At 36.1% G+C, this 904496-nt stretch overlaps 173 protein-coding genes, 7 long non-coding RNA genes, 5 other non-coding genes and 30 pseudogenes across 367 annotated transcripts; 103 read left to right on the top strand and 112 right to left on the bottom strand.

The window, feature by feature from the left end:
- Positions 1–8168: 8168 nt before the first annotated feature.
- Positions 8169–11590, bottom strand: LOC104717189 (cadmium/zinc-transporting ATPase HMA3-like). Its single transcript, XM_087468282.1, has 9 exons — positions 11290–11590; positions 10895–11152; positions 10683–10780; positions 10301–10556; positions 10080–10217; positions 9663–9990; positions 9358–9560; positions 9037–9239; positions 8169–8954 (listed from the first exon to the last, which is right to left on the bottom strand). The coding sequence occupies exons 3-9, from the start codon at positions 10761–10763 to the stop codon at positions 8355–8357; spliced, it is 1809 nt and encodes a 602-aa protein (XP_087324408.1). The 5' UTR covers positions 10764–10780; positions 10895–11152; positions 11290–11590; the 3' UTR covers positions 8169–8354.
- LOC147935803 (putative inactive cadmium/zinc-transporting ATPase HMA3 pseudogene) lies at positions 10887–11491 on the bottom strand (annotated as a pseudogene).
- Positions 11591–14302: 2712 nt separating the features above from the next.
- LOC104720056 (uncharacterized) lies at positions 14303–16051 on the top strand. Its single transcript, XM_010438026.2, has 4 exons — positions 14303–15335; positions 15432–15636; positions 15715–15887; positions 15987–16051. Exons 1-4 carry the CDS (start codon positions 14318–14320, stop codon positions 16049–16051), a joined length of 1461 nt encoding a protein of 486 aa, XP_010436328.2. The 5' UTR covers positions 14303–14317.
- Positions 16052–16499: 448 nt separating this feature from the next.
- On the top strand, positions 16500–19816 carry LOC104717187 (protein ROLLING AND ERECT LEAF 2-like). The gene is made up of 5 exons (XM_010434724.3): positions 16500–16592; positions 17146–18238; positions 18318–18538; positions 18618–18841; positions 18924–19816. The coding sequence occupies exons 2-5, from the start codon at positions 17227–17229 to the stop codon at positions 19621–19623; spliced, it is 2157 nt and encodes a 718-aa protein (XP_010433026.2). The 5' UTR covers positions 16500–16592; positions 17146–17226; the 3' UTR covers positions 19624–19816.
- On the bottom strand, positions 16882–20222 carry LOC147935802 (uncharacterized). Its single transcript, XR_015568713.1, has 2 exons — positions 19977–20222; positions 16882–17273 (listed from the first exon to the last, which is right to left on the bottom strand). It is a non-coding gene; the product is annotated as an uncharacterized LOC147935802 (long non-coding RNA).
- Positions 20223–20551: 329 nt separating this feature from the next.
- Positions 20552–22931, bottom strand: LOC104717186 (GDSL esterase/lipase At4g30140-like). Its single transcript, XM_010434723.2, has 5 exons — positions 22452–22931; positions 21716–21840; positions 21396–21620; positions 21034–21274; positions 20552–20934 (listed from the first exon to the last, which is right to left on the bottom strand). Exons 1-5 carry the CDS (start codon positions 22699–22701, stop codon positions 20729–20731), a joined length of 1047 nt encoding a protein of 348 aa, XP_010433025.1. The 5' UTR covers positions 22702–22931; the 3' UTR covers positions 20552–20728.
- Positions 22932–24867: 1936 nt separating this feature from the next.
- Positions 24868–32268, top strand: LOC104717185 (uncharacterized). The gene is made up of 10 exons (XM_087470352.1): positions 24868–25295; positions 25446–27042; positions 27126–28484; positions 28584–28906; positions 29030–30528; positions 30723–31170; positions 31266–31419; positions 31580–31683; positions 31814–31905; positions 32021–32268. Exons 1-10 carry the CDS (start codon positions 25069–25071, stop codon positions 32095–32097), a joined length of 5880 nt encoding a protein of 1959 aa, XP_087326478.1. The 5' UTR covers positions 24868–25068; the 3' UTR covers positions 32098–32268.
- Positions 32269–34976: 2708 nt separating this feature from the next.
- Positions 34977–42973, top strand: LOC104717184 (villin-4). Of its 6 annotated transcripts, XM_087469551.1 has the most exons (24): positions 34977–35362; positions 36279–36319; positions 36949–37082; positions 37198–37297; positions 37422–37490; positions 37586–37822; positions 37912–38089; positions 38176–38308; positions 38396–38558; positions 38646–38793; positions 38891–39147; positions 39278–39346; positions 39434–39502; positions 39609–39746; positions 39882–40010; positions 40145–40292; positions 40395–40405; positions 40524–40664; positions 40783–40911; positions 41004–41069; positions 41172–41505; positions 41763–42001; positions 42096–42246; positions 42350–42973. In XM_087469551.1, exons 3-23 carry the CDS (start codon positions 37027–37029, stop codon positions 42207–42209), a joined length of 2928 nt encoding a protein of 975 aa, XP_087325677.1. In that variant the 5' UTR covers positions 34977–35362; positions 36279–36319; positions 36949–37026; the 3' UTR covers positions 42210–42246; positions 42350–42973. The 6 variants fall into 6 exon arrangements, 3 of the variants coding, with proteins under 3 accessions (XP_087325677.1, XP_087325678.1, XP_010433022.2); XR_015568711.1 differs by lacking the exon at positions 40395–40405; XR_015568712.1 differs by lacking the exon at positions 40395–40405 and having other exon boundaries at positions 35020–35390.
- A 216-nt stretch (positions 42974–43189) lies between these two features.
- LOC147935801 (protein HEAT-INDUCED TAS1 TARGET 2-like) lies at positions 43190–45043 on the top strand. Its single transcript, XM_087469553.1, has 4 exons — positions 43190–43317; positions 43772–43855; positions 44044–44441; positions 44547–45043. Exons 3-4 carry the CDS (start codon positions 44271–44273, stop codon positions 44799–44801), a joined length of 426 nt encoding a protein of 141 aa, XP_087325679.1. The 5' UTR covers positions 43190–43317; positions 43772–43855; positions 44044–44270; the 3' UTR covers positions 44802–45043.
- A 1993-nt stretch (positions 45044–47036) lies between these two features.
- Positions 47037–48898, top strand: LOC104717183 (protein HEAT-INDUCED TAS1 TARGET 4-like). Its single transcript, XM_010434719.3, has 4 exons — positions 47037–47297; positions 47708–47791; positions 47923–48314; positions 48418–48898. Exons 2-4 carry the CDS (start codon positions 47728–47730, stop codon positions 48670–48672), a joined length of 711 nt encoding a protein of 236 aa, XP_010433021.1. The 5' UTR covers positions 47037–47297; positions 47708–47727; the 3' UTR covers positions 48673–48898.
- A 3851-nt stretch (positions 48899–52749) lies between these two features.
- On the top strand, positions 52750–54647 carry LOC104717182 (peroxidase 45). Its single transcript, XM_010434718.2, has 4 exons — positions 52750–53049; positions 53284–53472; positions 53835–54000; positions 54094–54647. Exons 1-4 carry the CDS (start codon positions 52834–52836, stop codon positions 54498–54500), a joined length of 978 nt encoding a protein of 325 aa, XP_010433020.1. The 5' UTR covers positions 52750–52833; the 3' UTR covers positions 54501–54647.
- Positions 54648–59134: 4487 nt separating this feature from the next.
- Positions 59135–59823, top strand: LOC104717181 (transcription factor bHLH146). The gene has a single exon (XM_010434716.3). It carries the CDS (start codon positions 59184–59186, stop codon positions 59643–59645), a length of 462 nt encoding a protein of 153 aa, XP_010433018.1. The 5' UTR covers positions 59135–59183; the 3' UTR covers positions 59646–59823.
- Positions 59824–61454: 1631 nt separating this feature from the next.
- On the bottom strand, positions 61455–62069 carry LOC147935800 (ATPase 2, plasma membrane-type-like). The gene is made up of 2 exons (XM_087469550.1): positions 61900–62069; positions 61455–61808 (listed from the first exon to the last, which is right to left on the bottom strand). The coding sequence occupies exons 1-2, from the start codon at positions 62067–62069 to the stop codon at positions 61715–61717; spliced, it is 264 nt and encodes an 87-aa protein (XP_087325676.1). The 3' UTR covers positions 61455–61714.
- Positions 62061–67201, bottom strand: LOC104717180 (ATPase 2, plasma membrane-type). The gene is made up of 14 exons (XM_087469549.1): positions 66878–67201; positions 65646–65765; positions 65305–65541; positions 64433–65194; positions 64227–64349; positions 64043–64147; positions 63789–63933; positions 63532–63696; positions 63192–63430; positions 63054–63086; positions 62881–62962; positions 62617–62777; positions 62351–62524; positions 62061–62252 (listed from the first exon to the last, which is right to left on the bottom strand). The coding sequence occupies exons 1-14, from the start codon at positions 66917–66919 to the stop codon at positions 62082–62084; spliced, it is 2559 nt and encodes an 852-aa protein (XP_087325675.1). The 5' UTR covers positions 66920–67201; the 3' UTR covers positions 62061–62081.
- Positions 67202–79964: 12763 nt separating this feature from the next.
- Positions 79965–84243, bottom strand: LOC104717178 (VIN3-like protein 2). Of its 2 annotated transcripts, none has more exons than XM_010434713.3 (5): positions 83818–84243; positions 83542–83636; positions 82066–82467; positions 81361–81987; positions 79965–81277 (listed from the first exon to the last, which is right to left on the bottom strand). In XM_010434713.3, exons 2-5 carry the CDS (start codon positions 83558–83560, stop codon positions 80181–80183), a joined length of 2145 nt encoding a protein of 714 aa, XP_010433015.2. In that variant the 5' UTR covers positions 83561–83636; positions 83818–84243; the 3' UTR covers positions 79965–80180. The 2 variants fall into 2 exon arrangements, with proteins under 2 accessions (XP_010433015.2, XP_010433016.2); XM_010434714.3 differs by having other exon boundaries at positions 79965–81241; positions 83818–84070.
- Positions 84244–91275: 7032 nt separating this feature from the next.
- On the top strand, positions 91276–95519 carry LOC104717177 (NADPH--cytochrome P450 reductase 2). The gene is made up of 17 exons (XM_087469547.1): positions 91276–91898; positions 92011–92070; positions 92167–92243; positions 92338–92395; positions 92481–92564; positions 92667–92703; positions 92813–92882; positions 92984–93175; positions 93263–93355; positions 93446–93668; positions 93756–93839; positions 93935–94086; positions 94189–94285; positions 94430–94657; positions 94741–94863; positions 94946–95059; positions 95155–95519. Exons 1-17 carry the CDS (start codon positions 91539–91541, stop codon positions 95233–95235), a joined length of 2133 nt encoding a protein of 710 aa, XP_087325673.1. The 5' UTR covers positions 91276–91538; the 3' UTR covers positions 95236–95519.
- Positions 95520–98959: 3440 nt separating this feature from the next.
- On the bottom strand, positions 98960–100653 carry LOC104717176 (putative small nuclear ribonucleoprotein F). The gene is made up of 5 exons (XM_087469546.1): positions 100450–100653; positions 99850–99937; positions 99698–99735; positions 99387–99451; positions 98960–99182 (listed from the first exon to the last, which is right to left on the bottom strand). The coding sequence occupies exons 1-5, from the start codon at positions 100453–100455 to the stop codon at positions 99113–99115; spliced, it is 267 nt and encodes an 88-aa protein (XP_087325672.1). The 5' UTR covers positions 100456–100653; the 3' UTR covers positions 98960–99112.
- Positions 100654–105538: 4885 nt separating this feature from the next.
- Positions 105539–106564, top strand: LOC104717175 (uncharacterized). The gene has a single exon (XM_010434710.3). It carries the CDS (start codon positions 105607–105609, stop codon positions 106402–106404), a length of 798 nt encoding a protein of 265 aa, XP_010433012.1. The 5' UTR covers positions 105539–105606; the 3' UTR covers positions 106405–106564.
- Positions 106565–107355: 791 nt separating this feature from the next.
- LOC104717174 (uncharacterized) lies at positions 107356–109496 on the bottom strand. Its single transcript, XM_010434708.3, has 6 exons — positions 109149–109496; positions 108779–108899; positions 108085–108681; positions 107906–108005; positions 107736–107807; positions 107356–107642 (listed from the first exon to the last, which is right to left on the bottom strand). The coding sequence occupies exons 1-5, from the start codon at positions 109229–109231 to the stop codon at positions 107782–107784; spliced, it is 927 nt and encodes a 308-aa protein (XP_010433010.1). The 5' UTR covers positions 109232–109496; the 3' UTR covers positions 107356–107642; positions 107736–107781.
- A 1511-nt stretch (positions 109497–111007) lies between these two features.
- Positions 111008–113069, bottom strand: LOC104717173 (AAA-ATPase At4g30250 pseudogene; annotated as a pseudogene). Its single transcript, XR_015568709.1, has one exon. The product of XR_015568709.1 is annotated as an AAA-ATPase At4g30250 pseudogene (transcript).
- A 2868-nt stretch (positions 113070–115937) lies between these two features.
- On the bottom strand, positions 115938–118212 carry LOC104717172 (protein YIP4b). Its single transcript, XM_010434706.3, has 3 exons — positions 117524–118212; positions 116564–116638; positions 115938–116464 (listed from the first exon to the last, which is right to left on the bottom strand). Exons 1-3 carry the CDS (start codon positions 118031–118033, stop codon positions 116204–116206), a joined length of 846 nt encoding a protein of 281 aa, XP_010433008.1. The 5' UTR covers positions 118034–118212; the 3' UTR covers positions 115938–116203.
- A 945-nt stretch (positions 118213–119157) lies between these two features.
- Positions 119158–120777, bottom strand: LOC104717171 (xyloglucan endotransglucosylase/hydrolase protein 24). The gene is made up of 3 exons (XM_010434704.2): positions 120172–120777; positions 119877–120070; positions 119158–119766 (listed from the first exon to the last, which is right to left on the bottom strand). Exons 1-3 carry the CDS (start codon positions 120433–120435, stop codon positions 119421–119423), a joined length of 804 nt encoding a protein of 267 aa, XP_010433006.1. The 5' UTR covers positions 120436–120777; the 3' UTR covers positions 119158–119420.
- A 4972-nt stretch (positions 120778–125749) lies between these two features.
- On the bottom strand, positions 125750–127031 carry LOC104717170 (putative xyloglucan endotransglucosylase/hydrolase protein 18). Its single transcript, XM_010434703.2, has 3 exons — positions 126685–127031; positions 126403–126596; positions 125750–126302 (listed from the first exon to the last, which is right to left on the bottom strand). Exons 1-3 carry the CDS (start codon positions 126964–126966, stop codon positions 125930–125932), a joined length of 849 nt encoding a protein of 282 aa, XP_010433005.1. The 5' UTR covers positions 126967–127031; the 3' UTR covers positions 125750–125929.
- A 1094-nt stretch (positions 127032–128125) lies between these two features.
- LOC104717168 (putative xyloglucan endotransglucosylase/hydrolase protein 18) lies at positions 128126–129595 on the bottom strand. The gene is made up of 3 exons (XM_010434701.2): positions 129068–129595; positions 128780–128973; positions 128126–128680 (listed from the first exon to the last, which is right to left on the bottom strand). The coding sequence occupies exons 1-3, from the start codon at positions 129347–129349 to the stop codon at positions 128308–128310; spliced, it is 849 nt and encodes a 282-aa protein (XP_010433003.1). The 5' UTR covers positions 129350–129595; the 3' UTR covers positions 128126–128307.
- A 903-nt stretch (positions 129596–130498) lies between these two features.
- On the bottom strand, positions 130499–131758 carry LOC104717169 (xyloglucan endotransglucosylase/hydrolase protein 19-like). The gene is made up of 3 exons (XM_010434702.3): positions 131474–131758; positions 131142–131335; positions 130499–131041 (listed from the first exon to the last, which is right to left on the bottom strand). The coding sequence occupies exons 1-3, from the start codon at positions 131738–131740 to the stop codon at positions 130669–130671; spliced, it is 834 nt and encodes a 277-aa protein (XP_010433004.2). The 5' UTR covers positions 131741–131758; the 3' UTR covers positions 130499–130668.
- A 405-nt stretch (positions 131759–132163) lies between these two features.
- LOC109126961 (uncharacterized) lies at positions 132164–133196 on the top strand. Its single transcript, XR_015568132.1, has 2 exons — positions 132164–132687; positions 132777–133196. It is a non-coding gene; the product is annotated as an uncharacterized LOC109126961 (long non-coding RNA).
- Positions 133197–144577: 11381 nt separating this feature from the next.
- Positions 144578–145060, bottom strand: LOC147935799 (uncharacterized). Its single transcript, XM_087470290.1, has one exon. It carries the CDS (start codon positions 145058–145060, stop codon positions 144578–144580), a length of 483 nt encoding a protein of 160 aa, XP_087326416.1.
- A 14373-nt stretch (positions 145061–159433) lies between these two features.
- On the top strand, positions 159434–164809 carry LOC109124592 (uncharacterized). The gene is made up of 17 exons (XM_010434700.3): positions 159434–159700; positions 159872–159919; positions 161381–161501; positions 161769–161848; positions 161946–162063; positions 162162–162340; positions 162438–162520; positions 162597–162781; positions 162877–162938; positions 163068–163176; positions 163246–163365; positions 163444–163563; positions 163662–163782; positions 163859–164015; positions 164117–164189; positions 164288–164415; positions 164503–164809. The coding sequence occupies exons 3-17, from the start codon at positions 161420–161422 to the stop codon at positions 164620–164622; spliced, it is 1737 nt and encodes a 578-aa protein (XP_010433002.2). The 5' UTR covers positions 159434–159700; positions 159872–159919; positions 161381–161419; the 3' UTR covers positions 164623–164809.
- Positions 164810–165130: 321 nt separating this feature from the next.
- LOC104717166 (pathogenesis-related protein PR-1 pseudogene) lies at positions 165131–165915 on the top strand (annotated as a pseudogene). The gene has a single exon (XR_015568327.1). The product of XR_015568327.1 is annotated as a pathogenesis-related protein PR-1 pseudogene (transcript).
- Positions 165916–166066: 151 nt separating this feature from the next.
- On the bottom strand, positions 166067–167670 carry LOC104717165 (uncharacterized). Its single transcript, XM_010434698.3, has 6 exons — positions 167420–167670; positions 167296–167322; positions 167136–167198; positions 166502–166580; positions 166349–166394; positions 166067–166241 (listed from the first exon to the last, which is right to left on the bottom strand). Exons 1-6 carry the CDS (start codon positions 167459–167461, stop codon positions 166232–166234), a joined length of 267 nt encoding a protein of 88 aa, XP_010433000.1. The 5' UTR covers positions 167462–167670; the 3' UTR covers positions 166067–166231.
- A 130-nt stretch (positions 167671–167800) lies between these two features.
- Positions 167801–175816, bottom strand: LOC104717164 (diacylglycerol kinase 7-like). 3 transcript variants are annotated; one of them, XR_015568326.1, is made up of 9 exons: positions 175064–175813; positions 174516–174638; positions 174034–174424; positions 173847–173929; positions 173663–173733; positions 173475–173564; positions 168462–168549; positions 168263–168379; positions 167801–168177 (listed from the first exon to the last, which is right to left on the bottom strand). XR_015568326.1 is itself a non-coding variant. In XM_010434696.3 (9 exons), the coding sequence occupies exons 1-9, from the start codon at positions 175436–175438 to the stop codon at positions 168019–168021; spliced, it is 1485 nt and encodes a 494-aa protein (XP_010432998.2). In that variant the 5' UTR covers positions 175439–175816; the 3' UTR covers positions 167801–168018. The 3 variants fall into 3 exon arrangements, 2 of the variants coding, with proteins under 2 accessions (XP_010432998.2, XP_087325029.1); XM_010434696.3 differs by having other exon boundaries at positions 173475–173552; positions 175064–175816; XM_087468903.1 differs by lacking the exons at positions 167801–168177; positions 168263–168379; positions 168462–168549; positions 174516–174638; positions 175064–175813 and adding an exon at positions 168579–171803 and having other exon boundaries at positions 172094–173552; positions 174034–174420.
- Positions 175817–182637: 6821 nt separating this feature from the next.
- LOC104717161 (protein SMAX1-LIKE 2-like) lies at positions 182638–186219 on the top strand. The gene is made up of 3 exons (XM_010434693.3): positions 182638–184255; positions 184329–184581; positions 184709–186219. Exons 1-3 carry the CDS (start codon positions 183045–183047, stop codon positions 186050–186052), a joined length of 2808 nt encoding a protein of 935 aa, XP_010432995.2. The 5' UTR covers positions 182638–183044; the 3' UTR covers positions 186053–186219.
- A 2993-nt stretch (positions 186220–189212) lies between these two features.
- Positions 189213–192738, bottom strand: LOC104717160 (cyclic nucleotide-gated ion channel 17). The gene is made up of 7 exons (XM_019231395.2): positions 192509–192738; positions 192352–192440; positions 191307–192084; positions 190894–191195; positions 190675–190786; positions 190351–190587; positions 189213–190179 (listed from the first exon to the last, which is right to left on the bottom strand). Exons 2-7 carry the CDS (start codon positions 192378–192380, stop codon positions 189466–189468), a joined length of 2172 nt encoding a protein of 723 aa, XP_019086940.1. The 5' UTR covers positions 192381–192440; positions 192509–192738; the 3' UTR covers positions 189213–189465.
- Positions 192739–193289: 551 nt separating this feature from the next.
- On the bottom strand, positions 193290–194228 carry LOC104717159 (RING-H2 finger protein ATL14 pseudogene; annotated as a pseudogene). Its single transcript, XR_015568187.1, has one exon. The product of XR_015568187.1 is annotated as an RING-H2 finger protein ATL14 pseudogene (transcript).
- Positions 194229–195750: 1522 nt separating this feature from the next.
- LOC104717158 (putative EG45-like domain containing protein 1 pseudogene) lies at positions 195751–196296 on the top strand (annotated as a pseudogene).
- A 918-nt stretch (positions 196297–197214) lies between these two features.
- Positions 197215–198685, bottom strand: LOC109126920 (uncharacterized). Its single transcript, XM_019230862.2, has 3 exons — positions 198018–198685; positions 197591–197720; positions 197215–197497 (listed from the first exon to the last, which is right to left on the bottom strand). Exons 1-3 carry the CDS (start codon positions 198132–198134, stop codon positions 197457–197459), a joined length of 288 nt encoding a protein of 95 aa, XP_019086407.1. The 5' UTR covers positions 198135–198685; the 3' UTR covers positions 197215–197456.
- Positions 198686–205442: 6757 nt separating this feature from the next.
- Positions 205443–207321, top strand: LOC104717157 (RING-H2 finger protein ATL13 pseudogene; annotated as a pseudogene). The gene has a single exon (XR_015567770.1). The product of XR_015567770.1 is annotated as an RING-H2 finger protein ATL13 pseudogene (transcript).
- Positions 207322–209271: 1950 nt separating this feature from the next.
- On the bottom strand, positions 209272–210354 carry LOC104717156 (transcription factor IBH1-like 1 pseudogene; annotated as a pseudogene). The gene is made up of 2 exons (XR_015568325.1): positions 210201–210354; positions 209272–210032 (listed from the first exon to the last, which is right to left on the bottom strand). The product of XR_015568325.1 is annotated as a transcription factor IBH1-like 1 pseudogene (transcript).
- Positions 210355–214315: 3961 nt separating this feature from the next.
- Positions 214316–216313, top strand: LOC104720055 (WAT1-related protein At4g30420-like). Of its 2 annotated transcripts, none has more exons than XR_015569103.1 (7): positions 214316–214594; positions 214835–214909; positions 214989–215105; positions 215188–215431; positions 215555–215688; positions 215759–215910; positions 215996–216313. XR_015569103.1 is itself a non-coding variant. In XM_010438024.3 (7 exons), the coding sequence occupies exons 1-7, from the start codon at positions 214416–214418 to the stop codon at positions 216225–216227; spliced, it is 1158 nt and encodes a 385-aa protein (XP_010436326.1). In that variant the 5' UTR covers positions 214332–214415; the 3' UTR covers positions 216228–216313. The 2 variants fall into 2 exon arrangements, 1 of the variants encoding a protein (XP_010436326.1); XM_010438024.3 differs by having other exon boundaries at positions 214332–214594; positions 215530–215688.
- Positions 216314–218440: 2127 nt separating this feature from the next.
- Positions 218441–220360, top strand: LOC104717155 (WAT1-related protein At4g30420-like; annotated as a pseudogene). Its single transcript, XR_015568172.1, has 7 exons — positions 218441–218688; positions 218890–218964; positions 219056–219172; positions 219240–219483; positions 219581–219739; positions 219812–219963; positions 220044–220360. The product of XR_015568172.1 is annotated as a WAT1-related protein At4g30420-like (transcript).
- LOC104717154 (tetraspanin-9-like) lies at positions 220250–221514 on the bottom strand (annotated as a pseudogene). The gene is made up of 2 exons (XR_015568173.1): positions 220897–221514; positions 220250–220737 (listed from the first exon to the last, which is right to left on the bottom strand). The product of XR_015568173.1 is annotated as a tetraspanin-9-like (transcript).
- A 2526-nt stretch (positions 221515–224040) lies between these two features.
- Positions 224041–227565, top strand: LOC147935798 (uncharacterized). The gene is made up of 2 exons (XR_015568324.1): positions 224041–224177; positions 227091–227565. It is a non-coding gene; the product is annotated as an uncharacterized LOC147935798 (long non-coding RNA).
- LOC104717153 (UDP-glucuronate 4-epimerase 1) lies at positions 224300–226927 on the bottom strand. Its single transcript, XM_010434685.2, has one exon. The coding sequence runs from the start codon at positions 225641–225643 to the stop codon at positions 224354–224356; it is 1290 nt and encodes a 429-aa protein (XP_010432987.1). The 5' UTR covers positions 225644–226927; the 3' UTR covers positions 224300–224353.
- A 1441-nt stretch (positions 227566–229006) lies between the features above and the next one.
- Positions 229007–229548, bottom strand: LOC104717152 (uncharacterized). Its single transcript, XM_010434683.2, has one exon. The coding sequence runs from the start codon at positions 229482–229484 to the stop codon at positions 229161–229163; it is 324 nt and encodes a 107-aa protein (XP_010432985.2). The 5' UTR covers positions 229485–229548; the 3' UTR covers positions 229007–229160.
- A 1745-nt stretch (positions 229549–231293) lies between these two features.
- LOC104720054 (uncharacterized) lies at positions 231294–232123 on the bottom strand. Its single transcript, XM_010438023.2, has one exon. The coding sequence runs from the start codon at positions 232044–232046 to the stop codon at positions 231558–231560; it is 489 nt and encodes a 162-aa protein (XP_010436325.2). The 5' UTR covers positions 232047–232123; the 3' UTR covers positions 231294–231557.
- Positions 232124–245122: 12999 nt separating this feature from the next.
- LOC104717150 (ankyrin repeat-containing protein BDA1-like) lies at positions 245123–246801 on the bottom strand. Its single transcript, XM_010434681.2, has 3 exons — positions 246411–246801; positions 245976–246259; positions 245123–245815 (listed from the first exon to the last, which is right to left on the bottom strand). Exons 1-3 carry the CDS (start codon positions 246715–246717, stop codon positions 245123–245125), a joined length of 1284 nt encoding a protein of 427 aa, XP_010432983.1. The 5' UTR covers positions 246718–246801.
- A 5241-nt stretch (positions 246802–252042) lies between these two features.
- On the top strand, positions 252043–254864 carry LOC104774250 (cinnamoyl-CoA reductase-like SNL6). The gene is made up of 6 exons (XM_087468900.1): positions 252043–252592; positions 252713–252870; positions 252943–253131; positions 254049–254202; positions 254313–254505; positions 254595–254864. Exons 1-6 carry the CDS (start codon positions 252469–252471, stop codon positions 254686–254688), a joined length of 912 nt encoding a protein of 303 aa, XP_087325026.1. The 5' UTR covers positions 252043–252468; the 3' UTR covers positions 254689–254864.
- Positions 254865–255143: 279 nt separating this feature from the next.
- On the top strand, positions 255144–257103 carry LOC104717148 (uncharacterized). Its single transcript, XM_087468901.1, has 5 exons — positions 255144–255800; positions 255965–256147; positions 256260–256386; positions 256585–256698; positions 256813–257103. The coding sequence occupies exons 1-5, from the start codon at positions 255516–255518 to the stop codon at positions 256926–256928; spliced, it is 825 nt and encodes a 274-aa protein (XP_087325027.1). The 5' UTR covers positions 255144–255515; the 3' UTR covers positions 256929–257103.
- Positions 257104–257238: 135 nt separating this feature from the next.
- On the bottom strand, positions 257239–261014 carry LOC104717147 (uncharacterized). Of its 8 annotated transcripts, none has more exons than XR_015568320.1 (16): positions 260366–260818; positions 259883–260180; positions 259706–259785; positions 259490–259590; positions 259275–259397; positions 259117–259186; positions 258930–259016; positions 258764–258829; positions 258574–258666; positions 258429–258485; positions 258323–258347; positions 258216–258248; positions 258031–258121; positions 257856–257944; positions 257560–257753; positions 257239–257469 (listed from the first exon to the last, which is right to left on the bottom strand). XR_015568320.1 is itself a non-coding variant. In XM_087468897.1 (15 exons), exons 2-15 carry the CDS (start codon positions 260139–260141, stop codon positions 257409–257411), a joined length of 1503 nt encoding a protein of 500 aa, XP_087325023.1. In that variant the 5' UTR covers positions 260142–260177; positions 260366–261014; the 3' UTR covers positions 257239–257408. The 8 variants fall into 8 exon arrangements, 4 of the variants coding, with proteins under 4 accessions (XP_087325023.1, XP_087325022.1, XP_087325024.1 ...); XR_015568321.1 differs by having other exon boundaries at positions 259883–260177; positions 260366–260770; XR_015568322.1 differs by lacking the exon at positions 258429–258485.
- A 700-nt stretch (positions 261015–261714) lies between these two features.
- Positions 261715–265601, top strand: LOC147935797 (uncharacterized; annotated as a pseudogene).
- Positions 265602–265881: 280 nt separating this feature from the next.
- LOC104717146 (autophagy-related protein 18b) lies at positions 265882–268489 on the bottom strand. 7 transcript variants are annotated; one of them, XR_015568991.1, is made up of 11 exons: positions 268339–268489; positions 268144–268217; positions 267713–267786; positions 267508–267617; positions 267323–267414; positions 267120–267232; positions 266877–266996; positions 266658–266803; positions 266470–266600; positions 266312–266380; positions 265882–266201 (listed from the first exon to the last, which is right to left on the bottom strand). XR_015568991.1 is itself a non-coding variant. In XM_010434677.2 (11 exons), the coding sequence occupies exons 1-11, from the start codon at positions 268395–268397 to the stop codon at positions 266072–266074; spliced, it is 1101 nt and encodes a 366-aa protein (XP_010432979.1). In that variant the 5' UTR covers positions 268398–268489; the 3' UTR covers positions 265882–266071. The 7 variants fall into 7 exon arrangements, 4 of the variants coding, with proteins under 4 accessions (XP_010432979.1, XP_019086909.1, XP_087326280.1 ...); XR_015568992.1 differs by having other exon boundaries at positions 266470–266583; positions 267125–267232; XR_015568993.1 differs by having other exon boundaries at positions 266470–266583; positions 267125–267232; positions 267508–267581; positions 268339–268459.
- A 1433-nt stretch (positions 268490–269922) lies between these two features.
- LOC104717145 (protein CLAVATA3 INSENSITIVE RECEPTOR KINASE 3-like) lies at positions 269923–273487 on the bottom strand. Its single transcript, XM_010434676.3, has 11 exons — positions 272937–273487; positions 272702–272834; positions 272505–272576; positions 272248–272391; positions 272063–272134; positions 271905–271964; positions 271702–271802; positions 271467–271598; positions 271043–271387; positions 270580–270959; positions 269923–270484 (listed from the first exon to the last, which is right to left on the bottom strand). The coding sequence occupies exons 1-11, from the start codon at positions 273052–273054 to the stop codon at positions 270086–270088; spliced, it is 1956 nt and encodes a 651-aa protein (XP_010432978.1). The 5' UTR covers positions 273055–273487; the 3' UTR covers positions 269923–270085.
- Positions 273488–277177: 3690 nt separating this feature from the next.
- LOC104717144 (uncharacterized) lies at positions 277178–277851 on the bottom strand. The gene is made up of 2 exons (XR_756178.2): positions 277601–277851; positions 277178–277505 (listed from the first exon to the last, which is right to left on the bottom strand). It is a non-coding gene; the product is annotated as an uncharacterized LOC104717144 (long non-coding RNA).
- A 3674-nt stretch (positions 277852–281525) lies between these two features.
- LOC104717142 (gamma-glutamyl peptidase 1) lies at positions 281526–283494 on the top strand. Its single transcript, XM_010434675.2, has 3 exons — positions 281526–282021; positions 282583–282912; positions 283200–283494. The coding sequence occupies exons 1-3, from the start codon at positions 281710–281712 to the stop codon at positions 283308–283310; spliced, it is 753 nt and encodes a 250-aa protein (XP_010432977.1). The 5' UTR covers positions 281526–281709; the 3' UTR covers positions 283311–283494.
- Positions 283495–285713: 2219 nt separating this feature from the next.
- LOC104717141 (gamma-glutamyl peptidase 2) lies at positions 285714–287841 on the top strand. Its single transcript, XM_010434673.3, has 3 exons — positions 285714–286292; positions 287122–287451; positions 287540–287841. Exons 1-3 carry the CDS (start codon positions 285978–285980, stop codon positions 287648–287650), a joined length of 756 nt encoding a protein of 251 aa, XP_010432975.2. The 5' UTR covers positions 285714–285977; the 3' UTR covers positions 287651–287841.
- Positions 287842–287915: 74 nt separating this feature from the next.
- LOC104717139 (gamma-glutamyl peptidase 3) lies at positions 287916–289676 on the top strand. Its single transcript, XM_010434671.3, has 3 exons — positions 287916–288797; positions 288934–289263; positions 289393–289676. Exons 1-3 carry the CDS (start codon positions 288474–288476, stop codon positions 289501–289503), a joined length of 765 nt encoding a protein of 254 aa, XP_010432973.1. The 5' UTR covers positions 287916–288473; the 3' UTR covers positions 289504–289676.
- Positions 289570–293095, bottom strand: LOC147935796 (putative cyclic nucleotide-gated ion channel 9). Of its 2 annotated transcripts, none has more exons than XM_087468894.1 (7): positions 292839–293095; positions 292389–292493; positions 291658–292243; positions 291341–291553; positions 290933–291249; positions 290489–290837; positions 289570–290405 (listed from the first exon to the last, which is right to left on the bottom strand). In XM_087468894.1, exons 2-7 carry the CDS (start codon positions 292454–292456, stop codon positions 289728–289730), a joined length of 2211 nt encoding a protein of 736 aa, XP_087325020.1. In that variant the 5' UTR covers positions 292457–292493; positions 292839–293095; the 3' UTR covers positions 289570–289727. The 2 variants fall into 2 exon arrangements, with proteins under 2 accessions (XP_087325020.1, XP_087325021.1); XM_087468895.1 differs by having other exon boundaries at positions 291658–292262; positions 292839–293091.
- Positions 293096–294379: 1284 nt separating this feature from the next.
- LOC104717137 (putative mannose-1-phosphate guanylyltransferase 3) lies at positions 294380–296841 on the bottom strand. The gene is made up of 5 exons (XM_010434669.2): positions 296427–296841; positions 295869–295980; positions 295620–295685; positions 295280–295519; positions 294380–295191 (listed from the first exon to the last, which is right to left on the bottom strand). The coding sequence occupies exons 2-5, from the start codon at positions 295977–295979 to the stop codon at positions 294532–294534; spliced, it is 1077 nt and encodes a 358-aa protein (XP_010432971.1). The 5' UTR covers position 295980; positions 296427–296841; the 3' UTR covers positions 294380–294531.
- Positions 296842–298280: 1439 nt separating this feature from the next.
- On the bottom strand, positions 298281–300298 carry LOC104717136 (cytokinin riboside 5'-monophosphate phosphoribohydrolase LOG8-like; annotated as a pseudogene). The gene is made up of 7 exons (XR_015568319.1): positions 299990–300298; positions 299583–299680; positions 299450–299466; positions 299158–299257; positions 299000–299070; positions 298774–298916; positions 298281–298565 (listed from the first exon to the last, which is right to left on the bottom strand). The product of XR_015568319.1 is annotated as a cytokinin riboside 5'-monophosphate phosphoribohydrolase LOG8-like (transcript).
- Positions 300299–304529: 4231 nt separating this feature from the next.
- LOC104717135 (F-box protein SKIP1-like) lies at positions 304530–305875 on the top strand. The gene is made up of 2 exons (XM_010434668.3): positions 304530–304939; positions 305491–305875. Exons 1-2 carry the CDS (start codon positions 304593–304595, stop codon positions 305621–305623), a joined length of 480 nt encoding a protein of 159 aa, XP_010432970.1. The 5' UTR covers positions 304530–304592; the 3' UTR covers positions 305624–305875.
- Positions 305876–306249: 374 nt separating this feature from the next.
- LOC104717134 (1-acyl-sn-glycerol-3-phosphate acyltransferase LPAT1, chloroplastic) lies at positions 306250–308499 on the bottom strand. Of its 2 annotated transcripts, XM_010434667.3 has the most exons (7): positions 308297–308499; positions 308161–308204; positions 307861–307933; positions 307421–307612; positions 306886–307292; positions 306700–306801; positions 306250–306615 (listed from the first exon to the last, which is right to left on the bottom strand). In XM_010434667.3, exons 1-7 carry the CDS (start codon positions 308337–308339, stop codon positions 306400–306402), a joined length of 1077 nt encoding a protein of 358 aa, XP_010432969.2. In that variant the 5' UTR covers positions 308340–308499; the 3' UTR covers positions 306250–306399. The 2 variants fall into 2 exon arrangements, with proteins under 2 accessions (XP_010432969.2, XP_087325019.1); XM_087468893.1 differs by lacking the exons at positions 307861–307933; positions 308161–308204; positions 308297–308499 and having other exon boundaries at positions 306886–307297; positions 307421–307562.
- A 986-nt stretch (positions 308500–309485) lies between these two features.
- LOC104717133 (early nodulin-like protein 12) lies at positions 309486–310635 on the bottom strand. The gene is made up of 2 exons (XM_010434666.3): positions 310245–310635; positions 309486–310045 (listed from the first exon to the last, which is right to left on the bottom strand). The coding sequence occupies exons 1-2, from the start codon at positions 310429–310431 to the stop codon at positions 309690–309692; spliced, it is 543 nt and encodes a 180-aa protein (XP_010432968.1). The 5' UTR covers positions 310432–310635; the 3' UTR covers positions 309486–309689.
- A 1214-nt stretch (positions 310636–311849) lies between these two features.
- On the bottom strand, positions 311850–315251 carry LOC104717132 (uncharacterized). Its single transcript, XM_010434665.3, has 8 exons — positions 314797–315251; positions 313471–314511; positions 313294–313378; positions 313114–313209; positions 312754–313014; positions 312405–312650; positions 312239–312322; positions 311850–312149 (listed from the first exon to the last, which is right to left on the bottom strand). Exons 2-8 carry the CDS (start codon positions 314481–314483, stop codon positions 312024–312026), a joined length of 1911 nt encoding a protein of 636 aa, XP_010432967.1. The 5' UTR covers positions 314484–314511; positions 314797–315251; the 3' UTR covers positions 311850–312023.
- A 2453-nt stretch (positions 315252–317704) lies between these two features.
- Positions 317705–322085, top strand: LOC104717130 (serine carboxypeptidase 24). 3 transcript variants are annotated; one of them, XM_010434661.3, is made up of 9 exons: positions 317705–318200; positions 319987–320094; positions 320191–320286; positions 320362–320454; positions 320544–320629; positions 320715–321130; positions 321215–321310; positions 321517–321622; positions 321732–322085. In XM_010434661.3, the coding sequence occupies exons 1-9, from the start codon at positions 317939–317941 to the stop codon at positions 321876–321878; spliced, it is 1410 nt and encodes a 469-aa protein (XP_010432963.1). In that variant the 5' UTR covers positions 317705–317938; the 3' UTR covers positions 321879–322085. The 3 variants fall into 3 exon arrangements, with proteins under 3 accessions (XP_010432963.1, XP_087325017.1, XP_087325018.1); XM_087468891.1 differs by having other exon boundaries at positions 317809–318143; XM_087468892.1 differs by lacking the exon at positions 317705–318200 and adding an exon at positions 319276–319870.
- LOC104717131 (nucleoid-associated protein At4g30620, chloroplastic-like) lies at positions 322031–323706 on the bottom strand. The gene is made up of 7 exons (XM_010434663.3): positions 323524–323706; positions 323197–323333; positions 322965–323065; positions 322836–322875; positions 322547–322618; positions 322383–322439; positions 322031–322285 (listed from the first exon to the last, which is right to left on the bottom strand). The coding sequence occupies exons 1-7, from the start codon at positions 323585–323587 to the stop codon at positions 322214–322216; spliced, it is 543 nt and encodes a 180-aa protein (XP_010432965.1). The 5' UTR covers positions 323588–323706; the 3' UTR covers positions 322031–322213.
- A 113-nt stretch (positions 323707–323819) lies between these two features.
- Positions 323820–326985, bottom strand: LOC104720051 (aspartate--tRNA ligase 1, cytoplasmic-like). The gene is made up of 10 exons (XM_010438020.3): positions 326027–326985; positions 325825–325935; positions 325553–325690; positions 325124–325414; positions 324934–325044; positions 324794–324847; positions 324616–324695; positions 324373–324488; positions 324178–324292; positions 323820–324075 (listed from the first exon to the last, which is right to left on the bottom strand). Exons 1-10 carry the CDS (start codon positions 326753–326755, stop codon positions 323847–323849), a joined length of 1974 nt encoding a protein of 657 aa, XP_010436322.1. The 5' UTR covers positions 326756–326985; the 3' UTR covers positions 323820–323846.
- Positions 326986–327684: 699 nt separating this feature from the next.
- LOC104717128 (uncharacterized) lies at positions 327685–329595 on the top strand. The gene is made up of 4 exons (XM_010434660.3): positions 327685–328554; positions 328723–328793; positions 328883–329234; positions 329340–329595. Exons 1-4 carry the CDS (start codon positions 328495–328497, stop codon positions 329541–329543), a joined length of 687 nt encoding a protein of 228 aa, XP_010432962.1. The 5' UTR covers positions 327685–328494; the 3' UTR covers positions 329544–329595.
- A 293-nt stretch (positions 329596–329888) lies between these two features.
- On the top strand, positions 329889–331322 carry LOC104717127 (putative F-box/LRR-repeat protein 19). The gene is made up of 2 exons (XM_010434659.2): positions 329889–330375; positions 330489–331322. The coding sequence occupies exons 1-2, from the start codon at positions 330011–330013 to the stop codon at positions 331027–331029; spliced, it is 906 nt and encodes a 301-aa protein (XP_010432961.1). The 5' UTR covers positions 329889–330010; the 3' UTR covers positions 331030–331322.
- A 637-nt stretch (positions 331323–331959) lies between these two features.
- LOC104720049 (putative F-box/LRR-repeat protein 19) lies at positions 331960–333416 on the top strand (annotated as a pseudogene). The gene is made up of 2 exons (XR_015568318.1): positions 331960–332456; positions 332607–333416. The product of XR_015568318.1 is annotated as a putative F-box/LRR-repeat protein 19 (transcript).
- A 183-nt stretch (positions 333417–333599) lies between these two features.
- Positions 333600–334357, top strand: LOC109127028 (PMP3 family protein At4g30650). The gene is made up of 2 exons (XM_019231129.2): positions 333600–333983; positions 334094–334357. Exons 1-2 carry the CDS (start codon positions 333894–333896, stop codon positions 334223–334225), a joined length of 222 nt encoding a protein of 73 aa, XP_019086674.1. The 5' UTR covers positions 333600–333893; the 3' UTR covers positions 334226–334357.
- A 538-nt stretch (positions 334358–334895) lies between these two features.
- On the top strand, positions 334896–335604 carry LOC104717126 (PMP3 family protein At4g30660). Its single transcript, XM_010434658.3, has 2 exons — positions 334896–335101; positions 335313–335604. The coding sequence occupies exons 1-2, from the start codon at positions 335012–335014 to the stop codon at positions 335445–335447; spliced, it is 225 nt and encodes a 74-aa protein (XP_010432960.1). The 5' UTR covers positions 334896–335011; the 3' UTR covers positions 335448–335604.
- Positions 335605–336253: 649 nt separating this feature from the next.
- On the bottom strand, positions 336254–336845 carry LOC147935795 (uncharacterized). The gene is made up of 2 exons (XM_087468889.1): positions 336612–336845; positions 336254–336516 (listed from the first exon to the last, which is right to left on the bottom strand). Exons 1-2 carry the CDS (start codon positions 336724–336726, stop codon positions 336311–336313), a joined length of 321 nt encoding a protein of 106 aa, XP_087325015.1. The 5' UTR covers positions 336727–336845; the 3' UTR covers positions 336254–336310.
- Positions 336846–338017: 1172 nt separating this feature from the next.
- Positions 338018–339395, top strand: LOC104720048 (eukaryotic translation initiation factor 3 subunit G-like). The gene is made up of 2 exons (XM_087468888.1): positions 338018–338410; positions 338786–339395. The coding sequence occupies exons 1-2, from the start codon at positions 338030–338032 to the stop codon at positions 338846–338848; spliced, it is 444 nt and encodes a 147-aa protein (XP_087325014.1). The 5' UTR covers positions 338018–338029; the 3' UTR covers positions 338849–339395.
- Positions 338992–339303, top strand: LOC147935794 (uncharacterized). Its single transcript, XM_087470289.1, has one exon. The coding sequence runs from the start codon at positions 338992–338994 to the stop codon at positions 339301–339303; it is 312 nt and encodes a 103-aa protein (XP_087326415.1).
- An 887-nt stretch (positions 339396–340282) lies between the features above and the next one.
- On the bottom strand, positions 340283–340889 carry LOC104717123 (uncharacterized). Its single transcript, XM_010434654.2, has one exon. The coding sequence runs from the start codon at positions 340821–340823 to the stop codon at positions 340464–340466; it is 360 nt and encodes a 119-aa protein (XP_010432956.1). The 5' UTR covers positions 340824–340889; the 3' UTR covers positions 340283–340463.
- A 1033-nt stretch (positions 340890–341922) lies between these two features.
- Positions 341923–342462, bottom strand: LOC104717124 (uncharacterized). Its single transcript, XM_010434655.3, has one exon. It carries the CDS (start codon positions 342398–342400, stop codon positions 342083–342085), a length of 318 nt encoding a protein of 105 aa, XP_010432957.1. The 5' UTR covers positions 342401–342462; the 3' UTR covers positions 341923–342082.
- Positions 342463–342714: 252 nt separating this feature from the next.
- On the bottom strand, positions 342715–347075 carry LOC104717122 (eukaryotic translation initiation factor). Its single transcript, XM_010434651.2, has 10 exons — positions 346762–347075; positions 346334–346533; positions 345815–345886; positions 345513–345608; positions 345229–345372; positions 345034–345131; positions 344844–344931; positions 344415–344765; positions 344079–344321; positions 342715–343987 (listed from the first exon to the last, which is right to left on the bottom strand). Exons 1-10 carry the CDS (start codon positions 346868–346870, stop codon positions 342974–342976), a joined length of 2415 nt encoding a protein of 804 aa, XP_010432953.2. The 5' UTR covers positions 346871–347075; the 3' UTR covers positions 342715–342973.
- LOC147935793 (small nucleolar RNA snoR103) lies at positions 345994–346101 on the bottom strand. The gene has a single exon (XR_015569832.1). It is a non-coding gene; the product is annotated as a small nucleolar RNA snoR103 (small nucleolar RNA).
- Positions 347076–347162: 87 nt separating the features above from the next.
- Positions 347163–349332, top strand: LOC104717121 (translation initiation factor IF3-4, chloroplastic). 4 transcript variants are annotated; one of them, XR_015568316.1, is made up of 9 exons: positions 347163–347700; positions 347783–347822; positions 347912–347971; positions 348051–348103; positions 348192–348241; positions 348348–348400; positions 348507–348579; positions 348683–348775; positions 348877–349332. XR_015568316.1 is itself a non-coding variant. In XM_087468887.1 (9 exons), exons 1-9 carry the CDS (start codon positions 347604–347606, stop codon positions 349042–349044), a joined length of 663 nt encoding a protein of 220 aa, XP_087325013.1. In that variant the 5' UTR covers positions 347163–347603; the 3' UTR covers positions 349045–349332. The 4 variants fall into 4 exon arrangements, 2 of the variants coding, with proteins under 2 accessions (XP_087325013.1, XP_010432952.1); XR_015568317.1 differs by having other exon boundaries at positions 348192–348282; positions 348367–348400; XM_087468887.1 differs by having other exon boundaries at positions 347788–347822; positions 348367–348400.
- A 3305-nt stretch (positions 349333–352637) lies between these two features.
- Positions 352638–355132, bottom strand: LOC104717119 (pentatricopeptide repeat-containing protein At4g30700 pseudogene; annotated as a pseudogene).
- Positions 355133–355256: 124 nt separating this feature from the next.
- Positions 355257–359670, bottom strand: LOC104717118 (AUGMIN subunit 8-like). Of its 4 annotated transcripts, none has more exons than XR_015568314.1 (7): positions 359269–359582; positions 356531–358040; positions 356324–356455; positions 356129–356245; positions 355948–356037; positions 355741–355848; positions 355257–355656 (listed from the first exon to the last, which is right to left on the bottom strand). XR_015568314.1 is itself a non-coding variant. In XM_010434648.3 (7 exons), the coding sequence occupies exons 2-7, from the start codon at positions 357917–357919 to the stop codon at positions 355549–355551; spliced, it is 1932 nt and encodes a 643-aa protein (XP_010432950.1). In that variant the 5' UTR covers positions 357920–358040; positions 359269–359670; the 3' UTR covers positions 355257–355548. The 4 variants fall into 4 exon arrangements, 2 of the variants coding, with proteins under 2 accessions (XP_010432950.1, XP_019086644.1); XR_015568315.1 differs by lacking the exon at positions 359269–359582 and adding an exon at positions 358158–358909; XM_010434648.3 differs by having other exon boundaries at positions 356324–356443; positions 359269–359670.
- Positions 359671–361752: 2082 nt separating this feature from the next.
- On the bottom strand, positions 361753–365829 carry LOC104717117 (uncharacterized). The gene is made up of 13 exons (XM_010434647.3): positions 365023–365829; positions 364868–364930; positions 364338–364799; positions 364155–364226; positions 363937–364062; positions 363615–363827; positions 363436–363483; positions 363177–363332; positions 362931–363092; positions 362758–362851; positions 362544–362662; positions 362417–362461; positions 361753–362333 (listed from the first exon to the last, which is right to left on the bottom strand). Exons 1-13 carry the CDS (start codon positions 365356–365358, stop codon positions 362100–362102), a joined length of 2130 nt encoding a protein of 709 aa, XP_010432949.1. The 5' UTR covers positions 365359–365829; the 3' UTR covers positions 361753–362099.
- A 252-nt stretch (positions 365830–366081) lies between these two features.
- Positions 366082–366857, bottom strand: LOC104717116 (uncharacterized). Its single transcript, XM_010434646.2, has one exon. It carries the CDS (start codon positions 366721–366723, stop codon positions 366253–366255), a length of 471 nt encoding a protein of 156 aa, XP_010432948.2. The 5' UTR covers positions 366724–366857; the 3' UTR covers positions 366082–366252.
- A 1451-nt stretch (positions 366858–368308) lies between these two features.
- On the top strand, positions 368309–371318 carry LOC104717115 (uncharacterized). Its single transcript, XM_010434645.2, has 6 exons — positions 368309–368785; positions 369072–369389; positions 369490–369663; positions 369747–369853; positions 369971–370272; positions 370410–371318. The coding sequence occupies exons 1-6, from the start codon at positions 368645–368647 to the stop codon at positions 371141–371143; spliced, it is 1776 nt and encodes a 591-aa protein (XP_010432947.2). The 5' UTR covers positions 368309–368644; the 3' UTR covers positions 371144–371318.
- Positions 371319–371372: 54 nt separating this feature from the next.
- Positions 371373–376951, bottom strand: LOC104717114 (autophagy-related protein 11). The gene is made up of 5 exons (XM_010434644.3): positions 375089–376951; positions 373301–374936; positions 372580–372800; positions 372221–372434; positions 371373–372113 (listed from the first exon to the last, which is right to left on the bottom strand). The coding sequence occupies exons 1-5, from the start codon at positions 376030–376032 to the stop codon at positions 371682–371684; spliced, it is 3447 nt and encodes a 1148-aa protein (XP_010432946.2). The 5' UTR covers positions 376033–376951; the 3' UTR covers positions 371373–371681.
- A 2740-nt stretch (positions 376952–379691) lies between these two features.
- Positions 379692–381292, top strand: LOC104717113 (small ribosomal subunit protein uS17x). The gene is made up of 6 exons (XM_010434643.3): positions 379692–379818; positions 379936–379976; positions 380054–380154; positions 380404–380548; positions 380646–380735; positions 380875–381292. The coding sequence occupies exons 1-6, from the start codon at positions 379807–379809 to the stop codon at positions 380963–380965; spliced, it is 480 nt and encodes a 159-aa protein (XP_010432945.1). The 5' UTR covers positions 379692–379806; the 3' UTR covers positions 380966–381292.
- A 351-nt stretch (positions 381293–381643) lies between these two features.
- LOC104717112 (serine carboxypeptidase-like 29) lies at positions 381644–384705 on the top strand. The gene is made up of 10 exons (XM_010434642.2): positions 381644–382246; positions 382593–382700; positions 382800–382895; positions 382982–383074; positions 383162–383247; positions 383340–383603; positions 383689–383822; positions 383924–384019; positions 384110–384215; positions 384318–384705. Exons 1-10 carry the CDS (start codon positions 381976–381978, stop codon positions 384504–384506), a joined length of 1443 nt encoding a protein of 480 aa, XP_010432944.2. The 5' UTR covers positions 381644–381975; the 3' UTR covers positions 384507–384705.
- Positions 384706–384806: 101 nt separating this feature from the next.
- On the top strand, positions 384807–387233 carry LOC104717110 (uncharacterized). Of its 6 annotated transcripts, none has more exons than XM_010434640.2 (9): positions 384807–385090; positions 385179–385251; positions 385382–385572; positions 385711–385758; positions 385874–386009; positions 386152–386225; positions 386311–386414; positions 386649–386714; positions 386809–387233. In XM_010434640.2, the coding sequence occupies exons 5-9, from the start codon at positions 385954–385956 to the stop codon at positions 387037–387039; spliced, it is 531 nt and encodes a 176-aa protein (XP_010432942.1). In that variant the 5' UTR covers positions 384807–385090; positions 385179–385251; positions 385382–385572; positions 385711–385758; positions 385874–385953; the 3' UTR covers positions 387040–387233. The 6 variants fall into 6 exon arrangements, with proteins under 6 accessions (XP_010432942.1, XP_087325011.1, XP_010432941.1 ...); XM_087468885.1 differs by having other exon boundaries at positions 385874–386073; XM_010434639.2 differs by lacking the exon at positions 385382–385572.
- A 2-nt stretch (positions 387234–387235) lies between these two features.
- LOC104717109 (pentatricopeptide repeat-containing protein At4g30825, chloroplastic) lies at positions 387236–390342 on the top strand. 2 transcript variants are annotated; one of them, XM_087468882.1, is made up of 2 exons: positions 387355–388021; positions 388120–390342. In XM_087468882.1, the coding sequence occupies exons 1-2, from the start codon at positions 387974–387976 to the stop codon at positions 390217–390219; spliced, it is 2148 nt and encodes a 715-aa protein (XP_087325008.1). In that variant the 5' UTR covers positions 387355–387973; the 3' UTR covers positions 390220–390342. The 2 variants fall into 2 exon arrangements, with proteins under 2 accessions (XP_010432938.1, XP_087325008.1); XM_010434636.3 differs by having other exon boundaries at positions 387236–390342.
- Positions 390343–390604: 262 nt separating this feature from the next.
- Positions 390605–392632, bottom strand: LOC104717108 (uncharacterized). The gene is made up of 3 exons (XM_087468884.1): positions 392078–392632; positions 390873–391953; positions 390605–390778 (listed from the first exon to the last, which is right to left on the bottom strand). The coding sequence occupies exons 2-3, from the start codon at positions 391947–391949 to the stop codon at positions 390755–390757; spliced, it is 1101 nt and encodes a 366-aa protein (XP_087325010.1). The 5' UTR covers positions 391950–391953; positions 392078–392632; the 3' UTR covers positions 390605–390754.
- Positions 392633–392897: 265 nt separating this feature from the next.
- Positions 392898–395227, bottom strand: LOC104717105 (nuclear pore complex protein NUP43). Of its 2 annotated transcripts, XM_010434632.3 has the most exons (5): positions 394569–395227; positions 394225–394294; positions 393480–393705; positions 393307–393380; positions 392898–393218 (listed from the first exon to the last, which is right to left on the bottom strand). In XM_010434632.3, exons 1-5 carry the CDS (start codon positions 395225–395227, stop codon positions 393165–393167), a joined length of 1083 nt encoding a protein of 360 aa, XP_010432934.1. In that variant the 3' UTR covers positions 392898–393164. The 2 variants fall into 2 exon arrangements, with proteins under 2 accessions (XP_010432934.1, XP_087325009.1); XM_087468883.1 differs by having other exon boundaries at positions 393307–393705.
- Positions 395228–395272: 45 nt separating this feature from the next.
- Positions 395273–396804, top strand: LOC104717106 (uncharacterized). Its single transcript, XM_010434633.3, has 2 exons — positions 395273–395619; positions 395697–396804. Exons 1-2 carry the CDS (start codon positions 395273–395275, stop codon positions 395827–395829), a joined length of 480 nt encoding a protein of 159 aa, XP_010432935.2. The 3' UTR covers positions 395830–396804.
- LOC104717107 (heptahelical transmembrane protein 2) lies at positions 395957–398082 on the bottom strand. Its single transcript, XM_010434634.3, has 4 exons — positions 397611–398082; positions 397432–397530; positions 397220–397298; positions 395957–396759 (listed from the first exon to the last, which is right to left on the bottom strand). Exons 1-4 carry the CDS (start codon positions 397850–397852, stop codon positions 396088–396090), a joined length of 1092 nt encoding a protein of 363 aa, XP_010432936.1. The 5' UTR covers positions 397853–398082; the 3' UTR covers positions 395957–396087.
- Positions 398083–400591: 2509 nt separating this feature from the next.
- LOC104717104 (histone-lysine N-methyltransferase ASHR3) lies at positions 400592–403587 on the top strand. Of its 2 annotated transcripts, none has more exons than XM_010434627.3 (11): positions 400592–401010; positions 401279–401425; positions 401680–401844; positions 401956–401985; positions 402080–402191; positions 402306–402399; positions 402491–402584; positions 402670–402748; positions 402836–403007; positions 403095–403175; positions 403280–403587. In XM_010434627.3, exons 1-11 carry the CDS (start codon positions 400669–400671, stop codon positions 403428–403430), a joined length of 1467 nt encoding a protein of 488 aa, XP_010432929.1. In that variant the 5' UTR covers positions 400592–400668; the 3' UTR covers positions 403431–403587. The 2 variants fall into 2 exon arrangements, with proteins under 2 accessions (XP_010432929.1, XP_010432930.1); XM_010434628.3 differs by having other exon boundaries at positions 400599–401010; positions 401959–401985.
- A 3282-nt stretch (positions 403588–406869) lies between these two features.
- LOC104717102 (crossover junction endonuclease MUS81) lies at positions 406870–410846 on the bottom strand. 4 transcript variants are annotated; one of them, XR_015568313.1, is made up of 15 exons: positions 410442–410837; positions 409997–410091; positions 409822–409900; positions 409643–409729; positions 409437–409559; positions 409103–409331; positions 408780–408975; positions 408582–408697; positions 408334–408464; positions 408161–408218; positions 407930–408083; positions 407757–407836; positions 407419–407659; positions 407244–407342; positions 406870–407147 (listed from the first exon to the last, which is right to left on the bottom strand). XR_015568313.1 is itself a non-coding variant. In XM_010434626.3 (15 exons), exons 1-15 carry the CDS (start codon positions 410636–410638, stop codon positions 407043–407045), a joined length of 1983 nt encoding a protein of 660 aa, XP_010432928.1. In that variant the 5' UTR covers positions 410639–410846; the 3' UTR covers positions 406870–407042. The 4 variants fall into 4 exon arrangements, 2 of the variants coding, with proteins under 2 accessions (XP_010432928.1, XP_087325007.1); XR_015568312.1 differs by having other exon boundaries at positions 407244–407330; XM_010434626.3 differs by having other exon boundaries at positions 407244–407330; positions 407930–408088; positions 410442–410846.
- Positions 410847–411101: 255 nt separating this feature from the next.
- LOC104717101 (uncharacterized) lies at positions 411102–412110 on the top strand. The gene is made up of 2 exons (XM_010434625.3): positions 411102–411607; positions 411865–412110. Exons 1-2 carry the CDS (start codon positions 411295–411297, stop codon positions 411879–411881), a joined length of 330 nt encoding a protein of 109 aa, XP_010432927.1. The 5' UTR covers positions 411102–411294; the 3' UTR covers positions 411882–412110.
- Positions 412111–412343: 233 nt separating this feature from the next.
- Positions 412344–412711, bottom strand: LOC147935792 (uncharacterized; annotated as a pseudogene).
- A 2410-nt stretch (positions 412712–415121) lies between these two features.
- Positions 415122–417613, bottom strand: LOC147935791 (uncharacterized). Its single transcript, XM_087470288.1, has 3 exons — positions 417570–417613; positions 417016–417426; positions 415122–415392 (listed from the first exon to the last, which is right to left on the bottom strand). Exons 1-3 carry the CDS (start codon positions 417611–417613, stop codon positions 415122–415124), a joined length of 726 nt encoding a protein of 241 aa, XP_087326414.1.
- A 67-nt stretch (positions 417614–417680) lies between these two features.
- Positions 417681–420974, bottom strand: LOC104720047 (ubiquitin carboxyl-terminal hydrolase 24). 2 transcript variants are annotated; one of them, XM_087468878.1, is made up of 8 exons: positions 420727–420974; positions 420380–420477; positions 419361–420053; positions 419086–419270; positions 418755–419005; positions 418519–418664; positions 418222–418398; positions 417681–418129 (listed from the first exon to the last, which is right to left on the bottom strand). In XM_087468878.1, exons 2-8 carry the CDS (start codon positions 420392–420394, stop codon positions 417941–417943), a joined length of 1656 nt encoding a protein of 551 aa, XP_087325004.1. In that variant the 5' UTR covers positions 420395–420477; positions 420727–420974; the 3' UTR covers positions 417681–417940. The 2 variants fall into 2 exon arrangements, with proteins under 2 accessions (XP_087325004.1, XP_087325003.1); XM_087468877.1 differs by lacking the exon at positions 420727–420974 and having other exon boundaries at positions 420380–420701.
- A 59-nt stretch (positions 420975–421033) lies between these two features.
- Positions 421034–423987, top strand: LOC104720045 (uncharacterized). 2 transcript variants are annotated; one of them, XM_087468880.1, is made up of 9 exons: positions 421034–421180; positions 421298–421446; positions 421601–421856; positions 422077–422118; positions 422613–422695; positions 422782–422883; positions 423008–423222; positions 423410–423504; positions 423591–423987. In XM_087468880.1, the coding sequence occupies exons 3-9, from the start codon at positions 421715–421717 to the stop codon at positions 423860–423862; spliced, it is 951 nt and encodes a 316-aa protein (XP_087325006.1). In that variant the 5' UTR covers positions 421034–421180; positions 421298–421446; positions 421601–421714; the 3' UTR covers positions 423863–423987. The 2 variants fall into 2 exon arrangements, with proteins under 2 accessions (XP_087325006.1, XP_087325005.1); XM_087468879.1 differs by lacking the exon at positions 421034–421180 and having other exon boundaries at positions 421210–421446; positions 422782–422884; positions 423009–423222.
- Positions 423988–424261: 274 nt separating this feature from the next.
- Positions 424262–427431, bottom strand: LOC104717100 (leucine aminopeptidase 2, chloroplastic). The gene is made up of 10 exons (XM_087468876.1): positions 426940–427431; positions 426260–426674; positions 425956–426150; positions 425613–425838; positions 425393–425519; positions 425223–425318; positions 425046–425123; positions 424874–424934; positions 424603–424790; positions 424262–424502 (listed from the first exon to the last, which is right to left on the bottom strand). Exons 1-10 carry the CDS (start codon positions 427174–427176, stop codon positions 424371–424373), a joined length of 1755 nt encoding a protein of 584 aa, XP_087325002.1. The 5' UTR covers positions 427177–427431; the 3' UTR covers positions 424262–424370.
- A 192-nt stretch (positions 427432–427623) lies between these two features.
- Positions 427624–429438, bottom strand: LOC104717099 (large ribosomal subunit protein bL21m). Of its 2 annotated transcripts, XR_015568311.1 has the most exons (6): positions 428891–429426; positions 428723–428803; positions 428465–428566; positions 428093–428167; positions 427827–427997; positions 427624–427679 (listed from the first exon to the last, which is right to left on the bottom strand). XR_015568311.1 is itself a non-coding variant. In XM_010434623.3 (5 exons), exons 1-5 carry the CDS (start codon positions 429326–429328, stop codon positions 427878–427880), a joined length of 816 nt encoding a protein of 271 aa, XP_010432925.1. In that variant the 5' UTR covers positions 429329–429438; the 3' UTR covers positions 427624–427877. The 2 variants fall into 2 exon arrangements, 1 of the variants encoding a protein (XP_010432925.1); XM_010434623.3 differs by having other exon boundaries at positions 427624–427997; positions 428891–429438.
- Positions 429439–429539: 101 nt separating this feature from the next.
- LOC104717098 (putative WRKY transcription factor 32) lies at positions 429540–432323 on the bottom strand. The gene is made up of 5 exons (XM_010434622.3): positions 431546–432323; positions 431381–431439; positions 430363–431012; positions 430116–430274; positions 429540–430016 (listed from the first exon to the last, which is right to left on the bottom strand). Exons 1-5 carry the CDS (start codon positions 431763–431765, stop codon positions 429665–429667), a joined length of 1440 nt encoding a protein of 479 aa, XP_010432924.1. The 5' UTR covers positions 431766–432323; the 3' UTR covers positions 429540–429664.
- Positions 432324–433483: 1160 nt separating this feature from the next.
- On the top strand, positions 433484–435418 carry LOC104717097 (BTB/POZ domain-containing protein At4g30940). The gene has a single exon (XM_010434621.3). It carries the CDS (start codon positions 433791–433793, stop codon positions 435138–435140), a length of 1350 nt encoding a protein of 449 aa, XP_010432923.1. The 5' UTR covers positions 433484–433790; the 3' UTR covers positions 435141–435418.
- Positions 435419–435769: 351 nt separating this feature from the next.
- LOC104717096 (omega-6 fatty acid desaturase, chloroplastic) lies at positions 435770–440344 on the bottom strand. Its single transcript, XM_010434619.3, has 10 exons — positions 438345–440344; positions 438179–438239; positions 437586–437827; positions 437354–437497; positions 437128–437279; positions 436924–437046; positions 436645–436822; positions 436432–436550; positions 436230–436344; positions 435770–436098 (listed from the first exon to the last, which is right to left on the bottom strand). Exons 1-10 carry the CDS (start codon positions 438381–438383, stop codon positions 435934–435936), a joined length of 1338 nt encoding a protein of 445 aa, XP_010432921.1. The 5' UTR covers positions 438384–440344; the 3' UTR covers positions 435770–435933.
- Positions 440345–445784: 5440 nt separating this feature from the next.
- LOC104717095 (CBL-interacting serine/threonine-protein kinase 6) lies at positions 445785–447768 on the top strand. Its single transcript, XM_010434617.3, has one exon. It carries the CDS (start codon positions 446271–446273, stop codon positions 447612–447614), a length of 1344 nt encoding a protein of 447 aa, XP_010432919.1. The 5' UTR covers positions 445785–446270; the 3' UTR covers positions 447615–447768.
- Positions 447769–453100: 5332 nt separating this feature from the next.
- LOC147935790 (protein LIFEGUARD 3-like) lies at positions 453101–456117 on the bottom strand. 3 transcript variants are annotated; one of them, XR_015568310.1, is made up of 4 exons: positions 455549–456057; positions 455334–455418; positions 455031–455188; positions 453101–453309 (listed from the first exon to the last, which is right to left on the bottom strand). XR_015568310.1 is itself a non-coding variant. In XM_087468875.1 (3 exons), the coding sequence occupies exons 1-3, from the start codon at positions 455733–455735 to the stop codon at positions 455173–455175; spliced, it is 288 nt and encodes a 95-aa protein (XP_087325001.1). In that variant the 5' UTR covers positions 455736–456117; the 3' UTR covers positions 453101–455172. The 3 variants fall into 3 exon arrangements, 1 of the variants encoding a protein (XP_087325001.1); XR_015568309.1 differs by having other exon boundaries at positions 453101–453312; positions 455549–455975; XM_087468875.1 differs by having other exon boundaries at positions 453101–455188; positions 455549–456117.
- A 1136-nt stretch (positions 456118–457253) lies between these two features.
- On the bottom strand, positions 457254–461740 carry LOC147935789 (uncharacterized; annotated as a pseudogene).
- A 1294-nt stretch (positions 461741–463034) lies between these two features.
- On the top strand, positions 463035–463956 carry LOC104717093 (peroxidase 46-like). The gene is made up of 2 exons (XM_010434616.3): positions 463035–463280; positions 463419–463956. The coding sequence occupies exons 1-2, from the start codon at positions 463070–463072 to the stop codon at positions 463829–463831; spliced, it is 624 nt and encodes a 207-aa protein (XP_010432918.2). The 5' UTR covers positions 463035–463069; the 3' UTR covers positions 463832–463956.
- Positions 463957–467392: 3436 nt separating this feature from the next.
- On the top strand, positions 467393–470473 carry LOC147935788 (uncharacterized). Of its 2 annotated transcripts, none has more exons than XR_015568307.1 (2): positions 467393–468160; positions 470174–470473. It is a non-coding gene; the product is annotated as an uncharacterized LOC147935788 (long non-coding RNA). The 2 variants fall into 2 exon arrangements; XR_015568308.1 differs by lacking the exon at positions 467393–468160 and adding an exon at positions 468691–468825.
- Positions 470474–471881: 1408 nt separating this feature from the next.
- LOC104717092 (transcription factor LRL2-like) lies at positions 471882–474544 on the bottom strand. The gene is made up of 6 exons (XM_010434615.3): positions 474118–474544; positions 473852–473986; positions 473637–473702; positions 473201–473266; positions 472872–472928; positions 471882–472479 (listed from the first exon to the last, which is right to left on the bottom strand). The coding sequence occupies exons 1-6, from the start codon at positions 474409–474411 to the stop codon at positions 472165–472167; spliced, it is 933 nt and encodes a 310-aa protein (XP_010432917.1). The 5' UTR covers positions 474412–474544; the 3' UTR covers positions 471882–472164.
- Positions 474545–477733: 3189 nt separating this feature from the next.
- Positions 477734–491720, top strand: LOC104717090 (uncharacterized). Of its 6 annotated transcripts, XR_015568306.1 has the most exons (33): positions 477763–477942; positions 478121–478223; positions 478350–478478; positions 478877–479034; positions 479370–479414; positions 479809–479887; positions 479979–480052; positions 480267–480373; positions 480470–480643; positions 481045–481248; positions 481377–481575; positions 481713–481787; positions 481876–482201; positions 482522–482708; positions 482796–483036; positions 483206–483545; positions 483743–483923; positions 483999–484139; positions 484253–484502; positions 484590–485027; positions 485163–485623; positions 485702–485838; positions 486096–486277; positions 486377–486766; positions 487002–487127; positions 487363–487428; positions 487506–488424; positions 488507–489241; positions 489312–489603; positions 489828–490061; positions 490430–490957; positions 491046–491178; positions 491263–491720. XR_015568306.1 is itself a non-coding variant. In XM_087468872.1 (32 exons), exons 2-32 carry the CDS (start codon positions 478155–478157, stop codon positions 491523–491525), a joined length of 7965 nt encoding a protein of 2654 aa, XP_087324998.1. In that variant the 5' UTR covers positions 477734–477942; positions 478121–478154; the 3' UTR covers positions 491526–491720. The 6 variants fall into 6 exon arrangements, 5 of the variants coding, with proteins under 5 accessions (XP_087324998.1, XP_087324996.1, XP_087324999.1 ...); XM_087468872.1 differs by having other exon boundaries at positions 477734–477942; positions 487506–489241; XM_087468870.1 differs by having other exon boundaries at positions 477792–477942; positions 483200–483545; positions 487506–489241.
- On the top strand, positions 491692–493965 carry LOC104717091 (uncharacterized). Its single transcript, XM_010434614.3, has 9 exons — positions 491692–492184; positions 492402–492485; positions 492589–492623; positions 492720–492822; positions 492923–493008; positions 493168–493264; positions 493349–493464; positions 493552–493600; positions 493692–493965. Exons 1-9 carry the CDS (start codon positions 491987–491989, stop codon positions 493767–493769), a joined length of 846 nt encoding a protein of 281 aa, XP_010432916.1. The 5' UTR covers positions 491692–491986; the 3' UTR covers positions 493770–493965.
- A 1109-nt stretch (positions 493966–495074) lies between these two features.
- LOC104717089 (uncharacterized) lies at positions 495075–497981 on the top strand. The gene is made up of 10 exons (XM_010434612.3): positions 495075–495957; positions 496062–496227; positions 496317–496450; positions 496528–496640; positions 496734–496857; positions 496938–497093; positions 497214–497366; positions 497436–497515; positions 497597–497646; positions 497741–497981. Exons 1-10 carry the CDS (start codon positions 495577–495579, stop codon positions 497881–497883), a joined length of 1500 nt encoding a protein of 499 aa, XP_010432914.2. The 5' UTR covers positions 495075–495576; the 3' UTR covers positions 497884–497981.
- Positions 497982–498595: 614 nt separating this feature from the next.
- LOC104717088 (uncharacterized) lies at positions 498596–500631 on the top strand. The gene is made up of 3 exons (XM_010434611.3): positions 498596–499292; positions 499620–499643; positions 500097–500631. Exons 1-3 carry the CDS (start codon positions 499097–499099, stop codon positions 500396–500398), a joined length of 522 nt encoding a protein of 173 aa, XP_010432913.1. The 5' UTR covers positions 498596–499096; the 3' UTR covers positions 500399–500631.
- Positions 500632–500981: 350 nt separating this feature from the next.
- Positions 500982–504169, top strand: LOC104720044 (calmodulin-binding protein 60 F). The gene is made up of 8 exons (XM_087468874.1): positions 500982–501081; positions 501201–501570; positions 501799–501874; positions 501977–502035; positions 502110–502594; positions 502701–502861; positions 502951–503154; positions 503275–504169. The coding sequence occupies exons 2-8, from the start codon at positions 501473–501475 to the stop codon at positions 503872–503874; spliced, it is 1683 nt and encodes a 560-aa protein (XP_087325000.1). The 5' UTR covers positions 500982–501081; positions 501201–501472; the 3' UTR covers positions 503875–504169.
- Positions 504170–504287: 118 nt separating this feature from the next.
- On the bottom strand, positions 504288–505217 carry LOC104720043 (D-3-phosphoglycerate dehydrogenase 1, chloroplastic pseudogene; annotated as a pseudogene).
- A 31-nt stretch (positions 505218–505248) lies between these two features.
- Positions 505249–506387, bottom strand: LOC147935787 (D-3-phosphoglycerate dehydrogenase 1, chloroplastic pseudogene; annotated as a pseudogene).
- A 253-nt stretch (positions 506388–506640) lies between these two features.
- LOC104717087 (CRS2-associated factor 1, mitochondrial-like) lies at positions 506641–508823 on the top strand (annotated as a pseudogene). The gene is made up of 6 exons (XR_015569099.1): positions 506641–506772; positions 506871–507478; positions 507661–507788; positions 507912–508137; positions 508225–508349; positions 508484–508823. The product of XR_015569099.1 is annotated as a CRS2-associated factor 1, mitochondrial-like (transcript).
- On the bottom strand, positions 508734–510814 carry LOC104717086 (uncharacterized). Its single transcript, XM_010434607.3, has 5 exons — positions 510128–510814; positions 509955–509991; positions 509620–509856; positions 509481–509528; positions 508734–509396 (listed from the first exon to the last, which is right to left on the bottom strand). Exons 1-5 carry the CDS (start codon positions 510427–510429, stop codon positions 509136–509138), a joined length of 885 nt encoding a protein of 294 aa, XP_010432909.1. The 5' UTR covers positions 510430–510814; the 3' UTR covers positions 508734–509135.
- A 1429-nt stretch (positions 510815–512243) lies between these two features.
- LOC104717085 (protein DAY-LENGTH-DEPENDENT DELAYED-GREENING 1, chloroplastic) lies at positions 512244–515504 on the bottom strand. Of its 3 annotated transcripts, none has more exons than XR_015568305.1 (8): positions 514773–514910; positions 513961–514629; positions 513736–513821; positions 513473–513639; positions 513249–513363; positions 513021–513118; positions 512713–512848; positions 512244–512620 (listed from the first exon to the last, which is right to left on the bottom strand). XR_015568305.1 is itself a non-coding variant. In XM_010434606.3 (8 exons), the coding sequence occupies exons 2-8, from the start codon at positions 514603–514605 to the stop codon at positions 512552–512554; spliced, it is 1323 nt and encodes a 440-aa protein (XP_010432908.1). In that variant the 5' UTR covers positions 514606–514629; positions 514773–515504; the 3' UTR covers positions 512244–512551. The 3 variants fall into 3 exon arrangements, 2 of the variants coding, with proteins under 2 accessions (XP_010432908.1, XP_087324994.1); XM_010434606.3 differs by having other exon boundaries at positions 513466–513639; positions 514773–515504; XM_087468868.1 differs by having other exon boundaries at positions 513466–513639; positions 513961–514876.
- Positions 515505–517726: 2222 nt separating this feature from the next.
- LOC104720042 (ethylene-responsive transcription factor ERF015 pseudogene) lies at positions 517727–518664 on the top strand (annotated as a pseudogene). Its single transcript, XR_015568304.1, has one exon. The product of XR_015568304.1 is annotated as an ethylene-responsive transcription factor ERF015 pseudogene (transcript).
- A 796-nt stretch (positions 518665–519460) lies between these two features.
- Positions 519461–519533, top strand: TRNAR-UCU (transfer RNA arginine (anticodon UCU)). Its single transcript has one exon. It is a non-coding gene; the product is annotated as a tRNA-Arg (tRNA).
- A 183-nt stretch (positions 519534–519716) lies between these two features.
- LOC104717083 (uncharacterized protein At2g24330-like) lies at positions 519717–522324 on the top strand. The gene is made up of 6 exons (XM_087468865.1): positions 519717–519931; positions 520043–520371; positions 520471–520615; positions 520723–520832; positions 521181–521610; positions 521704–522324. Exons 2-6 carry the CDS (start codon positions 520087–520089, stop codon positions 521955–521957), a joined length of 1224 nt encoding a protein of 407 aa, XP_087324991.1. The 5' UTR covers positions 519717–519931; positions 520043–520086; the 3' UTR covers positions 521958–522324.
- Positions 522325–522526: 202 nt separating this feature from the next.
- LOC104717082 (wall-associated receptor kinase-like 18) lies at positions 522527–525460 on the top strand. The gene is made up of 3 exons (XM_010434605.3): positions 522527–523771; positions 523914–524024; positions 524098–525460. The coding sequence occupies exons 1-3, from the start codon at positions 522721–522723 to the stop codon at positions 525333–525335; spliced, it is 2400 nt and encodes a 799-aa protein (XP_010432907.1). The 5' UTR covers positions 522527–522720; the 3' UTR covers positions 525336–525460.
- A 2-nt stretch (positions 525461–525462) lies between these two features.
- Positions 525463–527564, top strand: LOC104717080 (uncharacterized). Of its 2 annotated transcripts, none has more exons than XM_010434602.2 (7): positions 525463–525821; positions 525911–526144; positions 526488–526596; positions 526686–526731; positions 526828–526913; positions 527061–527119; positions 527198–527564. In XM_010434602.2, the coding sequence occupies exons 1-7, from the start codon at positions 525718–525720 to the stop codon at positions 527310–527312; spliced, it is 753 nt and encodes a 250-aa protein (XP_010432904.1). In that variant the 5' UTR covers positions 525463–525717; the 3' UTR covers positions 527313–527564. The 2 variants fall into 2 exon arrangements, with proteins under 2 accessions (XP_010432904.1, XP_087324993.1); XM_087468867.1 differs by having other exon boundaries at positions 525547–525821; positions 526483–526596.
- Positions 527501–532252, bottom strand: LOC104717081 (protein arginine N-methyltransferase 1.5). Of its 2 annotated transcripts, none has more exons than XM_010434603.3 (23): positions 532001–532252; positions 531766–531883; positions 531564–531673; positions 531344–531433; positions 531143–531208; positions 530839–530918; positions 530676–530751; positions 530493–530579; positions 530324–530384; positions 530080–530171; positions 529939–529974; positions 529744–529812; positions 529464–529532; positions 529313–529366; positions 529144–529218; positions 528953–529045; positions 528766–528869; positions 528621–528669; positions 528452–528538; positions 528230–528335; positions 528035–528122; positions 527846–527939; positions 527501–527750 (listed from the first exon to the last, which is right to left on the bottom strand). In XM_010434603.3, the coding sequence occupies exons 1-23, from the start codon at positions 532139–532141 to the stop codon at positions 527667–527669; spliced, it is 1929 nt and encodes a 642-aa protein (XP_010432905.1). In that variant the 5' UTR covers positions 532142–532252; the 3' UTR covers positions 527501–527666. The 2 variants fall into 2 exon arrangements, with proteins under 2 accessions (XP_010432905.1, XP_010432906.1); XM_010434604.3 differs by having other exon boundaries at positions 530080–530165; positions 532001–532229.
- Positions 532253–532553: 301 nt separating this feature from the next.
- Positions 532554–534423, bottom strand: LOC104717079 (uncharacterized). Its single transcript, XM_010434600.2, has 4 exons — positions 534198–534423; positions 533959–534083; positions 533163–533377; positions 532554–533046 (listed from the first exon to the last, which is right to left on the bottom strand). Exons 2-4 carry the CDS (start codon positions 534046–534048, stop codon positions 532764–532766), a joined length of 588 nt encoding a protein of 195 aa, XP_010432902.1. The 5' UTR covers positions 534049–534083; positions 534198–534423; the 3' UTR covers positions 532554–532763.
- A 3855-nt stretch (positions 534424–538278) lies between these two features.
- Positions 538279–540504, top strand: LOC104717078 (glucan endo-1,3-beta-glucosidase 5). The gene is made up of 2 exons (XM_010434599.3): positions 538279–539057; positions 539254–540504. Exons 1-2 carry the CDS (start codon positions 538714–538716, stop codon positions 540362–540364), a joined length of 1455 nt encoding a protein of 484 aa, XP_010432901.1. The 5' UTR covers positions 538279–538713; the 3' UTR covers positions 540365–540504.
- A 185-nt stretch (positions 540505–540689) lies between these two features.
- Positions 540690–542795, bottom strand: LOC104717077 (uncharacterized). 3 transcript variants are annotated; one of them, XM_087468864.1, is made up of 9 exons: positions 542681–542767; positions 542346–542606; positions 542174–542236; positions 542018–542057; positions 541863–541927; positions 541621–541737; positions 541337–541465; positions 541158–541239; positions 540690–541079 (listed from the first exon to the last, which is right to left on the bottom strand). In XM_087468864.1, exons 3-9 carry the CDS (start codon positions 542204–542206, stop codon positions 541075–541077), a joined length of 471 nt encoding a protein of 156 aa, XP_087324990.1. In that variant the 5' UTR covers positions 542207–542236; positions 542346–542606; positions 542681–542767; the 3' UTR covers positions 540690–541074. The 3 variants fall into 3 exon arrangements, with proteins under 3 accessions (XP_087324990.1, XP_087324988.1, XP_087324989.1); XM_087468862.1 differs by having other exon boundaries at positions 542174–542606; positions 542681–542795; XM_087468863.1 differs by lacking the exon at positions 542681–542767 and having other exon boundaries at positions 541015–541239; positions 542346–542421.
- Positions 542796–543112: 317 nt separating this feature from the next.
- LOC104720041 (DDB1- and CUL4-associated factor homolog 1) lies at positions 543113–550389 on the top strand. Its single transcript, XM_087468853.1, has 13 exons — positions 543113–543402; positions 543490–543565; positions 543653–543769; positions 543858–544018; positions 544127–544871; positions 544976–545064; positions 545156–545558; positions 545682–546245; positions 546318–546500; positions 546601–547044; positions 547163–547273; positions 547425–549272; positions 549534–550389. The coding sequence occupies exons 1-13, from the start codon at positions 543113–543115 to the stop codon at positions 550236–550238; spliced, it is 5736 nt and encodes a 1911-aa protein (XP_087324979.1). The 3' UTR covers positions 550239–550389.
- A 237-nt stretch (positions 550390–550626) lies between these two features.
- LOC104717075 (serine/threonine-protein kinase STY13) lies at positions 550627–553209 on the bottom strand. 6 transcript variants are annotated; one of them, XM_010434596.2, is made up of 4 exons: positions 553045–553209; positions 552436–552522; positions 551251–552240; positions 550627–551143 (listed from the first exon to the last, which is right to left on the bottom strand). In XM_010434596.2, exons 3-4 carry the CDS (start codon positions 552147–552149, stop codon positions 550804–550806), a joined length of 1239 nt encoding a protein of 412 aa, XP_010432898.2. In that variant the 5' UTR covers positions 552150–552240; positions 552436–552522; positions 553045–553209; the 3' UTR covers positions 550627–550803. The 6 variants fall into 6 exon arrangements, with proteins under 6 accessions (XP_010432898.2, XP_087324986.1, XP_010432897.2 ...); XM_087468860.1 differs by having other exon boundaries at positions 551251–552196; positions 553045–553181; XM_010434595.3 differs by having other exon boundaries at positions 552822–553127.
- LOC104717074 (aspartate--tRNA ligase 2, cytoplasmic) lies at positions 553179–556392 on the top strand. The gene is made up of 10 exons (XM_010434594.3): positions 553179–554067; positions 554167–554277; positions 554420–554533; positions 554760–555050; positions 555134–555244; positions 555331–555384; positions 555457–555536; positions 555654–555769; positions 555851–555965; positions 556053–556392. Exons 1-10 carry the CDS (start codon positions 553531–553533, stop codon positions 556177–556179), a joined length of 1656 nt encoding a protein of 551 aa, XP_010432896.2. The 5' UTR covers positions 553179–553530; the 3' UTR covers positions 556180–556392.
- Positions 556393–557022: 630 nt separating this feature from the next.
- On the bottom strand, positions 557023–560206 carry LOC104717072 (SUPPRESSOR-OF-WHITE-APRICOT/SURP RNA-binding domain containing protein 1). 4 transcript variants are annotated; one of them, XM_010434591.3, is made up of 4 exons: positions 559822–560206; positions 558440–559502; positions 557996–558267; positions 557023–557882 (listed from the first exon to the last, which is right to left on the bottom strand). In XM_010434591.3, the coding sequence occupies exons 2-4, from the start codon at positions 559447–559449 to the stop codon at positions 557212–557214; spliced, it is 1953 nt and encodes a 650-aa protein (XP_010432893.2). In that variant the 5' UTR covers positions 559450–559502; positions 559822–560206; the 3' UTR covers positions 557023–557211. The 4 variants fall into 4 exon arrangements, with proteins under 4 accessions (XP_010432893.2, XP_010432894.2, XP_010432891.2 ...); XM_010434592.3 differs by having other exon boundaries at positions 559765–560011; XM_010434589.3 differs by having other exon boundaries at positions 559747–559856.
- On the top strand, positions 560003–567796 carry LOC104717073 (uncharacterized). 6 transcript variants are annotated; one of them, XM_087468854.1, is made up of 23 exons: positions 560003–560232; positions 560455–561096; positions 561172–561702; positions 561777–562183; positions 562395–563034; positions 563111–563197; positions 563358–563404; positions 563494–563603; positions 563720–563820; positions 563993–564085; positions 564371–564457; positions 564591–564674; positions 565192–565260; positions 565397–565456; positions 565547–565618; positions 565746–565853; positions 565940–566016; positions 566250–566333; positions 566495–566606; positions 566684–566773; positions 567003–567068; positions 567164–567259; positions 567451–567796. In XM_087468854.1, exons 1-23 carry the CDS (start codon positions 560149–560151, stop codon positions 567592–567594), a joined length of 3891 nt encoding a protein of 1296 aa, XP_087324980.1. In that variant the 5' UTR covers positions 560003–560148; the 3' UTR covers positions 567595–567796. The 6 variants fall into 6 exon arrangements, 4 of the variants coding, with proteins under 4 accessions (XP_087324980.1, XP_087324983.1, XP_087324981.1 ...); XM_087468857.1 differs by having other exon boundaries at positions 560092–560232; positions 561175–561702; positions 561780–562183; XM_087468855.1 differs by having other exon boundaries at positions 560092–560232; positions 561175–561702.
- Positions 567797–567852: 56 nt separating this feature from the next.
- Positions 567853–571532, bottom strand: LOC104717071 (U-box domain-containing protein 35-like). 3 transcript variants are annotated; one of them, XM_087468858.1, is made up of 10 exons: positions 571026–571532; positions 570828–570931; positions 570612–570733; positions 570320–570522; positions 570152–570212; positions 569776–570073; positions 569586–569687; positions 569073–569501; positions 568226–568986; positions 567853–568136 (listed from the first exon to the last, which is right to left on the bottom strand). In XM_087468858.1, exons 1-10 carry the CDS (start codon positions 571231–571233, stop codon positions 568127–568129), a joined length of 2298 nt encoding a protein of 765 aa, XP_087324984.1. In that variant the 5' UTR covers positions 571234–571532; the 3' UTR covers positions 567853–568126. The 3 variants fall into 3 exon arrangements, with proteins under 3 accessions (XP_087324984.1, XP_087324985.1, XP_019086641.2); XM_087468859.1 differs by having other exon boundaries at positions 568252–568986; positions 571026–571488; XM_019231096.2 differs by lacking the exon at positions 567853–568136 and having other exon boundaries at positions 568152–568986; positions 571026–571488.
- Positions 571533–571683: 151 nt separating this feature from the next.
- LOC104717069 (putative nucleoredoxin 3) lies at positions 571684–574044 on the bottom strand. The gene is made up of 4 exons (XM_010434584.2): positions 573710–574044; positions 573156–573308; positions 572584–573063; positions 571684–572496 (listed from the first exon to the last, which is right to left on the bottom strand). Exons 2-4 carry the CDS (start codon positions 573258–573260, stop codon positions 571903–571905), a joined length of 1179 nt encoding a protein of 392 aa, XP_010432886.1. The 5' UTR covers positions 573261–573308; positions 573710–574044; the 3' UTR covers positions 571684–571902.
- A 42-nt stretch (positions 574045–574086) lies between these two features.
- Positions 574087–576996, bottom strand: LOC104717070 (putative LRR receptor-like serine/threonine-protein kinase At4g31250). The gene is made up of 3 exons (XM_010434585.3): positions 576244–576996; positions 575194–575865; positions 574087–575095 (listed from the first exon to the last, which is right to left on the bottom strand). The coding sequence occupies exons 1-3, from the start codon at positions 576917–576919 to the stop codon at positions 574422–574424; spliced, it is 2022 nt and encodes a 673-aa protein (XP_010432887.1). The 5' UTR covers positions 576920–576996; the 3' UTR covers positions 574087–574421.
- Positions 576997–577642: 646 nt separating this feature from the next.
- TRNAR-ACG (transfer RNA arginine (anticodon ACG)) lies at positions 577643–577715 on the top strand. The gene has a single exon. It is a non-coding gene; the product is annotated as a tRNA-Arg (tRNA).
- Positions 577716–577733: 18 nt separating this feature from the next.
- LOC104717067 (uncharacterized) lies at positions 577734–579937 on the bottom strand. 2 transcript variants are annotated; one of them, XM_010434581.2, is made up of 3 exons: positions 579637–579937; positions 578670–579139; positions 577734–578357 (listed from the first exon to the last, which is right to left on the bottom strand). In XM_010434581.2, the coding sequence occupies exons 2-3, from the start codon at positions 579121–579123 to the stop codon at positions 577924–577926; spliced, it is 888 nt and encodes a 295-aa protein (XP_010432883.1). In that variant the 5' UTR covers positions 579124–579139; positions 579637–579937; the 3' UTR covers positions 577734–577923. The 2 variants fall into 2 exon arrangements, with proteins under 2 accessions (XP_010432883.1, XP_010432884.1); XM_010434582.3 differs by having other exon boundaries at positions 578670–579164; positions 579637–579740.
- An 847-nt stretch (positions 579938–580784) lies between these two features.
- On the top strand, positions 580785–583609 carry LOC104717066 (gamma-glutamylcyclotransferase 2-2). 2 transcript variants are annotated; one of them, XM_010434579.3, is made up of 9 exons: positions 580785–581262; positions 581864–581987; positions 582090–582166; positions 582285–582341; positions 582423–582479; positions 582570–582610; positions 582722–582793; positions 582900–582979; positions 583232–583609. In XM_010434579.3, the coding sequence occupies exons 2-9, from the start codon at positions 581879–581881 to the stop codon at positions 583426–583428; spliced, it is 690 nt and encodes a 229-aa protein (XP_010432881.1). In that variant the 5' UTR covers positions 580785–581262; positions 581864–581878; the 3' UTR covers positions 583429–583609. The 2 variants fall into 2 exon arrangements, with proteins under 2 accessions (XP_010432881.1, XP_010432882.1); XM_010434580.3 differs by having other exon boundaries at positions 580810–581262; positions 581876–581987.
- Positions 583610–583840: 231 nt separating this feature from the next.
- LOC109124520 (proteasome subunit beta type-6) lies at positions 583841–586169 on the top strand. Its single transcript, XM_010434578.3, has 8 exons — positions 583841–584100; positions 584281–584357; positions 584569–584624; positions 584730–584802; positions 585313–585424; positions 585565–585638; positions 585715–585789; positions 585886–586169. The coding sequence occupies exons 1-8, from the start codon at positions 583998–584000 to the stop codon at positions 586015–586017; spliced, it is 702 nt and encodes a 233-aa protein (XP_010432880.1). The 5' UTR covers positions 583841–583997; the 3' UTR covers positions 586018–586169.
- Positions 586170–586362: 193 nt separating this feature from the next.
- Positions 586363–587699, top strand: LOC104717064 (AIG2-like protein C). Its single transcript, XM_010434577.3, has 5 exons — positions 586363–586529; positions 586634–586706; positions 586882–586974; positions 587065–587148; positions 587237–587699. Exons 1-5 carry the CDS (start codon positions 586402–586404, stop codon positions 587381–587383), a joined length of 525 nt encoding a protein of 174 aa, XP_010432879.2. The 5' UTR covers positions 586363–586401; the 3' UTR covers positions 587384–587699.
- A 1261-nt stretch (positions 587700–588960) lies between these two features.
- LOC104717063 (uncharacterized) lies at positions 588961–589680 on the bottom strand. Its single transcript, XM_010434576.3, has one exon. It carries the CDS (start codon positions 589678–589680, stop codon positions 589105–589107), a length of 576 nt encoding a protein of 191 aa, XP_010432878.1. The 3' UTR covers positions 588961–589104.
- Positions 589681–596875: 7195 nt separating this feature from the next.
- LOC104717062 (uncharacterized) lies at positions 596876–598040 on the top strand. Its single transcript, XM_010434574.3, has 2 exons — positions 596876–597295; positions 597371–598040. The coding sequence occupies exons 1-2, from the start codon at positions 597128–597130 to the stop codon at positions 597923–597925; spliced, it is 723 nt and encodes a 240-aa protein (XP_010432876.1). The 5' UTR covers positions 596876–597127; the 3' UTR covers positions 597926–598040.
- A 1979-nt stretch (positions 598041–600019) lies between these two features.
- On the top strand, positions 600020–604161 carry LOC104717061 (uncharacterized). Of its 2 annotated transcripts, none has more exons than XM_010434573.3 (15): positions 600020–600513; positions 600831–600958; positions 601066–601137; positions 601236–601349; positions 601772–601840; positions 601926–601982; positions 602122–602175; positions 602259–602321; positions 602412–602474; positions 602578–602733; positions 602835–602990; positions 603109–603189; positions 603283–603344; positions 603427–603538; positions 603855–604161. In XM_010434573.3, the coding sequence occupies exons 1-14, from the start codon at positions 600360–600362 to the stop codon at positions 603503–603505; spliced, it is 1308 nt and encodes a 435-aa protein (XP_010432875.1). In that variant the 5' UTR covers positions 600020–600359; the 3' UTR covers positions 603506–603538; positions 603855–604161. The 2 variants fall into 2 exon arrangements, with proteins under 2 accessions (XP_010432875.1, XP_010432874.1); XM_010434572.3 differs by having other exon boundaries at positions 603424–603538.
- Positions 604162–606831: 2670 nt separating this feature from the next.
- Positions 606832–610325, top strand: LOC104717060 (glycosyltransferase BC10). 2 transcript variants are annotated; one of them, XM_010434571.3, is made up of 11 exons: positions 606832–607180; positions 607573–607986; positions 608089–608187; positions 608261–608361; positions 608451–608522; positions 608634–608724; positions 608995–609075; positions 609457–609516; positions 609611–609733; positions 609821–609859; positions 609931–610325. In XM_010434571.3, the coding sequence occupies exons 2-11, from the start codon at positions 607654–607656 to the stop codon at positions 610060–610062; spliced, it is 1131 nt and encodes a 376-aa protein (XP_010432873.1). In that variant the 5' UTR covers positions 606832–607180; positions 607573–607653; the 3' UTR covers positions 610063–610325. The 2 variants fall into 2 exon arrangements, with proteins under 2 accessions (XP_010432873.1, XP_087325489.1); XM_087469363.1 differs by having other exon boundaries at positions 606869–607180; positions 608276–608361.
- A 505-nt stretch (positions 610326–610830) lies between these two features.
- On the top strand, positions 610831–612926 carry LOC104717058 (uncharacterized). The gene is made up of 4 exons (XM_010434570.3): positions 610831–611342; positions 611842–611938; positions 612079–612138; positions 612583–612926. Exons 1-4 carry the CDS (start codon positions 611011–611013, stop codon positions 612661–612663), a joined length of 570 nt encoding a protein of 189 aa, XP_010432872.1. The 5' UTR covers positions 610831–611010; the 3' UTR covers positions 612664–612926.
- Positions 612927–613006: 80 nt separating this feature from the next.
- LOC104717057 (fasciclin-like arabinogalactan protein 5 pseudogene) lies at positions 613007–614055 on the bottom strand (annotated as a pseudogene). Its single transcript, XR_015568422.1, has one exon. The product of XR_015568422.1 is annotated as a fasciclin-like arabinogalactan protein 5 pseudogene (transcript).
- A 6343-nt stretch (positions 614056–620398) lies between these two features.
- Positions 620399–621141, top strand: LOC104717056 (flowering-promoting factor 1-like protein 1). The gene has a single exon (XM_010434568.3). It carries the CDS (start codon positions 620510–620512, stop codon positions 620882–620884), a length of 375 nt encoding a protein of 124 aa, XP_010432870.1. The 5' UTR covers positions 620399–620509; the 3' UTR covers positions 620885–621141.
- Positions 621142–624108: 2967 nt separating this feature from the next.
- Positions 624109–628165, top strand: LOC104717054 (protein ACTIVITY OF BC1 COMPLEX KINASE 1, chloroplastic). Its single transcript, XM_010434567.3, has 14 exons — positions 624109–624717; positions 624906–625112; positions 625192–625281; positions 625382–625528; positions 625662–625826; positions 625933–626073; positions 626179–626358; positions 626456–626651; positions 626745–626872; positions 627002–627073; positions 627170–627282; positions 627384–627507; positions 627602–627671; positions 627906–628165. The coding sequence occupies exons 1-14, from the start codon at positions 624364–624366 to the stop codon at positions 627968–627970; spliced, it is 2052 nt and encodes a 683-aa protein (XP_010432869.1). The 5' UTR covers positions 624109–624363; the 3' UTR covers positions 627971–628165.
- Positions 628166–628326: 161 nt separating this feature from the next.
- Positions 628327–630670, top strand: LOC104717055 (protein CHROMOSOME TRANSMISSION FIDELITY 7-like). The gene is made up of 6 exons (XM_019231119.2): positions 628327–628666; positions 628884–629103; positions 629202–629297; positions 629409–629477; positions 629867–630195; positions 630296–630670. The coding sequence occupies exons 1-5, from the start codon at positions 628500–628502 to the stop codon at positions 630158–630160; spliced, it is 846 nt and encodes a 281-aa protein (XP_019086664.2). The 5' UTR covers positions 628327–628499; the 3' UTR covers positions 630161–630195; positions 630296–630670.
- Positions 630671–638273: 7603 nt separating this feature from the next.
- Positions 638274–640539, top strand: LOC104717051 (uncharacterized). The gene is made up of 3 exons (XM_010434563.2): positions 638274–638523; positions 638874–639929; positions 640208–640539. The coding sequence occupies exons 2-3, from the start codon at positions 639037–639039 to the stop codon at positions 640242–640244; spliced, it is 930 nt and encodes a 309-aa protein (XP_010432865.1). The 5' UTR covers positions 638274–638523; positions 638874–639036; the 3' UTR covers positions 640245–640539.
- Positions 640540–640570: 31 nt separating this feature from the next.
- On the bottom strand, positions 640571–642608 carry LOC104717053 (cytoplasmic 60S subunit biogenesis factor REI1 homolog 1). Its single transcript, XM_010434566.2, has 5 exons — positions 642308–642608; positions 641508–642080; positions 641249–641418; positions 640925–641140; positions 640571–640839 (listed from the first exon to the last, which is right to left on the bottom strand). The coding sequence occupies exons 1-5, from the start codon at positions 642410–642412 to the stop codon at positions 640683–640685; spliced, it is 1221 nt and encodes a 406-aa protein (XP_010432868.1). The 5' UTR covers positions 642413–642608; the 3' UTR covers positions 640571–640682.
- A 489-nt stretch (positions 642609–643097) lies between these two features.
- Positions 643098–647888, top strand: LOC104717050 (protein KAKU4). The gene is made up of 13 exons (XM_010434562.3): positions 643098–643731; positions 644144–644196; positions 644530–644618; positions 644785–644891; positions 644967–645058; positions 645578–645745; positions 646043–646241; positions 646361–646425; positions 646519–646573; positions 646665–646743; positions 646862–646941; positions 647028–647166; positions 647247–647888. Exons 1-13 carry the CDS (start codon positions 643350–643352, stop codon positions 647575–647577), a joined length of 1839 nt encoding a protein of 612 aa, XP_010432864.2. The 5' UTR covers positions 643098–643349; the 3' UTR covers positions 647578–647888.
- Positions 647889–648135: 247 nt separating this feature from the next.
- Positions 648136–650937, top strand: LOC104717049 (uncharacterized). The gene is made up of 2 exons (XM_010434561.3): positions 648136–648415; positions 648505–650937. Exon 2 carries the CDS (start codon positions 649225–649227, stop codon positions 650434–650436), a length of 1212 nt encoding a protein of 403 aa, XP_010432863.1. The 5' UTR covers positions 648136–648415; positions 648505–649224; the 3' UTR covers positions 650437–650937.
- Positions 650938–651667: 730 nt separating this feature from the next.
- On the bottom strand, positions 651668–656746 carry LOC104717046 (uncharacterized). Of its 8 annotated transcripts, none has more exons than XM_087469046.1 (8): positions 656201–656746; positions 656024–656101; positions 655779–655939; positions 652945–653967; positions 652792–652842; positions 652612–652710; positions 652356–652526; positions 651668–652087 (listed from the first exon to the last, which is right to left on the bottom strand). In XM_087469046.1, the coding sequence occupies exons 4-8, from the start codon at positions 653935–653937 to the stop codon at positions 651950–651952; spliced, it is 1452 nt and encodes a 483-aa protein (XP_087325172.1). In that variant the 5' UTR covers positions 653938–653967; positions 655779–655939; positions 656024–656101; positions 656201–656746; the 3' UTR covers positions 651668–651949. The 8 variants fall into 8 exon arrangements, with proteins under 8 accessions (XP_087325172.1, XP_019086654.1, XP_087325171.1 ...); XM_019231109.2 differs by having other exon boundaries at positions 652612–652713; positions 656201–656640; XM_087469045.1 differs by lacking the exons at positions 655779–655939; positions 656024–656101; positions 656201–656746 and adding an exon at positions 654610–654814.
- Positions 656747–657074: 328 nt separating this feature from the next.
- Positions 657075–658781, bottom strand: LOC104717045 (uncharacterized). 2 transcript variants are annotated; one of them, XM_010434555.3, is made up of 3 exons: positions 658636–658781; positions 658183–658452; positions 657075–657730 (listed from the first exon to the last, which is right to left on the bottom strand). In XM_010434555.3, the coding sequence occupies exons 2-3, from the start codon at positions 658377–658379 to the stop codon at positions 657286–657288; spliced, it is 642 nt and encodes a 213-aa protein (XP_010432857.1). In that variant the 5' UTR covers positions 658380–658452; positions 658636–658781; the 3' UTR covers positions 657075–657285. The 2 variants fall into 2 exon arrangements, with proteins under 2 accessions (XP_010432857.1, XP_087326475.1); XM_087470349.1 differs by having other exon boundaries at positions 658543–658739.
- Positions 658782–659067: 286 nt separating this feature from the next.
- On the bottom strand, positions 659068–659801 carry LOC104717044 (pathogenesis-related protein PRB1-3-like). The gene has a single exon (XM_010434553.2). The coding sequence runs from the start codon at positions 659779–659781 to the stop codon at positions 659224–659226; it is 558 nt and encodes a 185-aa protein (XP_010432855.1). The 5' UTR covers positions 659782–659801; the 3' UTR covers positions 659068–659223.
- A 1060-nt stretch (positions 659802–660861) lies between these two features.
- Positions 660862–665609, top strand: LOC104717043 (coatomer subunit beta-1). Its single transcript, XM_010434551.2, has 6 exons — positions 660862–661117; positions 661962–664018; positions 664240–664749; positions 664840–664925; positions 665001–665206; positions 665306–665609. The coding sequence occupies exons 2-5, from the start codon at positions 661973–661975 to the stop codon at positions 665203–665205; spliced, it is 2847 nt and encodes a 948-aa protein (XP_010432853.2). The 5' UTR covers positions 660862–661117; positions 661962–661972; the 3' UTR covers position 665206; positions 665306–665609.
- Positions 665610–666031: 422 nt separating this feature from the next.
- On the bottom strand, positions 666032–667894 carry LOC104720037 (cytochrome P450 83B1-like; annotated as a pseudogene). The gene is made up of 2 exons (XR_015568421.1): positions 666982–667894; positions 666032–666885 (listed from the first exon to the last, which is right to left on the bottom strand). The product of XR_015568421.1 is annotated as a cytochrome P450 83B1-like (transcript).
- Positions 667895–669059: 1165 nt separating this feature from the next.
- LOC104720036 (protein OXIDATIVE STRESS 3 LIKE 5 pseudogene) lies at positions 669060–669905 on the bottom strand (annotated as a pseudogene). The gene is made up of 3 exons (XR_015569076.1): positions 669869–669905; positions 669712–669805; positions 669060–669530 (listed from the first exon to the last, which is right to left on the bottom strand). The product of XR_015569076.1 is annotated as a protein OXIDATIVE STRESS 3 LIKE 5 pseudogene (transcript).
- A 5886-nt stretch (positions 669906–675791) lies between these two features.
- LOC104717042 (uncharacterized protein At5g02240) lies at positions 675792–678070 on the top strand. The gene is made up of 9 exons (XM_010434550.3): positions 675792–676157; positions 676323–676435; positions 676516–676569; positions 676646–676730; positions 676904–677009; positions 677161–677247; positions 677347–677444; positions 677561–677670; positions 677843–678070. Exons 1-9 carry the CDS (start codon positions 675872–675874, stop codon positions 677906–677908), a joined length of 1005 nt encoding a protein of 334 aa, XP_010432852.1. The 5' UTR covers positions 675792–675871; the 3' UTR covers positions 677909–678070.
- A 114-nt stretch (positions 678071–678184) lies between these two features.
- On the bottom strand, positions 678185–681507 carry LOC104717041 (exocyst complex component EXO70A1-like). Its single transcript, XM_010434549.3, has one exon. It carries the CDS (start codon positions 680600–680602, stop codon positions 678542–678544), a length of 2061 nt encoding a protein of 686 aa, XP_010432851.1. The 5' UTR covers positions 680603–681507; the 3' UTR covers positions 678185–678541.
- Positions 681508–681711: 204 nt separating this feature from the next.
- Positions 681712–683677, top strand: LOC104717040 (F-box protein At1g30790). The gene has a single exon (XM_010434548.3). It carries the CDS (start codon positions 682317–682319, stop codon positions 683490–683492), a length of 1176 nt encoding a protein of 391 aa, XP_010432850.3. The 5' UTR covers positions 681712–682316; the 3' UTR covers positions 683493–683677.
- A 1184-nt stretch (positions 683678–684861) lies between these two features.
- Positions 684862–686635, bottom strand: LOC104717039 (putative WRKY transcription factor 11). 2 transcript variants are annotated; one of them, XM_010434546.3, is made up of 3 exons: positions 685663–686635; positions 685250–685378; positions 684862–685140 (listed from the first exon to the last, which is right to left on the bottom strand). In XM_010434546.3, the coding sequence occupies exons 1-3, from the start codon at positions 686346–686348 to the stop codon at positions 684957–684959; spliced, it is 999 nt and encodes a 332-aa protein (XP_010432848.1). In that variant the 5' UTR covers positions 686349–686635; the 3' UTR covers positions 684862–684956. The 2 variants fall into 2 exon arrangements, with proteins under 2 accessions (XP_010432848.1, XP_010432849.1); XM_010434547.3 differs by having other exon boundaries at positions 685250–685375.
- Positions 686636–697114: 10479 nt separating this feature from the next.
- On the top strand, positions 697115–698052 carry LOC104720035 (uncharacterized). The gene is made up of 2 exons (XM_010434545.3): positions 697115–697502; positions 697730–698052. The coding sequence occupies exons 1-2, from the start codon at positions 697212–697214 to the stop codon at positions 697856–697858; spliced, it is 420 nt and encodes a 139-aa protein (XP_010432847.1). The 5' UTR covers positions 697115–697211; the 3' UTR covers positions 697859–698052.
- A 196-nt stretch (positions 698053–698248) lies between these two features.
- LOC104720034 (uncharacterized) lies at positions 698249–708312 on the top strand. 15 transcript variants are annotated; one of them, XM_087469033.1, is made up of 10 exons: positions 698249–698502; positions 698833–698965; positions 699333–700002; positions 700140–705790; positions 705881–706664; positions 706739–707394; positions 707470–707605; positions 707706–707787; positions 707884–708002; positions 708092–708312. In XM_087469033.1, the coding sequence occupies exons 2-9, from the start codon at positions 698915–698917 to the stop codon at positions 707984–707986; spliced, it is 8133 nt and encodes a 2710-aa protein (XP_087325159.1). In that variant the 5' UTR covers positions 698249–698502; positions 698833–698914; the 3' UTR covers positions 707987–708002; positions 708092–708312. The 15 variants fall into 15 exon arrangements, with proteins under 15 accessions (XP_087325159.1, XP_087325155.1, XP_087325161.1 ...); XM_087469035.1 differs by having other exon boundaries at positions 698254–698502; positions 699333–699998; positions 700151–705790; XM_087469041.1 differs by having other exon boundaries at positions 698254–698502; positions 699333–699998.
- Positions 708313–708505: 193 nt separating this feature from the next.
- On the top strand, positions 708506–711123 carry LOC104717037 (serine/arginine-rich splicing factor RSZ22). 3 transcript variants are annotated; one of them, XR_756174.3, is made up of 7 exons: positions 708506–708702; positions 708927–709028; positions 709128–709216; positions 709336–709564; positions 709674–709808; positions 709991–710133; positions 710344–711123. XR_756174.3 is itself a non-coding variant. In XM_010434543.3 (6 exons), exons 2-6 carry the CDS (start codon positions 708940–708942, stop codon positions 710025–710027), a joined length of 579 nt encoding a protein of 192 aa, XP_010432845.2. In that variant the 5' UTR covers positions 708506–708702; positions 708927–708939; the 3' UTR covers positions 710028–710327. The 3 variants fall into 3 exon arrangements, 1 of the variants encoding a protein (XP_010432845.2); XR_756173.3 differs by having other exon boundaries at positions 709991–710237; XM_010434543.3 differs by lacking the exon at positions 710344–711123 and having other exon boundaries at positions 709991–710327.
- Positions 711124–711713: 590 nt separating this feature from the next.
- LOC104717036 (putative xyloglucan glycosyltransferase 5) lies at positions 711714–715293 on the bottom strand. Its single transcript, XM_010434542.3, has 5 exons — positions 713757–715293; positions 713325–713633; positions 712933–713223; positions 712728–712841; positions 711714–712631 (listed from the first exon to the last, which is right to left on the bottom strand). The coding sequence occupies exons 1-5, from the start codon at positions 714474–714476 to the stop codon at positions 711993–711995; spliced, it is 2073 nt and encodes a 690-aa protein (XP_010432844.1). The 5' UTR covers positions 714477–715293; the 3' UTR covers positions 711714–711992.
- Positions 715294–717168: 1875 nt separating this feature from the next.
- Positions 717169–719739, bottom strand: LOC104717035 (UDP-galactose/UDP-glucose transporter 7). The gene is made up of 7 exons (XM_010434541.3): positions 719124–719739; positions 718715–718820; positions 718354–718599; positions 718144–718254; positions 717900–718058; positions 717670–717813; positions 717169–717554 (listed from the first exon to the last, which is right to left on the bottom strand). Exons 1-7 carry the CDS (start codon positions 719162–719164, stop codon positions 717390–717392), a joined length of 972 nt encoding a protein of 323 aa, XP_010432843.1. The 5' UTR covers positions 719165–719739; the 3' UTR covers positions 717169–717389.
- Positions 719740–720149: 410 nt separating this feature from the next.
- Positions 720150–722471, top strand: LOC104720033 (B3 domain-containing protein REM1-like; the record flags this gene model as incomplete). Its single annotated transcript, XM_087470287.1, has 6 exons — positions 720150–720570; positions 720652–720734; positions 720825–721196; positions 721283–721534; positions 721607–721982; positions 722069–722471. Coding segments are annotated over 6 exons (1542 nt in total), but the record flags the coding sequence as incomplete, so codon positions are not given.
- A 1059-nt stretch (positions 722472–723530) lies between these two features.
- LOC104717033 (putative B3 domain-containing protein REM4) lies at positions 723531–725985 on the bottom strand. 2 transcript variants are annotated; one of them, XM_010434539.3, is made up of 6 exons: positions 725786–725985; positions 725200–725691; positions 724699–725112; positions 724361–724600; positions 723930–724275; positions 723531–723829 (listed from the first exon to the last, which is right to left on the bottom strand). In XM_010434539.3, the coding sequence occupies exons 1-6, from the start codon at positions 725861–725863 to the stop codon at positions 723780–723782; spliced, it is 1620 nt and encodes a 539-aa protein (XP_010432841.1). In that variant the 5' UTR covers positions 725864–725985; the 3' UTR covers positions 723531–723779. The 2 variants fall into 2 exon arrangements, with proteins under 2 accessions (XP_010432841.1, XP_010432842.1); XM_010434540.2 differs by lacking the exon at positions 723531–723829 and having other exon boundaries at positions 723919–724275.
- Positions 725986–726679: 694 nt separating this feature from the next.
- On the top strand, positions 726680–730431 carry LOC104717032 (B3 domain-containing protein REM8-like). The gene is made up of 11 exons (XM_087470286.1): positions 726680–726846; positions 726939–727215; positions 727297–727421; positions 727526–727834; positions 727913–728161; positions 728249–728575; positions 728627–728711; positions 728973–729037; positions 729124–729372; positions 729563–729847; positions 729943–730431. The coding sequence occupies exons 1-11, from the start codon at positions 726763–726765 to the stop codon at positions 730222–730224; spliced, it is 2337 nt and encodes a 778-aa protein (XP_087326412.1). The 5' UTR covers positions 726680–726762; the 3' UTR covers positions 730225–730431.
- Positions 730432–731095: 664 nt separating this feature from the next.
- On the bottom strand, positions 731096–734941 carry LOC104717030 (ubiquitin carboxyl-terminal hydrolase 18). Of its 4 annotated transcripts, none has more exons than XR_015568620.1 (12): positions 734478–734907; positions 733855–734050; positions 733667–733755; positions 733478–733563; positions 733217–733379; positions 732993–733116; positions 732789–732849; positions 732544–732701; positions 732371–732455; positions 732073–732285; positions 731913–731974; positions 731096–731726 (listed from the first exon to the last, which is right to left on the bottom strand). XR_015568620.1 is itself a non-coding variant. In XM_010434535.3 (12 exons), the coding sequence occupies exons 1-12, from the start codon at positions 734695–734697 to the stop codon at positions 731222–731224; spliced, it is 1800 nt and encodes a 599-aa protein (XP_010432837.1). In that variant the 5' UTR covers positions 734698–734913; the 3' UTR covers positions 731096–731221. The 4 variants fall into 4 exon arrangements, 3 of the variants coding, with proteins under 3 accessions (XP_010432837.1, XP_010432836.1, XP_087325524.1); XM_010434535.3 differs by lacking the exon at positions 732789–732849 and having other exon boundaries at positions 734478–734591; positions 734693–734913; XM_010434534.3 differs by lacking the exon at positions 732789–732849 and having other exon boundaries at positions 734478–734941.
- Positions 734942–735100: 159 nt separating this feature from the next.
- LOC104717029 (B3 domain-containing protein REM8-like) lies at positions 735101–736299 on the bottom strand. The gene is made up of 4 exons (XM_010434533.3): positions 736160–736299; positions 735841–736083; positions 735484–735756; positions 735101–735387 (listed from the first exon to the last, which is right to left on the bottom strand). The coding sequence occupies exons 2-4, from the start codon at positions 736051–736053 to the stop codon at positions 735325–735327; spliced, it is 549 nt and encodes a 182-aa protein (XP_010432835.2). The 5' UTR covers positions 736054–736083; positions 736160–736299; the 3' UTR covers positions 735101–735324.
- A 493-nt stretch (positions 736300–736792) lies between these two features.
- Positions 736793–739371, bottom strand: LOC104717028 (B3 domain-containing protein REM8-like; annotated as a pseudogene).
- Positions 739372–739684: 313 nt separating this feature from the next.
- On the bottom strand, positions 739685–739769 carry TRNAM-CAU (transfer RNA methionine (anticodon CAU)). Its single transcript is given in 2 exon segments — positions 739685–739720; positions 739732–739769. It is a non-coding gene; the product is annotated as a tRNA-Met (tRNA).
- Positions 739770–740154: 385 nt separating this feature from the next.
- On the bottom strand, positions 740155–743640 carry LOC104717027 (small ribosomal subunit protein eS6z). The gene is made up of 8 exons (XM_010434530.3): positions 742831–743640; positions 742578–742727; positions 741673–742479; positions 741520–741584; positions 741220–741277; positions 741014–741122; positions 740653–740925; positions 740155–740560 (listed from the first exon to the last, which is right to left on the bottom strand). The coding sequence occupies exons 3-8, from the start codon at positions 741676–741678 to the stop codon at positions 740319–740321; spliced, it is 753 nt and encodes a 250-aa protein (XP_010432832.1). The 5' UTR covers positions 741679–742479; positions 742578–742727; positions 742831–743640; the 3' UTR covers positions 740155–740318.
- A 327-nt stretch (positions 743641–743967) lies between these two features.
- Positions 743968–749836, top strand: LOC104717024 (uncharacterized). Of its 2 annotated transcripts, none has more exons than XM_010434528.3 (18): positions 743968–744381; positions 744493–744720; positions 744887–744973; positions 745076–745165; positions 745276–745402; positions 745775–745875; positions 746259–746427; positions 746545–746666; positions 746880–747008; positions 747098–747199; positions 747270–747327; positions 747420–747495; positions 747581–747710; positions 747794–747951; positions 748130–748202; positions 748286–748477; positions 748559–748652; positions 748725–749836. In XM_010434528.3, the coding sequence occupies exons 1-18, from the start codon at positions 744307–744309 to the stop codon at positions 749609–749611; spliced, it is 2898 nt and encodes a 965-aa protein (XP_010432830.1). In that variant the 5' UTR covers positions 743968–744306; the 3' UTR covers positions 749612–749836. The 2 variants fall into 2 exon arrangements, with proteins under 2 accessions (XP_010432830.1, XP_087325153.1); XM_087469027.1 differs by having other exon boundaries at positions 743998–744381; positions 747082–747199.
- A 1-nt stretch (position 749837) lies between these two features.
- LOC104717025 (basic leucine zipper 9) lies at positions 749838–751444 on the bottom strand. The gene is given in 9 exon segments (XM_087469028.1): positions 749838–750088; positions 750091–750193; positions 750267–750378; positions 750453–750533; positions 750632–750803; positions 750898–750988; positions 751075–751254; positions 751256–751279; positions 751281–751444. Coding segments are annotated over 9 exon segments (906 nt in total). The 5' UTR covers positions 751305–751444; the 3' UTR covers positions 749838–749969.
- Positions 751445–758143: 6699 nt separating this feature from the next.
- Positions 758144–760396, top strand: LOC104717023 (indole glucosinolate O-methyltransferase 4). Its single transcript, XM_010434527.3, has 4 exons — positions 758144–759153; positions 759312–759622; positions 759724–759788; positions 759878–760396. The coding sequence occupies exons 1-4, from the start codon at positions 758678–758680 to the stop codon at positions 760175–760177; spliced, it is 1152 nt and encodes a 383-aa protein (XP_010432829.1). The 5' UTR covers positions 758144–758677; the 3' UTR covers positions 760178–760396.
- Positions 760397–768551: 8155 nt separating this feature from the next.
- LOC104717021 (glutamate receptor 2.4-like) lies at positions 768552–771080 on the top strand (annotated as a pseudogene). The gene is made up of 4 exons (XR_015569075.1): positions 768552–769653; positions 769745–770060; positions 770143–770549; positions 770624–771080. The product of XR_015569075.1 is annotated as a glutamate receptor 2.4-like (transcript).
- Positions 771081–771789: 709 nt separating this feature from the next.
- On the bottom strand, positions 771790–779458 carry LOC109127029 (uncharacterized). 37 transcript variants are annotated; one of them, XR_015568406.1, is made up of 39 exons: positions 779400–779457; positions 779224–779309; positions 778997–779080; positions 778810–778889; positions 778574–778681; positions 778410–778450; positions 778274–778340; positions 778083–778176; positions 777794–777938; positions 777586–777687; positions 777252–777321; positions 777065–777138; positions 776897–776956; positions 776724–776815; positions 776544–776624; positions 776360–776436; positions 776179–776263; positions 775984–776074; positions 775792–775887; positions 775571–775715; positions 775364–775465; positions 775224–775250; positions 775034–775118; positions 774860–774936; positions 774672–774749; positions 774554–774582; positions 774356–774432; positions 774176–774262; positions 774032–774088; positions 773827–773901; positions 773654–773730; positions 773483–773568; positions 773314–773383; positions 772945–773207; positions 772717–772840; positions 772523–772618; positions 772174–772457; positions 772006–772103; positions 771790–771922 (listed from the first exon to the last, which is right to left on the bottom strand). It is a non-coding gene; the product is annotated as an uncharacterized LOC109127029 (long non-coding RNA). The 37 variants fall into 37 exon arrangements; XR_015568402.1 differs by having other exon boundaries at positions 774548–774582; positions 775049–775118; XR_015568395.1 differs by having other exon boundaries at positions 772006–772093; positions 775049–775118.
- Positions 779459–780529: 1071 nt separating this feature from the next.
- On the bottom strand, positions 780530–782746 carry LOC104717019 (B3 domain-containing protein REM14-like; annotated as a pseudogene). The gene is made up of 6 exons (XR_015568957.1): positions 782652–782746; positions 782256–782559; positions 782051–782167; positions 781616–781945; positions 780992–781537; positions 780530–780899 (listed from the first exon to the last, which is right to left on the bottom strand). The product of XR_015568957.1 is annotated as a B3 domain-containing protein REM14-like (transcript).
- Positions 782747–782874: 128 nt separating this feature from the next.
- Positions 782875–784809, bottom strand: LOC147935785 (B3 domain-containing protein REM7-like). The gene is made up of 5 exons (XM_087470097.1): positions 784600–784809; positions 784192–784513; positions 783966–784081; positions 783487–783882; positions 782875–783372 (listed from the first exon to the last, which is right to left on the bottom strand). The coding sequence occupies exons 1-5, from the start codon at positions 784675–784677 to the stop codon at positions 783103–783105; spliced, it is 1182 nt and encodes a 393-aa protein (XP_087326223.1). The 5' UTR covers positions 784678–784809; the 3' UTR covers positions 782875–783102.
- A 380-nt stretch (positions 784810–785189) lies between these two features.
- LOC104717017 (transcription initiation factor TFIID subunit 10) lies at positions 785190–787796 on the bottom strand. 2 transcript variants are annotated; one of them, XM_010434523.3, is made up of 7 exons: positions 787348–787796; positions 786808–786915; positions 786620–786684; positions 786069–786131; positions 785839–785890; positions 785687–785737; positions 785190–785459 (listed from the first exon to the last, which is right to left on the bottom strand). In XM_010434523.3, exons 2-7 carry the CDS (start codon positions 786898–786900, stop codon positions 785379–785381), a joined length of 405 nt encoding a protein of 134 aa, XP_010432825.1. In that variant the 5' UTR covers positions 786901–786915; positions 787348–787796; the 3' UTR covers positions 785190–785378. The 2 variants fall into 2 exon arrangements, with proteins under 2 accessions (XP_010432825.1, XP_019086661.1); XM_019231116.2 differs by having other exon boundaries at positions 786808–786909; positions 787348–787544.
- A 1498-nt stretch (positions 787797–789294) lies between these two features.
- Positions 789295–795405, top strand: LOC147935782 (uncharacterized). The gene has a single exon (XM_087468492.1). It carries the CDS (start codon positions 790841–790843, stop codon positions 792347–792349), a length of 1509 nt encoding a protein of 502 aa, XP_087324618.1. The 5' UTR covers positions 789295–790840; the 3' UTR covers positions 792350–795405.
- Positions 789514–789885, top strand: LOC147935784 (uncharacterized). The gene has a single exon (XM_087470285.1). It carries the CDS (start codon positions 789514–789516, stop codon positions 789883–789885), a length of 372 nt encoding a protein of 123 aa, XP_087326411.1.
- Positions 789940–790768, top strand: LOC147935783 (uncharacterized). Its single transcript, XM_087470284.1, has 3 exons — positions 789940–790025; positions 790125–790668; positions 790760–790768. Exons 1-3 carry the CDS (start codon positions 789940–789942, stop codon positions 790766–790768), a joined length of 639 nt encoding a protein of 212 aa, XP_087326410.1.
- A 3381-nt stretch (positions 795406–798786) lies between the features above and the next one.
- LOC104717016 (protein GLUTAMINE DUMPER 1) lies at positions 798787–799571 on the top strand. The gene has a single exon (XM_010434522.3). The coding sequence runs from the start codon at positions 798888–798890 to the stop codon at positions 799383–799385; it is 498 nt and encodes a 165-aa protein (XP_010432824.1). The 5' UTR covers positions 798787–798887; the 3' UTR covers positions 799386–799571.
- A 1858-nt stretch (positions 799572–801429) lies between these two features.
- On the top strand, positions 801430–803747 carry LOC104717015 (ADP-ribosylation factor 1). The gene is made up of 7 exons (XM_087470096.1): positions 801430–801731; positions 801857–801895; positions 801996–802058; positions 802560–802690; positions 803087–803134; positions 803287–803417; positions 803503–803747. The coding sequence occupies exons 1-7, from the start codon at positions 801629–801631 to the stop codon at positions 803534–803536; spliced, it is 549 nt and encodes a 182-aa protein (XP_087326222.1). The 5' UTR covers positions 801430–801628; the 3' UTR covers positions 803537–803747.
- A 367-nt stretch (positions 803748–804114) lies between these two features.
- Positions 804115–805926, top strand: LOC104717013 (SEC1 family transport protein SLY1-like; annotated as a pseudogene). Its single transcript, XR_015568956.1, has 2 exons — positions 804115–804259; positions 804354–805926. The product of XR_015568956.1 is annotated as an SEC1 family transport protein SLY1-like (transcript).
- On the bottom strand, positions 805913–809181 carry LOC104717014 (putative protein phosphatase 2C 59). Its single transcript, XM_010434519.2, has 9 exons — positions 808938–809181; positions 808524–808741; positions 807948–808075; positions 807527–807625; positions 807265–807423; positions 806921–807007; positions 806754–806845; positions 806475–806549; positions 805913–806363 (listed from the first exon to the last, which is right to left on the bottom strand). Exons 2-9 carry the CDS (start codon positions 808601–808603, stop codon positions 806163–806165), a joined length of 921 nt encoding a protein of 306 aa, XP_010432821.1. The 5' UTR covers positions 808604–808741; positions 808938–809181; the 3' UTR covers positions 805913–806162.
- A 788-nt stretch (positions 809182–809969) lies between these two features.
- On the bottom strand, positions 809970–810663 carry LOC104720028 (peroxidase 46 pseudogene; annotated as a pseudogene).
- Positions 810664–810734: 71 nt separating this feature from the next.
- Positions 810735–813021, bottom strand: LOC104720027 (lariat debranching enzyme). Of its 6 annotated transcripts, none has more exons than XM_087470091.1 (8): positions 812694–813018; positions 812481–812615; positions 812119–812312; positions 811855–812037; positions 811650–811768; positions 811426–811550; positions 811189–811308; positions 810735–811037 (listed from the first exon to the last, which is right to left on the bottom strand). In XM_087470091.1, the coding sequence occupies exons 3-8, from the start codon at positions 812230–812232 to the stop codon at positions 810949–810951; spliced, it is 750 nt and encodes a 249-aa protein (XP_087326217.1). In that variant the 5' UTR covers positions 812233–812312; positions 812481–812615; positions 812694–813018; the 3' UTR covers positions 810735–810948. The 6 variants fall into 6 exon arrangements, with proteins under 6 accessions (XP_087326217.1, XP_087326218.1, XP_087326220.1 ...); XM_087470092.1 differs by having other exon boundaries at positions 812729–813016; XM_087470094.1 differs by having other exon boundaries at positions 811650–811749; positions 812729–813011.
- Positions 813022–816859: 3838 nt separating this feature from the next.
- LOC104717012 (monogalactosyldiacylglycerol synthase 1, chloroplastic) lies at positions 816860–819960 on the top strand. Of its 2 annotated transcripts, none has more exons than XM_010434516.3 (8): positions 816860–817834; positions 818083–818255; positions 818457–818618; positions 818708–818849; positions 818935–819159; positions 819247–819309; positions 819450–819524; positions 819609–819960. In XM_010434516.3, exons 1-8 carry the CDS (start codon positions 817307–817309, stop codon positions 819843–819845), a joined length of 1605 nt encoding a protein of 534 aa, XP_010432818.1. In that variant the 5' UTR covers positions 816860–817306; the 3' UTR covers positions 819846–819960. The 2 variants fall into 2 exon arrangements, with proteins under 2 accessions (XP_010432818.1, XP_087326215.1); XM_087470089.1 differs by having other exon boundaries at positions 817155–817834; positions 818070–818255.
- A 1107-nt stretch (positions 819961–821067) lies between these two features.
- On the top strand, positions 821068–822813 carry LOC104717011 (putative diphthine methyl ester synthase). The gene is made up of 4 exons (XM_010434514.3): positions 821068–821236; positions 821441–821619; positions 821719–821843; positions 821989–822813. The coding sequence occupies exons 2-4, from the start codon at positions 821470–821472 to the stop codon at positions 822533–822535; spliced, it is 822 nt and encodes a 273-aa protein (XP_010432816.2). The 5' UTR covers positions 821068–821236; positions 821441–821469; the 3' UTR covers positions 822536–822813.
- A 2679-nt stretch (positions 822814–825492) lies between these two features.
- LOC104717010 (WRKY transcription factor 18) lies at positions 825493–828574 on the top strand. The gene is made up of 5 exons (XM_010434513.3): positions 825493–826765; positions 826907–826969; positions 827286–827675; positions 827799–827915; positions 828006–828574. The coding sequence occupies exons 1-5, from the start codon at positions 826706–826708 to the stop codon at positions 828297–828299; spliced, it is 924 nt and encodes a 307-aa protein (XP_010432815.2). The 5' UTR covers positions 825493–826705; the 3' UTR covers positions 828300–828574.
- Positions 828575–828719: 145 nt separating this feature from the next.
- On the top strand, positions 828720–830439 carry LOC104717009 (protein POLAR LOCALIZATION DURING ASYMMETRIC DIVISION AND REDISTRIBUTION-like). Its single transcript, XM_010434512.3, has 3 exons — positions 828720–829274; positions 829367–829782; positions 829878–830439. The coding sequence occupies exons 1-3, from the start codon at positions 829040–829042 to the stop codon at positions 830226–830228; spliced, it is 1002 nt and encodes a 333-aa protein (XP_010432814.1). The 5' UTR covers positions 828720–829039; the 3' UTR covers positions 830229–830439.
- Positions 830389–833984, bottom strand: LOC104717007 (small ribosomal subunit protein mS47). The gene is made up of 14 exons (XM_010434511.3): positions 833693–833984; positions 833431–833511; positions 833254–833322; positions 833038–833101; positions 832809–832888; positions 832509–832592; positions 831976–832060; positions 831740–831825; positions 831545–831666; positions 831404–831464; positions 831191–831289; positions 831001–831102; positions 830887–830928; positions 830389–830768 (listed from the first exon to the last, which is right to left on the bottom strand). The coding sequence occupies exons 1-14, from the start codon at positions 833816–833818 to the stop codon at positions 830640–830642; spliced, it is 1230 nt and encodes a 409-aa protein (XP_010432813.2). The 5' UTR covers positions 833819–833984; the 3' UTR covers positions 830389–830639.
- A 234-nt stretch (positions 833985–834218) lies between these two features.
- Positions 834219–838197, bottom strand: LOC104717006 (phototropic-responsive NPH3 family protein NPY1). The gene is made up of 4 exons (XM_010434509.3): positions 837151–838197; positions 836126–836195; positions 834917–836026; positions 834219–834838 (listed from the first exon to the last, which is right to left on the bottom strand). Exons 1-4 carry the CDS (start codon positions 837210–837212, stop codon positions 834374–834376), a joined length of 1707 nt encoding a protein of 568 aa, XP_010432811.2. The 5' UTR covers positions 837213–838197; the 3' UTR covers positions 834219–834373.
- Positions 838198–844071: 5874 nt separating this feature from the next.
- LOC104717005 (uncharacterized) lies at positions 844072–844607 on the bottom strand. Its single transcript, XM_010434508.3, has one exon. The coding sequence runs from the start codon at positions 844515–844517 to the stop codon at positions 844215–844217; it is 303 nt and encodes a 100-aa protein (XP_010432810.2). The 5' UTR covers positions 844518–844607; the 3' UTR covers positions 844072–844214.
- Positions 844608–845111: 504 nt separating this feature from the next.
- LOC104717004 (early nodulin-like protein 15) lies at positions 845112–846058 on the top strand. The gene is made up of 2 exons (XM_010434507.3): positions 845112–845486; positions 845591–846058. The coding sequence occupies exons 1-2, from the start codon at positions 845297–845299 to the stop codon at positions 845929–845931; spliced, it is 531 nt and encodes a 176-aa protein (XP_010432809.1). The 5' UTR covers positions 845112–845296; the 3' UTR covers positions 845932–846058.
- Positions 846059–856846: 10788 nt separating this feature from the next.
- LOC147935781 (protein RESTRICTED TEV MOVEMENT 3-like) lies at positions 856847–857806 on the bottom strand (annotated as a pseudogene). Its single transcript, XR_015568954.1, has 2 exons — positions 857573–857806; positions 856847–857467 (listed from the first exon to the last, which is right to left on the bottom strand). The product of XR_015568954.1 is annotated as a protein RESTRICTED TEV MOVEMENT 3-like (transcript).
- Positions 857807–858267: 461 nt separating this feature from the next.
- On the top strand, positions 858268–861758 carry LOC104717003 (pentatricopeptide repeat-containing protein At4g31850, chloroplastic pseudogene; annotated as a pseudogene). The gene has a single exon (XR_015568953.1). The product of XR_015568953.1 is annotated as a pentatricopeptide repeat-containing protein At4g31850, chloroplastic pseudogene (transcript).
- LOC104717002 (putative protein phosphatase 2C 60) lies at positions 861699–864743 on the bottom strand. Of its 10 annotated transcripts, none has more exons than XM_087470085.1 (11): positions 864428–864743; positions 863912–864060; positions 863747–863810; positions 863470–863578; positions 863185–863338; positions 862957–863082; positions 862746–862869; positions 862595–862671; positions 862436–862488; positions 862280–862334; positions 861699–862178 (listed from the first exon to the last, which is right to left on the bottom strand). In XM_087470085.1, the coding sequence occupies exons 2-11, from the start codon at positions 864014–864016 to the stop codon at positions 861966–861968; spliced, it is 1080 nt and encodes a 359-aa protein (XP_087326211.1). In that variant the 5' UTR covers positions 864017–864060; positions 864428–864743; the 3' UTR covers positions 861699–861965. The 10 variants fall into 10 exon arrangements, with proteins under 10 accessions (XP_087326211.1, XP_087326208.1, XP_087326210.1 ...); XM_087470082.1 differs by having other exon boundaries at positions 863912–864086; positions 864428–864742; XM_087470084.1 differs by having other exon boundaries at positions 863912–864086; positions 864379–864704.
- Positions 864744–865544: 801 nt separating this feature from the next.
- On the top strand, positions 865545–867562 carry LOC104717001 (putative glutathione peroxidase 7, chloroplastic). The gene is made up of 6 exons (XM_010434503.3): positions 865545–866338; positions 866526–866602; positions 866689–866750; positions 866873–866991; positions 867081–867248; positions 867356–867562. Exons 1-6 carry the CDS (start codon positions 866090–866092, stop codon positions 867383–867385), a joined length of 705 nt encoding a protein of 234 aa, XP_010432805.1. The 5' UTR covers positions 865545–866089; the 3' UTR covers positions 867386–867562.
- A 137-nt stretch (positions 867563–867699) lies between these two features.
- LOC147935780 (uncharacterized) lies at positions 867700–868128 on the bottom strand. Its single transcript, XM_087470280.1, has one exon. It carries the CDS (start codon positions 868126–868128, stop codon positions 867700–867702), a length of 429 nt encoding a protein of 142 aa, XP_087326406.1.
- Positions 868129–869762: 1634 nt separating this feature from the next.
- On the bottom strand, positions 869763–872453 carry LOC104717000 (uncharacterized). Of its 2 annotated transcripts, XR_015568955.1 has the most exons (4): positions 871867–872453; positions 870555–870648; positions 870162–870310; positions 869763–870022 (listed from the first exon to the last, which is right to left on the bottom strand). It is a non-coding gene; the product is annotated as an uncharacterized LOC104717000 (long non-coding RNA). The 2 variants fall into 2 exon arrangements; XR_756168.3 differs by lacking the exon at positions 871867–872453 and having other exon boundaries at positions 870555–870693.
- A 2897-nt stretch (positions 872454–875350) lies between these two features.
- On the bottom strand, positions 875351–881058 carry LOC104716999 (sister chromatid cohesion protein PDS5 homolog C). Its single transcript, XM_087470079.1, has 14 exons — positions 880478–881058; positions 879629–879832; positions 879360–879541; positions 878897–879023; positions 878623–878814; positions 878478–878516; positions 877514–878368; positions 877311–877424; positions 877064–877137; positions 876839–876890; positions 876598–876681; positions 876472–876521; positions 876313–876372; positions 875351–876222 (listed from the first exon to the last, which is right to left on the bottom strand). The coding sequence occupies exons 1-14, from the start codon at positions 880577–880579 to the stop codon at positions 875724–875726; spliced, it is 2634 nt and encodes an 877-aa protein (XP_087326205.1). The 5' UTR covers positions 880580–881058; the 3' UTR covers positions 875351–875723.
- A 2696-nt stretch (positions 881059–883754) lies between these two features.
- Positions 883755–887034, bottom strand: LOC104716998 (U-box domain-containing protein 45-like). The gene is made up of 3 exons (XM_010434500.3): positions 886120–887034; positions 884860–885769; positions 883755–884238 (listed from the first exon to the last, which is right to left on the bottom strand). Exons 1-2 carry the CDS (start codon positions 886785–886787, stop codon positions 884869–884871), a joined length of 1569 nt encoding a protein of 522 aa, XP_010432802.2. The 5' UTR covers positions 886788–887034; the 3' UTR covers positions 883755–884238; positions 884860–884868.
- A 1520-nt stretch (positions 887035–888554) lies between these two features.
- Positions 888555–888628, bottom strand: TRNAT-AGU (transfer RNA threonine (anticodon AGU)). Its single transcript has one exon. It is a non-coding gene; the product is annotated as a tRNA-Thr (tRNA).
- A 1741-nt stretch (positions 888629–890369) lies between these two features.
- Positions 890370–892953, top strand: LOC104720025 (uncharacterized). The gene is made up of 6 exons (XM_087470279.1): positions 890370–890380; positions 890602–890692; positions 890786–891082; positions 891225–891244; positions 891501–891555; positions 891667–892953. The coding sequence occupies exons 1-6, from the start codon at positions 890370–890372 to the stop codon at positions 892951–892953; spliced, it is 1761 nt and encodes a 586-aa protein (XP_087326405.1).
- A 2685-nt stretch (positions 892954–895638) lies between these two features.
- On the top strand, positions 895639–902663 carry LOC104720024 (CHD3-type chromatin-remodeling factor CHR7-like; annotated as a pseudogene). Its single transcript, XR_015569072.1, has 28 exons — positions 895639–895752; positions 895835–895984; positions 896147–896320; positions 896436–896650; positions 896775–896870; positions 896947–897083; positions 897187–897348; positions 897448–897555; positions 897739–897789; positions 897898–897997; positions 898112–898260; positions 898382–898479; positions 898586–898724; positions 899000–899169; positions 899431–899497; positions 899599–899721; positions 899867–899979; positions 900092–900167; positions 900296–900493; positions 900638–900770; positions 900903–901005; positions 901141–901215; positions 901339–901403; positions 901522–901598; positions 901798–901925; positions 902028–902310; positions 902415–902505; positions 902590–902663. The product of XR_015569072.1 is annotated as a CHD3-type chromatin-remodeling factor CHR7-like (transcript).
- The last annotated feature ends 1833 nt before the right edge of the window (positions 902664–904496 follow it).

The raw sequence follows: 904496 nt of genomic DNA, 5'->3' as shown, positions 1-904496 counted from the left end.
AAAGATGAAATTGCGTTAGGCAGAACACTTTATGATCACTAGCATTAAGTCTTTTTGGCATTTGGCCAAAAAAAAAAAAGAGTTTTTTTTGGCAAATTCTTGCAACACGTTTACTAGTACTTCATGTGTTAGACTACAAAATTTAAAAACCATATTGAGAATTGAGACTGTAAGCAACGTTTGAGTTGGAAAAGATAACTAGTTTGATACGTCACGAATTTAGTCATACTATTTATGATGTATCTTGAATATATATGTTTATTTGTCTAGTTATTTTAATTTTTTTTCTCATTAAGAAAAAAATATATATATAGCTAAAATAGTGTGTAAGGGAAGAGGTTTTTAATCTTGTAGGTGAAAGACACGAGAACAAAGGTGTACTACAAAACATAGTAAAGAATCCACAGTACAATGTCACCGAATGGAATCCATGTGTGATTCCTCTTGGATTAGTTTATTAGTAGTATTATTTTCTAATAATTTTCGTTTCTTAATTTTCATATGCTTCACTATTTACAATACCTTGTAATGCAAAGTCTTATTATAAGTTCATTCAAAAAAAAAAAAAAGTCTTATTATAAGACCCAAGTCCAAGTGGTTTATGATTTTATGCGTAGCAACAGCACGTACGTATCGAGTATTTTTTTTTTGGAAGAAGTGGGTAAACATATAAAATTAGGCGCATATTATATGATATATAACGGACGGAAATAGTGTGTTTGTTGAATAGTGGGTTAACAAAGAATACGTTACTGATCAAACAAAAAATTATCAAATTATTCTGTTGTCTGCTTGCGATTTAGTTATTTAGAACTTTTTTAGGGTTAAATCATGTGAAGTTTTGAATATCACTGTTTGATTAAAAAAAAATAGTAATGCTAAACATGTCATTGTTTCAAATATATATAACCACACAAATGCAACTTGCAGTTTTGTTACGGTTACAACATCACTGTTCATCGGTTCATATCATTGTTTCTTGGTCGCCAATATAATCTATACTAATAAAAAGTACAAGCTATAAGCTCTTTAACGCGTCCACCTAAGCTTTAAAACCACTAATAGTGATTAGACACCTCACTAATTAACATTTTTAAAAATTTTCAGAATTTTCTATATTAATTTTCTATATTAAGAATTGTTTTAAACAACCTATAAGGATTTGACATGTCATTTATTAACATTTTTTAAATTTCCAGATTTTTTTTTAAAAAAAGGAAAATTTTAAATTTATGGAAATAAAAGAACTATATACAATATCCCACATCGGCTAGAAATTTTTTGGACAATGATTCAGAACCAGTATAAATAAGATTAATATGCTTCCAACAACGAATGCGCAGGAAAGCTTGATTTATCAGACGTCCAAGTTTATAAGTTTTATTCGGTTTGATCCAGTTGATCAAATTAAAACTTTAAAAAGTTTCAAAAACTATAAATTTTTTTAAATATTATAAATATTGAAACTTTTTAAAGTTCTTAGCTTTTAAAAGTTTTTAAATACTATAATTTTAAAATTTTAAAATATTATAAATATTGAAACTTTTTAAAGGTTCAAATTTATCTTATTTTTTATTTTTATGAGAAAAGAAATCATTTTGTTATTGGAGTTTGATGGATTAATAAGTTGTGTGGTAGTCTAAAAAAAGTTGACGAGGAGAAGAACAAAAAGAGTATAGCGAAGAACCAGACGGTAAAAATAATGATGACTGACGATTACCACAAAATTTGACAATAGAAATGACAAGAAAGAATATTAATATTAAGAAAACATTGAATAAAAAACATGAAAACATAGGTGGTAGCAATCAATTAAATATGAAAACGAGTTAAATTCATGATGATAAAATTGTTTTGTTTTTCTGGTGGTCAAAGAAATCGTTTAGGATATGTGAGGTCATCAGTTTAATTCGCCTCGCTTGGATGTCGAGTTAAATTCATGATTTTTTTTATCAGATTTGATTTTATAACACAACTGATTTTTATATTTCAAAAAATTGTGTATCTGAAACTTTACTTTTTCATTAATATTAATTTAAATGTTTTATAAGTATTTTACTACCGTCATCAATCATATATAGTTTTCATCAAAATATATCAAATATACCCATGCATAGCGTGAGTTCAAAACCTAGTTATATATGAAGATATAGTCATGCTGATCATAATTATCACAATCTTTGATATTTGGATTGAGTTTATCAACTTTTTTTTGTGTGGGGTGTGTGTGCGCGAAGTCTTCAAAAATAATTTTTGTTAGAGGTTGAAACAAAATGAAAAAAATATTTCCAGAGAGCTAGAAATCAGAAAAACAAAAATCTTAAATCATTTCCCACCAAATCTTTCATTCCTTATTTTTATTTTTGCTATTCTGACTGGAAATATATATTGTCGTCAACTTTTTTTCTCTCACTTTTTGTTGTCTATTCTCACCAAATTTTCCCAAGTGTTACTCGCTTCGTTTAGTCTCATGAGGGGCTCTAATTATAACAAGCGTGAATAGGTGTATAACACTCAATTTGTAATTCCGCGGCAACTTCTAATTCCATTGTTACGCTCCTTTGGCCACATATATATATAGGTCTCTCTATATGTCGATTGGTTCAACAATTTTTTTGAACATCCTATATAGAGACTATAATACATTTTCTATTTTTATTATTTATCTTCAATTCTTCACTTACATAACCATAATAAAACTCTGTTAACGCATAAGTCTAGAACGTTTTCATGAAGCTTCTACAAAGTTTTAAGCACAGATGTATTTCTATCTCTACTGATAGAGAGAGGTCGACGATTCCATAGGATCACGACTTAGAACAATGGTGGAGCCAGGGATGGACTTCTCGTGGACATAACATGAGGAACAATGATAGGTCACAAATTCACAATATATCGTGGTGAAATTTTGATGAAATATCTAGGCAATTGATCTAGTATAACTGATGAGATTTTTTTTTGTTTTTATGAGATATATATTTATAATAATCATTTTGCGACAACCAATCATACAATATAACGTAAGATTGTTCTATACACAAATTATCAACGGTTGAAGAAATAAAAGATTAAAAATTCATAAGTGCTTGGATATATATATACCAAAAACCAAACATTTACAGAACCCATAATATTTGTACAACCAAAGATTGCCAAACATTTTTCCTTTACTAATGCCCACAGTCGTAGCTTTTGTTTTTGTTAAACCATGAACCTAAACTTTATTTCCTTTTACCCATATCTTTTATATATAGCTGATAATTTACATATGTCCCTTTAAGATCTTAAAGACTACACAAATAATTTGCGTAAAAAGACTAAAAGAGAGTAGAAATAATTTAAGCAGCACAACCTCCACTATCTTTTCAAAAGGTTTTCGAGTAGTGGAGGAATCTCCCAATGTCTCAAAACAAAACAAAACAACTTGCTTTCTTTTTTTTATTTAAAATATATGTCAAAGTAAAAAAGGCAACACGGAAATGAGCCAAACACTACATAGATATTATAAACAAACATATTAATTGAGATATGAATTGCAATGATAGATATCCTTCTTTTGTGTTGCGATAAGTAGTTCTGCTTATATTTGTTCTACCACCTGATACATTAAAATATTAGTTCCCGAAACTTCGGAACTTTTTCTCAGAATAGTAGTATATTCACTTTTATCCGATTTTTCAAGTTTAAAACTATATTATAGCTTTGACAATTATCAATAATTTTTTGTCTGAAATCTAAACTACGAAAGAAAAGATAAATGATACATATACCCTGGCAAAATTTTCTAATTACATCTGTGAATTTTATTTCTTGAGTAACTTCTAATCTACATCCGGAAATGTCTCTCAACAAGAACGGTACTATATATCATTTTTGTCTTCCCTTCCAAAGATGTAGAACTTGGTTTCAGATTGACGTAATACGATTCCACAAGTTACGCCTATATACGTACAAGCTTATTTAGTCTTATGAAAAGTTTAGTTGGCGAATATGAATTATATGGTGGGTATGTATTTGTGATGCACTAACATGAAGATCTGTATGGATTATAGAATGTTGATGGCTACGTATTATTGATCAATATACTCGCTTCGTTTCAAAATATAGGATGTTTTAACTAAAACACGCAGATTAAAAAGTCTTTACTTTTAACAAGTTCAACTAATCAAAAACAATACTGCATAATATAAAATAATAAATTAATCTAAAAGTTGCATAGAAACTTGAAAACATCTTATATTATGAAACAAAAAAACTTCTCTAAAACATCTTATATATATGAAAAAGTCTAAAAATTAAGATGCTCAAGCTTTTACATAAAGAGTTAAATTTTCAACATTTTCTCAAATCTTTTCGTTCTAACCAATGACCTATTTTTTCGTGTTAATAATCAGTGGCCAAGTTTATTATTTTAATAATGTTTTTTATGCCAATAATTTTAGTAGGGTTAGAAACATGCTCAAGCGTTTTGACATATGAATTGTGGAAGGTAATGGATGGTGGTTTGATATAGTATGAAATTAATTGCAAAATATAGAGTATTAAAAAGAATCCCTTAATTAAATCAGGTCTATTTCGCAATTTATCGCTTACTTAACTACTCCCTCTGTATCTCAAATATTGATGTTATATGATTTCTTTTTATCCCATAAAGATTGATGTTTTATCATTTTTAATTAATTAATATTAAATTTTTGCAAATTTCAAGAAATATTGTCAAAAAAAAAAACTTCAAGAAGTGATCATTAAGAAAATTCAATAGTCATTGGTTTATATATATATAGTACTTTTTAATAAGAAAATAATATTGTATTTAAAATTAATAATCATTATTTCTTAATTTTTGTGAAATTCCTCAAATTTGATTATGTCATCTCAACTTTTCCGATATTCTAAAAAAAGGCATATCATTTGCTTATAATTTGGTGGCAAAAATATGCAAACAGTAATTTTTGAGGAAATAATCTTGAGGAAATATCGAGGTGACCAGAAACATTTGTGGATGTTTGATAGATTCTCATGATCCATTGCTTGTTCTCGAAAAGACATTAACCATCTTCTTTTTGCGTATGATTTACCTTCTAATTAATGACCGCATAAGAATATTAATAAAATTAGAAAAAATGTAATATAACCCACGATTAAAACAAATGATAAAGCACAAGTCATAATAATGGAACACAATGAGGTTAGTGGGTATACGTCAGCACCCCGCAATAGCAAGGTTCAAACTGTAAGTAAGTTAACCAATATATACATACATAACTACATAAGTACTCTATGATCATATAGCCCTTTGTCTTCATGCAATCTTTGTTGTCTTTTTGACAAAAATAGCAACTACATTAATTATTACTTACTCCATAGTGTATTTTATAAACAAGGTAGATAATATAGAGGGTTTATTTTACTTTCTCTCTTCCCGAGCGTCATTCTCTCCCTCTCCCAAACACTAAAACCCTAATTTTTTCAGATCTGTGATTGGGAAGTCACTACGATGGTTGGCGCTTCTCGCTGACGCCGTCACTGGCTTCTCCTTTTCATTTGTGTTGTAGTTTTTTGGTTCTGCAATTCGTTTATCTCTTGTATTTCGTTGGAGAAAAGCTTATTGTGGTAGAAATGGTAGATCTTCACGGCGAGGGTGTTTGATTATGTCGGTGGTCAGCTGCTCCAGAGAGGGTTGTTGTTGGGTGTCCGAGATCTATAGATCTGGCGGGCGCTCTATTCTTGTTGGAGGATCTCGAGATTTGGTTTTCGTGAATCCATGGCCATGGTCTCGTCTGTTTCTGCTGTCCGGTAAGCCAGCCGTTTCTTCTTCGACGTTTTTGCTAGGGTTAGATAGAATCGCTTTAGTTGGTTGTTGTTAGTGGTAGATTAATGGTGGTCCTTAGTAGTATTGAGCAGTTTTAGTTGCTTTCGATTGGGATGTTTCGGCTCCTTTCTAAGCAGAGGTTTCGTTTTGTTTGAATGTGATGGTAGAACCTTAAGTTTGCCGAGTTCCTTCCTCTTCTTGTTGTTCATAGTGGGTGATAGTCTTCTCCGTTTTCGTCGATCTCGTCTATGTGATTGGTGTTCTACGAGAAGTTAGGCCTCGCTCCTCGCGTTTTGAAGACTTCTAATTTGACGTTCTTTGGCGTATCAACGTCGTCGTCGCTTCCGGAAGTGAGTGGTCTTGCTTGCCGTATTATAAAGTCCCTGGTTCTTAGTTACGAGAGATCGACTCTCATCGTGTTAGGAGGTGGTTGATGTTATTCTTGAGTTGGTCGTGGGCATCCTTGGTAAATCTCATCCGTTTGTGCGTTAGAAGAAGTTCTTTGCTCTCTTGGTTCTATTGTTTATGTTAAGGTTTTATGGCCGGTTGCTTTTTCTTAGATTAAGGTTGTTGTTTGTTATCAAATGTTCTGTTATGTATGGTTTTTTAGTGAACTTTGTTAGTTTTCGAGGAAATCTTGTTTTCCTCCGGCCTTTGACTCCGGGGACATTCTTTTAATCCGCCGGCTTAAGTCTCCTTTCTTTTGGTCATAGTATTCCATTTTGCATTCTACTTTGGTTGGAACAAAATGTTTTAATAATAATACCAGTTGACAAAAAAAAAAAAAAAAAACAAGGTAGATAATGTTTTGGTGGAATCCACATTAGTTTAACATTTTCTTAAGAATAGCAGAATTCGTATCTCGTAACTGATTAGACTAGAGCAATACCTTAATTCATATAACATCAATATTATCAAATCATATCTATCTTAAAAATCAGTGAAATGTGTAAAAGTCATTAGACCGCATTACTTACTTGTAAAGGAGTGACAAATTTTACACACGCATAGATATCAATCATCATACTCGTTAAAAGATAAATTACTTTTGTGATTTACACTTCAATCTACAGTCTCAATGAATTTATATCTTAAAGCTAAAACCTAATAGTATTAAATACTGTATATGATTCGGCCTTCGTCAGTTAAAGAAAAGTAACAAATTACAGTGGGAGTGCTAGCTGCCTAGCTGGATTATATTGCACAAATAGGGTTATAGGAGTGCTCAAGTGAAATATGTGATTCTGAATGATTAACAACTGTTTGTTTACTTGATAATATAGATAAAGAATATATGAGGAATATTCGGTTTGTGATTTCATATCAACAGGTCATAATCAGTCGAGTAAAGTTTTTTATTTCCTTCAAATTGCTAAAGTATTTTCTGGACCCCTTTTCCCAGCAAAATTACTTTGTAAACGACCCCAAAATTAGTAGTTACCAGTTATAAACTCACCAATAAGACAAATATTCATGTCGTGAGAACGAACAAACATTAAGAAAATCTATTCATGTGGAATCTATGACAATAATGGTAAGTGCATTGTGATTGTAAATGACTCAGAAGCCCACAATATCATATTCATATCTATTGATAAACAGATTGCAAACGGATTCTAAACACCATAAGAAAACGAATCCAATGTATGATATAGAAATACCACAAAATTAGTGTGTATATTTTTTGTTTTCGTTCACTTTTATCAAAAATTTAATTAGTCCACGTACATTAAGACTAGAAATATTTTACTAGTGTAATTTATTGATTTTTGAAGAGATTTTTCTAGAGCTTATTTCTACTTCGAGGCAAAAGCTATTATTGTAGGGCAAAACCCAAAACCTAATAACAGACCAATCCAGACCTACACTCAATAATAAAAGCTAAGTGACCAATGACGATCAAGATGAGCCATAAGTATATATATGTTGTAGTTTATTTTCGTTATCAATATGATGTAGTATCAACTAAATTCCCAATTTTCGCAATTATTCTTCTTATTGGTGGTGACAATTCATATTAGTCAAACGTGTAATGTGACACTCACTGTAGGAAATAAAGTAATGTGGGGTTTAGGCACTGGTCAAGGAAACAATGATTTGTGATAGGTCCCTGCTTATATATATATATATGGTCATATACACATCGCTCGTTTTCTTATATTATCATAAACCTACAAACAAAAATATTTTACCGAATGTTTTTGGACGGTATTTGAGTTATGTTAAAGACTATCATATTTAAAACTTCAACTTTTTTGGAAAATTAAGTAACATACTGGGAGTATATGGGGTTTGAATGAAAATTAAATTATCAATTCTATGTAACTGTAAATATTCGACGAAAGACATAAACGTATCCACTTTGAAAATTAAAGTATTATATTTATGACTTTAACTTTCATGTTAGATTAAACATTCTGAATGTTGGTTCAAATCAAATTTAGGTCACTAATTCTAAACCGGACATTGATTAAAGAGATAAAGAGGTCTCTGTCTGGTTTGAAAACAGGTTTACAGAACCCTCTAAATCAGAGGAAGGTGTTCACTTTTGTTGATCCTCCTTAGGGCCACTACAACAACCAGAGCAACAACTCTTTTTACTTGTCTCATCACTCTTCTGCAGCAAGCCAACTTCTAGATCCTCTGCGTCATCCTCCTCAAGCTTCACCGGTAAACGAAGAGAAGAAGGGGAAGCACGGTAACATGTAGACACCGTTTCACGCTCATCACGTAGAAGCAACATACTATTAATAATCACAAGCAAACAAGTCCCTGCATCTGCAAGAACAGCTGCCCAAACCAGAGGGTAACCTGCAAAACCAAGCACCATAATGGCTCCTTTTATACTCACAGACAAAACCACATTCTCAATCACTTTCTTGTGACTTCTCTTCGCTAGTCTCATCCCTTTGGGGATCTTCCTTATATCGTTTGACATAAGAATGATATCTCCTGTCTCTGTTGCAAGTGCTGACCCTGAGATCCCCATTGATATGCCAATGTCTGCTTTAGCTAAGGCTGGTGCATCGTTAAGCCCGTCTCCTACCATCATTGTAAGTCCTTGGCTCTTGAACTCATCGATGATGCTTGCTTTGTCTTGTGGAAGAAGTTCAGAGTGAACAATATCCAAAGCATTCCCTAACTGTCAAAATTTTAACTCGCTAATTATATGACTCACAAAAATAGAGAGACAGGGGAATGGTTAGATAATGACTCTGCTTCACCTGTTCTTGAATAGACATGGCTGCGTCTTGGTTATCTCCTGTGAGCATTGCAGTTTTGATGCCTAAGGCCTTTAGTTCCTTGAGAGCTTGAGCAACCCCATATCTACAACCGTCCAAAAGGTTGAAACTTCCAACCAGTTCTGCTCCAGTGTATATGTAACCAATGGTCTTACCCCGCTTCATACTAGCTTCAATATCCGGAACTTTATGTAACATCCCAAAGAGAATAGATCTTTCAAAGGTTAGATAGATGAAAAGCAATAACAATACTTAGAGACTTCTCAAAAAACGAATGTAACTTCAGTTGAAAAGTTCTGAGACCTGTCAAGCATCCAGCTCTCTGTGCAATTCTTTTGTTTCCAATGTAGATATCTTGACCATCTATTCTCCCATAAACTCCTTCTCCCGGAAAATTTTGAAAGTTGTCGACTACATCAGGCTTAGGCTCAACAGAAACTGATCTTGCATAGTCAATAAGTGCCGCTGCCATCGGATGACTTGACTTGCTCTCAATGCTAGAGACCCTATGAAAACATCTCAAAAGTTTCTAACCATCCATATAATCCTATACACTGCACCCTAAAATTTTTATTTTTGATGGGACAACTATGAACATACTTACTTACCAGTAAAGCAAGCTGTGAAAATTGATGTTGTGAGAAAGAGACCTAAAATCCGAAACCATGAACTCAGATTTTGTAATAGTTCCTGTTTTGTCAAAAGCAACGGTCTTGATCTTTGCCAGGGTCTCTAGATAATCACCAGTTTTGATTAGAAACCCGGATGTGGCTGCCTTAGTGAGAGCACAAAAGGTAGCAACAGGTGTGGATAAGATAAGACCACATGGACAACCGCTTACTAACACTACGAGTGCTAAGTGAAACCAATGGCTGAGGTTATGGACCTTTAACAAAGCCGGGATTACAGCAAAACATGCTGCTAATATAACAACAGCTACATAAACAACAATAACAACAAAATGGAATCAAATCATGTTTCAAATGAGAAGGAAGATTGTATATATATGATTCTTGATTTCTTACCTGGAGTGTAGTAGCGAGAACATTTGTCTATAAACCTTTGAGTTTTGGTTTGTCTTTTCTGTGCTTCTTCTACAAGCTTAGTCATTTTAGCAACTACGCAGTCTCGGGCTAAAGCTGTAGTTTTCACCTTTATATAACCTTAAGATAACACAAGTCGTGGGAATGAGCTAGCTAGGATCATATATATATATGAAGACCAAGATAAAGATTTTGTTTGGTACCATTAAGATTTATAGTTGCAGCCAAAACAGTTGACTCTCTGTGTTTGGAGACAGGAAAGGACTCTCCTGTCAATGTTTTCTCATCCACATCACAGCTTCCATCCACCACAACTCCATCGATAGGTATACTTTCTCCAGCTTTCACTGAAACAACTGTGTTGATCATAACCTCATCTACACCAACTTCTAGTCCAGTTTCTGCTATCACTGCCTTTCGCGGCGCTAAGCTCATCAGCGATGACATCACTGTGCTTGCCTGAAAACAATTGTTACTTCAGAACAATGAATCAAGTAATAAATACATAACTAATTAATGTTTTTTCATGTTGTTATTGCTATGATTTTTTCTATGAATGTGTTACAAGAGTATACAAAAGCTAACCTTTTGAGCAGCACTTGACTCAAGCCAATCTGCAACTGAGAATAGAAACACAATTGTGGCAGCTTCCGTGAAATCTTGCATACATTCTGTTGCTACCACTGTTAAACAAAATCGACCAAAATATAGATGCATTACCTCACCAATAAAACCTCTCCTTCAGATCATTCCAAGTGATGATGACTCGAGAAAGATTGATTTTTTTTTTTATATACCAGCAATTAAAGTGAGAGCATTGATGTCAAGCCTGAACCTTGTAACCGAAGCAACAGCTTTAGCAAGGATGGGGAAAACTCCGGCCACCACCGCAACAATAGCAAACCATTCAAGCGGACCATAGAAGTACTTGAAGAAGGAAAGAGCAAGCAACACACCAGAAACTATTGCAAAAGGACTTGGCCATTGACTCTTTAAGCTTGTATCTCCGTATGGTCTCACACTTGCTTCTAGTCATGCTTGATTCAATGCCTTCACTGTCAAGAAATTAGGGTTTAGTTGACTTTAAAAAAAAAACACAAAACTTTGGCTTCACCGATGGACCAATGATTTAAAACGACGAGACAAAAGTCAAAACGGCGATTGAAAGAATAATATATTTTTATTGATTTACCGATTTGAAGCTGAGAGATCAAGAAGGTGTCGTGGACAACGATGACTGTTCTCGAAGGGACGATGACGGAGAATTCTATAACGCCGTCAAATGGACGGAGAACGTCTCCAACGATAGAAACCTCCGATGAACAGCAGATTCCAACGACGTCGAAGTAGCTCGTTTGTATATTCATTTTCTTTGTCTCTTCACCTTCCACCATCGTTTTGCGTAAGGTACCGGACAGGAGATACGTTCCCAAGGAGGAAACTTACTTTTTCAGTCTCTCTAAGGAAATAAATATATCAAATTTCCGTAGAATGATATTATTTGTTGATTTTTTCTAAATATGTCAGTGTTATCAGATTGCGTAGACATAGTATTGTTTTTTTTTCCTTTGTCAACTTTTTAATATATACAAAATTTTTTTATATTTTACGCATTGTAGAACCAGCGTCACCAATAAGAAAATGAAAAAGTGGTCAACTATAGTTTGAGAAGTGATCGTCTATATATACTTCTTCCGTTTCAAAATATAGCATGTTTAAACTAAAGTATTCAGATTTAGAAGTTTTTACTTTTAACAAGTTCAACCAATAAGAAACAATATTGCATCTCCTCTGTCTCACATAGTTTGATGTTTTAGAGAATAATCTTTGTCTCTCAAAGATTGATGTTCTGAATATTTTTAATAAATTTTTGTTTTAATAATTAATAATGTTGTAGAATGTATGGAGTGGAAAAGTGGGAAAGTGAAAAAGTATCAGAAAAATAAATCATGGGAGGTCATAAATAAAATAAAAAAATCATCAGAAAACAAAATTAATCATATATTCCTTTTGTCTTAATATGTGTGTAAAATCCTAAACATCAAACTATGTGAGACAGAGGAAGTACTAAACTAATCTAAAAGTAGCATAGAAACTTGAAAACATCATATATTATGAAACAAAAAAATTCTCAAAAACATTTTATATTTTAAAACGGAGAGAGTACTATTTGAAACCGATCCAATGGGCCGTGTAAAAAGAATACATGTACATGCTCAACCAAAATAGCTGTTGGCCCTGAACGACTATGTAAATGGTAGTTGTTCGTAATTAAGTAACATATCAAAGGGTAGCTATGAGAAAAACCTTGCTACCTACCGAGGCAACCGATTTATTTATCTTTGTTGGACCCCATAGTCTGAACCGTGATGCTCTGCATTTACAAAACTACCCACGCTTGTTGTGTTACATTTTTTTTAGTATGAGACGGAATCAAAAATTAGTCCTTCTCCAATCTTTTCTTTAAGAAGAGACAAACCAAAATCCTTGTTGGTAGGTCCAATCCTTCATACTACTTCTTTGCTAAAAGATATCCTCAGAATTGAATTGAATCAATTTCTTATGCAAAGGAATACAAAAATATGGTAGCAGTTTTTGTCAGAAGAACCATTTAAAAGTAGTTTTTATTTATGATAAGTGTTTTTTTTTAATGCGTCATACTACTAATTTTTTACTTCATGAGAATTGTTTTTTTTTTTTTTTGCAATTAGACTAAAGACTTTTAACAAGGTTTATGAAATAATAAACTAAACAAAAGTTGTGCGTTAGTATGTTCAAGTCTTTCGTTAAAAAGTTTCAGATATGAATAAACAAAACAAAATTGCATGTCCTAACACCAAACTAATAAATAAAAAGTGAAACAATAAGACAAAACAAAACACCATTCATTGACTCATTGAGACTGCTGTCAACAAAATGTGAATAAACCAATCACATTGAGAGTTGAGATTTTAGCAATGTTTTCACGCCTGGCCCGGACCGGCCGGTCCGACCGGTTAACCCGCGACCCGGACACTTCACCGGTTCGGGTATAGTGCTAATAACCGGTAGTAATAAACCCGGCAAAACCCATAAAAACCCGCTATTAACCCGCGACCCGGTGAACCAATTGACCCGGCCGGTTACCGGTTAAAAAAAAAATTACTTGATTTTTGGAAAAAAGAATAGGGTTTTACAGTTTCAATCAATTATTTTTAGAACCTTTTAGCTTAGACGGCGTCACACGACTCAAACACCTCCCTCTCGTCTTCAACTTCTTTGCCATCTTTCATACTTGCGTAAGTTTAGGGTTTAGGGTTTAGGGTTTACTCTGCTTTTCTTGTGGTACTCTGCTTTAATCGTGACTACTCTGCTTTTTCACATATAATACGTTAGCCGTTAGGTGTTCCTGTGTCATAATTATTCATCCTGATGTTTGCATATATATTAGCAAACGATCATGATCCTGTCCATATGTCTCAAATCTGTATTTTTTTTTCTCTTTCTATGTTGTGAATTTAACAGGAAATGGTAACAGAGGAAGATGAAAACTATGAAGAAATAGCAGCTGCAAATCGTTTAGTCCGAGGAAAAAGTGATATTGCTTGGTCGTATGTCATTCAATCAAAAGACGTAAGAGGAAAAACGATTTTGGAATGTACCTTTTATCACAAAAAAAATTAGGAGGTGGAATTAATAGGATGAAACACCATCTTGCTGGCGTGAAAGGGGATACAGATGCATGTTCGAAGATTACTGCAGATGTGCGATTTAAGATAATGAACGCACTGAAAGAAATTGAGAGCAAGAAGAAGAAAAATATTGTTTTGGATGATACAAACTTAGACGGTCCTGAAATTCATGATGTTGATGGAGATGATATCGATGTTGGCCCAAGTCAAAAGAGGAGGAAACAAGAAATTGATCTACATGAATACTTTAAAAGAGGTGTGCGTGATCAGACTCAACCTACTATCAAAGCATGTTTGCAGAGTAAAGAGATAATACATGATGTGGATATGTCTGTTGCATTGTGGTTTTATGATGCTTGTATTCCGATGAATGCTGTGAATTCTCCACTTTTTCAGCCTATGATGAGTAAGGTAGCAAGTATGGGTCATGGATATGTAGGCCCTTCATACCATGCTCTGCGTGTTGGATTGTTGCGAGATGCTAAGGTACAAGTTTCTTTGATCATTGATAAGTTTAGAAGTACATGGAGTAGTATTGGATGTACTCTTATGGCAGATGGATGGAAGGACACAAGACAAAGGCCATTGATTAATTTCTTAGTTTATTGTCCTAAAGGAATTACATTTCTCAAGTCAGTTGATGCTTCTGATATCTATGCAAGTGCTGAGAATTTATGCAACTTGTTTGCTGAACTTGTGGGTATGATCGGTTCAGATAATGTGGTTCATTTTGTGACTGATAGTGCACCCAAATACAAAGCTGCAAGAAAGCTTCTTGTTGAAAAGTTTCCCACCATTGCTTGGTCTCCATGTGCAGCTCATTGTATCAATCTGATTCTGGAAGATGTTGTGAAACTCCCTTTTGTTCACAATTTAGTGCATCGTATGTCTAAGGTAACCATCTTTGTTTACAATCATAAGTCGACTTTGAATTGGGTCAGAAAAAGACCAGGTTGGAAAGAGATCATTCGTCCTGGAGAGACACGTTTTGCTACAAATTTCATTGCTCTACAAAGTCTCCATCAACATAAAGAAGATCTACAAGCTTTGGTTACAAGTACTGATCATGAACTTAAGCAGCTTTTCAAAACATCTAAAGCAAAGGAAGCTAAATTGATTATCTTGGATGAGCGAATGTGGAATGACTGCTTGATAATAGTCAAGATTATGACTCCTATCATCCGTTTGTTACGTATTTGTGATGCTGATGAGAAGCTTTCGTTGTCATATGTGTATGAAGGGATGTATCGAGCAAGATTAGGCATTAAACAGGTGTTCCAAGGAAAATGCCCTCTCTACAAGCCTTATACGAACATCATTGATAGGAGATGGGATCGTATGTTGCGTCATGATCTTCATGCTGCAGCATACTATTTGAACCCAACTTTCATCTATGATCCTACATTTTCTGACAAGCCTGAGGTTATGAGTGGATTGATGAATTTATTTGAGAAACAAACAGAGAATAGTAAAACAAAACTGTTTCAAGAGCTTAAGATGTATAGAGAACGTGAAGGCAGCTTTTCTCGCCCTATGGCTCTATCTTGCAGCAAAACGTCTCAGCCAGGTATCTTATACAACATTATTTTTTTTTTTGGTCCACATAAATTTGACTTGCATTTTGTGCTATATAGTAATCTGATCTAATTTTATGGATATTTAGATGAATGGTGGAGATATTTTGGTTTTGATGCTCCTAATTTGCAAAAGTTAGCAATAAGAATTCTTAGTCAAACCGCTTCTTCATCTGGATGTGAGCGCAATTGGTCTGTATTTGAGAGGATTCATACCAAGAAGAGGAATAGACTAGAGCATCAAAGACATAATGATCTTGTTTTTGTGCACTACAATCTACGTCTGCAACATAGGTGAGTGTCGCTATAATTTTTTATCTTTTATTTAGCTTATTTAGTTTGTACCATGTTACATGTTTCTTTAATGTACAGGTCAAAGAAAAAAAGATCATATGATCCTGTTGACTACGAATCTATTGATAAGACAGAGTTTTGGATTATCGAAGAAGAAGAAGCAGGTGAACTTGAACTTGATGAATTAGAAAATGCTCTTGCTGAAGAATATCCTAAAGATCATGAAGAGATGAACCCTGACAATTCTAATGGTAACTTCTAAATTGTTGATTAAATTCTTAGAATTTTATTTTAGTTGTATTACTCTATATGTTACATTGACTAAACTATGTAATTTTTTAATGTTTTAGATTTTGACGAAGACTTCACTATGCCACCTGAAGAGTATGAAGGAAATGATGGTGGAGATAACTAAAATTAGTTGTAGTGAATTTGGAGATGTTTAATTAGTGTTCTTTATTTTTCTTATTTGGATTTAAAAGTTTTAATCATTTTATTACTATTATTAAACTTCATACTTTGTTAAACATGATATTCTTTTTTTTATAATATTTTAAAAAATATTTATTTTATATAAATATATTAAATATATTTTATTCAATTGACCGTTGTCGAACCGGTTGACCCGATGACCCGGTGACCCGAGAGTTAGTCCGGTTCACGATCCGGGTCGGGTTTCAAAACATTAGATTTTATCCGATGCAAAGGACAGTGGCAAAACCGTTAATAAACGTAAAAACCGAGGTTGATAAATAACAATAAGTCAGTACTTTCATGTTCGATAAAATAATAAATAAATTTTAATTTATCTGTGGTGTCTTCTTCTTCTTCTTCACCTTCTTCACTCACTCATCATCACTCCTACTCACAAATATATTTGTGACCGTTGTTGTTTTCTCCTTCCTCCCCCTTCAACGCTCCACAGCTTCTTCTGATTGACTAATAACACCTGAAAGGTTTTGTCATCTCTCTCTCTCTCTCTCCCTCTCTCTCTCTCTCTCTCTCTCTCTCTGTCTCGTCCAAAAATTTAATCTTTTTTTCTTCCGATTTGGGTCCCTCAACTTAGTTGATTTTTTACCTTTCTTTATGAAACAAATGTCTTTAAAGGGTTTTAGATTTTTCGACTCATTTTTTTTGCTCCTTCAAAGGCTCTCTTATAACGCATAAAGTTCTTGGCTTCATCAGTTTTGCTTTCAAGATTAATTTGGCATTATATATATGTATATATATATATATTGCGTCTGATTTGTGAATAATATCCATTGAAAGACACAAAATGAGAGGAGTTTCGACTCTCAAGAACTCACAAATCATCGTTTAAGACAAAATAATAGTCTTGTTTCTAACAAATTAAGCCAATAAAAACAAACAAACAAGAATCTGAGACATAAGAGAAACGTTATGTCTCTGTCTCTCTCTATTTTTAATCAATGCTATGTTGCTTTTTTTTCCCAACTGTTTCTAGCGTTTAATTACATTACATCTGATATATTGTTCTTAGTTTTGCAGTTTCTTCTCTCAACACATTGTGTGAGTTCTTGTGCTTTGTGGAATTGAAAGCTTAACATAAAGACTTTTTAAAAGAGAGAAATGGGATGTTCTCATTCCAAGTTTGATGACGACGAAGCTGTTCAGATCTGCAAAGATAGGAAACGTTTCATCAAGCAAGCAGTTGAACATAGGACCGGGTTTGCTTCTGGCCACATTGCTTATATCCAGTCTCTAAGAAATGTTTCAGATGCTCTTCGTGAATACATCGAAGGAGACGAGCCACACGAGTTCTTGTTGGACACATTTGTCACTCCAGTAAAGAGCAGCTCAGGCGGTTTCATCGAGGTATCTCCTCCTTCAAAAATGATTGAGAACGAGGCTGAGTCGAATTTGAATGTCAATTACTTGATGGCTAGTGGAAGCAGAGCGGTTCGTGTTGAAGAAAAGCCTCTTTTGTCACCTGAGACTTTCCAGGTTGAGAGTTATGGAGCAGATAGTTTCTTTGGGATGAACTCACCTCAGCATAGTCCTGGAGTAGGTGGTAGTCACAATATACCGCCTCCTTCGCCACAGAACTCTCAGTGGGATTTCTTTTGGAATCCATTCTCTTCATTGGATCATTACGGATACAGTTGTGATAACAAAAGTGGTATGGATGATGAGATGAGACGGCTGAGGAGGGTTCGTGAGGAAGAAGGGATTCCATATCTTGAAGAAGATGAGTATGTAAAGTTTGAGCATCATCATAACATGAAAGCAACAGAAGATTGTAATGGGGATAAAATGGGTCAAGAAGATAAAGTAAAAGATGTTAATGAGGAGTGCGAGACTGAGAATGTGAGGGACAAGAACTGCATTAGAACTCAAGAAGAGGGAAGCCTTAAGGTGTCCAGAGGAGGAACTACAGGGCATGTTCTTGGAGTTACCACAGATGATGCAAAAGGAGATACACCTGGCTTCACTGTGTACATGAATCGAAGGCCAATGAGCATGGCAGAAGTTATTAAAGATCTTGAAGATCAGTTTGCGGCTATATGTACAGCTGGTAAAGAAGTCTCGGGTCTGTTGGAAGCTAGTCGAGCTCAATACACATCTTCCAATGAACTCAGCGGTAATACTATAATCTTCCTTGTCTCTGACTATATATATAATGTAATGGATGTGGTTGGTTCTGAAACTTCTTATTGCAGCCATGAAAATGCTGAATCCAGTAGCTTTGTTCCGCTCAAGCGGCTCATCAAGATCGTCTTCCTCATCAAGATTCTTGATCAGCTCTTCTGGAGGTTCCAGGGCAAGTGAATTTGAAACCAGCAGTGAGTTTTCGGAAGAATCTTGTATGCTTTCAGGTAGCCATCAATCAACATTGGACCGTCTGTACGCTTGGGAGAAGAAACTCTATGATGAAGTTAAGGTAATAACTGAGAGACCTTTAACAGTAAATTTCAGTTCACTCTCTCTGTCTATGGTTAACAGACTTGGATGTTGTGCAGTCTGGAGAACGGATACGAATTGCATATGAGAAGAAATGTTTAGTGCTGAGGAATCAGGATGTGAAAGGAGCTGACTCTTCCTCGGTTGATAAAACAAGAAATATAATCAGAGATCTACACACTCAGATCAAGGTCTCTATACACTCAATTGAGTCTATCTCTCAAAGGATTGAGACTCTTCGCGACCAAGAACTGCTTCCACAACTTCTTGAGCTTCTTCAAGGGTATGCCAAAACATATTTTCTTCTTGTTTACTAAAACACACACGTTTCAGTATAAGAATCATAGGTAATGGCGTTTTTACAGATTAGCTCAGATGTGGAAAGTGATGGCAGAGTGTCACCAGATACAGAAGCGAACATTGGACGAAGCCAAGCTATTACTTGCAACCACGCCTCCTAACCGTTACAAGAAGCAACAACAGACTTCATTACCGGAGATCAACTCTCAAAGATTAGCTCGATCTGCATTGCATCTCGTGGCTCAGCTTAGAAACTGGAGAGCCTGCTTCCAAGCATGGATCACATCCCAGAGATCCTACGTGCTTTCTTTAACCGGCTGGTTACTCAGATGTTTCAGATGTGATCCTGACCCAGACAAAGTCAGATTAGTGTCTTGTCCTCACCCAATCTATGAAGTCTGCATCCAATGGTCAAGGTTGCTCAACGGGTTAAACGAGAAGCCGGTGATAGACAAACTCGATTTCTTTGCCTCTGGGATGGGTGCAATCTATGCTAGGCAGCTTAGGGAAGACCCATCTCCTGTAACAGATGGTTCGAGGAAGCACTCAGGACAAGAGAGCATGGAGCTTGTTGAAGCTGAAAAAGTGGAAGAAGAGAAGATGATGACAGCTGAGAAACTAGCTGAGATTGCAGTTAAAGTACTCTGCCATGGAATGTCAGTTGCAGTGAGCTCACTCGCTGAGTTTTCCATTAGCTCAGCTGATGAACACTCGAAGCTCGTTAACCATCCAGAGGACACCATGCCAGAGCAAACTGAGATGTAATAAAACTTTGGTATTCTCAACTTCTCATTTTATTTATTTATTTTTTCCTTTGGGTTAAAGAAGTTTAGGAATGTTAGGTTAGTTTTTTAACCCCTGGGAGCTGCATCTTTTTAATTAGATGGATGGCAATGTGTGTATGATTAAGACACATAAGAGTTAGTTTCAGTAAGACTTCCAGTTTGTGATCTGGCAATTATAGGACTCTCTATGAACATAACATAAATTCTGATACACTAACCTCATTAGAAACCATATCACTATCTAATTTAGAATAAAAGATCAAGAACAAACACATAAAGGTGAATCTTGCGTTCTCTTCGTACAAAGAATTCATGGAAAGAGATTTACATTACCGGTCCATTCGCAAAGAGAAGTTGAGAGTCTCGCGTCATGGATAACTAAAGAACAACTGCGATAAACAGAGCAGCGGTTACTCTTATCCACGGTCTTCCATGGATGATTCATGATCGGTCACTGTAAACTCGAATTCGATGCGATCTTGATTGTGGAGAGTGGACAAAATCTTAGGAATTCAGTTTATTTGCAATCCTGGGCTCATTTTTTTTTTTTTTTTATGGTTGATCATCTTATGACTTATTAGAGTTAGGATAGTCCAAATTCTGTTATTAAACCATATAACAATAACTAGTTATGGCCCATTAAAACTGACGTCAAATTAAAATTACGGCCCATTACTTATAATTAGGCCACTAACAACAATTCACCAAAATGTAATTCTATATTCTAAAGGGACCACTCGTCATAATCTAAATCGTGAGATTTTGCAGGTTTTAACTTGCAAAACACTACTAGTTTTGTCCAAAAAAAAAAAAAAAAACTTGCAAAACACTAGTTGTGTTATTGTGTATGTCTTTAAAAACTTGCATCAAGCTTCAAAAAATTAAATTGTGAGGTATGTAACTAGTAATGTTGCAATCCTTTTTTTTTTTTTTTGCTTTTCGGGTCAACTATTACAAACCTTTTTATTCATTATTCAGTCTATATGATATTTATTGTGTTTACGATAGATTGTTTCCATCTAGACCAGGTTTACAGTAAAGGGCCTATGCCATGTTTTACAATGGATCTATAAAGCCCTAATTTTTCAATTCACAAGCTGGGATATGGTGTACGGAGTAGCTATGGTTCCGTTATACGCTGCGTTAGCCACCACTACATTAATGATTTCCGTGGTATGCACATTATCCCAGAATATGTATGTGTTTCGGTCGGGACAAACCGGTTTGTTCGCCGCACAAAGTTCTTCCCCCGGATCAACCGTACAGCAACTCCTATCGCCAACCGTAATCCCTAACAATTTTTCAAATGAATGATTACTGCTTCTTTTGATCAAATTAGTCTTAAATAAAAAAACAAACGCGTTACGTTTTCTTCTAAGTATAGAATTACCTAGAGCAGCGAAATCTTCAGCATTTCCAGAGAAGGTATCAACATAAGTGAACTTAGCTCCAGATTTGTTGTTGAATTCTGTGACTAGGGCCTTGAGGTAAGTGTTGAAGATACTTGCTGCTTGGTTCACTTCTTCTGCGCAGCCAATGCCGCCACCGAGGGTAGCAACAACCCGTGGCGTACATCCTATCTTACCGATACTGAACAAAGCTACATTCTTCGCTCCTAATGCGTACAATTGCTACACATGCATATAAACATATGCATGCCACAGTTATATATAGTGATCTAAACATTATGTAACAGATGATAATATTTAGGGTTGTTTGTTTCGTCTCGTCATACTATACACATATACTTACCAGCAAATAGATACGGTAGCGGCGTATGAGAGATCGAGCGAACTGGTCAGGATTATATAGACGACGAGCAACTGTAGGAGGCGACAAGAAGTAGTTGTTTAGGTAATCGTTGCTTCCGATGCTGATTGTGTATAGGCATTGCTCTAAACGACTCCGTCGCACCAGCGCTTTTATGATCGCCGACTGGTGGTTCTCTACTTGCTGTCTCAAACTGATTCGCTCACCCTATTAGTATTTTCAAGATTTAGTTCTATTAGATATGCATGGGACATATTAAGTAGTATATATTTATCATTTTGGGTGGGGTTGTTACTTGTTACCATATTTTCGCTGGTGTCGTCGCGGATTCCGCCGGCACCGGAAGCATAGTTGAGTCCGACGTTAGCTTGTGCCTGTGATGCTCCGGCGAACGGTGGAATGTAATCATTGAAACCCACTAGCTCAGCTAGAATAAAAATAGTCCAACTTTGTTAACACTAAAAACAGAACGCTTGTATATCAAATTATTAATCTGATAGCTTTGATTCCTTTAATCATTTTATCGTAACTTTTTTTTTAAATACTGCTGAATATTACAACAATAAATTTTTGTACCAAATATAATACTTTTTTTTTGTCTTTCTGGAAAAATTATAAAGTCTGACTGAAATTTTTGGAATCCTTCAAATTTTGTGGTATATATGTTTAAATGTTTAGGATTTTGGTGATAATTTTAGAAAATAAAACATAAAATGTTGTATTTATTTAGATTTAAGTATTTAAAGTTTAATAAAAAAATATGTTTTAACAATAAAGACTAAAAACATATCTTGAATCAGAAAAGTTTTCCATTTTGCTGGTCAAAGAATAAAATAAGTTCATGTATAAGTTCATATATACAATTTAATAATACTAACAAATATCTTTATAATTTATGGATTTTTTTCTTTTCTAAAGGAACCTTGTCATGTATGATCTGCTATATGATGACATAGTAGTTAGTTGCTAATCGAATAATGTAAGCAAAAAATGGAATTTTATCTAACTAAAATCAAGAAAGCCGGTATGAAAACTAACCGATAACGTCTGGAATATTCCGACCGTTGCTAAACCGACCGGTTGGACCTTGGGGAAAATCTATACCATAAGGTAAATAGTTGACCTTTGCCAAGGTGTTCAAGGCATTGTTGTTACCGTTGTCGAAGACAGAGTCTCCAAACACGAAGTAACACGGCGCTTGCTGTCCATGCGCCGCTGGTGTGACCACTGCGGCTGCTAACACGGTGGCCACAATAAACCATAATGCCTTGGACTCTCCCTCGACCATTTTTAGGCAAATCGGATTATACGAAAAATAAGGAGGGAGAAAGCTAGCTTGATGAGAGAGAAAGAAAAAGGTTGGCTATATATATGGACGAGATTTGCAACTCTAGATGGTTAGTTACTTACTTAAATGGATTGCTTCGATAATTAAGAAACTATGCCACTATATATAGCACGAGGCTGAGTGAATTAAGGGAGACTTGGAAATTTATATATTTTTTCTTTGCATGAATTAAGATCGCTTCCTTTTAATTATCATTATCTATATGAGGTGTGGACGTGTTGATTATTTATTTTCGTTTTCTTTGCATGAATTAAGATTGATCTAATTCTTTTAGAAATGATAATCAATCTATCTGATTTACTATACATGTAAATTTAAGCCTCCAGTCAAAATATTGATTATTATATCGAATGTATTTTTAAGAACAAATTTATACAAAGAATACGATAGTTTCAGAAAGCTTTACATAATAGTAAAGAAAAAAAGTAAATAGATTTTAAAATGTTTTTTCAATACGCAATCTCTGATCTGGAACAAACTGCATTACGACATACGTCTCAATTTGTATACGAGAGAACCTTCAAAAAGCTTACTACGTACAATAGTAGGACTATCCTAGACGGTAGATCTAAACAATTTGACCAGCCACTGAATCGAAACGTCCAATTTTTTTTAAAAAATATATATATTATCAATTGGAATTTCAACGTTTAGAAAACTAAAGTGGCCTTTGTTCAAAAAAAAAAAGGAAAACTAAAGTGGCCTTTGTTCAAAAAAAAAAAAGGAAAACTAAAGTGGCCTTTTACAAATGATTTATAATAAATACGTGCACGTAATATATGTTTCAAACATATACATCGGCAATGATTAACTTCTAAGAAATGGAGGAGAATATGTAAATTATTCTAAAATATTTAGGTTTGAATTAAATTGTTTGTAACAATAAGTAATATGTATTTTATGCCAATAAATATTAAACACAAATTCAGAAGAACAAAAAATATAAATATTTAAAATTACAAAATAAATAAGCAGTACGTTATGAAACTCAAATATGTAACTACAAATTCTTCTCTTGACTAAAAAAGTGCCAAGACAAAATCTCTCAAACTAAACAAGCCCATGCAAAAAGTTTGGTTAAGGTATGCCAGATTCCACCAAATGCAAATGAAACCTAACCATACATTCATTCATCTATATCTCTCAATATTAATTGTAGTGTAAGTGTATGTACAATGTATATAGAAGTTTATTTTGCAAAAAAGTAAGTAAGCTATATATGTATATATATATATCATAATCATTTAAGAATAGAAAAGAAAATGACATATTGAGTTAGCTAATTGGTAAATTATCATAAAGGGTTACAAAAAATGCCGTATTAAGAAGGTTATACCGTATACTCAACATACAATATGTTTATTCTACTATATGCAAATTAAATATAACATCCCCTGATTTAGGTTCGGTAAAATAATAAAAACAGTTCTGTTTTGAATGAGTTGGCCATTTGCCCCTTCTTTTTTTGTCAACTTGTTGTAACCATAAACTTTGATAGACGACTTTTCATTATCGATTTGTCTCAGTGATGATGTAACTGTAGTTCTTTATATTTAGAGATGGACCATATGATATTACAGTGATAGAAACATCAATGATAGAAAAGAGATAACATGTGAGTGGCCCTAAACGATGATATGATTAACCATTCTCCAGTTTTAACACTCAACCAATTTAATAATTTGTAGATGGATGATAACACACATTTTCCTTTTATAGAGGTTCATTGCAATAATTAAGTCTATTAAGTGTTTCTTACGAAAAGTCTCGCAATTTTAATTCTCTAAACACCCTACTAAAATTAGATTCAAGTTGATCACAATTTTATCATTGTTAAAAGTCTTTTTAGTTATGATGACTTTAGAGTTGACTATTGAAAAGACAATTTTTTAGTTTTCCTTACTTTCAAAAAGAAACCACACCCCACTTGCAATCTTTGGTTACTTTTTAAAACAGAAAATCTTTGGTTATATCAATTTAGAAATACAAAACCGAATTAACCAAAATTCACAGAACAAACCGATATTATCCAAATTTCTTAGTAATTTCGGTTTAATTTGGCCAAAAATCTAAATAACCGAACTAACCGAACCGAACGACAAATATTTTGGAAGGTAGGGCGAAAAAATAAACAATCAAAGGTTGGAACTTCCGAGGGTTTTAGTATCCGTCGCCGTCGATTTGTTTGTCGGTCACCGGTAGGGTTTAAGGTGTCTCTCATACACTCTCCTTTTAATTGCCGCCTTATATAATCAAATCACTCTTCTTCTTCTCCTCTAACCCAATTCACTAGACGGACCTTGGAAGATGAAAAGGAAAGGTACGAGTCCGAAGCAATCTAAACCCTCGAAGAAGACGAAGAAGAACCCTAAAAGTAAAACCCATCAAGTTGATGGTTCTCCGATTGAGGTAGTAGTAGAAACCAAACCGTGTGACCAAACGGAAACGGTTACGGAGGTTATTGCTGAAGAGCGTCAATGGAAGAACCTTAAGCTTATACTTTCGTTGCAGAGCAAAGAATTGAGCGAGCAAGAGTAAGTTGTATACTTTATATTTCGTTAAAGTTTGTGACTTTGGATAACATTTGCAAAAAAGTACCAATTTTTTTTAGTACTCTGCTTAACATTTGTGAAATTTTTAGCTGGATATGTTTTGTGGTTCTAAAGGAATATGATGATTTGCAGGAAGGTGGGATTGGCTTACAGTTTTGTTAAAGGTTATGGAGGAGAAGATGGGACTGACGAGGGTGAAGAGTGTCAAGCGGTTAATATATCGCGGCCGATTGTGTTTCTCATCGACTGGATCATGTCACTGTTGATTTCTAAAGAAAAGAATCATTCCCTGACGGGTGAGTTTGATTCTCAACCAGCTTTGGACTTCAGGTGTTGGGAGATCTTCAGCTTCTGCTTGAAGCAGTCATCAATCTTGGGCGTCTCTTTTAGTTTGCCAAGAAATCTTTTAAACGCTATTAGGTTTTTCACGGAAAATGTTTTAGCTGCACTGAACAGGTCTTTGTATTCGGAGGTCGGTTTCCGTAATGGTGATGGTTTTAAAGTTTACAGCTCTGTGGTTGATTGTCTAGGCTTGTTGTTTTCATCTAAAAGTAGCATGTCCAGCGACAATTTAGACTTGTGGATTCCAACTGTTGAACCAGTTCTGATGCTCACGCATAAAGTTCTTGCAGAGAATATGAAGGATAGTCTTGGTGATAGGTATATTCTTCAGTTCTCTTGCTTGGTTCTTGAGCCATTCTCTAAGTTCTTGATGACCCATCCAACTACTAAGAAGAACGGGAAGAACGGGTTTCGTGATTTTCTGGACAAGCTTTTTGAGCCATTCTTGGATGTGTTGGGTCTATTAAACCTCAGCGAGGACAAGCACGCGGATATGGAAAGAACGTTGCTGAAGTTGATTCAAGAAATATTATCTCTGGCTTTGTTCCATTCAGCTCATATTGATGGGTTCTTAGGCCTGGGCGGAGCGGAAAATATGGTGCAAAGCTATCATCGGCATTTCTTTATTAAGTACGAGAACATGTTATTTATGAAGGAGGAGTTGGAGCTGAACTGTATGGGGTCATTATTTAGGTTGTTTATTAACAGAGTGATAAAACAACAAGGAGATTCAAATCAGTTGCAGGAAGGCATGACGTCAACGGCCTCAACTTCCGGGCAAGCAGAAAGGCCATGGAAGCTGCAAGACACAGCTAGAAATGATAATGAGTCTTCTGCAAAAAGTCATTGCACAAGTGCCCTCCGCCTGGAGACACGGAAATCACTTTTTGATTTCTTCCTGCATCTTATGGGACCTATATTACTCAAGGTCGATGAATATAAACAATCTTTCTCTGAAATGGCTCCTCTGTTGGCTGATTTGTGTTGTGTTATTAAAACAGCTAATAGTTTGCTGTTCCACTTTGCTCATGAGCGAATATATGTGAAGACAGAGGATGCATCTGGAGGAGCTTGCTCTGTTTTTTTCAAGAAGATCTTCGAAACAATAGTTTCAGTTGCTTCTCAGTTAAAAATTCATTATCCATATAATGATGCGTCAGAGATGCATGTTTTGTTAGCCAAGGAGCTAGTAACTGCAATAGGCTACCTGTTACAAATTGAATACGAAGTCATTGAGAGTGATTTAGTTACTTTGTGGCTAATCATTCTCTCTTTCCTGGAGTTTAGTAGTTTGTCACCAGAGAATTCAGAAGACGACTGCCCGTTGACGTCATTGTTACTTGGTCTTGGATGTCAGCTGATAAATCTATATAGTGACCTCCGCCAGGTTTGTCAAAAATTTATTCTTTGAGTGGTTGTCATGTTGTTATTTTCCTTCTGAAGAATGCTAATTTTTCCCTGATGATGTAGGTAAGTGTTGCTGTAGTTTCCCTGTGCAAAGCTGTAAGGCTTGTGATACCTGTTGTAACACCTGCTGATGGTGATAATGATGAGATGATTGACGCTGGAGATCTTCCTCTAACAACTGTGTTCCCTTTAGAAAGAAGTGAAAAATCAGTGGAAAAGCTCTTGTCATCTCAAGATTTAAGACATGTTATACATAGAGCTATCAAAGTGATACCAGAAGGCCAAGCAAGTGGTTGTATCACGAGCTTGGCAACAGATATATCAGAAACCATGATGTGGGTAAAAAAAGTTTGTTGCTCAACAACTGCTGGAGCACAAGATGGACCAGTGGCAGCATTCTTGGCCGGATCTTTGTCTGATATATATTCACTTATTCTCGACTCACTAACTATTACAACAGGTAATAGTATCCTTGTTGGCCAGTCCATGAAAGATCTGCTGGACCTCATCAGTCCATCCTTAACTCATCTGGTTTCTTCAGACTCAGATTGCATTGAAAATTTCTTTTCTGCTGTCACGGAAATGCGTTTGGACATTATAATGGCTAAAAGGAAGAGAGCGACCTACAGAAAGTCTGTGCGCTTGTTTATTGTTTTTGTCTTGCGTATTTACATGTCTTCCAGAAGCTTATATAGGCAGGTGACTAGTCTTATGCCTCCCAAAAAACAAAAAGATATGGCTGGTATTAAGGGCGACTCTGTTGCAGCTCGTTGCGGAAGTGATTGGATAAAAGAGAAAAGCTGGAATTATGAGGGCTATTTTTCATTGATCTCTCAACCTTCAGCTTCCATTGTCGACATCATTAAACACATTTCAGCTATTTACCTGAAGGGTGACAGTGCAGATTGCTGTTTGCTGATATATTTATTGTATAGAGTCACTCTTCAGAGACTTGTTGATTTGAACAGGCACATCAAATCACTTGATTATGTGTCACAGATACATGGTACAATGCTCAAGCATGTATCAGTTCTTAAGCGTGAAGGAGAAGAGCTTACTGATTTCCTTTTAGGTAACAACATCATATCAGGATTTGCTGATGTTGGAACTTTAGAAATGATAGAAGACACTGACCAGTGGATTCTCAGGTTTTCTGGCATCAACCGAAAGTGTTTGCCTGCTTTGCGTTTGTGGATTCTTAGCCAGCATATTGATCTTTGGTGCCCCCATGCAGGAAAAAAGAAATTGAAGAATTTTCTGTCTCAGCTAATAGGTAGTTCTGTTCCGTCAATATTGAACGGAGTGGGTATGTCTACTCCTGACTGGGAGAATAATGTAGACAACGGCACTCAAAAGAAGAAAATACGGTTGGAACAGTTCTCGTTAAGACTTCTTTTTGATTCAGTACTTTATGAGCATGAAGTAAGTCATCTTTCTTTGGTGCAAAATTATCCTTTTCAATTTTTTATTTCGGATCTTTAAGAGCTTATATCCAGAAATTTATTTGAGTTTTTTGATTAGTTTGTTCGCAGATATCTGGCGCCGAGTTTCTCTCACGTACTAAAAATGACAGCAGAAAGTTTTTTCATGGATTTTACGGAAGAAGTTAACTTTGATTCACCGTCAGATTGGTCGGAGGCGTTGATCTTGCTTGAAATGGCAATTGCCAATTTACCGGGAAAGCTTCAATCAGAAGCCTTTCTAGAAGCACATGTGTCACAGGTGGACAATCCGAAGTTCACAGCTTGTCAAAATTTGCTAAATCTTTTACGTGGGATGCCCAAGGAGTATATGAATAAGAAATCATTCCAACTTCATGCAAGTTATGTTCTCGACCTCGAGAGGTAACTATTAGTATATAGCATATGCTATTTTCTGTACCTTTACTGTAGTAAGGCGTGTTGGTTATCTTAAATTTCTTTGGCAAAGATTTTAACAACTTTTACTTCTGTCAATATTTCTTGTAGGTTTATAGTTTTTAGCATGTTGAGATGTTTGAACAAGCTGTCTCCGGGTGATATGCAAAACCTTTTCAGTCTGTTCATCACTTGCAGAAAAACTTTGAAAAGTATTGTTATGGTTTCTTGCGACAAGGTGCTAGGAGCTTCCAAGTTACCTTTATCAAATAGTTCGTTGTTGGCTTCTTGGCTTTTCAAATCAGCACAAGCTGTGGTTACTTGTCAAGTGAGATTTAGGAATGAATTTACAGGAAAAGCAAGGGACGCTCTCTTTTCTTTGATGGATCACACATCATATATGTTTCTAACCGTAAGTAAATATCAGTTCAGCAAGGCACTACCATTGTCTGATAAACAACTCATTTCATCAGAACTTTCGGACGGAGCTGGACAAGGGGACCTTATATTTGAGAGTTTGACAGAACAGGCAGAAACTTTACTAAATGCTTTGAGGGTTACCTCTAGGGATGAGAAAACAGCCTTTGAATGTGAGACGCTGATACTGAACAAGTTAACACCTATAATTTCTTGTTTTAGTGGATTGTTGTGGGGATTAGCATCTGCAGTGGGTCACAGAGATATGCATAAGAATCATCAAAACACAAAACTGAAATGGAAATCAGAACAGTTCTCGAAGCTTTCCCGCATTGTATATGTGCTTAGCAATTTTATTGAGGTATTTGCACAGTGTCTGTTTTTAAGTGGTGATTGGCTGCGGGAAATCCAAACAAAGATTAACTGGACCATATTGTTTGATGGGACCGAGGGTTCAATTGGTATGTATGGTGACGTAGTAGAGACTACTGATGTGAAAAAGAAAATTATTGAGAGCATGATAAAGGGTGATACTTCGGAAAAAGTGTTGGCACTCAGGCATCTGTTAATTGCTTCTGCTGCTATCCTAAGGCTAAATCTGCAGATTGATGGCATTACCTTCTCACCTACATTTGTCTCTGTTCTCACGGGCATTTCAAATGATCTACTGTCTGAATTCGCAGACATGAGCGAGGTACCGGTTGAATTCTCATTTATTTGGTTGGATGGTGCAGTGAAAGTTCTTGAAGAATTAGGGAGCCAATTCTGCTTATCTAACCCTTCATTATACCAAGATCTGTATTCAAAGTTGATTGAGTTGCACCTGAAGGTGATTGGGAAATGCATATCACTACAAGGAAAAGAGGCCACCTTGGAATCTCACGAGACAGGATTTGGTACTAATGCAATCCATGCGAAGCAACTGTTATTAGCAAAAAATCAGTCTCACGGATTGCACTGGTTGGATGAATTAAAGCAGAGGCTCAGGATGTCATTTATAGTTTTTATACATAGTTCCTCAGAGTTACACTTATTTTCTGGAGTACAGGCTATAGAAAGATCACTAGTTGGAGTATGGGAAGAGTGCCCAGCTATCTATTGCATAAAGACTGGAAACAGAGATGGGGGCAGAATCTCTGAAACCGCTGCTGCTGGTCTTGACTGTCTGGACCTAATTCTGGAACATGCCACAGGTAAAAAAATGTTTTCCGAAAGCAATCTAAGTAATCTTGATATTAATAGTTGTAATAGTGAATTTACAGTAATGAAACGAATCTTGCTGCCATTTCTTGCCGTTGGATGATGTGTAGTATGATTCAGACACATTGTGAATCCAAATTTTGTTATTTTTGCTTAAGGTATCAATATTGTCTGTTATGTTTTGTAGGTCGCAAACGTTTGAATGTGGTTAAAAGGCACATCCAAGGCTTAATATCTGCAGTGTTCGGTATCATGGCTCACATGCAGAGTCCATTTATTTTCTTCACAAATGCAGTTGTTGGCAACGAAGGTGCCAATGCTCCGGATGCTGGGTCAGTAATTCTCATGTGTGTTGAAGTCTTGACAAGAATAGCAGGGAAACACGCTTTGTTTCAGATGGATTCATCACACATAAGCCAATCCATACATATTCCCGGAGCAATTTTTCGAGATTACCTTCAGATAATACCAAGGGTGGGATTCTCGGTTCTAGATGGAAATTTGTTACGTCAGGATGATGAGCAACACGATCTGTTAGGAAGCTCAAAAGATCTTCAAGTAGACCAGAAATTCTCGATGAGCCTGTATGCTGCATGCTGCCGACTATTATATACAGCTGTTAAGCATCATAAGAGGTAAGTAGATTTTTATTTTGCTTACTCACAGAGTCCTGTTAAACTTCACTATCTTAGAACTGATCTGATTTCGTGCTGTGAATATCAACATCTAGTGAAACTGAGGGGTCCATTGCTACCCTCCAAGAATCTGTCTCTGCGCTTCTTTATTGTTTGGAGTCGGCAGGATATAAATTGGGCAATTATGATTCATGGGAAGTGGAAGAGGGAATTAGATGTGCTTGTTTCCTCCGGAGGATCTATGAAGAGGTACGTCACTGCATCTACCATTTCTTCCTTTTGGGTTTGAGAATGTAAAACCTATATCAGTTTTCAACAATCTTGTGGACTCTTAAGGTGTCAACTTAGTTTAGAACTTTTGTTTCTACAACTGTGTCTCATTTTTGCTCTAAAACCAACTGGAATGCAGCTAAGACAACAGAAGGAGGTCTTTGGACAGCATTGTTTCAAGTTCTTGTCAAGTTACATATGGGTTTCTTCCGGTTATGGACCTCTTAAGACGGGTCTCAAAAGGTAACAGTCTTCTCCCTTTCTCTCTCTTCTTACATATACTCCAGAAATGGCTTAATGGTGTTTGTCCTCAAGTTTAAGGATGCCACCAGCGTAAGTAGATAAGAGTTAATTGATTTTACAACTTTTGCAGGGAGGTAGATGAAGCTTTAAGACCTGGTGTGTGTGCTCTTATAGACTCTTGCTCACCTAACGATCTTCAATATCTCCATACAGTATTTGGCGGTACAGACCTTTTCTTTTTTTTTACTTGTCACATCATTAATGTTCTAATAATGCATGCTGGAATCGGTTTGGGACATAATTTGTTTGTCTCTCGTCTTTCTTTGTTATTCTGCAGAAGGTCCTTGTAGAAACTCTCTAGCAACTCTGCAACAAGACTACAAGCTGAATTTCAAGTACCATGGAAAAGTCTAGAACAATTACAATTAGTTTTCTGCTTTTCTTGTAAAAGTTGTAAAGTTGGGCATAGACTCTAGACCAGACTATGGTCAGTTTTGTTCTTATTGCATTCCTATATGAAAATTACAATAAAATCCAAACCATGTGTTTTTCCTAATATGATAATGATGATGATGTTTCACAAAACTGTTCTTAGATATTAAAGAAAATTATAATAATCTGTCTTCATTAAAAATTAGACTGCTCAATGAAAGCAAAAAAAAAGAAAAAACTTAGATATCTTAAGACTTTTAATTTGCGCAATAAATGTCTTTAAGACTTTTGAAGTATGAAGAATTGTTTGGCAGACTCTTGCCCTTGCGTTGTCTTTGTGTTGAAAGATGGTAATGGTTTATGTCAAATTGATAATTTTTTTTGTTGTTGGAGAAAATATGTAATCGATAATAAAAACATGACTTACGCTAACCATATATATATATATATATATATATATTGATTCTTGTCTGCCACTAAACCATCACATTCTTTGCTAGGAACTTATAAATAATTAAATTTTTATTTTTAAACAAGATATTTCCCAACGATTGTCAAACCATGTAGTATCTCCGACGATTCTCGGCGGCTCCGACAATAAGTTTTCACGGTGCCAGCGGCTTATACATACAAACAATGGTCGTTGTGAATGAAATTGACCAAGTCATTGTCCTTGTAGTCGAATCCATCATATAATATTGGGAGCCGAAAGTGTGTACTTTACTTTGGACGGTTTTTGATATTTGTCATTATTTTTATTCTGAGATATAAAAGTTTAGTTTGATGTATAGATTTCTTGAAACTTAAAAGACAACATAATCATTTATTCTCTTACCCCAAAAAGAAACATTCATTATCTCCGCCCGCGTTGTACTATCTCGATATATATAGATTGTATAGTCAGCTTTGTAACGTACACGATTTATATACTAGAAGAGTAAAAAAAAGATATAAAAAAATTGCTGGTATAAACAAAAAGTATCGATTGTATAAAATTTATGCATTGCTATTATTTTGAGACGGTAAAAATGTCATTACGATACGTGCCCAACCCTAAACTAACAGTCTAACACCACAATTATTGAGCACATTTATGATTTTTATATGCTGTTATTTCTATATATATATATACGGTAGAACCTCTATAAATTAATACTCGGTAAATTAATAATCTCTATAAATTAATAAATTTCTCCAGTCTCAAATTGGGACTAGTGTAATTTTGGACACTATTCGATAAAATAATAAATTAATATTTTTTTTGAAAATCCCATGTAAAACTATGGTCTCATCAATATCATAAATTAATAATCAAATAAACTAGTATATATATATCTAAGAAAATCTAGTGAAATATGAATCTATTGTTGTTTGTTTGTTCTTGAATTTGCATTCTTGTTGGAGAGCATCTCTAATCTTTCTGACTGCATCAAAAACTTCTGGTGTTGTGTTCTCAAATCGCATCTAAAAATTATAGAGAGTTCTTGACGCGATAATTGCTTCCTTACGTGTAATTGGTTCTAAAGGTACCGTCATATCTTCTTCAACTACATCATCACCTTGAAAAATAGTAATAGCAATTTCTTCTAAACTCTGAATTTTTGATAAAAATTTTTATTCATAAATTAATATTTTATTAATTTATCGATAAATTATTAATTATTAATTTATCAATAAATTAAAATATTTATAAATTAATAAAATTTCATGGTCCCGATATTATTAATTTATAGAGGTTTTACTGTATATGTATCACGCTAACACACATGAACAAAGTGGAAACATATTATAATTTGGGAAATACTCCATATTATATTATGTTCATTTTGGTTATCCCGGCAACGAACGTTTATGCTAAATGTTTATAACTTTACTCATTATCTGATTAATATCTAAGTTTTCTATGATTATCTCTGTATGTTGTGGACGTGTAACTAATCATATATATGTTAATTTAGAAGTTTTTGTTTTACTTTTCCTGATATGTGTGAAAAACTAGGATATATTTTTAGCCAGAACTTATATATAAAGCCTTTAATTTGACCCGATCACAAGTAATGCACGTATGTATAGTCACGATTTGAAGTAAGAAGCAGATGGGAAAATTGTATTTTGACCAAAGTAGGAAACTATATATCCCAAGTTACCAACACACAGTGAAATCTATAGATAAAGTGGTCCTAATTTCTGAAAAAGAATATTCCTGTATTCCATCTTTCTATCTCTTTCCTTTTCTGTTGTTACATTTTCCATTTAAATCTTGTTTTTTTCTTAGTTAAAAAAAATAAAATCATAAATCTTGTTTTTTCTTTAATCCTTGATGAATTTGACTTAAAATTCTCATAATAGGCTGCAAACCTACACATACATATTGTATATGTGTGGTTTAGCAATTTCTTGATAGTTACAAGAAAATAAGTTTTTTTGGGTCAATATATAAGTAAGAGAGTGATATTATTATTAGAGATAATAACATATTGTTTAGATTTTAATGGGATGAATAGCATTCGAGAATATGAATAAAATTATAGTTCAACATTAGAGAACTTAGACTCGCAAAAAACATGAATCATACCAAACTGTTTTATTTATATTATTTTTAATTACACGCTTTGTTTTGTGAAGATTGACTTTTTCGTTTAAAGAAAATGTGTTTCATTGTTTAATAATATATTTTTATCTACTCCATATTAATTAAATAGATGTCAAATAAAATATAATTGAATTATTGTTGGCAAAACAATTAAAATAAATCAAACAAAATTTAATTCTCAGAAATATTTGTAAAATAAAATGGATTCAAAGAAGTTAATTATTAAATGTTTTTAATATTTATGAGAATTGAAAAAATGAATCCTTATGAAACAAAGGATATATATATATCAAGGAAATATATTTTAAGATAGAAAAAAATATTCTTTAACCAAAAAAAGAAAAAAAAAAGATAGAAAAAAATATTAAGTACAACTCATGTAAGACACCCCTAAGCAAAAGATAATAAACTAGTTATCAAAGATAGTTCAATTTAATAAAATGATCAGAAATGTAGTCAAATCTTTTTGCTGCCAACTAAGATTGGTCTAAATTAATCACCTAAAGAAAGCTATTTAATCATCATAAGACTTTATTTTCTTTCTCTAAACTCATGAAACAAACCCATTTCATTTGTAATCAATCATCAAAAAGCTTGAAACTAGTATTATTTGTTAAACGAAGAAGACCGGAAAAAATAGAGAGAGAAATAAAGGTATGACAAAACAGCCTTAAAGTTAAAGGTAAACAGTACCTTTTGTTTGTTCTTGTTCTTGTTCTTCTTTTTTTTTTCTGTATAAACTAATAATTACGTTCATAAACCTTAACCTTAATCTGAATTAGTAACGGCATAAGAAAAATAAAGTTTTGACGTTATGGAAAATAACAAATTTGCTTAGCTGTAAATAAAAAATAAAGAGATGTGACCATATTCATTGTGAGTTTTAATTACATATCTAAAAGAGATTTAATTGTTTTGATTACAAAAAAAAAAGGAAGAGACTGGGATTTGTTGTTATCAACCTGAGGTTATATGTAGTCAAAAACATTAATTAGTGAGTGGATCGTATCAAAACTAAATTTTATTATATGGGTTATGTTTGCGCCAAATCTCTCATATTCATTACAACACTGTTTTTAATATGGTCAGAAGTGGCAACGACATAAAAAAAATCACCAACCAAAGTAACCGTAAAAAAAAGTTTCGATTTTTTTTTTTTTTCTTCTTCTAATTATCATCCAAAGGTTTAATTTTATTCGTAGAGCTGAATTTTTGATATTTTGTATAATGAAGAAAGAAGAATTTTACAGTTGATGGGTTCTTCTTCCCTCTTTCTCCTCTCTCTCTCTCTCTCTGGGTGTTTGGGTTAGTGATAAGCACGCCTGGCTTCCCATTATTCCCTCCAACCTCTTTCTTTCTCTCTCTTTCTGTCTAAAGACTTCAATTTTGTTTATCACTTTCTCTCTCTAAATAAAGCTTTCAATTCAATTCTCTCTCTCTCTCTCGCTTTCACTTTTCTTTTTTCCTCTGCTTCTCTGTTGTTGTTGTTCATCTCCCTGAGGAGAAGACATTTTTTTGACTACAAAGTTTGTGTTTTTATTTTTTTGTTGCAATTTTTTTTGGTAATCAGATTGGATCTGGGCTTGGAGCTGAATAGTTGATTTGTGTAAGGTAAATTACTGAAACGTTTTTTTGATTATATTCGATTTTTTTTCAGTTTCTGGGTTTTTTGTTGTTGTTGGATTTTATCTTTGATTAGATTAGTTCTAAGAGTTGCGTTGATCTGATTGGTTAAGCCAAAGGTTTAGTTTGTTTTTTTTTTAATTAGTGAGAGAGAGAGAGAGAGAGAGAGAGAGAGAGAGAGAGAGAGAGCATCAATCCTTGATCTTTATTGATCTTTGGGTATTATGATGTTGTTCATGTTTGGTTCGGTGAGCATGTTGTATGATGATGTTCAATGGAATTGTTGCTTCGGTTTCATCTATTTTTAATCTATGTGTTGGTCCTGGGGAGTTGAAACTTTTACATAAACCCTACTTCCAATGTAACATCAATTTCAGTGTTATTGCGGTCTACCTAGACCCATAATGCATTTTGACAGTGATTGACTTGAGATGAATGATGTTGACCTTGTGGATTCTGACTTGTTTAGATTAGAAAAATTTTGGTTTTTTTCTTTTTTGGTTTCTGGTCTATTCATTAGCTGAATCCAATCTGAACTATGCATTGTTACAAGAACTCTCTTTTTTTCTCATTCCTTGTATTTGATAGAATTGGTTTGCATTGCTCTTGTCTCATAGGTTTTTTTATTAAGTCTTCTTCTCTATCATTGCTGCGGCGTTCATAAGTTGGAGAAACTGGTTAAAGACTGCTGAATTATGTCTGTTTCTATGAGAGATTTGGATCCTGCTTTCCAAGGAGCTGGACAAAAAGCGTATCCTTCAATTACAATGTCAAATGACTCTTAGAGTAAAGATGCTATGTTCACCTTACGATACTTTTTTTTTGTTTTAATCTCTGCATGCTATTCTCCTTGACAAATAACATAGAGGTATTGAAGTATGGCGTATCGAGAATTTTCGCCCAACCCTCATTCCTCAATCTTCTATTGGGAAGTTTTTCACCGGAGATTCTTACATTATATTGAAGGTAAACAAAGCCTAGTAACGGCTTCTCTTTTGTTTCCTTATAGCCATGTTACGACTTACGATGGTTTTCGTCAAGAGTCTTGGTTAAATTTATTTATTTCTGGTGGTTGATCTTTTGTGACCAGACAACGGCGTTAAAAACTGGTGCATTGCGCCATGATATCCATTACTGGCTTGGTAAAGATACCTCTCAGGTAAAGCCCCTGTTAATATTTCTCCTTTCTTTCTTACTTTCGTAGAATGTTGGGAAAGTTTAAGAGAAGATGATAATTTTGAATAAAAAAACTAGGATGAAGCCGGGACTGCTGCAGTTAAGACAGTTGAATTAGATGCTGCTCTTGGAGGTCGTGCAGTTCAATATCGGGAAGTTCAAGGCCACGAAACCGAGAAGTTCTTGTCTTATTTTAAACCATGTATCATTCCTCAAGAAGGTGGAGTAGCATCAGGATTCAAACATGTGGAAGCTGAAGAACATACTACTCGCTTGTTCGTCTGCAGAGGAAAACATGTTGTCCATGTCAAAGAGGCAAGTCCCACTACACTTTTTTGGTTCCTTTATCTGTTATCTTTGATCTCACTTTGAAGTCATACACTAATGGTCTAAACTGATTACAGGTTCCTTTTGCTCGGAGTTCTTTAAACCATGACGATATATACATTCTTGACACAAAGTCCAAGATTTTCCAATTCAATGGATCCAATTCAAGTATCCAAGAGAGAGCAAAAGCATTGGAAGTGGTTCAGTACATCAAAGATACTTACCATGATGGGACATGTGAAGTTGCTACAGTTGGTTAGTGAGCCAAGCAGTTTGATTATGGATTAGTATCTCCATTATCTCTTTGTTTTGGTCTCTAATTGCATACTTTTCATTTGCAGAGGATGGGAAACTTATGGCTGATGCTGATAGTGGAGAATTTTGGGGTTTCTTTGGTGGTTTTGCTCCGCTACCTAGGAAAACAGCTAATGATGAAGACAAAACTTATAATTCCGATACCACCAAATTATTTTGGTAACTTCTTCTTGTCATTGTACATATACATATATTTGGAGCCTATAATGCTTCGGATGAACACAATTTTCTTTACTGAATTTGTAGTGTCGAGAAGGGTCAGGCAAATCCTGTTGAGGGAGATTCGTTGAAGAGGGAGATGCTGGATACAAACAAGTGTTACATTCTTGATTGTGGAATTGAATTCTTTGTTTGGATGGGAAGAACCACTTCTCTTGATGATAGAAAAATTGCGAGTGGAGCAACAGAAGTAAGTATTCTTTATAAAATCGAAAGAAAGACATAATATATTTTGTTGTATGCGATTATGTTTGCTGATGTTAGTAGAGCCATACAGGAAATGATCCGTTCATCTGAACGACCCAAATCACAAATGATCCGCATAATAGAAGGATTTGAAACCGTTTCATTTCGATCAAAGTTTGAATCTTGGACTAAAGAAACTAATACAACTGTTTCAGAGGATGGTAGAGGCAGAGTTGCTGGTCCGTAATCCTGAACTCAAATTGAATTATGGTTTTGAATACTGACACGTAGTTGAACTGTTATCGGGTATTTTTCTTGTGTCATTTTGTTGAGCAGCTCTTTTGCAACGACAAGGAGTAAATGTGAGAGGCCTGATGAAAGCTGCTCCGCCTAAAGAAGAGCCTCAAACTTTCATCGATTGCACGGGAAATCTGCAGGTTTGGCGTGTGAATGGACAGGAAAAGGCTCTCCTTCAAACTGCTGATCATTCAAAATTCTACAGTGGGGATTGCTATGTTTTCCAGTATTCTTATCCAGGAGAAGAAAAAGAAGAAGTTCTTATAGGAACGTGGTTCGGCAAACAAAGTGTGGAGGTGAGCTCTCCAAATAACAGAAGCAAATTCTTACATGATTGTGTCACACATATTCTGTCGATGTATATGTTGAAGCAAGAACTTGCAAGTGGCAAGTAGGTTTAATTTTTCAGTTTGTGATCATGTGTAGGAAGAAAGAGGTTCTGCAGTCTCTATGGCAAGCAAAATGGTTGAGTCAATGAAATTTGTCCCAGCCCAAGTAATCTTCTTCTGCACCCATTCTAAGAGTCTATACCATTGGATTTTATCTTCCTTTTTCCCGAACCTTTTCACTCTCTTGTCTTAGGCTCGCATCTATGAAGGAAAGGAACCTGTTCAATTCTTTGTGATTATGCAAAGCTTTATCGTTTTTAAGGTTTGGCAAAATTAATTTTGTCATGTGGTTTTGTTTTATCATCCATGTTTGAATATATACAAAATTGCTGATTTTGTTTCCGATACCGATCTGTTAATTTTCACAGGGTGGTATTAGCAGTGGATACAAGAAACACATAGCCGAGAAAGAAGTTGATGATGATACATACAATGAGAATGGTCTTGCTCTATTCCGCATTCAAGGGTCTGGTCCGGATGATATGCAAGCCATACAAGTTGACCCGGTATATGTCAATTTTCCCATTCTTCAATGTTTAATACTGTAGAATCATTGAGAAGTGCGAACCATATCGAGGTCACAGATGATTTAAGACATAAATCTTCATGGCTTCTAATGTATTGTCTATTTACATAAACAGGTTGCTTCATCGTTGAACTCTTCATACTGTTATATACTACATAATGATTCTTCAGTCTTTACTTGGGCTGGAAATTTATCAACCTCAACTGACCAAGAACTCGTCGAAAGGCAGCTCGATCTGATTAAGGTAAGAAAAGTTTTAATCTTTATAAGGATAAGTCAATTATGTGTCAATCATAATTAGTAAAGCTCAATTATAAGACTCGTAATTATGTTTCAATTGTACCCTAAGCAGCATCTATTATGTTTTATTTTGTTCAGCCAAATCTACAGACTAGAGCACAAAAGGAAGGTTCAGAATCAGAACAGTTCTGGGAGTTATTAGGAGGCAAAGTTGAATATTCGAGCCAAAAGCTCACAAAGGAACCGGAGCATGACCCTCACTTATTCTCATGTACATTCACAAAAGGTACAAATGATTATATTTCTTTTGTCCCATAATTTTTAAGCCTAAAATGACAATGACTCTGTTTTTTTTTTCTCTTCATTGCTGAAATCCAAATTGTTCCAGAAATTCTGAAGGTGCGTATACTTCAAAAATCTCTTTTTGTCACCAAATATCTATGCAATCATAATTGGACAACCCTTTGTAATGTGGCTTAATCCCAAGTGATGTTTTTTTATGGTGATCTTTTGGCAGGTGACAGAGATATATAACTTCACACAGGATGACTTGATGACTGAAGATATATTTATCATAGACTGTCACTCAGAAATCTTTGTCTGGGTTGGCCATGAAGTAGCCCCAAAGACCAAGTTGCTAGCTTTAACTATTGGAGAGGTCAGATATTTTTAGATACATTTCAAACAAAATCCTGCCTTAATGTTAGAGAGAATTAGTCTCAAAAGATCCTGAAATGTTTTGGCAAGTTTCTCATTTATACCGTTTGTTTCTTTAGAAATTTATCGAGAAAGATTCTCTCCTGGAAAAGTTATCCCCTGAAGCCCCTGTATATGTGATCATGGAAGGTGGTGAGCCGTCATTTTTCACCCGGTTTTTCACTTCTTGGGATTCCTCAAAATCTGCCGTAAGTGCCTATCAACTTCAATCGATTTTCCCGAGATATAAGCACGGAAGGAATCCTTGACAAAGGGTTAAGCACTTTCTTTTTGTTTACAGATGCATGGAAACTCATTCCAAAGAAAACTCAAAATTGTTAAAAATGGTGGAACTCCAGTTGCAGATGTAAAGACTCTTCTCGCTTTTTCCTTTTGACTGATGTTTCCTCAGAGTATGCTTTTTAAATTTTGTTTGCTCATTCTTCTCTATTGTGACTTTGTTAATTAGAAACCGAAACGAAGAACCCCAGCTTCATATGGTGGCCGTGCCAGCGTTCCTGACAAGTCGCAGCAGCGGTCAAGAAGCATGTCCTTTAGTCCAGACAGGGTTCGCGTGAGGGGCAGATCTCCAGCGTTCAATGCACTTGCAGCAACGTTTGAGAGCCAAAATGCAAGAAACCTCTCAACTCCTCCCCCAGTAGTTAGGAAACTCTACCCGAGATCTGTTACTCCTGACTCCTCAAAGTTTGCTTCCGCTCCCAAGTCTTCAGCCATTGCTTCTCGTAGTGCACTTTTCGAAAAAACACCTCCTCAAGAACCTTCCATTCCAAAACCACTCAAAGGTATACTTTACAAACATTTTTGCTGAATAAATAATCTGAAAGTGTGAATATATCATCTTTGTTTAGGTATATACATTTTCGCAGAGCGTTCATCTAAGAGTTTCAATCTTTATCCTCTTTGTTGTTGAATTCACATATTTGCAGAGTGATGATCTCTCCGCAAGTTTCTATCTTTTTTTGCATCTTGGTTTAGAGAGATCTACTTCTCTTGTTTTTACTTTTGAGTATTGAGGTTTTTATTTTAATTGGACATGAAGCGAGCCCGAAGACAGCTGAGTCTCCAGCGCCAGAATCGAACTCAAAAGATCAGGAAGAGAAAAAGGTAAATGACAAGGATGAGGAGAAATCGATGAGCAGCAGGATAGAATCTCTGACAATTCAAGAAGATGCTAAAGAAGGAGTCGAAGACGAGGAAGATTTACCATCTCACCCTTATGAACGTCTCAAGACAACTTCCACTGACCCTGTCTCAGACATTGATGTAACAAGGAGAGAGGTAAGTTCAAAACAACAACAAAATTTCATTTGTAAGTGAGAATTATTTCAATGAAAGAAGAAGATCTTAACAGTTCTTGGTCTCTCTGTGATAGGCATACCTTTCATCAGAGGAGTTCAAGGAGAAATTCGGGATGACAAAAGAAGCTTTCTACAAGCTGCCTAAATGGAAACAGAACAAATTCAAAATGGCTGTTCAGCTTTTCTGAGAAACAATCTTCCTTCTTCTCTCCATCATAAAATCCGGTAACAGAGACAGTCCCAAACCGAACAATAACATACGTCTTTTTCTTTGACAGACAATATACAGTATGGTGAAATGTTGTTTTGGTTTTTCTTATGGTTTCAGCTATAAGGAGAAGATTTCAAGGGACAGTGTCAGTGCATTTTAAGCTGCTTCTGCTCCCCATAAGAAGCTTAATACATTATTTCATGGCTTGTTTAAAAAAAACAACCCAGAGCAGTTTTTTTCTTTTCCCTCTAATTTTCTTTCTTCTTCTTCTCCTTCAAATCTTTCTGATTTGTTTCCATCATCTGTTTGCTTGTTCCTCCTTACTTCAGTCTCCCTTTTTTTCTTTTAGTATTGATGGCTGAGATTAGTTTTTTTTCCTTTTTTCTCTTCTTCATATTTTGGGATTATTTCTTCTTCAGGTCACAGGTTTTGACCTTGAGTCTTCTTTGATTTTATTTATTCTTGGGGTTATTTTGCTATCAAATTGAGGAAATTTGGTTTCAAAAAGAAAATTTTTATTTAGTGAGTTTCCTTCTAAGAACAAATAGACTCTGTAATTTCTTTTTGCAGATGTTGAGAAGTATTTTGAGTGTTAAAACTATTTGGTGTACAGCAAAGTGTTCAAACTAAAATGTGTTCTGTTATACCTGAAGTGCTTTTTTAAACTTCAGATTATATTTGTATGTGGTTACTACATTTTCTCTAAATTATAGAAATAACGCTTGTTAACTTAAAAAGAAAGAACGTATTACCCACTTAATAAGTACGTTTAGAATTGATTACAAAGTTACCTTTTTTTTGTTTTTAACTTCAGATTCTTATGGTACCATATTGACTTGTCAAATAGTACTAGTATTTTCTTGAAAACAGTGTCGTTTAAGGACATAATAACATTGGTGGTCATAAAACGGCATAGTTTTGAGGAGTAAGAGTTGAAGTCTCAAACCCGACATCGTTTCGTAGGGTTCCGTGTGACATTTGGGAACTTTCTCTAATTTGCTTCGGGCGACTGCGACTGTGACCACACCACTGTTTCTGATTCCGCCGTTTGTTGTCTCTCTCACTCTCTCTGAGTGTCTCCTCCGGTAACTCTCTCTCTCTCTCTCTCTCGATTTTGTTTCTCAGTTTAGCTTGTTTTGTGGTTTGTTTCGAGGTTTTGCTTGTGATTTGGCCTTCTCAGTGTGAACTTTTTTTGAGTTACGTTTTTTAGGGTTTTAACTTGTTTTTCTTGGATGAATGATGGTTGAATCCTTATCCTTCTGTTAGGGTTAGAGTTATTATGTGTCAAAAGACAATCGTTAGTTTGGTTTACTCGGAAAGCTTTCTCTTTTCGACGATCTTTCTCTGCAACTACAGAAGAAATGGTTATGTTGATGTCACATGTTTTGCTAGTTGTTAACTCTTGGTTTCGTGTTTTTTTTGCTGGGTCTCGCTCTTATTTTGTTTATCTGAATGTCTTTGTCTGCTTGATTATGATTTTGCCACTTTGGATTCGCTTCTGAGATCTTTTTGTATGCAAATTTCATATTATGTGTGTAGGGATCCCTAAGTAATTCAAGATGGCCTCCTCCGCCCCCTGTCACCCTGATTGCGAACGAGCAATGAATGCGCAAGAAGATTACGGTAACTTATCAAAATCTTGAATCTTTGAGAGATATTTTACTTTCTTGCTTTGCATCATGCTGTGATCTGGTTTTTATCTGGATAGTCTTATACTCCTCGTTGAATCTCATCCTTTGAAAGAGGAATTTGAAGTGACTACAACAACAGGCATTGGATTCATTTTCATTTGTGTTTCTTGTCTTTGTCAGATGCGTCTCAATCTGCGGCTTTGTTAGCAGCGGAACTGATAAGCTGTGCACGGCTTAAAGTTAACCTCGACACTGAGTGAACTCGCTACTCAGCTCAGTTCTTGGTGGATAACGCTTGTCCCAAGAAGGAAGACGGGCAACGCTCTGTGCTCACTGTGAAAGATGCCCTTGCTTATGCTTTGAAAGAAGGGATTCCCAAAGAAGGTCTTTGGCCACGTTTGGGGTGTATGGTTCCGCCTCCACCATCATCTGCTTCTCACATAACTCGCGTTTCCTTGAAAGGAAAAGTTGCTGAAGCTAAGGATTTAGTTGGACTAGTTAATCTTCTGTTGTTGCATCGTCAACCTGTGGGAGGAAAACTGCATATGTGGAGTCCGGAGATTGATTCTCTTGTCAATGTAAGTGTGTTGTTTAGTTGAATTTCAAAATTTTCAGAGATGAATGTTAATGTTTTTGTTTTAATATTGTTCAATCTTTTTTTTTTTCCTTTTTGTATGTGGTAGGAAAATTTCCAAGCCCCGCCAGGTTATGAATCACGGTATGTTGGGCTTAGAGATGTGATTATAGTTGCAGTGGGGATGGTCGAGGAAGAGATTGTTGCAACTGTGAAAGTATGGTACAAGAAGAAGACTGCACTTATCAAAGTGTCTTACAGCCAAATGCTTACGTTTCCACAATGTATTGGTGACACCATTCAGGTGATAGGGCCAACAAAACTGCTTGTTGACTTCTGTGTCCCTTTCTTATCTATCAACTAAACAAGAGCTTAGATCTTGGTAAGTGTGTCTAGAGCACTATATGCTAGCTGTGGAACTTGTTTGTGGACCTTAATTTAAGAATGTGTTTTGAGACTATTTTTATGTAAGTTAATAAGTCAAGTATCTTGGAAAACCATATCCTAGTTGTGGAACTTGTTTGGTCTGAAATTATGACTGTTTTAAGACACTTTGATTTGTAAGTTAACAACTGTAAGTTAACAAGTCTTTGAACTTGTTTATCATCTCTTTGCGTGTGTGTGGGCGTTTTTTTTTTTGTGTTTTTATCATCTCTTTGAACGTTGTCGTTTTCTTCAATCATGGTTAGATGTCATGTGATGTGACGACGCCTTAGAGGCGTCAAAGACTTTTAATATCATATTGATTTTGAGCATTATTACTTTAAAAACACTTTGATCAGATAATTCAGATGCCAACTAAGTGATTGACCAAATCTTTTTTACTTATGCGAAACTTATTTTTAGTGGTGGATCTCAAGAAATTCAGAGTTTGAATTCTTTGGTATGTAAACTAATATTCAACCCGCGCGAGAAGTTACCAGACTCATCACATACTGCCACATCTCTCTATAGTTGGACGTCTTAACGAACACTAATGAAATTAGGCTTTTTTAGCTTGTCGTACTCTAAACGATAATTATATATCTACCATAGGAACCTTTATAGTTTACACTTTAACTGGATCATCAACACAAAACTAATATTCAACCCACGCGAGAAGTCACAACTACATATCTATAGCAATTATTAACATATTGTCATCATTCATATTGGCAGTCACTAGTCCTTTTGATGTAAGATCTCCATTTTTCTTTTTCCTCTAATTTTTTTTTCTTTCTTCTCTTTCAAATCTTTCTGATTTGTTTTCATCATTTGTTTGCTTGTTTCTCTTTACTTCAGGCTCCATTTTTTTTTTCAGTTTGATGGCTGAGATTATTTTTATATTTTTTCTTCTTCATATTTTGGGATTGTTTCTTCTTCAGGTCATAGGTTTGACCTTTGAGTCTTCTTTTGATTTTATTTATTCTTGGGGTTATTTTGCTATCAAATTGAGGAAATTTGGTTTCAAAAAGTAATATTTTATTTAGTGAGTTTCCTTCTAAAAACAAATAGACTCTGTAGTTTCTTTTTGCAGAAGTTGAGAATTGAATGTTTCCTTTAATTATTTGGTGTACAGCAAAGTGTTCTGTTATACAGTAAAACCTCTATAAATTAATACTCTATAAATTAATAAATACTATAAATTAATAAATTTTGCTGGTCCCAAGTCGGGCCAGTGTAAAAATTAACAATATTCGATAAGATAATAAAATAATAATTTTTTCGAAATCTCCTTATAAAATATGGTCTCAATAATATCATAAATTAATAATTATGTAAATATATATATATATATACTGATATAATAGTGTATGTTTCTCCTAAAGCTCAATTCTATAGAACAATTGTAATGTTGTATTTTCAACCTATAATGATATCTCTAAAATATTTTATAACATGTCATACAAATAATTAAATTTAAAGTTTTAATTTTTAGATATGCATCATTTACAATTTGATAATTTGACAGATTATTAAAATAGGAGAATTGATATTATTATTCATAGATTTGAATTTATGTGTCTCATGTGTATAAGTCAATTTGTCTATAATATTTGTAATTTATTGTAAATAGTGTTTTCTAAATATTACAAGTTCAATTCCTAAACCATAAAATTTATAACATCCGAAAATTTAATCTTATTTTGCTATAGTTGTTCCAATTCATAATTTTTTAAAAAATAAACAATTAAAAATATATCTATAAATTAATAATTATTAATTTACACTATAAAATAATTATTATTAATTTATAGATAAATTAATATCACTATAAATTAATAAAATGTCTTAGTCCCAACATTATTAATTTATAGAGGTTTTACTGTATCTTGAATATATATATATATATATATATATATATATATATATTTAACTTCAGATAATTACTGTATATGGTAACTACATTTTCTCTAAATTATAGAAATACCGCTTGTTAAGTTAAAAAAAGAAAAAAGAACGAATTACCCACTTAATAAGTACGTTTAGAACTGATTACAGAAATTTTCTTTTTGTATTTAACTTCAGATTATTATACTGTATGGTACTATGTTGACTTATCAAATAGTAGTATTTCAATTATTAAAATAAGAAGTGTAATGTGTAATTTAAGAAATTTGAGCTTCTGTCGGTATGTTAATATAGATAACAAGTTAACAACATTGGTGGTCTCCAAAACGGCATAGTTTTGAGCAGTAAGAGCTCAAGTCTCAATCCGACATCGTTACGGGACTAATCTGAGGAAATAAGGGCTTCGCGAGGATGACCTTTTGTCATTTGGGAACTTTGTCTAATTTGCTTCAGGTGACTGTGACTGCGACTGTGACCACTGTTTTCTGATTCCACCGTTTGTTGTCTCTTTCTCTCTGAGTCTCCTCCGGTAACTCTCTCTCTCTCTCTCTCGAGCTTTTTAAGCTTGTTTTGTGGTTTGTTTCGAGGTTTTGCTTGTGATTTAGCCTTCTCAGTGAACTTTTTGTAGTTACGTTTTAGGGTTTTTAACTTGTTTTTTTTTTTTCTTGGATGAATGATGGTTGAATCCTTCTTTTAGGGTTAGAGTTATTCTTTGTCTTTAACAACGTTTGGTTTACTCGGAAAGCTTTCTCTTTTCGACGAATCTTTCTCTGCATCTAAAAATAGAAATGGTTATGTTGATCATCAAATGTTTTGCTAGTTGTTAAGTATTGGTCTCGCTCTGATTTTGGTTTTGTGAACGTCTTCTTCTGCTTGATTTTACCACTTTGGATTCGCTTCTGAGATCTTTTGTATGCAAATTTCATATTATGTGTGTAGGGATCCCTAAGTACTTCAAGATGGCCTCCTCTGCCTCCTGTCACCCTGATTGCAAACGAGCAATGAAGGCGCAAAAATATTACGGTAACTTATCAAAATCTTGAATCTTTGAGAGATATTTTACTTTCTTTCTTTACATCATGATTTCATCTGGTATAGTTGAATTGGCTACAACAGGCATTGGATTCATTTTCATTTGTTTCTTGTCTTTGCAGATGAGTCTCAATCTGCGGCTTTGGTAGCAGTGGATCTGATAAGCGCTGCACGGCTTAAACTTAACCTCGACACTGAGTTAACTCACTACTCTGCTCAGTTCTTGGTGGAGAACGCTTGTCCCAAGAAGGAAGATGGGGAACGCTCTGTGCTCACTGTGAAAGATGCCCTTGCTTTTGCTTTCAAAGAAGGGATTCCGAAAAAAGGTCTTTGGACACCTTTGGGGTGTATGGTTCCGCCTCCACCATCATCTGCTTCTCACATACCTCGCGTTTCCTTGAAAGGAAAAGTGGTTGAAGCTAATGATTTGCTTGGAGTAATTAACCTGTTGTTGCATCAACCTGTGGGAGCAAAACTGCATGTGTGGACTCAGGAGATTGATTCTCTTGTCGATGTAAGTGTGTTGTTTAGTTGAATTTCAAAATTTTCAGAGATGAATGGTAAAGTTTAGTTTTAATATTGTTCAATCTTTTTTTTTCTTTTTTGGTGTGTGGTAGAAAAATTTCCATGCCCCGCCAGGTTATCAGTCACGGTATGTTGGGCTTAGAGATGTGGTTATAGTTGCAATGGGGATGGTCGAGGAAGAGATTGTTGCAGCTGTGAAGATATGCTACAAGAAGAAGACATCACTTATCAAAGTGTCTTTCAGCCAAACGCATACGTTTCCACAATTTATTGGTGACACCATTCATGTGATAGGGCCAACAACACTGCTTGTTGACTTCTGTGCCCCGTGCTTATCTATCAACTAAGCAAGAGCTTTGATCTTGGTAAGTGTGTCTAGAGCACTATATGCTAGCTGTGGAACTTGTTTGTGGACCTTTATTAAGAATGTGTTATGAGACTATTTTATGTAAGTTATGAAGTCAAGTATCTTGGAAAACCATATCCTAGTTGTGGCACTTGTTTGGTTTGAAATTATGACTGTTTTAAGACACTTTGATCTGTGAGTTAACGAGTCTTTGAACTTGTTTATCATCTCTTTGTGTGTGTTTTTTTCTTTCATAAACTCAGTACTATTGTGCATGGGTATCCATGATTTAACAAATGGAAGAAATACAATAAGATCTAGGACATGCTATTTTGAATTCAGTTTCGTTTGGATCACTTGAAGAGAAAGATTCAAAACTCAGAATGCATAAGCCTTTAGTTTATCGTCTTCTGCCAACTCTATTGTACAATTGTCATCTTAGGATTAAAAAAAAAAAGGATTATGCACTCTGATTGTCAAATCATGATCAACGTTTTATAAAGTACTGAATTCTCAAAATCCATATACGATTTATGAAAGGATTATGCACTTTGGATCAACGTTGATCAAATAATTGAGATGCCAAGTGCCAACTAGCGATTAATTGTCTTACTTAACCTAAACAGGTGTTTAGTGATTTCTCCGTAGACTGCAGAGTTTAAATTCTTTGGTACCTATAACTTTTGGGGACACGAAATACGTGAATGCGAGATGTCGTTGGTTGTAATAGTATCCACATGTTAAAATTCTTTGGTACCTATTAAAACGGTTGTAATCGAAATACGTGAATACGTGAATGCGAAATACACGAGATACTATCCATATGTGTAACTTGTATCCACGAATTGTAATTGTATCCACGAATTGTAATAGTATCCACATGACCATGTTGTATGGATTTGATGATGTCGTTGTAACTTGTATCCACGAATTGTAATAGTATCTACATGACGATGTGTAACTTGTATCCACGAATTGTAATAGTATCCACATCAAAGGTAGATACATCTTATAGTATCTAATAAGAGTTTCAAAGGGTGTCTATATGGAAACATATTTATTGATCAGGGTTATAGTACAATTTTTTTAATAGAAAAGTATGTTAGAATACAATTTTTTAAATAGAAAATTTAGTTAAATAAAAATTTTAAATCCAAAACTATTTATTTAATTTAGTTTGGACTTTAAAAATTGTTGATTTGGCTATAAATACCATTTAATTATATTTGATTTAGATTTAACTCATGAATTACTTTAATTTTTGTGAAAACAAAAATGGGGACAAAAATTGAAATATGCAAACAATATTTATTTCCAAGTTATAATTAAAATATAGATTAATTAAAATGAAAAACAAGTGTTGAAGAAATGATTACCAAGAAAAAGAAAAGAGAGAGAGAAAAATGAGAAAGAAAGATGAATTCAATATGAAGTTAGTTTTTAAATAAAATTGAAAACCATCTATCTGGGAAGAAGAGTTAGAAGGAGCTAGGGATAAAATGTAATTAAGCTTGAAAAAAATATATGAGTAGTAAAAAGTAGGTGTAATGGTGTATATTTTTGTAGAAAGTAGGTGTGGATGCAAATATTTCTTTGTTTTTTTGTTGTTGTGTTGTTTATGTATGTCTCGGTCAATGCAGGAAAGCAGTTAGAAGAGAAGACGGTGAAACGGTGTCGTTTTCTTCAATCATGGTTAGATGCCATGTGACGCCTTGTTAGAGCCGTCAAGACTTTTATAGAATAACTCTTCTATTGATTTTGAGTATTAGTTACTTTAAAGTTTAAAACACTTTGATCAAATAATTCAGATGCCAACTAGCGATTGACCAAATCTTTTTTGCTTAGCCGAAACTTATTTTTAGTGGTTTCTCTAGAACTGCAGGGTTTGAATTATTCGGTATGTAAACTAATTAAGATGAGTCACCAGACTCATCGCATACTGCCACATCTCTCTAGTTGGACGTCTTAACGAACACTAATGATATTAGGCTTTTTAGCTTGTCGTACTCTAAACGATAATTATATTTATATATACCATACGAACCTTTTATAGTTTAAACTTAATTGGATCATCAACACAAAACTAATCATCTAGCTAGTTTTAATATTCAACCCACGCGAAAACACAACTATATATATAGCAATTATTAACATATATTGTCATCATGTATATTGGCAGTGCACTAGTCCTTGATGTAAGATCTCTTAACAAACTCTGTTTTCTAACATTTTTCTAATACTATAAATATCCACAAACTATTTCATATTAAAGACCTTGATAACATAATTAATGTGAAAAATGGATATTTTTTTAATGTGAAAAACCGGATATTCATAATATGGTCGAACCACCATTTAAAGTGTGGATGATAGAAAATTACTACAATCATGTATTTTCACATAAAGTGTATGTGAACAATCTTATATAAACTATAAAAGAGCTATCGTGTCAAAAAATTAAACTCCAAATTAAATAATTTTTCGTCTAATTCGTACAACTTTATGGTTAGTTTCGGAAATTTATCTACTGATAGCTACGAACTTATTTTACAGTTATAATTAAATCTTGAATGAAAACTGCTTACTTAATACTTATGATTAAAATAATCCGCAGTTGGCATTACAGTGACATGCGTTATCGCTTTGTTCCTGTTTGTTTATTCTTTTTAGTGTTATCTATGGGATAATTTATCATTAAAAAAAATAAAACAAAACATTATTAACTCAATTATTGACAATATTACAGCATCAAGGAACATGTTCGTGACCGCGACGCCCGATTTATTCCATTAATATAACCTTCTTACAAGTTTGTTTTATTGTGGATCGATCACTTTTAATAATTTCAAAAATAAAATAAAAACACTTTTAAAATTAATTGTCTCCAATAAGACAATCAGGATTAAATATTGTAGTCTTAACGACAGTTAAAATAAGGTCTAATACTAAATGATAGTATCATTGGTAAAAATATCATTACAATGTGATGTTTACACTTTTTAAATGACATGGGTTTCCATATTTAACTTCATCTTAGCTTGCTAAGACTTTTACGCATGGCCACCAATGGTTCTAGTTTTTCATCGTCCCGAGTTTGAAGAAACTACAATCCTCGGTCCAGAACTTCTTGTACAAAAAGTTAGAACTATTTTTAAGACTAAACAATTCCTATATGTTGTAATATAACGAAATATTCAAGAATCTCTTTGTGTATGGGTAAGGTGTTAACTGACTACCCACTAGATTGATATTTTTTCTTCTTCTTAATTCAGTATTATCCTATAATAGTTCCAATAATTTCACAATTGCAACTAACTTATATATAAATGAATTAATTAGTTAACTATGACAAGTCAACTTTCGAATCATATTCCACGTTGTAAAGTTTTTAAGGTAGATACTAATCATACTAGTAAAATGAAATAATATGAGTTCTTCTTCTTGTCACCTCTCGATCTTGTTTTAAGTAGTTGGTGAGAAGTGGACCAAGTGGTAAACTTGGTAACATGCCATTGAGTTGTCAAAGATAAGCATGTATACGTACGGTTATTATTAAAAAAACGTATACCATACTGCATACATATGTATACACACATACATATCGTAGTATCATATATATGAGAATTATCAACATCGGCATTTTTTTTTATAAATGTAAATGAATTTGTTGTTCTCTTATGCATGATCATTTTGCAATTAAAAGCCAGAGTAATTGTAATATATACACACCTTAATAGGTTATGCAGTGACCAATTTAATACATTTAAAGAGAAAACAATCACCGTCTCGACCAATATATATAGACCACTACAATACAGCCAATTTATGGATTAACTTGACCATTTTACACACATATGACATATACAGTATATGTATATATAGAAAATTAAAATAATAACTCAACCTTAGCCTCCTCTCAAATTGTCAATATCTAGATGGAGTGTTACATCCACATTTCTACTCCTTATTTTAATATGGCTAGGGATTTCTTTAATATATCATTCAACAGATCATCATCAGAATAATCATCAAAATAATTTTTATATTTAAATAGCTAGCCCAAATTGTACGATACCTTTCAATTTAAACTTCTCTTGCTGTCTACTATAAAAAGAGACTCTCTAACAACTCTGAAGATTGAGACAACTAATTGAATTAAACCATGGAGAAGAATACTGCCCAAACCCTCTTCTCCATATTTTCTCTTCTTCTTCTCCTTTCTTCATGTGTCTCTGCTCAGCTCCGGACAGGTTTCTACCAGAGGTCATGTCCCAACGTCGAAAACATCGTCCGTAACGCCGTCCGTCAGAAATTCCAGCAGACTTTCGTCACCGCTCCGGCCACTCTCCGCCTCTTCTTCCACGATTGCTTCGTTCGCGTACGTTACAATATCTATAAATATATATCATAGGTGCAAAACTAGTCTTTGAAAAGAATCGATCGTGATGATATTTTCTTACAATATAAAAAACGTGTGAATTAAGAGGTTTAGATGTATATCTTTTCTATTTGTTCAAAAAAAAAAAAAAAAGATGTATATCTTTTCTATATATAATTTTCAAACAAAATATTATAGTTACTTACGTTCTTATATTTTAATATGAATGTTTAGGGATGTGATGCGTCAATAATGTTAGCATCACCGTCAGAGAGAGACCATCCAGATGACATGTCATTGGCCGGAGACGGATTCGACACGGTGATAAAGGCGAAGCAAGCCGTTGAAAGAGATCCTAACTGCCGCAACAAAGTCTCATGTGCTGACATTTTGGCTCTCGCCACTCGTGAAGTCGTGGTTTTGGTAATTAACATATATATCTTTCTTTATTACATTAACTTAACTAATATTCCTCTCTTTTTCCCTTTTATTTTATACATATAGTCAGTCCGAGGTATTGAAAATTCGGTTTTGTTATATATCGTTTTCAGTTTTATTGTGAAAAAGCTAATCATATTATTAAATATAAGAAGCATGGTACGAGTTAACTAATAAAGTAATGTTAACTTGATATCAGTTGACACCTTTTTATTGGCGGCTTGTGAATATTATTCTAAACAAGTACAAGTAATAACAAGTCATATATATATAGTCCGAAAAAAATAAAGGTATCATTGAACAATGATAGATTATAACAAGATAATTAAATAAATCAAAAATTGCAGACCGGAGGACCGAGCTACCCGGTGGAGCTAGGGAGGAGAGACGGCAGATTATCGACAGTAGCCAGCGTTCAAAAGCAACTGCCTCAGCCCGGTTTTAACCTAAACCAGCTTAACTCAATGTTCAGCCGTCACGGTCTCTCTCAAACCGACATGATCGCCCTCTCAGGTACCAAACACAACCAAACTAAACCGGTTTGTACATTTTTGTACTTTTTTAAATTTTAATGATATAGTATTTATGTTATTGTATATTATTCAGGAGCGCACACTATCGGATTCGCACATTGTGGGAAATTCTCGAAGCGTATTTACAATTTTAGCCCTAGAACACGTATTGACCCAAGTATTAACGGTCAATACGCACTTCAACTCCGACAAATGTGCCCGATCGGGGTCGACCCACGAATCGCTATCAACATGGATCCTGTCAGCCCACGTACTTTCGACAATGCTTACTTCAAGAATCTCCAACAAGGAAGGGGTTTGTTTACGTCAGACCAAGTCTTGTTCACTGACCAACGTTCTAGAGCTACGGTTAACTCGTTTGCCAACAGTGAAGGAGCTTTTAGACAAGCTTTTATCTCGGCCATCACAAAATTGGGTCGGGTTGGTGTTATGACTGGTAATGCTGGTGAGATTCGAAGAGATTGTACACGTGTCAATTAGAGGTGTTTTGACTTTTCTTTCTTTTATTCCTTATGAGGATTTGTTTTTATTTTGTTGGATAAAAGTTAAGTTCTTATTGTTAAATAATGAGTCCAAAAGTGTTCATGAAAGACTTCAATTAATAAAGATGGATTTATTTCGTTTCTCTTCCTCTTTTGTTTTATGTTTATATATATATATATATATATATATGACATTATTATGGTCTCTAAGAATGAAAATAAAAACCAGGTTTTTGAGCGTAGATAATAAGGGTAATCAGATCTTTCGATCTCTGAAATTAAATAATAATTTCACAATTTTCCTAAGTAAATCAGTGAAAAATTAAAATGATGGCCAAAATAATCAAATTAAGTCGAAAAAATTGATACATTTTTTGTTTGTTTGTGTTAAGATATAGGGGGAACAAACAACTCATTTTACTGCATACTTCCGACATTTATACAGGATTTGCAACGAGAAATTGCCAAGTTAGTCCTGATAAACTTAATCATATAAGTCTTCTCACCACTAAAATCTTTTCCACTATCCTCAATCCTCTTTATTTTTTTTCTTTCACATAAACTGTTTAATGCATAAATACTTTTTGTGTCATTGTCACCTTCGGTTTACACTGGACTTATTGATTTGTTGTATTCGTAACGAAGAGGCCCATAATCTTAGCCCAATGAAAAAGTACTAAATACAAATTTTGTCTCGGCTTAGCTTCTTCGTTTTTTTTTTAATTACAACGACCTGTGTTTTCAAACTCGAACCGATTTCGCTAGTCAGACTGGTAAAGTGATAAGTCTGTGACTTGGTCGATTCAGTTATATTCTAAAAATCCAGACTTAAATGTTTCTCTTAAATCTGATAAAAGTTTATGATCTGATCAAAATCTAAACTTCTTATTTGGTTGACATGTTTGATACGGAAATATTCAATCAATATAGGCTGGGCTCACAATTTAGTAGGCCTAACATCAATGCATATATTATTCCAATGTTCTTTCTCCTTATATATAGTATTTGATATAGAAAACTTATTGCATAACGATGAATTAGCTAATGACCGTTAACATTTATTTGTTTAGATAACTGATCATGAACATTTACCCTCAACATCTTTTGCTCTTTTATATACTTAAATAATTGTTAGTTGGTGATAGTTTCTTTAAACCTCAAGCCTAGTAGCCTACTTGCATGTGGACCAATGGACCGACCTAACAGAAGAGAAAATAAATCTTTTTTGTTTTTCATTAACGCAGAGTATCCAAAATCTCAAATCTGTTTTTTTCGTACACTTTTGAGTTCCTTTTATGGCAAAACAATAAAATATCACGTTTCTTTACTATCTGTAAACTTAAATGAGTTAGTAATTGAAAACCAGAATAGAAAGAAGAAAAAACAAAAAACAAAAGATGTGAAGGAGGATGAGACTCGTAGTTGCAGTTTCTACCAAATACAAGAAAATCTTTACTGCGTTTTCCCTGTCCTCTTCTTAATTTTTTATCACATTATTTGTACTGCAAAATAGTTATAATTTTATATAAAGATTCCTGCCAATAGTTTGACATTATTTTCGGAACATAATATGATGTCAAACTAATGTTCTACGTTTTTTGTTTTAGTTACATACATATACACGGTATGTTTTAATAACATAACAAAGCCAGAAATATAAACGTGGTTGTGTTACAAAGAGCTCCATTAGAAAAATCTTTAATAAAATTTGAAATAGACTTGCATTGTGGAACCATTCATCCATTGGGAGTACAAAATGGTTGACACAAAAACTGTGGCTGGATTTTATATTTGTTTCTTGTCTTGAAAAGAGAATGGTAACTTGGTCTTTTTTAGTTTTTTTCTCGCATAGGTTTTTTTTTATATATCTCTTATTATAATTTACGGTTAGAATCGTTGACAAATAATAAAATAAAAAAAGTATACAAATATATGTATTCACCAATCAAAATTTGGATGAAGTTAGCATTCTTTTACATATTTTGTTATTTGTTCTATTTTACAAATATATGTAGCTTCCTCGATCTGTAAAATAAACTTTATACATAAACCTCTACATTTTACATTATAGACGAGGGTTTTTTTTTCTCTATCAGTAGCGAAAATTTTGTAAAAGAAAGCTTTAAAGTGAGTGCACGTGGGGACATTTTGTGAAAATAGGTCCAAATTAAGAATAGAAACAAAACACTCGAATTCAAACCCACATGAGATGTGTCCCTCCCAAGTCCCAAATCCCAATCCAAGCCATATCTTTTCTCTCAATCTGGGTCCGTTTTTTCTTTTAATTATTATTATTGCTTACACATTTTTATTTTAGTTTAACTGTTAAAAAAAAGAAGCTTATATGTAAGAGAAAACAAAATTGAAGAACAGCAAGAACAAGTCATAACATGCCATCTACGATATTCGATAGATATCTCTCCACAGGCTTTGTACAAATTTTTCTGACACTTCTGTACGATTTCTTTGTGATAAAGACAAAATAGTTCTATAGTATATTTTTATATTATTGGCATTAATTGTTTGTATTCATTGTTTTTTTTATTGTTTGACATAAAGATACAATTGAATAATTACGAATCTGTTTTTTTACCTACAGCTTGATTGTGTGATTGGCAAGAGTTACACATTTAATTCTGTCATTTTTTCAACGTGGATTGTTAAAATAGTCAAAGGTGGACACAAACCATTAAGCAAAAATCCAAAGAAAGTTGTATGATTATATGCATTATTTGTTCAATGTCTACTATAGGTGTGAATATCTAGTATCTAGTGGTAAATTTGGTATGCACATCTACTAGGTTTGATTCTCATATTGTTTCTCCTCTTAGATTGATATCATTTACTGTATTTTGTTTTCAACTAGAACATATTCATCTACCTTTTTATCTATCTATGTCATATTATTAAACTAATAGTTAATATGATTTCAGTATTGTCCAATTAATGTATAGATGTATTTGAATGAAAGAAACTATAAACTGCATCTAGATGGTTAGCATTATTAATACATGTTTTCCACGTTTGATCAAAGATTATGGAATTGCATTAAAATAGTATAAGAGAAAACATCACATACTAACAAAAATAAGAAGTAATTTCCTTGCTACATTAATTGATAATCTACTAACCCTTGACTTTATTTTTTTGTGTGGTAGGACGAAGAACACAACAAAACCAAGAAACAGACCATTTAGTTTTTGCTGTTAGCATCAAAAGCTAGTAACGTGTATATTGCATATATTAAGCACTATAGATTAAGAGACAACTTGTAATGTCTCAACCGCCCATGTCTAGTAGTTATAGATATTTTCTGGGCATTTACATATATATGTATATATATATATATTATAAATAAAATTCGGTATATACGTTAAAATAAAAAAATGAGTAATGCGCAGACTTTCATATCATTTCAAAAATTACCTTTTCTGTCAACATAAATTATATTTATCAATTTTATAAATATTATACGGAAAATATCTTATTTCAAACCTGAAAATGCCAATCATGATTAGAATCTAAAATCAGAAATAATAAATTATGTATAACCCAATTAATGACAACACGTTTATATATCTTAACATATCTATATATATATATATACGTTAAGAAATTTGGGTCTACGCCGTATTAATTGCAGTGGCAAGTATAAAATACGAATTTGGAAATGTTTTGAAGTTTTACAGTACAGATGACCAAAAAAACCTACCCCTGACTATATTATTGACCAAAATTATTTGTTACCATCTGTATTGAAAGCTTGAAAAAAGTAGTAGATAGTGAAACCAAATTCATCACATGCAAGGAAAATGTTCAGTCAGATGAAGGAGATCTATAATGTGGTAGTATTGGTAGAAATGACATAGATTCATCAATTTAATTAGGAGATTGACTCAAAGGACACATACACATGCATGTATTAATGTATATATACACAAAGTGTGTGTGTGTGTGTGTGTGTGTGAGAGAGAGAGAGAGAGAGAGAGAGAGAGAGAGAGAGAGAGAGAGAGAGAGAGAGGTTATAAGGGGGAGGAACATGTGAAGGCATTAAGAGAAGGTGGGGTTTTGTATTGATGTCTTGTTCTTGGAATGGAGCCACATGGTAAGAGGGTCGCTCAAAGCACCTCTTTAGGGGTAGTTGTGATGCAGCCAAATTAGAGCTCTTGCATGTGACTCCATGTGTTTTTTCTTCCCTCACCCATTATTATTCCCGAATTCTTTCCTTCGTTTTCTCCATATATATACTTTCTTTTATATAATTAACTTCATGTAATTAATTTTATATATATTTAACCTGATTTTAATGAAATATATAATATCTTATACAAAAACATGAATATTGGATGAAAATTCGAATTACGTTGTTTTTAAAATACTTTTTTTTTTCGTTTCAAAAAAGATTATTACTACGGACTACCACTATCATCAAATTATCCTATTGTGTTTTGTATTTAAAAAGAAAAGTAATTTCCAAACATATTACCTTATATATGTCTACAAAGAAAATTAACTTCAAAATAAGTTCTACAACATTACTTATACATCATCAAGCTTTGTCATATACAAACAAACATAGGACCCACTCTTCTCTTTCTCTACCTCGCTCATATTCAAAGTTTGCTATATATGCAAGTTTCTCCCTTGTAGACTTTCCTTTGCAGCAAAAATAATTTCTCATATGGAGAGGCAAATCATAAACAAGAAGAAACGAGTATTTTCTCTTGAACCAAACAAGAACCCTAGTGAAGTTTTCACGAGGAAATACACAAGCCACTTGGTTCCTGCACTCAAGAAGCTCAACATGAACAAGAACTCTTCGAAACAAACGGTGAAGCATGAAGTAGACATGGCTTTGGCTTTGTCTGCTCAAGAATTTGCATGGAGCCGTTTCTTGCTAGAGAAGCTATCTTCCTCAACGAATCCAACCACTACTAGTAGTTCTTCTTCCAATCAAGTTCGGATTCTAGAAAGATCCGATAAAGAAGGAGAAATAGAGGAGAAGCTGAGGGAATTGCAGAAGCTTGTGCCAGGTGGAGAAGTGATGAATGTAGAAGAAATGTTGAGTGAGATTGGTACCTACATTAAATGTCTTGAGTTGCAGACGGTTGCTCTCAAGTCCATTGTTCAAGAAACTACCTGACTCTTAGTTTCAGTGTGTAACGTATAGTTTGTTTCATGGTTTGTCCTTGAACTAAATTAAAATCATGCGTGTGGGTGTGTGTTTTCTCTCGTTTCTTCTTCAAGAACAAGAGCATGTCTCATAGTGGTTTTCTTTTTCTTTTCTAGCTTTCTTGATTAATCAAATATGGTTATGGAAATATATCACACATGACCGTTAATACATCTTATAAGTTATAAAAATCGATCCAAAATCTGAACTACACATTATATATTGTCGGTTATAGTATCAAATAGACGATGTGTTGGCAAATCAAATTCTTATATTTTGTCTTCTGTTTTTTTCCTTACTTTATTATTGTAGTGTTGTGTGAAAATCTCCAAACTTTAATATTCTAATCATTTAAGCTGACAAAATGTGTTGTATAATTAATTATAAATTGTCCTTGTATTGTTTTTCTCCTTGAGTCAAGACATATGAATTTTCAATCTAGAACAAAAACATATACAGTAAAACCTCTATATCTTAATAATGTTAGGACCAAGACATTTTATTAATTTATAGTAATATTAATTTATCTATAAATTAATAATTATTATTTTATAGTGTAAATTAATAATTATTAATTTATAGGTATATTTTTAATTGTTAATTTTTTTAAAATTATGAATTGAGACAATTTTTGCAAAATAACATTAGAATTTTGGATGTTGTAAATTTTATGGTATTGGAATTGAATTTGAAATAATTAAAAAATATTATTGACAATGAATTACAAATATTGTAGACAAATTCACTTATATAAATGACGTAAATATTCAAATTTATGAATAAGAATATCAATTATCGTATTTCAGTAGTCTATCAAACTATCAAAATGCAGATGATGCATATTTAGAAATTGAAAACTTTTAAAAGTCTTAGTTGTTTTATGAAATGTTATAGAATATTTTATATCATTATAATTTGAAGATACAACATAACAATTATTTTATAATATGAGGTTTAAGAGAAACATACTTTACTATATAAACATATATATATATATATGTAAATTTATGCAGTAGAAAAAAAGTATATGTAAATTTACATGATTATTAATTTATAATATTATTAGGACCATATTTTATATTAGGATTTCAAAAAAATTATTATCTTATTATCTTATCAAATTTTGTTATTTTTTACACTATCCTGTGACTTGGGATTACCAAAATTTATTAATTGATAGTATTTATTAATTTATAGAGGTTTTACTGTATATATATGACAAAAACGATTTGTTAATTCTGTATGTGCTTTCAGCAGTAGTAACAAGAAGTAAAAAACACAAAAGAGACTAATATTACTTCTGAGTATGGGTAGAAAAAGTCGAAATTATTTAGATATGTAAAAAGGAGGAAAGTCCGATGACATAGTGTAACTATGCATGTCATAACTTTGAAGTCATCATCCAAATCTTTGCACGTGTCTCGCAGTCTCTCGCACCTATACAAATCTCTATTTCTCTTAAAGATTCTAGCCGTACTACTACTACACAACTTGTCTCATGTCATGTTTTTTAATGGGATTGTAAATGGTTTCAGTGTAAAAGAAAAAAAGAAAAAAACTCATTTTTGGATCATTTCTACTTCTTTTCATCAACTAACTTTTCCAGTTAAAATTGCAAATTGTTTGTTGTCCCAAGATAGTTACATATCATTAAGGTCCACAATTATTGTTTCTTTTGGCATTGTTTACAAAGTCATTAAGCCAATAAAAACTGGATTACGTAAAATGAAGAAGATTAAGATTACATAGGCCCATGGAATAAGAGCAAAGAAGAGAGTGTTTACATGTGCCAAAACACAAAGGCATTGCCTTGTTTCTTTATAAGAGCAAATTTTGCAAAAGTACAGATTTGAGAATTATGTGGAGAAACAAGAACACCTAACAATGAGATTCGGGAAGAGTTATGGCAATAAACAAAGTTCTCTCCCTATGTAAATAAAAATCATAAGAGGAGGTGAAGAAGCAAAAAAAAAAAGAAGAAGAAGAAGAAGACAAAACAGGAGAAGAAGATCAATCATGTTTGGTTTTTTTTTATGTGACTACACAGTGTAGTGACTTGGAGTTTCAATGTCCAGACCCTTTAGCTTCACTACTGATTCTACATGTCCCTTGAGTGTGTGCAGCTCCCTAAGTCTGTTTAACATACGAACAATCCAGTTAGCGTTTAACTCCAACAAAATAATATGTTTAGATCAAAAGAATCGGGTGTGGTCTGTTTATTTACCTAGCGATCTCAGCTCTTCTCTTGGCTTGCTCTGCGATCTCAGACAATTCTCTGTAACTTCCTTTCTCAGGGAAAGTGTTATCAGCTTCCTTTGGCTGCAAACCGTGAAGTGTCCTTTGAGCATGTGCCCATTGAGCTTCTCTCTCTTCTTTTCCGTAATCTTTCTTCATTGTGAAAGCCGTCTAGTTGAGCCACGCCTTTCCGCTCAAGATGTATCGAATGGCAAACTTGAAAACGTCCAATGGGAAGTATGTGACAATACTGTATAGCCAGATCACACCAGCCCATCCCCATCCAATACCCCTAATCTTTGCAAATTCCCAGTTGGCATAAACCGCAATCAAAGTCGCAATCTGCATTTGGAAGAACAAATGGATTCAACATGTGTTTCTTTGAGAACCTTTGTACGCAATAAGAAATCACTTAAAATGTGGATTCCAATTGATCTTACCAGTTGTGCAATGAGGAAAGCAATCATCAGTAACGCCCCAGGACGTTCAACAAATGACCAACTCCTTGATCTCGTGACGAAGATCAGAGCTTGACTAATGATACTAACTTGTAAGTACACAGCACCCATTAGCTCGTGGTTATTGTCCCTAATGGACCTCACACCAAATGTGTCCTGTATAAATCCAAAGTGAAATTTTACTTTACAACGCTGAACATTAACCAAGAGGAAATATAATCACCAGTAATTCACTCAATTGTATGTACCGAGAAAAAGTCAGTCTTGTGCGCCGCCCAGAAGAAAATAACAGTCATGATGGCCTGGTAGCCTCCTAGAACGACTCCAGTAGCAAAAATTTCTCTAAGTTTCCAGCTATCAGGTGTGGGAGATGGCTTAACTCTGTCCTTTGAGATTGTCATGATGGTACCTACAAGATTAAGATAGAAGCACATGATACCGTTAGATATAAGTAAACTGTTATCAAAAGGTTACGATCTTGAGGTTTATACAAAAGGACAGAGACTGCTTACCATCGTTAAGAATGGCAATGATCAGAACCATGAAGGCTGAGAAGTCGAATTCCCATATCAAAGCAATAAGCATGAATCCAAACTGCAAAAAGTTTCAACACAATATGATCAGCGAAATCATAATTTAAGACAAAAACCAACAAATGACAGAACTCTAGGAGTTATTTGCGTACCACAATACGGATTGTGATTGAAACTGCATAAATCTGTAACAAGAAAGAAAAAGTAAAAAGAATTAGAGTCATTGGTTTCAATTGCAAGCAAGCAAGTGACTGGATTAAATTATGAATGAAAAAGAGGAGAAGACGCACAGTGTAGTTCTTCATTCTCTGGAAGATAGCCCTGCTGGTGAGAACGGCGCTGATAATAACGCTGAGTCCAGGCTCAGTGAGGACGATATCTGAAGCACCCCGAGCAGCATCTGTAGCATCAGCCACAGCGATACCAATATCGGCTTTCTTTAGAGCTGGGGCATCATTGACACCATCACCAGTCATTCCAACAATGTGCTTCCTCTCCTGCAACTTTTTCACAATTTCGTATTTGTGCTCTGCAATAATAAAGAAAGAGGCTTAGATCTAACATAACCACCATTCGTATGAACATATAGTGAGGTCTATAATACAAAACAATAAAGAAGCAAATAGTAACCTGGGAAGACTCCGGCAAATCCGTCAGCCTTCTCGATCAACTCCTCAACAGGAATGGATGCAAGGTTGGCATCCTTGTGGGTACCAAGAAGAGCCGAAGATGGATACATGTTTGTTCCCATTCCAAGTCTGCGACCGGTTTCCTTACCAATAGCAAGTTGGTCACCTGGCCACATACGTAGTCCAAGAGACTGTTAGGGGAAAATGGTAAAGGTGTATAGTTAGAACAACAAGATCAATGGGTGAGCAAAATTTTACCAGTGATCATCTTGACATTAACACCAAGATTCAAAGCCCTTCGAATGGTTTCAGCACTGTCATGTCTTGGGGGATCAAAAAGTGGCAACAGACCAACAAATTCCCATGGAGCACCTGGGCTTTCCTTGGTTTTTTCTGGCACCACCTAAAAAGAGAAATAAGAACACAATTAGACATTTGTTTCCACGCAAAAAAAAAGAAAAAAAAAAAAGAAAAGAAGACCGAAACTATGAGTATCAATGTCAAACAATTACCTGGCGAGCAACAGCCAACGACCTAAGACCACGCTCGGCATACTTGTCAATAATGGAGAGCACCTTTTTGCTAAGGTCATTACTGGCTTTGGCAAGTTCAAGGATCTGTGTGGGAAATCAAATTAGTACAAAGAGGAAGGATAAAAACAAAAGACATTTGTTGGTAGGGTTGAAGATCCATTACCTGCTCAGGAGCACCTTTACTGACTCTGTGCCAGTTACCACTGCCGTCGATGTAAGTCAAAGCAGTTCTCTTATCCACAGGGTTGAATGGAAGGAAGTGAATTTCCCTGATTCCAGCTCGAGCCTGCGAAAAAATCCCAATTAAACATAAGATGTTGTCGCTTGGAGGCTGACTAAAATGTAATTCGAACCGGATAAGAGATATACCTCCTTTGGATCAGCAAGCATCCCCACCATGGCTGCATCAATGGCATCCTGGTTCTCAACCCTGGAAGCCATAGCTGCAAACAACAGGACTTGGTCTTTCTCCACACCCTTGCAGAAAACCTCAACCAAGTTTTTGTCCACGCTCAATTTATTGAGAGTTAGTGTCCCGGTTTTGTCACTGCACAGGACATCCATACCTGCCATCTCTTCGATGGCAGTCATACGCTTGGTGATGGCACCTTGTTGAGACAACCTGTGAGACCCAATAGCCATAGTCACGGACAAGACCGTGGGCATAGCAATGGGGATACCACCGATCAAGAGGACCAAAAGGTTATCAATTCCATCTCTGTACTTTCGGCGTTGAATTGGGTACATGACGATGATCTCAATCACCATACCGATAGCAATGGAACAAATACAGAAGTTTCCAATGGCTGTAAGAACCTTCTGGAAATGTCCAACTTGGTTTGTACTGTCCACAAGATGAGCAGCTTTACCAAAGAAGGTGTGAACCCCTGTGGCAATAACAACCGCCTCGATTTCTCCTTGCTTGCAGGTTGAACCAGAGAATACTTCTTGGCCCGGGTGCTTGGTGACAGGAAGGGACTCTCCAGTTAGAGCAGATTGGTCAACCTTTAAAGGATCACCTTCAAGTAGACGAGCATCAGCAGGGATAATGTCTCCCAATTTGATGCTAACAATATCTCCTGGGACAAGAATAGCAGCTTCTTGTTCACTCCATTTTCCATCCCTAAGAACCTGTAACAGAGAAAACATCACAAAAAGAACCAAAAACATTAGCTCTAAAGAAATTTCGGAATGTTCTGTACAACTTCTTCTTAGCATTCATTTTTCTTATCATTATTTACCTTGGTTTTAGGAGCAAGACCAGCCATAAGAGCAGCAGCAGCATTACCGGCGTTGTTTTCTTCGATAAAACTGATGGTGGAGTTGATAACCAACAGACAGATAATACCGACAAAATCTTGCCAATCCGGAGGCCTACCATCACCGTTGGCCAAAGCAATAGCCATGATTGCAGCCATTTCCATGACCCATGAAAGGGGATTCCACATAAACCCCAAAAACTTCAGAAGTTTGCTTTCCTGTCAATTATCATTGTACAAATCACCAGAGACATTCAGTAACACACTAAAAGGAGACAAGGTAATATTGTTATATGAAGGCAACAAATGCAAAAAGCTCAAACCTTTTTCTCTTCGAGCTTGTTGGGACCAAAGATCTGAATCCTGTCCTCCCCTTCCTGTGTTGTCAATCCTTCCCTTGAACATTTTAGCTGCTGGAAAACTTCCTCAATCGGAATTTTTTCCTGAAAAAAAAAATAATCAAAAAAACAAATCCGATCAGATAAACCAAATTCAAGTAACTCAAAACATTCACATACACAGAACAGTTTCTAAATCATCAAAAAGAGAAACCTTTTTTGTTAAGTAAAACAAAGAACTTGATGGATCTATCTACTCAGTTCATAATAAGAATCGTTGGTAAAAGATCCTATCGTTGACTAGTTCGGTAAAATCGGCGGAAGGGGAAACTGCGGTGGTGAGGTGGGGACACGCCACCACCACCGACCAACGTGATAGCGACGTTTAACACACGCGCCGCGAGATTCCCACACTTTCCGGCGTAAAAATCGATGCTTGGTCGCTTTTAACACAGTCCAAGATATGTAAAAGTTGCATTTAAAAAAATATAAAAAGCTTTACTTTTTTTAGTGTGCCAAGAAAATTCACAAAGTTACGTCTGCACAAAAGATGTGTTCTTTTTTTTTTTTGTTCGTTGTTGGTTTCTTAAAGACAAAGAAGTTAAACGTACCACGGAAAGGTACAAAAACCAAAACCAACAACAACAACAACAAAAAAAAAAACTAAACTTCTTGTTTAAAAAGAAGATTAAAATCATAATGATCTTCTAAATAACACCAAATTAGTTCTTAAGATTTTGCTGTCCCAATCCAAAAAAAAAAAAAAAAAAAACAGAGACCAAAAAGTTATACAAGTAGGATTGGACTTTATTGAGACGTAGCTAGCTCCACCACTGATATAAACAAAGAAAAAAAAACTCTGTTTCTTTCTTATCTGTATTATATGCTATCACATGCTTAGATCGACTTTTTTTCTCTTATGAACAAACTCTACATGTTACTCCAAACGTTATCTAAAACAACCCCTAATTAAGTATTAAATCTCCCCAGATTTTTCAATTTAATAATTAGTCAAATGTACATATTAACAAAAACGAGCCTTTTCCGAGAAACAAAAAATCTCCAACGTAATGAGAAAAAAAAAAAAAAAAAAAAGTAAAGACAAAAGAGACTACAGATCTCTCATTCAAGCAAATCATCGAACAGTTTATGAGCATGATGATTTTTTTTTTTTTAAAAAAAACAGAGCATAAGAATATATAAAAAAAATGGTATACCAGATCAACAGTCTCGTTCTTAATATCCTCGAGACTCGACATCTCTCTCACACCACTCTCCTTTTTTCACTGACGGCGAATTCAGTACTTCAAAAAACGACAGCTTTCACCACCGTTTCACTCGATCATACGTACTCCGGCTAATGAGAGAGAGAGGTGGAGAGATTTTTAGGTGGTTCTGTTCTGTTCTGTTGGCAGAGTCGATACGAGTCCCTCTATATTTATAACCAATCTTCAAAAACGACGAAGCTCTCCGTCGTTTTGGTTCTTTCTTTGTGGGTCTCATTTAATTTAACAACTAGTCTTTGTTACCTTTTTTTTAACAATTTTTATTTTATTTTGTTGCCTCTTTAAGTTCTTCTTCTCTCCTTAACCCTTTGACCGTTGATTAATTATTAATTAACCTTCTGATTTATGAACCAGAATCATCATATATTATTCGTGGGTCCTAATCTCACTAAAATTATGGACTAATTTTTTTTTTCTTCTAATTTTTCTACCGTTTATAATGTTCTATAATTGTTTTTTGTTGTTTAGTTTGACATTTGTTTATGTTTTGTAGTTTGAAAAAAGGGACTCTACTAAGAAGGAGATAATTAATTAGCTTATTCAGTGAAAATTTAATTTGGAGTGATCTCTTTACTTTTTTAATTACAAAGACCATAGACTTTTTAGTGTTTTGTATTTTCTTCCTTATGAAAAAAAAATCAATTATATGAGGAAAGAAATATTTGGGGGAGGTGTTTACACTGCTTAAGATTTTAATAAATTTTTAAAAATTTGACAAAAGCAACATACTACTTGCTGCTTAGCAGTCCTCTTCTTCATGGAGTATTTTTTTTTTTTCTCATGCCACCTTTTAGGTTATTTATATCATCACAAGATATTTTATTCTGAACATTTCAACTTAAATTATGTACTATATTTTAAAACAAACAAAAAAAAAATCGTTTTCTAAATGGTTTAATTAGGTCCGTATGTTCTAATTTGGTTTTCCTGAAAGCAGCAATAATGGGTTACTCGTTTTCATTTTGTTTGTTCTTTCTCAACCATAAGAAGACTTAAAGATCACTTGTCAATGAATTTCAAATCTTGAAATTTGACAGAAGTTATTTTAGCAAAAACTATATGAAGCAGGTGATCTAATAAGAAGAAACAAGTTTGTTCAATTATCCATTTTTATGTGAATGGGGAATCAATGAGGGAGATATAACTAACTAAATAGCTAGAACATGGTACTCAAATATGTCGGATTCTGCATTGACTCGGAATCAACTTGGATCAGTGGATGGGTTTTTACTTTTTACAAGTTTTTAATGAGATTTCTGGAATAATTTTTTAAAAAATAAGAAATTATACTAGTTATATTTGTGGCCCTAAACGGTGGTGATAATGAAAATATTGGCCCTTCCAAGGTGCCTCATGGCAAGGTCAGCAAATGGGAACGATGTCACATGTTAATAATTGAAATATAAATACCATACCATAGTGTTTTATTAAATTTGTTCCCTATGAATATATACTGAGAAATTGACTTTTGATTGCGATGGGTCCCTCTCAATAATACATGTTCCTCATTTCCAACTCCTTTACGTTTTTACTTTTTTTTTTTCCCTGTATATTTATGTTCTTTTATTTTGTCAAGAGATTATTCTTCTAGTAAATGTTACGACATATCAAAAAAAAAAAAAAAAAAAAAAACTACGACATATAATAAACACAGACTTCTTTGTTTTTTTTTCCAAATAGCATGATTTTTCTTTTTTTGCATATTATTAAAAGAAATGATACGATGCTATCCTATAACAGAATTCACATGATTATCAAACTATTTATTTGAATCAAATACGATAAAATAACACATCACTTATTTACAGTTTGCCACAACATTTCTTATATTTTTGGTTATTTAGTAAATAATTTCACTATTTATTTAACTTTGCATCTAAATGAATCTTAACTAAATTCATTTCCAAACAAATTAAAATATAAGATATAAATATACTATCATCTAGTTGACTTAAGTGACTCTCACAACATATTTTAAAACTTATCATTTCATATAAAAAGAAGAGGCAAATTTTGTTTTGTTTATGTACACTATACATATTTCATATTTGTAATGAAATCTGAATAGCCAGAATTACAACCCCCCCCCCCCCCCCCCCCCCATTTTGTTGATGATCTCTTTGTTACAAAATTTGTAAACCATTCGTTTTCAAAAGTTGCCCTTTCATTTAAGTTAAAAGTCTCAAGTTTGACTTGGTATATTCTTCCCTCTTCGTTTTGTCCTCGACTATTTACAACCTGCATTAAAACTAAAAACAATGAAATTTCTTTTGTATTTATGCTAGAGCTTGACTTCATTATATAATATTTAGATATAGATCTCTATTATGTAACAACGTGTATAGCCGATTATTTGTCTAAACTCCAATACCTCTCTAGATAATCTTTATGATTAACCTCATACATAATCATGGAACCCATATTCATAGTAATGATTCAAAAAAAAAAAAATGAGGAAACTTATAAGTAAGTACTTACTGTGAATATTATTTGATTCAAATGATTACCAGAAGACAGCGTAGACTATGAGCTTGCAATCACGCTTGTCAATTAAATCACATGTAAATATGGAATTTATCATTTTACAAATTTATTTATGGTAAATGTTTCCATTTTACAAAATTATACTATTTTGAAAGATAACCACTCTGCATTTGACATTTTTTCATCAAATATATATATAAAAAAATTCGTCAACTCCCAGGGATATCACTATCGTGAGTGCGATGTTAAAACTGTTTTATTATAGTATTATGTTAATATATGGGTCGAGATTTCATAAGAAATAGTCTTCTATAAAAAGAAAAACATATATAGCACACATCTTTTGACGTATTAATTGGAGGAGTAAATAAGAATCTGATTAGTACGTACGGTCATAAAGCAAAAAGAAGATACATATCGGTTTCATCATTGACTTGACATCTCGTTCCCTTTTGTCTTTTCATCTTTTCTAATTTTACAAACGATTACATATTATCTATATATATATATATATCATTATACTTAATAATAGGTACATAATAAAATAATTTCATTAATTTGAAACTGAATGGAATATATTTAGTTTTAACGTTTGTAATGATCATAATGTTTTAAAGAAATTTAATTTATAAGGAATTTTCAAAGATAAATTTATCAGATGTATGTAAAACAGTACAACAAAATCAGATAATATTTATTTTTAATGATTTTGTTCAGAAAGTAAAAATCATATTTAGTCGTACCCAGAAAATCCTGCACCATGTACGGCCTCACATGCCGTCCTGCGACGCGAGATAAGCCTAAAAGGTTAGTTGCTTGTTCCCTTTTTATCTTTGTCTTTTTTTTTTTTTTTTTTTTTTTTTTTTTTTTTTTTTAATGTTGTCTAATATATTATCTGCTCAGGGAAATATGAACGTGCATTTTTTTCAATAAAGCCAATCTCTTGGATCAAGAAATTCCAAAACTCTTATACATTTGTTTATGAATAACTGAATATTTTTGTATACAGAATTACATTTATTTTCTCTGAAACCGCATTGGTCAAGTGACATGAGTATTTTACACAACGACATTCCTTAAATTTAAAGTCACTGAATTTATAAAATACATTTATCTCCCTTTGCACTTGATTTCTCTATCGTCAGTACTTTCTTTGTATATTAAAATGTCATTATTCATATGGAATCAAATAATTTTTTGAGGTAACTTATGGCACAAAAAACTTATGGCATGTTGAACTTGGACCCAACATTTCTAACCGTTACATGCAACAAAAGTAAATATATTTAATATGTTTGGGATCAATGCAAACAATAACTTACTGATCTGAAATATTGTCTATGGAAATTTGGATTTTATTTTTATACAGCAGAAACAAAAACTGTACTTGTCTACAAAATTTGAATTATATTTGTTCTTCAAATGTTACTCATTGTATACTTTAAACAACAAGGAAAAAATCATATTAATTGTACTTTTAGGTATACAAATCTAATATATTATTAAAATTATACTATATATGATTACAGTATCATCATATATTATAAAGTTTTTATCTTGTGAAGATTTAAAAAATTTAGCTACCATTCCCAGAATAGTATATACATACATCCCATAACATTTCATTTTTTTCTCGTTAATTCCTAAATAGTAAATACATAACCTTTTATATGGGGAAGATATCTTATTGTCAAAATTAGCAGGCGCATGTGTCCATTCTGGATTATGAAATCAGCTTTAATCAACCAGTTGATACCAAAAGGGTGACAACTCTTTTTCAACGTTCCTATCAGTATTCGACTTTTAATTTTCAAGTTAAAAGTTATACTATTAATCGTAGTAAGGCATGAGTCTTCTCTATTGTGATCAGTTAATTAATAATTTGGTCTACTAGGCTATTTAAGTATTACTAGGTCCAGTTTGTATATTCCGCTAGAGATTCTAACGCCGTGAAGTTATCATTTGTAAAATAACCGGCGTGATTTTGGCATTGGATGCCGTGTTGAGTTTTAAATGAGAGAACAAGTGGTGGTGATGAGTGATGAGTGGTGAGTGGTGGTGGCGAGGGGACTTGACCTAACCTAACGGGACCGTTACCTGTTACGAAGAAGAAGAATCTAAATGTCGTCTCTTTAAGGATCTGTCAATTTTACATATAATTACCTTCCAATCATTCGTAGCCACGTGTACTTGTCTACTTACGCAAATAATTGCTACTGCTGCTCTGTTTCGGATAAAAAATCTCATAAATCCATTGAATCCTGTAATGTGTGAATCCCACTTGGAACCAACCTTTAAGGTTTTAACTCTTTGTTGTTCTCGATGGCACATAAATAATTTCGCTGAAAGAAAGAAGAAGAAAGATGATAAGCCTTTTTTCACGTACTAGATTGACGAATCAAAGTAGTGAACCTTGATTTTTTTTTCTGTTGGTAAATGGTATTGGAAGCATCTTTACTTTTGTTTTTTAACCAAGGAGTAGCAAGTCTACTAGCATCGAGTCACCGACCATGTCTCATAATACTATACTCCATATATCAAAGCCTCCTCAATGATGAAGATTTTTAGTTTTCACGAAATATGTTTAAATGCTTATTAATGAGTTGACCAGAAATTTAATATTTTGACTTTTCTTATATATTACGGAGAAATTAAATGAAATTATGTCGACATGAACTTCAGTTGACTTCTATGCAAATAGGAAGGTAAAAACTGAAATGGTAACGGTGTTAAAACCAAACCTCATCCAGTAAAACTCTTTTTCTATGGTCAAATTATTGTTGACTTCTATGTTTTTCTGTTCAGATCAATTAAGTAAACCATGCATGTTTAGAGATATAATCTTCTTCTTTTTTCATTTTCTGTGGTAAAAAATAATTTTGGAAAAATTTATACCAAAAACTGAATTCTCTTAGGAAAGCGAAATACTAAGGGAAGAAAATATCAGATACGTATAGGCTTAAAAGGTTGGCCAGGGATAGATGAGGCAGAAAATGAAGCCAAGTTTAGGACAAGATGGCTCATTGAGGTGATGAAAAACGTAATTAGACAGAAAATATTAGAAAACTATAAACTCTTTTGTCCCATCTTTTGGCTTAACGAAAAAGGCCACGGCATATATGTCATATATGTATCAACCTTCACTTAAATATCAAAAGTAATGTATAACCTTAATTTTCTTCTTAATATATATATGAGTGTCTGTATGTCGTAACTTCTACACGTATGCATCTGCACAAATCATTTATTTTTGTTATTTTTAACTCGTTGATTAGGATTCCATTAATATATATATGATGACATATTCATATCTCTACCTTTAATTTGTAACCTAATTTTTATATATATTAAATTATGTTCAATAGCAAGCTAATAAATAAAGACTGTTGTCTAAACTGATTCATTTTATAAGCATAAATATTACACATAAACAAACAAACTTCTGAGATTCCAAGTTTAACGGCTACAAAAGTGATTTTTATATCATAATTGTTCTGAAAAAACTTTCAAGAAAAGAAAATAGAAAACGAAAGTTTAGAGAGATTTTAACAGAATCACAAAATGGCTTAATAGATTGAGAAAATGTTGTAAACAACTACATACTTGTTTTTGGTTGGAGTTTACGCAAACAAGTGCATGTATTTGATGATTAGTTACTTACGCCCATTTTGATACAAGTAGTGTAAATCAGTGTGTACCAAAAAAAATAACCGACAAAGGCGTACGAAAATAATTAGGTGAAATAGTGAATATTACAAGTAATTTTTTGTTTAACACGTGATCTAGTTGTTTTTTGTACTTTCTACCTTATATTTTCTTGGTCAGCCAAGAAGACTTTTGTCACCATAATCATACTCAAAGTTACACAACTGCGTGAAAGTATATATCCCAAGAAGTCAATATCCCACGAGCAACTGGGCGGTCAACCAAAGAGACTAGGATGTTGAATGTTGAAACTCAACTATAAATGCGACGATAGTGAAAATTAAGTAGGAAAATTTGTAAAACCTAGGACCGAAAACGTATATAGTTATTAATTAAATACTGCATTTTGTTAATTTTTACTTAATATTCTGTTTATATTATTTATTCTTAACCTCAAACAAAAAATATTAAAAACCTATACCGAGTAGATTTAAGTAACTAAAGAAATTTTTGTTAATCTTTTTTTCCTTTTCTAAACTTATATACTAGTGAAGAGTTGTTTGTGTGTGTTTTCCTGGTCAAAGTGAAGACTTATTTTGAAACTTTTAGAAATCGAAAAGTTTACAAGAACCTGAGACGCCTAACTTCTACACACATGTAAACATAACATTAGTTGAGCCGAAATTAACCTCTGTCGTACAAATCGTACTAAGAGTAAGACTCCAAGAAAAATAAAGAGTTTTATTCCATTAAGACTATTAACATTTGGAATTTTAACCAGGAGGGGTTGGTGACATTGGACCGTTTTGTGTCTTTTGGTCAGCCATTCCACACACATGGCTTTAATTCATATGGATCCACATTCATATGAATGCATACATATCTTTACACGTATATGTATGCAACCATGTGCATATGGACAAAAAAAAGTTCATTAATTTTATCTCTTACAGAGAGACCAACTTGTGGAAGTTACTTATGGTTCTGGCTTTCTATCATTTGATAATGATTCAAATTTTTAAAAAATTATAATTGTCCGTACTTATCTTTCTAAACTGAAGATCACCGGTTAATTAAATTAATAGCAGTAACTAAAAATAATTCAATAGCTTTCAAGTTGCATCATCTTGGATCTTTAATAATTGCATTGTTAACTAATACACCGTCACAAGGATAATGAGTTTCCCTCATGCCGCGTCTCACGCAGCAAGTTGCATTTCTCATCACACATACTTCAAAACTAGAGCTTTAATTTAAACAGATTGAAACCAAACTAAATAATCTAAACTGTGATCGAAACCAAACCAATTTTAAAAAGTAATAAATCGATTTTTTGTTTTTAAATTCCGAATTTAGTTCAACAGAACAAAACCAAATCAAAGTGAAGAAACCGTAAAGTAAAACTCGACATGGAACACGCCTAGAAAGGAAATACTCAAGACTCAAGAGGCATGTTTCTAAAGATAAAGCCCCAAGGCCAAGATGCACAGAAATATGAAGTTTCTTCTAGAACTCTTAAAAATAAACATTATGGCTTCGGTTGCTTAGCTAACCCAATATGTTTATTTTTTCAACTTTATTTGTATGCATCATCGTTTCGCAGAATATAGTATAGCCTTAGTATGTATGATGTAATTTTGTTTACAGGAAAACAAACCATTTCTTTATGAACCAAAAAATATATAATATGATGAGGTTGGACCGTTGTTTTATAATACAATTTCAAAACCGAACCAAACAACAATCGTACTTGGTTAACATAATAATTTCAAATATATGCAAATAGCCATAATTAATTTATATTTCTAATTTAAAATAGACGTACTATTACATTTGAAAACGACATATTAAAAGGATTTTTATCAAGAAAATTTTCCCAAAGATCGACATGTGAACATGTACATGTGGTATGTACGGAAAAAGAAATGAGATGTTTTGGGCAAAATGAAAAAGAAAAAAAGAAACAGCGATGGACCTAACATTCATATACACAAATTATATCCACAAGGGCTCTAGACACAAAGGGACAACTCTATTTACAATACAGTTTGGCATTACCACTGGTCGTACCTAATTTAATTTATTCTTGTTCTTGTAATAATTTCTATACAGCCTTTTTCAATTTCAATTATCTTATATCAATATTTATTTAAAATTATAAATGTTAGGTTTTAGTTATTAATTATTTAGTGATAAGTATGGTATCATGCATGTGTTTTCTTTTTGAATTTATTAGGTGGCCATGCTGCTTGTGCATCTGCTTATCTACACCCCACTTTCTCTATTCAAATTTCATCAGATTAGTAAAACCGTTTTTAATATAATTGATAATTTCCTTTTCTCCCAACATTTACGTCTCTCTCCTTTCAGCTAACTTTGTATAAACATAACATTAAGAGATGATGATATAATATTACGATGGCATATATTTATGCAAAATCTTCATCTAATCATTTTGTGTGTCATCCACGGTGGTTAGATCATCTCGTTCACATAATAATGTGTAGTATTTTCATCTGCATAAGTTTATTACGTTACTCTATAAGCTAAATGTGCAACCAATCAAAACAAGTAATATAAATGACCACAAAAGTCCGGTGTTAATGAGTCGTAGTATAGTTACGAGTTTACGATCTAAATACATTCTCAACCAGTGATATAATTGTTGGACTGACTAAGTATTAAGATTTGCTTTCGGCTGAGCAGTGCCGGCCCACCCCTAAAGCAGCAGGCAAAGCAGCTGCTTTAGGCTACGTCATATAGTAAAATTTTAGTGACACATATTTGAAAAGTTAGGCAGGTCTGTTGGGTCTGTGTCATGGAATTATGTGGTAAGTCATGGGTTCAAGTCTTCAACTCTGCTGATTCCTTTACAGTTTTTTTTTCTTTTTCTTTTGCTTTTTATTTATTATTTTTTGGTTTAATTTCCGTTTTTAACATAAAAATCTATAAAATTTTGAATTAAATTAACTAGAAGATATTATAATATTCAAACAAAACTAAAATTTTATACAAAAACATCAAAATTACTTCTTATCTTTAATCTTTATTTTATTATAATACATTATTACCAACTACTTTTGATTAGCAATGATGTCTACCGAGTATTTGCTATAATAAAAGTTAGAAAAATTAAATTTTAGATTGTTATTACATTTTTCCATGTTTTTAATTATATTTTAGCATTATTGTGAAAAAAATATAAATGTGAGAAAATATTAATTTTATATAATATACAAAATTATTTTTCTATGCTTTAGGCCACCAAAATTCAAAGACCAGCCCTGCGACGGAGAGTTTATGGCTTCGGTATAGCAAATACTAGTATATGCGGTTACTTCAAAATGCTAGTGTTACTTCAAAATACTATACGATCGAACATTAAAGAAGACGAATAATCAATCATTCAAAAGTAAAATGCTATAGTGTTATAACAAATATAGAAACTTCAAAAAGAAGGAAAATTATCGGTAGGATATATAATATTAGTTGGAAAAATATTAATAATAATTATCTTAGACAGGATCAAATAAATCTTTGTAGAGATTCTTTGGAACAAATCTTTTGATTAAAAAAGAAAAGTTATATACAAATGTCATAAAGCTTAATCCGTACAATCACCAAAATAATAAATCAGTATTTAAGTATAATGTTTTAGTGAGATGGATAACACTTCAAAGAAGAAGAATAAGCATATAATTAATCTTTTCACTTTTTAATAAAATATGTAATTCTCTTTATCTACTAGCTTTTGTCTCTGCAGCATATTAAAAACTCATTAGAATGAGTATAAAAATGAAAGGTTTTATGCGAAGACAAAGGAAGTCGAAGTAACAAAAAGGATAATAGCACTAAAAATGATTCAAATCTAACATTCTTATCTGTAAAAAATATCAGCTAACGTTTTTGCGTTGAGAGAAACGGTAATCTGACCCCTGGTGATTTGGAAACTCATCATTGATCAATTAGTGAGTTATTCATTAGAAATGAAAAAAAGATAGTTATTTAAATTGATTTTATGCTGTTATGACGCCAATTTTTCCAAAACAAATTTGGTATGCCTCTCTCTTCTTCATCGCATATGAACATATATTATATATATGCAAATTTTATCAACAAACACACTAGAGAAATATTTTGGCACTAAAATTAAGAATAGTGGGAAATGGAGCATGCCGGAAAAAAAAGTTTTCAGGTTGGAAATTCTTTGATTATAATCAGAACATGGTCATTTTGTGTCCGTTCCTGCTTTTTGCACCTTTTCTCGAACAACTATTGGCTAAGTTTTATTTGAGTATCTTTATATATTGTTTTCATATGTTTCTTGTTGTTCTTGATAAAGATTCTTTGAAATCATAAAATACTTTTCAAAGGTTTCTAAGAGAGGAATAATCGTAACATGCCTTTGTCCATTTTCTCAACATTCAATGGACCAGCTTTTTTCTTCTTCTTCTTTTTCGACTTCATGTGCTTGTTTTCTTTTCTATCCCCATGATTTGGTATAAAAGAAATATTATGTGCATACTTTCTATTCATGGTTCAACAAGTTGGATATTTGTAATCATAATTTCTTTTTTTTCTTTCCCTTTTACTGTTGTATGTTACCAAGTTTATAAAGTCTATAAAACATTTGTCAATTTAGATACAAGTGAAAAAAGAAAATCTCAACATGTAAATAGATATCAACTATAGCCTGAAAGTGATTGGATTTTATTGGGCTGTGAGGCCCATATAGGGGGATTTCAAATATTTAAAGTTCGAGTCCAAATATGATTAGTATTTACGATCGGTGAGTTAGAGATTATAAACGACGTGTATTACAACACCTTAATTTTTTTTACAAATAATTGACAAATCATACTTAGAGTTGCATATCCTTTGTACATAGAATGTCCAATTAATCAATAATCGATTATGAATTACTTTTCATATACTTTAAAGTAGGTCAGATTTGTATAATGATACATTTTGTATTTCTACTACGTACTCGTCAGATTATATTTTTCCTCACTCCATTTATATCCGAAAGATCAATAATATATTGTGAAAATATATAAATTAGTAAAAATCAAATCTACAAATAAATTTATTTTTATTCAACTAGAATATGCGGCTAAGATAATAATTTGCAAAAAAGAGTCAAATCCATGACACATTTGTGAAATAAATAATTATAGTAGATACACCAGTCATGTGGTTCAAAGTGGTACATAATGTATATTTTGGGTGTAATTAATAAGCCACAACTTAATATTGGTGATGGTGCAAATGTACATAGAGGATCCACGACAATCAATATCTGCCATTATATATTTCTAATTAAAAAAAAAAATTGACGAGAAAAATAAATTGGATAATCTAATCAAAAATAGTTTCGACAATGATAACTAAAAATTTGAACAAACATATCATGGATAAAATCGACTTATGAATGAATTTTTTAATTTAAAAATTGTTAAAATTTTACAAATGTAATTAAGAAAAAAAACACAAATCTTAGTAGCTCATGAGGTGGTTAATACAAAAATCTTTATATTGTGCATCATAAAACTCATTTTTCTTTTTCGTTTTTATATATCATCTTGTTTATTAAACAAAAAAAATTGACAAAATATTTTTAGATCAAAGTTGGCGTTGCCACAAGACACCTATCTTGTTGCGCAAGTCACCGTATGCACACTAGAATAGTTGATGTCTGAGATATCCCTCAATTATCTGTTTGAAATACATAACTAGAATAGTCGATGTTTGACATATATTATGTACAAATCTACATCTTGATTGTTCTCTTTTATGTTAAAATCTAGGTCTAAAACATGTTTTGCGATGGAAGATTCAAATCAAAGAGACGAGGCAGAAGAGTTTTAAACGACGAGATCGCTGGCAGAAGAGTTATTTTTTTACTTGATTTGTTTGTAGAATTTAGCTTTCATCATTCTTTCATTTTTATAGTAGTAGTAGATCACGTCACACGTGCAATCAAATGCTGACAAATGGCAAGTGTAAAGACTAGAAGTACTGTAAAAGAAATTGAAGTTATGAAGAATTCATTCCTAGCTAGTGTAACGAAACATATTTTGCCACATCGTCTAACACCAGAATGGTTTCTAAGCTAGCTGTTGTTTCCTCTTCTCCGCAATCTCCTTCACCTTTATAAAAGACTCGAAATCGTCTGTCCTCTCTCTCTCAATTTCAACGAACTCACTCTCTTGTGATCGTCATCTTCAAAAGGATCACTAAGTCACATCATCTACCACCAGAATTGTTCTAAACTTGGTTCAATGGAACCTTCAATTAAGGATGACGACGAAACCATCTCCACCAGTTATTAAATCTGATTTTCATGTTGCATTAGATATAGCCAAAGACAATCTGCATGGAGTTTTCATTCATTATGTAAAATTTGATGGTTTGAGCTAGGTGAGTTTTGGTTGGCCTTATATTATCCATCTTTTAGCTAGGACGTTTATATAGGTACAAAAAAGTTTTATATTGTTCAAAAAAAAAAGTTACCCCAACAAATTTGACATAATGTTGTAGATGATGACAAATGATTTTAATAATATAGTGTTTGCATTGTATATGATGACGAATGACGATGACGATCATGATTGCTGACGTATTTAAAGTTTGTTGCATTTTTTTTTTTTTTTTGACAACTTTTGTTGCATTTGTTATTGGAACTATTTCCGAATTATTGAAAATAACTCTTACGGTAGCAATGTTTAGTAATCCTCTGAAGATTAATCAAATTACATGTCATTGTTCTCGCAGCTTCATCATAATGTACATATAGAAGTTATCATTTTCATAACCTTCTTCTGTATTAGTATAAGATAACATTTCTCCAGAAGTCAACGAACTAATAATAATTCAGCCTAGTACTAAATTATAAAATGGAATCAGCTCCATTAAAATATAAATAAAATCCCCGACAAAACAAAAATTTTAAAACTATTCGATAGCAACAGTACTCCTGCTCTTGCATGGAAATGTTCCAATAATGCAAATTTCCCAATAATTAGAATAAAGTTTTGAAAATGACATGCATGAATAACATGAAAGAACCGCTAATAATAAAACCCACATATGAGACAACCCATCTCTAATGCCACAACTTCATACAGAATCCAGATGGAACAACCGCAGACGCACCGCCGCTACCACCACTAACCGCAGAACGCTTGATGGAAACGCGATCGTCGAAAGTATCAATGAGCTGCTCAGCTAATGCCATGGGATCATCAATGAACGTATCGATGTATATCTTCACAACTCTAATCTCTTGTGACGTCGCTCTTAAACTATACCAAGTCAAAAACTTCTGTCTGAAAGTCTTATCAATGTGTCCTGAACACTCGAGCTGTCTTATGATCTTCACACAATGCTCTAGTCCGCTCTCTGATCCTCCGTTCGCTGAATGGTCGCCGTTGTTACAGTTGTCTTTCCTAGCTTGACGGTTCTTGATTTCGTCTGACCTGAAGGGAGTGATTGGCAAACTCGCATCAGAATTGTTTCGGTTACTAACAAGATTAGTCGTAGTAGCCAGGACTGGAGTTTCAGATCTTGATCCGTTCTTGTCAAGAACTGCTTCTTGTTCTTCTTCCTCCTCCAACAACACAACCTCTTCAACGTTATTCTCAATCTGTACAATGTCTGATTCGGTTGTCCTCTTCTCTCTTTTCGCAGCACTTTCATCGACTGAAGGAGAGTTGTTGAGGTCGTTCTTTAATGGCCTCTTCGGGACAATGTAATCATTGTTGGACTCAGCTTCAACAGAAGAAGGATTAGAAGACAACGTGCTGCAATTTGTGAGAGGGCTTTCGCTTCTTTCAACTGCCGAAGAGCAATTTGCTCCTTCTTCAGCGCTACGTGTCAGAACATTGATTTCATCAACGCCCATTTCTCTGGTTCCACTGTAGGACACTACTCTGAAGCAATACTCAGAAGCTGGAGCTAACCCAGAGACAACAAATCTTGTGTTTGGAGTAAATAGTGTGCAAGTAGATTTCTCCGGGTAATCTTTTTCTGGTACCTTACGGTGCCAAATACTGTAGTGAACGATGTTTGGAGGTGAGGGAATATCGTTAGAGGCGAGAACCACTGTGAGTGAAGTTGCGTTTACATCCTCAAACCTGATCTTGGTTGATCCTGTGGTTGCTGTATCTGCAGATATCTCATTGCTCAATACATGAGAACAATCTACGAAACAAAATCAGAGAATCAACATTCTTGAACATACTCAACATATTACTAAATCATTGAAAGGGTATAAAAGTTCTGACCTTGCTGCATTTTTGAGCTGCGAGGTGAAGGCAAGGCAACAACTTTAGGAGTTGTAGTTTTCAGAGTTTCAAGAGATTCAAGAGCAGTAGAGCAAAGTTTCTGCACATCGGGTCCTGATTGAAGTCTGTTAACAATTCCTCTACCCATTTTCATAGAGAGACCAGTGAGAGGACCCACATCAGCTTCAAGACACTTGACAGCTTCATCCACAGCCTCACACAGATTTAGGTACTTAGTTGATCCCTTCAAAAGTTTCTGGACTAAGAAAAGACGGTAACAAAGTACATCTACCCTCCTGGATTCTTTAGCAATCGTCAATTGCTTCTTCCAACATTCAAGTAGACTGTTCGTTTTACCGCAAGAGACACAATAGAAGCAGCATCCCTCACTTCGCTTGTCTTTTGCAAGACCGGATTTTTCAGCCTTGAAAGCACATTCAAGATGGCATGAGAATCCACAAGACTCACCCTCAAATGGAGGATCTGAGCTACATGTTAACCAGAGACTAGGATCTTTGTTATCATCATACTTATGACAGATGCAACAGGAACACCTTCTGCAAAACGAGTCTTCTTGTCTCAATACAGCACGGCAAGCCAAATTGTTGCAGTAGATAGTACTCTCACCTGACATAATTCTATTTACGGGTTAGAATGCACCAAAATGTTGATACCTTTGAGCTGGGGAAAAAGAAAATTTATTACCTTTAGTGTTAACCGAGCTGCAGCTCCCTGAGGCATTGTTGCTTGTTACATTGTTGGTTGCTGGAAGTGGAACCACATACCGAGAAGGATTATCGACCTTCCTTTGTCTCTTTGTGTTTTTCTGAATAGGCAAAGAATCAGAATCTCTCTTCTTCCCTTCATTGTCTCCAGAGTTTTTCTCGGAAACAATTTTCAAAAGGGTCTCAATGATCTTGACTTTGGTCAAGCCAGTATATTTCCTTTCTTTTCCCATTTCTGCGCATAAGATTTGGAGAATCTCTTGGCGGCTCCATGCCTGCAAGACTTCAGAAGCTAGATGTGTTTGCTTCGACAGTTCATGAACAAGCTGTCTCTTCTCATCAACACTCATTTCATTGCACTTCGATGAGTCACCTGCAGCTCCTGTATATAGAAAGAAGAAGAAAAAATATGTAAATTTACAATATTGGCTTGAAGTGAATGCAATGAAGAACAATGTCCTTAACCAGAAACTATCAAAGACAAAAAAAAAACATGAATTTGCTGTCTGATCTTACACAAAGGATGATACTTGAAGCAATCTTATTTTCCAAAACAGAGAAGAATGACTCCAAATTCAATGTAAGTACAACTACAAAGCTAAAATGGAACATTGAAAACAAACAGCTCATTCATATTAAAAAAAAAAACAAAGAAAGTTCAACAACCACCAACGTTGATAAGGTTAGATCCACTACGAGTGCGACTTTGAGAGACACATCAAAAAGAGTCAGAGAGAACCAAACAAAAGATGACAAAGCAAAGATAATGTTCTTTAGGATGGCAATTGAGAAGAAAGAACCAAGATCGAAAGCAAAGAATAAGCCTTGTTGTAAGTAAAAGTAACACAAGAGAATGATTCTATTAGGTATTAGAACCCACATTACATATCATCAAATCATGGAATCTTATTCTATACAGAATCAAAGTCATATTTTTTTAGTCTTCTGACGCACGATTTTAATTCATTAAACCAATGATAGTGGGAAACTAAACAAACAAACAAACAAACACAGAGAAGAATATGGAGTTAGAACCAATCAACCATAAAAACAAAAGAGGGTAGGGAAGACCCCCACCCATTAAGAATCAATCAGCAATTAGAAAACATAAAGCTCCCAATAAGAAGAATAGAAAGAAACCCAGTAATCTAAGATCAGTAGCAGAATTAGTTTAAAAAAAAAAAAAAGGCATAGAACAGTCATTCTCAAGACCACCAAAGAGGAAGATAAAAGTCTCCACCTTTCAGAAAATAAAAACATAATTGAATAGTATAAAATAAACAAATCGAAATCAGCATCCAAAGCTTTAAAACTAAAAAACAAAGACGTGAAAATTTTGAAACATTGAGAAAAAAAAAAAAGAGAGAGTGAGAGAGAGACACGGATATCGATAAATCTTAAGGCAACCAATGAATGAAGGAGAAACCCAGAAATCTAAATAAGAAAAAAGTAGTACCATCGTGAGAAGAATCCATGAGGGAGAAGTGTAGAGAAACTAATCAAACCCACATTCTCATTAAAGGAGAACCACCACTCAGATTCTTCAAAGCCCTGCCATGTTGAAGAAAGAAGACACCAAAAATAAAATTAGGTAAACAATGAGGAAAAAAAAAGAGAGAGACTTTATGGAGTGAAATAAAACAGAGGAAAGAGAGAGAGAGAGAGAGAGAGAGAGAAGAGATCGGGAAACAAAAAAAAAAAAAAAAGGAAAAGAGAGAGAGAGAGTAGTTACCCAATAAGGAAAGCTTAAGAAAATATTAAAAAATATCGTCGAGCAAAAGAATCGAACGGTTTGATATCGTTTTCTCTCTCCCTCTTCGTTCGGAATAGTTACCGGAGAACGGAGACACCGGAGAAGAGAGAGAGAGAGACGCTGCTGTGGATGTGGAGCAAAGAAGAGAGAGAGAGAGAGAGAGAGAGAGAGAGAAGAGGATGGGGACTATGGGGAGAGAGAGGCCTATGATAAGAGATTTTAGAGGAGATGTAGTTTTATGGTGGGCCTCAAAAAGGGTTATAAAATATATGTTTTGTTTATTTTCTTTACTTTTTTATACTATATTTTTATGGTCACGTTACCTCTGTGAATTTTGGGTTTAGCGTAACGTTCGTAACTTTTTTTTTTTTTTTTTCATACACATGAATTAGTAACTCTGTTTTTGTTTAAAAACATGGTGATTGATTGATTATAAGTAGTTTAAGAATCAGATAACATTAACAAGAGTGAGAGGGATGAATGATGATGATGATGATGATGATGATGATGATGATGATGATGATTCAGTCCAATGTCTAGCTGTTAAGATTTTAGACATTTTCGAGTGTTCTTCGTAATAACAACATATTATATGGTGTTTTTGAAGCTCAGGAAATTAAGCATGCAAATTTTCGAACTTTACCATTTAGAATCGTTCTTTGGATTTTGCATGTTAGGTTTTTGCTTGTGTTTCCTTATTGTTTGTGTTGTGTTGTAGTTTTTGTTATTATGTTTAGTTTTTAGTTTTTTCTGCTATTTATATTTCTATAAAATTTTTGCAAAAATAGTATATATCTTTACATTATAAAAAATGTATATATATATATTATATATATCCTTACATAATTTAGCATGTTTTCATATATATATATATATATATAGGAAAATCTTTAAATATGAAAGTTCAAGCGAAATTTAATAGAAAAATATGCAGAGAGATGACTACAAATTGTGGTAAAATATTATAAATGATATGTGAGAGTTGGTTAACCAAAAAGTAAATTGAGAAGATTACTTCTCAAATAATAATGTAGGAATATATATATATATATATATATATATTTAAAATGTAGGGTATTTCTCCTAACAAGACAAAGATAATTTATAGTTCTTAGGAGTCAATCATAACAAAATAATACATTAGTTCCTTTATTATGTGACACTTATCTTATCTTTTGTTTGTTTTATTTTTGAATAAGCATGTCGCACACTGTAACACATGGTAGATACTCAATGGCAAATCGCATCGAACTGTATACGTGTGTGTTACGGGAACATTGGCTATCATCACATACGAGAAAAAAACTTAGGATTTGAACGGGGAGATAAGGATATGTGCTAAACACTACGGTGTCTTTATTTATCAGTACCGCAATATTGATTTTCTTTCAAAATTATTTGGATCACAAGTAGTCTAGAGATGATGGATAGATAGATAACACAATTTGGATTCTTTTGGGTCTGTATTTAGCTTTTTGTCTATTGTAAATCAATTTACTAGAGCGCATTGAACATTATAGTAAGAAATAACTAACCGTTAATAATTTTTACACGAATATTATTATTAAGTACACATCTACTCTGTTTTTTCTAGTTTTCTTGTCTAGTGAAGGCACGCGCTGACTTCTATTTCTCTTCAGATTCAGAATATATGTTTAATACAGTAAATGTTAGTAGTTTCGAAGCTGATGAAACACACAAATCGATAAATATGTATTTTTCTACTTCTTTGATTCAAATAATCGAAAATATAAGGTTCGTGCATGCGATATTGGTCGGATTAATTTGATTACCCCTATAACCAATCAAATCCATAACTTTATTAATGCCAGAATATGTTTCTTAAGACAAAATTTTTGTACGTAGTCTATGGTCACATCATCACATGGATGATCAAGATGATGTACATGAATAACTACTAATGGAATAGTATATGGTAGAATTGGATTAGCAATGACGATAGATGAAATATACTATATAATAAGATTAGCAACAGCCAACAGCTAGCATATGACATTGTAAATAATTTCCTTTGTCAGAGCAAGAAACGTGAAGATAAGTAAAGTATATGGTCATGCTTCTTTCGTATCACTTTTATTTATTGTTATTGAATCTCCACCTAACCTATCTATCTAGCAAGCATCTATGTCATAGTAAAAGCTAGTATTATTACTACAGGGAACATACATGTTTTTTTTTCTCTTTCTAATGGAAGTCCCAGGGCTAAAACATGTGTTCTTCTTTTGTCGGAGTCATCCTTTTACAGATCAACCTATTTTCGGAAAATCGCCACCCCATCCCAAGCAACACTTGAAACAGGGACTGGCTTCAACGCAACGTTATATATTGCCAACGAACTAGATTATACACAACCTAAGCTACAGTTGGTTACCAACATATACATACGTTTTTTTAATAATCAAACGTCTTGGCTTTTTGGTTGACATGTTTAACCGGTGTAGCCAAACTCAAAACAATGCATGGTTAAATCCAAAACATTCTGTATACGAAATCTACGATATATTGAAATAGGTATTTAACTTCGATTAAAATTAATATTTGTGAATATACGTATCATCTTGACATCATCTGTTATTTGGTTGGATGAATAGTTTATGCGGAAGTCGTGCATGGTACATTGTTACGAGCTGGATATGACAAAGAATCCTATATATACAAAGAAAACTGTTAAGACTTAGAATGGTGGAAGAAATAAAATACTGTGGAGTGGCAAGTGGCGACATACCCATAAAGATTATTAAAAACTGAAACAAATAAGTATTAATGTTATCGTCTCATGTGGTCCCTGAAGGGTTTTGTTCAGTTGTGTGAATTGTGATTGCTTTACCAACAAAAAGAAATAATCATACATCATTGCATGGGGTAAGTACGAAAAGTGAGAAAGAAATCTCATTTACTTTAATTTCATAATATTTTGTCTTTGTAGAATCTGTAATATTAGTTCATCATGAAATAAAAATTTGGTCGTGAAACAGAATGCTAATACCCGGCCGGTCGGTATTAGTAAGTTTTTAGACTCGTTAAACATGTCATTTTTTTTTTTTGTAATTTGCAGTTAGTTGAAATTTAACCATCAACCTACAAAAATAATCATGATCTATTCAAGAAATCCCGGGCAGTCGTCGAAACAGGACCAGGCCATTGCAATTTGTCACTACATCCCTATTTAATACCATATATATATATATATATATATATTTTGAATGTTATCTTCTTGCAATGTTTCTGAAAAGATGAGGGTCACATTACTATCACATATATGAATTTTACGTAGTTTGATCTAAACTAATACAATCGTATAGAAGAAAAAAGTAGTGAATATATAGTCTAGTGGTGGTTTCGTCATATCAAAGTCGGGAGGTGTGAAATTGTTTTCTAGTGGATACGCACACTACTTGAATTAATTATTATACTATATGTTTCATGTCATAGATTTCATAAGTGGCCTGAGTTTTGGCAAAACACGCTACACAATTTAATTTTACGTCGGTAGAAACTTAAAAGCGGAAAGTTTGTTTGTTCAAATTAAGAGTGTATAAAATATGATTACAACAAATTATTCAGCATATATAATAATTGAATCTTCATCAACAAAAAGGTGCTTATACTTGTAATTGGGTACATATATGGTCCATCCGATCAACATAATTATGTCCTTTGTAGCACTTTTATGGCAATTTTTTCTTTTCTTTTTTAAATCACACCAACCGAAAAATGTCTTACTATTAACAAAAAATAATTTAAGAAAAAAAGTCAAGAGTTCTATAGCAAACTATTGAGAATTCTTTAGTCATCTTTAGCTTATTGCTTTTCGACAACAAATCCACTTGTTATGACACATACACACACACACAGAACGTTGCAAACAAAAAAAAGATAGTGGCCAAAGGAGATTTTCTATGTGTGGAAAGAATAAAGGTCATTCTTTCCTAATCCATTTCATTTCAAAAACTTTTAATTATACCATTGAACAAAAAAATAAGCTAAGCTTATTTATGCCTTATTGATTGTAAAGAGTGTTTCTAGGCAAATGATTAACGAAGTCAAAGCACGAAGGCAAGACTTGGAAACCAACCCATATTCAGATACATCAAAATCGATTTGGAACCCATGAACATGGAATATGACCATATAAGAGATCTCGAGAAAAGTTGATTTCGTTTCTTTTATCTCTTACTATACTATTGGCGTGTAAAACTGAATTTGAGTTTTACGATCTCTGATAGGGTCACACGAGTAAAGTATAGTTTTTCAAAAGTTGAACTCGTGAAAATGTTGCTGCTAAAAGACATGCTTTGTGTGTGTTTATATGCATGTAGTTCAAGTTACATCTCATTGCAGTCTAATTTGTAGTTTATACTCTACACGGGACTTCACATTGAAACCTACAAATCAAGGCCTACTTATTTGGAAAATAAAGGCCCAATTGGCCCAATATATTATTTCACGCAACGCAACCTGTATAGTGCATGTTAATCGAAAGAAAGAAGAAAAATATTTCAATCTTCTGAATCGAATATGTTTGCTGATAAATTGAAAACAAAATCAAAGATAGTTTTGTTAAATACTGTAATATATATATTTTGTTTACATATGCCAACCACATGCTTTAGTTTTGTTATTACTAATGCTACTTAAACCAATCGACATACATATAATTAAAGGTAGCATATTATATCGGCCAAATCTGATAGTTAACGATGAGAAAAACTGGTATTAGCAAAATTATGAACATTTTATATTTTCTCTTCATTGAAAAAGAAGTTATTAATATTTGAGACTTAATTCTTTCTAGTGTCCAAGTATTTGCCTCACCTCGAAAGGTTCAGACATGAATAAATGGTAGACTCAAGTTCAACACACAACTATTAAAAATTATATGGATGTATAGAATATACTAGAAGATATATTTGACAATAACATTTTAAGCAAGTATAAATAAAATATATTTCAATGATTACACTTATAAAATTATAGTGAGAGAGAACCAAAAGCCGGTCATTTTCAAAGAATTGCAGATTACTGATGTTTTATGTTAATAAGATTTTGATTTGATTTTATTGCGTAATGCGTATACATGGAGACTTAATTTTGTTGATCAAAATAACAACAACAAAGCAACATTGATTAATATACAAAGTTTGATGGGGAAATGGATGAACCAAGTGGTTGATTTTTGTCCACGTGATTCACGGTTTCCTATCTACCAATGAAAAACCTTATAAATAACTTGCTCATCAATCTCGCTTACGTGGGCTTTCTATTGCCATTCTCGCCTTTGGCATTTTGAGCCCAACATAACTCCAGCTAAGTCTATTTTAAAGTATTTATAAAATCATTTATCACTTATTTTATATACACCAACCAACCACTTTTTTGTATATATATAGCAAATATAAAAGGATTGATAACCAAAAAAAGGATAAGACTTGTATTACTTCTTTGTTTCTGTCGATGAGAAGAATGGTATAATGTAATTCGAGTTTTGTATTTCTAGAATAAGAAAACTAAGGAATATATAGGTGTAGTCTAATAACTTCACAGTTTACACTTTTGATTTCTTTTGGGAATGTGTTTTCGTAAAAGGAGAAATTGGTTTAAGGCATTGTTAGCATGTTGTTTTGGATGAGACGTACGTCACCACAAAATCATATAAGTCATATATATAAGTAAACAGACAGTATGACAGTTTTGATATACGTTTTTAGATTAATTCAAAGTTTGATTACTCAAAATATTTCCGTTGTAGAGGTATTAACTGAAACGAATATTGATCTCTATATGGGTATATCCTATATTCCTATATAATATCGTAATGTACACGATATATAAATAAATGCCATAACATATAAAACGATCAATGTAAATGCGATAACAACTTAGTATAGTTAACCGGAGCCTCTAGCTCTAGTGGTAAAGGACCTTCAGCTGAGTTACCCGCCATTACGAATTCGAGCCCCGGCCACTGCGATTTCACATGCGGGCCGCAACGTTCCAGGAGCCGACACGTAGAGTGCTATTTGGCTGCCCACGTGGCTAGTCCAAGCAAACCGATTTATTTTGGGGAGCGTTGGAATACTTAGGTTATATAAAAAAAAAAACTTAGTATAGTTCTATCTACCATATCTATAAATGGGTATTGTACATGTAGCATGTAGATTATGTTTGAAATAGTGAAACCAAAAATGGTGGTAATTTAATGGCAAATTATTTTGTGGATCTGAGTAAATTAATAATTTTGTATGTTTGAGTATCTTTTCATAGACAACTACGCTATTCACATAACGACTTATATAATACTCCAAAAGATGGATTTCAATTTAAGCTCATTCGATTATAAGAAAAATACGGTTGCAAATTATTAGGACCTTTTCGAAAGTTAAATAGCTCGACCAAAATTGAACAACTTTGACATGCGAGTGATTGACCATCTTCGGCATGTGCATGTCTGCGTTACGAACCTTCTTCGTAATAGACATCAGTTTTTAAACTTCAATGATTTGTTTTTTTTTTTTTTTTTTGAATAGTTTATGGAGCTATTATATATATTATTTTATAGTATGTAGTATCTGGGGCACTTGATTAGTTTATATACATAGAGTACATGTTAAAAGTGTTTACTAAGAAAAATAAAATACAAAAAAAATACGAGTCAAAGTTCCTTCCATATTTGACCAACCAAGCTTGACCGGCCGTGGCGAGAGTCGATGGGTTCAACAGTTCAACTCCATAAGTCATGAATTTTGCTCAAATCTAATATTTCGGGCTACATGAATCCCATAGCTACGGACATTTCTGAAACGAGAAACAAAACCAAGTTTAAACTTGACATATATATTCATATTAGAAAACTAGAGACTGAAATCATATATAGCTAGTGCCAATCCTATTACTTGAAAAATATGTTATTGATTTCGAAAAACCAATAAGTATACTCAATTATATATTGATATTTATCACAGAACGATTAAAGAGACATAGCCAAATTGTTGAATGATGAAATAATTTCAATCCGACAAAGTAATCATAGAATATATCTATAATCTATCTAATCATCCACTTCTTTTGACAGTAATTAAATCTTATAATTATTACTTTTTTCTGTTTATATGGTTTAATGATATCACTACTACTTTAGTATAAACGTCTATTCATAAAACGTTTAGATTTCGATACATTATGTATTTAATTTTAATCAACAACCGTTACGTTTCTTAAAGCTTATATAGATTAATATAATAATATTGTATGATACAAACCCTTATGTTTTTTTACAATAAAGAGACAGAAAAGTGTCAAAACGCATGGATTATATTATATACTAAAAACAAGAAGGATTTAATTTAATCCTATAATAGTTATAAAAAAAAAACCAAACGTGTTAAAGTTCGGGTTTGACCGGTCTGGTTTGGTGAGCGCTGGTAATTAATTTCACCATCCCAAATCAAATCATAAAATAAATAAATTAAAGTAAAAAATAAAATTAAAAAAAGGCATTATATATATAACTTTGGTTATGTCTTCGTCTTCTTCATTTTTATTCTCTCAAAGGAGTCTCTCTCTCTCACCTACACCACACCTAACCAAACCCCCCCCCCCCTCCGATTCACACATACAGAGAGAGAGATCTTCATTCTTCATTCTTCCTTGTTCTAAGACACAACACCACCTATAACGCCATGTCCTCTTCTTCATCCTCAATGATCGATCTAATGGCTGCAATCATCAAAGGAGAGCCAGTGGTTGTCTCCGACCCGGCTAATGCCTCAGCTTACGAGTCTGTAGCAGCTGAATTATCCTCTATGCTTATAGAGAACCGTCAATTCGCCATGATTGTGACCACCTCCATAGCTGTTCTTATTGGTTGCATCGTTATGCTCGTTTTGAGGAGATCCGGTTCTTCTGGGGATTCAAAACGCGTCGAACCTCCCAAGTCTTTGGTGATTAAGCGTAGTCGTGATGAGGATATTGATGATGGGAGGAAGAAAGTTACAATCTTTTTCGGTACACAGACTGGTACTGCTGAAGGTTTTGCAAAGGTGAGAACTTTTTTTTTTTTTTTTTTTTTTTTGAGAATTCGTCTTTAGTTTTTTTTTTTTTTTGGAGAGATGGTGAAGTTTGTAATTGAATCATTTTGGTTTCTTTTTGCAGGCTTTAGGAGAAGAAGCTAAAGCAAGATATGAAAAGATCAGATTCAAAATCGTTGATTTGGTATATTCAAAAGCAACATTTTTTAAAAAAAATTGTTTGATGCTTTTAGTAAAATCTTGTTTTTTTTTTCCGATCTGATTATGATTTTGTTAACAGGATGATTACGCTGCTGATGATGATGAGTATGAGGAGAAATTGAAGAAAGAGGATGTTGCTTTCTTCTTCTTAGCCACGTTAGTTCTTTTTTAGCTGTTTCATTTCGTTGGGATTTGTTATTAAGTTTGTTTGAATCTTGTGGCTGATCTGGTTTTTACAATCTGGATGTAGATATGGAGATGGTGAGCCTACAGATAATGCAGCCAGATTCTACAAATGGTTCACTGAGGTGAGTTTCTTTTTTTTTGCTTGGCTCAGTTAGTTGCTGTAACGTGTTTTTCTTGTTTCTGAAGTTGTAAACATGTGTTTAACAGGGGAATGATAGAGGAGAATGGCTTACAAACTTTAAGTATGGAGTGTTTGGATTAGGAAACAGACAATATGAACATTTTAATAAGGTTTATAAACTTTTTTGGTTTTTCTCCTGTCACTATTTCCCGCTTCCTTCCAAACTTTGGACAGAGTTAATATTCCAACTGTTTTGTAAATTTGGGTTGCAGGTTGCTAAAGTTGTAGATGACCTCCTTGTCGAACAAGGTTAGTTTGTTTCTTTTTTTCATCATTCGTCTTGGGTCTCTCATATCCGGTCTTGATGTGTTCTATATTATTCAGTAATGGTTTCTAACTTCATGAGTGGTTTGTTCAGGTGCACAGCGTATTGTACAGGTTGGTCTTGGAGATGATGACCAATGTATCGAAGATGACTTCACGGCTTGGTATTTACATTTTTCTCTTCTATTGACTTCTTATGTGCATTGCTACCTTGGCCGTTTGTATTTTTTTTTTCTTTTGGGCTCAATTTTGCTACCTCTTGCAGGCGAGAAGCATTGTGGCCCGAGCTTGATACATTGCTTAGGGAAGAAGGTGATACAGCTGTTGCCACACCATACACTGCAGCTGTATTAGAATACAGAGTTTCTATTCACGACTCTGAAGATGCCAAATTCAATGATAAAATCATGGCCAATGGGAATGGTCACACCGCTTTTGATGCTCAACATCCTTACAAGTACGCTAGAAAGCCACTTCTTATCTTTTTTACTTTATAATCTTGTCTTGTTACTTGATCTAATCTTTGCTTATTTGGCTTTTAAAGAGCAAATGTAGCCGTTAAAAAGGAGCTTCATACTCCTGAGTCTGACCGTTCTTGCACCCATTTGGAATTTGACATTGCTAGAAGTGGACTTACGTGAGTTTTACTACTATTTAAGAATGTATATAGAATCAGATGGTAATATTCATGAAGAATAACATGAATGTATATTTTATATCTTGTCAGGTATGAAACTGGAGATCATGTTGGTGTACTTTGTGATAATTTAAGTGAAACTGTAGATGAAGCCCTGAAGTTGCTGGATATGTCACCTGATACTTATTTCTCACTTCACTCTGAAAAAGAAGATGGCACACCAATCAGCAGCTCACTTCCTCCTCCATTCCCACCCTGTAACTTGAGAACAGCCCTTACACAATATGCATGTCTATTGAGTTCTCCTAAGAAGGTTGGTTGGGTTCATTTATCATCTGGTTATGATCATTCTTTTGTCTTCATAGAGATTCAAATTCAGCGGATGCTTGTTTTCTTGCAGTCTGCTTTACTTGCTTTGTCTGCTCATGCATCTGATCCCACCGAAGCAGAACGATTGACACATCTTGCTTCACCTGCTGGAAAGGTCGTGGCTGAACTTTTTAGCTATTATTCACTTCATTTTCCTATTTTTGTTAAAAGTTATCTGACGAAGTATACATTGTGTCCTTTCAACAACAGGATGAATATTCAAAGTGGGTAGTAGAGAGTCAAAGAAGTTTACTAGAGGTGATGGCCGAGTTTCCTTCAGCCAAGCCACCACTTGGTGTCTTCTTTGCTGGAGTTGCTCCAAGGTTGCAGCCTAGGTTCTATTCGATATCATCATCTCCCAAGTGAGTAGTTTTCATTATCTCGTTCTTTTGTCGTCCAGTTGTCGGCTGAGACTTATCTTGTAATTTTAGGGTATTGAAACATTGTCCTGTTTACTTGTATAGGATTGCAGAAACTAGAATTCATGTCACATGTGCGCTGGTTCATGAGAAGATGCCAACCGGAAGGATACATAAGGGAGTGTGTTCGACTTGGATGAAGGTAAAAAAAAGGCCCGTAAATCTGACAGCTTCCTGCATACATACTACATTATAACCTTTGTGTTGTTTGTGTCATTTCTTATTGATGCATGTGAGCTCTGTGATTAAGTCTGAATGTTTTTTTTTGTGTGTGTCGTAAACACAGAATGCGGTGCCTTATGAGAAGAGTGAAAACTGCTCCTCGGCTCCAATATTTGTCAGGCAATCCAACTTCAAGCTTCCTTCTGATTCTAAGGTACCGATCATCATGATTGGTCCAGGGACTGGATTGGCTCCATTCAGAGGTTTCCTTCAGGAAAGACTCGCGTTGGTAGAATCTGGTGTTGAACTTGGACCATCAGTTTTGTTCTTTGGATGCAGAAACCGTAGAATGGTAAGAAAGCCGTTTCTCAGTACTCAATCATATATCATCATTGGCTTATTCAGTTTCTCAAGTCAGTCCTCTCATATTTGTAGGATTTCATCTACGAGGAAGAGCTGCAGCGATTTGTTGAGAGCGGTGCTCTCGCAGAGCTAATTGTTGCCTTCTCTCGTGAAGGACCCACCAAAGAATATGTACAGCACAAAATGATGGACAAGGTATGAGCTTAATAACCCCAAACCAAGACGCAGATTTTGTATATACATTCAGATTCGCAAGCTGACATTATTTGTAATGCAGGCTTCTGATATCTGGAACATGATCTCTCGAGGAGCATATGTATATGTTTGCGGTGACGCAAAAGGCATGGCAAGAGACGTTCACAGGTCCCTCCACACGATAGCTCAAGAACAGGTATGCTTGGTTGAGATCAATCTAGTATTATCACTGTCCTAATCACAAACCGACTCTAATGGGTTTATTTTGTTTATGTCTTGTCCTGTTTTTAGGGATCAATGGATTCAACTAAAGCAGAGGGTTTTGTGAAGAATCTGCAAATGAGTGGAAGATATCTGAGAGATGTATGGTAACGAGACTATTGAAGCCACACACTCACTGTGTACTTATATTCAATATATATACGGCACAGAAGTGCCACACTGTGATGATCATTAAGTTTGTGATCGCAAGGAGAAATGAACTTCCTTTTTTTCCATTTTTAATTTCTTTTCACATGTTTTGATAAATCCTATATTTTTTTATAACTCACTGCTATATAGCCCCCAACCAAAAGAAAAAATGCATAAGATGTTGTGGTGGGTATGTATTTATGAACGATTGTGTTATATACAAAAGTCAGCACATTTGGTATGAATTAGTCAGCACCTTTGGTATGCATTATATATGCAGCAGCAAGACTTTGGACCAAAGTCCCCATTTTGGGGAAAATCATATTTCTATAATCATTTACGTAACTATGTAAATTATCAACATGATAATGGATAAGAATTATTCAGGTAAAAATTTACCGTAAGGACGAAATTGCTAAAATGTTTGTTAGCTAGAATGTTGTGTGTTAATCCTTACATGTACATGTCATATGAACATAATATTTATGTGTTATCTATTACTATTGTAAAACAACAGTGTTTAATTTGTGTCGTACTAAACAAAAATAACATGCTATTCTAAAACAACTTAAACACGTTAAGATCTTGTTTAAAGAGACTAAAGTTAGTTTTTGTCAAAACAAGCCATTATAAAATAAACTCACAACTTAAGTTATTGGGTATTACTTGCACAAGAAGAAAAAGTTATCTTGTATTAAAGTGGCCAACACTGTTTTTTCTGGGTATATTTAACGCCAAACTAGCCAACGATATAAGGAGCAAAAAGGTGACAAGTCGATGTGTTTTCGATGTAAGAGTCAAATAATTTAATAATGACAGGAAGATATAGAAAGCGATTGGTGGAAAACTTCTAGTTCATTAATTCGGAAGTGCTTTTTGGTGGTTGAGAATGTAATTTGAAGAGAATTGAGAAATGAGGGGAATGGACCGAAGGGTTTGGTGGCTAGGTGAGAGCACATATGGTTGTGTATTAGTAGAGCACACCGCACACCGGCACACGTGAGTTACATTGACGCGTGCCAAAATAAGTAGGTGGGCAGAAGAGTTTTCCAACAACAAAAACAACATGTTTCTTTCCTCTTTCAACAACTTATGTGTTGTGTGTTTCTCTTGTCCTCATAATTTTGTCTTATAATTCTTTTGTACTATTAAAGATTAATTAGTAGTCTTCCTTAACTAAAAGTGATTGCATAAATGACAATATGCCCACGTCTAGCTGATAGGAACCGGTCGTCGGCTTTACTTGCCATGTTACATTATTATAGTATTACTCTTTTTTCGTTGATTTTTTAAGCAAAATTAATGATAGTCTAATCTTGGATAGTTTGTAGTTGGTCACTTTACTTCTCCAAAACATAATTCCAAGGATAAACTTTTAAGCATTATATTTATTTTTAAAAAGATGATCTACCTTTCAAATTGTAAAAGCTACCTAGTATAATGTATTAATTTTTATTTGCTTTTTGTTTCTGTTTTGTTAAAGTAGTAATTTTATTTGCCAACATGCAGAATAACTAATAAGCTGTTTACAGTGCATTGCAGCTAGATTACTAATTTTTATATTATGGAGAGAAAGAGCATTAATGACTTTACACCAATAAAAAACAAGTATGGAGAGAATGTCAATCAAGTGCAAGTGGAAGGGTATAACATACATATCCTTTCATTATTATCAGGAAAAGTATTAATTAAACAACTTTATAAAGTTGATGTAACTCTAAGAAAACTAGAAATTTCCACATATATATATATTTTGTATATATAAAGGATATGTATTTGCTATTTACAAAGGGAGAAAAAAAAGAAGTATATCATCATTTATGTGTAAAATATAGGAATAGTAAGAATTACTACCCGTTGACAAAAGGAAATAGAGAATTGTAGAGTTTATTATTATAACACTCGATAAAGATGATGTCACATGAATAAAGATCATGTGGACATTGGTAGGTGATGTATGTGTAAATGATATCACATAATTGAATAATTGATTTCAGTATTTCACATGTTTTGTCAACGTCGTCGTCACAGCGGAACAAAATATATTAAAGGATATTATTGACTTTTAGGGTTAATAAATCAACTTTGAACCGTATTTTTCAAAAATACCGTAAAGTTAGTATAATGGAAACTTTTTGAAAAGGTTGAATTCAAGCTATGTTTCTTATCTTGTGGCTTTGTCAAATAATTAGACTGGAAAATTAAACTTGACTGTGGAATTATTCTTCTCAATAGAATCAGAAATGATGATCGATTTTAGGATTTTACACACTAAATTTGCAATTTCTTTATGTTATGTTTTTATTTTTTTCCAATTGATCAAACGTTTAGGTACATACATTAGATAACATTGCAATTGTCATCTCCATGGTTGGTCATTTGACTGTTGTGACCACTTGACATATAACGACTAACTTTGGGCCGTGAATTGAGGCCCAATATAGATAGTTTTTTTTTTGGGCAAACAGGATAGTTTAAAACGACATCTATCCCATTTCAGTGACAACGCGCGTTATCTATCCAATAATATGGTTTGTTACTTCCAAGGCATCAAGCAAACTCTGTTTTAATATCAAGAGCATCAAACTGAAATCTTACAAACTGGGCTAACTGATCTCAGAATACAACAACATAGACGGGATATTCCTATGTCCTGATAGCATCTTCAAATTCTTCATCTTTCGGACACACTTCGGATATACAGAACGTTACATCTGTGTGCACATGAGTGGGTAAATGAATTCAATGGACCCGAAAGTTCTAAAAGCAATTACATGTCATTGTTGTTTAATAAAACCATAACTAGTAGATGAATGTTCTAGTCAATTGCTTAGTCCAGTTCGTAAGTCTTATCAAACTAATGACCCTTCTTCACTGTGAATCATCATCATGGAAACACGTAAACTAACTTATAAGAAGAAAATAAGTAAGACAATGCAGTAATATTACCTGATCAAGATTTCTTCTAGAGTATCGGAAATCTCAATGGCTACAGTGAACGGTACAGTTTATCGCTAAATAGGTTTCATCATTTCCTCAAATACATTTTAGGGAGACCAAACATTAAATTAGCAGGTAATTGTTTTGAACCTGTTGTTACTTTCACGGGTTTCCTCGCCTCTGTTGACTCCTACATGAACTTGTATAATTTGATCTCTGTACTCTTAAAACAGAGGTTGATGTTATATTTGTCAAAAACGACCTGCTTAATGTGCCTTCTATTTAAAAAGTTTTAGAGGAAGGCTGCAATCTATTAATGATATAATATAACCCACGTAATAGTAACTATTGCGTGGGTCTTTGATTCGTGCGGGTTTTTCAATGGAAACTATCAGATGCAATGAAATGAAATTGAAGTATTTATTACAGGCATGGTCCATTATCAAACGTTCTCATGGTGGTACTGTTCGTCAGCGTGTTCTAATATTAAATCGTGTTAGTCTTGTACTATAACAAAAAGAAGAATTATTATACGAAACAGAATCAAAGTGACTATATATATATATATATATAGTTTATTTGTTTACAAAATTTTCCTCTTCTATTTTTTCAATAATAGATCAAAACAGTCGAGTACATTGCAATTGACAACTCCTTTTGTCGCATACATTAATGTGATTGTGAATGTGGTTGGTTCGTTTTACTTTCAAGATCTCATAAAACTACATGATGCATCCCATCTCAATGAAAAGGAACACGGCAGGAAGTTCGTTTTACTTTCAAGGTCTCATAAAAACATCACACTCAAATCTCACGAACATGGGTTGAATAATAGCTCATAGAATACAAGATTGAAAAATACAGAGACGATCGATTTCTAAGTCCTCAAAAGCATAGGCTAGTCTTGATCAGCATCTTCAAGTTCTTCATCTTCTGGCACACCTCGGACATACAAGACATTGTTGCATCTGTGTGTAAAAATTAGGTACTATTAATTCAAACGGAGCCGTAAAAATTTTAATGCAAGCAATTTACAAAACTGATAGAGAGGCGTGCGTGGGTCTAGTAGTAATGGCTAAGTCCAATTCTTCACATTTTCGCTGGAAACATATACTGAATTTTTGAAGGAGACAACTAAGTAAAAGATAATGGAGGTAATAATATATATTTACCTGATCAAGATCTCTCCAAGGTTTCCTGTCAATTGCCCGTCGATGTATTCCTCAGTGTTTCCCAGCTGCATAAACACAGTTTGGAAAATCTCAATGGCTGCAATGAAATGAAATGATGATCTATGTATCTATTATACGTATGTGGGTTATATTATATCATTAATAGATTGCAGCCTTCCTCTAAAACTTTTTAAATAGAAATCACATTAAGCAGGTCGTTTTTGACAAATATAACATCAACCTCTGTTTTAAAAGTAGAGAGATCAAATTATAAAACTTAAAAGAATTGAAGATAGGAGCAAAGACCGCACCTGCAAGTTCATGTAGGAGTCAACAGAGGCGAGGAAACCTGTGAAAGTAACAACAGATTCAGGGAAGACTATATAAACAAGATATACAAGCTCTGATTAACCAAAAAGTGTAATAAAATTCAGCACACTAGAGGAAAATAAATAGATGATACCTTTGTATTCCATTCCCCATTTAAGCTTAACGATAACAGTCTTGCCAGTCAAGTTGTTCAAGAATGGTTTCGGGTTAACTGGAATGGTCTGCAAAACACAAAACAAACATGGATCATCATCAAAAACACTATCCCAATGAACTCGAAGCATCTCAAGTATATCAGAATGGAATGAAACTATGCAGTGACTATATACTCTTAATTACATGTAAATCAATGACAACAAGTATAGTATTGGAGTCAATTAACAAAACCATTCGAATGAACTCAAAGCAACTCAAGTGACTATACTCTTTAACTACATACTATAACACAATGGCACAAAGTAAAGAGAGTCAATTACAAAACCAGGATTTAAAAATTCGCAATCGTATCCACTAAAACCAAACCCATCGATAAATCTATAGGAACGAGGAGGATGAATCGAAGAAAACAGAGCTGTAAGAGCTCAAAACACCGAATTTTGCAGATTACGAAAACCCTAATTCTACGAAACAAGTGGAATCCTAAATTTGAGTTCAACGAAGAAAGAAAATAATGAATCGAAGCTCGAAATTAGCGACGGGGGGGGGGGGGAAGAAGAAAGAGATGGGAACTTACAGCCATGATTTAGCGGTACGAAGCGACGAGACGAGACGAAAGATTTGAGAAGATGAAAAAAATCACTACTTGTGTGGTTTCCTTCTTCGATCTATCGATTGATTAGGGTTTATGGTTTCCAGATTCGTTCCTACACAACTAAACCAAAAAAAAAAAAAAAAAAAGGATCTGCGCCTCAAAAAGTTTCTTAGAAGGCCCAATATTAATTTATTACGGCCCATTAGTAACCCTTATTCAAAATATATAAAACACTAGATTATCTTCTAAATCATGTGTGATTTGATTAGTTAGTGCCAAAAATTTAATATGATTTATACATTCAACCATTCGTAATTCTTCGATCAGTGATTAAGCATATTTTCCCTTTTCACCGATCCAAAACAAAATACTCATTTCATCAGTCCTAAATATTTCGGATGTAGCAGCTCATGTAGTCATGTTTTTGGAAGTATAAACCCCAAACATATTTGGAAGTATATAGAGAGTAGAAGAAGCAAATAAGTGCACGAAATCTGGATTGTCTAAAATGATTTATGAGTTCTGAATTTGCATTTAACAGTGTTTAAGTCACGCTTACCTTTCCTTTATGCGATTGGACGTGAACAGAGAAGAGAAAAAAAAAAGGTCCACTGATCTTTTATTATGATCAAATTTCGTCAGCTTACCCTTATAAAATAATAGCTGGCTTTCTTCTTTCTGACCATCCAATATTCCAATTCATAGTTTAAATTATGTATATAACATTCCATTAGAATTGTATAATTATTAGATTTAACTTAAAACGTGCGTTAATCACATATATGATATTTGACAAAAGGATTGGGTGAACCATCCATCAAATTCCTTTTTATTGTATTGGATCATCTAGTGCAATGTATTTGTCAATCTTCTTAGGCCCTTTTCATAAATAAATAAATAAAAATAATATCTTTTTTACTATGATAATGAAAACGCATATTAATTCAGCATGCTAATAGAAAAAAAGTTATCCGCATCATGATTTTTATATGTTTGAACAAAATAAAAATAAACTTTTTAAGTGTGAACTCCGAAGTCAATCATCCAACTTTTTGCGTTTAAAGGTAAAATAGTAACATTGCACCCGCAATGTGAATAGAGGTAAACAAATCAAACTTTGTGATCAAGCAATGTGAATAGAGTAACTTAATTATGACTTATGCCTTGCAGAGTAAGTTGATGTAAGTTGAAAAAATATGAGATACAAAGTGGAGCCTGTGGGCTGTGGCTCTAATTGCTTTCCTTGAGTATTGTTCTTAAACAATTCAATTCCATTCATCGTCACTACTCTTCCACTTCGTCGATTTCGTATACCAAAACTAGATTAATTTGTGAAAGTATCAAAAACTTAAGAGTAAAATCATCGTGTTAACCCCTAGTTGTAATAACGGAAACGCATATTTAGTGTAAGCCGGAAAACGTCATTTTCCGCTGACCTCAGTTACACGCATCGATTCTTACCTCTTGTTTTGTATCTTTAGTTTGTCAGAATGTATTAGTCTTTCTCTTGATTGTCTCGACTATCTTCACATATAGTATGCTTCATACAGTTTTATTTGTGAAAGCTTTCTTATTTTTTCTTCCTTTTTCCTTTTAATATAAAATTAATTGAATTCTTAGCTACTTTACAAAATATATCAAATGAGAATTGTTTCAATATTTTTATAGTTTGTGTTCCCTAATTATTTTTACTGAATCAGACGTGTTGGCAGGTCGATCATATATATATGTATAATATGATTGTTTGTATGTAATACATGAATAACACATGAATTTGTAGTATTATAAATTAATGGAATGGAATGTAGTGTATTATGTAAGTTATTTTTGTCAAAACATCGAATGTGATATTCGAAGTTGTATACTAATTCGAGTCTATATTTTATACAAAACATCGGTTAGCTTTTGTCCAAGTCTTTTTAATTTAATGGTTGGGTGTACAGTTCTATGCAAATTTTCGTGATCGTGGTATGTAATTTTTGTGTGTAAGGCATATTGTCTTTTCAACCAAAGTTTTACATCATGGAGAAAATTTAAATTTCCTTTTTTCAAACATTATTAATTGTGTTTGAAGAATTCTATATCTATCATTCTTGACCCGGCTTTTATATAACTCAATTTAATTTCTGTGATGAAAATATAGCATAAAATCGAAAAGATTCATGAATAAATGATCAATGATATATGAAGACTAGCTAGAGTTACTATTCTTATACGTTACGAATATTTATTGGTTACTGTGTAATTGTATGAGAATGATATTACCTATATTTCCACGTACGTAACAAAAAAAAACATGAATCAACAGTTAAGAAAATATATAAATGCTATATGTTGTTGTTATTACCACAATCAATATCTAATTATATAAAGTTGGGTTTTGAAAGTTAGTCATTAACAAAATTTTGACATGTGTCAAGTTATCAATATGAAATTTTGACATGTGTAAATATTTAATAGGAAAAATTTGATTACAACAAAATGAAAATATTTTGTTTTAAAAAATATTAATAAAGTAAAAAGATAATTATAAAAAATTTCAGAATTTAGAAAAAAACAAAGTTTTTAAAAATAATTATAAGGAGATTATATATATATATATATATATTTCATCAAATTAAAAATTATAATATTATTTACTTATTTCAAATTTTAAGTGATTAATTATTTAGAAAAAAAAAAGATTGAAGAAAATATACTTTTAATTATTAATTCTTAATTGTGTACCCTCTTCTATATAATCAAAGATCGCCTCATATTTAAATAATTTATTCAAAAACATTGTTTTCAACTTTGTTTAATTGGGAATATATTTTAATGGAAAAATAAATTTTTCTTATTTTCTTAAACCAAATTTTTTTACTACTTTCTTCTTTTTCAGTTGGGAATATCTAAGATTAATATGTTGACAAAAAAAAAATTAATATATGAGTCTTCTTTTTTTAATATTGTATTTTAAAATTTATTGTAGTATTTTTAGATTATTTTAATTTATATTTTAATCTTTGAATGATTTGGAATTCATATATTAACATGTTTATAATTTTCTATTGTTTCTTTAATTATGTCAAATTAATTTTTTTTCAATTTCTCAACCTTGATTGGTTGGTCATAAACCCTTCTTTTTTTTTTGCAAACATTGTTACCATTGTTCATTCAATCCCAAAGGGAGAGAACGAATAGAAGCTCATCAACCTAATAAATTGATAAAATAGGCTAATCAAACACAAATGTACAACAAACATAGATAGATAGATTGGAAAAAAAAAATTGTTGTTGATATATCCATAGGAGCTCAAAGACTCTAACACCTTGGTTTGCAGAAATGTTTAAAAGAATTGATTTAGCCACATACGTCACCAAAATGCACTTATTTTTTCAGTCAAGGGTCTCGAGAGAATTTTATGATGCGTGATATTTCTGGAAGTGATTGTCGAAATTGTGCGAGTGAGGACAAAACACAAGAAAATATCATTTGTTGATTTGTAAGGTCGGTAATCAAATTTTAAAAGATTTCCAGACGTAACAAACCGGCCATCGAATATGGGTTGGTCCACAAGCCGGGAATAGATGTAGGGCCCACTTGGGAAGGTGGGCTCATGGACTAAAAGTAGACATGGGCTCACTAAACAATGTGGCGGTTGAAGCGTTACAGAGACAAAGGCTACATCATGGTGTGTCAAAGACACTTCCACGAATACATTGAGAAATTTGGCATTAGTTACTATCAAAAGATTTTGTGACGATTGAAAAAGGTTTTGACGTTTATTGGTCGTCGGAGCAAGCTATTTTGAAAAAGCAAAAAGACGTGAACATTTTCTTTCCACACAGGATGAGGGCAGAGCCGAGGTTCTCTCTATGGTAGAGAAGGTTGGACACAAGGTTATTTACCGAACAGAGGAAGGTGGAGGAGGTTGGACGCATGGTTATCTCTCCAAGGGAGGAAGACGGAGACAAGGTTCTCTCCATGATGGAGGAAGTTGGACGTAAGGTTCTTTACATAAAGGATGAGGGCAGAGCCGAGGTTTTTTCCATGGTGGTCATACATTATTGTGATGATACATCATTGATTAGTATATTATGTTATCAATAAACACATTAAGCCAACTATTTTACTTTCACTTTGGCATAGTTACTATCACGAATACATTGGGAAATTTAACATTAGTTACTATCAAAAGATTTTTTTGTGAAGTTAGAAAATTGTTTTTACTTTTATTGGTTGTCGGAACAAGCTATTTTGAGATAGCAAAAGGACGTGAACATATTTTCTCCACATAGGAGGAGGGCAGAGCCGAGGTTCTCCCTATGGTAGAGAAGGTTGGACACAAAATTATCTCCGCAAGGGAGGAAGGTGGAGGAGATTGGACGTAAGGTTATCTCTCCAAGGAAGAAAGGCGGAGCCAAAGTTCTCTCCATAGTGGAAGAGGTTGGACGCAAGGTTCTCTCCATCAGGGAAAAAGAAGGAGCCGATTTTTTCTCCATGGTGGTCATACATTATTATGATGATACATCATTGATTAGTATATTATGTAATATATTTTTTATTCAAAATGTTTTTTAAGCCAACAATTTTAATAATTAAAAAACTATGCAGAAGTGAAAGTAATATACTTGCCTTAATGTATTTATATAGACAGTTTCTAGATTGTGATAAAGAATATTTTTATAACATACAAGAGTACATTTAAGTATAAAAAATATACTTTTAATAGTAACATATATAAAAAATTTGTAAATTAATATAAATCAGTGTATTATAACAAAAATAAAATTTATATATAACATACAATAAATTTTTAAAAATTTAATTTTATTTCTAAAACTTTAAACCCGCACATCGGGCGGTCCTCATCTGTCATATATATAACTCAAATAATATTTTGAAAGACGATGAGAAATTTGGCAAACATAAAACTTGGAGCGGGTCAAAAATCTACAAATATATGCATTGTATAGGGAAAACACCAAAAGAAGTCTAAGCCGTTAAGTTAAACAATATAGTTTCCACTTTAAGTTCTTGTAAAAGTATTTGACCCTTCTAGAAGGCCATGTATATATATGTATGATGACAAAAACTTAATACTTACTTTCAATATCTTCATTGTCTTTCTCTCTCCCTCTCTCTCCCTGAAAGACATGGATACTTCCAAAAACTCTAATCTCCAAAACCCTACTAAACTCACAAAACCATTTCAATATTGTCAAGAAGAAGAAAAAGAAGAAGCACTATCTCTCCGGGATCTTCCCCTCAACGCCGAAAACATCAACCCCACCGCCACCCCAATCACCACCGAAGAACACCGTGAACCATCGACCGAGCTTTTTGAGTTTCTTACCTCAACCTCCTACGATGTTTCTCCGGCAGAAAACATAATCTTCGGCGGCAAACTCATCCCTTTAAACTACCAAAATGCCCTCTTTTCGCCTCCTGAACACATTAGCCCTCGAATTCGCGCACGTTCCGAGTCCTTATCCGCGATACAAGGCCATAAGCTTAACCGTCCCGGTAGTAATACCGTGGCACGTCTTGACAATGCCGGACCTATGAGGACAAGTCGTTCTTTAGATTATCGCAAGCTCTCACGTGGTCCAAACACCGTACATTCTCCACCGACAAGTAGTTCGCCGGCCAAAAACACTGTAAAGGCTGAGACGGCGTCCTCAGGAAGTGGAAAAAGTGTAAAACCGAGGAGATGGTATGTGATCATGTTTGGAATGGTTAAGTTCCCACCGGAGATTGAACTCAAAGATATCAAGAACCGTCAGAGTCGCCGGAACATACCACCGGTTATATTTCCGTCACCTACTAACCGGAAATCTCGTAGATCTCGATCGCCGTCACCGTCTCCTTCTTGGAGGTTTCTCAACGCTTTAAGTTGCAAGGAGCCTAGAAGCGTGGCTGCTACGGCGCCGTTTTGGGTGCCACATCCTTAATATTACTATATTATCCCTAGTAAAAAATTGCTTTGCTGTTGATTTAGAAAGGACAGGATCGTTATTTAGTATAAGTTTCATCGATATTCTAATTTATTTTTGTGAAAGAATGTCGATATTGTAATTTATTTGGTGAATCGATAATAGTTTGGAGTTTGCAGTCTTTGGACCATAAACATACCCGTCGTCACAACTTTTTCTTTTCTTTATGATTTCTTTTTTTGTTGTTGTTTTTTATTTTCAGCTCATTTGTTTGAATATTCCAAAGCATATTTTTTACATACGAGTACGTTGTTATTTTTGAAATTTAATTGGTTAGGTGAGGAATGAATGAATGATGATCGAAAGAGGCACGAGAACGATATGAAAAATATTTATTACTTTACTTTTTCCTATGGGACTTGTCGATTTTATATGATTTAGACAGGAAGTTATTATATCTTCTTCTTTTTTTAATAGCATTTATTTGTGTTTTGAAATTCATGGTTGATAATTGGTATGAGATCAAATTCCATCTTAAGAGACTGTGACATGCACCTTTCTTTTTGTCCAAAGATTTCTAGATTTATAATCATTATACTTTTTTTTCTTTCTTTACAAATTAATTTCACCATATTCATGTGTTTATAGTGTACAACTTTATTAAGATTTTTATTGAGTTTATACTTGCAATAAGGTGAAGATTTTTTTTTTGATTTCAGAGTTCTTAATAATGTGTATTGACAGTATTGTTGTTGTCCGGATTGTTTTCACTAGAATTGACTTAAATTGATGATACGTTTGAGCTGTGACATTTAAGATTTGAACGTAGTGATGAAAGAAATTGACACGTCAACTACAATGAGCATTTTTTTAAAAAAATAAGGTAAGACAACAACAATGATTTCGAACAAAAGACTTGTGAAGTAAGTGAAAGGGGACAAAAGAATGTTTTTGTTCCAAAATAATATCTGAGAGACAAACAAACACTGGAGATATCATTGAACACAACACGCATTTTTGGTTTTCTACAGATACACGTCTAAACCGTAGCTTCAAGTTTTACAAATTGTATCTTACAAATTTACATGTCCCCCCTATATATTCCCTGTGGATAAGAGAGAGTAATAAAGCAGACTTGTCCTTCTTTGAATCTTTGTGACAAAGCTTTATTTAACCCTCTCTTCCTTTTTGAGGGATGTTGAATCAATCATGTCGCATCATCTAACGTGTGTACGCAAGAATCTGTGAAACAAAACCTGCAAAGATCCACGAGAAGGACGTAACGTTTAATATAAAGATTGTCTTAGAAAACTTGGAGTTATGATTTTAGATTCTGAAATATCATTCACCTGTCAATTTTTCTTGAGAGTATTTCCGAAACCATTGTTTAGGTTCTCAAGATGAATAAACTCGAAACGGTACTGGGGAGGTAAACAAAGGAAACTGATTCTGTTAAAGAGACTGTGATGGAGACAATAGTGTGGCATAACTCATGAGAATCAAGAGAAGAAGGACTCACTCAGAAGAAACAAAATTAGCATTAAAGAAAGAATGAGCTGAATCGGGCGGCTAAACGGAACACGAAACCGCCTTTGATAAAGACTGACTCTGTCAAAGAGCTGCACAATAAGAAACCAACAGCTAAGACTTTATGATATGATATAGTCGTGTAGAGATGATCTAATCGTGGAAGCTTACCTGGTTAAAATCACGACATCTCTGCAACCAAAACAGAGGTTTGGTTCCTTTTTCTTTAGGAGTGGCTTCAATCTGTGACAAAAATCTCTTCCTCTCTTCTTCTTTCGCATTATTAGGAACGTTAATCCTCAACGCACTGATATTAGGAACATTTGGTGAACTCCAAGTTCTTCTTGTACCAGCTTTTTTATCTGCTTGCACACGGATTATATCATCACCACTTTCAGGACTTCCTCTCTCTTCAATGTCAATCACACAGTCAGGAGTGTCACCGTAACATCTAGCTTCTCTTCTACCATTCATCTCAGCAATGGAACTTGTCGAGGAATCTCTCAAGTTGATGCTATCACTGTTTAAACTATCTGACGTCTGAGAAGATCCAGATAGAAACATAGCAAGATCATCACGCTCTTCTTTGTTAAGATCAACCCAACGCAAAGGTTGTTTCCCATTCTCGCTTAACGCTTCTTGCAAAGAAGTTTCTACTCGGTAAATCTGGTTTTCAATAGCGGTAACAAACTGTTTATGTCTAGTCAAGGTAGTGTCATCTCTACAATTTCCATGGCTCAACCTCACTGCCCTCTCAAACTCTTCCAACTGAATCAAGTTTACAACAATTAAAACCAAAATCACAAAACTTGACAGAAGTTTCACAAACAACATACCATGAAAGAACATTATTTTATATATATACCTGCCATTTAGCAGTGCTCAAAGCTGCTTGGAGTTCTTTGCAGAGCTCGTCTGAATTAACAGAAACCCGAGGAGGACCTTGTCTCTTCTCTTTAATCCATAACCTATACGCAGACTCCATTCTGGAAAAAAGGATCAAACTTTTCAAATTAGATATCTCAATTCTTCACCAAATCCCCTCACTTAGATCATGCTAGAAGAGCCAACCAATCACAAGAAGAAGAAAAAAATACAAATTACAAAAAACAGAGGAGAGAAGCATCAAACTCAAAAACCCTATTTCTTCTCAATCAAATTCCGATTCACAGGCTACACGAAACAATTACGAAGAAACAAGTTGAGATGAAAAAAAAAAAAAAAAAAAACATTACATATCAGCAGATTCTTGAACCTCCTCAGCTGCGGAGAAAAAGACATCCTTTTGCCATAGATCGAAACTATTAGCTACCATCATCTCTCCCTCTCTCAATTAAGACCAAACCAATCTGCAAAATCTTCGCCGGAATAGATTATCTCCGATTATATCCAAATTAATAGATTCTGCTCCCCTTCTCCTCCCTTCTTCCTCTTCTTTTGCTTCTGCAGGAAAGAAGGAATTTTTATTTTCCCAGCTTTACGTTTTTTTTTTTGTATTAATTCTTTTTTTTTTTTTTTGCTTCTTCACAGCTTTTTAAACTAATAAAACGTTTAATGGATACAATAATAATACAGAGGCCTCCACTAATCCACCATACGTGGCATACTCTTAATGGAAAAGAATATAAGTTAAGATGGTCTTAGCCGCAGAAGATTACTGCGAAGAACAAAGAAAAACATCAAGAATGTCCCGTGTTGTTGTTGTTGTTGGGCCGCAAACATCAACTCTGTTCGCCAACTCATTATTTATTTAATTGTACTACTTTTAAACAAGTCAAATACCAAATGACTTATATAACTGACATTTATATATTACTAATAAATTCCACAAAATAAAACTTGGAACTAGAATTGTTACATAACATTATATCTTATTCTGTATATTTTTGTATGGTTTTTAATTTGTTAATATTGTGGAAAGGGTAAGAGATTTGTATAGATTTCAAACTTACTATTAAGAGTAAGAAAATAATGTATATATATTTATAATATTACAGATAATAACTCTAAGTTATGATACTCTCTCTGTCTCATAAAAATTGATGTTTTGGGATATTTTTTTGTCCCACAAAGATTGATATTTTGTAAACTTCAAGAAGTAATCATTGAAAATATTTAAAATTTTGAATTGTTATTTGTTTAAAATTAAATAATATCTCTTTAGTCAATGAAAAAAATATATTTAAACTCAATAATTATTGTTTTCTTAAAATGTGTAAAAGCTTCTAAACATCAATCTTTTAGAGACAGAAATAGTATTTATTAAAATAGTAAAAGTTAATTATGTAAATCTTAGAAATATAATGTTATATTAGCAAATTTAGTTCTGTTTTAATAAGAGGAGATCATCACATTCACGCTATATTAGTTGGCAAGACTGGTAACTGGTTCTTGCTCTACTTTTTTTGACATTAACCGATGGTTCATTTGAGGTGATTAAGATTCCCAAATTCGACTTTTTAATTTTACATTATTTATGGACTCTAAAATTTGGGAATGTGGGATTCCAGAGATTGGGCCATAATATATAACAACACCTTTTTCTGATACCAACCACTTTGATAGGATTGATTTTTCAGCATACTTTTTATAAGTTTGATATCGAACTGTTTTGATGTGATGATTCTTTTAATGTCACTTGTCAATTAAATTGGTTTCCTAAACAAAAATTTTGAAAACTTACTGGTGAGGTTTGTGACATGGATGTTTAAATGGGTGTGACACTAGCAACGTTCACACGTCAATTCTCTTTTATCTCCTCTTCCACCAAAAACCATTTTGGTTTTTAGCTGCATTTAGAGTCAAGTGACCAAACAAAACAAACATATCCGACACACAAATATGAGAAAAACAAGTACTACAAAAAAAAAAAAGGGTAGGCCATTGATGATTCAATCCTACAGAAGCTCACAAATAACTTGCCATGTAAAGATCCAAACCTTGCAACATCAGTGAACACAACCAAATTAACCACTAGAAACCAATTTTGTCTGTGAAGGTTTCGCCTCATGCTAATTTATCAACAAAACCTTGTAGCAATCTCATCATAACCGTGCCTAGACTTAAGAGTATCACCAAAATGGATAACCTCATATCATGTAAATAACTAATATCATATATTATAAAATTTTGACTAAACAAAACGAATAGTTATGAAACACACATGAACCATTAGATAATGATCCTACTACTACATTCATTTCTCATTCTCTTCTTCTTTGTCTTCTTCATCTTGAAACCCAAAATCCTCTCTGTTTCTATTAGGACTATCCAAAGCTCTCTTCTCTTGTTCTTCCTCTGCTTCTTCTTCTTCCTCCTCTTCACCTTCCTCTTTTGTCACCTTCTTCAATCCAACATTCTTCCTTCTCTTCACAACTCTCTCCTTCAACACACAAACAAGCTCTCTCACCGCCTTCTCCGCATCACTCCTATTACTAATCAACACTTCACTAACATCAGCCGGCGTAATCTCTGCCTCCTCCACACATCCTTCCATCTCCTCCAAAACGACACCGTCGATTTCATCCTCCTCAAGCCTCAGATAATTCTTCAACAGAATCTTCAAAGCCGGAAACTTACAAAAACCCATGTGAATATGCATGTCCATCCTCCCACTTCTCAACAGAGCAGAGTCTAACTTGTCAATATGATTAGTCGTGAACACAAAGATCTTCTCACTCCCACAACATGACCAAAGCCCATCAGTGAAGTTCAACAACCCCGAGAGAGTCACCGAGCTTCCCGGTTCATCTAAACCCGACCCGTTTATTAAACCCGGATCATACTCATAGCTCCCATTCTTCTTCTTGTTCTTCCCTCGTTTCGTCAAATTGATAGAACAATCAATGTCCTCGATAACAATGATCGACTTAGAGCTAGTCTTCATCAACAGCTTCCTCAACTCAGAGTTGTTCTGAACCTCAGTGAGTTCAAGATCATAGATATCGTATCCAAGATAATTCGCCATCGCAGCGATCAAACTCGACTTGCCGGTTCCAGGTGGTCCATACAACAAGTAACCTCGTTTCCAAGCCCTTCCGGTCTTCTGATAAAACCCTTGCCCGCTCGCAAACTCTCTTAGATCCTCCATGATCCGTTTCTTCTTCTCAGGATCCATCGCAAGAGTATCGAACGTGCTCGGATGCTTGAACCTCACAGAATCCCATGGATGGCTTCTCACATCGAGCGAGACGCCTCTCGAGTTCGTGTAAAGAAGTCTCTCCTCGTTTCTCCGGCGTATCTCCTCTGATTTCCCGACAATGTAATCGAGGTAAGAATCTAAGACAAGGTCTTTGTCTCTCTTGTTGATCTGTAACGTAAACCCTCGTTTCTCTTCCGGCATTGGTCTCCACGAGAAGCTCTGTACTTGACGTTGAACAACGACGTGTTCCCAGAGGACAGTGACGCCGTTAAAGACGTCGGTGATTCTGTCGTTGTTGGAGAGACCGAAAGTGACGGAGCTCGAGTTAGGGACACGTGTTAAGCTGAGACGTGTGTTGTTGTTTCTGCTAGAAACAGCGCCGTTGACGGTGACGGAAGAGCTGAGGTAGAGCTGAACGGCGTTGTAGAGCTCGTTGGTGTTGACGCCGTCAATCTCCGTTATGTCGAAGTAAGTGTGAGAAGAGAACACGTGGCGGAGACGTGTCAAGACGTGGAGGAAAGCTAGTCGGAGCTCCGGCGGGAACACGAGCTGAAGGATTGTTTGACAAAAGGCTAACATACCAACTAGAGAAGCCATTGTTGTCCAATAGTCACTCATCTTCATATCTTACTTACTCTGTTTTTTTTTTACAGAGCAAAAATAAAAAAAGATTGGTTTTTTTGAAAGGAACAGAGTAAAGTTTTGATCTTTAGGGAGAAGTTCGAGAAATTGAGAAGTGGGTTTAGCTTAATTATAGAGATAAGAGTGATGGTTTTTTGAAGTTATTGTTCTTGAGATTTGGGAGGGAAACAAATGTTTAGTTGAGGCTTTTGAGAGAAGAGAAGAGAGTGACGTTGGTGGAATTTATTGAAATATGAAATAAGTGCTCACCTCAATTTATAAGCAATTGGAGGAGTCTTACTTTTTTTATCGGAAAAAAATTGTTTTGATATTTGCCGATATTACCATTTATTTTGTTGTGTTATGGTGCAAATAATGTAAGCAACTAGTAGTACTATTACTCAATTATTTCGTAGGTCTATGGTTTTATAGGCTTACAACATCAATTACAAGTTATCGAGTGAATGGGACTGCCGAGAGGGGTAATGGTTATGTGACATGTAAATCTCACATCGGATACTATTCGACTTTTTTCTTTTGTCCAACAATATGATAACGATTATTAAAAAAAAAAAATGGAAATTCACCTTTTTAATATATTTTGTTGAGCAAAAGGTTGAAAACTTGAATGGTGAAGAATGATGAAAAGAGAATATAAAGGACGGTACCATAGAAATGGATAGGTTTTTACTCTTACGCTAAATGAATCGGACAAACAAGTACAACGAGAAAAACACCACAAGCGACAAGAAAATAGTTAAAATTTTAAAAAATAAATACCAAAAGAGGGTAAGTTTTTACGAGACAGCCAAGAACAGATCATCTAGCTGGATTGGTTCAATCTAGTAAGATGTTTTTGTTTTATTGATTGGTTCTAGTGTTCAGTTCGAAGGGGTTTCTAAATATTACTTTGTGTCGTCTACATGTGGTTTCTCTAGTTGCATCAAACTAAATTATTTTATTTTTATGTCATAGATCTTTTGAAATTTACAAACGTGAAATAATATGTGAATGGTAAAACGCAAATTAAAGGATAAGGAATTGTTTTTCATCATATTTAGGACTAACGCAATGGATAATGATCATTGTAAATTTGTAATGTTGTCTTTGAAAAGAAATTGATAAGTAAACTAGTAAAAGCAAAAGGGAACATGAGGGTCTAGTTTAGGGTTTGTGAATGTGACTTACAGTTGGGTTTGTGTTGTGTTGTTGGGACTTTGTGATTTTATTCTTTAGGACACTCGAATTTACGTGGGACACCATTGTTTGTCTACATTTGCATATCAACATCTCTTACCATTATGCTCAAAACCCTCTCAACTTTCTTTCACATCTCGATCTAGCTAATTCCAACATTAATAAAACCTCATCAATATCCAAAATTAGTTAAGAACACTTTTAACATAATCAATACAGTATACATTTTGAGCTCCGAGATTGGTGGGTATCAAGCTTAAAATATTTTAAAATACGGTTTCTTATTTTTTTTTAAAAATTGATAGATAGTGGTTTGTAAGACTTTAATCCGTAGATAAACAATTTGGCAAGCTGAGACTAGCTCTTCTTAAGATGAGACTGATAGACTTAATTAGTTAATTTCGATCTGATTAGTCTCCGGCCTTGTATATGTATTAAGGAGCCGTATTATGAGAATGGATCAAAAACAAATACAATAGTAGTAGTTGTTTAATCGATGTTTCATTTTGCCGACAAAATCAATAGAAAATATTGACGTTTTTCAGATGTTTTAAATTGGTGAGATATGTAAAGGAGATGACACATTGACACACAATGACAACGACAGTCGATAAGGTCCAAGTTACTAGAGTCACTTTTGCAGAACTGTGGAATCTCCCCAACACCCAAAACCTTTAATGTATTATTTGTCTACTTAATAAAACGAAAACGTTTTCGAAGTAACAGTAAAGTGTGTAAGTAAACGCTAGGTTGAACTAATTCAAAATCATAGGTATTCTGAAGTTCAAAAACGAAAATTTGAAAATTATGTACAAATAGAAAAACAATTAGGTGTGTAAAAGACCATTGGTTGATATTGTGGGGGAAAAATTTGGACGAAAGATTCTGTGCAGAGATCCGTTGGTGATTCTGGATTTGGAGTTTTGTATCCTCTGGTTCCGAGCTCTCAACCCAAAATGGCCAACAATAAAAAAATCAATATTAAATGTCAAAAGTTGTAAGGCTATATATATTATTATGCAATGTTACAAAGGCATCCTCAAGTACACAATTGGAATTTTATATTACTATTATGCAAATTGTTAGGGTTTGTAATGATGGTACCTTCTGAAGCTGACACTCTTTGGCATTTTCTATTTCAGATTTTAAAGAAAAATGAAAAGAATCATTCACTTCACTATTAAAACGACGACCATCTCTTTCTCTTTTTTTTTTTTTCTTTTGGTCAAAATTGAATCTCTTCTTGTATTTTTTGGTTCTCCGTTCAAAATTGATAAATTGATGATGTTGGCCTTTGGGGTGATTTTCACTTCACTATTAAGAATATGAAGTATTCGTAAAAATTGGTGTGTATTTGAGAGATCTTCAGATTTCACCTGAAGAGGTAAAAAAGAATATAAAAAGAGTAGTAAGAAAAGAAATGACGTAGTACACAAGCAAGCTCTGTCTTCTTACATTATCACTTCGAGAGCCACACCCCCACTCTCTGCCACACTCGTCTCCCAAAATAACTTTACTTACTACTACCAAACAAAATTTAACAACTTGAAAAGACAAAAAGAAATTAAAAATAATTGAGGGTTGTGTGACACAGAAGCTATAATCTCTGAAATAAAATGCAACTAAAGAGAAGAAAGATTTCATCCAGATTTTTAATTCGTATCTTATTAGTAGCAAATATTGAATCTTTTTTTTTTTTACTTCTGTTTTTCCTAAATTTCCATTGTAATTTCCATTTCGCCAACTAATGTCATGGACTTTTTAAAACAAATCCACAAATAAAGAAACAAATCCCACAGCTTGACTTTGTAAAACACAACCCAAATTCGAATCTCTTTTCGTGAGATTTGATTCTCCTCCCTTTGTGAAAGGTCTATTTGGTTAGATTCTTTTAACAAGATCTTATGGATATTGATATTGGTCACTAGTATATTCAGTTGCAAATTAAAAATGTGAATAATATATATTGATCTTGCAACAAAAAAACTTGCATCACAAAAGAAATGCTTATTGTGCATATTTTCACAGAAATTAGTTGATTGGTATTCCTAATTAAATACGATCATCATCAAAGTCTTACTTAATATATTATATATACGTTTCCAAAAAAGAACCGTAAGTTTCATTCATACACGTAAAGCAAAACCATATAAAATATTGTCGACCAGATTTTTAATCAAAAAGGGGTAAAAGAACATATTATACATATGATCTCATTAGAACTCGGAATAGTTCGCGGCTGGAGAATTTCACTATATCTACTCTGTACCAAATGATCTCTCACTCTGAATCAAAGAACCACTCTCTGATTTCCCATTTTTCCAGATCGAATCAATCAATGGCAATGATCAAGAAACCAACAGAGACATACATGAGGAAGACTGGGTAAAGTGCGAGAGCTTTCCTTCTCGGGTTCACGGCGGCACTCATGAAAGGATAGGCGGCCCAAGAGCTCCAGGCAAGAGTCACAGACACAACGACCATTTTGAGTATCACATTGTCCTTCAACATGCAGATCACTGCTCCTACGTCCAGTGGGAATAGACAGTAACCAAGAAGACTTAGACTTTGGAAGAAGATTATATGTCCTCCCTGAAAATTGCATCAGGATGTTTTAGAATCAAAACTAACAACAAGAAAGGCAACAGTATGTGGCTTTGTACCAATACAGGAATCAAAATGTGTGCTTACCAGGAGCAACACATTTAGTGTGAGGATTACTGCCCCAGCTGCAAGTAGTGCAAATGCCACGGCAAACACTTCTGACTGGAAATGACAGAGAAAAAGAATGAGATCGACGGCCATTGCAATAGACAAAGAATGATTCTTTATTCTAGCAGATATGTATGAATGTAGTGCCTTATTACTATAGAGATTCAATCGTAGATAACTCACGCAAATGCTGGGAAGCACAGATTATAAACGAAACTGAAAACAGGGTATTCAATAATATGATGTGGTGACAACATTCCAACAACGTCAACAACAAACAACACATACACAGCAAATTCATGCCTTTTCAGATGCATGATCTAAACATTAAGTGCATTCCAACACAGCAAAAACGAAAGGCCTTCATTTTACCCTTTCCTTTCAGAGTTCCTTATAAAATATATTAATATGTTCACAAATCCTAATAGAAACCATTTCTTGCCAATCTATGAAGGATTGGCCAGATAAGCTATGGCTACACCAATTCAAGGTGAAAGTGTTCAAATTGTCTATCGAATCTAACACATCAAATGCTGCTCATGTAAGACAAGGGAGGATGAATAGTAAGAAAGCACCAAACTTCATACAAGGACCACATATCAAATATAACACATCGAAACCAATTCTATGAGCCAAAATCTGACTGCCCGGAAGGAGTAAGAATGGCTGAAAGAATCAAATTTAAGAGCAATGCTACAAGTAAGATTCTACAGGAGCTGTAAATCTAACCAATATGTCACATTTCAATGCACTTTTACAGTTCTTCATTCCGAATACATGGACATTCCAACTATAAGGACTGCTCAAATCATATGTCAATAGAACTCGCTAAATCTAAGATTCCAAGTTCATAACTTGATCACACAAACGCAAAGCCAGTTCTACATAACTAAAGGTTCCAGTGAAACAAAAGCTGAAACCATAATCTGGAGATCTTACCTTCTTAACCGAAGCAGACCACGAAAGAGTAAGACCCAAGAACACAATGAAGAAGAAGGGTCCCCATAGATCCCAATCTCTAAGTGCTTTCCCAGGATCTTCCCTATACGGATTGGGAAACACCACAAGCTTCAAATTACTCACGATCCGTGACAGATCTCGCTTTACAGTATCCCAAACAGGCTCCGTCAATGTATTAGGAGGAGATCCGAATCCACTCCCTCCGATAGTCTTCGAACCTTCAGCTGCTGAAGGAAGCGGCGGAGGAGCTGGAACAGGCATCACCTTCTGAGTGGAAGAAGCAGAAGAAGAAGACGGTGGAAGCGGTGGGAGGTTGGATTGAACGAACGGTGAGGATGAAACGGGAATGGACGGACGGATCGGGCTCGGTGGACGAGCTGGGAGTACGGTCCCGGGACCTGATTGGAAATTATCGCTCATCATATTCTCAATCTCGTCGATGTCTGATTGAGATGATTGATAAAGCGGAATCGTATCATTGTGCGACATTCTTTCTTTACTGGAGAGAATTGGAAGATTCCGGTGACGGTTTTGTTTGATTTTCCCGGGAAACAAATTAGGTCTTAAGATTTGGGCGAAATTGATTTCAGATCTGACGAAGAAGAAGAGTAGTCGAAATTACTAAAAGCGAGAAAATAATTAAATAATTAAATTTTAAAATAAAACGTGTGAGTTGTGACGCAGTGCTCTCATTAAAACGACGACGGTGCTTCCAACGACGCCGTTTTCACTCACTGTTGTGTTATTGTTTTTTTTTTGTTTGTCTTTATAAGGAAGTGTCATGTGTCAACTCATCCCCAAGTAAGTGGTCCTAACTCTTCTCGACCGAATTGGCAGCAGCCACCTCTGGGTTGGCTCAAATGCAATTATGATGGTTCTTTCAACAATGATACTCGACAAGCAAGATTAGGATGGATAATACGAAATGAGAAGGGCGATTTCATTGATGCGGGACAGGCCGTTGGCCAATTGACTGAATCACCATTAGATAGTGAGCTACAAGCTCTACTCATTGCAATGCAACACTGTTGGAGCAGAGGATATAGAAAAATCATTTTTGAAGGAGACTGCAAGCAAATCACGGATATCCTTGATGGGCGGGTGTTTAATTTTAAGAGTTTCAACTGGATCCGCAACATCAACTACTGGAAGACACAATTTGCTAATGTGATTTTCAAATGGACACCACGAAACAACAATCAAGTAGCAGATCTTCTATCAAAGACTACCATTCCAAATAATTCAAGTTATAATGTGTATACCAATGTTTCTTATTTCCTTGTTCAAGAAGTAAGATGTAACAGTTGATATTTATCGTAATAAAGAAGTCGTTAAAAAAAAAAGGAAGTGTGAAGTGTAAAAAAATTCTCATTATATGAAAACATGTGATTTGTTGATATTTTTATTGAATGTAGGATTATGACATACAAACTCTTTAGTAAATACAAATTTGATAAAGTTGATTTTTGATCTTTTACAATAACTACATTTAATTAAGAGGCATTTAACACGTTTCCTATATATCTTACAATGAATGTAAAAATTAAACTATTTAACTAAATAATAATAATAATAATAATAATAATAAACTGTCATTTTTGTATGAGGAAAACTAGAAGAAGATAGAACTATCATTATCTCATAAACATATTTTTTTACAAATAAAACAGAGACATCTTTTTATACATATCTTCTATAAGAGCAAAGTCACACCATTGCCTTTATTGGACAGAGATTTACAATGAAAAGAATCGAAAACAAGAAAATAAAAAGGAAATTCTCAGACAATTGACAAACAAGAAACAGAGCATTCACATAAGAAGGAGAAAGAAAGAGGCAGATAGATAAATAAATAAGATATATAATTGAGAATCTATTAGCTTGTTGCGCATTCCTTAGGGGCCTGTGGAAACCTTTTACGGTCGGTGCAGTAGTTGTAGATCATGTAATTCTTCTGCACCCATCTGAGTCTAGCTTGGCTCGTTGAATCCATCTGTTGAGTGTACCAATTGGAGTTTGGTTTCGAGTCGATCTTAATGTTTCTGTAAGAAGCCATGAATGGAGCTTTGGACCAATCTGTTTTAACAAGACCGCCTCTAGTTGCCCAATCGTCTGCATTCCATAAACTTGCGTACATCCTCATCGGCTTGTTTTTGGGGAACAAGACACCGATCGACTCAGAGTTTTTAAACTCTCTGATTGGTGTGTCATCGACGGTCAATCTGATTAGGACAAAAAGAAGAACAGAAGGTATGATTAATAAAAAAAGTTAGAAAACCTAATTAGGGTTTAGTTACGTGTATGGAAAGAAAGGTGAGATTTTTGAATTTACATGATTCTTTGAGGGTTCCAGAGGATTGAGTAAGTGTGGAAATTTGCTGTAGGGTCGAACCAAAGATGGAATTGTTGCTCTTTGTCACCTTTGCCTTGAGTGTATACATTAGTGTGTAAAGTATAAGGATCTCCAGTCATATTACCCAAGAACTCAAAATCAATCTCATCCCAAGTCGATCCTTCAGATTTTAGCTGAAAGTAAAAAAAAAAAACAAACACAAAAAATATTAAGATAAACTCTTTTAGAAATCAAACCCAAATCAATTTAAAACTACTAGAGAAAGTGATCTTACGTAGAAAGTTGTGACAGTTCCTGCTGAGTTACCAGGAACGAGCTTAATCTGCATATCAATCTTTCCAAACAAGTACTCTGTTTTGGATTGAAAGCCAGAACCAGAGGATTTGTCCAAGGAGAGAGTAAGAAGCTGGCCGTTGTTGAGTATCTTCCCACGGCCATTTCCCCAAGCTACGTTGACGTCGCTGTTAAAATCAGCAACGGAGGCTGAAAACGCTGCCAAGATAAGAGCCGTGAAGAAGAATATTTTGAAAGGAGACATTGTTTTATAATATGTGTGCGTACGTGTGGGTGTGTTTAAGGGGGTTTGGTGAGGAATGTGAGGAAGAGAGAAGAAGGGAGAGAGGTATATATAGTGGGAGATAATAACATTAAATAAGTGAGAAGAAGAAGAGAGTGGGTGAACAAAAGGAGGCTAATATCAAGACAATTGCATGCAAGATGTGTTACAGCTGGAGTCTCGAGTATCTCCTCCATCATCTGGTAAGCAGATTAAGTTTTATCATCCTTAATTTGGCTTTTAAATGTTATAGTAAATATTAACATGAGCGTATTTGTTAGAAAATATGTTGCATTTTCTAGATGGAAAATAAAAATTGGAATTGTTTGGAAGATATTCATGACCGACTAAAATATCAAAATTGACGCAGACAAAAAAAGTTTTTTTTTTTTTTTTTTTGCCGTAAACCAAAGTGGTATCTAAAATTATGTAGTGTGTTTGAAAATATAACATTATAACAAAAATAAAAGTTTAGATGTCAGTTTCTTTAGACTCTAGCAATATAAGTAAATGTTATAATAGTTTTTGTTTCTGTGTGCAATAATTTCATAATATGGTTGATTTTTTTTAATAATATGGTTTGCTATATAATTGGTTGCGTGCTTTGTAATTTCTATATATTTTTACACGACTCTCGGTATTTCAAATGTGTTCATACATCTTAAACCACTACGTAGAGCGGTAGAGGCCCCTGGCTATAGGTAATAGGGAGGATAGAAGAAATAAGAGGTCTAAAGATATATTACGTGTGGAATTGTTCGACTTCAAATTTTTTGCTTAGTTGAAATTTTTTGAAGAGAGAATATGTCTTGTGAATATATTTTTTTCTCTAAATATTTTCGATTATTTTTCAAGTTTGTATATATGTATCCAATTATTGGGTCGCCACTGGACCATGCTTTAGGAACAAAACAACTTGCTCCGACTCACGTCGAACTTTTCTTTGGACATTTTAACGTAAAGTTTTTTTAAGCTTACAATTTTTTTTCCCAATATTATTACGATTTGATGATGTGATTAATATATACATATATATGTATGTGAATTGACAATAGAAGCAACGAAGAAAAGTATGAGTTTAGTGTATGGGTTAAAGATTTGATGGCGTTAGCAAGTACCACCACACACACGCTTTCTTGTAAATAGAAAAGGTCAATTTCTTTTGGTTGGTCACTAATTAATGATGGGAGTCAATTAAGATGTGTCATTGCAAAATAACAAAACGATGATCAATATGTGTAACCATACCTATCGGTCTACTTTATTTGTTTTCATTCTAATTCAATCAAATGTTATAATTACTGATGTATAACTTTGTATACGTAAGTAAAGCTATATTGAACTAAAGTAAAGCTAAGTAATTATTAAACGAAAGTAAAGCTAGCTGAATTATATACGTAATATTTGCATATATTTTTTCTCAAAAGAAATGCAACACTAAGACATACATGTATAATCATATATTTATATACTCAAAATGCATGTACGCATTAGTGGTTTTTGGTTAGAGTGTTTTTTTTTTGTTTGTTGATCAAATGAAGAAATTTAATTTGATTGGTGTACACTCATTTGACAAATTAACACAGCTGTCCACAGTACTTAAGCTAGAATTAAATCTGAGGAAACCACAAATAAAAGAAATTTAATGTTGTCTATGAGGACAACTACTGATATTTATTGGAAATGACTAATGAATATGAGTGGTCCAAACTCAAAGGCTATTTTTTCAAAGCACCAAAGCTATTTTTTATCGTCATTGTTCATATAAAGGAACAAGCATTATTTGGTATTTCCAACTTTTTGCTATTTTTGTCTTCTGTTTTGACGCCAAAAAATAGTAATAAGTGGTCAAAAATTATTTCGAAAAAATCATATTGAGTTTTCACATCATTGCCAAACAATATCATAGAATTTAGTATAGAATATCAACAAATGCAATCGTTCCATACAATACGTTTGAATATTATTCAGTTAAAAGCTAATTCGAAGAGAAGTATTCAACTCTTACATATCCTACCAAAAATTTTGTTGTATGAGATTTGATATGTTCATAAAATGTTCATACAAATATAGATATGAGATTCTCTTCGGTAACATAAATGATTATCAAGACCAATACATCGAATGTCTATTATTTGTCTAACTTGTGTTAATTTGTTTTACACTGACATGACTTGAGGTAAGTACAAAAGACATTTTGGGTTTAAATAGTAGCATATACTTTTGAGGAAGTAATAGTATGGACTATGGGAGTCATGGACCATAATATGGGGATAGCTACGAAATTAAAGCGAATACTATTACTAGAAGTTAATATATACATACGAATATGATTCATTGGATGAAATTTCTTGACACGGAAATTTGGATTTGGACGGCCTAACCAAACGTCAACTTGGTCCCATTACTCCTTACAGCTGTATCATTTTAGAAATTAATTTATTAAGTGTAATGGCTCATCATCAATTCTTAATCAAGGGCCTAATCTCAATATTAACTTAACCATATAACTTCATTTTAACGAACCCACATCTCGGACAACTAAGTCTGGTCTTGTCAATTCCGGGATCATTAAATGTTATTGCATTATCTTATTTTTGAACACTATGGTTAGTGCTTAATTTAATTCATCAGTTTTCTGGATAACCATTTCTTTTGGGATTTTGTTTTTTAAAGTACGTTCTTACCAATTCAAATTCAATCCTAAATCATCAGTTCAAATTTTTTTGAGGATAATTTGGAGGATTTGTGATTGTACTGATGGATATGTTCGAAAGATTTTAGGTTATAGACTGTCAACTTTATAATACTACCATGTTATAGTAGAACGTTTATCACCACAATATGTTATAGTAGAACGTTGTTACCAACTCGAACTCAATCCTAATCATCAGTTCAAAATTTTTTTAAAGAATAAATTGGAGGATTTGTGATTAAAACTGATGGATACGTTCGAGAGACTTTGAGTTATATACGGTCAACTTTATAATCTCAGATGTTATAGTAGAACGTTTATCACCACAATACAATTCATATTAAGTGTAATTAGATTTTTTCGAAAATATGATAGAACGTTATATACAGTAACAGTTTGATAATCCAGAGTTATTGTCTAGTCATTTTAAAATCTTGAAAATACATTAACATATTATTTCCTTAGAAACTATATGTATTAGTCAAGTATGATCACGGTAGATGAGACTGATGACGACGGATTCGTCAATGCATGTCAAACTATAAAATAGTTGTAGACTCACCACACAACCACACAATTATTTAGAAAAAAAAAAAGTTTATTGAATGACATTTGTTACAGAACAAATTGTGCCTAACCTGTGTTTATGTACTAAAATAATTGGCGGAATGTCATTTTCATAAAGTAGTAACATATCTAAACGGATAAGCGTAATTAGTAACTGGTGCATCAATTATTTTGGTTTGTCCTTTCCTTTAGGTTCCTTGTCTTTTTCAAACTTTGTTATGGCCTATATATTTATTAAGTATGTTACTATGATCACTTCTCTGGCCTCGATCTAATCATCACTAATTAAAATATTGTTAGCCACTTGTTAAATAGTGATTTCACATTGGATGAACATCACCAAATATTCACTTATTATTGTAGGTCTATGACTTCATAGCGCTAATATTAATTCTCATGATATCAAATAAGCTACTATCACAAAGAATTTATAAATATACAATGACTTAAACTCTGTCTCTAGCTAATTAGACTATGTGAACGTTTGATTACGAACTTTTGCTTTGGAAATTAGTTACAATTTTATTATTCTGTACTATTTTATAATGTAACCAAATGTTTTTTCTTAAAACGATGCATGGGGTGACAATCTCGATCTTACTGATACCAAAGGTTTTTCTTTTAAAACTGATTTCTCTAATATGCTATCATTAAAAATAAATTTATTGCATGACTTTATATGATCATGGTTTAAAATACGTTTAGCATATCATTTTTGATATAATTCTATCTAAACATGATTTTTTTTGATCAGTCACTCTCTTGGAATCATTTTAACCACAAATGCGAAAAATCTAGCCGATAATTATAACAAAAAGCTTTTTGAAACCCAAGTTCTGCGTATGTACACATCATTATAGTATTCTCTAATCAGTTAATATTAAACTTTAATCATGGACGGTCCGAGAAGAACCTGCCCCATAAAACACTTTTGAAGTAGAGATGAGCATTGACTTGTAGGTCAATCATGACATATATGGATTAATATTGTTATCAGAACCAGCACTTTCAATTTTCAAACACAATGGTAATAATTAAAAAATATCTGCTGTGGGGCAGTTTTAATGAAAACTACGGAATGATATAAACTAGTAATAAACTCGTCAGTTTTTATCTTTTTGAGAATTAATTCGAGAATACAAGATTTTGTTCACGTCAAATGTTTTTTGACGTTGCATTTTTACATACTGTGGTTAGTACAAACTTTGGTTAATGTTTACAAAAAGCACATAAAAGAATACTGATTACAATAAAGACTTCAAAAGATTAGGCCCAAACGGTCCATTCTGCAAGGCAGCGGGAACGACAGACCAACCGAAGGATGATGGTATATATTTAGGGAAGAGGCCGGAAGTCTGATTGTTGTGTCAATCGAGTCCACAAATATGTGAGTATGTGATAGAGAGCGGAAACTTAATTAACGGACGAAAACGCTAGATCTCCAAGGAGAACTCGGATACACGAACGGATCTTGCTTAGAACGTCGTAACTTGACGAAGAAGCAATAAGGATAGGGTCGAGATCGGGAACGATATCGACGTGGTTTTGCAAGTCCTCCTTGCAGGGCTTGAACACAAGCTCTTAGGGTTGAGAGTCCCCCTCTCTAGGCTTTAGGCAAAGCTCTCTTAAAACAACGTTTATTCAATAATCCATAATTCTCCATACATGGATTTAATCCCTTTTATACACCCTTTATGATAAACTCGAATCTAAAACTAAGGAAACCAAATATTCTAATCCTGATCCTTTGGAAATAAATAATTATTAATTTACATAAGCTAATGAATCTAATGGATCCAAATCCGTAGACACCAACGTAGTCCATTATATGCTGCATCAGTATGGCGATGCAGTCTCTCACTCAGAAATTATTAAGTTAAGACTAAAGTGTTCTGATCAGGAGAGTATTAAAGTACCTTCATATCAGATAGATAAATTCTTCTTCATAATAGTAAAGCCTATGAATTATGTTTTTTGTAAGCAGTCTAGTAAAATTAATGAACCTCTCTCAGTGTTGAATTTTTTTAACAAATCTAGTGAAAACAATTAAGTTTAGAAAATGAAAGCGTTTTTTCAATAATTTAATCTTATTACTTACAGAAACAACACAAGTATATGAGCAACAAATGAATGATAATTAATTAATAAAAAAAACCATTTGAGTTACAAAGGCAATGGTAAGCAACTTATTTAACGAATAAAAGAATCAACAATTTAGCTGCACTCAGCAGGAACACCTCGAGGAAATCTATTTTTATCGGCACAATAGTTGTAGACCATGTACTTGCTCTGTAACGCTTTCATTCTTGTCTGGCTGTTTGAATCTAGTTGTTGAGTGAACCATGGAGAATTCGCGGGACAAGATGATTTTCCATTAGCCCATACACATCCATCGACATTGTAGTTTCTGTAGAAAGCAGTGAAAGGAGCTTTTGACCAATCTGTTTTCTCTAACCCTCCTCTTGTGGCCCAATGCTCGGCTTCCCACAAACTCGCGTAGAGTCTCATTGGTTGGCTTGTTGGGAATGGGACTCCACGTGATACGGAGTTCTTGAACTCTCTAATAGGAATTCCATCAACTGTAAAACTGAAAGAGAGGGGACAAAAAGAGAATGTGACTTCATGAGCTCATCTCCTCAAAACTTTTAAGATTATACACCATACAAGGGATCGAAGGTTGCGCTTACATAATCCTTTGGGGGTTCCATGTGATGCAGTAAGTGTGAAAGTTAACTGTTGGGTCGAACCATAGATGAAACTGTTGTTCTTTGTCTCCTGAGCCTTTTGTGTAAACGTTAGTATGGAGGGTATACGGATGACCGCTTATGTTTCCCAAGAACTCGAAATCAATCTCATCCCACGTAGTTCCAGGCGATTTCAGCTGCATAAACACCAACATACTCAATATATGTAATCTAAGGAATTTTAAAAGATGACAAAAAAATGCTTTGTTAGTGTATGTAACTTACATAGAATGTTGTTACTGTTCCAGCAGAGTTACCAGGAACAAGTTTCATTTGAACCTCAGCTTTGCCATAGAGAAACTCCTGGTGGGACTGAAAGCCGGATCCAGAGGATTTGTCGAGCGAGAGAGAAAGAAGCTTTCCATCTCTGTCACGAACCTTTCCACGGCCATCACCCCAATGTATTTGAACATCTTTGTGGAAGCTACCCGCATATACATGCACAGATTGTGCCGCAAAGAGAAACAAAACCAAGAATGCAAAACTTGTACCACAAGAAAGCTTCATTGTTGTAGATTTCTGGAGGAGTATTGATGTATCTTAAATGTATTGTTGATGAAAGTTTGAGGTAAGTGACATTAGTTTATATAGCTGCTGGAAATGGCAAAGGAAAAAGAGATGGAAGGTTCATAGTTTTGATTATTAAGTCGTGGGCTGTATTCTAGTTGGCTCATTAGACCTCTTTGTTGGTTGTTACAAAGTGAACCTAATAAAATAATAATTTCATTACTCGTTTATTGTTACGAAACAGAGAAAATAATGTATATAGACATTTGAACAGCACATAGCACATGATGGTCCCGCGTTGAGATCATTGTCAACACTGCTTCGACTTTTTGACCTGAGTGCAAACCCTCCCCACCACATAGAGGGTTCAAATACTAATATTTGCATTTTAATAAGTCTACTTTTATATTTGTTTATATTGTTGATTGACTTAAAGTATATATAGCTTTGATTGGCTTAAAAAAATTAAGTCCCAAAATATGTAGCTTTGAGTAAATTTTTGGGATTTTATGTAAATTATGTTCATCACCTATATAAATTAAATTGAAAGATAGTTGATGGACATATACTTACATAAAATCTCAAAAATATACTCATAAGTCAGAAGACGATATGTTAAAAAAAATGTTAGAAAGGATTCAATTTTTTTTTAAGAAAAATTTGATGAATTACTGCATTAATATAAAGATAAAGCGAAGTTTCCTTAAACTTAGATATGAACTGTCATTAGCTCATTTTTTAAGTCTTGGTCAATATCATTGACCTCCCAACACAAAAAGAAAACATCATTTTTTTTTGGGTATTCGTATATCTGATTTAATATCCATTTACAAGTGAGAATTACATTTACAACGACTGAGATTGGAAGCCACTTTTAAACCTATATATCTAGAAACCTTAATTTATGTTATAACATATATATAGATCAAGTCAAATGTTCCTAGCTATTGAACAAAAACAAAAAATTTATGTTATAATTTGACTGTCCTAAACATATGCATTTTAATTTGAAACTTGGAACTCTCATCCGTCATCCATCTAGTAAGCTTATTTTTATTTATATATGTCCTTCAAAAATCATTCTTGTGAATTTTAGTAATGAATTTCTCAGTGCACTCCATGTTTACGATTTTCACAAACCAAGAAAAAGCTAATTAAGTTTTAGACGCAAAAACTCTTTTTTTCCATAATTTATTTTATTTGCTTACTTAAGAAAGCTTACACAGGCACAGCGCGAACACACACATATATGATCAACCATTAATAAATGAAAATAATAGATAGAATATTTGAGTTACGTAATGCAAGGTAACGTATTCACGAATCGAAGAATCAATATATTTAGCTGCACTCTGGAGGAACACCTCGAGGAAACCTTCTTTTATCAGTGCAATAGTTGTAGACCATGTATTTACTTTGTACTCCTTTCATCCTTGTCTGACCATTCAAATCAAGTTGTTGAGTGAACCATGGCGAATTTGCGGGACAAGATGATTTTCCATTAGCCCATACACATCCATCAACATTGTAGTTTCTGTAGAAAGCGGTAAAAGGAGCTTTTGACCAATCGGTTTTCTCTAACCCTCCTCTTGTGGCCCAGTGTTCGGCTTCCCACAGACTCGCGTAGAGCCTCATTGGTTGGCTTGTTGGGAATGGGACTCCACGTGACATGGAGTTCTTGAACTCTCTAATAGGAATTCCATCAACTGTGAAACTGAGAGGAAAAATGAAAAAGAGAGTGTCAGTTCATGAGCTTATAGCTGCAAGATTTATAAGATTATACGCCATACAAGGAATCAAAGGTTACACTTACATAATCCTTTGTGGATTCCATGTGATGCAGTACGTGTGAAAGTTAACTGTTGGGTCAAACCATAGATGAAATTGTTGTTCTTTGTCTCCTGAGCCTTTTGTGTAAACATTAGTATGGAGGGTATATGGATGACCACTTATGTTTCCCAAAAACTCGAAATCGATCTCATCCCATGTAGTTCCAGGAGATTTAAGCTACAAAAAGTCATCATAAACACCAACATACTCAATATATGTAATTTAAGGTAGGAATAGATGACAAAATACTTTGAAATTGTATGTAACTTACATAGAATGTTGTCACTGTTCCAGCTGAATTACCAGGAACAAGTTTCATTTGAACCTCAGCTTTGCCGTATAGAAACTCCTGGTTGGACTGAAAGCCGGATCCAGAGGATTTGTCGAGTGAGAGAGAAAGAAGCTTTCCATCTCTGTCACGAACCTTACCGCGGCCATCACCCCAATGTATTTGAACGTCTTTATGGAAGCTACCCGCATACACATGCACAGATTGTACGGCGAAGAGAAACAGAATCAAGAAGGCAAAACTTGTACCACAAGAAAACTTCATATTGAATTTGTAGAGCTCTCGAGGAGTATTGGTTTATCTCAAATGTATTGTTGATGGAAAACTGAGGTAAGTGACATGAGTTTATATAGTGGCTTGAAATGACAAAAGGAAAAAGAGATGGAAGGTTCATTGGGTTGATGATTATTGATTATCTGCTATTCACTAGCTGGCTCATACGACATGTTGTTGGCTTGTTACAAGTGAACCCAATAAAATATATATTGATTACTCGTTTATTGTTACGATTCGAGATACTGATTCATGTATATGCACATTTGTAGCTCACATGATGTTCCCGCTTTGTGGTCGTTGTCAACGCGGCTTCGACTTTTTGACTCGAGCGCAAACCCTCCCCGCCGCATGGAGAGTCTATATTATTTTACGACCCGGGCCCACACCACTCCTATAGATAAATGTTTCGTTCCAAAAGAGTGAACGGTAATATAATAATAATTGCTAATAGTATTTAATTTATTTGGGTTTCAATCATCTTAAAAAATAAATACTATTAACAATCTAAATACTCCCATCCAATAGAAACCCAAATATGAAATATCATCTTAAAGATCGAATAGTTGGAGTTTCCGCAGTCACACGAAATCCGTTTTCACATATAATTAAGTAATTAATATATTATAGTATAAATAAGATAATTCAATATATTACCTAAAGATAATTATATTTACTGTTATTTGATTTGTGAATGGATCCTGTGATTTGGCGAAGATACTAATTGTGTTCAAAACCGGTAATCAAATTCAAATTAAGTATTGTAAAAATTATAGAGTATGGTCCGTCTCAATTCCCCCTATTGGATGGAGTATTTAGATTTTGTTTCAAACTTGTGTTATCGTGAATGGAGAGAGATCGTGGAATGGACGTTACCGTAACTAAAAATATCGCACCGTCATTCACGCTGAATATATTATTCTTTCGAATTAAAATACCTATTTCCTACTGAGCATTGCCTTTTCCACGACTGACCTTTAAACATACAGTAACTTGGACAACTTACATGTGAACAAAAATTTATGTTGAGATTTGTGACGTTCGTTTTATCCATTTACTAAGCTTACTATTTTATCCTTCCCCCAAGCAATTGTTGCACGAAATGTTTTCATTAGTTACGAATTAAAAAAAATAAACAAGTCGAGCCAATTAAGTTTTACGATGGAGAACTCATTACATGTTATAAATCTTACACAAACACCACGTATATATGGGTAAAACAAATGAATAAGAAATAATATGATGGAATTTATTTGAGTTACAAAGACAATGTCAAGTAACTTATTCATGAATCAAAGAATCAATATAGTTTAACTGCATTCTGGAGGAACACCACGAGGAAATCTATTTTTATCGGCGCAATAGTTGTAAACCATGTACTTGCTCTGTACCGCTTTCATTCTTTTCTGGCTGTTGGAATCGAGTTTTTGATTGAACCATTGGGAGTTTGTCGGACAAGATGATTTCCCATTAGCCCATACACATCCTTCAACATTGTAGTTTCTGTAGAAAGCAGTGAAAGGAGCTTTCGACCAATCTGTTTTCTCTAACCCTCCTCTTGTGGCCCAATGCTCGGCTTCCCAAAGACTCGCATAGAGCCTCATTGGTTGCTTCGTTGGGAATGGGACTCCACGTGACTCGGCATTCATGAACTCTCTAAGTGGGATTCCATCAACTGTGAAACTGGAAAATAAGAGAGAAACAATAATCTTGACTTATGAGTTTATATCCACATACATATAAATATTCAAGGAAAGGAGTTTGGATTAAAAGATCCACTTACATAATCCTTTGTGGATTCCATGTGATACAATAAGTGTGGAAGTCAGCGGTTGGATCAAACCATAGATGAAATTGTTGTTCTTTGTCTCCTGAGCCTTTTGTGTAAACATTTGTATGGAGAGTAATTGGATGACCAGTTATGTTCCCCAAGAACTCGAAATCGATCTCATCCCATGTAGTTCCCGGAGATTTAAGCTACACAAAGCCAACATATAAGAAATTAGTTTGTTGTTCAAAAAGAAGAAAAAAAAAAAGAAATTAGTTTTAACATACGACAATCTTTGTGTGTAGCGAAAAGATGACAAGAATGCTTTGAGATTACATGTTACTTACATAGAATGTTGTGACGGTTCCCGCGGAGTTGCCAGGGACAAGCTTCATCTGAACCTCGGCTTTGCCATAGAGAAACTCCTGATTGGACTGGAAACCTGAACCAGAGGATTTGTCGAGGGAGAGAGAAAGCAGTTTCCCTTGATTATCGTGAATTTTTCCACGACCATCACCCCAATGTATCTTGACATCTTTATGGAAGCTGCCTGCATAGACGCTCAAAGATTGTGCTGCAAAGAGAAAAAGAACCAAGATCGCAAAAGACTTCATATTTGATATCTCAGATGTATATTGTTGATGGAATATTGAGGCAAGTGACATTAGTTTATATAGGGGGAAAGAGAGAGAGAGAGAGATGGAAGTTTCATGGGTTTGATCATTTAAGGTGCATGTGCTTTGTCTAGTTGGTTGCACATTCATAGCCTTATAGTATAAATTATGTATATATTATTTGATTCGCTGTTGGCTGTTACCAAGTGAAATCCATTTAAAAAACACTTTCCTTATTTCCTTTATTGTTACGACCGAAATAATGTTTGGACATTTGTATAGAACTGAATGGTCCCAATGTTTTGATATGTCAACACGGCTTCGACTTTCGAGCGCACCGCCTAAAGAAAATGGTTCGGCTTAGAACTACATTCTTTACTTTTTTCTTTGTTAAGCCCACCTACCCGTGAGTCAGTAGCACACATACACATTAAAGTTAGGCATCCTAATATCTGCATGGGTTTATATATTCTTCCATTTATGGTTTTGCTTTTCGTTTAAATTTGGGTTTCTGTTACTATTCTGTTGATCTTCTACACTATTATAAGTTTATATATTCTTCCAGTCTAAGTAAAGTAAGGAGCTTATTTTGAATAAGATGTGCTCTTCTATTATATTCTGTTTTTGAAAGAAAATTGTTGTGGCATTGGGTACCTACCAAAATTGATTTGAAAACATTTTCAAAATTGATCTTTGAAATTGCTAGCTATTGAGAAATTTGGAACCAAATGTTTACCGTACTTATCTCGCACATCATCGTTGAAGACATGAACTACCACCACCAAACATTTCATTAACTAGTCTTATAGTTATGATTCTTGATTTCCAAAAGATCCAACACATCCCAACGCACACCATGACTTTTACCTTTATTTGACCATAATTCATAGTATCACGCGAGCTAGACTAGTGGTGGGTTTCTCATGTAGATGCTTGGGAACGCTACGGTAATACTCTTACCTTAAAAAAAATTTGTAGAGTTTTTATGAAATGTTTTGGTGTGGCTAAGATCTAACTCTGTATTTTACACTTTTAGGAAGGTTTACGGGTGTGGAGTGAGAGATTATGTCAAATCTCTTCAATCCCTCAGTGTTGGTGGTAAATACTTTCCGTTCATAGCAGATTTGAAAATGGATATTGAGAACGTGATCTGATCTCTGGTTTCAGTAGGTTTGCCGCTTCAACCATAGAGAAAGAGGTCTCCGAAGAAGCTGCACGTGTAACATCTATTGAGGCCTTCAAGTGCTTGTTTGAGGCCATAAACGCCAACGCACAATGTTTTTTTATTTGTTGGTAAGAAGACCAAGGCGACAAAAAAATAAGAAGAAAATATATGTTGTAAATTATTTCAAATAAGGACGGTCACGTGAGTGTGTGTATTGGACGCAGAACATGGTACCAATCTTTTCTCAGCCCTTTGATCTCATCTTAACAAACGGCTACGATTAACCAAATATCTTTTGCCATTAACCGTTTTTCTTTTGTGGGAAAGTTTCATTCTATATTTGCATTGATTAGGTACTTTTATTAGTGCATAAATTGTTTATTAAATTAGCTTTAAATTGTACTACTTAATCGCTCGCAACTATCGTTAAGCTCTCGACGTAACCAACTGAAACTTTCTTGTAAACGGCATCGTTTCGGCTGGACTATAAATCTCCACACACGTTTAGTTTGACCATATATTGTATATAATTTTTTTTTTATCTATTAGTCTTAAGTTAGTATCACGAAAGATAAGATGACGTTAGAGATTCGTCAATGCATGCAAAATCATATATTAAAAGAGTGGTTTAAAAAGATAATCAATAAAAGCATTGTAATTTCTAAATACTCAATAACAAAATTTAGTAGAGATATAATACATGCATAATTGGGCCACGTTGTTACTCTATATGGATCAAGAGGAGTCTCAAATTCGACACTCAAAACCCAAAAAACCGACTACGTACTATCATCACGAAACATAACTCTATTAAACTTAGTTTCAACGAAGCATCTCTAGGCACAAACTCTCCAAGCTTTCTAATTCAAAGTAACTACTTCTCTAAAAGGGCCTCTATCTCCCTTTATACGTATACACAATGCACTTAGTGAATGGTCCAATCGTGGAAGATAAGTTGTGGTCGTGAAATCTACGAATCATAATTCTTCAATTTAGTTGCATACGACAACAGATCTATTCTCGATATGCAACTAAATTGAAGACAACAGAGCTGTTCTCGATACTTTCTTCTACCAACCATTCTCGTTTATGTCCCACTAGATTACTCTTTTTATATATATCATATACCAAAAAACGACTTTCTTTATCATTTTGCTTTGGTTTAATTAATCATAAAAATCATTAGGTAAATAAACACAAACAAGAACATAAAAATACAAGTATGGGGTATTTTTTTTTAACTATATATGCCAGTCTCAAATATGTTCTGTAATTAATGACGTATTATTTCAAATATGTTTTGCACATTTAGCAGTGCTCCACCTCCGAAGCCACAATATCAGTCTCTTATCTGGTTCAAGCACTTACAAGTAAACTTAATATACCATGATGAAACTCGATCATAGCCAAACTTTAGTGATCAGATACTTTATGGTCAAACCTTAATTCATTATATATGGAGTTCAATGTTAAGTTGAAATTTAGGCTTGATCAATTAGCATTCCCCAAAAAAGGTATATGAGCTGTATTCTATACTGTATTAGAATGTTAGTTTCGTGATAAGCGAGCAAGTATGATATATTCACAAACAAATCTTCATTGCTTGGTAATAGATTCATAGATTCATGCCATCCCCCAAACTTGTCTTCAATGCAACTCGACATCGGAGTCTTATATGTGGTATACTTCTTAGTTCAAATCCAAGGTGCTCCAACTAGAAACTTCTATTTTGTCTCATTATTGTTTAATTATGCCACGCGTTGTTACTCTATTTGGCTTTTACCCTTTTATGAATAATTTTATGTCTAATCTGCATAGAGAATCAACAAACCCCTGAATATACGCAAAAGTTTTTTCTTCTATTAGCACATGAATAGTTGCTTTCGTAGAATTGGAGATTTCTAGGAAGATTGTGAGGACTTCATTTACACCGAAATTTTTTCAAATGAGAAATCTAAATGAATAATGCTTTCCAAAGAGTGACTCCCTAACTCCCTTGACAACATATATATATACTAAAAAAGGGACTAGGGAGACCACATGATTTGGACCATCGATCAATTCCTTGAGATGGAGCACGTCACTATTAAAGGAGGAAGCACAATGAAGAGAGAAAAAACAATACGCGCGAGCCGTCATATATTTTCATACTGTTTTTTCTTACTTAATAAATGTGGATGCATGTACGTACGTGCAGAGTTCACAATCTTTTATATATTCATATGACTAAATATGCGTATGGATGGATGCATGTACGACGTGAAGATTTCCAACTATTTTTCAAGAAATAGCTAGCAAACCTGTAAGGCAAAGCCAAATATGAAAGTTTCTTCTCATATATGATGAACATGGACATCACAAAGATTGATATGATCTGTTTGCTTGGCGTAGGCCTGATGAAGTGAGCAAGTATGATATATATATATATATATAGATAGATATATATTCACAAAGAAAGCTTCATTACTAAATTGGCTAGCTAGCCGCCGCTTAAATATGAGAGAAAGGAAGAAAAAAAATAGCAAAAATGATTTCATGCCCATCCCCCAAATTAACTTGCCTTCAATGCAACTCGACAGTGGAATGTTGCAACCTTTATATATATATATATATATATAGATATATATATATAGGGTAGTTAATTAAGATCAAGGAGATTTGGCACACGACAAACATTTAATATTTTATTTCTCTCATTAGGGATTCATGGTATTATTAATGTAACATGATGATCTTAATTCTACGTGGGTTTATAACTTATGTGGTGGTATCCTTCTTTGGACTCAAAACCCAAAAAAGAAAAGAAAAACGACTACGACTACGTAGTATCATCATTAAACAGTAGGTAACTCTCTTTATTTTATAAAACTTAGTTAAATGGTGTTTGGTTGAAAGAAAAAAAAAAAAAATTAGTTAAATGGGATATAAGTAAGTTTTATTGTTTATTGGGGCGGGCCTATAAATACAATTGGGCTATTTTATTTGGAAAAGAAAAAGAAAAATATGGTTTGGAGGTTTAGAAAAAAGATCATAAGCCATAAGAGAAGATATTTTGGGTAGAATAAAAAATAATATTTAATTAGTGTATAAATATGCATTGCACCACTCTCTCCTTCTCTCATCCATTCTTCATTTCTTCTAATTTAATTTTAATATTCCACGTCAAAATGAGGAAGAAAGTGGCGAAAACACCAGCGACACACTACCGATTCGTGCATGAGAACCGAACCGTCAGGGCAACCGTCGCCTCAAAAGCTTATCATGTCAAAGATTGGGTCAAGGGCAAGCTTGAGGAGGAGAGGAAAGCAAAGGAAACGGGGAGAAGGTTAATTGTGGGTTTGTCGTGTTACTCAAGGGGAAGCAGAGCTCACACGGTGAGCTTTTGCCTTGGAAATCGTGTACTCATCGTGGATCTGACGGAGATGAAAGAGAGATTCCACCGAGATTGCAACGGATGCTGGCCGAGGAGACCTCTACGGTACCTCCCTAAGTATTTTGGATTTTTTTTTTTTTTTTTTTTGTGTGTGGGTTATAAATCAATAAATCATCTCTAACTTTTCATATGTTAGTTTGTTATAATCAATTTCGGTTTAATATTTGTCTCTACGCTTAATCTTCTCTGTTTCTATCATATATAATCACTCTGTTTTGTTCTCTGTGCTTTTGTTAATTTTTTGCAATAGCTAGTTTATGAATTTTAAGCCAAAATAAATAAATAAATAAAAAAGGGAACCAAAAAAAAAAGTAAATGTAGGCAATATTATTATTTATTAATTAAAACTCCAGAGGTACCCTCTCTCTCCCTCTTGCTTTTTGTGTGCTGAGTAAATCATTAATATCCCCATTTTGTCGTTTTTATTTTTTTGGGGATCTGCTAAAATAACGGTTTCTATTGTCACAGTCTCACGGTGAGACTCGCTTTGCTTTGTGGGCAAAGAAATAAACAACCGTATCTGCAGCATCCCTCTCCCTCCACGTGCTTTTTTTCTTTTCCCTCTTCTTGTTTGGACTCTTTTCTCTCTTTCCTGCTTCTCCCATATGTTCTCTTAAGAGGGAACCATATAAAACAGTGCAATACCCCTCTTTCTTTATCTCTCTCTCTCTCTTTTCTTTTATTAAAACCATTTTCTTCTTCCAAAAAATATTCCGGGTTTATTTATAACTAGAAATTTTAAATTACTCATTCTGCCTCAAAAACACACGTAAAAATGAAATCCAGATAACAATAATATCAAGTACTTAGTTTTAAAAACCAGCATTAAAAGAAATACAATAATATTAGAGACAAGAAAAAAACAAAAAACAAAAAACAAAAATCAAAAAAAGAGAGAGCATATCAGCCCCGTCTCACGTCACAAGATTTTCCTAGTATAAAAAGTTGGGGTACACCTAAATATTTTGAGGCCGTAGGATCTCATCTCATCCAACTGGTGAGATTAATTAACACATCATTTTCTCAGCTGTCACTCTTTAGGAAAACGGCCAAAATCAACCCAGACTATTTGTGAAACATTTTTTTATATCCAAACTATGGTACCATGCAATTATCAATCTGAACAAACTAAAATTTCAAATTTTCTATCTAAACTTTATTAAATTAGCCGATTTCAACATGTCTATAAATGGTGTTACTTGGTCATTTAACGGTGCTGAATCAAATGCCAATAAAACGACCACTTGCTACTACCAAGATTCGAACCCACGTTAACCTAGCCCATCGATTGTACAACGTAACCACTCGGATAGAGTGATTTCCTTGGGATTGATTAATAACGATGACATATATTGGCTTCCATAAATCTTCTTTTTCTAATGCAAACAAATAGAATAATTCAAGATAATTTAAATATTAATTCAAATAAAAATGAAAGGGAATCATATATTTATTTTGAATGATGTAGAAAGATTACCTTATTTTTTAAATCTTATCTAAAATTAATTTTGAAATTTTTGGTAACTAATATTAAAGTTAATGCATTAAATGCTAATTTTTTTTTAAATAAATTTTTTGTCAAAAGTTGCTGCAAAACTACTAGTATAGATGGATAAGGAAAAATCCAAATCTAGGTTTTACTAAAATTCGTGGAACTCAAAAATACAAAATAAAAATTCGATTTGTTTGCATTAGAAAAAGAAGATTTACGGAAGCCAATATATGACATCGTTGTTAATCAATCCCAAGGAAATCACTCTATCCGAGTGGTTACGTTGTACAAACGATGGGCTAGGTTAACGTGGGTTCGAATCCTGGTAGTAGCAACCTTTTTTGATTTTATTTAAACTACCAAAACGACGTTTTATTGGCATCTGACTCAGCACCATTAAATGACCAAGTAACACCGTTTACGGACATATTGAAATCGGTTAATTTAATAAAGTTTAGGTAGGAAATTTGAAATTTTAGTTTGTTCAGATTGATAATTGCATGGTACCATAGTTTGGGTATGAAAAAGCGTTTCACAGATAGCGTGGATTGATTTTGGCCGTTTCCCGTCACTCTCTTTTCTTTTTTGTAGGTAACAGTTTTTTTCTTGCTAACACGTGAGAGAGTCTTTTATTTTATTAAAACCATTTATTTTTATGCGACATTTTTTCTCCCCCCTCCCCCCATTATATTTGTGTGTTTTAAAAATAATACTTGTAGTACATTATCTTTTTTTTTTTTTTTTCAAGATTATTTAACGTCTTCGCTAGTTAATAATATTCTTCAGATTAGATAAAACACCATTTCGATAGTAGTTGGATCAGCTTGTTGAACCTAGAGTTGGATAAAGGAATTACGCACCGAAACCATTATACTATATGATATATATAAACAATTTATTAATTCGAGTCTGCATGCATGCATATATAATTTTTTTTCTTTGTTGCATATATGTATGTGACAAGCTCGACCACGAACAATAAAATAAACTATGTCAATATACTACCGAACGTGCATTACCCATATTATATTTATCCACTCATTGCTGATCAACTACGCATATATGGATACAAAATTATTAAAGAATGCGTTCTCAACCATTATTTTATTTTTATGCGTCACGACATCTATTCTCTCGATCGACGTACACTTTCTTCTATTCTACCAACCATTCTCTCTCTTCTCGATCCTCTTTGTCCCACAAAATTGCTCTTTCATATCATAAATACCAAAAATCAACTTTTCTTTTATCATTTTCCTTTGGTTTAATCATGACGATCGATTGCTATTAATTAGCGTCATAGGGTCTATCTAATTACAGAATATAAAGTCATTATTTATCAGAAAACCAAAATGGAAAATGGTTATGATAAGACTGGGATGACTTTATTTTGACCGCCATCTTCTCAATTAAAAGGGACTACTCTCTACCTATATAACATATCAACCCATCTTATTTATCATTATTTATATGTATATTCGACGCGCAACTTTCACCAAAAATTTCATTATATTTGAGTTCAATATTACTTCTATCATTACCAAAAAAAAATTATATGAGTTGTATTATATATTGTTTGTATTAGAACGTTTGTTTTTGTCATTAGCGAGCATGTATGATATATTCACAAACAATGCTTCACCACTTGGCTAGCCCGTTGAATTCTAAAGACAAAAAATAACAAATTAATAGATTCATATGCCACACCCCTGACCCCCCCCCCCCCCCCCCCAAACTTGCCTTCAATATATACACATCTTCTTCGGATATATAAGATCAAAGAAGATTTGCCACATTTAATATTTTTCTCACCCATGATATTATGTACATTATCTTAATTCTACGTGGCATATACGTGGTGGTATCAAGCCTTCTTTGGCTTTGTTCAAATCCAACGTGCCCCAACTAGAAGCTTTTTTTTTTTTTTTTTATGACTCATTGTTCAAATTAGGCCACGTTGTTACTCTATTTAGATTCAAGGGAAATCTCAAATTCGACACTCAAAAACCCAAATGCCGACTACTATCATCACAACTAGAAACTTTCTATTTTGTTTAATTGCGCCTCGACGTTGTTAATTATGAATAAATTTTTGTGTGTAATCTGCATATATAGAGCAAAACCAACCCTTGAATATACGCAAAAGTTTTTTCTTCTATTACCACATGAATATGTAAATTAAATGTCTTTCTGATCATGCTTTTCTGCTCTTGTCTTTTTCTTCTATTACCACATGGAATTCCAATCTTATGCCCTGTCCTTAGTTTTTCCTCAAATAGTTTACGACATGACATGACTTCTTGCACTTTTGGCGAAACTTCTTAGACTTGCAAAGGTCTGCGTTGACAACATTGATTCGAGTCATACGATCTATCATCTCTCTCTCTCTAGAGAATCGAGTCGAGACCCAATTTTGAGATATTTCTGTTGTATCGTGCTACTCTAGTGATTTGTTTATATTTCTGATTACTATCGCTAGTCTAGTAATCGAGTCGCGACCCAACATTGCATATATGATACCAAACACATGTTTCTTCTCTTATCATAATGTTTTGGTTTAATCACGAATATTGCTATCAAATTATGGGGTATTGTTACAAACACTTACAATAAACTCTCTTTATATGCATCTTCAACTCTTATTTAATTTTATAATAAAACTAAATAATAGATGTATCTTTTACGTAAATATAATAAAATAACACTACGTAAAAGTTTAATTAGTGGTTTCGTTAAGAAAGAGAATAGTCATTTCATAGTTAATATATGCCAACGTAACCATTATTTTATGCGGGACATTTTCTTCCCACAAGATTAATACTCTTTATTAAAAAAAAACGACTTTTCCATATTATTTTGCTTTGCTTTAGTCATGAAAATTGCTATTGGCAAATATGTGAGGTAAACAAAATAAAAAATACATAAATGAAAATAAGGCTGGGGGGGGGGGGGGGGGGTATATATATCAGTCTCAATTATGTTTTGCAATAACGTATCTCATTAATGTTTTGCACATTAATTTAGTAAGCACTACTCTGCCTCCAAAGCCACAATTAATATCAGTCATCTCTAGTTTAAGCAACTTAATTATTTTCTTGGAACACCAACAAGTAAACTCATAGCTAAAGTTTGGAGATCAAACACTTTATGGTCATACCGTGATTCGTTTTATGGAGTGCAATATATATTAAGCTTGAACATGTAAGCTTCAAACAATTTTGACCGAGACTTTTGCAAATCACATATCTAAATAATACTAGAATAAGGGACTCTATACAGATATACATATCCATAACACATCGATCACTTTTTTGTTTTTGATATGATAAGCCTAGCCGGGTGTTATAGTTCATCACGTGTCAAAGGCTTTTCTGAGCCGTATCTTTGGACAACTCCCACATACCGGCCGGCTCCAATCACATCTTGGTAGGAAGCGACGGTCTAGATAACTTAACATTTCGTACAAACCAAGGCATGAGCATTGCTCGTCGAGCAATTTTGTTATCTGAATTAACGCTTGGTCACATATAATATATTAGTTGATTCAAATAGGACGACGAAGATTCAACCCTCCCTTTTTGATCAATTATGTTAAACATTAGTAAAAATAATAAAGTTTTGAGTAATTATTAAACAGAAAACAAAATGAAGATGAAGACGAGAAAAGAGAAGTGGAAAATGACAAGAAGGGTTGGGATTAAAAAGAAGGTACTAGAATGAGAAAAGGATAACGATCATGGATCTACCTAATGAAATTTTAGGAGAAGAAATTCTTAGATCTTTGGTGAATTGAGAATGTAGCATCTACAATAAATAACACAAAACCGTAAGATATATGAATTTAAACATATTCTTAATATTTGAGGAAGAAAAATCATAGTCTAAAACATGGGAACAATTGAATTATTGAAACACCATACAAGCCGAATTCAAACACCATAATCCTCAAAAGTCAACATCCAAAGATGTGACTGAGAAGAGGAAGCTGAAAAAAAAGTTTGTGGTAGAAGACGACATTGTGAATGAGAAGAGAACAACAATCATGTATCTACCTGATAAAATTCTTGACAGAATAAATTCTCAGGAATATATGCAAACCCTTAATTCGTTGTATGTGAGCCATGCAAATCAATACGAGATGCATATTCAAATTATTAATTTGCACTTTTGTATGCATGCCGAAGATACTCATCTTGTTGTTGTCATTCAAGTGATAGTATATATGTGGCGCAACGTAACCGATAGAGTTCCTTGTGTTTGTTGATTCCTGAGAATAGCCGAACAAAGGGGTTGTTTAATGTCGTTGATTCATAGAATACCGACAATAGACAAGCTTGCAGATTGTTGATTCAAGAGAGAATAGCCGATAAACAAGAAAAAGAGAAGCTAAAAGCTCTGAGATATTATTCAATAAAAGTTGTTCTTCTCAATGAAACGTGAGAAGCAATTTATACAACGAAGCAAAGAAAACCCTAGGTTAAAATAAAAACCGACTTAGCGTAACTCAAACGAAACGTAAAGCCCACGCAAAATAAAGAAGACAAAAGCCCAATAGAAAAGAAAAAGGAAAGAAGAAGAAGATGCGCTGCATCAGGTCCTTCCGGGTAGGAAAAGATTCGTCTCTGAATCTGGATCGTCGTTGTCTCCACGGAACTTGGACAGGTAATTGACATTAAACACATTGGAAGTCTTCATGTGAATAGGAAGCTGAAGACGATAAGCATTGTCATTGATGCGCTCCAACACCTCCACAGGACCAATCTTCTGAGAACGCAGCTTGTTGTACTCATGGGATGGCATGCGATCCTTAGTTAAGACGACCCACACCTTGTCACCCGGTTGAAAAACCAATTCCCGTCGCTTGACATCAGCTTTGTCTTTATAACGCTTAGTAGAGACGTCCAAATTATCATGAGCCTGTTGTTGTGTAAGCTTCAAAGCATCTACGAAGTCCACCGCATGTCCATGCATACGTCGAGGGTCAGGAACTGCTGCCAACTCCAACGGACCTCGGGGAAGCAAGCTGTAAACTCAGCTTGACACAGACGAGTTTCCCATGTACGAATATTATCACCAACGAGACAACGCATCATGTTACCCAAAGCACAATTAGTCACCTCTGTCTAACCATCCGTCTGCGGATGATACGCCGTACTCATGTCAAGACTCGTATGTAATAACTTCCAAAGCGGCCTCCAAAAATGACTCAAAAACCGTGTATCTCTATCGGAGAAAATGGAAGTAGGCAACCCATGTAAACGATAAACCTCTTGGAAAAAAAGTTGAGCAACCCGAACCGCATCCATCTTACGCTTACACGGCACAAAATGGGCCATTTTAGAAAAACGATCCACAACCACGAAAATGGAATCATTTCCTCGTTGAGTTCGAGGCAAACCCAAAATAAAATCCATACTAACATCTGTCCACGGTTGCGTAGGAACCGGCAATGGAAGATACAATCCCGCATTAGAAGTCGTACCTTTAGCAAGCTGACAGGAACGACAACGTTCGACAAACCTCTCCACATCATGCCTCAAAGTAGGCCAAAAGTAGAAAGAAGAAACAAGCTGGAGCGTTCTATCACAACCTACATGACCCTCAGCATGTAGCTCCTCTATCATCTGCAAAGGTAAACTGCAGTCCGGTACACAAAGCTGCACACCACGAAAAAGAAACCCATCCGTGATGGTATAATCCGACCGAGAACCACTCTGCACCTCCGTCAAAATGGAACTAAAGAACGGATCAGAAGCATACAGTTCCGAAAAAGACCCAAAACCTGGAACAGCAATGTGCATTGTCGTTAACAAGGTATGGCAACGACTTAAGGCGTCAGCAACACGATTCAACTTTCCTGCCTTATGTCGAATGGAGAAGGTAAATTGCTGTAGATAAGCGATCCACGAGGCATACCACATACTCCAAATCCGGAAGAACTAAAATAGAAGCAGTAGTTAACTTGAGCTTCACGAGATCAAATGCCGCTTGTGCCTCACTGGTCCAGAAAAACTTTCCTTCCTTCACACAGTCGGTTAGTGGTGCCATAATAGAGCTAAAATGAGGAACAAACCGAGCGGTAAAACGAGGCCAACCATGAAAACTACGCACCTCTGTCACCGACGTCGGAACAGGCCACAACTTAACCGCTTCCACCTTACTCATGTCCATGGACAACCCATCCAAAGATACCACATATCCCAAAAATAACACCCGATTGACTCCCAGCTCACACTTTTGCTTCGCCACATAAAACGTCTCTTGATGAAGAATCAACAAAACTTGACGAAGATGATCTTGATGTGCAGTAATAGAAGAGTTGAAGATCAAGATGTCATCAAAGTAAACAACCACAAACTTACCAATGAATGGTCGCAAAGCTTGATTCATCACACACATAAAAGTGCTAGGAGCATTAGACAGACCAAACGGCATCACCATCAACTCAAACAACCCTTATCTTGTTTTCAACGCAGTTTTCCACTCATCTCCTGGCTGAATACGGATTTGATGATAACCACTCTTGAGATCCAACTTGGAAAATATGGTTGCAGTCCCTATTTGATCCAATAAGTCATCTAGTCGCGGAATAGGGAAATGATAGCGGACGGTAATTTTGTTAATTACCCGACTGTCCACACACATTCTCCAAGAACCATCTTTTTTTGAAAAAAGGAGAGCTAGCACCGCACACAGACTCAAACTTTCTCGGACATGGCCTTTTGCAACGAGGTCTTCAACCTGACGTCACAACTCTTCATGCTCTTGCGGGCTCATATGGTAATGGGGACAATTTGGAAGAGCGGCTCCCGGAACCAGATCTATTTGATGCTGGATATTACGAAGAGGAGGGAGCCCTTCAGGTAACTCAGCTGAAAAAACATCTGAAAAATCATGTAGTAAGTCTGCAACCCACGGTTCCAATGGTGATGTAGAACCTAACGAGACACTTGTGGATAACAATACTACAACAAAGCCCATATCTTTAAATTCTGCTTCAAATGTTGTAGGAGAGCAGAACAACACCTTATCCCCATGTGACACGACCATCTCCTTCCCAAGGCCTTCCTTACCCAAATTACTCGACAATGACGTCGTAGGCACATGATTCGGAATCAACACTATGCGCCTATTCTCGAAAACAAAACTATAAACGTTAGTTTTGCCATTATGTGAGACATCACGATCGTACTGCCACGGACGTCCTAGAATTAAATGTCCCACGTCCATAGGCACAATATCGCAATAAAATTTATCCTTGTAATGCTTGCCAATGGATAGCGACACCAACGAACGATGGGAGATGCAAATATCCGTTCCTTTATTTAACCAAGTTAGTTTATAAGGTACCGAAATAGCCTCTCGTTGTAAACCCAGTTTCTTCACCGCCTCCTCCGACACGACATTACGGCTACTGCCCGAGTCAATCACAAAACGACAAATCTTGCCCTTAACAGTACAGGTCGACTGAAAAATATTGGTGCGAAGCCACGGTTCCTCAACACAACAGGAGCCAAACAAACTCTATCCACCAGCATAGCTCCCGTGTCACCCGCACTACGCTCTTCTTCCAGCTCCAAACCCTCATCTCCATGCTCGACACCATCCTCATCCCACACAACTTCGTCCATCAACAAACCTCGTCGAGTCTTTTGAGGACATGCGGTCATGAGATGTCCTGGTTCTCCACAAGTAAAACACCGCAACGCGTTCGTCCATGTTGAACGCCGCACGTTCTGACCCTTAGGTGGTGCATTGCTCGTAGACGCAGCCACATGCTCCGCTTCCTTGATGGATAGCTGAGGCTTTCCCCCTTCCGTGTTACCACCTCCAAAGCTGCGAGGTCGGTTGCTAGAGTTCCAAGCCGTAGTTGCCTTGATTTGCTGTTCAAAAGCCACAACCCTCCGGTGAGCCTCCGCAATAGTAGTCGGATCAAACTGATTTAGAGAGTTCTGAATTTGAGGTCTCAATCCACCAATAAAACGAGAAACCAACTGGATTTCACTGTCAAAGATTTCATTCCTTGTGATCAACAAGAACAATTCATCTGCATACTCGTCGACCGAACGAGCCCCTTGTCGCAAGTTTTGTAACCGGTTGTACATCGTACGTTCATAGTTCTGTGGGTGAAAAGTTTGTTTGAGGTGCTTCTGCAACTTATCCCACGACTCGATCCTTGTCTTGCTTGTTTGAGACCTTGTCGCCTTGAACTGCGTCCACCATGACGCTGCTCGTCCCCGAAACTTGGTAGCTACCAAAGCAACCTTCCTTTCCTCTGGGACGTGTTTAAACTCCATCACCTCATCCACAGCGGTGAGCCAATCTAACAGCTCATCCCCACGAATGCTGCCATGGAATTCAGGTAACTCGAGTTTGAAATCCGATTCCCACCTGTTATCTTCACGGTCTCGATCCCCAGTTCCACCGTGATGCCTCTGTTTTGGTTTGCGATCACGAGCGAAAGGGTTCCCGAGGCTACCATCTGAACTCTCATAGTCCTCGACTTGTTGTTGAAACTGGTTCTGCAGAACCGTCTCCGCCAACGCTTGCATGGACTGAGCGATCGTTGCCTGAATGTTCTCCTGCATCGACAATAAGGTTTGTCGAAGCTCAGCCCATTCGTTGAAGGAATCCTCGTCACGTCCGTCTGGTTTCTTTGAGTTGCGTGTTGGAGCCATGACTAAAGAGGCGACAAATTGATGCAGACCGTCTTTAGCTCTGATACGAAAACTGGCGCAGCGTAACCGATAGAGTTCCTTGTGTTCGTTGATTCCTGAGAATAGCCAAACAAAAGGGTTGTCTTAATGTCGTTGATTCAGAGAATACCGACAATAGACAAGCTTGCAGATCGTTGATTCAAGAGAGAATATCCGATAAACTAGAAAAAAAAAGAAGCTAAAAGCTCTGAGATATTATTCAATAAAAGTTGTTCTTCTCAATGAAACGTGAGAAGCTATTTATACAAAGAAGAAAATAAAACCCTAAATTAAAATAAAACCCGATTTAGCATAACTCAAACGAAACGTAAAGCCCACGCAAAATAAAGAAGACAAAAGCCCAACAGAAAAGAAAAAGGAAAGAAGAAGATGCGCTGCATCAATATGGCTGTCCAAACGTTGATAGGATCCTAAACAAATATGATATTTTTAACAAAAAAAAATATTATTATTAATAAATATTTTTTTAGTTTATCATAATAACTTGGGACTTCAGTTGTATTCGTTTTAAAAAATGTCAAAATTATAAAATTAATTTAATAGATACATACATATATATTCAGATAAACTAACATTCATATGTTTATCTGGTTAAATTAGTTGATAAACCTACAAAACAATGTAATTTCACCAAAAAATAAATCTTAAAAAACTTAAAATACATGAAAACACACAAATTAGAAAAGTATTTGCATTATAATGATTAAAAACTATGAATTATTCTACAAAATGCACACTAGACCACCAATATTTTATATTTTTGAGGTGTATGGGTGTGGAGTGAGAGGGTATGTGAGATCCCTTCAATCTCTCCGTATTGGTGGTAGATACTTTCCATTCATATCAGACTTGGAGATAGATACTTTCCGTTTCCGTTCTAAAGAAGCGTGTAGCATCCATTGAGGGCCTTCAAGTGCTCTTTGGAGGCCATAAAAGCCAACGCATGGTGATTCTAAAAGAGACTACCAAATCTCTAGCTTGTCATTCATTTTTTTTTTTTTTTCCAATAATGGATTCCTCCTCTTAAGTCTCTGGCTCTGAGTTTGGGTTTATTATGTTAATCTCTATCTGGCTTTTATTTTGTCTCATTATTGTTGAATCAGGCCACCTGTTGTTACTCTATTTGGCTTTTACCCTTTTAGTTTTATGAAATATTTTATGTGTAATCTGCATAGAGAACCAACAAACCCCTCTGAATATACGCACAAGTTTTTTCTTCTATTAGCACATGCATATGAGATTGTCTTCTCGATCATGCTTTTTTGCTCTTGTCTTTTTCCAATCTTATGCCTTGTCCTTTATTTTTCCTCAAATAGTTTACGGCAGGGCATGACTTCTTGCACTTTTGGCGAAATTCTTAGACTTGCCAAGGTCTGCGTTGACACATTGATTCGAGTCATACGTCTTAGTTTCTCACTCTTCAAGGTTTTCGCTGAAGAAGGGTTTTTTTCTCTGAATATAGCATCTCTCTCTCTCTTAATCATCCAAATAGTAATAACATGCGGCTAGTTTCTGCACTTTATCCTTGATCGAATCGAGGTTTGCATAGCTCTTTGACAAAAAAAAATATTGGGGTTGCATAGCCACATACAAAAAAATATAAATCCGTTTAGTTTACTAATATTTCTTTTACTAATTAGGATGATACAGTTTTGTAATAGTAATAGTAATTAATTAATACTTATTTTGCAACTCTGCTTCAAAACCAAAACGAGAGAAACAAATAAACTTCGGCCGCGACTTGTGCCCGTAATTCTAGAAAGAAAAAGTAAAGAATGATCTTACTCTCTTCCCATCCTTGCTCAAACTAAACTTGATTTTTGATAGACATGATATGTCGTCCAATCCAGAGTAAGGATTAGTCATGGAGTCAAAGAGTTTCTTCCAGTGTTTGGTCGCTATTGTCATAGACCAGAGATCATCCGGTTCTCGTATCCTCCTAAAAATTTCATCTCTCAGAATTTCATCGGGTAGATCCATAATACTTGTGCCTTTTTCTATGCCAACCTTCTTTTCATCATCCTCTTCTCTTTTTTCATCTTCATCTTCATCCTCTTCTTCTCCATCTCATTCTTTCTATTCATCTTCTTCCTCTCTTTCTCAATCTCCATCATCATCTTCCTCTCTTTCTCAATCTCCATCATCATCTTCCTCTTCTCTTGCTTCCTCTTCTTTTTCATCTTCTCATACTTCATCCTCGCCTTCATCTTCCACATCTCATTCTTCATATCCACCTTCATCTCTTCTTTTCTGTTTAGGCTGAGCACTTTCTCTGAATCTCCTCCCAGTTTGCAGCTCTCTTTATAAGCTTCTTGTGAATTTCCAAATCCAATATTCAGGAAAGCACTATTTCCTTTTCAATCGCTACTCCATATTCTGGTTGAATTTCCATATTAGTGCACTACTGCCTTTTCAATTGCTATTCCTTTATTTAACTTCCAAATTTTGATAGCTACTCTTCCATAGTTGTTAGCACATGTTTATTTAATATTTTTTTCCTTCTAGGAACGACCAAACGTGTGGAGCAAGAAAGTTCCAATTCTAAAACTTGCCGGATCTACGAGTCGTGTGTGGAAAGCAACTATCTATATATGCACTTACCCTCGAAGTGAAAGGAATAGGCTTTGGTGCCACGTGCTCTCTCCACCAACAATTTAATCCGGTGAAGAAAAAGAAGATTGTTTGTCAAAAAAAAAAAAAAATCAATCAAAAAAACGTTGTTAAGCGGATTCGAACCTGCAATCCCCTTATTCTACAAAACTCACGAATTGCCATCAGACCACAATAATAAGTTGAATATTGTCGACCTTTCCCCGTATTTCGTCTAAATTAATTGACAGATTGTCATTTATCACATAAACCATACAATCCCAATGGATAAGCGTAGTAAAATAGTCTAATAAACTTATAATGATAAAAGCATAGTAAAAAATAAGTCGTTATAATTAGTGATAAAATTTAGTACTGAATAATAATACATGCATAATTTACCGACTCTACTAGAGTTGATTCCATCAAAACTGTATTTTTTTTTCTTTTTTTTTATCCAAATCAATTAAGTACAATAATATACAAAAGTTTAGTCATATTAATGAGGATTTAATAAATAAATGTTTTTTAAGTAGTATATATTCAAAAAAAAAACAAGAAAATTAACACAAGCTCAAAAATAATGTATCTATAAGTCTAAGTTAGGATTAATCCAGAAAATAAATCAAATTAAACAAAGGAAGGTTTATAATTTTTTAAAAATAGATACCAAAGCAAGTTTATAAATGATTTGAGATGTCAATTTTCAAATACGAATTATATACCACATTCCACTCCGTGTCTTCATCATGACACACGAGAAAAAAAGTTTGAAATTTAAAAAACAAGACACAATAACAACTCCAAATGATGTTGTGCAAGATAAGTACCTTGACCATCTGATCCCTAGTAATTACTTATTGACTTAGTCCTTAGGACAGATCCACGTTAGAGTTGGGTAGAGCATATGCCCCATACTAAATCCTATATATTATATAAGTTGAAAACATGTAGCTAAAAATCAAATTAGTTTAAATGGGGCTTATCCATTGAGATTGTATGGGTCCTATAAATATGGGTCATATAATTAACATGTTACATATTACCATACATATTAACAATAACTAGTTAATATGGTTTCTCGTACGGAGACTACAAGTTGATGACGATGGTGGGAAAAAACTCGAATCACGTCCGAGCGCAAGAAAGCAGAGGAGACGAAAGTCAAACTGATCGTTGGTTTCCCATGTCATGCCACTGATGACGTGGCTCACACGATGGCTTTTTGTCATGGAAAAAGTATACTCATTCTTGATCTACAGAAGGTGAAACAGATGCCGGCGAAATTAGTGAAGATGCTTGGGATTGGGAACGCTACGGTAAATACTCTTACCTCAAAAAAAATTTGTGTGTTTTTTATGAAATGTTTTGGTGTGACTAAGATCTAACTCTGTGTTTTACACTTTTGGGAAGGTTTACGGGTGTGGAGTGAGAGATTATGACAAATCTCTTCAATCCCTCCGTGTTAGTTTTGGATACTTAATTATCAAGAGGGCACTTCATGAAGACTTGCGCGCTTCAAGATATTTTCAAGAGATGCACATAAGATGTGTGGTAGAGAGATATTTTGATGGTTTATTCATCTAGAAAAGAATGATTCGATATCATAGCAATTGTAATTACAATCTTGTTATAGTGGATTTGTTCTGGACTAGGTCTCGGGGATGTAGGAAAAACCGAACTCTGTTAACAAAGCTTGTGTGTCTTATTTACTTTATGCACATACAATCTCGAAGTCGATCATACACATACTCGAACATATAGACTTAACCACAAATATGTGTTTTAATTGGTATTAGAGCGGGGCTCGATAGAGATAAGCTCTTGTTTCGGGTATGGTCCTGGATTTGTGGCTAGCAAAGAATCGAAAGTATATGAGAAGGACGAGTATTCACGAAGACAAAGGTATAAAGAAATACTCCCTCTGTTTCACAATATAGGATGTTTTAGAGGTTTTTCTTTGTTTCATAATATAAGATGTTTTCAACTTTTTAAGTAACTTTTAGATTACTTTTATATTTTTTATTATTTATTTTATGCAGTCTTGTTTATGATTGGTTGAACTTTTTTAAAGTGGTTATTTCTTAATCTGCTTGATTTCACTCAAAACATCTTATATTTTGAAACAGAGGGAATAGTTTTTTGGAGAGAGGCATAAGAAGTATTGAGTTGACCGGAAACGTTAGAATATGCGTTTCCTAAAAAGATAACAATCATGGCTATGGCCGGTGTTGTCGGCCTTAATTGGGAAGTAAAGAAATATCTACGTACTGAATATTTGCTGGGTTTCCATGGAAGAAAGAGAAAACCTGATTCAATAAAAAGCAAAATATTGATGGGTGGTTCATCAAATAGATGTTCTCTGGTTGTTAGAAATCCGAGTTAGGTCTCGGAGAGATTGGAGCGAAAAAGAAAATTCACCAATTTGGTTCTAAAATCATATCGTAGAGGTAAAAAGAAAAAAGGAGGAAGAAGCAACAAGGTCGATTCCGTGAAATTAAAGGCTGAGAATCTCACATATCAATCAAATTGAAGAGGTTTTTGTGATAGTGAAGCTCGCAAGAGAAGTTGATTTCTGATTGATGGTGGTAATCACTTTCCTAAATTTGTGTTTGAAAAGAAGTTAAACAAAAGATTGATGCAACTGTGGGCATAATACATAAGGAGAGAGGATATGTGAGCAGCATTAAAGGTAAAAGAAGTTTTTTTAATTGGAAAGACATGTCGTAAAGGTTCAGGAAAGTTCCAAACTTCAGATTATGTTCTAGAGAGAAGCTGAGTTAATTTCGGGATTGATCATTCAAGTTGAAAAACCAAGTTGGGTGTTTTTGAATTGAATCTGTGCAAGAGTTTGCAAGAACTCTGGAAAATCATACAAAGCTTTGAAGAAAAAAGATTATCTGGTGGAAGAACTCTGGTTTATTACGATGGTCTCGAAGCAGGCTTTTAAGGTCACCTGACAAGAGATTGGAATCTATAAAAATTGTTGATACATCCAGGAAAGAAGAAATCAGAAGCAATAATCTTACTTGTCAACTTGTAAATTCATGATTTGTGACAAGAGAGACCACGACGGAAAGAGCTGTCCAATTTGAAATTTGGATAAAGATCTGGTTTCTAGCTTGGAAGCCAGAGAAAATCATAGAGAGAGGCTCACTTTTCTGTCACTGTCTTTGCTAGTTGATAAGATGAGAAAGAGGATGTTGTTGCTAGCTCACACTAGCAAAGAAAGAAAATGCAGGAATTCCATTGGTGAGCTTGTTGCGTTTTATAGCAAAGAAGATCTCTTAGGTATGTCAACAAAATTTCCCATAGTTTTCAATTTGAGAAGTGGAAAATCGGCTAAGAGAAGGAGATGGGCATGTTAGTTATGCTGGAGCAGATCTACGAGATCAAGATGATGACAATAGTCCATGTTTCTATGATGTTCTGTTATAGACAAATGAAGCCTATTAGAGTTACAAACAAAGCAACTGGAGTTGTACGATGTCATCAGTCAACATCCGGACTTTATCAACACCATGTTGCTTCCTTAGTGAAGGATGGTCTCATTCTAAAGGGTTTGGGTACGGATCTTCTCTGTGAGAAAACTAAGCTCATCTCAGATTTTAATCAAAGTTTTTAAAAGAAGATGGAAGTCATGAACTGATTTGATACAATTATGAGATCAGAATGTTGTCTACAAACTCACAATCTGAAGACAACTAGAAGAAAGTTTAAATTGTGGGTTTGGTGGCTTTGATAATTTCAGTTTCTGAATTTCTAATTCGATATGATAGATCATGGAGTCAAAGATGTCTTTAAGAATGGGGAAGAAGAGGATCAATTTTGGAGAAGATTTTGTATAGACTCAAGTACAGCAATCACCGGAAAGAGCAAGCTTTTACCATTGCAAGAGGTTGGCTATTCAAGTAAAGCAAAGAGGAACCATGTACTTGAAATCCAGGAATAATGAAGAAGAAACGTGATGCATCTCTAAATCAAAGAAAGTAGATCAGAGGAAGAATGATGAAAAAAAAAAAAAAAGGTTTCAGGTTCAAGACAGTTTTTCAGTTTCTTGGTTCGTTTCTTCTTCTTCGTTTGCGTTGGCTACAGACCTTAGATTTGAGCTCTGAAAGTTGTTATAGAAATTTGAAAGTGAGATCTTTCCAATTATATATATATCATCTACTGATTCTATGTGGATTGACGGCAAATTTCTTTCAAAGTTGGCGACTTGCAGGCTACATTATTCCTGACCTGTCAAGGGAAATCGGCTATAACTCTCAAACCATAAACCCAAATCTTGATCCGTTTTTTCCTGTGATTTCATGTGACTAGTGTGGATGTTGTCACCAAGTTTCATGATTTTCTGGGTTGTATTGCTATTCCGTTTATGCTCTGCATCAAGACTATATCAAGATAGATTGAAAAAAATGGCTTTAGTACAAGTTGATGGAGTCTCTGCAAGCTCAAAAAATAAGATATTTTTCTTTAGATGGAATCTCTCATGTAGTTTGTGGCTCTACGACTTGTGTTTCTCCGAAGGTTTTGTTGAGAAAAGGTTTGGTGAAAGGTTATATCACAGGGAAGGAGAAGATTAATGGAATAAAATGGTATTTAATGTTGCTTTTAGAACTTATGCCATTGGGAATGACTGCACAATGAAATAGGTGTCAGTGACTTAAGGTTCTTGGATGAAGTCACTAGTAGACAGCCTAGTTAACGCAACACTTTTGGTGAGCTAGAGGGTAATGGGAAAGATCTTAACTTGAAGAAGTAGAGCTAAGGTTATCAGGCACAAAGATCTTTGAATACCTTTAGTTCTCTGTGAAGTCATCATCACTAGAAGCTTGCCAATACAAGGATCATCTGTTTTCTGGAAATTATCTGAAGTCTCAATTGATAATCACTGGTTTTAGAGAAGTTGGTCGGGATCAATCTGTGCTCAGAGTTTGAGTAACTCAGGATTAAGCATAATGTGGTTAGTATAAGTGAATTGGTTAAGGTTATGTGGTTGGTAACAAGAACAACTTTTGGATTCACTACATGAGAATGGAGAAGTTATCAAGGGTTGTGATCAAGCATTGTTATGGAAGTTCTCTTGGTGGAAAGGAGAGCTGTATGTGAATGCGGTTACAAAAGGTTCCTAGAAAAGCAAGAAAGATATTGTGCTTTATTCGGCTTAAACAAGATCTCTGATTATGTAATGAAGAAGAGGTCAGAAAGCTAGAGTTTTCTTCAGAATGTGATTAGGAAAATATAGTGTAGTTAACATCATCAAAAGAGAGAAGGTTTTTTTTCTGAGAAAGAGAACGAATATCTGTTTCAAGATAGCAACTTCAAGAGAGGGTTTGGAGATCCCAAAGTAATATGATCATGCTGAAATTTTGTGAGGCGCTTTGTGCTATTACGGAATTGAGATTCAACGGTTGGATTGAAGTTTTGAAGGTTGAATTGCTTTTTATTCAAGCATCTTCAGTCTGTTCCGGAATCAGTTTATTCGAAGTTTCAGATTTGACCAGTTCCAGTGGTGACATCAAAAGGAGGACCAAATGAACTCAGAATGGGATAAAATTTGGCAGAGATACTGTAGACATGTTGAACTAGATTCTGGTAAAAGAGAACTGGATTTGGAGTCCGTGAACATAGTTGAATGATAATATTGCAGAACAGTTGATTCAGAGTCTTATGCACTAAAGAATTTCTAAGAAGAATGCTGAAAAGCGTTTTTGGAGAAGGCTTTGAGACAGAGTGATCGAAACTGAGACTAAGAGAGAGATTGAGACATAAAACTTTCTATACCAAGGCATGTTGATTGAGAAGTTGTCATGGGAAGAAAAGTTCAGTCAAAGGGTTTTAAAGAGATTTTGCTAGAAGAAAACAAGCTTGGCTCATGGTGGTGATGTGAAGAATTTTCAAGTGGAGTTAGGAGTAACACTTTGGAAAGGAAAGAGTTGTTATGTATGTGGTATTTTTTCAAGTGGAGTTAGGAGTAACACTAGATCTGTTGCTACCACAAGGAGAAAGAGACCTTCAATATTGGAAAGCAAAGAGAAGAAAAAAAGGGAACTTAAATCTAAATCAATTATGGTGGAGTTTTGTGATATTGGCGGCTGCAGTTTCTGGTGGAGTTTTGTGTTCGAGATTTTTTTTTTTTCCATATGGATTCACAAATCGATTATGAGGTGGAGATGTTTATATCACAATTTCAAGGAGTATTCAAGGTTGCGCATGAGAAGGGATCATCTCAGGTTACCCAATTTCTTATGAATAATGGTTCATGCAAATAAGTAGAGTACTCAAGGCTGAGAAGTGATGAGCAACACAACAGAGGATAGTTGCAGGGTTACAGAGATTGTTTAACAGCGGGTATAATGCAAGACTAGTTAAGATGTTGTGCAAAGCTGAAACACTTAAGGTGAGTCAAATTGATATGTTGGTTGTTTTTAACTTAGTTGGCACTCAAGCTGGGGGAGAAGAGAATGTAAAGTCTGTTGTGAGCTAAGAGCAAATATTATGGAGAAGCTCTACTAGTGGTTAGAGATTAAAAATGTGATTGAGTATCAAACTAAGTTAAAAAGGGGGAGAATGAGGATGTTTGATCTTTCAAGACACATTACATGATGTACCATAAAATCAGAGATTGAAGGAGATTTAAAACTCAGTCATCAAGGGAGAGATTGAAGATATTGTGATGACTGAGTTTATAAGATGCATAGAATTGAAAAGTCAATCATTAAGGGAGAGATTGAAGCTGGTTTAAAAAGGAACATGGATTATAAAACTCAATCACCAAGGGAGAGATTGAAAATGTTGTGTTGATTGAAGTTTTATAAGGCTTAGAACATGTCATGGATTCTCTACTAAAACAAGACAAAACTGACACAGAGGCTAATACATTACATGATACAAATGCCGGAAGAATTGACACAGAAGATAAAGTATTACTTCACAAAGAGAATGAGATATTACTTAATACAAATGATTATCACAAAGCAGAAAAGAGAAAGTGTTGAATCAAGAACCTTGTAGTTATATATATCAGAGGATGTATCAAAGAAGAAGAAGAAGGGCTGGAGTAGAAGAAGAAGATGAAACGAAGGGCTGGAGTAGAAGAAGACATGGCGAGTGAGAAGAGTACAACAATTATGGATTTACCTGATGAACTTTTAAGAGAAGAAACTTTTAGGAGAATACGAAGACAGGAGGATCTATGGTGTATGACACAAGCGAGAAGCGACCATGCACTGGCATTCACTCTTTCTATCAATGACTAATCCTTACTCTGGATTGAAGTTGTTAACCATGTATGGGAATGGTAACTCAATGAAGCTAATAAGAATTACCTTTACGACTTTAACGTGCCAATATAGCTCATGATGATCTTCTATTTAATAAAAAATATTATTTCTGTATGTTTTGCAATAACGTATCTCATATATGTTTTGCACATTTAGCAGTACTCCCCATCCAAAGCCACAATACCAGTCTCATCTCTTGTTTAAGCACTTACAAGTAAACTTAATACCATGATGAAACTCATAGCCAAACTTTAGAGATCAGACACTTTATGGTCATACCTTAATTCATTATATGGAGTTCCAAATTTCCAATATTAAATGAAGTTGAAATTTAAGCTCGATCAATTAATTTTAACATTACCAAAAAAATTATATGAGTTGTATTATATATTGTATTAGAATGTTAGTTTTGGTCATAAGCGAGCAACTATGATATATTCACAAATCACAAACAAAGCTTCATTACTTGGCTAGCCCGTTGAATACTAAAGACAAAAATAACAAAAAAATAATAATATAGATTCATGCCATCCCCCATACTTGTCTTCAATGCAACTCGACATTGGAGTCTTGCAACCTTATATACGTTATTCTGATAAGATCAAGGAGATTTAATTGGCACATTTAGTATTTTTCTCACTCAGAGATTCATGATATTATGTACATTAATTATCTTAATTCTACGTGGTATATTGCTGGTATCCTTCTTTGGTTTTGTTCAAATCCAAACTATGTGGTTGAATAAATCCTCCTCCAACTAGAAACTTCTATTTTGTTTCATAATTGTTTAATTAGGTCACGTTGTTACTACTCTATATATATATGGCTTTTAGCCTTTTATGTGTAATCTGCATAGAGAACCAACAACCCTTGAATATGCGGAAATTTTTTTCCTCTATTACCACATGAATATGAGAATGTCTTCTCGATCATGCTTTTTTGCTCTTGCCTTGTCCTTAATTTATTTCTCCTCATATAGTTTACGACAGGACATGAATTCTTGCACTTTTGGAAAAACTCTTAGACTTGCAAAGGTCTGCGTTGACACATTGATTCGAGTCATACGTCTCAGTTTCTCACTCATCAAGGTTTTCTCTGAAGGAGGGTTTTTTCCTCTGAAAATGGCATCTCTTTCTCTTAATCATCCAAATAGTAATAACACGGCGGCCTACGGGGTTTAATTTGATTAATAGCAATTATGACAGCTCGCGTATGTGTGATATGTTAGAAACAGAAATTTGCTCAACGTGCATACTATGTATTGTGACGTGTTCCACACCTGAATTAATACCTCGAGGGCCCAAATCATTTTGGTACCAGTGTCAAATCATGTGTGTGTTTTTTTTGGGTAAAAATGGATGCATCATGCGCTAAAACTTTTGGATAAGTTGAGTTAGTAGTAGCTAGTGTAAAAAGAAAACAAAAGCATTTTGTTTTTAGTTCACTTACAGGGAAGTGACACATCATCACCCAATAGTTATGGGACACAGACGATTTGACAACCAAAAAAATGTAACCGCTTAGTTGATGAGTGGATCGGAATATCGGATAAAATGGGTATGCACGTTCGGTGGTACATTTTAATAGTTATATGATTTATATATCCCGGGCTATAACATGGTTCGAGATCGATCTTGTCACATGCAATTAAGAAAAAAATTCTGCATGCATGACATGCAGATTTGAATTAGTATATTCTTTAGCCTACAGTATATATTACTGTATTAGAATGTATTATATTAAAAAATGAAATGTAATTAAAACTACTGCAAAAAAAAAAAACGGAGAGACGTAATCTCTTTGTCGCAACGATAATGTAATTGTGACCAAATCAAAATGCACAATGCAACGGAACAAACAACAATCTTTATACCATCTCTTTTGTGTGATTGAATACATGTTGTGCAATTTTCTACGCGTTGCTCTTCAATTCTAACTATATACGAATTAAAAAAAAGGAAAAATCTTGGAGAAAGAAGAGATAGAGTATTACTCTGATTGATGTCTCAGACATTATTAATTTAAGCGTTACTCTCATATTTTTTGACATTTCTCTTCTAAATTAGTCTTAAAAATTATCTGAATACCGGATAAGATCAGTTTTCTTTTCGCTTGGCATCAGTTCACTTCCATCACTCGCGATTGATGGAAGTGAATATTTTCCATAAAATATTTTCCTTTCTTGTTTGGCAACGGCGTTTTTGTGGTGTGTAATTAGGATCGTAAGTTGAAATGACAATATGTACCAAATAAATTATACAGAACTAAAACTTTATATAAATCAAAGTGACAAATTAACAAAAACAAAAACACATGTCACAAACGTTTGAGATTTGCTTTCCTCGCACGATCATGGATCATGTCAATAAAAAATATATATTGTCATTTAAATACGTAGAACTGTAGAAGTACGTAGAAATTAGAAATTAGAAAGGAAGTTATACGTAGTAGCTTTTATTTTAATTTGGAAATTCAACAAGGAAAATATATAAAAAAAGGCTTTAGCGTGAGTGATGTAATTAATTGAAAAAAGGAGACAAATGAGAAATTATGGATCTACCTGACAAAGAAAGGTGAGGAAGAGGAAAAAGAAGATAAAAAGAAGATAACGAAAGAGAAGCGGAAAATTAAAATCACAACAGATATCCAATCAAAACATAACCATATATGGATCAATAATTAAATACTAGTGAAGATTATATAGTTTTGAAAAGTGAACATAGTAAGTAACATTCTTAAAATGTTATTATCTATTGACCATAACCAAGTTGGGAAAGGATTTAAGGTGATCCAACGAAAATTGTTATAGAACAAAGTGTTCCTAACCAAATATCAGATTGGTATTTTTCATAAACCATACAATTGATAAAAAAGTAGTACAAATTCGTTATTTACTATTAAAAATTTAACGCGCGGTAGAGGAAAATAAAAAGGGGAAAAACGAAAATGTTGAAAGAATTAAGTGACAATTTGTCATTGGCCTATAGGAGGCAAATGATCTAGACCATTAGATCAAATCTCTTTGGCCAAGAAATATAACTCTACGGCTGAAATGTTTTTTAAAAGTGCATAAAATGCAAACAGTACTAGACTGGTCATTCTTCACTACTCACACACCTTCTTTCTAACAGATCTAGTGTTAGGCTTAGCTTCGTACTGGAGATATTCCAGACGTGAAGCACACACGGTTGCTGTTTGTGTTGGAAATCAAATACTGGTCGTTGATATGGAGAAGGTGAAAATTCCTTCGGTGCTTAAAGAGCTGTTGTCTAAACTCAACGGTAAGTAAACCATCTCTTATCTTAGTCTCTTGCCAGTTTAGATCAGAGTTTAATTAATTAGACGGTGACTGTGAAATTAATTTTTGTTTGTGTAAGATTTGAGGTTTTGGCGACCATATATACTCTTGTCATTTCTTTAAATACACATATATTGATTGTTGACTTGGACAGGTTTCGGGAGATCCATCAAAACTCAAAAGGATTTTAAAGAAAACTGAGGTGAGAGGATCAAATTAGCTATTTTTCCATTTGATTTAGTCTCCTTCAGTCTAGATCCAAGTTTTAATTATTGATTTGTGAAATTCTTGTTCATTTTTTTTTTTTTGGTTTGGACTATTTCTCTCTTTCTCATATACCAATAAAAAGAAGCATTTCGATTCAATAAGCTTAATAAATATCTGTATATTTAAATTTAAAATAAACCTCCACCAATGGACACCATCACGATTTCTCTAACTATTGAAAAAAAAATAGTATGTCTCACATGCTATTTTGTTGGCTAAAATGAAATCAAATTATTTCTCCAGAAATTAGTTTTTGTCTTCGTTCAAATTCTAATCTTTGAACTAGTCAACAATAGAAATAATAGAGTAAACGCAGAATTAAGTTATAGTATATATGAACCTTTATAAACTAATATTTTTTAAATTAATATTCGTTATAAATTAAAATATTTTTTTGGTTATGAATTGAAATGGTGTAAAAGTGACATAATTACATAAAATAATAAACTAATTTTTTTGAAATTTTATGTAAATATATGATCTCATAAATATCATAAATTAATAATGATATAAACTATATATATATATATCTAAAAAAATTTAATGAAATATGACTAATTTGTTGTTTGTCTATTCGTGAATTTGCATTTTTGTTGGAACTCATCTATAATCTTTTTTATTGCATCAAATTCTTTGTGTTGTTTAATCAAATTGCATCCAAAAATTATAGCGCGTCATAGACACGATAGTTGGTTTTTTACATGTAATTGGTTGTAAAAATACCACAATATCTTTTTGAACTTTATTATAAAGATGATAAAAACAATGTCTTCTAAACTATGAATTTCTAAATATTTCTTATTTTCATCTCGATAATCTATTAAACTATTGACATACATTACGATAGCCAAAATTATGAATTAAAACTTTTTTATAAAAATATGAATTATAACAAAACTATCATACTTTTAATAGTGAATGTTCAAAACTATAAAATAAAAAAAAATCTCTTTATAAATTAATAAATTTTTATGGTCTCAACCTTATTAATCTATAGAAGTTTTACTGTATACGCTTGGTTGGTCACGATCAATTAAAAAATTCAAATTAAGGAATGAGAGTCTTCATTTTATTTTATCAAAACTATTTATTTTATTGCCATTTTAGATAATTTTCTTCTTCCACTAGTAGTAGTACTATTTCGTATTTAAACTGAAATTTTGAATTACTCATATTGCCTCAAAACACATGTAAAGCCAGATAACCAGAATTAATTGATCCATTTTTAAAACAAGAAATAAAAAAAAAAAATTTATTAGAATATATCAAAACCATTTATTTTAAGGTTCCACAACAATACCAAAAAAATGTATTTTCTTTTATTTTGGTTTAACCACCAATTGCTGTTAAAAAATAAAGAATTAAATAAATAGTAATAAAATAGGATATGTCGTAGGTCCCTCCTCTCCGTAACATTGAGTTGTTCAGATGAGAGATGACCACAGCTGAGCTAAATCCACTGCCGTCTCGTTCCGTTTTTCTCGGTGTCGACGTTGGCACTGGAAGCGCCCGTGCGGGTGAGATCCCTTCTGTCTTCTTTTCTTTCCCTATTTATATATATATTCAATCTCTTCTTCAATTTGTGTGGTTCGTGCTTAGATGCGTAAGAGAATGATGCATTCTTGATTTGTTGGCGATGAAATTTTGATTTCGGTTCTAATATAGTCCGATTATTTTGTGTGATGTACTTGCACCGGAACAAACAATTCACTTGATAGCTTTTTTAAAGTTTTTTTTTTTTTTTTGCAAAAAAAGCTTTTTTAAAAGTTGATATTTTGATGCAGGTTTGTTCGATGATAATGGTAAGCTTCTAGGCTCTTCTAGTAGCCCTATTCAGATTTGGAAGGATGGGGACTGTGTTGAGGTAATTATATTAGTATAAAGAAAGATCCGAGTTACTTAAAAGTCATGACTTTATTTGTTATAGAGAGATTCATGATTGTTTTTTTTTATTGGAACAGCAATCTTCAACAGATATTTGGCATGCGGTTTGTGCAGCTGTGAAATCTGCTTGCTCTCTTGCTAATGTCTCTGAACTGGAAGTCAAAGGAATTGGCTTTGCTGCTACGTGCTCTCTCGGTTTGTAGTAGCATCTACTTATTTAGAACCCTTTTGTGTGTTTTAACATGGGAAACTTTACATTTTATAACAATGTGACTGTTGTTTATTGTTTGTAGTGGCGGTAGATGCTGAGGGATCCCCTGTTACTGTGTCTTGGAGTGGTGATTCAAGAAGAAACATTATCGTATGGATGGACCATAGAGCTGTTCAGCAGGCTAAGAGAATCAACTCATTTAATTCTCCAGTCTTGCAGTATTGTGGTGGCGGTGTTTCTCCTGAAATGGAGCCACCAAAGGTATAGGTTAATAAATATTTCTTGATTGAGAGTAGTTTGTGTGATTGCAATCTGCTTATTTGAGCTTGACAAAAACAAAAGACTTCTCCTTTTGCAGCTTCTATGGGTGAAAGAAAATCTTAAGGAGTCTTGGTCAATGGTCTATAAGTGGATGGACTTGAGTGACTGGCTATCTTACAGGTGCGCCACACCACCAAGCTTTTTGATCCCTCATATTTGTCTTTGCGGTCTCTGATTCTTTATTTTTTCCTGCTAGAGCTACTGGAGATGATACACGTAGTTTGTGCACAACAGTGTGCAAGTGGACTTATCTTGGCCATGCACACATGCACCAGATGACTGAGAAGGCTTCTCGTGATATGGAAGCGTGTGGATGGGATGATGAGTTCTGGGAAGAAATTGGCTTAGGCGATTTGGTAGATGGGCACCATGCTAAGATCGGTATGCATATTTTTCTTTTTGTTTGCTTTAGCTGTTAAGAAAGGCTCTTAGACGAACGGTGAACCCTCTACTTTTACCTTGTAACGATCTTATAGGACGAAGTGTAGCTTTTCCTGGACATCCACTGGGTAATGGTCTAACTGCATCCGCTGCTAAGGTAAGTTTTTTACTGAGCAAGCACTTTATTTTTTCTGTAGGTCTTAAGAGTATGCCTACTTCTTTGGTCTATATTTTCGTTCTCTTACATATTTACCGGCTCACATCCTTCTTTTTTTATTATTCACAGGAACTGGGCCTGTTGGCTGGAACTCCTGTTGGGACTTCACTCATTGATGCTCATGCCGGTGGTGTTGGGGTAATGGAAAGTAAATCAGATTCGGACTCCTTGACCAAAGGTAAACATACTTTGCTATATTAGTATAGCGTAATGTGATGTCTCAGTCCCTAATGATTGGCGTTTTCAGAGTCTGATGTGGATACCTTATGCTCTCGAATGGTCTTGGTATGTGGCACATCAACTTGCCATATGGCTGTCTCCCGTGAAAAGCTATTTATCCCTGGCGTGTGGGGGCCTTTTTGGTCAGGTACGTACACATATTTTATCTGTATCCTTTCTGTTTGATATATATTATCTCACTCTTGTTTCACCAAAACTGTTGCAGCAATGGTTCCGGAGTATTGGCTTACAGAAGGAGGACAAAGTGCCACTGGAGCTTTACTTGATCACATCATCGAAAATCATGTTGCTTCTCCTCGCCTTGCAAATCGTGCTGCTTCACAGAGTAACAAACCGAATCTGATATTTTTGACTATTTCCCTTCTAATTGTCGCTTATGTTGACATGACAATGGTTAAATGCTTTTGTGCCGGTCTCTTGCAGAAGTTTCTGTGTATGAACTGCTGAACAACATTTTGAAAACGATGGCTGAAGATACAAGTTCTCCATTTATAGCCTCCCTTACCTCAGACATGCATATCTTTCCTGACTTTCACGGAAACAGGTGACTAAAACAGAGAGATGCTGCTCTGTTTCTTCCCTCTTGAGTTAATATTGATTCAAAGCTGTGTGTCTTACAGATCTCCTGTTGCTGACCCAAATTCGAAAGGAGTCATATTCGGAATGACTCTTGACACATCCGAGAAGCAGTTGGCTCTGCTATACCTCGCCACAATACAGGGAATCGCATATGGTACACGTCATATTGTAGAGCATTGCAATGCTCATGGTCACAAAGTAAGATTTCTTCACACATTGTTCTATAGAAACAGTACAAGACATTCACTTTCACATGGAAAAAAAACGCCTCATATTTCTGTCTCTACATATGATGTTAGATTGATACACTGCTTGCTTGTGGCGGCCTTTCAAAGAACCCATTGTTCATCCAAGAACATGCTGATATAGTTGGTATATTACCTACCACACTTAATTATTCCTCTTCTATATTTCTAATCAGTAAAAAATCCAGGACGAAGAGTAATCTTACTGGATCGATCTATTCGCAGGTTGTCCAATTATTCTTCCACGAGAAAGCGAGTCTGTTCTCTTAGGAGCAGCAATTCTTGGAGCAGTTGCTTGCAAGAACTATCCTAGTCTCCATGATGCCATGAAAGTTCTTAACGCAGCTGGACAAGTAATATGCTTTTCTAACTTCATTGCTCATGATGTTATTTCTACATCAATCATGTTGGTTATGTTAACCACTTGTGATGAATTTCAGGTGGTTCATCCATCAGACCCTAAGATTAAGAAGTATCACGACGCCAAATACCGTATTTTCCGTGACCTCTACGAACAGCAATTGTCTCACCGTTCCATCATCGCCGAAGCTCTTGCATAGTGTCCTGATCAACAAAAAAACTGTAAAGTTCTCTGCAACATTTACCTCTCTTTTGCTACTTTTACAATAATAATAACTGGCTTGGATAGCCTTTCTTGACTTTCTCTGCATAAAATGCTACATAATGTCATGCTATATGTGGTTTTACTTAGACTTTATTCTTTCAAAAAAGTTAAATTTGGTTCAATAATGTCAAAGGTAGATAATAAAGAAGATGAAACATCAATATCCAACTACTGCTGGCTGACTTAGTTCCAAAAAAAATACACTTATTATCTTAGATTAAAGAGTGCTATTATATTATTGTTAACGAAAAGTTCTTTATTGTAAATCTTCTTACCCCAAGACTTTTTTGGGGTGGCCAATCTATAATATTAATATACCTACTATGCATAAACTATAACATTAAACACATAAAAAAAATACTATAATACATGCTTAATTATTCACAAAATCTAAGAATTCAAAACAAATTCAAATGTGGCTATCATAATCGAACATGTACACCACTTAATCATAGAGTTGACACTTTCCCCCTTATAATATTTTAAAAATCGTACAAACAAAATTCTCTTAACGATTTCAAGCTTATATAAAACCAAACCAAAGCAAAGATCATTTTTACTCAAGCCTCACCCGAGATGGCTCCTCCAAAACACATTAGTGGTGTTTCGGTTGTAATCACGACTCTCATACTACTTGTAACATGTTGTCATTGCGCAACCTACCAACAACAGTTCATGGGTCCACAAAACGCAGTAAGAGCTCGTTTAAGGCTCAAACCGCTAAAATGGGACGCTAAATTGGCACGTTACGCGCAATGGTGGGCTAACCAGAGACGCCGGGACTGCGCCTTGATCCATTCCAACGGACCCTATGGTGAGAATCTCTTTTGGGGTTCAGGCAAGAGTTGGAGCCCGGCTCAAGCCTCTTATGGATGGTTGTCTGAAGCAAGGAGCTATAACTATAGGTCTAACTCTTGCAACGCCGAGATGTGTGGCCATTACACACAAATTGTATGGAAGAACACACAAAGGATTGGCTGCGCCCACGTGATCTGCAATGGCGGTGGAGGCGTGTTCTTGGCTTGCAATTACGATCCCCCGGGGAATTTTCTTGGTAGGAAGCCTTATTGAGTTTGATCCATTTGTATATGTCAAAAACTCATGCGTAAAGAGGCTGTTCTTGCGTTTTAACTCTTCCTTTTTGTATACAATGTTATTTTTTTATTGGTTCCAAGTTTAACGAGAGATCGGTAAAACAACATAACGCATGTTGTCCGACATTTTCTTATGTGTGGTTGATGCGAGGGTCAATTCTTTTGGCTAATAAAGACTTAACATATTATATAACTATCAGATTTTGGACCGCAAATTAGCTTATGATCTAAACAAGTATATTAGACATTTGTTAACACTACGATATTCTTGGTCTTGGATTTGAGTTTTCTATGTAAGAAACTTTTTTTTTCTTATGAAAGGTTTTGCAAGTGAATTTTTTCAATTTGACAGTAAGCAAAAAGACAACAATTCCCAAAGGAAACAAGAGAGGAAACAAGAACTCTTAAACCATCCGATATAGTTAGATCATTCCTCCATTGCAACAGACATCACTTCCCGCTGTAATAAGATATAAGATTGATTGAGTTACATATCTTTACATCCAGGGAGAGCAGAATTGAGAATTGGAGGGAGTGGGAAACAAATGAGAGGATAATGATACTTACGCGTTCATCATCAGAGTTATGTTGTCTCCTTTAAGCAAAATCCTTCCTGAAATACAATATTTTGTGCAAGTTAGCATTACGAAAACAATGTAAGAAATGTGAACCGGAAATCTTGTAGAAGAACGGGTTCAAAGAGTCACACAATCAACTCACCAAGTGGTTTTCTAGTCTTCTTCTTGATGCTTACTTCCTCAGCTTCATCCAGCACCAAATTCATGTACTCATCAAAACCCTGCACAACGGGAAAGTTAAAAATAACGAAACAATGAAACAGTCAAAGTCAAAACTAAACAACTGTGTGATTAAAAACAAAAGATAGACCAAAGACATAACATTGATAAATCTTAACCATCTCTGTTATCATCTTAACAGCAATATGGTCAATACAAACACAGTCTTAGATATATATGATACACACCAACCCAACGAATCGAACTAATTGCTTTCAATAATGGCTCTCTTACTAATATCAGACAATGTATATACAATCTAGCTCCATGGTGTAACTAAATCAGTGGTACCAATCAAAGTTCGAACCAAAAGCAGAATTAACATTACGACAAATTCCAAATGTTACCTATCACATAATAAGTCTACCTCAGAGAAAAATATCACATTAGTGATAACGTATTCAATCTCTTCCTCTCAGGTTAACACAAGCATGTCAAATTGAATAGTTTTAGACTATCAACTTTTGCACACACAAAAAAAAAAAAAAAAAACTCTATCAACAAAGCCAAAAGCTTCAATTTTTAAGCTATGCCCGAAACAGGATATTAAGACTTACAGTAATACGTCCCTCAATCCTCAAATCTTTTTGCTCGAAAAGCCAAATCTGAATCCGAGCTTTCTGCATTATAAGCAAACCAGACTCTATAAGTAACAACATATCGATGGTTCACAAACAAACAAAAAAAACTAATCAGAGTAATCGTATAAACACTTACACTTTGGAGAAACCTGAAGATCAGATTCTGAAATCAAAAAAGTAAAAGAGTTAGTAATCTAAACAGAGCGAGATTTAGAGAGGAGAACACAAACAAAAAGAGTATCAAAATCGAGGAAGTTTACAATAGGTTGAGTCATAATCCTCTGAACTTTGGTGCTCGCCATGGCTGCTGAAGTTGGAACTGTTCTTCGGAAGAAGCTCGAAACTCACTCAAGAAAGATTTCTTAAACCCTAAATTTTGTTTTTGCAAAATCTGATTTTTTTTTCTCTTCCTACCGAGAGAAGAAAGGGCGAAAAAGTTCTCACTTTTCAACTTTGATATATTTAGCTTCTTAACCCTTGAAATCTTCACACTTGTTTCAATTTCCCCCCCCCCAATTAAATTTTTAATTTAACTATTTTGACCCTATAGTATCTGCCTGAAAATTTCACAAGATTTCAAAGACAATAAATTTTCATTCAAATAAATCCTTTGAATCTTAATTGTATATATAAAGAAGAAATGCTGAAACGTTATCATAAATTCTCTCTTTTTTCAATACATAAATACAAAAAGTTAAATGCTTCACTAGCACATAATAACACAACAACAAGAACAGCAGCATAAAGCTGAACAAAGGATCACTATTTTTAACTAATTGATCGACCAAGAAATACTAAAAAGAATCATATGCTTCTTTTTTTTCTCTTTTACATAAAAATAGAAATGAGTTTTCATCGATCATTCGCCGTTGATCATTAACGATTGAAAAGGAACCTTTTTGATCTCAACGAAAGTCGAATAATCACTCTTCATCGGTTGCTTCCATGGCTCACCATCCATTTGCAAGAAGGCATTTTTCCAATCACCTCCTCTTAGTTCAAATCTAATCGCAGCCGCCTAAACAACAATAGAAGATCAAACAAAACCGAGGTTGCACCGGTTAATTTAGAGAAGCTGTTGTTGAGTGTTTTTTCTTAAATACCTGAGCAATGTGCTTAGCTGAGATGAATTCAGCCATTACAAATGAAGCATGCCAACCTTGCTTTAAACCAAATATCTCTATCAGCCCGTCGTCACAATGCGCCTCCACAAATCCTCTCTGTTTATAAAAACCAATCTTGTTAAAGCTTGTAGAGAAAGCAATATATACCTAAAGGTTAGTGTTATAGATAAAACATTACCTTCTCTAAATATTTTGGTCTGAGATTACCCCATGGATGTCTTCCACTTCCGTAGTTGTAAAGATTCAATACCACAATAGATCTCACGCTATACAATACCAAACCACAGAGATAGTATGAACAGAAAGAGACAGAATGTTTTCTTTTGTTATTAACAAGCCACAAAGGCAAAGATATATACATACCTAGACTTGATGAAGAAGCTATAGACTTAAATGCCTAATTACAATAACGATATCAATTAGAGATATTTACAGCTATATGATCGTAAATGAATAGATAGCATTTCCTTATATAGCGAGGTTGTATTCATTCCAATACCCTCCCTCAAGTTGGAGACTGAGGATCGTGAAGGCCCAACTTGCCAATGAGACCTTCGAAATCCCGACGTCCTAAGGCTTTGGTGAAAACATCCGCAAGCTGAGACGCCGAACGAACAAAATGAAGTCGAATGAGTCGAGCTTTAGCTGCGTCACGCACGTTGTGACAGTCGAGTTCGACATGCTTCGTACGCTCATGGAAGACTGGATTTGCAGCTATATGAATCGCTGCTTGACTGTCGCAATGCAGATCAATCGGTTGGGCTTGCTGGACGCCTAAATCTTCTAACAAACCTTTTAACCATTTGAGCTCACGAAGTGTTAAAGACATATTGCGATACTCTGCTTCCGCTGAGGACATGGAGACAACATTCTGTTTCTTTGATCTCCAAGATAAGGGCGAGTTGCCAAGGGAGACAAACCAGCCAGTGAGTGAGCGGCGATTAACAGGACAACCCGCCCAGTCTGCATCACACCAACCAGTGAGCTGCAGGTCATTATCTGAACTTAAAAGAATACCTTGGCCAGGGGAACCTTGTAGGTAGTGTACCACGCGAAGAGCAGCATCCCAATGAGCATGTGTTGGTCGTTGCATAAACTGAGACAAGATGTGAACTGAGTACGTCAGATCTGGTCTTGTGGCAAGAAGGTAGATCAGGCGTCCAACCAGGCGGCGATACAGCGCGGGTTCAGCTAACAGAGGGCTGTTGACGCGACCAAGACTGTGTTGCTGTTCCATGGGGAACGTTTCAGGTTGACAGTTGAGAAGACCAGTTTCTTGGAGAATATCGAGTGCATAATTCCTTTGGTTAAGGAAAATCCCATCGGTTCTCCTTGTGACCTCTATACCCAAAAAATATTTGAGAGCCCCGAGATCTTTCATGTGAAAACAAGTACTCAAATACTCTTTGAACTCTGAAATTGAGTCTAAGCAGCTTCCCGTAATGACTAAGTCATCCACATAAACCAAAACATAAAGCTGAATAGCACCTCATTGTAATGTGAATAACGAGTAATCTCGATAAGATTGTTTGAAACCATACCGAAGTAATGCTGTTTGCAGTTTCTCGAACCAGCATCGAGGCGCCTGTCGAAGGCCATAAAGAGATTTCCGAAGGCGACAAACAAGGTTGCGTTCACCATTCTCAGGATGAAAACCTGGAGGCAGTTTCATATAAATTTCCTCATTCAAATCGCCATGTAAGAATGCGTTATGTACATCCATTTGATGTAAGGACCAATTTCGAGCAGCAGCAACCTTGAGTGTGGTTCGAATGGTAGTCATCTTGACCACATGGGCGAAGGTTTCTGAATAATCGACACCCTCCTTTTGGTTGTTGCCAAGAACTACTAAACGCGCTTTATAGCGCTCAATGGTGCCGTCGGCAAGATATTTGATTCGGTATACCCATTTGCATCCTAAAGCTTTCTTACCTTTCGGTAATTCAGTGATGTCCCATGCGTGATTAATGCCATGAGCATCAATTTCGGACCCCATGGCCGCAGTCCATCGCGTGTCAGTCATCGCATTTCGTAAAGTGGTGGGTTCGGTGCTGTGAGTAAGGGACATGAGAAAAGCGCGGTGCTATGGAGAGAATTCCTCAGAGGTCAGAATGTCCGAAATTGGGAAAGGACAGGTGGGTTCCGGCAAAATCGGACCAGCAGTCACCGTACGGAGCACAAAATCCTTCAGCTTAATCGAAGGTTGCTTTGCTCGCTGTCCACGACCCAGTGCTTCAACAGGTGCAGGTTCATCGTCGGAGGAGCCCTCTCTGTCGTTGGAATCGTCGGGCTCAACCGTGTGATGAGTATCAGCGGAAGAAGAAGACGATGATGTGTCTGCTGGGTTGGGCTCAGGCCCATGACTAATAGAGTTTTCTGGCTCATTTTATGGTGTTGGATCAAGAGACCCAGATGATGATGGAGAGTGAACAATGCCGTCACTAGGTACATCAACATCCGGAACGAGACTTGAGTCACCAATAGTAGGAGATGATGGGGATTCATCAGGAAGCCAATCACCATCTAAGTTGACATCAACTTGAGAAGCACCGTGAGACAGATCATAAGACGGAAACACACCCTCAACAAATACTACATCACGAGAGACAAAAATTTGCTCAGTCTTGAGATCAAATAGAGTCCAACCTTTCTTGCCAAATGGATATCCAACAAAAATGCATTTCTTACTTCTAGAGGTGAATTTGTCACCACCCCGCTGTTGATTGTGAGCATAGGCTAAACAACCAAAGACCTTGAGATTATCATACTCCGGAGCAACACCGTAAAGCAGTTCATAAGGGGTTTTTCCTTGGAGTAGCGCAGAGGGCGTGCGATTGATGACATAACCAGCAGTTAAAATGCTCTCGCCTCAAAATTTCACAGGTAGATTGGATTGAAAAAGCAGAGCTCGAGCAACGTTTAATAAGTGACGGTGCTTCCTCTCTGCTCTCCCGTTTTGTTGTGGTGTACCGACACATGACGTTTGATGAATGATACCGTGTTCAGCAAACATGTCACACATACACACAAATTCAGTGTCGTTGTCACTTTGGAAAAATTGAACTTGCTTATCAAACTCGCAAGAAACAAGTTTCATAAAGCGGGAAAATATATTCTTGACTTGAGCTTTGTCGTGGAGCAAATATACCCAAGTCCCGCGTGAAAAATCATCATCAATGGTTAGAAAGTAGTTGGAGTTGCAGGTACTAGAGGTGTGATAGGGTCCCCATACATCCAAGTGTACTAATTCAAATATCCTCGATGCTTTATTAATACTTGAATGAAACGTATCGCGAGTTTGTTTAGCTCGCAAACATACATCACAAGATGAAAAATCAGAAACTCGTTTACTAAGAACTGGAAGCAAATCATATACGCCATTTGACGGATGGCCAAGCCTCTAGTGCCAAATATCTTCGGCTCCATTGTTATTCATGCGAAAAGCAGAAAAAATTCCTATGCGTCGGAAGAGACCTCCTCGTAATTCACCTGCGCCAATCAACGCCCTCGTTGTACGGTCCTGTAACACACACCCGATGTTAGCAACTTGCATCACACATTCGTAGTCCTTTACGAGTTGTGAAACAGAGATCAGATTACAACGCAACTGAGGAACCAACAATACATTCTGCAATGAGAAATTATCATTGAAACAAACTATCCCTTTCTTGTCTGTTGTAGTCGTATGACCATCTGGAAGACCAATTTGACAGGATAGGATTGTTGTTATATCACTAAGAAAGGCAGAACTACTTGTCATATGATTAGAAGCGCCAGTATCAAGAACCCAGTCAAGAGAATTAGGCTTACCACTTAGTCGATTCGATGGCCCCTTGTTCTGGTTTTCGAGGAGCTGCATCAATGTCTTCCACTGATCATTATTGAGACCAGTGAAACCACTCCTTGAAGCTTCGGCGTTGTGATCTTCAGATCCTAAGACCTGCGTTGCATTAGCTCTTGCAACTCCCCCAGATCCACGGCCACGAACTGATTTGCCTCCTCTCTCACCCCACCATTGTGGATAACCAACCAATTGAAAACATGACTCCTTGGTATGGCCACGTCGTTTGCAATGAGAGTAGAGAAGCTTGCTTTTATCTTCTGGTGCTTCAAAAGGTTTTGCGAGTTGTACTGCAGCTTGCGTGCCTTGCTCCTCTCGATTCCTCATCACCGTACGTACACGTTCCACTGCTTTCACCTTGGAATAAACTTGATTCAGGTTTGGGAGTGGCTCGCTGCTGATGATTGTTGTGCGGAGACCACCATAAACCTCATCGTTAAGACCAAGAAGAAACTGATGCACCTTATCATCCTCTCTTTTCTTCTCCAACTGAAGACGCAAGTCGCAGGTACATCCACTGCATTGACACGTCGGGAACTGATCATAGTTCAACAGATCCTCCCATAGGATCTGTAATTTTCCAAAGTAATCAATAAGGTTAATCCCTTGTTGACGACAGTTTGCTAACTCAGCCTTGATCTCTTGAATTCTTGGCCCATTGCCTTCAGAAAAGCGATCTTTGATCTCTTGCCATAGATCCTTCGGGTTGTCTTTGTTACCAAGTGTCCTACGCACCTTTGGTTCGATGGTGTTGAGAATCCATAAAGCCACCATGGAGTTGACGGACATCCAATCCTCATACTCCGGTGCGTCCTCCTTTGGCTTCTCCACAGTCCCATCGACATATCCAAACTTTTTCTTCACACGCAAAGTAGATCTGATTGCTTGCGCCCATTCATCAAAATTTTCACCGGTTAATTGCACCTGAGCAATGATTCCGCCGGGATTTTCAGTTGCAGACAACTGATATGTCGAGTTAGTTTTTCCGACATCAGCCCCTGACTCGTTTCTCACATTCTCACTGTTCTCAACTTGTTCACTCATTTTTGTTTTGCCGTGATGGCTCTGATACCATGAACAGAAAGAGACTGAATGTTTTCTTTTGTTATTAACAAGCCACAAAGGCAAAGATATATACAGACCTAGACTTGGTGAAGAAGCTATAGACTTAAATGCCTAATTACAATAACGATATCAATTAGAGATATGTACGCTATATGATCGTAAATGAATAGATAGCATTTCCTTATATAGCGAGGTTGTATTCATTCCAATATAGTAACTGGTAAGTGAAGCCATATTTTTAGTTTTTATTTTTTAACCAATGATAAAGATTAGTTTATAAATTACCTTTTAGGAACATGGATCTCTTCCCATTCGGAGCAATTTGCTTTTTTAATGTGTATTTTCATAATGTTTCTAAGTCCCCTGCAAATTCATCTTACCACAACATGTCAACTTAAGGGAGAGGAGTTTTAGTAGAAGATGGAAACAAAAAGGCTTTTACTCTCTTCACTGGAAAATGGAAATGCTCTAACCTTAAACTAGGATCGCTGACACAAGGCGTGCAAAACCAACCCTGAGTGCAACTGTAACTTGAATAAATAAGCTGCAAAACCGAAACTAGTGTGATTCATAATATCATTACAAACCGAAAAAAACAAAACAGCTAATTAGTGTGCAACATAGACAAGAATGATGAAGATTCTGATCTATAACAACCTTATTTGTAACAGGGCCTTGAGCTAGGTATGGTTTCTCATTGCGAAGATGGTGGAATCCATATGCAACTTGAGCATCCATACCTTGCCAACACGAGAAAAAAACAAGAAATTACCACAAAAAGACTACTAATATGTAGAAACTTGTTAAGCATTTGGAAAGATAAAGTTGGTTTATTAGTACAAACCTATGCTAAAGTAGTTGTAGAACACTCCTTCATAGGACTTTGCTTTAGGAGGTATATCTCTGTCAGCATCCAAAGCCTGATCAAGTGCAGTTTCCTCTGTTGTAGGCTTCAAAGAATAAGGAGGATCAACGACTTCTCCAGATGGCATTGACACAACAATCTTCCAGCTATCTAATCCAGAAACGGTACCCAAAGTTGCTCGATGTAATGTTCTTTTCATAGCAGATCTCCAAGCAAAAGGGAATGAACCACCCCAACTAAAACTCCTGGAGAGGTCATTTCCTGTACCAAGAGGGATAACTCCAACGGGAGGAATATGTGATTTACCGTCATTGTGAAGCTCACCAAGACATCCAAGAACCCAACCAACAGTACCATCACCACCTGCTACCTATCATCATCATCACCATTGCCGCTAACTTAACAAATTTAATCCTAATTGCTAAACGTAAAGCATTCATGATGTGGAAGTATATACTCACCATGATCCGCATCTTTTCTCTGCATTCTCTTGCACACTCATCTCCTTTGGCTGCCAATGTCTCCAAGCATGCCAAACCATACCGTACAAATTCATGAGGCTTCACTTCTGTGAGATCAAATACCTGTAATTACAAATCCAACATGAGCTAACAAACTAAGTACCAAGTACCAAAAAGACACACCAAAAATAACTTCACAAAACTCCAAACTATGTCACACTTCAAATAACAACATAGATTTGCTTATAAAAAATCCAAGATTTAAAGTTTCCACTATTGTATGAGACAACAAAAGTTCTAACCTTCACTAGCAAGTACATCAACTAATCAACAGGACTAAAACAGTTTATAACTCCTTCAAAACAGAATGAGAGAGAAAAACAGAAAGCTTGATCATGTCAGAACAATAAGAATGTGGTAGCTCTCAGATCAGAGTGAATCCAACAGTCTTTAAACCTAATTCCAGATTTTTTAAGATCCTCTTCAAATAAGAATCCCACAAAAATCTGAGCTCAGCAAAATTAGTTAAGTAAAATGAGCTCATTGACCTGTTCGTCGGTCATCAACTGTTGAAGCCTCTGTTTAAGAACAGGACCATGACGACCTCCACTTTTCGGGTTAATGAACACAACCATTGGAGCGTGAGGAGCCATCTCCGCAACAGCGCCGCCAGGAAGTAGCAGCAAATGATCAGGAACCGCCGTTGAATCTTTCCGCTTGATACAATCTCTCATAGCGAGACGGAGATACTCAGGCATAGCTAACCTCCCTCGAAGCTCCTCCTTATCTACACCAACCCACGCAAGGTTAGCAAAACCGCAACCTTTCATCGTCACCGCATCTTTCTTCGCCGACGGTCGTGTCTCCGCCGGCACAAAATTAGTCGTCGACGCTTCTCCGACTGATCTCGGTGTCTCCTCCATTATCAAATCCTTCGAAGAAACAATTTTTTGAAAACCAAAAACAAAAATTGTGAAGACAAAACAAATAGACTAATTCAATAATGTCATATGACAGTTTGGTTTTGTGTCATTTTTTTACTATAAAGATTACTTTTCGAAGACAGAGCAAATCAAAACTGGTGTACTTCGATGTTCGTATTTAAACGTGTCTAGATTTCCCCGAACAAATATTGTTTCTTTTTATTAAAACAAAAATACCCTTTTTAGCACCCTGAATTTACAGAACTACCACTATTAAGTCTTTGATTTTTCTTGTGACCATTTTTCAAGGCGACTAACAAGGAACAAACTTATTTCTTACCTTTAAGTTTTTTTTTTTTTTTTTTTTTTGTGTGCACCTTTCTTTCCTTTAAGTTAAGCCACTAATATATCTGCAAAATTTGATTGATACACGAATATGTAAGTTTATAGAAAGATTGTATTAAATGCTGCTGTTCACGTCAAGATTAGTAAAAAAGGGTAAAAGGGACAATTAATGTAGCAGTGGGACTATGCCAGTATGACATATGGGCATATTTATGATTATTGCCCTACTTGGTGTGTGTGTGTGTTAGATCGTGAAGCTGTCCAAAATATTCATTTTCTTTTCTGGTTAGGAGATACGCATTTATATATTTATTGCATACCGTTGAGTTACATAACCATTTATTTGAATTTTCTTTCATTTGCTAGAGAGTAGAGACTAGAGTCATACATTATAATGTGGATAACAAAGTTACATATGCAGTACATTATTTCGACGACATTTATTTCCTCGTGTCACCTACCCGGCTTCTTTAAAACTTTTCTTGGCTTTGATTTGATGGAAACAAAGAGTAACTTGTCGATGGCGTGTCATTCTTACTAGCAACTGAGTAAAAGCAAGTATATTAATACAGTAATGGAGGGTGCCATGAAGTGTAACTGTGTGTTGTTATTTGAGTCAAGTCAAGAGACTTTGACCTTAAAGAGTTTATAAACATATATGCTTAAATTATGCGGCTAAATTTCACCGGTTTGATCCTAAATTGTGTGTTTTCGCTCCTTTTGTGTTGTCTTCTACGGACTCTCTAGTTTACTAAATTTACATATAACGAAATTTATATTTTAATTGGAATCAAACCGGTGCGGTTCTTGATTTTCTCTATTGGTTTAGTAGGAGTCCACTCACGTATGAGCCGAAGTGTTGAATTTTAGGATCCATACAACTGTTATCTTATTTTTCAAAAGCCCATTACAGCATATTGGTTAATGGTTTTATGGTCTAAATTAATAGGTGTAAATAAAAAAGGACAAAACTTCAATTCCTGTTTACTAATTCTCATACATAAGTTAGTTTTTATATGGACCAACATAACTATTTCCAGGATTTTTTTAATACATCCAAATGCTAATGAAATTCATTATTGTTAATTTGTTATTGGTTAGGCATCCTTTTCTAATCATAAATAAAATTTGGTCGCTTTCATATTAATTTCAAATTGGATCTTTCATCAATGGAAATTAATTAAATTGAGTAGATTAGCATATAGTGAAGATATAAATAGGTTGAGGTGGGAAAAAATATGTATATGACAGAAATGGAAATTGGACGACTTGCAAAAAGTTGTCGACCGTCAACGTAAGAGGGGAAGATGGTGGACATGTACCATACATTCACATTATCTGAACGTCAAAGTCGCGAAACCGCGTCCAAGAAAGGATTTTACGAGTTGAAGAAACAAATTCTAAATATTTCAATTTTCAACTCCTTATTTCTGAACGGAATCAAAATTGTTAAATTTCTTCATCTTGAAGAATTTAAATTGCAAGGACTAAAAAAAAAAGTACTACACGTCATGCTATAATCCACATCGACTCGTGCATTTGGAAGTAGCGGAACGAAATCTGTCGGCATTGGCATATGATGATATGAACCCAAATGTTCCAAACAAGGGTAATGCGGGTTTGAGGCTTCAGCTACATATATATATATATATATATATTAGCTTCACCGCTAGATTTTTAAAATGCTTAAGTGAGTTGGTTTGGGCTGCTTAGCCTTCTTCCTTAGTTCCTTTGACACTGAGGTTCGACTACTGGAATCTATAAAATATAGACAATAATGGACCAAAAAGTTGGCGTGGGATTTTTATTTGATCCGGATTATATTACTTAGAACTAAACTATTATATTTATATCGATTAAATTACAATTGCCTAAATCAAATTAATATTTAATCGATAGACTGACTTTTGGGTCTAATTTAGCGTGGTTTGTGTATAACAACTCGAGTCATGAATTCGGACGATGCTGATATTTTAATTACTCATGGATGCACATACATCCAAGTTTTGCATATGTTGTTGAAGTTACGTAATTTCAAAGATTAGTCTGACTGCATATCATTAGAAAATGGATAAATAAATAAAATTACTGTAATTAAGGATGTTTTGAAAGAAATAAGTATGGCATCATGTGACACTTGAATCACCTAAAGTACACCTAAGAATTTGTATTTATTATACAAGAAAGAAAAGCGAGCCATCGATGTGATTCGGCCCTACCAATAATGAACTTAATGGGTTTAGTTGAGATTTAAGAATAGGTTTCGTAGCTTAATGACAAATTAGTTCAACTTTTGAATAAATCCTTCTTTAATTCGCCTCTGATCATTGGAGCATCAAATATTTTTCTACATGGAGAGGCCCTGTCTATATGAAATATGATCATGGTTTTTTTTTTTTTACGTCAACTTATGGTTTAGTTTTCATTTGAGGCCAATTGCTCAAGTATCTTGTTTTTTTTTTCAGTACAACACCTCTTATTAAAACGTTAGCATTCCATCGCTTATTGTAGTAATAAAGATGAAATTCCAGTTCATGTTCATATAAAAAAAAGTGTTGTCGGAAAAATATAAGTATTGTTTGTCACCATAGTGGAAGAACAATGGGGTTTAAAACAGTGATGCTAATGTGGGGACTTTGTTTTGTTAGGTGTTCTAATGGACTCTCCAAAATGTCTAAATAGCTGAACAATAAAAAGATTCAGTGGAATCAATGTTTTCGATGGTCGATAAATCTTATACTATTTGGTAGTAAGTATAATTTTACACTAAATGGATTGCACTATTTGGCTTTAAGAGGTAATCGCATGAAATCAATACCCACAAGCTCAATCATGATGTGGCATTATAGTACTAAACAACAGAACATATGATAGAATTTGGTGAAATATAAATCAAAACGTTACACAAAAATAAAACATTATGAATAAAAACTAACTTGCTGAAATTTTTGTGTTCCAATGTTATAGCGCTAGGATGTTTCATTTTTTTTTCTTGAATTATGAATCAGAAAAAAGACTTTGGACAAGTGAAAAAACTAAATGGCGCTGTATGTATATATGATAGTCTCTATATGTTTAATAAGTAGCCTTTGACGAAGGCTTTTTCATCTGCCCATGATCAAGTACCTTATGGAAAAAGAAATCGCATTTAAATTTTGTGCTCCTTTAAAATGGAAAAGGTAGACCTTTTTGGGGAGTCCCTAAACGCGTCAAAGAGAATTCAACTTTTGTAATGATGAATGCATTGATTGCACAACTAGTCGGTACCTCTCATCTTTTATTGGCCTACAATATTATGGTGGAAAAAAAATTACTAGAAAAATTTGGAAGGAAACACAAAACTCGAACATTCAAAGATTTAACGAAATTAGAAAAGAAAGTGTTATATTTTCTAGCAAATGTTACAAACTTGTTTGTTAAAATAAAATAAATAAAAAATCCAAGAAAATCAGATTTCCTTTGATCACTATAGAAACTAACCTGTTTTTTTTTCTGCACACTACAATATTTTGTTTTTTGATTAGTATCATTAAATTCGAATATTAGGAAAAACACTAGTATTGTATGACTTTTGTGTGCTAACTTTTCTACTTATCGAAGGACAGAGAGATTAAGGGCAAAATGGAGATAGGCATCAAAAGACACAGAAGGTCGACAAGAGTTGTACGTGAAGTTGTAATAAATGCAGAAAGCTGAAACTCTTTAACTTCTTTTCAAACAAGCACTTTTTTTCTCCACAATAAAACTATTCTCTTCTTGGCGTCAGCTTTATTATTTTTGTTCTATCGCTACACGACAATTTCCGTTGTCTCGGAGACCATTATTTTGGATCCGAGAACCCAAAGACCCGATCGTAGACAAGTACATTTTATTCGGTTTGCAATGTAAACCAGAACAATTGGTCAACTCGAAAATAGTCCAATTCTGATTACGAAGACGATTATTCATAAAGTCCGCATCCGTTTACATTATGCTATTTAGCGGGTTGGTTGAGTTAATCTTTATAGTTTATACTATGTTTCATGTACATGAAAAATAAAAATTCATGTGTGATGGTTTTAATAGTATTAAGTTCAAGTTGCGGAAGCGTTGTCTCTTCAAAGATCTACTCATCAGTCTTTAAGAGCAAGGGTGAGATATTTGGCTTGATCTTGATCAAAGATTAGGGTTTGAGCGACTTTGGCTTATCGAGGCTATATGACCCTCTAATATGAATAGAGAATGTTCTTTAGATTGGATAATATGGCTAAATATGATGTCTTATTTGTGTTCTTCTAATTTGTGTTCGCCAAGCGTTTGGAGAACACAAATTAGAAGATATGTCTTATTCATATAGCTGTTCAGATAATCAAATGTTTGTATATGTCTTAAGATAATCAAATGTTTGTATATGTCTTAAGATAATCAAATGTTTGTATATGATCGGATATATATATATATATACGTTGCAAGTGAACAACGCTAAATGAATAGTAAGATTAGTGACAATGTTTCATTTGAAATAATAACTATTTTTAATTGCAGGATTCCTAAATATTTTTTAAATCATGGCTACGGGTAATAGTAGTAATAATTAAAAGAGATTATTCGAAAGTTGGAAAGAAGAGGTGTGGAACTGGACAAGAGAGGAGTATAACAGAGAAAAGTTTGGTGTAAAAAGGCTGCAAAGGAGTTGGTTAAAAAGTGAGTGAAGAACTCGATAAACGCGTAACCCTAAAGGCAAAGCGTGCGTTACTCTTTCCCCAATTATTTTATCTTTCTACCTTTTCTTCTTTCTATAAAAAAATGATTACGACATTTGTAAAGCTAAATTTGATTTATACAACGACTACAATATTTCATGACGATGGTAAATCGCATGGAAAAGTAACTTGATTCAAATACTTGCAAGGACTTGTTTCTCCTCCATGTTTGAAAGTTGTGAAGTGTCACAAATCCTAGATTTTTGTAATCCGAAATCCTGTTGATCACCTCCTTACATTAGTTGTTTATGGATTTAGTTATTAGCATATAATTAGATGTATATCATAGTAAATCAATAAGAAAGTAAAAGACACGTATAACGTTGTATGAAGCATGAATATATGTAGTATTTTATTTCCCATGTGTGTATTTGTGGTCTATGGCATTATTGGTTTCTGAATATTTGAATCTTGTACAAGTATTAGAGTATTCATTAAGTTTCGTAGGGATAATACAATGATGAGATGAGAAGGGTAACAAATGAAATAAAGACAATATGTTTGGTGTAGAAAGAAGTAAGAGTGATTTTAGCACAAAAAGATTTGAGTAGGGGTACTAAATAGGTCTCGGAATTTATTGGGTCGGCTTAGCACATCGGCACATGTGATGACCTTACCATTCTTGTCTCTGCATTAATTATTCTTCTATCTAAATAATGGTACAAGGTGAGTTGGTAACAAGATCAAAAAAAAAAAAAAAGAATTCAATAATCTTTGTAATTTATCTTTCCTTGTTCCAAAAGGATTATCAAGTTGTCGTGCGGCAGTTGGTTATTATGATTTGGTATATAATTCAAGTTTATGCTATAGTATCAAATTTGTTACACTTATTTTGGTCCGTAAAATAAAAATACTTATTCTCGTTTTCCTGATTAGAAAAGTGTATGTTGGTTACAAATGGATAGTGACACTTTGGATTTGTATTTTCAGTTTCCGAATCTAAAAGCAAGAAGACTGGCACATGATCTATGATACATTTAAAAGACAGAAGCTATAATAGTCTGAAGCAATCAGTCACTACAAAACTTGTAATCTAATTCTATCAACTTTTATAAGCATGAATAAGAAAGAACAAAAAAACTTGAAAGTTTAATTATTATATCTTCTACAGATTTTATTTCAATAAAACATAAAGAATAAAAACCTAATTATTTTTTTCAAAATTATAATACTGACAAGATTATCTGACTCAAATTAAAATTTCCAAAAATCTAACTCCAATTAAAAAAAAAAAATTAAAAGAAAGAGCCTTTTAGATCGGCGGAAAAGAGACAGAGACAGAGAGAGAAAGGCAAAAATACGAAAAAGGTGAAAAATGCTTTTTGAGTCGATTCTTTTTGCAGGGATTGCGTGTCTGATTTTTTTTTTATATTCAAAATACAAAAATACAAAAATACCCCCCCCCCCAAAAAAAATTAATTTTAAAAAAGGGAATAAACAAAAACTCACAACTCACGTTTTTGATAGCGCGTGACATACACCGATCACACGAGTCAAATAACCACTCAAGCGGTTTCGTACACGCGCTAAGGTTTAAAACGCGTGAACACTTTTGTCTCATTACTCTCTGACTAGATTCAACCTTTTTTGTTTCGTCATCAAAAACTTTATTAGTTGCGCTCCTTTTCCCCCCCCCCCCCCTTTTTTTTTCTTGTTTTTTTTTCACATTCATTTCATTTAATTAGTAATTTGATTTGGATTTATTAATTCTCTTTTTTTTTTTCATAACGTTTAGTTTAGCAGTAGTAGTAGTAAACATCAATATCCAGTTAGTGGAATAATACTAGTATCTGTTTTTTTTTTTCGGCTAATACTAGTATCTGTTAAGCTACACCAAAAAAGTTAAAAAAAGAATTACGAAAGATTGACACTGAAACCAGAGCGTCGTACTCCCACCTTTTTAGACATATCTTGGTATTTTTAATTTGAGTGTATGATGAAAAGAAAAAAAATGATACTTTAATCTCAACTAAAATTTTACGAATTGTAACTGGATGTTAATTAAGAAAATAATAGGACTAGGACTATGTGTTTTCAAACCTAGTTAATGACTTTGAGGCATTTTGTCACACTCATACAAAAAAGGTTAATTTGGTAGTTTTAAACCCCTGTAATATATACTTTGGCGTCGAATAAAATTTCAAATAGGTAATGAGAGAGTTCTTCTTTGTGAAGAAGCCAAATGATCCAAACCTTTTCCTTTTTCTTTTTTTTTCAACCAAAAAAAAAAAAAGAATTCAAAACAAAGCATCCATTTTTACCTTTCTGTTGATCAGCCTTTTGTTTTTCCTGTAAAAAGCCATCTTTTGTGTTAAAACAACTTTTTTTTTTCTTTTTCTTCTCTATACATTTTTTCGTGACCCTTTAAAAGTTTTTTGACATCTTCTTTGGCCGGTCCAAAAAGTTCTTTATGCAAAGGTTTCTCCTTCTTCTTCTTCTTTATAAGATAAACAAAGCTGAAAGAAACCCCCAAAAAAATAAAGATTAAAACTTTCTTGTCAAGAAAAGTTTCTGTGGAGATGAGAGCAGATTTGGTTACAATACAGCAAACGCTGACGCCGGAAGCAGCGACTGTTTTAAACCAGTCGATTGCCGAAGCGACACGTCGTAACCATGGCCACACCACGCCGCTCCACGTGGCTGCTACTCTCTTATCTTCTTCCTCTGGTTATCTCCGACAAGCTTGTATCAAATCTCACCCTAACTCTTCTCACCCTCTCCAGTGTCGTGCTCTTGAGCTCTGTTTCAGCGTCGCCCTCGAACGCCTCCCTACTACATCATCAACTACAACAACAACCACTACTTCGTCGTCTTCTTCTTCTTCTCCGTCGCAAACGCAAGAACCGCTTCTTTCTAACGCTTTAACCGCCGCTTTGAAACGCGCTCAAGCTCATCAACGACGTGGTTGTCCCGAGCAACAGCAGCAACCTCTCTTAGCCGTTAAAGTTGAGCTCGAGCAGCTTATAATATCGATTCTTGATGACCCGAGTGTGAGTCGGGTCATGCGTGAAGCTAGCTTCTCTAGCCCCGCCGTTAAATCAGCGATCGAACAGTCGTTGTTGATTGGTGGTAACTCTGTTTCTTCTAACTCGAGACAAACCGAGATTTTAAACCCGTCTTCAATTGGGTTTGGTTATCGTTCCGTACCAACTCCGGTTAACCGGAATCTTTATCTTAATCCCCGGTTACAACAACAACACGGCGTTGGGATGCAAAGTGGGATGATGATGGTACAGAGGACCGATGAAACGAAACGGGTCATTGAGATTATGATCCGAACCCGGAAACGTAACCCGGTTCTCGTTGGAGACTCAGAGCCTCATATTCTGGTGAAAGAGATTCTCGAGAAGATCGAGAACGGCGAGTTCTCCGACGGACCGCTTCGTGACTTTCAGGTGATCCGTTTAGAGAAAGAGTTAGTTTCACAATTAGCGACGAGGTTTGGCGAAACCTCCGGTTTGGTAGAGACTCGGATCGGTGGTGGTGGCGGTGTTGTTCTTGATCTCGGCGATCTGAAATGGTTAGTGGAACATCCGGCGGCGAACGGCGGAGCAGTGACGGAGATGAGAAAGCTTCTGGAGAGATACAAAGGAAGGTTATGTTTCATTGGTACAGCTACTTGTGAGACTTATCTACGATGCCAAGTTTATTATCCATCAATGGAGAATGATTGGGATCTTCAAGCTATGCCCATCGCCGCCAAATCGTCTCTTCCGGCGATGTTCCCAAGGTTGGTTCGCTTCTTTATTCAATTTCAAGTTTTGATTTTTAATTCTGATTCTTGATGTTTTTGTTTTGGTTAGGCTTGGGAGCAACAATAATAATAGTAACAACAACGCTATGTTATTAAGCAATAACATTATTTCAATTGGGGCAATATCTCCGACGAGAAGCTTTCAGATTCCGATGAGTAAAATGAGCTGTTGCTCTCGGTGTTTGGGGAGTTATGAAAACGACGTAGCTAAGGTGGAAAAAGATTTAACCGGAAATAACCGGTCGGTTTTGCCACAGTGGTTGCAGAACGCTAAAGCTAACGATGATGGTGACAAGAAACTGGTAAGTAATTTTGACAAATTAGTTTCCAAGATATTACTATTAAGGAAATAGAATGTGATTTGTCAAAAAAATGTGTATTGTCAAAAAAAAAAAAATAGAATGTGATTTTGATTTTTGTCTAATGTAGACGAAAGATCAACAGATTGTGGAGTTGCAGAAGAAATGGAACGACTTGTGTTCTCGTTTACATTCGAATCAATCTGTGTCTGAAAGAATCGTTTCTTCAACGTTGCCTATGATGAAACTAAACTCAAGATCGGACATTACTCCACCGGGGAGTCCGGTCGGGACGGAATTGGTACTTGGACGGGCTAACAGAGTTTTATCCACACCTGAGAAGAAGACCCGAGAAGGGTGTTTCGGAAAGCTAGGAGATTCGTTTGATATCGATTTGTTCAAGAAGCTACTAAAAGGCTTAGCGAAAAGCGTTTGGTGGCAGCACGATGCAGCGTCTTCGGTAGCTGCAGCCATCACGGAATGCAAACACGGGAACGGCAAATCAAAGGGTGATATATGGTTGATGTTTACAGGTCCAGACAGAACAGGGAAGAGCAAAATGGCTTATGCGTTATCAGATCTTGTCTCGGGGAGCCAACCGATAACTATCAGCCTCGGTTCTTGTTCCAGGACTGACGATGGTTTAAACCTCCGTGGTAAAACAGCGTTGGATAGATTCGCGGAAGCGGTGAGAAGAAACCCTTTTGCGGTTATTGTTTTGGAAGACATCGATGAAGCGGATGTATTGCTACGTAACAACGTGAAGCTAGCGATGGAACGAGGGAGAATCAGTGATTCGCATGGCCGCGAGGTTAGTCTAGGGAACGTCATTATAATCCTTACCGCGAATTCATCGTTCGGTTCAGCTGAAAACGTTACTCCTATCGATGAAACAAGACTAAAGTCTCTGGTGGTGAGCAAAGGATGGCAGTTAAGGCTATCTGGTTGCAACAGCAGCAAAAACCGAAAACGAAAACCGAACTGGCTTTATAGCGACAATGAACAAACAAAGCAGAGGAAAGAGATTTGTTTCGACTTGAACGAGGCAGCCGAATTCGATTCGTCAAGCGACGTAACGGTCGAGCACGATCAAGAAGATAATAATGGCAACCTTGTTCAGAAGCTAGTGGCTTTAGCAGATGATACCATACTCTTTAGACCGGTCGATTTTGATTCGATCAAGAACAGAACGGCGGATTCTTTAAAGAAACGTTTCTCTAACGGTCCCGTGGATGGATTAACAACAGTGGAGATCGAAGACGACGCTTTAGAGAGAATAGCTGGTGCGATTTGGCTAAGTAAGATCAGCTTAGAGGAATGGGTTGAAGAAGCAATGGGTTCGAGTTTGAATACCGTGAAATCTCGAGTTTCGTCTACGGAAGATTCAGTGATCAGGATTGAGCTTGAAGATGATCTGAGTGATAGAATCTCCGGAGGCTATCTTCCGAGTAGTATCAGAACGGTGATCGTTTGATTCTTTTTTTTTGTGTGTTTCCGGTGAAAGATAGTTTCGTAATTATGAGAATTGGTGAGGGTAAAGATGTAAATATTATGATGTCTCCGAACCGTCTTTTGGCGGGGTCAGGAAGAGTTCGGTAAAATATTTGAACAGTAAAAAAAGGTTATAAAAATATTAACTCACAGACTTTGTTATATATGAAAGTAGAATTAGATATGAAAATGGTGAAAATACGAGTTGGAATTAATTAACAATTAGAGGTTTTATTGGGGACATAGTGGATATATAACTTTTTATAATTCAAGGTTACATTTGATAATTCTTTCGTATGTTACTTCTTGGAGTTTTGTGGAATATATTAATATAGTCTCTTAGCATATCGAATTTTATGAAAAAAACTATATACTACTGTAATAAAGTTTTGTAATATTCAGGAGACATTTATTTCAGTAGAAAGTTGTACACTTTTTTAAAAACTATTAGGTGGGTTCGGCTAGTATGTGGTTTGTCTTTATTTCACCTTTTTAGAATGAAAGCAGCAAATCCAACCACTCCCATGGACCAAATTATTTATTAAAGATATCCTTCGACAATATCATACTAATAAATAACTCACAGCTTTTTTTATATCAATTATATATGTATGACATTTTTATTGGATTTTTTTTGTAGCTAATGGTTTAATATTCATTCGAAATAAGCTGGAGTAAAGGAAATATTCGTGCTAAATCCAAAAGTAGTGATTAGTGATATTAAAACCTGGAAGATTGATGATGATTTTTCTTCTATATAACAAAAAAGGTTTATAATGTTTTCTTAACTGGTTTAGATTCACTCGAATTAAGTCGTCTTTGAGTATCACTTGGTCAATACGCGATTAGTTCAGAACAAAGTTGAAAACTACCAAAACGTGTTAAAAAGTTCAAATGCGATCGGACCATACGTAGTGTGATCGGTCTGTTCTTTTGTGCTCTTGGGGTCATACTTTGAATTTATATCATTTACTATGACCAATGATTCAAAGCCTCAACCTACAAACCGGTCGTCAACTACCGATAATAAATTTAAACCTAACTAAAAACGTATGATAACAATGAAACGACTATGACACTTTGTCTAGTGATCTAAAACTACATGACGCCATAGCTTTTCATTTTCAATTTAGGACTGCTAGATCTAATTTTAATCATATGTAATCTCGAACTACTAGCTAATATATTTAACAGCTAATATGAAAGGAGTAGTCACATTCTCTTTTGGACATTAATATCTACATCTACCACTTAACAACTACATGCATGCCTAGTGAATTCACATGGTCCATATGCCTTGTACAAATAATTTTTATATTGGATTTATCTATGTAAATTCAGACTAATTTCAAATTCAATATTGTAGTCTCTATTATTGTATAGTACATCTAATTGATGAAAGTCGATATACGACACCAAGTACATATTTTGTAGATCTTATAATACTTGTTTGAAAGTTTTTAGATGTATTCTGAATTACTCAAACCAGTTTTTTTTTACTGCAATAGTCGTGATATACTTTTGGCTTTTGTAAGTCAAATAACTTCGGTTCCCTGCTAGACACTTGAAGACAAAGCCTCCAAAACTGCCTTTTCTCCTTTTGAGATATTTACAATATAGTAATATCTATGAGTGGGAAGATAAGGCTGAAGTTTTGTGGTACTTACTTTATACATAATACTCCGATACTTATCGAGTGAAAAAAAATGTGGATTTGTTTGAAATAAAGCAGGTCATAACCTAATTATTGACAACAAATAATTAAGGGGATATACTATAATATTATTTTGAAATAAAAAGGATTTTTGCCAAGGAGAAGCACTAGAACAAGGAGAAGACAAACCAAAACATGCCTTTATATCGTTCAATTGTTTAGTTATATATTTTGGACCTCATGGTCTCTCTCTATCTTTTTTGGTGGATTTGCATTATGTCTCCTCACTTCTTAGTTCTTTCTTATTAGTTAAATATTTTTCTTAGTTAAGTATATCATCAGCGAAAAGTAAGAACGATTAAGGCAGTCGACACTGCAGTACGTAGTTAAGAATTCTTCTATATTAAATTAAATTCAATTTATCTCACAGAAAGATTCATCATACACCATGCCAATACTTGATCTTGAAGTGACAAAAAGAAACTCATAATAACACCAATGTGAGAGTGTAATTGAATAGTCTTCAAGTGGAAAGTAAAATAATGCAGCAAATGCTGCAACTTTACTCAAAGACCTGTTTCCTTATTTAATATATTTTTCTAGTCTTTTCTCTTTAACTATTATAATTATAGCCGTGAAAAGTATGTGAAGATAATGATTTACGAATATAAGTGTGGATTAAATTATAACTAAAAGGGCCAAGGGGTTGCAGATCTCAACCTTACATGATTGAAACCTAATGTTGAATTTTAGCTTTTTGTAAAGGGGACATGAACTTGACTTATGTAGTGAGCAACTACACACTATAAGGTACAACTACTATTGCACATCTTAACATATGCATAATGCATGAATGTCTACTTTTATAGTATATAGGTTACGTACCCTTACTTTTAACAATTGAAATGAGAAGTCGAATAACTAACTTCAATGAAACTGCATAATCTCAGTTAAAGATGTTTTGGCTTTTCAAATATTTATAACAGGTCGGAAATACTAATTATATGTTAATAACTTAATATTGAAAACAAATGTTTTTTCAAAATTAAGTTCGCAATTTCTAGAATTTTTTTCAAATAATTTATAATAAGACTTTTTAAATCTACTGCTTTTAATCCATGATTACATTAAGCCGGTCCTGTGGCCGGCCATTCCGAAAAGGAAACCCCATTATGTATGTAATCTTGTAATATAGATTATAGATTATGATTTGATCCGACATCCCGGTCAGTAGAGAAAGCAAGTAAACATTCCCACGGACCAAACTCATCATGTATGATCTAATGCCTTTCTTTCTTTATATTATTTTTCAAAGAAAGTTGTGTCAATACTAATATATGCAAAACATGCTCAAGAAGATTAATATTTTTCTTACCACGACATATTGGCTTTTCACGAGTGGGCTTACACACACCTTTTTTTTTCCTTGTTGGTTCATGAAAATTTGTGGGGAGCTATTAGCATAAGTTCTGACTGTGTACCTGATATGTTACACATAATCTATTTCTATTTCCTCATCTTTACATTCAGAGAATTTAGAAAGGAGTTCTTTAACCGTACAACAAAATTAATTTTCCAAGCTTATATTACAAAATATATGTTTTAGTGTACAAAAACCAAAACCCGTCTTGAGTTTCTTTCTTTATGTCTTCCTAAGGACACCAGGAAACTTAATGTGTGTAGTGTTCTTGTTATAAAAATCTCCTGTGGAAAAAAGTCAGCTTTCCTTTTCTGGTAATCAGTCAATCATCTGGCTCAGCAGAGAAATCAGGCTCTTCGGGTTTCTTAAACCGAGGCAATTCAACATCCTTAACTCTCTGAGCTGCAACACCACGTCTTGTATTAGCTGCAAAACGTGAAGCCAAAACCATGACACCAATGTTCATCTTTGTTCTAGGACTCTGCTCAACACACTCTTCTTCTTCTTCTACTTCTTCTCCTTCTTCATTGTCCATTGATTCAATCGCAGTAAGATTATTCTCCATAACTCTTCTCTTGTACCTGCGCCAAGCGGCTTGTATGAAGCAAGCAGCCCAAGTCCTCCAATGGTGAGAGTAGAATCTGAAAGTATGTTGAAGCTTTTTGCTGTGTAACCGCCTAAACTGATTCGCTACAAACTTCAAATCTTCAGCTCGAAGAGCGAATGCTTCAACTTCAACTAATGCCCTAACTGTTCTTGTAGAAGACGGCAAATTCAAGGTTGATTTTGGAAGCAAAGCCCAAGAAAGAAGCTCTTCCCCACAGAAATCTCCTGGTCTTAGTATTATCGTGTTGAAGAAACCAGTTCTGCCTCCATTGGTTGTGGAACTCTCGAGTCTACCTCTGATGATGAAGAGCATCTCTGAGATCAAGTCACCTTCACGTACAAGGTAAGTCCCTTCGGTACATAGAGAAGAAACCAGGCGCTCACATATCGCATCAAGCAACTGATCATCCATTTGAGAGAAAAATGGGACCTGCATAGTTCAGTAAATAAGCATTTCTGAGAGTAGTTATCGCAACTAGCACTCATTACAACCGATAAATCAAAAACTCCAAAGTAAAACCATACTTAGAGAGCTTGACATAGGTGTAATTAGTAGAAGTTGAACCATTTCTTGCATGAACAAAGTAATAGAAAGACTTACTCTTCGAACAAGATCTAAACATAGGTGACGTTGAATATCACGGCGAAGATCAGTGGGTAAACTTTGCAGGAGAATCTCTTCATCGACTCCCCTTGTTGCAAGCCACTTATACTGCTCATATCCCCTCACACGGTTTCTCAATTCTTCAGGAAGTTGGCGATGTCTCATCCACTCCTCTGTGTCTCTCTTCTTCAACCTCCATTCCTCAAGCCGTACGGTCAAAGATTGCAGATATGTCTAACAAACAAAAGGCAAAACCAAATAAACATTAAGAACAAAAGGCAGAGACTTCTAAAACTTATCCTATAATGCAGGAATCCATACCTGCATATTCCCAATGAGATGTGCAAAGAGGACAAGACCAAAGATTGCAATGAGAACAGCAAATGTGGTTTCTCCCATGAACATGGTCGTGGACAAATTCTGGCCATAAGAACTAGGATATGATAATAACAGGAAACGACCATCAGATTTTAAAACTTGTAAGCAAAAAGGAGAGTACTAATTCATAATAAGGCTAACTTCGACGATCTCAATAATTACCTAAGTTGTTGCAATCCCCACCACAAACAGTAGAAATATCTCTCAAAAAAGTCTGAAGACACAACTTTTTTAGTGATTGCATTCCCGAATATCCCATACTTGAACTCGCCATTACGTGCATCGCAGAGTTTGAACACTTTGGTGACATTTGCCCAATTCATTTGTTTTACGTCATACATTGAATCACAGTCTAAGTAATAGAGCTGACAGTTGTTGACAAGGCCGTCTTCTCTGTTGCATTTCGATTTCCAGCATGATGTATATCTATCAACTGATAATATATACCATGCCGCACCAAGCACCTGCTCAAACCAAAAACAAAAAAAGCCTTGTTATTATATTGTCGATAATAGTCATATTATTGAATGAAAATATTGGAAGATAAAAGGGGAGTAGTTCATTCATAATCATACATGACTAGCTAGCATGTATAGCAAAAGATTATAAGCAGCTCCAGCCCAAGCAGTCTTTGTAACCACTCCAGTCGCTTTAACGATTTGAGAACTTAACGGAATGATAAGATAGAATCTAGGGATGTACTGGAGGAGCACAATCAAAGCAATGGCATTGTTGTTATGATCAAACCGGTAACTTTTTGTGGTCGATATAACAAACCAGATAACTATCTGAGGGAGTGGTAACGTCGCAATGAGATCAATGATGAAGTCAGACTTAAGATACCTCCAAGCAATTGCCTTAGGATCCATCACAAGCTCACCTCTACCAAACACTCTAGTACTTGAATTGGGCGCAATGAAACCAGTCCTAAACTTAATGAAAATGTGAAGCAAGTAGAAAAGATCCGCAATTGTCCTGAAGAAGGTAACAAGGATACTTAAACTCGTATCAGTCCTTGCACAGGGATAGTTCTTATCTCCTCCTATGGCTGGCACGAAGAAATACAACGGGTCGATGAAAAGAGCAACCATACACGAGACAATGAAGACCCAATTCCATTTCAAGACAATCTCACTCCCTGGATCAAGAATGGTCTTGTACCATGAGACATTAGAAGATTTGGACTTGTTGTTGTTGTTGCTAACTTTAGAAGCATCAGTGTATCTAAGTCTATTTCCAGGTAAGAGATGATCAGGCCTTAGTGCTGAAGGCAAAGAGAGCTTATAAGATTTGCTCATTGGATCATTCACTGCCCATTTAGCTTCTTTGCTTTCTTTCCCTTCTGAATAAAACCTGCAAAGCAATACACAAAACTCAAATCTGCAATCTTAGCCCTAAATAGAGTATAACCCAGTACCCTAAATCGGAACTTGAGCTTTGATTTAATAGAATTACACTTGTAACATCCAACAAAGAGACAAATCTAAAGCAAAGTTTTGATTTTTATTTCTGGGCTAATCAAAATTTTCACGAATTTAAAGGAGAGCTAGTATGACCCGTAACGTAAATCTAACGGAGGATTCAGAAACTGAAGATAAGAGAGAGAGAATAAAAACTTACATAAGAAACTTGTCCTTCCTTAACTCCATTAGAAGAAAGCTCAAGCTCAAGCTCAAGCTCAAGCTCCAGTAAGTAAACCACTTTTTGATCTAAACAAAAGCAAAATTAGAAACAGAAGTTTATAAAAATCATTGCTTTCACACTCTCTCAGTCTTACTCGTTCCAAATCTGAGAAAGATGGATCGTGGTTTTGTTTAATTCCTCCGGAGAAGATTGAACGAGGGAGGGAATTTACTGAGTCACGGGGACGAGTCAGGGAGCGTATCTTCTTTTGTCTTTTTATTTCCACCTTTAAAGAAAAGCAAATCGGAAAGGATATTTGTTTCTTTTGGGAATATTTGAGCCATCGGAAAATAAAGACAAGAAGTCAACAACACATTTGACTATGTGACATAATTTTTAGTTAATCAAAGTCATTAGTACAATTGTTAGTTAATCAAAGTCATTAGTACAATGCCACCTTGCTTACAAAATCCTTTTTTAGTCTCGTACGAGTTTACAATAATGCGTACTAAAACAGTAAACACCTACTTAGACAATGCCACATTGCGTACAAAAACAGTTTTGTTTAGTTTTGTAGTCAGATCCAATCACAAACACTTATCCCACTGAATCACACACAGTTTCACCTTCCAATCAGAAGTAGAAACATTGATGATTAACCACTGAATCTCAAGTGAATTATGAGAAAAATCATCAAGGTAACATAGCAAACATGCTTAGTTAAGTGACAAAATTGACACTGTATTTCAAAGTCTCATGTTCCTTGTTCTCCAACAGACTCTGATCAGAAAAGCAAAACTTTGCGGATTTTCAAGCATTGTATGTATAAAACTTCAAGTTCTCAATTTCTAATTTGACATGATAATCAAACTTCCAAACCATGCTGAATTCTATAGAGAACTCATCATTCTCTATTTGGATCTAATTCAAAACAATGAAGAAAACAAAGCTTCAATTGTGGAGCTTTATAAAAAAGAAACAAGGCACACTGTACATGATTATTGATGATGGAAAAACCCAAAATTGCTGCTAACAAGATCATAAAAAAATAAAACGAACCAAACAAAATTGAACAACACTTACAAATCTACTTAGAAAACTAACATCTTCTTCACCAATTCAAAAACCTTTCACCTTCAGGTCTCCATCTTCTCCTTTCTTCAAATCTATAAACCCTATCCCTACAAATCGGACAAGTCGGGACTTTCATCAACCATAAGTCAACACACTTGCGGTGAAACACATGCCCGCATCGAGGCAGCTTCCGACACCACTGCCCTTGTCTGAACCCATCGATACAAACCACACAGTCGTCGCTTCCGTACTCTGTTACAGGCTCACGAAACTTGAATTGGGGAAGCCTCTTCACGCATCTTGGAGACAACCCATCAGAGTATTCGTGACGGCGATGGCGACGGAGACGGTGGCGGTAGTTCCGGTGAAGAAACCAGTAGAAAGCGAAGAAGAAGGTGAAGCCAAGAGACGTGAGGATAAAGAGGAAGGCGGTTACAGCTACAGGGATCATAATCAGACCAACGAGGAAGTTTGAGAGAATCTTCGTTGGTAAATTCTTCGTGTTCGCCTTTGGTGGCGGCGGAGACGGAGATGTCTCGCCGGAGATTGAGCCGCCATCGTAGGGAATAGGTATTGACATCGGACCGGATTGAGACGGAGATTAAAAAAATCTTCACTTTAACGAATCAAACTGCTTACTCTGGTTAAGGAGATGAATAAAGGAGAGATCTTTATGGATCTTGAAGATCGAAATATGGATTCAAAAGGGTTCGTCTGATATAGAGGATGTAACGCTAGTGTGGATTTAATATTTATATGCGGGAATATTCGGACATTTTTCAATAATAATCAGTTTGACGATAAACTAGTTTTTGTCCTTAAAATACTAAAATTAACTCATGAGTATCGTGAGGCAAAGTGTCTTTTATACCTTATTTTCATATTTTGACAAGAAAATTTTTTGACGTTTTTGTTAATGAATTTTGTTTTGATCGTTCACATCCATAATTATAGTATTATTCTTGCTAAACTCATGGAATATAAAACAAAACTTTTCGTTGGCTCAAATACTTATAGCTGATGGTGGGTTTAAACTTTAACGTAAACTCATGCTATAAAGGTAACGGTCTGTTCACTTGTGTGAGTAAATCAATCAGTGCTAACTCCTAACTTTCGATTACGAAAAGATTAAGCGTAGTTAAACACGAATGTAGACACGTTAATCAATCCGTGCTAGCTCGTAACCTTGGATTATGAAAAGATTAAGCGTAGTTAAACACAAACGTAGACACGGTCTTGATAAACAATGTAGATTCAAGAAAACTAGAGGAGAAAACAAGGGGCGAACGCGAAACAAGACTAGTACATTCAATTCAAGGATAACGTATTGGTGATCATATATATTAAAAAAAAAAGGGTTCAGTTTCGGTTCCAATTATTATTATATCTGAGCTTCCTATCTGGTAATGCCGGGTGGGAAGTGATAGGGACAACCCGACAAGGGCAGCTTCCTCGGTAACTCCATTCCTCCTTATGTCACCACCATACCTTTTTTTTTTCAGTTTCATCATTTCGTTGCAACATTTTTTATATTATCTCCTTCTTTCTCACATTTTTTCGGTTTATTTCGCGATTTCTATCCGGTTTAACTTGGTTTTTAGAATAGTGTCTCCTTGTCATGTCTGTTCGGCCAATTTACTATCGCCTTCTAAACCAGCTTATAGGTTGCTATTTTTACTGATTGTCCATTTATATATTAGTCCATAAATTTTGATTTCACTACATTTTAGAACTAATGGGATACAATACAATATGCCGTACATGAATGTATTGGATCGTAAAATTCTGTTTCGTGGGAGTGTTAAAGATTTCCTGGAGTCTTGACTCTTGACTCTTGACTCTTTGACTACACATGTTAAAAAAATGGTAACAGTGAAAGAAATTACAATGGCAAGCAATTACAATACATGCATCTTTAGAGTTAGTCATATGATCCATATCAAATATATAAATAGCCAAATAGATATGTTGCATGCATCCAGACCCGGCCCGGAGCTAAAGCTCCTAAAGCAAAGGCTTTAGGCAGCAACATTTATTTATGGTTTTTGGGGCATCATTGTAGTAAATCTTTAATGGTCTAGTGGTAAAAGTCTGTCTATTACCTTCTCAATGTCTCGAGTTTGAACCATGTGTTTGTAGGTTTTAGCATTTTCTTAATTTTTGTGTGTTTTGTTAGTCGGTCCAAACTTTTTCTGCTTTAGGCATATAAAAAACTTGCGCCGGCCCTGCATGCATCTCAGATATAAACATTCTTATAATTATATTTGTCTTCCCTGACAGACAAAGAGAAAATACATAAAACAAATAAAAACACGTAGCATCATGAGTAAAAACATTGTTGCTTTTTCTAACGTTCTTGTTTTTCTCTTCTCTACATCATATGCAACTCCTGGAATTGGAACTTTCTACACGACTTACACTCGTAAGAATCTTGTTTTACATTCTATTTTGTGTGTTTACTACCCAAATTATAAACCATATATAAAAATAGATAAACAATAAACTTATATATACATTTTGATGTCTAACTATAGCGAAAAATGTTATAAAAATCATAACGATCATTGGTCTTTTATTTCATGTTTGAAAGCATCGGCATGTTACGGAGGTAAGCAAGAAGGAGTGTTCATAGCTGCAGCGAGTAATCAATTATGGGACAATGGTCGAGTTTGTGGCAAAATGTTCAGAGTGAAATGCACCGGAGCTCGTAACGCCGTGCCTCACCCTTGCACCGGAAAATCCGTAACGGTCAGAATCGTCGACCATTGTCCCAATGGCTGTGCTTCTACGATCGATCTTTCCCGAGAAGCTTTTGCTCAGATCGCTAATCCTGTCACTGGGATTATTAACATTGATTATACTCCGTAATTATTTCTCCCATTCTTTATCACCTCTATAATCTATATAGAAGTTCGTATCAAGGTTTTTATTCATGAAGTTTTCAAGGAAAAAAATGCTCAAGTCTAGAACGTCCTATTAGAAAATGTACTAGCATCATAAGTTTGTAATAGCGTTTCAGTATATGAACATTCATACACAAGATAAGATTGCATATTAACCATCCAAAAGGAATTAACTATATAAAAATATTTTTGGGTTTTCGTTGATTAACAATATATACCTTAATTGTTTTTTCACATGTATGTAACATAATTTAGTAAATAAAAGTGACTAAAATGAATAGAACATGTTATTGAAAATTAGTTCAACTATGTTTGATCACATCATCGAACCCTTCTCTTTGACTTGTATGTTTGTATTTACTATATGCAAAGAAATGCTCGTGACAGGTTCTGTTATGAATCAATCAAAAAAGCTTTTTCTTATTCCTCTGCACCTTCTCATATATATCAAATAGAGGATTGTAACTTGGATTGATATCTAAGATCGAGATTGAGTGAACATATCCTACTTCGAAGATTCAGTCTCAACAAATGTTCGAAATTAAAATGCATTCATCCTATTTATCAAAAGAGATATATAATATGGTTCTGCAAAATAGACAACCTAGTAAAAATGACAAAACATGTTCATTACTGCATCCCTACTACTTGGACAATTCAACAAAACCCATAATCCCAGCTAACTCGTGCCTACTTCAATGAATCTCAGAACGATTACCAAAAAAACCCAACCCGAGATTAAAACACTCGATCATTCTATGAATACGAGGATATATGGACTAATAAATTACAGATAACCAAACTATCAAAATTAGAAATCCTATAACAGAGCTCTGCATGCCGCAAACAAAAAAAAGCTTACATGATTACATGATAGTTCATAAGAACAGAAAAAAAGACAAAGCTTATATATAATAATTTGACCAGTTTCGTTTAATATTTACACAACAAAGAGAAGAAAAATACAGACATCAATGTGGCAATGTATCTCTGCAGTTGTCCATATTGTTTGTTTCTGCCTAAATTATCCGAAAAACTGCAATTAGGAACTGACCTTTTGAACACATAAGACCTAGTTTCCAACCTCGCTCATCGTGATAACTCATTCATCACCACCTTTCTCACCTAACGCCTAGTCCCGTTCAATCTAAACTTTTCATGACATCCTGCAAATGTGGAAAGTAATGAAGTTTTGAGCTTCAAGAACACATAAAGTAAAGATCAAAAGGGGGGAAAAGAGAGTCAACACTAAAAGTTACGAGTAGGAAGGATAGGGGAAACGTTGATTTTGATTTTGAGAGCGTCGATAATAGAAAGAACTTCTTCGTTTCCAGAAGCCATAAAGAGTCTCAGAACTCTCTCATTCAATTTCCCAGCTTTCAGTGTCCTCTTTACATCACCAACCAAAAACAGCAAGCGAATCAATTAGAACACACAGCATCTCAACCACATGTAATGAATCAAAAACAACACCACAATATCTCAAAATAATCCACTAAACCAACCACTGAATTAACAAAGATCAATAACACAAAAACTATTCCTCAAACTACTAAGGAACCCTAAGCTCTAACTCTAAAGCTTTACACTTTCACCTAAAAAGGAAGCTAACCTAAAAATTCCAACTTTACACTAAAATTCGAAAAAACCCAGAACCAAAGAAGGATTGAGATTAAAAGTTATTACCGCGAAGAGGTCAAGGATGATGTGATCAGGTAGATGGGAGAGATCGTTGATGCGAGAAAGGTTCAACACGGCGGCGTTGACGGTGAGGGAGAGCAGAGACGGAGGAGGGTTTCTCATTCAATCAGTCTTGAGAAGATTTGATTCTTCCAAAGATTGAAATCAAACAAAAAAAATTGCTTCAAAGCTTCCGTCTTTGAATTGTTTTCTTTTGAATCCGCCGCCTTTCTTATCGTCGGCCACTGAGTTCTGAATTCTCACGATCGGGATGATCTCTCTCGTTCAGAGACGTTTCCAAAGAGAGAAGCCAAAAAAAAAAAAAAAACCCAATTTTATTTCACGTTTGTCTATTAACGCAGCGTTTGGTTAGCGATACTCGATAACGTTGGGCCGAAGTTATTAAAAAGCCCACTAATTTGGATCCGAAGGCTTATGAATATTTTGTGAAAGTATGACTGATGTGACAACAACTATGGAGCTATCATACGATTACGTGGTGGAATTGAAATGATGACACAAACATATATATATATATATATATATATATTGTTGGAGACTTGGAGCATACAGAATGAAATTATTTGTGTCAGTCGTCACACGTACCACAATCAGCATCTACTATAACATAGAATAGAACTAAACGAAACAACAGAAAGCAAAACTTGATAGTTGGTCTATGCATTTACAATTTGGAGTTTTAAAACAAAATATATAGATCTTCATTTGAACGATGTCGATATGTACTAAGGTCTCGGATGGTTTTGCTTAGGTGACCATACTATTTATTGATACTTTTGAATCCTTTAATATATATATTTATAGGTTTTATTTAGATGGACAGATAAGCAATGGTCTGAAATTTTATTCAAAAAAAAAAAATGGTCTGAAATTTATTGGCAAAGCAATAAATGTTATTTGTATAACACACACATGCACATGGGGGATTCTTTTTCCTCTTTATAAGGTCCGGTTTTTACATTATTATATATCTCCTAAATTTGTATTTGTTACATTTGAATATTTATTTCGTGAGGAAATGTGTCGAACGGAGAACATTTCAAACAATTTGACTAATCTCTTAAATTCAAATTTAGTTGGAGTTCTTTTTTTAAGAGGATTAAAAAAAACCATGTACGTAATGACAAATTAGTTGTTACACGATCGTGGGAGATCCAACTTACAAGTTCACTATTTTGTCCTACTGATCCGAACTCTTACGATGTTTCTCATTGTTTTCCCATTAAGCCTCAAACAACCTGATCTGTGTTTTTGTCTAATCTTGTATAAGAACTAGCTCAACCAGTTTTATTAATTATGTTTTTGGCTGATTTGCTCATCCGCTCATGCATGGGTCTATCGTCTGACAGTTGTAGATTACTAATAAATATCCGTAAATAGAGTATGATTTAATTTTTGCATATTGCATTTCACTGGATTAGTCATGTTAAATTTTAGAGTTATGACATGAAATATGTAACATGGATAATAAAACCATTTATAAATAAATATATATATATATATATATACCGTACAACTTAACAATACAATATTGATGGGGGTTGACTACTAGCTAAGCTGTGGCTTGCTGGCCTCAATTCATCTCCGAGCTTTGACATATGGGTTCAAGTTCCACACATAGCTAGTCTGGGTTTAAAAGTTGTTGGCAGGAAAAGCAAAATCAATACAATATTCGTCTTAGCAGATAAACTGCATCATTACGGGATGATTGTATTCATCGAATTCTAATTTATTCCTTTACTCGATAGGAAAAAGTAGAAAAGCTTACAAGATAACTAAAGTCAAACATGTCGGATTTTGCGAACCTGCCTTGTAACAAAAACGCCACTCCTATATATATATATATTTCCAAGCAATCGTTTTTGCTGTCGTCCTACAAATTTAATCGTTTTTGATATCGATCAACTCTTTTTTTTGTGTGTGTGTGTGTATAGTATAAGGAAAGTGTACATACCAATGTTCCTTAAGCTTAAAGTTGTATTAATGATCATTTGACATGGATTGTTACAACATTTCATATAGTTGTTATGTTAGTAACTCGGTTTTATTGGTCAAAGGGAGCAGGTGGATCCGAAAGAAAAACAAACTTGTAAAACAAAATTTTTAAACAGCGAATATATACTTCAACAAATAGTAGTATATATTTTATTTCTTCTGGAAGGTTAACAGTTTTACATGTTTTCCTCCTTCAAATTTCTTAGGTTGTAAAAGGACCTTGAAATATTTAAATAGTTAGGTAAATTGTGTAGGTTATGGAGATTTACGTACAAAGTGAGTGGACTTTCCAACTATAGCCAAAGCATCGAGCACCCAAACTTTTAATGTCTAATAATATATATGTACCTTCGTAAATTCCAAAACAATATTAAAATGGAGACATAGTGAATCAGCAAGACCCTTTTCATATTTGTCTATACTAATTAAACAATAAATCAATTCATTGTTCTGCCAAGCAAATATTTAACAATTAATAATAATATATTTATGCTAACTATTAAATTTGTGATATGTGAAAATATCAAAATAATGATACAAGAAATAACGGCTAAAAAGCTGGCTAATACTCTGTTGGGTATATGACCATATGAAAACTCTTGCATATAAACTGATTTATGTTGGCATGATGCATAAGTCGATTTAAAATGAAAAAAAATAATATATATATATATATATATATATATATATATATATATATATATCAAAAGTTATGATTGTTATTGAATCAAGATTTAAGAAATTACAAGAAGAATAAAAGTAAAACTCACTTTATTTGCTTAAGAAAATCACTCAAAACTTAAGCTCTCTTCTCCCTAATCTCTATATTCTCTCACGTCTAATGTCACAACTAAACATTAGCGTTTATATAGAGAAGAGCTGAATATTCATCCTACAAACCTTTTAGGAAATATTACATAAATTAGATAACTCTTAAATCTTTAGATATGTATATTTAGATATCTCATAAATATACTTAGCTTGATCCTCAAGCTATTTCAAGCTTATACCAACATTGTCCCCTCTAAGCTTGAAATCATCTCCCTAAACATCTTGTACTCCAATAAGATTTCTCATTTCCTTAAACTTGATCCTTGCAAGTCCCTTAGTTAATATGTCAGCCTTTTGCACATTCCCGGGAACATGCTCAACCTCTATCTGCTCACACTCAACACATTCACGGATGAAATGGTACCTAGTATGTATATGCTTGCTCCGACCGTGAAACACCGGGTTCTTAGTAAGTGCAATGGCGGATTTGTTGTCAACACGAAGTGTTACCCTCTCACTTGTCTCACCAGTGGATTCTCCAAGAAGGTCTTGTAACCAAATCGCCTGTTTTGCAGCCTCTGTGGCTGCCATGAATTCAGCCTCACACGAGGATAAAGCCACCGTCTCTTGTTTCTGCGTACACCATGTGATAGGACACCCATCGAGGTAGAATATATGACCGGTTGTACTCTTACCGTCATCCTCATCCACGTTGTGACTACTATCACTGTAGCCAACCAGTCCACTCTTATCCATACGATTGAACACGAGACCATAGGAGGCTGTCCCACGCAAGTATCGAAGAACTTGCTTCAGTGCTGCTCCATGCGACACCTTCGGTTCTTGCATATACCTGCTTAGCACACCAACTGAATATGAAAGATCAGGTCGTGTATGGAGTAGATACCTTAAACACCCAATGTTCCTTCTATATTCTTGTCCATCGATACACTCTTCTCTTGGTGCTTTAGACAGTTTCAACCCCAGGTCCATTGGTATGTGAACTGGATTGCAATTACTCATTCCTGCTTCCTCAAGAATCTTCTCCGCATATTTCTCTTTTTTGAGCACAATACTACCGTGAAACTGAACAACTTCGATTCCAAGGTAATAAGTCAATTTTCCCAAGTCACTCATTTCAAACTTTGAGGCCATTCCTCTCCTGAAATCGAGTATCATGCTTAAACTCGAACCTATGACCAAGAGATCATCCACATAGACTGCGACAAGAAGAAGGTGACCTTGTTCTTGTTTACGCTACAGTGACGGCTCCTTCAAGCACCTTATGAACTTGAGCTCCTTAAGAATTTCGTTTAGCTTGTGATTCCAAGCTCTAGGTGCTTGTCTTAATCCGTAAAGTGCTTTATTCAGCTTATACACTTTATCCTCTCCTCCGTCGACTGTAAATCCTTCCGGCTGAGTTACGTACACTACTTCCTTTAGTTCACCGTGAAGAAACGCGGTTTTGACGTCAAGATGGTGAACTTCCCATCCGTGAGAAGCTGCCATTGCAATGATGAACCGTACCGTATCAATCCTTCCTACCGGAGCAAACACCTCGTCGAAGTCAACGCCGTGTTTCTGCACATAACCACTAGCCACCAGCCTTGCTTTGTGTTTGTTAATGCTTCCATCTATGTTTTTTTTCAACTTAAACACCCACTTCAAACCAATTGGCTTAACTCCAGAAGGAAGATCAACTAAGTCCCAAGTTTTGTTCCTTTCAACGGAACAAATTTCTTCTTCACACTCTTCTCTCCATGCTTTAAACTGTTTGGCTTCATCATAATCCCATGGTTCTTCATTCATTACTTGTAGCAGTTTCTCACTCTCCAATTCAGCCATCAAAACATAATCATCAAGATATTTGGGCTTTATGACTTGTCGTTGTGATCTCCTCAACGTCGGCTGATTCTGTTCTTGTAGAGAGACACTCTCTGTTTCAAGCCTGGGAGCATCGATCGATGCTTCATCTCCATCATGCTTGGGAGTATCGATCGATGCTTCATCCCCATCATCGACACTCTCATCTTTCTCCTCTCGATTGTGTTCTTCTTCTGGATTTCCATCTTCGTCTGCATCTTCTCCTTGAAGACCATTGTTTCCAAACTCACCAAACTTTAATCTTAGCATTCCTGGTTTTTCAGATTCTTCACTAACCACACTGCTCCATTCCCAACCTTTTGATTCATCAAAGACCACGTCCCTACTGACCACAATTCTTCGAGTAGTTGGGTTTAGTAACCGATAAGCCTTCGACCCAGGTTCCGTACCGAGGTGAACTAACGGTCTTGAACGTTCGTCCAACTTCTTGAGCAGTGGTGTCTCTGCTTTCGCGAACCCAATACACCCAAAAACACGAAGATGCTCGATGTTTGGTTTCCGTCCCTTGAAGGCCTCGTACGAAGTTTTCTCTATCAAAACCCTTGTTGCAACTCTGTTTAGAAGGTATGTAGCATGTCTTACCGCCTCACCCCACAAGTAATTGGGTACATTCATATGTTTCAACATGCTCCTGGTCATCTCCATTAATGTTCTATTCCTCCTCTCTACCACTCCGTTCTATTCCTCCGTTCTGTTGAGGAACAAAAGAGCTCTAGCCAAGTTGTTGTGGTCTCCGTTGTCTGATCCGGGTTCGATAGACTCCCAAACCTTGTTCACCTTGAGTAATACCTTCATACGCATCGCCCACACTGTATAATTCACAGCGTTCAACATCGGACTGGATGCTAGAAGAGTTACCTTCTTTTGGCTTGGCAAGAACGATGTCACCCATGATTTTCTCAAAAACTTTCTCTCAAAAATTACGTTTGATTCAATACTTGCTCTGATACCAAATATTGAATCAAGATTTAAGAAATTGCAAGAAGAATAAAAGTAAAACTCACTTTATTTGCTTAAGAAAATCACTCAAAATTTAAGCTCTCTTCTCTCGAATCTCTATATTCTCTCACGTCTAATGTCACAACTCAACATTAGCGTTTATATAGAGAAGAGGTAAATATTCATCCTACAAACCTTTTAGGAAATATTACATAAATTAAATAACTCATAAATCTTTAGATATGTATATTTAGATATCTCCTAAATATACTTAGCTTGATCTTCAAGCTATTTCAAGCTTACACCAACAATTGTTCCGTCAAATCAAAATAGTAACCAGATTATATTAATTTCCTTTTATCTTTCTAACCGGTGTTTCTAACTTTTGTCAACATATGCACTTTTTTTTCCAACACATTTTTTTGGTAAATTCATTTAAATGAATCAAAAGTGCGTAACACAAGATTCGCCTCCAGTGATCCTAAAATGAAAAGGAACCGAACCTTCTTATAATGCTGATTTCTTGTTTTCTCTCCTTTTTCAGTACAATCAAAAAGTTGATCCACTGCCCAAAACTAGTTCCATAACAAAAATATATCGTTTTTTTTTTCTGGCCATTCCACAGTCGTATATTTCTAGACTTCTAAATAGTAAACAAAGCACAGCCTTTTGAGAGTTTCGTGTGAAAAAAGAAAGTGAAAATAGGTATTTATTTGTGTAAACCTATAAGTTCAAACTTCTAAATAAATAAAAAAAAAATGGAAAAAAAGGAAAGTGTTTTCTTCTGGTTTGACTTAAGAAAAGTGGTACCCACCAAATCTCGATAACACAGAGAGTTTGCACTGCTGCTGCATCCGTGTCCTCTTGTCCTATATATCCGTTCCTTCCACATCTTTCAGTTTCCAAATGTGTTTATACATTTAACATACATTCACAAATGTGTCTAGTTGTTCTCTATCCCACACCCAATACACATTTGTATGTGTAGTTTTGTTTCTGAATACATTTGAGCAACAAACAGCTACCGACGTTTTTAATAAGCTCATTCGCTTAAATTGCCTGACGTCAAAAAAGAAAGAAAAATAGTTGCTGGTTCGTTCCAAAATTTAATGATTTCGTCATTCAGCTATAATTTACATTTATTTTCTATTTGAAAAAAGTATTACTATGATATTTCTTGTCGTCCCGCTCCACTCGTATTATTTTTGAACCCTACACTAATTAAAAATACTTGAACCCTACACTAATTAAATAACACCGTAACACGAAAGCAGGGAAAAAAATATGTAGAAAATAGTTATACAACGAAAAGAAAGACAAAGAAATTGAATGTATAAAATACTAATAAGAACAATCTTGAAATACTAATAGTTTGGAATTTGGTTTGTCTAGCTCAATATTAGGAGTCATGTTCTTTTCATGAGATATTTTCTTAATCTTATCTGGTTTAATTTGGGTGTACAGACAAATGGTGAAGTATTATTTTTATGAAAATATACGAATTTAATACACACAATAAATACGATATGATTTTGAAATTATCTATGAAGTTAATACTTACTGTAATTTTTTAATCTTGTGGATTGTAAAGTAGTGGTGGTGTTCTTTGTCTTGTTGATTTAAATGAGGGGAGCATGGGATTTGGTGAGATCACAATATATTATTCAAAAACAATTAATTAATTTTACTCAATTCTCTGGTTTGTTTCTTCGCTTAAACTAATCTTTGATTGACTTTGCATGTCTTTAGGTTTTTGATCAGATCCAATTCCATTTATTTATTTTATTTTTTAACATATACTATAAATTTCGTAAAACCAGCAGATTCAAGAAGCACACCCTTCTTGGTGTAACTGTTGATATCTTTAATGAAAATTTTCTCTTCTGTCATCATCAATATGGTCCAACCTGTAATTCTCTTATTCATCACTCTCTCTCTCTCTTTCCTCTTACAAACCAAATCTTGAAAACAAAAAAAAAACAAAACAAAACAGAGCAAAGTTCTCTATCTCTCTCTCTTTCTCTTGAGAGCTTCTTCCATGTCTGAAACCAACAAGCTTGAGTCTTCCTTTTAAATTCTCCTTTCTCTCTCTCTCTCACAAACCCATGAAATTTTCTCGGGAAAATATGTTCCCGGAAATCAAAACAACTCTGAGTTACCTCTCTCCTTCATCACTTCCACCACCACCACCACCACCACTCGAATCATCTTTATCTCTCCGATCCAACGGAACCTTCGATCTAAACAGCAAAATCAGTCCAAGCATTCTCTTGATAATCATAATCCTATCAATCATCTTCTTCATCTCTGGTCTCCTTCATCTTTTAGTCAGGTTCCTCCTCACACCATCGAGTAGAGACAGAGAAGATTACTTCGACAACGTCACAGCTCTTCAAGGCCAGCTTCAACAGCTTTTTCACCTCCATGATTCTGGAGTTGACCAATCCTTCATCGACACGTTACCTGTTTTCCATTACAAATCCATAATCGGTCTCAAGAACTACCCTTTTGATTGTGCGGTGTGTCTCTGTGAGTTCGAAACAGAGGACAAGCTCAGGCTTTTGCCTAAATGCAGCCACGCCTTTCACATGGATTGTATCGATACTTGGCTTCTCTCTCACTCAACTTGTCCCTTGTGCAGATCTAGTCTCCTCTCTGATCTCTCTTCTCACCAAGATCCTCGTTCTTCTTTCCTCCTCGTTCTCGAGTCCGCAAGTGATCATAGCTCGAGAGTGATTGGAGAAGGTGGTGCAGCTTGTGTGGCTACGAATGATGATAATGACGTGTCTAATGCTCATTCACATTCCAATTCTCATCTGAGCGGAAACAATGATCTTGGATTAACCCGGGTCGACTCGGGTCGTGACCCGGATGGTGAAATGGGTGGTTTGGTTGGAAAGGTTGTTCCTTTTGCGGTTAAGCTTGGGAAATTTAGGAATATAGATATAGGTGAAGGTAGTAGTAACAGCAACAACAACATTGGTAATAATAGTAGTACTTTAGATGAGAGGAGGTGTTTTTCAATGGGATCATATGAGTATATAATGGATGAAGAAACGGCTCTTAAGGTTCATGTTTCTACCAAGAAACCATCAAGCAAGAACCCTCGCTTGCCCGGTCATAGGACCGCTATGTCCGAATGCGGGTTTGATCCAACAGGGAGATTGAAATTCAATGGGAGCGGATCGATGAGAATCGCGGAAGAAGGGACGACCAAGAAGAATGTAGTAGAAAGAGAGAGCTTTTCAGTTTCGAAAATTTGGTTAAGGGGGAAGAAGGAGAAGCATAGTAAAGTTCAAGGCAAAGAGGATGGTTCATTGGTTTCTTCGTCTTCCGGAAGAACATTCTCATTCGGGTTATCGAATCAGCGGAGTCTTCAGGATGCGAAGATCGATAGCGGTTGTGAAGAAGATAATCAAAAGAGAGAGAACTCGGAGTCTTTGGAGACAAAAACACCATCTTTTGCTAGGAGAACTATGCTTTGGTTAGCAGGGAGACAAAACAAGGTTGTTCATTCTTCTTCTCCATCTAATGTCTAGTTTCTATATCTTTTTATTATTATTTTCCAAATTTAGTTTACTTTTTTTCAATTGTTTCTGTGTGTTAGTCATAAGTGCAAAACAGATGAATCATTGTAGAAACGTGGTGTGGAGGAGATATATATTTTTAGACATAGATTGAAAACATTTTGGTGCCCTCATATATTGTTTGGTAAATCTTTTTCAGTTCTTAAATATATGATATAACATTTAATAATAGTCGATTTAAGCTATCCATCTAACCAGAAAGGGACTCAATTAAATGTAACGAATGAGTGAATTAGACAGCAACTAAAAGTGCCAAAGATACAAACCATTTGTAATTTTGTATGATTCTTCTTCACGTGAAAGCTAATTGAAGAAACCGTAATACTTTCTAATGTGACTATATTAAACGGTGTGTAATGTATAGTTCATATTTGAGACAATTGTATTTTTGTAATCAGATTTCTTCAGATAAAATTCTGAATTTAGTGTTGGTAGGTAATAATTTCAGACCAAAGTTGGTCATCCATACTATATTTGTTCAGTAGAAACTGTTAACCATATGTTTGTATGATTAATATGAATTTTTCTCTTCAACAATAAAACAATTATTCATAAAGTTTATATTTGAGAAACAAACCATTATTCTAAGAATCTTGAAGGAATGAGTTTTCTCTTTGTTTATTTGGTTTTTATTTTCTTTCTTGTGGAGCATTAGATAAGAAGTGGGTGTGGTGGTAAGACAGTTGCATTGAATTAAGGCAATTGCTCATACAACAAAAGAGTGACATCTTAATTCTTGTGCGATGTTATACTACTACTGTGTATATGAATGTTTGTATGTGTGTGTATACATACGTATTTATGTTTTAGTGTTGAATGGCTAAAGTTTTGCATTAATTGATGAATTAATAAGGGGGCATGGAAGCAGTTGGGTTACATGCCCACTAGTCACTTAGTCTTTTATTGTATGACAACATACATATACTTTTATAACGTTAATAACATTGTTTTTTGTGCAAATTTAATTCATCCCAATTTTGAGAGAAGAAGAAAAATATACTAATAGTAAGAAGGAAAAAATAACCATATATGGCGTATCTTTCTATATTAGTGAGATACATGTTTTGGTGAAAGTGTTTCTTAGTTCTTGTTTGGACCATATGCTAGAATTTGAATGTCAAAAACATAATTCATATACTAGAACGTGAAGAAATATAGAGAGCTCTAAATAGTTTGAGACAACTTTGTCCTAATGTTTGACTAACCTACAAAATGAAAAGTCAGTCGTTTAGTTACATAATGATTTACTTCCTCCACAACAAACTACCAAAAAGAAAAAGTCAAGTAAGTCAGAAGAACTCACAAAGTCCTCAAAACATTAAAAATAGAAGACCACATGTCGTTTTGAATACGATAAAACGTCAAGCAGTGACGACATTTAGATTGGACTGGTTAACAAGAATGTTTACAAACCATTTCAAGAGTCCAATTAATGACAAACTGGGCTCGGCCTAATAATCTAATAAAATATCAAGCTTGCTGTTAAACTTTGGGCAGGGAAAAAATGAATGAACCGTGAAGAATAAGTGTTTTTTTTTTCCTTAGCAAAATATTAAATTATGCTGATTGATGGAACATGAAGTACATATAAAAAAGGAATGAGTTTTTTTTTTTTTTTTACACGTTGAGACTTATTGTTTGTTCGGTTCTACTATATATATCCTTTTCAGAAAAATGTCTAACGAAATAGCGCCTAGTCAGAAAAGAGTCATATATATTTGTTCTATAAGTTGGACAACGCATATGAGCTAATATCAATTCTTCTTGCAGAGTTGGACTCTAACTAAATGTATTACATCAAAACATATTTGAATTATTCCACTTTATGGTTGAGCTGTTGTATATCAACGAATAAAATTGAACCGGATATGATGTATTCCCCACATATGGTTTTCCTATTCTTGTATTAAACAACAGTTGTCTTTTTTCTTCTTTTAAACGACAAAACTTGCCAAGAAAAGCAATCGAAGTCATAAGACATATTAAACCTCTATAACAGTAACAAAATTAAATGCAACCGAACGACAATTATAACCATAAGAAACAAAATTGCTAACAAATGCTTTAATCAAACCACCATTAAGTAGCAGAAACTTTCTATAAGCGTCGTATAAATTTCTTATGTACAAAATGGCTTACTATAAGATCTCTCCATCCTCGTATGAAAATTTCAATATTTGGACTAATATACGGTTTCTAACAACCAGCAATGATCCGAGAAAGGTCATGCTTTCACACAAATAATCTCCGTAAAAATATAAAAATATCATTTACTGCTCATTTCCGGCCTCAGCAGCATCAACAATACTCCTCATAACATTCACTTGCGTTTGAAGCGACACAATGTAGTCTAAAGTTTCTTGTAGCAACAATACGTCATTGCTCATTAACTCTCCACCGGGGACAACGTTTCTCAACCCTTGAGTCCGTCTCTTGACGAGCCTCTTAGCTTTTTCTGCTGCCTCTTCGCTTGCTGATTTTGCTTTCCTCCTCAAGATATTCTTGCTTCGTCTCACGATCTTCCTATGGCAAACAACCTTCTTAGGCAACTTCTTGTTGATTAAAGCTTCTGCTTTGATGCCGGAGAGCATCTGACGTACGAGGAAGTTGTCCTCGGTAGCGGTTTTCTGGATTAGGGCTCGGCTCCAACAAGTTGTTCCTTTTCTTAGAGACGCCATGGCAACATCTGCGGAGAGCTTTATTGCTTTCTTTCTCTCGGAGACGCTCGCGTTGTCTATCGAAGGACGACAAACTTGAAGACCCATTTGCCATTTCTTTAGGAATTCTTCATTCATTGAGCTCGTAGGCTGCATCCTATTAAATCCTAATCAAGTAAGAAAATATACACAATTGTGAGTAATTCTATTCAGTAAAAATAAATATAAGTATAATAAAGTAATCATCCATGATGCACATACATCAAATCATAATCACCAGGTTATTTTTCCGTTTAGGGTTCCTTATCATAACCAAAAGAGACATGAACACATACCTTTTTAAAGAAATTTGTATTTCTTCAAGTGTCGTCAAAGATTGGTAAGAACAAATCTGCCGTCACCTCACGAATTCGTGAACTCGACGAGAGAGATAGAAAGAGAGGTAAGGGAAAGAGAAAGGAGAAGGAAAGGGGCTATTTTAATTGTTTCAAAAGGAGAGGGAAAATGGTGGGGGCAATAGGAGATAGGAGAAGCACATGCATGCACATGCTGTCCATGGCCCACGTTTCCTTTTGTATTACCCTATAATTTAGGAAACTTTTGTCGATTATTATTTGTTTCCGCCGAAAATTTGTGATGATGTATTAAGTTTTGCAATTATATTTGTATGCGGATGATCATGTTCATGTTTATATATAACGTTTTATGCGTATCTTCGTTTGTTTTCTATCAACTGCGCAACTTCATTGGGTGGGGGGTGTATTCTTTATCACACTAAGTGACCAGTATAACTATCTCGCGCTGAATATAATATGTTAATATGTATGTAAGTTTATCTAACATATAATCTCTGTCTGGCAACCTTATCAATCAGCGCTGTCGATCACGACATTATATAAGCACGCGAAATAATGTAGATTATCTTTGAATTGGTGTCATTACTTAATTAGAACACAATAGCGGAAACATTTATCTCAATTTTGAGAATTAATATGTTAAAGAACGTAAAGTATTACGTACAAGTTGTGATTCTCCAATGTTGCATATTGAGACCTAGCTCCATCAACATTATAATTTTATACCTACCATGGATTAAATAGTCTGTTTGATTATAAATTGTTAGGCCCGTCCATCATAACGAAAAGGTTATATCAAATTAAACGTGTATAACTAGTAATCAATGCATTAATGGATGCTTGTTTATAATATATAGCTGATTCTGACGATTGTGAGTGCGTGGATGTCATGGTTATTTTCTGTTAATGTAATCTGTTCACTTTATCGAGTAAACTTCAGTTTGATTATTGTCAAACGATGAGTGAATCTGTGAATGATATTTATAAATGATCATAGTAGGATTTTAGTGATAAATTATACCGATCAATATTATCATCCCAACCAATTATTGATCAATAATATATATACATAAAAAAATAAAATTCTCAAATTTTATTATTCCTTTCACTGCACACCGTGTTTACACACGGTGAATTATTTCACTTTTGTTTTCATGCTAATAGTGATACATTCACAACTACGTATCAAATAGTATGAAACTGATCATGGTCACGACAATAACTGTGCCATAACTTTTTAAACACACATACAACAACAAATAACATCAAGGGTTTTAGTGGTGAAAACGTGGCGATCCGCAAACTTTGGGAAAGGCTGGTTTTGAGAAAAGAAACAATAATAATTGTTGACAAAAAGAAATTAAAAATACTTTGGATATTTAAATCGAGAAAACGAAAAATGATACTGATAGATGTGCATGAATATAAGACATGGATGATAGTGATATTAATAGATTCATGTGAATATATATAGAGAAGTTGATGTTTTATACTAATAAATAAAGAAGGAGAAATAGTTTTGATATATAACTAAAATTTGTTTTTGTCGAACAAAATACATCGAACATGGATCGTCGTCTGGTGTGTGAGAGAATTTATTTTCCAATGGATCTCCGTAATTTACGGGAATCTCAACAATCATTCTCCAAACTCTCTACACGCCCACCATCTCATGTCGTCACTAGGCTGTCCAAATTTATTTTGTGCCTTAAAACATCCGATACATACCTTACGACGTCGTTACGGGGCAATGCTAGCTCTTACACGCACGCGTCCACCGAAGCGCGCATGTGCACACGTGGAGGGACCCTTGTCGATCAGGAATGAGGGACCTATTGGTTCATCTTTTACAATTTTTTTCGCTCACCAAGGAGTGTATTCAACGGTGGTCCTCATTTCTTGTCTCTGAGAGGGACGGCTGTGATATGATTCAACTTCATTTGACACGTAAGAAATTCAGATTTACTGACAGGTCGATTGTTATAATAGTTTGATAATTTTCCAATATTTGAGGATTGGTTGTACGTACAATCAAGTTGTTTTTAGTATTTTGAATCTAGAACACCAATTCTGATCTACATAGATATATCTCGTACTTGAATTCGCAAAAGACCTTTGGGATTGACATTGCAGAATAATTTTTATCGAGGTAACTGTAGACATATGTAGCTAAAGTATATAAATAATGTTTGAGATCATTGGTGGCGTGGCTGATAATTTACTTTCATCACTCATCATGGTGATTAGATAGAAGAAATCAAGAGAGAACATAGAATGGTTCATTATTAAGAAAAGAAAGAAAAAAAATGGAATTAACCTAGACTTTTAACTCTTGGACGTAATCAAGATCAGAGAACATAAAAGTCATGAGGGGATAAATCTAGAGTTTTAACTATTAGATGACATTAAAATGTAATGCATATGTTTATTAAAATATCATGTTTTATTCATAATCAAATGTATTAATCAAATGAAAAACTGATATCAGATATTAAGGAAGGCTAGAACATTGTATAATCTGAAACGAAGAAATATGTTTTAAAATTTAATATAATCAGTTTTAAATATAATCATAATGTTACCGATTAACTATTTCTCATTCAACTTTATCTGATATACTTAAGATAAATTTATACTATAGGTAGGCCATGTGAAATAATTTGAAGTTAAAAGGTACAACCGACGGAATAGTGAGTGGATTAGCTTCATCTTTCATGGTATCTACTATCAACTATTTACGAGTCTACGACCGATACAGACCAAAAGTCAATTAAAGTACGTAACTGTTTATAATTTGAATTGGATAATACTTTGGAGTGTAATATAAAATCAACAAACATAATCTTCTTTTAATGATATGTTTGTCCCCTTAAATCAAGGGAAGATTAGTGGCTTCTTCCGTACTCTTCCAAGGACAAAGTGAAAAATTATCCTTCTCTTATATTACTTAATACTAGCTAAAGTAGTTTTTTTATCGGAGAAGTTTGAAAAGCTTAGTTAGGAATTAAGACTTTACTACGAAGCAATACATAATAATAAAAACGTCATTGTATATATGTTTGCAAATGGCAACACAACGTACTAACCAAATAAGCATTGTCAAACATGTTAAAACAAGATTCGGGTGTACATCATGAAAAACAAATTACAACGAAACATAATTTTGAATTGTAATTGAAATTCTGCTAGTTGCTAATCGATGTTGGAGGAGTGGTTTTTTACTTGTTTTCCACATGGGAAGTTTCTCTCCTCTCGTATAACGATGACATTTAATACTACACGATGAGACTTTAATTTGGACTGCCTTTATCATGCTCTAAGACTAAGTTCCTTTAATGCTCTAAGATTTGCAACAAAATACATATTTTGGCCAGAAACATGCATTATATCTATTGTACATCCTTCTCAGTGGGATTCAATGAGCTCAGCTTTCCGTAGTTACTTTAGCGGAAGGAGGTCTCAGGTAAAGTGACCTTCTCTCGCATATATTTGTTCTGGTATCGCCTACTTTGTTATCGAGGATCCCTCTCTTTGCACCAAAAAATGATCAATTGTTAAAATGTGAACTTATAATACAAAGGATCATTAGCAGAAAAGGGTTTTAGACATCTAAATATTTATCATTTGCACGAATATTAAGTAGAGAAAAGTCAAATAAAAACATCTAGTTAAACAAAATAAACTTAAAATCTTAAACAAGTGATTAATAATATGGTAATTCTTAAATCGCGTTTTGCAATTGTGAAAGGACCAGCACATTTTTTGGAAAAACTGTGATCATGATATAATGACTACACATATAATTTTGCATTACATGATAATTAAGGATAAGTGTGATCTTAATGCACCAATTGAAGTTGAGAAATAATGAAAATTTATTTTTAAAATGTTTTGTACTAATGTTTTAGTTTTTAAGTAAACATAATCTTTTAAAAGTAAATGGTTATCCCAAAAATTAATAGCAAAATAAAAATATAATAAATTTATAATATTCATTTAGGAGTAAAAAAATAAAGGTACGTAACCATAAGAGTAAATCTCTATTCTATTTTTAGAGATCTCTATATTTAGAAGAAAATATAGAAGCAGTTATTGGAGATGGGATGGTGTAACTGTAACATGAACATATATCGAGAACATTGAGAGCAAAAAGTGAGATTCACAAGGAGAGAGATAGGATAGGAGACAGAAGAGATGGGGAAGATAGAGGAGTACAAGCCGGTAATGGCGCTGACTATGATTCAAGTGAGTTATGCAGGAGTGACTCTTTCTGCAAGAGCTACTTTGGTTAATGGATTAAGCCCTCGGGTTTTTATCCTTTATAGGCAAGCCTTTGCAACCATTTTCATCTTCCCATTTCTCTATTTCTCCAGGTAATATTAAAATCACCCGTCTCCCCCAAACGGAAATGTGAATTTATAATTTGTTTAAGTTATATTTCCTTCAAAGTCACCCTTCTCTATATTCCCTAAATGACAATGTAAATTTCCATTTTTTGAACTGAGTCACATCTCATGTAGATTGTTCCAACTTTTGATATATGTAAGACTCTAAGTCTCTAACATAGTTAATTCTTCTGGTTACGCTGTGTCTTTATAATTTGTGGATTGTAGGAGAAAATCAGAGATAGCTATTTCATCTTTGGATCTAAGGAGTTTCTCTTTAATATTTTTGGTCTCGCTTATAGGGTAAGTGTATATATATATATATATATATATAAGTTTTAATTTAGATTTCTTAGGACTTATTCTTATTATTTGCGTGCAGCCTTACCGTCAATCAAAATCTGTACCTTGAAGGTCTTTACTTAACTTCATCGTCCATGGGAAGTGCCGTTAGTAACATCATTCCTGCAATCACTTTCCTAATCTCATTTCTCGCCGGGTATATGCATATACATTTATATGGAAATTGTGAAAAACGAGATTGATGTGTTAGTGTAACTAATATTGTTTCTGATCTTTAGATACGAGAAAGTGAATCTCCGGGATATAAGAAGCTTAGCCAAGATTGCAGGGACGATCCTCTGTGTAGCAGGAGCGGTCTCCATGACTCTGCTTCGTGGACCAAAGATTCTCAACTCAGAATCAGCTATACCGCTAGCTCAATCGGTAATGGGACATATTCTTAAAGACCAGAACATGTGGTTGGTTGGTTGTTTGTTCTTGTTCTCTAGCACTCTTTGCTGGGCCTTTTGGCTTATACTTCAGGTAAACTTCATTAAATAAACCAAATATCATAAAACTTTTTTTTTTGTAAAGTTTCTTGCCTTGCAAGAAAAGTGAACTCTGTTTCAACAAAACCCTAGGTACCAATCTCTACCTACTATCCAGATAACCTCTCTTTATCAGCATGGATGTGTTTATTCGGAACAATACAATGTGCGATTGTCACTTTCTTCCTGGAGAAGGACTCAAACGCTTGGATTCTTCATTCCTACTCCGAGTTTGCCACATGTCTCTATGCAGTACGTACATACGACATTTCTCTGTTTTTTTTACTAAGCAAATATTCTAATCATGAAATGCGTTTGTAAGGGAATTGTGGCGTCGGCACTTTCGTTTACGGTCCAAGCTTGGGCTATATCAAAGAGAGGTCCTGTGTTCGCTGCACTGTTTAATCCTCTCTGTACAGTAATTGTCACAATCTTGGCTGCTCTGTTCTTCCAAGAAGAGATTTACACTGGAAGGTAAGAACATTAATTCTCTTTAAACACTACTACAATCCATACACATAAAATGTTTTATCTTTTTTTTTCTGATATTTTGAAATAGTTTGATCGGAGGATTAGGGGTGATAATGGGACTTTACATTGTGCTATGGGGTAAAGCAAAAGATGTCATGGTGAATCAAGAACAGATGAGAGACAATGATCAGAACTCAGAAGTGAATATTCATATCGAAGATTCTTCAAACACAACAATCTGTAACAGAGATCTGAAGAACCCTCTTCTTTCCAAACACAAATCAACAGACGAAATTCAAACACATGAACAAGTAAACTAATTCAAGATTCTTCCATTCTTCTGTTTTGAAAGCTGCATGATTTATTAATGAAAAACGTAATACATGCATGATTTATTAATGAAAAATCAAAGTCTAGCTTAAACATACTCTCCTAACGCAAAAAAAAAACCCTGCGAAATCATGGATTGTTGAAACCATTGGAACGTGCATATAGAACTCTCTTCTCGCTTGACGCTTGTTGATCCGGAATGCGCAACATCCCATACCGTAGACGACAATGAGGATTCTAAGGAAGACAATGTTGACAGTCGCAACTATTTTCCATGAGCTGTTAAGGTTGTCTGTGAGACCGGCCACTTAGCTTGGCAAATGGCAATTGTAGCTTCTATTACTGGCTGTCCCACAGTTGGCAATCTGAGTTTTTATGTGTTCCTAACGTTTTTTTCCAAGTCGTTGGGCTTATGTAAAGTGATAAAGTAATATTAATGTCGTTAACTGATTTATTTAACGAAGGTTGAGAATAATATTAATTGAACGGCCAGTTAGGGTATCATTACGATTGCATTTCAATAATATTAATTGCTCTTCTTCTTGATCTGTAGAGGCAGATATTCTTATTCATTAGATCGATGCATGAGATCGTATAAGTGCATGACTGCATGTGGTACACTTATTAATAATTTAATTGATCAAATAATCAAACAAAATACAACAAACTGTGGAAAGAGCTGTCATGTTAAGATGATCAGATCTCTGGTACTAGGATCCAATGTCCAAAAAAACTACTTAAGGTTTTAAAAAGGATTTTTACAGAATATGCCATTATTCAGACTTTTTTGGATTTGCCATTTTGTTTCAACTATTTTAGATTTATCATTTTTGTCACTAAAAAAAAAATAAACATTTGGAAAAATTTATTCGTACAATACATACTTAATAACAAATACTATATCGTAAGAAAAAATGTTACCAACAAGCTTCAAGTATAATGTGTAAATTTGTGTGTTTTAAATCTTAAAAAGTGACAAATCCATAAAATTATAACCAAAAATAGCAAAATCTACAAATGTCAGTAAAAAAACAACTGTGTCATAATTGATTAATTTTAAAATTTGTCAGGTAGAAACATTAAAAATGCCATGTTAATAAAAGTTTTTTTTATGAATGGAGTCAAGAAACTGTAGTTTTTTTGAAAAATGTAGACGGTTTCAAGTAGCCACATATAAATAAAGTGATATATATATAGAGATTGTTGGTAACTAAAAATCAATCATAAAACGAAAAGTTGCAATATATTACAACGCTATAGAACATTAGAATGTTTCAAAAGAAAAACTACTGGTGTTTGAAATGGTGTGTAGACCAAGCGTATTGACTATCAACCAGTTACCTTATGTGGAAACTCAAAAGTTATATATACCTATTTGGATAAGATTCAAAAACAAGACAGTCCACTAGAAGATGTTGAAGAAGTTCAAGGATACTTGAAAAACATACTTGCTTTGAGTAATAGTCTCCATAAATTTAAATTTATTAGTAGAAATTATAATGTATTGGCTGATACACTAGTAAAAAAGACTAGAGTTAAGAATTCTCCTTTGGTCATCTCTTGGATTTGTTAACGTTGAACAAACGATGTATTTAACCCTTTATAATAGAAATGTTGGCCGACAAAAAAATAAAATAAAATAAATGGTGTGTAGTCGCTATAAAGCATATATAACAGTTTAGTCACAAAAGTAAATTACTTTACAAGAACTTCAAATGTTTAATGTTTTCAAAAGTTTATATACTATTTCAGTATTTTAATATACTTTCTAGCTCTGCCGCACATGCTGACATGCATGCTATCAAGTCGTGGAAACACATTCGAATTTCTTTTTTCTTTTAACAAAACTAAACCAACTCTCTATTGGTCTTGATCGAGAGGCAGAATTTGATTGTACTTTTGTACAACTTCGAATTTAAACATAACATAACACAAAAAAATATCCGAAAATGGCTTTCTTTCGTGAAGAACTTGCTACTCCCAAAACAAAAGATGATATGGCGTCGCTCGAGTACATCCAACTTCGACTAAAAACCAAATGAATAAATTAAAACCACAATATGACAAAGAAGTCGTATTTGCCAACCTAATAAAAACATTATTTGTTAAGCATCTACATAATTTAACTATCACTATGATGACTAATAGTTTATGTATAATTTAATAAGATCCTCCGAGCACTATAAACACTTCTACACATAACATGAACATATATAGAGAACGCAGAGAGAAAAAGTAAGATTCACAAGGAGAGAGACAGAGTGAGAAGAGATGGGGAAGATAGAGGAGTACAAGCCGGAAATGGCGATGATTATGATCCAACTGTGTTATGCAGGAGTGACTCTATTTGCAAGAGCTACTTTGGTTAATGGATTAAGCCCTCGGGTTTTTTATCCTCTATAGGCAAGCCTTTGCAACCATTTTCATCTTTCTATTTCTCTACTTCTCCAGGTAATTAAAAATCATCCCTAAGCTAATTTAATTAGCTTCTAAATCACCTATTTCTATATCCCCTAAATGAAAATGTGCATTTGCAATTTGTAAAATTTCATTGGCTTTAAACTCAAAATCAATCTCATATAAATTGTTTATTCACATCACATCTCATTGTTAATTATTATCATTACTATGTGTCTTTTTTTGGGATTGTAGGAGAAAATCAAAGATAGCTATAGCATCTTTGGATCTAAAGAGCTTTTCTTTAATATTTGTGGTCTCGCTTATAGGGTAAGTGTGTATATAAGTTGAAATTTTTATTTCTTAAGAACTCCAGATAGATGAATTTTAAACTGATTCGTATTATTAATTTGCTTTGCAGCGTTACAATCAATCAAAATCTATACCTTGAAGGTCTTTACTTAACTTCATCGTCCATGGGAAGTGCCGTTGGTAACATCATTCCTGCAATCACCTTCCTCATCTCGTTTCTCGCCGGGTATATGCATATACACATACGGAAATTGTGATTGATGTGTGTTATACTAATTATTTCTGTTATTTAGATACGAGAAACTGAATCTGCGGGATATAAGAGGCTTAGCCAAGATTGCAGGAACGATCCTCTGTGTAGCAGGAGCTGTCTCCATGACTATGCTTCGTGGACCAAAGATTCTCAACTCAGAATCAGCTTTACCGCTAGCAAAATCGGTATTGGGAAATGTTCTTAAAGACCAGAACATGTGGTTAGTTGGTTGTTTGTTCTTGTTCTCTAGCACTCTTTGCTGGTCATTTTGGCTTATACTTCAGGTAAAATTCACTAAACAAACCATAGAACATAAACTTGTTTTTTGGTAAGGTTTCTTGTCTTACAAGGGAAGTGAACTCTGTTTCAACAAAACCCTAGGTGCCAATCTCTACCTATTATCCAGATAACCTCTCTTTATCAGCATGGATGTGTTTATTTGGAACAATGCAATGTGCGGTTGTCACTTTCTTCCTTGAGAAGGACTCAAACGCTTGGATTCTTCATTCCTACTCCGAGTTTGCCACATGTCTCTATGCAGTACGTGCATACAACATTTCTCTGTGTTTTTGATTTTTTTATTAAATCTAATCATGAAATGTGTTTTGTAAGGGAATTGGGGCGTCGGCACTTTCATTTACAGTCCAAGCATGGGCTATATCAAAGAGAGGTCCGGTGTTCTCTGCGCTGTTTAATCCTCTCTGTACAGTCATTGTCACAATCTTGGCTGCTCTGTTCTTCCAAGAAGAGATTTACACTGGAAGGTACGAAAATTAATACTCTAAAGAAAAACTTAAGATTACTACAATCCATAAACATAATCTGTTATATCTTTTTGGAATAGCTTAATCGGAGGACTAGGGGTTATAATGGGACTTTACACTGTGTTATGGGGTAAAGCAAAAGATGTCATGATCAATCACGAACAGAACAAAGACAATGATCAGAACTCAGAAGTGAAGATTCATATCGAAGATTCTTCAGAGACAGCAATCTGTAACGGAGATCTGAAGAATCCTCTTCTCTCCAAAAACAAATTAACAGAAGAAATTCAAACACATGAACAACTAAAATAAATCAAGATTCTTCCATCTGTTTCATAAATTTTGAAATCTGTTTTACTTTAATAAATAAACGTAATACGATTTTATTAATGAAAAATCAAAAGTCTAGCTTAAAAGAAGACTAACATACTCCTAACGAAAATAAAACAAACGACTAAATCAAGGATTGTTGAAACCACTGGGACGGGCATATCTCTCTTCTCGCTTGTTGTTCCGGAAGGCGCAACATCCCATACCATAGACGATAATGAGGATTATAAGGAAGACAATGTTGACAATCGCAGTTCTTTTCCACGAGGTGTTAAGGTTGTCTATGAAACCGGCCTTGCAGGCTTTGCAATTGTAGCATAGCTTCTCTTTCTGGCTGTCCCAAAGTTGACAATCTGAGTTTTTATTTGTCTCTGAAGTTTTGTTCCAAGTCGTTGGGCTTATGTAGGTGAAGTTACAGTCATTAGAAGGCTTGCAGCAACCAGACTGTAAACAAAAACAAACAAATCAAGATTAATTCAATCATAGAAACTCATGATCCAAACGATTAGGTTAGATTAATTGTAACTTATGAACCCTAATTACTGAACTTTTTGAGCCATCCCTTGAAATCAATTGGAGTCAAGGATTTTCAGAAATGGTTACCTGAAGAGAAGTGAGATGTTCTTTGTAGAAAGCAGAAACAGGCTCAAGATCAGAGAAGCGAGAACAGATCTTGCTCTCGTAAACACAGCTTCTAATGTTGCTCCAGTGTTTAGCGTTGTTGACACGCTTCTGCAACCAATCAGAGTAAGCCTCAAGCCTATACTCTTTCTAAGCCTTTCCAGGGATAGTTTCGCCGGAGCCTTTGCTAGTGACGACAAAGGCAAAGATGGTGAAACAGAGAATAGTGATGATCAAGAAGAACATCACAAAAAGATAGAACCAGAGTAGCCACGTCACTCTGCAGCAAGATCCCACGACTCCAGCGATTGCAACTATCGTGAGGAAAGCGCCGAGAGCGATCATGGGTTTGTCGAGGAACCGCTCGCATTGCGTCGAGCCGTTAGCGCTGAGCCAGATTCCGGTTATGAGTATGGGAACCGAGGAGAGGAGGACGAAGAAGTTGAGTATTCCTACGAGGGTGTTAGTAAAACGTACCATGGTGAGATGATGATTGAAGAAAGAAGAATCAAAGATTTGGAGAAACCAAAGAAATGGATCTGTGTTGTGATGGTTGTGTGATTAGGTTTGGAAGGGTGAATTTGGATTTATAAAGTGGGAAGTGAAACGCGTAGAGGAGGAGGAAGGTGAAGAGATTTGTAAAGAACTTTCTTTATTGCCTTATATGGCTACACGACGAGTACTAATGTCTCTTCTTCGTCAAATGGTTTCAAAACGTTTTGTACTTTTGAGTTTTGAGTAATGTTTTCTTAAGGAATGTCTCAATAACTCTCACGTGCTTTCGAATGAGTGATTTAAAGTTTTAAGATCTATAAAATCTCAGTTATTGTTGTAAGAATCACTAAGAATATTTTTTTTTACAGATCTCTTTCCATATTTTTTTGATGGTCACAATCTCCGGAAATTCATTAAAGTGGTATATCGACATTGTGTCACATATGACTTAACGTGTGAAAGAGCTGATCTTTTTTTGCATGATTTCCACACGTATTTCCTTTTTTTCAATAGATTGGAAACATTGTGAATTTGTGATTGTAGAAAATTTATATACGACGTTACACTATAATCCCATTAATCTCAACAATAGACTGATGATAGACACGTCAAATTGATCTTGAGATGTTTCGTTTGGTACAATCTCGATCTTCATATATTGAGGAAATATACAGTATATAATACTCTCTCTGTTTCAAAATATAAGATGTTTTGAGTGAAAGCACACAGATTAAGAAATAATCATTTTAAAAAAGTTCAACCAATCATAAACAAGACTGCATAAAATAAATAATAAAAAGTAGAAAAGTAATCAAAAAGTAAATTAAAAAGTTGAAAACATCTTATATTATGAAACAAAGAAAAACCTCTAAAACATTTTATATTATGAAACAGAGGGAGTAATTATAAAGATTGGGATATACATATATAGATTAATATAGAATAAGAAATATCTATGTAATTAAATGTTTGCATAAAATAAGAAAGGTAAAAGGAAAAAAAAAAGTGTTAGAAAAACAACATACGATAGCGTAACAGAATAAAGTGTGATCCCATTTGTATGAATCTATGATACAGTAAATTATATGTATGCAAAACCTCTTCAATGCATGTGAATAGTTATCACGAGACCATAGTCCCTAAAAAACTACGATTAGAAAATGTATTTGGATTACCATAACACCCAGCTCTCTGCGTATATCCGTAAACACAAAGAACTTATAAGGAACCAATCTTCATTAATACAATAATATATAGCGACTAAAATTAACAGTTTCATTATAATAGGAGTGCACTAAATCATATGTCGACCGTAAATATACAATCAAATGTAAATTCCCCTGTCAAATATCAGTTAAATCAGAGAAAAATTTACAATCTACGATTTCCTCAACATCCCTTGAATAGTAGATTGTCTATGCTGACTATGCAACATTATAGGCTATAGCCTTGCTAAAATTTAGATATATGTGATCAACCAACCTTTCGAATGCAAAACCTATTAAAATTAAGTTGCAAAACTTCTATGAAATTTGAGCTCTACCAAAGCATAGATGAGCTTCTTCTATAATCGTCGTACGTTTCCGTTGAACTCTGATGGAGTAGTCTTCAATTATCTTTTCCCTACGCAAAAAAAATTGTTATTCGCTCAAGAAAAAAAAAACTATCTACAGTATATCCCTCTTGATTTAGACCGAAGAATAAACCTAAGCTAGTTTGGTTTTGTTAACCAAACCGAACGGGTTTCCTCGATTCAGAAAAACCAACACAAAATGTAAATTTCCTGTGTATAAAAATAAAATCTTCAATTGGCTGAGGTCAGATCGAGCATGACCGGAATTTTCCGATTTGTTGCATATATAGATATCTACGTAATGGTCAAAGCCGACAAGCATAACCCATGACACAATGATTATAAAATCCTTGCCTATACGGGATATAAAATGAAAATCATATGTTCCACAGCTGCGCATATGCATCATTTGTATATGCAATATTAGAGCGTAACCGACCTAAATTAAACTACATCGTCTAAAAAAATTTATCATTCTTAAAATTATGTTACTTGTTTTTATCAGACTTCAAGTTTGGAAAAAGGATACTTCCAATAGGTTTCCAATACATATGGATGTTGAAACAATAGTAATTAGAAGGGAAACTCGTACACCCTTTCCTCTCTTTGCATAATACAAATGATATAATTAGGGTGTGTAGATTAGTAGTACTGTACTGTCGGTGGAGAAGATAACGTGGCATTGAGTACTTCACAGCTGGACCGTAAGATTACGACTCCTATCCTACAATTAAATTCCTCAGCCGATCCAACGGTTACCGTACACCTTTTTTTAATCAACTCTCGTCTTAGTCGTCCCCACCCACCACTTACATCAACAAAAATATATATATTACCTTCACTTTCTCTGCTGTCCTACTCTCCCCAGCTGTCGAGAGATATTCCTAATTTCTTTTTAATTAATTAGCCCTCCAATGATCCCGTAACAACTAGTACTACTAATTGTTACAGCACCAATACTGACTAGTATTATTAACTATCACGATTAACAGTAGCAGATCATATTTTTTTTTGGTAGAGGACAATATTTTTGTTTGGTAGAGGACAAGGAGGCAGATGAGCTCCTTACTATTTATTCATAACGAAAGAAAAAAAAATTACAAACGGATTTGACGCGGAAGCGCAGTTCCGGCAACATCCTCCCTTACAAGCGACTCAAGCATAGTCGGAATAGCAGATCATATAACATGATACGGTGTGTTCTTTATCTTCTTTCTTTTGGTTTTTGCTTGTCGTAAAAGAAACGAATAATTTTAATTGTTTTCATCAGTAATCCTAATTAAAAAACGAATCACACAATAACAATGTTGAAGAAGATGAGAAAAAAAAAAATATTCATTAAAAATAATAGTAATAATCAAAATGTCACAGTTAATGTACAAGCTTGGCTTTAGTATTGTATCCGTAATAAGAAAGATACCATCTAACGAACTTCTTCAACCCGGTTTCCAAATCGGTTGTCGGTTTATACCCGAATTCGTTTCGGGCTGAGCTTATATTAGCATGTGTGAACGGTACGTCGCCGTTTCCTGGCATCTCCACGAAGTTTCTCTTCGCCTTCACCTTCAGATGCTTCTCCAATATATCCACCAGGATCGGCACCGTCACCGGAGACGTGTTCCCCAGGTTGAAGATCCGGTACGGTGCTGATCCGCGTTTTTTACCACCCGACCCGGTACTTTTACCCGACGAATCGAGGGATCCTAGGCAGCCTCTGACTATATCGTCGATGTATGTGAAATCCCGGGCTAAATCGACCCGGTTTTTGCCCCGGTAGATTGTGATCGGTTTACCTTGTAGGATGTTTCTGGTGAATGAGAAATACGCCATGTCCGGTCTACCCCAAGGTCCGTAAACCGTGAAGAATCTTAAACCGGTAATGGCAAGACCGTAAATATGGTTGTAAGTGTGGGTGATTTCTTCGCCGGCTTTTTTCGTTGCGGCGTAGAGACTCGCCGGTTGATCTGTACGGTCTGATTCAGAGAAGGGAACTTTCTCGTTGAGGCCGTAGACGGAGCTAGACGAAGCCCAGACAATCGCCGGCTGAGGATTCGCGGCTTTGCAAATCTCAAGGAGGTTCACGAGTCCGGCGATGTTGCTGTGTACATACGACTGAGGATTCTCCAAAGCGTACCTAACCCCGGCCTGAGCAGCGAGATGCATCACGTGAGTGAAAGCGACGACATCGAAGAGCTTCGCCAAGAGCTTGGCGTCGTTGAGATCCCCTTCGACGACGAAGATCCCTCTCGAAGACAAGAGAGATCTGCGGGCGCGTTTCAAGGAAGGATCGTAGTAATTGTTGAAATTATCAAGTCCAACGACGCCGTCGCCTCGTTTTCTCAAAGCGAGAGAAACGTGGCTGCCGACGAATCCGGTAGCGCCGGTAACGAGGACGGAGATACCGCCGGAGCGATGGATCTGAGCGGAGGTGCGAACCTGTTTCTCCCACTGGATTCCTCCCCAGGAAGCGGTTAGGTAACGGCTACCGGAATCGACGAAGCTTTGGAAACTCAAGTAAGAAGCGGTGAGAGCGATGAGGAAGAGAGCCCAAAGGAACATGGTGCTCGTCGAAGCGAAACATCGGTGGAGTTGACGGTTTGACCGGTCAATTTTGAATTTACCCGGCGTTGACGGAAACAACTCATCTTCTATTGAAGGCATAATGAAAATCAAATTACAATTTTATTTATTTTTTTCTTCTTCTTCCTAACAAAAATTTATCGAAAACAAAACAAATACAGAGGAAAGAAAGAAGAAGAAGACAGATGCAGATTTTTTTTTTTTTTTTTTATTGTGTGGGGTTTTTACAAAAAAGCATCTGCTAAGGAGAAGAGGAAGAGACGGACAAGTATATATACAGGTTGGAGTTAGGGGACAAGGAGACGCGTTATTTTGATTCCCAGATTGTCACCTTTTTTTTTTCTTCTCTTTTCTTTTCTCTTTTATAACAAAACAAATTATTTGTTGACAATAAACAAAACAAAAAAAAAACAGTCTATTAATTATTTTAAAATTTTACTACTAATTAATTATTACTGAGTAAAAACTGGATAAATGACTAAATCTACCGCAAATCTTCATTATATTCACCGCAATTCAAGGAGGAATTTTTTACAACCCTATCAAAATTAATGTACATATGTGTGTGTGTGTGTGTATGAAAAGAGAGTAAATAAAAGATAAACGACCTTTTTTGTGAACTTATTCATAGCAGTAGTAACACCTACAATGTTTTTTAAGTTTGAAAGAATTTCACTTGAGATTCAGTTTTTCGTTATATGAATTTTTACTGTTACGATTAGTAATATTTTGTATTTTCTATACAATTTGAAATCATCATACATAAATAAATGTGATATAAGCGTCTAATAGTAGCATTTGAGCTTTAATAATAAAATTCTTAAAGCTCATTCAAGCTTTAATCCTACTATGGTTCCAAAACAAGCTTTAATAATAAAATTCAAGATGACAAAAAAAAAAAGCTTTAATAATAAAATTCAAGATGACAAAAAAAAAAGTAGCATTTGAGCTCATTCAACAAGATTAACACATGTTATCTCTCTAAATCAGAATTTAATTAAAAAAAAACTGTAACACAAGAACGTGCGACCGACTTACAACTAATTTTGTCTAAACTTCATAAAGACCACATGCCTAGGTCATCGGTTGTGGTTTTGTTTATATGAATGATGGCTCTTATGAAACAAAAGTCCGGATCGCAAGGCTTGGTCCGTGGATTAAAAAGGTGTTATCTACTATCTTCGATCTACATTCATATATACTGTATAAAATAAAACTTTTTATCAACGGTGGCATTAAAGAAAAAAAGCTTTTGTCAATAAGTTGTAAATCTTGTGAGTAGTGTATGCATTTAGATTTTAGAGCAGTGTGGGCTTCGAATTTCAGATAACAAAAGCAGATAAATAAAAACCCGATATTTTTTTATGCTTACTTAGTACTTGTAAAAATTATAGTGATCTTTGTATGATTTTGCCGACTGGCCCGCACTGGGTCAAGTTCAGTTATTTATACACTATTTTTTTTAAAAAGGAATTGTATATCTTAGATTTGTAGTTAAGCAAAGAGTGTTTTAATTTGTTTGCTCCAGAAAAAAAAAAGTAATGCAAATATTGAAAGAGGATAATGTGAAGGAGGAGGAGGACGTGCGGACCACAGCATTCACCATTGGCTGTTTTGGGAAAGCGATGAGAGAATGACTGACATGTTCATAATAATAATAATTTTTAACAAACTGCGTGCCGTTTCCACGTATCTCTCTAACATTTACCGCTTCCCCAAGTCGCGGTTTCACCATAGAAAAGACAAGGGATTGGTCACCGCTCACCGAAAACCGGATGTATCGGTTGAGACTTTCGTCTTTCCAGACCTTGTAATACCGGTGATACCCAGTAATTTTTGGACGGTGCTCTTTTCTAATTTTTATTTATTTTTATTTATGCTATTATTCTTTTTTCCAAAAGAAAAATATTGTTCCTTTTGTTACTATTCTGTTCTTAAACATTTTTTTCTTTAAAAACTGATTACGGTACATCATCATTTAAATATTTAATACTATCTCAATACTCAAAGACAGATTCATTTCCTTTAGTATATTGGGTAAGGTTATGTTACAAACGCGTGAATTAAGTTGATAAAATCGATTTTACTCTTTACATGGCTATTATTTCATATTTATTTCTTTGTTTATTCGAAAAGATTCTCTAGTTTTTATTTTTATATAGGGAAAGATTCTTTGTTTTCAGACTAAAAAATTGTATTGTTGGGCAAGAAAAGATTTGCCGAGAGATCTTTGCTTGATTTACAAATTATATTTTTCAATTATTTAATGGAGTGAGCAATTAGGGTCCATCAAGTCTATCTACTAGTAGTACCTGTACCTGTAAATACATAGCACTATTTAACCATTGTTTGAATCTTTGTCTTCAAGCTAACTTAACTCCTAGCATTGCTTCATTTATTATACGAAAATTTTGAAACTATTACTGTAATAATCGCCAAAAACTAGGAATGTTTAACACTTTAATCATTGGGTTAGGTTGTGCGGAACAAGATGTACCTAGACTAGAGAGGCCAATGAAAATTACACTGAGTTTGGTGTAAGCTTTCGAGTTTCGAGTATGTTAGGTGATAGGTCTGACTTTAGTCCGGTTACTTGATGAAATTAGTTCAAATTTCAGCTCTCTTCCTTTGTTTTTTTTCCCCCATTTTTCTCGGTAGTATGAATTTTCGATGTTGATTATCTCGATACATATCAAAATAAAGCAAATCTAGTTGTAATTAGAAAAAAGCATTAAAACTTTTATGTTTTCTACTCTGCTTGGTTTTCTATATTCATAAACTATACTATTAATAAATATTTTCTCTGTCTCATAAAGATTGATGTTTTGGGGTATTTTTTGTCCCACAAAGATTAATGTTTTGTAAACTTCAAGAAGTAATCATTGAAAATATTTAAAATTTTGAATTGTTATTAGTTTAAAATTAAATAATATCTCTTTAGTCAAAGGAAAAAATATATTTAAACTCAGTAATCATTGTTTTTTTAAAATGTGTAAAAAATTCTAAATATAAATGTTTATGAGACAGTACGTTTCTATTTATTTACTCGGGGTTTACAAAAGAGCATGTCAATTTTGTTTAGTAAACGTGTGAAATGACTCAAATACAAACACGATCGTTACAATACATACTACCATGACCATCATTAGGTGCGCTAACACGATTAAATATAAAGTTATATTCACGTGTAACTATATTAATTTATCCGGTAACTATAATCTGTGGTCATGTATATATGGTTGGTGTTTCACTTAATTTTTTTATTAATCCTTAGAAACTTGTTTTCTTTATTGAGGATTATTCTCAAATTCTAATTAATTACCAATTTACGGTTGATTGCACATGCTTTAATCCAAAATCTAAAGAGATTCTATACGGCTAGCCAAGGAGGAACCTTTTTTTGGTCAAATACTTGAATAGACACTAAGCGAGGACACACTCAAGTAAAACATAACTTTATATATTAGTCTTATAACGAAGCGACAATTTATTCATCCCACTCCCTCCTTACATACGATATTAATTGCGACAAACCAACATAAAACATACTTATAGTTTCACACTTTCAGTAGCTAGAAAATTAACTGTACATTATAAATTAGTTACCAGCTCCTGATCCGGCTCTGGATCCAGCAAATGAACCAGCAGATGAACCAGCTGAACCACCAGAACCACTAGAACTCGAACTTGATGACGAGCTAGATCTAGATGATGATCTGGAACCTGAACCTGATCTAGAACCAGCACCAGCACCAGAGCCTGACCCGCCACCAAGACCAATCCCCAATCCAACGCCCAAACCGATTCCAATCCCACCTAGGTCAAGTCCCAAATCTTTTCTTGCGACTCGGCTCTCGGTTAACATAACTAAACTTGAAACAACTAATAAACCAAGAAAAACTAGACCTTGGGCCCTAGCCATTTTGGAAATCTTCGTGTGTAAAGACTTGCTTACTGGTATGTTTGAGTTTATAGTGTCACTTGATTAGTTAGATACATAAGAGAATAACACGTTCGTGTATATATAGAAGCTTTGGGATAGTGTGAGCCGTTACGTGTATATCACCAAATATAATTCAACCTAACATATATTTCGTTTTGTTATAGTTTAAATTACTCGTATACTAATTAAGCACGTTTAACTTGTAGCTAGTCTAGTCAAATGTATGTTTTTGCTAAGCAATATGCAAAAAGGAAATTGAATTCCTAGGTGTAGTGAATTAAATAATATCGTAGCTTAACCCAAGTTAATTCGCAAGGTTTCGCAAGGTTTATTAAAAGTTTAAAACCACTGCCCCCTTCATTCTCGGTTACGCTGCTGGTTCTGGTTTTTGCTTGATTCCTTGTAATCTCTAAACTTTTATTATATTTTATAAGAAGATCCTTTAACAAAAAAAAAAGAAAGTTTAAAACCACTGATGAAAAATTAAGAAAATCGTTTAGTGACAAAAATCACTACGTCATTATATATGACAGTTTTACACCAATCCGCAAATCAGCTATCACAGGTCTATAAGAGTATTATCTCACTTTTAGTTCAAATTTAAGGAAACTTTCAAGATAATAGAGCTCTGGCAAGTGCATTTTTTTAAAATGTGGATGCAGGTGATGTGTGCATTAATCTTTTGCTGCTACCAAACCCACCAGAGTCGACGGTCCACTAAATTGAGTGGAAGCGTGGTAGTGGATCATGCACGCTGAAACCAATCACTCATATATGGTCACTAATCTATGGTTCCACTATGCATTAATTATTCAACCTACGACACGTGCTTAAATCATTGTTCGAGAAAGATCGAAACTATAGGTTCACATTGGTTATGTTTTTATTGCTATGTATGACCCATAATGTTCAATACTCTTATAGAATATATAAAAAAAAAGTCATTGAATTCATTTTTTTATCAAGAGAAAATTGTTCTCTGGCTGTCACTTACATAATTTTACTGACACAATTTTATTAATAAGTTTAAACATATATATATATATTTTTTTTTTGCCCCAAAAAAAAACAGAAATATTTTTTATATTTTATTTTGAATCAGTGTTTAGTTTCAGAAATTAAGAAATGTTGTGTAAAGTAAGTTTATTTTAATCATTGGATTCAACTAATTTTTAAGTGTATGTTATAATCATAATTATGATACCGATCATGCTGTTTAATTCTTTGGATCTTAAATTGAATCCTAGTTTTAAATTTCAATATATATTGTTATATATAAAATATAATCTAAACCATTACAAACACGTTTCCTTAGTTAAATCCATTAACTGTAACGACTTCTGAATCCTATGCTTGAGTCTAATCTTTCTTACTTTACGAGAAGTTCTTATGCAGATAATACATATGTATATTTCGGATTAGTTCATTTATTCTAACATATTGAACGTAACACATGACAAACAAACAAAAAGAAAAGAAGAGCAAATCAAATCCTCAAAAAAGAAAGATAACAGAGCTGAATTTTGGTAATGAGATAAATAACCGTAACAAACTTTGTTTGGTTGATGTCTTTTTGTTTAGCTGTTTACTCTTTCAGTTGTTTGATTTACAAAAATCATATTTTGTGTTATATTATATGTATGCTGTTATTTAATATAAGCGCGCGAATGCTGAAAGCAGAAAAATAATAAGGAGAAAACATTAAAACCAAAATAAAAAAAAATGAAAAAAAAATGAAGAAACAGACGTGCCGGGAAAAAAAAATTCTACATGACATATTTTGTCAACTATGTAAATTGGGAAATTACATTACAACTTATATAGTACAAAGTAAAAACATCCACAACACCAAGAATCCAATTCGAATATGGAATAATAGTACATAGCTAACCAAACAATATTAGAATCTGTTTCCATTTCCTTTATTCACCCACTGTAGAAAATTTACTTTTCTATAGTTTTATTATTTCATACTAATAACATAATAATATAATTACGTTTAAAACCCAATCTTGACCGATGTGTTATCTGCATGCATGCGATATTCTTCATTCAGTCGTCGCCACCACCACCGTATCCTCCTCCATATCCACCGCCTTCACCGTACCCTCCTCCGTTACCGGATCCACCACCTCCACCTCTACCCCCTCCTCCTCCGCCTCCTCCACCGTGACCCCCTCCTCCTCCACTTCCCCTTCCACGGCCTGACCCCGAACGCCCTCCCGAACCAGACCCGGCACGTGATCCGGCGTACGATCCAGCTTCGGATCCCGCATCACCTCCGCCACCACCGGAGCTCGAAGAACTGCTGGAGCTAGATGAGGAAGACGAGCTTGACCCTCCTCCTCCAGAGCCAGATCCGGCACCAGCTCCGGATCCGGACCCTCCTCCACCGATACCTATACCAATACCAAGACCAGCACCTATCCCGCCAAGGTCTAATCCCAAGTCTTTTCTTGCGACCCGGCTCTCGGAGACTAGGACAGATGTGGCAAGTATCAAAGTTATTAGAACAAGTGACGATGAGTTACTGAGAGACATAGTTATTTTGTGTCTAGTAATGCCCAATTTAGAGTGCTTTTGCAGAGCTCTTGATGAATATGATACAATATGTTGAATGTATTTATAGGCGTTCCAGAGCATATGTTAGTATTGGTATGGTAGTGAAAATCCTACAAGTCAAAAGTTGTATCCAACTGTCCATCTAATCGTAACATTGGTTATTATTAATACATTCGCGTTGTGAGAAAATAGATAAACTATTAAACATTAAAAAATATTCAAAAATTGAAGGTTCTAGAATATAGTATATACTGTATAAGAGACATATATATAAGTTTGCAATCATTAACTACCTTTTTTTTTTTGGACAACATTGATTCTATTCATCAAAGAGAAACATTACAAGGAATAGGATTAAAGTATCCCAGAGTTAAGTCGATTACAGATACAAATAAAAGTTTTCCCCAAAGCAATAAGCATAAACAAAAGTAAGGTAGACATCAAGCAAAACTCCATGAGAGCTATGAAGCAAATGTTAAAAAACACTTGGAGACATGTGGGATCATGGTTGCAAGGTCGGACATCATCGAGGATCTCGAGAGATGATAGGAAGGTCACGGTAAAAGACACAGTGCCGTTGGTAGAAGAGTCAAGGCCAAGGAACTCACTGGAGTGGTGAACACTAGTAGGATCAAAGACATGACATGGATTTGGGGGCGAAGGCCCGTAAGGTGGTGTAGGTGATGGTAGTTGTTTGCTTAACAAGGTAGTACCTGAAGTAATTCGCATGAGACTTCAAGACCTTAGAGGTATTAGAGTTCAGAATAGAAGCTAATATCAGGATTTGCAATAAGTAAGTGTAGAACCGTAACATAACAGGTAGATCCTCTCTGCCATGGAAATGGTGATCAAGAATTCTACACAAGATTAGTAGTCGGTAGGACACTGGTGAATAAAAAGCAGACCGTGACCTTCTGAGGAGAGGTTGGTTGCAGGGCATTGGGTGTATGAGAGTGCATCAATGAAGCTAAAATCAGGTGCCAAAGGGTGATGTAAAGTCGTGCTAAAACAGGCGGGTCCTCTCTGCCATGGAAATGGTGATTAAGGGTTCCACACAAAGCTTGCAATCAACAGAATATGAGGACATAAACAAACGGCCTGAACTTCAGAGGCGGGTATGATTGATGGGATTTGGGAGAGACGCGATACCTCCAGATTTGGGGACCAATAGACAATGTCATATGTTTAGCAATAGCCATAGTTCTAACATACCCCTTGTACAACCAAGATAGACTAGCTAAGTGGATTCTCTGATGCAATCTTCGAACACCGAGGATGGCCAAACAAACTAGTAACAATATAGAGGAGAACAGAGGGCTAGATAGAGAGAACCTGGGCATTTGGAAGTTTGGCAAAACCATTTAGGAAGCCAACAAGCCGAGTTTGGGACCAAAACTCATCCGCAGGAATCCGGTGGATATTGTGGATGGCCAGGAGAGTTGATTCGTGCAGCGGCTAACCAACTTAAAATACGATATTATAATTTTATAAACATGGACCTAGCTATTACAATGTCAATGTCTAATTACAAGGATAAACTTTTTTGTTTGTTTGTCAACGAGAATAATACTTATTTTAATCTACATCCAGTCGAGATTCATTTCAGGTTTCTTGACAAACTTTAAATTCGGATTTCACCCAAATCGATTTCTATTATAGTTTTAAAAGTGTTATTTTAGGGCATAGAGCGTAATTAATGTAATCTCTAACTAATGTACTCAGCTAGTTTTGATGGAACATTGACATTTCTTCAATAAGCCTTAGCTCACGCAGGTCAAACATATCACATATGTTGCAGAAAATTGAAGAGAATAGAAACTGGAATGCTTGAACCAAACTAAAGTATTGTTCTGATTAATGGACGCTTCCACATAACTGTTTTACATACAAGATGAAGATAGAGATCAAGCAGAAAATGAAAAACGTGTAATGATTGTTTTTTGCACGAAAATAGATATGTGGATGCAAAAATGTACAACGTTGCAATGAACAGTCCTTCGGTGTCTGATCCACTATCTCTCTCTCTCGTAGGTCGGTCATGCATCTAATTTATATATTTTAATATTTAAAAATTATCTTGGAATTCTTTTTAGTATATGTTATTACACTCATAACTCATTATAACCATTGATAAAAAAAAAAACCATTATAACCAACTGATAAGCCTGTTTTAAATTAGAGATACATCTAATGATGTTAATTACCAACGACAAATCTTTTTAACTTCCTATATTAATGAAGTACAGATTCAGTGTGATTCCAACGATTTTTTATCCAAAAGTTGGTAACGTCGTGATGACTTTTACCATGCCCATGCCCATTTTTTTACTCTCTTAATTTGATTTTTCCGCTATATGAAAGATTAAGAATACATAATTCAATTTTGTAAGGATGTATATTACGTTAAAGAGTTTTTTTTCCTTTTTCTTTTAGATCAGTTTTAGTCTAAGATTCTAACCATATAGTTTCAGACTTTCAGTTGTCACGTAAATTAATGACTAGATGGAGGGATAGTGGCTAGGCGAGTACCAAACTAGTTAAGAAATGTAAAATGAACATCCATCACTTTCAGTTTTGACATCAGATTAAACGAAAGCCTATTATTTCCGTAACGCTTTCTTATTTCTGAGTTTTATCATTAACACTCTTTTTAAAATTATATGTATACTAAGATCATCTTTATTGGATCGATAGATATCTACGTTTGTAGAAGTTAGAAGTTACAACCACGCAAACTCCCGTGGATGAAAATATATATAAAGGAGAGTGCATGTGCATGACTTGATCCAAATAAATTTGGGGTGAATTATGTTGAAACGAGGCCATGAAATCGTTGGTTCGTGATACTGTTTCAGTTAATGATGATAAACTGATTTAAGTGGTACAAAAAGCTGGTTTATCGTTTACCACTTTATTGTTAACCAAAGCCTAACCCAATTTGGTAAATGTAACTTCTACCCTTATCGCATCGCTGTTATCAGGACCTACCCAATTTGGTAAATGTATTTTTTTTTTGATTGAATGTTAAATTAATTCAACCAAAAAAACTTATCTTTACAATATATGCAGCTCTTATGAATCCTGAATAGTGCAACTAAACAACTCTAAACCCTAAAGTTTCTCTCCCAAAACCCGAATATCGAGCCAATGCTACTACTAAAATTCTCCAACGCCGGTGGGGCTCCTGCTCACCATAATCGGGGTATCTCGACCTTTGTCCCTGTTCTTTGCTTTCCTTGTTTCCTTAGCTCTCTTTTTTCAACTTTTTTTCCTCTTTTGAAACCTTTGCAAACCCTCTGTAATCAATCAGATCCAGGCAAAGTCTTGCGCAACACTGAGTACGGAAGACGGAGGAGACTTACAAGCTCTTCCCTCTTTCACCCTAACTCAGCCTCACTACCGGCGGAAACCGAGTCCCATGGTATCCTCAAATCTCGATCCGGAATGGTAATCACCTCTGCAGATCTTTCTACCACAACGTCACCCAAGCCTTGGCAGGCAGAGACGGAGACGACGATTGGTGAGGAAACCTCCAGAGATGTATTTTTTCTCCGCTACTGGACTACCACCTTGAACACAAGTCACACCTTGAGCTTGACAACTCTGTATATGCTTTCATCAGAGACGGGAAAGCTTCTCTCAATCTCTCCGGTCAGCCGCTGTGCGCATCCTTTCTCCGGACCATTCACAACAACCTCCCATTTGTGGATGAGCTGTAAAACTGATACCGACTTGTTAGCTCTACAAAAGATCTTTCCCAACCTCCAAAAGCTCAGGTTCTCTCTATCTAACCCTCTGTTCTTCTATCGACTTTACCTAGTTTTTTTTGGCTATCCTCGGTGTTCGAAGACTGCATCAGAGAACCATTTAGCTAGCTTGTCTTGGATGTACAAATGATTAGGTGGAACTATGGTATTTGCTCAACTTGTGACTTTGTCGTTTGGATCCCAAAACTGGAATTATCAGAGATTATTCGAACTCCAGCAACCATACATCTTTACGAAGCTCAGGTCTGTTGTTCTCTTGTTCGGGTTTTGTTGTCTACAACCTTTGTGTGGAATTCTTGATCACTATCTTCATGGCAGAGAGGATCCACCTGGTATGTTTCGACATTACACTTATCTTTGCACCTGCTTATTAGCCTCATTGATGAACATTACTGCTCCCATTACCTTGCAACCATCCTCCTCTCCGAAGCTCAGGTCTGTTTACCTTCAGTCAATGTCCTACCGACTTCAAAATTTGTGTGGAATTCTTTATCACTATCTTCATGGCAAAGAAGATCCACATGTTTTGTTACGGTTCTACACATGTTTCTTGCGAATCCTGATGTTAGCTTCATTGTTGCCATTCATTACTCCTTCGTACTTGAAGTCTCAAGGCGGTTTAGATATGAATGCAAATTTCCGAGGTTGTGGTTTTGGTTTTAGAGATTTCTCAACCAACAGCCACTCCTCAACAGTTCTAGCTTATTACTTCAGGCATCATCTTATTAAGCACACCAACACCAGCATCTCCACCACCCTCCGGGCTATTGCCCCCCGAATCCCTGCCATGGTATTGCTTCTGCTAGTGCTCTTCACTCCGGTGAGTTCTTTGGCCCTGATTCCTCTACCAACGGCACTGTGTCTTATGACCGTGGCCTATTTGTCATCTATCGAGTCCATCGACGATTTTCAATCCTGCAACCATGATCCCACTTGTCTCCAACTGCCTTTTAGCACTTGTTGCATTGCTCTCATGGATTCTTGCTTGATGTCTTATTTATCTTTGTTCTTGTTTATGGCTTTGGGGAAATCCTTTGCTTGTAATTTTAAACTTTGGGATTCTTATCCCTATCATTGTAATGTTTCTGTTTGAATGAATAGAATCATTCGTTTGTCAAAAAAATAAAAAAAAATAAAATACAATATATGCATCATCAGTTTCTTGAAATTTGGTAAATGTAACTTTGTTTACTGATTATGGTAGAGCTCCTTCAATTCAAACGTTCATGACATTTTCTTTATTTCTTTCGATTTATCATGAATGAATTGTTTCGGCAATACTAAGAACTAAAATCAATGAAATCCACCGAAATCAAAATATAAACTTTTTTTTTGTGTTCTCATCGGTTCATCAGTTATAAATGTACAATATTTTTTGTATAGGGGTCAATTGTAAGTTTGGTGAACAGAAAATGAGACGCAAATCAACTTTCAGAACTTAAAAGAAGAAATCCAAACACTTTTCGTGTGGTCTTTTTCAAATATACAAGATATCAAAATTATATTTACAAATTACTGACATAATCTTGGTTGATTTACATTTTTTTATCAAATCTTTTACAAATTTGTAAGGCAACATCTACATAAAATATGCACATAGAATAGATATAGATACAATACGAAGCCTCTTTATATATAACTATAGTTTAAGTTTCCCAATCAAAACACCAACCAGGTCTGTTATCTCTTCTTTTACGACAAATTGGTTTTTCATTTTCTTTTGCTACGACCTCCCAAATACATACACTACAGTACAACATCTTAATAGGATCATTTTCTCTAGAATTGCCATATATAGTAAACTTGTGAGATCCACCTTTATGCCACGTAAAATCGCATTTAAACTTTGTAGTCTGTTTCCAATTTACTCTAAATTTAAACTCCCAACTTTGACTCCAAGGGATACGTTGTAACCCCAAATTATCTTCGGTAGATGCGCAGTTTACATTCAAAATATGTTTGCTGGACAATGAATTAATAATTCTAACTGTTTTTTTTTAAAACGGAAGCAAGCGTCTCGAGTTTAGCTCTCCTGATGCATCATTTGAAAGGGGTGATGGTGATGACACCGATACAGAAAGAACAAGAGTTGCAAAAATGTAAATCATGTAAAATATATGATTATAGAAAACCATGATTTTGTTTATGGTTTAGTATATGATTGTATTGCAGTTGATTAGACGTGAATATATAGTTGATCTTTTAATTTATTTATAGAATGCAATCGTATATTGTCCCTTATTTATAGTATGTAGTTTGCTATTTATAGTAAAGAAACTATTACAATTCAATCCAAGAGTTGCGAGGTGACTACTTAATTAAGAAGAACCATAGAAGGAATTTTATGAAAAATCATCTGCTTCTCATATAATTCAAATTGCGAAAGTAGACATAAATTGATATCTTCACGTTTCAAACCTTAAAAAGAAAAAACATTAAAAAAAAATGATGAATCTAGTTGCAAAACGATACTTAAAAATAGTCACAACGCGATGGAGGAGAGAAACACATGGCTAAATTTGTTATTTTTAAAAGTAAATGATTTTGTGTTTTTGGGCAAAGTTTTTCTAGGGATTTATTAATATATTTATGATATTTTTCTAGGGTTTATTAATTACCTAATTTATAATCTTTTTCGCCAAACACATATGTTTCTCTGTATCCACATATATTGATACACATGTTTCTCTGTAAACACATATGTTTCGCAAAACTACCAACTACATTTTTCACCGAATTCAACCAGCTTATATAAGCATAGTGATAATTGTTTGACAGAAGAAGAGCACATAGTTTCATGTAGTCCAAATATGGCAAAATAAAAATACATATGATTAGAAATCACACTGAAGCAAGCTGAATGAAAAATATCATCAAATGATACAAGCTAGGTAGCTTCCAATAATCACATGCCCGAGGTATACACTTCAATCACAAACTTTTCAACTTTATCGGCTGAAATTAATTAAACTCAGTGGTTAGCTCAAGCCATTAATGGAAGCAAATTTGAGGTTTAGCCATATATGTTATTAGGGTGGAACAAATTTGTTAGTCACCGTGGAACTGTCGTGTTTTATTGTTTGGTTTGAGTTACGTACGGGTGGTGTATTGGGCGTGAGTTGTTTGGTCGTGAGCAAATTTGTTAGTCACCATATATGTTATTGTTTGGTCGTGAGTTGTGTGTTGTATTGGTTTGGTGTATGATAGCTTATGCATTTATTTTTTATTTCTAGGCTGCTGGATCATCTAAACATGGTCATAACTTTGGACTTGGAGCACTTAGTGAGGTTTTACCATCTGTTGGTGCCTCATCAAGTGTACCACAATGTGGTGAAAAAGTAGAGACAATAACACATCGGATACAGGAGATGGAAACTGATCTGAAATAAAACCTTGAAGAAAATCAGCAAATCCAGAAAAGACTTAGCTATGGAGAAACTTGTTGAATATTTTGCAAGTCAAAATGTCTAAATCCAACACTACTACCAAGACCATCCACCTTTATCTAACTACTATGGTTTGTTTGTATTTCTTTTCAGTTATGTTTATGGATTAACTTTGTGCTTGGTTTATATTTCCTTTCAGTTGTGTTTATGTATCAACTTTGTATTTGGATGTTAGTTTGTTATCTATATATTATCGTTTGCATATTATATTTAGTTTTCATGTTTTATTCTATAATTATATATTTTTTGAAATATGGTGAAAGGATTTAATATTTTAAAAAAAATCTAGGAACGTGAAATGTCACAAATAAGTACACATTGTGGTAATTAAAAAATAAAAATAAAATAAAAAATAAAATAAAAAAGTAAAAATAAAAATAGTGACGGTTGTGTGTCTCTAATCAAGTCACTAATTGTGTCTAGTTTGTGATTGTATTTTGGTGGCAAAAAGTCACAACGTAGTGACTTAAAATAGTACTAATTTGTAACAAATATATGACATTTTTTGGGTCATGTGTTGTGTCATATTTGTGACTCTATTAACCGTCATAAATTGTAACTTTTTGTGACTATTCAATTATCGTCACAACTTGTGACAAATTGTTACTTCAAAAACGTCACAACTGTTTATGACTTTTTTGTGACTTACACCCATTTGTGACCATTTTATTGTGACCTTCAATCCATTTCATTTTCGTCACAATAAAGTATTTGTGACCAAAAATTAATATATTATGACCATCTATATTAACATTTTCACAGCAAATTTTTGAAAAAAACGTTAGAATTCTAAAATATTTACAATCCTATGCCATTGACATTTATTATGTTTTCACACATTTAGCTTCAAAAAATCAAGTCAATCATCCCAAGAATCTCTACCATATATATGCAATAATCGATTTCAAGATATAAAGTTATGGGAAACCTATAAATCAGCTATATTCGCTTTTGTATGTCATTAATTACTCACCACATTTAATTTTAAAATAGAAACAAATTTAAATACAGAAACAAATTAATGGCTAATAAAAATATCAAATCACATAAACTTGGCATATTCTCTAAAAATAAATCTTATGCAATATTTAATCCCTAATTATCTGGTAACTAATTAAAGATGTTGTGTGTTAAGAGGTGAAAAAAATAAACCTAATCAATTGCCTATAAATAATTGGTCCTTAATCACAAGTTAGCACCACCAACAACATCAATCATCAGTCTCTTCCTTCCAATACCGACGGGAGTAGGAAACAAATCTGGTGATCCTCAGTCTGCTACATCATTTTCCGATAAGAGCTTCTTCTTTTTTGTGAAAAAGAGATCTCAGAAAAGTGTCGTGGAACAGATTCAAACCATTTTATATGATAAGATTGATTGTCAATTTGTGATGATGCAAAAGTATTCATACTGCTAAATATTTCACTCTTTTTTTTCCTTATAAGTATATATTTTTAGTTAGAGCAATATATATGTTTCGCTTCTTAATGTCATTATCCTCTTTTTTTCAGTAGATTGTGATTATGTAACTAATTAATTTTGGTAATATATACATATTCTTGTGTGTAGATCATCAACGTGATTAGTGTTTGATTTGAATATAGGGTGATGAAATATATAAAAAGAAGACCAACACTTTAAGCAATTTGTAAAAACAACTCCTTACAAATTACACAATTCTATTTGGAAAACAATTCCTCAAGCAGATTTAACAAGTCTCTTTAACTTTTTTTTCTTCATATTTTACCTTAGATCATACAAGAAACAGTTACCTTATAAATCATAAGATCTATTGGAGAAAACAAAGTCAACAACCCGAGGGTGTAATACAAGACGGGTTTGAAACAATATTACTAAAAAAATAAAATATCATTAATCTCATATTTCAACATGGATAAAATCTTCATATTACTATTTTTTTAACAACACCAATATAGGGCATGCACAATTAAAATGATTTAATAAAAATTGGTATTATGCAATCTTAATAATTATTAATAAACTCCAACAAAATCTGTAAATTCCAAAAAAATGTGAATTCCAAAAAATAAATGTTTACATTGCGGGTTAAAATATAATAATAATGTTTACGGATTATAAATTTTTAAACTTTATAAGATTTATAAATATTTAAACTTTATATGAATTATAAATATATCATATAACTTACATATCCTGCGGTGTACCTAAAAAAAATAGATGTGTCATTTATAGAGTTAATCTCATAATTATAAATGTTTTTTTTACTAAAAAGGAGATATCAAATACAAATATATCCTGTTACACAATATAAATATTGAGTAAATCAAATTTAGTCCTATATGAGTAATATCAACAATGCTACTAACTTTATGATAATAAAACTAAATTTGTGTAAATACAGAGTTTAGCTATTTAACATATGCACAATACTAAAAAAGCAACAATATTTTATGGAAATTTTTATTTATCCACGGGTCCAAACCTAGACTAAAAATAATCATAAGTATGTGATGGGGTACACTTATATATTTTTGCGGGTTGGTTAAAAAATACAAGCAAAATATCTTAAAACTTAATCTTATATAAAAAGAGTTATAAACCAACACTAATCCGCTCCATCACACTCATATACAAAACTAATTAATTTTATTTTTTTAATAACTAATAGGCTCTAGGCAAAACTAACTAATTTCAAATTGAGAATTTGTGAATAAAAATTAAATAATATTATATGAACTACAAAGTGTATTATACATATTAACATATGTTTATTTTCACAACAACTAATCTTGATTGATTCAATTCCAAGATAAAGGAAATTAAATTAATTAAATTCCAAACGAAAATAATAATTTGTATATAGATAAAGCAAATAAATTACAAACATCTCAATATTATTATAAAACATTTGCTATATATCTATATAGATATATTTTGTCAACTTTTAAAAATAAATATTTGATTCAACATAATATTTTTTAGTAAATTATATAAAATAGTTTTAAAAAATAACATAAGCCCGCGGTATACCGCGGGTTAAAATCTAGTTAAATTGGTAACAATATTCACTTTTTATTGTAGTGTTAAGCAATTGCCGATCATCCCTGTGGATATTTGGCTCAATATCAGTTTCTTCTTTACCGAGTAATATTTTTTAAAATATTCTCTTTTATGGAGAGATCACTTTCACAACCCTCCTCTATTGTACAGAGCTCAATACCACAAACCTTATTATTTCAAAAACTATCAAGTGTGTATTCTCATTAGAAAAAGTCTTCAATTTTTATCTTAATCTTTCTTGTACGTAGTTAATTTCAATTTGCATGGATTCCCCTCTTTTAATTTGAGGATTTAATTAATGTTCTGAAATACAGAAAAACAAATTCTTCACAAGTACAAAGTCTTGGAAAAAGGTGGAAAACTTGCTGAAACTATCAAGTGTGTGTATTAGGTATTATGATCCAACGAAATCTATGAGAAAATGATTTAATAATGTGGAAATTTTATAATGATGTAAACACATATTCCGCAAAATCAAAATTGCAGAAAGCCTTTTTTTTTTTTTGTTAACAGCTAAATCATATAATGATGTGAAGACATGTTCAAAGAAAAGTGGAAAAACAAAAGACTTTTCTCTCTAGGGTACTAACATCGAGGCCTCATCTGCGCTAACTTCTTGTGACGCCAGCGTAGCTTTAGCTCGCCGGCGTCGGGATTGTCCCCTCTCCACTCTCTTTTGCTCTCTTTCTTGCTTCCCAGTTTTTATTTTTTCCCCTTTTTCAATTTGGTTATGAACCCCTCAGATCCCGATACACTTATTTTCGACAGAGACAAAGAGCGATGGCGCTTTCCGGTGAACCGTCTTTTTTTTTCTCTGCATGTATCAGCCGGGTTATCAGATCCACATATAGACGCGGTTCATATTTTCCGACCTAACTGGCTGCTCACACCTAGGAAAGCTTTTGTTTGGGGACCGAGGTTTGTTGGTGAGCTCCTATCTGGACAAGCAGCCGCAACTCTCATGGTGGAGACGTCGACGGCACACGGCGCCTCCTTTCTCAGATCAGCAGTCCATCTCTCCAAAGACGATATGTCCCTGTGGTTTCCCGTATTAGCTTATTACCGCCTCTATGGCTGGCTGGCTCCTACTGATGCCTTGTCCTCCGGAGATGCACGATTATCGGAACCTAGCTTCACCACTCCGGATAGCTGCCGCCGCACAACCACTCAAGATTGGTCAACCTTCACGAAATTAGGGTTTCTTCTGGTGGGCCGTGCAATATTTGTCGGCCCGTTAAGCTTTTCAAAAGCAAAGTCCATTACCTTTAAATCCAGGTCCAACATTCAAAAACTTTTGCTAAACCTATTCTCAAGACCTCTTCGTTATTGTGTTTGTAAGAGCGTACGATACCTTCTGCAACCTCTATCGACATCCCTGAATTGGTTCAGCCATTATCAATTGCAAACCCTGGCTAGAAGAAATCCCTCGATGAACTCTTCACATCAAAGCTCACAGCCTTTGGGATTCATGTTTCTAGTTTATAGCCACACCATTGGAATGAGGAAGGAAGGCATTATGACCCCGGATCCACGGAACGGCGGTTACCGACACTTCCTCATTACCCTGCATTCAAGCCCCGTGATCACAGAGCTTCGTCATGGTGATTCAACCCACTGCGGGGACAACTTTCAATTAATTGGTGCTTCAAATCTAAATCCAAGTAAGCCCAGATACGATCCTTTATTCCATTCGCTGAAGTCATATTATAGCCAATGGTGTGATCAAGATTACGTACTCTATGGAATCCATTTGAGAAGTAATTCATCATTGTTGCTTTGGCTTTGCGGTAATTCCTTGAGAATTATGATATTAGTATCTTGTTTGGCCTTGTTTTGTGAACCCTATTGCTGGAAGAATTATAGCTTATGGATCCCGATGTCAAGCTGTCCGTTCTTTGGCTTCGGCTTTGGTCTGTCCAAGGTCAGTTTGCACCCGGCAACAACTCTAGCAAATTTCTTCAAGCTTCAGAGCACATTAAACCTTGCTCGAAATATCTTCAAGCTACTACCCTTTGTAGACCTTCTCAAACCGATGAGAAGTGCAGCTATGACCCCTTTTCTAACGCCAACGAGTCTCATGACAGTGGCTAGTTCCTCATCCATTGATTTGTTCATGAAAGAGTCCTTTGACAGTCTTGACCTCACATGTACCAAATCTCTTCAAGAATTTGGCTCAAAGCTCTCAATAACCCATTGCCGATTAATCATATCTTTACTTTGTACTTTTGTTGTTTTGGCATTGGGGAATGCCCTTTTATCTTGTAACTTAAGGAATGGTTGTTTGAACCTTACCTCATTTGAGTAATGAAATACAAGTGTTTTGAAAAAAAAAAGAAAATGTTAAGACATGTTCCAAAAAAATATATGATTTAATAATGTGAAAATTTTAATGAACTAGATCGTTGGCAAGTTAAACATGCAATTGGGACTAGGACTTGACATATAGATCATAATGTGAGATTAAATGGCTAGCCAAAATGCCATATATTCTCTCCGTCTCACAAATTAAAATTATTGATGTTTTATTATTTTTTTGTCTCTAAAAAAATTGATTTTGTATATTAAAAAAAATTAATTGATTTTTTTATTTTAATTTTTTTCTACGTAGCATACTATCTAAAGTTTATATTTTATCTTTTTACCTAAAAATAATTATAAATTAATTCATAAATAAAATTTTAACTTTTTCTTAATATATGTGAAATTGGCAAAAACATCTATTAGAGAGAGACGGAGTTCAACATAGTTCATATGAGATTCTTTGCTTATCTATCAAATACGAAGGACTATAATTAAACTATTATATTGTCGATAAACCTTCCAAAACCATCTGACTTTTGGGCTTTACTGTCCTCAGCTGGAGAGCTAATTTCCACTTCAAGAATAAGAAAATCAGATAACAAAGAAAGCCAATTAGAGTCACAATCACAAGGAATATTGGAAAGAATATTCTTGTCTGGCCGTTCAACAATATTGCAATCCCATAAGAGCAGCAGAGAGGAGTTGCGATCAAGATATAGAACCAAGTGTACTCTCTACCAGGTGGTAAGAGAATGAAGTTCAAAAACATAGAGAAAAAAAAAGACATCGTAATGAATCCCCAAAGTAGTAGACATATTAATTCTCCGTAATTACTTGAATAGTCGTCTTTTAGGCATCTTGGTGGCTGTAGTGCTGTTGTATACGTAGCCGTGGTGATGAGTATGGTTATCACCTGAAGCGCGTTTCTGGTTCCTTCTGATATGCCGCTCTTGTAACGTGTCATTTGGATGGAGCAAAATTCCCTGAACGTAACCCGTGATCTCAAATATTCAGACGATGTCTTGACTTTGGGTAGAGCAGCTTTGCTCTTTCCACCCCAACTTCTTATCAGTTTTTCAGTATCTTTGTCCATGTACCGACCGTTGGCCCGAAGTATGTCTAGGGATGTTAAACCATCTTTGTTCTGGATGTTCCGGTCAAGCGAGAGGCATTTCAACAACGGTTTTACTGCCTGTACATAACATTTCCACACGCACCAAAAGGTAACAAATTAACCTTCATTTACATTATGTATATATATCAAATCATATCGTGTTGTTTTGGTTTAATAACAGAATACTCCTTTAATTTTAAAAAGTACGACATAAGAGAAGAATATTTGAATACATTACCTGATGTTTATTCTGATATGCCGCGACATGCAACGCCGTGTTGCCCTCACGATCTTTTCTGTTTAGGATGTCTTTCTCCATAGACGCAGCTTCCCTTTGGCGTATTCTTTCGATCCATCCCGTAAGCACTTTGAGCTCTTCATATCTGCCGTTCAAGACCGCCATGTGTAGAGCCGTCTCACCGCTTACGTTTACATCCAAAATGCTCTTGGGACAAGCCATGATAAACTCCGTGAGGAGATCGACACCACCTTTCTCCACTACAAGATGTAGTGGTGTCACACCTGTTTAGAAAATTGAATAATATATCATTAATGTTAGACGTTGCCTATCTATAGAGGAAAATAGACCTCAACTGAACTCATGTAAGGGAATATGTCAAACTATGAAGTGCGGGCGATCTAAAGTAGAATTATTATTATTCAAGAAATATACCTCCTCTGCCACGAAGACGAACAAGATTGGGATCAAACTTGACTAGCTCTAGTGCTATCTCGACTTGATTGTTCTCCACGGCAAGGTGCAATGGACTATATCCCCGTGTATTTAGTTTATACGTAAACGATGGCATCAACACCATCAAGTCCATGGCCATGTCTATTTTCCCAAACATTGATGCTTCATGAAGCGGCGTATGCACATACGGTGATGCTTCAATCTTTTGTAGTATAGAAGGATCTTTATCTATTAAAGAATACAAGGCATCAATGGATTGTGTGACCCAAGCTAACCTTCTATCCATATATGGATTCAGAGATAATGAATTAAAATGACTCAATGGAAGCTTTGTCTAAGCTTACATTTATAGAAACCCAAAAAATATTACGACTGAGGTTTTTTTTTTTGGTAATGTTACGACTGAGGTTTATATGATTGTTTTTATCTCTCTTTTTTTTGGAACAAATATGATTGTTTTATCTTAAATTACAAAATTGCATTTAATATTTAAAGATATGGGGACAAATAAATATATATTCAATATTTTAGTAAATTTATGAAAGCATGTAATTCTCGTGTGAATGTGACTTGTTTCTGTACTTGATCGATTACCGTATGGCCGTATCCATTGTGGTGCGCATGTGATTTGTTTCTGTACTAGAATCGAAAATGAGCATGGCAAGAACGTACGTACGTGGTGAGACAAAGTCATGATGTTAATTACCAACGACAAAGTCATTATGTACATTTCTCAACTTCCTACATTAATGAACAGATTAAATGTGATCCAACGATCTTTGATCCAAAAGTTGGTAAAGTCGTGACTTTCACCATGCCCATGCGCCATGCCCATTTTAGTCTCTCTCGATTTGATTTCTGCTATGAAAGATTAAGCATACATATAACTTGATTCAAATTTGTAAGGATATATAGAACAGTAAAGAGTTTTAGTCTAAGACTAGTCGTATAGTTTCAGTTGTCACGTAAATAAATGATTAGATGGATGGATATATAGTGGCTAGGCGAATACCAAACTAGTTAAGTAAATATAAAATGAATATCGATCACTTTCAGTTTTGAGTCTTTTGACATCAGATTAAACGAAAGCGCAATTCTTCCTAACGCCTCGTTATTTCTGACTTTTATAAAATTTATCCTTGACACTATTTTATATATAGATATATATACTAGGATCATTTTTGTTAAATAGATACCTGTGTTTTAATAAGTAGAACCACGCAAACTCCCGGTGGACGAAAATATATACAAAGGAGAGTGCATGGACTTGACCCAAATAAATTTGGGCTGAATTATGTTGAAACGAGGCCATGAAATCGTTGGTCCGTGATACTTATCAGTTACTGATGATTAAACCGATTTACCGGTACAAAAAGCTGCTTTCTCGTTTACCACCAATAGACATAGTTGGTTTATTGTTAACCAAAGCCGTACCCAATTTGGTACCCAAGAATCTATTGCTATTTGCTAGTGCATGTACTCGATCAAAGGATTTGTTGCTTAAACAAGTTTTACCTTATTGGCGTCTCTTGGTCTAAACGTAACTTCCACCCTTTTCAGGACTTGTAGGACTTTCTCTCTCTAACTCCATCTAAAATATTATGTAAACTCAACAAACTATCTGTTTCGTTCTGTAAGTGCGTTCACTAAACTATGAAATCCAGTTCACACATAAGCAGAAAATGTCGCATTTCTCATCTCTGTAGTCCCCATCAGATATGACCATTAGGAACCCTTAATTCTCCTGATTATGGTAACAGCTCATTTCACAATTACACGACAATTTTTTTCTTTTTCTTTGGATATATCATGAATGAATTTTCTGGCAATACTAAGAACAAAAATCAATGAAATCCACCGAAGTCAAGATATAATATATTTGTGTGTTTTTATTCTCATCAGTTCATCGGTTAAAAGTCTTGAATATTTTGTATAAGGGGTGAATATGAAACATTATAAGAGCTAATGCTTGAAGTAAATAATGCACTGATCACAAGTCACAATATCACTTTCACTTTCATGTTATAATATGCTGCTATTTATATAATTAATCACTTAGGTAACTGTAATTAAACATACCGTTTGCCCTAATTCTCTCTCAGGCACGATAATCGAGGCGCCGCTCTACTCACCTTTCTTCGACGCCGATAGAGCTCCGGCTCTCCAGCGTCGGGATCTCTCAAGCTCCCTGCTCCTTTACTACTTCTGTCTACTCTTCTCGTCTGTGTTTTTGGTTCTCTTCACCGGAGGTCTTCGGAGAGTCCAGATCTCAACAACGATTTCGCGTCAGTCTCAATCAATTCCCATCGTCCCACCGCTTCCGTCCTCCTCTCTCAGTGAGACTGCTCATCTGAATATCCAACTAACTGATTTCACTCCTCAACCCCCCGAAGGCCCTGGTTCCATTGGTGCTTGTCTCTCGATCTGGTTTTGTCCACAGTCAACTTTAACATCTCACCTATCCTCAGATTTATATCCTCCCTCCAAGTGTTCGACTTGGCGGCAGCCGGACGGGAGCTCTGTGTTGACACCGGAGCTTTTGAAGATCTTGACAAAGAACACCTTAACCCCGGCTTGCTCTGTTCCAGTCTCGTTATCTCTTTGGCCCAGGTTTGCTCCCCAATCTTACTTTGGAACCCTGGTAGACAGTCTATTCGCTTTAGACTATGACTCATTCCTACACTGTAACCTTCCCCGATCCGCCTATAATCGTATTACTTCAAGTTCAAATTGTTTAGTCCCGATGTTAACTGCTTGGTCAAGACGAGGCTCCCTCGATAGCAGAATATTGGCTTCTTATAATTTACTTGAAAATCCTTTGTGTCGAGTTCAGTGTGAATCCAGGTTTGGTATTAACTCCACTCTCTCCCTCCCTATTCAAGGCTTGATGTGCCCAATGGTATCACTAGTTCGAAGACTACTTCTGATCCTTAAGCCATCATCATTGGTAGAATGGTGTGAGAGCTATTTGGAAACCGCTTTAGTTGGATCTCCCAGGGATTATATCTTTGAGGGAGACTGTTTGGTGAAGCTTGGCATTATGATCCCACCGTTAAGATGTTGGAGTTACCTTGCTTTCACCAGCTCCCTTTATCCACCTCACCCGATCCCTGAACCCAATCAAGAACTATTTGGCATCTGTATGGTCGCATCAATTACCTCTGCTTCGTCAAGACGAGTTTCTCTCGGTAGCAGAACATCGGTGTCTCCAAAGCTGCTTCTTAGACTACTTTGTCGAGGTCAGTCTTTTAACCCTGTCCGGATGCTTGCTTTATGTAGACATATTTATGAATCCGATCCGACAACTTGCCTGCACCCTACCCTTGAACCATTTGACCCCCTCTTTCTGTTACCGCCTTTGGATAGAAACCTTGGGTATGTTGATCTAGTCCAGGACCAAACTGTTTACAAGCTTTGTGTGGATTTCATTTATCTCCATTTCCATATGAGGGATGACCCACTTGCTTTGTTACGGCTTGTCACCCTTCAATTACGATTCCCGGTTTCATCTTCTTCAGTCACCATGATCACTCGACAACCATCTCACCGCTTAGTCTCCTCCATGGAGCACACTTTTAAAAGCTCCTATGCGTCTATCGCAAGAGCGAAGTATGACCAGCTGTTGGTCAGGGATTTCCTGAAGTTTGCCTCCAAACTTGAATCCTATAAGACTTCAAAAGATCTTTCACCCTTTGCAAACTCCTCAAAGTTGTGCATCTTGTCGGAAGACTCATGTAGTCTCTATCTTTACATTTCTTATAATATTTTGTTTCTAAACTGTAAGAACATCCCTCTTTTGAAGTTTTAAGTTTAATGAAAGTTTGTTGTTGTCCAAAAAAACCACTTGTATAAAAGTTGTATTATCATTATCCTCAATCAACCTATTTTGTTCTTATATATAAGATGGTAAATCGAATTAGGTGAACGGAGACTGCGGACGCAAGTCAACTTTTCTGAACTCAAAAGAAGGAATCCAAACACTTTGTCGTGTGATCCTGGTTGATGTACACGTGGCTCATAATTAGTTCAGTTCATTCATTGAGCTTTGAAATTGATTGGTATGATGAGCGTTACCAGTTTTGGTGAAAGCATTTTCCTTGTTCAGGACGACACGCAGTGTTCATCATCTATATGGGGCAAAAGTACGAAAACATCTGAGAGACTTTGACACGTGTCTTCTCACCACTTTTCATATTTCGCCAATCCTTCTTAGCCACACAAAGTTTTTTTTTTTTTTTTTTTTAAATTTTTCTTTCAGTTTCGTTGTAACAATTTATAATAAAAAATAAAAAAAACAGAGGTTGACCTAGAAAAGAAATAAATACAGCAGGGGATAAGTATTGAATTGTTTTTCTCATCAGTCATCACTCATCACCATTCATCATCATCAATAAAAGAAACATCAAATCAGAATGGTTGAATCATTGTATGACATTAAAAGAACCAGAATTTCACAGCTCAATTACAACTTTGCAACCCGATGGCTAAATTAAAAACTTAAACGACCCTTGCAAAAAAAAAAAAACAATTAGTTGCAAACTTGCGGAATTAGATGCACATATAGGTGTATAAAGCCGCATTATTCAATTATCACTATTGGAGTGACGGTATACATTTTGTTAAAAGGATACTTGTTATCTAGACCTAACATGTAACCTAATTTTGTAACTAATTGAATCCATTCACATTAAAACACGTACAAATCATTAAGATATCTCCGTAATATAATAAGATAGCTTTTGGATATTTCTACAATCACAACTTAAGTTTCACCGAGTGAATACCAAATCTCTAAAAATGTAGTGGAAACATTTTTAGAGTAAATTAGTAAATTAAAAGCTCCAGATTATAGCACACATTACGAGTTTAGACATGTTGGTAGGTGTGTGGCTTGTGGTGAAACTTCCCCACGTAAATTCTCATCCCACCACAATCTCTACCTACTAACTGCTAACTACTTTACGTCCAGCGCCCTTTCGCTGTTTTGCTTTTTATTAATTCTCTTATGTATCTCCTTGACTCCTTGTTTCTACTTCCATTTTTCTTACAATCTTTAATTTTTATAGTATTATAGATATCTTATCTTTTTGTTAGAGAAATATAGTTATCTTTTAGAAGCCACCTTTGTGTGAGTTTTGCTTATGCAATGGCCGACCCAAGTTTGTTCCATTCTGGCATTCTCAAACCTAACAACATCTTTCTAATTCCAACCTTCATTTATATCCAGATTGTTTTTATAGTATACTCATATCTAACAACATCAGGAGAGTTTCATAATATTACTGATCTACTGTTTGAAATATAAACAGAACTAATCAATTTTTAAATTAACATTTTTAATATATATGTTTATTAAATTCACTAAATACCAAATTATATATACTTTTGTTATATCTTCTAACAATGACGATTGTTCGAATGAACTCATCTCATACTGAATTAATATTTGTTCAATCACTCATTATATGATTTATAATTAATTTGATTATTTCTAGAAGTGACACATGTCAGAAAAAAAATTAAACCAAAAAAAGTATCTAGACAACTCATCTTTAATTTGATTTGGTAATATATATATTTGTACTATTCAATAAGAAACAAAATAAGAAAATTGGAATTTGATATTAGCTGGTACTACTAAATTTGGAGTGTTTCTGAAAGAAGAAACACGTTACAAAAATTTGTCAACACGTAAACAAAAACCAATAAGGGATTGACTTGTGGGATATTGGATAAACAAGTTATTAATCCAGATGGTTAAGAGGGGTGAAAATAATCAATTAAGAAATACAAAAAATACTTAGGTGTAAAAAAAATAATAAATACTAGTATAAGAGATGAGGTATAATAAAAGATGAGTAGCTGGGAACGTGCAACAGAAAAATAGTTCACCCAACTTGCTCCTATTAATACTTGCCTCTTCTCTCTTCCTACTTCTAACCTTCTTCTTCCTTTCACACACTTATACACACGCTTTCGTTTAACTCTCTCCTGATTCAATCACTAATCAGACGCAAAAGAGAAAAACAAAAACAAAATGGATCACGAAAAGTCCACTTCTTGTTGCTGCGTTCTTGATGCTTCCACTTATGTTGGTTTCTGGATTCTCAAGAAACTGCTTAGCAGAGGATACTCTGTTCACGCAGCTATTCGTAGAAACGGTATCTTTCTCTGTTCATGCAGCAAATGGTTTCGTTTCTTTCGATGGTTTCGAGGTATAAAAAGGGTTTTTGTTGGTTCTTGATTCGATTGTTTTTTTGTGTGTGTGTTTTGGTAAACAGGGGATAGTGAAATTGAGGAGAAGGTGAGAGAGATGGAAGCAACGGAAGAGAGATTAGTGGTGTACGATGTTGATGTGTTGGATTATCAAAGCATACTTGTCTCTCTCAAGACATGTAACGTTGTCTTCTGCTGCTTAGATAGCCCCGAAGGATACGATGTAAGCATCTTGTTTAGATTCTGAGTTTTAGATTAAGATTGAGATCATTGTGTTAATTATCATCAATCATAGGAGAAAGAGGTGGATTTGGAGGTGAGAGGAGCGATCAATGTGGTGGAAGCATGTGGAAGAACAGAAAGTATTGAGAAGATTGTGTTCTCTTCTTCGTTAACAGCTTCAATTTGGAGAGACAACATTGGAACTCAGAAGGATGTTGATGAGAAGTGTTGGAGTGATCAAGACTTCTGTCGCAACAAAAAGGTTTTTTCTAATTTTTTTTTCTTAATCTCTCTCTTTATTTTTTTCATTTTTTTTATGAATTTTGGAATATCAAATATTAATCTTTATTTTCTGAAATTTTAAGTGAAAAAAGTTTTAGTGAATTATGAATTTTAGTGAAATTTTAGTGAATAAATTTGGACCCACAAACTTAAAGTTTATTATAGGCTGGATTAGAATAACTAATTATTTTCTTACATCTTTATTTATTGTAGCTAGCTCATATCTTATATTATACATATGAAGAAAGCCAGTTCTACTAAAAATTTGAATTTTACACTATTATTATATAAGGAATTATTTTTTGGTATCTTTTTTTTTTTTAATAGTCAAAGATAGGTCTTCATCAAATGTATTGTCACACTATCTCGAATCATTTGGTTGGGCGACATAGAAAATTCGTAAGGGGTCAGATTAATTGAATATATTCATTTTTCATGACTCATAAAAATATTGCACAACCTCTTGATTCGATTATAGTTTGCCTTTGGGAAGATAAAAGGGCATATATATACACATATATCTTAATTTTATTATGTTTTGAAATAATTAGATGCAGATGATTTAGTAGTCCTTAGATTAGACGGTGCCATATTTTTTTTTCTTTTAAAAAAAAGGAGTAATAATGATCATCATAAATGGACTTAGCTAAATTATCACTTATGCAACAAATGATTCGGGGACAAAATTAACGTGCATAGCTGTATGTCATCTACTTCAATTCGAGCAGTCAACAATACGAAATCGGAGACTATTCCTTTACTTTTTTGCTGTTTCTTGTTGCTGCTATTTTTAGGAATTTATTACACTCTTTTTATTTTTGTTACTTTTAATTTACTTTTCATACGTACAAGCTCAAACTCACGTGCGTACAAATAATTGTATGTGGATGGATGCAGTTGTGGCATGCATTGGCAAAGATGTTGTCAGAGAAAGCAGCTTGGGCATTAGCTATGGACCGTAGGCTCAACATGGTCTCTATCAACCCTGGTCTCATCGTCGGACCATCTGTCGCGCAACACAACGCTAGGCCCACCATGTCCTACCTGAAAGGTACGTACGTGCATACATAACATAAATTAAGAAATTCCACAAATGTCACAACATACTGTACATGCACTCGGGATTTGATTTTGATGAAATGGTATTCTTTTTGGTAACAGGAGCTGCACAAATGTATGAGAATGGTGTGTTAGCGTACGTAGACGTTACGTTTTTAGCGGATGTTCATATTAGAGCATTCGAGGATGTTTCAGCTTGCGGTCGATATTTCTGCTTCAACCAAATCGTCAACACAGAAGAAGAAGCTCTCAAGCTTGTGGAGAGTTTGTCTCCTTTGATACCTATGCCACCGAGGTACAATTTATTGTTCCGTTTTAATTTTAGTTATTGGTTTATGCAATTTTTAATTAGTCTAATACTATATCTGTATTTATGTCATTTAGGTATGAGAATGAGATGCACGGAAGTGAAGTTTACGAAGAAAGACTAAGGAACAATAAATTAAGCAAGCTGGTAGAAGCTGGCTCTGCTTGTTAATTAAAGAAAACTTTTTTTATAATTTAAATTGAAAATGAAGACACTATACAAAAGAAAGGTTGTAATTTGTATATTGATCTTCTCATAGTAGCATTTGTTGCTCGTGACCTATCTTTTTCAAAAAAGTATACATTTCCTCTCATTTTATGATTAATATATATGAGTAGTCTTTTTAATTTTGCTGGGGGCACAATATGAATGCTTTCTATTTTTTGTTAGACATAGTAATTAAAAAATTGGTGAGAGAGTTGTCACGTATACGAACCTTTTAAAACGATGTCTCCTATAATTGTGCAATAATAGTAGAATGCGTTCCGTGAAAGATTGTGTTTGTTTTCGTACATGAAGACATATTATTCATAAAATCAATAAGAATTTTTATTTTTCATCTTACATAATGTAGAAATGATATTGTTTTGACATGATTTATGCTTGGTAAACAATGAAATTTTTTATTTTATTTTAGATCACAACAAAAAAAAAAAAAACCGAAAAGATAGCATGCCATGAGGTTTTTCTATATACGAATGGTAAACTCCTTACACTGTGTGGTATTTGTAGAAAAAGATGTACAGTGTTAATTATAGCTGGGATAGGCCCAATTAAGATATTAGATGGGCCAATACGAGGCCTGAGATTGCTTATCAATAACAACAAAGCTTTTTGGTAACACGGCGCCGTTTAATAGCTTCTTCACCATTGAACCTTTCTTTCTTGTGCTTCGATTCAGATTTCTTAAGAAAGTTAAAGATAGATCGACGATCAAGATAAGCCAGTCGCGTTGAAAGCTTTTGTGCAAACCCTCGAAAAAAACCCTAGATTGAAAGATGGTACTGATCGAATCAAGTGAGAGTGAGGATGAGATCCTCATCAAAACCGAACCAAAGCCATCGTCTTCGTCTTCACCGCAGCAACCCACGACGGAGACGAAACAAGTCGACGGAGATGATTCCGACGGATTCGAAACTGCCAGCGAACGTGAAATCAGCGATGAAGAAGGAGATGAAGATGGTACTAAAAACGACGCCGTGGAGGAGAAACCACAGCACTCGGAGAAGAAGGAAGAGCTAATGAGTGGAGGAGAAGCCATAACCGACGACGGATCAAACAAGGTGATTCCACTTTGATATCTTTAGGGTTTGGGTTTTAGGGGTTCATTAGCTACTTGTCATGTGAAAGTTTGAACCTTTGGATGAAATTAGTAGAGAAATGCTTTAAAGCTAGTGTTGACAGATATTGAGGATTCGTCTTTTTGTTTGTTTGGTTTGTGTTGAAGGAGAAAGTTATGGCAGAAGCAAATGAAGCTAAAGCGGAAGGAAACAAATTGTTCGTTAATGGCCTTTATGAAGAGGCATTGTCAAAGTATGCTTTTGCTTTAGAGCTTGTGAAGGAGTTTCCTGAGTCTATAGAGCTTCGATCCATATGTCATTTAAACAGCGGTGTATGTTTCCTCAAATTGGTAGGTTCTTTTGCATAAGTGGTCATAATGTTTATTTGGTTACTTCTTGGTCTATTGAATTTCGATTGAAGATGAGTATAGTTGTCAAGATTTCTCTGAAATTTTTGGGCAGTGTAAATATGAAGAAACGATCAAGGAATGCACGAAAGCATTAGAGCTAAATCCTACCTACACTAAGGCCTTGGTTCGAAGGGCAGAAGCACACGAGAAGCTTGAGCACTTCGAAGATGCTGTCACGGGTGAGTTCATGAGTATTTATGCAAGCAATATTCGTCTTTTCCCCTTGAGGTTTACTCATGAAAACAATTTATTAGAATAATTAGCTAGGAGTTCTAGGTTAGTTTCTGGCACTTGTTACAGGATAGATAGTTTTTGGTTGTAGATCAGGTTTATTATTGGAAGAGTTCACACTGAGTCTCTGCTCTTCTCATATGCAGACCTGAAGAAGATCTTAGAACTTGATCCTTCAAGTGATCATGCTAGGAAAGGGATACGTCGTCTTGAACCTCTTGCTGCTGAGAAGCGAGAAAAGATGAAAGAAGAGGCTATAAGTAAGTTTTGGGAGTATTTCATCATAAAAGTTGTAGATCTACTACCATCTTGACCTTGAGTGATTCCTTGTGGTTATATATTAACATTGATGTTGAATATATTTGTGTTTGTAGCTAAGCTGAAGGAGATGGGAAATTCGATCTTGGGTCGATTTGGGATGAGTGTGGACAACTTCAAGGCTGTTAAAGATCCCAACACTGGCTCCTACTCTCTTTCTTTCCAAAACTAGTCCTTAATATCATAGTGGTCTTTGATGTTTTGCTTCTACCACTTAATGTTTAGCAACAATCTGGTTAGTACTGCAATGTGTTATTGTTCTTGGTGCATTGGTACTGCAAAGATTTGGAATTAATATAGCTGTAAATTCAAAATTCAATGTTACAACAATGGATAAATTTCCCTTTTTTCGTGGTTTTTATCGATATGTTGGTGTGATACAGAACGTACAACAAGCTATTTTGGATTCAATTGAATCCCATGAAGAACAAAAAACATCAACGGTCTTGTATAAGAGTTGCAGATTCTGTGTTATGGCATGCTGCTCCAAGTACTCTTTGTAAATTCAAAATTCAATGTTACAACAATGGATAAATTTCCCTTTTCCATGATTCTTATCTGTTTGTTGGTGTGATATAGAACATACAACAAAGCTATATTATAGGATTCAATTGAATCCCATGGAAAAAACCATCAACGGTCCTTTAGACTGTTACAGATTATGTGTTATGGCATGCTGCTCCAAGTACTCTTTGCTGTTCATTTCTGTTAATCTACACAATAAACAAATTCATTTGACGAGTGAGATCCAACAAATCTATATAAGTTTTAGAAATGAACCACGAAGATGTTTGTTACATTACCTACTGATGGTTCGGTCTTTTGCAAAACCTAATTCGTTATCCACACAGAGCTCAGAAACATCGTTCTTTCTTGATCTCGACGATGTTCTTGGAGCTATCGATTTCGCATCTGAGATTGTTACAATCTTTTCCAAGAGTTCTTGAGGACTTGCCTCAGCTGTACACGACAACCTGGCTCTGTTCTCATACATCACCTGCAACTCTTAAACCATAGTTACGTTAGATCTGATGAATGGTTTGGTTGTGTCATCTTGGAAAACTAAAAACTGAAGAGATGGAACCGGGTATCTGCATACATCGACTAGCGTGACGAATCTATACGCAGCAGTCCGGTTATGAAGACCAAACACTGGAATCCCTTCCAATGCAAGAGTATGAAACTTCTCTGCAGGTAACATGAGAGGGAGAAGAATAAGAAACGTTTTGTGACAAGATTTTCAGATGAGAGAGAGTCAAAGCCGAGTAACTTACTGAACAATCCAAAGTAATCGGCAGCTCCAAGAGGGCGATCGCATAACTCTTCAAAAGGAAAGTATGCACATCCGTTGGCACCTAATGGAATCTGTTCATGAAGCAGCATTGGTCTGATAAACAACTTATATGTAGACAACAGAAAGTTTTGGAATAACACAAAGATTTGGTATTTAACAGTGTACCTGTAATTTTCTTCCCATCACCACTTCTACTACCTGTGGACGCGCAATAACATTGTCTCCAATCAGTTGTTGGAACTTCTGTTTCAAAAGGGTCGAAAGATCTTTACCGATGAAATAGAATCCTTGCTCAGCCTGCACAAGTGAAGAAACGTGCTAGTTATTGAAACTATGCTTTACATTGAAGCCAGTATAGGAAGTGTTTAAGAGCAGTACCGAAGTCAGTTTCCGGTAATCAACCGATGAGCCAATCTCATGAACCACACACCGTTCCTACGAAAATGGAACATTGATGGAGTCTTTGAATTGGAAACATAAAAAGAAGATTGAAAATGGATTAATGGAAGTTGACTAGATTTACCTTCAATGAGGAGATGAAAGGTAGGAAGAGATCTCTCTGGAGTCCTCCTTCATAGAGTTTATCAGGGTTCCGATTCGATGTAGCAACAAGAATCTATATTTTATCTCACAAGCATGGACACAAGTCAGTTCAACACATAAAATTAGAGATGATTGTAGCAGCTTAGTGTAAGTAAGAAAAGCACACTTACGACGCCATTGCTGAAGAGATGTCCGAAGAGTCGGTTAAGTATCAGAGCATCTGCAACATTAGTGACCTGTAATAGCAGAAATGTTAGCCAAAAAAGCCAAAACTTAAGATGGGTTGAGCCAAAGATGATCACTTTCAAGAAGATAATATATGTAATAAGTGTATACCATGAACTCATCTAGACATAGCAAGATTGCATCATGAGCTATCTCTTGGGCAACAACTTCAAGTGGATCTGATAAACCCTTGTGCTTCTGCAAACATTATGACCCGAAATCAAACTAGGTAACTCAAAAGGCTAAAGCTTTCCTACTAAACTCAATAGAGAAACACTGGAAACTTAGCTATTCATACTTGCAAGCGGCTATGAACACTCAACATGAAATCATGGAAATGTATCCTCTGCTTCTTCCAAGTGCAAGGCCTGAAGAAACAAGAGAACTATCATGAACCACAATGCTCCACACAAAAAATAAAAAAACGAAGATAATAATTTGATAAGACAAACTTACAATTGATCAAAGAATAAATCCATCAACATGGTTTTTCCTGTGCCTACACCTCCATAAAGGTATAATCCATTGACAGGTGAGTTAGAAGACTGCGGCATGAGCCGAGACCAAAACCAACGGCTTCTGTATCACACAAATTTGTCTGAGACTTAAGTTCTAAATTCCTAAACAGAGAAGAAAAAAAAGGCTCAAGGCTAAGAGAAGAGAAGAATCACCTTGAGAATTTATCAGAGGTGTTGTACCGATCCAAACGACATGTATCTACTGATTCCACAAGCTCATCATGTAGTCTCTGAAGCTCTCTCAATGCACCAATCTGCAACATTTCAAACACACCCTTAAGCCGCAAGTAACAAGAATCGCATTTTTTTAATCTCATTGCTCAAAGCTTCAATAAAGTAAAAAAAGAGTGATTGTAATGTTAATCATACTTGGCAGATATCACCAGTCATGAGTTCACCATCACTGATTCTTCTCTCATACTCAACAAGCGGACCTGTTCTTTTCACATCTGCCACCATTCAACAAAATTCAGTAAACCATAAAACACCAAACTCTGAGATGAATCGAATTCGATTGAAATAAGAGAAACAAAAAGAAAAAAAAACCTGATGAGACGGTGAGCCTAGTAGTAGCAGGATCAGCTGCTTCTACTGCTTCTACTGATAAACCTCTCAAGAAACTCAACCTCGAACACAAACTTGAATAATCAGTGCTTGTTGTTGTATTCACCAGAGATTGGTTTTGACTGACACCGATCAAAAGTTTGCGGCTTTTGGAGCAGAAAGATGAAGAATAGCGTTCTTGATTGTTCCTCAAAGCCCATCTAATTCTACTGAGAGATGATGATCTAATGATTGGTCTCATCTACGATCAATACAAATTCAGTCTGCAGGATCTCAGCTGCTGAAGAAAAGAAAAAAAGAATGACAACAATTTCAAAAGAGAGGAATAAAGTATGCAAAGCTAAAACTTCATATCTGATTCATGATTGCATTATTGCAGGCATCTATGTCCCCATATAAAAATAACATAGCCTCTACATGTGACTTAACGCTCAATTACAATTAACATTATTGATGAGGACTCACCTTTTGAACTAAGAAGGACAGCTCCAAATTCCAAATTCCCCTCAGAAAGTAAGAAATTTTTCCGCCGGAAAAGAAAAAGAGGAAAACTTTTACAGAGTAAAACAAAACCCAAGTCACAGAAAGAAAGGGAAAAAAAAAACGAAATCTTTGAATTAAAGGTATGAGAAATCTGATCCTGATAAGAATTGGGCACAAGAGGGGGAAACGTGAATGATGCAAAGAATATTGAAAAAGTTAAAAAAGTTCGATGTTGATGTAATGGATGCTGATAATAATATCTGGATAAGAGAGACCCTAAAATAAGGAAGAAGATCAAGAAGAAGAAGAAGATTTAAACTGTTAAGTTTTGAAGACAGAGAGAGAGAGAGAGAGACGTGATTAATGAGTTTTTTTAGTTTATTGACTAAGTAAGAAACGTGTGTTTTTGTTTTGTTTTTAATACAAATTCGATCTTTTTAAACCAAAACAGAAGAATGTGTTGTATATCCTCTAATTACGATTGTTAAAATGTTGATTTGCGTAGTTGTTTTCCAGGTCATGAGGATAAATATTTTGGGATTTTCCCCTTTCTTTAAGACAGTTGACTATTTTTATTCTTATAAACAAAAAAGCTAAATGTAATTTTTAATCCTAAACTTACCCGAGTGATGATATATACAAGTCAAATTAGAAGTTTTATAATGGATAAATTGTAGTTATAGAAGAATATTCTGCTGAAAAGAAAAAAGAAAAAGTAGAATATTCAAAAAACAGAAGCTTCTCGATGCTGCGTTAGCGTACCGCATTCAAGTGGGACTAAGCAAATGTCTATCTCAAGGGCTAAGCATCTTCCAAGTGGGAGGGGGGATAAGATAACCCCCCACCTTGGTCTTAGTCCTTATTATGATCTAACCAACGGCCTACATAATTTAATTTGATCCATCTTTATCAACGTCCATCCAAAAGAGTTTGGTTTCGTCAACATTTTCTAGTTTTGATCTCAATGAGTATTTGCTGAAAATAACAATCAACGGACCTATTAATGGTGACTGGTTGCATTGCGCATGCTCCCACGTGTCCACGTCACTTCTTACATTGTAAACGTACATGTCTTTTTCTGACCAACCCCATACTGCTACTTTCTTTGTTACATATTTTGTTTTTGCCATAATAGTGACAAAACAAAAATGTTGATTTTTTCAAATAATGGGCCAGAACTACTGATAAAAGAGTTTTAAAGCCCAAGTTTCAGAATCTTTGTCCTAAACCCTAGGAAAAGCGTAATCACACTCACACGCGGCCAACAAAGTGTCTGAGAAAAGACGACAAAGAATGTACACGTGTCAGAAGCTGATTGGTTTAAATAGACGTAGACCTAAATGCTTGTCTCACACCATTAGTGAAGAAGAAGAAAGGATCAAAGCAAAATGAATTACAGATTTACAGATATTGAAAAGCCTTATCTTCTTCGTCGTCTCTTTTGATCTTATCTCATGGCGAATCAAGGAGCAAAGAAGCGTAAGGATGAGAATGCTAGCTAGACACATGTCTAGGCTCCGTCTTATAATGATCGTTTGCAACGTACACTTCCATCTTATCCTTCATTCCTCTGATTCTTAATCCTTAGATTTGGTTAGATACGTTACTTGGATCACATTGGAACCACCAAACACTCGAATTTTGATGTTTTGAGACTTGAAAGTTTCAATTTTTGAAGTCAAGATCAGATGATTTTGTTTCGCTGGTTTGATTTGTTTCCAATATGTGTTTTGCAGATTTTGTATATCATAGTGACTTAGTGAGGGTGATAATTTCGCATTCAAGCTTTACATGGAAACATTGGATTGGTCTTGTGGCTTGTGCTAACGTCTTTAGGTTACGCGATTCCTTATAAGCTTCTTGATCAAATGGCAAAGCCTAGTGTTACTGATGATGGTGAACTTATTGATGGTGGGTTCGACATGAGCACTGGTGGAATGTGTGGGTACGTTTTGAAAAAGTTTTGTCTTTTAGATTGATCTCAACTAAGAATAGAAAGTGCCCTGCTCTTGACTCTCAAGTGTGTTTATGTATGGTTGGATTCTTGTCTCCATAGCCAATATAGCTCTGTTCATTAATTGTCTCTTTTTAGTTAGAAGCATCGTAAAGAGGACTGTTTCGTTATTCTAGATTCATTAGTGGTGTTTGAGCCACCACAGGTTGTGGTTCTCTCTGAGTTTCGTTGCTTATTAGTTGCTACATAATCATCATCTTTATTGTTGCTTGGATTAATCATCATCACAAGTTTTCGGAAGTTTAAAGTGAATATATGAACTATTTTGAGCGTTTTTTTTTTCTTTTTTCTCTTTTTCTTTTTCTGAAACTATCTTTCCCGTGAAAGAAGTTTTTTCTTTTTCTTTTTCAAGTCTAATAACTAGGTGACAACTGACGCCCCCATAACAATCGATTACAAAATATTGAGTCTCTACAATTGGACGTATTATATTATATACCTAGTGACCTAGCCATAACTCTATAGCTAGACCAAGAGTCTATTAAATAACATAAATCAACCAAAAAATACTACACGCTAGAGTCTAGACACATACCATGTATAGAACTTATTATCGATTAACAAAAATGTTTTTCTTCTCTCAATCCATCATCAATCTTAGACGACACTGTTTGCTTTTGTTTTGCCCCTACTTCCATGACACTCCGGCATGCATGCCTTTCATACTCGGTGCTAGGATGAAACACGATTACACGAACGAACTCAAATTACATGGTAAAGGTTATACGAACTCAATATTCACACTATTGTAACCTTTTTTTTTATTTCTTTTTTTGCCAAGGTTATTCTACGTTTAGGTAATTAATGCTTTTGTAATACCACAAACTTCATTTATAATGATATTTACAAGCTTAGCAAAATAATTTTTTGGGGTGAATGACTTCTCTACTCTAGTGTTTGTCACCTTGACCTTTGTCTAGAGAGAGATCTGCAACTTATCAAGTGCCTATATAGTACGTTGTTCTTTTAGATAACCGATGTGTTCTTTTAGATTTTGGACAGTGGTGTATAGAACCACATGTGCATGTAACCAAAACTTAGGCTCTCACCACAACTGTATAACTGCTTGCTGAAGCCAAGGGATTGACCGGCTATACTTTAAAGATATACTACATATACATACATAATACATTAATTGAGTTAAATAATCATTCTCGGACACCACATCGGTAGGATGCTTTATGATTCTCGGGCAAAGTACGAGGTTTAAGGATGGTATAAACCAAACTGTGTGCGTTTGAAAAATGGACCAACTTGAAAGGTGTAGATGTTTTTTGGAATTACTCGGACCAGAATCGGGAGCCAAAGCTGATCATTGAATCTTAATTACTCTGCTCATTTATTTATTTTGAGGTTTCTAATGGTTCGGTTATGAAACTGGTTTCGCCCTCCCTTGGGCTCATCAGATGATCGGTTCGAGATCATGACCAGTTCTTTTTAAGGGATGGCCTAGTCCCTGTTTTATTTTATACATATGAATACAGGTTTGTTACAAATATACATATTATCCAAGGATGGTCTAGTATTGTCGCATCCTCCTCCTGAGAGAGGCTTGGACATTACGGATCATCTCCGGATATGGGAAGGGCTCATAAGGCTCCAAGAGATTGACATATGCTTCAATCATGTGAGGATCAGATCGACCTACACGTTTTGGTTGTTGAGGCTTCTCGTCTTTTTTGTTAAAAGTCTCATGATCAGTTGTATGATCAGGACTCGTAAGACGAACACGTGCCTCACAAGTCACAAGCCAAAGAACAGAACAAGAGCAGCAAAAGGATGATTGCTGAAGCTTTCACCATAGCTAGCTAGAGAGTCGTTAGGGTTTCTGTTGGTGTAAGAGTTTTTGATGATTTGTTTGTGAATGTGCGTACGTCTTTTATATAGAGATCATAAGAGAAGGCGAGACCTTTTTTCATTAGGATTAGGAAAAAAAACATTTACACGTCCGTATACTTATAAGATTTATCCTATTTTAGTTTTTTCACCTTCTCGATAATGATTAAAATTATAAAGAAGTTCTCGATTAATCAATAATATATAATAATTAATTAGCTAAAATAAGACATATACGCTAGGTCTCACCACGTCATGAACTCTTTTCTGATGAGTTAAAAGCCCAAGCTTACTAATGATCTCAAGATGGTCTCTGTTTTAACCAACTTGTGTAACCGGTTTTAGTTTGTAAACCAAATATATATAACTTTTTGGTTGGATTGATTGTGTTTCGTTAAATGCATTTTGCTTAGTTTAATTGATGATCATTGGTGAGTTAATTTAATTTGTATATCATAGGATCAAACATGAACGAAGTCAAATTACATGGTAAAGGTAACCTTTAAAAGGCTATACGAACTCAGTATATATTCACGTTATTCTACCTTTAGGTAATGCTTTTGTAATACCTCAAACTTCAATTATAATGATATTTACAAGCTTAGGAAAATAAATTCTTTTACATGGTCTCCATATATATCCTTTATATTATAAAGCACAAGTCACTTCACCAATAAAAATGTGTCACATAGTATTTATTTTGATATTTTAATTAATAAAATCACTAATAACAAAAATTAAAATTAAAAAAAAACTGCAATGTAAAAAAAATATATATAGAAAAAACACTTTCATCCTTCTTATTCTTTGATATCTCACATTAAAAATTAAAAGAAACAAAAATCAGTTTCTTGATCCCTAAATTTGCTTACACGTCAACCACCACGTCGTCCGAGATGAAAGATAACTAAGTTTTCAAACTATTTTGTCTCCCATTCAACTCCCAACCAACTCAATTTCTTATATATGTTCTCTCCCTTTCCATCGTTTTGTTTTCTGAAATTTTCATCTTCCTCCCTTTTATAGTTACATCTCTATTATGTTGGTTGATCTCCCATGAAGATCCTTTAACAAAATTACAAAAAAAAAAATATCAGTTGATCTCCCTCTACATCATTTTGTTTGCATATTTGTCATACTCACATAAATGACTGAACTTAGGGAGGTGTAGAGGATGACAAGACACGCAAAAAGAGGGAGAAGATGGAGAGAAAATCTTCTAGAGGGCAAGTCGTCAAGACAAGATCACGATGAATGTCTTAAACATCATCTTTAGCAAATCGAAGTTTGGCAAATCTTTCTTCAAACACACAAATGCAAAGTGAAAGGGTAAATTACTCTTGGCTTTGCATGTACCTGTTGTACGGATGTAGCTGTGTCTTTACACTGTTTGACTTCAATGGTTGTGTCAAAGCTAAAGTATACTAATTGTCTTGAGTAGGATACAGTAATTTCTCTGGAAGATATAGACTTTTTGTTCTTTAAACTCATGCGATATTATGGTGTTTTTGTGAGCCATAAGACCGACAAATGTGAGACTTGAAAATTCAGATTCATAGCTATTCGTCTAAGCTTAAATAATTGGTAAGACCTTTGACAGTAACTATGGGGAAATGATGGAAAGAGTCGGGAAGCTCAAGAGAGACCATTTTGTATTAATAATATTTCATTTCTTTAACACAATCAAAGACTAAGATACATAATAGCATGGAAGAACTAATAATATTTGAGAACAAACGAACACAGAGACTATAAAGATTCTTAATGAACCCAAATTACAACTTGTTATATACAAAAAAGCTGCCATGTACTTGCATATCTTTGGTTTTGGGTTAATTTCACCTGGTGGTGGTTATAGAGAGGAGATTGAATTCACGTTCCAGTGTCCACGAAGATTCATTCTTGTTGTTGATACTTAGCGTATACTCCTGGAAATACCCATTATACGTAATCACCGATACCGTTGCTCTGAAAAAGACGAGAAACACAGAAAGATCATCAGGCTTTCGTGGTGTAGTTCTGTTCCAGAACTTGTCATCTCACGGCGGATTCAAAATGGAGTTATCCTAAAATCTTACCTAAGAGATGTAAACTGAGATGGAGATGATGATCCTTCAAGTTTGTCTATCTTCCTAACCACTGCATAACTGTAATACAAACAAGCAACATACAATAAGCCTTTTGACTTCTATAGCCTAATATATCATTAGCAGCCTTCAAATGAAAAGCCTTTCACCTTCTAATTCCAGAAGAAACTGCGTTGTGGAGCACATGATGATGAGCTGGATCTAGTGCATCACTCACGCTGTCTGGAAGAACCGAACCAAGAAAGCTGGTAGACCTTTTGCTTCTGAGAAGACTCTGAAACTGTTAGAAACCTCAGTAATGTGTAAGGGAAGTAAGATTCTGATTCTTGATCCTCACCTTTGGTTTATGGCCAACCTTAAAGAGAAGGCATGAATGGAGCCTGAAGAACTCGTTGCAACTAATATATCCGGAAGCTCTGTCGATGGTCCAAAAGACAGTGAATATATAGTAGATGGGTATGTTCCTCTCCTGAAACTAAATGACTGCAAAAGAAAGAAGAAATTAAGAATCTGTAGAAAAACGAAACGGTGATGTACCGAAAGAGTAGCTATTCACCTTAGTAGCTTCCGAAACAAGATGAACTCGGATCAGAGTTCCTTGCTCAGATGCTGTAGCAATGTACATTCCATTTGAAGAGAGTGCAATCGCAGCCAATGGAGAACGATGTGCATCTATCTGTAATCGATACGAAAAAAAAAAAACAGAGAAATGGTAACATTGAGTTAGTTATAATTGAGTTCAGTATGCAGCTCAGAAATAAAAATTCTATTCCAAAACTAGGTGAAGCATCAAGTAAACCTCACTATGAGACTGCAAATCCATGACGTTGTAAACCAGAACAGATCCTTTCGTCACACTAGCTGGAACAGCTAAGTAGCAGGCTTCAAGACAAGGAGAGAATGCGCATAGACCTGATCAAAGATAAGACATTGTTTTTAATGTTTCCAACGAACTGCTAAGGTTAAAGTTTGATGAAGGAAACTTTATGAGCTATATAATACCTTTTGGATTTGGCACGGTGTCGATAGTATCAAGCATGACAAGAGTATTCAAGTCGTAAACGAATGTTTTCTCTAGCAGCACAACAACAAGTCTGATAAGAACCAATCACAGAACCATGAATTGACTCTCAAAACACAAAACAAAAAAAAAAAACCAATCAGAAGACTTAAGTTCAGTAACAAACCTTTTCTTGTTCATACGGACAGCGAGTATAGAAGTTAAAAAGTTCAATTCCCTAAGAGGTGAACCCGTTGTGGTCTTAAACAAACAAAGACGCCGTGGGGATAGAGAAGCCTATATATATATATATATATATTATGAAATTCTCCTTAATCAAACAAGATCAAATCCGATTATTGAAAAATAAATGTTTCACAAAACACACAAACCTGTTCACCAGCTCCAACAATGGCAAGTAGATCTGAGCTATACAACATCTCAACAATAACAAAAGCCCCAGCAGCTAACAATAAACAAATAAAAGGCAATAAACTTCAATACATTAATAGTTTCACAAATCTAGGATGAGCGTTTCAATATTCAGACACTATCCAATTTTGAAATCTACAACATTAATGAGTGTTTAACGTCTGCAATACAGGAAGTTGTCTTCAAATATCAGATCATATACTTTTAAGATTTCAATTTTCATCTAACCGAATTTTTATTTTCAAACCCATCAATTATAAACTCCCACAGATTCAATGTTAAAGGACATTAGACAGCAAAAAAAAAAAGAAATTTTTTGATCAAAACCCAGAAACTAGAGAACCAAAAACGAAGAGAGAATTAAAGTTGGGGGGTAATGATAAAAACTTGCCTCGTTCATAGCAGAGTCTGCCTGTAGTAGAATCGAATATTTTGAAAGAATTTTTCCAACTTATCGCAAAACCACTGCAATAATCGAACAGAGACAACAAAAGGGCAGGCTTTTGAGTTACGTTATCTTGAGAATTAAAAAGACTAAGGCTTTTTATTTTTTTCATGGGAGATCCACTAAGAGAATCGAATTCACCTATTATCTTGATTGAAAGAAACACAATAGATGGGAGAAGGAGAGGACTGATTCGCCATGTCTCCCAAAATTGTAATAGAAGACTCTTAATCGTCAAAGCAGCAGCTCCTGTTTTTTTTATGTCTTTCTTCTAGTAACTCTATTTATATATGTTCTGTTTTCGTCATCTTCTCCAAAAACGTTGTCGTTTCCTCTTGCTAGGTGTTAGCACATAATCGCTATTTTATTTTGAAAGAATAATATAAATTAATATATTATTCTTATTTTGTTTTTTATGTACATCAAAATTTAAAGACTATGTATTATGAAAGACTATGTATTATGAATGTAAATAAAGTAAGAAAATCAAAATGTTTTAAATAATAATATATTTAGTGCAATTAAGTCATATTATATCTTACATGCCATCCGCCATATATTTTGGTAGTTGTAGTTATATTTCAAAATCATTATGATATATATTTTCATAAAATTTATTTTGTGGTGTTAGTTATGCATATTATTTTATTTATTTATGGTGATAGCTTAAAGAAATTTACTATATTTCAATTAAGAAAAAATCAAAATAATAAATCGTAGGTTTGGAGTGTCTCATACATATATAACTAAATGAATCTAACCATAGATTATTAGACTAATACGAATTCCATAAAAAAAAAAAAAAAAAAAAAAAAAAAAAAAAAAAAAAACAGGAACTATTTTATTAGGTTATTATCTTACGGTCTTTAATTATGTCTGGATTTTGATTTTTATGAAATGATAATGTTTCATATAGAAAAAAATAATTAAACTATATATCATTTATTATATGTATATCCTATTCAAATCAACTGAAACTTTTATTAAGTTAAGATATCATTGGTTAAATCAAAGAAATATAAAAGAAATATTTTCTTTTTATATAAATAAAACAAAAATTGTAAACAATATTAAATTATATAATACTTTCTAAATTAAAATATATAATCAAACTCTTACAACACATATGAGCTATGACAACATTTGATATTAATGGTTGTCAAAAAAAAAACATTTGATATTAATGGGAGAAGAGAAGATTTTATTTTCAGTTATAATTTTCTTTTAATGTGTGAGTTAAATGTTTTATGTTAATTGTATCTTAAATATTGTTTAAAGTAATTAAACAATTAGAAAACTAATAAAAAAATTAGAAGGCATGAAAATCAACCAATAATAAAAGATCAAAACCTTACTATTATAGTATATATGATTATGTTTCTTTTCCAGAAAACGTTGTCGTTTAGTCATTGAGTGAGATAAGATTTTGTAGGTTTGTGATAAGAAAATTGAAAACGACACATGAGAGTCAAAGTTGGACAAAAGTCACACAACGCATTAAGCTTAAGAGGACCACAACGGCACAAAACAAAGCAGAACTGTTGATGCTATTTTAAGTGTATGTGTGTGAGAGAGAGCAAATCAGATTCTGGTCAAAAGAAAGAGTCAAACGTCTCATAGTTTCTTCCTTTACCATCATTATGTTTGTTAAAAGCAAAATAACTCTGTTTTGTTTTTCATCCCCAACTCATAAATCAAAGAAACTCACCCACACACACACATACCTTCCAAAAAGTTAATATATACACATCAACATAAAGAACACAGAATCTCAAACTGTAGGAATTTTTTTTTTTTTTTTTGAATCAATTCACCACCATTTACATGTCTATATTATAAAAGTGTAGAGCTTTGTCAAATTATATCTTTCTTTCTTTCCTTCATTGTGTTATCTTGGACCGGATAGTTCCATGGCGAAAGAATCTAAAGGCTGATGATCATCGTCATCATCAAAAGCCGAAGAGCCAAACATTTGGTAAGTAGGATCATTGCAATGTGCGTCAAGCCTTGAGACAGAAGTAGCTGTAGACAGTGAAGATATTGTCTTGAAAGAGATATTGGCATGGTAGAAATGTGAATGGTTATGCGAAGCAGCCCATCTCTCTGCTAAACCATCGCCTTCGAGCATCAGAACTACTTCAGACATTTTAGGACGATGAGCAGGAAGATATTGTGTGCATAGCAAAGCCACTTGCAACATCTCTCCAACCTCAATCTTATCGTAGTTAGTCCCGAGTTCTCTGTCCACCAGTTCCTCTACTTTCATCTCTTCATGCAACTTCCTCACCTAAACCAAAAGATACAACATGCGGAGAAAATGTTAATTTGGTTGATCTTATATAAGTAAGCACAAAAAATAGGATTCTGAGTCTCATTGCTTACCCATTCAAGCATAGCTCCTTTCTGGCTAACGGTTTTACCAAATTCAAGAGCTCTCAATCCAGTTATGAGTTCTAGCAAGAGTATACCGAACCCAAAAACATCGGTTTTCTCAGAAGACTGACCGGTGGAGAGATATTCAGGCGCAATGTGGCCAACCGTGCCACGAACAGCAGTTGTGACATGAGAATCTGCATGGTTAAGGAGCTTTGCAAGTCCAAAGTCACCAACAACAGCTTCAAAGCACTCGTCTAAGAGAATATTAGCTGCCTTTACATCTCTGTGAATGATCTTGGGATCACATTGCTCATGTAGATACAACAAACCTCTCGCTGCACCAATTGCTATCCTCTTCCTCATGTTCCAGTCCAATGCCGGTTTAGCTACAAAACAGTTAACAAGATTGGTTAAAAACCATTCACAATGAAAGATTTGGACCAACAGATTCAAGAGTTATACTACTAACATTTAAGCTTAAAGGCGACGCTTCCATTAGGCATGTAAGGGTAAACAAGAAGTCTTTCACCAGAAGTTGCGCAATAACCAATTAGCCGTAGCAGATTCTTATGAACAGCTAAGCTAATCATCTCTAACTCCATACGAAACTGTGAATCCCCTGAGGTACCATTAATATCCTTCAACCGTTTCACTGCCACCATTGTCCCATCCCCAAGCTTTCCTCTGTACACATTACCAAATCCTCCAGCGCCGAGAATGTTCTTGGAACTGAAACCATCTGTAGAAACATGGAGATCTCTAAATGTGAAGCTTCTTAGATTCCCAAGTCCTTGAAGCCCTTCCTCTTGTTTATCTGCTAAAAAGCAAAACTATAAACTTTAACATCTTCCTAAATCAAAGTTGCATAAACAAACAAACTCGAATTCACGGACCGTTTAAGTTAAGGATTAGTAGCCTTCTTTGTTTCTTTCGATACCAACAAAAGGATCCGAGAGCAAGGATTAGTATAGCAACAAAGCCAAGGCTTACACCTAGCGCTACCGCCAAACGATTAGACCTGCCTCCTACACACACTCAAGTAACCAAAATTGATTAATGAAAACTGTCATTACAATGGTTAAATTCAAGAAAAAGACAATGCAAGAACGTGAGTATTAGTACTATTACCTGATGATGAGCTCAACGAAACAGAAAGAGGACTTGTACTGATTGAACCAGAACAAATCTCAGGTGGGCTGCTTCTACAAATCAAAGGATTACCAGCAACACTAGATTCAACAGCAAAAGCATAATCAAGACTTAGTCCTGACTTAAAAATACAAAAAATTTGTGAAAACCAACTTCAAAATTTGAAAGTTTAAGGTATATACTTGAAAGTCCTGGCTGGGAATTTAGGAACAGGACCACTGAGATTGTTGTAAGACAAGTCCCTGAAATTTCAAAAAAAAGTTTTAAAATTCAGGCAGAAAAAAACAACAAAACAATTCTTCAGAAGGTAAAAGGACAAAAAACTTGTATGTATACTCACAAGAAAGAGAGATGAGGAATTTGAGACAAAGAAGCAGGGAAGGGCCCAGACAGAGAGTTGTTGTTGAGTCTCCTATTTTGAAATTCAATTCGTACGAGGTTAGATGATTAATGAACTGATGAAAAAAAAAAACAAAAAAACATCATTACATGGATGAACAAGATTGAAGAAGAAGAAGCTCTTACAGATATAGGAGGCTGCTTAGCTGCTCGACGGAAACAGGAATGTCACCGGAGAATTTGTTGTTGGAAAGATCTAAGGTTTGTAATTTGGGTAAGAAACTGAGCTCCGGTGGGATTTTGCCGGAGATATTGTTATTCTGCAATAACCTAGAATTTTATAAAAATACAAAAATTGGAATTTGAGGTTAGAGAAAGAAAAAAAAGACAAAACTTTATAATATACAAGAGGGGAGGAAGATCCGAGGATGTTTTAGTCTTACACTTGTCGGAGATTTGTGAGATTTCCGATAGACGCAGATAGACTTCCCGAGAGAGAGTGACTCGGCGCTCCTCTACCAATGGAGAGAAAGAGAGAGAAAGAGAGAGAAATCGTCGCCATTAATGAACTCGCTTACTCTAGAAGCAGAAAACAAAATGGGAAGAAAGAGAGAGAGAGAAAGAGAGAGAGAGAGCTCACAGTCCAATGACGAGGTTGTCGGGGGAGCAACTGATCATAGCCCAACTACAAGGATCAACTGAGAATTCGTCCCAGTTGTTCAAAGCTCCATGAGGATCATGCAAACCGTTCTTTATATTTATCAACGCCTCCACTGTTATAAAGTTCAAAAAAAAAAAATCCAATTTTTAAAACCAAAGCTGGGATAAAAGAAGCAGTACTAGTTCTAGTTGTTGTTATTGTTGTAATGTGTTACCTTCAGGGTTTCTGGGTTCAGAAGAGAGAGTAAGAGTAGTAGAGAAACAGAGGAAGAAGAAGAAGAGATGATGAAGTTGAATCGTCATCATCATCGTCTGCTTTGTTACTACTACCATGGGAAAGCTTTAGCTAAGCTAACGAGGAGGAGTAAAACAATAAATTTAATTTTTGAAGAGAAGGGAGGAGGAGACAGCATTACTTCTTTTTTTTTTTTTATCGGGGGAGTGACCACAAAACACACATAGAAAAAGAAGAGAAAGCAAAAGCAAACCAACAACAAAAAAGAAGAAGAAATCTCTGGTCTATCAAAGAAGAAGTCTTTATTTTTTTTGCTTCTTCTTCTTCTCAAAAACAGTCTCTCTCACAGGAGGGAGGATATATGAGTTTGTTGCTTAGAAAAAGGTTGAGATGAAACGTTTAAATGAAGGAGAGAGAGAGAGAGAGAACCAGGGGAAGCTGATACGGACTGTCGGACCCGGGATGGTGGATGCTGGTCTACTCGTCTCTCTCTCTCTCTCTCTCAATGCCATAGTGTATTTATTTTTTTATAATTTTCTCTTTTTTTACATCAAACTATATGTTTTTTTAATACACATGATTGTGATTTACATCTTTTGTTATGTTCTAATGTCAAAAAAATATATTAAAAAAAAAAAACTTGTACTGCCGTGGTAAAACGGTAAAAGCTAAAACATGATAAAAGCAAAGTGCTACAATAATTTTGTGTATATTGAAATCTCTAATTTTATTATGCACTTTAATGTTTATTAATAAAGTAAGAGGAGCCTACTCATCTAGATATATAATATTATAGAAAAAATTGTTTTGTTTCTCCATTTTACAGTAAAAAAAAAAAAAAAGAGAAATTGATGTAATGTACTACGACTACCAGTGACAGGCTAGGAGACTGGTGCACGCTAAAATGCGCGTTTTTTTTCGTCTTTTTGTCTTTTTCCATTTATATGAAACAATATTTTACCAGAAGGTTGTAATTTGAAATTTGGGTGTCTCCCTACCTATATTTTGGAAATTTAATGATTCGAATTATATAGAAATTATTGCATAAAAATGTCAAAACGCAACAACATGAGAGATAGTGAGTGATACGGGCCAAGCCTGAAATAGGAGATTCCCCACACTTGCCCTGATGAGTGATGAGGCTCTGATGTTACATTATTTATGATCATGTCCCCACACTTTTGATTTCTTTTCTATTGTGTCCCTCTGTTTCTTTTTTGCCCCACCACCTCCTACTTTCGTATTAGATTAATCGAACGATCTAATAATTACATATTTGTCTTTTTCTTATTTTATTACTTTTCTATCTTTTTCTCCTTTCAATCACGTCTTACTTTACTGCAATAACATTCATGACCCCCACGTTTCGAATGTATGTTTTTTTTTTTTGGGATAAAGTTTTCGGTAAAAATGCAAGAAAAATAAATTAAAGTTTTTATTAAGATGTACCACTAACTAACTAATAAATATTCAGTCATGCATTTTACCCATTTGCATCGTGCGCAACGATGCACTCAAACTCGTAGTTTGAAAAAAAAAAAACTTGGTTAGGGTTACTACTACTTTACTAGCTCTTCCTGCTTTTCAATATGGAACAGTATCACAATCTGACGGTAATATTACTTTAGAGGGATAAAAAAAAGTGTAATATAGTTAAGAGATTGTGCTTAGATGTGATTGCCTTGATGACTAGAGTCATTAAAATAAATTTGGATCGATCTTAGTGTACCAAAGTAATTACGAAAGAAAAACAGAGGATGAAAAGTAAGTAAAGAGGTGGCCAAAAAATGCCGAATTGGGATGAGCAAGATGAGGTAAGCAGCGACCTTGTTTACTTCTGTCACACATTGTCAATGATCCAATTGCATCATCTTTGTACTTGTGATCAATACATATTCCCTAATTAACTTTCAAAATTTTGCTACAATAAAAGAATCACATATGATTTAACATCACAAATAGATCTATGCATGTCGCTATAACAATCCAAACGAATTTGTAAAAAGAGTTAATGAACAATTTCGTGTCTTTCACTAAAGTGGAGGAAGATTGGATGATGGGACAAATCCAATCTTATTATGCGTTTTTGAACACTGTTTCAATATTCTTACATAATAATGTATAAAGCATAATAAAGGAGAGAATTGGGGAAACCCATTATTAAAATAGAATCATCTTCCCGATAATTTGTACCGCATACAAAAATTTGGATATATTTCTCTTCTCAACTTTTTTCTTAGTAATGTTTGTTTCATCATTTGGCCGGGACCATATTCTGATATGCATAAATTGCACCAATTATAAAATGCTTTATTCCATTGAAGTCTTACAAAAAATTATTGCAACTTTTTTTTGTCTGTTACAGGGATGCTATGTGACTAGTTCAATTAATGTGTAGCAGAACAGTAATAGTTGTGCATATCCTAGCAGCAATGGAGCCTGAGTCATCATCAATCATAAATTTAATTAGTGGAACTTGAAGTCATTAATATAGCGTTTTTAAAAAACTGAAAACTTGATGAATTTTATTACCAACTCCAACTGTACTCGATAATTATTTAAACTGGAAAATGGAGTTAAAAATAAAGGGGAGAAAAAGAGAGAGAGAGAGAGAGAGAGAGAGAGAGAGAGAGAGAAAGAAGAGAAGCAGCAAATCTTCGTCGGAGTGCGTTTATTATTCGTCCGCGATTACCCATGGCCTTATATAATATGGATATATGGTGTCGACCTGATTCTTCCACGTTCTATAATCTTTTTACTTCTTTCTTTACCATTCTTGTCAAAGATTAAAAACACACCAGGACTGATACACTCATACACACATCACAGATATAAGAGAACTGAAAATTACATGACGTGTAGAAGAAATACAAATTGAACTGAGGGCTTTAGTGGGTTAGTAGTTTACTAGTTAGATTAGTACACGATTTACTGTTTTTGTTGTCAACAGCAAAAAAAAAAAAAAAAAGGAAAAGGATAGTACACAACAGAGATTGTGTAATTATGGATCAACCGATAATAATAAACAAATGGAACAGATTAGGAATGGCTTTATGTGATTATAGGCCCAAAAGGCTAAAACTTTGAGCCCATATCCAAAAAGACTTTTTTGCAAGACTTTTTTGCACCCTTTATGCTAGGAGTATCTATTGCACTTGCTTGTGTGGCGTTGATGGAGGACTGTATGTATATGTTGCTCATATTTCCGAGTAAGTTGGTCCACCCCCCTTCAATGCAATTGACAAAGAACATTGTATCGATCAACAACGAGGTTTGTTGCTCATACTAATTGTAAATGTTCCTTTGTTAGATACATATTTGCATATATTGCATGAGACCTACCAAGTAGTTAAAGGCATATGCAGTGTGCACATTGTTATGTTATATGCCTCGAGATACAGCTTTTGTTCATGGAAATTTTCAATATGCATCTGTTTAGTTAGTAAATGGTTGATACACGCAGACCCATGTATTGTGTGATGTGACATTTTGTTTTGGGCTTCGAGAATACAAGAAAGTGGAAACCCCACAAACCCCTCATTTCCCAAGAATAATGTAGAAAAAAACCTAAAATAGTAATCGTAGTTAAATCTTTCTAAAATTTAATTAGCAAGAATATTTGATTATCAAGACTATAGCACAAATATTTAGGCATGATATTACTGATTTTGAACTTGCAGTTCGAACACTTATCTTCTTCTCTCTTAACTTTTACCTTCAAATTGCGTCATTTCATCAATTTCTTGATTAAGCATTAGCATATACACCTAATCAGCAGAATTGACTGATGTACGTACTACCTAGTGATTGAGTAATAACCCTGATCACTTTATTTATAAAAAATAGCTATCCGATTTGATGAAAGGCACGTTTTCCGAGAAAAATAGAAATCTAGAACCGAAGACATATCTCTCTCTTGTGTGTATTCCTTTTCCTCTGTTTGTGTCGTCAATAAACACACATAAAGTTAAATTTAATTACACAGACATGCAGAATCATTGTCACCCTATAGGCCTATACTAGTCATAATTTCTTAGAAAGTGACAAATCGAGAAATCAGAAGATTTTTTAGTTAAAATAAAAAATGGCTTGAAATTAAAATGAATATCCTGCATCTTCCAGCCAAGCACTTGCATAATTGACCAAAGTATAAATGAGAAAAAAAAAAAAAAAAAAAACTGAGTTTAAGTAGTTTATAAATAAAACAAGTTATGTACGTACTTGAATGAATGAAGTATATTTGAGATCATACTTCTAAAATGTAAAATTTATGAGAAGAAAAACAGAGAAAGTGATATAATGTGACAAGGAGATTGAGCCATTTCCGCCAATATCACTACTTCCCAAACCGTCAACACAAAGTTTTTTTTTTTTTTTTGGGGGGTTTAATAAGAGGATTAAATTAAAGAAATAAAGAAAAAAATGAATCTGATCAACGACATTTGAAAGAGTAATGAAACTAATTATTCTTCTTCTCTAACGAAAATGTTCTTCTTGAGATCTCCATCATTGTTGCAGCATACTGATAAGTACCCTCCATTCTTTTCTTCTACCAAAAACAAAGAGAAAGGAAAAACAAAATTAGATAAGACGTAAAGAACACTAACAAGCGAGAAAGAGAGAAGAGTGGGTTTTGGTGAATACTAATGATGATGAAGAAGAAGAATAGTGTGTGAATCAGAAGACAAGATAAGGATACATGTTTGCTTCTCCTTCTTGCTTTTGTCACCTTTTATGGATTCTTCTCAGCTTTTTTTGCTTCTTTTTATTCGTTTCGTCTGAGAGAAGCCTCCTTTTGTGTAAAACTTACCTTCTCTTTCTCTCTCTCTCTCTCCCTCTCTCTCTCTCTCTCTCTCTCTTTGTCCAAAGCTGTGGCCACTAAATACGACTGTCATAAATTTTCTGATTTAGTAAATAGACTTTATTTGGTAATTAGTTTTAAGCAGTTAAAAATTAAAAAATTCTGTAGTTTTGCTGCAACCAATCAGCATGTGTCAAGTCTCTCAAGTGGATTTCCGAAATGAGGTACATTTCGCATTTACAATAGTCATACATTTATCAAGTATTTTCATGTGAAAAATAAGTTATTAATTTATTCTAAAATTTAACGTAATCCCTAATGATTTGGGTGGAAATTAAAAGACTCGTTAGTATATTAGTATATACTATACATCATTGTAATACTAACTCCAATCTGTCGGTGTTCATAAAAATAAATCAAACTATATCCCCGGTAGAATAAAACCGGTTTGCATCTATTCCGAACTAGTTTTAGTTAACCGGTGGTTATATAGATGATTATTATGTTAGTCAACTTCCCACTAAACTCATTGCTAAGTTTCTTACTTTCTTTTGATATGTTACACTTAATAAAATAAACACTGCATAGAGAACTGAAAAAGTTCTATAATTCTAGAACATGTGCTCCCTAACCGAGGCTCGGTTTTATCGAGACGACCACCAATAAACCCTATACATAATTTCATATACACTTTTTTGTCCATAAGACACCCGGTGTTGCATAAGAGAAACACGTACACTAATCTAGTTAAGCCGAACCGGTCTTGAAAGTAATTAAATTGGTAGGTGTTAATTATAGAGATATTTCGCAAAATGATACATTTTCAAACATAATTAGAAAACACATATATTTACTATTTATAATTGAAAAAACATATTTATTACTGTTCAACTATATTCACAGTCTTTTTACCATTTATGACTCTAATTAATTATATGTCATGCTATTGTTTCTCATTTTCTTTCATTTTTTTATTTTTTAAATAATTGTTAATATAACTTTTTTTAGAAATTTTTTTAGATACAAAATTTCTTTACAATTTGATATAAATTTTGTTTAATAATTTTTAAATATATTATATAAACATTTTGTATCCGTACACATTTTTAAGTGTACAGATGTCTATACACCTTATTAAGTGTACAGATGTTTGTATACATTATTAAATGTATAAATATAATTTTTACAAAATCATTATAGTACAAACATCTAAAACCCTAAAAATTAAACAAATTACATCTGTATATTTAATATGGTGTATGGATACACAATTTGTAAAAATATTTAACATTATCAAACAAAATCATCAAACAAAATGCATATCAAATTGTAAAGAAAAAAACATAGATTTTTATATATCTGAAATTTTTAAAAAACACAAATTTTAATTAGCCAATTTTTATGTTTTTAGATATTATGAAATATAATAATGAATAAAAAAAACCCTTTCTATACTCTTTTTGTAATCTTTCTCTCCATCACTATGTTCCACTCAATTTTCTATCTTTCCCTGCCTCTATCTCACACCACCCTATAGTGAAGGTATATTTTTTATAATTATGTTTAAAAAATGTACTAATCTCCTAACAAACCCTTGATTGATTATATGCTGCTGAAGAGAAAGATCTCAAGGCGAAAGAGCGACACGTGTACGGCAATGGTAAGAAATAGCTAAAAGAATAGAGAGATAGAGGTTGAAAGCACGTAGGCTTCTTCTGAGGTGAAATGACAGAGCAAAGAAGGTAAAAACAAAAATAAAGAGATTTACGAATGAGACAGAATGTCTGAGGAAACGTCAGCTTCTTCTGTTTATTGGCTCTTTCACTTCTTAAAACCATATTTTTGTTTGTAGGTCTTTGTTTCCTAAATCCAAGAAATAATTTAAAGCCCACATTTGAAAGAGTGAAACATTGGCACCAAGATAAGTCACTTGGTTATCCATGTTGGATTTTGTTCTCATTTTATAGTTTCCCCTGAAATTTATATGATTTACGTCTTAACAAGTACAATAAAATGGTCGTTCGAACTAACAAACATATTATGGACCAAAAAGGTTAAAATTTCCTAACCAGAAAATGCTGCTGGTCTGGAATAAAAAAATATTGCGGACCACAAATTTTAAACTTCGTAACTATATTCAAAACAACAAATAGTAAAAATAAAAGACCTTCCACGTTAAACTATAGTTTATATAAGAGTTACACAATCCCAATATATACCATATCCAAACAAACAATTGCACATGATAATATAACTAATTACATAAAAAAAAGGTCAGGAAAAAGGGGTGAAAAGAAGAAGATCTTAAAAAAAGGAAAGTTGAGAACAGCATTGAGTGAGAAAAAGGATTCAAATTTTTTAACAAAAGCCAAAAGATTCGAATCAGAAATTTCATCATCATACAAGAAAACGAACTTTGCATGTGTACTCTTACATGGTTCTTTTTCTTTTCTCATGTTTATCCTTTGTTCTTGATTCGCTTTCTCATCTTTGTTTTGTTTATTTTGTTTGGACAATTTTTTAGTAGTACTGTTTTTAGATATACTAATAAATATAAGTTGGAGAACAAAAGAGACTAAAACATACTTTTATCTAGAAAAGACGACTCTTTAAGACGATATTAAAAAGTTGATGCTTAATCATATATATATGTATACGTCCAAATCCTGAAGATTTACTACTTGAAACAAGGATGATTTTTTTTCTAAAGAGGTTGGCTTTGTTAGTGATGGGAAGCCTAGTTGTTTTACCTTAGCCCTGGATCAACTTGCCAATATATGTTTGTCGACCGTAATATGAAGCCCTTTCCGAAACCTAAAAGGTCCACGACATTGCTCCAACTGGCAAGTAGACGTAATATTTCTTTTTAACAACAGATGGATCGGATATGTACGAAACCGGAAAAGTTTAGGGACTACATTCGAATTTCATCTTCGTAGTTAATTAATTTGTTTGACGTAGCTAATTCTTTATACAACGGGATACTTTGGACAGATATATATATATATATATATATATATATATTTAATAATTTAAAAACGCGAAACTGAGAAATGTCAACCCTTCTTGGAACGGCGGAGAAATAGTCAAATGTGCGATAGATTTTGCAACAAACCTTTCGTATTTTGTTTTAGTTAAAGGGGTTAATATGTTTGTTTCAGTGATGCAACTCGGAACGAAGGATGCACATATTTTCACATAGAATCAAAAACCAAATCGTTTTTGAAGAGTCGGTGCACGCAACGTATGTTTTTCTTTTGAGATTTAAGAGTGCTGTTAGTCGACGTATCGAAAAAGTACCTATTTCTTGTTTGTTTCTAGTTTCTACTAACATCGATAACTTTAATTTTAATAATGACCAATTTCCAGAATAATAGGTCAAGTTAAAATAATATGTTCAATACAGTTGTATAAATTAGGTACAATTGCTTTTGTTTGTGTGTGTGTTAAAAGTGATTTAGACAAACCAAAAATTAGAAGGTTAAATGAAAAACGAGTGTAACTAAAATGCGCGTCATTTTAATTGCTTTTGGCAGGTGACCCAGTGTAATAAATAACTTCCTTACTAACAATTCCATATTATTATTGGTTGTCCACATCGGCCCATGTTATAATAATAATGCTATAAAATTGATATCCATGCTCAAAATGGTCAACAACGGTTGCCCACCACTGATTAATTTACCTCTATAACTTTATTTCTGAATAATAAAACAAAAGATTTGTATCACTTTCTATTTTAAAAATAGTTTAATAATAATAAAATTCAAAATATTACAGTAGTACATAAAACGTGGGAAATAAAAATAAAAACCAGTAGGTAGGTCGACCAAATCCAGTCTGATATAAATTACACACCATACGTACGTTAGTTGTTTCATCTCCACTGCTCTCTCTCTCTCTTTTCTAATCAAAAACTCACTGTGTAATAATTTTTCATTCGCCGGCAAAAATGGTGGAACAGAAAAGATTCGCTCTGTTTCTTGCGGCTTTGGACTCAGAGTTCGTCAAGAAAACGTACGGGGGATACCACAACGTGTTCGTGTCAACGTTCGGGGACGAAGGAGAGCAGTGGGACTCGTTTAGGGTCGTCAGCGGTGAGTTTCCCGATGAGAAAGATCTCGACAAGTACGATGGCTTTGTTATCAGCGGAAGCGTTCACGATGCCTTCGAGAACTATGATTGGATCCTTAAGCTCTGTGATCTTGTCAAGAAGATCGACCAGATGAAGAAGAAAATTCTTGGCATCTGCTTTGGTCACCAGGTTCTTTTCATTCCTTTTTTTTTTTTTGGACTTTTTTTGTTGTCATCTAATTTTGACTTATTGGTTAGAAAATCAATTTTTATTAGTGAATTTGAATAGGTATATACATATAAACATCCCCTGTTTTTTATTTCATGATTTTTGTTAGTTCTAAGCTTCTAAATATTAAATTGAACCCATTTTTTTTGCATAATCTTGAGTGAAATGTTAATGATGCTCGTTTGGAGAAACACCTTCCAATTTATTAATGATTAATTGACCATTTCCGTGAAGATATGAAATGATCAAAGTACATCATCATCATTAATTAATAAACTAGTGGATCATTCAATAAGCATGACAAAAAAAAACTTAGGATCTCGAAAATGGGCTAAGGATTAAAAGATTAAGTATCTGATTAAGATTAAAAGGTAATGTATAACCTTTGGTATAATGTATCTGATTAATAAGATTAAAGATTCCCTTCCAACCGACAAAAAAAGGTGGTTTTGAGGGTTGTGTTAGTGTTAGGGATGATTCATCAAACCGCATAATGCACGTTGTTGATTAAATAATGTTTAGATCATAGCCAGAGTAAGGGGAGGAACAGTAGGAAGAGCAAGGAAGGGACCAGAACTAAAGCTTGGAGACATAACCATCGTGAAGGATGCGATTACGCCAGGAAGTTACTTCGGAGACGAGGTTCCTGAGACCATAGCGATCATCAAATGCCACCAGGACGAAGTCTTGGTGCTCCCAGAAACTGCTAAAGTGCTTGCCTACTCCAAAAACTACGAGGTGGAGATGTTCTCTATTGAGGATCATTTGTTCTGTATTCAAGGACATCCTGAGTATAACAAAGAGATTCTCTTCCATCTTGTTGATCGTGTTCTTGGTCAAGGCCTCGTCCCGGTTTGTTTTTTTTCCCTGAACTCTGATTAATTAGAAAAATTGCGAATTAATTATAGAACTTGGATACAGAGTATATATGGGTGGATTCTGGATTAAAATATTCACCAGATCGAATTAGAATAACTATAAACTAGGGTGTTGTTGATTAGTCATTTCAATTTAGTACACCTCATCACATGTGGCAAGAATCGAATCGAATGAATATAAAATGTTTAAGAATCGATTGAAATATTAATGAGAAACAAAGTGTAGAATATTTCTAAGAAATATGAAAATTATGTATGCAGCAAGAGTTTGCGGATGCGTCAAAGGCATCGATGGAGAAGAGGGGACCAGACAGGAAGCTTTGGGAGAAGATTTGCAAGAACTTCCTCAAAGGCATGCAGAGTTCCGACTAACGTAACTACCAGATTACCTATTTGGCGCTCTTGTCATATTGGAAACATTTATGGATTTTTATTACTTGCTTCATATTCCTGTTCAATAGTAGAATAACCTATTATTAATCTCCAGCGTGACTTATTTCTGTGTTATACTTTAATACCTCTAATAAATGAATTAAGTAACTAAATTATTTAAAAACCTATAAATACGGTTATTCTTTTTGTCAACAACTATATATATATTCTTAATAAGTCGAGTTAAATAAGTCTGATCAATTCGAAGAAACATTGTTTACGGTTGAACACGAATGGTGTGTGGAAAATTATCTGTTTTAGTATTACTTCGTTTACAAACAAAAAGAAAATAGAAAAATGTAAGAAACTTCTTTTACATAGTTCAGTTTCCTCCCGACATAATTTGTTAAATGAAATTAGAAAATATGATCAAAGAAACCTGCATGTACTTTCAGAATTCTTCTATTGATAACTTGATTTGCTGCTAAATCAATAGGTGTGGTTTTTAACCTACAGTTTAAAACACCCATAGTCTTAAAAAATGTTATGGTTTCATGCTCACGACACTATACACTACAGGTAGGTCAGTAGTAACGTAACATCGTTTTCTGTCGTTATATGTTACAATTTTGTGATAATGCTATAGTCTTATTTATAAACCACAAAAAAAAAAAAAAAAAAAAAAATCATACAGCAAACTGAAAATGATGGGACAATCATTATATGTTACAATTTTGTCAAAAAAATCATACCATACTGTTTTATCATTCTTCTTAACTTGGTGGGACTGTTTTGTGATAACGTGGTTTAAATATTGCATCTCGCTGTCAAACTTTCATTTGATTCTTCACTTATGCTTGTCGAGTTATAATATATCACTTTGTGATAATTAATTCTGTAAGTTTAAAAATAATAATAATTCTGTAGAGTGTGTATATCTTACACTATTAGCAAAAGTGGATTTTAGCTAGAACGAGATTCCTTCTCTACTTTAATTATTTTAATTTAATTAAAGAAGCAAAAACATGCTTTTATTTTATTAGGATTAAGATGTATATCACACTAATTTGTGATAAGTGGTATTATGGATGTGTCACCATTTAAACTGAACTTCGCATAAATGTATATATGTATTATTTAACTTTTTTTTTTTTAATAAATATTAAATTATATTCAAAAGTAGAAATACTTTGGTACAACTAGTGCATCAGGTGCTAATAGAGTTTGCAGAATAGAAAGTTTTAACACATTACAATACTAAGGCCGAGTGGCAAACCAAGCTTGCAGTCGTGTAGCATAGCGTTGATCTCCCATGAGTCCAATGGCTAAGAGGTGATCCCTCATATGGCGATCAATCTCGTGGATGAGACAGGAAGCGGGCCGCGGTGACTCCCCATGCTTCCTGCCAAAGGCTGTAGACTGTTATTTGCAGAACAGAGCAAGCCAGAAACCTTTGTAGTCGATGTCCCCAATCATGGCAAGCATATTTAACTTTTTTGCCATGACTAAATTAATGGAGCTCCGACAGAGATATCGAGATGCTCTCTCCCCTCCGGAATTCTCTCTCCTCCAGCTAGCTAGAGATATCCGCCACACCATGAATCTCGTGTTTTATCAATTCTCCAGATGTCAATAATTCATCTCAAACAGTGTATTTTTCTTTAAAACAGAAGATGTCTATTCAATATTTATTTATTCAAGTTTTTTTTGTTATTATATAGTTTAATTTAGATCCAGGCTATTCAATAGCAATTTTAGAATTTTCTTAAATTATGAGTCTATTATTATGCACGTGAAAAATAGGATCAAACTAAGTTTGTACTGTAAGAAACAGCTCACTGTGATTGTGTAAATCCAAAATCATTATGTTCTGTTAAAGGTGAATCCAAAATGTTTTAGGACCAGAACCCTGTTCTAACGACCCGATCTGCTTTCCTTAATTTTGGTTTTTCTATTTAGTTGGTAATGTATTATTTCTTTAACACATGATTCTGCGTAGTCGTGTTTCTTTCAATTACCCTAAGTTCTCTAATAAAGATCCACGCACGAATAGAAAAATAAAAAGAAGAAGCTAAGCAATTTTTAAAAAAATATATATATTAGGTGAGATTTAATTTTAAGCTATTCATTGATTCATTTACATATATAAAAATGCACATAACATTCTTTTAGTAATAAACCTATCATTCACACTTACGATATATTCACTTTTTTTTTTTTGTATGCGCGTGTGTGTGTGTGTGAGCATGTGTCGTCTATCAAATATCAATGATTGGAATTCACAAAGAATCGCAAAAGCCAATAAATACGCGTCGCGAGAAACACGTGGGATATTATTAACATGATGCGAACTAATCACACACTACTGGTGGTATAACAACATTAAACAGGGAAATCCTAATCGTTGTCCAGTTAGAAAAAATGGATCTCAGTTAGATACTTTGATGTATACGTTTTCAACATTTCTAATCCATAATAAATTCAGTTGCTAAAAGAATGTTATGTGCCTTATACAGTAATTCAAAACTGTTTTGGTCAATAGACCAAACCGATCAAAACCGGTTCTTATAGACCAAACCGATACTGTTGTCTAGCTCCTCCTTCCTACATATATGCCCTAACACATTCTCAATTCTCTCACCATCAATAACATCTCTCTCTCTCATAATGGTGAAGCAGGTAAGACGATACGCTCTGTTTCAGGCCACGCCAGATTCTGAGTTCGTCAAGGAGACGTATGGAGGCTACTTCAACGTTTTTGTGTCGGCTTTTGGAGACGAAGGAGAGCAATGGGATCTTTTCCGTGTGATCAATGGCGAGTTTCCTCGCGACGAAGATCTCGACAAGTACGAAGGATTCGTCATTAGCGGGAGTTTACATGACGCTTTCGCACAAGAGGATTGGATCAGTGAGCTTTGCTCTGTTTGCCAAAAACTTGATGTGATGAAGAAGAAAATTCTTGGCATATGCTTTGGTCTCCAGGTTTTGATATTATTATATATTATCATCCGATGGCTTTTTTATATATATATTTTCTTTCTATTATTTAATACATTGCCTACTTAGTTGATCTAGAACATATAGGTTTTTAATTACTAAGGAAGTAATTCACAATATCTTAAAACGCTGCTACTTCATAATCTGTTTTGTAGACTAGTGCCGGACTAGATAAATTTAGTTTTTAATTTAATTAATTTTTAATTTCATTCAATTTTCAAGTTAATTAATTTTATTCAACTTTTAAGTACTTTATTAGTATATTAACATGCCTTCTAGTGCTATATGAACTACTACGTTTTCGCATTCGCGTGGAATATATATACTGAGAACAATATAAACCACCAAGCGGAATTCTGTTTTTAAAAGTGAAAATGTTATGCAGAAAAAAAAAAGTGAAAATGTTATTACATTATATTTATATGTAACTACTGTGACAATGGAAAAGAATATATACCAAATAAAAGACTGGTAAAGAGGAAGACTATATAATATATATTTTTGAACTTTGTAGCTTATACTCAATTATCATACATCTTCGTTTTCTTGATGGGTCACCACTCAATTATCATATATCATAGCCAGAAAAAAAATAAGGATTTTAAAGAGATTTTAAATGATATGTATAACAAAAGGTATTTGGATAAATAATCTTGATAATATATTTACTGGCATCTAGTAAGAATATAGATTTACCAAAGAAAAAACGATTATAGGTGGCTAGTTGAATTAGTTTCATCAATACATGGTTATAAATATAGAACTAATTAACTCTCAAAACTTATATCTTACGTTTTCATTTTCTTGGATTTAGATAATATGTAGAGTAAGAGGTGGAAAAGTGGGAAGGGCTCTTAGAGGACCAGACTTAGGCCTTCGTAAGATAAAAATCGTTCAAGAAATGATCGAACCGGGTGGTTACTTTGGTCAAGAAGTTCCCGAGGATTTGTTGATCATAGAATGTCACCGAGACGAAGTAATTGAGCCTCCTGAGTCGGCCAAAGTCATTGGATTCTCGGACAAATGTGACGTCGAGATATTCTCTGTGGAAGATCATTTGTTTTGCGTTCAAGGCCATCCTGAGTACAACAAGGAGATTCTCTTGGAGATCACTGATCGTGTCCATAAGACCAAATATATCGAGGTTCGCTTAAAACGTCAATCTTCATTTGGTTTTAATCCTATATTATACATATATAGTTTAATTTAAATATATAATATTTTTTTTGTAGGAGGAATGTGTGGAGAGAGCTAAGCGTACGATACAAAAGATCGAACCAGACACGAGGCGTTTGCACATTCTTTGCAAGAATTTCTTGAAAGGACGAAGCCACTTGGTTTAAGTACTAATTAATACTCTATATCAATAATGGTCTTTCATAAATCCGCTACGTTTGTGCAAGTTCAAAACTACACTATAATATGGTATAGTGATCACATATCGTGATCACGTAATGTAACAACCTACACTTTAAAATATATTACGGATAAATAAAAAAAGCTCAAATAAACAATATTTCTATTCTCTAAGAAATTCCTTTTTTTTTTTTGCATTGCTTATAACTTGTTGGATATTTCCACCATCATATATAAGTGATGTGGGGTGGAGATATTGCAATGCCACAATATTTATGTGGTCAAAGTAATTACATTTCTTAATCCCAAGCTAGAAAAGGAAAAGAAGTGGCAGTGATTACGATTCTTTTGTCGTTTGTTTTTTTGGCAACACTAATATTTCAGTTTGGCACCGGCCAGTTACTACAACTTACAAAAGAGATAATTCAAACCAAAAAAGCATTAATAATTTAGTGGGAAACGTACAAATAAAGTAAGTCTTAATAAATCTATGGTATAAAAGTCTTAACTTTTTTTTTTTTTTTTTTGGTAACTCGAAAAAAATATGAATGATAATGTACCACACAACACTAATCTCATAACCCCATGACTAAAAATATGAATGATTTCTAGAATTAGACAGCTATTGAAAACACCTCACGTTTTCTCTAATCTCTCCATTAACCGTTTTTTTTTTTCTATTTAACCAAAAAAAAATCTCACTTGGCGTGTGTGATCGTGTTCTCTCCGTCGTCTCTTGGTAAATTTCCCAAATCTCTCTCTCGTCTCCATCATCCGTAATCTCTGAAGAAGAAGAAGAAGAAGAAGAAGATGGTGATGGTGGAGCAGAAGAAGAAGAGGTTTGCTCTGTTTCTCGCGACGAGCGACTCCGATTTCGTGAAGAAGACTTACGGTGGCTACTTCAATGTCTTCGTTTCGACTTTCGGCGAGGAAGGTGAGCAATGGGATCTCTTCCGAGTCATCGACGGTGACTTTCCCGATGAGAAAGATTTAGACAAGTACGACGGTTTCGTCATCAGTGGTAGTCCACACGATGCTTTCGCCGACGCCGATTGGATTGTTAAGCTTTGCGAGGTTTGTCAGAAGCTTGATGAGTTGAAGAAGAAGGTTCTCGGCATCTGTTTCGGCCACCAGGTTTCTTGTATTCACAATTTCCTAATTTTGGATCTGATTTAGGGTTTTAGAAGAATGTGTAATTTTTGGATCTGATGGCTATTGTGTGTAGATGAATGATCTGATTTAGGGTTGTTATTGTTGTTGTTGTGATCAGATCATTACTAGAGTTAAAGGTGGGAAAATAGGAAGGGCTCGTAAAGGTGCAGACATGGGACTTAGAAGGATTAGCATAGCTAAGGACAATGAAAAGCTACGAGGTCACTTTGGAGGGGAGGTCCCTGCATCTTTAGCTATTATTAAATGTCATCAGGACGAAGTCTTGGAGCTTCCTGAGTCTGCTACAGTTCTTGCCTCTTCTGAGATTTGCGAGGTAGAGATGTTTTCGATTGGAGACCACTTGCTCTGTATCCAAGGGCATCCTGAGTATAACAAAGAGATTCTGTTTGAGATTGTGGACCGTGTCCTTAATATGAAGCTTATGGAGGTTTGTTCCTTCTTCTCTATGATCTGTGTTCGGCTAGATTAACAATTTGGAATGTGTCTATGTCCTCAATGTTGTTAACTTATCAGTATTGTAATGTGATTATTGATCTTTTCTGTTTTTTGATTTCAGCAAGAGTTTGCGGATAAGGCAAAGAGTACAATGAATACTGCACAACCAGACAGGGATCTATGGCAGAAGCTCTGCAAAACCTTTCTCAAAGGTCGATCCGAGCAAGTTTAATTTGTTATCATTTCTCGATGATCCTACAATTTACTTTGTATTTTTTCTTTATCAGACAGAAAGAGATGAATAAAACAATCACTGTCATTTATATTACCACCTTTTTCTTTATCTTCTTAAATCTTAATGTTGTAGCACAAATCAAACAATAAAATTCAATCTGAGTTATACAAGTTAAACGCGTTCATAGACATTAGTGTTTTTTTTTTTTTTTGTAAATATGGTCAAGAAGGATCATCAGCTGAGAAATCAGGCTCTGAAGGCTTCTGATATTTCACAAGTTCTTTTGTAGACTTTGCTTCAATGCGGTTCTTGTGAACTTTACGAAGTGCATTTGCAGCAAACTTTGACGCCAGGAACGTTGCCCTGATGCTAGTAACCGATCCTTCTCCTTCTTCTTCTTCTTCTTCTTTCCTGAGTTGCTCAAGTTTCTTCTTCTTCACGTATCGTCGCCACGCTGCTTGTATGAAAATAGCAGCCCAAGTCCTCCATTGTTGTGAGTAGAATCTGAATGTGTGCTGAACTTGCCTGCTATGTAGTCTCCTAAACTGGCTGGCAACAAATTTGAGCTCATCGGCTATCAAAGCAAAAGCCTCTACTTCAGTTAGTGCCTTTGCGGTTCTAGTAGAGGACGGTAGGTTGGAACCGGATTTGGGATCAAGTGCCCATGTCAAAAGCTCTTCCCCACAGAAATCTCCTTCTTTAAGCAAACTGCGGTTGAAGAAACCGCTTCTCCCACCATCTGTGGTAACACTCTCAAGCCGACCACGGATAATGAAGAGCATCTCGTTGACCGGGTCTCCTTCCCGAACCATATAAGAGTTCTCTGTGTAAAGACATGGCTTCAACCGCTCACAGATTGCATCAAGCAGCCTCTCATCCATATTCTCAAACAGTGGAACCTTTCCATTAGAAAAAAAAAACAAGATGACTTCATTTATGAATCAAGATTAGAGAAAGGCTTTTATAATAAGATTTGACTTACCCTCCTAACCAAAGCCAGACAGAGATGGCGTTTGATATCTCTTCTCAGGTCTTTTGGGAGGTTCTGAACCAAATTCTCTTCATCTACTCCGCGTGTCTCCAACCATTTGTACTGGTCATATCGCCTGACCCGTTCCCGCAGTTCCGGTGGAAGCATTCGATGATGCATCCACTGTTCTGAATCACGTCTTTTCACTCTCATTTCTTCAAGTCGGATTGTAAGAGATTGAAGATAAGTCTGCATGTTTCCGATGAGAAGAGCAAAGAGAAGAAGGCCAGCAATGGCAAGTGCTATGGAGAAGATAACCTCTCCAGGGTATGTACTGGTTTCAAGCCCTTGACCAAGAGTGCTGCATTTGACATTAACGAGGTTAATAATGCAACAGACACTTGTTATTACAATGACAGTATAAGAAAAGACAAAAACTCTTTTAGCATTACGTACCTGAGATTCTGAAGTCCCCACCATAAACAGAAGAAGTACTTGGAGACAAAGCTCTTAGATGAGACAATGCCAGAGGACAGGGCTCTTAAGTAGATTCCAAAATCGAAAGGAGGATTATCACCATCAGTTGTATTAACTGGACAATTTATTTGAAGAACAGAGTCTTTGATGGTACTCCAAGCTGCATAACCATCCATCTTTTCATTACCACAAAACAAGAAGTTTCTGGTACAGTTGTTCTCACTAATACTGCAAACCTTGCTCCAGCATCCATTATAGCGTTCTAAGGCCAATAAGTACCATAAAGCCCCAACAATCTGATAAAACAAAAGTGCAAAAACAATAGAGTTAAGAATGGATTTTTCGAGGATATAAGAGGAAAAGGTACCAAAAATAATAAGTACTAACATGACTTGCGAGCATGTAGAGTAGTAAATAATAAGCTGCACCAGCCCAAGCAGTTTCAGCAAAGACACCAGCTGTTCTCTTTAACTCTGAGCTCAAAGGATACAACCGAATGAATCTCGGAATGTATTGAAGTAATATGATAGATCGCAACGCCCGCTTTGTTGCCAGCACACTTGCACCTTTAGAGGTGTAAAGAAATCTCCAAACTACAATCTGACAAAACCCAACAAATAACATAAACTAGTCATCAACGTTTGAAAACAAGAAAAAACAATGAAGATAAAAGAACACTGAGGAGACATATCTGTTAATTTTACCTGTGGAAGTGGAAGCACAGAGAGAAAGTCAATTATGAAGTACTGCTGCAAATACCGTTTAGCTATCTGTGCAGGGTCGATCACAAGCTCGCCACGCCCAAATACACGGGAAGAAGGGGCGACAAAAGCTGTTCTAAACCGAAGAGCCATGTGAAAAAGATAAAACACATCGATAACTGTCCGCAGCGTAGTAGCTATGATAGCCAATCTCCGGTCTATACCAATACATTTGTCATTATCCTTAACGAATGGAAGATACAAGAAGAGAGGATCCACAGACACAGCGAGAATGCAAGAAGTAACAAAGAGCTTGTTGCAGAGCAAAAGAAACTTGTCCTGTGGATCAAAAAACTTCTTCTCTGAAACTTTAAGATCTTCTGGAAAAACCGCCCTCGAAACCCCCAAACCAATTGATCTTCCTAGAGACCAAAGACCTTTAGAACCTCTCCTAAACCCTTTCTTGAAAGAACCAGAAGATGCATTGTTGCCCTGAGAAGCACCACGTGTTGGTCCTTGTAGATTGAGTGTGCATCTGTTTAGACCTGCATCAGAAGTCTGGGAGTACCTAGAATCCATACTATCCAACCTGTGAAGAACAAAATAAACTAAAGATATACTTTTATTTTCAAATCTGAAGTAAAGGAATGGCCTTTTTTGGGCTAAATTGTTATCATCATCATGGTACCATTAATGTGATCAACCAATATACAATAATGAGAATCATTTTATACCTTACAAACTTCTCTCGTTGGCCACTGATAACTTGTGATTTCACTGCTTTTTGGGCACAGTTTAACATGCTTTTTTCCTTGTGACTCAACTCATGAATCCCAAACCTGTTTCCTCACACAATTGTAATAAAACAAATTATGATCATAACCATTTTTGAAGCACCAAACTCCAAAAAAAAAAAAAAAAAAAAAAATCAATATAAAAAAACCAAAAAAAATGCGATCTTTGTTTCTAAATTCCCTCTTAAAATCATTTTCCGTTAATGGGTTTAGAACATAAACATCTAAAGACTTCAAAGGAGACAGTTTCAACATCAGAACGGCACAATCTCAAAAAAAAGGAAAAATTGTCAACAAAAATCTAGTAAATTGAGAAGTACAAAACCAACATCATTCCTCCACACAATGATAGACTAAGAAAATTGAAAGGGAATGTAATGATATACATACCGTTGAAGAAGACGAAGAAGAAGAGGGAGAAAGACGGTTGAAAGAAGTCACAAGCCGAATCAGACGGAGACGAGATGGATGAAGAAGAAGAAGAAGAAGAAGAAAGTGAGAAATGGTGGGAGGAGACGAAGAAGCCGTTTCAGACATAACATTGAAAATAAAAATTTGATTTTGAGAAGAAGAAGAAGAAACTGAAAGTGTCTCCGTGCCGTCCGGGTCGGGTCCACCCGCTCTTTCTGCCGTCACGTCTCTCATCCTTTTCAACGTTAGTATATAACTATTATCTATACACTGAAATTGTTATGTAAGTAAATCAATTGTAAAAAGTCTATTTAAAAAAAAAAAAAAAAATTGTTTCGCATTGAACGTCGTTAACAAGTTATTTTTAATTAACTTTTAAATGGTATCTAATCATTCCACTATGCTACATAAGTATATGTGTGGTAGCTGAAAACAAACATCGGGGAATGTTTTTGTCAATTTATCTATATGGGATTAACAAAATATTAAGAATAATATAAAAAAAAAACATGTGCAAGACTGTAAAAAAGTAAAAGACTAAATAAAACTCTATTTTTTCACTTTTTAACATTCCACTTTATTTTCTTTTTCTTTCATATAATCATTCAACACTCATCTAAATTTTGAACACTATCATGGATTTATTTAATAAATTCAACACTCTACCCCATAATTTTTATTTCATATTTGTTTACATATACTTTTATTTTTGTGATTGCATATTAATAACAATTAGACTAATTTTAAAATATCAACTAAAATTGAATTAAATTAAATTAAATTAGTAGAATTTTGCGTGGAATTATTGTTGGAATTTCGATACGGAAAAGGAAAATTAGTAGCATTTGAATAGGATTATTGTTATAATCCAATTCACAAAAAAAAAAAAAATCAAAGATAGAAAACAAAAGTTTATTGGAGAATAATAAAAAAAATATGGTAGAAATGGTTATTTATTTATTTGTCTGAACGAAATGAACCAAATGTCTATTTATAGAGTTAAAAAAGTTATAAATTTTAAATAGAAAAACATTATTTGTTATATAATAATTGATCCTAAATAGATATGACGAGATAAAAATCTCTAAAATTAGAACTGTGAATTACAATTTAACGAGAGTCATAATCTTAAAGAAAAAAACAAAAAAAAACTTTCATTCGTCCAACATGTGTGTGAAATACACAATCCAATCAATATCTGACACCCAACTCTGTTTTTTTTCAATTCAACACTGATTAATCCACATGATTTTTTTGTTTTTTCAACAGTCTCATTGTGAAGATTTAACAGTTGGAATATAAATTCAACAGTCTCATTGCACATAGTCTAAGAGTCTTAATTGTAAGACCCAATAAGGCCATAAAAAATAGAGGAAACTTGATCAAGAAACTTGAGATTGTGTTTACTACCTCAATAGACCTAACCGACCATCCTTACTCCGTCTTCCTTCTAAACTGTACATTCAGTTATGCTCCCATTTGAAGTTGACTAATGTGATTACTGATAAAAAAATAATGCGTTATTAAAGGCATTATGTCTTTAACCGAAATAAAAATAAATAAGTCACACTTATGTCAAATTACATACCCATTTTTATTATGCTAGTCATCATAGATTAAACGAGAAGACTAATACGGATACAACAGAAGTTCTGGATACTGAATATAAAAGTCACATGACGATCTCCGGTTTCACAGACGCTTGCTCTTCGATAACAGAGCCGCTGTTGTAAACCTCTGCATCGGCAACATGAACATCTTTGCCAAGAACCGTTACGTTAACAACCCGAGCCCACCTTCCAACAGTCGAATCCCATCCGACGATACTGTTAGAGATGCACGCATGTTCCTTGATCCAAACTCCACGCATTACAGTACAACCCAACAATCTAACACCTGAATCAATCACACATCCCGGACCAATCACCACATCAGGTCCGATCAAGCAACCTTCTCCTATGACCGCACTTTCATCGACAAGAACATTCCCAATTATGTTATCCCCTGTAACCAATACCTGAGAAGCTTTCTCTCTTAGAGAATTCAGGTACAAGCTTTGCCCGGTTATGTAATCTTTCGGTTGACCAATGTCCATCCAAAAGCCAGGTAGGACCATCGCGCAAAGCTTCTTCTCTGCGGCTATCTTAGGGAATATTTCTTTCTCAATCGAAGTCCGTCTCAGCTCTATCCTGTCGAGAACAGATGGGTTCAGGAGGTATATCCCAGCGTTTATCTTGTTCCCCACAAAATGTTTCGGTTTCTCTACGAAACTTTCAACTCTCGCAGTAGCTGCTTCCATAACCACCACACCATACTTGGAAGGATCATCAACCTGTTAATATAGAAGGCACGAAGTATCAAAGTTATTAACAGATAAATGGTTCAACTTCAAAAAACCGCATAAAATGTTATTTGTTCACCTTGGTCACCATAATTGAAGCTTCAGCGTTGTTAGTCTTGTGGAATTCGATCATCTCGAGCAACGGGTATTCGCAGATAACATCGCTGTTTAGTACAAAAAAGGGTTGGCCTGATTCATCGACAAGCTTATCCCGAGCCAACGCGAGAGGCCCTGCTGTCCCAAGCGGTTCAGTTTCCTGGGAAAACGTAATCTTAATCTCTAGCTTCTTCTCATATTCTTTCACAAAATTTAACATGACCTGAGATATAAAAAATACCAAAAGAGAAAGGAGGAGGATGAATAATTTACACGGAATAATGAATCGTAAGATTGTGGTTACGGAAGATAGTATATGTTACATCTGGTTGTTGATGATTGATAGCTAACACAACTTCAGTCACTCCAGCAGCTTTTAGAGCTTCAATCTGCGAATGCATCATAATGAGAACAGAAGAAACTGGGAAAATTAGAGGTGCACCAAGGAATCAAATACAAATGATGAACGGTTACTACAAAATACAAACACAAAAAGAAGAAACTAATAATACAACATCAGTCACTCCTGCGTCAATCAAACTGTGAAAGAAGAAGAAGAAGAAGCTACCTACCTGATGCAAAATCATGGGTTTGTTTCCAAAATCAACAAGTGGTTTGGGCATGCTGAAGGTAAGTGGCCTCAATCTGGTTCCGAATCCTCCAACGAGAATAAGAGCCTTCATTCTGCACAAATATATATATAATCACATGATCATCTACTCTAATCTGAAATTATGGGTGGTGAATCAACAACAAGAACTGTGTTCATGATAAAAAAAAAAAAAAAAAAAATTATTTAATAACAATTGTGCAATCTAGAATAGCGAATGAAGAAAATTATCCAAAGCCAGAGAAGGGTGACTTAGAAATTCTGGAAAATTTAGCACAAACTATTTCTGAACACACAATGGCATCTATGAATCAACTTAAAGTCTACATCTTTCACCAAAACCTATATATATATATATATATATATATATAATCAATCCAAGCTAACACTACATCAAGGGACTCAGATTCAAGCAAACAGATCGGTAAACAAAACTAAGAATTCCAATGAGAAGAAACAAAAAAAAAATGAAAAGGAAAAACAAAGCATTATTTTTCGGAAGAGATTTAGTGAAACTCACATGAGAGTTTTGGAATGTGCACAGATCTGGAAGGAGACGCCTTCTGGGATTATAGTTGGAATCACCGATCGGGAAGGAGTCTGTCTCCTCCTGGGAGGCGTGTGTAGTTTGACAATGCGGCCAAGACTGATTGATACGCACGGTACGATAAATCACCTCTATAAACCCACGAGATACTTCAATAGAATAAATAAATCAATAAATTATTATTATTATTTTAAAAACGAAAAAAAAAAAATACATATATATATATTGCGGTTTAGATGTTGGTGTTAGTCAACATTAGTCGTGACAAGTATTTATATAATGAATATTTTAATATTCTTTTATATTGTTTGTCAAATCAAAGCCGGATCTGACTAAAATTTAATAATATCTCGAACCTCAATCCATTGGATGATTGGATCGCCGGAACGATCCTTCCGACTATAGGTCAGTTCTTTTTAATTTATTACATAATATTAAAGTTGTATGTATTTGGTAACTGGTAAGATCCTTCCGACTTGGTTTTTTATTTGGTAAGATCGATGAGATCGACCGATCAAAACAGTCTAGACAATAAATCAAGATTATGGAAATAATAAAATATATGATTATAGAAGAATCACGAATGTGATGGAATATTGTTGATAAACGTCCAATATGATAATTTAGGAACTTTACCATTTTTTTTGTCGACCAAACAGATAATTATATAAGAGTTTACTGGAAGTTTACCATTATTTTAAATGTATAATTAATTTAGATTTATCTTAGATCAGAAAACTTTGTTCTCATGAGATTCTAATGATAATTCTTGATAAACAGTTTGTATTCCTTACTCTCATCAATTTATTAGTTTTATTGATTTTCCAATACTACTATCCCCTTCATAATATATATATATATATATATATATATATATATTTCTTTGTTAAACCCTTCATAAAATTTTTAAAACCTAATAAGATATGGTAAGCTTTAATTTATAAATGAAATTACGTTTGCAAAAGAAAAACAATTAGTTATGTAGCAAAAATATTGTACTGTAGTAATTATTGTATGAAAAAATAAGCTTTTGTAAAAAACAAAATAAAAAGATAGAAAATCAATAATTCAGGACAAAAAGAGTTGTATTGATAATGGGGGACAAGTTTGCTATATATATATATATACATATATGTTGACTGGGTTTTAAAAATTGACCACTGCTTTTGGAGGACTTCTGTTGTTTTGTTGTAAATGAGACACTTTAACTCATAATGATTGATTTACGGATACTTCTGGCACTTCGCGGATTGCAGATAAGAAGCAGAGAAAAAACCATAGATAAATCATAAAGCCAACTGACAGTATTTGTCAATTCTTCATATTTAGTTAGAAGTCTTAACGGAAGAAACGGGGAAAAAGTCAGAATATCAACTAAAGGATGTTCTTTAAAGTCAGTATGTACTAAATAAATGCTAAAAACTCTATTATGAACTATGAAGCAAATATCAAAACGTTGATATCAGACCAAAAGAAATTTAAACAGTTAAAATTTCAGATTACTGTTTGTAATAATTCCTCTATAAATTAACAACCAAGTTACACAGATTTTTTTTTAAAATTGTAAGAAACCATTTCTAATTTCATTAATGAAATATATACAATCAAACTGGATTTATAAGTTGCAATATGTATAACTTTTAAATGGTAAAATGTTTGTATTAATCTAATTTTATGACCGAAACTTCTTTTCTGGCATATCTCTTTAAGAACACCTCCATTGGGAGGTTATTAAGAGCGTCATTAGTGGATTACCTCTCCTAAGTTACTCTCAAATTAATCTATCATATAATTAATACTAATTTAAGTAAAACAACTCTAAGAGTATTTTTGCAAAATCATTCCTTTACTAGAGAACCCAAAGAAGGTTGCTCAATCTTTTACATAATCAACAACATTTTCATATTGGGATCCAATTTGCTGTTTCATATTGCAATAAGATTTGAGTTTTTCTTATACACATTGTAGATTCTGCAAATAAATTAGAGACTAAATTTGAAATGAAAGTAGAATATGCTAACAATAATAGTGCTTTTATTGCTGCTTGTTTTCTTGTTCTTCGGCTTTCCAGCTTTCGTGCGATGCAACATGCTTGTGAGAATGAGTATATTCCTGACAAGAGTATGCGTAAGTTGCAGAAACAATATTGGTGGACTCTGCAGTTTAAACATACTCCTACCAAGATTATGTTTTACACTATGATACCAAAAATGTCTAGCATCAAGGAGATTGTGTTCACTATGAGATAACCAATAATTTATTCTCTATAAGATAGAAAACCTCATAACAAGAAGAAAAAGGGAAGGCCAAGTTAACGTACCTCCATCTTCTCCAAAGCTCTTTGGTTGTTGCAGCAGAAACCACAATATTACGTGCACCGGGATTGATAAAACCTTCTTCGACACCAGTGTCAAATAAAGTAAGCAAATTGTTATAGTATCCATCAACATTCAATAGACCAACCTGCATAAACAATTTCAAACGAATCAGCAGAGGTATTAGTAGCCTACTGCTTCGACGACCGATCAAAGTACATGTTAAAATACCGTCTTCTTATGGATACCAATTTGTGACCATGTTATCATCTCCAGCAACTCCTCCATTGTTCCGTAACCTCCTGTAACGATATAACTCGTGATTATCAAGACCAAAACTTTCAATTTTAGAACTTGCTAGAATTAATTAGTAAAATATGTTTTCTCACCAGGGAGTGCAATGAAGGCCTCAGCTTCTTGTGCTATTGCAGCCTTTCGCTCGTGCATGTCTGCAACAACTCGTACATCTCCCACAGTCTCACCAGATATCTGAAGAAATCCAATTCATGAGATTGAGGTGAAAAAGGTCTCACAATCCTCATATTTAACTAGAAACAAAAATCAAGAACATTGTTTCTCTCCTGATCTTAAATCATATGAACGCAGACAAGAACCAAGAGCTAGATAAAACTTCAAAACTCCAGCCAAGTTTGCTACTTCATAGGGGAAAAAGATACATACCTCAATAGGCATCAAAGCTTTGGGAATGATCTTGCAATCACAAGAGAATCCAATCAAAAACCCATCAAAGAAGTTTGGAAATGAAGGAGATTGAGAGAGTTACAAAGCCTGTTTGGAGACTCTTAAAACTAACCCGAGTACATGGAAACCACCTTCATAGACTCTCCTGGATATCAAACCCATCAAGCCAACAATTCCTCCGCCATAAACCAAGTCTATCTTCCTCTTCACCTACAAGTTCCAACAATTCCAAAATCCAATCACACAAACGAAGAAAACAGAGGAAGACCTATTTCAAAGAACTCGAGGAAATGTCACAGCTTTTCAAATGACAACAAGAGTCAATAAACAAGGATTAACTCCCAAAACCCACAAGAGCTAACAAAAGACGCAAGCACAGATAAATCAACCAAACCCATTGTGGAATAGTCATCTGAATGAACAAGTAAACTAAAAAGTTCGTATTTTGACATTCAGCTATACTCCTAAGAAACCGTCAAGTGTTATTGTTTGTTCAACTAGGATCAAAAGCATGATTACCTCTACAATCTAAAACACAAAGATGGTTCATCCCTATACAGTCTAAAACACAAGGATCAAAAGCATGATTCCGGAGAGTGACGGTGATGAATGATGGACGCGAGATCGGTTAACAGTTTGAGATGCGATTCGCTGGTGATGCAATGATTTTTTAGTAGCGAGGATCTCTGTAGCTGAAGGAGACGAGAATCGCATCCTCTTCCGTGGGATCTGATTTGGTTCAGCCATAACTTGAAGCTTCGTCGAGAGAGAGAAGAATTTTTTAAATATTTATTTGGTAGAGTATCGGTTGCTCCGATTCCTTCCCACAACACCGATACTCTTCTTTTGGACTCATAAATGGGTTTTTTATTCACAAATTGGGCCCAAATGTGAGAGAAACCCATAGAGTACTTCCTAGTAAAGATGGTCTAAGAAAATATCTAACACTATAAAAAATTAAATAATAGGAAAAAAAAGAAGAAGAGATAATTGATAAGAGGTTTCCAAACAAAACACCACAATATCCATAAGAAGCTCATGAAACACTTCACTCTCATGGGTTTCGAATGTTTAATTCAAACTAAAATTAAATCATTCCAATATAACATGTTAAACTATTAGGGGTGTATTCAACTTGACATTTTAAATGATTTGTGTAAAATTTATTAATCATATGCTATTCAATCATGAATTTTAAAAATTCTATTAAAATCCACTGTTATTAAAATGATAATTTAAAATTTTACTTTAAAATACACTTTTATTCAAAACAGTTTGTGAATTTAGATTTTAATGAATTTTAGGGATTCTACAGGATTTGAGAGAATTTGTTTAGTTAAAAATACGGAAATTCAAATTCATGGTTTAAGGTGGAATTTGAAAAATTTTTACAGAAAATCATATCAACTTCCCTAAAATCTATCAAGATTACAAATTTCCTATAAAATTCTCCAAAATCATAGTTTCAATACACCCCTTAATCTTTTTCCTTTTGTTTAGGTACTCCTAAACTCTCTATTGATTTTAGCGTAGGTTAAAACGAAAAAAGGGTTTCTAACCCATTTAATATTTTTGTTTAGAAAATATTAATCTTTTTTCTTTTGTTGGATAAAGGGGGTTCTAACCCATTTCTTTTGCTTACTTATCATAAATGTGTTGATTTCTAACATCCTCATTACAAAGTTGGAATGGGTTAGAAACCCCTTTATCCAAAAAAAGAAAAATATAAAGAATGGATCGGGTATTATGTTTGTGTTGGTTAGGACTTAGGAGGCATACAATACAGCTCTCTTGGTCCATGCATGTGACATGGGGAAAGCCGGAAAGGTTGCAAACCAAGAAAGAATATATATTGCCGTTATATCCACTATACATATTACCTTTAACTTTTTAATATACTTTTTTTTTTTCAATTTAAAAGGATCAACGTGGTTTGGTTCGGTTTAATATCCCTCACTTACTTAAGAGAATGACGAAAAGGTACTGTCCACAGTAACAGAATTATGATCATAGTCTTCGTAGAATCTTTTAGCAAACGAATTTTACTGAGTCGTTTTAAACTCATCCAATATGCGTGTTTTTACTTTTACTTTATACAAACCAATTAATATATACTGTATACAGTATATCATGTGGCAAAGAAAGTACCCCAGTCGTTTTCAAAGTTGACTCCACATCTCCACCCTTTTAGATATGATGGGTTTTACTGAATCTTCTGAATTTTAGTTTTTACTGAGTCGTTTTAAACAGCCATGTTTCTCCTTTTCTTTTTCCATTCAATATTTACATACAAAAATAAGTAAAGGATCCATGGAAGCATATTTAAGAAACTTTCTCTCCCAAGCTCGAATATCGAGGTGCCGCTACCGACAAAATTTTCCGATGCCGGTGGGGCTATTGCTCATCGGCGTCGGGGTATCTCGACATTAGCTTTCTTTCTCTGCTTTCCCTGTTTTCTTAGACCTCTTATTCAATTTCTTTTTTCCCTTTTGAGTTTTCTTTTGCAACCTTCGCTTACCCACTTCACTCAATCGGATCCAGGCATAGGCTCGCGCATCACCCAACACAGCGGTTGGAGGAGACTGACAATCTCTTCTATCTGTAACCCCGACCCAGCCTCACTACCGGCGAAAATCATGTCCCTTTTCTCTTCTAACTCTAGATCCGGAATGGTAATCGTCTCTACAGTCCCCTCTACGACAAAGTCACCCGAGCCCTGGCAGGCAGAGACGGAGACGGCGGTTGGTGAGGAAACTTTCAGAGCATTGCATTTTCTCCGATATTGGACTATCGCCTTGAATCCCAGACACCCCTGGGGCTCGACAGATCTACTTTTGCTATTGGACTACCACATCGAATGCAAGATCTTGTCCAACCTTCAAAAGCCCAGGTTCTCACTTTATAACCCCCTGTTATCCTATCAACTTTATCTAGTTTCTTTGGCTATCCTCGGTGTCCGAAGACTGCATCAGAGAACCCATTTAGCTAGGTTGTCTTGGATGTTCTAAGGGTTTGTCGGAACTATGGTACTTGCTCATTTTGTGACATTGTCTGTTGGCTTCAAAAACTGGATTTACCAAGCTTTACTTAAACCCCAGAACCCATCCCCCTTTATGAAGCTCAGGTCTATTGTTCCCTTGTCCGTGTCTAAATTTTTAAACACCTTGTGTGGAATTCTTGATCACCATTTTCATGGCAGAGAGGATCCACCTGGTTTGTTGTGGCTTTACATGTTTATTTTGCACCTGTTAGTAGCTTCTTTGGTGAGCCTTATTGTTCTCATTACCCTGCAGCCATCCTCCCACTTGAAGCCCAGGTTTGTGTTCTATCTATCAGTGTCTCACCGTATGTGTAATCTGTGTGGAATTCTTGATCACCATTTTCATGGCAGAGAGGATCCATCTTTTATATTACGGTTCCAAACTTTTTGCTTGTGTATCCTGGTTTTAGCTTCCTTTGTGAACTCTTTATTCCCTAAGCTCTTGAAGTACCATGGCATTATGACCCATCTCCATGGAGTGGGTGTTACCACTACAACTTCCATAGCTTTACATCGAATCCATTCACCTCCTTCAACTCTCTACTGACCCTCAACCAGAGTATCCTCAACCCTGCTCGACCTCATGACAAAGCTATCCTTCGGGTAGACATCCTCACCTCGGTGAGCATCTCAACTTTGGCTATTTCAACACCACTTGGTCTTCGATACAAGACAATGGTCACCTCTTCTTCCATCGACTTGCTCTTGGAAGCTGCATCGTTATTGCTTGAACTCATATATTCTAAAACCTTTACTAGGATTTGGCGCACAGCTCTCAAGACTACAATCTCGATGACCTCTATTTACTTCTATCTCTCTTTGTTATGTATTAAATTTTGATCCTTTATTTGTATATTCTGTTCTGTTTTAATAGAATGAAACATATGTTTGTCCAACAAAAAAAAAAAAAAAAACTGAATCATTTTAAACTCATCAATTTTGCGTGTTCTTACTTTTTAGTTACACTAGAATCATACATTCATCAATGTGGCATAAAGAAAGTACGCCTAGTCGATCGTTTTCAACTTTGACTCACAGTCCCGCTATTTGCTTTTTTTTTTTTCTTTCTCTTTTTTCAAAAATTCACACACAATTCGTTACATCGATTCGTCCTCATCTGATATAAATACGATCATAAAATATCTTATACATCATGTAGGGTAAGCTAATAATCATGATGGAAAAATAAATTAATTACGTGAGAACATTTTTTTTATCATGAGGCATAAACACATTTTTTTTTACAAGAAAACATACTTTTACATTTTCCAAAATAACATATTAGCGTTTCTCCCTGGATATTTAAATAAATAAAAGTGTTGCTAATATATAATGATAATTAATAACAAAAAAAAAAGTGAGTAGATCACATTAAAAGAAAGTTATATTCGTGATTAAAAGTTTGGTTTGAACGATCGATATATATAGTAGACTACTATTAGTAGTGATTGTTCTTGTTCATACTAAACAGTTTCTAATTTCTTTATATCTTGGTGATTGTATCTTCAGCTCCTCTTAAGAATACGGGAAAAAAACTAAACATTACTGTGGAAAGGAGATCATCTGGTCCTCGATAAGAAAAAACCAATTGAGTCATAACATGACCGTTGGACCAGATATTCATCATTCTATCTTGATAGAATTTTTTTATACATGTTTTACTAAAATGACCTAAAACGAAATTTGGATAGGATACATATAACTTATGTTACGCAGATACACAAAATATTAGAATCTGATAAATATATATTATGTCGATAAAGGAATCAGATACAAATATTTTAAACTTCACTGGTAACAGTCAGACAGATGTACTAATTTCGTCAGTGTACGTATTCAACTCTCTGGTCTTACTTGCCTAAGCTTTTTAACATGCGGAAAAGCACAAGCTCTCTTATTGCAAAAACAGAAAGAAGTGTTCTAAAATTGTAATTTTAAAAACTCCAACATTTCAATATTTTCATTGCTCACAAAATATCTATATAAAGCTAGTCGATTATCAACAGACAGAGTAAAACGAAAAACAAAAACGAAAAACAAAAACAAAAAACAGAGAAAAAAAAAACAAAGAGTGCAACGAAAATGAGCAACGAGGGTAGTAAGGGATCCGAAAGTTCGAGTGAGTGGGCTAACTTAACACCTGATTGCTTGCTCGAAGTCTTCTCGAAGCTAACTGTTGATGAGATGTTGGACGGCCCAATGCAAGTCTGCAAGCCATGGTCGAAATCTGGAAACATGGCCGTTTACAGTGCCTTTGACTTTGGAACTCGCACTGCTCCGCTTCCGGCCTCTGGTGAGTTCGACTGGGATGCCATGGAGGAGAAGATGGACGCCCTTCTCCAGGCTTTTGTCGATAGGAGCGAGGGTGGCTTGAAGAGTATCAAGATCAAGCTCTGCACTGACAAATCCATCTCCTACGTTGCTGATAAGTAAGTGACTGCACTCTTCTTTTCTTTTAGTTTTATTTTTTTTTCTGTCTAGAAACTTTAAAAAGCGAGTCTTGCCCTCATGGGTTCCAGAAAAAAATCAATGTAGTGAAAATGATTATGATGTTGATGAGTCTGTCTAATCTACCCGAGAAACTTCGTTTGTATACTAAACCATAAAGTTTACGGTTTAACTGTGTCAAACTGTCTATATTAGTTCTGCATTTTGATTTTAGCTATGTAGTATATCACAAATTTGCATTTAAGTGGGAAATAAAATCATGGATTCCTCAAGAGAATTCAAAGGAAACTGAGCATGCTTGCAATGTGCCATGTATATTACAATATTGAACCTGAACAGAGGAAAGTGCAATAAATCAATTTAGATAGGATAGTTTTTGTCATCATGGATCAGGGTAGTAATACATGGTGTTGAGATCTGCTATAAGTTTGCTCGCGTCAGTTTTAGCCAGACTTATAATTCCAAGCGTTGCATGATAGAATCTTAGACATATCACTCGTATTGTGTTTAATGTTTTCATTTCTTGTCTCAGTTGCCCTGATCTTGTGGTGCTCTGGCTTACTTCCTGCCCAAGTGTCACTGATGCATCCATACTCAAGATTGCGTCGAACTGCAAGAAGCTGAAAGAAGTTTGCGTCCGCAGTTCAGGTGGAATAACATGGTGAAGCAGAATTGCCCCCAAGTGCAGATTCTCAACAACTGAAGTCTCCAAGACTCCAACAATGGCGTATATATGAACGCTATCTATCCCCTATCCTATTACAATTAAGTCTGCAAGAGTCTAGAGCTACTTAGAGACGGATTATTATGCTTTCGGTTTAGTTATGCTTTCAGTTTGCTTCTGTGTCAAGAGTCAGAACTTTAAATGTCGTTTGTTAAACCGTCGCTATGAATGTTATGCTATTTCTATCTATAAACTTTCTCTATGGCCCTCAAAACTGCATAACACAAGTGATAGACAATCAGATCAAAGGATTGAAACTTAAAAAGAATTAAGATCATACATTATGCAATAGATAAGATAATTATATGCTTGTTACACGCAAGTATATATGGTAGTCACATGAAAAGCCAGTAATAATTATCACATTGACAGTTTCCAGTTATGGGGATTTCTATAAATGATTTACAGACACTATTGAGAAGAAAAACATGTGTGAGAGTAAGACCAATAAGGTCATAAAAGCCGTAGAGATTTCTCAACTTGGAATCCAAAAAAGCAAAACCCTGTAAACCTTAGAGAAGCCTTTGCAAGCACTTCATACTCTGGCCTATGCGTAAAACTGACATCTCTTGAACCAAAATTGACATTTTCTTGCAAATATTTTCAAGGGAACATCAGAATTTTGACTAAAGAAATCTCAACATATTTTAATCTTTACCACATGTGAAATTATGGCTTCTCATTGTTTATCAGACAACGCAAAAATAACATCTGAGATCAGCTTAAGAGATCCATAGATTCTGCAATCTTGCTTCTGGCTTCCTTGCAAAGAACATCCGCTTTGCTTCCATGTATTGGCTTATGGATGATAACTCTGACTTCCCCATGGTTCAGTATTCCTTCACTACCCGTTGGCATGATCTTGCCTGTTCCCATTAGCGTTATTGGTACTACTGGAACTCCCGTCTTTGCAGCCACCGAAAATGCGCCTTTCTGTAATATATCACAAGCATCTTTATGTCAACACACAGAACAAAACATATGAATGATCAAGAAGAATCGTGAGATTGTGTATACCTTGAAAGGACCTAATTGACCATCCTTGCTCCGTGTTCCTTCTGGGAAGAAAAATACTGATGCTCCCTTCTTTAGTAGTTCCATGCAACGTTTTAAGCAATCCTGTAAATTGCAAAAGAGTTAAAAGGATCCATCTGCTCAAAACAAACACTTGGGGAGTGTGGGAGAAACATATAGTTAACATACCATTTGGCTTCTTGGGTCCATCCGCTTCAAGGGAACGACACCCATCATTGACATAGCCCAACCGATAATGGGAATTACGAATATCCCTGTCTTGCTGATGAATTTGAAGCTTTTTCCAATACTGAGAAGTGTGTAGATATCCAGGAAACTTTGGTGGTTTGAAACATATACAGCAGCAGTATCTGATGATGGCAGATTCTCCAAACCCTCGATGGTGATTTTGTAAAACGGATAAATGCTTATGGAAGCCCAAATTTTAGCGATGAAGTGATGGAATTTTCTCCTATAGCGATCGAAGAGAAGGACGAACGGATGACCAACTAACATCAGGACAATGAGAACAATGGCAGAAACGGCAGCAACAACGCAAAAGCATACCCCTCTGAGTCTTGAGCTCAACTTAATCTCTGCACTTCAAAGTTGAAAGAACAAGACAGAATTGTGTATAGAGATTAGGAAACAAAGTTGTAATCTACCAAAACAGACAAAAATATGTTCACAAAAGGTTTAGCCAAAAAAAAAAAAAAAAAAAAACCTGGTTCCGGGTAAGAAGCTTCAGGGGTTGCAGCTCCAGAAAAATCTGATCTCACAGTGATAGTTCTTGCCAATTCACTTAATCTATGTGATTTCTTATCATGAAATCTGAAAGGATCCCAACTTAAAGAGCGGTTACACAATTGAAAGCCAGTACGTCTTGTTTCACTCAAATTTCTTCCACTCGGAACAGCTAAAGAAGAATCATGGAAAGCAAAGCAAGTAATGAGCTAAAAAAGATCCATCTCACGCCAAAACAAATATTTGTATAACTAACTCAATATAATCTCAAAAACCAGAATGAGTATGTAGTATATAGAATCTACAAGTCTTTCTATATAACAAAGATAGCATCAAGAGATAAAGATAAAAACTGTAGCTTTCAATTGAAGAGTCTGCTGATAAATATATATAATCAAAAGGGCAATTTGGTTGCCTTACCATGAAGGGAAGTACTAAAGCTCGCTATGCCATTCGAAATACGACCAAAGCAACATACTTTATCTCTCGAAAGCTGCATCTCCAAATAAATTTCATAGAGTAAGAACAATTTTAAGAAACCTTCATGTTCATTGTTCAACTAAATCCAAAAAAAAACTTGACTTCATCATTTGTTTTATGGATAAAATAGCAAAAACGTCACCAAGTTAACAATCTTAATTAAGCTTCCATAGCAGAAACTACGAATTAATCACAAAGCAGTAAGGAAACCTAAATTAAAAGAAAAAGCGAAATTAGTACCCGAATCAACGATAACTGTGATGAACAAATCGGGTTTCTATAATCTGAGAACATGAATTAAGAAAACAAAGTTAGTAATTGTATTAAACAGATAAAGATACAAAATTAATGAAGAAGAAGAAGAAGAAGCATATACATGGAGGGTGTGAAGAGATGCTCCGAGCAGAAGCGACATCCATGGCGGAATCTCTCGAGCACAAAACATGCGTCAGATTTGCTCATGTAATCCGTGTCATCTTCTTCTTCCTTCCAAGCTTATCTCAGGGGGGTGTTTCTTTGCTCTACTGTTTTCACTTTCTATTCATCAACTGTGTGTCCTTTTTTTATGAAAAAGCAGGCGGATTGTAGTTTCCTCGTTTGTGATATTGACTACATGTTGTTTGTTTTGTATGTGAAGGGCCCGCCAATATAAATAAAGGCCTTTTAAAGTCATTGATTAATGATGATGGCCCATTAAGTGATAATTAACGATACGTGGGTTTTGACTTTTGTAATTGCTTTTTTCCTCCTCTTAACGTTGTATCATTGTTTCATACAAAATCAGAATCTAAACCAAATTTTAATTTGTTTGAAAAAAAACTCTCTTAATAATAAATTTACTACTTCTTACGTACGTTATTAGAATTTAATCTCTTACGGCTGTTGGAGAAAAAAAGCGTTGATAATTTGATTCAGAAACGGTGACACTGAAATTAATAAAACGGGCATATTATTAATTGTGAATGACAAACTTGTTCGAATTCAAAGATATATATGTATGTGTAAGTAACATTGAGGAGAAAGTACATGTGTATCAGTTTTGAAATCAATTTAAAAAGAAAAAAAAAAACAGTATTATTGATTTAATACCCTAATGGAAATGGATTAGCACATTATCCAGTTGGCCTGATCATCTTATTACCACATTAGCATTAGCAACATAATCAAGGAAGATCTTGATTAGAATATAATCAATATATTATGGTAATACATGTAAGACAAATCTCAAAATGAAATTTGGATATAACATCGTACTATCGTAGCATGACAGATATTATCTTTTCCTTTTAGAGAGAGTAAGCCACTACTTATCCTCTTAGGTTACAGTTTTTTTATAATTACCTCCTTTTACAACTTCATTTTGGTACATAAATTATATTTACTTTCTAAAATGAATCCTATATTACCCATTAATATAATTAAATGTGGTCAAAATCTCTTTGTATTAACTATTGAGTCAACAAATCTCCTATTTACAGTATATGATTGACGATTGACGTTTGTAAAAATATATGAAAATATTTAGTTCCCTTGTTGAGGTTTTTATTTATAATTTTAGATTCGAATCGCAAGAACAAACTATAAATTAAAAGCTTTGAGAGTGAAAATATCCCAAACACTTAACATAAAACAGAAAGATAGATATCTTATGATGATGAAAACTAAAGGAACAAAAGAAACTTCAACAATCTGGAAAAACAAAAACTAAATTTAGCTAAAAGATTGAACTTAGTAAAAAAAAACTACAATCTCTCGATTGACTTTTCTAATTAAGCCATAGCCAAACCAATCACAACTGTGGTCAAGAACCAACCGCTTGCAACCTTCATTCCACCAGCAGCGTTATGGGGAGCTGGAGCCGGAGCTGTAGGGCTAACAGGAGAAGCCTTAGGAGCGACACTGCCATCACCGGATGGTCGTTCAGACAAAACAACAAGAGTAATCTTTTCACCTTTAGCGCAGTTTCCAGGAGCACCACTAATGAAGAAGTAAGGGCCAGATTTGTCAAGATGAACCTCAGTGTGTCCATCCTTGTATTGCTTCAAGGGCTTTGCTGTGTTACAGCTATCGTAATCTTCTTTTGTCACTTCTAGTACTGAATCTACTTTCATGTCGTACTTCCACACTATTCCACATGCACAAATATATCAAACATTAAAACTCTAATATTTATATATACACATGGAAACCAAACCAAAAATAAGACCATTTATATATAACATGAACTTCCCTTCATTTCACTACTTTTTGACAATAATCTTGCATGGTTACAGCTAAAGCATATTATATATCAGAAAATGAAGATCAAGATAGAGATATAGTACCAAGGAAGTCGCCGACTTTGAAACGGGTGTTCTCGGCCCAGTGATTGAGAGTGTTGTTGGGAGAATCAGGGACCTTCCAAGCTCCCACAGATCCGCCGACCAGAATCACCCTAGGGGTGGAGGCACCATGGCTCACTTTAGCAAACAAGAGGAAAACAAGGGTGAGAATTGGAACAATGATCCCCATTTGGTTTGCTTTTTTTTCTTTTCTTTTTCTTGCTACAAATTCTTTTGTTTGGTTTGAGTTTGTGTCACTCGTTTGTATATTGTTTTCAATATATGTGAAGAGAATAGGAGATGGTGGATGCTGTTTATATAGAGGCCCGTCTGTTGTGGTTTGGAGCGAAAACGTGTTTTTGTGCGCGTTCGGAGCTAGGTTCGGAATATCCGTACCAAGTATTAAAGTGTGTAAATCTCTCTCTGATTTGCTAAATAAATGTCCGTTTTAATTACAAAACAAAATGTTTTAGAATATATTTATTAGTGAGAGAAACAAGAAAACAAATCTGTTGTTTGATTTTGTAATAAATCCTGGTGAGTTGTCTACACCAAAATATATATAGTTTTTTTTCAAAAGATATATAATTGTTTGTAATCTAATTGAATTTATCGAAGAATCATAGATTGTTATAAGATATAGTAACTTTTGATATGTGTTTACTAATTTAATAAATTATCATAAGTATTTCTGAGATAAGTTTTATTTTCTTAAATATTGAGTTTTTTTTTTTTTTTTTTTTTTTGTAAAGTAGTCCCAAATAACATAATTTACAAATAGGAAAGGTTGACTACGAGAGGGAAATAAACTTTAATAATTTTTCCCCATAGTTACCCTCTTCTTTTTATCACCAAAAAAAATTATCTTATTTTAAATTTGGCAAAATTTTAGACTAATAAAGAATTTTAAAATTATTTAGTTTTACAATGTTTATCATCTTTACCTGTACAACTTGATTTTTATTGTATTTTTACCCTCTTTAGCAGAAGATATAGTTCATAACTTTAATTTTATTATCTAGCTTACAAATGTGTCAACTCTAATTTACATTTGTCTCTCATATATTAAAGGTGCATACGGTTATTTATTTATTTCAAGTAAAAACGATGCATACGAGTAACGGTACTTTTTAACGTTACGCATGAATATTGTCAGGGCTACGAGCCGTTGTGGTGTGGAGAACAAAGCATGTTAATGGCTACAGTTAGGCCGAGCTACCCTATTTTGAGTTGGTCCGTAATTAAAAGTTAATGATACTTAAGATGGCAAGATTTACCACTAACAAACGTTTCATTGGATTTTAAAGTCAAAGTGTTTTTTGTATGTTTCTTAACGTACCAGTTACATAGTAGTACTTTATTCTTTCTTTTATGAGTTCTGAGAGTTTTACACAAAAGTCAGGTATTCTTTGAAGAGAAAATTAAACGTCTTCTTATTTTGTCAATAGACAACGACTATAAGAAAAACTGAGTTGACTCAATACTTAATGCTAGATTCAATTTTAATTTGGTTACTATAAATAGTAATTAAAAGGAAAACCTAAAACATCCGGACCAACCGACCAACCTAGATCGAGAAAGTTAGAGATGATTAAAAAAAAAAAAACATGCACAAATTTGACATGATTATTAGTCTTTTAACTCAAAACAAAAAACAACATCAGATCCAAAGAGAAACAGTCTTCAAATCAAAAACCAAATACAACAGTATGATGGATAAGACATTGATTGATGATAGTAATGGTGATAGTGATGACGATGATGATAATGAAGAAGAGGAGATCACTTGAGAAGTGTCTTCACTATGGCTTTGACATTAAGCTTCTTCAGGTCAGTGTAAGACTGGCCACAACCCACGAACATAACCGGTGATCCCGATATGTAAACCATCGATAAAGCTGCTCCAACCTACAAAACCAAAACACTCTCGTTTACATTCGTTTATATGATACAACTAAACACTAAATCCATCTATCAGTTTTTATTATTTACTGTACCTTGTCATCAATGGTATCGAACTTCGTCAGTAAGATTCCATCGATCAGTCTTGGGTTCCCAGAAGTGGAGAGATCCGAAAGTTTCTGAATTTCAGCAAAAAAAAGCAATGTCAATAAGGCTCAACTGAACACCTAACAGGAGTCTATTGCGGGTAAGAAACCGAACCTGATTAAACTTCGAGAGCTGGTCTACTGCATCGTTTCCAACAAGAGCTTCACCAACAAACAAGACCAAGTCTGGCTGATTAAGGTTAATGAGCTTTGAAAGTGCTCTCATCAAAGGTTCATTATCCTGCATCCTACCAGCTGTGTCAACAAGAACAACATCGGATCCGTTTCTAGTTGCTTCTTGTATGGCTTCTTTAGCAACTACCGCTGGATCCTTTTCATAACCCTTTTCAAATATCGGTATCTGTTGCCAAAAAATTCAACCACCAATTAAAATCCAGCGTTAACAATACCATTTTAGATCACACAATTATTTGAACATGAGACACAGAGATATGTATAATTACCTGTAACCTACGAGCATGAGTCCTTAACTGCTCAACAGCTCCAGAACGGAATGTGTCACAAGCAGCCATCATTACACTGACCTTATGCTGCTGAAGCCAATACGCCACTTTGGCCAGATTGGTGGATTTCCCAACTCCATTGACTCCAACAAACACAACCACATAAGGTTTCCTCTGTTCTTTGGAAGCATGAACATCTCTCAATATGTCAATGGAACGTCTTGGAGTCAATATACGAACCAGAGCATCCTCCATCGCTGCCTGAAATCATATGTTTTTACCACAATTAAGCCATCTTCGAATTGCAGAGTGAAATGTTTCCTAGATTCAGCTAAGAGCTACAGAGACAAAGCACAAAACCTGAACAGTTGAAGAGATCCTGGTGAATGATGACAACTTCTTTCCTTCAAGACTAGCTTCCACTGATTCACAAAGCTTCTCCGCAATCTCTTCAGCCTGCAAATGAAATGCCCAAGCTCAAGTAAGACACATAAAAAATCCCAACCACCAGAAATGATGCACTGTTTAGAGAGCACATACCACATTTTTGGTCATAAGACGTTCCTTCAGAGCTTTCAACGCCGGTCCAAGGTCTGTCTTTTCAAGATTCGCCTTCCCAGTAATACTAAACACAAATCACACAATATATATGTTCATAAGATTGGACTATACTATATAACTCAGCAAACACACAGATTCAAAAAGAGAAATGCTAACCTCTGGAAAACAGAAGAAAACCATCCTTTTTTCTTAGCCTCAGCAGGCTTCTCATCACTTCCTGGTTCGTCATCATCATCATCATCACTTTCACTATCACTGCTGAAAACCTCTTCCTTGTCCATCATACTTTCTCCTTGGTCAGCAGCCACAACCTCTACATGATCATTGTTCCCATTATCATCGACTGAATCCGTGAAGTCCAGTTTCGATTGCTTGGGAGCCGCATCATCCCAAACCCTATTTTTCTTTGTTGCCTTTTTGGCTGGTTCCGCAGCAGCTACCTTGGAACTCTTATTACCTATACTGTCAGCTTTCCTTACACCTCCTCTACCTCTTACTCCTTTACTTCTCAGTTTCTGAAGTTTACTTATATCAACAGCAACATTAGAACTCGTGTTCTCTTTCCCGTTAGCACGATCAGCCTCCTGAGAATCATCTCCCATTTTATGATTCTCATTGGAATGACCATTAGTCAAGTTACTGACTTTACCCTTAATACCATCTCCATCATCCTTCTTCGTACCACCTTCACCAACCCTTTTGTTCCCTCCTTCAAGCCCAGCTTTCAAGACCTGCCCTTGCTTCTTAACACTACCAGTCACAGGCTTCCCCACTTGCTTAGTCTTCCTCAATTCCTCAGCCCTGGCTTCAGCCTCCATCCTAAGCTGCCTAAAAGTCTCATCGAAATCATTGTAAGCCATACGCTTAGGATCATAGACCTCAGAGAAGCTTTGCTTGACCATAGAAAGCAAATCATCAACGTAAAGCAAGTGGAGAATACGCTGATAAACAGCGACAAAGACAAGTCCAAGATCATTGTGAAACGTCCACTTGAGAGTGTAGGCAGCACCAGGAGCATCGTAGTTAAACGAAACAGCACCAGATCGTTCCTCAAGGAGACAGGATCGGATCAAAGTATCGATAGGTGAACCTTTCAAAGCATTACCAATCTCTTTGCATGTCCAAAGGATTAATCCTCCTCGGGTAAAGATCAAAAGCTGCTCTAACATCTTCGGTTTTCAAATCTCCGTAACCCCCCTGAATCAATAATAAAAATTAGATCTTTCAAAAAAAACCAATTGAGGAATCGTGGTAGATTTAGGTAATGAAGCAATCGAATTTAACAGATCAAGGGAAACGCAGATATACAAATCGTAGAGAGAAAGCAATCAAATTAGCCCAATTGATCGTCTTTTGAATCAGAAAGGAAACAAAAACAGAACACGGATCTTGAGTTTTCAATCCGACAATTTTAAAAGCCGACAGTAACAACAACAAGGAGAAGAGATTGAGAGTAAACCGAAGCGGGGGAGGGATTCAAACCTTGGATCCTGTCGTTTCTTGATACAATTGCCCGATTGATTGAAAAAAACTATAACTTTACACCGGCGAGAGATTTAGAGAGATAAGAAAAAAAAAAAAATAGATAACTAAAAAAAACGTGAAAATTATGATTCCTCTATAGATTTCCCAATATATATATATATATATATAGGTTTAAAATAAATTCTTTTTGTTTCCTCAAATGAAAAATAAAATTTGGTCAAGGTTGCGTAAGAAATTTATTTATTTTATCCTATTTGAGATTTCTTTCCTCTTACTCTAAGGAAATACCTTTTTTTTTTTTTTGGTTGTATAACTAAAAATAGCAAATCATTGTAGAACGAAATAATTATTTTGTAGAGGTAAAGAATGAAATAAAATAAAAACCACCAAGTTTGGTTCGTGGAAGCAGCTGGTGCCTGGTGGCGTTATCAGTCATTGACGGTGAATAATGTGATTTATTGATGTGCCCCCATTGACTAAAAGATTATTCCAACGCGGCAGCTTTGATAAAACGCTGCGTTTTCTGGTTACCAAAAACGTTCTAGGCCCTTTTGATCTTGTGATTCGTTCACCTAGCATGAAGACGTGTAAATCTATTTATCTTTCTTTTAAAAAGCCCTAGAGCTCTCTACCAAAAAAAAACAAAAAAAGCCCTAGAGCTTTGGGAAGGCCTGATCCGATTAGTATATGTATGTTCTTCGAGTCTTATCAGGAATTGAAAAATAATCAAATCAGCTTTCATCTCCGTTCTTCAAGTCAGAGATAGGCCTATAACTACTTTACCACACTAATAGTCAAAGACCCGAATACTATTTCATTGTTATATTGCTCATTACATTATGACTCATAAAAGCTTGGGTCTATTATCCATATAGGCATATATATGCCGCATATCACAAGTTGAAGTTGCCGTTACATGCACAACCTACCCGTAAGTCCGTAACCTAACCTATATAAATCCACCGTGGTCATTAAATATAAAACCAATGTGAATAAGCTTCAAATCCCCATAAAATAGATCGTGCTTCGTGCATGTTGCATTATACTATTTCTTCGGATCGCTAGCAATTCCTTCGGATCGGCCGACCATTACGCCAGCTCTTTGTTATTGTGTTTTGACTTCGATGGTAAAATGTCTACTCGTTAGGAATACATTAAGGTCGCAATCCCCATTCATATATATAGCCACACTTGCGGTGGTGTGACTTATAACCTAATCAACGAAGATTTGATAAGTTATCGTTTCCGAGTTTGAACCTCGTTTAGAGAGAAACAAGACTATACAATGAAACCTAGCTACTATGATCATCTTTACTCCCATAAAGCTCGTTAGATGATCGTACCTTCTAATTAACATGTTTTAACATAATCTTTATCTAACGAATTCAATTTAAAATATTGAAAATTTAAATAAATAAATAAAGTATATTAAAAATTTGTTTATATTATATGACTTAACTCAATACAAAAATCAATTGCGTGTTATATACACTAATATTGCATATTTTGTCCTTCTAAAGTTTTATAGGACTATAGTAAAGTAAGTGGTCATCACATCACAACCATAACGTCCGTCACTTGTATTGTTGAACGTTAGGCAAGAGTTTAATTTTCTACTTCTTGTTAGAAAAATGTATAGTCCAGAATTTATAGGCGCAACAGTTTTTACAGGGTGAACTGTCATCTTTTAGTTCTTACAAGAAAATACAAAAGTCATCATGATTATTCCACATCTTCCATTTTCGGTTTGTTTGTTTCTTTGGTTATCTTGTGGTAAGTACATTTTTCTTTTTTTCTTTTCTTCTCCTTTTTTTTTTATTTAAAATTATTTTTCCTTTGTTTGATCTTTGATATATCGCGAACAAACGTGCTACAAGGTTTTTGACTTTAATGTCACCTAGTTGATCACCAATCAGCATTTATGGAGATTTTATATCTTTTATTATAATCAAGAGATGGTCAAATGATTCCAAAAAGATCACTTAAAAGTTAATACTGAGAGAACTGTATGACTACAGATAGAACTGATTACGTGTCAATTACGCCTAAATACAGTATAATGTTAAATATTATAAGAACATAACATTAACATGCACCAGACTACCAGAGGATGATAGAAGACAATAGAATCGTCATTGTGCAAAATTGCTATATTGCATCTATGACTTTAATTTTCTTCTGATTCTAATTCATATCTTCTTCTGATTCGAGATCCAATTTTTTTTTTTTTTTTTTCATTAACCTTAGTAGCTTAACAAGATGCCTCCAATAATGAGTAACACCTACACATATAACAAGCATTACAGGCTATTGAAACACTCCGAACCATGTAACCAAGAGAGTATTTGCAGTAGTAGCTTCAGCATCTATGATTCTATTCTGTACATAAAAACACTAAAAACGTAATTAACACTTTGAAACCTGAACAATCGTTGTAGAGTAAACAACGTGGTGATTAATGTAAACTATGCATAAATGACGGTTCAGTAGGCGATTAGAGTATTACGTTGTTAGTTTACAAGATAGAACTTTTTTTTTTTTACTAATACGTACTAGTAAACTGATTTGAAACACATTATACACGTAACCAAAATTTCTTTTTATCTTATGTGTTTTCAGAGCAGAAATAGTGACCTTTGTCGCATTTTTCGCACTTTCACCGCATTTGTCGCGACACAATTCTATGTGATAGAAGCAATTTCAATAACAAATATAAGCTCAATCAATCATCTACATATATGATGTAGCATTTTCATCAAAATTAGTAAATGTGAGGTGTTGTAGACAAGCTCGTGAATAGTCCCTATAATTGGATGTATAAACACAAGCTCGTGAATAGTACCTAAATGCACTCAACATATATGATATCTGCCAATAAATACACATTACCATAGAGAGAGAGAGTGAGAAAGGTCCACTCACAGCTGGCCAACCTGCACATTATGTAGTAACTCAGCAAAACACACATTAAATATGAACCTCCAAAACCACATCCATACATCTCTCTACATTAACACTCATATATATACAAACATAAATACAAACATACATCTCCATATACTCTATGAGCTAACACACAGAAAGAAAGAAAAAAACCATTGAAGAAAAAAAGTGTAGAGAAAGTGTCAGAGAACACAAAATGGCAAGAATCCATCTCATTTTCCTTCTTCTTGTCGCTCTTATATCGACAACATTTTCATCATCACCATCATCTTCTTCTTCAAGAGAGCAAGAGAAGGACAGAATTAAAGCACTTCCAGGGCAACCAAAAGTCGCATTCTCACAATACTCAGGCTATGTCAATGTTAACGAGTCTCATGGTCGTGCTCTCTTCTATTGGCTCAGTGAGTCATCTTCTCCTTCTCCCCACACTAAACCCCTTCTTCTTTGGCTCAACGGAGGTCAGTTTTCTCCAGTCCAATTACTCTATAATAGGAAGTATATCTATATGCTTAAGTACTATTATATTACATATATATATATAGGTGTTATATATATATATGTATATATAGTTTTTTTTTGTGAGTATAATTCTCTAGTTTATTTCCGCCTATGAGTCGTAAGTTAATCTATACTAAACCAAATAAAACAAAACTAAAATAAGGACCCAGTAGATTAAACTAAAGCTGAAAAATAAAACGAAACCACACCGAAGACCCATATGTTAAAAGGATTAGGATAAAATTATGGTTAGGTATGGAATAGTATATGATAAGTACAGTCCCATTTCTTTTGGACAAGGAGATACTTAAAAGTAAAAGGGTCAAAGAGAGAAAACAAACAATATTTTCTCTACACAAAAACTTAAATCCCTTAACAATGAATAAGATAGAGACTAAAGTCACTAAACAAACAAGACACATCTATTAGCAACTACTAATTTGTGCATATATATATATATATATATATGTAAGTAAAAACTCGTTATTTTGGATGAAAACAAATCAATGTCCAACCAAAATAGCAATATCAACCACCCCATCTGCCTCTCATTAATGGAACATGCACTTCCTTTTATTTATTTTTTTGCTTTATTTAATTGTCTTTTATTCAATACCATTAAGAAATACTTTTTTATATAAGTCCTCCACGAGCTTCGGATTTTGTACTCTGTGCAATCTACTACTCCTCCTACCCACGTCTAGTAGTCGAGCGCATTGCAGTTAAAGCCCTCATCTCCCACTAAAATACACTTAAAAATTGGATGCAGCCCCTGATCCATCCGCATGTAGGGCCACAAAACGCTTATTATCTTGTCTTGGACTTAATCTTTCATGGTGACTATGAATAGCATATAATGCAATTACAAGTACATAAAAACATGGGGATGATTAGCCTGAGCAAGTTAAGTCTTTTTTTTTTTCAATTCTTGCTATTAAAATGACAAGAGTTTTAGTTTCTTCAATGAAATCATTATATACTGAGAGTTCTCTAGTCACTTTTCTGGTGTCAACTTGTTTTGTTCTTCTGTCTCTTCATTAGCTTCTGTAAGAAAGCATGACAAAAAGGTGAACATACCTTTTTTGCTGCCTTTAATAATTGGGTTAGATCCAGAAAAACACATACACATACACATACACATACACATTACTACTAGAAAGCTTACTACTTTTTCTAATAAATTGAGTATCATTTTTTTTCTTTTTTTTTTTCAAATATGTAATAGAAAGTTGACCTTGTTATATATATTGGAAAAGAAAAAAAAAACATAACAAAGTGGCCCTTATTTACAAAAGCTTACTATATATACATAGACTTATAGCAATTGTTTCAGTGGACGCATGCGTATTCATGGATGTCACAAGTTGATGGCGAAAATGATGATATATGTTCGTTATACAGTTTTGTAAGCACAAACACACAACACACGCCCGCGCGTGATTTTTGTTTCACACTTTTTTTCATTTTATTTTGGCTATTTTTTCTGGTCCAGAAATATAAGCGTCATCAAATATTCTTTATATTTTGTGGTATATAGCTATTTAAATTTTTTTTAATTTAATCATTCCTAGTGGGAAAATCAGAGCATGTACAGAAAGATGCCATCATAATTTGGGTCACATTCATCTTGGTACAAAGAGCTCAAAAGTTGTTAATCACGAACGTTGTTTGGATCAAATTTGATTAAGAAAACTGTAATTATAACATAAGAATATTTTTTTTTGGTTATCTTATTTATATACTCAGGACCGGGCTGTTCGTCTATTGCTTATGGAGCTTCAGAGGAAATTGGACCGTTCCGTATCAACAAAACTGGTTCTAATCTCTATCTAAACAAGTTTTCTTGGAACACAGGTAACTAATTAATAAATAATTTCATTACATACCGTATGGAAACAATAACGTTCTGATATTGAATTTATTTTGACTAAACTTGAATGTGTACAACAGACGCAAACCTTCTGTTTTTGGAATCACCGGCCGGAGTTGGATTTTCCTACACGAACACAAGCTCTGATCTTAATGATTCAGGAGATGAACGAACAGGTTAATTCCATTTTCTTAATTTATGTTTTGCTTGAGTAAATTAAATTTTGTTTTTGATTATATTCCTAATCACAGCTCAAGACAGCTTGATGTTTCTTATCAAATGGTTATCGAAATTTCCCCAATACAAATACAGAGACTTCTATATCGCTGGTGAAAGCTACGCCGGTACGTTATCTTTTGACAAAATGGTTCGGTTTAGTTTTAAGAAATCACTCATTGATGACTATATCGATTAATGTTAATATGTTGGACAGGGCATTATGTTCCTCAGCTTGCCAAAAAGATCCATGACTACAACAAAGCTTTCTCCAAACCTATCATTAATCTGAAAGGATTCATGGTAAAAAAACAAAACAAAAGGGTCTACCTAGCTCAAATCAAAACTATATGTCCAGTTCGTAAATTAACATCCTTTTTTTCTCAAGGTGGGAAACGCCGTGACGGACAATCAGTACGACAGCATAGGAACTGTAACTTACTGGTGGACTCATGCAATTATATCCGACAAAACATACAAGTCCATTCTTAAATACTGCAATTTCACGGCCGAGAGAGCGTCTGACGATTGCGACACCGCGGTTAACTATGCCATGAACCACGAGTTCGGTGACATTGATCAGTATAGCATTTACACCCCAACGTGCGTGGCTGCACAACAAAAGAAGGACAATAGTACTGGTTTCTTTGTTCGCATGAAGAACACACTTTTGCGTAAACGGTTAGTGTCAGGGTACGATCCTTGTACCGAGAGTTACGCAGAAAAGTATTTTAACCGGCGCGATGTACAGAGAGCTATGCACGCTAATGTCACTGGAATTCGCTATAAATGGACAGCTTGCAGGTAAACAGCGACCGTGTAATGATGATTTGCTAAAAAAACAATTGCATCCTGAGTGTAATGGTTTTCTTGTTTCGGCTGGTGCAGTGATGTTCTGATCAAGAACTGGAAAGATTCCGACAAGACGATGTTGCCCATATACAAGGAACTTGCAGCGTCTGGTTTGAGGATCTGGATTTTCAGGTAAACTATGGTTCAATGTAGCTTGGTATATTGTCTCATCGTAACCATAGACAGTCACATTGGTGGATACGGTAAAACATGGACTAAATCAGGGTCTAGCTTAAAACGGCCATGTCATCTCAGGTCTAGTTGTAATAAACCAAGGGAAACTCAGACTCAGTATTTTGGCTACTTAACCAAATTGTTGATTGTACTGTCATACGCAGCGGTGATACTGACTCGGTGGTTCCAGTGACCGCGACCCGGTTTTCCCTTAGCCATCTCAATCTCCCGGTGAAAACTCGTTGGTATCCTTGGTATTCTGATAACCAGGTATGATATAAACATACACATACTACATATATAAACATACATTACATATATAAACATACATGGATATGTATTATATATATAAGGTAGTGATTTTTACGGGTGGTGACAGGTGGGAGGATGGACAGAGGTTTACAAGGGATTGACCTTTGCAACGGTAAGAGGAGCAGGCCACGAGGTGCCTTTATTCGAACCAAAGCGTGCTCTCATTCTTTTCAGATCATTCTTGGCCGGAAAAGAGCTTCCAAGATCTTATTAGTTACTTCAGTAACCGTAAACATAGAGTAAGAAGCAGAATTTGGCTACCAGATTAGGAACCTATTCCGAGTAAACTCGGTTTCTTCTATTTCCTCTTTTTTTTTTCCAGTGAAAAGCTCGATTCATTTCCACAATTTGGAAACAACAAAACGATTTGAGAGCATTTGAGTAATTGTTGATAAATCAAAGAAGCACAAAGGTTCAAATATATCTCTCTAATTCATCAGAACAGAGCTTTCATTTCTTTCTGATTCTGACTGATCGATATACAAAACAAAAACTGGACTTCTCATACCTGGAAGTAGAGTGAAATCACAAAAAAAGTATTATGTTTTGTTAATATAACCCATCAAGACCCGGTGGCATTCCTAAGCTCTGCGCAAGATCACTCATTCTCGCTTTCATAGCCTGTGAAATCCAAAAAGGTCCTATATAGTCAAGGGATGAAAGAAAAATGGATATTTATAAGTTTGTATAGTTAAAATATGGTATGTGATGTCATTACCAGTACACTCTTTGCATGTGCGTCCTTGTATGCTTCCGTGACAAGTAGTGATAGTTTCTGCCAAAGGAAAAACATGACACATGAGAAGCTGACAGAATATAGCTTTGATCATTCCGATGTAGAAGCAAGTGCAACAGAAAGTTAAGAGAATGAAGGTTACTCACTTCGGAGCCTAATTCCATTGCTGCATCAGTGATATCAGTGCGGATTGGTTGCTGGTTACCTGACAATGTAACCTGATACAATTTCAAACTTTTTGGTCACTTAACTAGTAAGAGATCGAAAAACAAACTAAAACTAGCATATCATTGTGTAACAATCCACAAAAGTAATGAATCAGACAGCACAATGTGTAACATTCATTCACTTAACTTGATTTAATTTGATAATAACATAGTGTGTAAAGTGATCTATTAGTAAATTTAGGACATAAAACAGAGTCTGTAATAATACCTTAACAAGCTCGCCTTGACAATAACCATCAAATTCAGCACTGAAACAAGAAGAGAGGATACAAGCAGGCATGATTTAAAAACTTTAGTAATGAAAATGGTTAGGCTAATGGGAGGGAGGAGGACATACACAGCAAGCTCCTTCTGCACTCTAACAGCTTCTACTTGAACAACCATTTGAGCTTTCTTCACAGTCTCATACAAATTCTGCATATTACCAAGAATTCCTGCCTTAAAGACCAAAAACAAAAAAAAAAAAACAAGAAACCAAATTCCAAAGGTTAAAACTTTATGTTGCCGAGACAAAAATCTAAAGAACTGTTTTTTGTTTAAACATGTAACATGAAAAAAAAAAAACATACCTTTGATTGACCATCGTCTTTATTGTCCTTCTTCCCACCTCCAAATAATCCATTAACACGAAGAGACCTTACATAGTTCTTCCGATTTAACCATACCACGCTCTGGCTCTGTCTACTACTTCGTTGCGCCGCGTTCCCTGAATTTAGCAATGCCCATATACGAAGAAGATGATCAAAAACTATACAGAATCTAGAATTAGTCTAACTGAGACAAGCTCGCGTGGTAATCAAACCTTTACTCAGAAATTGAATTCTGATTTTCGAGAGCTTATCAAAACCAGAAGAAACCTAACAGAGGAATAAGGCAAAAGAAACCAAGAAACTAACCATTGGAGAAAGGAGAGAGGTAAGGCTTGAAGAAATCAGTAGTCGTAGCCGTCGACGAAGCCATGGGCTCTGCTCTGCTGAGTGAGAAGAAGAAGGAAAAGGAAGAGAGAGAGAGAGAGAGAGACGCGTACTGCTCAGTCTCGAATTCGTCAAGACGCAAAGTTATAAGAACGACATAGTTTTGTTTCTAACCAATAATATAACGCCACGTCGACATTCTTAAGGGTCCTTTGATTGTGTTTATGACTGACTTGGTCGGTCTTTGATTTGATCAAAGAAGAGAAATTTGGATTCCATGGCAACGAAAAAAGAATTTGATTTTTCTATTTATGAGTAGTGTATTTATAAATTCTACAGAATGAATTAAACCAATATATGATTAAAAAATAAAATGGTAATAGCATTGTTGTTTTGGTTATGTATAATTTAGGTGCAAGTCTATGAGGGTCACGAGGGAAGAGGGATGTTTTACGGATGTTGTCCAGTCCACAGAAGAGCATGACCACTCGCTCCAGCCCCATTCCGAATCCACCATGTGGAGGTGCACCGTACCTGTCAACCATGCATGTTAATTGTTTAGTGAACAACCTATGATAATCAATTTCTAGGAACTTTTAAGTACTATCTAATGGTCCGGGTTTGAATTTTTTTTACCTGAACGAATCGATGTATGTGGATATTGTCTCAACATTAATGCCACATTCTCTTGCACGTTTCTCCAACATTTCTGGGTCATGGATACGTTGTCCTCCTGATATGATCTCCTCGCCTAGTACAAATTAAACCGCATACAAATTTAGTCAACATATATAGTTGGTGGGAAGAAACATATAACTCAAAAATGCATACCTCTCAAGAAGACATCAAAGGATTTGCTGTAACGAGGATCATCTTCACAGGGCATTGTGTAGAATGGCCTAACCGCGAGTGGAAAGCGATACAGTATGTAAAAGTCTGTGTTGTACCTATATTGAAAACAAGAGCATCATATATAGTGTTAGAGCAAGTTTGCAATTGCGATATACGAAATTTAAGCATCACATCTTTGTGAATTAAGAATATAAGAAAAAAAAAAAGTGGTGGATTAATTACTTTTCCCGAATGAGCTGGCCAAGTCTTCTCTCAGATTCTGTGTTTAAATCTCCAAAAGGATCAATCTCCACACCAGCTTCCTGTCAACACATGACGATTACCAAATTTTATTGATATAGTCCATTCGCATAACTCCTTCAAGTATAGGTTAGATGCAAAATAAAGTCAATGATCATACCTTGAGTATTTGAATCCCTTCTTCAAACGTTAACCTCAATGTTTTCTCATGAAACTGCATTTTAGTGCCAATTATCAGAATTCAATAAAATACAAAAACTCAGTAATTCTAAATATTCAATAAATTGCTCATATTGTTACCTTCAAAGGTTCAAATGGGTATTGCTTTCTGACAGTTTCCAGTTCCTTAGAGAACATCTCGTTTATCTTAGTGAATGTAGGCAGAAATAAGTGGTCCACCTGGTCCATTAACTGCAGAAAAAGCAGTGATAGCATATAAGTTAATTGAAATTGAGAGGAAATCATATAGTATATAAGAGCACAAACTTACTTCGGTATAGTCTCTTTGAATCCCCATCTCCACATCAACACCAGTGAATTCACACAGGTGTCTATGACTGAACGAGTCTTCAGCCCTGAAAACAGGACCAATCACAAAGACGCGTGGAAAGTCAGCACATATTGCCATCTGCTTATAAAGCTGAGGAGACTGAGCCAAACAAGCAGGCTTCCCTTTGTAGTCAAAGCGAAATACAGCAGAACCTCCTTCACTACTACCACCCAAAATTCTCGGTGTGTTGATATCTATAAAACCTTTGGATGATAGCAGCTCCGCGAACGTCTACAAAATAGTTAGCTATGTATTAGCTAAGCAGCATAGAACATATCTAGAGTACTAATACTTTACCTACCAAACTAGCATTAACAAATGATCAATCATGTTGCATAGCAAATCCTTTAGCAGAGATAAAGAGCTTACATATTTGAAACGGCACGTTAAGGTGAAGATTGCTTGATTTGCTGGTGTTCGGAGGTCAAGAACCCTATTATTCAAACGTGTGTCCTGAAGGATACGAACATATCGTTTGCGGCGCCCGGTGGTACGCTTAGCCGCATCCTGTAATAAACATTGAAACAAACAGCTCTTATCAACATATAAAAAGCCATAGAAACATTAGCAGAACCACTAGTTATCAGAATTCACATCACTACTGTAGTGCAAGTTCCAACAAATCTTAAACATTATTCTACCTTTTCGGATTTTTCGATATCCGCTTCGCTTCTGGCAGCATCCTCCGGAATGAGTGGTAACTTTGGCAAGGATCTGCTGAGGCAGTAAACTTTTCTCACTTGAATTTCAACCTGCAATTATAACACAGAATTAATGACTTTTTTATGTCACATTAATAGATCAAAACGAATTCGGAGGAGAAGAAAATTAAAAGAAAGCAACCTGCTGCTGTGTGGCTCCGGTCACGGGATCCTTGGGGAGAGAGACAACACCAATAACCTCAACAATGGATTCATCACTCAGCTCTTTGAGAAAATTAATCATGTTGGCGCTTACTTTGGTCTCCTCCGATTTTTTGGCCACGCACTGCACCGTGAATCCACTTTGCCTCAAGATCACAAACATTCCTGAGCGAACAGTGTGAACTCGGCCTCTGATCAGAACCTCTGATCCCACCATCTCTCCCACCAAATCGCTAACATCGGTCCACTCCTTTCCTTCAACAGCCTTTCTCCACGTTTCTGCTTTCGGATCGGGTAACCCGCTAAGAATCACGTCGCCGTAGTTACTGGAGTACTCGTCATCTTCGAGAGACATTGAAGTTGCGTTACGGGAGGATTCTTCTTCTTGTTGTTCCTTCTTGCGGCGCAACTTCTCTAGCTTCGCCGCTTCTTTCTTTGCTGCTTTCTTGCTCATCTTCTCTCCAGATTCCTCCGGGGGAGTCGTCTCTGGCTCCAAAGTCATGATGACGCTCTCCTCCTCTGTTTTCCTCTGCCTCTCCTTGGTGATCGCGGCTGTAACAGCAGTGACGATCTCCTTCTCCGCCGTGTCTTTGATCAGAAAGTTGCTTTTTTGCCCAATAAAGTCAAGGAGTTCATCCAGAGCCCCTAGTGGATTTGAAGGATTAAAACTTGTTGCAAACGGCAACGTCGAGGGTCTCTCTTCTTCCATCTCAGAGATAGTCGTCAATGGTTTTCGTTTAGCTTTTAGGGTTTTGCGGTAGTCAGTGATTAAACTCAGAAACGTTGTCAATAGGGGAAAATATTAGTATAATTTTTGTGGAGAAGAAACAGAGCTTAAAACCCTTTTAAACTTGTACTATTAGGTTAAGAGGGCTCTGATTTCTAATTTCCTTATTCTTTTTTTTTTTGTAGAAGATATAATTTTGTAATAATCCACGTAATTTCTTTATTCAAGTTTGATTTCCTATTTATCATTGAATTTAATATGGAAAATTGCTACTATTAAATTTAGATTATAGTATCCTACAACATTAATGTGGATTATTTACAAAAATAAAGATTTTTCATTAATTTCTTGGGTACATATATAAAAATTTGTTTGTAGAAAAGCTCAAGGAAATATTTTTACACAAAAATAAATTTAACAAATCACTGGTACAACTTTATCAAACATGTATACAAGAAATAATTAGTCAATAAGTTTATTTTTACTTAGTTGTTTTTTTTAATAATAATAAATGTGTAAAATCACAAAAGAAATAGGATCATTTTAATAAAGTGATCAATATAATTAGTTAAATATCATCATATTTATAGCTACACAATAAACTTTCAAACTAAATGTATGAACAAAAACATGTACTCCAAATTAATAGAAAAATATTAGTCCAGAAAATCTTTAACCAATTTTGTTTTTGTTGTTTTTGACTTCAAAATATAAAAGTAAGAAAACTAACCAATTTTCTCTAATAAATATTTTTTATTGACTATAATTGGAAAAAACGAAAAGAAAAGTTGATTAGAAAGGCTATAATGGTCATCTTCAATGATGGGTCCAAAAATAAGATGTGAAATATGCATCGGGCAACAAAATACACACATACATTATAATATAAAGAAGATAATATATATATACGCATACATATATATATATATACACACATGATACACACCAGACCAATCTCCATAGTTTCTTCTGCTCCTGTTTCACTGTTTGTCCAAAACCCAACTCTTATTTATTTGCTCTCTCTCTCTAGAGACCACCCCATATCTTTACAACCTCTCTCTACATAAATTTTTCAATTCTTACATAACATATCCAACCATGTCAACTCTCTTTTATCTCTTCAGTAACCCATATGTGCCTTTTTAATTCAAATCTCCTCTACCCAATTTATCAAATCCACCTCACAAAAGAAATGAACATAATGATAAACACAATACAATAAAGGAAGAACCTTTATTTGTTTACTTGGTCAGCATTTCAATGCTACTCTTCTGCAACCTCCAAAAGGGTACAAAAGTTAAAAAAAAAAAAAATAAAGTTTTGATTTTTTTCTTTCTCAATTCTTTCTTTCTCTTTTCCATCTTGATCACTAATCCTGGTGCTTTGTCTGGTCTGTCTCATAGACTTCTCTCACCAAAAGAAAAGAAATAAAAAGGAAAATCCAAATTTTTAATTTTTTTTGTTCAATTTTCGATTTTGTTGTTAATGGGCACCCAAAATCAATCAATCATGTGGTGGCTTCTTTGGGGTTTCTTTAAGTCTTTTGGTCAGAGAGATGGTTTCATACAAAGGAATAAGACCACCACCATTAAACCTAATCTCTTTGCCTTTCTCTCTTCCTTCTTCTCATCTCTCTCTCTCTTTTTCTTTTCTTCTTCTCGTTCTCGCTTGCTTGGTGTCTTTTCCAATCTGTGATTCCCAGTTTTCACTGAACAGATCCGATGAACTCCTCTGCTGGCAATGTCCGATTAACCCTTACGGAGGTTTTGGAGTTGGAAAAGGTAATTGATTTTTCTAGGGTTTTGATATGTTTTGATTTCCTCTGGATCTGCTGATCTGGGTGATCTGATGTTTTGTCATGAATTTGGGTTTGGATATTTGTTTCTAAGATACCAGAAGAACAAGTTTTGAAATTTGCTTCTTTGTTGTTGTTGATGTTGTTCTCTCAGGACTTGGAAGTCAAAAGAAGGAAACTGGAGATGGTGAAACAAAAACGATCGACTCTCAAGGCAGAAGTTAGGTAATAATAATCTCTGATCTTCTTATGGAATTTACGTGTTTTTTTTACATTCATTGGCTTATTGAGTGTTTGATGGAATGAAACGATAGGTTCTTGAGACGTAGATACCAACACTTGAAGCAAGACCAAACTCTTGAAACGTCTCCAAAGATGTTGAGATTGTCAGACTCTGGTGGGGGTTTTGAGGTCCCAAGTGGTGAGAGAAAGAAGCACTCTAGTCTGAGAGCATCTGTCCCTTCTTTTGATTTGAAACAGAAGAATACAATTTGCAATGAGAAGGCAGCATTGGCTAAGGATGCAAGTTGTGACTTGGAAAAGAAGCTAAAAAGGAGCAGAGGAAAGGATATTTTGACAAATCCCGTTTCACTTCCTGACCTTAACGGAGAGGGGAACACTTCTGTCACCAACAAAGTCCCGGGCTTTGACCTTAACCAGATCTCGGTATAGCCAAACAACTCTTGTTATTTTAGGGTCTTCCTTTTTTGTTAAGAGTCTTGAGAACTTACTGAGCGTTATTTGTGGGTTTTGTTTGCGTTTTGGTTGCAGAGAGAAGAAGATGAGCGGGAAGTGAATGGTGAAAATATGGTAGCGGAAGCAATGAAGAATGCAATGCTTGATAACAGAATCAGTGATCTACATGACAACAAGAGAAAGTTACCGATTTGCGGAGATGTGGAGAAAGAGTTACATAGAGCAGTAAAAAGGAAAGTCACATGGCAAGATCCAGTGGCTTTAACTTTAAGTGTTTAAGGTTCTTAGTATGTAAGTAGGATTTGATATAATAAGATAGTATTTGATCTAATGATATAACCCAATGTGCAGATATGCTTTACAAGTATATATATATAGATTATATAAGGTTTGGTTTGATCCATATGCCAACCTAGGAAAACATATGAACAAACTCTTGTCATAAGTGACAACATTAGCCTTTTAATCCAATTTGATGATTACAGAATCGCATGTGTTGTTGGCTCTTCTTACTCATTCTCTTCATCGAAGTAATTAGCCATGATTAACTTCAAAGCTCAATTGATCCGGTTGAATATTAAAACTGGGATGGTTACTGATGACCCAATAGCTAAAATTGAAAAGCTCTGTTTTGTAGGAGTAAGCTGAAAAGTCTCTACATTTTTGTTTCCGTCAACTCTATAAAGTCTAAACATTTGAAGTTTATTCGTGTACTCTCACACGACGAAAACGTCCATTTCAATCTAATGGAAGTCAACGACGGCCAAGGAAAGGTGGAGATGGGTTCAGGACTCTGTCCTGACTGGTCTGAGATGACTCGGGAATGCCTTCTCGACATCTTCTCACGGCTGAGCCATGAACAGAGATGGATCGGACCGATGCTGGTCAGCAAGAGCTGGATGAACGCATGCTTTGATCCATCACTCAACACCATCTTTGATCTCGAAACTCGGTTTTTATCGTTCCCGGAGTCGATCAACTGGTGGACTCCAGAGTTTGAGGATAAAGTCGATTCTTTTTTACGATCTGTTGTTGATCGGAGCCAAGGTGGACTCACAGAGATTCGTGTCAGGCACTGTACTGATCGCTCTCTTTCTTACGCCGCTCAGAGGTACGCATCACTGCGTAATATTTTCCTGATCAGAGAAGGTATCAACAATGTAGGAAACTCGTTCCTAATCGTTTAGATGTCAATATGTCATGTGAATTCCATTTGCATTGCAGGTGCCCTAAACTCGAGGTACTTTGTATCAAGAGCTGCCCAAATGTTACAGATGAATCGATGGAGAAGATAGCCGTAAACTGTTTAAATCTTAAAGAACTTGATATGAGCTACTCTTACGGTATAACTCACGAGTCTTTCATCATGTTGGGGAGCAACTGCCAAAATCTGAAGATTCTCAAACGGAATTTGTTGCCCCGGTTAGGTCCTGATCTGCCTACACTTGTCGCGCCACTAGACTATCTGGCTACGTTTCCTAGATACGGCAATATAGAGGCTAAAATAATTGGGAGATACATGCCACAGCTCAAGCATTTAGAGATTCAATACTCCACTTTGACTGCTAGAGGTCTTGACTCGATTTGTAAGGGATGTTCGAATCTAGAGTACCTGGACTTAAGCGGATGTATATCCTTGAACAAAAGGGATATAACCACATGTACCTCGAGCTTGAAGAATTTGAGGGAGATCTATAAGCCGGACTTCATTCCTTCCTTTGCTATTTTACGCCTTTCAAGACCGGGTAATCCAAGAGAAGAATGAATGGTGATGAGTGTTTATTCAGACGCATGTTTTGATCAACTTGTTAACCGGTTTTGATGCTCTGTTTCCTCTATGACATATTTACTTTGTTCTTATCTATCTGTGTGTTTGAATAGTTAACATAGTGTGAAACTGAAACCCGTTCTCCTTTATCGCCTTGTCTCTAAATTCCCCATCTTTAATTTTTTTTTTGTGTTTGTGTAAAATGTGTAAACATTAAAATACCTTTGTAGTACATTACGGTCGTCTTTGCTTTGAATTTTAGTGTCAAGTGAATACACATTTGAGGAAAATGGGCTAAATAAATGTAGTTATTCAACGAAGAATACTAACTTACGTTTTCATCGTCAGTAGCTTTATAGCTTGCCATCTAAGCAACACCATCATCCACTAATCAGTATCTTGATATTGGAAAGACGATGTTGAAAGCACAATCCGGTCCCAGATCTAACTGAAGACAGGCCTTTCTACGTCCACATAGTCACGTGATCCTTGAACCATATTAGGGGCGAGTCAGAGTAATAATATAATCCAAAAATGTGTGATCTGGTTTGTTGTTAAGTTGAGAAGAAAATATCTAAAGGAAGTGGGGGCAAGGTAATGATTTAACCCAATGTGCACATATGCTTTACAAGTATATATATAGATTATATAAGGTTTGGTTTGATCCATTTGCCCAAACATAGGAAAACATATGAACAACTCTTGTCATAAGTGACAACGTTATCCTTTTAATCCAATTTGATGATTACAGAATCGCATGTGTTGTTGGCTCTTCTTACTCATTCTCATCATCGAAGTCGGGGAGCAGAAACGTTTGGCTCAAACACCAAACCTAAACATTAGCCATGATTAACTTTCAAAGCTCAATTGATTCGACTGAATATTGAAACTGGAGAGGGTATTGATGACCCAGTAAAGAAAACAAGAAGCTAAAATTGAAAAGCTCTGCTTTGTATGAGTAAGCTGAAAAAGTCTCAACATTTTTGTTTCCGTCAACTCTATAAAGTCTAAACCTTTTTGTTCGTGTACTCACACGACGAATACGTCCATTTCAATCTAATGGAAGTCAACGATGGTGAAGGAAAGGTGGAGATGGGTTCAAGACTCAGCCCTGACTGGTCTGAGATGACTCGGGAATGCCTTCTCGACATCTTCTCACGGCTGAGCCATGAACAGAGATGGATCGGACCGATGCTGGTCAGCAAGAGCTGGATGAACGCATGCTTTGATCCATCACTCAACACCATCTTCGATCTGGAAACCCGGTTTTTATCGTTCCCGGAGTCGATCAACTGGTGGACTCCAGAGTTTGAGGATAAAGTCGATTCCTTTTTCCAATCTGTTGTTGATCGGAGCCAAGGTGGACTCACAGAAATTCGTGTCAGGCACTGTACAGATCGCTCTCTATCTTACGCCGCTGAGAGGTACGCATCTCTGGCCTGACTTGCTTTGCTTGATTCCATGGAGCTAGGTTGATCCTAAGATTTCAATATTAATTGTTGCTAAATCAAAGTGTTGTTTTCTTAGCTCATAATTCTTATACTACTTATCATTGACATTCCATTTGAATTAAGGTGTCCTAAACTTGAGGTACTTTGGATTAAGAGCTGCCCAAATGTTACAGATGCATCGATGATGAATATAGCCTCCAACTGTCGAAACCTTAAAGAAGTTGATATAAGCTACTCTTATGGTTTATCTCACGAGTCTCTGAGAATCTTGGGGAGGAACTGCAAGAGTCTCAAGACTCTTAAACGGAATCAATATCCCCGGCTTAATCCCTACCTGCCTACAGCTATCGCGCCACTCGACTATCTGGCTCGATATTCCAAATACGGGAATGCGGAGGCGGATATTATTGCGATACACATGCCTCAGCTCCAGCACCTGGAGTTTCGATACTCCACATTGACTGCTCAAGGTCTTGTCTCTGTTTGTGAAGGTTGTCAGGATCTAGAGTACATGGACTTATACGGGTGTATATACTTAAAAAGCGAGGAGATAACTACGTGTACCTCGAGCTTGAACAATTTGAAGGAGATCAATAAGCCTAATTTCATGTTCCCATGGCTATTCGACGCATGTCAAGACCGGGAAATCCCAGAAATGAATGAACTGGTGATGGACTGATGGGTTTATCAGACAGACACGTACGTACATCCACTTGTTGATCGGTTTCGATACTCTACTTCCTCTATGCTATATCCACTTCGTTTATCTATCTTTGAATACTTAATCAGTGTGAAAAACCTTCTTCTTTGTCTTGTCTCTAAATTCCCAATCTTAGTACCTTTGTAGTGTACATTTATGTTGGTCTTTACTTCAGGTCTGGATTTTAGTGTTCAATGTGTTAAGTAAATGTAATAATTCCGTTTTCATCGTCAGTAGCTTTATAACTTGCCATCTAAGCAACACCAACATCGACTAATCACTAATCAGTGTCTTAATATCGGTACGACGATATTTAAACAGAGCCCGGTCCCAGATTTAACTGAAGACAGGCGGCCTTTCTAAGCCCACGTATTCACGTGATGCTTTAACTAGAGTAATAATACAATCCAAAATGTGATGTGGTGTTTTTGAGAAGAAAATATCTAAAGAAAGGTGGGGGCAAGGTAAGGTAAAATAACATAATACGAGATGTCGGCAAGTAAGATAGACTGTACGATTTAAATACCGGTTAAACGAACGGTGCAGATCTCGTAGTTGACTTCATAGCGCCAAAAATAAAAGCCGTGGATTGCTCTGCTTAACTGGATCTCTGTGCCGACTACTTTTTAGTCTTTTAGTGTTTACTCTTCTCCACTACTTCGTTTTAAGATCACATCCGAGTTTCTTCTTCTTCTCACCTCTAAGAAAAAATGGCGAGCAACATGGAAGTTTTCTGCGAGATCTTGATCGCGATCCTTCTTCCACCTCTTGGAGTTTGCCTCAAGCGTGGATGTTGCACTGTAAGTTTCTCTTCCGAGATCGTCAAATCTCAGTTCTTGGAAACCGAATCTTGAATCTTGAATTTTTAGGTTTTATAAAATACTGACTCTGATTCTCTTTGTTTTTGCAGTTGGAGTTCTTGATTTGCTTGGTGCTGACTCTCTTAGGATACATTCCAGGGATAATCTATGCACTTTACGTGATCGTGTTTCAAAACCGTGAAGGCAATCATGAACTCGGAGCTCCACTCAACTCAGCTTGATTTCTCCTTTTTTTGGTTCATTTACTTGGATCAATATGTTGTTGTAACTGTTTACTGATTATCATGTACCCTAATAAGTTGCTTCGCAATTTTATGTATTGAAGATTTTAAGTATATTCTGTGTTGTTGATACATCGGCTATCTATTTGATGTATAACTTCTTGTTGGCTCCAGCAAATCAGGTACTAACTCTGCTAGTGCTAACTGCTAAGTGCTAATGTATCAGATTCTTTGCCAAGATTTGTACTGCCGGAGTTTATTCTGGATTGTATCTCATTTTTCGTGTGATGATTTCAACATTATGGTATAAGATTATGCTGGAGAAAATATAGATTTATTTTTTTAGACTACTTTGAGCAAGTGGTTATGATCAATTTACTACGTTTATGGTCCCGGATTTAACTAAAATAGACAGGCCTTACTAGGCCCATATAGTCACGTGGACGAGTCAGAGACCAAAAAAATATCTAAAAATGATCTGGTGTGTTAAGTTGCACCGTAATAACGTACGTGTTCGGTGTTAGTGATGCACGAGATGTAAATTTGAAGCCGTACGATTTAAATATCGAAAAATGTGTACGGTGCAGATCTCGTGGTTGACTTCGTAGCGGTAACCAAAGTAAACAAAAACGTGGCTTACTCTTGATTAGTACTATGTGACAGCAAGTCTCTAGTGTTTTGTCTTTTCTCAAGGCTTCTTCTTCTCCATTAGATTTTTTCTTTTTCATTACAAAGAAGATATAAAAAAATCTTAAGAGCTTTCTTCTTCTCTCATCTCTGAAAAAAATGCCGAGCAACTGTGAGATTCTCTGCGAGATCTTAATCGCGGTCCTTCTTCCGCCTCTCGGAGTTTGCCTCAGGAAGGGCTGCTGCACTGTAAGTTCTCTCGCTCTATCAGATTATATGGCCGGTTTAGTCGGTTTAGTTCTCGGGTTTAACTTAACCTTGTATAGCTACAGTATATATATACGTTGTACAGCTCACATTGGATCTTTCGAACTCCTCAATATGAAGCTTCTCTGGAGTGGATCAGTTTATTTTTGATTTTGGTGGTTTCCTGAAATCTTTATACATTAATTTGTTGCAGGTGGAGTTCTTGATTTGTCTGGTTCTGACTATCTTAGGCTACGTCCCTGGGATAATATACGCGATTTACGTGATTGTGTTTCAGAACCGTGAAGAGTACTTTGATGAATACAGACGCCCTCTCTACTCCTCTTGATGTCTCTTTATCTGTTTGTTTCTTGAAACTGCTGCTTTGATTTGACTTGTTGTACCAATAAGTTGCTTTTGCAGTTTACTTATGTATTGAAAGGTTTGGAAAACAATTGTGTTGATCCCTTTTGGTGTAATGCAAGATTGATTGAAGGTTAACATTATATACTTGTTGGCTTCTGTGAGTTGTTTATCCTTAGGTTGAATGCTTATATAGTTGTGTTGATACACTATGTTGTCTCTTAGAATCATTGATACAATATGGAATCACTCTCTGCTTCTCTAGGCTTATACTCCAAGTGACATTTGTATATATATATATCGCCATATTATGGTAGATTTGGTTTTGTTAGAAACGTTAGATTTGTGTTACTTCGAGAGAGTGAATGATCTCCCAAAAAGATCATACTAAGATATCAGGAAACTAAATGTCCTTCTACCTTGTGAAACATCCAAACTTGCTTTGTACCATGAGACTGATGTATGTGGAGGAGATCAAGATGCCAAAGTTTAATCTCTTGTGTCTAATCGTTCCTTTAGCATGACAGGATTTTAATGAATTGATTGGTTTCAGATTGTGGAATTCATACTCACTGATTCAGCATGACTGATTTACAACTCAGAAACAGAACAAAGAAATTTACTAGGTAATGTGATTTTTTTAGTCAGCTGTTTCTGATTCCTCACTAAACAGTAAACATGCTCGGTACTTACTTCTTACTATGCACCTTTGATTACTTAGAATTGTATGGAACAGTTCAAAGTTGTCTTCAGCTTCCAATCTTTGCATCAAAAACATTATGCACATTGGAATATAAAACCCTTATATCTGATAAGACATTAAGATCTTACATTTTAAGATGTTACGTATTAGTAGAAGAAAAGGTGGACTAGAGATGCAATTGTTGCATGAAATAGTGCAAGTAAAGTAGATTTGGTCATGGAGGCCATGGATCTGTTCTTCTTTCCTTTAGGTATGTTCATATCACCTCCATAAACACCTTTTGCCCTGCTCGTCTGCGAAATTTCCTGAGCTATCGTGCTCGTGGTATCAGGTACTCTGACGACTGGTCTCTCTGCAACCAACAAAAAATAAAAAAGAAGAGTTAAAAAATATGATATATAGCTTTGCAAACAATGTTCTTTAGCAAACATTGAACCGACTAATTGCCTTTCTGGACTGCATAGACTGGTTTGTCTGAACAGCATTGAAGTTCTTCAGCAAAAGCAAAGGCGATGAAGCAAATGCTAATAATGAGCAACAATTCTCGATTGTATCTCTTCATGGCAGCTGATTGTGGAAGGTTATGCTGGAGAATATTGATTATTTTCTTTAGTTATTGTATGGAATTGATCAGTATTAGCCACTGAATATATAGGACTGTCTCTCTCAGAAAGAGAATTTGTGTGTGTGTGTGGGAATGCACTAAGACAACAGAGTAAGAACCTTAAGATAGAAGATTACAACTCAGAAACAGAACAAAGACTGAAGAATCTTATGGGGAAAAGAATCAACAACAGCCATTGTCGGGTAAAATTAGATTCCCACACCTGACCTGTTTTTCTTTCACTTTTCATACTTTCTCCAAATCAATGGAGATAACAATAACAAAATGTTTCTTTGATTCCTCTTCCACTCCAAGAAAGAAATAAAAAAGAATTGATTCTGTTTTGGTTTTTAATGGGGAGGAACATGTCCGTTGAGCAATGAACAATATTTCATTTGCTCTGGCTAACTCATTCACACTTGTGTTCGTCTCGTTAGATTAAAATAAATGTCGTCTTACATATTATCAGAATTTAATTATGTGACTTATGCCTAATACAAACAGAAAATAAAAGAGAGTAAATCTCTTTATGGAAAAAGAATATTGAATTTTGTAAAATTATATCTTGTAATGAAGATAAATCATCTAGAAAAGAAGAAGGAATTTGTATAGTTAAGTTTTCGGTACACCTAATCCACATGAAAAGGAACAATTGAAAATATTTAATAATGGGAAATATATAAACAAAAGTTTTAATTAAATAAATAAGTAGATATATACGTGTATATTATTTGTAATTCCGATTCCATTTAAAACTATGTTTGAGGTTTTTTTTTTACTATAAAGCAATTATTTCTCTCTCTCAGTGTTCAAGAAAGCGGTCTAAGCGGCCATATAGGCGCCGTCTAGGCGCTAGGCGCTCAGCAGACGCCTAGATGACCACCTAGCCCGCTTAAAATTACATACATTTTATTTTAATATTTATTTTTTGATTTTTAAATTACATATAATTAAATTATTATGTTTTATATCTATATACGTAATTATAAACATTTATATGTTGTTAATATAACTTAAATAAATGTATTTTTCTTACCGTTGTTTATAATTTATAAATTTTTTCTTTTTATAACATATATTTTAATATAATTATATATATATATATATATATATAATGTTTTATGTTGTAAACGCCTAAACCGCCTAAAAACCATTTAGGCCCCGACTAAGCGTTTAGGCGGTAGGCGTTGGGTCACCACCCAGATACCGTCTAGTGCTTTCTTGAACACTGCTCTCTCATTCAGAAACTAAACAATTAATCATGATCATCACAAAGGAAAGAATGATAGAGAAAACGAACAAGGTTCGATGGGGAGAGATAGAGGAAGACGATGAGAAGCTTGATTTCTTGCTTCCGCCGAAGCAAGTGATCGGGCCGGACAAGAATGGGTTAAAGAAACTTATAGAGTATAGGTTTACTGAAGAGAACAAGATGGCAAAGGTTACGACCACCATACGTGTCCGCAAGGATATCGTCAGGACATGTGTCCGCATGGGAGCTAAGTCTAAGCGGATCGCGGAGAGGCGCACCTGGGCTAAGTTCGGCGATGTTGTTCATGATGATGATGATGATACCGGTGGTAGCCGCCTCACTACGGTTTCAACGAGGAGATTCTTTTGGAACGCCCCAAGGCGTTGTCTGGTATGTTTTCTTTCTTCAGATGTCTACTGTTTTTGCATGTAGGGTTTATATCTGATCAACTGAAAACGATAACTTGTTACTTAGGGCTTTGACCAAACTATTTTGTTTAGGGTTTGTAACTGACGTTTACGGCTTTGGTAGGGTTATTTTAAGTGTTTTGTTTAAGCTTGTGCTTATTATGTATGTGTTCTAAGACCTGTAGGGTTTATATCTGATCAACTAAAAACGAATTTGCTTTATTAGCAGTTAACTTGCTACTGACGTTAAAGCTATGTATTAGTCACCAAAATATTAGTCATATATCCGAGTTTTTAGTTGCTTATAAACAAAGATCTTGGTTCTACTGTAAGTAACCTTTTTCTTTTGATATTTCAGGTACCAAAGCGGAAGAACCAAAGGCATCACCAGAGTTGGGTAAATCTGGTGCGGTCGTTATGATCTGCAGGAACTGTGGCAAGAAAGGTCAACACTGGACAGCGAGATGCCCTGAAAATAACCATTCCTCTAAAGATCAGACAGAAACATCGAAGTGGACTGCGCCAGCTCGCACAGGGAAGGCTGCTTCCTATGTCCCACCAAGCATGAGAGAAGGTGCAGAAAGAAGCAATGCTGTGTCAGACACGAGGACAAGGAACAACGAGAACTCTGTCCGTGTGAATAACTTGTCTGAAGACGCGCGTGAACCAGATTTGATGGATTTGTTCCGTTCATTTGGTGATGTGAGTCGAGTCCATGTGGCCATGGACAAGAAGACTGGAACGAGCAGAGGCTTCGGTTTTGTCAACTTTGTGAGTAGAGAAGACGCGCAGCGAGCAATTAACAAATTGAATGGTTATGGTTATGATAATCTTATCCTAAGTGTCGAATGGGCTACTCCTAGACCCACTAACTAGATATTTTGTCAGTTCCCTTCGCGGGTTTTTGGTTAAAAATTGACTTATTCTTGTTTTTTTTTCTTCTCTTGAAATTTAACATGTATATTTCTCTTTATTTTATTTATTTGTTTAATTTGCATAAATTGTTTGATACCTATCCATATCACACAAATAATATTTGTTTACTCTTTGCTTTCTTAAGCGTGGTTAACCACTTCAAACTAGCTCCCTGATTGTCCTATGAGGATATATATATATAGGTTGAAAATTTGATTTTTAAATATATCTATTTCTTCAATATTTAGCATTAAGTACAGAAAAAGAATATACTAAACATTTAATATATTAAGAATTATTCTCTCTGTCTCACAAAAATAGATGTTTAGAATTTTACACATATATTAAGACAAAGTAAGTATATGATTATTTTTATTTTCTGATGATTTTTTTATTTAATTTATGAGCATCTCATGATTTACTTTTCTAATATTTTTTCACTTTTCTACTTTGTTCTCTAGTGAAAAATTAACAAAAAAAAAAAAGAAAATAAAAGCATGTAAACATTTCGACCCATATACGTGAACCTTTCATATTCCTACCTTCTTGTTGATTCATTTTTGTTTTGAGAGAGAAACCAAGGATTAATAAGAAGAGGAAAAAATGAAATCGTAACTAATTCTTTTACTGATGACAAAAATAAATAGTGACGTTCAGTGGAATAGTATCGTCCTTTCAGTTTCTTTGTCCAAAAATACACTCCATACACGCTCTACAACATTAATAATTATTAAAACAAAAAATTATTAAAAATATTCAGAACATCAATAGACAAAAAAAATTCTAAAAAAATCTATTTTCGTGAGAGAGAGGGAGTAGTTTACAAGCTGTTTCCAGCTATATACCTAAAGGTTTGATGAAAAAGATTTTCTTAAATTATCGTACGTCCTATCAACCTATTGGAGAAATTTCAAATGATTTATTAGCATTCGATTACAAATCACAAACCCAAATCCAAACTATACACATCAATTAATAAATATTTTGTTTCAAATCATGTCACATAACTAGAAGGATTTAGAACAATAACAATATGAACAAAATAATTCACAAAAGAAAAAGAAGCTCGCAAGATACACACGATAGAATAGAAAGACAAAATTAAAAAGAAAAAGGTTAACCTAGAAGGCGAAGAATATCAGTAGAATAGAGCTCAAGACCGTGGAACCAAAACGCAATGCGATCGAGAGAGAAGGTCGACAAGTAGCCGACGATCCACCACCGCCACCATGGCCACTACTAGGGACACGACGGTGAGTACGACGACCACCACCACCAACACGAACTTTCCTCATGAAAAATCGAAGAGAGACGTCACGATGATCTACTGGATTGGAGTCACCGTGTTGTGCAAGCCTTCGTCCCCAAGTGGTCAGTACTTGAGGTAAGCTTTCCTGATTTTCAGATGAAATTGCAAAAGGCTGAGAGAGTAACAATAGGAATATAATCAATGAACAAGAAAAAGCCAGTGAAGTCCTCATTTGATCCAAAAGAAATTGGAGAAAGAAATCAGATAAATATGTGTTTATCTTACAATGAGAATTCTGTGTGCAACGAATTAGTATTTATATCTTAGACTTAGGGAATACAACTGTTATCGCATAAAATGAGTGACTTCTTCTTTGAATCGTGTCTATAATATAGTGTATTTAACTATAGTTATACTTACAATTACGAACGAAAAGTACCCCTCTTTTTTTTGTTTTTTTTTGCCAGCAGCAAAGAAAGTTTCCGAGAGTCAACACATAAGTACATAACAAAATAATAGGATACTAAGGTTTTGATCATAATCCTAGTGCTTTGCATAAATGTTAGTATTTGTCGTATTCTTATTTGAAACAGAATTGAGAATTTCCAAACATACGGCAAAAAGTGGCCGAACGGAATGGTGCCTAGTGGGTTTAGCTAGTATTCCATTAGTGACTAGATCTAGCTACTATCCTTCGCGGTCGTTGAAGAATCCACCAGCGCGATCTTTGTTCGATCATATTGACTGGAGATGTACGTAGTCGTAACAGAGGATGCTAGCATTTCCTCCGATCAATCGTAAGGAAGGAGACTCATCATCGATCGGCTTACTTCAATGTCTACATGTATAATTAATCAGCGAGCCTAGTTTACATAGTTTACTTTTTTTCCGACGAGTTCTGTTATGTAGTTTCCTTTTTGTTTTCTTTCCGATGGGACGAGGTTGAAGTTTGTTTCCTTTTTTTGATTGGATTAGAAAAAAAAAGTAATAATGACATTATTGAAAATTTTCATACCATATGTTCAAACCGTGTCCCCTAAGCTAGCTTCTACTGTTAAAACTAGAAGACCAGTAAAGGACATCAACAACATACTTTTTAACAAATGTTCGCTCTCATTAGCTTTGGTTTAATATGCATTTCAACTATAGATTTAATGAAAATATTATAATTTATCCTCTCTTTTTGTTTTTTTCTTTTCAATGTTGGCAATTTCTCTACTGTCTTTTCTCCTCCTTCATCACGATTCTTGAAGATAATCAGTTATTATTTATTAAATCAAAAAAAAAAAAAAATACCAACTGTGGAACCACAATATTAGACAACCACAACAAACAACTTAAGTCAAACTCAATCTTTGCCGGAAAACAATACAAATATAGTTTAAACTCATTCGCAAACACCAAGTCAAACAAACACGCAAACTCAAGCCATTTGACGAACAGAAGAAAAACAAATACAAGTCGCAAGCTATATTATCTTGGTGAAATAGATTAGAATGCAGCGAGCACTAAAACAAAGGAACTTACAACAGTAGATACGTAGGTAAATGGGTTAGAGAGAAGAGTTCGTGTGGCTGATGATTTGTCCTTCTTCTTCTTCTTGCTTTTGCTTTTGCTTTTCCTCACAAAAACTCGAAGGTGATCATGGTGTTGACCGTTAGACTCATACGCGTTCTCTCCATGTTCAACTAGTTTCCGACCCAAAGGAACGATCTTGCTTCCATAAGTCTCGCATGAAATAATGAGAGATTGAGAGAGTAACAATAAGGAGATGATCAAGAACCAACCAAGAAGAGAAGGAGTCCTCATCTTCTTTTTCAATTAAAATGAGTTGAAGAAAATAATATTTATCTTGTTTTTGAACTTGTGGGTGTGTGTGTAATTTATAGAATCATGGGGAAAGAGGGGTTCACTCTCTACTTCGTGCACACAACCAAAAAGAAGGAGATCTTCCAACGACTAGGCATTGTGATGATGAGGTAATCATGACAGCTCATTCATGTTTTTTTATTTATTTTGGGGAAATCTCTTACTGTCACAAGAGACATTTTGTCACGATCCATGGTCGATTAAAAATACTCACATTTTCTTCGACTAACTTCTTGTAAAAAAAATACTTGATATGTAAATTAAACTTTTTTCATTCCAAATAACGAGTACAATTTAACATATTCCCTTTTTTTCCTCATCTTGAACAAAAATGAACTAAGGCACCAAAAATATAAAACACAAATCAAGAAAAACAAAACAGAGTAACAAGATTGAATCTAATCTCGATTACAAGTATGATGTACTTAACATTTAAATGATTTCATGAAAGATCTCACCTGTCTTTTTTTTCCGGGGAGCGTAGGTCTTAAACTGATCTATTGAGATGAAAAACTACACCAAACTACGGCAAGCCTCAACCTCAGCTGCTTGCGTAGCCAGCAGAGACTCACTAACACTCCTTATCACAGCTTCCAAGACTGCTTTCTTGAACCACTCGTCTTCCATTTTCATTAGAATCTCTTTCACCAACTCAAAATCCGATGCTTTGGCCATAACCAAACTACCAAGGATCTCCCCAAAGTTGTTTGGCGCTTTTGGTAGATCGATCCCAATGTCATCGAGCATACACCCGTAAAGCAGACAACCGTTCCCTATGTCTTTAGGAGTTAGAACGTTCTTAGAGACGAGATGTTCCAAGAGTTTGGCCACTGCTTCAACGCAGGGCGGGTTCTTATCCAAGCCGAGGGAGATAGCTTCCTTGACGAGCTCAGGATGGTAAGACGGGCTTTTCAGTTCCTCTACACATTGTAGTGCCTCAGCCAATAGACGGACATTGAAATATTCTTCCAAAAGCGACTTGGTCTTTCTACTGAGCTCTCCTGTGTTCAAGCTAGTAGCTGTAGGAGGAACCACCTCCTTTGGCTGTGGTTGTGGCTGTGGCTTCTCAACTGTTGGTCTGGTCGGGGAAGGAACAGGTTTAGGCGATTGAGCACCATTACCTTGCAAAAGGGCACTTGGTCTACCGTTCATAAGACCTCCACTGCCCTGAGGTAGCAGCCTTGAATTAAACGACAGTGACTTGTCAATGATAACCGGAGACTTCACACGCCCAGTGGGATGTGGATTCTGCCTATTGCCTCTGGGCATGGAACGGGACCGTGCCATCTCCCAACCATCATCATCTGTTACAGGCATCCCTGGCATCTTCCTAGCGCCTGGCATGCCGGGCATCATTCCTCCAGTACCCGAACGTCCAAGGAAGTTTCCAGAACCAAAATTTTCAGCTCCACTGGCATCAGCACCACTACGATTGTTATTATTTCTCATATTCGCCATGGCACCGGGGCGCAACCCAAGATTCTTTTCAGCCTCGGAATGAATCTCAGTGATTTTCTTGGCTTTCATCTGCCATTTTACACAGCAAGAACAAAACGTAAGCACATATAGGTAACTCTGTAAGTAATCACACATAAGAACAGGTACTATAAATTCTTACCTCCTCACGCCTTGGTACCCACTTGTTAACTCGCAGATCAATAACATTACGGACCATAAATCTCATGCGTGGCGGAAGCATCGGATGCATTGCTAGTTCCTTCAAACGCAAGAAGTACATGTCGTTTATACCCCGTGATCTTGGACTCTCATCTAGTTGTTTCCCGATGGTGATGAAAAACTGACAGAGAGCCTCTACATCTTCCTCCCCTGGGCAAGCTTTATTGTCCTGTCCTAAAAGCTCCTGTAACCAGACAAAAATTTACCATGAGCTCTACAGACGAAGTATTACATGCAATACATTAAAGGTACTAAAGCAAAGTGCAACTCATAATACTTGAACGATGTGATGAACTATCTTCTCGGGCACCATTTTCTGCTTCAGAAGTTCACCAATTAAACGAATATTTCCTAGTGTTCGTAGCTTCGCCATTCTTTCCTTGTCCCTTCGTTCCATTTCTTGCTCTGGATCAGTCATCCGTCTGACTTCTTCCTTCAACATGTGAGCGCCTTCAAATGCTTCTTGGCAATTATTCAAAAGCACTCTTTTGAATGTTATTTCTTTTCCATCAGCTTCCTCCGATGGAAACGAAGGGAGCTTTCCATTGATGTCACAACACAAAAGAGCGTACATCTGACAAAATGTGGGCTCGAGTACAGCCTTCTCAAATATCAGCTGTATCACTCCCTGAGTTTAGAGATAAAAAAAAATCAGGCCATGAAAAGAGAGTTACAAACAAACCAATGAACACGGAACTTGGAATACCTTTAGAATTTCTGCAGAAGTGATACCAGAGTCAATTAATTGACCTTTGAGGAGATCGTACTTCTCAGGAGTCAGCTTGTTCAGAATACTAGAGAGAAGTAGAATTAGATGAATCAGTCAACTATATAAAGCAAATAATCCCAAACAAAAAGACAAACATTCATTATAGTCATGAAGAAGGATGCAATACCCTTTCACGGTCTTGAGGACTTGGTCCTTTTCTGATAGCGTTCCTCTTCTAGCCGACCATGGGACTTCTGCTTTCACCAGCGCAGGAGGAGGGCCAGACTGTTTCAGTAAGTTATCATGTGAGTTACAAGCCATAACAACACAAAAGAAAACTAAGGTATTGTCTCAATAAAGTGTCAGAATAGTCAACACTTACTCCTTGAATTGATCCAGTATGCGCATTTCTAGGTTCGCGTTGGTCATCCCTTGACTTTTCTTTACTTGGGGAAGCAATTGGTGCACGACTGTGCCAATCGCGGTTGTCAGGCTCTGTGAAACGATTCTGGAGTGGATTTGCAAGCTGAAAACAACAAACAAGAAGGAGGGTATAAAATCTGATGCTAGCAACATAATAAATTAGTCAAGTGTCCTTGGTTTATCGACAAATGTAGACAATAAAATGAAAAACAGAGGGAAGAGGGGGAAGAGGAAACCACTCACCTTACTTTCTGAGTGGCTCCAGCTCTGCTCTTCGCCAAAAAGATCAGATGAAATCTCCTGACTGAGCTTCAGGATTTCATCAGAGACTTGGATCGCCTGCATAACAAAAAATGGTTAATGACTAAGTTCAAGGGTATATAATCATAAAGAACCTACATCAAGAATCATCTTGGACCTCAAGGATGCTAACCAGTATGAGACAGTTAATTCAGAGCATAGCACATAATTATTACCTCTCTGAGTAAAACATAGAAACCAAAAAAGCAACTTGACTAATCTACGCATGAAAAGTAAGTAATTACCTCTCTAAGCTGAAGCAGCTGTTCTCGGGTGAACCTCAAAAGCTCACGACCCTCAAACCGTGAGTCTCCTCTCTACAAAACATATACAAGTCATTAAACTTCAACCTCAGAATTCAAAACGACAGATGAAAAACAAGATTAGATTTTGAACGAGTGAGCTCAAATCAATAGTACATCAGTTATATATGTAGGTCCTTTATGAGCATCAAAAACTAATAGAATGCCCACCTAAAAAGCCTACAAGTATTGATTTATGTCCACATTTACAGCAAGGTCACATCGTTTAAGCGCCCCACCAAGAATTAGGACAGATTGCATGATGTTCAACATACAAAAAAAACATTAACTCTCAACCAATAAGAATCAGCTATAAAAGATCCAAACTTTATCCACAAACCAATTCAATACCACAAGAACGAATCCACCCCTCAAAATTTACAGCTCATCTAACTCATAAGAACGTGACAACATTAAAAAAAATCAACACACAACAACAACAAAAACAGAGGATTTATCAACCTTAACGGCAAAAGAAGGAGCGTCTCCGCCATTGGTAAGATCTGAGGAAGAAGATAAGGAAGAGCGTGGGGCAAAGAGTCTACTTCCTCCACGACCACCTCCAGGCCTCAAGCTCAACACAGATTCACCTTGCTGCATCACTCGAATCTTTCGTTCACGGTAAAAAGGAAAGGACAGAAACAGAGTCGGTTCTGAAGAAACTGCAAACAAAACCCACTAAATCACTGTCACACACAGCAATCAACTCGACACAACAAAGTATTACAGATTGAATCAGCACACAACTTAATCTAGATGGTAAAGTTGCTACAAATACGCAGACAGTAAAAGTTTTATCAATCGAGACAGAGCTATTGGAAAAAGGAAGAACAATGATGACGTCTAGCAATGCGAAAGAAGTATTGAATCTGAGAATGCTTTTGCTTTACCTGAGAGAGAGTTTGAGAGGAAGAGAGAAGAGAGAAAGAGAGAAAGAGAGAGAGCGCGGCGCAGAGCGTTGAAGCTGTTTTTATTGTTCTTTTTAGCATGCCCAACCATTTTTTTAGGGTTTGGGCCAAAAAAAAAAAAAAAAAAAAAGCTAAACCATTTTAGAAAACATGATTAAATTAAACATTAAACCATTGTTATTTAAAAATACTGATACTAATGTATAAATTTGTTGTAATATAATAACTTTACTGCTGCTTTATTAGTGAATAAAAGAAATTATCACTTTCACTTGAATTAAATTCTGAACAAACCTAAAATATGACCAAAAAATTAATGTTTTTGTTATTACTATTAGTGATATTGTACTATTAAAAGTAGAGAGCACATCAATCACATTCTCAAAGATAAAATTAATTTTTATGCTTACGCGAAGCAGAACAAAAAGTACATTACATAATACTGTATGTCACTTTCTAATCAATAAGCTAATTCACAATTTCTCTGTTTCAATTATCAAAAAAAAAAAGGCAAAATCTTTTTTAAAAATTAGATCTTTTTCAGTCTGGTGTGTGTAATATTCTGGATAAGATGATTTTTTTTTTGTTTCCTTCTGAATCTGATCTGTCAAATTGGTAGAGAGAGAGAGCCATGGCTGTGATCACGAGCACTGTCGGATTCAACGCCATTCTCGCCGCCGGAGCCATCAAAAGTAAAACGGTGTCGCATCGTACATCCTCTGTTAAATCTAAGCTCTTTGGTCTCAGATTCTATCTAGTAGCCGAACTGTCTATTGTTTCTCTCTCCCCTTATCATCGTCGTTGCCCTGTTATCACCTGCCGTTATGGTGGTGGCGGCGGAGGTGCTCGCTTTCCCGGAGATAGGAGAGGTAGGCAGAAAGAATCAGAGGATGATGATGCGCTTGATATCTCAGCTATCAGGTAAATTTGGAAACTTTCACTGGATTAATGAAATTTTGATATGATTCTGATGTATAGTACTGATAATTTTCAAATTGAGTAGGTCAGCCACTGTTAGGCTTATTGATGATCAGCAGAACATGGTAATTGAAGTGTCTCTTAGAGTTATACAACTTTTGATTTCAGCTAAAAACAGAACCAATCATATATTTTTTGTTTCTTTGTTTTGTAGATTGGTTTAGTTTCCAAAGATGAAGCGGTTCGAAGAGCTGAAGAAGCTGAGCTTGATCTGGTTTGTGTTTCTTTTGGAATCTTTATCTATCTTAGTATTATTATCAATAAGTATCTCGTACGCCGGAATTGGTTTTCAGGTGATTCTTTCGCCGGATGCAGATCCTCCGGTTGTCAAAATGATGGATTACAGGTATACTATTATCTAAAGAATGATAATTTGTACCATATGGATTGTGTATAGAGGGGAATGATTCTTTTCCTTTTTGTCTCATTATCAGTAAATACAGATACGAACAGCAAAAGAGGAAAAAGGAACAGCAGAAGAAAAGTATATGATCATCCTTCTCTGCTTATTAACTGGAAGATAATGTTAAAACTATAAGCTCACTTACTTGTGTCGTATTTACATGGCTGAATGGATTGTGTAACCGAAGCTTTGTTCTTATATGTCAGCTACTCGCATGGACTTGAAGGAGCTTAAAATGGGGTAAATAAATATGAGCCTCTCTTTTGTTTGTGCCATTATGCATTGTGATGACTTTGTATAGAACTGCTTCTTTTCAAAAGGTTTCTGATTTTTGTTTCTACGGTAGTTATAACATCGATCAGCATGACTATTCTGTACGCATGAGAGCAGCTCGGAAGTTCTTGCAAGATGGTGACAAGGTTGTTCCCATTTACTTTTTCTGCGTTAGTACCGGAATATTTTAGGGCGAGTTCTGTCCATTCTGATTACATTATACTGCTGTGACTCTTGTAATGAACTCAGGTTAAAGTGATTGTGAACATGAAAGGCCGGGAAAACGAGTTTAGAAATATAGCTATTGAGCTCCTTAGACGTTTTCAGACTGAAATAGGAGAGGTCTGTATTGTCCTCTACTCTTTTTTCTTATTGAAGTTTGGTATTGAATTGGCATGTGAATTGCCCCACCTGAATGGATCGTGTTTGTCAACATCCTGCAGCTTGGAACTGAGGAGAGCAAAAACTTCCGGGACAGAAATTTGTTTATCGTCTTGGTGCCAAACAAGGAACTTATTCGGAAAGTGCAAGAAGCGCCCTCAAAAAAGAAGAAAAAGCCAGCGGATGATGAAGTTAGAGCAGCAGGTATAACAGCAACGCAAGATATATGATACGCAATTGTCTGATATCAAATTAATCACCGGATAAAGATTGGAGTGCTAGGCATAATTGTCTGAAGATATGATATCTGGTAAATATTCAGGGAGTTTGATAAATTTATGTATAGTTCTTCTTTCTACTATGCTGGTTACACTTCCCATGTATCTGTAACCATAGAAATAGATTTTATTCGAATGTAAGATCTTCCCTCAACACTTTTTTGTATACCTTAAGTTTTCAACATTTAAACATAGTCAAATAGATTGTAACAAGTAATCAAAACTTGTTGAGTCAGAAAAGAATGAGTAGAGTTTGACTTGTGTTGGGGCCAGAAACAGGTCACTACCAATAATGTCCGCATGAACAGTCGAATAGACACCATAAGTGATGGAAGCAGTTGGCATCTCTGTGATCTTTGAGATGAGTTTGGTTGCGGTGTGACAGTCTTGTCTAAATCACACCCAAAGATTCTTTATGATTCGGATTTCAGTTCCTGGCTCAGTGGCTATGACTCCAAAGGCAATGGCTAGGCCTCACAACATAAATTTGTAAACAATTATTACCTCTCGGGCCATATAACCTTTTTTTTTTTTTATAAGAAAAGTAAGATATTCCTCGACTTTTTATGTAATACCTAAGTTTTGAACTGAAGAAAGGAAATATATCGAATAAATAAACACATGTGTGTCTTCTGGGTTGTGAGATGACGGAACCGTTTCCTCAAGAAGCTCTTACCTTGAAGATGATGGCTTTGTTTGCGGCTTCGATAACTTGAAATGCTCGGAGATAAGGATATCGAATTACTATTATTCTCTTAGCTAGATATGAAACTACGTGAGAACAGAGTTAGAAATAGAGAAGAAAGAAAATGTCTTTTAACATTGTTCTCTGGCTAGTCTCTGATTCAACAAAAATATATATCTTATCAAATGTTTATCTGAATTTTCTTTATTTTAGATATGAGAAATGTATATAGGAAGACTTTAATGACCCTTCCTAGTCTTTTGTTTTAAGAATATCAGAGTCATTTACTTTTTAAAATAATGACTTTGTTAAGGACCGGAACATCCTACGGTGCGCCTGAAACAGTTTTATACATGCTCTTATGTTTAAACAGTTTTATGTTCAAAAGTACGCGCATGAATATCCTTAGATTATCTCTCCTCACCGGTTTGGTGCTCAGAGCTTTTGTTAACCGGCCGTCAAACACTAACAACGCCGTTGTCTTGAGTGGCCCATGAAGAAGATGTATTAGGTCTATTATATCAAGTGAAATAGTGTAAACTATACGACCATCCTCATTGGAAAACTATAATCTCTCTTCCTTGAACTATTATATTAGTGACTCAAACCCTTTTGATTTTATCTTAATGAGCCGATCAACACATAATTTTATAAAAACAATTACCATCTTGCAGGATTAGATGCACGCATCTGATATAACTTACCTGAAATGTAAAAACACAGAGTCTCCAAGATCCAAACGAAAGCTATTTCACTTAATCCAAACGAAGGCTATTAAACGAATGAATCAGTTTCTAAGGCTTCATGAGCATAGAAGGGAGAAGAATCAATTTCCACGGCTTCACAAGCAAAGATGACGAATGAATCAGAAATTTTCCAACAATCATTGGGTGAATCAGGAGCCCTCGATACCATTACCCCACCAGACGACACGAAACGTGTGGCCATTCCACACGCTCATCACTCTACGAAGAAAGTAAAAGACCCAAAAATCAAGAAGACGTTTATAGTGGTGCAAGTGACGGATGTGGTAGTGACAAGTGAGGAAAAAGAAGGCAAATGCTCTCTCAACCTGGTGGTCGGCGATGAGACCCACGACCTAGCAAAGGTGGCTGCCTGAAGACTGGAGAGAGAGAGCCGGTAATAAAAGCGATCGGTAATCTCAGTAACTCTGCAAGGCTCTCACTTATGTAAAGTCCAACTCCCACATATCCCAATAATGGCACGATTGTCATGAGCGAATTAACGTAGCTTTTGGTTCTGTCGAATGTCATGCTTCATGTGTATTGAAAAATATATTTGTCCAAGGTCACAAAATAATAAAAAGTTATAAAGTCATATATCTATTTAGCTAGATTATATATTTAGTTTGAAAATGTGTTTTCACTTTTTCTTTAAAAAATCCATGATATTTTTATTTGTTATTAATTCTTCTTATTTCATATTTCTTAATTTATATGTTTATAATAATAGAGTATTATATAATGTATTAGATATTTGAAAGGAAAATGAAAAACAGCATGAAATTTGAGAACTTGTATTAAAATTTTATACGAAAATATTTTTTTAATGCTAATGTAACAATAAAAAAAAAGATGATATGATATTTGATAGTCTATTTTATGTGTTATAAAAACATAATACGTACAAATATTTTACTTATGTTTTGCTTATTTTTTTGTTATTTTCTTTTTCATATTAAAAAATATATGTAAGATGTTACATAAATGCAAAATCATATCTACTAAATTAGTTGAAAAATACTTAATTATATGTAATACATTTTCAATTTTATGATGTTAGAAATCGTTTGAGAAAATTTCTGATTCATTCGTCAGCTTTGCTTGTGAAGCCGTGGAAATTGATTCTTCTCTCTTCTATGCTCGTGAAGCCTTGGAAACTGATTCTTTTAATAGCCTTCGTTTGGATCAAGTGAAATAGCCTTCGTTTGGACTTTGGAGACTCTGTGTTTTTACATTTCAGGTAAGTTATGTTAGATGTGTGCATATAATCCTGCAAGATGGTCCGAGAGGATGCAATTTTTTTGACAAATTATGTTTTGATCGGCTCATTAAGATAAAATCAAAAGGATTTGAGTAGTCACTAATATAATAGTTTAAGGAAGAGAGATTATAGCTAGTTTTCCAATGACGATGGTCGTGTAGTTTACACTATTTCACTTGATATAATAGACCTAATAGATCTTCTTCATGGGCCACTCACGGCCAGTTAACAAAAGCTCTGAACGCCGTGAGGAGAGATAATCTAAGGATCTTCATGCGTGCCTTCCAAGTGAGAGTGCTATATATGTTTTTGTTTAGAGATTTCATTATATATGTACCCTTTTTTTTTTTTACATAAGAGCATGTTTATATATTTAATTTTATGTACTTTTAAACATAAAACTGTTTAATCATTATGAGCATGTATAAAACTGTTTCAGGCGCCAGGCCCGGCCCACAGGGAAAACCACTGAAATCAAGGATTCGGGCCTCTAATTTTGAAGGCTTTTTACATATAAATCTTTTAAACAATAAGGTCTTTTTTTGTGGATGAGATATATATAAGAGCTAAATACTTATATGTAAAAGGCCTTTTGTTTTTGTTAGATATGTGAAAAGCCTTTAAAATTGTGGGCTTCTATAGAAAACTTAATTTTAAAGCAACTAAAGCACAAAAAATGCATTTTTTAATTTTTTTGCATAGGGCACTTGTTAATGTCGGGCCGGCACTGTCAGGCGCACACTAGGATGTTCCTTAACAAAGTCATTATTTTAAAAAGTAAATGACTCTGATATTCTTAAAACAAAAGACTAGGAAGGGTCATATAGATTGCAACAAGTAATCAAAACTTGTCGAGTCAATAAAAGAATTTTCGATTATGAGTGATATAATGTTACAGGATGACTAGTGTCTAGGCCAAAAAACAAGTCACTACCAATAATCTCCGCATGAACAGACACCATCTTTGAAGTGATGGAAGCGGTTGGCATCTCTTACAACAATCACTCTCCCTGTAATCTTTGAGATGAGTTTGGTTGCGGTGTGACAGTCTAAACAGACCCGAAGATTCTTTATGATCCGGATTTCAATTCCTGGCTCAGTGGCTATGAGTCCAAAGGCAATGGCTAGCCTCTCGCTGTGAACCTTCACCATGAGCTCCCTTTCTTCATCCTCCACATCGTGCAGGGCCAACTCAGTCTCGGGTTGATACCCAGCTTCCCTCATCTTCCCTTCGAGCTTCTCCAGTCTCTCATAGATTGCTTTTACTTGTGGATGTGACTGATCACCTGAGGTGAAGACATGAGGCGTCTCATCTATTTCTATTAAGGTATATCCAGGAGCTTTGGCTAGTTTCCTATTCTTGGCGGTTTGTCTAACCGTAGCAGCCTGTGGATAGTTTCTATCAGCTGAGTGAATATTCGACAGCAAAACATGGTATCCTACATTGTCTGGATCTAGCTCAAACAGTTTCTCAGAGACTGTTCGGGCGAGGTTTGTGTCTTTATGAATCCTACAAGCTCCTAGCAGTGTCTCCCACACAGATGGACCAGGCTCAATTGGCATTTCCTCTATAAACTTCAATGCTCTCTGTAAGTGTCCTGCTCGGCCAAGAATATCAACCACACAAGCGTAATGCTTGACTGATGGTTCAAAACCATACCGGTGGATCATGGAATTGAATATATCATCACCTTCTTTGACAAGGCCAGCATGACTACAAGCGTAAAGAACGCAGAGGAAAGTGACTGGTGTTGGTGGAATGCCCGAATTCAACATCTCAGAGAAGATACTCAGAGCTTCTTGTCCATGTCCATGAAGCCCATAACCAGAAATCATTGTGTTCCATGTAACTTCATTCTTCCTCGGCATCAAGTCAAACAACCGGCGTGCTTCCCCAATGCTTCCGCACTTTGCATACATACCAATCAAAGCTGTAGACACATATATGCTAGACTCAAAATCTGTGCTCTTAACTAAATCATGTACCCATTTTCCCAAACTCAACACTCCTAGCTGTGCACAAGCCGACAGAATACATGTTATAGTGGTAGGGTTTGGACTGAACTCAGACTTCTGCATTGCTCTAAAGAGAGATATTGCGTCCTCTGTCAAACCGTTTTGGGTGTAACCCGATATCATTGCATTCCAAGATGGCAAGCTTCTGTCCGGAGCTTCATCAAAAAGCTTCCGGGCTGATTCTATCTCATTCAATTTACTGTAAACCGTAATAAACGCGGTTGAGACAGATGTATGAGACAGGAAATTTGATTTCAAGCTGTAACCATGAATGGCATATACAAGCATAAGATGACCAGAGACAGGGATCAGACTCATTAGCGTGCTTGAGTTCAACCTTTTTCCTGATAGCAACAGCTCTTGAAACAGGCTTAAGGAGAGCTTGGTCTCCCCATTGGATGTGTACCCATGAATCATTGCGTTGTAAGCTACTACATCTGGTCTATGAAACTCACGAAACAGAGTACTTGCCATTTTAATCTTTCCACACTTTGAGTATAGTGAAACCGGTAAGAACATAATCGTGGGAGTAGCAGCCAGTTTTTGTGGCAAGACTATGGATTTGCATCCCGAGTCTCAGCTCCTGCAACTCTGCAACAGCGGGGAGAATATCAAGCAGAGTTGTTGTGTCCAAACGTATACAACTCTCACTGATCAAATCCCTGAAAACCTGAATAGCTTCCTCATACATTTCATTCTTTCGGTACCCAGAGATCATCGTGTTCCACAAAATTGTGTCCCTCTCAGGCATTCTGTCGAACACCTTCTTAGCATCTCCGACTCGCCAAAACTTGAAGTACATCTTGACAATGTTCGACCCAAGAAGCAATTCTGAGTCACACCCATCAACGACGGCTTGACCATGAATAACACAGCCAGCTCTCTCGTCATGAAACCCAGAAGCAGCCGAGATAGCGAAGGCGTAGGTTGAGCTGTTGGGCTTGAGATCAGTGGATTTCCTCAGGTGAGCGAACACAGAGAGCGAAAAGTGAGGCGACTCGTTAACGGAGAAGCCGCGCATGAGGACGTTGAAAAGGAACACGTCAGGTCTTCTAACGGAGAGGAAAAGGTCGCGTGCGTAGTAAATGGCGCCGAGGTCTGAGAGTCGTTGGGTAAGCTTGGTGAGCAATGAGATATCGTTTCGGAAGCCATAAAGAATGATCTGAGCATGTGTTTGGGCAAGGTGAGATACAGAAGTTGATCTTTTGAAGAGATCAAGAAAGTTGTTTTTGCTTGCGACCGTTGTCTCGGCCGTGGCGGCCGATACGGTCCGTAGTAGCATTTGCCGTGTTTTGCCTTTTTTCAAAGAACACGACACAACATCAAATTTAAAACATTAGTATTATTTTATAACTTAATATTTTTGATCGTGTCAAGTGTCAACTGTTAAGTATAAGCAACTCGAGAACCAATTTTAACATCAGTTTTATTATTTAGGTGAAGAGGAGATACGATTATGTTTTTGTTAGTGATTTCTAAACTCTATATACTGTAATAAAAACCCACATCAGAGATTACAAGTGAACAATTAAATTTCCTGTTCTTATATATCCTAAGACTTTCGAACTCGTGATCTTTCACTTCCTTTTTCTCTTCCTACGCTACTGTTTCATACCCAAAAACGAAGAAGAAAACTTCAACAAGCAAAGATCAAAAAAGGATCTCGACAAGAGAAATGTTGGCATCAAAGAGCAATTTACAGGTGATTCAGTGTTGAACGTGTAGTAACTGTAAGCTTTTGTTATTCATCATCATGGCCATGGAAATTTGCTTAATGGCAACAATGGAGGAGTCTCCACTGCATTTTCTCCTTCTCGCTTAGTTTGTATCAGATGAGTCCTCAGACTACACTCTTCTATCTGTTCCATGCGATCATATCTCGGTTTAAATTCAATTTATCACAATCAGTTTTTCATTAAATTATTGGATTTTTTCTTGGTTACCTGCATGATCGCGGTTGCGGCCAGAAGATCTTCGCATTTTCCTTGCATAGAACTCTCTTTTGTAACTACAGCAGCTAGTTCGGTGACCATTTTGTTCATCTCCTCCACCTGCGAATACAAATCATAAAGAGCAATGCACCCGCTTGAGAGTTATGTCAAGACGATAGATTTGCAAAAAAAAAAACAGATTTTTATAGAAGGTCTCACCTTTGAGAGTAAAGAACAAATGGACGATCCCATAGCCTGCATTACATCGAGGGCCGAGGACATAGCTGTTTTCAAAGATTCGACGTCCGCCTGTAGTAAGAGAAGTTATAAATGATAACTATTATTCTTGATCTTCTAAACTTAAGTTTCCATGAGTGTTCGCAGAAGTAAGAATATATACTTTTGTTCCTCCAGTCGCTGGAAGTCGGAGAGTATTTGCTTCTAAATCTGCAATGGCTCCAACTAAAGAACTAACATGGTCTCTTTCAAGTGTGGCCCAATCTTCAAGGCTCGCCATCTGTGGACATATTTATGCATAAGCATTGGATGATCTGATAAATGCAAAGCCAGTATATAACGTAGAGAGAGAACCTACCTGATTGTTTAATAGTGAGTTGAGTTTGATCTCTAGATTTAGCTGTTGTAAGCCAATCCTTTGCCTAGTCACATCATCCTGTAGTTCTGATATCGCATGCCACACATTGAATAAGGTTTCCTGAAGTCAAAACTTCAATTTTCAGACGTCTTTAGATCAATCAGTTGAAGCAACGGTCATGTTAGAGAGGACGGAAATGTTATATACCTCGGAAGTTAATCTTTGAATATACATTACAGATTCAGCTCGTGCAATTGCAAACCGCCACTGTAAGTATCTATTGTGGAGCAGGCGCAGTTGATGAACATCTTCGATGTAGCTTGCTTTTTTGCCTTTCTTGACATCCGTGATGAAGCTGAGCACTGAAGTTGTGGTACTGGATTGTGTGGAAGTGCTGGTTTGTCTTATCCGTGAAGGACTTACCCCTCTTGAAGGTGGAGTTGATGGTCGAGCAAAACAGGAGGTATTTGTGCCACGCGAAGGAATTAACCCTCTCGAAGGACTTAAACCTCTTGTAGGACTCAATCCTCTTGAAGGGCTTATTCCTCTCGCTGGACTCACTCCTCTCGAAGTACTCATGCCTCTAGAAAGAGACGATGAAGACGAAAACGATGTTCTACTTGGTGAAGCTGGGCGAGATCCAGGAGCAGACAATGGATGCAACCTAGCTACAGCCGTTGCTAAGGTTTCTCTATCTAACGACCCTGAAGACAAAAGTCTTTGATCCCCAGAAGATCGAGCTATGTTATTATCTTCCGACTTTGTTGGAGACAACAATCCACCATTACTAGATGTGTTACTCGAAGTTTTATGCAAAGGTCTCGAACTGCTGGACAAAGGTAGTGACATTCTTCTAAGAGACGGCCCCATTCCAGGCCCTGAAGTTGGTAGACCCCTTGAAGCCTTATCCCCAAGATCCAAGCTTCTGTTCAAGGAATTCGAAGTGATCTTTCCACCAATTCTACTAGGCCACCGATGCTGTTCTATCAACCGACTATGAGGACCATCTGAAGGTTTCGAGTTCTCTGAAAGATCAGACACATTATTCTTCCCTTTCAATGGACTTCTTTTCCTCTCTGGCGTAGGTTTCCTTGATACAGGGGTCGTTTCAGCCTTCTGCTTTTGAGCTATATTCGAAGAAGGTCTCAATGTCCGATCAACCGAAGAACTACTAACTGGTTTCTCCTTTTTACTAACAGGGACAGAAACCGAATCCGACTGAAACGAAACACTGAGGCTTCTCATAGTGGAAGGCCATAAGCTTTCAGGCAAACGACCTGTAGAGAGCCTCCTAGATGAAGCTGGTAAGTCTATAGACAAGTCACGTATCGGTGTGGAGGGACTAGTAGGAGAAGGAGGTGTTGAAGGACGCTTCCTCTCTGCTGAAACTGCTCTTTTCGCAACCACGGATTGAGAGCTTGAAGACACGGTTGGCCTTGTGACGCTTGGGGAAGGGCATCGCCCCGTTTTGGTTGGCGTAGGTGATCTGTATCTTGAACTGAACTCAGACGTTCGAGGACGGCGACTGACAGGAACTGCATTATTCTTCTCTGATGGAACAAGACGCCGCCTTGTAGTATCTGTAGCTACGTCCATTCAAGCTCACAAAACCAAACTTGCATTGATTGGATTTAGCAGTTCATGCCTCTCGTTTAGTTATGCATTCGAGCTAAACAATTAAAAAAGCTCCAGTTGCTGTAAAAGCAGTCCCTTTATTCTGCAAGAAAACCAAAACACAGGAGAAAAGGTAAGATACCTCACAGATAGGCCATGCGAAGAAAAGAGCAAAGAATAATAAACCAGCCCAGATAAACAAAAGTAAAAAAGATTCTACCTTTACAACAGAAACCCATATCAAGACTCCAACATGGATTATCCAATTCAAAAAGGGTAACAAACTAAGAAACAAAAGCAGAACCAAATGCAAACTAGAAAACCAAGAAGGTGCTGAGAACTAACAATGGAAAGGGATAAGAAAGTTTGAAAAAAAAACAGTGGTCAACCAAGAGAGAAAGGTGGGTCAAGTTCTAACTAGTTAGTTGCAGATTCACAACATCAGGGGATATTTTTTTTATTAAATCGAAAATGAAACAGAGGAAGAATCTTTTGCAGTGTCTTTGTCATGGCAGTGCCATGGTGAGATATGTGCTGGAAAATTAAATGGTGTGATATAGGTTCAATCTCTAAAGAGACCAAAACTTCATCTTCTTTCCATCAACATCACAACACCTCAAAAGAAACTCCCTTTTATCACAACACCTTCCAAACAGTAAACTTACTAAATTTAAGCAGCTAGAGATTTTAATAAAACTAGTTAGTGTCACATTGTAATGATTTTTAGTAAGTAGTAGTAGTAGTTTAAGAAACACATTTAACCAATTAGCAAAAATGGACAATTGACAGATAATTTTGGTGTTTTCTCCAGATAAGGGACCACGTGGATTGAAGAATCAAGAACCAGTGCCCACTCTCCGAGAGCAAATCACCGGGTGTGATTGATTGATTGATGAAATTGAGAAAAGTTTTATCGAGAAAGTGAAGGATGAAGGGAGAGAAACAATGGGAAGGATTGAAAAAACAAAACACAAACTTTTTCTGGTTCTGAGTGGAAACAATGAGATGGTTCTGACGAAGAATCCAAAAGTGAAATTTGTCAGATACTGACACGACCTGTGTCTCTCTATGACACAGACTCGTTTATTCGATCATCAAAATTTAGTAACTTTTATGAAAAATTAGAAATTAGAATCAAAACCAAAGTCATTTCCTTTTTTTATTTCTAACAAAATCAATCTCAGATCGCAGTAATTAGGTATTACCCAGAAACTCTAGGGTTCTTCCGATTTTGTTTAAAAAATAATCAAAATTGGGATTGTTACACACAAATGTAGAAGCTAAAGTTTAGAGATCCGATGAATCTGAGGTCGGAAAATTAAAAATCTTACCCGTAAGGATACGAAAAAGGTTCCCGTGATAGGCTTCGAGATCACAATTGGGATATACGAACGCGATCGGAATTGATTAACACCACCGTCAACAAAAAGTTTCGCCGATAATGAAGAATGGTCGTGTGGATTAAAATATATTTCTATAAAAAAAAAAAAAAGCAAACGCCGGAGATAGAATTGTTCGGACGATTCAGGGAGAGAGATTTGGGTGCCAGAGAGAGAGAGAGAGAGAGAGAGAGATCAAAGAGAGAGAGAGAGAGAGATCAAAGAGAGAGAAAGAGGGCGTTATTTTCGCGCCACCTAATTTTGATATTAAAGAGTCTTTATTTATTTATTTTATAGCCTTTTTGCTCGTAGATGTCATTACAACTATACATTGACAAAAGTAACATTGTTGTTATAGATAGATTGGAGCTTTTGAGTTGCGACTAATGTTTGAGTTTTCGAGTTCTGTCCGGTTTGATAATTTTAGAAATAACAAAACCGATTTAGTTGTTTTTCCATTTTGAGTAAACCATTATCTAAATTGAACCGGAATTCTTCTTTTTTTTTTTTTTTATCTACCTAAGTACCAATAGAAATTAGTTTAATCATATGCATAAAAGAGAATAAAAAATAATATTTGAAATGGATCGAGACAAAACGTGACAAGTTTATGGCAACTGAACTGATTGCTTTGAGTTGTTTCTTTTTTAACACTTTTGAAAAAAAAATAATAATAATAATACGAAAATTGGCATTTTACACCGAAAGCTTAGGTTTACTTTTCCCACCCAACCTTACCTATATTCATAAGGAAGAAGCTCTTAGACATCATGGAGACATGGACTCTAAAATATATAGGGATATATTGAAAATACTTTATTATACTTAGAAGAAATGGAAATTTCGATGGTTACCCCATGATATGTGTTTGGTCATTCTCTTCTACCTATTTTTTTATTTTATTTTATTTTTGTCTTTTCTTCTTCTACTTGTGAAAATAATATTTACCAAACACATACGATGGCTAATCCCTAACTAAAGTTTCATTTTCTTGTTATCTCTTCTTTTATTTGCTTATCAATCGATTTCAGTATTTTGGTCGAGTCTAGTCATCGACGAGGACTTTAAACTACTAACATAGAACATATACCTAATAGGCTAATAAACTAATCCATTTTAAAACTAGAACCATGGGAATAAAACCCATTTTTTAAATTAAGAAGAAAGGTTTGCTCGCACATGAGATGATTTGGACATATCATATGATCTTAAGCTTTCTATGGACCTTTGTCTTTCTTTCTTTTGTTTGTCTCCTTACCTTGTGGAGTCTTCAACTTTACTTCCACTTGGGAGTTCTCTGAATTTAATATTAGTATTACAAATTCATCTTTCCTTCTCACTTCTGTATTACTATATATGTTAAGATATATTTTGTTTTATGTTCTTTTATATTTGCTACACATGTACGTCCTGCCAATTTTTTTAATTCATTGAACCTAGCACACATTTCTGTGTTGACATATATCTACTCGTCTAGTCTCCCGTGGTCCGTTCAAGGATTCAATTTGGCTTGCTAGAAGCCTTATGAAGATTAACGTTTCCTACTTTTATCCCATATATATATGATCAACCAAACTTTTACCTTCTTCAAAAGGGTAAAAGAAGATCAATCTATACATGTTGTCTACATCATGGAGATTAAACTTGTTGGTAGGACTATTAAGTTTCCGGACAAAATAACTATCGACTTGAGATCATATGATATGCCCGACATATATATGTAATTGAATCTAACGTGTTAAATTATTTTGTTTACCGACATATTTTTTTGTTATGTTTCAGAACAATATGAGTATATATCTATCAGATTCTTGTGTGTACAAGTGTACTCGAGATAGAAAGAAAACAAAAGAAGTCAATTATACCTTTTGCATAAGTACTAACTGTACTAAATAGCAATACATTTTTATCAATATTATTGTTATAAAGCTACTATTATAATCCGCTACGTATTATTAGGTAAGAAGAAATTGAAGATAATTCTTTGCGTCTTGGTGTGATTAATTATAATAAGCAAGAGCCTAATGATGGGGATTCACGTGCTTAGCACAATTATATTGACCACACTAGAAACTAGAGTTATTATTTGTGTCATCATATGTCTTCGCAATGTGTTTTAGCTTGTCTAAAGCTTGTCGTTTTCTTGTTTTCTACACTTATCTATTAGGCGGCGTAGTTTCCTCGATCAAGTTGTCGTTGTTACCGTTGTCTTTCCTTTCCTCTATCAAATGGCATTTTTTAACAATTTGTGCGAAACATGCGTCTTATGAAATAACACATGTCGTCATTGTCTTTGCTGAGTAAAAACTTTAATGTTATCTTTTGGCTGAAAATGTGATTGATAATGGTCTAAGGTGGAGTAATAACGACTTGATATCAGGCTTGGTGGTACTCGGAACCTCAAAACTCTAAACAAAAACGAAGGACACAAGACTCGACCTAGAAGCCATCTATACTTCCAATAAACAATGATGAAGTTAAATATCATAATAGTACCGACAAAAAGAAATCATAAGAATAAAAAAATTGTCACTGACATTTCACACTAAGTTTGCTGATTTTTTAACTAAAACTTCGGCAAAATTTTCTTCTAGCTCCGGATGATTCTCGCTTCTGATCTGAATTTTTGTATAAATACTTAGGCTTTGGTACAACAACAACCGAATCCGAGGACGAAGCAGTCCCCATTGATGTTCTTTTTACCTCGACACAAGGGCAGAAAAGAACATAAGGATGGAGGAAAGTTTTGACAGTCTTCTTCATCATCCTTATCAGCATCATCATCAATACTTTACAAGTCCAGCACCTTGAGCCTTTCCAATAACTGACTCTACGGTTCCATCAAAGAGATCAAAGCTTTTCGCAACAGCAAAACCCGAAAACATACCATCCACTGCTGCACTTACAATGCCCCCAGCATAACCAGCTCCTTCACCAACTGGGTATAGACCTTTCAAGCTCGTGCTTTCGTAGGTCTCATTGCTTCGAGGTATCCGGACAGGGGAGCTTGTTCTTGTCTGGTTTAACAAAGTTGAAACATCGTTGTTATCTCTGGTCTGAAGAGTAGACTGATTCAGGACAAGGAAGATATGTAATATACCTCTACGCCATGGAGGAGTGCTTCCTCTGAGATAAATCCCGGTAACTGAAAGTTCAAAAGTTTAGAGACAAACAGAAAGCTACGGATTCGTTTACAAAATGTAGTGATGAGGAAATATTGAAACAACCTCTTTCTCAAACATAGAGATAGACTGTCGCAGAGCCTCCGTGATATTAGCAGGAAACAATTCATGCAGATTTGCTGACTTCACTCCTAATCTATAGCTTGACGGAGGTAAAGGTGTTTCTGTTTTAAAGCACAAGAACATCCAAAAGCATCAAAAACGAACAGTTAGAACAAAAAGATACGAATTGAGTATGAAACAAATATTATTTATCTACCAGATAACTTGTTTTGCAGGAAATCAGTAACTCTCTGTACAGGAACTGTGAAATCACCACCACCCATAATAGCTGCTCTTCTTTCAAACTCTCTCTAGAAAAAAAAAAAAAAGGAGATATATCAAATATGACTCATAAAGAGTATTAATAGTAATCCACGTTCAGATTGATACCTGAAACTCAATTCCAGCTAAGGGTCCATTAAGATTGAGGAGATCAAAGTCTTTGGCTGAGACTGTGACGACGAGTGCAGCATTGGCCCATTTGGATGAACGACGAGAAAATGACATGCCATTGATGCAGAGTTCTGTTGGGTTTGTGCTGGTGAGAACAACCTGAATATACACAGAAACAGGCTTATTCATGATAAATCGAAAAGAAGATTAAAAACAGCAAGACACTCTTTGAGGACATTGTACCTGACCACCAGGACACATGCAGAAGGAGTAGCAACTACGTTTTGATGAAGACTGCGAGAGATCCTCAGCCTTATCATTCACATACTGAACAACCTTGTAATCCGCCACTGGTACTTTACCTCGTCCTTTAAGAACTTCACTAGCCATACTTGAGTACTGGAAATAGGTGTTTTATATACCAGTCAAGACTTGAACAACGATAAGGTACAACAAACTCATGGGATGATATACTGTATGGTGTTAAGATAATGGAACCGACCTGTATATGGTTGATTAGCTCCTGAGGATGCTCAATGCGCAAACCAACCTGGTCCACACAAACCGGTAGAAATTAAATAATAATACCAAGCCAGGGAAGAGAAAGTATCCAGCTATATTGATTCAAATTGGATATACTAAAAAACAACACACTCAACAACATATAAACAAGGAACTTACAGCAAAATCTTTTGGGGTCAATTCAACATTACGAGAATGAAGCATCTCATATGTGTCACGCGCTGAGTGACCGACTGCAAGAACAACTGCATCAAACTTTAGATTCTGGGATGTACTATGCAATTGTTCTGCTGAATCTGAAACCCTGACTCCAACAACACGAGAATCGTCTACCAGAAGATCATCTACCCGAGTTCCAAACTTGATAGTCACCTAATTAAGCATATGGAATTAAAGAGGATGCTCAGAGGACAAAAAAAATAGACCAAAAGCATCAAAAAGTAATAGAGAAACTTAGATCAATCTCTCATCTTAAACTTACTCCCGCACTTTGAAGATAATGTCTGAAGTTACGGAGTAACGGAACTAGCTTATCTGTTCCTAGATGAGGCTTTCCATTGACCAATATATTATCAGGAGCTCCAAAGCGAACCAACGTTTTCAACACCTGTAACAATTGAAGTGATGGTCACAATTTCTTCATTTGTACTCAAACATGAACTGCTTTTATTTAACAATTGGTAGTCTCAAAAAACTAACCGCTAAAACGGTGGCGCTGTTCTTTCCTATACGAGTAACAAGCTTTCCATCGCTCCACGTACCTGCACCACCCTGCGATGCATAAGTGCTAAATATGACTTTGACAATAACATACAAAAACAGAAAACTAGCAAAAGACTAAAGTACTTATGATACGTTTAGTTGAAGAGAAGGCTTTTAAACCTCGCCAAAGCAGAAATTACTCTCCATATCCAAAATCTTACGAACAACCAAAGCGCCTATATCACGTCCTCTTTCTTCCACTGCTTGCCCTCTTTCAATCAATGTCACATCTGCACCAAACTCCGCAAGAACAAGAGCTGCAAACAAACCAGACGGACCACCACCAACAATTGCAATTTTCGGTTTGCTTCTTCCTCCTCCTCCATGTTTGTGTGGAGCTCCAGAGCCATTGATAATCTGAGGTTCATATTCTCCGGATGATGATGTCTCACTGTTGCTCTTTTTACAGTCATTCACCACACTGATTAAGTCACCTGAAACACTCTTCTCGGTAGGCACATGTTCAATAAGCCCAATCTTAGGCTCTAACCGGAAAATGAAATCATGAGCACGAGGCTCTAACTCAAGAAGCGTCTTCACATCCAAATCCACAGTATACACAAACTTGGCTTCTTTCAGAATCTAAACAAAAAAAGATGAAACCTTCACTCACTTGAACCATAATACATAAATTAATAACTGAAACCTACCTTCCTAGCGTCAAAAGATTTCCTAATCACTGAGAATGCTTCTTCAGGCAGCATTGAAGCAACCTGGAACCCCCAATTTATCAAAATCACAGATAAGCATCCAATTTCATCACACCCATAAGATAAAGTTTCGAACTTTTCACCGGAAAACTCACCGGGAACTCAATAACTTTAGCGATGGCTTGAAGCAAACCTTCTGAAATCCCAAGAAAATCCTTTCCAGGGTCATCTCCGACAGGAACACCGAGCTTAGAGAGACGCCAAACACCTTCGAGCTTGTTCTTAACCTTAGCCACAGCTTCCTTCTGCTCTGTCCTCAGCTTCTTCCTCTCAGAAGGGTATCTCCGCTTCCCGGTTCGCTTCGCAGCACAGAGAATCCGGTGTGTTTGGAGACGAGGATAAGAGAGTACCGGTCTAGAATACGGAATTCGCAGTTCATGGCTCGATGAGAGAAATGAAGAACTGATGAAATTTGTTTGCGAGAGAGACATTGTGAAGTGAGAGCTCTCAAACTAAAAAAGCTCGTCTTTGTGCCCAAAGACTTTATCCTATCATTTCAAATTGAATCGACTCAAACCCGGCTTATACCATTGATGTCCAATCCGGTTCGGTTCGGTTCGATTTGATTTTGATTTGGTCCCATCACTTGTGTACACATTTCTGAATCCAAACTCCAAATTTCTTGGATCAATAATGTTCTTTTTTCGAAAACATATAAACAATTATCCAAATTACGTGTGTGGATATTCTCCAAACACAAATTAAAAAAAAAAAAAAAAAAAAGGAGTTTCTGTATCAATCATCATGAAGAATATGGAAGCAACTATTTTTGATTTCATTATCACCACGTTGTTGAGTGAACAAGTGAAGTGACCCATTTGCAGATGCCAGCATTTCGAACTCAACAATCCAATATAACTTGGCTTGTTTGTCAAGTTAAGGAACCTCCAATTGTGTTATCCCTAAAATTGAAGGCTTCGAATCAGAATTATATTACCAAACTAGTTATAGATTATATACAAAAAATACATAAATGTAATGAACCTTAAATGTTGATCTACCCTAGAAAAACTGCATTATATGCAAGTACCACGCTAAAACATCTCAAACTATACCCCTTTTGTAACAAACATTCTCTCTTGATTTTAAAACAAACCTAAAAAATCATGCCAACCTTTTGGGGGTTTGGGGTTTGAGGTAAACCTTCGGTAATGTGGTAAAAGGTGTAAAATAGTTTTTTTGTTGAATCTACAAATCTATCTGTATAAGATACAAAACAAAAACAGCAAATTTTCCCATGTTGTGAAGAGGCTAAGAATCTGATTAGCATCTCCGTCCTGATGCTCTCTATGGCAAGATCCCTTTATATGTCAAAACATATACGATCATGAGCCCATAGAAATGGCTAGTGGCATCTCACTTTCATGTGAAGCGATAGTAGAATTGCTGGAGGTTGACATTCGTTTTTTCGATTGATTCCCTTCAATAGACACAAGAACTTGGACTTGTGGGTGAGCTATTGTCTCTGGCTCATCAGCAGGAGGCTCTAAAGATTGCTCAGGAGGGTCAACATCCCGTGGCTGGGGTTCTCCATTCCCGTTGTTATTGTTACCACCCGATCCAATGACCATTCTAAACCCAAATGTGCGTGAAATAATGCGGTATGCAAAGGTTAGGATCCAAAAGAACCAAGGGAGACAAACGAAGACAATGCCAAGGTAGGAGAGCCAAATTGGAGGGTAAGGAAGGACTGTGTATGCAATGAGACAACTGCCTCCAACCGCGATTGATAGAAAAAGAAATAAGGTAATGAGACAGATGAACGCCTGCCCCGCCCGTGGATCTGGCACAGGCATTGTGATTCTGAGGAAGGATCGATCTCAAAGATGATCAAGGATCTCACGGGACGCTTAAAGGTACTATATCATCCTCCATTTACAAATTGCTCTTTCTTCTTCTTCCTTCAATTCTTTTTTTTTCTTGGTTTTGTTATAATGATGTTGATAGGTTGAAACAAGAATAAACAGAACAAATCCCTCACACACACAAAAAAAAAAAAGAGCGATTAAGAAAAAGAAAAACACAAGAGGGTATTTCTGTTTTGTTTGTATGTGTGACTTATAATTTGACAAGAATAGTCATTTATTTTCCTCCATTTGTCATTCCATAGGAGAGGGACGTCCGTAGATACAGGACTTATAACACTGAATATCGTTAGATCACAATCTTAAACTTGTTATACCAAAACTTTTACAATCTTAGTTAATTATAATGAAGATGTACGCTCTCATGCATGCACGGTTTTCAAACTTATTCCAAAATAATATAATATTTGTAAAATTAACCTTAGTACTGTATATTGTCAAAGAGGTTGTACCAATATAGAATTATACTATATGATTGCATGATGTATATATAGACGTCATCATTGTCCGTACACCGTACTCTAATGAAGTCGTGTATGCCAAGTTACTCGCAAAAGAAAAAACATGCATAGTTAGGCAAATAAATTGGTTTGGGACTTCTTTAGATGTCGGTTAACCAAAATTTGGGACATAAAAGTAGAGAAACCAAACAAAAAGGATTAATATCCTGTTATTTCATAATAAAACACGCCTTATACGAGAATTTTTAAGACGATAGCATGCATTTCTATGTTCTGATTTCTGAATGCATATACACAAAAATGGACAACAAAAAATAGTGTAGTATATAGTTCTGAAGATTTGTTAACTTATTAACTATGTCACTAAGTAAATATGGGACGTGTCAAAGACTTTAAATCTAGCAAATAAAACCATTGTGAATATGTTTCAAATTCAGAGAAACACATGTACATGTTCAAAGTTAACACAGATATGTAATATTATGATTTTAAATCTATCAATTGACTTACAACTTCTTGATATAGTAATAAGTTTCATTCAACTTTGAAAACATATGAAATTCAAAAAGAATCTCATTCCATTTCTGTTTGTTTTGTAAAGGAAAAACATGAAGTCTTGTTCAATGGTATAACCACAATTAATATGAGAGAATCCAAAATCGCATAAACGAAGACTATTGTTCATTCAACAGTGTTCTTTTTTTAATAATAATAACTATGTAAGCATATAAATCTTTTCCCTTTAAATCTTGTTCAACTTTTGGTGAAAGTTTACAAAAAAGGTTAGGATTAAAGATAAGGTTGAATGTATAAATTTATGTTTGATTACCATAAGTGGATTTAAGAATAACATTATGTTGACTAATGACTACAAAAAAAAAAAAAAAAAAAAAAAAGAGGAAGAGTTAGTACCACGTGGCAAATGTTCTATCTATAGCCGTCATTAGAAAAGAAAAAGAAAAAAAATGTAAATATGGAACCAGTGGCTGTACGCCAGCGAGTTAACTAATTATTTATTAGAATAATTTAAATGACAAGATTAGCCCTTTCTCAATAGACATAACGTGGTGGCTAGTCTGGTAATTTCGAGAGCACTTGGAGTCAAAATAACAACGGCGCGTGTCGGTACAGTCACGAGAGACGCGCGTCGATAGCCGCCAGGAGAATCCTCTTTTACACAATCAAAGTTTACAGAGAGAGAGAGAGAGAGAGATCCCGTACATGTTTATATACTCTGATTTCTAGGGTTTGTTTTCGCGTTCCAGATTTAACAAAAATAAAAATCAAAAACTCAGACTTTTTTGTTTTTTCAATTTCGTGGTTTCGTTTGGGGGTTATCTGAAATTTTTTTGAATTTTGGGGAAAGTTTCGTTTTTTTTTGTTGATTGGGGATGGTGGAGATGAGGAAATCTGGAGGTTTAAGACCGGAGTCTGAATTGGCGGCCAAGTGTCGAGATGAGCTGCCGGTTAAATTGGAGATAGCTGAGGATGATTTAGAAGAAGAGCATGCTCCTCTCAACAAACGATCCAAGGTTTTTTTTTTTTTCCCTTTTCTCTTCTCTTCTCTTCTCTTATTTTCAGATTAGCTGATCTGTTTTTGTTTCTGTGGTAATTTTTAATAGCAATTCCTAGTTTTTGAGCTGCTTTATACATTTTTTTTCTTCTTTCGGAAATGGATTTGGAATTTAATGTTGAAGATTTTATATATTTATGAAGATTTGTGTCTCGTTTTGCTTGTTTTGCTGGTTGTGTTTTTGTTTTTGGGTGATGTATCGTTTTTTTTAATTTCAATTTATTTAATTCTTGCATTGAATATAGTTGTGGAGCTCTGGGGGAAGCTCATCGCCAATGGTACCAGCTAAGTATAACCCGCTTGATGAGCCGAGTCCTCTTGGATTGAGCCTTAGGAAGAGTCCATCTTTGTTGGAGTTGATTCAGATGAGGCTAACTCATTGTGGTGACCCGAAATCTGAAACGATGCAAGCTGGTGCTGTTGGGTCTGGTGTTAAGAAGGAAAGCAAAGGTATTGGTGCTGCTTCTGCTGCATCAGTTGGATCGACTTTGGCGCCAGGAAGTATTGAGAAGCTCAAAGCTTCCAATTTTCCTGCTTCGCTTTTGAAGATCGGGCAGTGGGAGGTGAGTAGTCCTTGGGAAATGTTTTCGTTTTGATATAGATATTTTTCATGGTGCTTTCAAAATCTGACTTGACATGGTTTCTTTTTCTTTTTTTTTGTAGTATAAGTCGAGGTATGAAGGTGATTTGGTGGCAAAGTGTTACTTTGCAAAACACAAACTTGTTTGGGAAGTGTTGGAACAAGGTCTTAAAAGTAAAATCGAGATCCAATGGTCAGATATTATGGCTCTGAAGGCAAACTGTCCTGAAGATGGACCTGGAACTTTGACTCTCGTGGTATAGTATTCACTCGTATCCTTTTATTATGCCCAACCTATTGCTCTTGTTCAACTTTAATCACTTGTGACTTTATGTTTCAGCTTGCTAGACAGCCCTTATTTTTCCGGGAAACAAACCCACAGCCTAGAAAACACACTTTGTGGCAGGCGACGTCAGATTTTACTGATGGTCAAGCCAGCATGAACAGGTACATGCATTTCCTGTGTCCTCTGTTCTTAGGAGGAAAAGATTTCATGTCATTTTTTTCTGAATAAATTGTTTATGTCCTACTTCAGCTAATGATAGTCTCCCTGTGATCTGTTAGGCAGCATTTTCTGCAATGTGCTCAAGGGATAATGAACAAACATTTCGAAAAGCTTGTTCAGTGTGACCATCGTCTGTTTCATCTAAGCCGACAGCCGGAGATAGCTATGGACTCTCCCTACTTTGATGCACGGCAATCAATTTTTGAGGATCCAAATGAATCAAAATGCCATCCTTTTGGGAATTTGAATCTTAACACAGGTCCTTCAATCTCTGGGACTCATAATTTAGCATCTCCTGTTGGGGCTCAGTCGTCATCTGAGCATATGTATCTGTCTCATGAAGCACCATCACCCAGCTCAGGTATTGTAGTAACTGTTCGTTCTGCTTGCTTTCATAGCTCCTCCTTATTTGAATATAGTTTTCCATTCTCACTTTTGTTAAACCAGATTAAGATTGAAAATTTCTTATTGGCGTTTGTTTGCTTCATTCATTTGTAGTGATAGATGCTCGTGCAAATGATGGAATAGGGGGTTCTGAGGCAGTCAATTCAAGAAACAGAACGGATTGTGGTCAGATCGAAGCACCTGGACTACGTCAATCAATGTCGCTGAGTGATTTTCTTGCAGTTCTCTGTGATTCAAAAAACACAGCGGATTCGAGTCTGGCTGGAGAAGTAGCTGGACTAGACCACTCTATGTCAGTTAGTGATTTCGTTGCATTTTTATCTGATTCAAGAAATATAACTGATTCAGATCAGATCAAAGTACCTGGACTACACCAATCTATGTCAGTGAGCGATTTCGTTGGACTGCTCTCTGATCCTGCTGGTGGAAGTCATCCAGAACATATGGAGAAATTTGAGATCATGAAACAGCAGTTGCTAAGTGATAATATCCAGTCCGAGGCCCCAGATGAGAGGTCTCTTATGCCAAGGGTTAACTCTTTATTCAACCTCTTGTACAAGGATCCCAACGTCCCTGTAAACTCACAGCCCAATACTGAAATTTCGGTTGGATTGAAGTCTGAACCCAATGATCCGAAGGGAATTGTTTCTGACAACAACAACAACAACAACAACAGAGTAATTGATCCAGCTTCTAGCAGCAAACCACAGGGTATGTTAAGGAAAGACTCATTCGGTGATTTGCTATTACACCTGCCCCGGATCACATCCTTGCCAAAGTTCTTGTCCAACATTTCAGAAGAAGATGGTGATGCATATAATAGATAAATTATAGATTCCGACTTTCTTTTATGGATTTGGCAAATATAGGAACCTGGACTTGTAGCTTTTCTGCTTTTTCTTGTAAATCAAATTTATCTCTTTGGTAACTACAACCCCTACAGGGATTTGAAGAAAACATGTTTTGGTAATTAATTTCTGGAAATTATTTTCCATTATAAAACGAAGTTTGCAGAGGCGTAAGCTTTCAATTATTTATTGTACTAAACCTTTACTATTTCTCTTATCTTGTTCTTTTTATTAGAGCAATTAAAGCAAAGCAGAGTATATACTGTACAAGGATAAAAATATTAAACTAAGATCAGTGATCATCAGCTGTACACAAAGAAGAAAGATATAAAATAAAAGAAATTAGAAAAAAAAAAAAGGGGACGAATGACACCCAACAACACCCACAAATCATATAAGGGGCTATCTCGTTTTAGATTGTGTCATTTGAATTCAAAGTATTTACATTTTTTTTTTCCTTTTTGGGGGGAGGGGTTTCTTCCATCACATCTATCTGCCTTAAGAACAAGCAGAAGGATCAGGAAGCTTGTTGATGAATAGCAGTGTCAGGAAGCATTGCTATCGTCACTATGAAGTATTCACATCCTGAAGAGAGACCATAAGGGTTTGATGTTGTTGTTGCTGAAGATGATGTAGAGACTGAACTTGATGCCAGAGTTCTCGAGCCCTGGTCTGAGCCGAGATGATGCGTCTTACCCGCCTCGAGAGATGCAGAAGCTGAAAGTGATGATGGCAGCTTCACTACTTGGCGCTCGATGTGGACAATCTGTCCAACAATGTATGTAGGCCGGTTTGGGAGATGATCTGTGAACAATGCCTCGGATTCAGAGGACAAGTAGTAATTGGGGCAGTTCCTGTTGATCGCCTCATAATGCCCTGCCTGGTTTAGCACAAATGCTGCTATCTCATGGACTTCAAGACGACCAAATGATATCTTTTCCTTATTTGCCTGTCACCACAAAAAGTTCACCAATTTTCTCATTCAATACTAAATTATAAATGCGTGAAAAAGATAAGCAAGAACCATGACAGTTACTAGAGATAACAGGAGTCTACCTGCTTCCCAAGTTGGTGCTTAGCGTACAATGTTTTGACCATCTCTTTCTTTTCTTCCAAGTCCTTTCTTGTCTGTTCACTTGTAGCTTCAAGATTTTGGCACTTTTCCAGTAATTCCTCCCGGTGTTTGGAGAGGAAGCTAACCTTGTCTGCCAGGACTCGGATGCATTTTCGGAACTCAGCGGTACCATCATCTTCATTTTCATTAACGGAGCTGTGAAATTCCCAAGTGGAAGAAACGCAAATCCAGAGAAAAATTTTCAGAACAAGAGCTTAAAAAGTGCATAAGTACTATCATATACATAAGTGAGAAAGGACTAAGGTTATCGTTTTGGGAAGCAGTACAGACGGGAACTTACTTGGTTAAAGCTTGAGCCAAAGTTCGCAATGAGTCAGCAAAATCAGCAATCCCATTACCAGCACAGACAGAGCTCCGGAATCTTTCAAAGAGACCTCGCATCTTCACAGCTGATGCACGAAGTGCATTATACTGAGAAGCTCTACGATCAGCAGCACAAAGATGGGTCTGGGCTTCTTCTCTTGCTTCATGTAAGCAGTTCTCCAAATGCGCACAGTTCATCTACATCCAAAATAGCAATACTTACCACATCAATGGGAACACTTTAGGGGAAAAAAGGTTACTATAATATGCAATGTACAGAAGCTATCTGGTGAAATAGCAGAACCATGCTTATTGTATCTCTAGTTTTTTTTAGGTGAAATGTCTGTCAAATCACAGACATAAAAACTGTTCAATGTTATAGTAACCAAATGATTGAATCGAAGAACTCCCACAATTTGAGTTATTGGTGTAAACCAAGATCTCAGGAAAGCCTCGATTTAAGACTCCTGGAACTGGTTGGCATTACGCAAAATCATATTTAACCTGATATTAGTACCTTAGATACTACAAATTAGACATCTAGGACAAAGCTAATACCAGCAATCAAAAGAGTGACAGAAAATGGTGTAAAGATAACATAACAAAAAGTAAAGACAAGCTCCTAGTCTAACAATGCAATTAATAGATATCAGAGTTGGAAAGATAGGAGAAACAGCCAAAAATGAAATCTGCCAAACCTGGGATTCTTCAAGAAGCTTCTGATTGGTTTCCAACTCTCTGCTCAAATTGGATACCTCTTCCATAGCACCATTTAGCTTGGACTCTATTTCACTCAGTTTATTGGACTTTTCCATCAGCTCATTTCTAAGTTCCAAGATAATACCATCACTGTGTTTGGCATCTAAACCTCTGCCAGTTGCCGCATTATCATCGAAAGATTTCGTTGGGCTCTCTGCTGTCGAACTGGTACTTAGAAACACACCCATTTCCCCTGCCACATTATCCTTTCCACCTTTCTCGTTGTTTTGCTGGCTTTCCAGCATCGATGAGTCAAGCGGATGACCGAGCACCTGAGAGGAATCGACCATATTCTCATCCATACCTTCCCGAGCTTTACATGGATGCTTGCTAGTAAGGTTTGTAACACATGAGACCTCATCCATGGGTTCTGAACCAGATACAAGAGTTTTATTTCCTTCCACGTCACATGAAGCTTCTACTTTGTATTCGCTAACTTTTGCAGCCATAAGGTTCAAGCCAGATGCATCTTTATTATTATGTCTCTGTCCCTGCAGATACTCATCAGAAAGACGTTGTTCCAGTTCACGAATGCGCTTCTCATATGAATCACAGTGCCTTTGTTTTTCCTTGAGCATAATTAGAAGATGTTTCTCATACTCATCTTTGGCCTGCAATGCCTCTGCTGTCTTCTCTGCAGCATTTTTCATCAAATTTTCTACTTCACTTTCATCCACTAAATCATATTCAAATTGTGGGCCTAATGAACAGATCCGAGAGATTGCAGAAGCAAGGTCAGCTTTTAGTTTTGCATTCTCAACTTCCATCTTGCTGGTCCCAGCTATCTCTACTAATTCAGAGGCTGCTAGGATATCATCAAAATTGTCTTTGTCGAAAGTGTCTAAACCTATCTCATCAGGCTCAGCAGAAAGCGAGCTATCACTAGACATGGTCAGTGAACTTCTTAAGGATGCAACCTTCGAATGTAACCCAACTAGATACTCAGGAGCATATCGATCAACATCCGCGATCTCAATATTTAGCAAACTGGTATCAAAAGGAGCGAGATTGACATCACACTGAGTGGGAGTATCAAATAAACCCATTGAAGCCAACACGTCACGAGGTACGAAGGAACCATGTGTTTTAAGAAACTCCTCACGTCTTCTGACCTCTGTTTCCCTCTTCAAAGCAAGCTTCTCTGCCAATTGCCCAGCCATGCCCATGTAAAGCTTCATAGAGGCTTTTCTTCTCACCACCTCTGCAAGACAGGCCCTATAAGCGGGGCCAACACCACGAACTAACTTCAAGTCTGCAAATAAGTCATCCTGGCGCACCATTGCCTCTCTAAAAACAGGAAACTGTAACTTAGCATCTTTGATGATATATGTGACGTACGTTATCTTTTGCATGTAACTGTGTACAAAGTTGTTCATCTCATTCTTCTTATTCTTGCAGAAATCCAGTAATTCTGAAATCGAGTTATAGCAAGATTGCATTTTGGGAAGGTGATTCTTGTCATGCACTTCGTACATAGGACCCAGGGCCGAAACAGCATCATGGGGACGAAGAGATGAGGTAAGTTGGCTAGACATGCAATCATCCACAAGTTTCTTAACCGTATTGACATCTTTGCTGTTTCAAGATATATATAAAGAGTTAGATAACAGTAATATCCATTGTGTAAAAATGAAATTTTTTTCATCAATTGAATTGACCACTAAACAACATAAAACTTCCAACGGAGACTAATGAAAAGGTGTTCCCAGCTAATGAAATGGACAAACCTGAGGGATTGCATTATGCTCTTTTCCTCATCAATGAACCGCTCGTGATCCTTAACAGTCACTTCTAAGTTCTTCATTGATAAGGAAGCCCTACAGGCAAATAACTCCTCCACCTTGCGCTTGACTTCGACAAACATCTGCTGGAATTGTGCAATCTTATTCTCAAATTGCCTGTGAGAGCTAGCACAATTCTCTACAGCCTTTTTGAGGTTATCTTCCTTGACAAAGTCCAGTAAGCATTTCCTTGAATCAGTTTGAAGATAAGGGTGAATCTTAGCTGACCTTAGTTTCTCAATATCCCTTCCAAAGTTCATCAGCAAATCAGAGTGGAGGCGGTGTTGATGCTTATAACGCTTCATAAATTCAAGAAAGTTCTGATAGATCACCCTGTAATACTGTTCCAGATTCCGCGTAGCAACTTCAACAGCCCGCTGTTGTACCTTTTGCTCTCTGGTTAACCTTTCGCAGTTCTCATGCTTCACAACCGTGCAATTGTAGATGGTGCGGCCTTTATGGAAATGGTACCGAAACTGCCTTTCATACAAAGGTAAAGCCTTTAAAGCAGGATCTGATGCATCGTCCAAGGGATGATGTTCATGTAATGAAGCCGGTGGTAAAGCGTCAGCAATGTCTTGTAAATCTACATCTTCCGGTGATGGCGGATGAGAATTACTTTGCAGCATCGCCTTGTTGAAAATAAAAACTTCCCTGTCACTAGCAGGAAGTCCAAAAGCAGAAAGCAGCTTTTGTGGCTCAAGTTTCATATCCAGGGAGAGAAGAAGCTGATCAGAGAAGCCAATACCAGAAACAGATTCAACGAAACGCATCACAGATTCAACAGAAGTAGTCCCGCTGCATTCAAATTCAAACGAGTGGCCATTCTCAGCCACACAGAGAAGAAGCTTGCCATAATCGACGAAACTCCCAGTGAAGCTTCCGCTCATCGTTAACCACGAAAAGTTTGCCAACAAAATCCTCAACCGCAGAATCCCCCTAAGCCCACAACCAAAATAAGAAAGGTAACCACCAAAGGCAAAGCAGCGCCAAGTCAAAAGCCTTCCAACACACAATCACAAACCACGAATCTGTAAAAGAAGAGGACTTTTCTATATCTTCTTCGATCCTTGACCAACAAAATCCAGATTCATCAAAAACCCTTGTCGAATCTCAGACCTTTTGTATATGTTGTAATCACAAAAGACCTTTCAAAACCCAGGGAGAGACACACAAAATCAGAATCGAGCGTTTAGCTCAAAATCCACCACGAAAAATCCTCACAAAGTCACGAAATTTAAGCCAAATTTCACCAAAATCAAATATCCAACCAAATCAAATATCCCCCCTTCCTTCGCCTTCGTACGTACCCAGAATCCAATTTTTGTTTTTTTTTTTGTTTTCTCTATAATGAAAGGAACAAACAAAAAAAACAAGAGAAGCTAACCCTAGAAGACGCAAAAAAAAGAAGAAGCAGACGTGATACGAGAAACGAACGCGATTGCGTGAAGAGACGAGTGTCAAAGTCGAAGGAATTATCCAAAAACCAAAAGGATCAAACTTCTCGTCTTCACGAAACCCTCTTCCCACCACCACTAAAACTATTTAATATTCTCTCAATCTTCTTCTTCTTCTTCTTCTTCCTCCTCTACCACTTCGCTTCTACAATGAATTTTCTCAATTTTTTTTCTTTTTCCCAGTAAATTTTTGACCTTTTTTTTTAATTATTAAAGGAAAGTTACGCAGAAGCTTCTGATGTAAGTTTACTCTCTCACGCAACACCAGAGTCGAAGAACCCTTTCGCCCTTCTTCCTCTGTCGAAGAGAAGACAAGATAAAGCCTAATTTTTTTATTAAAAAGCTTAATAATAATTTTTTTTTTATCGGGCCACAGTAACTTTATTAGTATTTCAATTTCACCCCAATAGTTTTGTAACTTAAATATAAACCTGCTACGTCATCAAGTCATATTTGGCAATTGGCATTACCAGATTTAACGGTTACCTTGAGTTCGGTTCATTTACTTCGGTTCATCTAAGTTCAATTTGGTTTGCTTTTTGTTTTTAAAAAAAAAAGTTTTTAACATACTTAAACCGGATCGATTTGGTTTGGTTTAATCAAATCGAACCAACAGATTCGATTTCTTTTAATACCAAAACTTATACCATAATGGCATTTCCTAGTTTGGCATTCATTGTGTATGTAAACGTATGATATTTTTAATAGTGTAATGTGTTATGTGTATAATTTAGTGGAAAAAAATATATAAAGTAAATTTGGCATTTCCTATCATATGATAAGCTTGATTGGCATGTGATGTGAATTGGACCACACACATACACAGATGCATATATCGGCCATAGGCGGTCCATCATTATTGGAAAGAAAAAATGATTAAATTTAAGTATGCAAACAACTTGACATTATTGAAAATGATATTCTGAAAGTGATATTCCAATGTTTATACACAATTTTTGGCCGTAACCGTTGCATTCTTTAAAAGAAAAAATATATTAAAGAGAGTAAAATGGGTTGCATTTAATTGTTACTTAACCCAAATAACATTCATCTTCTATTCCATCAGTTCTCCTCAATAATCCTTTGGACCCTGTTAAGAGTTATCCACACCAATAAGATGTAGAACGACCACCTTTTTAATTGTAATTGATATTAATATATATGTATATGAATATATATGTGGACAAAAAGGTAACACTTTACATAATTCCAAAGGCTACGTAACATCAGATTGGTTGAGCTTTCACATGGGAATTCTGCAAATCTGTAGTCTTGTGCTATGCATATGCCAAATATGTTATTCTTAGATATAGGAAAAAAATGATCATCTAGTCTGGTTATAATACTTGTAAATGGTCCTCACTCGAAACCCACATCTCCTAAAGCAATGTTTATTTACTTTTTTTCGTGTTTTTTTTCTTCTATGAAAATTATGTTGGAGATGTTTATAAAACAAAAGATTTTGTTGCATATAGTTCTGAGCAATCGGAAACAAGATGTGCTGCCACCTGAAACAAACATATAATAAGTTGACATGACTTAAAGAGAATCTCGCTGAGATTCGTTTTTGACAACTTACTTAGCTTTGGATTCGGAATCAAACAGAGTCCTCTCGTAACCCCACACAACTGATAGACAATAGGATAACATGGATTCCACAAACTCATACCACACTTTTTATATATATATGTTTGTGCTATATAATATGTGCCAAAATATATCTGATGTTATCGAGATACATGAGATTATTACTAGCTAGTTTTAACGGTGGGTACACATAAACGCAGCTCATCAACCAGGTTCGTACATTCAAGAGACAAAAGAAACACAAATAAAAAGTATGTCACGCTAATTAATTAGATATACGAATAACGTTAACGTTGCTATTAATTATAAGGTTTGCATGTATGAACTACGCAACAAGGCAATTGACGCAAATTCTAAGGCATTCGAATTCATTCAGACCATATATTTCCTATAACAACTCAGTATTACATGTGATACAATGACGTATTCTTGCTAAAAAAATGAGTATTTAGTTCCCCCCTGTGTTGTAATCTCGTTTTCATGTAAATAGTGTCAAGAAACGTCGGATTACACTGTTGAATACTTTTTTCCATCTCGGTTGATAATGAAATCCTTTTGTTTTTTCCTCTCTGCAATGCAATTATTAATGGTTTTTGGGAAATTAATATATCCTTTTCACGTTATCTAACTTTGAGAGTACTGTCCTTGTGTTTGTGCAGAAGTGGTTGAATTATGGTAAAGTGAAGAAGCTCCCATCATGTTGGACCTACTAGCTTAACTCTAAAAAATGTCCTATCATCACATAAGGTACCAATCTTTTTGAATTTGTTATACGTGCCCATCAATAAATTTGAGCTTAATAAACAAACAAATTAGCACACTAAATGCCAAATAATCTTTTAGAAAACAATCAAATTAAATCAAAGCCTTTCAGTGCTAAGTAAATGTCACATTCACAATCACAGATACACGGAGAGCTGAGGAAGTTACGGCCAAAATTGAACATATGGAACCAAAATGGACTAAAGCTTCAATCTTAAAACCGAATCGAATAAATAATATGTGCAGTGGTTTCTCTAGCACTATGTTACGTTACAATGATTGTGATCACAGTGATTCTATTCCTTTTTTTTTAAATATATGTAGAAAAAACACTAAATTAAAGTTGATAATATTCGTTGATAGAATTCAAAGCTAGTTACTTTGAAGTCAAGACAAGGGCAATGTCTTTTTCTTGTCACGGACAGACAGATAAACTGAAGGATTTTAATGGTCAGCTAAGAATTTCTCAACGTGGGTGAGCTTGAGACCATGGATGGCCACAATTGATCTCTTCGTTGGCCACGTAAATTGAGTGGGTTAGGTTACTCTCTTATTCACCAGTCCACCGGGCCATCTCTTTGTTCTAAAACCATCTACTAGTTCGGTCTGAAATCAAAACGGTTTACTTTATTATACAACTTGGTTCAATTTGTTATACCGTTTCGGTTTAATTCGGATCAGTTAAAATGGTACAACTTATCTAAAGTTCTGATTTAAGCCCAAAACAAGGATTGGTTTGGTTTGGTTTACAAGCCCAGATATATAAGTTAACGAAGTCATGTCTAAAGTAATTAGGGTTTTTGGTTTCCGTCAGGAGATTTACGGTTAGGGTTTCTCTGCACACTTCAACCAACAACAATGGCGGAGCAGGTCTCTCAATATATATTGTCTTTAGTATTATGGATTACAGTTGAGGATTGCTAAATTAGATTCTAGTTTCTGGGTAACTGTTGAATTGGGCTATAATGTGGGGTTGGTGTGTTGCAGACGGAGAAGGCGTTTCTTAAGCAACCAAAAGTTTTCTTGAGGTAAATGTCACAACATTCAATGTATATGTATATGGGTGTTTTGTGGTCTCTTATGCTAATGATCATATTGTAATCAGTTCGAAGAAATCTGGTAAGGGGAAGAGGCCAGGCAAAGGAGGTAATCGTTTCTGGAAGAACATTGGTCTTGGTTTCAAGACTCCCAGAGAGGCTATTGAAGGTAGGATTTTTCATTTCTCAGCTTTCAATGTCTGAAAGCTTCGTTTTTTTATGATCATGTTAAAAAAAAAAGATGGATTCTTTGATAACTTATTTATGTCAGAACCTCAGAGGGCTTTTGTTTAGTGTCTTTAATTTTGTTCTTGTGACATGTTCTGAGTAATCCCGCTTTGCTAGTATTTGCCAAAATTTATTGGTTTTGGGGAAATTGTTTTAACATATCTATGTCTCTCTTTGATTTGATTTGCAGGAGCATACATTGACAAGAAATGTCCCTTCACTGGTACGGTTTCAATCAGGGGACGCATTTTGGCAGGCACTTGTCACAGTGCGAAGATGCAGAGGACTATTATTGTTCGTAGGAACTACCTTCACTTTGTGAAGAAGTATCAAAGGTATATGGATCGATTTGTTGCTGTGTTCAGATTCTCTCAGCTTATTTGAAACCCTCTAAGCTAATTGTTTAATCTTACCATTGTGGGCTGTCCTCAGGTATGAGAAACGACACTCAAACATTCCTGCTCATGTTTCGCCGTGCTTCCGTGTCAAAGAAGGAGATCATGTTATCATTGGCCAATGCAGGTTAGGGATAGTAATATCTAATACTTGGTTTCGTTCAAATTTATATGGAAATCATGCTATTGTATAATAATGCTTAAACTTTGATGCCCTCCTTTGTTTATTTCACAAGCTTCTAAACTTATCAAGTTAAATGATTCAGGCCACTGTCAAAGACGGTGAGGTTCAATGTCCTGAAGGTCATTCCAGCTGGAAGCTCTGCTATTGGGAAGAAAGCATTCACTGGAATGTAAAGAGGCTGAAAAGGTGCGATCCATTCAAAAAGAGTAGTCTTTCCCTAAGCAGAGTTTTGACTTGGTTTATTGGATTCGTTTCCTATTTCCTATCATCAAGAAATATTACATCTGTTTTAGCTGAAATAGTGTGTCTCAAAGCCTCATTTCTTTATATCTTAGGATAAGTCTTTTGTGATGGAATCTTTGTGTTAGGGATAAGTCATGTATACTCCAATGTTCCCAAATTTTATGGGGAATGCAACGAACGTGCACCCTCATTTTACGCGATACTTCTTACATAAGAGTAAGCTCCGATCATGTTGGAGCCCTGTCATGCTTTATCAAGTCATCGTCGCAATTAGTGAGGTGCTTAAATGAAGGCAAGTAGGCAACAGATTACACACAAGATTCTTCATCTGTACTACAGAAAAACATGACCCCGTATTTCACATGGCACACTTTTTTACGATTACTTTTCCAAACGTTAAGTAATTTATAAAGTATAGTTTTTTGGTATGAAAAAACAATATTATCGTTGAGAAATGTGATGTTGGTTGGAAACTCAGCTCAATTGCCGAAAGCACGTGAAACCTGGCACTTGCTTCTATTACACATTTGCATACAGTTTCTACCCACTCCCACTGTCACACGCAACCATTTCCAAACGATTATCTGCGTTTGCGTTACCAAGAAAACGATTGACAAACAAAACACACACCCCAATGAAACGAGTTTTAGATAAGGTCTTCGTAATCACTGAACTACTTAAGCATCAGACAGAAACCGAACCAAACACGCCCTTAAGTACGTTTCGAGGTTAGGTTGTTTGTTAGTTGAGGACCACGCACGCACGATGAGTGAAAAGAAAAAAAGAAGTCCGAATCTTTTGGGGTTCGTTGATTAGCTTCTGACGTCACCTACCACCCACATGCTAAATTCTAATCTTTTAAGTCTTTAAATCTTTAAATGCTTAAAGAATCTTCATTGTACTGTGGAGTTCAGTTTCTGGGGTCGACATAACAACAACAATGGCTAAAACCATAAAGTCTTCTTCTTGTCTCGTTAACGCTCTCATTGCGATCGCTTTTTTAGCGACTGCCCATTTGTGTGAAGCTGGCTTGTCACAGAAAGAACAGGACAAGGTCTCGAAATTGCCTGGTCAGGATTTCAATGTTAGCTTTGCTCACTACTCTGGGTTCGTTACTACTAATGAAAAATTGGGAAGAGCTCTCTTTTACTGGTTATTTGAAGCCGTCGAAGATGCTAAGTCTAAGCCTCTTGTTCTCTGGCTCAATGGAGGTTTGTTGCTAAACTCTCTGAATATTTCCATTTTTTTATTGCAGTCGAAAAGTCATCTCATATACGGATTCAATTCATCAATGTTGTTTCCACCACTCTTCACTGCAGCTACTGTTATATTATATGGATCTTGATTTTTCACTTTTGAGGACTGTCTTGTAGCTACTTTGGTTTGGATTTGATTAGATGTTGCTTATTTCTGATCTTGTTGTTGCCGTAAACATGATAAAGGCTTTCGGTTCATGTTGATTTGTTATGGCACTATGTTGAATGATTTTGTAGCAACCTGGTACTGATTTGTCTGTGGATCTGAGATGGGTTTTTTTCTTTCTTTCTCTCTCTATAGGACCAGGATGTTCATCTGTTGCATTTGGTGAAGCAGAAGAGATAGGACCCTTCCACATTAAGGCAGATGGGAAGACTCTTTACCTTAATCAATATTCTTGGAACCAAGGTAATGAATGAGCTTAGATATGCTAAGAGTATGCTGGCTTAGAGAGCTATGATTCAAAAATGGTTAAAACTTTCGTGTTACTTTTCTTTTTTTGTGCAGCTGCGAATATTTTGTTCCTTGATGCACCTGTTGGAGTTGGTTATTCGTACTCAAACACTTCGTCTGATTTGCAGACCAATGGTGATAAGAGAACTGGTAATGTTTTAGCCGCTTAAGCTCACTGTCATTTAGATGCTCTTCTTGGTAGGTGGTTTATAGTTGTAGTGTTATGAAATTTACAGCACAAGACTCACTGAAATTTCTGCTGAAATGGGTTGAGCGGTTTCCGGAGTATAAAGGAAGGGACTTTTATATAGTTGGGGAGAGCTATGCAGGTATGAAGATCAAAGCTCATCTCATTTTCTAATCCATTCATTAGACCTTAAATCATGCTCATGTTTTCTTTTCTGGCTTTTCTTAAGGGCATTACATTCCTCAGCTGAGTGAAGTCATTGTAAGACATAACCAAGGTTCTGACAAAAACAGTATTAATCTGAAGGGTTACATGGTGAGCCTGACCTCTTATCATTCTCTGTCTGATTCATTTTCTTAAAGGTTATGAAACACTCTAAAATAATTTCGATGAATGTGTGGTTGCAGGTAGGAAATGGGCTGATGGACGATTTCCATGACAGGCTTGGTCTTTTCCAATATATTTGGTCGTTGGGTTTTATCTCCGACCAAACATACAGCTTACTGAAACTTCAATGTGGTTACCAATCATTTATTCACTCCTCCAAAGAGTGTAATAAGATTGAGGAGATTGCAGACAAAGAAATTGGTAACATAGACCAATACAGTGTCTTCACCCCGGCCTGTGTTGCAAAAGCTTCCCAGTCAAACATGTTACTAAAGAAAAGACCAGTAAGTGATCTTAAATTCTCTCATTTTTTTGACTGAGATGATAGCGGGTTTCAAAGTAATGTCATCTTTTTTTTTTTTTGCTTAGATTACTGGCCGAGTGAGCGAACAGTATGATCCTTGCACTGAGAAACACACTAAAGTGTATTTCAATCTTCCAGAGGTACAAAAAGCCCTCCATGTCCCACCAGGACTTGCACCATCCAAATGGGATACTTGCAGGTACAATTCACCTTATGCTATCTTAGGACTCGATTTTGGGAGGAGATGAGCCTATTAAAGCTTGAAGTTCGTAACTGATTCGGTCAGCTTTGGTTTTGCAGTAATGTCGTGAATGGACACTGGAAAGACTCTTCTTCCTCGGTTCTAAACATTTACCATGAGCTTATAGCTGCCGGGCTTCGTATCTGGGTCTTCAGGTCTCTTTCTCTATATACATTTTACCTGCTTTTCTTCAAGTTTTCTTTTGGGTGTTTGGTGTTAAAGAAAGTTATGTTATTTGGTAACAGTGGGGATGCAGATGCCGTTGTACCAGTCACATCAACCCGGCACAGTATCGATGCACTAAACCTTCATCCTTTGAGTGTCTATGGTCCTTGGTACTTAGACGGACAGGTAAACAAAAAAAAAAAACTCAGCTGAAAAAGTTAGAATTCTTGTCTTACTTATTTTATAATATTAAACATTGTCTTAACGGTCATGATTTGTATGAAACAGGTGGGAGGATGGAGTCAACAGTATGCAGGTCTAAACTTTGTGACAGTAAGAGGTGCAGGCCATGAAGTTCCATTGCACAGACCGAAGCAGGCCCTTGCGCTCTTCAAAGCCTTTATATCTGGAACTCCATTGTCTACACATGAAAACAGCATCAGGCAGGACATGTCTGAACTAGTTAGTGACTCATAATGAGTTCTGATTCGATGAAATGTGTAATTTGGAATCTCAATTAGAAACTTTCCACAGGTTAGAAGAAGAGATGGAGAGGGTTGTTAAATCAGTGTTTTAAGTGAATTGCTAATTGCTTCTTCATTCTTCTTCTTCTTCTGGATGTTTGTTTGTTTGGAAAAACAGGATGTTTGGAATCCAATAAAATAAGTTCCTACCATTTGTCAGCTTTATTCCACAACAACACATCGTATATGAGAAATTGACTCTGTGATTTGTAGGATACATGAACATGAGGTATGAATCTTGTAACAAAATAAATACTGGGGTAGGACATTATAAATTAGACTAATATAGGGATCTGATACGAAATTATAAGGAAGCGTTTGGGCTTAACGTGACCCATGAGTCCTGAGCCCATATATTATAGAATTAGCCAATTAGGGGTTCTTAAATTGAGAAAGTACCAGAGCTTCCTTTGTCTCTCTTCAAATTTAAGAAACCAGTGTTTTTTTTCCTTGTTTCTGGAAGTTGCAGACATTGAAACTTCACGTTTGCTGTTTCGGAATCATTTTGTAAATTGGTCGGAATGCGCAGTTTCTGAGGTAAAGTTTTAATTTTTAGCCTAAATTTTTCTTACGATGAGATCTATGACGCTTTTTGATTGAGGATTCGGACGTTTGGGTCGTTCAGGTTTGGTTCTAAGTTGGGATTTCTTGGTGTCTTCTTCTATCGTCCCTCTTCTTTACCAATCTTATTGCTGCAGGTGAGTCGCAATTTTTTTTCTCTCCGGTCTGTGTAGCATTCTATTGAATAATTGAATCAAGGGCTAAGGTTTTGGTTATATTAAATTTAAGCGTATAGCTTTTGGGTTGATTGGATTTCACTTTCCTCAGATTGTGTTGTTGGAGTAGTTGCATCTGTCTTTTCTAGCTTGCTGAACATTGTGCTACTCTCTCGACTAATGTTTGGAACCATTCTCTGAGCATCGAATTCATATTCTACACATCACCAATCTGGATAAACATTTTAGGGCATTTCTTGCTCTTATTAGTTCTTCGTAATTTTTGGATAGCTGAATGAAAAGGTATACATAGTTCATGTAATATTGTCTGCAGCTTTATATGTTGAGATTGGCTTTTACATATTAGACTGCATGATGAAAATGGTATTTGAAACTTTCGGTTCTGTTTAGAGTTGCTGAACTCATGTCTAACCCTTGTAGGTAGATAGGACAGGACAAGAAGCTCAGGCAGCGGCAGTTATGGTGATGGTATCTAATTCTACCCATCAAAACAAGGAAATACATGTCAGAAGGAGAATCTCTGAGATGTATTCTTCATCCCTATCTTTTTTCATTTGTTGCGTTATCTTGCTTCCCTGTGCAGATGGTGTGATATAAAACTCCGTCATGATCAGTATGGACTGTTAGCATGTTTAGAAACTTAATGAAGTAATTCACTTGTCTATGGCACAAGTGACAGGCTCCATGGATATGTATCTGAATTGTTCCCCACTATTTCTGTAAGTGTAAAATGGAGTTTTCTAGTCACATGATTGAACAGATGAGAAATAGATTTATCATAAGGTATCATCTTTGTAATTCTGTAGAAGCCGAGTATGTTCAGCCTCTTGAGTATCATATATTTGTTTTCTGGTGATGCAGATTCAATAGACGGGAAGAAGATTTTCCATCACTTAAAGACTACAATGACTACTTGGAAGAAGTGGAGTGTATGGGTTAGTTACACTTGTGCTCCTTCCTTGTTTTCTGTATTCATGCCACACAAGACCAATGCATATATGTATTATTCTGTTCCACCAGTATTCGACTTGATAGATGGAATAAATGTTGAGGCTATTGAGGCGAAAATAAAGAGATACTCTAAGGAGAATGCTGAACAGATAATGATTAATCGAGCTCGCAAGGTAGTGCCTACAATCTCCTTACTATTTCTTTTTTTGGTTAGATGAATGGGTAGAGGAAAAGAAATGAAGATTAGAAAGCATGTCTGGTTTATATTTTACTTTATCAGTATAAACATGTCAGACCTCAAGAAAGGATGTGCAAATGGAATAGTCTTGTTTCATTATTCTCTAATAGACAATCTTAGCCTAACCCTGCAATTTGCTGTTTGGTGTGTTTACAATTTGCTCCAATAGGCTGAAGAATTAACTGCAGCCTTGGCAGCTTGCAAGGCCAAACCCCCACAAACCAATGCTGATACGGTGAATTGAGTTTTTGATCTTCATATCGACAAGAAGGTGAATTTTTTTTTGACAAAGCTAATAAACCTTTTTGCTTGTTTTATGTATTTTGTAGTCGTCAAACCAGGGTGTTACTGCTGGAACTGCATACGGTCAGGCTCCACGACCAACAGGAATGGGTCCACAACCAGTGCCTATAAAAGGAGGAGCAGAGCATCAACGTCATCACCCAATGGAAGTGGAAGACGAAGCGTTGAGGCTAATATCAGAAAGAGCTGGAGGATTTTCTTCAGAGATAAGCAAGAGGAGGGCTTTGGAAGAAGCATTTGCAAGCATTTGGCTTTGAATTGATTCATGGAGATATATCTTAGTTTTATATTTAAGAGAGTGACGAGGAGGTCTTCGTTGGTTGTTTAGCTTTGATAATTCAAGTAGCTACAGTTTCCATTGTTGTCTTAGATCATCTCTGTTACTTTGTGTTGGTTTGTTGAATGTATAGTTGACAAAATGACAAACATCAAGATAACAATATTTACGAAAGAGAATCGCCGAAAATCACATATTTAATAAGCTGGTCTGGTCCGGTCCGACCGAATTGAACAATGAAGCCGATTTGATTTCCGGTTTACTGAAAATAGTCAAGCAAATCCCATCACTCACCAGGAAGAAAGAAGCTATCTTGCTGCGGCGAGTAAGCCCTTCTTCTATCCTTTCATTATCTCTCCCCTCTCTCTCATGAACCCATCTTTAGGGTTTTGATTTCATCCGGTGTATGCAGATGTGTCTGTAGCTGTCGGTTATGGGTTCGTTAAGGTTTTCCATTCCACTTAACCCATTCGACTCAAAAAGGTTTCATTTTTCTGCGAACCCATTTCAGTTTCCTGATCAATTCCCAATTTTTTCAGTTACTAGTAGTAGTAATAATGCTCCCGCCGCTAGAACTTTCACAATTGGTTCTCTGATTAGAGTTAAGAAAACTCGAGTGTCTCGTCTTGATGTTGAAGCAAAGGAGACGACTGAGAATGATATTGATTCTGCAAGTGAAGCTAATGTGGAGAGAAGCTCGAGTTCGAAATTGAAAGGTGTCACGAGTGGTAATAAGAGATGGACAAAGAAAGACGTAGTTAAAAAGTTCAGTTTCCGAAGAGAAAGCAATGAACTTGAGGATTTGCTTGTGAAGAATGGGGAAGTGGATGTGAACTACTCCGCTATTAAACCAGGTTTGAGTTTAGAGCATTGCAATGGTATATTGAAACGGCTTGAGAGTTGCAGTGACTCGAATGCGGTCAAGTTCTTTGATTGGATGCGATGTAACGGAAAATTGCAAGGTAACTTTAGTGCTTACAGTTTGATTCTTAGAGTTTTAGGAAGGAGAGAAGATTGGGACCGAGCCGAGGATTTGATTAAAGAGTTGTGTGGATTTCAGGGCTTCCAACAGAGTTTTCAGGTCTTCAACACTGTTATATATGCGTGTGCTAAAAAGGGGAATGTCAAGTTAGGTTCAAAATGGTTTCAGTTGATGTTGGAGCTCGGTGTTCGACCTAATGTGGCTACAATAGGTATGCTCATGGGTCTCTATCAGAAGAACTGGAATGTTGATGAAGCGGAGTTCGCATTTTCTCATATGAGAAACTTCGGAATTGTGTGTGAGTCTGCTTACTCCGCGATGATAACGATTTACACGCGTTTGAGATTATATGGTAAAGCAGAGGAAGTTATTGACTTGATGAAAAAAGATAGAGTGAGGCTGAATCTAGAGAATTGGTTAGTGATGCTTAATGCTTATAGTCAGCAAGGCAAGATGGAACAAGCTGAATCTGTGTTGATCTCTATGGAAGCTGCGGGATTTGCTCAGAATATAATTGCATACAATACTCTGATAACTGGTTATGGTAAGGTTTCTAAAATGGAGGCTGCACAGAGTTTATTTTACCGCTTCTGTGATATTGGGATGGAACCAGATGAAACAAGTTACAGATCAATGATTGAAGGTTGGGGCCGCTCTGACAATTACGAGGAGGCAAAGCATTACTATCAAGAGCTGAAGCAGTTGGGGTATAAACCCAATTCGTCCAATCTTTTTACTTTAATCAATTTGCAGGCTAAATATGGAGACAGAGATGGTGCTATTAAGACGATCGAAGATATGGTTAATATCGGATGCCAGTACTCCTCAATCCTTGGCATCATTTTGCAGGCTTATGAGAAGGTTGGAAAGCTTGATGAAGTGCCTTATGTTCTCAAAGGTTCTTTTCATAACCATATCCGTTTAAACCAGACTTCTTTCTCGATTCTAGTGATGGCTTATATCAAACATGGGATGGTTGATGATTGCTTGGCGTTGTTGCGAGAAAAAAAGTGGAGAGACTCAGCATTTGAGTCCCACTTGTATCATCTGTTGATTTGCTCTTGCAAAGAATCTGGTCAACTTGCTGATGCCGTGAAAATATACAATCATACATTGGAATCTGATGAACAGATAAATCTGCACATTACATCCACAATGATTGACATTTACACAGTGATGGGCGAATTTGGTGAAGCGGAAAAGCTTTATTCAAAGTTGAAATCATCTGGAGTTGTTTTGGACAGGATTGGATTCAGCATTGTGGTACGGATGTATGTGAAAGCTGGATCCTTGGAAGAAGCCTGTTCTGTCCTAGAAATCATGGATGAGCAAAAAGACATTGTTCCGGATTTGTACTTGTTTCGGGATATGCTTCGGATATATCAGAAGTGTGGTCTTCAGGATAAACTCCAGCATTTATACTACAGGATTCGAAAGAGCGGGATCCATTGGGATCAGGAGATGTACAATTGTGTTATAAACTGTTGTGCACGTGCTCTTCCGCTTGATGAGCTCTCAAGAACTTTTGAGGAGATGATTCGATATGGATTTACTCCTAATACAGTCACATTCAATGTCCTCCTTGATGTTTATGGTAAAGCCAAGCTCTTTAAAAAGGTTAACGAGCTTTTCATGTTGGCAAAAAGACACGGAGTTGTGGATGTAATATCTTACAACACCATTATAGCCGCCTATGGACAGAACAAGGACTTCACAAACATGTCATCAGCGGTTAAGAATATGCAATTCGACGGGTTTTCTGTGTCACTTGAAGCTTATAACTCTATGCTAAATGCATATGGCAAAGATAAACAGATGGAGAAATTCAGAAGCATCTTGAAGAGGATGAAGTCTACTTGTGGATCAGATCATTATACATATAACATCATGATCAATATATATGGAGAGCAAGGATGGATCGATGAAGTCACGGAAGTGCTGACAGAATTGAAAAAATCTGGACTTGGTCCTGACTTGTGTAGCTATAACACACTGATAAAGGCTTATGGTATAGGTGGTATGGTTGAAGAAGCTGTTGGATTGGTGAAGGAGATGAGGGGGAAAAAGATAACACCTGATAAAGTAACTTACACCAATTTGGTCACAGCTTTGCGCAGGAACGACGAATTTCTCGAGGCTATTAAATGGTCTTTGTGGATGAAGCAAATGGGTATATAAAATAGTTGATTCTTTATATGTGTTTTTTTTGTCTATAATGGCTGCTTCTTTTAGTAAAACCCCAAATGAGGCATGCGTGTACATTCTGATCAGAGTTAATGTAATAAGTCTCAAATCTTCCAATGAGTAGAGTAGATCTGCTGTAAGTCGTCTGCAAGATTCTGTCTAGTAGAAAGTAGAGTTCCTTGATCTTATTGGTTCGTCAAAGAAAGGTTCTAAGTCCATGTTTAAAGTGATTATAGACAAACCGACTTTTTGTTCTCGACTTGATAAATTGTGGACCAAGAAAACGGACTTGTCTTCAAGTCTTTTGCATTTCTCGTCGATATATATTTGATTTACCCACACCAATTAAAAAAAAAAACTAGGAATCCACAAGATGGTGTTTTTGTCAAGTGTCACTCAAAAGACAATCTAGAAAAGAATATTTGTGAGCTTTATACAATAAGACTTTAGGCAAACAAACACAGAACACAATGACATACATACACTCAAAACAAGCCAAAAAATCTGCTTTTACTTTTTTTGCTTTGTCTCACAGCCAGAAGTAAAGCATTGCCTGTTTCAAGGAACATGCCAAATATTTTGGTTAGTTGTTATGAAATACTGACTAAGTACTTTAACAGTAAAAAATTGTGTATGCATATATATACCTCTTGAACAGAAATAATGACTGGGTCGATCCAAGGTTGTAAATCTTCCATTGTATTCGAGCTCTTCTCTACTTCAGATGATTCAACAGAAGAAATTTGCTCCTCTCTCACTTCCTTCAGTAGACTTATCTCTTCTTGCTTGATCACTCCACTGGTTTCAGGCTCTGTGTTTGTTTTTCCTCGCTCAAGCCTCTCAACTCTCTGTCTTAACTGCAGCAATTCAGCTTGATACTCTGCACGGTTTCTCTTACCGCTTCTGTCTCTCGTCTGTTTAGGTGATTTATTTTCAATCTTTTTCTGCTTTGCAACTTTTATCACCATTGTGTCATCAGTTTTACGCACACTCTTTGCTTCCTCTTTTCTTTTTTGTGTATCTTCTTGAAAGTTTGATGAGCTTGCACCATCTTCTTCTCCCTTGTTTAGTCCAGATTCAGACATTGAAGTATTGTGCTGATCTCGCATCGAATCTCTATAACCGGTAAGCTCTTTTACTTGCTCATTCAGTTTCTTGATCTGCTCCCAATACACATCTAAGGAACTCTTCTGCGAATCCAAGGTCTGCTCGATAATTTCCTTCTCCTCGGGAATCGAAAGATCTGTAACCAATTCTGAAGAGGGTGTTTGAGATCTATCACTCAGTGACAAATCATTCATATTCAATATATTCTCATCTTGATCATCATTCTCTTGAAGCTTAGCATCTAAGCTACTCAAATCACTAAACCCCAAGCTCAAAAGCTGGCTTCTGTAAACGTCAACTTGATACGCAAGAGCAGTGACTTCAATCTCTTTCTGGTAAATCACATCCTCCAAGAGCGCAAACGACATCTCAGCGTGAGACATTTGCTCTTCGACCATTCTCTTGTACTGACCAGCTTCCATTGCCAGCTCAGCTTTCTCTCCTTGCAGCCTAAGAATCATTGACATGGCCTCGCTCGCTGACGTTGCAGATGCTTCTCTCTCTGCATTCAACTCATCTTGCAGCCTCTCAACAACTTCTTTGCGCTCATAAAGGGCAATTCTTAGATCAGATTTCTCAGCTCCAGGTATTCTAAAGCTGCGGCTTCGTTCAACCATGTTTCTGCAAATTAATTACACGCATAGAAAGAGAAAAGGTTTATAGTTACATAATGTTCTCTAATTGTTACTTCATGTAAACAGTAATTTTTTCTTTTTCTTAATAAGATAAGTAGAACTCATTGTACCAGGATAATTGCACAGAAGAATGATTGATGAACTTGGGATGCGAGCTAGTGATGACTATATTAATCTCTTGAACAGAGGAAATGCTTCAGATAGAGGAGGTTGAAAGATTTTTGGAGAATTACACAGAAGTATTAAAGGGGGGGAATTATCCAAAAGGGAATATAATCAATCACAAAAGGCACGCCAGACCAAAACAATTATGATTTTGAAGACAAAACTACAAAAATATCTCAGATCATAAACAGGACAAAGTTCTTCAACTTTTTGCTCAGCATAAGAAAGAATCAATTTCGCAGTTGGAATGAGAAATTCTCATTAACAAAAACTTATTCATACAGGAAATTTTTTTTAAAAAAAAAGGAAAGGGTCTGATATAATAAAAGAACAGTAGAAAATAAATTAAATAATGATGATATTCTGGAATATCTTAAGATAAGAGCTGGAATAGTATTTGGTAAATAATCTTTGAATCATTAAAGCTTAATGAGACCTTTAAATTTTGCGTGGGGCATGTCTTTCTCTTTTTTTTTTTTTTTTGTGGTTTGAAAAGTTCTTGTTACCAAATTCTCTTTAACTCTTTTAAAAAAAAAATCTCCCAACTCTTTTAAAAGAATTGAAAAAGAATACAAAAAGAGAGAGAGAAGAGGTTTCAAGATTTTTCAACGGCTCATTACAGGGCCAAGTATTAGCTCCGGTAGGACCTACTTTGGCCGACTTCTTTTCTTCCACGTGTGTCATTGTCGCCTTTGAGGTTGAACTTAGTGTCGGTATACACACTCATACAGCGACAGAGATTCAGATGTAAAATTCAAGCAAGAATTGCAAATCTTCAAGATCACTAAACTTTAAGATGAATACAAAACTCATGTTTGTGCAGATTGTATTAAGATCTTGTTACAATGAAACTTATGAACACAGTCAAATTGTGATTCCATCATCCTCTTCCTTAAAGCTTGTCTCTCACCATCTATCCTCACATTCCTCAACTGCTTTTGTTGTGGCTCACAGAAGCAAACCAAAAAACATATCGTACTACCATGCAAGATTCCATATCGATATACCTGGGGATTTGATTCTTTCTTTTTACTAAGGCCTTGAGAAGACTGCAATTGATTCCCACTCTAAGCTACATATCACATCCTGTAGAATCCAGTGTAACTAGCTTAAGAAGACACACTTGGTCAAAGTAAACTAGTAGATTGAAACAGAGTTCGATGATGTTTTTCACCTGTGGATTTTGTCTGTCGATGTCAAAACTGTTAATGGCACAAGGTTCAGCCAGAAGCTCGATCGGTTCTTCCCCTAAAGCAAAAATAGGCAGGACAAAAACAAAAAAGGAACAATTGTTTCTGTAATATATACAAGAGAGAAGAAGTAATGTGGTAGAGAAAGTCTTAGTACCTTGCTCGATGACACCAAGGATTCCATCTTCTGAGCAGGTCATAACAGGGAGAATCCTTGAGGATGAGATGTTGGATTTTGTGTATGAGTCATACTTAACTTCCCATACCTCACTTTCAGACAGAGGATTGTTAATATTCTCACTTGCTCCAACACCAGAAAGAACGATGGGTTGCTGCGGCCACCGAAGATCCCAAGCAAAAACAGTACCCGAAGAACCTCCCGCCTAAACACATCGCATCAAGATAAAGTCATTAGATCATGCTTCTAACTTGTGGCGATATTAATACATTATCCAATAAATCTCAGTGCGTCAGTTCAGTTTTAAATATGATAGACCAATCAGATACACTGAATGTTTGTTAGTTAGTGAGCAAGAAAAAAAAATGTTCTTAAAATTAGTGCAGGACTTATTATAAGGTATAAAGAGGATATCCTCCTGCCGCAAGGTGGTTTAATATTCCAACATAGGCACCAAAGGTTCATTTAAATTTCAGAAGAAAGAAAATGTAAGATTAGTTTTCCGAACTTAAGTAAAAAAGGACAGGTTGACGGAAAATTATCAGAGGCTATAGACCTTAAAATTTGGCAAATAATAAGATTGAGGATCACACAAAAACTTATCAGAGGATCACACTGAAAAGTCTCATATTCATCAGTGTATACTTGTCCAAGGTTGTTAAAACTTCGAGTGGATAAAACCAGATATCTCTAACACACGCCTCACACAGAAGAAAATACTTACAATGCAAGTGTGCTTTCGAGATGGATGAATGTCAATGGAATGGACAACTGCAGAAGTTTTGCCTTCAAACCTGCAACAATGTTAATATCATCAGATGAAACACAAGAAGTGCATGTTTTCTTAAATACACTATTAGATCAAAGGATTCACCTTTCCCATTCCCAACTTTAACTTGCTAAACAACTCAGAGAATCAAATGATAGAGAGTAATATACTTCAACCCAATCGAACAACTTTGATGTTCAATATCATTGAAAAGCAATCATGCCAAGAATTCAAAACCATATTAAACTAGCATTTATTCAACTACTAATCAAACTCTTTAAACAGAGCTGAGAACTCACCAGTTCCCTTTGAGCTGCGAAACAGCTTCACCAGACTTCCTCTGATCCCACAATTGCAAACCAAAACCATATCCTCCAGTGACAAACTCAGTAGGCGACGCCCATTTCACAGCTCTATAAGCCACAAGCCCATTCCCATCAAAGACCTTTCTGTATCTCAAACCTTCACCATTCACAATCTTCACTACATTCACTCTCCCATCTTCACCAACAGTCACACATTCTCCTCCCTCCCTCCAATCCACTCCTTCCACGCGTCCCACATGGAACTTCTCACCTTCCGCCACGTATACCTCATCAATCGCAGCTCCTTCCACCAAATCAACCATCAGAACATGAAGGGAACCAGAAGACGTGGCTGCTGAAACCATAGGTTTGAATGAACCGCCACCACCGCCGTTTCCAGCGATTTCCAGTGACGAAACGCGAGAAGGTGAAGTCCATGAAGATATAGACTCGATCAAAGGGTTCGTGCTCTGATTCCCTCTAGGGTTTGGGTCAAGCGATTGGATCTCGATTGACGAAGAATCACAATCCGGGTCGTAGAACGCTGTTGCGAAGAAACGATTCAAAGCGGAAGCTTGTGGAAGCCATCTTACTCCGTCTACGTACTTCGATTGTGGTATCCTATGGACCTGGAACGAATCCTGCATCTCCATAGCTCCCAAACTTTCTAGGGTTTTAGGAGCAAACCAAAGAACACTATGGTGGAAAAGAAAAGCTTCAGAATTGTTAAGTCAAATTACTTAATTACCCTCAACCCTTTGCTGTTATCACAAAAACAACATTGCCCCCTTATCACCATGTCTGAGGAGAAATCTCATTCCGGGAAAGTGAAAATGCTGACCTTACAACACAGTAGCTTCATCTCATTCTCTCCCAGCGACAACAAACTCCGAAGTTTGACTAATGGCTTCACGATAATGTCGAAGAAGAGAGACTTTGCTGAGAAATCAAACGAAAAAGGACCTCTCTTGCGAATCAAAGTCCCCAACACAATTCTTGCTCGATCTGCTATCGCTGTTTTGGGTTTGGGATTCATTGATGCTGGGTAAGATTTTTTAACCCTCACAAGCACGAGAGGTTGCAGAGTATATATATAATGATTATCATAGTGTTCTTCTTCAGGTATAGTGGTGATTGGTCAAGAATAGGTGTGATCTCTAAAGAAACAGAGCAACTTTTGAAGATTGCTGCTTTTCTTGTTGTTCCTCTCTGTATCTTTCTTATACTCTCATTTTCCAATGATACAACTGATTAAAGATTCCTTGATTCCTTCTATAATAGTGGTGATTGGTCAAGTCACTAAGCAAGTACAAAAGCTCTGCTTAGTTCATCACAATATTCAAACTAGATTAGATCTGTCTATGGAATCTAGAAGGTTGAACTTATAAGAGAAAGTGACTTTTTGTTCACTTGGGAATAACTTGGATAGTGTACATTGCGTCTTCTATGGAGACACACATACATATTCATACATTGAATGAAATACGTATCACTAAAATGTTTTACAATGTTTTTAAAAGGCACAAGAAGGTGAAGCCCGTCGAAAATCCATGATAAGAAGACTGGCGACACTATGAGCAAGAGCTCCTAAGACTACAAACACATGGAATATCTGATGGCTATGTCCTGCGATATCGAAGGCTCCTGGCTTCCATCTTTCAGGGATGCGGGTAACGTAAAACGCTGCCCCCGTTGCATACAACACAGCCATCGCAAGTTCGTATACGAGAGCGATAAGCACGTTAGGGTGATCCTTGTGAAGGTAAAGCACATGTGAGGCCGGTATGACGCCAGAGAATCCCATTGTTAAGAAAAGAGTTGCTCTGAAAGATCTGAAACGTGGAGCTGAGAGAGATGGAGAGAGTAGGGTGATGATGGCGAGTAGACCAAGGATTGAGATCGAGGAGAGGTAGAAGAGACGCCAGTAAGTATGACAGGAGAATGCATAGTAGATAGGTGCGAAGAAGGAACAGACGATCATGAGGGAGATTCCAGCGTAGTCTAGGCGCCAGAAGAAGAGATTGAATCTTCTAGAGTGGCAAGCAAAGAGATGCGACATGGAACTGCAGATCAAACAGCCCATTGCTCCTGATAAGAACACGAGCCACGGCCATTTCGGAACGGCTTCGTAGTTAACATCACCTTGAGAATTTAGGAGCGAGCTAGTGTGTGTCACGTTCAATTCCTGCCAACAGACATTAACAAATCATAAGCTTTTTAGTTGACAAAAGATTTCTTTTTTCCTTAAACCCATTGAAAAAATCATGTTAGTTGGATAGTTAGGTGAGCAACAGAGAAAAGGCTTCACAGCAATTGTAAGTGAGAGAAAAATCCAAGAAAAGATCATACAGTGGGAGCAGGTAACAAAAGCGTTTACATGATTTGTGCCAAATCTAACGACAACGACGAATCATGAGTTTCCTTAATTTGCGTAGAGAATCACGTGAGTTCAAAAGTAGGTAGGCAATAAAGCAAGTCTATAGCAAGAAACTGTAAAGTATCCACGAAAAAAATCCAAAGAAAACATCACATGGTTGCAAATTGAAACCAGCATTTTATATAATGTTATAGGAAAGCACTAACCACTTACATGACATGTCTACTACTTAAAAACTAGAAGAAATAATAAAAGGAAGAATCTTTACGTGATGCAGAGTTTGATCGCTGGAGAAGTAAACACCTTTTGACATCGCCGTTGACGGCCATGGCCAGCGAATTGTTGCTCTGTCATTTAGGACCCACATCCCCCCCCCCCCCCCCCAAAAAAAAAAAAGTTGTTGAATTTTTTGTTGTCTATCCCCAAAAAAAAAAAAAAAAAAAAAAAAAAAATGACGAATTTGACCTGGAGATTACTTACCCGGAGAGAACGCTAACGAAGCCGGTGAGGCCAACCTCCGTCGTCTCCATTGAACTCACAACCATCATCCAAGCAAATATCACAAACCCACACAAATGCCTGCCAAATTTTCAAAACCCCGATTAGAAAAAATAATTAAAATTTGAAATTTCAATCGAAAAACAGAGAAGAAAACATACGTCCAGATGTTGAGAGTCTCATTGTGCCATGAGAAGGCGCTGAGGAAAGTTTCTTTGATAGACCACTCGCAACGATAATGATTGTGAATGAACTCGTTGTCTTTCAAATACCTAGGTAACTCCTCGAACTTCATCAATCTCTTCTTTCTCTCAGATCTTCTCTTTTCGTCACCGGAATCCAAACTTTTCCCATTCCTCACCGTTACCTTCGGAGATTCTCTCACCGCTCTCCGTTTCTGCATGATTGATTGATTGATTTCCCCTCCCTCCCTCTCGCACCTCGTCGGGGAATTAATATAGGAGGAGAAATCGAGAATTATACACCGGCGAAATTGAGCTCCCGGCGAAACAACCACCGTAGATTTCTCTCTCTCTCTCTCTCTTGATTCAAAAATTTCAGAATCTGATTCTGTTTTTTTTTTGGCGATGTTCGTCCGTCGCCTACTTCTTATACGGAGAAGAAAGCTCTTTGAATTTTAAAAAACGAGCAAAAAATCTACGTGGCGTCTTTGACCGGTCCTTGTCGACACGTGCTGTTTTATCATTGGTTTGTTTGTTTCGCTTTACTGTGAGGGAGGATACAGCTGATTTATTTTTTACCCGCCGTGTCAGTTTGAAATAATATACTAGTACTATTATAAGTTACCAGTTGGAAGGTGAGAAATGCAGATTTTGTGGTCTCTTTTTTCTTAAGTTATAAAATGTGATTAGTATTTATTTACACGTTTCTCGAAACCAAACATGTGATTAATTTTCTAATCACATACTACTAAAACCTAATCGTCGTTTCCGAAGTTTATATTAGGCTTTCGAGTTCACGTTCGGACCAATACACTGAAGTATTCATTAATCATTTCTCTTTGATAACATTTTAAACGGAGATGAATAATATAACCAAGTTTTATATATATTGTAACGCAAACGGCCATGTAAGTTATTCACAACAACCATTGCTAGCATAAAGTTAAACTACTAAACAATGTATCATGGTCTAATTAATGGTCTAGTATGATCGATTATATTAACCATTATCAAATAATTAAACTGATGTTTCTTTCGTTTATACGTTTCCTAAATGATCGATTATACATGGGGGCGTGTAGAACTAAAACAAATTAACGATGGGCCACAAAGAGATAAATTGAAAGAGCAGGTAACTCTTAATTGGTTATATGGCGTAAGATTCTCCAAGGAGAGATTTGATTCATCCATAAGACAAGACACCACGTACATTATCAATATATTTAGTTGTATGAACATATGAATATGTCATTATTTTAGTCTCAAAACGCGTCAAAACATTTTTGATATAAAAAAGTTTAAACTGGATGAATGGTTCGCTTACCAAAAAAAAATATAGTTGGCCCAGAATTCGATGTTGTCATGTTACTACATTGATACACATAGTTATCATCATCAAATGTAAGTAGACAACTGTTTTAAATGGTTTATAACATGCGTCTTTAATTTAACCACAATGAAACGGTGAGGAACCAACGGATCGGACTAAACGAGGATGACAAATTTGATTAGTAAAAAGATTAAAAAGTATGAAACCAGCAAAAGAAATTTTGAATTTTATCAAAATATAAGCAAATATCAACGTGCGAAGATATTTAATTATTCATATTCGCTTCTGTACAAATAAAAAGTGGTAACCTTATGAATTATGATTCAGTGATTTTGTTTTGCAATCTGGATATTTATTCGAGTTCTCGAATTGAATACATAATGTATGTTGATTTTAATATCAAGATAACCTTGACTCCGTTTGAAACCATTCCAAATCCAGTTTTGTAATATAAATAGAAGAATATCTTCAATATTTTTGTCCAAAAAAAATAAAAAGAATATTTTACAATATTTTACCCCAAAAAAATAGAATATTTCAATATAACCAAGAAACTTTTTTATTTATTTAAAAGCGTGTTTTTCGAAAGATTTGCATATCAGATCATTTGTGTGTACGTTGCTTTTTCGTTATAGTTTATTTTTGTGTATAATGTATTATAATATTATATATTTCTCATAAAAATTTATGTTTTGGAATATTTTTTGTCCCACAAAAATTGATGTTTTGTAAACTTTAAGAAGTAATCATTGAAAATATTCAAAATTTTGAATTGTTATTAGTTTAAAATCAAATAATATCTCTTTAGTCAAAGAAAAAAATATATTTAAACTCAGTAATCATTGTTTTCTTAAAATGTGTAAAAACTTCTAAACATCAATCTTTATGAGACAGAGAGAATATTAAATTGTGCTAAAGTGAACATATCTTTTCTAGTTTGCTTTGTTGGTCCATTTTTCATCTAAATCGATTCTTAGACGCCATAATATCTTGCTAAGAGGATTAAGAACCAACTAAACTTGGATGCGTAATTCTTTAGATTAGTTTAACGGTTACTCGTTAGTCATATTATCTTTGTAAAGTGTATAAACAAAGGTGAGTATTGCGTGGTAAACTGTGGAAACCCAGACACAAATATCAATACGTTACTAGATTTTCTGTTGCTAAATCTAGAGTTTAACAAAACAGTTTACGCCATGTTTTGTTTGAGTATATAGTAAGCAAATGGAAACTGCCCATTAATGGTGTAATATAATTTGATTTAAGTTGACATAAACGAAACTAAACTGAAATGTAAACACATCGAAAAAAAAACGAACTCCAAATATATTGTGTATTATTATAACTAACAAACCGAACACTTATCAAATCAGATAAACTTCCAAATCATAAGTTTAATTAAATTTGTAGCGATTTGTTTCAGTTCGGATTTACCAACATTGATTATTGCGTGTAGCACTGTTACTGGTAGGTAAGGGGTTGAGAAATTTAACAACCAAAGAAAAAAACAAAAGTTTGGGGGCGATTGCGAAAATGTATGAAAATACAAGACCTATTTTTGTATAAATATTTTAAGGACAAAAATCTCCCGCCTTTAATTCCCTCCATATATGGTTTTTCATATCTTTTCGCTTTTCGCCTACCCACAAAGACAAAAGGTAACTGTCTTCTTCATATACTTTCGTTCTTGTACTTGCGAGTTGTTAGATGTTAGATCTCGGAAACATGTCTTTGTCTGCGTCCGTGGCTCTCACTTGTTGCCCTGCTTTTCTCCCGGCGGCTTCAGGGCCAGAATTAGCCAAATCCATCGATTCACCGGAAAACATAGCCGGAGACAGCAATGGGGAACAATTGCCGGAGGAAGAGGTCAGTGACGTCAAAATTTCCAATGGAGTCACTGCTCTTATCCGGAAACAGAATCCATCTGAACGAGGCAAGAAAGGTTTGATTTTGAATGATCATGTGAAGGATTGGGTCAAGAGAAGAGTTGCTTCTGGAGTTTCTGAGACGAGATGTTTCCTCCCTTTTCTTGTTGGAGCCAAGAAAATGGTATATTTTTTTTTGTGTTTCTGTTTATTTAGTTATGAAGTTTGTGTGAAGTAATAGATTAGTATTGGATCTGTGATTATGCGTTTACCCTTTTTGACTTTGGTTAACACCGTGTAAGATTTCATATGCTTTCTCAGATTCATTTAGATATTGTTTAACTATCAGATTGTAGGGTTATTGTTGATGGAATCTTGAAGTCAATTAGTGATTTGTGAAGTTGTTAGATTTATTGACATAATGACTTATATGGGATGGGATGTGGTGTCAGGTTGATTGTCTTGTTTGCCATAAGCCGGTGTATCCGGGAGAAGAAGTATTGTGTTCTGTTCGTGGCTGTCAAGGCGCTTATCACTTGCTCTGTGCGAAAGAAAGCCTCAGTGTCTCTAAATCAGGCAAATTCAAGTGCCCTCAACATGTAAGATCCTCATTCATTGTTTTGTATTTGAGAAATATTCTTTCATTTTTGTTGGCTTGTTTTGTATTCAACTAAGCATATCATATAGATGTTCACCTATCTCAACCTCTTTGTTAGTTCCCTGGCTGTTATGTTGGTAGTAATACTCAGAGAAAAAGATAAGGATATGTAACAGTGATTAGGTAGGGAATTGAAATGGATTAGTTTGATTGTGCGGTATCTCTCAGTTTCATCTGATAGAATGGAGTTTGCAGGAGTGCTTTCTCTGCAAGGGAAGAGCACTGTGGCGGTGTATCAAGTGTCCAATGGCCGCTCATGATAAACATTCTCCATGGCCAAAAGAAATACTTCACCTCAAAGATCAGCCAGGAAAAGCAGTTTGTTGGAGGCATCCAACTGATTGGCGGCAAGACACAAAGGTCAGTTTTTTTACAGTTTCCCTCATTTAGTAGATCCTACCAGAAGACTCTTTCAATCTGTATCCTCATATAGACTCAGTCACGTGGCTGAGAAGTTATCTGTTGGTTTAGCAGCATGCAGTTGCGCAGAGTGAGATGGAGGTCAGTGTTTCTTGTGACTATAATTAGGAAAGGTGGAGATTTGTTTTTTCTTACACTGTTTCAAGTTATGCTTATCTACTTTGATATTCAACAGGTCTTTTCCCAGTTGCCTTTGCCATATGTTGAAGAGGAGTTTAAGATTGACTTTACATGGAAAGATTCTGTTGTGAAAGATGATCCACCTCCTTATGTGCATATTAGACGCAGTATCCTTTTATAGTTTCCACACAAGTTTCTTTTGATTCAATGTTACTGCCATATGATCACATGATTCTCATTTTGCTTTACACTAGTGTGTGTCTTTCCTTGACTGATTTAAGATATTTACTTCGTCAAAAAGAAGCGTGATGATGCTAACGATGGTGTTGGGTGCACAAATTGTGGCCCTACTTGCTGTAGAAGCTGTGTTTGCAGGTATGCTTGTTGACTAACTAACAAATCTTATCTGTTAACCAGAAAAGGAAATGTCGTTTGAATAGTTCCGCTTTTGGAAAAATTGTCGTAGGGTTCAATGTATAAGCTGTTCTAAAGGATGCGGATGCCCTGAAACTTGTGGAAACAGACCATTCCGCAAAGAGAAAAAGATGAAAATTGTGAAGGTAAAAAGCCTTAGTCTCTCTATTTTATGACTCATGCATTACACATTTTTTTTTATCTTGACATGTCATGTCATTGTTTTTGCAGACTGAACATTGCGGTTGGGGAGTAGAGGCAGCAGAACCAATCAATAAAGAAGAATTTATTATCGAATACATTGGTGAAGGTAAACTATCTTGATTGTGTATTTGAGCCTTATTGTTGTGGTGGAAAGGGACAGAGTATCTAGTGAATAATCTCACTCTATCTACAGTGATCAGTGATGCTCAATGTGAGCAAAGGCTTTGGGATATGAAGAACAAAGGCATTAATGAGTTTTACATGTGTGAGATTCACAAAGACTTCACGATTGATGCCACCTTCAAAGGGAACACCTCTCGGTTTTTGAATCACAGCTGCGACCCAAATTGTGTATTGGAGAAGTGGTAAAGAATATAAATATTTCAATTATGCTGAGAAATAGAGAGTGAGTTAAGTTTAATTCTTGTAAAATGTGTGGATATTTTAAACAGGCAAGTTGAAGGTGAGACCCGTATAGGTGTCTTTGCAGCTCGTCAAATAAAAGCAGGAGAGCCACTTACATATGACTACAGGTAAACTTCTGGACCGTTTCTTTCTTCTTCACTTTTCTGTGGTAATTAATTAGCTAAAGTAATCTGAGATACTGATATATTTGGTTCTCTTTGTTTAATGGCAGATTTGTGCAGTTTGGGCCTGAAGTAAAGTGTAATTGTGGGTCTGATAACTGTCAAGGTAATCTTGGGACAAAGAGGAAAGAACCAAACCGTTTGGCTGTGTCTTGGGGAGCAAAACGCAGAAGAGTGTTGCACCGATCTAAAACCCATTGATTGCTGCAAGATTAGCTGCAAAATATATGTAAACAAATGTGCTTTGATGGTTTTTTATGTTGTGTACTAATGAGCAAGAACCTTATTCTTTTTGAGGACCTCCATGAATTAGAAACTCATGGGAGAATCATATCAATAAAATCATAATTTTATAGAATTTAATTGTTTAATTAAATTTTCGATTATTGGAAAAAAAATTAAACCAATGTACAGTAAAATGACAAGTGTGAAATGGTGTTCTTGTTTGATCCTCTCAGTCTCACTCCATTCTCCAATTTTTGTTTCCTCGTTACTTTAATAAAGGGTATCTAATTTGCTGTTATATAGTAGTTTCAAAATGAATGATTAATAAAGAACCACTAGAACTTGTAATTGAAGCTTAGTTAGGCTCACTGTTGACAGGTTATGTTTAAAATATATGTAAATTGAGAAAACTACTATACTCTTTAGTCTTTAATGATCCGTTTGGTAATCTGAGATTCTCAAACAAACCCCAAGAGCCATATTTAATATTTTAGTTGTATGGCAAGAGAAAATAACCAATCACATTTGAATAAACTTGTGTTAAAACAATTATTTCAAAAAATTTAGTACTAAAATAACTGAATATTGGTCTGTCGTGAAGGAAATTGTGAAAATCCACTCCACTATCTTTCCTTTCGTTAGCTCATTTGATTTGTGATTTCAAGTTTGTAAAGAATTCATGTTCTCTTATTTTTTTTTTAAAAAGTCAAAAAAACAAAAAAAAAAGTAATGAAAAGAATATAGTGTTCAAGTTATAAACTTGAAACCAATTTATGATGTTCAGCAATGATGTTCGCATACATCAATATTAAAGTTTAATGAACAAAAAAAAAGACGGAGAATAGAAAATCACAAAATTTAGTTCAGGATCAAAAGCTTACCAAAAAAGCCTAATTTACCTACCTTGTAGAAATTGCATATGATGATTTTAAACCAAACCCAAACTCCAATAATAAATTCATATCCTTCTAAATTAACTCAAAAGTAAACAAATTTTGTTCTCCCTCTCAATATTTCGGATATATAATTCTAATTTTTCCCATGAATTTAATACTCAAATATAAAACAAATTAAAGGACGATCTAGACATAAAAGTAGATACATACATGTATGAAAGGATACGTTTTAGACTTTTAATCATATTATAATTCATAATACAAGGTACAAGGTTTTTTACGGTACTTTGATGTATATATATCCACCAATTCTAGAGCTATCATTTATTCAATACCAGGCAACATATTTGGTACATTTTCTAATTTATTGAATATAATTTATGTTTAGATATTTCAGATAACTATGGATAATTTTGAATGATTTTAATGATCTTAGATAAATTTTAATAGGTTTTAAAATGTTTTTGCAAAAATAACTCATAGCTATGCTAACATAGTATTTAAGATATCAGAATTTGAGTAATGTTCTTACTTGCCTTCATCGTATTATTGATTAAACTACTATATAACAATAAGAAAAAACAATTAGATAATCTTATATTAGATTATCATGTTAATTTAAAAATAAACTTTTCAATAATGTTTTGCAAGAGTTTTCTATTATTTACATACTTTTAATAGTCCAACAATTTAAAATGTGAAAATAATTCAATTTTCCAAATACGTTATTTATATTAGTATTAATTTTTGAAAGCAACGAAAACAAATTTGTAACCAAAAATTGACCTTCACTTCTTCCAATCTCTAACTTCTTTCTCTTTCTCTAACGGGAAAGTCCTGAACTGACTATACAAAAACGTCTTTAGTTGACATCAATACATTGTTTTACTGCTGCAAATCATTGATTGTTAAACATGTTTTGATTAGGAATTTACGTTTTTCTTATAAATGTAAATGTAACAAACAAACCAGATGGTTAACACGCCTCCACATAAAAAGTGCTATAACATACCTAACAACGAGACAAAAAAAAGAAAGGGAAATAAATGAAAGTCGGTCTATCAGTTACTAAATGGAATAAGGCCAACGAGATTTACACCAAAGTGACAAATTGTGACAAGTAAGCTCTGTACATGGCAGCTTATCTTTTTTTTTTTTTTTTTTCCTTCCAATATCCTTTATTAATCAATTGGGTATTACAACAAGTACAAAGCCAATACAAAACTTCAAAAAACAATTTATTACATAAGCAGAAATATGTGCCATATATTGAAGATAACAATGATGAAGAAGTGAATTTGACGATGCTTTCTTCCGATAAGCCTTACTCGCTATCATGTTACTAGAAATGATATTTTCCTTCTTCTTAAGCCATCTTACTTGAACGTGATATGTATGCCTTATTGGCATGCTTTGTTTGAAACTCGACATCACATAGAAAAAACCCGTTGCTACTGAGAAAAGTTTTGAAATCCCGACAATCCGACACCAATTAGTCCGTATCGGTGTACTTTTCAGAAAATTTGGCTTGCCCCTTGTGTAGTCCCATCCCAGATAAGAACCGTGAACGCACCATAACATTATGGCCCGGACAATTGTACATAGTAAGGTGTCTTCTCCATCGGTAATAGAGTTACTGAAATTCCGCCATAATCGATCTCTTATGGTCAGATATTCCTTAAAACCGCTCTTCCCTGGATCCCAGATCCGTGATTCAAAGCCCTTCTTCAATTTGGAGAAGATTAATTCACAAATACTTTGGGGAAGAAATCGATTCAAAGCCCTTCCTCACATGATTGAAGCATATGTCAATCTCTTGGAGCCTTATGAGCCCTTCCCATATCCGGAGATGATCCGTAACGTCCAAGCCTCTCTCAGGAGGAGGATGCGTCAATACTAGACCATCCTTGGATAATCTGTATATTTGTAACAAACCTGTATTCATCTGTATAAAATAAAACAGGGACTAGGCCATCCCTAAAAAAAAAAACTGGTCATGATCTCGAACCGATCATCTGATGAGCCCAAGGGAGGGCGAAACCAGTTTCATAACCACACCATTAGAAACCTTAAAATAAATAAATGAGCAGAGTAATTAAGATTCAATGATCAGCTTTGGCTCCCGATTCTGGTCCGAGTAATTCCAAAAAACATCTACACCTTATAAGGTTGTTTCAAACGCACACAGTTTTGGTCTATACCATCCTTAAACCTCGTAGTTTGCCCGAGAATCATAAAGCATCCTATCGATGTCAGAGAATGATTATATGTTTGGAACTCAATTAATGTATTATGTATGTATAAAGTCCAAAATCTAAAAGAACACATCGCTTATCTAAAAGAACTGCCTTCTATATAGGCACTTGATAAGTTTAAGATCTCTCGAACTAGCTCTGATGTACATTTTGCATTGTTGCTTTGATCTCTCAACATCTCTTCTTGCGCAGAGGCAGAGATTGTTCTAGTTCACTTTACAGTAGAAGTCATCAGTTTCTTAAAGAAGTACAAGATTTGAGAAGTTAGGCAAAGACAATAAGTCTTACTAGATGAGAATAGGCAGAAAGAAAGAGATAAAAGTTTTGGGTACGTTTCGGTTACAAGCACACCACTGTCCAAAATCTAAAAGAACACATCGCTTACAAGGCCCTCGATAAGTTTCAGATATTTCTCTCTCTAAACACTAGAGTAGAAGTCATTCACCCCAAACTAACTTGAATACATTCTTACTAGCTGATGCACATATTACATTGTTGCTTCGATTTCTCAACATCTCTTCTTGCTCAGAGACATCCCCTTCCTTCAAAACAATGCAAAGATTGTTTTAGTTCAAGTCATCAGTTCCTTAAAGAAGAACAAGATTTCGCGATCTCAAGCAACGGCAAAAAGGTCTTACTAGATGAGAATAGGCAGAAGCAAGAGATATAAGTGTTGGGTACATATCAAGAACAGCCATGGCAATTTCCTCAGTTACCTGCGGGATCTGCACCAAATACTTATCAATAGAAATGGATTCGCAGAACCATTCACATATAAGAACCGAAAAATGCATAGCCAGACTCACTCAGTACCTGCATAAGCTGAATGGCAAATACATCGCTGATTGTCATTTTATCAAGGTCTTGACACCTTTTGACAAAACAATCAAAAGAAGGACACGAGGCCGCCACTTTGCTCTTGTCATTATCATTCACCCGTAACATGTAGTACTGATATATTGATTTAGTGAGGTAACCGTATTTTCTTAGCGTCTCACCCAGCCCTTGTGTCCTCACAACATCGAATCCCTCCAGAATCTCTGTCGTGAAACAACTAGAAGCATACATAGATGAAGATAAGTTTGGTTCAAGATCAAAACAAAAATGCACAACCAATTTCTATTTTCTGAAACATCAAATAAATTTCTTACGCCGTTTTAATGCTTTCTGCTGCATCAGAATGGTTTGGATCTCCTTCAAGAATGTATATCAGCTTCTTGAATCCTGATCTCTATTTAGAATGTCAATAAAAGAAGAAAATGAGAAACAACCATCAACCAAAGATAGAGCAAGTCAGAAACTAAGGAGTTGAGAATACACACACCTGAAGTCTAAGTTTTTGGTCCCTGTAGCGATTATCTCTAATCGATGAGCGCATATCATCAACATTCTTCCTTTCGGCAATAAAATCCAGAACATACTCATCCTCAAGGTACTTATGCCGAGCAATCCAGATACAATCCCCGACTGGTAATCGTCTAACCTACACCACTTTTCCAGTTAATTTGTGTAATCTCGAATCTGTTGACATCTATCCAAAGAATCAAATGCAAACCTCAATCTTGATATTGAATTCAGAGCATATGTTATCAACTATATTCCTGGACCGTGATCTGTGAAACCATAAGAAACGTATATAGACTATTGTCACACTCTCATAACCAAACCATAAGAAACCAAACCAAAACTAAAAGATAAGAGTAGAGCAAGATTAAATGTTCCACAAACCCCTTAGTGGCGAACTTTTCTCGATCATCCAGTATCAAGATCACATCATATGCTCCCTCAAACGTTTCTCCAAATCTAAGAGGAGGGAGGCGTGGAAAATTTGTTATCCCTTTGGTTCTATCTGATACCAACTTTGTAACCAGGACACAATACAGAACAATTAAAGCTGATTAGCAATCCAGTTGCTGCTGATCATTAAAAAACATAGCTAACAATCTACTGATTATTGAACTCAAATGGTTACATACAGAAGATGAGCAGGCTTTCACAGCATGACTTGAAACGGATGAACATGGATTTAAGGTGGATCCATCATTGCAAGAACGGAACTTCTTAGCAAGTGATCCCTCAAGATCAACTTGACCTGTATTTGTAGGTAAGACTTCATAAGATGAAACATAAACTTTTCACAAACACAGCACTAAGCACTACGATAAAGACCGTACGAGTTTGTGCTCTAGAAGGTTCTCCTGAATCTTTTCTTCTATTTCGAGAGTCCGGACAGGAATTATAAACCTCTGCTTGACGAAGATGGCACATTACTGAGAGCCAGAGAGTTGATGGATCTTTGTCCCCAGATCCATCTGAAACCTCTCTGAATGCAGCAACGACTTGTTCCTTAGAATAACCAAACGGTGTAAACTGTTGACGAAAACCAAAAAATTAAAACATAAAACTAAGAAAATGAAGCAAAACATGTCACCTCACAACCAATCAACACTATATAAGAAGAATTTAAAGGTCGAAATAACATTATGATGATGATGACCTTTTCAAGAATATCGCTTGGAATGGCTGATTGTGCCCTAGATCTGGGATCAGCATATGGCCGTTCTTCTCTCAACGTAAAAGAACAGGTGGGATTTTGATTCGGCGTTTTCTTTGCTTGCGGTGCAGGATCCATTTCATCATCAGATAAGATGTCAACTGAATTAGGTAATCCAGATCGCACGATACATTCGTTTGCAACTTCCCGACCTTCAACTGTCAGCATGTACCTAAGAAAAGAAACAATAGTCTCAAGATAAGGTCTACTTCTATACAAAAATACAAGTCAAGGGCACCTAAATCATAGGGAAGAGTTTCAGATATAAGTTTTTTACTTGGCTGGGTTGCTAGATTTGACCACTAATCCCTTCTGTATAAGTGTGGCCATACAGCTCCATCCACTATACCACTCCCTCTTAGAGTTTCCAAGTCCTGCTTTTCCTTTACCTCTCTCTGGCCTAGTGACAAGAATGGAAGAATAAGAGCAGAAGTTAGGTACAAAACCAACAGATTAGAGATTGGGAACATGATTCATTCATACCCAACAGGAGCATGTGAGAGCCCACTCGCATCAGTAGCATCAATAAGCTCTTGTTTACGCATGAATTCTTTCCCATTTGTAGTCCTTCTGGTAAAAGAAAAACATAACGGTCCTGAAAAAAGGGTTTACAGAGAGGAACTAAAAGAGTATATTGTGAGTATTACAACCATGTAACCAACCTGTGCAAGGTTATTAGTAATGCATACGCCACAGAATTTCTTTGCGGAATGTAACGTTTCTTTCCATTGGCCTTTTTCCCTGGACAGATTAAAAATCACCATACATAAAGATATTACATTGATAACACATGTGGACAATATGATATAGATACAGCCAACAGGGAAACACCATTACCAGCACGATTATCAGGTAAATCTTCTTGCTCAGAACCTTCAGCAACAGCATCAAAATATCCTTTCATGAGCTTAACCATCCACTTGCCAAAACCCCTATGCAACAAATTCAGCAAAAATCACGAAACAAGATACTTGGTTGGATAGAAGCAAAGCCACCCAACAACTAAAACCACTCACTATCAGGTTCTGGATAAACAAAGAGAATTCTCTGATTTTATCTATCTACATGAATACAATTTCAGATAAAAACAAACATGAACCCTTAGCTAAAGCCTAAATCAAAAGGATCCAAAAATCCGAGAATTTCGAACTAGAAAACACAAAAAGGTCACATCTTTCCATAAGAAATTGAACACAAAAGGCATTTCAAACAAGAAACGAATGACCCATTAACCCAAATTCGATATGAGAGAAGTGAAGAGAAGAGAAAGCAAGAAACATACTTGATCTGCGACAAGTCTTTGAGTGTGGTAATGGGATCCTTGGCGTCGCAGACATTTCTAAACGCCTTAACAAACGTCCTCTCCAGATTTTCAGACAAGCCTTTGGGCTTATCAGCGTGTTCTTGCTTCTTCTGCAACACATAAGCCGCTAAACCTTGATTCTCAGGACACAGTACGGCCCGTCTCTCGTCATCCATCACTACCCCACTCTAAAGAGTTTGAAATCTATCACAAGATCATAAAATTCCTTTGATGATTGGCTGTATTCGTCGCCGGCAAAAGAGGGAAAATTTCACGAAAAGGTTTGATCTTTGGTTCGACAAACCAAAACCTTTTAGGCGTTTCGTTGAGAATTTTTTAAAATTGGGGATTTTCGCTAAACTACGTCTGTTCAATGACTATCATGACGTCACGAGTCAAGAGTAAGAGACTCCGTCTGATTCAGAGGCTTTTAATTTGAAACATCAATCACTTGGTTCAATTAAAAATTTGTCACTTTGGTTCTTTCTTTTTATTTTTGTCACAAATTGTCTTCGGTGAACAAAAAAAAAAAAAAAAAAATACTATTTTGTCATTTGCTACTTTATGTACCTCAGATATAAGTTTCATGCATTGGCTACTTTATGTAGTTAATTACGAGGGAACTCATCAGAATCTCACAGAAATTTCAGTCTTTTGTCACATGAAACCAATTGGAAAAAAGCAACCACTTAAGTCTACAGTACTCTCAGCACACAAAAAAGATAACCTCATAGCACAACGCGTTAAACCCTCTAAGCCACTATATATATGACCCTGAACAACTTCTCTTTAACCAAAAACTCAAAGCTACACTCACTAGATTCAAACAAAAATGGCCATAGGTTCTCGTGTTTTGATTTGTCTCACAATGATGCTTGTCATTTCAGGAACACTACTAGTTCCAGGGCATGGCACGTGCCAAGGTGACATCGAAGGTCTCATGAAAGAGTGCGCGGTCTACGTGCAGCGTCCAGGCGCAATGGTAAACCCCTCCGCAGCGTGCTGCAGAGTCGTTAAGAGATCAGACATCTCTTGCGCGTGCGGCCGTATCACAGCTTCAGTGCTCAAAATGATAGACATGGATAAGGTTGTTCATGTCTCTGCCTTTTGTGGGAAGCCTCTAGCTCATGGTACCAAGTGTGGAAGTAAGTAAAGTTTCATTCTTAATAATACGGTTTTTATCTTGTAAAAAAACTGAAGGTGTCGCTAGAGAGCTAATATATATATATATATATATATATGTTGCAAAAATGTTGTACAAGAACTTAGAAATATCGATAAAGATCTTTAAAAAAAAAAATTGTATGCGTTTAAAAATATTTTTTTGTATGTAAGCACAAAATTTGCGTTTTAAAACATCATATGATCTCTATTAATATATGGAATTGATCTCATGTGGCAGGTTACGTTGTGCCATGAACTTGGGAGCTAAGGGTTTCTAGAATAAATTGTTTGTGCATGAAGCTGTAGCTGCTGTACTATTTCGTATTTCCCCACTACTAAAATACTCTTGTAATCTCACTAAAATCCACTATCATTAAAATCTACTCTTTATGTAATCTCTAATATTCCATGTTACGAGTCGAAAGACGAAAAGTATCTATGGTGTCGTCAAGATTCAATATATTGATGCTACGACTTTCCAGTATATAGAGAAGATAAAAGATCTTCTTTTTATAGGAAAAGATTTTACCTATTATTTTTCACTTACAATTAATGATTTAATACACAAAATAAATGTTTTACTCAAGAATCACAACTCTTGGACATGTTGATAGTTCGAAGAATGGAAACTGAAAAGAAAAAAAATTTAAAGTAACAATGATTTGAATAATCCAGAAGAATATATAATGAAGTCCTTACAATCAGATCTGAGTTTCATTAAGATTTTGAAACCCTAGCAGAACATATGCTTGTGATACAAAAGAAAGCTCTAAAAGATACATGGGTCAACAATAGAGAGAAACAAAAAAGAATGACAAGGAAATCAATCCTCCATAGCCAATCCTCGCCGTAGATGTTTAGACGCTTGGTATGCAAGTAAGCATAGTATGCCGAGTTGGTGTCAATCTCGTTGATTTGGCCACCATGATTGGGTCATATTCCTCAGTTTGATAATAATTTATTTGGACTCCATCACGAATGATGACCGGGACTTTCCAAGGACGGAGAGCCTCTGAAGCACCCACAAAAAGCAAGACGAGGAAGACAATGAAAAAAAAGTTGCTTACTCCCAATCTAGTTGACATTAGTTGTTGTTGTAAATAAGGGCTATGATGTAGAAAAAGATCTCGAGAGAATGGTTTTGTGATTTGAAATATATGTCGTGTGTATTTTATATAGAGGTTGGACGTATAGAAACCGACCTTTATTTCCTTTAGTAATTAGGAGATGGACTTTAATTTATTTCCTTTTTCTTTGTCTCCTAAATCCAGATGGAAAACCTAAAAAATTATTAAATCAAAACATGTTTTATTTGACTGTTTTGGTGTTTTGCAGCAGAAAGCATTAAACTGTTTTACCCTTATGTACAGATGACTTATAGTCTATCTTGAACTACGTTACGTACAACACATCTCTCTATTGTATCGGCGCAAGAAGAGATGTTGAGAAATCGAAGCAACAACGTAAGATGTGCATCAGCACGTAAAAGTATGTATATTCAAGGACTTTGGTTGGGGTCATCCACACATAAACATTGTAAATACAAAATATTTTCAGATAATAAAAAACATGTACTATCAGTCCATCACAATTCCCAAACCCCTACAAATATAGTGGAAAAAAATTACAGATCATCACATGAAGAGCTCATAGCCTATAAGTCTCCACGAAATTGACAAAAGCTTCAAACGTGTGAGGATGAGACCTCGACACATCAATAACATGGAATTCCTTAATTTCCTATTATGATTGATAAAATAAAAAAATGTCTCCATATTTTTGTCTTCCATTAATTTGTAAGATTAGCCTTTTTGGGGTTTGTCCAGTACATGTGATTACCAAAATATTGATAGTGATAGAATAAAACATTCTTATTTCGTTAGAAGTCTCCATATTTTTTTTGATATCAATATATTTTGATATCCCGAAAAAAAAAACAGCAATTGCGTTACATATCTCTAGCTCAATCTTTATATAATCATAACCACAAAGCAGCATAACGCCATAACCGGTTAATTCTGGATGTTAACAGCTAGCTAGACGACGCTCTTCATGCTGTTATACTATTATGGATGTTGTTATATAACTTCATCTACAATCTACAAAAAAAAAAGTTATACGGAATTTTATGTTTAACACAAACATAACTAATAGACAATACTTACTAAAAAAATTAGATTTATATTCATCTTGGTATACATCTAAATTTGAAAAAAAAAATAATAAAATAAAATAAATTACAAGTTTTAATGAAATCGAGGAAAGAAAGAGAGAGAACAAAGAGATGCATCTTAATTGGTATTGGCTTCATCAACGATCTAAAGATGCCTCCTCATGACAGAAAAATCGTGAGCCTGTTCGTTAAGTTTACCTGCGACTAAAAAAATAAAGGTTGCCAGAATTTAAATCCTTTCAATAAGTCACCGCTTTTGTTAAAACAAGTCACAGCTTCTGTTAAAACAAGTCGCAGCCTCGCAGCGGTAATTTAGACTATCGCCTATATTTTTCATGGCGACACATGATACACAGTCCCGACTCATGGGGGCGGCGAGAGGGGCGAAAGCCTAGGGACCATACCAAAATTTGGAAAAAAAACCCTTGAATAAAGAGGACCAAACAAACAAAAAAAAATTATTTCTTGTGTCAAGGGTCCAAAAAATTCAGTTCATCTAGGGTCTAACATTTATTTGAGACGGGACTGATGATACACTGATAATCCCATAAAAGTAGCCGCAACGGCAATTTTAACATTTATTTGGTCACAGTGACATTTAAATTTTAGCCGCCGGAAGGAGACGCAGCGGCAACGTAACAAACAGGCATGGATCATCGTAGTATACAGGAACGGCTCAGATTCATAGTATAGGACATCATCTTCAACTGTGTCGAAGTAGGGTGAAAGGCATGAATCATCATCATCATCATCAAAGCTTGAGATTAGGTCTTGTTGCTTATTGTCATGAACATCCAAGGTATCACTCGTGTGGTCATGAAAATTACGTGTCGCACAAGACAAGGCAGATCAATTAATCAAAAGAAAGAGGATGATGAAGCTGATTATTGTAGAACCTTTTGTTCAAGTAAATAAAGATAATGTAGTAAATAGCTATATTGGTTTCAAGTTTTAACAATTGATGCCAAATCATATAATTAGCATCACTTTTTATTGATGTAAATTTGTATGGATTTTTGAAGTAATGTTAATATAAATTATAAATTATATCTATTGTTTAACTGATATAAAATTATATTTTGTATCAATATTTTATAAGTGATGCAAATTAATAGAAATTTATATCAATTGTACTGAATTGATGTAAATCAGATTATTGATGGCATAAGTTATTTGGTTTGATGTTAAATTTTATTATTTGTATCATTCATAAAAATGTAATTCAAATTTAAATCATTTATTTATTTGACACAAATTAACTGAAGCAACATCCTTTTCTTTTTTGTAGTATCATATCACTTGTAACTTCTCTTCTTGGAATATCAGATTGGTGGCCCGAGATTCTTGGTCAAAATGGGAAGGCGGGACAGCACGGTTGCTTTACGGTTGCTTTCAAAGAAGCTGCTGGTGTGGAGCTTCTCCCCCCTCAAGCTAACGTTTCTACTGTCCAACGACTTCAACTCAAGGGAAACCGTTGCTTTATTGGGTGGGTATAGTTCTTTTGTGTCATGATGATTAGCATGATAACCAAGAGTAGCCACATTATCTGCTTGATTCTGTTTAGAACTTGTCAATTTAACTACGGTAAAATATCTATAAATTAATAAACATTATAAATTTCAAGTTGAGTCAGTGTAAAAAATAAAAAAATTCGATAAAATATTAAAATAATATTTTTTTGAATCTCCTATGTAAAATATGGTCCTAATAATATCATAAGTTAATAATTATGTAAATTTACGTATATATATATATTGATATAATAATATATGTTTCTCCTAAAAATCATTTCTATAAAACAATTTTCAAACTATAATGATATAAATTTTTTTATAACATGTCATATGTAGATATGCATCATTTACAAATTGATAATTTGACAGACTATTAAAATACGACAATTGATATTATTATTCATAAATTTGAATTTATGTATGTCATGTGTATAAGTAAATTTGTTTATAGTATTTGTAATTTATTGTCATTAATGTTTGTCTCCCAAGCAGCCGAGACAAGTATCCTAGGTCGATGAGAGACCAATATTAGAAAAAAGAACCTAGGCATAGCTTCGTCTCTTGTACGCCTCAATGTTTCTACTATCAAGAACGGTGAGGTATAAGCACAGTTTCTACTATTGTTTTGCTCTGTTTTCTATTTTGCTCAATGGTTGGCATTGATGTTTTTGTACTTGAACTATCTCTCTTTCGTTATAATCAAACCAGAGTTAAAAAAAAAAATTAATAATTACTAATTACTAATTTACACTATAAAATAATAAATATTAATTTATAGATAATTAATATCACTATAAATTAATAAAATGACATAATTCCAACATTATTAATTTATAGAGGTTTTACTGTAGGTTCAAAATATGTTTTCAACAAAAAAGAATACCACAATCATAGATCAGCATTTTTTCTTCTTTTCTATTTATAGTTTCAAAGAATAATAATCTACGCATCACGATAATGGATATCACATATTGGGGTTTCAGTAAACTTAACAAGCAATTCTTGCCATCAGTTCCACTTTAAACGTCAAGACTTGATGATGCTCACTAAGAAAATGTAAAGATTGACTAAATTATGATCAGATTAGTATGCATTGAAGTTGAGTTTGTAAAATTAATGAATTATGCAAGAAAAGAAACCTTTCATACGAAAAACAAGTTCACACAAAGAGTCAATGTCATATTGTTCTTGATTATTGAATGGCCATCTCTCTAACATTACGTATTCTTGTAACACAAGTTGATTGGTCTGAGAGAAGGGGCATCCCAAAACATATATGCCTGAGGATATTGCACACGAGTTACTCACGAGTCATGTGATCACGGTATAGATCTTTGCATCAGTTTCTTCCGTTGCAAGAAAACAAAAACATATGCCAAGGAGACATTGAAGGTCTGGTTAAAGAACTATTTTCCTCCGGAAAAGAGACCTTTCATTTAGGATAAGTGTTTTCCTTTTATTTTCACAACGGTAATAAGGTTTTTCCTTCTTTTTTTTTTCTCTCTCTTTTTAATATAATTTGTCACTTCCGGTTAATGATTAATTAAGTCATATTGAGATACATAATTAAGATATTTACACAAGAATCACATCTCTTGGACATGGAGCAAAGAATTGGAATTGAATAATATTGCAGCAACAATGACGTGAAAAAATCAATAAAATATAAATAATTAACACAACAAGCTTTTGAGTCTCATACAGATTTACCCTTGCAGAACATAGGCTTGTGATACAAAAGAAAGCTCTAAAAGATAAATGGGTCAACAATAAAGAGAAACAAAAAAGAATGACAAGAAAATCAATCCTCCATAACCAATCCTCGCCGTAGATGTTAAGACGCTTGGTATGCAAGTAAGCATAGTATGCGGATTTGACATTCTCGTTGATTAGGTCACCAAAATATGTCGTTTTAGTGTCAATCTTGTTGATTAGGTCACCAAAATATGCCAATATGGCATTCTCACTGATTGGGTCGTATTCCTCAATTTGATCATGATTTCTTTGGACTCCATCACGAATGACTTGAAATTTCCATTCATTGTGAGCCTCTGAAGCTCCCACAAAAAGTAAGACCAGGAAGATGATGAAGAAAAATCTGATCTCTTCCAATCTAGTTTACCATTAATTTGTTGTTGTAGTCTTGTAGATTAAGCTATGTAGCTAGGTGTTTTTTTCCCGTGTAGAAGAAAGAAATCTTTAGGGAATGGTTTTGTGATTGTGCACACATGTGTTTTTAGTAATTGATAGACCGACTTTACTTTATTTGCTTCTTTCAACGTAAATTCCAAATCAAACATGATTGACTGTTTCAATGTTTTGCATCAGAAAAAATTTAAACAATGTTTTTATGTCAATTAAAGACGATTTTGTTGGTAACATGCCTAAGACATGAATTTTTGAATAATAAGTCTATGAAGTAACAATAAAATCAGATTAAAACACCCATCTCAAGGAATCATAACAAAACTTTCAGTGTAATCCAGGTACTCTAAAAACTATTTACCTATCGAGATTCCTTCTTTCAAAGTTCTAATATGAGAGAACCAGAGTATATCGTGAGACTAAGCCGAGAATGATTTTACTCTCCGTTCTCCGACCATGGAAATTTCTTGTCTATGATTCTCTTACACTTGTTTGTAGAAAAGGACATACGCTTGGTCGTGCAACACCTGTTTTGTCCCTATGGCGGTCACCGACGCATCATCGAACCTTAGCCACTGACCATTCTTTCGTCGCGCATCTGTGGTGTAGTGCCCTTTTGAAGGATCCCCTCCATGGTGCGTAATCGTTGCCACAAGTTCATATTTTAAACTCTACACAGAAATTTGAGTAGTTCACATCAGAGGATATCACATAGAGAGTAAGAGACATGTAAACCATAGACAGTTCTGTTTCGGCTTTATACCTCATTGGATGAAGAAACAAGAAGGCTGCGGCTTAAGTTGAGTTCGAGGGGAAACTTAACGCGTTTATGCACCTTAGTACTCCCTTGGCTTCCGTAGCTAAAACGCATTAGGTGTAGTATCATTATCTTTGAGAGTTTCTGTATCTTTATCGACTTACTAGCACTCACTACACCAGCCTGAAATGAGAGAACTCCAACAAGCAAAGAGGCCAACTATTATTATAAATCCTTAAGAAAATCTTCTGGTAACTGTATTAAGTGAAATATCACATGGTCCTAACATCACACAACATTTACCTTCCCAGTAACTGAGGCTCTGTATCCTTCAAGATCTTCTTGGGCAGAAAACAACTGCAATGCCTCTTCTATTCTAAGCACGCCTTCCGGGTGAATATCAAGGTGAAGTAAGAGATATGGCTGCACAGTAGCAGAAGCCTTGCTCCCTGTACAATAAATAACATATGAGTGTCTGACGAACAGACAATTCTATCGTTTAAAAGAGAATTTAAAATGGTTACAAATAATGCAAATACCTTGAGCCTTCACTACGCTTCTTAGCTGCCCACCAAATATATCACTGAGCTCAGATGGAACAAAGCTTTGTGTCCTTGTCACAGCTGATTTGTTTTTGGGTCCAACTGTTTCCCATTCATCGTCCTCATTGGGTGAAGAAACAACCGATGAATTAGGAGCAGTAACTTTGGGGGAGTGTTCCCTGAGTTTCAACAATTCATCATGCATTTGGTCCATTATAAAACTCAAAAACTCTTGAGCATCTTCTTGCCTGCCAATACATGAACACAAAGTTAGAATTGGGGCCAGAGGAAACATCAATATTTTAGACTGTGTAAAGGAGTCACTAACCTTGGCCTGCCAGACATGTTGTTGAGCACATCTGGGGTAAACTTTCTAAGGACTCCCTCGAACATGGCAGGTGTAAAAGGTCTACCAGCTTCAACGACAGTAACATTATTTCTGATGCTGGTATTGCTTGGCACATCTAACTCAGAGATGAACTCTGAAAATGCAGTTAAGGTTGGAGACTCAGCCTAAGACGCAGAAAATAGAACAAACACCATTAGAAAACGAATATACGAAATAGAATTCCAATCATAAAAAGAACTAAGCAGGTCACAAACCTTTATAATATCTTTAAGTTGTATTCCCTGGAGGAGCTGCACAAACGGAGAGCAGGAAAGCAACGCTTGCAATGTTGCATTGAGGAAGCACAAGTTCCCAGCATTTATCAACCCTCTAGGTGTAAAGTCTTTAACAGGTGGAACAGGTTCAGTAGGAACCATCTGATTTTTCTTTCTCTTTATGCTGCCAGATGAAGAGTCACTTGAGAAATTTTCACTATCCAGAGCTTGGAACTTTGAGCTTGAGACTTTGTACAAAGAATCACTCTCACCATCTGACAAACCAAACTTATCCACACCAGTAGGATCCGTCTCCACCGCCACATCATTGTTGAGAGATTTTCTTACAGAGACCTCTTTAACGATTCCGTTTTCTCCCACATGCTCTGGAACTCTTGAAGAGTGTTTCCTTGGGAGAGTCGCATCATTATCAACAATCTTATCAGAACTGAGAGGTATAGAACCATCAAGTCTCTTATGAGAGCTAGATGGACGAGATTTAACTGTCCCATCAGCTTGACCTTTCTTCAACTCGCCATTAGTATTTACTGAAGAATTTTCTGGAACAAGATTCAAGGAGCCGAATTGTATACTTTCCACAGACTTTTCTTTATCATTCTGAGGATCCTTAACGGGTTTCTGCTCAAGAAATAACCTGGTTTCATGTTCTGTAAAGGATCCAAACACAAATACCTGCCATCAACAAAAGAAGAATTAAAGGAGAATCATATACAGAGCAATTAAGAATCTCGGATATACATTGACCTTCAGATAACAGCCATTATATCAACTACAAATTGATCAAAACTAAGCTATAAAAAGATACAAAATCAAACACTTAATACACTACAATAACACTTATCTCCATGAAACAAAGCCACCTAATACTAATCTGTTCTTTTAAAATTTGGTGAGTGAGTGAGTTCCAAATGTAACTCTGCATCGTTCTAGACTATGAGAACTAATCCTTAAGGGAAACAGCATAAGTGAATTTAAACTCAAGTAGGGGATAAACATACCTTCTTTTCACTCATATTTGGCACATACAACGCAACGGAGAAGAAATCGAAGAAGAGCAGCACGACAACAAGAAGAAGAAGAGCCCAAAAGACGCAATCTGATTCAGAGAGAGATCCGAAACGAAAGAAGTATGAGAAAACTCAAAAGAGAAATCAAAATCTAGGGTTTGAGGCACCAACAACCCTGGATGAGAGTCGTGGAGTTGAGAAGACATGAAAGGGGGAAGGAAGAAAGAGAGGATTTGTTCTTCTCTGCAAATTCGATATGGGGAATCATCCGAATTTGGGGAGGAGCTAAGTAAAAGAGATAGAGAGAGATAAGAGAGAGAGAGAGAGGAGACACGGACCTTTAGGGATTTGAGAAAATAATTTAGGGTTAGGTTTCGTTTCTGCGTCTGTCTTTTTGTCGGGTAGTAGTTTTTGGTGGAGGAGGGGACGGAGCTTAGCTTAGCGAGCGCCGTGTTTGGATCTTCGTCTCCTTTTCTCGTCAAACGCGTCGTCGCGTCCTATACGCTAAAACCAGAAATTCATCTCGGTTCGGTTTTGGTTTAATTCGGTTATCAACAAATTGTTGTAATAATTTAGTTTACACTTCCTGTTTGGTCTGAAAAAGGTTGGGTTATTCAAAACTGTGATTTGGTACGGTTTGGTCTTGTACTTCTAAAAAACTCACATTACATCATCACATGATGATGTCTCGGGTTCGAATCTTTGTCTGGTTAAAAAACTTAAAAAAAGTACAGAGAGACCAAAAAAGACGGTGACTTCATCACCGGTCCGTCCTTCTCCTCCGACGAATAAGTTACTCATCTTCTTCTTCTTCTTCTCCCATTTCTTCTGATTTTTTTGTTTTTGTTTTGCTGATTTAACATGTTGATGAAGCTGACTGGCTAAAAGGTTTACAATTTATTATATCAGGAAAATGGCATTATAACAAGATCTTGCTAGTTTTATTTATATAATCAAAAAGGTTATGACTTTCCCAAATTATCCGGCGAAAGTGGTCAAATGAACAAGACTTTAATTTCGTCTTCTCCACAGTCTTCGCTGTTGATAAGAGTAAGAAGGTTAGTATCTGATTCGTGGTGGAGTCCAAATTTTTATTAATATATTAAAATATTTATATAATATGTTGATTGATTTCTTCGATTCCTGAGCTGTTTTCACATAAAATTGTATAATTTTTTTTTTTTTGTGGAGTAATTATTGAAAATCATGTAGGTCACGACGACGACGACGATGATGAGTTGCTGCCTAATGTGAGAGACCTTTGTTTTTTTCTTTTATTATTCGAAGAGAGAAAGAGCACCAGGAAGGAAGAAGGAGACAAAGAAAATGACTGTGTCTTTGAGTGTGATGACATTTAATCTTCACGATGATCAACCTGAAGAAAGTCCTAATTCATGGCTCAAAAGGAAGGATTTGTGTCTCAGTGTCATCACTAGTTACTCCCCTATCGTTCTCTGTACCCAACAAGGTTCTTCTCCTTCTTGCTTAGTCAGATGGATCAATGCTTGTTAGATCTTTATTAAATTTCTTCTTCATATTGGTGATCCAATGCTTGTTAGATCTTGATTAGTGATCTGGGTATATTTTGATCTGTCGATGAAAACTGGAAATGGGTTCTTGTGCCTTTGCCTTATGGATTATTGAACAGGGATGTGACTTATCTTTTTTTTTTTTAATCTTTTGTTTAGGTGTTCAGTCGCAGCTGGATTATCTTCAGCAGGGCTTGCCAGGTACAATACTATTGAGTTAGATGTAATTGAACATTGAACTCTGTTTGTATGTGGTAGTTTATCAGACTATTTATATCTGCTACTTGTTAAAGTTCACAGACCAGTGTGAATCTTGATATCGATCATGTACTACTCTTTGTTGTTCTCAATTTACAATGTGATACTGGTGAGATCTAGATTCAATTCTATTTTTAGTCTATGGTGGTATTGGTTAAATCTGTATCCTTTTTTGCATCTAGTTCAAGTTAGTGTCTACAGAAACCAGAGTCTATTGCACTTGAATCCTTGATTGATGTGTCTGTTGTGTGGTTATGGTATGCATATTTTCACTTGCTCACAGCACTTTCTTTGAGATGATGGTGGCATTTTTTTATCTGGTTTTTGTTACAGTGAACCAAGGAGCTAGCTTCTAGTGTCACATGCCTTAATTAGTAATACATCAGTTTGCATTGTTTCCTTGGACTTAAAGAGATGTTTGTACTCTTTGCTTGCAGCGTATGATCAGTTTGGCATATCAAGAAAAGGGCCTCAGGATGCTAATGATGAACACTGCACCATCTTCTACAACAAGGAAAAAGTATTCATTCGATTGATATAACAAAAAGGTTAAAACCTTCTTGAGTGTTTTTCTCTGACTAATACTATACTCTATGCTAATTAAAGGTAGAGCTGCTAGAGGGTGGAACTTTTTGGTTGTCAGAGTCTCCCTCAGTCCCTGGAAGCACTGCATGGGGTTCTGTAGTTCCTTGTATAGCGACATGGGCCATATCCTGATTACTCGTTGGGTTGATTTTAGCTAAAACTGTAATTAGACTAGTGTATGGGTTTGATGTTTTTGTCCTTTAAATCCTATATATCAGTATCTTGGTTTCTTTGACAAGCTGCCTACACATTTCAACTGAAAGGAGCAGAGCCGCCGGGTTTTTCGTTTCAGATAGTCAACACAAACTTGGATAAAATCAGCCCTCGTGCCCGTAGGCGCAGTGCTTTACTCACATGGCAACATATAGCATCATTACCTCCCACTTTGCCAGTTGTGTACTGTGGAGGATTCAACACACAGAAAGAATCAACCACTGGGAGATTTCTCGTGGGCAGATCTAGGTACCTTAATATCACTTTTGACAAGATTTTGCCTTTTTACTAATCTCATATCCTCTCAGGGTTCCTATGCAATGCAGTAATGGCTAAACTATTCTACACACTGATCAACTAGTTTCAAATCAAAGCATATACATTATCCTTATTTAACTGCTGATAAATGGGTGTTGGGGATTGATTCAACTTGCAGAGAGCACGGTGTAGTAGGGGATATGAGAGACGCATGGCCAAGTGCACGAGTAAGAAAAAACACTGCTCTCATAAGAACATATCATGAATTCAAAGGTATGAAACATTCCACCCTCGCATGAGTCATTATAATCATTCATCTCCAAAGCTTCTATATCACAACATCTTGGTCCTTTGTTCAGGTGACAAGCAGGGAACGGTTGAGTTCTTGAAGCTAATATTTAGAGCGTTATGCCTCTGCTGGGACCGACAAACACAAGACCTACACACGGATTGGATACTTTACAGAGGTAGATCTATAGTTCCTGTAATGTGTGAGGTGGTAAATGATAAGATCGACGACTTGTATCCTTCATCTCACTACCCTATGTTTGCTGAGTTTATGCTTCCTCGTTCTGTAAGAATGCTTGAACCTACTCTTCCTGCTTCTGCTCCTGCTCAAGAGGAAAGCTAGAACACATATCCTGTCTTGCTAAAGCTTTGAAAAATGTTGATTGTTGTGGAAATGAGCTCTGTTTTTCTCGGAGTCTTATTGATTTTGAGCTAAAACTTATAAATAAGAATATTTTTGTTGTTGTTTTTGTTTCTATTGTGATGCACAACAAGAAGCTTAAAAATAGGGCTTAATTATTTCATTACTGATTCTACGAAAACGATGCTATTAACTAAAAAAACCAACAATCTTAAAGCAAAAGTGAGTGTTATAGTCTAATCTAAAACTGTACGTGTAATTTATATATTTAACTTGATTATATGAATTCACTACAAAAAGACTGAAGGAATTTGTAGATTATTTGATAGGTTACCTAATTATTTGATATAATAAACTCATTTATGCTCGGACATCACAGAATTTACAGAAGTAAACCAAAACCCCTTTATTGAACCTCTGATATGTTAATACTGTATTTTATTTGTTTTTCATAAACCACTCAGAGTACCATAAAGTCACCAGGTTTCATTTAAGAAGAAGAATTGTTCTGAACCCACTCAACTAGCGTCGCAACTCCAAACCCAGTTGCAGTTTTCTTCTTCTCGTTCCACACCGGTCCAGCCATATCTATGTGCATCCACTCCACCTTCTCGTCCACAAACTGCAACCATTTTTCACCGAATCCGGTTCTTTGTTAGAAAGCAATAACTTAAGTTCTTTGAAGTGTGTTCTATTGTTTCTACTCTTTATCTTATTTTCACCTGTTTCAAGAAGAGAGCTGCGGTGATCGATCCACCAGCACGACCTCCCGTGTTAACCATATCCGCAACACCTGATTTCATCATCTCCCAGTAACTCTCTTCCATCGGCATCCTCCATAGCTTCTCTCCACTCCTCTCTGATGCAGCAATCACCTCTTTTGCAAGCTCATCACTAGATGTATATATGGCTGCACAAAACAAAGATCCAAACCGATATTTAACCATCATGAGTCAATGTTATGCTGTTTACTTTTAACACAACCCTATGTACCTGCCATTGATGTTCCAAGGGCAATAATACAAGCCCCAGTTAACGTTGCAAGGTCAACAACCTGCAAGCATATACTACACAAGTTAAGGGAAAAAAACAACAGAAAGAATATTTGAATTATCCTCGTCTTGCTTCTATGTACAGATTAGTGGAGGAATCTTTCAAACAATACCTTATCGACACCTTGGTTGCAAGCATAAACTAGAGCATCAGCAAGTGTCAGTCGACCTTCGGCATCTGTGTTGTTGACCTGTACAATACTGCCATCAATTAGTTTGGAATAAGAGAAAACAACAGAAAGCTCGGACCTTTTGAAGTTGAACGCATTTAGGGAACAGTGTTATGATACCTCAATTGTCTTTCCGTTTGAGGCTGTTATGATATCTCCAGGTCTCATTCCGGTACCACTTATCATATTCTCACAGGCTGCGACAATGAAGTGCACCTGATTGTGCAAAGAAGCATTTTTTAGGTACATTCACTTAAATCTAAACTCAAGTTTTCTTCTGATAAACTTACCTCAACACCAGGAGGCTTAATTTGACCGATGGCTTTTGCAGCGCCAAGAACAGCGGCGGAACCTCCCATATCGAATTTCATGAGCTCAATTAAGCAGCCAGGACCGGTCTTAATGTTGTAGCCACCGCTGTGAACAAAAACCATATGGTCAATAACCAATAAGAAATTAAAGGAAAAGAGATTGATACGGCAAAAATAAGACAACTGCTCTGAAGATTACCTGTCAAATGTCAATCCTTTTCCAACAATAGCAAGTTTGGTCTTGACAGGGCCACTAGAAGGTTTGTAGACCAGGTGGATGAAATGAGGTGGATTAGCTGACGCAGCAGCAACAGCGAGATATGAACCCATCTTCAACTCTTTGCATTGCTCCTCGTTCAAGATGTTTGCAGTCATGACATCACTGTACATGGAAGCCAGTTTTGAGGCCTCCTCAGCTAGTACAGCTGTAAAATACAACGTCGCAGCAGATTAAAGACCAATGTTCGTATTAAACTTTAATGTACATGATCCTCATATTATAAGAAAAATCTAAATACTGATACTCAAGAAACAAGCCAAACCAGGAGTGAGAACATTGGCTGGAGAATTGACGAGTTCCTTCCCGAAAATTACACCATAAGAAACATCTTCAGCATACTTAAGCTTCTTCTCTAGCTCAGGTCCAGTGCCAAAGCCAATGATATCCACAGATTTGAGAGATGGTTTCTTTGACTCAGACTTATATCTGCAGTCTTCAAACAAACCGAGTACAGTACCTGAAAAAAGTAACCACAAAAAGATTCAGTTCAAAAACGTTAATGAAACTAACCCTTCACAAGTACTAATAAAAGAAACAACTATAACAACAAAATAAAAAACAAACACCTGAAGCTATGGCTGAAGCAGAACTGAGCTTGGATTCATTAGAAACAGTCTCAGAGGAGGCGAGAACAACAGCAACACTGCTAGCTTGAGAAGCTTTAGCAGCTGCAGCAACAGCCTCACCTAGACTCTGAAAAGCCGAAGGAGATGAAGCAGATTTTCCAAGACCAATCAAACCGACCCGCTTTGACCCGAGACCCGGAAGCCTAAGTACTGTTGACTGGCCAGGTTTCCCGGAGAAATCTTCCTCAGAAGAGACATCAGCAAGAAGTCCACCCAAGTGAGCATCAAGCTTCTTCAGTATCGGGTTTTCGAACTTGGAGTTGGCATCCTTAGTCATATCTTTCTCCGTCACCCCAACAGCGAGTATATCACCTTTCCATTCAGTCACGTCTATCTCCTTCCCGGAAAATGAGATCTGATACAGAAACCACATAAAAGTCAAACTCAGAAGCTAATCTCTGACTATTCTATGCTTGACCATGATCGACTGATTACAAATCTCTGACTATTCTATGATTGACCACAATCGATTACGAAATCTGATCAAACAAATCTCTGGAACTACGAGTAAAACAATCAGATCAATACAAAAGATGTACAAAGCAAGTGACTAGAATCGAGTTTTGAAACACATAAATAGCAAAATCGAAGGATGCTGCCATAAGCGATCAGGAACAAACCTTAGGATGATCGACTGAGTTGGCATGAGTGAGGCCGAGAGTAGCTTGTGCGATTGTATGAGCCATGGCTCTAGAAGAAGAGTAGAGAGGCGTGACGGTGAAAGCGAGTCTAAGACGAGACGGCAACTGGAATCGGACGAAGCACGAGGAGAGAGACGACGGAGAGGAGGAGGAGAAGGAGCGGAAAGGGAAGCGAGAAGAAGAGGAAGCGAGAGACGTAACTAGAGTGACGGCCATTTGAGAAGAGCACTGAGCTTCTTATATTTATAAGGAGAAGAAGCCGCCGTGTCCTCCTCCTATCATCTCTCTCTTTCTTGTTGACGATGATTATTCTTTTACTTGACTCACTATTTCGTCTTATCCGACCCGACCCGACCCAAAGCCCAAAGGCTATTTAGAAAAGCCCAAAACAATTTGGTTCATGACAATGGTTTTTGTGTAATAGGTTTTTTTTTATTATGAACCAATAGTCACACACAGTGGAACAAATCTAGAGTTTGAATGTAATGTAACTTACATTTATTACCAATTTTACCACCTAGTTTTCTATCTGTGACTGAGATTGGCATATATAGATAAAGTAAATTAATGATAAGAGAGATGCCCGCGAACACCAAAAAAAAACATAACTTATACCACAGGTACATTACAAATCATGAGTAGACAAGGAGTGAAGGAGAGAGATGTTTCCGCAAATCTTTTATTTCAAAAAAAAGAAGCACCAAAGAGCTCCCAAAAGCCTGAGCCAGTTTAAATACAAATGAAGAGCAAAATCAAACAGCGGAACAAGATAATGAAAGGCAATCACGTTTCATATCCTAACTACCAAGAAGGCCTTTTCATACTTTCAACGACTTTAGCGAACAGCAAGTGATAGATGAACTTACTTCAAATGTATCGGCACCAGCTAAAAAGAAAAAGAAGCAACATTTTTATCTCTAAGCAACTAGCTCAGCCTTCGATTGTTCTGTAACTGCTTCCTTGGAGGGCTTATGGACAATCTTTGGTTCTGGTTTCTCAATTCCTTGTATATCGGTTATTCTCAACTTCGTCAATTCCTGGTCATAAGTGTTGAATGGTCAAAAAACAACTAGAAGAAGGCAATGATAAAACAAACACAATGTCTAAACAAGAACGCTACAACAAAGTATACCTGTCGATGTCCTCTTGTTCTCCTATAATTCTTTCTTCGTTTCTTCTTAAAAATGAGCACTTTTTCATCCAATGCCTGCGTCACTCGTCAAGGAACAACTAGTTAAGTACAGGAAAAGAAACCAGAATGCTGGTATATGAGTAAATCCTTCTACATTCCACGCCCATTTTATATCAAGACATTCAGATGATGTGGAGATAGATGAACACTAATCTACTAACTTGTTGTCCATATATATTCTTGCAAGAATTTCATACTCTTATAAGCAGATGATTTGATTTAGTTTTATCTCAGTCCTCGGATTTCCTAATTTCTCTTAAGAACAGCCGCACTAGTATTACAAAACACCAGACAAATAAATGAGACACTTACATGCTCTTCAACTACAGCATGAACAGTCGCATCTGGCAAGATAGGCCTACCAATAATCGTCTGGCCTGCCGAGCCCAATAGAAGAACCTTGGTCAGTTCCAACTGCAAAGGAACATAAAGAGATAAGCTTTAGCAACAATTGCAAATCCTCAATTCGAAAGCAAATGCTCTTCTTTCTTATGAGGAGGTACAGTAAAGTCTTGCAGTTTGGAGAGACGAATATCAAATATTCATGAAAAAGAGCAGAAGCTAGTATACCTTATCATTTATGTCACAGAATTTCAATTTCTCAGTGAAAATGGAGTCTCCGTTGCTTACTTTAAACTGATGCGAACCGATCTAGAGGAGATTAATAAACATAGAAACATCAGTGAGTGAGAGTGTGAAATGGAACTAAACGATTTATTGAGAGAGCAGAGACGAAACCTGAACAATGGCAAACACAGGTTCGTAGGGTTTGAAGAGTCTCTCCGAAGGTTTGAGAGGACCCATCACTTTGTAACCTATCTCAGCCGCCTCTTCCACTTTCTCAGCCGGTGAATATTCCCTTTCTACTTCTTCCATCTCCGCCGAATCCTCATCATCATCATCATCCTCATCCTCATCATCCTCTCCTTCACTGCTTTCTTCACCACCATCAGTATCTTTTGTGTTCGAAGAGTAACAACGACCTTGGGAGCAATACCGAAGACTGTACCATGGCAAATCCCTAATGAGAGATCGATTCGGAACTACGATCCCATGAGAAATGCTGGTCTCGTACGGCTTGATCCCAGGAAATGAAGATATCGATCGCGTCTGGTTGATGGAGAAAACCGCCTTAGAACGGCGGCTCAGCTCGCGAAAGCATCGAAGGCTCGCCATCGGAGAAGCACGAACAGACTAGGGTTTACACAGAGTAGAGAGAAAGGGTTTTGCCCTCTTTTAGTCCACGTTTTGATGTTTCAGAAGACCCTCTAGACGAATCAGAGTCACGTCCACTAAAATTATCGCTTTATTACCAAGATTAATAATACTGTAATCATATCATTACACAGAGACATGTAAATGTGTTTGAGTTGGTAATGGAACAATATTTCAACCAAACCAATACTAATAATTATTGATATCGTCATGGTAACTTTATTATTTATATATAACAAAAACTAGGAGGCGAAAAATTGAGTCGATGAACTCTCTAAAATTACATATAATCATTAATCAGCATTGCTTGATTTCGAAACCAATGCTCAACAAAGTCCGAGCTGATTCCATCACTTTCTCCCCACCAACATCCACTGCTTCACTGCTTTTCTTTTTCTCACTTTCTCGTCCCCCCGAGCACTGGCTTGAAGTGGGGATGTTTACCTGATCGTCTGTCCTCGTTCTCATTGACGTTGGAGCGGCTGCAGCCACGAGCATTGAGCTAGGAGGACCGTGGCGTTTCTTTGGCACCGGCATGTCGTGGTTGTGTACTCCTTTGTATGTGATTATTACAGCTGTTGTGTTCTCTACTGCTGTCTCAATGTGTTTACGAACAGGACATCCCGCAGAAGTACATCGGTAGTAGTTCCTGAATGTTTGGAACATAGCAGCACAGATCAATCATCACTGAGTATTGAAAAGAAAAAAACTCATCCGTGAACAAAGAAATGGGTAATGCGTTATCTACCTTGGATGAGGATTTCCTTTCACCATTTTCTGCCCGTATTTACGCCATCTGTATCCATCACCGCAGATCCCAACATCACCAGCTGCGTGTACTACGAATTTATTTTTCTTGCCAGGTTTGGAGACAGAATCTGAACTTTGTGAGTTCTCTTTTTTCAGTCTGAAACACACCCAAAAAATAAATTCTATTAATTTCATCTTTCAAAGTGAAGAATAGGCAAAGAAATCCAAAAATTCTACAAACTTGCCTTCGTTTTGCCTCTGGTTCGTCCACAGCTTCGTTCCCACAATGTCTCTTCCGTTCAACGAATGTTTGCGGCTCACAGATGTTTTCTCTAGTAGAAGCAGCCGGATCTGAACCGTTAGGGACTATTGTTGGCTCTTTTACTACTGCATTATTCTCTGAAATAGGCCGGATAGCTGAAGCAACTCTAATTTCTCTAGGGGAGAAGCTATTCTTCCTGGGAGGTTCATGACTATGCAAACCTTTGTTAACAATCTCTACCACTTTGCCTGAATCATTGGAGCATTCAATTTTTTTAGCAAAACATTCAGAATACGTACACCTGTAGTAGCTCCGTGAGCCCTTGGGACTCTTAACCTGCTTCTGTCCATATTTTCTCCAATTGTAACCATCACGAGCAGGTGTCCTCGGAACGGGAGAAACTGACAATCTGTTAACCACCGGAGAATCAGATCTTTGCTCTTGTTTAGTTGGAATTGAAACCAGTGATAAACCTTTTGCAGCTGAGGCAGGATCCGAAGATAGAGATGGCTTCACCGTCAAAGAATCTGACGATGCAGTCAGACAAGGAGATGCTTCTACCTCACGGTCTACTTCTACTTCATCAACCGGAACAATGGCACTGACTACAGTTTCCTTGACGCTATCCATCTCCTGGCAATGTGATACAAAAAAAAAAGCAGTCAAATGTAATGCCTTGACAAAAAGTGATTCTTGTGCTCAAAAATCATCTAATAAATCAGACACAATTAAGTTGTAACTGATACAGATTATATGACCCCTCTACGCATATACTTGTATATAGATTGATCTGAACCAAAGGTTAAAGCATAATAATAACTCCTACGTAATTGTAAAGTCGCTAAACGAGTAACAAAGAGCACACTGAAGTGATTTGATAATATTATGTAATATGATTTCCAGCAGAATTGATGTCGATGAGAGAATCTAAGTTCTTAGTAGTCAGCAATAAAAAAAAAAGGATGAAACTTTACAGTAAGAAGAGTCACCAGCAAACTCACCTTAACGTCATCTCTTACATCTTCACCATTTGGTTCCACAGAAGAATTTTCACGAACACCTGATAAACACAAAACACCATTTCCGTCAAAATTAAAAACCCTTTGAATTAAAATTAAAAAAAATATAAACAGAGAATTATTCGCGAAACAGAACTAAACCGTTACCTTCAACCTGATCCTTGTCTAGGGTTTGTCGCACAGCATCATCATGTAAATCGTACATATCCTCACCAATAGTCCCAAGTGATTCGTCGTCGTCTCTGAGTTGACTCATTCCGTTATCAAGCTCCTTCTCCGGCTCCACTTTCTCGCTCTTCTCTGTATTGGCCGTGCTCTTTTCCACCGCGTAGAAAACCTCAGTTTCGTCGACACCAGAGTTTTCCATGGACGATTCTATTGTCCTGCTTGCCTCTTTCTCTCGTGGGTTTGTCGGAGAGAGTAAAAAAGAAACGAACAAATTCTCTCTAGGCAAACAAAAAGGTAGCGCTTTCCGACCGACTGATCTCTCTGCAAGGAAACGCTGCGTTTTGGATCCCTCTCTCTCTCTCTCTCTGCTATAAAGCAAAAGAAAAAATATACCCAAAAAAGAAAGAAAGAGAGAGAAAGGACATTAATGTCATTCAGAGTTTGTTTGACTGGAGATGATGAGATAGTATCTTTGTGTAACAAACTCCGTTTATTCCTCCGTTAATCACCCCCCTGAGTCACGTTAAATCATTGACGTATTCCGTTTATGTTACTTTTGGTCAAATTGATTGGATTCGCTCTATGAGGGATGTTGTTTAGTTTAGTTTAGCATGTCATGTGATGATATGGTGTTTTAATTACACTATGAGAATATATCAGAACTCTGATCAATGTTAAACTAATGTTCTGTTTGTGTACTTGACTACTTGTGTTGTTGTCGATTCGTCTTAGTTATCATGACTGTGTGGCTTCTGCCAAAAAGAATTTTTAAAAATTGTACGGTCCGTTCAGTAAAATAAAGTACAACATTACAAAGGAAACAACTGTCAGTATGTAAGAAAAGTGTGAGTTTGTTTCGCCTTCTTCCAAATGTGTCTTGGAACTGGAAGACGAGTATATATCATGTGAATATGTTATTGATAATCGGAAAAAATGTCATTAAAATCCTGAAATCTACATTTTCGTTGATTTAAAACTCCAACTCTGTTTTTGGAGGAAAAAAATACTAATTATTTGTTGATTTCCAAATAAATCGCAAACTCTAGTTGATTTAGCTTTTTGAGGCACAATATTAAGTAATCAAACGAAAAAATTAAACGGGATTAATTATCTATTAACGAGATCCGTTAATAGCAAAACAATGCTGTTTGTAACACCCTAAAACCCCCAAATTGAGAAATCGATTCTCAATTTCCCTATTTCATAAACCCTAAACGATCTAACCCTAATTGAACATGATATCTTCGATGCCAAGAAGATTCCAGATCTCTTTTTGTTATACACCGGAAGAACGGTTGACCAGGATTCTCTTCAGTTCTCGATGTAAAGATCGTTACATCGGCTCCACAAACACCCTTCAATGACACTCCACGGTCGAACGAAGCTACCACTGATGTCTCTGAGCTATAACTCATCTCGTTAACTCGAAGAAGAAAAGAGAAATCGAAGAAGAAAAGATAAATTGAAGAAGAAAAGATAAATTGAGATCGATTAAGGTTTATGAATTGGGGATGAGAATCGATTTCTTAATTTGGGGGTTTTAGAGTGTTACAAACAGCATTGTTTTGCTATTAACGGATCTCGTTAACAGATAATTAACCCCGTTTAATTTTTTCGTTTGATTACTTAATGTTGTGCCTCAAAAAGCTAAGTCAACTAGAGTTTGCGATTTATTTGGAAATCAATAAATAATTAGTATTTTTTTCTTCCAAAAACAGAGTTCTGGTTTTAAATCAACAAAAATGTAGGATTTTAACGACATTTTTCCTTAAAATTCTTTGGGGCTTATATGACCCAACTAATGGGCCAATATAGAGATGGGCTTAGGGAACGTTGTCACGGACCACGGTATACGAAATATCTCGAGCGTTGGATAGACGACAATATCTAAAACCATCGGACGGTTCTGATGTGATGCAATTTCCACAGTTTCTCAATTCTCTCACCATGTTCTAACGGAAAAAAATGTTCGAGAAAGATAAAAAATTTCCTCTGGGAATCTCTTTTTTTCTTCTTCTTTAAACTGTGCAGATCATCGAATTAAATTGATTAATATCGTATAATCAAATTTCATCATCTTATCCTTTCCCAGAATCGACTCCGATCGAATCTTCAAACATCTCAATCCTTTAGTTTGAAACGTTCTCATGTCTTCTGTTATCATCCAGACAATTTGATTCTCACAAATTCCTCCAGCTTCCACGGGATTTAAAGCTCGTCATTAATGGGTTTATCAAAGGACAAGATCAGATTCAACGTTGGTGGCAGAATCTTCGAAACGACGTCAACGACGCTCGCCAACGCTGGTCGCAGTTCTTTCTTCGGAGCATTGTTCGACGAAAATTGGAATCTTTCACTACCCAATGATGATGACGATGAAGAAAAAAACGATCTTTTCATCGATCGGAACCCAGATTGCTTCGCCGTTCTTCTCGACCTTCTCCGAACTGGTGACTTAAACATCCCACCCAATATCTCGGAGCGTCTCCTTCATAAAGAAGCAATGTTCTACGGCTTAATCGACCACTTGCGAACCGCAAAGTGGGGACCTTTCGACGGAAACAGACTCCATCTCTCTCGTTCCGTCACAGGGATAGCTCCGGGAGATGGAACGGCGATTAGAGCTGGTCCTGATGGAGGATGCTGCGTTGCTCATGGAAGTGTCGTCCATGTGTTTGATTGGATGCTTGAGGAGCATCCTACTATTAATCTTGATTACCAGAGAGTGAACGATGTGGGTTGGGTTGATTCTGGTAACATTGTGCTCTCTGCTTGTGAGAGATTAGGAAGAGGAGATGGAGGAATGGGTTTGTTTAGCTCTTCTTCTGGAGACCTGAGGTATAAGTTTCAGGTGAGTCATGATAATCAGGTTAAGAGTTATAGTGCTGGAGCTTTGAGTTTTAGCCCTGATTCTAAGATCTTTACGAGCTGTAAAGGACGGAGTAATGAGTATGGGATTGGAGTTTGGGATCAGATTACTGGAAAGCAAGTTGATTTCTTTTACGAGAGTCCTGGTTGGTCTTTAGGAGATGCTGATAAGTTGCAATGGTTGAATGGTAAGAACTGTCTTCTTGTAGCAACTTTGTTTCCAAGGAAAGATAATTGTTACATTAGCTTGTTGGATTTCCGGGACAAGAACATGGTCTGGTCTTGGTCTGATATCGGGTCTCCTGCGATGGTAGATGAGAAGAGAGTGAGAGACGCTATAGCGATGGAAGAGAGCAATTCTATATGTGTGGTGAATGAGTTTGAGGATTTAGGGTTTATTGATCTGAGGATGGATGGAGGAGGCAGTAGTGTGAGGTGGAGTTCTAGGAGCAGGTTGATGAAGAGCAAGATGCCTGATGAGCCATGTTACCCTAAACTCGCTTTGCACGAAGGCCAGCTCTTCTCGTCCATGAATGATTCAATCTCTGTGTTCTGTGGATCAGACTGGGTTTTGACGTCTAGGTTAAAAAGAAGCTACGGTGGCTCCATCTGTGACTTCTCCATTGGTGGGGATCGGTTGTTTGCGTTGCACAGTGAAGAGAATGTGTTTGATGTGTGGGAGACTCTGCCTCCTCCGATAATATGATATCACATTTTGACAATCGTGCTCTATGTTTGGTCTGTTTCTGCTACATTTGGTTTGCTTCCTTTGTTTATGTTTTAGGATTCTTAGAAAACTATAGGATGAGAGAATAGAGGAAATAGCAATAGTCAAGAGAATATAAACATAGAGAAGAACATGATTCATAATTTTGTTAAAACTGATATTGAGACGATTTTTAGTTTCCAGTTTCAGGTTGTGTTATGTATTGTCCGTACATGACTCTTTTCTCAATGTAAGAAATCAATCTCTTTTGACCTTTAGCTTTAGCTGCTTTCATGGTGGTGTAAACTGTGGCCACAGTCTCAGATATCTAGGGTTTTGGGATTCGCTCCCTTGGTTTGGACATCTAAGTGTCTTTTGTTGGACAGTATATGATTCTGTCTTTCCACTTTCCGTAAAGATGTCACAGAGGAATAGCTTTAGCTTTCTTTTCTCTTCTCACTTTTGCTTTGGCTTTATCCCATAGATAGTGTTTATCTCTTCAAAGATTCTCATGTATTAAGTTTTACATCGCATTTCAGTACATTGCAATTATATATATATAAACTGTTCAATCTTCAATCCTATAGCTAAGATTAAAGAAACAGATAAAAGAATTGCAATTGATGAGATCATTTGAACATTTCTCTCTTCTGATAAGATTGTAAAGAAGATAACAGTATAAAGCGTTGGTGAAGTGTTAGAGAAGCTTATCACTTGAAAAGCTGACATATAACATCGGCGACTGCAAAAAGATATTGAGATTTCAAAAGACCAGTTTCAAGGCTATGGCGTATCAAGCTGTGTAGTTAGGCATTGCTTTCTTGAGGAAGGTTATTGGCTGCGATTCTTCAGGGGCTAACCGGTCAAAAGGAATGTAGTTCTCCTCTTTGTCATAGACATGACACACAGTCATTATCGTCTTCATCAAACGCCAGTTCCATGTAGCCATATTTGTATACTGCAAACCCAACCACGCAAGAAAACAATCATGAATCTTTTAGTGTCTTACAACTTCCCAAGGGAACACTTTTTCTGTAAGGATCATATTACTGTCACATTGTTCACAACAAATTTACGGAAGGTTATTACCTTTCCCCAGTTCTCTTGTATTGAGTCATGAGCTGCACGGAGATTGTAGCTCGGTATTCTTGGGCTAATATGATGGGGGATGTGTACGTTAATATCATGGCAGAGTATTTCAATCCTGTCACAACACAGAAACATTAGTTCATATGAAACCAAACAAGAGCTCTCAGATAATTTAAACATTTGAGCAGGTGGGATGCATTACCAACTAGGGTAATCACAATGAACAGTTCCATTTAGCTGGGCCTGAGCCGCGTTCCATTCATCCGCAGGCTTGAAAGGAATGTGTGGAGCCGTATGATGAACCATTGTGAATGTGCTCATCTGTAGAGAAACAATAATGCGTTAACCATCTTAGCTTCTGATGCTATATCGGAAAAAGAGGGAATAGAGAAAAGCACAAGAGAGAAGTATTTACCCAGAAGTGATAGCCCAACCACGGCATCAGCCAGAACTTTACCCATCCCAATATACCGACTTTGTATATGATCAGTGGCCACCCAACGGCCATGAAGGCGAAAACACAAGCCAAACTTATCTTCACTCTATTCACCTCGCTTGCTCTGAACTTTTTCAGATTGAAGTGCCAGTTCACCCTATCAGAACACTCATTCTAGTTGAGTAAACAGGTTTATAGAGAGAGCGAAAAAAGACATTGAACAAATTGATCACGGTGTATGAGTTAATCTATATATACCAATGAGCTATGGACAACCAAGGTCTGATTGGGCCATATCCAAAGATGATTGCCTTACGCAGCGTGGGTGATGAATCGAACTCCTCTGGTGGAACTGGCTGCCAAGCTGTGTCATGGACTAACCTATAGAAAGCAAAGCGGAACCATGAATTCATATCTCTCGTTTTTATTGTTAATATCTCTAACAGCCTAAGTAAGACTTACATATTTGTTTTGGCGTGATGACGGTCGTGCTTAAACCGCCATGGCTCATACGGGTAGACAAGTGGTAGGAAGGCTAGAGTGCCCACAATGTCTTCCACCAATTTGTTCTTTGAAAATGATTTATGTGCACAATCATGACCTATCACAAAGAACTAAGAAAGACAAATCCAGTTAGAGAACAGTAACATGCTGACACATAGAAGAGAGACAGTGTAGGAGAGCTTACCCCGGTAATTGCAGTTCCTGTCCATGCCCAAGCCAATGGCAGCAGATACCATGGCGATTTTGCAATCATGAAGAGCCCCAAAGTGTAGGAAGTCACAGATATCAACACAGACTTCCAAGCTTTCACATCATCAATCTCAAACACCTAAAGAGAAATTGTATACCAAAGAACATGTTAAGAAGAGGAAGTACCCATCGTTTCACACACACAAGGCTTAATGAAAAAGCAATACCTCTTTAGGAAGTGTATCCATGATATCTTTTAAGGTGACATTATCAGGAAGATCTTCTCCAATTTGTCTGAATCCATAGCTTTCTGCTAATTGTTCCCTGTCTTCTGCACTGTCAGCTGAAGGCGGTGCGACTGGAACAGCCACAGCTTTGATACATCCAATCCTCCTTTTCATAGGAACCACACATCTTCTTCCTCGAAGTGTACTTCCTTTTAACAGAAGATCGATAGGCCTCACAGAACCTGTTCGAATCCACCAATACAATCATAATAGAATTATTAACTCACTACATTAGACATCTGTATTGATATAAGCACGCCCACAAGAACTAACAGCATTCATCATAATTGCAATCCAAAGAACACAAGCAAACCCATATAGCAGAGATGAGAACTTTGAAGCGCAAAAAACATATATAACCCAAAATTTACTTCTTTATTCCCCCATTACTGATTATTTCAATTGAAACTCCATAAGCATACACAAGTTTAACTCGAAGCTCCAATTTTTATAACATGCAGAGAAAATAGAGAAACAAGGGGGGGGGGGGGGGGGGGGGGGGGGGGGGGGGGTTTGAGGAGAAAGAAGAGTACCAGGAGAAACACGAGCAGAAGAAGCAATCTTAGGAACCCTAGGAAGACATTGCTGTGGTCCCTGAGAAACCAATAGACAAAAGAAACAAATTCAGTATGGGAAACTCAACTTGAAGAGATGGGTTAATAGATAAGACTAAGAAAGAGGGAAATTGAAGAAGAGTACCGTGAAGGCGATGAGGGAATCAGCAATTCTGGAAGCCATGGAAGCAGAAAATTGCAGAAGAAGCGACACGGACGAGAGTGTGTCTCTGCAATATATGTTTTTAAGAGATTGAATGGCTGTGAAGAGCCCTCACCTCTTCAAAGTTCTTGTGAAAAATATGGACTTCCACAATTTAAAGTTTGGTTTTTTTTTTTGTGTGTGACTGTTTGTGTAAGAAACAGAAAAAAATTGCCTACTTTGAAATAAACGATAAATATGAAAATTATTATATCCAAACAGAAGACATTAAAAAATAGTATAATTGCGAAACTATTTTACATCAACGAAATTTGTTGTTAAGATAATTATCAATTTTAGACGATAATTCCAAAATTACAAATTTTATTTCATTTTCGAGTAAAATCTCAATATAAACTTTTGTTCTCCTACTAAATTTCAGGTTGACAAGTAAGGCTAAAACTGAAGTGGATTCTGTAGTGAATGTTCATATTTTTTTAAAAAAAAAGTCAAAAACAAACAAAAAAGATTACACAGGTTTAATGGAGAGTTGTATTACTTTAGACATTACTTAAGAATTTGAAGATGACAGTGATAAAATTCAAAACTAGATTAATTTATTCATACCAAAAAATATATACATGTCTATTAATTTAGGTTTTGCGGTATAAGTTATAACTACTGTAGTAAGATAAGTTTATGAGTTCTACTTAGTTCAGTTTTAACCTTAGATACAACACTTTAGTTTATAAGGGAATTATATGATATATATGATTCAACAAAAAGACAGATCATGATCTGATAAAAACAAAAAAAAAAATAGTAATGAAAAATATGACTATACGTTACAACTTACAAGTGACGTTTACAATTTTTTGATGTCATCAACTTGACGTGTTTTAGAGCACTAATATGTTTTCAGTTGTAGAAAACATGCGTTACGAGTGATACGTGCTTATAAAATGTTATACGTCATTTCGATTTTATGAGCTTCATTGTGAGACCTTTTTTAAAAAAAAAAAAACTAGTAATTAGCTAGTTGAGTGTTGAGACAGAGACCTTTCCTTCATGCGCCCACATATACCACACGATTCCAAATCACCTAAGGCACGAAAAATTCCATAATTGTGAGCCAACTTGATAAGACATGGACATTACTAAATGTCACATCACATTAGCTTGACTTGTCACGAAATCGACTAATCACGTTTTACGCCTATATTAAGTTGATAAACTGGCTTCGTGAGGAAATTAAAACTGGGGCTTCAGTTAATCATTTTGGGCTTCTTGTAATCCCGATTCGTTGTCTACTTGTCTTCTTTAAGCATAATGGGTCTTTGAAATTACTATAGGCTGAGCCGGGTGAGCCCAGCTAAATTTAGAAAGAGATATACAAGTTGCTGCGACACCTGTGAAGCTGGGAGATCCACATGACCCTGATACACACACTAAGGCAAGAAAACTAGAAAAGCCCATAAGATGTGATCCAAATTGACTGGAAATTTACCTCTGAAAATCATGTAGTGCCCCTAATTTGATAGATTAGTTTTGTGCTGAGTCGGCCGAAACAACATTAGGTCTACCTAGAGTTTTCTTTTTGATAATTAGAGACTCTAATGTAAGGAAAATATTATTTTTCAAACCCTGCAGACCTATGTGAATTTCAAAGTGCCCAATGGAAGAATCCGTTTAACAACCTATGGCTTAGGTTGACATAGCGACTAAATCACTTGGTTGACAAATCATCTTAATTACTTTCTTTATCAAAATATTTGGTGGACCCTTAAGTTGCAAGTTAAAAAATCGTGCTACAACACCTCCACCTTATAATGCATGCATGGCGTGACTATAATCCGAAATCCAGGTTGTAAAAGATTTTAGTGTCACGCTATCATATAAACTTATCTAAACAGTGTACGAAACTGATATTGAATAATTGAAGTGTATATACTATATACCGATCGATCTTCTCATGAACTATCTTTTTAACCGTCTCGCTATTGTTAGTTAAGTTCGTTAAAAAATATTGTTTCTTGATGTCTTTTCGCAATCAGTGAAGAGATATCTATAAAAAGATGTCTATATGCGAGCTAGTTGGAACCAACACATACCATTATTGATTTTATGCAGAGCTTTCCATGTGAAAAGTTGTCCGCTAGTTACCGATGTTATTGCCAATTTGCCATTGCAATCAATCACTCTCCCACCAATCTGATTCGTCCACGAAAAAAATATATACAAGTAGCTTTTTTACTCTACAACATGCGCACCAGAAGACGAAACTCCTTCATCCACGAATCGACATTTTTCTTTCCATATTCAGTAGGTACCAAAAAAAAAAAAAAGCGAAACCCATTCAAACCAAAACTGAACGAATGAAAAGTTCATATTACATTATGACATATATATAATGCACATATTTATATAAATATTACTGAGATAAACTCTAGACCATAACTTGTATTATATATAATTGTCATCTTATAAAAAAAATTAAAATCTTGAGTTAGAACTTAAAAAAAAAAATGTTTTACCCGCAAATAATAATGAGTAAAATAAAGATATACGGTCATGACCATGAATTGTTCTTGTTCTTGTTCTTGTAAGCGTACATAAATTTCATTATAACTTTAATATAATCGTCGTATATCAACATACTAATCCATAGAAAGGCCATACACTGAGGTTCCACACAGAACGGAGACGTATATATCAAAATCGCAGTTATATATCAAAAACTTTCTGGCTGCATAGTTGTTTTTTAAACCCTTGCCAGTCATACCCATTTGTTTAATTTATTTCAATAATATTTGTACTACTACTAATTATATCAACTTTTATAAATAAAAAACAATTTATTATTTTTGAATATATATTGTTGTCGATGTGCGACCATCCCGATTAACACCTCATATCTTAGTAAAGTTTGAAAACAATCAAAATATATGATAATTGGTCAGAAAATATAATAATCAAACTTTAATTATTGTTTTCTTGTTAATTGGAGTTCTAAATTCATAAAATAATACTTGAACTTCGACGAGTTTGTCGCTGTCTGGTGACAGCCGAAACGTCTTTGTTGGTCTTAAGAGAAAAAATGGAATCATAGCACAGACAAGATGATGGTATGTTGGTGTTGATAATGGTTTGAAAACGAAATACTACGCGATCAATCTTTATTGTATACAAAATTTTTAGAATTCACATATTGCAAGTAATGCCTGCATGCTGAGTACTACATGTTACTGATTTTGGTCTTGGCTTGCATTATGGTGCCATACGTGTTTACATTTTGCTGGCTCTCCACGAACAAAGGATTTTATTCCTTATTACAATAGATATAAATGATTAAATACAATAATACTAACTAAGAAGTATATTTGATTCCAATCTTATAATACTTACGGAATCAGCAAAATGTGATATTTATTACAAAAGTATTTTTTGATATTATATGTCTGCACAATCATATTATGAATATTGAACAATCAATTTTTACAAAATAATAGTTTGGGAAACCACTTGTAATTTGTAGGCAGCACCCGGACCGGAATTGACAGAAATTTATATAACTTATGTTATCAAAAATAAGTACATGAGAATATTGTGTTTTTGTTAATTTTATGTGCTGCAATGCTAGACTTGTTTTGTTCGAAGCTACATAAAAAAAAAAAAAAAAAGTTATCTTCGAGGAAATTTCTCATTTCATTTTCGCAACCAAATATTTTAGTTAAATTGTTATTTCCCACATGAGAGATAATATTATCGACATAATTCATCTCAAAACAGACTAGCAGCTAAATACGACCAGAAATACTGATAGTTATGTTGGATTAGTGCTCAAATCAAATGTCTGTTTAATGATCATAATAATTTGGGAAATCGAAAATAAATATCATACTCGAATATTGGTTAAGAAGTACTATAACTTATTGGCGACAATACGACAAGACACCGCCTACCAAAGTTTGACAGAATATACTCTATGGGACGCTTGCTTACGTCATCATGTAATAGAACCTGAACCAGAAAATCCCTACCCTTCTTTGTTTCTTTGTCATTGTTTTTGTTTTTGCTTCTTTTTTTTCTCTGTTAATCTACCAAGAGAACATGCAAGTATATCATCAAGAAAGAGATATCAGGATTATTTAGGCCTTCTATAGCTATCTGCTTTTGAATCGATAGATCTATTTACATAAATACAATTCAAAAGCTAGACATATAGTTGCACGGCAAAATACTCCTATGCTCTTGATCGTTTCATTTCGTTCTGTGATCTCTTTAACGAGGGGTTTGGTATCATAAAGCTAAATTATACTAGTTCATACAGAATCTAAAGTCTAATTAAACAACTCCAACAAAAAGCACAATGCATGTTTATTGACTAATTTGGTTTCATCTTTAAATAAAATAGTCATTAACTCATTATTGTCTAGGAGACAATTAGGACTTCATGTCGACGGTGCTAGTTCAGCCGAAACTAATCAAACGATGTTACATAATACTAATTCATAGTTTCATATATACCAATAATAATTCAAGGTTATGATTGTTATTTTCGGCATATTTGTTGTGTTTTGATAAGGGATGAAGATTAACTTAGTCACACATAAAAATGTCGGTGTGATTTTCAACTTTTACATCAGATCGGTCTAGGAATCTTGTTGTACACCAAATTCCTCTCTTATTATTAATTGATTTTTATCTGTTAAAAATAAATTGCTTAGTGATTTGATATATTCGGCTCAGATTAATTTGTCAAATTTGTGTTTGTTTATATAATAATAATGTATTAAGATGTTGCGATAGTCGTATATACAGTATATGCATATTTTGTATATGTCACATTAATATAAACAACAACATATATATCAAATAATGGCAAGGAAATTAATTATAAAACAAACCATATATTCATGCATGACATCATTGAAAGCGGTGTTGTCCATACAACAACAAGAACAACTTATGCTAAGAATATCATATTGTGTATTATATGTAACTTATTTATTCCCATGCATGTATGCAATAATAGCATTATTTTTATATACTCCTCTTTTCGTGTGTTTGTGCAAGTGTATGACTGTTGTATCTATGATGTATCTCAGATGAATAATTATGAGACGCAACAGAGAATGGGAGTATAGGTGTCTCGTGAATGCGAATATGTGCACTAGGTAGCACATTGTTTTAATCGCACATTGTTTTGTGGTGAATGCATGTGCGATGCGGTTAGAAGTAAAGTTTAGCCACATAAATAAATAGAGACAACAAATCAAATGTAGTCGGTGCAACCGTTCGACCATATATGCCTATGCATTTAGACCGTTTCAAACAACATAATTACAAACAATTGTTCGCATCGATTTTGATAATAGCAATATATATAGTGAAACGATTTCCCATTAATACCAGATACCAGAATCAGAATCATATTTGAAAGTGCCAAATAGAAACACATAATTTCTATTTATAATATACTTTTTTGGCTAAAGAAAAAAACAATTATCTGGTAAATAAAACAGGAATGCAGTGCTTTTTTTCGGTATTTCGTAACCGAATTAAAACCACGTAGCTACAATTTGTAATATTTGTTTTTTTTAATATTATAATAAATCATAAATTACCACGAAATAAGGAGGAGAAGGTCCACAAGAAGAAAGGTAGGGATCGCTGACGCTGAGAGCCGCCCAAACGTTTCTGGTGGCTGAGGAGGAAACAACATCGTGTTGGTATGTTCGGTCATTGATTGCAGTTTCTTTTCTTTCTTTTTCTAAAAAAGCTTTTCTTTCAGAAATTGTGTTCTTGGTCTCAGTTTCTCATATATAAGCCAAAACGTTTACTGTTCTTTTAAGTTGTTTTGTAAAAGGAAAAAATGAAAAATATTTCGGATTAGAAATCTAACTGAATAATTATTTGGATATTCATGGTTCATTTTCGTATGGTTTTCTCAAACTCAATATAACGGTACCTTGGAATCATTAATTAGTTAGCAAGTTTATAGCGCAGACCAGGTGAAAAGAAAAACTATATGTATACAAACTTTAAGAATCCTAAATCCAAACTATAATCACATACTTCTGGTAGTTGTAGATTTTGATATGGAACTTCGGCTATATATATAAAAGTATTCTTCACAGTAATTTATGTATATTGGACTAGCTCATTTCATTTCTATAACTATACTTGTACTTCTTGTTTAACTTAACGTCAGCACCATTTACTGTTTAGTTTGCTTGTCAACAAAGAATTGTCTATAGGTTATCTCACGATTAGAAACCGAAAGCATAATACACGTGAAAATAATAAGAAATCAAAAGTATAATAAAAATGATAAGTAACATAAGAAAAGTATAGGTTTATATACGTATTTCGTTTTAAGTCCATCATGATTAGATATATCCGTATGTGTTTTGTCTACGTCTACTCTTTCGTACGCTTTATGTAACTGTACAAATCATACGCACACGTGTCTTCTGACATTTGATTAAAGGATTGGAATAGGACTTAAAAGGAGAATATCTTTGTCATTAGTTGTAAATCAAAAATTGTACCTCCAAATTAATTAGTTTTATTATATTTATGTTAAATATATATTAAAATGGTATCATATTATTTGTTTCCATGTATTCTATTATGTATACAAGATGTTATATATATTGGCAAACAAAAAAACGTAAATAGAAAAAAATATTCCCTCTTAAAATGGAGAGTATATATCAAGAACTTCCATCTTGAAAACAAAAATGTATGAATTGAGAAAAGATAAAAGAATGTCTTGGTAAACACATTGACTAGCTGATTAATTGGTTTAAGTAAACTACACAAAAATTTCATCAAACCAGGCTTTTAGTTGCATACTGACCAGTACAGTATATCTAATTATTTCAATGTTTTTTTTTTGCTCTAACCAGTAAACCACCCATTTCAAAAACTCGTCTCGAAATAAACTAGAAAGAAACTTTACATATCTGATCTTAAGGCATGATGGACTACCTTCGTGTACAAAAAAACAAAAGAAATGAAATAGAAAACCCTAGAATCAACATATATAATGGTCCATAACAATAAGGACCACAACAAATGAATAACCAAACATTTTTCAAAAATGAAAAATTTGAAGGAATCTAGCTAGGGGAAGTTATAACCAGGTCCTACACTAAGATACCATTAATTTTTGTTGTCATATTTGTAGATACAGAAAAGTTTGATTCATTGAATGCAATTATGCTATTTTCCCCCTCAATGATCTTATCATATGCAAAATGTTAAGTAGGCCATCAGTCAAACTATAGAGTTAAATAACTTTTCCACAAATTCCTTATCCTCTTAATCTCTATACAGTAATTTTCAATCGAAACCAGTCACTTAAAGACACGTGTCATAATCGCTATCCCAGGACGTGATAAACTCGAAACCGCCGCACGGGGATTACACACGACACCTGTCAGTCAGTGAAAGGAGGTTACACGGTGTAGTTATCACTCCCTAATAAGGGTACTCACGTAATTTTACAGTAGTTAGTCTCTATATAAATACTACTACTCTTATCCGACCGGAAAATAAAAAAGAAAATTAAAATAAAAGAGGTTTCGTTTTTTTTTTTTCTTTTTCACTCAACTAAAAAAATTTGCTTCTGATTGTCTCTATTGAGTGAAGGAAACAAATCCTAAGAAGGGAATGCAGAGAGATGGTTGGAGTATCGCCGGTGAAGACTAAGCTTTGTGATCGGTTTAACCGGTCTGTCGGCGGCAGGAATTGCCACCGTAAGCACGTCGAGGACGGGTGATACTATTTCATAACTCTCGATTTCTCCGCTAAATATAAAAAAAAACCGTAAAATCTTTCTTTTTTTTGTTTTTTTTTTTAATTTTCAAGAAAAAAAAATCAAAATCGTCGTTTGTAAAATAAAAAAAATAAAAAAAAAACATGGCCGGAGGAGCAAAACCGGTGGAGAATGGATCTGACGGCGGTGGTGTGAGTAACAGTACGGCTCTGCTTCACGGACGTTACGAGCTAGGTCGTCTACTAGGTCACGGAACATTCGCGAAGGTGTACCACGCTCGTAACGTACAAACCGGAAAAAGCGTGGCGATGAAGGTCGTCGGAAAAGAGAAAGTCGTGAAAGTAGGGATGGTGGAGCAGATCAAACGAGAGATCTCAGTGATGAGGATGGTGAAACACCCAAACATCGTCGAGCTTCACGAAGTCATGGCGAGCAAATCCAAGATCTATTTCGCCATGGAGCTCGTAAGAGGCGGCGAGTTGTTCGCTAAAGTGTCTAAAGGAAGACTACGAGAAGACGTGGCTCGTGTTTACTTCCAGCAATTGATCTCAGCCGTTGATTTTTGCCACAGCCGTGGTGTTTATCACAGAGATCTGAAACCTGAGAATCTCTTGTTAGACGAAGAAGGTAACCTTAAGGTGACTGATTTTGGTCTCTCTGCTTTTACTGAGCATTTGAAACAAGACGGGCTTCTTCATACGACTTGTGGTACTCCGGCGTACGTTGCTCCGGAGGTTATATTGAAGAAAGGTTACGACGGAGCTAAAGCGGATCTGTGGTCTTGTGGTGTTATACTCTTCGTGCTACTTGCTGGTTATTTACCTTTTCAAGATGATAATCTTGTGAATATGTATAGGAAGATTTACAGAGGAGATTTCAAATGTCCTGGTTGGCTCTCTTCTGATGCTAGACGTCTTGTGACGAAGCTTCTTGATCCTAATCCGAGTACTAGGATTACGATTGACAAGGTTATGGATTCGGTTTGGTTCAAGAAGTCTGCGACGAGATCAAGAAACGAACCAGTTGTTGCACCTACGGAAGGAGGAGAAGAAGCTGAGGATGTTGATAACTTGGTGCACAAGTCTAAGGAAGAGACCGAGACGCTGAACGCGTTTCATATTATTGCGTTATCTGAAGGGTTTGATTTGTCGCCCTTGTTTGAGGAGAAGAAGAAAGAGGAGAAGAGGGAGATGAGGTTTGCTACATCTAGGCCTGCGAGTAGCGTAATTTCGAGTTTGGAAGAAGCGGCGAGAGTTGGGAATAAGTTTGATGTGAGGAAGAGTGAGAGTAGGGTGAGGATTGTAGGGAAACATAATGGTCGGAAAGGGAAGTTGGCGGTGGAAGCTGAGATATTCGCGGTGGCTCCGTCGTTTGTTGTCGTGGAAGTGAAGAAAGATCATGGAGATACTCTCGAGTACAACAACTTTTGCAGTACTGCTCTTAGACCAGCTCTCAAGGACATCTTCTGGACTTCAACACCTGCTTGAGTTTGAAATTGTTGTGTGTGTGTTTTTTTTTTTTTTTTTAATTTCTCTTTGTGTAATATATTGTTGGATTCTAGATTCGATTCGTGATGATTCTTGTTCTTGATTCTTAATGTGGGTATCGTTTGAATCTTGGAAAAAAAATGTTATTAGTTCTTTTGTGTGTTGTTGTTCTTGGGTCGTAGCCGATTTGTCGCGTTTACGAATGAGAGAGTGTTGTGTTGTGTGTGGTGTAGAAAGGTTGTCTTAAAGATTCCATCATCATTCATGAATAAATGATAATTATGACTCTTTTAAGAATGTTCAAGAGTCAATCTTTTACGCAATCTCCATCATCAATGTCTTTTATAATTCTCTCCTTACACGTCTCTTTACCTTGGAATTGGAATGATTAGGACATCATCTTTTTTTGATTACGGTGGTCCAATTTATGTAGTGTCCTATTAATCCACATAAACTCTTCAAGATTCATGTGACTATCTAGAATTATTGTTGTGTGGTCGACATAAGTACTTCTTTTTAACCTTTTTTTTTACGTTTTAACGTTATTAAAGTCTTTTAGCTTATGTATCCTAATCTAGAAAGATCAATAATTCATAGCGGTTTGTAAGATAAGTAGTTATTAAATCATCAAATTAAATTTAGTAGCATAACATTAGTGAATAGAGAGAGGGAGCATGTGAAAGTGAGCTAGTCAAGTTGGTAAAATCTATCATATACAACACTTGCGATGTGCTTAGCGAAAAATGTGGTGACGATTATATGAATACTGATAAGATTTTTTTTATTATTATTTGTTTTATGTAAAAGAAGGATCAAGTGATAAGTATGATTACTTGGTTTGTTGAAATTAAAAGATAGTGGAGTAGAAAAGAAGATGGATTCAGATGAATGAATATGAAAAGTAAAAAAGGAAGAGATGAGAGGTGGGCAACAAAACAAAAACAAAAAGCGGAAGTTGCGTGATTGGGATGGAGGATGGTTTCATGAACCCGATTAATATATACTGTATTATCTATTTTCATTACCATATCAAACATGTGATTTATAAAGGAGGTATGCTAACCAACCATGATCTGTAACTGTTACGTAAAGGGAAAAATAAACTAAAATAACCATCCACGATGCTCAAATTGTGTGAAGGATTTTTTTTGTTTTTAGTTACTTTGGGGTTCAAAATTTCACCTCCGTCGACAAAATAGCGTTAGTCTTCGACCGGTTAGTTATAAAAAAATAAACGTATGAGTACGAGTTTCACCGAACTATCAATAGTTCTATTATCTTCTACTATGTAGTAATAGTACTCTCTGGTCTCTGGATGGTTTTCGTTTGTGTATAGTTCTCGTCGTTGCAATTTCCTTCAGCCATATATATCTTGTGCGCATAGAAGTCTAAAACCTTCATTTTAATAAATCTGAAATTGTCAGGCCACCCACATTTAAATTTATAACTTTACAGATTTAAAGTTATGGCTCATCTATGTTTTTGGTTCACTATAGGAATTGTGGTGAATATCTATATAGCGTACTCTTTGTAGTTTCCACAACTTTATTATACAAATCTTTAACTGCCAAATTTTAATAGCAGCATAATTTGCATGCACTGAAAAGAGAGAATAATTTTATAAGTACCTTTTGGCATTTAAATATATCATTTAAAAATAAAAACAAAGAAATTGATAATTGAAACGCATTAATGTATGAACTATATACACATCGACTTTGTCACATGTTCATCGACTGCAAGTCGGATTTATAAATTTATCTTTCAATAAAAATGGGGTTGATGGATGACTCTCGAGGAAAGGTGTGGATTACTTTTTGAGCTTGAAGGAAGAAACCATATACTATAAAGTCCACTATGGTGAGATTTGATCGATTCGTATACATATCCACATCCACATGCGTTTTAATTATATATGTTCTATACCTTTAGTTATTTTTAACGAGACAAGACATGATGAATATGATTACCAATATATTGGCTCTGGTTTCTGTCCACAGAACTCGAAAAGCTAAGACGACATGTGTAGACCGTTGAACGCGTTCTCCATGTGGTTTCTTATCCCTTCTTCTTGGAAACGAGACGATCCATATAATTTAAATAGTGACTGTTGAACAAATGAAGTCTAGATGCATAACAAACATTATAATACGATACAATATAGTTAGTGTTCATTAGTATTACATTTTTTAAAAAAGTAGGATTATATTAAGGGTTTAATAGTTATCAAATTTAATTATTTTGCTTTCCACCACTTGAGTGAGTATTACGTGATATATTAGCAATATAACCTTCGTCGTGTAGGTCAATGAGCCGTCACATGTGTGTTGATATATTGTTTGTCATTGGTGGATTGACGCAATTCAAGTTGCATGTTGGTAAGGCCGCCTAAGTATAGAAAAGAAAGACTCAGAGTAAGATCAGATCTTACGATATAGTTAAAAGAAAACAAATAGAGTTCTCTATTCAGCTATTCTGTCAATGTGCTTCGGTGTATAACACATTCGCAACTTGCCAATATATTAAAGTTGCAACAAAATATCTTTGCAAGTATTATTATAAGGAAAATAATAGAGAGGGGATTCTATTTAGATTATTAGTGGTTGATTTTGTTTAGCTTTGTTTCCATAATTACATTGGTTGGGATGATAAACATTTGCATGTGGAGTCTGTGGGACTAACAGAACCACGTCACAAAACTTGCTACTGATATGATTTAATTTAGTGATAGCAATTCACTAAAAACAAGAATAATCAATGGACATATATGATAAATCTAAAAAGGTATAATACTTTATTCTTCGAATTAGATGGTTTATCAAACATAACCAAGTAACCACATCTGTTCTCCTTTTGATACGATTTGTTCATATCTTACTTTCTCCAGTATCAATTATTAAATATCAAAAGGTATAGAAATGGAATCCAGCGTATATAAAGGGTTTATGTATCACACATTCGTATGAGCGCTCTTTTGTGTCGGGGTTTCAACAGGGATAGTGCTTTACTGCTTTGTAAAATTGGTCCAACCCATTAGTAAAAAAGTTACTACTGAGACCATCTACTATAACCGAAACAACAAAATCTACGATAACCAATTAATACTGAACCTACACAGATGAGCATAGTAAAAACACTAATTGAGCTCAAATTCACAAAAATAAGGAAACTTCATTTAATATGTTAGGTGATAGATATTTATGAGTACACAAACATGTTTTCTTGTTAAGTTTTATTTAATGAGTACTTAAATTAGAATATTCGAGTACTAGTCTGGTGAGGTTAGGGACGGTAGTGTCAGGTCAAAGTCCAATAATATATATATATATATATATGTATAGTTTTTCGCCAAATCTTATTTCAAATATATAAAGAATGTATTAAACTAATCTACTAAAACTTGAAAAATCCTAAATGAAAGGTCTCCCTAGATGAACTTATGCTACGGAGTTTTTTATGTCGACAAAAAACAAATGAACTTATGCTGGGTTTGGCTTTTCAAAGCGCTTGTTATATCTTGACTAAAGATATAATTTTTTTAAACTGGCCAAAACTTCTAGTCTTTTACTTTTTTACTAGTATAGATTACTGTGAAAATTGTGATAGTTTGAGAGGGATTTTGTAATAATAAAGCTCTTTTTATGTTGATCAAAATTAAAAAAAAAGCTCTTTTATCACTTTACATATTAATTAATAAAGTCCATATATTGGGTCAGAATTTTGGGCTAGACTGCTATATTCTAATTGAGTAAACTAAGCCACTTTCAGATTTTTAGTTGGATCGTTCGGGTAAGTGTGATTTTGGGTCCATTGAACATAGTGGCAAAGTACAAACAAGCAGGTACATGTGATACATTTTGCTTAGTCCACTAAAATATTTCTACTCAAATCGTTACAAATCTATACTAATAAAAAAAGTAGGAACTAGGAGCTATAAGCTCCTAAAGTTGTCCATATAAGATTTTAAACCTCAATTGTGATTCTACATTTCATTAATTAACATGTTTTAAATCTCCAGAATTTTATTATATTAAGAATTATTTTAAACAACTAATCAGGATTTGACATGTCATTCATTAACATTTTTTAAATTTCCAGAATTTTTTAGAAAAAGGAAAATTTTAAATTTATGGAAATAAAAGAACTATGCACAATATCCCATATCGGCTAGAAAATTTTTAGACACTGGTTCATAACCAGTATAAATAAGATTAATATGCTTCCAACAATGAATGAGCAAGAAAGCTTGATTTATCAGGCGTCCAAGTTTAAAAGTATATTCGGTTTGATTCAGTTTTTTATTTGATCAAATTATAACTTTAAAAAATTTCAAAAAAATAAATTATAATATTTAAAAATTTTAAAAGTTTTAATATTATAAATATTGAAACTTTTAAAACTTCTTAGCTTTTAAAAAGTTTTAAATATTATAATTTTTAAATTTTAAAAGTTTAAAATATTATAAATATTGAAACTTTTTAAAAGTTTAAATATTATAAATATTGAAACTTTTAAAAGTTCTTAACTTTTAAAAAGTTTTTAAATATTATAATTTTTTAATTTTTAAATTTTAAAATATTATAAATATTCGAAACTTTTTAAAAGGTTTCGAAATATAAAAGTTTAAAATATTATAAATATTTATGTAAAACATAAATTATCTTATTTATCTAAGTTTGTGCTTTTTATTTCTTATGAGCTGTAAAACATATTTTGTGTATGATTTTATAGATAAGTTGATATTTTTCATTAATTTTTTATTTTTATCTTATTTTTTATTTTTATGATAAAAAAAATGATATTTTTCTTGGAGTTTGATGGATTAACAAGTTGTGTGGTAATATAAAAAAAGTTTTTTAATGGAAGAAAGTTAAGAAGTTGACGAGGACGAAGAAGAAAAAGAGTATAGCGAAGAACCAGACGGTAAAAGTAATGATGTCGATTACCACAAAATTTGACAATATAAATGACAAGAAAGAATACAAAGAATAAGAAAACATTGAATAAAAAACACGAAAACATAGGTGGTAACGATCAATTAAATATGAAAACGAGTTAAATTTATGATGATAAAATTGTTTTGTTTTTCTGGTGGTCAAAGAAATGGTTTAGGATATGTGAGGTCATCAGTTTAATTCGCCTCGCTTGGATGTCGAGTTAAATTCATGATTTTTTTATCAGATTTGATTTTATAACACAATTGATTTTTATATTTCAAAAAATTGTGTATCTGAAATTTAACTTTTTCCTTAATACTAATTTCATTTTTTATAAGATAATATTTTACTACCGTCATCAATCATATATAGTTTTCATCAAAATATATCAAATATACCCACGCGTAGTATGGGTTCAAAACCTAGTTATATATATAAAAGTAAGCTTCTGATCTCTCATTATTGGTTGTTTGACATTAAATTGGTTTCCAAATTAATTGTCTCTCTTAAATTGCTCCATGATCCTTTTAATTACACCACGTCCTGCTCTTTATTGTTATAAAACCGAAACTCATTCATTTCCATATAAACAAAATTAACACTATACATAAATGGTTGATATGGGTCAAAATGGTAGATCTACAATATATAATTATGGTTCAAAATGTAAACAAGAAAATAAATTGCTCCACAATCCTCTTAATTACACCACCCGTGCTATTAATTGTTTCCCTTAAATAGTTGATTTGCTCCACGATCTCCTTGAACGTTATGAAACCGAAACGCATTAATTTTCATATAAACGAAATTAACACTACAAATTAGAAAATCCTATATTCATAAAATCCAAAATCGGCTCTTTCTATTAGGCCTGGGCATAAAAACCGTACCCGAATACCCAACCCAGAACCCGACCCGAAAAACCGGATTCGGGTTGGGTACGGATTTGCCTATAAAACTCTATCGGGTTCTATTTTCTAATACTCGTGGGTTCAGGTTAGAGTCGGGTAATATCCGGTATCCGTTTGGTACCCATTAAACCCAAACATATAAATATATTTATAATATTTATCATTAATATAATGCAATTACCCCAAAATTATGATTATAATTTTGAATATTTCATTTAGTTTTATACCTAAATATCAAAAATAATCAAAATATCTAAAATATTTTGTTATGTAAGTCAAAATTCAACTAAATTTATTTAAATTTAATTATATTTTTTCGGGTACCCTGTAGTTCGGGTACTAATCGGGTTCTAAAATTTGTAACCCAAACCGACCCGAACCCGATAGTACCCAAACCAAACCGAACCCATATATCTAAAAATACCCAATGGGTTCTATTTTTCTAAATCCGTTTACCCGAACTCGAATGGGTAATACCCGAACCCGAACGGGTTATCCGAATGCCCAGCCCTACTTTCTATATATGGTTCATATTTCCATATTTCATTGTACACACCTTTTAACGCTCCTAACCTCCATTAACAATTATGAGTATAATTCCATTGAAGAACCTTCAGCCAGGACGTGTACCTCAAATTGTGTGTGGCCGGCTTCTACGTAAATGGCATGCAAAAGCTTTCCATCAACATGGCAAAATTATCAACTTAAATTTCTTCCTACTTGATGAACAAGTATACAACTTCCATATATTTATATACATGCTTCCATCTTCCTTATTTTCATTAGTAACAGATGAACATATAATGCAGTCTACCTTTATTCCAATTTCTATACCCCAAAACCGAGTTTACCGCTTTAGGGATGATCTTCACGAGGAGAGCATCTACAATATATCTGAATTTCAAGTGGATACTACCTATCCACAATACAAACTTACAGATCATCCCTACGTTATTAAGTTCTTGGATGGCACCGTCCTTACATCCATAGAAGAAAACTCAGCCGTGATTCCACATGACATGTTTAGGTTTCGAAACAAAACGAATTGTGGACTCTTGCTGGAACTAATCAACATTTACCTGGTAGTGTTTCCTCAATATTTCTGTCTATCATCATGTTTATCTGCTCATATATTTATCTGCTCATTTTACGGAATGCTTATAGAATATAGTGATATCAAGTTTCTAACTTCTAGCCAAAAGAATGCTACCAAAAATACCACATTTGACAATTCAATAGGTTAAATAAAACTATAATTCTCTGTAATGCCTAGAGTGAGAATCAAGTTTTTCAAACTTCGAAGTGTAAAAAATGCTACGAAGACTACCACACATAGCACAAGTTAAAAGTAAAGCTCTCTTTCTCTGCAATGCCTATAGTGAAATCAAGTTTCTAACTTCCATTAGATGGGCTTAAAAAATTAGAATTCTAATCCTCTGAAAATGTCTAATGTGAAATCAAGTTTCAAACTTCTCATCCTAAAAACAATGTTATCAAATTCCATAGGCTAAGACTAAAACTTTTGCTCTCTCTATTGCATGTAGTGAATTTGGAACAAACGGTGTTACTTGTATTATGGCGAAGACAATAAGCATGATGAGAGCGCCGAACAAGAATGGTCCGAGGAAATTAAAGTCATATCCTTTCCTAGCCGCCCAAAAGGTGTATATAGTGAGAGAAAGTACCACAACCGTTGTCAAGATCGCTGACTCAAGAATCGCTTTCCCTGTGTCCAACACAGAGTTAAGTCATAAACATATACGCACAATGGAAACCACAAACATTAAGAGATATTAAATCCATAATCAATCAAGAATCAAAATCTCAAATTCCTCAAAATCTACTACCAAAGTGGTTTGATGAAGTCTTACCATTGGTGAAAGAACATGTCAATCCAACAACAAAAGCCAGAGCCAAAGTGGAAACCCCCAAAAGCAAGTAATTCACCGGATGCGTCTGGTGGTAAAATAGTACAAGAGACACAACAATGTAAAACCAGAGAGAAACACAAATTAGTTTACAATCAAAATTCGAAAAAAATTGAAACTTTGATTCCTAAATCAGTTGTGTGATGAAGTTTTTGTACCTATGAAGGGAGTGATGATGAGGACTATGTAGAGAGCTAATCCAAGGCCAGTGGTTGCGAAGAACAGAGCGATTGGGTGGACGTTGACCACAGTGGCTGCGACGGCGACGGTGGCGAGAAGGTGAAAGGCGATGATATAGTAAACCTTGCGTATAAAACCACACCGGAGATCAGGGTTCTCAAGCATCGTTGGGTATAAAGCCCCCTTGAGCTGCCGCCTGCTTCCACGTCATCTTTCCGGTAAGGTATGTTCCACGATTCCGATACAATAGGTAAATTCGAACCCTTTTGATAACTGTATCACGATCGCAGGAGAAGGAAGTTGAATCGGTGCACTTTGCTTGTGAGTCTATGTTGTGATATGAGCGGAACGATAACAAAAAAAGCGAGAAAGTTTGGATTTTTTCCCCTGGGAAAAAGCGGTTGTGGGTAGAAGAGGAAGAAGAAAAAGTTCATGAAGGATCTTGGGGCTAAGGTGGAGGTGACACGTGACCACCAGAGATTACTATGACAAGGTTTCTTCGATCCGTTTGATTTTGTGTCACAAATTCTTGTTTGTATATATGTATGTATAGTTTCAGATTACCAAACAAATTATAAAAAAAAAAGAGGCACACGAAATTAGTTTTCGATCGTATTATAAGTGCCCGCCCATAAAATTGTTTGAGTTTTACCAAAATTGGCCAGCTAAAAAAACAAACCAATTATTCTGTTCGGCGTACCCATATGATAGTAGTTAGGAGCTACAAATACAAATACAGTTAAACCTATGTTAGAACAATCACATTTTATAGTTTTAGAATGGTATTTGAAATATGTAGTAAACCTTCTTGACAAAAAGTTATAAATATTATAGAAAATTTTACTTATACAGATGAAATACATTCACAAATTAAAATTTATGTAAATGTTAATTATTGTATTTTAATAGTCTATCAAAATGATGCATATCTAAACATTGAAAACTTTTAAAAAGTTTCAGCTATTTTTATGCCAGGTTATAAAATATTTTATATTATTATAGTTTGTAAATACATTATTATATCATCATATACATTATATATATAAATTAACATAATTATTAATTTATGATATTATTGGACCATATAATACATCAAATTCTAGAAAAACTATTATTTTATTATCATCATTTGCAAAAAAAAAATATGGATTTAATAATTTATAGAATATTGATTTATGGTGGTTTAATTGTATTGTTATAGCATCTTTACATATTTAGATGTAAAATATTGGCAAATGAGGGGAAAAAAAAACACAATGCTTAATTATATGATTAGATAGAGAAGGAAAACAATGAATTCCCATACATAATTAAAAACTTTCATGAAAACATAAACCAAAGCATTAATCCATTATACCCCGTGCCCAACATGTTACTTTGTTTGTCCCATAAACAATACATTCATAAGTTTGCAAATCTTCACCACATGTAGGTCCTTTGTCTATATCTAGAAGGATTCTATCAGCAAACACGAATCAAGAGAGAAATTGTTAGAAAACTTGTTTTCTCATTCTAAACGATTAAGTGTTTGTTACAACATTCTTATGTTGAATGTGATTTTTAAACCGGAACAAACCGGGTCTATACAAATAATCTAGATAATAAACCGGACAATTCCAGAGCCCTTAACCAACTATACTATGTACAAGTATATTTCATATATACACCGTCTAATAGCCCCCCTCAAGATGAAGGTGCAAAGATATTGTAAACACCCATCTTGGAAATTATCTCTTGGAAATGAGCAGGATGCAATGCTTTAGTGAGAACATCTGCTAACTGATTCCCTGTTCGAACATGCATAGTTTAAAAAAAATCCAGAATCTACCTCCTCCCTGATCTTGTAGCAATCCATATCCACATGTTTAGTTCTCTCATGGAACACTGCATTATTAGCGATATGTAATGCTGCTGTATTATCACCATAGAGATAAGCTGGAAGAGTGAATGGAATCTGCAAATCTCGCATAAGTCGAGAAAGCCAAATGAGTTCCTTGGTTGTCAAAGCCATAGCTCGAAACTCTGATTCTGCAGAGCTTTGAGAAACTGTATCATGCTTCTTCGATCGCCATGATACCAAAGAGCCTCCAATGAATATACAGAAACCTGTAACAGACCTTCTATCATCAGTACAAGATCCCCAATCTGCATCCGAAAATCCCCTCAGGTCAAACTTATTATCAGCTGCATAAAACAGTCCTTGATCCATTGTTCCTTTCAAATATCTCAAGACTTGATGTACGGCAATCAAATGAGTATCTCTAAGAACATGAGAATACTGACAAAGCTTGTTAACCGCAAAAGAGATATTCGGTCTTGTTATTTGGAGATACATGCGTTTACCAACCAACTTTCTGTACTGAGTGGAATCCGGTAACAAAGTGCTTGCATCTTTTGTTATCTTGACATTGGGGTTCATCGGAGAATCACAAGGTTTGCTGCCCAGAAAACATGTAGTAGATAACAACTCCAATATGTATTTCTGTTGACAAAGTGAGATGCCTGCAGAAGATCTTGCAATCTCTATGCCGAGGAAGTACTTTGCAGGACCCAAATCTCTTAACTTGAAATATGACTTCAATTCATCCTTAAAATCTGCAACTGCATCAGCACTATTACTGACAATCAACATGTCATCGACATACACCAAAACCGCAAGAAATACTTCATCCTGAGATTTGATAAACGAAGTATGTTCACCAGACGATTTAGCAAATCCCATTTTCCGCAAAGGATCAGATAACTTGATGAACCATTGCCGAGAAGCTTGCTTTAAGCCGTAAATGGACTTATGTAGTCTGAGCACAACATTAGGCGGAAGTTTCACTCCAAGTATATCTGCATAACCAGGTGGTATCTTCATATAAATTTCTTCATCCAAGTCTCCATTTAGAAAGGCATTGGATATATCAATCTGATCAATTATCCAATTTCTCTTAGCTACAGTCAGAAATAACAATCTGACAGAAGGTAGTTTAGCAACAGGTGAAAAAGTCTCTTCATAGTCGACACCCTCTTCCTGTGTGAAACCTTTAGCAACTAATCTTGCCTTATATCTCTCTATACTTCCATCTGCATGATATTTGATTGTAAATACCCATTTACAACCAATCGCCTTCTTGTTAGGTGGTAATTGATCTTCATTCCAAGTGTTAGTTCGAATCATAGCACCAATCTCCTCTCTTATTGCATCACACCACACAACATAATCCTTAGCTTCTGAATATTTTTGTGGGACAATGTCATTTGTGATTATATTAATGAAAGCAAGAAAAGGCTCAGATAGATATGAATAAGAGATATAATTGGATATTGGATATTTAATAGTACTAGTAGTATTATAACAATGAAAATCCTGCATGTGTTTAGGGGGTTTTCGTTGTCTACGAGATAGTGATTCAGAAGGGATCAAAATCTTAGAAGATGACACATCTTGAGGTGGATGTGCATCAGAGGATGTTTGCACAAGAGGAAAATCATCGGGGTTTGCAGGTGAATGAAGATGAGGAAAGAAAAGTTTTGTATCATCCTTGATAGTGGGTGATACAAAAGGAAAAATATCCTCATAGAAAATGACATGTCTAGAAACAGAAATAGAATGTGTCTCCATATCTAGTAGCTTATACCCCTTATATCCAGTTGGATATCCTAGAAAAATACAAGCCTTTGCTTTAGGGTCAAATTTGTTTCTATGCTTAGGGGAGGTTGAACTATAACATAAACAACCAAAGCTCTTTAAAGAAGTATACTCAGGGGGTTTGTTAGTTAATTTCTCAAAAGGAGACTTATTTTCTAAAACCGGAGTTGGCAATCTATTGATAAAAAAACAGCTGTCAAGACCTAATCTCCCCAAAACTCTAAAGGAATATTAGACTAAAAAAGAAGAGCCCTAGCAACATTCAAAATGTGTTGATGTTTTTTTTCTTACTGAATTTTGTTCAGGAGTTTCTGGGCATGAATGATATGATATTATTCTTTTTTCAGTAAACAATGCATTAAATTTCAGTTCATGAGCATTATCAGATCTAACAGATTTGACATTAGTATTATACTGAGTTTCAACCATATTAGGAAAACCAGGAAAAATATGCAAGACATCAGATTTTGACTTCATCAAATAGATCCAAGTAGCTCGACTATGATCATCAACAATAGTTAAAAAGTATTTATAACCGTCTTTAGTCTCTACTGAGAAAGGACCCCAATTATCAATGTGAACAAGGTCAAAAGGAGCACTACACATGTTCTGTCTAGATGTAAAAGGAAGATGTTTTTGTTTTGATAAATGACAAACAGAAAAATGTTCTTTATTTCCTTTAATGCCTTTTGATCTCAATACATCAGATAACAAATCTATTTTAGGGTTGAGAAGGATGTCCTAGACGTCTATGCCATATATTGGAATCAACGATTACACTAGAACAAACCGAGACATTTTTAGTAAGAGAAGCAGTACCTTTTAAAGAAACAGAATGATTAGACTCATCAAAATGCAAGACATATAAATTTCCAAGTTCAATCCCTTTTCCAATCATCAATTCCCGTGTAAGATCCTGAATAAAGCATTCATCAAAGGTAAAACTCACTTTAGTTTTCAATGTCTTTGTTATGACACTAACACTCAACAAATTGAATTTAAATTTAGGAATATAAAGCACATTATGCAGAATGATATCATCTGTTAATAGAATAAGACCAATGCCTACTATACGAACAGTGTATCCGTTAGGGAGGGTGACAAAGGTTCTATCTAAAGGTTTAAATTCTACATAAAGGTCTCTATTGTGAGTGACATGGTGAGTTGCCCCGGAATCTATAACCCAAGCCCTTGGAGACACAGCTGGTTCCTTAGATAATGAAGATATTAGCATGTCATAATAGACATTAGAGTATAGGGACAGGAAAGTACCTGAAATATGTGAGATTACAGGAACAGAAGTTGAAGTCGAAGCACAAGGATTAGGGAGTGTGGAAGGTTCTGCAGTAACAGTGTGAAGCTTGGAACTCAAATACGAAATCACAGTTTGGATTTGATCCTTAGACATCTCTTCACAAGTAAATTCTATGTTCTCCTTTTGATCAAGCTGAGGTGTAGGGTGAGTTGCAGCAAGGTTAATAACCCATATCGTCTGTGGTTTCTTCCACTTCGAACCAAAGCCAGGAGGAAAACCATGCAACTTGTAACACTTATCAGCTGTGTGACCAACTTTGTGACAGTGAGAACATTTTGGTTTCTGAAAACCATTATGAGCCAGCAACACTTTCGTTTGCTCAAAGACCGGAGCAGCTTGGACTTGAAAAGCAGTAGGAGTAGCAAAGTTGTGAGGTGTGCATCCACCAACTATCCTCTAACTTTCATCTTGATCCAACATGTTGTAAATCTCAGTCAAAGTTGGCCTCGGTTTCATGTTCAGGATTTGTCCTCGAATGTTGGCAAAGTTGTCATTCAACCCCATGAGGAACTGAATGATTTTACTTGTCTCTGCCTCTTCCATCAATTCTTTAACATGATCACAATTACACCTCTTCACAGTGGTAAGCTTAGTATTCGCCAACTGTTCCCACAATGTCTTCTTCTTAGTGTAGTAAGTCGACAAATCCATACTTCCTTGCTTGAGTGTGTGAATCGCTTGTTCAAGTTGATACTTCCTTGGAAGATTACTTACTCGAAACCTCTGGAATAAGTCATTCCACATCTCAACAGCATCCTCATAGTACAAGATACTATCGTAAATTTCTTGGTTCACAACATTTAAGATCCACGCCTTAACCATACTATTGCAGCGACTCCAAATCTTGAACAAATTACTATCAATCTCTGGCCTAGGAAGTGAACCATCCACAAAGCTAAGCTTATTCTTAGCATCTAAGCTCATCCGCATAGCAATAGACCAATTGTTGTAATTGGAACCATCAAGAGTGTGAGAAACAATAGATAAACATGGGTGATCTGATGCGTGAAGGAAGAAAGGACTATGAGCGTTATTGTATGATGCGATTTCTTCCGCGATTGTGTTAGGACGGTCACGAATTGCTGGAAGCCTTGGATTCGGACTTGATTCGATGTCATCGTCCGCTGGATGAGAGGATCTAGCTCGATTCTTCATCGGAGAACAATCTGAAACCATAGAAGCAAAGCGAACCGTAGTCTTCTTGCGTAACTTCACCATTAGAGAGATCGAAGCTCAAATGTGCATTTTCAGATGAAAACAGAAGCTGGAAACATGAATCTCCTCCGCTTGAGCTCAAATTTTGCACAGATCTGGAATCGAGACTATGAATTGGTGAAGAATCAAGAAGAAAATGAAGAAACAACACGATCTAGAGATCAAACGAGCGAAAAAATTGCTCTGATACCATATCAGCAAACACGAATCGAGAGAGAGTTTGTTAGAAAACTTGTTTTCTCATTCTAAACGATCAAGTGTTTGTTACAACATTCTTATGTTGAATGTGATTTTTAAACCGGAACAAACCGGGTCTATACAAATAATCTAGATAATAAACCAGACAATTCCAGAGCCTTTAACCAACTATACTATGTACAAGTATATTTCATATATACAGCATCTAATAGATTCTCAAATAAAATATTTCCCCCATGTGTCGAGGAACACCCTCTAACCTTCCTCTTTTCATTGCCTGAAACCGTTTCTTTTTTTATTCCAAATAAAAAAACTTGGGATCTCGGCATACGTGAGTGTCCTACTCAAAGAATTCGACCTATTCAAATTCATCCATGCCAAAAATATTGACTCTTTAGCACCCTCCTCATCGTTGAACAAACATTGCTTCTTCTTTGGTATATGGACAGCTAGCTTAAGCTCACAAAACTTTATATACATTAGCTATATTTCCACACAAAACTTTCAAGTCTTAATTATATAATATGGGAGGTTTTGAAGAGATATATAGATCTCAGAGATACTCTCTACCGTGAAGATACTAATAATGACAATAATTAAGATGCTAATAATGACAATATCTTTATTTCCGCTACTCTGTTTAAATATACTCCACCCTAATATATTCCGCTTAAATAGAAACGATATCAGTCAATGATATGATTGGATCCTCAATAGCAAAAAACAACATCCTCATCGTTCTTCAGACAACAATACTTAAAATATAATAAAAACTCAGACACAACAGCCACTATTGACCACATTTAAAAAAAAAACATTAAACTATAAATGACTTGGTAGCCCATATATGCGTACTTAAAACAAAATAATACAAAAGAGAGATCAGAAAAACGAAAAAGGAAAAAAGAAAAAAAAATGACAATTACACCACACAACCCGTGGGTTGTGTGGGAGCATGTAGTTATGTACAAAGAGAGTGAGACATACTAACATCGAAGTGGTTCAACATGTTTGTGACAAAAGAAGAGGAAATAAAACGTGGACAAATGAGATGTAGATAACTCTTCTCAGTCTAAAAACTGCTAAAAAGACAGAGAAATAACTTTTGAGTTTTCATTGGTTTTGGAACTCTAGATGTACGTCCCTAAGTTCTTTTCTCATTATCATTCTTCATTTTCTCCAATTTGTGTTCCTTTTCTCTTAGTTAAATTCTTTTCTTTTGAACTTCTCCTTTACATTCTGTGTACCAGACAGAACATAATCGACACAGATTTCAGTCTTGACCAAATGATCGATGCCTTCTCTTCTAAAGGCTTGTCTATTCAAGATCTCGTCGTTCTCTCTGGTATATATATCAATGCTTCTTGACTATATGATGAAAACAGAGTAATTGACTAAACCGGATTGGTTATTACATTCTACTCTGGTTATATGGATTAAGCTCTGTTTTACCTCTGTTTTTTTCTAATTACTGTACGTTTAGGAGCACACACGATTGGGGCTTCGCATTGCAACGCATTCAATGGAAGATTTAAACAAGACTCAAAAGGAAGTTTCGAGCTAATCGACGCGTCTCTCGACAAGTCATACGCAAAGACACTAATGAACAAATGTTCGTCCTCAGAATCGTCGTCATTGACGGTGAGCAACGATCCAGAGACATCTTCGACATTCGATAATCAGTACTATAGGAATCAGGAGACGCACAAGGGTTTGTTTCAAACGGATTCTGCGCTGATGGAGGATGATCAAACGAGGAAGATGGTGGAGGCACTGGCGAGTGATGAGGAAAGCTTTTTTCAGAGATGGAGTGAGTCGTTTGTGAAGCTGAGTATGGTTGGTGTGAGAGTTGCTGAAGATGGTGAGATTAGACGTTCTTGTTCTTCCGTTAATTGAAAACATTTCTGCTTTGTAATTAATTTGTCGTTGATTAGTATCGTAACAATGTCTGGTTTACTTGGATTTTGATTTCACAATTTAATATTTTGGTCTATAAATGCATAAATAAGTTTAGTCAGTAATTGAGAACAGTGAGCTGAACAAATGAAACCCCAGTAATTTTTTTTGGTTTAGTCCTCATGGCTAGTCAAAACTCAAAACAAACAAAACAAAAATTAGATGAGACTGTGATTCTGAACCTTGCAATTTAAAGCATTAACTTATGTAAAAAAAGATTTATTAACATTTGTCAACCTTCATTCATTCTCCGTGATCCACGGTGACCAACACAGGACAGTTCACAAACACAGTGGAAGAGTCTCAAAGCTTGTTACCCTAAAGGCCAAGCAAGCCAATACACTCTTTTTGGTCTACCACTGGCAAACACACAGGCATAGCTCATAGCTGACGTATTGAATGGATTCAGTGGAAAGTTCAAGTTTTAAGAATGTAGATGAGCTTGCAACGTTTGAGAACTTCATGGCCACATATATGTCTTTTGGGACCCAAATAGAAGGTACCTTGTACATTATTTCCTCTTTAGGGAAGAGTAATGGTTCATAGTTGTTATATTTTGATACGGAATTTATTTGTTATTTTGAAAATCGTATGGTAGTTGTCCAGAGACATTTACTCTTTCTAATGTTTTTTTTTTGGTAAACATGTGAAGAATACTCTTTGTCTCTTTCCAAAGTTGCGTATAAAAATGGAAACACATTTTGGATTTTGGACGAGCTGAGCCCTTGAGTAAGGAGACGGAAACTAATATTTAAAATTAGAACTAAACCATAAACTATCGACGACAAATTAGTTTTCACTAGTTGCAAGCAAATGGTGGATTTTAGGAAATTGTATGAGGAGCAAGAAAGAATGTGAAATAAAATTATTTACAAGTGATTGACTAATGGCTCGACGTGAAGGTTATTGTTGCATGTCGCTACGCAGTAGGGAAGGGGTAATTAATGACTAACTTGCACAGTAGTAGTTGTACAGAGGGTTTATTTTATATGTTTATGAGTTGATCAATCAAATTAGTTAAGTACGGAGTTTGGTCAATTATAATTACAACTCCACAAATGTACTATGTACTAGTATCGGTGATTCAGTATGTACTGGTAGTGGAGTAAATGTTTCCAAATCGACAAAATGATCATAAAGCTTCGTTTATCGAAATCTATACTTTAAGCAGAGATTAGTACAAGACTTTTGTCACTTGATTCGATGGGGTAAATTTTAGGTTTCCAACACTTTAAAGTTGTACTACTTTTTACTCCTCAAGAGATAATGTTGGTGGAATAATCTAGCTAACTACGTTATGAGATTTGTATTGTAAGAATATATTGAACCACATAATCATGTCACTATTCCACGATTCTATGATTTACAAATGAAATCAAAACTAAAATTTTTGTTTTTGTTTTATCAACTATCATAGTTGTAAAATTACAGGGAAGATGCCCAAATGGCAAATGGGAATCTAAAATCTAAAAAAGGAGGAAGATAAGATTGAAAACCCATAGTAATTAGTGGAAGCGTACAATGTACTGGTGCGGTGCCAATAATGATTTCATTATTAAAATGTCCTTCTGAGTTAGTGGAAATGTTTTTTATTGGCATCAGTTCATCTGACGTAATTAGATACGGAAAATTATATTAAAAAAATGAGATTTTTCAGAGTATTTGTTCATATATACTTTTTTTCCGAAGATTGTCAATTGTGACAAAAATACCCCTACTAATATATATAGTGAAGTTTTTAGGAGTTTGGACAAAAAAAACAAACAGTAAACCTATGTTAGTATACAACTGTGTAAAAAAAATTTTGAAAAAAAATGTTTAGGATATCAAAAATCAGTTTGTAAATTGATGATTTTTGGCTTGAATTGTTCAGAAAAGACTTTCTACGATTTTTTCAAGTTCTGAAAATTTTAGATTATTCATTCTACAGTTTGTATATGTTCTAAGAAGTTTAGACGAAAAATGTGTTCTAAAAACTTCAGAAACTGATTTTGTATGTTCTACCAAATTAAGAATATGTATTCTAAATTTTTCTTCATTCTACATCAATTCAGAATATATTTTCCACGTTTTACCCTGTATACTAAAATTAGTAGAAGATATATCATAAACATTTTAGAATTTATAAACTGTAAAACTTAGAATACTCTAGAAATAGAAAGAAAATAAACTAAATAAGGAAAGTGAATATTTTTTGAATAATCGTAATGTATAGTTATGATTCTGTATTTATTGTTTAGATATGTTCTAATATAGTTTAGAATGTGTATTCTAAATTATTTAGAAGAAAGACAAAAACAGCAAAAATTGACATTCGACATAACTTATGATAATCGGTTGTTTACAATCTCATCCACCTTCCACGAAAATTTCCCTTACTTGTTTATGATGCAAATCTACGTTATTTGTGGTGTATGGACACTGAATGCCAACAAGGAGTGGAGATTTATTGATGATGAAGAAAAACGTGCGAGATTACTGACTTTGCAACCCACTACGTATCTTGAAGAGTTGAAGGTAATGGTTTCAGAAGACTATGAAATATAACAAAGTATGTTTGATGTAGAATTCATTTACTACAAGAGAAAAAAAAATAAGAGTTTTAGTCTTGTAGAAGTGTCTTAGTGAATCAGAGGCTTAGGTTTCTATTTTGTTTTTTTTTTTTGGACATAAATTTACTTTCAAAATTTATTTATATTTTCATATTTTCGTTTTTGAAAATAAAACTGGGTTAAAAACCAAATTATAACCTATATGACCAAACCTATAAAAAAAAAGTGTAGATGGACAATTCTTTGGAAAAATATATTTTTTACTAATAGACAATAAAAAAGTCTCATCATGAGTAGTGTAATAGTGTCCAAAAAGGAAATTCGAAACCTGACTCGATTAAGAAAGAACAACAGCACTTATGTTTTGCTCACTCCTAAATAGAAACTATTAACCAAACTAAATTATGCCATTTTACCGACTTTAAATAGTTACGTTTGAAGTCTTTTTGTTATGTTGTTATCTACAGTTAAGTGATTGTTCTTTCTTACTCTTCATCTTTTGATCTTTGATCCTTTTCTTGGTAAAAGGAGATTGATTAGACTCGCAAATTATTACTAATCCTAAATTTCAACTACAAATATCATAACCAATTTTAAAACGTTAAACCGCATTTTTAACTTATAAAATGAATCTTAAAAAAAAATGTTAAACTGAAATTAATAGGAAAGAAAAGTAGGTCTGAATTCATTGGACATAATTCTTCGTCGGCTGTGTTTACTCACGCGTCACCCCCTTTGAAAACTGACTTTAAGTTAAACACCCATAATTGTTACAGATTTGACCCACCAGGTGTGCTCTCCCATCCACTCACTATGGAACACGTGTTGGAAATCTCAAAACCCTTTTTGACAAAACATCATGTCTCTTTATTTTGGAAAGGGAAAAAAAAAAAGAAATTAAAAGAAGAAAAAACCACAATCTCCGTCGTCAATCTTTGAACCCTTTCTCACTCCTATCTCTGTGTCTCTTTATATTCTGACTGTTTCTCCATTACAGTCTCTATGCAAAGAAGACGAAAGCAATAATAATACTCATCAAACAAAAACCAAATCTCAGAGAATTGAAAGATTAGTGAATCTGAGGGTTCTATTTATTAGGGTTTGGAAGAGATCTGTGAGTTAGGGTATGAATGAAGAAAACTTGAATTCTTAGTAAAACATCTAGGTTTTTTTCCAATTAGTTGATAGAAGACAGAGAGAAAGTGATTGAAGAAATGCAACAGAGAAAACTGACAGAAGAGAGTGAGCACATGCAGGCACTGTTATGTGTCTATGACTTTGCGTGTGCGTGCTCACCTCTCTTTCTGTCAGTTGCCTATACCTCTTCTTGCTTCCTCTCTCTTCTCTCACTCTCTCTCTCTCTCTCTCTTTTCTCACTCTTATCATCGATTCATCTACATCATTTGCCTTCTTATCATCTATTTTGTTCTGCACTTAGCTGGTTATCATATATGTAAATAAGATAAATGCGTTTAGATAAATTAGTCATGTGATTTTTTTTTCTACTCTATATTGTGTTGAAGTGGGTGCTTGCTTACGCATAAGAATGTTTTTAAGCTCTTTTGTAGAAGTTTGGTGGAGAAAAGCTCAGTTTTTTATAGTTGGGGTTTGTAAATAATACAGTAAATGTATATATTGTTAAGTGTGCTCTCTATGGTTGATTTCTTCGAGTGGATCTAGGGAAAGCGCGAGTTTTGATGATCATGAGCCCCAACCGGTACACATTCTTCTCATAGATTTAAATAACTATTGATTGTCTCTTTGTCTTTTTTTTTTGTGTGGATGTGATCTGTTTTTTTTTTAGTTTTCCTAATAAAGTTTTTTCATGTTGAAATCCTCTGATGATCTTAACAGTTATATGCGAGTGATCCATGAATTATGTACTTTTCCTCTTCTATCTTTCAGAAACTAGAAGTGGCTCTCAGGTTTCACCAGAAGCCATAATGATGGAATTTGTGTATGATGGTTTTTTGTTTGGTATCTATTCATGCACACCCTAGTTGTGTACCGGTTTCAATGGAAAACATGATTTTTTATTTCCTTTTGAGCAAGTTGGTAATGAAGCACTGAATCCAGCTGTTTGGTCTTAAAAGGTCATTGATGTATAATATCCTTTTTTGTGTTACGGACTAATGCTGGATGGCATTGAATTTTGTCTTGGAGTTAATGTGATCCGGTTAGTTGGTAGATATTCACTAACTTGATTTCTTTGCAAGTTGAACCCTATACCTAATGCTCTCTATTATCCTTTTTCCTTGCCGGTTTCTTCCTTTTGCTTTCTGAATTTGTTATAAAATAGACTTTGTTGCTTTGTTTTGGTATTTTCGGGTGGCAAATGTTGTTTTCTGTGGAACAGTGAATCTAATATGGTGCCAAAATGAGGTAAATAAATGTTACCTTCTACTGAAGTTGTTTATCTTATGCTGCCAAAGGAGGTTTAAAACTCTTATTTTCTACTGAAATGATTGATCTAGTTAACTAGTTAAGTTACAGAACTGACCATATTTTCATCTGACGTTATTCTTTTAGTTATTTTTTTTTATATAATCAAAATCAATTACTTTGTAATGTAAAAACTTAGCTAGTTTTGAAGTTATTTTGCTTAGTATGCTTTGATTACTAAATACACTATGATGGGTTCAAGCAAAGGAATGAGCTGGTCTTCCTTTTTTAGTTTCTTTTAGAATGTTGCCTTTTTGACGTTCCTTGAGTAAGTAACAAAAGAAAGGAGATTTTGCTAATTTTGTGTCAAGTGTCAACCATTCAGGTAAGTAACGTCTTTGTGTTGTGTTTGAAGAAATCAAATTGTGAACAGGTCTTTAGGTACTGATGTCGAATGTGCTTCACCTTGAACTCCACAAATGAATTCATGAAATTAGATAACCGTGGAGATGAACAAATACTAAAATGTATATTTTTCTACTGGTTGATCTTAAGTTGCATAATTTATGATATCTCATATGATTTTCTCTTGGCTGGTTTGTTGTCTAGCTTTGTTGTCTTTGTGTTGTGTCTACTGAAATTAAATTGTAAATTTGCTTTATTACCAGTATTAGTGTCTAATTGCTTTAGCAGATAACAAGTAGAGACGCATAGATTTTTGGTTTACATTACAGTCTAAGTGTAACCCCAGGTTCTTTTCCTTATGCTGGTTTAGGTTATTGTGATGACTGTGTTGTTTCTGCAGTTTCTTCATGTGTTTGAAGTAGTTTAATCGATGAGTTTGAATGAGCATTAAACTTCATATTTTTTGTGTGAGAGAGATATAGAGATGATTATGTTCATAAACCATCTATAATATTCTAAATAATATCTTGTTTTGAGTTGGATTTTCATGTTCTCGTAACTTAGGGTTGAATGTAGATGCAAATTTAATCATAACTATTAGTTAGGCTACTATGTTTTCTTCCTTTATTTGCATATCCAAGCTATACTTGATGTTAAAGTGGCGGGTTGATTAGTTCTGGTTGGAGGGATTATAGATAGGTGAACTGAAAAACGTTACTAATATGATTAAGGGAATTTGTAAACCTTTAGGTTAATCGAGAAACAATACCATATTAGCAAAAGTGTCGTTGATTACCCTGTCTAATATTTCTTGTGCAATACAATGCTACTTGAACATTGATCATGTTTTGTGAATTTGCACATTGTCATCGCCAAAATACCTATGCAAGAGAATAAAGCAATAATAACTATCTGATTTTGTGTTCTCTTATTTTTGCAATAGGTTGGTATTAATATCAGGTGGGAAGACATTTCAAGGATACCTTTATCTAATTCCAACTTTGGAAGCGTAGAATCAGGTAAGTCAATTATATATGGAAGCATGTAGAATTACTACCCAACTTAATTGGAGATTTCTAGCTTGATGGTTGTGAAGAACATCTAGAACACTAGCTCTGTTTGCTTCTATTTTGGATTTTATATATACTATGTATCGTGTGAGATTGGTATGTGTTTGTCATTGTTCAATCGATTAATTACTGAATTTCACAATGTAAGAGTTTATATATGGGTTAGTAATATATATATAGAGACTTACGCCGTTTCTCAAGTATGGTGGAATATTCAGTGGCTAGACCTGAAACTAAATATTGGAAAAATTACTTGTTGGCTAATCTATTCTTTGATCACAAATGCATCAGTCTAACCTCCACTTGTCTCTTTGCATATGATATAAATAGAGAACCTTTCTGATGTATTATTTATTTATTTTCTACATTTTGTACCCAAGAACTTGATTCATGTTGATGGTGGCAGTAAGAAAAGGTTTGTGTTGTGCTCTCTAATTTGACGGGTCTCCCATTTTGCTTCACAAGCATTTTAACAAACGGGAACAAATGGGAAATAATCCACATTATATGCTAACTCATTAACCTGAACTCAATCAAAACATCCTGTATATATGGTGAGTTGCATTGCTAAATAGCCAGTAGTTTCTTAGACATAGATTATAGCTAGCAACTACGGTTTCATGTATTGCTATTTGTTTTATTTGGTTTTCCCATCTGACTGGACTCATACACGATTGAGGAAGGGCAGAGTCTTCTTCTTATTAAATATTATTCATTGGTATTAATTAAGGTCCATAAAAGCTAAACCATTTCATGCATTTGCTCTAATTTGTTCCTTTGAAACAACATATCCTAAGCTTAACGTTGAGGGTCAGGAAATGAGAATCTCTTGTGAATAGATGGACATAGGTTTGTTTTGAATCATTGCTCTATATCTGATCGGTGTTAATAGTTTGTGTTATGTTTAAGAACCATATGCTTTAGTTTTGAAGCTCTCTGCCTCTGGTTACAATCACACTGTAATATACAAATATTGTAAAGAAAATCAATAATTTTAAAATTGAACGAGTGTGGTGTATAGTTAGTAGCCGCCCACTCCCTCGTTGAGTCAATCTGTGCCCCTCACTTTTTCTTTATAATTTGCCTAATACTTCCAAACCTCGTCGTGATTTTTTCCCCATGGCTCAAAATATACTTATTTATTTATTTTAATTTTATAACTTGAAGTCAAAACTCAAGCCTCATGCCGAAACAATACTAATTTCTATATGGATCATTAATTTCAGTTATATTATGCTGTAGTATTTATATTAATACCATTTCACTCTACAGAACTTTTACCCACAATGATCATGAGAGGGGGGGGTCTAAACGTTAAATGCTACTCTTGTACCCTATTGCATAGTGATTTTTTTAACACTAGGAAGATCTAAGTGAGGTCTCACCAATTAAATGTAATAACTACTAATAGTATGTTCTAGACCGCATATCCAGCTACTGACCACAAAACTAAATTTCTTCAATATGTGCGTAATAGCTAAACAGCTAAACCTTCTCAAGTGTTCGTTATTTGACATGTAATAATCAAAATCATATTTGTTAGAGCGGACTGGTTATGTGATAGATAATATAACCACAGAAAATTAAAGGATGCAACTTTATAAACCGATAAAAACTTTGCGGATATTAGATTAATACCAAAAAAAAAGAAGAAAAAAAAAACACCAAGCGAAAACATGAGTGTTTGGGTGGTTTGAGTAGGCAAAAAAAGACAGAAAGCGAAATACGGTGTCGTATAAAACGCAACCTTATTTCTTTTCTAGACTTTGGACCAATACCGCCTTTAATCCCACTTGTCTTTGTCTTCTGTGTTTTTTTTTCTTTCCACCCAAAAAAAGGAAAATAATGTAAAAAACCGCCGTTATCACGGCTTGGAAACGGTAGGAGCGTCTTTAACGGTGACCAACGACGAACCACTACCGTTAGCAATTGTTGTAGTGGATAGGTTAGGAGACAAAGGAACGCCGGTATCTTTAACGAAAGGGTTACGAGATGGACACGTGGCGGTGGAGATTGTGGTAGCTAAAGAGATTGGCATTAGGCAAAGACCTTTCCCCTGTAGATATTGCATGGCCGATCCCATGTCCTCTTCCATTAGCTTTGCCACTTGGTGCTCCGTCATCTTCGCCGTCTGATTCTCGCCGGAGGATGAGGTGTTTTCGTGGGATCCACCGGCATCCTGAAAAATTTTAATCACGAAATTTTTAAAAAGGAAAACAAGAAAAGCAAAACCCTAAAGCTATGATGTCGAAATTTGAAGGTTTTGGTATTTTGCTGTTGGAGAAAAAGTCAGCACGCGTGCGCTGCCCTTCCTTTTTCCTTTAAATTTGCAGTTTTGTTTTTTTTTTTACTCTTTTCGGAATACTTTTTAAATTGTGTTAGAAAGTCGAAACCCAAAAAAAAACAACTACTTTTGATTTGTCTTCTTCCTTAAGTAAAACTTTTTTCCATAAATTAAGCAGTGAATTCATTCTATGTTGGTATAGATGACGTTATCCCCTCTTTTATAATGATGACTTTTGAATATGTTATAATTAAAATGTGAACTTTGAAAAATATTAATGAAATTACCTCAGAAATTTGAGAAGAAACAGAAGCAGCACCTCCCAGTCTACTCATGCTTAGTACCTGAATACATAATTTTCAAATTTAAAGAGAGTAACTAAGTTTGCGCCCGTTTGTTTAACTTAACTGTTCATATAATGAGGTGATTATAAATTTTCGCAATCCCCAAAGATAAAAATAATTAATTACGAGATAAAATGGTGAGGGAGCATAAGGAATTTTAGTTGCAGAAGCCCCATATTTGATTTACATATTCTAATGTCAAACTCAAAGGTAAAGAAGCTTCCATTATTATAAGAAAATACTAAAAAATTTAATATGTTAAAAAGATTCACCTTGACTTGGAGCTGTAAGAACTTGACATAATCGATAATCTCATCGAGCATTGATGCTTTGTCTGTCTGTTAATTATTACAATTAAAAAAAAAACACCATGTTAGCAATCCTACATCTGTTTATTACTAGTATTTATTTAATTAATCTTATAATTAATTAGCTAATCAGTGTTTAATCATTTGATAGTATAAAAGTCCAAAGCTCTAGATAACCTACTACTCAATTTGTGGTCCAAATTATGAACTCCAAGACTAAATAAAACACATCAGTGCAATTCCATATGATTAATTAAACACATTATTCAATTTGGGATCATATTAAAGAAATGTATATACAAACTGGATTCGAGTCATCTACTCCTTTCATCAAATTTTACCAACTATAGAGATGGATGATCGAAAAGTTAGATTAATGACGATAAATTAAATTATTTACCTTGTTGCCATTAGGGACAAGTTCTTGAAGAGATTTCATTCTCTCCGCTATTCTCTCTCTTCGTAACTGTCCCATAAATTTCAAAAAAAAATTCAATAATTACCTCCAAAATACTATATTTAAGTACAGTAGTATATAACTTTATACGTTTTTCTCGGTAACTGAAAGCGAATAGTGAGGAAAAGTAAAAAAAAAAACTGAAAAAAAAATCGAACCCGTTCGGCGATACTGTGTGGATCAGTGGCTTGACCTCTCCTAGCTCGGACTTTAGGCTTAGTCTGAGTCGGCGCCGTAGTACCCCCGGTGGTGGTTGACGCCGTGGCCGGCGATTGTGTTTGACCTCCCGATCCCTAAGAAAAATATATTACAAATAACATTTTAATTAATTAATACGTACTTAACCAAAAAACATGTGCTTAATATTTTCTCTACTATATAGTATTTGGAAATGGGAGAGAAATGAAACAACGGAATCATATACCTGAGGGAGTTGGAAAGGGAGAGATCCAGTGGAGAAGCCATTGAAGAGAGCGTCGTTATGGTTATGAGACAGAGGAATCATAGTGATCTGGTTTCTTGAATCGACGTCGTGGTGGTGAAATCCAGGGACGGCGGCACAATCGGGTGTAGGTGTAGGAGCTTCATCGAGGACGGAGGAGGGCCAAGGAGTTGAGGAGAAGATGTGGTGGAGGAAGTCATCGTGGTCGAATGTTGCGGGAGATTGGAAATGAGGAGAAGAAGAAGATGAAGGAGTTAGAAGAGAGGAAGAGTTCATGGCTTTTTTTTTTCTTTTGGAGTAGTGAGAGAATGAAATGAATGTTTGTTGCTGCAATGTTTAGAGGTTTAAAGGCTTTATGGTGTTTTATAAAGAGGGATGGTGATGGTAATATTTAAAATTTGTAGGGTTTGATATGTTAAATACGTTTTTGCAAATTATTATTTATATGGTAACCATTATCGTCCTTGCAAATTCTTTTTTCATTTCTTCTTTTCTATTACCAAAAAAAATTCCCATCATTGAAATCACGATTTCTTTCATTTTTTTATAATATAATTTTCAGAATTTTGTAGTAACTAGTACAGGTCTAGAAAAGTGTTATATGAATAATATTGTAGTCGAATGGAAAGCTGAAACGAATCAAAATAATTAGTTTATCATTTGGTTGAACTAACTTCACTCACATTATTTATGTCTTTTTCATTATTATTATTATTATTTTTTCTTTCTAAAGAATGTGTTTCTAAATAACGTTGATTAAAAAATTTCTAATACAGATTTAGAATACAGCATTATAAATGCATAAAACAATATGCTTCCTGTGGGCTGCTGAAAGCATGATAAGCCACAAGCTAACGAAAATCATCTTCGCGTCTGAGTTGATAAGCCACAAGCTAATGAAAATCATTTTCGCGTCTGAGTCAAATGAGCTAACTGGTGGAATTTTAAGACCTAAAACTTGGTTTTCCTTTGCTCATCAACAATCAGAAATGTTTCTGCTATTGGCTAGTATACCAGAATGGAGAGTAGTTTTGGAGAAACCATTTTCAAATAGAGGAGCTTCTCTCATTGCTCAACGTGTTCCTGATTTTGTTTTACTGCAATCTTATGTAGTCAATGGACTCCCCTTTTGGTTATATGAACTCTTTGAGGATGAGAGACTCACTTCCTCTCTTTAACTATTGGTTTCTTCTCCTTCCATAGCTATAGGTTAGAACCTATTTTTTGGTGGATATAGCTGATTTTTAAAATCAAGGGTGAATTAGCCCAATAACCAAAACAAAAAAACTATAGTAGTAAATAACACTCTATTTAAAAAAATTAGAAGATTATGATGAGGGCAGTGGAAAATTATCAATGGAGGTGGAGGACAGTGGTGGTTGGTGGTCGGCAGCAGTGGTCGGTGATGATGGCCGGAGGTGATTGACCGGTGGTGTCTGGCCGGCGGTGGTTGGCCGGCGGTGGTTGGCCGGCGGTGGTTGGCCGGTGGTGGCTGGCCAATGGTGGTTGGACGACGGTGGCTGGTTGGCGGTGGCTGGCCGGAGCGGTGGCCGGAGTTGTGAGCGGTGGCTAGCCGGAGCGGTGGTCAGAATGGTGGGCGGTGGCTGGTCGGAGCGGTAGTTAGAGTGGTGGGCAGTGGCTGGTGCAACAAGAGTAAGAAAATAAATAATTTATAAAATATAAAGAATATTAAGTGCTCATCGTTAGAATGGTTACTCCATGAATTATAAAAAGAAAATTGTGTCATTTCTGCCAATTTCCCTAAAATCAATTACCCTTAGTAACTTTTGATAAGTGTACAAAGTTAGATCTTGTAATCTCTTTTTTTATGAATGGAAAAAACAGATGACAAAAAAAAGAAAATGCATAAAACAATATAATCCTATTCGTATGGGTAGATTCATTAATGATGCTCTGTGCTTCATGATACTGTTCTCTTGATATATTACTGTTTACAATTTGTCCCCAAGACTAGAAACATGCTATCCGGCTTAGACGATATTCGTTTAAGAATAAGTATCCACAAAAGATCACTCCTTTACAGATATATACTTTTTGTTTTTGTTTTCAAAGCAATATATGATACCAGGAAATTGTTGTTTTTCACCGATCTGCTTAACTTCTGAGAAACTGATGATCCTCTTAAACGAGAATATGACAGAACATAATCATCATCATCATGTCATAATCAACTAAGTTTTTTTACCTTTTTAAATGACAACTTATAAGTATAAATATAATAATTTTAAAAATATTTGTTAGTTTAACCTTCTTGTTATCTTTCGTTACATATTGATTATCACTGCTATAATTCATCTGTCCTTATGTTTATAAATTATAACATCAATAACACATCAGTTTTCTGAAAAAGTTAAATATTTCTTTTTACCATTTCATGCAATTTTCAACAAGGAATCTATGTAAGAAGTTTTTTTTTTTTTTTTTTTTTTTTTATATATATAAAGGTTCAATTGACAAAGCTAAGTAGATAAATAATACTAGTATTATGCAAAATGCATGATTAAGCACATGGGACATTCTGAGTTTTGCACAAACTCACAAGAGGTAGAGATCGGCTTTAATACACTTCCCATTTATTAATTGCAAATGTTGGTAAGCATTGATGTACTACACAACACAGAGAGAGATCTATCATCTCATGTGTTAGTATGATATGAATATATGATAGTATAATATCACTAAGAGAATGCATGTACGTAAATTAATGCAATAATTATTTTTGTTTGTGCTTAATAATTACTATAATGTTTGACTAAAAAAAGAAAAACAAAAAAATAATGATAATGTATACCAAAATAATCAACTAAAAGTTGTAAAATAAGTTATTTTATGAATGAGAATCTAAATTTCGCTCATACAGAAAAATGTAATGAAACGATTATGTTTAATAAATCATTGGTCCCATCTCGCATACTAATATGTTATTATTCTAAATTATATTATACTTATTTTTTTGTATTTCTTTTATAGAATTTAGAAAACACTATACGTGTTTGCCCAAAAAAAAAAAAAAAAAGAAAACACAATACGTTTACAATAGGAAGGAAAGAAAATAAAAGCATGTGATGCACAACAATTGTAAATTCAAAGCCTGACAAAACGATAAAAAAATTTGAGGAATATCCTCAAAATTATGGCTTTGTTCAATTTAAAACATGGGCTCTTTACTATCTCAGTTTCATACACTTAAATAATCATATTTCACACTTACACCTAAGTAATCACATCCCATCTCATCTCAGTAAAGATGAATCTAGAATCTCGAAACATCGAAAGGTGGCATTGTGCAAAAACTAAATTAACCTCCTATCGTATATAAATCTCCGATTAAAGTCTTTGGTTCTTACAGTATTTAGTCTAATACGTAAAGTAATCATATCTTATTTTTTTCAAATGTTTAAGGTCCATAGCGTTACGAATGTTAAGATTGAAGCCAGTTTAGGCCCAATCAGTCAGTTATAAGGGCCTAGGCCTCGGGCTCGGGCTCGGACGGGAGGCTCATTTATTTATTTAGGACCATCAGCACCGCCTCGGTTATGGAAAACCAGAAATATACGACCCGAGAATTTGGATCGATAAAACCAGAATAAACCTAACCGGCTCGTTAAACCCAACCGCCCTCTTTGGTAGAGAACAAAAAACGAAGCTTAAACCCTTTCTCTTCCTCCGCCGCGTTCTCAAATTCCTCCGAAGCTCAAGCTCAAGCTCAAGAGCCTTTTCGATTTTTAGTTTTCTTAAGAACCAACCTTTGCTTTCGTACCCCTCTCTGTGATTTCGTTTCCAAACGTAAGCTTTTACTTTTGTTCTTAAGGCTTGTGTTGATTCTCAAACTGCAGCAATTGAGTAATTAGAGTTGATTATTACTAATTGCTGCTACAAGCTTTTATTTTGTTTGATATTCTGTACTCAATTGTTAAAGTTGTTTGGATTCGAAATTTACTATTTTGGAGATTTTGATGTTTAGGAAACGCAGAGCTTTGCACACTCTCTGATTAACCATGGCGACTTCAGCTGATGCTCGAGCGGTAAAGTCGCTCAACACTTCCGGGGGGCGTAAGAAATTTGTGGTAAGTGTTCGTTTTTTGGGGTATTGTTATTCATGTCATGTCTTAACCGCATTAGTAAGCTCAATTATCTGTTTTCGTTGTGTCTCTCTAATATGGCTGTTTGTGCTTTATTGCTTCTGGATGCAGTTCAAGAATTTCGCCGAGAGAATCAATGAAATTGACATCACCAGCACCGAGTTTAGGACCTTAAATAAGGTGAAGGCTGAGCCTTCTGAAGGATCCACTTTTTTCAGGGATTGCCTCGTAGAATGGAGGGTATGTTTGATTTTGTTGCCATGGACCTCTTTTTAAAGTTTCAATATTTTTCTTCTGGTCTTTGGGACTGTTGTGTCCTAAGGTTATGTAGATCATTGTAGTCTTTTAGTAACCCGTGCTTAGTTTTAATTTTGCTTTATTCCGGCTAGAAGATGCGGTGCTTGAAACATGAAAAGTAATGGCAATCTTAGTGATCTTGAAGTTCACACCTCACGGCTTTTATTGTTCACATGATACTATATAGAGTTGCATTGAAAAGAATGTTGCTGCTCTGTTTTCTCCTTAGTTTGTCCTATAGGCATGTTGACCATCGAAGCATTATCTCTGAATATATTGTTGATGTCTGACGCAGAAGCTGCAATGCCTATGATTTGGTTCATTTGACTGGTTGAATGCAGGAACTAAATACCGCAGAAGACTTCATCTTGTTTTATGAAGAAATGTTACCATTAGTCCAGAATTTGGAGTTGGTTATTTTGGAAAAAGAAAACATCTTCTCGAAACTTGTCTCTCGATTACAAATGAAAGCAAGATTATCTCTGGAACCCATTCTCAGGTTTGCTGATTTCTGCTCACTCTTTTAGCCTGGAACCATCTGCCAGTGGAATATATTTGTCACTTATATAGACTTGTCACTCTAGTTGTCATTTTTATCTGTATGCCACCAAATCTTCACTGTCAGGCAGTGTAGTTAACCACAGCACTCTGAAATCACGTTCTATTTCCAAGGATATATATATATTTTGTTCTGACATCTTTGATAACGGATAATTTTGTCAGAGGAGCTAAAATAATGGTTGCTAAATTTCTTCACTTTTTTTTTTCATTCTTGAGAGCATGCACTTTTGTAATCTTCTTCGGCACAGAAGTATAATTTTTTTTTTTTTGCAGGTTGATTGCTGCTCTATCAAGAGATCTCTTGAAGGATTTTCTTCCGTGAGTATTCTCTCTTTATTGTGCTAGTAGTATACACTGAAAACATAGTAATATACTTTGAAAACATAGTAATCCTTAATAAGGCTTACATTGAAATAAATGCTTTGGAAAAGCTGATGAATTGCTTTACGATGCCTAAAAAGTACACCTTAATGTCGTGAAACTCTGGACTATGAATAGCTTACAACATGTTTACAAAAATTCTACCTTCTTTTCCTTGCATACAATGGCCAGAAAAGAGTTGCTAACTCACCTTCGTCTCCCATTATATAACTGTGATAGATCTCTGGGAAATAATTTCGTTTCGACATATTATTTTACATTCTTCTTTGATAAAATCTTGTCTATGTGATTAAATATTCTTACCAATTTCTTTTGTATATTTCTTGGCTAGCTTCTTGCCACGAATTGTGAGCTCGTTAGTGACTCTTCTAAAAAATGGTGCCCAGAAAGAGCCGGAGATTATTGAGCAGGTTGCTGGTGTTCTACAGCATATTTACTCTTAGGACAATACCTCAATTTATATATTTTTTTTTCCTGATATTTCGTCCTTTTTTCATGCAGATATTCTCATCATGGTCTTCCATAATAGAGTCCCTGCGGAAGTATCTCGTATGCGACATCGAAGGCATTCTCAGGTAAGTTAAGTAAAGAATTTCAATCTAATCTAAAATGTCTGTTTATTCGGATGGTTCTGATGATTGCACATGGTCTTTCTTTTACTTACTGGATAAAGGGAGACTGCCATTAACATTGATAAAAAAAATTTAGCCTCCTTGAAAGACGATACATGGCTGTCACATGCTGTTAATGTTGTTAAATCTAATTATAATTTAATTTGCTATGCTAAAGGGATACGGTGGAATTGAGGTATCACCCCAAAGACTATATCAGTGAATTTATGTCAGAGTCCATGTCATTTTTGTTGAGGAATGCATCAGATGAGCAACTTGAAAAAGGTGATAAATTGCTTGCCTTATGTTTTTCAATGTCTACGTTAGGGACAATATACTTGATTAACACTCCAGTTGATTCTTCTCTCCTAAATATTACAGGGATCAGCATGATCCTTTCTGAAGTTGCACATCAACCCAACAACGTTGGAGGAGTTGGATTACTATATTATGTTATGCGGGGTACCTGTGGAGGACTCCATTCAAAAGCTGGGAGAGTTTTGAGGTTCTTGCTGAAAGATTCAACATTATCTCTTTGTGATAATTTTACTCAAGGCAAGTTCTCTTTTTAAAGAGATGTTAAGAGTATTTCATTTAGAAGTCTATTTTACGTACGAGCTACTGGGGTTGATTTATCCATTCTGTGATGAATTTACGAATTGATGGTTGAATACGTTTTGTGTACTGTGTGATGGGTAGTTAGAACCAATGCTTAACAATTTCTTTATAAATAGTGATAGTGATGCCAATATATTGGTGGGAGGTGGGAATCTTTGTTGAATGTTGTGAATCTTCGATAAATGTTTCATTTTCTTGCTGAAGGGATAAATTCTTTACTCTGTAGAGGCTGTTAATCATTTATGTAAAAAACGTGAATAGATACCTGAACCTGCTTTTTCACGATTTACAAATCTTATTTCCTTCTTATTCTGGTTTAATCTTGTATCACGTTGCAGGCCCTGGTACAGTCGTGGAAGTTGTGAGTTTGGTCTTGCAGAGAATATGCGAGGATTTGGAAGCAGAAAAGTCAATTGTCATGTGGGAGTGCTTGTATAAGAATATAAACAAATCAATTTCAAACGAAAAGTCAGTTCATCTAAGCCGACTGTTGCAAGTGCTTACTGCAGTTGTTAGGATTGAGAAAGGTCGCAAGGTACATGGTGAGTTATTCAATTGCTGATTTGTTTCTCTCTCTCAACCTCTCGTTCTGTTGCACTCCCTTTTGGCTACACATGCCAACATACCTTTTCATGTCTTTCTGACTTAAGGTACTGTCTCTGTGTAACAGATAGCTCGTCACTGATTGGAATCGTGAGCCGCATTGTGTCAACTTTTGTTGCTTCCTCTGGGACCCTTGTAGAAGGTGATAATTTATCTGCTGTCCTCGATGAAGTTTTACAATTGATATTATGCACAATCAACAGAGTCAATGAAATGGCAATTGTTGCTTCGCAATGGGCTCCGATTTTTGCCTTGAAGAGTTCAAGGTATTGTCTACTATCTATCTGTTTATACTTTTCAACCTTCCTTTTTTTCTATTGCCATTTATCTTGACATTGATCATGTTTATACTTTTCAACCTTCCTTTTTTTCTTTTCTTGACATTGATCATATTTATTTTCAGTTTCCTGACTTTTTTGAGGGAGTTCCTACAGAAGGATCATTCAGTTGTGAAAGCCTTTACAAATAATATATTAAGGCAAGACTCATATCATAGTTTTTTTTTCAATTAGTTCCGCATTGATTATTCTATCTCTGTGTCTCAGCAACTAAATTCTATTTTGCAGTGCAATTAACAACATGATTTGGGAGTCTCCTGAGGAAGTTATTCCTCTGTTACTAACATTGTGTGAGAGTCAACAAACAAGTCATGACGGGGTGAACATCATAAATCAAATATTTGAGGGTAAATATGAGAGAATTCATTCGTTCTTGGAAAAGAATTTAAAAGAGATTCAACAGAATATCGAGAATACTGGATTAGTTCAAATTGACGAGGCCAAGTTGGCTATCATTTGGGGAGTTGTCAAATGTTATCCTTATTTTAGAGTGGATTCATCATTACTGATTTGCTTTAAGAAGACTCTTAGACAGCATTTGGGAGTGTCGGATGGTAAGTTTTACTGCATGATTCACTCTTTTTTGCATGATACTATATCTTTGTTTTATGCTGCTTTCTTTTGTTTTTCCCAAAGACGCCACTCAAATTATGTGCTTGGATAGTGTCATCTGTTGATCGAACACATGAAGATTCATGGTCTGGGTCTGCCACTATACAAAAACCTAAATAATTCTCATATCCTGTTTTGCAGTGTCTTCTCCGTGATATTTCTTTCATTGAGCTGTTTGTTCACTGGAAATTGAGTTGTCCTTGAATGTGAATTTTACTTCCTGGATTTTACCATAACATCTTATATAAGCGACATTTTTCAGCAGATACTTTTAGTGCGGCAGAATTGATGTGGCAGAGCTTACTTGGTACTGCTTTGAGGTCATGTTACAAACTGCCGGGAAGAATCAACCACAGTGGTCTAGAGGAAGCTTTGTCTTTTGCTAAAGATTTTAAGTCATGTGTGCAAGTGTTGTCTCCCGTGGCCGATTTTTTGGATTCTATCCACAGGTGAGTTTGTCTGTTTTGGTGATTATTCTGTAATTTCTTCTTTTGATGACTCTGTGACGATAAACTGATCCCTATATTAAATCGTAGGCCAGCATTAGCTCATGATGACAGGTCTAAGACATATCCAGAACTTCAAGCAAAGAAGGCTGTAGAAGCTTTTGACATATTTTCTGAAAATTTGCGTCACCCAAACAAAGACGTCCGACTTATGACTCTGAGGATTTTGTGCCATTTTGAAACTCTATCGTCTGACCCTTCTTTTGAAGAGCATCCTCCTAAGAAGAAAATGAAAACTGAAGAGATTATAAAATCTCTTCCTAAAGGGAATGTGAGTAGATATCCTTTGTTCTGTATTCTTATCTCAAGCAGATTTCTTACTAGCATGATGACTATATAACTGTTGCCTCTCTGAACTATCATGTTATCACTACTTTCTGTTGCCTCTCTGAACTATCATGTTATCACTACTTTCTTAAACTTTTCCTTTAAAGATACAGGTTCTTCAGTTATTACGCTCAGTCGAAGAGACTGCTCCCACAGTGGATACTAGTCGGATGTTGGTCAGTTTGATCTCTACAATACAAAAGGATCTCTCCGCTGGCAGGATACATGAGGCATATGTGAAGCTTGTATTGAATGGGATGTTGGGACTATTACATAATAGATATTTGGATTTGTGGGGTCCAGCGTCTGAGTGTCTTGCAGTTCTTGTGAGGAATCACACAGGTGCGGTGTGGAGTGATTTTGTTTGTTATTTGGGGCAGTGCCAACTAAAATTTGAGACACTCCACGATCATAGTGAGAACGCGAACCAAAGCATCTCAGAGAGGCATACGGGTAGGCTCTCACAATTTAAGTAAAATATCTATTTCATCCACTCACAATGAAATATTAATTCCCCATTTTTTTTTGTCTCCTGTTTAATATGTTAGATCGAAATATATATCCGTAAACCCATCTCTATCTTATTTTTCATCTAACCATTCCCTTGTCCGTATAGTCTGATGTGTATATGTTATTCTTGCAATCTACAGATCTGATGGGCCGTTTCAATTCATTTCTCTTTCCACCGTCTGATAGCACACCTATTGCAACGGTGTTATCTCAGTTGCTACAGACCTTACAAAAGGCGTCCAGTGTTGCTCAGTCTCGCGCTTCTGAAATTCTCCCATTGTTGTTGAAATTTCTGGGATACAACAGCGAAAATGCTTTGAGGTAATCATGTCTCTATATGTTTTTAAGCATAATATTATTCAACTGTCGTCATAATCTTTTTTCTCTACCTTGTAGTGTCGGATCATATAATCGCCAAGTTTGTAAAGGAGAGGACTGGAAGAGGGTTCTTATACAATGGTTGACTTTGCTGAAGTTAATGAAGAATCCTAGGTCGTTTTGTTTTAGTCAATTTGTAAACGACGTTCTTCAGAATAGGTTGGCAAGACTACTCAACTCGATATTTCACTGTTCTTCTGAGTCTCTTGGAGCAAGAACTTCCATTGACCTTTGAATGTGGTTTGTGTTTTTTTTTAAAATTTGTTTTCCAGGTTCCTGGATGATAATGATGCTGAAATACAAACTAATGTTCTAGAGTGCCTTCTGTTGTCGAATGACTTCTTACTCCCACACCGCCAGCATTTGTTGAATTTGATCAAACCTAAAGAATTGAGAGAAGAACTCACAACCTGGAACTTGTCTGAAGACATCGTAGAACCTCACAGATCACAAATTTTTTCTGTTGTAATTCGCATCCTTATGCCAAAAGTTAGAACATTGAAAAGTTCGGCTTCACGGAAGGTACATAATAAATACTTTTAGTTTACTTCACTATGCAATACAGTTTTCATTTGGGTCCCAACAAGTTATCGTTGTTTTTCTTGTCAGCATACAAGTATCCGTCACCGGCAGGCAGTTCTTTGCTTTATATCTCAGCTGGATGTTAATGAACTTGCCCTGTTCTTTGCCTTGTTGATAAAGCCTTTGAACATCATATCAGAGGAAACAATGGACTCGTTTTGGAGTTCTGGCGAAAGTTCTATGGACTATTTCCATAACTCGAATTTCCTGAAGTATTTCACTGTTGATACTATTTCGACATTATCCAGGAATCAGAAATCTGGGTTTCTTCATGTCATCCAACATATCCTTGAAGTCTTTGATGAATCCCGTGTCCGACCTTTTCTAGACTTTTTGATGGGATGTGTTGTCCGGCTATTGGGAAATTCTGCTCCAAATATTGATGAAGAAAGGAACATTGATTCATTGGCAGCCAACCCATCAACTTCATATGATAAAGAAAATGCTTCAATAAATCATGACCAGGTAAAATGGTTATTAGTGTTGTTTGCCTCTTTCGCTAAAGTCTTGTGTAGGGTATCCATGCAAACAAATCATTATGGTTTCTCCTATCTCCTTTGGAATTCTTGTATTGCCTGACATTTTCCCGTTTTTGTGTAGGCTGGTACTGCTTTGAAGCAGTTTAAAGAGTTGAGATCCTTATGTCTGAAAATCATTGCTCATGTTCTTGATAAATATGAGGATTGTGATCTTGGCTCCGAGTTCTGGGACCTCTTCTTCTCGGCAGTGAGTCCTTTAATTAAGAGTTTCAAACAGGAGGGTTCTAGTAGTGAGAAACCAAGTTCCTTGTTCTCATGCTTCTTGTCAATGAGTAGAAGCCGTAATCTCTTCACCCTATTATCTCGGGAGGAGTCTCTTGTTCCAGACATTTTTTCAGTTCTAACAGTCACCACAGCTTCAGAAGCTATAAAGTCTTCTGCCTTAAAATTCATAGAGAATCTGCTTTGCCTTGAAAATGAATTTGGTGAGGATGCCAATATGATCAGTGGATTCTTAGATCCTTATATAGACGCACTGATTAACAGCTTGCATTCTCTTTTCATTGGGGATATATTTAAAAGGTTAGGACTCTTGTAAATTACCGGACCCAATTATTTCCTCTTGTTTCTACTATTTCTTTAAGTGTTACTTATGTACAGGAAATCAGTCAAGTATCATGGGGAAAGAGAGATGAAAATTCTTAAATTATTGTCAAAGCGTGTGCGAGATCCCTCTCATGCTATGAAGTATTTGGACGTCTTGCTGTCTTTCTTGGATAAAAGTGTGAAAGATTCTGGTATGATTACTATCATTGCTTTTATTGGTATGATTACTATAGTTGTAGGAGAGGCTGACTAAGTATATGGCTTTCAGCTAAGATAATTTTTCAAAACATGTTGCACAAGTTGTAAAACAGTACATTTTTTTCTTTGAATATAATTTAACATTAGATTCAAAAAAAAAAAAAAAAAAAAAAAAAAAAAACTTACAATATCACGTGTAAAACTTACAATATCACGTCTGTTGTATGTTACTGTCTTATTGTTCTTACAGATATTCGTCGTGAGGCTTTGCTAGCTATTCAGGACATCATACCGTTCCTTGGGATTGAGAGTACCAGCAAAATTATAAATATAATCTCTCCTCTACTTGTTGACGCTGACTGTGAAGTTAGATTATGCATTTGTGATCTACTTGAATCTATTGCAGAAAAAGACTCTTCTCTGGTTGATGTGGTTAGTATCATGTCTCTGTGTGAAGCTGAGTCATTTTCCTTCTCTTTTTTTTATTTTTTATTTTGCAATTGTAACTAACAATTGGTTCCCAACCTACAGGCGAAGCGCATTCGCGATATGAATGCCATCTCAGTCATGGAAGTTGACGACCTGGACTATGAAAAGATAGTTAATGCTTATGTGGAGATTGATGCAGATTTTTTTAATAAATCCTCAGAGCAGCACACAAAGATCATACTCTCACAGAGTATATACAACGTATCATCAGAATCCATTATGTTAAGGGGTAGCGCACAGAAGCTCTTGTCTTCTTTCATTGATTTTTCAGCCTCAATACTTCGCGAAGAGGCTTCATCACACTCTGAACTTGGTAAAGAGGTCAAAATAGCTGATGTCAGCTGGACAGGAGATCGAATACTGTGTATTTTAAGAAGTTTCATTTTGAAACACATGGGAGATGCAATAAACAGAGGAGGCATCATAATAAAGGTACAGTACCCTCCCGAATCGAACAGAAAGAAATGGCCGGAAGAAAAATAATGTAAATTTCATTGGACACTAGCTCTAGGGCAGGTTTATTGCTGTTGCTTATGGTTAGCTTGTTGCTGTGTCTTTGCTTTATAGATAAGTCTCTTGCCAGGGATATTGAATTTGGTGTAATATGGATACTCATAGCTTTCTTCTTTGGTCTGACGATTCTCTGAAACAAATTAATCTTTAACAGGAGTGGTTTCTTTTGATACGGGAGATGGTGACCAAACTTCCAGATGCTGGAAATCTTTCTGCATTCAGACCGTTATGCTCTGAAGACGAGAATGTAGACTTTTTTAAATCTATTGTTCACATTCAGGTAAGCCATTTTTTATCATAGGATTCCTTGAATCCACAATTTGTATCCGAGCTGTGGTGATAACCACACAGTAACCAAGACCAACTTCTGGTTTTGTTCTAATCTTTTTTTTCCCTCTAACTCAATCCAATGGGTTTGTTGAAACCTTATTATACCCATAGAGGATGAAGCGGCATATAGCTCGTGAAGATTCTAGAAACCTTATGGTAATTGATCTCCTTTCAATTTCTTGTAGGTACACCGTAGAGGAAGGGCAATTTCACGTTTTACAAATGTGGTCAAAGATAGCAGTCTGCCTGAGGTCATCCCTTGAATTTCTTACATTTTTAAATGCAACTGCTGTACTGCGAAAGACTTACGCAAATGTTGGTGTTGCAGGGAGTATTGAGAAAACTTTTGGTTTCGGTCTTTTTCAATATTTTGCTTGATGGACAAGATGGAAAAGAAAATAATGTCCGAAATGCATGCACAGAAGCCCTTGCATCTGTATCTGCACATATGAGTTGGAAGTCATACTATGCTCTATTGAATCGGTGTTTTCGTGAGATGAACAAGCATCAAAAAAAGGGAAAACTCCTGCTGCGACTTATCTGCTTGATTTTGGATAAATTTCATTTTGCAAAAGATAGTTACCCACAGGAGGCGGAGGAAATTAGGACTTGCCTACAGAAAATTGTGTTCCCGAAGATGCAGAAGCTGATAAATTCTGATTCTGATAACGTTAATGTTAACAGCAGTGTGGCTGCGCTGAAGGTTCTAAAACTACTTCCTGAAGATGTAATGGACTCAAACCTGTCCTCCATAGTTCATAAAATTGCCAGTTTTTTGAAGAATCGGTTGGAGAGCGTACGTGATGAAGCCAGATTGGCTCTGTCTGCTTGTTTGAAAGAACTTGGGCTGGAGTACTTGCAAATTGTAGTCAACGTTTTACGTGCTATCTTAAAACGAGGATCTGAGGTGCATGTGCTGGGGCACACTCTCAATTTTATCTTATCAAGGTGCCTGTCCAAATCTACGTGTGGGAAGTTAGATCATTGTTTGGTTGATCTCCTTGCTGTGGTAGAAACCGATATCCTTGGAGAGGTTGCTGAACAGAAAGACGTGGAAAAATTCGCATCCAAAATGAAAGAAACAAGAAAACGAAAGTCATTTGAGACTCTGAAACTGATTGCTGAAAATGTAACGTTCAGAAGCCATGGGTTGACGTTACTCTCTCCGGTCACTGCTCAGCTACAGCGGCATCTAACTCCGAAGATCAAAACTAATCTGGAGAACATGTTAAGGCAAATTGCAGCAGGTATCGAAAGCAATCCATCTGTTGACCAAGGAGATCTTTTTGTTTTTATATATGCCCGTGTTGATGATGGCATTAACAATAGGAATGGTCCTGGAGATCAAGTCTCTTCTCTACCATCCAGAAAGAAAAGGATTTCAAGAGATCTGAAAAATACCGTTGGGTTGATTTCTGGTGCGAAGTCATGCCCACATCTTATAACTGTGTTTGCTCTTGACTTATTGCATAACCGAATGAAGAAGTTGAAATGCGACAACGCTGATAAAGAGCTGTTGTCCATGTTAGATCCATTTGTCAGACTACTTACTGGATGCTTGAGTTCTAAATATGAGGATATCGTATCTTTATCTCTTAGATGTTTTACTTCACTAATAAGGTTTCCACTGCCCTCCCTCATGTCTGAAGCAGATGAAGTAAAAACAGTATTGTTAACCATTGCTCAGTCTGCAGTGAGTTCCAGCAGTCCACTTGTGCAGTCATGCCTGAAGCTGTTAACAACGCTTCTCGACAATAAAAATATAACTTTATCATCTGAGCAGTTGAAAATGTTGGTTCAGTTCCCCATGTTTGTTGATCTGGAGAATCTGGAGTCAGACACATCCTTTATTGCTCTTTCACTCCTCAAGGCCATCGTGAAACGGAAGCTTGTGGTTCCAGAGATATATGACATTGCTACTCAGGTTTCAGAATTGATGGTAAAAAGTCAGTCGGAATCCATCCGCAAGAAATGTAAACAGATACTGTTGCAATTTATCGTCCACTATAAGCTTTCTGAAAAACGTTTAGAGCAACATGTGAACTTTCTGCTGGAAAATCTGAGGTACGTATGCGCAGAGTGTGAATTCAATTTGGCTCTAATTTTTCTTATACTGATTGAATTTTTTCTTCAGGTATGAATATTCAACTGGAAGAGAAGCAGTTCTTGACATGCTTGAAGCGCTAATCTTGAAATTCTCAGAACCTAATCTCGGCAAGCAGTCGGATCTTGATCGGCAGTCGAAAACATTGTTCCTTCAACTTGTTCTTTGTTTGGCCAATGAGATTGATAAAGATGTGCGGTCTCGGGTTGGTGCTTTGATAGAACTTCTGATAGGTCGCATGAGTACAGATCAAGTTGATTCCAGTCTCTTGTACTGTTTGTGTTGGTATAAGCAGCAGAACTTACGGGCTTGTGCAGCACAGGTAAAAGCTGAGGGTTTATGTTCTTATTTAGCTCGCTTTGTGACAATAGTTGGATGTCAGACAGTAGGAAGTAGGAACGTATATATTTTTAAATATGCAAGAAACAGGAATAACAAGTGGTGTTACCTGAAGGTTTTTTCGTTCATATTATGTTGGCCCCTTTTGTATAATGTTCCTTGCTTCGTGCGGAATTGAAGTTCATTAATTTTCTGGTTGCTGTACAGGTATTGGGATTTTTTATTGACACCATGAAGAAAACATTCCGGAAGCATATCTACAATATATTGCAGGATGCTAAAACGATTCTGGAGTCTGCTGTTAGTGCTTCTAGCGTACAGTTGCAGGATACTGTTGAAGAAGGCAGTCTTCCTTATTGGAAGGAAGCATACTACTCACTGGTTATGATAGAGAAGATGCTCGAGCAATTTCCAGATTTAAGTTTCGGAAAAGATTTCGAGGTATGCACTCAGTCGTATGATGCTAAATGTGGTTTATTGTCGCAGTAGACTTCTGATAAGTACTTGTCTCGTCAATCACTGTATCATGAAGCTGTGATATATATGTAGCTTTTGATAGTTATTAATTTTTGCCCGTTGTCAAGATTATAGGACCATTGATCTTAGCTTGTTGTCAAATCTTGAGATAGAGGTCTCCAGCTCAGAAAATTACTGCTTTAGCTTTATTATCAATCACTATCTTGAACTTAGTTGGGAACTTTTTCCTTCTGAGCCTGTCATTTTTTTTCTTTCTTGTTGATTATTTCCCTTTTTTCGGTCGGAAGAATTGACATATTGGGCCTCAATATTTTCTGATGTATATTTTACAGGAAATTTGGAAAACGGTGTTTAAGTTCTTGTTGCACCCACACGTATGGTTGCGAGAGATATCCTGCCGGCTCCTAAATCGTTATTTTGTGGCATTGGCTGGGAAGAAAAGAGCAGAATCTCAGACATTAGTGGCCAATTCTCTTTTAGAGAAGCCAAGTAGCCTGTTCATGGTGGCTGTTTCTCTTTGCTTCCAGTTAAAGGAGCAATCCACCAGGGACAACGTTGATGTTGATTTGCTCACAGCCAATATAGTCCTTGCGGTCTATAGTCTTCATTGTCTTATTGGAAAATCTGATCAAGCAATTCACAGTGGGTTCTGGTCCAGTCTTGACGAGGATGAGCAAGTGGTGTTCCTCAAAGCCTTTGAAGTGCTTGATTCAGGGAAAGGAAGGTCTACTTTTTTGGCTCTTACCTCAGGCAAACGTACTGAGAATGGTGAAGATAATGCGAATGATGTAAGAAATGTATTGATTGGAAGTGTGCTCAAAAGATTGGGAAAGCTTGCTCTTGATATGGAGTCTATTCAGGTTTGCGCCATTCCCTTTTCTGATTAAACCTTATCTATTAAAGGCTTTAGTAACTAATTTTTTTCTTCCATATTTGCTTGTGATATAGATGAGAGTTGTGTTCAACGTCTATAAAGCTTTTGCCTCGCAAATGAATCAAGAAGAATGTCGCTTCTATGCCTACAAAATTCTGCTTCCGTTGTACAAAGTCTGCGAAGGATATACAGGAAAAATCATCGAAGGTAATATAAGTTTTTCTGTGTGTTATTTTTCCTCTGCAGACTTGTTATCATAATAAATGTAACAAAATATTATGGTTTTATCAGGTGAGTTTAAACAGCTAGCAGAAGATGTACGAGACAGTATAAGGGACAAGAGTTTAGGCAACAAAATGTTTGTGGAAGTGTACAGTGAAATAAGAAACAGTTTGAGAACGAAAAGAGAGAAGAGAAAGCGAGAAGAGAAGCTAATGGCAGTGGTAAATCCAGAGAGAAACGCCAAGAGGAAACTGAGGTTAGCTTCAAAGAATAAAGCAAACAAGAAAAGGAGAATGACGAGCATGAAATTATCTAGATGGGCTTGCTCTTGAAACCCCTAATGAAAATTTTGTTATCTCTGGTAGAAATCAGAGATAAATCAGTTTGTGAGTCTACTGTCCTTGTGAAATTTCTCTATATCATTTTTGATCCATTTTATCTAAAAGACTTGCGTTGAAAGGAGATTTATGGGCTGGGCTTTTCACTTGTGTAAGAAATATATACAATGATGAGATTTAAAATCGAAACTAGGGAAACCAGTCATGTCCATCCACGAATCTTTCGTGTACGATGTGATGTGATCTCATCTTAATTATTTGTTCCATTAAGAAATTGTGCGTGTGTGAATGAGTCAGTTCATCATCATCATGCTAATGTTGCAGTCTCTTACCACCACTTGAAGAAAATAAAAAAGACAGCTTTCAAACTGTTTCCTTCATTTTTAGTTTCAATCTCTCTCTCTCTCTCTGTCTTTCTGTGATAAAACTCAGAATCCAGATTAAAAAAGAGAGGCATGAAGCAATCGTCATGGGGTTGTACAATCTTCATACAATTATCTCTCTGTCTCATCGTCTATGTGTCTCTGCATTTGGGTCACCCATTCTTCTCTAGTAACGACGTTGACAATGCCACACCTCTAGATCTTTATTTCATCTCCGTCGCTGGTGGAGGTTTCAGGCCTCTTCACCGCCAAACTCACCTTCTCCGATTGGTTCGTTTCTCATCTTCCTCCTTTTTTTTTTTTTGGTTGGAACATAAAATTTGTTTTCGTCTCTGCAATTTATCTAGTTATTATCGAGTCCACTGGTTTCAGGTCAAAAAGTTTGGTTCTTTATAGATTTTCTAGCCTCCTCAGATCCAAAAGTTTGAGTTTTTATGGTGTCAAAACATCATATTGTACTAATTTTGTTACTGTTTGATCGATGAAGATGGAGAAAGCTGCAGAAACTTACAAGGCAAAATTTGTGGTGAGCTCAAGTGAACATGGAGAAGATGACCCACTCCTGCAACATGTCAGTTCTTCAGCTTAATTTTACTTGAATTGTGACAGAAAAGTTCTGAGTCTCTTTTGTTGAGCAGTTTGTATGAATAATGAGTGTATTGATCTTTTCGCAGGCTTCTCGAGTGTCTTCTTCACTGAAACTTCCATGGTAACTTGAGATCCTCTGGAATATAAACCCTGTTAGTTAGCTTAAGTTCTGTTGATGTAACGTAACAAGAAAACTAATCAGTTAGATGCGTTTTAGGTACACTAGAAGGAAAGGATCTGGATATTCCAGAGAGCGCATCGCGATGCCTTTTAATGGATCCTTGGATGTTGTTTTCGTAGACATTGGCTCACTACAGCAGGTAGAATCAGTTTGTTTCTGTGAATTTGATAGAGTTTTTGTTAAGCTTACTTTGATTCTTTGTTTCCTTTGTCTGATACTCTGATTGATTGAAACTGAAGGAAGTGTTCGCTGGAACATTGAATGGCTCGATGATCAGTCAATTGAAAGGGCTAACAAGGATTCTTAAAGCAGCGGATGGAGATTGGTAAGTTGGTTATAAGCTCATAGCCTCTCTTGATCTCTCAAGAACTTGTAGAAAACAATGCAACACAAGTGCTCTGTCACTTTTTTGTGACCCAACTTGCTCTCTGCTCTCCAAAATCAGTCGAATGGATTAAACAATCAATAGTCGTTCTTGATACAGGCGTATTGTTGTTGGATCAGACTCGTTACTCACTCTAAGGAAGGAGGCCAAGGAAGTGACAAGGACATTTCACCAAATCATGACCAAATATGGAGTGGTAAGACATTGAAATATCCCATCGTATTGCCGAGAAATCAAAGTTTATGATTAATCTGAGAGGGGAAACTTTTGATGAAACAAGAACTTATATATAAGCGAAAAAGGCTGCACCAGCGGAGGCATTAGCGAGAGCTTCACTTGCATTACGGTTCCTAATCAATCAGAGAACCGAGGTCTAACGTCTGATAGTAATAAGAGGTAAGAAGATCTTTATTATGACATTATAATCATAAACTATGAAAGCTCAATCTTAATATCTGAGAGAAATGCATAATCTTATGTCAGAGAAATTGAAGATGGGTTTCTTCTTCACAGAGTTAGCTTCTCAGATTTTGTAAGTAGTTACTTCCACTCTTGTGTTGTTAAGATATGTTTTCAAGACCAAAATAAACATAACAAAAGTGTTCTTGTTTTATCATGAACAGGTTACTTATACTATCAACTCATCAGGACAAGTTATTGACCCAAGATTAGTTAAGCAGAAAGGCAAAGAGACCATCTAAAGGTTTCTTTACCTTTTTTTTTTGGTAAAACCGTTACTCCTTTGTTGTAAAGAAAGTATAAGATCAATTTAGTATTCTTCTGGGAATGACCCTTATACCCTTTTACCTGTCCGACTAAGTAGCTGAATCATCGGAGGGTGAAACTGGAAATTGGGTACTATATATTTCCCCATAAAGAAGTCAATTTTTTTTTTTAGGGTTTTGCTCTCATTAGTTTAAGTATGAGGATTCTGCTCCCGGAGGATTTTATTTTCTTCCGGTGGAAGCGGATCCGATGATTTTCAAATCTTTGTTTGACGAACCACTTGTTAAAGTGGTGATGAATCGTCCAATCAGATCTCCTCCACCACCATCTCTACTCCTTCTGATCTTCTTTGCTCACTGATTCTGCTTTGCCTCGATCTCTTATCTTTTTCTTATTATTATTATTATTATTATTATTGGGAGACGATGATGATTCTTAAGAAGTCAGTAGACCAGACATTGTGGTAACACTCTCTCTTTCATGGCGGGGCTATAAGGAAAAAAAGAAGTCTTTTTTTCTTTGTCAGCAGCCATGGCGGAAGAGTGTATCCTCTCTAATCTGTCTGAGAAAAGGCGAATCTGAGTCCTCGAAAAAAATCAAACTCCTTTCAAGTTTTTATTAGCTACTGTTAAAGTTTTGAACTTGGGATCCATGTGATGATTTTGTCTTAGAGATCTTAATAAAGTGTTCTCAGTAGTGTTTCCTCTGTATCTATCATAAAAATCACATGGATGTGATCAATGGGCATGTGATTATCGTCAGATGAGTTATCTCAGTTGTGTTTGCCAATTAAAGATATCAGATTCTAAACCCAATCCCAAACAAGATATAATTAAAATGGTTATAAGAAAAGAAAGAGAGAATGCTATCTAGTTAATCTACAAGTGTGAAAGCTTTCATAGCCTTTGTAGGTTGCTACGAAGCACACACGTTGATTGTGGGATAGAAATTATAGACTGAAAGAAACAATAAATGATACAACTTAACTTGGGTTAAGTTTGTGGTGGCCAATACAACTATAACTTTGTGACAGCTCAACTCACTGATGTGATTGGAAATCTGTTTTGATCAAGAATCTGACTCTGTGGGCTAAGTATTCATTCATTTTCAATCTTGCCTGTTTTAAGTTGATTTGTTTTGTTTTATACCAATTGGTTCTGGCTAAAGAACTTAGCCTCTATTACTCTTGTTTCAGACTAATGTACAGAAAAAGAAAACTGTCAATTAATTTCTAGTTTGGTAATGATATAAATTTGCTTAGAGCCATGTGCTTATTTTCTATATTGCAACCCGGAAATTGAGTGGTCCAATGGTCTTCCTGTGCGTACACTATGAAATGTGGATGTATTGTTCTTCCTAATCCTATAACCGTATTGGTATTCTCACCTGAAGCGTCCAACGATTCTTCTCTTGACACTGTTGTTCCTGAGAATCACTTGCAAAAATTCAGTGTATATTGGACTTTATTAAGAAACCAATATATCATATTTGTGTAATTATGTGTATGCCAAGATGGGAAATTCGATATGTTCGGGTTTAGTTGCAAGTTGCTGTTACTTCGTTTTGTGTTAGCATCATTCTTACACAAAAAAATGAGATGTATAAGGAAAACCAATGTTAATACAAGAAACATGACAGAAGGTTTTCCTTATACATATCTCATTTTTTTTCCCTCCACAAGCTCCAAAAGAGTGACGCAGACATAAGACCAAAGACACTTCTTCTTATTTATTGTCTCTGAGTGTTTGAGTTGTTCTTCTACTTAGAGTGGCAGAGAGAGACATGGATAAAATGTCAGCTTGTTTATGTCTTGTATTCTTCTTCTTCTTCTTAACTATTGTTGCAGAAGCAAAGTATCCTCCTGGAGGTTCCTACCATCTTTCATCTTTGAGACAAAACATGAAGATCTCCAAGTCAAAGGCAGAGTTACCCTTTCACTTTCAGACTCGTTATTTCCCTCAGAATTTAGACCACTTTAGTTTCCAACCAGAGAGCTACATAATCTTCCATCAGAAGTACCTCATCAGCAGCCATTTCTGGCGCAAAGGTGGCCCCATCTTTGTCTACACGGGCAATGAAGGTGACATTGAATGGTTTGCTTCTAACACTGGATTCATGTTGGACATTGCTCCCAAGTTCCAGGCTCTTCTTATCTTTATCGAAGTAAAAGTTTTCGCAAAATCTCATATTGCATCTCGTATCTGAAGAATCTAACTTAAAAACACTAATGCCTCTCTGTTTGTTTGGTCTTTTGTATATCCTTGCAGCATAGATTCTATGGAGAGTCCAATCCGCCGAGGTCAGCCAAGAAAATGGGATACCTGAACTCACAGCAAGCGTTAGCTGATTACGCAATCTTGATAAGAAGCTTGAAGCAGAATCTATCGTCAGAAGCATCTCCTGTCATAGTCCTTGGTGGTTCTTATGGTGGAAGTAAGCTTACAAAATTCCAGTCAATTCGTCACTTCTTATTACTACACTCCTATATACTCTCATCGGCTGTACTCTATTTCCTGAGACAGTGCTTGCAGCGTGGTTCAGGCTAAAGTATCCGCATATTGCAATTGGCGCATTAGCATCCTCTGCTCCAATTCTGCAGTTTGATAAGATTGTTCCGTCTTCAAGCTTCTATGATACCGTTTCTCAGGATTTCAAGGTCTGTATATTTCTAAACACGGTTAGTACAAAAAGTCTATTCAATGTTGAGATTCTCATGCCATTTATTGTGAGAAGGATGCGAGTGTCAACTGTTTTGAAGTCATCAAGAGAAGCTGGGGAGAACTGGATGCTTTTTCCACCATGAAAGATGGCTTACAAAAACTCAGCAAAAAGTTCAGAACTTGCAAGTAATAATCTGCTTTAACCTCATTGTTGACAGTGCTAATCTTCGAGAACTCTTAACTTGTGATGCTATGTTGTCTAATATTTAACAATCACAGGGATCTTCACTATGTCAGTTCAGCCTCAGGGTGGCTAGAGTCAGCCTTTGTTAATGCAGCAATGGTTAATTATCCAACTCCAGCAAGTTTCATGGCTCCACTGCCTGCTTATCCAGTGGAAGAGGTAAGACATGTTTTAGAATGTTAAAAGGTAATGTTTTTCTTGTACCGGTTTATTCACAATGAGTCATCTTATTACACTAGATGTGCAAGATCATCGACGGGTTTCCTCTAGAAGCCAGCAATCTTGATCGTGCATTTGCAGCTGCAAACTTATACTACAACTATTCAAGTTCAGAGAATTGCTTCGATATTGAAAACGAAACTGATCCTCATGGACTCAATGGTTGGTACTGGCAGGTATCCATGAGTCTACCTGTTTCCTTTTTGTTAATTAATTGAACAGTTCACAATAATTTACAAAATTTGGTATTTAACTTACCAATGGATCAATGCTACTATTGGATGAAAAAAAAAAAGGCTTGCACAGAGATGGTCATGCCAATAAGCTGTTCGAACCAGAGCATGTTTCAACCATTCGAAAGTAATGACAAACGAGACCAAGAAGCATGTCTAAGGGAATATGGTGTCAAGCCTAGACCACACTGGATTACCACCGAATTTGGCGGACAGGTTTGTTTAAATTTTGAAGATAACAGAACTAAAAGCGCTCAGCTTTTGATCAAAGTATGTTCGTTGCAGAGAATAGAGATGGTATTGAAGAGATTTGGTAGCAACATTATATTCTCCAACGGAATGCAGGATCCATGGAGCAGAGAAGGGTAAAGTCACTCATTCCTAATTCCATATTCCATGTCAATACAAAAACTCTATAGGACTTGAGATGTTAATGGAATTTTCAGGGTTCTGAAGAACATATCGAGTAGCATCATTGCGCTTGTGACCAAGAAAGGTTAAATGTTTGTGAAAATTGAAGAGTGAACACACACACACACATTCGTATTATATTTATAAACAAGGAAACTGAAAAACTGTGTATAAAGCAGGAGCTCACCATGCGGATCTGAGGGCTGCTACAAAAGACGACCCTGAGTGGCTGAAAGAACAGAGGAGGCAAGAAGTTGCGGAGATGGAGAAATGGATCAGTGAGTATTACAGTGATCTGAGACAAGAAGAGCAAGGCAAGTAAAAGGACCAAAAACACCATTAGAAACATTTGTCTGTTTCCTCATGTGTCTGTGATGAGATTTGTCCAATAGTAAATAAAAACAATCGATTGTTTTCATCTTTCAACCAAGATAAAATTAGAGTATATGCTATCACTTAAGAGAAACACCAATCAATAAGTGGACGATAAGAATGAACTAAGAAAAAACCCATGCATGCTAAGCTATAAAGACAGAAGTTTTAACAGAGGTTAATGATGTCAAAGAGATGTAGATTCTGACCTGCCTCCAAAGGTCAAAACTTACATTTTGGGATCTCTCGGTCGGCCTTATACATATAATATCATTGTGACACGAGGAAAAGAAGGAGAAGAAGAAAAAGACAGTGGAGAAGAAGCAAAAGAAAAGAAGATTCTCTTATCTCGCAAAAGAAACAAAGATAAAGGGACGGAAGCATTAAAACTCCGCATGCAGTCGATTTAGTCATTCAGAATGGACTTCATAGTGATGAGCCGGGACACGAAACACGCCGCTGACATAGACTCTGTATGGGGGTAGTGGTGGTTCCGTGGTAAGATCACCATGACCGACAGGGGGACGGGGAATGTATTCATAAACCCCAGGACTGATATACTTAAATGTCCTCGTCGAAGGTCTTCTAATTGGATAATCTTTGGGGAGAGTGTCAGCTAGCTATGCTCCAATAAAACATCTTATCAAGCACTCTCGCCCTTTGTGTAAAGGGCGTTGAATCCTTCTTCGTCAAAATCAAATAGTGTAAATTTTGTATGATGACTAGTATTGTGTGTGTTTCAATATTAAAATCGATACATTCTAATCTTTTTACTAATAAACGTTACTCGGTTTTTTTTTAAATGTAGACCCAATCAACCCAAGTACAGTGCCATTTTAGGAAAATAAAGAAATTAGAAGGTGTCATATTGTAAATTATTTAAAAGAACTTGAGTGTTACTTATTTACAGTGCGAAAACGCACCACCGACAACTGAACCGGACTCCGGTAAAACGTCGACGTTTGCTTGTAGTTTCTCCGCGTTTGGCGCATCAACACTTAAAAAAGCTGTGTTTGCTTATTTTCAATTCTTCACTTTTTTTTTTTTTTTTTTTCGCTGACAGTAGTATCTTACTCACACTAATCGCCATTGTTGCTGCTGCACTTCCGACTCTGATTCGATTCGATTCGATTCAAAAATTCGTGGGTTCTTCTTCCAAAACGATGGCTCGTCGATCTGGAGATTGCATGAGATGTTTGGTGGTATTCGCGGTTGTATCAGCTTTAGTAGTGTGTGGACCTGCTCTTTATTGGAAATTCAACAAGGGTTTCGTTGGATCCACCCCTCGTACCAACTCTCTTTGCCCTCCTTGCGTTTGTGATTGTCCACCTCCTTTGTCTCTCCTTCAGATTGCTCCTGGTATGTCTTTCTGATTGGGATCTTAGATGTTCCTCGTTTTATGATTGGATTCGTGTTTTACGAGTTCTTTGTCTTGTTAAATTTAGTTCCTTTTTTAGTAATTATCACAATTTTGAGATGCCCTTTTCCTCGAATTTCGATTTGGTGAAATTTGTTTGGATCTTGCTCTAAAAGCATCTGATGTTCTCTGGTTTCAATATTGGATCTTTCAATCAAGCTGTTTCATTTAGGTTTAATCTCTTTTTGTTGTCTAAGCAGTAAGAAAAAAAAATCTCGACTTGTATATTGTTTTAACAACAAGTTGCATTTTTTGGTTTTTGTCTGCAGGGCTTGCAAATCTCTCTATCACAGGTTAGATCTCGATTCTGAGCTTCACTTTGTTTAGCTTCTATGCCTGTCTTGTTTCCTTCATGTTACAGTATAGTTATTGAGGAGCTTTCAAATTTTTGTCTAGGGAAGTAATAATATGGCAGATCGGTTCCCTCGTAATTTCTTTCTTGTTTCCAGTTTCATCAATTTTTTCTGGTGTTTTTCTAAGTCTTGGATCTTACAAGTCATTTGATGAATCAATAGCCGTTTTCAGTCCCGATAGAAGCTTGATGGCAGAATAGGCTTGTCATTTTGTCACTGTTACTCTGATTGTTATCTGTGATCAGACAACTTTACCATGCCGTTCCCGCATCATGATGCATTTTGTTCCTTTCTAGATATGTAACATATAATGACACTTGTGTTCTTCTGTGAAGACGTTCCTTCTTTGGTGTTTGATACTGGATTATGAATTTTGATTTGTGGTGTAAACAGATTGTGGAAGCGACGATCCAGAGCTCAAACAGGAGATGGAGAAGCAATTTGTGGACCTTCTGACCGAGGAGCTGAAGCTGCAAGAAGCAGTTGCAGATGAGCATAGCCGTCATATGAATGTTACCCTCGCTGAAGCTAAAAGGGTTGCATCTCAGTACCAAAAGGAGGCTGAGAAGTGCAATGCCGCCACTGAGATTTGTGAATCAGCTAGAGAGAGAGCTGAAGCTTTGTTGATCAAGGAGAGGAAGATCACCTCTTTGTGGGAGAAGAGAGCTCGGCAATCAGGTTGGGAAGGTGAGTAAACTGATTGCACTTCTCAGTCTATCTTGAAGATTTTATCTCTGAGGTAATTGGATTTTCACAACTCAACTCAAGTAAAGGAAATTGTTTAATTGTAAGGCAAAGTCCTATCTTCCACGTTTCTCCATATATGTAGTTTTTTGTTTTGTTGTGCCCTTGGAATGTAGCTAAAAGAAAGGCTTGGCCCTGTATTAACTTTCTTCATATATAAATTGTCCATTTCTCTACCATGAAATTTCACTTGCTTCGCTTGTTAGATAAGAAGCCGTTATGTTATCTTATGGTTAATGTTAATCGGCAACCCCAAACCATCAAATTCTCAATAACCAAGAGCCAAAGCAAAAGTGAGCTAGGTACCTCAGCAAACAAACCCAAGCCTAGGGTTATGTTGTGTTTGTTGAATGTTACATCTCGGTGAGATAGAAAAGTCTGTGAATTGATTCGACTGCATTGAAGCTAGATGTGATGCATGACTATGATATTGATATATCATGGCTTAAGCTAAGCACAGAAGGACCAAGAGATTTCACTTGGACTCTGTTTTCTTCTTTGCTTAATAACCTAACAAAGACTTTTTCAGACGTCAAGAAACATGAGAGTTCGTGAACAGAGATAGAAGAGCTGTGAAGAGACAAAAAGTGGAGAAGTCAAACGCACTTAGGTTAACATAATTATGATCGTCCAGGTATCACGCGGTTTCGGGTTTTCAATATTCCTTCATTCACAAAAACAGCTGTATATTTTTTCTATTTTATTTTAGCGTCAGCCATTAAAGTATACTGTTTGTATTATTCTAATATTCAGAGGGACAGAATCCATAAAAGCCATTAGATCTACCATTAAAAGAAACAGGTCTCGGTTCAGTGACTCCTGCAAAGCGTCCACTCCATGTGGATTGTACAAAAAGTTCGATAGAGAAAAGAAGATATTAGACTTTGGTTCTAGATTCAACTAATCTCTGTTTCTATTTCTTCTGTGTTCTTCTCTGAAGCTTCCATTTTTTTTTCTCCAACTTAAGGAAGTGCATTAAATTCTCATCTCTCTAGGCACTGATATTGATAAGTTATTTACTTTAAATGGATAATTCCATGAACAAGAGAGGACATGGACACAATCAAGAGTATGCAGATACCTTGCCAGAATCAAAGAGACAGAAGCTTCCTGCTTTGGCAAGGTAACTCATATTTAACATGTGTTATTATGTCGTAACTTCGGTTTTTTGGCTGTGATTGTAAACTCTTTTGGGATTGGAGCCTTGTTTTGATATGTTCATTAATACACTGTCCAAAAATATAGTACTGTGAAAATATCTTGTTTTCAAAATTCGATAGTCTTGCTTAGCCTTGCAAGGTAATCAAATTTTCTTAGACGTCGTTGTATGAAATCAAAAACTGTTTTACAGTGTCATCATGGAAGCTGTCAAGGTAGATAGTCTGCAGAGGATATGCTCGACTTTGGAACCATTATTTCGAAGAATTGTGAGTATGATATCCTATTTCGAAGTTTAATTTCCACATAGTCCATATCTTGAGAAGCCTCTGGGAGGTGTAAACTTGGTAGTTGTGTTGATCAATGAATAGGTCAGTGAAGAGGTGGAACGTGCTTTGTCGAGGTTGGAGAACTCGACATCTACTTCAAGGTATTTTCTCTAGTTATATACTATATCCTTTGCTGGAATGGTTCCATGATCTTTGCATTTATTTGAGTGTTCAGATCTCCAGAACCGAAGAAGATTCAAGGCCTCGATGGAAAAAACCTGCAACTTCGGTTCAGAACAAGAATGCCTCCTCATTTATTCACAGGTGGGAAAGTCGAGGGAGAGCAAAGCTCAGCAATTCACGTGGTTCTTATAGATGCAAACACCGGAAATATAATCCAAACGGGAGAAGAATCAATGGCAAAGCTGAATATTGTCGTGTTAGATGGAGACTTCAATGATGAAGACGACAAAGATTGGACGAGAGAACATTTTGAGAGCTTTGAAGTGAAAGAACGCGAAGGAAAACGTCCCATATTGACTGGTGACAGACATGTGATACTTAAAGAAGGTGTTGGAACTCTTGGAAAACTTACTTTCACTGACAATTCGAGTTGGATTAGGAGCAGAAAGTTTAGACTTGGTGTAAAGGCTGCATCGGGGTTTCACATTCGTGAAGCTAAAACAGAGCCATTTGCTGTTAAAGATCACAGAGGAGAACGTGAGTATCTTAAAAAATTTGGACTGAATTGATACGCGGAGGGATAGAGCTTCTTGGATTTATAACTGAATCTTGGATTATCTTTTGGCAATGTTTTTTTTTGCAGTATACAAGAAACATTATCCACCGGCTTTACATGATGAAGTCTGGAGATTGGATAAAATCGCAAAAGATGGAGCACTACACAAGAAGCTACTGAAATCTAACATCGTGACTGTTGAAGACTTCCTGCGGATACTCATGAAGGATCCTCAGAAGCTAAGAAGCGTATGTGCATCTTTAATATTGAGAACATCTACACAAGAAGATGATTTTTTCTTGCTAATGCTCTTTATTTATTGGTGTGTGTTTAACAGTCACTTGGAAGTGGTATGTCAAATACAATGTGGGATAACACGGTGGAGCACGCAAATACCTGTGTCTTAGATGGGAAACTTTACGTCTATTACACAGAGCAAACACATGCGACAGGCGTTGTCTTTAATCATATATATGAATTCCGAGGCCTAATTGCCAATGGCCACTTCTTATCTCTGGAATCTCTTAACCATGACCAAAAGGTTAAGCATTCCGCTGTAAAGCTAGCTTATTTTTTTCTTCTTCCCTCTAGAATCTGCAGTCTCTAAAGATCATACTCAAAAAGTGATAATAACTTTTGAACTTTTTTTGCAATCCAACAGATTTCTGCAGACATTTTGGTGAAGACGGCTTACGAGAACTGGCATAAAGTGGTTGAGTATGAAGGTAAGCTGTTGAATTGCTTACCAGATGTTGCTAAGAAGGAAATTAAAAGCTTGCCGGGGCCAAAAATGGCTCAGAACCATCAAACGCAGCAAAAGACTCTGCAGACTGCGAATGGCTACTCACCAGTTCCTCAGCATCTGATAGAGTATCCTTTTGTGCAACAACCTAGCACTCAGTTACGAGACTACACATCGATGGAGAGCTCTTCTGTTTCAGGCTCATACAACGGAGGCCTTGAAGATATTTTCACGGAGGAAATTCGAGGGAGGAGTTCTGAGATGCTTGAGACCGATGATATGCAGAGTTTGCTGAAGACATTTGGGATATCAGGCGGGTTTGGTCATAACGATGAGTCCTGTTACGGTTTCAGTGAGCAGTATAAAGCTCAGATAGATAAGGATTATGGGAGAGAAGGAGGTAGAGGCTCAGGGAAAGCTGTAGTTGGATGGCTTAAGCTTAAAGCTGCTCTGAGATGGGGTATTTTTATACGCAAGAAAGCTGCAGAGAGGAGGCCTCAAATTGTGGAGATCGATTAAGAAAGAAAGTAGTATTAAAATTCGGAGAGCTTTTAATTACTTTTGTACAAATTTGAAGCAATTACTCTTGTCTCAGTTCAATCCCGGTCTACAGTAGGAACTTTGCATTGTATTTGGGAATTTACAAAGTCTATCACTAGTTAATTGTTTATCTTAATCTTGCAGTCAGTTAATTGTTGAGGAGTATGTATATAAGTCGAAAGATTTCTTCACGAGTGTCTTTGTATTAACACTTTTCAAGACTATGGGTATTTTAAACTGTATAGTCTTGTAATAATACTAATTTAGCAACAAATAATTTGAAGTAATTACCAAAGTCACCATATTTCCTTATTTAAGACATTGTTATGTCGTTTTAATAACTTATAACACACAATTCCTGTGGGGAAAAAACGTACTGGTTCCAAACTGCATCAACCACGGGTAAACGTACTGGTTCCACTTTGAACTCTTCCGCGGTTTAGGGAATCTACGCTATCTATCTGAAGGGCTATTGTCTCCAACGGGCTATCTGGTGACCCGTCCACGAGTACACGTTCCTCTGAGAGTCTCATACCTCTCTGCTTGGCTATGAAATCGGCGTTGACCAAGTTAACATATACGTAGTCAGAAGAGATTGGCTCCATGATTCCCTTGATGATCTTGGCTCGTAGAAGTCTGGTGTCTAGATCGTCAGAGTCCCGTGCTGAGGCGTATGTGATTTTCACATTTTTCACACCGTCAGTTCCTTTGAGCGCTAGTTGCACTACCATTCTTCCTAAAACCTCGGCTAAAACCACATATGGTTTCAGGTCGGTTGGAACCTGCAATACGTTCTGATGTATTAAGCTTTTGCGAATAACCAATTATGAAGACAAGTAGCTATGAAACTGCATTTCTTATTCCTATTCACAAAAAATCACAGAGGAAAAGCTCTTGATTAATGAGAGAGACACTAAATGCTCTCTCTAACCAACAATAACTCATAACAGATCATATAAACTGCTACTTTTCAGTCTTAGGCTAGCTACCATAGTGCCTATAACTCGCCTCTTAGAACTCTAATTAAAGTTTCGAATGTGAGGAAGCAAAAACAAACTTGTTAGTATTTGAGCAGCAAAAGGCCAGTGCCTCACCTCAGCCGAAAACATAGGTGCATTGACTGCAGTAGCAGCAAGAAGCTCTCCTTGTCCATTCAGAGCTCCAACAACAGCTTGAGCAAGATCAGTGGAAACTCCTTCCTGTCAAAGCCAAAACATTAGCTACCGATCAGAAGAAGCGAAACAGCAAATTAAAAACCATGAATAAAAATATATTGTAACATGAATTGCGCAAACCTGAGCCTCCATGGTACTGGCTGCGAGATGAGGTATCACAGTGACCCTCTCGTGCTGCAGAATCTTTGTGTATTTCTTAAAAATATCTTCTCTGAAGAACAATTGCAGCCTGAGAAACAATACCAGAATCGAGAGCTTTCACTAACGCGTCTTCGTAGATGAGACCTCCATGAGCAACATTGACAATGCAAACTCCTTTCTTCATTTGGGCAAAGGCATTGTCTGCTAGGGTTAGCCATGTTGTTAGCTAAAGAGGCAAGTGCAAAGAAATGAAATCCGCGGTGGAGAGGGCTTCACTTAAACTGACTAAGTCAACACCAATGGCATGTGCACGGTCTGATGTGATATAGGGATCACGAGCTATGACTCGCATACCAAGGCCCTTGGCACGCCGAGCAACTTCCGTCCCAACTTTTCCCAATCCAAAAACTGCAAGGGTCTTTCTCACAAGTGATACACCCACATGCTTCTTCTTCTCCCACTCTCCTGCTTCATTAATGAAAGACAATCAGAATAGAATTCCACGAGTCAACAGTCACACTACCACACAAGCTAAGAAAAATCATCAATTTTGAAACAAGAATAGATCCAACAAGTGAAACGAAGCGTTGCAAAGCCAACTTCCAAAACAACATTATAGCTAGCTTGACTTATAGCTATGGAAAGGAAAGTAAGTTACTAACCAGAGGACGCATCAGCTTGGGCCATGGAAGCCATAAGAGCGATTGCGTGCTCAGCAGCAGCGATGGTGTTCGGCCTCGGCGCGTTGACGACCAGACATCCATAGTCCGTGGCTGCACTCAGATCCACGTTTTTGATCCCATAACCAATGCGTCCGAGAACCTTCAACCGTCCGCGAGACGATTCAAACACGTCACGACCAACTTTGGTTTCACTATGCACGATCAAAGCGTCACAGAGCGAGACCTTAGTATTCAGCTCCTCGGGGGTCATGTTATACGAGCAGTCGACATTGGCGAAATCCTCCAATAGCTTCACACTAGCCTCACCGATCTTCTCAGCAACGAGGATCGTATTAGGCTTGGATGCGACGAAGCACCGCTGAAGAAGAGTATTGCTTCGTCCGCGGGAAGGGAAAGCGACGGATGGGAATGTGAGTGGCGATCTAGTGGAGGAGATAGTCACGTTGTTGGTGGCGACGGAGATCGAGAAACATACGCCGACGGCTGACGGCATTGCTACCGGTTTTAGACAAGTGCCAGTGTGACTGACAAACCTATATACATAAAAAGGAAACTTGGAGGAAAAGTTAAAAAGTGAATCAAAGTTTTATTTGTATAACAAACAAGGGCAGGGATTGAAATAGTCAAACTTCTGTCTAATCTAAAAGGCCCATCTTTGGGTGACAATTAAGGATTGAAAAGTCAAACTTCACTAATGGGCCCGTCTAATCTAAAAGGCCCATCTTAGGGTGAGGAAGTAGGGAAACAAACAAACCAGACCAGCGTCTTCTTCTTACTTCCTTGAAACTGAATTTGATATGATTTGGTTCCGAGTGTGCATTTGATTTCTCTGCCTCTTTCGATTTCTACAGTGTCTCTATTATAAAGCCTCAATCTTGGTTCTGTCTCACTCTCTCCCTCTCTCTCTCTCTCTCTCTCTCTCTCTCTACGCGGTTCATATCCGAGCTTGGACTAACAAAGCCCTCTATTTCACCAGGTTTGGTTTCTTTGGGGTTTGTTGTAGAACTTTTGATAACCGGTAGGTTCAGAGTAGAAGCAAAATGTTGTTGATTCGTCTCTCCCGCCATAATCGATCCTCTTTTACACTTCTCACCCGCCGCCTCCACAGCGCCTCCGACCAAACAGAGTCATCCTCACGACTCCGAGACCATTACAATTTTCAACCACCGCCGCCGTTGTCTCTAGCCTCTGAAAATCATGACTTTATCCAAAAGAAGAAGAAGCCGAAGCCGCAGTACCGCCCGCCTTCGTCTCTGGAAGGTGTGAAGAAGATGCACTCTGATCTTCCGTTTGATTTCCGGTTCAGTTACACGGAGAGTAGTTCAAATGTTAGGCCAATTGGTTTGAGAGAACCAAAGTATTCTCCTTTCGGTCCTCAACGCTTGGACCGGGAATGGACCGGTGTCTGTGCTCCGGCGGTTGATCCTAAGTTAGAGTCTGTGGACGGTGTGGAGGATCCGAACCTGGAAGAGAAAAGAAGGAAACTGAGGGAGAAGATCCAAGGGGCTTCACTCACTGAAGCTGAAAGGAAATTTCTTGTGGAGCTTTGTCAGAGGAACAAAACTAAAAGACAAGTCAATCTTGGTATTCATTTCTTCACTCCCTTCCTTGTTCATGTGGTTTTTTTATGGTCAGATGAATAGATGCAATCAAAATTCTCCTTAGAAATGTTTTTCTCCTTTTGTCACCAATCATGAATTGATTCTTTTGTCTCTTTTGTATACTGCTATTTCTATGTTGAGTTGTTGCTTTTGGGGTGTATGTAGGGCGAGATGGTTTGACTTACAATATGTTGAATGATATCTATAATCATTGGAAACATGCTGAAGCAGTTCGTGTCAAGTGTCTTGGAGTCCCAACTCTTGATATGAAGAACGTTATCTTCCACCTTGAGGTACCGTCTTTTATGAATCTGAAATTTCTTCTTTTGAGTATATGATTTATGTTTATCTTGTTTGTATTTTGATCCATGTAATCTAAAGAATGGCTCTTACAACCATGTTGCTTGTTGTTACAGGACAAAACGTTTGGCCAAGTAGTGTCTAAACACTCTGGTACCCTTGTGTTATATAGAGGGCGAAACTACGATCCCAAGAAAAGGCCCAGGATCCCATTGATGTTGTGGAAACCTCACGAACTAGTGTACCCTAGGTTGATTAAGACAACAATTGATGGCCTAAGCATCGAAGAGACCAAAGCTATGAGAAAGAAAGGGCTAGCAGTTCCTGCCTTAACAAAACTAGGTCCATACTTATTCCCTGTCTTTTTATTTTGAAATGCTGGTGGTATCAATATGGTTAATTACTTTTCCCTGAAATCATTTGTTTCAGCCAAGAATGGCTATTACGGTAGTCTTGTTCCGATGTTGAGAGATGCTTTCCTCGTGAGTGAATTACGGATTGATTGCTTGGGACTAGAGAGAAAGGATTACAAGAAAATTGGAGCAAAGCTTAGGGTGAGATGTTTCTTCCTGTCTCTTTCACTTCTCTTTTTTGCTGTACAGCTTCATTTTCTGGCCAAGCTTTGGAGTCCTCTTCACTGCATCAGGTTTCCTTTTAAACAAACACTAACATGTAAGTTTGTGTGAAGGATTTGGTCCTTTGCATCCTGGTGACATTCGACAAGGAGCAGGTCGTGATTTGGAGGGGTAAAGACTATAAGCCACCCAACGATGATGATGAATATTCGTCCTTCATTCATCGTGAATCTTCCATAGACACCGATTTTAAGTTGTAGCAGAGGTGCTCAAGATTCTCCAGACGAGATAACCAGAACCTAAGATGATTTAGTACTCTTGATCCGATTTGTATAGTTATATTGTGAAAGTATTTTGTGGTACTTTCTTTGACAAATTGATATAATTAATCCAAGTAGCATAGACACTGTACTTATTTGTCTCGCTAAGGAACACTAGATAGGTTGAAGAAAATGCTGATTACATTTTTTCTCTGTTTCTTCTCCTACAAGTAAATGATGTGCTACAGAAACCCCCAAACTTGGTGCTACATTTTTACAGGAGATTGAACATCGAGCAAACACCCCAAAACAGAGCAACGTCTATATTGAAATACCTCCCTAGATGATCTCTGTACCGCAGTTGTCTGTGACCCTGTGTTTAGCGTTGGTTAAGATCACATCGAGGAAATGACTTTTGCACAAGGTTCTGAGTGTTCCGAGTAGAATGCACTTGCGATGTCAAAGAAGGAATCTACCAAACCATATATGTCTTCTGATTCTGCTGCTACCTTTTCCCAAATTTCAAGCACCGATTGTGCTTAGTCTCGGTGATACTGGGCTCATTAGTTAGTTGTTTGGTCGGTGGATTGGTTAGAGAGAGTTTCTCCATTGCGTTAATGAACTTTTTGAGGTGCTTGATGTACTCAGGGTAAGTCTCGAGGTTGCAATGCCCTCCTCCCTTCACCCATAAGGGATCATACTTCTCCTTCGCCAGTTCCCATAATCGTTTCCCGTGAGACAAATCAACAATCTCATCATTTGTGCCCTGCAGCTCATCATCAGAAATCAATCAGCACAAATCAACGGAATGAAGATACAAAAATCTACAAGAAGTAAATCTTTTACATACATGTATGACAAGAACTTGGGAGTTGACATGGCGTATCTTGTCTATGTTCTGCATTAAAACATTCGAAACAAAGAGATGAGACAGGACCAGAGTAATGTACCCAACCAAAGAGGCAGTGTTTTTGTGTGTGTTTTCTTACCTTGAATATATCAAACCAGAGCGTCATTTTGACAGGATACAGGACTCTAATTCCAGAGAGAATGGCACTGTGAAGAACAACTCCTCTCAGCCTCTTTAACCGAGAAGCCATGTGCAGCGTTGGACCACTTCCTACAGATTGTCCATAGAGAATTATCTCCTCTTGCTTGATCTCATAAACAGTCCTCAAGCAATTGTAAACTGCTTCTATGTCATAATATGTGTTGAATTCAGACGGCTATAACAAAAAGAACCAGAAACATAAAAAAGTCAGAAAACAAAAACATCTGAAAATCACAATAAGGTTTTGAAATTTCAAATGATATCTTTTGTTACCTTTCCTGTTGAAGCTCCATAGCCTGAATAATCATAACTGTTTCAAATGCCATCAAAAAAAAGAAAGAAAAAAACAAAAAACCAAGTCAAACGTGAGAATCTAACAAAACCCGCTGTAAAAGCTTTGAAGTTTTTGTTCTTTTTCAGGTGTGTTTAATTTAATGATGATATACCTCATGATGTTGACGCGGAGATGAGCACGGAGCTCGATGAAGAGCTCGACCATTTGGCCAAGATCAGCGGCATTGCCATGGGAATAGAGAAGCGTGAATCTCGCAAAAGGGTGTTTCCAGAACGTGGCGACAACTTTGTTGCCGGACTTTGTGGTGAGCTGGTGGACTTCCACGTTCTTGTCCGCCGACACTCCGGCGAAGACCAGCTTCCCGGTCTCTTCATCCTTCGTTACGCCGTATGTTGCCGGCTCCGGAGGGAAGAATGCGAACTTGGCCGCCACATTTGACGTCACGTTACCCATTTAATCAAAAATCTTACAAGACAACTTCCAATGCAGAGAAAGGAGAAGAACACCAAACCCCAAAACCTCCCTCTCTCTCTCTCTCTCTCTCTTTGTCTAAGAAAAGAATTAAAAAAATAGTTTTTTTTGTTGTTTGCTTTTGGTGGGTTTGGGTTAACTTCTTGAGAAGTAAATTGGAAGGGAAGAAAATGGAGAGAAGGTGGAGGAGAGAAGAAGGGATCCGACCGAAGTTGGCGGGGGAAAGAAGAAGATGAGCTGTTTCTTGAGACCAATTTAATCCCTTTTTACAACTCTTCTTTCTTTTTTATTAGACTTCATTTTTTCTTTTAAGGGGTTTTTATAAAATCATAATTTAATTCTTAGATTCTTAGGATTTTAATCAATTAGGCTATGACTAGACTGGATTTTTCAAGATATTAATAGTAATGACACACAATATTTGAACCTCGTGCATAGTTTGGTAATTCTTGTGGTACACAATACAAAATAAATTCTTGGTCAAAAAGATAAATCCTATTTTATGTACCTACTAAAAAAATGCGTAAAGATTTTGTTAACTTGTGTTTCATCTTTATGTGAAGTTCATTTGTGACATATTGAAAACAAGCTTATGTTTTTGGTCGTAGACATTAAACATGCCAATCTAATACCATCACCGGATAAATTCCATTTTCCACATTTAGTTACTATCACTTTTGCATTAGAGTTTTAGTCAACTCAAATTGGACTTTAATTTTAAACAAAATTTATACATAATCATACAATGTGATTTGATTTCATTCTTCTTGTGTTTGGAAATTTAGATTTTACCTTTTAGCTAGGATGATCTTATTTCTTACTCAAAACAAAATCTATCTACACATGTTTATTCTATTGTACTTGTGTCTTGAAATGAGAGTTACACGTAACGAATGGCTAAGATTTGGTCAAAGGCTGCAAGGGTTGGCTTTGAATGGAAGTGTTGTCAGAGACTCAGACATTCCTCCATCTATGTCTATTTTTCTCTTGCCTCCCTCTTCTTATTTTACGTAGTTTCCCTATCTTTAATACCACTTGTACTGTTTTTTTTCATACTGGTCACGTTTTCACTTTTACAATTTCTTGTCCCAATATTTTTTTAAAGTACGATAAACAAAACAACAAAGGAGAGACATTGTCTTGTTTTTGGACAAGTATGCTTTTAATTTCTGACACGATTCTGTGTGCTTTGGACTTCGTCAGCTTCAGATTTTGACCAAAATTTATTAGCAAATGGTGTAAAATAATGATTCAGTTTAATTTATTGATTTTGCTTTATAACAGTGATGATTATTTATTTGAATGGCCCCGTAATATCCGCCATATTAAATGGGGCAATTACAGGTATGTTAATTAATAACTACGTTGTAGTTAACTGTTTCTACAAAAGAATCTAACTGATCCGCTTAGAGGTCCCTAGTAGAGAGGGTAATAGCTAACCTAGTAACAAAGAAGAAGCTAACCTTATTTGTTGTTAGTTTTATGCTAATATTCAACGATTATATTAGTGAAAGATGCCATTTTAGCTTTTTGCTAATCAAAACCTTGTACGTTTTATTTGCATGGTTAGCTTTTAAGACATTGAGCTTGGTCCAAAAGAGAGAAAAGAAAGTATCTTGAGTCAACAAAGGCATGAGAGTTCTGTGTGGGAGTTTGAGCTCTTAATTCTTAATCATTAAATCCACCATTCAAAAAAAAAAATGCAAGTAAAAGGGTGAAGAGACTTGTGTAATTCCTTACTGCTTTTTGTTTTTCATATCTAATTTTTTTGAAGATTTATCTACTAAGATAAAAGATAATCATAACGTAGCTTACCATATTGAAGATTCCTATTTCACAAATCAGAATAGACTCAAAGCCCAACGGGCTTCTTTTGTCTTTTTTGTAGGTTTGTTTATTGTGTACATGACAAAGTACTGGTGAGAGAGCATTTGCTCTTTCTCAATTCTTTCACCAACAATTCAACAAAAAAATGTCATGATGAGTGACAAAAAAATGGCCTATGTTTCTCATATATGTATATATGGAAGTAATGAAAGCTGAAGAATGGTTTGTGTGATAGAAGCAGAGAGCTCAAGTGGAGGGTTTCAATGGTGGATACTACTCAGTGACGTTTCATCTCCTGGAAAATGTTGGAAACTCTTGGAGACAGTCTTGGAAGGAACTTGAACAGCTGCATTAAACGAAAAACAGTTTATGAGCAAAGAAGAAGAACGAAAGGAGAGACACAGAAATCAAAAGAGGATGTAAAAGGAGAAAAGATACCCAGAGCTTAACACAAGCGTCCATAATAACGGGAACTAGGCAGATAAAGATGGTAATAGTAGATTGCTCAACTTCAAGACCATAATGTTCCATTATTATCTCTAACAATGTCTCCCATCCAGATTCAGAATGGTACCTATAAAGACAAGCATGAAGTTATATAGCTTCTTTTCACAACGAGCTATCTACAGAGCCAATCTACCGCTACTATAGGGTTATTGGGAGAGTAACAAGTCTGAATTTAACGTTTGATATAAGCTTCATTTCTGGTGTTTGCTCTTAACAAAAGCAAAAATTTGGACATTTACCCCAAGAAAATGTCAGTGATCAGGATGATGAGAAATGCCTTTCCCGTGTCTGATATGTTGTTTATGATTTTATATCCCGTAAATTTCAACAAGGCTACCTGAGAAAAGTCCATGAAGTAACCATAAAAACGATGTTAAGAAAATGGGTTTAACAGCTAGCAGCTTCATAGGAAACTTAGAATGCCATTTTAAATGGGCGTTAAATCATGGTGGAAAAGGAAAACTTACTCTACCCTGATTGGCGTACAAAAGAACAAACAAGGAGATTCCAAACACCATATCAGACCATATGTTGGCAAATGCTTTCCGGTTCTCTAATCTCCACTCATCTCGCAGCTCCAAACTGTTAAAGAAACCGAAGGGAGGAACACATAAAAGAAACACAGTGAGTCTATGCGTGGAGATTAACTATCTGGTACAAGATCAAGATCAAGATGAGTCTTACGCTTTACCCCGCATCTCCCACCATAACTCATCGTCAGAAAGAGGCGGAGATTTGCCAATCTCAACTTCAAGACGGTACCTAGCTTTTTCTCTATTAAGGTCCTTTACCATCTCTAGCTTCTGATTTCGTCTCACATCAAGAGTCTGGGCAGCAAGTGGTACAGTCTTCACATATCTATGAGTAAAGGCACAGACTAAATAATCAAACTGGGGACTAACACAACGTAGAGACATAATCTGGAGAAATTAACAGCAAGAATAAAGAAATCACCTGTCTAAGAAGGGCATAAGGACATAATCATGGGCCAAAAAGTCTAATGCCCATGGAATGAGGACTAATACCGCCAAAAACTTTGCCTGTAAAGAGTTACAATGTCAATGAGCATTGATCAGTCATCTAGAAGAAAAGTTACAATCACACAGACTAAGAATCATGTAAAAGATCAATTAAAGGAACAAGATCAATACAAAGAAACAATGTAACTTCATAACTCACCGATTTAGAAGATGCATAACGAAAGACACGGTCTTCGTATAGAATATCTTCCTCTTCTGCTCCCAAAACCATATCCCTCACCATCTTAACCAACCCTCCGTCTGGAATCCTCAATTCATCGAGCTCAAAATTGTCATCAATTCCCTCACTAACAGCAGAGTCTCGGGTCCAAGACTCAACTAAAGTATCATCAGAATCCACAATCCAATCCTCCCATCTCTTCTTGCTCACACTACCATTACTACCTACATCAACATTACCAACAATCTCCTCCTGACCTTCCCGTAGCTCCACAATAGCCTCAGCTCGTCTCTTCCAAGTCTCAAATTTCTCTTCATCAGACATCTCATCATCCTTAGCAACCTCAGATGCCTCATCAATAATGTCGTCGCCCCTCAAACCAAGCCAATTCCCATCATCGTCAAAGAAAAACTTCTGCCACCAGCTTCTTCTCCTCCTCCTATTATTATTCTCCGCACTGGGAACAAACCTCCAAAGCCTCTTTCTTCTCTTATTACCACACAACGAAATCGGTTCACAGGACTTATAACGAAGAGAAGATGATGATGATGATTCAGGAACTGGGTTTTGGCTATTGAGGGATAAGCAGTGGCATAAGACCATTGACGAGCTCATCAAGGACATGAATCAAACCCAACATCGTTCGTACTGTAAATTTCAAGGAAACAACAAAACAGATTCTTCAAGACAAACCCGCATATTTTTTGTTTCTTTTGTAAAAATTCAACAACTTTAACAAAGCCCTAATCACGGAATTCAGATAAGTATTAGGGTTTTGCCTAGAAAGTTACCAAAAACGAGAAGAAGAAGCAGACCCCAGATGCGAGAGGAAGCGGATGATGATGGACCATATGATAGATAAAAGCCACTCTCTCTTTTTTTTCTTTTTTTTGTTATCTTCTTCAAATGCAAAAATATCTCTTATCCATATCAGATTGAAATTATTACATACCAAAAATTATTTCTTTTGGCTAAAATTGTTTTTTAGGCGTTTTTAATTCGCTAAAATTATATTACTGTATTTTTTTTCAATTTAAGTAATAAATATCTCACTCATTGGGTGTAGCTCTTTTTTTTTTGTTTGAGGCATTTTAACTTTCGTGCAATAACAAGGTAAATGGATAACATATCATGGCCTAGCTCTTAATGTCACCACAGACCTGACACCATTCAACTGGATAGTTCCATCTGGGATTAGAGACAGATAAGTTGGAAGCAAAAAGGGCTTGCTTGAAGATGGAGAACTCGGAAAGCTCGATGGTTTGAGGTTGATTGATGTAGTTCACGAGTCTTTACTAAAGGAATTCTCTGAAGTTTTCCAGCTTCGAATTGAAAAGCAAATAGTTCCAGATCCTAATATTCTGTAAGCTGAGCTTTTCAAACCGATGAGGTGCAATCTCTAAAACATTCTTGTAAGTCTTAAAATAAAAAAAGTTGTCATTGGCTGTTTGTGACATTGCCATCGTCTGCTTCTTGTAGATGTTTGTGAAAGATTAGTCACTCTAAAAAAAAAAAAAAAGATTAGTCTCTCTACTTCTCTTTTGCACCATAATATTTATGAGACGGTTTGAAAAAACGAGTGTTTGCGTGGAGATGCATGGAACCAATGCCGGTTCGACATTTTTTAATGCCCGATGCAAATTAATAAATTACGCCTTAAAATTTTTTTTTTGCACACTCATAAACAATACTATTGAAAATCAATTGTATGAATTTAGTAACTATGAAACGATATTGATTAATCAAAGATTTTTTTTCAGTCTTTTAATCAAAGTCCTGCCTTAAGGTACATATTCCTTAACACTTTGATTTCGTTTTTTCAAAGTAAATAAAGTTTTCCATGGAAGTTGTTTAGGGTTTTCTTAAAAAATGAAAATCTTACTAAACAAAGTTATTAACAAGATATTAATTTCACATTTTATTAATTTAAAGAATTAAATCCCACAAAATATGTTGAAAAGAAAGCCCAACAAAATAATTTATAAGAAAAGCTTAGAATTTTTATTTAATATAAAAAACTTGTGAAAAAAAAACATTAAAAACCTTTAAAATTTTTCCTAAAATAAGCCTTTAAATTGCTATGCCCTAATCAATGGCTTCATTAGATTGTGTCATGGGCCGACCCTGCATGGAACCCAAGGCAAGGAAACTGCTCACAAAGTGTGATAAAAAGCCTGAAAGAAACCCATAAGCCAAAGGTTTTGGAAGAAGGGTCTAAGACATTGCTAGTTTCTGAAGACATTTTTTGTCCTGCTTTAGTGTCTCTTTGGTAATGAATTGAATAGACATAGTAGTTGCGAAACCAAATTGGTTACTTGCTAGGATTTCATCCTTTGAGCCCCTTTAGAAGATACATAAGTATCAGTTTTGTGTCTGAAATATTTTCGTCAAGCATTCAATATTCTAAAATTCGGTGTATGCAGCCCTGTAGGTGCCACCAAATTGTTGTACGGTGCTTGGCCGCGGCGATTTTGGCTAGACGTAGGAAAAATTCGGTCAACCTTACATAATCTGATAAAATCTTCGAGTTTTAGATAGGATTCAATATAATTATTTAAAACAAAAATTATGGTGGAAAAATGAAAGAAAATCAAAAAAATGGTGGAAAAGTGAAAATCTGCGCCGAATATGCCTTTATTGGTTTAAAGCATGCTTAGTTAAAAAAAGGATAGTAAGACAATTTGAACTTATGACCTTGGTTATCATAAAGTGACATCAACCCACTTGCCACATTTCTTTATGTACATATTTTAGTAAAATTGTTTAAATATATCTATTTTATAATATAAAATTCTTTTTTAATATTTCTGTCTATGCCTCGCCTATACTCCCGTATATACGGTTAGGCGCTAGGCGTTCATCAACTGCATAGCAAGTGCGTATGCGTTTTCGTGTATGCTTCATTTAGTCATTTGCTGTAATTGAAGGCCAAGTCAATTCGTAAAAGAGAGAGGTAGCAATTACACTAATCAAATCATGATGAATTCAAATCATGATATTTCTAATTAAATGAGTTTGCTCAGTTAATTTCCATAACTACCTGATATATACTAAGATGTGTTTACATGCCCTTTTGTAGGTTCCACAAGTTACTAATTTGCTGATGTGCTTTTCTGTTCATTTAGGTGGTAGTAGAAGATTCTCAAATTGAAGTTACAAGATTATGTTGTAGTGCATTGTGCAGTTAAGTATATAATTATGTAATTGAGATTATATGATCCTAGTTAATGTAGAGAAGAAGATTTGCAAACCATTTCAGCTTTCCTTCCTCTCTTTCCCTTTTCTCCAATTTAATTTTTCTTTCCATTTCAATGTCCTTAAGCTTGGTTCCTCAGATCATAAGAATACAACAAGTAGTTACAGTTCCAAATGTTTTTATCAAGGGATGTTGATCTAATAGATGCTTTCACGCGTTTATGGTTAACACATAAAGGAAAAAATATTAGAACTTTAGCTAGCCTTGGATTGATCGAATGATATCTTCAGAAATTGAGGTGATTCGTACGCGTGTCTCAATTTGGGAAAAAACGGACATCTGACTTTTAATAAATTGTAAGTTTTTCTGCTCCTTTTCACTTTTTTTTTGCGGTGTCTCTCCTTTAAGAAACGTATGCTTGACAACAAATTGGCTTTTACCTTGTTAGTCGATCTCCGCAAATGCGACTCACGAGGATTCTACAATGCTGGCATAATCGCAGTTTATGCACTGCCACGTGCTGTTGATAAACATTCGTGCCTCTCCATTTCACCTCCACCTGCTCCATAGTTCAAAACAATTGTTCTCTCTGCTTTTGATACCCTTACTTTTCAGTCTCCATAGTTCTTATACTTGTGCATAAAATTGTAAAACACTACTCTAGAAATTTTGCTTTTGTTAGGGAAATAATGCCATCCTCTCCTCCTAAAGCTCCTTTTCTTAGGTCTTTACCCAAAGAAACTCATGAAGATCAAAGATTTAAATGCTATAAGGGTGTCCGAAAGAGGGCGTGGGGCAAGTGGGTGTCAGAGATCAGAGTTCCAAAGACTGGAAAACGCATTTGGCTAGGTTCATATGATGCACCAGAGATGGCAGCTCGAGCCTATGATGCTGCTTTGTTCTGCATTAAGGGTGAGAAGGGAGTTTTCAATTTTCCCACGGACAAAAAGCCGCAGCTTCCAGAAGGTTATGTCCGACCTCTTTCCAAGCAAGAAATACAAACAATATCAACAAACTATGCTTACTCAGTTGTGCATGTACCTTCCCATGCCACCACACTCACGGTAACATCCCAGGTTCCATCTGAAGTTTCTGTGTCCCCTGATGTATCTGCTTCTACTGAGATTACAAAGGTAGTCAATGAATATTATCTTCCAACCGATGCAACTGCTGAATCAATATTCTCAGTAGAAGACTTACAACTGGACAATTTCCTCATGATGGACATTGATTGGATAAACAATCTAGTATGATGTGTAATGCTAGTTGCAGTTACATTTAGCTTTATATGGTTTAACTACCAGTTACTTGTATCTTTAGTCACTGTTTGTAAGGGTATACTTGCATCCGTGTCTCTGCACTTGTTTCATTTAGCATGCAGTTTATTGTTCTTGTTTTGCATGTGTTCTCTTCTTTTCTTCCTCTGTTGGACCTCATTAGATGTTGAATATGAATGAAATGATTAGGAATTGCATGTTTGAAGCATATTTTTCTTTATCGTTCCAACATGATTTGCCTCCTTTTTTGTACATCTCTAATTATGAACCTCTACACAAACCATACAATATCACTAAGATTTTAAATTTGTGGATATGATACAACATTATAGCCGCATATACTTATGCTAGGCTACCATGTTTATTTTTATGGCTTCAAATACATCCCCCATCATGCTTCAAGCAACCAACTTGTTACTTATGGGTGTCGGTCTTGAACCAAGACCTTCATCTAAACAACATCGTGAACGGGGAAAATCTCAAATATTGGTCATCATGGCTTCTCTTGAAAGTAATAAGATAAAGCAAGTAACTTGCAAGTGAATGGGTTTGATTGGTAAACACAAATAAAGCGCTACAAGTTGTACAACTTTGAATTTTACCAATCACAAAAGCTTACTAAAAATTTAATTAAAAACTTTACTCCCAACTTTTTTTGTACAACTTTCATATAGAGCTTTTTTATTACAATTTTGAACTATTTCCTAACAGCTTACACCTCCAACTTACAATTTTTCTGTATAGCTTTGGATAAGTTACCAATCAGACCCAATTATTTTTTAGCAAGTACTCAGAATTACAAGTAGTCGTGTTCAACAAGCCTAAGCGCAAGTACCAAATTTTATTACTTGTACAAGGGAAGTCAACTAATCAAGTAACAAGTATCTCTAAAATATCAAGTGCCCGCCTTGTGCCCACCGCTAACTATGAGTGTTCACGAGGATGTTAAATTGCTTCACTGTCTTAGTAATAAACATATTATACTTGTGCTCAACAACGTCAACAAGCACCCATGGCCTAATGGATAAGGCGCTTGACTTCTAATCAAGCGATTGTGGGTTCGAGTCCCACTGGGTGTGTAAATATTTTTATTTTTTTCCATCATCCCTATATTCAATTTTTTTTCCCGAAGCCCAATAAAGTTAAAAGATAGTGGGCTAGTAATGGGTCGAGAAATTGTTTGTTTTTCTATCATCCCTATATTCAAATTTTTTTTTCCGAAGCCCAATAAAGTAAAAAAGATAGTAATGGGTCGAGAAATTGAGACAGAAGCACGTGGGGATCACGTGCATTGACGTCGAGGTGGCTGGGCTGTACCGGTGGATCTCGAATTCATCCCCTCCCTTCTCCCTTTCTCTTTTGGCTTCTCCAAGGAGAAGAAAACTGTCGGGGAGAGACGAAGGCCACAATCATCATCGCCAGTTGTTCTAACTCTTCGAGATATTCAAAATCGTCCAGATCAAGAGGGAATCATCAGGCAAGTGGGCGATTCTCGAGATCCCGAGTCAAACCATATTCTGGTTTCTTTTAAAGTCTTCTCCTCCTCCCTCAGGTTCTGATGGAATCGATTGTTTTGATTTTTTTGCAGCGGTTTCGGTAGTGTTGGTAGTGGGAACGTTGTGATATTAGGATATGGCGCAGGAGCAGGAAGGAGCGGTGGTTGAGAGCGGTGAGCCGAATGATTCCGCCGCCGCTGCCGTGGCCGCGACTGAAACCGCCGATAGCGTGAAGAAGAAGCAAAAGGGGTTCTTTTCGCGTTTGTGGAATGGGATATTTAAGGTTAGAGGCGATGATTTCGAGAAGAGGCTTCAATACATCTCAAAGGAAGAAGCCTCTGTTTTATCAAGGATGAAGCGTAGATCGATTACGTGGAGGAAACTCACGAGAAATCTCATTGTTTCCTCTGTATTATTCGAGGTCAGCAGCACTATTGGATTAATGTATTTTGAATTGTTTTGTAGTTAGTGTGTGGTGAAATAGATTGCGATAATGTGGTAAAATATGTTTCCTTTTTAGATAATTGCTGTGGGTTATGCCATCTTGACAACCAGAACGGAAGATTTGGATTGGAGAATGAGGAGTTTCAGGATCTTGCCAATGTTTCTCTTACCTGCTCTCTCTGCTCTTGCTTATTCCTCTATCGCCAGCTTCTCAAAGATGTGTGAGTCTTGTGTTTTATATGCTCATTTCATGGGTTTATATTTTGGTGTTTTTCTCGTAGCTTCAGTGTTTTTTTTATTGTCTCTCTGTGTCAAAATGGTTGTGTAGTTGACCGCAGAGATCAAAAGACCTTGGAAAAGCTTCGAGCAGAAAGGTTGGCTAAGATTAATGAGCTTAAAGAAAGGACCAATTATTATACTACACAACAACTTATTCAGGTGATGTACTAGTCTTGTTTTGAACATAGATAATTTGTGATACTGGCTATTATGATAGTGAGTGACTATGTCTTAGAAGATTCTTGTCCATATTTTTGGGAATATAGTGATTATGAATAAGTTAAAATCTTAGTATGCCAATTGGAATTCATTGTATTTAATGCCGCGATAACATGCATCCATGCCTGTATATAGGAATATAAATACATAAAGTAGTTATTCAAAAAGTATGTCTTGTAGGCATGGCATATCCGTACAATATGTTCAATAACTCGAAAGAAAGATCAATTCTTGCCACTGTGACTTGAAGAGGTTGGAGCTGGTGTTAACATACGCGTTTTGGTGCAGAGATATGACCCGGACCCAGCTGCAAAGGCAGCTGCTGCAACTGTTCTGGCATCCAAATTGGGTGCCGATTCAGGCTTGAAAGTATACTTAGGAGATGAATCCCAACACGATCCATCCTCGGGCAAGAGCAATGACATGGAGGTTAACCAATCACGTGGGCTGAGGAATCGAAGACAACCGAATACTAAAACCCACGGTTCTGGGAGCACTTCAACACATCATTCTGATGATGAGTCTCACCATTCCGGAACAACCGAGAGATTTCCAGGCACCACAGAGCAAAACCAGCAGATGTTGGTTGAACATTACAATCCTCAGGGATATGCTGCTCCTGATGGCAGTTGGATCTCACGCGTTGCGGCTCTACTCGTGGGCGAAGATCCCACACAATCATTTGCACTCATTTGTGGGAATTGTCATATGCATAACGGTGAACAAATCTTTAAGCATCATTGTTTCACCTGAGTCTTATATTATATACTCGTTCTAACATAATTTTGCAATGTGTTTTATAATTGCGCAGGACTTGCTCGGAAAGAGGATTTCGCATACATTACATACTATTGCCCTCATTGTAACGCTCTGAACAAACCGAAGAATTCAGAGGAGAACACACTTCTTCCTGCTGTTTCTGCTTCACCGATCACAGACTCTCTGCCATTGATTGAAACCAGCGAAGTGGTTAATAGCAGCAGCTCGAGTAGTGAACGTGGAATTAGCCCCACTCCAGAAATAAAAGAGGAAGCTGCAATTACTGAGACCGGGACACCAAGCTGAGGAAGACCCAGTGAGCTAAAGAAGAAGGCTTTCTTGTGTTGGTGTGCTACAGAAAAGAGATTGTGTGTGCGTGTGTTTTGTGGATGTGAGTACTCGTTCAGGTAAATTTATGCTATGATTTGCTAATATCTTAAGGAGCTTACAGTTTTGGTTCTGGTCTGTTTCTATACAACAAGACTATAGGGTTTTGGTGGGTAAATATGCGATTTTAATGTCGTAGACGATGATTGTTATACGTTTTTTTTTGGGGTTTATATACTTTTAATTCTCTTTACCTTCATATATCTTTTCTGTTTTTGTTATTGTATTCCTCTTGAATCTGGATCACTTTCGATTTTAATACTACGAGCCTAAAGTTTCCTCGTTAGTTTATTTTCTTCAAAATTGAATAAAGTTATGGACTGTGTTTTTATACCCAACTCTGCTTTTCACGTGTTTTTTGTATTTTACGAGTTCATGATGATATGAATATGACTTTTGCAAGAAACTGCATTTGCAAGGGTATAACTTTTTATCTTTCTTTTGTAATCAATTATCAAATTTAAAGACTTCAACCATATTTAAACCAGTTAAAAGAGAAGCTTTCCGCCATAAAGTTGAGCTGATCAAGAAAAATACAAAGAGAGGGAACAATAAAATATTCCAAGGTGAAGACCATTAGCCCCAAGAAATATTATCCTCTGTCTCCTCCACTTGCAAAGGCCATCTGCTTTATAGTAATGAAGAAACTCAAGAAGATAAAATTTGCTAAGTGTAGAGAAACATGAGCTATGGAAATAGAAACTGCTCTTTCTTCTTGAATCTCTTCACGTTGCTACTTTTGCTGTTTTGTTATTCTGCAGATCTTGCTGCTTCAACCACTTGTCAAAGTGAATGTGGAAGAGTCTCTATCCGATACCCTTTCGGAATTGGAAAAGGTTGCTATCTCGAGAAGTATTACGAAATTGAATGTCGTCGTAATACAACTTCAAGAAAGCCTGTCCCTTTCCTTTCTGCAATTGGCAAAGAAGTTGTTAGTATCTCTCCTCCATCTGAAGAACGTTATTTTAGTTTCGTATCATCTGATGAAGATCTTCATCAATCATTTGGGTTAGTTCGTGTCAAATTCCCGATTACATCCACAGGATGTTTCAGCGATGGAAACGACGAGTCTGGGGGATCAACGATGAACTTCACCGGTACCCCTTTCTTCATTGACAGCACAAACAGCCTCATAGCGGTTGGTTGCAACAGCAAAGTCTCGTTGATGTATATAAAGCCAAACATGGTAGGATGTGAGTTGAGTTGCAATACAAGCAATGACTCGCATAGCAATAGCATCCCTTTTGTCGAAACGGGGTGCTCGAGCAGCGTTTTACCCTATTCTCAGGATCAAGATTGTACAGAAAAGAAACCAGAAGAAACAGGATGCAATGGTAACGGATGTTGCCAGGCAAGTCTACCAAACGAGCCTCAACAAGTTATTGGTATAAGAACAGAGAGCAACGATGGAAACTCGACGTCAAAAGTACAGTGTACAGTCGCCTTCTTAACGGATGGAATCTACACTTTGGCGAATGGGACCAAAACAGAACAGTTACTTTCTAAGCGATATGCTACGGTTAGCCTAGGATGGGTAATCCAGACGAAAAATAATACTTTCCTGAACTCTTTGGCCTGCAAAGACAGAGGATATAAGCAAAATACTACTTACTTAGTTGAGCCTGCAAGAAAGTGTACATGCGCCAGAAGCACTATATCTGAGATAAGTTATGTAAATTGTGGATGCACATATGGTTACAAAGGTAACCCATATATTAGTAACGGATGCAAAGGTCAGTATATGTTCCTTCCTTATGCTTTCTATTTTCTTTTTATGTGGACGCATCTTTTGAGCTTTACAAATCATCCCTAGATGTTATAATTTGTCAGTTATTTTTTTTCATCATTTGATTATAATACATCTTTTAAATTTAGATATTGATGAATGTAAAGACAAATCCCAATACTGTAAAGAGACAGACACTTGTGTGAATTACGAGGGAGGCTATCGCTGTGTGGGCGATAAGACTAAAGCAATAATGATAGGTAGGTCACTGATTTTTGAGCTTTTATAAAGCAAGTGAGGATCAAACTATAATATTCTTATACGGTTTTGCAGGGGCGGGTTCGGGTTTTGGGGTCTTAGTCCTAGTTGGTGGAGTATGGTGGTTGAGAAAGTTTTTAATAAAGAGAAGATTGACAAAGAGGAAGAAGAAGTTCTTCAAACGTAACGGGGGACTACTATTGCAACAAGAATTAAATACAAGAGAAGGAAATGTTGAAAAGACGAGAATCTTCAACTCGAGAGAGCTTGAGAAAGCCACCGAAAACTTCAGCGAAAACAGAGTTCTTGGACATGGGGGTCAAGGTACTGTGTACAAAGGTATGCTCGTAGATGGTAGAACCGTTGCAGTCAAGAAATCCAAAGTTATAGATGAAGACAAACTACAAGAGTTCATCAACGAGGTCGTAATTCTCTCTCAGATAAACCATAGACACGTCGTCAAACTTTTGGGATGTTGTCTTGAGACAGAAGTTCCAATTCTTGTTTACGAGTTTATCATCAACGGAAACCTCTTCCAGCATATTCATGAAGAAACTGATGATTACACTATGATTTGGGGAATGCGTCTACGCATTGCTGTGGATATGGCAGGAGCTCTTTCTTATCTTCATTCTGCTGCATCTTCTCCAATTTATCATAGAGATATCAAGTCAACAAACATACTACTAGACGAAAAGTACAGAGCCAAGGTGGCTGATTTCGGAACATCTAGGTCAGTAACCATTGATCAAACTCATTGGACAACGATTATTTCAGGTACGGTTGGGTATGTGGATCCAGAGTATTACCGGTCCAGCCAATATACTGAAAAGAGTGATGTTTATAGCTTTGGAGTGGTTCTAGCGGAACTTATTACTGGAAACAAGCCTGTGATAACGGTACAAAGCACTCAAGAGATAGTAGCCTTGGCAGAGCATTTCAGACTTGCCATGAAAGAGAAGAGACTCTTTGATATCATGGACGCTAGAATAAGAGATGACTGCAAACCGGAACAAGTAATGGCAGTAGCGAAGCTGGCGATGAAGTGTTTGAGCTCGAAAGGAAAGAAACGTCCGAATATGAGAGAAGTATTTACGGAGCTGGAAAAGATATGTACTTCTCCGGAGGATTCACAGGTGCAGAATCAGATTGACGAGGAGGAGGAAGAAGAAGAAGAAGAAGACGAAGTTGTGAAGATAATAAACAGAGGTGATTCTTGGAGCATTGGTGTTACTGCTCCGGCCGCCTATAGTACTGTGGCTTCAACTTCTCCTTCGGATGTTGAACCATTGTTTCCTCGTATCACATGGTGACACTCAATCAGATTGTGAATAAATTTGATGTATCATATTAGAACATATTGTGTAATAAATTTGTAACCCGAAGTCTTGAGTTTGTTGTAATAAAGAACACTGTATGCTTGTGTGTTTTTAGATTATTTTTTTGTAAATTAATCACGGAAGTTACTGTGTAGTCGAGAAACACACGTGGAAGAGCATTAACGTTATGTGTCTTCATCAGAGCACATCCATTTTAATGGCCGATAGAGTTTTATGGGTCATTGACGGAGAGAACTGATCTCCTCGTCACTAATTGTGTACACGACGATGATCGTGCAAGAGCGAAGCGATAAGTGTCTTTCTGTAGCACGAATTAATTTTTAAGATTTAGGGTTTCTTGACCCTTCATAGAGAAATGGATATTAATGGGATTACCAACGGATGGAGAACTTATGCAACTTCAGAATGCCATGGATCTTTCCTGGGTTTGCCAAGATCTTACCCTAACACCATCCTCAGGTCTTAAAACTTTCTTACTTTATCTTCTTTTTTTTTTTCTTTTTTTTTTGGTTTAGTGATTTGGTGATAGGTCAAAAACTCTGTTTTAGGGAGAGAATTCATATGGGGAATGTTCATAGTGGCAAAAGAGCTTTGGTGATTTCTAATTCAAAGAAAGCGAATCTCTCTGCTTCCTCAAAACAGAGAATCAAGCTACAGATTAATGGAGAAAAGGAGCTTACCTTCACTGAGTTCTTGAAACACCCATCTGGCATGGAGGCTGTAATCAACGCTAAGGCGCTGCAGAGTTATCGTCTAGTTGAGGATAGTGATGATACTTACAGGTTCTTTCTTTAACCCAAGATTATCAATGTTCATTGGAAACTGAAAGCTTCCCTAATACGTGTCTGGCTTTAAGGTCTTTCCATAGGTTTTAGGATCTTCATTGCTTTGATTGGTATATGTAAGCCTCTTTTAGGTTTCTAGGTGGAAACTGTTAAGAGAGGAAATGGTATGTCCGTAAGTATTAAGAATCCAAAGAGTGTATCTCTCAGTTCAGACATAGATTTTCCTGGTTGATATCCACATCACAGGCTTGTGAGATGTTTTCTCATCTGTTAGAAGATATATATGGAGATATGCTTTTATCTGGAAAGGGAGGTAGTAAATCTTTATCTTACAGTGCAGATGTACATTGCCAAAAGTTCAGTTAATGAGCTTTGAAGTTTATCCAGTACTGGTTTTGAGGGTCACTCCCACACAGGAAGATTGTACAGTCGAGCTGCTTTCCTGCAAGGTTGGATGAAGAAGACCCACTGTTCTGATTTATCTGATATTCTGTTGTTTTCTTTTTACTAACAAATGTTTTGAACCGCCGTCTTGCAGTTGGAGGGGTCAGAGTTGTTGGAGAGCCAAAGTGAAAGATTTTCAGGTAACTCTCGCCTTGTGAACAAAAGCATTTGAAAATATCACTTCAATTCTAATGTTTCTAAAGTAATACAAGTGTTTTCCCATTTCTGGTTCGCAGCAAATATGACAAACTGCATGACTTGGAACATGGAAGATCCAGACCCATTTTTGGAGGTTGACGTGAGATTGAATGTCACTCTAGAGGTAGTGTACTGCAGTTCAGTTTCTTTCATTCCCTCGTAACTTCATTCTTGTGCAGACTTATGTAGCCTTGATGACACTCTTGCGGTTTCTGTATATGAATAAGCTCTATTTCCGCTGTTCATCAAAATCCCCCTTTGTTCATGGCAGATCTCAACGCGACCATTCACTATGCTTCCTGTATCAGCTGTTGAGGCTCCTGGGAATCTGTAAGTGTATAATAACCTTCATCCTGCTTCTTGGCCAGAATTGTCGAGTAATGTTATATTTTGATCCGATGATTGCAGAGTAATACAGACTCTGGTAGATACACTCGTTCCCCTTCTGCTTCAGCAATTACTTCAAGATTACGTGGAATGGATTCAAAAACAGCAACAAAACTCCATAAACGCAACTTCGTAATCTATTGTTTTGTCAAACAGAAGATACAGGATTTGTTGTACTGTTTTGGCCGTTTGAGATGACAGCGTTTATTAGAGATAGCTCTGTATTTAAAGTTGAACAAAATTACTGCAAAAAGTACAAATTATAAGCTCAAAAGAGATTTGGTTCACTTGTAAACTTTGGCGGTTTGAGATGACAGGCGTGTGTATTGGAGATAACTCTGTATTAAAAATGCAATGAAAAAAAGTACCAACATTAATAAGGTCAAAAGAGATTTGATTCACTCGTAAACTTTGGTCTTTCTTGTGGCATAAAAATACAGCACAATAAGATTACATAACTTCTTCATCATCAGTCAAAATCTCTCTGATCCTAAAGGCCAACCCAGTACGAACGGCCATTGGTGTTATGCATCGGAGATGGAGTAGGTGAAGACACCGACCATTCATACCAAACCTGAAACCAAATATCAGAGGATCACTAATAGTTCTATAGACAAAGAGAAAGAGAATTAGTTGTGTGGAATCTTTATGGTTTCAACTTTTTTTTACCTTTGAGGAACCGCAACATCTCCAAAAGTGTACTTCTAATGGAGTATCAGGGTGAAGTTCCACAGGCTTCCTCAATGGGAAAAAGATTGGGAACCTGCCAGAAGGAACTGTTTATGTAAGAGATTCGATAGAAAAGAGCGAATCAACTGTTTCAAATGTTAAACACCTTTTATAAACATTAAGCCATACCAGCTGAACATGTTTGGTGTTGCTGTTGTAGGCTCAATCCCAAGATGGACATCTTTATAAAGGACAGAATCAAAATAGCCAGCGAATCCTGTTTTTGTTGAGTTATGTATGATCGCAGTAGATTTAGTCTCAGATAACGAAAAATGTAGATGAAAAATCCCATTAACGAGCAAAAAAGGCTAGAAAAAAGCGTACCATGCACCAAAGCTGAGCCAGAGTCGCTTGGTAGATTGAACTGAAGCTTCTTGTAGCGTTGGTTATTGGATTTTGTTGAGAAGTTTGGGTGAGTAAATGTGAAAACCTAATTAAAAACAAAACCAAATCTTTTGAGATAGAGAGATAGCACGACTTCCATAAATGTATGCAAAGAGAACTCCTTAAGCTATTAGACAATGCTGGAGACAGAGAGAGACTCACATCTTGGGAAGGAGCAAGTTTTGCTACGCTATGCAGCTTGACAACATAAGCAGTTTCAAAGTGCGCAAGATCTTTATGAGCCTTAACCTGCCAAATAGATGAAAAATTCTTGAGCTAATCTGAAAATTCTTGTGAATAAGAGCACATAGCAAATAGAAGAAGAACCTACGTCATTGTAAAGCTTCGAAGCTGTCACAGGCTGTATGAAACTTGTATACCTGAAAAAGTAATGATGATGTTCCTCCTCCAGTTAGAGAAACAAAAGAAAAGATGACTTTATTATGGAAATTCAACTGATCAAAGAGTACACATACGAGGATGGTATTGAAATCCCGTCTGGCTTCAAAAACCTTTGAGCTCCATCGAGACACTCAGGAGAAAGTTCATTGTCTCCAAAAGAACCCAGCAGTTCGCTAACCTGCAAAGAAGAGGCAAACGAGAATTAGATGAACTCTATTATGTCGGCATGAGTATTAGCTACAAAAATCTGCACATACTGACCAATATATCAGCTTGCTCAGTAGCATTCCAAAAACGCATGTCACAGGATATTATCGTAACAATGTCTTGCCATCCTTCCATCTTAACCAAATTCTGTCATAAAGGATAACAATACTCTGCGTTAATTAGAAATAACGATTAAAATTTAGCCATGGTTAACAGGTTAAATTAACTCGGTGCTGACAACTCACATGGAGTGTTACAACTGCATTAGGATTCTTTTCCACAGCATAAACTTTCAACTTCCGGCCAGTTTCTTCAGCTGCCTGGGAAAGGTAATCAATGAACACAATAGATTAAGGAGACAAATGAATTTCAAAGTCTCCTTGTAATCAGCATGGAATCGCATCAGGACGTTACCTGTAACGATGCCCTCACAAGGGGTCCTCTTCCTGCCCCCACAACCATCAAGACCTAAAAACTAAATCTTTAGTCCTACTGAAGTATTTCACAAGTATACCAGAAATAAAACTTATAAAATGAAATTGCCACTTCGTAACATGCGACATACAGTAGTCAACTCGGATGCTTTTTCATCAGGTACCCTGTCCACCAAGGCTTTCTCAACTGCTCTTTGATACTAACAACAAAAAGATGAACGAAAGTTAAAAGCATGTTTTAAAAACCAAACTACGCTAATACTTCGTATAATAATTAATTGTTCAACATGATTCATCCATCAGGCCACTCTCCTCTGCAAACCAAAGCAGAAATAGGAGAGGGGAACTCCACAGGGGTTAAGATTTAAGATGTAAGGCGAAAGGCGAAAAAAACTAGCATATGCAACATACTTGGATGTATTTAACAGAGTCTCTCTCAAACGTCTCATAGGTTTGAGCTTCGAGGTTGTCCATAAGAGGCTGTAATCATTAAGAAAAAAAGCAGTCGAGGCTCTTTACAATAAGAATAGCACATTTTCATTCAGGGTAAATTATTCTGAATTTCTGATGAGCGGACGGAACTCAGTATTTATGAAAGAGGCTAACCTGAAGGGGTGCCTGCAAAAAATCCCTGTAGCCCAGCTGTAAAAAGGGTATTATAACTGTCAGAATTGAGTTGTATCTGCCTGCTTACATCTAGTGATAAAAAACATAGAGGAACTGAGACAAAAGGATCGAACAAACAACCTCGATGCGTTCCTGCTCAGGAAGTGGTTCCATCTTTTGGAACAGATAAGCAACATAGTCCAAATATGTCCGCAGAGGATGTTTCTCTGTACCTGACAAACAATGCCCGTAATAAACTATTTAGCTCAAAACTTGGAATTTACTATGATTATAACCAATGCCCGTGAAAGACTGAGCTACGGAAAACAAGCCCAGAGGATAAAAGCTAACTGTTAGCGGAAAAGAGATTATACAGAAAAATTACCCTCCGTATTAGAATCATGAGACTTTTGAAGATTATGAACAGACTTTCCAGAAATTACAACCTGCATTACAAGATTGAATCCCAAGTTGAGTGGAATAGATCGATCTTGTGAATCAAAATAGGATTTGAATTTAGTGTTCAATATCACTGAAGGTGGGATGTTTATTACCTGGGCAGCATGATCAAAAAATCCTGCTATTAACTTTTGGTGGCGTTTTGACAAGCAAGGATAACCCCGAGCATTTGTTAGGAAAGACTGCAAACCCAAATTAGAAGCATTTTGTGATTCACAGGACTTCAAAGTCGAGTTATAAACAATTGCAACAATTGCGGCAAAAAGTCAGGCACTTACATCAGTGCTTACTATGGCTGCTCTCACAGACTCTCCCATCCAGCGTCCTAGTGAAGTTTCAGAGGGTAGCGTACTCCTAGATAAAGGAAATGGGGTTATGTTTGAAGAGTGGAAAAGAATTTGGGGTCCATATTAACAAAAATGATCAAGAGTCTCAACTCACAGAACATCAAGAGCAACAGACAGCTTACTGTCATGCTCACAAAGAAGACGAAACGAATTCCACAGCTTCCAGGAGTCCTTCTGCATAGAAGAGAGTATATATTAGAGCGATCCTAACACAAAGCCTACAAAACCGTGAAAAGATAGAAACATTCATTTGTATTTATAGGTTTCAAAGGCCTATTAACACAGGCAACATCAAGTGATCCCAAAGGCTCTGCACTAGAGAGTCCCTAAGAAATCTGAGAAGGCACAAAAAGTACGAACAATCTTAAGTTTGCATCATATTTGATCCTACGTCTTACCGGTCCCTCGGAGGTATCATCCATTGAATCACCATCAGACTTCACCAGTGGAACCCTCAACCATAACTTCAGTGCGGAATGACATATAAACAAAACAAAGAAAAAGCAATAAAATGTTAGAGCTTCACCGAAGGTGCTCTTGTAAAGAAAAGCCTCATGTTAAATAAAAGCTAGACCAACAGCAAGAAATTTGTAAATTACCTGCAAGGTAGTCAGTCCTTGTAAGATCTGGTTCACACATCTGGCGTAATTGGCACACGATTTCCCTTTCGGGGTGGGAAGAAGACATGCCTGTGACATATAACAGACATTAGCAACAGAAACTCTCCTCTAAAACTGCAAATAAAATCACTTTGCAGCCAAGAAAACAAAGAGACAAATAAGTTGTGAGTTAAATCCATAGATTTAGATGCACAAGCACCTGTAAGGAGAGATGAGTAGCCCAAGCTATTTCTTGCTTCAATGTGGTTTCTGAATCCATCCGCAAGACCTCATCTTCAGAATCCAGATCAATCCACGAACTAATTTTTCCTAGAGAATGAAAAAATTTACAACTAATATGAAAACCAATCGTTCATAACCAGCACAAGAGCACACAAAGGAAAAAGCAAAGATAATCATACCAACAACATGACTGCTCCATTGAGAAGGTGATAAGACTAAGTCAGAGCCAGAGACTGGAAGAACCTGAGTATCTACCCCATTTCCTTCCACCAAGCTAGGCCTATACGAAGGGTTCATCTGCAGTAAGAATAAGAGGTAAACTCTATTCCATTAAAGTTATAAAATTTCGAATCGCCAATGTCTACAGTAACAACAGGCAAGGACGAGAGATTCAGGAGGAAGAAAGAAACAAACCAGAGGAGCGAGGACATAGTCAAAACCGCCGGTGGAAATGTTGAAGTTGAGGAGATATGTAACATCGTCGGAGAAATCAGTTTCAACGCCGCAGTACCTGGACTCACTCCTTTCCCATCCTCCTCTCTCTCCGAGCGGCATCTCTTCGTCTCTCTTCTCTCTATTGAGCTCACAAGGAATTGAAAGGAAGTGAATCTTTGTTCTCGAGCCGACGACGACAAAGACGAAGAAAGGGTTTTTCACAGGGTTTAATTTTACTAATCTTGGGCTTTCTCATGGGCTTTTACAGATATGCTATACCTAGGCCCAGTTTTTTTACCACAAATCCCACCGTAAATTGGTTTTGATATAAAAGATCAGTCTAATTGGTTTTGTGGTTCTTTAACAAGAGCACCTTCAGTCTAACATGGAGTTTGTTGATTGTGATAGTGCCCATCAATGTGTCCCACCTGAATTCAAGCTACCGAGCATATGGTATGGTCTTCGAAAGAATTGTGTTGAATAGAGTTATTTCAAAGTGTTATAATATCATAGAAAATTATGTCAGAGCAACAGATATAACGAAAAGATTATTCAATCTGAGTAGGTATGTACAACTTAAGAATCACAAAGCATCGAGGTGCTCGGATGGAATTCAATAACATTTTAGCAAATCATTTTTAAGTCGTAAAAAACCAGAAGAAACGAATGATCATTTCCTAATAGAACAAGTAGAAAAACAAATTGAAAGCCCTTTGTTATTACCCAATACCATTCTCTCAACTCAAGCATCAATCTTGAGATTAACATCCCTGGAGGAAGAGTTTCCATCGATGTTTCTGTTTTCAACTTCATCAAAATGGTCTTCACGGGCGTTATCAGCGAGCATCAGAGCAACCAACCAGAAAAGGCACGAGTCCAATGACACAAAGGCACCTCCACCAATCAGACCGGTCTTAGCCGTGGGGCAGCTGGTCTCTAGATTCCGGTGAACATTACGGGTCAAGTGAAGATGCTCTGTAATGGTTGGCCAGAGCAACAGAGACAAGGCCAGTCCAGATGTTATCCTACAAAACAAAACCATAGGCCACAAAAACAACTCCGGAAAATCAAAATTAGACACCACCACCAAAGATGTATTGGTGAAATAAAAATGAGATTGAAAAAGAGAGGAAGTGCTTACAAAGCAATGTTGAAGAAGACAAAGAAGCTGGTGCTTTTGAACAAGGCAGAGTTAGGAACAGACTTTCCCTTGTAAGAGATGAACAAGGATTTGTAGCCAGCAAAAGTGCAGGCAAGGAGAAAGGCAGCAGAGAGGTATCCCAAAGCAACAGTCGGATCAGATGGATATTTGCAAATAACTACTCCCTTTCCAGTTATTGGAGTCCCAGATGCAGGCTAAGGAGAAAACAGAAAAAGAAGAGAAACAAATCACACAATCAATAACACATTGAATAAGTAAGCCGAGTGGTCTATACCACCACTAGTATGTTGTAACCGACCATATGAAAAGATATTGACATTCATCAATCCTCCAGGAGAGAGATCTCAGAGATAGTGACAGTGATGAGCTCACACAATTGTGAATGAAGAGTACAATATAGCTAATGGTTTCAGTAAACCATCAAAGTTAAGACGAAAACAATCAGTTTCTCTATCATTAGATATAATAATCATGAAGCCGTGACAAAGAGTACTGTACAAGATCACTGCAAAACCAAAAATGTTGTACTGAGTCTAAAACAAATGTAACATCAACCAAAAGAAACCTAAATAAACAAGCAATCCAAGAGGTAAAGATTCACTGTTTCATACTAAATAGACAAGTCCAAAATCTCAGTTAAGTTCTTAACTTGCGCCATTTAGTTACACGTTCGATAAAACAAGCAAAAGCATCCAAAATCATACATGAAATCAAAATACACTATGAACACGAAGGATTCTCAAGGTTGTTGAGTTGTTTTTTGGGGTTTAAATACCTTTTTGTTCTCAGCGATGACTCCCAAAACAAAGGAGATAACGCCAAACGCAGAGACGATCAACGACATATGTTTCATAGTAACCGCCATAATTGTCTCTTCTTCTCCTCCGTCTAAATCTAAACCTAATATATAATCCGAAGATCACAACAAAAAAAAAAGATATTAAAATTCTCGATTTCCCCCTACACAGAAAAACAGAGACGTCAAAATCGAAAGAAAAGTATAGGGAGACTCACCGAGACGACGACGATTGAAATGAATATGGGGAGATTTGTTGCGGCTTCACAGAGAAAGAGAGATCGGAGGATAAGGTTTTTGTTTGGGTGTTTGTTTTGTTTTGATTTGGTTTAGCGTTGACGAGTCTTGCTTATTTTTTTTAGGTTCTCTCAAGATTCTGTTGACCTTCACAATAAAAGATTCGATATTTATCATTTTTTTTTTTTTTTTTTTTTTGCGTTACGTATATCTTTAAAATAAAATCTTATGAAATGTAGAGATTTACTTCCTCATCAGTCATCATATTACTTTTTTCTGAATATAGAGATGTATAATTTATCAAATTTAAATGTATTTTCGAATTAGATTTCTATTATTTTTATAGATTATCTTCCCACATATAGATCTTTACGGAAAAAAATAAGACAATAATCAGAAATGAATTATTATTTTTAACGATTGCAAGGAATCAGAAATGCTAGATGCGTTTATCGGTCGGTGAACGATCGTGAATCACACACAAAAGTTACAATATACAGACCAAACTTGGCCACACTCTCTTCTTCTACACCCTCCTCGAGCTTTACTTGTCCTTATCACTTTCCCTTTAATTAAATTTGATGATTCTCTAAGTAAGATAATCAACAACAAATAAATCAAATCAAATCAAACCAACCCGATCACTTCTTCTTTTCACTATCTAATCATTCCAAGTATATCATCGAGTTATGATGGGTTACAAAACGGGCTTTTTTGTTGGTAGATATTTGTTAGTAGATACAAAAAAAAAACGAAACGATACCAAGGAACCAGAAGGCTAGATGCGTTTATCCGGTCGGTGAACGATTGCGACTCACACACAAAAGTTACAATGTACAGACCAAAATTGGCCACGCCCTCTTCGACACCCTCGAGGTTTACATGTCCTTATCACTTTCCCTTGAAAATTAAATTTAATTGTAATGATGCTTCCCTAAGTTATACAATCAACCACAAATATATCAAATGAAATATAATCAACCCGATATCACTTTATCTTTTCACTATCTAATCATTCCAGGTCTATCGAGTTATGATGGGGCTGGTTACAAAACGGGCTTTTTGTTGTCTCCCATAAAAGATGACAGCTCTTCCACTTTCACCTTTAGATTATACAAGTTTAAAGTTAAAACCTACGAACCCGAGTGGATAAAATGATTTTGGTTTGACTTATTTGGTTAGATTGAATACGGTATTTGCATTCGGACTCGACGTCCAACCGATACTTCTTATACTTTTTATTCTTTCTCGTCTCTTTAGGTCACGTCTTTATTGTTTTCGCTTATACATTATATTTAATCATGTAAGGATAAAGATTCGATTGTTGAATTTTACACGATCGACTTGAATAATAGGGTTTGTTCTCTTACACGTGTAAGAAGAATTGAAAACTATACCTGATCAAAGAAATAAAAAGACTTTTTTATGTGTGGCCATGTGGTTGGGTGACTGATATAATGTTGTTGAGGAAGACGAAAGACTTTATGTTTGTGTGTGACTGAAATATAATGTTGTTGTTGAGAAAGAAGAAATTAAAGTCATTGCAGAATCAGTGAATGCATGTCCACCATTGGACAATCGATCTTTGGGGGGGGTAAAAAGACAATGCAGAGTTCTATTTAATAAAAACGTGGAAAAGTGTATTCATTACCTTCTTGAGGTGGAAAAGCTTATAAATTGATTGAGTCAGAGTGGATATCCAAGTCATTTTAGATTTGTTGTTTAGTGCTTCAATATTTCACAATATCCTTAACAACTCAAAAAAAGAAAGATTTCATTAACAGTATAAGGCCATCTGCATTCGATCACCACTCTCTATGTTTTTAACAATTTAAAAATAGGGTTTAATAGATTAGTGGAGATGGATCTTGTGCAAGATCTGTTTTAGGCCTGATCTTCTGTCAACGTGGCACCATCGAAGTGGGTGAGAATTTTGCAAGAGAAATAAAATAATGTTTGTGTGTTTTTTTTGTAGGAATAATGTTTGTGTGTTTTTAATTTTTTATTAATAAGGTTTTTAAACTTTGTATTAATTAAATAAAATGTTTGTGTGTTTTTATTAATTAATATGTTTTTTTTGTGTTTTTCATTTATATCTTTCATGTTATTTTCTTTCATAATAATTTGGAATTGTATTTTGTGTTGGTTTTTATTTCCTTACTCAATTTTAATATAAATGTTATTTTTAAAAGTTTTTAAAATTATAATATATTTTAGATTATTATATTATTAAATCTTATAATCTTTAACATTTTTTCCCAATAACCAACTTTTTAAACAAAAGATTTTTTTTTGTTTTTGGTCAAAAAAACAAAAAATCTAAACTAATAATTTTATATTATTTTAATAATATTTTTACTCTAAGTTTACCCAAAACAATTCTAATGCAGATGCCCTAACAGATCATTATAAGTTTTATGGGTTTCCAACAAGAATATTGTTGACCACCTCTAGTTTTTCTCAAAAGAAACGACTACATGTTGTTAAGTTTTAGACTTTTAGTATAAGTTTTTTTCTTTAATTAACTTATAAATGGGCCGAGAATGGGCTCAACAAAATAATGTAAGGAGAGAAACGAGAGAGCGGCTTGAGGGAGAAGTAATAAATGGTTCTACACCAACCATACCTGCCGACCTCTTTACATTCCCTTGTTTCACTGTTCCGTTCACACACACACACAAAAAAGAAAAGAAAAAAACAAAACATTTAATTTTCATCAACTTTAATTCTGAGAGCATCTCACAGAACAACACTGCTCCTCAATCTTTCAAAGATTCCCTCCTCTTTTTTTTTTTTTTTTTGACACCTCTGCTTGACCTCACCCACATGCCCCTGCCTCACATCAAACCATCTTTTATTTCGCAGTACTTAATCTAAAGGATCACACTTGTTGATTATAATAATAACTGTAACAAAGTTGGTAAACCCAGATCTTCAGATATTGATGTTATTTATGTCTATATATATGATTCATTAACTTTCAAAACTTTTAAGGAATTTTTTTCTTAAATTATCATTGATAGCCGTATCATATAATAAAATTAAGTAGATTTGATTTTGAGTGGTATTGTGAAGAAGCTACAGCTACGAAGTAGACCAACAACACCTAACGTAAACTAAAAACATTACGGCTGCAAATGGTTGTATTTTTCAATCTGGTTGAATGAGTTGAACATTGTTCAACCAAACACTCACCATTTAAGATAAATATGTTTTCAACCTAAATTTATTGGGTTCCATCCCATGGCTGAAAAATAGTACTTTTTGGCTGAAAATTGTTCAACCATAAAATAGGAGATGTACAGATTGAATGAAATGGAAAACTTAAAAAAAAAATTACATTGTCTCAATTTACATATTTGAATTAATATTTTAGCTTTTAAAAAAATATCAATTAACAAAACAAACGTGGAAATCTAGATTGTTATTTCGATAATTTAGGAAAGTTAAAGATGGTGAGTTTAAAAATTAGTTTTTAAAATAAGATTAATATTTTTTAATTATTATACATATATTTATATTTTGAAATATGTAACAAACGAATCATCACTATCTAATATATTTTTTGTTTGCAAATTTTTTTTCACATTATTTAATGTTCAATATTAAACTAAATAATTTAAAATTATTTGTTAGGAATAAAAGATATTCTAGTAATAATATTATGCAATAAAAATTTATTTCCAAATAAAAACTAATAATATATTATTATTTTTAAAATATATTTCTTATATTTAAAATATATAATTTCAGATACTATTATAGAGATATTATTAATATTATATTTTTGTATTCAGCTATTCAACTTAATGGTCACCATTTAACATACTAATTTATTTTTCTGCAGCTTCTTCAGCTCATTCAGTTTTTTCAGCTCATTTTGATGGTTCAGCTCATTTTTATTCAATCCATCATTATTAACCTATTCAGCTGGTTCAATTTGTTAATCACTATTTGCGGCCTAAATGTTTCTCTTTTTAGTCGTGTTTAATAAATTTTAATTATTGTTTTTCGTATTCGTAATATTCTGCTAATTTTATTTTATTTTTTTTGTGTGATTAGGGGTACCAATCAAAAAGCATACACCGCCTTTCAGACATTGGGACAGACAATAAAAAAAGCCATTTTCGTTTTATGTTCCATGTCTGAAAACAAGGAAAAAAACAAAACATTCTCTCCAAGTATCGTTTATGTTTCAATCTTAATTCTTCAACTCTCTCTTCCTTCTTCTCCAAAATCCACCTAATAAGAGAACTTACAAGTACTGTATTTGATGTTTTCGATACTCGGTTGATTGAGAGAAGTAAAGCCAAAAACTCAGCTGTGTTCTTCTTTTATTTGTGGTAAAAAGCTGTGTTCTTCAAACAGAAGTTTCATACTTCACTGTTTCATACATCTGAGCTCGTTTTAACCACAGAGTTCAGATTCTTTTGCTGTTTTATTTTTGGGTTTCTGGTTATTGGGTTTAGGGTGTTTACGATTCATCTCTTGGTTCCGATGTTGTCCAAAGGTGTTTTTGCTGTCTTTTTCGTAATCACTCTGTTGTACGGAAGCTTGTTAATTGAAGTTGAAGGGATTGGTGTGAACTGGGGCTCACAGGCGAGGCATCCGCTACCTCCAGCTACGGTTGTGAGACTTCTCCGTGAAAACGGTATCCAAAAGGTGAAACTTTTCGAGGCCGACTCCGCGATTCTCAAAGCTTTAAGTCGGACAGGGATTCAGGTTATGGTCGGAATCCCTAACGACTTGCTTGCTCCTATAGCCGGAAGCGTTGCAGCCGCCGAGAGGTGGGTCTCTCAGAATGTCTCTGCTCATGTCTCCTCCAATGGCGTCGATATCAGGTTTGTGCTTATATCTCACTGAAACAGCATATTCTCTTTGTTTGTTCTAATCAAGAACTTTAGGCTAAAGGATCATTCTTTAGATTTTGATTACAGTTGATGAGGGAAAAAGAAAAAAAAATAGAAACTTTGAAGATAGTCTTGATTCTTTGAGATTGAAGTTACAAAATGTGTTGATTTGTGTGTTTTTATTTAGGTATGTGGCAGTTGGGAATGAGCCATTCCTAAAGGCATTCAACGGAACATTTGAGAGCATAACTCTTCCTGCTCTTCAGAATATACAATCAGCTATCATCAAAGCCGGTTTAGCTACTCAGGTCAAAGTCACTGTGCCGCTTAACGCGGATGTGTACCAAAGTGCGTCTAATCTCCCTTCTGATGGAGACTTCAGGCCTGAAATCCGCGATCTCATGTTAAACATTGTGAAGTTTCTGAGTGATAACCAAGCACCGTTCACCATCAACATTTACCCTTTCATCAGTCTCTACAACGATCCCAATTTCCCTGTGGAGTTTGCTTTCTTTGATGGAACAGGTGCTCCTATAAACGACAATGGAAGAATCTACGACAATGTTCTTGATGCAAACTACGATACACTTGTGTGGTCGTTGCAGAAGAATGGGTTTGGGAACTTGACTATTATAGTTGGGGAAGTTGGGTGGCCAACAGATGGAGATAAGAACGCAAACATGCTCTATGCGAGGAGGTACAATCAAGGTTTTATGAACCGTCAAAAGGCTAATAAAGGAACACCTATGAGACCTGGTGCAATGGATGCTTACTTGTTTAGTCTTATTGATGAAGATGCCAAAAGCATTCAGCCTGGAAACTTTGAAAGACACTGGGGAATTTTTTACATTGATGGACACCCTAAGTATCAGCTCAGTCTTGGTACCGGTAACGGGCTTATCCCGGCAAAAGATGTGCACTATTTGGCAAAGAAGTGGTGTATTCTTGCGCCAACTGCTAATCTTCAAGATCCTCAATTGGGACCAAGCGTGAGCTACGCTTGTGATCATGCGGACTGCACTAGTCTTGGATATGGCTCTTCTTGTGGTAGCTTGAACTTAGCACAGAATGTTTCGTATGCGTTCAATAGCTATTACCAGGTAAGTAATCAGCTCGACAGTGCGTGTAAGTTCCCCGGTCTCTCTATAATCACTAACAGGGATCCTTCTGTTGGGAGTTGCAAGTTCAAGATAATGATCAAGTCAGATGATTCTAGTGAAGCAAGTACCATTATGCCTTTGACACGACCAAGGGCAGTGTTGCTACTCTTCTTGATGTGTCTGTATATTGTTCTGTGAATACGTTGAAGAAAATTTGATGGGTTTGATTATTTCCTTTGCGAAACTTTGGTTGGTGTTTATGGAGAAACATAAAGATACAGTGAGATTTATGTCTTTCTTGTTTGATCTATTATTTCTGGATAGCAGTTTGGTGTTCACTGTCTCTCTTTTGCCTCTCTTGTACTAATCAAAGCTCATATGACCAAAAAGGCTCCAAACCTAAGGTTTCATATATCGTCAAACAACACAACCTTATTAGCCCTGCAGGTTTTGCTGCAAAAGAGGGCACTAGGAGGTAAGTGTCACTGCTGAGATTATGTTCATCATTAACAGCCTCTTAAGATTGAGAAAAGTTATACTTTATTATTGAATGAGAAACGAGTTACAGACGGTAAACCACAAGAGAAATACCAAACCAAAGACCACAGGAATTGTTGTGGAGAACCCCCAAACTCTCCCAATATCCCAAAAGGTCCCCAAACAACTTAAGATAATACCATGGCCCTGGACCACTTTCCTACTCTTTTCTATTTACACTAAGCTTGTGGCATGTATGTAAAGAACATTCCAATGTATTGGATACAACATTGATTATCTTGGTTTAGCTAGCAATCCTCGAGTCAGCGCGTTAAATGAAGGAGAGAATTGGGGCGGATCTTCAGTGACATGATCTGTCCATTGAAGTAAAGACTTTGGAGAGTTCCATGCCTCATTCGAGAGATTAAGGTTCAGTCTAGTGACATGCGAGCTACTTATCAGAACTTAACAATATGATAAGGGTTAGAATGGTGGAGGAAACATCAGAAGCTACCTGATCCGGTCGTCGCAGTCCTGGTTCTTTTAACAGGCTCAGTTTGATGATTCTGGAGATAAGCTCTTGATTTCATATCTGCCTGCATATAGTAGTCTGTATTAATACTTAAAGACTCTTACTGTCCACTTTTCACAAATAACTATCTGTTTGTTGGCATATCTAAATGCATCACTTACCTGTCTAATAGGTTCGGGAACACGGTACTTGCAGGTCATCTTGACAATTTCAACAGCAGAATCAAGTGATATGCGATGGCCAACCGAAATGTATATGGGCTTTAGAGAACTCAGAGTTAGACGAAATCCCTGATGAAAGTAATTTTTAAAACTTGACCATTAAATTCACTATCAAATTCACAATGGAGAAGTTTCTTTACTTATAAAGTGATTTAATCACTACTAATAGAACGCGGTATAAAGAAAGAGACACGACATATTATAGACATCAAATAGTCACTTACTACTCCCCACGTAAATCCAGAGTTCCCTATCAAAGTGATAACTTGCTCATGCTCGTTTTCTTTGAGCTGAAGCGACCGTCTCACCTCAGATTGATTCAGACCATCCACATGATGCAGCTGAATATGTTACAAAACATATATTCAACATTAATGATCAAATGCACATATTGGAAAAGCAAACAACCGATGGCACAATATACACAAGTAACAACGGTTCCAAAGATTTTCTGAGAAGTATGTACGTTCTTTCCGACCCCAATGGTAGGGAGGTGAGCAAGAACACCTAAATGACACGCCAAGCCAAATCCTAGAACACAATTACATCCAACACCATAAATTACAGATCTTGAGATGCAACTTAAAACTACGGTAAACAGTGAAAGTTCGTGTTTAATACCTCGTGGATGAAGTATTCCATTTCCATCCACCATCAGTACCTTTGTAACAACAAAGTAAGAAACTTTTAGAAGATAAAAAAGCAAAATCTTAAAAGACAACTCAAAAGCAATGGTTTAAGAGTAGCCAATTGCAAATTTATAGATAAAACCAAAACCTGAGGATAGAAAGGATGCTTATCATCCCTCATCTTTTGCAGAATCTGCAAGAGAACCGGAGCCTGTAACATGAACAAAAGACAAAACAAAAAAAATCCAATTTTGGGATTTGAGATACTTCTTAAGTCAAGCAGATGAAAACAACAGAGCATTGCTCGAGGAGACGGAGACCTCACGAAAGGCAGAAATCCAGGGACATAAGGAACATGAAGACGGAGAAGAGAGAACTCATGATGGACTACACGCAGAGAAGGTAGCTCGAGAACAACGAGACAAGCGCAAGCGACGGATGAATCTTCCTTGGAAAAGCTCATGTCTACACCTCCAACGTACTTAAGAATCTCCGATCCCTGAGGCAGTTCCATTGATGAAGATAACTTCCATGTAAAGTCATCGTACTCGATCAGCTTCTTCTTCAGCTGATCCTGCTGTCTGAAACCAAGCAAACAACTCCCTCATCGATTCGATTATGCGAAATCAAATTAACATCGAATTGCGAAACCTACTCTGTCCAGTTCTCGAGCTGATTCCCAGACGAAGACTCGTTTGAAGCTTCTCCTCCATCCATCTCCAGAAAAAGTTCAGTCGCCGGCGATATGAAGATCCTCCTAATCGGAATACTAAAACGTCGTCGTAACGATAACAGTACAAATATGGGCCTATAATAGGCCCAAATCTTAAAAACAATGGGCTAGGGTTTGTTTAGTGGAAAACGGGTCGGGTAATAATTTAGTATGAGTCGGTTCAGCTTTGTCGTCTCCATCTACCTCGGCCACCTCCGTCTTCTGCTGCGTTTCTTACTCTCTCTTCACAACTATAAGCTTTTTTTCGTTTTCCCCTTTCAATTTTTTTTTTCTTTTTTTTCCGGTAGCTAGTAATATCCGCGATCCCAACGTCTGAATTGATCGTCGTTTCTGAAAAAAAAAGAGAGGAGATTTATGGACGGACAAGAGCATGCCGAAGTCCCTATTCCGATGGTCGAGGATGAACAATCGGCTCTTGCGGCGGAGGCGATTACAGAGTTGGCGAATTATACCGAGGAAGCTGACCCTGGGGAAGGAGGAGGACAACAGGAAGGAGGAGAACAGAGTGTAGATGACGAACTTATAGTGGAGGCGACGAACCTTATGGAAAAGATTACTTCCGTTGCTAATAACCCTAATCCGAAATATCTTCACAAGCTTAGCCATCTCCTCGAATCTCAGGAGTCTCAGTTTTTGTCTATTTCGTATGTCTCTTTTAACCTCAGCTATCAGTCTCTCTCTTCTTGATTTTTGTAGTTTTCTTTAGCTTGACCGCTTACTTGTATCTGCAGGTTCTTAGAGGAGACTGGACAGTACTTAAGTGCTCGCAATAGTCATAACAGTGGCAAGCTGTGTAATCTCATCCGAGTAAGTCTTTTTTAAAGATTGTTCTTTTTAAAAAAAAAAAATCATGGGTGGGTTCCTTGTTATGATTTGGTTACTTGATTTTGGCAGGAAAATGATGAGTTTTTTGAATTGATATCCTCAACTTTTCTATCTGAGAATACTTACTCAACCGCGGTAAAGGCAGCCTCTGCAAGGTTGCTAATGAACTGTTCGCTTACTTGGATGGTAAAAGTTTACGAATTTCTTGCTACCTACCCTTACGTTTAGTTCGTTCGTTCGTTGGTTGGCTCATGACTCAATTCTGTTTTTTCAGTATCCTCATGTTTTCGACGATGCTGTTACCAACAACTTTAAAAATTGGGTTATGGAAGAGGCAGTCAAGTTTCCTGGTGAAGACTCTGGTAGGAAGGAACCCTCAGATTCTGAAATGTTAAAGACTTACTCTACAGGTCTTCTTGCTCTCTCTCTGGTGAGGTATTGACTAAACATTCCCAACTTGTTGTCTCTTTCCATTTTTGCAATTGTTTTGGCGCCCACAGCTGATATTAATTTTTTTTCTTTTTTTTTTCTGACTCATGCAAGTCGTGGGCAATTAGTTGAAGACGTTTTGACATCAGGACTATCTGCTAAGCTTATGCATTATCTTCGAGTACGAGTTATTGGAGAGCCAAGCACAAGCCGTAGAGATGCCCTTCACACAACTGAGACTAAGCACGTGTCCTTAAAAACAAAAGAAGAAGGTCGAAGTAGGGTGCGTAAGGTTGTGGATACAGTTGAAGGTGACCATGTTCTTGAGATGGATTCTGGCAGAGAGATGGGACAATCTGATGTACGGTCTGATGGCGAATTTGAAACCGATGGCAGAGAGAGATTTAATGTTTCAGGTGTTGTTGATTGTAAAATGAAACCTGTAGATGACAACAGTGGAAGAGATGACCCTTCAAGACACAGAATTAACAGATCAAAATCAAGGGGGAGAGGAAGGGTTAATGAAGGTGCAACTGATACAGAAGTTTTCTTGGCGTCTCCTAGATCAGGTCGTCTAGTTGTCAGAGATAAGGATCTATCAAAATCTTCAGATAGCAGAAATGCAGAAGATGTGACCATATGTCTGGGGAAAATGACGTCTGGTATGATGGAGATAGAGAGAGAGGAGGGTGATGAGTGCTTTCAAGGTTGCATTATAGGAACCAAAAATATAACTGATCTAGTAAAGAGAGCAGTTGGAGCTGCTGAAACCGAAGCTAGAGCTGCCCATGCTCCTGATGAGGCAGCTAAAGCAGCTGGTGATGCTGCAGCAGAGCTTGTTAAAACTGCTGCTTTGGAGGCATGTGTTTTTCTTTTTTGATTAGCTGTTAGTGATTTCATTTCCTAATTGAAGCTCTAAGGTACTGATATTTATATTGATCGTCTTTCTTTTAAATTATTTAGGAATTCAAGTCTACTGGCAGTGAAGAAGCTGCTGTGTCTGCTGCTACTCGAGCAGCTATTACAGTCATAGATGCCGCTGAGGTTTCAAGGTCAGTCATGCTATGGTGTCGTGGATATTAATACTGCTCTTTATCAATTATTTATATCTGGACTTACACTCTGCTATTTGGTTGGTGGCAGAAATCCTACTTCTGTCACATCTGATCAGACTACAGAAATTGCGGATGTTAGTGAAGTTTCAGTTCCAGATATCGAATCGTTGGCTAAGTTACAAGAAAGATATTGCATCCAGTGCCTTGAGATACTGGGAGAATATGTCGAGGTTCTTGGGCCTGTACTCCATGAAAAAGGTGTTGATGTATGCATTATGCTGCTGGAACGTACATCCCAATTTGATGACAGTTCTACCGTGTCTCCTTTGTTACCTGATGTCATGAAGTTAATTTGCGCTTTGGCTGCTCACCGGAAGTTTGCTGCGATGTTTGTTGACCGGGGTGGCATGCAAAAATTGCTTGCTGTTCCAAGGGTCTCTGAGACCTTTTATGGTCTCTCATCTTGCTTATACACCATTGGCTCTCTTCAGGTAATTAAAACAGCAAATTTCTACGACTTCTATTGCTATTTTTGTTCACCTTCATCTATCAGAAGTCTGACAATCGCTGAAGTAGTATAAATCCTGCTTGTTCTTACATTCAAATTTTCTCAGGGTATAATGGAGCGTGTTTGTGCACTTCCATCGGATCTCGTACATCAAGTTGTTAAATTAGCTATCGAACTTCTCGACTGTTCCCAGGATCAAGCCAGGAAAAATTCAGCTTTATTCTTTGCTGCTGCATTTGTCTTTAGAGCCATTTTAGATGCATTTGATGCTCATGATAGTTTGCAGAAACTCCTTGCAATTCTTAGAAATGCAGCCTCAGTTAGAACTGGTGCTAATTCTGACCGATCTGCTCCGGAAGTCATGACGTCCTCAGAGAAACAGATGGCTTTTCACACCTGTTTTGCTTTGCGCCAATATTTTAGAGCTCATCTTCTGTTGCTTGTTGATTCAATCCGTCCTAGCAGAAGTAGCCGAGGCGGTGGACGAAATGTTCCTAATATAAGGGCAGCCTATAAGCCCCTTGACATCAGCAATGAAGCTGTTGATGCCATCTTCCTTCAGTTACAGAAGGATAGGAAGTTGGGTCCGACCTTTGTGAGAACTCAGTGGCCTGCTGTCAATAACTTCTTGGCCTCCTCTGGACATGTTACCATGTTAGAACTATGTCAGGTAATGTAGCATTTTACTCTCCTCATGTACTTTGTTGTCTACCATGTATTAACTTTATGGTCACATGCGCAGACTCCACCAGTAGATCGTTATCTGCATGATCTACTTCAGTATGCTTTTGGTGTTCTTCACATAGTTACATCAATACCTGATGGCCGCAAAGCAATTGCGCATGCCACACTCAGCAACAATCGTGCTGGCATTGCTGTCATTCTGGATGCAACAAATATTTCCAACAGCATAGTAGACCCTGAGGTCAGCAGTCCACTTCTATCCATCATTCACATAGGTTTTGTCTTGCTTCTTCTGCTTCGCATTGATACTTGCCTTCTTCATGTTTTCTTTGTGATTGAAGATCATACAGCCTGCACTAAATGTCCTAATCAATCTGGTGTGCCCACCACCATCATTAAGCAATAAGCCACCGCTTGCACAAAATCATCAACCTGTTCCCGGTGAAGCCACTGCCCGTGATGGTTCTCTAGGTACTCTGTCCACTGGTAATGCTCCGCAAACTCCTGTTCCACCAGCGTCTTCAGGTTTGGTTGGGGATCGAAGAATTTTCTTGGGGGCAGGAACTGGTTCTGCTGGCCTTGCTGCCAAGTTGGAGCAGGTTTATCGTCAAGCCCGTGAAGCTGTTCGTGGGAATGATGGTATAAAAATTCTTTTAAAACTTCTTCAGCCCAGAATATATGTGAATCCCCCTGCTACCCCAGATTGTCTTCGAGCACTGGCTTGCAGGGTACTTCTTGGTCTAGCTAGAGATGATACAATTGCACAAATACTGACTAAACTTGAGGTAGAATAGCAATTTTCATTCCCGGTTATCTTTATCCTCTTTCATATGTGAGATACATTTGATGAAGTTGAGCAGGCATCCTTGGTGATAGATTCTGACTTTCCAAGCTTGGTTATAGGTTGGAAAGAGTTTATCAGAACTAATTCGGGATTCAGGTGGTCAGTCAAGTGGCACAGATCAGGGCAGATGGCAAGCTGAACTTGCTCAGGTGGCGCTTGAGCTAATAGGGGTAATCATCTATATTGATTTATTTTTCTTGTTTAATGTGTCGCTATGGGATTCTTTTTGTGCTTCGTAAGTAATTAGTGTTTATTTCATTCCTTGTTTCTCTGTTGAAGTTTTGCAGACATGTTTAATTTTCGTTTTATATGTGTTTACAGATAGTGACAAATTCAGGGCATGCGACTACACTAACAGCCAGTGATGCTGCTACTCCAACACTGAGGCGTATTGAAAGAGCTGCCATTGCAGCAGCAACGCCTATAACTTATGATTCTAAGGAGCTTTTGCTCCTTATCCATGAGCACCTCCAGGCATCAGGTCTTGGTGAAACTGCTTCAGCTCTGTTAAAAGAGGCTCAATTAACTCCTCTACCTTCATTGGCTTCCCCTTCGTCTATTGCATATTCCTCTACGCAGGAGATGTCTACGCCGCTAGCTCAGGAACAATGGCCCTCTGGCCGTGCTAACAGTGGATTTTTCACCAGCAAACCCAAAGTCTGTGCACATGAAGAAGATCCTAATTCTAGATGTAATGCGGCTCCATCTGCCAAGAAGAAACATTTGGCTTCCTCAACACAGGAGATGCCCACACCAGTAGCACAACAACAATGGCCCTCAGGCCGTGCTAACGGTGGATTTTTCCCCAGCATACCCAAAATCAATGCACGTGATGAAGATCCTAGTTCAAGAGGTGACACAGCTCCATCTGCAAAGAAGAAGCAGTTGACTTTCTCCCCTAGCTTTAGTTTGCAGTCACGAAAGCAATCTTTCTCCCATGACGCTCAACCTCAGTCTACACTGAGAATAAATAGTAGTTCGAATTTAGATCCTGCTGGGGTAGACACATCAGAAACTGCTGCGGAATTAGTTTTCAAGAACGACCTTGACGCCGATGCTCAATTTAAGACCCCGGTTTCCTTTCCGAGAAAACGGAAATTGTCTGAGCTTAGAGACCCAGAGATGTCAGTTCCAGTTAAAAGAATCAATTTGGTCGAGTTAGGACCACGATCTCCAGCTTGTCCAACCACGGCTTCCTTACGTAGAAACTCATCCATTGTGGATGGCTCAGGTTTGCTAACACCAACTTCAGCTTTAGATGCCAACCAATCTGGGAGCTCCAGACTGGGCCAGATGACACCTGCTTCTCAGCTAAAATTTCCGAATGATCCCCAGCCTTCCAATCCAGAACGGTTATCACTAGACTCCCTTGTGGTTCAGTATTTGAAGCACCAACACAGGCAGTGCCTGGCTCCAATCACAACTCTTCCCCCTGTGTCTCTCCTACATCCGCATGTCTGTCCTGATCCTAAAAGATTACTGGAAGCTCCACAAAACATCACTGGCCGTCTTGGTACCCGTGAGCTTCAAAGTTTCTACAGTGGAGTCCATGGTAATCGCAGGGATCGTCAATTTGTTTTCAGCAGATTCAAATCTTGGAGATCTTTCCGGGATGAGACTGCTCTCTTTACATGCATTGCACTTCTTGGAGGTACTAATCATATAGCAGTAGGTAGTCATGCTGGGGAAATGAAGATATTTGAAGCTAGCAGCGGCAGCTTGCTTGAGAGTTTTCAAGGTCATCAAGCTCCGGTTACACTTGTTCAGCCATATGTCTCTGGTGATACTCAGTTGTTGCTTTCTTCGAGCTCCAGTGATGTGCAGTTGTGGGACGCGTCTTCTATAACTGGTGGGCCTAGACACTCCTTTGATGGATGCAAGGCTGCGAAATTCAGCAACTCTGGGCTACGTTTTGCAGCGCTTTCTTGTGAAGCATCAACAAAAGATGTTCTTCTATATGACGTACAGACATGCACTCCTTGCGAGAAACTCACGGACACAATCACATCTTCCAGAAGTAATCCTTATTCACTTGTACACTTTAGCCCTTGCGATACACTGATATTGTGGAACGGTGTTCTCTGGGACCGCCGTGTCCCAGAGGTTGTCCGTCGGTTTGATCAATTTACCGATTATGGCGGCGGTGGTTTTCATCCTTCTAGGAACGAGGTAATGGATAAATCATATTACTCTTTAATCTGAATCAATGTGATTATACCAAAGCTATGAAATTGTTGTTCCTATTCCAGTTGACCAAACCTGATGAGAGTCTCTCAACCAAACCCTAGAACATTCTAAGACAGCCTTATAAAACCCATCCCTCAGTACCTGTTCACAACAGTTTCAAATATTCGACATTAACTCGCTATAATATGGTAAAAGAATTACTTGCTGTTTCTTGGCTTATAGACATGTCGTTTCTTATTACAGGTGATCATAAACTCAGAGGTCTGGGACATGAGGTCTTACAAGCTTCTTCGAAGTGTACCATCACTGGACCAGACAGCTATTACGTTCAACTTCAGGGGAGATGTTATATACGCAATGCTGAGGAGAAACATTGAGGACGTTATGTCTGCTGTTCACACACGACGTGTGAAACATCCCCTGTTTGCTGCTTTCCGCACTCTTGATGCAGTCAACTACTCAGACATTGCCACTATACCTGTCGACCGATGTCTTCTTGACTTTGCCACAGAACCAACAGATTCGTTCCTGGGGCTGATCACAATGGAAGACCAAGAAGATATGTTTTCCTCGGCCAGGATGTATGAGATTGGTAGACGGAGACCAACAGATGATGACTCCGATCCCGATGATGATGAAACGGAGGATGAAGATGAAGATGATGAAGACGACGAAGATGACCTGGACCGAATTCTGGGACTAGGTGGAGATGATAGCGATAGTGGAGATGATGATATTAGTAGCGACGACAATGAAGATAGTGGGAGCGAGTTTGATGATGATGGAGGGATGCTCCTTGAAGGTGGTGGTGGTCTAATGGGGTTTATAACTGATGGTGTGGATGAAGATGATGATAATGGTGGGGATGATGAAGATGATGACGATGGTGAGGAGGATTTCTTGAGCAGTGGCGAAGAGGATTATAGAGATAACATTCGTTCTTCTTAAGGGTTGTAATTTTATTTCCTTTTGAGCTCTACAGAGATCTGTATGGGTGGACTTTTATTATCCAAAGTTTTGATGATAAGTTCTTGTATCGTTTGTCTTTGTTAAGTTGCATATTTTATTTATTTGATGATCAGTAAATTAAAAAAAGAAACAGATGTATTCAATCATGATTTTTAGAAGGTACCATGTGAAAGCCAGTGAACGTGGAAAGGAGAAAGAGGGAAAAGGCATGCAACTAATCAATTCAAGGAAACTAAACCAAACACTTCGGACAATCACCGTACACTTCTTCTATTTTTGTTTTTTGGTTTGCCACCGTACACTTCTTCTATTTTTGTTTTTTGGTTTGCTCTTTTTCTTTCTTAATACAGAAAATCTAGAAAATCAGTAGGTCTAAAATGGCTTGATTACTTCTCCTATCTTGGGAAAAGAGATACAATCGGATCGGATATATAATATATAGATAGATACACACACAAACTTACATATATCTAAAGCCCTTCTTGCTTCTCTCTCTCTCTCTGTTTTCTCCTTTTCAAACCCTTCTATGTTCTCCTCAACAGATTTAGTCGACTGTCATTGGTTGCGTCATGCAACATCTGAAACGGGCTTTTCTCACAGTCGTCATTATCTCGGTTTCAGCCGCCTCAAGGAGATTGACAATCTCTTGAAAACAAGGACGGACTTCAGGGTCTGCATCCCAGCAACGTGTCATAATCTCGCCAAGCACAGGGAGACAATCTGTTGGGACCGTGGGGCGAACTCCTCGGTTCACCACCGCAAATGCAGCTTGAACCGCCGTCATGTTCTGGAACGGTAACAGACCTGTTATCAACTCCCACAGCACGATTCCAAAACTATACACGTCCACTTTTTGGGTGTAGGGTCTATGCTGGATCATCTCTCTGCATTAATCAACAGAAAAGAATATAGTCTATATATAACTCGCAGAGACTTGAGGTTACCAAGGACAAGAAAATGATTTACAATTCAAGAACTTAATTCAACTTACGGGGCCATCCATCTGTAAGTTCCAGTCTCTGGAGTCATCCCTTCGGTTTGAACTTCAATTCTTGCAACGCCAAAATCAGCAATCTTGATGGACCGATCAGCTGATATGAGGAGGTTATCTGACTTTAGATCCCGGTGTATAAAGTTGCGCTCATGGACGTACGCCATACCCCTGGCAACATCCAATGCCTGCATAACAGCCAACTTCAAAGGTACAGCTCGGTTTTGTCTCTTAGTCAAAAACTGTCTGACCGAACCTCCTTTTGCATATTCAGTCACGATGCACCACACCATTGGTTTAATACAGGCTCCGATAAACCTAACGATGTTGGGATGCTTCAAAAAGGCAAGCATAGAAACCTCCTGCTGAAACTGCTGTTCAAGGGCTTGTGCCTTTTCCGGGCTATGTTCTGGCCTCTCGAGTAGCTTAATGGCTACGTCCTCTCCATTGTAAGTCCCTCTGTATAACTTTCCAAAAGCCCCTTGAGCAAAAGCAGGACCCATGTGAAGTTTCCTCAGATCTATAGTCCACTCCTCATAGTTTGGCAGCCCCTCGGTTGGATATGTAGTATCCATCAAGGCTTGTGCTAAGGCATCATCATTAAGTGCATGAGTAACTCGTCCTGGGCGAAAAACGCTTTGCCCAACAGAGGGAGAGTAGGGACGGCGCATAGGCTTCAAACCAGGATGGCCAATAAGAGCATCACTAGAACCAACGCTACTGTTATCCACAGACATGGACACAGAGCCACCAGCATTACTTGTCTGCATACTGTCAACGGACATGTTTGTACCTTCTTCCCCGAGCTTTTGATAAAAGTCTTGGGTGAAGGCATAGTAGTTGTTATCGTTGTTGTGATTGCCAACGGCGTGCATATCGAACTTTGGATTCTCAAGCATCCTGTCCAATCTCGTGGTACGCGTTATGTAGATGATGTCTGACCGAACTGCAAGTCACATGTAGATCTCTTTAAATCACTTCAACATGCACCTAAAGCAAACATAGACCATAGTAAAAGAGAGACAAAAGAAAAGATATGAGAAACACAAAATTAGATTTCTAAATTTGTAACAAAAAAAACAAATGACTAGCCCGAGCATTCAGGTTCAGCACAGATCAAGCGCAATCACTATCTTTCTTTCATTGCAGTAACTACAAGAAAAGGAAAAAAAGAAAGAAACTTACCTTAAAAAGCAAATCAATAAGGGAGCCGCCAGAAACGTAAGTAAATGTTTGTGCAACCCGTATCAAAACTCAGTGATCCTCTACACCCTAAAAATAGGAACATAGACAATATGATGTTACTAAAAAGAATGAAAAATTAGTGAATTTAAGACCTTTTGATACTCAGCTCAGCTACACGGTGGTTCTAAAGGAAGAAAGCAAGTAACTTTCACCATTGAATTACATACAAATTTCATTTCAAAGAAGAAAAAAAAAGAAGCTAAGAACAAATGAGAGGTCATAGAAGAAGGAGAAAAAACTCGTCTATAAACCAAACCAAACAAAAGAATTCACAGATCCGATAATCCCAATAATGGGATAAGCTAAAACAACAAGTCATAGATTACCTAGAGCTTCACAGACCTGAAAAAATCAGTTGGTGTATGACATGAAAGGAAACACACGAAACCCCTTGAGGCCTTTGGGGGTTACTGGATAAGTAATAAAAGGATCAAAACAAAATCCGATCAAGAAATTCAAAAACCCCCCACACAAAGTAATCAGATCGCAATCGTAAAAAAGCTTAACTTGTGATGATCAAAAATTTGAGAGCTAAAAGAACTCAGAAACCTTAAAGAAGGAAGAGGTGGTCGAAAGGAAGAAGAAGAGTCAGTCGTCGCTTCCCATTTACTTTTTTTCTTTTTTTTTCTTTTGAGATTTTTATTTAATTTTTTTGGTCCGTCCTTTGCTGGCGAATTCGTTTTTTTTTTTCTTTCTTTTTTAATTAACTGAGACAGCTACCGGGCCTTACTCTCTCTAATATATAATTGTTTCACACGCGCGCTTTGTCATACGGACACGTGTCCACTCACCGTGTCGTTTACGCCGTGGATGAATCTCGTCGTCGTATGAGGCGGCGCGTTGTGTATAGCTTGTACGAGCTTGTTCGTCTTCGTTGTACTAAATAACACTAGTTCTAAAGTATTGGGGTCTAAACGAATATAATAAACATTAACGGGGCCATTCCGTGTTTTTTCTTTTTTTGATATATGGAAAGCTTAGGGTTTCGTGGTTTTCGATTCAGTGGGCTAATAATATTGATTTTGTGACTCATCTATGTCGTCATCGGAGCCTCAAATGCCGCCGGAGGAGTCTGGAGAGAAGATCAGCAAGAAAGCAGCGAAGAAGGAAGCCGCGAAGCTAGAGAAGTTACGCCGCCGGCAGGAACACGAAGAAGCTACTCAGAAAACGGCTTCGATGTCTCTCGAAGAGAATGACGAGTTTTCCAGTAACTACGGTGACGTGACTCTCAACGAGTTGCAATCGACGGAGGATCCGAAAGCCGGGAAATGGAGAGAGGCTATTGAAGGAAAAAAGTGGATCGATGTGAGCGATTTGGTTGAAGAGATGGCGGAATCGGAGGTTCTTATCAGAGGCCGAGTTCACACGAATCGTCCAGTGTCTGGCAAACTGGGGTTTGTGATCTTGAGGGCGAGTGGATCAACTGTTCAGTGCGTGGTTAGCCAATCGGAGCAGAACAAAGTGGGCGCCAACATGGTTAAATACCTCAAGCAGCTGAGTCGCGAATCCTTTGTCGATGTCATCGGCGTCGTCGTTCTCCCCAAGGAGCCATTGACGGGAACTACGCAGCAGGTTCGTTTTCTTGTCTTCTTGTTTTCAGTGTCTCGTTTCATTTAGTTGTGACATTGTTAACTCATGTTTGTGTTTGTGGATCTATAATGTTTCTTGCAGGTTGAAATTCAAGTGAGAAAAGTGTACTGTGTCAACAAAGCCTTGGCAAAATTACCACTCAGTGTGGAGGATGCTGCCCGAAGTGAAGCGGATATAGAAAAATCTCTTCAGGTATAGTTTGCTATTTAAAAGTTTTGGAGATATAGTTGGAGCTTGTACTGTTTTGCTTTGAATTCTGATCATTTGTGTTCTTCTGATGCTTCTATGGTGGGCAATCTGTTCATTAGAGATGTTGTTTTCATGATTTTTGCAGAGTGGAACGCCAGCTGCTCGTGTCAATCAGGATACTCGTTTGAATCATAGGGTACTTGACATCAGAACACCGGCTAATCAAGCCATCTTCCGCATTCAGTGCCAAACTGAAAATGTAAGAGATTGATCTTTTTAAAAAACATGGAGGAGGATAAGGAGGTTTTCATATCTGTTAGACGTTAGTTATAGATATGAGCCTGGTTTGGTAAAATATTTGTGTGTGCATCATGACTAGGATAGGACAGCCACTATAGAAATGTGTTATTAGTATGTTTTGATATTTCCATGATTTGGTTGCTTCGTTTTATGTTGCCTTGCTGAATCAGCTATCACTTTTGTAGGCTTTCAGAGAAAAATTACTAGAAAAGTCTTTTGTTGGAATCCACACACCGAAACTGATGGCTGGTAGCAGCGAAGGAGGTTCTGCTGTGTTTAGGTTGGAATACAAAGGGCAACCTGCTTGTCTCGCTCAGTCTCCTCAACTTCACAAGCAAATGGCAATATGTGGTGACTTGCGACGTGTCTTTGAGATAGGTCCTGTTTTCAGAGCAGAAGACTCGTTCACCCATAGACATCTGTGTGAATTTGTGGGTCTTGATGTGGAGATGGAGATTCAAAAACACTATTCCGAGGTAAGATTGTGCTGTTAATAATAGAATTTATCTCAAGTATCTTCTATTGTACCAGTGTGCTAATATCTCTCTTGTTTGTGCAGATAATGAACCTTGTGGACGAATTATTTGTGTTTATATTCACTAGTTTGAATGAGAAGTGTAAAAAGGAACTGGAAGCTGTTGCAAAGCAATACCCATTTGAACCTTTGAAGGTACCATATGCAGTATATAAGCAAGGAATATTAGAAACTGAGTTTTTGTATCTTATTGGATTCTGATAATTGGCACTAAATTGCAGTTTCTACCAAAGACATTGAGGCTAACGTTTGAAGAAGGGGTTCAAATGCTGAAGGTATGACTTGTATTTCACCTGAGTTTTTCAAATGGACCTTCAGTAATAATTGTAATCTTGATGTGTTGACAGGAAGCTGGTGTGGAGATTGATCCTCTTGGCGATCTAAACACTGAATCTGAGAGAAAACTTGGCCAACTTGTTTTGGAAAAGTAATCCATTTGTATTATCTACCCATGTTTGATATCATTTGCGTTTTCAAAATGATTTAGTTCTGTATCTCACAGTTACAATGTTGTTCTAACACTGTGTGTTGTTGATTTCGACAGGTACAACACTGAGTTCTATATTCTGCATCGGTATCCTAAGGCAGTTAGGCCGTTCTACACCATGACTTGTGCCGATAATCCTCTTTACAGCAACTCTTTTGATGTCTTCATCAGAGGTACATCTTTATACTTTTTAGCTCGTGTGTTCTCATTACGTTACTGTTCATTTGATTCTAAGTCGACGTGTTCTGTCCTAGGTGAGGAGATCATATCAGGAGCTCAACGTGTTCATATCCCAGAAGTCTTGGAGCAACGTGCAGGGGAATACGGCATTGATGTCAAGACAATATCCACGTACATCGATTCATTCAGGTAATTTACGAACTGGACCAGCGCGTCAGTTACTAGTTTATCTGAGGTGTTCTCTAAGCAGACAATTGCTACAAATAATGTTTACAGGTATGGTGCACCTCCACACGGTGGGTTCGGAGTGGGGCTGGAGCGAGTGGTGATGCTCTTTTGTGCACTGAACAACATCCGGAAAACATCGCTCTTCCCTCGTGACCCTCAAAGGCTTGTACCCTAAAATCTTTTCAACTTAAAGCTAATGAGTGAATAATTGTCAGACTCCACAATTTTTTCTCATGAAGCTTTTTGAGAGTTTAGACTTTTACTTCTTGCCTAATTCTTGTCCTTTTGTACAATTTATCTTGGTTTTAGCGCTGTGATGCGTATGTTACATTTACGTTGTCGAGTAACTAAGCTTTTCTCCAGATATTTGAGTCTTTGTTTTATCAAAGATTAGATCCGACAAATTAGTGGTTTTCAGTTCCGTCTTTCCTGTTAGATGTATAAACATCATCATACCGAGTTAGGATTGACAGTTGCTCACCAAATTTCCAAAGATCCGGTCTTTTTGCTAGGTCTTAATAAAGGTACGGGCCATTATGGGTAGCAACTAGCAATAACTGGGGAACGTGAAGAACTCTCATAACTCAATTCCAATGTGTATACAGGCACCACATTATGATGAAATAAAATTGTAAACAGAGCATATGGCACACATGGTCTTATATTTGCCTAATTTCGACCCACAATGTAATGGAGTTATATCAAATGCATCTTCTTCTTCTCTATTGGTTGGGTGGATCTCAACTCATGAAATTCTTCTGATGTTGAGATGAATCTACTATAAGCAAACTTTGATGAGAAACTACCACTACGATAGTATTCTTCTTCTTCCACTCTTTCCCACACATACTTGGATAGAATAAAAACATACATATAATTATCTGTGTGATAAAGATGATCTGAGCAACATTGTAAACAACCAACATGGATTTAATACCAATTGACCTAGCTGAAGCTTCTAACAATGAGCTGGTAATCTTTAGATACCGTTAACATAAAATTTCCAAGAGCTCTTATGTTTATCGAAAAGAGGGAATATGTTTAGAAAAACTTTTGTTTAGATGAATGGATGTGATGACAAGTCTATATTTCAAAGCTGAGAGAAGATCACATTTGCCACATTAACAACTACAATACAAAAATGCTCAACTTTGTTGCTCTAACAAGACTGAACTAGCCATCAGAAGATGAGAAATGGAACTGGATCTTATCTGGTTGTAGCTCTTGCACTCATGGATGTGTGATAATTAGTACTTCTGTGTTTTCTGTAAGATGTATAAACATCATCATACTGAGTTGGTTCGTTCGGATCAGCTGTTGCCCCAAGTCCCAATCTCCCTGATCCACTCTTTTTATCGGTGCTTCCATCTGCGTATGTTCCCGTCTCAGGGTCAACCTGTAGATTGGGAGGTGGAGGAATGCAGGCACCTCCTTTCCGTTGTGGACTATCTCGCTCATAATTATCATAGTCGTCCTGTGATTCAGATCCCATGGGACCTTCACTTGGGTTGACCTCTCCTATCTCTTTGAAGAACTTAGATACTCTCTCGAGTACTTCAGATTGAGGTGTATCAGATGGTGGTATGACAGTTGGGATATCAAGAGGGCTCAATGGAGAGTACGGCACACCACTACCGATCTGCATCTTTCTGACCATCCCAGGAATCAGACCAGGAGGAAAGAGAGGATATGGAGGCGGCTTCTCACCAGCAGGTGATTGGGTTGGTGGTGGAACAGGAGCGTTAAGTGGCATGGAACCGGGAAAAGCACCAGGAGGTATCACATTTGGGATGAACTGTTGGGTTGAGACAGGATTAGTCAGATGCTCTAAACTCATTGTGCCAGGGACATTACTGTTTGGTGGCTGTTGCAGCATTCCTGCAAGTGCATACGGATATAAATTTGTTGATGTATGGTCAAATCTATATCATATTCGTCTTACACATAGGTCGAGTTATATTTTTGTCTCATTCACGGAAGAACGGAAGTACCTGTACGTTGCAAGGAGTTTGCTGCTATGATTGGCGAATGAGAAAAGGTATTTGCTGGTGGTCCAGTTTTCATCTCTTTCTCAAGGGAGGTGATGGTGTCTTGATCAAAAACCTCCTTAGAAGCCCAAAACTGCAAAATCTTCTCCAGACGTGACTGGTTTTCTTCCTTGTTCTGTGGAAAGTGGTAAATCCTCCCCAGCATGGAACCCAAAACAGGTCTAAAAGCAAGAGCTTCATTGTCAAACTCGTGCAAGTTTGTCCTCCGTTGCAAACTGTGTTTAAGGAAGCAAAACGTTAGTGAAAGAAGGTAAAAATATTAGGGTGGAAGCATCATAATGTTGCAACCTATCATAACGTAACGTTAACACGATAAACGAAAACCTACATCTATGCAGAATTTCTCTTACATTATGTAAACAGCGATCAGAGATTAAGTTTAGATACCTGTCGAAGAGAATGTCATTAGCTAGATAAACTATGTGCATTTGTCTATCAGAATCATCCATTGCAAAAACCCTGTCTCTTAGTGCCTCTGCTAAAGCTGGTGCAAAGGGAGATCTTTGCATGAACCAAATCTTAGCACTTTTGATAGACTCTTTTGTGCCATTAAGGTTGCCTAAGACGCCATTTAATTCCATCGCAACATCAGTAGGGAGTGGACCAGAAAGACCTCGGAATGCATGAGTTGACTGATCAAAATCAGGGCGAGCATGGGGCGCAAAAGGATGAGGCTGCAGAACATGCTGTTGCAGCTGGTGGTGGTCATGGAATGATGGGAAAGGAGGTTGGCGGATTGGTGGAACTGCCAAAGCACCGGGCACATTGTTCATTGAAGGACTGATCATGGGATTTGGCTGATGATGTATCATAGGCATAGAAGATGATGTAAATGGAGGATCAAAGGGTCCTCCAGGGGGATGCATAGAGAGAAAGTGCTTATAGCGGTAATAACCATGCCCTTCACCCCCAAACAAAAACGCATAATCAGGATTATCCTTTTGTCTATCTCGCATCATAGCTTCAAACTCGGGACCATTCTTAACCGAATACTCAACAAGCTTATCAATACGCTTCTGCAGCTCTGGATCAGCTGGTGGAGGATGAGGAGGAGCTGAATCATACGGTCCAGGGAATGGAGGAGGAAGGTGATGTGGAGGTAAATGAGGAAGGAAAGCATGAGGTTGCTGTTGACCAAACATCTGGGGATGAGGAAGCTGCGGTTGCTGCTGCTGATGCTGATGCATAGGAGGATGTTGGTAAGGGAACTGCTGCATAGAAGGATGAGGAGGAATGAAACCAGAAGCGTTCATTGGTGGTGGATACTGTTGATGTTGCGGATGAAATCCAAATTGCGGTTGTTGTTGCTGTTGAAAGTTGGGTCCTTGTTGCTGCTGCTGTTGCTGAGCATAAGGCAACCCAGAAGACGCAGCATAATCGTGCTGCCTTCGATCCATTACTAAACGTTGAACCACTTGTGTCTTCTATATATAGATTTCAGCTAGTGTTCCTGAGAAGAGCATTCAAAATTAAGGCCATGAGAAATCAAACACAGCACAAGTTCTCAATAACATTTAAAACGAGAGAAGAAAATCGCCATTAACGAATCAGTACACCGATACAACGAGAAACATAGAACTATACACACGATGAATTGAAGAGTTCAATAACAAAGCGATATCGCTTAAAGAATCTGACTACAGCTAAAATCACGAACCTAACAGCACGAGATTGAAGAGAGCGAGACGCAATACCTAATTCTATAAACTTACACAAAGAAGAACGCAGCTTTCTGAGAAAATAGTTGAATCGGATGAAGCAGAACTCACCAGAAGAAGAAGAAGACGCTTGGATCCGGAGTGTCTTAATTGGGCCACGAAGCCCGAATACTCGACCCGCAATCTATTTTGACTAAAGCAGTTGACCGACCCGAGATCCAATTAACCCTGATCCATACCCGACCCGAGATATTAAGCAGATAAACCCCAGAGAGAGACTGAGTAAACCCTTAAGAATCTCTCTTTACCAGACACATCTCTCCGCCATTAAACAAAAACTCTTTCTTCTTTCTTCTGCTCGATAATTTTATGAAAAGCTACGGATTCACTCTCCGCCGTACGATTTGATAAGTTTCTGGATCAAGCAGAGTATTCTCAATGCAGAGAACCATCTCTCTTGCCGCTGCTAAGTCTTCTTCTTCTTCGACTTCGGTTCTGTCTCTTCGTCCTCTCATGGCTAAGGTTTGTGTTTTCTATTCTTCCTCCGATAAGATACTGAATTGTTTGATTCTCGATTTCAAGTTTTCTTCTTTATGGCTAAATTATTATACTTTCGTCGTTCTACTATTGAAATGGAGTCATTTTTGTTTAGTGGAACTTCAGTTTGTCGTTTATGTTATGTATAAGCGTCATCAGTATAACTCATGGAGATTACTTGTGTTTTTGTTGTTGTTGTTGTTGCAGTTGCAGTGCAGGGCGATTCAGAATTTCCCAGCTTCCTCATCCTCTTCAGTAGCTCGGGTCGATAGAGTATATAGAAATGTATCGCAGCTTCAATTTAAAAGAGAAAATGCAACTTATCTTAAGTTAGCTTCTGCACTTCCTTCGCATCTAAGTCGTCTTGGTTCCCTTAGTTATGCAGCACACTGGAGCAGTTCGACTTCTAGGTGCTTTGGAAATAGTTTCAGACCGTTGACGAGGAGATATTTTTCTCAAGTCCTTAATATTGGAACTAAGGATAGCGTTGTTGGTGGTGTTGAAAAGCTTGGTGAGAATAAAATAGGTTTCAAGAAATTTAATAAGAAGTGGAAGAAGCATAAGGTTTTGGCTTCCACAAAAGCTGAAGTGGTGGCTTCTACTGAACCACTTGCTGGAGATGTTAGCAATGGCATCAATGTGGAACTTTCAACCGTAGCTTCACCTGCTAGCAATGCTAAGCAAGCCTCTACTGTCAAAACAAAACAGCGGCCAAAGATCAAGAAAGTCCAAGATAAATCTTCATCAACGGAATCGATTTTGGAGGCTGTCCCTGTAGAAGAGAGTTTGAAAAGTGGTCCCAAGTCAAGACATTCTGGTTCCAGGAATCGGAATTCTTCATCTGCTGAGGTATTAAACTTGTAAATTTTTGGGAAAACATAGAGTTTTACTCTTGCTTATATCACCTAACAGTACAGTTCTCAGAAGGAGGTGGCAACAAATCCTACTGTGGAGGGGACCAAAAGTTCTACTCCATCAAATTCCAAGCCCGAACAACAGCATTGGAACTCAACAAAAGCAGGCAATGCACAAAAACAGGAGCAGGCTGGGAAATATTCTTCTCAACTCCCCAATACTGGAACTAAGGATAACATTGTTGGTGTCGATGATAAGGCTGGTGGATCTAAATTAGGTTTCAAGAAATTTAATAAGACCCGAAAGAAGCTTAATGTCTTGGCTTCCTCGGAAGCTGAAGTGATGACTTCTATTGAACCAGTTATTGGTGATGGTAGCAGTGGCATCAAAGTGGAACTATCTTCTGCAGCGTCACCTGCTAGCAGTGGTAATCAAGTCACTACTATCAAAACAAAACGGCCCCCTAAAAGCAAGAAAGCCGAAGATAAATCTTCTTCAGTTGTACCAGTTTTGGAGGCGGTCTCTCTTGAAGAGAGTCCGAAAAGTGTTCTCAAGCCAAAACATTCTGGTTCTGGAAATCGGAAGTCGTCATCTGCTACGGTATTAATATTTAATATTTTTAGTAACATAATAGTCTTACCCTTGCTTAGTTTACCTAACAGTCCAGTTCTCAGAAGGAGGTGGCAAAAAATCCCACAGTGGAGGAGCCCAGAATTCCTGCTCCATCAAATTCCAAGTCGAAAAAACCGCATTTGAAGTCAACAAAAGCAAGCAATGCACCTAAACAGAAGCTGGTCCCTCAACACATGAAGAACACCATAGAGCATCGAGGTCAAAATGCATCTAAACCGCTTTATCCGCCAAGTGGAAAATCTGTTATTGTCGTTGAGTCAGTCACAAAAGCAAAGATTATTCAAGGTTATCTTGGTGACATGTATGAGGTTTTGCCAAGTTATGGTCATATCAGGGACCTGGCCGCAAGGTCTGGTTCAGTGAGGCCAGATGATGATTTTAGCATGGTTTGGGAAGTTCCATCTTCTGCCTGGACTCATATTAAGAGCATAAAAGTGGCATTAAATGGGTACGGTTTCTTGCTATTTCACTACTTTATAAATTCACTGTTACTGTTATCGTCTATTCCATAGTTTTAGAATAATTTCCGGGTGTGACATTGTGCTGTCTAGCTATTGAGATTTGTGACTGGTTCAAGCTTCAGATGATATGAACTACTTCTTTCCTATGGTTTTTCTGATTGTGCTTCTCTATCTCATTTTGTTTACCTTATTCCTCAGAGCTGAAAATTTGATTCTTGCGTCGGATCCAGATCGTGAAGGAGAGGCAATTGCCTGGCACATCATAGAGATGTTGCAGCAGCAGGGTGCCTTAGATGAAAGTATGACAGTAGCAAGGGTTGTTTTCCATGAAATAACTGAGTCAGCAATAAAAAGTGCACTTCAGTCCCCACGAGAAATTGACGGGGACTTGGTACATGCTTATCTTGCACGGCGTGCTCTTGATTATCTAATCGGATTTAATATTTCACCAGTACTTTGGAGGAAACTACCAGGTTGCCCGTCAGCTGGGCGAGTCCAGTCCGCTGCTTTGGCTCTTGTATGTGATAGAGAAAGTGAAATTGACGGATTTAAGCCTCAGGAGTACTGGAGTGTAGGAATCAAAGTGCAAGGGAAAGATAATTCAGCCACATTTTCAGCTCACTTAACCAGTTTAGATTCAAAAAGGTTAAATCAGCTTTCTATCAGCTCTGAAGCCAATGCACAGGACATTGAGCAAAGGATCAGATCTGAAGGTTTTTTAGTGAAGGGCACTAAAAAAAGCACAACACGGAAAAATCCACCAACTCCGTACATAACATCAACCCTTCAGCAGGATGCTGCTAATAAATTGCATTTTTCAACAGCAAATACCATGAGAGTTGAGAAACTGAAACCTTTTACTTTTTCGTTCACTTCTCATTGACTGCATATTCTGATAATAAAGTACACTGCAGCTCGCTCAAAAACTATATGAGGGCGTCCAACTGTCCGATGGTAAATCAACCGGTCTTATAACATACATGCGGACGGATGGTTTACATGTGGGTGATTCTTTAATTGTGTATTTTCTGCTATGGGCATTCTTTTTGTTTTGATTTTCAAGAAATTGGTTTTCTGACTGATTCATCTTGCTATCTGTTACAACTTCACTTTGATTTTCCCTGATTTGTTCCGTTTTTCATTTGTTTTTGTTCCCATCAGATAGCTGATGAAGCTATCAAAGATATACAGTCCTTGGTGACAGAAAGGTAAGGCATATAAATGCATCTGTGAAATTATTTTATGTTAGTCAGTGTGACTCGAGAAAACTGTAGCAACTATTAATTATTATCTGCAGGTATGGGAAGAATTATACATCAGATAGTCCTCGTAAATATTTCAAAAAGGTTAAGAACGCTCAGGAGGCCCATGAAGCTATTAGACCTACCGATATACGTAGATTACCGTGTAAGTAAATAATTTACCATGCTTCCGTAAGATTTGTGGATTTATATTAGTCATCATCAATAATTTACCATATGATTTACTGTCGTAACTCTCAATATTTTTCTATGCATTTCCAGCAATGATTGCTAGCCTGCTTGATGCTGATTCTTTAAAATTATATACCTTGATATGGTCACGAGCTGTAGCATGTCAGATGGAGCCTGCTTCCATTGCGCAGGTAATATATGTGCTACTTTTCACTTCAAATCATGCGTATAGTGTCAAGTAGGTTCTTACTGAGAGAAAGAAAGGAACAATGGGAGTATGTAACTGTATTTTCCCATCTATCGGTATTGATTAATGAATATTTAATATATCTACAATTATTTCCTGATTCTTTTCTTTGGCAGATACAACTTGATATTGGAAATGCCTCTGAATCCATTATCTTCAGATCATCATGCTCAAAAGTCGAATTCCTTGGATACCAGGCAGTTTACGAGGTACAACCTATTTCATATTAACGTTGTTTACCTGGCAGTTATATCATTAGGTGGGTTTATAATGTCTCACATGTGCTGATGATTCCCTAGATTTGGCTTTAGGAGCAATTCTTCGTAAAAATGTTCCTTCATATTGCTGTGATTGTCATCTGCATGTTTGTTTTGACAGAGCTTTTTGCCAATTGTGGATTTTTTATATTGTTTGATATCAGCTAATGCTTGATCCTTCTTCTCTTTGGACATGTGCTAAAGTTGTTTTTGTTATTTCTCCTGGTGATATTGTAGGATCCTGAAGCTAAAGCAATCAAAAATAAAGATGAAGATCAGAATAGAGAGCGTGAAGAAACTTTTGAAACTCTCAGTTTGTTAAAGGTACCATTTATAATAACACAGCCTTGTTCTTTTCAGCTGAGCTTTGTACCGTGGTTTCATTTTCTTTTTGGCTTTAATTTTTTCTTTCATTAGAAAATACTGGACCTTTATTTGGTCTTCCTACTCTTGTTAGGATGGGGGTCTGCTACATATTGGTGAAGTGGAGCTCAAGCAGCACTATACTCAGCACCCGCAACGCTATTCTGAGGGGTCTCTGGTATAGCACTCCCATTTCCTTTGTGTCAAAAGTTTTTAAGATCCAGTTCTACAATATGTTAATCATTAGTGTAGGTTCTTTTTGGAATTAGCGGTCATGGTGATTTAGTTTCTATAGTCAAAGAGGAAGGGACATGATTAGGCAGATGAGAAGAGGACACTGACACAATTTTTTTTCTAAAGATGATCTGTCCTTTTGCCTTGTTTCTTTATAAAATTCTTACTTAATTTTCTTAAAGTTCAAGATTCAATTAATCAGGAGACGTGTAAGGAAATCTGACACTTAACATTTTAGTCTTTATTAGCTCATTTCCGGTTCAACTAGATTGCTTTTACTTAAGCTTCCAAACAATGCTTCATTATTCTTGAAGTTAAGCATTGATCTTAAACAGTTCAAATGATAAGTAGTTTCTTTTTGTATGAGTGCTGAATCTGGTTGTTGTGCAGACATGAGGCTGAGATTTTTTACTGCCTCCAGGTTTCACGATACATAATTTGTATGTTTTGATGTATTTCAGATTAAAAAGCTCGAGGAGCTCGGGATAGGTAGACCTTCGACGTATGCATCTATATTTAGAGTTTTACAGGTATGTGCTCGTATTGAACGAGTGCTTCTTTTTCTTGCTGAATGTTAAGATGTTCTCCCGTTCTCTGAAGTTAGCAATACCCATCCTTTCATGTGAGGCATAGACTGGCAGCATTTTGACTTTTATTATTTTACAGGACAGAAAATACCTAACAATAAAGAGTAGAGCCTTGTATCCGGAATTCCGTGGGAGGATGGTATTTTCCTAAAAAAATGATCTCACTAATTGATGATTTGGATATCAACCATCACAACGTAACTTTCTAACCTCTGAATTATCTTTCCAGGTTTCAGCTTTTCTTAGCAACTACTTCACTGAGATCACAGACTATAGCTTTACTGCTGATATGGAGACTGAGGTGGGTATTTAGTTTATTCTTCACTTGACTCTCTGTGAACTATAGCAGTTTCTACATTTGCAGAGTTATCTTCCAATATTGCAAAATGAGATACTCAATTTTTCCTTATGAATTATTATCTTTTCAGCTTGATAACGTTTCTGGTGGTGTAACTGAATGGAAAGGTCTCCTAAGAGACTACTGGACACGATTCAGTGCGTATTGTAAACGTGTTGAAAATGTCCAACGCCCACAGGTACCTTCTTACAATAATGAACTCTGGAAGTCTACTTTCGTTCTACAGTTCTCTCGTTCGTTTATTACATTATCATACATTTACAGGTGGAGAAAATGTTGGAAAGAAAATATGAGGACTTTCTGTTTTCTTTCCTTCCTGGTCCCAGTAGGACATGCCCAAGGTCTGCATACCATTTTGACCTGCTACTTAATCAAAGTTAGAAATGCTAATCAATTTCAGGATAGAGCTTCTGGTTCAGAGTTTGAAGAAACCCATGCTTTCATATAAGGCTGCCCATGCTAAATATATTTTCTCGTTAGTGATATATAGAGGAGGCCTAAATAAGACGCAAAGTTCCATCATAGTATAAATGAGTGTATGTTGACCCTTATTGGGTTTCTTTCCATGTTTCAGTTGTATGGAAGGCACCTTAAGTTTCAAAGTAAGTAAGTTTGGTACGGGGTATTTCATCGGTTGTGATCATTACCCTTCATGCAAGTAAGTCGCAGGCTGTTGAGTCTCTAACTTTTTTTACACCTGAGATTCTTACTTATGTATTTTCTCTCCATCATATTTTACCTGTTAAGTTTTTCTTTGAATTTTTTATCTATCTGTATTATTTACACGGTCACTGATATAATTGGAGCTTTCATATACAGGTTCGTTGCTAAAACGCTTTATGGAGAGGATGAAGATGAAGATGATCCTCCAAAGAGTACCTGCGTAGAAGAGCCCAAATTGCTGGGTCTTCATCCATATACCAGTGAAAAGGTCTCGCTGTTCTGACTCTTTTCTGTTGGACAATTTTTCTTATAAATTTAATTTGCCGAATCCATTTCCTTGTTCAGGTTATTTTGAAATGTGGCCCCTATGGGCATTATGTACAGCTCGGTGAAGATAAAAAAGGGCACTTACCAAAACGAGCAAATGCATCCCATGTATGTTGGAGTTTTTATCAGTTAAAATTATATACATGTTGGAGTTTTTATCAGATAAAACAGGGCACTTACCAAAACGAGCAAATGCAGCCCATGTATATATATGTTTCTCTTCTTACATAAATGGAGCCATATTGATTACACGTCCAGTGCGCATATGTGTTCCATTTATGTCCTGGTTAATGCTTACCTTTCTTAACTGATATTTCTCCTGCAACCTTATTTTCAGATTAAGGATTTGAACTCCATTACGCTTGAAAATGCTCTTGAATTATTACGCTATCCTCTGACACTGGTAAGACTAATATAAAGGTTAAAGTTATTGCATTTCTAGCTGGGCTATTTCAACATTTTGAAGTGCTGACGACTTGGTGTGTGATTTTTGACCAGGGAACCCACCCTGACGATGGACAGCTTGTGCAGTTGAGGCTTAGTAAATCAGGATTTACTGTTAAACATCGCCGCACGATGGCTACTGTTCCAAAGGTATAGTTGTTTACTGTTGTATGATACCTTCTTAGAGTATGATATAGGTAGAATAAGAGGAGTATTTATTACGAGATGTTGGTGCTATATTGATATGGATATCAGGTATCCACAATATGCTAGGATCTATTGTTTTTCTATGTTATGTAAATTTTTGTCATTTTCATTGAGGATAACTTGGTACTTCGCAGAACATGGAACCAGGTGATGTTACTTTAGAGAAAGCAATAAAGCTCTTGAATGGCAAAAATGCGAGAAAGAGTGGCAGACCACTTAATAAGAGTATCCCGTCTGACGAAGAGAAAGGAGATGAAGAAGTTGTGGAAGCGATGTAATCTAATCCACAACGTGCCGTATGCGAATAAACAATTGGTTCGTGAGCTTTACATGGATGGAGAAGAGCATTAGCTTTGACGAAGACTATTATATTCTTTTTGGTAATCAGAGTAATAATGGTAACAGAAAAGATTGGACATTGATGTAAAATCATTACACATTTATTAAATGATATAAAAGTATCCATTCGTTTTATGATTATGGAAGTGTGGTATTTTGTGTCATAGAAGTTGGCTTTTTTGTTAGAGAAGTTGCAGGAAAAGAAAAAGGTTTCATCATTGAATTTCCTCAATCCTGAACTAGATGGTATGTTAACTATAATCATTTGTACAATCTGAACATTTTCTACGAGGGAAAGACACTAGTGTATTATACAGTGAGCATGCAAATTCACTTGGCCGTTTTATTAGCATGTATTACTGATTGCAATTGTATCCTCTTTGTATCTTTTTCTTGTGCAGATCAGTTTGTCAGTCACAACAAAACGTGAGACGTCGGGGGTTACCCGAGGCCTGGTGACAGAAGCACCATTCATCTATTCCTGCAAACGGATATTGGAGAAGAAGGCGAGTTGAGTAAATGGATTCGAGTTTGGAATGCATATTATATTATTGGTTTATCAGTTCTCACAACTTGGGGGAAGAAGTTTGACTAACGGTGGGGGTTGGTCCGGGGCTGTTAATGACTACTGCAGCCTGGGTTGATTCTTCAGCAAGTTCTCTTAATCTGTTGAGCTCTGGCAAGATAACTTTGGAAAGATCAGGTCTGTCTTTTCGCCTTATCTCTGCGCACTTGAGAGCTAACTTGGCAAACTCTGTTGTGTCTTCAAGAGGCCAATCAGATACAGCAGGATCGAGCAAATCTTTCAAATTCCCCTTCTCGAGGGCTCTTTCGACATAATGAGTTAGACCCATAGGTGGTTTTGCTGTTATTAACTGCAGAAACATAATGCCTAGCGAATAAATGTCAGATTTCACACCTAGCATACCCGTCTGCTGATACTCTGGGTCGATATAGCAAAACGTGCCAGCAGTTGATGTCATGCGGTATTGTGTCACGGTGTTCGCAACGGATGCAGGGACCAGCCTAGCCAAGCCAACATCAGCAACCTTGCTGACAAAGTTGCGGTCTAGTAAGATATTTGCTGGTTTGAGATCACGGTGAACCAATGGTTCTGGTTTAGTCTGGTGGAGGAACAACAGTACAGTGCCGATCTCTGCTGCAATTCTGAATCTTGTTTGCCAAGAGAGGGCCGGGCTGTCTCCTTGTCTGAAAAGACGGTCTTCTAAACTCCCATTAGCCATGAACTCATACACTAAGCATCCACATTCGGGGCATACTCCAAGCAGAAGAACCATGTTAGGGTGCCTCATGCTGCTTAACACTTCAACCTGTGTTTAATTGATAAAGAGCACTTGATTAAAGTCTGATACCAAGAAATGAACCTGAGGAGTTTAAATGTTTTCAGAGACTTCACCTCTTGCTGAAACTGTGACCTGCCTTGAGCTGCATCTGGGCGCAAAGCTTTCACAGCCACAGGTGTGTGATCCAGATAACACTTGTAGACAGGTCCATAACCGCCTTCTCCGATCTTGTACTTCTCATCAAAGAACTCTGTTGCATCTTCAATCTCCTCGATGGAGTACTTTCTGTATCTGACTTCTGATTTTGCTAAAGCATGCACGGCTTTTGTTCTCGCCTCTGATTCCTTGAGAGCTTTCATTTCTGCATTGACTCTCTTTCGAGACTCGATCTCAGCAATCCTTTGAGCTGCTTCAGCAGCTTCCATTGCTGCTTTGGACTTTGCTTTCTCCTTCTCGGCAATGGCTAATGCAGCTTCCTCTGCAATCTTTGCCTCTTCGAACTTCCGTTCTTCTTCTAACTTCCAGCGTTGAAGCTCTGTTGCCTTCAGGTTTAACAATTCGCTTTTGAATCCTTAATGTAGGAACTGAGAAAAAAAAATGAAGCAACACTACTCAAATTATTATACCTTATGTTTTGCTGTGAGAGCTTCCTTGCAAGCCGTACTGTACATTTCCATTGTTTGTTTCAGCTCCAGTTTAAGCCTCCTCATCTCAGCCTCTACATCATCCTGGTTATAAATCTCAGCCATAAAACCTCTTGCATCTAGCAGTTCCTAGTAAGTAACCCGAAAAAGGAGATTCATAGATTAGTCTTACCACTCCTTGTGAAGCCGATGAAAACCTTTCATTCTCAAATGAGCCTGTTGAGAAAGCATTTGGTGAGCTTATATCCATTGACCTCCGTCCAATGGTCATCGACTCAAAGCTACCATAGTCAACGTCTGAGAAATTTGATAGCCTTGGAGGAGTACGGTTTGGATCCTGATTGTCATACAAAGAAAGAGAGGTGCGCTCAATGCTTGGTCTTCCAGAGCTGTTGAAGGATACATCAGAATCCAGGATTGATAGGTCTCCATATGATCTCCCATTCAAGCCTCGTCTAGTGTAGGGTGGCCTGTTTCAACCAAGAACTTTCATCGTCTAAGTCATGATTCCCTGAGCATGTCAAATGAAAAACAAGAGTGATACGCACCTGAAGGAATCTGATTGATCGTCAAGGGATCTGCGATGCGACTCAAATGACTGTCTCTCAGCTATTGGAAACCAAAATATATGAATATAGTCAGAAATGTTTCAGTATTCTGCAGGAGATTGACATGTGAAAGAATCACTTTGGAAAGCTTTGTTTTGTTTTTAAAACCTCTTGTGTTAATAGTTACAGGTAACGGTGGATGTGGCTTTAAGCTAGCCTGTTGAAGCTGCATGCGTAATGGAGAAACAGAGGGTGCAGCACGAGACGCTGTTTTCTTTGTTGAAAGCTTTCCTTTGGTTATGACATAAACCGTGCAAAAATCAGGTGCAGTCTTCGTGATGGTTCCTGGAATATCTAAAGGTTTGTTGAACCTGCAGTGTCAATAAGACCCAAGTTTTGGCATCTGATCCACCATTTCTGGTTAAAAGATTTCAAAGCAAAGAGAAAAGATTAAACACACCTGAGAAAGCCACCTTTTGAGGAGGAACCAACCACCAACACCTCAATGACAACCTGATTTGCATATTCGACTAAAGCTTTCGCCACATCTGACTCCTCCAATAATACATCTTTGCATTGTATCTGAACAAGTTCCATTTCAAGAAAGCACATAATAAGAGACAGAGCGGAGGTAAATTTGTCTCCTGGCTTATATTACATAACATTGGAGACTCACATCTTTACGTGAACAGAGGCAACGAAAGGGAAGGAACAACTGTTTATAAGAGCCTTCTGGTTCCCCACACACCAATGAAGAATCACCATTTGTTTGGCTCATCTCTGAAAGATACAAACCCATCAGCTACCGAGAAAGGAAACAAGAATCATAAAAGAAGCATAAGGAACCAGAAACAGAGAAGATATAGGTTTTTACTAGCAGAGTTTGAGTTAATAGAAGGGTTTGAAGATAAAGAGGAACCCCGAGGCTTGACATGTACGAGGACGACGGTTTGGCCTTTCTGCAACAAATTATCAACAGCCCATTTCAGAGCAGTTTGGCTGTTTTTGTCTCTGTCTATAGCCACAGCAACCACTCCATCCGTGCCAAATCCTCCGTCTCTGTCCCTCCTGTTCTTCGCCATCCTAATTGAAGAGCACTACGCAGACAGATGTCAATGGACAAAAAATATTGGTCTGTTTTCTTTAAGTTCTTGGGTGTGTCTCCTTTCTAAGAAGATCCGTTTGATTGTTCTTGGTCTGTAATATTGGTAGGAAGGGAAAAGGGGAATGAAGATGAGAGCGAGAGAGAGAGAGGTTTCTATAAAAATCCATTGACTCTGCTTCTCTCTCTCTTTCTCTCTGTTTTGAGTGCCTCTCCTTCTTCCTCGCCTCTCTTTACTCACATTTCACGTCAATTGTGTTATATATTTTACCCACAAACAGTTTCTTTTCTTTGCACGCAACAAATCTAGAAGATGTTACCAAAAAGTTAGAGTTAGATTACATGCAAATGAAAATTAAATAATTTGACTTTTATTTGAAAAATTAAGACTTTATTTTTCAATCTATACTAATGTAAATATAGATAATAATTGTCAAAAAAACGGAATAAATTGTACAAAGAGAACATACAATTACAAATAATATTGATCCTAGTAAATTCCTAACTCTGTTTTGAGTTTTGCTTGACAACAACAACAAAAATGAAGAACATAGTAGGTGTCCATTGACTTTCAGAACATATCAAATCTTCTATTCTTTACTAAATATTACAATATCATTCAGACAAATCACGACGACTATCTCTTTTGCTAAACCAACGATGCTTCTTGTTTTTCCACGCATGTAGGATGAAGATCATAATCGCAAGCATAGCAAGAAAATGCCCAAAACCTACCTTGTTTCTTACAGAAATCACACACATACGCTTTCGCCATATCCAGCTTTAGCTCATGTTCATGCTTCTTATCTTTCACTTTCTTTGGAAACGAATCACCTTCTTTCTTCAAACAATCTTTTAACTCAGCAATCCTTGATTCCGTGAACGGAAAACTCCTGAATCCATACAACGATACCATCTCTCTCGCGTATGTGGTCACCGTTTTCTCTTCCGGTCCTATGATGACCAATGCAGGTATGAGTTTGATGTTGAAGATTCTACAAAGATCTTGTCTTGTTCTGTCCTCATAAGGTATTGCAAGCCATGGCATGTTGGTCATGTTGATGTTAAACTCTCTCGAGTCTCTGTCTGTTGAAACTAAGATGACTTCAAAGGAGCCTTTTTCTGTGGTCGCAAGCTCATTGTATACATCTATGAGCTGAGCAGTGAAAGATCGAAAAGGCGGACACCAGTGTGCACCAAAGTACAACCCTATGGTCTTTCCCACAAGTTTAGAAACTAGCACCTGCATAAGGTTTATAAACATACATAATCATATTGAATCATTTTGATCCGACAAGATCTTTGAAGTCTACAAGTAAGTTTTTCTTACCTTACTTCCATTTCTGGAAACAACGTAGTTTCGGGACTCGTGTGTAAGGAGTTTCTCCAACTGTCCTCCAACGCGTTTGGAATCATCAATGGCTTTGAGTTCTTCTTTTCTCTTTTTAGTAAAAGGAAATGCCTCCGGACCATAGTCTTCTACTAGACCAATTACATCTTCAGCGACCAAGATATCATCTGAATATAGAGGAACCAGTGACGGGATACGAGAAATTCTGTACTTGTCCCTTAATTTGTAGAGTAGACTTAAATTGAAAGGAACTGCAAGCCATGGCATGCACCAGAAGTGTTCATAGAATAAAGTCATATCATGATCAAATGAGACAAAGATGATCTCGAGTTCTTCTCCTCGGTTCTGAAGATTTCCGTAGAGTTTTACCAGCTCTGGAGTGAAGTCCTTGCAAGGCCTGCACCAGTTTGCAGAGAAGAAGAGACAAATCGTCTTCCCATGAATATACTCCAACGGCACCTGATTGAAATGATCTTTTAGTTTAGTATGAAGGACCAGATGAATATATCAAAATAGGTTGCAATATAATAACAAGAGCGCATAAGCGGTACCTCTCCACTATGCGACAAAAGGAACTCAATCCCTTCAGTTGCTAGTATAGAGTAAAGATCATCACTTTCAGGAAACCTAACTTTGTAATCAGCTGATACTGCCATTTAAACTGCAACACCACTATGCTATTTATGCTGCTTCTGCTCAGAAATCTAAACCAATAAGAGAACCATCAAGAAGAGGTGCTTTGGCCTTATTGTAGGAGTACATGTTATTAAAAATGGCTCAAGCCAATTCCAACTCGAAAAGCTTCTAAAGAAATGAGCATATGCGTTGTAATTAAGTAAAACTCGTGAAGACTGAGATGTTCTATACAGCTCTACAGTTAAACCTGCGTTATTTTTGTCTGGATTACAAAACCCGAAGGTCCATCTTCATGAACATATGAGATGATCAAACATACAGTTAAATCAAGACCAGTCTCAAAACATTAGAAACCCAGAACAAAACTTGGAAGGAACATACAACTGAAACACAGACTATTTATAACTGGTTTTACAGACGATGAACTATATCAGACGACCACCTGTTGAACAAACGAAACTCAACATACCTGATACCAGAGAGATGGTGGTATAACCTTTGATACGAGGAAAACTACACAGAAAGTAATTTCAGTATAGAGTAGATAGTAACAAGATTTCTACGCAGATTTTTTTCCTCTCGGTTGATTAAGCTTGTAAATTCCAAGAAAAGGGGATAAAGAAAACTCACATAGGGACAAGGAAATATAGATAGAAAAAAAAAGATATAAACTTTATTAAGGTCTCTATCAAACGAACAAGTAAAAGTAAATCAAAATATCCTTAAAGAATATACCATCTACAACGTTACCCAATATCTCTCAAGCAACAAGCATGTGAAAACCATTAATTTATATTCTTGCTTATCTCTACACTGCATCAGAAAGTGGACAAGTTGAAGAAGAAATGGACTAAAAGACATTCTTTTGCGTCTGGATGATAACAAAATAGGGGCACGAATATAATATTCACAAAATGGGAAAAAGAGCTGAAAAAAATCAACAAAAGAACAAAAGCTTGAAGCTTACTTAACTCATCAATCATATCTGATAAAACTAGGAAAAAAAATTGAATGCGAATAACCCTGGCAATAAAATAAGAAGAAGGGTAATTGTCTTTACCTACAGACAAAGACACATACTTTGCTCAACAAAAATCAAGAAAACGAGAATTAGATGAAGAAGAAGAAGACTAGTAGTGGAGACCAGAGAGAGATACAAGCCTTTTCAAGTTTGAAGCTGTTTACATGAGCGGGAACTCCCCAGTCATAGCTCTTGAAGAACGATGATCACCTTCACTAGCAGTAACGTATGAAGATCGAACACTCTCTTGACCTCCACCTGCATCTCTGTCAACCTCTTCAATTCGATCAACGGCCTCGTGAATCTCAATTCTCTTCTCAATATCCCAATCACAACATCTCAACCCAATCTTGAGCAGCTTCAACATTTGTGCTTCATGTTCTTTCCCTGCTTTCATCTCCTTATCAAACACATCAGCAGTCCACTCCGTTCTCGCAACAGACTCAACCCAAGCAGCTAACTCGTCATCAGCTCCTTTCCCTTGCCTGAGATAATTCGCAGGAAACTTCCCCGTAAGAATCTCAAGAATCAAGATTCCAAGGCTCCACACATCAGACCTCCTCGAAGTCCGATCCTGCTGAGTGAACTCAGGTGCTTTGTAAGCCACCATGAACTGCTGTGACTGATCCCTATTCACCACCGGGACAAGTGCGTAGTCCGTCAAAAGAGGCTCGAAGTTGTGGTCAAGCAACACATTGGAAGATTTGAGATGGCCATGAGGGAGATTCAAATCAGGGAACACTCTATAGAGATAAGCCAAACCTCTTGTAACTCCTCTTACAATCTTGAATCGAATCGGCCAATCCAAAACCACTTGATCTGGTGTTCGATTAGCTGCAACAAAAAGAAAATCAATCATCAGATGAAGATGAACAAACAACCAAACAAACAAAACCACTTGGAAGTTGAGGAAAAGTTTCAATTTTTTTTACCATGGAGGAGATTAGCGAGGCTGCCATTGGGAATGTAATTGGTAACGAGAAGCTTCTCTTCTTTCCTGTAATAGAAAGCTACCAACGGTAGAAGATTAGGGTGAGACAACCTTCCGATCTTCTTCATATGATCGTAAAACTCTTCTCTCCCGATATTGCTCATAAACCTAAACCGCTTCACAACCACCGCACGGCCACTCGATAAAGCCGCCTTGTACGACGATCCAAATCCGCCGCTTCCGAGAACCTCCGCCGACGCACGGAGCATATCCTGGAGCGTGAACTTCTCTTGATCATTCCTGACGAAATGTAGCTTCCGTTGATCTCCCCTCTTGTCTTCTTCCGCAGTTCCGACTGATAACGCTCCTGATGTTGCTGTTGAATCTCGCTGCACAGCTTCGTTGGCTAGCTTCCTGTAGACCTTGGAGTCCTGCGAGCTCTTCTCGCTGTAATGTTGTTCGGTTTGTCCGTAGACTGGGGGGTGAACGTGGACGTGGCCGTGGCTTTGGTCTTGGTTTTTGCCTTGACGGCGGCTGAGAATGCAAACGGAAAGGAAAACAGTTATGAGGACGATGACGGCGAGGACGGTGAGTGCAAGGAGAAACACGGTGAAGAACGGCGGACGAGTGTATCTGCACGGAAGCAAAGGCGCTCCACACAGCCCCTTGTTTCCTGTTTTTTTAGGCCCAAACCACTTTTAGAATTAAACATCTTATATAGCCCATTTCTCTATAGGCCCATTAATAATTTAATTCGAATTATTCTTGTTAATTTAATAAAACCATTGTTTAAGGACGTCAAAAGTAGAAATAAATCCATATAGTAAACATGCAAAACTAACGTGCTCATCCACTACTCACAAAAGACTCCAAATAAAACCAATCAGTTCAAAATCTCCCATGGATTGTGATATTAGATTATGTTAATTCTTAATAGAATTAGGCTTAAAAGATCGTCTAATCAAAATATGGGTAAAGAGAGTTAAATGTAAAAGATGTTCATGTTAATTAATCAAAGAAAAAGTAACACAGAGATGAAGATGATGATCACCTGAGAAGAATGTATGATTCATGAGGCCGAGAGTAAACGGAATCCGACCTTGTAATCGATTATTAGCAACGTTAACGGTAACAAGATTCTTCTGTTTAAACGGCGGTAGTTTCCCGTTGAACATGTTGTTCTCAAGATTCAGCTCAGTAAGCTTCGGCAATTTCCCTAACGACTTGGGAATCTCACCGGAAAACATGTTTCCTTCTAGATGAACCTTCACCAAAGCCTTCATTCCATCGAACAAATCACCGTCTATCTCGCCAGAGAACCGGTTATGTGCGAGGTAAAGATGCACGAGCGAGACAAGTCCATTGAGTCCACGTGGCATCTTCCCTTCGAAATGGTTACGCATAAAGCTGACGCTCTTGAGGCTACGCATTGACCCCAGAGCCTGTACGTCAAGCTCCCCGGAAAGGCTCATGTTCTCCAGACGGATAGCGAAAACTGAGCCGTTCGAACACATCACTCCTTTCCATTTAGAATTGCTTCCTTTCTCTCCGGAGCAAGGAGGTTCGCCGGAGTCCCATCCGCCGAGCGCTGTGGCGTTGACGAGAGATGACTTGAACTTCAAAAGAGCATCAGCGTCACCCTCACCGGATGTAGTAGTAACGGCGAAGCAGCAGACGGCGATCAATAAGAGAGAGTATACGGGCGATAACTTGTCATCACGGGTCATTTCTATGAAAAATATCGAAATTTTGGGGTTTGAGAAGAAGTGTTAAGATTTATATGTCCGAAAATGTTTCTTTGGAAAAGTCAAATGAGATGAGTTTTTTTGCCGGAAGAAGGATGAAAGGACGGCTGATGGTGAAATGACAGCAAAGGTCAAGCACACAATCGTTTTCGCCTACAACGTGGAACCAAGTATTGGTACATAAGCTTTTCCATGGTGTGTTTACTGACTCATTTAATTTTGTATTATCTTAACTTGATTACGTGTGTTTCTTATGTCTGTGTAAATTTGACTTTTGTACTAGATTTATAAATCTTAATTCTTATTTCTAACAAATTCTTGGATTTTCATTTTTTTTTTGAATTCGTAATAGATGTTTTTATAAAATAACATGGAAGTGTTGTCAAAAACACATGAACTGTATAAATTTTATGAAATTCAAATATATTGTCATTCCACATTATTTATTGAGCTAATATCGCTAGTTGATAATTTTTGTATTAGTCTAAGATATTGATATATACTCAATCCAAAAAATAGAGTACTTTAATGGATTTTATTTAAGATACATAAACTATAAACATTGGATATATCATATATGCATGGCTTCAAAATTCATGCAATTTTGTTTTGGTTTATTAATTTGTTTTGAATTGGTTCCAAGTTCCAACTAGTCCTAGAACCTAACCGTCTATGAAGGTAATTTCTACAAATCGAGCATAACAAGACTCCATGGCCCAATGGATAAGGCGCTGGTCTACGAAACCAGAGACTCTGGGTTCGATCCCCAGTGGAGTCGATATTATTTTCACTCTCATTTCTGCCAATTTATAGTACTAGCGTTTTCATTCACTACAAGTCTACAATACTGCCAGATTTACATAGTACCAGCGTTTTCATTTACTACAAGTCTACAATACTGTATTACGAGTAGATCAGCTCCAAAGAGGCAAATGCCTAAAGAGATTTACAGCAGACAGTTATTCACCTAGTTTAATCATTCATGATTAAACTTCACGGAGCCTACCAAGAGTTTTAACAATTTCACTCAGACAAGCGATAAGCTCGTCTCCTTGCTGTCTCACATACTTCAACTTGTCCTTGATACTAATATCATCCCCTGTTTCATTGTCCTTGGCTAGATTCCTACCGACTATCGCATGTATCAAGTCAATTTTATAACTAAGCTTCGCTTTCGTCACTTCTACATCCTCTTCTATGTTCATTGGTTCCTCCTCTTCTTCGTCTGTAGATATTTCTTCCGCCGGCTTCTTCTCCTCCTCCATGGTTTTGTTCTGATGGGGATGGGCTGCTTTTGTAGGTTTCTGTTGACTGTATTCCTGGACTCTATATCTCCGTGGCTCTTGTATCTTTGTCTTCTGTGGCGGGATCTCCTTGGTAACCGTTGCTCGCAGTCTTGATCTTTTGGACCCTACACAAGCTGAGTTTTGCAACCAAAGTGTTTCGAGGGGTTAGCAATGACTGATCCGGGTAACATCAAATGGAGCAGTGCACATTTATGCACATCTATTTACCTAAAGATGGTGACTAAGAATATGAGCAAGAAACCATATGGTAGCTCACTATAGAGTCTTACGGTGGCACGGAAAGCACCAACGCAGAGTGTTAATTAAGAAAACTCATCTATGCCTGATAAACTATACCGGACAATTTTCATCATTCTGTATCTCAAAACACAGTGTCTTTGTTCTTAAGATTTGTAAAAAGGCAAGAGGAGAATAGTGGGATGTACCAAATTCAGCAGTGATATCAACAACGTCGTCCTCTTCCGGATCACTGTCAGACTCAGTTCCAGCTTTGTCATCTTGGATCATCACAACCGCACTGGCGGCTTCAAAAATCTCTTTATCGACATTCCCCGGGAGATTCAGTAACTTCCTCTTCTCAACACTAAGGGACCAATACGAACGAGCACTGCCTTGGTACCGTGATTCCCACTGCTTGATCTGATTGTAATCAGACAACAAAGAATCCCATTTCCTCCTGCATTGGTTTAAAGTTCTGCGTACATCCAAAGCGTTACAGTTCTCTGAGATCATCGTCCATTTCTGGAAGCTGGACAAAGCATTAGAACAATCCGATTCAACAGCAGCAATCTCATTAACGAGTATCAGACAGTCTTTGACTGTCCAGTCCGGAGCTACTTGAGACCGCAGTCTCCGTGAACCCGAAGTTCCTTCATCCATCTATAAAAAATGCTCACTGCAAATTTGGTTGGTTGATTAACCTTGTAAAATATATATAATCATTCAGCTACACACATTTAACTACAACAAAATTGTAATTTGAAACATTAAACACACTTTGTCAAATTGAACAATGACCAAAAATATTTTCTATAGTAGTGAGAGGTGCATATGCATGTTCGTCTCTTGCATACTAGATCGGAACTACAACAAATAAACACAGAGATTTCATGTTCTTTTTGAGCTGTTTCGACTCAAAAAGTATTGTATGAATCCGAGAATAGAAAAATTAAAAAAATGGGTAACGATATTCAAAATTCAGGAACTAAACACATACAAAAGCCCCAAAAATTGCAGCTAGATTTTTTCAACATCGAAGAATAAAACAAAATTTGATTTGAGCATACGAAATTCGAACAAGAATCCAGATGCGTACGAGGATTACTCAAAACTGGCCAAAGAATGAGCATTAAAAAAAAAAATCAACAACGAGAGAGATGATTTGAGCATTACCAGATCGTCGGAAACTGACACGTCGACGCCAGTAGAAGACGAGTAGACGACAGAGTTCGATGATATCTATATTAAGTGAAGCCGATGCTAAAATATCATGTTGTATCTTCTTGACAACAGGCCCAAACATTTTTATTTTGATTTTTCAGCCCAAACTATGATAGTGACTTCGGCCCAAACTATGATAGTGATATATGGTTGATTACAGCCATGTTTGAGTGACGGGTTTCGTTGACGGAGAAAGTCAACGCAAGAACCTCTCCTCTCTAGTGTTTGGAGGGTTTCAGCTGGAGGATAATTTGATCCATACTGTATTTGCCTCCTCGAAATATGTTATGGCGTGATTTTGCGAACAAACAGTCATGAAAATGAAAAGGTGTTTAATAAATTAGTTATCAATCTTAAGCTGGTTGCACAAAAAAAAAAAAAAAAAAAATCTATCTTAAGCTAAGCTCCAAACATATTAGACTAATAACCTAAAATAGCACTAAAACAAGTTTTATGGACAAGTATAACTCATATTCTATAAAGTTCCAAAAATAGCACAATTTAACACATTAAAATATTTAAAATTAATTTTTAGAATTTTGTTTTTTTTATGTTTGGGTTCTCAATTTCACATTTAATATATAGTTTTGAGGAGTAAGATTTTAATATTTTGAATTTAAGATTTAATTTTAAAAAATTAATTGGTACTATTTTTGGAATTTTAGACATGTTGGGCTAAGTTTAGAAAAAAAAAAAATTGTGTTATTTTTGATAATCTCCCAACATATTATTAGTTTTTTCTTTATTTTGTATAGTGACGTTGGTAGTAATGTTAATGTATGTATATGCCTTTGTGTAACAAATACATTTTCCCGTTTTGTGTTTTTTTTTTTTTATAATTATTGTGGATCTTTGTTTCCCTCAACGACCAAGCTTCTACAAAATACATTTAAAATTAGCTTAGAATTTTTTTATTTTAAAACAATTTGTCTTCCAACTGTTGACTTATAATGTTTAAAAATTAGCATCCAAATTTATATCTATGGCTTCATAATGTTTTTCCTTTTCGTTTCGATTTATATTAGGAAATTTTTTATAGATTTTGTATACTAGTATTGAGTTTCCATAATAAATAAAACAAAATCAATTTCAATAGGAATAGATTCCTTATTTTGAGGATAATTTATTTTTGTTTGGGGAAAGGCCAGAAACAAGCGTCTTCACCGGCCAGTCACGTGACGAATGGAAAACATAACAGACAAAAAAAATCTGAAGAACTAAAAAAAAAACATGCGTGGCATGAACATACATACGGTTCGGTCTCCATCTCTCTTTCTATAAATGCTCTTCTTCCTACACATCGCCTCCTCCTCCTCATTAGAATACATCTCGAGAAGCAGTATAGAGGAAGAGTCTCAGAGAGAGAAGGAAGGTGAAAGGAGCTGAGTGGTCTCATTACCATTACCAGCTCCGCACGAACCTGAATACGACGTCGTTCCTTCGACCTTTTTCTCTGTAATCTCTCCTCCTCCTCCCACGAGTTTCTCAGTTTTTCTCGGATTATCTAGTCTAACTAAGAGAGGAGATCTTGTCTCACGGTGGGATTCATTTTTCTCTTCACGCAGATCGTGCTCCAGGGTAAAAAGTTTTGATTTTTATTCTTTCTTCCGCATTTTGGTTTAGGTAGTAGCGTCTGTTGCCATCCTGCTTCTCTGTGTGTTGTTAATGTTTATTGAAATCCAAGGAAATGTTCTTACTGTTCTGTTTTAATTATATGGTATTATTGCACCAAATCTGAATAGACAAAAAAGTCAATCCCCTTTTCCCCTTCTTTCTAGAATTTTGGGAACACATGTTTACTGGGTTTGTCTTTGTTCCAAATGTTTGGTGATTCATGTCTTTCTTTTACGGTTTCACCTGCACCACTGCTATGGAAAAGTACTCATAAGCTACCTAGAAATTTTCCTCGCTTTTCAAATTGAAAACAATGAAAAAGATTTGGGTCTTTATCTTTCCTGAGCTGTCCTGAAGAGAATCCAATAACTGTGATTATCTGTTGACGTTTAAAGATGATTTAACACTTGGAACACTGGTCCATTGTGATTTGTCTTAATTGTTCGCTTCACATGTGTTTTTAGCACCTATCTTGTCTTTACATGTTAGTCCTTTTTTCTCTGGCATTTACCTCCACAAAATCTTGATTTGTGTCTTATTAATCTTATATTTTGTCCTTATATAGCATTAACTGCAGAAAATGGTGATGTGGGTATTTGGCTATGGCTCTCTTGTGTGGAACCCAGGATTTCACTACGATGAGAAAGTGTTAGGTTTCATCAAGGGATATAAACGTGTCTTTGATCTTGGTATTTACTATTCTTTTGTTGATATTTTCATTGATTTATCTCTTCTTCCCACTATTGAAGATTGACTGATTAATTCTCCTGTGTTTTAATTTGACTTGGTAGCTTGCATTGATCATAGAGGTACACCAGAACACCCTGCAAGAACTTGCACACTCGAGAAAGCTGAAGAAGCCATATGCGTAAGTAGCAATCCTTACGTGTATATGATTTAAGAATCTTAGAGTCTGTTCTTGAGGCCTGCTTAGTTACTCATACATTCTTCTTTTATTTACTAACAATCCTATACTTTCTTGACAGTGGGGTACTGCATTCTGTGTCCGCGGTGGCCCAGAAAAAGAACGTCTGGCTATGGAGGTATGTTTTGGCGTCTAAAACTAGATCGCATGAAGTATCATGTTCATGCCTTTGTTTTGATCTCATTCTATTTATGCACAGTACTTGGAACGTAGAGAGTGTGAATATGATCTCAAGACATGTGTAGACTTTTACAAGGTGAGTCATGACATGCCTGAATCTATTGAATAAGCCTATTCTCTTATGCTCCTAAATGACCTGAAAATTTTCTGCTGTTAACTTACACAGGAAGATGATCCCCTGAAGCCAGCTGTAACTGGAGTGATAGTGTAAGTTATTTGTTCTCACATCAATTAGGCGAAGAACAGCGCAGTATCTTTTACATTTCTTCAACAAGTCTTTGTGTTGTGATTCATGGATGCATTTTTTACAATCTTCAGATTCACATCTACTCCAGACAAGGTCTCCAACAAGTATTACCTTGGACCTGCGCCATTAGAAGACATGGCAAGGTAAACTCTTATTATAACCTCCAGACCAACTTCTTCTGTTCTACAATACAATTTATTTGCCAGATTCTTGGCCTCACATAAGCATGTTGTTTTGTGTATACATTAGACAAATTGCGACAGCCAATGGACCATGTGGTAACAACAGAGATTATCTCTTCCTGCTTGAGAAGGCAATGCACGACATTGGTTAGTCCAACTCCCTTTGTCTTCCACAACATGATTAATAATTATTAAGGGCTCGGGGTTTGCATTTGATTGAACAGTTTTGTTTTAATTCTTTAGGCGAATTGAACATTAATAATCACTTGTAGTCTTAAAACGACGTCTGCTCAAGCTTTATAGTCTCTTATGAGTCGAAGGCTCTGTCTGACCTTGAAGGTTTAAAAGAGAGACACTGTTTTTGATACCTTGAGTCATTTTGTTTTTTTTCTTAAATAGGGCATGAGGAGGATTATGTTATAGAGCTGGCAAACGAGGTGAGGAAGGTTCTTGCAGTTACAGAGTCCTCAACGAAGAAGGTGTCACCAGTGAAGGAATCAAGAGCGAGCCGTGTAGCTAACAAGTCAAAGAGCAATGTCCCCACTGCTCATCAGATACTTCCTCATCATCCAGAAGCTGTTGCCACTACAATATAGCTCTCTTGTTGTTTTCTTCTTAATTGGCTTTAGAGACGATTGAAATCAGGTCGTTTGTTTTCCGAGCAGAGAGAGGTGTTTTAGTCTTTTGAGTTTTTGGAACTCTGTTGCCTTGTGTGTTGTCCTGACGAGTGTACTTTTGCACCTTTTGAAGAAAATAAGAACTTGTTAAAAACAAAAAGATTGAACCAAATAAGTCCATTTTCAACAAAACCTTTTTTATATAGAAACCTTGATCGCGTAGGTAAAAAAAAAAATGACTCATTCACTCCAAAGTTAAAACAGAAAAATAAAAATAAATAAAATAACTTTGAGGGCTATTAAGTATTGGGCTTGTATTTGGAAGGTCCATGAAAACAGTTAGATCATGGGCTTTTACGTAAATCACGATTTTTTTTTTTTACTTTTTTTTAATAAAAGAGAGAGGCTCGACTTGGGCTATAAGCCAGAGTTCTTCATCTTTTTATTCAAGCTTCTTCTTCTCATCAGTCATCACCGTAATCTGACTCGCAAAACACTCAAACTCAGGCGATTCGATACGTTAATCAGAAGTTTCGATATCTACAGCGATGGATCTCAATCTCGATGCGCCGCACTCCATGGGGACGACCATCATCGGCGTCACTTACAACGGAGGTGTCGTCCTCGGAGCCGACTCGCGTACCAGCACCGGTGAGATTTCACCCTTCTCTACTCTTCTAGGGTTTTATTCCCTGTTCGTTGGGTTTTTCTTTGAGCCTTGTTTTCGTTTCAATTTTGGAACGGAGAGTAAGTGTAATCGATTCTTCTATTTGGGAAATTTTGAGAAAGCTGATGAAATTGGGATCTGTTTTGAATGAATTACTCGCGCAGGGATGTACGTAGCGAACAGGGCTTCTGATAAGATCACTCAACTCACTGATAATGTCTACGTCTGCCGCTCTGGATCGGTAATAACCTCTCGCTTTGTTGGATCTATCTTTAGGGATTTCAATTTTGTTTTTGTTTGACCTATTCTGTGTTGACTGTTTTGCTCGCTAGACTTCTTATTGAATCTCTTTTGCTTGCTGGATGTTTTGTTGTTCAAGATTAACTTGCTATTGGGTTATTGAAGATGCATTTTACTGATTACAACAAGCTCTCTTCTTGTTTCCTTTGCAGGCTGCTGATTCTCAAGTTGTCTCTGACTATGTTCGCTACTTCCTTCACCAGCATACGTGAGTCTTTCTTTTGTGCCTTGATTCGACGAAACTAGACGACTTTATACTTACGTTAGCTTGTATATCTGGAGATTAAATAATGCGTTTGCTTATGGTTTGCAGAATTCAGCAGGGGCAGCCTGCAACTGTAAAGGTTTCTGCCAACCTTATCAGGATGCTCGCTTATAATAACAAGGTAAAAGTTTGCTTTAAAGCTTGCAGTTTCGTGTGGTTTTTTTACCACCAACCTAAACTCATAGTAGTGGGGAATGTGAATGTTCGAGAAAACCTGCTCTGCAGAATCACTGATAACTTTTGTTTGGAAGTTTGACCTTGAGATACATCACAACTTGCTTATGTTTTATATTGCTTTATTATAACTGAAGCTGAAATTTTTTGTGCCATAGAGATTGATGTTACATCTCAAACCTAGCATGCTAGTCTTTATGAATATCTTGTTGTTCGTAGTGTTGGTGTAATGGTTATCCTCTACTCTAAAGAACGAACATTTTTTTTGAAAATCTAGAAAGTTTCTGTTTTATTGCTACTGTATGCAGTGCTCCAAGACATATGCATTATATTGTATGTATATGCTACAATCTCAGTTTTCTGTACCCTGCATCTATCCAGTGTGGTATTGTACGGTCAGTCCTTGTTTTGATGAGATGGATTGTTGACTGAAGCATTGTTTGTCTTTGTTGGGCAGAACATGCTCCAAACTGGTCTCATCGTTGGAGGATGGGATAAGTATGAGGGTGGAAAGATCTACGGGATTCCCCTTGGTGGAACTGTAGTGGAGCAACCTTTTGCCATTGGAGGTAAAAACCATATTATTAAGTGACTTATGACCCTTTTGGTTTGAACGTGGCTGTATTCGATTCAGTTGTCTTTTCTATTTACTTACATAATACTACTTAGCTTCTGTTAACAAGTAGTACAATTGTGTGTTTTTGTGTAGGCTCTGGTTCGAGCTATCTTTACGGGTTCTTTGATCAGGCCTGGAAAGAAGACATGACCAAAGAAGAAGCTGAGGTAACTATCATTATATCTCTGCTTTTGCCAAACTCTCGCAAACCCTGTAACTGGTCCTTGCTATTGTATTTTGCAGCAACTTGTTGTGAAGGCGGTATCACTAGCCATCGCCCGTGATGGAGCCAGTGGAGGCGTTGTACGAACTGTCATAGTAAGTCATATCTCTGACCAAAATTCTCGGAAGCAAGACTTATATTCTCTTGGATGGAATGTAGTTAACAAACTACTTTTGTTGTTTTTTGAACAGATCAACTCAGAGGGAGTCACGAGAAACTTCTACCCTGGGGACAAGTTGCAGCTTTGGCACGAGGAATTGGAACCCCAAAACTCACTCTTAGACATCCTGAACGCCGCTGGTCCTGAACCAATGGCCATGTGATCAGCAAGGATCGATCATTATCTTACTCGTGGGCAAACATTTTAGATAATTTTCATTACAGTTTCCAGTGTCTTAAAAAGACTTTAAACGCTGTTGGAGGTTCTTTTGTAATGACCCGATCTGTCTTTTTTAAATGGATATCGTGTTTCTTATGGCTGGCTATGGAGGTTTTTTAATTGATTAATTCCTCTGTTCTCGAAATTGATTTTTGAGTTTGTTAATTTACAAAACAAGACAAACTAATTATATGATGAATAAATAAATAATAAAACATAATAGTTACACAATTTTGTGTGCTTGACACGTGGCCGGACAGTGGACACTTGAAATTCTTCTATGTCTCTCAGTCGCAGGAACTGGACGGAGTCGGAGAGGCAGAGCAAGATGAGTATGTTGTCAAGGGGGAAAGCTGCTCATGATCTCTTCGTCTATGGCAGTCTCCAGGAACCCGAAGTCGTTAACGCGCTTCTCAATCGCGTCCCTGACCATGTCTCCGCCGTACTCTCCGGCTTGTGCGTTTCTATTTATCTCTTTCGCACCCAATCTGTCTTTGTCTAATTTCATTTGTTTTGGATCCAATGGATGTTTGATTAACGGAGATTCTGGGAACTTTCAGCCACAGGTTTAGACTCAAAGGCCGTGTTTATCCAACAATTCTACCGGACGGTACCGGAGAAGTCACCGGAATGGTTCACTTCTTATCCCTAAATTCCATTGTTAACATATTGGACAAGAGAGTTAAATCCATAGAGAAACATTAAGGCCGTTATTCTCTTTATGGGGAATTGTTATACACTTTTGATTTTGAGGTTTATCAGAAAATTTGAAATTGAAGTACTGACTGTAGTGTGTTTGTTCTTGTAGGTGCTGAAGGGAATCACAGATGATGAACTGAAAATGTTAGATGAGTTTGAGGATGTTGAATATGACAGAAAGGCTGTTGAAGTGGTGCTGACGGTAAAAATTACTGTTTTGATCGGAATAACTAATTCATACATATTGGATTCTGACATAATTAAACCTCTTGATGCTCTTTGTCATCTGCAGGATACTTCAGAGGAGCTGCCAGTCGAAACATATGTATGGAAGAACAAAGATGATCCGGATCTTTATGGAGAATGGGATTTCGAGGTTTGATATCTTATATTTATATGATTGCTTCTTCGCTTTTAGAATGTGAAAGGTATCAGTCTTCATATAATATGTTAAACTGTGTTAGGCATGGAAACGACATGACAAGGAATGTTTCGTAACAGCGACCAAGAAATTTCTGGAAGAAAGGAGATTACCAGAGGCAAAGACGAGGATCGACACATTCAAAACGTTCTTTAAGCAGGATTCTGAGAATGGGAAACCTCTGGATTAATCTTGATAATACTCTCTCTGATCTAACTGCTATGACTTTTGGTACTTGCAATGATATTAAAGTGATTGCCATTGCCTCACTTGAAATAAGAATTGTGGATCTATGCTTCTTGGGGAATTATATAAAAAACAGAATGTTCATGACTCTTGTGCATGTAGCTACTAGCTAGACATGAATGGGCTCTGCATGATCATGTAATCTGATGATTTGTAATCTCATTGAAGCGTGACTGTTTTTTGTTTTGTTTACTTAAAAGGGAAAGGGCTTACAAATGATTGATGCCTTAGAAAATAAGCATTTTCCATTGTTTCTCGAATTGTCTTTTAGCTCATAACTATGTATACCAATCTACTTAAACTTAAAGGCTAGCAGTACTACATTATGAGTCATGGAGGTACAGTCACAATAAATTGTGTAAGTTTCCGAGGCCTATGGTTGTGTACTTTTGGTCATGTTAAATTTTCTCGCTGGATCTTGCTGTCTACTTTTTTTTATATAACCTGCACTTCCTTCAAGTTGCTCATATAATCACTACTCCATACAGTATCCTCGGGATCAGGTTCAGGGAGATGATTACACATGTATTATTATTGGGTGATTGCTTTAGATGGGAGCTAAGTCTCAGGGTGCAGATGTCATGTGGCCTTTCCGTTTTTTCAGATCTCACTGCTTAAGCTTTGACTTTGACCACCCCTTAACTCAGGTGAGAGAGAACATAAACATATCATTCCATGAATATCTCCTTCTATCTCTCTCTTGAATCTTGATTGATTTGGGAGGATACCAAGATCATTCCTTTTTTATTGTGCCGTACTCTGTTAGGGGATTAATCGTTAATTGCATGTGAGTTCAATAATGAAAGGTACGTAGTTAGAGCAAATGTGTCTGTGATGCTGTGATTCTGTTATTATATTCAATAATTAAGATACTTATTATAGCATTAGTTTCGGTTGTAAAAGCATAGGATACTGTACGTTGTTAATCTAAATTGTTAAACAACCACAGTCTCCACTTGATGATTCGATAGTACATTGCCGTAGGTACTCATCTTTTTACACTATTTTAATTCTTGTTAGTTACTCTATTAGTTTATTTTAAGTCTCTAATTGGCATAGCTGCAACATCAATACACATGGGGGTAGTTCCCGGAAAGAACGTAGGATGCATAGATATAGACACGTGAACCTTTTGCTTTTTCTGTAACAAGACTGGATTGGGGACCTAAAACTGCCATATGAATAGCATACTGGTCAAGCGTAAGTTAAGCGGGTATCGAACTTTTGGGATGCTCGAGTTTACGCTGTAGCCAGGAAAGTATGCTAGCTTAACTTTGCACCCACAATACACAATACTGGTGGGTTCATCCTTTTAAATTGACTTGGCATTTTGGGCGGATGTGGGTTTGGTGTCTACTTAAGAGTTAGAGGACAAAAGCAGATGTTGAAAAATGGATCTACTGGTGAACAAGAAGGTTGAATCTTCACCTCCATGATTCACTTTAGGGCCGAGAAAAAAAAAACAGAAAGGGAGAGATTCTCACTGTTTGGTCTGTTTCAATGATGCGTTTGTACATTCCATTATTCAAAAATCTCTCTATCTCTCACTCTTTTTCTCATTGAAGTTGCATAGTACACAAAGTCCAAACCCCCAAGGGAAAAAGGGGGAACATGGGGAAGAGGAAGAAGAATGGATTAATGTAACAAGCAAATGAAAAACAAAAACTATCTGCACATGGGGCTGTGAGGTTGATGAGATGGAGTCCTAGGGCAATCCGAAGGATGACGATAACTCAGAACTTCCTCAGTCGTGGCATTGAACCTGCACTCCTGTGTCGTCAGGTACGCGTCATTCTTGTTGTCCTCCATTATCTTCAAAATGCTCTCGAACACAGCAACTTCACAAGGAATCCTCAAGATACCAGCTTGTTGAAAACCAAACTCTTCTTCTGCTTCACGCAACAACACGTGGAAAGCTTGGTGGCTAAGGTAGTCTGTTGGTATCTTGTATCTCTTCTCCTCCTTCCCAACCGAGACAGCTAGGTAGCCTTTAGGAACAGCTGTTGTGTCTGTGAAGGATAATGTCCTCTTCAGAAACTTGATGCTCTTGCTTCCGCTTCCGCTTCCACTTCCACTTCCACTTCCATTGAGGTTGATGTTGATGTTGTTGTTGTTGTCATCTACGCTGTCAATCTTGTTGTTGTTGGCTTGTTTTGATGCGTGTGCAACTTTTCGCCATTTCTTGAGGATCTGTTGAAGCTTAACGATATCTCTGATTTTGTTCGACTTCTTGGCTTCCATGGTGGCAGAAACTGAAGAAAGACGAAATGGCGCTGTGCTTGGTGTTTGTATTATCTGTGTGTTGTGTAATGATGGAGATATGGTGGGTTTTGGAGATTAGGGGGATATATAGAGGTGCTGATGACATTTTGGAATCTTGTTTCAAATATTTAATAGATTAGTTTTGAAATTAAATGTTTAAAAATTTTCGACTATTCATATGCTTTTGGTTTTCTTAATAACCAACTTGAAAACCTCTCGTTACACATCTTGTTTGACCTTCTCTTAACTTAAGTCTTTATTAAGGCCATGTTTGTTTATGCTTTTGGGATTGCGTTTCAAATTAGCAATTACACCACAATTATTTTGTTAAAAAAAAAGATTTAGATGAAGCTTACTCTTTCAGCCATTTTATTCGTAATACTGATAGAAAAGATAGTGAGCGCAAGATATGTAGAGATACTGACTCTTTCGGTTTATTCATTTTTTCACAGAGAAGACAAGTAAAAGTTTCTATCTCTTACATCTTTTAAATTAATATGAAAAATGTTCTACCACATAGGAATCTTTATAAACGATATTTTTTACTTATCGTGAGTCTATATACTTTATGAATAGAAAGCTAATAGTAAAAGAAATAACTTCGAATGTAAGAAAAGAAAGTGAAGTGGTAGTGTTGTAGTTGTGTTCATGAGAGAGAAGAGAAACATGAAACATGGGGAAGGCTTCAGTTTCCAAAGCAAAACGGCTTCACAGTTCAGTTCACATGAATCTAAGGATTGGATCTCCTCCTCACTTTTTCTTTCTTTTTCCAAAAAAATATAGTAAAGTATAAAAAATTAAGTTAAGTAATACTTTTTCCTAATTTTAGTAGTATTAACGACAAAAATAAATTACTTTTACCGACGCATCTTAGAAGTTCCCCATTCGAACATGAAGGACCGTGCATGCTGGTTGACGGACTTCAATTTCCACGTCACTGTTCGTGCGGTTTCGGGTTTTAATCGAACCACCCCATGTGAACCTTTTTTTTTACTTTCTAGATTTTAATTTACATATAGTGCTATTTATTTCTCCACATCCGATCATTTTTAGTTTAACGTTTTGTATACAAGTGTGTGTTTGTGGGTGTGTTTTTGTTGGGCATGGCTTCATAAATGTGATTATAATAAAACTAGAGTCTTAAGAAAGATAGTGTTCCAAGTAAATCAACAAGATTCTAAACAAAGAAAATTCGAGAAAAAATAATATATGAAAATAATGATTGGTTACAACGACTAAATCATATATGTTTTGAATTATATACGAATTGGTTTAATTTCTTATGATATCAACAATAAAAGTCGGCTTATTATTACATAAAATGCATATTAAAAAAGGTTGACGCCGATTTGATACATTAAGAAACTTTTTTTTAATGCCTTATTCAATATTATAGCATTGAAGTTTTCAGACTGGCGATCGTTTGCATGTGCTGGTGATGAACTAGCGGAGAAGCAATGAATATATCAGCAAAAATTACGCATAAAGCATGAAATATTTCATTAACCTAACCTAAATATTATTATTATATAATTTTTTTTTTGTATTGAGTTCAGATTAGGCTAGATTATATAATTGTAATTCCAGATAAAGAATATTGAAAACCCAAAATAATAACTCTAAATTTGTGATTCGTCTACTATCGTTATAATGCACCACAAATAAAATTATTGATATATTTTACTATTTAGCAATAGTTTGGTTATTGTCATCCGGTCTTGTGTTGTTTTTCTTTGATCATTATTATTAGAAAACAATACAAGTCGTAGTAGCACATAAGACTACGTACGTAGATTTTAGTGCTGTCAAAGATGCAGTTGAATATGATGGGTGTAACAACAACTATATATTAAAAGTAAAGTGATAAATATTTATTATGTGTTGTGTTTTGGTTTTCTACAACTCGCAGACGAATATATTCGGGTTAGACAACGACACATATCATATATTTTATATATTATGAGATTCAAACAATTAAAATGAATGTATTAAGTTTAATCAACCGGTGGGTCAACTGCTAGAGAAATTAGCATCGTCCACCGATTTTTTTTCCCCGTCGTAACTGCTATCCACGAGACCAATTAGGCCACCAATCCACCATATACTTAAAATATTAAACAATTGATCTCTACATGATTCATACGTAGTGGCCCGTACAACATGGCCTATATCACAATACACGTTCTTCTTTTTCTTGTACGCATTAGTAAATTAGTTTTTAATAACCTAATGCTTAGAGTTTAGCTGCTCCAAATTCAAATGATTAATAATTATTAATTACTTAGTTCGTCATTTTATAGAATCAATCACATGAGTTCTATTCTTTGGAGGGTTAATTAAGTAGATTTGTAAATCCGTACATTTTCCATGATATTAAAAGAAAAATGTAAACTAAATGTTAATGAAAACTAATTTAGAGTTTATGTTGTAAAGTGGTACGAACCACCATGAAGAAACAAACAGAAATGATTGAGCCCAAATGAATAATTGAGAAAATGTACCTTAATTAAAATTAGAAAAATTAGCTGGCTATTATTCTCTGATCTTTCTACGTGCCATAAATCAATAATGATTTCCATGATTGTTATTGGTCTAAGATGATTTATTTGAAATATAATAAATCTCTGTATAATATGATACACATTCCAAATTCCGTTTCTTAATTAACCTGATCCTGCCTTTGCCTTTGCTTGATCTGATTTGATTTGCTGTTACAATTCGCCCCATAATAAGGTAACAAACTAAAAAGAAAACGGGAAGAATGGATGTATAATAACAATCTCATCGGCATAGACCGTCATCGGCATAGACCGTTATATATCATACTCTTTTTTAAGAGTAACATTCAAATAATTCTAACACAAAGTTTTTATCAAGAAGAAAAAAAAATTCACAGAAAAGACAATGAATTAAATAGCTGAAAATTAAGTAAATAGGTTTATATTCCTTTTTTAAGTAGAATTAAGACCTGTTAATTTGGTTTTACTATTTTCAAAAAAAAAAAAAAACTATACAACATATCCATATAATCAATGCCTTTTGATGGTAATCAATAGTGAAGAGAAGGTAACGAGATGAACCGAATATACCAATTTATCCACTCAATTTTGTTGCTTGACAGGGCTGAAATAAGAGAGAATCCTTTTTCTCTTAATTGATATTGAAACCCCAAACACGCCTACCGTTACAACTCTCGAGCCCAAATCATCTTGTATTTATATTGGGCTATACTTTATTACGGATATCAACATATATACGTTTTTCCACAGATATTTTTGAAAGTGGAGGATTAGCTTAAATGATACCAAATCAAAGAGTCGTCTGCAACTGCAAGTATGTCGGCGTGTGTCGTCAAGTCTCCAAAAGAATGATAGAATACGTCACTATGATAACAGCAAAAAGTATGGACCGAGCAAATGAGCAATATGAAATAGACCTGAAGACCATAACCGAATTACCTTTTATTAAAAAAAAAACTGTCTTCTATATCTTTCAGTGAGGTTTATCTCCAAGTTTTCCTCTCGTTCATCATTTTTACGGTGACGTTTTTGTATGATCTAAGTTTCTTCTAATAACTAGTAACTACACTATACTATTGATATTGCACGATATAATAAGTAGTTTGATTTTGATGCCTTGTGATTCAAAATATGAAGAAATTTTCATACCAAAATTATTCTATGAGATATTGCACCGATAACTCGCTTTTGAGGTGTTATTTTCTATTTAATGTACAAATAATTTCCACAGAGAAAAAGAAAAGGTCCAGAGAGTTTGAGGTTCTTGTTTTCTTTTGGTTTGCCAAAAAAATAAAAAATAAATCTTGCTTTTTCAGCTTCATGACTTTTACAAAAATTGGAGTCGTCCAAGAAAGTTTCATTATTACTCAAAAGCATTACTTTTTAAAATTGGATACCACAAATGAGAGCATATATTTCCTTATGTGGGAAACAAGATTCAACATCAACACCTAATAACCTGATTTCGGATCTGTGGCCAGTGACCCAAAGAACACTGACAATCAAAGACAACTTTCACATTATCGTTTAAGTCGATCTCCGAGCCAAAAGAAGAAGAAGAGTACTATATATGAACCAAATATTAAAATTAATAGCTTTTTTTTTTTGAAGTGTATCATGGAATTGTTATTAGGGTCGATACTAGTGGTGCATACAAATGAAAATGGATTTAGCAACTTTTACCTTGAATTCAACGTTGGTAATGATTCACAGCGTCTATATATCTAAGAAGGTTTATGTTGTTTTCAGATGATTGTAATCGACGCTACAACAATTTTTGACTCAATTAGTCTTTTTTTTTTTTTTTTTTTTTTTTTGTGTGTGTGTGTTTCTTTCCGTTATAATTGGTGATCTTTAAGATAAGAAAGAACACTCATAAAAATAAAACGAAAGGCGTCTAAAGTCCTCTCAGAATAGAAATGCACTAATTAAATCATTACTTTGTTGGTATAAAACGATGTTTCGGAGCACATTGCTTATGGGATGAGAATTTGTTTAGTGAGGGACAAGTATTATAAAAAGTAGTGAAGAACCACACATATTTTAGTACTACACATGAATATTTATTCTGCAAATCTTCGAATCTGATGTGCACTAAAAATTGAGAGGTATTCTTATGCTCTACTATTGATTATATATAGACATGTGCTATAAACTTCTGTTCTAAACATGTGTTTCTCTAACAGAAGAAAAAAAACAAAACGTACATAATAATATATATAATGTTTCATATTTTTAATAATTTCTTATATGTGGCCTTTCCTCCTAGCTATCATGGTTCTTCTACGTTTGTATTTAGCTTAAATTCTGTATATATAAAGATTTTTCGTAATAAAGAAAAGTATTGTCAACAAACATACATGCAACTATCGGATTTGATATCACAAATATAGCAAAACTAATATAAACTAGTGTAGTTATATATTTTACTACCAGAATAACACAGTTTTCATTATAAATTAAGTATAGTAAGTACTAATATTTATTATGTGGTGTGTAACTAGACTTCACGTAGCACAATTTGTTAGAGCGGGATATTCTTTGTGAAAAAAGTGACCCATTAACCTATATCAACGTCAAACACCCTGAATGGTATGAATCTTAACTTGTTAAAACACCCTAAACTTGTTCAGTCACAACTCACAAACATTTGATTTGAGCACTACGTCCAATTAATAGCTACAAACAAAAAGAGCCAACTTGGTTATTCAAAAAATTATAATACTCAATAATCAATAGTCCAATTAAAGGCATTAAAAAAATCAATATACTGCTCGATGATTGATCTAGCTTTTCAAGTTTCCTTTAGTTGTAACTAATGAGGATATAAAGGAGCACTATAAAGTTTTGAATTATACAAAAGGACTAGAAATATGAATCAAGTCTCACTTCCCGTCCAAGAACGTCACGACCAAAGCTTAACAGTCTTAAAACGATTATTGTATCTCTATTATATTTTATTCTCATTTTGATTCGTCAAATATATAGTAATGACAGATCCAAAAAAACCAGTCGATCGATCATCTACAGCAAAAATACTTTGCAACAGAATTCAAATCATAACCACACGCATGGATAAAAGACAAACCGAGTTGACCCAGTCATCAGGTTGATTAATTAGACTGAGCTCTTTTTCATATTTAAGCCAGAACAAATCTTGTTTAAATAATTCATAATATAGAGTTTTTGTAAAGGAACGAGGTGTATCAGGTGAATAAGAATAATGATCGATCAAATGAATTATCATGAATCAAATACATGTTCTCATTCATTTCTGCGTTAAAAACAAGTGGAGATGACACCAAAACCCGAGATCACTAGGATTCTCTGAATAGAGATAAGTTAATGTGATTTGTGGAGGTAATAGCTAGGATTCCAACGTGTGGGAAGATAAATGAGTGAAACACACAGAACCAAATAAGTTAAGTGACGAGGGAAGCATGACACTTATCGGTGATGGTTAAAGGTCGGCCTCAATGTCTTGTCTTATCTCATATATGATAAGGACTAATTACGATCACTCACGATATATATACCTGTTTATGGTCCTCGTCAGATTTCACTCATTTAACTCTTGGGATACAATGCCAGTTACGTAATTTGCAGTTTTTTAAGTGCTCCATTTCCGTAGTATATATTATAAAATGTAAGATATAGTGTTGAATTTATCAAAACTAGTAATTAGTATATATATATATATATAACTAACGCATAGTCTACCTTTTAATTTTACGGAGTAACTTTTATCAATGTATCATATATGTTGCACACGAAAATAAATCTTAGCGGTTTTTATGAACTTTATTTTATTGTGTGTTGGAAGTACGTACGTTCTTAAATCTGTATGTAAGCTTAATCGATTTTAATTTGGTTATCCAAAAATTATACGTTTTTCTGTTAAAAGAATGTATGAAAAGTTTATCCAAAAATTGAAACTTTAAGATACAGCAACACTATATTTGCTAGATTCACCAGGTATTTGGAAAGAGAATCCGACTATTAGTTTCAAACTTTTGAAGCTTTTTGTTTTTGTTTTCTCTTTTTGCTATGAAAACTTTCGAATCTTTATCGACTTATCGTACATAACATGGTTTGGTATACGTGTCAAGTGTCAACGTGCATGTAATAATGTATACATACATCATATCTATATCGTTTAAAGAATTAATATTATAACAGATACATTTATAACATAACCAGAAAATAGTTCATATATTAGAAAGGTGAAGTAATTAAGCTTAGTGTTGAGGTTAGTAGACGAAAAAATCGAATAGTAAAGTAGTACGAGTAGCTAATCTTTTATAAATTTATTTGCTATTCTTTAAACTACACTAGTATAACTAAAACATAGTTAATTATTATGTAGTTTATTCTATAATACTACATTACTACATATATATACAGTATAACTTTGTAAACATCCATCTATATAAAACAAAAACACAAAGCATCTATTTTGTGAGAGACGGATTATATATCTATAGACTATATCATATATATTAACTGACGGCCCTACTACATATATATAAACCATTTCCAAAAGAGAAATGAGTAGAAGAGAAGAAAAAAATAATAGAAGATAGAAATCAAAAGCGTGCAAGAATTACAAATAGTATCATGGGCTCAGCTAGAGATCACTTTGGGGTTTGAAAACTAAACAAACAAGCGTAACAATGGCGAACAAAAGGACAAAATTTGCCACGGCATCCCTCTCCATCCACCCCGCGTACCTTTATGTCTTTTCTCTTGTTAATAAATTTATTTATTTTGGTTTACGATCGTTATCATTTTTCTTATAAATAGGGACCTTTTCTTTTCCAAACCTTTCAATAAGTCACACATTACACACACAAAAAAGAGAAAAAAAAAAAAGGAGAGAGAAGTTCGATAATTTTAAAGCTGTAGAAATGGAATGGAGAGAATGTTATTTAGATGTGATCTTGGTGCCGCTAGGGCTAATGGTATATGCAGCGTACCATGTTTACTTGTGGCACAAGTTACGCACACAGCCTCTCACCACCATCATTGGAACTAACGCTAGAGCACGCCGTTTCTGGGTTGCTTCCATCATTAAGGTAGTCTGATAAACTTCTTATACAAATATCTACACACATAAATATATGATTTTTTTAATGTATTTGTTTAATTAGGACAACGACAAGAAGAACATCTTGGCCGTTCAAACGCTTAGAAACTGCATAATGGGGTCGACTTTAATGGCAACAACATCGATCCTGCTCTGTGCGGGTCTAGCTGCAGTTATAAGCAGCACATACGCTGTGAAGAAGCCTCTAAACGACGCCATTTTTGGAGCTCGTGGAGAGTTCATGGTTGCTCTCAAGTACGTCACGATCCTCACCATCTTCCTCTTCTCCTTCTTCTCTCACTCCCTCTCAATTCGCTTCATCAACCAAGTAAACATCCTCATCAACACTCCTTTTCCTCCGGAGGATTTGGAGGACGAGATGATGATGACAGCAGAAGACTACGTGGCGGAGTTGCTAGAGAGAGGGTTTGTTCTGAATACAGTAGGGAATCGGTTGTTCTACGCAGCGCTGCCTTTGATGCTTTGGATTTTCGGACCGGTACTTGTGTTTTTGTGCTCTGTCGTGATGGTTCCTCTTCTTTATAACCTCGATTTCTTCTTCTTCGGTAAAGAAAGAAGAAAAATCGATAAAAAAAACTCTTGTTTTGGATCTGTGTAGAATGGAGCTTTTCGGTCAGTAGAACAACTGAACAAGTTGATTTGTAGTTAAGTGATACTATCATCCTATTGGTTAAGGCCAGGACTACTGAATTGCATGACGAATTTACATGGAAGTTGCAAATTTCGAAGATTAATTTTACGTTTTAATTTTCGATCTTTTGATTTTTAAAAAAAAAACTAATTATCTAAAGCAAGCATACTATATGCGTGGTAGTATAATAATATATCATATATTGATTAGGGTTTGCTGGGCGTTAGATGATGGAAGCGTATATTAATGACAACTTTTTGAGATATCATTTTGGAGTAATGTGTTTTGTGTGGTGAGTGATATGTCACGTTTTGTGGTTTAATGAGCGTTATTATTGGCACGTCCATGTGGGTGACTTTATAACGTATCCATATCGCACAGCTCTCTTGGTATGTACGTTATTTTCTGTTTGTAAATTTTATAATGCATGTGGCATACGTCGAGAAAGCAATGGGCCAAAGAATGTGATGTTCACATTTATTCCGTGCATTAGTATCTTTCTTAATAATTAGTTATATAATTGTATGTATCATAGGAACCGGTCGTCACGCGAGCCTATATAATCCTCCCAAAGACAATATATAAATTTTAAATTTCACATAACACGGTTGTTTTCCTCTGCCTAATATGAATGATCAAAATGTTCACAACTCGTTTAAAGATGTCAATTCAGATTATGATAGCCAATTATACCCAAGTATGAGTTTGGAATCCCATATGTGAGTTCGCCTAAATTCAAATTGTATTAGTTAACAAACTCTTTTGTTTTTAATCTTTCATGCATATTTACAATTTTAGGTTGGATTCGGTATACAAAAAGCTATATACTACAAACAAATACAATGAATTTTAGCAATGGAAATCTTCGTAGTTAAAAGTTTATTTTCGTATTCAGTTTTAAAAAGTTAATCGACATGATCAGTGACTAATTATAACGTATACGTGGTTATATATATAGATCCGTTACCAATTTAGCTACGGATTGGGTAATACACAAATTTCATGAATATATATAACCAGTAATTTGTATTCAAAACATTGAAGAACTAAAACAAAAACATAAGGCAATTGAAGAACTAAAACAAAAACATAAAGCCAACGATGAGATCAGATGATAAATTACCTCAAAACACAACTAAAGAAGAAGACAGTATATCTAATGATTACCATTGACATCTTAAAAGTTATAAAAAATCATAGCTAGACATGACTATATATGTTCTTCCCAGATTATTTTTTAGGGAAAACTTAGAGAAGCAGCAAGAACTGTGAGGCTGATGATTGATGAGAGACCGCAACTTTGGAGAGATACAGAGAGAATTGTATTCAAAACATTTATGCATGACTGAAAGGATAAATTACGTTAATCTTAAATTCTTAATCCTATTGGTCCTGATCTAGCTGAGCTGAGTTGGCATATAGTCCATGTATTTAATTAATACTAGTAGTTGCTAATTACGAATTACTCAATTTGGTTAAATGTCAAAGGGAACGAACGATAGACCAGACAGACACATCTCTAAAGGATCCAGCGGTACTTATTATATCGAGATCCTAATCTATCGTATAGATTTAGATATCGCGAATCGTGATTCCCACCTTATTACATAAGAGACGAACGAAGATAATTAAATTGTATGGATCAAGATTCAAGAGCATAATTAAATATATATAAAAAATTTGTTAACGTGCGGTGTTGCTTGGAGAGAAAAACAAAGATTCTTTAGCTCTCTCATCAGGCAATGTTTTATACATTGGAAAATTCATTGAAAATTCAGAATAGAAGAATTTTGCTTAATTTAACGGGAAAAGTAATTAGCACTACTGGACCATATATACAACATGAAGTATGGTCTAATATCTTATCTACTGGCTTAAATCGGACATATATATATAGTAAAATTTATACTATACTATTATGTTTGTTACTCATCGGCAACTAGCTGAAAAAATTCATTACTAATAGTTGAGATCTGATCTGATCAGATCACTTAAGTTAAGTGTACTACTACTTTGAATACGACATTAATATCGACTGGTAAAATTGGTTGTCATATTTTTAACCCAAACAAAATAAATATCAACGTTTAGATCTGTGCCACGTCATTAATGTGTATCCGATGAATGCCGCGTGTCCTCGTCGGTCACGACATACCCACGAAGGCATAATAAAGCTTTCACGTCGTCAACACAAAACCTCTCTCTCTCTCTCTCTCTCTCTCTCTCTCTCTCTCTAAACACACAGAGACCTTCATTCGTAACTATATATATAGAGTAACAGTGAGAGAGAGAGAGAGAGATCGTGAGACCCAGAGAGAGAGGAAACGTATCTCTTTTTTTTGTTTGGAATCTCCGTCCCTTTTTCGTTGATTGACGCGACGGTGGTGTTAAATCTACAGACATGACGGCGGCCGCGAAGCTCGTGGCTTTCTTACTTCTTGCTTTGGTTTTCACCACCACCGTCTTCGCCGATGCTGCTGATGAGGTTGCTGGATCCAATGATGGCTCCTCTAAGATCCAACTGGATCAGCTCAATGCCAAGATCCGTGCCTTAGGTTAGTTAGCGATTTTGCATTGTTTCATACTCTTTCCCTCTGATCGAAATTTGCAAAGTTTTGATTTTTATTTTGACTTAGATTCGTATTGAAATCGGAATTTTACTGTTTCAACTACTGTACTTAAATGTGTTTCGCATTGACTTAAAGCTGGTAGTTTTTGGATCGATTTCAGATTTGTGAATCTTTTAAACTTATACCTTTGGCCAATGTCGAATTGCTTGTTATGGTTTTAACATTTAGCCCTTGTTTATTTGGTGAATGATGCAAATTTTGGTTTATGAGCTTTTATGTTTTCGTTTTGCTTTGTTGTGAAGAGTCCCAAATCGATGAGAAAACCCGGGAAGTTAAGGGCAAAGACGTGTTAGTAGCAGAGAAGGAGAAACTTCTTAAAGAAAAGGAAGACAAGATTGCTTCTTTGCAGACTGAAGTCTCATCACTACAAGTATGGATCTAATATGGTTTCAATTTCGCCTACTTGTTTTGAACGTGTCGTAAATTGTTGGACATATTTGGCTTACATGTGATCTGTATGTTTTCACTCCTCTCCAGAAAAAGGGATCATCAGATTCTGCAAAACAATTGGGAAAGGCTCAAGCACGAGCTGCTGAATTAGAGAAGCAGGTGAGACTTTTGTGTTTAAGAACTGTATCTGTTTTATACTCTAGAATATGCACACGGAATCTGATTTTTTTTTTTGTGATGCTACTTCTGTCATTCAGGTAGAGGTACTCAAGAACTTTTTGGAGCAAAAGAACAAGGAGAAAGATTCCACAGAAGCTCGGACTAATGAAGCAGAGAAAAAACTTAGTGAACTTAACTCCAGCCTTGACAAAGTATGTCTCTTTACATCCCTTGTTTCATTTTCTCTTTACACAGTTCCATTAGAGACATGGTGAATGCTAAGTTACGTTTTTTTTTTTTAAAATCTCAGCTTTAGCTAGACTTTGTTTAAGGTTGAGTTTAAAATATCTTCATGCTCTAAGCATCGTCATTTATGCTATGATATTACCATTGCAGTTTCCTCTCTCAGCTATATTAGAACTCCTTAGGAAAGATCCTTGCATTATTTGATACTTGTGTTTGATCTAAATTCGAGCTTGAGTTGTATGGGAGTTCTTCAGAACAAGTTTCATGATGCAATCTGATCCCTCTTACTATACCATCGACCATGCTTTTATGGATATGTACTTTTGGATAGTCAATTCTTATAGTATTGTCCTGAAGATGTTTAATTATAGTATCTGATGTCTTGCAGCTTCAGAAGACAAATGAAGAGCAGAAGAACAAAATTGGTAAACTTGAACGGGCTATTAAGATAGCTGAGGTACCCTACCCTCTTAAAAAATTGGATTTCCTACGCTTTTGGTTTCTGCCTCACATATAAGCTTAATCCAAATTTTAAATTTCAGGAAGAAATGTTGAGTACAAAGCTTGAAGCAACCACAAAGGCTAAGGAACTGCTGGAGGTATTAGTTTGACACAGCTTTCCATTTGGCTGTCTCTGAAGCTTTTTATAGTATTATATTTTTCATTGTTTGGGAAATTAGCAGAGCCTGAAAGTCGGAATTCAGCAAAAAGCTAATGTCAATTGTTTTATATACTCAGGCTCATGGTTCGTGGCTTCCCCCTTGGCTTGCTGTTCACTGGTATAAATTTCAGGTAAGGTTATTGTTGCCTTTTTACTGTTTTGTAACATAGCAGTTTTGCCCACAACTAACATGGGAAATTTCATGTACTCATAGACTTATACCGGGACACATTGGGAGGCCCATGGGAAACCTGCTGTGGAGATAGTAATTCTAAAGGTGCTATTTCAATTCTGTCCTATTGATATTTATACCTCTAAACAGTATGAGAGCATCTGGCTAATGAAGTTTTAACTTATTATTGATTAGGTGACGGAAGCAAAAGCTCACGCTGAGAAGTGGGCTGAACCACATGTGGAAAATGTTAAAACTGTAAGCATCTTATCGGCAAAATATTTGGGACGAAATTTCTCTGCCATTAACTGAATGCCTGTAATTGGCTCATATATACTATGTTTTATGACACTTCTTACAGAAATATATTCCAGCCATCAAAGAAACCGTTAGTACACATGTTGAGCCACACGTCCGAACACTATCCACCAAAGCTAAAGAGGCTTACCATGCATCAAAGAGTGCTGTTTCCCCTCACATTGCCACGGTTCAAGAATTCGTAGACCCCTATTATCAGGTATTATGTCTTTATTAGTTTATTCTTTTACTGATAGGTCTGGTACACATTAGTCAGCTAATATTTATGGATGTTAACTTAATGCTTGTTACAATCTCCAGGAGGCCAAAAAGTTCAGCAAGCCATATGTTGACCAAGTGGCAACGACCACAAAACCACATGTTGATAAAATGAAGGTTGCAATGAAACCTTACACAACCAAGGTGATCATAGTCTATAAAGAGTTCCTTGAATCCGCCACAACTTATCACCATCAGGTCTGAAACCGAAACCTTGTGCATATTATAAATATATATCTGAGTTATTCCACTTCTTAAATTCATCAACAAGTATGCTCGACTTTTAAAGCTAAAATCTATATGTTTATCTGTGAAGGTCCAAGCCCATGTCGAACGAAAACTGAAAAACCATGAGCTGACGGAGCCTTTTGCTACCAATGAGTTTGTTTGGTTTGCGGTATATGCCTTACTTTCTTCTAGAACGTATTCTGAGACTGCATGATTTATTTGTTGCCTCTCTAACTTAAAATCGAAAATCTATCCACTGTAGGCCTCTGCATTATTGGCATTACCCATCTTCATTGCTTACAGAGTGCTCTGTTCTCTCTTCTGGCAAGTCTCCTAATTAGCCCATTTAGTTGTTTTACATAATATTCTTAATCATAGATATATCTCATATTATTGTTTATAGCAGCAAAAAGACAAAGATACCTGTTAAACACCCTCACCATCATGGCCGTCGTAAGGCCAAAAGGGGCCACACTGACAAGTGAAATTCATTGTTCCGCGCACTCAAAATAGTCGAGGTACACTCTCACGTTTTATATTTTTGCTTGATATATACCCTACTGAGTAGACTACTTGAGGAACATCTTCTCTCTTCAAAGTATTGTAGTTATGAGTTTTCTAGCTTCCGGCCTCAGAGGAAATCATGTAGTCTAGTTTGTGTGAAGAAACAAGTATGTAGTGTTAGTAACAGAGGCAAACTCGGATCATCGATTGTCGCTTACCTGGCTTGAATATCTGACATCTAGATAAGATCTGTGTGCAGCATTAGGTGATTATGTGTTGCTTGCTTTTATACTCATGGTTTCTGAATCCATTGCTTGTTATCGCTCCCAGGTCATGAGGTTAAAACGCCTTTGTTGTGGACTGTTCTAAGGTCAGCTCACCGGACGGGTTGCTTGTTGAGTGAAGGGAAAAGCCTCGAGTTGGTGTATCAGTGTATGATATAGAGGCTCTTTGTGCGAAAGTGTTGACTTCTTTCCTTTATTATTTTGTACTGTTTTGGACAAAAAAAAATTCGGTATTTTACACAGAAGATTAACATTTCTAGAGAAAATCTAGCAAAGCTTGGTGTATTTAGTGTATTTTTTTTTTCATTTCACGTGGATATATTGCGATATATATGTAATTTCTCTTCAAGTTATATTTTTGCATATTCATAAGATTTCTTATCTTGTTTTACCATTAAACTCTAACATGGTTCTTTCTCATCATCAAATTTATATTCTCACAAAGTGAAACGTTTGTATATAATAAATACACCAAAACAAAAAATACTTTTAGTTGAAAATTTAAAAAAAGAGAGAAGCCCGTTCTTTCCTCAATTAGAGAGCCACGGTGACAGTTTCTTGCGCTTAGATAGATAGAGATATTGGGACTAACAATTCATCATCAAATAAAGTAGTCGAAAGGCTAACAACAAGTATTGGGAATTTGATTAATGAAAAAAAGAAAGTATTGGGACTTGATTTGAGTAAAGAAAAGAGGCATGCAGCTGTCTTAAAGGCAGTTTTAACATTTCCACGGTTCTGCCTAAATTTTCTTGTATATAAACATCGCCACTTCCACTTCCACTTCCTCTTCCTCTAACAAGTAACACCCCAAAGTCACAGTAACTTGGTGCAAAAATGGCAAATCCCAACGAGCAAGAAAAGATAATGAGGACGAATGTGAAGCGGAAGAGATCCATTGAGAAGGAAGTAGATATGATTCTTCCTGATCCATCTCCGATAGGCAACAACTCTTACTTAGCCTTCGAGATGAATCTAGAGTGTGCAAAGAAAGTGCCCTCCACCAATAGAGACCAAAGAGCAACCTATTACCTCGGAGGGATCTGCTGCTTATTGCCGGGAATCGCAGAAGAGCTTCAAGCTGCTGTTCGTTCGATGGGTAGGAGATTGAGAATCATTAAGATTCCTTCAAATGCCGCGAGAAATGGTTTAACCGTCCCACCAGAGATCATTGATGTCTCAAAGGCGATTGCTATCTTGGGTTACCTAGTGATCATTGATGTCTCAAAGGCGATTCCTTCAAATGCTGCGGTCTTTTCACTGAGGTTTGTTTCTATGTTGCTAAAATCCTTTCGTGGACAGACATGGCAGGGTATCTTGTTGTCGAACAATATCTTGTTTATGGTGGATCCCCTGTTCTCGAAGCTCCCGAGTTAGCAACTGAAGTAAGCAATTGGGAAAAAGCAGATCAAGCAATCAAGAAAACTGACAAGCCAGAGTATTTTAGGATTTTGCAGGAGGACCGTGCGACTGCGGGAAGCTCTATACTTAAAAGAGCAAACTTTCCGACGCTCATTGCTGTTGCAGAGAAGTTGAAGAATAGAGGGTTTGGTAGCGGTAGCAGCAACAAGGTAGTGAATGCAGAGGGATCTGATCAGGTTGACTACTATTTTGATATGCATACGGAGTACTACGCCTCTGGCCGAGTGTGTGAAGCCACCAAGCGTATTATCGACTACTTTAATGAAAATTCTGATTTCATAATGGAGCGTCTCTTTGGTTGAAATTATCATGTTTCAAACATGGTGTTATTTGCTACTCTTGGTCCCGTTTTCTAGTATTTCTTTGCTCTTTTTATTTTTTGGTTTTTCCTTTTAGCTAGGGATCTTCATGACTCCTTTGTTTTTTTTATCAACCTCCATGCATGGGCATAGCTGGCTTCCTTAATTTTGTGTTTCTACATTTAGATTTATAAAATCTCTTGTTATATTTTAAAAGCTTAAATGCCTGTAGTATCTATCTAGTTTCATCAGTCGTCAGCTCAGTTTGTTGTATCTAGTCTTTCCAGTTTTCACTGCAAACGCTTTGCCGTTTATGTCTCCGGTGGGATTAATGATAACGGAGTGCTTTGTGCGTGAAGCGCAGAATACGACGTCCTTAAACTAGTTTATAAAAATATATTTGCATTGCACATTTGTCGTGTTTCAAATTAATTTACACAACATATTATACAGTTAATATTCTCTCGGTTTCATAATTAAAACATAGTTACTTTTACAAAGTTTAACCAATCATAAACCAATCATAAACAAAACTGTATAATATAAAATATAAAATTATTCTAAAAGTTGTATAGAAAGTTGTAAACATCTTCTTATATTGTGAAACAAAAATACTTTTCTAAACATTCTATATTATGAAACAGAAAAAGTATGAATTATTGGATTGAAATAATCTCCCTTTTCTCAAAAAGAGCTGTATTTTTCTTCTCATTAATTTATCCCTATTTAACATTAAATATGAGTTAATTTTTGAAGTTTAATTACCAACAAATTAATATAGAAGGAGGATTATTAATTAACCAAAAAAAAAGAAACAAATAAAATTTTACTAATACACTAACCATTTACAGTGGTGTTACTCACACAAATTTTTTTTATTAAAAAATAATAAAATAATATAAAAGAGAGAGAAGCAGGAAGAACGGTTCTCAAATTTCTTACAGACGAAACGTTACTTAAAATAATCCTACACCTGTCAATTTTTTATTAGTTATTAAATAAAATATATATTTTTTTTTTGTTTTGAGTAACTGAAGAGTTCTCCCGTTGTAAGACCATTTTTACTGGAGAAATGGGTGAAGATTTCTCAGAAGATTAAAAAAAAATATTTTTATTATATTTATTCATTTTTTATTTATTTTTTAAAAGATGAACCAACGAGCAAGTGACACATTTCTATTTCAGCCAAAGCAACGATTCTTCCAGTCCTCCCCCAAGCATCGATTCTTTCTGATTTCTCTTCTCTCTCTTCTTTTTATTATTTTTTTACTTAAAGCAATTACAAGAGTAACCACCAGTAATGATGCCCTAAATGCCCTAAAGGATTATGGAGTTCCCTAAAAAGAAAAAACAATTAGTTAATTGAAAAAAAGAGAAGTCCGTTCGTTCCTCATTTGGAGCTACAGTGACCGTTTCTAGTGCTTAGAGAGAGAGAGAGAGAGAGAGAGAGAGAGATAGAGAAAGAGACAGAGACAGAGAGAGAGGCGCTTTGGATTTGTGTGGGGGAGATTAGGGACTGAGAAGATTCTTCGATCTTCAGATTCTCTTCGAGGGAATCCTAATCGCTTCTCTGCAGTTGTTTCTTTCGTATCTCCGCCTATTCCGCCAAGTGCCGTGGCGGCGGATTTGCGCTACCGGTGGTTTTTTTATGGTTCGATCTTTTGCTTTTTCGTCTTCTCCTTACGCTCCTTTTTGTTTGTGTTGTTGTTTCAGAGAGCTGCAAATATGATTTATATTACGCTTTGGCCAGTTTCTGTGTCTACCTTAAATTTGACGACGAATAGTGATATGATCTTCTTAGCCACCACGCGCATCAGAATTTTGAATTTCAAATTCCGGTTTCACCTTTTCCGATTAAAGGAACTGACTCTTATATTTAGTGGTTTTGTATCATTGCTTAGAGATGTTCTGTTTTGACAAATTTGAATCTGGATTAAGCTGTGTATTTCTACATTGTTCACAATATCTCTTGTCTCTTGCTCACTCCCTATATAATTAGAGATACCTTATGAGCTCTCCCTCCATGATTAATGTGTTTTTCAGGGATTCTGAAGAGTGAGATAGTTTAAGAAGATGATTTTGATACTTCAAACGGTGGTAGCTTAAGAGATAAAAGCGGTGGTCATGTCAGAGTCTCGTCAAAGGCCTCCTTTTAAAGGCCCGAGATGGATTATCACTTTAGTTGTTCTGGTTGCGGTTGTTGTCATCACCGCATTCGTTTATCCTCCCCGGAATTCTGTGGCGTGCTACATGTTTTCTGGTCCTGGATGTCCCTTATACCAACAGTTTTTGTTTGTGCCTTCGAGGGAATTGACTGACAGTGAAGCTGCTGCTCAAGTTGTGATGAATGAAATTCTGAACCTACCTCAATCTAAGATAAAGAATCCTAAGATAGCCTTCATGTTCTTAACACCTGGACCGCTGCCTTTTGAGCCTCTTTGGGAGATGTTCCTCCGTGTAAGATTTTCTCGTTAAAATTTCCCTTTTAATCAGGTTGAGTTTCTTTAGAGATGTAACTTTGTCAAACGTATGACGGAATGAGGGGTTTTGTTGACTCAGGGTCATGAGGACAAATATACAATCTATGTGCACGCGTCAAAGAAAAGTCCTGTACATGCAAGCAGCTATTTTGTTGGTCGAGATATTCACAGTCATAAGGTAAATGAGACTGACTACACCAATATCGTCGGTTTTGTGATTTTTGTTATTAGTTGTGAATAATCTTGTGCAGGTTTCTTGGGGTCAGATATCCATGGTTGATGCAGAAAGAAGGCTATTAGCTCATGCTCTCGTTGATCCTGATAATCAACACTTTGTGTTGCTTTCAGATAGGTGATTGAATCATCGTCTCTTTGATATTAAATATCCTAAGGTCTTTATGAATGCTTAAATAATCCTACCCTTACCATCTTCTTTGGCAGTTGTGTACCGCTATTCGACTTTAACTATATCTATAATCACTTGATGTTCGCTAATCTCAGCTTCATTGATTGGTAAGTTGTTTTATTATGCTTACAGTTTACTCATGCTGTTGAATCTGTTTGATGTCTTGCTGTCATCCCGTCTTCTCTGGTGTTAAGTATCTTCATCTTGCATATTCTCAGTTTTGAGGATCCTGGACCACATGGATCTGGTCGGTATTCACAACGTATGCTGCCGGAGGTTGAAAAGAAGGATTTTCGGAAAGGCTCACAGGTATGCGTTTGTGTTATGTGTGAAGATATCATATTTTCCCCTTTCTTCTTCCTGCAAAGTGTTTATATAAGAAGTTTGTAGAAGGGATTTTACAGTTCAGACAAAAATAATGGTCATGTTTTATTGTAGTCATGGATGTGACATTTTTTTTTCTTTATGCTATCTTTATCATCCCTCCCTTTACTTCTTATTCCTGATTAATTCTTTTCCAGTTGATTTTTATTTGAAGCTTGATATCTTCTTGTGCGTCTTGATAATCATCTTTTTCAGTGGTTTTCAATGAAGAGGAGACATGCTATAGTCGTCATGGCGGACAGTCTTTACTACACAAAATTCAAGCTTTATTGTAGGGTAAGCAAGCCTTCTATTTCATGCGTTCTCATGTTCACATGCTAGTTGATATTAAGAAGCCAGGCCGTATCTTGTAGTATGTCCGAATATTCTCTATCTGGTGACACTTTATTCTGCAATTCTCCCATTATATTTATTTGTGTTCTGCATATTTGGTGATCAAACTAAGTCATCTAGTCAAGTTAGACAGTGATCTAGCCATTGAGATTGTAGCTTATTGACATGGTGGTCATGCTGTGTGATGTTCAAACAACACCCATGTGTTTTCCTTTCTTTATAGCATAGAGACGATATGGTAGGATATTGAGACATGTTAGAATGTGGTGAGCATTTTTATAATCAAGCGGCATTTTCCTGAACTACTGATATTTTCTTTCGCAGCCGAATATGGAAGGACGCAACTGCTATGCGGACGAACATTATTTCCCAACTCTTTTCAATGTCAGTGTACTGCTTGCTTGCGTCTTCCTCTTATTACCATTAAGCCTTAAACTACTCACTTGACTCCAACTTTATCATGGTCTCTTTCTTTCAGATGATTGATCCAGAGGGAATAGCAAACTGGTCGGTCACACATGTCGATTGGTCTGAGGGAAAATGGCATCCGAAACTGTACAATGCAAGAGACATCACTCCTTACCTCATCAGGAAAATCAAGGTTCCTCTTGTTCTTCACTTTCTCAATCAGCTCAGTTAGATTTTTCTTATCTGCGATCTTAATTTGCGGTTTTGATCTGATATGCAGTCCATCCAACTTGCTTACCATGTCACAAGCGATTTAAAGGTAAAACACATGAGCCTTCTTCTTATTACCATGATTCTTCTGTTACTGATCCATAAACATCCTCTATGCAGAAAGTGACGACAGTAAAGCCGTGTCTATGGAAAGGAGAGCAACGTCCGTGTTATCTATTTGCTCGGAAGTTTAATCCTGAAACTCTGAACCGGCTGATGTACCTCTTCCCTAACTACACCTCGCTGGTTTGAAAGGCTTATCGGATCCTCTCTAATCTCCTGTTTTGGTCTTTGTTAAGGCTCTTAACCAAAGCATCCGCCTTGTGCCTTGTGATAAATACTCGGACCGTTCATATTGCTGTGATTTAAAGTTGGTTTTGAGCCTGGCACAGACAAGAACAAGAACTGCTTTGGTGTTTTTGATTTTGTTTATGGTTAACAAGCATTAGCGTGCTAGCATCTTACTTGCAACTTTGTATTGCGATTAAATTAGTAATGTCTCTTTAGATGCTAAATTCATATACTTTCAACAATCGCCATATATTAAATTTATATTCTTTGTTTTGGTAGGGTAAACTTTTAGATTGGGGGATATTTTTAATTTCAGTATATATTTTAATCATCATTAAAGATAAGTAAAATCTCTGTTAAAGTTTTTAGTGACCAAAAAGCATTAAAAGCGAAAAGTTTACAAAGACTAAAGTTACTTTTAGATTTTATCTTAGTTTGTGAATCAGAAAAAAATCAATATTTCTTAACAAAACTTATTAAATAAAAAGTTTCAATTTATAATAACTGATTAACTGGAATCAAAAAAAAAATCATTCTATCACCACATCAAAACGGCAAGTAGTTGTGGCCTTTAGAAGCAAAACACTAGCCACCTTGAGATGATCATACTTGTCGCTCGTGCAACCGAACAGTCAAAGTCAAACATTATAACCCTCGTAAATTAAATCGCTACCGTTCATTCAGATTACTTTCCGAAGGTTAAAAAAGCAAACACAAGAGGATTAATCTAAACCGTTCATCCAAATCAATCAGCGAAAAAGTAAGAAAGAGCGGTAAGAGAGAGCGAGAGAGAGAGAGAGAGAGACCAACATCAGAACTCAGAAGTTCTTAAAAGTTGCGAACGGAGAAGAAGATTGTTTTCGACCAAACCCTGTTTGCTTGCTGTTGTTGTTGTCACTTGTCCGTACGATGCCGCCGAAAAAGAGTAAGACCGATGGAGAAGAAAAGGCGAAACCTTTAACGACGGCGTCGTCTAGAGTGACTCGGAGCATGGGTCGTCGAACTCGAAGTGAGACTCAACAAAACGGTGCTAAAGCGGCTGGATCCGCTCCTAATCCGGTGAAGGTTGCCTCGCCGAAGAAGGCGAAGAGGAAGAAGCCAACGATTGAGACTGGAAAAGCGAAGAAGGGAAAGAAGGAAGACGAAGCAGTTGAGGAAGTTGAGAAGGAAGAAGAGGAAGAGGCAGAGCCAGAGCCAGAGGTTGAGGACCCAACGAAAACGAAGATTGTCATAGAGCACTGGTAAACACTTTGTATAAAGTTTCGATTTTTGTGTTGTCTTTAGGTTTCATGAGAATTTGGAGGGACTCGTAAGAGTGGAAATTTAGGTATACTCCTTGAAATTGAAGCTAAAAGGTTGTAACTTTTGATGTTATTGAACAGTCTGGTGAGACTTTTGTGTCCCTGTAGAAGCTAGGGTTTTCTATTTCTCCATTATTAGGGTTTCTTCTCGATTCTGCATAAGTTTTCGTATCAGTGATTACTGATTAGTGGTTTCGTATAGTATAAGCTGGGGCAAATGAAGATGAAACGCTTTTTGTTTTGCTCGCATTGTGTTTTCCACCTTTTATGAAGAGGGGAGCTTACTATATGATTTATGTTCTCTTCTTGTCTAGCTTAACCTTAATTGAAATGTGTTATTAGGACATGTTCCTTCTGAAAATGGAGAAAACTAGGATTTGTTTCTGGTGCTTTTTGTCTTCTTATCTCACAGAGGTTTCTTTTTGTTATGTTGTTGAAGTAAACAATGCAATGCGTTCAAGACAAGGGCTATTCAGGTGAAGGAAGGTCTGGAGGGAGCTGTTACTGGCTGCACGGTGACTCTGAATCCTGAAAAGGTAAATCTTTTACTTCAGAATGTGTTGTCATGACTGGTCGCTATTGACAATTATGTTAGATCATGTTTGTCACATTGTATTATACTCGATAAAACTTTCTTCTCCGTCTGCTAATTATCTCTTTTGATGTGCTCGAATAGCCAAGGCGGGGTTGCTTTGAGATCCGGGAGGAAGGTGGCGAAACATTCATCAGTCTTTTGGTAAAACACTCTGTTCTAATTCTTTGAAAACATATCTCAATTTGTCTCACTTCTGTGTGAAATTTGTTCCGTTTGACTAAGGTTTATTGTTAATACTAACTTCGTAACACCACTTGCTTTAGACGCACATATATAATATGAGAGTGAAAATCAACTCTAGATCCTTATTCATTACGAAATTGATACTTTCTTGTAACAAGTCATCAGGAATGACATTTAGGAACATCGTGAGTTGGTCTTTGTCGTTTACATTTAATAGGGGCATGTTGAATGCTAATCTGAAACAAGAAAAAAATACTGAGGCAGTTTAGTTTGGTAACATATTTTGTTAATAGAATTTCATTGTGTTACTTTGAGTATACATTATGAATATGTTTTTGCCTTTCGATCTAAATTCAGAAAGAAAAGAAAAAAACTGAAGGTTATGTTTATCTCATTATGTAGGAGATGAAACGTCCATTTGCACCAATGAAAGCACTTGATATGGAAGAAGTCATCGAGGACATCATAAAGAAGATCAAATAAGAGACAATTATGCTCTTCTTGTGCTGAATCTGTTCTTTGTTCTGCTTAGCCTCAGTTTAATCAATTAGGACGCCATAGAAGACTTTCTAGAGCAATGTCAGATTTATTAGGTTCAGTTTTATTGTTTTGGTATGAGCACTGTAAGTGCAGTCTCGTTGTTTTGGTTGATAGAAGATGATCCGTGTAGTTTTTGGGATTAACTCGTATTCATCTTGTTTCTTGAGGCAAAACGATGCAGAAGCGTTTCTTTGTTGTTGGGATCATGCATGGTTTTAACGTTCTTTGCATTGGTTAAAAGTATGGTCTAACTTCTAACACACTTAGAAATGCGTTACAAAATCAATAGGGCAAACAAATATCACATTTGCATTCAAAATGGCTGATAGATACAATGCATGAGAAGTAGAAAGTTCATTACACTTAAATTTTTCACTTCCAGTGGTCGTGTCCCTCTTCTTGGTTAAAAAACGCTACGGAAAAATTGTTTTGAATCTCACCTACCATTATTGTCTTCAACCCACATCACTTATCTTAGAACCCAGCAAAGCTAGCGAAAAATGCTAGCAAGAGAATGAGTTCAAATCTCGAACCAGCCTTACAAGCAGAAGAAGATGGTTTAGCTTTATCAGCAGCTTCAATTTTCTCATTATCTGCGGTTGGAGCAGGAGCAGGTGAATCAGCCTCCGGTGTGTCTGTTGTAGGTGTAGTTTTTGGGACAACAGTATCTGAGGCATCAGCAGCTGGTCCTGGTGCTGTTGTAGCATTCACCATGGGAGATGGAGCAGGAACCATTGAAGCATCTATGGGAGATGGAGATGGAGATGGAACTATAGGAACGGGTGGTGGTGGAGGTGGTAATACTGCAAGGCTGAGTCCAGGAGCCACGATTGGCATGCTAATCTCAATTATAGAAAGGTTATATGGATTGTGGTACACAGTTGAGACATACTCAGCGTTTAAAGGTGAATTCTTCACTGCTGATCCAAAGTAAACTCTTCCTTCCAATTTGGTAACGTTCAAGAAACCATTCATCTCTTCTCCCAAACCGGTGGTCTGGTATAAGGTAGTAAGCATTATGCTCTTCTCCCTCATCCCCTGAAGCTTGAGCTCATCGTAGTAGTCAAGAATAACATGAGTCATGAGGATGTTCTTGAGCTCAACGTCGGATCTGTTTGTGATGGAGCTGATAGCATCGTTGCTAACAGCGAGCACGGTTATGGTTTGGTATTTGCTGATGGGTACAGTGAGTTTAGTCTGGGTGAAGAGGTTGCTCATGGTGCTGAAATTGGAGTATTTCTCAAAGGCCAGCGTGATGTTATCCGCTGTAACGACCTTAGAGAAGACAAGTAAGATGGTGAGGGAGAAGAGAGAAAGGGAGGCATTGAGACCCATCTTGTGTGTTCTCTCTGCTAAACCTCAATGGCTTCACTCGTTTGGTATTTATGCAGGGGAAGTGAGGAAGTTGTAGAAGAGTGGGGTTAAAAGGAGAGATTTTCTCTGGTACTAAATCTGAACTAGTCTTTTTGGTGAGCTAAGTCTACTCTTCTATTTTTAGAGTGTAATAAACTAAAGACTTGGCCATTGAGAATTTAATTATCTGACGGCTAATTTGGTATATGGTTTAGCTTTAACAAGTGCTCTATGAAAATGGAAGAATGGTTTTCTTTTGTGTGAAAGAGACTAAATTAAAAATGATGTAACTTGCAATTTTATTAGATGATTTTACCATTGCAATAAAATTTGTCATTTCGTTTACAATCTGATCAGAAGTTTGACAATGATGGTTAAACACAATTTTTACTTTCAGCTAGAAAATTACAACTCATCACTTAATATAAACTTTTTTGGATACTTCAGGCATCGATCAATATTCATGCTCATAATTAAGAATTGCCTTGGAAGCTAAAATAAACTATAAACAAGAAATGGTAGATTGTGAATAGGAAAAAGTCCAAGAACAAAAGATAACTATTTTCTAAAAAAAAAACATAAAATATTTTGGAGAAAAAAAAATATAGAATTTAATAAAACCCCGTGAAAATGACAGTAATAAATAAACGTCAATTTGCTAATATGTTCACAATATGTCAATATATATCGTTTTCAAAACATTTAATAAATGATTTACGTCAAGGAGGTTTTCACAGTTAATGCCGCATGTATATAATCCAAAGAAGTTTTAATCATCCATTTCTAAAATAAATATCAACATGATATGGAAATGATAGCCAAACGACTTTTTCAGTGTGTGTGGTAGGTTGAACATTTGTTTTTGCAACAAGATTACTACTCATCCACTTAATATCATCAATTTATTATGATACTTTGGACATCGAGATTCATGTTAATTTATACTTAGATAATTTGCCTTAAAACTAGAGTAAAGTATTAGTAGTATAAATTGACCGTCGAAATGCCAAGCAGTAGATGACCCTCAAATGATATGACTAGGAAATATTTCATTTGTAAACGATGGATTACGTGAAAAGGTTGTCACAGTTAATACTGTATTTATTATAAGCTGTTTAGGTATCAATTATCATCCAAAGTTGTAGAATCTATTCTATCTAACATTGTACGTAACACGTTTTTTATTTGTCGGTTTTATGTTCTAATTAGATGGGTCTTTTAAATTACGCACAAGCATATAATATAATATATATATATATATATATATATATATATAGTGTAGAAAGAGACGAATATATAAAAGTTTCAGTTTTGTACCAAATACCAATTATTCGATTTGGCAACTTGGGAGTTCATATTCTTTTTGTTAACCTAAGAATACGTGCAGCACCTCGTAATTGAGATGTTTAGTAGTAATATGTTTTTGCACCGTGAACCACAAAATACATTGTATTCATTTCACTAATTAAGAGGTTTGTGCTCATTTTTTACTAATTATAGTCTGAATAAAATGGCGTTGCCACACTTATTTTTTCGTAAGCATTATAAGTATTTAATTTTAGAATTATCATCAATACAACAAAAATGTATCTGCAATAACATTATAAAATTCAATAACGCATTATTTGAACTTGAGATGTTGGATGGACGCCCTTAGTTACCCGTTTTAAACAATTAAGTCGGTCTATTATATAGACTTCTCTTAACGTATACTACTAGTATATATATTTTGAAACAAAGTGATGATGAAAATGATGTCCTCTAACTTTAGGATTTAATACGAGATTGAACAAAAAAAAATGGCTTCATGCTTACACTAATTATGGTTGTTAATTATACAAAACAGTATGAAATACGAAAATATAATTTATAATATTTTTGAATAGAAAGGAAATTAGATCCTGATATAGAGATTCACTAGTTTCGAATCAAATTCGTTGCATAGCCTAATAAAAACAAATAAAAATAAAAAATACCAATACTAGTAATGTTAGGGATCTAAAATTAGAACGGGATGTGTCATCAGTCATCTTCTTGACAGAATTATTCTACGTTGTAGAAGATAAGGGTGACCTGGCACCAATCGATCCCTCATTGGCTACTCGAGCATATCTTTCGTAATTAAGGATACCACTAAACCTTTATATCCTTATATATGTATTATTTAGAAAGAAAACATAAAAGCTTTCTAAAATGAAAGTTGAAGCTTCTTAGCCTCATATGCTGATATGCATTAGATCGCTCAACAGCTGGATCGAAAAAATTCCGAGGGAAAACTAAGATTGGAAAAGTCAAAAGTAAAGGTAGAAAACTATGAAGAATAGATTTAACAATCTATTTTACGAACCTTATATAATTATATTCTTAATATGAAGGTTTCTTGAAAAAGCTTGGGTATATATAAACATGTTTAATTTGATCAAGAACAACTCTAAGATCGATTACTCATAATGTAATCTAACTGATATATATGTTCAGAGTAGAAAAAAAGAAAGAAGAAAGATGTGGTCGTAACTCGTAAACAAAATCAATCAACAAATTTTTCAATAAAAAGTTAAATGTTACCTGTTATATTGTTGTCACAAGCCACTGGCTTGCAAAAAAATAGAATGAGTTAACTCCAAAGATTAAGAGATTCCTGACGTCTAGGGATAGTAAAATTTATCAGCAAATACATATAAAAACAGTTGTGATGAAAACTTTATGGTTGAATCAAGTTGGGTTAGCTAACGTGAACACATGAATGGATCAATGAGAATAATCTATGAAAAGTGTATCTCGGAAGCCTCTAGAAATAATATATAACTACTTCTATGTTGGTTTTGTGGATGTTGACACGAGCAAATGGTGCTGACATAAGATGCATGAGAACAAGAACAATTAATATCAGTATGGTTGTGTGGGTGCCATTTTTTTTAACGACCATGAACGAGTGTTTTTTTGTGGAATGGGGCATGGATATGGGTTTGAGATCTATCCATACCGGCCGAAAAAAACTGGCTCTTTCTGGTTTAGGTTATGATATGATGTGCCCTTCTTTGGAATTGTGACATATAGTACTACAAAAAAAAAAAACAATATGGATTTGAGCTATAACCAATGATTGCTGACAATTTTTTATCACTATTTCTTCTTTATATAGCACAAATACTCTTTATCCAATACAATAAGTTAAAATCGGTCGCAAAGTAATTAATTGTTGGATTAACGAAATATTTTTGCCATAACAACTTTCGAACCCTATATTAATACAATAAGAACTCTTCATATAATTTCTTAAATTCATTTAGCTTCAAGTAATCAAAGTATATATCTATATAATAACTATAAAATGCACGAGCAAAGCATGTAGTATATAAGTTACTGTATATTTATATAGAGATGTCAGCTTAGGATGGACCTAAAACGGTAAGTAAAAAGAGGAACAAAAAGACTAAAAGTCTAATACCTTGGGTTTGTGTGTGTTCAGTGTTACGTTGAAGAGAATGAGGAGCGTGGCTTGGCATCATCTCCCACGAGGGCCTTCGCTCCCACTTCCCTTATTTTCTCATCATGTCTCTCTTTTCACATTCATTTGTGCTTTGTATGCCACTTTTTGTCCATATATATATATATATATCTTTCCACAAATTTATACTATATTTTATTGAATATTGCATTATCACAAAATTATTGATAGAAGCAGAATCTGATGATGTTGAAACTAGTCATTATCACATTGCATATGTAAACGAGAGAATTAAGCAAAGGATCTATAAAGAAAGAGGAAATAATTGAATACGGAAAATGACATGCAATATATAGGAGATAGTAGTAAATTACTTCGAAAACTGTAACCGGGGATTTCCGGCTGAATTTGAAAAAAAAAAAACATCCAGAGCTTACTGGTTTGATACTTTGATTGCACGTCTCCAATGCAATGTACAGGGATATAAACTAACCTACCATTTAAAAACAAAAATCTACCATATTTTAAGTTGAGATATTCATAGGTTTTAATGTTTAATAGTAATTAAAAAATATATTCCGAATTCACATGAAAATAAAGATGGGAAATGTATAAGGTATATATTATAGTATTAATTATTGTTGTTTTATTATATATATATGGTCACAAGACTCACAACAAAACAAAGGTAAAAAAAAAAAAACTAAAAAGGCCCCTATGTGCCTCCGACAAAAGAGAGTAAGGAGGACCAGTATATATTAATAGTCACGTGACGCCACGTGACCATAACGCCTTCGCTCTTCTGCTGGAACATACATATAAAAAGAAGAATAATCAAAACTTATATTTATATCACTAAAAATTTAACAATATTAAAGGCAGCTCAGCTTTTTAAATTTGTCAAAACTTCAAAGTATAACTGAATCAAATTTCAAACAAAAAACTTTTATGCTTTAGAAAAAAAAACATACACTGCTCTGGATCTTGGTGGTATCCAAGGTGAATGGGTGATATACACATATCTCAAATGTAATTTCAGGCCACACAAATATTATTTCATTAAAATGATTCTTTTTTTTTTTACTCTCACATATATATACCAATTATTTTACATATATATATCTATATACAATATTGAAAACATAACTTTTTAAGATTTTTTTTTTCATTTCGCTACTCATAACCGGTCCGGAGCAGAAGCCCAACAACCAACTGCTTTAGGCAGCAGATTATATAAATTTTTTAGAGGACATCAGTTCAAGAAATATTTGGTAGTGTAGTGGTTATGTGTATTGCTTGTTCTTGGAGTTTGAATCCTACTAGATACGAGTTTTAACGATTTTTTTAAATTAAATACTAAAACCTATTTCTTAAAAAAATAAAAGCCACAATCACCTAAAACTTTTACTAAATTTGGCAGTCTCTTCTGAATCTTCTCTACCGTCTCTTTAACAATTTCTCTTTATCTTTGTTCAATATTTGTCAATTTCTCTTCTTATCTCAACTATGTCTTATTTTATCTTAGATTTTAAAAACTAAAGATTATAAATTATATTGAAAGTGATGATAAACTGTTATTTTGTGTTGATGTTTTGATTTGAATTTTTTGTTTATATGTTTGGTTTCTCATTTTAAAATTTAGTTATTCTACGTTTTTTGGATAATATATATTTTTTTTTTCAATTCTTGTTAAAAAAACTCATTTTAAAAAATACTGTATTGTTTTGTTTCACATAAAAAAAAATAGGCATCAATTTTTATTTTGTTTTTGGGCATTAAATTACGTTGGACCCGCTCTGGCTACTAACAAAACAAACAAATCATTTTTGTTATTTTTGTTATCATCAAACTATATACATTAGTCTAATAACTCAGAATAACAACGATTTTCTGGCATATTTACTGATATATAAAACTCTGAAACTAACATAATGTATGATGAAACTTGTAATTATCCGATCATGCATTCCCTACCAAAGACACCGACATTTTCTCAATTAATGCATTTTCCCGATTAATCGTTTGACATATGTTCATATCAAGCCCGACCCACAGGGGAAGCAAGTGAAACCAAAGATTCGGGCCCAAAATTTTAAAAGCCTATTTCATTTAAAAATTTGTTAAACAAAAGGCCTTTTTTTAAGGATATGTATAAAGTTTTTTTTATTTACATGTAAAAAGCCTTTTTCATTTGTAGGATATGTAAAAGGCCTTAAAATATCAAGTGATGGTCTTTTATAAAGCTATAGGTGAAAAAAACACATTTTTTAGATTTTGCGTAGGACCCTCGTTAATGTTGGGCCGGCACTGGTTCATATTACCATCTTTGGTAGGTTATAACAGTATTGTAAGTGTCATGACCATTAAGTGCTTACGTACTAATAAGATGGGTAACTAAAAGAAGCTGGATTTAACTAGCTAAGCGATGCTAGGTTGAGCTCATGCAAACTAGAAGAAGTCTTGCCGTATTTGAATTCCATACACATTGTAGATGCATGTTAATTAATTTTACAATAAGAATCTAATTCTTGTGAAATCTTGCCAAATTTATATTCTGTGACTTAAAGGAAATAAATATAATTAAGAAGAAGGTTTCCACAATGAAAACTAAATCGTCCCTCATCCCTAGCATTCGATATCGAATCAGAATAAAAATTAACTTTGATTTTCTGGAATTGGAGCTATTATTCTCTTGCGTCCAAAAATGATAAATAAATTGTTGATAGATAAGATTCTTCCTTTTCGAGAATTCGGGAAATTTACATTTATTATATATAAATATTACATAATAATATAATTGTCAGTATCTATACACCCCTTTACTGACATATATATATAGCGCCATCTACACAGTTTCCTTCTCCTCACCAAAACTAACAAACTCATTTTTGAAGATAAAAATCACACCCACAAAAAAAAAACCCTAGCAATAGCTCGTAAATCATAAATATATATATATATATATATATATATATATATATAACAACAATGTCCGGTGTGTGGGTGTTCAACAAGAACGGAGTGATGAGGCTGGTGGAGAATCCTTACAACCAATCCACCGGAGATTCGTCGGAATCTTCCTCTTCCGGCGGTAGCCAGCAGCAGAGGATGAGGAGGAAGATTCTTGTCCATCTTCCGACCAGCGAGGTTGTCTCTTCGTACGGATCACTTGAAAAGATCTTGAAGAATCTTGGATGGGAGAGGTACTACGATGGAGACAACACCGATCACCTGCTCCAGTTCCACAAGAGAACGTCGATTGATCTCATATCTCTCCCTCGCGACTTCTCCAAGTTTAACTCTATTCATATGTATGATATCGTCGTTAAGAACCCTAACGTCTTCCATGTCCGAGACATGTAGTTGTCCATCATCAAAGAAGAACTGGTTCAATTTGATTTTCCAATCATCCACGCTGATATATCTACCATGTATATATTATGCAGGTCCTTGCGTAATTTGCTTTTTTTTTTTGTGGTTTATTTTGATTTATATGCATTTGATGTGTTTTGTCCTGTTGGTCGATTTGGTGTGGGTCAAACTAGCTAGAGCCAATTTAATAACTTGTACTATCATTTTGTTATTTGATTAATGAACATGTATCATATTTTCAAGTGTGATTTGAATGAACATGTATCATATTGTCAAGTGCTCATAATTCAGATGGAATGGTAAAGAATATATCAAAGTTTTCTTTGATAAAAATAACAAATCAAAACTGAATGTTAATTTTATGATATGACATGTTTGATTTGGTCCATGATTAGCATTCAGATAATGTAAATAAATACCTGATAAGTTACTAAATTTGGTACTTCAAAAAGAAACTGATATATACATGTACAGTATAGTTTAATTAGCCGTTTTCAATTTTTAAAAAAGTATTTATATATATATATAAGGGATTAGATCATTTTCCATGAATACAGATCATGGTTCTTAAGCCATATATTTTGTTATATTGTTGAAATATTTTTTGTAGTTCCGTAAAAAAAATTCAAAATTGATTACATTTTACAGAAAAAATTACTTACCAATCAAAGTTATAATTCCTGAAATTATTTACAATCCCTAGTTTGACTCTATTCATAATTGTCGTTTAAATATAAGGAAGAATAAGTGAATTATCTTTGTTTAATCACAACCATATATTGTATATAGGCCATAGTTCAACTACAGTCAGCAAAATTTACAATCAATTCGGTAACATATATAGTAGCCCATTCGATTACTCCTTTATCACTTAAACAAATAAACACGTGCTCAATGAATATTAAATTTATGCATGAAAATTTATACAGTAACTTTTTTTAGAAATAACATTTATTGATTAATCATCACATATATTTTTTTTTTTGAGAAAAAATGAATTGGTAGAAACTTGATAATGTATAAAATTAATTATGAGAAGCCTACCTACTTACGGAGACACAATGAAAACATGATTCTTTTCTTTGTATCCCTAGTATTAAAAAAAGTGGTTTAACAAATTAACCTTTGTTTTGTAAAAAATTATTCATCACATATTTGAGTTACAGTTTTATCTATCAAGTAAGCAGCGGGAATTAACAATTTTAGATAATTTAAAGTCATAATCAAAATTCTCTAATTATTTAATTAATTATAAATAATATAGTAGAACAAAATACACAAAATTAATTAAAATTGATATACAAAATATAACAGAATGATAAATTTCCAAAAAGAACGACCAAGAAATCTAAAGAAGGAAAGTCAAAAGGTGTCTATCCAATTAGAGAGAAGGGCCCCCAAAAGTTTGGGAAGAGAAAAGACTTAAACGGATAAAATAAAATGATGGGCACACGTGACCTTCCCTACTTTTCTAGCCAACTTTTCCACGTGTTGACTCCCCATTGCTTACTTGCCCACTTCATAGCAGATTCATATGATGGGCGCACGTGACACCCTTTTTTAGCAACGGAATGTGGGCACACGTGTCGATTCCCCATTGCCCATTACCCCCCCCCCCCCCCACTTTGTCACTTCTTTTTCCATGTCGATCGAACATATTAACTTTCTTTCGTTCTCCCAAATAAATTCGCACATATCTTTCTTATTTTTTCTTCTTCTCACAGAGTCTTTTTATATTCGGGACCTCTTTCATTATTGAAAATTTATTATTATAGTTCGTTTATTTTTTTTTCCTGACATTATGGGCCCAAGATTCTGGATAGGTTGATGTCAGTACAAAATAAATAATGAAAATTTGGGGGTTTTCTTTATTTGCTCATGAGTCATGATAATCATCATTTATTTCGTGTTTTACATCACTTGTTGCTATACAAATTTACTGAATGCATATTTCGTTGGAGTATTAATAACATACATATATATTGATCGTGTCGGTTCAACTTTTAGAAAATAAGGAAACGGTCGACTCGTCCAGTCCAGTCCAGATAGTACATATCTATACTAGCATTATATTTTCTTTACACAAGACAGTACTAATTAATGTTTTGTGATAAGAACTTCTAGTGATAAAGTATGTTATTTGATTTGGATGACGAATCATTTTCCCAAGCCAGGTACGTAAAGATTTTGTTGGGAACGTCTGAATCAAGAAGGCATCATAGTGAATCTAATACTATTAAAGACCGAAGCAGAACAATGGAGCAAAGCAAACTGTACAAAGAGATTTATATATATATGTGCTGATTTATAGCAAGAAATTAAACTTAATTCTTATGATCATAGATGCAAGTACTATGACAATTTCTACACTATTTAATATTAAAAGTAGGAAATGACTTCATGATATATATGATGGTGGATCATGGAAAGTACCATGCATGAAGTGATATATACATTAATCGAGTGGCCACCATCCCTGCTCTCCTTTAAAGCCCAGCAATACAGCTTGTGTTTTGAGCCACAATTTTGTAAAAGTAGGTGTGTTGAGCTCTCAACTATATATATTCAGCTTCATAATCATCAAGACGACGCAGCCTAAATTTTGCACATATTAATTGTAACGCCCAGCTCGGCCTAAATTCTAAAAGTCGCATTTATGAATATTAATGTAGATGTTTTATTTGTACACTACTGTATTTGTTTTGTAGTTGACAAACGCAAATACCAAACACAAACGGAAGTTATTTTTCCGTTTACAATTAACAAAAAAATTGCTTAATTTGGGGCATGATTGATAGAAACATAGAGGGAAACAATGAAAACAAAATCTGAATAAAATTGAATGATGATCAGACACGATTCCTGAATTTGAACTGAGATGCTTTGAGAGGACTGTGGACTGATGACAAGTAGATCATTGAGACAAATGGCGCCACAAGCCCACACTTTGTAGTCGTAATGGGATGGGTATTAATATTATACAAACATAAAGTCATCTTAATTTACAAAACATTGTCTTCAATTTTTTTTTTCTTTTTTTTTTTGAATGAATGTTTATTTATCAAAAAAAACATTTTCTTTACAACGAGTGTAACATACAAAGACGACAATATTATTGGTAAATATGATGTAAATATTGGTAATATATTTGTCAACTTGTAGTATTCCATGGTTTAATCATTCATTGTATACCATACGAATATGTATTCTTATTTGCCAAAACGTTGCACCTTTCTTGGCCACATACAAAAAAAAAAAAGGGAGTTTTGGGGTCGTTTTGCTAAAGATTACATATGTTGTGGGCTTTTAGAGACGTGAAGTTGTAGATATATATAATTATAATCTGTGGCAGTCGATTTATTATTCTATTTTCGGTAATTATAAAATATTGGTCCAACGGAAACACATCCACTCCTATTTGCTTCTTCTTCTTCTTCCGATCATCATCCTCCGTACATCGCTGCTGATCCATGGAGTCGATTCACTGCAATAGTTTTGTAAACCCTAATTTCTCCTTAAATCAGCGTCATCGGAGAACAAACCGCGCTGTTCTTGATCGGAGAGATGCTCTATCGCGGAGTATAGTTTCTATCGACGCCGTGGAGTTGCGGCGGAGCAGGTTGTTCTCAGCTGTACGGACTTCTAATTTTACCGTTAGAGCGGCGGCGTCGACGGGTGTTGGCGGCCGGAATTCTACGGACGCTTCGATAATGACAACGGCGATGAGTGGGGTGGATAGGGTAGGGAAATCGAGCTCCGCGCTTGAGCAGCTGGATATCGAGAGAGGCGTTTGCGTTCCCTTCCGAAAGTATTCTCCGGAGACTGTATGATTGCTTCTAGTTCGATTTTACCCAAATAGTTTCAGCCAATTTCATTTGTTTTATCTCTGTTGCAATTTTGTTGAATTCACTTAATTTGAGCTGGTTAGACTTAATTAATCTTCTTGGATTTGATTGGTACTTTCCTTAGAAGGATTCTTGAATTGGGATTTAATGGTGTTTTTTGTGATCAGGTGAGGAGTAAAGTTCTGGAATCAAGAGGATCAGTGGTCTCTCTTGCTTCAAGGGGTGTGGAGATTGTTTGGACTCTTGGGTTGTATTGGTCTACTTTAATGTATGACTTTATGGTTGGAAGGGATGAGGAAGTTGTCCCTTTCCGTGCTCGCCAGCTTAGGAACCTGTTGTGCAACTTGGGGCCTTCGTTTATCAAAGCTGGTCAGGTATGTTGATCCATGTTATTGTGAGGACTTTTATTGCTTTAGCCGGGCTTTCGGCTAACATATCTTTACATGGGGTTAGGTTCTGGCGAATAGGCCTGATATCATCCGTGAAGACTACATGAACGAGCTCTGCATACTCCAAGATGATGTTCCTCCATTCCCTAACGAGGTAAAAAATCTTATCTTTTTGAGGAATTCATATAGCCAGATATTTTTCTTGTTATCATTTGCTATCGTGTGGTGAAGCTAAGTGCTGAAGGACTTTGTAGGTTGCTTTCAATATCATCGAGGAAGAGTTAGGCCAACCTCTTGAGGCCCTTTTTAGCAAAATTTCTTCACAGACAATAGCGGCTGCAAGCTTGGGCCAAGTTTATCGAGCTACTCTACGTGCCACTGGAGAGGATGTTGCTATCAAGGTTCTTCTAAATTGAAAAAATCTCTTTGGCTGTAGAGTTTATCTTCTTTGAAAGTTGTGATATGTCATACAGGCTTATCAAACTGAAAACTGTTTTAGAGTTTGGGTTTGACATCTATGTTATGTATATACAGGTGCAGCGACCACAAATAGAGCCCATAATTTACCGGGATCTCTTTCTGTTTCGAACCCTCGCTTCATTCTTAAATGGCTTCAGTATACAGAAACTTGGTTGCAACGCAGAGCTAATAGTTGATGAATTTGGAGAAAAGCTATTGGAGGAGCTTGACTATACATTGGTATCTCATATAACTGTCAATTTGACTCTATGCGTTCTTTTGTTTTAATGATCTGAAAAAATGAGTCGTTCCATAATCCCGGTTAACCGTAAGTTCTTGCCTACAGGAAGCCAGAAACATTGAAGACTTTCTGGAGAACTTCAAAGATGACCCCACTGTCAAAATTCCTCGAGTATACAAGAATCTTTGTGGTCCACGGGTTTTGGTAATGGAGTGGATCGATGGTATTCGGTGCACTGACCCACAGGTAATGACTTTCAAATAGGGGCCAACCATACATATTCCTTTATACCTTTCTAAAAAGTCAAAATACAGTAGACTCTGAGTACTGACTTTTACTAATTGTACTCAGGCCATCAAGGATGCGGGTATCGATTTAAATGGATTCTTGACTGTTGGCGTCAGTGCTGCTCTAAGGCAGCTGTTGGAATTTGGATTGTTCCATGGAGATCCACATCCTGGAAATATCTTTGCAATGCAGGATGGGCGTATTGCTTATGTGGACTTTGGTAATGTTGCTGTATTGAGTCAGGTAATTTAAGTTTAATGGTTTCGAGGTATCTAATAACCTTAGTAACTAGCGACCTTGTCATTCACAGTCTAAACAAAATCCTTTCTTTTTTACTCAGCAAAACAAGCAAATTTTGATTGATGCTGTTGTTCATGCGGTTAATGAGGACTATGGGGAGATGGCAAATGATTTCACTAGGCTCGGATTCTTGGCCAAGGAAACCGATGTTTCTCCTATCGTTCCAGCTTTAGAAGCCATCTGGCAGAATTCTGCGGGGAAAGGACTTGCAGATTTCAATTTTCGAAGTGTTACAGGTAATTGATATATTGCTTTCCTCAAACAAGTTTGTTTTCTTTACTGAGCACCCCTTTCACATTTGAAGAAACGGTGTCACGTTTTTGTTATAGGCCAATTCAACAAGCTTGTGTACGACTTTCCTATCCGTATTCCGGAGCGGTTCTCTCTTGTTATTCGTTCTCTGCTTACGCAGGAGGGTATATGTTTCACGCTGAAGCCTGATTTTAAATTTCTAGAGGTGAAATCACGATTATAATTTTGATTTTTCTTTTCAGAAGCTGACATATAAATCCTGAAGTGAGCAGATACTAGCTAATTTTATCACTCATATTTCCCTTTCCATACTAAAATCGAACTTGTTTTATAGGTTGCTTATCCATATGTAGCAAAACGGCTTCTAACGGATCCAAATCCTGCACTTAGGGAACGCTTGATACAGGTTAAATTGATAATTCTGATTGTGTTTTATATATGATATGTTGTTGAATTGTTATCAGCATCAGCTGAAATCAAAACTCTTGTTACCACCTGTCAGGTTCTATTCAAAGATGGTGTTTTCCAATGGAAAAGGCTGGAAAACCTTTTATCACTGGCAAAGGAAAACGTCGCCAAAATGAGTAGCAATCCTAATCTGCGAGTAGAGCGTATGTAAGTAACCGAGTTTTATATAAGCGTTGCTCCTAAATTCTCACTCGTTAACCCTGTGAAGCTTGAATTCTAAATCCATAGTTTACTCATAAAACATTTAGGGAAAGTAAGCTTGACTTGACAGATACCATTAAGGATGGAGCTCGTCTTTTCCTCCTTGATGAAGGCATCCGCAGGAAACTTATTCTTGCACTCACAGAGGACTCGAAGCTTCACGTAGAAGAGGTTCATACATCAAACATCAGCAGAGTTATATATATGTAGCATTTATCATCTCCATTGACACTCTAAAGCAGTAAAATTACTTTGGTTCTTGCAGCTTGCGGACGTATACAGATTGGTTGAAGACGAAGTAGATATTCCCACACTCGCCATGGAAGTTGTGCGAGGTAATATTTTTTCTCTTTTCATCTATCATCCAAATAATGAAGGTTTTGCACCAATAAATGTCGTATGGGTTGGAGAGATAGGACAAGACTATCTCAGATATGCATTCTTAACAGTTTCAACCTCTCATCTCATCATATCACTTGACCGTCGATGTTCTTATACACATGGGAATCTTAATTCCAAGTAGTTTTGTATGATTCTGAGAATCTCGTTCCTTCTGTTTTTAATTGCAGATTTACCAAATGTATTTCGAGATTTCGTGCTGTCATGGAGCAACTCGGTTTTATCCGACAGATGATATATGATGATAGGCTTCTCAATTACATTTTTTGTTGGGGGATCTGTTGAAGAGGAGGAAAGAGGTAATAGCCAGGGAGAAAACGTAGATTAATAGAGTTTAATCTTCGGTGAGATACATGTGATTAAGTAACTTATAAACCACAATACATACTATGTAAATGTAATTATATATATAAAAGCAAACTTCACTTCACACCGTTCTCTCTTTGACGTTGTCTAATGTAGTGTGATATCTAAACATTTTATGGACGTTCATCAAATCAAAGCTGTAGTGTTTACACAACACTGTTATGTGCATCGCATACCATGTTACAATATGGCCCTCAATAAGCAACTGTCCAATGTCATTGTCCGGTTCTGTAATCGGCCTGAAAATTACTTGTTTGACCCCCCAAAAAAATAATCCACTGGCGCCAAAATTTCACTTTGATTTAGGTTACCAAATTTTCGAATTGGCGCCAAAATCCCCAGAAGATGAGGAGGGGAGAAAAAGAAACCTGAGAAGAAGGATTCATCGAACTCAAACAATGCAAGCCAAAATCAATTCTTTCTTTAAGCCCTCTTCATCTTCTTCGTCTACAATCGCTGCCTCAGTAACAACATCAGAAGACGCAGACGATGGTTTAGCCGTCTGGGAGCAAAATCGGAACGTCATCGTCAATACATACCAGCGTCGATCTGCGATTCCCGATAGGTAAGTAAATCAATCATCTTTTGGGGTTCTATTCCCAAATATAGAGTAAGGAATTAGGGTTTTCGTATGTTCATGAATGAATCGAAAACGAGCGATGGGAAATTCCTAATTTCTGCGCTTTTTATATATATAAAAAAAAAGCAATCCCTTTTGAGATTCTTTGAAGTTATCTGTTTAGGGTGCTAATAAAGTGTATCTCTTAATTTTGGGTATTCAGAAGTGAAGTGCTTAAGAAAGGATCTTCTTCATCTTCTTGTGCACCTAAAAATCTGAAAAAGAAGCGGAGTTATACCCAATTTTACTTAGAGTTGGGGCAATCCGATTTCCTTCTCAGACATTGCGATGTGTGTCGAGTTAAGTATGCTCCTGGGGATGAATCAGATGAGAAGAACCATCAAGGTTTTCACAAGATTTTTATGAATGGAATCCCTTTTAAGGTTTGGATGCTCGTCCACTGTACTGTTGAAAGACGTATGTTTTCATTGACTATTAATTGTATTTGATTCAAAGTGCTTGGCTTTTTAATTGGTCTCAGGGCTGGCTGAACGAGAAAGCCTTCACAATGCCTTCCTTCAACAAGAGCCGCATTGTTATGGTTTCTGAAAATGATTCCCCTGCACACAAAAAAAAGGTTCATTTTTTTTTTTTTTTTCTTTTTCCATATATTCAACTTGCGCTATTTATATGTTTACTGGGTTCTTTATTTTTTGAGGATTTAACGGAGGTACTTTTGTAATTGCAGGTGCAAGAGGTTGTGAAAATGATGGAGGTTGAGCTAGGTGAGGATTGGATTCTTCACCAACATTGTAAGGTAAATTGACCCTGCATCCATCCACGGACATTTTCGATCAAGTTCCATAGCTCATAATACATGATTTATAGTATTTTTGATGTCGACCAAATGATCTGATACAAAACTTATTGGGAATGAATACTTGCTTTACTTTTTGCCACATTTAAAGGAGGAAGAAGCTTCAACTTTATTGTGATTCTTTCCATTTCTGTGACTAGCACTCGGAACCAAACTAGAAATTTCATTTTGAGAGATAGAGAAGACCTCATTCACAAGAAAGATGATATAGCCCAACTGTTTTCAATAGCCTTCAATTACTTTCTCAGTTGTTTCAAGAACTACCTTGTTATGTGTAGCCTCCAATTACTTTCTCAGGTGTTTTTCAAGAACTAACTTGTTATGTGTAGGTTTATCTATTCGTTTCCTCTCAGAGGGTCTCTGGATGTCTAGTTGCAGAACCAATTAAGGAAGCATTCAAGATTATAGCTCCTCCTGATGATGAAAGACAGTTAAAGAAACAGACCTCCTCCTCGCCTTCAACCTCCATCCAGTTTGGAAACGTTGTGCTACAAAGAGAGGTATTAAAAAGATGTCGAGCTTCAGATGATAGATTAGATAATGGAGCAATTGTGTGTGAAGAAGAAGCTAAACCAGCTATCTGTGGAGTTAGAGCGATTTGGGTCTCACCTTCTAACAGATGAAAAGGCATAGCCACACAGTTACTTGATACCACTAGGTAAAGAACTCGAGCCAACCTCCTGAAAACTTTTCTCATTTGGTAATATTCATTCATACATTATGGTGACATTTTGTTTGTTTTGTATGAAAATACGCAGGGAAAGCTTTTGCAACAATGGGTGCACGTTGGAGAAATCCCAGTTAGCATTTTCACAACCAAGCTCCATGGGAAGATCTTTTGGATTTAATTATTTTGGAACTTCTTCATTCCTAGTTTACAAAGCTCCATAGGAAGATCTTCAGAGCCATACTTTTTAGTCTGTCACCTAACCTTTACATATCATTGATATATTATCAAATTGGTAAATATTGGCTCATAACAAACAAGAAGAGCAACACATTCTTTTAGTTTTCGAGAAGGTTTAGAAGACCTCATACCTGTGTTCTGTTTAGAAGACCTCATACCTGTGATATGTTTCTTTGTCTAAAAAGACTGAAGACTTAACAATAACTTTGTTTTTTTCCCAATCAAAGTCACACAGCCTAATGATGATTCTTTTTAAGTTGTGGGTAAAAGGGATTGTTTTCTCCCAATCAGTCAAATTTTGAATTCGTGCATGGGTACTAAAACCACTCCAAAGTGTTATGCATCTTTGTCTAAAGACTGAAACAACAAACCAAACATGATCCATGTCTAGAGAGTTCAAGCCGTGGGTACCATAAGAGACCAATGTTTGAATCTGTCTCAGGCTAGTGTTTAAAGTCGTGGGTGCCAATCTTCCTTCCACCAAAACGAAACCTATCCTTTGTTTTTCCCAACCTAGTCTCTGTCTAAGACTGTTATGTATCTTTGTCTAAAGACGTAAACAACAAACCGAACAAGATCCATGTCTAAATATATCAAGCCGTGGGTAACATAAGGGATCAATGTTCGAATTGGTCTCAGTCTCGTGGGTATCATATTACTCAGTCACAGAGACTGATGATTTTTATATGCTTTGGGTAAAAGTGTTGTGTTTTCTCTCAATCTCAGTCACAAAGACTTATGATTTTTTTTGTAAGCTATGGGTAAAAGTAAAGTTTTCTCCCCGTCTCAGTCACAAAGACTAATGATTTTTATAAGCTTTGGGTAAGAGTGTTGTGTTTTCTCCCAATCTCAGACTTATGATTTTTTTTGTAAGCCAAAAGTGTTATGTTTTCGAACTGTTATGTTTTTTTGTCGAAAAGACTTAAGATCCAACCAGAGTGTTCTGCTTCTTTGTCTAAAATACTTAACATCTAACCAAAGTGTTCTGCTTCTTTGTTTAAAAGCTTTAACAGCCAACCAAAAGTACTAGCCGTTGTATTAGAACAAATCCAATCAAAAGTGTTATGTTTCCGAATCACAGTCTTTTCAAAGCTATGGGTAAAAGTGACAGTCACAAAGACTGTTTAAAGTCGTGGGTCTAAAACCAATCCACCAAAGTGTTCTGTTTCTGTTTAAAAGACCAATCCACCAAAGTGTTCTGTTTCTTTGTCTTTATCAATCTCAGTCACATAGACTGATGATTTTTTCAAGCCACGGGTAAAGGGATTGTTTTTATCAATCTCAGTCACATAGACTGCTGAATTTTTCAAGCCATGGGTAAAGGGATCACAGTCACAAAGACGGATGATCTCCGATGATCTTTCAAAGCCGTGGGTACCAAAACCAATCACACCAAAGTGTTCTGCTTCTTTGTCTAAAAGACTTCAACATCCAACCAAACATATGTCGTTCAGACCTTGGTACTAAAACAAATCCAACCAAAGTGTAATGTTTTCGAATCCAGTCGCAAAGACTAATGAATTTTTAAAAGTGAGAGTCACAAAGACTGGTGATTATGTTAAGCTGTGGGTAAAAATGTGGTGTTTTCTCCCAATCTCAGTCACGAAGACTGCTGATTTTTGTAAAGCTATGGGTAAAAGTCTTGTGTTTCTACCAATCTCAGTCACAAAGACATGATCTTTTTGTAATCCTTGGGTAAAAATGTTGTGTTTTCTCCCAATCCAATTGTTATGTTTCTTTGTCTACAAGATCCAACAAAAGTGTTAGCCGTGGTACTAACCAATTTCCCAATCTCAGTCACAAAGACTTCTGATTTTTTAAAAGTTATGGGTAAAAGTGTTGTGTGTTTCTCCCAATCTCAAGTCACAAAGACTTTTGAATTATTTAGAAGCCTTGGGTAAAAGTGTTTCAATCTTAGTCACAGAGACTGATGATGATTATTTAGAAGCCTTGGGTAAAAGTGTTGTGTTTTCTCCCAATCCAACTGTTATGTTTCTTGGCCCAAAAGACTTAAGATCCAACCAACGTGTTAGCCATACTAAAACCAATCCAACCAAAGGATTATGTTCCCCAATCACAATCACAAAGACTGATGATTTTTAAACCCGTGGATACCAAACCAATCCAACCGAAGTGTTCTGCTTCTGTGTCTAAAAGTCTTAACATCCAACCAAAGTGTTATGTTTCTCAATCATAGTCACAAAGACTGATGATATTTTACATCTGTTCCCAAAGACAGTCACAAAGACTGATGTTTTTTCAAGCCACGGGTAAAGGGATTGATTTTATCAATCTCGTCACATAGACCGATGAATTTGTTCAAGCCCATGGGTAAAGGGATCATAATCACAAAGAATAATGATCTTTTAAAGTCGTGGGTACCAAAATCAATCCAACCAAAGTGTTCTGCTTCTTTTTCTAAAAGACTTTAACATCCAACCAAAAGTATTAGCCGTTGGAACTAAAACCAATCAAAGTCACAAAGACTGATGATTTTTCAAAGCTGTGGGTAAAAGTGACAGTCACAAAGACTGATGATTTTTAACAGCAGTGGGTAAAAGTGAGAGTCACAAAGACTGATGATTATCTTAAGTTGTGGGTAAAAATGTTGCGTTTTCTCCCAATCTCAAGTCACAAAGACTTTTTGATTGTTTTCTAAGCCTTGGGTAAAAGTGCTTCGATCTTAGTCACAGAGACTGATGATTGTTTTCTAAGCCTTGGGTAAAAAGTGTTCTGAAATCAAGTCAGACTTTTGATTTTTTTAGTAAGCCTTGGGTAAAAGCAATTCAATCTCAGTCACAAAGACTGCTGATTATGTTAAGATGTGGGTAAAAAGAGTTCCATTCAATCTTAGTCACAAAGACTGCAGATTTTTGTAAAGCTGTGAGTAAAAGTGTTCCAATCTCAGTCACAGAGACTTGATGATTTTTGTATAAGATTTGGCAATAGTGATAAATCTCAAGTCACATAGACTTATATAAAGCCGTGGGTACCAAAACCAACCCAACCAAAGTGTTCTGCTTCTTTGTCTAAAAGACGTAACATCCAACCGGTTATGTTTCCCAATCACAGTCACAAAGACAAATGATTTTCTAAAGCCGTGGGTACCAAAACCAATCCAACCAAAGTGTGATGTTTCCGAATCATAGTCACAAAAACTGATGATTTTTGTAAAGATGTGGGTAAAAGTGTTGTGTTTCTCCCAATCTCAAGTCATGATTGTTTTATAAGCCTAGGTAAAAAAAGTGTTTCGATCTCAAGTCAGAAAGACTTTTGATTGTTTTATAAGCCTTGGGTAAAAGTGACCGTCACAAAGACTGATGATTTTTAACAGTAGTGGGTAAAAGTGAGAGTCACAAAGACTGATGATTATGTTAAGCTGTGGGTAAAAATGTTGTTTTTTTCTCTCAATCTCAAGTCAGAAAGACTTTTGATTGTTTTATAAGCCTCGGGTAAAAGTGTTTCGATATCAGTCACAGAGACTGATGATTGTTTTCTAATAAGCCTTGGGTAAAAAGTGTTCTGATCTCAAATCACAAAGACTTTTGCTTTTTTTAGTAAGCCTTGGGTAAAAGTGATTCAATCTCAGTCACAAAGACTGCTGATTATGTTAAGTTGTGGGTAAAAGAGAGTTCCAATCAATATCAGTCACAAAGACTGCTGATTTTTGTAAAGTTGTGGGTAGAAGTGTTGTGTTTTCTCCCAATCTCAAGTCACAAAGACTTTTAATTTTTTTAGAAGCCTTGGGTAAAAGTAAAAGTAGTCACAAAGACTTTTGATTGTTTTATAAGCCTTGGACAAAAGTGTTCCGATCTCAGTCATAGAGACTGATGATTGTTTTCTAAGCCTTGGGTAAAAAGTGTTCTGATCTCAAGTCACAAAGACTTTTGATTTTATTATAAGCCTTGGGTAAAAGTGATTCAATCTCAATCACATAGACTTTTGATTTCTTTATAAACCTTGGGTAAAAGTGTTCCCAATCATAGTCACAAAGACTGATGATCTTTAAAAGCCAAAGCCGAGGGTAACTTGATCCAGCAAACTGAAACCCAATCCCAAGTATAATAGTCTGTCGAGATAATTCCCAATCAATCTCAGTCACAAAGACTGCTGAGTTTTGTAGAGCTGTGGGTAAAAGTGTTGTGTTTTCTCCCAATCTTAAGTCACAAAGACTTTTTATATTTTTAGAAGCCTTGGTTAAAAGTATTTCAGTCTCAGTCACAGAGACGATGATTTTTGTATAAGCCTTGGGTAAAAGTGTTTCAATCTCAAGTCATATAGACATATATGAAGCCGTGGGTACCAAAACCAATCCAACCAAAGTGTTCTTCTTCTTTGTCTAAAAGACTTAACATCCAAAGTGTCATGTTTCCCAATCAAAGTCACAAAGACAAATGATCTTCCAAAGCCGTGGTACTAAAACAAATCCAACCAAAGTGTAATGTTTATGAAATAAAGTCACAAAGACCGATGATTATGTTAAGCTGTGGGTAAAAGAGAGTCCCAATAAATCTCAGTCACAAAGACTGCTGATTTTTGTAAGGTTGTGGGTAAAAGTATTGTGTTTTCTCCCAATCTCAAGTCACAAAGACTTTTAATTTTTTTAGAAGCCTTGGGTTAAAGTAGTCGCAAAGACTTTTGATTTGTTTTATAAGCCTTGGGTAAAAGTAGTCACAAAGACTTTTAATTTTTTTAGAAGCCTTGGGTAAAAGTAGTCACAAAGACTTTTGATTGTTTTATAAGCCTTGGGTGTGTTTCGATCTCAGTCACAGAGACTGATGATTGTTTTCTAAGCCTTGGGCAAAAGGTGTTTTGATCTCAAGTCACAAAGACTTTTGATTTTTTTAGTAAGCCTTGGGTAAAAACGATTCAATCTCAGTCACACAGACTGCTGGTTAAGTTAAGATGTGGGTAAAAGATAGTTCCATTCAATCTCAGTCACAAAGACTGCAGATTTTTGTAAAGCTGTGGGTAAAAGTGTTTCAATCGCAGTCACATAGACTTAATGATTTTTGTATAAGATTTGGGCAAAAGTGTTTCAATCTCAAGTCACATAGACTTACATGAAGCAGTGGGTACCAAAACCAACCCAACCAAAGTGTTCTGCTTCTTTGTCTAAAAGACGTAACATCCAACCGATTATGTTTCCCAATCACAGTCACAAAGACAAATGATCTTCTAAAAGACGTAACATCCAACCGATTATGTTTCCCAATCACAGTCACAAAGACAAATGATCTTCTAATGCCGTGGGTACCAAAACCAATCCAACCAAAGTGTAATGTTTCCTAATCATAGTCACAAGGACTGATGATTTTTGTAAAGATGTGGGTAAAAGTGTTGTGTTTTCTCCCAGTCTCAAGTCACAAAGACTTTTGATTTTATTATAAGCCTTGGGTAAAAGTGTTCCGATCACAAAGACTTTTTGATTTTTGCATAAGCCTTGGGTAAAAGTGATTCAATCTCAGTCACAGAGACTTGATTTGTTTATAAGAATTGGGTAAAAGTATCTCGATCTCAAGTCACAAAGACTTTTGATTTTTGTAAGTGTTCCCATTCATAGTCACAAAGACTTTTGATTTTTGTAAGTGTTCCCATTAATAGTCACAAAGACTTGATATTATTATAAGCCTTGGGTAAAAGTAGTCACAAAGACTGATGATTGTTTTATAAACCTTGGGTAAAAGTATTCCGATGTCAAGTCACAAAGACTTTTGATTTTATTATAAGCCTTGGGTAAAAGTGATTCAATCTCAGTCACAAAGACTTATGATTTGTTTATAAGCCTTGGGTAAAAGTATCTCGATCTCAAGTCACAAAGACTTTTGATTTTCGTAAGTGTTCCTCCCATTCATAGTCACAAAGACTGATGATTGTTTTATAAACCTTGGGTAAAAGTGTTCCGATCTCAAGTCACAAAGACTCCTTGGGTAAAAGTGTTCCAATCTCAGCCTTGGGTAAGAGTGATTCATCTCAAGTCACAAAGACTTTTGATTTTTGTATAAGCATTGGGTAAAAGTGTTCCCAATCATAGTCACAAAGACTGATGATCGCTTAAAGCCAAAGCGGAGGGTAACTTGATCCAGCAAACTGAAACCCAATCCCAAGTATAATAGTCTGTCGAGATAAATTCTATTAAGCCGTTGGTATAGGGATTGATTTTGCAGCCTCTGGTCTAAAACTCAGAAGGGACAATGTCCCCAAAAGAGAATCTGACAAAACACCATTAGTTTGAGTGTTTGCCTTTGTAATCGATCTCTCTTGGGTTTTAAAGAAAAAACAAAAACAAAAATCACGAAAACCAAAACCAACAAAAACAAAATCAAGTAAACGAACTTGAAATTCAAAGAAACCCAGATTCGTTTGGGTTTCGCAAATATCAAATCCGATTGAAAACGAAACGAAAACCCAAAGAAAACGAAGACGTAATGAAATTAAGAAACCCTAAAAAAAAAAAAAAACTGAAGAGAATTGGGTCATTGTAAGAAATCTCCCAAATTTTACAAAACCTAGCCTAAACAGAGAAAGAAAACGAAACAAAAACCCAAAGAAAACAAAAACGTAATTAAATTAAGAAACCCTAAAAAAAAGAACGAACAAACGAACTTGAAATTCACAGAAACGCAGAATCGTTTGAGTTTTGCAAATATCAAATCCGAATCAAAAACGAAACGAAAACCCAAAAAAAAAACGAAGACATAATGAAATTAAGAAACCCTAAAAAAAATTGAAGAGAATCGGGGGGTCATCGTAAGAAATCTCCCAAATTCTACAAACCCTAGCCTAAACAGAGAACGAAGAACTAAAATTTCTAAGATTAAAAAATTATGACTCCGAGTCTCTCTGAGAAAAAGCTTCCTCCCTTATTTATAAACAAACAAGTCGGTGATCAGGCCGATACGCGTTTTCCTTTTTTGTTTTCCTATTTTCCTTTTTCCTTTATTTTTGTTGTTGTTATAAGTTTCTTTTTTTGTTTCTTTCCCTAACGTCAATAAATTTATGGATGATATTAAAGCGGCCTTTTTAAGTTAAGCCCAATTAAACTAATGAGCCGATTGAGATTACACTGCGCATAGTTTTAAGCTTTGTTTGTTCTTGTGAATTTTTAGAAAAAGTCAAATACATAATTTACAATTTTTAATCTTGAATCAAACAAAAGTTCCACTAGCAGTCCCAATCGAATTGTCACAACTTTACTATATTATATTCTAACGAGTTTAATAAAAAATGGAAAACATCAAGAAAAGAAAAGTTTTGTTTAATTTCCAATAGTTTGATTTGATCTAATCCATTTAGTAGAGTACAATATAACCTCTATAAATTAATATTCGGTAAATTAATGATCTCTATAATTTAATAAATTTATTCGAACTCAAATTAGAATTATTGTAATTTTAGATATAATTATATAATATAATAAAATAATATTTTTTTAAAATCCTTTGTAAATATATGGTCCCATTGATAATATAAATTAATAATTATATAAAATTATCTAAATATATGTATATACACATTAATTTTTATTAGAGTTTATTTTTAATATTTTTACGATATAAATTTTTTTGAGTACTATCTTCAAAACATGATAATTGTTATTTTCATTTTAATTGATTTTATAAAAATATTAATTATAACTATTAAGTTTTATTTTTAAACATTTTTACTAAATTAGGAAAGTTTTTTTATAAATTAATAATTATTAATTTATCAAAAAATTAAAACTTCTATAAATTAATAGAATTAATGTAATGAAAAGGTGAACAAAAAAAATACGAACCTTATATATTTGTTATTTTATAACTTCAAAGTACAAAAAAAAAAAAGTCGTCACAACAATATTTTTAAGCTAATGAAAAAAAGTTTTAAAAAAACCCATCTGAGTATTAAAATAGTTCTAATAATTAATTAAATTTTAATGTAATGAAAAGGTGAACAAAAAAAAAAGAATGGTTTATGGGGATTGATTAAGAGAGAGAGAGAAGAGGAGGCTTTCGTCTACACAACTGCTGCGAGAGAGAGATACGCTATCCCCACAAGCAAACCCCCTTCTTCATCATCATCATCATCTTCTCTTAGGTCAGCTTCCTCATTTGATTTCTCTCCTTCTTCTTCTTCTTCTTCTTCGATTTCGTTATGCTTACTATTTCACCATTTCTTTGATTTTTGGATCCGTTTTCTCTAATCCCCCCTAGGTTTCTTCTTCTTCTGCTCTCTCATAGGTTTTTTAGATTATGCGATCGGGTTTCCATAGAATTTTGTTTCAGTTTTTGAATCCGACTCTCTTTTTTGGGTACCAAGCGTTTTCACCGGATTTGGTTTCTGAGAAAGCCCTCTTTTATCTCGAATTGTCTTTTTACATGTCTTCCTACTTGCAGATTTGTGATTTTTGGATGTTTGATCAGTCTCGTTTTACATTGCATGTGCAGCAAGCAGGCTACATCGAGTAACAGATTCCACGATGATATGATTTCTTCCATCTATGGGACTCAGATTCTGATAACTTTTCACTTCTTCCTCATAAGTTGGAATACATTTGAGGATCGTATCTAGGAGAGAATTAATCAAAAAGTTTGGAACTTTTATTTATAAATGGCTCTGGAACATGTTTGTGAAAAGCGGCTTCAAGCAAAGACCTTTTCTAACCAAGAGCTTCAGTTGACTATCAATTTGGATGATTTGACTTGTCCCATTTGTTTGGATTTCCCTCACAACGGTGTCCTTCTCCAGTGCTCTTCTTTCGGAAACGGTTGCCGTGCTTTTGTCTGCAATACTGATCACCTTCTTTCCAACTGTTTGGATCGTTTCATTAGCGCTTGTGGTACTGAATCACCTCCTCCTCCTCCACCTCCTGATGAGCCTCGCTCCAAGGTTTTAGAAGAGAGCTGCAAACCTGTGTGTCCTCTCTGTAGAGGAGAAGTTACTGGCTGGCTTGTTGTTGAAGAAGCTCGTCTCCGTCTTGATGAGAAGAAGCGTTGCTGTGAGGAAGATAGATGCAGGTTTATGGGTACTTACTTGGAGCTTCGCAAACATGCTCTGTCTGAGCATCCTGATTCTCGCCCCTCTGAAATTGATCCTGCACGAAAGCTTGACTGGGAAAACTTCCAGCAGTCTTCTGAAATAATCGACGTCTTGAGCACAATTCACTCAGAAGTCCCCAGAGGAGTTGTTTTAGGGGACTATGTGATTGAATACGGAGATGATGACACAGGAGATGAGTTTGAAGATGTTCCTAACAATGAAGGAAACTGGTGGACCTCTTGTATTCTCTATCAGATGTTTGACAATATAAGGAATGCCAGGAATCGAAGAAGATCTAGAATGAGCGAGAGCAGGAGAGGTAGCCGCCGCTCTAGTTATGATAACTCCAACTCTGATGACAGCTCTGTAGCATCCATAGAGTTCCCGGAGTATAGAGTAGATGAGATCGATGACGAGTTCATCAGCACCAGTGGAGCTAACAGAAGTAGCTCTATCCACCAAAGGTCAGAACCATCTAATGCTTTACACCACTATTTTTGTATCATTTCAGCTTCAGAGATACATACATTCTTTATGTTTTATGATTTATCATGCATTGATATTAGAGGCTTTCACTAGAGAGCCAGGTTAATAGGCACCTTATGGATTGAATGATGATGAATTAGCTTAGCAGGTCCTATTGTTGTGATTATCTCTGGCATATTAGTAGCTTTCTTGTGCTATATATATGATAGTTAATCAAGAGACATTGTCTAATGCCCTTATTCTCTCTGATTTACAGTTCGAGAAGGCGTCGAACCCGCTTTTATGAAAATTAGGTATCAACTTTCTCTGTCAGATGGAAAATGAAGCGAAACAAATGACGCAGACAAGCCTATTCGTAGCCAGCGTTCTTGGTTTTGGACCTCTCTCTTCTTTTTCTTTCTACAGATAAATTTTATTGTAGGTTTGTCTTGTGACATTTACTCGCAGTCGCAGCCTTTTGTACAAAAAGAAAACAGAAAGCCTTTTTTGAATATTTTAGTACCCTTTGTCTTCTTTGTTTTACATGCATCTTTGAACAATGTAGATATTGAGAGACGTAAATCAAAAAAGTCGACGTTCGTGCAGCAATTGTAACATTTATACTATTTCTGTGAACACATTTTGTTTAGAACTTACTCTTATTATTACCAAGTACCAACACACAACTTGGTCAAAGTACATGGAATCATCATACAATCCAGCGCTAGAGAATGAGTATGACAAACTCAGAACTAATAGGGGACGTTATTGGGCAAGTTTCTTATGACATTACTCTTCACTCCGATCTTTGTACGCGTTGTCTCGCCTCTCTGGCTCATCTCCTTGCGCACTTTCATCCTCAATGTCTCCTCTTTTGTTGGTACTGTCTTCAGACCAAGGCTCTTGTACCTGAGAATTTACAGTTTGTGGGAATAACCTTAGTCAGATTAACTAGCTAGCTATCTAGTTTAATAGGTTTGGAGGAGAAAAAAACCTTGAAGATAAAGAGGCAATTATCTGGTTGCTGTTTTGAGAAGTTGGGGGTGGCTTCTGTCTGTAGTAACGCATGAATTCACGAGACCCGAGAGTTTTAGACGTTGTTGCATTCTCAGATTTCTCTGTGATCACGAGCTCAGAACCACCAACAAGTTCTACAGTGTTGTCTGTTTCACCAGATACAGCAATCTGCTTTCCAACTTCATCAACATAGCTGCTCAATTAAAAATTTCCAAAAGGAAGGTGCATTAAGATTTGGGATAAAAAGAAGAACAGAGGTAAGAACAAGATTAATCACAGAGATAGAAGAGAGTTAAAAAACCTGCTGCTGTAGTCATAAAACTCTTCTAGTTCAGCATCTTCATCATCATCACCATCACCATAATGCAATTTGCAATGGCTCTTTGCTTCCATATGCTTCCTTACAGCTTCTAAGCTGCTGAATGGACGGCACAGCTCATTGCAGTACAGACACATGAAGTCTCTCTTGACCTGAATGATGATGAGCCATGTATAAGTAAACAGGAGTATTCAAAGCTTTACAATAATGAACACTGAATGGTAAAATGATGAGTCCGAACCTTAAGACCGAGGTAAGTGAGAAGCCCTTGAGGATCCTTGAGAAACTCAACATCAGGAATGAAGAAACCATGGTGTTTATGCATGTGAACCATACAGCCCTCTAAGGTCTTGTGTTTTTTGTCACACATCAAACAAGAGGTAGGATCCAGCTCGTACTTGTCTGCATCACCATCATTATCATCCATATCTTCAGCAGATCCTGAGTCATTAACATTCAACTTAGACAAAGAATCCGAAGCTTCATCAGCAGCCAACTCCTCATCTGAATCAACCTCCACCCACTCAGCGTCACTATCATCATCATCAATGGAACCCCTGTGTTGAACACGGCGAGGAAGCGGCCTGATAATGGCTACATCCTCCTCACCGTTGGTTGTTGTCCCTTGTGAAACCCGCAAAACATGGCTCCGTGACTGAAGGTGCTGCTCATGAGCCTTGGAACTCCTGTAACCTTTACCACAGATTGCACAACTATAAAGCATAGGTGCTTCGTTAGATTTATTCTTCTCCAGAGCAAGAGCAGATTGTCTAGCCTCAAACAAAGCTTCTGTAACTCCAGGAACTCCAGCTACCTAGAACAATCAAATTCATATAGGTAACCACATAATCTATCAAGCTTCAAAACAATCGTACAAGCAAGGACACACATCAAAATATTCAAGATTCTACAACCATTAACAACAAATCATTTCTCAGATACTTTCATCTCATCGACGCAATACAATCCCGAGATACAAAAATCGTCTTGAGTTCTAAATCGATTTCAGATAAAAATAGATATATATATATGTATATATACCTTGCGCTTGAGATTGTAGCGGTGCCAATCAGACTTGTAATGAAGGTTTCGCTCTTCTTCGCCGTCGAACTCCATGTTACACCCGTTACATGTTAAACCCGGCATCTCTCTCTCTCTAATGTAATCTCGATCTCGATCGATTCAAGAAATGTAAAAATCAGAGAAACCTTGTTCGATGGATAAGGATCGTTCGTTTATATGTAAAGTGACGACGGCTCTTCGATTGTTTCTCTTTCTCTAACAAAAGAGCGTCGATTGATTGATTGATTGCCATCAAAATGAATGAAAGACGAAGGCGCCGATTTTTAGATCCGACCCGATCTAAATATAGCCCATTTGTACTTTTATTGGGCCATTAATATTTTTCTTTTCTATATTGTCAGTGGCCCATTAATTAAACTTATAACATGGATTACACTTTTGATTAAAAACAATTTAGGGTATTTCTCTCTTTAAAAAAAAAAATAACTTGAGTAAATTACTTTATATTTCCTTCTTTCAAATCTGTATCTCTCTGTCTCACATAGTTAAATGTTTAGGATTTTACACACATGTTAAGATACAGGATTTTACACATATACTCAGACAAAGGAAATATATGATTAATTTTATTTTATGATAATTTATTTATTTTATTTATGACCTCTCATGATTTATTTTTCTGATACTTTTTACTTTCCCATTTTCCCACTCCATACATTCTACAACATCAGTAATTATTAAAACAAAAATTATTAAAAATATTCAGAACATCAATCTTTTAAAGACAAAAATTATTCTCTAAAACATCAAACTATCCAAAAATCACAGAATATATTATTTATTTACTTGAGAACAAACTATAACTTTTTCAAAAAAAATAAAAAATAAAATAAATCACAGCATTTATAACACACGATTTTACTGTAATAAAGTTTCAAAAACTTTGTGATGTTTTGGTTTTTTTTGCCTAATTTTATTTTAGTGGAAACAATTTTTAACCGCAGCCCTGTAGTATAGGGAAAACTAACCCTTTCACCCACAACTATTATTGTTTTAATCAATGTTTTTTTTAACAAAAAAAACGAGAAATTACCAATTATTTTCCTCAACACTTGATTATTTTTCTCTTCAACGAACTTCTCTTCTCCGTCCTCCTCTCTCTCTCTCTTCCACCATGGATTCCGTCTCCGGTTACGCCGGAACACGTCAGCCTCGATCCGGTGGCAAAATTGTTCGACCACGACGCACCGCCGCCGTTAGGACTCCGTATGACCGCCCTGTTCCGAGATCCCGAGATCCTCCTCAGCAAAACCCTAGTTGGATCTCCAGGCTCGTTTACAAACCCGCCAGCGTAATTGCTTCCGGCGCCGGTAAATTCATTTCTTCCGTCGTCTTCTCCGAGTCTTCCTCATCTTCCTCGGAGGATGATGACTCATCTTCAGGTATGTGCAATTAAATTGGGTTTATATTGGATAAATTTGAAATTTTTTGAAATTTTTGATTTTTTTTTTGGTTTATAGTTTGGTTGAATCCGAAACCTACCGTTTGAATTTGAAATGTGAATTTGATTTTAAAGCTTTGCCATTTTCTCTTTCCATTAATATGTGGGACTTATAGCAGTTAAGCATTGGTGAAGTACTATAAGTTAGGTTACTTCTAAAAGCTATAAACTTCATACTAATTCTCAAGCTTTATTCTTTCTTTTATGTATATACGGATTCAATTGGGTTCGACCCGTCCTCCTTCTTGGTTTGCATATAATGTTGTAGGTCTGGGATTGCTAAGAACCGGCCAGCTTTGTGTCTTAATTCTTTTAAAGTATGGATTTTTAAATGTTCTTTGACTTTTTTGCAGATATTGATGGTGATGAGGATGTTGAAAAGAACATTACTAATTTTACTGAAGAGGTACTACTACTAACCACCTTATTCGTTTTGGTGATTACTATGCCATTATAGATTTATGATTTTTGTTTGAATTCATTGTTCTTACTATAGATTCTACTTCATTGCCGCGGTCGATTTTGGTGTTGCTGAATTTTTTTTTTTTTTAATGGTTTCTTCGCTAGTTTTGTACTGAGACTACCTTTTCGCATTTTTGAGTATGCCTATGAGTTGCATTTTGAACCTAATTTTGTTGAAGTAAAGTTCGTGAAGCTGACACTTTTTCAACTGAGTATTTTGATGGAAACATGATTTCAGTTAATGCGGAGTGAGTCTAATGTCTGCTTGTGTGAATAGGACCTTGTGAATGCCCAGCAACCAACTATCCAACCACTCAGTTCTAAGCGTGTAATTGAGCAGCTTCTCATGCAAGAAACATTCGCAAGGTATTTCTCAATGTCTGGCTTTCTAGACATCTTAAGTAGCAGCATCTTCCGCCTGTCTTATTATTTACATCTCTTAGCTTAAAAGAGCTTTTGTGGTTATTGTTTAGCTACCAAATCTAAGCTGATCTTGTATCCTACTAAGTCATGGATGTGTATATTGTTTCAGGGAAGAGGGTGATAAATTGATAGATATCATCAATGCTAGGGTCGTAGATCATCCCAGTTTCCCCCCTGCTGTCGAGGGGAGGAATAATGACAATGGAATGACAAGTGGTATGTAACCGATGTTAGACTGTGCAAGCAGACCGGATCAGTTTATGTGATAACCTCTTTTCTGTTTATTTCTAGACGTGAATGTGGGTGAAATGTCCAATACAGCTGTTATGGAAGCAAAAAAATGGTTGGAGGAGAAGAAATCAGAATCAAGTTCAAAGTATAAGGTAAGTTCGGGAAACTCGCTTCTTAAATGTCCCATATTGCTGCAGCTTGCAGGTATGTCCTTGTTTGTGATATCTCGTCTCTGTTCTCTGACCCATTGTTATACATAATACTAGGAGGCAACTTCTGTTTTTGTAAAATTCAATGTGTAATATGATTGTTCTATGCTACTCCATCTGACCAGCAACGTAGAGCTCTCTTACAAAAGTAGGTTGTTCAGTATTTTGAGTATGGAAAAAGAGGGGAGCTTTTGAGTTTTAGGACCATTTGGTGACATTAATCCTGAAATTTCCTGATTAGAGATTACCTTTTTGTCCGCTTAAAATGCAAGAGATCCATATATTTGCTCTTTCTTTTGAGGATGAAGACCGTGTGCTCACAAGAATCTGTTCAACTTCTGATAGCTTCTCTTCACAGTATTCCGCCTTTTTTTTTTGTCAACAGTATTCCGCCATTTGTGTTTCTTTTCCATAGTGCTTTAAATAATGATCACCATCTCAGTCATTAGTTTAAATCTCCAGGCAACTGAAGATGGTGGTGGATCGCCTGTGGATGTGGCCAAGTCATATATGCGAGCTCGTCTGCCTTGGGGATCTCCGGCTGCGAACAATTCAGAGTTTCGATCACCATCATCAGCAGGAAGGCGAAGGACACCCTTTCCTTATGCTGGAAGCTTTTCGTCGTCCAAGGTTAGAACTTAAAGTTTTCCAATATATACGCAGCAGTGCATACTTTCCTTATGGTCAAATGTTGTTTGAAAGTCTGAAGTTGTTTCATCTTACTTTATGAGATAAAAATCTCTGTTTAACTTCTATTAAAAATCTCTGTTTAACTTCTATTGATTATGTTAGTCAATCACGAGGCATTTGATGGACACTACTAACTACTTTCAGCTTTTCCAAAAGCAAAGTTGCATACCATTATGTTCTTCTAATGGCTTTTCAAATTTACACATATTCATTCTGACATTTGGTACCAAAATGCAGCTGAAAAGGAAATCCGGTTCCAATCAGTCATGGAATATTCAAGATGAAATTCGCAAAGTCAGAGCTAAAGCAACAGAGGAAATGCTTAAAAGCCCCAGTAGTGCAGCCTCTTTGGAACCTAAAAAAAGCCCATATGTTTTAGCGACTGATTTACTCAAAGGAAATGATGAGTCTTTGAATGCCGATGGAGCTGTTCAAGGTGTTTTTCCTTCTCGTTATTCACATTTGGAAGAAGTTTTTTAGTAATAGACATGTGATGAAGCTGAAATTATTTTCCGTCTGGTTACTTGTGTAACTCTTTTTTTGCGGTTCTTTCAGCTCTACAGAATGAACAAAGCGGAGTTTTACCAAATTCAGGCATACCTACCTCTGAACATAATCAGGTATCAAGCACTCTTTACACTATGTGTCTCTATACCAAGAAGAATGTCTAATCTGTTTTTGTTTTGTCCTTTCCGTGTTTTGGTTGAGTGAAGACTACGGGAGCTAATCAAGGCGTTGAAGAAGCAGGACTTTTACACAGTAGATCTCGTTAGTTTCTCTCTTAATTTGTTCTTTGTATTCACTCTCTCATCTTCGATTTTGTTACTCTTGTCTCATGGGTTTATTGTTTTCTGCCTAGATGGAGTTGGTTTGGATGAGACGTTTATCTCCACACAAGGAATCAAGCCATCTGAAAATACGAATACCGCTTTTCAAAGGTTCTTGTTACCATGCTTATCCTGCCAACTCAGTTACTCAGATTGTACCTTGTTTCTTCTTGACAGATCCATTTTTAAGTATATCAAAATTGTTAAATTTTTCAATTGTATTCGACAGAGGAACCGCTGTAGATGACTTGAATGCTCAAGATGGCGATTTTATCCAACGTAGAGGGACTATCGGAGACACCACAAATGGTATACATTGGATTTCTACGTTCCTTTGCTTTTGGATGATATTTTAGTTGGGTTCTCCTACTTTACTTGCGCGCTTATTACTGCAGCTGTCTTGGCTCTTGGGGCAACTTTGGATTCTACGGGGAACTTTTGCATCCCAAAAGATGTGTTTGAAACATCAAAAGAAGCTGATGATAAAGGCGCATCACGTGCTGCTTCTAACGGTTTCCCATCTTCATCACCTAGGTGAAAATCAGGCTCCTTTGTATGGCTAGTTTGACGTTTGATGAGATTATTTCCTACTAAGCAAAGACTTGCTTTTTCAGTTTAGTGGCTATGGAAGGTCAACCAAAACCCAAACCACCAGAAGAAACCGAGGCTTCTCAGCCTATAGCTGATGATATGACAGTAGGGAATGGCTCAGATGGTGCGATTAACAATGAAAACGATGACAGCGAATCAAGTGCCTCACATAACAGTTCAAGCACGCACGAAGAAGAGTGGCTCCCAGGAGACCAGTCTCTACCAAACTCAAACTCGGCAAGTAGCAGTCCGGGTACAACCAAGGTCTTGGCATACAGCAGAAGAGGAAGAGGCCGTGGTAGAGGAAGAGGTCGAGGAGGTCGAGGCAAAGGACGGGCCAAAACAACTCTGTAAGATGAGCTGTACACAACAGAACCGAATGCAATAGGAGAGTATTATGAGGTAGGATTATGTGACATCTCTTTTAGATTTGAAATCCCACTCTGTTTGTCACGTGATTATCTTTTAGGTTTTATTGTAGTATTTGAGTTAGGAGGATTTGTCTTACTCACGTTTATGTGGTATTATTGTGTCTCTCTGTTTTTATGTTTTTCTTCCCTCATCTGTCTGATACTCCAATGATTATGTTGTAAGTTTGTAGCTTGGTTTCATTCCAGCTGACGAAGCTTTGTAGTTTGCAGTTTCCAAATTGAACTCTTTTTTTCTTTGTTCAGTGCCAAATTTAAAAGTTTTTTACTTGACCAAAAAGCCAACACCTAAGCACCAACACTCATCTTTCATCTTGTAAAATTGTCTCTTTTGTGTCAAATATGACATTATGATGATCGGATAGATTACCTACACTCAATATTAGATGAGAGAGATCACTCATGTCAGAACTTTGCAAGATTAGAAATCGAATATGGGTTCAATCAACTTACAAACTCGTCGATTTTAATCCCAAAGCACAAAAGCAAATAACGAGGAAATAAAAAAAGACACCCAAAAAGCAAATTTTATCAAGACAGAGAAAGAAAAAAAAAAAAAAAAAAACAGACAGAAACAAAAGTGAAGAAAAAACGAACAACAAAACCCAATAAGCCATAAGCAGCGATCGAAGCTAAAATAATAAACACACAGAAGAGCGAAAGCTCTCTCAGACATTCAAATCTGAAAGCAATACTAAAAACAAGTCACGAAGATTGAATCGGAGAGAAGCAGAAGCAGTATTACTAAAGAAGGAGGTCGTTGGGTTAGTGTCGGAACTGGGAAGTAGTTTACTTGTTTTGTTGTTCCGATTTGTGTTTTGTCTGAATTGTCTGGTCAAAATCTTTTTTATAGGCTCAAAAAAAATCCGAAAACACTTGTTTTTCGGGCTTTTGGGTCCCGCTTCTCATTGCCCCGCTTCCCTTCATCTTCAATTAGAATTTCGAATCTGTTGCTGCTCTGTTCTCTCAAAGCTCCAATCCAAACTCCTCCCACTGATCTCGATTTGCTCCTACTCTGAAAATTTTCGGGAATTATCTCAACTTCATAGCATCTGAATTGGGCGTGAAATGAAAATAATGCTGGGTTTTTTTCTGCTCTGATTCAGTTTCTTCTTCTTACCCTCTCGTGAAGTTCAGTTGGTGATTGGTCCTTCTGATGGATTGATTTGGTATCTCCAACTCCAAGCTAGGGTTTTTTTTTAATCTATTTTCATACTTTATCAGCAATTTTGAGGTTCTTGGTGTAGTGTAAGCTGATTAGTAGATAATGACCCCTAGGGTTTTGGTTTTGGGGAGATGAGATTTGGCTTTTGCATTTCTACTCCTCCTAGAATTACGAGTTCTGTGTCGTTTGGAAAATGATACTGGAGTGGCCTGTACTAGAAGCTTCAGCTGAGTTCTTGAAATGCTCTTTGATTTGAGTTTGAGGATAAGTAATACGTTGATGAGTTGGGGTTGTTTGTGTGAAGGATAACTAGAAGCTGAGAGGGTGCATTTGGTAGTGCACTTCCTCTGACTGTGTCTGTCTAGTTTCGTTTTAGAAGAAGAAGAAGCAGAAGAAGCAGAAAGAAGTATGCAGCCTTTTCAAGATCCTAGGATTGATCTAGCTGAGCTGAAAGTGCAAATTGTGAAGAAGATTGGGGTTGAAAGATCTAGAAGGTATTTTTACTACTTGGGCAGGTTTCTGAGTCAGAAGCTTACTAAGAGTGAGTTTGATAAGTCATGTTGCCGTCTTTTGGGGAGGGAGAATCTTTCTCTACACAACAAGTTGATTCGTTCCATCTTGAGGAATGCATCTCTGGCTAAATCCCCACCTCCACTTCACCAAACTGGTCACCCTAACAAGTCTTTGGTGCTTGGGAAAGAGGATGGACCTGAACAAAGCGGATCTCTGATCCCTAACCATAATAGGAATGATCCTGTTTGGTCTAATGGGGTGTTAGCCAAGGTTAGGTCTGGAATATGTGACAAGACAATCAGAGATAGGCCTAGTCCACTTGGGCCAAACGGAAAGGTTGAAAGTCTGTTGCATCAGCCACTTTGTCGAGAAGACAAAAGCGGTCCTTTTGATTATCAAAGATCAAGTCGATACGGTGATGAAAGAGACGGTGCATTTCTTTGTCCTGCTGACAAAATGAGGGTAGCGGATAAGGGTCAGGTTGTAGCTCCATTTAGCAGAGATGATAAAGCTCAAGAGGATCAAGGTAGATTGCTTCTTTCTATGTGTCCTGTGATTGCACCTCTAGGGATTCCTTTTTGCTCGGCTAGTGTCGGTGGATCCCGCAGAACAGTTCCAAATTCGACCAGCGCAGATGTTATTAGTTGCTATGACAGTGGTGGATTGTCAGACACAGAGATGCTGAGAAAGCGGATGGAGAATATTGCAGTAGCACAGGGTCTTGGAGGGGTTTCAGCAGAGTGTTCTAGTATGTTAAATAACATGTTGGACGTTTATCTGAAGAAACTGATGAAATCGTGCGTTGATTTGGCTGGAGCTAGGTCCATGAATGGACCGCCGGGAAAACAAAGTTTAGACAAACAGCAGATCCGAGACAAGATTGTAAATGGGGTGCAGCCGAGTAATAGTTTGCACATACAAACTAGCAATGGGCTGCACAAACAAACTAGCAACCAACCATCTGACATAACGCAAGAACAAGTTTCAGTGTCTTTGCTTGATTTTAGAGTTGCAATGGAGCTAAATCCGCATCAACTTGGTGAAGACTGGCCGTTGTTACGGGAGAGGATTTCCATGTGCTCATTCGAGGAACGAGAAGGGGTGTGAAAGAAAATGTTTGGCATGTTGGACACTGCAATTTGTCTGAGTAAGCTCTCTGGTCCAAAAACTGGCCACTGATTTTCGTAACAAAACGAATCTTGCTATGCATCCTCTGGTGGACCTGATGGCTGAGCGACACAACTATGCCCTGCAGCTGCAGACTCGGGGCAGGTTAGTAGATATATACAAAAGAAGCTAAGCCCGAAGAACCGCATTTGAATATTTGTGTTGTTGTAAGATCAAAAGTAATTTGGCATCCCAGTGAGTTTCAAGCTTTGTGTGGAACACGCAGGCCGATAAGGGAATCTAGAGAAAGTTTTGGCTGAGGTACTGTGGGTTTTAGGAAGGAAGATACAAACAATCATGTAATTGCTGCAGTATTGCCCTGTATGTAACATAGTCTTAGAATTGTTTTAGATTTCATATCTTGAGGACACATTGACATCACTTTTACATTTACATTACATTTTTGTTTTATAATTCAATGAAAAGGAAATTTTCAATTCATGTATTTGCCTCATTTTTACATTCCACTGGTGGTGTTCTAGATTGTTTCTTTTTCCCCTACAAGGTATGGACATAAATAAGGAACCGTTTCAGATGATCCTGCCAAGTAATACTTGAGCTGAATAGCCTTCCAAAGGGGGAAATGTCTTATGCCCTCTCGCTATGTAGATTCATGAATTTCAGTTTCTAATCCACTGATGATTCTGCTTTTAGCTTCTCATTCAGTCCAACAGTAATTGTTGCTCTCTTTTGTTGGAAACCTTTGGCTCTCGCTTGGATGCAATTGAATCCGGCTCATGTTTCTGCTGATAGATTGATACTATGGGACACAAAAGGTGTTTTGTTACTCTTAAATGGATTTTCATTTCTCTCCCTCTCTCTCTCTCTCTTTGTTTCATATGCCTGTAAGATTTATGTCTGGGATACCAAAGCAGGTAACTTCCTTGCTTATCTGAACAAAAATACTTCAAGTGCAGATACTTCCCTGTAGATTAGTAATTAGCCTACGAAGTTCCCATTTTTCGGGTGATTTCTTCTTCATCTTACTTCTCTTGTTCTTTGAAATAGGCTCTTTGTCTCGCAGTGAAGAAGCTTGTCAGTTTACTTAAAATAGGCTCTTTGTCTTCTCTGAATGTCTTTTTAAAGTTTTCCTGCACAAAACTTATTGTGACCAGAGATCCAAAGAACCAAACTTTTTGTTGCTTTTCAACAAATTATTAGAGATTATGAATTTAAGATGATATCTTTCTTCTTTAATAAATGATATATTTCCGTTCCATCTTTATATAACAGAAATAAACAGAAAATACTCAAATAGGCAAGAAGAAGAGAAACACAGGACAATTTTGTCATTAGACAAAAGGGATAGAGAAAAACAAAGCCAGTGTAAATTGGTATGTACACAAAGGAAATGGTGAGGCCCTTTTAGACTGGTTCCATTGTTGTTCACAGGCTTTAGATGAAAGAATAATAAAACGAACGAGGAAGAAGAAGAAGAAGAAGAAAAATCTGGTTACTTGGAGGAGGTTTCGGCAGTAGCTTTGCAGATTGGGCACCAACTCTTCATCCGCAACCACTCCTGCACACACTTCACATGGTATGTATGCTCACAGTGTAGCCTCCCAACTTCATCTCCTATTGTATATTCTTCCTGAGAACCACAAAGATCAGAGTATGAAGAAATGTACGGACAAGAGAGATAATATCTGATTTCACATATACTTCTATATCCATTATTATGTCATCAATGAAACGCGTGTAGCCATCAAAGATTTCCACTACACTATGTGAACACGTAATAATAGAGAAAATTTGGTGTTGTTCCCTTAGCTACAGAAACTCATGCACAACTTACTGAAGATTTCATCAAAACCTATAGATTTGATTATCACTAACAAAACATGACATAAGAGACAGACCTGGCAGATGCTGCATTTGGCATCTTCCTTATGATCACTAGAACTTTTGGTGATAGACCCATAACTTAAAGTTTTCATCTGATAGATGCTTGTTTTCAAGCACTTTGATATTGCTTCCTCTGTGAGAGCAGTGCTTACTGTACCAATCCTCTCTTCTAGAGCTAACAGTTCCTGAATTCATTCAAAAGAAAAAACAAAACGGTAAAAATACTATATCCCAAAACGAGACGCCCGTTTGAAAGATGTAAAGATGAACCTCATATGACATGTTATCGATGTCAAGCCTCATGTCTCGGTGTTGGTCATGGAAGCTTAGTCCACCAAGAAGTAAACCTGTCTCCATGATAAGCAGATCCTGCTAAAGGAGAGGAAAATATGAGTAGCAACAACACGTACCAGAATATCTGAGACTCAAAACATGTGTTTAAATTTGAACCTCATAATTAAGCTCAATATCTTGTTCGATCCTATCAAGTTCTGGCAAAATCTGCAAAAGCATCCGAGCAATAGCAATAAGGGCATTGTCGTAAGCACTATTTGATGATTCTCAGACAAGATGTCAAGTTGTAGAGTAACAGGCAATGATTACCTCGGAGATCCCATCTAAATTGTAGCTGCGAAAACTGTCTTGAAAACCAGAGAACAGATCCAAAGAGACAGGAGAATTGAGATTGTTTGATGTTTCAGTCTGAGACATCTCTGTTGCTCTGATAGAGGATAAACCATCTCTACCATTCCCTCTGTTTAAGAATCTAACGTGACTATTACTTTTATTTCTCTGACTCCCAACTAGAGCAACATCGTTGTCATCATTCAAAATGCGGTGTCTATCCCGTCTACTACCGGAAGCAGAACCTCTCGGATGACGTCTCACTTCAGTTGGTGGCTCTGTTACATCCTTCCCCCTAGCTGAGGAGCTAGAACTGCTTTCTCCATAAACTTTTCTCTTATTGATTGTATCTACCTTCCGACTGAATCTTTTTTCCAATCCAAAACCAGTTGGGATGACACCAGATAGCAACGGGCTGCATCCTCGGTTTGCAGATGTTGACTGGCCAGAGGAACCAGGATGAGACTCTTGCTTGCTCAACCCAAATCTCTGCCTAAAACCTCTCTTGATTCTTGAGCTTGATGGCAAGTTTGAGCATTCCGCTTCAGGTGTTATAACTTTTCCATAAACAAGTTTATTGTTAACTCTCCTTTTATCTCTACCAAGAGAAACATCCAAGATATCTGGCTCTTCCTCGTTATCGCTACCTCTGCTGCTCTCTGATGAATCCATGGACACCTGAGACAACGGTTGCTTCTCAGTTTTCAAAGAAGAGGAGCTAGAGCCACAAACCTTAGAGGAAGTTCCAGTTGCTTCTTTCCCGATAGGCGAAGAGCGGTATGTAGACAAGATTGATTTCTGTTTCTTATCTGAGCAGCCAACAAACCGAGTAAAGTTCATAGATTTTTTCTCATCGCTAGAAAAAGGAACCTTGCAACTATTGCTGATAAGTCTATCTCTGAAAACAACACCAACCCCCTTCTTAGAGTCAGGTCGCACCTCAATGGCTCTTTTACTCGACCACCTATCCATGAATTTTTTTTAATGATGCAATCAATATACCTGTAACACAAATAACGAGCAACAGATCACAACATGATCTTCAAAAAAGTTTCCACAAGGCATATAACAGAGGCATCTCAATAGAAAGAAACAATATTCTACATAAGATTCTTGTGACGAGGATCTGATCAATCAATAGCCAAACTTAAAAGAAAAAAGAAAAAAAAAAAAGAGCTTCAATCACAGAAGTATGTCCAAGATCCTATGGAAACAAAAGCTTAAAAAAATTAAAACCTTTTTGATAAGATGATCCAAAGGATGTAGCTTTTCACTGGGTCAATGTAGAATCATCTCGAAATGAACATGAACTGATTTAAAACAAAACAATCAAAAGATTTAAACATGAAGAGAAACAATTCTGAACTAACATCTTCCATGTTTTTTTTTGTCTTTTCATAAAAATGATTGGAAAGAAAAACAAAACACAGAAAATGTCTTTTTTTTTTTTTTTAACCTGGTCTTAAAACAATCAATTCAGAATCAAGAACAGATACAAACAAAAACAAAAAAAAAAAAGTCAATTTGACGAAGTATATATTGCCACACCTCCCTAAAGATTTTTTTCAGAGAGAAACAAAGCATGATCACCACACTACAAAGGAAAAGGAAAGCTAAACTCTTTTAATCTTGTACGACGATTACCTTTTCGATTTCTTCCTATCTTTTTTTTTTTCTTCCTGGAGTTTGATACAAAAAAAAAAAAAAAAAAAAAAAAAATAGAAGAGCGTTTTGTTCTTCTTGTTGTTGCCGATATTTTCTCTTCAGTTTTTCTTTTTTCTTCTTTTTGGGAATTTGAGAATTATAAATCAAGTATTTTATTTCTTATTCCATAATGACCTTAAAAATCGAATTTTTTTCTTATTCCATAATGACCTTAAGAATCTGAGTTGATGAAGACACGCAGAGATCCTCGCCGTTTATAATGGGGTCGGAATATCTGACGGTTGGTAAAGATTGCGACTAGGTTAGTGGTGGTAGAGAACTAATAATAAGTTGGTAAACAAAATTTTTTTTTTTTCTTTTTTTTTTTTTTTTGAATAAACAAAAGTTATTGTAACCAAAATCTTTTTTTTTTTTTTTTTGGTCAGAAGATTACAAATATTCTAGCATGAGAAAATGGATTTGGAAGAAGACCCCTTCTTCTTCTTCTAAGTAGTTTTTTTTTTATTAATTTGGTGATGATGATGCACGACTGAAGGATAATGTTGTTTACTTATCTGTCCTCTATTATAGCAACAAACCTCTCTACTAGCCTTTTATATCCTTGATTTTTGTATTTTTTTTTTAATCTCTCTTTATGTATTTGAGTAATTTTTTCAATTTCTTTTAAAAAATAAAAAAAAAACAGGTTGTATTTGTGACTTTTATGGTAAAGCAACAAAATTCTTTAAAAAAATCTTGGATGGATTCAAATAAAACTTTAGTTGACGTATATATCAATTTAAAAAAAAAATGATTGGTTTAATTATTGATAACAGTTATACATACTAGAACTGAAATCTTTTTTTTTTTTATGTTGAATTTTGGTGTATGAAAATAATTATATGCTTTTCTTATTCAGAATATGAGATTTGTTAAACTATAACAGTGTAGCTAGGTCATACATATTGCATATGTTAGTAGTCGTCATATGAGCTGATTGTAAGAGAAGAAGGGCACAAAAGTTTTTTATCTAGACAAGAACATATAGAAAGGATACACAACTTCTACGACACAACCAACACATAGACAAAATGAAAATAGTAAAACATAAACAAACCAGAAGTAGTAGGGGAGCTAACACAAGAGTCTAGCATTTTTGTCATACTTACAATTATTGGAAACAGGGAAAAGAACACTTTGAACACATGGATGTGGATATCCTCTCTCGTTTAGGCAGTTTCAAGTGCAGGCTTCACAAAGCCCTCGGTGCATAGAATAGAACATGCCTTGGTACATTTTTCAACGGTTCCACCCACAATTTCACTAGCATCTAGTCACCAAAACAAGATCAGAATGAATTATTAATTCATCAATGTTTCTAACAACAACAATAGATCTTGGGGAGTCTATTTACCAGACTTCTTGAGCGAAGTAATGGCACTGCACACAGAGGAAGCACATCCCAGCTTGCAATATTCATTGACAGCATCACCTTGAGTCACAAATCAAAACTCATGCAACTTGCATCAATATTAAAACCCATCTTTGCAACGAATAAATAACAAAACACTAAAAAAAAAAATCAATTTACCTGAGTTCTCGAGACGGCTGTAAATATAGCCTGAAGGGCATCGACCGTTATCAGGAACTTCTGTGCAGCGAGTGGATAATAAGCAAAAGGAACTGGGGCATTCCTGGGGTATAATCGCAAATAATATAGGCATCTCTAGCATTCTGGGACGGGCAGCAGATCTTTGCTTCAACTTGAATTTGCACCATGAGCAGACTCATCATGAGCACAACTACAAATTTGCCTTCCATCTTACAACTGATGACTTGTTTGGACGTTACAAAATGTAAGTAGAAAAAACACTAACAATTTTAAGCTTGTATGGATGAAATGATGATGAAACAAGACTTGTTTAAATACTAATTCTTCTACAATTTGCCACCACAAACGTCGTTTGAGACTAGTATCACATGCTCTATAGTCTTCAACAAACTGGCTTAACCACCATGCAATCACATGATATTTTGTTGATTGAAGAGGAGAAGACAAAAGATGAGACTGAGATCCAGTTAGTTATTTTTGGTACCAACGTGTTTTAAGCTTCTTCGTTTTAACCAACTCTCTTGTGGCTGTGGAGGTTGTGGGTGGGTTTCAATTTGAATAGTTTGTTGGGACCAAAATGAACGTTATCTTCTGTCTCTCTTTTTTTTTTTTTTTTGGGATTAATTTATCTTCTCTACTAAGAGTTATGCAAATTACGTGGAAAAATCCATTGGATATTTGTTTGTGCATAATCTGACAAAACATATGTTAATATGTTATATACTTAGAAAAACATAAGGCGATATTCGATTGATCAGCCCTAATGATCGGTACGTGGGGAAAACCAGCCTACTCCAGCATCCTTTTCGACCACCACGACCTCCCTTGGCCAAGGAAAGGAGAAGTACGTAACGAGAGTAAATAATAGAGATCAAATTCCAAAGAGGTTGTAACTGTGAACCGTTTTATTACAAGACTTTTTCGGTACTGATCAAAGTCAAAACCTGAGTTATGGGGTACGTAAGGAGGATTCAAACCCTATAAACCTACATCCCACATACCTCTCACATCATCGAAAATCCAAAAACGTTGAAGAAACTCATGTGAAAGAAAAGAGATGAGCACTAAGCTTTAGCTTCTAACCAACCATGATCATCTTCCTGGTGTGACTCAGACCCTACAACACCTTCGATAGAAGCTTCTTCCTCACCTTTCTCTTCTCCGCCTTTCCTCCCATACATTTTTCTTCTAGCTTCCCTACGAGCATCTTTCTTAGCTATATTCAAGTCTTTGAATCCTTGCTCGAACTTGGCTTCATCCTCTGGAGTAAAGAACGCTACTTCCATTTGACCTAGCTCTGCATATTTTTGCTCCACTTTGGTTTTCCAGAAGAGACCCATCTCCGTGTCCATCTTTTGGTATGGTGTTTTCAGCAAGTACTCGTCTATTCCCCCTGCTTTGTCGATGCAGCGGAGAGCGTGTGTTGTGACTTTAACTTTAATGTGACGGTCGAATATGTAGCTGAACAATCGCTTATCCTGGACATTTGGTTTCCAACATCTTCTTGACCTGTTCTCAAATCACACCACAAAAAAAAGTTATTACCAAACCATACAGAAGAAATCAGTATAGGAGACATAGGTTAGATGGATCCAACATATATCTCTACACCATTGTTACACAAAATTGAGAATCTTTAGAATACAAAAGCAACAATGCCATAGTAAGGCAACAAAACGAGAGGGCTAAACAAAAATGAGGCACACTATACAATCTCTAACCATCTAAGATTGCTTCAGATTTCACTTCTACCAAATTGAAACCAAAACCAAGAAAGCATTCCTGTAAAACCTACAATTTTCACCTTCTTCAATGCTTTGATTTTAGAGCAAACCTCATCACAAGCAGTAAATTCATTCAACCAATCTCAAGCGAATACACATACATGCATACATAACATTATCAACAGATTGAGAAGGACAGAGAGAGAGAGAGAGAGAGAGAGAGAGAGAGAGACGGACTTGTTGCCACCGTCTTCACTGATGCGGTTGCCGTACTGGATATGACGGCCGGCGTAGAGACCGCGTTTGGCTCTGCCCATGACGACTTTTGCATCGGGTACACAAGCCTTGAGCTTCTCCTTGAGCTCCGGCGTGATATTCTCCGCACCCACTCTCTTCACAAGCTTCTTCATCATCTCCTTCCCTCTAAACGACATTTCTCCCTCACAAAAAATCACAGATCGCAAAATCACACTCTTCTTTCCCCAAATGCGTTTCTCTCTATGTGACCTGAAGATGACAACATAAATATCGGTTTAGCCAACGACTTCAATTTAAACCGGAAAAATTCAGCAAATAAAATTCGGTATGCTATTACGCCTTATAGCTTCGTCGCTCGAATCAGATCGGATCAATCTTAGTATCTCAAGTGAAATCAAGACAAACAGAAGTGGGAAACAAACAGAAGCTGACCTGAATGGTCCAGCTACGAGAGTGAAGAATCAGAAATGAGCCTGACTATGAACAAAGAGTCGAAGTTTCGGCCGGCGATGAGGACCGGCGTCGATGTAGCGATCTAAGCCTCTTTAGGGTTCAGTTTCTGAGTTTTAAGTGTTGGGCTTTTTTTTTTTCGTCGGCTCAAAGGCCCAAATTAACTTTCCCTTAAAATTACGGTTCGGTTCTACTTTCTCAATTCAGATTTTTTTTTTTAAACTCATTATCACACAACGCAGACCGAACCGAGTCAAAAGGTGAATAAGAAAGTCTGAAATTGAGTTGACTTCGGTGAATTGACATTCCTCAACCCAATCAACAATTAAACCGGCCAAACAAATATTGTGTTTCCTCTCTATCGGTGGGTTAGATTAAGAGAAGAAGTAATGAAACTATATTGGCTTCTTTGTCTGTAAAAAAGTAGTAATTGGTCATACTGATACAAGTTTCGTTATTATCATACATACAAAATGAGAAAATACTCAAGGAATCAAAACAATATATTTCACATAAATAAAGATGAAAAAGTGTACAAAGCTGGAAAAAGATATAAGTATTCGACAATATTCAAAAGGGTGGTTGTCCAACAATGTTACCCGGAGGATCATAATTACAAATGATAAATGTGTCACCGCTCTTGCAATAACTGATTGCACACCCAATCCTCGAGCTCTTCCTCCACACAAGTTGTGTGTAATGCAAGCAATCCCCATTTGCCTTGCACCGGTAAGTCCTCCGGTCGTAGTACTTCTTCTCCGAGGCCCACCCAACCACCGCGTCCTGTGGTCTCCACCCTTTTCCGCTTCCCCAGAAGAGATTCTCCCCGTAAGGTCCCCCGGAGTGGATAAGGTTGCAATCTCCACGGCGGGTTCGAGCCCACAGGTTTGCGTAGCGAGCGAGACTATTGCTCCATTTTAGGGGACGGAGACGAAGCTTGGCTCGTAAGATGTTGTGTGGTTGGAGAAACTGCTGCTGAAGAATGGTGTTGCGGGTTAGGGTTTTGTATTGAGAAGAAGTTAGTGGTGATGGCGTTTTGTTGGATGGGATTTGAAAAGAGAGAGAAGGAAGTGGAGTTGTGATGGTTATGGTGATGATAATTAGGAATATCAATGTTTTGGGTTCCATTGGGAAGATGAGTAGTTAGATTTGTTTGTGACCCTGTAGATCTAGTACTCCATATTTATATATATACACGCACCATTGTTTATACTTTCACTTTCGTACGTATATCTCATCTAAAGAATCTAAACACATGCTCTATGTTAATAATGTGCAATAACACAATTGTGCTAATCATTTCGGTGGAACATTTGATTAATTATTTGTGTAGGGAATGATTATTTTCAAACAACCAATATACATTATCAAGGTATTAGATATATGAAGGTAAACTTAACATAATATTTGTTTTTTGTAAAGAAAAAAACTTTTATCATAGCTACGCCAATTCATAAATTATTCAAAACCGGAGAAATTTAAAATTAAACGCCAGTAGTTATGGTTTCAAACTGTCAATTGCTAATCAAAATGTCATAAATTTTTGGAAATAGATCAATAACAAAGATATGGGGGATATGGGGGACGGAAACAAATCACAAAAATACCAAAGAGTTACATCTACTACTACTAGTGTCATTGTGTCAAGTGTATTGTTTATATTTATACTAGGCCTATGAGGCCGTGAGTACGTTTCCTAGCAATTATGTATATTACAAACTCGTTCGAGTAAAATTAAAACATAAGTTAGATACTTTGACCACTATACATTAAGTGTTTCAAGTATAACATGTTTACGTACTATGCAGATTTGTAAGGCGGATCAGATGCCGTGCTAGAGAACGTGATGCAAATTTTGAAGATGCCTGGTTTATAAGAAATCTGATTCATTCCTTCATGGTCAATTTACATTTTGAAGTTTGTAAATTATTAGGCTTACAATTGATTAACCAACTAAATATATACAACATCAAATACAAGAAAAATACCAATTTAGTTGACTATTACCAAAAAAAAAAATACTAATTTAGTTGACCATCTTATGTTGTAAAATGGGGAGTTGTCTCCTCAAATTTCCTAATTAAACTCACTTTATAAAGTTTGGGGACTTTTTGGAAACAATAAAAAATATAGGGGCACTAGTGTACATCTCAAATTTTACTTGACTGGGCTTTTTTTATCAACCAGTCTTTTTGGGCCTTTGAGGTTGACTCGCTCTATCCCGTTCAAATCAGCAAAAAAAAAAAGGAAATAAAATAAAATAAAAACGGATTTGGAGGAGTAAACACAAAGACGAATCCACCCATATAATTTAGTAGTACTCCATTGTTATCTCTCTCTCACTTTGTGCGTGCGAGCGAGTGTTTTGTTTTCCTCCGAGATCCAAATCGTCTCGTGGATCCAAACCTTTGCAACTCCGTGGATCTCCTCCTCCTCCTCCTCTCGCTGGATCTCGTACCTTGAGGTTCGTCTCTCTTTTAAACTTGCGACTAAATAACTCTGATTTCCATAGAGATCGATCTATTTTTTTTTCATATTGAAAAAATCTACAATGTTTCGATATTCTCTGGTGTTCTTTGTTTGATCTCGTTGATGATTGATCCGATTTCGTTAGGAAATCGATGTTTCCATGTGTTGTGTAGCTGATTGAGACTGTGGACTATGTAGATTTGATTGTTTGTTCTTCAAATCTGGGGTGTTAAAAGCATTGCGATGGCATTTGTTTTTTTAAATTTTAGTTGATCCGTAAGCTGTATTACTGTTTGCAAAATGATTTGTGTTGTGATTGTTTTGGTCGGAGTCGTAGTAAAAGTGATGTGTATCGCTGGATCTGAGGATTTAGATTAGTCAGTGTTTTTTGCATCTTACGGTCATTTATTGGACATTGCCGTATTATGATGTTTGCTCCTAAACCACTGATTCAAGAGCAGAGATCCTTCACTCAGTTGTAAAGAAATTTAACTAGAGTGGTGTAGATTATTGCTGAGTTGTTATGAGGATTTTTTTTAAAACATCTGGTATAGAACTTATTCAATCAGTGATGAGGAAGCTGATAAGGTTTTTACACTCAGTAATTTAAACTTGACCCCCAGCAATTAAATGTTAACATGTTGGATATCTTGTTTGTTACTTGTGATCTATACCTCGTTATGCATTTAGTTTCTAATGATTTTGGGTTCCTATTCCCTCTATTCACTCTCTGTCTTTCTTATGTTACATGGGTCAACGTTATGTTCTTTCATGATTTTCTTTTCATTTGAGCTCACAAGTTGACTTCCCTTCGGTTTCCCTTTCACTTTTTTGTGCAGCACCGGAAAAGATGGACAAATCTAGTACCTTGCTTGTGCACTATGACAAAGGGACTCCAGCAGTTGCAAATGAGATTAAAGAAGCTCTTGAAGGAAATGATGTTGAAGCAAAGGTTGATGCCATGAAGAAAGCGGTTATGCTTTTGCTGAATGGTGAAACCATTCCTCAGCTTTTCATAACCATTATAAGATATGTGCTGCCTTCTGAGGACCACACAATCCAAAAGCTTCTGTTGCTGTACCTGGAGCTGATTGAAAAAACGGATTCCAAGGGGAAGGTGTTGCCTGAAATGATTTTGATTTGCCAGAATCTTCGGAATAACCTTCAGCATCCGAATGAGTACATCCGTGGAGTGACACTGAGGTTTCTCTGTCGGTTGAAGGAGACTGAAATAGTGGAGCCTTTGACTCCATCAGTGTTACAAAATCTGGAGCACCGCCATCCATTTGTTCGCAGGAATGCAATTCTGGCCATCATGTCGATATATAAGCTTCCACAAGGCGAGCAACTTTTCGTCGATGCGCCTGAAATGATCGAGAAAGTTCTATCAACAGAACAAGATCCGTCTGCCAAGAGAAATGCTTTTCTAATGCTCTTCACCTGTGCTGAAGAGCGAGCAGTGAATTATCTTCTGAGCAATGTTGACAAGGTTTCAGACTGGGATGAGTCCCTTCAGATGGTGGTTCTGGAGTTGATTCGAAGTGTGTGTAAGACTAAACCATCAGAGAAGGGGAAATACATTAAGATTATTATTTCTCTGTTAAGTGCCACTTCTTCTGCAGTTATCTACGAATGTGCTGGGACACTTGTTTCTCTCTCATCTGCCCCTACTGCTATTAGGGCTGCTGCCGACACCTACTGCAAACTTCTTTCTTCTCAGAGTGACAACAATGTGAAGCTTATTTTGCTCGATCGGTTGAATGAACTAAAGACATTGCACAGAGATATCATGGTTGAGTTGATAATAGATGTTCTTAGAGCACTCTCAAGCCCAAACCTTGATATCCGCAGGAAGACACTTGACATTGCCCTTGACTTGATTACTCATCATAATATCAATGAGGTCGTGCAAATGCTGAAGAAAGAAGTTGTGAAGACACAGAGTGGAGAGCTTGAGAAGAATGGAGAGTACAGACAAATGCTTATTCAAGCAATCCATGCTTGTGCAGTTAAGTTCCCTGAAGTTGCAAGCACAGTGGTTCATCTTCTAATGGATTTCTTGGGAGATAGCAATGTGGCTTCTGCTCTTGACGTGGCTGTTTTTGTTAGAGAGATAATTGAAACAAATCCCAAGTTAAGAGTTTCAATCATTACCAGGTTGTTGGACACGTTCTATCAGATCCGTGCAGGAAAGGTCTGCCCTTGTGCTCTTTGGATTATTGGAGAGTATTGCCTATCACTTTCAGAAGTTGAGAGTGGCATTTCAACCATTAAACAATGCCTTGGCGAATTACCATTTTACTCTGTTTCTGAGGAGTCTGAACCAACTGAAACATCGAAGAAAATTCAGCCTACCTCTTCTGCCATGGTGTCCTCAAGAAAACCAGTGATTCTTGCTGATGGAACTTATGCTACCCAAAGCGCAGCCTCTGAAACCACATTTTCCTCACCTACAGTTGTTCAAGGATCGCTGACTTCTGGAAATTTGAGGGCACTGCTTCTAACTGGTGATTTTTTCCTGGGAGCGGTGGTTGCTTGCACATTGACTAAACTTGTTCTTAGGTTGGAAGAGGTTCAGTCTTCTAAAACTGAAGTGAACCAGACAGTCTCACAGGCTTTGCTGATAATGGTTTCTATGTTGCAACTTGGGCAATCACCTGTTTCTCCACACCCTATTGATAATGATTCGTATGAGAGGATTGTCTTGTGCATAAAATTGCTTTGCCATAGGAATGATGAGATGAAAAGGATATGGTTGGAAACCTGCCGTCAGAGTTTTGTCAAGATGATTTCCGAAAAACAGCTTAGAGAGATGGAGGAACTTAAGGCAAAGACCCAAACAACTCATGCTCAGCCTGATGATCTAATTGACTTCTTCCATCTTAAGAGCCGGAAGGTAATATTACTTTCTAAGCTTTCCCTTTCCTTGTTGTGTGTGTGTTTTTCCTTGGCAATCTATTCAGTTCTTATACCTCGGTATCTTTCTCTTAAAGTTCAGATTCACTTTTGTTTTTCAATTTCTGACATTTAAAGAGGGACAATGGAAGTTGAAAGTGCCTGGTTATATTTATATTTTTTGGTTAGATGATGAAATTACTGAGTATAAGTATCTTTCAGGGAATGAGTCAGCTTGAGCTGGAAGACCAGGTACAAGATGACCTAAAGCGTGCAACTGGAGAATTCACTAAGGACGAGAACGATGCTAACAAACTCAACCGCATTCTTCAACTCACAGGATTCAGTGATCCAGTCTATGCTGAAGCATATGTGACAGTACACCATTATGACATTGCACTTGAAGTTACTGTTCTCAACCGGACAAAGGAAACCCTTCAAAATCTGTGCTTGGAGTTAGCAACCATGGGTGATCTGAAACTTGTTGAGCGTCCTCAGAACTATAGTTTGGCACCTGAAACAAGCATGCAGATAAAAGCAAACATCAAGGTCTCGTCCACAGAGACCGGAGTCATATTCGGGAACATCGTCTATGAGACATCAAATGTAATGGAGCGAAACGTCGTGGTTCTTAACGATATACACATTGATATCATGGACTATATCTCCCCTGCTGTTTGCTCAGAGGTTGCTTTCAGAACCATGTGGGCAGAGTTTGAATGGGAAAACAAGGTAATTCACCGAAACCTTTGACAGTTTTTATCTTTTCTTTTTTCTGTTTGTTCTTGGTATAACCAGTTCCTCTTGTGTTCTCCATGTCAGGTTGCTGTGAACACCACTATTCAGAACGAAAGAGAATTCCTCGACCACATTATCAAATCCACAAACATGAAGTGTCTCACAGCCCCGTAAGTTCAGATTCGTCTTTATTCCCTTAAAAACTGAAAAATCTTCTTACTAATATAGTGCTTCTCTGTTTGCAGATCCGCAATAGAAGGAGAATGCGGATTCCTTGCAGCAAACTTATATGCAAAAAGTGTGTTTGGTGAGGATGCTCTAGTGAATGTGAGTATCGAGAAGCAAACCGATGGAGCACTGAGCGGGTACATAAGGATAAGGAGCAAGACGCAAGGAATTGCTCTAAGTCTTGGCGACAAAATCACCCTCAAACAAAAGGGTAGTAGCTGAGGTTAGTTAATATTATTATATCTTCTTTTTTTTTTCCCCAAATCAAACCATAATTGTTGAATCTGGTGTAATTTCTGGTACCAAACCGATGGATTCTCAGACTTGGAACGGTGGCCCGCAGAGTAATAGGTCTAAACTACGTACGTTTCTCTTTAGACTACGTACGTTTCTCTCTTGTGCAAATTTTTGTTGGTTGAATCTGTTTTACTGAATGGAGGGAGAGGCGTTTTAAGGATATGTAAAGAGTAATTTGTTATCATTCTTCCGTAACCGGTATATTTTCCGGTATGGTACCGAAAGATTCTTCCTCATACGGCAGTGTGTTTTTCTTACAGTACTTGACGATTTTGGTTTTCTTTGTAATGCTCTTTCTTCTATAATGTCGTTTGTTGAGGAGATTAAAACCGTGATTTTATAGAAATGTCTCATCGATAGTAGGTTCAACGTTACCTGGGTTTGCCCCACTTTAAAATGTTGTTACTTTATATCCCTGATCTCTCCACTTTAGAACCCCGTCATTTTTTTTTTTTTTTTTTTCTCATATGCATTTGGATTTTTGATCTTCTGGGGAACTATACTAGGAATAAAGTAGAAGAACATGTACAACTTAATTTATTTTATTAGATTTCATGTGACAGGGACAGAACAGAATGATCAACCTAGTATTCTATTTCTACAGAAGTCCTCTGTTATTCTATCTGTTCAGTCAATATTAGTCAAAGAAACTTCCACTCCGATAGGCGATAGTCATACAGTCTAGGACTTTACCAACATGATCTCTAGTCATATTATCTCGTTGATTTTAAACAAGATAGCAAGAGAAATTATAACAGAGGGAATATAAATACATCATCAAGCCTTTTACCAACAAAAAAAAAAAAAAGGCAGAAGAATACATTATTGTTGGAAATGAGAAAAGAGCCAGAAAAAAAAATACAAGTCATGACTAATTTTTTTTTCCTGGACGATGAAACTGAAAGTCATGAAACACTGCAGTAAAAAACAAACATTGATCTCGACGACAGATCTACAAGCAGAAAAGTCGTAATGAATACATAGAGGATCAGATGTGTTTCGTTGGTGCAAGAACGAGGTGTTCTTTCTTGTGCATGGCAAGTCCGGTCATGACGTCCATCTTTATATCCTCCGGTTTAACACCTTGAGATAGACTCCAGTCGAATTTGTAGAGAAGGTTGGCGAAAGGTATCTCTACCATTGCTACCCCAAGATGCATGGCCGGGCACATTCTCCTGCCCGAACCGAAAGGTAGGAGCTCAAAATCTTGTCCCTTAAAGTCCACTTCTTTGTGGTCGTTCATGAACCTCTCTGGAATGAACTCATTAGGGTTATCTCCCCACGCAGCTTTGTCACGAGAAACTGCCCACGCGTTCACCTGGATGATGGTCTTTGCCGGAATATCATAGCCACCGATCTTTGCGTCTGCGATAGTGTCTCTGTGTAGAAGAATGGGGATGACTGGTTCCAGCCGAAGAGACTCCTTGATGACTGCTTTGAGGTAAGGGAGATTAGCTATGTCTTCTTCCGAGACATATCCTTTTTTGCCTATCACACTCCTCAATTCGTCTTGAGCTTTCTTCATCGCTTTAGGGTATTTATAAGGTAAGTCATGGCCCATACTACCACTGCAGCCGCCGTGTCAGTTCCCGGCATTACAATATCCTGATAAAAATTACAAACAACCCGAGTTAATAATAGTACTGATATATTTAAGTAACTTAAAGAATTGCAGAAAAAGTGACTTTAGAGTTAACGAACCAATATCATGGCCTTGACATTTTCGTGAGTGAATTTGGTGGAGAAGGGTTGGTCTTTGTAGATCTGCATCAGAAGATCAATGAAACTCTCTGTCTCGGGTTTAGGGCGGTTAGGGTCAAGAGTCTCGTCGAGGAGTTCTTGAAGGTAAGTGTCAAGCTCCTTGAAAGCTTTATTGAGACGAGCACTGAGACCAGTGAGGTTTTCAAGAAATCCAAAATAAGGGAAAAGGTCGGAGAAAAAAAGAGTGCCCAAAAGTGCTTGCGTCTCGTACAAGATATTTATGAATCTCTTCATCTCGGTGCCGTACTCATTGTAACGCTTCCCAAAAGCTTGTCTGCATACGACACAGTTGGTGAAAGACAAGAGCAGCTCACTTAGATCAACTGTGCCTGAATGTTCGGCGGCTTTGTATATCTTGTCCATCATCCGTTTACACTCTTCTTCTCTAACGGGTCTGAAACTTGCGACACGGTTTGGGCTGAAGAGGTTCACCATACATATCTTCCTCATCTCACGGTAGTACGTGGTGTACTGTCCGAAACCGAGCTCACGTCCTTGGTACGACATGGTTTGTTGGACTTTCAAGAGAGGACGAGCGGTGAAGTTGAGGTCTTGAGTCTTGAGTAGGTCGTTGGCTAGCTCGGCCGAGGAGATGACGGCTAGTCTACGACCTCCGATTTTCATAGTGAAAATGGGGCCGTATAGCTTGGAGAGACGGAAAAGGAAATGTTGTGGGTTGAACTTCTCCATCTGGTGAAGGTTTCCTATAATAGGAAGACCTTTTGGCCCCGGAGGTAGCCGGAGAGACTTCTTGGTGGTGCTCCGGAAGAAAAAGAAGGCTGCACCCGCTACCAAACCGGCTATGATCAAGAAGAGATCCATTTTTTGTTTTTGTTATACTATTTGAGTCTTGTTGTCGGGGGTATACTCTCTACTCAGTGTAAGTGATGCTGTGATTTTTATAGTAAGGCTAAAAGTTTTGTTAGTTGGCTTGTTTCGTTATTTCTTTGACAGATACGGTGACACATAAAATTTGCCTTGTTTTTAAAACGTGATGTTAGTAGGTGAAGTGCTTTCTAATAAATTAGTGTTATATATTGATTTGAAGTCGACACTTGACACAATTACAATGATAATACTGAAAGCGAGATTGATTATCAGAGTTGAAACTATGAAGACTGTATGTATTAGAATCTAATAATTAGATAAACTCTTGGTTCTGTTTTCTAAACATAATTTGTCATAAAGTATTGAATATCATCAATAAAAACTCACAAACGTATGTTCATTTAGGAATCATTCTTAAATTTTAGGAACTCTTTACTAAAAGTATAACAAAAATTTGGAATTTTAAATTGATATGATCGATTTATAAACGAAAACTTAAAAGGAATTAATGGTACGTTAGATATACATTTCTAAAGTAACTTCGAAGTATCACTTTTCTCCAATGCTAAGCTATAACGTAAAACTGGAAGAAAAAAGAAGGGTATACTTAACAAAAACAAAACTCTCGACGTAAAGTTTTGTAATTTAATTTGTAGTTAGTGTTTTTAGAAAAGTGTGTTACGGTTAATTTCATTACAACAGTGGTCTCGCTCAGTTAAACAAAATATTCAACTTCTTATATCTTGACTTAAAATAACGAACAAAAGAAGACCTAAGTGGCTAAGTTGAATTGTACGTACGTATTATTCAACATGGTACAAACCTAAGTTGAATTGTACGTACGTATTATTCAACATGGTACAGAATTTTTTTAAAAGAGTATTTTGGAAAACGACACTAAACATATCCTCCTCTAGAGAGTTGCTATGGAGGCAGTCACTATTGAAAGTACTAGGCCGTCACACCACACCTCTTTGTTCATCATGGACTTTTAATCTTACAAAAACCAATCTTATGGGCTTACTACAAATATTGGTCAAGAGCCGATAAAAGAAGTGTGATCCAAATATTTATAACTTTCGTTGAGAACTATAAAAAGTATACAAATAGCAATACTAATTTTATTACAATTAAAATCGTAATTTGGGCTTCTGCAAAACTTCCACCAACTTGTCAACGAAACTTCCCCTAACTACTCTTTCACAAAAGAAAAAGGAAAAAAAAATGATCATCGATGATCATGTTGAAAACTAGTTAAGCTAAAACATCTCCTAGTATGATATATCATATATGAACCATAAAATCTCTAGTATTACTTATTAGTATTGGTCATCTTCATCCTCTTCTCTTTCAGCTTACTAGTTTCATCATCATCACTACTGTCATCATCATTATTATGATCATTGTATTTGTGAATATCGTCTAGGTCAGATTCTTGCAATGCAAGTAAAGGCATGGAATGAGGGTTTTTATTGGAGTAGATGCTGAAAGAAGAAGACAAGGAGGATGATCTTCTTCTCCTTAGCTTATTAGCAATAAGCAATCTCCTCTTCTTGTTCAACGGACTCTCCGCTTTCTCTAAACCTTTCGCATTGCTCTCAGCTTCCATTAAATTCCCAAACGATTTTGATTTCCCTATGTAATGATTTGACAATCCTCTCCTGTACAAAAAAAAAAAAAAAAAAAAACCTTTTGAACCATCAAGAATCAAACGACACACTAAACACTTAAACTCTCAACATGTAAATTCCAATTTACTCTCTCTTTTTTTTAACCGGTTAGGTAAAAAGGTAATAAATGTGTTTTTATTTTTAAAGGATGATTTAAGAAAAATAAACATACTTAATCGGAAGAGAATCTTCAAGGGATGAAGAAAAGGAATCAAACCATCTTCCTCGTGATGACGAAACGGCGTCATCTTCTTCATCATCTTCGTCTACACTAAATATAGTAATTTAAGTAACGGTGGCTTTAGATTGTTTGACACGTTTATGATGACCTAATAATGCCGGACGTTTCGGGGTTACTGTCTCCATTAGATCACGATGCTGTTTTGGTGTTTTATCGACACTTTGGTGGACGTTATCACACCAGATCACTTTAGCCTTATCCAATTTGATTTCTTGTTCTAAAGTTTTTTAGCTAATCAATTTTCGTATCAGTGAAACCAGATAAAGATTATAACTAATCTACACGGAATTTAACAATATTTAGTTTCTTTTCTTACAAGGTACAACTGATTTCCCCCTGAGACTTCAGATAGCTATTAGAATAATTCCCCTTTCTCCCTCCTTTTCATATCTTGTTCTTCCCCTGTTCTTCCCATGACGGATCCATTTCAGCACCTCAAGCCGTTTCTCCAGATCTGATTAAACAATCTCCCGTCTCTGCCTCAGATGAGGCTCCTACTGCCTCGTATTCAAAGGTTACTGCCTCAGAGAAAATCCTTGACAATTCCACTCCTTCGCAAGCGAAGAGGTTCAAAGCCTCATTACGAAATCTCAGAAAGATCTCCGCTCCGATCTTCCTCGACGACGGTACACCAGTCGTTCAAGCTCCTCCCTCTGTTCTGTTAAAGACAGCGGAAATTTGGAAAAGACACATTATGGCCCATTTCCACGGCCTCATCCCTCCCTCAGGGAAAATTTACTCAGATCTAAACCCAGTATGGAGAAAATATGGCAATATTGTCATACGGATGGTCTCCGACACCTCTTGTCTCATTTATATCCCGTGCACCTCTACTCGGGAGTGGGTACTGCAAGTGGGTTATTGGCAGGCCGGCAACTGCGCCTTCTCAGTGTCTCCTTGGACAGAAGGAGCATCACTGGAAATGCCGGTGCTGAAGACTGCTCCGACTTGGGCGATACTCAAAGATGTCCCTCCGCATATGTACTCTTTGGATGGTATAAGTGTCATCACAAGTGCAATAGGAGAGCCTCTTCATACAGAAAAATCAAGGCTTGATCCCTTCCATTTCGGAGATACTAAGGTCAAGGTGGAGATTGTGCTCGACAAATCCCCTCCAAGCACAATCATCGTCCGGGATGACCAAATGAACTCGGTAAAGGTTTCGATCTCTTACCCGAGACTGCCTCCGAAGTGTTGCAATTGCGGGTGTTTTGGACATTTGCTGAATAGTTGCCCCAAACCTCTCATGAAAAGAAAACACAGTGGGTTTGTCCCAGGAGGAACGGCTGAGACAACTACAAAGATCAATCTGGTTAAGGGGATAGAAGGGAACCAGGCTCAGGTAACTGCGAAGAAACCCTCAAACACAGAAGAAGAGCTCCTCCCCTCGAACCCCGAGGCCAATCCACTTCCTCGATTGGGTCTGATGCCAACTAGGAGGCCTCAAGGGAGGCAACGACCTAAGGCGAGGGGTAAGAGTAACCCCCCGGTAAAAGAAATACAGAAACATCAGAGTGACCCGCAGATGTCAACTCAGAGACAAGAATCGATCAGAAAATGGATTCTAGAAAGAGAGGAGAAAAAGAAGGCAGCCATCGTCTCGAATGCTGTTAGTCAAGTAGAAGAGGCATCCTCTCAGGCTCCGTCTTGTTCATCATTTAAGCCTGCAGAGAAGGTCTTGGCGTTACCAAAGAGCGATGAAGCAGTAGAGGAGAATGGAGAATGGACATTGGTGAAGGCTCGTAATACAGGACATTTTAAAGGTTCTCAGGCCATGTTGAGTGGAAGGAAGCTGGCCAAGCATGAGAATCACAAAAAGTTATCAAAGCCTAAAGGGAAAGAGGCAGCTGAGACAAAAGCGCAAAGAAGGAAAGGCGCTAAAAATTCCAAGGATTCAAGGGCTTATAATTCGCAATCTACTGGGGGAGCTTCCTCGAGTGGACTTTCTTCCCTCTGAAAGCATGAGCTTTCTTTTGTTTTTTGGTAGTATCTATGAAGATATTTTCATGGAATATTAGAGGATTAAATAGCCACTCTAGGCAGCGGTTTATAAGGAGTTGGGTTGGAAGGAATAAACCACTTCTCGGTAGTCTTTTGGAAACGCATGTTTCTGAGGAAAATGCGGCTTCGGTTTTGCACTCTACCTTTCTTGGTTGGAGGAGTGAATACAACTACCAGTTTTCGGAGAATGGCAGGATCTGGGTGGTGTGGGATCCGTCAGTTTCCGTAGTTTGTTTATATAAATCGGCTCAAGTCCTGTTATGTGGAGTATATGATCCAGCAACAGGTGATGGTTTTTCAGTCGCTTTTTTTTACGCCTACAACACCGTCATCCAAAGGCGCACGTTGAAGGAAGATGTTAAGATGTTTGTTCAGAATTCTCTAGCTAGATCAACACCACTTTTATTGATGGGAGATTTTAATCAGATTATAACAACTCATGAACACTACTCCATTGCTCAACATCTTCTTCCCCTAGCGGGGATGTCGAAGTTCAATAATTGCTTGATGGAGGCTGAGCTCGAAGATATCCCAATCAGGGGAGTTTTCTTTACCTGGTCCAACGGGAGACCGGAGGATCCAGTTCTCAGGAAATTAGACAGGGTACTAACAAATGATTCTTGGAGAGCAAAATACCCGGAATCACTGGCCATCTTCGATCCCTCGGGGGACTCAGACCATGCTTCCTGCTTAGTATCTACTGATGCAGCTGTCGCAAGGGGCAAGAAAAGCTTCAAATACTTCTCCTTTCTCTCATCCCATCATAGTTTCAAAATGTACATCGGGGATGCCTGGGTCGAGGAAGTAGCAGTGGGATCTCCCATGTTCACTCTTGGTCAACGAATGAAGCGCGTTAAGGTTGCTTGCAAGAGGCTCAATAGGGAAGGATTTGGCAATCTGCAACAAAAAACTAAGGACACTTTAACGCATCTGGAGAGGACACAAGAACAATTATTGGTCTCTCCCACAGACTCATTGTTTAGGGAGGAGTTTGTAGCGAGGAAAAAGTGGAACTTCTTTGCCAAAGCCCTGGAATCGTTCTATAGACAGAAGTCTCGGATTCGTTGGTATAAGGATGGAGATGCTAATACCGCTTTTTTCCAGAGATCAGTACTTGCTCATCAAGGGAGGAATTGCATCAAGGTCATTAGGGACTCAGACGAGAACCGGGTTGAGAATCCAGATCAAATAAAGGACATGATCCTGTCTTACTATCAGAACTTGTTGGGAACAGAGAGTTCAGGTATCAACCCGATGCAGATAGAAGAGATCAGGGAGACCCATCCATTTAGATGCCAACAGGACCTGGCTACGGAGTTAGTTTCGGTCCCTACGGAGCTTCATATAAAGGAAACTCTGTTGAGAATGCCAAGAAATAAGGCCCCAGGCCCGGATGGATTCCCTGTAGAGTTCTTCGTAGAGGCATGGGAGATTGTGAAAGAGGATACGGTGCAAGCCATTAAATCGTTCTTCATGTCTGGTCACTTACCGAGATATTGGAATGCAACTGCGATCACTCTAATCCCCAAATTACCAGGGGCTGACAAACTCACTCGCTTTAGACCTGTCTCTTGCTGTACGACTGTGTATAAGGTCATTGCCAGGTTATTAAAGAGCAAGCTTCAGTTATTCATATCAGATACAATACAAGGCAACCATGTAGGATTTGTGAAGGGTAGGTTGCTTTGTGAGAATGTTCTATTGGCATCTGAGTTGGTGAATGGGTTTCATGCTCCGAGAAATGTTTCTCGAGGTTGCCTTAAGATAGACATCACTAAGGCATTTGACAATCTGAATTGGGAGTTCCTGCTCAACATCCTAACAGCGATGGACATGCCCGACATGTTCATTCATTGGCTTCGGGAATGCTTCACCTCTCCGAGTTACAGTGTAGCTATCAATGGTGAGTTAGTAGGCTTCTTTCAGGGGAAAAAAGGGCTTCGGCAAGGAGATCCTATCAGTTCTCTCCTATTTGTCCTGGCAATGGATATTCTGTCCAAAAAACTAGACTATGGGGCTATGACAAATAGGTTTGGCCTACACCCAAGTTGTCATGCCCCTATGATCACTCATTTGAGTTTTGCGGATGATGTCCTGATATTCTTTGATGGTAGAGAGGAGTCGGCGCAGGGAATTCTTGAGATTCTAGATGACTTTAAAACTGTATCGGTCTGGGAATTAACAGAGAGAAAACAGCTCTTTTTCTTGATGGTGGCAACAATCAACTCATTCAAGACATGTCATCCAGGCTAGGTTTGAAGCAGGATTCATTTCCCGTGAAATACCTAGGAGTGCCACTTACCTCACGAAGGTTAAGAAGACAAGACTATCACCCACTTCTCGATAAGATCAGAGCCAGGTTCACTGCGTGGACGGTCAAAAAGCTATCCTAGGCAGGGCGTTTGCAGCTTATCAAATCAGTTATATACTCCACAATAACTTTTTGGGCCTCAGTGTTTGTCCTACCAGTGCAGTGTTTGGAAGAGATTGAGCAAATGTATTGTGCCTTTCTCTGGAAGGGCGTCATCGACTCTGCAAGAGGAGCGAGAGTAAGTTGGGAATCAATTTGCACCCCCAAGGAGAGTGGCGGGCTTGGATTGAGGAGATTAGTTCCTTGGAATAAGGTTCTAATTTTGAAATTGATTTGGCTTATATTTGCTGCTGGAGGCTCACTGTGGGTCTCTTGGGTGAGAAGACACTTGATCGGAAGGCTGAACTTTTGGACTTTGGACCAATCCTCCTCGGGCAGTTGGATCTGGAAAAGTATATGCAACCTGAGACCGATCGCTCGATGGTTTATAGTCTGTAAAGTCAACTCCGGTATTACCTGCAGCTTCTGGTTAGACAATTGGACAGGCCTCGATCCACTGATTGAGTTGATAGGCCCGGAAGGCCCCAGAGTTTCAGGTTTACCTATTACTGCAGTGGTTGCAGACGCTCATAGGAATGGAGAGTGGTGGATAGCTCGAAGTAGAAGCAGAAATAGGACCATTCAAGTACTTAAGAACTCTTTGCCTCAGTCTACAATTCTCGGATATGAGGATGACTCAGCAGATGATGAGTATCTCTGGAAGATAAGTGACTCCCAACCGGCGGGAGAGTTCTCCACATCAAAAACTTGGCACCACTTAAATCCACCTGAGAACAGAGTGAATTGGTGGAAGGGAGTTTGGTTCAAGGACAGAATCCCGAAACACGCCTTCATTGTATGGATGGCAGCTAGGGATAGGTTGCTCACGCGGGACAGAATGATCAGTTGGGGTTTTCATGTTCCAGATTCTTGTCTCCTCTGTAGTGGTCATGACGAATCAAGACAACACCTCTTCTTCGACTGCACTTACTCTGCAGAGGTCTGGTGGTCATTCACAACTAAGGCCCATGTAACCCCTCCAATTATGTTTGAGGATGGGGTTAGATGGCTAAAGAATCCTTGTAGAGATAAAAATGTCGCATTGATTCTCCGACTCGCCTTTCAAGCCTCAGTTTACTTGCTCTGGAAAGAAAGAAACGCCAGACTTCATAATGCCTCCTCCCGGTCTCCAGCATCAATCATTGCCGACATCATGAATATCATCCGCTGCCGTCTTGACCCGCTAACTAGATCGCAACGGATTGGCCTTCATGAAGAATCTCTTTTGATCACTTGGTTTCGTTTATTTCAACTTTAGTGTGGCAGCTGGATAATGTTGTATTATCTCTTGTAGGTTTGTTTAGCCTCGTTGTAACTTCGGAGCAGGGATGTTTATTCCTCATTTGCTTTATATATAAAATGGTATGTGTTAAAAAAAAAAAAGTTATTAGAGTACCATTTATACAAACTCTTTCTTTTTTAACTTAGTTACAAGTTTCAATACAAAATTCAGAACAAATTATTTAGAATTCACGTATATATTGGATGATCTTGCATATCAATTTTTGTAGTATAAATGGATAATTTAATTAGACAGTCACAATTAATAGAATTGCCCAACTTTTCACGTTTTTTTTTTTTATTTATTTTATTTTAACGAAAAATATTAAATTATGGCTCTTAAAAAATTATATCTTTTTCTCTCTCGCTCGCTTGCCGTGACCGTCGCCGACCATTCATATGGCTACCACCATTCTCAGCTTCGCTCCTCTCTCTTACTTCCCTTTTCCCACTACTAAACCCCCTACCAGAATCCCTCTGTTTACATCCCTGCCACTGCCACTGCCACTCACATCTTCTTCTTCTTCGGCCTTTACTTCTCTCTTTCTGGTTAGAAATGAAGCATCTTTGTCTTCGTCTTCTTCTACGTCAATCCAAGCTCTTACAGAAGAAGCCGTCGATGCTTCCGATTTAACTTCCTCCTCTTCTAAGCTTGTCCTTGTCGTCGGCGGCACTGGTGGTGTAGGTTCGAACCATCCGTCTCATCTACTTAAAAATCTTCGATTTTTTTTTTGGAATTGGGATTATGAATTTCTCACAATTGGGTCTAGTAATATGATGGCTAATTCTGTCTAGCTTACTCTCAAGTACCAACCAATTGTTTAAAAGTTTTCTCCTTTTTGGGTATCAGGGCAACTTGTGGTAGCTTCATTGCTCAAGAGGAATATTAGATCGAGGCTATTACTGCGTGATCTTGAGAAAGCAACCAAGCTATTCGGTAAACAAGATGAAAATTACTTGCAGGTTCGGACTTTTATCAACATTTAGGATTCACTACTTCGTTTTTTCAACCGTATAACAAGTTAAAACCATGTTTGTTATAGGTAGTTAAAGGGGATACTAGGAATGCTGAGGATCTTGATCCATCTATGTTTGAGGTTCTTCTTCCTGCTCCTGTTATGTTTTGGAGGAGTTTCACTTGTTCTTCATTTTGATTTGAACTGATTTGTCTAGGGTGTGACACATGTGATTTGTTGCACTGGAACTACTGCTTTTCCTTCTAAGAGGTGGAGTGAAGATAACACACCTGAGAAAGTAGGTGAGAAACAACATTTCTTTCCAAGTCAAAAACGAATAAGATCATTTCCAATAGTCTTTATGATGTCTTGTTTTGTAATCAAATGAAATGAAACAAAGAGTCTCTCTCTTATATGACATGATTACTTATCCCTTTTTGGGGACTATGTATGTGGTTCTTTTGTGTTCAAAAAGACTGGGAAGGTGTGAAGAATCTCATTTCAGCATTGCCCTCATCAGTGAAGAGAGTTGTTTTGGTTTCATCCGTAGGTGTGACCAAGTCTAATGAGCTTCCCTGGAGGTGAGACTAGGGGATCTCTGCTAGTTGCTTTCAAATTGTAATTTTTAATAAGCTTGTGATTATACCAAGTATGATTTAAATTCTAGTGAAATTTCTTAACCTGATTGTCTCTGTGTGTAATTGAATTTCGAATGTATGTTTTGTTTGACAGCATCATGAACCTTTTTGGGGTTCTTAAGTACAAGAAGATGGGGGAAGATTTTCTTCGTGACTCTGGTCTTCCATTCACCATTATCAGGTTTGGAACAAAAGAGTCTGCTCAATTATCAGATAATACTCCAAGATGCAGGCAACGTATGGTTTACTGATTTACTGTATTATGATGTCCTTCTACCAGACCTGGTAGATTGACTGATGGACCATACACTTCTTATGATCTGAATACTTTGCTCAAAGCTACAGCTGGTGAACGTCGTGCAGTTGTTATTGGTCAAGGTACATACGCTCGTTACGAAATACTTGGTTGCTCAGAATTTCAGATTGCCTGCTTTCAATGCTTAAGACAAACTAACAAAAAGTGAAGAAATCTAAGGGTGGTTTATGTAACACAGGAGACAAACTTGTTGGAGAGGTAAGCAGACTTGTGGTGGCTGAAGCTTGCATCCAGGCACTTGATATTGAATTCACGCAAGGCAAAGCTTATGAGATCAATTCAGTTAAGGTATCATCTACAGTTTTGCTTGAAAGCCCTGTCTGGAATAATCGAATAAACTGTAAATGGGTGTAATGTAGTCTTATCAAGAAACATGTCTGAAAGAATGAAAGCTTTAGTTGATCGTTGAATATGTTTTAAAGATTGGTTGTTTTGATATGTTTGAGGACTGTTGTCTCAGGGGGATGGTCCAGGAAGTGATCCGCAGCAGTGGCGAGAGTTGTTTAAAGTTGCAGAATCCAAATGATAAAAAAAGGACACTGAGAAATGTGTACAGAGTTAATAGCAAGACAATACATGATATATGGTCAAATTGTGTATACAAATACTTTCCTTTTGGTCTTTAGCTTTCGTTACTGTAATTTGTGTAGCCATTTTAATTCAGAAAATCAGATTTCGAGTTTGGATTTTGACTTCTCTCCTAAATCGTAAACCAAATCGAGAATCAAGTAATAAACCTATTAATAGAGAAACTGAAGAGTTGCACACACAAAAAAAAAAAAAAAAAAAAAAACTGAAGAAAGAAAGAAAAAACTGGTTTCCCTGCATTTTCTGTTATTGTCTTAAAAATAATAAAAGTTACAAATGTAACACAACATTGAGAACAAGAAGATTCAAAGGGAAAGGATTTCCACATTTTTATGATCCTGTTCTTCTGGTTAACACATTAAATAGAATAATAATCTAACCCGCTTGGTCCCTAACATGAAGTCTTATAAGATAAACTGAACTAAAGGGACTTGACCAATGACTAAAACCTATACCTGATTGACAGTATTTATATACGTATAACAATACCTCTGCTTCCAGGAGATGAAGATCAGACCAATGTGGACATATTTAATACAACATTCGAGGTGTGAACAGCACATGACTACAATCAGACAACAGCGGAAGTGGTACGCCTAAGGTCAACATCGTTCTTGTGTTTCTCACTTGGCGGTGTTCCTTTGAAACTTCCATATCTCATTGGCTTAGGCATGTAAAGAGAACTGAGTATCTTCTCCAAAGCTACAACTGTGTATCTCACATACTTGCTTGAACTCGCGTCTTTCTCCACCAGTGGCCCATAGTTTTGCATATAGCTTCTGTATACCGGCACAATTGCCTGAACTATCTGCTGGCAAACTCTATCCCTCAAATCTTTTTCCGGTAAGACCCATGTGACTTGCTTCTTATACATCTCATCAAACGCATCATTGAATGCTTTCAATCTCTTCTTGACAAGATCACGAGCCGTAGCATGTCCACCCGAGAAAAGTATAAGTCCTTCTCGGCTCAAGTGGCTTGGAAGCTTACCCCAACTGTCTCTAAGAAATATCGTGGCGTAATACTCTTTGTACTGTTCATGTTCTTTCAGCCATGAATCTCCTAAATGATCCCCAATTTTTGTACCCTTTAGGTTCTTGTATAAATGCCAGTGATTATTCATACCGAAGAAATGAGCAAGCGTTTGATCTGGATATGCTTTCATCCATACATCTAGATTCTGCTCAATGGCTTTGATTATTCTTAGAACCTCAACCATAAGCTGATTATCTTGGAACCTTTCTGATCTCCAGCTTTTATGTATGAGCAGAACCTGAGTTAGTGTAGACTTGTACTTTTCTCCAATAAGTTTATTGCAATAATCAGTAACAAAACTGACTAATCTAGGCACACCACCGTCGTTAGGAGGCGGGGTCTGTTTCTGAATCTCTACTTGAACGAGAAGCTCCCAGAAGATTTCCGCCGCACCATCGATTATCCTTTTAATGAGATCCCTTGTGAAGTTTTGGATCTCAATACAAGCTGCTCCACCAAAGAGACGGTTGAAATCTGCTCTCAGTTTGTTTAACGAAGTAAATATATCTAACAGCTTCAGAAGCTTGATTGGATCTTTCTTGCTATCAGTCACAGTTTTCCCAAACTGAAGGAACGCGAGCATACCGGCCTGAGCAGCAATCTTAGAAAAGCAATCCATCCATACATTCAGCCCGAGTCTTTCAAAAACATCATTGCAAAGCTTGAACTCTGCTTCAAACAGATGCTTAACCGCAAACTCTAAATGATTCCCCCACTGAGCTATATACCCTTCTATGCTCTGCACATCGTTGAACTCAGAAACCGAGATGTCTAGATAATCTAAGTCGAGTGCTTGAAGACTAGCTCTAACATTCGAGCTCCTCACTTCAACGTATATTGAAATGCACTTGTCGAGTCTGTTATTAGCTCTGAGTCTCCCAAGAATGGCTTGAAGTTTATGAATTACAGTTACAGGCAACTGAGACGGTGCAATGCAAGCCTGATCTCCGAGGGATGACGGAGACGCCATTGGAAGTGGTACACTGTTATCTTTCAAGAGCCTTCTGAACTCGCTTTCAAGCTTATCTAAAGCAGCATCCCTAAGCCCGCCATCAAGACGCAGTTGAGATCTCTCTTTCTCTCCTCCTCCTTCAACGTCATTATGAAATTCCCTAAGCCCTCTTAAGGATTTCTTTAAATTCAAAAGATACTTCTCATCAGCAACTTTGTGATCTCCCAAATACTCAACTATATCTTCCAACCACTGGATAGCTAACCCACAATTCTCCCCTAGAAACTTCAACGCTTCCTCTAACCGCTTCAACACAGCTAAATAACCAGAAAGATCACTCCTAGGATCTGATAACAAAGACTTCTCAAGTCCATGAACAGCATCAAAAACCTTAAGCACAGCGGCTGCAGGACCAACAGCTCGGTTAATATTACCACCAACATCCCCAAGAGCATCTCTATCAGCACGTATAGGCCTAACGGCAGCTTCAAGGGAAGGCAATCTCTGCTCAATCTCATCAAACCTAGGACCAGTCTTCCCCAAAGCTAACCCAATAGCTTTCGATTTCTCAAGACTCGATTTTAAAGACTTCCTTGCAGCTAGTAAGCTCTGAATCCCTCGATCCACCCCAGTAGACTCCGCCATTATCAAATTCAATCAGAATAGAAAACCCTAGAAACCCCCAAAGAAAAAGCCACTCCAGTGAAAGCAATTATTAATCTTCCAAACTTTATTCCTAATAAAAATGAAGACTTTAGAGCTAATCGATTCAGAATCAGATGCAAAACTGTTTTGCATCAAACACTTTCCTCTTTTTTGTTTATCTTTCTTTTATTCGTCTCCTTTATCACCACACTAAATCAAACCAAACCCAAATAAAACTAGTTAAGAACAGAAACTGACAAACAAAAACAAACAAACCCAGGAGGACACAGAAAATTTCCACAGCTACCAAACAACCAAAAACCTAACCAGAGAGCAGAAAATTCCAAGAAAAGGAAGTCACTTTTTTAACTTAGACACTCAAACGAAAGAGAATGAGTCGAGATAAGGTCTTCCACTGAATTGGGTCGCCGGCGAAGAGTCGATCCGGTGGCGAACAGAGAGTTTGGCGGAAGAATCGAAACGGTGCGAGTTTCTCCAAAGAGAGAGATACCCAGAAAAAGAAAAAACTAACGCAGATGAAAAGAAAAAAAAAAAAACTTTTGTGTGTTTCGACAGTTTTTAATTTTTCTCGCGATGCCCGACGAAAACTGCCAAAGTGCATGACAGTGGAGCACAAGGTTTCACAGCTTCACTTGCGACTTTGGTAAAAAAATTAAAATTAAAAACTTGCTAACAATATTATACTAGTACAGAAGAAAACTAATCAAATGTTAATTACTGAGCAACTTTTTTTGTTTTAACTATTGAATCTTTGCTTTTTCTGTCAATAGATTTATGCTTCAAAATTGTGTTCAGATTTTCGAATCTTTTCACTTTTTTTTTTTTTTTCTTTTTCTGCCAAACATTTTCTGAATGTTAGTAGACTTTGTGATGATAGTCTACTTTTTAATGTAATTTACGATATTCAACGTTGTGGTAACGTACGACTTAAGCCTAAATTAATTCACTTGTACTTCAATGCCAAAATATAAATACTGTATAAAGAAGGAAAAACTCTAGTTAAGCTATGTGTTCCAATTCCATGAGAATTTTTAAATGGTTTTTGGATTTACAAAATTTAATATTACGAGGATTGGGATATATTGCTGAGATTATATTTATAGTTGATTACGATAAATTTAACATCTATGTTATCGTATACATGATACTAAAATTTGTAGTTGACACACATGAGATGTGTGTGAGAAGACATAGACAGTTAGACACCAAAAAACTTAATGGATTTATTCTTCTAAACCGTAATTCAATAAACGATTTGCCCAGGATGATGTTGGTCACGCACTCACGCTGGACGACTCTCTAAGCGTGTGCGTCCTCAACTATTATCTCACTATGGTACTGATCAGGATTTCCAACCTGATGCGTCAGCTACTCACGAGTGTGCAGAAACTAATCTTGGCCCTCCTCCTATAAGGATCACAGTACTCAAGGAGCTTGGTATTATTAAGCTCACTCAAAGAGATTATATTTAGTTGATTTACTTGTTATGATTAGGATGTGTTGTTGGTTCATCTGTTTTTTTTAGTACCACAAAAAAAAAAAAAAAGAAAAGGTCCGATAGCGTTTGCTTCTCACGGGTCGGGTCAGGAATCGCCTTTTCTCGGGTAGATAAATCTAGATCCAGGTATTTGCCGGCTCTCTCTCTCTTGATTTGAAGCTGATTGATTAGTGATAAGATTGGCTGGTGAAGTTAATGATGAAGACCCAGCACCACCACCAAAACCAAAAGAAACTGGGTCGTCGTAAGGATGAGAAAGTAGACAAGCTAGTAGTAGATCAGTTGCCTACTGATCTAGAGGTGGAGATACTGGCTAGATTGCCGGCAAAGTCTCTGATGAAGGTCCAATGCGTGTCCAAGATGTGGTCTTCCATAATCCGAAGCCAGAGATTCGTCGATTCCTTCTACGCTTTGTCCTCGACGCGATCGCGTTTCACAGTCACTTTCTGTAACGCCGACGCCGAGCGATTGTTCATCTATTCATCTTCCTTCGAGGAGGAAGAGAGATCTTTGGTTGCCAAGCTACAAATGACAATACCTTCTGTGGACTTGATCTACGGCTTCAAGAGTCCTTCCGTCCACGGCTTTCTCGGTTGTTGTAGTGGCGATCAGTTCATTGTATGTAACCCTACCACGAGGCAAGTCATTAGCTTGCCCATTAAAACAGCCCGCGCATCCTTGGGATATGATCCTGTTGGTCGTCAATTCAAAGCCTTGAACCTGGTGTCTCCTCCTGACCTCTTTCCTGCTTTTCTTGTGCACGAGGCTATAACATTTGAAGGAGGAGGAGGAAGAGTATCACGCAAACAGGTTACCTCCGCTCCTTATTACCCTGTAACCGATGGACTTTACATCAATGGTTCCATCTATTATGCTGCTTGGGCCCGTAGCCAAAAAAGGGATCCGGTGGTTGTGTGTTTTGATGTTAGATCCGACAACATCAGTTTTATCAAAGCCCCTTGGGAAGTTGTGGCTTGCGACTCTGATTCAATATTGATTGATTACCGAGGTAAGTTGGCTTCGATTATAGTAGACGCCTATTCTCCTTTCCAAATTTTTGGTTTATGGATACTTGAGGATGCCTTGAAACATGAATGGTCCAACCAAACCTTTGAGCTTCCCTTCCCTTTACTCAATATGACTTCCCCGGGCACCAACAAGGCTGGTGATATCATTTTTGCCCCAACATATCTCCCACCCGTTGCTACTTTCTTCTTCCTTTACTACTACAATGTAGAAAATCAACTCATCAGAAGCGTTAGGCTCCACGGTGTTGCAGACGATGAAGACTTTCAGCGCCGATATGGACTCCTAGATTATTGTTACGTCAATATCTCACCCGAACATGTTGAAAGTATTGCCTCTTTGTAATGTGTTTTATTTGATTGTTTCTTCTCTAATCTAAGGACCCCTTCTTAATGTAAGAGGAGCTTGACATACTCCGAGTGTTTTTTTTTTTTTTTCCTTCTAATAATCGATATTTAAGCGCTTGGCTTTTCAACACCAAGCAAAACTAGTTTGTGTTATCTTACCACTGATGATTTTCTTGTTGTTCATATTTTGTTTGTTTTTCTAAATCTTTTGTTTTTGTTGCTCAGACGGTAATATATATGCACAAGATTTCACTGAACCACATGATGCATGCAGGTAATCATTGTGGATGTCGTTTCTCTACATAATCGTAGATTAAGCCATTGCGGATGTCCTTGAATGATTTGCGTTTGCTTTGTGATGTGGATTTGGAAAGAGGTGGTGGATCTTGATCTTGAAAACTAGGCTTGATGTTTGCCTTATTGAGTTAAATACTTCTGACTGAATATATCTGAGCTGAAATTGCGTTTTCTTAGGATGAAATCGTTAAGTTGTTACATATGTGAATCAATACAAAAAAAAAAAAAAAAAAAAAAAATCCGCTCGCATATAAAAGGAGTAAATAATTTACTCACTTCATTAGACTTGGTTGATCAAACAAATGACACCAACCAAAATAGAAATTAAACGAATTCGTATTAGTTGACCAAATTAAGTTCATTATAACATTTCTCATCCGTCTCATTTTGTACCACATGATTTGGTGTGGTCGTCGTTCTGTACATGTTATTGATTGTGTATCCTATTTTTTGTTGGTTGGACAAGAAGTAATGTTTCCTTCCTAACCAGAAACTGAAACTTTTGTCTCATTAAAAACATACAATACATGGTGCCAAAATGTTCGGCTTATGGGTCGATGTTGAAATGTAAACATAGGAAATGGTCAAACCATGATACTTCATTTTTTTAAAATAAGTCAGTCGGTGAGAACAATTGGTAATTTAACACGAGAAAAATAGAAAACGATTGTCAAACTAAACTCAACTAGTAAACTTCGTCCAAGTTCAGACGGCATAAAACTACTTTAGTTGACCCACATAACTTGTCTTTTGGAATTCACATTTATTTAGAAAACTGAAATTCATTATCCAACACAAGAACCCAACTAACAGCATTAAGTATTCATTGACTTTTGTAATCATTCATCTATTTTTGTCAACTTAACTTTCGAAAACAATCCAACGGCCACCCGCTCATAGTTGTATGAATAGAAAAAACAAAAGAATGAATAATGAAATGAAAACGACGAACATAAGTCTACATCATTTGGTAAGCAATTAATATCATAACCTCTACGGCTCTACCTAATACCCATATCTGCTAATCATCAACAATAGTAGTAGTATTAAACATGAACAACCACGACTAATTTTCTCTAATTTTAATATTTCTTAGTTAAAAGAAAAAAAACAATTTACAAACCAATCCATCTAAAGTACTCAAAAAAAAAAAAAATTACAAAAGTCAAGCCGAGGCAAAGACTAAATCATTAACGCCTGAAGAAGAAATATTCTCCTGCATCGCCGCGGATTGGTTGTGACGGTGCTCTCCTTCGTACGTAACAATCAGCATTGCTGGATCATCTAACGCTCGTTCCACATGTTTCCTAGCTGGACATCCTCTAAACGTACTGCACTTGTAGTAACCACTGGATCAATCATAACAAAATTAAACACCGTTAGATCTCTCAACTAAACTAAATTATATCAACAACGGTACGGTGAATTAATAATAAAAGCAGGGTGTAGGATAGTTACCGTGGGTGTGGTGAGCCTTTGATCGGTTTTTGTCCGTACTTCCTCCACGAGTACTCGTCCGGTGGTATATCGGCGATCTTTGCACTTATCGCCGGTACCCTCACGGTTCTCTTCATCTTGTTTTTCCTGCTTCATTAAAATTAAAATAATAACAAAACTATTAATTAACGAACAAATAAAATTAAAAGTCAACGGTCAAACAAGTCTCTAGTTTGTTGTCGGCAAGCTAAAACTAAATAAGTAATTACTAAACCGGGAATAATGTTTACGGTTCACCTAATTGAATTATTACTGATTTAATTAATGATATAGCAAGGGTAGTAATAGTCAACTCAATGAAAGGGTTGAAATTAAATAAGTAGTCACTGAGTAGTTTGTTAAAGCGACAGGCGGGTGACGTAACGTAAAAATACCTTTTTTTGCAATGGCATTTTCCGTGGCCTGAGCCGGAGATTCTGCCGGAGAAACTCTCGGAGTGCTCGTGCTCGAGGCATCTTTTTCTGTAAGGATGACCGGCCAAGGGTGGCTTTCCGGAGGATGTAACAGGCTGCGACGGAGCACAGGCGAGGAAGATTTTCCCGTTTGAGACGCTTCCATCGCCGGTGATCGCCGACGACATGTAGGATGAGTTTAAAGAGACGCTGAAGTTTTCTTTCGAGAATTCCAGGTCTGAGCTTTTTGATTTGGAACCGAAGATGGTCGGTTTAGAGAAATCGAGTGTCACGCTAGGCTGGTTCGAATGAACGAAGCTCGACGGCGGAGGAGGAACGATTTGAGGAAGATGAGAAACAATCGGAGCTTCCAACGGAGCAGGTTTAACGACCTGAGGGAGTGGAGGAGGAGGAGAAACGACCGCGGATGAGCGAACCGGTCCACGTCTAAACCGAGCGTGACCAGTACGGTTAAGAAGAGAAATGACGGTTTTGAATTTAGAAACGGTGAAATCAGTGATCTCGGAGCAGTCAACTTTGCGTTGTTGTTCGGGACGGTTCGAGAGTACACGGATCAGATGCTCCATACTTTGTAAGCCTTGCGATGCAGCCTCTTGGATAGCCGTTTGATCGTCTATCTTGGGGAAACGCATAAGATCGACGGCCATGATGATCTCTTGTTTTAATTATTTCTTTCCCCTACAGTATTAATGTTTTTGCTCGTCGAAGAAGAAGATGGATGAGAAAAGAGAGAGAGGGATGATGGCGTGATATATGGGGAAAAGGAGGGAGAAGGGGAGGTGACCCGGTCAGATTTATTTATTTATTTTATTTTATTTTAGTCAAACCATGTGAAGGTTTTGATCTAACGGCTGTGATTGAGTTGAGTATTTCCATGGAATTTTTTTTATCGGATTTTTTTTTTTTTTTCCATGGAATAAAGCAACAAATATAAATCAAAGTTTGGTCTCCTCAACTTCGATGTTACTGGGTCCCTACCCTGGCATCCGAATTTATCGTTTTCTTCATATTTAAGATATTTTTTTTTTCTCTCAACTCTAAATAACAACATCAAAAATTACACAAAATTAACCATGATTATCTTAAATTTAACAAAGAAAATTAGCTTAATCGAATTGTTTATATTTGAACAATTTTTGTCAATGACTCTCATATACACACAAAAAATGGAGGAGAAAAAGGTCCAGCTGGAAATTTGGTTGAGGACAACAGAAGGAACTATGAAGAGTTGTCAACGAGACATGGATGATTGATTTAATAAAATAATAATGGGTACATTTGACTTTTTATTTTTTTGTAGTTTTCAATTATTATTATATTTTATGTTTGTTTCATTTTGAATCTTCTGTGTTCTTTCAAATTCTATGAGACTTTTCATGTTTTGTCAACTATAGATTCAGAATTAACTATTTTGATAGGTTGTCTATATAATAAAAGTGATGACCATGTTTAATTTGGGGTTTGTTTGTTTCCATAACAGCTACTAGTAAAAGATTTGGTGTTAAGACTTTTACTTCTTTAGTACAGTAGTTAAGCTAACCCTTAATTATTTCTAGAAACAGTCTTCCACTTCAACAATTATCACAGAGCGAACACCTTAATTAGGTAATTTATTCTACAGATATTGTGAAAGAATTCATAATACTAGCAGTACTGGTTTGACTAAGAGATTTTTAAAAGTCCACTAGAACAACGATTATTAATAATAAATAAGACAAAGGAGGAAGAAAAGCTAGTCAATACAATAAAACTACAATGTTTCTTGCTGTAGCATGACACATCAGCTTTTGTTTTCATGCATAGACTAACACATCAATTAAAATGAATATCCAATCAAATTATAACAATTAATATACATCATCTCTAATTTGCTTACATGTCATCATTCTATCTTACCTTTCCATTTCTCTTTTTGCTTCACCATATTTCGAGACTCAACAACCAACACTCTGAAAATACAGAAACAGAGAAGAGATTGGATTATGGTAATCTGTTGGATTTCAATCTAGAGAAGAGGTTAGATTAGGGTAATCTGTTGGATTTCAATCTATAATCAGCTCTAATCCGTTGGGTGTTAATTTTAGGGATAAACAATCTCAGACATTGTATCCTTTTTTATTTCTTTCTATCTCAGTAAACATCGCTCATCTCCAATTTTGATTCTTATTAATCGTGAAAGTGGAAAACAATCTTCTTTAGCAACGACCATGGAGAACAATCACGGCGATGGCGATTTTAGAATTTTGGTGAAAACGAGAGGGCACCCAAAGTCCCACGTTGGAGGTTATGTGTGAGATGCTGGCGAGGGAGGAGGAAGGTGAAGCCGCTGCGGCTGAATTGGAATGCTTATGGACCTCTGAAATTCGGTTACATCAGTTAGTTCAGGGAGATAGTAGCAATGCCGCGGCTGCTACTACTGAGGATAGTACATGGAGGAAGCTGATCATGATTCGCATCACAAGCGTGGCAAAGTGTACTTTGGCTTGCGTGAGTTCTCTAACTCCTTTTTCTTGGCTATGTTTTCTTTGAAAGAAGAACCTTCTAAAAATGAAACTTGATATAAAGTGGTCGAAAATAAAGTTTTGATTTTTCAATGAAATTGTGTAGAGGTGTGACCTTATCATATTTTAGAATTTTGAAACCAAGCTTGTAAACTCTGCTCTAACATCCTTGTAGCAAATTTGCAGTTGCCTCTGATTTTATCTTGATTGTAGACTAACTTTGTTTTGTCCAATGTATCTTTATCATCGTTTTATTGTATAGATTATTTTTCTTTCTTTCAGGTGTCCACAACTCATGTCTTTATCATTAAAAAGAATTAATATGTCACAGGCGATGATTAACTGTCCACTCCTCTAACTTCTTGATATAGCCTCATGCCATAAGCTTTTGGATGTTACTATTTGTTCAGCAGTCATTTCATGTCTTCAGTTAGAGTCACTTGATGTTTCTAACTGTTCTTGTTTCAGTGATGAAACTTTGCGGCATATAGCCCAGGCTTCTGTTAATATGCATATTTTAAATGCTTCATACTGCCCAATATATCTCTTTAGGTTGGTCCTATTAGATATCTTCTTTGCTCCCTCCATTTCTGTTGTCTCATTCTCTTTTTTTCTGAATTGATTTCCCTTTTGTTCTTTGAACTTAGCACATCTTCCATTGTTGATTGTTCATAGCTGTGAGGTTATGACATCCGCTTCTATGACTTGGATTGCTAATAGTCATGCGTTAGAGGTCAGTGATCGTTCTACAACCTTTAACTATTTTCTTTTGTTTTCCACACGGCATGGACCACACCCAAAAGCGTATTGTTCTACAATCTTTAAACGAATACCACAATTTCAGTTGGGTTGACCACATCCACATATAATCTGTTGCATGTTTTGGAGCTTGACAATTGCATTATGTTGACATCTTTATCTTTGCATATCTCCTACTTTTATTATATTGAGTTCTCATTTTTTATAGCTTTTTCTCTGTTTTTTACTTTATAACAGTGATTTGTGCATAGGTTGTATGAGGTGTGATGATAAAGCTAAGTCGAATGTAGGTGTACTCATTGCTGTGCTTCTGCAAATTTATATTCAAAGGTAAATTCAATAAACTAATACAATCTTTTTTTTTAAAAAGATAAATTTATTTTAGAATGAAATAAAAGATTTTGTAGCTACATAATGTGGTCTTAGAATCTAAAATTCCTAATAAAATAAATAAAACACAAAACAACTATGCTTCTTTCTAATAGTGATTTGTGTTAAAGTATGTAAGACCAAAAAGAAAATAGTCTTCCCTAATCCAAGTACCTATTTTATGTTACATAGACAATCCAATTAAGCAATTCTACCAATAATAATAAGAAAAAAATCAATAAAAACACACACGGTATATGTCATTAAATAAAAAAATCAACAACCAAAATTAAGTAAAAATAATAACGAAACAACAAAACTAATAAAATGGACCTCCAATACATCCTAAAACAAGAAAAAGAAAACATTATACAGTACTCTACAATTCCATAACAAAAAAACTAAAATAAAAATAAATAACAACACATAATAAAATAAAATAATCACATAAACATCTTTAAAAAAAATAAAAGTGATTTTACATTACAAACAACATACGAAACTAAACACTACAATAGTTATATAGAAAAACAAAATAAAAAATAACCCCATGACGTAGTAAAAATCAATGGAAGGTTTTATATTATAGTTTAAAATCAGTAAAAACTAATTAATTATCTACAACTTAAATATTACTTTGACAATAACTTAATCCATATGCTATTATAATAGGATTAAAATAATATACAAAACCAGATTAAAGTAAAAATATGTTTATGTAGTTTGACAAATAATAACTTTTCTAATAAGACAAAAAAACACTATATAACAATTATGTGATTAAATTTGTAAAAACTACAAAAAAACACCACAAAATCAAACTATACTAATATATCTTCCACAAAAGGTAAAAAAAATAAATAGAACATATATTAAGATTAGTTAAACTATTTATATAATTAATTTTACCTGATTTATATGTAAACATTTATAAGCCATTCTATGTTTATAACAATTATGTGACTTTGAAATTACTCTATTTTTATTTATTAGTGCATTTTTCTATCTTAACATTGTATAAACGGTAGTTTTTATAATTATTTCAATTAAAAAAACATATTTTTAATAATTAAATATATCTAAGAAAAGTATTCGGCGGGTTTAACTTAGTTTATTTAAAATTTTGAAGTAGCACTGTACTTACTACTTTTTAAAAAAGATTATTCATTTATTTCGCTATTTGACCACCTCGTTAACCGGGTGGTCCCGATAACTCTTATACGAACCGTTAGATTTTATAAAGATAGATCCAACGGTGGATCTGTGGATGCTAGTGTTGACTAATTTTTATTATATTTATGAGCCTAAAACAATAATCTCCAGCCAGCTATTTAGGTTCTAGTCACGTGTCGACTTTGTTATGTATGTCTCATATGTATTGATGATTTGATGGTATTGGTATAGTAGCTGTCCCGTTTCTTACAAAAAAAAAATGTATTAAGGAAAACAAACATTAGGAAAAGCATCAGATTGATAAATTAGGGAAAGCTTGTTTTTTGATTAATTTTTAACTGGCAAAATATATGTTTTGGGAATTAATCTGGACATCAGATTAAAATCTCTAACTTATTGTAAAAAAAAAAAAAAATAGACCGTGTTGTGTAACGTGTTAATGGCTATATGGGTGGAGAAGAAACCATGGGTTGTTGTTATTTTAAAACACTTTCCTTTTGTCAACGATTAAATTATAACATGGGGTTAGTTGACCCGACCGATCGAGTTGTATTATTATTGTCGTGCACGTCTGTTATCTATATATGTTTACAAAAATCTCAATGATCATCCTTTTCTTTATGTGTGTCAATGTGTTTTGGTATAATGGTATCTTGTTTGGATCATCTCTTTTCTTCCGTCCCGATCAATGTTTGCTTGGTTAATTAAAATCAGAACAGATAACAAATAGAGTTATTTGTAAGAACGAAACAACAAATAAAACTTATTTTGGTTCTATATATCTATTCTAGGTATATCGCCGGGAAAAATCTGTTGTAATAAACTACGATGAAATCTTATTCATTCCCGTTTTTTGTTTGTTCTTGGGTTTTTAATAAATTATAATAAGCAGGTGAAGAAACGTGTTCGTTAAATTGCATGTGGTATCTCTACGTACAACCTTACTTATTAGTATTATTATTACTATTTTTTCTTTTGTGTGGCACAACGTATTGTCATCTTGGGCGTTCAGCAGAAATGGATTGTTCGAGTCGGGTTGTTCGGTTTTTTTTAATCGGGTTTTTTAAAATCTTACTGAATTAAACTCAAATTGTAATTTGGTTCGGTTCGGACGGTACTAGGGTTAATCGGGTCGGTTACTTGAATAAACTTTGTATCCGAAAACAATATCTAATTCGGTTTATTTAACCCGAATTAAAAATTTTCTGAAGCAAACACCAAAGCAGAACCTGCTAAGTTTATGTACTAGTAGCTTAAAGTTGTGTTAATGAGTTTATAGATTTTAAGCTACTAGTACAAACTATTACAAACCATTACAGACCATTAAAGAAGCTGCTAAGCTAACATTTTATCTTGTTTAAGCTAGCATTACATCAAAAAACCAATCCATCAACAAACTTACAAAAGCATGCTACTTCACATCAAAAAGTAGTCAAAAGAGCAGCTTCAAGTCAGTACTATGCCATCCATTGTTAACGCCGCATTCCGCATCGAAAAGAACAAAATACGCAGCTTCTTACCTGTGAAAATCATAACAAAAACAATGTTAATCAACAACAAAAACAAAACTTATATGAACATTTGGACAAAACCACAATCATACCTGTCATACTATGAAGAATCATGGAATAGCTTCTGTTGGATTCCGAGAATCTACACAAGAAAAATAGATGCAAGAAATTAATAAACTTATAGATATCAAAAGATTTGAAAGGATAACTAAACCGAGAGAACTTAAACTTACCAAGAAACTCAAAGAATTTAACTTCCTCCAACATCTAGGCCAAGTTTGCTACGGCTACTTCTCCTTTATACGAAGTCTTAAACCATTGTTGGGTGCACAACAAGACCTCAACCATGTAAGGAGTTAAAGAACTTCGGTAAGGATCCAAGACCCTTCCACTTGTACTAAAAGTTGATTCTGAAGCAACCGATGAGGCTTGAATTGCTAGAACATCTCTAGCCATTTCTGACAAGACTGGATATTTTGGGCTATTACATCTCCACCAACTGAGAACATCATAAGGCATCCCCAACTTATTCTCTACTCTCGTCTCAGGTTTCTCTGCTAGATGTTGTTGTAACTCATTGTAGTTATCTGCAGAAGTCTTCAACCCAACCACCTTGTCGAATATTGCAAGTATCCCCTCACAATCTTCATCATATGATAACTCAAAGACGGTAGACTTTGGCTGAGAATTTGGGGTGTCTTCGATGGCTTCTGGTGTGCTCAGCTTGAAACTGTAATGCTCATACAGTTTCTTCATAACATCTGAAACTTTAGAGTTAAGGTGCCTAGACTCTATTGTCTCCTTACCATACAACTGGTCAAAGCAGAGAGAAGCAAACATCATCTTGTTTCGAGGGTCAAAGACACTAGCCACAATCACTAGCGGATTCATGTTTCCCAATCCATCCCAATACTTCTCAAACTTATCCCTCATAACATGAGCTTGCTTTCTGATCTCCTCATCAGGACTGGTACAGTTACTCATCAGGTTCCTCTCAATGTCGACAATCTCATTGTAACAGACAGTGGAACAAACTGAATTAGAAGCAGAGAATATCAAAGTGCACTTATAAAAGATTTTCAGAAACTTGACCAACCTTGCAATTTCCTCAAAAAGTAGAATTAGTCGGCGGTCCAACTCGTTTAGCGTTTGTTTTCTCATCCTCTTCCTCAAAATAATCACAGTACAACTTGTCCTCAACTTCTATCTTCTCAAAAGCCTTCCTCAACTTCAAAGCAGAACTCAACATCAGATATGTTGAGTTCCAGCGTGTGCAAACGTCGAGAGGCAAACTCCCTCTACACAATTTCCCTGTTTCACATCGCAATACGAAAGACTTCAACCTAGTGAATGATGACCGAACATACTTCACAACATTCCTAACAGCAACAACATGATGATTTACCTTCTTTAAACCATCTCCGACAATTAGATTGAGGATATGTGCACAGCAACGCATATGTAGATAATCACCATCCCTAACTAATGCTTCCTCTCCTCTCAGCCTTAACTGAACGTTAAAAGCATCCAACGCCTTGTCATTGTTCTTCGCATTATCAAATATCACAGTGAAGACCTTCTGAATTCCCCAATCATCTAAGCAATCCATCAACTGCCCAGCAATGGTGTCTCCTTTGTGATCAATAATGACCTTAAAGCTCAGAATTCTCTTCTGCAATTCCCATTCACTATTAATCCAGTGATCGGTGATCACCATGTAGCTGTATGATGTGGTAGAACACGTCCATATATCCTTAGTGAGAGAAACCCTTTGTTTCTTTACACTAAACAGATTCTTCAGAGCTGTCTTCTCTTGCAGATACATCGCCACAATGTCTTTAGTACTAGTCCTTCTAGAGAATGTGTTGTACAGCGGCAACACATTGAAGCAGAACCGCTTCCATCCCTCTGACTTGACAAATGAGAGTGGCAACTCATTCACTACAACCATCTCATTAACTGATCTTCTAAACAGCATCGGGTCATACTTAATGGATTTAAGATTCACATTGTTATCACCAGTGATAACCTTCTGCTTTTCCTTTTCTACCCAATCCTTGTACCGCTTGCATCTATTAATGTGACCTATCATCGGGCTAGTCCCTACTGCCTTAGTATCACAAGATATCTCTGCTGCACAATACTTACAGTAGCTCTTAGCATTCTCTCCTTCCCTTTTGCAGAAAATGTTCCCAAACCGGAGCTCTTTTAGCATACATCTTTCTTGGTTTCGGTGGCTTATCAGTACCAGATGCAGGTCTTGGGCGCTTCTTTCCAGATGTAACATTCGCTGCAACATCCGTAGTTGCATCTTGTTGTCCGGCTTGAACTGTAGGCTCCTTCTCGTTCTCGTTAGTCATCTACAAATGCGGATGAAGCTCTCATTAGCTCATAATAACAATCAACAATACAAGTTGCGGATACTGAAATAAGATCATAAACAAAGTAAATATAACATAAACCCTAAATCACATAATCAAATAATAACAAAACGGAGATAGACTAATTGACTACGAAGAACAACGACATAAGTTAAGCCCTAAATTTCCAAATGAATTTGAAACCTAAACCCTACATTTTTTGAATTAAAAAATTTAGGGTTTCGGTTTCAATTTGCTAAAGAATCAGAAATATACTAATTGACTACGAAGACAACAAAAGAAGATAAACCCTAAATTTCAGAAATAAATTGGAACCCAAACCCTAAAATTCAAAAATTTTAGGGTTTCAATACTAACGAATCGAAATCGTCAAATTGACAACAAAAAACAACTAAAAAACACAATAAATTGAAAACAAAGAAGAACGAAAGAACTAACCGTTTCAAAAATTCGAAGAATCTAGGTTGTAGCTCGCAAAATATGAGAAGAAGTATCCGTAGAAGTTATAACTCTCTAGAAGTAGAAGAAGATGAGTTGATGATGGAGAAAAAACCAAATTAGATCTGAGGACAAGGATGGACTGATGTTCTTCTCTCTCGCTTTCAAAATTGCATCATGACTGCGGCGTCGAAGAAAGAAAGAAAGAAATGAGAAAATTAGGGTTAATGCTCACCGGTTATATTTATATACTTATGCGGTTTTTTAATAACCCGATTGGTTCGATTACTGATCCGAATTAAACCAAAATCCGATTATCCCAATTAGTTATGCCGAATGGTTATCCAGTTGTTTTTCGATTTGTCTTGATAACCGAAATTTTCGGGTTGTCTGGTTCGGTTTGTCAGATTAGTACCAAACGCCCAGGATGAACGTATTGTATTGATTATGGGTTGTTATTTACAATACGATGGAATATAGATAGAAGCTTCGTATTAATAATTGAGTGTTTGTGCTTCATAATAAAGTGTACATATATTTTTTTTACTCAGCTTAATAAAGTGTATATATATATATATATATAACAATTTTGAAGTAATAACAATACAAATAAATTATGACTTCAATATTTTTGGTGACATAACAAATTTTGAAGTTACATAACAAATTTGGAAGTAATAAAGTTACATACATGCGTTATATTTAGTTTTTACGTGAAAACTAGTTTAGTAAATATAATTGTGATTTAAAGCTTTTGGTTTAAGATAATTTTGCCAATACGCCATAAGCATATAATATATCGAATTAGTAATTACTATCTTTGTAATTTATTTATCAAATCTTGTCAAATATCTAATTGACACTATACTAATTCTTTACATGCATTTTTAGATTATTTTATTCCTAATTGAAGTTAAGTGGAGTTTTTTTATATTTTCTTAATGAAGGAAAAGAAGAAAGAACCTGTCTTTAATTATTGAACCAATTGTCTTAGAGAAGGTTTGGGCCGAATGTTTTTTTATAACTTTCTGATCGATGAGAAGTCAACGCAAACATAATGGATTTTTATTCTACTAACATTGACTTGCTATGCACACACGGATTTAACACGCATTTGAGAAATAAATGGCTCTTTATCTTAATCTTTACGTTTTGATTTACAGTATTCTCATATCTGTTTACTAATCATGTTAATACTGTCGATATTTCAGAATTACTTATGCTGACAGTTTTTAGAAAATAACTAAAGATATTTGAATATTAAATGAAAAATAACTATAGATTTGTACGTAGTTCTATTAGTTTTGGTTTAGAACTTTTTTTTTTATCGCGCAAGTTTTATTTTATAATTATAAATGGCAGTTTAATATGGGTTGTCAGCTTCTATGGCATGCATGTTCTAGACTTGTAGATTATTGCAATGGTATGCATATTTTACTTATACAAAGCCGTAAGGAAGAATATGTAAAGGAAAAAAAGTAAAACGAGAGTGGAATCCAATGTGGACTTCAACTAGATATGTTAGGGTATCTATAGTTACTCTTGTTAAAAAAATAATAAAAAGATGAGAGAGAAAAATAAAGAAAAAATAATGTTTTTTGCTGGAGATTTTTGAGAATGCTTTAAGAAACGCTTCTCCATGTATGTGATTTACTTAATAACACACATTTTTTAAAATAAATAAAAAATAAAAATGTATAATAAAAATATATATATTTTTTTTTGTTTTCTGAGTAACATTGAATCGTTCTGGACTAAAAATGATCTTATATTATTGTTTGATTCTATTATTAACGTTGAACGTATATTTTGAATGTAACCTTGGGTGTCGAATTATTTTGCTTTAATGTATAAACAAGAACCAGCACTGCAGCACATGGTGGTCTTGGAAAACGAAATATATACTTTTTTAAAAAATATACAAGGGGTCAATCCAAAAATTCCAAACCGAAGCACATAGAGATAGCCAGATAGGTCATAAAATTGGTAAATTTTTAATGGAGTATCCAAATAAATTATTAGGCCACGAAAGAGAGTTTTAAAAATCTATATTGCTTGAGAGAAAACTTATTAAATAAATATTCGAATCAATTAGACAACTTGGCTAAGATTTGATTCTAGTGGAAAAAAATATAAAACATGCTCCATATGCTATCATATCTCCCATACAATAATAATAAAACGAGGACGAGTATATGTCGCTATCATGGAAGGTTCGATTAGTTTTGAGAAGTTTTAATGGGCCTAATACAAGTAAGCCCATTGGACAAGTTTTCAGATTATTCTAATCGGGTCGGTTTGATATACCGACCCGATATGATTATCCTTATCGTTTGCTTCCAAAATCAACAGAAACAAAAAGAGGGAGAAGAAAAATAATGGCGAGAGTGTTCGTCTCTATCCCTATGCAACCCACACAAACAATCTTCTCCGCGTCTTCTTCGTCCTCTCAGCCGCTATTCTCACCACCGGCAAACGATTTCTGCGGCGGTGGAGCCGGGGGATTAAGTCTTACCCGGAGAATCAGAGACTGTTCCGTTGTGACGCGAGCTGGGCCGAGTACGAGTAGCTACTTGCTCGCGTTCGCTATTCCTGCTACTCTTATCGCTGCCACCGTCTTCACTTCAATCAAAATCGCTGATAAGCTCGACGAAGATTTCCTCGAGGATGTAAGATCGATATTTCCCAATTCACCATATCTAATTTCAATTCGATTTGAGAGTTTTGAATTTGTTTAAGTTCTTGAATTTTATGTCACCCTTAGAATTTAAGAGAAATCACAATTGTGTTCTAATATAGGCAGGCCTTAAGTGTTGTTACTGAGCAGACTGTTAGAATAGTAGCTCATTCTGATATCTAGGCTGATACCATTACTGTGTCGTTTTGATTGCTGAAGATTGCGTTGAACCAAGCGATAAAAGGAGCAGAAAATGGGGAGAATGGTGAACGTGACATGTCACTGGACGATGTGATTCAAGAACCTGTGCTTCAACGAACACGTAACCGGCCTAAACGTGAAGTTTAACACACACATAATAAACATCTTGTTAAAGATTTCTTCAATGATCTTGTTGACTCTGTAATACATCTTGTGTTTTGTAGCCTTCTTATTAGTCCCATTTATAGTTTGTACTTACTAGTATTATTACAATATTGTTTGATCGTTTGTATAAAAATTGGTTAATTAAATATCAAATGCTGCTCATTGCCGATTTAAAAGTTTTGAGTAGATAGATTTTCTATGTCCTCCTCTGTCTGTTGTTTTGCTGAGTTTACTTCTGTAAAATTTGTAATTTTGAGTAATAGCCTCAAACTGGCCAACGAAACCCAAGTACCATCTGACCCGTTTTGAATTGGGCTTTTAAGGCCCAGTTTGAGCTGTAACTTTTGAGAAGAGTACTAGTGTTTGGGAATTTTTCCATGTTTCGCTTCAAATCGACGTCTGTGTGAGAGAGGTTGAATCGCGTCGTGGTGTTTTCATCTTAGGAGTTTCTTTTTTCCCTTTGCCAAACGACCGAGACACACCAGCTAAACGCCATTCGCGTTAGATCTAAGGAGAAAGCGACGTACATAATAGGTGTTTTCGAGCAATTTGTTCTATAGGAAGGAGATTAACGCTCAAAGTTGATTTCAGTCTCCCTTTGGAGTATTCTCTTCGACCGATCGGGGGTATGCTTTAGCTCAGTTTCGTGATTTTCTTAGCGTATTTATCGATTTTTTTTGTAGTTGTGGAATTTGATATTTAATTGCGGCTTTTGGATCATGGGTTTGGATTGTTCTTCCGTCTTATTTTATCAATGGGGTGTGTTAAACTATTGAATCTGGATATTGATATCTCTGCACAATTTGGGTCTGTTTCTGTTACTTTTTATGCGAATTGGGTTTTGATCTGTGTTGTTCATTATTCTAAAGCCAATATATTGTGTCGGTGCTCTGTGATATTATATAAGTTTTGTTATCTTAGCTCAGTTTTTGTTGTTTTTTTATATTCTGCGTCAGTCAGGAGGCAAGAACCATGATGAGCCAAAATTGGTGTTGATCCACGAATAGTCATTGTGGGAACAAGAACAGAGTGAATCAAATGGACAAGAAAAAGAATCGTAGCGATCCACTTGCTGCTGGGCGTCAGAAGGTTAGTTTCGTTGTCCTTAAAGCTACCTCTTTAGAAATTGTGTAGATATTTTTTATCATCACAAAATGTCAGTAAGAACTAAGAAGAGAGAAGTGTTCTACTGTTTCGTTTCCTTCTGCTGTGTTTATTGTCTAAGTTCATTGTTTAGGAGGAAAACTTGATAGCTTGGTTTCGAGATATCGTGTTCTTTCTTCTTGTCATTAATAAAAGAGGTTAAGTTATTTTGCAATATTTCACCCATTACTTTACCCAACTTGTCTCCACAGTCTATACTTGATTACTTGTCCTGCCTTGATTTATATAGACAGAGAAACATTTGGATGGGATGTGTTTTAATTACTTTTTTTTTTTGTTTATCTCGTTTCAGCTTCAACAGTTTCGTCAAAAGAAGGCTGACAAAGGAAATGATCAGAAAAAGGACTCCAAAGGTAGTACAAGCCAAGGAAAATCCTCCAAAAAATCTGGTAAATCTGAGAAGCATGAGCGTAAACCTGACACAAATGCTGTCAGTGATGAGGCAGAAGCTCCGTCCCATGTGGCTGCAGGAGGAGCTGCATCTCATGTGAATGTTGGTGAGGAGGTTGTCGATTCTCCACAAACTTCTGCAAATGCAAAAGCTCACGAAGATGTTTCAGTCCATGGTTCAGCATCAGAACCTGATACGACTCAGCCAGTAAATACCACGTCTGATGATGGATCTGAAGTGAGAAAAGAAGTAGTTAATTCTGAAAATGATATCAGTATATCATTATCCACTGAAGAAGAGAATATGAAGTCTATCAATAGTGGAAGGGATGGCACAGTAGATTCTCTGACATCTGACCCTGCTGATTCTGAGAAGGGAGTTATACATGACGATGCATCTATTAATGCTGACGAAATCTTTGCTGCTTCTGGAAACATAGCTGAAGGGAAAGGAGTTGAAGTTGAAAGTGGGTCTGGAAGTGTGGAAAAGCCACATCAGCCATCCTCTCTCCATGAATATATTCCTGATGTTTCCTTGATTCGTGCAAGGGGAGATCAGGTAACTGATGTAGGTTGTTCTCTCCTTCTCTTCATGCTTCTCTCTTCAATCAGTTTCTTTATTACCTTTTCTTTGATGGGTGTAAAGAGGTTAGGTTTATTGCAGTCGACCTTTTGATGTGTAATTCAATTCTCATTTATTTCTGGGTAGGGGAAATGCAGGAAGAAGATGGTTCACACATGGAGCAATCTTCTGACTTACTTGCAAAGGCAGGTGTGGATAAGATTGCAACTGAAGAAAGGCAAACAAGCGATCCAGCATCTGCTTCCCCTTCACACTTTTCAGAGGGATCCTCAGTTACACTTGATTCAGTTCAACTAGAAGGAATAAGTGGTAATATTAGAAGCCAACAGTTCAGGGAAGCTGCAGAGCTTAATGAAGAGAAACCAGAAACATCTATTCATTTTCCTGAGAACAGAGATCACGTACTTTCTGCTGAACCTGAGGAAGGCTCTGTTGCACATATGACTAGTCAGCTGCAATTGCCTAAGAGCGTCAGTCTATCTGAATCTTCGAGCCATGAGGAACCTCGTACTATCGACACATTGAATCTATCTGGTGACGTTTCCGTTGCTCATGTTCATGAAGGCCGCTCAGTTAGCTTCGTACAGCTTATGGATATTGTACGAGGACTTGGACAAGATGAATATCAAATTTTGTGCAATGCAAGAGAGGCTGCTTCCAGTAATGAGCCAGGAACAAGTTCCTTGGAGCGATTAAGAGAAGAACTATTTGTTTCGAGTACCATGGAAGATATACTCCATGTGCAACTCAGGGAACAGTCTCATCTACAAAACGAGTTTGATCATCAACATAACCAATCGGTAGCTGAAATATCACAGCTTCGTACATCATATAATGCGGTGACAGAGAGAAATGATTCTCTTGTAGAGGAACTATCAGAGTGCCAGTCTAAACTATATGCTGCCACAAGGTCAAATGAGAAGCTTGAAAATCAGCTTCTTGCTACAGAAGCACAAGTGGAGGATTTCACTACTAAGATGAATGAATTGCAGCTTAGCCTAGAAAAGTCCGTGTTGGATCTATCTGAGACGAAAGAAAAGTTCATCAATCTTCAGGTGGAGAATGATACGTTGGTTGCAGCCATTTCTTCCGTGAATGATGAGAAAAAGGAACTTCTTGAAGAAAAAGAATCCAAGAACTATGAGATTGAGCATCTTTCATCTGAGTTAAACAATTGCAAGAACGTGGCGGCCATACTAAAGGCAGAAGTTGAGCAATTGGAAAATACTATTGGTCCACTGAAAGATGAGAAGATGAATCTTATGGATGATAAATATAGTTTATTGGGTGAGGCAGAGAAGTTACAGGAAGAATTGGCAAATTGTAAGACGTTGGTCACCCTGCAAGAGGTGGAAAATTCAAACATAAAGGAGACGCTTTCTTTACTGACAGGCCAGCAGACTAAGTTTGATGAGAACAACCTACGTCTCAGAGAAGAAAATGAGAAAGCACATCTAGAACTGAGTGCACATCTGATCTCGGAGACTTATTTATTGTCCGAGTATTCCAATCTAAAAGAAGGATATTCTTTGTTGAATAATAAACTCTTGAAGTTTCAAGGGGAAAAGGAACATTTGGTTGAGGAAAATGATAAACTTACGCATGAACTTCTTACTCTTCAAGAGCGTACGTCAACTGTACAAGAAGAGCGGACTCATCTAGAAGTTGAGTTAAAAGAAGCAATAGCGCGCCTCGATAAATTGGCTGAAGAAAACACATCTCTTACTAGCAGCATTATGGTCGAAAAAGCTAGAATGGTAGACATTGGTAACGAGGATGCATCAGGATTAATCAATCAGGAAATTTCTGAGAAACTTGAGAAAAGTTCAGAAGTCGGGGTTAGTAAACAGACCGCATCATTCCTTGAAAATGCGCTATATACAAATTTGGAAGAGGTGATGGAAGATACGTCTGAGTTTTCTGCCTTGAAGAAGAATCTGGAGAAGGCGGAGAAAATGGTTCAGAACCTTGAAGAGGCAATTAAGCAGATCCTTGCTGATTCTTCGGTGAGTAAATCTAGCGATAAGGGTGCCACACCAGCAGTATCAAAACTAATTCAAGCTTTTGAGTCAAAGCAGAATCCAGAAGAACAGGAATCCGAAAAATCACAGTTAACTGATGATCTGTCAGAAGGAGATCAATTTGTATCTGTGAATGTGCAGATTAGAAGTTTGAGAGGCTTGCTTGCTCAGTTACTCTTGAATGCTAAGGAGGCTGGTATACAATTCAACCAGTTAAGTGATGACAGGACATCGACAAATCAAAGACTCGAGGAGTTAAATGTTGAGTTCGCATCTCAGCAGGATCACATTAATGTTCTGGAGGCAGATAGTATTGAGAGTAAAATTTCATTTGAAGCTCTGAAGCATTATTCATATGAGCTGCAACATAGAAACCATGAACTTGAACTTCTTTGTGAATCATTAAAGCTAAGAAATGGTAGTATCGGTGTAGAAAACACGGAGCTCAATAAGAAGCTGAGTTCTTGCTTACTGAGAATTGATGAGCTTGAAATTCAGCTGGAAAACTTACAGCAGACTTTAAGTAGCTTTTTGTCCTCAATGGAAGAACAGTTAGTGGCCTTGCAGGATGAATCTGAGAGGGCAATGATGCTAGAACATGAATTGACATCATTGATATCTGAAGTTGGTGAAGCAGTTGTGAGGCTTGATGATTGTCTACTCAGATCTGGCACTTCTGAAGCTTCTGTTGGCTTAGATATGAGCAAGCGCATATCTGGCTCTATTGATATGGCTGTAAAGTTGATTGACGACCTGGAGGCAAAACTTGAAGCTGCTTATGCGAAGCATGAGTCCACCTCAAACCAATATGAGGAATTGAAGCAGAGTTTCAATATTCTGTCTGAGAAGAATGAATTTGCAGCTTCTTCAATGCAGAAGATCTATGCTGATTTGACGAAATTGATTACTGAATCATGTGGGTCAGAGGAGATAGCCAATCTTGAAGTTGAAAACGTAGCTGTCTCTGATCCTTTTAAGGATGGTAGTTTTGAGAATCTGTTGGAGGCTGTCCGAAATAGTCTTTCTGAGAGGCTTGAACTTCGGTCTGTGATTGATAAGCTACAGTCGGACTTGTCGAGTAAATCAAACGATATGGAGGAACTGACGCAGCAAAGCCTTCATTCCAGTTCACTTCGAGAGTTAGTTGAGAAGGTTGAGGGTGTTCTGGAACTTGAAAGTGGAATTAGTTTTGAATCTCCTAGTTCACATGTGGAGTTTCTTGTTTCCCAACTAGTTCAGAAGTTTATAGAGACTGAGGAATTGGCTCATCTCCTCAGAGAACAGTTAGAGGCTAAGGAGAATGAGTTGATGGAGATCCAGGAGAGTTTACTGCACCATAAAACGGAAATAGGTGGTCTCAGGGAAAAGTTAACCCACGCAGAGGAGGCGCTTGTGGCTGTACAATCTGAGTTACAAGATAAATCTAATGAATTTGAACAATCAGAGCAGAGGTTATTATCGACTAGAGAGAAGCTTAGCATAGCTGTTGCTAAAGGAAAAGGCTTGATTGTTCAGCGTGACAATGTCAAGCAGTCATTGGCCGAAACCTCTGCTAAACTACAGAAGTGCTCAGAGGAATTGAATTTGAAGGACTCAAGGGTTCTGGAAGTTGAAGCAAAACTTAAGACCTATACGGAGGCAGGTGAACGCGTGGAAGCATTAGAATCTGAGCTTTCATACATCCGAAACTCAGCTACTGCACTCCGGGAATCTTTTCTTCTCAAAGACTCTCTGCTTCACAGAATTGAAGAAATTTTGGAAGATTTGGATCTCCCAGAGCATTTTCATGCTCGAGATATATTGGAAAAGGTGGAGTGGTTAGCAAGATCAGCTAACGGCAACTCTTTGCGTCCCTCTGATTGGGATCAGAAGAGTTCTGATGGAGGTGCGGGATTTGCTCTCTCGGAGCCCTGGCGGGAGGATGTACAATCTGGCACAAGTTCTGAGGATGACTTAAGGATCAAGTTTGAGGAGCTCAAAGGAAAGTTTTATGGATTGGCTGAACAGAATGAAATGCTCGAGCAGTCCTTGATGGAAAGGAATACCTTGGTACAGAAATGGGAAAAACTCCTCGAGAATATTGATATGCCTCCACAGCTACAGTCCATGGAAGTGGAAAACAAGATTGAATGGCTTGCAACTACAATATCAGAGGCTACAGATGAGAGGGATACTCTCCAACAAAAGATTGATAACCTTGAAGTTTATTGTCAATCACTAAGTGCTGATTTGGACGTATCACAAAAGCAAGTTTGTGATGTCGAGGCAAATCTTCAGTCGTGTGTTAATGAGAGGGTGAATCTTTCTGAAAGACTGGAAAGTTTGAATGGTGATCATGAGAGTCTTACTGGGAGGGCCAGTCACCTTGAAGTTGAGAATGAGAAACTGCAGAATCAAGTGAATGATTTGCATGGAAAATTAGTTGAGAAACTTGGGAATGAAGAACATCTTCAGACTATTGAAGGAGAGCTATTGAATTTGAGGTACGTGATTAATGATGTTATACAGGAAGATGGCTTGCAGAATTTGGCTTTGGCAAGTAATTCTGAGAGTTTGGATGGACTGCTGAGAAAGCTGGTAGACTATTATAAGAACATGTTAAAAGCTGAAAGAGATGACAAAGTCTGTGAAACTCGTCCATCAAATGCTTATGTTAGAAGTGGAGAGTCATTGGGTTCAGATGAAGCAACTTCTCATGGGCACCATCCTGAATTGATAGTTGAAGCAACAAGTAGAGACATAACAGTAGTAGAGACACCTGATGTAGCTTCCTTAACAAAAGATCTGGATGAAGCACTGCATGTTCAAAAGCTGACAAGGGAAGAAAGAGATTCATACATGGCAAAACAACAATCCTTGGTTGCTGAAAATGAGGCACTTGATAAGAAAATATTAGAATTGCAGGAGTTTCTTAAAGAAGAAGAGCAGAGATCAGCCTCTGCAAGAGAGAAATTAAATGTAGCTGTTAGGAAAGGGAAAGCGTTGGTCCAACTAAGGGATAGTCTGAAGCAAACTATTGAAGAGATGAACGCTGAGCTTGGTCGCCTGAAATCAGAGATTATGAACCGAGATGAAATGCTCTTAGAGAATGGAAATAAAGTTAGGGAGTTGGAATCTTACACTGTAAGGGTAGAAGCCCTAGAATCTGAGTGCCAATTGTTGAAAAGTCATTTGGAAGAAACAGAAAATTTACTGCAAGAAAGAAGTGGTACATTGAGCATGACGTTGAATGTGTTGAATAGCATTGATATTGGTGATGAAGGTGACAGAAATGATCCAGTTCTGAAGCTTCAACGTATCTCCCAACTGTTTCAAAATATGAGTACAGCCATGTCTTCTGCTGAGCAGGAGTCGAGAAAATCCAGAAGAGCAGCTGAGTTGCTACTTGCCGAGTTGAACGAGGTTCAGGAGAGAAACGATAGTCTGCAAGAGGAGCTATCAAAATTTACATATGAAATCCAGCAACTCTCCAGGCAGAAGGATGATGCAGAGGCTGCAAAATCACATTTTGAAAATTTATCAGCAATCAACAGTGAAGAAAAGAAGAAGCTTTATGGTCAACTGTTGTCCTTCGGAACTAGTGTGAACTCTCTAAAGAAAATACTCGCAGGTACCAGCAGTTGCCTAGCTGATATTTTCACTATGGATATGGAGTTTCTGCATCATCTGAAGGCAAATATGGAATCATGTGTGAAGCAAACTGGTACTAATTTGTCTGGCTGGCCGCAGCTCGGTTCTGGGAATTTCGTAGAAAAGGTATTTTAGATCCTTTCAACAGCTTATCATGGTGTACGTTCTAAATTTTTCTGCCACTGACTGTTCCTAAATTTTCCCCTCTCTGCCTAGGAAATCTTTTCACGCTTGAGTGCTGCTTGGTCTAACAACAACTTGCATGAGATTTCAAGTGGTGGAAACATTACCGAAATTTGTGGTTCTCTCTCACAAAACCTTGATCAGTTTGTGGATGATGTTAGCCATCTCGAAGAGAATGTAAGCAAGCACTTGGCATCATGGCACGACCAGATTAATATTGTATGCAACAGTCTGGACACCGTATTTAAGTCTATCGGAACAGGAACGGAGTCAGAAATTGCTGCTCTGGGTGAAAGAGTTGCCTTGCTTCATAAAGCATGTTCTAGTGTGTTGGTGGAAATTGAAAACCGTAAAGCCGAACTTGTTGGAAATGACAATTTCAATATGGGTCTCCATCAAGTAGATGAGCATTCGTCCATGGAATCTGTCAGGTCCATGGTAAATAGGCTATCGTCAGCTGTTAAGGAACTTGTTGTAGTAAATGCTGAGGCTGTGGAGAAAAATGAAAAGGAGATGAAGGTAATCATCACCAATTTGCAAAGGGAGTTACATGAAAAGGACATCCAAAATGATAGGATGTGCAATGAACTTGTGGGTCAAGTTAAGGAAGCCCAGGCTGGTGCCAAAATTTTTGCAGAAGATCTTCAATCTGCCAGTGCCCGGATGCGTGATATGCAAGACCAGCTGGGGATTTTGGTTCAGGAACGGGATTCTATGAAGGAGAGAGTTAAAGAGCTGCAAGCAGGGCAGGCATCACACTCAGAATTACAGGAGAAGGTCACATCGCTTAGTGATGTGCTAACTGCAAAAGACCAAGGTCAGTATTTCAATTTGAAACTTTTGCTTTTTCACTGTCACACAGATCATCTAATACGTAACTGTTTGCTGCAGAAATTGAGGCATTAATGCAAGCGCTTGACGAGGAAGAGTCTCAGATGGAGGATCTAAAACACAGGGTTACAGAATTAGAACAGGAAGTGCAACAGAAGAACCTAGATTTGCAGAAAGCTGAAGCTTCTCGTGGGAAGATTTCCAAGAAGCTATCAATTACTGTGGATAAATTCGATGAGCTCCATCATCTCTCTGAAAATCTTCTCGTTGAAATCGAGAAACTTCAACAGCAAGTGCAAGATCGAGATACCGAGGTTTCTTTCTTAAGACAAGAAGTCACTAGGTGCACCAATGAAGCTCTTGCTGCTTCTCAGATGGACATTAAGAGAGATTCAGAAGATATCCAAACTTTACTTTCTTGGTTTGACACGATAGCTTTGCTACTTGGTCTAGAAGATTCACCTTCCACTGATACTCACAGTCACATAAACCACTACATGGAGACACTTGAGAAAAGGATTGCATCTATACTATCTGAGGTAGACGAATTACGGTTGGTTGGACAAAGCAAGGACGCATTGCTGGAAGCTGAGAGGAGTAGAGTGGCTGAGCTGAGACAGAAAGAAGCAACTCTGGAAAAATTCTTACATGAGAAAGAATCCCAACCAAACATGTCAACAAGCTCGACGTCAGAGATTGTTGAAGTGGAACCTCTGGTAAGCTTTGATCCTGTTGGGGATAGATACACCATTCCAGATGCCTATAAAATTTTAATTTCGGGGTTTTCGCAGATAAACAAATGGACGAAAACAACAGTCCCATCTCAAGTCCGGAGTTTGCGTAAAGGGAACAACGACCAAGTGGCCATTAGTATAGATGCAGATCAAGCTGATCAAAGTGGTAGCTTAGAAGAAGATGATGATAAAGGTAACTAAACTTGTCCCTAAATATATAGTACTTTAGTTAATCGCTACACATTCTCTTAGTAACATCACCATTTGCATTTTTTTTTTGGCTGCGTTTTTAGCTCATGGTTTCAGATCAATGTCTACGTCGAGAATCATTCCTAGATTCACAAGACCCCTCACAAACATGGTCGATGGTTTATGGTCAGCCTCTTTCCATTCATCGATCTCATTCAATTTAAAAGTTCCTAATTATGATCTAACAAAAAGGGATTCTGTTTTTTCTGGTTTCTTTGTCAGGGTCTCTTGTGATCGGACGCTCATGAGACAACCTGCGTTACGGTTAGGGATCATGATTTACTGGGCGATATTGCATGCTCTATTGGCTGCTTTCGTCGTCTAACCAAACTTCTAATTTCGTAAGCTCATTACTGACCTTTTTCCCAAGTCACAAAACAGTAGCTTCCTTTTCTAAGCTCTAATACGTGTTTTTATTATATCTTTGCAGCTGGGTTGTCGGTATACTCAAAATGGTGTGTTGTCTTCACTATATGTTTTTGTTTATTGTCCTTCATTCATTGATTAGCTTTGTTATTAACCAAGCAAATTGTGGTTTCACCATTTTTATTGATCCGAATCACAAGCTGCTTGGCTTTACAAACGAATAAGAAAATCGTAGTTAGCTGTTGGAAAAGATTATATGGAGTAGAAGTGCTATTTCTATTTTCATCTACATTCTTTTTAAATATACAAGGCAATGCATCACATTTACCAAAATAAAAATACATATAAGAGAGTATCACGCCGTCAGAAAAAAATATAAGATTGCTCCAGTTCGAAAATGTAAACTAAAAAGGACAGTTTTATATATGAAAAGGCCGGTGTGAAGCCCAATAACAGTATAAAAGTAGAGGCCCAAAACATAAAATTCGGGCTTTACTGTGTTTATGTTAAAGTTGACGCGCTTACAAACCCCTAAAGAAGGAAGTATCTCCTTCAATTCCAGATTCAGAAACCCTAGTTTCCTCCCACTTCAAGCAAACACACACAATTCTTTTTCCTCTCGTCGTCTCATAGAGTCAAGAGCTGCTCGGAATCTTTCGGTTCTTCTCTCGCGAGGTAGGTGGTCTCGCCTAGTTTCTTTCTCTCTTCTCGCTCTTAATTTTATTCTTTGCTTCGTTTTTGTTTATCCGATCTGTTGAACTTGAACGGGTCCCTTCGTGGATCTAGAGACTTTGTATGTTTCTTGATCGAGAGATCTCTTTGTGTGGAGAAAATTTATAGTTTCGATAGTGAAGAAGCTCAAATCCTTTGAACATGAACAGTTTTTGTGCCATTGACAGGTTATATAAGAAGATGTCACGTGTGTACGTTGGAAACTTGGACCCGCGAGTTACTGAGCGTGAACTCGAGGATGAGTTCCGTGTATATGGAGTTATCAGGAGGTAATAAGCGATCAGTTAGTACTACTACAATTTTGAATCTTTTTTGATGTGAAGTATCTGTTTTGCACTTGTCTTAATGTTTCATTATTGTGTGTGCAGTGTTTGGGTTGCTCGTAGACCACCTGGTTACGCTTTTCTTGATTTCGAGGATCCTAGGGATGCCCGTGATGCCATCCGTGGTGTAGATGGTAATGCATTCATTCACATTCTTTCAATTTTCGTTTTGTTTCTCTAGGAAGTTGAAATTTTCTGTTTAGAGATCGGATATTAAGTGTGGTTATGACATTTGTATTGTGATAATGGATAGGCAAAAATGGCTGGAGGGTTGAACAGTCTCACAACCGAGGTGAACGTGGAGGTGGTGGCCGTGGGGGTGACCGTGGTGGTCGCGGTGGTTCTGATTTGAAGTGCTATGAGTGTGGTGAGCCTGGTCACTTTGCTCGTGAATGCCGTAACCGTGGTGGCACTGGGAGGCGTCGCAGCAGGAGCCGTAGTCGCAGTCCAAGATACAGAACGAGCCCAAGCTATGGACGGAGGTCAGTTGTGCTTCTAGTTTTATTACCTTATTTGCAAGTGCAATCAAAGCGATCTAGCTTCTTCTGTGAACAGATTAGTTTAACTAACTTGTTTGTTTTCTGGTTTCAGGAGTTACAGCCCTCGTGCAAGATCTCCCCCTCCTCCAAGGCGCCGCAGTCCTTCCCCACCTCCTCCTCGTGGTCGCAGCTACAGTAGATCACCACCTCCATACAGAGCGCGTGAGGAAGTGCCATATGCTAATGGGTAAACTTCTTTTCCCAATTCTCTATATCATAATCAGTGTTTTATCAGTCAATTGATATGCCATTGAGTTGATGTTTGACATTGATATTGAATTATGGTTGTTTTTCTTAAATGAGGGATTTTGACCTTTTTACTAATTTAGTCAATGTGTCGTATTCAACCTACTGTTCTTGTATCTACAGAAATGGACTGAAAGATAGACGCAGAAGCAGGAGCTGAGTTGTTTTGCTGGATAACGAGTTTGTGGGATGATCGAGAAGTACTACTTGCATTGGAAGAGAAGATGAGAGAGCCTATGAGATATTAATATCATCTATGAATTTCAGTAAGAATTTAATATAAGTTTTAGGTGGTTGGATTGGATAAAAGCTTGCTACTTTTTCATTTGGATATGGAGTGTACGTAGTCGTGTATCTAATCTACCCGTAGGTAAAAAAGAATGATTTCGTACCTTGTTTCTTAAAGACGTAATGTTTTTGTTTGGGAAATTCTGCTAAATGCTTATGTGTTTCTTGTCTTTTTCCACTTTGTCGAGGTTTCTTCTGGTCTACTACTACTACTACTACTGCTTCATTGCTTATCTGCTTGCTTCTCTACTCTTCTGCTATGAAGCATCTTCATTTAGTTGCTCAGCCTGCTATGAAGCATCTTCATTGCTTATCTGTTTGCTTCTCTACTCTTCTGCTATGACGCATCTTCATTTAGTTGCTCAACCTGCTACGAAGCATCTTCATTGCTTATCTGTTTGCTTCTCTACTCTTCTTCTATGAAATCTTCATTTAGTTGCAAGGCTTGCTATGAAGCATCATCAATTACTTGTTTCTATACTCTTCTAAAATGAAGCATCGTCATTTAGTTGCATGGCCTGCTATGGGAAAAGCTGAACCACGATTGTGGATCCCTACATGGCTTGGTTCATCTTCATCGACTCTAATGTTGCAGATTTTGTTCAACTGATATTCCCTTCGCATGGCTTAACATTTCATGAATTTGTGCTACCACACTTGGCAGGTATTTTAATAGTCTTAGAAGCACCTTTTGAGCTACATCATCTTCATCTTCGACTCTAGTGCTTGCCATCTTTTAGTACCACTTTAGAAACAGCTCTTTTTGATTGTTTTGTACTAGGTTTAGCATAATTGTAGCTATTTGATGATGTTTAACAAGCGCATTTGTGTCCTTTGCTAGAATTTGTCCATATCTTGGTTTATAGACAAATTGACAAGTTTTCTGTTGATATTGTGATATTGTCCAATTAAGGACCCACCCATATTGACAAGTCAAGAATGGACAAGTTGCTTGTTTTTGTGTTAAATAATTTCCCTGAATTGTGAAACTGTTCGCCTAATATAAAGTGAAGCAAATGTAATTACCTTGGCTGAAGATTGAATATAAAATGTTATCTGCTTTTTATTGAAGTTATTATGGATGTGTTTCCGCAACTACAAACTCCCAGTTATGTTATAAAAAGACGAATAATTAATTACAAGGCAGGCACGAAGACATGGTTTTTGCATGACCACAATAAAAAGCCTAGAAAAGCAAGAGAGACAAGATCATGATCCTAGTTCGGTCCCAGAATCATCAACAAACCCACTCTATAAATTTTAAAGCTGGTTGGTCCCATTCTCTTCACTTACACATCATTGAATTGATTGTTATATATGACGTGATGCCCTTTATGCTTCTTCTCATTCCACTTCCTCTGCCGACACTTTTTTCTGCTCCACGTTTCTACACTTTTCACCGACACTAAGATGACAATTTCCTAAGTTCAGAGAAAACAATAAATGTTACTCTCTTTCTCGTTTCAGTTTAGTCAGAAAACTTGTTCATGTTACAGGCTCTTTCCACAAAGGCTGGACTTTTTAGTTACGTATATTCTCTGCAGTTGATATGACATGGTTCAAGAAAATAGCTGTTTAAACTGCCAACAACATGTTCCAACTTTACAGATATTGTATACATGTATGAATCTCTGGCTCACACGCTATCCCTAACAATGGAGGAATCAAAGAAACATAACAGACAAACAAACAAAACGGAAAATCAATTAATGCCTACCACTATGGTTCCAACAAATCTCATTACAGAGGATACCATTGAACATAAGAGGACGTGGGGAATCAAACTCACTGATTACTGGCCCGGTTTACATAATCTATGGAGCTTCTTTAGTTTCCCTCAGCTCATCTGCTCGCCTATGAGGTCAAGACCTACTAGAAGAAATGTGACACCTTGGAATAATAGGAAGTAGAAATGCACTCCTTGAGCTGCCAAGAGACTCCTTAGCGCTGCAGTTAGCAAAAGAAAGGCCAATGCGAGCTCTTTGTGGTAAATCTTGTTTGTTTTCTTGACAGGTTTCTTTGCTTGTTTCTGTTCTTCGAGTTGGCTAAGCTCCAACAGCTCACTGTCCGAAACTCCCCTAAGCAGTTGGCTTTTCTTGTTTGGTGCCTCTTTCTCGGTGATAGATAAAAGATCTGACTCTGATGATCTTCCAGCTTTTTTTGTGACAATCCACTCGTAAGAGCTACCCAATTGGAATAATCCGGATACCATCGCGTTGAACTTGGTGACAGACATTGTATTCTCAAACAAAAGGTAAGGGACAATGAAAGGGAACGATTTTGGTGATGGAAGAAGGTTGAGGAAAGACATGAAAACCGGTATGTAGCAAATGACCCAAACAGGGAGCTCAGCTTCTGGAACAAACATCGTCAGGGGAAGGATTATGCAGAACAATGTGAAGGAGTAGAAAGGAAGTATAAGTTTCCTAAGAAGGAAGAAGAGAAGTATCAGATTCGCTTTCTTCCATATTGCAATCTACAAGAAGAACAAAATGAGAAACGGAAGGAGTCATTAGAATGATGATAAACAGATAAAGTTGAACCTTGCGGAAGAAAAAAAGCTTTACACTACCTTAGAGGTCAAGATTGAACCAAGACACAAGCGGAAAAGCTGCATAGGTCCCGAATGCCAACGGTGTTGCTGCTTCTTATATGCTTCATAGGACTCAGGAACTTCACAAAGGACCTATAGATTTTTTCAGTCAAGTTCAATGAAATGGTTACATATATAAGCATTCTTTAGAAAAGATTGATAAATACTTAAACAGTCTTATTACCTTGACATCATTAAGATAGATGAACTTCCATCCATGCAGATGTGCACGGACTGCTATGTCCATATCTTCTACAGTGGTCCTTTCAAGCCAACCACCAGATTCCTCAAGGGCTTTGATTCTCCAAACTCCAGCTGTTCCATTGAAACCAAAAAAGTTCAAGAACACGCCGTTCACTTGCTGCTCCACCTCAAAGTGAAAACACAGATTGATGTTCTGAAGCCGGGTCAACAAGTTCTCGTCTTTGTTCACAAATGTCCATCTAGCTTGAACTAGACCTAACTCTGGGTTATCCTGAAGATTTAACACATTTTTAACAAGTTAGACCTCTCTCTCTCTCTCTCTCTCTGTCCCTTTGTCAATAACAGAAACATGAAACCGATGTTAATACCAACCTTAAAATGTGGAACTGTTAGTTTAAGGAAATCCGGAGTAGGCTGGAAATCAGCATCAAATATTGCGACATACTCGTAAGCTTCCACATAATCACAGCTCATAGCAGATTTGAGGTTACCAGCTTTATATCCGGTTCTAACCAAGCGATGCCTGTAGATTATGTTGACTCCCTTTTGGCTCCATTTGGCAACCTCAGCTTTAATCAACTGTTGAATGCTTTCATCATTCGAATCATCAAGAACCTGAACCAGTATTCGATCTTTTGGCCAGTCAAGTTGACACACAGCAGATATAGATTGTTCATACACCTGAACATGAAGAAGGTAAACATCATTACATTGAGAGAGTGAATAGATACCATAAAGGCTATACATTAGGAGAAAGGTCAATACTTTTTAAAAGATATACCAAAGTTGAATGAGCATACATACCTCTCTCTCATTGCACATTGGAATCTGAACAAGAACCATAGGATACTCAAATCCAGATCCCTCAGCATCCTCATTACGGAACGGTTGCTCATCAAACCTCGGCTTAATTTTCTTGTACTTGATCCAAAAACAACCCAAGCAAAGTACCAAACGATCCACAGATTGTATAAGGAACAGGACAATACAAAACTTGGAGAGAGCTTTAATCGGAGGAGCAATATAATCAGCTCTTAGGCTTAACCAACCAACATACACAAGATGAAGCAGGCTCTGGATCTCAAGTGTGCTAGTGGGGATGTGAAGATTAGGGCTTTGAAAGTAATGCCATCCTCTGAAGTAAGCAACAATCTCAAACCCGAGAATCACTACGGAAACAGCTAAGAAGAGCTTAATGGCCGTGAAAAGCCATCGGTCTCTGCCTAATTTCTCAGAGCCCATTGGCTGAGTGAAACTAAGCCGTTTCTTGATAGCACCAAGGAGAGACCAGAAGACAGTGGCGAGCCAAGTGAGACATCCAACAGCTCTATGAGCTTTGAGAAGCAAAACCCAAGTCACTTGCTTAGCGTTCTTGCCTCTGCTCTTCTCCACTGGTCTAAAAGCTGAATCTGGCCCGTCGATTTCAACTACTGAGTAATTAGGATTCTCCATCTTCACTACAACTGGTGTTCCTTTCCTCGTGTCCTTCGCCCACCAATCTGAAAAATCCAACCTTGGAGCCATCTTTGTCTCTAAAAATCTCTTTGACAAGTAGAGAAATCCAAAAGGAGAAAGAGCAGAAAGAAGTAGGAAGTTCTAAATGTGGTAAAGATCCCAAAGTAAGCACCCAAATCTCAGAGTGGAAGATTTAAGCAAAACCCATTTTGAGGAAAACAAAAAAAGGGAGCAACTTTGAGTGAGAAGTTAAGATCTTATTCAAGAAAGGAGTGAGCTTTCTACTAAATAATGGAAGACCCAGATCCCAGAAATCTGAAATCTAGAGACCCATTTTTGTGAATTTTTTATAAACCAGACATAGAAGGCATCCACAGCTCAAGGCTCATTTATAGTGGACCTTTTTTTAGAGAATGACAGAGAGAAGGATGGGTTGGTGAGAGAGTGGAGTGAGTCAGAGAGAGAGAGAGAGAGAGAGAGAAGCAAAGCAGAGGAGAGAGAGAGAGAGGAAGAAGAAAGGTATCTGTTGTGAGAAGTTTTGTAATAAGAAGATGTCTCTCTTACACTTTCATGTGTGTGTTACTCTTTCAGCTACTTCTTTGATGGCTTCAGCATGCAAATTCATCCCCTTTTTATCACTCTTTGTAAGCTTTTTTCACCGGCACTTGTCATGTCATCATCCTATAGAAATTATTTAAATTTGAAAACAATCATTCAAGAAAAATTCAAGATGGACCATATGGGGTTGTTTGGCAATTTGAGGTGAAGACAAATTCAAATTTGTGAGCGCAACTCATAATTATATTGGAACAAGTGAGATACCACCAAATCGGTTCCAAGTGAATCACTCAAAATGCTCTCACCGCTTCTCCTACGTGCTCCCCATGTCATTTTCCATGTCTATCGTTATTATATTTTATACATATAGTAAAGTTCCATGTTTAGTAGTAGACTAGTAGTCCATTCAACTTATTTATCTTGTAATAAGTATGTCATCAACTTTAGAAATTTTGACAATCATATAATAAAGAAAAAATACATATGGTTTGAGTAATCAGGATAACTTTTAAATATTTGGTAACATGATACTAATTTGAACTTATGAGTCAAACCCTTACGGTTGAAACAAAAGGATGCAACTCAATATTTTGAATTTCATAATCAAGTAGGATATATAGTAAGGAGGGAAACAATTAGTTGATGATCTGTCTTTTTTTTTGTTTTTCTCATTGGAATGATCAATTGACAAAGTACACTAACAATCAAAATACATGTTTCAGTGTTGACTAATAGTTGCAAGAAACTTCTAAACAGTGCCGCTAATTATGGTCATTTTGTAAAATAATAATTTAAGTGGTGTGTCTTTGACAAAAAAGAAGTATAAGATCCATTAGAAGGATTATTACAATTTCCGGTATAAAATTTTCTAAAAGTTTCAGCCAACTATTAGGTTACGCGAGGGTTACTTGTCGGTGGGCGATATTAACACATGTAGAACTCTAGAAGATAAGGATATGCTTTGGCAATTTTTAAGGTTTATTTTTTACTATACAATAATACCTAACGTTTTACGAAAGTATCATATAAAAAAACTAAGAAAAAGAAAAGGGAAAAGAATTACTATAATTATGGATAATTAATTTGTGGGCTAATTACACTTTTGTAATACCTTTTAATTTGTTTTCCTTGTGGCATCTAGGAATCCTCTTTCACAAGCCAATCGGTGCTCAGAAATTAAATATTCAATACGATTTTAATAATTTAGGCAATTATAATTATAATGTTAATGATAATTCAAAAATACCCAATTTTCTTTTCAATAAACTGCAGAATCATCATCACATTGTTGTATAGAGTCGTCCGATATATCAAAACCTCATACACAATTCTGCGCTACATATAACAATTCTAATGTATATAATAATTCACAAATTATTGGAAATTATATATTGTGTTTAAAACGAATCCAGGGTATAATCATGTATATATCAAGATGATCGATTGTGTCTTGGTGAATGATTGATGATTATTAGTTATCAGTATCACTTTTGAATTATGATATTGTTGAACTATGCTATCATATTATTTTACATACAGTGCTTTACACTCTCTACTCTTTTATCAATATTTTGTCTAATAATTGTAATTAGTGGATACACTCATTCAATTTATTCATTTAGTTGAGTAAAGCTTTTCTATTTTATGTAAGCCTTTTTTGTTTTCCAGTTTCTCAACTCTTCCAAAGTAACATCCATTGCTTTTCTAAAATTTGAATATATTGGTTCTGTTAATGGGTATTTTTTTTTTTTGACAAACGGGTCTTGTATAAATTATGTAGATTTATACAAGACCCAGTGTTAACGAATGAATTAAATACTTAAACAGGTAGATGACGCTGCAATGACTCATGTGCTGTCTTTTCTATCACGAAAATGTCTTAATCTAAAGTATTAATTAGTAGTAGACCCATTTAAAGAAGTTTCCCACACTTAATTAGAACAAACAAACATTTCATGTGTTCTTGACCTATTGATAGTTGATACCAACCCATGTCTAATGTTTTATTGTTTAGGTTTTATGCTACAGCCACATTCTACATGTAATAATTTGACATTGAATAACCTCTTTGAAAAAGTTTTACATGAAATAACCTGATCAATGAAGTTTCTTATCAAAATTTAAATTACTAATTGGCTTTTCAAATCTCTCGCTTTAGGATCCAACCGAGAGGATCAGATCTGAAGACTAAAGCTATTGGTAATTGTAGAAAGCTTCTCGTTAAACTGGTTTTCCTGGTTCAACTATCCTGGTTCAACTATCTAATACATTGGTTATTTTCTTTCTAATCATCATTTGTTTGAGTGGCAAAAGTCTATAAACCCGACTTTGCCTTCCAAAAAGAAACCAAACCCACCACAAGTATCAAAAATTATAACTTTTTGGACAAGGAGATACATGATGAGAGTAAACCAAATCGGATTCTCATTTTTTGTGAGCTTCCAAATCAGACATTAGCTTAGCCGGTTTAGCCTTTTTCTGTCGGTACTTGGCATATGAGTACCACACACCACCAGCTGTGTTGACCACTAAACCGGAGACGTTTAAAGCATGTACTTCAACACCACCCAGGAGGACAAAACCGAGCGTCTAGGACATTAGAAAGGAAGCAAAAATAAGTAAGAGTTTAATAATTGATTGCCTCCAGACTTGAAATGAAGAGACTTTCATCTCGAAACAGAGCAAAATGAGAGTATATACTTACAGTGGAACCAACGCCTTTGAGGACACCAACGATAGTTGTTGTTAAAGCAGAGTTCACAATGGTGCAAAGAAACATGGTGAAGTTGAGGACAATGCCCATAACCAGTGAAAGAATGAGAATCACCAAGAACGGCAAATAAGAACACTGTCCAAGAGAAGAAATAGTTTGACCTTTTAAGAAAATAGTTTCTGAAAAAAGCCACAAGCTTAGAGTGATGAAAAGTTTCTAACCTTTGCAAGTAAAAGCGACAGAGAGTTTGGGAATTCGCCGGTAACTACGATGAGGAAGGACAAAAATGGGAGAGAAAGGAAGCTGTTATAAAACATTATCTCGATCGATGTAAGCCCGTCTTCTGCACCAGACTTCTCAACCAGCACAAGGTACATGGTCTGCAGCGACGAAACAAATATTTGTTTTATCATTTGGTTAATGGGGGATTGTTGAAAGAGAAGGAAAAGAGCAATGGAAACCAACCTGGAAAAAGACAGAGGTTAAAGCCAAACCATACCCGAAAAGATCAAAAGAAAAATCTCCAAGAGCTGCAATTACACAACCTGCAGCGGTCAATAGTACAGATAGAGCAACCTGAAATTTGAACAAGAGATTCATAGCTTGTAACATTAGAAAAAATGACGAACAAAAGGATCAACCTTTTAATAAAAACATTATAGTGGTAATATATACCTGAGTTGTTGGTCTGCCTTTACCAAACAGAACCCCGGCAATCAAAACAGCGAGTGGAGTGAGTCTCTTAATGGCGATATACATTGGAATATTAACTCCTTTCAAGCTTGCAAGAGCAAATGCAACATTAGCATTGTAGAAGATAGAAACCGGGAGTAGCTTTTTGGCAGTGGCCAAATCGATTCCTTTGGCTCTTGTGTATCCCATTCGTCTGCCAAAGTGTATAAGCAAAGAAGTAGCCAATTGCTAATACAAACCAAAAGAAAAGCAAAAGGGACCAATTTCATAACCAGCATTTTTGAGGAAGTGAGTAATCCTAGTTAAGTAGATATCAAATACTGAAAAAAGTAGAGCAATGTACCTGGAGGGTAAGAACAGTCATGGAATGTGGATACTGCATAATCACAGCCTTGTTGATAAAAACCATTGCCATAGAAGCAATGCCATATGAAACAGCTGCGACTAAACTGCATCATAGAACAAACATAAAGCTTACTTACTTACTTAAATCTTTGTATATATAACTTTGATTCTCTACAAATCTCGAGATCTAGATCTACCCCTGAAGAAGAACCACCACATTTCAAAGTTTCTAAATTTATAACTTTAAGCAGCACCTCGAATCCATTAAACCAGTAATTGTTTCCCCCCCCCCCCCCCCCCCCCCTCTGTCCTAAATCGATCAGAAACTTTTCTAATCGAATTGAAAAAAAAAGGATCAAATTTGAAGAAGCAGAGCAGGAGATAAAAAGGAGACTAGAGTAGAGTACCTAATGGACGAGCTAGGCTCCATCTCAGCTTGAACCTCCATTGGGGAAGAAGAGTGATTTGAGATTTTATAAATCTTTTGAAAAATTCAGTATTGGTAATGATGTGCACAGAAATCAAAAGAAAGCTGTAAACTTTGCTCAGGAAACACGTTTCTCGGGTGATTCAAGACGCATTTCGAGAAGAAAGTGCGATTAAATTTTGCTTTTGCTCAGAACCTTTCCTTGGATTGAGGATCTTAAAACCGAGCTCTCGAGCGAGCGAGCGAGAGGAGTCATCATTGGAGCTTTTAGCTTCCCAGTAAAAAAATCAACACTCAAAACCCAAAAGTCAGTAACCTTCTGGCTGAAACAACAAGTTCTTCTTACTAATATAAACCGTCTTGCCAGCGGCTCATCCCAAATAGTTAAGGCCCAAAATTTTCTATTGACAAAAAGGCCCAAAAGCTTCTATTTTTAAAAAATTTTAAAAATAGCGACATAAAAAAAAAAAAAGTATTTAATAAAATGATTCAGTAACACCTACAATTTCATATAATGATGGCTAATCAAAATCAATCTTTCAGACACAACCAAAAAGATGATGTACAAAGCTATCAAGAAGGGGTCACATGTTGTCAAAACCTATTCGGTTATAGAGTCTGCCTTTAACAACATAGGTGATGATGGGTTTGGTTACAGCACCATTATTAATCGAGATGATGGGCTAGTACACAACTACACTCCCCGTTAACCAATGTGATATATTCACATCAGCCTTTTCCGGTTTCAATAAATTCGATATTCCTTTTTTGTAACGTAACTAAAAGAAACAATGTAACGTCAGCATTTACTAGGAAGAAGTGAGAACATTAGAAGAGATTGCTCTGTTTTCTCTGTTTTATTGCTTTCTTATCTGACTCACTCTCTGCCCTAAATCTTCAACTCAGATTTGTGTGAAACTTTTCATCACAATGGGGGATCCACCAAATTTCTTTTCCTTTGAGCATTAGTTTCTTACAGGAGATAAACCACTTCTCGTAATGCTTTCTATCTTTTATATTTCGTTTTAAGATACTGCCTTTGTCACCGTCGACAACTCTGTGTTTCCTTTTGTTTTATTGCTTCCAGACTCTTGATGCTGAGTTCTTAAGGAATCACACAAAAGTGTTTCTAATATCGGATGCGTCGGACAGAGTTTGGAAAGTGAAACTGGATGGCGGCAGGCTCGCCGACGGCTGGGAGAAGTTCGCCGGCGAACATGGATTCAAAGACGGCGACGTTTTGGTTTTCAAACATCATGGAGACGAGGTCCTTCATGTATCTGTCGCTCCCCAATCTGTTTCCGGTAACATACATCACGCTTCGTCTAGCCACATTGATACTGAGGATACTTACATTGATGACGATGATGATAATGATGGAGAAGACGAAGATGATGATGATGATGATGGGGCCGGAGATGGAGCAAGTGAGTTGTTTAATGAAATTACAGAATGTATTTAATGGGTTTGGTGACTATGTAAGTGAAGATTGTTGTGATTCAGGGAAGAACCAGAAGCAGATTCTTCATCAGGCCACTCTTGTTTCATCACAGGATGTGTTACTCGTTATAGCCTCAGCAAGGATCGTTTGGTGACTACTAAACTCCATTTTAGCTTTGTTGTAATAGTCAAGAGTGTAACATTGTTTGAGTGATGTGACTTGTTGGTAATTTTTTTGTAGGATCTTTCTAGAAAATTTACGGCTTTTTTTGGTGAGCACCTAAAAGCCTGTGAGATCGATGTGATAAATGAGCAAGGGAGAATATGGACAATGAAACTTGCCAAAAACACCTCAAGTGGTGTGTTTTACATCAGAGCAGGCTGGGAACACTTCTGCTCCACTAATGATCTAAGACAAGGAGATTTTTGTAAGTTTAAACTTTTCCAAATTGGGGAAAGGCCTGTGCTTTCGCTGTGTCCACAGGAATCTGGCAATGGCCATAAAGAGAAGAGAAAGTTGGATGAAGTTTCAAAGAGAAAGGAGAAGAAGGCGGCTCCTTCACCAACTGTGATAATAAAGTATACACCTAGCCGTGACTATACCGGGCAGCTAGTAAGTTCAAGAACTTGTTGTCATGAAGGTTTTTTGTGGATATAGTCATGAGTTTGAGCGTTTGGTACTGATTGAATCTTGTTCAGTCACTTCCAGTGAGTTTCACGAGGGAGAATGGCATTAATAAGGCTGGGGACGTAATTCTTCTGGACCAAGATGGAAGAAAGTGGTCATCTTATCTACAGATAACAGGGCTTGGAAGAGACGTAAGTGAATGGTTTTATTTGAGAAAAGGTTGGAGAGAGATGTGTGAACCAAATGGAGTGAAGGTAAATGATTCGTTCAAGCTGGAATTGATGTGGGAAGGTGCAAATCCTCTGTTTAAGTTCTGCTCTAAGGTGAACCAACAACACAACTCTATGTACATACAAAACCTTAGCTAGACAACATGTTTATTGAGTTTCTTTCAGATTGAAAACCATGAATACAAGGGAAAAGGAAACCACACAACTAGTAGGAAGAGAGCTTGTAAGACTTCTCCACAACCAAGGAATGTGAGAAAGACTCCAAGAGTAGGAGTAGAGGGACAAGTTAATAAGAGAATAAGTCGCGGACCAGAGCATCAAGTTGATGAGGAGAGAGGACGCACTCAGGTTTCAAACAGAACCAACACCATCTCAAGAAAATTTCTGAGCGTGCAACCACAATCTTGCTCAGTCTCGGATCAAGTTGCTAGTGTGAAACAAGGGATTGTAGATACTCTGAACACTGTGAGACAGTGTCGGACCGAGCTTGAGACAAGTGAACAGAATCTACAAGCCTCTTTGCTAGCAATTGATGCGTTAGGTGCGTTCTTGAATCAAGATCTTGCTGTTGTTTCTTGAAACTAGTTTTATTTGACTTAGGACTGTAATGTTGTGATGATGCAACAGGGGAGAGGATATGGGGAATCAGCAATGATCTGGTTTGAAGTGACACTGAAGATGGGAAGAAAGCAAGAAGAGTATTATGCAAGCACTTTCTGTGTCTTGAATCATTCAAAGGTGGAGTCAAGTAGTTTCACTAGATTCTTCCTCTTCCTCCACCAAACTAAACTACGTTTGTTCTGTATTTGAGATTTGCAAGTTCTAGAGTATGTGCACTTGAAAGTTTGTAGTATGGAAGGGTTTGTGACTTGCCTTCTTGTATTAAGGAGGTAGAACTTGAAAGTTTGTAGAAAGGAGTTAGTACTTTTTTTGTATTAGTAATTTTTTGTGTGTTATTTGCCTTGGAAGAGATATGTATGAAAGATTATGATTTAAGTAAAACTTCTATAAATGAATAATGTTGGGACCATGAAATTCTATTACAGTAGAACCTCTATAAATTAATACTCGTTAAATTAAAAATATCTATAAATTAATAAATTTATTAGGTCCAAGTTGGGACTAGTGTAATTTTGGACATAATTCGATAATATAATAAGATAATAATTTTTTTGAAAATCCTTAGTAAATTTATGGTCCCATCAATAATAGAAATTAATAATTATACAAAGTTATCTAAATATATGTATATATATACACATTAATTTTTATTAGAGTTCATTTTTAATATTTTTACTGTATAAAAATCTTTGAGTACTATCTTCAAAACATGATAATTGCTATTTTCATTTTAATTGGTTTTATAAAAATATTAACTATAAAGATTAAATTTATTTTTAAACTTTTTTTTACCAAATTAGTAAAGTTTTTTTATAAATTAATAATTATTAATTTATCGAGAAATTAAAACCTCTATAAATTAATAGAATTTCATGGTCCAAACATTATTAATTTATAGAAGTTTTACTGTACATTATTGTAAAAATATGATAAAACTAATTTTCTTATTCTAGAATAAATACAAATGTAAATAATTAGAGATAAATATAAATATTCTTAATGTATACTCTTCTAGATCCTAACCGTTGATCTAGGTTCTCTTGATAAGAACGCTGTATAGAGTTACTTTTGAAGCTAACTTTTTCAGAGAGTTTAAATTGTTAATTCTTTGTTTCTTTTTTGGTATTTAAAAAAATATATTAAACAAATTAACAAACTACTTTAAAACTGAAAGTAACATAATACGTATTTTATTGGGGGAGTGATCTTGCTGAATAAATGGAATCTTTTTTTTTTTGTATCATGAATAAATAAATAAATAAATGGAATCTTGTTAACCTGAAGACGGAATATCTTAATTAGATGATGGTCAAATTAACGTAAACAAGTATGACTATATAATACTAAGTCAAAATAACGTAATAATTTTTAGCATTTACACCAAAAAAATAAATAAAGTTAACGTAATATATTGTTTGTTTTAAATTAGTAAACCCAGGGGAGACGGACCGTCTCAGACGGTGATAGGTTAACTAAAACACAAGTACCCGAATAAATTTCCATATATTATATAACAAGCGACGATTTTTGAGTAAGAACTAAGAAAGATTCACAAAACAAAACAAAAAAAAGTTTTCATTAATCACTTATTATCTGTATACTGAAACATGTCAGTAACTTTATTTCGACGAAGACGTGAATGAGATAAGGTGACATGCAATATTTAACTCCATCGTTGCAAAAGTACCTGGTCCACTTTCTAATCTCCATTTTCGACTTAAGCTTGACTAATGTTGAAGATTTGGCTGATCCCCATAATCTTTTCCCCTGTTTTTCCAAACTCACATTATCAACAAATCTAGAACCAAAATAAACCACACACACACATTTAAAGCTAGTATTTATTGGTTGGTAATTCAGACCATACCTAACGCATCAATTTCATGCAGCGAAGCTTGTAGATTCTGTTCCTTAATCTCGAGCTCCGACCGAAACCGTCTTACATCGGTTAAAGTATCCATAATACTCTGTCTCACCTTTTTAACGTGATCAGAGATTGAGCAAGGTTGAAGTGGTTGCTTGCGCTGCAAATTTCCTGGATCAGTACTTGATTTGTTTAATGCCCTAGTGCAGCGAGATGGCCCTCCTTCTGTACAAACACGAGCTTTCTTTTGGACCCGGTTCTCTGTTTCGTCTTCAGCATGTGGTGCTTGAACCGTCATTCGTGGTTTCCTCTCCAGAGTCTTATAGCCATCAAAGGACACTTGTTTCACCTGAAAACAACTCGTTTTAGTTAACACAGCGATTTCACAACAGCAAAAGTTCAATAACTAGGACTGTAATTGCTTTTGTGTTAACCTTGGAACAGATCTTGAGAATAGGAGATGTTCCTCCTCTAATAACCTCCAGTGTGAAGGGATCACCAACGTTCTTTATGCCATTGGCAAGAAAGAACTCTTTACAACTTCTAATGTAAAACTGATCTCGTCCCTTGACGTTAACTAGATGCGACTTCCACTCTTCGCCATCTTTGTTCAATACAGTCACCTCTCCTGCTTTTAGGATCCCGTTCTCTCTTGCCAACGATGCAGGAACACGCTGTACAAGTTTCAACACATTTAAGCCAATATGCCAACAAGGCAACAAGAACAAAAAAAAAGACTTGAAAACCCTAAAACAAAGGTCTTGAAACTTACAAATTGACTTGACCCGATCATGTAAGGTTTAAGGTCTAACGTCAGAATCTTGTTCTGAAGCACTGGAACTGTCTCTGAGCAATCCTCAGTTTCAATCTCATCACCTTCACTTTCAGAAACATTCCCTTTTTTGTTTGCTTTGGAAGAGTTTCCTTCTGGAATGCTAGAAGTGTTGGGACATAGTTGTAGCACAGGTTTAGTTCCGCTTTGGACAAGCTTAAACCGACATAAAGATCCGGCTTTGATCCCGTTGTTACGGCAGAACTTCCTCCAGCCTCCACGCACAAAAGCCTGACCAGATTTTTTGTTGTGTCTAAGAAGCAGAGTCCAAGATTTTCCATCTTCATCCATTAGATCAATCTCACACACTCTCTTGTCCAGACCATTTGACTTTGCAAATTTGATTAGAAGACACTGCAAAAAGAATCACAGCTTGATTACAGTGTATCAAAAGAATTGAAGTAAAAATTGTATTAACGAGTCAAGTGAAGTGGTACACACCAAAGTATCTCTCAGAAGGCTTGAAGGTGTGACGTGCGCAAGAAGATAAGACTCTTCCGATGAATACTCTGTTTCAGTTCTTGCTCTCTTCTTCGACGAAAGTTTCTTTGAATATAAATCATCTTCTGATATCGAATTGTCATCATCACCATCATCATCTCCAACATCCACACTGTCGTCTTCATCATCATCAAAAGTACGGTGCTCATCGTCAGAGTCAGAGGTAGTAGAAGAAGAAGAGATTAAGTGTATCTGAGAGAAACTGCGTCCGAGGGGTGTGACGTGGAAGACCATGTCACCGTCGTGCCTGAAACTCAAAACGTCGTCGTCACGAACAGCGTGGAAGACGGAGAAATTTTTCCATCCGGCGGCGAATCTCCCGCCGTCCAATTCCACTTCCCAAGTTCTGTCCGAAGCGACCGAAGTCAGTTTCAGTTTCGTTGACAGAGTCTTTCCCTTGATGTGATTCGCAATAAACTGAGAAGGAATTATCTGCAACAACGAATTAAGAAAGACAACCAATTGATGGATTTTGTAACAGATACAGAGACAAGATAAGGTGAGATTAGAGAGTGAGAGAGAGTACAGGATTGGAGTTTTGTCCAGACAGATCTACGACGAAGAAAGCTTTTTTGTTTGGGGAGGAACTTCGTGGATCGGCCATTCTTGTTTTGAACAGCTTCTCTAAGAACTTTTGATCCTTCGAATGTTTTCGTCGCTGGCGTTACAGGGTTTATTAGTTTGAAATTGGAATATAAACTCGGTTATTCAATGTCATTAACTCCTGATTTTAATGTCATTAACTAAGTTAATAGCAAAGATATTTCATATTTCTAGGCAAAACGCCTTAAATGGCAAAGTTGGTTTTTCCTTTTCTGATTTGATGGATGTAAGTCGTAGGACTGAAAGTATTTGTCAGGAAGAAAAGAAGAAATAAACACGTCAATCCAACCCGTTTTTTTTTCTTTTTCTTTTAATGTATATTTAATAGTTTGATTTGATTGTTTTTTCAGCTGGGTTAAAACTTTATAATTGTTGTTTATACGTATATCTATGCAACCGTTATTCACATATTTAACATTTAAAAATAATATATGAAAAATAGACTTATTTATGATCGCATTCAAAATTAATAATATAATTCAGTTTATCTTAGACTGTTTAACAAATACAACAAATAAGAAATTCAGTTTTATTCTTTGCAAAAGTTAAGATATTGGAAGAAAAAATGTTGTGTATTTATTACTACTCTTTACTTATTCTTCACCTACTTCATTGTAAACATAATCGGCACAAAAAATAATACAAAACAACAATTTAACAGAGATGTATTTTGAACAAAAAAACATGTAACACTCTTTATTTTGAAGAAAGAAAAAAATGTAAGAAGTTGGGATTCCTCAAATAAAATCAACAACATGAAAGGAGTTAAAAAAAAAATAATTTTCACCTGTTGCATTATTGGGCCAAAATATGTATGTAGAAATAGAAGTAAAGCATTCTTAGAGAAGCCGAGAATCTCCCAAGAACAAAATTTTGGATTCTCTTAGAAAGTGTTCGGCAATGGAGAATCCATCATCATCACTCTTCTCTCCAAAAAACCCACACTTCTTCCAGCCTCTTCTTCCTGGTTTCAAGAGCCACATCGTACGTAATATAACCTCTCTGTTTCTGTCTTTCTCAACATATATGTAATGTAGACTACTAGACTCAGTTCAGTTGTATTCGTTTTGTTACAGAAAATCCCTGTGAAGTTCTTCTCCAAGCACATCAAGGGAAAGCACGAGGGCAAGACTGTAAAATTGAGATCAGATTCTTGGCAAGGAACATGGAAAGGTAAGATGGAAGGCCATACGCTCACCAACGGTTGGAAAGAGTTCGTGGAGGCACATGGTCTTCGAGTCGGTGATTTCCTAGTCTTCAAACACGAAGGAGACATGTTGTTCCACGTCACTGCGTTTGAACCTAGTTGCTGTGAGGTCCAATACGCACAGTCTCTTAGCCACGACGAAATTGGTATGGTAAAATCCATTATTCAATGAACATTTATCTAGACTCTCTTTTCTGTTTTTGAACCATTAGATTTCTGAACAGCAGGAGAATCTTCAAGAAAGGAGAAAGAAATTGAGGAGAATGTGAAAACAGAATCTGATCTGTTTTCATCAGATCTGACATGTTTTAGCCAATCTGTGACGGCTTCAAACCTATCAAGAGATTTCTTGGTTAGTTAGTTATATATTACTATTAGGGTTTTATATCTCGAGTTTAGAGTATTAAGCATGCGTGAGTGTATATAATCCCCAATGTTGAGGAATGACTGATGCAGGGTGTGCCCAGAGATTTCGCAAGGCGATACGGTTTAGACAAAGGAAGGCATGAGGTAGTTTTGATGAACGAAGAAGGGAAGTCTTGGGAATCAGAAGTAAAGAGCTACAAGTCTGGTCAGGTTTTTATCTTTGGAGGTTGGAAAAGTCTCTGCACCGAAAATAAATTTAAAGTTGGAGATCCTTTCACATTTAAACTGCTCCACAACGCGGAAAGGCTTGTGTTTCTGCTCTGCAGCCGCACAGAGGCTGGACCAAACCGGTTTGTGAAGTTAACTCCTACACCTAACAGCCTTAAGCTTGGTAAACAGGTGAGTTTTGTGGGAACTCAATTCTATCTCGGGATTCTTCAACACATTATTGTTTATGTAATTTTGAATCTTTTGCAGCATCTACCGGTAAGTTTCATGAGAGAGAACATGCTCGATAAGCCAGGGAAGATAATCCTGGTGGACAAAGACAAAGTCGAGTGGTTGATGAAGCGTAAGGGTTATCGCAAAGGAAGTAGAATGATGTATGTTATCAGTGGTAATGGTTGGAAAAGTTTCTGTGCAGCGAATGAAGTAGGCGCAGGTGAGTCTCTAACTTTGGAGTTGATCCGAGGAGGGACAAGTCCTTTGCTTAAGTTCGTCTCAAAGGTTAGTGTGAGCATCAAGATAGCTTGCAATCTTGTTCGTTTTGAACTATCTATAAGTTGGTGTTACTAAACAAATACTTGTATTCAGATGGAGCAATCACCATCTGAAGCAGAGGCTCGGCCACACAAGAGAGCTCGAGTCCAAAGATGGAGTCAGGAGAATAGAAGATTGAAGCATGACGTGAGGCAGAAGATAACTGAAGAGGGAGAACCTTCTCGTCGCACTCGGTCGTCTAGCAAGTCTACTGGTGATCAAGAAAATCCGCAGCACACGCAATCTTGCTCTATCTTAGATCATCTGCCTAAGGTGAGACAGAGCATTGAAGAAACTTTAACTAGTATCAGACGGTTTCGGGCTAAACTCGAGACAAAGGAACAGAATCTGGAAGCTTTGTTACACGAAATCGGAAACTACTAAGTTGAAATACGGTTGTATGGAGCTTTAGTTTTTTGGACTTTGGAACAGAGGCTACAAAAGATAGCCATTCCAACATTGAATTTTATTTATAATGAAATTCTGCATCAGCTAATGCGAAAGAAAGAAAAAGGAGGTATGCTGCCAAATCAGTAAACGAGGTGTTAAGCACTTACCACCAAAAAAGAACAAAAAGTAGTGCGAGTCATTTAAAATGAAAGAGAATAAAAGGAGTCACGCCCTCATTAAAACAGGTAAGCTGGAGCTCTCATTAATAAGAGGAGCCGTGCAAGGATTACCAAAACACTTTCATCAACTTAGACTTGAGTCGATCGGTTTTGGTTTTGTTTTCTTGGAAGCTCTTTTTCAAAGATCCTTTGAACAATGGCGAATCCAGTTCTTGGATCTCCTACAAACCCACACTTCTTTAAGCCTCTTCTCCCCGGCTTCGACTCCTTCCTCGTACTCTGACTCTGTCTCTCTTTTACGAGTATAGCTTATTATGAGAAATGGTTTCGTTTTAAAAACTCTTTTGCATGTTGTTGCAGACCATCCCTGTGAAGTTTTTCTCGGTATACTTACATGGAAGAAACGAAGGAAATACAGCGGAGCTAAGATCCGACGCGTCTGAGATAAGTTGGAAAGTTGAGATGGAAGGTCGGAAACTCACCGTCGGCTGGAAAGAGTTCGCCACCGCACATGATCTCCGAGTCGGAGATGTTATCGTTTTCAGACACGATGGAGCTTCGGTGTTCCACGTCACTTGTTTTGGACCCAGTTGCTGTGAGATTCAATATGTACAATCTTGTGACGACGACAATAATCTTGATGATGATCAAGAAAACATCAGTAAGTTGTGCTCTGATTTTTATCTTCCCATGGAATTTACCTTTTGGTTATGAAGATTTAAAACGTTTTTCTTGTTGTGATATTCAGGAAACTTGTCGATGAAGCAGAGTCTTAAAACAGAACCAGAGTCTTCACTAGACGAAGACAAAGATTACATGGGTAAGTCAATGGGTAAGAAGCGGATTACTGAAGCAAAAGCAAAGTCTATTTCATCAGACCAGTCTTGTTTCTTCCATCAAAACGCCTCTTCTTCGTTTCTCCACTGCAGAACTAAAGAGTGTTTCCACTAAAGATTGCAACAAAAGAAAGAGAAACAAATCTGGTGACAGTAGTCAAAAAGTTCCATCATCATCTTCTTCAGGAAGTGAAGGCCGATTTGTGACACGAACTGCCACACCATCCAGTCTCAAAAAGGGTAGACTTGTAAGTTAAAACAACTCTCTTGGAGAAGTTTTGGTTATCAGCTAATGCTTTATGAAGTTCACATAGTGTAATCTTATTGCCTCCTTTGTGTGTAGCATCTTCCAAAAAACTTCGTTAAGGTTAACCGAATGAAAAAGCTAGGAGGGAAGAAGATAACTGTGTTGGACAAGCATGGAAAAGAGTGGCCAGTGAATTTAGTCATGGAAAGGGGAAATACACACATGCGTTTGGGTTTAGGGTTAAAAGAATTTTTCAAGGCTAATGGCATTAAGGCACATGAATCTTTAGTGTTTGAGTTTGTTTGGGAAGACAAGACAACTCTTCCTATACTTCAAATCTGCTCCAACTTGCCCTGTTATAGTGAACTCGTAGCCTAAGCAGTATGAATCCAATGTCTAGTTAGGTAAGAGTTAACTGTGTCTGTATTTGTCAACAACATATTTTATCTACTTTAAGGGTCTTCAAAACAAGTAATAAGTTCTAGATATTATCAGCCTTTAGTACCATGAGTCAAGTAATGTAATCTGCAGTCCTATTGTATGGTAAAAATTTATAAGTTTTCTGGGGTGGTTGCATCAACCCTTACGACTGTTAAGGATACGTCCGTATCATCTCATTACTTCTGCAATATATTGTTTCCTTGTACAGAACTTTACATATCTAGCTAAACCTAGTCTCCTCTACTTATGTATATATACTAAGATGTAATCCCTTATGTGATAGATGCAATACATATAAAGCTTACAACGACCTCCCAACAACATTCAAAAGTCATTACAGATGGTGATGATTCTTGTTGTCGTACATACATCTTAAATAGTTGCATGGTTGCTGCTTCTAGTGTCTTACCATTGAACTCTCAACTAACTCTCATCTTAAATATTTCTGAACCCTTAGGCTTGTACCAATTGATTCCTAACATCTCTAGCTATTAAAGATGCAAAGAAAAGAAACAGAGTACTGTATAAAAGAGTATTTTTCACTAAAAAGAAACAGAGTATGAATTAAAAGGTACAATAAACTAATAAATCGAATTAACAGATTGGGTTATCGTGCAATTTGAACTTGAACCGATGGGTTGAAGAAAGTGATACATGACAAACAAAAGCTTCACCATGCATAAATTTAAGAAGGTAGGGGTAGAGAGGATTACCAAAAAATCACACTTTCTCACTAATTTATGACTTGATTGATTCTTCGTTTGCTTTGTGGGGGAAACACAAAGCAAACAATTTGGCAATTCACCAGTAAGAACATTTAAATTCTATGTATAGTCACCCTTTAAAACCATATATAAGTCATTGTGTAATAGTATCTGCATCACTATTGTAAGCTACAAGCTCTGTTGATTTTCAATTGTCGTAACATTCTACATCATTGAGCGTCCACCATCTCGGTATCCATATCTCTCACCGGAGGCTTGGATTTTGTACAGACTAATGGAGTTGAAGTTGTATGGTCTGAACAAGAATCGACAGCCTGATATTTTACCTCTGGATCTTTGTTCCCATTTGCTGCATCCTCTCGATGATCTGTTGCAGAGTTATCATCAGTTGAAGGGTTTGACTCGGAATCCAATGTATCAAGTTGTAGGCTACAACATTCAGAGATCACTATTGATGGTGATGATGATGATAATGGTGACGGTGATGTTGATGGTGATGGTGACGATGCTGATGATGATAGTGATGATGACGGTGATTCTTGTTCGCACTCAGGGTCTTCAATGGTTGCATAGATGCTGCTTCTGTTTTCAATAGCTCCTACCATCGAACTCTCAATTAACTCTTCTAGGCAAGATTCTGTGTCCAATATGTCTGTATTCTTCTCCTCTTGAACTTTTGATCTGAGACATGATGATGACGACCGAGCTAGAATCCTGCATGACGGCAGAAAAACATAAGAAACTCACTAGCTCAACAACCTCAGTCTGTTTAGATATATACATCATATTCAAACAATTTACTCAACTCATAATGGTGAAATAAACAGTCTCAATCTTGTGTTTATAGATTAAATTTACACGGAGAGCTGGACAACAAAAGACAGGAGGAGAAAAGCTTACCTGCTGTAGAGGAGCATATAAGCTCTTTGAGAAAGGACGTCTTCTAATTCAACACTTTCTATCTGTGAGTATATTTGATCAGGGTTAGAAGATCCCTCAAAATTCATGGAATCATCATAATTTCATGCTAACAAGAAGAGAGGAAAGTACTGAGTGTTACCTCAGAATCATCTATTCTATACCAGTTTCCGCAAAAGTCCTTAATGTAGCATATGTAATGGCCGAAGAATGATGCATTCAGCATATCTAAATGGACAATCACTGCATAGAGTTTATATACATCTGATCCTTCTCCACCTTCACTCATGTAAGGATTAAGATCCAATGTCTCGGGAAAACTTATTCTTTTGTTCAGTTTTCCGTATCTTCCTCCCTGTACATAATTTCACAGATGTTTTTATTATAGACAACTATTCCCACAAGAATTTAGCAAAATGTAAAGGAAATGCCACACATACCTGATATCTTTTTAAGGCAATGGTAAGAATATTTGGAGCTAGCCGAATTGTAAGACGCTTACATGCCTTTACATAGTCACTACACCTGTTAAGAAACATAGTCGATTTGTCAACTAATCAACTACCACACTGTGCTTAAGAAACATAGCTTCTTTTGGATTTAATTAAAATACCTATCACATTTGTACACATTATCTCCTTGAAGCCACTCTTCGGCTGAAAATTGATCAAGACATTCCTCCAAAGACACCGCACCCCCATGCATCTCAACGATTAGATCCATCATATTTTCATATTGGTCAGAAACATGATTGCAAACAGTACACTGAACCTGGAAAGTTGAAAATGCAGAAAATCAGAAGAAAAAAAAAACTAACAGAAAGAACATTAGAAAGGATCTTGATCTTTTTTAATATACTGGAAACAAGTTCTATATATTCTCAATGGAGGCAGCCAGCTAAGAAGTAGCATGTCGAAATCTACAATTCAAAAAGAAAACAAGTAAAGAATATGTATAACAGGGAACTTCCTAAGATCCCAATCATTCTAGAGAATAAAAATCCATCTATTGGCAATTCAAGAATACAGATGAACGTAAGATATTGAGATCAGGATATATCACCTCTGATTGGAGGAGACCTCCAAATATGTACTGAATAAGTGTTGTTTCTTGAGAACGAGGAGGCACTATTTTTTCTCCACCGAATTCGTCAAGGCAAACAGACTGCATCATATCAATCGCATACCTGAAAGTATGTGAATTGTCTAACTCCATCAGTCGGGAGATTCACAGCCTTAAACACTACTTAGGAATTTGCTATTTTCATGGGTAAGAGAGATACTGACCTCATGAACTCATGAGCATCCTCTTGTCTTCCATACCCAAGAGTTCCACCAATATTAGTTAACCGTGAAATAATGTTCATTGGTGAAAAAGGGAACCGACTTTGACTCGCTCTCTCAACATGGGTTTGAAATTCACAGAAGAAGCACCAATCGTTGCGCATACCTGTTAAACAAAACATAGAATCAAAGCTTAAAACGCATACAGAAAACCAAATGAAAGAGTGAGGCATTAATACAAAAATGAAAAGAAAGAAGTTTTACATTCGCTCTTGTGGCCTTTCTCAAGCAGATATGCAACAAGAGGACGTGTCCAGGAAAGGCATTGTAGTATAACATTGGCAAAACAACTGAAAGAGAACTAAAGTAGGTTATCTTGAACGGAGAAAAAACAAACTCAACTCATCTCAATTGATGCTTGGAAGCTATGTTGAAAAACATATGAACACAAACCTGTTTCCACAATTCATGAGACCACAGGGAGCCAATTCTGGATTGTCCCAGTTAAAATATCTAACGAATTCTTCATATGGGAAAAGAACCTGAAGAAAGTCGCAAAACAAAAATACAAGTCAGATTTCCACAACGACTCTATCAAGAGAGTGTCAACAGGATGAGAGGAAAAAAGAGGACACAATTACTTCTCTAGGCTTGAGGATACTCTTGTTTCGGCCCTGAACAGGAACCAATGCAATCTCAGAAGCAGATCCATTCCCAAACGGAGAAGTTCTGAACCTGAAGCCATTCTTTGCAGAAGAGGTTACGGTACTAATCTCAACATCCTTGCACTTTCTTTGATGACCGGAACTCCAATCTGACCTTTGGCACTCTGCTGAGCTGATAAGCAAACAAAGCATACAGACGAAGGAGCTCAACTAAACCAACTTATAAACACAAGCTAATCCAAACTATCTGAGCTCACATAAGTTAAATTCACAAAAGTATCTAAGCAACAACTTCCAAACCCATGATTCTTCTATTGAAAAGGTCAAGACTTTGAAAGAAATACATATCCCAAATGCACTAAATTAACTTTTAAACACAAAGTGATCCAAGATAATCCAAACTTTCTGACCTCATATAAGCTAAATTCACAAAAAGTATCTCTAAGCAACAAATTCCAAACCCACACGATTCTTCTATTGAAAAGCTCGAGACTTTGAAAAGATTTACATATCACAAGCTCACAGAAAGCATTAATAGCCTCCACACCAAAGCGATCTTTCAATTCCCAATAAAGAGATTGATGAATTTGAGGGCATACCAGTATCGAACGGATTTGCAGCGGGAGCACTTCTCGGTAGAAAATGTCTCAGTGACCACCGGTATGAATTCCCTGTCGAAACCTCCTGCGGCGGCGGCTCCGATGTCGAAGTACCTAGCAGCGGTGTTTCTGAGAAAGTAAAAAACACCAACGGCGAGGAAAAATAGAGTGGCAATGATGCGAGTGAAGACAGAAAGATCCACCGGAAAACCAACCTCATGCATCTAATTGGCTTGTCGGAATCATCGATCTCTCATTCTCCCCTTTCTTCTGTTTTTCTTTTTATTTATTTCAAGCATTCACTCTTCTTTTTCTTTTCTTTTTTTGTCTTTTCTTGTGTTACCGCTTCATTGATTTTGTTACTTAGTAGAGAAGACAGTGTTTTTTTTGAGTCTGTGTTCTATGTTTGGGTTTGGACCTTCTCCAGTCCAAATTTAAAGATTGGCCCTTCATGCTTCTTATTTTGTTTTCCTTCTATCAACTATGTTTTTTACTTTTTTTTATGTCCTTGTTATCTCGCAATATTTCCTTTTTTTTTGGCTGGGATTAGGATTACTTGTCTCTCTGTTACAAAACTAAAATCGTATGTAATGATGTTGACCAAAAAAAAAGTGATACAATTCTTTGTTTCTAGTAAAAGTCTTATTTAAAGAAACCGAGGCAGTGGCCAGTGATATAGATAAGAAAAGAAACAAATAAACATTGTCGGTTGATAAACTTTATCAAATAAAAATACTAGTCCGCCCTTATGAATAAACTAACCCGTTGCATAAAAAGAGAAAAATAAAATAACTCCAACTTGAACAATTACATAGAATAAAACAGAGGTTTCAAGAAGTCTTCAGTTTCACATTTTAAGCTTGATTATTACTCGAAGATCTTGGCGTGTTCCCATTGTCTTCTCTTCTCCCTGTGCCATATTCCAAATTGTTAGAAAATTGAGTAAAAGTCAAAATCAAAACTACAAGATTGATGTAAGAATAACGTATCGGATAAGAGATCATACCCATTTAGAATCTTGTAGTTCCTGTTCCTTTGTCTCGAACTCTGTCAGAAAACGTCTGATACTAGTTAAGGTATCTACAACGCTCTCTTTCACCTTAGCCACCTGATCTTTGACAGACAAAGTTTGCGTTTGCTGTAAGTTTCCTTGATCACCACGGGATTTGTTAGATTCTCGAGATGGTTCTCCCTTGTCTGTTTCCTGTCCCCCATTTTGGATTTGAACTGGAGCTTTCTTGCGGATCCCATCCTCTGCTTCAAATGTTGGTTTCTTCATCTGAAAACAAGTCGTTATTTTGATTAATTTCAACTTAGCAAAACCTAAAACGTGGATCGCAAGCCATTCGACGTTCTGACTGACCTTGGAGCAGAACTTGAGAAAAGGACTTGTCCCTCCTCTGATCAACTCCAAAGTCATTGACTCCCCTGCGCCTACTTCATTTGCGGCACAAAAACTTTTCCAATCATGACGACCATAAATAGTCATCGCTCCTCTACTATCAACTTTAAGCTTCATCAGCCACTCAACTTTGTCTTTGTCCACCAGAATTATATTCCTCGACATGTTGAGCATATTGACTCTACTAAAACATTTCCCTAGATACTGCAGAAGATTCCAAAAATTTTTTTAAAAAAGAATGCGTTGAATAAACCTGAGATAGAGGTTCCTAAAAACTCACCTGTTTACCATTCTCAAGGCTGTATTTTGTAGGAGTTAACGTCACAAACCAGTACGAACTACATTTGCTGAATGGTAAATAAAAAGTGGTCCAGTCCGTAGACGAATTTGTCCGTTCCAACCGCTACAACCATTCACACCCTTAATGTAACAAAAATACAAAAGAGATTATTGTCACTGCACTATATAGTGGTATATATAAACCTTTCGATAAATCAATTGAAAAGACAATTTTCTTTCTAATTAGGAAATTTTATAGATTAAATATATTTCCTTTATTTCTAAAATATTAAATTTAAAAAGTAACTAATGAGTTGTAACATCACAATTTATGTACACTGTTGTCTGTCACACCAAACTGTTTCCTATAACTATAAACCAATACTCCTTCACTCTTTCTGATTATATTTCCAATGCATTATTTTATATTTCCAATGCATGTTTTACGTTAGATTTCATAGTTTTACCTTTAATTAAATTAACTCATTAAATACTTATTAAATAAAGGCATATATATATATTAATATTTTCTTAATTTGTGTGAAAGTCTAACTCCATCTAACACTTTCCCGGGAAGCAACTCACTGGCTTTGTTTCTCACTGTTTATTTTGCAGGACTAGCGGCGGCGTGGGCTCACTTCGACATCATCATCCTCTTCCTTGAACCGGGACTCTCGTTGCTGATGATGGAATCTTTCTTATTAGTTCCACATAGTACTCCTTAACCGTTGATTCTATTGTTTCCAACAACCGATCACCGTACTCTTTTACTTTGGCCCTGGAAGAATGTTTTAAGATACAAACCATAATCAAACACTCTTTGGATTTTTCGTTTGAAAGTACAGGTTCTGAAAGCAAAAAAAGTACTTAGTTACTTACTCCCCAAGGCCACTGATTCCTAGGAGTTCCTCTTTGGTTCTCGGAATTTGTCTGCTTATCTGCAGAAGCGTTGAATTCCTGCCACCACAAACAGATTTAAGTACAAAACTTGGAAGATGACAAGTGTAATGGCGTTTTCGGACTTACATAAATATATGATATGCCATGACACCATCAGGGGCTTCTTTGACAAGATCTGAACGAAGCTTCCTCAAGGCTATAAATATGTTGTTGGAAAGATTCTAGAAAGAAATATCAACGAACCAACATCAGCTATTTAGAATGGTTGATTAATGCCAACAAGAAAAGAAGAGAATGAACTACTAGAAAGTGATGTACCAAATCTTTTGGAGGACCATATTCTGTTGGAAGTACTGGAAGAGTACTTTGCTTCTCAGATGTTGGCGGACCTTTAACAATGTTTTATTCCCATTATCTTCTCCTTTCTCTGTGCCATCATAAAAAATTGTTAGGAAACTGAGTAGAGACAAAATTAACAGTAAAATTGCTCTTAAAACATATCAAACTAGAAATCATCATACCTAGGTTGTTGATTTCCTGCAATGAGATTTCTAGCTTCTGTTCCGTTGTCTCGAGTTCTGCCATAAATCTTTTTACACTAGTTAAAGCATCAACAACGCTCTGTTTCACCTTAGCCACCTGATTTGAGACAGAGCAAGCTTGCGTATGCTGCAAGTTTTCTTGATTACCACAGGATTTGTGAGATGCTCGAGAGGGTTCTCCTAATTCCTCAGCTGTCTTCTCTCTCATCTCAACTTTCGGTTCAGTCTCCTGGCTCCATCTTTGGACTCTAGCTCTCTTGTGTTCCCGAGCCTCGGCTTCAAATGGTGGTTGTTCCATCTGTTAACAAGTCGTACGTTATTTGATTAACTTCAACTTAGTAAAACCTAAAGCGTGGAATGCAAGCTACTTAGACGTTCTTACTGACCTTGGAGCTGAACTTAAGCAAAGGAGTTACACCTCCTCGGATCAACTCCAAAGTTAGAGACTCCCCTGCACCTATTTCATTGGCGGCACAGAAACTTTTCCAACCATTATTGCCACTAATAATATACATCAAACCAGTACTTTTGTCAACCTTAAGGTTCATTGGCCATTCAGATCTGTTTTTGTCCACCAGAATTATCTTCCCCGGATTGATGTGTCCGTTCTCTCTCGTGAAACGTACCGGTAGATGCTGCAACATATTCAGAATTAAGAGAAAAAAGAAAGCAATGCATTGAAAAGACCCAAGATTAAGGTTTCCAAAAGTAACCTGTTTACCAATGTGAAGGCTGTTTCGTGTAAGAGTTAACTTCACAAACCGCTTTCCTACAGTTTCGCCATCGATGCAACCTTCCGCGGACTGGACTGTCCTCTCTGACATTGTACGGCTGCAGAGCTTAAACACAGGCGTTTCCGCTGTGTTTGGGAGCAGTCTAAATGTGCAAAAATCTCCAACTTCTAGTTTATTTGCATTGCAAAAACTTGTCCAACCTCGAACAATGGAAAGCCTACAACCACCCCAGCTCTTTACTACTGATTCCCATGACTTCCCTTCTTCGTTCATCAAAACTATCTCTTGCCTTTCTTTGCCTAAACCGTTTCGCTTTGCGAAATTTATGGGGACACACTGCATCAGTCATCAAATTCCATTGGGGGATTAAAGTTAAAATCATGAAAATGAAACATAAAAATAAGCACAACACAGAAACCACTAATCTTGCTAACCACTGTATCTCTTGATAGGTTTGATTCTGTCACAGATAGGCTAAAACAATTGAGATCAGAATCTGTTTTCACATTCTCCTTAACTTGCTTCTCAGATCTCGAAGACATGTCTGAATAAGAGAATGAAACGTTTCAAAAATAGAAAAGAGTCGCGATAAATGCAAATGCACATTTGAACCATACCAGTCTCGTTACTCTCTTGTGCGTATTGAATCTCACAGCAACTAGATCCTAAAGCAGTGACATGGAACATCATGTCTCCTTCGTGTCTAAATACGACGAAGTCACCAACTCGAAGGTCATGCGCCTCGACGAACTCTTTCCAACCTTTGGTGAGTCTATGGCCTTCCATCTTCACTTTCCATGTTTTCTCTGACGCATCTGATACCAAATTTACACTTCTTCCCTCGTGTTTCCCGACGGTATGCTCGGAGAAGAACTTGATAGGAATGTTCTGCAGCAGAGAAACAGAACACTGAGACTAAATGTTCATAAAGATTGGGAGATATATAGAAATAAAGATAGCTTTACCAGGTGGTTCTGGATACCGGGAATAAGAGGCTGGAAGAAGTGTGATTTTGTTGGAGACATCGCATTTGCCATTTCCAATCACTTCAACAAACCCGAAAGAGAAATTGTTAGTCTATCTCTTCAGACCTTTTCCCCTTCTCTTCTTTTGCGTTTCCTTTTCTATTTCATTTCACTTCTTCTGGTTGACAATAAATGAACTGAGAAGACTTTAAATATCTTCCAAGTTTCAAGATACAAAGATAGTAAAGCCTAACTAAATACAATTTCAATCGCTTTTTATACTTTCAAAGTCGTAAAATCTGATAATTAAGCAAAAAGGTGTGTGCTGTGCGACGTAAGTAAATTTCTTTCCGGATAGTTTAAAAAGATAAAGAAAAAAAAAAATTGGGGTGAGAGAGGCTCGAACTCTCGACCTCAGGATCACTCAGTAGCTATGAGACCTACGCGCTAGCCAACTGCGCCACCACCCCTTTGATGCTTTCTAAGTGTATTTATTTTATATAACTGACAATTTCTCTTTAAGCTCTTGAACATGAATGAATCATCATCGAAGTTCTCTGTTAAAGGGAAAGCTTGAGTTACAAACCCAGACAATGAATAGCAATACAGCTACGACACTCCAACGAGCTCTCCATAAACTGTGCTTGCATTCTCTTTATGCTCCATTAATTCCATTGTAAGACAAAGTGTTGCACATTCTCATCGCCGATTCTTGTGTTTAGCATTATGTCTAATAGATAGAGTACATGTTTATACTTTTATAGACTCATCAGGTATTTAAACTGATCAAATTTGAATGAGTTTTAAATTTAGTAACGCCTTGATCAAAAACAGGTAAAGGGAAACAACAACAAATTTGCGTTTAAAATGGTCTTCAACTAAAAGCATAAAATCAAGAAACACAAGCCCAAAGTGATGGAACAACAGTATGAACTCGAACTAACTTTTAGATTGCCAAGAAGAAAAAAAAAGAGAACAAAACTAGAAATGTGACATGTTTGATTTGATTCTCAAGCTTTTTAAGCAGTAACAGAGGGCTTGGCGGCAGCAGAAGAAAGTCTAGACCTCTTCTTTGCCAAACTCTCACTTCTCCTGTCACGCTGTTCCTTCAACCTTGAGGCAAGAAGCTTCTGGTACTCAGCAGCATCAGAATTAGCCTTGGCAATCTTCTTCTTCTTGTCAGCGATTCTGGCTCTCTTCCTCTGAAGAGTCAACGGAGTCACAAGCCTCTGGATCTTAGGGGCTTTGCTCACTTCCTTACCTGTCAAAAACAAAAAAAAACAAACAAATTTTCAGAGACCATTTTTTATCAAGTCTGTTTGAGATTGATTACGAGTGTGTTTTGTCTCTCACCCTTCTTGTTAGTGAACTTGCGGCGGTAAGTGTTGACGTAGGTCCTCACATCATCTTCCTTCTTGAGGTTAAACAATTTACGGATCTTTGAGGCTCTCTTTGGTCCCCTCATCCTTGGCTTCTCGGTATCAGTAAGCCCAGGAAGATCATTGTCACCCTTCTTCACAATGACAAGGTTAAGAACAGAGAGGTCAGGGCTCACAATGCAACCACGAACAGACTTCCTTCTCCTCTCACCAGTCCTCCTTCCATGCCCTCTGAAGCAAGGGGTTCCTACCAAGCCATTACAAAACAATGTAAATCCAAATCCACCCAAACACAACATAGATGTGTACAAGAAGCTGCAAGTTGGACAAATTACCTCGGTGAAGCAAAAGACGAACACGTCCTGGAGTCAAAACTCCCTGCTTCATTGGGAAACCTTGCTTGTCGCAACCACCCATGATCTTGAAGACGTAACCCTTGAACTCCTGCAATAACATTTCATAAAACCACAATTTCCATCATCTGTAACGATAAAAAAAATACAATCAAGAGATCAAATTAAGATAGATGAAATCTACGCACCTCGCCTAACGCATCTCCACTGACTTCTTGAGAGAGTCTCTTGTCGAAAAACGCACGTCTGCATCAACATAAGCCAAGATCAATACTATATACTATAATCTAGATATGTCTTTGAGCAGATACAAAGCTTAACTCGAAGACCACGAAAATTTATAGAGCAATTCGCTACATTTTTATGTATCCTAGGAGCTACCAATTTCACAGTGATATATACAAACATTGACCAACAGATCCAGAGAACCTATCACGAAATCTACAAAAATGAGTCAAATATGCAGAAGAGAAGAGCAAAAAACTTACAGTTTCTGGTCATCGTCGATCTCGAGCTTCTTCTGGCAACCAGTGGTTGGATTTGCAATGTTGAACTAAAACACAGAAACATAAAAAAAGGATAAGCAAACGAGAGACGATAAACGAAGTAGGAAAATGGAGGCTCTGTTCGCCGTCACATACCTTCATCTTCTCAGGCGCTTAGGGTTTCTGAGCAAGCGAGAGTAGCAAATTTATACGGACAAGTACGGTTTATTTGGTTTATTTTTATGGGCCGTTTCCCCACTTATGGGCCGTTTGGCCCATTTATCTCTTTTTTTTTTCCTTTTAGTTTGATGAAATACTTTCTCTGTCTTACCGTGTAAGAGTATTTTTTTTTTACTTACATAATTTTGAATTCAAAGTATTGTATTGTTGACAAAAAAAAAAAAAAAAAAAATGTAAAACAAAAATTTAATATTTTGCATTGCTAGGATAAGTCTAAAAAAATTAAGATTAACTTAATATATTCAAAACATAGACCTAAGAAAAAAATGTGTAAACTCAATTTTGTTTTGGTTTTGAATATTTTATCTTATTAGTCCGCCCTAATAATAGAATTTTGTAGCTAAAAAGTGTGAACAAAAAAAAGAAGAAAAATAAATAGAACTTTTATAAATTGTATGATTGATTAATTAATCCGTTACATCCGAACGAAAGAGAGGAAAATATAAATATAACTACATATTGAACAAAAATTCTTCCACTGAAGTAAGAAGTTCAATACATTGAAATTGCATACTTATGTTACGTACAATTACCTAAAACACGCTTATAAGTTGTTGCGAACGAGGCTCGCTTCATGAGGAAGCATGCTCAAGCTTTAGAGATAAAAGAAAATAACCTACAATACCTCTATTAGTACTTACTACTAATGTTTGAGTAAACTATCACGTCATGTAGACCAAACCAGTAAACATATAACTCCATTATTGATGGATTGATTACATACTACAAGTGAAACAGAAAAGAGGAAACAACATTGTTCATCAAAACATGTGAAGAATCATGATCCGCATATATATATAATTCTGAAAAGACACAGATACCTGCAGGTTACTGGCACGACGCATAAGCCAAAGACATAACTTGTAGCTTCAGATCTTAGAGAGCATCAAGGCAAGATGGTAATCTGAGACCTCGATTTCGTTGTATGTACCCAAAGAAGAAGCCAACCTCGCAGCCAATGGATGCTTACACTTGCCACAAGAACCAGTAGAATTACACAAAGTCAGTAACAGTAGATACAAACTCTAAACGTAAAAGGAATCATCTAAATAAATAAATAAAAAAGAGTCATACACATAGTTGCTCTCCTCTGCTGACAACATCATAGAAGAAAGAATAACATCCTCAGTAATCTCCTGGGAAGAAGAGATACTCTTCTCTCTTCTGAGATTCTCCCACAACCTTACAAACAAACAAACCAATCTTGTTAGATGATCAAATCTTTTGACTTCTTTTATAACCAGTGGGATGTGTGATTGATGGTGAATATTTTATCTTATTAGTCCGTCCTTATAATAGAATTTTGTAGCTAAAAAGTGTGAACAAAAAAAAAGAAAAAAAAGAAATAGTACTTTAATAAATTGTATGATTGATTAATTAATCCGTTACATCCGAAAGAAAGAGAGGAAAATATAAATATAACTACATATATTGAACAGAAATTCTTCTAAACCCAAACTACTGCATGCATGAGATTGTAGAGAGAAGAGCTATTGCATGAGATTGTAGAGAAAGCGTTGGAAGATTTGTCTAAGAGTGAGCATTGGTGGTCATCATCATTATCGAGACATGTGAGATGTGTAGAAGAGTCTAGTTTGAGGTTAAAAGTTCGCGTTGGGGTTCCGATGGTGATCTCAGCGTAAAGAGTTGATTCGAAAGGTAAAAAAAAGCCGTTTGGTTGATCGTTCGAGAGATCATCATCAAGGCTTGAGCAATGAGTTAATACAATGAAGAGGAGAAGAAGAAAAAAAATAAAGAGTGAAATTGATGAAACCATGTTTGTTTTGGTCTTGTATGGGGTTAATGCTCCCAAAACTTTCTAAGTTGGTACTATAGTATATATTATCTGTGAATTATTAAGAGTCTCCGAGAGAGTTTCCCTACAACCTAGATATTATTATATGCAAATTATATAAATTAATTATCTTAAGTTATCATGAAACTAATCATTTTCTAATCAGTGCATCACCTCGCATGAAATTGAAATAATGTTTTTTTTTGGTAGCTTTTAAAAATATTAAAATTCTCGAAAATCATAAATCATGCAGTTGTAGAGGCACATATATTAGGTAGGTTTATAAATGTAGGTGGGGTGGGTTGGTTACAAATCGCATCTACCGTGATGGAGGCACATATATTAGGTGACGTGGCCCATTTAGGATCATAAGAATTTGGGCTTCTGGGCGTAAAAGCCCAATAAATGCGTGAATTAGATGCGTGGGTCTCACAAGAATCTACGGTATAGATTCATACTTCATTGCTTCGCGGGGGTTTTGTTTTTTGTTTTCGTTTCATTACACAAAACAAAACGCAGGACGCGTTTTTTCTTCTTCTTCTTCGTGTAGATCTTTCTTTGTCTTTCTTCTATAAATATCTTATACGTTGAGCTCTCTCTCTCACCTAAAAAAGCTTTGAGCTTTTTCTTTACCGAAGAAAAAAAGATTATTCAAAACGTAGAAACGGTGGTGGTCACTAGTGTTGGATTGTATCGTTTCGTTTTTTGTTAGACTCTCAGCAAGTTTTAAGAGACTCTTTCATAAATTTGCAACAATGGGTTGGGGAAACATTTATAGGAGACGTGTGAAAGTCTTCTTAGTAGCTATACTCATTTACCTCGATTACAAGGTAAAGCTTTTGAATTCTCTTATTCTGTTTTGTGTTCTTGTAGTGCTTTTTTTTTTTAAAAAAGGTTAAAGTTACAGTTTTTTTTTTTTGTATTTGGATTTGTGAGTGAAGGGTGTTGAGTTAAAGGAGAAGTGGATTAAGAACTCCAAAGTTCCTGCTTTATGGGAAAAAGCTCATGATCGTAATGCTAAGCGGGTTTTGAATTTGCTTGTGGAATTGGAAGGACTTTGGGTGAAAATTGGACAGTATCTATCTACTCGTGCTGATGTTTTACCTCAGGGTTATATATCTATTCTCAGGCAGTTGCAGGACTCCCTACCTCCTCGTCCGTTGCACGAGGTTGTGATTCTTCTACTTTTATTTTAGCACTGGAGGATATACAGAGAAAAGCAAAAGTTTTTTTGTTTGTGATATTATGTCAATGTAGTATGATTTTGAAGTTGTCTATTATGTGAGTGCTCGTTCTTCATAATACTAAGCTCTATATGTACCTTCTTTCTCTCAGGTTTGTCGAACTATTGAAAGAGAACTAGGGCATTCCATGAATGTTCTGTTCACCGATTTTGCTGAGGAGCCTTTGGCAACTGCTTCGGTAAAATTCTGAGATCTGTTAATAGAAGCAAAATGCTTCTAAGCTACTAAATGGCTAGAAACTCGTATGCTTTTGTTTTATAGTGAGCTCTCTGTTTTGTAGATAGCACAGGTTCATCGTGCAACTCTAGCTAATGGCCAGGATGTGGTTGTTAAAGTACAGCATGATGGCATTAGAGCTATTATTTTGGAGGTATGGTCTTAGTTTGTTTTGAAGCCTTTGAGATGAACGGTGGGAGCTATAGCTACTAGATGACTGTTGACACTCCTTTTAACTTCTCTTCTCTTTTCAATTTTTAACAGGACTTAAAAAATGCTAAGTCCATTGTTGACTGGATTGCGTGGGCAGAACCACAGTACGACTTTCACCCCATGATAGATGAATGGTGCAAGGAAACTCCAAGAGAACTAGACTTCAATATCGAAGCCGGTATGCTTCACTTGCATAAATAATGAATACTTTTAATTTTTTATCCTATGAGAAAACTATAATTGCATCAAAGCTTGTGATTGCCATCCATGATCATGTTCTTGGGATGTGGTTGTGGTTAATCGATATTCATCTCTGTTACTTGTGTTGGCAAATATAAAGTTTATAATTATGCATGTGTTACCATTCTAATCACATGTTCATTTTATAATTCTCAAACATGGCTATGATCGATATAACATGGTAAAATAGGCAATTAATATTCTGTGTCTTTCATCTCCTTTCGTAGTTTCAGCATTTTTCAATGCTTACGCGTCACTCTGAACTGCATTTCCTGAGTTTTCCCCATTTTCGTTTTGTTTCTCTATGTAGAAAATACTCGAGCCGTATCCAGGAATCTCGGGTGCAAGAAGACAAATGATGAAGTTGGAAGTGACAATCGGGTTGATGTCTTAATTCCAGATATAATTAAGGTTCTTATTATCTCTTGTGCTCTCGTCCTACTCTAAAAAGCATACATACATACAAAAAGTCATGTACAGTTTTTTAGTCTAGGATGCATACATCAAAATGACCTTAGTGAAAATCGAAAAAGACATCCAAATACTAAAAGCTGATGGTAATTGATCTGTATCATGGTATCTCTGATGCTGCATGATGTCTATATTTGCTGTTGCTTAGAAAATGCGTTAGGATAATTAGTGGACCAATGTAGCTAATGTGTAACACAGATTGTCCCAGATATTCAGCGTACTGAGCATTAGATTTGATGAATTAAGAAGCTGAAAGCTGTTCGTTCCTTTCTCGAATTCCTGCTACTTGTGTCTTACACCTCTTCTGTTGCTCTAAATGGCAGTCTTCTGAGAGTGTACTCATTCTTGAGTACATGGATGGAATTCGTTTGAACGATGTGGAAGCTCTGGATGCTTTTGGTGTTGATAAACAAAAGATCGTTGAAGAGATCACTCGTGCATATGCCCATCAGATATATGTTGATGGATTTTTCAATGGCGACCCTCATCCAGGTATGGTCCTCATGATTTTTTTTTTTGGACTTCGCCAATTGTTTTCTGTCTTGTAACACCAAGTTTGCTTAGACAGGTCTTCGTCTGATAGAATAATATCTATACTATGTTTTGCAGGAAATTTTCTTGTTAGTAAAGAACCACCACACCGTCCTATATTACTTGATTTTGGGCTTACAAAGAAAATCTCACACTCCTTTAAACAAGCCTTAGCCAAAATGTTTCTAGCATCAGCAGAGGTTTGTGAAAGATCTCTCTTTTCTACCTGTCTGTCTTACCCAACCCATTAGTTTGATCATTTTGTAGGGTGTTAAGAGTGATGAGTTTGTTCGTTAACAGAATTTAAAATGTTTTAAAATTTAAACAGTTGAACAAACTGCAAAATAAAGAAAAAGAAAGAAAAAAACACTGAGCCAACTGCACTCTGGTCATGTGAATATTTTTTGTCACAGGGAGATCAAGTGGCGCTTTTGTCTGCCTTATCAGAAATGGGACTGAAGCTGCGGTTAGATCTGCCAGATCAGGCAATGGGTGTGACAAGTCTCCTCTTTCAATCTTCAACTCCTTCAAACGAAGCTCTGGTAAGTAAATTTACTTCTTTCTTCCATAACCTTGCTTTCTCTGTTGGGGTAACTAGCGAATCCGCTCTTACAGATTCCTCTCTTACTAGAAAACGCTAAAAACAACCCTGAACGATCAAAGAACGCAAAGTATGAAAGTTATACGGGAGAGGATGCAGCTCAGCCAGAAAGAAGTTAAACGCTTCAATCCGGTAAGCATTAATTTCTTTCAAGTATATGCCTTAGTGACCATTGATATCTAAATGAACACATTTGATACAGATAGATGCATTTCCTGGTGATATTATTATTTTTGGAAGGGTCATTAATTTACTCAGAGGTATGATGTGTGAATCATACTACTTTACCTCATTACATCAAGGGTTGGATTAATTATATTTATTTACTTATTTATTTTTTTCGGCTATTTAGGACTTTCATCCACTATGAATATTCGGATCGTTTATCTGGACATCATGAGACCATTTGCCGAATCTGTTCTGTTGGGGTAAGCCCCCTTGGAATTTTGCAGTTCATTATATCATTTCCTTGTAAGATAGATACCTCGTACGATGATATATGTGATTTTGCAGGAGTATCAGTCGAGGACCCACTTTAGATGCTCACTGGATACATGACTCGCCAATCCATTCTGATGTAGAGGTCAAACTGAGGAGGCTGCTCACTGAACTTGGGAGTATCCAGAAAATTCTTGGAATTCAGGTGAGCTACGCTCTTTTACTGTCGGTTTGTAAGAGGCTTCCTTTTCATTTTACCTTTGGTTTAACTCACCCATGATTGTTTAGGTATGTGCATATAAAGATGGGAAAGTCATTATTGACACTGCTGCTGGAGTGCTTGGAAGATATGACCCACGTCCAGTTCAACCCGACAGTTTATTTCCTGTTTTCTCTGTGACAAAGGGTGTCACTGCCGGAATGATACATTGGCTTGTCGACAAAAGGTGAGTAACAACAACAACATAAGCTTTCAAACCTTTTCATGTATTTATTTTACACACCCTGACAATCCGAATCGGCTACAAGTCTTACATATTGGTCTAATTGTTAATTGCATGATCACACGTTTGCAGAACTCATGCTTAGTCATATTTTAGTAATGTTTAGTATTTAATGATACAGAAAACTCCAGCTCGACCAGACTGTTGCAAATATTTGGCCAGGATTTGGATCAAATGGAAAAGATACCATTAAGGTATAAGGAGCTACACTGTCACATGCAATCTATTGTGAGATATTGCTTTTCATTTTAATACCTCGCTCGGTTTTGTGTTTCAGGTCCATCATGTGCTTAACCATACATCTGGGATGCACAGTGCCTTTGACCCTGTAGGAGAAAATCCTCTGCTTATTTGTGACTGGGATGAATGTTTGAAACGTATTGCTAATTCGTCACCTGAAACAGAGCCTGGCACCCAGCAGTTTTATCACTATCTCACGTTTGGATGGCTATGTGGTGGAATCCTCGAGGTAAACTAATCAGATCATTCATTGTTTAAGCATAAAACTTATGTTGTTGATTTCAATCTTGTTTTCACCAATCTTGAACAGTATGCCTCTGGAAAGAAATTCCAGGAGATCCTGGAAGAGGCCATTATTAAACCCCTAAAGATTGATGGAGAACTGTACATTGGAATCCCCCCAGGTAGAAATAGTAACAGATATTGAATTACGTTCCAATTACTAAGAATTATCTAACATCTTGATCTTATTATAGGTGTTGAATCTAGGCTTGCCACTTTGACGTTGGACACCGATGAACTGAGCAAGCTTTCGTCCCTTGCCAGTCAGCCTGAGCTTCCTTCCACATTTCAGCCTGACAAGATCTTACAACTGGCAACCAGCTTGCCAGTCTTATTTAACACTTTGAATGTGCGCAGAGCCATAATTCCTGCGGCTAATGGACATTCTTCTGCTCGAGCACTTGCACGGTACTATGCAACCCTAGCAGATGGTGGCCTAGTGCCACCTCCACATTCCTCTCTATCCCAGCCACCACTAGGTAGCCACACCCATGTTCCGAAATTCACATGGCTGAAAGACACAAGAAAAAAGAGAAAGGGTAAGGAGATGGCAGCTACAGAAAAGCTTAAACCAAAAGATCATCAAGAGAGGAGGCTTTATGATGAGAAGCAGTTTATGAGTGCTAGTAGCAGCAGAGAGTCAAATACAGAAAGTTTAGCCAGGCTAGTTGATACTAGTAGTTCTGCTGGCGAAACTGAGATCAGTAGAGATGATCATCAAGATGATATTCACAATATGTTTAGCAACCCGAGGATCCATGATGCTTTCATGGGTAGTGGAGATTACAGTAACTTCGTGGTACCTGATGGGAAGTTTGGGCTTGGTTTTAAGCGCGTCATTTCACAAGATGGGTCTCTGGTTGGCTTTGGACATTCGGATATGGGAGGATCAACAGGCTTTTGTGACATCAAAAACAGATTTTCCATTGCAGTTACACTAAACAAGATGTCTATGGGAGGTGTTACGGCTAATATTATGCAACTGGTTTGCTCAGAGTTATATATTCCCTTGCCTAAGGACTTCTCCCTTTCAAGTGCTATCGGTCCAGATTCAGAGATGGCTACGCCTCTAATCAACTAAGGTTGGATTTCTACATAAGGTTTGCCTGCTTAAGTTTCAACATACATAGCGGTCTCCTTAAATAGCTAATAGACATTGCTGGAAAGTAAAGTATAATGATCAGTGTCTTTGTTTGTTTGTCTGTATACTCAAGGAAATAATTCGAGCAATTCCCTTGTGAGAATGTAATGTATCCCCTATACTATTCGCAGTATTTCGAGCAATAAAGTATATGTTACACACAAACTTGAAATAGTTTTTTTTTTTTCCATTCTTCCAAGTTAAGGTTCCTGGAACTGTTAACGAAACTAGAGTTCATTTAACGAACACTTTGGCTTTCATTAGCTGAGTGATCATTACATGTTGTGAAGAAAGAGAGTCATGGCCAGATGTCTGAGACACAGCTAACAGCTTCACTGGATACATTACCAAGTCCAGGGCTTGAGGTCTGCCCAGAAAGTGTCATTCCAGGGAACAAAGATTGGTCACTGTGGACTGCAGGCTGTTGATGGAGTGTGGTGGTGGACTTAGATAGGTTTGTAAAAGTTGATTCAAGCTGCTAGTGAGGGAACCTCCAACTACCAAATCTTCTGCTAGTTTCACCTGTAAGTTACTTAAATTAGCACAACCCAATTTTTACTTTTCACAAATTGAGAGAGCAAGTGATCGATGATACCTTGACTCTCAGAGTTTCAACATCTGATTTGAGAACTCTGTTATTTGTTCCAGCGCTTGCGTCTATGAGCTGCTTGTACAGTGTCGAGTTCTCTCCTTTCAAAGAATCAAACCTTGACAAAAACACGACGTCACCATCAAAACATTACTCCTGAATCAAATCCTCAAACCAGCTATTTGTGTTAACCTTCCCTGAGATTCATGATCTACCAAGTACTCTTGCTTCCTTCTCCTCGACCGCCTTGCTGATTCCCTGTTTGAATACATCCTGAGTTCACATCACAAAAAAAAAAGAAGAGTGGTCACCTTCTATGTGTCTTTTCCTATCTCTCAGTGTTTTACAAATTTTCACAGTATCCAATACACCTTCTAATACGTTTTAGATCATTAGGAACATTTGTCATTTCAGATTGACCAGCTTCTGTCTCTGCATCTTCTTCATCAGAGTGATCATGAGAAGATGCACTCGTGGTTCTCGGAGCTCCTCCTCTTGCCTCAGGTTTATTGGCTGACACTGGACTATCAGCTGACAGATTCTCTTTCCAGATAAGAGCAATACAAGTGAACATTAATACTAATTACAACAACACCTTGTTGTTACATGGAGTCAAATCAAAGAGACATGCACATACCGCAGATTGAGGACTGTGCATCGCGAAAACATCCAGTCGGAATCAAGCCCTCAGACCACAAAAGACTATCTCTTAACTCACTGGTGTAATCCTGCAACCAAAGAACCAAGAATCTTACAACAATCTCTGGATCTTGATCTAGACACAAGCAACAACCATACGAACAGGAGAGGCAACAGAAGGAAAAAACCAAAGACTACCCCGATTGGTGAGATCGAAAGAAGGGTCTAGAGGGCTTGTGTCAAGAATAGATTCTTGTCTGGATAAAGCAGAAGAAGCACTTCTCTTCATACCCATGTCTTTGTCTGTGTGACCATCCACTTTTCTTTTTTCGGTATGCGAACACACAAGAAGAAGAGAATTGGTGGGAAAAGAGGGGAGGGGGCAGAGTAAGTTATGACAGACATCTTCTTTATATAACCGTCTCTTCTTTACTAAAGTTGTAAAAAGCTTCTTAATGGCTAAGCAAAATTGAATTTGCTTTGTCAATGCAATGTCTTCATTTTCAACTTTTTTTCTTTAATGACAACAGATAACAAAGAGAACTGAAAAGCAAAGCTAGAGAGAGACAGAGAGATCTTAGGCTCTGTATTTTTCTCCCTTAGCTTCTTTATATATGTCAAATAGTTTTATTTTTATAAAAGATTATGCTACCAATTATATGATAGTGATAACCTTTAACCAGCTAGAGGTGACTATATATCTAAGGTTAGTCAGAGACTCTTTCAATATATCAAACCTTGTGTTTTTATGATTTTATAGGCATATAAAGAGATTATATTCATAAAAAAGGTCCTAAAATATTTAGGAAAAAAAAAACTTAATAATTTTTCTGGTCACACTAAGAACACAATATGCTTCTCCCTTCTTTGTTTTCTCTTACTTTTATCGTCGTCATATGCTTTTGGAAAGCAGATCTAAAGACGTTTCTTTTTTCCAGCACCAGAAATGCTTTTTTTTTTTTTTTTTTCTCTCTAATGTTATTTTAGCTTTTGTGCGTAAAACCAACTTTTCTTTCTTTTGATCTGCACTACTTCCTTAAAAAAGTTACAATATTTCACAGCAAAAGACACAAACTAGGAAATGATGTGTCTTTATAAAATCAAAAGTTATTTAGATCCGAATTTAGAATCCAAAAGCATTTTAGAAAAGCTTTTTCTATATATATATTTTCATCAACTAGAACATTCGAACTTAGTGGACTACAAAGTTTACGATCTACCGACTACACTACAGGTTAACCCTTTGCATGAGGAATAATAAATAAGTAGTGATGTTTTTAAACAACCACTGGAGATTGGGGACCTTAAGTTCTCATTTGATTCGAACCCATTATACAATTCACAATTGATTATGCTTTGACTCATTCAAATCCAAAAAAAAAAAAGGGCCACAAAAGTATAGGCTAAACGCCTAAACCCATGAGAGAACAACATCACTACTTATTTATGATCACTATATTTAGTAGATATATTGTGATTCTAGTGAAAGGTTTTAGGAATATGAATATTTTTCACTTCAGTTCTATCAAGTAGCTCTTCATGTATATAAAGTATTATAGTATTTCTTTCAAGATCTTTTTTAGAAAAATATTGTATCAGTTCCTAGATATTATGGCATTTGCACCACTCTAATTCTTGGGACATTAGTAAGAAAATAAATAAATTTATGAACATAGTTAAGTTTAAGACGTTGTTCTCTCACGGGTAAATAATATGCATCCACTTTTCCGAAGTTGAGTGTAATCTGCAAGCTTATCCCTACATACCACAATTTATGAACTTTGGAAAACAAGGAACTTTAGTCTTTAGGCTTCATATGGACACCCTCTCGACCTTATAGTCAAAGGGATACTTCAACTAATTCACAGAAAGCTTGCAAGCCTTACATGTCCTTCTCCTTCAAGAGCGGCAACAGCTTCATCTTCTCACTTCGGTCTCACCTTCCTTCCGATATGGTTTGGCTATATTCATTTCCTACTTCTCCACCTTTAAATCGATAATTATATTGGTGTTCTTCCAATGTATGATTTATAGTTTCTCTCATTCGAGTATGTATATAAAGCTCTTATTACCTCTCGTTATTATTTCTCTCTTTCTAAAACCTTTTAGTACTGTAATCTCCATATGATGTTTCGTTGTTTTGTAAATTAAAGCCAATTAAAGAAAAGAAAGGAAAGAAAATGTATAAAAAGAAGAAAAAAAGAAGACGTTGTTCTATGTTTAGCCACTAGAGTAGTAGTATTAGTAGGAGTTATTTAAGTTTTCCGAAATTTACTTATTCCAAATCAGTGAGCTGTGTTATACATATTTGTCTCTTTTGTGGTCATAGGTGCATAAATATAATTATAGGACCAAAAAAAATCATTGAAATCCAAGACAATAACATGATTTCTCGTGACCTATGAAACTGACGAAATAACAAATAAACAACACAAGTATCTTTAGTTCTAGTTTTAAGGGACCAAGAGAATGTTCTTTAAACAAATAACAAATCAATTATTTTCAATATTATAATATTTAGTGTAATAAATTCGTTTCTTTCTGTTTACAAAACGGAATATATAATATTTTTCCAACCAAAAGAACTCATGATGTCTATTTGGTAACGACTAATGAGAGACTGAAACTAGAGGTTATAGAGAAACTCTTCCACGTGATTTATATAACAATCCGGAGGATATAACATCATCACCGTCTTTTACTACTTCATGCATCATCATTAGTTATCACAATCATTCATAAGATCATAGCCGCACGGCAATTAACTACAGGTACACTACTACAAGAAAACAGGAGATTTACGACTATACTAATAGTCACTAAATAGTCGCTAATTCATAAATAACGACTACGTTATGACTAATAACTATTGTCGTAAATCGATAGTCGGTAAAGAAAATCAGTCGTTACATAGTCGATAAATAGCGACCATATTATGACTATCACATGTAGTCGTAACCTAGTCGTAAGCATTTACGACTATTTAATGATAATGTTACGATTAATAAAATGTGAACAAAAGTAGTTTACGACTAGTTTGAGAATAGTTGTGATTTCGTCGTTAAATTATACGACTACTTGGCTACTATTGGACGACTATTTGACGACTATGTTACGACGACTTTAAGCCATATTTAATGATAGGTTTGACGACTATAGTGATTAAAACCATAATTTTTTTGTTTTGTTTTATAATTTGAATTTCTAATCAAAGAGAAACCTAAAATTCACATTTTTAATAATCAAAAGTTCACCACAATTGTAATATGTTCACCACATTAGCAATTACAAAAAGTAGACAACATTTATAATAACTAAAAGAGAACCAAAATGATCAATCTAAAACTATGATTGACACATCATCCCAAAGTGACAAGTTCATGAGAGTTAAAAAATAGAGATAAGTAGCCTAAAAAGTAATCTAAGAAGGAGATGTTCATTATGTTGAAGGGTCGGTGAATGCATCACTTGATTCAGACACAAGAAATCCCACAAAAACTGGATCAGTTTTGCGCAAATACATTTTGAAGTGTTCTATTTTCTTCTGTTGCTCGGCCACAATTTTGTGAATGCATACAAAATTAAGTATTTGTAAGATAATTAGTAAATTATTATTTCCTAAAACTTCGCAATAAAAAACGATTTGGTTACATTATTTAATATTTGTTTTCGTTTGTTTGCTTTATTAAATGATTTAATCATTAAATACTTGCAAACGTTCTATTATAATTGGTGTAATATCCCATATGGAGTAGGTTAATTGTTTAGAATATTGCTTACATAATATAATAGACATTATAGTTCAGATTCATTGCAGTGACTGACCGGAACCGGTGATCTTATATTTTGGACCATGCTTATCACATTTTTTGAGAAATTTAATGAAATGATTAATCCCCCATCAATTTGTAGTTGGTAGTTAGCACCGACACTTTGAATATTCATCTCATCAATTTGTAGTTGGTAGTTAGTACCGACACTTTGAATCAATGGCGGACCTAGAAACTTTTTTAAGCAGGGTGTGGTGATCAAAATCAAGTAACAGTGAAGCGAGAGGGGGTCGAAACCAGGTTGGGAAGGGAGATGGGAATATATAGTAAATAGCATTTTAACAAATTGTGCTGAAAAATCCATTAATTCTGGTCTGGTCGTTGCTTTTAATGAAAATCCATTAATTCTGGTTGGTGCCCTACTGTTATAATGAGAAGATTGTGACTTAACAAAATTAATTAATTTATTTTGCTAAAAATGAAATATTAATCTTTTTTAATTATTATTTTTTTCTTTTTAGTAGTACTTTCTTTTATTTTTGAAATTGAAATTTGTTCCTCAAGAAATTTGTTGTTTAAGTATTGGTTGTTTCAAGTATTTATGTATGATTATGTTGGCAGACATCACCATGACACCATATATCGTTGTGTCTTCAATATCATTGCGAATTGGTATCATCAATTCGATTATGATTTTCAGTTTCAAGTTGTACATTTTTTTTTTGACAATTGTATTTATTATTATTCGTTACGATTTCAAAAAAAAATATTTCAGAACACTTTAATGTGAGTTTGTCATTGTGTCCACACGTTTTTCTTTTTTTTTTTTGCGATCGTCGTAATTACCCGCACTTCTTATAAATAATAACTTTTTAAAAATCTTATAAATTATAGTTTGCATGAGGAGATTTGACATATCTATACTATAATATTATAAGATATTTTTGTGAATTTTCTGACGAAGATTGAAAGATTATGTGGTAAGTCACCCAAAAAAATTAGAATAGTAAATTATAAATGCCGAAGAGGTTCTAAACAAACAGAACTATTTCGGCAAGATATATGATTCGTGGAAGAACCATCTTTATAATGTCCTTCTTGCTGATGTTTTTTTCTTTTTACGTACTAGTCCTTCCTTAGGTTGCTCTTGATTATGTTTATTTTTGTTTTTTATAATTACTTGTCAATTGTATTCTTACATATGAGCATCCAGCTAAATAGCTAGTTATAAAGAGTCCGTCAAAAATTCCATTCGCATCAATCAAAGCGCAGTATTTAATTGTAACGTTAGCCCCTCACACATGCACCCAACTACTTTGTTTAGTAACATTTACAAGGTTGGGTTAGTAGTTAGGTATCAACTATCAGTGATTCATTTTGACACTAAATTTTTGGGCACACAATGTTGTTGGTGCAGCTGTAATTATAACATAAATTAAAATACTAGTTTTATAACACGTTTAAGTATTGGTTGTTTCAAGTATTTGTGTATGATTATGTTGGCCGACATCACCATGACACCATATATCGTTGTGTCTTCAGTATCATTGCGAATTGGTATCATCAATTCGATTATGATCTTCAGTTTCTTGTACTTATTATTATTATTATATTGACAATTGTTCTTATTATTATTCGTTACGGTTTCAAAGAAAATTATTTCAGAACAGCTCAATGTGAGTTTGTCATTGTGTCCACACGTTTTTTTTTTGCGATAGTCGTAATTGCCGCACTTCTAATATATAATCACTTTTTAAAAATCTTATAAATTATAGTTTGCATGCATGCAGAGATTTGGCATATCTATACTTTAATATTATAAGATATTGTTGTGAATTTTGTGACTAAGATTGAAATTGTGTGGTGGCCCGGCTCATCAATTTTATGGGCTGTGTGCATTTTTTAAAATGGTCTTTACAATAACTCTAATATATGACAATATTTTTGAAAAAGACTTTAAAATATGACTTTTTCTTTGAAAAAAGGCCCTAAAATATAACAAAATTTTGCCAAAAAATTATGGTCCAGTGCAAATGCACTTGTTGCACTTGTCTTACTCCGGAGGTGGTAAGTACCCAAAAAAAAGTTAGAATAGTAAATTATAAAAAATTAATGCATTGCTAGGATACGTCTAAAAAAATTAATATTAACTTAATTCAACACATAGACCTAAGAAAAGAAATGTGTAACCTCAATTTTGTTTTGGTTTTGAATGATCGCATTTATTTTATCTTATTAAAGAAATAAAAGTGTGAAAAAATAATAAAAAGAAATAGAACTTTAATAAGGTGGTTCGGCGGAGGTGGTCCGGCTGACGGTGGTCCGACGACGGTGGCCCAGCCAACTAACATCCTTTATTGGTCTTTAATGTATTATGAAATCTTCTATTCCTAAATTCTAACAAGTAGATAAAAAAGGAACAAAACTACCATCCTAGGTCTGGGCATTCGTGTACTCATTCGGGTTCGGATTGGATATTTCAGATTTTTGGGTATTTCGATAAAAGGGGTCCTATACCCATTTGGATATTTCTAGTATTCGGATCGGATTTCGGATAAACATTCATCGGATTCGGATCTGGTTCGGGTTTTACCCAATACCCGAAATATATTTTAGATTTGGATTCGGTTCTGATTATTTACATATTAAGCTTAACAAAATACTCGAATTTAATCCGAATTCTAAACAAATTAGAATTCAAATCTCTCTAATTCTAATATTAAAAGTAAAAAAAAGTTATGGCAAATACGTTTATTGTTGAAAATATTCTATTTGTTTTTTTTTCTTTGTAATTTTTAATGTGTTGAAACAATAATTTAGAATCTAGAGTTCATGAGTGTAAAGTAAAAAATGTAATTAGATTTGTATAAAAATCCATTAAGTCTGGTCTGGTCGTTGCTTTGAATGAAGATGGTGCGTTGCTGGCCTAAGGTTATAATGAGAACTGATAAGATTGTGACTTAACAAAATTAATTAATTTATTTTGTTAAAAAGAAAATATAATAATTTTTAATTATTATTTTGTCTTTTTGCGCAGTACTTTCTTTTATTTTTGAAATTGAAATTTGTTGCTCAAGAAAAAAAAAATTTGTACAAATGAAGTCAGGGGCGGGTCTAAGGAGTAGAGAGGTGGGGGCATGTGCTGTATACTCTTCTTAAACTTTTTTTAGTATACATAAGTTAACATATCCATGATTTTACATGTCATTTTGCTTATTCTATTTCACATTCTACTTATTTGTTTTTAATTTTCTTAAGTAAAATTATATGCTTTCATTTCTCTGTTCTTTTTCTATCTTCAGTTTAAATTTGAAAAATATTACTAAAATTAGTAAAATAGTACCATTAAATTTTTGTAGTTATTTTATTATTTCTAGAGTACAATTAAATTTTTATACCTGTATCTTGTGTCATTAATGAAAGTATCATCCTTTAGTTCATTGATATATTAGTTATATCTGCTTCTCAGTCTCTGGTGTCACTTCTTCGTTTGCCTAATATCACCCAAACCAACCAAGAAGCTTAATATACCAAACTGTTTTATGCAATTAGGTTTGCTATTAATATAATATAGCCTCCACTGGGAACTACGTTTTTCATAGATTATCACGTACGTGGGTTGCTCCTTGCTCAGCTAGATATTTCATTTTAATACTTTATGATGGCGGTTCACAATGTATCCCTCGTCAAGATCTTTATGAATTACATTTCCTTATATATATATTAAAATTTGACATATTTATATATTAATCGATGCAAGCAATATTTAGACATTTCTCAGCATAAACAATTTTAGACACAGGGTTAGTTATAATTTTATCTTCAAAATAAAAATATTAGGCAAAAATCTGTAGTCATACGTACATGGGTCAGGGTCACCAAATCAAAAAGTCGGTACACTTGGTTTGAGATATCTCCCTATAAAATGGCGCACTAAGTCTAACTGTTGAAACCATCCTATCTTCCCATCTCTGCCTTCTTCAATTATATTTCCAACCAACAACAGCAATGGAAAACCATGTTCAAGAGCCCTTAACCACTTACCCTAAACCGGGTCTAACCAAAGAACAAGAACAAGTTGCCGAAGAAATGATGATGGGCATGCAAGCGTCGAGGATCTTGAACTCATTGGCTTTTCCCATGGTTTTCAAAGCTGCCTTGGAGCTTGGCGTCCTCGACACAATTGTTGCCGCTGGCGACGACGTATGGCTATCAGCTTCGGAGATAGCTATTGCTCTCCCTACCAAGCCCACCAACCCAGAGGCGCCAATGTTGCTGGACCGGATGTTACGGTTACTCGCCAGCCACTCGATATTGAAGTGTCGTATAGTTGAGAGTGGAGAAAACGATCGAATCCGAAAGACCCAAAGAGTATATGCAGCTAAACCAGTTTGCACGTGGTTCGTAAAACGTGGTAAGAACTCGTCGGGTTCTCTCATGCCCTTGTTCATGTTGCTCCAAAGCCAAGTCTTTTTCAAAACTTGGTACGTACCTTCAATATATTTTTTGCAAATCAGCCGAATTAGTAGTTGATCCTCAGTTATAACAAACCGGCTAATAACCTTCTTATTAAACCAATATGCAAAAAAGTACTATCTATCTGTACACGTCATTTCAGTGAACAATTGAATATTTGTTACAGGACACATCTAAAGGATATGATTCAAGAAGGAAAAGATGCATTCAGCTCTGCCCATGGCGTGAAACTCTTCGAATACATTGGGTTGGACGAACAATTCGCTGGTATATTTAACCAGGCAATGTCAGAAACTTCTAGCATGGTCATGAAGAAGATTTTAGAAGTTTACAAAGGATTCAAAGATGTAAATACTTTAGTTGATATCGGAGGAAGACTTGGCACCACACTAAATCTTATCACTTGCAAGTATCCTCAAATTAAGGGTATCAATTTCGATTTAGCAGAGGTTTTAGCCACTGCTCCTTCGTATCCAGGTACAACAGTAGATCATTAGTCTGACATGTTGAAAATTGAAGTGTTTTCCAAAAAAAATACTTTTTCAGTTTATTAAAATCCTACTAAAAATATGTTATAGGAGTGGAACATGTATCGGGAGATATGTTTATAGAAGTTCCAAAAGGGGATGCAATCTTCATGAAAGTAAGTATACTGCATTTAAATGAAAAAGGCTAATACATTTATGATTTAAACAGTTCATTCACAAACTAAGTTGGATAAATTGCTCGCAGTGGATATTACATGACTGGAACGACGAAGATTGTGTAAAGATACTAAAAAACTGTTGGAAGAGTCTTCCGGAAAAGGGTAAAGTGGTAACCGTTGACATTGTTACACCAACGGAACCAAAGAGTGACGACTTTTTCTCTGACATAGTCTTTGGCATGGACATGTTGATGTTAACACAACAATCTGGTGGTAAAGAGAGGTCGTTTTCTCAGTTTGAAGCTTTAGCCTCTGCTTCGGGTTTTCATAAATGTGAAATAGCTGCTCTCGCTTACACATTTTCTGTTATCGAATTCCACAAATAGATTCAGAGTTTACCAAAAAAAAACAGTAATTGATTTCGGTGGGAGGAGATCATGAACTCTAAAAAGTTTTTACTTGATGGTTTTTTAATAATAAAAAAATGTTTGTAATAAAAATTTGTGGTGATATGGGTGTTTGTTTTTTTTCTTTCAAGATTGTGTTGTCGTTTAGTGTCAACAAAAATGTAATAGTTCTGATAATTTTAAAAGATGTTTGTAGTATATGGCAGTGTAATACAGTGTTTGGGACACTGTAGTACTTGATGCTCCCAATTAATAGTTACGTTATCTTGCCTAATAAAATATAGACCATTTCGATATAGGAATTAATGGTTCGTTTCCAACAGATATAAAAAAAATCGGAACCACACCGATGACAAATTTTTATGTATAAACGTGGCTAAAGGCTAACTAATTGCGGAATATTAACTGAGTGAGAGATTCTCTAAGTGACAATGTATATTGATTGATCTCAGTCCAAAGATTTGATTGAGGTCTCAGCGCCATCGTTGGCGGCAAAGATGTTGTCATCACCGACTCATTCCGTCCGTTTCCCATTATAGGAGAAAGATATATATTAGAGACTAATGTTGTAATTAGTTATTGCTAAACCGTAGTGCTACTCACTATATATATTGTAATTCATTCACATGTGTAATACAAGCTTTCCTTATATGGTATCAGAGCAGAAAAAATCCTAAACCCAAAAATTTTACTCATTTCTGGTAAGTTTTTCCTGGCGTTAGATGAAATTGGATCCACACAAATGTTGTTGTTGTTTTTTTTTCTTTTTTTTTTACAAAACAATGTGTAAATGATGGATAATACCAATAACCAGTAGAAATCTAGAATCCTTCACAAAGTTATCCATATACCAAAACCTACGATCTACGTAATGAAAACCACCCATCATCGTATGTTTATTGATTAGCTAGATAAGGACCCGTCCGATGTGTGAGTTTAAAATTATGTAAATTAAATTAAATTTAATAAAAATATATTAAAATGTATTTTATATTATTTATAAGTTTTACTTTTGCTATAATATACTGATTTATATCAATTTACAAAAAAATTATGTATGTTACCATTACCATTAAAAATGTATTTTTTACACATAAATATATTGTATGTTATAAATATATTTTTTACCACCACCTAGAAAATGTCTGTAAAAACACATTAAGCCAACTATTATATGTCTTTTTACTTTCACTTTTGCAAAGTATTTTTAGTTATTAAAATTATTGGCTCAAAAATATTTAAAAAAATACATATATTACATAGACTACTAATCAATAATGTATCATCACAATAGTGTAAGACCAACCATGGAGAGAACCTCGGCTCCGCCCTCCTCTCTTATGGAGAGAATCTTGCGTCCAACCTCCTCTACCATGGAGAGAACTTTGGCCCCACATTCCTCCCTTGGGGAATAATCTTGCGTCCAACCTCCTCCACCTTCCTCCTTGGGGAGATAACCTTGCATCCAACCTCCTCCACCATAGAGAGAACCTCGGCTCTGCCTTCCTCATGTGTGGAGACAACATGTTCACGTCTTTTATCTATCTCAAAGTGGCTTGTTCCGACAAACAATGAAACTAAATACCATTTTCTAACGTCACAAAATCTTTTGATATAACTAATATTAATTTTTTCATTGTATTTGTAGAAGTATCTTTGACATACCATGATGTAGTATTTGTCTCTAAAACGCCCCGACTGCCACCTTTCTTCATGAGCCCCATGTCCACTCCCAGTTCATGGGCCACCTTCCTCAGTGCGCCCCTCGTCGACTCCTGGCCCACCCATATCCGGCGGCCGGTTTTTTACGTCAGGGAGGTTTTAAATACTTGTTTACCGACCCTACAAATCACCATATGATCTTTCCCTGTGTTTAGTCCTCACTCGCACAGTTGCGACAATCACTTCCCGAAAGGTTACCCCTCCTAAAACTACTCCAACTCAATCACAATTAACTATGGAGTTCTCTCAAAAACTTTGATCGAAAAGATAAGTGCACTTTGGTGACATAGGTTGTCAAATCATTTTTTTTAAACCTATCCGCAAACCATGGTGTCACAGTCTCCGAACTCCTATGGATCTATCAACAATAATTTATGTTTTTCCAATCTATCTATCTATGTTTGTTGTAAGCTTGTGTTTGATTAGCCTATTTTATCTAACCATTAGGTTGATGAGCTTCTACTCCTCCATTTTATGATTGAATGAATGGTAAAAATTATGTTTGCACAAAAAAGAGTCTATGACCACCTAATCAAGGTTGAGAAATTAGAAAAAAAAAAGATACTTGACATAAATAAAGAAATAATAGAAAATTATAAGCACGATAAAATATAAATCCCAAATAATTCAAAGGTGAAAACATAACTTAAATAAAACTATCTAAAATATTACATTAAATTTTAAAATACAGTATTAGAATAGGAAGACGCATATATTTTTGTTAAAAATTTAGCTTTCCATTAAAAAAGTTTTACCAATAGAATAAAGTTGAAAGCAATGTTTTTGAAAAAAATATTTTGTTAGATGAAAAATATGAGACGATCTATGTTTATATAGAAGTGAATATTTACAAAATTTAGAATTAATAATTAACTGTATATTTTCTTTAATCTCATTTCTATTTTTTTGTAGAATTAATAACTTAAAATTAAAAATAAGTAAATAATATATATATATATACCAGATAAGGCCCGCGTAATAACGCGGGTACAAATTTTAAAAAATTATTGAGAATAATTAAGTAGTAGTAGACATGTTTTTAGATTTTATCTTGTAATATTTTAATATTGAATATGAACTTCTTATATTTCATTTTAATACTCTCTCAGTTCTATTATATAAGAGTTTGAAGGCTTTTTGCATTATTTTATAATGTTTTCTCAAATTTCTATGTACAATTTTTATTAATATAAAAATTTATGACTATTTGAAGTATGCAATATATTTTTCGGGAAAACGATATATTTTCCCACAAAAAGTATCACATCAAGCTAGATAAAGCTCAATCTTTGATCAAGAGAAGAAAATCATTATGCTCTTTTTTTTCTTTTAATTTGTTTTAATTAATTTAATTCGGTTTAAATTAGGTTATATTTGTTTTATTATTTTATTTATTTGGTTCCGTAAATAGTGAACCGAGCAAAACCGATGTTTGTGGGTAATTAGGTGAAAACTATTTTTCAAAGGAGATATAGATCTTGAACTATGGAGTCTGAGAGATATAGATTGAGAAATATTTTCTCGGAGATATATAGCACGTGGTAATAGATTGAGCTCTATCTGGCTTGATATAATATTCTCTTGGAGAAATATATTGTTTTCCGTATATTTTCTTATTGGTTGAAGTTTTATAAATGACATAATATTTATTGTTTATTAATGTTTGTGTTTTTATCCAAAAACTCTTATAGGACATGGAATACCATTTAAATATCTATAACATCGTAATAAACCATATTTTAAGTTTAATTATACATTTCATCTTAATGCATAGAACTAAATATTTTATATCAAACACAACTAATAAATCAAATCAAGTCTATATTTTAGTAAGAATTGAAAATACAAATAAAAATTAACAAAATATAATTCGCAATAAAACTGAATCAACATATTTAAGATATATTTGTTATGTTTTTATCTCACAAGTACTAATTTTAACTCATTTCATAATCAATCATATATATAAAAGTAAGGGTACAATTAGCATTTAAGTTTTTTAAAATTAATAATTATTTTAAATTAAATAAAAATCTAATAATGTACATTAATCTATACTTTAAATCCTCATTTTACTACTAAATTGTAACTGAAATTACATAAATTGAATTGACTATTTTATTTGACCATTCATTTCATTCTAACACACCATAAATTATAATTGTAACTCCTCTAATTAAATTATATTAGAAATGTAACTTTCAACCCTTGGAATCCCATAAATAATCATTCTCACATCATCATCCACCATATCTAGAATCCTAAATATTTCTTTTGTTTTGTTTATGATCTTGCATGGGTTCAAAACTCATAGTAAGAATGTGATTATATAATTTGTAAAATTTTATTTTTTTTTGTTTTTATGTATTTCTTCCTTCCTTTTTTGTATTCTTATTAATTTTAATTTTCAATTATTTATGTAACATAAATTATTTTAGAAATGTAACTTTCATCCCTTGAAATCTTATAAATAATCATTCTCACATCATCATCCACCATATCTCATATTCTAAATATTATTTGTTTTGTTTTATGTTTTTGCATGGGTTCAAAACTCATGGTAAGAGTGTGATTATATTTTTTTTAGATTTCTCTTATATTTCGTTCAAATTTATTTCTTAGTTTTTAGGTATTTCTTCCTTCTTTATTTGTCTTCTTATATTTTTAATTTTCAATTACATATGTATTATAAATTGTTGGTGGCTGTAAAAAACAATTATTCACTCTCTCCTTGGTCCATTTAGCATTTAATTTCTAAAAAATAATATTTATTTTTAATTAAGTAAAAATATAATTATGTACATTAATCTATACTTTAAATTCACACACTACTAAATTGTACATAAATATTAATTGACTATTTTTCCATTCATTTTCATTCAAACACACTATAAATTATAACTATAACTCCTCTAATTAAATTATTTTAGAAATGTAACTTTCATTCCTTGAAATCTTATAAATAACCATTCTCACATCATCATTCACCATATCTCAAATTCTAAATATTTTTTTTGTTTTGTTTATGTTTTTGCATGGGTTCAAAACTCATAGTAAAAATGTTGATTATATAATTTGTACGATTTTATTTCTTTGTTTTTATGTATTTCTTTCTTCCTTCTTTGTATTCTTAATATATTTAATTTTCAATTACATATGTATAATAAATTATTTTAGAAATGTAACTTCCATCCCTTGAAATCTTATAAAGAACCATTCTCACATCATCATCCACCATATCTCATATTCTAAATATTATTTGTTTTGTTTATGTTCTTGCATGGTTCAAAAATTTTTTAGATTTCTCATATATTTTGTTCAAATTTATTTCTTTGTTTTTAGATATTTTTCCTTCTTTATTTGTCTTCTTATATTTTTAATTTTCAATTACATATGTATTATTATAAATTTTTGGTGGCTGTAAAAAAACAATATTCACTCTCTCCTTGGTCCATTTAGCGTTTAATTTCTAAAAAATAATATTTATTTTTAATTAAGTAAAAATATAATAATGTACATTAATCTATACTTTAAATTCACACTTTACTACTAAATTATAACTGAAATTACATAAATATGAATTGACTATTTTTCCATTCATTTTCATTCAAACACACTATAAATTATAACTGTAACTCTCCTCTAATTAAATTATTTTAGAAATGTAACTTTCATCCCTTGAAATCTTATAAATAACCATTCTCACATCATCATCCACTATATCTCAAATTCTAAATATTTTCTTTGTTTTGTTTATGTTCTTGCATGGGTTCAAAACTCATGGTAAGAGTGTGATTATATATTTTGTTAGATTTATCTTATATTTTGTTCATTTTTTATGTATTTCTTCCTTCCTTCTCTGTCTTGTTATTATTTAATTTTCAATTACATATGTGTAATATATTATTTTAGAAATGTAACTTCCATCCTTTGAAATCTTATAAATAACCATTCTCACATCATCATCAATTATATCTCAAATTCTAAATATATATTTTTTTTATGTTCTTGCTTGGGTTCAAAACTCATGGTAAAGTGTGATTATATATTTTATTAGATTTATCTTATTTTGTTCAAAATTTATTTCTTTGCTTTTATATATTTTTTCCTTCCTTCTTTGTCTTCTTATTATTTTTAATTTTCAATTACATATGTATAATAAATTATTTTAGAAATGTAACTTCCATCCCTTGAAATCCTATTAATAATCATTCTCACATCATAATCCACCATATCTCAAATTCTAAATTTTTTTTTGTTTTGTTTATGTTCTTGCATGGAATCATAACTCATGATAAGAGTGTGATTATATATTTTGTTAGATTTATCTTATTTTGTTTAAATGTTTTTTTTATGTATTTCTTCCTTCCTTCTTTGTCTTCTGATTATTTTTAATTTTTAATTACATATGTATAATAAAATTTTGGTGGCTGTAAAAAACTATTATAGATGCAGATTCAATAATACTAAATTTTGATCAAATCCCAATGAGGGAATGAAGCTAAAAAAATCATCTTCATTCATGTATATTTATTTTATTTTTGAAAGTATGCAATGTTTTAACAAAATAAACTATTATAATCGAATTATTAAATAAAAATTTTAACTATCTCTTACCTCCAAAAAATTTGTAATCATTATATTTAGTTCTTGTGATCCAAAATATAATTGTATAAAGATCATTAAAATGTTTATTTAATTCAAAAAAATTTAATTTAATGATATTATATATAAAAACAATTTGATATTCCATTTCCAAAATTTTACTATAAACAATAAATCGTTAGAATTTTACCTAGCAATAAGGTGAATATAAAAAATATTAAAATATAAATTAATCTTTGGGATGTTTTGACTGCATTTCATATGATTTTATAGAAAATATATTTAATTGATACTTAAAAAATAATTTTGGAATTTAATTATTAAATGTTTTAGGTAAATTTTGAATATCATAGTAAATTTATATTTTTATCATTAACAATAGTTTTTAAATAAGTGATATATTTTGATATTGTATGATTTGAATTAATAAAGTGTATTATTGACATTTTTTAAAAAATTATTAAAACATCTTCTCACAAAATTCTAATATTTTTATGATTATTACATAAACTAAAATGAATTAACATAACTAATACAACAACCTGCGCATATGCGTGGGACAGTACATAGTTATAAATAAGTGAAAGTTATAAAATAAAAACATAGATAAAGATGTATAGACATTACCATCAAATTAGTGAAGATTCATTCATATAAATTATAATATATTTCGTATTATCTTATGTTTTAACATATGCAGTACAAAAATACATGTGTTCAAATTATAAAATCAAACATAAAAAATATGAATAATATTCTTGAATCAATTTTTTAAAAATGGTACATATTAATATTTGAAATTTTTTTAATCTAAAATAAATTTCATCGTTAGACATTCAGTTTAGTAATCACATTTAACTATCTATTTCATCGTAAAACTATAATTCACTTCTTCATGTATTAGAGTTAAAATTTTAATGTAGAAAAACTATTATGAGCATCATATGAGATAATATGTATATTGGTTAGTATTTTAAATTTAACAATAAACAATCAGTAAAAAAATCAGTTAACATCCACAAAAAATTTGGAAATTCAAAAATATCCAAAATATTATTCTACTATATGTCGTAATTTCATAAGTAATATATTCGTCAGTTTCATCAATTAATCAAAAATTCATTCCTATAAACTCAGTTTTTCTATTTTTCTTTCAGGTTTCTCATATTACTACATGCATTAAAATCTTTAAAATAAAACATGTAAAACTATACTAATACACATCATGTATTATTTTTTTTTTAAGTTCATTACTCTTTGAAGGTTTTGTGTGCTTACTTACAATAAAAAATTATATTACAACGATAAATACAATTTATATTCGACTAAAATTATGTTAAATAACTTATTGATTAATATACATGTTTAATTAATTTCATTTTTGTTAACACATGTCAAATTTTATTGAGAACACATGTATAATATAATTAGAAAGTATATTGATTTTGTTAGTTTTCCTTTTTGATTTAAAAAAATATTTTTTTTATATAATATAAACATGTAAAATTCTGTAAATAAAATTAGACACATGTCATGATCTAATCAATATATTTGACACGTGTCACTATCTTGTAAATGGGTAACTTTGACATTTTTTAATATATAAACATATAAAATTCTGTAAATAGAATTAGACATGTGTCGACATCTAATCAATATATTTAACACGTGTCACGATCTTGTTAATTAGTAATTTTGTCATCAAGGTTTATCTATCTCCTTATAATTATTTTAACAAAACTTTTAATTTTTCTAATTTTTTGATAATTATCTTTTTACATTATTAATATTGTTTAAAACAGAATATTTTGTTTTTTTTTTGTTGTAATCTCAAAATCTCATATTGATATAAACTTCACATATGTCAAAATATGGTTAATGGCTAACTTTCAAAACCCAACTTTATATAATAAAATTGTATTCTCGAGATTTCTTCACAAAACGAAAATTTAAATTTTTTAGAAAAATCATCCATATATTCATTCGGCAACTTGCACCAAAATATTTTTTCTTATCCATTTAATGATTAATCCTTATTTGTCTTTTTGCCCTTACCTTCTTTCGATCTACTTACGACGACTCATCTCAAGTGCAAGCCATAAGCGAGATCATAAAGGTGTCTGGTTGGAGAGAGGTTGTGCCTGTGTATGAGGACAATGCGTTTGGAGAAGGTATAATGCCAGGTCTTACCGATGCATTACAAGCGATAAACATCCGTATACCATATAGGACGGTGATATATCCCAATGCAACGGATGATGAAATCTCTGCGGACCTTCTCAAACTGATGACCAAACCAACCAGGGTGTTTGTGGTTCATATGAATCGGTTCCTCGCTTCAAGATTTTTTGTAAAAGCCAAGGAAACTGGTCTCATGAAACAAGGGTATGCATGGATCCTCACTAATGGGGTTATAGATCATCTAGTTTAGATCGAGGTTGGCAAAGGCACTTCCGGTTTCAGAGTTGAACATCTACGGATTGAGAGCTTACGATGCAACAACCGCATTGGCAATGGCTGTTGAAGATGCAGGAACAACTAACTTGACTTTCAGCAAAATGGATGGAAGAAACATATCTGACCTGGAAGCACTTAGTGTCTCAGAATATGGTCCAAAGCTTATACACTCGCTCTCCCGGATTCAGTTCAAAGGACTTGCTGGTGACTACCATTTCACTGATGGAGAACTGCATGTATCAGTGTTTGAGATTGTCAATGTCATCGACGGTGGAGGAATGGTGGTAGGATTCTGGACGCAGGAACAAGGACTGGTAAGAGATTTGAATCCAAGTTCGGGAACTACACGTACTTTCTCCAGTTGGAAGAATCATCTTAACCCGATCGTATGGCCTGGGATTACCTTAGCTGTTCCAAGGGGATGGGAGATCCCAACAAACGGAAAAAAGCTACAAATTGGTGTTCCCGTTGGTACTTTCCCTCAGTTTGTGAAAGTTACAAAAGATCCTACAACCCGTGAAACCATAGTAACAGGGTTTTGCATTGACTTCTTTGAGGCTGTAATTCAAGCAATGCCGTATGATGTCTCCCACAGATTCATTCCTTTTGGAGATGATGATGGCAAAACTAACGGAAACTTCAACGACTTGTTATACCAAGTCTATCTAGGGGTGAGCCTGAAACCATTCCTTATTCTTCACTTTTTTCCGATCATAACTCAAGCATTGCTCTGAAACAATACCTTTATTGTCTATGAGGCAGGTATATGATGCTGTGTTGGGCGATACGACAATATTGGCAAATAGATCTTCCTATGTTGATTTCACTTTGCCATACACAACATCAGGCGTGGGGATGGTCGTCCCTCTAAAAGACGAGGTGGAAAGAAGCAGTTTGATCTTCTTTAAGCCTTTGACATGGGGGCTTTGGGGGATGACCCTTGGTTCCTTTTTTGTTGTTGGTCTAGTTGTGTGGTTTCTAGAACATAGGGTGAACACAGACTTCAGTACTGGACCTGCCCAGTACCAGATCAGCACTATGTTCTGGTTTGCCTTCTCTATCATGGTTTTTGCACCCAGTATGTTCCCTCTCCCTCCTCTACTCAATGTAGGCGATGAGTCTGTTTCCATAAATTTATTCTCAAAAGTATGTTTTTACAGGAGAAAGAGTAATAAGCTCTACAGCAAGGGTTGTGGTTATCACCTGGTACTTCATTGTTCTTGTGCTGACGCAGAGTTACACCGCCAGTTTGTCATCGCTTCTCACATCACAACAGCTGAATCCAACTGAAACGAGCATCAAGAACTTGCTTGCAAAAGGAGGACCTGTGGGATATCAGAGGGATTCATTCGTCTTAGGAAAACTGAGAGAATCGGGTTTCCCTGAGTCTAGACTCGTGCCATTTACCTCTCCAGAGAAATGTGAAGAACTTCTGAACAATGGACCATCAAAGGGTGGTGTTTCTGCAGTCTTCATGGAAGTGCCTTACGTGAGAGTTTTTCTTGGACAATATTGTAAGAAATATAAAATGGTGGAGGTACCATTTGATGTTGACGGGTTTGGCTTTGTAAGTTCCATCACTTCTTTATGGCTTGGAAACCACCCTTGTAATGATGCTAATAACTATTTCCGATTTTGTAGGTCTTCCCAATCGGATCACCTCTAGTAGCCGATGTATCAAGGGCCATTTTGAAGGTGGCAGAGTCTAACAAAGCAACACAACTTGAAAATGCCTGGTTCAAGAACATAGACAAAACTTGTCCTGATCCAGTGACCAATCCTGACCCAAACCCAACAGTCTCCTTCCGCCAGCTCAGCCTCGATAGTTTCTGGATTTTATTTGTTTCTGCAGCCATTGTCTGCATCAGTGCCTTGTTGATATCTGTGATCTGTTTCTTGCATCAGAATCGGGTTATTTTGAATGATAGAGTAATATGCCGTCGAGAACGAATGAATAATCTGTGGGAAAAGTTCAAGGAAAGGCAGGAGAACCCTGCTCCCAGAAACTAAAAAATTTGTAAACTTTTTTCTTTATCTTCATGTTTGACTCTGTATCATCAACGCTCACTGATTCTAGTGCCAATTCTTTAAACACATACATTCAAATAGCTCCTAACCTTTTCCAAGTGCCAACCACCATATTCCAATGTGGCTTCAACATGTGTATCTTTTCCCGGTTGTTGTAGTAGCAAATTAATGGAACTCAGAAGTTTGAATCCATAGATTTCCATGAAAATGTTCCCTGAGGAACAATGACCTTTGACCAGAAGCTAAAACTCTTTCTCCTGCAAACCAAGATATTTTTACTTTTTAAGTCATGCGAGAAAAAACTGGACGGAGATGTTACGTATTACAGACAAAATGTTGGCATAGAAAAACATACGAGACATCGTTTCTGTTCCAGTTTATTGCCGCTAAGAGAGTATGGTGTTTTAGTTAATGTCAAAAATCGGTTTTGAGTTGATGAAGATGAAGCTCCTGATTTGAGCAGTACTTCCAGTCTTCCATTTCTCTATATTCGAACATTCCCAAAGCTGATTTTGTCTTGGATGCTCTCTTCACTATCTTCCTTAACAATGATGTTGTACCTGCACTTATCTTCAATGTTCTTCTTAACTTCACTTTCCTCGGTTTTGCTACTCTCTTCTCCGCTGCTAGGATCTGTGGAGAGGGAATCTACATCGGTACCTTCTGAACACTCTACTACCCTTGTGTCACGGTTTGTTTCTGCAGGGCACAAACAGAGAACATGTTTTGTTTCTAACCAGTTTAAACTTGAAGGAATCTCTAGCTTTTAACCCGCTTACCTAACAGAAACTTTTCCAGCCTCGTGAGATAACAACATTGTTGTTTTAAACTTATGGTGTCTCAAAACTAAATTCCATGTTCTACCATATTCATTCTTCAGAATCATCTCATCACAAACCCTTTTGGAAGATACTGCAACATCAGATTAAACACCACAAGTCATACACACAAATGAGTTCAGTCAAATCATCTCTGCAATCGAAGTTTGCACTCACCAGCGCATCATTATTAAAGCTCGAAGGCGTGAGAAAACCCGCAAAATAAGAACAATCTGCGTCTGGTTTACATCCTGCTTAGAACTAACTGGAACATACTGCAAAGCCGTCACAATTTGACAAACATGAGTTTACTCTAAATTAAACTGGTTAGAACCGGGGCAAAACCTGTTCTTCCTGGAGGTTTGAGACTGAGACATTTGCTACAAAACGAGAATGTTGGTAAATCTGGTTTATTCCTAGTGTCGAAGCATCCGACTCACCAAGATCACTTGGAAAACCCCCGACAAATCTCGAGTAGCACGACTCTCATCATCTACATCCTCCGACAAGTTGCCATCTTCAATCCTTTTTCTCAGCTCCTCACTTTTGAGACCTTCTTAGAGACCAGATGTATGTTTCTCTTTTCATCATTCAAGTTTTGAGAGACTGTATGTGGTCACTGACAGCAGCTGCAGATGAGAAGAAAACATCAGAACAACAATAAGAGTCATCATCAAATTAAGTGAAAAGTTACCTGTGACAACAATTAGAAACCTCTGTTTTGATCCCAAGTGCTAAAGACGTTACTGCAGCAACCATCAAAGTGAGATCACGGGCACGGCAAGCATCTCTGTGATGAAAAACAAAGAAAAAACAACACACCATGAGAAAGTGAGAAGGGAAAACCTAAGCAACACAGCAAAAAAAAAAACAAATCATGCCAGAAACCATGAATGGTCTTGCGCTTTAGCAAGTCAACATCATCAACTCCACTGATGCCTTTCTCTGGTAGACTAGAGCAAATATGACAATATGACATTCTCAGTCTAGAGAAAATATGACAATCTTGAGGCTGATGCAACAAAAAAAACAAGCATATCAAAGTTAGCTAGAGACAAAAGATAAAAAATTAACCAGACATATATAATAAGCACGTCTCATGACTGGAAAACTTACCCCATCCCTATTGCCGCTTGTTGTTGTGATCCTTTGACTGATGTCTTTCTCTGGTAGTCCTGAGCAAATATGACAATCCTTGAGGCTGATACAACGAAAAAACATGCAGACCAAAGTTAACTCAAGACAAGAGATAAAAAAAATAACCAGACATATATAAGCAAGCCTCATGACAGAAAACTTATCTCTCCATATTGCTGAAGGGAACCATTGTTGTGACATTATGACTAGTTAGTCTAGAGCGTATTTGACAATCCTTGTGGCTGATACAACAAAAAAAAACATGTATACCAAAGATAGCTAGAGACAAGAGAATAAAAAATAACCGACAGACATAATACAAGCACGTCTTATGACTGCAAAACTTACCCCATCCATGTAACCATTGTTGTGATCCTTTGACAACATTATGACAAGCTGTTGTTTTTTGCATCACCTCCTGAGAGAAAATCAAAGAAGACCAAATATAAAAAGTCGTGTTAGTAAAGAAGAAATGGGGGAAAAAGGATAAAAAGCAAACAGAGAAAACGAGAGTGACCAGGATGAATCAAACCATCCCCGACAGATATTAGCAGCATCCTCCTCAATCACCCAATCGATCATTGTATCACCCTCCTCCACAATCTGAAACAATAAAAGAAGGAGAAGTGAATAACATGGAATACAAAAGTGAAAAATTCAGAAGCGAATACTAAGTTCAGGCAATTACCCCTCCATATTGCTGCAGGGAAACATTGTTGTGACATTATGATAAGCTAGTCTAGACAACTTTGACAATCTTTGAGGCTGATGCAACCAAAAAAATGCATACCGAAGTTAATTAGATACAAGAGATAAAGCAGGCGTATATAATAAGAACTTCTCATATAAATACAAACTTACCCCCTCCATATTGCTGCAGAGAACAATTGTTGTGATCCTTTCACATTATGCCAAGCTGTTGGTTTTCACCACCTCCTGCGAAAAAAAAACAAAAACAAAGAAGACCAAAAATAAAAATTTGTGTTAGTTAATAAGAAGTGGGGGAAAAGGACAAAAATCAAATAGAAAAACGAGAGTGACAAGGATGAATCAAACCATCACCGACATATTTTAGAAGCCTCCTCCTCAATCACAAATCGATCATAGTGTTATCATCCACAATCTGAAACAATAAAAGAAGGAAAAGTAAATAACATGGATAATAAAAGTAAAAAAATCAGAAGCGAATACTAGGTTCAGGTAAACTTACCCCTCCATATTGCTGCTGGGAACCATTGCTGAGACATTATGACAAGATAGTCTAGAGCGTATTTGACAATCTTTGAGGCTGAAGCAACTAAAAAACATGCATACCAAAGTTAACAAGAGACAAGAGATAAAGAAATAAGCTGACATATAATAACCACGCCTCATATAACTGCAAACTTACCCCCTCCATATTACTGCAGGTAACAATTGTTGTGATCCTTTCACATTATGCCACGCTGTTGGTTTTTGCACCACCTCCTGAGAGAAAAACAAAGAAGACCAAAAATAAAAGTTCGTGTGAGTAAATAAGAAGTGGGGGAAAAGAGGACAAAAATCAAACAAAGGAAACAAGAGTGACAATGATGAATCAAACCATCACCAATCGATCATAGCATTATCCTCCACAATCTGAAACAATAAAAAGAAGGAGAAATGAATAACATATGGAATATGAAAGTGAGAAATTTAGAAGCGAATACAAGTTCAGGCAAACTTACCCCTCCATATTGCTGTAGGGAACCATTGTTGTGACATTATGACAAGCTAGTCTAGAGCGTATTTGACAATCCTTGAGGCTGATGCAACAAAAAAACATGTCTACCAAAGTTAACTAGAGACAAGAGATTAAAAAAAGGGTATAAACGACATATATAATAAGCACGTCTCATATGACTGCAAAACTTACCCCATCCATACTGCTGCAGGGAACAATTGTTGTGATCCTTTCACATTATGACTAGCTGTAGTTTTTTGCATCACCTCCTGAGAGAAAAACAAAGAAGACCAAATATAAAAATTCGTGTTAATAAATAAGAAGAGGGGGAAAAGGACAAAATCAAACAGAGAAAACGAGAGAGACAAGGATGAATCAAACCATCACCGACAGATATTAGCAGCCTCCTCCTCAATCACCAATCGATCATAGTATCCTCCTCCTCCACAATCTGAAACAATAAAAGGAAAAGAAAAATTCAGAAGCAAATACTAAGACAAAACCAATTTAGAAATCAAACCCTAGAAATTGAGAATTCAAAGTCGAAATCCATAACTGGATTATAATACGCTTCCAAAAACACCTGCGAAGAAGACAGAAGAAACGTGTAAGTTAATAAAGAAATAAAAAAAACCAACACGCTATCTGAGAAAGTGAGCAGGGAAAACCTAAGCAAAACAGAACAAATCTTTATACCAGAAACCATGAATGGTCTTGCGCTTTAGCAAGTCATCATCATCATCATCTCTACCAATGCCTTTCTATGGTAGTCCTGAGCAAATATGCCAATCCTTGAGGCTGATGCAACAAAAAAAAACATGTATAGCAAAGTTAGGTAGAGACAAGAGATAAAGAAATAACCAGACATATCCAATAACCACGTCTCATGACTGCAAAACTTACCCCATCCATATTGCTGCAGGGAACAATTGTTGTGATCCGTTGACAACATCCATAAATTACAGTGGTGCAAAATTATTCCTCCAGATGTATGTTTCTCTTTTCATCATTCAAGTATTGAGAGACTGTATGTGGTAACTGACAGCAGCTGCAGATGAGAAGGAAACATCAGAACAACAATAAGAGTCATCATCAAAAAATTCTCAAATTAAGTGAAAAGTTACCTGTGACAACAATTAGAAACCTCTGTTTTGATCCCAAGTGCTAAAGACGTTACTGCAGCAACCATCAAAGTGAGATCACGGGCACGGCAAGCATCTCTGTGATGAAAAACGAAGAAAAAAACAACACACCATGAGAAAGTGAGAAGGCAAAACCTAAGAACCAGAGGGGGAAAAAAAAATCATGCCAGAAACCATGAATGGTCTTGCGCTTTAGCAAGTCAACATCATCAACTCCACTGATGCCTTTCTCTGATAGGCTAGAGAAAATAGGACAATCTTGAGGCTGATGCAACAAAAAAAACAAGCATATCAAAGTTAGCTAGAGATAAAAGATAAAAAATTAACTAGACATATATAATAAGCACGTCTCATGACTGGAATACTAACCCCATCCATATTGCCGCTTGTTGTTGTGATCCTTTGACAGATGCCTTTCTCTGGTAGTCCTGAGCAAATATGACAACCCTTGAGGCTGATACAACAAAAAAAACATGCAGACCAAAGTTAACTCAAGGCAAGAGAAAATAACCAGACATATATAAGCAAGTCTCATGACTGCAAACTTAACCCTCCATATTGCTGAAGGGAGCCATTGTTGTGACATTATGACAAGCTAGTCTAAAGCGTATTTGACAATCCTTGAGGCTGATGCAACAAAAAAAAAACATGTACCCCAAAGTTAGCTAGAGACACGAGATTAAAAAATAACCGACATATATAATACAAGCACGTCTCATGAATGCAAAACTTACCACATCCATATTGCTGCAGGGAACAATTGTTGTGGTCCTTTGACAACATTATGACAAGCTGTTGTTTTTTTGCATCACCTCCTGAGAGAAAAACAACGAAGACCAAAAATAAAAAGTCGTGTTAGTAAATAAGAAATGGGGGAAAAAGGACAAAAATCAAACAGAGAAAACGAGAGTGACCAGGATGAATCAAACCATCCCTGAAAGATTTTAGCAGCATCCTCCTCAATCACCCAATCGATCATAGTATCACCCTCCTCCACAATCTGAAACTATAAAAGAAGGAGAAGTGAATAACATGGAATACAAAAGTGAAAAATTCAGAAGCGAATACTATGTTCAGGCAGACTTACCCCTCCATTGTTGTAACATTATGACAAGCTAGTCTAGAGCGTATTTGACAATACTTGAGGCTGATGCAACAAAAAAACATGTATGCCAAAGTTAACTAGAGAAAAGAGATTAAAAAGGGTATAACCGACATATAAACTTAGCACGTCTCATATGACTGCAAAACTTACCTTATCCATATTGCTGCAGGGAACAATTGTTGTGATCATTCCACATTATGACAAGCTGTTGGTTTTTGCTCCACCTAGAGAAAAACAAAGAAGACCAAAAATAAAAATTCGTATTAGGAAATATGAAGAGGGGGAAAATGGACAAAAATCAAACACAGAAAACGAGAGAGACAAGGATGAATCAAACCATCACCGACAGATATTAGCAGCCTCCTCCTCAATCACCAATCGATCATAGTATCCTCCTCCTCCACAATCTGAAACAATAAAAGGAAAAGAAAAATTCGGAAGCAAATACTAAGTTCAGATCAACGTAGAAGACAAAACCAATTTAGAAATCAAACCCTATAAGTTGAGAATTCAGAGTCGAAAGCAATAACTGGATTATAATACGCTTCCAAAAACACCAGTGAAGAAGACAGAAGAAACGTGTAAGTAAATAAAGAAAGAAAAAAATACCAACACGCTATATGAGAAAGTGAGCATGGAAAACCTAAGCAAAACAGAACAAATCTTTATACCCGAAACCATAAATGGTCTTGCGCTTTAGCAAGTCATCATCATCATCATCTCTACCAATGCCTTTCTCTGGTAGTCCTGAGCAAATATGCCAATCCTTGAGGCTGATGCAACAAAAAAAAAACATGTATAGCAAAGTTAGGTAGAAACAAGAGATAAAGAAATAACCAGACATATCCAATAAGCATGTCTCATGACTGCAATACTTACCCCATCCATATTGTTGTAGGGAACAATTGTTGTGATCCTTTGACATCATCCATAAATTACAGTGCTACAAATCTATACCTCCAGATGTATGTTTCTCGTTTCATCATTCAAGTTCTGAGAGGCTGTTTGAAGTCACTGACAGCAGCTGCAGAGGAGAAATAGCATCAGAACAACATTAAAGAGTCATTATTAAAAAAGATCTCATATGAAATGTGAAAAAATCACCAATAACTAGAGACAAGTCATAGAAATAACCAGAGATGAGCATGTCACATGACTGCAAACTTACCCCGTCCATATTACTGCTTGTTGGTTTTTTAACTCCTGAGAGAACCATTGTTGTGATCCTTTGACAAGCTGTTCAGGAGTAACTCCAAAAGGACCTGCATCAAAGAGAGAGAAGATATCACTGATTTAGAAAGACCAATAAAATAAAATAAAAATCCAACAGAGGAAACGAATGAAAAGGATGAATCAAACCATCACAGAAAGATCTTAGTAGCCTCCTCCTCAATCAACAATCGATCATAGTATTATCCTCCACAATCTGGAGGATAATAGTACAATCAACAATTGATCATAGCTTTTAGAAAGTGATCATCATGTCTAGCGATACCTTTCTCTGGTAATCTTGAGCAAATATGACAATCCTTGAGGCTGATGCAACAACAACAAAAAAAAATTAAAAAAAAAAACATGCAGACCAAGTTAACTAGAGACAAGTGATAAAAACTAACCAGACATATATATTTTAAGCAAGTCTCATGAGTGCAAACTTACCGACTCCATAGTGGGTGCAGGTTGTGATCGTTTGGCATTATGAAAAGATGTTGAGGAGTAATTCCAAAACCCCTTGCAGAACCATTGTTGTGACATTATTGACAGAAGCTGTTCAAAACAAAGAAGAACAAAAAAAAAAAAATTCGTGTTAGTAAATAAAGAAGTGGGGAAAAAAAAAAAGGGACAAAAACCAAAGAGAGAAAACGAGAGAGTGACATAGGATGAATCAAACAAACCATCACCGATATAGATTTTTAGTAGCCTCCCTTCCTGCTCAATCACCAATCGATCATAGAGTATCACCCTCCACCACAATCTGAAACCATATTAAAAGAAGGAGAAGTGAATTAACATAAATGGAACATAAAAGTGAAAATATTCAAAAGCAAATACTAAGTTGAGGATCAAATTTAGAAATCAAACCCCTAGAATTAGAAGTTGAGATTTCAGAGTGGAAAGGCCATAAACTGGATCATAAATAATACGCTTCCAAAAAAAAAAAAGCACCTGCGAAGAAGAAAAAAAAAAATCAAACCCTAGAAGACAGAGCAATTTAGAATCCAAAGCGAATAAGCAATGATAATTCGCTTCCAAAACAAAAAAAAAAAAAAAGAAAAAAGAAAGAGAAGCCTTAAGAGGAAGAACACTACCTCATGAAGATGATGTAGCCACAGAGAAGAAGAAGAAAAAACGATCCATCACTGACCGACTCATCAGAGCATCCTCCTTCTCCAATCTACAATAACAGTAAGCCAAGACAAAGTTAATTATCGAATAATTAAAAAAAGCTTTTGAACGATTCAATTTAGTTAATAAGAAACCAAACCCTAGAAGAATGAATAGGAACGATGACAGCAAAGAAGAAGAAGGAAAGCTATGGGACTGAGAGAGCCGGAGGAGATCACTACCAGTATTTATAGAGATAGGTATGTAAAGCTATGGACGGTCACGATTTGATCTCGTCTGATATTTCAACGGTTAAGAATAAAAGTCACAAAGTCGGTAGTCAAATAAAATTTGACTCTTTTGTCCACCTGGCGCTCCATCACTAAACTTTTCCTCTTTTTTTTTTGACGATCACTAAACTTTTCCTTTTTTCTCTATATATTTCCTTTTCTTATTTTGATTTTTTCATATTCCTTTTTTATTTATTATTGTTGTTGCCTAGTTGAAAAAAAAAAAAGATGTAACCGTTGCGGAGATAACAATTTTACTGACCGTTCATTAAAAACAAAAACAAAACAATTTATCAAAACTGATCCGCAAATAAAAACAAACAAATTTTCGCTTTTAATTTACATACAAAATAAATTACAAATAGCATTATAATTCAAACAAAAAAAATTCCCTCAAATTATATATTTCATAATAATCGAGAGTTCTATAATAAGAAAATGTTGGTTAAATCAATTTACCTTAAACCCTCTCTAAAAGTCACTCACTAGTCCTAAACCCTCTGTCACAAGTAAAGACCATTATATTTATCATCAAACACAAAGATTCTCTTCACCTTCTATGAGCCTTGCCTACCCCCATGATGAGGTCACACACACTTACATTAAAATAGCTCGTAGCAAATTAATGGAACTCAGAAGTTTGAATCCATAGATTTCCATGAAAATGTTCCCAAAAGCTAAAAACTCTTTCTCCTCCAAAACAAGATAATTTTACTTCAAGTCATGCCAGAACAAACTCGACAGAGATGTTACATATTACAGACAAAATATTGGCATATAAAAATAGTGACTTATTTTTTACCGGGTACTCATTATTTAAGGGTCAAGTACAAGTAATTTTTTCCTATTACGCGTTAGGGTCGGGTCGGGTAAAGGGTATAAGAAAATTCAAGGGTATTTGTCCCATGCCCAGCCCTACATACCAGACAATGTTTCTGCTCCTGTATACAATATATAAAGCATGTGCTTATAAAACCACAAGTACCTATGGCATATTAGAAACTTGAAACTTACCTTAATATTTCAGCCTCATTCTCTTTTCACATTATATTATAAGTGGTACTTCTTAAATAGTTACAGTCTACAGTGAAACAATCATACATGTTAAAATGTCTCAGACACAATTTACTTTGGTACAGAACTTAAGCGCAGGACTTGCACCTTTCTTCGGAATGAGTTCCAAGACAAAAGACTCTCCTATCTTTACGTTGTGAAGTTCAGAGAATCCTTTCCAGTCTCTTCCTAGTCTCAATCTTCCGTTTTCGTGGTCTTTTACAAGACGCACCATCCGATTTACTCCGTCTTGACCCAACAGTTATTTTCCCTGGCTTCTCGATGCCATTCACCCGCGTGAAATGAAGCGGAAGTCTCTGCACAAAAGATTTGATTTGAGGCAAAATCACTGACCAGACCAGAACACATCTCAAAAGACCAATGATGTAACAGACAAAGCGAGGTTTACCAGCTTATTGCTTCTATAAGAGTATGGTGTAATTGTTAATGTCACAAACCGGCTTTGACTTGATGAAGATGAAGCTCCTCGTCTTGAGCAATACTTCTCTTTCTTTATATTTTCTTCAATGCTCTCCTCTTCACTATCCTCCTTAAAATTACTGTTGTCTCTCCCATTATCTTTAATGTTCTTCTTAACTTCACTTTCCTCGGTTTCGCTACTTTCTTCTCCGCTACTAGGATCTGTGGAGAGGGAATCTACATCGGTACCTTTTGAACACTCTACTACTCTTGTGTCACGCTTTGTTTCTGCAGGGCACAAACAGAGAACAGGTTTTGCCCCGGTTCTAACCAGTTTAAACCTGAAGGAATCTCTAGCTTTTAACCCGTTTACTTGACAGAAACTTCTCCAGCCTCGTGACATAACAACCGTGTTGTTTGACTTACGGTGTCTCAGAACTAAATTCCATGTTCTACCATATTCATTCTTCAGCACCATCTCATCACAACATTCTTTATTTAAACCATTTGAGCTCACAAACCCTTTTGGAAGATACTGCAACATCAGATTAAACATCCACAAGTCATCCACAAGTTCAGTCAAATCATCTTTGCAATAGAAGTTTGCACTCACCAGCGCATCTTTATTAAAGCTCGAAGGCGTGAGAGATCCCGCAAAATATGAACAATCTGACGAGGAGGATTCAGCGTCTGGTTTACATCCTGCTTGGCACAAACGGATCACAGGCATTCCTGAATTTTGGACAAGTTTGAAAGTATGGCCACCTCGGTTCATTCCATTGGCATTGCAGAAGCTTCTCCAGCCGTGTCTGAGATAAGTTTTGATGCCGGATTTGTCGTGATCTAAGCTTAAGTTCCATGATCTTCCCATTTCGTTAAGAAGAACAACCTTACCACATGCTTTGGTCCAACCATTTGACCTCGCAAAACTCACTGGAACATACTGCAAAGCCGTCACAATATAACAAAAATGAGTTTACTCTAAATTAACCTGTCAGGCTAAACTAATTCAAACTATAAGTTTTTTGCTTAGAGAAATTTAACAAACCACTTTATCTTCCTGGAGGTTTGAGACAGACATTTGCTACAAAACAAGAATGCTCTGATGAAGAATCTTCTTCTCTCCTTGGATTCTTCTTCACTCTCTTCTTCATTGGTCTGATTTCTGAAGCCAAACCAATTAATAAATTTCCAAATTTGCTTCTCTATTCACATTTTTGAGTACACCTCACAGAAAAAGATAGAAAATTTACCAATGTTATCCTGATGATTATCACAATCATCATCAATGCTATGAGATGAAGTACTATATTCAGTCTCACAGCAATTGAGTCCCAATGCAGTGACATGAAACACAAAATCTCCTTCGTGTCTGAAAACAATGACATCACCAATACGAAGATCATGTGCTGTGACAAATTCTTTCCAACCATTGAGTCTCCGGCCATCTTCAATTTTCAATTCCCAGACTGTATCTGAAACGTCCGTTCTCAATTTCGCCGTCTCCTGTTTGTTTATTCCTTGGAGGTGCTTCAAAAAGAAGGTTACAGGAATATTCTGCAACAAAAATCCAAACAAAATAAATTAAAACAAAACCATCTCTTTCAATAAGCTATATAGTCGTAGAAGAGAGGCAGAGACAACAGTACGAGGTAGGAGTCGAATCCGGGAAGTAGAGCTTGGAAGAAATGTGGGTTCTTTGGAGATTGAAGAACTGAATCCGCCATTGTTAAAAGTTTAATTACTTGACCAGAAAAATTTTACTTTTTTCTCAGAGAATTTGTGGATTTTTACATTGAGCCACAAAAAAAACCCTCCTCAAAAGAAACAAACCCTAACCTCTTCTGCTACGAAATTGGTTTTAGCTTTCTCTTGTCAGATACGGTCACTTTTTTCATCATGATAGGCGAAGAATACGAACAACTTCAGAAAAGTTCCGATAAAAGAGTGACTTCGTAAACCTCGTCTGATATGACTCCACTCAACGATACAAGTACAACAACTTATTAAAACAACAATTAAAACATTAACTATCAGATTTAGAGAGACATTAGTTAATTACTACTCTATTTTTCCCAAAAGACTTTTATCTTCCAGACATTAGATTGGTTCCTCCTTAAACTTGGACCAAAACTTAAGTAGAGGAGTTTTGTTTTCCCAAAGTAGCTTCAACTGAAAAGGCTCGCCTACCTTCAGTACATCATTAGCTCTACAGAAAAGTTTCCATCCTTTTCCCAGTCCTCTTCTTCCATTGTTTGGTCCATCTCGAATCAACTTGATTAATCGCTTCACACCATGTTTATCCTCCAGAATTATCTTCTTGTGATTGTTGTTAATGCCATTAATCTTTGTGAACTCTACCGGAAGACTCTGCAGAAGATTTCAAAACCAAAAAGAAACACAAATAATTTTGTTAAATAAAAACAAAACATAATCAGAGAAACCATACAAAGACTTTTCTTTTATCATGATCCACGAGCTTACAAGTTTGGAGTTTTTGATATTGTAACTTGTGAGACTCAGAGTGACAAATCTGTTTTGTTCTGGAGATGATGGTGAAGCTACCCATCTACGACGACGCTTCTTCGTCTTAATCTTCTCTCTCGCTATGCTCATTAGCTCCGAACATACTTCTTCTTGACAGATACAGAGCATTGGGTTAGATTCACCGTCTCCAACTAGATTAAACGCGATCAAATCTCCTTCTTTTTGTCTGTTTTCACTACAAAATCTTTTCCAGCCACCTCCCATGTAATAACTTCCATCTGATTCTCTAAATCTCAGATTCAAAGTCCACGAGTTTCCCTCTTCGTTCACTAGTATTATATTGTCACATCTCCTGCTCAAAGCTTTCGAGCTCGCAGCTTTCTTTGGAAGATTCTGTAACACCAATCCAGAGGCACATTATTTTTACATCATGAATGTTTTGTGTCAAAAGAAGAATAAAGTAAGCGAGTGCTCACAATTGTGTCCGTTTTTAGATTTGAAGCAGTGACGTTTGCTACAAAACAGTAATCGCATGATTCAAAAGACTCTGCCTCTGTTTTGGGGTTTAGTTTCGTCTTCCTCAAACCATTTCCTGAAACATAGAAACAGATTCCATTTCTTTGTATCAAAAGAATTTCCACAAACTGTAATCCTCGATCTTGGATTCAAGCACATCAGTAGGAACAAAAGACTCAAACTTACTAGTGCTGTGCTGATTCTCCATGTCGTCTTCCTCGTCATCATTGTCGTCTTCCATTTTGATGTTACATTGTGCGTACTGAATCTCACAGCAACTAGGACCGAAAGGTGTCACACGAAACACCATGTCTCCTTCGTGTTTAAAGATAATGATGTCGCCGATTCGAAGATCATGAGCTTTCACAAACTCTTTCCAGCCTTGGGTGAGTCTCCGGCCATCCATTTTCACTACCCAAGTTTTCTCTGAAGAGTCCGATTTAAGTTTAGCTGTTTTCTGTTCATGTTTTCCACCAATGTGCTTGGAGAAGAATACAACAGGTATCGTCTGCAACCAACAAGAGACAACATGTAAAACAAAACCGACTCTGAAAGAAAGACAGAAGCAGAGACAGAGACAGAGAGAGAGTGTACGAGGTGAGTCTCGGAACCGGGAAGAAGTGGCTGAAAGAAATGTGGATTGGTCGGAGACTGAAGTGGAGAATTCAACATTTCAAACAGTTCAGGAAATAAACTCAAGAATCTGCAACTTCCTGTTCTTGTCGTCTTAAAGGTTTTGTAAAAACATATCCTGCTAACTTTATACTGACGAAAGGTTAAATACTAGTTTTCTGAGATTTTTTTTTTGTGAGTGTTCTTCATGGATTTGAGGTAAAGTAAAGTTAAAAGCTGTAAAATTTTGGTACTTCCTTTTATCTACTGGGTAAAGAGAAAGAATATTCGGTGAGCTGAGAAATTACAGAACAGCTTTATCAATTCCTAATTCCAAAAGTCATATACTATTTTATTTCCAAAGTAACTGGCGCTGGCCACCTAAATCAGAACCTGTTGGGTTTATCATTGCTTGCTAGATGGAAATATACTTCGACCATGCTTTGGCTTCTCCCCAAAAGGCTTATCATTGTGGTTTGTTCAGTCCTACACTATCCAGTTAATCAGAACTCATAAGGATGATTACTTACCTTATTATCACGACTTGGAGACTTACGAGAATGGAGGATAAGTGATGTAGAAAACCCAAACACCACTAGAGACACAAGTCAAGAAAACAAACAACAATGGAATATACATGTAATGTAATTGATGACTAGGAAGGCAACTGAGTTTTGTTTTAACTGAAACACAACAGATAATCAGGGATCTGACACGCATGGCCGTCCTTAGTAGGCAAAGATATGAAGACTTCCTGTTTCCTATTCCTCCCTTGTCGCAGGATCCATTCCAGTCGAAGGGCTATCAGCAAAATATTCTGGATGCTTCACATTCACACCATACTGCCAAACCAAGTTTACTCATATAAGTTAGCTGTTTAGATGATTACCTATCTACCCACACTACTGCAATGCACAATATTAGAACCACTTAGGTTTCTAGGCATTTTATGTTGATTCCGTGATACTGAATTGTAACTAAACAAGAGGCCTCTACATTTTCTTCTCATATTTTGGAGGTCTAAAGTCAGCATTGCCGGAAGCATGAAATTAGAGGAAGAAGCATTTACCTCACGCAAAGCTTTTGAAAGATCTTCCATAGTCAATATTAAACGCTTCTCCTGTTTTAAGATAATATTATATTCATGACATAATCCAAAACAAAAAAGACATTTCATATTTGTTGCACAGGAAAAAAAAACGGAAGTGCGCCAGATGTTACCTTTTGCTGTTTTTTGTCTTTCACAACTGGTGCTGGTCTAGCCTTGCAGTGCCTGTAATTCACAATTTCTATTATTCATGACCTTATATCAATGCTTTAAGCTTTTGGGAAAATGTAGCTTCCACATCTTTTCATCTCATTTACTAAGAATAAGCAGCTTCTCTTCGTCAATTACAAGTAAAATATGAAAAAGGGCACTGAAATTTGTGAAGAAGGGAATGCAAACTTACTGAAGGGCGTCGCTGGCAACATCTGCAACAAACTTTTGTGTAGCCACAGCAACTAGCCTTATTCTGTCAGATAAGTAAACAAGAAATCAGAACAAACAGGCAAGAATATATACAGGAAAGCTTATGACAAGAGTACAAAACTCAAAAAACTTCAAAATGTTAATGTTAAGCACTCAATTCGAAGGAAAGAGAAGAATTCACACATTATTCAAAGCATACAATCTGAAGTTTACATTCAAATTGCCAACCTTTTTCAGTGCTAGTCCAACATGAACTTCTATATCATACCATTTCACAAGAATGCAAACAAGGTAAAACCTAAATCCACCATGGGAGGGTATGATATAATCCCAAATACAAGAGTGCTGAACCTAAAGTTATATACTAACATCATATGACAAAACCTAGTTAGTACATCTAAGCTGATTTAAACCAAGACATCTGATCTAACTGCTAGTAAACCATTATAAGACCCAACAATAATTCCAATCACAGCAACTATTCTGCTCTTTCATTGTAAGTAACACATAAAAATTGACGGAAATACCTACAATCGCACGTCGGGGCACTGAAATCCACTCTTAGCCAAGTAGTGCTCCACTAAATCATCAGGAATCTGAAGGAAAACAAAAACAAAACAAAAAAAAAAAAAAAACAAATCCAGAACTCAATCAATAACTAGGGTTCAATCATTGTAGAGGCAGAAAAAGATTCTAAAATAGTACAAAGAGAAGTATACAGTAGGAGTATAATCCATCAGAGAAGCGAGGAACTCTGTAAGAGCAGCATCATCTTCATGCTTTGCCTCGCCAGATTGTTGGCCGTGATTCATCTCTCCCACCTTCAACTTAAAAGACAAAAAAGATTTTCAAAATCAGAAACATTAACAGAGAACTTCTGAATATCAAGAAAGAACAAAAAAAAAACAAATTCAGCTATGGGAAATCAACATTAGTGTAGAAACCATCAAATTATAAATTTCTACGAAACCTACAAAATAGATATATCATGATGATACAAGAATTTTGAATCCAGCTCAATTTACTAATTCCAGAATTCTTCTTCTCTTCTGACTAAAATCATAGTTGCTAAGAGATGAACTATTCCGGATCATTGTGTTGCAAAAATCAAACTTGAACAACTTGAAGCATAGCTAATAAGAGGGATATTGAACGACAGAAGAAAATAAAAATCGATACCAGCCAACAGTAAACCTAAATTCTAACGGAAGAGACAAAATTGAACGGGAAATCGAATACAGAAAACTCGGAATGCGAACCTAAACGAAGCCGTGACGTGACAAAAATCAGAGAATTGAGCTGAGGCGAGGGCACTAGAGCTAAAAATAAGAAGTTTCGACGGATTTTGGCGGGGGAGAAGAAAGGATCGGAGAGTCGTCGACTAGTGAGTGAGTCCCTCCGTTGAAACCCTAATTCTCCGACTCGAAGGCGAAGACATCGCTCCGCCGGTTAGATTAAATTTATCAGTTGAGGTGAATCTTGAGATGGACCTTATGGGCCTTTATTATTAAATTAGGCCCAAATATACTTTGCTGATAATGAAATTTTACATAGTACAATATTCTGTTCCCCGGAGGATAACAATTTATCCTTTTTGTGATATTTTTTTTAATCTTCCCATCAATTTATGGTTATTACAATTTAAAGAACAAGAAACAAAATATCTAAGAATATCCAACAACACCAGAAAAAATTCTCATATAGTGACTTTAGTCTATAGTGTTCTTGAAACTGCATATATAGTGACCTTTTTTTTTTTTTTTTTTGGATGGGAGACAAAGAATATGACGATGAAAGCACTCAAATCAATCCACCATCTCTAGACGGAATATATAATGAAATGACCTACAAAAGCAGTTTTTGTTTTCTCCTTTGTCAACTCAGTCTTATTAGATTGAAAAAAAAAAAAAAGTAAGTATATAGAAAAAGACTTAAGGGTAGTTAAGTTTATTCTACGAGAGAAGCAGGTGGTAAATTCAGTGAAGGATTAGACTAATTTTCTCAAAGAAAAAAAAGAAAAGGATTAGATATGAATATATGATGATGATACTTTATTTCACGGGATTCGATTTGTTTGTTTTTTTTGGGTTAATGGTGGATTCCATTTATTTGGTTACTATATATCCACTATAAGACGAAAATACTAGCTAATATATTATCAAACCGTTAGTATGCGAAAACGTTATCCCTAATATAAAATAGAAATGATAGATAGTGATTTGTATCAGTGTTTTTGGTTACGCGATAATTCGGTTTGAAATTCGATTAGGTATGTGTTTTGGCTTCTTTTAGATAGAAACACAAAACTATTGTTTCTTATATATATGTGTCTTCGTAATATTTTTGGATATGTAAGATTTTTTCTGATTTGAAGGACACTATATTTGTATTAGGCCTCGGCGTTCGGATATCGGTTCGGATTTGGTTCGGATTTTTCGGATTTTGGATTTTTTGGATATTGACTCTAATATCCATTCGGGTATTTATAAATTTCGGATCGGTTTCGGTTCGGATAATTCGGATTTTGGACCGGTTCGGATATGACTGTGGATAACCAAAATTAAATCAAAAGTCATTGGACCATGTTTTTATTCTAATATTTTTTAATCTTATTGTACCCAAATAACCATACTAGTAGAGTATTAAAACAAAAAAAAAAATTAAGTAAATGACAAGGTTCTCATGGAACCATACAAATACATAAAGGATATGAGGTATATCTATCGGAATATTAAACTATTTCTTATATGTTCAGTTATGTTCGGATATGTATTGGATATCGGTTCGGATCGGATAATATCTGATATCCAAAATAATGAAAGCTAAGAATCGATCGGTTATTTCCTTAATATCGGTTCGGTTTTAATCCGCTTATTTCAGTTCGGATACAGTTCGGATTTTCGGATTCGGATTTTATGCCCAGGATGTATTATGTATCTACAAAAATCATTTTAGAAGTTTTATAAAAATAAATATATAAAAACCAATATAAGAGACAGTTTTTGTAAGAAGCCATGTTACATAATTATATATCTTTTTTAATAAAAGGGGCCAATTAGAATCTGATGTAAACTAATCTAAAGTTGGTGCAAAAGAGATATTTTAGCTTAAGACCCTCTTTCTGATATGGTGTCTTTCACTGGGGGTAGAATAGAGAAAAGACTAGAGTAAAACACTCTCCATTTGTTTGGTTTCATCCTATTTACGAGCTTTTCTTCACTTTATCGCTAAACTTTATCAAAGTGAATGAGCTTTTGTCATGGTTCTTAGCTGTTGAATTTTCGTTTCGAAGCAAAGAGTTTGAAGGAAGAGTTTTCACCCGTTTATTCTATAAGGTGGTTCAAGGTGTCAAAGAATTTTAAATAGTTTGGGAATTTTAAGTTCTAGATCTCAGATCTAAAAAGTTTTTTTCGCTGAGAGAAGTCATGTCTTCAGCTATGGATAAAGCTTTGATGGCTATGTCTCTGGAGGAGGAAGATGTGCCGTTCGACATGCCAAATCTACCGGAGTTTTCTTCGTGTGAGCAAAACATTTGCAGCTTGGTTGGTCGGACTCTTAATCCGGCTTCGCAACCCATGGATCAGTTGATTCGCCAAATGCCTCGCAAATGGCAAAAGATTGGAAGAGTCAGAGGGGTAGCCTTATCAAAGGAAAAATTCCAGGTTTTCTTTAATTCGGAGCATGATTTAGAGGAAGTTCTTGAGAAAGGAGTTCATACTTTTAATGAGTGGACTATTGTGGTGGATAGGTGGTACGAGAATCCACCAGATAACTACCTGCAGTTTAAGCCTATGTAGATTCAAATGTGGAATCTACCGATCAATTTCTATACAAAGAAGGCTTTGACAGCCATGGGGGAGTTGATTGGTCAAGTTATGGAGGTTGCTTTTGAAGTAGAAAAGCCTCAGCTGCAAGATTTCATTCGGGTTAAGATCAGGTTTGATGTCTCCAGACCTCTCAGAAGATCAAAGCGCATCAATCCACCAAAAGGCGAGCCTATTTTGATTAATTTTGAGTATTAAAGAGTCCAAAAAAGGTGTTTTGAATGTCAGAGAATGACGCATGAGAAAGAGAACTGCCATATTTTTACTAAGAGAATCCAAGATGAATCAGATGCGAAAAGAGCTGGTCGCCCTACGGAGAAAATTCTGAAGGAACCAATCTTAAAAGCTTATAATCCCCTGTTTGGTGTGCTTAAGGAAGACCAGGTGGGAGTTGATCCTGCAACAGGAAGACCAACAATTGCTCCAATTGTGCTGGAAGGCATGAGACAATACCTAAGGGTATCTTCTGAGGAAGAGAAGCTGTTGCGAATGGATAAAGTCAAGTCCTCGGTGAAGGAAGTAGAGAAAGATCTGTTTGCCCAGAAATCAATTCTAAGGCTAGAGCCTCTACCAATCTTCCACATGGATATTAACAAAGGGAAGGGGTTGGTTTTTAGCTATGAAAAGACCTTAGTCTCAGAGCCTGGTTTGTATCCTCATAATCATCAGCAAAACCTTGGTTTGTCTGATAACTTTCTTGCTTTATGTCAGCCTTTTCAAAACAATCCTACGGTTGATGGAACTAATTCCTTTGAGGTGGGTTCTTCCGGGTTTGTTCAGAATAATCCAACGGTTTCTGGAAATTGTCAATTTTTGGCTAGTTCATCCGGGATTGTTCCTGCTAAAGCAAAGATAAGGAGGAAAAGACCGCAAAAAAATGTCAGGAAGCTAACTACCAGAAGGGAAAGAAGATGTATTGGGGAGTCCTATGTTCAAGAGAAAAGCAGATGATGAGGGTACAAGCACTGCAAAACAATCAAGGCTTAATCCTCAAGAGGTGATCCCAAAGGGGGGGATTGCCTACACCCCAATGAGCATTATTAGTTGGAATTGTCAAGGATTGGGACGGTCTCATGATTTGGCAATTCCTCGTCTCAAGGAAATGCGTAAAAAACATTTCCCGGAGATGTTATTCTTGATGGAAACAATGAACAAGAGAAACGTTTTGGTGGATTTACAAGTTTGGTTGGGCTATGACCGTGTATATACAGTTTACCCGATAGGGAAGTGTGGAGGTTTAGCCCTTTTTTGGAAGAGCAGTGTAAAGGTAGACTTTCGGTATGTAGATAAGAATATGTTGGATGCTCAAGTACAGTTTGGAGATTCCAATTTCTTTGTTTCCTGTATATATGGAGATCCAGACAGAAGGAACAGGTCTCATGTGTGGGAGAGATTATCTAGATTGGGCATAGGAAGAAGGGAGAGATGGTGCATGTTTGGGGACTTTAATGAGATAATGCACAATGGAGAAAAAAATGGTGGTCCTAGGAGATGTGATAATGAGTTTAAACCATTCAATGACATGCTGAAGGTTTGTGATATGGTAGAATTACCAAGTCAAGGAAACAGTTTCATGTGGGCGGGGAGAAGAGGAGAACACTGGATGCAATGCAGACTCGATAGGGCTTTCGGTAATACTGAATTCATAAAACAGTTTCCGGCTTCAAACCAAGGTTTCATGGATTTGCGAGGATCAGATCATAGGCCAGTTTTGATTAAGTTGTTGTCTTCTCAAGACTCGTATAGAGGGCAGTTCAGGTTTGACAAAAGGTTTTTGTTCAAGGAAGAGGTAAAAACTATTATCCATACAACATGGAATAGAAACAGATCAGACTCTTACATCTCAGTGGCAGAGAGATTACGAAATTGCAGGGAAGCTTTAAGTTCTTGGAAAAAGAAAAATTCTCTAAACTCTCATGATAAGATCACACTGCTTGAAGTTGCTTTAGAAAAAGTTCAATCTCAGGTGTGGCCAAGATTGCAAACGGTACATGCTTTAAAAAAGGATCTTGCTAAAGCCTACAGAGACGAAGAGATTTTTTGGAAACAAAAGAGCAGGAAGAAATGGTTTCGATGTGGAAATAGAAACACAAAGTTTTTTCATGCCTCAGTCAAGGAGAATAGACAAAGAAAGAGAATTGAAAAGTTTAAGGATGTTAATGGGAACTTCCAAGTCTCTGAAGCGGCAAAGGGAGAGGTTGATGCAGCTTACTTCCAAAACTTGTTCACTTCGTCAAATCCGGTTAGGTTTGATCAATGGTTCGATAGTTTGGAACCAAGAGTCTCAGGGGAAATGAATGATAATCTGATTGCCAAGGTGACTGCTCAAGAAATCAAAGAAACCCTTTTTTCGATTAATCCAGTAAAAGCCCCAGGGGCGGATGGTATGTCTGCGCTTTTTTCCAACATTATTGGCAAACTGTTGGGCCTCAAGTAACATCAGAAGTTCAAAAGTTCTTTGATGAAGGATGTATGCCTGTTGAGTGGAATTATACCCATCTGTGTTTGATTCCAAAGACTCTACATCCTTCTGAAATGGGTAACCTTATACCTATAAGCCTGTGCTCTGTGCTTTATAAGATCATCTCAAAGGTTATGGTGAAGCGGATGAAACCTTTTCTCCCAGAGATTGTTTCTGAGTCCCAATCTGCTTTTGTTCCTGAACGACTTATCACAGATAATATACTTGTTGCTCATGAACTGATTCATAGCCTGAAGGTGCATCTTCAAATGTCTTCTGAATTCATGGTAGTGAAGACCGATATGTCAAAAGCATATGACAGGGTTGAATGGAGTTACCTAAGAAGTCTGATGCTAGCTCTTGGCTTTCATATTAAATGGGTCAACTGGATTATGATTTGTGTCTCTACTGTTACTTACTCTGTCCTGATAAATGATAGGCCTTTTGGTATGATCACTCCGCAAAGAGGCTTAAGGCAGAGAGATCCTTTATCCCCATTTCTTTTTGTCTTATGTACTGAAGGTTTGACACATTTGTTGAACAAGGCTCAATGGGAGGGAAGTTTGGAGGGCATGCAGTTGTCTGAGGGAGGGCCAGTCATTCATCATTTGCTCTTCGCTGATGACAGTTTATTCCTGTGTAAGGCTTCTTTGGAACAGAGTGTGGTTTTACAAAACATCTTAAAGGTGTATGGTTTAGCTACGGGACAGACTATCAATCTGAACAAATCCTCAGTAACTTTTGGTGCAAGAGTGACTGAGCCGTCAAAAAGATCTGTTCAAGCATCTATGGGCATTACAACGGAAGGTGGTGCAGGATCCTATCTAGGCTTGCCCGAGTGTTTCAGTGGATCGAAGGTTGATATGTTAAGTTATCTAAAAGACAGGTTAAAGGGTAAATTATTTGGGTGGTATGCTAGGTGTTTATCCCAAGGAGGAAAAGAGGTACTCCTAAAGTCTGTGGCTTTGTCAATGCCGGTGTTTGCAATGTCCTGCTTTAAGCTCCCAAAAAAAACATGTGAGAACTTAGAGAGTGCTATGGCCGACTTCTGGTGGAATTCAGGAGAACATTCGAGGAAAATTCACTGGCAGAGCTGGGAAAGGTTATGCTTGGCAAAAGAGTATGGGGGATGGGATTTAGAGATGTCCAAGTGTTCAACCAAGCATTGTTAGCTAAACAAGCATGGAGACTCTTACAAAATCCTGATTGTTTGTTAGCCAGACTCATGAAGAGCAGATATTACGAAGATGTTTTTTTTTTAGATGCAAAAATGGGTCAAAGACCGTCCTTTGCATGGAGAAGCATCTTGTATGGAAGAGAATTGATGATACAGGGTTTGGAAAAGAGGGTTTGCAATGGGGCCTTAATGTTTGTGTGGATAGATCCTTGGATCGAGGATAATCGTCTCAGGGCTCCTTGGAGGAAAAACCAATTTTTTGATGTGGGACTTAAGATCAAAGATCTAATTGATCTACAAACAGGGTTTTGGGATAATGAGATATTGGAGGAGCTGTTCTTTCCTCAGGATATCATCAGAATTAAAGCCGTTAAACCGGTCATTTCCCAGGAGGACTTTCATATTTGGAAACATAACAAAAATGGGGATTTCTCGGTTAAATCTGCCTATTGGATGGCTCATCAAGTCAAAAGTAAGGAGCTGATTCAAATAGCATCACTACAGTCGTCTACTCTTAAATTAAAAAAACTGGTGTGGAAGTTGCAGACGGATCCAAAAATCAAGGTGTTCTTATGGAAATTACTTAGTGGAGCCATCCCTGTAGCAGAAAGCTTGAATGGAAGAGGGATGACTGTGGATGAAAACTACCAAGTTTGTGGAGAAAAGAGTGAATCGATAAATCATTTTCTGTTTCTTTGTCCTCTGTCTCGACAGGTGTGGGCGCTCTCAGAATTTCCCTTTTCTCTGGAGGGATTCCACTCTGGTTCTATCTATTCCAATATGTTCCATCTTCTGGAAAATAAGGATAATAAGGCGTGGCCCCCAGAGCTAAGAAAAAGTTTTCCTTGGATAGTGTGGAGAATATGGACAAATAGAAACTCTCTCACCTTTGAAGGAAAATGCTTTAACGCAAGGGAGACAGTGGAAAAGATTAGAGAGGAGGTTGCAGAATGGTTTGAAGCCCAGTGTGTGGGGGAGGAAGGAGAGTCTCTCCTAAACCAAATTCAAAGTGAGGGTCAAAGGAATGAGGTGACTCAAACTGGTAGGTGGAAAAAACCTCCGGAGAATTGGTTAAAATGTAATGTAGGCGCTTCTTGGTCAAGAAGGAACCAAAATGCAGGTGGGGCTTGGGTGTTAAGAGATGATAGAGGTGTTGTCCTACTGCATAGTAGAAGATCTTTTGCCAACATTCATTCAAAAGGGGATGCAAGTTTGAGATGTTTGTTATGGGCTTTTGAAAGTATGGCTAGTCACAAGGTTGATAATGTCATTTTTGCGCTTTCAGACAAAGAATTGGTGGGTGCAGCAATGAGACCAAGTGCTTGGCCGTCTTTTAAACCGCAATCTGTGGCTATAAAGAGATCGCTTTTGCCTTTTGCCGCATGAAAATTAGAGGCTGAGGTAGCAGATGCAAACAGAGGTGCAAACCTGATTGCTTAAAGTGTAACTAATGATCTTAGAGAACAGTCGTATGTAGCAGCAGGACCGCCTAACTGGCTACAACGTGTGTTTAATGAGGAGGGATGTTTGAACTCTGGTTGAAGATGCAGGTTTTTTGGAAAATTCCCGTCAAGTGCAGGATCTAGTGGCTTTCAAAGTCTTTGAAGCTTGGGGAATCTTTTGTTTTTATTGATGATATTCTTTTTGTGTAGACCCCTCAAGCTATTCTTATTGATGGTGCTAATGTAGGCTAATCAGTATCAAAGCTTTTGTCTTGATAGTATTGTAACCATTAGGTACTTTGAAGGCCTTAATATAATTTCAGATGACAAAAAAAAAAAAAAATCTGATGTAAACTATATCCAAGTCTCATTGTCATGAAAAAGGCATGATTTAATTTGACGATTTTTAAAAAGACGGTTGCTCACGTATAAGAATATTGTAGACTATATAGGCTCAAACGAGCTATATGGATTAGTCTCAACTTTCCCTTTAATTTTTATTATCCTTAATAAATTTGTATTCTAAACTTCAGTTTCACTTTGGAATTTTCAATCTAAGAATGATTGTTTAAACTCAAATCAAATAAAGAAGAGCCGGAGAGGCAAAACATGGTGGCCTATCAAATCGGTTATTTCAGATGAGGCGAATGAGCATTGCTAATGAAGCAATGTTCTTATGATCTAAATAGAATATCCACTATTGTGAATGTGATCATGACCATACTTTAAATTCCTCATTGTGTTCCTCGCATCAATTTTATATTTATTAGTAACTCTCCTTTATTATTGTTTACCGGTCCACCAGTAACGTGAAAATAAAAGACCCAAGAGACAAAAAATAATTAGAATCTAAAATGGTAGAAGAGAATTTTTGTATGTAAATTTTGCAAATAAATCGTGTCTACATACTATACATTTTTCGTATATGTAAAAAAGAATATAGAAATGGTTTGTAGATGGAATTTATTAATTCAAAATATATATATATATATATATATATATATTTATTTATTTATTTTTGTTTAATTGAGTTCAGACTTCAGATATACATAACACTAAGATCAAATGAAGTAATCTTAGCATAATAGTAGTTAAGCTTAAAGTCGTGACTCATGAGTTGTAGTAGGGTTAATTACTACTTTTTCTTTAGATTTCATCACTTTTATAATTAGACTTTAGAAAATTTGTGGTGCATAGTTTAACAAATTTGTAGTGCATAGTTCCTTATCTAGAAGAAGAGAAGTTTGTACGTCACCACACCCCAAAAACTCAAGTTGGGAATATATTCTTTTGCTTATTTAAATAATTAAGTATGGTTTTCACCCCCATCTAGTTTAATATAATATTTTTGTCCCTAATCCTCATCAATTAACTAACTTTATACTAATAAAGTTGGAATATAAACAGCAATACTATAATATATTCATGTGGATGTAATCTGACATGAGCTTCCTTTGGTGATTGGTCGACTCTCGCCAACAATTTCTATTATAGTTAAAATGTATTTAAATCATTTAAAATTTTGAATGAAAGTTACTAATAAGAAAGAACTGGCCGTTCAAGTACAAAAATGGAATCCGATTATCCACCGAAATTGCAATTAAATATTGGAGATTTGTTTTACGAAAAAAGCTTTTGGCATGCTATATATATATTTATATTAGACAAAATGATATGCCTAGGAATAAAGTTTGTGGAGTATTTCATATCCAAGTGGCCTTGCCTCATACGAAAAACTTGCCCTTTAGGTAAAGCAAAACAACGAGCGAAATGGATATTGCTTAAATAGTAACAGAGTTACATGTTTCGAATTTTTATATGTCTTTAGTTTTTAATAATCTTATAATCTTGTTCTAATTAAGATGCTCTTTAGCGATCATCCAATGTACTTTGTGTATTAGTGAACTCATAATTTTGATATGATAGAAATCACACCCTTCAACTGATTTGGTTTGTAGCCTCGATCACCACGGCCTAACATCTTTCGATTCCTTTCCTAACTTACATGTCCATATTCGTCTTGCGGCCAGTTCATTAAATCAAAATTCCACCATCGTCTAAGAATTTGTAAACATAACTTCTTCAGTTCTTCCTACCATTTGGATTTTTGAACGTTTCTTCTTATTAGTATACGAGAGTAGCGACCAATAAGTACAAAACGACGGGCGGTGATTTTCCGTGCAGAAAAAAACGTACCCTCTACTGCTAAAAGGTGTGCAAGTGCAAGTGCAAGTGGAAGCTGACGAAACGTGGGACACAACGAAATTATAGAATCCTAATATTTTCGATCATGTTAATAGTGATTAATGGAATTAATGTGGCAGTATGGCTATGGTCTTCTTATCCCTTCGTGCTTTTTATTGTTTATTTTTTCGTAATGTTTTTTTTTTATTATTCTGTTTGGTAATAAAATATATATGTAGCAGATACTCAGATTTAATTAATTTTCTTGCTTTGTTTTATGATTCTTTGTGTTAAGTTTTTATATTAAAGTTACTGACTTGAACGTAAAAAAACTATTCAAAAAATCATATAGACAAAATATTGCGGTGATATTCCAAAGCGAATATACCAACATCAACGATATCTGAACAAGTTATGTTTATAAAAATGCTAGATTCTTAATTTATAATCTTTTCAAAAAAACAAAGCATTAAAAAAAAATTTCTGGCAGAAACAAGTAATGTGGGAAAGTATGTGAGATGAATATAAAGCAGAAATTAGTTAAAGAAAAACTTAGGAAAAAAGGGGAAACCAAACCACGTTTTCCAAATTTACCGTGGATATTGGATAATTCTCTAGTAAAAAAAAAAGGACTAATCCAACTATAATAAACATAGTAGAGCTGCATACCAAAAAAAATAAACATAGTAGAGCTACAGCTTTAGTTCAAAAAAAGTAGAGCTACAGCTATATTGAATCAGACATCAAATAAGTCATTTGAACTAACACATGTCAATTACGATCAACTATCATATGGATTGGTGTTTCGCCACATAAACAACATGAGATTTTAAATAATCTTATGATCTTATCCATATCCCATAATGCAAAATTAAAAATATGGAATCATAACATAGCCAGGCTAGAGACTAGAGAGCAAGAAAAGAAGAGAGAGACTAAATATATACTGCATGTCAAATCAAAGCACCAAAGCCAATTGAAATTTTTTGGAAATAATGAAGAAAAAGAAAATGAGATTGTTGGCCCTTTAACCCACAAGCTCTCCCTCAAATCACCTTTGTTCGCTATTATGATTGTGCAAGCATTGTCATATTCCACTATATACCTCAAATCCAATATGCTCTTTCACTATGTCCTGATTAGCTACATTATAATATATATAAATAAATATATCAAAATGTCTACGTGAACAGATGGATAATCACATCGATTCCCTGCCTGCCTCCACCATTTGTACGGACTACGTGTATATCGCAACTTCCAAAGAACGAAAAATATAAAGTGGTTAAGTGTCCACATATATGTTGATGATACATATGAAACGAAACGGTTAATCATAACATTGTCGATTTTTTTTTTTTGCCCCTGTTCAATAGTATCAATCAATTAACAAGAGATTTAATCAATATCACTTATCTGCTATAATATATATTTTTATAATCAAATAAATACGTTATATTTGAATTACAAAATATAAATACGTTGGTTATCATTAGGGACTTAAGTGTTAAAAAAAGAAGAAGTTAATTCCACTAAATTCCATCAATTTAATAAAATCGTCACTTTCTTTGTCCCCAAGTTGTTCATACCTATAAATACGTCTCCTTACCTTCTCCTCTGTTTCATACTCATCTTTCCATTTTACACAAAACCCAAAAGAGAAAAAAAAAGATACTGCACAACTACAAGAACAACAACAACAACAACAAAAATGAGACCATTGAGCGTTCATTCGAGGTTGGAAGGTGTGGCAACGCACCCCACGTTGGCAACATCAGCCTCCGTGAATCACCACGGAATGGTGCCGCAATCACCGTGGCACTCGCCGATTCCTTACCTATTCGGCGGCTTAGCGGCGATGCTTGGACTAATAGCCTTTGCGCTTCTCATCCTCGCTTGCTCTTACTGGCGCCTGTCTTCCTCCGGCGAAGAAGATGGTCAGAACGTCGACGAAGAGAAAGAGAGCCGCTCTGGGGATAAGGCGGCTAACGGAGCTTACGAGGAGAAGGTTCTTGTCATAATGGCCGGAGAAGACTTGCCTAGGTTTATAGCGACACCAGCTATGAAAACGTGTACGTGTGGTGGTCACGAGGGTGAAATGGTCATTTCCAAAGAGGGTAATGTTGTGACTGACGAGGAGGAGAATATGAGAGAAGGCGAAGAGAAAGTGAAAGATACCGGAGAAACCACTACTACTACAAGTCACTAAGCTTTTTTTTTTTTGGTTATACTTACTTTTTCTTTTTTCCTTTTTGAGAGTTTTCTGGAGAATTTGTCTTTCTCATAAGCCATGATTCCTAGAAAATGTAAATTTTACTAGAGAGCAAAATTTTGGGTTTTTTACTTGTTCTGTAGTGATTTATCGTTTGCTATATTAAATCCTTTTTGTTCCAAATTCTGTAGTTTGAGGAAATATTATTTAGTCACTTCACCCACAAAAAAAGATTGTAAAATGCGGTTTCATACGTGTACATCCACCATATATATTTAGGATTCGAGTGTTAAAAAAAAATCATTACAACATCAATATATTTTAAGAAACCACTTTCAATATTTTTGTGTGGAACAGTCACAAAGATTGCTTTTTGTAAACCTTGCATGTACTTCAAACTGTTGGCTGTCAAAACAGAGAGTACTGTACTTCAATCTGTTGACAGCGGAGTTATTTGTCTGATCCATATGCCAGTTTTCATTTTCTTCCCCGCTTTTAATTTATTTTCTCATTTGGGGATTCATGATAATCTTCAATTTAAAACTTAGAAACATTCACTGTACATGTTTACTAGCAGTTTTAGAAGAAAAATATCAAAAACAAAAGTTGATTACGTAACTACATTATCTCTATCCATCATAATAAAACTTAATTGAAATCTGCTGAAGTCGTACATGATTGTGTAACTACTAGCTTTGCCAATTCCGGTTTTCACCCATCTATATTGACTTGCAGTTCCGTTTATATCAAAAGTTGTCTTACTCTTATGATCATGTACTAAAACACTCGTTAATACAATTATATAAGTCAGTACTATTTTATAGGCTTTATAGTTTTTTTTGACATCTAGAAGACTTAGAGTTATGAACAAAAATGTACATCAGTGGCAACATATATTGTTACACATGAAAATAAACCATACATGTTCAGCTGTAAAATAAGTCATACATAGACTAGTTCCACATGAAAATATTGATCTATATCGACCGTTCCCAATAACTTTAAGCCTAAAGGTTGACTACAAAATCTTGAGAAACATAAAAATCTATTCGACTTGAAAAATGTTACCAAAAAAAACAAAACACAGTCTGAATAATATGCAGTCACATATTAGATTACTAATAAATAATCAAAAAAATATATCAAGTCAACTGTTATTCTCCATTTCATTCCAGCAAACTGCTATCTTCCGTTTCTTTTCGACAAGTTAATATTCTTCTCTCCATTAATAAGAACAACAATTAGCAAATACTACAACGAAAGAAAAAAGAAAAGCAATTAGCAGCAAATCGTTCTGCTCAAGCGTATCTAGTTTAAGATATTCTGTGTTTGTGTGCGTAAAAGAGTTAACATAAAGGGACACGTTTCAGATAGTGGATGGGTTGAGCACTTGAGTTTATAATATACTACTACTATAAAACAGAAAAGAATTGGATTCTATTTTGACATTTTTTATACCCATGAGTAGTTGAGCTGTCGTCCTTCGCGGCGCCGAGTAGCCGCGTCCGCGTCTACTACATCAACTTCCAAACAATTCTGTGTTTTTTTTTCTTGCTTTTTCTTTTCTCTTATTATTTTTGGATATATTTATGGTATATGTTCCGGTAAAATTTTACAGTTCTAAACTGAGTTCTCGAAGATATTACTCAAATTATATTTTACAGTTATTTTTCGTTTCTGTAAGATTTTATGAACTTTGTAAGTATATAATGTGACATCATGATCAAATATAATAATAACTCTTTCTGACTATATATAATACCTTTAAATATTAAAAAATCTTCCGTATAGTTGTGGACTAGTTAAAAGAAATAATGGCCATCATTCTATTCTTGCCCACTAGCAAAATTTTCATAATAAATTATGCTGATTAGTCAAGTTATGAGGGATTTTTCCAGTGCAAAAGCTAAGTGGGGAAGTCAAATTGCACAAGAAATCAAATTACTCCCGATCTCTGCATAATAATAATAAAAAAAAACATTATGTGATTTTTCCTTTTAAAGAAATCACTAAAACCAATACCCATATATTGGGCTCAGATGATATAGTTTGGCCCATATATGAACCCGCTAGCTGATTCAGAGGGTTTAAGAAATTGCTAAAATCTCGGAACTATTGATTCTCTCTCGTCTTCCTCCGACTGCTCTTCTTCTCCTTCTCTGTGAAGAGAGAGCTCGATGGTCCAAGAGACGAATCTCTCTTAGATCGTATGATCTGATCCCGATCAGAAGAATAGGAAGATGGGAATCGTGTTCACGAGACTGTTCTCATCCGTGTTTGGAAACAAAGAAGCTCGTATCCTCGTCCTCGGTCTCGACAATGCTGGAAAAACCACTATCCTCTGTAAACCATTCTCTCTGAATCTAAACTCACAACTGAGAGCATAGATGATTAATTGGCTAGGGTTTTTGATTCGGACGTTTTTGTGTTGAGTTGCGTTTTTTTGTTTTGGTGGCTGTGTTTTCCAGATCGGCTTCAAATGGGAGAGGTGGTCTCCACGATTCCGAGTATGATATTTCTCTCGATTTTATCCTCAATGGATGAAACTTTGTACGCAGCTGATTTGATTTTCATGTTTGTCAATTTTGCTTTTGTTCTGATTTGCAGCTATTGGATTTAATGTTGAGACTGTGCAGTACAACAATATCAAGTTTCAGGTCTGGGATTTAGGTACGTTTCCAATTCCCTGTATTTGCGGTATTAAAACGTTATATTATGATGCATTGCCCTCAGAACGGTTTTTGGTATACAGAGAAGGGAGACATATATTGTATAGGCATTAATTTGGTCTTGATCAAAGCGTGTTCTTGTGGATCCAGTTAGTCTTCTTTAGTGTTGACTAGTATATTTTTAAGGTCAAGTGATTGAGTAATCACATGATAGCAGATCTAACTCTAATGACACTTTGAGAAACTAGAACATTGTACGTATATGGAAAGATGGTAACACGATGTCCATGATTTCAACCTCTAAATCATCATCTAACATTCCGATGAATAGCTGTGACATGTGTTTAAGAGTCTGCTTTTTCGAAAAATGAGTTAGAAAAGGTTCCAGAACATTTTTGCGTGATTTTAGGAGAGTCTTACTTTGGTCACGACATACCACAGTTCTTTTAATGTATGTAGTTGATTCGTTGGAGAATGATTAACTAGAATTTCTTGTGAGCAGGTGGACAAACGAGCATCAGGCCATATTGGAGATGCTACTTCCCAAATACACAAGCAGTGATTTATGTTGTTGATTCAAGTGATACAGATAGAATCGGAGTGGCGAAGGAGGAGTTCCATGCAATTTTGGAGGTAAACAACTGCTTAAGTTTTGTCTTCCGATGTAATTGGTTTATTACTCTCTTGATAGGTGAGGGAAACAATTTCACGGTGGTAGCTCTAATGGAAACTGTTGTAGATGCTATAAATCTTGCTACTCAATGTTCTTAGAATGTCAGACAGCCTTGTGCTAGTCACTGCTAGATGACACCACACTTGAGATCTCTCTGTTTAGTACCTGATGGGAAAAGCCAAAGCCGGTGTAGTCATAATTAGACATTCTTGGAAGGGAACTAGTGATTGTGACTTTCTGCTATACAGATTTTTGTGTCTCATTTCAGAACTGCTCTTGTGCAAGTTTTGATTTTGGCCTCTAGAGAATGCTTTTATCACTGAGACTTAACTCGTGTTTTGGAACCTTATTTACAGGAAGAGGAATTGAAAGGTGCAATGGTTCTTATATTTGCAAACAAGCAGGTTAGTAAAAATCTCAAGCTGTTTACCTCACCGCCATGTTGTATAAATTCACCAAGACCACTGTTCAATCTGTACCTCATAGAGAGAATCCGTACGACATGTGTTTGGTTTTGCATATATGTAATGACAGTTCTGGTAATGTTATATAACAGGATCTACCAGGTGCACTCGATGATGCAGCTGTGACGGAGGCCTTGGAGTTGCACAAGATAAAGAGCCGTCAATGGGCAATCTTCAAAACTTGTGCTGTGAAAGGCGAAGGACTTTTCGAGGGCTTAGACTGGTAAGCAAGCACACCGAGAAATAATAGTCCCAGAAAGTTTTTTTGTTTAGCAAAGCTCTCATATATGCTTCTTCTTCCCCTTCAGGTTGAGTAATACCTTGAAATCAGGGAGTGGCTAACATCATCTCTCACCACGAAAAGTAGCAGTGTGTAATCATCTTCCCTAGTGCTAGTTTTGTACTCTTGGTGCAAAGAATTGGTAGCTTATCAATTATAGACACTATCTAGCTCAATACCGACCTTGTGAGCATTTTTAACTCGTTATACACAAACCCATAAGGATTACAAAAGTACACCTTATTTCGTATTGTTCTGCTTTCTTTCTCTAAACTTGAGTGCTCTTTCATTCAGAATCGGAGATTGTATCATTTCCTAGCTAATACCTCGTTTTCCAGTAGACAAATTATTATTTTCACATTGGTGTACTCGCTGGGACGTACGTAAATATTTTTAGTCACACTTGTTTTGAGAAGCTAGAATGATCGTATTCAATTAGCTATTTTCGAGGTGAGTCATATCATTATCATCATCTATCATTAGCTTAATCTAAAAGTTAAAAGCATAATCCGATATTGGTTAATCTTCAATCTTTCAGTTTTGGGCCTTGAAGGGATTTAGCCCAGTTGATTATCTTAGACATTTATTTACTGTTATGCCATCGACTTCAATTGTATGAACTTTGGTATCAATAGAGACAGAGATAATACGATCAACCGAACTCTTTCTCCCCCACATTCTCTAATTCTACTGTTAAAATACACAATCTGGGATTATCAGAATTTTCACTAAACACATTTCCTGGAACAACTCCATGGCTCTCAATCTCCGCCACAAACAGATGGGTAACTTTTATTTTTTTGCTCTTCAAGTTTTGCATGGTCTCAATTTTTTTGGTAGATGCTTTATACGTTTGATTTCGCATCCTGTTTTTTGCAGAATGTGTAATCCGGATGCTGAACCTAAACCAACCTCTGAATCCAAACGAGGAATGTTACAAAGCCCTGATCTACGACGGTTTCGGTGAGAAGATCATCGCTCCACTGATGCAAGTGAAAGATCTTCTTAAACAAGGCGGCGTTACACTTCCCTTGCGCATCGATAAAAAAGTACGATCACCTGTTCCTGATGCAGCAGCCGTCTACTTTATCCAACCATCTCCGTCCAATATCGATAAAATCATCGCTGATGCTTCCAGATCTCTCTACCATACCTATCACCTCAATTTCTCGTCTCGTATCCCTCGTCCTCTCCTCGAGAATCTAGCTTCGGGGACTCTGAAGAACTCAGGTTCCGTTGCGAGATTCGCGTCGGTGCATGATCAGTATCTGGAGTTTGTGACTTTGGAAGATAACATGTTTTCGCTTGCTCAGGACTCTGTTTATCTTCAGTTGAATGATCCATCAGCTGGAGATAGAGAGATCGAGGAGATTATTGAAAAGGTCTCTAATGGGTTATTCTGTGTATTGACAACGCTTGGTGTGGTTCCTGTGATACGATGTCCTCGTGGTGGACCAGCGGAGATGGTTGCTTCTTCGTTGGATCAGAAACTTAGGGATCAGCTTCAGTCCAAGAACAATCTGTTTACCGAAGGTGGTGGAGGCGGTTTCATGAGTTCGTTTCAGCGGCCTTTGTTGTGTATTTTCGATAGGAACTTTGAACTCTCTGTTGGGATACAGCATGACTTCAGATACAGGCCTCTTGTTCATGATGTTTTGGGTCTAAAGCTCAACAGATTGAAATTGCCAGGGGAAAAGAAGGAAGCGTTTGTAGACAGTTCAGATCCGTTCTGGTCAGCAAATGGTTCTTTAGAGTTTCCTGAAGTCGCTTTGGAGATTGAAACTCAGCTGAACAAGTATAAGAAAGACGTGGAAGAGGTTAATAGGAGAACCGGAGGTGGTGCGAGGGGTATTGCAGAGTTTGATGGGACTGATTTGATTGGGAACACTAAGCATCTGATGAATGCTGTGAACTCACTTCCTGTGTTGACTGAGAGGAAGCAGGTGATTGACAAGCACACTAACATCGCCACTGCGCTCCTAGGAGAGATGGTAATAGCTATTACCATTAGAGTTTCGAAGTCAGGATCTAATGGTAATAGCTATGTGAAGGGGCCTTTCAAAGAAGCCATTGTTTTCATGATTGGTGGAGGTAACTACAGAGTATAGCAGTTTGCAGGAGCTCTGGCACCGACAGGAGATGGCTAAGAACATTATATACGGAGCCACAGAGATCCTTACTGGAACTGAGCTTGTTGAGCAGCTCGCGGTGTTGGGACAGAAGATGGGACTGAGATAGAGAAGATAAAAAGGATTTTAAGGTTGAATATTAGTCCAGGCAGGCGCATTGATTGGTTAGTCTGGTGTTGTTGGGTGGCAGTTGCAACTTTTGTTTTTACTATTTTATTGTACTCGTTTTTACCTAATATTTTATTCATTTAAAAATTTGATTGATATCAATGTTGTAAAAGCAGGTATATATATCCATGAAACCACAAATTTCTCAGACAAAAGGTAGAATGAATCAGAACTTGTACTAATACACTTATTCTATGTTTCGCTACATGCCCAATTAACAAATGTATAACAAGTAACAACAACAAAAGATATAACACGACACAGAAAAAAACGTTCGTGTGCGAGTTTTGTCTGTATATTCTTGAAAACCTTCGACTTTTCTATAACAATATATAATCTCCCAGATTCACCTGTTTTGAGATCACCGAATGGACGTTACCAATGTGAAAAACTAGGTTGATGAGTCCGGAATGATACCATGATCGACTGGGACACTGTTGCTGCTGGAACCTATTCCTCCTGCTTGGTCTGAAAAGAAACGTACGACGACACAAGTTATGTTGTCTGCACTTCCTCTTTGGTAAGCTTCCATCATCAGTCTCTCTGCACCTTCCTCGGGATCTTCTATCGTCTTGATCATACCTACGGCTTCCTGAAAATAAGATTTGAGCAGAGATCGGATGGGTTTTCAAGTCTGAAGATTGGGAATGCTAGAAAGAGGAAATTTTAGTAGGGAAGCTTAGAAATCAAACGATAGTTCTACCTCGTTAGATACGACGTCCCAGAGACCATCACTTGCAAGAATGAGAAACTCGAGAGAGCTATCAACTTTTTCCTCCTGAAATTTCATGTAAGCTAATGAGTGAACGAGGGAAGATTGTTGAAGTTATTTTCGAAAAATAGTGTATGAGGTAACACAAAATAGCCACTTTGTTACCCCATCGCTAACTTAATCAAACCAAATGCAGGTTTAAGTTAAATTTGTCATAACAAGGTGTAATTTTTTAATATATGGGAGGAGATTTTGGCGCAAAGTCAATACCTGTATCTCCGGATCAGCAACAACATACTGCTTCAGCAACCTATCGCCAAATGCACGAGAAACAGCAAGAACTCCACCAACTCTCCATGTTCCTTTTAGCATAATTCCAATTAAGCAATTGATATATACTCAAATAAGAAGAGAAGTTCCACTAAATGTTTTCTTACCAGCCCACATGACAAATCCTCCTGCATCCTCAATTCTTTGGCGCTCGTCACTTTGATCAGGCTTGTGATCTCGGGATACAGCAATAGCTTTGACAAAAGAGTCAAATTAGTATCATACAAAACTGAGCGACTTATTGCAAATTTCATATTCAAGTGCTATCATGTGATTATAACTATGAGGGGTAAGTTATGACTCGATGACCTACATATACTGTTTGACAGACTATCATTTTATGTTTCCCTTTGGACTTCTTAACATTCAACCCCTAATGGCTTGGTCATACTGGATGCAATGTGTAATCGACAAAGCAGGAACATTTGGAATAAAAATGAACAAGCATTACCATTGCCACCTCTGCATATAACAGCTCTAGAGTCCCCTACATTTGCAACAAGTAAACGGTCACCAACTAAGATGGCTGTTGACGCTGTTGAACCAGCATCTCTGTTCTGACTATTTTCTGATTTAAGAAACTCTGAGTCTGTTTGGTTGTATGCATCAGCTGAAATAAGAAACAAGGAAAAAATCAGAAGGACAAATAAGGCAACTTGCTGGGTCTAAATGTAATTAATTATCTGGCTAACAAGATAATAAGTGAAAATAACCTATAGCTGCTGTGGTATCAGAGATGAACTTTGGATGCCTGATCAGGTTACTGAACAGATTTTGCTTCACATATTCAGCTGCACGTGCACCTCCATGACCTGGATATAAACATTAGCTACATCAGTATATTGACCTCTTTAGAGCACCTTAACATGTAAAAAAAATAAGTAAAGACGATAAATGCTTAAGGCTATTATTTGATTAATAGACGTTCACGAATTAAGGTTCCAATGTATCAAGAGAAACAGAACCTTACTAAATCTCCAGTTTACCATATGAAAACTCAGAACTTATATGTCTAATTCTACATAATGATAAGTGGTACACAATTCTCCATATGCTAGAAAGTACTGGAAATTGTTACATGCAAGATATAGTCAGTAACACATTAGTTTCTGTAAATCAGAGAGACATGTATACCGTCAAAGACACCAAAGAGACCAACTATTTCGCCATCAACGCCATCGATTCTAGTCTCATAGAAGTCCTCCATTGAAGATCTTTTACCAGGAGAGCTTGCATATCCATAGCTGAACTTCCCGTTTTGACTGCATATATATATAAGTTTATGAATGTCATCACATTACAACCTATCTGTACAATAAAAACTGACAGCAGCAACATCTACAGTGACATTTCTTGGGAAAATGACAATGCCTTAAACATATATATATATATATAATCACACATATAAATTGAAGTCTTATATACGAAGAAGGTGTTCTGCTTTTGAGATAGAAAGAATCAAATCAGAAGGATAATAAAAACTAGACAGAAGAAGGTAGATTGCTAGGACATTATTATTCTCTTGAGTTATTTCCAACATAAGAGAGATGTAAGACATTACGAAGAAACTCCTCTATCCACCTAAGAGAAAGATGTCTAAATGTTCCAATCTAGATTAACTGAAACACAGCTCCAAAAGCAACTTAAATAAAATACTAAGAAGAGCACAGAAACGATTAAAGTGGGACAAAGGAGTAAAAGAGATCAAACCTGAGTCCGCCGCCGCTAACAGATCCATCGTCAGCGTGAACCTGGCTCGAAGATGACAATACAGAATTGAGATATCCCATAACTCCTCAGAAATGCCCCCCCCCCCCCCCCTCCAAAAACACCGAAAGCCTTCTTCTTGTCTTGATCGGAGCAAAACAAAATTACAAATACAATTCTAAAGCTGATTCAGCTTCCTTTTACTATCCACCAATCAAACCCTAACAAATATGTCACCAGACAAATTAACAAAGACGAAATCGAGTCATGCTTGTGAATTATAAAAAGCCAGAACACGACTTTAAAATGACCAGATTGAACACAAATTTAAGAGCAGATAAAATTGAAAATGGCAAATGGACTGAGTACGATGAGATCGAAGAGATGACGAATTAGGGGGAGTAGTTTTGAGCGTACCTGACGAAGAAGAAGAAGAAGAAAGAGATGAACAAATACAGCAGATTTAAGACCCGACAAAAATTAGGGATTCGTCTCCAATATAGCTCTCTCTCTCTCTGGTCTTCGTTTTGAAAAATAAAATGACGAAGAAGAAGAAGCTGATTCCTCCATTTGTATCATATCGTCATTATTATATCCTTTTCTTTTTTTTTCTTCTCGTTATTAGCAATTAAGAATAATTAAAATTAAGTATCCTAATTATGAGAGAAATAAATAAGTATATATTTATATTGTCATAGTATAAAGGAAATAAAAAAATCTCGTGTGGGGGCCTAATTGTGTGCCTTAAAAAGATGACTAATTAATTAATATTCCTTGAGGGGGTGGTTTTGTCAACTTTACTGTGTAACCAAGTCAGAATGAATCAACCGTCCTTCTCACCAGATTTTGACAGGTGGTATTCACATGCAGATGCGATTGATGATGTTCTACGATTTCTTCTCACGTCCCTCTGTTGTTGTACTGTGTGTGAGTCAATCATGTACTACTGTACTCACTATTTATTATTATTACCCCTTCCTCACTGCGTAGCGACATGCAACAAGTACAACCAACCTTCACACCGAGCCACACTAGTCACTTGTAAAACATTTTATTTCGCTTTCTTTCTTGCTCCTCATACAATTTTCTAAAATTTACCTTATCAATCTATACTACTAAAATGAAACACTTTTTCAAGGTAAAAATAAAACATGTAAATATATGACATAATACATGCGGGTCCGGATCTAGTTAAAATAGTTCACTGAAAACTAATTTGTCGTCGATAATGATGGTTTAGTTCCAGTCTTTAAATTATTAGTTTCCATCTCGTTACTCGAAAAATCGGAAAATGTGTTCCCATTTTTATACGCAACTTTAGAACGAGCAACATTCAACAAATAAATTCGTTAACAAAACATGTACGTCTAATCAAGAGGAAATTAGTTGTCGAGAGATACTTACTCTTTCTAAATTACCGGAGTTTCATTGGTTCAGCCAGAAATGTTTCTAATTAACGGAAGAACATGTACGTCTAATCTCACCATCTTCACCAACTCTCACACCAACCATACTCAGCTTCACAAACGACTCACTCCATCTCTGAAAAAAGCTTTCCTCATCACTCGCCAGTGCCTCCACCATCTTCCTCGTTCGATCATCCTCCATCAGCGCAGAATCCGTTTGGAACAAACCCTTGTGCGTCTCCAGATTCCTATAGTACTGATTATCGAATGTCGAAGATGTCTCTGGATCGTTGCTCACCGTCAGTGACGACGATTCTGAGGACGAACATTTGTTCATTAGTGTCTCTGCGTATGACTTGTCGAGAGACGCGTCGATTAGCTCGAAACTCCCTTTTGAGTCTCGTTTAAATCTTCCATTGAATGCGTTGCAATGCGACGCCCCAATCGTGTGTGCTCCTGAACCTTTTGAGTTTGCAAGGACTGTTTCGTCCAGGTAACACACACGATTATTTATTATCACGATAACCGCAAGCACCTGCTTGCGCTTATTTGATGTTTGCAAGGACTGTTTCGGTTATCGTGATAATAAATAGTATATGTTCACTGCGCAGTTTGCATTTGATGTTTGTGTCAGAGAAAGAAAAATAGTTGAGGTGATGAAGTTAAGTCAACGTAATTGAATGAAGAATCATTGATGGTCGTGTTCAGTTGAATCCAACATTTCGAGCATAATCCATGGTTCCGACATACTGTCCCTATGGTTTTTGTCGGTGAGTATTCCCAAGAAAATGCATGCAAAGACAACTTCTGGAAGAAAAAGTGATCCTACTTTCTTGAATAATGGATGAACATTGGTTTGTCTTCGATACAATTTTTTATGATTTACTTTTCTTTAATAATGCAAATAAAAAAAACTGATATTCTAATCACAAATCTCCACTAATGTGTTTGTTATCCAGGTTGACGATTAAGCAGACAGATATTAGCAAAAGAACAGGATTCTGACCACTGGAATGGAAGATTCATGTCTCATCCTCTTTTGCTTTCTCCATCTCTTCTATTTCATCAATGTCATCAATTGGGATTTCTTCGCTATCATATGTCGGAAGATCTGCAATACACAACATGACATGTTTGATTCTTGACATTGGACCAAATATCTTTTGCCATTGGCGCTTGATGCATTTAGGGAAACTTCATAGAATGTGTCTAGATAGTATCGCAACCAAAAACCTCATCAACAAAGAAAGCCATGATCATACCTGATGGAGCCAGTGAAGCAGGGATATCGGTTCTTTCCCCTGTTACTGGTGATGAATCAAGGAGATATGGGAGACCAAGGAGCTCTAACAAAGACAGCGTTTGGGGATTCTGTGGGATCTCTACATAATTCCACAAGAATAATACACTTTTAATCGATTATCCGTATACTTTACATCCTAGTAGATCTCGTCGGTGTTCTTCAACAATATTTTACATAATGCTACACATTAACTTACCAGGTATGGGATCAAAGATACGTTGTGATGGGACTGTCCTTGCAAACTCAAAAGGTTTAAAATGCCTTTCTTCTAACTTCTTCCTCACCCATTCACGGCTCTCTTGTATATCCATTCCAGCAGCGCTATTGTCTCAAAACAATACGTAAGTAGGAGTAGAAAGATAAATGGAAGAAACATAAACATAACATATCTTGGTAGGTAGCTTTTTTCAGACGGTATACCTGAAGTTTAGGTATCTCTTTGTTAGCGGGAAAATGGAATTGAACTTTCGTGTTATTGCTAGCCACTCTTCGTCGTATAGGATCTCAAAAGGTCCAGGATCTGATTCGATTTCAATAATCTAATGAACATCCTAAGAAATTATAAGATATCCATTTTTTTGTGGCACAAGAACAAAGCATAAGGTGGACATGAAGGAATTAGAACCTGTAAAAACTTTTTCCCTGGTACGCATTTATCAAGGGCCAGAAACTTTGTCACTGAGGCATCGTTCCCGTGTTGAACAGCAGCAGCAAATTTGCAGTGTAAGTGAGCTGAAAACCAATACCGAGGCTTCAGTTTTTCCAGCAGTAGAGCCGCTGGTTTACTTCCAAGAGTTCTCTCCTCGATCTGTAATTAAATTTGGTCAAATCCATTGCAAAGATCTCAAAACCAAAATGAAGAAGTAGAATCATTCTCCCAAAGTTTTACCTCTTGACGGAAGTATGGTTTTTGCCGCATAAGTGCTTCAGAGTCTCCATAATCAGTAATTCCAACAGGCCAATCATGTGAGAGAAATATATCAAGCGGCTCTTCAAGTTGCATCAACTTCTGGACATCATACTCACGAACATGATAGACCGATTTGATGGTGCTCTCATTATATGGTGGCCGCTCAAAGTGTCCTACTCACAAAAATGACTGATTTCACTTTACCAAACTAAAAAGTTTCCTAAACTGGACATTTCCAACAGCCTAAGAAGCACAAGAACGAATCTTTCACAATTTAAGAAGCAGAACCTAATGGGATAACAATATTGTTTTTTCAGGAAAGAAAAGTAAAGATTGATTACCTGAAAATCGCCGCAGCAGAGGAGGAGATCGACTTTAGTGTTGTGAAACTGTTCATGATGTTGAATTTTCTTGTACACATTGTCAAGGTCTCCGTGCATACAACCTTCAATTGCAATCTTCATCTTCTCTTTGCTCTGAACAAATTAGTTATTCAGAGAGTGATTGCATTATCAAACACAAGCAAAGCACTTTGAAACTAAGATCAAACATACAATTTCATGCCCAGATTCAATTTTCAATTCCGTACAGTATAATTTTACGTGGAACGAACAAAGAATTAGTGGGTTTGTTCCTGAATAAAGCTGCTGCAAAGGACCAAGAAGCAGACGAATTGAGTAGAAGAAGAAGAAGAAGAAGAAGAAGCGGGGATTTAGGGTTTGTTTTTTTTGAGAATTAAAAGTGAGAAGAAGAAGAAGAAGCACAGAACGTCATCGTTTTGAATAGATTTAACAAACCACGTCGTTTTCCGAACAGAACAATCAGAGGCGGGTGAAAGAGAGCTATCCACGGCGGAGGGAAGTTTACCCGGCGGCCGGCGTTATACTTATTGGAAGATAACTTAATAACGAAATATAATTGGGATGGGCCTATTCCTTTATTGGGCTCATGAACCCACTAAATATTTTAATCGTTTTATACCTTTTACTTATTACCGCGATTTTTTTTTTTTTTTTTTGTGTTGTAGTACTTTGCTTTCTTGCTGGCAAAATATGTTGATATGATTTAATAATAATAGAAAACGTTAATATAATTAATTTATCATTTTTTCCTCCAATTAAGAACTAAAATTTAATCAAACTTGGGACATAACTGCACGTATAAGACCAGTATCGTTCGGAATCTCCTAGATCTTCTTCATAGTATTCATTTTCTCCAACAATGTAAATCATATTCGTATTGGTAAGAACATTGGCATCATAACACACGACAACTTTCTTTTCTTCTTCGATGAAGAAACACATCCTTTTCGAAAACCCACCTCCATTTAGTACTAGTTGTAATCTCATGGGCACTGTAAAGAACTTACTCCATGATACGACATTGGATTTAATTTGATTTGTCACCCATATTCGTATTTCGAATATGTCAAAAGAATGCATGAATGCCAAATGCTTTTCTTCTCTGAAAGTTGATATTGCGATAACATCACGGTCGGAACACTCAAATGCAAATTCAAACGTTTAAATCTCTCTGTCGTGAAATTAAAACTTAATAAAATATTTTTTGTATCCTTAGCAATCCAATAAGTATTTCCTTTTAAAAGCATACCACGAGAGTATAGAAACCAACGATGTCCCATGACATTAACAGTCCTCCGTGAATTTGAGTTGAACTCATAGATTCTCAACTCAACTGTTTCAGTATTTTGATAGTAGAAACTTGGAAAACTCAAGATTTTGTAACACTGACATGATGTAGTTTTTCCGTAACCAAACGCATAGTTCTTGTAACCGAACGCATAGTTCTTGTGCATATCATTAACATTTATCGGTTTGATATTCCTGATTTGTCTTGTGCAAGGATTCCAAACTACAAGTTCAGTGTCATCCTCCATAACGCATAATAGTAAACCATCGCAATGATATATTTTAAATATATCAATATCTGAATTACTATGGGAATCAATTAGGGTAAGCTTACTTGAAGCCAAAATAGATCGATCAGCAACGTTGCTTTGAATCCTATTGAAATTAACGCTGATTAAAGAAACCCTAAAATTTTTCAGCATCACAAACATAAAGTTCTTTGCAGCCTTACTGACGTGTTTGTTGATGAATTATTTTTCATTAAACAACTCATTCCAACGTTTACAAGTAGATCGCAATAGTTTCAAATTCATAGCCGGCACTCTTGAAAGTATCTCTTCTACCATATCTTCCGGAAGATCGGGCATCACCATTTTTTTGTGATCTCCCAAGGAAAAAAATGGTATAGAGTAAAGGTTAATGTTTTAAGTCTCACACACATTTGCCCATTATTATATATAGCTAAGAGTTATATTACGTTGCTCAAAAAAAAATTGTCTTTTAATATTTTTCTAAAAAAGTATTACTCATAATGGTGTGATACATTAATGAAATTTAAATATTTGACAGATTTCTACTAAAACTTGATTATGAATTTTATGTGTGTCTGAAAGTTAGATTCACTTATATTGAAAATATGCATATATTTTCTTGTTTAAAATAGTATATTATTTCATACAAATAAATAAAATGGCTAACTAAGAAAATTAATATTTTACTAATATCACAAAAGAAGAGGTAAATCTTACATTAATTGAATTAATCATTTTAGAATATGAATCTTTATCAAAATGTTTTTTTTTGGTTATCATCAAATCTTTATCAATATGAATATTATTCTTATCAATAAAGTTTTTTAGAGTTTAACAAAATCATTAAAAGTGAATAAGTAAAAGATTGTTAAAGATTGCTTCAAAGTTTTGTTGATTAGTTTACTAAAATCTTGTAAAGTGTTCCAAACAATCAATGTATTTTTGTGATACTTTCCATGACTTTATTTTGTAAAAAAAGTGTCTAAAATCATGAACCAATAACATAATAATTGAACTCATTAACAATCCTAGATTCTTTTGTTTTAGTTGAATAACACAAAACTTTTAATGACTTTATAAAAGTCTGAATCCAATAACCCAAATTTGTTAAAATTTTAAATGTTTTTTACAAATCACAAACTAATAACACTAAACTTTAACAGAGTTTAACAAAACCTGATTTAATAATAACAGATTTTACATAACATTTACAAACTCTAAAACTCTATTAAAATCTCAAACCAATAACCCCCACTTAATGTCAAGTTAATTTGAAAATATAATCGGTATGTAAATTATGTATACGGATATACCGTTTGCATATATAGGCATTCCAACCATAACGATTTATATATGAGTTTCATAAATAGTTCTTGTTTGTTGTTTTCCTTGAAAAGTTGAAATATGTGAAATGAAACGAACGAATGTGAGGAGATCGATCCTAGATTTGCACCTTTTTATTTGTTAGAACTTTGAATAACCTAAGTCAGGTTCATCGTAGTTTCCTTGTAAAACACTAATTGTGTAAGGATTTAATTTAATAAAGTAATAACGCATGTGAAAGGCATGCATCGCCATCTTTTAGTTTTCACACGATGCGAGCCTTTTCTTGTTCTTTTAATTAATTTGGTCGGACGTACTAATTAACGAATTCTATTCCACAACGAGTTCTTTCAACTTTTTGTCCTCTCTAATCTAACCTTATTTTTTAAAACAAAATAATTATTATATTTGAGTATCTCAAATTTAACTTTTAACAAATCAAAAGTATCTCAAGATTCTACTAGTATAAGATTAAGATAGAGAAACGAGTGGATAACTGGAAGCATAAAACACATGGGCAGCACAAAGCCAACATTGACTCTTAAGTTTTTGAAAATTTGTTAAATGCAAATAACTCGTCTGAATCGAATTGTAGTATATATATATATATATATATATGTAACTCTTTTCTTCGTTATTTCTCTCGTCAACGGGGTTATAAGTTAGTATATATATGTTGAAAAACAAGAATCGTTGTTTTACGTAAAAGATGTATTGCTGTTTAAAAAATCACTTTACCAACCATATAGCTTCCGCTTGGTCTTCGATGCAAAATCAATCCAACGCCCTATAGTTTTACACTAGGGAACATTCCAAAGAGAATGAACCTCAAACTCTCATATTCGAAACTTATTATGAGCCCAAGGCACAAAATCTATTAATCTATTATTATATAAAACCTATTGCAAACTCATAGTTTTAACTATTTCAATGAAAACAAAAACTTTAATATACAAAACAAAAAAATAAAAAAATGGAACACTTCCCCTCTGTTAGAGAGTGGTATTGGATTCTAACTTATGAAGATTTTTGAAGAGTTCAACAAAATCATTAAAAGTGAATAAATGAAAGATTGTTAAAGAGTTTTGTTGATTAGTTTTCTAAAATCTTGTAAAGTTCTCCAAACAATCCTGTATTTTTATGATATTTTTATGACTTTATTTTGTAAAGAAAATGTCTAAAATTATGAACCAATAACATAATAGTTGAACTCATTAACAATCCTAAATTATTTTATTTTAATTGAGTAACAAACATAAAACTTTTAATGACTTTATAAAAGTCTGAATCTAATAACCCAAATTTGTAAGATTTTAAATGAATTTTTACAAATCATAAACTAATAACACTAAACTTTAATAGAAATTAACAAAATTTTAATTTAATAACAATATATTCTACGTAATATTTAAAATCTTTAAAATTTTATTCAAATCTCAAACCAATAACCTCGAGTTAATCAAGTTTTTAAAGGGTGATAGTGATACCATTACATGTAAGGACCATACGCCTTTTATGTTTTTGGTAAAGAAAAATGTGCTACAATTTCGGAATTAATCTGTCCATTATGCCGACATCCATTTGTAGAAGATAAACTAGGCTACAGAATCTACAAGAAACTCCTATATATTAATGTATGTGTACACGATATTTTCAATTTTAACTTGACAATATATAAAAAATTGGTTTGATTGGGTTACCTTAGTTCTGGTAGAAATCAATTTGCCCATAGAGAGAATATTCGGATAAGTTTTTTTCGGTTTAGGCCAAAAAGACAAGAAAAACTCTCCCCAATCGTATTCGTCCTGAATCAATCCATCCCCCCACTCTGCTCTCTTCTTAAAAATCCTATCTTTTTCGTGGCGCTCCAATCTCTCTCCTCTCCCTCTGCATCTCTCTCCGTTTGATCATTCATGGCTATTTGAATCTCTCAAATCAAAAAATATGCAAAACCCTTCAACGGTAACCAGTGATTCAGCAGCTCCGGTCTTTGATTTCTTCCCACGGCTGAGAGGTTTAGCCTCTGTTAATCGATCTCCGTGTTCCAATTCAGATGGGTACGCTCTCTCGTCGTCCAATGCCTTGTACTTCAATGGCTTCAGGACTTTACCAACCCGAAGGACGGGGAAAACCCTAGCTTCCCTTAGCTTGAACACTAAGAGCAGTGCCGGTTCGAGCCTGCGTAGGTTTATCAGCGAATTCAATAGCTTTATTAGGTTTCACTGCGATAAGGTCGTCCCGGAGACCTTTGCCTCTGTTGGAGGAGTTGGGTTGTCGAGCGATGAGAATGGTGGGGTTAGGGTAGATGCGAGTAATGAGGTTTTGGGTGAGGAGGGCTTGCCGTTGAATGGTGTTGAAGCTGATCGGCCGAAGAAAGTTTTGATTTTGATGAGTGATACTGGTGGTGGTCACAGAGCTTCTGCTGAAGCCATTAAAGCTGCTTTTAATCAGGAGTTTGGTGATGAGTACCAGGTTCGTCTCTACATTTCCAATTTTGATTCATTGATTTCACTTTTGAGTATTTTTACAAATTGTTGTTACAATTCTGAAGTATCTGTTTGGCTGGCTAAGAGGAAATTTAAGCATTTAGATGTTTGGTTCATGTAAGTAGATGAGTATGAAACTGACTTTAAATTCAGTCTGGTTCTTGGGCTTGGGTGCTTTTTAAGTAGTGTGAGTCATTGTTGATTTTGTTCCATTCATTAAGAGTGCTTGCGCAGGTGTTTATTACGGATTTGTGGACAGATCATACGCCCTGGCCGTTCAACCAGCTTCCCCGGAGCTATAATTTTCTGGTGAAACATGGAACTCTGTGGAAAATGACTTATTATGGTACAGCTCCACGCGTTATTCATCAATCTAATTTTGCAGCAACTTCGACTTTTATTGCCAGGTGAGGATTAAGGTCTATAGTTTGGAATAAGTCATTTGTCTGTTCCAACTTTGACTATAAGAAGAATTTTGATAGAGAGTTCTTAAGTGTACCTATGGCATCAAATTTAGCCTATAGCTTTCCTTGGTCTTTGCTTCTCTTATGGAATTCAATCTTGTCATTTTATTGTCGATTCTGATACCGTTGTTTTAAATCTTACAGGGAAATCGCCCAAGGGCTAATGAAATATCAACCGGACATTATAATCAGTGTTCATCCGTTGATGCAACATGTCCCACTTCGTGTCCTAAGATCAAAAGGCTTGCTTAAGAAAATCGTCTTCACCACAGTTATTACAGACTTAAGCACTTGCCATCCCACATGGTTAGTAATTTTTATCAAATCTTTCATTTGTAAAGGTCTATAGGCTCTTTTGTAAAATAAAGTTACAACATGCTTGTTTTGATGTTTAGGTTTCATAAGCTTGTGACAAGATGTTATTGCCCATCAACAGAAGTGGCAAAAAGGGCGCAAAAGGCAGGACTTGAAACATCACAAATCAAAGTTTACGGCCTTCCTGTTCGACCTTCCTTTGTAAAACCAGTTCGCCCAAAGGTCGGTTTGGAAAGATTCCCTTACTGGCTGGTCTTTGTTACTAAAACATATCCAAATGTAATAGTATCTTTCCGGAAAATCACAGGTTGAACTAAGAAGGGAGCTAGGAATGGATGAGAATCTTCCAGCTGTATTGTTAATGGGCGGAGGAGAAGGGATGGGTCCCATCGAGGCAACAGCAAGAGCACTTGCAGATGCTTTGTATGACGAGAGCCTTGGTGAAGCAGTAGGTCAGGTTCTTGTAATCTGTGGACGGAACAAGAAACTCCAAAGCAAATTAAGTTCCTTAGACTGGAAAATCCCAGTCCAGGTACTCTACACTTCTCACTCTTCATACCAAATCAACATTCTTAGGCACTCTATGTAAGTCGCTGAAAGGATCTTCTTAATCTCATAGGTGAAGGGGTTTATAACGAAAATGGAGGAATGTATGGGTGCCTGTGACTGCATCATAACCAAGGTAAACTGAACAGAACCAAATTCTTATGTTCTTAAAGTGGAGACCTGGATTGAACATTCCTACTCTCTTGTACCTGAAAAACAAGAGTGATCCTAGAACGATTGTTTCTTTATTTATCTTTGTCACTTGGGATTGTGCAGGCTGGTCCAGGCACTATAGCTGAAGCTATGATAAGAGGGCTACCGATAATCTTAAACGGTTACATAGCTGGTCAAGTAAGTTCCACTTTAAAGGCAGAGTCCCATTTCTATGTTAAGTTCAGTTTCTCAATTTTTGGGGGGTTTTGATATCGAGCGCAGGAGGCAGGGAATGTACCGTACGTGGTGGAGAACGGATGTGGGAAATTCTCAAAATCACCAAAAGAGATATCAGAGATCGTAGCGGATTGGTTTGGACCCGCATCAAAAGAGTTGGAGATAATGTCACAGAATGCGTTGAGGCTGGCTAGACCAGAAGCAGTGTTCAAGATAGTGCACGATATGCACGAGCTAGTCCGACAAAAGAATTGTCTACCTCAGCTCTCTTGCACTGCCTAATATATATATATATGTTGTGTAACTCTATTCATTCAATCACCCAAGTCTCAAATCTTACTTCCTTTTTGGTTTCGTAGACAAGAGCGTAATACTAGTATTTTATTTTTGCCCTCAATGCCAACATTACTCGGGGCCGATTACTCACTTTCTAGTAAAGATCAATAATACTCCCTCTGTCTCATATACATATACAGTAAAATCTCTATAAATTAATACTCTATAAATTAATAAACACTATAAATTAATAAATTTTTACTGGTCCCAAGTCGGACTAGTGTAAAAATTAACAATATTCGATAAGATAATAAGATAATAATTTTTTCGAAATCTCCTTATAAAATATGGTCCCAATAATATCATAAATTAATAATTATGTAAATTTATATATATATATGTACTGATATAATAGTGTATGTTTCTCCTAAAGCTCAATTCTATAGAACAATTGTAATGTTGTATTTTCAACCTAAAATAATATCTCTAAAATATTTTATAACATGTCATACAAATAATTAAAATTTAAAGTTTTAATTTTTAATTTTTAGATATGCATCATTTACAATTTGATAATTTGACAGATTATTGAAATAGGAGAATTGATATTATTATTCATAGATTTGAATTTATGTGTCTCATGTGTATAAGTCAATTTGTCTATAATATTTGTAATTTATTGTAAATAGTGCTTTCTAAATATTACAAGTTCAATTCCTAAACCATAAAATTTATAACATCCGAAAGTTTAATCTTATTTTGCTATAGTTGTTCCAATTCATAATTTTTTTAAAAATAAACAATTAAAAATATATCTATAAATTAATAATTATTAATTTACACTATAAAATAATAATTATTAATTTTATAGATAAATTAATATCACTATAAATTAATAAAATGTCTTAGTCCCAACATTATTAATTTATAGAGGTTTTACTGTAGTTAGATGTTTAGGATTTTACACACATATTTCATATAGTTAGATGTTTAGGATTTTACACACATATTAAGACTGAGGAAATATATGATTAATTTTGTTTTCTGATGAACTTTTTATTTTATTTATGATTTTTCATGATTTATTTTTCTGATATTTTTTCACTTTCCCATTTTGTCACTCCATACATTCTACAAAATCAGTAATTATTAAAACAAAAATTTATTAAAAATATTCAGAATATCAATCATAAAGATTATTCTCTAAAACATCAAAAAGTTTTAAAAGTTTTAAACTATGTGAGAGAGAGGGAGTAGTATAAATTAAACTCTCAATTAAACTAAAAAAAAAAAAAAAGACACAAAAAGGGTTTTGACCTTCTTCTTCTTGGCCGCTCGCTGAGGTTTATCGAGTGAGAGAGCCTTAGCTTTCCCAAATTTTCAACGCAATCTATCAGGTAAAGTTCAAATATTTATCCTTCAATTCTATGGATCTGTTGGATTCTTCGATTGTTCACCTACCCACTTTTTTGGTGGAACCAATAGATTTATCTTTTCCTTAGATCTTAAGTTTCTTCTGTTTCTTAAAGTTTTCATATTTCTTGCGTTTCATGTGACTATCTGATTGAGTGATTAATCGTTGTTTGATTACTGTTTGTCAGAGAGGCAGAAGAGAGTAGTAGCAGCAGAGATGTTGTACATTATAGGGTTAGGTTTAGGTGATGAGAAAGACATAACCTTGAGAGGACTCGAAGCTGTTAAGAAATCTCAGAAAGTATACATGGAAGCTTACACTTCTCTTTTGTCCTTTGGTCTCTCTGCTTCTGGTCTTTCCAATCTTGTAAGACTCTCAAAACCCCCCCTTGATTTAGTTAGATTCACTACTTTCCCAATTTTCTGATTTTAAAGCTTATGTTTTTATTTTATTTTGGTTTCTCAGGAAAACTTTTATGGGAAACAAATCATACTTGCTGATAGAGAAATGGTGGAAGAAAAGGCTGGTGATATGATTGAAGAAGCCATTGATAATGATATCGCTTTTCTCGTTGTTGGTGATCCTTTCGGGTACTTAATTCAAGCTTTATCAATCTCTTTGTTATTCAATTTTTATAGCTAATGTAGTTAAAGCAAGATACTACTATGCAGTTTATTTTGGGATATATGTCTGATATAGTTGTTGTTGTTGTTTTGCTGGGAATGCAATTTGCAGAGCTACAACACATAGTGATCTTGTTGTACGAGCTAAGACACTTGGTGTAAAAGTAGAGGTAGTGCACAATGCATCTGTGATGAATGCTGTTGGGGTTTGTGGCCTGCAGCTTTACCATTATGGAGAGACTGTTTCAATCCCGTTCTTCACTGAGACTTGGAGACCTGATAGCTTTTACGAGAAGATCAAGAAGAACCGTTCTCTTGGACTCCACACTCTCTGTCTACTAGATATCCGAGTGAAAGAGCCCACTTTTGAATCTCTTTGCAGAGGAGGGAACAAACAGTATGAACCACCCAGGTATATGACTGTTAATACAGCGATCGAGCAGCTTCTAGAAGTTGAGCAAAAGCATGGGGAATCTGTTTATGGTGAAGACACAGAGTGTGTGGGCTTTGCACGGCTTGGCTCTGAGGACCAGAAGATAGTTGCAGGGACTATGAAGCAACTAGAGAGTGTTAATTTTGGAGCGCCGTTGCATTGTCTTGTGATAGTAGGCAAGACTCATCCCGTGGAAGAAGAGATGTTAGAGTTTTACAAATACTAAAGTGCAGATTAAAAGACCACAGGACTGAAGAAAAGTTGTATCTTTGTTCGCAAAGCTTCAGGGCGGAGCAAGAATGATGAAGATGTTCCTTTGAGCAAGAGATTAAAACTAGGAACACTTTTCTTCATTTTTATTTACTCTTGTAGTTTTGATGTTACATAAGCATAACTATGATGTGACTTCGAATATGAGACACGGGTGGATACTGAAATATTTTTTGGTTTGGTTTAAGGCCGACTTTGTTTCAGAGTTTTGTTTAAGAGAATTTCATTTTGGGATTTATATGGTAACATTTGAGGAACTAAAATCAAAAGAGAACTAGTTTCGGGTTCGTTTTTGTTCGTTCTGGTTCTTGTGGGTCGATTAATTAGTTTGATTTTACCTTCAATTTTTTTTTACTTTAGTATTAAGTAGGATAAACCGGCTAAGTCGTACCCTTACACAACCTGTCCCAACTCCTAAGATTATTATTTGTTGGTCCTTAGAACTGAGAAATTTTTGTAATCAGAATTTTGTAAACATCGGTTTAATCAGAATTTTAATCAAGCAAACATAAAAATAAAATCAAACCCACCAAAATATCAAATTTTAAAAAGTTAATACATAAATGACTTTTTTCAAGTTTAATGTAGAGATCAAAATCCGAGTCTTACTTTTTAAGAAGTTTGGGATGGGGTGGATTCGGGATCTGGTCCTAACGAAAGACCACAGAGTTCAAATTTCAACTCCAAGTCATTTTAAAATTTGACAAGTAAGCCTTTTAACAACAGAGAAGAAAACAAGACTGCATTAGGTGATGCACAAACGATGACGTAGCTGAGGCTGACGAATCATGAATTGCATCACACTACCATTCAAAAAAAGATGCATGCATGGAATGGAATATTATGTTTTGGCTAAAAGTCCCATGACTTCTGATTTTTGAGCAACTAGTCTGTGTAGTTTTTACTTACTTAGCTTACACACATCCCATTTGGTCGTCCATTTTCTATTAGTTCCTGCAATCTATCTAACAAATTTAATTTGTTCCATTTGGTTTTAACTTATAAAATAGCTTGACTCATATCGATCGACTTGAGTCTTTCTTAAAGATATTATATTATAATACTGTGGCTGTTACGCTGAGAAAGTTTAATAGTGTTCCATCGTAAACTATGTAATAGGCAATAGCGTAGATTTTTTTTTTGTTTTTTTCTTTTAAATTCACGTATATATAAATTAAATCTATCATAACAGCTCTTAATAATTTAACCAAAAATTTGTTATATATAGTACTAGTTGACTAAGTAAACCGGTTTAAGATACGAGTTTCAATCAAAGTCGAAGAAAACGATTATTTTTCCTGGAAAAATAAGTGTTTAATTTATCTCCGATATGAAGAAATTATTAGTATACGACGACTAAGAAAACTCAAAATATTATATTATGATTTCAGACGGTGTGTAATCAAATTAATCATTCATAAGTTTCTAATTTTACGTTTAAGTTGGAAGTTGTCTTTTATTTTTTTTCGTTGGACTATTCAAGGATAGTTAGTTTCGTGAAGCAAAAGACCAAAACAAAAAGAAAATATAAAAACATTACAAGATCATGCTTATGGATCGATGCATAAACTAGGTAATGACGTCATAGTATTGAGGTCGTCATGTAGAATATATCCGAGGAGGGGAGTTCGAGTTTTAGACGACGACTTAAAAAGATGGTCTTATTATAAGACTTATCACACTCCACCTAGGAGGATCAATAAACTAAACAACTTTTATGATATTTCCAAGTTCCAACTATGATATACTTGTTTAATTTAACTTCTCCATGAGCCGGCCCTAACTAATTTCTTCAATAGTAATATTATTGTTGCTCCACCATATCTATGTTTTAATTTTTAGTTCTATCAGAAAAGAAAAAAAATTCAGATAGTTTGATAAAAAAAAAAAATTCTTTTGGGGAAAAATGATAACAAGTTTGAATGTTTTTAACTGACAACCTACATAAACATTGATGTAGGTCTCATCGTCTCAATCCAAATTGACAACCTAGATCAATAAAATCAAAATGCATGGTATACTAGAGTCTTAAGAATCTCAATCGCACTATCGATTTTTCTAAATGTTCATGTAAAAGTAGTCAAGTGTTTTTGTATCATAGTGTTTGAAATAAACGGAACAATTAAGATGACACTAAAATTCACAACTTTGAACAAACAAAGGAAAAACAAAAAAAAGGTGACAAGAAAAAAAGAGGTCGGTGTCGGAGCCGCCCAAGGTGGCAACTTGTTCACACCACCATTCATCATCCTAATAATAACAGGGGGAAGGCCTCTCTCTCTCTCACAACTTGGAAGTCACGGTCGAGTCCGGTCAAGATTTGTTGCCCTTTTCCCGTGTGGGCTCACCCCACTCTTTGTTTTCTTGCTACACCCAAAAACTTCCACGTTTTTGTTTCACTCCCAATTTATTTATACTTCTTTTTTTGTCGGCTAATATTTTTTATGTTTTTGTTTACCATTTTCCCGCTAGAAATGTTTTTTTTTTCTACTGACTTGATTAATCACGCGATGTGATTGGTCGCTTTCCCAAACATTACTCTCTCAACACCAATCTTTCAGTAATTTGTATTTCTAAGAAGAAGTTTTAAGTGGTCTCGTGTTATAATAACACACGGTTGACGATGTTACTATACATTATATTCATCAGCGCAATGTGAATACTGCTCATTTAACTAGTTGTTTCTTTAGTACTATTTTGATAAGATATGCATCAAAGAAAATAAATATGGTAATAGAAAAAGAATTGCCGACCTCCAAAGATCAGAGTCAATGGTCAAGCAAGTCAAGGGAAAGTTCGTAACTGTTAAGAATCTCGACAAAACCCAAAAAAAATATTAACAGGACATAAAAGAAACACGGAATCCCCAACCTTATTTAAAATAATTAAAGTAACGACGTACGAAATTTTCTTAGGGCATGGGGACACTCCCGCCGATATTATTGATTTTTTGTTTTTCTATCCAATTCTTCTACTTGCTTCTCTTTTTTTTTTTTTTGTATAACTTGTTTTTATCATTTATTTTAGTTGGTTATTGTTTTGGATCAAGACTTGAAGAAAGTTTCTAAGTCTTTGGACGGTATTTCGGCTTTTCTATAATTTCAATTTTGAAAAAGTATTCATGATAACAGTCACTACATAAATAAATAAAACTAAACTAAAAGATGCACCTTTTTTTAATGAAATTATTAGCAAACTTAAAGTATCTAGATACTAATGTTATTAAAATACGGTACTACAAAACAAAACCGTAGCTCTTTTTTTTTCTTATATATAATATCATTAATTATATTTGAAAATATATCGAATAAATAATATAAATTTAGGTAAGAAATCAACATAGTATATAGAAGATGATTACGACAGTAAAATTAACCCACATACATACCGTACCGCATATAAGAAACTACGATAGCTTAGCTCAATTTAGAAAGTTTGTATTTACACAATCCCATAATTTTAGCCAATCACATTGGTGATTTAATTAGACAGCTTTTCATGTCTTGTTGTGCTTTATAAAAGAAAAAAAAATTATATATGAATGTCTTCTGGACTTTATAAGAAGACAGCTTTTTTTAGATTTATCTTCACTTTCCAACGACTTTCCTTCCTAACAAATCCAAAACGTCTTTCTTCAATCATATCGTACTTACATCATTGTTCTTTAATATTATTTCTTTAAATCATAAATTTATATATACTTTAAAATGTCATTTATTAGACACATCTTCCACTAAATTTAAACTATTTAAATTTGTATAAATTTGCTGAAAATGAATTAAAGATAAATTAAATATTATATAGAAAACCATATTAAAAATACAAAGTAACAATAGTTTAATTTTTATTATAGATTTTTTTTTGTTTCATTTTATTAAATTAAATTTATATATCTGGGCAACCCTTAAATTAATTTTCTTGTGCGGACTCTGTATGTATAAATAAAGGCATTTTTCTATGGGCAAATTCTCTCATTCAGTCGGACCAACTTGTGACCGAAGAAAGCAAAATTTAAGACCTTAGTCTCTCTCTCGCTCTCTCTCTCTCTCTCTCTCTCTCTCTCTCTCTCTCTACTACGCACCAACCAGTCCTTTTGTTGGTCTTAAGATAACTTACCGATTTCTCAATGGATTGTTCTTCGTTTCTCGATCTCAACACCAATCCTTTCCCTGAAAAGCTGCTTCCGGTGAGTCCTCCGGATCTCTCTTCTGATCCATTTCCCAAATCTAAGTTTTAATTTTTACTTGTTTTGTTTCCCATTCAATTTCTTTGAATTTGGGGATTGTGGTAACTAATCATGGGTTCGTTTCAAATTTTCATATTTCAGAAGAAGGAGGTTTCGGTTTCTGCTTCTACTCAATTAAAAAAGAAATGGTTGGAGCAAGACGAGGTTAGTTTCTTTCGTCGAACACTTGGTGTGCAATACCTTCGGATTTATCATAATTCATCAGTATGATCAATGATCGATGAGTCAATTGTTGTTGAGCTTTACACAATTCTGTTTTTAAACTTCACTTCACCAATCAATTAAGATGGATCTGAATTTGAATCTCTGAATACTTCTCATCTCTTTGTCTCGAAATTAATCAGTGATGATGTAGTAGTATAAAGTCTGAAACTTTTCATAAACAATTTGTTTTAAACAAAAAAAAAAAAAAAAAAGAAGAGTCTTTTTTAGTAATTTGATCTTTATGGTAAATGAACAGAGCGCGAGTGAGTTAAGAGAGGAGCTAAACAGAGTTAACTCAGAGAACAAGCTTCTAACAGAGAAGATAGCCACAGTCTATCAGAACTACTACGCACTACATCATCATTTGGAGAAGCTTCAGAGTCGACAGAGCCCTGAAATCGATAAGACCGAACAACCGATGAAGAAAAGAAAACAAGACCCGGATGAGCTCTTACGCTTTCCCATTGGACTCGGTAGTGGAATAACAGAGAATAGCTCCAGCAATGAAGATCATCATCATCATCATCAGCAGCAACATGAGCAGAAAAATCAGCTTCTTTCATGCAAAAGACCAGTCACTGATAGCTTCAACAAAGCTAAAGTTTCGACTGTCTACGTGCCTACTGATACATCGGACACAAGCTTGGTAAGCGGTTTTGTCTTTTAAGCTTTTTGATTAAAGAGACAAAGTTTTAGTGGAACTTTTTGCCTAGAGGCATGGGAGTATGTATGTGAATGATTATTGATTAAGCAGAGTGCAATTTTGCAGACAGTAAAAGATGGATTCCAATGGAGGAAATACGGACAAAAGGTTACAAGAGATAACCCGTCACCTAGAGCTTACTTTAGATGCTCGTTTGCACCGTCTTGTCCAGTCAAGAAGAAGGTAATTAACACACACTCTCAGTTGGATATCTCTAGCTAGATTTGTAGTAGTTTCAGCTGTCTAATGGTTTGTGGTGTTGTTGTTGTTCAGGTACAGCGCAGCGCAGAGGATCCGTCTTTACTGGTAGCAGCATACGAAGGAACGCATAACCACTTGGGTCCAAACGCTTCCGAAGGTGATGTTACAAGCCAGAACGGGTCAAACACTGTGACTTTGGATCTGGTTCATGGTAGTCATAGATTAGCTTTAGAGAAGAACGAAAGGAATTCGATGCAAGAGGTTCTGGTACAACAAATGGCGTCTTCGTTGACGAAAGATTCAAAATTTACAGCTGCTCTCGCTGCTGCTATATCTGGGAGGTTGATGGAGCAATCTAGAACATGAAAAGCTCCAGTGAAATGTTTTTGTTTTGTTTAGTAGTATATCATCACCCCTGGCAAAAAGAATGGGTGGTTTTCCTACTTTTCTGAATTGTGTATCTTTCGATCATTAGGAGATAAAAAGATGTAAACTTTAGTGTAAATAAAATTATATACTAGTATGTTCGAGAAATTTTAAATGTTAGTTAGATGAACATTGATTCGTCTGAATTTATGAAACTCTTGTACCATAGAGAAACATATGAATTTAATGCTTATGACTGCAATTTTTTTTGCAAATAGTGTTTAAAAAGTGTCACCATAAATTTTCCAATCACAATCTCAATTATTGAATTTTAGAGTCACTATAGATATTTGTTTTCTTTTAACCTTTGTTACTAATTATATCCTTTTAATATTTGTGTTACACAAAGTTTATTGTATTGTAGTATTGTTACAAAATGAGAATAAGAAGAAGCAATGATTGAAGAAAGATTCCCGCAAAAGAGAAAATAAAGAAATTCAAAAAAGAGAAGAAAATGAAGATTTCCCTCCAAACTCTGCAAGTCTCGTGATTGTCATTTAATACCTCACCCCATCTGTTCATCGCTCTCTGTTACGACTCCGTCCCACCATTATCAATGTTAACCCGATCTCGGCGGTCCCTCCCTCCTACTACTACTACTACTACTACCCTTTTAAATCTCGTCTCTTTTTATAAACCCATGAGAGTATTCGTTTCTGTTTTCTCTTGGGTCTTCTTCAATGGAAGCCAGTGGTCACTCGCGGCGGAGGAGGGGAGATGGGTGCACTGTCGTGGAGTGTTATACGCCTCGGAAGGTCGTGGGTAGGTGGCTTTCTGGGTTGAGAAGTTCCAAGGGGAAGAGAGAGACAGGGGAGGGAGATGAAGAAGATGATAATACCAGAGGATACAACTTACCGCCCATAAGGTGTTCGACGAAACGCCTTAACGAGAATTCACCGAATACTAATCAATTTGGTGAGAAGTTTGTATTTTTCTTCTTCTTCCTACACTTATACTTCTCTTGAAATGTACTAATCAGCAACAAGTATTGGTTTTGCTTTGTGCAGAATCACAAAGCAGAGAAGCACCTTTGGAAATGGGAATTGGTTCTTTTTTGCTCTATCTTGTTGTTGCAAGTAAGACCGAGCTTGATAAGATGACAAACCTGCGGATGCAAATGGAGATGTTTCTTCTCAATGCGAAAGAAGAGTTACAGAAGAAAGAACTAGAGGCAAATCCACCCATGTCTTCAAATGAAGCAAGCGGTTACCAGTTTTCTCCTCAAGAATTCTCGAATTTGGCGTCATCCATTTTCCAAGAGTCATCAACTAGTGTTCTTCTTCAAGAGGAGTACACAGAATTCGAGATCTCAAAACCAGACCGCAACTCAAAACTTCAGGCTGAGGTAGGTAGGTTGCCTCTGGATGAAAAAGCAGAGGATAGACACCCAAAGTATCAGATTCAGAGACAACGCAAACTTGAAGTAATCACAAAAACAAAAACCTCTTTTATCTTCTTACATTTCCTATGAAACAGGTTCTTGATTTCTAAGGCTTGTAGTTCTTTGGGTGTTTGTAGGAAAATGAGGTCGCAAAGAGTCATATACCGGAGATGTTGGTTACCGATGAAAGAAATGGAGTCTGCCCGTTCGAACTAGAGAAAAAACTGCACGAACTACTGGAGACAAGGCAACAAGAAGAGTTACTGAAGCTTGAGACTGCTCTTAGTCGTGTTGAACGCAGACTACAAGAGAAAGAGACCGAGGTTTCATGGTGGAAAGACGCAGCCCGCCTGCTTGCTCAGCGTGTTCCTGAATCTTCTCGATCTGGACTAGAATGGTGCAACCCAGAGTCTTCAACCTGTTCAGAACGATTTGTTCCAAGATCTTATAAAGCATGCTCCAAACACCGCACCAGTTTTTCTAGATGATGAATCCTTAAGTATAAGTGTATTTTCTTTTACAGCGTTTGGTCTGAAGTGTTCTTAACCGTTTGTTTATGTGAAGTTCGCTTTTAGTTGAACAAGTTGCCACTGTCCCTGTTTGGTGCATGTTACCTGAAAATCACTAGTCAGGGTAGGAATTGCACTGTTTCTGTATCCAATCAAGCTTTTTTAAAAATTCTACACTTTGGCCCTTCAACAGTATAATGGAATCTTGTCACAGAAGAGGAACAAACAAACTATCATAGGACAGTTAAAAAACTTGACACCTAATTAAAAAGATAAACTTGACAGTGAGGGATAAACAGAGTTTGACAGCAAAAGGTCGTCGCATGGATCTCTTTTGAGAATAGACCGGTGGAATTCTTTATTGCAGGTAAAGGAGTATCAGTAGATTCCTCAGAAGAACGGCTCTCGTTGGGCTGTTGGCAGCTTCAGCTCAGAATCTAAACCATCGAGCTCTGTGGCTGGCGCGAAGTAGCAATCCACCATGTCTTTGCTTACGTCTTCTAGGCGTGGAGGATCCCACTGCAAATATTTTTGGAAGGAGAAAACCACAAATTATCATAAACTAAAACCTGGAACATGAACATAAGCAAAAGGAGTTCCAAACGTCTAGTTTTAAGGCTGATCTGTTTGTATGCACCTTTGGAGCAAAGTCTTTGTCCACCAAACGGGCTCGAACACCCTATCAACAGCAAACGTTTTCAATATATGCATATAGTGATGCTTTATTTGAGGAATCGGTTATATATTTCACCTCGCAAAAGTCGCCAGAGACCGTCTTTGCAACTCCACACAGAGATATACGGTATTCACGTGTGAGACACTGATCAAGAGTTTGGAATCTACCTTCTCGTATCTGAGAAGTAAGAAGAGAAGAAATCGCCAGAATCAGAAAAAATGAGATGCTTTTGGATAAAGGAGAAGCAGAGACTAAAAGGACTCACAGATTGCAAAGTAATCTTTAAGCTCAAAGGTGAAGCTTCTTTGATTTGTTTGAGAGTTTTCTTGCACCATTCATTGCAAGAATTAGCAGTCTCATTTTTCTGAGCCACGGGTAAACGTAAAAGTTTAGAACTTGACGAAACTCTCAAGCCAAGTCGATTTAGAGTCCTCAATTGAATCACATATCATGAGTACGCTAGGAAAATATCTCTTACCATGGCCTCAATGATTTCTTCAACCGTATCAAGCCCAAAATATTTATCAATCATCTCAATCCTGACAAAAGATTTTTTTGTAACACGATTGTGGGATATTCAAAGAGATTTTAAGATACGGAGACAAGGTAAAAGATTTACTTGTGCAGTACACTGCTATTGTCAGGGTAAACAAGATCACCATATTGAGCAAGAGAATCCTCAATGACGGTAGGATCATCGCTCAACAGTTTACCAATTCTCTCTTCGATCATGGGAAGTCTCTGCCACCACAACTAATATAAGGAATGCACTTAAGAGGAAAGATCAAAACATGGGAAAAGGTAAGAAACAAACCGAATTTAAGCAATAGTGGGTGGCAAGACCACATGCTATCATTTCGACACCATTAAGTTTCTGCCCTGTTAGAGCCAAGTATTCCCCTGAACAAGAAAACACAAAAACCGCTTCATGAAAACCAAATCGTTGCAGTTTAATATTTGTATGCCAGTCCGATTCCGATCAAGAATTTGACCATCAATTTAGCATAGAATATGAATCCAGTGGAGACATCAGCCAAAGATGACGTTCACCTAAATAACCAGGAAGCCGTGAAAGGTAATAGGAAGCTCCTGCATCAGGATGAAAACCAATTTGAACCTCTGGATGGGCCAACACCTGCATATGCACAGTCGGTCAGAACACCTTCACCACCAACTATTTCGAAGTACAAGAGAAGAGACCGGTTTACACAAAGAGAAAGGCGTTACTGATAATTAACTAGACAACATGATATTTAATATACAGAGAAAATGGTGCTGAACTCCAACAAACAGATTTAACTTCTTTCTTAAGAGACTGTAGGACCTTGTCACGTCCCATATGGACAGTTGGTCAGAACACCTTAACTACTATCCAAAATAAAAGAGAAGAAACAGTATCGCACAAAAAAAACGGCACTACTGAGAGAAAATGGCTTCGAACACCAACTAAGAGATTTAACTGCATTTCTTAAGAGACTGTAGGACCTTCTGTAGACCAATCGATGGAATCTATTTTCTTTTATTACAGTGTTCACTCAACATTAAAAAACCAGTGATTCGTAATAATAGATCGAGCCACATACAGTTTTATCTGTAGCCACACGAAACATCCCTGGAATTGAAATTCCACCACCACAACCCATGGTTACACCATCCATTATAGCTATCTGCAGTAAGATAAAAATCTTTAGGTATAAGAGCAGGAAACAACATTCAAATAGCTTAACTCTTGCATCTTATCTCCTAAAATCAGCTTCATATATTATTATTGAGTGGAAGCAAATAAATAAGCTAGTAGAGCTCTTTCTAATCACTCGCAGTCATACCAACCAATCCCATCTAGTATTAACACATATCATCGAGGAAAAGTCTAGGAATCTCACATTTGGTTTCAAATATGTTCCTTGGAGGTATACAAACTTGTACAAGTTCTCGAAATAACGATTACATTCTTCAGTATTCCCTGCGCAAATAAAAGTGGCAATACATCAGCAATTCTTCTCAGTAACTTACCAGATTAACTCTGGTGAAAGGGATATGAAATGGCTTGCCCTGAACCTCAAAAAAAACTTTCCAGGTATCTAACAATGAAAACTAATAGAAGATATGGACCTTCATTGACTGAGTGATAAAGAGGCAAGACATCTGCACCAGAACAGAACGTTTTGCCGCTACCCTTCAGAGAAAAAAAAACCAAAAAAAAAAATCAAAAGAGTAGCTTAATCAAGGGAGAATGTTACTGTTAAATAACCATGGTTCAAAAGAACACATGATCTATTGAGTAGTAGCAACGAATCTCGTAAAATTAACACAGAGAAAGTGTCATACCTTCATCAAAACAAAGGAAATAGCTGGATTCTCTTCCCATGAATCGTATAGCCTCGTTAACCGACTTAACTAAAACACACAAACAAATATTGAAGCAAAACTCTAACAAATACTAAATGAGCTAAAAGAAACCAGACTTGAAATCCAAAAAGAAAACTATGGTAAAGACAATAATACCATAGGAGCAGAAAGAGCATTGAGAGAAGAGGGGCTATTGAGAATGGCAGCTCTTGATTTAGCTTTTCCTTCCACCATAACCTTCAATTACAGCAAAATCCACACTTATGTATCTCTCAAATTGAAAAAAGGAAGTAGATTTCATTTATCAAATGATGAGATTCCTCATTTACGATCAAATTAGATCAAAATGTTTAAGATTTACACAAACAGACTATCAAATCAAGCACATTTAGTGAAGTGAAGACCCCAAGAAACTAACCTGGTCTTCAATATCGGCATCTGATGCGGAATAGTTTGGAAGAGCAGAAAAGCTTCTTCTATAAGAAACGGACCGAACCCATTGTAAGGGTTCAGTCACTCTCCTCAAAGCTTTCACTGATTGCATCTCTCTCACTCACTCTCTCTCTCTCTCTCTCTCTCTCTGTCGCTCCGTCGAGAAGACGCCTCTTTGTTCCGAGGGTTTTGGGTTTTGGCTCTCAAGCTGTGGCCGGCGGCGATTCCTAGCCGTCAGATCAGATTTACTCGACAATGAAAATGTTAAATGAACGTCTAAACGTAGGATCACTTATCGGCCCTAGTTAAAGCCCATTAGGCCCAATAAATCACAGTTCGATGTCCCACTTCATTTAACTAGAAAGAAATTAGGAATGTTAAAGATTGTTTTTAAGACTAATCCAAAACATAACGTTTTTTTCTTTTCTATTTTTTGTTGTTGCAAGGATTTAATGAAACATAAGGTTGTTTTTAGCTACTACTAAATAAGTAGTAATAGTCTTAAACGAAACTGTTAACAAATCTTTACGAATTACGACTAAAGGAACACAGAACAGAACACAACTTCATCAGTTTTAATTTAAACGACCACAAATCCTAAAACCACTTATAATACGTTACAACCATTAATAGCTTCTCTTTACAAATTTAGGTTATCCCCACTGATTCAAGATATCGAATGTCTTCGGCGCCGGGAAGAAGAGCTTGACGACTTAGCTGGCGGACTTTGAGAGCTCCCAGACGATACCTCAGAGCTCTTGTTACTACTCTCTACTTTACCCGGCCATATCTTCTCAAAGATCCTCCTTGACCTAGACGGCATCAGCTGTGCCCCACCACCACTCCTCGTGCTCTTACTTCCTCTGCTTTTCTTGCTCAGCTCCACCTTCTTCGTCGCTTCTTCTCCTTTGTTCTCTTCAATCTTTTCAACCGGCGAGTGCGACGAAGCTGCAACAGATGCGACGGGGCTGTGATTTGCTCGGAGCTGCTCAAAGTAAAGAACTTGCACCACCACTCGCAACGGAAGTCGCTCGTTCTGTGCAGCGTGAGTCGATGCCTCTCCCGTCAGTTTCCTCACGTCCATTAATCCGCAAAGTCTCTTCTTTTCGGATTTCGTTAGTTCTGTGTGTTCCTACAAAAACCAACTCCACATATTTTACAAAAATGTCCGGAAAGTTTCATTCTTTTTCAGAAACATGATCTTATTTACCTTCATGAAAGTGTCAATGGCTTTGTAGAGACCATCGTGAATCGGCCTAGCTGATTCCGGGATTAGCTCAGATAACTCGATGAAGCTAGAGAGCGTAAGATCAGAACAATGTGTGAGATAAGCGTCAATCAATCTTCCAACGCTCAACAAAATCCCATTTCCTAATACAAACTCCTTGTACCGATCATCTTCAGATACACGTTTCTCATCCGCCATGAACTGATCAACAATCCGATGAACTAATCCGACTTCATGGATCAGCAAATCCTTAACCGAGGCCTCGTGCAGCTTTAAGCTCACGTTTTGAACCAAGTCTTCTTGCACCGTCTCATCAGCTCCAACTAAGATGGAAACTTTAAGGAGTTTGAGCAAGAAGCTGCAAGAAGAGTAGCTCATCGCTCTGTTTACTCTTGGCAACAAGAAAACAACCGTCTCAACGAGATGTTTGTTTGAAGAAGCTGCTTCTGTCAAAGACTCCATAGATTCTGGTAACCACCTTGCAACATAGTATCTAAGTGCTTCAGCTATTACACCATTGTTCATCCTTCCACTCGATTTCACAACGCTCATCACCAGCTTAAACATATCAAACTCGAGCTCACATACATCTTCGACCCACCAATCTTTTGGAATCACATTCTCCTCCCGATGATACTCAACTATCTTATCAGGTCCAGATAACTTCCTGTTGTGTGTATAAGACCAAGTGATCGTCTCAGGATTCACCAAAATCTTAGCTGAAACAGAATCAATGCATCTACCGACAAGCTTCAGATCTTCAGACCAAGGAAGAAGAGATCTTGTTGTCTGAAGCACAATGATTGAGTCTTTCCAGCTTCTGAATATGCCAGAGTTGAGGAAAACTTCGATCTTGTATATGAGATTACCGCGATCAGCATCTTCAGTCATTTCAAGATACTCAGCTGCACATCGCACAGCGGTTATGTTGTAAGCATTGAGGGTAACCGTCATCCCATAGCAAAACTTAGCACAGATCTCAAACGCTTTGTGTCCTCCAGGCATGTCTAGTATAGTGATCTCATTAGTTTCTTCTTCAGCCGCCTCAAAAACCAGTCGCTGCATTCGGTTGCTCTTTGATAGCAGCGGGAACTGAAAATGTAACATTGGCAGCATAAGAAATACATATTGCATTACAATTGTACCACTTAATCAGTAACAAATTATGTTATTAGCATTACAAGACTGTACCTTATGGAGGTGAAATGTGACCTCGCCAACATGTATAGTAACATCACTGTCTAGATCCGAAACAGCATACCTGTGCGGAAGAAATTGATGGTTAGATTAAACACTGAGACCAAGTGCACAATCATCTAAACAAGAACTCTACAGATTAATTAGTGAAAACTCCTTTCTTAAACATTTTAGATGTTATGTTTTCATTCAGAATTAACCTTACAACTACAGGCAAATTAATCATGTTTATGTCTCTCAACTACCAAAGATAATCATTACTTTGCATTTCTCTTATAGCACAAAACAAAGGAAACAAGATTCTTAGCCTAGTTTAGAAAGTCCAGATGTCATAACTTGGAAGAGATGTCTCAGATATAAACAGAAATAAAGCATTAGTAACAAAAGTAAAGAGAGATTCTTCACTTTCTAAATTAAAAGAAAACTCATAATCATCATTCCCTTTTGCTTTCCACTCTTTTGCTCTTGCAAATCAGGACCACAAAACAACAACAACAACACATAAACAAAGACAGATCATCTAATGGATGGACCACTCCTGAAACTCATAATACCCCATTTCTTGTTAACTCTATAGCCTTTTTCTTTGTGGTATTTCCCGCAAAAAAAAAAAAAAAAAAAGTGATGATTGAAACAATCACAATAATGGTGATGAAAAAACTTATTTTATCTCTAAAATCAAAACCAGAGTATTTTTAACTGGTAAGTAACAGAGTGAGTTTAAGCACTTTTTAACTATATGTATATTCATAGAGGAAATGAGAATTTGTCAGGGAAGTCACTGAATCTGTTTTTTAACAGCTTCTGCTCTAAAAGATAGAAACCAAGAGAAGAGGGGACAACATGCTTCTACAAACCCTACAAGAACCAGACAGAGGCAAAACATGTGGAGAAAAAAAATGAATAGAAACGAGAACAGAACAAACAAAAACAGAGAGAACCGAGAAAACAGTAGAACGTATGACCCATCAAAGTAAAAATAGTAAGAGAAAAAAACATTAAAATTTTTGCTTGCTTACTTGACGAATTTGCCATCAGATTGAAATGTATCAGGCTTAGAGCCAAGCTTCATGAACTTCATCTTACTACTTCGTCTTCGTTACCAAAAAAAGAACACACCTTTGTTTGACTCTGAAGCAGCTTTACTCTCTCTTTTTCGAACCGATCAAACAAAAACCAGAACCAAAGAAGAAGAAGAAGAAGAAGAAGAAGAAGAAGAAGAAGAAGAAGAAGAAGAAGAAGAAAAGGGCAAAAAAGAGAACATTGTTTCTTAATGTTGAGGTGGTGATGTTGGAAGAAGGAAAGACCATTAATGGAAAAGGGATGTTAGAAAGGAGACAAGAGAAACCAAACCCATGTTTTGCCTCACTATCCTTTTGCAAGAAACCAAACTCCCTCGGACAACGGGATCTTTTTCTCCCATCTCAACTAACCATTTACTAACAGCATTTATTGACTCTCTCAACACGAACAGAGAACACAGAACACCATTATAAAGTTTCAAACTTTCTTTTTTTTTGTTTTTTAATTTCAACTTTCCAAGAAAATAAAAAAAAAAGCCTCAGAAAGATAATCCCATCATCATAATCACGCACAGGAAATAAAAGCAAAAACCCAAATGGCGTAAGAGAGAGAGAGAGAGAGATAGGGAGAAGGAAGAAGTGCTTTTGTCTTTGAGAGAGTCAATAAATATAGAAAGAGAGAGGATTAAAGGAGGGAGAGAGGAGAGAGATGAAATCAGTGGCCGCCAATGCTTTTAAAGCGGGGACTGATCCGCTGGAGGAGATCTTCTCTTTCCCTCTTCTTCTACTCCTTTTTCTTCTCTGTTTTGGCTCAAATCTCAATGTAAGTTGTATTTATTTTTATTTCTGAGTTGTATAGTAGGAGTACTATAGTATTTGAGAGCTGCTAGCTCGGGAAGGGATGAGGAATGATGAAGATTTATTTTTCGTCTGACGATGTTGTCTCTCCTACTATCCTACTCCAATAAATAAATGTAGTATTATTTTGGTGTATATTTCTTTATCTCTTAAAAATTGATGTTTTGAGATATTTTTTTTGTCCCATAAAAATTGATGTTTGGGAAACTTTAAAAAATAATCATTGAAAATATTTAAAATTTTGAATTGTTATTGGTTTAAAATTAAATAATATTATCTCTTTAGTTAAAGAAAAAATATAGTATTTAAACTCAGTAATCATTATTTTCTTAAAATGTGTAAAATTTTATAAATATCAATCTTACAAGAGAGACAGAGTATTTCTAAGGATGGAAAAGGTGAAAATTGAAAGAAGGGTAAAAAGAGAGTGGGAATCTAGCTTGCAAATATTCTAAATTAGCCAGCTAAGTTGTTTGAATATTACTAGTACTACTAATTAACAACTGGTTTTAATTACTTCCTTTATACTTTACGTCTTTTATATATTTAATGGGCATTGTACATCTCAATTCGCTTGTCGTGTAACTAGTCCTATATACCTTCTTCGTCTATACATGATCTATGAGATAGGAAGTACACATACATGATAATATTCCAAGTTCCAACACTTCTACATAAGTACATTGGCTAATCGAGCCATAGCCTGTTTTTTTGTTTGACTCATATATAAGTCATAACCTAATCACTAATCAGTAAAGTAATTTTCCGATAACAACATCTTTTTACATGGTTTTTGTACACTTTATAGTAAAACGATCAATCGCGCGTGGAGTTTGCACTTCGCACCACCTTAATTGCTTTTTTACCCTTCTCCGTGTTTACTCTAGTTCCGCTTCTTTTAATGTAACGAATGATAACACAACACGTGTAATTAGCGTCTTCACCTAGTTCCCTTCTTTGTACTTTTGTAATTGGTCTGGGTGTGACCGAAACGCCGTGAAATCGACGCGCCGTTACTTACACGTCCGTCCGTCCCAACGGAACCCGCTAGCTTGCCGAGAGAGAGAGAGGGACACTTTTGACTTTTTTGATTCCGTTATTCTAGATGCTCTCACGAGTTGGTCAGACTTTGCATTTCCTAACTTTGACTTTCCATGCAAAATAAAAAAGCTCTCTAAAACACGATTAGTTTCTTTATGCATGGACTCCTTCTATTCCACATCTGACAACTTATAATATAAATCATCAACAAATTAAGGTCAATTATTGTAACTAAATATATATATTAAAAAAAATACTTAGAGGAATCATACTCATATTGCACATAATAGATGAAATTAATTCCGCTCGACAAAACAAAGACAACAACTATACTTCTAAATAGTTGAGATGACTCTGACTATTGTATATTAGTTTTTATTTACTTTTTAGAAAGTACATATCTTAATTTTATATGAACGTAATTTTCTCTGAAAGAAGCTTCATGTAAAGTTTTATCCTTTTGATGTCACTATGTATGTTTTTCACACCCATGAATATCTCGTCTCTCACCAAAATCCCAATATAAATATTTAAACATAGTGTTCACAACTAGCTACTGTATAGTCAGTCGGTCAGAATAATGTAAAGACTGTTGCTAAACCATATACGGTCGGTAAATCTTATCTGATTTTGCATGGATTATGCAAAACTAGATATAATATTTAAATTTACTATATATCCAAAATATTAGAGAGTACAGAAACAGACAAATAATCTAAGCATGTGTGGTAATTTGTTTGTTTTCTCTTAAAGAGAGTGTAAGGGTGATCTGTTACTTGTGGTTTCAGTTTTTTTTCAAGACATTAACAAAAATGGCGTAGTCAAGATCTTGAATGGACCCGTTTTGGTTTAGAAGGTATTAATGTTTTTAGCCATTTTTATCGGAGTATGTAATTTGGTAGGGTCTGCATGTCATTTTTCTTTACGTGCCGTAGCTGTTTTCACGTGATTAATTGCTCAATTATATAATATGAACACAAAACACGTATCGTAAGAGTCGCAACGTAGTTATGGAGATGTATGTATATGGTCCCAAAGCTAAGTAGACTAAGTAGTAAATGAAGGTTGACAAGCATGCTTCATAGTGGCTTAATTATTTCAATGGTAATTATATTGATGCGTCTGCGTCTTCGCTAAAAGGATAAGTATATATTATAAATTTGACTTGTCTTTATATATGCCGGACATGTAACTCGCCATATTCTTCGTTATCTTCCGTTTCTAAAGTCTTTGAGTTGATAAATATAAGAATACATGTGACTGCGACAACATCAACTAAAGAATAATTTGTTTTATTTCACTATTCTTCATGTTACCTTTCTTCTTCCAAAGCACTTGATTCCGAAAACATCTTGTTCCGAAAAATATAATATCTAGTCTTCAATTACACGAATATTATCCTAAATACTTATGTGGCCCAACAACCATAGTAAAATTAGTACCTACTACCTGAATATTGGTTTCAATATACCAAAATAACCCAAAAGAAAAAAAAAATATCCAAAATATATACAAGGCTGTTGAAAACGAGTACGCTGTTTTGTATGGACCAAACCTCCAAAACTGATTGGCTTATTAGCCGGTTAGGTTGATAATTATAGGATTTATAAAATTAACATGTTGTAGGTTCGACGGGTTGTGACAGTTGATTGAACATGCACTATTCTTCTATTCTCAAAAAATCCGGGATTTAGTCCACAGTTTCTTTTAACCGAAAACCACAGGAGACTAACTATTCTACTCTCACACTACAAATGCATGCTTTTCTGGTCGATTTTAGTGTCGTAGTAATCAATTATAACAATTCTTTACTTGCATGCTGCAGAGTGCAGATTATATGCATTGGGCACACAGAGTTCAGGAACTCACTCCATATTAGAACAAACTTGAAAAGAAAAATTCTCTACAATGTTTAGTCTCGCAAAAGAAAATTAGTCATGTCCTCGTTATGCATACACGTAGCCAAAAGAGTTGCACGTACGGGCATTATCATATGGGGTCTTAAGGGGTATTATTATTAGAAGTGTAATTAAAACATATCCTTATTGGATGATATCTATAATACATAGATGCATAGGTGAGACGTTGAAAGCACAGAAGAAAAAGCAATGGCATGTGGTTTATGAGAAAAGACTAGACGTAGCTCCATTATTATGGTTGCATTATTTATATTTATACAGTCTACCTCTTTTACATTACATACACTGCATCCATATTTAATGCAGTACTCCCCCCATGTTATTATCTTTTCTTTTACTTTGATTTTCTTTTCTTTGTTGCAAACTTAAAAAAAAAAAAAGGAAATCTTTTTTCGAGCCTTGTATCAAAATGGCAAAAAGAGACGCTAAAATGTAATGGGTTTGATCACCACAATTGCTTATTATGGGTTGTGTGGGTAAGTGGAAAATCTTTTCATACAAAAACAGGAATTTCCGATTATATATTTTGATTTCTTTTTCGACTCGATTACATTAATAGGTATTATAAGTTACAACACAGTCTTCCTATGTCTCAACATTGTACATGCTTCTATCACACCCCTTCAAGTTCGATTCAGTAACAATCTCCCATAGATGCCAAGGTTGAACTATCAAAACCAATGCTTAAATCGTGGAAATAAAGTATAGATAAATAAAATATGATAATTAGTAAATGACAATGGTATCAAATGAATATGTAGACTAAATAGTGAAATAATGGAATACAGAAACATTCTTACTTATTGAGTTTTTTTTTTTTTTTTTACGTTTGTATTTTATACTTTTTTCCGTTTCAAAATATAGGATGTTTTAACTAAAGCACGCATATTAAGAAATTTTTATTTTTAATAAATTCAACAAATCATAAACAATACTGCATAATATAAAATACTAAACTAATCTAAAAGTTGCTTACAAACTTGAAAGTTTAATATAGTGAAACATAAGAATCATGGCATACAATATACATCTATAACACAAGCGATACTCAGTGAAGAGAGTAAGCCGGTTATAAAGAAACCTCACGTTTATACAAGCGAAACCAAAATTTTCAATGTTGAGATGAGAATGTTTTTTTTTGTGTCGTCGTTTCAGCTGAGATTCGATTATACGTCAAACGCTAATATTAAAAGTTTTTTTTGTCAAACACGACTAATATTAAAAGTTTAATGTTGAAATAATAGGGAAAGTTAATTATAGACAGGCGTGAGCATAAGGCATCATAAACAAATGATGGTGAACACTGACTATGGGGTCCAAACCTCCATAATTGCAACCTTGTGCTTCTTCTCTTTTTTTTTTTTTTTTTTTTCTCCTTTCTTCAAAAATTTCTTTACAATTTCCTTCATTTTTTTTTACTTCTTTCCCCCTCTTTTTTAGACTAATTTTTGTTCGTTGACAAGTTTTTACCCTTACTTTTACTTGTGTGAAACTTATTTCAATTATTTGGGATGTACTAATAGCTTCCGAATAATAACTTTGGTCGTTGCCAAGTCTGTTTCTATCTTATTGTTTTCTTCTTGAACATCGTGAAATAAAAGGATAGATAGAAGACTCCACGAATAGCTAGACAAATTTGGATGTTTTGTAATAGTGGTGTGAGTTTGGTATAGTAAGTTAAGTAACTTAAGTTGTATGTGCCAAATAAGAATTGTCATTATATCATATATGGGTAATGGGTTTAAGGTGTAAGACGTCGGTACACAAACCCTATTATCTAAATAAACATAACGTATTCTGATGGCATTACATACTAAAGGTATGCAGATTTCATTTAAATAATCAAATTTCCAATTTTCTTGTTATCAATAAATGGGTATCGAAAATTTTAGTTTATATAGCTTCAATAGATATACAATTGCTAGTAATGATTTACGGCTTATGAATGATACGTTTATTTTTGTTTTTTTTACTATAAACTTCAATCTGAAAAGATCCCTAAAGACGCCATCAAAATAGCTAGACATCAAAATAACTTCAATCTGACTTAATTTGCTACAATAAGATTGGGATTGCAAAAAGTGGATATTTGAACCGAATTTTGTAGTAAAACTATGAATGTTCAATCGAACCGATTAGAAGTAAACGATGATCAACTTAATTTAAGGACGAAAATGTTGATTAATAATTATAATGTGTGCAGTTGGTGAGGAGAAAAAAAAAATTGTCGCCCAGGTTTTATGCTCATAAAGCAGCACATGAGTGTTTTCTACCTAACAGCCTATTTCTAGACACTTACTTTCTTGGTTCATTAAGTGGACTCACCTAATTTTTTCATATTGTAACGTTACGATCATATTTAAATTTATGGTAATCACCGTTTTTAAAGACATGCGAATCACCAATTGTCTCATAGAATCAACTTACCATAATTTTGTAGTTGACTGCAAAGATTACTGTATTTTTTCTTTTCTTAAAACTTCATTTGACAGTAAACAATCAAACACATATTTTGAATTCGAGGCTGCCCACATTACTTAAAATGCCGATATTCAAGAAAAAAAAACACAAATTGTTCGAAATATTTCAAAATATGTGTTTTCTTTTTAAAGAAATAAATTTACACTAAAAACTAAATCAACCTAAACTAAATAAATTTCAAAAAGTAAATATTCGAATTCTTCTATTACATTAAGACTTCAAATATATTTTTTAAGAACTTTATCAAAGTCAAATCAAAAGATTGCACAACCGGATCGGAATCCTCGAATGACATGCATGATGATGATGCGCTGCCCATCTTTGAGGATATGGCCCAAATATCAGTACGCAACTCAAGCCCACAACAATGACCCTATTTTAGAAAGATAATGACACGATTGATGTGAAGGGCATCAGTGATTACAAATGATCAGCAAATATTAGTCTTCCCAAATCGTAATCTTCCATGATACTTGTAAAACAAGTACAAATCGTAAATTATGTCTCTTCTCGGTAAACTTGAAGTCGCACTGAAATAATACCTTTCTAAAAACACATTTCTCTGTTCTATCCTTCCCATTTTATTTCCCTGCTTGCTCACATAGTTGATATAATTATATTATAAAAAAACTCATTATGTTATTTAACTTATTTTATTACAAGAAAATATAGAGTTCTCATGAGAACATTTGAGCATGAAGCAAGAACAAAAATACAAAAGCAAAAAAGAAGAAAGATATCACTATTTTCTTCGTTGGGGCTTTATTTTCTCGGATGAGTATCTTCGGGTTTCGCCGTCCCTGTGGCCGCCTTAGCTACATCAGTAGCAGTAGCTTCTGGCTTCTTCTTAGCATACATAACAGAGTACATGACGGCACCAGAGATAGCTAATCCGGCAAGAACCATCGTAGTGTAACTATAAGGTAAGTTACGGCGTTGGTGAAGAACACCGCCGAGATTACTTCCTGGTGGCCTCTTCGATGACTCAACGCCGGCAGCTTTTACACTCTCCGAGCTCATTTTCGTCGTATCCGCAGTTTTTCTCCAGTCTTCTTCTCCTGCCATTTCCGTTTTCTTCACTTTTTTTGTTGGGGACTATACTAACCATAGAAGAACAGGTTTGGTTTAGGTAAGGGTTTTGGTATGAGTCACGAAGACACCTAGTGTCTTTGAGTTTGTTATTGTGTTCAATAAGGGACACCTAGCTGATTCTGTTTATTTTCTGTAATAAACAATTTAGGCAGGTGTCATGGCTTGGAATGGTAACTAAGCCAGGTGCCATATTGAATTGATTTTAAAACTATAACTAATCTCAATTATGTTTGAGAGAACAAATTTTTTATACACTCGAATTCACAAGTTTAGCGTCTTCTGTTTCTTATGGGCCTTTTGGGCGATATCTCTTTTATTTCAGCTTCAAAGTCCAATATTACCAAGACCCAGTTCCAGTGTTCCACTAGCAAACAAAGAGAAAAGTAGAAAAGTAAAAACAAAAACAAAAACAGAAACAGCTTAGCTGACCAGTCTTCCTAGAAGACCGTGAAACCACTTTCAATCAGAAGACTATCAAGAGTTCAGGTTTTGTCTCTTTCCTAACGGTTACGTCACCTTTATCATCTCACAACGGATATATTCACATTTAACGTTTTTTCCCATTTTAGTTTTTGTTTTCTTTACGGCTAGTTTCCAAGTCTCTCTAGTCTCTCTCTACCAGACTACCTCTATAAAAACCACACAAGATCCTCTTAACACTCATCATCTCCAACTCACTCAAACACATATATACACACTAATACTTTTGTCTTTTTAAAACTCAGTACAGAGAGAGTATTTATTTATAATCAATGGCTTCTTCTTCTTCATCTCTTCTAGTTACCATATTCCTCTGTTTGTCTTTCTTATACTTCTTGTCCGTAGATGCAAATGAGGTTGCCGTCGGTGGAAAAGCCGGTGACTGGAAGATCCCTCCTTCCGCTTCTTTCTCTTTCAACGAATGGGCTCAAAAAGCTCGTTTCAAAGTCGGGGACTTTATTGGTAAAATCCTCACTTTGTAACTTTATAATTTCAATTAGAGATTTTGTGTAATCTTCAAATCATATACTCTGTTTCTGACTCTTTGTCGCATGTTTGTTTTTCAGTTTTCAAGTACGAAGCCGGTAAAGACTCTGTTCTCCAAGTGACACGAGAAGCTTACGAGAAGTGCAACACCACGAGCCCTAAAGCCAGCTACTCGGACGGAAACACAAAGGTGAAGCTAAACCAATCCGGTCCGCTTTACTTCATCAGTGGAACAGAGGGTCACTGTCAAAAGGGTCAGAAGCTACGCCTAGTTGTTGTCACTCCTCGTAACTCTGCTTTCTCTCCAGCTCCTTCACCATCTGAGTTCGACGGTCCCGCCGTAGCTCCTACTAGTGGTGCCGCTAAGCTCACTGGCGCATTCGCCGTCGTCAGCCTTGTTCTTGGATTCTGGACCTTCTGAAGCTTTTCTTATAGAAGAAAAATTAGTTTGAATTCTATTTATTAATTTTCGAACATGAAGCAGAGATCAGATCACCGTTGTTTCGCTAGTCTTGTTACTTATTAAATTAAATGAATTAATTATTTAATCGGCTTTGTTCTTCCTCTTGTTCAGTTCAACAAATTAAATGGTTCTATCAAAAGTTACAAAAGAAATATCTAACAACAAAAAGAAAATTCTTTAAAAAAACAAAAAAAAAAAAAATCAACAACGAAAGAGAAAAAGAAAATGAAAAAACAGAATTGTGGCAGAGTCTATTGAAGAAGCATATCAATAAGGATCATCGTGGCACTTAGGGATATTAAGTGGTTACCATATTTGTGTGATTGTATCATCCTTTGTAAGTTGTAACAGCCATTTTTATCTTTCTTTACAGGAAAAAAAAAACAAGGGGATCATCACAAAAACGAACTATCTGTAAAGGAAAGACTTAGAATAAGACTTAGAATAGGGTTACATTTGTAATTAGTTCTCATCAAAACCCTACTGTACAAAGGCTATATATGTTGTAAACATTCTCATAATAATATACAGCTTATCTTACATGGTATTAGAGTGGGCGTATCCTAAGACTTAATTTTTTTTTTCCGCCGCTTGCTTCCTCTTCTTCTTTTCCCTCTTGTCTTCTTCTCCTCTTCCGATCATGTCTTCTCAGAGTGAAACTATTGCCACTTCTGATGCTTCCATGCTTCACAACGTTAACATGTCGAATGTGACCAAACTCACGGCATCGAACTTCTTGATGTGGAACCGCCAAGTCCACGCCTTACTCGATGGATATGATCTCACTGGTTTCCTTGATGGTTCCACCGCTGCTCCTGCTGCCACAGTTACTTCTGCTGGAACCACTACCGTCAATCCCGCGTACACTACTTGGAAACGCCAGGATAAACTCATCTACTCCAGTCTCCTTGGTGCCATCGCTGTTGAGGTTCAACCTATCTTATCCAAGGCGACAACCTCTGCTCAGATCTGGAGTACACTCTCTTCCACTTATGCAAAGCCAAGTTGGGGACACATCAAACAGATTCGCGAACAGATCAAACAATGGAAGAAAGGTACTCGTTCTGTCGATGACTATGTCCAAGGTTTTACCACACGGTTTGATCAACTAGCCTTACTTGGCAAGCCAATGGATCACGAAGATCAGGTTGACTACATTCTGAGTGGTCTCTCCGATGCATACAAACCGGTGGTTGACCAAATTGATGGTCGTGACTCTCCTCCATCGTTGACGGAGCTCCACGAGAAACTCCTCAACTTTGATCTGAAGCTTCAATCTCTTGCGCATGCTGCCTCTTCCTCTGTTCCAATGTCCGCGAATGTAGCATCTTACAAATCTTCTGGTGGCAATCACAACACCAACAACAACAACAACACTCATTCTCGTGGTCCGTTTTGCGGGTCGTCTCGGGGACAGTGGCAGAACCATCAAAACTCCTCCCGTGGCTCCCAAGGCAGAGGTTACCAAGGGCGTTGTCAGCTTTGTGGTGTCTTCGGCCACAGTGCTCGCCGATGCTCTCAGCTTTCCTCCGGTCGTGGTAGATACAATTCCTCGTCTAACCCACCGTGGCAACCTCGTGCAAATGCTGCCATGGCGTCCTCCTCCTCTCCATGAATCTGCGATAGTGGAGCTACTCATCACTTAACATCTGATCTCTCCAACTTGGCGCTTCATCAACCATATACGGGTAGTGAAGAGGTCACCATCGCCGATGGTTTATCATACTGGTTCCGCCTTACTCCCTACCCCATCTCGATCTCTTGCTCTTACGAATGTTCTATATGTTCCAAATGTTTGCAAGAACCTTATCTCGGTGTATCGGTTGTGCAATGCTAATAATGTGTCTGTTGAATTTTATCCTGCCTATTTTCAGGTGAAGGATCTGAGCACGGGAGCCAAATTGCTCCAAGGCAGAACTAAGAATGAGCTTTATGAATGGCCGATTAATAACAACACCATATCTATCTTTGCGGCCACTCCTACACCAAAAACCGATATCTCCTCTTGGCATCTTCGACTTGGGCACCCTTCTTTATCTGTTTTAAAAACAATTGTCTCTCAGTTCTCTTTACCTCTTTCTCCTTCTCCTCATAAACAGTTTTCTTGTTCTGATTGTTTCATCAATAAAAGCCAACAGTTACCATTTTCTACAAACACAATTGTCTCTACACAACCTCTTGAATATTTGTATACTGATGTCTGGTCTTCTCCTGTTCTCTCCACTGAAAATCTCAAATATTATCTCCTCATTGTTGACCATTTCACCAGATATACATGGCTTTATCCTCTCAAACAGAAATCTCAGGTCAAAGAAGTTTTCATTGCCTTCAAGACCCTTGTCGAGAATCGGTTTCAACAGAAGATTCAAACACTTTATTCGGATAATGGTGGGGAGTTTATTGGTCTGCGATCGTTCTTGGTGGAACATGGGATTTCTCATCTTACATCTCCGCCACACACACCTCAACACAATGGCATCTCAGAACGAAAACACCGTCATGTCATTGAGACGGGTCTCGCTATGCTTGGTCATGCGTCGGTTCCCAAGAGTTATTGGCCATATGCCTTTGCCGCTGCCATATACCTCATTAATTGAATGCCAACCGCTGTGTTGAGTGGTGTCTCGCCGTACCGGAAGCTGTTCAACACCACCCCTAATTATCTCAAGCTGCGAGTCTTTGGCTGTGTCTGTTACCCTTGGCTTCGACCTTACCGACAACACAAACTTGAGTCCCGCTCGACTCCTTGTGTTTTTCTTGGGTACTCACTCACAGAGAGTGCGTATTTATGTCTCGATGTCCAAAGTGGTCGAGTTTATGTCTCCCGCCATGTGCAGTTTATGGAGAACAGTTTTATGTTTGCAACCACGCCAATGTCACCGGATCCAGTGGTGTCGACGTCTGGTGTTGTTTCCAATCCGTCCTCTTGGCCGCCGGTGATAAATCTTCCATCGCCAACAGCTCTTTCTTCGCCACCGTGCTCTGCCCTTCACCCTCCGTCGCCGACCAACATCGCACCGCTATCGCCACCAACTACGCCATCGACATCGTCCTCTTCTGTGCCACAGTCCTCACCGTCGGTCTCGCCTGATGTTGCTCATGAAACGCGAACTAAACGAGTTCATGATGGTCCGTTAGTTGAGCCCAACTCTCACCGTAACCCATCCACATCTCTCCTTTCTCCTAATCCATTAACAAGCCTATCCACTCCAATAGGACCAAGCCCAATAACCTCAAGCCCAAATTCACCCACTCAATCATCTTCTTCTACTCGACCTGAACATTCATCATCGACCTCTGTTTCTAGCACCCTCACACCAACAAACCCCAATTCTCCTGCTACTTCACCGATCCCAAATTCGATCACACCTCCACCGAATCCAAACCCACTCCCACCTCTTCCACCAATCCCACACCCAATACCACCTCCACCTCCACCTCCGCAAAATCTCCATCCTATGCGTACGAGAGCTAAAAATCATATTACCAAACCAAAACCAAAATTTAATCTTCTTGCATCCACATCTCCGGTGATCCCAAGGATTGTGGCAGAGGCTCTCAAAGACCCTAATTGGCGTAACGCGATGTCGGTTGAAATCAATGCGCAACTGAATCTGCACACTTGGGACGTGATTCCTCCTTCACCGCATTATCACGTTATCACTTGTAAGTGGATCTTTACCCTGAAATATCGCCCTGATGGATCTATTGACAGGTATAAGGCGAGACTGGTTGCTCGAGGATTCAATCAACAATATGGCCTCGATTACTCTGAGACGTTCAGTCCCGTCATCAAATCAACAACCATCCGTCTCGTTCTTGAGATAGCAGTCAAGTTGAACTGGGCGATCCATCAAATCGACATCAATAATGCATTTCTTGAGGGTACCTTACATGAAGATGTTTATGTCTCTCAACCTCCAGGATTCGTCGACAAAGACCGTCCCCATCTTGTGTGTAAACTAAATAAGGCCTTATACGGTCTAAAGCAGGCGCCCCGCGCATGGTATCATGAACTCCGACAGTTCCTCCTTCACCTTGGTTTCAAGTCATCACTTGGGGATGCCTCTCTTTTTATCTCCCAACAGCGTAACAACTATCTCTACGTACTCGTGTATGTCGATGATATAATAATTACTGGAGTCCCGTCTTTGGTGCGATCATTTCATGCTTCCATTGCTGCTCGTTTTTCACTCAAAGATCTCGGTCCTTTGAGTTATTTTCTGGGCATCGAGGCCACTCGCACATCCCAGGGACTTCACTTAATGCAGCGGAAGTACATCACTGATCTCTTGGCCAAGACCCACATGCTCGATGCAAAGCCGGTCACCACGCTTATGACTCAGAAACCGCTCACGCTATATACTGGAACACCGCTTGCCACTGCCACTGAATATAGAATGGTGGTTGGTAGTCTTCAGTATTTAGCTTTCACACAGCCAGACATTGCCTTTGCGGTGAATAGATTATCTCAGTTTATGCACAAACCAACATCAGATCATTGGCAAGCGGCTAAGCGAATTTTACGTTATCTGGCGGGCACAAGATCACTTGGTATATTTCTTCGTCGTGATGCTCCTCTCACCATACATGCCTTCTCAGATGCTGATTGGGGTTGCGATAAGGGGACTTATGTTTCAACAAATGCCTATATTATCTACTTTGGTGGTAGTCCAGTCTCCTGGTCTTCCAAGAAACAACGGAGTGTGTCACGGTCCTCTACAGAGGCGGAGTATCGGGCTGTTGCTAATACTGCTTTTGAGCTTCGCTGGATATGTCACCTGTTGACTGAGCTTGGTATCACTCTCCCCACGGTTCCAGTTATATATTGTGACAATATTGGTGCTACATATCTTTGTGCTAATCCAGTTTTTCACTCCAAGATGAAACATGTGGCACTTGACTATCACTTCGTCCGGGAACACATTCAGTCGGGTATGCTTCGTGTTACTCATGTCTCCATTGTCGATCAACTTGCGGATGCTCTTACCAAACCGCTGGCTGGCCCTCGTTTTCACGAAATCAACAACAAGATTGGAGTCAAGTTACTGCCTCAATCTTGAGGGAGCGTGTAAAGGAAAGACTTAGAATAGGGTTACATTTGTAATTAGTTCTCATCAAAACCCTACTGTACAAAGGCTATATATGTTGTAAACATTCTCATAATAATATACAGCTTACCTTACACTATCATCATCTAAAGTTAAAACCAAAGTGTCCGATTTAAGGTCACGTATTTTGTAAACACGAAATAAAGCAAAACCAAGCACATTCCAATAAGGAGAATTTTTTTTTTTTTTAAAAGAAACAACAATACGTGCCGGCTGCTGCATAACCCTGGCTGCTAAGCCAGATTTGGCTTCAAATATCGACTTGTCCTAAGCCAGATTTGGTAAGGGAATTAGCCAGAAGTTGGAGTGGCAGTGAGAAAATGCAAGAGAGGGATGGAAAACAGAATTGTGGCAAAGCTACAACCTACAGTTGAGTTGATGTTAACAAGTAGGGATCATCATCAAAAAGGAACTATCATATGTGTAAAAAAGAATAGGCGAGACACCAATTCAAGATATCAACGTGCAATAGAGAAAACATTCGAGAGAGATAGAGAGAGAGAGAGAGAGAGAGAGAGAGAGAGAGAAACTATAAAACCAAAGTGTCCGATTTTTAAAAGCAGAGTGTATGTTCCATACTTAAGGTCACGTATTTTATAAACACGAAATAAAGCAAAACCAAGCACATTCCAATAAGGAGAAACTAAAAAAAAGAAACAACAATATGTGCTGGCTGCAAAGCCAGATTTGGCTTCAAATATCGACTTGTCCTAGTTCCTCTTTCTCCATCTTTTTTTCGGTCAACTCATTCAGCTTCTTCTCCACCCAATCCAACTGAGGTCGTCCACCATATCTGAGGAACATCATTGTATTATCGACTTGTCCTACTTCCTCTTTCTCCATCTTTTTTTCGGTCACCTCGTTAAGCTTCTTCTCCACCCAATCCAACTGAAGTACAGCATATATGAGGAACACCATTGTATCACGTGCATTAGCTAAATAAGACATTGAGATATCTTGAAGCGGCTTTTGCAGAGTCTCAATCAAGCCGATTAGGTTATACATGTGTCCTCTCTTCGTATAAGGGTTATATACATCTCTCCACTCTAATGCAACGTGAAATATGTTGATATACGAATGTAATGTCTTGTTGTATTCAATATGTGCATAAGGTATTTATATACAACGAGTTGCCTAGCTATACGATAGTGTCGTATCTACGAGAATATAGTAGATATAAGATTGATATATATCCTAAGCCTAATACCCCCTTCACGTTGGTGGGACGAAATCCCGGACACCCAGCGTGGACAGTAAATTTTGAAAAATAGGTGTTGGCAACGACTTGCTAAGAAGATCACCCACTTGATCCTTAGTTGAAATGTGCTCAGTAGTGATCAGCTTTGCTTGAACTGCATCACGAACCTGATGACAATCCCGCTCAATATGTTTTGTCCATTCGTGGAACACCGGGTTCGCTGCAATGTGAATAGCCGCCTCACTGTCGCAGTAGAAGGGAATCAGGTGTGAATGTTCTACTTCAAAGTCCTCCATCAAGCCTTTCAACCATTTGACCTCCTTGAGAGTGTAAGCCATGGCACGATATTCAGCCTCAGCCAACGAACTAGACACCATATCCTGTTTCTTAGTACGCCAGGAGATGGGCGAGTCACCGAGATATATGACGTAAGCCGAAAGTGACCGACGAGTGCGAGGGCACGCAGAATGATCGACATCACAATAAGCGGTGAGAGTGAGTGAACTGTCGGACCGTAGAAAAATGCCTTGAGAAGGAGATCCTTTGAGATAAGCAACAAGCCGGAGAGCAGCCTCCCAATGCGCAACGAGGGGAGCCTTCATAAATTGGGAAAGAATGTGCACGACATAACTCAAATCCGGGCGAGTGACGGTCAAGTAGATAAAACGCCCTACTAAATGACGATCTTGGTCGGGATTCGCATATTCCGGATCCTTCACCGAACCGATCTTATGATTGAGTTCCATTGGAGTTGGTACCGGTTTTGCTCCTAACATGCCAGCCTCGTGAATAATGTCCAGTGCATACTTCCGTTGAGACAAACAGAACCCATCTTTGCCACTAGAAACCTCAAGACCCAAAAAATACTTTAGCTTGCCAAAATCCTTCATGTGAAAACAATTGTTGAGCTGCTCCTTGAACTTGTTAAGAACCGTAAGATCATTCCCAGCAAGAACAAAGTCATCAACATAAACAAGAATATGCAGAATAACATCTCCGCGAATCAATGTACACAAAGAGTAATCCTGGTAGCTTTGTTTAAAACCCAAGTTACGAAGTGCAGTGGACAGCTTGGAGAACCAACAGCGTGGTGACTGCTTGAGACCATACAATGACTTACGAAGGCGACACACCTATTAGGATCACTGGATTTAAACCCCGGTGGTAGCTTCATGTAAACTTCTTCCTCAAGATCCCCATGAAGAAAGGCATTATGAACGTCTATTTGATGGAACTCCCAATTCTTGGCAGCGGCCACACCAAGAAGAGAACGTACGGTTGTCATCTTTGCAACCGGAGCAAAGGTTTCCTTGAAATCAACCCTTTCTTTTTGATGATTACCCATGGCCACAAGACATGCTTTATGGCGTTCAAGAGAACCGTCAGAGTGAAACTTCAATTTGTACACCCATTTGCTGTTAATAGCTTTCTTCCCCGATGGCAAATCAGTGACATCCCACATATGATTAGCCTCAAGTGCCTCTATTTCTTTGCGCATCGCATCACACCACTCTTTAATGATAACCACATCTTTAAAATGACGAGGTTCGTTGCTGTCCAATAATGCTGCCATGAAAGCAATATGGTTTGCGGAGAAACCTTCATTAGAAAAATACTGTGAGATGGGATAAAGTATCTTACCAGAGACCGTAGAGGAGGACAATGATTCGGTAGGAGCGAGAACGTGAGAGGAGTGTACAGGAGGGATGACAAAATCTTTAAGCAAAACTGATGGAAACGTCATGCGGTGTCCTTTTCCCAACAATTCCGGTAAACCAGGTGTTGACGGTGACTCATCCTCCGATAGGTCCGTAACAGGAATAGGAACCAGAGATGAGGAAGGTGAGTCGGAGCTAGTCATGGCAGGGGAATCCGAAGACGAGACGGGTGTCACAACGGGGGTTAACGGAGGAGCTACAATCAGAGAGTCCTCCTGAAGAGGTATAGGTGGTGTAACCACCGATGGCAATAAGGGTGAGGACTCCCAGTCATCATCAACCACGACGGGTTGTGGAGACGGAGAAGAAGGCGGAGACGACGAATGGGGGAGAAACGGAAAAATGTCCTCCTGAAACCAGACATCGCGGCTGATAAAAACTTTCTTTGTGTCAAGATCGAACAAACGCCATCCCTTCTTGCCATACAAATAGCCAAGGAAGACACATTTCCGACTACGAGGACCAAACTTATCTTTCTCTCGAGACCGATGATGAGCATAACACAAGCAGCCAAATGTGCGAATCATATCATACGACGGAGATGGCCAAATAAGACTTCATAAGGAGTCTTGTTTTGTAATACCGAAGATGGTGTGCGGTTTATCAAATGAGTAGCTGTGAGAATACTTTCTCCCCAGAACTTAACCGGCAGAGAACTTTGAAAAAGACAAGCACGGCAACGTTGAGAATATGGCGGTGTTTGCGTTCGACCCATCCATTCTGTTGCGGTGTATCAACACATGATGTTTGATGAATGATGCCATGTTCTTGAAAATAGGAAGAGAGACACATAAACTCAGTTCCGTTGTTAGTACAAAATGACTTGACCGGTTTGCCAAACTGACGTTCTGACATAGCACAAAAATTTCGAATCAGCTGTGGCACTTCTGGTTTAGCGGACATGAGGTACGTCCACACAGATCTTGAGTGATCATCAACTAATGTCAGAATATACGTAGCACCGGTTGTAGAAGGAGTACGATAAGGACCCCAAACATCAGCATGAATAAGTGAAAAACAATTTGTTGCTTTATTATTACTTTCATGAAAAACATCTCTTGTTTGCTTAGCATGAAAACAAATGTCACAATGTTTTAAATCCTCAAAGTTCCTAGGAGAATCAACACACTCGGTCAAAGAAAATAAAACACCAGGGGAAGGATGTCCAAACCTACGATGCCACAATACACTAGACGCTGCGGATGTCGCTGATGCCTTGTGAGACCGAGCAACCAACACTCCCGTGAAATAGTACACACCCTCACGTTCTTCATCCGTTCCAATCAAAGTCTTCGAAAAACGGTCCTGTAAGAAACAAAGAGTGTCAGTAAATATTCCAATGGCGCCAGTTTGCTTGAGAAGTTTGGAAACTGATATCAAGGTGTAGTTGAAATCAAGAACAAACAAAACATTGCTGAGCAAATAAGACGAGCTCAACGGTAATGAGCCACATTTGGTAGCTCGTGATGGGTGACCATCAGGTTTCGTAACATGTGATGGAATGATGTCAAAGACATCCACCAAAATAGAGATATCACCCGTCATGTGATGAGAGGCGCATGTATCTAAAACAACATCAGACAAATGAGTTTTACCCAACAATTTTTTGGAAGAAGTGTTTGAACGCTGGGCCTCAAGCAAATTGATGAATTGTGTTATCTGATTGTTGCCACTTTGACTAGGAGGACCGACCCGAGCATTGTTGGCCCGACCTCGACCGCGACCAATGCCCCTAGTTGGTCGTCTTCCTCGCTGAATAGGACGATTGGAGATGGCTCTGTTATCTGGTCGAGTACCACCATTGTTGTCAAAATACCAGTCAGGAAAACCATGAAGTTGAAAACACTTGGATGCTTCATGGCTTTGACGTCGACAGTGTGTACATGAGAGAGAAGAGCGATCACGAAAGCGAGGCCCCGAAACAGCAGCAGCATGAGCATGAACCTCTGTTTTGGCGGTGAAACCAATCGCCTCTGTTGTGGCCAATTCCTTGGATTGCACAACATTGAGGTTTTGCTCTTCCCGAATAATCCGAGAGTAGACTTGAGTAAGCGAGGGCTTGGGGTCTTCACCAGTAATGGTTGATCGGATGTTGCTGAAACGAGGAAGATCTAAACCAAACAGGAACTGATGGATTCGGTCCTCTTCTCGTTCTTGAGCAATACCCGGAGCAGCAGCACACGTACATGCACAACCAGTTTTATAGTTCTGCAGCTCCTCCCATAACTTTGACAAACGACCATAGTATTCCAAAAAGGACTGACCGTTCTGTTTACAGCCAGCTATCTCGTCTTTAAGAACTTGTTTACGAACACCGTTGCTAACGGAGAAGCGGGAACGGAGAGTTTCCCACAGAGTAGAAGCTTTGTCGATGAAGGAGACAGTGGATTGAAGTTTCGGATCAATAGATGTTCGAATCCAACCCACGATCATAGAGTTTGCGGCACGCCATAAGCTCAGATTGGGTTCATCGGTAGGTTTTAGAACATATCCATCAACAAAACCCAGCTTATGTTTTGCTTGCAAGGAGTTGCGTAACTCAGTGGCCCATTCAGAGTAATTGTCTTCTTGTAGAATTACAGAAGATATCAAAACTCATGGGTTGTCAGAGGAACTGAGATGATATGGTGAAGGCGGTGGTGCCGCAACAACTTGTGTTTGTGGAGGGGTCGCCATAGGAAATGTTTAAAAGATAAAACAGAAAGAGTTGCAACGACGGCAGTTGTTAACGAACAACAGCGGTAGAAGCGTATGAAAAAAAAAATTTAGCGACGACGGCTGTTGTTAAAGAACAATGGCGGTGGCAGAGTAAGAAAAAAATAGGTCATAAAAGCTTAATGCTCTGATACCATGAAATATGTTGATATACGAACGTAATGTCTTGTTGTATTCAATATGTGCATAAGGTATTTTTATACAACGAGTTGCCTAGCTATACGATAGTGTCGTATCTACGAGAATATAGGAGATATAAGATTGATATATATCCTAAGCCTAATACAACGTCCGGGTGGTTTTCAAACATGCGGCTCACAAGTTCCACCTCTGACGGAGTAACTGGAAACCCGTAGACACTACTGAAAGCAACTTCCTCTTCTACCGGTGGAGTAGTAGTGGTGTCCTCGATAGACTTGCCGATAGCTTCAAGAACTTTCACCTCTGCAACAACCTTGACTTGGTCATTCAGTATAAATCCACCATATTTGGCATCAAGTTTTCCAAGGGGAAAGCTGGATGCACAACCACAGACAGGAGTCTTGTGATCAAACCACTCTTCTGTTTCTGTACAATAACGAAACATATCTTGCAGTTGGGAGTGTTCTTCAGAAATTTGATTCACTACAGTAAAAGAAAATTCTGCGTGTCTTGTCCATCCTAAAGGCAAAGACTCAGCATCAGCAACCGCCAGATACAGAGACAGAGCGTCATTAAATTTAATTCCCTTGGAATATGCCGCCACAACACGCCTGCAAGCAAGCAAAAGAGAGTCATTGATAACGTACCTACCTAAAATTGGAGGGGAAAACAAAAAAAAAAAACACAAAAGAAGAACAAACAACTTCTCTTCTTACCATCTACAGCCACCGATCACGAATATATCTTCTCTGACTGCAAAGAGTGGACATTCTTAAGCACCCATGTGAACTTGTTGTCAACTTGTTCCCCCATTGAATCCCTTGATCAACACGCTTATCGCTGCCGCAGATAGATTATGACGACACCCTAGATTCAATTATCAAACCCCGAGTTTTTTTATATGCGTTTGTGTTACTGGTCTTCGCTTCTGGACTTTGGCACAATTTTGATTGAGTTGAGGCGGTTCTTGTCCGCACCCTCCAGTTTAATATGTACTCCCAATGTTTATTGTTTTGTCGCTATGTTATAAAAAGTAATGAAGAAGTTTATGGGCTGTCGTTAAGTTTATTAAGCCTATAATAATGGGCCTAAATTGGGCCTGAAGATATTTTGGGAGGGAACCAAAACGGTAAGGATCGAGTGGAGCAAGTCACACTGATTGATTTTATCCTCTCAGGCAAGTCTTTTTTTCTTTTGCTTCGAAAATCTCCGGTTCACTGAAATCAACTCCGACGTGCTTTTTCGCCGGTGAACGGAGCAAACCTATCAGAATGTTTTACTATTCTCTCCTTGTGTTTTGTTAGTTACATCTTCGCCACTTGAAATGTGATGAATCATCATCGTTAATCTAATCTCTCTGTTTTGTCTGCCGGGGAATTGCTTACTATTGCGCTTGGCTTATTCTTCAAAAATGGCCGCGTTACTCTGCTCGACGAGTCTCTGTGGTGATATTACAATCGGTGATGCTTGTCTAGTTAGTAACATCAAAGCAAAGTGTTGTTGGAGACGCGATAATTTGGTTACTGGAGGGTTAAAGTTCCACGCTTTGAAGATTGGGTCTCGGAAGAAACACTGGAGAAAGAGTATGAGATGCAGTGTTATTAGTGTAGTCTCCATGAAAAGTTCGGATTTTTCGGCTTCTATGATAGGCAAGGTTTTGAAATCTGATTTGTCATCGACTGAAGTAACGAGGGTTTTAATGTCGTTTCCTGATACTGATTCCAAGTTTTCGTATTTCAAATCATTGGCTGGGAAGTTGAATTTGGTTCATACTACTGAGACTTGCAACTACATGCTTGAAGCTTTGAGGGTTGATGGAAGAGTTGAAGAAATGGCTTATGTGTTTGATTTGATGCAGAAGAGGATCATAAAGAGGGATACTAATACTTACTTGACTATTTTCAAGAGTCTTTCTGTGAAGGGTGGATTGAGGCAATCACCTTATGCGCTTGGGAAGATGAGAGAGTTTGGTTTTGTGTTGAATGCATATTCGTACAATGGGTTGATCCATCTTCTGCTTAAGTCTAGGTTTTGCACAGAGGCAATGGAGGTCTACAGTAGAATGATCTTGGAAGGTTTTAGGCCTAGCTTGCAGACTTACTCTTCACTTATGGTAGGATTGGGGAAAAGAAGGGACATTGAATCTGTGATGGGTTTACTTAAAGAGATGGAGACTTTGGGGTTAAAGCCGAATGTGTACACGTTTACAATATGTATTCGGGTGCTTGGTAGGGCGGGGAAGATTAATGAGGCTTATGAAATACTGAAGCGAATGGATGATGAAGGATGTGGACCTGATGTAGTTACTTACACTGTCCTTATTGATGCTCTGTGTACTGCTAGGAAGCTCGATTGTGCTAAGGAGGTTTTCGAAAAGATGAAAACAGGAAGACACAAACCGGATCGTGTAACTTACATTACTTTGCTGGATAGGTTTAGTGATAACAGAGATTTGGATTCAGTGAAGCAGTTTTGGTGTGAAATGGAGAAGGATGGTCATGTACCTGATGTTGTAACCTTTACCATTCTTGTGGATGCTCTCTGCAAAGCTGGGAATTTTGGTGAGGCATTTGATACATTGGATGTGATGAGGGACCAAGGTATTTTACCGAACCTCCACACATACAACACGTTGATCTGTGGTCTTCTAAGAGTTCACAGGTTGGATGATGCACTTGAACTTTTTGGTAATATGGAGTTCCTTGGTGTTAAGCCTACTGCCTATACGTACATTGTTTTCATTGATTACTATGGAAAGTCTGGAGATTCCGTCAGTGCTCTTGAGACCTTTGAAAAGATGAAAACCAAAGGAATAGCTCCGAACATTGTAGCCTGTAATGCGTCTCTCTACAGTCTAGCTAAAGCAGGAAAGGACCGAGAAGCGAAGCAAATCTTCTATGGCTTGAAAGATATAGGGCTGACCCCTGATTCAGTAACCTATAACATGATGATGAAGTGCTACAGTAAGGTTGGGGAGATAGACGAAGCCATCAAGCTGCTTTCTGAGATGGTGGAGAACGGTTGTGAACCTGATGTTATTGTTGTTAATTCTTTGATCAATACGCTTTACAAAGCTGATAGAGTAGATGAGGCGTGGAAGATGTTTTTGAGAATGAAGGAATTGAAGCTCAGGCCTACAGTTGTGACTTACAACACATTGCTCGCAGGTTTAGGCAAAAATGGAAAAATTCAAGAGGCGATTGAATTGTTCGAGGGGATGACAAAGAAAGGTTGTCCACCTAACACAATAACTTTCAACACTCTCTTTGATTGTCTTTGCAAAAACGACGAGGTGACTCTAGCCATGAAGATGTTGTTCCAGATGATGGACATGGGTTGTGTCCCAGATGTTTTTACTTACAATACGATTATCTTTGGTTTGGTGAAGAATGGCCAAGTCAAAGAGGCAATGTGTTTCTTCCACCAGATGAAGAAACTGGTGTACCCTGATTTTGTTACCCTCTGCACTCTTCTCCCAGGTGTTGTAAAGGCCGGTTTAATCGAAGATGCTTACAAAATCATCGCCAAGTTTCTTTACAATTGTGCAGACCAACCAGCCAGTCTTTTCTGGGAAGACTTGATGGGTTCTATCTTGGCTGAAGCTGGATTAGACCACGCCGTTTCATTTTCTGAGAGATTGGTAGCTAATGGGATTTGCCAAGATGGTGAATCGATCTTGGTGCCATTAATCAGATATTCTTTTAAACATGGTAACGCCTCAGGTGCTCGAACTTTATTCGAAAAATTCACTAAAGATCTTGGTGTCCAACCTAAAGTTCCGACCTATAATCTGTTAATTGGTGGGCTTCTTGAAGCTGATAGGATTGAAATAGCACAGGATGTGTTCCTACAGGTGAAGAGCACTGGTTGCATCCCAGATGTTTCTACCTACAACTTCTTGCTTGATGCTTATGGAAAATCAGGAAAAATAGAAGAACTCTTTGGGATGTACAAAGAGATGTCAGCCCATGAGTGCGAACCAAACATAATAACTCACAACATTGTCATGTCGGGGCTCGTGAAGGCAGGAAATGTGGACGAGGCTCTTGATTTATACTACGACCTTATCAGTGATCGTGACTTCTCCCCAACCGCCTGCACGTATGGTCCCCTTATCGATGGCCTTTCTAAGTCAGGAAGATTATATGAAGCAAAACAACTCTTTGAAGGAATGTTGGATTACGGTTGCAGGCCAAACTGTGCTATCTACAACATTCTCATTAACGGGTTTGGAAAAGCTGGTGAGGCTGATGCAGCGTGTGCATTGTTCAAAAGGATGGTAAAAGAGGGAGTAAGACCTGATCTCAAGACTTACTCAGTTCTAGTAGATTGCCTTTGTATGGTCGGAAGAGTGGATGAAGGCTTGCGTTACTTTAGGGAGCTGAAGGAGTCTGGCCTCAATCCGGATGTTGTATGTTACAATCTCATTATCAACGGACTTGGAAAATCTCAAAGACTTGAAGAAGCTCTTATGCTTTACAACGAGATGAAGAACAGCAGAGGAATCACCCCTGATCTCTATACTTACAACTCCTTGATTCTGAATCTGGGTATTGCCGGAATGGTGGAAGAAGCTGGGAAGATTTACAATGAGATACAAAGAGTGGGTCTTGAACCGAATGTTTTTACATTTAATGCTCTGATCCGTGGATACAGTTTGTCTGGAAAACCCGAGCACGCTTACGCTGTGTACCAGACAATGGTGACTGGTGGTTTTAGCCCCAACACAGGAACATACGAACAGCTCCCCAATAGAGCTTGACATTTTACACAGCTAATACAAGTAGAGCTCTACGCACTTAGTGAAGCTTTATGTCTATGTGAAGTGTACAAAACATAGCGTTGTGTAAATGTCATATTGATTTGTTTATTTACATGATGATGATATGTTCTTTAAGGCCACCAACAACTCACATCAATTATTCCTTCTGCATTGTGGGAGCTCCGAGCTCGTGAGACAAAAGTCTGCACACGGAGGAAATGGAATACACTAAAATCCCCAGAGACGTCAGGTTGTGATATATAACAATGTCTTTCAAAATGATTTACAATCTGAACCAAATTACTAGATCTAGATGCCAGCCATCTTCCGTGACTCTGAGGATGAGGCTAGTTTGATGTGCTCGGGTCATCATGGTTCGCTTCGGCTTGGCTTGGTTCTGGTTTTGGTTCAGCTTCTAAGTGAGTAGGTTCCGTGGACTGAACAGGCTTCTTGAATTGAACCAAGATCATGGTCATGTTATCACAGCCTTCACCACCTGCGGTATTTGGAGCCAGACATCTATCGAGAACCTTTTCACATACTGCCGAGAGTTTGGTCTCCTGAATGTTACCAATGGAAAGAAAGAAACTGTAGAATCCAGAAAAGGAGAGACTGGAAGAAAAGCTTTTAATCCAAACGAAGCCAAAACAAGTTAGCTTACTGAATTCAATTGTTCATGTATGAAATCAACGAGTTGTTGGCTTGTCATGCAATCCCTGCAGATATGAGATGAACAAAGACAGATGTATCAATATCACAATCAAGAAATGATCTTGTTTGGAGAACAATATCAAAACTTTTTCAAAATGATATTTACCAAATTCCATCGCAGGCAAGAACAAGGAAATCATCATCATCGCAGAGTTCAACCTGAAGAGAAGAGCTCAAAATGTTTAAGACGATGTTTCAGGAGAAAGAACGCAAAATGTTATAGAAGATGTTTCAGGAGAAAGAGAACCGGCATTAGACCACTTACAGTGTTTACATCTGGACTGGCGGTAACAATTTGCTTTTCAGATGACAAAAACTTGTTCTGCTTGAATTCCATGTCACCTGTAAAGATACGAAGAGTAGCTCAAATCAAAGATTGCATGTAAACAAGCTGCATTGTGCGATCAAGAAGTTACCAATAGCTCTTGCTAGATTCAAGCTTCCGTTGACTCGCCCAGCATGAATAAAGCCACCAGCTTTTAATATCCTTTCTTTCTCAGCATCAAGATCTGGTTTATGATCTCTAGAAAGATTGTAAGCCTGCAGACAGAGACCACACGTTTATCATAAAAAGTTAAAGACGCCAAAAAGACTTAATCAAAAGGCCAAACAACTAGAGAATTTTACCTGACCCTTTCTGGATATCACACAACGTGAGTCACCTGCATTTGCAACAAATAGCTGCTTGTTTCTAATCACAGCTACACATGCTGTGCTCCCAGAATTAGGTCCAGTAAAATCAGAATGAGGACCCTGTGTAATCAAAATAAGCACAAGTCTTAGATCTAACTTGACTTTTTTTTTGCTCAGTGATAAAAGAAGTGAGACTGAAAAATAGCAGGTGGGAAGATTTACTTCCTCAAAAGCCCAAGCATCGGGTTTATTAGCGCTGTCCCCGCTTCTTGGTGACCATATCAACCCTTCAATCATTCCGCTGAACTTATTGATTTTGTCACCGAGTACAGCTAACTCTCGCCAACCTCTTTGCCCTTGCATCATCTCGTCCATTCTATGATAACCACAGCGACAAAAGAACAAACAATTATATGCAGAACTTCAACACAGTCACACAGACTCTTGTTGCTCTAAAATTTAGTTGGTATATATTCACTTGTAAAGAGGCCAGAACGAGTATGTTACCTGAAAAACGCCTTTTGAAGAGAAGTTCCTACGTCTCCAGCTGCATACGCCTCATTACTGAGAACCTGCTGGTGTAGATACTTGGCGCAGAACTTTGAAACAACTTTACCTACAACCACAGAAGCCAAAATCATTTGACGTTCCATAAACAGAAATAAGCTTGTATAAACAAGAACAAAAACCACCAAAAAGGTTCAGCTATATATCAGTCTTTAATCTGTAGTTGCCTTAAGCTCTAAACACAAGTTTAAACCCCAAAGGTTCATTTTTTTCTTACCTCCATGGCCATCATAGACACCCAAGAAGGAAGTGTTATCATCGAGATCAAGAATTGCAGCATGCTAGCAAAGTTTAGAAACCATTGTTTGAATCAGTATAGAAACAAAATATGCCTGGGAAAAAAAAAAAAAAAAAGGTTTAAACTTTTTGATATTCCACTCACCGCATCTTCCATGGACGCACGCCAACCTTGCATAGAGGACAAACCATATCTGAGTTTATTATTTTCACCATCTTCTGAAAACTTATCTGTTTTTGGAGAACTCATCTCTCTCTCTCTCTCTCTCTCTCTCTCTCTCTCTCTCTCTCTCTCTCTCTCTCTCTCTCTCTCTCTCTCTCTCTCTCTTCTGCAAAGCAAAAAGATTGCACATTTCTTCATCAATCAAGGGTAAAAAAAACGATTCTAGCTCAGATCATAAATTACCCAAATCCATCAGAATCTTAAAACAAGATACAATATTCCCGAGCTACAAAGATAAAATATAATTCTGACAATGGACCTGTGATCTCAATCTTAAGAGCTACGAACATAAATCAATCTACAAACAAAAATCGAAACCAAAACAAAGTGATTTTGAATTGAAACGATTTGAGTTTAAACACAGTTGTAACAAAAATTGGATATCAAACCAATTCGATGGATCAAACGAAGTGCGTGATGAGAAGCTTGGTTTCTCACATTTCTGGCTTGATAAAGGCAGGACCTTTTAGGTAGGAGAGAACCTTGATCGGGGTGATTAGAGGAAGACGAAGAAAGTTTTGATTTTGGGATCAAATTAAGATTGTATCTCTCCCCTGAAAAAATATATGAGAAAAAGTCTGTTTTTGTTTTTGCCTTGAGAAGAAGCAACAAAAGTTCCTGAGAGATTCCTTTCCTTCTCTTCTCCCTTTATTGGCCAACACAACACACCCACACGGCCTATTTTTTTTACTTAATTAACACTAATACAATATTTGTCTAACTTGATGACTCTTTTTATGATTTATTAGTGGATACATAATTTAACTAAGTTGTATTTCTTTAAAACCGCAAAATTTCAGTTGGGATTAATCAATCACGGATGTCTTGTGTGTTCATTAAATTTTCTAAACTTACTTAGGGATTGTATTCAATCTAATATTCTAACTGATTTAAATTTTCATGAGGTTTTAAATGATTTTAGAAAAATTGATATAATTTTATTTCTTTCAAATCTCACTTAAAGATTTGTATTTATGTATTTTTAACTAAACAAATCTTCTCAAATCCTCAAAAATCCCTAAAGTAATTAAAATCCAAATCTACGAACTGTTTTGAATAACAATGAATTTTAAAGTAATTTTTTATATCATCATTTCAATTACAATAAATTTTAAAGTAGATTTTTAAATTATCAGTTCCATAACATTGGATTTTAATAGATTTTTTAAAATTCATCATTGAATAACATAAGATTTGTAAATTTTACACAAATCAATCAAAATGTCAATAGTATAGTTAGGGTATATTTTAGTTGTGGGCTATATGTTTGCATTATTATGTAACATGTTCAAAGTTTCCTAAAATTTCAGTTCCCGTTGTATGAACGGTAACTTACTTGTATTTCCTTCAGACAGGGTCCAACGAGACATGTGCAAGCAATAAATGCAACAACATAGGAAAGACACAACTACCATCTCCAATACCAAACACTATTGGTATCATAAACCATTTTGGTATCAATCTGCTTCACAACTAAGTGCGACATAACCTATACCCGAAAATTCGATCAACAAACTCGGCTTAGATAACCTCTAGAGAATTATATTTTCATAATGCAAGAAAAAAGAATGATGATCCTTGGTTCCATACACCAGTTTTGATATTCTCTATAAGGTCTGTAAACTAGCACAGTTAGACTGCGTCTAATCCAAATATATAGGTTCGGGTTCACTATTCAACCAAACTCGTGGTTCACAAAGTTGGTATAAAATTGCCTATTTGCAATGGCGTTGCATGATATAAGCTTTGACTAGTCCTTCACCAAACCCCATATAAGCTTTTGGCACCGCTCAGCTTTTCCATTTCATTTTTCAAAATATCATTTTATATCTTTTCAAAATTTTGTGAATATAATATCAAAAACGTGTTTATACTAGGACCGCATGATATGGAAGTTTTGTGTGTGTGTGTGTGCAAAAAACTTGTAGCTCTGGATTTTTTAAAGTTTTCCTGAAGAAGCATCGTGATACAATAAATGATGCTACTAAACGTTGTTGTTTTTAAATTAGGCTAAGAACCTAATTATGTGTTTATGTAACACTTTTTGTATAAATTGTAGAACCAAGTAGTACTCTTTTCTAGATATTCTCTGCTTCTATAATGACTTCGTCGTACGCATCATTCTTATCTATCTCCAATGGTTTCGTTGCAAGCCCACCTCCAAATTCTTCGGCTTTTCTCGTCCCTTCGTTGAAACTCACCGCGAGGACATCAAATTCTCGGAATCTGAGAAATGGGAATTCCCTGAAATCTTCGAATAATCATGGGTTTCTAGTCAAATCCAGAAATTTCCCTAGTGTTTATGCAAGAGCTGCTGCAGAGAAGACTGTTCACGATTTCACTGTAAAGGTACGTCTCTGTTTCTTTTATGTAATATTATCTGAATAAGTAGTTTTAGGTTTTTTATCTATTCTGTTTTGTTGCCATCAAATATTCTATAATCTCACTGACATCTGAAGTACAAGTGAAAACATCCTCGTAACTATCAAATCTAAAACTGAAGAGATAAGTTGTATATATAAAATAATTGAGACAGGACATAGATGGGAAAGATGTATCTCTGGACAAATTCAAAGGCAAACCTCTTCTGATCGTTAACGTCGCTTCAAGATGGTGAGATTGTTTCTTCTAATTCTAGTTGATAACTAAACTTTTGCATCTGAAATTGAAATAACAAAATAATTAATTTACTACTACAGTGGTTTGACATCATCAAATTACTCAGAGCTTTCACATCTGTACGAAAAGTACAAGAACCAAGGTATGCTTTTTACAGTTAAGGATTTGTATATGTTATCCCCACTTGAATTAGGTAACACATTGATGATTATGATGATGACCTTATCTTTTCTTTTTTTTTTCTTTTTTTTTTCTCATTTTTAGGATTTGAGATTCTAGCTTTCCCTTGCAATCAATTTGGATTTCAAGAGCCTGGATCAAACCCTGAGATCAAGCAATTTGCTTGTACACGATTCAAAGCTGAGTTCCCTATATTCGATAAGGTAATGCTGAAACAATAACGTCTCTCATTGTGTTTTGCAGATGAGAGAGAGACCCTTGAATAGAATCTTGATAAGTTTTTAATATATAGGTTGATGTTAATGGACCAAGTACTGCTCCAATTTACAAGTTCTTGAAATCTAGTGCTGGTGGATTCCTTGGTGATATCATCAAATGGAACTTTGAGAAATTCTTGGTTGACAAAAAGGGCAAAGTCGTCGAGAGGTACCCTCCTACGACTTCTCCTTTCCAAATCGAGGTACTAATTTCATAATTCTCTTCAATCTAAAATCTTGGTTCAGTTGTTTCCGGTTTGGTTCTTGATCGGTTTAATACTAACAATCTTCTTGTTTTGAGATGTCGCAGAAGGACATCAAGAAGTTGCTTGCGGCTTGAATCTACGGTTCACCTGTTGTATACATAGAGAAAGAGATTGGTAGCTTATTAACCGGCAAGTTTCCCGGTTATTGTTGTTGTACCAGAAATTTAGATAAACATGTAAAGCAATATCGATCTTCTTATATGTTACATTATACGATCGCATGAAGCCATAAATAAAATGTTCGGTAACCATTGTACTGTATATAAACAACACACCAATGCCTTTAGGCTTCGGACTTCATAGCACATGCATCCCATTATTACGATATTTACTAACGCGCGCACACACACACACACACGCAAACATATCCGGAATAAGAGTGCTTAGATTAACGTTGGCGTCGGGAAGAAGATTGTTTCCGTGACTGTGGCAGAAACCTATGGCGGAGATAAATCGGTCTAGATACCTGTGAGGATCGACGAGATACACGAGGAGGAGGATCTCTTCTATGTCGATTCTTACTAAGAGCTAGCGGTGGCCTTTGACATACTCCTCCGAGAAAAATATTATCTTTTTCTTCTTCTTGTTCGAGGAGAAACTCAAGGAATCTCTCTGGTGTCTCCGGGGGGTCGAAGAAAGAAAAGGCGGTGAGCTCCAGCATTATGCGGTGGTGTCTCGCCGCTGGGTCGTCTTGTGAGATGGATATGATTGCCAAATCGTCATGGACGGTCGAGATCTCTCTAAGATCGATCAACGGAAATTCTTGGAACTCGTAATTCTCTAACCGGACAAGAGTATTCTTGCTCGACTCCTCCATGTTTTTTTTTTTTTTTGTCAGGATTTTTTTTTTCTTCTGAAAGCTTACTTTAATTTGTAAGAATTAATTTGTTTTTGTACATGTTACCTTTTATAATTTGTCTCCATCACCTCAAGATTTTAAAAATCACGAAGACTCGTCAATATAATTTGTAAAAGTTAATAGCTAAAGTTTTATTAAAATATGTCCACATGACAAAACAAAAGACTATATATATAGCTTCTATAGAACAACACACATTTACACGCGAACTAAAAATATGTTTTAGTCAAATAGTGAAAAGTTCGTTTCGCTATTAAACTATTTTGCCACTGTGATTACTTAATTATAAGTTAAACATAGCAAATTAAAGCAAACAATCGGCTAATGCCTATGGTGTAGGCTTTAGCTCCCTTTTTATGGGGTTAAAAAATACTAACAAAAAACGTCTTTTTAAAGTAAATTAACGTATAACCCGGAAATACATTATACCAAAAAAAATTTGTTTGAAAGTAATAAATCTCCTCTCATGTGATATACTTATTTGGCTCCCTAATATAGATGGTTAAGTACCACAAATTATTTTTTAAAACACGTTCTGGGATATATGTCAGCCCTAAACCGGCTCTCGTTTCAAGGATCCTACTCCTTTTAAATGACAGCGATAAAGTGGATAGAAACGGTTCGTACGGCTGACCATTGGTTCATACGTAGTTCCTTTCTTCATTGAGACTTGGTTTAATTTTTGGCTCCTAAGTTTTTTTTTTGTTTTTTAATGTGCCCAGCATAAAATTTGGGCTGGATTATTTTAGATATCTGCATTTTTAATAGAATATCCGTTGATGAAAGAAAAGAAATTTCCAAACATCTGACTCACAATCTCAAAGAATCTGAAATACGTTTAAAACCTTACAGTGACATCATTAACTTCACTGCTAGGAACAAAAAAAAAAAAATAGTATAAAAAATGTGATCAGTGATTGGCCACACATGAACTAGTCGGTGAAAGCCAAAAATTAAACAATGCTAATTTTGGATTAGTCATTTGTATCGGTTTCTAAAAACATCAGTTAATATATTACATGTTACTGACAAGGCAAAGTCAGACTTCTATACGATAAGCAGCGAGAGATATTTTCTATGGTAAAGTTTGAAGGAGCAATTAAAATATGTAATTTGCATGTTTTGACTTCTTTGTTAATTCATTCTGATATTGATAAAACTTTCTTTGACTTTTTGTATTGTTTGAAATGGCCGATTAGAGAGTACGCAAACTCTAATTACATATGCTTAACTAAAAAACTACACTCTTTAAGATCTGCAATGCAAATTTGCATATAATCAACTGATACTAGGATATTATTTCTTCCAACTAACTAAGAGATAAAAATCTAAAGCAATATTTTGACATAAAAAAAAACAAGGAAACAAAATATATGAGGAGGCATACCAAAGAAGAGCCAATTGCTAAGATATGTTTCCTTTTGACACAATCACACAACGTTTCTTTACATCGGTACATACTCAATTCCTTCCGCTTAGCTTGGACATGGTCAGGATTTAAATTTCAATTCCAATTTGACACATTCCGGATTCAAAATTTCAATTCCAATTACGTGTGATCAATTGATTATTATGGTATTCCTGCAGTGGACTTGTAGACCAATAATAACCCCATTCAGTTCCTACTAACCATAAAATAAGTCAAACACTGTTTACTCCCCGACTCTAACCTAGAACAAACACATACGTGACACACGCGACAATTAACTGATTAACCAAAGAACAAAAACTCTGAATTAATCAGCATCATATAACATATAAATAAGCTACGGAAAACAGCTTTGATCACAATAACTTCGCTTCAATATTTGCATCGGGCTGCGTCGAAAAATACGTTAAAGATCATCCACACCTGAAACAGAATAAACAGATATATCATCACAAGGTCGCTCGCAGCCCGTAACATAAAATAGCCCTACGATCAAGAGTCAAAACACACAATTGCTAAGCGATTGTACAATCTGTAAACTAATCAAGTTATAATTAATTACATTTGAAGTATACTCAAGGATTGTCCTTGCTCACACCAGAACCACTGATGACACCTTACATTCAAACTTATGTTCAAGCCTCCTCGATTATGCCTTCCTAACTCAACAAAACTGCACCATGTGACTCATAGTTTCCCATATAATTTAAACTGCAAAAAAAATAAAAAAATTTGGTGACATCTTATAACATCAGTGTAATGCAACAGATAAGTGCTCTGTAAACCATATTCCATTTACATATTTTACTTATGATGTCATGAGACATTTCCATTTACATATTTTACTTATGATGTCATGAGACATTTTCCATATCACTCATATCATTTTAGACTAATTTGAGAAGCTCAACCTCAACCGACTTGAGGTTTACCAATAATTGGTTAATGGTGATACCTTTCACAAGTATCGAGAAAGTACTATCCTTCTCTTGAAGAAACTAAAAAGCCAAATATCCTTCTCTTGAAGTACTATCCTTCTCCTGAAGAAACTAAAAAGCCAAATATGACCAATGATAGTAAGAACATACCTAAATGTGTCATATGGCTTCTTTGGTTTGCAAACACTGGAAAATGGAAACAAAGGAAAAAAAAATGACAAAACGAGAACACAGTGCATGACAAGATATATACAGCTACCAATTTCAAGAGACACAGTAATGAACGTTAAATGTTTTAACGAATTGTAGAACATTAATCAGCTCTTCAATGGAAAAAATCCCAATATTTTATTTTATACCTGCCATAAATATAAATAAAATAATTAAAATGAAACTTTGGAGTGTTTAGGCGTAAGAAAATGGGGAAAAAAAGAACTGAAAGTCATTCAAGTCAGAAAAGAATCACAATTTAATCATCTTTGCAAACTAGTGACGAAACACTTCAAATTACTATCAATTCCTTCTTCACAAATAGATCTACAAATCGCTTCCTAGATCTAACATTACTTATCAGGTTCAAAATTACTGGAAAGTTGTGGAAAAACACTCAATTTTTTTTTATCTTTGTAAGTCATTTTGAGTATTAGATGCAAATCAAAGAACATGTTCATAAATGAAGAAACAAACCCCACAAGAATATTCTCGCAAGATTCACAACTTGATCACATGGATTCGATGATATATAAATTAGATACCATCTATATGTAGTACAAACACATTAAGCTACGTATAATAGCCTAAATTAGAAACATAATTATATAAATGGAATCAAAATGTACGAGAGCATACAATATAAATAATACGTGTACAACAAACGACTAATCAACAACAATTTGACTATCATGAACAGTACTATTGCAAGATCCATGACTATACACAAGATATGATCATATGAAGCAAATAATATATCTACACATAGTTATGAATTAAGGGTCCATTTCACGGATTAAACCTGCGAATGAGAAACCAAAAAAGAAAGAAAGGAAAAGATAACCATATAATATTTACTTCGATCGAGACACATTGAAGATTCAAAAGAGTTAGGACCAGCCTAAGGAAAAACTAGGTTAACGTTAATGGTCCCATGTTAATCTCACTTAACCACGCCTTAAACTCATAGATTAAGGTTTCGATACTAATGATCTCATAAAATATAAAGTTCAACAAAGGAAAAAAAAACAAAAAGCAAACTCGCATGCAATTGGAAACCAAATCGATGGCAAAACAAGAACAAGCTTCATATAAATATCAAAGATCGTATCTACTTACCTTTGGAGAGATAAAGAACACAAGAGAGAGATGAGAACACAATTTAGAAGAAGAAAACGTGAACGGACCGAAACGGATCGGCGCCGGAATCTGACAGATAGAGCAGTGAGCACGCAAGAGAAGCAAAAGCATCGGACATGCAAAGTGCCTTTGTGTGCTCACTCTCTTCTGTCAGTTTCTATGCGTTTCTCTTTTAAATTTGTCCCAAAACTCACTCGTGACCCTCTTACCTTACCGACACGAATAGTGAGATTAGAGATCGAACATATGAAAGATGTATGAAAAGGATGAGACTTTGAAGCAGTTGAGTTAGATCTGAGGCGCTTTAGGGTAAGCAGAAACCAGAGAGAGAATAGATATTTATAATCGAAGGAGAAGAGGAAAGTTATTCATTTATAGATACGCTTTTGGAAAACAAATCTAGGGTTTTGACCAAATCGAGAGGAGAAATAAAAGTAAATTACCAAAACAGAAAGAACAAAAGGGAGAAGAGAGATATATTCGAGGAGAAGGATTTAGAATTAGAGGAGAGGAGAGGAGAAGAGAAGGAGAGGACGAATCTGTTGAAGAAGGAAACAAAAAACCTTATCTCTCTGTCTCTCACCCTCTTCAAGATAGAGTCTTATCTCTGTTTTTTTTTTTTTGGCTTTTGTCTGTTTCCTTCTCTCTCTCTTACATGCAATGGGACATATGTCTGAAGAGAGAGACATTTGACTGGAACGGATTGGTAAACAGTACCCATTGCAGTTTATAGTGGTCAATCTCATAACCTATAAACGGCAACGACAAGCCTAAGAAATTTTCTTGGATTTTGAGAAATAAATCTTGGTCTTTCACGATGTGAAGGAGAGATAAAAGTTAATACTCGTACTATTATAATTAGTTACTTTTTTCAGTTTACTTACTCGGCAAAAACACACATAAACAAAGACTTCTAGTTCTAGTAATGACAGTAATTTACTCTGCTTGACGCGTGTTAATGAAATTAGGGAGTCGGGGTATATCTACTTGTTATTAACAACTTTTGTGGGTTTATTTATTCTGCTTGACGCGTGTTAATGAAATTAGGGAGTCGGGGTATATCTACCAATTATTCCTCTCGGTTAATTCTCTTCTGAAATATACCGAATCGTTTTTTTTGTTATGCTAAATGCTGAGAATTGAATATAGTATTTGTGAACTGGAATAACTCATAAGGTGAATACTTCTAGAATATATTTATCATCATTTATCACCCACCCATAAAATTAGAAGGAAAAAAAAAGTATTTATTAATAAAATTTTAAAATAATACCATCAAGCAAAGATGGTGCTTCCCCAAAACATATACTCGCAAAAGAAGATTTTGTTCTAAAAGAATGGCTAAAGAATCTATATGCTGATCTTGTAAGACCACAAATGTGGAGTACCCTGTGTGTAACCCATTCATGGTCCTGCTTTTTTTGTTTTCAATATTCGCGTAAATAGTAGTTCTTTTTTCATGTTTTCTTCTTTCTTAGTTGTAATAAACTAATTTTTGGTCATGAGATTGGTATTAAAGTGGGATTAGAAGATTGTTTAGGGAGGAGATTAAAATTATTTATAAGTTAAGTTTATATGTTTAAGTTCCGCGAGGAACCATGTTTTATCCAAATATTTGTTTGTTCTGAAGCTAATTTCTAGCAAATAAATTATATAAAACTAAAACCTGCTAAAGTCACAAATATTTTACCTTTTTTCTTGTCATATATATATATCCTCTCGCGGATATATGGACGAATGTTTTTTATTCTAAATTTTGTTACCCCAACACTGAATCAGTTCGACTAATACTGTGCGAGGGGTTCATTTCTATATTAGGTTAAACTCTCGGATTTGATTTAAAAGAAAAAGTGAAAAACAGTTTGGGAAGGAAAGTAAGTTAAAAGAACCGCGTGAAGTGTGAAAAAAGGGTAACAGCTTTGTGTGTTCTGACCTAAGAATATATTCAAACACTCAAAAAGGACTGTCTACATTCATTGCTTCCCGATGACACAGAACATAACTCCGACTCTTTCCTTACGCAATAAAGATAATGTTATCTGAACAGCCCTGACTTTTTCTTCATACATAAAAAAAAAGGAAGCGAAGTCATGTATATAAAGAGTGGCGTATACCGACCGTATAGTACATATCTAAATTGTTATGTTTGGAGTTAGCCGAATATTTTTTGCTTAAATTATCCATTATATATGAGATATGAGTCATATGACTGAGTAGTATTCAATTCTATCTATAAAAATATGAAGAGCAAATGGTTTTAAAAATAAATCAGATAGAAAGTAAACTCATTTCTCCTCTCGGCCTATAGAAAGGGGGAAATAAGAATATTGGATCATGGTTCGTGGACCACATGTATCCCATCACCAATGAACCTCCATCTATTACACTTACATATATTATAATTATAATCTGATTTTACAAGCATAACAATAATGTTTCGCTTGTTAATGTCCAGATCTTGTTCTAATTAATACTGAAGTTTGTCTCTTTTCCTCTCTACCTGAAAACAAAAAAAACACAAAGGGGATGTATTGAAACAATGATTTTGGAAGATTTGATGGGATTTAGAAAATTTGGAATTTTGATAGATTTTAGGGGAGTTGATATGATTTATGGTAAAATTCTTTCAAATTCCACCTAAAACCATGAAATTTGTATTTTTGTATTTTTAACTAAACAAATCCTCCAAAATCCTCCAAAATCCCTAAAACTTATTAAAATCCAAATCCACAAACTGTTTTGAATAACAGTGGATTTCAAAGTAGATTTTTAAATCATCCGTTGAATAACAGTGGATTTCATGAGATTTTTTAAAATCCATGATTGAATAACATAGGATTTGTAACTTTTACACAAATCACTTAAAATGTCAAGTTGAATACACCCCCAAAAACAATGTATTGTATATTACTTGCAATTTTGATGCGTAATACAATACTAAAAATCCCACCGAAGACCTCAGATCTGATGGCCCTAGATTCTTATTGCAAGGCTGTTAATAGATTTGAAATTTGTTAAACCCTTCATCGATGTTTGAGTGTGACTATATAATAAACTAAAATGTAAATGGAATATTCCTTACATATGGAAGCAAACAAAGCATACACTAATCCTTTCAGGAATCTCCAAGCATCTCGCAATCCCACCATTTATACAATGCTTTTCTCAAGTCTTTGTTTAACTTAGAAACAATCCTTTGGTAGACTACTACTCGAAAAAAAAAAATGTTTAATCAAAAACTCAAAAGTTATTTGGCAAAATGTTTGGCCTAATAAGTGACTCTAGAAATTATAGTTAACGAATAAATAGCCAAAAGTGGCAAAGAATTAAAACGGTTTTCTTGACTAAGCGTAAAAGAAAAGACACAGCTCCTGACGAAAACACAAATACACATCAACTTGTTATCAACCTACATAAAATCCAAATTTCAATGATCATGATGGTCCGGGGAGAGAACTGCTAATAGTCGAAATGCGTTTAGAATTTATCTACCCAAATATTCTCTGCAGAACTCCATGGAGAGATAAATGAACGTGGGCCAAAAAAATAAAAATAACCAAAGCCAAGCTTACGTATCAACCTTAACACTACATAATGCTGATACCAAACCTAATTAAATAGAAAACCACCACTACGCTTCTTGTTTTAAAACAATTCTACACTTCTACTGCCCAAGACGACATCAAGTCTTCACCATTTTCTCACGGCCACCACCAACCCACCATTAGTCCATTACCACCACACACCATCACGCTTAGATTTGCACCTTAAGTTACATACTCATGATTGAAAAGAAAAAAAAGCGCAAGCCTTCTTCTCCTCAAAAGGCCAGACACTCATCGCTTCCTCTTCTTACCAGACTTTGCCTGACTTCCCTGCGACTTCCCTTTAGTTGCTGTTTCTTGCGCCTTCTCTTCAGATTCTGACTCCGTATCGCTCTCCTTGGCTTTGGAGGCAGGTGTCGATTTTGCTTTTCCCTTTCCTGTTTTGCTTTTCGCCGATGCAGATTTTCCAGGTCCTGACTTCGATTTTGGAGTTGTTGTAGTCTTGGACGTCTCTTCCTTTTTCTTAGATGAAGCTTTGGATGTGCCAGAGGCTCCTTGGTCATTTGATTTTCCCGATTTCGATACATTTTTCTTCAGCTTGCTGCTTCCTGATTTGGCAACGGTTTTTGGGGTTACCTCTTCCTCGCTCGACTCTTCAGAGCTATCCTCTTCTTCTCTGTCAGCTTCCTTCGAATCCTTTGGTTTGCTCTCTCTCTTGTCATCCTGGGATTTCTTTCCACTCTTGGCAGCAGAAGCAGCTTTAGACTTGCTTGATCCAGCTCCACCACCCCTGAACCATCAGAAGCATAGTATTACTCATTAGTAGAAAATCTTTGGAAACTTCAACACTTGTCAACTATTTGCTTTCAGTTTCATATACTTTTTCGTTGATGAATCCATCTTTGATTGCTTGCCTGTCTTAGCTTTCTTCTTCTGGGGCCTGCATGATGGCAAACAAATATCTCATAAAATGGATCATCACGTCTAGATATAACTTCCAGTGCGACATAAACAACAGAACTAAAGAAGTAACACATACGCTGTAGAGGCTTCTTTATCTTCATCCGTCTGATCCGCAGCTTCTTCATCCTGCTGACAGAAGTGCAAGTTACAGCAATGCGAAAAACAAAAAAAAGGCAGAGATGAATGAATTTCAATGCCTCACCTCTGACGATCCTGATTCATCCAGAAAATACCACTTCTGTTTCTTTAAGTTCAAGATTTCTTGATCGCCATCATCATAGCAAACCTGAAAACGAACATGGCAACAGCATAACGCAATTAAAATACAATAAAATGGCCTCAATCAAATGAAATAAATATGTACCGCTTCGGAGAGCATTCAATAGGCTAATTGTTCACCACAATCAAATGATTATCAAGGAAAGAGATAAAGTTCGGCTTACCAGATGTTTCTTCTTAGCAGAATCATACGAATTGACCACACCTTTATAATACCTGCGGTAAAAACTCAAAATTCATTTAGAAGCGTGGACAAAAAAAAAAATTGAACTATCCAAGGTGTTAGTCCAGACTCAGTTTTCTAATTGAAAACATAAAACAGACGAAAAGAAAATTGCCTTTTGTGTATATCAAATATAATTCCTAAGAAGAAAACACAAGATGCTTACGCTTGATCCATAGGCCACCAGACTTTGACCCTCGACCCAACTAAGTTTTCATCATGGTTTTGTAGATCAGATGCCTGCAAAGAAATTGTTTCAACATGAAAAAAATCTACAAGAAAAACTCGGACAGAGCACATGACTGGTACATTTAAAGAATAAAACAACAGAAGGGAACGTATGGATGGTCAAGGAAAAATATCTTCAACTGGAAGAGAATATGAAGCTGCTACGTGAAATTACAAAAACATACCTTCCCTTTCTCTAGACTTCGTTTTCTCTTTGTGTTTGTACTAGGACTTTCTTCTACTGGTTGCTTTGCTTCTTTCTTTGATTTTGAGGCTGACTTTCCAGCGGAAACAGCTGCCTGAAACACAATTGAAGTGTATTGGTAACAGTACAAGGAAAGGAAAGTCAGACATGTGTCGAATCAATACAGGTAAGGGAACTACTCACTTTTTCATTATCACCAGACGAAGTGTGTAATGACTCCTCTTCCATGGCGTTACCACGTCCTGGCTTTTTCTTATCGTCTTTTGGCTTTGTGGATTCTTGTGGACTATCACTCTCAACTGCTTTTTTCTCTGACTGCTTGGCTGCTTTTGTCTCAGTAGTGCTTTTCTTTGAAGGAGGAATTGTAGGCTTTGCTTTACTTGAAGAAGCAACCTTCTTTCCTGACTTTTTCGTCATTTGAGCCTCAGAAGTGTTTGGTTTTTCCGAAGCTTCTTCGGTAGCAATAGAAGCAGAAGGTTTGACCTCCTTTGTTGAGCTCTCCTTTTCCTTCTGGTTTGCAGTCTTCTTAGGGCAGCTTTGCTCAGGAAGATCCTCAGCCCTTGATGGAGAACTGGCATTGGTAGTTTCATCTGCTGATGTCTTAGATGGTGAAGCCTGCACGCTTGTTTTCTTCTCATTCTCAGAAGAAGTGGCTGCATTCACAGATGAATCATCAGGGGGCGAAGTTAACAAATCCTTGCTGTCCAGGAGTGCTGCAGGTTCAGTCTCCTCTTTGATATCTGAACTTCTTGATGAATCCGCCTGTTTGACAGGACTGGATTGGTTTTCTTTTTCCTTAATTTGATGTTCAACGTCAGTCTTCTCTTCAGAAGTTTTATCCAAGTCAGTGTTGCTCGGATTATCAAGTTGTTGGGGCTCATCTTTGGCACCCGTATTGTCTTGCTTCTTTGTGGAATCAGTATCAATGGAAGAATCATTCTGTTGGGCCACACCATTGCTAACTCCAGACTTACTAGATTCATCCTTAGGTGCATCAATTCGCTCAGGGGTACAAATATCTGCTGCCTTCTGTTTATCCTGTTTTGATTGGAACATCAAAATCAATTAACAATCCACTTAAACGAAAAGAGGAATGACATCTATATTTATTATACAAATAAACAAATTTAAGAAAAGAGAAACATGCCTCTACTTCCGCTTCCCTTGTTATATGACCTTGACTATCCTGGAGAGGAAAAACAAATGGAAGAACAGTATAAGAGCTAAGATATGCATATTCACCAAAAGTTGAGGCAGTGTGACAAGAAAACAAGTGAAAATTAAAGGCTTACTTCTTTTTCATTAGCAACAGCTTGGTCCTGCTGCAAAGCACTGAATGTCCCTTCACATATCGAAGCCACTATGTTACTATACTTATCTAAAGGGACACCCGACGATTTCACTGCTTGAGTCAGATACGTTTTGAGCTTGCTAGCACAGTTACTGAGAACTTTTTCTGCCAACCTCCGTGATACTTGAGAAACCTGGTGAGTGATGAAAAGTTAAAAGAGTTACGAAAGAGCAATGGTTGCTGATATAAAATCATTACGACGATCCATGTATTACCTCATCATCCTTTTTAACATAATAAAGAATTGGTGACAGCATCTCTGAAGGTATATCCTCGCTTTCCTCTAAAACGAGGGTCATAATGTTCTCCATAGATGAAAATACATTCCCTGAATGATGGTCCCTGAAAAGGAAAACAAACTTAACATCAGGCAAAAAATAATTTTTGGATATTGTACAAGCAAACATAAGCGACACACAATAGAAATGTTGTGAACTATATTCCAAGTACATAAAGTAAAGTAGCACATCTTAGTCCATGGAAAGGCAGAACGACATGATTGAAAATGGTATTGACAGAGAAAAACAACATCCATGAATCAATTGTGACATAAGGAACGACAGGGGAACAAACAAGTAGACAACAATTCCATGTATGTGTACTCTATGGACATTACATTACAACTTTAAAAGAAAAAAAAGGGTACAATTCTGAAGTAATGAATATAGTAGCTTGTACCTTATACCCTTGAGGAAATGCTGGAACATCTCAATAAGAAGTGCATCACACTCAAGATCCAACATCACAACACATGATCTGACCTTAGCCACAGTTTCAAGGATTGAGATCCTTTTGGAATAGGAACGGCTGGATTTGTCAACTAGATCTTCAAATGATGATACAATTAACTTGAATACTTCCTGTGCATGAAGTGAAGCAAAGAGTCAGTGACCAAATGGCATAAAGGCCATTTTCCTCCAAGAAAAGAATACCAAACAATAAGATACCTTCATCTGTTCATCATCGTAAGGAGCCTCGGGAGCAGTTATTCTAGTAATCTCACTGATGCAGGCAGCGACTGCAACTTTCACTTCAACCTCAGAATGCTTGAAGAGTTTTCCACCGACTAACGCTTTCATCAATGGAGAGAGTGCATTCTGCATTGAGTCAGGAGGTGACTGTTCAACCTCCGCTAGGCATAGGAAAAGTTTCTGCAGCAAAAAGTATATAAGGATCAACAAACTCCAAAATCACAACATCCCCACCACACTTGAAACTGGGTTAAAGATATAAAAGAGCATAGAAGCTATGGAGAAACTTAAACTTCATCATTCTTCTAGTACAAATTGATTCACACACTTGCTTAACATATAAGATTACCTGATATCAAACATAACAATACCAAACGAAATAATCCCCCCTGACTCATATTTTAACCACACATCCTTGCAAGATGAAACCAATTCAGTATAAAAAAAAACTACATTGGCAAGAGCAGAATTGTTCAGGCAGTCTATGTAAACCAGAACTCAATAACAAATCACATCCTAACTAGATGCATGCTCAAAAAACGCAGATTGAATGAGGGCACATCTAAATTTTATCAAAAACTGAGAAAAATCACCGTAACCAAGATTTCAAATGCAGGAATAGAGCATTGTGTAGGTAGTTTCACAGAGAAAAATTGAAGGAAACAGCAAAAAGGAGAAACGAAGAAGGACGCACTAGTCAAATCCAAATCAAGAAATCCACACTAAAACACATGCACACACTTAGCATTGCCACGAATCCCAAGAAGAACACCAAGAGAAAACACAGAAAAAGAAAAAAAAAAAAAAGAAGAAGAGAGAGCTCACGTCAAGGAGAGAAAGAAGCTCATCGACAGAAGAAGGTGGGTCAACAAGCTTAACCCCAGCTTCAAGAATCTGATTCTCGACCTCTTTATCAGAATCAGACATGACTCCCCTCTCCTTAGTTTCTCTTCTCTCTCTCTCTCTCTCTCTCTCTCTCTCTCTCTCTCTCGTTTCGATTCGGATGCGTATCTACAAATTAGATCTCTACAAACCCTAGATTCGGTAAACACACAGAGAGGACTCCTCAGCGTGAATAAGCTAAAGCCACCGTCGATTCCACAAATGAAAAGAGATGAGAAAGCTGGATTTGGCGGAGAAACAACGAGAAATCTCCCCCCTCCCCCCCCCCCCACAGTCACTGAAGAACACGCTAGGGTTTTCTCTTCTCTCTCTCTGTTTTTTTTTTTTTTTTTTCCCTTTTGTTTTCTCTCTCTCAATCTTCACAGTTTACACTTAAAAAAAAAAAAAGTAAATAAATTTTTTTCCCAAGACGCGAGAGGGCCTTAAGCGCCGTTAAAGATATATATAATGTTTACAAAAAAAAAAAAAAATTGAATGTATTAAATTTTGATGTACGGTTGGTCGTCTATGTTTGTTTTCTTCTCGTTTATATAAATGAAAAAAGGAATCCAAAAATCAAGGGGGAATCCAGTATTTACGATTTTTTACCTTTTCTGTGGATTTCACCTTAGATTATAAACTCTTGTTATTTAATTTCCTCACTTTCGAATCCGACTTTTTTTTTTTTTTTGGGAGAAATTTGTGCCGTTCGTTTTATTAACCAACAATATTAGAAAAATTACATGAAGCATACGAAAATTCAAAAAAAAAAATTAGAAAACACGACCGGTTGAACCGCTTCAGCATGAAATGGGATCAAATAATAGTTAAAAGATTTCTTTCTTCTTCTTTTTTTAAATCATAAAGAGAAATGTTTTACAGGTATAGAAAATATAATTTCATTATCCAAATTATTTTACAATTTGGTAGAATTATTTTTGTATTATAATGTTGTCACTTTTATTGTATTATATTCTATATATATGTTAGATTGTTTTTGACCAGATAATATGTTCAATGTTTCATATCAATACTGTTTTTGGAAGTATATATACAATTTTTTAAAAGATAACTGATAATTTTTTTTAATGTACATTGGCAAAGTGGGAGAAACTATATGGCTATTCATATTTGCTTCAACATAAGTTTGGTAAAATTTAAATATTTCAAATTAAATAAGATAGTCTCGTGATTTAATAACAAAATGAACCAAACTGAATATTTATTTTTGTAAAATACTAATACATGCTAAAAATTCAATTTTGTAATATAATCACTTTCTTAGTTATAAATGTAATAAGTGTGTAATATATAGTAAAATAGAGTGATCAAATAACGGAAAAAACTGCACCAAAATAAAATTTTTCGTAAAATGCTAATAAATGTAAGAAGTTAAATTTAGTGAATTGATTGCTTTCATATGTTTAACATGTTCACAATATATAGTAAAAGATTTCAAAGTTAAACTTAGCCAAGTGATCAAATAACGGAAAAAACTGCACCGGATAAATTTTTCGTAAAATGCTAATAAATGTCAGAAATTAAATTTAGTAAATTAATTGTTTTCATATGTTTAAAATGTTCGCAATATATAGTAAAGATTTCAAAGTTAAATTAAATAGCCAAGTGATCAAAATAACGAACAAAACTAAACTAAATGATCAGTAATAATATAGTAAGAGTTAAATTTTGTAAACTAATCACTTTTTCTTTAATTATATGTTTAATACGTTCGTGATGATATAGTAAATCATTTCCCAAAAATGTTAAAACGTAAAAAAATGATGAATACTTTAAACAACAAAAATAGTGATTTCAAAATATGAATAATGTATAACATTCATTACCAACATTGGTGTTTTAAAAACAAAACTACTTTTCTTAAACGTTGACAACAACAACAAAAAAAAAAAAAAAAAAAAAAAAACTACTTTTCTTAAACAACTATAGAAAAAAACACAATAATTTTTGAATTTTGTAGGACTAACACTTTAAACACTTGGTCCAGACCTCGAGCGTGTCAGCCCAATAGTTAAGCTGATCAGAAACCATATGAAAAGCTAATGGGCTGATCCAAAGATATGCCCAAGTAAGATTCACTGCCATTGTCCGAAGCCCATAAGAAGGTTGGCTTCCAGTGTGCAAGATTGCAAGTGCAATTTGGTAGGTAGAAGATTCACTTGGACAATGCTAATTATTTCATCGTTACCTCCTCTCTCACTCGTCGTACGCGCAAATAAACTCACTCAAAAAGTACCTAAAAAATGGGTAATATGAGGATATTCTCATCATTTTCTTTTTTTCAAAAAATTAGCTAATTTCTAGTGTAACCTTATAGCAATCCCCTCTAAGCAAATTTCTTGTAACAGAAAAATTTATCTTACAGTTTTCTTATAAAACATCACATGTATATTTTTACCAAAGTATAAGCATTGATATTTGATAGAAAGAGTATTATAACTTAATAAGCATTGGTAGTACTAGTACTAGTAGCCCGTGTCGGTGTGAGTGAAGACCACATTTTTCTTGGGGAATAATTTGCATGAGTTCGCATTCCCACGGAAGAAGATAGCGACAAGTTTAAGCAGCTACAGAGAGTTAGACTCGTTTCAGGTCGAACCAATCTCTTGAGTGTGAATGAGAGGATTATTTGATGTACCAACCGCATCGTCCTCAACACCCCTCTAATAATTTATACATTAGTCAAATTGTCAGGAATTGTATCAGGTTCTTAGACCACATTGTGTTGACTACAACTTAGACGATTTTACAGAATGTGATCAATCATAAAATCAACATCATTTAGGTACCAAAATCAAATTGCCTATGGCATTATACTCTAAGTTAATTAGTTCAGGTGGCTTTCATATATTTTACAGTTTGTTTTTGATGGTATGTTTTGTGAAGTATATTTGTTATTGGGAAATGAAACGGCAATAGATAACTATGCAGTCCACATACGTAGACAGCTAGTGCCTTAGTGCAGCTTTAAATCATAGAATTAGTAGCTGAAGAAGAGTGTTCTCCATAACACTAAATCATATCAAACTACATAAAGTCGACAGCCTTTAATGAAAGCAGAGCACACTCCCACATGCCTCTCCCACATTCAATTTATGTTATTAATTATTTAGATGTGTACTTTTTCAAATTTGGACCATCTTAAGAAATTTGTAGGGTTTTTACAAGGTACACATCAAGAATGACATAAGCATTACTCTTTTATCAAATGGTAAAATTTATAAACATATACTCAAGTTTTTAATGAGGATCAATGCTCAATAAGCCAACAACAACCCAAAAAAAAGATATTTACACCATATATAATAAGAGTAGAAAAGCTGATAAAACTTGTTGAAGTAAAAGCTAACAATGTCCATAACTTTATAAAACACCTTTCACACTAAGCCTAGTAGACCTAGTGGGGTTTTTACTTTTAACAACTAACCAAACAAAAAAGAAAAGAAAAAAAAGGTAACTCCACATGAACAACACAACGACACATCGTACCTTGAGTACTATGCATTATATTAGATTGTGTCTGTACACATTTGTCGCATACCTCAGAAACTGATGAGATCTGTCGAAGCAACAACACTCTTTCATTGCTTTTATTTCCTCCTGTTAAATCATCCGCTCATAGGTGTCTATCTCTCTATTTTTATCTTCCTTTAGTTTTTTGTAGAAATGCATCATGATGACACCTACAAGACGTGATGCTCGATTATTCTATATCCATTAAAATTGAGTAACATCTTCGCTACAAAACAAAACAATACTAACAAACAAATGTAGTTAGATCGACAGATCCAATTTACTCCACGCCGCCACATTGTTTATTCAGGCATATACTCTCTATTTTATGGAGCATTTGAGAGACGACCATAAAATAATGTCTCAAAAGATTCCAAAACTCTCTATTTGGGAAAATATATTTTACGGAGAGAACAATACAAAATTAAATACTACAAAACAATAAAAGCAAAAGCAAGCGTGGACCAAGCCATACTTGAAAGGAAGAAAATGACCGACACTTTAGTTAAGGAAGATGGGGGGCAATTTGGTAATCTTAAGGATTTGGGCTATGTGGGTGGGGTCTCGAGGAAGTGTAAGAAATTGGGTGAAGTACATGTGAGAGACTAAGTCAATGCCCCCTAACCCTATCCTAATTTACATATCATGCCACTGTCAGTGAGTGAGAGACAGAGCATCAAATCAATAAAGCCTTGGGAAGGAAGTTAAAAACTTATCAATGTGACAATCTTACACTAACTATAATTTAAATATAGTTTAGATAATAAGACTGATGACGATCGACGACTTACATTTTTTTTTCAAAAGGGGAGGCTCTTTGAAGTGGAGCTCAAACTAAGTGACTTGAAATGCTCTGAAGGAACAAAGTCTTGTGGCAAGTTAGCTCTCTTCACGATTCTCTTCATATTGCTCTGTAAACTCTGTTGCACTAACTGCTTCACGGCTTTCTTCTCTTCGCTCATCATCAAATCGCTTTCCTCGTGGTTCAAACCATTGTCTCTGGTCCCATATATCGGTGCAGATAACGCTCCGCATGATCCGGTACTATCCAAGACTTGCTTCCCTTTGTCTACTCTAAGACATTCTAGTAATCTTGAGGCTCTCTTTTGTGCCAATGCACTTCCTAGAAGGGTTAACTCGAGCAACGCTGATTCGATACCCGCCTCAATCATGATTTGTCGATCTCCGTATCCCTTGTGAGCCATCAACATTAGTATGTAAGTGGCCTTTTCTTGGCATCCAGGTGAGTCGGTCCAGTTCAGTACATCAACCAAAACCGGGAATGCGTCACACACTAAACTGATTGCTTTTCTTCCTTCTGGAACTGCCACAAGATTGCTCAAGATGGCAAGAATCCTCTCGCTCACTTCCATATCTCCCAATGTGTTCGAGAGATACGTGATCAAATCTGTTTCGAGGATGAACGAAACGTTTGGTTGATAGATTGAGAGGTTGTAGAGAGCTCTCAGAGCATCTTCTCTCGCTTGTGAGCTGCTTGTTTCATCCAAATTCCGGAGAGTTTTCACCAGGAAGATAACCGCTCCCGAAGAACCAATGATCGGTTTGTTTGAATCCAAAGCACTTAATCCGAGAAAATTGGCGACCACAGCTTCTGCAATCTCTTGATCAGGTGTGTTTGGAGACTCAATTAGCTTCAGCATTTTGTGAACAGCTCCCGCTTTAACAATGGCTGCTTTGTTCCTGCAACAAAAAAGTGGAGGTATATATATATTTATCTTCCGAGTCAAGTGACGGTCTAAAATGGGTAAAAAGATTGAAATAAATGTTTCCTAGTTGTGCACATTGTTCCATACTTCATACTCACTCCAGAGTCAAGACTCAAAGATAGATAGAAAACAAAAAAAACGAAAACAAAAAAAAACAGAAAAAAGCATGGAAAGAGACTTAACAGATGAATCCAATTCAGTTTTGGCAGACAAACAGATAAATTATTTCACCAAAACAAACAAACAAAGAAGAAAAGATTCAGACAGAACAAACAAAAACAGAAACAAGAACAATGACAATGGAAGTGAGAGAGAGAGACTTACGCGTCGTTACCAATCCCAAGATTGAGCAGAGCGTAGAGCGAAGCGATCTGAGCATCTACGATTCGCGAGTCGTCGATCATACTAACTAACGGCGGAATCGCACCGAGCATAGCCAGCGTAACTCTCGCCTCCGAGTCTTCCTTAGCCAACAACCTTACCTCACTCGCCGCCGCTAACTTCTTCTGAAAGTCTCCACCGTCTTCTTCCTCATCGTCTCCACGCGCCGCCGCAGCAGCAGAAGAAGATTGTAACTCTCTGACCACGCGCTTCAACACCTCAAGCGCTTCCTCTTTATTCTTCGTCTCGACATCAGCTTCGACCTCAGCTAGATTCAACAGATCACAAAGCTTCTTCGATCTCTCCTCGAACGCTACGCCGTTCAACGCAGCACCTATCGTATTGGCTTTCGTTGACTTCGCCTTCGCCGTCGCCGTCACCGTCACCGTCACGTAGCTTTCCTTATCGTCTTCTTCTTGTCGTAGCTCGTGACGGTAACGTGAGCTACCACCGCAACTTACGGCGTCGACGATCTTCCTACGGAACTTGGATCTAGAGAAGGTGCTCCAGAGACGGAAATGGTTGCCGGAAGTATTAGTAGAAGAAGAAGACGTGGAAGGAGCACGGTCAAGAATGAGAGATCCGATATTGTTCCGGTGACATTTCGCCATTGTTTGTTAAATCTCCGATCAGTTCTTGAAGCTTAAACCTACGTTTGCATCAGCCCCAAGCAAGAGAAAGAGAGAAGAGTGTGAAAGTTATATATATATTTCTTTTCTTTTCTTTTCTTCTTTTTGAGAAAGAAAAAGAATTATTGTTGACAAAAAATATATATATTATTATTCGTTTGTTTATTTGGAAGCGAAAACTGAGCGAATGTTGACTGTTTAATTGTTTGTTTTCTTATATAGATTTTTTATTTTATTTTAACTTCTTGATTTACCCAAGAATATATAAGCCGTATATACTACTTGTTTTATACCATCATCGTTTATGATTTTTTTTTTTTGTCGATGTACTAATCGGAAGAGAAATGTGATAGTACAAGAGAACGGTGAGGCCATGGCCATCACTGATTTCAACCGTTCAAAATTCACCACTTTGTGTCAGGGAAACTTCTACAGTTTCTAGTCCCATCATATTTGTTATTGGGTTACTATTGAGGCAATTTCTTTAGTTTGTATGAATAATTTTTCTAACATATGGTGTTATCTGTTATGTCTTGTGTTGTTCAAAAAAAAAGTAAATGTGTTTATGCCTTTGAGAAAAGAGTCATTAAAACGAATTACTTAAGGCATTTAGCAAGTTAAAATACTGCAAATACTGTATGTAAACTATGTATATTGTATAGTGTATACTCATTTTGCATAGTGGACATCATCTAGTGGAAGAGTTCGAAAATGATATAACTGCGTGTTGTGTTGTTTGGTCATTCCACTATCTCAAATTCTCAATCTTCTACTGGTACGCACTCAACCCATCACGCACCCACCATAACTTCTCCAATCTTACGAACAAAATATGTATCAATCCAACAATCATAGTAATAATTCTTTTGCAGAAGGGCTTAATAGTAACAAGAGTTGATTTATGTATCAAATTATACTTAACATTCATACACAAAAATATTGTATCTATACTTTACACCTAAAAAATATTTTTTTTTTCTTTTTTCATGTAAATCTCAAGAGGAGGGCGCGTACGAGTCAAGTCGAAGGGGTGAGCCGCAGACGATCAAAGCCATTCAGAAACATTATTATACAAGTCAAAGCACGTGGAAGCTTTGTCTGAACTAAAAGAGAACATTGAATAGATTGTTTTACTCGTAAGTCGAAACTAGCTTCTAACGAAAGCCTGACTCTTCCCATCTTACTAGTATTATTCTTTATTCTAGTTTCCAAAATGTTATAGAATAAGTTTTGTCAATTTGCTTGGATTATGTTTTTGAGTGAGTTGTTCAAGTATCCAATAAATATTGTTCCACTTTGTTCCTTTGCATATATATATGAATGTACCACAAGAATATTAAAGCGAATTCTGAGATTCATATTTGAAACTAAATCAATACTCTGAATTTGATAAATGATAATACTACAAAGTATCACTTATTTAGGATTAAATATAATTATACAAGCAAAATATGTATGAAATGAATTCTTGTTACAAAAACTTCCAAACATATATGTTCGGAATGAGTTAATGACATCAACACAACGAACTGGGCTGACCATGACAAAAGTTCGAATCAACAGTAACAACTAACATGTACAAAAAAAAAAAAAAAAACTAACATGTACAACACACATGTAAAACATCCAAAACAAATAAGTAGAGCCGGGGGAGGGGGATGATTAAGATTAACTGTAGACTGGGCTATGTCAACAGAGAGGGGTATGACACAGACATTTAAGTTTAAGAAAGGAAAAAAACAATTATAATGCTTTCATTGAGAGTTGAACTCAAGACCTCCCGCTTACTAAACGGGTGCTCTAACCAACTGAGCTATGAAAGCATTTGCTTTGACTTTAAACTGAATATAAAATATTTCGTTTGTACGGAAACGCTTCTCTTACAAATTACAATCACTGTGTAATATGTTTATGTATTAAAAGGATCAGTTACATATGTATATGTTCTAAGGTACAGTCTATCTCGTTTTTAAAAATATGAGTCTTTAAAAAAAATCTGCGACGTGATTTAACTGTTGCATTTTTTTTTTTGTAGTTTGTTAAAATTGTTGATATGTTTTAGAAGATGTACGATTAGTTATCTCAATCAATCTTTGTTAAATGGTTAAATTATAACTCCCATCATCTGTGTTACATAATTGTAATCATGATTGTATCATAAAGAGAATTTACCTACGATAGTCTTTTAGAATGTCCACCATATTCTTCTCAAGGCTCTTCTAATTCAGTTATTACAGATGCATATATGAAAATAAGAAATAACAAATTTGTTATATCACTTTATTAGAAGTGGAAATTTGATTCATTCTAAGCAAAGGAAATTTTTCCCTTTATGTTATTTCCCCATAATGGTATAAAATCTATATAATAATTTTATTCGTTGGTTTTCATGTTAAGTTATATTTTTGAAAAGTAAAATAAAAGGATATAAAAATTTAAATTAGAACTAAACGTCAGTAACTCAATTGGTAAAAACTCTTTGACAAAAGTCTAGAAATTTCGAGGAACGGTCCTTATAAGAGGACCATATAAAATATTATAGTCTCTGACATAAATGATGATATACGGGCCTAGGATCGATACCCGTTAATAATTTTTTTAAAAAGTTTAAATTAGAAAAAATCAGAATCTTAAGTTTTTTAAAATAACAATCATTAGATATAAAATAATCAGATTAATTAGGACATAATTTCTTAAATTAAGGTAAGAATCCAGTTCATCCACAAATGTTAAGTTTTTGTGACTTTTTGATAAGAATCGTAATCAAATGAAATTTTAGTTACAAACACCTGTCCCACATTCAGCGTACCACACCACTATAATCTTATAATTACGTTCAACAACAATTGTTTCACTTAGGCTGCAAATGGTTGTACTTTTCAACCTGGTTGAATGAGTTGAACGTACTTTTCAACCTTGTTCAGCCAAAAACTCACCATTTAAGGTAAATATCTTTTCAACCCAAATTTAGTGGGTCCCACCTTGTAGCTGGAAAATAACACTTTTTGGTTGAAAATTGTTCAACCAGAAAATAGGAGATGAATAGATTGAACGAGATGGAAAACTCAAAAAAAAAAATATATATTCAATTTACATATTTAAATTAATATTTTTGGCTTTTGAAAAAATTATCATTTAACAAAACAATCGTCAAAATCTAGATTGTTATTTCGATAATCTAGGGAAGTCAAAAATTGTTAGTTTGAAAATCTATTTTTGTAAATCAAAGTTATATTTTTAATTATATATATATATATATATATATATATATATTTGAAATATGTAACAAACGTTCATTAACTATTTTTTTTTTCCAAAATTTTTCACATTATTTAATGTTCAATATTAAACTAAATAATTTAAATTAGCATTATTTGTTACGAATAAAAGATATTCTAGTACGCAAAATCAGCTCAATTTTAAACTCTTTTGAATAATTAATATTTTTATTGATTAACATCAAAAATAAAATCAGATCCTATATATACATAGCTCATCACGATTTATCTTCAGGAAAAAAAAATTATGAGCTAAACACCTTTTTCATAATAAACAATTGTAGCCATGAGTGAAAGGTATATTTCTCTACGTATTTTGAAGTTTATTAGTTTCAATTTGTATCACTGTTCTTTTAGTTTGTGTAAATTGTTTATTTTGTGGTTTAGAAGATCAAGCTTTTTTATATCGATAAAACATTGTAACTATTAGTAAGTAAAGCAAAAGTGCATGTGTTTGAAATTAATGGTGTTTTCTTTTCTGTTTTGCTTATATTTGAATGGTATGTTTTGTAAATCAGAAACAAGCGAAGCAAAAATGGAAACACTTGTCCATCATCAAGTTCTAAGGGACAATCAAAGGGAAAAGCTAAAGCTACAGAGGATCCTAAGGTATTTGTTTTATACAATTTTAAATGTATTATGTATATATATATATATATTTCACCACATTTATGTTTAGCTTATACACTTTAAATTGTGCAGTACGTATGGAGTCCTAGATATACCGAAATATTTCTCGAACTTGTGAACATGGAGTTAAAATCAAAAAGCTATGTCACAAGAGTACCTGACAATTCGGGAAAAGCAAAAATTGTGGAAAAGTTTTTTGAACTGACGGGAGCTAAGTTGACTTGGAAGCCTGAAATGAAAAATCGACTCGACTATATGCGGCTTTTATGGCAATGTAACCGCGAACTATGTAAACGCACTGGTATTGCGGTTAATTCCATAACCAGAAAGATAGATATGCCGGAGCTTTGGTGGCAAGAGAGAGTCCAGGTGAGTTTAAAACATATGAACATGCAGTATTTATTTATACTTACATAGTTACATATATTTACTTATTTAAAACATATGAACATACAGTCTTGATCACCACATATTTACATATTTTATAATTACTTCTATCATTATATGTTAGGAAAATGGGAAAAATGAAAGGTAATATCTCTAGCTCCCTATGTATTTTGATTTGTATTAGACTCCTATTGTTTAGTTTCAGTGACTTGATTAGTTAGCAAACGCTATTTTAAGTTAGTGTTAGTTTCTCGTTTGGTTTCATTAACTTGCTGTATCTTTGTCATTTAGAAGTTCAAGTTTTTAAATATCCATCAAATAAACATTTAATTATTAGTAGTAAAACAAGTGAAGCAATCATGGTGTTTGGAATGAATGGTGTTTTTTTTTTTCAAATCAGAAATAAACGAAAGGCTGGTCCATCATCAAGTTCTAAAGCTACGGAGGATTCTAAGGTATTATTTTGTTTTCTACAATTTTATATGTATATATATATATATATATATGTCAAACAATTTTATACGTATATGTATATATATTAATATCTCAACATTGGTTTTTTCTAGGTATTTCGTATTGCAGAATTACATTTGAGAGGTATTGAAAATCTATTAGATGAAGAAATAGCTGAACTGATTTTACTTGAAGAAGCTGAAATCTTAGAGACCGACATTTCTCCATTGATGGAATATTATGGCAAATTCTTCTGCAAAGAACCAGAAACTCAAGATAGAGGCAGTGGATGGGCCATGATTCGAAAGCAAATCTATGCTAGTGAAATTTCATGTCGAAAGCTTGTACGAATGAATACAGTGGCATTTCAGCGTTTGTGTGAAATATTACAAGGGAGGTATAGCTTACAAGACACTCAAAATATGGCTGTTGATGAGAGTGTTGCAATCTTTCTTATGATTTGTGGCCAGAATGACTCTCAAGGTGACATTGGTCTAAGGTTTGGTCATGCACAAGAAACAATATGTCGGAAGTTTCATGAAGTTCTTGGAGCAATGGAACGAATGGCTGTGGACTACATACGACCAAGAACTACCCAAGAACTTGAAGCTATATCAAACCGTCTACAAAGAGATAAACGCTATTGGCCTTACTTTAGTGGATTCATAGGAGCTTTAGACGGGACTCATGTACCTGTTATGGTGACTCCCGGACAAGAAACCATTAGATTTGTGAACCGCAAAGGAAGTACGAGTCTCAATGTCTTGGCAATGTGCGACTTTGATATGCTTTTCACATATTGCTTTGTTGGTATGGCGGGATCAGCTCATGATGCGCGTGTGTTATCAACAGCGATTCGTGATGATCCTATGTTTCCTACCCCTGCGGAAGGCAAATACTATCTTGTAGATTCTGGTTATGCCAACAAACGTGGATATTTGGCTCCGTATAGAAAGCAAAGTAATGTTGGCACAAGGTATCATCTACAAGAGTTTTTCTATGGTGAGCCACCAAGGAATAGCAAGGAGATGTTTAACAGATGGCATGCATCCCTTCGCTCAGTCATTGAACGTACATTTGGAGTTTGGAAGAAAAAATGGAGAGTTTTAAATGAATTTCCAAGGTATAATATTGCAGTACAAAGACGTGTTATATTTGCTACAATGGGACTTCATAATTTTATTCGCAAGAATAATATTGAAGATGATGACTTTGAAGAAGCTGATAAAGATAGTGATGTTTCATATGGGCAGCAAAATGTTAATGATGATGTGAATGATGATCAAGGTATTAGAGTGGAAGAAGAAACACACGATGGAAATTATATGAAGATCGTCCGCGATCAAATTGCTGAGCAAATATGGTCTGCAAGTCGACGTAGTGTTCGTCAGCAACGTTAGATTTTATTTTATATAATATTTTGTAATAAAATATTTATTTCCAAATATAAATTAATAATATATTAGTTTTTTTTTTTTTAATTTCTTATATTTAAATATATAATTTAGTTATATATATAATTTCTGATACTATTATAAATAGATTTTTAATATTATATTTTTGTATTCAACTATTCAACTTAATGGTCACCATTTAGCATACTAATTTATTTCTCTGCAGTTTTTTCAGCTCGTTCAATTCCTTCAGCTCATTTTGATGGTTCAGCTCATTTTTATTCAGCCCATCATTATTCAACCTATTCAGCTAGTTCAGTTTGTTAATCACCATTTGCAGCCTTAATTTGCCAAATCACCTCTTAATATCTGAAAATCTATCAACTAAACAAAGTACATGTCATCTGTCTTTAAAGTATTGCACACTAAAGTAAAAAAAAACCTTCATCCTCCTACTGGATAGTGATTTGCTTGTGACCAATAGGATGAAGTTTTTTTTACTTAATGTTCCAATACTTTAAATCTGGACTGCATGCATCAACTCTCTACTTATTGAGAGTTGGTGAAACGGAGATAGACCGAGATCGACGGTCAAGATGACAAACCCGAGAATATGTAAATTATGAAGATTGAAAAGAATCTAGAAGATATAGTTTAGGAATATTTACATTTATCTAATTATATTATTTACATTTATATTATCTTAGTTTAGGAAATCTCATGTGTATATAAGAGAACATAAGCTGTAACATTATAATCACGAGAGTCTAATATAATTCTTCCTTTAACACATTATGTGTCTTTACTCTCATCAAATCTATCATGGTATCAGAGCAGTTGATTCTATGGATCTCTATTACTATGAGTTAGAATTTTCGTTTGCTTCTGCTTCTATAATTTTCTATCAATTTTTCATCGTTTCTTTATTATAAAAAAAAAAAGAAAAATCTACAATTTCTTTGACCTTTTATCGATTGCTTCTTATGCAAGCTTTTTCTGATTTTTGTCAAAAAAAAATATATATATATTCTGGAATTTGGTCTTCACACACGTGAGTGTGTTGTCTTTTGATGCGTGGCCATGATTTGGCTGGTGAATATGAGCCAACACGTACGGCGGTGTTGGGCCTCTTGGTCAAAAGAAAAAAAAAATAGGAAAAAGGAAGAGGAAGACGTGTTCTTTTCCTCATGGTGGGTGGTGGATATGAACATGAACCATTATGGGTTCGTTCGGTGATGATAATTCTTAAGCATGTTGGATGCTTGTTTTATTGGTTTGGCCATTGATTGGCCAAGTTGATATGAGTTTGACTAGCATAATTGTTAGTTTCTTGAAGATTGATGGTGATGATGTTTCACCAAGTTTATCCTAATTATGGGTTTATTGCTTAATCGAGCATAACCTAAGGAATTGACTCTATGGCTGAGTATAAATGCCACGAAGATGACTCTACGGCCGAGTATAAACACCGTTGATGACCCTACGACTGGGTATAAACGTCGCTGACCTAACGGCTGGGTATTGTAGCCGCATTAAACCCTACGACCATGTATAAACGTCGATGATGACCTGACGGCCAAGCGGTATAAAACCGTTATTTTGAAGACTTGTCCAATCTCACCCGTGTTACCAAAGCTTGTCGGAGGTATTGGGAGTTGGTGAAACGGAGATCGACCGAGATCGACGGTCGAGATGACAAACCCGAGAATATGTAAATTATGAAGATTGAGAAGAATGTAGAAGATATAGTTTAGGAATATTTACATTTATCTAACTATATTATTTACATTTATATTATTTTAGATTAGGAAATCTTATGTGTATATAAGAGAACATAAGCTGTAACATTATAATCACAAGAGTCTAATATAATTTTTCCTTTAACACATCATGTGTCTTTACTCTCATCAAATCTATCACTACTTCCCTTTACTTTATATAACATTTTCACACTTTCCATTTTGCATGTCTTCTCTTGAAACTAAGACCAAATTTTTTAGTATCAAACAAATCTCTTAAGATACTCACCATATAAATCCATCTAACCAATTTATTTGGGTGGTCAAACCATTTAGACAAAAAAATCTTAAATTTCCTATTCCTTTTCCAAAAGATGTAGATCTTAGGAAATTTACATAAAATAAACATGTAGAATAGAATTTATATGTTTGACCAATAACAAGGAAAATTAATAAACACATTAATATTTTTTTTATGGTTTACAGATTCGGTATGTGATTATTTTCGTCTTTTATCTTAAATGGTTCGGTACAAACTTTTCTTTAAACCGCAGAATCTTAATGGTTTAAGTTCCTACATAAAATCCCAATCTCTCACCACTACATAAAAATCTTGCATTTGCTGCATTTCATACGCTCCTCCGTCAGACTTAGATTTACTGAGAAGATTTCTCCGACAACAAAACCCAATAATCCTAACGTCAATCTCTTCTTATCCACTATTGTTTCTCTTTACTCTTTTTTCATTGAACACAATCTAGAAAAACGGATAGTTTTCGCTTTTGAATTTCTAAGTAAACAACGATGTGACATAATCGATGTGGTTTTTTCATATATAGCTTGGCTATAGTTTTGTTTATTTTCACTCTTTAAGCTAGGTGATTTTTACGTTTGTCTAAAAATTTATGAGTTTACTGACCGAATTATTTTGATGGTTTTGTTTTCTAGAAAAATGGTCACCTCCAGTGAGAGAAAACTACGTGTTAGATCAGGCCCTAAACCGATCTACACCATGGACGATATGGACGAAGACAATGATGAAAATTTAGAACGAAAAAACGAAGAGGTAATTAGTCTTTGTCTCAAATGTTATATATCTTATATATTTCTCCTGTTACAAATCTATAACTATTTATCCATTTTATAAGGTATGTACTCTTGGCGGGATTGATAAAATCTTGAACCGTGAATTTCGTCCTATGGCATCTAACGATCCGGATTCTGAAAATGGGGAACCAGGCCAAGTTCTTGTGAAACAATGTGAAGTGGAAACGGTTATCGTACTTACACTGCTCTTGGTAAATCCATAGCTTTGCGGATATCAGGTTTATTATGTTTGAGAGGACGTTAATTATTATGTTTTTGGTGTTTTTTTTTTGTTGTTGTCTGGTCATCTTATCTGATAACAAGTGACAATATATATTATTAATGTTTATTATCCTTTTAATTTCCAATGACAGGGTGACCGAGCAGGAATTCGAGAAGGCTTACAAGTCACATCCTCGTTTAAAATTAAAGGCAAAGGTGAACAAATTTAACGCTATGATGGACAATACCATCAGTCACAACGGAGGTGATGAGTTTATTGCCATTGCTCCTGAGTGGACAACTGTTGACCGGATTCTTGCTTGCCGGTTAAGTGATTTGAAATCTTTTCCTTCGTTTTTTTTTTCATGTGTTCATCATATTTCTCGTATTTTTTTTTCACTACATAAAAATGTGACACTTGGTTTCTTAATGATGATGCAGGGAAGAAGATGATGGAAAAGAGTATCTGGTGAAGTTCAAAGGACTTAATTACGACGAAACTTACTGGGAAGCTGAATCAGACATCTCAGCATTCCAAAACGAAATTCAAAGGTTTGAGGATATAAACTCTGGCACTCGTAGAGATAATTATGTCGAAAACGAGAGAGATCAAATGGAATTCAAAGGGCTCGATCATACTCCTGAATTCCTCAAAGGTATTTAGACTACTATCTCTTGAACTATTCTTATACAAGTTTATGTAGTTATATCATTGTTCCTCTTGTTTGGTATCTTTTATTTAGAATTTCGTGATTTATTTTTATCTTTTGTGTTTTGAAGGCACACTGCATAAGTACCAGCTCGAAGGGCTTAATTTCTTGAGGTATTCATGGTCCAAGGGAACTCATGTAATCCTTGCGGATGAAATGGGGCTAGGTATGAATTCTTCAAGAAAACATTTTGCTAATTTTTATCATTTTATGCTGGTATTAATTAATACGTGGCGCTACAGGGAAAACAATACAGGGTATTGCCTTCTTGGCTACTCTGTTCGAGGAAAACTTAGCTCCTCATCTGGTTGTTGCTCTCCTCTCAACCCTCCGTAACTGGGAGAGGGAATTTGCCACATGGACTCCACAGCTCAATGTGGTATGTACGCTGTTTCGGTTTCGAATACACATCATGCATATGTAATATGGTATATGTATTGTTGTTTGTTAATTAATTAAGGTTCTTTACTTTTACGATGTAGGTTATGTACACTGGTACTTCCGAAGCACGTCGTGTCATAAGGGAACATGAGTTCTACCTCCCTATAGGGAATAATATTATTAAGTTTGATGTCCTCCTCACTTCGTATGAGATGATTAACGGCGACACAGCATTTATGAAACCAATCAAGTGGAACTGCATGGTATTTTATCTGAATGATATATACTCTAATTCTTTATGACTTTCTTTTACTATATCTTATATTTTGCTAATTACAATATCAATTTTTTCACCTTGTTAGATTGTTGATGAAGGCCATCGTTTGAAAAATATGAATTCAAAGTTGTTCTCTTCATTGAAGCAGTATACGAGTAAGCATCGCGTTCTGCTGACCGGAACACCACTTCAGGTTCGTTAATTAGTTGATTTTGGTTCTTTGAATTTCCCAACGAAAAATCTTTTTAATTATATCCAACATTATAAGTTATGACCTCTTAAAATATAAAGTCGGAACACATAATATGCTATTAATTATATACACATAATATAAAATCTTTTGTATCACTACTGATTAGATTCGGTGTTTTTTCAGAACAACTTGGATGAACTTTTCGTTCTCATGAATTTTCTTGATTAGACGAAGGTATTACCCAAAAGATGACACATACTATATAATATAAGTATATCCACTAAAATAGCTATTAATTAGCATAGCTTGCTTTATTAACTATTTTCCTTTTCATGCTTGCAGTTTGAGAGTTTAGAGGAGTTTCAAAAAGATTATAAATATATAAATCAAGAGGAGCACATTTCAAAACTCCACCAAATGTTGGCACCGCATCTGCTTAGAAGTAATAACCAAAAACTTTTTTTTTTATAAGTTGCAGGCGAAATCTCTCACGAAGGAATAGCTAGCTATACAATAATGTTAACCATGGTGAATATTGCTTTTACTGTTATTCCAGGGGTAAAGAAAGACGTGTTAAAGGAGGATGAGCTGCCCTCTAAGAAGGAGCTCATTTTGCGTGTTGATCTGAGCAGCCAGCAAAAACATTTGTACAAAGCTGTTCTTACGCGTAATTATCAAATCTTGGCAAAGAAAGGAGGTGTTAAAGTAAGTTTTGTTGATATATATGATTGTGCTTATGCAGATGTAAACATATGATCGTTTTGGTTTAGGAACCTTTTCGACTGTATTTGGTAGGATATAACTCGTGTTGGTTCAAATGTTTCAGGTAGCTAACGTGCTAATGGAATTACGAAAAGTTTGCTCTCATCCATATCTGCTAGACGGCGTTGAGCCAACTTTTGAAAACGCAGATAAAGATTTAAAGTAACATTTCATCGATCACAAATCTTAACGGATTGATTTCTTTTTCAGTATTTTGTGGAGTCCTTGTGCTGACTTTTGCTTGATTTATTTTTTAACTGTGCTAAAGACAACTCCTAGAAGCTTCCGGAAAATTGCAACTGTTGGACAAAATGATGGTCAAACTCAAAGAGCAGGGGCATCGAGTGCTCATATACTCCCAATTCCAACGCACTCTAGACCTTTTTCAGGATTACTGCAGTTATAAGGTAGTCTGATTTGCTATACCTATGTGCATGTCGACCTATATTGACTATTTAATTTGACTTGTTCAGTTGGTGTTGTTGCTATGCAAATCTTGCGATATAATATAATTAATCCTTTCCTTCCACTTAAAAAGTTACTTGTTATATCTTAAAACGCAAGGAACAATAACATAGTGATTACCAGATATTACTTGGCTCTATAACTTTTTTTTTTAATATTTTGCAATTTGTGCTTATATGCATATTTTGTGCCCTAACAGTTTCTTTTTACTTTCCAGAATTGGTCTTATGAACGGATCGATGGAAAGGTCGATGGTGCTGAAAGACAAGTACGCATAGATCGTTTCAATGCAGAAAACTCTAACCGGTTCTGTTTTTTGCTCTCTACAAGAGCTGGGGGAATAGGAATAAACCTTGCTACAGCTGATACAGTCATCATTTATGACAGGTTTGAGTTCCAATATCTGTTAGATCAATTGTTTTCTTTTTTTAAGCAAGTTGAATGCATTAATAATCTAAACGACAAAAAAAAGGCATTAGTCACATTCCTGGTTAATTTATCAAAGCTTGTTGGAATTTTGTTTAAAAAATAACATGGTTTTTTTTGGATCTTCTAAGTTACGACGGTAAAAATATACTATTGTAGAGGCATATATGATGGTTGTGAATTGTGATGTATTTACTGACTGTTTTTAATTGGTTTTGGTAGCGATTGGAATCCCCACGTGGATATTCAAGCTATGGCGAGAGCCCATCGCCTTGGCCAAACCAGTAAGGTAATTTTATCATCACGTCAATATATAAATGTGGGATCAATTTGCAATTTCATCCTTTTCTTTATCACGATTGATTGAGTCTATATTGTATTCTTCTGTAGGTAGTCGTATACCGTCTGGTACATCGACACACTGTGGAGGAAAAGATCATCCACATAGCTAAAAAGAAGATGCTTCTACAGCATCTAGTGGTGGGAAAACTTAAACAACCCCACCTCACTCAAGTATGTTTATATTTTTTTTTGTTTATTACCAAATAGATTTGTCTCTTATTTAAGAATCAGTTCCATATTTATTTACATGATTATTGATTCTAATTATTGTAAGATTTTAATCATTAATTGTTTTATTTTCATGACTCAAATTTAGGATGAGCTTGATGACATAGTCAAGCACGGCTCCAAGGAACTATTTAGTGAAAAACATGATGATGAGGCAGAAAGTTCTAGCAAAATTCATTATGATGATGCTGCTATCGAAAAGTAATATTCCTTTTTTTCACTTTCCAACTGATTCAACTATAAATAGTTCAAAGACACCATCGTTAGTTGCATGGAATATTCATGATTTATCTCCACTCTCTTGCTTCTGCAGGTTGCTTGACCGTGAGTGTATAGATGCTGAAGAGGAGGGTGATGAAGAGGAGAATAGTTTCTTAAAGGCTTTCAAGGTTTTCTTTGCTTCTCTTATTTTTATTTTTCTTCAATTAAGTAATTGACACATTTATTCAGTGGCATTAATTCCAAATATAATATCTAATTAATGTATACAAACTTTTGATATATTTTTTTCATGTAGGTGGCCAATTTGGAGTATATTGATGAAAATGAGGCTGCGGCTGCAGCAGTAGAGGAGGCACAAGCTATAGAAAACAAGTCTTCAGCAAAAACTGCTGATAGTAGAAGTCATTGGGAAGAGCTTTTAAAAGACAAACATGAAGTGCACCAAGCTGAGGAGCTCAGTGGTCTTGGAAAGAGGAAAAGAAAGTGCAAACAGGTATACTCTTCTTGATCCAACATGGTCATGCTGTAATTGCTTTGTTCTTATATTAATAACTGACGATGTACTACGTACATTGATTTCATAGTATCTTTTAGGAAATGTGTTTTTAATTTTTCCTCTTTTTGCTAATTTTCTTAGGTGAAATATGCTGAAGAAGATGATGATGAGTTTTCTGGTTCAGAAGTGAGCTCCGATGAGAGGGAGGAAGCAGTTGAAGTAGCTCCACAGAAAACCCCGAGGGGTAGAAGGCCTTACAGAAAAAGGGCTCGCGGTACTATACTTTTTATTATTATTATAATTATTATATTTCCAAATATATCGATCACTGATCTATGACATCAGTGCATGGATACAAAGGTTGCCAAGTAGAGTAATTTTTTCAAATCGTTTTTTTGCTTGTAAGATAACTCGGAGCCAATACCTTTGATGGAAGGCGAAGAAACCTCTTTGAGGGTGCTGGGTTTTAACGAGATTGAAAGGAAAGCCTTTTTAGTTACGTTTAAGAGGTATATTTTCTTTCTAATAAGGTCTTCTAGACGAGAAGACAACAACAAAAAAAAAAGATTGCTTGTCTGAATTGTGCATTGGTGTCTCTCAAAGCATCATCGTATCAGAAGTGTCTCAAAACAACTTTTGTATAGGTATGGAGCTGGAAACTTTGATTGGAAGGAGTATGGTTATCCCTTAAGGCGGAAGACCTATGACGAGATTAATACGTATTGACTTAAGCCATTTCTGATCTTCCCTTTCAGCTGCTTTACAGAAACTTATCATTTCTTTGCGGAAACCAATTGTTTATCATTAACGACTTGTTAAATTAATTTTTGTTTCTGTCTCAGGTATGGGGTACACTTCTTGAAACACATTGCTGAAAATTCCAACAATGATTCTCCAACTTTTTCAGGTAATTTATCACTTATCCTAGTAATCTGTCTTTGGTGGTAATTTTAGATATTTACATTATATTGCTTTTCTTTGTTATCCTTTCTTTAAGTTATTACCGCATGCAATGATCTATGCAGACGGTGTTCCCAAAGGAGACATAGTTAGTGCGGAGCTGCTAATCAGCATGACTTTAATGATGCTAGTAAAGGAGAAGGTAAGCCTGTCTACCATTGTTCCAGTGTCGATAGAGTTTTAACAGTTAGTTAGTATTAGTAACTGAGGTCATAGCTGTATCTAGAACCAAAACTTGAGAAGATCCAATGCATGTAGCCTCCCTAGTTTCTTATTTGATGAAATTTAGTTTGGTCCGCTCCTGTTTGTTTGACATCGCTTCTCAATGTTTAATGTGACAGTGTCAATTTATGGACAACCATCCGACAGGACCTGTTTTCCCTGACCACATCGTCAAAATGTTCTGTTTGAGAAGAGGACCACTTTCTGATGAACAACATGACAGAATTATTATTCGTGCTGTTCATAAGTAAGATAACCTTTCAAAGACGATCCTTACTTTAAAAAAAAAAAAATCATTTTGTTTGCTGATCATATGCTGTTTCTCTTCTTGAAAATTTGATAAATATAGGCATGGATTGGGGAGATGGGTGAACATTATAGATGACAAAGAGTTAGAGGTCGAAGAGATTGCCTGCAAAGAACGGGGTTTCCCTTTCCCTTTCGTAACTTCGTGTCGTGCTGAACAAGTTGGCTTGCCAGAGAGTAGCTTGAATCAGGCAACTGGTAACGCGGGAAATAATAATGCTTCTGCTGGTGGAGGGAAGAGAAACTCGTATCAGACCATGATTCTTGCTAACCTTGTAGAAAAACGATTTACGAAACTGGAGAAGGCTATGAAATATGAGTACGCAGTACGTAACGTCTTGTGTGCCGCCCACTCACTAACTTCAATATTATTCTTTTGTCTTAACATGTTACTTCTACATTGTTCATCACTATTGATCTTTGGTTGCAGAAAAAAATACTTGCTAGAGAAGCAGAAGCTGAAACAAAGGTGATGAATACAGTGGGAACGAGCTCTCTGTAGCTGCAGACTGAGCCCATAAGTACGTTTTTTACTTTCTACAGTTACAAATGGATATTAATCTTCAGATTTTGATCCTCACTGGGAAGCTTCTTTAATCTTGCAGATTTAGAAGATATTTCTGCAGTTGCCTTTGACAACAAGCAAGGCAGGGGTGAAGAGGCTCAACTTTACAAGGAGGTAATATGAAACACATTTCTCTTTTCGCCGATAGTTACGACATGAACCAACATATTAACTTATCTCTCTCCCTTTCCGCACATTTTCAGAGTGTTAATGAGTACTCAAGGGGGGAGGGCTCGCCATCCTGGAGTAACTACATTGTGTTGGATGATGATTGATTTATACATCGAAAATCATTGTTACATCTTTCGTTATTGTTTGGGAGTTGGCTGAATTTTTTACTTTTCTCAGTTTAGCAGAGATCGATGGGCTAAATTAAGTTACATTTTATTGAATCTATTTGGAACAATCTAATATAATTGGCAACAATCTATTTTCTTTGGAATTATTAATTGCTATCAGTTCTTGAGTTGCAGACATTAATTATAGTTTCTTAGGTATAACCGTACGTATAATCGTACGCATCTCGAATCGTCTTCTATTTTTGCCTCTAAACTCTATTATAGAGTATTTTTACTCCAATCCATATCTATTTTTACCTCTTTAGATCATCTCCACTGGTCCTCTATTTATTCCTTTGTAATAGAGATCTTTTATAATAGAGGTAAGTTTTACTCCAACCCACCTCTATTCTCACCTCTAAAATAGAGATTGCTATTTTTCCTCTATTTATATAGGAACTCTATTTTTTCCTACAAAGGGTTCCTCTATATATAGAGGAAAAATAACATTCTCTATTTTAGACCATCTCCAATGGTTTTTCCTATTTTTTTCCCTCTATAATAGAGATCTTTATAATAGAGGTGAGTTTTACTCCAACTCATCTCTATTCTCACTTCTAAAATAGAGTTCCTCTATTTGTAGAGGAACCCTTTGTAGGAAAAAATAGAGTAAAATAGCAATCTCTATTTTAGAGGTGAAATAGAGGTGGATTTGAGTAAAATTCACTCCTATTAGGGCATCTCCAACCTCACTCTATTTTAGAGTCAAAACTCTATTTTAGAGCAATATTTGCTCCAACCCTATTTTATATTTTACTCTAAAATATAGAAAATGATAGGATTGTTCTATATATAGAGTAACTCTATTCTCACCTCTATTTTTTTTACACTAACTCTATTTTAGAGTTGAAAATAGAGTAATACATTGGAGCAAAACAATGCTCTATTTTAGAGAGAAAAATAGAGATATACATTGGAGATGGTCTTATAGATGATCTCTATAATAGAGAAAAAATAGAGGTGAGAATAGAAGACCATTGGAGATGCTTTAAGTGAGAATAGAGGTGAGAATAGAGGTGTGTTGGAGTAAAACTCACCTCTATTATAGAGGAAAAAATAGGGAAAACCATTGGAAATGGTCTTAATAGAGATTGCTATTTTTTCATCTATATATAGAGGAATTCTATTTTTTCTTCTATAAATAGAGTTGAACTATTTTATTTGCAAAGTAGTCATCTTAATCTTTAACTTCTTTTGCTTATGACCAAAATAAATAAAATAATTATTTTTAAGAACTAATAATATAAATTTAAGTATAAATATTTATTTTAAAATATTGAGACTACCATTTGTAAAATATAATTTTATAAAAGTGTTACAAAATTTAAAGTAAAATGGGTTAGTTTGCAATTTTAAAAAATAAAAAGTGTTAATTGTAAAATAAAAATAGTATCTATTTGGAATATTTTTTTAGAGGAAAAAATAGGGAAAACCATTGGACCAAAACCCATCTCTATTATAGAAGAAAAAATAGGGAAAACCATTGAAGATGGTCTTATAAACTAGAATATTACCAAATTGAAGTTGTTACCATACTAAGGGAAAACAATATTATGACTTACCCCTGTTCTTTTCATTGGATAAAGTATATAGTTTAACTAGATTGAAA

This window comes from Camelina sativa, chromosome 10 (genome assembly GCF_030686135.1).
Source record: "Camelina sativa cultivar CO46 ecotype springtype chromosome 10, ASM3068613v1".
NCBI classification, from domain to species: Eukaryota; Viridiplantae; Streptophyta; class Magnoliopsida; order Brassicales; family Brassicaceae; genus Camelina; species Camelina sativa.
Note: the sequence above shows the minus strand (reverse complement) of the source record. Positions and strands in the feature narration are given on the sequence as shown.

Bases quoted from the DNA above. Each gene is read 5' to 3' on its own strand.
- LOC104717189 (XM_087468282.1), bottom strand. From the start codon at position 10,763: ATGCAAGATTTCACGGAAGCTGCCACAATTGTGTTTCTATTCTCAGTT. The intron at 10,218-10,300 runs GTACCAAACAAA...TGTTATCTTAAG, and splicing joins TGCAACTATAAATCTTAATG to GTTATATAAAGGTGAAAACT. The intron at 9,240-9,357 runs GTCTCAGAACTT...TGTTACATAAAG, and splicing joins GAGAGCTGGATGCTTGACAG to TTCCGGATATTGAAGCTAGT.
- LOC104720056 (XM_010438026.2), top strand. From the start codon at position 14,318: ATGGCAGATGGATGGAAGGACACAAGACAAAGGCCATTGATTAATTTC. The intron at 15,637-15,714 runs GTGAGTGTCGCT...TTTAATGTACAG, and splicing joins AATCTACGTCTGCAACATAG to GTCAAAGAAAAAAAGATCAT. The intron at 15,888-15,986 runs GTAACTTCTAAA...TTAATGTTTTAG, and splicing joins GAACCCTGACAATTCTAATG to ATTTTGACGAAGACTTCACT.
- LOC104717187 (XM_010434724.3), top strand. From the start codon at position 17,227: ATGGGATGTTCTCATTCCAAGTTTGATGACGACGAAGCTGTTCAGATC. The intron at 18,539-18,617 runs GTAATAACTGAG...GATGTTGTGCAG, and splicing joins AACTCTATGATGAAGTTAAG to TCTGGAGAACGGATACGAAT. The intron at 18,842-18,923 runs GTATGCCAAAAC...GCGTTTTTACAG, and splicing joins CTTCTTGAGCTTCTTCAAGG to ATTAGCTCAGATGTGGAAAG.
- LOC104717186 (XM_010434723.2), bottom strand. From the start codon at position 22,701: ATGGTCGAGGGAGAGTCCAAGGCATTATGGTTTATTGTGGCCACCGTG. The intron at 21,621-21,715 runs GTAACAAGTAAC...AAATACTAATAG, and splicing joins ACGACACCAGCGAAAATATG to GGTGAGCGAATCAGTTTGAG. The intron at 21,275-21,395 runs GTAAGTATATGT...ATGCATGTGTAG, and splicing joins GCTACCGTATCTATTTGCTG to CAATTGTACGCATTAGGAGC.
- LOC104717185 (XM_087470352.1), top strand. From the start codon at position 25,069: ATGAAAAGGAAAGGTACGAGTCCGAAGCAATCTAAACCCTCGAAGAAG. The intron at 28,907-29,029 runs GTAACTATTAGT...TATTTCTTGTAG, and splicing joins TATGTTCTCGACCTCGAGAG to GTTTATAGTTTTTAGCATGT. The intron at 31,420-31,579 runs GTACGTCACTGC...ACTGGAATGCAG, and splicing joins TCCGGAGGATCTATGAAGAG to CTAAGACAACAGAAGGAGGT.
- LOC104717184 (XM_087469551.1), top strand. From the start codon at position 37,027: ATGTCTGTTTCTATGAGAGATTTGGATCCTGCTTTCCAAGGAGCTGGA. The intron at 39,347-39,433 runs GTAATCTTCTTC...CTCTTGTCTTAG, and splicing joins TGAAATTTGTCCCAGCCCAA to GCTCGCATCTATGAAGGAAA. The intron at 41,070-41,171 runs GTAAAGACTCTT...TTTGTTAATTAG, and splicing joins GTGGAACTCCAGTTGCAGAT to AAACCGAAACGAAGAACCCC.
- LOC147935801 (XM_087469553.1), top strand. From the start codon at position 44,271: ATGGTTCCGCCTCCACCATCATCTGCTTCTCACATAACTCGCGTTTCC. The intron at 44,442-44,546 runs GTAAGTGTGTTG...TGTATGTGGTAG, and splicing joins AGATTGATTCTCTTGTCAAT to GAAAATTTCCAAGCCCCGCC.
- LOC104717183 (XM_010434719.3), top strand. From the start codon at position 47,728: ATGGCCTCCTCTGCCTCCTGTCACCCTGATTGCAAACGAGCAATGAAG. The intron at 47,792-47,922 runs GTAACTTATCAA...TTGTCTTTGCAG, and splicing joins GAAGGCGCAAAAATATTACG to ATGAGTCTCAATCTGCGGCT. The intron at 48,315-48,417 runs GTAAGTGTGTTG...GGTGTGTGGTAG, and splicing joins AGATTGATTCTCTTGTCGAT to AAAAATTTCCATGCCCCGCC.
- LOC104717182 (XM_010434718.2), top strand. From the start codon at position 52,834: ATGGAGAAGAATACTGCCCAAACCCTCTTCTCCATATTTTCTCTTCTT. The intron at 53,473-53,834 runs GTAATTAACATA...CAAAAATTGCAG, and splicing joins CTCGTGAAGTCGTGGTTTTG to ACCGGAGGACCGAGCTACCC. The intron at 54,001-54,093 runs GTACCAAACACA...TATATTATTCAG, and splicing joins CGACATGATCGCCCTCTCAG to GAGCGCACACTATCGGATTC.
- LOC104717181 (XM_010434716.3), top strand. From the start codon at position 59,184: ATGGAGAGGCAAATCATAAACAAGAAGAAACGAGTATTTTCTCTTGAA.
- LOC147935800 (XM_087469550.1), bottom strand. From the start codon at position 62,069: ATGAAGAAAGATTACGGAAAAGAAGAGAGAGAAGCTCAATGGGCACAT. The intron at 61,809-61,899 runs GTAAATAAACAG...TATGTTAAACAG, and splicing joins AGAAGAGCTGAGATCGCTAG to ACTTAGGGAGCTGCACACAC.
- LOC104717180 (XM_087469549.1), bottom strand. From the start codon at position 66,919: ATGTCGAGTCTCGAGGATATTAAGAACGAGACTGTTGATCTG. The intron at 64,148-64,226 runs GTAATGGATCTT...TTTCCCACACAG, and splicing joins GTAAAGGTGCTCCTGAGCAG to ATCCTTGAACTTGCCAAAGC. The intron at 63,087-63,191 runs GTGCGTCTTCTC...TTCTTGTTACAG, and splicing joins AGAGAATGAAGAACTACACT to ATTTATGCAGTTTCAATCAC.
- LOC104717178 (XM_010434713.3), bottom strand. The intron at 81,988-82,065 runs GTAATAAATTTT...GAATTATGTCAG, and splicing joins CAGCTCGGTTAACACTAAAG to GTGAGAGTACTATCTACTGC. The intron at 81,278-81,360 runs GTCAGAACTTTT...TTTGTTTCGTAG, and splicing joins CAGCTCAAAAATGCAGCAAG to ATTGTTCTCATGTATTGAGC.
- LOC104717177 (XM_087469547.1), top strand. From the start codon at position 91,539: ATGTCCTCTTCTTCATCCTCAATGATCGATCTAATGGCTGCAATCATC. The intron at 92,071-92,166 runs GTATATTCAAAA...TTTTGTTAACAG, and splicing joins GATTCAAAATCGTTGATTTG to GATGATTACGCTGCTGATGA. The intron at 92,883-92,983 runs GTATTTACATTT...TACCTCTTGCAG, and splicing joins GAAGATGACTTCACGGCTTG to GCGAGAAGCATTGTGGCCCG.
- LOC104717176 (XM_087469546.1), bottom strand. The intron at 99,736-99,849 runs GTATCATCTATT...TTACTTTCACAG, and splicing joins ATGGGGAATGGAATACAAAG to GTTTCCTCGCCTCTGTTGAC. The intron at 99,183-99,386 runs GTAAATATATAT...TTTTACACACAG, and splicing joins CTTGGAGAGATCTTGATCAG to ATGCAACAATGTCTTGTATG.
- LOC104717175 (XM_010434710.3), top strand. From the start codon at position 105,607: ATGGATACTTCCAAAAACTCTAATCTCCAAAACCCTACTAAACTCACA.
- LOC104717174 (XM_010434708.3), bottom strand. From the start codon at position 109,231: ATGATGGTAGCTAATAGTTTCGATCTATGGCAAAAGGATGTCTTTTTC. The intron at 108,900-109,148 runs GTAATGTTTTTT...CCTTTTTTCCAG, and splicing joins GTTCAAGAATCTGCTGATAT to AATGGAGTCTGCGTATAGGT. The intron at 107,808-107,905 runs GTGAGTCCTTCT...TTACCTCCCCAG, and splicing joins GCTAATTTTGTTTCTTCTGA to TACCGTTTCGAGTTTATTCA.
- LOC104717172 (XM_010434706.3), bottom strand. From the start codon at position 118,033: ATGTCGCACAATGATACGATTCCGCTTTATCAATCATCTCAATCAGAC. The intron at 116,639-117,523 runs GTAAGATCTCCA...TGTCATTTCCAG, and splicing joins GGTCTGCTTCGGTTAAGAAG to TCAGAAGTGTTTGCCGTGGC. The intron at 116,465-116,563 runs GTAAGCACACAT...TGCAATTTTCAG, and splicing joins CACTAAATGTGTTGCTCCTG to GGAGGACATATAATCTTCTT.
- LOC104717171 (XM_010434704.2), bottom strand. From the start codon at position 120,435: ATGTCTCCTTTCAAAATATTCTTCTTCACGGCTCTTATCTTGGCAGCG. The intron at 120,071-120,171 runs GTAAGATCACTT...TTTTACTTTCAG, and splicing joins GAACTGTCACAACTTTCTAC to CTAAAATCTGAAGGATCGAC. The intron at 119,767-119,876 runs GTAAATTCAAAA...TGTCCTAATCAG, and splicing joins TGGAACCCTCAAAGAATCAT to ATTGACCGTCGATGACACAC.
- LOC104717170 (XM_010434703.2), bottom strand. From the start codon at position 126,966: ATGAAGCTTTCTTGTGGTACAAGTTTTGCATTCTTGGTTTTGTTTCTC. The intron at 126,597-126,684 runs GTAAGTTACATA...GTGTTTATGCAG, and splicing joins GAACAGTAACAACATTCTAT to CTGAAATCGCCTGGAACTAC. The intron at 126,303-126,402 runs GTAAGCGCAACC...CCTCTCTTTCAG, and splicing joins TGGAACCCCCAAAGGATTAT to TTTTACAGTTGATGGAATTC.
- LOC104717168 (XM_010434701.2), bottom strand. From the start codon at position 129,349: ATGAAGTTTTCTTGTGGTACAAGTTTTGCCTTCTTGATTCTGTTTCTC. The intron at 128,974-129,067 runs GTAAGTTACATA...GACTTTTTGTAG, and splicing joins GAACAGTGACAACATTCTAT to CTTAAATCTCCTGGAACTAC. The intron at 128,681-128,779 runs GTAAGTGTAACC...TTTTCCTCTCAG, and splicing joins TGGAATCCACAAAGGATTAT to TTTCACAGTTGATGGAATTC.
- LOC104717169 (XM_010434702.3), bottom strand. From the start codon at position 131,740: ATGAAGTCTTTTGCGATCTTGGTTCTTTTTCTCTTTGCAGCACAATCT. The intron at 131,336-131,473 runs GTAAGTAACATG...GGCTTTGTGTAG, and splicing joins GAACCGTCACAACATTCTAT to CTTAAATCTCCGGGAACTAC. The intron at 131,042-131,141 runs GTAAGTGGATCT...CTTATTTTCCAG, and splicing joins TGGAATCCACAAAGGATTAT to TTTCACAGTTGATGGAATCC.
- LOC147935799 (XM_087470290.1), bottom strand. From the start codon at position 145,060: ATGGACGTGGGACATTTAATTCTAGGACGTCCGTGGCAGTACGATCGT.
- LOC109124592 (XM_010434700.3), top strand. From the start codon at position 161,420: ATGACCACAGCTGAGCTAAATCCACTGCCGTCTCGTTCCGTTTTTCTC. The intron at 162,064-162,161 runs GTTTGTAGTAGC...TATTGTTTGTAG, and splicing joins TGCTGCTACGTGCTCTCTCG to TGGCGGTAGATGCTGAGGGA. The intron at 163,177-163,245 runs GTAAACATACTT...TGGCGTTTTCAG, and splicing joins TTCGGACTCCTTGACCAAAG to AGTCTGATGTGGATACCTTA.
- LOC104717165 (XM_010434698.3), bottom strand. From the start codon at position 167,461: ATGGCGAGCACCAAAGTTCAGAGGATTATGACTCAACCTATT. The intron at 167,323-167,419 runs GTAAACTTCCTC...TTTTGATTTCAG, and splicing joins GGATTATGACTCAACCTATT to AATCTGATCTTCAGGTTTCT. The intron at 166,581-167,135 runs GTAAGTCTTAAT...CCCGTTGTGCAG, and splicing joins GGATTGAGGGACGTATTACT to GGTTTTGATGAGTACATGAA.
- LOC104717164 (XM_010434696.3), bottom strand. From the start codon at position 175,438: ATGGAGGAGACACCGAGATCAGTCGGAGAAGCGTCGACGACTAATTTT. The intron at 173,930-174,033 runs GTTTGTACTAAT...CGTGTTGGCAAG, and splicing joins CTACAACTACTTTAGCATAG to GTATGGATGCTCAAGTTGCA. The intron at 168,178-168,262 runs GTATTTAAGAAA...ATTGTTGTTTAG, and splicing joins CAGCTAAGCACATTGCTCAG to GCGGCTGCGATTAGATTTGA.
- LOC104717161 (XM_010434693.3), top strand. From the start codon at position 183,045: ATGAGAGCAGATTTGGTTACAATACAGCAAACGCTGACGCCGGAAGCA. The intron at 184,256-184,328 runs GTTGGTTCGCTT...TGTTTTGGTTAG, and splicing joins CTTCCGGCGATGTTCCCAAG to GCTTGGGAGCAACAATAATA. The intron at 184,582-184,708 runs GTAAGTAATTTT...TGTCTAATGTAG, and splicing joins ATGATGGTGACAAGAAACTG to ACGAAAGATCAACAGATTGT.
- LOC104717160 (XM_019231395.2), bottom strand. From the start codon at position 192,380: ATGGAGTTAAGGAAGGACAAGTTTCTTAT. The intron at 191,196-191,306 runs GTATGATTATGA...TGGTTTGAGCAG, and splicing joins TATACATGCTAGCTAGTCAT to GTGCTTGGTGCGGCATGGTA. The intron at 190,588-190,674 runs GTATGGATTCCT...TTTGTTTGTTAG, and splicing joins ATCTCATTGGGAATATGCAG to ACATATCTGCAATCTTTGAC.
- LOC109126920 (XM_019230862.2), bottom strand. From the start codon at position 198,134: ATGAGAAACCCTCCTCCGTCTCTGCTCTCCCTCACCGTCAACGCCGCC. The intron at 197,721-198,017 runs GTAATAACTTTT...GGTGATGTAAAG, and splicing joins TCATCCTTGACCTCTTCGCG to AGGACACTGAAAGCTGGGAA. The intron at 197,498-197,590 runs GTAACTTTTAGT...CCACATTTGCAG, and splicing joins TTCCCCTATCCTTCCTACTC to GATGTCATGAAAAGTTTAGA.
- LOC104720055 (XM_010438024.3), top strand. From the start codon at position 214,416: ATGGGGAAGATAGAGGAGTACAAGCCGGTAATGGCGCTGACTATGATT. The intron at 214,595-214,834 runs GTAATATTAAAA...TGTGGATTGTAG, and splicing joins CCATTTCTCTATTTCTCCAG to GAGAAAATCAGAGATAGCTA. The intron at 214,910-214,988 runs GTAAGTGTATAT...ATTTGCGTGCAG, and splicing joins TTTTTGGTCTCGCTTATAGG to CCTTACCGTCAATCAAAATC.
- LOC104717153 (XM_010434685.2), bottom strand. From the start codon at position 225,643: ATGCCTTCAATAGAAGATGAGTTGTTTCCGTCAACGCCGGGTAAATTC.
- LOC104717152 (XM_010434683.2), bottom strand. From the start codon at position 229,484: ATGGCTAGGGCCCAAGGTCTAGTTTTTCTTGGTTTATTAGTTGTTTCA.
- LOC104720054 (XM_010438023.2), bottom strand. From the start codon at position 232,046: ATGTCTCTCAGTAACTCATCGTCACTTGTTCTAATAACTTTGATACTT.
- LOC104717150 (XM_010434681.2), bottom strand. From the start codon at position 246,717: ATGGATAGAAGGTTAGCTTGGGTCACACAATCCATTGATGCCTTGTAT. The intron at 246,260-246,410 runs GTATATTTCTTG...TTTTCTAAACAG, and splicing joins TCGTCTTCGTGGCAGAGGAG to GTGTGACACCACTACATCTT. The intron at 245,816-245,975 runs GTAATGTATTCA...TGTTATGTACAG, and splicing joins CATATCAGAATAAACATCAG to GCAGTAAAACCGTTGTTGAA.
- LOC104774250 (XM_087468900.1), top strand. From the start codon at position 252,469: ATGGATCACGAAAAGTCCACTTCTTGTTGCTGCGTTCTTGATGCTTCC. The intron at 252,871-252,942 runs GTAAGCATCTTG...CATCAATCATAG, and splicing joins ATAGCCCCGAAGGATACGAT to GAGAAAGAGGTGGATTTGGA. The intron at 253,132-254,048 runs GTTTTTTCTAAT...GGATGGATGCAG, and splicing joins ACTTCTGTCGCAACAAAAAG to TTGTGGCATGCATTGGCAAA.
- LOC104717148 (XM_087468901.1), top strand. From the start codon at position 255,516: ATGGTACTGATCGAATCAAGTGAGAGTGAGGATGAGATCCTCATCAAA. The intron at 255,801-255,964 runs GTGATTCCACTT...TTTGTGTTGAAG, and splicing joins CCGACGACGGATCAAACAAG to GAGAAAGTTATGGCAGAAGC. The intron at 256,148-256,259 runs GTAGGTTCTTTT...ATTTTTGGGCAG, and splicing joins GTGTATGTTTCCTCAAATTG to TGTAAATATGAAGAAACGAT.
- LOC104717147 (XM_087468897.1), bottom strand. From the start codon at position 260,141: ATGAGACCAATCATTAGATCATCATCTCTCAGTAGAATTAGATGGGCT. The intron at 259,786-259,882 runs GTTTTTTTTTCT...GAATGGTGGCAG, and splicing joins TAGGCTCACCGTCTCATCAG to ATGTGAAAAGAACAGGTCCG. The intron at 257,945-258,030 runs GTAAGTTACTCG...TGTTACCTGCAG, and splicing joins CGATTACTTTGGATTGTTCA to AGAAGTTTCATACTCTTGCA.
- LOC104717146 (XM_010434677.2), bottom strand. From the start codon at position 268,397: ATGGCGAATCAGTCCTCTCCTTCTCCCATCTATTGTGTTTCTTTCAAT. The intron at 267,787-268,143 runs GCAAGTTTTTAT...GTTTATTGTTAG, and splicing joins CAGACTCTGCTATGAACGAG to CTGCTGGGGCTTTTGTTATT. The intron at 267,618-267,712 runs GTTTGTGTGTTT...ATATATATATAG, and splicing joins TTGTTGGAGCTGGTGAACAG to GCTTCTCTATCCCCACGGCG.
- LOC104717145 (XM_010434676.3), bottom strand. From the start codon at position 273,054: ATGGTAGTAGTAACAAAGCAGACGATGATGATGACGATTCAACTTCAT. The intron at 272,392-272,504 runs GTAAGACTAAAA...ATAAAATTCTAG, and splicing joins CTCACAAATCTCCGACAAGT to GTTATTGCAGAATAACAATA. The intron at 271,599-271,701 runs GTAATAGTACTA...GAGTGTGTGTAG, and splicing joins TTCGTTGAGCTCATCATCAG to GAGGCAGGTCTAATCGTTTG.
- LOC104717142 (XM_010434675.2), top strand. From the start codon at position 281,710: ATGGTGGAACAGAAAAGATTCGCTCTGTTTCTTGCGGCTTTGGACTCA. The intron at 282,022-282,582 runs GTTCTTTTCATT...AATAATGTTTAG, and splicing joins GCATCTGCTTTGGTCACCAG to ATCATAGCCAGAGTAAGGGG. The intron at 282,913-283,199 runs GTTTGTTTTTTT...TTATGTATGCAG, and splicing joins TTGGTCAAGGCCTCGTCCCG to CAAGAGTTTGCGGATGCGTC.
- LOC104717141 (XM_010434673.3), top strand. From the start codon at position 285,978: ATGGTGAAGCAGGTAAGACGATACGCTCTGTTTCAGGCCACGCCAGAT. The intron at 286,293-287,121 runs GTTTTGATATTA...TCTTGGATTTAG, and splicing joins GCATATGCTTTGGTCTCCAG to ATAATATGTAGAGTAAGAGG. The intron at 287,452-287,539 runs GTTCGCTTAAAA...TTTTTTTTGTAG, and splicing joins ATAAGACCAAATATATCGAG to GAGGAATGTGTGGAGAGAGC.
- LOC104717139 (XM_010434671.3), top strand. From the start codon at position 288,474: ATGGTGATGGTGGAGCAGAAGAAGAAGAGGTTTGCTCTGTTTCTCGCG. The intron at 288,798-288,933 runs GTTTCTTGTATT...TGTTGTGATCAG, and splicing joins GCATCTGTTTCGGCCACCAG to ATCATTACTAGAGTTAAAGG. The intron at 289,264-289,392 runs GTTTGTTCCTTC...TTTTGATTTCAG, and splicing joins TTAATATGAAGCTTATGGAG to CAAGAGTTTGCGGATAAGGC.
- LOC147935796 (XM_087468894.1), bottom strand. From the start codon at position 292,456: ATGTTAAACTGTGCCCAAAAAGCAGTGAAATCACAAGTTATCAGTGGC. The intron at 292,244-292,388 runs GTATAAAATGAT...TGTTCTTCACAG, and splicing joins CAACGAGAGAAGTTTGTAAG to GTTGGATAGTATGGATTCTA. The intron at 290,838-290,932 runs GTACGTAATGCT...TGTCAAATGCAG, and splicing joins TGGGGACTTCAGAATCTCAG to CACTCTTGGTCAAGGGCTTG.
- LOC104717137 (XM_010434669.2), bottom strand. From the start codon at position 295,979: ATGAAGGCTCTTATTCTCGTTGGAGGATTCGGAACCAGATTGAGGCCA. The intron at 295,520-295,619 runs GTAACATATACT...TTTATATCTCAG, and splicing joins TCAATCATCAACAACCAGAT to GTCATGTTAAATTTTGTGAA. The intron at 295,192-295,279 runs GTGAACAAATAA...CTATATTAACAG, and splicing joins CTTCAATTATGGTGACCAAG to GTTGATGATCCTTCCAAGTA.
- LOC104717135 (XM_010434668.3), top strand. From the start codon at position 304,593: ATGAGCAACGAGGGTAGTAAGGGATCCGAAAGTTCGAGTGAGTGGGCT. The intron at 304,940-305,490 runs GTAAGTGACTGC...TTCTTGTCTCAG, and splicing joins ATCTCCTACGTTGCTGATAA to TTGCCCTGATCTTGTGGTGC.
- LOC104717134 (XM_010434667.3), bottom strand. From the start codon at position 308,339: ATGGATGTCGCTTCTGCTCGGAGCATCTCTTCACACCCTCCAT. The intron at 308,205-308,296 runs GTATATGCTTCT...TCATGTTCTCAG, and splicing joins CATCTCTTCACACCCTCCAT to ATTATAGAAACCCGATTTGT. The intron at 306,802-306,885 runs GTATGTTAACTA...TGCAATTTACAG, and splicing joins TGGACCCAAGAAGCCAAATG to GATTGCTTAAAACGTTGCAT.
- LOC104717133 (XM_010434666.3), bottom strand. From the start codon at position 310,431: ATGGGGATCATTGTTCCAATTCTCACCCTTGTTTTCCTCTTGTTTGCT. The intron at 310,046-310,244 runs GTACTATATCTC...CATGTGGAATAG, and splicing joins CAAAGTCGGCGACTTCCTTG to TGTGGAAGTACGACATGAAA.
- LOC104717132 (XM_010434665.3), bottom strand. From the start codon at position 314,483: ATGTTAGAGCAGCTTTTGATCTTTACCCGAGGAGGATTAATCCTTTGG. The intron at 313,379-313,470 runs GTTAGCATTTCT...ATTTGTGTTTAG, and splicing joins TTTTCTTCTGTTTTCCAGAG to TATTACTGGGAAGGCGAATC. The intron at 312,323-312,404 runs GTTCGGTTTCTT...GCTGAAATTCAG, and splicing joins AGCTCTCGAAGTTTAATCAG to AAACTTTCGGATCTCTCCAC.
- LOC104717130 (XM_010434661.3), top strand. From the start codon at position 317,939: ATGGCAAGAATCCATCTCATTTTCCTTCTTCTTGTCGCTCTTATATCG. The intron at 320,287-320,361 runs GTTAATTCCATT...TCCTAATCACAG, and splicing joins TTCAGGAGATGAACGAACAG to CTCAAGACAGCTTGATGTTT. The intron at 321,131-321,214 runs GTAAACAGCGAC...CGGCTGGTGCAG, and splicing joins TATAAATGGACAGCTTGCAG to TGATGTTCTGATCAAGAACT.
- LOC104717131 (XM_010434663.3), bottom strand. From the start codon at position 323,587: ATGGCTTCGTCGACGGCTACGACTACTGATTTCTTCAAGCCTTACCTC. The intron at 323,066-323,196 runs GTATGTTTTTTT...TTGGTCTTTAAG, and splicing joins AAGACGATGGTCAATCAAAG to GCAGGAATTCTTGGTAATAT. The intron at 322,440-322,546 runs GTGAGTAACCTT...TTCCTTTGGCAG, and splicing joins CAATGGAATTAGGCTCCGAA to AAACTATCACTACTTGTCAC.
- LOC104720051 (XM_010438020.3), bottom strand. From the start codon at position 326,755: ATGGAAGAAGAGAGACCCTCGACGTTGCCGTTTGCAACAAGTTTTAAT. The intron at 324,696-324,793 runs GTATGATCATTG...ATGTGTTGACAG, and splicing joins AAGGGATTCAAATACTCAAG to GAAGCTGGTGTGGAGATTGA. The intron at 324,076-324,177 runs GTAAAAAAAATT...CATGGTTGACAG, and splicing joins ACATACATCGATTCGTTCAG to GTACGGTGCACCTCCACATG.
- LOC104717128 (XM_010434660.3), top strand. From the start codon at position 328,495: ATGAACTCCTCTGCTGGCAATGTCCGATTAACCCTTACGGAGGTTTTG. The intron at 328,555-328,722 runs GTAATTGATTTT...TTGTTCTCTCAG, and splicing joins AGGTTTTGGAGTTGGAAAAG to GACTTGGAAGTCAAAAGAAG. The intron at 329,235-329,339 runs GTATAGCCAAAC...TTTTGGTTGCAG, and splicing joins TTGACCTTAACCAGATCTCG to AGAGAAGAAGATGAGCGGGA.
- LOC104717127 (XM_010434659.2), top strand. From the start codon at position 330,011: ATGGAAGTCAACGACGGCCAAGGAAAGGTGGAGATGGGTTCAGGACTC. The intron at 330,376-330,488 runs GTACGCATCACT...TTTGCATTGCAG, and splicing joins CTTTCTTACGCCGCTCAGAG to GTGCCCTAAACTCGAGGTAC.
- LOC109127028 (XM_019231129.2), top strand. From the start codon at position 333,894: ATGGCGAGCAACATGGAAGTTTTCTGCGAGATCTTGATCGCGATCCTT. The intron at 333,984-334,093 runs GTAAGTTTCTCT...TTGTTTTTGCAG, and splicing joins TCAAGCGTGGATGTTGCACT to TTGGAGTTCTTGATTTGCTT.
- LOC104717126 (XM_010434658.3), top strand. From the start codon at position 335,012: ATGCCGAGCAACTGTGAGATTCTCTGCGAGATCTTAATCGCGGTCCTT. The intron at 335,102-335,312 runs GTAAGTTCTCTC...AATTTGTTGCAG, and splicing joins TCAGGAAGGGCTGCTGCACT to GTGGAGTTCTTGATTTGTCT.
- LOC147935795 (XM_087468889.1), bottom strand. From the start codon at position 336,726: ATGAAGAGATACAATCGAGAATTGTTGCTCATTATTAGCATTTGCTTC. The intron at 336,517-336,611 runs GCAATTAGTCGG...TGTTGGTTGCAG, and splicing joins AGTCTATGCAGTCCAGAAAG to AGAGACCAGTCGTCAGAGTA.
- LOC104720048 (XM_087468888.1), top strand. From the start codon at position 338,030: ATGATCATCACAAAGGAAAGAATGATAGAGAAAACGAACAAGGTTCGA. The intron at 338,411-338,785 runs GTATGTTTTCTT...TTGATATTTCAG, and splicing joins ACGCCCCAAGGCGTTGTCTG to GTACCAAAGCGGAAGAACCA.
- LOC147935794 (XM_087470289.1), top strand. From the start codon at position 338,992: ATGAGAGAAGGTGCAGAAAGAAGCAATGCTGTGTCAGACACGAGGACA.
- LOC104717123 (XM_010434654.2), bottom strand. From the start codon at position 340,823: ATGAGGACTTCACTGGCTTTTTCTTGTTCATTGATTATATTCCTATTG.
- LOC104717124 (XM_010434655.3), bottom strand. From the start codon at position 342,400: ATGAGGACTCCTTCTCTTCTTGGTTGGTTCTTGATCATCTCCTTATTG.
- LOC104717122 (XM_010434651.2), bottom strand. From the start codon at position 346,870: ATGGTTGGGCATGCTAAAAAGAACAATAAAAACAGCTTCAACGCTCTG. The intron at 345,887-346,333 runs GTTGATAAATCC...TATGTTTTGTAG, and splicing joins CTCCTTCTTTTGCCGTTAAG to AGAGGAGACTCACGGTTTGA. The intron at 344,932-345,033 runs GTATTGCATCCT...ACTTCTCTCTAG, and splicing joins GTCCTCAAGACCGTGAAAGG to TATTCTGAACAAGCTGACTC.
- LOC104717121 (XM_010434650.3), top strand. From the start codon at position 347,411: ATGGCTGTGATCACGAGCACTGTCGGATTCAACGCCATTCTCGCCGCC. The intron at 347,701-347,782 runs GTAAATTTGGAA...CAAATTGAGTAG, and splicing joins CTTGATATCTCAGCTATCAG to GTCAGCCACTGTTAGGCTTA. The intron at 348,242-348,366 runs GTATATGATCAT...CTTATATGTCAG, and splicing joins AAAGGAACAGCAGAAGAAAA to CTACTCGCATGGACTTGAAG.
- LOC104717118 (XM_010434648.3), bottom strand. From the start codon at position 357,919: ATGGACGTAGCTACAGATACTACAAGGCGGCGTCTTGTTCCATCAGAG. The intron at 356,246-356,323 runs GTAGGTTCTCTC...ATATGTCCACAG, and splicing joins ACTCACTATTAAACAATCAG to ATGGCGAGCCTTGAAGATTG. The intron at 355,849-355,947 runs GTGAGACCTTCT...TTGTATTCGCAG, and splicing joins TTTGTTCTTTACTCTCAAAG to GTGGAGGAGATGAACAAAAT.
- LOC104717117 (XM_010434647.3), bottom strand. From the start codon at position 365,358: ATGTCTCTCTCGCAAACAAATTTCATCAGTTCTTCATTTCTCTCATCG. The intron at 364,800-364,867 runs GTAGGTTTCAGT...TTTTTTGTTTAG, and splicing joins AATCTTTTGACGCTAGGAAG to ATTCTGAAAGAAGCCAAGTT. The intron at 362,852-362,930 runs GTATCAATCTGA...TTTTTTTTCTAG, and splicing joins TAGCTGGAATTGAGTTTCAG to AGAGAGTTTGAAAGAAGAGC.
- LOC104717116 (XM_010434646.2), bottom strand. From the start codon at position 366,723: ATGCCTGTGCCAGATCCACGGGCGGGGCAGGCGTTCATCTGTCTCATT.
- LOC104717115 (XM_010434645.2), top strand. From the start codon at position 368,645: ATGGTGGAGATGAGGAAATCTGGAGGTTTAAGACCGGAGTCTGAATTG. The intron at 368,786-369,071 runs GTTTTTTTTTTT...CATTGAATATAG, and splicing joins CTCTCAACAAACGATCCAAG to TTGTGGAGCTCTGGGGGAAG. The intron at 369,854-369,970 runs GTACATGCATTT...GTGATCTGTTAG, and splicing joins GGTCAAGCCAGCATGAACAG to GCAGCATTTTCTGCAATGTG.
- LOC104717114 (XM_010434644.3), bottom strand. From the start codon at position 376,032: ATGAGCGGAAGCTTCACTGGGAGTTTCGTCGATTATGGCAAGCTTCTT. The intron at 374,937-375,088 runs GTTTGTCCATTT...ATCTTGAAACAG, and splicing joins AGCATAATGCAATCCCTCAG to CAAAGATGTCAATACGGTTA. The intron at 372,435-372,579 runs GTAAGTTCCCGT...GGAATTTCACAG, and splicing joins TTGGCTCAAGCTTTAACCAA to CTCCGTTAATGAAAATGAAG.
- LOC104717113 (XM_010434643.3), top strand. The intron at 380,155-380,403 runs GTAGGATTTTTC...TTTGATTTGCAG, and splicing joins TCCCAGAGAGGCTATTGAAG to GAGCATACATTGACAAGAAA. The intron at 380,736-380,874 runs GTTAGGGATAGT...TAAATGATTCAG, and splicing joins GTTATCATTGGCCAATGCAG to GCCACTGTCAAAGACGGTGA.
- LOC104717112 (XM_010434642.2), top strand. From the start codon at position 381,976: ATGGCTAAAACCATAAAGTCTTCTTCTTGTCTCGTTAACGCTCTCATT. The intron at 382,896-382,981 runs GTAATGTTTTAG...TGAAATTTACAG, and splicing joins CAATGGTGATAAGAGAACTG to CACAAGACTCACTGAAATTT. The intron at 383,248-383,339 runs GTGAGCCTGACC...GTGTGGTTGCAG, and splicing joins TTAATCTGAAGGGTTACATG to GTAGGAAATGGGCTGATGGA.
- LOC104717110 (XM_010434637.2), top strand. From the start codon at position 385,750: ATGGTGATGGTATCTAATTCTACCCATCAAAACAAGGAAATACATGTC. The intron at 386,226-386,310 runs GTTAGTTACACT...CTGTTCCACCAG, and splicing joins GGAAGAAGTGGAGTGTATGG to TATTCGACTTGATAGATGGA. The intron at 386,715-386,808 runs GTGAATTGAGTT...TGTATTTTGTAG, and splicing joins CACAAACCAATGCTGATACG to TCGTCAAACCAGGGTGTTAC.
- LOC104717109 (XM_010434636.3), top strand. From the start codon at position 387,493: ATGGGTTCGTTAAGGTTTTCCATTCCACTTAACCCATTCGACTCAAAA.
- LOC104717108 (XM_087468884.1), bottom strand. From the start codon at position 391,949: ATGGTTGAACGAAGCCGCAGCTTTAGAATACCTGGAGCTGAGAAATCT. The intron at 390,779-390,872 runs GTATATATATGC...TCCTTGAAACAG, and splicing joins TCATTATTTCTGTTCAAGAG to GCAATGCTTTACTTCTGGCT.
- LOC104717105 (XM_087468883.1), bottom strand. From the start codon at position 395,227: ATGGAGATGCAGGATTCGTTCCAGGTCCATAGGATACCACAATCGAAG. The intron at 394,295-394,568 runs GTGAGTTCTCAG...ACATTGTTGCAG, and splicing joins TCGCAGCTCAAAGGGAACTG to GTTTGAAGGCAAAACTTCTG. The intron at 393,219-393,306 runs GTGAAAAACATC...TGGATTCTACAG, and splicing joins TCGACAGACAAAATCCACAG to GATGTGATATGTAGCTTAGA.
- LOC104717106 (XM_010434633.3), top strand. From the start codon at position 395,273: ATGGTGGAAAAGAAAAGCTTCAGAATTGTTAAGTCAAATTACTTAATT. The intron at 395,620-395,696 runs GTAAGATTTTTT...GTTCTTCTTCAG, and splicing joins TTGGGATTCATTGATGCTGG to GTATAGTGGTGATTGGTCAA.
- LOC104717107 (XM_010434634.3), bottom strand. From the start codon at position 397,852: ATGCAGAAACGGAGAGCGGTGAGAGAATCTCCGAAGGTAACGGTGAGG. The intron at 397,531-397,610 runs GTATGTTTTCTT...AAAATTTGGCAG, and splicing joins GAGACTCTCAACATCTGGAC to GCATTTGTGTGGGTTTGTGA. The intron at 397,299-397,431 runs GTAAGTAATCTC...CCTAAATGACAG, and splicing joins TTCGTTAGCGTTCTCTCCGG to AGCAACAATTCGCTGGCCAT.
- LOC104717104 (XM_010434627.3), top strand. From the start codon at position 400,669: ATGTTAGATCTCGGAAACATGTCTTTGTCTGCGTCCGTGGCTCTCACT. The intron at 402,400-402,490 runs GTATGCTTGTTG...AAATTGTCGTAG, and splicing joins TGTAGAAGCTGTGTTTGCAG to GGTTCAATGTATAAGCTGTT. The intron at 402,585-402,669 runs GTAAAAAGCCTT...TTGTTTTTGCAG, and splicing joins AAAAGATGAAAATTGTGAAG to ACTGAACATTGCGGTTGGGG.
- LOC104717102 (XM_087468881.1), bottom strand. From the start codon at position 410,638: ATGGATGACGAGAGACGGGCCGTACTGTGTCCTGAGAATCAAGGTTTA. The intron at 407,837-407,929 runs GTGTGTGTATTC...CATTCTAAATAG, and splicing joins ACCAAAAACTTAGACTTCAG to AGATCAGGATTCAAGAAGCT. The intron at 407,343-407,418 runs GTACTGAGTGAG...TCTATTGATAAG, and splicing joins TTGCCATTCAGCTTATGCAG to TATTTGGTGCAGATCCCGCA.
- LOC104717101 (XM_010434625.3), top strand. From the start codon at position 411,295: ATGGCCATAGGTTCTCGTGTTTTGATTTGTCTCACAATGATGCTTGTC.
- LOC147935791 (XM_087470288.1), bottom strand. From the start codon at position 417,613: ATGTTTGATTTGGAATTTACGTTGAAAGAAGCAAATAAAGTAAA. The intron at 417,427-417,569 runs GTCGGTCTATCA...ATGGTAAACTAG, and splicing joins AAAGAAGCAAATAAAGTAAA to ATTGGAAGAGATCAGATTTT. The intron at 415,393-417,015 runs GTATGAGACTCA...ATTAATTTATAG, and splicing joins TGTTCTGCAAGGGTAAATCT to ATATTTTACCGTAGTTAAAT.
- LOC104720047 (XM_087468878.1), bottom strand. The intron at 419,271-419,360 runs GTTTGTGACCTG...TCTGCGTCTTAG, and splicing joins AACTTAAAGATATTATAAAG to GCTGAGTCTCCAACCTTAAC. The intron at 419,006-419,085 runs GTTAGTGACTCC...ATGTATTGGCAG, and splicing joins AACATGTCTGGCAGGCCAAG to GCAAGAAGATGCTCAAGAGT.
- LOC104720045 (XM_087468880.1), top strand. From the start codon at position 421,715: ATGACTGTGTCTTTGAGTGTGATGACATTTAATCTTCACGATGATCAA. The intron at 421,857-422,076 runs GTTCTTCTCCTT...TCTTTTGTTTAG, and splicing joins CGTTCTCTGTACCCAACAAG to GTGTTCAGTCGCAGCTGGAT. The intron at 422,696-422,781 runs GTATTCATTCGA...TGCTAATTAAAG, and splicing joins TCTTCTACAACAAGGAAAAA to GTAGAGCTGCTAGAGGGTGG.
- LOC104717100 (XM_087468876.1), bottom strand. From the start codon at position 427,176: ATGGCCGTCACTCTAGTTACGTCTCTCGCTTCCTCTTCTTCTCGCTTC. The intron at 426,151-426,259 runs GTGTTTGTTTTT...TACTTTTTTCAG, and splicing joins TGCTTCAGCCATAGCTTCAG to GTACTGTACTCGGTTTGTTT. The intron at 425,520-425,612 runs GTAATCTTCAGA...TTTTGTTCACAG, and splicing joins AAAGGATTGACATTTGACAG to CGGTGGCTACAACATTAAGA.
- LOC104717099 (XM_010434623.3), bottom strand. From the start codon at position 429,328: ATGGCGAGCCTTCGATGCTTTCGCGAGCTGAGCCGCCGTTCTAAGGCG. The intron at 428,567-428,722 runs GTATACTAGCTT...GTTCCTTTGCAG, and splicing joins TCTGTGACATAAATGATAAG to TTGGAACTGACCAAGGTTCT. The intron at 427,998-428,092 runs GTATACTTTGTT...ACTTATGACCAG, and splicing joins GAACAAGAGGACATCGACAG to GAATTGACGAAGTTGAGAAT.
- LOC104717098 (XM_010434622.3), bottom strand. From the start codon at position 431,765: ATGGAAAACTCTGGTGTCGACGAAACTGAGGTTTTCTACGCGGTGGAA. The intron at 431,440-431,545 runs GTAACGGTTTAG...TGTGTTTATCAG, and splicing joins AGACAAGGATCAGGTTGAAG to GTGTTCGTGAAAATTCTTCT. The intron at 431,013-431,380 runs GTGAGTTTGCTG...TCACATTGCCAG, and splicing joins ATGTAAGAGATGACGTTAAG to GAGATGGATAGCGTCAAGGA.
- LOC104717097 (XM_010434621.3), top strand. From the start codon at position 433,791: ATGGGTTTATCAAAGGACAAGATCAGATTCAACGTTGGTGGCAGAATC.
- LOC104717096 (XM_010434619.3), bottom strand. From the start codon at position 438,383: ATGGCTTCCAGAATTGCTGATTCCCTCATCGCCTTCACG. The intron at 436,551-436,644 runs GTAAATACTTCT...GTTTCTCTACAG, and splicing joins GGTTGGGCTATCACTTCTGG to ATGAGCACATTCACAATGGT. The intron at 436,345-436,431 runs GTAATGCATCCC...GTGTTGTGACAG, and splicing joins CATTGTGATTACCCTAGTTG to GATTGAAATACTCTGCCATG.
- LOC104717095 (XM_010434617.3), top strand. From the start codon at position 446,271: ATGGCCGGAGGAGCAAAACCGGTGGAGAATGGATCTGACGGCGGTGGT.
- LOC147935790 (XM_087468875.1), bottom strand. From the start codon at position 455,735: ATGCTTGAGAACCCTGATCTCCGGTGTGGTTTTATACGCAAGGTTTAC. The intron at 455,419-455,548 runs GTACAAAAACTT...TTTTACCACCAG, and splicing joins CATCATCACTCCCTTCATAG to ACGCATCCGGTGAATTACTT.
- LOC104717093 (XM_010434616.3), top strand. From the start codon at position 463,070: ATGTACGTCCCTAAGTTCTTTTCTCATTATCATTCTTCATTTTCTCCA. The intron at 463,281-463,418 runs GTATATATATCA...CTGTACGTTTAG, and splicing joins AGATCTCGTCGTTCTCTCTG to GAGCACACACGATTGGGGCT.
- LOC104717092 (XM_010434615.3), bottom strand. From the start codon at position 474,411: ATGAACTCTTCCTCTCTTCTAACTCCTTCATCTTCTTCTTCTCCTCAT. The intron at 473,987-474,117 runs GTATATGATTCC...TATTTTTCTTAG, and splicing joins TCCCTTTCCAACTCCCTCAG to GGATCGGGAGGTCAAACACA. The intron at 472,929-473,200 runs GTGAATCTTTTT...TTATGTATTCAG, and splicing joins TCTTACAGCTCCAAGTCAAG to GTACTAAGCATGAGTAGACT.
- LOC104717090 (XM_087468869.1), top strand. From the start codon at position 478,155: ATGGCGACTTCAGCTGATGCTCGAGCGGTAAAGTCGCTCAACACTTCC. The intron at 483,037-483,205 runs GTGAGTAGATAT...TTAAAGATACAG, and splicing joins AATCTCTTCCTAAAGGGAAT to GTTCTTCAGTTATTACGCTC. The intron at 486,278-486,376 runs GTTAGTATCATG...CCCAACCTACAG, and splicing joins ACTCTTCTCTGGTTGATGTG to GCGAAGCGCATTCGCGATAT.
- LOC104717091 (XM_010434614.3), top strand. From the start codon at position 491,987: ATGAAGCAATCGTCATGGGGTTGTACAATCTTCATACAATTATCTCTC. The intron at 492,185-492,401 runs GTTCGTTTCTCA...TGATCGATGAAG, and splicing joins AAACTCACCTTCTCCGATTG to ATGGAGAAAGCTGCAGAAAC. The intron at 492,486-492,588 runs GTCAGTTCTTCA...ATCTTTTCGCAG, and splicing joins ATGACCCACTCCTGCAACAT to GCTTCTCGAGTGTCTTCTTC.
- LOC104717089 (XM_010434612.3), top strand. From the start codon at position 495,577: ATGGATAAAATGTCAGCTTGTTTATGTCTTGTATTCTTCTTCTTCTTC. The intron at 497,367-497,435 runs GTTTGTTTAAAT...TGTTCGTTGCAG, and splicing joins CCACCGAATTTGGCGGACAG to AGAATAGAGATGGTATTGAA. The intron at 497,516-497,596 runs GTAAAGTCACTC...TGGAATTTTCAG, and splicing joins GATCCATGGAGCAGAGAAGG to GGTTCTGAAGAACATATCGA.
- LOC104717088 (XM_010434611.3), top strand. From the start codon at position 499,097: ATGGCTCGTCGATCTGGAGATTGCATGAGATGTTTGGTGGTATTCGCG. The intron at 499,293-499,619 runs GTATGTCTTTCT...TTTTGTCTGCAG, and splicing joins TCTCCTTCAGATTGCTCCTG to GGCTTGCAAATCTCTCTATC. The intron at 499,644-500,096 runs GTTAGATCTCGA...TGGTGTAAACAG, and splicing joins TGCAAATCTCTCTATCACAG to ATTGTGGAAGCGACGATCCA.
- LOC104720044 (XM_087468874.1), top strand. From the start codon at position 501,473: ATGGATAATTCCATGAACAAGAGAGGACATGGACACAATCAAGAGTAT. The intron at 502,595-502,700 runs GTGAGTATCTTA...TTTTTTTTGCAG, and splicing joins TAAAGATCACAGAGGAGAAC to TATACAAGAAACATTATCCA. The intron at 502,862-502,950 runs GTATGTGCATCT...TGTGTTTAACAG, and splicing joins ATCCTCAGAAGCTAAGAAGC to TCACTTGGAAGTGGTATGTC.
- LOC104717086 (XM_010434607.3), bottom strand. From the start codon at position 510,429: ATGGGTAACGTGACGTCAAATGTGGCGGCCAAGTTCGCATTCTTCCCT. The intron at 509,992-510,127 runs GTATATCATCAT...CATTTGAAACAG, and splicing joins CTCCGCGTCAACATCATGAG to TTATGATTATTCAGGCTATG. The intron at 509,529-509,619 runs GTAAGAAAACAC...GTTTTAATGCAG, and splicing joins TCTGGTTTGATATATTCAAG to AACATAGACAAGATACGCCA.
- LOC104717085 (XM_010434606.3), bottom strand. From the start codon at position 514,605: ATGTCCTTGATGAGCTCGTCAATGGTCTTATGCCACTGCTTATCCCTC. The intron at 513,822-513,960 runs GTGAGTTATGAA...AACTCTTTACAG, and splicing joins GTTATGCATCTTCTAAATCG to GCAAAGTTTTTGGCGGTATT. The intron at 513,364-513,465 runs GTAAGACTCATC...TTTCTTTAACAG, and splicing joins TGGGAGATGCGGGGTAAAGC to TTTGGAGCTGCGAGATGAGT.
- LOC104717083 (XM_087468865.1), top strand. From the start codon at position 520,087: ATGGCGCAGGAGCAGGAAGGAGCGGTGGTTGAGAGCGGTGAGCCGAAT. The intron at 520,616-520,722 runs GTGAGTCTTGTG...ATGGTTGTGTAG, and splicing joins CGCCAGCTTCTCAAAGATGT to TTGACCGCAGAGATCAAAAG. The intron at 520,833-521,180 runs GTGATGTACTAG...GTTTTGGTGCAG, and splicing joins CTACACAACAACTTATTCAG to AGATATGACCCGGACCCAGC.
- LOC104717082 (XM_010434605.3), top strand. From the start codon at position 522,721: ATGAGCTATGGAAATAGAAACTGCTCTTTCTTCTTGAATCTCTTCACG. The intron at 523,772-523,913 runs GTCAGTATATGT...TTTTAAATTTAG, and splicing joins TATTAGTAACGGATGCAAAG to ATATTGATGAATGTAAAGAC. The intron at 524,025-524,097 runs GTAGGTCACTGA...ACGGTTTTGCAG, and splicing joins GACTAAAGCAATAATGATAG to GGGCGGGTTCGGGTTTTGGG.
- LOC104717080 (XM_010434602.2), top strand. From the start codon at position 525,718: ATGGATATTAATGGGATTACCAACGGATGGAGAACTTATGCAACTTCA. The intron at 526,145-526,487 runs GTTCTTTCTTTA...CTTACAGTGCAG, and splicing joins GATAGTGATGATACTTACAG to ATGTACATTGCCAAAAGTTC. The intron at 526,732-526,827 runs GTAACTCTCGCC...TCTGGTTCGCAG, and splicing joins CCAAAGTGAAAGATTTTCAG to CAAATATGACAAACTGCATG.
- LOC104717081 (XM_010434603.3), bottom strand. From the start codon at position 532,141: ATGCCGCTCGGAGAGAGAGGAGGATGGGAAAGGAGTGAGTCCAGGTAC. The intron at 531,674-531,765 runs GTATGATTATCT...TTCATTCTCTAG, and splicing joins ATGGAGCAGTCATGTTGTTG to GAAAAATTAGTTCGTGGATT. The intron at 527,751-527,845 runs GTAAAAAAAAGT...ATTTGGTTTCAG, and splicing joins GATGTTGCGGTTCCTCAAAG to GTTTGGTATGAATGGTCGGT.
- LOC104717079 (XM_010434600.2), bottom strand. From the start codon at position 534,048: ATGGCGGTTACTATGAAACATATGTCGTTGATCGTCTCTGCGTTTGGC. The intron at 533,378-533,958 runs GTATTTAAACCC...TTTTCTCCTTAG, and splicing joins TCATCGCTGAGAACAAAAAG to CCTGCATCTGGGACTCCAAT. The intron at 533,047-533,162 runs GTAAGCACTTCC...TTTGTTTTGTAG, and splicing joins GTCTTCTTCAACATTGCTTT to GATAACATCTGGACTGGCCT.
- LOC104717078 (XM_010434599.3), top strand. From the start codon at position 538,714: ATGTTGTCCAAAGGTGTTTTTGCTGTCTTTTTCGTAATCACTCTGTTG. The intron at 539,058-539,253 runs GTTTGTGCTTAT...GTTTTTATTTAG, and splicing joins TCCAATGGCGTCGATATCAG to GTATGTGGCAGTTGGGAATG.
- LOC104717077 (XM_087468862.1), bottom strand. From the start codon at position 542,742: ATGGATGGAGGAGAAGCTTCAAACGAGTCTTCGTCTGGGAATCAGCTC. The intron at 542,058-542,173 runs GTTTTGGTTTTA...GTTGTTACAAAG, and splicing joins AGCATCCTTTCTATCCTCAG to GTACTGATGGTGGATGGAAA. The intron at 541,466-541,620 runs GTAAGTGACTAT...TACTTTCATCAG, and splicing joins CTGGATTTACGTGGGGAGTA to GGATTTCGTCTAACTCTGAG.
- LOC104720041 (XM_087468853.1), top strand. From the start codon at position 543,113: ATGGACGGACAAGAGCATGCCGAAGTCCCTATTCCGATGGTCGAGGAT. The intron at 543,566-543,652 runs GTAAGTCTTTTT...TGATTTTGGCAG, and splicing joins AGCTGTGTAATCTCATCCGA to GAAAATGATGAGTTTTTTGA. The intron at 545,065-545,155 runs GTCAGTCATGCT...GGTTGGTGGCAG, and splicing joins GATGCCGCTGAGGTTTCAAG to AAATCCTACTTCTGTCACAT.
- LOC104717075 (XM_010434596.2), bottom strand. From the start codon at position 552,149: ATGCTTGAGAATCCAAAGTTCGATATGCACGCCGTTGGCAATCACAAC. The intron at 551,144-551,250 runs GTAAGTTGAATT...TGATTAATGCAG, and splicing joins ACTTACAGATGGATGGCCCC to AGAGATGATCCAGCATAGAC.
- LOC104717074 (XM_010434594.3), top strand. From the start codon at position 553,531: ATGTCGTCATCGGAGCCTCAAATGCCGCCGGAGGAGTCTGGAGAGAAG. The intron at 554,068-554,166 runs GTTCGTTTTCTT...TGTTTCTTGCAG, and splicing joins TGACGGGAACTACGCAGCAG to GTTGAAATTCAAGTGAGAAA. The intron at 555,245-555,330 runs GTACCATATGCA...ACTAAATTGCAG, and splicing joins ACCCATTTGAACCTTTGAAG to TTTCTACCAAAGACATTGAG.
- LOC104717072 (XM_010434591.3), bottom strand. From the start codon at position 559,449: ATGGATCGAAGGCAGCACGATTATGCTGCGTCTTCTGGGTTGCCTTAT. The intron at 558,268-558,439 runs GTATCTAAACTT...CCTTAAACACAG, and splicing joins AATGACATTCTCTTCGACAG to TTTGCAACGGAGGACAAACT. The intron at 557,883-557,995 runs GTACTTCCGTTC...ATGCACTTGCAG, and splicing joins AAACTCCTTGCAACGTACAG to GAATGCTGCAACAGCCACCA.
- LOC104717073 (XM_087468854.1), top strand. From the start codon at position 560,149: ATGCAGAGAACCATCTCTCTTGCCGCTGCTAAGTCTTCTTCTTCTTCG. The intron at 563,405-563,493 runs GTAAGGCATATA...TATTATCTGCAG, and splicing joins CAGTCCTTGGTGACAGAAAG to GTATGGGAAGAATTATACAT. The intron at 564,675-565,191 runs GTATAGCACTCC...GATGTATTTCAG, and splicing joins GCTATTCTGAGGGGTCTCTG to ATTAAAAAGCTCGAGGAGCT.
- LOC104717071 (XM_087468858.1), bottom strand. From the start codon at position 571,233: ATGGCGAAGAACAGGAGGGACAGAGACGGAGGATTTGGCACGGATGGA. The intron at 570,734-570,827 runs GTGAGTCTCCAA...GAACTTGTTCAG, and splicing joins GCCTCTGTTCACGTAAAGAT to ATACAATGCAAAGATGTATT. The intron at 570,523-570,611 runs GTGTGTTTAATC...TTGACACTGCAG, and splicing joins TCAAAAGGTGGCTTTCTCAG to GTTCAACAAACCTTTAGATA.
- LOC104717069 (XM_010434584.2), bottom strand. From the start codon at position 573,260: ATGGCAGTATCAGCTGATTACAAAGTTAGGTTTCCTGAAAGTGATGAT. The intron at 573,064-573,155 runs GTACCGCTTATG...CATTTCAATCAG, and splicing joins TTTTGTCGCATAGTGGAGAG to GTGCCGTTGGAGTATATTCA. The intron at 572,497-572,583 runs GTAAGAAAAACT...AACCTTATGCAG, and splicing joins TTTCCAGAAATGGAAGTAAG to GTGCTAGTTTCTAAACTTGT.
- LOC104717070 (XM_010434585.3), bottom strand. From the start codon at position 576,919: ATGACCCGTGATGACAAGTTATCGCCCGTATACTCTCTCTTATTGATC. The intron at 575,866-576,243 runs GTGATCATCATC...CTAAAAAAACAG, and splicing joins GAATCATACATTCTTCTCAG to GAAACAAGGGGCTGTGTGGA. The intron at 575,096-575,193 runs GTAAAAAAAATT...TTTTTGTTGCAG, and splicing joins CCTCGCTAATCTCCTCCATG to CTAATCGAACACCAGATCAA.
- LOC104717067 (XM_010434581.2), bottom strand. From the start codon at position 579,123: ATGGATGAAGGAACTTCGGGTTCACGGAGACTGCGGTCTCAAGTAGCT. The intron at 578,358-578,669 runs GTACATCCCACT...TGCAAAACTCAG, and splicing joins TGATATCACTGCTGAATTTG to CTTGTGTAGGGTCCAAAAGA.
- LOC104717066 (XM_010434579.3), top strand. From the start codon at position 581,879: ATGGTGATGTGGGTATTTGGCTATGGCTCTCTTGTGTGGAACCCAGGA. The intron at 581,988-582,089 runs GTATTTACTATT...TTGACTTGGTAG, and splicing joins TAAACGTGTCTTTGATCTTG to CTTGCATTGATCATAGAGGT. The intron at 582,611-582,721 runs GTAAGTTATTTG...TACAATCTTCAG, and splicing joins GCTGTAACTGGAGTGATAGT to ATTCACATCTACTCCAGACA.
- LOC109124520 (XM_010434578.3), top strand. From the start codon at position 583,998: ATGGATCTCAATCTCGATGCGCCGCACTCCATGGGGACGACCATCATC. The intron at 584,625-584,729 runs GTGAGTCTTTCT...TATGGTTTGCAG, and splicing joins TACTTCCTTCACCAGCATAC to AATTCAGCAGGGGCAGCCTG. The intron at 585,425-585,564 runs GTAAAAACCATA...GTTTTTGTGTAG, and splicing joins GCAACCTTTTGCCATTGGAG to GCTCTGGTTCGAGCTATCTT.
- LOC104717064 (XM_010434577.3), top strand. From the start codon at position 586,402: ATGAGTATGTTGTCAAGGGGGAAAGCTGCTCATGATCTCTTCGTCTAT. The intron at 586,707-586,881 runs GTTCACTTCTTA...TTGTTCTTGTAG, and splicing joins CCGGAGAAGTCACCGGAATG to GTGCTGAAGGGAATCACAGA. The intron at 586,975-587,064 runs GTAAAAATTACT...TGTCATCTGCAG, and splicing joins CTGTTGAAGTGGTGCTGACG to GATACTTCAGAGGAGCTGCC.
- LOC104717063 (XM_010434576.3), bottom strand. From the start codon at position 589,680: ATGGAAGCCAAGAAGTCGAACAAAATCAGAGATATCGTTAAGCTTCAA.
- LOC104717062 (XM_010434574.3), top strand. From the start codon at position 597,128: ATGGAATGGAGAGAATGTTATTTAGATGTGATCTTGGTGCCGCTAGGG. The intron at 597,296-597,370 runs GTAGTCTGATAA...TTGTTTAATTAG, and splicing joins GGGTTGCTTCCATCATTAAG to GACAACGACAAGAAGAACAT.
- LOC104717061 (XM_010434572.3), top strand. From the start codon at position 600,360: ATGACGGCGGCCGCGAAGCTCGTGGCTTTCTTACTTCTTGCTTTGGTT. The intron at 601,138-601,235 runs GTGAGACTTTTG...TCTGTCATTCAG, and splicing joins CTGCTGAATTAGAGAAGCAG to GTAGAGGTACTCAAGAACTT. The intron at 602,734-602,834 runs GTATTATGTCTT...TACAATCTCCAG, and splicing joins TCGTAGACCCCTATTATCAG to GAGGCCAAAAAGTTCAGCAA.
- LOC104717060 (XM_010434571.3), top strand. From the start codon at position 607,654: ATGTCAGAGTCTCGTCAAAGGCCTCCTTTTAAAGGCCCGAGATGGATT. The intron at 607,987-608,088 runs GTAAGATTTTCT...TTGTTGACTCAG, and splicing joins TTTGGGAGATGTTCCTCCGT to GGTCATGAGGACAAATATAC. The intron at 609,860-609,930 runs GTAAAACACATG...TCCTCTATGCAG, and splicing joins ATGTCACAAGCGATTTAAAG to AAAGTGACGACAGTAAAGCC.
- LOC104717058 (XM_010434570.3), top strand. From the start codon at position 611,011: ATGCCGCCGAAAAAGAGTAAGACCGATGGAGAAGAAAAGGCGAAACCT. The intron at 611,939-612,078 runs GTAAATCTTTTA...GTGCTCGAATAG, and splicing joins TGACTCTGAATCCTGAAAAG to CCAAGGCGGGGTTGCTTTGA. The intron at 612,139-612,582 runs GTAAAACACTCT...CTCATTATGTAG, and splicing joins AAACATTCATCAGTCTTTTG to GAGATGAAACGTCCATTTGC.
- LOC104717056 (XM_010434568.3), top strand. From the start codon at position 620,510: ATGTCCGGTGTGTGGGTGTTCAACAAGAACGGAGTGATGAGGCTGGTG.
- LOC104717054 (XM_010434567.3), top strand. From the start codon at position 624,364: ATGGAGTCGATTCACTGCAATAGTTTTGTAAACCCTAATTTCTCCTTA. The intron at 625,113-625,191 runs GTATGTTGATCC...ACATGGGGTTAG, and splicing joins CGTTTATCAAAGCTGGTCAG to GTTCTGGCGAATAGGCCTGA. The intron at 626,359-626,455 runs GTAATTTAAGTT...TTTTTTACTCAG, and splicing joins ATGTTGCTGTATTGAGTCAG to CAAAACAAGCAAATTTTGAT.
- LOC104717055 (XM_019231119.2), top strand. From the start codon at position 628,500: ATGCAAGCCAAAATCAATTCTTTCTTTAAGCCCTCTTCATCTTCTTCG. The intron at 629,104-629,201 runs GTTTGGATGCTC...AATTGGTCTCAG, and splicing joins TGAATGGAATCCCTTTTAAG to GGCTGGCTGAACGAGAAAGC. The intron at 629,478-629,866 runs GTAAATTGACCC...TGTTATGTGTAG, and splicing joins TTCTTCACCAACATTGTAAG to GTTTATCTATTCGTTTCCTC.
- LOC104717051 (XM_010434563.2), top strand. From the start codon at position 639,037: ATGGCTCTGGAACATGTTTGTGAAAAGCGGCTTCAAGCAAAGACCTTT. The intron at 639,930-640,207 runs GTCAGAACCATC...TCTGATTTACAG, and splicing joins AGTAGCTCTATCCACCAAAG to TTCGAGAAGGCGTCGAACCC.
- LOC104717053 (XM_010434566.2), bottom strand. From the start codon at position 642,412: ATGCCGGGTTTAACATGTAACGGGTGTAACATGGAGTTCGACGGCGAA. The intron at 641,419-641,507 runs GTTCGGACTCAT...ATCATCATTCAG, and splicing joins TCACTTACCTCGGTCTTAAG to GTCAAGAGAGACTTCATGTG. The intron at 640,840-640,924 runs GTTTTTTTCTCC...GTAAATTCTCAG, and splicing joins ATTGCCTCTTTATCTTCAAG to GTACAAGAGCCTTGGTCTGA.
- LOC104717050 (XM_010434562.3), top strand. From the start codon at position 643,350: ATGTTTTTTTTAACAAAAAAAACGAGAAATTACCAATTATTTTCCTCA. The intron at 643,732-644,143 runs GTATGTGCAATT...ACTTTTTTGCAG, and splicing joins GGATGATGACTCATCTTCAG to ATATTGATGGTGATGAGGAT. The intron at 646,942-647,027 runs GTATACATTGGA...TTATTACTGCAG, and splicing joins TATCGGAGACACCACAAATG to CTGTCTTGGCTCTTGGGGCA.
- LOC104717049 (XM_010434561.3), top strand. From the start codon at position 649,225: ATGCAGCCTTTTCAAGATCCTAGGATTGATCTAGCTGAGCTGAAAGTG.
- LOC104717046 (XM_019231109.2), bottom strand. From the start codon at position 653,937: ATGGATAGGTGGTCGAGTAAAAGAGCCATTGAGGTGCGACCTGACTCT. The intron at 652,843-652,944 runs GTAATCATTGCC...ATGCTTTTGCAG, and splicing joins ATTTAGATGGGATCTCCGAG to ATTTTGCCAGAACTTGATAG. The intron at 652,527-652,611 runs GTTCATCTTTAC...GAATGAATTCAG, and splicing joins TCGATAACATGTCATATGAG to GAACTGTTAGCTCTAGAAGA.
- LOC104717045 (XM_010434555.3), bottom strand. From the start codon at position 658,379: ATGTCGTTTAGAGGGAAGGAGATGATGAAGAAGCTTGTGAAGAGAGTG. The intron at 657,731-658,182 runs GTCCGTCTCTCT...ATTTGAGAACAG, and splicing joins AGTGAAGACGGTGGCAACAA to GTCAAGAAGATGTTGGAAAC.
- LOC104717044 (XM_010434553.2), bottom strand. From the start codon at position 659,781: ATGGAACCCAAAACATTGATATTCCTAATTATCATCACCATAACCATC.
- LOC104717043 (XM_010434551.2), top strand. From the start codon at position 661,973: ATGGACAAATCTAGTACCTTGCTTGTGCACTATGACAAAGGGACTCCA. The intron at 664,019-664,239 runs GTAATATTACTT...AGTATCTTTCAG, and splicing joins TCCATCTTAAGAGCCGGAAG to GGAATGAGTCAGCTTGAGCT. The intron at 664,750-664,839 runs GTAATTCACCGA...TCTCCATGTCAG, and splicing joins AGTTTGAATGGGAAAACAAG to GTTGCTGTGAACACCACTAT.
- LOC104717042 (XM_010434550.3), top strand. From the start codon at position 675,872: ATGGCTACCACCATTCTCAGCTTCGCTCCTCTCTCTTACTTCCCTTTT. The intron at 676,570-676,645 runs GTTCTTCTTCCT...TGATTTGTCTAG, and splicing joins TTGATCCATCTATGTTTGAG to GGTGTGACACATGTGATTTG. The intron at 677,248-677,346 runs GTTTGGAACAAA...TCCTTCTACCAG, and splicing joins CTTCCATTCACCATTATCAG to ACCTGGTAGATTGACTGATG.
- LOC104717041 (XM_010434549.3), bottom strand. From the start codon at position 680,602: ATGGCGGAGTCTACTGGGGTGGATCGAGGGATTCAGAGCTTACTAGCT.
- LOC104717040 (XM_010434548.3), top strand. From the start codon at position 682,317: ATGATGAAGACCCAGCACCACCACCAAAACCAAAAGAAACTGGGTCGT.
- LOC104717039 (XM_010434546.3), bottom strand. From the start codon at position 686,348: ATGGCCGTCGATCTTATGCGTTTCCCCAAGATAGACGATCAAACGGCT. The intron at 685,379-685,662 runs GTATTTTTACGT...ATTTTAATGAAG, and splicing joins AAATGCCATTGCAAAAAAAG to CAGGAAAAACAAGATGAAGA. The intron at 685,141-685,249 runs GTAACTATCCTA...TGATTGATCCAG, and splicing joins AAAGGCTCACCACACCCACG to TGGTTACTACAAGTGCAGTA.
- LOC104720035 (XM_010434545.3), top strand. From the start codon at position 697,212: ATGGCGAGAGTGTTCGTCTCTATCCCTATGCAACCCACACAAACAATC. The intron at 697,503-697,729 runs GTAAGATCGATA...TGATTGCTGAAG, and splicing joins ACGAAGATTTCCTCGAGGAT to ATTGCGTTGAACCAAGCGAT.
- LOC104720034 (XM_087469029.1), top strand. From the start codon at position 698,915: ATGGACAAGAAAAAGAATCGTAGCGATCCACTTGCTGCTGGGCGTCAG. The intron at 698,966-699,332 runs GTTAGTTTCGTT...ATCTCGTTTCAG, and splicing joins TTGCTGCTGGGCGTCAGAAG to CTTCAACAGTTTCGTCAAAA. The intron at 707,606-707,705 runs GTAACTAAACTT...CTGCGTTTTTAG, and splicing joins AGAAGAAGATGATGATAAAG to CTCATGGTTTCAGATCAATG.
- LOC104717037 (XM_010434543.3), top strand. From the start codon at position 708,940: ATGTCACGTGTGTACGTTGGAAACTTGGACCCGCGAGTTACTGAGCGT. The intron at 709,217-709,335 runs GTAATGCATTCA...GATAATGGATAG, and splicing joins TGCCATCCGTGGTGTAGATG to GCAAAAATGGCTGGAGGGTT. The intron at 709,565-709,673 runs GTCAGTTGTGCT...TTCTGGTTTCAG, and splicing joins AGCCCAAGCTATGGACGGAG to GAGTTACAGCCCTCGTGCAA.
- LOC104717036 (XM_010434542.3), bottom strand. From the start codon at position 714,476: ATGGCTCCAAGGTTGGATTTTTCAGATTGGTGGGCGAAGGACACGAGG. The intron at 713,224-713,324 runs GTTGGTATTAAC...TTAAATCTTCAG, and splicing joins TAACAGTTCCACATTTTAAG to GATAACCCAGAGTTAGGTCT. The intron at 712,632-712,727 runs GTAGTGTAAAGC...TTCTTCTTGTAG, and splicing joins GTTCAATCTTGACCTCTAAG to ATTGCAATATGGAAGAAAGC.
- LOC104717035 (XM_010434541.3), bottom strand. From the start codon at position 719,164: ATGGAGGTTCAAGCTGAGATGGAGCCTAGCTCGTCCATTAG. The intron at 718,059-718,143 runs GTTGGTTTCCAT...TCGTCGCTGCAG, and splicing joins TAACCTCTGTCTTTTTCCAG to ACCATGTACCTTGTGCTGGT. The intron at 717,555-717,669 runs GTAAGTATATAC...CTAATGTCCTAG, and splicing joins TCAAAGGCGTTGGTTCCACT to ACGCTCGGTTTTGTCCTCCT.
- LOC104717033 (XM_010434539.3), bottom strand. From the start codon at position 725,863: ATGGCCGATCCACGAAGTTCCTCCCCAAACAAAAAAGCTTTCTTCGTC. The intron at 725,692-725,785 runs GTACTCTCTCTC...TCGTTGTTGCAG, and splicing joins CTGGACAAAACTCCAATCCT to ATAATTCCTTCTCAGTTTAT. The intron at 725,113-725,199 runs GTGTGTACCACT...TTCTTTTTGCAG, and splicing joins GCCTTCTGAGAGATACTTTG to TGTCTTCTAATCAAATTTGC.
- LOC104717032 (XM_087470286.1), top strand. From the start codon at position 726,763: ATGGAGAATCCATCATCATCACTCTTCTCTCCAAAAAACCCACACTTC. The intron at 727,835-727,912 runs GTGAGTTTTGTG...AATCTTTTGCAG, and splicing joins GCCTTAAGCTTGGTAAACAG to CATCTACCGGTAAGTTTCAT. The intron at 728,576-728,626 runs TAAGTTGAAATA...ACTTTGGAACAG, and splicing joins TACACGAAATCGGAAACTAC to AGGCTACAAAAGATAGCCAT.
- LOC104717030 (XM_010434534.3), bottom strand. From the start codon at position 734,701: ATGCATGAGGTTGGTTTTCCGGTGGATCTTTCTGTCTTCACTCGCATC. The intron at 733,756-733,854 runs GTAATTGTGTCC...GACTTTCTTCAG, and splicing joins GTATCCTCAAGCCTAGAGAA to GTTCTTTTCCCATATGAAGA. The intron at 731,975-732,072 runs GTAACACTCAGT...ATATACTCACAG, and splicing joins ATAGAATAGATGATTCTGAG to ATAGAAAGTGTTGAATTAGA.
- LOC104717029 (XM_010434533.3), bottom strand. From the start codon at position 736,053: ATGCTCAACATGTCGAGGAATATAATTCTGGTGGACAAAGACAAAGTT. The intron at 735,757-735,840 runs GTCAGTCAGAAC...ACTTGTTTTCAG, and splicing joins TTCTCAAGTTCTGCTCCAAG to ATGAAGAAACCAACATTTGA. The intron at 735,388-735,483 runs GTATGATCTCTT...AATATGGCACAG, and splicing joins AACTACAAGATTCTAAATGG to GGAGAAGAGAAGACAATGGG.
- LOC104717027 (XM_010434530.3), bottom strand. The intron at 740,926-741,013 runs GTAATTTGTCCA...ATGGCTTGGTAG, and splicing joins TCGTCTTTTGCTTCACCGAG to GAACCCCTTGCTTCAGAGGG. The intron at 740,561-740,652 runs GTGAGAGACAAA...TGTTTTTGACAG, and splicing joins CAAGTTCACTAACAAGAAGG to GTAAGGAAGTGAGCAAAGCC.
- LOC104717024 (XM_010434528.3), top strand. From the start codon at position 744,307: ATGGGTTGGGGAAACATTTATAGGAGACGTGTGAAAGTCTTCTTAGTA. The intron at 747,952-748,129 runs GTGAGTAACAAC...TTAATGATACAG, and splicing joins CATTGGCTTGTCGACAAAAG to AAAACTCCAGCTCGACCAGA. The intron at 748,478-748,558 runs GTAAACTAATCA...AATCTTGAACAG, and splicing joins TATGTGGTGGAATCCTCGAG to TATGCCTCTGGAAAGAAATT.
- LOC104717023 (XM_010434527.3), top strand. From the start codon at position 758,678: ATGGAAAACCATGTTCAAGAGCCCTTAACCACTTACCCTAAACCGGGT. The intron at 759,623-759,723 runs GTACAACAGTAG...AATATGTTATAG, and splicing joins CACTGCTCCTTCGTATCCAG to GAGTGGAACATGTATCGGGA. The intron at 759,789-759,877 runs GTAAGTATACTG...AATTGCTCGCAG, and splicing joins GGGATGCAATCTTCATGAAA to TGGATATTACATGACTGGAA.
- LOC147935785 (XM_087470097.1), bottom strand. From the start codon at position 784,677: ATGTTGAATTCTCCACTTCAGTCTCCGACCAATCCACATTTCTTTCAG. The intron at 784,514-784,599 runs GTACACTCTCTC...TGTTGGTTGCAG, and splicing joins CCGGTTCCGAGACTCACCTC to ACGATACCTGTTGTATTCTT. The intron at 784,082-784,191 runs GTAAGTTTGAGT...TCTATGTTTCAG, and splicing joins GGAGAATCAGCACAGCACTA to GAAATGGTTTGAGGAAGACG.
- LOC104717017 (XM_010434523.3), bottom strand. From the start codon at position 786,900: ATGAATCACGGCCAACAATCTGGCGAGGCAAAGCATGAAGATGATGCT. The intron at 785,891-786,068 runs GTAAGTTTGCAT...TGTGAATTACAG, and splicing joins GTTGCCAGCGACGCCCTTCA to GCACTGCAAGGCTAGACCAG. The intron at 785,460-785,686 runs GTAAATGCTTCT...TTGGTTTGGCAG, and splicing joins TTTCAAAAGCTTTGCGTGAG to TATGGTGTGAATGTGAAGCA.
- LOC147935784 (XM_087470285.1), top strand. From the start codon at position 789,514: ATGTCTTCAGCTATGGATAAAGCTTTGATGGCTATGTCTCTGGAGGAG.
- LOC147935783 (XM_087470284.1), top strand. From the start codon at position 789,940: ATGGGGGAGTTGATTGGTCAAGTTATGGAGGTTGCTTTTGAAGTAGAA. The intron at 790,026-790,124 runs GTTTGATGTCTC...AGTCCAAAAAAG, and splicing joins TTCATTCGGGTTAAGATCAG to GTGTTTTGAATGTCAGAGAA.
- LOC147935782 (XM_087468492.1), top strand. From the start codon at position 790,841: ATGTTCAAGAGAAAAGCAGATGATGAGGGTACAAGCACTGCAAAACAA.
- LOC104717016 (XM_010434522.3), top strand. From the start codon at position 798,888: ATGAGACCATTGAGCGTTCATTCGAGGTTGGAAGGTGTGGCAACGCAC.
- LOC104717015 (XM_087470096.1), top strand. From the start codon at position 801,629: ATGGGAATCGTGTTCACGAGACTGTTCTCATCCGTGTTTGGAAACAAA. The intron at 802,059-802,559 runs GTACGTTTCCAA...TCTTGTGAGCAG, and splicing joins GTTTCAGGTCTGGGATTTAG to GTGGACAAACGAGCATCAGG. The intron at 803,418-803,502 runs GTAAGCAAGCAC...CTTCCCCTTCAG, and splicing joins CTTTTCGAGGGCTTAGACTG to GTTGAGTAATACCTTGAAAT.
- LOC104717014 (XM_010434519.2), bottom strand. From the start codon at position 808,603: ATGGGATATCTCAATTCTGTATTGTCATCTTCGAGCCAGGTTCACGCT. The intron at 807,626-807,947 runs GTATACATGTCT...GTTTATATCCAG, and splicing joins TCTCTTTGGTGTCTTTGACG to GTCATGGAGGTGCACGTGCA. The intron at 806,550-806,753 runs GTATTGACTTTG...ATGAAATTTCAG, and splicing joins TTGCTGATCCGGAGATACAG to GAGGAAAAAGTTGATAGCTC.
- LOC104720027 (XM_087470090.1), bottom strand. From the start codon at position 812,232: ATGCAACTTGAAGAGCCGCTTGATATATTTCTCTCACATGATTGGCCT. The intron at 812,038-812,118 runs GTAAAACTTTGG...ATTTAATTACAG, and splicing joins AACCATACTTCCGTCAAGAG to ATCGAGGAGAGAACTCTTGG. The intron at 811,309-811,425 runs GTAAGTTAATGT...GGAATTATGTAG, and splicing joins TATCTTTGATCCCATACCTG to AGATCCCACAGAATCCCCAA.
- LOC104717012 (XM_010434516.3), top strand. From the start codon at position 817,307: ATGCAAAACCCTTCAACGGTAACCAGTGATTCAGCAGCTCCGGTCTTT. The intron at 817,835-818,082 runs GTTCGTCTCTAC...GTGCTTGCGCAG, and splicing joins AGTTTGGTGATGAGTACCAG to GTGTTTATTACGGATTTGTG. The intron at 819,525-819,608 runs GTAAGTTCCACT...TATCGAGCGCAG, and splicing joins ACGGTTACATAGCTGGTCAA to GAGGCAGGGAATGTACCGTA.
- LOC104717011 (XM_010434514.3), top strand. From the start codon at position 821,470: ATGTTGTACATTATAGGGTTAGGTTTAGGTGATGAGAAAGACATAACC. The intron at 821,620-821,718 runs GTAAGACTCTCA...TTGGTTTCTCAG, and splicing joins CTTCTGGTCTTTCCAATCTT to GAAAACTTTTATGGGAAACA. The intron at 821,844-821,988 runs GTACTTAATTCA...TGCAATTTGCAG, and splicing joins GTTGTTGGTGATCCTTTCGG to AGCTACAACACATAGTGATC.
- LOC104717010 (XM_010434513.3), top strand. From the start codon at position 826,706: ATGGATTGTTCTTCGTTTCTCGATCTCAACACCAATCCTTTCCCTGAA. The intron at 826,766-826,906 runs GTGAGTCCTCCG...TTCATATTTCAG, and splicing joins TCCCTGAAAAGCTGCTTCCG to AAGAAGGAGGTTTCGGTTTC. The intron at 827,916-828,005 runs GTAATTAACACA...GTTGTTGTTCAG, and splicing joins CTTGTCCAGTCAAGAAGAAG to GTACAGCGCAGCGCAGAGGA.
- LOC104717009 (XM_010434512.3), top strand. From the start codon at position 829,040: ATGGAAGCCAGTGGTCACTCGCGGCGGAGGAGGGGAGATGGGTGCACT. The intron at 829,275-829,366 runs GTGAGAAGTTTG...TGCTTTGTGCAG, and splicing joins ACCGAATACTAATCAATTTG to AATCACAAAGCAGAGAAGCA. The intron at 829,783-829,877 runs GTAATCACAAAA...GGGTGTTTGTAG, and splicing joins AGAGACAACGCAAACTTGAA to GAAAATGAGGTCGCAAAGAG.
- LOC104717007 (XM_010434511.3), bottom strand. From the start codon at position 833,818: ATGCAATCAGTGAAAGCTTTGAGGAGAGTGACTGAACCCTTACAATGG. The intron at 833,323-833,430 runs GTATTATTGTCT...TGTGTGTTTTAG, and splicing joins ATGCTCTTTCTGCTCCTATG to TTAAGTCGGTTAACGAGGCT. The intron at 832,889-833,037 runs GTCCATATCTTC...TTATTTGCGCAG, and splicing joins TTATCACTCAGTCAATGAAG to GGAATACTGAAGAATGTAAT.
- LOC104717006 (XM_010434509.3), bottom strand. From the start codon at position 837,212: ATGAAGTTCATGAAGCTTGGCTCTAAGCCTGATACATTTCAATCTGAT. The intron at 836,027-836,125 runs GTACAGTCTTGT...TTACATTTTCAG, and splicing joins TCACATTTCACCTCCATAAG to TTCCCGCTGCTATCAAAGAG. The intron at 834,839-834,916 runs GTAAATAAGATC...TGGTTTTTGTAG, and splicing joins CCATTGACACTTTCATGAAG to GAACACACAGAACTAACGAA.
- LOC104717005 (XM_010434508.3), bottom strand. From the start codon at position 844,517: ATGGCAGGAGAAGAAGACTGGAGAAAAACTGCGGATACGACGAAAATG.
- LOC104717004 (XM_010434507.3), top strand. From the start codon at position 845,297: ATGGCTTCTTCTTCTTCATCTCTTCTAGTTACCATATTCCTCTGTTTG. The intron at 845,487-845,590 runs GTAAAATCCTCA...TTTGTTTTTCAG, and splicing joins CAAAGTCGGGGACTTTATTG to TTTTCAAGTACGAAGCCGGT.
- LOC104717002 (XM_087470085.1), bottom strand. From the start codon at position 864,016: ATGAGTTCTCCAAAAACAGATAAGTTTTCAGAAGATGGTGAAAATAAT. The intron at 863,083-863,184 runs GTAAATCTTCCC...TTGATTACACAG, and splicing joins ATGCTTGGGCTTTTGAGGAA to GGTCCTCATTCTGATTTTAC. The intron at 862,335-862,435 runs GTAAATATCATT...TCATATCTGCAG, and splicing joins CTTGCCTGCGATGGAATTTG to GGATTGCATGACAAGCCAAC.
- LOC104717001 (XM_010434503.3), top strand. From the start codon at position 866,090: ATGACTTCGTCGTACGCATCATTCTTATCTATCTCCAATGGTTTCGTT. The intron at 866,603-866,688 runs GTGAGATTGTTT...TTACTACTACAG, and splicing joins GTTAACGTCGCTTCAAGATG to TGGTTTGACATCATCAAATT. The intron at 866,992-867,080 runs GTAATGCTGAAA...TTTAATATATAG, and splicing joins AGTTCCCTATATTCGATAAG to GTTGATGTTAATGGACCAAG.
- LOC147935780 (XM_087470280.1), bottom strand. From the start codon at position 868,128: ATGGAGGAGTCGAGCAAGAATACTCTTGTCCGGTTAGAGAATTACGAG.
- LOC104716999 (XM_087470079.1), bottom strand. From the start codon at position 880,579: ATGTCTGATTCTGATAAAGAGGTCGAGAATCAGATTCTTGAAGCTGGG. The intron at 877,138-877,310 runs GTATGTTTTTGT...ATTTCTTTGCAG, and splicing joins GAAGTCTAGAGAAAGGGAAG to GCATCTGATCTACAAAACCA. The intron at 876,522-876,597 runs GTGAGGCATTGA...TTCTGTCAGCAG, and splicing joins ATGAATCAGGATCGTCAGAG to GATGAAGAAGCTGCGGATCA.
- LOC104716998 (XM_010434500.3), bottom strand. From the start codon at position 886,787: ATGGCGAAATGTCACCGGAACAATATCGGATCTCTCATTCTTGACCGT. The intron at 885,770-886,119 runs GTAAGTCTCTCT...TTTTTGTTGCAG, and splicing joins CTTGGGATTGGTAACGACGC to GAACAAAGCAGCCATTGTTA.
- LOC104720025 (XM_087470279.1), top strand. The intron at 890,693-890,785 runs GTATTTGTTTTA...TAAATTGTGCAG, and splicing joins AAGCTACAGAGGATCCTAAG to TACGTATGGAGTCCTAGATA. The intron at 891,083-891,224 runs GTGAGTTTAAAA...ATTATATGTTAG, and splicing joins GGTGGCAAGAGAGAGTCCAG to GAAAATGGGAAAAATGAAAG.